This window comes from Drosophila ficusphila, unplaced genomic scaffold (genome assembly GCF_018152265.1).
Source record: "Drosophila ficusphila isolate 14025-0441.05 unplaced genomic scaffold, ASM1815226v1 contig_791, whole genome shotgun sequence".
NCBI lineage: Eukaryota > Metazoa > Arthropoda > Insecta > Diptera > Drosophilidae > Drosophila > Drosophila ficusphila.
In genome coordinates, this window is record NW_025064737.1 from 19,719,692 (window position 1) to 20,779,323 (window position 1,059,632).

Sequence of the window (1,059,632 nt, forward strand, 5' to 3'; positions counted from 1 at the left end):
GTTCCTGGCATTCGCAGCGTCATGTAGAAAATGTGGACCCGACTGCAACTGCAACTGCAACAGGCTCGGCTTTTGTTTTAGTTCTTGTCACTTTTTCACTTTTTGTTTGCTGGTGTCCCGGCCAACAACAACAACGCTGCAAGAGTGCAACACACAACAACATCATAGGTTATACAGGCAACACAGGCAACACTGCAACACGGCAACACGCACGCTCTAATGAGCAAAAATCATTTAAGACGCGGCTATTTTTAGTTGGCATCTTCTATATATAGCGCCTGCCGATCTGCCGATCGGCCACTGCCGCCATCCGATGTGGTTTTATTGGGCTTCCAACTGGTTCCACGGCTCTGGGCGGATTTGTGGTAATGCGATCGAATGCCTCCAGGAATTTCCATTTCCATTTGCTTTTCAGTTTGCAGAAGGCGTTCCTGGCCAAAACTAAGACCAGTCTTTCACTGGCTATTAGAAGTTGCACCTATAAAAGTAATAGCCATAGCATCTATAAATAAACAACGCTTGTGTCCTTATAAATTGCAATGATTTCAAAGAAGACAAAAATACTTGTTAACATATTATCACTTATTATGTATTATTTGGTCAACAAGTAAATACAAACTTTTTCTTGTTTTAAATTGCCATGCACTTTAGTTTTATCTAGACTTAAAGCTATAAAATTTGATGAGGTAAGCTCTTGCAGGCAGAATCTTTGTATTTTTCCCGCATAGATAGCCAATTTTGATGGGGAAAACTCAGAGACTTGGGCCTAATTTCCGCACAAGTGTTAAGAGGTAAGGAGGCATGACTATCGGTCAAGTACCTGGTCGGCGTTTGCTTTGGCTAATTGCGCGTGCGCAGCCAACGGAGCCGCGAAGTCCGTTCTGCAGCAGCCAAAAGCGGCTAAGAGCAGCGGCTAAGAGAAGCTAGAGGAGTGGAGGAGAGCGGAGTGGAAGAAGTCCACTGAAGAACATAGCACATCGTGCTCGAGCAGCTGTGGCCGCCACTTTGGCCATGCTAATTAAACGGAATTGGGCAGGGCACGAGTACGGGATCGGGAATGAGTGTTATTCTGTGGATAGGGAAAAGAGTATATATAGGGGGGAAATAGGGGGGGGATATAGGGGGGATATAGGGGGTATCGGGGAGATGGGTACCTCACAAGTGGAGTGGAGTGTGGAGTGCGGCGACGTGTGCTGAAATGAACCAGAGAAGCGAAGAACGGTTCTTAAATCCTAAATCGCTGCAGCGGCAGCGGAAGAAGCGGCAACAACATGTTAATTTCAAGTTGCCGGCAAATTTCGTGGAAGCCAAGCACATTGGATTACAACTGATGCGAAAAATTGAAGCCGGCAAACGGGCAACGGACGAACGAGCAAACAAAAGGCACCGTTCGGTTCGGTTCAGTTTGGTTCAGTTTGGTTTGGCTTGGCTCGGTTTGTTTTCCCTGCAAGTGTCGTTGCACTTTTTGGGGGCCCTGAACTTGGCTGGATTTTGGGCAGCACATCATCTAGATGGGACCGTCGCGATATACAAGATAAGCTGGGATAATGACGGCGGAGGCACTCGGTTAGTCAGCCAGCCGAAGAGCCGGCCACTTGGCAAGTGTGTGCTAAAAAGAAGCTCAATCTCCATCTGCATCTCGATCCCCAATCCTGCTCTCATTTGGATGATTTCTGGGCTGCTGATGAACTGCCAGAGGAGCTCCAAATTACGGTTATGCATATTTGTGGGGTGAGTGCCTTGGGCAAACACCAGGCGATAAATTGAAATCCAAAGCCGCACAGCAAACACCACACTTGTCGTCGTGAACCAACACAGAAACGAAAACCCAGGGCCTGCCGACTTGCAAAACTTGGCAAGAAAGTGCTTTCCGCCTTAATGCAGTGCAGTGCTAAATGCTTTTACCAAGGATTTGCTGCTCAAATTCAGACATCTTCGCAGCAGACACCCAAAAACACTTGCGAAAATACTCGCCCAGCCTTTCTTTATTCGAGAAATATATCTATATAGTCACTTAATTTTGGTTATTCTTATGTATAAATTTGGTAAATATCAATTAGATACAAGCTGTTATATTACAAAACAAAAAATGTTATCTGTTGTTAAAAGAAATTTAAATTTTATACTTCTTATGCAGTTAAACTTTATGCAAAGTAAATTATATACAAAGTATCACACTTTAAGGAGTACTTAACATAGATGTTCTTAGCAGGCCCGCATTCTTTTAATACCCTTAATTCTTGTTCCTCTTTTTTGTGGTTTTGCCCACTGAAAGTGGTTTACCCAGTGTGAGCCCCGTTGCAAAGCAGATTTTCGGTGGTTTTTCCTGAGTGCAGTCGCAGACAGAGGCCCAGATATCCGGCCAAAGCCGAGAGCCAACAATGTCGTGAAAAACGAGGCATCCACAGCATCAGCACCAGCTTCAGCTCCAGCTCCAGCCACATCTACATCCAAGAGGAAAAGCAAGAGCAAAAGCAAGAGCAAGAGCAACAGCAGTAGCAAGTTGGGGAAAAACAACGAGAACAGGAGGAAAAACGCCGCCAGTTGGCGACTCTCGCGCGGCATTGAAATTGATGATGTGCTGCTGGCGCTACTGTATACTGTATAGTTTTTATGGCTTTCACTTTTTGCGCTCCATGTTGCCGGCTAGACAAGCAAAAACTTCCCTTTTCACCATCCGAATCCACAGCCACATCCACATCCACACCCACATCCATTCCCATTCCAAATTTGGGGTAGGAAGGCGCCAGAGCGTGATGTCGTCGTCGGAGATTCCTTCCTTGCTCGTCGTCTGCTTGTTTTTGGAGTCTGTGTTTGTGTTGCCTTAGTGTGCCGGTTGCACTTGATCCCCCTAAAGTGAAATTAGGAAAAATTTCAATTAAAAAGCATTTAAGTAATCCACAGTTAATGCCAGCAGTGCAAAGCTTTCACTCAACCCGCTTTTCTTTTTCTATTGGGGGGTGTTGTCTTTTTTTTTGGGGGTGTATCCTGTCTCCGATTTTCAGTTACCAGTTAGCAGTCTCCTGTCTCGGTTGCAATTGATTGCTCCACAGCAAAGTGCTTTCCCACTGCTTGGTGGGGATGGGTTGGGTTGCATCCTCGGAAGATCTGGGGAAAAGTCCACTGACACTCGAAATCCTTAGCAGGTCAGTGCAATTTTCCGAGAATTTGCTAATGAAGCGAGCGTTTTACTTTTCGGATGGTGGACGGTGGATGGAGCCGTGTTGACAGCTCTTGCTGGAAAGTTAATTGAATTGTAAATTGGACGGGAGACAGCCAAAGCAGCAGCAGCAGCTGAAACTGAGGCTAATTGAGGGGCATCGCATTCAGATCCCCGGAGCGATGCCATAAGTATCGGTATAAGTATGTTATCTGCGAGCAATCTGCGAATGATTTGTCGTTAATTTGCATCTATTAGGGATCGGATTAATCAGCGTTTAAATCTTGCTGTGCTGATGACACTTTAAGTGGATGTGAAAACAGAATTGACACTCTCTCCATTCCTACACGGTGAGAAATACAGTTGCTAATTCAGTTAAGAAGGTAAGATATGCAATGTTATATTGCAATACATTAATTGTGAAATGAAGTGTTTATTATTACTAGTTCCATGTTAAATACAGTTTTACTCAAGCACCATAGCAGATAGTTAGCAGATTTCAAATATGTTCTAACGCTATTTTCCATAGCCCTCGGCCAGTTTACCACTAACATCCAGATAGACATCGGTGGTTCCTGGTTGGTGCCCTTCTTGCTCCGTGCTCCGCCCGCAGGGCAATTGAAAACTCGCACCGCTTTCCGCTCGAAATTGAAATCCCAGCGTAAGTGAGTTCCCTCGACGAGCATAAAAATTGGCCAGGAAGGAGTGGAGAAGCCGGAGGAACGGGCTAAGGAGTGTGGGGTGTGGGCCAGGCCAAAATGCAAACACAAACATATCATGGGCCGACAAGTGCAGCGGGCTCACAGCGAGGCAGTCGCATTAGAAATGCAACAAATCACTGGGAAGTGTGGTGCCAGCGGAGAAGGTGGTGCAGTTGAGCAGTCGCCCAGTCGAGCAGTGGTTTCCATTGGCCAGGGCAAAAGCAAAGGCCAGAGGAAGAGCAAGAGCCACTGCAACCAGAACCACGGACAAAACCAGACATACGAGTACGCACTTTGGGTGCAACCGACAATTGCGACCGTCTGCATCACTTTGCCGCCAGCGTTTTCTTTACCCTCACTGAAGGTATTACTAATCTTATATACAAATAATATTCTAATAAAAAATAATTAATTATTATATTTAAAATATATTTATACAATAAATAATACGCTTTACTGAATAATTGTAATTAGTTGTTCTTAAAATTACAACTATTACTATATTGAAAGAAAAGGGTTCCTAAATCTGTAGCTACAATACTTCCAACCAAAGTAAGTCTGCTGGCTTGTTAACTATACTAAACAGATATATAAAATACTTTTTATATATTTTTAACTATTTTATAAATAGGGTATATAAACTTCAGCTTAGAAAACCCACTCAGTTAGCTCGTTTTTCTCGCATCTTTGCATCTTTGTGCGCTGCTTTCCTTCCTGCAATAAGTCAGCGGGCAGCAAACAAAGCCACGCTACAAATTGTATCTAGTTACAATTTGCAAACTACAAACAGACCTCTGGGATGAGGAGGAGGAGGTGGAGGTGGGGCAATCGGCGGGATGTGCGTGTTGAAGCGCAGTTTTTATTTGCACTGCAGTGGCGGCTACTTTGTTGCTTTTGCTTTTGCTGGATTCTGTTCTGGTTCTGGTTCTGGTTACAAAAAATCAGAAGCAGTCAACAGATTGGCCAGTCCTCCTTGGCGGAGTGGCGAAGTGCTTCCTGGGCCGCACTCCGCCGGATCTCCAGTCCAAACACGAGTCCAACTTGGCCATTGCCAGGGACACGTTCTTGACAAACAGCAAGCAAATTGCCTTGGCAGTTGCAGTTGGTTAAGACCAGGTCCGAGCAATTCCCCAAACAGCCTTGCCAAATTGGCCGCTGACTGACTGACTGACTGCCTGCTTGCATTCTGGCTTCTCAGTTCTCAGTTCGCAGTTCTCGGTTGTGGTAACTGGGAACTCGGATCTGTGGATTTGTGGAATCCCGGGATCCGGCAAATCTAATGCGCTTGTTAACGCCAATCGCCTGTGTTGCCTGTTGGCTGTTAAAGTTGGCTATAAAGGCCCGCTGGCAATTTGGCCAACGGTAGCGTTTAATGTCCAATTCGTTTCGCTGCTCCAATAGCTGCTGGCCAAGTGGAAAATCAACTTGTCGCCAGCTCCATTGCCGGCGAAATTTCAATTAAAGTTCCCCGCTCAACTTGGGCATCGCATCATAAGTCAGCAGAACAAGTCAGTTGGATCGCTGAGGAGCTGCAGCGGCGGCCTTAAAGCCAAAAATCAAGCCAACAAAAGCTGTCAAAGGCAGCGCTCAGCGAGACGCACTTAAGCAGCAGACAGATCCTAGCCAGCCCCAAAATTGTTAATGGGACCTGCCTGCCTTCTCGACCCGTCATCCCAGTCAGTTTTGGCCAGCCAACTAAAGAGAACTGAACTGTGCGAGAGTACACTCAGGAAAAAGGGGATTTGCATGTGAAAACATATTTGTTTGCCATGTAATGTTACCCGCTTTATGGAACATAGATCATTAGCTTATGGTAAACAGTAGCCTTCGAGCACTTTGTTACTTATTTCGAGTCTATTAATTAATTTATGTTAGCGGACTTTAAGTGTTTATTCGTACTTTACATGCTTTTAATTTAGTAGTCTGTCAGCTGCGCCATAAAAATACTTTAAGAGCCATCGTTGTAATTAAATTCCTTTGCTTTATGCTTATGTTGAAGCAAACAAGAGAACATTGAAAAGCTTTGAGTAATCTGGATAGCTGGTTCTAAAAATAGATGTATTTAAAACACAATGATTAAGTCAGATGTTAAAATAACGAAGTTGTAATTAAAAAAGAATCAATAGTTTGATGGGCTTTCAGAGAAATTTAAAGCAGTTAAAAATCCATTAAAATTAGAGGAGAGATTAAATCTCCGGGAAGTGTGAATAAGTTAGTCGTTAAGCGGTTTACCTTATTATTATTCCAACTTAAGATATGTATTTTCCCAGTGCAATTCCGTCTTGTTTGGCTTTTGAGGCGCGTCAGACTGTGAACATGAAAAAGCCAAAATTTAAGCATTAAATGTAAGTTGCTCAGACAAGAGGGAAGCGCACACGCACATTTATATATATAGATGCAGTTCGGGAATATATATATAAGCGATGGGTATATAGATGGAGACTGGCAGATATGGCCTGGCCCAAAATGAAGCAGTTGAAAAATTGCCGCCAGTCATTTGGCGCGAAATTCAATTCCCGCCTGCGATGACATGAAAACCACCTCGAAAAGAGAACCTCAACCACCGAAAAACCGAAACACCGAACCATCGCGACTGCAATCCAGATGATGATGATGATGATGTTGGCTGGCTCCTATCGAAACCGTTTACGGCAGGGCTAAAATATGAATGATTCCCCTTTCCGTGCGTAGATATATGTGCGGCCAACACGGCGTATGCGCAATGTGCGTGCAGTGAAAACGTGACTGTCGCCCGACTCGCCGTCGTTTTCTGGCCGGGATTCGAGGGGGAATTGGGGGATGCGGGGCACCCCGGACTCAGCTGGCAATGTCCCGGGCCCTTTGGCAAATATTTATGCTTTACATTTCGTTCGGCACATTGTTTGAATTTATTTGCTGCCTCCCATTGTCGATGTGTTGTTGCGATTTTGTTTGCGAGTGCGATGATTATTGTTGCTGCGCTATCTGTTTTCTGCTTCTTTTTGGCTGGTTTGGTGTTCGGGTGGACTCATATTTGGATGGGTGCTTTTTGGTGTTTGCGGGTGAATCCGGCCAGACGTGCTCATGTGGCATTGGAGGATTGAGTGAGACAGCTCACTCCCGAACGGAGCGGCAATGGCGGTTTGGGCAGGCGATTTGCCACAGACAGAGTGACCTCTTTTATTTATCGTTTCTATTTCCTAAAGCCGTACGCACTTGGTCGAGTGGCTGCTGGCTTTAATGCGGCAATAATCTGGATGGACAGTTTGTTCCCACACCTCGTTATAAATACGATTTAGTGCCTTCTTCAGCTCTTAAATTTTGTCTGATAGAGCTTGAAAATATTTAAGTATTTAAATAGGTTAATATTCAGATAAAAACACTTATGAATAAAAACCTTTTTTTAAGTAGTCTAAGTTAATTAATTAAAACATATATTGCAAAATATATTTATTCAAGAGTCCCAATGATTAAGTGAACCTAATTGGAGCATAAAAAATTATTTCGCGTAGGTCATTGTCACTAATTGAAATTACATAGTTGGCATGATGTGTAAAAAAGCTATAGTAAAGATATAAGTAACGCATGTCAAAGATGATAATTGAAAACGGAATTCCGAATCATTGGAAATATTTGCAGTCATCGCTGGTGGGATTAACCACTGACTATTGAATAAATTTTATGAAAGAGGATTTTGCATGGCTGCAATGTTATTTTTTGTATTTATCAGGGGCGCAGTAAAGACGATTTGCGAAATATGCAATAACTCAATACTTATTTCCCAGAATTGAATTTAACCTTGATAAACTCCTGCAGAGCATTTGTAAACTGGCATTCAAATTCTGTATTGAAACTTTTGCTCGAATCGGTTCTGTTTGCTCGATGCCTGTTCCGAATATAATCATCTTTTCGCTCTTTTTGCGAACTGTCAACTGCTGTCTGCACACATATTTGTCGAGTCCACAGAGCCCATCCGTTGACTTTAACGAGACAATCCCAGTGTAAATGGTGTTTACCCGACTCGTTCGCTGATAGCGGGCATCGTTAGCGCTGAAAAATTAATGTAAATTTAATTAACTGTGCAGGCTCGATAAAGGATACAGGTTGTAGGATAAGGGACGGGGGATCCCATAGAATAATGACTTACAGGATAATCACTGACGGTAGAGAGTTATTTTCGTGCATAAGCAGGGTCGGATGCAGAACGGTCACTCTGGACGACCCCCCTTCGTCCGTCCCTGTACCTAACAGCCGCTGCTGCGCATTCACCTACTTCGAAGTTTTGTTTGCCTGGTATTTGGGATCCCAAGAACAGCTGATTTTGCTTCGCAAATTGATTTTAGACACCAGGCCAACATAATTCGTAGCAGGTTGCAGCTTGTAAATCTGAATTTACAAATAACTGTTCTTTTTTTAAGTAACTGCACTTGGCTAGTTTCCCCTCACTGATCCACCAATCAGAACGTTATCTCGCTGGAAGGTACCGTTTCTTCAATGGAAGCATCAGGCCTGAGATGCGAAAGCACGCTGTTTCTTTGTGCGTGTCACGAAAGTGGCACGCCGCTCACGAGTAATTAATAAATTTCCATGTGGTTGTTGTTGGCGTGACAAGAATAACTTGTCACGCGCTCATCACTGAACAAGCCAAGTTTAAGGTGATCAGCTGATCGATTTTCACCTGCTAAGCTGTTATGTTCGCCTGGTGTTTGTAAATCAATTTGACACAATTTGCCTGCGGAAAGTCTTCTTCTTTCCGTACATAAGAGCGCTGCTGCGCATTCACCTACTTCGAAGTTTTGTTTGCCTGGTATTTGGGATCCCAAGAACAGCCGATTTTGCTTCGCAAATTGATTTTAGACACCAGGCCAACATAATTCATAGCAGGTTGCAGCTGGTAAATCTGAATTTCCTTAAATAACTGTTCTTTTTTAAGTAATTGCACTTGGCTTGTTTCCCCTCACTGATCCACCAATCAGAAAGTTATCTCGCTGGAAGGTACCGTTTCTTTAAAGGAAGCTTCAGACCAGAGATGCGAAACCACGCTGTTTCTTTGTGCGTGTCACGAAAGTGGCACGCCGCTCACGAGAAATTAATAAATTTAAATGTGGTTGTTGTTGGCGTGACAAGAATAACTTGTCACGCGCTCATCACTCAACAAGCTTAGTTTAAGCTGATCAGCTGATCGATTTTCACTTTCTAAGCGGTTCTGTTTGCCTAGTGCTTTCAGTTTTGTTCGTCACAATTTAAAAATTTTGGGGAATCCGATTAAACAATTTTTTAATTGGGGGTCCGATCGAAAAATTTTTTTAGTTTATATGGTTGAAAAGGGGGTTTTTATAGGGGGTTTCGAAAAAGTCTGAGATTTCGGAGGGGGTGCGGATACCCTGGACACCCCCTGCGTTCGTCCCTGGGGCCAAGATTCTGCGGCCTTGAGAACTCTTTTCGCGGCATGCATTATGCAAATAACTTAGCCGCCAATTATTAATGCCAATTTGGAGTCGAACACGAATTCAAATTCGATTGTTTGCTGGCCTTTTTGACAAATGTTTGCATAAAATTAAAATATTCATGCGACTGCAGTGCAAAAGTGGCCAAAATAAGACAATGAATTGGCTAAATAACTTCTAATTGTTAGGCAAATAGCCAATAGCCAAGTTGCCGCAGGCGAGCGAGTACGCAAGTCAGGTGCCAAGTTAAAAAAAGCACCGAAATGTGTTAAATTGTACAACAATGAGCTGAATGTTTGGACAAAAAATAGCTGGCCGTTAGGCGAGTGCGTCGAAATCGAAAGGGGACAAAATTTACAAGCCCATAATCACCTTTTCGGCCATTGTGTTCCGGTCGAAACACGCGACGATCATCAATCAAATGGCTCAAATAATGCCCGCTGTTTACCGTTACCATTTCGTGGCCCTTTTCGATTTCGGGTTTATTTTTTTTCGATTTCTTGGACTTGAGATCTCGGATCACTTTCAACGGGTGCCGGGTCCCCAAACTTGACCCTGAAAGCCACCCACAAAAGGCAGCTGTCACATTTATGTTGCAATTTGCATTTGACCCCCAAGCGAAGCGAAGTAATTGTTGCGCTTTCATTACACTTTTTTCCCCTCTTTTATTTTTTTGAGGGGCCTTAAAGCTGAATCGTGCCGAAACGCGTTTATATTAATTTCGGGTCGCTTATTTAGGTTTTTGCCAGCTTTTTCCGCTGATGGGCTTTAACACTTCGCTGGCCTTTATCTGGGCTTTTGCATCTGACTCAAACTGGCAGTCAACGAGCCGTGTAAAGAGCGTGAGAATATTATTAAAGATTATCAAATAGAGTCCGAAATAATTCTATTTTGTCGCTCTGTTATTCTGTTGTCGCTGTTTATTCTAGCAATTTCCGCAGTTTTAGCTCTGATTGCTCCACTTGTCATCCCTCCTCCGGGCTAAAATCTAGAATCTAGAAAACCCCTCCCCAGGTCAGCCACATCCCACACCCAGTCCACAAACAATGGCCAAAACTCATTGGGGGCCAAAGAGAGAAACAAGGCAAACTACTCGCACAATCGCACTGGAAGATGGTGGCTATCTGTGTGTGAATGCTCCAGTTACGATTCCGATTCCAATCCAAGTCGAAATCCCAATCCAAACTCGAAAGAAGCCACGCCAAATTCGACTCGGGGAGAAAGCAAATACCAGATACCAAATACCAAACACCAAACACCAAAGACCAAAAACCAAAGGGTCGTGATGATAAGCAATCGCATGTCGTTTTTATGAGTTACTCGCCCAAACTAATTGGGTCAACTCGAAAACAGACCGACGGACATCGCTGGTCTACAGTGGATATTCTCGAATCAAAGATGCTAATTTGGTACACAGAAACAAATTTGAATTTCTTTGGTTATTAATTAATTAAATGAATAACCAAGAGTGTTTCCATAAATAAAATGAAAGGTTTGAATACATTTTTCATACTTTTTCTATATACGAAACAAATCAATAAGCCTTTTGTTAACTTGAAAAAAGTATTTAAGACTTTAATTTGTTTTTTTTTTTTTGTTGTGTAGATAATGCTATTGCTGATGCTTAAGTTAAATTTGTCGTCATTGCCGAGTATAGCTGGCGGTAATCTGGGGATTTATGGAGCATAAAAAGGCTTGTTTAATTTCGTTAAACTCCAGTAAAATCGGGCACTTAAAGTTCTGATTTGCAGGGCGAGGCGTGGTGCCATTTTAACGGCCCGAAAGCAACAGTGGCTCCAAATTGAAACCGAAACAGATATGGCATACTATATGTAGGAGCCCCAACTGAAAACAGTAACAAAGCTGTGTGACAAATGCTATTTGCATATGCATATGTGCGGAATGATATATGGCCCTCCATATGCATGAGGAGGATTTTCCTGGCGCCGACTTCAGGGCCAAGTCCTTAGCCAAGTGGCTGCTATGGCGAAACTTAGCCGAGCCATTCATTAAGGCCCAAGTTTGACTGGGCAGCAGCTCATTGGCAATGCAACTGGCATACTTGCAGTTTTTAGCCACTGCAACTGCTTCTGTTACTGTTGCAGTGGCAATTTACAATTTGCAATTTGTAGTTTGTAGCTTGTAGCTTGCTTATCCGATCACTTTTGCTAATTCGCAGCACATTCGAGGCGCCAACAACAAAAGATAGCAGGGAACATTGGAACGTGGCGCCAAAACAAGAAATCATTGTGGAAAGCGATTGATTTTCCATAAGTAGCCGTGGTCCGTAGTCCGGAATGATTCATGAATGGCATTTCGCATTTCGTGTACTTAGCCATGGGAAAGGCACTTAACCGTAATTGCCTGCGCCGTCTGGGGGTTCCGTTGAGTATCTGAGTTCCTGAGTTTAGCCAGTCTGAAGCTGATCACGTAAAGGCTTTATTGGTTTTTAACAAGATCGTTTATGGAGTATCTACGGGAGCTCATAACTGGGTGATTAGGAGTAGAACCATGGTTCACTTAGTTCAAAATATCTTTGAGTTATTATGGTACTTAATAATTGGCAAATAAAGAGGAGTTTTAATATGATTGCTACATATAGACTTAGAGTATTAAGGGCACCAGTCTAATATGCTAATTGAAAGCCAAGATTTGATATACAGTCGACTCTCGTTAATTCGAAACTCGAGGGACTCTTGAAATATTTCGAATTATCGAGTGTTTGAAATATCAAATGGTTCGAAATTTCGAAATTTTCGAAAGAACTTTGTTATACTGGCTTGCTTTAAAGCACAATTCTGCTGCTCACACTGCTCAATAACTTTTTTAAGAGAAAAAGTGCCTGAAATACTTTTTCATCACTTTCATTTTGTAGACATATGTAAGCTTTGTAAGGTATCAAATGAGGATCTTGCTTCCTTAACTGACACCTCTGCCAAAGGTTCTTTATACTTTCTAGGGCTCATAGCTAACACTAACTTTTAATATGCATACCAACGAAAGAGTAACAGTAACTGAATAACTACACAAACCAATTCGTAAGAAGTGTGTGCGTCAAAAACTACATAATCAAAACAAAAACAAAGGCAAGTTTGAACTTGTCGCAAAATTTTTCTCTGCAACTTTGAATTGTCGAGTGTTAGACGCTGATGAGTTCGAATTAACGCGTGGTTTTGTTAAATATCAATGATTTTTTCGTTCGAATTACCAAGTGTATGAAAATGCATTGATTTAGTTCGAAATATAAAGAGATTTCGTAGGGACCTCGTGATAACTTTGATTTATAGAGAGGTTCGAATTATCGCAGGTTTGAATTAACGAGAGTCGACTGTATATCCGAATCACGAGTGAACTGGGTTCAACTGCTAGTGTGGATAGTCTGGACTTGGGGGAACCTAACCTAAACCTAAACCATTGTTAATCGGGGGCGAGGGTCAGGCTGACTTGGATGACTTGATTGAATTCGCATTGGCGCTAGAGGAGGCTCATAAGAAATGCAGCTGGCGTAGGCCAAGTTAGATGGAGCGTGGTTTGGGCAACACGACTGCGACAAAGGAGCCTCAGTACTCAGTACTATGGCCATTCGGCCATTTGGACACGGGGACATGGGGACATTTGGCCAGCCGAGTGACAAGCCGCTTGTTATGCACGAGCTGCGTTCTTGTCTGGGGCACATTAAAGACACATGAATGGCCCGGCAATAAATATTATTAAAAATGTTTGCCTTTATGGCATGCTAAACGCGATGGCAGCAACAATTGCGACACTAAGCCGACCATAAGCCTATTATTTAATTTGAGAAGAGCGTTGAAGGGGGAAGTGGGTGGTGGTGGCGGTGCAAATGAACTTTTAAAGCGCCCGGAAAGTAGACAACAATAAAGAGATTCGCAGACAAGTTCGCAGGACGAAGTGGAAAGGAGGTTGGATGCTGGATACTAGAGGTTGGAGGAGGAGTCGCGCCAGCATCATCAGTCATCACCCTCGCTCGAAGGCGACGACTGAATTTCGGTTTTCCGCTCTCGATTTTCCCTTTTTTCGAGGGTTGCAAAGGCGAAAATATTCGCCAAATACAAGTAGAACCCGCCAGCCGAAGGAAGACACTTTATATTTTTTGGCAAACAACAACTGAAACAGACGCAATTCGTTACGGTCAGCTACAGATACTTGTACTGATACGCAGCCCGTAGACGAAGACAAAATGTCTGAGGGGGGAGTGGAGATACAGATAGAATATGTATAGAGATATCTGTACACGCTTCGGATAAAGCAGCAGGGTTGCCAGCCACGCTCGTTTTGCGAAGGGAATGTTCCAAAGGTCAAGAACCGGAAACTCTGTAATTAGGTAAACCTAAGAGAGTTTTGCTTGATATATTCTGGAATCTACTAGCAGGAATTGGAATCACATAAATTTTAGGTATATAAAGAAAATAAGTGAATTAAAACAAGATTTTTAGTTCTTTTATTTTAAATTAATTAAATATAGGAGCTATGAATCAATACAACAAGTTTAAAGCTTGATTGCCCTTTAAAGTGATTCCCTCCGTTTAAATCTTGCCAAATTTGACATGCTGGAAATTGCTGGCTACTCCGAGTGAGCCACTTAGCTAATCGCTGGTTGGCAACACCATCTCGTTGGCCCCTTCCCCGGTCACTTGGCAACAGCGTCGGATATTTGATGGCCGAGAAGACGACAAGCAGCGGCAATTGGTCATGGCAAAGTTAACATTTTCTGGAAATCAATTTACGAGCTGCACTTTCATGTTAAATCAATTGAACTCAGGCGTGCGTGGACTCGAGTGGAGTGGAGTGAAGTGGAGGGGAGTGTCACTGCTGTGGAATTCTGGATTTCTGAAATTGCTGCTGGCCAGAAGTGGCGAAGACATGCCGCCGGTGGCGCAGGAACCGTTAGTGAGTCACGGCCCAGTGCCCGCAGCTCATCCCGCTAACAAGGCTAATTGGTCATGAAGCCTCTCTGCTCGCGACACTCGACTCTGGACTCTCGAATCCTGTTTTTCCACTGCTTTTCCTCTGGAATTCATCCTACTGGCTACTGACTTCCTGTCCACCCACCTGTCCACGCGGTGTGACACCTGTCACATCGCACAATGGAAATCAGTCGAGATTGTCGCCTGGCACTTGGCCCAAACGAATCACTTCTGGCCGGGCCGAAACTGTCGCTGGCTATTTATTTACTCAAGCGTTGGCCCTGGTTGTCCTGGTTTTTTGGTCTGGTTTCGCTGCTGCTCCTGTGGTCCTGTGATGGATGGCACTTGCCGACGAGGATTCCCATCTGTGGTCGGGATAGTGTTGCATGCAGCACTGAGCAAAAAAAAGTGGATTGGGTGCGGTTAGCTGGTTGTGGAAACTCCAAAAAGTGAGTTCATCGCAAGAGGATTTCGATCTGCGTTCAATTAGCCATTCAGCCTTAATGGTTAATGGTTTTAATGACGCGCGACAGGTATTCTATATGTGAGACATGATTCACAGCCAGACAAACGAAATTCCCAATCTGCTCTTTCGCTTTAATTCCGGGGAAGTGAGAAGTGAGGGCAACGCACAAAGAAGTCGAACAATAAACCAGGTTTATTTTTTTATTCACCCTGTACCATTGAGGCAGAGCCACCCACAATGTCACTATTTCTCCACCCTCTTCTCCTGACCTCCGACCCCCGCAGACGCCGCCTGTCAAGGCTCTTTCTCCTCCCCCTCTCCTCCCCCTTCTGCCAATCCTTTCTCCCCGAAAGCGCTTTGCATGTCCGGCATTTCGCACCAATTGCCATTAAATTTGCACGTATAAAGCGAAAATGCCAAAAATATTTCACGACAACGAGACGGCAGCAACATCAGAAACAGCATCAGAAGCAGAAGCAGCATCCCAACAAGAACTTCGGTCGCAGTTCAGAGCAGAGCAAACACACACACGCAACACACACAACAACAACAGCAACAACAACAACAAGAACAACAGCAACAACAACAACGGGCGACAATCGACAAAAGTTGGCAACACGTAGTCGGGATTGGCTTTGTGAGCACTGAGAGATAAAGTAGCCTTGAAGTATTCTAAAGGTTTAGATAAGAATTGCTTTTATAAATTCTATTAATTTGTCATCTTTAATTTAAGGATCATTAAAGAATAATTTAAAACAATTTATGAAAACCATGTTATCAGAAATACTTTAGATACTTAGATGAGAAATTAGTTGAATGAGTAGTTCTTTATCTAACAATACATAGCTTACCAAACAATTCGTCATTAAGATTCTTTATAGTTTGTTATCAACAGATGTCAAAACTGACTGAATAAAAAAGTTTAATAAAGTGAATTATATTGCAATAAATCTACTGGTTGAATAAAGTGAATGTAGAACCCCTGTTTTAATGAGATTAACCTGCGTAATCCCATTTTTTTGAGTGCTCTGCGTTTCGAGAAGCGTTCCGACAGCCGGGAGCGGGTGGTTTTTATTCCTGGCTTTTCTTTATGGCTGCTTCAGATGCTGTGCGCTGCTCGCTGTTTGTTGCTTTAGTTGCTGTGGTGATTGCTGTTCGGTTCCCTCCATGCTGGCAATGCGACAAATTCCGCGCTCAAATGTTCGACACGCGCCGGCGCAGTGGCCAAAAAAAGGAGCGCAAGGAGCGAAGGACCAAGAAGCTGGAAAGCCGGCGGCCAAAAGGATGCCGGCAAAGCGGAAATGTTCAGTTCATTAGCGAAACGTGCGCGTCGTGTAATGGACGTGCCGGCTCCCATTTAGCCCATCGAATCTTCAAGTTCAAACGGTTGGTAGCACTCGCATTTGGCTTTTTGGCTTCTTGGCCAACTCATTCTATCCCCAGCGAGTGTAAAGTGAGTGAGTGAGGAGAGCGCGCGCGCGACTTCTATTTTGGCCAGCAGTGCTGGGGGAGACAAAGCCAAGTGCGAAATTGCCAACTTGCCAACTTGCCAAGTCGGCGTCGAGTAATTAAATAATTAATTGAACCGAACAAAGGAATTTCGCAACGCTAAGCGAAGAGAAACAATTAACCGGGCTTAATTATGGGAAAGGTCAATACTCAGACGCAGCGAGTCACGCACTTTTGCCAGGGAATCGAGGAACCCATGGAATCTATGGAGTCTATGGTGTTGGCCGAGAACCGGTTGGCCATATTTGTCGTGTGTGCCTTGTTTAATTAGAAGCTGGTCGACACCTGTACTCCAAATGGCCGGAGCAGTGGATTTTGACTGGGTTTACACCAGACCTCTGATTTGTTTTCCCCTTTTTTTGTTGTATTTGTTTTTGTTTTTTTGTCTTTTGGCTCAAACCGCAAAGAGCCGCTTGATGGCCAACTGACTGACTGACTGCCGCCGCAGCAGCAGCAGCAGCAAACAGCAAGAGCAGCAGCAGCAGCAGCAGCCACTACAGCATCATCATCATCATCGTCATCGTCATCTTGGCCAATTCTTCTTCTTGCCGGGCTTTTGGCCATGGCCAAGACCACGAAGTGGCCGCCGAAGACCAAGAACTTGCCGAGTTGAAGAGCGTGTGAGCCGAGAGTCGAGAATCGAGAAGTTGGCCCAAAGTTACATGCTCGCCGCCGCAGTCGGCGTCGCTGTCGGCGTCACGAAAGCCGGCTTCGGGCAGCGACCGCGCTGCAGCTGCGACGCCAGCCGCGACGTCGACAGCAGCGTAGCGAGATCCAATTGATGAGCAGTTTGCTCAGAGCATTTGAGTGTATTTGTGTTTGTTGCGGTCTTTTTACTCCGCCGCTGTTCTTGAGCGCTCTCTCTGCGACGCGTCGCTCTCTCCGCTGCAAGTTGTTGCTGCTGGCGCTGCTGCTGCGACGCCGTCGCCGCCGCCGCTGCCTCTGCGCGCAGCGACAGCGGGTTGCTTCGTACTTTTGATTTTCAAAAAAAAAAAGAAAAAAAAAGAAAAAATCGCCGCTCTACGTAGGCTATATAAATAAGCAGCGAGAAGCTATTGGGTCCGAGTCTCTTTGAATTTTATGAAGCGGTTGTATCTTGGTGGTGCCCCAAGCAGCCGCAACGAACCGCCAACAGAACCTCAGTTGGCCAAAACCATTATTTTGCCTTTTACCTCCAGTGGACACAGCGGATTACCTTTGCCCTAAAAACCAACAAAAAATCTAAAAACGCAAGAAAAACTGTCAAGTGAATCCGAACAAACATCGAGTTGAAAAAACCCACAAAGTGCGCGAAATGTTGAGCTACGTGTAAAAGCGATTTAAAGGATCCTATCTATAACTCTGTGAGATACAAATCAAAGATACAAATCGGGAAGAAAGTGGCTAGTGATCCCATTGAATTCTGAGAGTTCTAAACGACGAAAACCGTTCTGTTACTTGAGTGAAAAAGGTGAGTTTCGTCTGGATGGTGTCCTTGTCGCAGGACATTTTGATATAAAGTGGAAAATCAGATTTCGCTGAAAATTTATGTGAAATTAAAAGTGCTGAAATGTTGAGGAAATATTTTTTAATTTTAAATAAATATTTTTTGGAAAAAAAGCTGACTGATATTTAAAACTGTAAAGTTCGCAAGGATTTTTATAAATCTTAGAATCTTAAAATTCACCTTGTCAAATTTATAAAAAAATTTTATCAATTCTCAAACAAATTAAAAATAATTTTGAGAATCTGTAAGCCAAATATGAAGAAAATACTAATTTCATTTTCACTTAAACTCAGATGAGTTCAAAATAATTTATAAATTATAATTTATAATTTAAAATAATTTCACCATCTTTCATTTATTTTTCAAGTCATTAAGTTTTTATGCATTCTTGTTAAACAATTCTTTCGAAATTGCAACCACCAGATCCTTAGCGAAATTGAAAAATGACTAACGTCGCTTCAGTAAATTAAAAATAACACTGTGCCAGCTTCCATGGCTAATAATAATTAATTTACGGACGATTTAAACCGGTGTTATGCACATGTGAGAAGCGTTGCGCAATTGTTTAAAGCCCGCTTCAGTAATTATTCATTTCCGCGACTTTTTCCCCCATTAGGTTCTTTCGATCGATTGAGAATTCAATTCCCCAGCAGAACTGGGGTGTCAACTCTTTATAGGGCAAAACCAGACCTCCCATTAAGGCCATTTTGCAAAACGGTAACCGAAAAGAGGAAAGGGGAGGGGCAGGGGGGTCACTGCAGTCGCTTTAATCTTTACGGCTGGCAATTAATAAAAATTAATTTGCTTACAACAAAATTAAAGCGAGAGCCGAGCCAACCAGGCGTTAAAACGGCCTCAAAGTTATTCATTCATAAAAAAGGAGGTTCGGCGAGGCTCGACGGCTGCTGGTGCAAATTGCAGCCATTCAGTCGGTGGCTGGCCAAGCTCATTCATCCACAACTGGCTGCTCCACCGCACCACCGCACCACTGCACCATTGCACCACTGCACCGCTAACGTAACTGCCACGCGCCGCGGAACAGTCTGCCTTTTGGCCTTTTGGTCTCTTGGCCACGGCCATTGTGCAAATAGTTTCCGCATGCACAGGCAAAAATATGCTTCCAAAATATTAAAGAATTAAGGTAATAATTCTTAAATGTATAATGAATGATTTCATTATAGCTAAAAAGGTATCAAATTGTTTCCAGAACAATTCTAGGGTTCTTAAAAATGTATTTAATATTTTTTTAATCATTTTTAGTCATGCTGCATTCAATATTGCAGATATTTTCCCTTCGTGCTTTTAGCCTTTTAGAGGCAAACATTTGCAGAGTACAGCACTAATTAGAATTTATGCCCACACCAACTGGCGCGGAGCTTTAAATGGCCAACAGGCCAACAACGTCGACATTTGTCAAACTCGTAAAAACTAAAATTGCCCGAATGTAAAAGCTTTTAGTTAGCCATAAATAATACAAACTATGCTGGCTGGCTGGCTGGACCACGAGAGACCCGGCGAGACCCATGAAAAAGCCGCCTGAAACGAAAGCCAAAACGATATATTTATAGTAGTTACAAGTGCACAGGATGGAGGGGATCCTGTTGGAGGTCCAGGTCCTGTTCCATGGATTCCTGCTCCCTGCTCCCTGTTCCCTGTTCCCTGTTCTCTACTCCTTTTGGCCGGGGGCCCAATAAAAAATGCAAATAAAACGCTGCCGCAATATGTGACCATCGGACCCACTCCCCTTTACTTTTTATCCCCACTGGCTGCTGGCTGGCAAACATTTTCAACCTGAAATGACTTTGAGTGTTATTTGGTTTGCCAGAGATTTCATTGGCAGCTGGCCAGAGTTCGGAGTCTGACGTTTGAAGGGCCCTGACCATGACTGGACTCCACACAGCAGCAGGTGTTTGGTTGTGGCTTCCTTTTTTTTCCAAAGAGAGATGAGGATGGGGAGCCATGTAAAAGTGTCCCCTGGTTGGGAAATAGTGTGATTTATAGACAGGGCAAATTTTGACATTGGGTTTGTCTGCAGCGGCGCCAGCAGGAACACAGAATCGGATTTATTGATGAGCCAACAGGAAACATGGCCAATACGAGTTTCGGAAACGGAGTCTAGTTGTAGTTGTCGTTGTATTTGTATCTGTGGCCAAACCATTCCGAATTCGTTCTGTGGTTTCAGCATTTTTCGCAGATTCCCTTGGAACATCTGCTGGATGCTGCAGCGTTTTAATTAAAAATGCCTGAAATGTCTCTCGCTTTCTCGTGGCGAGTCAGGCAGTGCCAATAATGACATAAATGCCTCGACTTAGGGCACTTTAAGTCGACTGTGGTTTCAACTGCGGTTGCGGATTGAATAAAAAACAAAAAAACAAGAAAAAGCGAGCCGAGTCTTCAATGTGCGAACTTCCGTTGCCACCGGGCGGAAAAAGTCGGATTGGAATAGATGGATAGATAGGCAGAAACTTTGTTAGAACTCCATCACTCAGGGGAGCGAATCGCAAAGTTCGACACTTTTGTGGCCGAAGATAGAGAGAAGTTTGCGGACTTATCGCCGGCTCACGCTGCGTATGCTCAACTTCATCCACGTGAGGGTTTGATGAACTGTATTTTATGGTAACTTACTGTAACTTGCGACTTTCCACATAAAGTCACTTTCAATAACATATTAATTCGTGGCTTCAGGTTCAGGTTGCTTTCTTTGCGACTTGTTATGCTGATACGCTATACTATAGAAATTATCATAACAATTAAAAGCCAACAAACTGCAGCCGAAGACGCTTCCCAAACTTTTTATAGTATTTATTCGGCTTCTTGGGCTCTTTAGCGTGTATGTTAATTTATTTTAATTTTTCGCGTCTCTTGGAAAGAAAGATTAAAGCAACTGCGGAGGACAGCTCCCTCCGCGTTCTTCTGCCGATGCGAAATGCGCAGAAAAAAGTCTTTAAAATATTTAATTGGCTGGCATGGAGCTACTATTTTAAGTTATGATGCGGGACCGACACACCTGAGCTCTGACATCAGCACACCAAAAGAACACACCAGCCACATCAAAAAAAAAAAAAAAAAAAAAAAAACATCAGAATGAAGAAAGGAGCCTCCGAGAACCCGACAAATTACATAATGATAGGCTGGTCCAGGCTAATGTCCCATTGTTGGGCCCCCATTTTGCTGAATGCCCCCCAAAAAAAAAAAGACAAGCCGGGGGAAAAATGTATAAAAAGACAGGAGGGAGGAGCCTCTGTCGCCCCATCGCATCGCATAATTTAATTAGATCCCCTGTATGCAAATCATGCGACGAGTATGTGCCGCGCTAATTGAGTGAAAAGCTGTGCGAAGGCCTAATGAGCCGTCACTCGGGTCATGCATCTCGTATCTGGATCTCCCATCTGGAATCGGGAGTCCGCAATCCGGAATCCGGCGAATGTAGCCTCTCCGGCGTGACTGTCACACTCGGTTATCAGTTAATCCGATTACGGCCGAGCTGGTGAACCCCTAACACACAGCGACAGGTCCTGTCGATGGCCAATATCACTGGCTTTTGGCGAGGGTTTATGGCCTTAAATATGCAGAAATTATGCCAGCCTTTAATGGATACAACAAGGCAGATGAAAGATTTATTTAGCTTTTAATTGGTGATGCTCTTATGCTTCCTACACAATTTAATATTAATAGAATTAAATTCTATATTTCCTATTAAATGTATTAAATAATTATAATCATAATTCGTTACCAAGGGCAAACAAATTTTATAGCAACCTTTAATTTAATTAAAGAGCAGCTAGCAAATGAGAAATAATCTCAAAATAAACTATGATACACCAAATCAATAATCACAGCAAATCATCTTCGGCAGCTCTTCAGCTTACCAAAATCTATTTGCTTTGTGAGTTAGTTAATTTTTAAAATTAGACAAATGACAAATGTGTAGCCTAATGGCTTTATACTTTTCTCAGCCCCTGATAAATGTATATCACCATCCATTAGCGGCTTGAAATATTATCTCTCATCTGGAGATAACCAGAGATGCATGTTCAAGCGATCGCACAAATTAAATTATGACGCTGGCAATATATTTGTTTCTTCGCCCATTTTCACCTTGGGCATTTTCTGCGCATTTCGGGCAGCCCGCAATTCAAAGATACACTTGAACCCAAACAAATTCAAAACGAAACCAAAACGAAACCAAATCGAAACCAAACCAAAGTAAAGCAAAGCAAAGCAAAGCGAACATCATTCCCGCCAGCGAGTTTTTGTGATTTTAAAGTTTAATTGAGTAAATCGGTTTATGTGCGGCATTAGCATTGTTTGGCTGTTCGGTTTCCATGGGCCAAGCTCGCCGGCAAAGAAAGTAAGCGCAACTAAGCACATTACGACTAAGCGACGACACTTGTCTCGCATTACGCCCAAGTAGCCAGCTACCCAGCTACCCAACTACCCAGCTACCCAACTGGCTAAGAAGCCAAGTAGCCAAGGTTGAATCGTGGTCTAGAACCAGGCAGCTGGTGGCAAGAACTCCAAGAAGTCCAAAGTGTGTCGTTTTCGTGGCGGGGCGCGAATTTCTCTAACCCAAATTGTTGTTGCCGCCGGAGTGCTCTGAAGTTGCGGCTGTTGCGATCTGGTTTGCAACACCGATGCTGCTTTCGAGTTCAATAGCCAAAGAAAGTCGGTAGAAAGAAAAAGTGTGCGGCGGCGAACGAGCGGAACCAAATGGCGACATAGATTCATGGTTGGTCATTTCAGCTTTTTAGCGAACGAATTCAGCGCCAACCCACCTGGCGTATGCGTAATGCCTGTTATCAGGCGAGCAAAATGCACTTGGCAAGTGCCTCTTAATGGCCACTTTTCGGGGGTGCTAATGCAACCCGGCAATTTGTGGGTAGGCCACAGGATAGGCGAGTCCCTGGCCAGTCATTTGGGCCATTCCGCGGTCCATTAACGTGTCTCGCAAAAGAGCTGGCAGGCATTTCGCCTTGCCTCGCGAACAGCTAACATAGCTGGCTGGCTAGAAATCAGAAAATCATAATTCGATTCAATTCCAAATGGCGGGCATAATGGCCAATAAGGCCACTGGCGAAGTAGGGCCAATTCAATGCGGTCAAGGTGTCAACGCGCACGATGGCCGAAACTCTATTTGTCTACTGCACAAATTAAATGTCTTTTGCCGGTTATTATTTATTGTTGTTGTTGCTGCTCTCCAAATGGGTCCAAAAACCCCGAAAATAACTGTTGTGCGGCCAGCACAATTAAGCCAACGGTGCGCTGGCCAATATCAGGGCTCAGAGCCAATAAATTAATTCAATCGCCTCGCAAGGCAGCTGCAATTACCCGGAGGCCAAAAACCAAAAGCCAAAGCCAACAACCAAATAGGCAAATCAGCTTGGCCATTTCTTCACGCTGGCCAGAGATCGAGAAATTCTTTCTTTTCTCGTTTCGTTTTTTTCGTTTTGTGAGAAAATATGCGAAAAGTCGTCGCCTGCGTCAGCGTTTGAATGGCCAAAAGAAATCGACGAGCTGAAAGGCAAAATCCCAGATAGAAAAAAAAAACAAAACTAGTTGTGAGCCCCACGGGCACAAATATGTAGAAATAAAAAAAGAGCTGCGATGTTGACGCGAAGATGTTTCTGCGTTTCGTGAATGAAATTAATTTCCATTGTGCGGCGAGTAAATAAGTGAGCCATAAAAGAAATACAGTTACGTTTTAAGGCGGCGAAATATTGCAAATGAAAATGGATGTGGGAATCGGGCGATGATATGTAGATTGATTGGTCGAATGGTCTATAAAATTGGCTCTCTTTCTGTGGGCCTACTACCAATGGCTTCCTATTGCTGGCTAAAATCCATAATGAACTGGAAGCTTCTTTGCGGGCCTTTTTTTTATTGGCAGCCGTATAAATTCCCCAGTCACCAGCTTTCGTTTGAATTTTATTCCCCGCTTAATCAGCGATCATACGGCAAACAGAAATTTCACCCGACTTAGTCACACAACAAAAGCCCGCGAATAAATATAAATCAGTTCAATTAAACGTGGTGTCCGCATAATAAACAGTTTGACCACCCTTCTTCGATGACGACAGCACTCGAGTTCGAGTTGTTTGTTTGATTTTGATTCTGATGCTCTGACACAGGTTTGGGTATCTGGTTTCGGGTTTCTAGCTGCTCGGTGACCCAAATTCGCGGACTTGACTCTTGATTTCCTCCGATTTACATTCCAGCACATTCCGCATTCGATTCCGATCTGTTGTGATCTCTCGCCGACCTTTGCTAATCGATTTCCTTTCCTCTTTTTCTCTGTTTGCAGGTATGTAAACCAGTTGACATCTCTGCCAAGAATCCGATTCCGATTCAGATTGCGATTCCAAGTGGCCAAAAGGTAATTGAGTCGTCGCGCAGGAAGGTATGCAACGATAAATTGGACGGCAAACAAATGGCTGCACTTTTTGCGCTGCTTAACTGCTTCAATTTGCATAAATAAATAATTTAGCAGTGCATTCGGTGCGGCGCTGAAACAATAAAACTCAGCAAATTGAGTCGCGAAGTGAGGCGAAACAAAAAGGAAAGAAAAGGAAAGGTGGGAGGGCATAGGGCATCTAATTTATGCAGCAGGGAAGCAATCAGTTGGGGTCCTTTTTCCCTGAACACTGAACAGCGAACGAGGTGCGTGCCTCGACAACAACAGACAAAAGCCAGGACTTTGCCTCCTGATGAGGCAATATGCAGCTGCTTTCATCCTTAGACATGGCGCTCATTATTGAAGAGGACTCGGGCACAGGTTGACTATCCGGCACATCCTTGTCGCCATATAGCCACCATCTATATATCCACACATCCATCCTTGTGGGGGAAATTCCGACGCTCCTGCATTGTTTTGCCTCCGCCACTTGACTTCATTGCCCTCAAGTGGCAAGTGGCAGCCCGTTCCTGCGGCTTCTCTTCTTGCAACCCTTTTCGCCATCTGAGCTGAATTCCACATTGCGAGAGTTGAAAGCTGACGGCTAAAGGCTTTAAGCCCGGCCGAGATCAGCTCCATTTGAAGAGCGTATTGTGTGCCGACTTCTAATTGAAATGCAAAATAAATGTTCTGCCATTTCCGAGTGGACAGGTCAGCAGCGAATGCGGCTTTTGTTGTGTGACACTTGCAGTTGGCCGGACACAATGGCCCTGAAATTGATGGCAAAGTTGAAATTCGTGTTTTAAATGTCGCTGCATAATTTATTCCGAGTGGCAGAGAATAAAATCCATATATCGAGCAGTCAATTTATTTCGGCTCATGCAATTATCTAGAAATTCGCGGGGTTGAAAGTGCCCGCGAGAGCAAAGTCAATTTGAAGCCAATTTGCAGGCGCTAATAAATTGAGTTAAAAATTTCGGAAAAATAATTTCTACCTCGCGAAGAGCCCCCTCGTTTTTGGGGTGAAGTTGAAAAGCTCTCGGAAAGTCATTAAAAAATATATTTTAGAAATTCTTTATTAGTGTTTCTAATTAAAATTTTTCAAGAGGCGAGCTTAGAATGTTTTCAATCCACTTGGGCAAATAAAACCTCACTTTTAAGAGCTGTATTTTCTCTGTATTAAATATGGAATTTCCCAGTAAGGGGGGTTCTTTTCTCCAAGTGAATGATTCAGATCGTTTATCAAGCGTTCAGAGTCCGCTGTGGGCGCTTCTAATTAGGTATACGTGTGCTCGATGGCACAGTCATTCCGTCAAGTGTTATGGCAACTATTTATATTTATACGAACATCATAATGCGGAAACTCCAACTCAAACGCAAACTCAAACCCAAACTCTTACCCGCCGAAATGCCTCGCAGTGGCGGTCGGTTCTAAGAACCCGCCTCGTTTAATAGGAACAAAAACTGGTTGGGGTTTAATAGCCCCCCACTGGCTTACTATACTCTTCTGCCAGCGTAATAGCCAAGTTGACCAGCCATGAAATTCAATTTCATTTCATCTCTCATTCGGTTATTTTCTGCCTGCCTCCCCAGCTTTTCAGAACATTCTCGGAAGTGCGCAACGCGTGAGTTTTTACTCACTTTAGTTTAGTTGAGTTTAATTTATGATGGACGGGGGCCAAAGAGCCAAAGTATAAAGTGCAGGGGGACTGGTACAAACTTCGGATCTAAGTAAACTAGATAGAGAACCCCAAGCGCCGAAAAGTGTTTGCAGAGGCCCAAAACCACACAACACCTGCATAACTTTTACCCAGCCAACAGTCGACCCGGGAGGAAAGTACTTTCCATGGCGGTCGCTTAATAGGTTTTTATACACGTTTTATACTCGGCTCGACTTGCAGAACACTTTCCTTTGTCCGCAGAGCATTACAGGCCTTTCAGGCATTATCGAACAAATAAACTGGACTGGCCAAATAAAAGTGAAATTGCCAGGGCAAAATTTGTTTTCTCAATGAGCGCAGTTTCTGCTGGCTGTGGCCCCAAAATCTCACGTTCATCTCTTAATGATGGAACATCTATTTAATTATTTGCCTGCACGTGTAGAAATGCGGAGGGCAGAAGAAAGGGTTTTTCGCTTATGCATAATTAAGTGGTTCGATGGGGGTCTCAACTCTTCATTCCCCCCACTCCTTCGATTTGTAGTGGAAACTAATGGCGTTTATTCTGATAAATCGAATCTATCTGGCCTGGAGCACCTGTGAAATTGGTCGTAGGACCCTGGGATTCCGATCGCAGACTCCTCTGGGCGCCAATCGATGGAGGCTTTCCTACGTTTCGGTTTTTTTTCTTCTCTCAAGTGGGAATGGGCCAGGAGTCGGCGCTTTTTGGCCTGGCCAGAATGGGATGCGCTTTTCGGGATTTATTTGTGTGGAAATGAGCAGCTAACGGTATATGAATCATGACTTTGGCAGGCAGCATGATTTAAAACACTCACTCATATGCGGCGGCGTTGCTTCTTCCTCAAGTTTCGAGTTTAGAGTTTAGAGCTTCGAGTTTGGAGTTTAGAGCTGCAGCTGCAATGTATTTGTGAGTGCCATGACTCTGGCCTGGTCTCTCGGCCAGGTTAAGACCACAAACATAAGGCCTTCTTCCCTCGCTGTTTGCGCATATTTTAGCACATTTTGCCCTGTCCAACTGAGCCAGCCAGCCGAACAGCCAGCTCTAAACTCCGCAAACTCCATGTTGGCAAAGCTCCTCGATCGGCCAGCGACTTTGTAGCAGCGCGTAGGAAAGGAAAACGTGCGATTTCAAGTTGACAGCACAGCTACATATGCCGTATGCTATATGCCGCATGCTATATGCCGCATGCCGCCTGCCGCATGTTGTATGCCCCGTATGCCATGAACCCGGCCCATCCTCTTCTTGCAAAAGTCTGCGTTTGCGTTTGCGTTTGGGTTTGTGACTGCGACTGCGTCTGCCTGCCTCAAATCAGCTGGAAAAGGCAACGTTTTTCATTTTCTACATTTTAATGCAATTTTTAATTTATTTGTTTTGCCGGGGCAGCGACAGCGAAAGAGACAGAGACAGAGACAGCGAAAGAGAGAGAGGGGAGAGGGTAGTCCAGGCTTAAAGCCCAGGTTACTACAGCTCTCTATCGGCGGACAACGCATGTATTCCGCATTGATTGGCATTTCCTGGTTGGCAGCATTAGACTGGCCGAGTCAAGTGAATTCCTCGAAGCGGCCAAGCAGCCAAGGATGAGGCCTTAGAGCCCAGAACTCCAGACTTGCTTACCCCCAATCACTTTACCCTCCTCCTGCGATGCATTTGACTTTCAGTTGGTTCGCTGGAGGCATTTGTAATTATCCAACTGGCCAATGAGTCACTGGGAATGATCGATGCTGACTTGCAGATCGGCGGCAGTCGAAAAACAATGCCCTCAGCCAGACCAGTGATGTCATTTGGCTGGCTGGCGAAATAGAGTCGCATCCGGGCCGTCGTCTTGGGTAGCATCCCTCACTCGTTTTGGCCAAGTACTTCACATGCCAAATTACATGGCCATGAGTAATAGGTAACAATTCAAACGAGTCTCGATCCGAAAACGCGCCAAAAAGGCGCGCTCATTGATCCACTTTTCGCTGAATCTACTCCCCAATCACGTAGCCAAAAAAGAAACATTACGTTTACGTTTATTTGGCTAACTGTTTTTGGCCCGGCTCTCTATTCAAATCGAACGCATATCTATCGTGGCTTTGGCATAATTAGAACCAGTTTGTCGGGAATAGAAGGCGTTTAGCTGAGCCATTTGGAGTAGTCACAAGTTTGAGTATAGTAATTCACTTTTAATAGATTTATTTAGATATGGTTCATAACTTTAGTGCAGTTTCCAAGCCACTTTGTTCCGCTCGGAGTTCATTTAAATTCCCAGAGCGTCTGTAGTTCGGATTTCTGACCACCTTGATTCGACTGTTTCTTTGTTTTATGGCTCGAATTTGCAAATCGATTTGAACATTGTATAACCCAGTGGACTGGTAGACTGGCGAGTGACACGTGTAGGCGTCGTTAAGTTTTCGCCGGGTTTTTGGGCCAAACGGGGTCCGATGGCCGAGAACGAGCTGTGCTGCTCTCAAATTCATAATCACGTATGGAAAATCGCGCTGAAAAGTGACCCCGAAAGTCGGAGTTTCGCCCCGGGGCGAAATGCCTAATTGTGATGTTGATTTTAATTAAGCGAACCGCGAAAAAATAAAGGGGAAGCTCATTAGTCAGCGGAGAGCTGGACATCGCATGCAGCTGCATGTTGCTGCTGCTGCTGTTGCTGCTGCTGTTGCAGTTGCAGCTGAGGGAAATCAGAACGCTTCTTCGGCAAACAAACTTGACCCCAAGAAAAAGAGAAATTTGTGGCAAGCGAAAAAATGAGGCTCGAAACAAAATCAGCTCACGATCTTCCACAGTTGCTGCTGCTGTTGGTGTTGCTGCTACTTTTGTTGCTGCTGGGTCAGTCCACCACATATGGCGGCTACTGGTTGCATGCTGCATGCCGCATGCTGCAGGCGAGCACTCGGTAGCCAGCGTCATCAAGATTTGTCACAAATCAAGGCGGGCAGGCAACTAATCCAGTTCAAGTGCTGCCTCGACACAGCGAAAATGGCAAATTGCCGTCGCGCTGCTGCCGGCGGAAAAGGAGTTGATGTTGCTACTGCTACTGTTGCTGCTGCTAGTTGATGTTGCCAGTTGGTGTTGCAAGTTAGCGTTGGCGTTGCAGCTCCCTGATTCTATACACTCTCAAAAATGGGAGATCAGAATAACAAATTCGTTATACTTATGATTAAAGAAGGTATTTCTTTCCACAATTTAATTTGACCAGAGAATTTAATTTAAAATATTTTGATTGTTGTTGTTCTCAAACTTATTGTTTTAAAATCTCCATTTATATATTTCAACTTTTAAGTATGGAGGTACTTTTTAGTTAACTTGCTTTGGGATAAAGAAAATTCAATTTGTATATAAATTTTTATTAACATATAGTACTCATTTTGTAGGAGTGCATTGGCGACTCCATGGAGTCGTGCTGGGCAGCTTCCGCATGCCGACAAGTGAGTCACAAGTCGGTCTCCAAAGAAGTTCGGTTTTGGTTTTGGCGCGTTTGTTTGCTCGTTGGCCAACTCTTAACCGTTATGTTTGCAGATCGTGCTCGTTGGCCGAGTGAGCTTTATTAATCTCGAGCCAACTCCTTCAATTTGGCCGCTTAAGCTGCCGCTGAAAGTGCCACAAGGTCGATCGCTGCTAAGGCCAGGCTCAAATTTGCCTGGGGTCGTTGATTTGCATCTAACAATGTGGCCAAAACGTAATCTTCAATCCACCATCTACCATCTCCCATCGAAACCCCATTTCCATCACACTTTCTGCAATTGTCGCGGCCAAATCGCCGGACATCGAAGTGCCTGATGCAATTGCAATTGCAAGGTCGCACATTCCTGGAGGCCAACTGCAAATTGGCAGTAATCCGGGACTTAAGCCACAGCAATTTGGCCGCCAATTGGCCACAACTATGCTGTAGAGTCGATAGGCGATAGATAGGCACACGTGTTAGGGTTTAGAGGCAACATCAACAGCAGCAACATCCACAGCAGCAACATCAATAGAAGCAACATCAATAGAAGCAACATCAACAGCAGCAACAAGATCTGCAGCAGCAACAAAAGATTTATGAGGATGACGTGCATAACCAAACACTTAGAAAAATGAACACTACATCTTTGGAAATATAATTAAATAGGGTTTTTAATAGTATTAATAATTTACCACTAATAACCCAAGTTAAACCTAAAATAACCTTTTAACAATGACATGGGTTAAATTGATTTTCTACCTAAAAACAGTTTAAAGACATTTGCAATTTGATTGCTAAATTTCTCCTTGTGCATAGAACACAAGTACCCTAGTGAAATAAAAATAAAATAACAAAAATGCAATTTGCAATTGCTGCTGCCTGCGAACCGTTAAATGTGTGGCACTGCGATCGCTCGATCGAAGAACACAAAACCAAATTAACGCCGCTCGAAAACAGCAGCAACATCAGCAGCAGCAACAGCAGCAACAGAAATTGCAATTGCAATTGCAATCGAAGAAGTGTAATGCGATAAGCTGGGTGGACTGGACTACAGTGGAGTGGGATGGGTTTAGATTGGATGGAATCGAATGGAATGGGGATACCATCAGCATCACCATCACCATTCTGCAGAAGAACGCGTGAGGTTGGGGTCAAAGCTGCGGCATTCTGATGGGACCTCGGGAATGGGGATCGCAGGATCAGAACCGATCGGCTCGGATCGTATCGCATCTTATGCAGTTCCAGCTGGAGTTTGTGTGCTAAATGTCAATTTGATACCGGCCAGAATCCAATTAAAGCGGCAGGCCGCACAGTTGCAGCTTGCAAATTGCAAATTGCCATCGATCTCTTGGCTGCGATCTGCTCGATTCCGATTCTGAATCCCAATCCGAGTCCGACTTTGAGTTCGATGTCGATGGGTCGTCGTTAGATGCGTGAGCCAAAGTGTATTTGTGGGTCATGGTACAAATCTCGTGGAGACACGGACAGAAGACAGCGGACAGAAGATAGAAGACAGAAGACAGCGGACAGAAGACAGCGGACACGACAGCCGACACAAGATAGCTCTCTGACAAGAGACACCTTTTGATATGCTAACGAAGGCTTTTCACTGCCTTTTCCCCCTCGTTTTCCCCCTTAGTTTTCCCCCTTTTTCCGAACTCGTGCCCCGACTGTCAAAATGCTGCCCATGGCTGCTGGTTCGGATGGGAAATTTTCCCACCCTCCATTGAGGCCGTCTGCCTTGGCAAAATGTAAATTTTCGTTTGTTCGCGGCTCCCGAGTGCCATACATTTATATTAGAGCCGCGCAGCTGGCTCGCAATTTGTGCAACTGGGGATCTATTCCTCCTATGCCTACTATACTACCATATACCCACCGTATGAGAAATGGGGAACGAGAACTGGGAGTTGCAACTGCTGAAACTGCAACTGGGAGCTCCACGCATGCGCGGTTGGCAACTGCTCCCCTGGCAATTTCCCAGCCTGTCCAGAGGCTACCCTTTGTGGGCATTTCGACCTGGCCAAGTTACCCAGTCTCCAGGGTCTGCGCCATGCAAATAGAGAACCTCCTCTTCACGCATGAGCCATCAGCTCCGGGACCTGAATACATTTTTCATAACGCACACATGACCATTGTGGGATGAAGATGCATTGCATCTGGCGTTGCATCGCCCTTGCCGGAGGTTTTCCCCCGAAAATCTTGCAAATTTCCCATGACCGATATACGCCCCTGGCCAAGTTGGTTGGCCAAGTTAACAAGCGCCTGCCTCGTTTTGGGTAAGAGTTTGCTAGCCAGCAGCCAGCAGCTTCGGCTTTTGGCCACTTCATTCACAAATTGAATTTGTGTCACACACATGGCTGCCACTGCGGCAGCTGGTGACCACCCCTTTATTTGGTCTTAACCCAAATACTGAGTGCTGCACAAATACGAAAGAATAAAAATTGTTTACCATTTAGCCGCAGCGGAATAATTACCGCAACAAGTTGCTGCTTGCTGGTTGCCAGTTGCTCTTCGCTTGTTGCTCGTTGCTCATTGCTGGCTGGCAGCAACATGTTGCTCGTGTGTTGCTAATAGCTTTAGAACAAGTGCCATTTTGGCCGGCAACTAATAGCCAGTTTGTGTCGCTTCCGTTGTCAGTCAGTCGGGCTAACCATCCACATCATCATCATCATCATCATCATCTTTAGAATCGCGCCAGAGTGAGATTATCATTATTGTTATTGTCGCTCGTCATGTCAACTCGTCATCAACATGCCGCGTTCCCCAGCTGAAAACCTGGAGACGAGGACGCTGCTTTCTTGCCACCAGAAGTCGGAATTCAGTATCCATCCAGCATTTAGTATCCAGCATTCAGTATCCAGCAACCAGCCACCAGCATCCAACATCCGTGGAGCAATCTTTCAACCTGACCGAGGCGGCTTCGTGTGTTGCATACCCCTTGTTGCTTGTTGCTTGCTACTTCTGCTGTTGCCACGGCACGCAGCAATGCTATTTGCGGCTCCCCCCTCCCCCTCGACTCGCCTGCATTTTAATGAGCACAATTCGCGCATTTATGATGAGCCCCAACCCGAGTCGAGCATTAGCCGATTTTTATTTGCCTGTTTCGTTAGCGAGCGAGTGGAGGAATCCATCTGCCGTCGGAGGGGGAAACCGAAACCTCTCGGATTTCAAAGGAGTCGCGGAAGGAGAGGCTGGATATTAGCCCCCTCTATAAAGAAACCAAGATGTATAAGACTATGACAAGTACTATGGACTTTATAATCAAACTTAAGAAGTATTTAGTTGTACAACAAAACAGGAAAGAACTATTGCAGCTAACAATCAGATTTATTATATAAAAAATAATAATAATTGGGATAATAAAACATGGTTTATTTTTAAAGAGGAACATAAGAAGTAAATTATAGCACAAGTAAAAGAGGTATTCAATTTATGAGTCACAAAAGTAAGAAGGTCATTAAATTAACTCCATAAAATTCCCTTTTTACGATTGTCCCTTTAAGTGAAAACAAAACCCCAACACGAAGTTCCCAGTAAAAACCCAATGAGACCGGAACTCAAATATTTCGTTACACTTATCGCTGCCCAGAATCCGAGCATTAATTTCAACACTCTGCCACTTCCTTAGCCCATTGTGCTTAGGTGGAAGTTTTATTGCTTTATGGAATGTATAAAATTGGATAACATGCCCAACAGCCACGCCCCCAAAAGGCAGGCACTCAGCAAACAAACATCCCTCACCTTCTGCCTTCAGGATTTCCCAAGAAGGAGGAAGAGGAAACCTTTTGGGGCAGCAACCCCTCGATGGAATCACGTGTTGCATCTCCTGGGACTTGATTAAAGCAGCATAAAGCAAATAAAAGCCGACAAGCGAACTGGGCTAATAAATGAAAATATGAAGCGTATGTGTGGCCGGCCATTCGATGCCATTCGATGCCATTATGGGGCGACAATAAAATCAGACCGACTTTACTATATATCCGCTCTAAGTTGGCCAGTTGTCAACCGATAAGCCGTGATATGTGGCGGTCGCCGCCTGCTAATTATAACGATGGGATCACTGGGAGAACAGGGGGAAAACTAAAGGTAGTCGGGGTAGTTTGTTGTGTCCAATTTCTGGAAGTTTTCTTTTATTTTCTTTCTTTTTTGCGTGTGCCTGACATTTTCAATCAGCAGCCAAGAACTTGGCATTTCGAGATACAGGATACAGAGTACAGAGTACAGGAAACAGAGATAGGGATCCCGGCGATTTCTGACCTCCGAAAATAAAGAGGAGGAGGAGGAGGATGGAGGATGGAGGATGGGGAGGTTCGCCAGAGGGTTGGGCATGTCAGGGAAAATTGCACATCTGTCAAATCGGCAAACAAGTGATTTCCGCAAACAATTGAAGAAAAACAGCCAGTCAGTCAGGAGCAAGCCAAAAACGAAACGAAACTGAACAGAACAGGACATCACATCGCATTGCAGGACATTCGGGGAGGGGTGACCACCACCACGAGTGGTGGTTTTGGTCCTTCGGTGGCTCACATGTCAACTCTCCCACCCGCCCCGAAATTTCTGCTTTTCTGCTGTTTGTGCACGTAAATTGCTTTTGTGAGCAGGCCATTGAAAAATGTTGAAAACCAAACCAAACCGAACCAAGCCAAAAAAAAAATCGAAAGCTAAAGAGGAAAAATAAATAAAGATGCTCAGGTTTGAGGACGGCATGCGCCTTGTCATGCTTTTTTAATGAAGTGCCAGTCGTTTAAGGAACATATTGCCGCCCGATTCGATTGTTGTTTAAGGGTTAAACGGCCTGTCCGCAAGAATGTTCCCCTCTTCCATTACTCCTTCCCTTCCCCACTCTCCCAAATCCTTTGTTATCACGTACTAAACTGGGGAATCCCCCATCCTTTGTCCATTGCAGTTACAACCACAAGATGACAAGAAGACGTTCGAGTCCGCCGGGACTCGAGGAGCTGCTCTGCATGGCGCTCGTCCTTCTGGCCTTGGTCCTGATACCCGCCCAAGCCGGTAAGTGGTTTATTATGCCAACATAAATTACGTTTAGCCAGCGGAGTAAGTAGCTAAGTACTGCCCATCTGCCGGAGTTCGTCTGTTTTGATTACTTTGCCATAAATCGCCAGCGAGTCCATGGATTTTCGCACTAATTAAGGCCATTGTGGCAAATTGCCCTCAGCTGCTGGCCAACAGCTGGCGTTGCCTTTGCTACTTGTCCAGGGTCAGGGGTCAAAAACCGAAACCCCGAAAGTCTGTTGCATTTCGGGGCTAGAAAACCCAATTAAGAGCTGCTCCTCGGGGGTGACTCAAATTCATTTATGTTAAATTGAAATCGAGTGGAACTGAAAGGCAAGTGCTAATGGCCTCCACCACACAGAATCATTACCCATCTGCATCTTCCGTCAACTTCTCATCTGCCCAAAAGTGAGCAATGTGTTAACTTTCACATTTAGTTGGGCAATAATAAAAGGCGATGCAACAATGTTTGGTATTCGGTTTGCTCTTCCTGGTTTTGGTTTTGGTTTCCACAGGCGTGTTCGATTTAACGACTTGTTTAAACAGAACCTACAGAGGAATAAAATGGAGAACAGAATATCGGTCAACGAATGCCAAAACCGAAAACCCAAAAACCAAAAGCGAGGCGTAGTTACTGCCAGTCGAGGGTACGGGCACCACCAATCATCCGGTCCATAACCGGAGTTCCAAGACGACGGAGCCATTGTTTAATGGGCCTTCAATAAACAGTCGAAACAGTCGAAGAAGTCGAAGAAGTCGAACCTCTGCGTGGCTTTCTTAGCCCGCTGACTGATTTGGCCCAGTCAAAACGATAGGCGACAATGGTCGGCTCGTTGACCCACATTCGTGGGTACTCCGCCACTCCACCACTCTACTATCCACTATCCACCATCCAATAACCAGCACTCCAGCCCAGCACAGAGGTGCCTGCATTGAGGCATTCATTCTGGCATTGAGGCATTCTGGTATTCTGGGTTCTTGGAATTTTCATTAACACATGTCCGAAACCGTGCGGCTGCATATGGAAATGGATCTCTGACAAAGGGGAAATAAAGTGGGAAAGAATTCTCTTTGTGAATGGGCTCGGCGGAAAAGATGGAGAGCTCGAAAGCCCATGGTGTTTTGGGCATGGGCCGCCCCGCCGGGGTTTCTCACCTACTTATTGATTATTACACACAGTCACAAATCGGTAACACTAACAAGCCGGGCCAACAACAAAAAAAAAGCGGCCTAATGGACTCCGCTCCTCCGCCTCTCGAATCCCCACTCCATTGGGTTTGATGAACTCCGGCTGGGTGAGGAGAGTTTCCCAGCAGGGTCCGGTAATTGAATTGTTCCATTATGGAATTTGAGCATGACTCAACAGATACAGATTTGTATCTTGGACTATCCAACAAGTTCTAACTCCTCTGACAGCCGCGAGCCATAAATCAATGGAACTAACGCGAATGTCGAATGGCATATAGGTATTCCTCTTCTCGGATATTATATATCATATAATAACGAGTACTTCACAACAAGTGGCATTTGCGTCACAACAAAGAGCAGCTCCGATCCAACGATCCATCGAATGATCCATCGATCCATGCCAATTGTTTGCGCAGCCATCAACTCAGATATCCGAAACGATTCAAGGGGTTATGCAATTTCAGCTGGCCCTCAAGTTCGAGCCTTAATTCAAGCTCAAGGTCGGCAGAGGAGCTAGCAAAAAATAAAAGTAAATGAACATCTTCTTACCAACCGGTAGCCGCCACACATTATCATTATTTTATAAGCCACGAAGCGACGACGCCAATTTCAATTTGGCTCTGGCTTGGCAATTTTATCTTGTATTTTTTTGCTCGATGGGGCGTTTTCATCAATCAACTTCGAACGTGAGTTCGTTTCTTGTTTTTCTCATGCTTATTAAAGAATCGTTGGGGGGAATATAAAAAAGAAGAGGAACACCTGCTCCCCAGAACATCAGCTCCTCTGATCGGCCAGATTCCCCCTTTTTTTGACACCTACACCGTCCAACGAGATGCGATGGTCAGTGAACCCTTCGCTATCCGATTCCGCCACTCGGATGGATTTTATGCCAATGGGCCGGCAGTTTTTGTGATTTCTTAATTTATAACCAATTACAAAGGCATTAGTGCGCCGCACGAAGATCTTCAATATTTTTGTTTATTGCGCATATAAATCGCCGCTTTACGGGGCCCATCTCTATTTCTATTTTTATGGCCGTTTTGCGGAAGCATCCAGCTCCACTCCGAGTTGGAGATTAGAGCCCTGATGCGATGATGATGATGTTTCGCCGATGTGCCTAATTAGCTTGTATTAGCCGAACGGCCAGAACTTCCAGCCAGGAAGAAACTTCAAGACTTTAAGACTCTAAGAGTCGAAGAGTCTAAGAGTCGAGGTACACAACAGGTACACATCATTATGGTTTGATATTAATTGCACGACCCGCTGATGTCATCAGCAGCATCGCCATCATCTCCATCATCTGGCGGGGCCCTGGGCATCGCAGTTAATCAAGATCCCGTCATCGTCTTGGCCACGCGCATATAATTAACGTTTCTGCCACGGACCAGGTTCAATGTCAAGTGGCCAGTTGGTGGATCAGTTGGCCAGTGGCCATTGGTAAGGCGGATCCGGCTTATCGGGCTTATCGCGCTGAAAGTGCCAACGGTTTGCCGGGTTCCACACTCCGCCTCCTCGTAAATACCTCTTGTATCTGCGTATGCAAACACCCATTCCACACTCCACACACAACCCATTCTACAATCCATACCCCATCCTCAGCCACATCCACACACAATGTTGGCTGGGCAAACAGAGGAGAACCGGCCGAAAGTCGCTGACCATTGACCGATATGGCCAAGATGGCCGGTGGCTCTGATGGCCAAGATGTGTTGGCCGTTTGCGTGGCTGAGGAATTTCATAGCCACTTAGAGAACAAGTACGCCAGCCGGAGATCACGAACTTGCGGGCCAACCCGCTCGAACCTCCTCCGCCGAGAACGAGTCTCCCTGGGATTCTGGCCTCTGGGTTCCCCAGTAACCAGTAACCAATAACCAATAACCAACAACCAATATCGTATCCAATCCCCCGATCGAAAATCCCGCGATGTCAAGACTCCCGAACGTGAGAGATTCGCCAGTGGGGCGGTGAAACTCTCGACGGTGACACAATTAGAGAATCCCGCCCATCGTCAGTTTTTCCCCCGACTCCCGACTCCCAAGCAGCCAGGCCAATTGACTCTTGGCCATAAATAAGCATTTATGCTTAAGACTTTCGCTTCACTTCGTTTCGGTATGCATCACTTGGCCCAGCAAAGTCGCCTCCCCCAGATTTTCAACTATTTGTCAAAATCGCACGATGTGAAGCCAAATCTGAGCTGTGACTGATGCGTTACACTCTAAGAAAAGTATTTAATTATAATTTATTTTCTAAATAAATGTATCACTTAACGGGATTTCTCATTAAACATTCTTTACATTTTTATTAGCTATAACCCTTTTATTTTCTTTTTTTGCTTATAAATAAATTAATAAATTATCTTATTGCCGACTTGCGTTCTTTTTGCTGAGTGTTCCTACTAAGTCGCGTTCCCAGTTGATATGAAAAATTGACCATGGACTCGAGACACTCATAAAAGACACATTTGTTCGGCTTAAATGCCCGTTCGCAGAGCCACTTAGTTTGCGCTGATCCAACCCACGCAACCAAAAGCCGCATTTAGAGTCTCTGTTCTTTTTGTTGAGGGGGCGAGGGCAATGACCACGCCGCCAAAGGGCCGCCGAGATCTGGTGCCTCAATTCCGAGTTCCGAGTTCCAAGATCCGAGATCCAAGAGCTGCGCTGCACTTGATTCTCCAATTAAATGGCCAGAAGCCGAAGCCAGAAGTCGGAGCAGCGTGTGAACCAGAAATCGGAGGCGGAAGCCGAGGAGCTCGGAGGGAGGAACCCAGAACCCAGAAGCCAAAAGGCAGGAGGCAAGTGGCAAGAGGCAGTCAGCAGAGTGGCAGGCAGCTCTTTCTGATTTTATCAGCTTTAAATTCCCGACTTCCTGCGACAAGGTCGGGGGCTAATTTCACTTAAGTAAATAAGCTTTGCGGTTAACTGCCGGCAATTTGAAGTGTGTAACGGTAAGGTTTCCACATAGAGATTCACATTCCCAACACCCGAATACCGAAAACCGATTCAGTAATCCCAAAACCAAAGCGAAAACCCAAAGCAAATGGAAGAATTACAATTGCAATTACACAATTTGGCTATTAACGCCTCGGATTCGTGCACCTTTCACCTTGACAATGAAATGGTTTCGCCGATGATTGCTGTAATTCCCATTCGGCAGGGGCGAACCCACAGTGCCAGTTCGAGTTGGAAATGCAAATGAATATCTCGCTGTTTAGTAGAGCAAAACGCCGGCTCAACTCGACCATACGTAATACAATACAACTCGAGATTTCTCATGACGATATACAGAGAGAGAGATACAGACACCTCTACCATATAGTGGAGTCTACAATCCGTAGATATAGCTGTGGATGTGGATGCCATAATCATGGCTCATATTATGTATGCTGTTTCTTCACTGCTGCTGCTGCTGGTATTTCCCTATTATTGTTCGATGTCATTGAACTTGAACTTGTCGTGGTGGTGGCCGGCTATTTTAGCGGCCAGTTGGCTATTTCTGTTTTGGCCTTTTATGCAGTTGCCCGGCGTGAGTATGCTAATTCGGATTTGTATAACACGTTGCCTGCCGGTCGGAAAACGTGTTCGAAATGTTAATTAAACGGCAAACAGCGCCGGCTTTTATTCATATTTATGGCAATTAGCAGCCCCCTGACCCAATTTGCCATTTTGTCCCTGCTAATTGCCGTTTATGACGGGCGTGGAGCTGGAACCAACTGGGTCCGAGCGGATTCAGAGGGATCCGTACGTTCGGAGGGAACTGCTCCCTCTGCACCCATTGCAACTAGGCTCTCAATTAGACATTCCGCCTGGCGCCAGTGGCTAATCGGCGTCTAAGTTGGCCAGCACGCTAACAAGCCCAGAGACAAGACAATGATGGCCAACTGATGGTGATGTAATGGAGACGCAGACGGACATCGGACATCGGACAGACTGACTGACCAGTTGGAGGTTTCGGTCCGCTGGATGCCCAGGAGCTGCACTGGGAAAGAGAATTATGGGTGTTCTTGGTGGGTTTTTCTGTTTTTTAAAGTAGATTATTAAGTTAGAAACTATCAGAGGGAGATCGGTTTATAGTCGGGATTAAATGAATGGATCAGAAACAACTCCCAATTTGTAGAAACTTTCTTAAGGAGATTTTAAAACAACAAGGGAGCTAAACCGTTGAGAAAATATTCTTTAATGAACTCTTTTTCATTAATAGAATGTAAAATTATTTCTTACGAAAATTGAAAGCTCCATAGTTCTTATTAGTATTCTTGTTATACTGACGGCTATCATTTATTTCAAGAACTCCAAGTACCTGTACGACACTCTTGTTTAAGAAACCTCGACTAATCCTAGTGTAGCAGACACGACTAACAAAGTTGGCGTGCTAGAATTCATTTTGACACTATTGAGTCGAGCTCTCCCCACAGAACTGATGGTAATTAGCGGCGACGGGAAAGATGGCAAGAAGAGCGATCTCAATCGCAGGTGCAATGACTCGGGCGCCTGGGAGCGTTCTCTTTCGATTGTGTAACCCTAGCCCTAGCAGCTAGCCCTACTAGCTAGCCCTAGACCATAGACTACAGACTATAGCCCTGTTCTAGCGCCCGGCGGTGGGGTTCAATCAACCCAGCTGGCACCTTTACGCATGGCAACCTCAGACGGACCAGCTCCCCCCTCAAAGAACCAAGTGGAGATCCGAGTGGAGTCTCCGTCTCCGATCCGATCCCGTCTCCAACTCCGAGACGGGTCATGCCAAGTCAGACGCTCTCGCCTGAACTAATACTTTGTATAATTATCGCTTTGCCGATCTGCAGCACATGATGTATGGAGTGCCCGTGCGAGCTGGCTGCCTTTGCCTTTGCCTTTGACGTTGCCATTGGCGTTGCCTTTGGTTTGGGCCATTGGGTTTTATGGCTTTCGGCTTTCTTCTCTGGTTTTTACTAGTGGGACAGAACACGCAGGTTTCCGCAACCAGAACTTGCAACCTGGAACAGATGATAGAACTTAGAACCTAGAACTAAGAACCTGGAACTCTATCTCCGGTGTCCGATCATTAGCTAAATGCCGGCGTGCCAGCGTGGGAGGAGATACCTTAAGCGAGATACAGTATCTGGCATACTGATTACCAAATGCCAGATACAAATCGCCGGACCGGAGAGAAGGGAAGCTCAGCGAGCAATTAGCTCTTCGAGTGGCACTTAATTGAATCGCAGGAAGGACTCCGTCTCCGAAACGTGAGACTTTTTTCCACTGCAAATTAATAAAAACAGTTACGCATGCGCGCGCAGTGGAAAACTCGTTGTTCGCTGATTGTCGGGAAAACTGGCGAGGCATCCATCACCTGTCCATCCAGACTCTCAGCTCCCCAGCTTCCAGAACCGAGCATCCACTATCCAGTATCCAGTATCCCGCATCCGTATCTGCTGAATCTGCATCGGAATCTCCCGTTGCCCCGTCGGTCGAGCCTATTATTTTGGCAATTGCTGTAATCAATTCGCTGTTATCAATAACAGCTAGCGGTGTAATAATTGAATGGGAAGCGCAGCGAACTCGACTCCTCCCATCCGCCGATTGGGGCCATAAGAATTTGTCTAAAATTGCGCAAACAAAATTATGATATATTTGCCCGCACCAATAGCAGATCGGTGATCGCTGATCGGTGATCGCCATCAGTTCTTAACATAGCTCCCTGTGATTAGCCAAAGTCGGGGGAAAACCTGACAGACAGGCGGACGGATTGATTGCTGGCGGGATGGCCAGGAGGGTGGGGCCTTCATTAAAGCCATGCAGGGGCCATCAAAACTGGGAACACATCAGAACGGAGACAGGACACTCGGGGCCCTAAGGAAACCCTCTGCAGAAGTGTAGAACTGTGGGAAAGAATGCTATAAGCTCGACTCCTCCCTTAACTGCTTAATTACAGCGCCCAAGGCCAGACTCATTATTATCTATTAAGCAGTCAGGGATGCTAGTTCCACCAGCAGGCTGGTAAAATGGCAAGCTGGCCAACTGACAAACTGACAAACCAACGAAGCTGACTCTCTAATGACATCGGGATCGGGTAAGGCAACAGCCATAAATATGCATATGAGATGGGCTCGAGGAGCTGCTGAGCCCGCCTGCAATTACAATGTCCACATATTCTCCTACAGAATAGGCCTCGGAATAGTGCTCGTCCTAGCCGATATTGCCCTAGCCTTGGTAATTGTTTCATATGCACGCCGGCAGCAGCAACAAGAACAGAACAGCTAAAGCAACAGCCTTCGACTGGTGCAATTTCATGGCATCCCCAGCTCTAGTCTCTAGTCTCCAGTCTCATCTCCATCTCCATTCCATTCCCGGCATCATGACCATCGGGCATAATTTACTTAGAAGGAATCATGGCCTGGGCAGCCGTCCTCCAGTTTGGTAATAAAACACAGCGTCACGCCAAGGTAGCGCCCTAGCCAGAAAGCCATCTTCCACTGGATAGCCATCCAGCCATCTAGCCAGCCTTGTTTTTTTTTTATCCACCAGCCTGCGCAACTGCGTCCAATTTGGCCGCAATCGAGGAGGAGCAGCAAAAAGAAGGAGCTTCGATGTCTACATTGCTACCTTGTCGCCGACATAATCATGTTAAATTACTCGCAAATTCATTTGGCAGTGAGGAGGAGGCCGCTTTTCAGTTGCAGTTTGCATTGTTAGGGCGCCTGCCGATGTTGCTAGTTGCCCGCTGATGTTGCTAGTTGCTGCTTGCCAGTTGCCAGTTGGAAGTTGCAAGTTGCAAGTTGCAGTTGCTGCCTGGCGGCTGCTTTCAGCATTGATGCATGGACATGATACTGGGACTGGGAGCTGGGAGCTGGGACTGGGAGCCCAGGCTCCAAGTTGTTAGCTTGTCGCTCACTCCATATTGATCTGCTCGGCATTATGGAAATTATGTGATCAAGGCCGGGGAAAATGGAAATTGTTTCTGCGATGGAAATTGGCGGGCCAGAGGAGTCTGGCAATTACAGATCGATTTATTGCTCCTCTGCCCAGGGGAATTGTTTCTCCTTTTCTTTTTTTTGGGCTGCATCTAATTAGAAGCCAGATAAACGCAGGCGGGCTGGGTGAGAAATCGCCAGAAGACCCAATCGCACTCCTCCTATTCCAGCTCTTTTTTCTCTTTTATTTTTTTTTATTTTTTGGTTCTTGAGAGGTGGGTGTGGTCAAGAAGTTGCTGATGTTGCAGCTGCAGAATAGCGGTAAACAAAAAGTAAAGACCAGGAAAAAACGAGGCAACGACGACAACGCATTTGGGGACAACAAGCCGGCGAAGATTTGTGTTTATTTTGTAATCTCTGAAATATTTGTGGCATGGCAAATATTTTCGCTGCATCGCCTGCATTTCCGCATGGCCAGAAGTTGGCCAGAAGTTCGAGGCTATCAACGAGGAATATTTGGGAAAAGGAAAACTTCCACTTTTTTTAAGGCATCTGCAACAGGCGGCGAGTCCACCTACAGCACTAAATAATAAAGCGTAACCAGCAAAAGGCGTGCCTCGCTCGGAATCTCTCCTCAGTTTTGGTTTTAGTTTTTAGTTTGGGCCATGGGACCCACTAACTTGGCCAGAACCGGCGAGCCGAGCCGAACCGAGCCTTATGGTCCCAGAGCACCTAGGCCTACTTATGTAAGTGAGGCTGCCAGTGCTTGTGGCTCGTATTTTATGGTTTGTGTACACATTTTTGCACACATGCGCGCCGGGTCGTTCAACTTGTTGTTCCACCGCTCCATGGCCATGGTCAGGTGGGTGGGGAGTGGGGGGCAGACGGAGGTTCCGGGTGGAGCCGTAGAAGGAGGTGGAAGAGGAGTTGGAAGAGGAGGAGGAGCGGAGGCGGTGCGCGCGCGCTTTCCTAGAATAAACAAAATGCACGACTCGGCCAAGAGCCGCCAACAACTTTGGCTTTTTCTTTGGCTTTGACTGCCTGAGCACACGAAGAAGCCGAGTTGCTGCTGTTCCACAGAGAAAAATAGTTAAATTAAATCTGGAAATCAGAAAAACCATTCAAATCGAGACAATATATTGCCAAAAGTAAGGCGGAAACCCTTTACCCTGAATGATAAACTTCAATGTAAATGAAAAGCATTCCAGTTCATAAGTAAAAGTAAAGTTGTCTTAGTAGCTTATTTTCTTCATAGGTTCTCTCCTTTAAATAAACATAAATCCAAATTTATATAAACCTCAACTCACCTGTTCCCCTTTTTTGCTGAGTGCACTGTTGTTGCATCCACATCAACACCAGCAACATGCCGCATCGGCAGCAACTTGGCTGACTAACTGACTGACTGACTTCTGTTTGTTGGACCGACACGACCATGTTTGATGTGTACCACAGTCGTCATTATCATTATCGTCATCATAATCCCCGCCAGCCAGCCAGCCAGGGAGCAGCTCAGCAACTCGGCAACTCGGCAACTGGGCAACTCAGGCGTCTCCTCCGATCGCAATGATGATGTACGAGTATATGTGGCTTGTTTTAGTTGTTGCACTTGCGCGGCGCAAAATTGTTGCATAAGTTTGCATTACAAGGCGGTCTCGCGGCAACTGGGGATTGTCTTGGCTTACTGGCTTGCTATTTCTGGCTTACTGGCTTGCCAGTGTGCTGCTGCTGGCCACATGATTGACTCCCATTGCCAAGTCCACGGCCAAAATCTCCTCGAGTTTCCCGCTCGAGTGGCAGTGGCAGAGGTAGAGGCTCCCTCGCCGGCAATCCTTAACAGTTAATGTGTGAATTTTTATGCGTTGCCAGGAACGGTCGTGTTGTTGTTCTTACCGCATAAAATGTAATTTACATCCGTTAGCTTCGAGTGAGCTGGAGCCACCAGCCACCAGCCACCATCTCCTCCGCCATCTCCCGCCGCTTCGAAATTGCTACTCTGATTTGTGGCTGCCGTTCGGAGTCGGGAGTCGCGAATCGCGAATCGCGAATCTGGGTTCTGGATTCTGGATTCTGCACTCTGGATTGTGGACTCTGCATTCTGGATTCTTCGGTCTCGGCCAAATTCATGCTTATGAGCACTTGCCGTTAGGATTTTCATTGTTGTTTCGCCTGCAATTTGTTGCCAAATTGTATGGGCCAGATCGTCCGTGGCTTCGACTTCGATTTAAATGTGGAGTCATCTCGGTTTGTCGGTTCTCGATTCTCAGTTCTCCTCGGTGCCCCGAGAAGTATGCGGAAATTAAAATGTGAAATATTCGAGAAATTGTCAACCCTTCAACCAGACGCAATTAATCAAAGTTGCGGCCGCCGGTGGCAGCAATTCATAAAACAGCAATTTGTCAAATCATTTCTGCGGCAACAAGTGGCAGCCACAGCAGCAACAAGTTGGCCTTCCTGGCCAACTGTCAGCTTAGACAATTTGTTTGAGCCATTTTTCCAGGGGGAATCAAGCAGAATAGTGTGGGACACACGCAGGCAGCTTTCTTGGCCATTTTTCCTGGATTTTGTGATGCTGTTGTTGCTGGCTGAATGTTGGATGTTGCAGCCGGGCTGCATTTTGATTACGTGGTAATAACACGTTGCACGCACACAAAGCCAAAGCCAAGATGCTGCTGTTGCTGTTGCAATTTGGCGTTGCTCTTGGCTTTTAGACCCTGTTATCACGCCGGACAAGGCTATCAAGGCTAGAACTACCTAGAAAATATAAAAATAGCAAGATAGGATAGAAAAAGAAAAGAAAACCTGGCCTACGCAGTTCCCCGGCCAATTTCAATTGCATGCTGGCACAATTAGAGTTCGGCATTCGCGGCAGTGGATAAATTAATTTACTATGGTCATGGCGATGGCGATGGCGATGGCGATGGCGATGGCAATGGCTAACGGATATGGCCATCGTAAAATTACCGTCGCAGTGGGGGAAACACAGCGAGTATGGCATTTAATTAAATAATAAAGATTCCTTCCACCATCTCTCATTGCAGCCCCGTTGCAGGAGTACACGGAGATCCAGCAGTATTCTGGTAAGTCGAAAAACCGAAGTCGAAGGCCTGAAAGTCGGGAGCGTGGAAGCTGAGCTGATTAACTGGCGGCCATAACCATCGGAGGAGCCTAATAAAAGTGCATTCAGTTCGGTTTTATGCTGATTACATTTTCCCCCAACAATGCGGAAGAGAGCGATTTATGGGGCTCCGTAGTACGAATATTTGCTTTCAGTTCGTTACGTTACCTTACTTGCTCGTTATTAAATCGCTGCCATAAAAGAACGTTATCGATTCGGCGGCGGCGTTTCCTAAATGGCTAATTAGCCAGCCACTTGTCGTAAGCCGCTAATCGGGGCCCAATTATCGGGCCGATCGTGGCCATAAAGCCGCATTAGCGAGGTGTGAAGCCAAGACAAACGGAAACACAAAAAGCGAACATAAAGCGCTGCCTTTTTACGAGTTATGCTGGAGACGTGAGGCGGAGACCCGAGCTCAAGCTCTGAGATTTCAATCAAAAAGTGGTCTAGCCACGGCTCACAGGGGCAGTGGACGAAGGAGGGGGAACTCAACGTGTTAATGATGTGAAATTTATTGCGGGTGGACGTCACTAAATTAGGCAGCCAGTCAGAAACAGAAGCAGAAGCAGAAACACTGGACACACGACGTGCGCATATTTTAAGACAAACGACAAACGACTCGAGCGACAGTTGACTTTTGTTTAACGACACTGATGAGCAATAAAATTTGTCTATAGCCGTCTATATAGCACGTATATACGATTATTATGACAAGCGACTGGCGCTAAGCCGCCGATTTATGGCCCAAACCAGCACAGTGGCACAGATCGCGGGGGAAAAAGCCAAATGCGAAATGCGAAATGCGAAACGAGCGTATTGTGGATGGCCCGCTTGCATAACTAATAACTGGAATCCATTAGCTTTGGAGGAGAGCGGCATTGTTTCGGGGGACTGGGCTTTCCCAGGCTGCGGCCCAGATTTCCACAGCTCACTCTCGAATTTCCCTATTATTTCTATTCTTACAGAGGGCTGCTACTACAACTATGCGCACTACCAAGAAGGCGATCGCATCATGACCAATGAGCCGTGCCTCAACTGCACCTGCCACAACCGCATGCTGATGTGCTACCTGCGCGTCTGCCCCTTCACAAAGCCCATTGGCCACGACTGCATCGTGGAGAAGCGGGAGGACCAGTGCTGCCCCATCATCACCTGTCCCGAAGGTGAGTTAGCAGCTAGCAACTGGATTAGGTTTCCTTTAACTTCCTTTTTATTTAGTCCCAGTGGATGTGCCCTACCACTCGCCGGAACCCGGAACCGAGCTGAGCATCCCCGAGAAGTTCGGCTGCAGCATCGAGGAGAAGTTCTACCCGGAGGGCGCCCAGGTGCCATCGAACCCCAACAAACCCTGCGAACTCTGCTACTGCATCAACAACCAGACCAAGTGCGTCATGCAGGAGTGCACGCTCCACGTGGACGGCTGTCTGCCCATCTACAACAAGGGATCCTGCTGCCCAGTGCGCTACAGTTGCGGTGAGTCTTTACCAGAAGATATATTCTAAGAATCAATTGGAGAGAAGCTTGAATGGCTTATACCTCTGATTCATTCAACTACTTAATTCAAATACTTACAATTTCTGTTTACCCTTCACAGACCATGAGAACGAATTGGACTTTGTGGACCAGTCGACCACCACGACCACCACCACAGTGCGTCCCACCACCGGCTTCATCCTGGAGAGCACAATGACCCCGCCAACCTCCACCGACTGCATCCACGACGGCGAGGTCTACGCCGACGGAGCCTCGCTGAAGGGCAAGAATGCCTGCGAGCACTGCTACTGCATGCGAGGAGATATTGTGTGTGCCGTCCAGGAATGCGAGGTGCCCATGATGGCAGCCAACGGAAAGTCCTGCCGCGCCATGCCCGCCGCCGAGGGAGAGTGCTGCCCGAGCAACTACGTCTGCGAGGACGACAGTGCCACCACCGAGATCGTTGAGGTCACCACTGCTGAGGGAGTTACTTCGGCGCCGGCCAAGGGCATTCACGCCGAGATTCCCAAGGAGGATGTGGATCTGCAGGAGCACATCGACGACGAGGAGAAGGACCAGGGCAAGGACAAGGAGAGCTCCACCGACATTCCATCCGCCGAACTGGGAAGCGGAGAGGTCGAGGACGAAGAGGAGGAGGGCAAGACCACCACCTCCACCACGGTTGCTCCTGAACGAGTCACGGACGAGAAGGACTTCTCCTTCGAGCCCGAATCCTCCACCGCTGGCATTGCCTCCGACTCCAGGATCGATGTGCCATCCTCCACCGAGGACACCAAGGAATCCGCCACCGAACCCGCCGAATCCGCAACTCCAGAACCAGAGGGCAGCGGCGAAGAGACCAAGCCTGCCGAGATTCCCGAGAAGGATGTCACCGAGGAGGAGTTCATCAAGGTCAGCACTTCCGCTCCAGCCAAGGCCAGTCCCGAAGAGGAAGTGGTCAAGGCCACCACCTCGTCGCCAACGGAAGAGGAGGAGGAGGTTAAGCCCACGTCGGAGGGAACAACTGCCGGAGAGGAGGAAGAAAGCAAACCTTCGGAGGAGGGAAGCGGTGAGGAGGAAAAGGATGTCAAAGCCACAGAAGCCCCAGAGGAATCCGAAGAGGAAGCCAAGCCCACTTCCACTCCAGCGACAAGCGATGAAAAGGAGGAGGAGGAAGCCAAGCCCGCTGAGGGAAGCGGTGAGGAGGAACAGGAAGCCAAGCCCACTGCCGCTCCCGAGGGAAGCGGTGAGGAAGAGAAGGATGCGGAGCTCAAGCCCACTTCTGCTCCAGCGGCAAGCGAAGAAACCGAACAGGAAGCCACTTCAGCTCCCGCCGAAAGCGAGGAACCCGAGGCAGGCAAGCCCACTCCAGCTCCATCTGCCACCGATGATGTTGAACCACCCAAGCCCACTGAATCCGCCGAGGAAGCTAGCAGTGAAGGCGAAGAGGAAATCGTCAAGGCAACCACTCCTGCTGGAGAAGCATCCAGTGAAGGAGAAGAGGAGATCGTCAAGGCAACCACACCTGCTGGAGAAGTTCCCAGTGAAAGTGAGGAGGAGATCGCCAAGGGAACCACTCCTGCTGGAGAAGCTTCCAGTGAAAGTGAGGAAGAAATTGTCAAGGGAACCACGCCTGCTGGAGAAGCTTCCAGTGAAAGTGAGGAAGAAATTGTCAAGGGAAGCACTCCTGCTGGTGAAGCTTCGAGTGAAGGAGAAGAGGAGATTGTCAAGGGAACCACTCCTGCCGGAGAAGCTCCGAGTGAAGGAGAAGAAGAGATTGTTAAGGGAACCACTCCTGCCGCAGAAGCTTCTAGTGAAGCCGAAGAGGAGATTATCAAGGGAACCACTCCTGCCGGAGAGCCTAGCAGCGAAGGAGAAGAAAGATCCACTATTGCTCCTAGAACCGAAATCAAGGGTCACAAACAACCAGAGTCTGCCACAGAATCTCCCGCGGAGGATGAATTGGTCAAACCCACATCGCCGGTCGCTGAAACCGAAGAGGAGACCATCAAGGTCACCACACCTGCCATTCCCAGTGAAGATGTCAGTTCCGAAGAGGAGATCGTTAAGGCCACCACACCAAAGAGCTTGGAGGACAAGCCTGAGGCCGCCGAAGAGTCTACCGAGTTGCCAGCTGAAGAGGAAGATATTGCCAGTCCAACCAGCGCTCCACCCATCGCCTCCTCTACTGAAGGAGTCCAGGAAGCTTCGGAGGAACCAAGCACCAGCGAACCTGCTCGGGCTGGCGACAAAGAAGAAGGCGCCGTCACCGTGCCCACTCCCGAGAAGGATGAGCAAGAGTCTGGAGAGATCGAAGAGGATGCCACCGAGTTGCCAATCGAGGATGCTGTCAAGAGCACCACTGCCAAGACCCCAACCACCGAGAAGGCCGAGGAGGAGTCCTCCACCGAGTCTGAAATCGAGACAGCTACCGACAAACAGGAGGTTCCAGAAGCCGAGCCCACTGACAAGGACCACAAGAAGGAGGAAGGTGAGCAGGCAAGCACTGAGCTGCCTGCCAAGTCAGATATTCACCCACCTGCCGAGGAGACTGAAGCCTCCACCAGTAAGCCGGAGACCAGTGATGAAGCCGCTACAGATAAGCCAATCCCTGTTTACCTGCCACCTGCCGGAGCAGAGGATTCCACGAAAGTCCAGGTACCAGCCACAGAATCCCCAGTCGAAGAGAAACCATCCAAGCCTGTGGAGACCACTTCAGAGTCCCAGGATGTCCCGTCCAGCACTCAAGCCTCAGTCGACGATCGCAAGGACATCGATGTGGAGAGGACCACCCTGCCACCGAGTGGCGAGGATCAGAGCTCCGTCTCGGAACCCCTGCCCGCCATGGATCTGCCCGCTGTTATTCCTGGCGAGGGCGACTGCCTGGTGGAGGGCAAGACCTATGCCAACAACTCCATTGTCCCAGCCACCGCACCCTGCGACGTGTCCTGCAGATGCATCAGCAGCCTTGTGGCCTGCCAGCAAATGGAGTGCAAGTTGCCGGAGAACCCGGAGAAGTGCACCGTGTCTGCGGATCTGGTCGATGGCTGCTGTCCCACTTACGTCTGCGATGAGAGCACCGAGAGTGCCGAAAAGGAACAGGAATCCACTGCCAAGCCCGATGACAAGATCGACGAGGATGTCTCCGAGATCAGCACCGAGGAAGTTCCCAAGGATGTCATCATGCCTACTGGCATTACTGAGCAGCCTCTTTCTCACGTCAAGCCCGACGAAGAGATTCAGCCGGTGACCTCTGTTCCTTCGCAGGATGAGGAATCCACGACTTCCAAGACTGAAAAGAAACCAATTGATGAGTCTGAAGAGGATAAAAAACCAGTTGATGAATCCGAGGAAGACAAGAAACCAGTTGATGAGTCCGAAGAACATAAGAAACCAGTTGAAGAATCTGAAGAGGACAAGAAGCCTGCTGTCGAATCTGAGGAGAAGGACAAGCCTGCTGTCAATGAAATCGAGGAGGAGACCCAGAAACCTCTTGAGAAGGAACCCAAGCCCGAGGACAAGAAGAAGATCGAGGGAGAATTCGTGTCAGCCACTGAGCAACCGGAGGCTTCTACTCCCTCCCAGGTGGACGAGGAATCCGAGAAGGAGACTGAAGACAAGCTGGCCACCACTTCTGCTCCAGTTTCTAGTGATGAAGAGCTCAAGCCGGTCGACGAACAGAAACCCACTGAGGAAGAGGCTATCCCTGCCAGCACTGCTCAACCCGAAAAGGAGTCACCAGAGTCCTCTACTGAACTGCCAATTGCTGATCTTGACAAGAAACCGGAGGCGGAGGAACCTGCTCCAGCCACTGAGGCCCCTGAGTCCGATAAGATTCCCGAAGCTTCGACTGCAGCACTTCCAGCTGGAGAAGAGAGCGAAGAATCTGTCGAAATCACGACCGCTGCTCCATCGAAGGCTTCTCCCTTGGATGAAAAGGAAACTTCCGGTGAGGAAGATATCGTTCCTCCCATTTCTGTGCCCGTTGAAAGCGAAGTTGAAATCGGAACCGAGAAGCCAGACGTGCACGGACCACCTCTACCCACCCTTGCTCCCAGTCAGCCAGAGAAGAAACCAGTCGAGGAGGAGTCCTCCACTGAAATCAGTACCGAACCAAGCGCTGAAGGAGAGAAGGAAACCTCTGACGAGAATGAAATCGAGGTCGTTGCTACTCCTGCTCCTGCTCCTGTTGAATCTGCTGATGAGGACAAGACCCCAAGCACCGACAAGACTGTCGAAGCCGAAGAGAAGGCCACCACGGTTGCTCCATCTGTTGGCGACGAGGAGGAGGGCAATCTGCCCAAGCTGCCCCAGGATATCTTTGAAGAGGAACTGCCTGTCGCTATCACTACTTCTGCTCCCTCGAAGGAGGAGGCTGAACAGAGGCCAGTTGAAGAAGGACAAAAACCAGTCGAAGAAGAAGGGAAACCAGTCGAGGACGAAAAGAAACCAGTTGAAGAGGGACAGAAGCCCGTTGAGGAAGAGAGCTCCACAGCTACTTCTGCCGAAAATGAGGTCGAGCCTGAATCTGATCGCGCAACCACTGTGGCTCCTGCCAGGGATGAGTCTGCCGAGCCTTCCACTGGAGCTCCTGCATCTGATGATAGCAAGGAAACCCCTGAAGCTGAAGTACCCACAACTGTTTCCCCTGCTGATGAGAAGATTCCTTCCAGCAGTTTTACTCCTGAAGAGGAGCCTTCTTCTGCCACTTCTGCTCCTGTTGCCAAGCCGGATGAAGATGTAGAAAAGGAAACCGAAAGCGCCAGTGGTATTCCTGAATCTTCCTCTGAGGAGGACAAGGAAACATCCACGGATCAGACTCCATCTCTTTCTGCCGAAGAGAAGCCTGAAGCTCCTACCAAGACTCCAGAGGAGGCAGAGGAATCTGTTGAGGTCACCACCACGCGAACGGCCGCCAATGAAGTGCCCTCTATCCCGAAACTGCCTGAGGAAGTCCTTGCTGAGATTCCGTCACCCTCTACCGAGACCGGAGTCAAACAGGAAGCGGAAACTACTGCTGCTCCAATTGCTGACCAGAAGGAACCTGCTGTTACCTCGATCCCGTCTGCTGAAATCGACCAGGAAGCCACCACAGTTTCTTCCATCTCTGAGAAGGATGAGAAGCCGACTGAGGAAGAGAAACCAGTGGAGGAGGAGAAACCAGTGGAGGGGGAGAAGCCAACTGAGAAACCAGTGGAGGAGGAGAAACCAACTGGAGAGGAGCCATCTGAGGAAGAGGAGAAGGAGAAGCCCTCGGAAGAGGAGCCATCTACTGAGGAACCTGCCAAGATTGCCAAGCCAGAAGATAAGCTTGAAGCTAAGCCTGCTTTCACTGAAACTCCCGAGGAGGGATCCACGGAATCGTCTGAGGAAGTTGAACCATCGACTGAAGGAGCTGCTGATCAGAAGCCCGAAGACAAGCAGCCCTCATCTACTGCCCAGTCGCCAGTTGAGAAGATTCCCGAAGCTTCTACCGAGCTGCCAATTGAGGATGCCGACAAGGTCACAACTGTTGCTCCTGTTGCCGCCGATGAAGCTACCGCAGCTCCATCTGACGAAAAGACTCCCTCCGAGGAAGAAGAGAAGACTCCTTCAGAGGAGGACGAGAGCCCAGAAGCTACTACTGCCTCTCCTCAGGCTGTCGGAGATGATGACACCAAGAAGTTACCAGAGGTGGAACCATCTTCCACTGAAGCTGAAGACAAGAAGCCCGTCGACGAGAAGGAGACTGAAGAGAAACCTGATTCTACTACCCATGTTCCTGATCTCGCAGAGGGAGCTGTTTCTTCGACCACTTCTGCCCCAGTTGCTGGTGAGGATATCGAAAAGGAGGTTGAGGCCACCACTGCCTCGCCTGTCGAGGAACAGGAGGAAGAAGAGATCAAGCCGACCGGCGCTCCAGCTGCCGAGATTCCCGAACCATCCGAAAAGGAGCCTGCACAGGATGAACAAGAAGTGGAGGTCACCACCAAGCCAAGCAGCGAAGAATCTGACGAACAGCCCATTGATGAGACTGTCGCCGCGACATCTGGACCGGTTGAGGAAGCTTCCACAGCCGCTCCTGCCAAGGAGGAATCCAGCACTTCGCCTCAGGAGAAGGATGAAGTTGAAATCACCACAGCTGCCGGCCCAGCTTCGCCTGCTGTTCACGATGAGGACACCAAAGAAACCATCACTGAACAACCTGTTTCTGATGAGAACGAGGTGCCTGCAACCCAAGATGAAACCAAAACTCCCATTGATCTGGCTACCGACTCTCCCGTCGAAGAAGAAGATAAGGAACAGGACAAGACTGAGGCTCCAGTTGCACCCACAACAGTCGCTCCTGCCACATCTGCTGCTGATTCTACCACTCCTTCTGAGGGTGTTCCTCCTGCCCAGGAGATCGACACCAAGCCCATGGAGGAGGTCATGTCCCAGACTATTGCACCCCACGCCGCCGATGAGTCTGCGTCCACATCCGCCGAGGAGGAAGACCAGTCTCCAGTTACTGTGTCTCCTCAGGATGCTGACAAGACTCCAGTTACCGCGGCTCCCGAGGATTCGGACAAGACTCCAGTCCCAGAGGCTCCCGAGGATGCTGATAAGGCTCCAGCCACAGTTTCTCCCCAGGATGCTGACAAAACTCCAGTTACTGGAGCTCCTCAAGATGAAGACAAAACGCCGGTCACAGTGGCTCCTGAAACTGCTGACGAAGTCCCATCATCAGTATCTCCTGTGGATGACGAGAAGACTCCTGCCACTGCTGCTCCCGTGGATGATGAAAAGGCACCCGCCACTTCAGTTCCCGTGGAAGAGGAAGAGATCCCAGCTACCCAAGCTCCAGTTGATGACGAGAAGATTCCCTCTACTGCCGCTCCTGTGGCTGATGACAAGACTCCTGCTGGCATTGCTCCAGTTGCCTTCGATGTGGAGCCAAGTACCGAGAAGCCTACCACTTCGGAGGATGTTGGTGAAGAGAGCACCGAACCTGCTGTCGATGATGCTGAGGATACCACTGATGCTGAGGACACTGCTGATCCTAAATTGAGGCCACCCACTCCCGCGCCTGCTGTTCCATCGGAGTCGCCAGTCACCGACGCCGATATTGTGGCCGAAACCGCAACTTCAGAGGTTGAGAAGGAGGTGCCTGAAAAGGAGGTTCCAGAGAAGGATGTGGCAGAGAAGGAGGCGCCAGAGAAGCAGGCACCCGAGAAGGAGGTTTCCACCGAGCAACCAGAATCCGCTGACGAGAAGACCACACCCGAGCCAGTAGTGAAGCCCAGCTTGGATTCCAGCGAGGAGGGCGAGGAATCCGTGGAGTCTGAGGAGGAGCACGCTGCAGTCACGGAACCAACCGACAAGCAGGACGAGAGCAAGGAGACTGAGGAGGACGCCGAGAAGAAGCCCGAGCCGGAGGAGCCAGAGGAGCCTGCTGTGGTGTCCGAGATTACTCCACCAAGCGAAGAGGCGGTTCCCACAACTGGCCACCCACTGTTCCCACACCTGCCAAGCAGCTCCACCAAGGCACCATCCATCGTGGACCGCGTTGGCGAAGAGGACGAGGAGAGCACCACAGTGAAGTCGAGTGCCTCCAGCACCACAGAGGCGCCAGTTTCCACGACGACGGTGGCCAGCCAACAGCAGCAGCCCATCACCCCACCGCCCTACGGCCACGCCCCCGAGTACGAGGATGAGTACGACGAGGAGGAGGTCTTCGGACCCGGCACCTGCCGCTACGCCGGCAAGCTGTACGTGTCCGCCCAGCAGATCCCACGCGACGATCCCTGCGACTTCTGCTTCTGCTTCCGAAGCGACATCATCTGCCTGCAGCAGTCGTGCCCGCCACCGATCGCCGGCTGCCACGAGGAGCCCATCTCCGGCTTCTGCTGCCCGCGCTACGAGTGCCCGGTGTCTATGGCCGCGGTGCTGAACATCACGACGAGCACCACCACGACCAGCACCACCCTGCCGCCCCACTTCCTGCACTATTCGCACGGCGAGGCGGTCAAGCACACCGGCTGCCTGATCAACGGCCGATCCTACCGCGTTGGCGAGCAGATCGAGTCGACGAGCGGTCCCTGCATCAGCTGCACGTGAGTATTAATCATTAAATTATATATTAAATAATCTATTTAACCTATTAACCCTTTCTTAACCCCAATCAGTTGCGGCGGCGACGGCAAGATGAAGTGCGATCCCCAGCAGTGCGTGCCCGAGCCCACCATGCAGCAGGTGATGGCCGCCGTGGCGTCGGGACGCAAGAGATGAACCACCAGCCATGCTCACTAAATATAATTTAACTAATTCTTAAGCACTGCAGACAACAATCACGAACCGACGAAAGAAACCAGCCCAGATCGCACCACTCGCCAACTAGCAGCAATAGCAATAGAGACCACCACTAGAAATCGGAAAAGAAAGAAAAGAAAGAAATGAAATGGAAAGGAAATGAAATAGGAAATCGGATAAGAATAGGTGCCCCAAAAGATCAGATGCAATAGTCTTACTTTCGGTTTGCCGACACTCGCACTCTTTCAATTACGCCCCACTTGTTTCGGATTAGGTTACGGTGACGAAGCAACCAGTGATATTGTACTGTATACATAGTATAGGTGCAATTAATTTAGACGCGCTCACTTAAAACGATTACTTATTCGTATGTGTACTAGTATTGGGCTTGTGACCCTAGTGACAGGACATATAGCCACCACAGCAGCCGACGAAGCGCGTGCCTTGTAAGGTCGTTCATTGTGCCCGCCGCCATACAATCGCTTTCAGGAGACTCTCAAGCACCCCCGTAAGAAAATGAAACTATAGCGAAGATATTCCGGAACCGGATCGCAATCAATGGCGTTACGAAGCCACGGCATTCGGCCGCCGGACCGGACTCTACACCCACTTGCCCCGTCCGTCCGGTGGCTCACTCTTCTCCAATGCGCTTTTATAGTATTTTAGTCACCTTATTTTTTAAACATTATTATTTTTGTGTATAATTGTTGCTTCTAGTCTTCTTTTGTTGCAAGAGCAACGGAATCCGCCTGTAACACGCGCACAACCCGATCGAATCAATCAGATCAGATCGGACAAGTTGAATCAAATTGAGTTGAGTTGAGTTGAGAAACTGTATCTTCTACGAACTATTCCAAGCTTTTATACTTTTATATAAAAAAAAACAAACAATACGTGTAGAGTGGAGAAACGAACGAACTAGTTTTTATAGCAATTTTACAAACGAACGCACGAATTGCATAGTTTTAACGGATTGAATTTGTACTTTGCCCGCTGCGCCTGCGCACTAAACGTGCGTCTGGTGCAAATGAGGTGGCCAAACCGTAGTCTACATAGAATTTTTAGATCAACTGAAACTGAAACGGAAACGGAAACTAAATACGGAACCGAAAAAAAAACACTGTCGGCTATGGCTACTGCTCGACTGACTGAAAATCGCACAGATCGGAGAGGAGTTACCTTTGTAAACTATTTTTTTTAACCGCCAGCTGCCGCGCTGGTGATTACTTTATTGGTCGTAGCATATAGAACGGAACGCCCGGATCTTCAGTCACTTGAGCCTTAGCAATACGCCGGAATCTTGAGGCGTCTCAACCACGCCGACGGATACGAACATCAATTAGATTTATATAATCTCTAAATATAGTTTTAGCCCTAAGTATTTAATTTTAAAAATAAATAAATAAATTTTAATTTAGATCTTATTTATTTGATATGTCTTTTAAGAACAGCTCTTGTGTTTCCATACCTTATCATAATTTATGTGCAAGCTATTCTTTGTAATCTAATAAATAAATACAACGCTTTTTATTGAAATGTAAATCGATGATTATTTATTTGAGAAACCTTATTGTGAGATCGATCGGTAAGCATTTCACGAATAATTTCTAATTTCTAATACATAATTTCTTTCACGAATAATTTACGGATAATTAACGGCAAATTATGAGAAAGAAAGTAATTTAAATATCAAAAGTTGTTATGCTAACTTGATGCACATGATTATATGGTACTTATTTAATTTAGGAAATGGGAAATAAAATATTAATAAGATAAAGTGCTTTCAGCTCAATATAGCTTAAAAAACCGTTATTACCGTCTATCGTTTTCCAGAACAATCGATTGTTTAAAATTATCGAATAGTCGATAATAAATGAACGTAGGGTATTATTTTGTGCAGCAGCGTTCACACTACCAGCCGGCAGCTAAATAGTTTATAACTTTTTCCGCCTATGGCCTGAATCCACTCGAACCACTGAAACTTTAAATCTAGGCTGCCCCAAATGGTGAATATATCCACCATTAACTGGCTCTTCGTCTGCGGCCTATCCTTCTGCATTGGCGGGATTGCCGTGCTCAGCTTGATGCCACTGGGTTCGGGTTCGTATTCAGCTGAAATATGAGGACCGCTAAAAATACTGACCGGGAACTGCTCTTTTTATAGACTGCGTATGCCCGCTTTCCAACCCACTGGCCAAGTTGGCAGGTGCCGTATCAGGAGGAATTGCAGTACAGAAAGAGCCCTCCGCGGAGAAAAGTCACCATGACCACACCGGCTCTGTTCACAAGATGGCACTACTCGTTCCGTTCCGAGATCGATTCGAGGAACTCCTCCAGTTCGTGCCGCACATGACAACCTTTTTGCGACGTCAAGGTGTCGTTCACCACATCTTTGTGCTGAACCAGGTGGACCGGTTCCGCTTTAACCGCGCTTCCCTTATCAACGTGGGCTTTCAGTTTGCCAGCGAGGTGTACGACTATATAGCCATGCACGATGTGGATCTGTTACCCTTAAACGACGATCTGCATTATGAGTATCCTAGTAGTCTGGGTCCGCTGCACATCGCCGGACCAAAGCTTCACCCCAAGTACCATTACGATAACTTTGTTGGTGGAATCTTACTGGTGCGGCGGGAGCACTTTCAGAAAATGAACGGCATGTCCAACCAATACTGGGGCTGGGGATTAGAGGACGACGAGTTCTTTGTGCGCATCCGGGATGCAGGGCTCCAGGTGACGCGGCCACAAAACATTAAGACTGGCACAAATGACACATTTAGGTAAGTTCTGCTCTCCATGCCACAGATCAATAAAATTATTTTTCGTTTTTATTATTCAGCCATATCCACAATCGCCATCATCGCAAGCGCGACACACAGAAGTGCTTCAACCAGAAGGAGATGACCCGTAAAAGAGACCACAAAACGGGTCTGGACAACGTGAAGTATAAAATACTCAAGGTGCACGAAATGGTCATCGACAAGGTGCCGGTGACCATTCTAAACATTTTGCTCGATTGTGATGTTAATAAAACGCCGTGGTGCGACTGCTCCGGAACGGCAGCGGCCGCCTCAGCGGTGCAAACCTGATAGGTTGTGTTAAACCAAAGATCCTATGTTTATTTCGCTATATCAATGTTCGAATTGTAAATGCTCTATTTAATACACATGCACCATGCCGTAGAGGAATGTCCAGAAGAGCACATAGGTGCAAAGGCCGCCCATGAACTGGTTGGTCAGCAGATTCTGGCGGTTGATGAAGAACTTGCGCCACTGGGTGCCCGACTTTAGGAGCACCAAAATCCATAGCACAAAAACGGACAGAAAGTAGAACAGGAAGCCCAGGGTTCCACTCAATCCCAGAATACCTGCCAATTGAGAGATGTTAACTCAGCTGATCCATTGTAAATTGAGACCAATTACCCGCAGCACAACCCGAGATGGCGGCCATCGATGTGCGGCAGTATTCCACGGCGGATATGTTGTTCCGGATAGCACCCTCGCTATACGCGATGATCTCTCCTGTTTTCGACTGCGTGGTCTTCACTCGGTTCATTTTAATAGATTAATTTATATTTTAACTTCTAGCAAAAAAAATCCGGCTGTGAACTCCGATAGTAGTTTCGATAGGCAGTGTGGGGAGGCGATGACTATTCACAAAAAATAATTGATGCATGCCACAATTATAATACAATATTTAATCAAGGCTAGTTTAAGTTTATAAGGCTTAATAATACTATGGTGACTTATATTAAAACTAATATACCGAAAATGTGTCGAAAATAATTTCAAATAATCAACCCTTATCATATTTTCTCAGTGCATATGTGCTCATATTTCCGTTAAATGCCTCATAATTGTGTTAGCCATTCGCCCGGGCACGTCGCTTGTTGTTATTGGGATCGGGCTGGAGCCCTCGGACGGACAGTAATTCATTAAAATATGTGGTGATAACGCGAGCTGCCGAATTCTGCGTGCGATTCGTGCGTTTGACGTGGGTACTAACTAACTACTATGCTGTCGCGCCAACACCTGTTTTGATTCGCGGAGTTCCTGCCCCACATCACATCACACCACAATAACAACACCACCCACCCAGTTCCTCCTCCTTCTTCTCCCCATCCGCCAGCCACCAGCTGCTCCACCAGCAAAAAGGCAATTAAAAAATCAATCAGAGGGCCCCAATTGAAAGCTGCTGCCTCCTCCGACGACATGTCGCCGCCGAAGAACTGCGCGGTGTGTGGGGACAAGGCGCTGGGGTACAACTTCAACGCGGTCACCTGCGAGAGCTGCAAGGCCTTCTTTCGGCGTAACGCCCTGGCCAAAAAGCAGTTCACTTGCCCGTTTAACCAAAACTGCGATATCACAGTTGTCACCCGGCGGTTCTGCCAAAAGTGCCGCCTGCGAAAATGCTTGGACATCGGAATGAAAAGCGAGAATATTATGTCCGAGGAGGACAAGCTGATCAAGCGACGCAAGATCGAAACGAACCGGGCCAAGCGACGTTTAATGGAGAACGGCACGGATGGCAGCGATCCTGATGGCGGCGATGACCACAAGGCACCGGCGGACAGCAGCAGCAGCAACCTGGAGATGTACTCCGGCTCGCAGGACTCGCAGAGCTGTGGCTCCGTGGACAGCGGGGCCAACGGGTGCTCCGGCGGGCAGACCAGTTCGTCAGGCTCACAGGTTAATCCGCTGCAGATGACGGCCGAAAAGATCGTTGATCAGATCGTATCTGACCCGGATCGGGCCTCGCAGGCCATCAACCGGCTAATGCGAACACAAAAGGAGGCTATTTCGGTGATGGAGAAGGTGATCAGCTCACAAAAGGACGCCTTGAGGCTGGTCTCGCACTTGATAGACTACCCGGGTAGGTAGCTTTTAAAGGTAGATAATGTGACCCCCTCCGCTAACCCTGACCCCTTTGACTCGTTATAGGTGACGCCCTGAAGATCATTAGCAAGTTTATGAACTCGCCCTTTAATGCGCTGATAGGTATATATAATTTTATCCATACATATATGTGCATTACTTATTCGTACAACTCCTCAATCAACAGTATTCACCAAGTTCTTGAGTTCGCCCACCGACGGCGTGGAGATTATCTCAAAGATAGTCGACTCGCCGGCGGACGTGGTGAAGTTTATGCAGAACCTGATGCACTCGCCGGAGGACGCTATCGACATCATGAACAAGTTCATGAATACGCCGGCGGAAGCCCTGCGAATCCTCAACCGCATCCTGAGCGGCGGCGGAGCTAACGGAACCCAGCAGACTGCAGACCGCAAGACTTTGCTGGACAAGGAACTGGCAGCAAAGCCTAGTCCGCCGGCGGAGCGAGTGGACACCGTCATCCAAAGCATGCTGGGCAGTGGCAGTCCGCCGATCTCGCCCAATGACGCCGCCGTGGACCTGCAGTACCACTCGCCAAGTTCCGGGGAACAGCCTAGCACCTCGAGCAGCCACCCCTTGCCTTACATAGCCAACTCGCCGGACTTCGACCTGAAGACCTTCATGCAGACCAATTTTAACGACGAGCCCAGCCTAGATAGCGACTTCAGCATCAACTCGATAGAGTCCGTGCTCTCGGAGGTGATTCGCATAGAATACCAGGCGTTCAACAGCATTCAGCACGCGGCGTCGAGGGTTAAGGAGGAGATGTCGTACATGGGCGGTGGTCAATCCTCCTCCAACGGCGGATGCAGTGCCGCCGGTAGTAACAGCCAGCACCTGCAGCAGCCCATCTGCGCTCCATCCAGTCTCCAGATGGATCGCGAACTGAACGAGGCCGAGAAGATGAAGCTACGGGAACTCCGACTGGCCAGCGAGGCTCTCTACGATCCCGTGGACGAGGACCTCAGCGCCCTGATGATGGGGGACGATCGCATTAAGGTAACCAGCACCCTTCGGTATTAGCCTATCGTTCTTTCATTTATAGCTCCAACACCACGGCTTATCTAATCGGAGTGTGCTAACGGCGATATATATATATTCGACACCTGGCAGTGTATGGGCATTCGGTGATTCAGTGCGTATTTCGTTGACGGCCTGTTGGCTATGGCTACACAGTTTCTGCTGTCCCAGCAAAACGGCTCTCCCGAATGTAAACACAATTTTAAATAAGGTGCCTCGGGTTTTATAGACCAAAGAATCTTTCTGGGGTAAAATAAGTTAATTATTTTTCTCTGCAGTAATTTTCCGTGAGATTGGAGTTTAAATCGCATTCTAATCACTCGCTTTGGTCCGCCTTTGAATTTAGTTTTATTATCTGAAAGAATGTTTTTATAAGTTTGATTACCAAAATTTACCTTCAACAAAGACTCCAAACTTGTCAAAAAAATATGTAAACAAATATGGTCATTTTTTCACTAAACAAAATTTTTTATTTTAATAACTAGTTTTATCTTTATGTTGCTAGAATTGCCACCACTTTCACTAGACCTTTGATTCCTAAGCCGAAATGAATCGAGAGCATTCAGCGATGATTCACTGCTTCCCCCAATTGTGGTCTAATAAATCGAGCCACCCTAGCTTTCAGGCAATCAGAGCGTCTGGTCTGCCAAGAGCAGGGAAGACAGTGGCTTTATCAGCCTCTGGCCGCGCCAATTGTGACATTATCAACCATTATCAAGAGCGCCAGCAGGCGCTCATGAGTCTCCAGCCGTCGATTCGGCCGTTTAATGTCGCTTAGACTGTTTACAGTTTTGCGCTTCATCGCAATTAGCACATTTTCAGTATTGTTAATTAGGAAAAACGATACAATTTTGACGAAATATGGAGCAGCCAGGTGTTGGGCTCTACGATAAGCGATTGAGTCACCTTCCAGGGAGAAGCCTTTACGATTATGGCGATAATAATGGCCACCTGTGCTTTGTTTGCTTTGTCAACCACAGCCCGACGACACTCGCCACAACCCAAAGCTACTGCAGCTGATCAATCTGACGGCGGTGGCTATCAAGCGGCTTATCAAGATGGCCAAGAAGATTACAGCATTCCGTGACATGTGCCAGGAGGACCAGGTGGCCCTACTCAAAGGCGGCTGCACAGAGATGATGATTATGCGCTCTGTCATGATTTACGACGACGATCGCAACGCCTGGAAGGTAAGTTATATGGTCCGTTCGATGGAGCTTATCTAATACCAAGTGCTATACAGGTACCCCACACCAAAGAGAACATGGGCAACATCCGTACTGACCTGCTCAAGTTCGCCGAGGGAAATATATACGAGGAGCACCAAAAGTTCATCACAACATTCGACGAAAAGTGGCGAATGGACGAAAACATTATCCTGATCATGTGCGCCATAGTCCTTTTTACCTCGGCTCGATCGCGTGTGATACACAAAGACGTGATTAGATTGGAACAGGTGGGTCTCCTCTTCAATAATTTCCGACATATGTTTTAGCAATCATTTTCTTTCACTTCATAGAATTCCTACTATTATCTTCTGCGAAGATATCTGGAGAGTGTTTATTCTGGCTGTGAGGCGAGAAACGCGTTTATCAAGCTGATCCAAAAGATTTCAGATGTGGAGCGTCTGAACAAGTTCATAATTAATGTCTATTTGAATGTTAACCCATCCCAGGTGGAGCCCTTGCTGCGTGAAATATTTGATTTGAAAAATCACTAAAACTTTTTGTGTCGGGCATTTAATGCCGATGTCGACGCCGATGCCCAATGATGAATGATCAGCGAGCTATAGTTGTTGTTGTTCATGTCTGTTTTATCTGTCGCTTGTAATGTTAGATTTTAATCGAATGTGATTGTTAGATTTGCATATACTGCATAGATTTTATATTTCTACATCAAAGAGAGCATATTTAGGATACCAAGTGCAAAGCAACACAATCTATATGTAATGTACACCGTTTAACTAGTTTCCAATAAACTAAACACTGATGCAATAAATACTTCTGTCATCATTTTTAATTAGCCCGTCGCACCAGAAATAATCGAGGCGATTAAACAACAATTTAAAGTGATTTAATTTTTCCGAAGGTCACAAAATGTACATTTGAAGAAGTGAGAAAGAACAAACTAGATGAGTGGAAGCCAACGAGATGTGCTTGGGGAAAGCATCACCTCGGGGAAACACCTTTACGTCCGCGCCTGTGTACCCGTGTCCAGTCCTCAGGAACCCACGTCGTGTACGTATCCGCGGCTAGCGTACGCGTCTGCATCCGCCGACCCTAACATACTTCGTCATTTGTGTATAATGTAGGTAATATATCATAGCTTGAGCTCGATCCGCACCACAGCTAGCGTTGGACGAGTCCATTTATATTGTTAGCCAATCCAATTGCAGTTGAAATCGTCTTTCAGGTTGATTCGCGGCAATCCTTGGCCCACTGAAGGAATTCATCCAATGCACTAACCGCCAAATTGCGAGAAAGAGCCTTGACTCGAAGATTACGATCGGTAGTAATAAGCACCAGCTCCGTTTGAATAAAACATTTGCCGTCTGAAAAGGGTTTATTATAAGGACGTTTTTAACACTCGACTCAAGCACTGCTGCTCACCTGTGCACTGTTCAGATTTAGCAGTTTTTGATACAGCCACTGCCGTCGCCAGAATTTTATCGTCATTGGAAAGGTACTCTTCCTCAACTAAGGCAAACACCGATGAATTAACAAATGAACCCTTTGTGGTAGCACACCTTAAATAAAAGTAAAAGAGCGATCAGCAAGGAATAATACATTATAAAATTATGACTTTTGAGTTTATACGCTGAAATGTTACATTATCAGCAAATTATATCACATGGGAAACAAACAATTAAATGAGGTAATCGCCTCAAAGCACGTAATCAGAAATCCCTAGTCATGACATAAAAATAACAATTACTTACTTAACATTGCTCTTGGCTGACTTAATAAACTCCAACGACTTTTTGGCTCGCGACGACACTTCGTCAAAATGGTGGATGCGCTGCGTTTGCTTGGAGCTGCGGTACGAGTCCAGCTTAACACCCTTGGAAAGACCATCCAGTTCCTTGACCACCGTCAGTGGAATAATGAGAGTGTAGCGCTTAAACTCCGTAGCCAGTTTCTCAAAGTCCTCTAGACAGTCGATGAAGCAGTTGGTGTCAGGCAGAAGGTATCGCGGCCGCACCTCAATATATATTTTGGTATCCACAAATTTGAGGATTTCCTGCAGCTTACTGTTGCATATCTGCTTGACCTTAGCCTTGGCCTCTAGCTCCTTTTTAAGCTTGCACAGCTCCGAAACGTCGGCATCAGTGGAAGGACACAGCAGTTCCTCAACTACTTGGCCCTGCATCTTCGACGATTTAGCCACAAGGCCGCAGCTCTCAGCATCGAAGTTTTCCAAAGCATTCTTCATGGCGACGTTCAGATCCTCAATAGTGAAGCTCGAGTCCAACGGCTGCTGCAGCAAATCTTGATGCTGAACATAACAGTTCTGGAATTGGGCAATTCTACGGATACGTTCTATGAACTGAATGCGTTCGGGTGCGCGCTTGATGCAATTTTTGCTCATCGTTTCACGGCCCAGGGGATTAAAGCCACTCAGAGCAATATCCTCATCCAAGAGGATTTCTTTCTTTTCTAACTTCTGCTTTCCAAGCACGCACTCAATGTGCTCGAATAGTGTGGAAATCTCTGCCCAGCAATCGATGAAAGAGTGTCTGTGGGAAAAGATTTAAGAAAATATTAAAATTCCAGTTAAGTATTCTGTGTAGAACATACTCTTCAGTTCTGACCGGTTCCCAAACGTCGACATTGATACTCAGCCAATGCACATAAACCTTAACATACTGCAGATATGTGTTGACAGTTGTAAAGCTGAAAAAGGATAACAATCAAAATAAAAATCTTTATGGTGTAATTGGCCTTTCCTACTCTTCTTCCGGTAGACAATCGATGTTTGTAAAGGCTGCGACAAAACCAGATAGTAATTCATTTGTTTTTTTTAGCACAAGTCCAAAGAATGAGTTGGCAAAATTAAAGCTGTGATAACGCATCTCACGGCGTGACGCTGTACAATAACAAAAAGCATTAATTTTAACCGTGATAGGTGTTATCATTCATACTTTTCCGCTTGTTGTGCTCCACGACGAACAGGTTTAGTGCCACTATTTTCAGCAGTTTGGAGCGTGACAACAGGTTCTTGTGTTTTAATGCGGCGCTTATTTGGATCTGCAGTTTTCTCAGCAGCGGATATAACGAGTCCACACTGTAAATGATTTTTACGTTGTTAGATACAGGTTTTCAGCTTTCACTTTCACCGAAAAGTAAATATACTCACTCTGTGCCCGTGTAAAGCTTGCCTATCAAATACAAATAAAGGGACACAATGCGCGGCAGCAGCTCCTCCGCCGCCATCTCCTCGTAACGATTGACTTCGGCCAAAGTGGCTTTGTTCCCCTTTGCCTTGTTCCCCTTTTCATCGGTGCGATGTAGACGTCTAATTCCGTCTGGATAGATCCAGACCTCTTTGCGCATCTGCTTAGACTTTTGGTTCTTCGGAGATGCGTAGTGCATAGGCGATTGCTTCAACTCAGACTCCTCGTACTTACGTCGAATTTCGTCGAACAGATCCAGTAAACTTTCCTTTGCCGTCTGGATTGAGTTGGAAGTTAAAAGGCTGCGGACATAGTAGTAAACGGCATCGAAGCGCTTGTGCTGCAGGATATATATGATAAGAGAAGTTCCAAAAATATAGCTCCGTTTTTTCTTACATGGTAAATGGAAATGACAGCCAACTGATTGTAAGGGGCTCCATTTCCGGGCACAAGCTCCTGGGCGCGCTGATAGTATTTGGCCGCCTCCAAGTAGTCTGTAGCCTTGACGTGATTCACACGGTATCGCGACAGATCGCCCAGACAAATGAGTAGCCGCTGGGCCACCACCTTTAGTGCGCTCTCGCAGCGCGACGAAGCCATACACTTGGCCATCAGCTTGTCATACACCAGGCGGTAGAACTTAGTAGCCTGTTCTATCAAAAGAAGCGTGTGAACATGTGCCTGATCACTTTGCTGGCGCTTCAGGTAGTCCCGCACGTTGTAGAAGAGTAGTTTCCAAAAGAAGACATCGACCTTGTGTTCGCACACGAACTTCAGCTGCTCCAGAAGAAGTTGTTTGAACGCGTCTTGCAGCTGGTCGTGAATGTAGCAAAAGTTTTTCCAGTTCTATGGGGTAGATTGACATGATAAACGAGTCTTTTAGAGGTCTCCTATGTACTTACTACTAGTATAAGGTTTCTCTGATGCAGCACCATCAACTGATCGTACAACTGGACTACGTTCTTGGCCTGGGGCAGGCCCAACAGAGGTTCAAACCAGTCGGGATGCTCGGTGGTCAAACGGGTGCGCGTCACTGGCGACTGTGGAGCATGCTCCTTGTCCTTGCCAGGATGATTGCGACCCCTGCGCCGTGCATTGTGTCCGGATTTTCCCTGACTGTTTCCATTTCCTCCCGCAACAGCTGTTGCCACGCGCAATATGCCTGGAATCCCGCATTCCCGAGGCAGCTTCCCGCTGGCAACCAAAACGGTTTGAGGCTGCGGATCCGGAATCGGTTTCCCTGCAGCTGAATTGCTCAGGATGGTGACTGCTATGATTTGTGAAATCGAAAGATATAGACGTTTGTTTGCATATTTGATGCGTCATACTCGATTACCTGGCCTTGACGCATTCGTAGTCGTTGAAACTGGCTCCGCATTCTCAGCGTTTTCCGTCTCCACCGTTGTCACCCTTGTTGTTGTTGCTGCGTGGCTGCAGCTGGCCGCGATTTTATTCTGAAGACGTTTGGGCAGCGTCCCAATTATCAGCGATATATCATTTTGTTCTCGCGATCCCTTTCGACTCATATTTCAAACGATGCCTTTGCTGTTGCATTTATTCCTTTGTTGGAATTTTGTCAAATGTGTAGTGTAAATTACGCCTCGAAAAATCTCTAGAGATTGGAGATGGGCGCGTGAGCGTCGTTTGTTTACGCACCACACACCTCACGCGTGCGCGCCAGTGTGACCAGGCGTCCTCAGTGATGTTTTAGGGGGTACCTTTTAAACATTTGGCGCTAAAATTGTGTTGTTTTCGAACTTGGTCAGGAGAATATAAATCTTGACACATGATACTATAAAACCGGTATACTTGATAGCATAATAAACTATTGTGCCAAATAAAAAAAAATTTTTGAGAACATCATTTTAATTACTTACCGCTTCAAATTTATCAAATCTATCGTCAATTAACAATAAACGATAATCCCTACGAATCTTTATGTTTCTATCTTTTACGGGTTTAATTTCGTTACGTACATGACTCTTTTTATTTTAGTGTTTCAGTCTTCCACTAACGTATAATTATTGGATAGCGCTGTGAAAGTTATAATATTCGGCCCGTATTGCTTTATGTGTAAGTATTATTTAGAAAATACTATTTTAAGCTTGTTGGAAGGGAAACTTTTGATCAATCTCTTACAAGTAGCGGTTTTATATTAAGAGATGTAGGTAATTTAGTCAATGGGTAAATGATGGATTGATTACTTTAATTATATTATACATACATAAGTCGTGTACACTTTAGATTCAAATAAGTTGTATAAATTGTTACAGTGCAACTACAAGGAATGGCTGAAGCAGACTCCTTGGTGTTTATAAATGTTGTATATATCGGCAAAATCGATCATTAATTTTTTATGAACTGTTCAATGTGAGCGTCAATAGATTTATATAAATATTGTAATAAATAATTACGTAAAAATGTTATCATACTTTAATCATTAATCCTATTTCCCACATGTTCGTTTTATATGTTCTTCATGAATCGGGATTTTATCTTGTACACGCAATGGTTAAAAAATCTAAAAATTATAATTTAATGTCTCTAAGCAATTCAACGGATTGTGGGAGTCCATTCAATATCATTTAAAAAAGAATTCTACCGCAGCTCAGTAAGTTTATGAATATTCATTGCTTCGCATTTTATCCTTGTCGGTGTCCTGCAAAGAAAGTAATGCTATCAATAAAGGAAACCATGGAATAAGCAACAAACTTACTCTTGACAGATCTTTTGATGCGGACAGGCCCGCTTTAAAGCGCACGCCAATTTTAATTTGTTCAGTACTGAAATCACGATCACGGGTTTTTAACCTTGCCTTGTTAGTATTATTCTGTTGATATTCATTTTTTCGGTTATTGGATCCGTAGTGGGTTCCAAAGTCATTTTCTCTGTCGAAGTCCGGGCCGTCTCGGTCCTTAAACTGATAGTCGCTGCCCGATTTCTGGATGTCGAAACCGCGACGATACTCGCTGTAATTGTTGTGTGGGCCGCCGCTTCCTGGGCCGCTCCTGTGACCTGGATTGCGGAAACCTGCTCCGCCTCCGGCGTTGAAGTGTTTTTGTGACATGCCACCGCGACCGTCGCGATCTCTATCCTTGTCGTCCGTCTGCCGGTTGAAACTGCGGGCAAGTGGGGCCTGCACCTGGTTGCTTCCATCGGAGCCGTGCATTGGCGGACGCTTGGAGGAAACCTCTTCCTCCTGCTTCTTTTCGTAGTGGAAGAAGTCATCGAATATGGACGTTGAGTGGTTGTACGAGTGCAAGATCTGGAGCACCTCGATTCCCTTGTCGTTGGGCACTTCCTGGGTGTCCCTCGAGTTCGTCACCGACTTGTTTTCATTGTTCTCCAGACGAATGTGCCGCAGTTTTCCATTAGGCACATCTTTCACGTATATCCACTTCACCTTAAACTTGCCCTTCCACTTGTCCTGCGACCAGACGCTCGACGTTGAGTTGTAGTCGACCGCGGTCATCATTTGTGCCATGCCGCAAAAGTGGCCGGAGCCGTTCACCGAGAAGAACAGCATTATGTGGCCACCCTCTTTGTGTCGCTCCTTAAAGGCATCGTCCAATCGCTTGTTGCCGTGGTCGGTTGAACACCAGATCTCGTACTTTATACTGCGGTGGATATCATCCTCGGAATACGATTTGATGACAAAGAACCTGAGGAATTATAAAAGTTTGATTTAATTTATTCAATTTTTCTTCTTCAGGATATAAAATATTACCTGGCTGTCGTGGCTTTGTTCAAGTCCACCACTTTCGGGTTGTAATTGTTTTTGTCTTTTAATTCGTCCAACAGAAGTTGGGGATCGACAGGCACCTCTTCGGTTGCAGATGTGGCTTCCACCGGTCGTGATTGGTTCTCATCCCGGTATTCGAATTTCGGAGTGTTCTCAAACTCGCTACTGCGGAAACTGGAGTAGTTGCCCGATCGCTCTGAGTTACGGTTTGGATGGGGCATGCCCTCGTGCCTTCTGGCATTTGGCGGTCCAAAGGCACCGGCATTGTTCGTTGGACGAGGCGCTGCATGATGGACAGGCTGCTGGGGTCCCAGATTCCTGCGCACCGGGCCCGTGGGAGAAACCTTGGCTCTGCTGAAGTTATTGTTGCTGCCCAGGCCCTTGTTCTCGTACTTTTGGAAGTTCTCCGTGTCCTTATTTACCTTCTCGGTTCTGGCGCCCAAAGGCGGCGCTGCGTTGCCCGATATGGAAAAGTTGGAGCTCAAGTCAGAATAACCCAAGTCGATCGGCGAGGGAGGAGAAGGTACGGGAGGAGGTTTATTGTTCGGCAGATCCCATACGCTAACTTCTAAATCGTGCTTGCCTGGAACCATAGGTGGTGGTGGCATGCCAGGACCCTTTTTCTTATTGTTGGAAGTGGTGGACGCTGCCTGCGTACGTAATCAGGATGTTAACCCAATCGATTGGCAATCAAAAGTGCTTGAAACTCACTCTGGATGTTAGTTTGGCTGGCTGGGAGGCAATTGAGGCCCAGGTTGTCTTCTTGGGAGCAGCGACAACTTCATGATTTTGTGCTTCATCGTTTGTTCTGTTGTCCAACTTTGTAGACGGGTGGTCATTCTCATTTCGAATCGACTTTTGGATTAATGAAAACAGTTTGATATGTTTTACAACGTAAGATTTTTCTTCATACCTGTGCTGCTGGCTTCCTGGAATTCCAAGGATTTACATGATGCTCATCGCGTCTTGTGTTATTTGGAATACTATGTCCATGCCTTTTGTATGAATCTAAAATTGGGAACAAAATTATTAATCAGAATCGTTCTCAGGATAATATGTGTTATAAATGCTTATGCTGCGATTTGATTTAATTCAAATTAATTCATTTGATATTAGTATATAGCATTACCTTAAAAATGGAGTAAAAAAGAAACTTTCAAAATTTAAGGAGGCAAATCAACTTGATATACAGTTTGTATTTTATTTCACTTTCGGGCAAACCAGATTTAAAAAAAAAAATTATCTAAATTTTTGTTTGCAATGGAGGAAGATTTAGAGATTAATAGCGAAGAGGAACGGGACACCGTTCCAATTAAAATTGGAATAATTGGAGAGGCCAATCTGGACAGGCCGATCTATTTGGCGGAACGCATGGAATACGCTGTGTGCACGCCATTTGGGAAACCCTCGGATGTGCTTATTGATGGCCAGATCGAAGGCGTAAATGTGTGTCTCCTGTCGCGAAATGGTCGGAACCACGACATCATGCCGAGCAACATCAACTACAGGGCCAATGTGTGGGCCATGCGAAAGATGGGTTGCACCCACATCCTGGTGACGAACACGTACAGCTCCTTGAGGGACAACATCCAGCCAGGACACCTGGTTGTGCCCCACGATGTGATTGATTACACAACAAGGCGAGCTCAAACGTTTTACGACGGTGCCAAGGGAAGTCCTTTGGGCGTCTGCCATGTTCCTATGAATCCTACTTTTTGTGAACGCACAAGGAATCATCTGTTGAGTGCAGCTAAGGAGCTGGACTTCCCCACGCGCACCAGTGGCACGGTTCTTACCCTCGAAGGACCTCGCTACTCAACAGTTGCCGAGAACGACATGTTCCGCAAGTGGGGAGCGGATCTTCTGAGCATGACTCTGTGTCCCGAGGCCACTTTAGCGAAGGAAGCTGGTATCCTGTACGCCTCCCTGGGACTGGTCACAAACATGGAGTGCTGGTGCGCTCAAAAACAGAACGCAACCACCCACGAAATAATCTACATCTTCAAAAAGCAAGCGGAAAACCTACAGAAGGTCCTAATCACAGCAATTAAGAATATGTCCGCCGAGGATTGGGCCGAAGACATTTTAAAAGCAAAGGTAGGGTATTTATTTATTACTTAAAAGAATAAGGAATTAAAAATGAAACCCTTTCAGGTTCTGGTGTGCAGTAACTTCGCAAACAGTAAATAATTTCACATCTTGTAAAATTATATGTTTATAATAAAATCGATTCTAAAATTTGTATTGTAATAAAATACTAAATTCGAATTTATTCTATTTTTGCACATTACCAAAATAAATTAGAAATTCATAAAATAGTTCAGTGACCCCGGAAATGAATTGTCTGCTTTGTTCTTAAATCTAAATGAATGATAAGATAAAACGAAAACAAAAGTCATTGAATCTTTTTGAAAGCTATCCATCTCGGTCCCACAATCTTGGATTGTTATAAATATTAGCCCTGACTAAATCCAATCGGAAGCTAATCGGACGCATTCCTGATGCACCGACTTATGCATATTCGCAGAGTCGAAAAACCAGTTAGTAAGAACGATTGCACAGCGAGTGCTGGATGAAAAACTGCTATACATACCATGATTGGCACTGGCTTTTCGGCCCTTGTTCATATTATTCCATGGGGTGTTGCAGTTCTCCTTAAAGTTGAACGGCGGATATTGGAATTGCATGGAGCTTTCATTGACTTGGGGGTGGAGAGATCGGAGACGGGTTATGGGATCTGGACGACAATAAAAACGCAAAAACTCACCAGAGACTTCATCGTGAGTGGGAGAGGATAGATTTTCGTAAGAGGCCTCATCGACTTGCTGGCTCCATGGTATATTGCGCTCCTCGACCGATTTAGCTGCATTTTGGGGCATGGTAAACAGAGAGGAAAATGGCATTAAAAGCGCACATTAAGCAAGAAATGCGATCGAAAGTCGAGTGGTTCCTGTCTTTTGTGGGGGGAAAACGCTCTGTCTGTGGTGGTAGCTTGTTATATACCTGTGTTTCCTGGTATTTTCATCTGAAACAAAAACACACTGCAGGTTAATAATTTTACTCGTATGCGGCGTGGGCAAATTGTGTGTTTTTGTACATCTCGGCGATGTACACAAACAGCGTATTAAAGGCAACATTTCCGACATTTCTTCCTTCCGAAAATCCCGACATAAATCGAACCGAACATATGTACATATGTGTGTATGCAAAATACAATTACCTGATCCACGCCTGACATTTGCTGCACTTTTTGCCTGCAAATAAGAAAGCGATTTAGTATTGCGGTTCCGATTCACTGCACTTGCACTCGGTGTATTACCCCTTTTAAAATAAATGATATAAAAACACAAGGCAGGTAGAATTTGTTGCTTAAAAGTTTTAGTAAACTCCGATATATTTTTTACTTAAAGAACCACATACACTGACACCACACGCACATTAACCAATACACTGACAGAATTCTTAACGCTTCCGAAGCCGCTTATTTTCACGAACGGCGTTGAGCGGTATTTTACCGACACCGAATACCAAAAATGCGTTACTAAATACTTAACAAACCAGGGCTGCAGCACGAAGTCTATGCATTCGCGACTACGCCAGAATCTATTCGTTGAGTTGTCCGCTCTCTCACCAACAAATAAAACATTTTCTTCAAAAACGTAAAATGTCAAAGCAGGCTGCCAATCCTGCAATTAAAAACTCAATGCCATATAACTAAAAAAAACTTGCCATAAATTAGTGGTGCACCTGGGGCACCAACCGAGTCAGTGAAAGACATCGGCGGCCAGACACCGATATCAAAATTCAAACAAACTAATAATAAATATCGATACCACTGATGGCAAAACCGATGCCTTTGCAAGAAGAAGACAAGTAGCCACCTCATCTTTGTCAGCCGTAGATTTTGTTAGATTTAAATTGTGAAAATGGCGAGGGCGGCTTTGATTGTGTGCCTACTAATGGCCTGTGCCTGGGGCAGTCACGCCGTAATGTTCAAACTTAACCCGAACACCCAGAAGTGCCTCAAGGAAGACATCCAGGCGAACCAGTTGGTGATGGGCGAATATGAGGTGTCCGACGTTCCCGGCCAAATCATCGACTATATTGTGAGTTTTCCACTTGATTTATTTATTTAACAAGGTTAATAGCGGGGGATTCGTGTTTACTAGGCCCGCGACACTAAAGGACACATCCTGACGCAGAAGGAACACATCACCAAGGGCAAATTTAGCTTCATGTCCGAGGTTTACGACACCTACGAGATCTGCTTTATATCCAAAGTTCCTCCACGTAAGTAATAATTGTAACGACAGCCATTAGCGTGATTACTGCACAGCAAAAAAGCTGATCAAATAGTGTTTGAATTATCAATGGAAAATATTTCCTGGTATTTCCTACATGAAAGCTTGCAGAAATATTCCAATGAGTATTTAGTTACAAAAATATGAAGTTTTTGACTTTACTTTCTTTTCAGATCAACGCGGCATTGCACAGGAAGTATCGCTGCTGACGAAAAAGGGTGTGGAAACCAAGAGCTACGAGGGCGTAAGTTCACTTAAACCGCCTTTTCTTATCGCAAAAACTACATTCATTATATCAATCCGAAACAGATTGGTGAGGCATCCAAGCTGAAACCCCTGGAAGTGGATCTTAAGCGTTTGGAGGATCTTTCCGACTCCATTGTGCGCGATTTTGTCCTGATGCGCAAGCGTGAGGAAGAGATGCGCGATACTAATGGTAAGATTATCCACGGATCACCCTTCAAAAAAACTTACCAACCTTATTGTCCCGCAGAGAAAACCAACAGCCGCGTCCTGTTCTTCAGCATCTTCAGCATGTGCTGCCTGCTCGGTTTGGCGACGTGGCAAGTTCTGTACCTCCGCAGGTACTTCAAAGCCAAAAAACTCATCGAATAGTTCGTCCGCCTAGCCGTAGTCTTAATGCGTGTGTGGAACCGTGTTTAAATGCCTCGTTTAGATTTCATCTTTCATCTTTTGAACGTTTTTCTGAAATAAATGCAACTACCACGTATGTATATTTTATTACTGCGACTGTTCTTGCACATGTCTTGGCGGTGTGACAAATAAATAGCTCGTATTGGACGCGTTTAACATAACAGGTACATAACACAAAACCACACGGTACAAGTTATTGGCTCAGCTGGCAATATTTGATAGATCCGAAGCTCTTAGACGGTTGTTTCCTTCAGCAGCATTGCACTTTCGGTGTTTAGGCCGTCGCCCTCAATGGCCAAAGCCCCGGCTTCATCGGGGTCTTCTTTGCACGGACTTGTGCCTCCCTTTTTCATTAAGATGTAGCGCGTTTTGGCCGCGGAACTGTTTGGTGCACTCGAATCCTCAACGACAGATTGCTCCATCCACAGGCTGTCGTCGTTCAGCGCCTGATTCACCAAGTTCGCCAAAGTTTCCGGTAACTTCGAAATGCCGGTGGGATCCGCAGGGCCTTAAAAACACAAAAATACTATTACAGCACTTGATGATTAAATAAAATATGCTGCAAGCCTGACTCTCGATCCACAAAACTAGTTTTGGTCGGCTTGCAGCTTTCATATTAGCAAGAAAACTAAAAAATATTTTCAAAATATAATATAAAAAATAAAAGAAAAGAAGACATGTGAGGTAAAAATGTATTTTATTTTCTTAAAGAAGAAGAACACATAAAAAACAATATACATATTAAAAAAAACACAGATTCAAAGAAATATTTTAATACGCGCTTAAACTGCATCGTTGCTACTGCGAAAAGGAACAGAGTTCATTATATGGATATCAAAATTTTCGAAATGGCTTTTAAAATGCAAACGTACGACATATTTACATATGATTTCAGTAGCTCTACAAATTAACTTAAAACAAAGTTTAATTAAAGTTTTAAGCTTTAAGCGTAGGTCAAAGTAAGTATATAAATTACCATGTGATTTTTAGATTTTAAGTTTTGTACGAATATGTATGACTTTCAAGAATACAGAGATTAGAGATTTCAGATACTTAAAGTAACGTAAAAAATAATAAGCGATGTATGTAATCAACAATAACATAGCCGTTAATTTTTTTGGTAAATCCGCACATGCAGACAGAAAGGAAACTTTAAAATGTTCTTAAAAATATATTAGTCGTAAAATAATATATGTACGTATAAAATAATGCATAGCGTACTACCAAGCGGTACTTTAATCGCAGGACTTTAAATACTTTTCTTAACAACGAGATATAAATCAAAATAACAAAAGACTGAAATTAGTTGATAGTACAACACATATTAATAACACTAGAGCTGCGTTTTGGCCGCGTTGGATCAGCAATTGGGGGGCAAACGGCTTCAACTTGATCAACAACATCATCCGCTGCCTCATCAACTGTGTCCTTGTCCTTTTCCTCGTCTTTGAGGGATAAGCGCTTTAGGTTCTCCAGCCGAGACTTCAGCTGGCCCGGGGTCACGGTGCCCCTAGGGGTATTCTCCTCTGCGGGATTTCCCGCCTCGCGGCAGGTCGATAAATCTGATTCACAAGCCTGGCCCTCCGATATTCTATCCGGTGCCAAACGCCGTTCCAGCGGACTCCGCGAACTGCTCGAGGTGGAGGTGCACGAACTGGTGACCTCCGGATACGGCGAGTGAGACTCTGTACTCTCCGGCGTATAGGGATCTTCGTACAGCCGCTCGGTGTCGGTGCTCAAGTGTTGCGTATCTATGCGGTTGATTATAATGTCTTGCGTCAGCATCAAGCGCTTGGACAGCAACTTATACCGGTGTGCCACGGGCTGCCTTTTGATAATGTTCCGGCACATCGGGCAAATGGCCTCGCCGGTTCGACTGCTATCGTCGAACTGCAGCAGACTATTGCTGGAAAGGTGGGCGCACAAGCACATGCAGATATTATCGGAGTCGATTATGTTAATACTAATGTTTGGGAAGTTCGAGGAAGCCGTTTTGCCCGCCTCGTCGTCTTGACTAATTTTCAATGAATTGTACATATTGCGAGCCTCCGTTTCGTCGATCAACTTTGAACTAGTTGCTATATCCTCAAAGAGCTTATTAGAATAGGGACAGTATTTCAGTTTGACAGCGGGCACGGGTGATGTTGAGATGTTGTTGGGTTTGGCGTAAGTATTCGTGTAGTTGCAATCACAAGATCTATAAGTACCTTTGTTTGGTTTAAGACGGACAGTTAAGTAAACAGGCTACATGACAAAAAAGAAGAGATAATAATTATTAGACCGATTGTAGCAAAGGTTGCCTAAAGCAATGGCTTATATACATATGGATGCCCTATCCGTGGAACTATAGAATTTAAAACTTGAATCTAACTAGCTTCGATGCACCGAAGTCTGTAAATATCCTTGCAGATTTATCTGAAACTTTAGAGTGATTTTCTTTATATAACAAAGATCTTTCCCTAGTTTTTGGTTATGGTTATCTATTCATTTATTCGTTATAGAGGATATAGTAAGCGCACTACAAGTGGACTAAGCGACACCATGCCGTAAGAAAACATAGTTGTTAGGGATGGAAGCAGAATTAGAAACAGCCGGTTCGTGTAAACATTCGGAAACAATACGAAGCCTCTAATAGCGAAGAGCAAGAATATTTATCAAAGTGGTGCACAGTGGTGGGAAGGCAATCGAGAGTTGTAAGTAAGTTTAGATTGCTCCTGCAGTTATTCAGAAGGGAAAGAAGATTTAAGAAATCTTACCTTATGGTCACCCATGCAAACAGCTTCCCCAATCATTCCGTATTTCCAATCATCGCTACGAATAATCTCATGGACTTGGGGGCTCATCAGAATCCTATCGCACCAAGCTGGACAGCGAGTGGACATATAGTCGGTGGGCATCTCAGGATCTTCTTCAAACGGATACGACGGAACGAACTTAATGGGATATTCGACTAGAACGTCTTTAAGTGGCTCCAACTCTCTATCAAACTTCTTAAGCTACATACACGAAATTTGTTATTAAATGTTAAAGAAAGGTTTTTTATTTACGTACCCAGTCTTCTTTAAACTTAAGTTGATGGTCGGCATGACTAAATTCTTTTTTTCCAACGGTAAGTACGTTATTTCCAGTTGAGTTGCGATAATGGATCTTATCGTTCTCGTTCTTGACATTTTGAACGCGATGAGCGGTCAAGTTTTCAGTTAGTTCCTGTTTACAGATGATTATTTATTATCTGCTGTCAAGTTCACATAGTAAACTTACTTTCACAACGCCTTCAGTGTCACATCTAAAATTAAAATCCCCAAAGAGGAAAAATGGCACCGTGCCATTCTGCTCGTCCAAATGGAACCTGCAATTTATTAAAATTTAAGTTTCTTTCCGAGATAGTCAAAATTAATATTACCTTTCAATGGTATGAACTAAGGCTCTTCTCCGCGTCTTACAATAAACGGAGGGGAAATTTTCGCATGCAGCCAAATTGGAAGCATCGTGGAATAAGTGTATGTTGACTAGATCGATCACTGTGCCATTGATTTCCCATCTTGTTCGCATAAAACCCTTACGAGACCATTTGCACTGTAAATAAAGTCTATTTATTAACTTTTCTTTGGGTTGTAATAATTAGTAACTCACTTCCGGGAAAAAATGCTGTGGGAATTTAGACTTCTCCTTGGTGGCAATAGTTTCAATGTTTCCGGAATAGATATGTTTATCTTTAATATCTTGAAGACTTTCCTCCCAACTGTGGGTTAAGAAGTTCCATATTTTTAGGGACGCAACATCCTGGTGGACGAAGTAAAGACTTCCAAGAGCCTATAAAAAGTAAAATAATAATTTAATTTATCCATGGCAAATTAAACCCCAGGCCACTAAGTTTTGACTTGGATGTGACTAATGTTTCCTTTTTCTCTGGCCCACTGACTTCATTAATATACTTGAATTACTTGGATTGGAAATCAAACTAATTGGCTCAGCTCATCCATCATTTTTGATGATCGAATTGACCTACAAACAATATTCAACCCACCGTGAAATGCTCGGCCGACTTGAAGTCCTCGTCCATGAAAATGTGTACGCAGGTGAAGTCTGCCAATTCGGGGGCATCGCAGAGGCACCGGATGAACTCCTGGACGTACTCCATGGACTTTTCATAGGTCTTCCCGCCCACTTCCTGCAGATGCAGGGCCAGGAATTTGGGCGCGACCTGCGATATCTTCGCAAGAAATTCGTGAAGCCATAGTTGTAAAAGTCTCTCCGGCTGCAAAGTCGATTAGGTTGAAAATTCGATTATCGGGGACGCGGGTGTGCGGAATATCAATTTGTTTGGAAACACGGACTTAAGTGTACATATTTATGCCAGTGGGTCCATACATAAATATGCGTATTTACGCATCGTGTATGTATGGGCCGTACGTAAACATGTATACTTCCTAGCCCCTTTTGGCTTTTTGGAGAAATATCACATCCACTGCTTTACGTACGTCCTCGAAGAGGCTGCCAACGTTCGCCGTGACCAGAAATATATCCGTGCCAGACCCGTCTTCCTGTGCTGAGTCCATTTGATCCCAGTTACGCCTGCGATGCAACAATTTTATTCACTTTTTATCAGTGTTCCAATTGGAAAATGTAAATACTAATTGAGTTGAGGGGCGCAGTGTGACCGCACGGCCTGGTGAGAACTAGGTCATTTCGATAAGCAGCTTTCGAGTGACCGTTCATTATTTGTTTATTTTCAAAATTAAAACATTTTATTCTTAAATAATAATTATGTATGATCCCTAAATTATATATTCTAAAATATATTTTGCAACTAAAACATGGTTAATGATTGGCCTACTTTCCGTTTATATGTTCCTTTTTCATATTTTAGTTTTTCTAAGTTTAAAAGTACCGCCAGTCAACTGCCAAAATCGTAACAGAGTCACTTCCGCAATCCTGATTTCAAATAATATAAAATAAAAGGAATGTTAAGTAAAAACATAAGTTATTAAAATAAGTTAATAATAAGTTATATAAAATTTAAAAAATTACTCAAGATAAAAGCAAACGCCGCTTTTTTGTATCTTGTATTTAGAAAGTAATGTTACAGTGTACCTGTAATTAAATATGAATAAATGCATTCCGGAATTAAAAATGCAAGCTGTGTGGTGGCCCATTAACCAAGTTAAAGATGCCTCGTCTATATTATGATCATATCCGGCGACGTTTAACTATTAATTACTACGGTGAGTACTCACTATGTCACTTTAGTTTTCTATTCAGAATTGCGACGTTCAAGTCTTTCAAAAAACTTCCAAACGCTCTTAAAGTATTACATCCGTAACACTTGTCCAAGATGTCATCAATTTGTGTCACTTATGCAAATCGTCGATTCCCACAAAACGAGTTTTACAATTTGTCAAAAAACAAGTGGTCGAAAAACCTAACTTGCAGATACTATATAGCCGATTGCTATTTTCAGGCTTTTTGAAAGTTGGGTAGTGAAAGTTGTATTGAACTTTTTTGCGTCTCTTTCGAAATCTTAAACACAATCCAGCAATTGCACGTAGCATGAATACTGAATAGCACGTGAGACGGTAGCCACATTTCTTGCGAGAATACACAAGTGCCCCAACTCCAGCGCTGAACATACGTACATATGCCCTATAGGGGCCAAAACCTTTCGGGGGAAAAGCTATGGCAGTTATAAATACTTGCACATACGTCCGCCACATATTTTCTTTGCAACAAGGTATACGGTTCGAAATTTATAAAGAGGCGGACGGCCAGAAAATCGTTTATTGTACTTTTAGGAACCGTTAAATTCGTATCTTAGCCGCGATCGGAAAAATGCGTAATAAAAATTTTGTCGTTCTGATATGCGCTTCCTGCATTTGTGCTTGTGCTGCGGTTCCGGATAGTTATTCTGGCGATATACAAAACTCGAACTCATTGGATTTCGGTGCGTGAATAAAAAAAAGGATATTCAGAAAAACAATCAATAACGCAAGTGATCTAACTATAAAGAACAATAAAGAACCTTTGTAATACCCTTAAAAACTGTGATTATGAAGTATCAGAAAATAAATAAGATCTATATAAAATAATCTATAAATCTAAAAGTTTTATACTACAAAGCTTAAAGGAAAAAAACCTAATGTAAAATGTTTCGAAAAGCAATTTGGGACTATTATTAATTTATATAAAAATTCTCTTTTACCCTTACAATATATTTACAATACAATATTTTTAAATATTTTTGTTTATTAGGCAATGATAACGGGGGCTATCAGTATAACGCTCCCCCGAAAAACGACTATCTACCTCCCGCAACTCCCGCCCCAGAATACCTGCCCCCACCGAATAATGGATATCAATATAACCCGCCCCCGAGCAACAGCTATCTGCCACCTCCGAACAACAACTACCTACCTCCGGCTCCTGAGTACGGACCACCTCCTGGATATCCTGTGTATGGTCCACCTCCTCCCTTTTACAAGCCAGCTCCCCCGATTCCCTACCATTCCCACGACTCGTTTCTGGAAAAACTAAAGTCCAAGATCAACTTATACACGCTTGGAAAAATCCTGTTAAAGCTCTTGATATTCAAAAAAATTGTCAAGTTTATTGGCCTGATTTTCTTGCTCTTGGTTTTGCCAAAGCTGAAAAATATTTTTAAGGATGATATGATGTCTGGATCTGGTGAAAGCGATGGTATGGAAAGTAAACTTGTTGAAACTGATAATGGTAAATTATTTTAATAACCTGACTTTCATTGAAAGTAAAAATGTATTATTTTCTTTTAGATAAATTAGCTCAACAAATTGAAGATCTTTACGATTTTGTGGCCAATTCTATTGAGAATTTTGAAGGAAGAAGCTCATAGATGTATACCAAAACTAGTTAAAAATGTATTATTATTTATTTATTAAAATTGTTCTTATAAATAAAATTTAATTATATGTTATACATGCGTTCTATTAATATTAAAATAATTAAATTATTTATCAGCAACGAGCCGATGCAAACCATCAATACTTAGTTTATATTACCTTTATTCATACGAAGTGAATTTTGAGTTTTTAGGTATATCTTTTCAACAGGTTCTGTATAAAATTTATATGTGGTGGTGGGTTTTTACAAGTTTAAAAAAACTTTTATAATATCTTTTCATTCCATATTGCTTATCTCGGGTAAGAAAATTCGAAAGTTTCGCATCACTAACGATATATATCGATAGACGGGAGTTACAAGTCGGCATTAAAGTTCCGATCCGGTATTATTTGGCAGTGATCAACAGCAACATAATGCTGCAGTTTATATTCCTAGTTATTTTGGCTTTTAATCTAGAAAATTCTGCAGCCCAGGAGTTGCGACGTGTGGACGACACGGAGTTAATTCAACTCCTGACCGGCAACAGCAATGTGGTCGTCCTATTCAGTAAGTAATACTATGCTGAGGAAAAGAAATCCAGCTTACGTGTACAGGGCACATATGGACAATCACATACCGGTTACAGGCTAAAAACTCTCCTTTTCGCAGACAAAAACAATTGCCAGCAATGCTTGGAGTATGAAAATGTGGTCACGAAGATACATCCTCAATTAAAGGAAACTTTGTCTGCCATTGTGGTCCAGTCGGTGGACAGCAATCTTGTCTCCATTTACGACCCAAGTAAGGAACCTGCTCTGGTGTTCTTCAGGCGGGGAATACCAATTCTTTACCATGGCGAGGTGAACGATGACGAAATCCTAGACTTCTTCTATGACAATTTGGAGCCAGCGGTCAAAGAGCTTTCCGACGACAACTTTGAGCACCTGACGCAGGCCTCAACGGGGGCCACAACCGGTGACTGGTTTATCTTCTTGTAAGCTATATTAGTCATGCGTTGAGGTCGTCTAAGCCATTGTGTACACCCACTTCTAGCTATTCCGCCGAGTGTACCGTCTGTCAGCGACTTTATGCCGTCTGGGAATCAGTGGGCGGAAAGCTGAAGCGAAAGTTGAACATAGCCCGAATGAACAGCTTAGAGTCTGGAATCTCAACAGCAAAGAGACTGGGAGCTTTGGAATCGCCGGCCTTTATTTTGTATGTCATTGGTTGTTAATCTTAACCAAACTTTATACTAATAGAAGTTTTTACAGCTTGAGGCAGGGGAAGATGTATCGCTATTTGGCCAAGCAATACAGTCCCGAGGCATTTGTCCAGTTTGCCGAGAAGGGATACTTAACCCATAGCCATCCTCAGCCAGTTCCAGAAATACCCAGTGCCGTGTAAGTATCTTCTTCACAGCTTACTATAATTTAAACATCTCTTTCGATCGAATATTAAAATCAAAGTCCGATTATGACCTTTTTATAGGGATTTGTGAGAAACTGATACATGTCTTTAGTAAGTGAGAAACATTTTTCAACCCATTAATGAGTTTAAACTAATTGTTTAAATAAATATATAACTGTTTAATTTAACAATTAATGACTTTTAGACCCCGGTGCAAGGTTGGAATTTAGTACAACACCGAATTGATTTGCTTTTGACCATTATGAAAATTGTAAAATATTACTGCAAAATAATGATTAATATCAAATCTTATAATAACAGTGGTTAATATACATATTCGTAATTTTGTACATAAACACGTATAATCAACTATACCCTGGCTTACAGAGTTCCTGGTTTAAGAAGATCGAGTTTAATCCTACAAATTTAATTCTAATTATATACAATGAAATTATTAATTTTTAAACATTCATGTTTTTCAGAAACGAATTTTTGGGCCCACTCCAAAGTTATTTCAAATCCGATAACATAACGTCGTTGGCTACGTTGGGAATTTTTGCATTGGTCATTGTTATATATCTTACAAAAAAGATAGTCAAAAAACTCAGTTCAGAGCCAGTGAAAACAAAAAATAAGTCAAAATAAAATTAACATTAATAATAAAACTAAAATCGTTTTAAATCATCTATCAAATGTAAATGCCCTGTAAAATCAAACAAACGATGAGCGCTAAAATTCAACTACTGCAATTCCTAACGCCACACAAACTGCCAGCTGTACCGTGAAACAGCGGAATCGAAACATGCAGATACTTAATATCGCAAAAAATCCATTGTTCGTTTGTATCGGAAACCATACCTATCCTATCTCTTGATTGGTTTCAATTCATTAGCGTGCCAGCAAACAAAAATATTTAGAGCGGGACTGCTGAGTTCAGAGGCTAACTCGGCTAGCAATCTAGCCAATTACTTAATTGCCATGATAGTTTGGCGTGGAACACTCAATTTGAAACCGCGTTTCGTTTCCTAAGGTGTGTGTATTTTTCGCGATCGTTCCTCTCGTTTTTTTGTTTTGGGAGTTTTTGCAGTCGTTAGCGTGTTCCTCGGAAATATTTTATCTTGGGTAAATCACTCGGAACCCGCTATTTATATACGCTTCATACATACAGAGCTGGTGAAAACACAGTGCTCACCAAATGTCAGTTGACGTCAGAAGGTCTTGAGAAGCGCGAGGCGTGCATATACTACGTATATAACAGGGAGAACCCCCGAGAGTGGGAGAGAGATCGAGAGAGCGCGTTCAACTTTCGATTGAGTTGATATTTTGGCTATTTCGCTTTTGTTCAGTTCAGTTCAATTCAGATACTCGTTGCCAGCCAAACCGAAGTGAAGTCAAAAACTCATGTGCGTACTTACGTGTAAAGCAGTCGAAGAAAATGTGCAAACATACAACTACCATATGTACTTGTATGTGGTGAAGAGTGTCAGCGTTAATCGCCTTTTCCCTCTGCATGACGACTAGAAAATACTCGATACCGTGTCTGTTTGGCCAAGTGAAAAACAAAATTGATATTGTGTAAGTTATATCTAGCGTTGGGAAAACGATGAAAAGTGTCATTCCTAAAAATACACCTCCTCGGGAAAGGAAGTCGCAATAAACGTGCTAGTCGTCGCCACAAAGAAACCGAGACTCTGGAAGTAGGGCTGAAAAGTAGCCATCATGACTAGCTCACCACCCAAAACGGCAGCCCGTTTACAGAAAATCGATATTCTAGTCGCGCTGTAACGCTGGCTAGCGCCTAGCTGAAACAAAACAAAAAAATAACAGACAGGCGAGACATTAGTATACCGAAAACCTCTTCCGCCAATGGTCGACATATAGCCGCAAATGCCTACGCTACATATCAGCCCCAAAAACAAAAATACAACCATCTGTGATACGCGCGTACCTAAAACAGTTTGCGAAATGAACTAACTTTGCTCCGATCGAGGGTATCACTGGGAAATTAACGATGCGTCTTGTCCGCAGTAAATGTTGTCAACGTGATGTATCCGACTATTTGAGCACCCCGCACCAGTCGTCAACAAACTCCGAAGTCCACACCAAAAATATATTTACACGCTATTGGGACGACCACATAAAAATGAAGGAACTCAACGAAGAAAGGTCCAGGGGCAAGCCCACCTCATCATCATCTTCAGCACCTGCCAAACAAATCCAGAGCGTTACCTTCGTGAGAAGTACGGGGACCAGTAATCCACCAGCTGTTTGCGACCTAAATGGAAACGGGAATGGGAACTCGGCCCAAACCGAGTGGACCTTTCCCCCAAAAGCGCCCACCCCACATATCTACAATTGCCTGACTCCCGTAAGTTCACACAGGAAGAAAAAAGCTAAGATAATTTAATCAAATAACTGATTAAATATGAGATAGCAATGAAGAAACCATTTCCATTTTAAATTTAACTACATCAAAAAGGCATTTACAAGTTTTGTATAGGTATCCGGTTTTTTCTCTGCACCAAACATAGGTCCTCCACAATCTAACCACCCACCCACTAGTTATTCGCAAAAGCTTCCTCCCCAGTGCAGACTATCATGACGTAACGATTATTAGTTACTCCGCGGGTGACCGTATATACTATATAGTTGCTAGTCTTTGTGCGCTCGTGTGTTGGCGGAAGATAAAGAGGAAACAAATTATTTGCACTTCAACAATTGCCGTCTAAATCATTAGTATGTATGGCGGTATGAACCGACATACAGACATTCGGCGGTATATTATAGGCATTTAACGGGGCGCATGTAGCATTAAATATACCTATTTTAAGACATTTTTTAAGTGATAAGATTAGGGATCGCACATATACACGCAGGTCAGCTTGGGCCATAAATCTTTAATTTATTGAGATCCTATGTCAACGCAAACACCTAAAAGAAGGGCTAAGCTAATTTTGCTTGCCATTTCCGGGATTCACTTTCACCTTCGTTTTATACCTTGAATGATTATAAAGCAGAACAAGGCTTTCAATTAAATAATTACAGTATACAATATACGATCGATGAACCTGGGTAATCGCAAAATAACTTCACAACACTTCTCAAGAATCTGGCTTTTTCGAAACATTCGGTTGCGATAAGCTAAAACTGGAATTTTCAACAGTGATTTAAAGCAAACCGCAAAGAATGATTAACCCGCAGTTTTAGGCTGAGTTTAAGCTTCATGAAAACACAGACTTGCATTTATATATGTATATATACCATTAGCAACTTTCCAACATAAAACAATTAACTTATTAATGTCTTCTCTTTCTTATAGGACATGATGGCATCAAGTGATAAAAACAGCTTTAAAGGATTTCGGAAGCAGTTCAGTGGACGATTTAAGCGCCTAGTAACTCGAAAAGTGGAACACACTCCAGTGATACCTCCAGAATTGAAGCCGCAACTTAAAACAATATACGTTTACTAACTTAAGATGTAACGACAATTGCAAGCACAAGTGTTTTCGCCATTATACACGAACACTCCCTATGTGCGTGTATATGGCAGGAAACATTAGTGATAGGAAAAGCAAGATAAACTAAGTAATCATAATACCATTCTGATTGACAATTTAAGTATTCAGCGATTCGTGCGTATTGTTAGGCTCAATAAAAAGAACATTTCATAAGACAGACAAAAGTTTAATGAAGTTGGGATGAAAACCGCGGGGCTAAAACTAACATATCAAAGAATTCAAATATGTAGTTCTAATTATCAAACTAGTTTGATGTTTAAAAATCCTCCCCAAGTTGTATTCTGAATCTATGTAATTGCTTTCTCTTTGAATAAGTTGCAAAACCTCCCTATTGTAAAACTGTTCATTAATTATAATTAAAGCTTTTTTAACTACCTTAACTGCTGATCGATTTATTCTTCATAAGGGATTTTTCAATCGAAACCAATATTTATAGAAAAGGTATTAAACTGAAACAACGATAAATGCAAACCAAGGAAAACAAAGAAATCTGGTATCGCGCCTAAAGAATGTAGCCACTAAAAATGTGATACGATAAGATTAAGGTAAACAAAGTGGATATGCCACGTCGGAATGTGTATGTATTTTGGACAAATTTTTTGCAATATAAAGTACCCTACATCAGAGGGCTTCTCAGTGCTAAATGGTCAAATGAACCAAACAGGTACCCTCTGCAGGATGAGGTACACTCTGAATTACAAATTTACCGCTTTGTTTACCGTGGCAACAATATTCAAAATTAACTTTTTAATTAAATAAAATGCTTATTTTATTCCAATCTAAACGTACATTCACACAATCGCGTCTCTATATACAAAGTCAAGTACTTGTGTATATATTTAGTTCTACAGGACCAGAGACGAGGTTAGCAGTCATTAATCTACGTGAGTTCCTGGGTGGTGTTGCCTGTGGTGCTGGCAGTCTGCTTTGGCTCTCTATTGCTGGGACCAGCACCACTATCGTCGAGGTTTTCGCTGCTGTTTGGTTCGGGCACTACAGTCTCTGTTGACTTGGGGGATCCCTGGTCCTGTGGGCCAGTTTGGGTTTCGGTTTCAGTGCTCCCAGACTCGTTGCGGGCACCCTGATCCTCCTCGTCGGAGTATTCTACGCTGGAAATCGAGGGATTTCGCTGCAAAATCAATAAAAGAGGTTTAGGGAGTGTTGACTCCTAAACTTTGAACCCCAAAACTCACTGTTTCTCTGCGAGATTTGCACTCGAAGAACCTTATCTTACGCGAGTCCCGCATTCGCGTCAATCGCATTAGGAGCGAGTAGTGTTGCTCCACGCGGTGTAAACATGTTTTACATATGGTTTTTGGCAAGGGATCAGTCGGAGATATCTGAACAAATCAATAAAAATTGCTATGTAGTGGAAAACAAAGGTTTGCGCAAACCTCTTATTGCGAATGTTGATTTTGGGTACATACAAGCATGTTTTATTATGCATAGATGTCCAGCATTTCTATTGCATATTTAATATAGTTATACTCACTGTTATTGGTAGATAGCCGTTGATTTTCTCAACAAGGCACAAACGTTGTCCATGATCACTATAAATATGTATTACTGTGCGGTGCATCTCTGAACAGAGTCGGCACAGGAATCCGGATATACACGCCTTTTCAATGCTCCCCATCTCAACCGATTTGTAGGATTGCTATATCCTCAGCTGCCAATGCAATGTCGGTTAATTCAAAGCCAACCAAAACAACTTTCCAAAAATATTGTATTAATACTTTTCAGATATGTGTTGTGTACATATGTTTCTGCCTTAGGGTTGTATTTCCGATTACACTTGCAGGTTGCCAACTTGTTTTTGGTCTAGTCGATAGTTCGCAACATTAAACTAACTGCAGTTTTCGTTCCATTCAAAATGACCAGAAATGCACATAGATAACTCTAAAGAAAACTACTGATTTTAAAAATTATGAACAACTGGAATCGGCACAAAAAGTCACTGTTAGAACAGTGTTAATTAAACTTGTTCAAAGTGCTATAAAGTCTGGTTTATTTTCAAATAACTCCATGAAATAAAGAAAAACAAAATTAGGTCCCATCGCAATTATTATAATAACAATAATTATTAAGAAACTTAAACAGACTTTTTACCGGGAAAATCTGCTTGGAATAGAAAATTATATGTAGTTTCACCTTCTGTCAAACTTTTTTTTTATTATTAATTGTTATATCTAAATAAAAATAGAGACCATAAAATAATTATCATGATAAGAATCCTTGCAGAGTCTCATAGGATAATGACGCGCTATTCAGGGATTGAATATTCTGAGTAGCGAAGCCCTTGAAGTTTGTGCACTGATTAAAACCAGGATCCATCATAAGAAGCGATTGTGTTTTTTGGTTCGACAAGCCAAAGAAAACCTCTCCTTGCACGTCAAAGGGTATTTTTACTTTAACATTGGGTGATCTCTGAATAGAGTTTAGAAGTTCCATGTGGCAAGTGTTGGCGCTTTCTCCGAAGAATACCCCATCCAAATCATTATCGGGGATTATTTGAAACTGGGGAATTCCTGCGTTATTTAGTATTTTACAAGTGAAGACACACTTTTTACGCGGATCCTTGGGATGAGCATAAATCCTGGTGGCCACGTATCCAACTGGATATATCCAACTCTCGTTGTGGAAATTTGGATTCACTGATATTATCTCGCCCAGAGAGTGCAACAATACATTATTCAGGTTCATCGGAAACATGGGTTTCTTTTTTGGCACAATTGTGACATTTTTGGGTTTTACATCTGTTGGTTTTTTATGCAAAACCACCGGCTTGCTTTTCTTCAATCCTCCCTGATTGTCTGATGGTTCTATCTTTCCATTTGAAACACCAGGACGTCCATTGTTAGATTTTTCCAGGCCCTCATGAAACATAAGGCGCTCTATCAAGTACAGCCTTTGAGATCTTGTAACTGATAACTCTGCCTGGAGGCGACAAATCTCATCGGCGAGGGAAGCGTTTTCCTAGAAGACAGTTTTGCATGTTAATATGTATATCACAACTTAGCTAAACATCTAGCTTACGAAACCCAAATAAAGCAAGCACAAATGTGTATGTATGTATGAACCATGAGTTTTTTAACAAACATAGAACGTACCCAAATACACACAGGTTTGCCGATTTTCAGTGCATGTTCAAGTCTTACCAGCAGATAACTCTTAACGGAACGCTTTAAACTCTCATACCGCCGCTTATATTTTAAATTCATGGTTTTTTAATTAATAAGTTTAGCAAAAACAAATATGTTAACAGATTGTTGCTATTGTCGGTGGTTTGTTTTGATTATCGGAGGCAGGGTTGCCATTTTGAATACTATCGAACTTAGTAGTTTTTAAGTTGGTATTTTTATTACTAGTATACGAAAATTGTAATTCAAACAAATCTAATCTAATCTCTATTTTGTTTACGAACTATAAATAGAACTTGCAAATGTGGAATTAGTTTATCAAAATTCTCGTCAATTTAATTTGGCATTAGGAAATGACAGAGAGTTGCTAATGGGTTAACCAATCCGTGTTGTCCAATCCTATCTGATGAATGCCATCATTATAGCCCTGTGAAGGACTTAGAAATGTTGAAAAGTTATTTTCGGCGTTCGGACTTAAAGATTTTCGAGAAAACGAAGTAAGTTGTTAAATCAAGAACTAAATTGCTTAAAGGGCTTTCTATAACTAAAAATTGAGCCTTTAAATGCGCAGTTGACCATGAAAGACAGGGTCTGCAAAGGTGGTTACAACACTAACACCTAGCCCTACCTCATTTATGTATTTACTAAGGTGTTTGTGTGTGTGGTACCAACATTGTAGCCATAACCATTAATTAATGGTTACTACTTTATTTCTAATGTATTATCAATTTAAACGATCTTAAGATTATAAACAATAATAGAATTAGAAAAAACACACCGGTCACCATGGCAACAAATGTTTATATGTGTGCTTTAAATTTTCTTTATTCCATTTCTTACTTTCGCCTAATGTTGGTTTACAAACGCACATATCTAAATATAATGTGTGATTGTGTACGGAAGAGCGTGTGAATACAATACTACTGAGAAAAATCTACGTAGGAGAGCAGCTTTGGCAATGAATCACATCGTTTGTTCGGTGCAAATAAGCCGTTAGTATGTTTTTACACTCCGGTGACACTTGTTGGATTCTGTGCTCCCCAAAAAAATCATCTTCGAAATGGACGAGGAACAAATGTGGAAGGGTTTCTTCGTCAAACTGCAAGAACTTAAAATGAATCCACCCACAGAGCACGAGCAAAAGTAAGTTGGATAAATAAATCCAAAAATTGAGACTCACGCACACACCTGTGGAGATCTAAAATCTCACGGATATATTATAAACATTTGTGTTTGCAGGCATGTGGGTTTCTTTAGACAAATATGAACATTTTAGAGAACTGTGTCATCAGATAAATTAAAAATTATAAAGTGGAATAATCATGTGAGCGAGAGACATAAAAAGTGATGTAAGGAAGCTCAATCCACAGATCGATTTTACAAGCACTTGCTAAGTAAACATGACTCAGTTTCAGGGGATTTTGGATTTCTGAATCCTATTCCTTATTAAAAACACACATTGCATTGTTGATAAATCATTCAAATATTGGTATGAAAATGACCCTTTCTAATAAAAATCCCCTTTTGTAGATATCTAGTTTACTTTAATTTTTTTACTGGTTATTAATTGAATTTTATATTCCAGATTACAAGATGGAGATGATGGGTTTTTCGAGAAGTTTGGATCCCTTTTGCGGCAAAAATCTCAAATTGATGAGGGTGTCCTGAAAAGTTCCCTGGCTCCATTTGAGGAAAATGGCAGTACTGGGGCCGAGGAATCGGACGAAAGTCCGGATGGAACTCTACAACTTAGCCAAGATCCGGAGTGCATCAGTATCGATACCTTTGCAACAGAAAGTGAGCAGGCTTCGATTTCTGAAAAGGACATAAGCACAGCTGTTTTAGACTCGGCTCCTGTAATGAATGTAAGTTTTATATTAGGAGACTTAGATCTTTGCTGACTAAGCAAACGAGTTTTAAGTTTTCTATCATATGACTCAATTTAAACAGCTAGCAAAAAGTCACCAACGCTCCAGATAATGTCAAGCTTTCATTAGGCTTTCCCACTGACAAACGTTGCTAATGATAAGCGATAAAACGAGGGAGTAAATAGTATATATTTGTTAAATTATATTATTATACATTTTTGAAGATGGATGTGCCTAAGAAAGCTGTAACTTGTTGCGATATTAGCCATTTATTCTAGGATTCCGGCGATTGAGCTTCTCTAGAAGCACAGATAAAACTAAGCTTTTTTGAACTCCAATGAAGTTACCATTGCGGCTTCCAAATCAAGCAACTCACCATGAATTGCATTGGTGAATATGGGGGCCTTTCAAGCCTGGTCACATTCCTTTCATAATTTTCAAACCTGCCACTGAGGAAATTTCGTCATAGGTCAGTTATTAAGTTTGCAACGGAGCATAACGATCGCAGAAATGTTTTATCTTATACCAACATTTTGCTGTTCGCATGTTTGTCGACTGGGAAGGTGTATTTTAATTGAACAGAAAAAATTAATTCGTGTCCATAGAAACGCTTGAACAATAAACAAATGAACTTGCCAGACGCTCGTTGCACGTTTATATACCGACCGTATAAACAAACTGAATAATGTATACTGATAACATAAACAAGAACTAGAGAGCATGCAAACATACAATGCAGACTGGCCCATTGAACGAGAGGAAAGCTTAATGTACTTAAGAAAATACAATTTTCATTACCACCTTGAGCTTTTTCCTTTTTGTATCCCAAAATAAAACATTTTCTCTTAAGACTGCCTTAATATTACTCACCAACACTTTGGAACCCCCTGTACATATGCACAAATACAGTAGGCAAATGAATCGAAATGAGCGCATACACTTTTTATCTCATGGTCAACGTCAAGATATTTCGGATATCGCGAAGATTTTCGAGACCGGACGCTATTGTACTTAGATACAGACTCTTCATCGAAGCGGTTGGTTCTAGTCGGTGTTCATAAATCAATAGAGTTTTCCGTAAATTTCCCTCGGCTGCCGACCAGATATGTGCGTCTATTTCGATTTGCATATCTGCAAGAAAATATTTGCCAAAAATTTCGCTTGCATCTAAACAAATATAGTGAAGTGATTAGTTACTGAACTTAAACATGAGCTATTTATCCTTACCACGTGTTCTGAATAAGTTCGGTTCACAAAACCCCAACCGGTCTAACCAAAATTCAAAAACCAATAGCCTTACCCGATCCAGTACACGTACCGGATGCGACGATATTAAGCTCCCGAGAAAAGCATCCTCCACCCAATCACTTACGCGTAAAGAGCCATTCGAGCGACGGATGAGCATATTGAATCGAAATGGCAGCATTTCCAGTCGACACTTTCGAGGAGTTCATAAGCATTTACTCGACTCCCATGCAAAGGCAGTTTGCCATTCGATGACCGTAAGTAGAACATATTGTTCATGTGGCAGGTGTAATCAAAGTTTGCTTACGTTGAGAGAATATATCTATAAAAAACAGTTCTTCTCTGGTCCATATTTTCGAAAATCTATGTGTTTATTCATTGTGCCTAGGTAAACAAAGCGATTGTATAAGTTCATTGATTTGAACTTATTGTTGAGTCATTCAAGTTAAGTGTATCGAGTATTTCAGTTTGTGGAATATTTATGTACTTGATTTTTGGCTAACAATTAGGAAATATGTAGAATTTAACCACAGCGAATTCCTCTTCATGGATACATTTTTAAACAATAAAAAACAGTTCAATATTATAGCATAGCTAAAATTTACATATGTTTGTAGGATTTATTTATTTGCATTTACTCGGAAAAATTAGAACTGGAATTGGCTTTGCTTTTTCTTTATGACGTTTTTGTTTACATTTCCGTGATCTGGAATTTGCTGATATTTTCATAGTCTTTGACCTTTAGAAAAGTGATTTATTTCTATTTTTACTCGAGTTCAATTAAAATACTCCCCTTGAATTGATCGGTTCTAAAAGTGGTTTTTCTTTCACTGCAACAGAAACTGCCTGTATTTAATGAGATAATTTCGAGATAAATCTTGTCAATGAAAGCAAATAAATTCAAATTTTTAATAACTCTATTTTGCAGGTTACAGATCTGTATGAAGAGATTTTATTTGAAATTTTCAACAACATCGGCTGTGAAAACAACGACGAGTGCACAAACAGTTTGGTTGAATTTGTGCAGGATGCATTCAAAATTCCGAACTCAACGCATTTGGAAATTTATGAGGCGGCTAGGTTAAAGGAACCGCCAAACGTTAGATTGAATGTCGAGATTATAAAGGCTGAGAACCTAATGTCCAAGGACTCAAATGGCCTATCTGATCCTTTCGTAACCCTTTACCTAGAATCGAATGGTTCCCATCGATACAACTCATCTGTAAAGCCTGCCACACTAAATCCTATATGGGAGGAGCACTTTTCACTGTAAGTGTTGATATATGGAAACAAAAATAAGATCTTGTTTGAACAAACTTATATCTTATTCTAGGCCGATTACCGAAAATGCTCGTGACGAAGTTCTTATTGTTGAAGTCTGGTAAGTGTAGTTTTGTTTGCCAATGATCAATAAAAAGCACTTACAAAGTCAAGTTGACTTGCTGATAACAACTCTGGAACTCCGAAGTGCACTGAAAAATACGTTTAAGCTCTAACATTAATTTAAGCTAAAAATAGAGTAACAAGGTAAATGATGTCTATGCTAAAATGGATCTATATATTTTAGGGACTTCGATGCCGCGGAGACGGTTAAAGAAAAAGTCAACAAAATCCTGGACGTGAAAGGTGTGAAAGGGCTTAGCAAGTTAATGAAAGAAATAGCTGTTACAGCTTCGTCAGGAAAGCACGATAACGAATTAATTGGGAGAGCTGCAATTACGCTGAAGGTAAGAATAAAATCCAAAAATGTATAAAACCACATTAAATTAATTTAAATTTTATTAGTCAATTCCAGTTTCTGGACTAACCGTTTGGTATAATCTGGAGAAGGGAAGCAAGGGAAGGAGTCGAGGATCACTTCTGGTTAATCTCGCCTTGAGTGCGGAAAAGAACAAAAGTGTCGCAGTGCAGGAACACAAGAACTTACTAAAACTGCTGCTGATGTACGAGCTGGAAACCTCGCAGGTGGCCAACTATTGGTGGAGCGGAAAGTTCAGTCCCAACGCGGAACTGATTCGGTCCCAGCATGCTGCCCAGAGTGGATTAACTCCTTTCGATTGTGCTCTTAGTCAGTGGCACGCTTACAGCACCATCCATGAAACTCACAAACTCAACTTTACGCTGTTCAACTCCATTCTGGACGTAGTGGTGCCAGTTATCACCTACATGCAGAATGACTCGGAGGATGTCAAAACATTCTGGGACGGAGTGAGGCGGTTACTTCCATCGTGCTTCGCTGTCCTACGAAAATTAAGATCCAAGAACACCAGTGATAAAAATATAGTTAGGGCCCTTAATGAAGTGCTGGATATTCTTAAGAAGATCAAGGAGTTAGAAGTGCCGGAAAGTGTAGATATTTTCCCCAAATCAGTTTATGGTTGGATACACACAAACGATACCGACGAAACGTGCAATATTGACACTGCCATTGTGGATGCAATAAATACCGGGACGAAGGAATGGCTGGAGCATATAGTCGAGGGCAGCCGGCAGTCCAAAAACAATGAAACTGATGATGAGAAGCTGCAGTACGTCATAAAACTTATTCAAATGGTGCGGTCTGATCTTCAACGAGCCATGGAATTCTTTGATAAAATATTTTACCAGTAAGTTCATGATAATAATGTTTATTTTGCATGACTTATTTGCTTTCTTCGATTTCAGCAAAATTCAGCTAAACTATTCCGCAATCCTATATTTATTTTACGACTCAAAACTTGCTGAAATTTGTAAAACCATTATAATAGATGTATGCAATAACATCAAGAGGTTAGATGTGCCAGACGATCAATTTGAATATTTGCCAAACCTTGAGAATGTAAATATGGGAACCACGTTATTTGAAGTGTATTTAATACTCAAACGTTACGTGCAATTAGGTAAGGCAATGAAAAAATGATAAATTAGCTTAATAACTTATTATATATTCTGCTCTATTAGGTGAATCTCTCTGTTCCGAAAGTCTGGAACTGGCAAACTTTTACCCATGGTTCGAAAGGGGGGTTACTCATTGGCTTGATATTTCAATAATTAAGGCTTTAAGTCGTATTCAAAAAGCAATTGATTTGGATCAGCTTAAAGCTGTGGACGAAACAGTTAAATACAGCTCTTCGGCTGTGGATACACTCTCCATATTCTATCAAATCAAAATATTTTGGCAGCAGCTGGACTGGCCGGAAATCGAGGGATCCTACATATTTGTGGCAAAAATTGTCAACGTAAGAGTGCGAATTATTTTAATTCAATAGTTTTGATTCAATAAAAAATCAATTGTTGCAGGATCTTTGTAGGTGCTGCATATTTTATGCTCAACAAATGTCGCGAAGAGTCGAAAACATTACGCTGCTGGGAGACAGTAACAAGAACTTCAGTAAGTCAATTTATACAATTTTAAGTGCTTAACTTATTTGTTTTATTTATAGCTTTATCGGAAGAGTGGTGCATAGCCATTAACAACATGGATTACATTCGTCAGAGCTTACCATCATTCATTAAGGTGGGAATTTTGTTTTCTCTTAGGAATATTTTACAATATATAAAAGAACATTTTCGATTCCAGGAACTCAGCATTGATGATATCATTAAGAAATTGGGAGAGTATCGCACAAATTTAGAGGCTGAACGTTGTGCAAACACAATCAAAACTGTAATCGAAAATGCACTGGACACCGAGCGCAACCAGATCGTTGAGCTTATAGAGATTGTTGCCCGAAGAATGGCTCCACCAATAAAAAGATATTTGGCCGAAGGTGCTGAGGTCCTTGCCAAAGACTCAAACTCAATGGACCAATTAATGATGTACTTAGAAGCCTCGCTGTCCACGCTATACGATACTCTTAACGAAATAAACTTTCAAAGGGTATTGGATGCCATTTGGTCTGAGTTGTCAATTATAATGTACGACCTCATCCAATCCAACCTTGATGTAAGTTTGCTAATTTGAGGCATCTGGGAGCCTTTATAAATATATATGAATTTTAATTTCAGAAACGTCGACCGCCAGCCTTCTTTCAAAACCTAAACAACACTCTTCAGACGATGATGGACAGTTTTAAAATGGGAAACATTCAAACCTCGGACGTGAAGATTTTGTCTTCAATTCAAAGTAGACTAAGGCTGTATTCTTTGGAAACAGCGGATCTTATTCATCAGTATTACTTGGAGCGTCTGGAATACCAAAAGAGCCAAGAGTCGTCTCCCTATGGACAGCTTACCATAACGGCTCAATTAACTGATTCCGGTTTACTGGTAAGACCTAACTCAAGTGTTTCCAAATCTTTTTCATTCATTTTTAAATTTTATAGTTAACTATTTTAAATGCACGCAACCTGGTTGCAATGGACTCGAACGGCTCTGTCGATTCATTTGTCAAAGCAAGTTTCTTGCCCACAAGCAGATTCAATGATTTACAAACTGTAAAGACCAACGTTCACAATAAAAGTTGCTTTCCGCTTTACGACCAGGACTTTCGTATGTAAGTAAACAAATAATAAATAATGTAATGTAATAAATAATGGATACCTCTCTTAATAGAAACTTGAGTGAACAACAGCGGAGTGACAAAAATAGCCTGATTTTATTCAGTGTCAAGGACAAAGACTTATTTGGAATGTCTAGCCAGTATATCGCAGAGAGCTATATTTCATTCGCAGATCTCGAGGCAACACCACCAGGAGAACAAATCATGATGAATTTGTCTAGACCAGAATATACAGGTATGTCAACCCTCTCTGCTTGGATTTGACGCAATTAAATATAAAATATTTTCAGATTCCGATTCGCTGCGAGCACTGGAATACCGACTGGGTGATAAGCAAGCCAAGGATTTCCTAAAAAAATTGAAAAACCGATCCTTCTCATAAGTTGTGAAAATTAATCAAAAGCAATACGTTGTAAAAAGCAATAAAAACTATTTTTATATTTTTACGGCGATTAAAATAATAATCCAAATAGCCATTTGTTTCATATTCTTTTATTGGAACAAAAACCAAAAAAGGTCTTTAGGTATAAATACATAACACTCACTTTTTACGATTTAAGAGTTATTTTTAGATTTTTTAAATAAATAATAACTAAAAGGTATTCGTATTAAATTATATTACTCGTATAGGGCTTGAATTACGCGCACATGAATAACAGTAAGATCTTAAGGCAAAAACTACTATGGCTCAAGTTTTTCCCAATGTGCTTTATTGGCGGCGACGAGTGTTACGTTGTTTGTCAAAACGCATTTCCATTTCCTCAAGAACCTTTGGAGTGTAGCGCACTACCAGTTTCACAGATCCAACGGCCTGCTTTAACAACTCAACGGCCTTTTCGTGATTTTCTCCTTCAACAGACTAAAATAATTTAAATTTGTAAACGTTAGACAACGTCAAAGTATGCCTAAGTGAACTGGACTTACCACACCGTTGACAGATAAAAGCTGATCGCCTCTTTTGAGACCTCCGTGCCGATCAGCCACTCCCCCAGGTATTATACGGGATATATAGATTGGCGAATTTTGCTCCTTGCCTCCCATTACGTTGAAGCCTAAGCCTATAAAAACAATTTCAAGTTATCGAAAACTTAAAAAATCTGACATAAGCAACATTTACAAAAAAAAAAAAAAATAGTTGAACACAGATTGCTTTTAAAACTAATCTCAAACGTTTTGAGGTATGCCACTTTGAAATCCAGAACAAATTGTCAAAGTTATGGGCTAGATGAAAAGGGCGTGGCTTACCCTCCTCCGTTTTTGGGAGTTCGACCACCCGAGGATGTGCATGACCTTCGCTGGCGGCAAAGGCTGCAACGGTGGCCTTAGCGGTGGCGGAAGCACGCACATCGTGGGATCCTTGGATGTCCACCGTCTCGTAAACATGCTCGTACACCTCCCGAACGGATGTCATAAACTCGGAATTGAGCACCTTTTGCAGGGCAGCCAGTTTTGTTGTGGGGAAGTCTCCACTGGCCTGCAGTTTTTCCAAGAGCTCTATCGATCTTTTGACATCTAAAATGTATATAATTTGACGTAAATTATTTTATATATTTATTGATATTATTTATCCTTACCCCTTGACAAAGTCAGTGGCTCTGCGTTATCAGCCATATTGTTGTTTAATTTAAATATATCAAGAAAAATACCTGACCTGAATATTATTAGTCGAGAAGCTGAAAATAGTGTGACCGCAATGCACTAGAGCTGAGAATCATACTTTTAGAAAATGGGTTGTATTATATTTGAGTTTAATTTTATAAAAACTTTTACTGAGTTTTTAAATATTTTGATGTTTTGATATATAAACTCTGAAAACAAAACAAATTTTAGTGATCTCAGTGTAATTAATATAATATTAGGTCGCTATAAGTTTTGGTATTATTATACTTTTACTGCTTTGGTCCTATTACTTCGCATTGACAATTTTGATAGACTTAATTTGTTAAAAGTAAACAATTGTGAAATATTTATTAATATGAGCTTGCCAGCAGCTCTCTTGCAGCGCCTAAAAAAGCGAGGTCTCGTAACCAAACAAACTGGTATGTATTATTTTCTTCGTATGTATTTCTTCTTTATATTCTTAAGTACGTTTTTCATCTTACCCCAGGAACCACACCGATATCGGAAGCTATAGAGGAAATTATAGCCGAAAACTACGACGACGATGACAAGAGCGCCCCATACCCATATAAAGAGGACATAGCTCCGGAACCAAAACGCAGGAGCGCCGAGGAGCAGTTTTGGTCGCACCGCATTAAGGAGCGCATCGGCGTTAATGAGTCTTACCACGGATATAAGCTTTGCCCAAACAAATACAACATCTACCACAAGTGCTCCCTATACTGTGTTAACAAATTTAACAGTTCTCCGCACTCGCAACCAAGTCATAAATATCTAAAACGCTATAAGAGACTTTTGCGAAAATATCCCCTGGAGGCAGGATGGAAGGATGTATACGACAAGGGCTGCAAGGCTTACTACTTTTACAACTCAACCACGCAAACCGTTTCCTGGTTGCCGCCATCTCATCCGAAGGCCCGAGTTACAAACAGTGCTGCTGTATTTCGCAGGCAACTGGCCAATTCCAACGACGAGTATACCTTCGACTCCAGCAGCTTGATTTTACCTAAATCTTCTGCTCTTAATGAGCTCAATGAGCCTGAGAACGCATTCAGTTCATCTAGTTTCGTACCTCCCAAGAAGCAAAAGTCAAGGGATTTGGATCGCAAGCTTCAGCGACGACGACGAAATGATAACTAGTAGCATTCTAAATACAAGGAAATAAAACGTAATTGTACCCAACTCAACTTTATCATAATAGATTTAAAAATGTACACTCTTCTTTATTGAATTGCTAGCTTAAGACAATGAATGGTGGTGCCGCGAAACAACTAAATCGGCCGTAGCGGGAATTTGATTAAAGAAGCAACTCGATAAATATTGTGACACGAGTCTGGAAATATGTTAAATTGATTTTGAGGCGGCGATTAAAGCCCTCAACATGAGGATGCGGTGGAAACACTTTCACCAAACCATGTGCTATGTGTAGTGTTTTAACCAGGATTTATATATTGGTGAAAGATCAATACAAGTATTTTTGGGTTTATTTTAAGGTTCGCTTTCCTTTAACAACAACTGGTCGGTTTCTTATGTAGCCCTTGCGACGTTTCGAGTTCTGAAATACAGATTCAATAAATATTAGTATTCTTTACCAATGGTTTTCAACTGTACCTTTCTGGAGATAAAGTTAGCTGGGGGAATCGTTCTCTCCTTGGTTTTCAGAGATGGTCTGTTAAACTCGTGTGGTTTCTTAACCCTATAGATGCGAACAAGCCAGTGTTCTGTTGTGTAGGCCTCCTCCAGGTAGGTCAGGTCAAAGTCCTTATTTCCAATGACGGCATTACGAGTGCGATCGTATCCCGATGGTCCTCTGAAATGTGTACTTAGCAATATTCTTTACCTGAAATTATTTTCTCAGCTTACCTGTAGTCCAATTTCAGTTCCCCGAATCTGTAGTAGCTTAGTTTGTACATAAGGCAGTTAAGTAGAGCCGGAGCACCTTCGGCGTCCACCCTGAATTCACCACGGTCCGTAAAGTAATCGCTTTCCTTAATGTCTTTGGGATGTTCGCCCTCGGCAATTCGGACCATCCAGAGGAATTTGTTGATGTCGTCACCAGAGTAACCAATCACACCGCCAAAGATCACCAGAACGTAGTCCACGTCAAGAGAGGTCATAATTTCATAAGATTTTTCCTCGGTGGAGGACATCGCCTTGCCAACAAGCGCAATGTGACTGTTGTTCCACGTATTGTTGTCCACTAAAGTTGTTCTGTTTGCCATGCCCGCTATCTGGTAACCGTAATCCCACCATGACATGACTCGAGCATCATCGGCTGTGTTTTGTGAAAGCCAGTAGTAAGCCTCCCTGAAGTCGTCCAGAATATTTCGGGATCTGTAAAAGATTATTATTTAAATAAATCAATATAATACAACTTATATGTTTATTTACCCATCTTGACTGTTGTGGAAAGCGAGCACAATGGAGGGGCTGGAGTAGGCATTGCTGGTTACCCAGGTGCAGTGAACAGCAAACATCATCAACAGCATTAGAACGGCCAAAATAACAATACTCTTCAGATTCGAGCTGATGCCAGTGTCCTGCTGGGCATCATGTTTGGTTCGGTGCTTCAGTTTTCCAGCCTGCAAATAGTTGTTTTTAAAACCTCACAATTGACTTCGTATACAAGTTACTCACCTTGTCGTACAGGGTCTTCTTCTCAATGGAATCCTCAGCCTCGTCAATTTCAGTGGCCGTGGTTACGGATGTGCCCATTCGTTTTGACGAATCCTCTTGCAGGAAAACATCCAGCAGACCCGAGAAGGCCACTCCAGCCAGCATGCACACCACAGGCGTCAGTGTTAGCATCAAACGCACCATCACTCCGGCAAAATAGACCGCGCTGATTGCGTAAAGCACTACGAAAACGCGCTCGTCGTTGATCTGCTTGATGCAGTACCACACTCCCACGGGGAATGCGCACACCAGGATGTGCAGATCGAAGAAGAACGAGAACCAGGTTGTCGGCTGATGCTCCGACACCGAGGCGATGATAGGAATGTGAATCTTGGCGTAGCCAGTGTCCCAGAGCGAGTAGAAACGTCCACTCCACGGGGCGACAACGCCCAGCATGGTTAGCACCACGACGGCCACAAAGACGCCAATTCCAACCAGCAATCCGCCGACGATGAACAGCTTGCGGAACTCATGACGCGACAACACGGACTGCAGATGCCGCAAGGTGGCCACGGCCATCAGAAGAACAAAGACTCCCAAGGCAGCCATGTGCTCGCTGGTGCGGATGGGCTGGAATCCCACGAAGGGGATCTGCATGGAGAACAGCAGTCCCAGGATGTAGAAGGTGCTGTAGCTGGTTAGCAGGCGCGGCGAGTAGCGGCCCATGATGAGCAGCACGAAGACGTGAAGCGGGATAAGGTTGATGATGAACACGTAGCCTCCCCATGCTGACACCATGTAGAAGTAGGACAAAGCAGCGGCGGCGGACCAGAAAACGGATCCCGTCTTCACGGAACGCACCCACAGGAAGTAGGTGAACTGCAGTGCGAATATGGCAATGCCTTCATTGTCGTACGATCCGGCCACCGATCTGCTGATGTATCCAGGCACGATAGCGATGAAGCTGGCGGCGAAGAGACCGGCGCCAGCTGACCACAACTCCTTGGTCAGCAGATACGTGGAAATGGAGGTCAGACCGCTGAAGACTGGCGCCAAGAACACGCAGATATCACGAATGTGCACTGGGATGTTGAGTACGTGCAGCAGCCAGTGAATTCCACCCGATGTGATCATCAAGCCGGGGTACACAGTGCCGCCCACAATCCTGCCCAGCGGGTACCAGGCACGCTCGTCAAACCAGTTGAGGAAGTTGTACCAACCATTCTGCACCATGTAGGCGGTAGCCCGGTAGTTGAACCAAGGATCAAACTCATGGATTATCGACTCGAAGCGGATTACGGCAAAGAGGCGAGAAGAAAATCCGGCCAGCCAGGCAATTAGCAGAATGGCGAATGTTATCAGGCTGCTGTAGCCAGCAACCTTGCTGTTCAGCATCTTCGGTGTCCGATTCATGTCCCTATTCCAGCCAGTAACTTAATAATTATAACCGATCTGAAATGCAACGACACATTCTTCGCTTAGACACGTAGTCTAAAAAAAATTGCCGGGTAGACTGCCAACTCGGTCGAAAATGTGTTATCGATAGAGCAATCGAAGAAAAAGACCGGCACAACGGTATCTTTTTGGAATTTTTAGTTTTTGTAAGCTGTAACGTTTTTTTTGGTTAGGTATTTTTTGATACAAATTGGTATGTTTAAAATTGTATAAAAATATATTACCATCTGTTAATTTTTGGGTATTTATAGGTTTTAGTAGATATTTTATAAACTCATTGATAGTTTTGTATTTATTTTGTATAACATATTATTAAAGTTATATAGTATGTATGATATTGACCAACTCCTTTTGATTCTGTTTCAATTCCGAAAGTGTCAATATTCAATAGTCGACAGCCCTCCCATCTCTAGATTGGAACGGAACTACTAAATAAAAAAAAACTAGTTCAGTAAACTAATTCCCGTCTCATGCCACAAGAGTTGTATAAATAAAACAAAACAAAATTGGAAAATAAAATGAATAATGGAAATATTAAACGCCTTCAAAAGAAACTAAGTGTTTCTAAAAAGCCTGCCGTCACAGTGGACTCACCCTTGGCCAAATATCCTTTTCAAATTAAATCATAATCTTTATTATTTACATTTTTAGCCGGTGTTTACAAATCTGCTCGGTTGCCAATTATTTTGAAGTTATTTTCAAATCCTTGATCGCTACGTGTTTTCCTTAACTAAATTATATTATACGTATGACTCCTCAGGAACCTTGACCTGTATAATTTGCAGGATTCCCATAAAGCCCAGCGTTTGGAAGGTGCACATCAACTCCAAGCAACACAAACTGAATGTGGATCAAGCCAAGCAGAACAAGATTGAAAAACCTGTCACTAATTCGGTCCCAAAGGAACCACCGTCCCCATCTTTTAAGGCTCCTCTTGCTGTAAAATCCGACACACAGCCGATAAACACTTTACAGACGAGCCAGGAGAAAAATCGTCCTATCATTCAAGAAAAAAGTCCTCAACCAAATACAAATAACAAACCAGTTAAAGAATCTGTCACCGAACAATTGCCCGAAAAGTTCTTTGACGAGGATAAGACTAACAAAACTGAAGCTGCCCGACTTCAAGACGAAGAATGGCAGCGATTCCAACAGGAGATCAAGAAAGCTGCTACAGAATCTAGTGTTATTGTAGCCGACGAGCAAGAGGACATCAATCTCAAGAGACACATTAAGGAAATAGACGAGCAGATTGATAATTGGAAGAGGTTCATTAAAATAAATGATCAAAAAACTATGCTCCTGAATAAAAAGCGAAAAGTTAACCCGAAAGTGGAAATCGACCCTGAATTAAGTTCAAGCGAAGAAGACTGTAGTGTGGATGATTTGTACGACTGGAGAACGAAGAACTTGCACAGATAAGAGTTATTTTAATTAAAATGTTACTGTTAAAAAACACAAAATTTGATTTTTAATCGAAGGGGAATTATTAATTTCAAAAACCAAACCAAAGGGGTAATCAATTTTTCCTTAAAATGTTGCTAAAGTTATAATGAAGAGTTGAAAAGAAAATGCATGAAAGTGGTTTGAAAACAGCTGACCATCTATTTGACCATGGAGAAAGTCTGCGAATCAACCAGGTAGAAATTTGAATATGTGGCCACACTAGTAAACTCTCGCGTTTTGTATTAAGGTGAAACGATTCGAACGCTACATTACGCTCAAACTTAGTACATATTTTATGTTACACTAATTAGTTACACACTTATTTATTCTTAGGCCGTATTTACAGAATAAAATTGTTATTTCTTTGTTTAAGTTTTGCGATTTGTACGTTTAAGATTCACAAATGTTTTATTGTTGATAAAAATGTTTTGATTTCGTTTGATAATTTGATCAGTTCCCATAAAACAAAAATATCCCGTTGTTACAATGATATCTAATTCGTGAACATGAGTTTCAAATATATATTCTTAGTTTTGATGTTGACGATGAATTATTCCAGCCTTTTGTGCTTGGAATATTCAAATGGTTTTAATGAATCGGCAGTTATAAACACAATTCACACAGGCCAAAGTAAACGAACCAGTAAATTTCTATTTGACACAATTTTTCGCATAAGTTCAGGAGTTTCAAATGCTTTTGGACTTTCGGATACCGATGACGAAGTGGAGTACACAGAAAATTCGAGTCTCAAAAATTGTGATTGTGGTGCGTAAAGTCCAAGTTCTTTTGTATATAAACTGTCTTACCATAAAAAGTCCGGCATGTGATTAAGCCATTTAACATGACCTATTTAATTTCACTTTCACAGACTGTGGCTTCTCCAACGAAGAAATAAGAATTGTTGGAGGGAAACCAACCGGGGTGAACCAGTATCCGTGGATGGCGCGAATCGTTTATGATGGGAAATTTCATTGCGGCGGATCGTTGCTGACCAAGGATTACGTACTCTCAGCGGCTCATTGCGTGAAAAAACTGAGAAAATCCAAAATCAGAATTATCTTTGGAGATCACGACCAGGAAATCACCTCGGAGTCTCATGCCATTCAACGGGCTGTTACAGCCGTAATAAAACACAAAAGCTTTGACCCAGATACATACAACAATGATATTGCGCTGTTGAGACTTCGCAAGCCTATTTCGTTTTCTAAAATCATAAAGCCTATTTGTCTTCCGCGGTACAATTACGATCCGGCAGGTAATAACTTTGAACTTTCACCTAAAAAACAGGATTACATATTCTTTTCATATTCAATATCTATTTGTTATTTTCCAGGTCGAATTGGAACAGTAGTTGGCTGGGGACGCACGTCCGAGGGCGGAGAACTGCCGTCCATTGTTAACCAAGTGAAGGTTCCCATTATGTCCATCACGGAATGCCGTAATCAAAAATACAAAAGTACTCGAATTACCTCATCGATGTTGTGCGCGGGCAGACCGAGCATGGACTCGTGCCAGGGCGATAGTGGAGGACCGCTGTTGTTATCTAATGGAGTTAAGTATTTTATCGTCGGAATCGTTTCCTGGGGCGTCGGATGCGGCCGCGATGGATATCCTGGTGTTTACTCGAGAGTGAGCAAATTCATTCCGTGGATTAAATCTAATTTAGAAAATACATGCCTGTGTTCTTAGTCAATGTTGAAATACTCGAATATATTTATTACCTAGCTAAGTCCGTTTTAATACAAAGTGTCTTTGTTATTCTACCATGCAATCGAAAATAAAAAGTAAAGTTTTATTTAAAAATCTAAAAGTTACTTTGAACTAGCAATTCTGGTCGATAGTTTAAGTACTGCAAGAGCTTCGAATATTTTTGCATCAAGTGCAATCATAAAGCTTTGATAGAGCTCAATTTGCTTTTGACATATACGTTTTTATTGCGTATAAAAACTCAATTATTTATACTACGATATAAATGCTAGTACTAAATTGTCTAATAATACTCTATTATAATACAAATTCTATTACTAAACGTCCCTGTACCTATTACTTATAACCGTATTAGCCCCTTTTAAAACTTCATTTGATATCTTTCCACAGCTTGAATCGTTAGTGGATGGCATACTAAGTGCTGCATGTAGGGGCATTAAAAAATCGGTGTTGGCATTAGAGCCCAGTTGATAGTTCTCCAAAGCCTCGTAAATAGACTTGAAAAGCGGTTGCCTATCTGAGTGGAAGTAGCCACGATTACCGTGGATTACTTTTACACCAGTGAGACTCATATTACAAATGCTCATATACATGCAGTGATCTGGACGGTAGTTGTACTCGCATGGCATGATGTACAGCTTATCAGGATGGTAATAAAATAGTATATTGATTATGTCTTGATCCCCCCAAATAATACGTAGCTTATACTCCTTATGAATAGACAAGATATGTTGCTCCCATTTCATTTCCCTCATCCGCGTGAGATTCATAAGCATAACGCCGGAGTTAACTCCAAGTCGGCCGTAAAACGGATGTCTTGCAAATCGGTTGTACCATCCAATGTTCTCATTCTCGTGTTCCGGCGTCAATGCGGACATTTGTGTCTCATTAAACTTTTTGAAGAAGCGCCAGATGTCGGAGATTGGCGACAGAAACAATATGTCCGTGTCGACGTACAACAATGAGTCCACGTTGGTTAACAGAGACTAGATAAATGAATAATTATCAGTATTTAACAAAAGGCATATGCAAATATTTATTACCGGCAAAAACAAACGTTGAGCTGCACAGGGCTTGAACAAATTTTTCCATTCGACTTCGTTGCCACTAGGGAATTTAAGTGGCAAAATCTCAAAGTCAAATGTAAACGGTTTAATGTCACGCCAGTCTGTCAACTTTTCCCTAAACTCTTCCCCCTTTCCATCCTCGGTGAATATAACAAATTTAAGATACTCTTCGTCATAGTTGAATAGAATGGCCGATTTGATCATAACCAGAGTCTCCTGGACTCTTTGACCGCAGCAGACCACCACGATGTAGAGCGGGGTTTTCGAAGGTTGTCTGCGGAGTAAAAATATGTATTTAGTCGAATTTGTGAAAGTTTAAGTGAATCAGCAAGAAATGGTAAGGCCTATATAAAATAGCCAGACAGTGTGTCACATATACATATGGATATAGATTTAAGCCAAAAAGCAAACAAGCCATATTTGCTTTGCAATAATGCGGTTTTGTTTGGCATCTGGGTAACTATAACAACCGACGTTAGCCAAACACTTATACACACTTTCATTAAATATAAAATTAAACTTTACTTACGCTTCATTATAACTAACAGCTTTTCCTCTATAATCAGTTACCCACGAAGGCTTCTGATGAAAGAAATAGGAAAGTATCGCTAATGCAATTAAGCAAAGCAGACACATATGCAGATGGTGCTGAAAAACAAGACAATTCAGTTATTAACCAAAAAAACATTCCATCGCATTTCGCACAGAACTTTCTTTAATGATTATTATTTATACTTTTATTTACCTTTTTGAGATTATGCACAAACAACATTTTTCCCGCAAATTGTTTCTGTTTTGTGTGGAAGCAGTCGATGCCATAGTTTACACAACAGCGCGTAGGATTTGTACGAAACCCTTTAATTAACCGGTCTAAGCAATTAGTACTACATGGTTATGCGTTTTAGCCATGTGAAAACTAATGGTAAACAATTAATATTTAAACAATGCGCAAAAACAATGAGACTAGCGCACATGAACAGTCGTAAACATTTTTGTGTTAGTCAAGATAACGACGAACCTCGGGGTAAATTTATGAGGTTGAAATTTAAACATAAAGATTTATATTAATTTATATTTTTAAACTCAATACCTAAAAGTAAAGTAAGTTACCTCTAGATTATATTAAATATAAATAATTAAACGTGGAAACATTTTGACACCGTGTTTCTTTTTCATTCGTTTCTTCATCAGCTGTCGATAAGTTATCGGTACTACACGGACCGCGATATGTGTGTTGTTTTCATTTATCTTGAACCGTACACGTGCTGGCAAAAAATAATAACAAATAAAAATGCTGCGAAAACAAGCCAGGCAACGAAGGGAGTACCTGTACAATAAAGCTCTTACTGAGCGCCTGAAGTCCAAGCAGAAAATCCAGGAAACCGTTGTTCAAAGCATTAATGAAAACAAGTCAATTGGCTCCAAAAATGTGAAAAAGAGTTTGACGGCCTACAAAACGCTTAAATATGTTGATGATGGTAAGAATATTTAAAACAAAGAATATTTTAAACATTGAGGAATCAAGATTGTGCAGCCAAGTAAATCCGAGAAAACAAGAAAAGTAAAAAACAGCGGTTTTTCACTCGCTAACTTAAACTCCAAGAGCAATAGACTTGTGGCATTCGTGACTCTTAATTAGCTGGTTGAGTTTTTAATGGCAGTTTAGAGCTAACAAGTTGTAAATACTAATTTTTCATGCGTGCCTGGTTGGCAGACTGCGCAAAAAACATTAAATGTTTATTTTTATTGCAATTTTTATTAGAATTTATCCTCAGAACTTAAATACTAAATATATTCAGTCTATCCAAACAAAACCATAATATTTCTTATATTTATTGCCTTATCATTATTTAAGGTGTCGACGACCGCATTGTTAATGATGAATACACCTACGCAGGGAGCGAGGACCCCAAAATAATGCTGACTACCTCACACAACCCCTCGTCCAGATTGAAGATGTTTATGAAGGAGCTTAGGCTTATATTCCCAAACGCTCAGCAGATGAACAGAGGCAACTACCAGCTGGCTACATTAATGCATGCCTGTCGTGCAAATAATGTAACCGATTTCCTAATTGTGCACGAGCATCGTGGTATCCCGGACAGCCTTGTGGTTTGTCATCTTCCCTACGGGCCAACTGCCTTCTTCAACATATCCGATGTTGTTATGCGTCATGATATTCCCGATATTGGACACATGAGCGAGCAGAAGCCGCACTTAATTTTTAATAATTTTAAGACGCCCATTGGTTTAAGAACTGTAAAGATACTTAAACACTTGTTCCCAGTGCCGAAGGAAAACTCCCAAAGGGTAATGTCCTTCCTAAACCACAATGACTCGATTATATTCAGGCATCATCAGTACAAATATGTGAACAAGGAATTGGAGCTCAGCGAAGTGGGGCCAAGATTCGCTCTGAAGTTGTATCAAATTAAACTTGGAACCCTGGAGAATATTAAGGCAGCTGACACCGAATGGATTAACCGCCCATATATGAACACGTCGCAGAAAAGGCTTATTTTCTCTAACGATCCCGGAATAATAAATAAGGACTCGGAGGCTTAGTAATCTTTTTTAAGATCACTTTTAAGATCACTATAACATCAAAAAGTTGAAGAAAAATAAACACGTATTTTTAAAAACAATAGTTAACAGCCTTTTACTTCCATTTTTAAAAATGTTTAAAAGCGTAATTCTGTCTACTTTAGCAATTCCACTTTACAAAATCTCCGATTCTCACACAAAAAAGGTTTTCTGAATTTTGATTACATATACTGCTCATATATATGCCGAAATATTAAGGTATCAAAAATTTTATGGTAGAGTTGTTTGCGATATGAATTTTCAACTAAAAATAAAAATACATGCTCTCATCCAATATTTTTTTCTTTTGCATGATACTGATAGTAAAAAATCTTAACAAATATAGTTTTTCTTCAAGTCGCAATTATATACACTCGGCTTAAATATATTTTGTGAATAATTCAATTTTTAAAACCATTTTCTGGTCTTCCTTGTTAATGATTATTAACTTATGAGTCCCTTTTTTAATTTAGGGACATGTCGGCAAAGCAAGTTTTAGTCGAATGTAGTTACGAATTGCTAATATTAAAGCCCTAACTTTTTTTTTGCACAATTTATTAAAAACAGAAAGAACCAATTGGCGAAACAATAAATTTGGCGTCGCATTGTTAGCGGCGAAGACAAAGGTTTTCAAGAATTGAATCGGGTCTGCATCCGCCGTTCCGTATCAGTTAGTTAGATCAAAGGTTAACACGATCTAATAAGGTGTAAAACACCTGACAACATCAACCATATAATTAAATGTGTTTATACTAATTCTGTCTATCATTTAACAGCTGTCTGATGTTAATGATGGAACGCATTCTCCTAAATAGCCTGCCTGCACAGGCTGTTAGACCTGGCAGCCTATTACTGGTAATGGGTAATGCCGATGATCAGCAGGCCGGAGAGCATGGAAAGTCGCTCACTAATATACGATTTCGCTCCGTTTGGACCACATACAACTTGATCCCATGAAACAATAAAGGGGATGAGCACTCGGACACACGGACCTACGGACCCACGGACCAGCGGACGTGGACGTGATAGTGGTCGTACCTACCTATATATCCATGTGATCCATCCACATGTGAGAAAACGAGAATTCGTGTGTGCCTTTTTACCTTTTTACCGATCGCCCTTTTCTAACACCTTTTCTGTGGTTCGATCTTAAACACAGGCGTGCCGCTGCGTTGTCGGCGAGTAAAAAGTGAACAAATGAGTGCCGGTCGATTATTTAAAGCCAATATCTCTAATTACGGTTCTGACACATAGCACAGCAGTTTCCTTTTTAATTTATGGGTTTCATTTAATGTAAACTACTTCTTAAGCCATTGTTCCGCTTTGTTGGACAGGTGGTGCATTAGCGGCCTAACATCGGATATTTAATAAAATATACTCCAGCATTCCGCGTTATAAAAATATGGTCAATAAATAAGTAAACAGAAGTATTTGAGCGGCCTCGTTTGAAGCCATTCTTGAATATAACAAATAAAATGGGATTACCAAATTGTGTTTGTTAAAAAGCATCAAGCCCTCTTCCTCTAATTGTGTTTATAATAAAATGAAAAAAAGTTTTGGCAAACATGATTTGACGTTATGTTGCAATTTATTATAAAATAAACCAAGATAATCTTATTCCCAACATTAATCTTAAAGAACACATTGGTGTTAGATCTTGGTGGGTGATTCCAAATATTGAACAACAAATTAATTCTAAATCTCTATTAGTCACGGAAAAATTAGTAATGAACTTATACAAAAATCGATTCGCTCCATCCATCAATAATAACAACAAAGCTTTAAGTTTCGAAATTATAATTGTTTTTCTTCGATTTTTGGACTAATGATTGTATTTCTTTTAACATTGTTTGATATTAATAATCATTTGCCAATTTTGTACTCTTAATTGCTTAAAGATGGAGAAGGCCCACCTAAGCGCTCGAAATGTGCATACGAGCTATTGATTGATTTTAATGATAGTCTTTGCGAGAGTAAAACGAGATTTTCAATAAATCTGAAATAAAACGGTTGGGAGTCTATTAAGAAAAACGCGCTGCAGCTGCAAAAAGTTATCAAGCATTTTTGTCAGCAATGCGAAAAATAGATTTTTAATTTGGGTCGGGGCATGTTTTGCTTTTACGGATTTTATGTTTATTTTCGTTGGTATCCGTTTCGGTGCTGTTCAACATTAAATGGATGAATGTAACAACTGTTAACCGTACACCGAAGCAAATTGAGTTAAAGCGTAACTTTCTGTTTGTCGGATGTCCTGATTATTACGCATTTACAAGGCAAATGTCAAACCTACTGGGTGGGTACCCAAACACAGGCAACAACAACCACAGGCCGAGTATGAAAAGATTTATGGTTGCGGGTTAAATACCTTGACCATCCCTCTGTTAACAAAATTCTTATAAGGCCTTGTAATTGTTTGGCGTGAAATTTGTTGTGATTGTATCTGTTTGTGTGTACGCAGCCCGTTTGATTGAGCAAACCTCGGCGGCTATAATTTTATTAAAATATGGTTCTGGGTAGAATGTAAATTTATGTTCAGCATTTGTCACGCTAGCGCATTTTGAATGCCTATTCATGTTCCTGTAAATGGATTTTAAATAATTTTAAATAAGATTCACGGTAAAATTAAATGGAATGGACTGAAAAGATGTTTGTTCCCATGCAAACACCACCAGGATAAATTGCAAACATTAAACTTGTAAATAACGCATGTCCATCACGAAAATGTAGAGAATAACCTTTTTATAAGATGGCATAAAGTAGATTTATAAAGTGCTAAATAATGATTTTAAGATGCTATCTAAATACTTTTTCTAAATTTAATCAACAAAAAAGTAAACCGAGGATAAATCTTAAATTTGCCACAAGGGAAACCATTTTGGAATTGAGATATTTAAAGAAAAAGTGGACAATTAATATCCCAAACATTACAAGTCTGTAGTCTTATAAATATTAATCTGTTGGGCAGTTTAAATAAGAGAATGGATTATTAATACGTAGGTTTACTCTGTCTGTATAATCGTTAGAATCTTAATTTGCAATTATCTTAAGATACATAAATACATTTTTTATTTTTACGAGCTTGAATAATGTTTTTCTTCCTACGTGATTGTAAAATTGTTAATAGATTTTATGGTGAAGTTCCAATATTTTTACAAGAAATGTTAATGTTAAATATTTACACTAGCCTCCAAATGGTTGCTAAAGCTCATAACAAATAAGTGTTTATTGTTTTAGTCGCTAGGGTTGAAATAATGTTCGATAGGAACACAAAATTGCAATGGAGGACACTCCATTACTATAAAAAAGTATGGCCGCGCGGGCTCAATTAATGTCACACTCGCATAAGCAATAAACAAAAAGCTGGTTCGAGTGAAATAATAAACCCATTAAGTAGAAAATTGCTTACGATATGTACATTTGTAATTATATAAATTATGCAAAGTACATATTTATATGTAATCTGGCTGTGAAATCGACCGACAACTAGCGGTAATTTTATTATTCATGGCATGCAATTTAACGGGCTGATTGAATTTTTGTAGATATTTAAAACTCGTTAATGGTTAATCAGAAGTGCTACCGGAGCCATATTCATATGTCCACTTAGATTAAAATATACAATTTTATTACAATGCGCAGATGGCTCCGCCCCGACAAATGTATTTCAGCAATGGCCAATCCCGTCCTAGGTTTTTTTCCTATAGACAAACAAGGGAGCGAGAAGCGAGATACCGTCGTAGTGCCATCTCGCTTTGGTGGAACTGCCTGCCGACTATCCAACGACTCTCACTCCATCCGATGTGCCGTGCCATGCCATGCAATACCATGCCATACCACACCATACCGTACATATCCCATATCCCATATCCATTCTCTCTCTCTTCGGGCCAAGTTTTTGCCGCCCTTCGAGTGCTCAGCCGCAGTGGCAGCACATCGCTGTTAACCTTCACACGCCGAGCACCTAATTATCGCTATGAACGGCACAATTATGGCCAAATGCGATTGTTATTTATAAACAGATAAATAAGTTCCTAATTTACAGCGCTATCCGTTGCGGGGAATTTTTCTATAATTTAATATAGCATTTACCCAATTTAGTTGTTTGTTTGAACTTACTTTCTGGGATCTAAGCAAATTATCAACATATTTATAGATAGAAAGATATAGATAGATTTTAGAAATTTTAAAGTTTTTGTAAAAATTAATTACTTATATGTTTAAAATTCCATTACTATTCCTTTACACCTTTCAATTTACATTAAATGAAATACAATTTTTGTAAAATAATAATTAATTTTAAAATTCAAATTTAAAAGGAGGGAAAACCCAAGAACCCTTGAAGTGATTAAAATTCAATTATACCCCTTAGCACATCAGTGCTACTGCTTAACCACTCATTTGCCTTCGTGTTACCCAGATTTCATTAATTCACACTTGGAAATAGGAAGAATGCAGACTCATTAATAGCTAATGCGATTTAATACACCCATCCAGCGGGTTGCGATTTGCTGCTCTATCAGGCGCACCATTATAGACAATTATCCATCCTAGTGTTAAATCGACTCTCGGACGCGAAATCGCGCTGCAGCCCATACAGAAAGAAAAAGCTGAAGCCGAAGCCGAAGTCAAAGCCAACAGCAAAGCCAGACCCAAAACACAGGCCCAAACCCACACGTTCGCCGAATGCGGTGGCAATGTGCTTTGGCTTTTACGTTCTGTGGAATCATGGCCGAGTCCCAAGCAGGCAAATTAACTAACAAGATTATGAAAACGTAAAATCAGTAAATCGGTAAAGTGGTTGTAATTTTCTTTTTCAACACCTCTCTCGCATTGGGCCGTTAGCCAGAGTCGAGCCGCGGCCAAGTCCCGGCCATGGCCAGAACCAGCTGCCGGGGCGGCTGCTCTTTTGTCCGGGCAACGGCAACGGCAACAGCAAAGGCAAAGCTAAATAAAACCGACGAGATACTCCCCTCATGCACTCAAAAAAAAATCCAGTGGGTTGATTTTAACAAAGTTTGCGGAAAGAAATCTCCTCTTGTATGACTAGTAAAGCTTACCAAGTTATTTTAATAAGAAGGAAACAATTAAATTTAATTAAATTGAAATGAAACATTGAAATCCTTTTATTTATGATTATAATAACATAGAGTATATGTATATGGGAATTCAGCGGAGTAACTTTTTCATTTTTAGACTTAAAAACTTAAATTAAGGATTTGAATTTTTTGAAAGTCGGTAAACAACAACTTGTCATATGTAGAATATGGGGTTCTGTATTATAGATTCAAACTATGTATATAAATAAAAAAATGTTTTTATTTTTATTTTTATAAAAATAAATAGTTCTACTTAAAAGCAAAAGCTCAGTGGGTTGTATATGAAATAGGGCATATAGGGAAAGTTACCACTGTTCTAGTGTTAAAACCACAAATACATTTTGATTGGGGGTACATTTCTACGAGTGTAGCCGCCGCAACCACCGGCGGGGCATTAGCTCTTCGTCTTCGCCTTCGCTGGAGGAGCTGGAGGTGGAGATGGAGATGGAGGAACTGGAGCTGGAGCTGGAGCTGTAGATGGAGCGGCGCAGAGCGAGTGCGGTCTGGTCAGACTGGTTTATTCGTTTAGTAAATCTCAGACTCTTTGCTTTGGCTCTCCTCGCCGCTTTGAAGTTTCGCCGTGGCGGAGGGATGATGCATGTTCGCATCGCGGTGATTGGGAGAGAGCACGGGGGCAATGATGTGAGTGATTATATTTTGATTGCATTGCTCACTGTGGTTGGTTGTACGGCTGTTTGGGTGTACGATGTATGGACTCCTATGGGTTGAATGGGGGGAGGGAAGGGAGAGAAGAGGAGGGAGAGGGAGAGGGAGAGGGAGAGCGGGAGAGAGGGTTGGGTTGGTGTTGGGGTTGCGACTGAGGTTGCGATTCGGATTGGGATCGGGATGGGAGAGGACTTGTCGGGCGGGAGTCCGGGCATTGCTCACTTAGTACAATAACCGGCACGTCGTCTGCCAGTCTGCTGAAACAGTAATTTTTTGTGTGCCGTGTTCTTCGTTTGTTGTCGTTTGTTTTGTTCCCGCTCTATCGCTATCTTCGCCCCAAAGTTCGCTCCTCGGTTGCCGCCGTTGCCGTCGCAGTCGCAGTCACTCACTCACTCGACTCGATTCGATTCCTACTCGTACTCGTACTCATACTCGTACTCATACTCGTACTCGTACTGGTAGTCGTACTCACAGCTCACAGCTCACAGGCAGGCGGCTTTGGATGGTAATTTGGCGAGGGGAAAACCTCACCTCGGAGTGAGAGTGCTTTTCCATCCAGGCCAGTTAGCCAGGCTAACTAAAGCCAGTGTCGTCGCCGGAGCTTATAACGAGCGTAGTTCTTGCGCAGAGTTTATTGCCGACAGTTGGCGCGATCTTGTTTGCCGTCGCTTCGCTATCTCGGCCAAATCGTCATGTCGTATCGCCACCGCTGGCCCAAAGGGTGTTCGACTGCAGTAGTTCCTCCTGTTCCAGCGACGGCATACGGAACGCTTCCCAAATACTCCTCCGCATGCAGGAAACTCCTATAGGATACAGTTCCACTTACACACCTTAAAAGAAATATAAATATTATTACGTGCTTAAAAATAAATAGAGTGAAAATTTTAAGAAGAGACCCCCAACAAATATGTAACACTGTGATGTGTTAGAAAAGCGAACATTTCGTAATAATGCCCCGGCCCTCGCGAGAATCCTACGGCGAACAGAAGCCCCCGTACTCGTACATTTCGCTGACGGCCATGGCCATCTGGAGTTCGCCGGAGAAGATGCTGCCGCTGAGCGACATCTACAAGTTCATCACGGACCGCTTTCCGTACTACCGCAAGAACACCCAGCGCTGGCAGAATTCGCTGAGGCACAACCTCAGCTTCAACGACTGCTTCATCAAGGTTCCCCGTCGGCCGGACAGACCGGGAAAAGGAGCCTACTGGGCCCTCCATCCGCAGGCCTTCGATATGTTCGAGAACGGCAGCCTGCTCCGGCGGAGAAAGCGCTTCAAGCTGCACAAGAACGACAAGGATCTGCTGAACGAGGAACTCACTGCCCTGGCGAATCTGAACAGGTTCTTCTTCACCACGCGGAACGGAGGCAGTGCATCGCACATGGCGCCGCTGGAGATGAACGGCGGCGCGATGCGATTGGATCCGCTTCCAAGGACCACGAACCACATGCCCAACTCCCTTGGCCAAGGAGTGCCGCTCCCGCACGCGATACCCAGCTCCATGTCCAGTGCGGAGCACACGAACCTCTCGGACATCGGCCTGTCCAACCTGCCCGCGCTAACCAGCTCCGACATCGAAGGTCCACTGAGCCTGCGACCCAAGCGATCCTTCACGATAGAGAGCCTGATCACGCCGGACAAGCCGGAGCATCACTCCGAGGACGAGGACGACGAGGACGACCGCGTGGACATCGATGTGGTGGAGTGCAGCGGCATCACCCGCTACCCCACGACGCCCGTCTCCGAGGAGTATCTGCCCGCCGGTCGTTCCGTCCGGACGGAGGATCCCCTGCCGCCGATGCACACGATAAACCCCGGCGCGCACGTGCCCTTCCTCCATTACGCGACGGGTGCCAATGTGGCGGGACTCCCGCCCGCGGGGATACCCAGCAGCCCCACCACCTACGAGCTGGCCATCTCGCATCCGCTCTTCATGATGGCGGCGCCCATTGCCAACATGCACAACATCTACTACAATAACGTGACCCTCGTCGCCCCGGCGCAGCAATATCGGACTCCCGAGGTCCAGAATAGAATAGACAACGACATGCGTACGATATAACATAGATAAGTCGCGGAACAGGAAGACAGGACAGGACACCTATGTAAAGCATTATTTACGATCGGTATATGTACGTGTACACCTATGTATATCCATCCAAACGTAGTTCCTTTCGCATTAAGGTTAATTGTAATAGGACCAAAACATATGGTATACTTTCTTAGGCGTAGAGGCATGTAAATAAAGGCTTGTTATACGAATTTGAATAGCTTGTATTGCATACCCGTACTAGTAAATTATTTATTTTATTTGTATCAAACCTAGTGCATAAATCGATCATTTTGTGAAGAATATAAACATTTAAATAACTGACTAAAAGTGTTTTTAAATCTGCAATCCTGGTAGCCGTGTACATAGAAAGCGTAAGAAAGTTTTAGTGATATTTTTCGATATATATACAAGCAATTATATAGTGATCGAACTATTATAATTGCCATCTTCACTCATTTAAAAGTTTTCAAAAATAATAGATCATTTTTATAACATGGTAACTAATGAAATTGTTCCCACAAGACCTTAAGGATTAAAAATAAGATTTTACAATTTTTAAAACATCTTTTAGTAACATTAAGAAATGATATCATGATGGAACGATTATAATTGCCATGTTCAGTGATCTAAAACATTAAAAAAAATACAATTTTTAAAACTTGGTAACAACTGTAATCTTTAGGATTAAAACTACGATTTTACAATTTTGTAAACATTATTCAGGAATGCAATATATCGTTTTGAAGCCTTTTTTATAATCGTTTAACCAAATTATCTTTTTTAAAGGAGTTATCTTGTGATATATTACCTCTCGTTATTTCAACTTTTACAAAAAAATCTTAATTCAAATTATTCAACTTAAGGAACCACCTGAGTAAAAGTATATTCTTTCTTTTAAGGCCAGTCCTTCATGGTTTTTATTTTCAAATATATATGAAGGGGTAGGAAATCTTTTACCGATGGTATTAGCTGATATTAGGTGATATAAAACGTGGAAAGGAATTTGTTTCCCTCTGATAAACTGAATTTAGTTCCCTCTGATAAACTGTAGGAACTATCGAAACTCCCTAATTTTGTAAAAATACTACTAATGAGGCAGTTTCCGTCTTGTAAATTATTGTTCGAAACGCCTGGGTCCTTTCTTTTAGTGGCAATAAACACATGTCTGTATTTAACAAGCAAGATGCGTGAAATTTAAAACACTTTCAGGTTATTAGCATAAAGGGAGCAATAATTACAAGGAGAGCAGAAAAAAAGGTTTAATGAATACAACAGCTGAGTTGTTTTTCCATAAATACCGACATATACTTAAACGGTCGAAGTTGTTTAATATTTCCTTGACTCCTTTTTGGCGATCCTTTTAATCGTTTATAGATTTCATCATTTATTGAGGCATACATTCTTTATTTTATTGAGATCTCGACACGGAGAAGTAGAGCAATCGGTTAAGATTATAGATTCTGTAAACATAAAAATAAATTTGGGCAGGCATAAAATTTGAGAAAAAGCTGAGGTTTTCACGCTTCTTCCGGCTGAAATTGGTACACCCATCCTAAACTAATTGTCTTAAACTGTTTAACTTAACAATATACTTTGAGCATTTTTTTTTCAAGCAGACATCAGAAGTAAAAGTATAAAAAGCGATAAACTTAGGAATTAAGCAATTAAAGTGGGATTACCATGCGTGCGCACAGTAACTATTAGAATATGAAATCTATTCAAAAAGTAATAACATTTTTCTAAATTGGTATGCCCTCCATCGTTTTCAGGTAAGTAACTAAGCAATGAAAGTAATCAGATTTAAAAAACAAAAAATAATAAAACGAAATGTTTACTTCCAACAAAAATAAAGGCATTGGCCTAAAAAAAAAATAGGGTCTGACGCGTCGCACCTTTTTAAAGTGGTTAAGAGCATGTCATCTGTGCATCCTTTCACTCGTTTAGTTCATATATCATTTTCCATTAAAAACTTCATAGTGGTACCGTCGGAAAATACAAACCAGCGGTTTTACCCGCTTTAATTATATTTGCTTAAGTCAAATTAGTGGAAACGAAATATTAGCGGCAACTTAAAAGGTTCACTCAAATCATTACTTTCAACTCCAGCTGGGAGAAGAATTATGCTGTAATAATTAGTTACAAACAAAACAATGTGATTCAATGTTATAAATGGCTTCTTGGCTCTGTCATTATTGTTTACCTAAATATTTACCGTGAAATTAAAAATATTTGAACGTTCAGAATAAATAGTCATTATTAGCCATTGAATCATATTTCATTTTGAGGTAATCGATGGAAAGTTATTTTGTGTCATGTGTTTAAAATTGTTTTGACCAAGTATATTGTTGATATCTTAGAGATCATGTAATCTCATTCTCTAAATATGTGGATAAATAGTTGAATTTAAGGTTTGTATCTATTTTTTTAAACATTTTGTATGACACAACTTCGTATGTCGGAGCCCATTGTTTTTTTAACAGAAGTCCGATTTCGGATAAGCATACCTTTAAAAGCTTGTGGATTAATCCTCTAAAAAACTGCATCAAAATTTTAGATTTGCGTTGTGAGTCGATTTTTAGTTATTTTTATGATACAACCCATGTCAAATATCGGAAAAGTTACTTTGCAGAAAAATTACATAAAATCGGTATGTCGGATCCCATAACTTTTACAAATTACGTCGGATTTTGAAGTCATATGCCTATAAAGCTTGTAATTTGATTCTCTAAACAACTGCATGCAAGTAAAAAAAATACATTATTTTTTATTTTTTCGACATTTTTATGATGTTACCCCTGTCAAATATTGTTAAAATGGTATTACGTGAAAATGGCCTAAAATCAGAACTTTTTAGCCCATAACTTCTCCAAATCTAGTCCGATTTTGAAGTGGTACCCCTCTAAAAGCTTGTAATTTGATTCTCTAAAAAACTGCATTCAAGTTAAAAAAATTTGGTTCTCTAAACAACTGCATTCAAGTTAAAAGATTTATTTTTTTTAGATTTTTTCGATATTTTATGATATAAAAATGAATTTGTTTAAAAACTACCTTAAATCAAGCCCATAACATTTCTAAACATGAAAACAGTTCGTCTGAGCCCATCACTTTTCTAATAAAAGTAAGATTGCGAAGTGGAATACCTCTAAGACCGTAAGGATTATTTTTCTAAAACCTGCATCTAAATTTAAGACTTCAATTTTCCTTTAATTTTTTTTTTCTTATAAACTTTTTCTCCACCAAAAAGTTTTTTTTTAATTGTTTTTCAAGCAAAACACAGATCCAACTCAAAAATCTGCATCGAAGAAGTACCCATAAACTTATTTACTTCTTACCAAAGCTAACATTTCTTTCCTTAGATTATATTTACACTAGCCACCGATTTGGTGTCGGCTGTTTATTTTATAGCGAAGCAAATATTCATAATCCTTTGTTGTTAGGGCCTAAGCCAGACTCATTTGCATAATTGCTCTGGCACCTTGGAGAAGTTTTAAAACCAGCTTTGAGGGATCAGAGCCGAGAACAAAATTACAGGTACGATGAAGGGTCTGTGTTGAAATCATAAAATTCGATACACTTAATTTTCTCCGAGAACGACTTTCGTACATATACATACTTACGAAGTTAATGTACACACCTATACTACGCTTAAAGGCCTTAACTTGTTTTCAAAAAAATGCCTGATAAGTGGATGTGACTTGGAGTGTATCCAAAATATTTTTAAAAGGGAATTAGCTGTGCATCATTAAATGTTTAATTCTAAATAAAATTCATTTCGGTGCACACAATAAAACAAAGGCTTTATGATCAACCATTAAATATTTGCCTTGGGATCCAGTCACCTGATTTGAAATATTGAAAACTAGTAAAGGATCGCCTCGAGGATAATTCTCGGTGGACCACAAGCTTTCCAGAGTGGAAATGGCTTCCGATGGCGATTGCAGTCAGTTGGTGAAAACTGACATACCCCACGCGAGGGTATAAAAAGGTATGCTGGCTTAGACAGTGGCTTTAAATTATCGCCACGGGTGTTCTCGCAGTCGGCTCTCCGAACAGTCGGAAGCCTTTATAGAAATCCATTAACAAAACCATCATGTTTTTTGTTATTGCCGGCACCATCAAAGGGGAATTTCAAAGGTTGTGGATACTTAGAGTGATCGGAACGAATAGTAATCGGTACTTTGTCACGAGCCCATCTGTATTTCGGCCGATTCGAATTAGTGTTGTTACGTGTGTTTTTGTGTGCTCAAGATACTTAATGATATTTGTATCAGTTAAGCGGATATTAATTTGTATCTGTAAATAAAGGGGTGAAGGCATAATTATGAAAAAGCGCATCGACTACAAAAGAAACGATTGTTTGGAATGCCAAAGGCTATGGACTTTCATAAAAGGTAAAAAAAAACTTATTAGTTTGTAGAATGTAAAAGATTACTTTACTTTGCTTCAGTTTGGTAATACTTTCTTGTGCTTTTCAAAACCCCAAACAAAGTCATATTGTTAACCAATATATAATTTATTGGAACTAATTTTGATGTTATTAAAAGGTAGAAGTACTTATTGGTTTGTAGAATGTAAGCTTTAGTTTGGTAATACTTTTCTGTGCCTGGTAGAAACCCAAACAAAGTCATATATTTAACCAATATATAACTTATTAGAACTAATTCTGATTTCATTAAAAGGTAAAAATACTTATTAGTTTGTAGAATGTAAACGAATTAAGCTTTAGTTTGGTATTACTTTCATGTACCTTTCAGAACCCCAAACAAAGTCATTTGGTTAACCAATATATAACTTATTAGAACTAATTCTGATTTCATTAAACTCACACACAAATACGGCAAAGTCATCCCAGCAAAAAAGGGGCACGAACTCATAAACAGTAATGATACAATAAATCAACACGGAGCGTAAAACATCACTTCCTAAAAGGATCGTCATGGTGTAGTAGGCCAACATTAACAAAATGACTGCGGTGTTTACGATAAGGGATGCTGAATGCCGAATGCCTTCCGATGGGGATGCCGCCGTCGCCTTTCCCGGGAATCTTGTGCCCACAAAGAGGCCAGAATGGGTTTATGGCACCCACTTGCCGTGGAGAGCTAATGAGCCGCAAGGGCACTTGAGCAATTGGCCATCGCCATTGTAGTTATTACCGCAAGTGTCACGTGTCCACTTGATTGGGGCAATTTGGCTGTGGCATTATTTGCTATTTTTAACAAAGAGTTACAAACAGCAGGCGTATTTGTACGGGTTTGAATTATTATGCAATAAAATGTTTTGCACGAATCAGGCGTTTCATGGCGACTTTTCGACGGCTACGCTTAATAAAACAATTCCGGAATATAAATTTAAAATTGAGGTGGGTAGGCCGAGCTGTAAAGTGTGCAAGATGCCCGAGTGGAAAATGTGTTTTAACTAGCTAACTGATGGCACGGTTAACAAAGTTTACAATTTCCTAATTTTCCTCGAGACTCCCCGATGCGGCATGATGAAAATGCATAAAGTAGGCTTTATCTGACTTTATTAGAGCAGTCCTAAACCTGCCTGGATGGCTGACTGGCTGGCTGGCCGCTTTGATCGTCTGAAATTCCCATGCGATCGATCTGGCCGACAGTTAAGGCCGTGGTGCAGGCATATGTTGAAGTATCTTGCCCCTGCGGCACCGACTTATCCGTCAGTGGAGCAGCGCACACGAGTTGAGTGGGCAAAGCATCGGCTAAGTAGCTTCAACACCGAAAACTAGTTTCACACACAGACTAGTTTGCACTCGAGCAGTCCGAGCAGCTCGGGTGTTGATGCTGATTAACCATATTTATACTTAAAAAATTGAAAAGGGTTTTTAAGTGCCTCGCCGCGGCGAGTCTTGACCAATTTGGAGATACCCTCTAGTGATTACACGATATTGGAATAGGCGAATAATTGCCGATGGTCCTTAGATGGTCGGTTGGCCGGTTTGCCAGTTGGCCAGTTGGCAGATCGATTTAAGCCTAAGCCTCGATGACAGCACTTTCCCCGCAACTGGTTCGGTTCTGTTCAAACATTCCCATATTATAGGGGGCTATTATGAAATTATTCTAACTAATCCGCAAAAGGTGCCAGGAAGCGGCCGAAAGCAAATGGTTCTAACAGCTTACTTTGTATTTAGGCACGAACTGTGCGAAAAGCACCAACCTACCATCGCACCATCACCATCTGAAGGTATTTCTTGATCGACCGACCAACCGACCGACCGGCGGACTAACCAACCGACCAACCGACCGGCCCAAAAAGACCGACCGACCGAAAGATGGAACGGACCGGCAGGGGCAGAATACCGCACCGCCACTCTGTCTCGCAAGTCAAAAGCGGCATTTTTAAATTGGTAGTCAGATCTCAGTTTCTCGGTTCGTAGAAAGGAGCTCGGGCCCGGGCCATTATGGCTTCCATCGAAGTGATTTTTACTGTGGCTGCTTGTGCGCGGCCTGTTTGTTAGCCTGATGTCTGAGCACACCTCTTATTATACTTACCACACCACCACCAGCACCACCAACAACACCACCACCACCACGCACACCTTTGCGAATTATAAACGTCTGTGTGCCGGCAACTAGCGGCTGTTCAAATTGCAAAATATACAATGCGTTCCTCCTCCTTCGACGTGGTCGTCCTCATCCTCATACCCATCCCCATCCTCATCCCCATCCTCGCCAGCCAGCCAGCATACACACACGCAACTGGGCGAAACACCAGCGAGTTTAATTTGATTTCGATTCAGCGCTTCGGCGGCGGAGGCAGCAGGAATCGGGATCGGGGATCGGGGATCGGGATGGGAATCGGGATCGGGGGAATCTCTGGCCTGCCAGGCGGCCTGATCATTTACCCACGTCCATCCCAGATCCACAGATCCGAGCATCCCAAGCATCCCGGCCCTGCTGTCATGAACGGGGTTATGATTTAAGCTCGCTGCGATGGGTGTTGTGTGAATGATATAAGCAAGGCGAAAGAGCTGACGATGTTCATTCTCACCTCGTCGACACTAACGATTGAGCCGACCGATGCCCATTTAATAGGGGCAGTAGGAAATGCGCCTCTGGGCTGCTGAACTCCTCGGATGCTTCACTACTCGGTTGCATGGCTACTCGGCTGCTAGGTGCACTATCCACGGCATCTTCACTCGGCGGTTTTTCTTCACCTTACTTTGCCTGGGAATAAGAACAGCATGTAATATCATCACTGGGTTGCACTGGGTTGTATTCACATTTTTATTAAAGGTCATTGAGCAAAAAAGATTTGTAATAATAATTCCAAATCATATCAGTTCTCCAAGTATACAGCCCATGGCTTAGGTTTTTTTCCATCTTAATTAGAACAATAATAATATAATCGACACCTGCTTATATGACCTTTTTTACAAACGGAATACTCAAGAAAACAGATCTAGAAAGAATGTCTAATTGATCTGAAGAAAAATATGAGAATATACCACTCATTAAAAAAATTCTGTCCAAGAAAAAATGTTTTTATAATGTCCTCAAAAGGGGTTTCCGCATCTTAATTTATATTTTTTGGATTAAAAAGTAAACCTTACGTTTGAGTTATTGCAAAAAAAGGTGAATAAATTTAATGTTACTTTTCTAGCCTATCAAAGTGCCACTAAAAATCTTACCAATAAAATGAATTGGCCGCAATAAAAATCACAACACTGCATAGCAGCAAAATTCCAACAGGGCAGGGATTCTTTAGCTTTCCTATATTGCAGGTAGAAGCATGAGCACTGCACTTAAGCTTTGTCGGAAAGATTCATACGGACATACCTATATGGCGGCATACAAGCATACATCCTCGGGGTAAACACAACTCAACTCCTCAAATTAGTGTGTTAGCCTTCAATAAATTGGCGGCCTGTTGTGTTCAAACATTTATTTCTTACGAGTATAAAGCAATACAAAGCAGACAAAATCCCAACACATAGGAAAAATAAATACTGACGGTTATTATCCCGACACCAACAGAGATCTTGTCTTCGCTTCGGACCTTTTCGGGACGTACAGTGCTCTAAATCGATATGATATTGCTAAATATGTTATTTGGCCGCCGAAACATTTGGTGGGAATTAAACGCTCTTACTTACTACCATTTTGTGTATATGTACATATATCGTTTCGAGTGCTAAATCCTATTATACTCGACACTCTCGACGCTCTACGATGCCCCTTTTGATCTTCGGCAGCGCTAATCTTCATTAACAAGGCGAGCAGACGTAAAACGGAAATAACTAAATTGATTTAGTTTATGGGTCGAGCAGCTTTCATCTTAGCGCTGCGAATTTCGGTGTGCTAAAAAAGAGTCGACAGGAAAAGAGGAGAAAAACTTATCGATTGGTGATTACTGAGTAGTTGTTTTGACTGAAAGGTTTTACACACACAACGATTTCAACAGCTTTGCGTTAATGGTGGCAGAGCCAATTTTTTCTCTCGGCTTTTACAGCCGATCTTGGCCATCTGTCGGCTGAAAGTTGGCATCTTTGACACTAAAAAGACCGCAAAGATCGTGTTTATTTTAAGTTTTTACCATTGCTTCGTAATGAAGATCAATAAAATGTCATTACATATCATTACCATTTCAAAAATGGATTTTTTTAATGAAAATTTTGTTAAATGTATGTTCAAGTTTAGCACTTCCTATTAGGGCCGAGTTTTCATTTCCCGAAGGCAAATTTTGAATGAAAGTTTTGGTACGCCTTTCCTTTCTCGAATTGCCGTAACCTCGTTGATTTTATTACTTTGGCGAGCCCTTTAATTACAATTTGGTTTTAATTACTAAACTGGTTTAGTTTAATTAAATCTAAATTTGGCTTCCGGATTTTTAAGTCTATATAAGTTTTAAATAAAATGTATAATTCCTTAAGAAAGTTATGAGTTGTTAAACGCCTCCTCCTCCTTTTTGTCTTCGTTAAAGTCTGACGGCATTATTGCTGATAATTATATTCTCCTTTTTTTTTGATAAAACTTTTTTTAATAAATATGTGACGCACAAATTAAAAAAATATTATAAAAATAGGCAAATTAAAAGTTTAAATAAATAAGTAATAAGTAAACGTAAATCGCCCTGTTTATATGATATATTGAACATATTGGCATACGTTCTGTTTTTTAAACAGACCAATTTCTCCTTAACCTAAGATCCTATAATTGTGGCTTTAAATTAAGTTTTTTAATTTAACTAAAAAATGTGCGTGGTGGGTTTTAATTGAATTTTAAATAAGTAATCAGATTGTGTAAGCACAATTAACTTTGCGGACATATTGGACTCAAGCTATACCTTATAAAAAATCATAGCATATAGTACAAAAATTTTAATTTGAATGAGTTACAGGTTTTTTTGAATATCACATTGTATGTTCTGTTTTTAAAAACATCTTACAAATTTATAAACATTTTTATAGTTTTTTAACATTCGATCACTGTATTTAAACACCATAAAATAAAAAAATTAAACATTTCAATGACTTGATTAATAAATTAAAAAGTTAAGTTGCTACACATTTAGTGCCTTTTTATACGTAAATAGTCAGTTTAATGTTCTTTAATGTTGTACTAAAGTTGGTAAGTATACATCGTAAAGCAAATACGTATGTGCTTGTAATTTATTTTTCAATTTCATGCAAAAGCCAAAACAATTTAAATCATTTTATGAACAGGAGTAATGCGATGGGAAGTGAAATACGAGCGTTTCCTTTATTATTTCATGTTCTGGCACGCCCACAATTCATATAAAATAAACAGGTATTGACAAAAGCTTGCAAATCAAGGGCTTTCCCCTCGCAATTGTGCTTTTACAACACGCATGTTCCTACTATCACCGGGAATTGAAAATGGCGAAGGGAAAAAATGGGGCCTCGGTTGCCTGGTCGCTGGGACAAAACGCTTTTCCGCCACGCTCCCGGTGTTGAGCTCTATATTGTGTTGGTAATTGCCGCCCCATGATTGGTCAATACTTGCCGAGCAACCCATTTGGAAATTCGCCGTAAAACAACACCTTCGCATCCCATTGGTCCCCACTTCAGACAGGGACAGAGATACAATACCTGTTTGGAGCACAATACCGGATCGACAGCCTTCTCCCTCGGAATACTGGACAAACCACTGGGTATGTATGCGAGAGAGAACTCTCCGATCCGGTCTCTCTGCTTGCGAGCTGCCCTTCCATAAAACATGAAGTTTTGCTGCCCCTCGTATTAGTCTTAACGCTGCTGCCGCCGAGAAAACATCGCTCTTAAACAACCAGAAAAACAAAAAAGAATAACAAAAGGTACTGTGTGCCGTCGACTGTGTGAAATTTTAAACGACTTCGCAATGCCACGCCCTTTGAAAATGACCTACGGTGATCAGAAGCCCCCATACTCGTACATATCATTAACGGCCATGGCCATTATACATTCGCCGCAAAGAATGCTGCCGCTCAGTGAGATATATCGATTTATTATGGAGCAGTTCCCCTACTACCGGAAAAATACGCAAAAATGGCAAAACTCATTGCGGCACAATCTGAGTTTCAACGATTGTTTTATCAAAGTGCCCCGCAACGTGACGAAGGCCGGAAAGGGATCCTACTGGACCCTCCATCACATGGCCTTCGACATGTTCGAAAATGGCAGTTTGCTGCGGCGACGCAAGCGCTTCCGCGTCAAGCAGCTCGAAAAGGATATATCAAACTGGAAATTGGCCGCCGCCAATACGGAGATGGTCTCCCACTACCTGGACGACCAGCTAGCGCAGATGGCCTTTGCCGATCCATCGAGGAGTGGTCACATGCCCAGTAACTACGATCTCGGAAGTGCGCCCGCCGCTCAGATGTCAACATTCAAGGGCATTCCACCGATCCTTCCGTCGCCTTCAACTCAGCTTCCGGTTCGTCCAAAGCGCGCTTTCACCATCGAGAGTCTCATTGCACCGGATCCTGCGAATACGGCGAATGAAGGACTAGTGCAAATGGATTACGGAAGTCCAGATGCCGACGCATTGAAAAAGCCGCCGTTCACCTTGCCATTCAATTTCAACGAGCTCGCCGCGCATTACCACCTTTACTTTCCCAGTTTTTTGTACAACAGCCAATATGGCAACCTGCCGTGCTATCAGAAAACACCGCCGCTTTTTCACAACGGCCCGTTGCCGGTCTTTTGACTATGAAAGTTATTCCTAGAGTTTAATAAGGCTATATCTACTACATAACTCACTAGTGGTCCTATTATTATTAACTTATGTTATTTACTTGTGTACTCATTTTATTTAAACAAAAACTGTATTGTAACGCGTTGAGTTTAGAAGATCTCTAAAGTCAATAAAGAACTGCCCATATATCGTATTTATTGTTTGTAAACTTAACGTTAAGGTGGTGCAATACCGACAAAAAAGGAAGTAAAGCAAAATAATTAAGTCGTCAAAAGTAGATTTATTGGATTGAGTAGAGGCCTTTTATTTTAGGTTCGCAGTCAGAGAAATGTGTAAAAACAATAATTACCCTAAGTCGTGAAGCTAAAACTCTGTGCATTTGGCATTTCTCTACTCCTGCTTGGTCGTAATACCACCGTCTAACATCTAACCTATTGTTTGTTTCTTAAGATAATTATAGCTCGAAAACAAACTACAGGTTGTAAATAAAGAGCCCTCGATTAATTCGATTACAGGTCGAAAATAGGTCCGCAATGGTTAACTTGCCTTCCTACCTTGTTTTGCAAATCATTTGCATCTTACACATGCACACACGTTTTCGAATTGCTTTTGTTTCCATTAGCTGTCAATCATCCTTACATATGTTTGACTTCAACCCTAGCTGGAATAGGAATACTTCGCTCTTGTTACCATCCATCCATCCATCCATCCACATACATAAACCATACACCTTCTGAGGAAGGAAGAGCGGGGCTTTCGGTCGATACGGCGCGGAATGTAGTTTGTTATGTCTTACAAGAAAGAAGGGATAGTTTCCAAAGCCGAATCTAAAGATGCCCTAAGAGTGTAAGCAAATGCAGAAATGTTTAAAAGAATGAATAAGAATGGTAATAAAAATTGTAGTTTCAAGGTAAGTAATTGTTTTTTTTTTCTACAAGGATTTTGGATTCTTCAATTTGGCTTATGTATATATCTATGCTACGTTCAAGAAGTATTTCAGATGTCATTTTAATCTACCTGGACTGGTATCAGACTTTTAATTGAATTGAATTATGCGACATCTTAAAGTGCAAGACTGTTGCTCCGTATAACACTTCTTATATCAATTATTTAACCTTTTTGTACCTCAATGTATCTCGGAACGTTATCTTATAGCCAAATTACCATAGGACAATACCGTAGGCTAAAACCTTATTACACAGAAGGATGTAATTAACATACCTCATCCTGCATGCAGTATTCCGGAATTTTATTATGGTAAAACAAGGCCTTTATTAATAGCCAAACAAGTTCCTTCAACTTTAGTTTAAATCCTTTTAAGACGGGTTGAAAATGTTCATAATGTTTGAATAGGGCGGACTTATTGTTTTCCTAAGATATTAGCGCAGGCATCCAATATGTACAAAACGTATTATGTCTTATTAGCCAAAAGGGTTAAATATTCTTATTAGGTGTGCTCCTGGAAATGAAATCGAATAACAATTTTTCTATTTATTTTGTATTTATTGAAATTGCATTGCTCTAAAGTTAGTTATACTGTATTACGAGAAGCGATATAAAACCGAAAATAGATGTTGGTTCTGGTTGTTCTTATTTCAAACCAAATGATTACCTGTGTACTTATTAAAACATTACTTTTTTATTACATTTACTTCTGTTGTATTTCAATTATTTAGTTTTCGTTAAGTTTGAAAAATGTTTTTTATATTGTCTCGTTCCATGTTCATTTCGTTCCTTCATAATAGACAGGTGATATTTCTCAGTCGCTCCACACGCGGTCACACTTAAAATACCGAAAGTGCCGTTGTTTTTTAGGGCGTTTTAGCCACCTTACTTCTTTGTGGTTGTTTGCCTATCTACATTGCCATTTTGTAAATGTGAGTGTACAAAATTTCTGTAAGACAATTTAGCCATTAAACGTTCGATTATGTTGAATCTTGTGTGCGAACTCAAAATGTTATGTTTGTCTCGTCACCCCGTCGCCTAGCCCATTGACAATTAGCAAACGGACCGTGGAAAGTGCAATCAGCCCGAAGTCTGAAACTGCAAAACTCCGTTCACCGTTCGCCGTTCTCCGTTAGTCCTTTGTTGATGGTAATCGTTGTGAAACGAAGAAGAAAGAGAAAACCGTAGCATTCCGTAGAGGCATTATTCGAGGCACGGAGCGAGCATGTTTAGTATCAGCGAGCTCTGCTGCATGTTTTGCTGCCCCCCATGTCCGGGCCCCATTGCGGCCAAGTTGGCCTTCCAGCCGCCGGAGCCCACGTACAAACTGACTCCGGCGGACGACACCAATATCCGGTACAACCTGCAGCTCTTCGACCGTGCCGAATGGCAGTACTCCGAGCGAGAGAAATCGAAAGTGGAGGCCTTCTTTACGCGCACTTCGCGTGGCAACCTGATCACCTGCATCTACGTTAGGTGCAGCAAGAACGCCAAGTACACGCTGCTCTTCTCCCACGGAAACGCCGTCGATCTTGGCCAGATGAGCAGTTTTTATTTAACGCTCGGCTCCCAGATAAACTGCAACATCTTTGGTTACGACTATTCGGGCTACGGGATGAGTGGTGGCAAGCCCTCTGAAAAGAATCTATATGCTGACATCGAGGCTGCTTGGCAGGCAATGAGAACCAGGTGACTTAAACTATTTGCCTCCTGCTTATCCCTCTGCTAACCCCAAGATTTCCCCTCCCAGATTCAACATCAGCCCGGAGACAATCATCTTGTACGGCCAGAGCATTGGCACAGTGCCCACTGTGGACTTGGCCTCGCGTCACGAGGTTGGAGCTGTGATACTCCACTCGCCACTCATGTCAGGCCTTCGAGTCGTGTTTAGGAACACAAAGAGAACCTGGTTCTTCGACGCCTTTCCCAGGTAAGCTAATTCGCAAATTGGCAATCGCCCACAATTTGATCTTATCGGATTTCCCTACAGCATTGATAAGGTGGCTAAGGTGAAGGCTCCGGTTCTGGTTATCCACGGCACAGACGACGAGGTTATTGACTTTTCCCATGGCATCGGAATCTACGAACGGTGTCCTAAGACTGTCGAGCCATTTTGGGTAGAGGTAATCACACGTATTTATTCTTGATTGATTACTGCTAAGAGCACGTTATTGCAACCACAATGATGATCGTTATTAATTGTAATAGTCTAGCATTGCCACTGAGAACGATTGAGTATCTCGTAGCGGTCCAATGCTATTTATAAACATTGAAAACGGCATTGGGATCGCGTTACAGTAGTATTGAACTTCGCTTTAATGGGGTTTACGGCAATAAGATCGCAGCGTTGCTATATTCAACTCTACTTCATTTTCACTAATTCATGGTAATCAATGTTTCAGGGCGCCGGACACAATGATGTTGAACTGCATCCGCATTATTACGAGCGACTGCGCAAGTTTCTTTCGGTGGAGCTCGTCAAATGACAATTAAAGAATAATGTCGACGGAGGCGTTAGTGACACTACATCGGGTATAATATCTAATTCAAACCCTGCCGCAGGTAGTGCGTCCCTAAGTTCAAAACATCCGAATCCTGCAGCGGCTGCAGGGAGCGAACCAAGTAAAAAAAATGTGGAAGCAAATAACAAACGGATTGAAAACGATGGTTTGTAATAAATTATAAGTATTGCAATGTAATTATTTATCTAGCTCACATCAATACATTCGAGAATTGCATTTTTACAAAGATTATATTATAAAATTATAAATAGTTGTCAGGAGTTTTGCACCAAGGTCCCCATATCTACATTGTGATCCTGGTCCCGTATTAATTGATTAAGCATAGGTCATATCATCTTACAATTAATGACATTGGTAGAACAAATCAAACAAGTAATCACATTGGGTTCGAAAATGAACATCAAGCAATATGCTCCAGAAATATGGTTTTATTATGTAAGGATGAAACTTTTAAATAAAGCAATTTTTTGATACTTTGAAAGTGGACCGTTTCTATTGCTACAGTTTTAAAACACCTTTTTATTTGGCTTCTTCGCTCTAAATGAAGAATAAAGTTACTATTTTTATGATTCATGCTTTTTAACTCTCTCCAATTGCGCTTCAGTTACTGAGTTTATCTAATGTGTGTGTTCGGTCTTTTTACAGGTGCCTCAAATTCCAGCCAGAGTTCTACTAAAGCTCTCGAGCAGAAGTTTCTTTAGCAAAAACAGTCGGGCTCCCATTCAAAAGCCCAACCCTTCTCACCACAGTTCTCTAACAGTGAATTATCAAGTAAATCGTGCGGAAACAGACAAAACAAACAAAATAGGAAAGACGACCCACCATTAACCGATACGAAGTCAAATGGCTTTTTCGTTTCCCGACTAAAACAACCAAATATTGCTCCAACACTTCCAGTACTCTCTCCACATTCACCAATGAATGCAAATATATATCTAAATAGCCAGCATACCCAACTTTCGGGCCGGTATTTAAATAACAAGGTATCCCAGCAAGTCGATACCGATAGTATAAAAAGAGTGGCGGCTAACAGATCTCTTAAGGACAGTCAAAACGTCTTATCCATTTCATCAACTATACTATGCAACTGTGAGAAAGCCCACAAATCCAATGGTTCGGACTCGGAAACAAACGAAGAAATCAAAATCAAAATGAGTTCAGATACTGGCAGCAAACTGGCAGCTACAAGTAAATTCAAAGACCCCAACCTATCTATAAAACCGGAAAGCAGCGCTCCAGATAATTCAACAAAGGCGTGCTTGCAAGTGAAGAGTGGAAAGGATAAAAGAGCCTTGTCTCCGAGACTGACATTGCATAAGAGTGGCTTTCAGCAAGCCATCATCATTTCCGACGAAAGCGAAGTTACGAAATCGCCGCGACCAACTTCCAAGAAAGCGGGACAGCTCTCCAGTAATTCAGACAATCAATTTTATCGACAGCTTACGCATAAAATTAGCAAATCGGAGCAAACTTCCCCCAACAACATAGAGATAGACAAGGCCAACTTTCTTTATGATACGAACAACAGGAGCACGGGATGTTTGGTGTACCCCTCGGATCCTTGGATCAAGAATTCGCACATCAAAAACAGCTTGTCCCCCAAAGCTGAAAAGTATTTAAACATGCATCACAACATAGATCCCTGGGTGAAGCGACAAACTGATGTGAGTGTGGAAGGGTCTCGGCCTCCCAAGAAAAATATCTACCGCGAAAAATCCCTTTCTTCCATTAACAATAAACTAATTTCGGCCAGAACTGAGAAGGCAAAGTGTGCGAAGCCGCAGTTGAAGCATTCAAAAACCGAGCTGGAGGATGATCAAGTATTCTTAAACGAGCCAGGACTGCTCTTTGCCCCATTTTCACCGCAGTATCGCAACACATCGCATAAGATTTGGTCGCTCGATCAGGCGTCTAGCGATCTTAAGGGAAATATTCAGAGCAAATCCGCCAGTTTTTTACCCGACAAAGTAAAGGAGATTACCAGTCCATTGCCGAACCACGTTAGAAAATCTGTATATCAAAATAATAGTAACTTGCTTTGTCCAAACGATCAAGCGAGATCACTGCTCCAAGTAGAAAAATTGCACTCTAGACATAGCTCTTTATCGATTCCCGCTCAGTCCAAGGAGGAGCTGCCTCTGAACATCCGTCGACTGTCTGAGCAGATCCGTGAACCGCCTTTGGAGAAGAACATTTCACTGTCTCTCAGCGATCGCAACGTTAGTAAAATTCCGACTTCTGATGCCGTGGGCGAGACTCATTCGGCTGGCAATCACAAGAAACAAGATAAACTGCATGTGAGTAGAGATGCCGCGGTGCAGAGCGGAAGCCACCCCGAAGACTTTGTCTCCCTGAAACGAGTCCCCAAAGATTCCACAACTGTTAATAATGTAAACCCCTTTACGAGTACTTATAAGCCTGATCCACTTCTAGAAACCACCTGTTAAGCCCATTCGCTAGGAAGCCGAAAGCCGATATTAAAGTGTCTCTGCATAGCTCATTCATAGGTCATGAACATATACGAAATATAAAACCACAACAAACATATATGTCTTATATATCAATCGAATCTAAATATGAATAATAAATCAAGTAATAAAACTATTTTTAGTAGTACTTTAAGTTTGAAATTTTTACAGTGATTTTGCATTTATATTAAGTAACACGATAATGCCCTGCCAACCATGGGGCTAAGTTCTAGGCTTAACTACATTCGCAAGCATATATATGTGTGTAATAGTGTATTCTTTCCTCATTTTATTGTCATTTTACATATTTGTTGTAATACATTTTATAGTAATAAAATCTTTATAAAGAATCTAATTCGTGTTCTTTGGCTTGTCTTGGGGGATTTTATTCATCCGATTCTTTTGATCTTCACATCGTTATGAAATTCCTTGTAAATAAACAAAACTTTCACAAAAAGTTTGTTTTGATTTCATAACCCAAACAAAAGCGGGCATTTTTATACCCTTTCAGAGAGTCTTTTCTTTTTGAAACAAGAAACATCAGTGACATGTTTTTCCGAACTTTTTCTGGTGACTGAAAAAGTAAGAGCAGTCATCCAAACTGTTTAAAATTTTTGGGAAGCCCACGCAAATCCAACCTTTATTAACGTTGGCGCCATAATTACATTCGATTTGCCTTTCACCAACAAAAGACAAATAAATAAATTAAGCTGGCTCTGGTTTAGGCCCATAGTTGGGACCTGTGGATATTACCCAAGCAATTCAGAAAGCATTTATGTAATCTTGAATCCATATAAAGTCAGTATGCACGGCGGACAAAAGACAGTTGTTGATTGCCCCTTGTGAAATACATTTATCCACTTTGTAGACAATGACAGTGTTAAGAGTGTTTTTTGCGTGTAATATAGTTTTATTTAAAGCATTTTATGGAGATAGTGCTGCAGTAAATAAAGAAATAAAATTTCCTTCGGCTGAAGATGATATTAAAAATTCCCTTATTGAGGCTCAATCGATTGGGAGAATTGTGAACCGCAAAGAAGTGAATACGAATACCGTGCCACCACAAAACTATGTGGGTGATATTACCAGAACTACAAACACAGATAAGGTTTATTCCTGCCCACATGCATCATCAGAAATTCCCCAAATAAATGTTATCAATGAACCAAAAATAAATGAAAGCCCAACTGCTCAACAACAAACGGAGTTCGGTTCCTATATGAGCAGTCAGTCAACGTATTCCTCCGGTTTTCAATTGCAAATACAGAACACACGACCAGCTCAGCACATTCATTACCATTACCTTGTTCCCAATACTCCTCCGAAGCCAACAATAAATTATGTATCACATTCTGATTCCAACGCCTACAATGTAAATTCAGAAAATAAGCATTTTCCCCCGATTGACACGCAACCTTCTCATATCAATGCGAATAATCAACAGTACACCCATCCAGAAGTAACGCAAGCTAACCCTTTATATTCTGCTGTGGACAACAGTGGATACCTTTCTGATTTCCCCGACGAGCATCAGAGTCAAGCTTCTGAAAATACATTGGTTTACGAGTCTTTAAGAAATCCAAGCGAGAGTTATGTGAATAAAATCCAAGGGCAGCAAGAGACGTTTCAGAAAACAAACACGGAGATGCCACCAAAACAGGCGATACAAAATCACCAAATGGATAAGCCGGAAGTATACTTTATAACATATTATGGCCAAAATGAAACTTCATCCACAAGTCCGCCAAATTACCAAAAATTAAATGAAACCTCGAATGAAGTTTTCGATGGCAGTGGTTTAATAGACATTCGTGGGGGCAAAGATGAAATTCTGGATAGTGAATCAGTGGTTTCCACCACGCCCTATAATGAACACTCGGCTTACAACGTTCCATTAAATTAATGCAGTTTTTTTTATATAAATTATTGAAATAAACATAGATATTAAAGTATAAAAATATTTTTTATGTTTGACTAGCTTTTAATTGTTCTTGTTGGTTGGATAATTTGACAAAAGAATTCTCCAACTGGTTCCAATGGTCAATATTTATACAAGGAACATTTAACGGAGGAACCACTGAAAGATCAGCTATGCGGTAGACCTCCATTTTATCAGCGTATATCTTTGAGAATTCGTCGGAGTAGATGTACTGCGGTTGCGGCAGTCTCGTAACTTCGCGCTAAATCAAAATTTAAATCTAAGAATTGAGAAAAATAAATACAAATGATAAAATACCTTTTCTGAGATTCCCACAAACTGAGAGAGTGGATGATAGCTCATAAATTCATAGGTAGAATTTACAGTTGGTAAAAAGAAACCTTTTATACAATACTGATAGTTTTCCGGAATGTTGATTACTCCACCAACTGGGGAACTCATTGTCCTATAGACAGCCTGTGAGTTCTTAAGGCTATCCACTAATTCATTGGCCGCTATAACATCAACGTTACTTTCACTGCTTTGCTCAACATTTTGTATGGGATTAGAGGCTTGACTCATCTGAAAAGATTAGAATGTATTTTTTTATGGTGTTCCTTTTATAATTTTACCATTTTATTCAGCGAATGCTTGCTTTCCTCCAACACCTCCAAAATAAATAGATGACTCTCCTCATCATCTGATTTTTCGTCCTTAAACAAACCATTTTCATGAAGAGGCGCAAAAGCGAGAACTAAATTGTTATGCAAACTCTGATCTTGGCCGCCATGAAGTCGACACTTTGAGTTAAACTGCTTTTCCTGAAAAGCAAAAAGAATTATTTAATTGATTAAAATTAATTACCCTTATAAGTACTTCACAAGAACACTCGATTTCGTCCTCACTATTTGACATGCAACTCCAATCGGAGCTGGGATCTATTAAATCTTTGGGCTTCGGCCGAAATAATTTACACCAGCATGCAAAGGGAAATATCAAAAAAAAGAAACAGTTTACTAAAAATATCCTTAAACACGAGGTGCAGGCATATGACCTTCCAGGTTGGACAGTATCGAAACCACATCGGCCTATTGATTGAATGCAGATTCCAAGAATTGCTTTTAAAATTCCTTCAGAAAAAAGAAAAATGTTACATTTATAAATAAAAAAATTGTTACTTATTTACCCAATAAAAAAAGAAGAGCTAAAATAAGCAACGCAATAGCCAAGATTTTACAAGTAAGGTTACAACATGCATCCTCATTGGCTTCGTTATCAATGTCCTTGATGCACACATCATTTTTTTCATTGCCAGGTGGGCAATTGTAAATGAGGCCAGCTTCTTTCTCCGACTTGGGATCCATTCTGTCACAAGCATTATAGTTGATAAAGGTTTCCAACTTTCCAATACAGTGGCATCGGCATCGCCAAATACAAAAACACCTTGAGTGGCACTTGACGTCCATTGACCTCTTTGCCACAACTCCAACTTTGAAGTCATCATCTTTTGGTGCTCTGCTGTCCGGTTCATCATAATTTAATTCGTTTGCTTTTACCACCACTGGAAAATATATGTTAACTAAACTTACAATTTTTTTATTTAAAACTCACCATCACAACTAAATTTATTGCTTTTTTTCGAACTTATTAATAATGGCAATAAAAAGTTGACTGTTTGACCAATGTCGGGTTTCAATAATTTGTCGGCCCTAGTTGTTAGTGAGTCACTTTTTGACAGATCGCAATTGCAAACAAATATGGAAAATTCTTGTGCTTCGAATCCTTTGTTGATCACATCGATCGAAATTTGAAGAGCATCCTTTGTGGTTGCATCGGTAACAATTCTTGATATTTTAACAATATGCTTATCTCGAGTAACAAGAGCATTTTCGCGGAAGGGGATCTTCACTTTTATGCTAAATTCTGTAGGAAAATGATAACTCTTCTGTAATAAAAATGTTGTAAAATCGGTTTTTACCTGGTACTTTTTCCTGACGAATATTCAGGCATAAGTTTTTGTCTTTATGCGGGCAATTTTCCAAGGCGTTCATAGTAATTGGCAAATATCCCAGGCCTTCAATTCCTTTAGAAGATATACCCGCCATTCTTGCTTCCTTTTCTCTATTGTTGTTAGCAGAGCTGGTTATTTCTTGAATGGATAAATCCATTTTTGAAGCATCAATTAGAACGCCATTTCCAATGTTATTTTGCAAATCGTTAATGGTATGGTCTTGCCTTTTGTTTGCATATAAGTTATCATTTGACTTGGGAATTGCAAGCTTTCGATTTAAAAAGGTTGAAGCTTTCTCCAACCGAATCAAATCGACGTGCGAAGTAAATACAGCTGAAAGATCCTTGTTTGCGTATATTCCAGAAAGGCTGTCAACTCTGTACAAAAACCAAAAGTTATAAGTTTAAGTTAAACTTTACTACTTACGTTATTATGGGAGCAATTCTCCACCACGTGTTATGGCGTCTTCTAAAAACTCGTAACTTAGTTGTTAAAAAGGGCACAGGATTTTTTATATTGAAAACGGTGTAGCCTAAGTTTTCCGCAGTACTAAAAATATAAATCCTCAATGTAATTAACACACATAATAAGTTACAGCCGATATTACCTTTCATTTAAAGCTCTGGATGACTTGGAGGACTCACAATTACACTCACTGGGATTAGTTATACAGCCACAGGATGCGGAGTCTAGGTTTCCTTCGATACACTTATTGTTTCCTCTGCATCGTTCACATGGTATCAAATAATCGGGAACCCTTTCTGGTTCAGTTTCAGATAATACCGGGTTGATCTCGGGTGGCAGACCTCCAGGCAAAGGTTTCCCACCAGGTTTCTTATTTTTACCTCCGCACGTATCGCATGGAACGGGATCATTGAGTTTTAGATTGATATTCTCAATTTCGCTGTCTACACTTTTTGAGTCCTCCAAAATTTGGGAATAAATTGTTTTGGGCTTTTCGTCCTTCTTTTTGTTTTTCCCTCCACAAGTGTCGCATGGAATTTCATTGTTATCCTCTATGTTTTCCGCATTCAACTTTTTTGAAGAGCTGGGATTGTTTTCAAAGCTTTCATCAAATCGAGAACCATCTTGGTTTTCCATTTCTTGTGATTCAGGCTGACTTCGTTTAATTCTCTTTATATTTTTTGATCGTGAGAGAGGCAAGGATCTGTGATAGTTCGTTTTCGAGTAAGATGGAAATGGTTTTATCTTATGCTTTAAACTAAAATCGGAATATGTTGGCAAATAATATTTTGAGTTAAAATCATGTTGACTATCAAAGTTTTCTGCAATTTAAGTTGTGCATTTTAGTAAATATATAATTATTTTATTATTTTTACTCACTTGTTAGTTTATTATTCAAATGGTAGTTTATAATTGAATTAATACTATCATCTTCAATTTGTGTTGGAGACCACGAAAAGTCATTATCATTATTTTGGGGTAAGTTAGAAAACATAAAGTTATCTTTAAGAGGAAAATCGTTTGGGGTGTACGTACCCTTAATTGGGTTGTTATATTTTTGCTTTTCTTGGTTTCCTGCGAAAACATTTGTTTTATATGGATTAGTCTTAGGTTTAAACAGCTTTTCTTCTTTAAAATTAAAGTTATTAGTTAATGCATTTGAAAATCCATCTACATTGGGAAGACTATAATCTGTCGACTTAAAGTCATTTTCGTTGTTTTCCCATTCATGTGGCAAATCGTCCACTCTAAATCGATTACTTTCAGGTGCTTTGAAATTAAAATGGTTCTTTTCATCTTTTATCTTCCATTCATTTGTTAATTCATTTCTCCCAGCTATTGGTTGATAATTAAAGTGTTGATTTTTACTCAAAGTTGCAGGTCCAATATTAGTTGGATAAGAGTATAGTTTGCCATTTTCCTTTTCATGTGAGAAATGATTCCTATTAGGTAATGACTTTAAATTAAACTGCTCATCAGATTCTTGGTAAATATCATTTAAATCGGAATGAGAATCAGTATCAGCATCAGCATCAGACTCAAAGTCATTTGTTTTATATTTATTCCCATGTGAAAGTTGCCCTTCGATTTCTTTTTGAATATTTTTCAATCTTTCTTCTTGTGCTAATCTATTAAGCCTAAACATAAAACGTTTGTTTACTTTTCTAGTAAAAATTCAGATTAAACTTACAAAATATAATCCGAAACGGATTCCTGATCTGGATTTTTATCCATAATTTGTTCCTCATGTCTGTTTTCATGGTGTTGGTTCTTGTGGGTTTTTAAATCCTGAAATTTTGAATAGTTCAACTTAGTTATTAACAAAATCTTTCGGGACTGTTTACCTTATTATCAAGTGCTAAATAACTTTTGTCAAAAGTGTCCACTTGCTTAAGGTTTTTCCTTTGATCGCTTTTGACTTGACTATTTCTTGATCGATCGTCCACTTTGTTTTCCTGGTCGGGATTTTGATGCGAATTTATATTGTTATCCTGCGTGTCATAATTAAAAATATGTGTGCCTTCCTTTACATGAGAAAATTCTAATCGAGTCTCTGGACTTTTGGGGGAAGGTGAATCCATAACTCGAACTAGTCCAAGACTCGCAATATCTTTTGGAATTTGATCAACAAGTGGTTTCTCTTGCTTTTCCTTACTGAAAAAGTGCGAAACAATTGCTTTCCCTCTGGCATATCCTGGAAAGTGATTCCTTTTCACTGGAATATATCTTGTTATAAAAAAGAAACAAGGATTGTTTAAATTGGTTACTTACATCTTGAAGCATTTGAAATTTCTTGTCTTTTCGTAGTTGTTTCAAGTTGGAGTTCCTTGGCGCAAGCTCCACAAACATCAGGATCTCTATAATTAACCTCTTCTGATGGGTGATGGCTTACCTTTTCATTATTAATCGCACTGAAAAAGTGCGAATCAATTGCTTTTCCTCTGGCATATCCTGGAAAGTGGTTCCTTTTCACTGGAATACATCTTCTTAAAAAAAAGGAACAAGGATTGTTTAAACTGGTTACTTACATCTTGAAGCATTTGAAATTTCTTGTCTTTTCGTAGTTGTTTCAAGTTGGAGTTCCTTGGCGCAAGATGCACAAACATCTGGATTTTTATAATTGACCTCTTCTGATGGCCGATGGCTTTCCTTTTCATGATCAATTGTCTAAGGCAAATGAATTAGTTTAATCAGGAAACCATTTGGAAATGTACTAACCTTAAAATACTGAAGTGGATACATAACAACTGGTTCACCTCTGCTAAGAACTATTAGATAGGGTGATATTATCTTAGAAGTCGTTCCTTTTGATGGCTCATAGACTTTATCGACCACCCAAAACTTCTCGGAGTTATCCAGATCAAAGCTTGGGTTCATGTGGATATTAACAATCAACTGAGTTTCGCATGACTTGTTTGAACTGTTTTTGGGGCATTTGATTAAAATTGCATTCATACTATCGGCCGTATTTGTTTGGAAATCACTTTTAGCTAAAGGAATCAACAGAAATGTCAGAATTCCGCAAATTAAAACATTGTAAGTTTCCATTTTTATTTTATTTTAATTTTTGAAACTTATTCAGCAAGTAACTTGATTGCCTTTCCAAATCAGAAATTTGTAAACCCAATAAATCGAATGTGAATTCTCATGATTCAAACATAAACCAACAATTTATTAACAGTATATTTATTTAAAATATACACTTTACATTTCAAATAAAAACAATACTATTAGGTAAGTCTCTAAAGCTACCAGATTTTAAACAGTGTTCGGATCGTAGACAAAGTAGATAGTCAAGGGCGATACTCAAGTAAATAATATTTAAAGCACATTGCAGGTTTTTTGTATATTGATCATTGATCCCGATGGACATTTGAAAACTTCAGTCGCACTCCCACCTTGGGCAACGAGCCAACCCAATCTGAAAAGAACATAGAATTATATTTTAATAATTTAATATTTATATATTATTTCTGAACTCACATATTATCAAACTCGGGAGCGTTTGTATCGATACCCAAGTAGTTGGATTCAGCACACAGTTCCTGAGCGGAAACTAAAAAGAAGATTTGGGTCGGCGTTAAATTCAGGCCAGGAAGTCTTGCCATTCCTTTAATTGGACCAGTTAACGAAAGCATTGAGTGGTATGAGATCTGCATTCCTCCTGAATGTATCAGAATATCCATTCGGCTATAGTTCGAAAATATATTTACAGAATGTGGAACACAGCGCATTGCCTTTTCGTCAAAGGATTTTGTGATGGATCGCAAAATCTCTTTGGCAATGGAAACACCAACAGAAGCATAATGCAAATATGGGGGCAAAACAGCATTGAAATACGGTATGAGTATGACAGATAATGGGACAACTGCAAATATTTACGGAATTATTATAATTATGTAAAATAATATAGAATAAATGTATACAGACCGATTGAATGGCTCAGCGTGTCGTAAAATATGGTAGAAACAATAGGATATGCCCAACTGAAAGTATAATGTGAAATTAATTAAAAGCTTTAAAACTATTTTATAAGATCAACATACGCATCATGGGAGCCCCCATTTAAACTGATATCATTTGTTTCCAGTTTGTTCTTTTTGTATATCTCCAAAATGTTATGGAACCAGCATTCCGAAGTAATATCCAAAGCTTGAAGAGTTTTCAATAATTCCGATGTGTTCGAGAATCCTTCCCAGGTTTGTGATTGGATCTTCAATGCTGATAGTTTCACAAGGGCAGCTCCTTTTAACGAAGGAGCTCTCTTTAAGTGTGCTTTTAGGGATTTAAAAATGATCTCAGCCTGAAATGAATAAAATTAATTAAATTATAAAAATGTCATTTTGTGTAAATCGTATTTACCCGTTTGGTTGTGTCCTTTAAATCTTCGGATGAGTGTTGAGCAATATATAGCGATGATGACAATTCGGGCAAGGCCCACATTGTAGATCGGGTGCAAACCTCGGGACTTGGATAATCCCTTGGCAATATTTCTAAAGCGCTCAGCAAAAGCAGTGAATTGTGTGCAACTCTAGTTGGATATTTGGTAAGAAAATATTCTAAGGCTTTTAGATAATCACTATTTCTGACAACGATGGGTCCGCTCCAGTTCTGTGGGATTAACATTGTCCAATTTAGCTGAAAAAATAAATTACATTTTTTTGTATAAAAATATTTAATATTTACAAATACTTACAACTGGGTACAAGTCTTGTAGACTGGATACATTATATAAAACAGTACTATCCCAGAATCCTCGGCGAGAGTGCTCAACTTGAAGCTGATACAAAAAGATTTATATTTAACATTTAGAAAGATCTTTTAAATTGTACTCACCTTGTTTAGGTCCTTTATGAATTCAAAAATAGTATCCTTCTCAGATACTCTTTGAGCATATGACACAAAATTCGGTAGAAAATTTTCGATTAGATCGGCTAACAGTTTCGGTAATCCTTGTCGAATACGACTAGGTGGTGCTTTTGGGCTCATCCAACGTATTTTGCGCTGAAAGCAATCGTTAGCTTTGTAATTCAATTAATTTTATTTAAAGCATACCTCTAGAATAGTTGAGGATGTACTGGGTCCACTAATAATGAGAAGAATGTGCGGTCTTCTTCCGTAGCTAAGGTCATAATACAAGTCTACTAAGGGGCTTGGACCGAGTTCATAAATCTTTGCTATCAAAGGTGCTATACTTGAGGGTCCCACAGATCCAACAGGTAGATATCCTCCTAAGGAATCGAATATCCTGTGCATAATAGTAGAGTTAGTTGTCTGCCGCAAGCAGCTTTCGAACAAATTGTGCAATATATTAAAGCTGTCGTTCATTATCTTGTTCTGGAAAAGGTCTGTAAAGGAGGATGTAAATAGATACCCAAAAAACTCGATTATATATCTTACACAACATTTGAGAATCAACGCTCTTCTGCGAGTTTCCCATTTCGATGAGGTTTGTTATATTTTTATTTCGGGTGTTGCGCCAACAACTGAACTTTTTGAACTCGGTGCACGGATCCTTGTTCCAATTGAGTCGGGCTTGGATGCTGGAGGCCACTGCTTCGCAAATGGGATCCGTACACTCCGGCGGAGATGAGGCGGCGGGGGCGCAACGATCTCCGTCCATATAACAATCCCTCGGCAAAGGCGAGGGAGCTGTGCTTATCAAGAAAAGAATGGGCGATGCCACCAGCAATGTGGTCACCAACAAAGTCGCCGAGGTGATGGCCATTTTGTGCACCGCCGCCGAGGTTCGCAGCCAGATGCAAGGTGCGCAGCAAATCCATCCTATAATGCTGTTCTGCAATGGTTGAAAATGGGGAAAAAATATAAACCACGTCGTATGCGTAATATTCGCAAAACATATCACTCATACGCAGTGTTGCGTTTCTTAATTGATAATAATCAGGGCTAACAGAGTTATGTTCTTAAAAACGTAAAAATATGTATGGATTTATGGACGAAAAAATAGAGAAATATGGACGAAATATGGACGAAAAAGTTGACAAATCTAGAATAAAATGGATAAATATGGATAAATATAGGTAGTATAGACGAACAAAGGAATAAATATAGGTATAAAAATGGATAAACGTAGACGATTATATTAACTTTTTATGACAATGAACAATTAGAAATCGCTATACAAAAGTGCGCCGTTTGTCTCAAAGATTATTGCAGAACAATATGACATGTTGTGTCAGATTAGTAAAAACAAAACTACGGCGTTTATCACTCAATATGTGTTTAGGTATGTATATGATGAAAATGAACGCTCAACATCGCAAGATGTAACAGGGGCATTTGCATATGCATTCAGTTCAGCAGGTGATAAATTCAGGATAAGATCGTCACCTTCTGTAGAACTATCAATGAGATATAGAATTAATCAATAACTTTACAACACTAGAATTTAAGAGACATAAGAACTGAAATCATGAAATATGGAATAAAAACTGAATCTTAAAATATAAACTGCATCATAATTGTAACATTCGATGATACATATTTTGATTGATTAACGACGCAACGATGTTTTGTTTACATTATTTATTATCGAGTATAAGGCAAACGAAAGAAATTTCATAATATTTGAGCCAAACATATCTTTCTATAGGTTTTCAGACACTTTAATGCTCAAAATATGGATTTATTCAAGTGATTGTGTAAAATATGGATTTATAGGAAAAAAGGCGAAAATATGGAAATAAATATTTTTTCATTTAAAAACATAACTCTGTTAGCCCTGATAATAATAATAATAATCAACCAATCTCTTAAAATATACCTACTTTATTATATCGAGTATTGAAATTTTCGATGTTTGAGCTGTCTATCATTTCGATTTCATCGGACTTGCCCATTTGCTTGGAGCCAACGGGCGTCTTAAAGGACAACTGCTTCTGGAGCAGGGAGGCGCTGCTCCCGCCGGATGGATTGGCGGTCGTAATAAGATTTCGACCATGACCGTTGTTGCCCAAACCGGCAACGCCGTTCTTTCGGAATACATTACGTGCACTGGAATCAGCTGTCATTGTTTGGATTTGATTCTGAAAATTGTATTGCTTTTTTTCGACTCTTTCATAGGCATATGTATTTGGGCCTGTATATTTGTACTGCGGGTGTGGGGGGATTTGTGATAGGCGCTGCCAAAAAGTTGAAAACATATAATTATTTATTGACCAAGAACTAATCAATATCATTTGTTTGCTTACCGCTCATTGGTTTCAATAGATCTATATACACAGATGGGTCGTATACTCCATTAAATGGTTATTGTGCTTATAAGGTATGATAATCGAGACAATTTATATTTTTTTGGCCCTTACATTTGTTTAACAAGAAATTCACTTTTCAGCCAAAAAAGGAAATGACCACTGGCAACACTCGGCTATTCTCTTAAAAGCTCTAGCAAAAAGCTTCAGTGGAGCACGTCGGATTCCTGTAAAAGCTTTTCCTTATTTGTATATATGTAAACCCATTACATCCATTTTGCAATATTGAGGAATGAGAAGTTGGAGGTGGAAAATTCCAAAAAAAAATTATAGCAAAGAATCTTTTCATACTTCCTTGCCATCAACACCAGATCTGATTGCTTTTTTAAACAATAGCATAACATGGCTCCGTATCCTTTCATTTCTCGTCTTTATTATAATTATAAAATATCATATTTAAGATACCCTCTGCAAAGGTATACAAATCTGCAAAGAAAACTAAAATCACTCTTTCAACTTATATTTTAGATAAAGCCACCCTTTAATTCAAATAATACCGTATTAGTTTTGTGCATGTCACATTTATTTTCGAAGTATCGGTTTCATATATCTTTGGCGTAGAAAGTATATTATATTTTTTAAAGCTATGAGTTGTGTAGGCAGAAAAATTTGACCTGGTTTTTAAATATATAAAAGCTATTTCATTTTTAATAAAGCGTTTCAAAAATTACATTTGAGTAATCGTTGTTCTTCGATAATATTTTATTTGTTTAAGCCTCTGCCTTATGCGAAAATTTGAATACAAAAATAATTAGACGTACTACCATAGGATGACTGGACAAAAGCTTGACAAATTAGCTATTAAAATTTTAAATTTTCCGGCGCACTGGGGTCTCATAGAAATATCTTCTCTTTGTCGTAACTTCTGAAGTAGCCGTCGTATTTGCTGAGTTCCCTGGCCGTTCCGGAGGAGGTCACCATGGAGGGCAGGGCTCGCAGGAAGCCGTGCAGGCCAGACGGAATCGGGGGGCGTCGGTGGCACCGACAGACCGCAGCGGTTGTACAGGAAGGGCATTATCCCGGTGACATTGGTGTGGAGCGTCAGCACCGCCTCCAAGTCGGACTCCTGGGCGTGCATCAAGAACTGGTTGTAGGCGCTGGATGGTATCATGCCAAAGTGATCGAACGAGTCCACGTAGGCCTCGGTGTCACGTTTGTAGTTCTCGAGGAAGTCGCCCAGCAGCTTGGCCACCATTGCCGATCGAGCCTTGCTGGCCACCTTTATGTTTTGCATATTCCGGAACAGGACTGGCGGCTTCACGGAGCCCCCGAATTTGTTCAAGAACTTAAGTATGATTTTCTCGTGGATGTCCTTCGGATCTTCTGTCAGTCTCCGCAGCACCGATTCCAGATACAAACTGAAAGTCTGTCGTGCTTGAAACGGCGTCAGCTCGGATCCATTGGAGATCTTCTTAAGCATCACCTTGCGCAATCTGCGACCCTCCTCCTCGCACTTCTCCACTGTGGGCTTCTTGACAAAGGGAATTTCCGAATCGGTTTCCAGGGCCCTTTCGTATTGCCAAATGCGGTCGGCTTCCGAATTGTCCTCCAGCTTGTGCCGGCCATCCTTGGAGTATAAATTTTGGTGAAGCATCTGGTTGTAGTTGTGCTGCAAAATCGGCGTTTGGAATGTCTGACTTTGCACAGTCGGTGTGGAGATCGGAATGCCATTAGCCGAGTCTAGGAAGTTACCATACCGCTGCATGGAGTCGTCCGTGGGAAAGATGCGCACGAATCCTCCCCGACGGGAATACTGTAGGCGTGCGTTACGCAATATGCGCTGCTCTTCGCCGGTAAGATTAATTGGAATCGCAGCCCCCTTCTTCTTAGACTTCTTAACCTTTTGCGAGGCACTGGGGAATGTTGCCTGTCGTTGGCAGCTTGAACTGCGGAATCGCGACCACTTCTGGTCGTAATGAGATCTCATTTCGGGGCTGTAGGCTGGAATGCCCACGCAAGTCAGTAGGTCGGCCATTAGGCATGACTTCACCTTGGTGTCCAAGGGACTGTCCACGCCCATGGACGGGGATAGATTGATTTCGAGTAGCCATGGCTTCAGGGCATTATCAATTAAAATATCAAATCCATAGAGCTCAAAGCAGTTGTTCCCATTGGGAACGAACATTCGGCAGGCCGAAATAATGGATTGAGCACAGGCTAGCACCGCCTTAATAATTAAATCTTCTATGTTCAGCATTAGTTGCCGTGTATCACAACTCTGGAGTTTCAGGTGCCGCAAAAGCGCCGACAACGTCCACTTATGGCCCACATCCTCATCCTGAGCATCGGAGCTCCTTATGTAATCAGAATGATACTTGTTGATGCTGTAGTTGCAGAGGTGCATGCATGGGTTCCACAGGTTATCCGCATGCCTGTCGTACTTAACAGTGGCCAACCGCACGATGCCCTCTTCAAATAGGTAGATAATAAGGGGATCGAAGGATGTCACTAGCACGTATACCCTCAGATCACATTTGTGACCATCAATGCACAACGGATCGACGATGTATTTCGATACTACCGCCTGCTCGTCCTGTGGAATTTGATCGGGCTGCAATGAAAACAAGTTGTTTATTACTTTCAAATACATATTGCTGTTTTTTACTTACCGAATTCACTATAAATATTCCCCGACCTCGACTAGATGCCGCAGGTTTTACTATCCATGGTCCGCGATGCTTGTTATGGGCTATTGCTAAATCTCGGGATTCTATTGGCAGAACAAAGGTTTGTGGCACAATATCGAAATGTTTCATGCCCCGCAGGTGTTGCATGCGTTCAATGTTTTTGTAGAGTCTGTCCTTTCGGGTCAACTCGTAGGATCTGTGTGCGTTCAAAAACCATTTAATTTTTATATTTAAAGAAATACTTTACGATTCGACTTACCTTGGGAAATGATTAACTCTTTGATAAGGCGCCAGATTTCTAACAATATCTAATTTCATATGAACACCGGTCCAGAGCAAGTTAAAGTTATTGTTTTCACCCTGAATTTCTGTAAGGCCATGGACATTGAAGAGCTTTCTCAGCAACTTGGTTTCCGTTTGATGAAATTTGTAGGTGATTTTAAGTTTAAAGGCAGGCATGTTAATACCATATTCGTCGTCGTCTTCACTTGTCGCCTCCGGATCTTCCTCACTTACTTGGGTATTGGAAGTTGATTTGGCAGGTGTCGTGGACTCATATCCACTCTCCTTCGATATATCTTCGGCTAGTTTAATATTAATGGCGTTCTGACTGGCTTTAAGTACACGCGATTTGCTTTCACTACAACGCGCTGGCTCTTCACCTTCACTAGAAATGGACGTATCACTCGAGGAATATTGATTAAGTGTCTTTTTAAAAGGGCTAGTAAAAGTTAATTTATCCAATTTATCACATTGTTGCGGTTTTTTCAATAAATAAATCTTTTGCTGCGTCGATCCGCTTAGAGTTTCCTTGCTACTGGGTTCTGAGGATTCGGATACTTTTGGCTCCACTTTCTTTTGGCATAGAACGGGCTCCTCTTCGTTGTCTTTGGTCTCCGATAGCGCTTGTGCAGAGGACTTCTCGGACAACGTCTTCCGGATCTTCGGATTAAGAATATTCGTTCTGAAGACCAAAACTGCCTCGCGCGAACCCAGTTTTCCACTCGTAATCCAATCATCTTCTTTTTGATATTCGAAATTGATTCTATAGTTCAAACAAAAAATTCAAAAGTGAATACTATTAGGAAAAGTTATTTAATTAAAATATTTGTACTGCTTGTTACTGCAAACAAAAAATGCTACAGAATCATACAAACAATATTTAAAAGAAAACCACTTACGAAGAATTTAAAAGGGGTTCACACAATGAAGAAGGCATAACGGTTCCTGCAAAAGGTTAAACAAAATAAATAAATATATGTACATTTTTATAAAAAAGATAATAATAATTTTTATTAGCATCATTTGACCAAAACTGGCCTTAAATCGCGGGCGCATAAATACAAACAATTTAGAAGAAAAAAATCGAATACAAATATATCATAATGAATTAATCTTATAACCTGGTATTTGATGTTACAACTATAGGAAATATTAAACATATTCGCGAGATTATTAAACAATTAATTAACTCATGATTAACTCATTTAACTGGCTACCTTAGAAGCAAATATTACATTAGTGATATTAAAAAGACGTCGGTAGCCCGAAAAAAAAATTAAAAATTTTCGTTTCCCAAAAACATTGTTCTCCCACTTAAAAATCGGTATGTCTATGTTTGTAAATGCATTTGTTTTAGTTCGTACCTTTTAATAAGCGAAGAGTGCCCCTTCGCAAGGGGTTTCGCCGTTTAGAGGGTAGATTGATCTAAAATTTCATGTTTAAAAGTGAATGTCATAAATCGAAAGCCAAATGGCTTGGACGGTTATCCAGCGATTCGCAGTTTTGTGGTCGATAATTTTCCAGCGTCGAGCAAAAAAGCTTTTTGGTTTTGGGCAGGAAAGTCACAATTTCTTTAATGCTGGCATTCATCAGTCTTGAAGTTCTTCGTCAACTTTCCATAAGGAAAAGTGTTCAAATCCATTTTGCGTTAGAATTTAGGGAAACAATCCGTTTCACCACAATGTGGTTTAATATGCTAAGGTTAGCTAGCATACATTTCGGATTTATAAGAATAATCCATGCACTATTTGATATTTGCTTATAATTCTACTTTTATAATCTAAGATCCTCTGGTTCCAAGTGCGGTTATCCATCGTTCCTGTGAGTCAGCAGAATCTGGATTTATGATCAGGAAAGCCTCTTGAGTCTCTTTCTGATTGATATGTGTATGTATGTCAAAATATATTTTTTTAACAAAGTTTTTGTATAAGTTACTACAAAATTTTAAACTCTAAAAAAATATGTTATGAATTCTCCAAGAGAATGCTAGGAATGCTTTTGAGTTAGTTATTTATGTTAATTTTAAAGAAAAAACAATAGGTATTAATATTCATTGAATATATTTATTTTAAGAGTGTATACTAAAAACTATATTTTACCAATCGGATAGAATTATTTAAAACAAATGATGGAAATTGTGAAATGTGTTTATTTACATTACATTGTTCAAATGTTGTACAAATTTTCAATGAATGTAGCTGATTTGAAAATGATGTGATTACATTAACAAGGAATTTCATTTAAATTTCGTTTAAAGTCCTAGCTTCTCTACATGCTAACAACTAAAAGTTAGTGTTCCTCCGGTTAAGGTTGTTGTTGTTGTATGTTGGGTTTAAGTTGGTGTTGAAGTTGAAAAGCGACGACGTAGCGAGGTCGTTGCGCAGGACGCCACTTGGGGGCAACAATGGCGCGCCAGACCCAAATTGATTGTTCTGATATCCGCCGGGTCCTCCAGGGCCGAATTGATTGTTTTGATATCCGCCAAATCCACGATCAGTCGGATACGCGATAGAGGAGTTTGTTATGTTAGTGTTTGGTTGGTTGTTAAAGCGAGCCACATTTCCGGAGTAGTTTTGACCAGTATACATACTGGTCACATTGCCAGCGTTGTTCGAACTGCTGGCAATGTTTGAGTTTCTAGTAGAGTGTTGGGTCAACAGGTTACCATTGCTATTTGAGTTTGGAAGAGTGCTGGGTCCTGCATTCATCGAGTTGGCATTCGGTTCCTCGATGCGTTTCTTCTGCTCAATCATCGTGTAAACTTGAAGAATCTTTTGAAGTTCCTCACGGTTAATAGAAGTCTTGCCTTGGGACATCAAAGATGAAGCCAGTTTTGCTGCAAGCTCTGTTTTATCCAACGGTTTTTTGGTAGATGGACCGGCCACATTTGCCATTGGAAAATCTTGTTCTTCAGCTTGCTGGGGGTTAGGTTTAGGTGTGTTATATTTACTTGCTTCTTGAAGCAAAAGTTCAGTATCATTAATGGCTTTCTTCAAGGCCCTCTCCTTGGTAGGATCATAAATTTGGGAGATCAAGAGACCCGTGAACTTTTCCTTTACCGTCTCCAAAATAGCGCAGTTTTCAGCTGTCAAAATTGAAGTATGGACTTTCTCTGGAAAAATCTTTTGAGTTTGCAAGGCTTTCACTAGCATATCGGTGATTAAGGAACCCAGACTTCCCAGGTAGTTCTCCAAAGCAGTTAAAAGGCGAAGAACGTGGATCACGTTCGGAGGCTCCTCATCAACAGACATTTTCTCTGGACCCTTTACGGATTCCGGCTTACTAATACTAGGCTCGACAGTTGGTGTGGGCAAGTGAACGTGATACTTTTCGTTTTCTAACTCATCGTTGGTCATTGGCAAGCACAGCCTTTCGCGGCATTTGATCTTTATGTTTTCAATGTCTTGATTGTACAGCTCTTCGATACGAGCATTGAAGAAGTGAATCCATTCGTTTTGGAAGTTGTAAGTGCGGTGGTTGATGCCAGCCTGTATGAGCTCATCCTTGCGGCGCTTCCAGAACATTTGCCACTCGGTCTGATAACTCGGATGCTGCTCCGGGTCAGATTTGTATGAGTCAAAGGACACGTTCAGCTCGCGCACCTTGAGGTCGACCATGTGGCGGTAGGCCTGCCAGAGGTCACCATCTCGCAGGGGAGACACCGACCTGCGCTCCACGTTCCAGTGCCTTTTCTGGGCGTGTCTCTTCCTCTGTTCCGGCGAATTCGATCTCGAACGGTTTCGCTTTGGGTTTCGGGACTTCTGCACTTCTGCAATATTCTGTCTGTTATCCCTAAGGAAGTTTTCAACCATTCGCTTGTGCGTTTCGTCATCCACAGTCTGGGATGGATTTTTCGGAATCGCATTCCGGTAGCCCATATAATTATTAGCACCTTGAGCTGCGTACGGTGTAGGGTAATAGGGATTGGGATTCTCCATGTTCATCACGGGCAGTGCGTTGTTTCGAGCCTTTTCGATCAACTCATCCACTTCTCTGGCGTCAACGACATGCGTGAACGAGGGTCCCATCTTCTCGGATGAGTGCTTTCTATTGTACACCTCGGAGAACAGAGCCTGGCGATCCTTGGCATACACATGCTCGTAGCAAAGATGTGAAGTTTTGCGACCGTGATGGGTTTCAATGGCCGTTGCAAGCTTATCAAAAACGGGCATCATTATCTTGCAGACTTCGCCCTCTGGCACATTGGACACATACTGACGATACTGACGCATTGCAGTCGGAAAGTGCTTGTCGAAATACTTTAGACGATGGTTGTAGCCGAGCAAATGGTTGTGCATCGACTGTTCGTCGGCAGTGATCTCACATAGGCAACACTGATATCTGGGATTTCTATCGGACAGATTCCTTACTATCTTCAAAACGTACTCGACTCCCACGAGACCCATTACATGGTTTAGATTGCGGGACTCAAAGGTCTCGCCAGGAACTCTAGCTGGTGGGTGGTAGTCCTTAGGAGCACCGTAGGAAGGTGTAATTGTTTTATTGACATTGGGGCGGCTAGGAGGCGCAACAGTTTTAGTTGGCTTTTTGGGTACGTTCGAGTTAATTGGTTTTGTTGTTGTTTGGATTGGTATGGGGTTTATTGCGGGTTCCGGTTGCTTGTCTACCTCTTTGGGCGGCTCTTTTGGCGGTTCGTCAATAATTATGACATCGGCTTCCGCTTCAGGCTCCGGAGTCGGGCTGATCAACTTTGCAAGCGGAACACATGTAATTTTGGTTGCAAGTGGATTCTTGACTATATCTGGGTTACTCGCTTTATCGCGGTTCATCTCCGTGTTATTGGCTTTTGCGTTCGGCAAAGATTTGTTAGCTTGTGGCTTAGTTTGGGGCTGTGATTGAGTTGGAGGTTGTTGTTGCTTTGGAGGCTGTGTTTGATTTGGAGTTTGAGGTGGTGCTTGCTTCGGCGTTTGTGTTTGAGGCTGCACTTTCGGTAAGGGCTGAGAGTTTGGCACAGGTTTAGCAATAGGTTTAGCCGCAGGTTTAGGACCAGGTTTACCCACAGGCTTGGCTGCAGGAGTAGCGTTGGTTGCAGTTGTTTTGGGAACAGGACTTCCTGAATTCTTTACAATGTTCGCCGGACCCGTTGAGCTTGGTGTTGCAGCCTGCGGGCCTTTTTTAATAACCGGATTCTTCGGACTGGCCGCGACCCCAACGGGTTTCTTTACTTGATTATTTCCCAAGTTTGGGTTGGGTTTTTTCTGAGTGTTTGCTGCTCCAAGAACGGGAATAGTCTTTTGGATCGGCTGTTTATTTCCTGACATATTCTTTTGGGTAGGTGGATTAGATCTTGGAATATTTTTCTGGATGGCTTGAGGGGTTTCTGGAATAGTTTTTTGACTAGGTGTATTATTTCCTGTTAAATTTTTTTGAACTGTTTTATTATTACCAGGGATATTGCTTTCCTTTTTCTGTGCGTTTACACCAATAGTCGGACTATTTATTTGAAGACCTTTTGCTTTCAACACGGAGTAGTTTTCACCTTCTTGCTTGACAGCAGCATTTGATAAATTATTTTTATTGGCAGCTACGCCAGCTTTGACAACTGGAGCAGGGCTGCCTTTGTTATTATTCACATTGGTGTTCGGTCCCTTTTTAATGGGTCCGGGAACTGATTTTTGTGGTCCTTCACTGGGCTTCATTCTTATTTGCAGTTTTTGTTCAGCGTTCATTGCAGAGCTATGTTTCTTACCACTTAAATGGCTAAACAAATTCTTGTCGCCGAACTGGACAACACGGCAAATGTTACAGTGGTACTTCCAAAGTGGATTTGTTGGTGTTATTAACAATTCCCATTTTTTTGTTGGATTCAAACGAAACTCAAACCCTAAAATTTCTTCCAATGATACTGTTGACAACATCTCTAGAAATTGTTTCCCATTCATGGGTGTGATTTGCATGTTTTTGGTATCCATTTTGTGTTTGAAATACCTTTAAACATTAAAATTCATGTGGCTCGCAGAAAAGTTACTTTTTACTTCGGTTTGATTTGGAGAATCAACCGATACAAATTTTATATTGGTTTTGATTTCAGATATTGAGATGCTATAAAATTGAAGGAAAAAATGATTTTATATAAAGTTTAAAACAAGTAATTACCAAAATTACTCTTAAAATACTATGCATTTTTATTATTATTCTACAATTCGCAGCTAATACTAAATATCTTAAATTTAAGGAAACAGTATTGAAAATAACTCCGAATTCATAACGTCGTCAATTAGTAAATTGGAAATACTAGTTTGCCAGAAAAAATTATTCACAAGGATGAAAAGGTTGTGGATTCCAAGATGAAAATTTTCATTTCCACAACGTTTTTGAAGCAGGATTTAGGGCCAGTGCATTTAAACTATGAGCTAGCAATAGCGCACCAAACCATGGACTTTTGTATTTACTGGAGCACAACAAGATCAGAGTCGTGATGATGTTATGAAAAGCATTGGACCTAATTGAAGCATTCTATTCACAAAGCGGGATATTTGGGTCCACCAAGCCGGGGTACAGTGAACATACTCACATCTTGTCAGATGTTTTCAATTTAGTTACACTTCTTGGTCGTAATCTCGGAACTTTGAAGAGAGTCTGTTTTGTAAAGAAGATTTGTAACAGTTTAAACGTATCTTTAAGAGGAGGGGCTTATGAAACATAGATATTTTTAGTTATTTGACACCCAATATTTTTTTTGGGGAAAATAAGAGCTGCGTTTCAATTGTAAATAGCATTTAACATTAAACAACATTGTAAATGCAATACAAATTACGAAGTGTTTTAAACAGTACATTATATTAAGACCTACACTAAGTTTAAAAAAGTATTTTTTTTTTTAATATATGGAATTTATTCACGATCTTGTGCAGTTAGGAATATAAAGACCGCAGTTAAATGTACTGATTGGCATGTTTTATTAATAATAAGGACGTTCTAGTTGGAGTTCTACTTTCAATCGACAAGAGAGAATTTCAGAGCTATAGAGCAGCCAAAAATAAATGCTGTCAATGTTGCAAAACAATCCTTAATAACTCAGCTTATACACACAGAAAATCAGCTGAGGATTGAAATTGCCGACACTGCGACATTTGCAGAACTTTTTCACCACTTTTTTTTCTGCTGGTTGAACGGATAAACACATATATGTAGTTACAATACTAGCAATTCTTTCCTTTATTTTATTTTTTACACTATTTGTAAAAAAGAAAATAAAGTAAAGTGTATACAATCACTTGTTTCTAATATTTTGGAGATACGGCATTTTTGATACCAACCCGTTGAGGGTGTAAAAATAACAGTTTGGGCCAGACATCATTACATGTGAGTAAGGGAAGAACCACCCCAAAAAAATAGTCTGATAGCAATGAAAAGCCGACATATGCATAAAAGCAAAGGGAGCCCCGTTACCTGACCCGATTATAATAATATAGTCGATTTCTATGCGACAGGAATCCGAAAAAGGTAAAGAAAAAAGTTGTCAAAAAATGACATCACGATATTTTCACCAAGTTTTTTAAGCAATTTGTTATTTCTTGCTGAAAACTTTTTGGGGTGAAATATTGTTTTAGGTGGCATTTGCTGCAAAGGGCAGTTCCGCGCAATTGATGGGGTCAAGGTAAATCCACACAGGAAACCGTAAAACCCCATGCTCCAAAAAATGAAATAAAAAAAAAAAAAAAACTGCATGTAGCAGTCAGGCGAAGGGTATTGATTTTTTGTTTATGCATGTCCCGCGTTCACATGAGGAAACCAACTCGAACACGCACTTAGACATAGCCTTACGAATTAATTATATTTATCGGAAGTAATTGTATTATCTTATTTTGGACTCACCGGCGCTGCTAGAACTTCAGAATACTTGGGGCCCGTAGATTATTGGGTGCTCGAGATCCCTCTCCTCCTCCTTCTTCGCTTTGGATTTCTTTTACTCGTCTCACGCGGCTCTATTTCTCTCACACATACGCAAATGCCAAAATTCACGCAGGAATTTACGGTTACAAGAATAATTTGCGGTTACTTGAATTTATTACTTGCATCAGACCGAAGAGGACAGAGAATTTCGATGGCAACGCATCAAAGAAACAAATGTCACATTTGTCTCTACAGGCCCAAAAGTTATTCTCGGTTCGGCGATGGGCCGACTGCGATACGTTTGTTCCGTTTTGGCCCCTCGACCGAACTATCGGGTCTAGTGGGGCTGTAATTCCTATTATCGATTAATAAGTTCTAACTACTTAAACTTTTAACTAAAAAATGTATTTATTATAAATTCTTTTTAATTATTTCGGCTTAAGCTTCTCCCATTTTTATAGTTTTTGTTTTAGCATACAATAAATTGTTGGTATCTACTATCGATAATAATACCTTCAATTATTAATTTGGTATTTATCGGTATCATAGTAAAACGTAGGAACGACACAGAAATTTTAATTCCCACAATTATTATATCGTAAGCATAGTTTTTACGTACCAAAGCAACAGTAAGTTTTTATGTCAGCAATATTTTTAAAATGTATCGATTACATCATATATCTATCGGTATAAGCGCCAAAAGAACATCGATGTTTCTCCCTTCACTTTCGTTTCCGGCGAGGTGCGTAATTTGCTCCGCGTTTTCGCAATTTTAACCGATTATCACTCCAACTAAGCAGCCGTTGGGCCATGTGCCAATAAGTTGACAGCAATAAGTTGCAACCGAAACCAAAGTAATCCCAAATCTGGTTTGCTTTTAATCCATAGACATTTTAAATCATGGACAATTCTGGAAATAACCGCTATGAGCTGTTGTTCATGGACGACGATGACTCCTCAGCGCCAGTAAAGACACAGATTCCCGCCGTAGTCGCGCCGGCCAAGAAGGCGGAGGCGGCTCCAAAGGCCCCGAAGAGCAAGCCGGAGAAGGAGAACAAGCCGGTAGCGTCGGCCCGCAAGGCGAACAATCCGGCGGCAAAGAATGCAAGCCCCGTGAAGGGCGGAAAAGTGCCGGCTGGCGGGGAATCTGGTCGCACTAGGAATCCGGCCGCAAACGGGGCAAACAACCAAGGCAGGTTCAACAACAACAACAATCAGCGCTACGGAAACAAGGAATCAACTGGGGAATTTGGCAACGAGCTGCCGCAGCGCCATTTCAATAATCGTGATAACAGGGGTCCACCACGCGCCCGCACCGGCGAGAAATTCGGAAAGCGGGAGTTCGATCGCCAGTCTGGATCCGATAAAACCGGTAATTACCACTAGACTTTGGTTCTTTGTTCTCGTGTTTATTGTAGAAATGGCTAAAAAAAAGTCATGGTTTTCTTGAAGTTTCCTTTGATAACCTGTAATGGCGGCATGCTGCAAAACAGATAGAGAGCCGAACCCTTGGCAACAAGATTACATATCGCTTACTACAGCACTTAGGTCTCACGTGATTTTCAAGTTTAGAAACAGAAATATTCTCAAAATGATTTGTTAAATTTGCTTGGATAAGTTATATAAAAAAAATTTTTTAAAAGTGTTTGTAAATATGTAATTCTATTGTAGAGTTTCAAGCCTTATCTCTTTTTATGCTCTTTAATTGACTAAGCGATGTATTATATAGGCATATTCCCTTTGCACTTGAACTCAAGGTTGAACGCATATAATAATCAAGAGTCAGTAGTAAAAAGAGATTTTTAACAATTTGGTAAGCAACAAGAATTTATATTCTCCGTGTATATCTTTAAAAATCCCAATTCTTTCTACCTATAAATATTCAGTTGACAATTTTTTAATCTTTACCCTATATATAACAGGTGTCAAGTCAATTGATAAGCGCGAAGGCGGTGGTGCCCACAACTGGGGCTCGCCAAAGCAGGACATCGAGGACCTGAAGACCGGGGAGTCGTCACCGCAGGCGGAAAAAGAGGACTCTGCGAACGAGCAGTCGGCCGATCCCGCAGCCATCGCCGAGGAGGACGAGTCCAAGCAGATGACCCTCGACGAGTGGAAGGCCCTGAGGGAGCAGCGTGCCAAGCCCAACTGGAACTTGCGCAAGGCCGGCGAAGGAGCCGTCGACAACGCCGAGTGGAAGAAGATGATCGTTCTGAGCAAGAAGAAGGAGAGCAACAGCGAGGACGAGCTGGAGTACGATCCTTCGCTGTATCCTCAGCGAGTGGGCCGCCTGCAGCGCATCGTGGACATCCAGTTTAACTTCAATGACGGACGTAAGGGTGGATTCCGCAAGGGACCTCGTCCAGGAGCCGGTCCTCGTGGCGAAGGATTCCGCGGAGAGGGTGGCTACCGTAACGATGGTCCTCGCGGAGAGGGTGGCTATCGCAACGATGGTCCTCGCGGGGAGGGTGGCTATCGCAACGATGCTCCTCGCGGAGAGGGCAACCGCAATGAGGGACCCCGTGGAGAAGGTGGCTACCGCAACGACGGACCGCGCGGTGAGGGCTTCCGTGGTCAGCGCTTCAACAACGGTGCCAGCAACGGTTACGAGAACAGACAGGAGAACAACAACAGATTCGGCGGGGAGAAACGACGCTCCACCCAGAAGCCCCTGAAGGTCGACGATGAAGCTCAATTCCCCACTCTGTGCTAGGGAGCAGAGGACAACAATAAGGTTTAACAATTTCACGTATTACATTATTAGTAAGCAGCTCCTTCGGTTAACGAATAACCATTAGATTTTCGGGCGCAATCTATGAAGCTTGACGACCGATTAACAAACGAAAACAAATCAGCCACGCTTATCCATATTCCTTAGTTGTAAACAAAAATTTTTGAATTTTTTCACTCTCATCATTTACGCATTTAAAATAACTATTACAAATAGTTGGAATGTTGAAATAAATTTACATCATTTATAAACCAAGGAATTATAATTTGGAAATCATTTATTGTAAAAATATGGCTTGATTATTCGTTAACTTGGCTGCCATCCTTTAGCTTTTGAATGAACACACTCAGTTCATGGGCAGAATAGGATTTCTTTTTCACCCTTTTTGGTGGCGGGGGCTCCAAAGCAGACGGCTCAAGATTTGTCTGGAAATAAAATTAATATTTATAGAAAAGAAACACCAATTAAAATGTTTCGGCACATACAAAGTGTCGGTACTCTGGGGAAATGGACTCCAACTGCAGCATTCTGTTTTCCACCTTTTTGATTCTACTAAAAATGTTTTCTTCATTATCGGTGGTCAAGCCCATGTATGATTCAATTGCTTGCAGACGTGAATTGGGCAGCGATTTTCTCATTTCTTTGGATGGGTCAGTTAGGCCGTCACGCGATCCCATTAGCTTATTCAGTTCAAGTTCGTAGTTGGGCCGCAACTCCATTTGCTGAGGCCCGCAGCGATTGTTTACCCGTCGCACTATGATAAGTTGTTTGTAGAATAAAGTGGCTATAATAACAACGGGTTGGCCTACCTTTTAAATGGCAATTTGACTGCTCCTGCTTTATAATCGTGCTCTGCGTTCGAGCGCAGGAATCGCTTTGGTCTTTGTCTGAGTCAACAAAAGGTGATTTGAAGTCAATTACATTTTGTGAGTTGATTTCGGCTCGCTTTCTGTTGACAAAACATTCGAGACGCTTGGATAACTCGGCGTCATTAACTCTAATTTGCACCAGACTTCGTGGGACGTCATGTGACTCCTCCACTTTGCAGGGACAAGCTGCGTAATTAAAGGCACTGAGAGACTTCTCTGCAATGTACATGCACATAGAAAAAACGAATAGATTTCTCAATGCTCAGTTGTTAATTGTATTTACAAGTGTACAAAATAAGAATACATGTCATGGTATTTATACGATCTTACTGGGCCTGAAGGACTCCTTGTTTTCCTTCCACTCGCTGATGTGATCACCCTCGTATATCTCCTTTTTCCAGATGGGAACACGGGATTTAAGTTGGTCTATTGCAAACGATACTGATTCTAAGGCCTCTGATCGATGAGGCGATGAAGTGGCTATAACTACACTGGCCTCGCAAACAGGCACTGTTCCTAATCGGTGATATATAACTATGTGCTTTAGTTCAGGCCATTTAGATCGAAGATCTGAGCATATTTTGTTCATTTCCTTAAGGGCCATGTTATCATAGGCCTCGTATGCCAATGACACCACCTGGAAGGTTAAAAAGTACGCATTGATGATTCTAATTGATTGTGATAGCGAACACACCTTTTTCCCCTGAAAATTATCTCGAGTGGTGCCCACAAAAACCGATGCGGCACCACATCCTTCATCAGCTAGCAATCGGTGGATATGGGCGATGTCAATTGGATCCTCAACCAGTTTTACATGATCCATGGTGAAATACTTATCCTCCACTTAGTGGTGGTATAACGGCCAACTCGTCCCCTTCTTTAAACTGTATCCTATCACTTAGGTTCTCAATGTACGATTCGTTGTGGGCCAAGATCAAGTTATCCCGAATGGATGTCAGTCCGAACTTGGACACCAATTGTTCTAGTAGATCAGAAGCAATTATTTCCGCAGGCACATCCACTTTCGATCGGGGAGTTTTGGCTAACTCTCGGGATTGGGCAAAAAACAGCACGTGCACATTGACAACAGGTCCGTCTGTACTCATATTTACAAATGATGAAATTGGAGATGATATAGCCGCTTTCGATTAATTATGCTTGCGATAAGAAACAGCTGATTAATCGGTTGAATTGTAAATCATTAAAAAAGTTATTATTTTTGTATTATTAATAAGCAACTTCAAACGTTTTCCTCAGTACTTAAATGTTCCATTTTTTAAGTTTTTAATGTTGTCTGTGTTAAACCAAAAATCGATATATTTCGCTTAAGCTCCGACCATCCCTAATTACACCGATATTAAATTTCGCAAGGGAGTAAAATTTGTTTTTATTCGGTTCTGTTTTTCGGTTTTTGCTTATCTGTCATTGATAGCGAACCTGAGAATATTTAATGATAGATAAGTTCGTTAATTATATCCATTTTCCTTCGTTCTCCGTGTTGACATCGTCAACATTCGATTTGGAACCATGAAGACACGTTTCAATACTTTTGATATAATCTGCGGAGTGGCCGAACTGCAAAAGTACGTAAAGGATTCTATTTCACGGACTGGGAAATAATGGCAGTGATTTTTCCAATTCCAGGTTGGTGGGCTGGCGAGTGAATCAGATCTATGACGTGGATAACAAGACCTACCTTTTCCGGATGCAAGGTACCGGTGCTGTGGAAAAGGTCACTCTACTGTTGGAATCCGGCACCCGATTCCACACAACCCGGTTCGAATGGCCGAAGAATATGGCTCCGTCGGGTTTTAGCATGAAGCTGAGGAAGCACTTGAAGAACAAGCGACTGGAGAATATCCAACAATTGGGTGGAGATCGTATTGTGGACTTCCAGTTTGGTACCGGCGATGCCGCCTACCATGTAATTTTGGAGCTCTACGATCGCGGTAATGTTATTTTAACCGATTATGAGTTGACCACTCTGTATATTCTGCGTCCTCATACGGAGGGCGAGAACCTGCGCTTCGCCATGCGTGAAAAATATCCTGTGGAAAGAGCAAAGCCGGCTACTGAGGAACTGCAGCCGGAGGCTCTAGAGAAACTCCTAGAAAATGCCAAGAACGGCGATTACTTGCGACAGATCCTGACGCCCAACTTGGACTGTGGTCCGGCAGTTATTGAGCACATACTCGTCTCTTACGGCCTGGATAATCATGTTATTAAGAAGGAAGGGGCGGAAGAAACTCCTGAAGCAGAAGAAAAAGCGGAAAAGGGCGGTAAAAAACAACGTAAAAAGCAGCAAAGTGCTAAACTAGAACAGAAGCCATTTGATATGGTTAATGATCTGCCCACTCTTAAGCAGGCTGTAAAGGTTAGGAAAAATCCATATTTGTTAAAAAACAATATAATTCAAGTTTTAATCTTTTAGTGCGCTCAAGACCTAATAAGCGAGGGAAAAAGCGGAAAGACTAAAGGCTACATCATTCAGGTTAAGGAAGAGAAGCCTGCGGAAAATGACAAAGTGGAATTCTTCTTCAGAAACATCGAATTTCATCCTTACCTATTTGTTCAATTCAAAGACTTTGAGAAGGCCACCTTCGAGTCCTTTATGGAAGCTGTTGATGAATTTTACTCTACGCAGGAATCGCAAAAGATTGACATGAAAACTCTGCATCAGGAGCGCGAAGCCCTAAAAAAACTGTCCAATGTTAAAAACGACCACGCCAAGCGTTTGGAGGAGTTAACCAAAGTCCAGGATGTGGACAGAAAAAAGGCAGAGCTTATTACGTCCAATCAAAGTCTTGTGGACAACGCCATTCGAGCTGTTCAGTCAGCAATTGCCAGTCAGTTATCCTGGCCCGATATCCACGAGCTGGTGAAGGAAGCCCAGGCAAATGGTGATGTCGTTGCTAGTTCAATCAAACAGCTGAAACTGGAGACGAACCATATATCTTTAATGCTCAGTGATCCTTATGATAACTATGAAGACGAAGACCTTAAGACACCCGAGGTGACCGTTGTGGATGTTGATTTGGCTCTGTCTGCTTGGGCGAATGCTCGCCGCTATTATGATATGAAACGTTCGGCTGCTCAAAAAGAAAAGAAAACTGTGGATGCCTCCCAAAAGGCTCTGAAATCTGCGGAGCGAAAGACGCAACAAACGCTCAAGGAAGTAAGGACCATTTCAAACATTGTGAAGGCACGCAAAGTTTTCTGGTTCGAAAAGTTTTACTGGTTTATTAGTTCAGAGAATTATTTGGTTATTGGAGGAAGAGATGCTCAGCAAAACGAACTTATTGTTAAAAGGTTAGATTGTCCATTAAAGTGTTTTAAATGTTTTATAATAATGTATCTTTTTTCAGATATATGCGTCCGAAAGACATTTATGTGCATGCCGAGATTCAAGGTGCTTCTAGTGTTATTATTCAGAATCCCACTGGAGAAGATATACCTCCTAAAACGCTGCTGGAAGCGGGATCTATGGCTATATCCTACAGTGTGGCCTGGGATGCCAAGGTGGTAACCAATTCATATTGGGTGACAAGCGACCAAGTCAGCAAAACCGCACCAACTGGAGAGTATTTGGCCACTGGTAGCTTTATGATTCGAGGAAAGAAGAACTTCCTACCTTCCTGCCACCTTACCATGGGATTAAGTTTACTTTTCAAGTTGGAGGACAGTTTTATAGAGCGCCATTTGGGAGAGCGTAAGGTTAGAAACCTAGACGATGATCCTATTGAGCAAAGTGTAAAAGAAACCGAAGTTGAACATGACCTTTTGTCCGAACCAAGTGAAGATAGTGAAACAATTCCCGCTGCTAATGTATCGGAACCAAGTTCCACTACTGAGATAACTGCTTTCCCGAATACGGAAGTAAAAATTGAACATGATACCGGTCGCATAACGGTTCGATCTGACTCTATAAACCCGGAAAACGAAGAGACTGAAGAGAATGAAGTTGTTGTCGATAAAATCCCAAGTAAAGCCGTGGATGAGGAAACAACCATTATTTTGGCTGGTCCAAGTCGCAAAAAGCAAGTGAGTGCTAAAAAGTCTAAAGAAGACAAAGCACGAGCCGCAAAACAAGAAGCTGCCAAACAGGAAGTTACTCCTGTTGATACAGAGCCCAAAAATACGTCGCAGGTGAAGAGAGGTCAGAAGGGAAAACTAAAGAAAATTAAGCAAAAATACAAGGATCAAGATGACGAGGAACGGGAAATACGTATGATGATACTGAAGTCTTCTGGCAAGGAGAAACCTCAGGCAAACACTGATAATGTGGTGGAGAAGAGTGTGGCGATTAAGGAGCATGTGAAGCCAGAACGAAATGCAGCTCCCAAAAATCCAGTGGAACTGGATGATGCCGACGAAGTTCCCACAGGTGGGGATGTGGATATACTCAACAGTTTGACTGGGCAGCCGTTGGAAGGAGATGAGCTTCTGTTCGCGATTCCTGTAGTGGCTCCCTATCAAGCTCTACAAAACTACAAGTGAGTTCTAATCGATTCGCTTATAAGTTTGTGTTTGAATATTTGTAATATTTCCTATATTTGAATTAGGTATAAAGTAAAGCTTACGCCAGGAACCGGCAAAAGAGGAAAGGCTGCGAAACTAGCCCTTAACATATTTGCCAAGGAAAAGGGCTGCACTACTCGGGAGAAGGACTTACTGAAAAGTATAAAGGAGGAGTCGCTGGCAAGAAATATACCAGGAAAGGTCAAGCTATCAGCCCCACAGCTTCAAAAGTACCACAAATAAATAAAATGTATACAAAATGTTGCGCCATAATTATAAGAAGTGTTTTAAATGCTTTAAAAAAGTGCTAGTTGAATGAATAAAAGAGAATGTATACAGAACTTGGATATCTGTGCTGACCGAGTTATGGGTATATTTTGGGCTCTTATCAAACAGCGGTGGATATTGATTTTGGTAACGGTTGAAACTGGGGGGTTATCGATAGTCTTGTTGCTGGGCAAAATTCAAGCATAGATTTTGGGGCGCATGCGCCTCATATGGAGCCCGAGTTTGCATGTGTTTGTTTACTTCGGTTGGCTGTGTTCAAAAGTGGTGTTGTATAAGTAGATATTTTGGTGCTAAGTCGCCTGTTTTGGCATTTTGTGTACTAAAAAGTTCGCGAACTTCTCGTCATCGTTCGATACATTAGTCGCTCAAGTAAAAAATCCACATTCACAATGCCAAACACAGAAATGAAAAAATAAAGCCAGCCAAAGCCCGATGAAAAAGCAAACAAGCCCGAAGCTCACAAATCACGGAGCCCCCGCAACAAAAGACAATACAGCGGAAAATGTATCTTTCGAGCGAAGTCCGTGTAACACATTTTTTCAAAGCCATCCGTTCATGTGCATTAGATGATTTTCCAACTATGTAGATACATTAATTCAGTTTCGGAGTGCTTCCCAACGAAAAGAAACCGTTTGAAAGGAATAAAATTAATTTGAAGAGGCGATGGTTCGGTGAAAAACTATGGCCTTCAAAGTCCCACCCAGTTAGAAGGATATGTGCGTGTGTGTCTGTAAGTGTGTGTATGCATACATATGAAGGCATGTATTGATTAAGAACGGAGGACTTTTTTTCCAGCCATGTGAAAGAAATTAACATATACTGTTTACGTGCCTCCAATTATAAAATAAAAGTTATGCCCGTGCTGACATACTTCCATGCAATAGAATTAGCATCACGTACATAAAAGTACACCTACATATATCCGTACGTACAGATGTTCGTGTAGGTATGTATGTGTGGACATGTGTGTATACAGCATACCCTCTATTGCACCTGCTCGAAAATTGAAATATCAGAGCTAATCGTCCTTTTCTAAATAAAAGTGAACTCTAATATATGATTATAGCTTTGGAAATATTAAAAGATTATTGTTTGTGCTGTTCTTTTATAAGATTTAAGATGCAAGTGACAAAAAAAATAAACTTACTGACTCGAAGTCTCTCAGCTGTTTTTGATTGCTTTATGGGTTATATTAAACAGAAACCAATCTAACCATGGCTTACTTGTTTTAAAATTGCAGAAAGCCAAAAAGAAGCAAAAGGGTTTGTTAATCATGGGATCTTGTGAGCCAATCACAACTGCCAGATAAAATGAGGGTTATCCTGATTGCTCAAGCGAACCCCAAAAAGGCGTTGACAGTAATTAATCATATTTGTTAGCAGCAGATCCACTAATAAAAACGGTAAGATAATAATAATAAAAAAATATTTTTATAAGAATTGAAAAATAATTCTTCAATGCGAACTTGCTTTTGTTGCTATAGGCAGTTTTTAAAACTAGATTATTTTTCTTATTTTGTTGAAGAATATGGAGCCAAATCATTATTACTGCCGAGGTGCCATGCAGCAAACCTCCTCGACGCCGATTCCACAACACTCGTCGAACAAACTCAGCTATGGAATGAATGCGGGGCAGGAATATGTGGCATGCAATTCCGGGCAACCGCAACCGGGTTACAACTCGAAGGATTTAGTGCCGCGCAATGGGAACAATAAGTCGCTCGGTGGGAACAGCAACATGGGGAGTCCGTACGGAGGATCTGTCTGCAGCAACAGTGGCCAATGCAGCAAGAATACTGCCAACGCTGGGAACTATATCAACATAATGACCGTTCCACTGGGAACTTTGCAGTATAATCGAAAAAAGCTATCTACTCAAGACTACGAGTGAGTGGAATAAGATTTAACTGAATATTTATTTGTATTTACTTGTGATCAACTCTACTTTCAGATCGCATTTATATTACAACACCACGGATGTCAAGTGTCGCGATGATTACTATATAGCCAATAATGCGGCAGGAGCAATGCCGCAACACCAAACCCAACAGCAGCACTTGCACCAGCAGCAACATCAACAACAGCAGCAACTCCAACAACACCAACAACACCAGCAACATCAGCAACACCAGCAACACCAGCAACATCAGCAACATCAGCAACATCAGCAGCATCAGCAGCACCAGCAACACCAACAACATCAGCAACACCAGCAACATCTACACCAACAACAGCAACAGGCCAACTTTCTCCACATCCAGCAGTCCCTTCAGCATAATCACCAGTTGAACCATCCCGAACCCATCCATCAGTTGCCGCAATTACAGAGCTCGGTGGCCGATCCGCCAGATGCCTTCGACAACTGTGCGATCTTCCCGAGCGCCGGAGGCAGTGGCTCCGGAAGTGGTCGGGTGGCGGCCACCCAGACCCATCAGAACAGCTCCAATGTGGTCACGTGTGACCAGCAGCAGGTGCCCGTCTCCTTGGGCTCCGTCAACATGCCCGTTCCCCCGATCATGTACACCGTGCACCGGGTGGTGACCACGGCCCAGATCCAAACGGCGGTGGGCAGCACCTTCGCCTCCTCGGCCAGCGTTTCCAGTGTGGTCAGCACGGGTCAGAACGAGGGTGACTGCCTGTCGCCGGCTCAGGTGTCCTCCGCCATGAACGCCACCGGGAATACTCCCTGTCTGACCGGAATCTCCGACCTGGGCGCCAATATGATGAATAACGCAAGTGCACTTTGTCCCCTTTCCGACTTGAGAAGTCCCAACGGTAAGAACTTAAATAAATTTTTATTTTGCAATTAAAATCTGTTATGATGATATTTTTCAACCTGAAAAGCTATAAATTTATATTCTTTATATTAAATACAATTTATTATTTATTTTTTAGGAGTGCTTCCCAATTCCCAATTCATGCCACAACATCACAAGTGCAACAATGGCAATGATGCCCAGGCCAATCCTGCAATCCAAAAACGGATAATGGCCACAAGCTCAACTTCGAATTTCGCAAATGCTGGGAAAGCTGCTTCCAATCTTACCCGAGCTCTCCAAAACGTAATTTAATACCCTATTGGATTCCTAATATTTTTAAGGAACGATTTAATCTTTCAATTACCAGGTTATCCCCACTTGCGTATATCTTATGTCTCGGGTGGCTGTTCACATGGAGATCGAGGGCACTGCCCAGTGTCCTTCGCAGGTGATGTTGGCAGCTGCCTTGGGTTGCGAGGAGCTGGGAATATCCAACAAATTGCTGGCACAGAGTGTCTTTGGCTTGTGGATGACGAGTGCTCTGCTGGAGATGCAGCTGAAGGCCCATCACTGCCCCTATATTGTGCGAGTCGCGTGGCCCAGTTTGCTCCAGAAGTTCAGCAACAGCAGTCCAAGTGATCGGAAGTTTGACGAGCCCATGATAGTATTGAAAAGAAATGTTTTCTTCTCCAAACGAGACGAGGAAAAGATAAAGTAATTTTGTAGTTAAATATTAACTTATTAAGAAAAATTACATGAAATTATTTTGAATGGTTTTAGGGATCATCGAATCTTGGAACTCCTTTATGAAGAGGCCAGAAATAATGTGCTGACAGGGAGATATATAATGGAGCCAGTACATTCTCTAATGTTGGGTGGAATTCAGGCTCGAATCGAACTGGGACCTTATAATTCCCACACCCATACAATAGGATTCTTTCGGTAAATTAATTAATTTAATTTATTTAAAAATGTATTATAAATACTTAATTAAAATGATTTTATATAATTTAGGGAAAACCAAGCTAGATTTTTGCCACCTCACGTTGCCAAGAGTTCGACTTGGTTGTGGCTACCTATAAGCCAAAAGAATTCTGCGGAGGTCAAACTTTTGGAACAGTTTAAACGGGTTCCCCAAACAGCCACCACCAGGAAATTGATGAGGAAATATCTGGAATTCTGCTGGGCACTACCATTCTATGGGTAAGTTATCTGAAATAACAGCTTGAACTGGCTGCTGATATTTATGCATTTTATCCCATAGTGCGGCTTATTTCCATGGCCAAATAGAACAACCTGTTAGGGGAATTATGGCACTGGTCAACCAAAAGGATATGGAGGTTTTAGTTGCAGTAAATGAAAGGGGAGTTTTTGTAATAGATCCGTACGAATGTGTAAGTACTTCAGTTTTAAACACTCCCTAAAATCACTTACATCAAAATAACAAAATAAATATTTTCTAGACCCTCTTGCTGGGATTGCGATACGAGGATTTGTCCTGGGATTATGCAAAGCCAAGTGCCAGTGATGATCCCGAATGCCTCACTTGTATATTTCTGCAGGTACTTTGCCATTTCCCTCTAATAAAAACAAATATATAGATTTATTTGTCTTGCAGTTTGATGCTGTCGAGAACGGCATACAAGTATCAAAACTTATGCAAATATTTTCCAAGCAAGCTGCCATGATAGACGCACTTATATCACATTTTACGGATCAAATAAGGAACAAGAAACAAGAGGGTAACACACAAGAACCTTTTCACGATGGTAGGTTATTTTATAGAATTTTATTGAAAATGTGTAACTATGTGAATTCCTTTTTCAGAGCCAAATCCTATTCAAAATAATGGAAATGGAGTGTTATGCAATAAGCTGTCTCGATTGACTTTGGCCACCTTCGACGAAGAGGGAGGTCGCTGCATTGGGCAAATGGGATCATTATCTATAAGCTATTAACATTTGTTACTAACGATAAACTAAATTTAAGTTAAGGGGTGTTAAATAAAAATTCACGCATATATTCACGATTGTTGATAAATTCCCATAAATATAATCACAGTAAATTTTTAGCAAATGGAATCTACATATTCACAGTCATCTACAAAATGCATTCCACTACTTTTAGTTGTTTTCTAATTTTACTCAAACGCAATATCATTGGTTATTTCTTGAATAATTTTTAGAGTTAGATTAAACTAAAGATTGTTTTTGCTAAATGCACTTGAGTGACCCCGAAAGTTAAAATTCGCACCCAATTTATATTTATTTCCCTGCTCAAGACCCCATTGGTTTCTAAAGAAATGCATGAATATTGTATCTTGATTGTTGACATTTATTACCTTTCACGATTTAAGAGCCACTCACAATTGTTCGGATTCAATGGTAATTACAAAATAATGCCCCCAAAAAGTTATCTCATTTTATTTACCTTTAAGGTAAGGCATGTAGTATATGTTAAGATATATACATATATGGGTATGTGCATTTGACGTATGCGTTCAGAATTAGTTTAATAAGCCTTCGACTGAAACAAATTATGTATATAATAACAATAAAGTGTATGTACAAAATGTAAGGGCGAACTGCCAACATAGGTTATGTATATATTTAAATTTGTATGTATGTATAAATTGAGACTTAAAATAAATACCGTTTCCTCATATTTATACAGCAAGTACTAAAAAAATTAAAAACCTTTGGGTTTCGTGTTAAAAATTGCACTAACTATTCAATTAAGATTTGAATCATTTATTTTATCGTGCTATGATTTAAAAAACATTTTATTTTAATAATTTATTAAACCCACAAAGCCTTTATTACAATAATAGTAACTCAATCCGCTTGCAAAATTTCAGTTACATATTGTTTCTGTCATTTTAGGTTTTCTAACAAATCAATAGATTTAATTTTTAAACTTAAATAACAATTAAATAAAAAATAAAATATAATTATAGTTATAATACACAGCTACACGGAAATTAATCAATACATGTAGGTGTAATCTAATAAATTATAGTTAATAGAAAATTTATTTAAATATGTGTAAATCAAACATAATACTAAAGGCTACTTACTTTCTAAAATGTGTCTTTTAATAACACAATAAAAAGTAATAAAAAATTACTCAAAAATGATTTTTATTTTATGGAAAATAATATTTTAATTTGAACTAAAAAGGGAAGTATTAGAAATGATATGAATATTTTGAAGCAATTGATTACTACGCGCCAAAAAGTAGGCAATTTTTTAGAGAAACATTAAACAATCTCCTCAGTTTTTTTATTAATACTAAAGGATTTTTTCGTCGTTTTCTGTGAGAACTATTTTGGTTATAAAGCAAGAGAAATTTAGATATTTTTATCTCGGAGAGAGCTTTCCTTACATTTCTTTTCGAAAGCTTTTATTTGTTTCTATAGTGTATCGTCGATCTTGTAAGCGAAAACTATAATAATAATGCAGATATTTAGCTTGAAAGTCGGAGTATGCCAATACTGCATAACATAATCTTGCACTAGTGCTGATTCCTGTGTCCGTGTTCCATGCTTTCATGCATACACTTTTAAAAAAATGTGTTACATCTTCAAAAATACTAAAAACCTACATACAGTAAGTGGACCCTTATAATAATTACCGTTTATTTTCGAATCATTTTTGGAAGGAAAACCTAAAAAATATGTATTAAAAATTAAAGACCCCAACATTAAATTTTGTTTAAATTTAAAAGTTCCATTTTCCTTGGTGTTTTTTTTGCAGTTTGAGTTTAGTCTAATAAAAACGTGAACGTGTACAAAAAATATGCAGATGGACAGTGAAAATAGTGCTGAGTGAAATTGTGTTATTCTTGAGATATTCGCGACCCAAAAGTGCAACCAGGTCCACATCCGTATCAGATCCGCTCACGCACATGCAAGAAGGCTGGCCAAGAACACACTCTCGCGCCAGAGAATGTTTATGGGAGGTAAATAACTGGTTTTTATATAAACACAACAGCAAACGAACACTTATGCACGGCCGGAGACAATTTGGAAATGTGCATCCACACCGAGAGCCATCCACACACACACGCACACACACAAACAGAGGTAAACCACGACGAGGGGACGCGGAAAGGATAACGAGCTCTCTGTGACCCGTTAAGAGAGTCACGAACCACGGTAGAATGAGTATACATCACGCAGAGAACGGCGACTTGGGAGAGAGCAGGCGCGAGCGGGACATGAGTAACAAGTTGTTGTGCTGGTGGTGGGTGGTGGTGAGAGAGGGAGAGAAGAGAGTGGCGCCTCGCCGTTCTCCATTGGCTGAAAAGGCCATACGTCGTTCTCTTCGCCGCAAAAGCATCGGCTCATCTCGGCGGTCGCCTTTCGTAATTTGCCTTCCGAATCCGCGGGCTCACCGTCACAGTCACATCCTTTTGCGAGTTCGAGTAGTGCACACCGGTGGTCGCATCCGCAGATCCGCGTCTCGAATCGAAACCGAAATCGCAATCGCATCGCAATCGCAATCGCTGCCGCTGAACAACCATGGATATCTCCGCCTACCAGCACATGAACATCCGGATGAGCACGCGTGGCAAGCGTCCTCTGCGGAACCTCACGCCCAACGATAAGGTGCGCGCCATACAGCGCATCCACAACGGCGAGACAAAGGCCAGTGTTTCGCGGGACATCGGAGTTCCGGAGTCCACGTTGCGGGGCTGGTGCAAAAATGAGCAGAAGCTGCGCTTCATGTGCCGCCAGCTGGGACCCGATCACCTGGGCCTGGACACTCCACCGGAAAAGCGCGGCAAGTTCGAGCTGCAACTCCAGCTGCCTCCGAAGTTCGTGGGACTGCCGCCCAACTACGAAGAGCTGGGCTTCGGAGCACTGCCCTACTCCCCCGGCGATTATCCTGTCCAGGGAGAGTCCCTTCTGGAGAAGCTAAGCCTAGTGGAATTTGTCAAGAAGAACGGCGGACTGCACCCGGAGGCAGTGCATCCCGGTCAGGCGGCGGGCGTGGTGGACTACTCCAACAACATGCTGCACCAGCTCAACCTGCTGGCCCTGCTCAACTCCAAGCTAACCCCCCAGACTGCCGAGGTCCTGCCGCTGGATGCCACCAAGTCGCCGGAGGACAACAAAGCGGTTGACTCGCCCGCGGCCTCAGAGGACTACAGCAAAAACAGCTATCCCCTGCTGAGTGTGAAGAACTGGGCCAAGGATCCGGCCAAGCGGGTGACTCCGGCCAACCAGGCGGAGCAGGTGAACGACAAGAACAATAATGCCCTGGAGGCAAACGGTTCGGCACAACCGATTCTGGCTGCGGAGCAGGCCAAGACTCCGATGTTTCCGGACTCCACAATGCCCCTACTGCCAGCTCCCTTCTCGAATCCGCATCCGCATCCGAATCCGAGTCCCGCGGACCTAGCGCCTGTGATAGCCCCCAATGGTGGCGCAAATGGTAGTGGTGCTCCTCCCACTGGAACCGACAACCAGGGAGCGGCGCTGCTCGACTGGTGCAAGCTCTTCAACGCCAGCCTGAACTTCCTGGCCTTCGCAGCAGCGGCAGCTTCCATGCAGCCCGGCGGTCAGCCCAACTACAATCCCGGCCAGCTGACAAACGGGGGATCGGAGCCGGATCTAGAGACATATCCTTTCGGGGAGGGACTGCTGAAGCGGATGAGTCCTCTGGCCCACAGCGAGGCCTCCAACGAGAGCTACTGCGACAGCGAGCCCGAGGACCTCTCCGTGCGATCCTGCGCCTCGAAGGCCTCCAGCAGATCGCACACCCCCGACAAGAGCATCGGATCCAGCGATGCCGAGTAGACAGGAGTAGATGGTAGATGAGTTCTAGTTCTTAGTTCCATAGTGTAAATACCTCCATTTTGATTGTTAATAGCCACCTTTAGTATTTATCGAACTCCACACGAATCACGAACCACGAATCATTTCGCAATGCAAATGCCATTTGTACTTATCAATTAACGTATTAATATCAATGCAACAGGTATTAATGGATCAGCTTACTATAGCTAGTATTAACTAGGAATATCGACTGTGTGACTCTTCTCGTTTGAAAGCCAAATTCAATTCATCTACACTTATAATAATAAAGATACTAATTGTGTTAAGTAGCTTAATTATTTGGCACGTTCGCCAGCCATTCCAATCGATTTGTTTTCGTACTGCTGTAATCTCCGTAACTCTTAATAAGCATATAAACTAATTACTAACGAAACGAATAAATATTTATTAACAAGAGAAAAATAAAATTTAAAGTGTCGATCTCTCAAGATTAAAAAATGACTCTGTTTATTTATTGGGTTTAAAAAGTGATTTATATAAACTGGGGTAATTTCCTACACTTGGAAAATCGGGAATAACTTCGGTTTCCTGTTTGCTGTGAAGATGCCAATTCATAGTTTTCTGAAATGAATTCAAAGAACATTAACGATTTGCTATGGTCTTTTAAATATTTAAATCGAGGTATTTTAAAGAAGGAGATTATACTCTTTTCAAGTTACGATAACTTTCTTATAAATAAAACTTCCAATTAATTGATTTTTTTGAACTTATTTCTCATTATTGTATTTATAAGATAAACCAAAGATAATATTATTAAAAGCCTTTTTAAATGGTCGTTGTGAATATACCTAAAATGTTTTGTAAATTTTTGAGAAAATATTTTAAATTGAAATTTTCTTAGTTAAATGACAACTTTCTAGTAATGTAAGCAAACATATTTCTGTTGACTGTAGTAGCGAAAAATGTCATAAAATCCTGGCTTAAAATTGTCTACCTACAAAACTTATAGACAATATCGTCAGTGTATTCATGAATGGACAGTGGAGATGACCGGGATCACTCTGAGGGGCTCGGATGGAGGTCAGCAGTCTGGATCGGAGATGAAGTCCTGGATCATGACGCCTATGCGTTAATGAGCTTCGCTTCCCTTCGGTGGCGATTGCCTGGAAAGCGTTTCCAGAGGCATCGGTCAAGCCGAACACGAAAAAAATGGCACCAACATTGGCGACCAGCCACCAGAAGTGGCAGCCACAAGAAGTGGCAGCAGCAGTGGAAACCGCCACGGCAGCGGCATGAAGACGAATTATTGGCTCGCCTTTTGGAAAAATTAAATATCGCGTGTTGGTAATTTCCGCTTGGCTTCCCATTGCCGCTGCCATCGGGCGAAGTTGAGGCGAATTATTACGATGATTAGGCGACTGACAGTGCTCCCAGGCATCGGCATCCATGTCGACCATCCGGCCTGCCAGCCGTGATCTGTATGCATGTTCCATCCACCATCCAGTCCACCATCGAGTCCACCGTCCACCGTCCGCAAGTCGCAACTCCAAGTCCGCAGTTTGCAACTCGCAACTCGCAGTTTGCAACTCGCATTTTCGTATTTTGCGCATTTCGCATTTCGCATTTCGCATTGCATGTGCGGCGTTGTGTTCTCCACAGCGTTTTGTGGACATCTTCGTGGCATTCTGGTTCTGGGCGAGGATTAAATTACTTAAAACCAATCCCCTGGGCATATCGACGGATCCAGCCGCTGTCAATATTGTGTCGCCTCGTAACCCGCACGATCGAACCCGATCGCGGTGCTCAAGTGGCCAAAATAAGTGGCCAGCCAGCCAACTGGCCATGCAGATATTGTTTCCTCGGGAGGAACCACATACCACATATATGTACTACACCTGATTGTAACCTTCTCTATATTCACATATAATCAGGGGGAAATAGAACAAACTCTTCATTAAGTGTACGAAAACCAGGAAGCGTACAAAAACCTTGTTTACATTAGCTGCACACTTTTTGTCATTCAGTTCAAAAGTTCATAAAAATAGAGGATTAAACTTTACAGAGAAAGTAACTATGTATTTACAGTACTAGAATTTTAATTGGAACTTATTTATTAACATATTCAAACTTGACTTGCCTTTTATTATTGTTTTATTAAGTGATCATTTAAGTTATTGTAAAAGTTCTTTTATATTGTAAAACAATATAGAGCAACAATGTAACATATTTAAATATAGGCTAACCATTCTGAAAAGTTCATTGTACCTAAGTGCCCAATTGAAGCAGAGAATGATTGACATTCCACCAGCATATGATTGACAATCCAAAAGCGGCTGCGAAATTACCCATCGAAATGAGGGATAAGGATCGAGCTGCCAATATCGATACCACATCCGCACCGGTGGCGGATGGATTGGGTGTTCCTCACCTAAATGCCGGGGAATTTGCGTGAGCTTAATGCGGATCTCATTCAGTATTTTTGGGAACAAGTCCGGTTAATGTAAAGATAAACCCCTAAACCCTTTCTGCATACGGTGCATATGCATTTTTGATTCCCGCCTAAAGCTCGTGTAGCTTGGAGTCAATTTATTTGCTTTCTTATCCTCGCGTTTGAATAATTGGCTACCAAGTTACCTTTACGAGATCGAAGCGGACCTTCTGCATTTTGCGTGTCCAGGTTCAGCCTCGGCGGCATTCGCATTCTGTGGCATTCTCTAGCATGCCTCAATTACAATCAGATTAGTTGCATGTGAGCAGGAACCCTTTGATGGAAAACGATCGCGCCAGATTAAGTCGCGAACTCAGAACTCAGAGCTCAGAGGAGGATGGCCATTCCTCTCCTGCCATCCGGCTGCACTCACTCGCACGAATCTCGCCGTCCAGGAACTGTGGATCACCCAAGGGGAGGCGACGGGACAGGAAAGCCACTGTGTATTGGAGATCCATTAAAATGCTGGCCCCAATTTCAACAGCGAAGAAGAAAGGCGTTGCTGAGGTTTACCAATCATTGCGGGATAAACTTTTATTTATACTACAGAAATTTTTTTTTAAGAATCATTGTGACAATCTATTAGGAAATGCCACCAGTATACCCTTTAAATTTATTTATATGTTACTAATACATTTAAATTAACAGTTAATCCCTATTGAACGCAAAATACAATCCAGTCAAATATTGTATTTCCCATTTCCCTGTCCTTAATTTTCACTGTAAAATAAAATGTAGGTTCTACAAGCAAACCAAAATTACTTTTGTTCTTTCATTCCGATGAGTTGTGTATGTAAGCCTAGTAAATAACTAAGAAATACTTTTGTATTTGTGTGCGAGAATTGCACTTCACAGATGCTGAATAATTTTCGTTCGGGATGATGATGAACACAACTTTTGATATAAATTGCAATTTATTGTGTCTTTTGGTGAAAAAAAGTGTTTTTGTTTCAATAGTTATTTTTTGCTCCCTTTGCTCTGCATTGTTTTCCTTTTGTCCTTGCGAACAGAACATCAAAGCTGAACCAGAGACTTTGTCATCAGGATTCTCTTTGCCTTTTTGTTTTACTAACCGGTTCGCGTTCAGATATTCTTGAAAAATTCTGATTTAAAACCTCCTGCAGGAATGTTGGAAAAGGGCAAATATTAGGAATATTTTGATATGCTAGTAAAGTCAGAGATTAAAGAATATGTCAATAAGTATTTATTTTATCCCCTTTATTCTACCATGAATCTCTTATACAAACTTAAACATATTTAAGCACCTAAGTTAGTTGCAAATCTTGATTAAGTTGGTCAACTCAGAAATTCCAAATGAGGCAACCACCTTGTTGCCCCGTTTGTTTACGAAATTATCACGATTAATACAATATTTTGATTGCTACCTGAAGGATGTTGTGAAAGCATTTTGAGAAGTGCCACTGCATTTACCACAGCAACTTATCGCAACCACGATTCGAAAAGCCGGAAGGGTATTCATCCCCTTTGATTAGCGCCTGTAAGTCAGAAAGGACATTCCGCTCTGCGGACCGATGTCATCCTGAGAAAGGACATCCTAATGAATATGTCATTGTGCGCGATAAAGTTTTCACTTTATTGTCAGAATTGTCTCGTTATTAACACGAGTTGAGTTGATCAAACGTGGAATGTGCCGTGATAAGAGGCTTAGGACCAAGGACCAAGGACCAAGGGAATTCCAAGACGGGAGAAATTGGCATTCGCATTGTTTTCGAGGGACTACAGCTACTTGGTTTCAAAAATCCAAACCGGATTTCAGTTGGCTTTTGGTGCTTATTATGTTGCATAAATTCTGACACGCAAAGTTTTTTTTATACTGAAAACCTTAACACAAAAAGTGACCGCAAAAAAACTTTGGCGAAATCAATCCGAAATTGTTTCTTTCATTTTTAAGTAACCATAATCAACGGTTTAAAATTTGTATAACTTTCTCTTTAATGATTGGATGAAAAGAAACTGAAGAGTTTTTGAAATTTACGATCCAGTCAACCTAAGTTTTAAAAAGAAAAGGCTTTTCAAGTTCTGAATCCAGAACATTCGTAACAAGATGACCCTGACCTTATTTATTTTTACGAACAATAAAACAGAACCCGTATATCCCATAAGGCATTTAGTGTTTGTGTATGAAAAACAAACTCTTTATTTAGTATTCAAATTGTTGAGATTCGAAAACACGGTCCGATTTGTTATGTTTATGTAACCCTTATTCTTCTCTGTGGTAAGAGAGGAACTTATCACTGCGTTTGAATGGAAAACTGGATTAAAGGTCGCCGGACTTTGCGTCCTGTCAACGATCGTCCCGTCGTCAATAAATCAGGCGGTCGAAAATTCCGTTACAGGACACGGGATTCGTGAGAAAACGTCGTGAAATATCCCAAAGCGGAAATGTTTTTCTCATCCAACCCACGGACCCACTGTCCGGTTAAATGACACAGGGAATCTGAGTTCTAATCGAAATACCGGTTGTGCTAACCATCTTACACCGCATCTGCAATTACTTGTTTCGGTCCAAAAGAGTCCTGCAAACGGGTTTCATTCGCCGTGTTTGCACGGCCATCCATCCGGATATCCGGATATGAATATTAAGCAGCCGTGTGGGTATTTATCTAATCTTAACAAATGACTTGATGTCTTCGTCACCGCTGTTAGCCGTGCAGGACATGCAAATAAACTTTTTACGCAGAGGTATTTATCTGGCGGGTATTAGTGTCAAACTTTTCGGTCCGCAGCATTGACAAATGACAAAAGGCCGACAGGGATTGCTAAAAACCAGACTGAATTTTGAGTTCTGTTTGCTACCTTTGATTTTAGAATTTGTAAGTTACCTTGTAATCAAAAAGAAATACTTTCTTTCTAAGTAAAAATATATCTAAGCCTCTGTTTAAAATGTTTCATAAATAAAATAACATTTCTAGCCAAGAAATACTTTACTAAGTACTTAATATACTATACCTACTATTTTGTTTTATTCTTTGCACAGAAAATCATATAAATTCTTAAAAATATATTAAACTTATATGAATTCCAATAACTTCCACCCCCTGTTTGAAATTAATTCAGTAAGCGGCACAATCGAGTGTCCAATTATTCGCTCTATGAGATGTCCTGGAATCTGTGACAAATCCAAGAGCATTCAGCCTCTCAAAGTCAACCCTTGAAGGGTTAGTTTTCCCACTGACCATCGGAAACTGAAATGCCTAATGAGTTTTGGCAGTTTTAACGACCAACATTGTATCCTCCGCTCCACTCATTATTATAACAACGAAACCCAGCGCGCAACACCTATATACGCGTAAGTTTATATATATATATATATATACTAGGATATTTGACATGTAAATGCCTATAGCTTATATTCATGTGTCTGTATCCGTGGGCTTATGTGGCATACTAAATGTGGGCACTAAGCCTAGTGGAAAACAGGAAGGAGGAGGAGGAGGAGGAGGGGGGAGGGGCATAAAAAACAAACCCCTTCACTTGTTGTTAAACAAACTCTTGCGATTTCTATTTTTCATCGCCGGGCCGGCGGTCACTCTCACTTCTCGCCACTCGAGTAGTGCCGCAGATGGCTCCGGACCGCCTCCAAAGTGGACAGAATTTAACGTTCCAGAGACTCGTTTAATAATTGCTCAGAGTGCGTGCGGTTTCGACTTGGGTTGGGAATATACATATACTCGTATATGTATGCCATTCGAGTGGAATGGGGATTTCGGGTTGGAGATGGGGTTGGGGTCGAAATGGGTCGGCGTCAACCGTGTCGCTAGGCCTGTCGTACGGGACAGGCCCGTAACGGACCTAACCGGACCCAACCGGACAGGACGAACCCGTAACGGGCCTTGCAGGACGCGGCAGGACCTTCCGGGACCTTTTCCCCGGACCGCTGGCAGTTGAAATTTGTGATAGATGCGGTTTTCGGAGGCTGGGCGATGGGGCGCGAGGTGTTTCACACACAAAAACACACAACGATACACACACACACATACTAACACAGAGACATAGATAGACGGAGTGGACAGGACCTTTTGTAGCCTTAACCCCTAAGTGTCCAGAAAAGGGATGAAACGGCTGAAAAATGCTTACGCCGGGTTTCGAAAATGTTATTACGAATATATTATGCGCACATACATAAGCAAACTTTTACTTTTGCCCAGACAAACATACAAACAAACATATAGTAGAGTATAGTATAGTATAGTATAGTATGTACTCTGGTTATGTATTCAAAATTATATGTGTTACAGGCGCGTACACATAGTTTCTGGCCACATGGCCGCCGTATAATATATGTACACGTATTTTCGTGGACGGCCGGACGGCGGTGGTCAACAGATTTGCGATGCCTGGCACAGCCTACGAATGTCCTGGAATAAGGTTATTACCGAGGACACCAGAGGCCGGTGATAAAGGCGTGAGTCCATTTACCCCGGCCACCGAAACCTTTTTGTTTAGTTACCTCTGTTCTGGTTCTGGTTCGGAATCGGGCCAGTAGTGTTTGTTAGCCGTAATGTTGGCTTCAGTGCCTCAGTGCCGAATTAAAAATTGACATACTTATGCATTTTACAGCTCACACGTGGCGATAAACGTCGGGCGGCAAGTCAGATGTGGATCTATATATTATAACTCGGCCATCCCATTGTTCCTGTTTTCTGTTTCTCTTTCGAGGGAAACACACTCCATTCATATGCGATTACCCTTCCTGATTTGTTTTCAATAAAAGAAAGGAATTGCCAGACACATGTTCTCTAGCTCGCCCTGAAATTTAATAACTCTGCTGGCTGGCATAAAGAAATTTCCAAGTCACGAAATTCGTGTGACCTTGTGAACTTTGGTCTTAAAAAGAATTTAACTGATGCCAGACGTTCGGGCAAAGTTTTACTTTAGTTTAGTATCATTGAGCCAAGGAGTCTAGCCAAGAACTTTGGCTAACAAGTGGGACAAAGAGTCAATTTAACCTGTCATTACAAATACACACACTTGGCAAGATTTTTTGTCGACCTTGCAATTCGGTTGGAAAAGTAATGGCAACTATTCCTTTTCCTCCCCCATTACTTTGATAATTGGTTTAACACAGTTGAAAAATAAAATGATTTCTAAAACTATCAGCTTCAATTCTAAAAGGACTAATTTACTTAATTAACAATATTATTTTTTTACAATTTAGATTGATAATTGGTTTAACACAGTTGGAAAATAAAATGATTTCTAAAACTATCAGCTTTAATTCAAAGGACTTATTTACTTAATTAATAATATTATTATTTTACAATTTAGATTGATAATTGGTTTAACACAGTTGAAAAATAAAATGATTTCTAAAATTATCAGATTTCATTTTATTTTCGCTTAAACGGTGTATTTATTCCTCTCTAAAAATTCCTGTAAAATTGACTTGGCCTTCGGGAGTCGCTTTATTGACCATCTTCGCTGGCAGGTGCTGATGTTGGCCAAATCGCTGTTCCTGTTGTTGGCAGCTGTTAGCGGCCATCCGTTTTTTGCTGCATATATGACACTCCATCGCGGACGAGCGGCAAACAACGGGGAAAAAAGCGGACGGCATTGAATTACGGTCGGAGCCATCAAAATTGCACCATATGGAAATTAAGTTGGCAACTGCCGTGATACCGTTGACGCCACTGAGCAGGAATCGCGCAAAAAAATCTGCAGTCGTGTGTGCAAAGGTCAAGCCGGTGGCATTTCACCATTTCACCTTTTTTAGCATTTCAGCCAGTTCGCTGTTACCTTTCGCCGATGCGCCGAAATGCCAAAATTGCGGTGAAACAAAAAGCGCCACTCTCAACCCAAAACAAGTGCAGAGTGCAGAGTGCAGGGTGCAGGATCCAGGGACACAGGAACCAGAATTCAGGGCGGAGTCCTGCGGAAAAAAGCGCGCCGTTTAAGGGGATTTGGCAGTCAGTTGGAAACCGCTTGCTTGTTTGCCCGGTGGCATGCAGCTTGATGCACTTGACCGTTTTTTGCCTCCGCATTTCTCGCCACTTGGCGTGCAGTTCTTTATGCCCAGGATGCGTGGCAGCCCATCCTTTGGCATCGTCGTCGCCATCCTGGCCGTCGTCCTGCCATCCTGCCATCCTGCCATGCGATACTGTCGCCGATTAGGCGGCTATAGACGGGAAAAGTGTTTTGCGAGTGTGTTTTCGATGTTTGTTGGTTTTTGACGCCGCGTAAAAAGCGCATTTTTTCCACTAGGCCCTGCGTTTTTTCCGCGCTGCCTTCTTCCGCTGCCTGCGACCTCAATTTTTCGGTCACTTTTTCTGCACTTTGATGGCTTAATTGGTGAACATTGTTCCCTAACACTCCATTCAGGTGCGGGGGATCAAAACAAACACCAAACTAGTCAGAACTAGTCGTTCACAGAGTTGTTTATTATTTGTAACTGGTAATTTTACAGATAGTAGTGTTTTGATGGAGCTTATATAGTTAGTTGGAAATCATTTTTGTAATCAAATGCTTTTTCTAATACTTTATTCTCATTAAACCTTTTGTATTGGATATAATTAGTATTAGTTCTTTCATATTAAAAAGTAGCTTACTTATTGGCGTCTACCCATTTACTTGCTCTTATAAAAGCGAAAATCCGATCAAGATTTACATATCATCAACCAGAATTCAAATTAAACAACAATAAAAGAAATTTGTTTATGCTTCAACCTATCTATATAAGCTTTATACGTTATTCGAAATCAGAGGGTTGTTTAATGAGTTGAATTTCTAGACAACTAAAACAATTACATTACTTATTCCTTATATCCTCAAACAATATTTATGAGTCCAATTAACAACCTGTGAGAACTCAGTAAAGTAAAGGGCCAGGGGCCTTTGGGAATGTCTAAAACATTATCGATGAATAATTTCCGAATTCGTGATGACCATTCAGAGCGACAAAATAGGTTATTGTGATGTGCGAAATCCAAAGATCGTAGAGTAACAATTACGGGCTTCTGGCTACAGTAATGCATATTGGTATGGCAGGTCTTATTGTTTTAACAAAATCTGCACTACTATTATTTTTAGAGATATTGCTTATCTATTGTCTTGCGAGGACTGCGTGTTAATTGGAGAGGCTTGTGCATGTATTTCAGAATGCATTTTGCGAAAGACCTGCATCCGCAGGGCCTTCGTCTTTGTGCTCCGTCTTGCGTCCGGAGTCCTTCTGAGTTCTGCGTCCTGCATCCTCCAGCATCCTACAGCATCCTGGCCGCATTCACATTCTCGTACATGGATGGCCGCTCCTTCATTTCCAACCGCTGTGGATGCATAATTGCTTACCGTGCAGCCTTCCATCGGGATGAGATGCAGATGCAGATGGAGATGGAGCAGGAGATGCAGATGGAGCAGGAGATGTAGATGTAGATGGAGATGCTGGGCTGGGAAATAGAAATCTGAAGTAAGGAAAGATGCCGGACACGGCAGGACATCTGGCATTGTTCGCATGTGTGTGTGTGTGTAAGCCGGTGCGTTTGTGTATTCGAGTATATTTGAATTTTCTCCTGGCGCTTGGGCATATATGGCATATATATCCATGTGAGTGGGGTCAGTCGACTCCGTCTTGCTGCCATTCCAGGTCCTGTCAAAACTAAAACGCGCCACAGCCAGAGACCAGAGACCAGAGTCCTGAGTCCTGCGTCCCAAGTCCTGCGTCCCGAGTCCTCCGTCCAGACATGAACAACTTTCGCTCCATACAATATCAGCAATTTCCTTCGTTAGTCATTCGTTTCCTCGCATCTCACATCTCCGCCTTGTTGTTATGGCTCCCACCGTCCTGCGAATTTGGGCCCGTCCCATTAGCCCGTTTCACTTTGATGCAGAAGCTGCCCGCCAGGCTGCGAACACAAGAGGGGACAAGGGGGTGTCCTGGAGTTGGGGGAGGTCCTTCGTCTGGACTAGCTGCCCAGCGACCAGCGACCAGCAAGCAGGCAAGCAAGCAAGCAGCAACCAGAGGACATCTCGACGACGACAACTCCTAAGCTCACGTTTGCATGTGTGTTTCCACGGCACATACGATCCCCAGTCCCCCAGTTTCCCCAATCTCCTCCCCCCAACTCTGCACTCCTCCCCTCATGCCACAATCCCCCCGAAAAACCCACGGACACACACTTGGAGTCGAGTCGGTGGGCATACTCATACATGGACACATAATGTAAATGTCCGCAATTTCTTTTTGGGCATCTCTTAGCTGCCGCTGCGTTCTTGCCATTTAGACTGGCCATCGAATGGACGGGGGAGATGGGAACGGTGGGGAAGTCCAGGAGTCCACGAGTCCAAGTGGTGGGTGGGGGTCGCAATGTGGCCTCCTTTCCTCGTTACGCCGCAAATCGCCGGACTGCGACTACGGCTACAGGAATACGGCACTACAGCTATACGGGAATACGGCTACAGGAATACGGCTTTAGGAATACGGCAGTACGAAGGCGCAGAGCAGCGGAGATTGCTTCTGCTTCAGCTTCTGCTTCTGCTGGCGCTGCCTTCGTCACCACTTTTCCATCATAGCACCCAACCACCTGGCGCCAAAGGCAAGTCGATCGATAATTTCCATAGTTGACCACCACTGCTGTGTATGCGAATTTTGAAGCGGACATCTACACAAACACATGCCCAGCGGACGACGGAGCCATCCTTTGGCCACCGATTCCTCCCTCCCCTCCTTTCCCCACCCCTTCCCTTTCCCTTCCTGCTCCCCGCATCCTCGACACCCAGCGACCATCGCCCACCGGCACACATACTCGCACACACACACAGCCGCACACTCTTAGACGTTACAGCGGCGAACTGAAGGCAGAGCCAAGCTTTCTAGTAGCACACACGAACAGCACAGGGCACGTAAATAGCACTGAGATGGGAAATGTATGATTGAGAATCCAACAAAACTATAGAAGAGCTGTGCTCGGTCTAAGAAAGAGGTTCCTACTTATTTAATATAACCACAAAAACAGAAAGCAATTTAAAGTTTGTTATTTTTGAGATTAGGAATCAAGGTATTGTATTCATTTCTAAGTTAGGATTACGTTATGATATAAATTAGAAAAAAAAACTTGACATAAATTAAATACTGTTTGGATACCAATGCAATCCTACAAATGAATTTTTGTTATGCAATATTTTATTATATTTATATTATATTTTTTGAAAGTAAATTTCTAAGATTATCTTTCTTGCTAGATCCATCGACCTACTTTCTTGCCCGCTGCTGTGTGCAGCATCTACGTCAACGGTCCTGGCCAGCCTGGACATCAGGCTCTGGCTATCAGGGATTGCTGCGGGGTGGGCCGAGCGGGCGGCGGGCAAGTGGAGCGGACAGAGTGGGCGGGGTGGTTCGGTGGTTCGCTGGATTGGTGGCTCACTGGTTGGGTGGGTGCTTGGGTGGGTGCTTGGGTTGGGTGGGTGGTTCGGCACTAGGCAACGGCAAAGGCAAAAGCAACCGTGCTGGTCAGCCGGCCCCACAATAAGTAAGGGTCTGCCATGAAGATAAAACGAAGACCAAGGAACGAACTGTTTCTGCAAAATGTTGTTTGCATACGACTTGCGACATGTGAAAAGGATAAGAGTGGATGTGTGTGTGTGCTGGTGTGTGTGTGTGCGTGAGTGGAGAAGGAGGTGGAGGTGGGTCAGGATGTGTGTGTGTGTGTGTGAGTTGCTGTATGTATACGTGCATTTGGATGGACGGAAAAGCGGACGTTGGCGGCAAATACGTGAGTGGGAGTCCGGCGCGTTTGGGGACCTCGGACGACTCGTCGTGGGCAATTGCCACGACCACCGGAGTGGGAGGGCATTTGGGTGAAGGAGGAGATGGAGAAGGCGGAGGCTGAGTGGGCATGGTCAAGCCACGCGGCTGGGATAGACGACTTGATGGTTCGAATGGAGATGGAGTGGAGTGGCGTGGCGTGGCGATGTGGAGATGTTTAGAACGGAGATGCGGAATCGGAGGAGGAGGAGGGTGAGGAGGAGGAATCGGAGGAGGTTTTCCAGAGCAACGGCTACGGTTCTCGAGCAGCTTTTGGCGGAGTGGGTGGCTGGGCGGCTAGGTGGTTGGGCATCCAACTGCCAAGTGGGTGGGTTTTTCGGGTGGCCAGTGGTCGACGCAAAGATGTACGCTAGGCGATTGTAAAATTTCACATTTTAGAGAATTAGACGTTTACTGGGATACACAAACACACGCCCACACACAAATATACCTACACACACACATACTCGCACATGGAAACACACATGTCCGGCCGGCCATCTATTGCTTAAATTTAAGAATGTGCATATATACAGATTCTGTGTATGTAGAGAACCTGTGAACAAATTTACGTAAGTGTGAGGGGTCTTCGCATATGTATATGTATTTTTGGGTTTGGCTCTGCGAAAGTTTGGAATCTTGTATATAAGTAGTAGATGCCACTGCCTTTCGGGTATGTATAAAATATCAAAATTTTGCTTAGACATTAATTTGCCTGCGAGTCCACTCCGATACACAATCACCCGCACATGCATCTCACTTTATATATACCTATATATAAATATATATAAGTACAATCTAGGGAGTATCGGGCTTATGCCGGGCTCTAATATTTTCTGATTGTTGTATATTTAAGATTTTGGGCAGACGTCGCCTCCTCGCAATTTGCCGCATCTTGCAGTTTTGCACTCAAGTCATCCAGCCGCCTTGCATCTGTAATACGTTTTGTAATTAGTCTAATGTACCTTCTCCTTGCGGCTGCCATGGGGATCCAGTATGCGTTATTTCTCCTCTGCGAGATGCATATTGGTGCATCTAAATATATTTTGCTTAGGCTGCAGATAATTACTCAGACGCAAGAACAAAGGAATCAAAGGGTTCCCTGGCAAAATAATTGGACTTGAGTGTTTTTAAAAACTGGTTATCAATATCAACATGATATAAACCTACAAATAACATGAATTTAGAAATTACTCTATCTCATGTGATTTAAAGATTAAGATCTCAGATAAACACAAACATGCACCTCATTTATTTCGTATTAATATCTAAAGTACGCTTACAGGTAATTCAATCTGAATAGCCACCATTAAGGAAGTCAGTAAACAAAAGCAAACAGACTTTATATTTTTATGTTTCTTTTATCGATTCTCGAAGGTCGGACAAATCGCCCTAAAACGTCACAAGGTAATAACATTTCTGTCAGACCGTCAACGAAAGCCGAACCCTTCGAATACCGAAAAAATCGAATTCTTTCCGAGCTGTCGTAACATTTTTATGATGCTCCTTACACACATGATGACCGTATTTACATATATTTACGACTTTGACACCCAGTGATACACATAGTAAACTTAATAGACAGATCAAATTTCCTAATCTCTTTAGTAGGCTATTAATAGTAGGTTTAATAAATTTAATATTGTTAACTGAAAAGTAAATCAATTGCAGTAGTTGCTTAATTACAAGGTATTGATGTTATGTCCATCTCCTGTTTTCAACATAAATATCGTTTCACTTGCATAAAAGACAAATATTGCGTATACGACAGGGTGAATGCATTTCATATTTACTATATTGTGAATAACTATTAGCTAGGAGGAGATGTCTAATCAGATTAGCAAAATAGGTTGAACAACAAGTCTACAACTTTTTAGTACTCTGAGTAAGTCAAGTACATTTTTAAAATCGCGTATACGACTCGTTGTACCTAGGAAATATGTTAAGTATCAAAATATGCTGAACTAGCTTATATATTTATAAAGAATGCAAGCACTGAATAGAAGAGTTCAATACAGACTCCACCTAACTTGTAAGCCATGAAATAAACTTTTTTCTTTTGCCCATTTAATCCGTTTGCAAAAAAAGTGGTCCATAATCAGTTCGGTGGCCTTGAACCTGGGCCGTTGACGCCTTCGCCATCGCCAGGAATGTGTAACATCCTCATTTGAGGTTCAAGGTTATGATTATTTACGACAAAATATGTACTTCCGTACATTATTGCCTTCCATATACGCCATATATATATGTGCACTCGTATTGGCCTCGCACATCCACATGCACGTGCACAAGGATATGAAGATGGGGATGAGGAGGAGGGGGTAAGCAGAAAGATGAGGGGGAGGAAGATGCCCATTTATAACTAAGTACCTACTTATGGAGCCCGCTGGCGGGAGGCCGGCAAACGGCATAAATGCAGCTGAATGCAGCTCATTATCATTTAAATACGCAGTGTGCTGGCCTAATTTGCCGGAATGTATATGTGTGTGTCTTGCTGTGTCTGCGTGTGTGTTGGTGTATTGGTGTTGACTTGACTATTTATGAGCCAAAACCAACAAACCTGCTCCAGTCGAGCACAGAAACACGAACACACACGGCATATACTACTCGGCCTGTACATAAATGCAATTATAGGGACATTAATGTGCACATAATTATAATGCACATTATAACGTCTAGCCACATAGCACAATTCGCTGGCCAAGTACATATGGTAGATATAGTACGTGCGTGTCCTTACAGGAAGTCCGAATTATAGTAAATACTTGGTCACTCAACCAAGTAAATAAATTCACCGAAGCACATGCTTAAATGAATGAGTTGTTTGATTTCATTGTCAATCGGAGAGCTCAATGGCCTTGCGATTAAAGTGCATTGTATATATATGGCATAATATGTTGTGCCAGTCACACATTATAAGTCAGTTAAATAATTGTGCTATGCTTAATTAGCACATCTCATTCTGCTAATTTGGCCTGTTTGTCTTTGGATTTTCCCAGCCATTAAGTTCACACAGAGCTCTGGCTTAAACAGACAGCGATTAAGTTGTTTTGTTGGCCAGGAATTTTCAAAGGGAAGTCCAAGGAAAGAATTTTTAATGACCTATTAATGTGTGGAGTATTTAATTTAGTTATCGTTTTACATTTAACAATGAAATATATATAAATATAGATATTTTAGAATTTTCCTGAATTGATTTCTTCTTCAACTTGACAATTTCTATCTTAAAAGAGCTCTCGCCTTCCTTCTTGATTTTCTTTAAATGTGATACACTGACGTACTTTTCCACCATAGAATTATAAGCGTACGGTAAAAAGGAAAGCGTTTTTCTTTTCAAGTTTTCACTCTTTGCCAATGCCGCAATGTTTTTTATTCTATTTGTCGGGTTCAAAGTACAATTGAACGAAATCGAAAGTTTTTTTTTCATTTTTCATTTTATGTGTGTTCTTGCTTACACTTATATGGCCAACTAACTGTACATAAACGGGGGCCTTGCCCCATCTATTTGGGGGGCAATGGGGAGGGGCGAAGGGGGAGTGGCACATACTTACTGTTTGTGTGTGCGAGTGGAGCAATAAAAATGTTGGATTTAAATTATTGCTTCACAGCGAGCCGAAAGAGAACAGTGGACGACCGCAGGAGGATGTCTGGAAAAGAAGTGGGACAGGACTTCAGTGGACTGAACTGGACTGGACCAAGGACCAAGGATCCAGGACCAAGGACCAAGGACCAAGGACTAGGGACCACCTTTTTGTAACCTACTCCCACTGTCTATGTGTGCTGCTCTATGCTGCTGGAAAAATAATGTGATTCATGTCCTTGAATCATAAAACCAATTTTTTTTATTCCAACTCCTCCCGTATGCTTTTGCCAGTGTGTATTAGTGTGTGTGTGTGTGTATGAGTAGACTGGGACTCCTTATTTTTTTCTTCCTTCTTTGGTTTTGTTTGTTTGCACTTTTTTCGAGCAGACGTTGTCTATATAAAAATATATATTCCATGTCATCGTCGGGCGGCGGTGCGGAGGAGCAGCTCCAATGCCAGACAGCCTGGACTTGGGCCACTGGATCTGGGCTAGACGAAGCCGGCAATATCCATTTAGGTGACTCAATGCCAGTAGAACGGACCAATGCTCCAAAAGTCCTGCTTGTGTGCCCCCTGTTCACATGTGGCGATGTGGCACTGTGGCAATGTGTGTCTGCACTGGAGCAAGGCATCAAACTTTTATATTTGTTTTTATATTCAATTCAGAAGTTCCAAACACCCTCAGTTCCTTTCCCTTCTTCCCTCCGAAAAAGGACCCACCATCGCTCTCCGTTACAAATATCTGTTGCTTCTCAAACACACACGCAAACACACACACACACACAATCGCATACACGCACAACCTGATGGGTTTGCATACTTAGTGGGATTTTTTCCGATTATTTGATACTGAATCCCCATTAATGCATGCACGTTTACGGCCGTAATATTTGCCGACTTGGAGGATCTTGGCAGACAGTCGGCCATTGTGTTTGTGTGCCCTTCACCCAGACATTCACATTCAGAGATATACGAGTTCAACTCTTTGCACATATGGTCGGGATACTATATGTCCGTATGTATGCACACTCCTCCTTCCTTTTTTTTTCTGCTTTCTGTTATATGTTTTTTTTTTTTTGCTCCCCCCTAAACACATACTTATGGGTATGTGATGAAATCTATGTGTATATTTGATTGTGTTGGTGGGGGGGAGGGGGTCTAGTGGGGGGCAAGGATACTGTGCCACATTCAGAGTTTTTATTTCGTCTCGGCCATGTATGGCCAAACATGAAAGACATTAGGGTAGGTCGGTGCCAGACTACTTAAAGAAAATTTGTTATGCCTTGCTTTATTTAATGCGAATTCCTCTGCCCAACTTTTGCGAAAGAAACTTTTCCAAGGCCATTTCCCGAAAGAAAATAGTGAAAGTCACAAAAAGAAACTAGTGAAAGTTGGGGAGTCCGAATGCTCCTTAAACCTGGCTGCACACCCAATTCTATTGAACCAACTGAGCCAAAGGATAATGTAATTAACTGGTGCCAAGCTTACGGATTTAATTGCGTTACACTGCCAGGCAAAGTCATCCGATTTTGCTTTATTCCCGTTAAGCGAGCTTAATCTATGCTAAGATGCAAGAAAGGCCTCTCATCTCGGCCTAAAATCACATTTTGCAATGCAATTATCTCTGGGTTTGTAAAGCGAGACTTAGTTTTATTGAATTAACTTGCCAAACTGGATCAAAGGGGAATTTTTAACAGGTTTTTGTTTTGTTTGTTTATTGTTTTTCTACAAAAACTTATGAACCATAAGTCATTGATTATGTATTTATTAGGTTAAGCTTTTGTGTTCAGAAAATATTTGTATTTCCAATTAGTGAAATTATTCTTACCTCTTAATATTTTTAATTCCAGTTTAGTCTGGTTTTGGGCTATAAAATTACAATTATGCTAAAAGTAATTTAAATATGGCTTGGATTTTATAGATGGAATCCGTATTTTTTTAATTTCCCTTAAATTCCCTCTAATCTGAAACCTGTCATGCGCAACTTTGTCAATTTTTTAGTAATTTCCCGTTAGCCACCTTGTTAGCTGATTTTATGGGAGCTTCGGCCCGATTGTTCCCGTGGATTTTCGCCAATCTGAATTCGCGCACCAGTGGCGACGCCGTGGGCATCGATGGCATCCCCGTCTCGTAATTAAATACTGGGCTGGGATCGAGGAATCCAGGGGACAGGACTCGCGTCTCGGGGGCAGGAGATGTTGGCCAAGACGGGGTACCGTTACGGTCAGCGGCGCCAAATTAAGCAAACTGTTTAGAGACATGCTGGCTTTAATCGAAACTCGATACTTTGTCGCTTCCTGAGGCCGACGGGTAATTAGCCCACGCTTGATTTGCCGCTGGCGCTCCCGTGCTTCCATTCCAGAACCAGACTATACAATATAGTACATATATAGTATTCCTCGCTGGCGATATCTTTGCAGGAAGAGCAATAAAAAAAAAGAAGGCAAAGGGCAACGGAAAACGAGCATCGGCAACGGACAACGGACAAGCGGCGAACTAAATAAAAAGCCAAGACAAATAACAAGCATTTTTATTTTAATACCGACACTTAATATAAACCTCATGGAGCCACAAAATCACGCTCCATTTGTTCGGACGAGTGCAGGGCATTGGGCAAACTGGGCATCGCCGCTTCTCACTGGAGGAGAAGCGAAGAAAAAATGAACGAAAAAACGAAGAAGAGTCCTGGAGGTCCTGGCACTCCTGGCACTCCTTTCTCGCCGACTCATGCACTTGTTGATTTTTATTAAATGTTGTAATAAAATAACAGTTAAGTTGTAACTTTGAGTGGGGCACAAAATAAAAAGGACCGCATCAGCACTTGCACCGTTGACATAGGAAGAAGTCGAGAAAAAATACATACACAAAAACATAAAAAGCTTTAGCACCATGCTCGATGCTCCATGCTCCTTGCTCCCTCCGTTTACAGACTCCTTTTCCACCCCCCGAACCCCCCTTTTACCCCATTCGAATGGGGATTCCCGGCAGGAGTAAGCTCATGAGCGAGCAGAAATAATAAAAGTTCATGAATAAAAATCTGAATGGGTGAATACAAACAGATATCTGTTGCTTTTGGCTTTAAAAACGGTCAGGCCCTTCTGACCGACTGATAGCACTCCCATCCACGACCTATCCTATCCTTCCGAAGGATATCGCTTATGCACATTTATGGCATTAGAATAAAACAAACAGTTCGCCCGGAAGGAGGTCAGTTTTTAAAGGGCTACACGAGATTTATTTCGGGTTGCCTGGTTGCGAGAAAAAATATGTTTTGCTTACTGAAAGGGGCTTTTGTTTTATTGAAGGGAAAGTAATGAAAATAAAAGTGTATGTTAAAAGTAGTTTACAGTATGCAAGAGTTCTTATAGGTATAAATTAATTATAGCTTTCGAAAAACCTGGTTCCTGAGTTTGATTCGTAAGGAAATAATCTTTGAATGACAACTTTTACTGTATTCCATTTGGTTATTTCTTGAACCTATTCTGAATGTTATATTTATCAAAGTTTAAGTGAGGGTTATTCCATTTTTGACCCATTAAATGCTTAGCTTTTCCTTCACTAAAAGTGGCTAAGGTTCTGTGAAATTCTATTCCATGGCTGGGTCTAAAATTAAATTCCGTGCCCAGTGGACCTTGCGTTGGAACCACCTGCACTTGGCTAAGCGAAACGCTCTTTACACAAATACGGGCTTAGCGAAACGCAGAGCGCAATTCAATAAAAACCGAGGGAGTTCAGTTCGCGTGGTCGCTGGAATAAGAAAAATGAAATGAAATGAAAAGGGGAAGCAGGAGCAGGGGCTCCATCAACATCTGACGGTCAAGTTAATGGTTCGCTGATCAGCCAGTTGGTTGGAGCCACCACCTTCAAAAGTCCGCCAGAGTGCCGAGATTCCGGCGGAGTGGCAATAGCAAAAGCAGCAGCAGCGGCAGCAGCAGCAGCAGCAGCGGTGGCAAGTGGCAGCGCGGTCGTGTTGCCCAACTTGAGAACATGTCCAGATCAAGTTGTCGGAAAAAGCGACTATCAACTCTGGGTTCTCCACCGCAGCCCCACTAACGAACATTTGTTAATCTCCCCCCACCAACAATTCGTTCTAGAAGGACCAAACCCATTTGAATAAACACATACACACAGCTCGGAATACATATTTCAGTTCTCGGACTTGCGGACTTGGCTCAAGGGACCCGAAAGGACCAAAAGGACTGCGTTGCGATGCCAGGCGATGCGTTGAGCAGAGTCCAGTGAACAGAGTTTGGCCAGTTTGGAGTCTGGACAGCCGTCTTCGTTGGGTTTGCCTCTGCTTTTGCTGTTTCTGTTGCTCCTGCCGGTCTGCCATAACTAATACTGCAGGCGATGGCAGCTAAGGACGAGGATGAGGATGTGGATGTGGATGTCGCATAAGCAATTTCTGGCCTCCGACTGCCCCCCTGCGATACCCAGCGTCGGTCGCCCTGCGACTTCGAATTCCAGCCATTCGAGCTGGCCGCGGCCGGTCTAAAAAGGACATGGCTGCTTCTACTTCTGCTCCTGCTTCTGCCGCCCAACCAACACACAGCCTTTTGATGTGAGCCTGTGTGAGTCGAAGGGGTAAGGGGTGAGTCGGCTGTGGAGTCCTTGGCTGAAAAGACGAGCCAGGATGAATATTTCCGCTGAATGCTTCGCAAATGCAGAGCATTCACCCATTCCTTCGTTGTCGTTCGCCAATGTCCGTTGTCCTGGAGGCCCAGTGTCCGTTGCACAAGCAGCTGGCTAGAAAGCACAGGGGTGAAAGGGGTGAAAGGGGAGAAAGGGTTAGATGGTTAGAGGGGAAGAGGGGAAGAGGGATGGGGGAATGGAGGGACAGAGGGAGGACTTCTACCACGACGACGAACAAGCAGTGGTAATTCGCAGGCAACTTCTGGGCAAAAGGGCCGAGTGTGACAAGCTCCTTCTAGCCGACTCCTGCCACTTCGTCCTGCCATCTCAATCTACGCGCTGCGCCCATGTTCGTTCGCCTTGGCATATCGGCCATATCGCCGCCCCCGAAATCCAGTTCGTTGCCACACACACATACACACACTAGCGCACACCCACACATACTGAGGCATAGAGCACAGAGGACAGGACCTCCCTGGGCAAGGATCTCCCGTATTCCCAACTCCCGGCCAGCCGCGTGTCCATCATGCTGCCTTTGCTGCCTTGCTGCCTTCACTCGCTGCCACCGCATCCATCGCCCGACCACCTGACACCAAAAACAAGTCGATCGATAATTTCCATAGTTGACCGCTGCTGTATATGCGAATTTAGATGCGGACATTTACACAAACACAAACATCGCAGCATACGTAGCACTCCGTGGCCCTCCGCATCAGCATCCTTATTCCCCGCATCAGCATCCTTATTCCCCGCATCCTTACACATCGAGAAATGTGAAGGAGCCAGTGAAGCAGTTTTTGGTAACCACGTTTGCTCAGCGGACACTTCGAGTGGGTTTACCTACGCTCGAACCGACTGAAAGATTCGCAAGGAGATCTAAGGGGTAGTAAATAATTGGAACAATAAAATGGGGAATGTCTTTTTTGATTAAAATAAAACTTTAAATCTAATAACAAGCTGAAAGTTTTAATCAATATAAGATGATAAGATTATAACCAATTAATGTATAATTTTGATCTCTTTAAAATGTTAAACATATATAAAATTATAATTGTATTATAATTGCATATTAAGTTGACTAAGCTTAAGATTATTGATATGAAGTATTTGAAATTCCAATAAGGGTTTATTTTTGATTATTTATTTGTTGCCGTTTCCTTCTTGATCTAACAAAATCTTATAATTTTACTCATGGCTAAGAAACACATTCTTACCCACAAAAAAATATTATATAGTGGTAAAAGTTGTTCTTATTAATATAGTAATCAGTGAGTATTATTATTAGTTACTTTTCTCTTGTTAACATAAGATATAACTAAACCTATTTTGCGGATAAATCCATCATAGCATTCATTACTTTTCTCAGTGCTCGTTCTCATGAGTGTGTGAGTGCGATTGCTCGGACATCGAGCAGGATGCAAGGAGTAGAGCAGCAAGGAGCGAGGAGCAAGGAGGCTCGGCACGAAGGAAGGCCAACGAAGTCGGGCGGCAAGAACCTCCAGACAGTAGCTATGTAAAATATTGTTTGCATACGGCTTGCGATTGCTTGCTACATCGGCGGCTAAAGCTGATGAGGATGATGAGGATGGCTCCGTGTCCGGCCAGTGGTTGTTGGTTCCAAGGAGCCGGAAGGGGTTGAAGGGGGGCACGAATCCTTTTGGGGGTGGAGATTTTCTCTGGTCCACTGGCGATGGAGTCTATATGGGGTACGTTCTAACCGGGCTAGGTCACGTTTTGCTGCGTCGCCATCGTCATCGCCAACGCCAGGACTCAGGACTAAAATTGAGGTTGAGGCTGAGAGCTCTGAGCTGAGAACTGAGAACTGAACTGAGTACTGAGAGCTGATGCTGATGCTGATGCTGGTGTTTGGGATCCTGATGGCAAAGCCGAAGTCCAAGTGGAAGCAAAACCAAAAGCAGCAACAGCAAAGGCAAAGGCAAACTCTGTTGGCTGAGGTAGCTGCGCGAGACGTCGGAACGAGATGGCGAAAATTCGACTTTTCAAGTTGCCATGGCCAGCTTGCATATAGCCATGCCATGCCATACTATGCCACACCAGCTCCAAACCAAGTGGGTGGGCAAATTAATACACAAACAGAGCAACACACATGTGCATCATCATCGGCAGAGCGAAAGAGCTAGAGATGAAAGACGGAGACGGTCGGTCGGCAGCAAAAATTCCCCATCGCTGTATGTACGAAAGTTGGCTATTTCACGAATGCCGCCGACGTCGCAATTGACCAAGACCGTTGCCGTTGCCGTACAAGGGTGACTCCTTCTCCTTCTCCATCTCCAGCTCCTCATCCATCTCCTCCTGCATCTCCATCTCCATTGGCATCTCCGGAGGGAGGCGACGACGAGGACTAGGACGAGGGACTGGCCTCCACAGGACACCCTCCGTCCAGTCCCATTCGGCCACTTGAGTCTCGGGAGCTGGAATTTGCATATACAGCTGCCCGGTCGGTGTACATACACTCGTCCAAGGAGCGCCGTGCTAGAACTCCGCTCGAGAATAGATAATAAAATTACGAAGTGCCGTTCGCCGTATCACGGATTGGGACACATACTTTGAGATTTATTCGCGAGTCTATTGCCTTTTAAGATAAATATTTGCCTAAGGCTGGATATTAGCCAACGTTAGAAGAACAATAATTAACTAGGTCAAAAAATAAAAAAAAATTGCAATTAAACATACAAGGCTTAAATATGCTTCAATTACATATACATTTTGTGGACTTTATTGTTTTAAAATCAAATACCCAATATTTGATTTAGAAAGCACTAATTTAAAGTATGTTAAGTATACGCCATGTTGGCTCAAATTATACAACATTTTTTGGGTACTTAACATAAGAAGACATTTTTATTGAATAGTTTTCTTGTAATATCAAGAAACCATTTATTACAAAAAATATTTTTTAAAGCATAAAATTTTTTTTTTTATTATTATTCTTTTAGTAATAAATCCAAAATTGTCTATATACAGAAACCTACCTACATCCTTTACAAAATCAAGCAATGGTAATTTATCTAATGTAAACTATAAGTTGGCTACTAAAACATTTTTTCAGCTTCTAAGGGCCTCTAGTTTAGACCGCTCGAGCAACAGGACTCGCGAGGACCACTGTGCCAAATCTTATCGTACATTTCGGTTACTGCTGGTCATCCGTGGAGGTGGACGGCCAATGATGCAAAGCACACCTACCTAGTCGATATACACAAACATATATATACGATATGCAGCATGTACACACACACACACCAGCACACTCACTCGTACACACACACTTGGGCATGTGGACGTGCTTACTTCTTCTTCCTGGGCAGAAAGTTTGGAGCGTGGCTCGCAAGCCAAGGCAAGGATGCAAACGGCTGCGAAAGGATACGAAAGGCTGCGAAGGAGGAGGGGAGGTGGTGGAGCTGCAATAAGGACAACGTAGGAGCAGCCACATCAGATTTTGCGCCTGAACGGATGCCCGACTGGATGGCCGCTCATGTATCAAGACTGCATCCTAGCCATCTGACGACCACGCCATGCCATGCCACTCCACTCCTTTCCACTCCACTCCACTCCTTTCCATTCGACGGCACGGCACAGCACTGAGGAAGGACTATGTACGAGGATATCTCGGTGGCTAGGTGCGTGTGTCCGTACGTATTCGCACTCGCATTCGCATCCGCATCCGCATCCTGAAGACTTTCAAACGCTGGACATTAGAATTAGAACGAGACGCACACTAGCGCATGCCTCCTCTGGAATATGCATATTATACGAGTATATAACTTTCATTTGCCAGGACCACACACTAACACACACACACTACCACTACTACTACACACACATGCGCCTAAGTTGAAGAAATTGCGCGTGCCTGCAATTACATGAGCATGTATGTGTGTGTGTGTGTGTGAGTGTGTGGGCAATGCATTTGCATAAATGCATGCTGCGTATATTGTACTGCGGTCCACGAAGACATAAATACTCAAGACGAGCATAAATTTGTGCGTTTGTTTGCCAATTGGCATCTCTGCTTTTTACCAGATATGCGCTACCGATAATTTGCGAGATAAATAATTTATACCTCGGTGGTTGTCATTAGAAAAATCCTCTCGCATATATTTTCTTATCTGCGGTCTGTCATTCATGTGAGTTTACCGTTTGCGGGTGACATTTTATGATGTTTAAAGAACATACTTATTTTTATGGAATTGCTAAGAAGTCATTCTGATTTTATTTGCCTAACAAATATCTAATCATTCCAGATAATCAACATTCGGTTTGTTGAGAAAATTATAGTTATTTTAGTTCTTACTCATATTTGCATTACATTTTCTTAACTTCTTTTCAACAAAATAAATTTCTTTAAAGCGCTTCATATGAATGTGAAATGTATTATTTGACTAATTTAAAGTAAACAAAATCCAGATGTTTGTCTTGTAGCTATTGAAAGAGTTTATGTCTTATGCCTTGCAAGCATAAATAAGTAAAACAATCAGACAAAAGAAGTCTCATTAAATATTATCTAATTGAATGCCGTCGAATTAAAGCTCAAATGCCGATTGATGCCGAGCAGATATTGTTAATAATGCAGGCTGCAGTCGCTTACATTCACGGGGTATGAGAAGTGGGTAAAGGGGGAGGGGTGTTGGGGGGAATGCGGGGACATTCACACATGCCTCAGACACATCAGCACACTTGGGGCAGGAACACTTTCCCTGGAAACCCCATAAGTAGCTGGGCACTCGCACACCGATGGCATGTATCCAGCCATAAATAGCTCATTATCATTAAATTAGGAAAACAAGTTGTTTAACCCAGTGCTTGTGGCAGTTTGGCTGGAATTTGCTCTATTAACACACATGTGTGCTTGTATGTGCACACACTCCATGTGTATGTGTGTCGGTAAGTACAATCATAAATAAACATTTGTTGCCATTATAATGAGATGAAAGTCAATGTCAATGCAGTCGACACACCTGCACATACGACCAACACAGATGCACAATAATGGAGTACATTATGTACTTGGCAGCTGGTGTTGTTGTCCTAACTGCATTATAACTTGGCCCATTGTCTGGTGAAAGTTTAATGAACCCGATAATCAGGTAACTAATCCCTCATTTGCAGTGCACACACAAACAGATTCTGTTGCTCATTATGCTGTACATAAGGAGTTCGAACTTTGACCTTCGTCGAAAGGATAAGTAACTGAAAAGTACGAAGCTGGAAGCTCATTTATCTCAGGCAAATAAGCGAAACCTAATTGAAAACTAATTTCCTCCTCACGCCCACCGTGTGTGTGGTGTGTGGGAAATAAAACGCGAATTACATGCGAATGGCCACAATATGGGCAATAAAACATCGGAATCAGTTTGCTGGCCGTCTCAAGGAACAAGAGCGGCCACATCATGGCTAATAAAAATTTATTGGCGCCAGGACAGGCTCATGACCAGAGCTCGGATATAAATAAAATGGGTCGTAAAAGGGACTTTATGCTGCAGTAAACACGTCATCAACATATCAACTGGGCACAGATAAGCAGTTACCAGTATCAACTGCGCCAAGTTGGGGGCAATTAGAGTCATAAACTGGGGCTCTGAACGCGGAAGAGGCGTCAACGGGCACGTCGCTATATTAGCACTTGATGGAAATGGCCGAGGCCATAACAATCAGCCACGGCAGGTGTATAACCGTATACGGCTTTTCAGCGGACCATCTCGAACGGACTACTGACCACCGACCACTGACCACTGACTACTGACCGCTTCCGAAGGACTCGAACTTACCATTTTTTGATGTCCCCATAAAACCTGAGCCGTGAAGTGAAATACGGATTGGCAAAATCTGCTCAAACGGTGTTTTAATGAGCTGCCAAAGACTTGTATCATATTAATGATTAAAATTGGAAGAGCTATAACATTAAATTGCTCGCTGCTAAAATCTGATTAAAATTAAAAGAGTTATAGATTTAGAACTAGAGAATTTTGGTCAATTTTCAGCAAGCCCTTTCTTTGGAAATTCCGAAAGGGGTTACATTTTTAAAATTAAAAAAAAAATAGACAAAAAAAAATTAACTGATGATGCGTCTTGTTAGAGAAATAAAATACAAACATTTAAAGGCATGACACTTTAAAATCTGATTAAATAAGAAAAGTTATGCCCTCAGAAGCAAACCCACTTTATACAAATTTGGAAAGGGGTTGTTACAACGAACTGGAGATTTTATGTTGACTAAATGTTGTCATATTTATTATTTTACTTTTCCAAATATTAGTTTAAAATTTAAGGTAAACTTTTAATACATTTCTTTCTATTCAAATCTTTTTGGTTTCTTTACTTTAAATTTAATATAAGTGTTGATGGCAAAAACTGAATATGAATTTTAATCAAAATGGAACTCAATTGACTTACCTCCTTGTATTTACTTGCCAAAAGCAAATACAATTTTTAATTGATATGACATTTAATATATTCGTAAATATAGGGCGAAGGCAGATTCGCAAATACAGCTCTAGGATCTGAGTACAATTTTTGTCATGTGGTCATGAAGGCCTCCCCATCCACAAATCTTTTTGCGTTTTTTCTTCTATTTTTTTTTTTTTTTTTTTGTTTGCTGTATGCCAAGACGAACTTCTAAGCGCAGAAAATGAAAAGGTGAAGGAACATTTTTTCCATCATCCTTAAATGTGTGTATCGTGCAGGACGTCGCGCAAATCACCCAAGTGAATTCACGCCATTTTTCAGCGTCCGTCGCTTTGTCCGGACGAAGGCCCAAGCACACACACACCCACCACACACATAGTACACACACACACACTCCCCCAAGAGTGGAGGTCCAGTCGTGAAAGTCCTATAACGGGCTACCCCACTTAACCGTCCGGCGACCCGCCGATTCAGCTCCTGATTCTGAAGCCGATGGTGAAGCTGATGCTGACACGTTCGCTGTCCGTCGCCGGGCGTTCGAATACAAAATAAATATCCAATATATGCCCATGTGGGTGTGTGTATCCTGTTTCTGGCATATATTATAAGTGGAATAGAAAAATAAATGCGCCGAGATAAAAGTTTTCCCTCGCACCCGCCGGCGACCCAGCGTTCTGGGTTCCCGGTGTCCTGCGTGTCTGCCCACCGATTCCATCCACCCACTTCCACTCCCCCTTCCACTCCCCCTTCCACTCCCACACACATGTCCACCCACTCCGCCGCTCAATTCACCGCGGCGCAGCAGCAACATGTCAGCGGCGAACAATAACAACAAGCCGAAGAACGGAGCGCGACAAAAGGCGAAGGCAGCGGGCAGGACTCAGGATTCAGGAGGCAGGAGGCAGAATCGAGAATCCAGAAGGCAGAAGGCAGCGGCGAAGGCCCACTTGCAAGTCGGCCAGCCTTTGCAAAACGGACGCGTCACGAAGCACGTTTGAAATATTGAAGGAAGGACATTTAGGAATAAAATGAAAGGATCGCACCCCATCCCCAGGCACCCCTCGCAAACGTGTGTCCTCGCGCACACAAGCAGAAAAAATGGCAAGATTTTAAAATGATTTTAATATAATTTCGAATTGGAAACAACTACTATAAAGTATAGGTACCACCAATAGTAAGTTTGAACTATAACTTAGCTGTTATAATTAAAAAAGAATGCATTCAAAATATTTAATTTAAGAATCCGGTTATTAAACTTTTGTTCAAATTGATTCAAAACATTCAATAGTTAAGTTCCAAAAATGTACACCAATTTTGCCTTAAAAATAGGCTCAAATCGAATCCCAATTTAAGGGTTACAATCATAATTTCAAATCGAATATATTTTTTCCTTTGTGTCCACACACACACACACACTCACACACGCGGACGGAGTCGACAACCCGTGTGCAAAACCCTCGCGATTCCCCCACCCCCTTCGCCATCTCCACCTCCACCTCCACCACCATCACCATCACATGTCCTGTTTGCTTCGGCAAGAACCCACTTACACTCACACACAATCGCCGCGCACATGTGTGTGCATGTGAGTGTGTCGGTGTGTGTGTATACTTCGCGTAAATATTGGGAGTCCTTGACTACGCGATGTGAATGATGCTGATAAAATACAAATTCTTGGGCCGCGGCGTTGGCCGCTAGTGTATTTACACAACTGTACTTATGCCCAGCCGGTCACTGGCCAAGTCCGAGGCAACGCCAGCCAAGGATGGCCGCCAGGAAGGCAGGATAACATGGGGGATGGGAAGGGGGAGGTGAGAAGGCGGAGGCGAAGGGACGAAAAGGAAGTCCCACCACCGCGGGGGACGACAACACGGCCCACGACCCACGGACTGTGGACTACGGACTACGGACCACGGACCACGGCCCACGCCTTGGCGCACAACATTGACTAGCCGCTATTACGGGGTCCCGCGACTCGGAAGTCCAAAAAGGACACCGCCAAAAAATTAGCATACCTTGAGGGGTCATCTTTGAAAATTGAAAGAAAGTGCTGAAAGTGTTTGAAGGAGCTTTGAATTTATAAAAAATAAGAAGGAGCCTTACTAGAAAACTAACACTAGATATGCATATAATTTAAATATTTTATAATGTATTAAATTCTTATATTCAAAGTTACGTAAATTCCATATTTAAACTATGGCTCAATATCTTAGGATTATCATAAAAAACAAGTTTTAAAAATCATTTTGAAGTATTCTTCGAGCAGTATGTAAAATCTTGAACTAAAAGAGTATCCGAATTTCTCCTAATACACAATGTACCCCTTCTTTTTGAGCAGTGCACGAAATCTCCTTGTCCAGTTAGCGAACAAAAATCTGCGACGAAATTACGCCACATGTGTTCATGCCACGAGCAAATTTTCAGCGAAGCTAGCGAACGGTAGGCGGACAAGGGACAGCACTTTCATCTTAGGACGATTCTTTCAAGGGACGAACCCAATTTCGCCGTCCCATCAGGACGAGGGTGGCGATGGGCGGTGGGCGGAGGTCGCAGGACGCAGGACGAGGGGCGGGGGTCACGGACATCATATGAGTTTCCATGTGTGTATGCGTGGGTCGTGAACGATTGTGTGAGCGCTTTTAAGGGTGTGGGTATCGCGCTAAATGGACAGCCGCCCAGCTCAGACATTCGTGGGTAAGTGTGTGTATGTTTTCCAGGATACTTCTCTGCATGTGTGTGTGTGTGTGTGTGTGTTTGTTGCCTCCAACCACGGCTCTTCGGCTGTACGGCTTGTGTGCCTTGGGCGCGGGTCCGTCCGAACACGGCAGCAGCATCAGCCACTTTGTCCAATTTTCAAACGGTCACTTTTTGAAACGAATTTTCCTCGCCGTCGCCGTCGTCGTCGCAGTCGCAGTCGCCACACCACCACCGCCAGCACCACCACCTCCAAAGCCACCCAAAAAAGCAGGCAGAAAAAGCACCCAAACCACTCAATCCACCCAGATGCCCTTAGCGACGTTGTTCGCGCGGCGGCAATGATTCTAGGCCATGAAATCGACATTCGCATTTTAGAATCCACCAGCCGACAGCCACCGGGGAAGGAAACTCTCAGAAATCCACTATCTGCATCTTAAAGGCCGACCTTTGACTCTGATTTAATCAGAAAGTCGACAGTTCGCCTTTTCTTTGAATGACCGAGAAAACCAAGGAGTCAGTTTGATCGATTGGTAACTAGCAAATAATCTGCCCATAAATCAATTTAGTTGTTTCGCAAACGCTTATTTATAAGCGGCTAATTGCAATTATATTTCACATCAAATAATCAATATCTGGTAATGACTTCTTCGTTGGTAAAGGCACTTTTATTGTGGCTTAAAGTATATAATACTTTCAATTACTACAATAAAAATAAAACATTCTACCATTTAAGTTTTTAACCCGTTTATTTCTTGTTTACTCTATAAACTTAAATACAGTTCAACTCATTATTTCGATGACTCCGATGCTCTCCTTCCCACATCTTCCTTTTTCAAATTAAGCCGCGTGTCCTTGAGCAAGGAGTTCTTAACTATTTCGTACTTCTTTTGGGACTCCTCGTGGGTTAAGGTCAATCTCTGCTGAACCATTCGCTTATTGAGTTCCAGATTTTTCGATTGCTGAACCAAACGCTTGTAGTCGTAGTTGTCGAACTGATTTTCGAATTTGTTAAGAAACCGGTTCAAGGACTTCGACTCGGAGGTAAGCTAATAAAAATGATATAAGTATTTATAATTAATCAATAACTTTACACTTACATCCTCGTAGTGGCGTTGCAAGTTATTTAGCAGGCTGACAAATCTAGATTTCAGATCATTCAGACAGGCATTATAGGCATATTGAGATTGTTCGGCTGTTAATTCCTCCTGGTCTTTATATGGCACCAAATAGGGAGCCAAGAAGTCAGCAGGCTTACTGGCTATTTCCTTCTTGAGTTCCTCTTCCTCTTCAAACTAAGTTGAATTATTTATAAATCAGATTGAATTAATTAAAATTGAATGGAAAGTTTACCTGTCTCATTCTGATTGCTCTGGCTGCTCCATTGCGAAGTGGATCAAAGATGCTAAACTTGAGCTTGGGTTCAGCTTTCTCCGACTTGCGCAAGTCGAAGATGTTGTTGATGTCCTCGAAGATCTTCTCAAAGTTCTTCCTCAGCTGATCCTCGTACTGAAGTTGATCGCGCAGCAATCTGTACAATTCGAGATTAGTGCGAATGGGATCTAGGGGATTTGCCTGCGGGGGATTTAACATCTCAGGTGTATAACGAATGCAAATTGAAATTATCCCCCTTGTTTACCTTGTATATTTTAGTTAGTTTCTCATCATACACGAGCTCCTTGCCATAATCCGGTTTCGGTGGCTTTGTGAATTCCACTGTAGTTGCAGTGAGTGCTCCGAATGTATAATGGAACTTGAGAACTATTTTATTCTGCTGGAAGAGGAATGTGCGGATTGCAATATCACTCGTGCCCACATCATCTGCACCGGCTTTGTGAAACTTCTCAGTCACTTTCTGTTATGATTATCAAAGTAGGAGAAAATTTAAATATATTAAGATATTAAATATACTTTGAGTACGTTTCCAGCTTTAGTGAATTCGAATTCCTTGTACCAACACTTGTCCCCTCGATCTTTGTAGTGGAGCACCAAGGAGTCCGGCTCAACAATCATTAGTTCCAGGGAATCTATTCTTGAATTTGAATAGAAATACACCTTTCGCTGTTGTGAAGGGTCCGAGAAATATTCAATGGCTAAAGGAAATGTAAAATATTCGTTTAGATATTCCCCAAACTCTTTCTGGATTCAAAATAGGAATAATATTAAATGTATAATAATGCTATCTTTGTTATCTCTCTTAGTGTGAAGAAGTTAATTGAAGTTATACCCACATTTCAAACTATCATTGCGACCCTTGGCGAATATCTCTTCATACTGATCGGTGGCATATGTGTACTTCACATGGAGCATGAGGTCGGAGCGATTCTCGAAGTACTCGTATCGAACTTTGGGGATTGTGCACTCGTCGTTGTTGAAAACTGTCAGCTGCATGACCTTTCCATCCCGCTGGGAATATGGAGAAAACCTCTCGTGAATGGCTCCTTTATATTGGATTTTCTTTTCGGAGCTGGGAAACCGCTGCTCAAAGTCGGCCAATCCGATGTGGAGTCTCTCCACCCAGGATGAGATGCAGTCCAAGTGCTTCTCCTCGCTGATGTCGCGATCCTCCTCGTTGATGTTCTCATCGGAGGCCACTTTGTAGACCCTCATTTCGGGGGGTTCCCCCGGCAACATGTGCTCCCAGTCGCCGGTGTCCCTCAGATCCCATCGCAGATCGCCGACCCTCTGGTACTTCTGCTTGTTCACATAGTAGTTGTAGTCATTCCAGACGCTGTCGATCAGGATGTACTGCTTGCAACCCGTTTCGCAGATGAATCCCGTCGAGGGTTCAATGAAAATGGCAGTGGGAGGAGCCTCAACCACATCCCCGTTGACGTCCACGTAGGTAGTCTTCGGCTTCACGCTCCAAGGAGCATTGTTTATGATCACCACCCATGCGTGACAGCGTCTGTAGTGATAACGATCCACGGCCAGCAGCTCGAGTTCCTTGGATTTGGATTTGGAAAAAACCCATCTTAATCCCCGTCTCAAATGTGCAAGTGCATGTCTACGCTCACCTCCATTTGCTTCCGGATAATTTCGTCCTGAATCCGCTTTTCCTCCTCGGCCTTCTGCCGGTGAACCTCGGCCATGTCCTCTTCGAGGTGACTCGCCAAATCGGGTAATCCGCGCAGCTTATACTTCTGTCCCGACTCCTCGACCTGTGGCTTTTCTTCCACCACCTCCACCTCTTCGATCGGATAGGGATAGGGAATGGCCAGTTGGTCGTTCAGGATGATCTCCTCCCGGGCAACTCCGGATACCACCAGTGCCGGGTGGCCCGCTCCAATCAGCATGCTGACCAGGAGAGTGGCCATTTCGTAGGAGTTGCCCTTGCGCCTTCGCAGCAAAGTATCCGGAGAAATCAACCGAGTTGGCTAGAGGATATAAGGAAACAAATTTAAGAAAAATATTTAGACCAAAAATTTCCAGGTTCAATTTAACTTGTAGTTCAAATCTTAATTTAAATCTTCTGACTTTATACCTTAAATACTTTCTATATCGACCGTTTATTTTAAATTAAGCTTCAAACCATTTCTAAAGAAATAAGTTTGCTCTCATTACCTTGGGAACATAATACCCTCAAAGTATTTGCAATCATCCACTGATGAACGACATTGGAAGCCAATATGCAATTGCTTAACAAGAGTTTATTAGCTGCATATAAATATACATATATATACATATGTAGAGGTATATAAACCGAGGCTGAGGAAACAGCACGTCAGTTTCCAGGAAATTTGGCACAATCTATTGCGCAGCACGAGACAAAAAGGAAATCTTCGATTACCTTTAACACATTTTACCTGCCGAAGGAAAATATATATGTGCCCTTATATATGGCCCTGTAAAACAGCAGGAGTCAAAGTCGAGGAGGTTATGTTTTACAGCCTTGGAAAAGTTATATCCGCTTTGCATAGGAGTTAGGAACAGCGTGATTTGGGAAGGCGAACCTGTTGAGCAGTGGGAAATTTGATTTCGCGCCTACGGGGGTATCTTAAAATTCTAAAATTGTTTCTAAAATAAGATTCTAAAATAAGATTCTAGGGTTATGAGTTCATAAGAAACTCACATATTCCCAAACCTAAGGAATATATAGAAATTAAGAAGATATTTTACATACACAACATGTAAATATAAATTCTTAAGATTCCAAAGAAATCGCTTAAAGATCTGTAACTTCTTAGCTGAACAGTAGGATGTTTTTCTGGACGTGGGTATTAAGCGTATTTTGTTTACTCATGCCCGCTCGTTTTGATGTTTTTTCTCTCGATTTGCGGATGTCATTCAGAGGTCGGAACAATCAGCGGTCTGTTTTCATTGCATCCTCGGCATCGCTGCCTCGATCCCACTCCCATTTAATCCTCCTCGGGCGTCCTTTGTCCGGAGATTGTCCCGATTGTTTACCTGCACATCTGCAGATCGACTGCCGTAGGTGGCTGCGTGACCCCGTGCCATTCATCTTCTTCCCTGTTCTTCCGCGAAGACTTAGGAGACAATCCCGCCGTTGCCAGGAATTCTCTGCCTGGGCGTCCGCAACTGTGAAACTCTGTGAAACTCGCAAACTATGAAACTGTGAAGCGTAGCGAAGCGGCCATTAACGCGGGAAACGCTGGCAATTATTGTGGGCCCTCGGCCGTGTTGCCTTTTCCCTTGCTGACATTTATGTTCTTGCAGATTGCAACAGCGTTTCAGTTCGGAAATTCAAGTAGATTTGGAGGTATAAGAACTACTATCTCAAAAGCCAGAACTGATATGAAAATTATTATTATTATTATGTTATATGAAATTAGGAAGTTTTTGCATTAAATTAAAGGGTTTACTCGAATATCGAGTAATAATAGAAATGTATGTTTCTTTTTCTGACCAATTTTCAACCCCGCAATAAACGTATTTTTTCAGGCAAAACTGGAACAAAGGTTCATAATTCAAGCGAATAAAATCAGTAAGCAGAATAATATACTAAGATACACAAGTGAAATGCACACCAAATTGTATTTATTTGTTTTACACCTCTAAAGGTTTTACATGCATACCTTAAATATAAAATACAGGAATATTTTCGAAAGTATTTTGAATATGCATTGATTATATTTGTTGTTTTCCAAAAATCGAACGGCAGGGTTGATGACACATTTTCGCGGGCAGCGGAGTTCGCTTCGCCGGCAACTTGGTGCTAAACAGGATTCAAGGGATTGGGAAGGAAGAGCGGACGTGTGGAGGGTCCTGCACCTTTCCACCCTGCGATGTACGCCCCGTCGCTTCGAAGAAGGCCATTAAAATGCAAAATCGCCGTGTGAAGCCATAAGAATCACAATGAGGCCCGGAGTCATCAGTTATCGCAGTGTTCCAGGTTCCAGAGGCTTGAGGTTCGAGGTCAAACACTCTCGCCCGTTCGAATCGATTAGTCGGCAAACCAGTCAGTCAGCGGCGTCTAATTGAATTCGATGCAAACGGCATTACCTGGGCATTCGATTGAGTTCTCAGCTCCTCTACTTCTGTTCAACTCCTCCCCACCCGGGTTCCCCGGATTCCCCGGATTCCCTGGATTCCCCGGATTTTGTGGGCCCGAACCGCCAGTTCCCGCGCTCGAGGAACGCTATCACTGCGGTCGCGCGTAATAAGAAACGCTTCAAGGTTATTCGAACGTGTTAAATTAGGATCGGGCCTCGCCGAGGAGTAGCAACAATGAGGAGCGAACATGACGAGAACAAAGGGACGAATGCACAGCGAGAATGGTGCAACGGGCGCCCGGTTTCCCGAACAGGGGACATAGCTCAAATTACAGCCACTAACTGGAGGGACAGTTTCGCGGGGATCGACCATTAGATACCTTAAATTACCTTACATTACTTCCGAAAGAACACCATTCCAGAATTGCAAGTATTCCAAATATGGTCAACTGAAAACCAGTTTTAAATTGGTATACAATATATTAAATAAATATTTTATTTAGTTTTGTATAAGTTTTTACCAATCTATTAAAATGTTTGCATTAATCATCACTGAAATGTTGAATCCTTTATTTGGATTGATCATAATGATATGACCTTTTAAAAACTCATGACTTAAACCATTTAACTAGTACTTTATATTTCAGCAAAGCTAATTATCTTTCCGGAACAATAACATCCCTTCATCCAATATACCCCACCACATAACGATTACGAGGTATAGAACGACCACGTCCATCTGAAGAAAGAAGTGCAGGAAAAAAGCGAAAAAAACTGCGCCAAAAGCGGCGAAAAATTGCGAAAAAGGGTGGCAAGCAGGAGGGTTCGCCGAGACAGAATCACTTTCAGTTGCCACCCTGCTGAAAGGCTGAAAAACCGAAAGGCAGAGGCGGCTGAAATGCTCGCGGGTCGCAACTCAAAACAATGCGGAACCGGAGGACTCAAGACGGGGTTGTCAGCCAAGCAGACAGGCGGCGGCACAATGCATCGCCTCCTTCTCCTCCTGCGATGCGATGGGATGTCCTCAAAAGGTGGCCCACACACATATGAACCACCCACATCCCCCTGCTTGAACCCCTCCCCCTCTTGGCAGCCCTTCGTTAGGATAACCTGGGGCTGGAAGGACTCGCTGGGGAGGCACATCGCTTATCGGGATGCATAATGAGCCGCTGCCATCTTTTCCACAAGAGCGCTGAAACAAAGCGGTGAAATTCAGCGCGATTCCTTCGGCCTGCGATTTCCTTGCGGTCGCTCCTGTCTTGAGAAAAGGGGGAGGAGGAGGAGGAGAAGGGGAAGGAGGGGTGGAAAAGGGGGGAGAGCGCCTCCAGGAAATCCCAAGCCGAGCCTTTTGCGGACGGCGGCGGCAGCATGTGTAAGTTTTTAAATGAGCACACACGATGAAAATCAGCGACTTAACCCCTTTATGATAATGTACTGCACGGAAGTGTTATTGTCCTGGGGACAAAAGGACACACGGCGTCGCTAGTGTCGCCATAATACGCGCAATGCCCCTCCTCCCCTCCTCCTCCCTCCTTTCCGGCCCCATTTCACCGCCTAATGTTGGCAAACCCAAACCCAAAGCCAAGGAAACCCGCTCACTATTTGCGCGTCTTCCCTGATATTGCGTCCTGGATGTACGTGGATGTCTATGGAGTCCCCATTCACCACGCTGGCGTTTTATTATTTGCCCGGCTTCCGCGACCCGGATCCCCATATCCTCGTTACCCCGAATCCCCGGGCACATAAAAGCCCGGCCAATAGACGCTCTTAAAAACGGCCAAGATTAAGATATAAACACGCGAAATTAAGACATTTGATTCCCCCCAAACAGTCAGTCAAAGCCGCTGCCTTTTCAGCTGGAGGAGCATAATGGTCTGAGCTGCGGGGGGCTTAAGTTGGAATCTCATCATAGTTTCACTCACATCCCGGCAGGAATTACACGCAGGATTTATTAATATGGGCCACGCTGTATTAGCCCAGTTTTGTAAGTGCCAAAATGACCCATAACTTCTGTGCTTCCTTACCTGATTTTCTTCATAAAATATTTAAGGAGTTAAGGGATTAGTTTTACTTATTTAAAAACCAAAACATCGTGTGAAAGAACAATCATTAGAATTTATAAATAATATATTTTAAAGCCTTAAGCATCAGTAGTTCGTTTTTTTAAATTTAAAACATTTAATCAGAATTTATTATTTATTCTCTTTTTCTTTTCCTTTTTCCCGAAAAAGAAAACCCCTTAAATGAAACTCATGTAACACATTTATTGTACTCGATGTAATTCGATTGACATATCTGAAGCACTGGCTATTCCCGACAGGCCCAATTTTTCGTCCTAATCAATACCTCTTCACATATGGCCCGCTGCCCGTTGGCGTATTAAATTCGAGCCCTGCCACATTCGGGGGCATTCTTATTCAATATCGCGCTGTCTGAGTTCGGCGAGTGTGTATACGGCGATGATGGTTTTAAACTCCGCCGTTGTCTTTGGGATACAGACTGAGTGGACAGAGGCCAGCCAAGTGGGGAAGAGGATGCGGGGAAAGGAGGGGAAGGGAGGGGGAATGCGGAAGGATACGGCGGAGTGGCACCCACCGCCGACTGCCAATGCGGCATCCTAACGACGGCGCACAACTTACAATCACAGATTCGATCCAAGTCACATGGCGTTGCCCACAGCGAGGATAAATGCGACGGACAGACGACGTCGCTAAGAACGGAGGCAGGATGGAAAATGAGGATGTGGATTGGGATGAGAATGGCAATGGAGATGGAGATGAGGATGAGGTCGCGCGGGGCCATGAAAAGGACTCGAGTGATGTGACGGGGGTCGCGAATCCAGACAGATGCGGACACTGATGCGAGGACTCGGACACAAAGTAGATGTGTGTTTGGTTTTGGTCTGCTTTTGAGCAAAGGAATACGCCACTCCATCGCGGACAAGGCGAGTAAGTGGAGCCGACGAGTCATGCAGTCGACAATGGTCGACGATTGGAGCTAGATGGTGCACAGCAAGAAAATCTTGGTTATAAGTGTTTGATATGTAAAATTGTTAACCAATTAAAGAACCTATAAATGATGGAAAAATAATTGTAAAGTATCTGTTTCAATTGAAAGTGAATGGGACTTAGATGCATGATTTTGCTAAGAACACTCCAACTACTACTCTATTAAAAAAATACTTAAAAAATTTGATTCAGAATGTTATTAGAACTGACCATTTATTCGGCATTAACTTATCATTACACAAGTTGTATTTTAGTTTAGCAAAATACAACCCTTCCTGCTATATAATGTTATATTTCTAGCTTGTCCTCATACAATGAATTTGTCGCATTTAAGATATATCTCCAAATTTTCTAAGCACTTCCTAGATAGATACTCCTTTTTATTGTTTTCCGTGCAGATGGTCGACGCTCGATGTCCGCGGCAATGGCCGTGTCAGCGACAGCGAAATTGGCGTCTAGTTTATTGTAGCCACGAAGGCTGTTGGCCATGGCCAGAGCACCTTTGGCGGTGGGTGGTGCTGGGAGCTGGGTGCTGCGAACTGGATGCTGGAAGATGGGTGGGTGGTGCCAGGTGGGTTGGGTGGGTCGGTTGGCTCGAAGGTGGTTGGAGCTGCGAGGGTTGCGGATGTTCTGCGACTTAAACCGAGCATGGCATGGTAAACAGCAGCCGCGGGCCTGGAAGGTCGGGAAGCTGAGGTAGATTGGAGGGTAGTTAGAGGGGATTCGGAGGGGAAGGAGGGGAGGGAGGAGACCAGCCAACGTCATCAGGTCGCTCTCGCCTGTCTGACCATATATGGCCAAGTCCTGCGTCTGGACGTGAAGACCCGCTGCCAGTTTTCCGTCAGGGAGACGCTTTTCTTCTTTGTGAAAGGGTTGCGAGCGTCGCCGTCGTCGAGGCAGGGAAATGAGATATAGGGAATGCCACGTTCAATAAGGAGGGACGAAGGGGGGAAGCGGGGAAGGGGGAGTTTGGGGCCCTTGGCTGGGCTCTTTTTTCGCCAGTGGCACTTGGCCCGATCTCGAGTGAATTGCTCTCGAGCCGAAGGAAATCGATATGCGCATAGTCGGCGGGGAACTGCGAAAGCCGAGTATCTGGAAGATATCTTGCCGCATTGTTAGTTTTTTAGCTGCCATTTCGCCAAAGGGCCAAATCGATTGGGCCACCTAATTCTTAAATATTTTTTAAGTAATTGATCAAAATTAATTCTTATTGTAACCCATGTTAGAAAACCTGTTGTATAGTTTTGTAGAAAGTCAACATTCATTTGAGCATGTAAGTTCTTTCAATATTAATATTTGATTTTTTGTATTTACAATTCATTACAGAAAGCTATTATTTTTTTACTCAGAGGCATTAAAATCAATTTTTTAAGCATAAAAAATAATCAGCTTTTTGTGTGTAGGCTTAGTCCTAAGCCCTGTCACACATCCGATTATATTCACATTTGGATTCGTGGGTATTCAAGGGTATTCATGCGTCGCAGCAACAGAAGTCGTCACTTCGCGTCACCCTGCCCTCGGATTTTCGCTAAAACACCGCCAGTCCTGGTTTTTGTCATTGAAGTCGAAAGACGACAGCGTTCGCAATTGCAAAACTGACCAAGCAACACGACACGCCATTCTACATTCAACGTTGTTGCAACGACTCCGCGACTCTGTGCACTCAACCGGAAGCGACGGCGTTTTCATCCCTCGAGGAAACACCGAGGAACACCGCGCAGTAGTCGTACGAGTATTTGGTATTTGGTTTCGCGTTTCGACTTGGAATGGTCTGCCCACTTCGCACCGAAATTGTGGCCCCACTCCCGAATCGAAAATAAGGATGAAAGCTTGCTTTAACTGGAAGACAAAGCAAATGTTACAAGATCAAAGGGCTCTTCCAATTTCCGGAAGCGAATCTATAATAGTTTTGGCCTAGTTATTGGTTGGAAGTATAGAGCAATCATCGAACTTTGGTGACATATGTAGTCCACCGCGAAAGTTACGCCTCTATTCCATTTCAGATATTGTCTGGGGACCAACCCTACACATCTGTTGACCAGAGCTTGGTTAATGTAATGTCCATTCCATTTTTTCCTATCTTAATTCGGTAAGCATTTTTTACGTGACATAACTTCCATTGTGCTCCTCCTTTATGAACTAAAATAAAAGCAAACGATTGCACACAAAGAAACCCCAGAAAAGTGTGATTCAATAAAGTAAAGTATCTTTGTTTTTTATCACAAATTATGCTAGAATATTAGTTCGATCCAGAAATCACTTCTGGCCTATTTACACAATCATTGGTCGTGGTTTTCAGCCCGTTTTGGCAGCCACTCAACACGTGCATAAAATCGCGTTTTATCGCTTTTCGTCGCCGTCGCATCCTTTTGCGTTTTGCAGGCTCTCGTATTTCTTAGCGACGAGTGAGGAACGGCAAAGGACATCACTCTTGAGTTTACAGCGTCAGCGCATATCGCCATCATTTAACCGCATTGTGGCGTCAATACCCCTTGGCACTTGTTGTTAGGGGTTAATCGGTTTTATAGAGAGAATGTCCGCTTTTCAGACTAAAAAGTTCCTAAAGGTATTAGTACTAGTACTTGTAGAGGTTTAATTACTTATACTGATAATATTATACTTAATAAACTTTGTTATTTACAAAGTACCTTAACTTAAGGTATCTATTAGTTGAGTATTTCCCCTCCCAAGTTCTCCATCTTTTACTTTTCATGCTGCAGTGCAGGGAATGTCGAACACGTCTGAAAAAAGACGCAGAAGAAAGCCTATTTGAAGTGGTGGCGTGAGTTCACATGATTGAAAACGAATATACGCGGTGCGGAAATGCTAGTTAGCAGGAACCTTTGAATTGATTTGTTTGCCTCGCCTTCATTTGACAGCAGCCTTCTAAACGCTCCTCAGAACCTCAAGTGCCTGGACAAATATTTTTCCGGGTGCAATCAAAATTTTGTGGCTTCTGAACGCTTGAGTTCCCTTTCATATGAAAAGGTTATAAAGGTGATAAATGCCTTTTCAATCGTTAAAATATTTATATTGAGAAAATAAGTAGTACTTTTGGTATTTATACTAAATTATATCTTTCTTCTTCTCATATAAACTAACCACAACTGATAGATCTGTAACAAAATATAATTTGTAAGCACCCACTTATCCTCTCCTGCAATTGATTTGGGGAAAAGTAAACTGGCTAGACTGTGACACATAAAATGAAAATAATTACTTTTTGTAACATACAAGGCAAAGGAGAACGGCAAAAAGTCAGAGAAAACTTTTTCTGTGGCTCTTGTGAAACCCTTTTTGTTTAAAACAAGTAAAAAAGAATGCAGACAAGAAAGGAGGAAAAAACTGTGCCAAACAAATTGTGTGATTATTTTCGCAAGAGTGTTGAAGTGAAATCGAATTCGAGGGCTTGGCTTTAGAAGGTCAACCGTAGTGATCAGCTATTCTGGGTTCTATAAAGAATCCCCGAATCGGTTGTAGTTATAGTAATATTCCCAGTACATCTCTTTTTGTAGTTTTGGTGGTTTTTGGTGGCAACCCATCTGGCGTCGAAAGTGCAGCACTGCACTTACATATTTCCGCCGCATAAGCATATGCATGTGTGTGTGCGTGTGTGTTGGCGCCCATTTATATAGTATATCCTGGCATATGAGCATAAACAAATAGTGGCCGGCGGAGCGGTGTGGGGCAGATGTTCTCGGACCTATAGCAATTAGCAACTGATTGAACCTGTACATAAGCTTGAAGCCCGGCTAGCTAGCTGCTGCTGCCGCCCGTATCTCGTATCTAACGTCGTCCATCTTAGGTGCAAAGAATATCTTAACAAAGCTCTGCCGAATACATAAGATGCGGATGCGGACGGACCAAGGATACGAGAAAAAGTGCATGTGTCTGCGTTATTTGCATGTGGCTCGCACTCGACTGATTCTCGGACCAGGATACGAAAACTCAACCTAGGATGCTTCGATATACTCGCTAATATGTGTGTGTATGCGTGTGTGTGTTTGTGTGTGTGTGTGCATTTCTTGCCTTGCTCTTCCACTTGCTGCATATAGTTTAATTTTGAAAAGGATTCGTCTGCCGTCGCTAGAGCTCTGGAGCTCTGGCCAAAAAGGACATCTCGCTCGCACTCGCCGAGGGATTCTATTCTCTCTCTCTCTCTCTTTCGCTCTCGCAGCAGGACATTTGCCGATGTGATGCGGTGGAGGCGAGTCCGTAAGTGGCCAGTAGTTGATGGTCGAAAATGCTGCGTCTGGTTGTCCTGGCTGTCCAGCATGTCCTGGCTGTCCAGCATGTCCTGGCTGTCCAGGCAGTCCGACTGGCAAGCTGCCTTGCTGCTCCGACCATGGCTACCTCTTCAATTGTTTCAATTTCCCTGCTTGCTGGAAAAGTCGGAGGCGAAGGCGACTAAGGAGACCATCGGCGAGCGGCCTGCATTTGGCTTAGATTGGAAGGACAAATTCCAGCCTGGCCGCTTGCCTTCTTCTTGCGCGACATCCTGGCCAAAGACCAGTGTCACACACACTCGCACACCGATACACACACACACGCACACACTCGCAGGTAAATGCTGCTGACAAAGGAGCCAGGACGAACGGGGTGGAGGCGCATTAAAACAAAGGAGCTACGAGCTCGAATATGCAAATCATAGGAACATAGGAGCACAGCCATCGCACAAAATAGGATGCCTCGACGCAGTCCAAGGATATGGAATGGAATCGGAGGGAAAGGGAAGGAAAGGAAAGAAGGGAGAGGGGAGAGGGATGGGTGGGCAGGACGAAAGGACGAACTGGGTCCAAACAACTTGCGAGAGCTGCGGTTTTGTCTGCTCAAATCGCCTTAGCTTAGACAAAACTGCAGATAATGGCTAAGGAGAAAGGGCGCTGTGGCCGGTTGGGCTGTGTTAGGTAGAAGCGGGCCAAAGAACTGCAGACTGCGACTGCAAGTACGCATCCTGAATCTTGCAGGACCGCCCAGGTCAGCAGGATTGCGGACAACGGATTAGGCCGTCTCCAAAGCGATGATGCCCTGCCCGACCATCGGAAACACATCTGCAATCAGGTGAAATCAGGTGGATTGTAAGGGAAACTCATCCAGGGATTCTATTCAAGTAAAATAGTCTCGCATTGGGAATGCAGCTTGGAAATTTGATTAATGCTAGGAAAAGTGGCTATATTTGAATGTCAGGAAAAATCACTCAACATTAACGTCAATATCAAAGAAATTAAAAAACTTGTATGTTTAAAATATATTAACTTTTTGAATTATAATATATTTTTTTTCAGAATTATGTTTCAAATAGAAAAGTGTTTTATGCATCTTAGATCGAGAGTACTATCTTTTTAATTATATTTCAGGTTATTATGTGACAAAAGCGAACCCTTTAGTAAAAAAGGAATTTTGGCTTTTAATTCTTTTGTCGAATCCAGGTGAAATCAATTTTTCTTATCTTAGGTAACCATCAATGTCAATTTCGATTCAATCTGATATCGAATTAAAAACAAGAACGCAAACTGAAACTGATCGAAATCAAAATAAATGATCGATGAGTTGATTGATAGAGGGAAACGCCAAATCGACTCGAAGGCAAGGTGCAAACAAGTACGCATCTAGGGATATATTCGGAGCAGATCCGAGAGTACACGCACACCAACACGAGCCGAGAACCACATGGAAAACTCTTGCTCGTGTACACACATTTATCTTTTCGAAGGCAAAATGAAAATTTTGTTTTAGGAACAGTTATACAAAGACAATGTGCGAGGATAGGATGCAGATTCCCTGCTCCGATGGGCGGTTGGTTAGGTGGGTGCTGAAAATCAAGCGCACACGTCTTCTAGCATATGTACGCACACACACACACGCACCAGCGCACTCACACACACACAGACAGGGACGTTGGCATAAACAAGGACCCTTGCGTGTACATATAACCAACAATCGGGGGTGACCAGCGTCCAGCCCAAAGCGCCTTCATCTTTCAATTCACGCGAAAATTTCCTTCGCCATCCAGAGGTGTGACATGAGGGGTTGAGTGGCGGCCGAGGAGGGGTGAGGGGGAACGAAAATACAGGAGGGGTGAAAGGACATCGCAGGACGACGGTGACAACGACGCGGGCTGGCCAGAGTCGGGGAGAAAGTGAATTGAGTTTAGTCGAGGACGACGAATTCGTAATTGTACACACACAAGCAGCGACATTAAGGCTTCTCGCACACACCCGCACACACACACACACAATCGCACACACTCGCAGAAAAAGGGGGTTCTGACCATCTGAGGGGGTGGCAAGTGGGTGGACGGGTGGTTGGGTGAATGGGCGGACGAAGGCGGCTGGCAAGGAGCTGCAGATATGAGAGAAAGTCCGGCGGCCAAAGAGAGGACGAACGAAAATGGAAAATGTTGCCTTGGTGGACACAATGGACAATGGACAATCGTTGGGTTGGACGGGTTGGGTTCCGCAAAATACGAAGGAGGAAGAAATGAGTGGGGCGGGGGGTTTTAGGTTGGCCGATGAAAATCTGAAGTATATATACCCAAAAACACACACTGACACACACACACCAGCACGCACATTGGCATAAAGCAACAACTCTAAATTTTCGCAGCAGCAAAATTTACGCTAAAGATGCTGATGTGCCTGCGGATGCTAAGAAGAATGTGCGTCTGTGTGGGTAGCGTGTTGCCAAATTGCTTCAGTGTGTACGTCCGTGTGTATGTGTGTGTCCGGTTTGCATGTGTGTTTGTGACGAAATGAAGCGACCCGGGCAGGCTGCTTGGCTTTTTAGTGGCAAGGATATGTTTCTTGCCAATGCGGCCCCATGCCGGCCATCTGTAGTCCGTATTCCGTAGTCCTGCGTTATTGTTGCTCCTTGTTGTGTATACGCCTCTACTTATATGTATTTCTGGGCCTTCCACTCTATGTGTGTGTGTGTGTGTTAGTGTGCGTTTCGGACATGGATTCAAAAACCTTTCTTAGCGATTTCCCGAAAGGCAGCAGCTCTGGCGACACTGCTGCTGTCTTTTTCGTTGCCGTTGTTGTTATTATGGTCAGTGGCCGCCTCCTTTTGGCCAGATACTATACAATAAGGATGTGTATAGTGCTCGCTGGTGTGTGTGCCCTGCGCAAATGTTTTGCATAGCAACTACAAAGTCTACGACCTCAAATGCCTATGCGTGTACACATTATATAAGATCGTAATCTCCGGGATATCCCACGATGGTGCAAATACTTGGCAGGATTTTAAACTCTCCCATTTGTCCACTGAACGCCACTCAGAATTCATTTCACGTCTTGGCTGTATATGATAACTGGCATATTGATTGCAGATGAAGACACCTCTTGATATGAGCTATAATAACTCTGAATTTTAATTGCTAATTTGATAAGCTAACTTTTAAACAATATTCAAGTGACAGCTGTTCTTTGAAAATTTGGGGTTCCAATCAAACATCTTCTTATTCAGTTTTCTTTCGTGAAATCTTTATGTAGAATTCTCAACTACAATTAATTTGCATTTAATTTATATAAAAAATTTGGCATACCCATTAAATAATAAATACCCAATGAAGTTAAATGAATCGGTTGTGCAAAAGGTAATTTAAATTTAATGGTTGTTCGATATATTCTCAATTACTTAATTTGCATATTTTCACTGCAGTTGACGATTTGCGCTTAATTATCTTGCCAACTGACGTTTGCAAACCACAGAAATTTGCATGAAGCGAAGAAGTCGATTAAAAACCACCACTATATCTTTAACTATAATGTTTACTCTTCCGATCGAGAGCCCGTTCGAGAATTCCGGTTCTTCCAGCGATCTTTGGTCACGCTCCAGCGAAAAGAGCGAAGAAAAGAGAGAAGAAAGCCGCTCTGGGGAATGGATTCGCCTTGTTTTTGAAAAGGGGGGCTCAAAGGGGGCGTCTCCCCTTGGATTCTCCCCCTCCCGCCCTCAAAGTTCCATTCGGGCGGCAAAAAGCCGAACACGAAAGCTGCTCAGCTGTCCACGCTCTCTCTTTCGCTCTTAAGGATGCGGCTCTTTGGCTCGCAGGACTCTCTGCAAATGGGCGCGAAAGAGAGGCGAGGCCACATAATCTGTGATGAAGGCATGTATCAAAACAAAGCGAGAAAAACTGGCCACAATAAAAACAGCAACAACTGCAGCACATGACAGCGGGAAAACTAACAGAATTATCAGTGGCGATAAAATCGGACTCCCCTGCTGCGAAAATTAGACAAGGATTTCATCTAGGTTTTCACGTACTCCTCGTAGATCCTTATTTTGCTAGTTCTCTGGCATTTAGGGAAGGAGAATATAGTTTAGCTAAACGCAAGCAAATGCCTCCTGAGGTTACGACAAACTGCTACACTGAAAAAAATCTAGAAATCTTAAAAGTAATTTAAAATCTACATAAATGTTAAATTTTATGCAAAACCTTATTTACAATGCGTTGTTAATCGATATTTTTTTAGCGTTCTTTAAATTTGTTGTATTAAATGTGTATAAAATATCAAAACGAATTTTTAAAAAGAATATGTACTCTTGCTAAACTTTGATTCCTTTAGAAGCGTTCGTTCGTTTATAAACTGACTTCTTAGTACTGTTTTTCTCTCCGTGCACACACACACACGTGGGCGCAAGAAAGGAGGCCGAAAAGGATGTGCGTCTCTCAATCGCAAAAAGCCTAGCACGAGTATTGCGTCGTCTTCGTTGCACACAACTACATACGCGTGTCCAGTGTCCTGTATCCCTGTACGTGTGAGTGAGTGCTTGGGTGTGTGTGCGTGTGAGTGGACACTGGCCTGTGGTTGGGCCGGCCAAAATGCCAAAATGCGAAATTGCGAAGAGGCCGAAAAGCAATGCGAACGGGGAAGCCAAAGCGAGAGGACTTCTTCGCCGCCGTCTTGGCCGTTATTAATCATTGTACATTTGGCTGTCACCGAAAAAGGCCGCGAATTTCGCAACAGAGAGTAGGAGTGAAAGAGAGAGCGCGAGTCGAGCCGAGAGAAAGACAGCGAGAGAGAGGGAGAGAGAGCGAATCACGCACACCTACGGCCACGTAAAAGAAACATAAAACGACAACTACAACTACGAAGACGGACTGACCAGCGCACACAACCACCACCGTACAAAATCGCCAGTGGACGTGAGTGTGTGTGCCAGTGTGTGAGTGAGAACGAAACGCCGCATTTCGTGGACGTGCGACTTTAAATTTCCCGTGACGTCGCCGCCGCCGAAGTCGTCGCCGTGCGGAAATTCGCCGCGCTAAAATCAAAATTCACCCAAGTCCGCCGCGGTAGTTTGTCGCCGCACGCTAGCCGCTCAGGTTCGCACATCGACGTCACAGCGACGCTGCGTTCCAGCCGCACAATATCGCAATATCCTTCGACGAGCGCGAGAGAGAGGTCGCACCGCACCGCATGTCCTTCCGCCTGCCGCTAAAATTCGCACGCCACAGCGGCAAATAATCGCATCGCAAGAAAGTGTTCGATTGTGTTTTGAACGAGAACTTACAACCAAAATATGAACAATAACATTAACTGAAATCAATGTGAAAATTATTAAGTGTTTTTAATATCGCTGGTCGACCAAAAACAATACTAAATAGCTGTGTTATCAGAGCTCATTTGGCTAAAACCGAACTTCTCCCGCCTTCACTGGAAGGCCCAGATCATATTTTTCCCGGAAGTTTACTTAAAAGGTTAGTATCTGTCTTGATTAGTGAATGAAACAGTTATAAACGCGTTCCTGTGCCCATGTCTTTCATGTAATGGTTTTAATTAGTGTTTACATGTCTCAAGAATTAATTGGCGATTCTATGTGTGTTTACAAAAAGGGCGCTCTATTTATCGAATGCCTTCAAGTCAAAAATAGCAATCACTAAAGTTTTTTTTTAATAAGAAAGTTTTTATGTTCTAGATAAATCGAAATTAGTAAAGCTGAGGATATAATCTTCGAAAAAGAAATATAAAGTGTTTCGTTTTATTACAACTTACCATCTTGAACATTTTTCCTTTTTTTTTAATAAAAAAATGTATTAAGGTACAGAATAATGTGTTTAATAAAAAATTATTTCATGCTAAGAATATATAATCAATTTGCGTCAAATTTGGTTTCTTAAAAATTAAAAAGATTAAGTAAATACAAATTTTCTTAGAACAATTTAGTCTATAATGATCAAATAAGTTACTTTTTTACGTTCATGATCAAAAAATCATTTTATCATTATCATAAACAGATTGTTGATATACGGGAAAACTCAAACCAAAGAAGCCCCCTGAGATATGCAATACATTCATTTAATTAATAGTGGGATAGGAGTTCTCTAGTTTTTGCACGTTATTTCCTGGATTAAACAATTCAGCTTACATCCTAACTTAAAAAACTATTAACAGTTTAGTCGTGAAGCACAATTCTGTTTTAAACTTTAAGAGCGTAATTCAATAAATATCACCATGTCCTTAACAATCGCCTGAATGTATGCAGTGAAATATGAAATTTTTGTCTGTCTGAAATTATAAAAGCATCTTTTTTTGTAGGGGTTAAGGTCCTTAGGTTAAATATTTTAACTACTTAACTTTCATAGGTAATATTAATTAATATCATATCATATCAAAATATCATATAAATTAAATCACCTTTGAAGCATTACTAATTGCAGTATTGTATATTAATACACTAAAGTTTACCATTCGAAAGATATTTTATCCGTAAATTCCGTAAATTGTTTAAACTTAGTCAATAAACGATAAGATTTAAGAAGCATATCACAGATAACTTTAAAAACATAGAAGATGACCTATCTGAAAGAAGTTATAGGTTATATATATACTTAAGCGTAACAACTCAAAATTCACTTTTCTATAAACATTAAACTTGTAATGGGATAAACCACTTTGAATATCAAAACAAGAGGCTCTAAGCGGACAAAAATAAATTAAGTCCGAGTATTTAGCAGAGCAGGCTTTCAACAAGTCCGTAACAAATGATATAAGTAAGCGCAATCGCAGATTATGCTTTAAGTCGATTTGATGCTATCTCCCATCCACATAACGAATAGCCAAACGGTAATACTCGCATTCGCTTACCTCCCATAACTCAGAAGCACATTAATCGAGCTAATCATAAACAAACACACAATAAAAAGGTGCAATAGTGCTTAAAGCCACATAGATCATTGGTTCCAACAGGTCCAAAATTACAGCAGACACATGTGTGTTTACACACACACACACATAACTATAAACGGTGTGAGAATCGTCCCAGACAGTCACACCAACAGACACACACACACACAAACAGACACAATTGGGTTCAGACCAAAGCAACTTTTTCTTTTATCTACGGAATTCTTATTTTTATTTGTTGCCTCTTTTTGTGTTTTATTTCTTTTTGCATTAGCACAAACGAATGGAGCTATCAAACGCTTGCACATATTAGTACTAGTTTCAGTCGTTGACCTCCATTCGCCAGACTTTCCTGCCCCGCCCCCCCTGGACCCTCATCGGTGTCCTTGCCACATGCATTGCCCCTGTGTGTCTGTGAGCGAGTTCAATACGAAGCCAAAGGAACGAAAAAATAGTAAATACAATAAAATTATAATTGTATATAGGAAAATCAGAAGCTCTTAGCCCACACACTCACACACACACACATACAGAGTGGCAAAAACACACTCACACACACAAACCAAGTCAAATGGCCAGACGGTTGGCCATTACAGATATACAGACGAGTATGGCCATTCCGGCATACATATGTCCTGGAACTGCTAGGTGTGTGTTAGTGTGTGTGTAGATGTGTGCACAGCAGCAACACCAGACACAGACAGAAACCCCCCACCACCACAAACACACACACACACTGACAAACTTGGTGTAATTCTTTTATATTTATTTCTTTCATCTTTTTCTGTTGTTACTAGATTTTTTACACACTTCTCACTGTCCCAGTTCGGTTCGTGAAAAGTTTAATGGCGAGCCGGCCAGGACAAGGACGAACGGACAGACGGACGGACGGACTTTGGTCGAAAGCGAAAGTAAAAATTCTTTTCCTTCTGCCCCATCCGATTGCTGAATGGCCAAGGACCTTGTAATTTTTATACAGCTGTAAAAGTTTTATTCGATATGTGTTTGGGTGCAGGTCGGCAGGCAGGACCTGTATATCCTGTGAGTCCTGTTCGGTCGGTGGGTGGGTGGTGCTTAGGTGGGCATCACATGCACCACCGTCGACACAGTTATTTGCTGCTCTATTGGTTATGAGCAGCATCCCAGCGTGTCAGTGGGCGGTAATGGGCTGCTTTCGAGTGGGGAAACCCCCGGGATAAGTATGCATTAAACCGCTTGTCCAGCCAGGTGTCAGATGCGTAAATATTCGTAGGCCCCATGAATGGAGCTAATCATTCTATTACACATGAGCGCATCGTAATTGGGCTAATATGCTTTGCATTTCCAACATTTACTTGTTTATGGGTTAATTAAATAGATATTTAAACAGTAGTTTTATATTAGTGAAAGGCTTAAGGTTATAAGCATTATAGCTTGGACAATGCACTTAATGCAGTTATAGGACAAATCAAATGATTATTTTGATACACATATTGTAGTGAAATAAAATGCAGACAAAGGTAGAAAGTCGCCTTCATTTGTTAATTAAATTGTCAAATCTTTCCCATTAACAATCCTGAACTTAATTGAAGGCTTTGTAAAATTACAAAAAATCTTGCAGTTTTCAAAAATATCTTTAAAACATCCGAAGCAACTTAAGTGACAACCAGATAAATAATTACACAAGCTGAAACAGAATATAGCAATACTAGAGTGTTTTAAACCCTTAGTAAATGATTTCAGGAAAATAGATCATTTGGTGCATTGATGTAGTTCTTAGCTTTTTGGCGCTTTGCCAACTGTCTATTGTAAATCATGATCGTGTGTGTTTAGGCACCTTACTCAAGCAGATAAGTCGAGTGATTCAGGGGAACCCATTTAATCCACTGGCAACGTGTAAACTCCATTCCAAGTGGCTGCGAAGTCGGCCAAGATGCGATGAAGGTTTTGTAAACAGCATTGCGATGGATGGCCAAACGAAAGACTCCACCAGTTTGCCTCTCGGCTCTCTTAACTCTCTCGCAGTGCTCTTCCTCCACTAATTCTCTCTGCGAATTCACACACACACATACACCCCCTTGTATATGCGAGTGGTTTACATATATACGCAGGGAAGGAAAGAAATCATGTGTCAGTCATGCGCAAAACGTGTTTTTCATTTTAAAATTGCACCATGGGGCGAGCTCTTTTGCATGCCCCGCTTTTCGTGGAGAGATGGAGGCGGAGCATATTGTGGCTCGCTCAGGTTTCAGGCCTGAGTTGGCTCCTTTTGGCCCGGCCATCCCAGCAAGATGCTGGCCCAAAAGACGCTGCTGCACCTGCTGCTGCTGCTGCTGCCACTTTTGCTGCTGCTGCTGCCACTTTTGCTGCTGCCACACTTTAGAGCTGGCGAAAAGGAGCAGCGGAAAGTCTGGGAAGGCGCAACAGGCGTGCTTGCGATGCCTTCGATTTTGGCATTGGCATGGATCCACGGCCATTCCTCGCCAGTTGGGGGATGTTCTGTGCTGCGCTGCAGCGAAAGCAAGCCAAGTGGCCCGAAACAGGTAAACAAGTTATAAATTTGCGGACTCGCACTCGGCTTTCAGCTTTCGGCATTCGGGCCGGGCGACGACGAATGGCTTGTTCTTGTTCTTCTTGTTCTTCCTGTTGCCTCTTCTTGCTTCTTGCTTATTCGTAGCTCGCGTTGCGCGCTGCATTTTCGAGCAGGCGCGTCGCGGCGCGAAGGCAACGCACCAATTAGCATATTCCATTGTCTCCCCGTATACACACACACACATAGCCAGTCATACTAACACCAACACATAGATAGAGTGTCCTTTGGCAAATTTGGCATCCTTCGTGCGCCGAGCGAAAAAGAGGCTAGGGGCGTGACGCAGCTCATTTGCCTGCAGAGCGTCGAGAGAGATTTTGTCATCCTGTGCGAGTACATATCTATATATATATAAATATGTAGATATATATGAATGTATACAGTAACAGTGGTCCACCTACACGTATACGCAATATAGCGCATACGCCTGGTTGTGCGGTTTATTTACACCGCGACTTGTCTGTAAAACTTTAAAGCGCGCGGCGATTTTATTGGAGCCCCGTGCGAACGAGCACCCACCACCCCTGAAATGAACGTGGCCCCCTTTCCACCCCCCTTCCACCCCCTGTCGAAAGTACATGGACGCGCATTCGCCACTCGGCCGAGCACATATATACCGCTATGTGCTTCTGCGCTGGCGAATGGAAACGCACCGGTCCGCCGTGCGATACTCGATATGCAGTATGCGATATGCCCAGTGTGTCACGGTAATTAATTAAGAACCTCTCCCCCTTCTTCTCTCCCCTTTTCTTTCTTTCAGACGCCAAGCTGTTCGACAACGGCCTCAAGTTGGATATTTCCAGCTACCCCCACATGAACATCCGCATGGGCACCAAGGGCAAGCGGCCGCTGCGGAGCCTGACGCCCCGCGACAAGATCCACGCCATCCAGCGGATCCACGATGGGGAGTCAAAGGCCTCCGTCGCAAGGGATATCGGGGTGCCGGAGTCCACGCTGCGCGGCTGGTGCAAGAACGAGGACAAGCTGCGCTTCATGTCCCGCCAGTCCAGCGGGGACAGCCTGTGCGCCGACTCCCTGGCAGATAAACTGGATGGAGGAGGAGGAGGTGTTGGCACTGGAGGATCGGGCGGGATGCTGGGTCCCCCGGAGAAGCGACAGCGCTTGGAGGCCGCCCTGCCCCTGAACTTCTCCAACAAACTCAAGTTCGACGAGCTGGCCTTCAAGCGATCGCCGCTGAATGGCTTGGACTACAGTACAAACAAGAACCTCGCTGAACTGGGATACAATGGCATGCCCGTGGATTATGCCGCCTTCAATGGCGGGGTGAAGGCCAAGGTCTTTGGGGCGGACATCAACAGACAGGCCGCCGCGGCAGATCCCTCCCTGAACGCCATCAGTCCGCTCTCCAGTCTGACCCACCTGTCGGGTCTCACGGGCATCTCGCAATCCCCGCTGGCGATCAGCTTCAGCGAGCTGACCACCAACCTCAACCTGCTGGCCCAGCTGAATCCCGGCCTGGCGGCCATGTCGGGTCTGAGCAGCTTCCCGCCGGGCGGCGCTGTGAGTCTGAGGAACCAGAAGCCGGGTGGCCAGACGCCTCTGCAGATCCAGAGTCCGCGGAGCGACAGTGGCGACCGGGGATCGCAGGGACTGTCCGTGAAGAACTGGGCCAAACAGAAGCCGGGCGAACAGGGTGGTCAGGCGGGCAGCCTTAATCTGAGCATCAAGAACGAGGCGAAGGGCGGCGAGATCAAGAGTCCGAGTCCCTCGATCGCTCCCTCCCAGCTGGGTGGCCCCATGACCCTCTCCAATCTGGCAGAGGATCCGCTGCTCTACTGGCTGAAGTCGCAGCAAACCATGTTGGGTCTGAATCCCCTGTATCCGCCCACGATTCCCATGGGCGTGACCAGTCCGCCGATCCGATCCTCCACGCCGCAGCACATGAGTCAGCATGCCCAGACCCCGCCCATTCCCTCCGCCCCCCTCACCCCCTCCTCCACGCCCTCCGGAAGTTTGGATGAGAAGAACGCGGCGTGGTACAACTGGTGTAAGGCATTTGGTGCCAGTTTGCACACCTTGAATCCCAATGCTGCTACTCTAGCTGCCCTGCAAGCGAACTCCATGCAACAGCAGGTGGCAGCTGCAAATATTGAGGGAGGAGGAGGAGGGGTAGGAGGAGGTGGTGCGGGTGGAGCATCTCTAAGCGATCCCTCGAACATCCTGTACTCGCATCTCACCAAGGAGACTGAAACCCCGTCGGTGCGAAGTCTCTCCTCCAACGAACAGAATCCCGAGAACGACGAGGCCACGGAACCCGATCTCGATGGCGAGGGAGAGGGAGAGGGGGAAAGAGAAGGATCAGGCAAGCCGGAGGATCTCTCTGCCGCCGGCAAGGTGATGACCCCCTCCCAGAGTCCCGTTGAGCGTTCCCCCGCGGCAGCAGAAGTCCCGAGCCGAGAACCAAGGTCAAGGGAGCAGAAACCCCAAAGGCAAGCAGTGAATGCAAGAACATCCTGGACAACATGCTCTTCAAGATGGGAGGAATGCAACCGGAAACGGGCTCCGAATCCGAGGGCAGCTTCCAGGACACCTCCAATCCCCACACCAACAACAACGACGTGAGTGCCAGCAATAACAACAACAACAACAACTCGAACAAGACGGACGAGGAGGAGAAGGCCAAGTATCTGGACTGCACCGCCGACGAGGACATCGAGGCCATCCGGCATGGCGAGAAGTTCCTGCAGTGGCTGGAAAACTGCAGCAATCCCCGCGTGACGGCGGTGCAGCTGATGCAACTCCGCTTCCTGCTGGCCGCCATCAAGTCGGGCAACGAGACGCCGCCGATGGAGAAGTCCTGCCCGAAGATCCCGACAACGGATCCGGAGAATGCGGAGGACAATGCCGAGGAGGAGGGCAGTGGGCGGGGCAAGAGTCGCCGTCGCAAATAGGAAAAGCCAAAGTTGGCGCCCACGGAGCCAGCCACGGATACAGAAACGGATCAGCCGGGGAATCTGGAGAGTCAGGAGAATCTGGAGGAGAATCTGGGGAATCCCTCATCGCAGCAGGATGTTCCGACGGAGGAGGAGGAGGATCCTGCCAGGGGCCACACACATACGCGCCGGCCGTCTACCGATCGTCGGCCACTCTGCTCAGCTCCCTGTTCTTCCCCCCTACGAATTTGTACATTGCGACCTCGACGACGATCCGGACGACTGCCAAATCACTGGCGAGTACCAGCAGTTCGACGAACTGAGCTCCAGCAGCTAGACAACCCGGATAACCAATACAACCGGACAACCGGATAACTGGACAACTGGACAACCGGATATCCGGACAAATCCACACTGAATTTATCTCCTAGCTGTGAATCCTATCGAGCATACCTTTCGGTCTCTTTCAATTCCATTGTATTGTATTAACTAATCGTACGGTCAAAGTGTATATATCGAGAATCCCTATTCTATAGCTATTACTTAACTCATTTGAAACGGAAAGGAGCAATTGGTTTTGTGTCGCCACCACACATCTCACCCGAAATGCATTCTAGATAAAAATGTTATAGCCTTTATTTTTTGTTACGAAACAACCTTTTCGAACTGCGAGGTGTGTTGGCGCGAGTAAGTAACATGCATTTGATATCAAACGTTTTTAAATTTCGTATATCGATAACTATGGAATGTGCTCAAAAGAATTTTCTTAATTCGGAATTAATGCGATATTTAAATAAAGACATTTACAAATTTAAATGTAATTTTAAATACATGTTCAATAAAAATAATTAGATAATTTTTATGAAACTCTTAGAATCGTCGACGTTTTTGTTCTTTATTGCGGAAAATTTTCAGGGGAATCCAAAGAAATTTCGGCTGCAAATATTAATCAGGATGTGTGGAAGATAATATTATGTTTTAAGAAGAAAAGAGGAGAACAAAATACAAGCGGCAATCTTCTTCATAAAAATAGGTTTTTGGTTTCAAATATGAAAAATAATGGTCAGAATATGAAATGTCAGACGTCGTTCAACTCGTACTCGAATTTGAAATCGATTGGCACCTAAGCCTAGAAAATTATTTTTTTCGATTTAAAAAAATAAATGTTATGGTAAAATGGTACCAAAACAAGGAATACTAAATGCGTATCCAGTTCCTTATTTTTCCTGTAAAAAAAAAGTATTTTGTCTATAACATTGAAAATAATGGTCAGATAATAGAATGGCATACCTCGTTAAGCTCGTATTCGAATTCAAAATAGATTTGCGTTCAAGTTAAGAAAAAAATTTTTGTTCTATTTTTGAAAAAAGAATGTGATGGTACCCCTTACAAAAAATTGAAATAAGACAAAAAATTTATTTTTCACATCAGCCGGAAAGTGGCAGAAGTCGTCAGATGAGGTTATAAGTTGACTAAAACAGTGCGTGTTTCAGCTGTAGGTTCAATTTTGGCCAAGTTATAACCAAAACAAGGGAGTACTAAATGTATATAGTATTTTGCCCAAAAAATCATATTCCTTACTCTTCCTCTAAAAAAACAGTAATTGGAATATAGAATGTCAAATCACTCTGAGCTCGTTGAGAAATGTACCAAAGATTGACATTTTAGCCTAAAATAGTTTTTTTTTAAGACAATTGTCGAAAAAAAAATTGAAAAATTATTTTCTTAGAATTAGCCGCTGAATGACAGGGATCGTTAGATGAGGCCACCACTAGCGGTAGGTCAGACGGTAGGTTTGACAAAGTTATAAACAAAAATGCAAAGAGAGCACCCACATTTTGGTCAAAAGTTCGGATCTTGGATCCGAAGGTTTTTTTATCTTGGCATAAAAGAAATCAATCTCTTACCAAGTTTATTGGATCTTCAAGTGGCTCGTATTGAATGAAGTCGGCGACAAACTTAGCAATTTCCTCAACACTCGATATGAGCTGCGTGTAGATAAACGCCGTTGGCCTGATGGTGGTGCAAACAAATTTCTGAAAGAACAATTTGTCAAACCATCTACGGGTAACAATGAAGACATCGAGTGGCGTACCTGCACTCTACATTCGTTGGGCAAAGCCAGGACCATCGCTCGTCTTTTTGGGTGGGAAAGAACCAATTGCTTGCGGAAATTCTCGGCATAAAGCAAAAGCAATCGCTCTTTGGGCGACAAAGTGTAATAAGATGGCGGATAGCACTGCGGACTGTTTTCGAACTCCTCGATTGTCTCCGGAAACGAAACATCGATCTTTCCGATATTCAGCGCCGGTTCTCCCTCGGACAGACTCAGTTCACTGGTCTTATGGCCTTCCATCTCCTCCTCGTTCTCCATCTCCATTTCAGCCAAGTACTCCGATTCTTCGGCTTGCGAGCGCCGCATTTCATCGATTTCCTTGAACTTTGCCGAATGGCGGGTCGGGTCGATGTTGCTGACCACCTTCTTGTACTTCTGAAACAGTACTTTCGGCATTTTGGCGGCGTTACCCGGTTTTCCGGCTATTTACAATAATAAACAAAAACTACGTTTCTATAACTACGGTGTTTATTCAAAATATATGTTTCAACATGAGCAGATGTGACAGAAATCAAAAGGTTGTTGGTGTAATTGGTTGGTGAAAATGTTATTAAACACAAAACACGGATAATTTTAAATTTCAGATTAGAGATATTAATACAAAACGGTTTTTGATAACTGCATTTTTTTTAAATTTTCTTTGCTGGTTCGTGTCATTACTAAACCTAAGTTAAACTGCTTATATACTGCTTCAACACCAACTTAAACTACTTGACCTGCTTCATTGGTAATTTGACACTGCTTTAATGTTAGTTACTTCTCTACACGTAGAAAATTATCAAGAACATGCGATGTAAATTTAGTAAGTAAAATACATTTAAAATTATAAAAATTTAACTCGTAAAATAAAATATGTTTTTGGAATATTCCAATTCAAGTTTAATATTTTAAGCAGTAATTTTATAAAAAAAATCTATCATGCATTACAAAGATAAGCATTCGGATTCTCATGAAGCTAATGATAATGGATTTCAACTCATTTGATAATTGGTGCAGCAATAGGTTTGTTTGCCTTTAAAAATGTGTGACTATCAAAGTTTTGAAAAGCCAATAATGAAAAAATAAAAAAATACTTATTTTTCTGTTTCTAATTTTTCCATTTTGTTTTATGTATTAGAAGTTATGCTCCATAATTGCATATCTGTCGAGACATTTTTACAATTCAGAAATTACCGTTAATTATTAGTTTAAAAAATCTTTTTTTTATTTATACACCAGAATTAGAATTTACTATTTGCGGAATTTGTTAAAAAAGTGTTTCTATATCTTTTATAAACTGGATAGAACCATCACAACCAACGGCTGCCGACTTTTTGCAAGCCATCACTATGAGTACGATTTATTTATTTTATTAATATTACATAATTAACCGTCGACTGACATTAGAGGTCGATCGATCCTCCACAGCTGGCAGTGGTTGAGCATTTTTTAAGGGACCACCCCTTGTCTGCAGGGCACCGCAAATTGCATTTGCATTATTTATATTGCATCAATAAAACCCGCATTCAGGAATAATTAGCGAAAAACTTGTCGAGCGGGCAGCGGAGACCAGCGGATTGAGATCGGCGCAGTTGATCCGTTTATGGCTGGCGCTAGGATTTATTTGTACTTCCTTTCGCATTTGAAAGGCGAGCGTCTACCTGCCGATCGCTACATTCATGAAACCATTTGGCGCTTTTAAGCGACTCAATTACGCACTTTGATTCCCACATTCGTCGCCTGTCGTCCCACCACTCGAAGTCCTGTGGAAAGGACTCTGGCTACCTGGCTAACGTTTTCAGGACGTCTGAGGCAAGATGCGTAAGCACTAATTTTTGTGTGCTCAGTTTGCCGTTTAATTGCCGCGGCTCGCGCTAAGTGTTCCGCCGAAAAACAAAGAGCATCGCTGCGCGGCGTTCAATCAAGCACATGTCGTCCTGTCTTCGTCCTCTTCTCCTATCCTGTTTTCGTCCTGACTCCTTGCGCAGGCGCCCCGGATGTCTCGAGTGTCAAGCGCCTGCCTCTGCAGCCTTTGTCTGATTATCATCGCCATCGGCCATCGGACACGCAACGCTGATGTGCGGTTATGTCAATTAACGCGGATTGTCGGAGCGGGGAGGATATATAAGTCCGCTCGGCAACTCACAGGACATCACACTCGCTTTATACACCGAACGAAGCACATCGTCCTGTGGAAAGATTCAACATGCAGTTGGGAAAAGTCATCGTTCTGCTGCTGAGCATCCAGCAAAGCTGCCTGGCTTTGTACATCAAGAACCAAGCGGAGAAGAGTCCTGCCAAAGCGGCGCCAAAGGACGACTGGGGAGTCTTCAAGAACACCCTCGGACTAAGCCAAGAAAAAGGTGGGTTACCTATAACAGCAAACCCCTTGTTGAATTACTTATTAACTTTTGATGTCTTTCCTCTTCAGTTGAACTACTAAAATCGCAAAAGGATCAAGAAGGCACCAAGGAGCTGCTCAATCGCTTTATCCTGGAGAACCCGAAAGCTCTGCCGCAGGCCAAGAAACGTCCTGATCAATTTTTGGGACTCTACCGATCCATTCTGAAGAAACTCACGGCTTCCAAGCAAATGCTGAAGACCTCCCTCAACTTCGAATTGGCTGATAGGCCCAATAAAACTTTAAAGAGGCCTCGTCGCAAGATCGCCGTGAAAATGGTTTCGGATATGCCATCCTGGAAGATCGAAAGCCTGCTGAACTCATTCTATCTGAAGCACGGCATCCCAAGGAACACAGAGGAGCATGAGTATCCTGATCTGGATCTGCCAAGGGATACCGACTACGAATCAGACAATTTCTACGACGACGAGGGTGATGTAGGTCTCACCGCCAAGGACCGTCAGAATTCGGAGTACGGATCCTTCCAGGACCTCATTATGCAGGCCAAGATGAACGAGTGGGAGCGGGAGCACGAGGAAACCAAGTTGCACAGCTCAGACGATGATGACTACATATAAATCCTGAATATATCTTGAGATAATATTCAGAGGGCTGTGCAATAGGGGTTCATATGCTGGCATTGAACTTATCTTTAGGCTAAAGTAGTTTATAATGCCAGAGCGATTTAGTTCTTACAATATCGAAATACTATTTTTAATATATTTATTAAAATAACATAACTTTAGTATTTTTTTCAAAATGAAAATAATAAATAAAGTAACCAAGACTTTAAAATATGAAATCGAATCAAAACAGTTTTTTGCTTTAAAAATTGTGGTTTGAAATTTGGGAATTCGGAGTCTTCATAATTTAAGCTTTTCATTTGCGCATGTCCTCTCAACAGGAAAAGCTTTTCTTAAGAGAGAAATGGTAAGAAGAGTTTGTTATTAATAAATATTTAGCCTTAAATTATATTCAGTTCAATGGTACCTGTTAAAAAGTAGTTTTTATATTTTCATAAAATATTCTTCTATAATTTTGTAACATTAATTTGATATATATTACATTACATCTTACCATTATATAAAACAGCTGACTATTATTTTCGTGCTCTCCTCCGATTGTTGGCACTCTCTTGTGGCATGACAACAAATATTTCTATAATCAGCAGACATATGGTTCGGAATAGCTTATGTATGGTCTCGACAACATAAACACGTGCTCCAGAAGAGAGCACTCATGCGCCGTGTTGTACCACAAATCCCGAGGGAATATAAAAGCCGTGTTCATTTGAACACATAATTAGTCTGTTGCTGTTCTTAGTGGGTAATAAATAAAATCCCATTCAACAATACTTGTTGCTGATCCCCATTTACGTAGTTAGCGAGCAAATTGTTAAGAGCCCATAAACCCCGATTTACGGCCAAGCCGAGTGATTCCTATAATCTGGGTTAAATGTCCACTTGTTGCGCTTTACTTTCACAAATAATTAAAGATTAAAAGTGGAAGTTTTGTAACCCATTCAGTAAGAGTCCTTAAAAATATCATTTTTTTCTAAACAAAAAACTGTTTCTATACCGCAGTGTGTAGGAATCAATATATTTAAAAGGAGATTGCTGAATTTAGAAGGCAGATCACGTAGAAGGACTTTTAGGTATCAGCATCGCCAGCTTTTGACGCCATTGGCATCATTTATGCACGTACTCTGTTTGCCAAGCTGCAAACTTTGCCACGGCAATAAGTTTGTCACAGGCTTCTATCACAGTCAACGTAAATAACTATGGCCAGAGATTTTCAGTTAAGTTTGAGTTATGTTTGAGTATTAAAGTGCACCAGGAAAAGTTGTTCGAGTATTTTAAAATTTTGCAAAAATGAAAGTCAAACATGGAAATAAAGTTTACCAAAACCTTTCTAATAAATTAAATGGAAGAAAAAACTGCTTTTTAGGTACATAAAAGTATATATATTTTATTTTCTGTTTAACAATAATATAATTTATATTTATAACTCTATACACGGTTGATAAATTAAAATACATAATACAAATCAAATAAATAAAACGTGAACACAAACATACATGCAGGCTCAATTATCTTACAATTTAAGAGGAGTTACAATTGCTATTGAATTCTTTCCTTTTATAAAAGCGGAGTGTTTTTAGAGCCAATTTGTTTCTGTAAGATAAACTATTACAATGGCAGTATAACCCTTTCTTTATATGGGAATGTATCCTGTGAACAGTTCGCAACTATGTAAATTCAAGTAAGAATACTATCTTACTGAGCCAAGACTGGAATTGGATATTCCTTTGTCTTCTGGAGGTAATAAAGCTCTTGGGGTTCAGGTTCAGTGCAAAAAGGGAGTCCCTACAACTTCTCACCACTAAGACTAACGATATTGTAATAGTTGTGATCGGGAAACCGTTCCAGTTCGATGTAATCCATTTCCGTGTGCAGCAGTTTGTCGAGCATCTGGATTATTTCTGCGAAAAGAGGACGCTCCTGGGGATCGTGTGACCAGCAGTAATACATTATGTTGTACAGCTCCCGACGACAGTGCTCGGGCTTCTCCAAGCGATAACCATCCCTCACCTATTAACAAAATTAAAAAATAATATTCGATTTATTAAATAAAATCTCAAAAGGTTACAAACCTTCCGCATAACATCTGCGGCAGATATTCCAGGATATGGCGTTGATCCCAGAGTTACTATTTCCCACATCAGAATGCCAAAGCTCCAGATATCCGACTTAACGGAGAATATATTGTCGTACAGTGACTCTGTTGCCATCCACCTATAAACAAATAGGATTTCATTTAAGTTTATTTCTTTTTTTGGTTTACAAATCAATTATACCTTATTGGCAGCTTGCCCTCGCTTTTCCTTTCATAAATCTTTGATGTAATAACATCTCTTGCGAAGCCAAAGTCCGCTACTTTGCATGTGTGATCATCGGTTATAAGAATGTTTCGAGCAGCCAAGTCCCGATGAATAATCTGGTAAAAATAAATAAATAAAATAATGATTCTATATAAGTTTTTAAATTAACTTACCCCTTTTGCTGTTAGGTAGTCCATTCCCTTGGCAACTTGATACATGAAGGAAGTTAAATCGCAGGATGTCAGAACATTTGACTTTCCATGGGTATTTCCATAGTGTCTGCAACAAGGGAGATTTATTTTAAATTCAATCTGATATATTAAGGTTTAAAAAACGTTGCCTACCTTTCAGCGCGGGAGCTGCGTAAATACGTTTGCAGTTTTCCTCGATTTACGTATTCGAGAATCACAAAAGTGGGATCTTTATCGGTGCAGCAGCCCAACAGTTGAACAACATTGATGTGTGGCTCCAGGGTCTTCATTACCTTTGGAAACAATAAATAATTTGGTTAATAAATGTCAGAATCCTATATTTACAAGCGAGATTATCCTAATAACCCAAGGAAAACAACCTTTTCTTAATGAGAATTGTAATCCAAGGCTACTCGCTTGTAATTTATTGGCCCAACTGATTGCCACCAGTGGCCGCAATTCATTTTAGTTAATAACTTTGCAAAGCCTTCCCCCTAATTTAAGCCAAAACTTTTCGGGCTGCCCGAAAAGCAACACAGAGAACGGTAATTTTCCAGGTCTCGAACGCCTTCACAATGGGAAAACTGAAAACTGAAAACTGGAAACTGAAAGCAGAAAAGTGCGGAGCCAACTGAGGAATGGGTCTGAAAACGAGCCGAGGGCCATTCATAATTTTTCATTGTTCTAAAATTAAAGTGCAATTATTCTCGTTTCTGGGGTAATCCGCAGAACATGATATACTGCCGCCGCACAGCGATGCCGGTGTACTAGTGTGTGCTACTGTATGTGTGTGTATGGTAGTGTATGTGTTTGCCGCCCAGTCTGCAGCCAAAGCAAATGCGACTTTAATGATGAAGGACGCGACCCACACGGCAACCCTAGAGTGGCGCCTCCGATTCAGAAACAGAAACAGAATCAGAATCAGATTCCGATTCGGGTTCAGAGATTCCTTTTCCTTTTCAGCGGCAGAGGATTCAGAGTCAGAGTCAGAGTCAGGCCAAAAGAAAAGAGATCCTGGCTCAGATAGCAGGGGGGCAAGGTCGGGCCAGACTGCCACTGAATAGGTCTCGAACTCCGAAAGAGCCACTGCGCAGGTCGAGAGTTGGGGGCTTCCGCGAGAGAAACCATACCCATGCACCATACACCGTAGTGTGGTTTGCCCTCCAGGCGAGAGGATGCTGCGGCTTGTTAGTGTTGTCAGTGTAGTCAGTGGTAGTCAGTGTAGTAGTCAGTGTGTGTCGTGTTTTTTTCATACTTTTCGGTGGCAGAACAGGCAGAACAGCAACAGGAATCAGTTTGTTTCAAGGCGTCGGAGCGCGCGGTTCGGAAATAGAATCCTGCGAGGCGGGTGGTTATTGTCGTGTGTTTTTTGCAGGACTCGTCGTGTTTACAGCCCGCAACTGCTGTCAAAGGAGTTCCCCCATGAGCCATGAGTGCTGGTTGTGTGGGCGAATGCCTTGAATAAACGCTCCTCAAATGCTGGACTCATTAGCCAAAAACATAGGTAATAAGTGAGAGCGGAATGCAGCAATGCCATCCGAGGTGTGTGGCACTCGTATGTAAATGCTAATCGATACGGCAAATGGCCGCAGCTCTTGTGTCACCATCATCATCGGCGGGATTACTTTGGGGAAGGATCTGTGGAGTGGCGTGGTGGTTGTCCTTGTGCCGAATAAATACGTTGTCACTTCGATTGTCATGACAACACTCCTTTGATTGCCGCTCCACTGAGTGCGAATGCAAATGCAAATGGCTGGAAGTGTTGCTGCCATTAAAGTACCATAAATGCGGAATCCGGCAACAAAGGCCCACCAGCACCACCATCAACAGCACCACTACAGTCGTGTTTATTGATTCTCCATGAAGTGAAAATATTTTTAGCCCACTGATTACCGACAATTGTGCAGTTTGCAGTTTGATTTACACAACCAGCCGCTGAACCGTGAAATATATGTTTACCTCGCACTGTTTAAAGTCGCTGGATTTTCGGAGTTCGCATACATAGTACGGTAGTATGTAATCTCGCTGAGATTCAGCTCATTAAGCATGCACGTCTGCCACCGGGATGCTTACAAGGCCATAAATTAATAATTTTGTCGCAGTATTTTTGGCGAACATAAATATGCCACGAGGTACGACAATATTGGAATTGGCATTTAACCTATATCGCCCCGATGTGTGAACAAATTGCATTTCGAATAGCTGGCAGTCGCTTCCTCGAACTTTAAATTTAATTCAGTGAGTAACTTTCCATTCAATGCGATTACGGTGTCCTTTGAAGCTCGAAGTGCACAAAACAAAGCTAATTGGCAAACAACAAATACAATAAACTAAAGGAAAGCTGGGGAAAGAAGGGAAAGGGAAGGTAAAAGTAAAGTAGCGAGAGCAAACTTTAAATTAGAAAACTCTCCGCTGAAGGACTTTTGGACAATTCCTGATGGCGGAGGCGTTTACAGTCTTGACTCGACGAGTGGTCAAGAAATCAGGTGGACATTGTTAGAAAGTATTACCTGAGTTTTCCTAAATGCCGCTGCAATTGCCAACAACCTAAAACACACTCAAACATTTCGAAACTTCCTGGAGAGACACATAAGTAGAGTCCTTTGCGTTTTCATTAAAAAGGCAAACATTAAATCCAAGCTGAAGGGGAAAACGCTGCCGGCGGGGGGAGAACCGTCACAAGGAGTGGAAAGGAAATTCTTTCAAAACTTTTCAGCATCGTTAATTTTCAATTTACAAAACTTTTTCATCTAACCAGAAAAACCAACTCGCAAGATTTTCCCAGCAGCCCGCCCAAGTAGCAAGTACCCAGTTACCAAGTTCCCAGTTCTCAGTTCCCAGTTCGCATTTCCCAGCCTTCAGTCGTCGAGTTAGCGAGTCAGTCAGGAGAAGCGGGAAAGCGGGGACGAAGGCGGGACGACCAATTGAATGAAAAGTGACAGAGGAAAAGGCAGCCGGGAAATTGCGCTCGGCAAGTCCTCACTTGGCCAACTTTCGATGTAACGATTTTGTCGGTGTTTTGCATACCCTTTACGGATGACTTAAAGAATTGTAAATGCTAATTCACAAGTGTTGCACGCTTGCGAGTTCCGCTTACCTCCAGTTCGGATAACAGGTCCTTTCGATCCACTTCGGTGGCGCTTTCCTTGAGGGTCTTCACAGCCACAGTTGTAATTCCTTCAGTGCCTGTAAATAATGATATAAACTCATATAAGTAATGGTAAAGCAAATTACTGGGGAATTTTGTACCTTTTCAGGTTTAAAGCTTAGCTGCTCGTAACCCTTTCCCTATTCATAGTTTTCAATTTAAAAACATGCTCGCATGAGTACTGGGGCTATTTTTAAACTGTTTTATTTAGGTCACCCTAGGGTCAAAATTAGATAATGAAATTTAAGTACCTTCCTGTTGTCAGATTGATCTGAAATTTGGTACACACCTTCAGTTCCGATGACAATACAATATAGTAATGTCAATAACATTGTAAATCCAAGATGGCGGCCGCAAAATGGCGGATAACGTAGGTTCTATCAATCCCATCAATATGGGTATCAAATGAAAGGTCTCAACAAGTATAATACAATGTACTATATAAAATTAAAATTCAATATGGCGGCCTCTGCAAAATGGCGGATAACTTAGGTTTTATCAATCCCATCAACATGGGTATCATTGTCACTGTCAAACACATCAGATTAATTCAGATCAATCTGACAACAAACGGGGTAAGCTAAATCTTATATATATAAATGAATCGCGAAATGTGTTGGTAAGCGCATAACTCAACAACGCCTGGACCGATTTTGATGAAATTTTTTGTGTGTATTCCAGGGGGTTTGAGGATGGTTTAGAATTACAATATGTTAAAATAATATTTATTTTTTATAAAGCAAAACGAGCTAAAGAAAGTGAAGTTGATAGAAACAAAACTGGAGGTTTACCAGCAGAACTGGAAATATTTGTGGGGGCAAAAGTCATGCTACGGTCCAATTTTGACGTTTCGGAGGGATTAGTAAATGGCGCTATAGGCTACATCAACGAAATCGTTTGGCCTCAATTTCGTCGAACTCAGATGTATGCAACAGATGTACCTTCCGTCCGAATTGATTTCGAAAAAGACGGAGTACATCTTATACACCCGAAAGCCATACAGTTTCCAGCTAAGTACAATTACGGGACGGCTGAGAGAAGAATGTTGCCTTTAATACTATCATGGGCTTCTACAATACATAAAATGCAGGGCAGCACTGTGGATCACGCAGTCGTATACTTAGGTGCGAAACTGTTTGAAGAAGGTCAAGCTTACGTGGCTCTTAGTAGAGTAAGATCTTTGCAGGGACTACGTATAGCGAAGTTGGACTGCAACAAACTAACGGGCAAGAAACCATGCAATAATGAAGCACTAAATGAATTAAACAGAATGCGAATTAAAAACTAATAAAAACTTAATCAAATTTGTTAAAAAAAACTTTTTAATTTTTAATTTTTTTTATGTTAACCATACATTGCAATGTTTAAGATAAATGTACTTATTATTGGACCTCTGGGGGCGTCGACCGTTTAAATGACTATTACTCGTAGGAACAAAATGGTAAAAAAAAATATAAATAAAAATGCGAAATAAAAACTAAAAGCTAGAAAATAAAAAAGGTAAAAAAAAATTTTAAGTTAAACCGTTTTATGTAAATCATGTACTAAATGTACTAAAAGCCTAAAAAATAATATAAAATAGATACAGACGTGGGAATTATAAACATATGCTTAGACTAGACTAAAATAAAACCGTGGGGCAAGTCAATTGTGTACAATCGTTGATTAAAATGTTTGTTTGCCCCACGGTTTTATTTTAGTCTAGTCTAAGCATATGTTTATAATTCCCACGTCTGTATCTATTTTATATTATTTTTAGGCTTTTAGTACATTTAGTACATGATTTACATAAAACGGTTTAACTTAAAATTTTTTTTTACCTTTTTTTATTTTGCCTTTACATAAATCCAAAAATCACTTGCCTCTCGTTTTGTGTGTCCGCTGTACGTGCTCATAAAAAAGGGCTCAGTATGGCGCACTGGAATGTGGTGTATCGTACGTATCGAGTGGATGGATACCTGGATACCTGGATACCTGCAACATGCACCATTTTGCACCACCTGAGCACTTGAATATGGGGCAACAACTGCCGGATTGCATGATCCAATAGCCAGGAGCCAGTATTCAGTAGTCAGTGGCTCCTGTGGAACTCCGCTGATTGAATGCACAATCTGCTTCGATTTAAATTCCTTTCAACTTCATAGCAAAATTGATTAAATTACTTCGGGAGGAATTATGGGAGGAATGGATTCGCAGTCTATGCATTCATTTCACTCCGAAAACTATTCATAATGAAAAATATGTTTTACTTTACATAACTAACAAAATCAGGTAATGAAATAAGAAATGGTTCCTTATTTTATTAATCACTTAATCATTTATCTTTCGTGAAAATCGATTGACTATCATTCATGCTTGGTTCTAATCTGTCCCAAAGGAAATGAGTTATGGCAATTCAATGACATTTTCTATGTAGAATCTTAATTAATCTTAGCAGAAATAGTTTCTTTCCCCCACAAAACTTACCATTTATGTTGGTGGCCTCGCATCGCCAAACTTGTCCGAAGGCTCCTTCGCCCAAAATGTTGAAGAACTTCAATCGGTACCTGGGGAATTCCCAGCGGTCGCAGTTGGCCTCCTTAGGAAAACCATTTTCTGCCGGGCCGGAACTTCCTGCTCCACCTGCCAGGCCGCCAGGACCCAAGTTCGATCCCGGCTCACCTGTCCCAGGACTCACGGCTCCTGCGGGCACTTCGCCGCCACTTGTGACACCTGTTGATAACTGGGAAGTTGCCTTTGAGCGACAGCATTGTTTGTTGGGCGCCCGGGAACGAGTTTTCACGTCGAAGTGACCGGAAATGCAGTCGATTTTGATGTTTGTGTCGGATGGGGTTTCACAAATACAAGATAAAAGAGCTCTGATTAGTTTAGATACCTCTCTGATTGGCATTATATCAAAATCTGGGATAATGCTGGATAGACAGATTCACCTGTCAAATAATCTTTGTAAATCTAAAGCTTTCCCTTCTTATTAGTTTGATTTAAATTATTTCTTCTTGAATGAATTCCTTTTGTGAATTTAAATTATTATTTAAATTATTTAAATTAAATATCAACAGCTTTTGTTGCTCATTTCCACTCCAAATAAATTCCCTATTTTATTCACTACATAAATTCATTGTCAGCACATGAAGTTCAATTTTGAATTCAAAATAAACCCGCCTGTCAGCGGCAGAGAATTCAAAATTTCCACTCGCCAATTGGCTTTGTTGGCGACGCGGGATTCAGCTGAAGTTTGGCATCCGATGTCAATAAATGGGAATCGAGTGAAAGGAAGGACATTCCCGGCAGGCAGGCTCTAAGCCCTCGTGCAGCTGCACTGAGCCACTTTTTCCTGTCAATTACACTGCCTCTGTGGCCACTGAGGGTGACAGGACTAAGGGGGGGCTAAGAACTGAGGACAGAGGACGGGGGACGGAGGACAGGACTCCAGGACGTCAGGACCTCAGAGCTCTGCGGAGGCGTTGAGCGAGCGAGCCAACTGAGGTTGAAATCTCTGCCCGAGTTGCTGTCGATTAGGGACTCCGGGCTCTGAGATGCAATCGCTCCCCGAGGGGAAAATCGATCGATATTTGCATGAGCTTTTGTGCAGCGCTCTCTAATTTAATGCAATCACTTCCAAAGGACCTTCGGAATGGCTCGAGTGGTATAAAAGCTCGATTAGGATTGCCTTGCGAACTAACGACCCTCGTGATTTCAATCACTCGTTTTTATTTTCAATTGCATTGGGTTCAAGTTTGGCTAAGTAATAGAAAATACTTCTGTTTCCTTGGGTAGAAGATATATATAGGATGTTAATGAATATTTGTATACCACAAAATATATTTATGGGAAAATATTACAGACAAAGTAAGCAACTTTGAAGGATTTTTTAAAGTCTGCATAAACTAAAAAAAACTTACTTTCATAAATGAATTTGATAACCTTATTTAAGTTGCTTTAAAAACTAATTGCCCTGAGTCAAAACTTTACTACAATCAAACTTTTAACTTGTTTACTCGCCAATTTGGTTTGTAATATAACATTTACTGGCACTCAAATTGATTGAAATAGAAAACCGGGCTCTGAACCACCCTTAAATTTATTTTCCGTAATAAAATCTCTGGTAGTTTGAACCCCTATTTCCCCCAAAGACCACCTGGGGATTCATAAGCAAAGTGTTTCCTCCGAAAAGGAGTACTCACAATGGCCATCTGCTGGTCCCGTTCCCAGGGAACATAGCGATTGGCGAAGGCGACGGGTCCCTGCCACTGCTGCATGACCATCGAGTTGCGGCTGTCGTCGGTGAGAGTGCTGCTCAGCTGGCTCTGGTTGGACTTCTTGGCCAGCTCCTCCTTCTCCTTGGACTTCTTGAGGGTCCTGCTGATGGCACACAGCCTCCTGCGGCACAAGTAGGCCAGGAGCACGGCAATCGCCGCGAAGAAGCCGCCAACGGTGACCACAATCGGAATTGTTCCGCTCTTGAGTGAGAAAACTGTGATGGTTTCATCGTTGTTGTTTTTGTTGCTGTTGTTGTGGCTGCCACTCGGTGTCGTTGTTTCCGCTGGGGCATGTTCGACCCTCGTCGAATTATTGCCAGCTATCGGCGTCAGTTTGGTGCGACTTTTCGGCGTGGTGGAGCTCGTTGCGGTGGCTGTCACCTCATCATCGCCATCCGGCTGCTCGCCACTCGCCTCCGCTTTTTGGCCAGGAATATTTGGCGGCGGTACCGGGGGGTAGAAATTACCGAACGGCGGTGGCCCAAATATATTGTTCGGCGGCACCGGTGGGAATCCCCCGCCCGGCCGACTATTTGGCAGTCCGTTACGGATGGATTGAACACCGGGCAGCTGGTCGAAGCTCGGCAGGAACTGCGAAATATTGTGCACCACGTTCGAAATTGAAGTCTGCGGTCGATAACCAGAGCTGTTCTCCCGCGCGCCCAAGATATTGATGAAGACCTCGTTTTTGGCAGTATAGAGTCCATCGGTCACTGTTATATAGATGAGGAAGTTCTGACCGGCCTGGAAAAAGGGAAACATTCAGGGCTTACAAAAGTGGAACATGAATATCTATTATTTACTTACCCTTCCCACCAAGCTTTCATTGAGGGTGACCACTCCCGTTTCCCGATCGATTTTAAAGGGGATTTTCTCGGGCGGACTAGCTCCATTTCCACCTCCAGGTGGCAGACTGAACCGGGGTTCTATTCCGAATATCAGATCATCGCCATCCGGATCCTCCGCCCGCACTCTGTCTATTATCTGACCGACTTGCTCGGTCTCCGAGATTCTCCAGTTGCGCTCGCGAACATATAGAATCGGAGGTGCATTTTGATCGTGGGCCTCGACTGCAAGTGCATACATATTCATAAATTACAGATAAATGCTCGAAATGCAGTTTTATAGCAAGTTCATTAACAACTGGTTATTGTAAGCAAGGGAGATTCTCAGAAGCTGAAGCACCGGTTTTTTAAAGATTTTATTTCGATGCAACCCAATTTGTTTACAATACAAAATAAAATCTTTTCAGATAAGTAAAAACCTGCTGTATATCCAATATAGATACTATTTTTTAATTGAATCTTTGTAAAGTATTGGGTTTTCAGTTCTTTCCTGCATCAGTTTTTCCCTTGATATTTTTGTTATTTATTTCACTGTTTGGTTTTTCTGCTGGAAAGTCCGAAACAAAAACGTGATATCACTCAAAATAAAAGCAAGTGTGTGTGCAACGAGATCAACTCGTTTTGCAATCCCACAGCAAGTACTTATTAAATCCGACGAAACCAATGACGACAGAGCGATTAATTGGTTATGGCAACTAACTCTGCGGGCATTTCTATGGGCCAACAACAGTTGGCAGCCAAGTTCATTCGTTTGTGCCGAGTGCCAGCTATTGACCCGGATGTCTCCCACTTGGGAGCGACTTTGGCCAACGTTGAACGAGTGCCAAAGGCACACAAAAGAGACATTTTTTTTGGTTGGGGGCCAGATTGCAACATCCGAGAAAAGCCGTTTCTCTAACGAATATCAATCGGTTCATTGTCCACCGAGAATGTCCGTGAATTATTGGCGTATTCGGTTTGGTTGGCTTCTTGGCGCTTCATAACTCAGCCATAAGCATCATTCAATGGACCTAAGCGACGTGACGTGATAACCGGTCGCTGTTTGCCGTCTGCTGTTTGCACTTGTATCTTGTATCTGCTATCTCTTCTGCTGGCGCTCGACCTTCAGATACGAATGTGTTCGCATGTAACGAATACGTATACGTATACGTATACGTGATGTGTGCACATACATACATATACTCGTATATGCTGTACGGCCAAAGGAGAGTCTTTTTGGCCAAGAGCGCGGCTTAAGTGAGCAGAATGCTTGGCTCTGCGGATTGCGTGGCCAAAACAGGTCTCAGCTTTGGCAACACGCTCTCGGCGGATTTAAGTTGGTCCGCGTGTAAGCCCATCCAGATACGAGCGACTGCGATATATTACGCCGCTCGAAGAAGTGTTCCGTTTCGCTTAAATATTGCACAATATGCTGATGAGACATGTGCGAGAATTTCAGCCCGACAGCGTTATTAATAAGGAGCGTAATAAATTATTTACGTTTAAAGCGTTCAGGAATGCGTGAGCAGGAGACAAATATTTGCGAAATATTCCCACATATTGTTTGCATCCACTTTAATATTTGCTTACTATAAAGCTTTCTACAAAAATAGTTATAAACGTTGATTAAAATTTGTACAAAAGTGATTACTTTTGTGCGATTGCTGCTGTGAAATATACGTTTTACCCAATTGTCCCACGGCTAACATTTAATTGAAAGCGAATTCAATCAAATTAGTTATGAGTTTGGCAATAAAAACACTGCAGATTTCAATCTATTTCCTGGCCATTAGTCGAGTTAAGAGTTCAAACGCCGGGAATTAAACGCCTTCGTCGAAATGGCATCTACCAAGCTGGTTAAGCATTCACGGTCAAGGCTGAATCGACTGGAGCTCAAACACTTTGTTTTTCTCGCCCACGGGGACAATTGGAGCATTGTGGGACTTCAAGAGCGATTCGCATTGTTTTGGGTACCAATTACGCATCGGTTTGTGGTCATTAACGTGTTTTGTCATCGAGATAGGCGGAGACTATTGACCTGCTACCCTCATATTCACGCCATGCAATCTGCTGGCTAACCTTTTAAGAGGCAATTAAGATAGTCAATCTTAAGGGCTTTATTATATTTTTATCTAACATGTAAGTAGATCTTACAGATATTTATTTACAATTATTACTTAGTTTAGGTGCCTAAAATATACTCATTTTCACATTCAACAAATGAAATGAATCACTCAATCTTACCTTCTTGTGAAATAAGCGAAGCCACCGTTGCCGTGACCACAAAGATGGTTAACAGCAGGCTCCTCCTCCGCCAGGAAATTAATTGTTTTCCGCAGTGTATTATCCGACTTTCGTGGTTGTGATGGTGATAAACCATTGCGCAATCAACTGCCTAAACGGCAGGCTGCCAGATGTCCGAGGACTGAGACAAGGTGATGAAATTTTAATTAAAAATGGCGGCACACAGTGGTAAAATAAAATGAAATAAAATAAAATGAATTAAAGCAGCACACGCGTGGGTGTTTGCGCTGTCCACATCCTGTAGATGCCATCGTAGGAATGTGTTTTATTAAATTAACTTAGAGCAGGCGGACTGGCAGGCGCTCCACTGTCATTCTCCTTGTCCCGGAAATATTGGGAGCAACATGACACTTGCAACTGGCTGCAACGAACCAGGATATGATTGTTCAAAATATTATATTTGAGTGAAGGGCACATATCACGCGCAACTAAAAGAAAATATAACTTAAAACGCTGCGCGTCATGAAGCGGGTCGGCGATTTCTCTTTTTGACGTATACGGCATCGGGTGCATGGCGCAATAGCAAAACAAACTGGGCAGCCGAGCACAGCCCCAATATGTGAACAGCTATGGTCACAAAAATAGAGGCAGTAGGGGGAAAAATCACTTTTTCTAATTTATAAGTACTTAATAAATTTTGTTTGAAACCGAAGCATAAAATACGTTTACTTCCAATAGGAATTATTTATATAATTTGAATTGAAAGGGAATATTGTATTGAAAGTTCATTTATTGGTAATCACATCTTAAAAACGAAAGGAGTTTGCTTGTGAAGCAATTACGATTTATAATAGCCCCTCTCTTATTGTTTTGACCGCAGTTGTATGTGTACACTCTCACATAGTTTAAGATCGCACGGGAAAAGTCGGATAGATTGGGGTGAAAGAGAGGGGGAATGGGAATTGCCGTCTTTTGTGTATTTAAATAATTTGTAAGGAGACTTTGAAACTAAAGAAAACTCCAGCTTGAGGCGAGTTTGCGTTTGCACAATATAAAAAGACCAGGAAACACACGGCCGTAAATGAATTATATAAATATCGCTTTGAAAGAGGCCACTCCATTATGCTAATGTTAAAATTCACACGCATCTCTTTTCGGTAAGAGTGACTCATAGCTTTGCACATTATTTAAATTTGGTTTTAATTTCAAGCCATTATTACATTTATATTAGGGTGGGATTTTGCGCTGAATTTCACATATATAGATTGTACACAAAGCCACTGAAACTGGTATCCATAAACTTTCACGGGTTGCGTTTGGGGCGATCCCAAAGCGGGACTCTATAGACCGATCCGTTTAAGCTCTCGGCGGACTGAAAACTGAAGCTATATCACGTTCAGCCCGATCCAAAGACTTCTCCCCAACGATCCATCGAAATATTCGCTCTCCTCAAAACGAAAAACTTGTTTAGCAGCCCCAAGAAACGAACTTGAACTTGCTCTCTTGTGGATCGTATTTTTCGGTTCCTCTCTCTCTCTCCCGCTCCAAAGAATTATATTTGTGGATTGTGGGATTAAAAGTAATTGAGTTATCAGTAGCAGAAGCCAGTTAATTCTGAACTTTTAAACAAATAAGCAACATAAACGCATTTTGATTAGAATAAGTAGCGAATTCAATGTGAAGTGCGTGATAAGGATTTTTCTTGTTTTGTTGTTATTGAATTATTTTATTAAAGACTAAAACTTAAGTACGAATTTCTTTAAAATAAGAATTAAACAACCAAACAATAAAACCTGACTTATAAAGCTTAAAAACTTTTTAATTGATATGTTTACGAAGCTCCTCTGATAAACCTAAACTAGTACACTAAAACATAGTCAAACGTTTTACTTTGTAAGCATTTGCGTGAAGCTCATGACGCTTACGCTTTGGATTTTCCCCTATTTTCCCGAAGACAATGCTGCTTTATGCCCAGGGCCATTTGTTAATCAAAGCAGCCATCTGTTTTACGACTATCCAATATTAGCGGTCGATTGCAGTAGCAGCGTCGCCAATGACGACGCCGAGGAAGTTCCAAAACAAGTGAACAAAGCTTTTCGCGACAGCTTATTTACCTAAGTGCCAGCATACTTATTTATTTACCCAAATGCATCGTAAACTCGAGTGCGTCACGCGGATTTTCCCCGCGGACCAGCGTTAGCCGAAAAAGTATAAAACCGCTCTCAAGTCCCATTCATTCGTCTTGGCCAAATCGAAACCTGCATTCTGCGAGAAACATAAACAACCAATCCAGGTAAGCTGAGCAAATGCTTTCAGTCTATTGCTGACCGGCCAAGTTGGATGTCATAACTCGGTCAGTCGTTATTCTGTTATTTATTTGCACAGTTTAATGCCCATCCAAGGAGCCATACGTCAAGATTTTATCATTATTGAGATATATCGAAGCTACGCCCCCACGATTGAAATGCATTTGTGGTAAATTATGAAATGATTCTGGTAGGAATGATTCACTTTCAGTGAAAAGTTCATGTAGCTTGTTTTTTAGCAAAAAGTTTAAAGTAGTATTGTTGAAAAGCATAATCGCGTGTGAAGCGCGTATTTAAACAACATTATTATTTATTCGGAAGCAATGTCCCAGTGAATGAGCTCACAAGCTTACTGATAAGCCCATGCCACATACAAGTTGTTCAATGATTCGATAAGCGGCGTAATCATTGGAACTAAATGGCACTGATAAGACCTTAGGTCAAACACGAATTCTACAAACAAAAATTGAAGCACAAAGCGTCAGTTGGTTCGCGCCAGTCTAACAGAAAACCCAGTGAGTCCCATCCCGTTTCATACGTTTGCTAATTAAAAGATCTCTCGAACTCATTTATATTATACGTTCACGTTTCTCAGAAACAATACATATGGGGAACAAATTATTTAGAAGCGTTTTGTGATTCTTAAGTGCACAGAAAGTAAATAAACGTGAATAAATAGGTGCTGTGATTGGAACTCGATTGAAAAAATAGAACACAAAGCATCTGCTACCCAAATTCGACCAATATGTTGTGCGTTTGAATACCAATTCTGGTAAATCAGAAGTAAACCCCCTCTCAACCCCAACGAATATAGTCTGCCGTCTGGTCGAGATAGCTCCTGAGTGTTTTCGGGGCTACAAGACTGCCATAATTTATAGTAGGTGTTAGCCAACAATGCACAGTTCAGGCCCAGCGTCACCGCATCGAGTGAAAAAGTTTTTATTTTGGTTTTTGCCGGACAACTTGCAGAGCAGAGCAGCGACTCCACATTGGTTTTGGTCGCGCCACATAAATGGGTCGGAATTCGGCATTTTTGCAACGGTGCAATTTACTTGCGCCGGCATACAAAAAGCCTTTATGTCTGCACTTGTGCCAAAAAGTGGCAAAAGTTTCGGGTGTGGGAATATGTGTGCATTTATGCTCATCCGTAGGCCGGGCATTCTACCATGTGCGCGGTGCCTGTCTGTTTTTCCATGGTCTCAAAACCATGGCCCCTACACAAGGCAAATTCTAGTTGAGCCAGCTTGCTCCCCGTTCGCCCATTCAAATGGCACGCGAAATAAAAACAAATTACTCGCTCGAAAGTTTAAACAGGATGGCCTTTAAGTCAGACACAAGGCAAATGTGTGCCATTGTAAATTGACAACCAATTTACTTTTGTTATGATAAGGTAACTTGTACGTTCTAATTGAACATATCCTCGTTATTTATTTCCAGGATATACTTGTACTAGATCTAAAGCGAGTTACTCGGGACTGAGAGGATAACTAGTGTGACGATGATTCAGATACTGACACATCGTCCCAATTGCAGTCCTTTAGTGGTGTTTGTGTTGCTTCTAATCGACCAGCGACTCTTCGCGGACTCGAGTGTTCCAGTATTGCAAAATCCCTCGGATGAGTACACGAAGTACGTCCCGATCGAGGAACTCAAGTTGCCAGAGGATCAGGAACTGGTGGTCCGACTGCCGTCAAACTCGCTGCTCAAATACACATCCTACAAAGATGTGTCCATCCTGCATTTCGATGTTCCACCCGATTCTCGAACGGCTTACTTCACCTTCAAAGCCTTCGAGGATCCCAAAAGTGCCTTTCGTTAGTATTTAAAATCAGTATATAATTAAAATTAATATAACAAATTTTATTCCTCGGCAGAACGGAAGTGTAAGCCTAAGGATGTGACATTGCATCTGAAGGCGAGCAGTTACCCAGTGATAAGTCCAGAAAACATAACCTTTCCAAAGAACTTCTTTACCGCAGATCAGAGGTAACTAATAAATAGTATAAAAACAGTAGTAACCTAATTAAATTGTGTATTTTTCAGATATAAAGTTTATGACCTGCAGTTTTTATCTAATGAACAGCAACAGCATATTACCATTGAAGGACCTCACATTGGCAATTGGTTCGCAGTGGCTTTTGTGAGTTGGTCGGATCCCAATAATGACCGCATTGAACAACAAGGTAAAGAGATATAAAAATAAAATATAATACTTTATCATGGTGTAAACTATGGGTTCTATTGAAAATATGCAAATATTTATTCAACACTAAGCTTACAACAAAAAATCAAACAAAAATGTTTGTAATGTTTTAGCTATTCTTTAAATATTTGCAATATTTGACTGTTGCTAGACCGCAGATAAAAGCCTTTTGAATATGCAAAATCAGTGATTCCCTTTGGTTTTTGCTTTGTGCATATTTATGAATAAAATTTTGGTTGCAGGACTCAGTGCATCGTGCGACACCCTGTTGTCGGCCGAAATGTCCGTGTCCCGCTTCCGTCCGGTTATCATAAACAGCGGTCAGGAGCATCAGGACAATCTGACGAGCCTTGTCCTCCCCGACCTGAATGGAGCCAATGAAACCAGTGCCAAGGAGGGACTCAACACATCCAGACCCCTTCGCTCCGTTCCGCCCAAGCAGCAGAAACAAAAACATGCGGCTTTAAAGGAATCCAAAGGGTTTTCGGGACAGGGGGACAAACCCAGCAGAGCTGCTCGATTTCAAAACATCACGGAAAACCACAACAGCACGCGGACCGCAAACAATGAAATCATTTACAGATTCTATGTGCCAGACGATATCGGCGACGCTTTGGCCCGCATAATGTTCGACCAGGTTTGCGACGATTGTCCCTCGGTTGGCTTCCATGTGCGGGCCAATGGTTACCCACTGAGCGGTACGGATCACTACCACAGTCACGGCACCATCATCCGGCCAAACCAGACCGCGGAAATATCAATTCCATTCGGCGTGCAGCCAAACACGTGGCACTACGCCCTCTTGACCTTTGTCAACGGGGCGGATGAATCGGAAATACCTTTGGAGAGCAGTGTGAATTATAGCTTGCCATATGCCCTGCAAATTGATTACATTACGGAAGAGCCGGCAGAGCTGTTGGAAAAACCAAAGAGTGTGGAAAATGGCTCTAATAGTTCCGCTCCCAATCCCTGGGAGCCAACAAAGTTCCGCCAAATGAACTTTTACTCGCTGCTGCGGCAAACCTACCGTGAGTTCTTCATGTTCGACTACGATCTCCGGCCGGATGTTAATGGCACGGTGCCCGAGACCCTCAATCTTACGGCCAAGATCCACTCGGGGTTCGCCTTCGATCTGGGTGAGGTGTCGGACATTGGAGGCACTCTTACCTTTGCCATTTCCATGAAGGAGGCCCATCGCGCGAGTTTGAGGATGAGTCTGCCCACTCAGCCGCCGGATTTGGGTGGCATCCTGGCCGAGAGGCTGATCGGGGATCCCAAGGATGAGGTGGTGCCCGCCACTACTGCAGCCAGTAACCAGAGCATGCAGATTGTGGTCTGCACGCAGCTGGGTGAACCAGGTGAACCCGAGTATCCGGACAAGTGTCGCTATGGACAGCGGTTGAAACAGGCCTCCATTATTGTAAATCACACGGAGAGCATGGGATTGGTGCACGTTCCCTTTCCAGAAAGTGGAAGATGGTGAGTATATGTAGTATTAGGATAAACCTAAGAAAAAGAATATCTCAAATATAATACATCTTACAAATAATAATAACAATAAGTAAATAACAATAAGTAATTGATAATTAACTTAAATATGAATCTAGGTACGTGACAATGGGTCTCTTCTGCCATGGATCTGGAACCGCTCGCGTGTCAATCCTAGACAGCGTTAAGGAGTTTATCAGCAAGCACCAGGACACCCTCCAGGATATGCGATCCCGTTGCAGCTGCGCAGAATCAGTCCCACGCTACTTGGCCTGCATTAAGTCTCCGGATTGCCTAGCATCGATGAACGAAAGCGAGACGCTGAAGGTGAAAGAGTGCCTCCTGGAAGACCAGTGCAGCAGCAATCCCCAGGAGATGACGCGGCTCTTTGTGGAGCACCACAAGGCGTCGATGGAGCAGCACCTGGCGGTGGAGAACTGCAACACCTCGGTGGTGTTCTCGGTGTCCTCCAGTCCCTGTGTGGCGGGCAGGTGTGGACGCTTCGGCAGGTGCTATCACTACATGTCCGGAGGATTCGTCTTCTCGACGTGCGTTTGCTCGAAGGGATACCGGGGATGGGACTGCACGGAGGACTCGCAGGTGCCCACCAACATGTCCATCCTGCTGGCCACTCTGCTGCTCACGCTGAGCAACCTGCTCTTCTTCCCGAGCATCTACATGGCGGTGAAGAGGCGCTATTTCACCGAGGGCGTCATCTACTTCTTCGCCATGTTCTTCTCGATTTTCTACCACGCCTGCGATGCCGGCGAGGATGAGTACAGCTTCTGCCTGGTGAAGATCGGGGTGCTGCAGTTCTGCGACTTCTACTGCGGCCTGCTGAGCATCTGGGTGACCCTGGTGGCCATGGCCCACGTCCGTCCCGAGTTTGTATCGCTGCTCCACATGTTCGGCGCCATCCTGCTGGCCTTTGGAACGGAGCTGAACAAGCAGAGTCTGTGGGTGTTCCTGGCCCCGGCTCTCACGGGGATCTGCCTGATCTCGACCAGCTGGGGATTGCGGTGCTCCAAGTCCCGGAAGCTCTTCCCGTCGAGGAGGTACCTCTCGGTGTGGCTGCCATTCGGACTCACCCTCGTGATCGCCGGCCTGGTGTGCTACGCCTTCCTGCAGACCAAGCAGAACTACCACATCGTCCACTCCATTTGGCACATGGTCATGGCCCTGAGCATCCTGTGCCTGCTGCCCTCCAGAAAGTCCTTCCTGCCGAAGTGCTAACACGCGGAGTTCAGTTCCCATGCCGCGGAGCTCCTGCTGTCCCAGGACCAGGAGTTCCACATGTGAGAATGGTGACTTCGTGGCCGGAAACCCAGGACCTTATAGCTTTCCCTCGCCCGCCAGGCGAACAACGTTACAGGACCCTATCTAGTTATAGAATAAACCCTTACTTAGTTTGTACATAACAATACTCATAGCAGTAGTTGGTAAAATGAAGAGATCTTGGAATTGATCAAATGAGCACTGAACGTTCACTAAAGGATGCACGGATAAATAGATGGATACTGATACGCAATCGTTATGATGTTTGTTTACCTATCCTAAGCCATACAAATCTACGCACTAAGGCCTATTACTCTAGAACTTATTTCAACAGCCTTACTAAATTTAATGAAATGCACGCGTGGAAATGTGTACCAATAACTTATAGTGTATATAACTACTTGCTAGATAAATCGCAGATTGTAAGATTAGCTGGTAAATAGGACCTAATCTTAACAATTGTCTGCACTTATTTAAGATAACCAATAATTGACATACAAAATTGAAGACATTTGTTTTTTTGTGAAAACCGTTTGAACAAAATTAATGAATTTGTACTTTACCAATAAAAAATACAGACCTTAGAAATATCTATGCATTTATGTGGTTATATTTATAAGAGCGATTTTATTGACAGAATCTAAATAATTTAAAATGCTTTCTACAACAAATTCAGATCCATTTATAGTTTATAGATTAGTGTCTAAGACAGTCATTACATCTGCTATATTGTCTATATTACAGGTACTGATAGATCTTTTAAAATATTTCTATCGTACACTTCCCGATCCATATCGAATTTCTCTTTCGAATTGCTCGGCCTTCAAAGTTCCATCGATGCTTTCACAGTTTTTGTTGAAAACACTGTAGGCGCTCATCTCGTTCCGCTTTTTGGGATCGGTTCTGGTATTGAAATAGATGCCGAAAAGTGCGGAAAACATGAGGAACACCAATCCGAAACCCAGTTTAATGGCTATCACATAGAGAGTTATCCAGAACATAAGGTAGACAAACCACAAGGTGTATTTCAGAACGTTGTTTTCCCTATGGTGATGATCTGTGGATCTGGAGGGGCTCTCCTCTGGTAACAACTCATTTTCACTGGACGTCGCAGCTTCATCCTGAGAGTTTTCCGAGATAACTTCCGCTTTGGTTGGTTCCTTAGACAAATAACAAACATTAAATGGACAAAAAATATGTTTAATTTTTTGTTCATACCTGTTGTACCTGGATTGTTGTATCTTTGTTAGCCCCTGTGCCCAACATCCAGAACCTCCGCAACTTGTCCTTAAAATTGTCTACTGTTTCCTTTCTCCTCTTCTGAAGGCGATATTGTCGCAACTGTTCTTGAAAATCAGCCATAAATTGCAGCTCAATTATTTGGTCAAATTGTAAATAAACTAAACTAGACGTGTCAACTAGAGCTGGAGAAAACATCGACGATGTATCGATACATCGATGTTTTCCAAAGCTCGGATACATCGAAGTTTTCAAACATCGATGTTCGATGTTTCCTCTTTACTCATCACTACTCGGCTGGTAAACAAATTGGGTAAGCGCATCAAAAATTTTTATCAATTAAATAAAAAATAATTTTAATTTTTTTTCGTTTTTGTTTTGAGTAGAACTTTAAGTTGTTTTTGAATTTTTGTTTTAATTGAATTGTTATTTTATTTTAAGTTTTGCGGTTAATGAAAAACTAGTTTTAAGTTTAATTTTTAATATTAAATAGTGTTTAAGCTTCGTTTTGAAATTTGAAAAAATATTAATGAAAACTATGGATCTCAACCAAAGAGTAATTTTTTATAAAAAACAACTTTTTCACATTTTACTTATTTATTTAAATTAAATAAATATATTATTTTAATATATATTTATATTAAATATATTATTTTAATATTTGATATTAGTAAAAAAAAATTTTTTAAGTACACGCAAAAAAAGTTCGATGTATCGCGATACATCGATGTTTTTTTCTGAAAAACATCGAAACATCGATGTAGGTGAACATCGATGTTTTTCCAGCTCTAGTGTCAACAGAATATCGATAAATGGATTTCCACTAGAGCATATCGATGTTTTACAGTATACGCTCGCTAAAGTAGAGGGAACCTGTTTTTAGTTTAATAATTTTAAAATCTTTTAATTAGTAATTTTAAAATCCTTTTATTATTAACTGACTTCATCATTCGTTTAAGAAGAAAGGGTCTACCTAAGGCTCGATATGTTTTGCTATCGATATTTTTCAAATAAAAATAATGACATTTATATTTTGGTAACGGAAGAATGGTAAATTGTATTTAAAAATTAACAAGTAAAAGAAAGTAAATGTTTTTCTCGATTTCAATATATGCAATGAAACTCAACAACTTAGTGTAGATGTCAATAGGGTCGCTTCAAGGTGCATTCTCGTAAAAAACTTCCCCAGGAGTAAACACCTATGTCGACATGAGGGTCCGGGATTTATGCGGTTAAGCCCCAGGTGGCATTCCGTTTTCACACTTTTAATTACCATAAACATTAGAGGGTAAACAAATAAACATAATATTTTTTGTGAAAGAACTGTTGCTTCTGTAAGTAATCTTATAGTTAATTGCGTTAATCAACAACTATTGCCCCATAAGTTTCACTCGTCAACAAAATAAGTGTTTACCTTGGGATGTGAAAACATTAATGATTTAAAAGTGCCTTAAATTATATTTGTTTTTGCCAGAAAGTATTTATGTGAATTTCTTTTTCTTTTGTTACCTCAGACTCGAGATAGTAGCTATTTCGTACAAGGCATGTTATTTTACTATCTGCAAATACTTCTAGTCAAGTTTAGTTGAATATGTTCCCAAAATTCTAAAAATAATAGCAATTAAGTCCAAAGAGACACAAAATTTGTTAATCAGTGTCGTTACAAGCGAATTTATGGCAGCACCTGGTCGCGAATGAAGCCAACCTTTGCATTATTTGCTCTAATGAATTGAAAAAACGGAATAAACGAGACAGTTCCGGTGGGCGAGGGGAGCGATCTTCTTTTTTTAAGATTCACCGTCGCAGTGAATGAGTGATACACATTTGATAAATAAACAGAATATCATCTAGACCCTCAATTATCTTTATGGTTCTGTCTGATAACCCAACCTCTAGGGGCGTCCTCTATCACTCAAATCAAATTCTGCCACTGCTTTTATACGCACATCAAGTGGGTGTCTTCTTCAGTTCAAGTTTGTCGCAGGTTCGGGAATGTTAAAAATCTTAAAAGTGCTTTCAAGTGATCAAAATGAGTGCGGAATCAGGCCAACAGGATGTTGAGTCTAAGCCAAAATCGGCTAGAGATCCCAATGCTGGGCACGAATACGAGGAAGTGCTTGAATTAATCGGTAGTCCTTTTTATCCTGGATATACTGGAATACCTTAATTAACAGTGTTTTAATTCATTTATCCAAGGATTCGGTCGAGTGCAGTGGATAGTCCTTTTTGCGGCAGGACTTCTAATTATGATGGTTATAAACGAGACAATGGGCATGTCATACATCACTATCGTGTCCCAGTGCGACTTCGAAATGAGCTCCATGGATAAAGCCATAATGAGTGCCGCCAGTTTTATCGGTGAGTAAGCAGTAATTGCGTTTCGTATTATATAAATTAGTGTAGTGAACTTTATCTTTCACGTTTTCACTGTTGTATATTTCACGCGAGCCTTAACTTTATTGCAGGCATATTCTGCTCTTCCTACTTTTTGGGCTATCTAAGCGACACTATCGGTCGGAGGCCAGTATTGATATATACGACGATCGCCGGGAATGTGTTATCCTTGTGCTCCACTGTCATTCCGAGTTACTGGCCATACGTTTTCCTCCGTTTCGGAGTTGGATTTTTGTAAGTACTTTCTACTACTCAACTACAGGGGGGCAACGTGATTTAGAACTTAATTATACACCAGGTTTATGAACTGATAAGAGAAAAACTATTTCATTATATTATGTAACGAGTGTAAATTTGTTCTGAACCCTATCAAAACTAAACTGAACTGATAACAACTGTTCTATACTTAAACAGCATTGCGGGAGCTTCCTCAACAACGTATGCGTATCTTGGGGAATTCTTCACTCCTCGCCATCGTCCCATCGCCATTAATTATGCTAGTCTTTTCGTGGGAATTTCAACGATTTATGTACCTGGTAATTACTGCCTCAAATGGTCTACTCAAGAACATTTAATCCAAAAAGTACCCATTATAGCTACTGCCTGGCTGGTACTTTCAATGAATTGGAGTGTGGGCATCACGGATGACTTTTCATTTCGCCCTTGGCGATTGCTGACAATTTGCTATTTGCTGCCTGGAGTTATTGGAACTTTATTGTTGTGGTCTCTGCCTGAGAGTCCAAAGATCCTGATGTCCTTGCATAAAACTGAGGAGGCTTTTGCGGCTGTTGACTGGATTGCAATAACAAATTCCGGCAAACACTTGCATGAGTTTAAAGTTCATAAGCTGAAAACGGAACCGAACTTAGATGGAGAAGGAGAAAATATATTGCTTATATCTAAGTCTGCGTAAGTTTTTTGTTTATTGCTGTCTACATATTCAGATAAACTAAATTATTTACTTTAGGTTTACCACCATTAAGAAAATGTGGAAGGAAACTAAGCCACTTCTGAAGAGACCTCATCTGATAAACTTTTTGATCAGCTGTACTATTATGTGTGGTCTATTTTTCAGGTGAGTGGTCAGGAACAAGTATTTTAAGAGTTTTAGTAATTTAAATAAAATATTTTTACAGTTCTTCGGGAATGGGTCTTTGGTATCCAGAAATTCAAAATCGGTTGGGCTCAAACACTGCTGAGGATTCCATGACAGTCTGCCAAGTTATTGATGCTTCGATTGATCAGATGCAAGCCAATACAACCAATAAAGTAAGTTTAAACAATAAATAAACTTAACATAAAGTCTTGGTGCAGCGCATAAGTATGCTATACTTATCAAAATAATTTTTACAGATTTGCGACGACCATATCAATACCAAGAGCTACATAGACACAATAACCTACGGATCTGCCCTAACTGTGGGCTATATTCTAATGGGATTGGTCATCAATACAATTGGTCGCAAGGCCTCCATTTTTATTGGCCTTTCATTGGCCGGAGCTTGTGCAGTTGCACTTATCTTTATCAAGGACGAAGTGGTGATTGTGGTTTGCTTCTGTTTATACCTGGTACTGCCAGGACTCTGTGTGTCGATTCTGAGTGGTGCAGTCGTCGATCTTGTGCCCACTCATCTTCGAGGAAAGGCGGTCTGCATTTGCCTCATGTTGGGCAGAACAGGCAGCGTTTTCGGGAGTAATATTATCGGAGTGTTACTGGACTATTATTGCTCTCTCACCTTCGGAGTGTTTTCTGGATTTGTTCTGGGTGAGTAGTTATGCTTATAAATGTTTTAAAGACAATACAAAACTGTTCTCCCTCTCTCTTCATAGTTTGTGCGAGCTTGACGCTACTGTTACCCATATGAAGGTTGCCATTAGCATTTAAGTAGTTTTATCTAATTTATGTACAAAAATTTAATAAAGATATTTATTTTTTAAGAAATGAAAGCGCTGAAATGGTCTAAGTTAACTAGGAAATAAGTTGGTCAAACTTTTTTCACTCCCAAAACTTTAATTAAATTTAGAACTTTTATTGCAACAACTCTTTGGGCTTATTTATATGGAGCAGTTTTTTTTTATTACCCTGCTCTGAGAAGAACAAAAAAAAGACTGGCACTCCCACAAAAAACCGGCTCAAAACAAAAAGCCAACATTGTAATAAAAACTAATGCAGAACTTTGGTATTCTGAAAAAATAACTTAACCAAAAGACAATTAGATTTCTTTTCGAACTATTCAGTAACTTTTTACATACCTTATTTACGCTACAGTATTTAAAGAACAAATGATTCAAATTAAATCTGTTTAAGTCAGATACCCAGATGGAAAAGCTACCCCCGCAGTACCTAAAACATAAACAAAGCATTTTTGAGCTCTCTCTCAACAAGTTTGCATATACGATCGAATTCATTGATGTGCTCAAGACCTCTCAGCGAAATGTTTAAATTGAAACAAATCGCAGATGCTTAATCTCAAAACTGGTTTGCAGTTCACATGTTGCTCACTGTTCTACAGGGGTTTATTAGAATACAATGCTTAAAAGCAGGTGCTGCAGCAGCCGAGTGACCAGTCGCCAAGTATCGAAGGTATGTCAAGATGCACAGTCCGCTGGAGAGCAATACCCTCGGTCCCAATGTGTGGGACTACGACATGATATTGGAGAAGATCGGTAAATTATTCAAATTATCTGGCCCGCCAATCTCGAGTTCTTAATCATGGCAATTACCCGATACCCAGGCTATGGCAAAACGCAGTGGATACTCCTGCTCGTCAGCGGACTGTTGACAATCACGTCCGTTGCAGCCCAACAAGCCATGAGTATTATTGTGATCGCCTCTCACTGCGAATTCGAAACCACACAGGCCGAAAAAGGCGTGATGATGGCGGCTAGTGTTACAGGTGAGTCGGGGTCTAAGTGGGGATTTACCTCGGCTCACACAATGGAATTTTATCCCATGTACAGGCATATTTTTATCGACCTATATATGGGGATACATCAGCGATGATATAGGGCGCCGCAAAGTTTTACTTTATGGTAATTTCGCCAGCAACGCCCTGCAGTTTGTTCTAATGTTCGTGACAAGCGTTTGGCTCTTTAACATCATTAACCTTTTGGTTGGAATTAGGTAAGAGCAAACAGAACCAATCTATCAATTATTTATAACTATCTATTTCCCTATTTGCAATCTATATAGCGTCGGTGCAGTTTCAGCCGCCCTTTATGCATATCTAAGTGAATTCAATATACCAAGACATCGAGCTGTGGCAATTAATTATTCCACAATGTTTGTTAGTGTTACGGCAATATATGTTCCAGGTATGCATGACTATTAGTAGATGAGAACAGAATTATTTATTCAAATCTTACTATCTCTCAAACATAATAGCAACTGCTTGGCTGGTGCTTTCGTCAAACTGGGCAATCACTGTAGGCGACTTCGTTTTTCGGCCTTGGCGGTTAATTTTGCTGGTTAGTCTCTTACCAGGATTTATTGGAGGGCTAATATTATTATACTATCCTGAGAGCCCGAAGCTTTTGCTATCACAAAATAAAAACAAGGATGCCGTAGAAGCCGTCGCATGGATCAGCAAATTTAACAGGGGAAAGCCAATACAGCAAGTCCTAAACTGTGACGAGTTTACTCTGAAGTCAGAAGATCCAGCTGGTGAGAATTTGTTGGGCGAAAGCCAAGGATGCGGCATTCTATCCAAAATTGCCAAGGCAACGGTTCCTCTTTTCACAAGCCCCATGGATTTAATTTCATCCTTTGTAACTTGGCTTTATTCGGCATGTTTTTTAGGTAAGTTTTTATCATTCAATTTAATGGAGGAACTAAAATTTTTTATTTTCGATAGTTCAAATGGCATGCAGCTTTGGTTTCCGGAAATTGTAAACCGATCGTCAGGTGCAGGAAATAACTCTTCTACAGTATGCGAAATATTAAGCGTACCCGTAGAAAAGCCAAATGTAACGGAAAATTTGGTAAGTTCTAAATAATATAAATATATTATGAATACATATAATATTTACGTTTTTAATTTTTAAGGACTGTGCTGATCCCATTTCTAGCAAAACCTATATTGATAACCTGATTGTTGGACTTGCATTTCTGATTGGATTCTCTATTCAAGGACTAATCCTTAACCCCTTGGGTAGAAAGAATGTCCTTTTGGCTGCTCTAGGAGCTGCCGCTTTTAGTGGCGTCTTACTTCACTTTATGGAAAATCCCACAGGAGTCCTTGTACTCTTCTGCCTTTACATTCTCTTACCAGGACTTTCCATTTCAATTATGATAGGAGCGATTGTTGATCTTGTGCCAACCCACCTGAGGTAAATTTCAATACAATTATAAATACTCTAAATCAGTATTTCCCAAAGTGTGGGTCGCGACCCACTGGTGGGTCGCGGGTAGATTTATATTTATTTTATATTTTAGGTCCAAGGCGGTAAGCTTTTGTATGTCTCTTGGAAGACTAGGAATCATTGCAGCAACCAACTTAATGGGAGTTATGCTGCAACCTTATTGCAATACAACATTCGCCATGTTTACATGTACTCTTATTGGTAAGAAAGAAATGCTACTTATTAATAATATGTTTTTAATTATTTATAATTTCAGTGTGCATTGTTATCGTTCATTACTTGCCGATTCGAAACTCAGCTTAATCAGTTTTTTCTTATTATCTTTGTATATTTTATATTTTTGTTTTTAAAATTAAATATTGATTAAAACCTTAAATAATTTGAGTTTTCTTCAACAAACCCATGTTTTGGAAATTTGGCAAGGAGTTGTTTCATAAAAATACAAAAAAAATTGGGCCAAAAAATTTTTTGAAGTTGCCAATAAAACGCAAAAATATGATAATTCAAAAACTCTCCTTAAAAAAATATATCTATTATTTATTTCGATAAGTCCATGTCGCAGTGAAAATGTCACCGTACTCTTGGAAAGAATACCCCTGTTAAACTTCCACTGAAAAGGAAAGCTGTACCGGCGATACTATCGATAACACTTCCATCTAATCTTCAGCTGCAAGAAAAACAAATACAACACTTTTGGGTTCTGAATACGTATCCGGCAATTTACCAAAAAGTCCGGACCATGGCGCCTCCGGCTGCGCGGGCTCGCTATATAGCCAACAAGGCAGACAACCAGATTACGTCGAAGAAGCCGCCCAAGAGACTGGGCCTAAATGGCAACAATAAAAACAAGGACGGCGCACCGGCCGGCAACAAGAAGGACAAGGATACCAAGAAACGGTTAGTAGGAGTCTATTAAACCTGATTTCATCTAATTAGGAATTACTTTACACACACAGAAAGCAACCCGCCAATGCCAATCAGGAAAAGGGCACACCAAATCCCATAATGCCGAGTGTGCAAACCGCCTTTAAGACTTTTGTTAGTGCCCGATTGTGCAGCGCCATTTGGGCGTACATAGCCGACTGCGATGAGACCTTTAACTACTGGGAACCGCTGCACTACATCATCAACGGCCACGGACTGCAGACGTGGGAGTACAGCCCGCAGTTTGGACTCCGATCCTACACTTATCTACTCCTTCAAGGCGTGCCCGGCTACTTTTACCAAAAGATGTTCAACCCAAGTCCAATTCTAATCTTCTACATGGTGCGATGCATGTTGGGATTCGCCTGTGCCGTGATGGAGCGTTACATGTACAAGTAAGACTGAGAGATGCAACTTATCGTAGCCAGAACTTTGTATAAACTGATTCCCGTTTCAGGTCCATTTGCCAGGAATTTGGAATACACATCGGTCGTCTCTGGCTGATATTCCAGCTGTTTAGTGTGGGCATGTTTGTGTCCAGCACGGCTCTACTTCCATCCTCCTTTTCTATGTACTTTGGATGTGCTGCCTTGGCCGCCTGGTGGCAGCAAAACTATTGTTTCGCCATATTCCTCACGGCAATATCCGCTTTACTCGGTTGGCCGTTTGCTGCGCTTATCGGCATTCCGTTGGTGCTGGAGATGCTCCTCAGGCAGCGGGATTGGAAGACTTTTATTCAGTGGACTCTGATATCGGGAGCCACCATTGCCATTCCCATGATTGCCATAGATACGAGCTACTTTGGCAAACTGACATTTGCTCCTCTGAATATTGTGTGGTACAATGTGTTCACCAGCCATGGACCAAACATCTTTGGCACCGAGCCACTGAGCTACTACATTATCAATGGTTTCCTCAACTTTAACATTATTTGGGTGAGTGAAAAGCTTTTACCTTGTGGGAACTTTCTTAATACTTTCATTTCTTCGTAGCTATTGGCTCTGCAACTACCCATCATGCTGGTCATGGACTATCTTATTGTTCCCGCCAAATCGAAGTCGACGCTGAATTTTCCCCACTATATCTCGCTTGCTCCCCTTTACCTGTGGCTTCTGGTTTTCTTTGCCCAACCGCATAAGGAGGAGCGCTTCCTGTTTCCAATTTACCCCCTTATCTCTCTTTGCGGAGCCATCACCGTGGATGTGTATCAGCGCATCTTCTTCCGCATCAAGTCACTGGTTTTCAAGATCAAGTCGGGAGTTCATTATCTGGACCACAGCATGTTTATTGCCATCCTGGTAATGGTGACCAGCACTTTGCTTGGACTCTCCCGAGTGTTTGCCCTGTACAGGAACTACCACGCACCCATGGATTTGATGCTGGAATTGAACCAGTTCAAGGCGACGCCGCAATACAACCCGGACTTGATATACAACGTGTGCATTGGCAAGGACTGGCATCGCTATCCGGGAAGCTTCTTTTTTCCCGCCAAAAACTTCCGACTGCGTTTCTTGAAATCAGAGTTTCGCGGCATGTTGCCGGCCTACTATGAAAAGGGAAGAAACGCCACCCAAGTGGTGCATCCGTATTTCAACGATCTCAACCAGGAAAACGAGTACATGTACTTTGACTACGACCGATGCGATTTCCTCGTCGACTTTGATGAGGGCAAGTACACGGCTCTGGAGCCGAACTACTCAAAGCGATCCAAAGAGTGGTCGGTGATGAAGAGCCTGCCCTTCCTCATTCCGGAGAAGTCGCACAAGGTGTTACGTGCCTTCTATGTGCCATTCCTGACCGACAATCACATTCAGTATGGAGACTTCAACCTGCTCAAGCGAAAGACGAAACGCAATGGCAGGTAAAGGCATGCCCAGATTGAAGGAGTGTGGAGTCATGCCATAAAAGCAGCATTTTATCCTTAGCAGACGGGGTAGTATTGGTCTTTGCCAACTGAATTCATTCCCCCAGCGAGACATATTCTATTTGATTCAATTAATTTTTTATTCCTGCAAAATGTAAAATCGTATCTTCTTAGTCAGTCGACCATTTGTATTCCTAGTTATTTTTGTTTTGCCCATGCCAAAGTTGTGAAGATCACCGGAATCGATGTAGATTGTAAGCTTTAACAATATAAACAACGAGATTCGTAAGCGAAACTGTTTGCAGGGAAGGGGCCAACACGCTTGAATAGTCGAAAACTTTATTGGACGCATCCACTTAAAATCTGGGAAGCAAAACTTTACAATGGAAATCGCTTGGACTTAGTCTAGATCGTGTGTGCTGGGACTGTTTACAATGCTATATTTGGTCTACTCAATGTACATACACGTGTGCGGGGCCTAAACCTAAACCTAAACTGACTTAGCAGCGATATTTACAAGCTCTCCTGGTGGAGCTGGCTCTAAAAGTAGACCGTCAAGTTGTTCTCCGAGGAGCCCATGGCATCGGTGGCGGATAGAAGATTGGATCCGGCGTTTGCCGAGGTGGTGGTGATGGTGGTGACCCCGCCACTGGCCGTTCCCGTGGCTGCCACTTTCCGGTTGTTGTTCTCCGTCTGCAGGGAGTCGTGCTCGATCTCGTCCTCCTCGAAAAGCTGACCGTTGGCGGAGGCGCGCGAAACTATGCCTGGCAAGAAGACTTTTAATAGTGAATGTTTCGGGTGAGACTGGGGCGGAAAGATTGGGGAACGAACAGGGATGCAAATCGTATTTTTTTTTTTTAATTTCTCAGATTAGCTGACTTGCATCCATGAGTATGATTAAGATGAAGGCAACTTACTGCGCACTGTGGCCGCATAGCTTTCTCGCTGGCGCTCCCGATCCCGCTCTCTCTCCCGCTCCCGTTCCAACAAGGCAGCGGAGCTACCCAGGGCCATGCTACTACTAGCTCCACTGGCCACATGATGCAGGCCATTGTTCATCGGATTGGCCATGGTGATATTGCCTCCGTGCTTCATGTGCAGCACGGAGACTCCGCCGCTCGTCACGCTGGCTCCATTGCCATTGCCATTCCCCGCCAGCTTTTCATGGGTAACCAGATTAGCGGAGGAGACACTACTATGTGCTTGGCTGTGCACCCGATTCCTGCCGAGACCCAAGCCACTGGAGGCACTCTTGCCCTGTTTCTTTGAGCGTACAATGTAGCAGCTGAGCGCCACTATGATCATCAGGAAGAGGCCCATGATCATGCCGAACATGCCCAGCATGTTGCTGTTCCAGCCGGATTGGGCCAGGGTCAGACCCTCCATGGTCACGCTCACTGGCACCGAGGTGCTCCTTGGTGGGACACCCGTATCCGTGGCGATGGCTATCAGATGGACCGTGGACTCGTTGAGGCTCTGCAATTGCTCCGGTCGCATGTAGATGTTCCCAGTGGCGTCGATTTCAAATAGTCCGGCATGCTGGCCACGCAGCGAGAGTTCCAGCTTGTCGTTTCGATCCCCGTCAGCTGCCTCCACTTTGCCTATCAGCACGCCCTCGAAGGAATCCGCACGGGATTGTAGAGACTGCTGGAATATAGAAGTATAGGGACTTAAGTTAAAACTTATATATTTTAAACTCTAAAATACTCACGCTCTTGGGAACCATGAACTCGTAGTGCGTTTCCCGAAACCGAGGCTCCCAGTCATTCACATCAATCACGTCCAATGTGAGCTCCGCCGTGCTGTTGGTCATTCCATCGGTGGCCAAGACCTGGAACTCATGCTTGGTCATCTTCTCGTAGTCCAGCGGCTTGGCCAGCACAAGTTCTCCCAGCGAACCCACGCTGAAGAACTGCGAGTTCACCGGATCGGGAATGGTGTACTTGAGATGTTTGCCGGGTTTGTTGGTGGGCAGAGCCAGAATCCGATTGCCCACCGCCGTGTCCTCGCGGATGCGCATCACGAATCTCTTCTGGACAAAGGCCAGAGTGCTCAGGTCGCTGTGGCTGCCAGGACGCGTCAACTGGACGGTGGTCAGAGCATAGCGATCGGGATTATCGATCTGCGTGGCCTTCACCACCAAAGTGGCGCCATTGGCCACATCAGCATATCCAATGGGGGTCAGCAAGCTGATAGCTCCGTTGTGCGGATGTATGCGGAAGTACTTGGCGTCGTGCGATTGGACTATCGTGTACTGGATCGGCGCACAGATTCCCTCATCCTGATCCACCGCCTTCAGGGGCTCCGGACGCATGCGCAGCTCACCCGGCCTGCCATCCACTGGTATCTCTGCGCTGTAGGACTCCCGTTGGAACTTGGGATTCTGATCATCCGCATCCGTGATGACCACACGAAGCAAAGTGTCCGAGTGGCGGGGTGGAGTCCCCTGATCTTGTGCTCTCAGCTTTACTGTGAAGTTCTGCAACTGCTCGTAGTCGAGGGCTTTCTTTAAGACTAATGTGCCTTCAAGGGGATTGAGGAATTGCACATAATCGGAGTAGGGTCCTGGCAGGACCTGATACTCCACCGTGGAGAAGGGACCCGGCTGGTCGGCATCCTCGGCACGGGCGCCTTGTAAAATCCTAGTGCCTGGAACCGTCACCTCCGAAAGGGTCAAAGTATACGGAGTGCCAATCCATTGAGGGGCATTGTCGTTCACATCAGTTACTCGCACATTCACCGGAATGACGAAGCTCTGTGGGGTAAAGAAAATATAGAACATTAGGTGAGCACATAAAAATAAACTTACAGTTTTAAAAGAATCCAACAACTTTTAAAAAACTTAAGTGAAAACTTTGTTCGCTAGATATAGATGGACAGCAAAATATTATTTATTTGTCATATCTCATAAAATATATTTTTAATTTTCTATTTTACCTAACCATTAACCATTTTACCATTTTGCTATCCTTTTTTGGAAGTGTAGTCTAACCAATTTTTCGAGTGTTTGCACTTGAAGACAAACACCTCACTTTTTAGCCCATGTGCTGGTCACTGACCTCCCAGGAGTTCAAAGCCCAAGAACGCCGTCGAATGTCCTGCATACATTTGCATGTTTAGCGGACCTCTTTCCCCCAAACCAGGACATCCCCGAACCCATCAGCCCCATGCCTGGATTTCTACCCGCAAGCGGAAGCCTTAATGGCTAATTTATGGCCACCAGGCTGGGGCTAACCACAGGCGCCTGACGAGGGGTTGACTGCCAGGTGCTCCTCCTTCGATGAGTTCTCGACTTGCAGCTACAGAGATTGTCGAAGTTGGAGTCAGTGTTTCGCTGATTCTAAAATTGAAATGGGCGTTCATTGTCTGGCAAAAGTTTTCAATTGTTTATAGAGTTCTTCGAATAGCCGCAATGCCAGGAACCGTGTTTACCGAAATTTAACAGGCTTAGCTGGTCCCCGGGGAACACGCACTGCCTGGAAGAAGTATGGCCCCGAGGAGGTGGCAACTTACCTCTATATAGGTTAATTGGTTGCCCCTTGCACGAAGGGCCATTCGCAGGTGCGGAATGCGGTTGGAAAGTGGTCGACAGGAAGAACTCTAAGGAAATGCGGTCGATGTGGGCCACTGACCAGAACTTCTGATTAATTGCGGCGTTAACCTGATCGACAAGTGCTTAGCCACCACCTTTGCAGGTTTAATTCGACATGCTCGCTATTGATTCCATTATGCTAACTTTGCTCTTATATACCCTCTTGTTGTAAGGGTATTTTTCTTAGAAACAGATTGGTGGCTAATTTCCGAACAAACTATCGTGTCCTATATTCACCTATTTATTTCCCCAAGACATAATACTTTCGCTTTTTCATAATATATATAATAATTTAGCGGATGTGAGTTTGCATGTTCTTAGATCGTTTTTATACACTTGTGAAATTCCTTACCGGATCCGTTGAATGCCTTCGTATGCAGATGACATTTACATAAATAGACGACGGACCTCTCACTCCCTCCTTGTCCAGTTCCACCGATAGAGCCAACTCCTTTGTCCCGGAATGAATTTCCACTGGAGCATTCTTTTCTCTCAGCGAGAGGTTGATGTCTCCTGTTTCGGCATTGGGATCTCCGTTTATCCTTAGCTTGCCGATGATGGAACCCACCGCCAAATCCTCGGTGGCCAGGAAACTCTCTGCGGAACCACCGCCTTCAAGATAACAACGTGAGTCCAATATGGCTCCAAAAGTTACTACAAATAACAGATGGAAATGCAGTGATATAATAACAGTAAGTGTTAAGTCTTACAAATCATTTAACTTCTTAACTTTTTGGTATCTGTGACCTAAAAATGATTGTAAACAACGATTTATTTTTGCTGCACGGGTTGGTAATTGGACTCTCTCCCTTTCAGGCCTACTTTCGGTCCGTCCTGATAATTGCAAATTAAAAGCAAATTGCAGCGACAGGCAGAGGAAGCCACCACAGAGAGTGCTGGCCGGTTGGTCCAGTGTTTGTGTTCCAGTGAGCCAGCTGTCCGAATCGCCAGACATGTTTGCTCGTACCTCGGACTCGGATACGCTCTACTAAGCTTCCGTTTTCTTTCATTTCAAGTGCTGCAATTTTCGGCTGCACAGCGCTGCAAAGGCGAAGACCAACCACCGTGGGTCCAAAATAGAGCCATGTGGGTACGGGTAAACCTGGCGACTGCCCACATGGAACATCTCCCGTCTCAGCTTTCGGTGATTCTCAGCTGATTTGCGTTTCCGGACAAGCTCTAATATCTAATTGTGTTAGTGTGCAACGGGTAAACTTTGTATGGTCATGCAAATTGTTGCAAACACTTGCCCTCCTTGTATGCAAATTGGCTTACAAATTGGTAACATTTTAAGCGAGGAATAAGCATAGAAGAGATATAGTTTCATTATCTAAGCCATTGTATCGTATTTAATCATCGTTATGTTCGAACCCCTTTAAAAAAAAAAAAAAACCTTTTTAGTCCACATAAGTTTATGATACGTGGGATCCCTCTTTATGAGGTACTTAACTCCCATGGGAGCATGACATAACACCTTTTTTGGACAGTGCAATTATAAACTCTTACATGTACTTCCCTTGAAATGTTCCGGTTTCCGCCTCCAACCCCTTGGCCACCTGAAGAACGAGTTCTAATTATGTGCTAACAGTTTAATTTCTGTTGTTGTTTTTTTCAACTTCGTTCTGGTAAACGGTTGTTGGCTTGCAAACGGTTTGCATTGACCCTGACTGGGGGTCGCCAGTCATCTCCGGCGGGATTTTCTCTATTCGGCCTACAGATGATATATGGCGGAGTGAAATCTTCTACTTGTTTTCAAGATCTCTGTTTTGGGTTAATTGTTGTGACATTGGGCAATGAACACATGGCAAAGAAGATCTCGGTCTCGTGGACTTTCTTCGACAGTTAAAAGTGTTTTGGAAATTAGTCTAATTGCTGAGGATTTATTACAAAATCTCTCAGATGTGTGCTGATAGCTCACGTACATAACTACATGCACTCATTTTCGGAGAAAATGGAAAGTTTTGAAATCGGGACGACGCATTGGAATCCCAAAAAAAAAAAAAGATTTTAGATTAGCCAACTATCCTACTAATTAGTTACGAGTGCATGTATGCAATCCCCTTTATTTAAACACCAAAACTAATTAGAGTCATCGGATTCCAAAACTCATCCATAAGTCGTAAATACCTCAAGCGTAAATCCGCGAAGGTTTACACAAATGGAGTGGAGATTAAAGACCTAACCCGAACCAAAATCCAGGTTACATAAGTTCTACTTTTGTTTTTTTTCGCAAAATCGGAGAGTGTAAGACAAATGAAAGTGAGTTGGCGGCTGAACAAATTTGCCCAAAAACGTGAATGTGCATATGAATATGGTGGAGAAAAGTTTCAACAATCAAAAAGTTCAGAAAACAAATTTTCATTCGGTTTGTTTTGGTTTCTTTTGATAAAACAACAGCATGAAAACAAAAAAAAAAATAAAAGAGAAAAAGTGCCCGTTCAGCTTGGTGATTTTCATGAAAACGGCAACGAAACGACAAACTCCTCGGTCTGGGCCACTGACTTTGGTAAGGTATAGACACAAGGGGCTTATATTTTGGGATTCGGATTCCGATTCGGGCCTGCAACTTGTGGCTCCGCTCCATGCGAGTTCTGTCTGGTTAAACATCGTAAGCATCGGCATAAGTATAATATTTCGCAATCAATTTTTGTGGCACAGGTCAAGCCATTTGGGCAGAACCCGTTAGGGAAGAACTTGAACTGTGACAAAAAGAGCCATTAACGATACCGCCGTGATATGTTCTTCTGCCCAAGTGGAGTAACGATATCACTCAAGTATGACAGCGTAATGAACCGAAATTAACGCACTAAATGGAACTTGAAACTGGAGCAACTTCATGACCACAATCGGTTCGGATCCATTCCAGAAAAGGCAAACCATTTGACAGCTGCCCCATGGGGGGATTTTGATAGGGTTCGCGGAGTGGTAAAGCCCCAAGTAAGTCACGTAAAAAGTTTTATCCGTCATAAATCGTTGGACCAGAACCACGTTGACGTCTCCGTATGTTTTCTTGGCTCACTTTTCTCTTTAATTTATCGAGTCTCGCCTGGAATTTCACTATTTTTCAGTTTTTACTTTTCGAGGGTTACATGCGGTTAATTACTTTGTTTGTTTTCGATTATCAAAGACGACACTTGAATCCACAGTTACTTAACCAACATTCCGAACCAATAACTTTGCCATTGCCAGAAGCTTGTAATTAATGCCTTGCTTGGCTGAAAGTATCTTTCCGCAAAAGTCTTAAGAGTATAAAGATGAAATTTCATATATTTAAAGTACTCACCATCTTTGAAGTAACAGACAGCGAAGAGCACGTAACATATCCAGTGATGATTTATCCACATTTTGAAGAGCAATATCTTAGGATCAGCAATCAACTTAATTGATAGTTCCTTCGTAGTTTCTTAGAACGACATAACACTTTCACACAAAACATAAAATTATCGTTATTTCCAGTTTAAGATCGTTCACTTCACTTGAAATTCTTTTGCACATTCCATATTAAATTCTTAATTTCCTTGCCAATCCGGAATATATTTTGTTATTTGTGTTGAGTTATTGCAGGCAATTCTTCACGTTAGCAATAAATTTGCGTATATCTTTGATGTGCCATAAACGTTCTCAAATTGAATTTATGTGCAACTTTTCCTTTGTTTTGCTCTGTAATTGGCAAAAGGGCAATTTGAAATGGATAATGGAGAGGGGAAAGAGGAACACCAGAGTCTTCTAGATTATTACAAGATTATTAGATAGACAAAACACTTTGGCACAGAAACCAAAGCAACTGGAACATTAGCACTTCTCCCCGCCCAACCTTCTAGCAACTGAAAGTTGCTCCTCATCTTTAGCACATTCTTCCTTCTCTTCATTGTCTTCTGGTTGTGGGGCAAATGTCGCACACATGTCACCTCCAAGTTGCAAGTTTCGAGGTGGATGTCGGTTCGGTTGCCACATTGCCTTAGTTGTTGTCACCAGCGGAATTGGCGGCATTTTATTCCACCAGCAACACCAAGAATAATACAAACGAAGAAGGGATGATTCTTTTGTCGACCGAACCTATGAGTACCCTTTCTGATTAAGTTTTAAATAATAAGATTTGTAAATAATAAAAGCTTCTATGTAATTCTATTATTATTAATGTTTAACGAGCTTTCTAACTATGTAACTACATGTCACAATAAGCTGTAAACTACTCACTCAATGTATTATTCGATTAAGCTCATTAGAGAAATCTTTATTGGAAACTAATAAAGAGAGATCATGCGAAATGTGGGTTAAAGGTTAAACACTTTAAGGCATATAACTATCTATTCGCAATTTTAGAGCAAAATGCAATACCTTCGCAACTGGGAAGAGTAAAACAACAGCTAGTAAAAGCGGTGGTAATGTTTTTGTTTTTGTTTCCTTGGTTCCGGTATTTTCGTACTACTGGAAGAATTTCAAACACCGTTTACATGGCCCAAAGGAGCTTCCTCCTCGCGAGGATTTATGGCATACCACAGCAGGTGGGTGGGGAAAGTAAGGGGAGTGAGAGGCGTGTTGCACTTGGGGTGGTGGTTGATAGTTTGATCGAGGAGGTTTGGGGGGACAGACAAACATTTGCATACAAATCAGCCGCTGGCCGTTGGCCGTTGGCCGATGGCGAAAATGAAAACGCTTTTTTGACCGGAAGCCCGCGGAAGCGCACAAAAAAGTCATTCACCTGTGTAAAAACGGTTACATTTTCCAATATTCGCTTGGGCGACGGACTGCGAACTTGTTTTCCCCTGGGTTTTTTTACACATCGCTTACAGATTCACAAAAAATTGTAACTGATTTATGCCAAACGGTAAGTTAATCCGGGGACAATTTATTGATTCCGGGCAAAATTAAAAGATGTTAAAAACTAGACGAAAGGAAAAGTAAGATAATTCGGAAAAAATGTATAAAAATATTGAAGAAGGCAATTTTAAGGTTTGCTTTTAAGCTCCTTCGGTCTTAACACAAGTTAAATGCTAACAAGAATTTTAAAAACCGAGCTCAAGAATTTCTTAAATCCCTTCCAGAAACTTTCTTAACTGCAAAACCTTTTCCACATGACTCATGGTTTTTAAATTCCACTCAATCCGTTATTATTATTTGTTGTTTTGGTTTGCCAGTATTTATGATTTACAAACACGCACTTTATCCTTTTAAGGGTTTGCTTTCAGGTGCACTAGGTAATTCTTCGCCCTATTTCATTACTATGATTGTGTTGGCAATGCACAAAGAACAAAGTTGGCCGAAACGCTTTAGTTAGTACCTTTCCGAAGCGCCGAACGAGCTCCTCGCATCGCGATCCAAACACAAACTGATTTTCCGTAATGTTGCCAAAGCCGTGCCCCCTAACAACCGACAGCAATAAAAGCAGCAACAGCCTGTAAAGCCGGTGTGCGTCGGACTTGTGCTCACTATCAACATGCATGCACACATGACCACAGCCATCGCCAAAGAAATAGTGCTACTTGAGTTTCCTTAAAATTCTTTTTTATAGATCAACAACAAAGGCCATGAAATGTATCTTTAGAATTTGAAAACTGTACGTTGTAAATGTACATTTTAAACCTTTAGAATGTTAAAAAGGAATCCTCTCTCTTAAATCAAGCAAGGGGCCTTCCTGCGATATTCTTAAATTTGTAATATAGGTTTATTACTTTTCGGGAGTTCCTGGAGTTTCAACCTCTGCTGTGGGTAAACGGTGGAAGAAGCCTCTCTGGACGCTTGCTTTTACTTGTGTTGAAAATGTTTCCACATCACTCGTCAAGCGTTTCGGCTGGAAAGAAGCAAGAAGAAACGGAAAGCGGCGGTGGCAGTGCCATGACAACAACAACAAAAATAGCTTGCTGCCACTGCGCACGCGCCCCAGCTGGAAATTGATGAGTGGATTCCAGACCAGGAGGTAGTGCCTCTCTGGCACTCGCTCTCCTTCCACTCGTTATTTCACTTGTGCCTTTGTTGCGCTCCACTGAGCCGGCTTTACAACCCTTTTGCACTCTCTCTGTGGAGCGCTCTCTTTGGGGCCTCTCTCTGTTTACATTGCGCGGAGTCGTCATGGGAACCAAGGCGGCGTCCTAGCCGGCTTACCGTTGACTCCCTTCTAGCCCGCCGCCCTTCCGTTCTATCCGTCTGGCTCCTTCGTGACTAAGCTCCGGTGACATTGCATTTGCATGTGACTGCCGTTAATTGCTGTAATTCCCGCGCTGGACGTAGCCGACACATAATTGCACTCTCCCGCTCCAGAATACCTTTCTCTTCCTGTACAGTTTCGTGCCTGGCTTTCTTTGTTCCTTTGGCTTCCTTTACCCACAAACTTTGAGGAGTTTTTTGGGACATGCTTTCCATGCTTGGTTTTTGCTTTCCTTCCGACTCTTTTGACTTACTTTATGGCCTGGTCGATTATGCCCGCCTTATCGGGCTTTAAATGGGTCTACAGTTTTCAGGGGGTAGAAATTCCTAATGCGATTTCTACATTGAAAGTGTGTTTCTTTTTCTGATAGCAGTCGTAGTTTTATTTTTAAAAATTAACAAGTCATGTAAATAGTTGTGTCAAAATGGGACTATACAAGGAATGTCCGAAAAAATTATTTAACTTTAAAAGTGTAAATGGTTTTATGCCTTAAAAATAATAAATAGTTCTTCTTTTTGATTTAGCAAATCTCCAACGATTTTCTGGCAATCTAAGGTGGTGCTCTTGCCTGTGAAAAAAAGTAGTTAAGGAAAAGTATTAACAAGCTTTGAAAATTATTTACAAATAAAACGACAGTTATATTAAAATTATCTATCAGAATTTGTTTAAAATAAAGCTAAATAATTTAAGGTTTTTGTTTGTTAAGGTTTTATTGCCGAAAATCCTAGTTTAGTGTTGGCTTAATTATTCTCCAGTCTCAAAAACAAATAAATTAAGTGTTCTTATAGAATCCTCTAACTTGCAGCAGAAAGGTAAAGTGCGTACTTAAACTAATGACAAAGTATACACTTTCCCCAGGGGGAGCATTATTTTCGCATCACAAGTACTTGGCAACTTAGTTATTATAATATATTGACTTAACCTGAATATTTCTGATCTATTGTTTGGCCATGAATTACATTCACACTCAGCTTAAATTAAGACTTTTTTAAATAATATTAGCTAGGATTACAGTTCGGTGTGTTTGGGCTTGTTAAACAATCTCTCGCACAGTTTGGACAGGACTTGGGACACCTCCAATCGGTATTCATCCTTGCTGTTGGCATATCGATTACGAATGGTTAACAGGGCATGCCTGAGACTCGAGCTTTGCGACCAGGATGCAATGCAGAGATCCTGGGTGGTATCCAAGGCAGTGGCAAACTGTTCCACCACCTCTGGTTGCTCTAAGAGATGCAAGAAGTCCTTGGCAAGGACACTGTCCAATGCTGGGCAGTAGCCCTGTGATTGCAGCCAGGGCTCGAACTCCAGAAGCACATATTGAGCCATCGTGGAGGCGGCTTCAGGCGCATCCTTACTTGCCTCCAGTACAGATCGTTTTTCCAGGACTAGGTCACTTATGAGGGTTACAGCCTTGGCTTTGCTCCGCAGCTCCACTTCTGGACTACGCAACACCTTGATCAGAGCCTGGGTACCAGACGTAGAGAGCACTCGCTGCTGAGCAAGCGGAAACTTCCGAAGAAGCGCCCCGAAAGCGTGCAACGCGGCGGAGATCTCACCAGCATTTCCAGAGCTTGTCAGAATCTGAGCCAAATGCGATCCAAAGTTCTTTTCGAACACCTTGATCTGAGCCTTGGGATTGTTGCTCGCCAACGAGCCCAAAACGCGCATGGCAGAAACCCTCAAGGAGATATTGGTATCGTTCACCACAATGGGCAATAGCACGTCATCCAATCCTCCATTATCAATAAACATCAGGGCATTGTCTATCTGATGCAGCAGATACTCCAAGTTCTCTAAACAATCAAGCTTAGAGCGCATCTCTGATTCCAGCGGTGTTTTGCTGAAATTCCGGTACTGATCAATCAACTGGATGATCAGTTCTCCGTCTGTGCGAAAGTTCTTCTGGAATTCCTTGTAGGCCTTTCGCAATTCCGCGTAGCTCTTCTTTTTTTCCTTCACTCGTCGAATAGACTCCTCAATTATATCTGGTTTAAAGTCTAAGGCCAGGGGTTCATTTTCATCCTGATCCTTTTGATCTTCCGGTTGACTTTGTAGCGCCGTGCCACGTTCATTCTCGTCCAGAAGTTTGGCCTCCTTCAGTCCGGTTTGCAGATTAATGCGCACATGAAGACCTTTTGGAATAGCTTGTCCTGAAGTAAAGAATTCCAACATTTGTAACACGTCATCGATAAGGTGCACCCAGTTAGCCGTTACCTTCCGCAATCACCTGCCATTCCTTGGTGGCCACGAATTCACCTGTTTTGTTTTCAGTTTCCGATGCCGCTATTACTTGCAGGCTTCCCAGGACCAGGACACTGGCCAAACAGACTAGTACCTGCTTCGCATGCATGTTGCTTCACCTGACTTGGCTCCAGACTTAGGTAGTTTCTTATTTCAACCAGGAATCGAATAATTTCGTGAGTTTTTAAATTCAACTTTGAGACTGATGTGGATGTGGTTGGCAATGTGCCCGTAGGCAGATCTCTGAATTATACCACACCTAGGCACAAATTGGAATTAGTTCCAGTGAGAACTTGTGATTCGGGAACCAGTTAAAGCGGTTAGATTTTAAATATCATGTTATCAGCTTTCCGATTATCATAGTTTAAAGTTTCTCTCATTAAAATCCAACCTAAAATTGGTTATTAATTCAAGTAAGGTCACTTAAGGAACAATTATTTGCAAAACGTAAGTAGTTATTGCATACAACAAAAGAGTTATGTTTATTAAATTTACTGTTCCGAGCAATGATATCATAAATCTTCCATTAGCTGGATTTGTTTGATACTAAGAAACTCATAGTGCGTTTTTAGAAATTCAAGAACTCGTTTCGACAATCTTCTAGAAAGCCCTATGCTAATATAGTTTTTAAAAACAAAAACAGTGCAGGAAATTTGCATTTAGAACCAGAACAAACAAAGTCCATTTAAACCAGAATACCAGAAAGTTTCCCAAATTCATTAAATATTCCTCAATATTTAAAAAGTAACAGTCATTCACAAGCTTTCCATAGCTATGCAAAATAGATCGACTAGTTGTTTATTATTTACAAAACTTACAAATATTTGGTTAATTGGCTGATTCATGTTTACGTCAGATGAGTCAAACATAACAGATACTAAGATGCAAATTAATTCATAGAACAGCATATTTTATTTTTCTTATCATTTCTTGGCGCCTCCAAAAACGTTGTAATCCCGATGTCTACGACAGCGTCTAGGAATTGGCTAAGCAAACAAATCAAAATCGCCCAAAGCAAAATATGTGGACTCACCTGGCGCCAATTGGATGGGTAAATAAACAAAATGCCGGTTCCATGCCAATCGCATACTATAGTATATAAAGCAATCACTTCGAATATGCTAATTGCCGATGACGAACGCCAGAAGCCTTTAACTAGAATTTGGCAAATTAAATTCACTTGGCCCGTTCCAAACGCCGCCTGTCAAAATAGTTTGAAAGTGAAGCCATCTCGTGGCAACTTTTAACCGGTGAATTCATTATGAGTGCCGTTGGAACCTGTTTGATGTCGTCTGTTATGTCCGATGTTGTTTAATTGCTTTATGTTCGAAACTGAGATGTTGGGTCCGGAAATTCCAGAGGTTTTCTATACTTTAAAACTGTAGCTTAAATTTCTAACAAATTATAAGGATTAACTCTGGTGAAGTTTACTTCAGTACATTAATTTCAATTATTTCGATTGTTGAAGTCAGAGGTTCATTTTTAACTGTCCCAACCTTGACCTATGTATATCTGTTAAATACTTTATTGGAATTCTCTTCCAAATTGCACAACCATTTAGCATATAGTAAGTCAAACACAATTAGGAAATCCCCAAAAGTTCTAAGTCCCAGGTGGTGATCTCAAAGCAAACTTGAGATGGTTAATATACATATTATACCACCGCCTGTAGGTACGAATTAGTATTTGCACTTCATTATAATTGCGAATAAAGCGTAGATTCTATTTGACAGAGATGGAGTCAATAAAAAGTACAAAAAGCCGAAATAGTCGAAATTATAATGCATTGTAGGAAAGGGAGACGGCCGAAAACTTGCTGACTGGCCGAGCATTAAAATTATAGAATCACTTTTGATTTTTCGCTGGCTTTTGTCTGCTGCCATTGTTATTGTTTATTGTTATTTGTTGCTGTTCTCGCGAAACCGGGCACATGCTAATAATATTAATTAATAATATTGTTGCTGCGATTTCTGTCTAGGGGTGGCTGCGACGATCATGATGAGGAGAAGCCGAGCCACAAAACGTAAGAAATATACGAATAAATAAAAATAGCCACCAATCAGGCGGGCAGCAACAAAAACAACGGCCAAGACAGGTCAGGAATGAATAAACTATGAAGTGTACTGGTTGTCGGCCACTTGGCTCCCTCGTTCTGGCCGATCAGAAATTTTATAAATGCCGCCGTTGGTTCTGTCCAGAGCCAATTTACAGTTTGCCATTGAACCTGGTCGTGCGTTCGCCAAATTATCGGACGGGTGAATTTCGTAGTGCCTTCCTATATCCCCCATAATCAGTTCGATTCTCATCATGATGTTGCTCCAACTGGGCTCCGTGGCCCTGTTCTTCTGTCTGGCCAGCGGTGCCTCCAACTTCCGTGAGTCCTTCGAGCAGGATGTGCCCTCTCGTGGTGTGCTAATGACCTGCGCGAATTATCCTTGCAGCGCCCGAGATTCCCCGCTGTCACCACGGCGACACCAGCTGCATCATCAGCGTTTCCCACACGCTGATCAAGCAACACGCCAGGACCGGCTATCCTGCCGTGGGATTTCCCCAGGTGGAACCCTTCCTGATCAAGCGCTTCGACATCTCCGACGGACGCTCGGGATCGCTGAACCTCAAGCTCAACTTCAGGGATGTGAATGTGGAGGGTCTGTCGGGAGTAAAGTTCGATAGGGCTGTGTAAGTAAACAGTGAATAAACAATTTAATTTTAATTAAGAAAAGAATTTTAAAAATATTTAAAAGGATTTCAAACGATTCATATCCGTGTTAACCATCTGTTGTGAATGAAAACTTATCCTTTTGGAAATCCTTTCAGTGGCTTTGGCCCAGATCCCGCCACCAGCAAGTTCGAGATGTACGGATCGTTCCCCAAGATCACAATGAAGGGCAAGTACGTGGCCGACGGACGCATCCTGATCCTGCCCATCCGCGGCGACGGCGATGCCGAGATCGTCCTGCACAATCCCAAGTTCTCGGTGAAGTTCAAGCCGGGCACCCAGCAGCGTGATGGACGCACCTTCCTGAGTGTGGACAAGCTCAAGGTGCTCGTGGAACCTCAGAAGTAAGTGGAATACCATCCTTCGAAGAACTTCTTCTTTAAGTATTTGCGATCCACCAGGATGAACATCAAGCTGGCGAACCTCTTCAACGGAGACCAGGCGCTGGGAACCAACCTGAACCAGTTCCTCAACGACAACTGGACAGAGGTGTGGAACGAGCTGCATCCCTCCATCCACCTGGCCATCGCGGAGATCATGAAGAGCATCCTGACGCAGCTGTTCAAGCGGTTCGCCTACGAGGACCTTTTCCTGGAGAACTGAGCACTAGTCGCCCAGCATTAGGCTAAGTGTACGAGTATTTCCTCACCAGCATTTCACGCACCTCGGACGTTGCATTCCGGCCATTGACATATCATCGTATCTGCTAAGCTAAGCTTTAAACTGTAGAATAAACAAACATAATACGAAAACTGGTTGTGATTCTATTGTTAAATCAAGCGTAGATCTCGGCATTTCCGCACAACTGGCGCACACAGTTTTTTTTTTGGCCAGAAATCGGCAGGCAACTCACGTGATTGAACGTTTGATTGCGATTTGCATGATAAATACATTGTCGTTGGACTCACTAACGCAGCCGGCATTGTAGCACATTATAGTCTCCTACATTTTCAAAATATTTAATGGAAATACTTAAAACTTTTCTTATTAACACTTTGTTTATACAGGAAGAAGCCAATGCAGCCTTTGAAAAACCACTTTTTGGGTCTTCAAAAGAAGTCGCTTAATGGGTTTTAAATTAGATAGTTTTTATTTAACCAATTTAAATTTACGTCACAGAGTAGTTTATATTTTGGAAGCTTAAAATACGAACTTGGCAAAGAACTTGTTTGAAAATAATAGCAAACTGTAAGGCTTACGAAATTGTTAGAAAATAATAACAAAGACCTATCAATCGTTATAATTTAAAACTGATTTTATGACATATTATGACCATAAGTAAATCCATCTCCCCTCGTAGCAAACCTGATTCCCTCTCGATTTCATCTCGGTTCACCTTACCAATTTCAAGAGTATCCAACGGTAAACCTGCAATCCCATCCCTGCAAATCGGACACCCAGTTGGCCTTGGGTCAGGGAAAATCTTCCACGAGTCAATCAACTGCATCGAAATCGAGTGGAACAGCTCGCTTTTGTTCTCCGGAGGCTGGGCTTTAATTCGGGGCGTTGGGCCATTAAGTTAACTGAAGTTTAGGACCTGTTCTGGTGCTCCACCTTTTTCTCCGACTCTGATTCTGATTCTGATTCTGGTCACGATGACTCTGTGGTTTTTGCAACTTATTTCGGCTATATTTGGAACCGGCCCTTTTGTAAAAAGTTGCACACGCCGAACTTAATTTTTGTATCGGAGTAGTTGCTACCACCTTCGTTACCCTCGCAATCACAGGGTTTTAATTGGGTAGGAGTAATCTGTCTGATACACTTATTAGCTGAGTCAGTTCTGTGAAAAGATTTCCTACAGCAACGGCTTGTATTTGCGGACCACTTTTGCGAGACAATGTAACGACAGCTATTACTAAAATCATTTTTGCTCTGGAAGACTTTGCTCCACACTGCTTGAAATATTATAGTATTCAGACCTGAAAAGCTTACCAATTTTTAAAAATTTTCACTCTCTGCCGAAGTTCATTGATTCGTGTTGGGGAAAATTGTTGGATCAATTGAGATCACAACTAAAAATGTGACTAACTTTATTTTACATAATATACACAATCATCAAATTGTATCAGCTTTTCTTTCTATATTATATATGACGATTTAGAGGTGAGATCTCAAATTGACAGCAGACAGTTTGCGCTATAGATAAAAGCAAAATCAAAGTTCGCTATTAGACTCTATTTGAGGAGCACTTAGTGGGCTACTATAAATAGTAGAGAAAATACCCTTTCACAATCAGTTACTTTCAGTTATAGACCAGTAAAGATGTTCAGAATCGCGTTGGCAGTCGCCTTTTGCCTTTTTGTGTCGGTGCAAGCGATTTTTCGTAAGATTGGATTAACCTGAGATATTCCATTTGGGATTCTCAATATCGAAGGGACCTTTCTTTTTTAAACAGCCGATGATCCGAAACCCTGCAAATACGGAGATGGCGAGTGCATCATAAAACTTTGTAACACTCTGTTCAGCCAGAGATCTTCGGAGGAGGAACCCGGCTTGAATCTAAAATCCTTGGATCCCCTCAAAGTGGACAAGATGATTATCAGTCAGGGAGAAAGCAGCAGTGCCGTGGGCATAAGTCTTACTTTCACCGATAACTTGCTTTATGGCATCAAGGATCAAAGGGTCGTAAAAGTAAAGTAAGTACCTCAATAACTATTTCACAAAAAATATTTATAACTAATTTGATTCCTTATAAGGGGATTTGGCAAAGATCTCACCACGAAGCACGAAGTGAGACTTGTCACAAAAACTATTTCTCTCATTGGTCCTTATACCATTCAGGGTAAGGTACTCATATTACCAATTAGTGGAACTGGCATAAGTAACATGACAATGGGTAAGATAATAATTAATGTTTCCACTGAAAACCAATGACTTTGTTCATCCGAAATCCTTCCCAGCTAACATCAAAGTTATCGTCAGCTTTTGGGGCAAGCCGCTGGAGAAGAACGGGGAGACCTACTTGGATGTCACCGATTTGAAGTTCACAATGAAGCCGGAGTCCAACCACTACCACTTCACGAACCTCTTCAACGGAGACAAGGCACTGGGCGACAACATGAACGTCTTTCTGAACGAGAACTCGGAGGCCATTTACAAAGAGACGGCTTCGGCGATCGACCGGGCTTTCAGCGAACTTTATCTGGGAGTCGTGAAGGGCGTCTTCTCCAAGCTGCCGTACGCCAAGTTTTTTGCCGGGGAGTAGTACGCCTCTTAACGGGTACATCCCCTGTGTTGATATTCCTCTCGAACTCCAGCTCAGGTCGTTTGTGTACTGACAGATATAAGTTCTAACGCTAGCAATTACCATAAGGTTTAATGAGGGTCCTAAGTCCAATTACATTAAGTAGGAAAGCACTAAACTACTATCAAACAATCTAAGCGGAGTCTTCTGTTAATAGAACGAAATCGAGTGGCAACAAAGTGTGCATATTTTATACAGCATAAAGCGATCTTGTCTGGAGATAAATCATATTCAAATAGCAGAGTATTGTGGTTGAATGTAATAGAATTAAAACACGTGTTAACTAATTAAAATGTTGTAGTTATTTATGGGTTTGATCTAGACAAGTGATCAAGGCCGCCTGAAAGTATGTGTTATCTGGAGCATCTATATTTTCGCCTAAAAAAGTGGTTACGTTAAAGGGTTCTTGACTTTCCAAGTCGAACTTTCTGATAACAAGCTGTATTGGCGCCTCTTAGCCATTAATTAGAAACAATTTTAATGTGTCAATAGCGCTCAGGAATAAATGTCCGATTTTGGGAAGGCCAATTCAATTTGCATAAATATACCGGGCGAAGTGCAAGCAAAACGTGATTAGGAGAGATGGGTTTCAATTCGCGGGGTCGATGGCTTGCCAGAGCGACTGGAACTCAACGGGTTTAAGTTCAAATTGGGGGTTCATTAAAGGGAATCGTAAAGTAAATTCGCCGGCTTTAACAGCCGGTTTGGTTTATCATCCATTTAACTGACTCAGGGGGGAGCGTGGTGACGGTCTAAAGTCAAATTTTGTCAGGCGGAGACGCAAAAGCGGTTTACGGCAACAAAAACATGATACACTTAGCCCGCACTCGGAATGTTCAATTGACGAAATGGACTATATAAGTGGTCTCATCCGAGACTAATGGATCAGTATTCAATTGTGTTCGCCGACGTCAAATATGGAGCTAATTCCCGCCCTCGTCCTGCTTTTCGGCTGTGCGCTCATTTCGGTTCCTGGACACGCCTCCGATTTACGTGAGTTGGGCCTCCTTTTCCTTATCATATATCCGCCTTAAACCCCTCAACCGCAGCCTCGGGAATCGAGAAGTGCGCCATTACGGACGAGCAGTGCCTGGTGAACGGGGTGAACTATGTGCTGAGGAACTATGCCCAGAGCGGCATCAAGCAGCTGGGCCTGATCCCCCTGGATCCGCTGCACATCAAGAAGTTCAAGATTGCCCGCAACCCCCACAGTCCGGTCAACATTGACCTCAGCTTCCACGAAGTGGACCTCTTGGGTCTCCAGCAGGCGGTTGCGAAGCGAGTGAGGTAAGATTATTGATTGCATATATATACATATATTATACATATGATATTATTATATTTTATATTGTTCCATATATTGTATATTTTAACAGCGGATTCAAGAGCGACCTCGGCCATCCCATTGAACTGGTCATGAGTGTGCCCGAGATTGTAGTCAAAGGACCCTACTCCGTTGATGGCAGAGTCCTCATTCTGCCAATTACAGGCAAGGGCAACGCCGAGATCAAATTGAGTAAGTATCGCCTTCTATTTCGCTTCATAATGCAACTTAATCTTAATAGCATATATAACATAAATCCCACAGTGAAAACCAAAGTGCGAGCTCTGATCAAATTCCGGCGAGTGTCGAAGGGCGATCACCAAACTTTCGCCGAGGTGGTTGACATTAAGGTCGACATTGATCCCGCCCATGTCACCTACCACCTGGAGAACCTCTTCAACGGCCAGAAGGACCTGAGTGAGAACATGCACGTGCTCATCAACGAGAACTGGCAGGACATCTTCACCGAACTGAAGCCGGGCATCGGGGAGGCCTTCGCTCTGATAGCCAAGGCAGTGCTGGACAGGATCTTCGGCAAACTGCCGCTGGAGCAGCTCTTCCTTGCCTAAGCCCCTTAGTACAAAGACTTTCCGATTTTGTTTAGTTAAAACTGATATGTGAATATTTATTTGACTTTATAAACACAAACGCAAAGCAAACAATTCACTGGTAAGTTCCTCATACAAATTAAATGTACATAGTTGCAATATAAATTCAGGCATTGTAAGATTATTTCAAAAGTTTACATATAAAATATTGTGTAATGTATAATAGCTTCATTTTTGGCTAGACAAATAAATGTTAAAATATTATCACCAATACAGTTTCGTTTTGATCTTGGCTCTTTGAATTGTACAAAAAGGTTTTGTACTTCAAATTTCCCTTGAAAAACATTTTTGGCAAGATTGTACAAATGATATTGAAGCTTGTAATTTGTAAATTATTTTTTTTACAAACTCCTCTTCTAAAAAACATATTTGTTGTTCCGTTGAAAATTTTAACAAGTGTTTTGTCGGTTTAGCTTCTGAAGCGCAGAAATTCGCGTCCGTAGCGTCGTGGTGGCGATGACGCCAACTCCTCTCCACTCTCGGACTCCTCTGCCTCCCAGGACTCCTCCGTCGAGTCCAGATCCTCACTGTAGTCTAAACCGGGGAACTTGCGGGGTCCGCAAATGGCCACAACTTCTGGGGGGAAGTAGGTGTCCGGGTTGGCGAGCAGAGCGTTGAGGAACTCTTCCTGCTCGGCAACACAGACGACCAAGTCTACCAGTTGGTAGGCCTCGGCTATGCGCATCTCTTCTGGGCTGAATTTACGTGGCTTCGAAGCCTTCTTCTCCGCAGCGGCCAAGAGAATGGCCCGCTCGTTCAGCAACCGGTGGTTTTCGGTCATGGCAGCCGAGTAGCGGTGCTCCAGGTCCATTGCCCAGTTGAAGACGTGCACGCTGAGGTGGCAGGCCTTGAGCCACTCGCGCAGGCCCAGCAGCAAATTCTCCAAGCGCTGGGCATTGGCTATTAAGGGAGTATGTATCTTAGAATATAACTGGATGGTCTAATAAGCCATGGCACTTACACTTGCATGTTTCGTTCACAAACACCCCGCCTCGGTGGCGCATTTCCAAGCTCATGAATTGGGTGAAGGAATGCAGATAGGATGTAGAGCCCTTGATCAGCTTGTCGCACTCGGTGTACTTCTCGTAGTCGAACGTGCTATTCGTCTCCAGGCAGCGACGCTGTTGGCCCAGGAATCGCTCTACTTTGGTGCACATCACCTGCAGTTGGTAGCGAATATTCAGGCTCTTGGGCATCGGGTGCTTAACAGGCATTTCGAACTGGTAGTCCGAGGGCATTGAGTTTTGGCGCGAAAAGCTCAAATCGGCGATAAGGTGATCGTGAATGGACCTGAACAGATCCATCAGACGCAACACGCCATTGTGCTCCAGGCTGTGGTTTAAAAATGAAAATTTTACAACATACCTTATATGGAGGCTTTCGTTTTTAGAATACCACTCACCAGTTGCCGTGCAGACCAACCGAACGCAGCTTTTCGACGGAGATGTCATGCTCACTAATTTCTTTTTCGACCTCGCGCTTGTTCCATATGTTCTCCCGCTGCAGTTGCTCCTGTTTTTGGCCACAAACCAAGTGTTTCTTAGGAGGAGCACCAAACCATCCCGACTTGCAAATGCGCTTCGTAAACTGTTGCACGCATCCCAAGCCGTGGAACTCGAAGCGTGGCGCGTTGTCGTCCAATTTGAGAACAGCCAAATTTCGTTGTACTTCGGTCAGAACACATGGCGGCTCCTTTTGGAGGCTCCAGTCCTCGGAGACCGAGGAAGAAGCCGTCTCGGCCAGATTTTCGTTGGAGTCCAGCAGGTGCGACAACTTCTGCTGCATCTCCCTTAAGTTGTTATTCAGCTGCCGTTCATCGTTGCTCGAAAAATCCATTGAGTTAGCGCTGAACATCTTACAAAATCACAAGCACTGAAGTCACTCTGTCTGCTGCAAATTTTTTTAGTTCAAAAAAACGCGCGACGCCACGCTGTCTGGAGTTTAATTGAAGGGGTGGGGGCAGTTCAGTCAATTTTTAGGTGATTTTGCTTATAAGCTTTAGGGAAGCTGGTTTTTCCACCTTTTACCATTGGTCAAAATCTAAGATTGCTGGATGGACAAACGGTCTGGCAACTCCATCGAGTAACTTTGGTTAGCGCATACCCAAGCCTACGTATATTCTACATTGTGTGGTTCGAAAACTGATTACCAAGTGTTGGAAAGCATTACCCAATATATATGACACTTTTTTTATAGCGCGGATTTCAATTTTTAACAGATTAATGTGATAGCACCCGTTTATTTATATATCTAGAGTTGAGCATAACAAGGATTTGGCGCGAAAAAGGAATATGCGAGTGCAACTATTTAAAGTTCTTTAAATACTTGAAGCAAAACGACCAATCCAGCGGACGACAATTATGAAATGCGTTCAAAATCTTCATTTTAACGCCTATGAAACATTATTTATTATCTTGAATTCCATTAATTGTTAGATCTAAGCATAACTAGTGAAAAATTCCTGAAGTTTTTTGCGGCACAGAAGGGTCCATTAACCCTAACGTACAATTTCTCGATAGCAACAGTTTCCATATGGGTTACATTGAACTGGGAAATCGAACAGATTAAGTTGCTTTATATTCTTCTAGCAATTATCCACATTCTACAAACAAATACGACAAGAGCTGTTTTTTCACGTAGCCAACCACAAGATCGTTAATTCTTTAATTCACAAAGCACAATGAACCAAGGACCGCAATTGAATTACAAGCTTTCGTTCGGATGGGTTCAGTGGTTTCTTTACGTTTTATAGGTTTTATTAAAAAATTAATAATTTGTGGTTCATCGCAAGTCCCATTTTACTGTGGCTTCCTGCGGAAGGAGCAGCCTGCAAGAAAGATAACATTATTTCGTTAATTGGGAGGAACACAGCGTTATTGATAGTTTGACTTTACCTTCTGTCAGCTTGGCGCGTCCTCCAGTTGGCTGGCACAGAATGGTTGCGCATCCAGCGCAGACAACGACGCCCTGGGCGTGGCTGAAGACGGTGGTGATCCTGTAGCAGCCGGGGCACTTCACGTCCATGAAGTACGAGTTGGGGTGCTGGACCAGGCGCTTCAGCTTGTGCTTGCGCTTCTCCTCAGCGGGCAGAGGGTGCAGAAGATCTTTTGCTAGCTGGAAATTGGGCAATTAGTACGCAGATCATTAAATATTTTATAATTTTTAATATGTCTGTAAAGCATTTAGATAGTACTTGGCGGCGAAAAACCCGGAAGGAAGATAGTCACCAAAACATAACAGAACGACACTTTATTAAATCTTTAAAAAGTAATGTACGAATAATTAGCTTCGATCTTTAAGATCAGAACAAACCGCCACATATTGATAACAAAAAATATTAAAAAGAAATCGGTGTTATCCGTTTTGTTTTGTAAGGATATATAAAGAGGCCATCTAATCACATTTTTTCCCGGTGTATCAACAACTACAGAACACAGACTCCAGGCAACAACACAAATTTGCCAATGCGTCTTCTAGGTTATGTGCAAACCCTTCCGCGAATTTCTCCAGCATTAAAAAGGAATCCCTTCAACTTGATACAATTGCCATCAAGTTTATAAATTCATTTCACAACTGTTTGCAATTTCACAGGCGCACGCCATGCGTGGCCGCCAATCAACCACACACACTCATGGGAGCGGGCCAGACATTTGTTTTAGGACCATTTCAGACCGTTTCTGAAGGCCAACACTAGCTCCATGTACACTATACACTACGGCGGCGATTCCCACCCGCTTTTACTCGACATTCGGTCGGGTTTTATGTGTTTAAAATCCATTTTAAGGCAATTTAGCACCCACCGGCATGTTTTTTCTTTCACAGCTAACACGGAAAAGGAAGTGGGGTAAATCGCAGCCAACTTAACTTAGCCGAGAATGCCCTAAAAAAGGTCAAACAGCTGGTCGGTGGCAACTCTGCTGATGGATCTTTTCAGCCCTGGCCTTGGTATAATTCAATTTAACAAATAAAATCTGTTAAAATATATTTAATTATCATTTTGTTTATTCGCAATAAAACTTAATGATTAATTGAAAACTTATTTTTTTTTACAGATTAAAATAAAATGTAAAAAAAAAACTTCAGTCTAAAAATAAACGATACTTCTGTGCGGTCATACTGAAATAAACATTTTTTGGCGCCGGCACTTTTTCGCATTCATTCCGAAATAAAACAGAAACAAAAGAAACAGAAAAATGCGACCAGGAACAGAACCCGATCACACTATCCAACTTAGCGAAGCCATCTACTGTTATGAAATCTGTACAAATGACTTTGCGTACAATCTTATTGCAGTGGCACTCAAAAAAAGCTTGAGTTTGATACTCGTGGGATTGCCGGCAAGTCAATTGATCTTTAAAGTTTTGAATAAAAGTGCCTTAATTCACCCGTCTACCGTAGGAGGAGAGCGGCGAGTTCGGTTACAATCATCTGCAGGACTTGGATATCGGCGATAAAGATCACCGGAGCGTCAGTGCCTTGGCGTTTTCTCCGGACACTTCACTAAACTGCACGCCTAACAATGTAATGTTATGTGCTGCCCAGGGCAACCTTCTGAGTATAATGCGAACTGATCTGGGCCAGTTCAATACGGTTCAGTTGCTCCGTGGTCATGGAGACTATGTGAACGACGTTTCCTGGGTTTGCGAGGGCGAGCTCTTGGCCTCGGTAAGCGATGACTTTACCTGCCGATTTTGGACCATAACAGGAGCTGGGGAAAACGTAATAACTTTCGGCCTGTCATCCGCCGGGATGTCCATCAAAAGTCACCCTGATGATCCCCACAAGGTGCTGGTAGCAGAGAAAAGAGGTGGGATTTCGTCTTTGCTCCTAATCATAATCATTCGTCATCACTAAGGAATCTCATTGCAGGCATCATCCATCTGTACAACGTGAGAAGCAAGCAGACGGTCATCTCCGTGGAGTCTCCCAAATTTCCCCTCATGTCCGCAGATTGGGCCCAAAGCAACAAGCTATTTATCACCTCTTTGGCCGGCGGAGATGTGATCACCTGGGATTTGAACAGACCCTTTGTGCCCGCCGATGTCAAGCAGGTCCATGAGGACTGCGGCCGAGTCGTTCGATTTGCACCGGGGAGCTCAGAGATGGTCATTGCCATGATCATTGGCCTTACTCTTAAGGTGTTTGCAGCCAAGTCCACGGTTCCATTACTTGAGGCATCCCTGAAAACCTTCGGTGGAATGGCTTGGCACCAGCGATTGCCGTACATCAGCGCGGTCTCTGATAGGAAACTACTCTTTTGGAAGGTGCAAATGAATTAAAGCTTGTAACACAATAAGAATAAAAAAAACTCGTTATGTATTTATTAAAAAATTTAAAAATTGTATTTTTCCTGATGTTCAGAATTTGCAAAATAAAATACCAAAATAAATGTATCGATATTATTGCAAGTCTTTACCCATCTCTAATACCAACAGACAGTCCCGGTGTTGCATTTTTTGTTGGCCGCCTTCGCTTCCAAAGTTTTTGCACAGATTTAGCGATATATACGGTTGAATCTGCACCGCAAAGTAGAGCGGCGTGTTACATTTAGGATTACCAAGCCGGAGAACGTTAATTTTCCAGCAGTGGAACGTTACCTTTCGAAATATATGCGTCGATCGGATGTCGAGTGAAGAAGAATCGAGCGCGAAGCACATTTTAGCTAGGTCGAGTTCATTGCGAAAAAAAAATCGTTTTTAAACAGCAAAGAAATGTTCACCACGCGGAAAGAAGTGGACGAGCAAGTTCACAAGTTGCTGGGAAAACTGCCGCCGGGAAATGAGGTAAATAGATCCCTCAACGTGCATCGGAATTTCCGAAAAGGAAAAATCAGTTGCGAAATCGACGGCGCCGCCATTGGAAAGCGCGCCTTTGTGTGCGTGCGGCGCCCGTGCGTGAGTGTCTGTGTGTGAGTCGGCGTCACTTTGGTTGAAGTATTTGCAAACGAAAAGGAAATTGCGCGCTTTTCTTCCGACGTCTGCATTTCGTATATTTGCCCAATAAATACATTTTCTCTCAGCCCCAAGGTTTTGTTGTGCTCTGGGTAAATCAAAATAGAAATGTGAGGTTATGTGGAAGGCGAACAGCCGCTTATTTCAATTTACATCTACAGTGGATACTTTATATGTGGGACAGTTGCATATATTACATATATTATACACCATAATGCTTCTATATTTTTTTGTTAGTAATAAAAATATAAAATAGTTATAGGAGATTGGGTTTATCTATAAACAGGTGCAATTTTTGTTCAAATTTTTAAGACTGTTTAGAATAAGTCAAAGAAATTTTTTTTATTTTAAAGTCTTATCTGTGTTCTAATAACACCGAGAAAATCAATTATAATTGCAGGAGGCTCACTGTTGATTAATTGTTTAAATCTTTGTTTCAAGCGCGACATCAAGGGCATGGCGGTAGCCCGTCTCTACGTCAGAATCCAGGAGTATCCGAAGGCCGCCGAGTATCTGAACAGCTATCTTAGGGTCAAGGACGATGCGGCGGCCCACAAGCTGATTGCCCTTTGCTACAGGCAGCAGAAGACTCCCGAACTGCAAAAGCCTTGATGCACTTACAGCGCAGCATCCAGCTAAGTCCACGACAGTCGGATGTAATCAAGGATGCCTGTGAACTGCTGATGAACGAGAAGAGCCTCTTCAACGCGGAACGCGCCAAGTACTGGCTGGATTTGGCTGCCGGCGAGGATTTGGGCGACACCGAATTAATCTTCGCCCTGCGAATGCGGGTTAATCTCCAGGAGAGCAACGGGACAGCAGATAGCAGTGGGGCGGAAAACACCCTGGAGTTGCTGATGCACAAGGAGCTGCAGGCACGACCCCAGGATGTGAATGTTCGTGTGCGCCTGCTGCGAAGCTATGTGGAGAAAAAGAAATTTGATCAGGCCTTTAACTATGCCTTCAAAGCTGAACTGGAGAGCAATTGCTGCACAAGTCAATCAAGCGAATGGTACGATACGGTCTGGCTGCTGCTCACGAAAATGGAAGTGGCCAAGGATGTGAAGAAGAACTGGCGCTTCTGGGAGCTGGCGCTGCTCGCCCTTGATCGCCTCATGCAGCTCAGCTTGGAGACGGGCAGTGGCCTGGCGGACAGCAGCAACCAGCTGTTTCGGCTCGATCAATACCTGCACAAGTTCAGCAATGTTGTAGAGCGATCGGGCGATGCCACGCAGCGGGAACTGCATCAGTCCTGCGCCGAACACTATACCGGCCAGCTGTTACTCCACGCGGTGGGGCTGATTTTTAAACGGGAGCTGCTCGGAAACAAGAATAAGTGGAAAAGCACGCTGCGTTCGGCACTGCCGCTTTTACTCCTTGGCTACCAGTTGCAACCACTTGAAGAGTCGCACCACTGGATGAAGCATTGCGATGCGGAGCAGAAGCAGCTTTTGAAGCTGTGGCGGCAGCAGGGCTCCTTCCGATGCTCGCAACTGGGACGCACTTTACTGGGATGCCTGGAACGGACGCGAACGGACAATGACAGCCAGAAGGAGAACAACAACTTCAATGATAACCAATCCCAGCCTCTTCCCGGATTGTTTGCAGACTCCGAGGAGCTGCTGTCCTGCGCTCACCAGCATTGTTCGGACAAGGACTGGCGCCGGCAGCTCTACCAACAGCTCTTCACCCACGCCGAGCACAAGCTAAGGGATCAGTCCTCGCATCTAGTGCGCCACCCACGTCTGCACTTGCCCGTTTTCGAGTGGCCCAATCTGGCGGAGATCGAGACCTTTGAGCAGCAGGCACTGTTGCTGCCACCTTTGTCCTTGTCGCAACATGTCTACCTAGCGCTGGGCACAGAACCCGACAATCTCGGAGAGGCGCCACGCGTGCTCTTTTACGATGCTTTCCGGCGCGATGTGAAGCAGAGCCTAAACTACTGCGGGCACGACTCCATCAGCCAGGTGGATGTGGATCTCTATCTTTATGCCACTGTTATTCAGACTCGGCGGAGATTGCAGCTGCAGCGAGAAGCGTACGACAGCTCAAACATGGGTAATCGCAACGCCGCCACTCGTCCGCACATGATGCCGTATGCCAATCTCCTGGGGCAACTGGCCGCCTCTGAGCAGAACAACTGGTGGGATCTTGTGCTGCGGCTGCACAAGAACCAGTTGACTCCAGAAGGCAATCGAGCCGAACAGCGAGCACAACTGCAAGTTGGACTGGAGGCGGTGCGCGGGGTGAATGGACCCAAAGCGGACTCCATCATTGTCTTCCAGTTGGGAAAGATCCTGCAGTCGCGCACTGACCGGGCTTCTCTGGAGGCGCGCATCGACACCCTCTATCGGCAAGGATTTTCCATGCTGCGTCGCCAACAGACACAGCAATTGGATCCATTTGTGCGCGTCTTTAAGTATGGATCAGCTGGCTCGACAGCAGCGTGGCAGGAGCTGCAAGGGCTGGCCGAGCACGCAGTCACCTATTTCAGCGGGAAAATGTTCAAGGCGGGCCAGTATGAGCAGTTCGTAGAAGAAGTGAGAGGACTGAACTTGCCCATGGCCTCTTATATGCAAGCGGAGGCGTACCGTCTACTTGAGGATTCCGTAAAGACGCCGCGTGTGTCACGCGCTCGTTTCTCAGAGCGGAGACAGGAGTGCCTGCAGCAGACGCAGCAGTTGCTCCGGAATGACGTTGTCCACCCACTCAGCTCGATTATTCAGCGGGAACTGCGTCGAAGCCAGCAGAATCGCAGTAGCATCGATGAAATCTATGCCAGTCCCGATGCGCACAATAATTCCTCTACCTACGAGGATGCAGAGGACGACTTCATTTTAGCTAACCGATCACGCCGCCAGTTGGAATCTGTTCCAGTGACTCCAATTGTTGTGGCCCAGCCGAGTCAGGAGTTGGAACAAACTGTCAAGCAGATCAGCAAGTCGCTCTGCGTGCTTAAGGACGATGTGAGCTCGGGAATGGAAGCCATGCGTCAGGAAATCAAAAACCTCACCGATAAGTTCACTGGGTTGGAGGAACTGCTCAAGAAGATCAAGATCAGCAGTCGAGACACACCGACCCAGGACGTGGATCCTGCAACAGCTTTGGGTTTGGACGACTTCTTCATCATCGAGGATACCCTTGCGGAACACCAGCAGCAGCAGCAACAACAACAACAACAGCAAGCGGCAGTACATCAGGTGGTGCCAAATCCATATGGTGGAACCAATCCTGCCTTCTTCAATGGAGTACCAAACACGCCCGCAGGCGCACAAGATCGCTTTTTGCCGGGAGCCTATGGCAGTCCCATGTTCAACCAAAACCAGATGTACAACTACTACGCTGCACAAGCTCAGGCCCAATTCTTGCGAACTCCGCCAGCTCCTGGATCGATTCCAACCCCCAATATGTTTGGTAAGACTTATTTTTCAATTTAACATAGATATTTTTGTAATGCTTTACCTTCCCTAGGTCCTCGTAATCCCAATTTCGGATTGCCCAGCATGTTTCCTCCGCCGACAGGGCCTTCGGTAGCACCATACATCGACGCCTTGGGCAACTTCACCCAGCCGCCTCCAAGTCTGATACCGCCTCCACCTCAGACAGCTCCGGTGCCGGCTCCTTTAAATATTCTGGAGCAAAAGACAGCGGCTGCACTACCCACAGCAGGAGTGGGATCAAGTTTCTTCAATACACCCACGCCCGGTTTCGGTACTTCACCCATTCAGATGCCGCAGGGCAAGCCCTTAGGTGTTCCGTCAGCTCCAGTTCCTTCTGGTGTTGCTGCTGCTCCTCCAGCTCCTGTGGCTGCCCCTGGCCCACTGGTTGGAGCTGCTCTGTCAGCTGCTGGTCCCCCTCCAATTCAGATACCCCAAGTGGCTTCTTCTGCGCCAGCCCCTAGTGTTCCAGCATTGTTCAACCGGGCGCTGAACAACCAACCGGTGGAAAAGGAACCGCCTGCTAATGTCGTCATTACCAGCTCCGATCCGTTGCCGAAGCCAACGAGTGCCAGTGTTCAGCCAACTCTAAGTGTGACAATTCCGGCACAGCATATCAAGCCAAGTTTGGTGCCGGCTCCGGAACAACAGGCACCGCCACCGGTTGCAGCAGCGGGACCTTTCAGCTTTAATTTCGGCACAAACTCTTCAGACAGTCCCTTCTCTTTCAAGTCCCAAGTCGCTAAAGCTGCAGCTGATAAACAGAAGGAGCAGGAACGGGAGGCCGAGGAGCTGAACCAAAGCGGAGCTAGTGAACTAAATAAAAGTGCGACAGTTGACCACTCAGCGGACGATTACGATGCTCGGCCTGATTTCCAAGCCATCATTCCACTGCCCGACGAAGTTGAAGTGCGGACCGGTGAGGAGGACGAGGAGGTCAAGTTTAGCAACCGATCTAAACTCTTTCGATTTGTCGACAAGGAGTGGAAGGAGCGTGGCATCGGCTTGATAAAGATTCTGTGCGACAAAACCACTGGCGTCTCGCGTGTTTTAATGCGGCGCGATCAGACGCATAAGGTGTGCGCCAATCATAAAATCTCTGCGGATATGAACATAGCTACTGCCAGTCAGGACAAGGAGAAGAAATCGTTCGTTTGGGCAGCCAATGACTTTGCGGATGAGCAGGTCACGCTTGAGAAATTTTTGGTGCGCTTTAAGACCGCGGAAATTGCCGAGGAGTTTAGGGTTGCCTTTACAAATGCAAGCGAGGCGGCAAAGTCTGAAAAGGTGAAACCTACGGAAAAAACGACGGTGAAACCAGAGGAGGTTCCGAAGACCAGTCTACCAAAGAGCTTTGTGACTAGCACGCCGGCCCCAAGTTCGCTGTTAAGCAAGCCTCAGGAGCAGATGAAACCCTTCAAGTCTGATCCTACTCCGGCGGCTCCGGTGGCTGCGGTGGCCAAGTCACTTTTTGGAGGATTATCATCGGTTGGTGCTGCTCCTACAACATCTGCGCCTTCAGCTGCCGCGCCGTTTGCCAACTTTAGCTTCTCCGGAAATGGCACCACACCAGGATTTGGCACAGGAACCACAGCCTCTCCCTTTGGAAATCTCTCCTTCGGAGGCGTTTCTGTTGTGGGCAGCGGCAGCAATAACAGCACGCTCTTTACCACAGCATTGATCAAGGAAAACACATTGCAAAATCAGACGCAACAGCAATCACAACTAAACAAATCCGTGCCCTCGGACGCAGAGGAGGACTACGTGCCCACAGCTCAGTTCGCGCCGGTAATCGCCCTGCCGGACCTGGTGGAAGTGGTCACCGGAGAGGAAAACGAGGAAGTCCTCTTCGAGCACCGGGCCAAGCTCATGCGTTGGGACAAGGAGTCCAATGAGTGGAAGGAACGCGGCCTAGGAAACATGAAGGTCCTTCGCAATCGCTCCGATCCCAACCAAGTGCGGCTGCTGATGCGGCGCGAGCAGGTTCACAAGTTGTGCTGCAATCAGCGACTTTCTCCCGAAACCAAATTCACGGAATCACTGAACATCAAGGCGGCCGTCACTTGGGCGTGTCAGGATTACTCGGATGAGGAATTGGAGACTGCCTTGCTGGCCGTACGTTTTAAGACGCCCGAGATCTGCAAAGACTTTCTTACTGTGGTGCAAAAGGCTCAACAGAGTATGGAAAAGGAACCAAAAAATCAGGACGACGTCCCAACTATCGGCGAAGAAAAGGATAAGGCGAAAGAAAAGCCAACCAAGGGCTTTGGGGATGCCTTTAAGCCCAAGGCTGGCAGCTGGAACTGCACAGCCTGCTACACCAGCAATGGCCAGGACCAGCTCTACTGCTTGGCCTGCCAGGAGCCTAAAGATGCCACTGTGCCACCCAAGCAATCAGGCTTGGACCAAAGCAATGCCCTGAACCTTACCACCAGCTCCTCTAACAAGTTCTCTTTCGGATATCAGCCAGCGGCACTACCAACCACCACATTTAGTTTCTCAGGAGTTTCACAACCCAAGGAAGAGATCAAAGAGAAGCCCGTGGTTGCAGCTGTGACCGCCTCGGCTTCAGCTCCTGCCGCAGCTTCTTCGATCCAAGCTGTTGGATTCGAAAAGCCTTCCAAAACTTCTGGGTTTGGGGACGCATTCAAGCCCAAGGTAGGCAGCTGGTCGTGCTCCGCTTGCTACGTAAACAACCCCGGAGAGTCGCTTTACTGCAGCGCCTGTGAATCACCAAAGGATGATACTGTGCCAAAGAAAGATAACTCACTTGGAACGGGACTTTCCCTACCCGCCACCACCAAGTTTACCTTTGGTTTTGGAGCACCTGCGTCCTCGGTTAGCAACAAGGATTCGGCTACCGATGTAGGCACCAAGAGCAGCCAGGTGTTCGGCTCCGCCACCTTCAACTTTGCTCCTCCAGTTGTACCGGGATCTGCAGCACCGCTTGCCGCGATTGGTTCTAGCAGCTTTACCTTCTCCATGCCAAAACCCGCTCAACAGCAGCCAAAGAGTCCGGGGACTAACGAAGGTGAAGATAGCGATCACCACGAGGAGGAGGAGAACAACGCTTACTTTGCACCGGTGATCCCATTGCCCGAAAAGGTAAGATAATCACTACCAAATAAAATCATATTTAAAACACAATTCGATTTTTTTTTAGGTTGATGTAAAAACAGGCGAGGAGGACGAGGAACTGCTTTACGTGCACAAGGCCAAGCTGTATCGCCTTTCTGAGGGCGAATGGAAAGAGCGTGGTTTGGGCGATGTTAAGATTCTACGACATAGACAGACCAAGAATCTGCGCGTAGTTATGCGGCGAGAGCAGGTGTTCAAGATCTGTCTTAATCATGTGCTCAACTCGAGTGTGTTGTACAAGCCGAAGAACGAATCGGCGTGGATGTTTGCCGTTCACGACTTCAGCGAGGGAGAGAGTGTTTTGGATCGGTTTACTCTTCGCTTCAAGAACCAGGAAGTAGCCCAACAGTTTATGAATGCTGTCAAAAGTGCAGTGGATGGCACGGCTACAGCTATAGAAGATGGCACGGACTCTTCGGCCACATCCACTATTACTGGTACCACATCGGCGGTAGCCGAGACGAAGAGTTCGTCAGATAATCTTCTCCAGGACCATGTAGACGGGGCCAACTGCAGAGGCTGCGATCCGGACCAGTTCGATTTTGGCAAAACATCATCTTCAAGCCCCTCCGCGAATGATGTTAACCCACCTCTACCAATGACTCTCCCCATCCTGACTCTTCCGCAGCCCACTGTCATCCCTCCAACTTCTGTTGCTCCAATCAATTTCCAAACCTCTGGCACTTCGATATTCAAAGCCAGTTCGCTGGGTACAGCCAATAACTCCATAACCAGCTTAGGTAATTTCTCCGTGTCGGACGGAAGCAAACCACCCAGCTCGGCATTCCTATTCGGTGGCACGGGTAAGTTTAAATCTACCTTCCTTTTGTGAGATAACCTTAACCAAATATTTTTCACTTCTGCTTCAGATAAGTCACAGTCCGGACAAACTGCTTCACCATTGGCTAATTTGCAGAAATCAATCTCCAGCGGAAACCAAGGCAACGTTCTGGGGTCTATTTTTGGTAGCGGCTTGTCAAACCAAAATCAGAATGATGATTCAGCCAAGTCAATTTTCGGTGGCGCCAAAGTCGAGTCCCAGCCAGCAGCAGCAGAGGCACCCAAATCCATATTTGGTGGATTCAGCGGATCCGGGCTGGGAAGCGCAAATCCTTTCGGAGCCTCCAATGTTGAGTTGCAGTCATCAGATAGCAAAGACGCACCGAAGTCCATCTTTGGTGGAACGCCAACTATTTTCGCTGGTTCCAACGCTTTAAGAAGTCTCAAAGTCGAGCCTCAGGCACCAGCAAGTCAGGATGCAACAAAATCCGTTTTCGGTGGTACCTCCAACGTTTTCGGAGGAGCATCAACCGGAAGCTTTGTGTTCGGCAGTGGTGCGGCTACTGGTGCGCCACTTTTTGGACAAAAGGAATCGGCCATCTCATTCGTTGATATAGCCAAGCAGGCAGCCCCAGGAAAGGAAGCAGACGCAAACAAAACCACAAGTTCCGTAGAAGAAACCAAGGACAAGAAGGAAACAGAACCAGCTCAACCGGTGGCGAACACGTTTACCAATTTTGTCGGTAGCACTTTTGCTGATTTAGTGGGCAATACAAGCAATAGTAGCCCGGGATTTAACAAGTCCAGCGGTAGCGGCGGCGGCTTTTACAATCTGACGCACCAAAACGCCTTCAAGAACTTCCAGTCTTCGCCACAGACCGGCAAAAACGAATCTGGTGCGGGAGAAGGTGGCGATGATGATGAAGACGGCGCGAACGATGACGCCTACGATCCACATTACGATCCCATTGTGGAGCTGCCGGATGAGGTTGTGGTAACTACGGGAGAGGAAAACGAGACTAAGCTATATGGCGAGCGGGCGAAGCTATATCGATACGACCCGGACACCAAACAGTGGAAAGAGAGAGGTAAGTTAATGGCAAAACTGCATTTAAGTGAGAATATTATTTAACATTTAATTAAAAAGGCGTGGGCGAGATAAAGGTGCTGGAGCACCCGGAGCTGCAGACATTCCGATTGGTCATGCGGCAGGAGCAGATCCACAAGCTGGTGCTTAACATGAAAATCTCCGGCTCCCTGCAGATGGACTACATGAACGAACAGAAGAAGAGCTTTTTGTGGGCCGGGTACAACTACGCCGTCGACGCGGAAGGCAAGGTGGCTACTGAGGGCGTGCTGGAACGTCTGGCCTGTCGGTTTGGCAAGGAGGAAACAGCCCAAAAGTTCCTTGAGAAGGTCAACTCCTGCATAGAACGCGCAAAAGCCTTGGAGAGCGATCATGAGGACGAGGAGAACGACGACACGACGGAGAAGCAGGACAGCTCATAAGGAAACTGGAACTTAATTTATGTAGCATGCTTACAACTGAGTTTATAAGATAGTCTGTCAAAAAAGTATCGAAAATTGTTGAAAATTCACAGTTTTCATAATAATAAAACTTTGATAAAGATTAGATGTTTTATATTGGCGGGAAAAGTTTTGAAATCTTTTTTTCTTTAAGTTATTTGTCATATAGTTTTAAAAAAGAAATTTTTTAATAAATACGATATATGTTTTCGATACATTAGAGGGGAGACTTTGCAAAAAGTTTGTCTGAAACAACAACTGTGGCTGTTTAAATTAATACATTTTGTAAATTATATAATAATGTATTAATTATTTACTTTAAGCAAAGTTGTTTCATTTTCTTTCCCCAACCGATAGTTGATGACAGGCGATTGTTCCATACCTATCCGATAGTTTGACAGCCCTGCCACTGAGAGAGCATAATGACGTGGTGAACTCTGTGTGAAAAAGAACAATAAATTGCCGACAAATCTCTAGTGTAATTAAATTAGTTACCGCATAGAAACATACTAAGTTGCAGAATTGATCCCAGAAGTCCTGAAGCATCGGCTAGCAGGCTCTGCAAGTAGAAATCTCAACACACTGACAGTCGCAAGAGCCCTGCAACAAGGAGGAAGAAGAAGAAGAAGGCGAAGGCGACGTCGGGCGGTGTAGAATATGAATTAGAGAATAATTAGCGATTGTAGCACTCCTCGTTTGCAAGTTGGCCTGTTTTGTGTTTTGTTAGCCCCTTTCCGACTGACCCTGCCCCCAAAAAGAACCCAACCGCCGAATCGATACACGTGTGCAGCGGACACGGCGACCGCGTCAAAGTCAACAAAAAAAGAAAAATCTAAAGTCGAGGGCCGGAGATTAATGAGAGCCTAACGATAACCATGATGAACGAGGACAGCAGTGCTGCCGGCGGCGGCGGCGTTAAGAAGTTTTTCCAGCGCCTCTCACAGGTACGAGATCTATCCACCCCGACCAGGCTACCCGGCTAATCTTTACATTTTATCCGTACAGACTTACCAATCCACCTTGGACCGGAGCACACCGCACACGCGGATGCGCTGGGTATTCGCCGGTTTTCTGCTCCTGCTCTTCGTGCTGCGCATCTTCATCTACCAGGGCTGGTACATCGTGTGCTATGCACTGGGCATCTACCACCTAAACTTATTCATCGCCTTTCTGACGCCAAAAATCGACCCAGAGTTCGATCCCTATTCGCAGGACGACGAGGACGAGGGTCCCAATCTGCCGACGCGCAGCAACGAGGAGTTTCGCCCATTCATCCGCCGCCTGCCGGAGTTTAAATTTTGGCTCTCGGTGGCAAAGAGTACGCTTATTGGACTTATTTGCACATTCTTCGACTTCTTCAACGTGCCAGTGTTTTGGCCCATCCTGGTCATGTACTTTATCACGCTGTTCTGCATCACGATGAAGCGCCAAATCAAGCATATGATCAAGTACAAGTATTTGCCCTTTACGCGCAACAAGCCGCGCTACCAGAGGGTCAACGACCTGGCGGGAGCCGGACCCGGTTCAGTGGCGGGCAATTCAAAGTGACAATTAGCCGCACAGACGTCGGACCTTCGGGCGCCGGCAGCGGAGAGCGGGCAACCCTTCGAGCCTCCCTTCTGCAGCTACAGTGCCACCATCAACAACCAGCGACAGCGAAGCGACCAAGGATTTGGGGTCGCCAACAGTGGGAGGATCAACAGCATCGTCCATCAAACCACCGCAGATCATTGCCATTGAGGACTATTAGAGAAAGCTACCAAAAGCAGCCCGGATCGGGATTCAGAAGCATAACATCAACCAGAACCAAGCTTATATTATGATTTTCCTTTTCGGTTTGTGTAGCATTTTCATTTCACTGTTGAGTTGTCGTACGGCGTCTTGTGCAAATACCTTGTTTATTGTTTAATATAAATGCTTGTTTAAATTTATATTTATTTACAACGCTTTCCAGCTATTGTGAATCCCCAACGATACCGAAACACAGCAGACCAGCTCTAATTTAATTACTTTCCTAATCCTAACAATAATTTAATGAATTTTTATCCAAAAAGTAGAATTACTGTATTCGACAAAAAATATTTTTGATTATCATGCTTAGATGCTAAAACAATGTATGACTAAATATATATAAAAACATATATATATTTTGCATTACAATTATACACTTTTTGTTAGCGTTAACTATACAAAATGTTAAAAAGGCGGAATGAAAACTGAAACTATAGGAAGTTTACACTGGGTGCGTCTTATGAATAAAGAAAGACACAAAAAACCAAAAACGTTATTGTTGAAATTTGACCTAATTAAAAAGGTGTGGGTCTTATCGTTGGGTATCTAATCGCTGTAGGAAAACAGTTGTTAATACATTTCAACTTTGCATGCGGAATTACGCAAGGAGTTCGGTCAATCAAACAATTTAGATTTTCCATTAAATTTGTATTAAAATTTGTGGACAATCGCATAGTTTAAAAATAGCTTGAATTAATAAATCCATTTTTTATTAAAAGGATGCAGACACCAACATTTCAAGCCCACTCTAATTAACGACTTTACAGTGCGACGAGAATAACAACTTTAAAGTAGACATCTAAAAATTACTGGTAAATGTAAAAATATTAAATACTTAAAAAGTGGACTTTATGTACTAGGCACTCAGAATTCTAAAGAGAACAGCAAGGAAGTGTCTCATCTACTTGGTCTCCACCTCGGATTCAGCCTTGGGTTTTTTCTTCTCGAGCGCATTTTCGAATGACACTATTAAAATACTTGTGCAGTCCATAGCTAACCATTCGCAGTGGTCCTAAAACGATAGCGTGCAGCAGATTGGTGAAGAAGCCATCCCAAGGAAGTAAAGCTCCACCCAAAGTGGTGATCAACCAGCTTTCCGCTCCCACTGTAGAGGTAAAGTTTCCCTTCTGTAAGTTAGAAGAAAATATTAACATAGATATGCCAATGACTCGGTCTTATTTGGACTTACCAATGCATCCTTAAGAATGGCCTTAGCCATGACCTCTGGTTCAATTAGGCCTCCGCCACCTGAAATTATTTTGGTCTCCCTTGGCTTCGTTTTCTCCTCCTCCTCAAATCCAGGAGTATTTGTATCGCAGGGCAATGCCAATGTTACGCTGACGCCGTGCTCTCGTGACTCCATGGCTATCGTTTCGGCCATTGCTCTTAAGGCATACTTGGTCGACGAATAAGGTCCATAGCCATAGATGCCAAACATCGCCGCCTGCGAGGCTGTGATAACAATGATGCCCTCGCCCGCCTTTTTCATCTTGGGTAGGACATAGCGCGTACAATTATAGGTGCCGAAGAAATTTACGTTCATCAGCTTGTGCACGTCCTGGACGGGTACCTCCTCAAACACTCCGCAAATGGCCATGCCGGCGCAGTTTATTAGCGTGTATATGGGACCGAAACTCTCCTCTATCTCACCCAACACTCGGGCCACCTGCTCATAGTCGCCGCCAATGTCCAGACTCCTGTACTGGAACTTTTGATCCGGTCTCTGGCGAATCACTTCCATGAGAGCCACAGCTCCGCCTGGAAAAAGCGCATTGAAAATGTACAGGCATACATATGTAGATAAGAAATTTTAGGGTTGGGCATGTCTTCGGAAAATTACTCACTTAGCATTTTCTCGTCGCGCGCTATCACCGTCACATTGGCGCCTTTCATGGCGCACTCTACCGCAAGACCCAATCCGATCCCCTTGGAGCCGCCGGTGACCACCACATGACGTCCCACTATGCTCCTTGGCCGCTTACCCATGACGAAAAGGTATACTAGAATGTGAACCAGCACCGCAATGCCCACGACAAGTACTATCTCCCAGCTCAGTTCCATATTTTCAAATGCCTGGATTCTTTAATCTATTATTTTATTATCTGCTCAGGTAAACTTTCTGATTAGAAAGTGCAGCGAGGTGTGACCGTAAGTCAAAACATCGAATCTAACTAGGGCTGCCCAATTTCGATATACCGATTAAAAAACTTTTTTTAATTAATCATATTTTTTATCTTATTATTTAACTAAATATTTTTTGAAAAATATCGACCAGCTATAGTAAAGCTTTGGGAAGACAAGATTAAATTTAAAAAAAAAAGTTAAATTTAATGGAGCATCACTAACCCCATGTGGCAGCCCCAGTCAACATTTTTGTTGTTGTTTGTTTGGTTGAAACTTGAAATTTAAGAAATATAAGAAAATGCCACCGAAAAAGGACGCAAAGGGCGGCAAGGATGCCGCTAAGGGTGGCAAAAAGCCCGCCGCCGAGGACAAGTGTGAGTAAATCTTTTTAACGCTTAAAATTCAACATTTGAATACTTGTTTTTCACCTGTTAATAGCTGCCGGCAAAGAGAAAAAGGGAGGCAACGCCGTGAAGGTGCGCCATATCCTGTGTGAAAAGCAGGGCAAAATCTCCGAGGCTATGGAAAAGCTGAAAGCTGGGCAGAAGTTCCCAGAGGTGGCGGCTGCCTACAGCGAGGACAAGGCACGACAGGGCGGCGATCTTGGTTGGCAAATCCGCGGAGCGATGGTGGGTCCTTTCCAAGACGCCGCATTCGCCCTGCCCATTTCCACCGTCAACAATCCCGTGTATACAGATCCCCCTATTAAGACCAAGTTTGGCTACCACATCATCATGGTTGAGGGAAAAAAATAAGTTGAATTTATAAATCGATTTTTAATGTGGTTCGAATTTTATTTCTTGTCCTAATGGGTCCTTGACTTCCTGCGTGATTATCACTTCTTGCCTGCATCTTCCTTTAGGCCCACGGTGCGGTTAAACACTATGTGTTCCGCGGTGGTGTCTGGATCTACAGAGAAGAAGCCGATCCGCTCGAACTGGAACTTATCGAAGACCTTGGCTTGGCTTAGAGCCTTGTCCGCAAATGCAACCACCACCGATATGGATTGCTCGCTGATGTCGCTCAGGAAACCGCCGGGCACTTCGTTAGGATCCTCGGGGTTCTTGTGCTTGAAAAGCTGCTCGTAGAGGCGCACCTCTAATTGAATCGGCTGGGAAACCCACTGGACAAAAGCCTTGGGCTTCTCAGCCTGCTCGGCAGATTGACTTGTGCAGATAAGTTCCACAACCTCTCCCGTCGCCGGATCTTTTATGATCTCATCCACGCTGATGACTAGACCTGCGTGTCGGAGACCTACGGATTGCTTGGGCGCCAAGCGTCGGTAGCCCTTTTCTGGTTCCAACTTGAAGTCCCCCTGCTCAATGTAGATCACCTTATCCAGGGTGATTTTGTGCGATCCCTGCTGTGGGTTTTGCGGGAAGTCGGGCACCTCTAGCTGCAGGGGTGCTGCATGCGGAAAATTCTTTATAGTCACTTTAAGAGGTTCCAGGACAACTAAACGACGCGGAGCTGTTATGTTGAGTACATCCCGCACGGACGCCTCCAGCATGGCGGGATCCACTGCAATCTGGGCTCCAGTCACGCCCATCTGGGCGCAGAAGTTGTTGATTGCCTCTGCGGGGAAGCCCCTTCTCCTCAGGGCCGTAAGAGTAAACAGCCTGGGATCGTCCCAATCGTGGACAATCTGCTCCGTGATCAGCTTGGCAATCTTGCGCTTCGAAACGAGGGCGTAGTTCATGTTCAATCTACCGTACTCCCACTGCACCGGGCAGTATATGCCGAGGGCGTTGCACAGCCAGTAGTAAGAGGAACGCCTCGACTGAAACTCCTTAGTGCACAGCGAGTGGGTGATGTCCTCAAGTGAGTCGCACAGACAATGTGTATAATCGTAAGTGGGATAGATGCACCAGTCGGATCCCGTGCGGTGATGGGCAATAAACTTGATGCGATACGCGACCGGGTCCATCTTGCCTTCCTCAAGGGTAACCTTCATGCGGAGCGTGGCCGCTCCCTCGTCGATCTTGCCGCGTTTCATGTCCTCGAAGAGCCTCAGTGACTCCTCGATGGGACGCTCCCTCCAGGGACTGGGTTTTGGGTTGAAACCCTTCAGTTCCTCCGCCTTTTGGTGACACACGTAGGCCAATCCCTTGTTGATTAGGATCACAGCCCACTCGTATAGTTGCTGGAAGTTGTCCGAGGAGTAAGTGATCTTGTATGGTTTGTAGCCCAGCCACTCCACCATCTCCTTAATGGCCAAAAAGAACTTTTCCTCCTCCTTTTCGGGATTGGTGTCGTCATAGCGCAGATAACAGACTCCATCATGGGCAGCCGCGTATCCAAAATTTATGTTAATGGCCTTGGCATGACCGATGTGCAGAATGCCATTTGGTTCCGGTGGAAACCGAGTATGCACCTTGCCGCCAGTCCTTGTAAGGTGTTCCTTCAGCAGCCGCTCTGTGTGCTCAGTGACCACATACCCATCAGCCTTGAAGTTCTCGCCAGGGGCATGGAAGTGTACTTTGGTCTTCATGAGTTCGGCAATGGTGGTGGCTCCATCGGAAGCTTCTTCAGCGGCTTGAGCTGAAGGAGCTGCTTCCGGTTTGGGTTTCGCTGCCTTTGGCTTTTCGCTCTGCTTTGTGGGAGGCTTTAAATCAGCTTCAGTCTTGGGACCAAGTAGATCGAAGATCTCCACATCAATGGCCGCCTTAACGGACTTGGCATCCGCCCACTTAAGATCGCCACGAACATCCTGCAGGATTTTGAAGGAGTTGAAGTGGTAGCGCTGCTCCAGCAAGGCTTCCTTGTAGCTGGCCCTAATCTTGTCCTGGACAGTGCGCTCGATCTGCTCCGGAGTGACCACCACTCCCACGCCGCACTCCTTCTCTAGCTCCTTGACATCTATGTTGGCCTTTAGGCTCTGGCCGCACTTAAGCAAGTACTCCAAGGCGGCGTCAACGCGCTGCGTGTTGTCAAGCTTGCGCTCCACTATATAGCGCACCAAGAGAGGAAGCTGCTCCGCAACTTGTGGCTTTAGCTTGGTGGCCATGTGGTAGATCAACATACCGGTACCGTCGGACAAGGCAGCAGTCCCCGCCGCTGCCAATGCCAATTGAAGGTTCTTTGTCACGTTGGCATTCTTCAGTGTCTCTTTCGCCTTCTGCTCGCTCATGCCGAGCCCCTGGAAACGGGCAATCAGATCCTCGCCAGCCATTTCTCCGGTTTTTGTCCCTTTCTGATGACGATGTGCAGGGCAGTATGACCGTAGCGGGTCATGAGAAATCCACTAGTTACATTTCGGAAAATACTATCGGAACTTTAATTTTTATGACTGCTTTGGTTTCAAAGTTTTTTGGGTAACAGGAGCAATTAAAATTTAAAAAAAATTTAGTTTTTTCTTTTAGTTTAGAGAATTTTTTTAACCAGTTGTGAAGCAGTACCTTTGGTGACTCACTGCGTATGTTTCTAATATTTCAAATGCGTTTTGTGCATCCTTCTATCAGGACACGCAAATTGTTCTGTGTAGATGATCCAAACTTAATAGCCGTTTGACTCTGCGCAATGGAGTCACCTGTTGCATTAAAAATATTAATAATTTTTTTTATTATTCACCAGGCAAATACGACATATGTATTTTTGCATCTTAGGGTCGTAAGAAGTTTAATTATTTATTATTTTTGAATTGATGTGCCTGAGCGACTGGTTTTTTATCAATTGCAAATAAAATATTAGGGGGACTAATGACACAAGTCTAAACGATGCGCAGATTATCGACCTGCTCCCATCTCTAAATGCCTGCACGTGTGAAAGGAAAACATTGATAAATGCGCTGTTAGACTGCCAAAAAAAAAAAATCGAAAATGGGTAAATTAAACGTGACAGTGCTGCGCTATCTCACCAAGGAGGACTTTCGCGTTCTCACCGCCATCGAGATGGGCATGAAGAACCACGAACTTGTCCCCGGACCCTTGGCAGCAGCCATTGCGAACCTGAAATCGGGTGGAGTCCACAAGTTGCTTAAGGAACTTTGCAAGCATAAACTGCTGGCATATGAGCGAGGCAAAAAGTGTATGTACAACTTTTGGGTTGTAAATTTTAATATTATTAATCCAATGTTCCCTACAGACGACGGCTATCGCTTGACCAACACGGGCTACGATTACTTGGCTCTTAAATCCCTTACTTTGCGGGGATCAGTTAGTTCGTTTGGTAATCAAATCGGCATTGGCAAAGAGTCCAACATTTATGTGGTGGCCGATGAGGAAGGCACTGCCATTTGTCTGAAACTGCATAGATTGGGTCGCACTTGTTTCAGGAACGTAAAAGCTAAGAGAGATTACCATGGTCGTCGTCACAAAGCCTCCTGGTTGTACCTATCCCGCATCTCGGCCACCCGCGAGTTTGCGTACATGTCTGCCCTGTACGATCGTGGATTTCCTGTGCCCAAACCCATTGATTTTAATCGTCACTGTGTTCTCATGGATCTTGTCAAAGGCTGGCCCATGTAAGATGATTATTTACTTGCTTACTATTTTTTTTTTCATAATCTCAATATTTCCAGGACCCAAGTTCATGAGCTGCTGGATGCCCCACAGGTTTACGATGACCTCATGAATCTAATTGTCCGCCTGGGAAATTCTGGAGTAATCCATGGCGATTTTAACGAGTTTAATTTGATGGTGACGGACGCCGGCAAGCCCATATTGATTGATTTTCCACAGATGATGTCCACCTCGCATGAGAATGCTCAATTGTAAGCCTTTTTAAATATTATGCAAGTATTTTTGCTTACTCAATTCTTTCCAGCTTCTTCGAACGTGACGTAAACTGCGTGCGGGAAATGTTTCGTCGCAAATTTGGTTACGAAAGCGAAGACTACCCCAAGTTTAGCGATCTTGTGCGAGAGGATGATCTGGATGCGGAGGTACATTGCACAGGTTATGGCTTCACCAAAGAGATGGAACAGGATCTGCTCCAAGAGTACGGCATGGTGGAACAGGATGATGAGGACGAAGAGGGTGACGATGTTGAGGAGGAGGAGCCTCCCACCTTGGTTACTGCGGCAGCGGTTGAGATTGACGAGTGCAGACGACAGGTGGATAATGAGGTGTTATATAGCGAGGCTAAGCCAACTCAAAAGACAGATGAAGCTGTGCGTCGCTACATTGAATCGTGTACACAATATCTAGGACATCTGAATGTAGGTCCAGAAGTTCCCGATCAGACACTGCCCGAGAAGTTGGACGTTTCCCTTCCGGTTGAAATTCCTAAGGATATTCCGGAAAAATTGGGTGATTTAGCTGAACATACTGCAGCAGAAGATGCAAAGTCCATCAGCTCCAACGATCTGGATACCGACGAAGTGCCCGAACTCGTCGGCTTGGATCCGAACTCGCGCATGTATCGCCTGAAAATGGTTGAACAAATGCTAAATGACGCGAGAAGTCAGCGCTCTTTCTCCACAACAACCAGCACAATAGCTCCGTCCGTGATCACAGACCGGATACGCCGAAACATGGACATCAAGGAAAAGCGGGAGCAGCGCAAGAAGTGTGTGGCCAAGGGGGAGGCTAGTGCTGTGCACCGTCATCGCAAGGAGAACAAGGATGTGGTTAAGGAATATGCCGGCTGGGACTTCTAGATATTTTTTTTTGATATTTTTTATTCCTTGTAGTGATATGTATATTTAAAATAAAAAGGGTTAAACTAAAGTGAAAGGCTTACATCTTTTATTTAAAATGTTTCGACTGTTTTTTGGCTATTTTAGATTTAATTGTTTTCTGCACTCATCCCCAACTACACAGCTCAGTTACGCTTGCCTGTAATAAAAGCCTAAATCTCTTTATCTAGTGTAATCCCTTGCTACACAGATTTCGCCATTATTCCGGCGTGCGGTGCATTGTGATAGACAACTCTTCCATGAGTCAGCAAAATGTTTGAAATAAATACTACCTATTAAAAATGGGATGATGATGTTTAGTAGGTCTGTAATAGGTCAGTCAAGTTGTTTAAATTCCTTTCCGGTATATTAATTTTCATATATTTTTATAAGGACACATTTATTAATCTTCCACTAGAAAGCTTAGAGAAAACTAAAGACACTATTAAATAAGAAAATCAATTGTAGGCAATGTTTTTTAAAATTTGAAATCAGGGAATATCAATATAATTGTTTATTGCGCTTGCTAAGTTTAGAAACCAATTTATAAATGTCGTAAGGTAGATGTTTTTTGTGTAACAGGGCATTCATGTTAGTCGGAGAGAGGTGAATCTTGACAAAATTATCCAATTGACAATGACAAAGCAAGTCAACGCACGACACCTTAGGTACTAGCTATCATATTTACCATGAACACCCAGCTGCTCTATAAAAGCATTCCTTCTCTGACGAAATACAATTACTAGTAAACACCTCAAGCTTCAGTTTCGAACACACAATGCCGGAGGAAAATCCCCATCCTGTACCTTCATGGCTCAGCAAAGACTATGTCCAACAGAAGCTAAGCACCTACCTCAAAGACGAATCCTTGAGGCTGGAAAAATGGGAAATTAGTCCCGCTGTCCCGAATGGAGAAAACTACGCCAGCGTTATGACCCGCATCAATGTGGAGTACACTACGCAGGGATCTAAGAAAAAACTGGCCACCAGCTTCCTAATGAAAACCACGTTTGCTGAGAAGGATCCGGCCTTTCATGTGCTGGTCAATTACGGGGTTTACTCCCGGGAAATGGACATGTACCAGCGGATTTTGCCCAAGATGGCTGATCTGGTGAAGAAGGAGATCCAGGATTCACGAAGGCTTTTTGCAGGCTCCTTAAACGTAAATAAGGAAACGAATTCGATTATCTTCGAGGACCTTTCGCTGGAGCATTATAAAGTGGCCTGCAGGCTAAAGAAACTGGATCTGGAGCACTCCCACCTGGTTTTGGAGAAGTTGGCAAGCTTTCATGCAGCCGGAGCAGTTCTGGCCGAGAGGGAACCGGGGATCTTCACGGTTAATTATGACCGAGGATTTTACAATAGACATACTCGAGGCTATCAACCGGTAATGACGAATCTGCTTAAGGCTCTGTCCCGTTCGCTTAACCTGGATCAGGAGTTGCGTCAGAAGTATCAGGCGAAGATAAACCGCCTTGTAGATCAAGTAATGGTCTATGGAGAGCGATCGACCACTAACCATCCCGGGGACTTTTTGACCCTGACCCACGGAGATCTTTGGACCACCAATGTTATGTTTCAGTACGATGACAAAGGACATCCCACCAATGCCGTCTTTATCGACTTTCAGTTCAGCGTTTGGAACTCCCCGGCCATCGATCTGCACTATTTCTTCTCCACCTCCATACACGACGAACTGCGACTGCAAAATCAACCTGAGCTGGTACAGTTTTATTACTACAAACTTAAGGATGCTTTAAAAAAAGTGAACTACTCTGGCCACATTCCCAGTTTGTTCGATTTTCAACTGCAGTTCCGGGCCAGAGCTTTCTATGGTGGGTAAAATGTTTCATCCACTTTGGTTTTCATTCTAATCGATCTTATTTGGCAGCTGTTTTTGCTTCCTTGATGTTCGAGCCCTTGATGCTGTACAATGGCAAGGAGATGGCTTCCCTGGGACAAATTATTTCCGAGGGCGAGAGTGGGATGCGGCTCAAGGACGATGTTTTCCAGCAGGAGTGCGTTAGGAAGAAGCTACACCTCACACTTCCCTATCTAGAGCAATGGGGATTGCTTGATGAAATGTAAAGACTTTGTCATAGCAAACAAAATAAAAAGATATAATCTGAAGGCTGGCTATCTCGCATCTACCTCAATCTCTAGATATTCTATTCCAAGTTCTCTAAAGTGTGTCAAGAGAGGATTTTTATGCCTAAAAATAATCACGTGAAAAATAAAAGGCATAAAAGAGTCACGTGAAAAATTAAAAGTTATTTTTACCATGTCTTGATAACTGAACAGCTTAATTTAGTGTAAACTCTAGTTTATTATTTGACGCTCTTCTATGTCTAGTCGGTACTAAGTTCTTTTTGATAAATGCTCTCGCGTTTGCTCTTGAAATCTTTTCAATTGCTGGCAATTAAGGAGCTTACGACTGGACGAGATAGATTAGCATGTACCTCCCGCCGTTCTATAAAAGCGTTGCACCTCTGACGAAATTCAGCAGAATTTGAATATAATGGCTGAGGAAACAAGCTGTAAAAAGCCCGCGTGGCTAACTGAGGAATACGTAGAGAAAAAACTAAGAATCTACTTCAACAACGACAGCCTCAACCTTGTGAAACTGGAGGTAAAGCCGGCGACAGCAAATGGAGAAAACTACGCCAGTGTGATGAACCGTATCAATGTGGAGTACATCACAAAGGACTCAAAGGATAAGAAGCCGGCAACGTTTCTGCTGAAAACGACCTTCGCCGATAAGGATCCCGCAGCTCATTTGCTTATCAACTACGGAATCTACACAAGAGAAATAGATATGTACGAACAGATCCTGCCACAATTGGCGGATATTGTGCGGAAGGAGATCCAGGATACCCGGAAATTATTTGCTGCTACTGTGAACGTGGATCGTGAACGGGACTCAATTCTTTTTGAGGATTTGTCGCTGGAAAATTACAAAGTGGCCTGTAGGCTAAAGAAACTGGATCTGGAGCATACTCATTTAGTGCTGGGAAAACTGGCAGATTTTCATGCAGCCGGAGCAGCTTTAGCAGAGCGGAAGCCTGGAATCTTTGATAAAAACTACGATCGTGGATTTTTTAACAAACATGTTCGCGGCTACGAACCAATCATGAAAAATATTTTGAAGTCCTTATACCGTACCTTGGAATTAAATCAGGATCTAAAAGAGCGATACCAAAAGAAGATCAGTCATCTTATCGAAAATATAATGGACTATGGTGAGCGGTCGACGTCAGTTAATCCCGGCGATTTTGTGACCCTGGCTCATGGAGATATTTGGACCACAAATGTGATGTTTAAGTACGATGACGAAGGTCATCCCATAAACGCCATTTTCATAGACTTCCAGTTTAGTGTTTGGAACTCTCCAGCCATCGATTTGCACTATTTCTTCTCGACTTCAATACACGAAAACCTTAGACTGGAGCATCAGACGGAACTGGTCCAATTTTACTACTACAAGCTTGTGGAGGCTCTGAAAAAGGTGAAACATTTGGGCAAGGTGCCTAGTTTGTTTGATTTCCAACAACAATTTCGAGCCAAGGCTTTTTATGGTAAGTTTTTCTTTTCAAAACCTTAACTTTAATAACTGTTGCAATTCTTTCTCAGCTGTGTTTTCATCACTGATATTCGAGCCTACTATGGTTTACAATGGCAAGGAAGAGCCGTCAATTGAAAGTTTTTTGTCCGACGATGAGGAAGGATTACGGATAAGGGACGCAGTAATCCAGACAGAAGAAAGCCAAAAGAAATTACACCGGATATTACCGTTCCTCGATCAATTTGGACTGCTAGACGAAATGTGAAAATATGCAATAACAAGAAAAGAAGCTAGCTTCGGCAAGCCGAAGCTTATATACCCTTGCAGTCATCAAATACATAAAGGCCAAAGAACATCGAAGCTATGACGATTTTTCTATTAATTTTCCATATTTTCGACTATTGTTCATATGGCAGCTATGTGATATAGTTGTCCGATTTTTATAAAATTTAATTTGTTATTCAAGAGTGGCAAGAAAACTCTATATTCCAAAAATCGTGCTTGTCTGATAAAAAACAACGAAGTTAAAATTTTATCTCGGTTATTTCTATATAGATTTTTCTATCTTTCCTATGGCAGCTATATGATAACGTTGTCGGATTTTAATGAAATTTTTTTTCTCGATTCAAGGGTTATAAAAAAGCTCCATATTTTGAAAATCATGCTTGACGGATTAAAAACAACGACGTTATATTTTTTTTCTATTATTTATATATATATATTTCGGTCTTTCCTATGGCAGCTATATGATAGAGTTATCCGATTTTGATAAAATTTAATCTGAAATTTAATACCTAGTAGTTACAAAACGACATCTGGAAGAAATCAAGTCGATCTGATCAAAAACAACGGCGTAAGAATTTTTTATTTCACTCTCTCGTATGGGAGCTATCCGATATAGTCGGCCGATCCGGCCCGTTCCGACATATATACTGCGTGCAATAACTACACAACTTTTGGGAAAGTTGCAGCAAAAAAAACTTTAAAATTGATAGACTAGTTTACATAGAAACAGACAGGAGGACAGACAGACAGACGTATTTCGATTCAGATCGTGATGCTGATCAAGTATATATACTTTATGGGGTCTGAGGTGTCTTCTTCACTGCGTTTCAAACTTCTGACTGAAATTATAATACCCTTTCTTTCTGCAAGCGTATAAAATGATATAATCTGAAGGCTGGCTATCTCGCATCTACCTTAATCTCTAGATCTACTATTCCAAGTTCTCAAAAGTATGAAAAGAGAGGATTTTATCACTTAATAAAATTTACAGCTTACCTTATTTATCAAGTGTAATCACTCGGTAAGTATTTTTGAGTATTTGAGTTAAGTAAAATAGTGGTAAGGAGGAGAAGGTAAAAAATAAAAGGCATAAAAAAGTCACATGAAAAATTAAACGTTTTTTTTTACTATGCCTTGATAACTGAACAGCTTCATTTAGTTTAAACTCTATTTAATTATTTGTCGCTCTTCTATGTCTAGTCGTTCTAACGAAGTACTTTTTGATAAATTCTCTCGCATTTGCTCTGGAAATCTTTTCAATTGCTGGCAATTGAGGAGCTTACGAGTTGACGACATAGATTAGAGTGTACCTTCCGGGGGGGTCCGGACCCCCCTCCAAAATCTTAGACTTTTTCAAAACCCCCTTACACCACACGGTATTTTAACCATATAAACAAAAAAAAAAATTTTGATCGGACCCCACCCAAAATTTTTTTCTGCGTCCGCCCCTGATTTTTCACTCTCCAATTCTTGACTTGACGAGATAAATAAGCATGTACCTCCCGCCGTTCTATAAAAGCGTTGCACCTCCGACAATATTCAGCAGAATTTGAACATAATGCCTGAGGAAACGACCGCGTGGCTGACTGAGGAATACGTAGAGAAAAAGCTAAGAACCTACTTCAATAATGACAGCCTAAGTCTGGTGAAACTGGAGGTAAAGCCGGCGACTGCAAATGGAGCCAGTGTGATGACCCGCATTAATGTGGAGTACACCACAAAGGACTCAAAGGATAAGCAGCCGGCAACGTTCCTGCTGAAAACGACCTTCGCCGATAAGGATCCCGCAGCTCATTTGCTTATCAACTACGGAATCTACACAAGAGAAATTGACATGTACGAACAGATCCTGCCACAATTGGCGGACATTCTGCGAAAGGAGATCCAGGATACCCGGAAATTATTTGCTGCTACTGTGAATGTGAATCGTGAACGGGACTCCATTCTCTTTGAGGATCTGTCGCTGGAAAATTACAAAGTTGCCTGTAGGCTAAAGAAACTGGATCTGGAGCATACTCATCTAGTCCTGGAAAAACTGGCGGATTTTCATGCAGCCGGAGCAGCTTTAGCAGAGCGAAAGCCTGGAATCTTTGATAAAAACTATGATCGTGGATTTTTTAACAAACATGTTCGCGGCTACGAACCAATCATGAAAAATATTTTGAAGTCCCTTTATCGTACATTGGAGTTAAATGAGGATCTAAAAGAGCAGTACCAAAAAAAGGTCAATCATCTAATCGAAAATATAATGGACTATGGTGAGCGGTCGACGTCAGTTAATCCCGGCGATTTTGTGACCCTGGCTCATGGAGATATTTGGACCACAAATGTGATGTTTAAGTACGATGACGAAGGTCATCCCATAAACGCCATTTTCATCGACTTCCAGTTTAGCGTTTGGAACTCTCCAGCCATCGATTTGCACTATTTCTTCTCGACTTCAATACACGAAAACCTTAGACTGGAGCATCAGACGGAACTGGTCCAATTTTACTACTACAAGCTTGTGGAGGCTCTGAGAAAGGTGAACTATTTGGGCAAGGTGCCTAGTTTGTTTGATTTCCAACAACAATTTCGAGCCAAGGCTTTTTATGGTGAGTATTTCTGATTGCCAAAACCTTAACTTTTATAACTGTTGCAATTTATTATCAGCTGTGTTTTCATCACTGATATTCGAGCCTGTTATGGTTTACGATGGCAACGAAGATCCGTCAATTGAAAATTTTTTGTCCGACGATGAGAGAGGATTACGGATAAGTGACGCAGTGATCCAGACAGAGGAAAACCAAAAGAAATTACACCGGATATTGCCGTTCCTCGATCAATTTGGACTGCTAGACGAAATGTAAAATTTATGCAATAAAAATGTGTAATATGAATAAACTAATAATTTAAAAAAAAACTTTCTCATCGATTGTTATGTGAACTAAATGATTAATAGTTAAGAGATAAGAAAGATAAGGAGATAGAGACAGGAGCGTAACCAGGTGGTATTTTCAGACACCCCTGCAATTTTTTTGTGTGTATGCCGCTGGATAGAGTGATAAGACTAGAATATGAAATAGTTGTCATTGGCAATCGAGCGGCTATAAAAGCACGAAGCAGTTGTGAAAAAGTCAGTAACTGAGGGCTTGCGCTACGGATCATATCATGTCTAAGGAAAAAAACAATACTACCTACTTGGCACCTACTTGGCTCACTCGGGATTACGTCGAGGAAAAGCTACGTTCTTACTTCGAGAATAAGTGTCTTATACTGCTAAACCTGGAAATAAAACCCGCTCTTGGCAATGGGGAAAACTACGCCAGTGTTATGACCCGCATTAACGTGGAATATACTACGAATAGCTCAAAAGCCAAGGAATCGACAAGGTTCCTGGTAAAAACAACATTTTCCGACAAGGATCCTGCTGCAGAAGTGCTCTTGGACTATGGGGTCTACACCAGGGAAATGGATATGTATGAGCAGATATTGCCCAAGCTGGCGAATCTGGTGAGGAGTGAACTTGGCGACTCCAGGAAATTGTTTGCGGGTACCGTGAATGTGGATCGCAGTCAAAACTCAATCATCTTTGAGGATCTTTCGCTGGAGCACTATAAAGTGGCGGATCGACTAAAGAAGTTGGATATGGCGCACACCCATCTGGTCCTAGAAAAATTAGCCAATTTTCATGCAGCCGGAGCAGCATTAGCAGAACGACATCCGGACATCTTTGCGAAGAACTTCGATCGCGGATTTTTTAACCAACACACCAGGGGATATGAGCCCATTATGAAAAATCTTCTGCAGGCCTTGTCCCGTTCACTAGAGCTCGATCCGGATCTGAAGGAGCGTTACCAGGCGAAGATCGATCGATTGGTTGAGAACGTAATGGATTACGGCGAGAAAGCAACATCTATTGTTCCCGGCGATTTTTTGACCCTGGCTCATGGTGACCTTTGGACCACAAATGTTATGTTCCAGTACGATTCAGAAAATCATCCCACCAACGCCATATTTATCGACTTCCAATTCAGCATGTGGACTTCTCCAGCCATCGATTTACACTATTTCTTTTCGAATACTTTGCAGGAACACATTCGCTTAAAACACCAGCCCGAATTGGTTCAGTTTTACTACTATAAACTGAGGGATGCTTTAAAAAGAGTTAAATATTCCGGACACGTTCCTAGCTTATTTGCATTCCACCAGCAGTTCCGGAGCAGAGCCTTCTATGGTGGGTGGAAAAAATATTGTTTGTCTGATCATTTTGACTTTATTTGAGATTTCATTTTCAGCTGCCTTTGCATCACTGTGTTTTGAACCCTCGCAGGCATACAATGGCAAGGAGGAGGCTTCAATGGAACAGATAATATCTTCTTCAGAGAGCGCAATGCGGTTCAAGAACGATCTTTATCAGAATGCAGAAACCAGAAGGAAGATGCGTCTTACCTTACCGTTTCTTGACGAATTGGGATTGTTAGACATTATGTGAAATACATTTTGTTACTTAATTTGTTTGTTTTTATTAAAGATATATTTTCATTGTTAGAGTAAAAAAACACAAATATATGTGCCTGTTATAAACTCTAATTGGTGTATACTCAAATAATTTTTTTTATCTGGGAGAGAGGCGTCAAGTTTACCCGTAGTTGTGCGAAAATAGTATAAAAGTGACTCGTTCCATTGAATAGTTTCATGATTGCTTAATCATATTGACTTTAAAATTAACAAAAACCTATAAGAAAAAGTGTTTGCCGCAACCAATTAAATGAATTATTTTTTCAATTAACAAAGCCGATTTTATAAAAGTGTATATGTGTTTATATAGTAATCAACTAAATCCAAAGTGGCGCCATTCTTATTTCACCACTTCTATGGTGAAATGGTGTGTATATCTGATTCGAATTTAGATTATCTGAAAGTTTAGATGCCTCTAGAATAATCAAATAAATGTGCATTGCAATAAACGAGCGCATTCGGCTAGACTCGAAAACAGCTCAAGTGTTGTTTGCCCATGACAAAGCTAGACGCCACTATGTACCTGCACTATACTTATCGTATATACTATGGTTTGCTATAAAAACAGTGGGCTTCTCTGCGAAAAGTATCAGAAACAAGGGCACTGCGTTACAGTTAGGATCATGCCTGAGAAATCAACCCACAAAGTTCACCCACCGCCAGCTTGGCTCACCTCGGATTATGTGCAGGAAAAGCTGAGAACCTACTTTAAAAACAGTTCTTTAAAACTCGAGAAACTGGTCACAAGCCCAGCCATTGCCAATGGAGGAAACTATGGTAGTGTGATGACTAGAATCAATGTGGAGTACTTCACGAAGGAATCGAAGGACAAGCAGGCCACTACCTTCCTGGTCAAGACCACATTCGCTGACAAAGATCCCGCTGGAGATGTGCTCATACACTACGGAGTCTACACCCGAGAGATGGATATATACGAGCACATCCTGCCCCAACTGGCGGACATGGTCAAGAAGGAGCTCAAAGACCCAAGAAAACTCTTTGCAGCCACCATGAATGTGGATCGTAAACGGGATTCCATCATTTTTGAGGACATGTCACTGGACAACTACAAGGTGGCCTGCCGCCGGAAGAAACTGGATCTGGAGCACACTCATCTGGTCCTGGAAAAGTTGGCCAGCTTTCATGCAGCGGCTTCCGTTCTCGCCGAGCGTCAGCCGGGAATCTTTGCGGAGAACTACGATCGTGGATTCTTCAACAATCACACCCGAGCTTATGGAAAGATCATGACCAATCTTCTGGAGGCCCTTTCCCGATCTCTCAGCTCGGATCGGGAATTGGGTCCGCGATTCAAGCACAAGATCGATCGACTTGTCGAACGTATAATGGATTATGGCGAAAGGACGATGCTCAGCAATTCCGGAGATTTCCTGACTTTGGCGCACGGAGATCTTTGGACCACCAACTTTATGTTCCAGAATGACGCCAAGGATCATCCCACCAATGCCATTTTTATCGATTTTCAGTTCAGCGTTTGGAACTCCCCGGCCATCGATCTGCACTATTTCTTCGCCACCTCTTTGCAGGACAATCTCCGACTGGAACATCAGGCGGAATTGGTACAGTTCTATTACTATAAACTGGTGGAGGCCCTCAAGAAGCTCAAGTATTCGGGTCGGATTCCCAGTTTATTTGAATTCCAACTGCAGTTCCGCTCGAGAGCTTTCTATTGTGGGTATATCTCTTCATTAGCCTCTTTAATTGTATTAATATTTCCATAAATCAACAGCTGTTTTCTGCTCCCTGGTCTTCGAACCCGTCATGCAGTACGAAGGAAAGGAGGATGCCTCCCTCGAGCAGATCCTCTCCAGTTCCGAAAGCGGTATGAGGTTTAAGGACTCCGTCTATGAGTCGGAAGCCATCAAAAAGAAGCTGAGTATCACCCTGCCGTTCCTTGACCAGTTCGGATTGCTAGACGATATGTGATGCGAGTGTGAATATTTTAAGTAAATAAAGAGTTTAGTTCTAGTGCGTACATAACCAGCTCCGTTGTTTTTGCTTATTACATACTTACATATTTCTCGGAAAAATAGCTATCGTGTTTTGTGCTTTATAGCCTACGACTATCAGTAGATAGCGGCAATTATTTCGGCCATAACTGACCTTTTAGTTCGAGAGACGCTGTTCTCGACTGATAACAAAAGGATCTACTTGAGGTTGGAGATTGTGTTAGGCACTTCACAAAATAGAAGTGCAAACCAAAATAAAAATCTCAGCTGATAAGACTTACAAGCATTGTGAAATAGAAAAAAAAAAACAGATGCGCAAAAAGATAAAACGCAGATGTCTGGCGCTATAAAGCAATGTAAGTGAATAAGAAATATTTAAAAAAAAATAATCTAGGATATATATATCAGTTGATATAATTGTTTTTTATTACTTTTCAAATAAAGTTACTTTACGAGTTACGGCTGTAAAAAACTTTAAAAGGAAGGAAACTTAGTTTATTTTTAGTTGCAAATACATCACTCATACGCACTGTTGATTCTGTTTATCTTGGTACTTTAAAGGCACGTTTAGCATTTGAGATAGTGCTCACGAGTACAAAATCTGACTTGGAAGCCAATGTTTATTATGTTTTTATATATCGCTTAGTTTTAGTTTATTTTAATACATAGTAAAAATTAATTAAGAAGACAACCAATTAATGTGTGGTTCTTGTTCAGTCGATTACATCGAGAAGACCGCTCCGATCGAAGCGTGGCAGCTCATGTTTGAGATTAGCTTGAAGTCTCTTGTTTGTGTACAACAATTTCCGGAAGTTACGTCCTCGTTCGTCATCCTTCATTAAGGCATGGAAGTCGGCATCGGCGGTCTGATCGTTGGTCAATATGGCCTGGCAGACCAGCGCAACTGTGACAGCTGAAAATAAAAAATTGTATATGTAAATTAGGGATTTTATTAACAAAGAGAATTCGGTGTGCTTACCAAAGAATCTTCCCTTCTCCAGCTGCAGAATGAACTGCCTCAAGGTGGGAGTGTAGCCAGCAAAGTTGAGATCCTTGAGCGTTTCCACGAGCACCGAGTGGTAATACTGAATCAGTTCGTCCTGCTGCTCAAACCGAATGGAGCTCTGAACCGAGGTGTTGAAGAAGTAGTGCAGATCCACTGCCGGCGAGGACCAGCTGCAGAACTGGAAGTCGATCAGGGTCATGTCGAGGGGTTCCTTGTTCTCTCCGTATCGCAGCATCACATTGTTCACCCAGTAATCGCCGTGCACCAAGGTGTTGAACTCGCCCGGCAGCGGATCGTAGACCCTCGTGGAGTACTCCATCACTCGCTCCTGCAGGTCCTTCAACTTCTTGGCATATTGCTCACCTAACTCGGGGCATTCTCTGGCAAATTCCGATGCCACGCCCACCGTGTTCACAAAGAAGGGCGCAAAGCCTTGGGTGTGACGATTGAAGATGCCATGATCGAATTTGGTCAGGACTCCCGGCTGACGTTCGTTGAGAACCGCTGCGGTGGCGTGCATTTTGGCCAGTTTCCTCAGTGCCAAACGAGTGTGTTCGAGGTCAAAGCCAACGAGTCGATCGGCCAGAGTATAGTTCAAAACGGCCAGATCCTCGAAGATGATGGCCTCGTGTTCGTAGTCAACATGCAAGGTCTTGGCAAACAGTTTTTCCGGCTGGCGGGTCTTTTCGATCAACGAACTCAACTGCGGCAGGATCTTCTCGTACATTCGCATCTCCGTGGAGCTAACCTGGTACTCGGAAAATATAGCCGAGGCGAAGGCATCGTTCTCGTACGTGGTCTTCACAATATAGAACTCAGTGTCGGGATTCTTGGCGCCGCTTTTCAAGAACAAAATCTTCACACGCGTCATCACACTGGCATAATTATCACCCTTGGCAGTGGCGGGTTTGATCACCAGATCGGTGATCTTCAGTCCGGGATCCTTTTTCAGATCCCTCAGCAGACGCTCCAGGTAGGCTTCGTCCAGCCAAACTGGCGCCGGATGAAAGTCGGTAGCGTTCTCTTTTCCCTGTTCCACCATGATGATGCTCAACCTGAGTTCTGGATGACAGTCTCCCGTTGGAGGCCCCATTTATAGGCTGACCGGAGGCACAATCTCAAAGGCGTCAGATCCCACATTATGGTAGCCGTAAAGCAACCCGACTCAGACAATTACGTAGACTGCCGTCCATAGAATCTCCCCGCTGGAGATCCGCGAGTATCTAAAGCTGACTAGATAAAGGCAGAGCTCAGATCGCGGCACTCGGACGGGTGTGATAACGGCGCACATTTCGCAGATCGGTGCACGCGTCTATATATTATGTAAGTGCGCCCGTCGTAAATCGCGACAAAACTTGCTGACGTGGCGTTCATAGATTGCTCTCGTTCCCTCGTCAAATTAATCTGCTTCCCAGCCCATAAATCCATCCGAACATTTGCATAGTTAAGCGCACAAAAACGTGAATACTGCTGAGTGGGTTTCGCTTGTTGGGGGTAATTTCAGACTTTCAGATGCGCTCTTTGTTTGCGGGTGGAACGCATAGTAACTAGTTTTTGCTGTTATTTCACAAGATTGTCGTAAAAGAAAGAGCCAGAAGTTGAACGACTAAGAACCTTTTCAAGAGCCTCTAAATTGGTAAATTGGTAAAGGAGATAACACGATAACAGTTTAGCATTGCATACTTTGAGGAGTTGCAGAAACCAGCACTCCTGGCACTTTAGAATTTTTGAGATGTACATATATATGTCTGCCATCTTATCGCATCCGCACAATCTGATAACGTTAGACTGGTTTTAAGCATTTAATGTTGTTAACTTTTAGGCGGTACCACCTAACTTATTTTATTTAAGCTCTCCAAACCCCCATAAGGCGTTAGAAAAACTTATTTTAGATTGTGCAACTAAAAAAATAACATCTTTTTTATAATCAGTGAAAAATATATTTAATAAATAACATCAATTATTAAAAATTGCTTCTAGAAATAGTATTATTTATTTTTCATTAGAACTAAAAATTATTTACATCTTAAGCGTGGGAGCTCCACAAGTACATCTTAAAATATCTTTAACAGGTTTGATTGACTTCCAGTAAGCCTTTTCTATCGAAGAAAGGAACGAGGGAGTGCAGGTTTTGTTGAACGATGGGATTGTTATACAATCGGTTCTTGAAACGAATACCGCGCTCATCATCGTTCATCAAGGCATTAAAACAGGCATCCGTGGGATCCTGGCTGATCATCACAGGTTGAACGACGACTGTCGAGTGCATAGCTATAAAAATAACAACTATCAGTTAAATAATGTAGCTATTTTTAGTGAGATAACTTACCGAAGAAGCGCTTCTGCTCCACCTCCAATTTGAACTGGTGCAAACTGGGAATGGGATTCTGACGGTAGTCGAGTTTTTGTAGGGTTTCGCTGAAAATGTTGTGGTAAAACTTGAAGAGTCCACATTGCTGATCTCGTCGCAGCGGCTCCTTCAGGGAGGTGTTGAAGAGGTGGTGCAGATCTATGCAGGGAGAACCCCAGAAGGAGTACTGGAAGTCAATGAGCAGCACGTCCACTGGTCGTCCTGTTTGCGGATCGTACTTGAACATCACATTGTTGGTCCACACGTCTCCATGAGCCAGGACATTCACTTGGCCCGGAGTTGGGGCAAAGCACTCCCGACCAATGTCCATGTAGTGCGGCGCCAAGGCGAACAGTTTCTCCGAGTAGTGGGCCAACTTGGGCACCTGGCTCATCCACCTGGCGGCGGCCAAAAGGCCACCCACAAAGTAGCCTTTGTAGGCATTTGTATAGCGATTGAAGAAGCCTCGATCGAAGGTTTCCAAACTGCCTTTTTGCCGCTCATTTAAGACCGCAGAAGCCGCATGAAATTTGGCCAGCTTCCGGAGAATGAGGTGGGTGTGCTCCTCGTTAAGGCGACGCACTCGATCCGCCATTACGTAACCAGCCACGGAGAGATCCTCAAAGATTATAGCCATTCGCTCGCGATCCACATAAATGGCAGTGGGAAAGATCCTTTCGCTATCTCCGATTTCGTTGAGCAGCTCATTTATCTTTGGCAGCACTTCCTCGTAGATTGTCATTTCCCGATTGTAGATGTCGTAGGGAGCCATCAGTTCCTGGGTCAACTCGTCGTCGTCGATCTCCGTCTTTACAATCAGGTTCTGCAGCTTCTTCTCCTGGTTCGAAAGGGTAAACTCCACTCGAGCACGGGTCAGCACTCCGCCGTAGTTTTCTCCGGGTCCCAAGGCGGGGTTTATCTGCAGCTGGGTGATGGCCAATCCATTGTCTTTGTAGTGGGATCGAAGGGCGTGCTCGATATATTCGTGGGTTAGCCACTCGGGTGCCGCTGCCATCTTGTCTAGTTGAACTTATTTTTCACAGTGAATGCAGATCAGCGACGTTAAGTCGACTGCTTTTATACTACCTTTAAATGGTGTACATTTGTCAAAGCGCAATTAGAGGCATGCTTTGTATGTCAGCTTGTATTCCACTCGAAAAAATAACTCACAAGGAAAAAAATTTAGGGGTTTTGAAACCGCTTGCAAGAACAAATTAAAACGGACAATAAACCAGACATAGGTATTGAATATAATCTCACTTAGTTACTGTTTGTAGTTCTATTTCATATAATCGTAGATGGTGGCATTAGTTTTACTTTCCAATTCATTAAAAAGATTCTCCAAGTGCTTTTTACTACAGGCTACTATCTGCAGTTTTATTTACATATCGCTCCTTCTGAGGTTGACGTTCTAGGTTTTTATGTCCGGGTAAACACTGGCATCTATAATTTGCAGTGTTTGTCTTGGGATTATCCCCGTTTGGCAACAGGTCTCGATTATGCGTATCGTGTGCCAAGAATCGTGCCATTGCTCAACACTGCCTTGCAGATATTATATCTTTGGATTTATGTACAGACGCCGACAGATTCCCTCAATAAAGATACCCGAAATCCGGAGGAATCCCAATTAACTTGATGTTTGGCCCCATTAAAGTGCTGTGAATCGGCAGTCGTAGGATTTGTGCTCATTTTCGTATTCCGTTTTAATTTTTGAGGCCGTCTTTTCACGTGGCTACCCACCCACAATCATAATTTTCCCATCGACCTCTTTCATTGTCTTACGTAAACCGCTTTGATGGGATGGCACTTTGTATCAAGATGATTCTTTATCGTAGAGCTCCAGAATTGCATTGTGTCAGGGAGTACTATATATGGTGCCACGTAGTTGTTTAGCCAGACTCTCTTAGTAACTGTTTCAATATTTAACCAGACGTATTAAGCTATTACAATTTATTTGATCTTTGCTTGCCGAAGGATTTTTCTTACAAAATATTTATTAACAGTGTTATAGAGATAATGTGTAAAGTATATAAATAAAGAAAAAAGAATTAAAATTTTTTAAAATTTTAAAATGTATTAAAAGAAATAACTCAATCCTTCATATTAGCATATTTTGTTTAAACAAAATTGTTTCCTATGTTTCAAGTTCTGACGTAGCGTTAATTGCAAAAATCATACATTTGGGTGCTGAAAGATCTAAACTTAGTGCGAAGTTTGCAAGCTGTAAACCATTGAGAAAATAGTTTAAATACTCATATTTACCTAGACAAGGTAAACATGGTTTATCAGCAAAAGCCGACAAAGTTTAGAAAGCTATATAGCTATGATGATTAAAGCAATTTAGTTAAAGCTAATTAAACTTGTTTAGTGATGTGTACTTTATTAATTGAAGACCAGTATACGAAATCATTCTAGGCTAAAAAATTGTTTGAAATATTTTAGGTGTTGTTAAAAATACGGAAGGCAAGTATGAAAAAAGTAGCAGTAAGCAGTGTTTCTTATATTTTACAAATAAAATATATCGCTTAAGCCGACTACACATTTTGGCTTACAAACCATTTCTTATGAACTTTGCAAATGAGGTTATCAATGGTTGCTTTTCACTTTAAAGTGGTATATATTTCGTATATCCCTAAGATTTTTCCCAGCGTCTGACGTTAGCATTTTGACAAATCACTCGCATTTGGGATGATTTAGCTGGGAACCGTTTAACATGTGTGAGCCTGGGATAATTGCTGAGAACACACTTGCGCAGCCCTAAGCCCACAGCAAGTGCTATAAAGATTAACTGGCTTGCCTTCGACAAACTCAAACAATTGGGCAGTAGCCACAGTGGAGAGGTGGGGCCCGAATCTTAACTGTCGACTGGAGGCATGCCGAATGGGCTCCGTCCAATAAAAAGTGTAATCTGTACGCCCGTACCCACATTTAAATTCACAGCTACGAAATCTGCGATTTTATGGTTATATTAATCGCAATTGTGACGGGAGAGGCCCTCGGATATACGGTTTCATATCTGCGGGCTGGGAACAGTTTACAGCATCCCAAAATTTCGCCATAAAAGCGGCAGGGCTCTGGGTTTTCGGCACAATTTCATTCAGGAGTCTCTCAGCTAAAGATCACTTTCAATATGTCCGTTTCTGATCTGATCGGTGCCATCGAGGCCATTCCCAAGCTCACAGCTCCCAGGCCTCCCCCGGCTGCCAGTTCGGTTTTCCTGGATGCTCCTGAATGGCTAACGGAGAGCTACCTGGTGGATGCCCTGCAAAAGTACTACAAGGACCCGAGGATCAGGATCGACTGGGTCAAGGTGAATCCTGCTCTGGGCAAGGGTGAAAACTACGGCGGAGTCCTCACCCGAGTGAAGGCTCAGTTCACCCGGGGAGATGGTAGTTCCCAGCTGGGTCACTACATCGTGAAGTCCACCTTCGAGGGCAATGAGTTCGCCCAGAACGCCATGGAGCCCTACGACATCTTCAACCGCGAGATGATTATCTACGAGCAGGTCCTGCCCAAGCAGAAGGCGCTCCTCCTCGAGATCGGAGATGGCGAGCAGATCTTCGCCGAAACCATGGCAGTGGACATTGGTAACTCTGCACTGATCTTCGAGGACCTGAATGCCCGTGGCTTTGTGATGCCAGACCGTTTGGTCGGCTTGGATCTCAAACTGGCTCGTATTGTGCTCCGGAAACTGGCCAAGATGCATGCCACCTCCGCGGTTTTGAACGAGCGTGAGAGTCACAGTCTGGAGGGCTACGATCGAGGTTTCTTCAACCGATACACCGAGAATTACGCACCAGCATTCGTGGGCATGTTCCAGGCGGCATCCCGTCGAGTGGCTCAGTGGCCAGGATACGAGAAGTACGCCGAGAAGATGGACGCCCTGGTGCCCATCTACATGGAGCTGGGAAAACGCATCTTCGACATCAGCCCGGGCCACATTAATGTCCTGGCTCACGGAGATCTGTGGACCAACAATGTGCTGGTCAAGTACGATAAGGAAACCGGGGAGCCATTGGATGTCATCATCATTGACTTTCAATACACGGCGTGGGGATCGCCGGCCCTCGATCTCTTCTACTTCATGAACACCTCGCTGGAGTTCGACCTCCATCAGAACCATCAGGAGCAGCTGATTGCCTACTACTTCGGCATTTTCTCAGACACTCTAAGGAAGTTGCAGTACCAGGCTCCAGTTCCCAGCTTGCACCAGTTCCACCAGCAGTTGCACGAGAAGAAGTTCTACGGTGAGTTGAAATGCAATTCAAGATGTTTGTAAGGTGTCTAATTTTGAATTTCCATAACAATATCCAGCTGCTCACACATCCATCTCCGTGTTTCCGATTCAACGAAATGTGGAGACCGCCGATGCCGATTTTAATGCCCTGATGGAAAGTAACCAGCGGGCCATTAACTTCAAGAACGCCTGCTATAGAAATCCAATTTCACAAAGGATTTTGCGGGAACTATTGCCCACCTTCGATGCAGAGGGTTTGCTCGATGCAGATCAGTGAGATAGATTCAAAAATCCTATTATCTTACACCTGTGTTATATAGTCCAAATTATATGTACTTAGAGATATATTAGACGAACTATTTTTAGGTTAGATAATGTAATCACATTTGTAAAGAATAACCGAACAGTATACATATTCATTATACGTAGCTAAACTTTTATTCAAATACATGTTATTTAATACACTATTACCAACAATTTTAGAGGAACATTTTTTTTACCTTAAAGTATTATGTCATCACTCAAGTCGATCGTTCATTCTGTAAGTGATCTTATCAATTTTATTGGGATACCGGCAGTAGGTAGAAAAGTTTAATAATCGGAAAGATACTTTGAGTGTTACTATTGATTAAAAAACTTAGATTTGGTATCAGCTATTTTTGCTCAAGTAACTGCTGTAAATGAATGTTAGCAAGTATTTTATTTTCATGTTTAGTTATTGCAAGTCCCCATAACCAATGTATATTTAAATGAGACATTGCCTTAACTGTTTATGGTTAGATATTTGATGAATCTGCTGCCGGAACTTGAGTGTTGAGGGTCTATTAGATAATCATAAGTGTTCGCCCAACCCTATTATTTATATCTCATTATTGGTCACTAGAACAGTGGGTGTTGGTGATCACAAAAAGCTTGAGCGAATCATTTTGAAAGCTCGAGCATTTTGCTTAAAATGGGCCAAGCCCGTGATCGGGTTTTCCATAATCACGTAGAACTGCACTCAGAATAGTCGTGGCACTTATCGGTTGAATTGTGCAATAGTAAACAAAATGACTGACAAGACAGACGCGGAACAATTCAATGACGACGAGCTGGAGGCCCCGACTTGGCTGAATCCCCAGTTTATCGGAGAGATTCTGAGCGCGTACGAAGAGGCCCCGGAACTAAAGATGATCGATCTGAAGATAACACCCGCAAGTTGCCAGGGAGATCACTATGCCAGTGTTATGTTCCGCACCACAGCAGAGTACACCACCTCGCAGGGAAAGTTCTCCAAGTCCCTAATCATAAAGACGATGCCGGAACAGGAGGGTCACAAGAAGGACATGCTGAGGGAATCGCACCTGTTTGAAACCGAGATCGGGATGTACTGTCATGTACTTCCGGAATTCGAGAGGATTCTCCGCGAAGCAGGGGATAATACTAAGCTTTTTGTGCCCTGCATCTACCACAGCCTGGAGCCTCGCAAGGTGATGATATTCGAGGATCTGGTGCCACACGGATACTCCGTCATTCGTAATCGTCCTGTCTCTCAGGAGGAACTCAAAACAGCCTTCTCTAAGCTGGCCAAATGGCACGCAGTCAGCATGAAGCTATTGAAAGAGGTAGGTTGAATAATATACAATTTTAACTTCCATTTAACATTCTGCTACACCAGAAACCAGCCTTTCTGGAGGAGTTTCAATATGGCCTTTTTGATATACCCACTATGCAAAACGATCCGTTCATTACAACTGGCATGGACAGCTTTATCGAAATGCTGGACAAATTACCCGAGCTCAAGAAGTACAAGACTCATTTTGAAAAGATTAAAGATTGCTTCCTGCAGCGCCTGCAAGTTGCAATGCAGGAGTATCAGAAAAGTCGGCGGAGTGATGGGTACTATGTCCTCTGCCATGGCGACTTTCACCTTCGCAACATGATGTTCAAGTTCAACAAGGAGACGGGAGCCCACGAAGACACCATGTTGGTGGATTTCCAATTGAGCAACCTTTGCCCCATTGCCGTCGATCTAACTTATTCGATCTATATGTTGATGGAGCCGGAGCAGCGCCGTGAAATGGGAAAGGACCTGATCAACTACTATTTCACGGTTTTGGTCGCCACTCTCAAGAGAATTGGGTACAAGGGGGACATGCCCACCCAAGCTAAACTCTGGGAGCAAGTTCATCGGAACAAGTATTATGGTAAGTTTACTAAAACGGAAGTAGCCAAAAAAAATTTGATTTGCATGTTTTTTAAATCTGTTTCAGATTTTTTTCTGATTAGCACATTCCTTCCACTGATTTTGGCCGTCAAGTCAAATAGTTTTAAAATGAATGATCTGATCGAAAACCCGGAAACTCGTCAAAAGACCTACTTTATGGATACTTATGTGAAAGATGTTACCAATATGTTGCCGAAATTCGAGAAATTGGGATACTTTAAGGGTCTATAGTTTTAAAACGCAATAAAAGCAAATTTGCAAAAGTGTTTCTTATTTAAGTTCATTTGTTACAATAATAAGTTTATGCTTGATAGTAGCGTATTCAAAAAAATATTTTGAAAAGATAGCCACAAATATGGTATGTATACATACCATATGGTATATGGTAAATGGTATATGGTATATGGTATATGGTATGTATACATACATATTTATTGGATATTCGTTCCACTTAAGTTCAAAAAATAAAATATGTACATAAGAATATATTTTTGATACAGAACGGTCACACCAATGAATAGATACATAGTTTGGATTGTAAGCTTATATATAATATATAATAAAAGACACTTCAACTGAGATCGTCTCCGAGAACACATCTATTATTCGGTGTAAATACAAAACAATATTAAATATAAACAAAGAGCATTTACACAATTTTTTTTATATTTTCCTCATTCAATCTGATAATAAGCATAACGTTGGTGTTCAAGATAAGATAGGAAAAACGCTTTAGTTTACCCCAAAAGCTTCGTCAAAGTTTCCCGAGTTCTATTTAAAGCAACCGGTCTACGATAGACTTTTCGCATAAGTTTGTTAACCTCTCAACGGAAAGGTTCTACCCGTGTTGTTAAAACTTATAAGCTCTTACAAAATGGAAAAGTCTAACACAGAGTTTAATGCCGACGAGCTTCAGCCTCCAACTTGGATAAATAAATAAAGTGTTTATCGAAGGAATTCTGAGCACCTACGAGAATGCACCAGATCTTAAAGTAACCGATCTGCAGATCACTCCTGCAACTGCGCAGGGAGATCACTATGCCAGCATTATGTTCCGGACCAAAGCGGATTACTCAACTAAGAAGGGAACGTTTTCCAAGTCTCTGATCGTCAAAATTATGCCAGAGGAGGATGGTCACAAAAAGGACATGCTGAGTGGATCGCGTGTGTTCGATACGGAAATCGGAATGTACTGCAAAGTTTTGCCCGAATTCGAGAGGATTCTACGGAAAGCAGGGGATAATACCAAGCTCTTCGTTCCCTGCCTTTACCACAGTCTGACGCCGCGGCAAGTGATAATATTGGAGGATCTAGTACCACAGGGATACACTGTCATCCGTGGTGCTCCTCCCACAGTGGAGGATCTAAAATTAGCCTTCTACAAGTTGGCCAAATGGCATGCAGTCAGTATGAAAGTGATCAATGAGGTAAGCCCAATCAGTTTCTTCTGTCAATGGTGTATCTAAATTAAAACCCCTCCACCAGCAACCCGATTTTCTTAAAGAGTTCAAGTATGGCCCCTTCGAAATGCCCCCTGAACAAACTGATCCCTTTATAACTAATAGTATGGACAGTTTTATTGAAATGCTTGACCAAGTCCCTGAGCTCCGGAAATATAAGCAGCATTTTGAAAAAATAAAAGATAGTTACATGCAGCGACTGAAAGATGAGATGCGCGTATATCACAAATATCGGCAGAATGATAGACAATATGTCCTGGGCCACGGCGATTTCCATCTGCGGAATATGTTATTTAGGAGTAATAAAACAAAGCCAGGAACCTACGATGACACCATGCTGGTGGACTTTCAGTTCAGCAATCTTTGCCCCATTACTGTGGACCTTACTTATTCGATCTACATGTTGATGGAGTCGGAACAGCGTTGCGAAATGGGAAAGGGACTGATCAACTACTACTTCTCGGTTTTGCTCTCCACTCTTAAAAACATTCGATACAAGGGGGAATTGCCCACTGAAATAGGATTATGGGAGCAAATGCGCCACAATAAATACTTCAGTAAGGAAAATATTAAAGCTATAATTTTATATCATTTTCAGCTTATTTTATTTCCTTTTAGATTTCTTTTTGATAAGCTCATTGTTACCAATGATGCTGAGCGTTAGATCAAACACTGTATTATTGCATGAAGCTGTCCAGGATCATGAAGTAAGGAACAACACCTATTTGCAGGAGCCCTATGTAAAAGATGTTACTAAGCTTTTGGCCAATTTCGAGAAACTGGGATACTTCGAAGATCTGTGATGCCCCAAAATAGGAAATTTAAAAATAGTAATAGTAAACTATAAAATTGATACTGCACTGATAAATAAATGAAATGTTCGTGCAATGTACTGTCCTATCTACCGTATTTTGAATGAAGTACCAATCATAAACTATGTAGTTCCAAGTGGGCGTTAAAAGGTGAAGGATTGCGGACGAATTTTCAGAGAACAAGAAAGGAAGGTAGCTTCAGCAAGCCTAATGGCTAAGAACCTTTTCAAATGCCTATAAATAGGTAAAGGCATACTATCAGGAGTTGCAGAAACCAGCACTCCCGGGTATTTCATAATTTTTGTGATGTGTGTATGGCTGCCATCTTATCACATACGTAAATTCTGGTAATATTCACATAGCTTTAAGAGTTTAATGTTGGTTACTTTTAGGCGTTAACTCTTAACCAACATTATTTTAACTTCCGAAACCAACACATCCCTTAAAACAAATTCGTATTAGTTTTTTTTTTAAATTTCAAACAAGCAGGCCGAAGCTTATATACCCTTGCAGACATCAAATATGTCGATCAAAATGCATAAGGGCTAAACAACATCGAAACTATGACGATTTTTCTATTCATTGTACTCTTGCAGAGCAAGAGGGTATTATAATTTCAGTCTGAAGTTTGCAACGAACTGAAGGAGACACCTCAGACCTTATAAAGTATATATATTCTTGATCAGCATCACGATCTGAATTGAAAAATTATTTTATGGATACATATGTGAAAGATGTTACCAAGATGTTGCCGAAATTCGAGAAATTGGGGTACTTTAAGGGTCTAAAATTAAAAAAGGCATTAAAAGTAATTAGGCCAAAATTTTTGTAATTTAATGTAATCATATATGTATCTGTTATGTATTTCCGTAATAAAGGAATCGTTGCCTTTGGAAATGATAATGATAATGAGTTTATGCAATATACTTAGAGAATGGCTAAATTGTTGTTAAACAAACTCGTCTAAATGGAAATGAAAATGAAAACCACAAATATACATTTAAATATAAACAAAATGTGATTACTTGATTCAAACCGATAATAAGGACAACGGTCCTCAACTATTGTTGTTTTAAAAATCAAGATTAGATAAGAAAATACTTTACTTAATTAAAAGCACAGATCATAATATTTAAGAACTGATAGGATCCTCAAAAGCTTTGTCAAAGTTCTCCCTTTCTTATTTAAATGGCTTGTTGTGCCATATACCTTTCGCATCAGTTTTTTATACTCTCAACGGAAAGGTTCTACCAGTGCTGATTAAATTTTTTAGCTCTTACAAAATGGAAAAGTCTAACACCGAATTTAATGCCGACGAGCTTCAGCCTCCAACTTGGCTAAATAAAGTGTTTATCGAAGGAATTCTGAGCACCTACGAGAACGCTCCGGATCTTAAAGTAACCGATCTGCAGATCACTCCTGCAACTGCGCAGGGAGATCACTACGCCAGCATTATGTTCCGGACCAAAGTGGATTACTCAACTAAGAAGGGAACGTTTTCCAAGTCACTGATCATCAAAACGATGCCAGAGGAGGATGGTCACAAAAAGGACATGCTGAGTGGATCGCATCTTTTCGCAACGGAAATCGGAATGTACTGCAAAGTCTTGCCCGAATTCGAGAGGATTCTACAGGAAGCAGGGGATAATACCAAGCTCTTCGTACCCTGCCTTTACCACAGTCTGAAGCCCCGGCAAGTGATGATATTCGAGGATCTTGTGCCTCAGGGATACACTGTCATCCGGGACGGTCCTCCCACAGTGGAGGATCTGAAATTGGCCTTCTACAAGTTGGCCAAGTGGCATGCAGTCAGTATGAAATTCATCAATGAGGTAAGCTTAATCAGCTTTTCGTTTCTAAGATCCTAAGTAGTATCCCTAAATTACAAACTCCTCCACCAGCAACCCGATTTTCTTAAAGAGTTTAAGTATGGCCTCTTCGAAATGCCGACTATCCACACTGATCCCTTTATAACTAATGGTATGACCACTTTTATTGAAATGCTTGACCAAGTCCCTGAACTCCGGAAATATAAGCAGCATTTTGAAAAAATAAAAGATAGTTACATGCAGCGACTGAAAGTTGAGATGCACGAATATCACAAATATCGGCGGAATGATCGACAATACGTCCTGTGCCATGGCGATTTCCATCTACGTAATATGCTGTTCAGGAATAATAAAAAGAAGCCAGGAACCTACGATGACCTCATGCTGGTGGACTTCCAGTTCTGTAATCTTTGCCCCATTACTGTGGACCTTACTTATTCAATCTACATGTTGATGGAGTCGGAACAGCGTTGCGAAATGGGAAAGGAACTGATCAACTACTACTTCTCGGTTTTGCTCTCCACTCTTAAAAACATTCGATACAAGGGGGAATTGCCCACCGAAATAGGATTGTGGGAGCAAATACGCCGCAATAAATACTTTGGTGAGGATATGCTTACAGCTACAATCTTGGATCTTTTTCATCTTATTTCATTTCCTTTTAGATTTCTTTTTGATAAGCACATTGTTACCAATGATGATGGGCATTAAATCAAACACTGCATTAATGCATGAAGTTATTCAAAATACGGAAGCTAGGAAGAAGACCTACTATCAGGAAAACTACTTAAAAGATGTTACTAAGCTTTTGGACAATTTCGAGAAACTGGGATACTTCGAGGATCTGTAATAAGGAAATTTAAAAATTCTAATAGTAAACAATAAAATTGATACTGTACTGCTAAATAAATGAAATGTTTGTGCAAAATGCAGTCATATCTCCCCCATTTTAATTGAAGTACCAATCATAAACTAGTTCTAAGTGGGCGTTACAAGGTGAAGTTCAATAGCACTTGATTGCGGAATGACCTTCAGAGAAAAATATAAGTGTTTAACTATTTTTTCTTATTAAATGTAAAGCTTAAAAATGTATTTTTTTCAATATAGCTTCGTTTTAAAGAAATGATTATTTCGAGTGAAATGACAAATGAAATTTTGATCAACAATATTGCTCAATATCAGCATGACTTGTCAAAATGACGTGCAGTTTTTTAATAAAAGCTGTTTTAGTTTAAACTTTCTGAAACGTTGAAGCTTATAGTGTTTAAACTTTGGTCATATTTTATAAATAAATAAATTTTTAAGCTTTACAGTTACTAAGAAAAATTATTCTAATAATAGTTATAAGAATAATTTAAATTAATTTAATAATTTTTGATGTGTTTTAGTTTTTTTCTTTGCCTAGTAGTTAACAAAAAATTATTTAATAATATATTGTGATTGATTTTTTTGATTAGTTATCAGAGTTTAGTTTTGAATTAAAAGTGATCAAAGGTATTTATCCTGTTGAACAGCTTTTCTTGTGATAAGATAAGAGTTTCGCACCAAGTCGAAAACTTGCATAGAAAAAGCTTCAAAAAGTTTTTCAAAGCTCCCTCGGAAAACGTTTAAATTGAGCTGAGACCCAACAGAGTTAAGTATTACCGGTTTACAAAGTATTTCGACTAGTTGATTATTGATAGGCCCCGCGAAAAAATGCCAGATAGCGCAGATACGGAACAATTCAATGCTGACGAGTTGGAGGCGCCGTCGTGGCTGAATGCGCAATTTATTGGAGAGGTTCTGAGAAAATACGAAAAGTGCAAAGTGAAAGTAGCTGATCTGAAAATTACACCCGCCAGTGCACAGGGAGATCACTATGCCAGTGTTATGTTCCGAACTACCGCCGAGTATACCACCTCGAATGGAAAATTCTCAAAGCCCCTGATCATCAAGACGATGCCAGAGCAGGAAGGACATAAAAAGGAAATGCTGGCAGAGTCCCATTTGTTCTCCACGGAAATTCTAGCCTACACCAAGGCTCTGCCCGAGTTCGAGAGGATTCTCCGGGAGGCCGGAGATGATACTAGGCTATATGTGCCCTGCATCTACCACAGCTTGGAGCCTCGACAAGTGTTGATATTCGAGGATCTCGTGCCGCAGGGATACTCAGTCATCCGAAACAGGCCAGTTAAACCGGAGGAAACAAAAGCTGTGTTTACTAAGCTAGCCAAATGGCACGCAGTTAGCATGAAGGTGATGAATGAGCAAACCGATTTCCTGAAGGAGTTTCAATATGGCTTGACCGAGATGCCTAACCTAATGACTGATCCCATGGTCACGTCTGGTATGGGAAATTTCCTGGACATGCTAGAAAAAACCCCCGAGCTCACTAAGTACAAGCCTTACTTTGAGAAAATAAAGAACGATTACTTGCAACGAATGAGTGATGTAATGCAGGAATACCGGAAAAACTACAAATCTGATGGATACTACGTGATGTGTCACGGCGACTTCCATCTGCGAAATATGATGTTCAAGGACAACGGCGAAGTTATGTTCGTGGACTTTCAAATTTGCAATCTAAGTCCCATTACCATCGATCTGATATACTCTGTGTATATGTTGATGGAACCTGAACAGCGATGGGATCTAGGTAAAGATGCTATAAATTATTATTTTTCCGTTTTGGAGGAAACTTTGAAGAAGGTGGGCTACAAGGGCCCAATGCCCACGCAAGCTGGTCTCTGGAAGGAAATTCACCGCCACAAGTACTATGGTAAGTGCTGAAAATACTTTTCTATTAGACAATACTAACACTTATACTTTTTTACAGACTTTTTCCTTATGTCCACTTTTATGCCTATGATATTGGCCGTTAAGGCAAACAGGATAAAAATGAACGACATTATTTTGGAGCCAGAAATAAGAAAGAAAGTCTATTTCTTTGATATTTACCTTGAAGATATAAAAAACCTTCTTCGAAAATACGAAGAAGTGGGATATTTTAAAGATCTATGAACTTAATCAACTTCAAAGCAGGAATTTTTTATGTCTAATTGGATGATAACATTCAGTAGTATTTAATGATTAAATAAAACACGTACTTAGATCAAGGAATTATCTCTGAGAGATAAGCCTTTTGCCATGGTTACCAAACAAACAAAATGAAAACAATTACTATATATTCCATTAGTTTGAAAGTTTTTTTAATACCACTGATCAAAAGGCAATTAAAATTATCACCGAAAACTTGTTAACGGGAAGCTTGGAACTTTTTTAAAGCTCTTTTGAAAAACATTTAAATAGAGTGGGGACCCAACAGAGCCAAGTAGAACCTGTTCACATTGTTTATTGACTAGTTGTATATTCAGAGAAAACGCAACCCATTTATTGCCGTTGAGTTGGGCTTGGAAAATTATGATAATTCGATAATTTTCATACAAAATTAATATTTTTTCATAGGGCTAAATAAAACCTCAGGGCTTTTCGGAAAATATATAACAACGTTTGCTACTTTATTTGGGTGTAAAAAATACTCATGGAATATTGTGTCTGAAACTAACAATGCTTACACTATATGGAAGCCCGAATACTTTTGATCAATTTGCACTCTGTCTTTTCTAAATATCCAAGAATCCGGAGAGCTCAAACTCTTTGATGGTTCGCTGTAGAAAAGCTAGGTACTTGGGGTTTTCTACATTCTCCCGGCGGAATCGATCGCCGCTTTCCGTTCGCGAGTTAAGATCCTCGAGATTTTCGAAGCCTGCTCCCTCGCGGAAAATCAGGGGAGTTAAGCAAGTAGCGCCAATGACTCCTAAAAGAGAAAGAGTTTATGGTAAGAAAATACTTTTTCTTGAGAAAGGGCTAACTCACCCATTAGACTGGTGTTGATCAACTCGATGTGGATCTCCTTGAGGGAGGGAATGTGTCCTTGGAAGTTTAGTTTTTCCAGGGTCTGCTGAAGCACCCTCTGGTATTCCCTAACAATATACTTAAAGTGAACCTTTCGCACATTCTCATTCAAGGAGCCGTACAGGAAGTAGTTGAGATCAATGGTCGGGGATCCCACATAGGCCAACTGGTAGTCTAACTGGAGGTTCAAATTTGAGATATAGTAATGTGATTTACAAAGAAATTTGTATGTCTTACCGTGACCACATCGTCCGGCTCCTTTGTCTCGTTGTTGATATGAAACAGCAGATTGTTGATCCACAGATCGGTGAGGTTGAAGACGCGGAACTCCTTGCCAGTATTCTCGAACATGGTGAGTGCTCTCTGCAACACATTCTCGGCCAGCTTGAACATCTTCTCGGTGATCTCCTCGTAGCCCTTCCAGTGGGCCACCTCCTCGGCCACGCAGCGGATGTTTACCGGGAAAAAGGTGAGGAAATCGCGACGATCCGGGTTCCGGGAAATAGGAGCCTCGTTGAAGAATTCCAAAACTTCAGGACTATCCTGGGCGATGATGGCACTGCAGGCGTGCAGTTTGGCTATCTTTTCGATGGTGGGCAGTACGTAGTCCAGATTTAGCAGGCGACCCCGTTCGAAGTTCTCGAAGCCGGACTGCTGCATGTCCTCGAGGATCAGGAAAGGTTCCGGCGATTCCGTGGTGTAGTAGCAAGCGGGGGCGATTTTTGTCTGATCTCCGATGGATTGGAGCAGAGACTGGATACGTGGAAGCACCTCCTTGTAGGCCAGGATCTCGCGTTTGAAGAGCTTGCTCCTCTGGGCGACTGCACCCGTCTGTCCTTTGGGATGGTCCTTTACAATAACCGAGAACTTGCTTTTCGGAGCAGAGCCTCTTTGGAGATTGCAGCTGGCCCGGTGCATTTCGCTGGCGAATCCCGCCGCCTGGTCACCCACTTGGGCACTCTTCACAATCAGCTCGCTGACCACCAGCTGCTCCTCCTTGAAGTGCTCCTTCAACACATCCTGCAGGAAGTCGGCGGTGAGCCATTCAGGAGCCTGGTAGTTCTTGCTGCCGGTTCCCATTGTACTTTATTTTTATTTTTTCAAGTCACCTGACCGAGTGGAGTGAGAAAACCGGAGCAGTTGGGCAGCAACTTGCGGCGAGGGCTATCGACTCCGAAATGTGGGACAAAACATGTGACGGGTGGGAGAAAGATAGAGCTTACGGAAAGCTCTCTCTGTTTTTAGCTTTGGCTTATCAGCTGATTTGAGTATATATGCATATTATATATATAGTATATGTGGAAACCAACAAACATATGGCACTGAATCTTTTTTGATAAATGTGGATCGAGTGCTGTGGACATTATTTACTGATAACAACTTATGAGGTGTGCTTTCTTTTTCGAAATACATATAAACATTATTTGGCCGACTTCACCTTAATGTAAAAAAAACACGTCATTAGTTTAAAGTTTCGTTAACTTGAAATTATTTAAAAAAATTATGTTTTAAATTTCTAAGACCAATAAAAACTATAAAACCTTCAGGTTCTCTTTATCGATCTATAACTGTATTCCGCATTGATAAATAAAACGTGATCTGAAACGAGGCACCTGTTTCCATGACTTGCCAAGAGTTTGATATATTTGATAAATCAATTAACAACAATAGAGTCAAAAATAGCTCTAAATAATTACTTTCCCAAATATAAAGGGGAATTTGAGTTTTCTTTATCTATCTTTTTGTTTGTGTTGAAGTTAATACCTAGGTCTCTTTGGCCGGGGATGTAGATATGATAACAAATCTTTGGGGGATTGGTAGATACCGATGAGGGGAGTGATGATACAGTATACCCTTTCAGTCTACGAGTTAAACAAAAGATAAATGAATAAATTAGGTTTTTCATTGTAGAAAGTTAGTTTATTATTAAGTGTATCAAAGTTTGCATGGTTAGTTACTCTGCTATTTGCATAAAATATTTAAATGCAACTTGTAAAAAGTTAAAGTCGGCCGGATGAGATACAGTAAATATGGATAGGGATTGGTATTAGTTGGCAAGTGTTGCTTCAAAAGTCAAGAATGCCACGCCTGTAGAGGAAGGGGAATATACTCAGTGCAGCCCGCACGTAAAGGGGATTTGTGTAGACTTTCGCCCGGAATCGATCTCCTTCCTCTCCTGGTTGAGTAAGCTTCACCAAACTGGCCTCCGTGTCCACCGGCAGCAGTATGAACACCAAATGGGTGAAGGCGGTAAAGTAACCTGAAGGAAAATGGTTTCATTATAGAAAAGTTCCTTAAAATATCTTATCCAAAACTCACCCCAAAATCCATACTTGATCATTTTCATATGAAGCTCCTTCAGCATTGGCATTTTCTCGCTGTAGTTAAGGATTTTTAAACAGCGAACCAAGTGAGTGTGGTATATCCTGATGAAGCAGTCGAAGTGCGGAATCCTGATCGAATGTCTGGCCGAACCAATGATAAGTCCCCACAAATCCTGGGCCGGACTGCCCCATTTACACAGCTGGAAGTCCACAAAACGTATCTGGTTGATTTCACCGGAGTGAGTGGAGCTCAGCATTATGTTGCTGGACCAAAAATCGCCGTGATTGAGGACTTTGAATTCCTGCGGGTTATTGTTAAAACAGCGGGCGTAGGATTGCACAAATTGATCAGCAGTTGGCTTGAAAGATAAATATATGTTTAAGGTTTTGAAATCCCCTGTTAATGTTTCTACTAACAACGCGATTCACGTACTGCTCGTGATCCTGCAGACCCCAACTGGCCATGGCCATCTTATAGCTCTGGACCCTGGCCTGATACGATTTGGATCGATTGTAGTTGGCGGGAAGGTATATGCGCTGGAAATCATCTGGGAAGGGACCATTCCTTTGGCGCCAAACGGCACTCGCCGCATGGAACTCGGCCAACTTCTCCAGGATGCGCTGCATTTGAGCCATGTCGAATCCCTTGAGGCGGTTGATATTTCGAAACTTTTTCGTTTGCAGATCCTCCTGCACCAGGCAGATCCTTCCGTTAATCTCTTCCGACCAATGGCACTTGGGTGCGAACTTCACACTGAGCCCGGCCTTCTCGTAAAGCTGTTCGAACTGAGGAATGATCGTATCGTACATCATCTTCTCCTTGGGAAAAATGTTCAGGGTGTTCACGAAGCCACCATTTCCCTGGGCATCGTCCAACATGGTCTTCACAATGTACGTCTTTTGTTGAGAGAATCCATCTGTGAAAAGATAAGGTAATTTTTGTTCTTTTTAAATTGATTGGAGATAACAGTGCGTATACTTGATAAGCTAAATTGAGCTTTGCAACAAAAATAGTTTTATTGGTTAGTAATTAAATTCACTGCTGGTTGCGTTGTTTAAAATATAATAAGTATGCATAGCGTACAAGTGATGCACAGTTAGGTATGCATTTTTATTAAATTAGTAAAGCTATTACTTAAGGCTGTGTAAAAATATGACGTCAGGTACCAGTAATATATGGTCAAATAAAATCTAGGCCCTCACCTTTCATCTCGATGTCTATAACGATGCGCATCAGCAGCGATGTGTAGGTTTCTCCGGGCGGAGTGGCCGGAATGATCGAGAGGTTTAGGATCCGTCGGAACTCGCGGAACTCCTTTTTGAGCAGCCGCTTGAAGTAGGCCTCATTAATCCATGTCGGAATGCGGACCTTGTTGGAGGTGCAGAACTTGTTGCTGTTATCGGGCATTTTGAAAGGGGTCTCCGCGATCGAATCGGTGGAGCGTTGTTCCCGGTCCGAAGTGTGCGGCGCAACTGTTTCGCCTCGCCTTTCCTTATCGAGAATGTTTTCTTGTTTTGCGGCCCGCGATGTTATTTTCGTTCCGTTGAGTCGACTGTGGGTGAGGTGCGCACTTATCAACGCCCCGAAAAGCAATGCCAACTGCCCGTCTAACTGGTTCGTCAACAGAGCGTTTGGGGGCCTCTTGGCCCAAAGACTCTCCCCGGAGACGCACAAGGTGGGTGATAATTGGCAGAGCTTTTCCCGTACCCCCGGAATGGTCAAGCAGTGCATTCGCCGGCGCCGGAATTATCAGCAGTGTTGTGATGGGAATATCTGATTACCAGACAGGCATTATAGCTCCGGGAGGGGTAGAAAAAGCTCCCGCGCTCCCACTTGTCGCTCAAGTGGGCTACTATCAAATTGTATACATACCTCATTTTGGCCAGACGCCAAAACAAACCAGCCTAACCTTTTTTATACTCTATAATTTCAGTATATTTTTATTATTTAGCGTTATTTTGTGACTTAATTTTTAAATATTTAATACGATAATATTGAAATTTTTAGATACTTATATCTCCTAAAGTAGAGATTATTTTCCATGGTATCGCATTGCGGCTTTTATCAGCTTCTTGATGTAGATACGGTAGTACGTGATAAGCAGATAAACAGTTTTTTAGTATAACAAATATATGTGTTTTTGCTGAACAGTTTGAATTAAAAAATCTTAAAATAAATCTCAGTTTAACCTCAAATATAGCTGAATTCATAAAAGTATTTTCCCGATTTACAAACGCACTAACTGAAAGACTAGCTGGAAAACTATTCCAAGGCCTCCCGGTTTCAATTATGCAGCCCCGACATTCGCCATGGGAAACTTGATAAAACCAGAATCAATATTCGCACAATTTATTTAACGAGTCAACTGCAAGCTGCAGTGGAAGATGAATGAACTTGCGATCACTCAAAGTCTTCGAAGTTGAAGAGGCCGCGGTTGCAGAAGAAGGGATAGAGTTCTCTAATGATTTCCACAAAAACAGGATAAGTGTAAGCCCGCATTCGGAACCTCCTGCCAATTTCGTCCTGCGAGTTCATGGTGTGCAAGTTGCTCTCCTTGCAAATGGGCAGCAAATGAACCGGCAAGTGATTGAACGCCGCAAAGAAAGCTGAAGGAATGAAATGTAAGTTAAAGATAAAAGATACATTTATAAACAGCTACCATAGAGTGTGTTGTTTTTCTTGAAGATGGCAGATTGCAGTTGCCTCAGTTGAGGAAGGGGTTTCTCGTACTTAAGCACTCGCAAGCATTCGATTAGATATGTCCAATAGATTCTCACAAAGTTGTCGAACTCCCTGAGCCGCAAATCCTTCGCCACGGAAATGGTTATTATCATTAGCAGATCCTGGGCAGGACTTCCCCATTTGCAGAGCTGAAAGTCCAGCAGAAGTGCCTCACTTAGGGAACCATTTTCGGCATACTTGAACAGAATGTTGCACGCCGAAAAGTCGCCATGCGTAAGGACATTAAAATCCTGGGGATCGACATGGAGGGATTCCCGGCAGAGTTTGCCATATTGCTCTGCAGTGGGCTGTAATTAAATTTGTGAACTGTATCTGTTAGTTGTATTAACTAGAATCCTTACAAAGTTTTTAAGATAACTCTCATCGATGCCCCATGTTTTCATGGCTTCCTTGTACTCCGGTGCCTTGGATTCGAATCTTCCCACACTGAGTTGGATATTGTCCTTCTTGGCGAAGCCGTGAGCGAAGTCAATGGGATACGGTCCATGACGATCCTTGTAAATCACACTCGCCGCATGGAGTTCAGCCAGTTTTCGGAGAGACAGTCGCATCTGATCCATATTCAATCCTTTAGTTCGATCTGCACTCACATAATCTTTAGGGGCAAGATCTTCGAATATGAAATAGAGGTTTCCCTCCATCTCTCCAATTTCCAGGCATTTCGGCACCAGCTGAACAGGATGTCCCGCCTCGCGATAGATTTTCTCAAATTCTGGCAAGAAAGTGGAATACATCTGCTGCTCCTTGTGAAAATAGCGCATCTCATTGACCGCTTTGCCGCCTTTATCTGAATCCAGAGTGGTCTTAACCACATAAGACTTTCTCTTACGAGTTTCATCTGGAAGATATTGGCCTACATAATGCTCCTATTGATATATAAAAAGAGAATTATCTTACCATTCATTTTCAAGTCCAAGTACACTCGCACCAAAACCGATGCGAAATTACCACCTGGCGGCACTGCGGCTACTGCAGTAAACTTAATAATTGTGTTATAATCAGGCTCATCTTTTGTGAGTAAGGACTGAAACTTCGACTTGGTCAACCATTTTGGTATGACGAGACTCTCGTTGGGGTTCTCGATCTTCTCGGAGGGCGACATGATTTCAACTGAACTGGAAATCATTATGTTGAGATCAGCAAGTAAAGATAAGATCTGCGTAGATAATTATCTTTCAGCTTTCGGAAACGCTGGTTAAAACAGCTTGAGTTTGTAATAAAATCTAGATTCTACAACCATATCTATCACAGATAACCGTCAACTTGACTGGAGCCAAAGTCTTGCTGATAAGACACACACTTATTCGGCACTCCAAGATAAACTTGATTTCGTAATATTTAACTACGTTTTATTATCAGTTAATAATATCAGACATCATAGTCCTCAAAGTTCAAAATTCCGCGGTTATACAAGAAGGGGTATAGTTCCCTCATGACTTCCACAAAAGCAGGATTAGAAAGTAAACGGAGTCTGAGGTTCTCGCCTTCCTCTGTCTCGGCGGTCATGTTGTGCAGATTGCTGTCTTTGTCGGTGGGAAACAAAATTATCGGCAGGTGATTCAGAATTGCAAAGAAAGCTAAAGGGAAAGTTTTGTTAGAGAATGCTGACAATTATTGTGGCCAAAAATTACCGTAAAACGAATGGTGCTTCTTGTTGATAGAGTTTTGAAGATCGCGCAGTTTCGGCAAGGGTTTCTTAAATTTCAAGGCCTTCAGGCATTCAACCAGGCGCTCCCAGTAAATCCTTATGAAGTTCTCGAACTCCTTGATTCGCGATTCCTTAGTGGGGGAGAGTACGAGGAAGAAGAGCAGGTCGATGGCCGGACTGCCCCACGTGGTTAACTGGAAGTCGATCAGGATGAGCTGGTCGAGACTGCCGTCAGGCAAGTAGCTGCTCATCAGGTTGCTGGACCAAAAGTCGCCGTGGTTGAGTACATGGAACTCTGAAGGATCCAGCTCCAAAGCGCTTAGGCATTGAGCCCAATATTGATCGGCAGTGGGCTGATGGAAAATAAGTTTAATATTTATTAAGTGCTACTATCTTTTTAAATTGTTTGAAACTTACAAAAGCCTCAACGTATTTCTCTGCGTCCTTAATGCCCCACGAAAGAATGGCCTTCTTGTAGGCCTTCTCCTTCAGTTTGAACCCATCTATGTGGAACTTTTTCACATCGCGCCTAACGAATCCCTCTTTGAAATCGCTGGGATAGGGACCATGGAGCTCCTCGTAAACCGCACTGGCCGCATGGTACTCGGCCAACTTGTGCAGACACCTCGTCATGTGCTCCATGTCCAGTCCTTTGGTGCGATCCATGTTCTTGAAGCGCTTCACGCAGAGATCCTCGAATATGAAGTGGATATCTCCCTCTCGCTCCTCAGTTAGCAGGCACTTGGGCGCCAGTTGGATGTCCCACCCGACATCCTTGTAGAGAGCTTCAAAGGCAGGAATGTAGGTTTCGTACATCGTGGCCTCCTTGGGAAAGAGTCCGAATTCGGCGATGTCGTTACCACCTCGTTCCTGGGGAAGCATCGTTTTGAAGATGTATGTCTTTGTTTTGACGCTTTTATCTGAAAATGTAAGTGAATTTTTAAGTTTCATTCATAATATTTAAAGAAAAACCAGTTACCAATCGCTTATCGCAAGCTCACCTTTCATTTCCATTTTGATGTAGGCCCTCAACATAGTCGATGTGAAATTTTCGCCAGGTGGAATGGCAGCCACTACGTTGAATTGTAATACTTTTGCATGATCCGGCTCGTCCTTGGCCAGGACACTTTCGAAGTACTTCTCATTGATCCAATCGGGAATGATCAGATTCTCGTTGGGGTTCACTATTTCGTCGGTCATTCTGCGGATCGGCAAACACAACCTCTTCCGGCACCTGCTAGTTTGGAACTGAATTTGTATACATTTTTAACGAAGCTTTAATAGGCATTTTGTAGAGCTCTCTTATCTACAACCTATTTCATTATGTGGGGTAACATTATAAAAAGCTGTGCGTTTGTTTTTTTGATTATTTAAACTATCAAGTCAATCTTATCAAGCGGAGCTTGATAATTATATTCAATCATTTTTATTGCCTCATCCTTAGTTCCTATTACTTGGTTGCAAAAATGATTTTATACGCCCACTCTCCAGTAATCTGATGATAAGAAAAGATAAGCTTCGTTCGTTGGTCTTACATAATTGCAAGTATATCATTATATTTTGATTTAAAGTGTATTGAGCATATCGGCTTTTGATCTATTTTTTTTAGTTTACTAGCCTTGACAATCAATTGAGAAACGATTCGTTTATTACGCTGGAGCCTTTTCAACATTAAGTAATCTGTTTTGTTTGCGATACGCTATCAAGCTTTGTTGATACGAATCAGCGAAATAATCAAAGGTTTGTTTTGAGTACTTCCCTATTTTGATGAAAATATTTATTGGAAATTAAGATAATGTACTTGTCTTCACCACCTAGATAGTAAAACACAAGTACGTCATAAGCATGCCTATTATCTTCATATACTTATAACCCATTTTTTCGCCAAATCATTATAGTTGCTTGTGTAAGATTGTTTGCAGTAGAAAATCTATTGTTTTAGTATCTATTGTAGACTGTCATCGTTATTATACGGTTTTTTTAGTACGTCAGTAAACGGGAACTTAAGAAAATGAATGGGTTATTAAAAAACAAAAGTTTTATATATCCAAATATTATTTAATTGAATTCTTTTCTACACATCTTTCTTATTCGTAATCACTAAAGTTAAAGATTCCTCGGTTGTAGAAGAATGGATAAATGTCCTTCATGAGACGGCAAAAAGTGGAATTCGTGAAGATTCGCATCCGAAATCTGTCGCCTTCTTCATCGTCTCGCAAAAGGGAATGCAAGTTGGATTCCTTATCGGAAGGAAACTGGATCACAGGCAGATGATTAAAGACGGCAATAAAAGCTAAAGGATGTTCAAAGAAAAATGTATAAATAATAAAATTAATTGAAGAAATATAAAAAAAGAAATCTACAAACTCACCATAGACAGTATTTGTGTCCTGGTACAGGGAAGTCTGCAGATCGCGCAGCTTTGGCAGGGGTTTCTGATATTTTAGCACCTTAAGGCATTCCACCAACCGCTCCCAATAAATTCGGACGAAATTGTCGAACTCCTTGAGCTTGATATCACTGGCCGCTGAAAGGGTGATAAAGAAGAGCAGATCCTGGGCAGGACTGCCCCATTTGCACAGCTGAAAGTCCACCATGATGACCTCGTTGATTTCGCCGTTTGGTAGATAGTTGCACATTAGATTACTAGACCAAAAGTCACCATGCGTAAGCGTATTGAAGGCCAATGGATCCGTTCCTAGATTTTTTTCACACATTTTCAAAAACTGCTGTACCGTTGGCTAATTAAAAAGAATGTAATGAGGTACTGAACCAATATCAAGTTAGAAGTAGCTGACTTACAAAGCTGTTTATATATTTTTCAGGTTCTTCCAGGCCCCAACCAGCCATGGACTTGTGGTACGATCTGGCCTTTACCAAAAATCCTTCTTCTTGCATTTTCAGGTTGTCCTTGCCAATGAATCCATCCTCGAACTCGACGGGGTAAGATCCTTTTCGCTCGGCATAAACTGCGGCCGCCGCATGGAACTCCGCAAGTTTTTGGAGTGATCTCTTCATGTGCACAATATCTAGACCCTGAATACGATCTACGTTTTGGAATTTCTTCACCCCCAGATCCTCGAACACGAAGTGGATTCCGTTCTCCCGCTGGTCAGTGTGCAGGCATTTGGGAGCCAGCTGAATTTCCTCTCCAGCCGATCGGTAGAGTTCCTCGAAAGCGGGGAGAAAACTTTGGTACATCATGAGCTCCTTGTCGAAAATGCCTGCCTCACGGATCTCCTTGCCACCCCGCTCCTCCGCCAGCATTGTCTTGAAAACGTAGGTCTTGTGTTTGGTGTTTCCATCTGTAGAGATAAAAACCAAAAATTTAATATGAAATCACAATTTTAAATTTCTAAAAACGTGCGCATCAATGGATCATCTCGTATTTCTTCTTTTTTCTGTGAAGTCATGTATTGCCTCACCCTTCATCTGTAGATCAAAGTGAATCCGCAACATTATGGATGTGAAATTCTCGCCTGGAGGAATAGCTGCAACCGGTTTGAAGCTCAGAATCTTTTCATAGTCAGGCTCGTCTTTCTGTAATATCGGCTGGAAATATTCCTGGTTTATCCACTGGGGAATCTCCAAATGCTCGTTGGGATTGACAATTGATGCCGTTGAGGTCGCCATTCCGTATCTGTGGTGTTGACTACAGTCACTGTATCTTTTAACTGATATAACGAAGTTCAGAGTGCCGTTTAAGGCCAAATGAAAAGCTTTCATCCAACTGATAGTTTAAAGCTTTTTTTGAATTGTTGTTTGATCGTTTGTCAGCGTGACTATTTCATATAATTACCCCATTTAAAAATAAAAGTCATGATAGATGGCAAAGCTTTATGAAAAGTTAACAAACAAATTTTGTATTTTAGGGGTTTCCAAGAGCTTTGGCGTCCAAACAAAAACAATAACAGTTTCCATTGGGTTTTCTGCTGATCGGTATCTTAAGAGCCGAAATCGAACTGATAATAATTTCGCAAAACCCGCAAACTGTTACACGAAAAGCGTTCATGGTTTTACTTATATTGACGCCACATCGAATACAAAATATTATTGGAAAGAGAACCTCACTCGCGACAACATGGCAGAGGAGCATTACAATGACGACGAGCTAAGCCCGCCGGAATGGCTGAATGTTCAGTTCATAACCGAAGTTCTAAGTGGCTACGAAAAGGTCAATGAACTCGAGGTTACCAATTTGTCCTTTACCCCGGCAAGTGCTAAAGGAGATCACTATGCCAGCATTATGTTTCGCGCCAAGGTGGAGTATCGAACCCCGAAGGGAAACTTCGCCAAGTCTCTGATCATAAAAACAATGCCCGAGGAGGAGGGTGCGAAGAAGGACATGTTTACAGATTCCCCAATGTTCATCACTGAGATCGGGATGTACAGCAAAGTACTGCCAGAGTGGGAGCGGATCCTCCGGGAAGTAAATGACACAACCAAGCTGCACGTGGACTGCATCTACCACAGTCTGCAGCCGCGACAGGTGATCATCTTTGAGGATCTTGTGGAAATGGGATATGCAGTGGTGCGAAATCGTTGGCTTATGCAGGAGGAGATTTGTAGTGCCTACTCCAAGCTGGCTAAGATCCATGCCATAAGCATGAAAACAATAAATGAGGTAAGTTTAGGTACAAATGTAATAGTAACATGTAATATATTTTATTCTTCTTATTTAGCGACCAGAATACCTGCAGGAGTTTAAATACGGAATGTGTGAAATGCCCGGTTTAATGGACAGCCCTTTGATAAACGCCGGAATGGATCCCTTTATAGAACTTTTGGGAAGCACTCCTGAATTGAAAAAATACCAGCCGCATTTTGAAAAAATTAAGCTGCACTTTAAGAATCGAATTCAGGAGGTGATGCAAGAGTATCGAAACAATCCGCAGCCAGGGTACTACGTACTGTGCCATGGCGACTTTCACTCCCGAAATATGATGTTCAAGCACAATAAGGAAACGGGATGCTTTGAGGACTGTATGCTAGTGGATTATCAGGGCTGCAATGTGGTTCCAATGGCCGTTGATCTGATGTATTCCATCTATATGTTGATGGGACCAGAGCAGCGAAGCCAGGAATTAGAGTCCTTGTTTAAATACTACTTTTCCGTCTTGCTGGAGACCCTCCGAAAAATTGGCTACAAAGGAGAAATGCCAACGCCTCTTATGTTTTGGTCCGAAATGAAACGGCATAGATATTACGGTAAGTAGATTATTTTTTAAAGTTGCAAGATCTTAAAATAAATATTTGATTTCCAGAGTTTCTTTTGCTGAGCACCTTCTTGCCAATCTCAGTGGGTCTGAGAACCCATGGCATGGATATAGGAGAAATGCTGCACAACGACGAATCCCGTAAAAAGTGCTATCAACTGAAGGAAGTTTTTGAAGAAACCAAAGAAATGTTGGAAAGATTTGAGAGATCGGGATATTTTGAGGACCTGTAAAAGTAACTTCAAAATTATTATTGTTCAGATACGTTCGTTCTTTCTGCTAAATACGGGAAACTCACGCATGAATAAATAAATCTTTCTCTTGCTTCTCGCTCTGAATTAAGAGAGACTTTGTATTTGCGTGTGCGAAGAAACGAAATGCTCTTTTATCATATGGTAAGAACTCATTTGGAAATCGACACAGTTAGCGCTCTCCGAATTCTAATTATTTTACACTGAAATCAAGCTTTTTCATTTAGTTCTTTTGTGTTAGTCGAGGTAGAAGTTTGTAAACAGAATATCGGAGAATACCGCTAAGATTCAGTTGAACGATGACGCATTAGCACCACCTGACTGGCTGAACTCAGGGCTTATAGTGAGCGTTCTGGGATACTATGAGAAGGAACCCGTGACCAGCCAGAGAGCAACACTTCATATCGAAGCAATTCTATAACGAGAACTAATCTCCAAGTGCTCGTTAGTATTGACAATTGATTCAGTTGAAGTCGCCATTCCGTATCTGTGGTGTTGCCTACCGCCAGTGTGTCTTTCAACTGATATAACGAAGTTTAGAGAGCTGTTTTTCGGGAACTGAAATATTTTTAAAAGCTTTCCAACCAACAGATAGTTGATTTGTTGTTTTATCGTTCGTCAGCATGACTGTTTCTTATATTCACCTCATTTAAAACTGAAAGTCTAAACAAGCAAACAATATTTGTTTTATTGGGGACTTTCAAAAGCTTTCTGGCCCAAACAAAAACAATATTAGTTTCCATTGGGTTTTCGGCTGTTCGCTATCTTAAGAGCCGAAATCGAACTGATAATAATTTCGCAAAACTGTCAAACTATTACACGAAAAGCTTTTATGGTTTTATTTATATTTGGCCGCCATCGAATACAAAATATTATTGGAAAGAGAACCTCACTCGCGACAACATGGCAGAGGAGCATTACAATGACGACGAGCTAAGCCCGCCGGAATGGCTGAATGTGCAGTTCATAACAGAAGTTCTAAGTAGTTACGAAAAGGTTTCTGACCTAGAGGTTACCAATTTGGCCTTCACCCCGGCAAGTGCTAAAGGAGATCACTATGCCAGCATTATGTTTCGCGCCAAGGTAGAGTATCGAACCCCGAAGGGAAACTTCGCCAAGTCTCTGATCATAAAAACAATGCCCGAGGAGGAGGGTGCGAAGAAGGACATGTTTACAGATTCCCCACTGTTCATCACTGAGATCGGGATGTACAGCAAAGTACTGCCAGAGTGGGAGCGGATCCTCCGGGAAGTAAATGACACAACCAAGCTGCACGTGGACTGCATCTACCACAGTCTGCAGCCGCGACAGGTGATCATCTTTGAGGATCTTGTGGAAATGGGATATGCAGTGGTGCGAAATCGTTGGCTTATGCAGGAGGAGATTTGTAGTGCCTACTCCAAGCTGGCTAAGATCCATGCCATAAGCATGAAAACAATAAAAGAGGTAAGTTTAGGTACAAATGTAATAGTAACATGTGATATATTTTATTCTTCTTATTTAGCGACCAGAATACCTGCAGGAGTTTAAATACGGAATGTGTGATATGCCCGGTTTAATGGACAGCCCTTTGATAAACGCCGGAATGGATCCCTTTATAGAACTTTTGGGAAGCACTCCTGAGTTGAAAAAATACCAGCCGCATTTTGAAAAAATTAAGCTGCACTTTAAGAATCGAATTCAGGAGGTGATGCAAGAGTATCGAAACAATCCGCAGCCAGGGTACTACGTACTGTGCCATGGCGACTTTCACTCCCGAAATATGATGTTCAAGCACAATAAGGAAACGGGATGCTTTGAGGACTGTATGCTAGTGGATTATCAGGGCTGCAATGTGGTTCCAATGGCCGTTGATCTGATGTATTCCATCTATATGTTGATGGGACCAGAGCAGCGAAGCCAGGAATTAGAGTCCTTGTTTAAATACTACTTTTCCATCTTGCTGGAGACTCTCCGAAAAATTGGCTACAAAGGAGAAATGCCAACGCCTCTTATGTTTTGGTCCGAAATGAAACGGCATAGATATTACGGTAAGTAGATTATTTTTTAAAGTTGCAAGATCTTAAAATAAATATTTGATTTCCAGAGTTTCTTTTGCTGAGCACCTTCTTGCCAATCTCAGTGGGTCTGAGAACCCATGGCATGGATATAGGAGAAATGCTGCACAACGACGAATCCCGTAAAAAGTGCTATCAACTGAAGGAAGTTTTTGAAGAAACCAAAGAAATGTTGGAAAGATTTGAGAGATCGGGATATTTTGAGGACCTGTAAAAGTAACTTCAAAATTATTATTGTTCAGATACGTTCGTTCTTTCTGCTAAATACGGGAAACTCACGCATGAATAAATAAATCTTTCTCTTGCTTCTCGCTCTGAATTAAGAGAGACTTTATTTTTGCGTGTAGGAAAAAACGAAAAGCTCTTTTATCATGTGGTAAAAACTCATTTAGGAATCGGCGCTCTCCGAACTCTATTTATTTGACACTGAAATCAAGCTTTTTCATTTAGTTCTCTTGGGTTAGTCGACGTAGAAGTTGGTAAAGAGAATGTCGGGGAACACCGATAAGATTCAGTTAAACGATGACGCATTGGCGCCACCTGACTGGCTGAACTCAGGGTTTATGGCGAGTGTTCTGGGATCCTATGAGAAGGAACCCGTGACCAAGGTTATCGACTTGACTTTCTCCCCAGCGACTGCGAAGGGAGATAACTATGCGAGTACAATGTATCGAGCCAGGGTGGAGTATTCCAACCAGAGAGGAACCTTCTCCAAGTCGCTAATCATCAAAACGGTATCGGAAATCTTTGCCGGCTCTAATCTGTTTAAAACTGAGATAGGCATGTACACTAAAGTCCTGCCAGAGTTCGAGAGAATTCTTCGAGAAAAGGGTGATGCATCTAAACTTTATGCGGATTGCATATACGACAGCCTCGAGCCACATCAGGTGATAATTTTTGAAGACCTGGCGGATATGGGTTATGCAATGGTTCGCGATCGAAAGCTTACTCACGAGGAGATTCGAAGTGCCTACTTAAAGTTGGCAAAGATCCACGCGGTCAGCATGAAGATTATTAATGAGGTAATTGGGGATAAACCAATATTAATTAATTTTCACAAAGGTAATTCCGTTTTCCCTAAATTAGCGTCCCGAGTTCCTAAAAGAGTTCAAGGACGGAATATGTCTTGTCGACATTCCCTATATGAGTTCAGGAATGGTTCCCTTTACGGAGTTTTTAGGCCGTGTTCCTGAACTGAAAAAATACCAGCCACACTTTAAGAAGCTAGGACTTTCCTTTATAGACAGACTGCGTAGTACTATAAATGAGTACCAGAATAATTCCCAGCCAGGTTACTATGTTCTCTGCCACGGGGATTACCACACCCGAAATGTGATGTTCAAACACAATAAGCAAACAAAATGCCTCGAGGACTGTCTTCTGGTGGACTATCAGGGGTGCTATGTTGCTCCTCTGGCCGTGGACCTGATGTATTCCATCTATATGTTGATGGGTTCAGAGCTGCGAACAGGGGAGTTGGAAACGTTACTGAATTACTATTTCTCAGTCCTCCTGGAAACCCTAACAAAGATTGGATTTGAAGGAGAAATGCCAACACCTCTTTCGTTCTGGGCGGAAATGAAAAGACTAAGGGATTACGGTAAGATGAAATCTGATAACTTTATGTTCCTTAAATAAACAATTTAATTGCAGAGTTTCTATTTTTGAGCACCTATTTGCCAATGTCAATGGGTCTTAATCTTGGAACCGTTTCTGAAGATACTGACAACAACGGAGAAACTGGCCAAAAACTAAAAGAGTTTATTAAAGAAACCGAAATAATGCTCGCCCGATTCGAAAGATCAGGTTATTTCGAGGATCTGTAAGAGTAAATTTGTATTACCAACCCAGAGTAGGCAATATAAATAGAAAATAATAGATCTCTCTTTGTTGTTAAACTTTTTTTGTGTATCTGCGGAAATAAACCAACGATTTATTTAAATGTTTTGCGCGTGATTTCTTATATGCTATTAAACAGTATATGTTCTGTTTTTATGGAGGCATCATTTCCTATGTACTAGGTAAAGTAATTTTGATTGTTGTTATGATAAGCGATAGCTTCTATAAAATTCTCTTTTTTTCGGTGCTTTTTGCGGGGTCTAACTGAAGAGAGACTATGTTAAAAAATTCCAAGCAAAATAAAAAGCTCTCTATTATCTAAAGAAAAGCTTACTCAAAGCACATATAATTGCATTCTAAAACGAAATGCTCTCTGAACGTCGATTTAAGACCCAGTGAAATCGGGTTTTGTTTAGTACTCTCTCTTCTGAAAGTCGAAAAAGAAGTTCGTAAACAAAATGTCCGGGAGTGCCAACAACAGCCAGTTCAACGATGACGAATTGGTTCCACCAGAGTGGCTGAATTCTGAATTCATAGCCCATGTCATGGGATCCCACGATGGGGAACCAGTAACCGAGGTAACCGATTTGACCTTCTCTCCGGCGAGCGCAAAGGGTGATCACTATGCCAGCATCATGTTCCGGGCAAAAGTGAGGTACTCCAACCAAAAGGGTGAGTTCCAAAAGTCGCTGATCATCAAAACGATGCCCGAGGAGGAGGGTCACAAGAAGGAGTTGATCGGAGGATCGCCCATTTTCGAAACGGAGGTGGGGATGTACACAAAGGTGCTCCCGGAATTCGAGAGGATTCTTCGCCAGGCCGGCGATAGCACAAAACTGTACGTGGATTGCATATACCACAGCTTGGAACCGCATCAGGTCCTGATTTTTGAGGATCTCGTGGAGATGAACTACATTGTGTTGAGGGATCGCGATGCCACTCTTGATGAGATACACCGCGTCTATTTCAAATTGGCCAAGTGGCATGCAGCCAGCTTAAAAGTACTCAATGAGGTAAGTTAAAATCTTAACTAATAATTTAAGACAATTTTAAATAGATTTTTTTAAGAACCCCGAATTCCTGGAGCCCTACACCCACGGACTGTTTGAAATGCCACATGTCCTAAAGGAGCCCTTTATGAAAACCGGAATGGAGTTTTTCGTGGAACTTATGGGTGAAGAGCCAGAGCTGAATAAGTACAAATCCTATTTCGAAAGCATCAAGGAAGACTTTCTGGAGCGACTCATAGCGGAGTGGAAGGAGCACCGGAACAACACAGAAGTAGACCCATACCGGGTCCTTTGCCATGGAGACCTACATCTTCGCAATATTATGTTCAAGTACCAGGATCCAGGAACATTTAAGGACTGCATGCTGCTCGACTTTCAAATCAGCAGTGTTTTTCCGTTGGGACTGGATCTTGTTTACTCGATATATATGCTGATGGAGCCAGACCATCGATGGAAAAACTGGGATGACCTTATAAACTACTACTTTTCGGTTTTGGAAGATGTTCTGAAGAAGATCGGCTATAAAGGAGAAATGCCAACCCAATCGGGTCTTTGGAAGCGCCTTCATCAGCTCAAGTATTTCGGTGAGTTTTTAGCTTTAGTTTATTAGTTGTCGAAAATGATCTAGTATGTTATTTGAATATTTCAGAGCTCTTCGTTATAAGCACGTTTCTACCTTTGATGTGGGCCTTAAGAGACAAGTCTGTCGACTTTGGCGATCTGCTTCAAAATGAAGAAAAACGTAGAAAGTGCTCCTATTCTAAAGGTTACATAAAAGACGTAAAAATATTGCTGGCCCGCTTGGACAAGTTGGGCTTACTACAGGATTAATAAAAATGACCTTTAAATGTTGCCAATAAATTATATTCATTTAAAAAAATTGTTTAAATTGTAAAAGCGTATACAAAATGTAGCTTTAATGTAAAACACGTTTTGAGAACAACACTTGTTGAGGCATGTCAACAAATGATTTCGAAAACAAACAATCTAAATGTTTATCTCTTGAATCGCTAATTTCTGTCTCTCCATAGTCTCTCAATTGGACGCCCCATGAATGAGAATTATTTGCGTGTTCCTAATTATATATGTAGACTGATTGCCGCGGCAAATTAAAACCCCATTATGACGCAGTCACTCGGCAATATTTTTTCTCAATGCCATCTGTAGGGAGTGCACCTATTTTATGGAATGTTTCCAACCGATTAAACGTGCGGTTAATTGATATAAACAAATTACGAATTCTGCGAAGTGTGGAAAATAAGTGTGGTTTAAGCATTCTTAGAATGAGAAACTACGCTTATTATTAGTTATCACTTTGTGAAAGCCTATTTACGCTAATTTATTGATAACATCGAAGTGATAACATAAATTAACAACCATGAATTGGTATTGACACACACATATGTCAATAGTTTCTGAGTTTGACGCCCACAGTATTGTAGACAGATTTGATAAATTTACTCTATAGTAAAAACTATTCGACGCAATCGATTTCTCTTTCAGCTCAATTAAAAACCCCACGCGTTGCCATTTTTTGTCATGTCATGATGATTTTTTTTTCTATCACTAACGGCCGACTGGTTGCTGTTCGAAGTTCAAGTTAGCATATGAAATTTTGCAATATTTGAAATAAATACAAATTCTTATTTATTGCACGTTCCTATGATATATGATATCACAAAAATTTGGCTACACTGTAAGTGGGTAAGGGGATTAATCCTATTACGATTTCAAGAGTCCCTTGTTTTCGAAAAACGGCAATAGCAGTTTCATGGCATTGGAGTAGTAGGGATTGATGAAGGTCCTGTAGCGCAGGGCATCTGCCTCGGGTCCTGGGGCCATCATCATTTTCATGTTGGCATCCTTGTCGGTGGGCATGAGTGTGGCCACCATCACACCCAAAGCTGTCAGTGGTCCTACAAGAAAAGAAAGCTGGAAAATCCTATCAAAATATTATAACAAAATTGGACTCACCCCAGAATCCGTACTTCAGCATCATTATATGCAAATCCCTCAGGGAGGGAATAGGTTTCGAGTATTTCAGGAGTGTCAGGCACTCCGCCAATCGTTCATGGTAGATCTGGATGAAGTGATCGAACTCCTTGACCTTGATATCCAACGAAGCTGATGTGGTGATCAGGTACCAAAGGTCCTGGGCCGGAGTGCCCCACTTGCCGATCTGCAGGTCTACAAATAATGTTCTATTGATCTCGCCATTGTCCTTGTAGTTAAACATGATGTTGTTGGACCAGCAGTCCCCGTGATTCAGCACATTGAACTCGCTCTCATCAACCTGATTGATTTGCAGGGCTTCTTCGAACACCTCCATGGGGTTCCACAACTTGGCGATATACCTTTCGGTATCCTCGAGTCCCCAATTCCGCATTGCCTTGAGGAACTGCACCTCTCGCATCTCGCCGAGGCTCTGGAAAAGCTGCCGACTCTGCTCGTTGTACATCGACATGGAGTAGAGCGGATCGTAGGGTCCATTGATTTCCCTGGCAACCGCGGATGCCGCATGGAGTTCCGCCAGTTTCCGCAGCACACTGCGCATGTGCGGCAGATCGAAGCCCTTCAGCCGATCGAAATTCTTGAATTGCTGCCGGCTGAGATCCTCGAAAACCAGGGTGATCAATTCAGCAGTGGCCTGCACATGGAGGCACTTGGGTGCCAACTCAATCTCCAGACCCGCCTCCTTGTAGAGCTTCACAAACTGCGGGATGTGCACCTCGTACATCTTTCTCTCCTTGGGGAAGAGTCCCATGCCATCGACCACATCCGCACCACTGTCAGCCTCCAACATGGTTTTCAAAATGTACGAGATCCTCTGTTCACTGCCATCTTAAGAAATGTAAACCAAAATAAATACTAAATTATATATTTCCTATCCAAAGTATTTTCTTAGTATACCAACCTTTAAGCAGTATATCCACAATCACCCGAATCATTATCGAAGTATAATTTTCGCCAGGTGCTGTAGCCGCAACTGGCGTAAAGTTCACAATCTTATCGAAGTTTTCCACATCTTTTTCAATGATTGGCAGGAAATAATCCTCGTTCACCCACTTTGGAATGTGAAGGTGCTCATTGGGATTGACTGGTTTTTCCGATTTGCTGTTCGGCGACATTCTGGATTCGTTGCTGCAATCGGAAGATCAATTAATTTACACTCGGCGGAAATGATCAATGGTTCAAGATCAAAGCAATTAAACAATTTCATTGAATTTCACATTCATTGTAATTAGTCGGTTATCGAAAGAGAAAGCAATATGTTACGTGAAAATCTCAATAGTTAACAGATGTGTATTAGTGATCAAAGTCGATTTTTTTATTATGCAAAAACTTTCTTTCATTAGTTTTCCCCTTGGTTAAAATAACAGATTAGGGGTTTAATATCTTTAACTTGTAGGTGTTGTTGTCTTTAAACTCAAAAGTAGGTAAACCTTTATAATAATTAAAGCGATTCACTAGAAAATCACTTGTTTAAAAAGTCTGAGTTCATTTAGTTCATTTGTTTTTATAAACCAGATTGCATTTATGAGGAAAGTGAATTATATCCATAAAATGTCTAGCAAGCAACGTAAATTTTCCCGTTAAATGTTCGTGTCCAAAGAGCCTATCAAATTTGCCACAATTGATATTTATTACTGACCGACTTTGGGGATTTCTAATTTGAATTTAAATTCCCGCTCGGAGAAAACACTGCGGCTGTGTCCGACGATTTCTAACGACAAACAAATACTGAGTTCTCCGTGCGGTTCCCATACTTTTATACTAATAGACCCCGCGAAAAGCGTAGATGTTTGTGTGATTGTGTCTATGAGTTTTGGACGAACTGATAGTGAAACTGGTTTGTGTTTAAGCGGACACATACTGTCGATACTACGTAGAACAAAGGCAACAATAGAACCATGTAATCGGCTCCCTTATCTCTGAATATCTGAGCCGTAAAACAAATCACCTTATAATTATCCAATGCGTACCGATTTGTAAAAATGTGTGTAGGTTATTTTAGGCATTCTAGGGGTTATAATTTGTTACCTATCTGATTGTTATATAATCAGGAATAACTTTGATTTTCAGATACATTTGAACGTACAAAAATACAAGTTAATTACTTTTTGAAGTTGTTTATATGTATTTAATACTTATAAACTAATCAAAGTCTAGGAGACCCTTTTTGTCGAGGAAGGGAAGCATTTGCTGCATGGCCTTCACATAATATGGATTGATAAAGGTCTTGTAGCGGATCGCATCCGATTCTGGGCCGGGTGTCATCATATTATCCATATTGGAATCCTTATCCGATGGCATCAAAGTAGCCACTAGTACTCCAGTGGCTGTGAAGAAAGCTGTGGGGAAAAAATAGGATTTTATTAAACAAAAGTAAAGTAACAAAAGTTTACTCACCCCAAGAGCCGAATTTGATAATCATAATGTGCATGTCCCTCAGAGTAGGGATTCTTTTCGTATAATTAAGTAGTTTTAGGCACTCCACCAAACGTTCGTGATAAATCTGTATGAATAGATCAAACTCCTTAACCTTAATATCCAGCGAAGCAGATGTGATGATCATGTATAGAAGATCCTGCGCCGGAGAGCCCCACTTGCAGAGCTGCAGGTCTACGAAAATGGTTTTGTCAATTTCCCCATTCTCCTTATAATTAAACATTATGTTATTAGACCAGGAGTCGCCGTGGTTCAGCACATTGAAGTCACTTTCGTCCACTTGATTGATTTTAAGACCCTCTTCAAAAAACTTTGAGGGAGAGGGAAACTTGTTGATGTATTTCTCAATATCTTGAATGCCCCATTCACGCATTGCTTTCAGATATCCAGGATCTCGCGTCTCCTTAATTTTAGTAAAAACCTTCTCATTTTCCTTTATAAACAAGGACTTGTAGAATTTCTCATCATAAGGTCCACACAACTCGCGATAAACAGCGGAGGCGGCATGAAGTTCGGCCAATTTACGGAGCACACATCGAATGTGTGGCAAATCAAAACCTTTTAATCGGTCGAAATTCCGGAAGTTTTGCCTACTAAGATCCTCGAAGACAAGAGTAATTCTTTCTGGAGTTTCCTCGGTGTGAACACACTTGGGAGCCAGTTCAATATCTAGTCCAGCCTCCTTGTAGAGTCTCGCAAATTGGGAAATAATGTCTCGGTACATCTCCCTCTCCTTGGGGAACATTCCCATTTGATTGATCAAGGCGCCTCCTTTACTCATATCCAATACCGTTTTAAGAATATAAGATATTTGACCTGGACTGCCATCTAGGGTTATTGTAGGTTAGTATAAAATTTCAGTTAGGGTGGCAAACAATTTTTACCTTTGAACAACAGATCTATAAGAACCCGGACCATAATGGAGGTGTAGTTCTCTCCAGGCGCCGTTGCGGCAACGCGATTAAAATTCACAATTTTATCAAAGTTATCCACATCTTTTTCGAGAATGGGTCGAAAGTAATCCTCATTTATCCACTCGGGAATGGCCAAGTGTTCATTGGGATTGATTGGCTTGGGCGGCATGACTTCACTGTAATTGTAATTAATAAATTGATGGACATAGAATTACAGCCAGTTGTTTTAAATAACATAATGCACACAAATATTCACTGTGATGGATATAATTCACTGACCTCTTAATTCAAAATTGCAGAAGGCAGTACGGTTTGTTTACTCGAAGGTTCAACGTGATACTAAAGTGAAGTCAACATTGCTCCCGATTAAATAGCATTTGAAGGAGTTGAATGAAAGGGTAACGATTATTAGCAAAAAAAAAGAAGAGGACTATAAAGTATGTACTTATCGGAGAGTTGAATATTTTTTATCAACTGTGTTTGGCTTTGAAGCGCCACTATCTATCAATAATCATTTACATAAATATTTTTAATGGACTAACCCTCAATGGTAACTTTATACATATGCATGATCTATTAATACAAATTTTTAGTACTCATGTTTACGTAGAAGCACACAATTGTTGTCCAACAAACTAATTAAAATTCCGCACAGTGCTTTTCATTGTTGCTATAGGGCAACTACAATATAGTGTTCGACCGAGAAATGTTAATTGAACCAGCCGCGTCATCCCACATCGGAATAATTGAGGCTCGTCCAGTTGAGGAAGTGTGCCACGAGCACTTGCCTGTGGTCGTGGTGGCCCAATAATAAATATTATCAATTTAGATTGGGGTTCAATTATAGTTTGTACGTCGTGTGCGATTATGTCCTTATCAATGGCAAATGCAAACCGGAGCAGAACATACGAAATACTGTTTAAAAAGAGCATATGAACATGACTGGCTGTTTAATAGCGAATCAATTCAAACAAAATTGATAAGATTGGGGTAATGAAGTTTATTAAGTATTTGGCTAGAACACAATAAAGGCCTTGTCCCTGAAAAAACTTGTTCATTCATTAGATTTAAGCAACTTATCGAAACAAATTGGCCTGAAATCATTTTACCACTAATTAAGTAGGCACCGCTCTTCCATCCAGGGCAGGATATCTTTCATCGCCTGAATATATTTTCTACTGGTGAACATGGCGCACTTCATTTTGGAGGCGTATCGTTCGTTAACCTCGTCCTCAAACTGATTCATCATGGCAATTGGTAGAACTCGTGTTACCACTACATAGGCTAAAAATCAATATATAGTACTTGTTAAATTTCACTCGGTAGACAGAACTATATTTATTTACCAGCCAGTCCGTTCCTGTTGAGGGCATCTCGAATATCCTGGAGTTGAGGCAACGGCCTTTGACAATTAAGAACTTTGAGGCTATCCAGCAAGTGGTAGAAGTAATATTGTACCATACTGTCGAACTGGGTCAACTTAATGTCCTTCTCGGCTGACGACAGAATGGTGTAGTATAGATCATTGGCCTAAAAGTCGATTAAAAATAGGTAACATTTCATTTAGCACTCTTTGTTCAGAAAATAACACAAAACAAAGGCTATCATGATTTCAGCAATAAAGCTGCACAAAAGGTTACAATGCTCGATCGAAGATATCTAAATTATTATTGTACCACAATTAACGGCGGCATTCCTGTTTTTATAATAACATTTTTGGGGACAACCTACCGGAGATCCGTACTTGACCAGCTGAAAATCGAGCAGTGCGGTGTCCTCCACTTGATCCTCGTCGTCAAACTTAAACATAACGTTGTTAACCCAGCAATCGCAGTGATTTAGGACGTTGAATTTTTCTGGGTCGATGGCATGCATTTCCAGGATTCTATCGACGAGGTCCTGTTCCTTTTCCACAAACCGCTTGTGGAAATGGTCGCCAATGCGCAGTCGTCGCAGTTGCGAAAGGAAGGGATCCGGATCGTTCAGTTCGTTCAGAACCGATCGGTTGGACTTCGTGTAGACTCCGTTGGCCAGAAGTTTGGGGAACTCCCCGTGTTTTTCCACATAAACAACCGAAGCGGCATGAAATTGAGCCAGCTTCTGTAGCACTTGCTTTAGGCACTTAATATTGAAGCCACCTTGCCGTTCCACATTCTTGTATCCCAGAGCCTTGAGATCCTCCAGCAGGATGTACTGAACACCGATGTTGTGGTCCAGCTTAAAGGCCCTCGGGCCGAAGGATATATTCTTGCCCACCTCCGAATAGAGTTGCTCGAACTTTGGCAAGATGTTGTGGTAAACCTGTTGCTCCCGCAGGAACATTTTCAATTGGTTCATCACTCTTGCCTGGAAATCGTTGCCATGTTGAGCCTTCAGCAGAAAGGATAACTTCTTGACCGTCCAATTCCCCAGCCGAACCTTCACCTTGATTGGAATGAGGATAGTACAGTTCCGGAACTGGATGAGATGGACGCTTGGAGCGACCGACAGGATCTGGACTTCGCCGTCCACAGTTGACTGCACAGCCTGGTTAAGAGAAAGAGTGGATATCCATTCGGGAATTTTCGGAACTTTCATTGCTTGAATATTATCGACTTTATAATAATTTTAAAATTTATACCCCTGAATTTTGTTTTGAAAGTAATGGAGTATAACTGTTGATTAAAATTTCGAAAGGCAAGTGTGTAAAGTGTTAAAATAAATATAATAAAAAATATTTGCTTCCATAGTTAAATTATCTCTAAATTAATATTTAGTCAACAATCATGTTTTTGAATGTTTTCGTTCTTTATTTACCAACGCAACTTGTAAGTGATGCAATTAAATAGCCATTATTATAGTACGCATCCATTATTAGCACACGTAATTTATGGGTAATCACTTCCAGTCGAGCAGGCCGCGATTATCCAACCATGGAAGCACCTCCGTCATCACCTGCACATATTTCGGGTTGGTGAACATGGCGGCCTTCATTTTGGACTCGTCGCTCATGTAGCTCTCCAGATTGGCATTGTTTGTCTTGTCCAACATGACGACGGGCAGCACCTTGGACACCACCATATAGGCTATCGAAAAAATAGTTTTTAATAATTGGTATTATAAACTATATAGAGGATAACTCACCAGCCAATCCGTTGCGGAAGAGAGCTGCGTGCAGGTTCTTCAACTTGGGCAGTGGTCGATGATATTGCAGCAGCTTCAGATTCTCAATAAGATTATCAAAGTAGTACCGAATAAGGTAATCGAACTTGGCGGTTTTCAGCTCGGGAGCAGCCGAAGATAAGATCAAATAGTACAGATCATTGGCCTAAAAGATAACAAATGAAAAGTTTTAGTAGGTACTTATGAAATGCAATAAGATTTATCTGCCCTACCGGACTTCCGTACTTTCCCACTTGAAAGTCCACAAATAAAGTCTCCTTGATAGTTCCAAATGCATCGTGTTGGAACATTATGTTATTGGCCCAACAGTCTCCGTGGTTTAGAACGTTGAATTCCCTGGCATTGTATTGCTGATCCTGGAGCAGACGATCCACCAAGTAGTCATCGCTATCAGCCTGGGAAATAAGATTATAAATATATATACATATATACTCTATATCTCTATATTTGCACATCATTAAATAATGGCCAAACTACTCACCAACTTCTCGTATATTTTCTGGGCGTTCTTCCACTTCTTGAGCTGGGCCAAAAAGGCACCAGAGGCATTGAACTCCTGCAGGAGCTGGCGATTGGCCTCGCTGAAAACGCCTACAGTGAACTCCTCCCCGAAGAGTCCGTGGTGCTCCACATAGCAAGCGGATGCCGCATGGAAGGCGGCCAGCTTCTCCAGGACCTTATGCATGTGCTCCAGATCCAGACCGGTCAGGCGGTTTTCGTTCTTGAAGTTCTTGCGGTGCAGATCCTCCAGTAGGATGTAGTCCACCCCAAGGTCGCGGTCCACCTTAAAGGCTCGAGGAGCAAACTGAATGGGTTTGCCGGCATCTGCGTAGAGTTGCTCGAACTTGGGCAAAATGGAGTGGTACATAAGTTCCTCCTTGTGGAAGAGCTTCAATCTGGCGAGAATGGCGGCCATCACCTCATTGTCGTGCTGCGCCTTCAGAACGAAGGTGGTGGTCTTTGTGCTGTGATCTGCGATCGATAGTTATTAGCTTAAGTTAAAAATGAAAATAAATTTTTTTATTTACCCAGCAGCTCTACTTCCACAAGCAGTCTTAGAAAGAGGGAAGAGTAGTTTTCGCCCTCGCTGCTGCCTTTTTGGGGGGTAACCGAAACGATCTTCTCAAAGTCCCCGATTTGGGCCTGAACCGCCTTTTCCAGCGTGATATTGGGCAGCCATTTTGGCGAGTTGTCGGCAGGTGCCTCGCTGTGTCCATTGGTGGCCTCAGTCATGATGAATCTGCCCATTAAAAAGCGATTTATTTGCATAAGTTTAAAATGTTTGGTCAACACCAACGTCAAGCTGATAAGAACGAATCAAAGACTCATACTCAAATGTTAACATGGCTAACAGGTCGTATACATAACGGTTATTAGAGCATTTTCAGTCATAGGTGGCGCTTGTGTGCCTCCTATCGAGGGCGCGCCTGTTTAAAAATATATTACTTTCTTTGCTCTTGGCCAATCCCAAACCATAAAAGCATTTGAATATTTTAAGAAATTGCATCATTTGAGGCCATCAACGTATGTATCTTTAACAGGGGGTCTATTGGATCGGGGAATTATTACCATAACGTTCCAGTATTCTTATTGCTGCAGTAAAATAATTCTCTACAACTCAAGGATCATCAAATCGAATGAATTTCCAATGGGTTTTTGAGTTGCTGCAAAAAAACAAAATGGTTATCTGAACACTAATCTGTAGGTCTGTAGGGCAGTGGTATTATTTCTTTGAATTAGGGTTGTGAATAGAAATTCTAGTGCACTTTCAAGTGTTTTCTTGAGTACCTAAACCGAATAGGTGTAAGTAAGTAGTCCGTGTGGACTGCCAGCTTTTATTAATACTCATCATAAAAAAAGATAAATACATGCGAATCATCCCCAATATAGTTGCGAATACCTGAATCAATAAATTGTGCTCAATATCGGTAATTCCCGAACTTTTATGGGGCTTTCGTTGATTAGGCAATTATCAGAATTATTACTATTTAATGAACCTGAATCATAAATCAGGTCACATGTCAGTCAGTAAAACACCTGCTGTGTATTACGACATAGGATCGAGGAATCCTACCAGTTTAGAATGTTTTTATTGGGACTCGCGAACTTAGCCACTAAATGTTTTCACTTTAATTTCACGTTTGCAATACCACAATACTAGTTGATATACTAGATCTTGCTCCGATTCTAACACCGTTTTTATAGCACTCAGTCCATCTGATAGCTGATGGTCAAACCATGAGATTGGTTCCGAAGAATCGGGAAATGTGTCACCAGCAAACCTTTTACCTTAATTGGCAAACGGAGCGGGAATCGCGCTGATAGATCGACTGCAACACGGGCGACTGTCGAGTGGGAAATACGGAGCGCGATTCCCGGGAGCAGCGCTATTGCCCCGATTTGGCTATGGGCGAAGGAAATTCCTTATCGCGTGCATTCGATTGAAGTTTATTTTGTAATTCAGTTCGCCAAAACCGGCGAAAGAGTGCCGATTGCCGGTGGCGAGAGCAGGTGCGCCATAGTGCGGGTGCGAGTGGGAGCGAGAGGCGTGTGATATATGAGTATGGTATGGGGCCAAACGCCGTCAATTGTTTGATTGATAACGAAACTGTTTCTTGTTTCCACTCCTGATTCGACTTCTTTATCGGGCGGGCACCCGTGTTCCTCTTTGCTCTCGCCATTCGCTCTAATTATTTCGTGATTCCTCATTAATTGCTGTTCGCGGGCGTGACATGTGACGGGTAGATATTCAGATAGACAACCCGCCACCTAACAAGGTTTACCTTTAATTCGGGAACAGGAGTCCCCGCACTTAATTTGTTATTATTAGACAATTTAGTATTCCCACCTAATATGGACATAAGCTTTTCGATTGCTTGTTATTGGTCAGTATCTGGCTCGTTATCTATTTGTTTAATTGATTTGTCCAACAAAGGAGATTGACCATATTGTAGGATTTCGTCTTTCTCTATAGTTGAATTATGTTCGTAATATTTATGAGCATACTACCAATTAGCCCATAATTTCTATACCCTTGATATTGAATAACATAATTCAATATTTACTTTTTTGTGCGATGTCATGGAATATTTTATTAATAAAATCATTAAAGTGCATTAAAGTTCATTAAAGTTCATTAAACAAAAGTTAATATCCGTATGAATTAGTCAAATTAGTAAAGCAATTAAGGGAAAAAGTTGTATAAATTTTCAAGTTAAATCTGAAGAGCTCCTCGGTTGTTTAGCCAGGTCAGAATGGCGCTGACGTGCTTCTTGTAGCGGGCATTGGAGTACATGGCCATCTTGAGACCATCGCCATTGTCCGACTCCGTCACAAAATCGGTCAGATTTGCATCATCGGTTCGATCGAGCAGCACAGGGGGGCAGAGCATCAGAACAGTGTGATATCCTGCGATTGAATGAAAATCACCGTTATCAAAGCTTTTTAGAGAGAGCTTTTCACCTACCAACACGACCATATTTCAACAGCTGAGTGTGCAGAAACCGCAGTGAGGGGATTTTTTCCTCGGGGTACCTTATCAACCTCAAGTGCTCCACCAGCTGATCGTGGTAGAACTTGATAAAGTAATCGAACTGACTCAATTGAATGTCGAATTGCGTCGATCCCAGAAGGAAGTAGATCAGATCGTGGGCCACGCTGCACACTTTCGGCATTTGGAAGTCCACCAAATAGGTTTCGGCGGGTTCGGGGGACTCCCCTTCGTACCTAAACATTATGTTGTTGGTCCAGCAATCTCCGTGATTCAGGGCATTAAAGTCCTCCGGTTTGGGCGTGTGCATGTCATACATCAGGTCCACAAACTTTGGGTGGATTTTGTGCTACGAGGATATTGCAAGTCATAGTGATTCAGTAAAGTTCCTCTAATAATTAGGGTCACTATATAACTTACCACCGCCTCGCTGTACTCTTCAAATCCCTCGTAGAGTGGCAAGCACTTCAGGAGGTATTTGCCCAGAGTCTCTGCCACCTGTTCGATATTCTCCTTCATGCTGTCGGCATAAGTTGGTTGCAAGAAGTTCTGGGTGTACGGACCCTTGACGAGGATCCTGTTGGCCGATGCCGCATGAAACTGGGCCAACTTTTTCAGAACGCTTTTGGTGTGGGCCATATTCAAACCCTCCAGGCGATCGACGTTCTTGAAACCAAAAGGTTTGAGGTCCTGCAGCAGGACATACTCATCGGGTGCCTCGATTTCATAGGCCTTGGCCCCAAACTTCACCTCCAGACCTGCATCCTGATACATCTTTTCCAACTCGGGAATCACCTGCAGGAAAACGCCCCTTTCCACCACAAACATGTTGACCTTCTTCAGGATCTCGCGATACATCTCGAAATCGTGTGGCGTCTTCAGCATAAAGCTTACGTTTTCGATGGTGTGATCTGATGACGCAATATGGTCTTAACTTTACTTTATTTGGCCATGGCAATGACTCACACTCACCGTTCAGTTCGACTTCGAAGTGGAGGCGTAGCATGATGGTGGAGTAATTTTCCCCTGGCGTTAGACCAGCCACCGGCTTGAAGCTCTTGATTCCGGCATAATTACTGCCAAATCGTTCCTTCAGCAGTTTTTCAAAAAGATCTGCCTTCAGCCATTTGGGCAGCGCAACCGTTCCTGTTTCGTCCGACATCGTAAGCAAACTGAAAGTTTATTTGCCGGCTGCCGGGGTCAGCATACAAATTTTCAAACTAACTTTTTTCTTTATCTCTTTGTTTGAAACAAAGCCGATCAGAGAGCTTTAAAAGCTTGCGACGAGAATAACAGAGAGTGCCGGCCAAAGAGAGCTCCCAAAACAACTTGTTCTAAGTTATAGATACATAATACGTACATATAGACCCAAACAAAATCAGATGTTGGGGTATTCTATACCTGACAACTTGTTTGGGTTCCACAGAAATGAAATACATATGCATCATTAGCGGTGAAATTATTCCCCACAGCGTTGGGAAAGCAACAAATTGTTATTTAAAATAAAATGCATTTTTTATTTAGTTTTCGTTATAAAGCACGTTATTTGTTCAGACATTCAAGACAGTGTAAGCACTTGGGCCTCTATCTTTAAGAACTAGAAAAGTTTTATTTGTTAACGGCAAGCACATATGTATATATGCCACAAGCTTCTTGAGAATCGATTTCCTTGTTGATAACAACGATGGATGATGCAATATTAAATATTATTCCATGGCCCCACGTTGTTGAAGCCATGGCAAAAGAACTTCCATGTGCTCTTGGAACCTGGGATTTAAGTAAAGCGATTTCTTAAAGCTTCCGTCACCATCAACAAGGACCTTTTCAATATCATTGCCGTCTTCTGGATCCAGCAGAACGTACGCCATTATAGTGGAGGCGCAGATGAATGCTGAAATAAGAAATAAATTATATTAAATTATAATTAAATATGAAGAACAACCTACCCCATCCTCCATATTGGTTAAGAGTACTGCGAATACTCCTCAATGTGGGCACCGTCTTGGAGTAATTCAGCAGCTTGAGGTGCTTAACCAGTTCGGAGTGGTAATACCAAATGAAGTAGTCGAACTTAGATGTTTTTATATCCAGACTTGTCGAGGAGAGCAGGAAGTAGTACAAGTCCTGGGCCACTGATCCCCACTTGGGCAATTGCAGATCGACGAAATAGGTGTTCTGTATCTCGTTCTTCTCATTGTACTGAAACATTATGTTGTTTGCCCAGCCATCTCCGTGGTTCAGGACAAGGAACTCATCAGGTTTTGGGGTATTCAGATCTTCCACACTCTCCAGTACCTTTTCGGAAGCAATTCGCTGTAGGTGGTAAGATAAGAGATAAGATACTGATATAAAGATATCGCAAGATAAGTGTACCTACCAAATCCTTCAGATAACTTTCATGACCTCGGACCAAATTGACGTGATCCAGGAAAACCTTAACACTGCGATTGCAGAACGCATCCACGATTTCGTTGTTACTCAAAAATCCCTTCGTGAACTTCTCCTCGTAAGGACCTTTTGTGGCAACCCGGACAGCAGAAGCCGCATGCCACTGGGCGAATTTCTTCAGGACACTTTCGGTGTGGAGCTGATCCATGCCCTCCAAGCGATTGATGTTCTTAAAGCCACGTGGGCGGAGGTCCTCCAGCAGGACGTAGTAATCGCTGGCTTCTATTTCGTAGGCCTCTGCCCCGAACTTCACCACCACACCCACATCCCGGTACAGCTGCTCCAGTTCGGGAACCACTTCCAAGTACATGCCACGCTCCACATCGAACATATTTGTTTCCTCAAGAATTTTGCGATATTGCTCAGATTGATGGGGAGTTTTCAGCATGAAGGCCGTTGTCGTTTGGGATTTATCTGCGGGATAAAGTCGAGTGTGAACCATCGGAAAATTAGAAGTAAAATCCATTACAAACCTTTTTCACCACATCAAGCTCGACTCTCAGCATTATGGTGGCATAGTTCTCCCCAGCAGGGACTCCTGCTTTAGCCCTCATCGACTTCGTTTCTTTATAATCCTTGATGTTTTTCTTGAGCAGATTTTCGAACACTTCCGGCTTCACCCAGTCGGGGATCGTGACATTCCTTTGATCAACATCTTCATCTTTTGTCTGAGGCGGCATTTTGAAAATATCTCGTAGGCTTCAGTTCACTTACTGGAAGCTTTGATTGCTCGGCGCATCTTTTAAGTACTCAAGCGAGAAAAACTACGCTGGGAACGATAAACCTTATCTCTTACCGTATAATAGGCAAAGTGTTTTAAATTCATTTGTGCACAAGTGACGAAGCAGATTATTACGTTCCTACTCAATGGGTGCGTCTAGCGTCTAGATTATCATCATGACAACGATGTTTTCAATCAAGTAATAACTACTATTATGTAAGCTTTTAGATCCAACAATTAAAATTTATTTACATAGCTTTTAGATGAGGACGTGAATGCATAACTGGGAAATGTTATAAAATAGTTTGTACAATTTTAGAACTTTACTCAAGGGCCCCGATTTTTTGAAGCCATGGCAATAGGACTTCCATATGCTTTATGTATCTGGGGTTGGTGAAAATGGATTTGGTAAAGTTGGAGTCTTCTTTCACGATCTTATCAAAATCAGCATCGTCCCTTGGGTCCAGCAAAACGAATCCCATTACGGCCACAGAGCAGCTGAAGGCTGCAAAGTAAAAATAGATATAAATATAAGATTATAGATTTGCTATAAAACTATCACTTACCCCATCCACTGTATTTGTTAAGGGTTTCTCGAAGGCTCCTTAATGTAGGCAATGGCTTTGAGGAATTAAGAAGTTTCAGGTATTTAACCAAGTGTGAGTGGTAGAACCAAATAAAGTAATCAAATTTCGTTGCTTTGATGTCCAAGGCAGTGGACGAAATTAGGAAGTAGTACAAATCCTGGGCCACTGACCCCCATTTGGGAATTTGGAGGTCAACGAAATAAGTATCTGATATCTCGTTCCTGTCGTTGTACTGGAACATAATGTTGTTGGACCAACCATCACCGTGGTTCAGGGCATTAAACTCGTCCAATTTGGGCTCCTTTAAATCGTGGACTGCTTCAGTTAACTTTTCTGAGATAATTTCCTGTGATAAATGGATAAAGAATAATCATTGTTTATTTAAAATCTAAGCTAAAACAAAATTGTACTCACCAAATCCTTTAGGTATGCCTCATGTCCTTTGTACTGATCAATATATTTCAGCAAATTTTTGGCACTTCTATTGCAGAAAGCATCTATGATTTCTTCGGATTTGAAGAAACCATGTCTATACTTCTCATCGTAAGGTCCTTTGAGATCCACACGAACTGCAGATGCCGCGTGCCATTGGGCGAGCTTTATCAGGACATTTTCGGCATGGGCCTGATCCAAGCCTTTAAGGCGATCTACGTTTTTGAAGCCTCGGGGTTTCAGGTCCTCCAAAAGGACATAGTAATTGCTGGCCTTGATCTCGTAGGCCTCTGCCCCGAACTTCACCTCCAGACCCACATCGCGATATAGCTGTTCCAATTCCGGGACAACTTCCAGATACATTCCACGCTCTACATCAAAGATATCCGTCTTCTCAAGGAGTTTCCGATAGGCTTCTGATTGGTAAGGTGTTTTAAGCATGAATGCCTTAGTGACTTGTGAATTGTCTGAAAGAGTTGTTTAATTTTTCATTACCTATCTGATTTTATGAATGAAAAAAAAAACAATTGCAAACCTTTTGTCTCCACATCCAATTCCAATCTCAGCATTATGGTTGCATAATTTTCACCAGCAGCGACTCCTGCTTTTGCTCTCAAGGCTTTTGTTTCCTTGTAATCCTTGACCTCGCTTTTGAGCAGATCCTGGAATGCTTCCGGCTTCACCCAGTCAGGAATTTCGACTTCCCTTTGGGAAATTTCTTCGTCCTTAGTTTGCGGAGGCATTTTGAAACAATCAACAAGTCTGGGTTCAACTAACTGAGGCCTTTTAATTCAATCTCCATGATTTAAATACGTTCAGTTACGCTCGGTGTGATAGGGGAGATAAAAATTATCTCGATCCCCACAATCACTGCTATTATCCCTAAGCCCAAACAACTAAAAATGACTATGCACATTTTCCGACCTTTAGCCAGGGAGACTGTAAATCTAGTTTGCCTAAACCAATTTTATTGTAAGCACAGTTTTCTAGAAAAAATGGTTATGAAATAACTGACGAACTATATAGATGCAAGCTTGACTCTTTATATATATACTCTATATATATATAAATATATACATTTGCATATACATGAAATACTTAGCATTGAATTTCTTTCTTATTTTTGTTCACAGTTTGTTTTTGTTCCCAAAAGGCATACTACTTTTACATTACCTTAAAATGGCAATGCAATTTTTAGACTGCAATACTGTTATCGAATACATAATAATCATAAATTCATTTTCTTATCGTATTTGAACGCCATAATCTAGTTACGATGAGAAATATAATAAAGATAAGCTGTTGGAGCTTTTTGTTTTCGGTTTTGTTTTGCTAGCCTTTTCGTGTTTTGCCTGTGACCTTATTTGGGATAGGTTTTATAGCTCTCTCTCTCTCTCTGCTTATCGTAGGTTTTTTTGTTGTCGAGTTTCGCTTAACTTTTTTTTTTGTTTGCCAAAATCAACGAAAAGAGAACTTAGATAATTCTCAGATGTTTTTTGTTGTCGTCTTTATTTTTGTTTTGCTTAGCCAGTTTGTTTATGTCCATATATGGTATACTCCTACACCTTTCTATTAAAAATTCAAGCCATCATCTCTCTTCTTCAATGCAGCAGGTGTATCTTGGACTACAAATTAGACGGAGGGGTATTGGACGCAATTTCAATACAAGCATACGAACCGTCTCGTATATCAAATAACTTTGTCTTGAGTTGAAGCATAAAATAACTTCCAAATATGGCAATCTTACTTAAAGACATAATCGGTGTGTTAGTCACCTTAGTATCACAACCACTTGGCGCCCAAAATACAATTCATGGTGAGTTTGGCAATCTGATTGAACTCGTTTATCGTTCGAAGTTTTACGTTTATTAATACTCGTGTCCACTATCGCACACAGATACAGATAACACTATCAGGGGGTTGCACTTATTTCTGATTCAATTTGAACTGTTTCTTGTGTAAAAACCAAATTATTTTGTTTAAATTCCTAGATCTCCAAGGAGCCGCGATTAAGAAGCCAGGGCATGACCACGGAAATGTGTTTGCGGAAACGAGGACTGTTGTACAGCTGCAACTGGAAGTCTTCTCCGGCTTCGGTTTCACCAATAAAGTTCTCGAAACTTGCATTCTCCGTGGGATCCAGAAGAACGGCGGCCATCACACCAGTGGCCACAGAATAACCTAATGGAAATGGCAGAAAACCGACAAATTTAATAGAAATTTCTAGCTTCAAGGCCTCTACAAATTCTTACCGAAAAATCCATACTTGAACAAGGCCAAGTGAATATCACGAAGGCTGGGAATGGTTTTTGTATAATTCAGAATCTTAAGATGTTCAACCAGGTTCTCATGGTAAACCTTAATAAAGTAATCGAACTTTGTGATCTTGTCCTCCAGCTTTGTGGAAGAAATCAGGAAGTACAGCAGGTCCTGGGCCACTGTGCCATATTTGGGCATTTGGTAGTCGACCAGATAGACCTCCTTGATCTTTCCAAAAGCATCGTACTGAAACATAATATTATTCGACCAGGAGTCGCCATGGTTCAGCACATTAAACTCATTTGGATCGACCTTGGCGATTTCGAACATTTTATCGATAAAAACGGGTTGCAATGCTTTCTAGTAATATAAAGAGATATTAGAGACCGATAAGATATTTAAAGTATTTAATACTTACAACCGTGTCAATAAAAAGCTCATGTCCTTCGTAGGTAACGCAGCTTTTAAGGAATCTGGCACCCATTCCCTTCATCATTTCAGTCATCATGGGACGGTTTTCCTCCTTGAACAATCCCTGCAGAAGGATATCAGGGTATAGACCCTTGGTGGCCACTCGCACTGCGGATGCCGCATGCCACTGGGCCAGCTTTCGCAGGACCCTTTCCGTGTGCGTCTGATCGAGTCCATCGAGGCGGTTGGCGTTCTTGAATCCCTTCACTCCCAGATCCTCCAGCGCCACATAGTCGCTCTTGGCATTCTTCAGATCGTAGCTCTTGGCACCGAATGTGATGTCCACACCCGCTGCTTTGTAGATCGCCTCCATCTCGGGGACAACCTCGTTGTACATGGTGCGCTCGATATCAAAGATGTTGGTCTTCTTCATCATCTCCTGGAAAACCTCCAGTTGGTGGGGCAGTTTGACCATAAAAGACACGGATTTCGATTTTCCATCTATTCGGGGGGTGTTGTAGATTTTTATCGGACTTCAACCCCAAACCAACTCACCCTTCAATTCCACTTCGATGTTAACTCGCAGCATAATCGTGGCATAGTTTTCACCCGCCGCAGATCCACTGTCCGCCTTAAAATTCTTCACTTTCGAGAATCCTTCTACATTTGCCTTGAGCAAATCCTCGAACAAGTCTGCAGTTACCCAATCGGGAATTTTACCAGTGGCCATTTTAGATAATCGTTATTTGTCTTCAAGTTGAACGTAGAACAAGTATACGCCTAGTTGGACTAGAGTTTGCTGACTGAGGCCAAGCGGAGAGGATCAATAGTTTTATATCAGTAGCGAGAAGCTTTCGCAACTAATTTCGTAGAATAGAGGGGCTTTTTTAATCTTTCTCCACAAGCTTTTCTAATTGCACTTAAAGTAATTTGCTCTCAAGCTAGTTTTTGGTGTTCTAATATTACAATGTCTGTGTAATTATTAACATTAAAATTAAGGTGGCTGTGAAATGGGTTCCGGAACAATGACCCTATTTTTGTCCTTCTATGAACCAATTTTTATACAACAAATCTGTTGAGAGATCGGGCCAGATCGGGCGACTATATCGGATAGTTCCCGTACGAGAGATTGAAAAAAAAAGAATTACTCCGTTGTCTTTGGTCATATTGACTTGATTTCTTTAAGATTATGTTTTTTAGTCGATGATGTTCTCACTCGGAATTCTCTACTTTCTTATCAGAAATCAGTTCGTCCTTGGTTTGCGGAGGCATTTTTAAGCAAATGTCTAACTGAGACAATTTAAATAAATTAAAATTGTATTACTTTCTTATTTCTGTTCACAATTTATTTTTGTTCCCAAAAATCCATACTAATTGTACACTACCTTAAAATTGCAATTCGATTTTTCAGACTGCAATATTCTTATGAAATTCATAATAAACATAAACTAATTGGCTAATCATATTTTTTGTCATGTCAAAATAATTAACTTACAAAGAGAAATCAACTAAAGATAATCTATTGGAGTTTTTGTTTTCAGTTTGTTTTGCTAACGTTTTCGCTTGTGACCTTATATGGGATAGGTTTTATAACTCTCTCTCTCTCTCTCATAGGTTTTTTTGTCCGGTTTCGCTGAGCTTTTTTTTGTTACGAAGGGAAAATATATAGATAACTCTCAGATGGTTTTTATTGTCGTCTTTCGTTTTGTTTTGCTATGCCATTTTGTTTATGCCCATATATGGTACACGCCTACACCTTATAAATTAAAGCCATCTTCTTTTATTTTCTTTAATGACTCAGGTGTATCCCTGACTACAAATTAGGCAACGGGGTGTTAGACACAATTTCAATACGTTTTAAATTCCAACATATATTATTTTCCAAATATGGCTATCTTTTTTCAGGACATAGTCGGTGGGTTAGTCACCTTAGTATCCCAACCACTTCCTAGATCTCCAAGGAGCCGCGATTTAGAAGCCATGGCATGACCACAGAAATGTGTTTGCGGAAACGAGGAGTGTTGTACAGCTGCATCTGAAAGTCGACATCCGCTTCGGTCTCACCAACGAATTTCTCGAAACTAGCTGCCTCCGTGGGATCCAGAAGAACGCCGGCCATCACACCAGAGGCAACTGCGTAACCTGTTGCAAATTGCATGAAACATATAAATTAAATACACATTTCTAGCTTCAAGGCCTTTCCAAATTCTTACCATAAAATCCATACTTCAACAGGGCGAAGTGAATATCACGAAGGCTGGGAATTGGTTTTTTGTAGTTCAGAATCTTCAGGTGTTCAACCAGGTTGTCATGGTAAACCTTGATATAATAATCGAACTTTGCAATCTTATCCTCCAGCTTTGTGGAAGAAATTAGGAAGTACAGCAGGTCCTGGGCCACTGTGCCATATTTGGGGATCTGGTAGTCGACCAAATAAACCTCCTTGATCTTTCCAAAAGCATCGTACTGAAACATAATATTATTCGACCAGAGGTCGCCATGGTTCAACACATTAAACTCATTTGGATCGGGCTTGCCGATTTCAAACATTTTATCGATAAATACGGATTGTAATGCTTTCTAGTAATATAAAGAGATATTAGAGGATTGATTAGATATGTCAACAACTTGGTACTTACAACGTTGTCAATAAAAAGCTCGTGTCCTTCGTAGGTAAGACAGCTTTTGTGGAATCTGGCACCCATTCCCTTCATCGTTTCCGTCATCATGGGGCGGTTGTCATCCTTGAAGAATCCCTGCAGAAGGATATCAGGGTATAGACCCTTGGTGGCCACTCGCACTGCGGATGCCGCATGCCACTGGGCCAGCTTTCGAAGGACCCTTTCCGTGTGCGTTTGTTCGAGTCCTTCAAGGCGGTTGGCGTTCTTGAATCCCTTGACTCCCAGGTCCTCCAGCGCCACATAGTCGCTCTTGGCATTCTTTAGATCGTAGCTCTTGGCACCGAATGTAATGTCCACACCCGCTGCTTTGTAGATCGCCTCCATCTCGGGGACAACCTCGTTGTACATGGTGCGCTCAATTTCAAAGAAGTGGTTCCTTTTGGTCATCTCCTGGAGTGCCTCCAGGTGGTGGGGCAGTTTGACCATAAAAGACACGGGTTTCGATTTTCCGTCTAATTTAGTATAGGGTATAGAAGATTTTTACAAAGCCAACCAAACCAAGCCAACTTACCCTTCAGTTCCACCTCGACTTTAACTCGCAGCATAACCGTGGCATAATTTTCACCCGCCGCAGATCCAATGACTGCCTTAAAATTCTTCACTTTTGAGTATCCTTCGACATTCGCCTTGAGCAAATCCTCGAACAGGTCTGCAGTAACCCAATCGGGAATTTGACTAGAGGCCATTTCAGACAATCGTTATTTTTCCTTTAGTTAAACGTAGAACAAGTATCCGCCTAGTTGGACAGGAGTTTGTTGAATGAGGCCAAGCGGAGAGGATCAATAGTTTTATATCAGTGGAGAGAAGCTTTTACGACAAATTTCGCAGAATAAGAGCTTTCCCCGCAAGCTTTTCTATTTTCACTTAATTTAATTCGTTCTCAAAAAGTTTTTGTTGTTCTAAGATTACAATGTAGTTGTTATCATCAATAATAAAAAAAATATGGCTTTGAAATAGGTTTCGGAACAATGACCCTATTTTTGTTTCTTCTATGAAACAATTTTCATACAAAAATATTTTGAGAGAAAGTTTGTCTTTTGACAAAGCTTTGACAACCTCAAAGATTAAAATGTGTAAACTGTTGACCAAATATGGTATTGTATATGCTCTTTTAAGAATCTCTCCACAATAATTATTTGACATGTTTCAAATTTGTAGTAATTTTATTATTTATCTATTTTATTTTTTTTTAAATACTTAAATAATACTTTACTCATAGCCAAAGCCAATGTCCCTGGTATTTTTTATTATCTTGTGCCGGAATGTCGACGCTGAATTTTGATCTGATTAAATGATCATGTAGTCCTAATTTATGTCCAGGGCACCACGATTAAGCAGCCAGGGCAGAATCACCTGGATGTGTTTTCGGTAGCGGGCATTGTTGTACATTTGCATTTGGAAGTCCACTCCTTCGGCGGAGTCACCTACAAAGTTCTCAAAACTGGCACTTTCCGTGGGATCTACTAATACGGCCGCCATGACACCGGTGGCTACAGAGTATGCTAAAAATCAATTAAAAATATTAAATAAAGTCAACAATTAAAAAATGTTATGGAGGTACGCACCAAAGAGTCCGTACTTGAACATCACTTGATGCATTTCACGCAGGCTTGGAATTTTCTTTGAGTATTTCAGGATCTTCAGGTGTTCCACCAGACTGTCATGGTACACCTTAATATAGTAGTCGAATTTGCTCAACTTATCTTCCAACTTGGTGGAGGATATCAGAAAGTACAGCAAGTCCTGGGCAACACTTCCGTACTTTGTGACCTGATAGTCGACCATATACACCTCCTTGATTTTTCCAGATTCATCGTACTGGAACATAATGTTATTCGCCCAGCAATCGCCGTGGTTTAGCACGTTGAAGTCGTTTGGATCCACTTCGCCCAGTTTAAACATCTCATCGATCACTACAGGCTTTAGAGCTACCTAGTTTATAGAATTTGATAGGTAATATAAATAAGCATTTAACTTATGGTTACAACTTACGATTTTGTCGATGTAATCCTTGTTACCCTCGTAGGTGTGGCAGCACTTTAGGAATATCTGACCCATGCCGTTCATCATTTGGTGCATCATTGGCTTGTTTTCCTCCTTGAAAAACCCTTTCAGCAGGATTTCCGGATATTGTCCCTTTGTGGATATTCGCACGGCAGTTGCAGCATGCCACTGGGCCAACTTTCGAAGAACTCTCTCTGTGTGCTCCTGATCGAGTCCCTCTAGGCGGTCGGCGTTCTTGAACCCCTTGCTGCATAGATCCTCTAACGCTACGTACTTTGTCTTGGCATTCTTCAGATCGTAGCTTTTGGCTCCGAAGGTGACATTCAAACCCGCCGCCTTGTAAAGATCCTCCATTTCGGGAACCACATCCTTGTACATTGCGCTCTCGCTTGCGAAGAAGTCAGTATGCTTCATCATTTCGTCGTAGATTTCCAGCTGATGGGGCAGCTTAACCATGTAAGACACCTGTTTGGTGGTGCCATCTGAAAGTCAAGATTATAAGATCTATAAAGCTCGTAGCACAACGAACCCCGAACTTACTTTGCAGCTCCACTTCGATACGAACTCTAAGCATAATTGTTGCGTAGTTGTCTCCAGCCGCGGTTCCACTTTCCGCCTTAAAACTTCTGACTTTCGTATATCCCTCCACACTCGATTTTAGAACATCTTCAAAGAGTTCCTCACTGAACCACTCGGGAACTTTGCTAGCCGCCATTGCAGATAATAAAAATTTAATATTTTAGAAACAAATAGAATACGTATACGCCTCGTTTGTCGGTGTTGTTTAGACTGACGAGAGGGAAGCATTAGATATCTTTATAATGGCACAGAGCTTTTTTCTATTTCATAATACTCGGCAACTTTCACTCGATCTTCTCTTAAAAGCTTTGTTAGCTTTTTGTTAGCCGAAAAAGAGCATACGCTCTTTTTTTACATCAAGGTGTAAACCCCCCAATTTATTTCTGACACTCCTGACCAAATAAAAAATTTATATTCTTTAAACAAGTAATTGTGATTCCATTATTATAATGAATGTGTAATTATTTATATTAATAATAATGTAGATTAAAAATGGCTTGGGAAAGATGACCTTATTTTTTTCCTCTTTTATGAACCAATTTTTTTAAATAAACCATTGATAGAAAATTAGTGGCGTACCGAAGCTTTGACAACATTAAACATTGAATTATGTACTAAATTAGTCACGGAATGTGTGGTTGTACATTAGAAACGATTTAATAGGTTTCATATTTGTTTTTTTTTAATAAATTTTTGTTCACCTTTTTACGAAAGGTGAAAGCTGTATGTTCACGAAATACTTTTGCATCTTGTACCAGGAAGTCACGGACCTTAATGGATAGTATATCACTAACTCATATCCAGAGCGCCCCGATGAAGCAGCCAGGGCAGAATCGCCTGGATGTGTTTTCGGTAGCGTGCATTGTTGTACATTTGCATATGCAAGTCCAATCCCTCATCGGATTCGCTTTCGAATTCCTCAAAACCGACACCCTCTTTTGGATCTGCTAATACGGCACACATTAGACCAGTGGCTATATTGTAACCTAAAAAACAAGTAAAAAAAAAATAATAATAATTACAAAACGATTCTAAGATATACGTACCCCAAAGTCCGTATTTGAACATCGTTTGATGCATTTCACGCAGGCTTGGTATTGGCTTGGGGTAATTCAGGATTTTCAGGTGCTCTACCAAACTATCATGGTACACCTTTATGTAGTGGTCGAATTTGCTCAGTTTATCTTCCAGTTTCGTGGAAGATATTAGTAAGGAGTACAAGTCCTGAGCCACAGATCCGTATTGCACGACCTGAAAGTCGACCAAATAAACCTCCTTGATTTTTCCGGAATCATCGTACTGGAACATAATGTTATCCGTCCAGAAGTCGCCGTGGTTTATCACATTAAAGTCCGTTGTATCGATTTGGGCTAACTTAAACATCTCATCTATTAACACAGGTCTTAGGGCTTTCTAAATGGTAGGAATTAATAGGAGATATAAAATGGCTTTTAACTTATGTTAAAACTTACGATTTTGTCGATGTATGCCTCGTTACTATCGTAGGTTTTACAGCATTTGAGGAATAGCTGACTATTGCTGTCCGTCACTTGAAGCATAATTGGCCTGTTTTCCTCCATGTAAAATCCTTTCAGCAGGGTTTCTGGATAGTGTCCCTTAGTGGATATTCGCACAGCGCTTGCAGCATGCCATTGGGCCAACTTTCGAAGAGCTCTCTCAGTGTGCTCCTGATCGAGTCCTTCGAGACGATTGGCGATCTTGAACCCCTTGGTGCATAGATCCTCCATCGCTAGGTACTTTGTCTTGGCATTCTTCAGATCGTAGCTTTTGGCACCGAAGGTGACATCCAAGCCCGCCGCCTTGTAAAGAGCCTCCATTTCGGGAACCACCTCTTTGAACATTGTGCGCTCGGTTCCGAACAGATCGGTGTGCTTCATTAGTTCCTCGTAGACCTTCGATTGATGTGGCAACTTAACCATGTAAGATATCTGTTTGGTTGTGCCATCTGAAGGACAGACAGTTGATATCAGGAACAGTTCTGCCGACGAGAGATAGAACTCACCTTGAATCTCCACTTCCATATGAACTCTAAGCATAACATTCATGTATGTTTTTCCTGGCGCAGTTCCACTTCCCGCCCTAAAACTTCTGATTTTCGAGTATCCCTCGACATTCGATTTAAGGACATCCTCAAAAAGTTCCTGAGTCACCCAGTCGGGTACTTGGTTACTTGTCATCGTAAATAGTTGGGATAAGTATTTTACAAAAAATCAGATCACGTATACGCCTTGTTTGACGGAATTGTTTTGAACGACAAAGGGGAAATTTTGAAGTTTTATAGTAGCAGAACGCTTTTTCTATTTCGTCAAACTCCGCAACTTGTGCTTGATCTTCTCTTAAAAGCTTATTTTGTAAGCAGAAAGAGTGTACGCTCTTGTTTTGATTCCCACAAGGTGTAAATCCTCCAACTGAGTAGTTTAATTTTAATTAAATTAAATTGCAATTCTAAGATAACATTTAAACTGTTTTCAAACTTTTCGCATCTATTTTCCTTTATTAAACTAATACACATTAATTGCATTACATTTTTTTTACAAAAATATATAGTGATTAAAATACTTTAATTGATTATTTAAATTAATACTCTGAGCTTTGCTGGAACCTGTTTTATATATTTCACCTTATGTAACCGCGATTAATGAGCCACGGCAATATGACTTTTATCTGATGCACGTAAGCCGGCAGGAGAAACATCTTGCGCTTGAATGCCATCGCCTCCTCCGAGTTTCCCATTACATTCCCAATATTTGAGTCAACATCTGGCGGAAGCAGCACTACAGGCAGCATACGTTGAGCGCAAATAAAAGCTGCAATTACGATAGGATTGTATATAAAACCCCCTAAAAAACTCAGAAAGATAATAGTTAGAAAGTTCAGTCTCACCCCAGAGACTGTATTTGTGCAGATGGGTGTGGAACTGAGCCAGTGTGGGTGCATTCCTATTGTAGCTGAGCAGTTCGAGGTGTTCCACGAGCTGCTGGTGATAATACTCTATGAAATAATCAAACTTTTCCAGCTTGATAGAAAACTTAGGGGATGTCATTAGCAGACACATCAGATCCTGTGCCGGTGTTCCTAAAAATAGCATTAAAACCATTATTTTCTTTTGGTGCTATCTTCTTTTTACCATATTTGGGCAGCTGGAAATCGACAAAGCAAACATCTTCTATCTCAGTATCATCTTTGTATTTAAACATAAAGTTGTTGCACCAAAAATCACCATGGTTAAGCACGTTCAACGCCAAAGGATCGTTTTTGCCAAACTCTATATTCAGATCTGTTAAATTCGATGTGTAGTTGCTCTGCAAAAAATTATAATTTTTATTTTTTTCGCAATTAAATACGAAAACTCACTATTAAGACCATCTGTCCTGGATCCAGATTATATGTCTGCATGCACTCCAGGAAGGGCACACAGAAATTGATGTTAAATTCATCCAGCAACTTTTGGTGTTCGGTTGTGAAGTAACTTTCCCGAATGCCTTGCTCATATTCCCCCAATTCAGTGACTCTTTTTGCAGAGACTGCATGCCACTGGGCCAACTTCTTGAGCACTGCCTCCATTTCGAACAGCTCCAATCCCTGTGTTCGATCAGCATTTCTGTATCCCCTTTTTCGCAGATCCTCCAACAAAATGTAGTCGCTTTTAACCGGCTCTTCTGGAAACTTCATGTGCTGAGGCTTAAATTTCGGTGAGATTGATGTGTTTTTGCCATAAATGTCTTCCAGTTCGGGAATCAAACGATCATACATGTCCAGCTCGGATTTGAACATATCGTGGAAATCGTTTTCCTGATCTTCCGGAACCAAAGGAATCTTGAGGATGTAGCTGACTTCTTCCGTGCTATCATCTGAATCTTATCTTGAGTTATTTGATAAAGATGCGTTCATTGTTTCTACTCACCTTTTAGCTGAATTTCAATTTGTATACGTAGCACGATCGTCAAATAATTCTCCCCCTTATTAATCGCAGATGTGGGAACAAATTCTAGTATTGCCTTGAAATTGTTATTGTTCTGCTGCAACAAGCCATGGAACAGCTCTTTATTGACCCATTTTGGAGATGTTTGGTCCGTCATAATGCAAACTTTGTTTAGATGCGCTAATGTCTGATACAAACGACCTGCAAATAGTTACTGGCCCACAAAATACTTTGCCGATAAAAATCTTGTTAAATTTCTCTCTTAAATGCCATGACGTCATACATTGTTTTGCATTGGGCCAACTTTTAAGAGAAATACTGCATTCCGAAGAGAGTTAGAAATACTCAAAGAGTTAAGAATTCTTTTCAATTTAATATCTTAAACTCTTTATAAAGATCCATTAAGAGCAATTTGAAGCTTATATTATTTAGTTTTTCCATGGAGATCTACTGAATGCACATTTTGCTTAATAATAAAGAATTACGCGACTGGTTTTAACCATCAGTTAGTCTTAAAATCATTGCTTCACGACTTAACGTTGTGCATGAAAACGTGTCGCCGGAGTTTATCCGGTCGAGCAAAGTCCTTGGAGCAGAAGGTGCATTGGTAGGGCCGCTCGCCGGTGTGCTTCCTTCGGTGGACCTTCAGCTCGTAGTGGACCGTGAAGCGCATGTCGCAGAGATCGCATTTGAAGGGCTTCTCGCCCATGTGGCGTCGCATGTGGATGTTCAGCTTATTTGGCGTAAGCGACTCCAGGCCGCAGAGAGAGCAGAGATACTTCTTTCCTGGGTTCTTTTTCGCCACATGCATATCCCGGATGTGCTTCTCCAGGCTGGGTTGAACGACGAAGGAACGCCAGCAGTGGGGACACTGATAGCGGAACCGTCGCTTTCTCCTCACCGAAGGTTGCTGCTCAGGAACGGCGGGTTGCTTGGGATGCTGGGTGGCCAGGTGCTGGGCCAGATTCTCCTCCCACATGAACTTGTAGCCACAGCGAGCGCAGACAAACTTCTTCTCGCTGTTCAGACACTGAGTGCGCAGGTGCTGAGCCAGCATGAACTAAAAGTAAGTTATTGTTAACTAAATTCATATTTACATTTTAAAATTCTTTCGTACTTTATCCACCGTCTTGAAAATGCAGTGCTCGCAGGAGTGAGGCAACTTGTCGAAGCTGTGAAGCGAGTACTGGTGTTCACTCATCTCCCGTCGGCGCCGGAAGTTCATATCACACAGATCGCAGGTGTACGACCGACCGCTACCTTCCTCATCACTGTCGTCCGTATCGTCCAGCAGAAGCTCAAAACCAGTGGCAGTGCTAATCATGTAGGCCGACGGCTCGTTACTGTGGCCCTGCATTGAAATGTGCCGTCGCAAGTCCGCCACGCTAATAAACTGGATATCACACATCTTGCACTGAATGCTTTTTGGACCCGCCGGTTTAGAAGCATCCGCCAACAGGGTTTCAGCCAGTGGCAGATCCTGGCCAGTAAATCCATGTCGTTGCACGTGCTTGTATAACAAGGCTGGGCGGTAGAAGGTGCGGGTGCACCAGCGGCAGGGAAGGAGCTGCATGTTGCTATCCCGGTGCATCATCAGCTTGTGCTTGGTCACGGCGCTCTTGTCTTGGAAACTCCGGGAGCACTGATCGCATGGGTAAGTCTCTTGCTGAAAGAGATAAGAACAAGACAGAGATTTTATTGAGAATTTTAAATTTTAAAACGTTTTGCCCCTTTTTAAAAAGTCTTTGAGAACTTGTATAACCAAAATTAAAAGCATAAAACTGTGGTCTTTGGTTTTAGAGATTTCTTTGAACAAAAGGTAATTTATATTGTCTGATTTGAATGCGTAAAAATAAAATGAGAACATAGAAAGTAAAAATAGTCTTATGGCTTGTGGTTTGTCGTTTCTAAACGACAGCTTCTTATTATCCTCTGATTTGTACAGCTCCTCACCTTGCTCTTGTGCTCGACGAGATGGGCGCGCAGGTTCCGGCGCCAAAAGAAACGCTGAGGACACTTGTCGCACATGAAGCGCTTCAGAGTGTTTTGGCACAGTTGGCTGGTGTGGTGTTCTAGCAGCTGGGCACTGAGGAACCTCGAGTCGCAGCGCTGGCAGACGTGAGGAGCATCTGTCCAGCTATGCTCCATCCGGTGGTGCTGGTGCAGTAGGTACTTTCGGGGCCACCTGGCCTCTGGGGAATCGCAGAGTTCGCAGGAGTAGCTTCGACGGATGACAACGTCCGCATTTCCATCGCCTTCACTGTCCGTATCCGAACTGTCCAGGGACATCTCGTAGCGAGCTTGATTCGTAATTGAATAGTAGCGTCCATAAACGCCCATTCTGAGATCTCGAAAAATTCGCCTCTTCAAACCCTCCGACGTGGATTCCACGGCTGTTTTGAAAAATCCCTCTGCAATGCGCTCGATGGGCTCGCCGTGCGCCTCGAAATCGAAGTCAGTGGGATGATCCTGCAGATGGTCCCTAAGTTCACGCAGTTTGGTGAACCTTCGCAAGCAGATCATACACTTGATTTCCTTGGCACCATTCGGTTCGCATCGATGGTGGTCGAAACCCTCGACCCGACGGTTGATCCTCGAGGGCTTGGCGGCTGAGGGAAGTGCCGCGGCGGAAGTGGAGGGCAGTGGCTGATCATCGTCCGACTCCGATTGCTTATCAGACTGTTTGTCGGAGTGCTCCTTGTGCTTGTGCTTGATTAAGCTCACAATATACTTGTAGGTTTTGCTGCACTGATCACACTTGTAGTAGTTGTCCACGCTGCTGGTGCCGTCCTCATCCGAAAGCCTGGGGAAAATATTGTTTATTAGGCGATTGATTTTATGCAGAAGATTATGCGGGTATAGGGAAATTTAGGTATAATGCAATTATAGTCGCTTTTTGCGATACAAAAGATTTCCGGAGCAGCCCGTTAACTATTGAGTAGATGAAACAAGTTTGGCAACCCGCATAATAAATTAGGAAATTATTCTTACTCCACTGCTTTGATGATGCTGTGAACCAGAGAGTCATTGTTAGTCCTGCTTCGGTGTATGGAGGTGCAGGAGGTGGAAGCTGGACTAGAAGGGTTGGCCTCCTCGGGCAACGCCGAGGGCCTTCCGGGTAACTTTCTTCTGGACATCTTAGTGGGCAGTAGACTGGCGCCATGCTCGTTGTGTTTGTGCTTAACCAGCGCCATCACGTACTTGTAGGTCTTCTCGCACTGGTCGCACTTGTAGTAGTTATCATCATAGCTAGTCGGAATAAATACAACATTAAACCGATGATCTTATTGCTAAAGAGCATAAACTTACTCCTCTCCGTTTTTCCCGGCAATGCCATGATCCCGCTGCTTGTGCCGATACAGATTGGTGACATATCTGAATGCTTTGTTGCACAGCTCGCAAACATTCTCTTTCGCTGGTTCAGAGGCGGAGAGGGAAGAAGTATTCTTGCGCTGTCGCAGTGGTACATCGTCCTGGTCGTCATCCGAGTCGCTGAAGTGGACTATGCTGCGCTTAACAAAGCGTGTCCGCACCAGAGGATCGGCCTTGGCCACTCGGTGCGAGGAAGCCAGTTCCTCGGTCTTTATGGTCACGCCTTCTATTTCAAACAGGTGGATGGGTGTCTCGCGGAGGCACTCTAAGGCCCCAGAGACCTCCTCATCGCCGCCCGCAAAGTCGCCAAGTTTTTGCAGCCAGAGTTCGTGCGTCTGCCGCGCCTGCAGCACAAAGTCGTAGGTGCTCTCCAGTTTCTCGGCACACGCGGAGCACAGCCACTGGGGAAACTTCTCCGCCTGCGCCATCGCTACCTTTTAAAGTCATTTAAAGTGAATTAGTATCAATGCGGGCGGCAATTGGACGACAAAAGGACAATTGACCCACCTCTATTCTGGTCAGCTCGAGCAGCAGCTGTCCGAAGGTCTTCTCTGCATATTTCTCGACAGGCGTCTCAATCCAGTAGCGACCGTTGTCGCCGCCACAGATTCTGCAAGTGCGGGTCATGTTTTAACACATTTATTTTGTTTAAAATTTTATAAATATTCCAATTGGGAAGTGTCTGATACGCAACAGCTGATTTTAAAGTGTTGCAAAACACGGTGTTCTGGGAGTAAACAGCTGTGCGAGCGCAACGGTCATACTGCAAAAGGGCTCTTGTTGCATTCGTTTGTTCTTCAAAAGTTTTTTCTTGTTTACCCCAGTTTTTCTTAACTTTTCGGGCTTAAAATTATGCGTAGGTTAAGTTGATAGGCGAAAAATGCTTCCAACGAATATCTGTCGAACCTGTGCTCAGCAAGATGGACGTTTACTGCCCTTATCCACTTGCCTGGAAAAAGACGCCTCCAAAAGTTTCTACGATGTGCTCCAGGAACTTACGCAAATTAATGTACGTGTTTTAAACGAGATATATTACAAGTTAGATAAACCAAGCTATAACCCCATTGTATAGCTCCAGCGAGAGAGCTTGGATGACAATCTTCCACAGCAATTGTGCACCGATTGCTGGACGAGATTGGAGAATGCCCACGCCTTTGTAGAGCAGGCCAGAAAAGTCAATAAGGAGCTGCTGGTTCGCCTGAGGGAGTGTTTGGATGAAATACCCATCGATATTCCTCAGGAGCAGAACATTAAGACAGAGGTAGACCTTGAGGATGATGGCAAGTCAGAGGTGGACATAGGTTCCACAGGATTGGCGGCTTTGGAGCTTAAATGGCAGCCAGAAAGCGCCAGCGAGGAGGAATTCGTTGATGCAGCAGAATCTGATGAGTAGGTGTGCTTCACATTTTGTGCAATCTTAAAGTATATCCTACTTCTTTACAGGGAACCAGTGGATAAGAAGCCCTATCATTTACGGCGTAGTTCTCGGAAAGTCAAGCAGCCTGTGGAGAGTGAAAATGAGGAGTAAGCTAAAGAGCTGAGTAAAGAAAGCTAAATCTAAAGTTTATTTCCGCAGTGTTAAACCAACAGAACCATCGCCAGTCAAACGCCGAAGAGGACGTCCACCGGGACCGGCCAAAAACCTAACGATGACCAATGATGGCCGCCATGAATGCGGAGTGTGTGGCAAAACCTTCTCATGGTTCCGCGACATGCAGCGTCACGCCAGAATTCACTTCGAGAAGGCCTCATACGTGTGCGATACTTGTGGAAAAGGATTCCTGCGCAAAGACAAGTACATGTTCCACATCCGCTGTCACGAAAAACGAGAGTCCAAATGGAAGGCTTTACAAATGGGAAACGAATGGCGATTTGCCGAGCGTCTGTACAGCTCCGGTAGAATGAAGAGAATCGAGTGCAAGTTGTGCGGATTACATTGCCAGCGACTGGAGGAGCTTAGATTTCATCTAAGAGGTCATGCGGATGTGAAGACCCTAGTCCACTTAAGAAACGATAGTGATGTGGTCAGAGAGCACTTTCCTGATTTGCCTTGCGATTTGGAAATCGTCAAGCAACAGATCTGCGCTGATATCGCCGAAGGAAACACGGAAAAGTTTGCCAGCGTTGTGAATTTCCACGGCTATGAAGTGGGAGTCAGTGATTCCGATGCAGAATGTGACAGCACAGAGGCGAAATATCACTGCTTCGTATGCAACCTCTCCTTCACCCGCAAACATCGCTTAGTGAGGCACACCCTAGAGAATCACTCAGAATCGCCTTCAACGCTTCCCTGGCAGCGGTGTAGTTCCTGTAAAATAGGCTTCCTCTGTTCAACTCTGTACAACCAACATCTAAGCACCCATTGCCACAACAAAGCGAGGCGATATCACTGCCCTAAATGTCCTGGAAAGTTTATGTGGCCGGAAAACCTGCAGAGGCACGCGTGCTCCAATTCGAGAGAAAAAGAGTCTATGACCAAGCAGATATCTTGCTCGCTATGTGATGCCACGCTTCCCAGTTTGGCGCAACTTCGCATTCATCTCACCACCCACCAGCATGATTTAAATGGGATTAGTTCAAAGTACGATTCCTCATTCTTCCAGTCGTTTTATCCGGATGGTTTGACGTGCTCTCCCTCGGATCTGGCTGCTCGTATAGCTGAAGACTTTGAGGTCCAGGACTTTGATCGCTACTACAACGCCTGTACGGGAAGCGGTCAAGAGCTGGATCTATTTGATTCGGAAACGGAGCAGGCCGAAGAGGAGAAACCCACGCACACCTGTCTGTTGTGTGGAGCTGTAGCGAACACATTAACGAGCCTGCTGCAGCACCAAAAGAGCTTCCATTCTGAAGCAACTGAGCTGCCATGTTCATGTGAGGACTGCGCTTCTGGTTTCGTGAGCAAGGCACTTCTTGAACAACACCGAAGACGCATGTGTGCCAAGAAACACTCACGGTTTCACTGTCAGAGTTGCAATCTCCGATTCGTTTGGCAGATCAACTTTGAGCAGCATCTGAAGACATACCATGAAGAAAGGAAAGATGCAGATCAGCTGAGCGGCATGCTCAGTTCTTCGTCCGCAAAGCTGCAGTGTGACGAATGCGAGAAGGTGAGAGATGTCTAAAATACTATCAATATTTTTTGAAGCAATCTTTATTTTTCATTTTATTTTAGGTATTCATCTGGCATAAAGATCTCACCCGTCACATGCGATTGCACCAACCTCAATCAGCGGCACAGTTCGACTGTCCGCATTGCCATCGTAAGTTCCACCGAAAGGATGGCCTAAAGTCCCACCTAAAAGTTCATGCTGGAGAGCCAGATCACCTAAATGAGCGGGGTACAACTGCCAATAATGTTCTAGAAATAACTCTGTCAAGACTTAGTCGGCCCCATGGTTGCAAGGTGATTCAATGCATGATCTGCCTTTCCCGGCACTCAAGGATCAGTGATCTGCGCACCCACCTGAGTTCACATCAATACGGATTGAACTTTTCCGAAGAGAGAGATATTCCCAGTGCCTCAAGAGCCTTTTACCCAGAACTTGCAACTTCCTTGAACAGAGATGAACTTGCCGGGAGGATTATGGCTGATGTGGAAATGGAAAGGGATTTGGATCGATTTATTTCCATTACCAACGAGGCTGGCATGGAGCTAAATCTCGACAGCAGCGAAACTGATTCTGAATCCGAGCAGGAGGCGGACTTCTCAGCCAAAACCTATGCCTGCAATCTATGTACCTCGGTGGTGGAAAGAAAACATCAACTGTTTGCTCACCAACTGGAGGAGCACAAGTGGGAGGAGGCGTTCCTTGTTTGTTCCCAATGCCAGGCTAGGTTTGTCAGCGAATCTCTGTTGGAGCATCACTGCAGAACCCTATGCCACAATCCGCAGAAAGTTTTCCAGTGCCGCAAGTGTCCTCTGCGCTTCCGCTGGCGGGAGAACCTGAAGCTTCACATGAACCTGTCCCATCAGCAAACCGAAATCTCAATCCCCGATGAATCCCCTCCGGCACATGGCGATCTTCAGTGCGGCGAGTGTCATCGCAGCTTCAAGATGCAGAAGGATCTCACACGCCACACCCTCATGCACGGCCAGGAGTCGAACATCTACCGATGTCGTTGGTGTGCTCGTCGCTTCTATCGCTGGGCCAATCTTGTACAGCATATCGTTCGCCATGGGATAACTGCCGGCCAATTGCCCTATGCCGAGGCCATTCTGGAGTCCTACGGCAATCCTGGTGGCCAAAAGAAGGTGGAGTGTCGCGTGTGCAGCGTAAGCTTTTCCACCATCGCCGCTCTGCGTCTGCATCTGGAAACCATGCCAGCAGGAAGCCACCACGAGTTCACCTCAAATCAGAACTACTCTATTACCAACCAGATGGGCTACGAGATGGAGCTGAATGATTCGGAGACTGACGATGGCGGTGCTATTAAGCCACCCGGTGCTCCTGCTTCCTATACTTGCGGTATGTGCCAACTGAGGTGCACGCGGAAGTTCGAGCTGCAACAGCACCAGCAGGCCATGCACCGGATGGAGAAGATTCCCGACGGTTGTGATAAGTGCATCTTCAAAAGCGTTTGCCCAGACATAATTGCTCATCATAAGAAAACGCAGTGCGAGAATCGGGAGAAGCAGTTCACCTGCACTCGTTGTGGCTACAAGTTCATGTGGGAGTCCAATCTGCTGCAGCACATGCAGTTGCAGCATGAAAAGTCAGAGGATCATGAGCTGGATGAATCCAAGGAGGCGTCTGGGGACGAACCGAAAGCAGAGAGCCAGGTGTTCCAGTGTGGACTTTGCCCCAAGAAGTACAACCGAAAGGATCGGCTTACGGCGCACGCAAAGAAGTTCCACGGACCGGATGGCAAGGGTCCTAGTTTAGTGAAGGCCTCTAATCGACCGACATCGCCCAAGGAACCAAAGCGATTCCTGTGCGCATTCTGCGGCAAGGCGGTCAGCTCCTCTTCCAACCTGATCATCCACATGCGGCGTCATACCGGCGAAAAGCCTTTCAAGTGTGAATACTGCACGATGGCCTTCCCGCGATCCTCCGACCTCCAGTGCCACCGAAGGACGCACACTGGCGAACGTCCGCATGTGTGCACTGTTTGCCAGAAGGGATTCGCCCGCTCGTACAAACTGCAGCAGCACATGCGCATCCACAGCGGAGAGCGGCCGTACAAGTGCACCTACTGCGAGAAGAGCTTCACGCAGTCCAACGACCTGACCCTCCACATCCGCCGGCACACTGGCGAGCGGCCCTACCAATGCGGCGTCTGCGGAGAGCGTTTTATCCAGGGCACCGCGCTGAAGAACCACCGCATGCAGCAGAGCCACTACGAGGAGGGCCAGGAATCGGCGGAGCCCCCAAGACGAACGGTTCTGGAGCAGTTCTCTATATAAGAGTGGGGAATAAAAGGACTTCCCAAACTTTAAAGCTGAGTTTTCTTTACTTACCCGCTATTTTTTAGGGTCAACGGCAATTTAACGTATAAGATTTTAAATAAATATTTTAATAAATGAAAGGTTTGAAAATAAAATAAAATCGGTGTTCTCTTTTTGTAAATAAAACAAAAACCAATTGAAAAGGCAGTTATTTTCAACTTGAAAAGTAAAAACACATCCATAAAGAAGCTCTACAGGTTCCACCCTTCCTTGACCAAGGTTTTCCGGGTTTCTAGGGGTGGTTTCACCTATCCTGCGATAATGCCACCTGCTGTCCACAACCGATAGTATTCGCCCGTTGTCTCCTTGACAACCAATCCAAGTGGCATTGGCTTGTCCCTTCAAAGTGAACTGCCACATACAAAACTACGGACAACCAGAGGTAACGACAGAAACGGAGGATCGAGACGGAAATCAGATGCACAAACTCGCGAAGGCCCCCTTTAAAATTTAGTTTGAAAAGTCCAACACTTCAGAGCTCCTAATATTAGAGAAATTAAATTATTATCCAACGTCCAATCCACGTACACGAAAAATGGTAAAGCGATACAAGGCATCCCGCTCGACGACGACCAGCGACAGAGGAAGCGCCAGTGGAAGTGGCAAGGAATCTGACCAGGTCTACTGTGTACTGCTCCATGTGGTCGAAGGTTGGCTTTTATAAAAATATAAAATATAATACTTCATAATACGAACTGTTCCTTAAGCAGCAATCAACTTCGTGGCTCGCGATGGCAGCGAACGAGAACAGATAGTGATGAATGCCGCACTGAACACTGTGGACTTTGAGGTGGAGGGCACTCAGTCAGCGGAGACCATTATCTTCAACAGCAACTGCATTTGGGAGTGCGACCTGGCCGGGATCAAGCGGATCAAGACTGACCATCGACCCGTTAAAATCACATTTTATGCCTGCCGAACTGGTGGAGGAGAGCGAAAGACTGTTGGCAGTCTCCTTTTGCCCGTGCGAGGACTTCCGGTTATTAGTTCCACTGGCAGCCAGAACGCAACCCATCTGAAGATGTTCTGGCACAAGCTCATCTGCATCAGCAGCGAGTTTCGATCCCACAAGCCGGAGGTCCTGCTCATGCTGGCCATCATCAAGAAGTCCATTCTGCACACCAAGGACTTTGATCACCTCATGCAGTTCACAGAAGTATGTTCTTGTTGTATTCCCTTGCAGGGGTTTGCAAATGTCCAAAAAATGGGTTTGCTGAAAATTGACCAAATTTCACTAGTTCTAAGTCCATGACTTTTCCAATTTTAGTCGGATTTTGATGGCATACATCTAAAAGTTTATATTTTAATTCTTTAACCAACTGCATAATTTTTTTTGTTGGCCGCTTTTTTTTATTTATGGACATTTTATGGACATTTATTAATTTTTATGATAAAATTTTTGGGTTAAACGCATTTTGAAGTACCAGGCGAAAAGAAAGCTATACAGCTTCTTTTCTCGTTTTTTATAATAGTCTAACATTTATACTTAAATTGTTTTTGTAAGCAGAAATCGGCACCCACTCCACCGATGCAGTCACCTGGACATTCGATAACTGCCAGCATGCTCCAGTCGCAGGTGAATTACTGGATTTCAATAAACCTAAGTGCAGATTACAAGTCTTTTTTCCCAGGCCAACGTGTACGTACAGTCGTTGGTGCAATTGGGCCTGCTGCAGGTGGGCAATGATCCTCTTGTCGACTGCGACATCATCGAGGTGGTGCTTCAGCTGAAGCAGCTGAAGAACGTGACCCGGCTGGTCAAGTCACTCGTGCAGGACAAAAGCCCCGGCTCGGTGATCCTGGTATTTGATTTTGTAGGCAACGTGACCAACATAGAACTGAAGTTGAACGAGTCCGACTCCTATGCCCTGAATGATGTCCTGGGACTGCGCTTCAAAACTTCCTTGCGCAGCATGCGGCTCTACTTTCAGCGTATTTTCTATCTTCCCATCAATATGTACATGAGTGGAACCGCGATAGGTAAATATTTAATATAGTTCATAATTAATAAGATTTAATTGTAAGTTTTGTGCAGCCACTTACCGCATGGACTTTGCCAACCTTCTTCCGCCGGACGACTACTTCTCGGATAATAAAAAGTACACCTACAACGGATCGTTTTCCTTTAACCGATTAGGCAGGGCAGACAGCGCCAGGGAACCCAAACCTCCCCTCATGGAGTACTCTTTCAGTGTGGATGTGAAAACGATCTTCTCGAAACAGGAACAGGAGCAACCTGAACGACCGCCTACGGTTGCAAGCGGGGTTATCAGGGAGCTGCCTAAGGATCGCATGGACCCGGAAGTCACCTCAGTATCGCACCGCACTGCATCCGTCTGCAGCTTAAATGTGGGTGCCGAGCTGTCGGCTTCAGAGGGATCCTACGGATCTGTAGGATCGGCCCGAGCAGATGGACACGATTCCGATCCAGCTGATCTGCGTAACGCTCAAAATAGGCGGAGGAAATTCACTAGGTTGCAGGATGAGCAGGACATTCTGGAAAGCGAAGACGAGCAGTTTTTGGGGAAGACCTACTCAGCGTTAGTGGTCCGTAAAGATCTGAATTTAAACGAGAGTGTGGAGTTGCAGCCATCGAAAACTAAGAAAGTAGAGCTATCAGATGGGTCGGAAACGGAAATGGTTGGTCCTTGCGTTATCAACAAAATTAAACAGATATTAGAAGAACAAATTGAGGATGATAAAAAACTTAAAACTTCAGTCAAAGAATTTTCGGATTTAGAGAACAATACAGGATTGCTCAAGAAACACAAGATCAAATCGCAGGGATCCAAAGAAATGATGAGGGAATCTTCCCCAACAAAAATCAAATCTCTTGAGAACATGACCCCTTATATGGATAATAGCATTGAAGAACACACGTCTTTGCAACTTTTTGAGTTGGAGGAAATGAAATTAGCGAAGCAAGCTGAACTGGAAACCTTGAGAAGGCAAAGGTTTAAGGCAGGCCTTAGTGAATCTTCTCCAAGAAGAAGGGAAAGCAAAATAATAAAAACCACTAAAGTAAACCAAGATGTTTTAGGCGATCAAAGTTTCACCGAAGCCCAACCTTCAAAGCCAACGATTTCCGAAAAGAAAGTGAGCAAAACCAATGTAAAAAGGGTTTCTAAAACAGCACTTAACGAAGATATTTTAAGAAGCAAAACTATAAATAACAAACAAACAGATAACATAGTTTTTATAGAAGACAGCTATGAACAGAGCGAAGAAGATCTCCGGTATGGACTTGTTTCATCCAGAGAAAAATTATGCAAGAAACCAAAATCTCCAAAAAGTTTTAAAGCTTCAGATAGCAGGGGTTCAGATTTAGAAACTGAAACTGACTTAAGTATTCTGGATGTGCAAAGCAAGTTAAAAACAAAACCAAAATCGCGAAAACCAAAAGAAATGGAGGACTTTGAAGAAATTTCCACAAGTACTCAAGAAACTAGAAATTCAGGAGCATCGAAAAGCGATCTAGCCCTTCGAGCACGTTGGGTGGAGGTCAACAAGGTGCAAAGTCAAGCCTTGGGCGAAACCGAAAAGTTTCTCCAGGAGACATGCCGTGCCGAGCTCGACGAGGTCCTTTACGAGGATCAGTTGGCGCTCGGCTTGGCAAAGCCTCCAAAGCCCAAAAAGAAACTGGGAACAGTCAAGGCTAAGACTATCGATTATGAAGATTCTTATGTGGAGGGAACTTCTCGTTCCCAGTCTTCAAGCTTGACAAAAAAATTAAAGAAGGCTGTGCCAAGCGAGAATCAGTTGCACCAAGCGGAATTCGGCTGTTCCGAGGAATATATCTCATTGTCGGAGATAAATTTAGGATCAGCTGAAATGATGTATTTGGAAACAGAACAGCGAGTCACTTTTGCTCATTCCAAAGATCGCTTAAAGAAAAAGAAAAGGTCTCCTTATGATGAGGAGCAGGAAAATCAGATTAGGTTCAGGTCTAGCGAAGAAAATAACTCTTTGTCGGAGGAGAATTTAAAACCCGTGGCTCGATCTAAAGATGAATGTGTTAAGAAAAAGAAGAAGATTTCATCAACTGAATTAAGGACCTCCGAGGAGTCTATTTGTTCGCATGGAGGTAATAAGAAATCCACAGAAAGTATCTCTTCCGGAGCCGATAATCGGGATTCACGGATAAAAAGAAAGAAGACGGCTTCGAAAGCAGAAATACAATTAATTCAAGTTGAAGTTGCCAGCTCGCAAGAATTTATATCTACGTCAGAAGACAATTCAAAATCTGTGGAAATCAGCAAACCAGGCACTCAACAGAGCGATGCAAAAATCGTTAGAAAAAAGAAAATAATGAAATCTCCAGTTGATGAAGATTGCGAAACACTTCAGGAAGAATTTGTCAAGCCAGTAAAAAAGAAGATAACCAGAAAAAAGACATCTGTTGTAACTGACAACGTGGAAAACGAAGAACCACCCGAGGAAGTTGTTCATATTCATACCAAAAAAGTTGTGAAGAAGAAATCTAAGCCTGTGGTTGACAGTCATGAGGAATGCAAAACGACCCAGAGAAGATCTTCCAAAAGTTCCGTAAAGAAAATTAGACCCCAAAACGAATACATGAACTTAACTGCCACGGAGGAAGATTTCGGTGTAGATCCGACGTTAAATAACGATTCTGTGGGTCAGAAGATCAAATCCTGGCGGAGGCAACAAATCGAAATCTTTGAGCAAGAATTATTAAGAAAGGAGTTGCACTACAAGAAACAGTTGGAAGAAATTGAATCCCAAGAGGCCAGAACACATAAACTAAACAAGGTGGAGGCTGATCTTGATGAGACTTTTATCAGTAAAAGAACAAGTGTGTCCGACATTGACTATGAGGCCAAGTTTAGAGAGTTGGAGGAACACATATCGCTTTTAAAATCCGAGATGGAAGAGCAGGTAAGGCTCTTCGAAGACAGAAGCGTGGAGCTGCGCCAGGAGAACCTACAACTGTGTACCGAAAAAACGGAACTAAAGGTTCGCATTGCGGCCATGGAGCAGCAGATCGGAGCTCTCAAGGCTCAGGGAACCGAGGAAGGAGATCTCAAGCAGGTTCTCGGCGAGCTGAAGTCCCAGAACTTACGATTTCTGAATGTGGCTCGCGAAAGGGAGTACTACAAAAAGCGCTGGCGAAGAAGTGCAAGGCGAGTGCATGCTCTTAAGTTGGCTGCTTACGAAAGAAATCTGGAGAGGGAACACAACAGCCTTAAAGTCGAGTATGTATTCTATTGGTTACTTCTTTTTGCAAATCAGTGAACTTGTTTTTATTGCAGACCCATTGACCTGAGACAGATACTGACCAAAGACGCCATTGAATTCGAGCGGGAGTACGGAAAGTTCCGGCAGAACGGCCTGTCACAAAGTTATTCCTATAGTTCGCAGACTGGATCGGGAGACTTTTTACCACCGAACAAATAACAACCACCGGCCAACTTGAGTTAGGGAAATGACCCAGATAAGATTATTCCCCGGATTTTACCAAATTTGCTGTGCCAGTTTTATATCATGTTTACGTTATTGATTTTTGTTCGTTTTTTTAAGAAAAATATAAATGCCTAAAAGCCTAAACTAAGCGTTTAATTTTCACTCTACTCCAGAACGAATCCCACCCGCACAAAGAAGGGCAGGGTGTTCAGGGGAGCGGCGTAGTCCATCACCCAGGTGGGTCCGGTGTATGTTAGATCGCTATTGCCATCCTTCCACTCGCCCTCCGGCAAGTAAATATCACGCTTGGTGGCCCCCTCAACCACGATGGGAGCAGCGATGATGTCATCGCCCAGAAGGAATTCTGCGGGGAATCAAATCAAATTTTTTAGTTATAATATAAGTAAAATACCATAGAGATTTCTACGCACCATCATAAATAGATTGAGCCACTTCATCAGTGGGGGAGATCCACCAGAGGGGAGCGTTCACTGGCTCTCCAGTATCCACGGCCCGTTTGAAAAGCTTCATGATATACGGCGTGTAGGTGGCATGCATGGCGGTGAAGTTCTTGCTAATCTCGATGGCCTCCTCATCGAAATTCCACGGCACGAAGGAGAACTGCAGGGCGGGCATGAAGACATTGGCCTGCAGCCAGCGGAGGAAAAGTTCCTTGGTGGGAGGCTTCTCATAGTAGCCATTACCACCGATCATGTCGGGCAGGACGAAAGGATACCCATTGAGGTTCATTTGCAGCATCGAGGTGATCAGTGTGATAAGGCCATTGTTCCAGCCCCACTCCGAATCCTTGTCGACGATGCGCACGAAGATGGGCTGATCCTGGGTGTTCTGGGCCGATCGCACCTCCACCATGTCTCCAAAAGCGGCCACAGTGCGCACATAATCTCCAACTGCCTGAAGAGGAGTCACCATGGAAGTGCTGGGCTGGAGCACTGGATCGCTGGGCAGCCAACTGGTCTCGCCAGCGTCGAACTTGAAGCTATCGATGCCATCCTCATCCTGCAGGCGCTTCAAACGCGTGGAGAACCACGTCTGAACCTCGGTTTTGGTGAAGTCCAGGATGGCAGCATCCTTGGGCTGACTGTTCCACCACTGCGTATCGGAGCTTCCCTCGTGATCCAGCACCAAGTAGCCCAGGGACTTGGCCTCCTCGTAGATGGCTGTGCAATTGTTGTTGATGAAAGGATGAATCCACAGGGTCACACGGAAACCCAAGGCCTTGAGATCGTCAGTCAGTTTTTTGCTGTCGGGGAACTTGTTCTTCCTGAAGGTCATGGCTCCATAGCAATCCTCCCAGTCGTCGTCGATCTCCAGCTGGCTGTTGTTGAAGCCATTGTCCAGGATCTGCTGGGCAAAGTCCCTCACCACCTCGTCGGTCACTTCAGCTTTGTAGAGAGCCCAGGTGGACCACACGGGGTGCATGACCATTCGCTCGTCGGGGAAACCGGTGGGTTGTCCGTGGAACTTCTTCACCGCGTACTTGTGAGCCGCCTTGGCGTCCTTGGCCACGGCGATGTGGTACACGAACTTGGCGGAGGTCACACGGGGATCGTAGGGCAGGGCACTGGTGGCACTCAAGCACAACTGATCTGGGTAGTCGGCTGTGTTCTGATCGATAAACAGCGGAGTGTTGCCCTCCACGTACAGGAAGACTCCATTGCCATTCAGCCAATAGCGCTCGCCCACTCCAAAGTTGTCCAGTTCCTTGGGCAGATACGAGTAGTTGCTGTGCCTCTGCCTCTCGACGGGCCAGTAGTGCTGCTTCTGCTCGGGGCCACTGAACCAATGGGTGGAACCGGTGTTCAGGGGGAAACAATCCCTGGGTTGGCTGCCCTGCGGCACCTGATCCCGGGAGACTTTCACATGGGTAATCTCGCTGCCAGTGCCGGAAACCACTCCATTCTGAACCAGGGTAAACTCGATGGTGGAGGTGCCGTCGGTGAGCTGGTAGCTTCCACTGGTGGTCTCCACCAGGTTGGCGCTGCTCTCGAAGTTGTCGAAGGTGACCGTCTGCAGGGTCTTCTCGCCCTTCATCACCTCATACTGCAACTTGTCGCCTCGCCGCAGACGCACGTAGATGTTGCTGTTTTTGAACTTGTAGCGCTGCTCGATGCTGGCGCAGGATTGAACCGCCTCCCAGAGGCAGCAGGATGCCAGCAGCAGTGGTAGTACAATAAACCTCATTTTGGTCCGTTTCGCCGAACACGACTAACGTGCAGGGGCCATTTGATGTTCCTAATATAGCCGCGATAAGGAAATCGAGGCGATTCTAAAGAGCTCTGGTCAGCATATTATACAAATAAAACTCTTGAGCGTGTTGTCAACACATTTCTCACCTGGGGAGAACACTTTAGACAGCCCCGTGATAACCCGACCGATAAGCCGTGCCACCATGCGAGGCCCAACTGGGTTTATATTTTCCATTAGCTAATTGATTGCTTTTAACGCCGAGATTGCAGTTCACCTACTAAGGGTCCTCTGAAAGTCAAGGACGGATTTTGGAACAGCCCTGAAATATCAAATTATAACTTCAACACTTCCTTATCTTTATATCAACTTTTTCAAGATTTTCTCGAGTGCTGAATCGGTGTATCGATTACTTATGTGATTCTCAACAAGTTGTAAATATTTGTTTTTTGATTCCACTGTGACTCACCCTACCATTTAGTCAGTGTCACAACTTGTATTTCATAATAATTTTATTCAGGCATAAATATATAAAATTAGTTTTGATTGTCGCTTCGTTTTTTTTATATTTTTAATACTTTTAATCTATTTTGGCTTGAAATAAAGGAGCTATAATGCCGTCGAATGTAGCAGAGTTTATTAACCGAAAATGTGATTTTCCTTGGCTGAGGATTTGTATAATATTTCTGGTGGTTATGAGGGTGGCTAAATGCATGAAGTAACTAGTAATTAATCCCGATTATCTAGGGAACCAAATGGCTGGTGTTTTTCTGGAGGCTGGAGGCTATTTCGCTGGATGGTTCATCACGGTACTCGATGACATCTTTTGTTTTTCCTAGGAAATGGGCCCTGAATAGTTCGTCTTCGTTGTCGGAATCACTTTCATCGCCGACCATCAAAGAAACCCTGGAGTAGAGTTCGTTGGATCGGGCAGTTGCCCTCCGATGGTACACAATGCCTCCGGCAACTGCCACGCCCATCAGGGTGAGAATCACTGATATCAAAAGGAGCACGGTGGTGCCAGTCATGTATTGCTCGGTCTTCCGATCTCCCTCCTCGGACATGTCCACCACAGTGGCCATTCCCGTGCTGCGAACCACGTAGGCGTAGCAGAAGGTCTCGTTCAGGATCTTCCGGAGTTGACTGCCCGGCGCACAGGTGCTGCACTGGGAGGCCAGGGGTCCATGACAGGCCAGGCAGCTCCGGTCACAGCCGGCACAGATTCGAGTGGGAGTCTCCACCAGCGGGGTGAGTGGAATACCAGAGGTTTGACTCCGACGACGTCGTCGGCGATCCTCCGCCTGCAGAGGATCCTGCTTGTCATCTATGCTGTTGGACATCGACGCGGGAGGATCGGTGGTGGGGCTGCTGTAGGGATTCACAGGAGCAGGACTGGCTTCATCCCCCAGCTCTTCCTCATCCGCTGCCAGTTTGTCAAACGGATAAGTGTGCAGCGGGCAGACATTATAGCACAGATCCTCATACATATAAGCAGACTCATCGCACTCTGAGGAGGGTTAGAAAAAAATGTATTAATATATATATATATATATAGGTTCTAAAGAGCCAAAAAGCAATTTACCTCGGTGAAAGTTTTAGTGAAAGAAGAAAGTTTGGAAGTTAGTCGGTTAGAAAGATGATATGAAGTCTTAGTAAAACATAAATCAAAATCAGAGTGAGCTATGTTTTCTGCGTGTAAGAAAAGGTTCAAGGAAACAAAATATTTTACTGAATTTAAAAAAATAACTCAAATATGTATTAAGAAAAAAAAGATTATTTTGAAAATAAAATTAAAATTTTACATTTTAATTTAAAATAATTTATAAACAACTTTTTAAGGATAATGTATTTACTTCGAATCTTAAACACATCTATTAACAACAAAATGTTCAAAGCAAGCTCAGTCGGAAAAAACATGCTCAAAAAATAAGAACGCAAATATAAATCATAAAAGTCAGTGTGCAATTGAAGATGGCAGCATAGGAGTGTTCACTGTACCTCCACCAAAAAACCACTACGGACATGAGAATGTAGGTGTTTATTGTGTTTAAAAGTTAACGTAACGAAGAAAGCAAATTAGAAAGTGGTTAATGTCACACATCAGTGTGGGGAAATTAAACTTTCCGTTTAAACCAAAAAGGAGAACAAAACAATATTTGGGATGAAACCACACTCACCTTGTCTGCAATCTCAAAACCTCAATGGGAATTTGTGAACTCTGAACTGCAGTCGGAGAAAGTATGGTAAAATACGGCGGAGGGCAATCTTCTTTCTTGCTATAAATCTTAATTTTTTTGAGCATGATTCGCTTGCTGCTTTGAATTGTTTGTTGGAAATAAATTGGTTCAACAACGTTTGGTATTTTACGGTTTCAATGCATTTATTTATTACTCATACAGATATTATATAGATAGATATATACACAAACATACATAAAAAATTGTATTGAGTTTCGAATTGCAGCATTTTCAATTTCAATTTTCATCATACCTACGAGGTTGTTTCACTAATTCCAGTGAATAATTTCTGTTTTGTTTTCTTTACATTTAAAAAAGTTTAATTTCATTTTGTTTCCTTTTCATTAATTGCAAGCATTTTGTTCCGATGTTTTTTTTTTACAATTTTGTGGCTTTAAAGATAATAAGTTTAATTGCTAATTTCTACCCCAGGCCCTAGTACCAGTTTTTGTTTTTTTTTTTGTTTTGTTTTTCTCTTTCGAATGGTTCATTTAGTATAAGCTTAAATATTAATTTGGCTTTTTCTCTAATTACTTGATCGAGTAATTACGCTTTAGACTTATTTTCCTGTGTATTCTGGTTCTCAAAGATAAATAAGTACCGAAATTGCGTGTGCGCTGAGGAACAGCAGAATACGTGGAAACGGAGCAAAATTTTGTTGTGTTCTTAACAAAAACTACTTGGAAATTTGTTCAACATAATTTATCTTGGTAGCTGCCGAAGTTTTGGTAAATACTTGTAAGTGTTTAGGCATTGGCTCGAGTTATATTTTCTGTTTGTTCGCTGCTAGTGCGTATAGTATATGTTTACTGGGGGATCGGGGGTTAATTCAACTATTTTCGATTGTTTGTCAATGCAGAGAGAAATATGCTAGCTTTAGTTTGTTTATATTTTATGCGTTGGCTAATATGTGTGTATGTACTGTGTGAGTGTGCGTGTCTGCTTATTACAACAACAACAAAAGATACTTCCTCTCCTTTCCGTTACTTCGATATTAACTCGTTTATTAAATTAACATTAATATTTGTATTGTTTATTGTGCAGTTACGATATGATTATTCATATAATGAAAATGCATTTTGGAAACATTTTACTTAAGTCAAAATCAAAATAGACGAATAAATCACAACAGGAGATAAGTAAATTTCGATAAAATTTGTTTAAGTAAACTAATAGTTTGTACCGAGTTCCAAAACGAAAATTGTTTAAATGATATGTTTTTGTTTGTCGGTCGAAAAAAAATATCTCAATAAATTTTAAGCAGCTGATAAGTAGAGAATTAATAATAATTATTGCACTCAATTTGCTTTTTGATTTGTTTTTAATATTATAGATTTAGGTAAGCAACAAACTTGTAACAAAGATATGTTTTGTGTGTGTGTTTGCGTTGAGGACAAAATTAATCGGCAATTTAGTGTAAATTGGTAATAATTGCGTGTTTAAGATTCACGTTGCAACTTTGTTGGAAACTGCAGGAACTTTTGTATAAATTGTTAAATATAATTACGATTTAAGTGTTTAGTGCTTGTCGCCTACTTTCCGTTTATTACGCTACACTTTATCCCTACACCTTATATTATTATTTACTTGTTCACGTTTATTTTTATGCCTTTTTCTGGATTTTGTTTTCGTTTGTTTTTTGATACAAAATGGTTTGCTTTGCTTGGCGCCTTAAGACTAAAACCTTCCTTTATACTTAGTTTTGGTTTTTCTATTTCTCATCTGTTTTTTTTTTCTTTTTCCATTGACCCATTTAATTTTCCCGTTCAAGATTTAGTTTTAATTTTAAGAAACAGTCTTTTACTATGAACTCTAAACTGCAGTGGTTGTTGTGTTTGTTGAACGTTCTTTTTGTTTGGCTGCATGGCATTAAACGCTATTTATTTACCTTATACAAAATCAAAGATTTGGGAAGGGGACTCAAACTAGAGGCAAAATAAGTGAAAAGCAAAAGCTTGCGTACAGTGCTTTTCAAACTGTGGCGCGACTACTTGGCTGGCTTGGCAATATCTGAAATAATGCATTTAGTTTACATGTACACATATATACATACAGAACGCTACACAGGAAAATATATTTAAAATTTGAACAATTAAAGTAAAAAGTAACAGGTAAAAGGACGAAAATGAAGAGTTATTTGATGTTAAAAATTGATACAAAAGTGATAATCATTTTTTCCTGTGTATGTGGGGAGAGGCATTCGAAAAAAACGTAGAAAAACAAATCAAACTAAACAGGCTAAAAACAAACACAAACAGTCTAAACGAAAACAATCAAAAACGATTTGTACAAATAAATTTCAACTAAACTATTAAACATAATGTGTATAATATATATTTTAGGATACGTTTGTATATAGATGTGTATAATTGCATTTCGACTAAAGTAATACAAAAATTTGCTTTGTGCGTCCCATTCCTTGACAAAAAAAGGATACCCAATAAAGAACAACCTTTGTTTTTGCCCTGCCACGCCTTTAAATACGTGTGTGTGTGTGTGTGTGTGTGTTTGTGTTGCTTGTGTCGGTGTGTAAAACTAGGCTTACATTTAAATTTAACTACAAAAATTTTAGTATGTATATTTTTTTGGACTTGCAGTAATTCTTCCTTCTCTCGCCTACACTAATTTACTCGTTTTTGTTGCATTTTATTCTTTTCTTCATCCTGTTGTTACCAAAGTTTTAATGGAAATCTTTGTTTGCTTCTTATCTTCGGACTTCTCGTTCTTTACACAGTTCAATTTTGTTTCTTTTCTGTTGCCAATTTCGTCTTTCATTTGTTGCTAAATTATCTAATGCATTTGATAATGTTCTTGTTCTTGTTGTTGTTGTCGTTGGCATGTTTAAAGTTTAGAAAGAAGACTTGCATGATCGTAAAAAAGAGTAAGGACAAACCTAAGCACTTGCGATCGCTCCACTTAAGGCACGCGGCGGTGTTGCTGTGATCTCGGTTCATGCCCACCTCGCCCACCTGAAATGCAGAAGGATAATGTTGGATAAAACAGGAAGATATTTGTGACAGGGATAAACTGTTAAAAAAATAAATAGTTTTAGAAAGTAGACAAAGATAATAACTGATTAACGCTCTAAAGGGTAAAACTATGTTCTCAGAGCTAAAAAGATGTTCTCCAGAACAAAAGTGATGGAATTCCCAAAAAAAAATTCATCAACGAACTGCTTTTCAACTTTTTTGACCCCCAAGAGGAGAGCTAGGCAAATGTTAAAGTTAAGAAAATGAAAATACAAAAAAATATATATACTGAAGCTGAAGATTCTCCTTCAAGCCTCTTTTCCCTTTAAAGTCGAAGGACCGTCTTTTCGTTGCTTTTTGGCAAGTGAGAAGTGGCTGAAAAGTTTTGCCTCGTCTGATTCCAGTAGTTGTAGTTCATTGCATGTTGCCGCTCTGTCTGGCATTTTAAGCACTTATGTATGTGGCTCTGTCTGGCCTTATTTATAGCTAACCCTTTCCAAAATGTCTGTCCAAGTCTATCTAAGTTCACATGCAATGACGTCGCGTGTTAGTAGCGAAGGAAAGGCGGAGGATCCAGGGGGCCCTGGAAAAGTGTTTGTTATGCAAAAAGTTTTTGCAGCCAGGCCAAGCGGCGAGATGTAAAAACTAAGGTCACTGCACTCGCCTTTATTACCGCACATCCCTTTTTGCCCTGCCAGTGGCGGAAAAAAGCAGCGCTTTTAAAGCACAATAGGTGCCAAAAGGTTAAAAATTGCTGCCTGCCCAGGGCAAAAGTGCACTTGAATAAAGCCCATGCTTCCATGAACTCGCCAAACGTAGGCAAAGTTTAGAAAAATGCTGATTCCGAGCACAGAGAAAAAATAATGAGAATAAGATTTTGAATCAATAATTGTTTGTAAAACTATTTTAATATTTTAGTGAATTCTATATTCTTTACTCAAACTATGTGCTATATATTTTTTAATTGAGTGACATTTTTAAAGTATTTTTCAAAAGATCTTTATACCAAAGAGTTTCCAAATAAATAGTTTTTGTAATTACTACAGTCTATAGCTTTTCTCTGGGCCCCTAACAAAAGCGTTACCTTGGCCGACTGCCAAAAACCGGGGTTAAAACGGCTGCCAAAAGAGGAATTAAGATGCTGGCGTTTGGCAACAGAGGGGGGAGGGGGAACAGGCCCAACCAGATAACTGCTGACAGTGTATGCCTAAGTATTTGCAAATTTATGAGCGCTATTGGGCGAGTGCTTTGCATACTTTGGGGCCTGTGCATTGGCGCGTGTTGGGGGTAAACCGTACATTAACAACCAAAGGCATGCTGGCAAATAAAACTGGCAAGCAACTGGAACTGCAACTCGGGGGCGAAGGGAACGTGCGAACTACCTGCCAAAGGACAGCAGTCCTGCAAGGCTGCACAGTTTGTAAGGCACTGCGCCTGTCCGACGCCTCACTGACGGACTGACTGACTGACGGTCTAATCAAGCTAGCCACATGCAAGCACGCAGCGCTGCGCCACGATTTCGTTCTGATCACTACTTATCTCCGCGCACTGCAAACCAGAAAATAAACAAAGCACGAGGCCAACGGGGCGGATGAAAATGTGAGTGAATGCATTTTGCGCAGCCTAATGGCCTTTAGGAAAAGTGAAACGTCTGGTCTGCACAGGTTTATAAGATTGTGTCCTAAACAAAGCTATATATATTAAAAAATGTTAATAAGGAATTTAAATAAATACAATACATATTATCTACATGGTTTTTGATATATAAAATAAACTATGAATTTGATTCCTCTTTTCATTTAAATTTAAATATTAATTATAGTAGGTACAAAAACCAATGTCTCTAGGCTTAGTTCTGGTTGTTAATTTTCATCTGTCTTCCAGTTTTTTAACAATCACTGTACGCAGTAGATATGAATAAACGCTTCCAAGCTGAGTGACTAATGGCTACTCACGCTTGTGGGGATTACCAAAGAAAATTGGGAACTGGACTTACCTGCTGCATGTTCCTCCACTGGCCAGTGGAGTCGTACTCGATGTCATTGTGGGCCATGTCGTTGCCATACAGATTCAGCTGGCCCGACTGGCCCGGATTGGCCACGTCATCGGGCTGAGCGGGGGTGGCGGTGCCATAGAATATCATGTCCCATTGTGTGATTTGTGCTGCAACGCAGAGCAGAGAAACCGAATGCATTTAGTTATTGCTGACTAGCCAAAGGCCAATAATCCAAATAAAATCGGAAACATCTATACAAAATCAACGGAACAAACACAGCAAACGCAAAATGTTATAAAATGTATGATATATTGCAGATTGCAGGCGGGCAAACAAGCCAAGTGAAGGGCCAATAAATCTGCCATATGAGCGATATTCGTACTAAACTACTCTATATATATGGCGTGGATCAAGTGCCGAAAGCTAATCGCAACTTTCGACAGTATTGGGGGAGGGGAAGGGGGAATAAAAAGGATAAAAAATGAAAAATTGTCGTGCTGACAACCAGAGCAATATCCAACACAGCGAAAAAGCATTTTAAAGTTGCTCTCTGATTGATGAAAGCAACAAGAAAGTGCCACTCAGTGGTTGTCAAACTTTCATTGGCGGCAGCAACGCTAAAAATCGTAAAATACAAAAGCGCAATAAAAAGCACTTTGACGGGAATGCCACCATGGTTATGACAGTCGGTGAAAACACTACTCACAAATTGATTAAATTTTTTAAAGCCTGGGGAACTATTTGAACAAAAATAAATTGAATTAGCGGGTTGAAGTGAGCACTCAAATTATTTTACACAGAAATACATGACTCTCGAATGGTACTTAATTTGGTTTTAGATGTGTGTTTTTTGGCAAATACAATAATTAAAATGAGCTGAATAGAACCGAAAAAAGGTTTATTTAATTTAAATATTGATATTGAATTCATTCTGAAATTAAAAGTGTCATAATGCAAATTGATGGGAATTAAAAAAGACTCTGAGAGGAAAACCAAATGCAAATGGTGAAAATCCGAAAATTGAATGGCTACCATTTGGTCGGTTGACCTCCTTTCGCTGGTCCCGCGGCTCCTCGTAATCAGGCGTGGCCTGAATCTCCTCCATTTCCACCTCCACTTGGGCGGGAGCCATGACTCCAGCGGCGGCCATCAGAAGCTGTTGCTTCTTGAGGATCTTCTGATCGGGCAGAAAGCTACTTCCGCCGGCGGGAAGAATGGGCAAAATGGCGAGGGAGGGCATCGTTTGCGATGGCGGTGGCACCGAGGGCGACTTCTTCGTGTTCCCCTGGCGACTGTTTCCCCCGGTAGTTGGCCTAAACAGCTCCACCTCGAATTGCTTGCCCTGCTTGGCCTGTTTGGGTTTTCCCTTGGGCGAGGTGTTCTCATAGGGTTCCAGTTCCGGGAAAATGGCCTGAATCTTTTCGTATCTCTCGAACAGCTTGGGTATTCTTGAATTCGAATTCGAGGTGGTGCCATCCTTCACCTGCTTGGCAGCCTTATTGGATACATTGCCAGTGGTTGTCCCGATCTCGCCCACCACCTTGCGGCTTTTCTCTTCATAGGATTTCTCGCCGGAATTCGCTTTTGGCCTTTGGGTTTGCACGCCATTCCTGTCCTGCTTGTTGTTCTTTTGCTGTTGCTGGGAAATGCGGTAGTACTTGTTCTTGTTGGTGGTTGCCTGGGTGATGCTGCTCTGGGTGGTCGGCTCCTTGCGATTGCCACCTGATCCGCCGGATTTGCCCTTATTACCGCTATTAGCCTTGTTTCCCTTGTTATTGGTCTTCTCCTTGCTGTTATTGTTATTGGCCTTCCCATTAGCCTTGCCCAAAATCACGCCGTAGGTGGCCGAAATCTGTTGGTATCCCTGCTTGGGTGGAGCGGGATTCAGCAGCGGATTGTTGGTCACAAAGCTGGACTTGTTGGGCGGCGGCACCTTGCCGAGCGGCAACTTGGAGCCGCCGGCGGAGGGAGAGCTGCCGAAGTTGTTGGGCGGAATGCGGGGATACTGGGGCGAGTAGGCCTGGTGCAGATTGCTGGCGGTGCTGCTGCTGTTCGGGGTGGTGGCCTCCGAGGCACTGGGCTTCGGCACCGAGATCGGATCGTTGGGCTCGATGCTCTGAGTGGTGCCGTAGAAGATCAGCGACCATTCCCTGAGCAGAGCATGGCCTGCACACCGGTGGGTTTGTTATTTTTAGTGGGTTTTTCGAGTGGTTAATGATGGGGTGTTAGGTGGGTGAGATCCACAAAAGCGCAGCATGTAGAACGGTACAGGTTTAAAGCATCGATCTGACGGCACAGTGTTCTTTCTTTTTTGGTGACATAGTAGCTACGCTAGACTTACCCATGTAGCGACCCTCGTTGTGGATCTCCAGCAGCCAGTTGCCCCGCGGCGATTCTCCCCAGGTGTGAACGGACATGAAGGGCCACTGGTTGAAGCCGGAGCGGGAATTGTCGTGGATCCTAATGGATTAAATAACATTTAATTAGGGAAAGCCTGCCTTAATAATTGAGTAATTTACCTAGGAGTGAGCAGCGTAACACTGGTGTTGGCAGGTGATCGCAAGTAGATCTGAATGTCTCCGCGTCTCTGCGAAGTCAGCGTAATCTTGGCCTGGACATGCTCCAGATAATTGACAGAAGAGCAGTGATTCACGGACAGCATGAGAGTGATGTGAGTGCGAGGAGGAATGACCCTGTTGGAATTATAAATTAAGTAAATATAAAAATCCAAGAAGAGAACCTTAAATCATCCTACTTGTCCACGTGGGGAGCGTTGATCTCGCAGCGCTGCTGCTCCGGCACCGACTTCCACTTGCGGGCCACGCGCACCATCTCGGCGGCGTCCATCAATCCGTAGCCGAAGGAGTGGCTCACCCGCCGGCCGACCCCGTTGCGGGACCAGCTGGGATCCTTGAGGTTCGCCGGCTTGGCGGTGCGCACCACGATGTGCTGCAGGTCGCGCCAGGTGAGATTCTGGTTGGACTGCAGCACCAATGCGGCGATGCCAGCGGCGAGCGGGGCCGACGCCGAGGTGCCCGTGTGGGAGACAGTGCACGAGTGGTGCAGGTCCGTGGTGACCACCTGCTTCTCGCCCTGCCCGCCGCTGCTGTAGGTGGTGGCCAGTGTGGAGCTGCACTTCTCCGAGTACCAGGGCACGTGGCCCTCCTCCGTGGCGCTGGAGATGGACAGCGTCCAGATGGAGTTCGTGTACCCGTCGCAGTTGCAGTTGTCCTGCTCCCGCCCCCCATTTCCCGACGCCCAGATGAAGATGCTCCCCTTGCCGCCGCGTCCCTTGGTCGTTCCCTCGATGAAGGCACGCGACGCCAGCTCCCCGGGTCCGTCGACCGTCTTGCCATCGTCGTCGGGTCCCCAGGAGGCGCTGTATATGTCGATGTACTGCGGGTTCAGCGACAGCGATCGCGCCTCCACCGCATCCGTGACATCTCCATCCAGCATCCGCACCCCGCCCACACTCGCCCCATAGGCGATGCCCACCGCGCAGAAGGAGTTGTTCGCCGTGGCCGCCACCTCGCCGGCACAACGTGTTCCATGGCGGTTCGAGTCCTGCATGTCGTAGTGCGGCATCGGGTCGTCGTCGTGGCTGTTCACGTCGTACGAGGCCTTGGGGTCCTGAATTTGGGATATATATTTGATGGGTTATGATGGGTTCTCTTGTGGTAAGTTTACTCCCACTTACGTAGTTTTCCTCAATGTCCGGGTGATCGGACTCCAGGCCATCGTCCAGGATGGTCACCACCACGCCCTTGCCCGTTATGCCCATCTTCCAGGCGGGTATCACGTTCATGTCCAGGCCACCACCGCGGTTCTGAAGGAAATAATGTGTTATTAAGGAGGAAACAAAAAAAAAAACTCAACGCAATTATCTCACTAAGAAAGTTACTCTTACTTAGTAACAAAAGAGGATATGAAAAGGAGGTATAGATTGAATAAGAAGTAGATCTTTGCCATTAAAATTACAACTTTAAAAATGTAATATTAAATATTTTAAATTACATAAAACATTTATCTTATTATAAAAGGGTTTTGGTGATTTAATGAAAAAGAATCACTTACCAGATACCACATCTGCGGCCATTTGGAGTCGTCGAAGGGCATGGCGTCCACCATCGACATGGCTCGCGAGGAGGTCCTCGAGGGTCGCATCCTGATGAAGTCCCTCTTGGATCGCGACTTGGCCCTCTGCTGCTTCGCCCAATGAACCCGGTCGTCGTCATCGAGGCGAGTTTGGTGATGCGTGGCGGGGGAGAGCGACCGCTTCGAGACCTTGTGATGTGCGAAGTGGTAGTGATCCTCGAAGATCTGTAAAAAAAATATAGGTTTATGGATTAGAGTAAGTTTGTATTTAACCTAGCTATTCTAGAATATTATTTCATTTGTTTTAGGCAGCAGTCTCTGAATAAAAAATCCGAGAAAAATCAGAATCGCAGCTTAGATTTTTAATTTTTCCAACAACTTACATAAATAAAACTTGTTATTTATTTACAAAACCAATAACAATGTCTGGCGGACTACAAGGAATTCGTAAGCTGGCCGACAAGCTCTTCACTCCCAACGAAATTCGTCGTTTTCAGGCGTACAAAAATCGCTTTAGTGAGAAATATCTGAGCGTGGAGGGCTTGAAGACCAGCTTTAAGAATCCAAAATTCGGAAAGCTTTTCTACCATCGCATGTTTTCCTCTCACAAAGATGGTAAGTCATTATTTCTTCCTTAACACTTAAGTTTAATTTGTGAAATCGTCTAAAGAGTGTGAGTGCCCCGAAGAGCCGAGAGCTAAGCCGGAGTGCGATCCCAGTTGGGATGAAATATACCCTCGGGGACCTCCTTACGAACCCCGTGATTCCCATTTCTGGTATCCGGATCCGGAATACTTGATAAAACAGGAAAATGTGGTATTTTATCCCGCCGGCGACGAGTGGAAACGCCGTCCGAATTTCACGGGAAAAATAGTTCCGCCACATCGCAATTTTCGGACCAAGTTCATCAACTTTGGACCCGCCCATCCGGCGGCCCATGGAGTACTACGCATGATCCTCGAGCTGGATAATGAAACGGTGCTGAATGCCGATCCCCACATTGGATTACTCCATCGAGGAACCGAGAAGCTGATCGAATACAAGACATATACGCAGGCATTGCCATACTTCGATCGATTGGATTATGTTTCCTGCATGGCCAACGAATTGGCCTACGCTTTGGCAGTGGAAAAGTTGCTGAATGTGGAGGTTCCTCGCAGGGCCAAGTTCATAAGGACCATGTTCTCGGAGATAATGAGGCTCACGAATCACACAATGGCGATCGCTTCGTCGGTTTTGGATTGCGGAGCCATAACTCCGCTTTTCTGGTTGTTCGAGGAGCGCGAGAAGCTCTACGAATTTTCGGAACGGGCTTCGGGAGCTCGTCTGCATGCCGCCTACATCCGGCCGGGGGGCGTGGCGTCGGATATACCCCTGGGCTTCCTCGATGATCTATACCAGTTTATCAACCAGTTCGGCGATCGCTTGGATGAAGTCGAGGACGTCGTCACCGATAATCGCATCTGGCGAATGCGTAACATTGGCATTGGCACGATATCCGCTCACGATGCCCTGAATTACGGATGCACTGGACCCGTTCTGAGGGCCACTGGCATCAAGTGGGATCTGCGCAAGCAGCAGCCCTACGATGCCTACGACGAGATGGAATTCGATGTGGCGGTGGGCGCGAATGGCGATTGCTACGATCGCTACTTGGTGCGAATGCAGGAGATGCGCCAGTCGGTGAATATCATCAAGCAGTGCATCGATTGCATGCCACCGGGTGAGATCAAGGTGGACGACCTGAAGATATGTCCTCCTCCACGTCGCAAGATGAAGCAGGGCATGGAGGATCTGATCCACCACTTCAAGCATTTCTCGCAGGGCTTCTATGTTCCTCCCGGAGCAACTTATACCGCCGTGGAAGCTCCCAAAGGGGAATTCGGAGTGTATCTAATTTCCGATGGTTCAACGCGTCCTTATCGCTGCAAGATTCGTCCATCATCCTATATCCACCTCGCCCTCATGGCCAAAATAGCACCTGGACACTTTCTGGCCGATGTGGTGGCCATAATTGGATCACTGGATATCGTATTCGGCGAAATCGATCGTTAGTTTTCCACATAGATAATTTGTATTGCAAGCAATTGTATGAGTTTCCACATTAAAGGAGGGGAACAAACAAAAATAATATTGGTTATGTATAATATATGCAATAATAATAGCATTCAAGCTTTTTGATGCTTCAATTGCCTAATCTTTTAAAACCATAATTTAAAATCATTCCCTGTACTATGTCCCTTGTTTAGATGCTAACTATACACACACACAAGTGTTGTCCTAAAACAGAAGGGTGAGTATAATTAAAATGGGCATTCATTATTTTAGATATTTATGCAGAATAGACCTGATCCTCTTTCCCCATCTGCACATAAGTACAACGATGGCAGGGAGAATAAACATAAATGGGGATTTTGCCGCAGCTCTGTGTTGTGTGTGCGTGTGGACTTTGTTGTTAATTGAATTTCATTGTGCTAAATTCTTTGGCAAATTGCAATTTAAGGACTGCACAAAAGCCCACTGTGGGTCGAAATGTTTCTGCTATTGCGATGACAATTAGTTTTGCAGAAGCGTTGACAGAATTAGTTATGGCAACTACTGGGCCATGAAGTTGGGCAACATTGTTCTGGCTTGCCACAGGAATTCAACCAATTTGAAAGGTGAACACGATGCATTCCCTCGGTTGCAACTTGGAATCCTGTCTGTTTTGCTTCGGTTGGGAATAGTGCGGCCTATCAAGTGTGAATAAGTTTGTGGCCCAAGACTTTCACCTGACTGATGCTTAATTGTAGGCATATTGCCATGGAACTACCATCACACACACACACACATTCTGCCTTATTCAAGCATGCATCATTAAGGGCTGTGCCAACACCATCATAAAGTTTGGAACCTCAGGTAAACGCTGAAAAGTATGCAACACAATTTATTTATGCCCACAGCAGGATGTCGCTGTCGATTTTGCAACAGCGGAAGAGGCTTTCTCTTTCCGCTTCCTTCTTCCATGCCCTTATTCTATGTCAAGGTGTTCTGGTTTTCAATTTCGCTGGGAGATTTTTATATTACTATTTCCTGTTTAAGGTTAAACAAGGTGAGTGAATATCAAGAAAACAAATGGAAAACGAGGTAAATGATGTACTTATTTACTGGAAATATATACATTTCGTATATTTTATTTTTATTTTTTTAAGCACTGAAATCTCCAAACTCCAAAATTGATGAAAGTGGGAACACGTTTTTTAGTTCTTCTCCCCCCGAAAATGTTTGCCTGAGTTTGTCGTAAAATTCGAGCAGTTGAATGGCACAGGATGATAGGAGAGGCATATGTGCCGACAGCAGCAGACACACACACACCCTCCATCGTTAACCCTTACCCCCACTCTTAACCCCCCTTCGGCACGGCTGGGCAACTACTAAAATTTTAATTGCTGCTACTCTCGGCGTACGTGTCGCCCAGCGCTCAAAGCTCGTTTAGTTTTTATGCCCGACGAGTGGTGCCACGCCCCCTCCTCCCCACGCGCCCACTATCAAGTTTATTAATTTATGCAGCACACACACACACATACACTCTTAGATTTGTTTACTAGCCGCCTGCTCCTGTGCATATGCAATTTTGTCCAACATTTTAATTGAGTTGGGTGGAAAAGTTAAGTTAATACCTCGCCCACACACACGCACACACACACGCAGTCCCACGGGTTACAATATTTTTGCAAAAAAAAAATAAATAAATAAAACAAAATAAACATAAAAGTGTCTGTAGGTCTGGCTATTGGTTTAGTTTTAATTGTTTTGTTGCGGTTTCAATTAAAATTGACTTATGCAACTCAACCTTCTCCTCCTCGATCCAGCTAAAGTGATAAAAGGGAGTGTAAGGACCTTCAGGATATAAAGTTTTCAGTAGCAATATCATACGTACAAATGCTCTGTACAAATTAATGCAAATGTAAAATACACTTTTCGTATGGAAGTTTTTATTCATAAATGTAACACATAACTTTTATTTCTGCTACTCTAGAAAATCACCGTTCACTTAAGCCAACATGTGCTCTCTCGACTGCAAAACAGCTAATTTTCTAGTGCATTTGTCGACAACATAACAAACGATGACACAAAAAGACAATAAAACCATGGCTAACACATATAGCAACAAATTGTGGGTGAGGAATGGAAGGATAAAGCAGGATGCAGACAAGGAAGGATATGTTAAGCTGTGAATAATGCCCTCTCCATGGCAGCTTTTAAAATTGTCAACAATTTAATTAATCAACTCGGGGTGCAGGCCACCTCGGGGGACTCCAGATAAATGGCTGTTCGAGGATGGCTAAAAAAAAGAACGTGCAGGAATAAGGGACTTTGGCTTAGCCATTGCCAGCAGCGCGTATAGAATGTGGTTGTTAATTAGAGAAACATGCAAAAAATGTTTTGAAATTTTCCATCAATTAAAATCGTATATCATCGATCAAATATTTAGAACGTGCAGATTAGCCATAGAGTTTTATATTTTTTTTTGTAATACCCTAAATTGGATGGCATGTAAAATGGCAGCCCGAATTTTTCTTACTGCATATAGAAAAACGCTCGCTGTGCTCAATTGCCAATGAAAATGGTTAATTTTTTACCGTCGCAAGTGGCGGCCTGGGGGCAGCGATGGAATGGGAACAGGAACAGGAAGAGGTCCTGCACCTGGTGACAGCCAGACAGGAAGCAGCCCTGTATAAATATGTGCGCCGTTTCATTAGCTGCTAATTAATTTAGTTTACACACAACCACACATCAGCCACCCAACATCGCAACCACCCAACAGCCCATCGTCCTTGCGCCAAGGAGGAAATGCAGTTTGGATTTTCCATTAAGTGGGCGGAGCAAGGAAGTCGGATGTTGGCGATGTGCGATTCCCTCGTCTGCGTGGTGGAAAATATTACACAGTGTTAAATGTGATGACAGGTGCAAGGGGAACGGTGCCCCAAGCCCATGGGTTCAGGTTAAAACTACGAAGGCAGTAAACTGTCACACAGGAGCTGTGAAAGATGTCAAAAGCAGCGAAAGGAGGCTGTCTGGAGAGGCAGGACACCCCTTTCATAAAGCTCAAACATCATCCACTGAAAAATATAGCAGTTTAAAATATTGCGGCTCAAAAGCGTTGCGTGTTTGCATTGTATGCATCATTGGCTTAAACGTCAATTAAATGATGAAACAGGAAACTTCAATAAAGTCAAATTATGTTCCACTTGGAGTACATGCAAATAAAATTTTAAAATTTAACAAATACAAACGTATTGATATAGTCAACCTATCCATAAACTCAGCACTTTTCGACATTGTTTAAAAAAGTGAATTTTTCGCTAGGGCTCCATTTGATTTACCGCTGATCCCCAAAACTCCCTATGTTGGTTTATGGAGCACTCTCGACCGTCATCTTACATGGAAACCCATGTCGAGCTGTTTGTCCAATCGTTTGGTAACCAACGCTGATATTTGCATACGTACACTGGGTACCTGGCTGGCTTTTGTTTCCCTCATCAGCACAACGATGCCATAAAAACGAACATGTTTTTTCCCGGTTGCCCGCTCCTCTGAATGTAAGCTTTCCTTGCCTGGCTTTTGTTAAAATATTTATAGAAAATGGCGACAATTGCGACAAACAATTGCGGGTCAGACCGAAGTTGTGCTCACTTGGCCCCACGCACTTTACATTGCATATTTATGGTTTTGTGTTTGCCTTTTCTCCGTTTGGCAAACAAAAATAAGAAGGAAAACATTGTGTTCATAGGTCAAACTTCATCATGATCTCCATGCATTAAGATTGAAATTGGTAGTAGCCCCGGGATACACTTTTGGATGGATAAACAGGAAGTCGAAAACACTCCCACGTCCTGCATATGCCAGCTTTCCACAACGATTTTCCCGAGGGCTGACCGAGGAAAATCTACCCTTGGCCGGAAATCTTATGGGTACCAAAGTACATAATTGTTTCCATGGGAGATATTGTGACTAACTTGCTTTTCCCCAGCATTTTTTCCGTATTTTTTTTGCACTTCCAATCAGGTGGGCTGGCCAACCCTTGGATTGGCGAAACTGTCCCCCGAGGGAAGCTAAATGTTAGACACAAAACCAAACCTGGCTGAGAGGGTAGCACATAGAATAAATTTAATATAGCAGGAGATCAGCTGTTGTAAATTCCTGCCCGGGACTTCCCCTTGCGATTTCTCGGTTCTGATGGCAATTGGGGGAGCAGTACATATCTTTTCGCAAATCTGTATCTTACGGGGGTTGGAATGCCATGAAAACGGCAAGACACTTACCCTTTGTGGGATTTTCGACCATAGCCTCAAACTAGAAATGTCTTAATGGAGATGGCAGGAGATTTGATTGGAAGTGACGAGACAGTTTTGGGTTTCAAAGGGGATCAGGAATACATTTACCCTATTAATTGGTTTTAACATGGATATCCTGAAAAATCTTCTAAAAGAATATAAGATTGAATGGTGACAGCAATCAATAATTAAAATTTTGTTTTTTCTCTGCAGGCTTAAACTTTGACAACCACTGCATACAAAACTTAATTTACCTGTACACGTTTATTGATTTACCACTCTCATGATTAACGATTCAATCGCATGCAAAACCCTTCTTAAATGACTGAACTTTCATAGGTATGCCCGCATGCTTCCCGCTTACCGCAATTTATTGTTCGAAATTAATTGAAAATATAAAAATCACATTGGCATTAAATTATGCGGCAAAGCGTGAGTGCGGAATATTAATGACACCGACTGCACGGCAGTAGCAGAACCCAGTGGCAAATGTGTTTTATTTTAATTGATGCCACTCACTGATCGAATCTCATTGCAATCCATCGGAAGAGCGAACTTTGCATGGGCAAAAATTAATATTCCAAATAAATTGTCAATCGCAGCCACTGCCATTCATTGCAGCTGTTAATGGATCAAAGTCGGATTAAACTCTTAGTCGGGGCCTTTAAATCAGATTCGCAAACTGCTGACCTATGAAAGACGCATCAATCTGGACGGATGGCCATCGAGAGGCCACTTCTCTCGAAAAGTTGTTGAACAAAACACAAGAGCCAGCTCAGCTGGCCGTCGGGCAAACAAACGACATCCGAATCTCTGCCTCCCTATTTTTTTTTTCGTACAAAAATGTTCACCCGAAATATATGGCAGTGCGGAATTTGACGAATCACTTTCGAGGCTGCTGCACCGATTCCGAAAAGAGTTTTATTTTTAAAGCGTATTCCTTATTTGTCCAAGCACAAGGCCAAATAAAAGGCCGCCGTTTACTTTGCGGGCCAGTTGGCGACGAGAGCTGTCTGTTTAATAAAAAAGAGAAATCCGAAAAAGGAGGTTGCCTTGGTCATTCTCAGTCATGGGTAGGCCTGCACGTCCTTTGGTAAACAGCCGGGGCACAGCAAATGAAATTTATTGGCTTTTCAAGGAGGGCAAAGAAGGACGAGATCTGTCGCCTTTTTTTCGGTCGCCGTTTGGAATGAAAATGGGGCGAAAAAGAAGGAATTATTGCAACGACCTTTTGAGGAAGATTAACATATGTTGAGAATATTATATGGTTATGTAAAGAAACTTTTTGGAGCATTACTTAGACTTGTACATAAAAATATTTTTCTATTTTCAGATCAGAAATCATGAATTTAATGATCAGTGCTGCATCCCTTTTCACCCTTGGTACACTAAAGCGTAAACATCCAAACATCCTAAAAATGGCTAAAAGCCCGACTTTTCTAAATGATATAAACAATCTGAAAATTTTTGTTTTCGATTTTTGAATTGATTTTCTTGATGAAGACCCTTCAATATATTATTAAGAAGATTAAAAAACATGAATTTAGTGATCGCGCAATTCAGTAATTAGTTTTGGCAATAAGAGATTGAAATGCTGATATTTGTGATTACGGAATTCATTCGTCAAATGGTTCGATTCAAAACCTGCAATCCAAATATGCAACACTTGGGATGAAGAAAAGGGCGAAAAATCCCTAATGGAGTATTGTGCACTGAACTGGCTCAGCTTGGGGTTTTCCTCTTGCGAAACCCAGCAGAGGCTCATTAACCGCACTCGGATTTCATTTACGGCTCCATCAAGCCGTCTGCTTCTGTTGCTCGAATAAAGCCGATAGCGAGGCACTGGGCTCCAAATGCAATCGGAGCAATTTCCAAATATTTTTGCATTTCAATTGCCGACATCAGCATTTGTGGCACGAGGCAGTTGCATGCAGATGAGCGAAGGGCTTAAGGCACTGTGGGTGGTAAGATGAGAGGGGATTGCGATGGCGATGGCGTTTGCAGCTGCATTCGCAATGCATTGCCCTTTGTCGAAAATTGATTGCACTTGTTGTCTGGTCGGAACTTCGCCGGCCAACGACTGATGATGGTCCCATTTGCTTGAGTAATGATGCCACTTGCCACTGCAGCTTTAGTTCCCCGAAATCGGGATCTCCAGCTGGAATCGATTTGGCCGCTCCCCTTAGCCCTTAACCCTTTGGTGCCCGCATCTTCCGGACGTCGCCTTTTAGTTTTGTAATGAAATGCGAAATTTGTTGCCGTTTGCCGTTCGTCGACGTCGAGTTCTTTTGTCTCTTTGGGAAATCAAATTGATTCGTTAGGTTGGCAATCTGTCGCTTGTTAGGCCAAATTGATTGAAATTAGGTTTAGACCCGGCTCGTTCTGGAGCTCCTGAGTTTTTTTGTTGTTGGCTTGGATTCGTTGCCTAGTAATTGGTTTCGCATCGCACTCCCTTGCAGTTTGCTTTCATTAAACGCGCTCCAAAGGAATGCAATGTATACCCCTTGGCTGTACCACGAAGGAGAGCTTCGCAATATGGGGAAAATATTTGAGAAATGCTGCATACCTCAAAGATCGCCCACATGACTGGTGGAAATTTCCCAGAGGAATCAGAGCAGATGTGAGCCATTATTGCACCTTTAAGTCAGAATGAAATGGCAGGCAAAAGCTAGAGCTGTATCCGCATTTATGTGTGAAAATGAAAACAGCAAAAAACGGAAGAGTGCTAAATAAATAACTCAAATGCCAGTCGAGAAATTCACCAAATAATTTCCGCAAGAAAAATGGTATCTCTGTTTTCTATTGAAATTCCTTGAACCTTGCTGGGAGTTATGAAAGCTCTGATGAAGTTAAAATGCATTCTGGCTTATGCTCTCGTAGTTGCACAAGGGAGAATTTTCCACTCAGAAATAACTTGAAAGAAACAAATGTTACTCATATAACTTTTAATAAGTTTTTGAAGGTAAATTTAAGAAAAGTTATTTTTATACAAATCACAGAGATTTAGTTATCCAATAAATTTCTAATTATATTTATATAGAGTATATTTTTTATGACTTTGTTCCACTGTTTGCAATATTTGCCTGACTTTTCCCTACCTCCGACTTAAACTATTTCCGTAGCCGCCTTCGAGGAGCCGTGACACAAATTGACTTCGACAGCAGGAAAAACAACATCAGGTGCGCAAAATGCGGGGGAATTCAGCTGAGTTGGAGGTGGAGGAGGAGCTCGGGGTGGCGAATAAATTTTTCCTGCATACACACATGTACCGTCGCAATAACAATAATCATAAATACACAATGCGGAGCGGGCTGGCTGGCACGTGTCAATGCAGGTCATAGGTCCCCCTATTTATTTGGCATAACGCATTCCCAGATCTGAGGTACCCACTCGACTCCCCAACTCGGCACTTGAGTCTGAGTGGGCTTTTTGCTCTGATGTTTTCTCAACTTCAATTGCCGCCCATGGGAATTCAGTTCGTTCTGCGAACTCGACTCGTACAATAGCTAATGGGGTTTCAAGGGGTTTTCCGAGGAGACGCGATGATAAGTTTCGCCTTAAAAGCGCGCCAAGTAGTCTAAAAGCGAGTGCAAAACAATTTGTTTGAGCTCTAAGAAAAATAAAGCTTTCCAAGAACTTGCTATGAGTTTAATTAATTTTTACAGTTTTTCAAGCTGAAAGTTTTTAGCCTACTTTTACAAATTCCGTTGAAAAAAAGGTGAAAGCATTCACTCTGTCCTCTTAAAAAGTTAATTTTCATAATAATAATTTTTTGCACTTTTTATCCAGCAACTATTACTTGAAAAATCAATTCACGCTTCACCAAACTTTTGAAATTTTTACAGTTTGCCTGCAATTTTAAAGCGCTTAAGCACAAAAAAAAAAACAATGAGGAAAGTCTATGAAAAGTTGGTGCACTTATTTTTTTCGTACTTGTTTCGGTGAAAGGGAAAATTTTGTCAGAAGTTAAATTACTTTAAACTTACGCATGGAAAAGAATGTAATTGTTGGTAAAGAAAAAGCCAAAAACTTTTGCAACAGTGGAACAATTAATGATGAGGGAAATGGAGGCCAGGATCAAAAGAAAATATGCTGCCAAGCGTTTAAAAGTGCCGAAATCGTTTCTTTTTAGTCCTAGAATCTACCCGATTCCATCTCGTGTCATGATTGAAAAACTTTTCTGCCAGAAATCTGTAGAAATTTCAGCAGTTGCACTCCCTTATTGTTCACTTTGGATTCTGGAGCGTATTGCAAATCATTGTTACACTCCAAGACTCATAAAACGAAGCCATCAAAGTGCAAATGCGAAACAAATTGGGAATTGGCAGCTGGGAGATGAAAGAGAAGAGGGAAAGGGTGGGGCACAATTATTATTAAAATGCATTAATCAAAATTTGTTGAGGTGATTCTCTTTCTTGTTTCGGATTTCATATTTCGGGGTAGTTTCCGCAACGTCAGAACTTTTTCCAATAATGCAGCACCAAAGAGGAAAATATAAATTTGTTTTTCCTTTCTTTTTTTTTTTGGGAGGGTGGTGAGATACGAATATCAATTTGCTCTTCAGGGGTGGCCTTCTAATGGAGAAATGCGAGCTAGTGGAAATGTTTACTTTCCCCTTATGAAACCACCGGGGAGCTATAATTTTGTCTATCTTATGCTTTTAAGGGAATATGAGAATATTTATGGGTCATCAAAATTTATATGTAAATACAACGCATGGTTTATCCAGATCCATTATTTTTTATACACTAATTACATTTTGCTCCAAACAAAGACCGCCCACACGGTTTTAATCCTGGCGTCTGTGTTTCGTTGTACGTCCTTTAAAATCTGTGCAAACATCAGATAGTAAAGACACAAAAGAAAGGTTTAGATTTATGCAGCCACAAATTTCATAAGCCACATTCTCTGCCCAACAGCGATAACAGAAAATCTGTATTTTACAAACACACTGGTTCATGTGCATTATATAGAAACTACACTTAAATAAAATAGACCTAATTAATGGATGCTCACAAAAATTAAAACTATACTTTCAGACTTGATAATAATAATAATTATTTGCTTTGGAGAGAAAAATGTTTATTTAAATCTAAAGATTCTACAATGAGTTAACTTTTAAAATATCGCCTTCAATACTTTTTATTTCCAACTAGAAATTTAATCATCATCTTTTTGGTATTTGCCCAGCTTAGCCATTTTACCGTCTAGACGAAAATCTTCCCAGCCACTTCCAAAAAAAAAGTAACAAAGTTCAAAATGACGGAAATAACATTGAAAAGAACTCCTTGAATAGCTGAGAATGGGGAAAAAATAGGCGAATGTGAATGATGAGCAAAGTTTTCCGGTATCATGGCGGAAATTTATGTGTGCGTAAATAAGCGCAGACAAGGCGCAGAAAGTGGAAAACCTAAGCGTTGGATAGACCGAGCGAGTCTCTAGTAAATCTTGGTGAAAAGGGAAAATTTAATGAAGCAAAAATCGAGGGAAGCTGCCACACAAGCACTTAAAACATTGTCAACACCAACACAGATGCTTAGAGTTAACGGCTTTCGGTTTTGGCGGTTGCTCTCCGCACAAACAATCGCCCAACCCAACCGCCCACTTCTTGGGCGCAGCTCTCAGGGGTTTTCCCCACGATCTGCAGCCCTCGTTGGAAAACTAAAACACAAGTAAGCTGCAGAAGGTGAAAGGGGGAAATGCCGGGGTGAACTGTCAAGTCAAGTGCCAAAAAAGTGAGGAAATGTGGGCGGCATCCCACCTCTTTTACCATCTGCATCAACAATTTGTTGCATAGTTAGAGGCGACGCGCTGGCAGTCTAAACAATCAGTGAAAGTTGTGCGTGTGCTGGGTGGAAAGTCGAGAAAAAAGTGGGGAAATGCAGTTCAGGGAGTTGGGTTCCTTGCCTTGCCTCAATTTAGCTGCACTTCACTTCTCTCGACTCGATTCCATGCGAGGCAACAAAAACTGTGAGCGAAGCGCCACAAAATCAGTTGCAGTTAGGTGAACTCGACATGTACCATACACATGTGTGTGTTAACAAGGATTTCAATTTGTAGGATGACAGTTAATAGCCTGAAGACGCGACACTTGAAAACTTCCGATTTGAAGTGTTTGGCAAACAGAGCAGGAAGTGTTAGGCGTACGGTTTAAATCAGAGGTTAACTTTAAGCTGAAAGCTATCAGCTGTTTAAAATGTCAAAATTCACTTTAAATTCTTTACCCGCATTTTGCTCAAAGCTAAATTATCGCTCGTTTATCAGTGAGACGTATGAGTTCATTCACAATTGCCAGTCAGTCATACGGATAAACGCGTTTTGTTCGCCCTCAGGCAAAGCCATTTTGATGCAGCCTTCCACATATTAAACTTGCCCCGCCTGAACGAATGATGCCTCCATTTAGGCAGGTGTGAAATACGTGCGTTGTTTAATTCAAACCCGAAAAGTTCCATCCGCGAAGAAAATGCAATGCGCAACATTTTAACATAGTTTATGGGGCACCACATACAAACACACAGACGCGTATAGACTTTCCCCCCACACACACACACACACCATCAAGTGCAGTTGCATGTGCAAGTGTGTGTTGCATATTTTGTGGCGCTTGAAAACATTTTTTTATGGCAATTTGCCAGGCGAAGGAAGCTCGAGCAAGCACAACAGAACTGAAATACCCTCAACACACACATAAACGCATTGTTGCGGTAAAACAAGGCGGCAAGAAGGAGAGATGCACTCGAAAAAATAACTAGAGATAGGTCTTATGTGAACTGAAATATTATATAAATATAATTGTTTTCAGTAACTAGAATGAATAAACCAATTGTTTTTATATACACAAAAAGTTATGTAAGGGTTTGTTCTTTTTGCAGAATTTAGAAAACAAGTTTTGTGTTTTCCATAATTTTTTAAAGGTGGAACAACTACACAAGAAGGACACAATCTAATACCTGGCCAAGCTTTCTGCTCCGGCTGCTTTTGCCTTGAACGCATTTTTCACACATGTTAAGTGCGCCCATTTCCCCCCTGTGGATGCAACCGCCCTTGTTGCCACGCCTCTCTGTTGTTCAATAAATAGCTGGCAACATGGTGTCCAGTCTTCGTCTCTCATTTCCGGCTGTCCTTACCCCTTCCCTTCTTCCCCCTCTCCCATGCCCCATGCTCATCCTGCTCATCAGCTGTTTCCTTTTGTCAGCCATAAAAATGCCCGAAAATGTTGCATACTTTCTGGGGGGCTTCTGTGTTGCCTCAAGTGCTTGCCACAGTTTCATGCGCTTTTTACGACACTTCGTACCTCCGCCTGCCACTCGCAACTTGTGCCTTTCAAAGGCATAATTTGACAGCAAATTGTTCAGTTTATAGCCAGGCACTAAATATTCTTTCAACTTTCGGCCGAGAGTAGAAGTGGGCGCCATGCAAAATATATTTCGCACACAATGTGCCAGCTTTTTGCCCGCTTCTACACGTCCGTCTAGATGGCAGCCAAAAAACTTGGCTTTTTCCACACCGCCTTGTTTTAAAAGCTGGCTAGAAATAATGCAACAAAGTTGGTGCGGGATTAGAGCGGAAGTTGCACACACCGGATGTAATGGCCAAATGAGTTTCATCTTTTTTACAGCTCCTTATCAGCATAAAAAATATCTTAATTCACACAAAATTTCACTGGACGTAAGCGGATTGTCCGAGCAACTGGCTCGGAAAAAGCGAGCAGCCAGCGAATGCCATGAAGTTATTAGAGTTTGCTACTTAGTAATTAGTTTGTCATACGTGGCTGCGTTTCAGTGGTCAGGATAATTGCGGTTAAGCGAGAGAAGCAAGTTAGTGGAAATTTTAGGGGAAGCTGCTTTCAACTGTTTAGTATTAAGTTAACCGAAGCTTAAGCATATAAATAAATTATTATTTGAATACTCTCTCTTCATTAATTTGTAATATTGTAGTACGATATTCCTTAATGCATTTTCCCTCTTACTTCCGATTAAGCGCCTCGTAGTAGCATTTACAATGCAGCATTAAATTTACCTGAAACAAAGGGGAATCTAGCACCACCTCCCACTAATTCCACTTAACACGGTGTATGTGTATATGAAACTCATATTCCTTGTTCTGCCAAAAATCAGCAAATTGCAGTGGTCTACTTGGCTCGCCTGCACATCCCATTTGGCCATGCAGTTCAGTTGGTTGTAGCAACTCGAAAGCCCAAAAGGACTTTCAGGTAATTTGAACTAACACAACAGGCAGGTAAGGGGCCATTCGAGGGGGAGGGGAGGTGGGGGAAGGGTAGGTCGAGGGCCTGTGTCTGGGGATAAGGGTATATCTCCACCCCACTTCACACCCCTCGCCTCTCACCTTGCCGAGTGGGTCAGTGCAACCAGAGCCGTCATATTCCATTTGGTTAACCAAAAGTTACGTGCTTCGGTTTATTTCCTTTTGTTTGGTTGGCTTTTCTTTTTTACTGTTTTCTTTTTTTTTTCCCCACTCTCACTAGTATTCTCCTGTTTCCGTTTCTGCGGTTCCGACTGGCTTTTGGCCATGAAACCATTTCTGCTCGACTCCCGACGCTATGCAACGCATTATTTGCTTTGGATTAGCGCTCGTCCTGCTGATCTCTCGTCCTGTTTTTCCACTTTGCCCCCTCTGGCCCACTGCGGTGTCCTCCCTGTTTAATGCCGCCACTCTGGCGTGTCATATAAATTAGCAACAATGAAGGAATTGCACAATTTACGAGTCCCTCGGGTCAGAAGTGCGTGTGGGGGCGAGACAAAGTATTTCTTCTTCCCGCTGCTCATTGAATGTGTTTTTAAAAATGTCTGCTGGGTATAAAACAAAAAAAAGTGTGGTGGCCATTGGGTACAGGCAACTATGGAGTGGTGTCAGTTATGCACTTGAAGAAATCAAGGATTTCTATTTACTAAATTTAAGGGTTTTCTTTAGAAAAAATTCTTAAGAATGTAAGTCTCCAGAAGCCCAGTTTGCCAAAGCCATCTTTACACATATTTACTGATGAGATAGGGATCTGATTTTTTTTTACAGTGTAGTCCGATTTCAGAGTGCGTGTTCGGCCTGTGGCTTTTGCTCGTTATTGCCCGTTAAGGTTCACCGAATTGAGCCGCCGAAAGCGACGGAATGTGAGAGAGGCAGAATGTCTGCGAATTTTCCTCCCCGCCTCGACTGTATATTAATTGAAAGTCGCTTTTCAACAGCGGTTTTAACAGCCCTAGATCTCCGTCCCGTTGACCCCTGCTCTGCTCTGAATTTTTTCGGCGGTTATCTTTCGGGGAGCTGTTGGATTTTATGGTGCATTCGATGAAAGGTAAACATATCAGGGGGAATTGTGTGGCTGGCGTTGGTTGGTATTATAGGTGGATGAAGACCACTCTCAAAAGAATAAATAAAGAAAGAACCAAACCCTTTTCCCCGAAACTTTGCCTAGTTTGGGTTTTGCAATATTGACTGGGGAGTATAAAAACGAGTTTATTAACAGCGAAAATATTTTTACTTAACCCGATTTCTACTACATTGAGCTACACAATCAAGGTAAAAATCTTCTCTATAACCTCTTCTTGAAAGTGTAATGATATCGCTTCTCATAAAATCGTTAATTAGTAAAAAAAACTTTCTGAGCGGTTAGCTCTTCCAAAGACAAGGAAATTCCACCATAACATAACTTGTTGCGGCAACTTCACCTGAAACTTAATTAAGTAACTTACGAAAAAGCCTAGTTAACTAAACTGTCCAACATTTATGGTCTGGCCTAGCCAACTTCTAACTAAGCCACGAGCACCGACTTCCTGCATCTCCTCCTTGGTCACACATTAATTTTCATTAGCGATGCCTTCAGTAAGGGCCCTTCACTTTCGCTAAACTCAGCCCAACTGAAGGGAGAAAAAAATAAAATAAAGGTTTATTACGCCTACGTTTTATGCGCGCAATTGGCTACCCTGGAAATCGAGCGACACTTGACTACCCACATATAAATATATATACTATATATACGAACACAAATCTAATTAGTCAAACCTCACTGTAAGAGGCCCATGAAGAAAAGCCCTGAAGAGGTAATAAAAAATAGACGAGGAGAACGAGGACCAAGTTTGTCAATTGGCTTTATCGCCGGGCGAAAGAATAGAATAATTTTTACGACGCATCCCTATGTAGTAAAATCCTGGTAAAATGAGCTGTACGCTGGCGCATTAAGTATACCACACGTTGAACCGTAGGAAAAAACACAATTTAATTAATGTTGTTACACTGTTGTGTTTGCGAAATTCTCAGAATTAAATTTGGACAGGAAACGGAAGTAGCCGAAAAAATGTTAATTGGATTTCCGCTTTGTGCTTCGCGCTGCTATTACGCTCTCTCGTTATTAATTATGCTCTGCATGTGTTGGCTTATGAAACCAAAAAAATAAAAGCCAAGAGAGGGGGCTTTCACACAAAAATGGTTTGCCAGAATTTTAATATCTCTGGATATTTATTTTGGGTCGGCCCCCAGTTTCCGTTTTATTATTTTTTAAACATTTCTCCCGCAAAATGAATTATTCGAACGATAAGAATTTCCGTTTTCTGTTGGTTTTACTCTTTTGTTTGTTTGTTTCTTGCTCGAAAGGTCAGAAAGAAAGTGGGAGAAGGGTAGCCTTTTAATTAGTTATAAATTTGAAACAGACCAATGATGCCCGGGAGATATCGTTTCCAAGTTGGCCATCAAACTTGTCGCACATGTAATTCTATTAGACCCCCAAAAAGGTCAACTCGAAACAAGAGACCGAAAAGAACAAAAAAAAAAAAAGATGGCGAAACTGTAACATAATTCAATTTATTTAACAAATTGACTGCCACAGCCTGGCCAACTCAAGAGTCCCACGGGAAAGAGCGAGAGTCCTTCAGAATGCGAGCGTGTGTGTGAAACATATGCAAATTGAGAAATCGCTTAGGCAAGTATGTGTGGGTGGCTGTGTGCTGTGTGTGTGGTTGGATGTGTGAGTGCCAAAAACTGGCTTCCAAATAATTGCTATGTAGAACAAGAGCGGCGGGCGGAAGAAGAAGAAGGCTGCCCCACGTTAGAGTGTATAAATCATAAGGCGAAAAACTGGCAGAAATTTATGTGGCAGCCAAGTTGGTTGGGCAACTTTGGATGAATTTCACCAAGTATTTCAAAAATGTGGAAATGAATTTCATTTTATTATAAAAGAGTTTGGAATAACTTAAAAACAAGTTTTGCATGCACATAACAACTTTAAGATGCATAGTTAAGCTTGTTTAATTAGAAAACAGATTGGAGACTTGACTTTGGCTAAAGTTTGAACAAAGAATATGAAAAGGATTTAAAGTTTCCTTCTCTTTGCAGAAGAGTATTTTGATTTGCAGTTAAATTGCTTTATCCCTTTATTAAATAAAAAAGCCACAATCGAAGCAGTCAACAAATCATTTATCCAGCTTCTACCCTCTGCCAACAAAACCCCTTCTATTTTGTTTAACAAAAGCGCCATAAAAGTAGGCATGAAAAAAGCCAAAGGCAACAATGAAAGGCCAACTGTATTCGTGTCCGAAACTTCCTATGTGTGTGTGCGTGTGGCCATGTGCCTCCGTCTGTGTGTCTGTGTGCTCAATTATTTATGCTCGCACGACAACAACAATGCTCGTAACAATAACAACAGCAATCGCAACGGGAACAAGAAAATGGCCAGCAACAATATGGCCAACGGGGAGAAAAAAGGTTAAATCGTAGAGCGTGCAATGAGACAAAAACCGAGAGAGCAGGAGGAACCGGAGTCACGCACACACCGACAGATCACCATATAGACAGTCACACCCACACACCTACGCGGACACAGAGCAACAAACTCCTAACCGTAAAGGACACATGGCGCATTGGTCTCAAACAAAAGGCAGTTAGTTTTTGACTTTTGGTTGCCAGAAAACGTTTTATGAAGAAACAGAGGGGTATTTTCGACAGGACTTTACATAAGGTTATTACATAATTTGAGTACAACTCACAGGTTAACATATAACAAATAAAAGGGTTTACCCTGCTTAAACTTTATGAAATAAAATGTTATAATTTTTTGAAAAAGCCAAAAAATTTATTAAGAGACCTGAGGTATCCCCCAGTCGCCTATTTGGTTTTCCCTTTGATTTTCCCCTTTCCTGCTCATCCTTTTATTGTAGTTGTTACCCCTTTTTTCCAGCTGTTGGAAAACGTTTGCCGTCGTCATTGTCGTCGCCACGCTGTCTGGTCTTTGGACCTTTGTGTTCTTGTATTTTTTTCGGGTGACTTATAAATTATGAAGCAAGTTTTGCGGGGTTTGGGCTGTGAGCTGTGCTTCCTGCTACATAATTGCAAAGTGAAAGCGAAAGAGGAGCGAGGAGGAGGAGGTTACATGTGGGAGCTGTAAAAGTTGAGCACATAACTCGCAGCTGGGGAATTCCCCACTCACACTTTGAGTGGCAAATGAGTTAAGAGAGTCTAGACACGCCCCCAGATGATGAGGTCTGGCAGACAGATGATAATTGAATGGGAAACATAGTTGTTCATTTCTTACGCCATTCTGGATTTTCGCTTGTGTGTTTCTTATGGTAGAGATATATTTACCTGCAAAGAGAAAGAAAAGATAATGAATTAGAGAGATGTTTGAAATAATAGAAAGCACATTAAGGATATTGTTTGCTCTCTGCATAATGCATATTAAGATGGACAAGCGAAAGGGTTTATAGCAATCGAAATCAATTCAATGGCTAATACTGCAATATCCTAAGTGTTTTGTGTATTTGCACAAGCGGCACAAGACAATCCGAATCAGGATCAATTGCTGCACAAGGCAGACGAACAAAAGTGGGCCAAGTAAGCCAAGAATGAACCGATTCCCTCCAATATGCCCAATGCCATTTGCAGCTCTCGGCTACTGGTACTGCTGCCCCCAACGATGTTTATCGTTAAATTCAATTTGCAATTTATAAGATTTTATACGCAATCGAAGGAGCCGGGCCGGGGATTCGGAGTAAGCTTGTTATCGGGTAGAACACCCCACCTATCCCCTCCAGATATCCTATAAATTGTGCAGCTGCGCATTCCATGCGAGTAACGCTCAATGCAGCGGATGGATGCAGTGGGTGTCGGGATGTTTTGGATGTCGGGATGCCGGGGGGTGGTACATTGTCCACTGGAGTGGAATGCATGTACTGGCAACTGAGATTCCAGCGGCGCCCGCCACAGAGCCACCTCTTGGTCAACTGCCAATATCATGTTACGTGGCTTTAAGCAAAGTTCCTGCTAAATCTGAAATCGAACCGAGCCATTATCTTATCTCCCTCCGTGCTCCTGATTTTTCTCTGTTTTCCCTGGACTTCCCCAGCCCCATTTTCCCTGTCGAGTGCATCGCATTTCCCTCTTTAGACGGCAGTAGCGACCTGGGAATAATAAGCAAATGATTTGTCATGTTAGCTCCCTCCTCTCCTCGCCCAATCTGCTGAATTCAATTTGCAATGACAAATGCTCCTCCGGTTCTGACCAAAGTAGAATGTAGTTGTTCGAGAGCTGGGAATCTGAATGCATCGGTAAATGCTGATTCAAATAGCTGCTTTGGATTCGAGAATCTCTGTCACTTCTCTCGGAGTGCCTGCGTTTCTTGTTTAGTGCTCAATTGCTGGGTTTATTTGCATGAATCAGTCAATTTGAAATCTGTTCTTCACGGATGTATCGGAAATTCACTCATAATACGCATACAGATTTTTGAAGAGCAAAGTAAATTGTTCTTCATCATAAACAAAACCCCAAAAGGGTTCCGTAAAATAATCACGCAAAAATAATGATTCATTGCGAAAACTTTTCATTTTGTACCCACTCATTTTAACTACTTTCTTCCTGAATTTATGTTTCTTTTTGCCTTTTTGCGTACATTTGTCTTACGTGCTTTTATGCGCTTTTACTACTTAGTTAAACAATTTGGTTAAAAGTTGGAAAACACAACGGGCACACACACACACACACTCCCATACTCCCACACACAGACACAAACAGGAAACCACTTGGTTCTCCGGCGAGGATAAAACGTGCGTGCATTAGCAGTCAAATACTTGGCAACTTTCCGCTTTCCACTTGCTGTTCCTGTTGCTCCAGTCTTCCTGCTGCCTTTCCTGCTGCTGCTGCAAATTAAACGCAACTGCGCTAAGGACACGTACGCCGTGCCGAGCAGGTGTGCCGATGGGCTGGGGTGGAGCAGGAGAAGGTAGCGTGGCAGCCTAATTGCGCCAAAAAGCCAGTTAATAATGGCAGCAAAACGCAAACAACACACGAACAATGGATGGCAAATGAAATTGAATTTGAGGGGGATTAAATTTTTTGGTTCTGCAATTAGCCGCCGAAAACCTGATTCGCAAACAAAGGTACAGTGGTGGAAATTTTTTGAACAGCAAACACTAATTATAAATGTGTGGTTAAAAAAAATATATATTTTTGATTAAGGAAGTTTTAAAGATAATGATAAGATAAATAGTTAGTTGTACAATAAATGGTGTGCTAAATCTTGACCGCGACTGTATTTGCAGATCTCTCATTCATATGTTTGCACATATTGTGTAAATTAAATTTAAGCCCTCTCGGCCACCGCTAATTAGAAGCGTTACAACTTGCTTGGCATCGTTTTTCGCTTGCAGGAGGAGTGAATCTGAATAAAAGAGGCGTGAGGAAGTGCGAGCTAATTAAGCGTGAATTTATGCAAACGCATGTTGTGCATACGCCTCGTTTGCCAAACTAGCAACTCACGCACACACACAAACAAGCACACACACGCACACGCGAATACCCGCTCGTATATTATTCATGCTGCCCAATTATGCACAGCCCACAAAAGTAGGCAACATATTTTTTACTCCCTCCTTTCCTTCTTCCGCATTTTTAATTTAATGCCACCCACCAAGCGGCCGACCATGCCCCCTTTTTCGCTGCCCGGAGGCTGACCAACTGTTTTTGCCATTAAGCTTTATTTATGAGCCTGCCGCCGACCATCCGCCGACATATAAATGTGTTTGTGTGGGCCGACACCGAGAAATTTGATAAAAATTAGCCTCGACGCCTAATTGCCAACATAATTGCATTGGAGCGTGTGCATTGTTTACGGCTAATGGCAAAAAACAATTGAATGATTTGCAGGCTTATCGCACCGACTAAAATTGGCAGCTTATATTGCGAGTGAGTCATGCAAATATAACGAGTCCCTAGAGCACACGTATGTTTATCTGCTCTCTTTTTTGTGGCAGCCACTTGAACAAATCAAATAAGCACGCATTCACTTGTGGCACGTAAAGGGAATTTGAGTGAAGAAACGTGAGAAGAGCCAGGAAATTAAGTAAATGAGGTGGGCCAACAGCGACATATAGAAAAGCGAAGAGAGCAAAAAAGATGAGCAAGAATGATGGACAGGAAATTCGGTAGGAAGTTTCCCACACCCATCTGATTTCCTCCCGAGGAACCTTGACCCAATATCCAAAGTTTGACGAAAACTTTTGCCCAGCAGCTGGCCATCCCCGGATAATAAAGGTAATAAGAAAATTACGCCATAAAATAATGAATATTCGGAGGGCTTGAAAGTTCGATTAAGGCTACATCGGGTAACCTCGAAAGCACTAAAAACTAAGGCTAAATGCATTTGTACAACATTGTTGGGTAATAAAGTCAACTTAATTACAACAAAGTGGAGGGGCCATGGAGGCGTCGCTTAGGTAACGAGCAACTTTTGTGCTCGGCTTTTGTTTTCTTAATGAGTTGCGGGATCGCAACAGCAACAACATTAGCAACAAGCTGCAAACAACAATTTCATAAACTTGGCCAAAAAGCATTTGCGCCCCAAAACAAGACCGACTCAAACGAATCGAGGTGGAGGGCCATCAAGACTGTACTGCATATGTTGCACAACGGTGGCACGTTAACGGCGTTACACAGAGAGAAATAAAACCGAATAAAAAGTTCTAAGAAAGTAAAACAAGTATTGAATGGCCACCAATTTAATTTAGAATAAATGAAACGAAATTAAATTACTGTTATGATTGATTCCATTGTTTCCATTTGAATTTTCTAATTGAATGTAGTTTTTTTAAGTGGAAAGTAACGCTGCCGCAATCCAGGAGCAAGATGAAAGGAAGCTGCAGCAGCAGCAGCACCAATGGCAACAATGGCAGAACAAACGACGCGTCGGATAACGGAAACGGAAGTTGCTTACAAGCGTAGTAAGACTCTTAGAGCGACAAAGAGGAGCAGACAGCTCACAATATAGAAAGATATGGGCTGATACTACTACTACTACTACTATCTCCTAATGGCTTCAGCTTTAAAATGTGCTGCATACTTTATGCTTTTCCAGGATTTTTGCATAGAAACGGCTTTGTGATGGGGGCAAAGGGCGAAATGGCAGCCGGAAACCATGGAAAATGCAAATTATGCCTATTGGAAATTCCCTTTTCCGGTCACGAAACGGAATAGATTCGATACCAAAAAGGTTACTTCATCTATAAACCATCATAAACCCCACGATATCGGCTCATTGTCCGCCAACTTTTTGGCCAACATTCATGGCCACAAAAATGAGCCCACAACTTGATTTCTGTGGCAGTTAGCAAAAAGTTGCCAGCCACACTTTTCAGCCCAATCAACTGTAAGCCATATTTTAATGGTATTCCCATGTGCGGCTGTGTTTGTTTATTTGCCACAGACCCGAGCACACTCTTAAATTGTCCGAGGGAAAAGTATTTACAAAATGTATTTATTATTATCATTGCGATGTTCGGTTCGCGCTGCCAGTCTGAACCAAAAAAAATCTCCATCGGCGTGTGTTTATTTGTGGGCGTCCCTGTGCGCTTGCATTTAATTAAGTTTTGTCGGTTTTTAAGTGCGTCTGTGTCTGTCTCCTCTGCACGCGATTACGCTGATAAGTTTCATTTAATAAAAAAATTTGTTGTGGCATAAATATTTTTTCTGGCCCACTCGTGTTTTGCATAAAATATTTATGGCATTAAATTGAGCGTTAGCGAATTTTTTTTTAATGTGATTTCTGAGCTGTGCATGAAGCCCGGGATTTATCGCCTGATAAACTGTTTTTATGTTTATGCACAAAGGAATTTTAAACACGTGCGACGAAAATATTTTTGGTAGAGCGAAACTTGATATGAAAATAGAAACGAGTGCACTTTAACTGGCTTTTAAAAGGCAAACATTAAATTGTGAGATTTTATGCATGAGTGATTTTAGCTTTTGGTCCTTTAGTGAAACACTTAATCTTCCCTAGAGTTCCAAGTAGTGCTTTATTGGTTCCAGAAAACATCTTAAAATACCTTAGCCTTGCTGTCGTGTGTCAAATAACTTATAGTGTAGGTTAACAATACTTCATATTTGGTTAAATAGTTGGTTAAATATGGGGGTTAAATATGGTTTGATTAATATGGGAAGATCCTTGATCCGATTCCCGTTATAGCTTCATTTTCAGCTCCTCCAACATGCGATAGACCTTCACGAACTTCTTCTCCACCACCTCAGTGAAGGCCCTGATCTCGTTTCGCACCACAGAGAGTTCCATGGCCGCTTCCGATCCACCAGATTCGCACTTCTTCGACTGCTTGTCGCTCTCATACCAACAGGCAATGCCATCCACATAGTCGTCCACCAGTTCGGGAGCTGTGATGTCCTCCATGAAGGATATATCCTTGCGCTTCACAAACGAACTCATCAGAAGCTGCAGGAAATCGCAGTTCCAGTTGTTCTGCTGGAAGTAGAAATACTGCAGCGCCTTCAAGCTGTCGAATATTGTGATCTTCAGGGAGTAAATGGAATTTCCCGAAATATCCAGCATTTGCAAATGGCTCTGCTTCTTGAACAATCCCTCCGGCAGCTCGTGAGCTCCGGTTGCCGAAATATTCAATCGCAGCAGCGATGTGAATCTACGCAGGGGATTTCCCTGAAGATTTCCCAGCGGATTGTGCGATAAGTCCAAGCTGCTCACGTTGGCGGCCTGTGGAATATGCGGCATTTCCCTCAGCGAATTGTTGCGCAAATCGAGTTCGTGAACCACTCCGTAAACGGTTAGCCTCCTCAAATCGCAGCTGTGCGCTATAGCCACCTCCAGCGAACTGAAGTTGAGTGTTAGCTCTTGGAAGATATTCCCCGAAATGTCCAGCTGAGTCATAACGGGTTGCAGCCTCAACAGCTCCGATTCGAAGGCGGTAAACCGATTTCTTGCGAGGCTCAATTTGGTGAGGTTTAAATTCCGGTCAAAGATTCCTCTTGGGAGAGCCTCCAGGCGATTGCCAGCCAAACTTAGATCCATTAGTTTCCGCATACCGCTGAAAACTCCGAGCGCAAGCTGCTCCAATTGATTTTCCGCCAGAGAAAGTTCCTTCACCTCCTTGAGGGCATGGAAACTATGGTTGCCCAACTGTTTCAACTGGTTCCCCTCAAGATGCAGGGTGGCCAGGTTGTCCGCGCCCAGAAATATATTCTTGGGTATCTCCTTTAGGCGATTGTGTCCCAGAAACAAGCCCATCAAATTGCTGGCCCCCTCGAACTGCGGTTTCTCGAACGTTTCCAGGGAGCAGTTTTCCATGCGGAGCACCTGCAGATCCGGAAAAGTGTCGAAGAGCAGGTGTGGTATCTTCGCAATGCTCGAGTTCAGAAAGGTGAGCATTGTGGTGCCCGCAATGGGTGCCTGTGACAAGATCACATAGTCACTGCGACCGATCACCACATTGGTGCAGATTCCCGCGCTGCAATGATCCTGCAGCCAGAGGCGGCGCAACTGACCGTTGCCAGGGGGCGTGGCCGAGTGGTAAGTGGGTGGCTTAACCAACACCACTTGTACCACGAGCAACCACCAAAGCACCGCCATGATGCACGGATTTCGCGATTTGTACCGATTAGAAGGACTCCCGAGTCACGATCCTTTCGCTCGGGAGCCGCCAACGAAGCGCTCGCCACGGCGCAACTGGCTCAACTGCTGTGACCATTCGATCCACCGATCCGGAGATCTAGTTTCCGAAATCTGATGTTCCATCGCAACCCCAAATGCGGATGCGGGTGCTTCAATTCAATCGGACCAGCAAAGCCAGCAGAGCCAGCTAAGCCGAAACATATGTGGCTGCCAGCAAGCAGAAGGGGTCGCATCGCAGTTGTTTTTGATTTAATTCAATTAAACCCCTGCCCGGTTTCTATTCCAAAATGTTTCATGCTGAACTTTCAATTTCGTTCTCGTGCGACAAACTATTTAACTATATGTATGGTACACACATGCTCACTCGCTTTTCTGCACTCTTGTTTTATTGCATTTCATTATTTGGGTTTCGAATCCGCTCTTTGTATCTGGGCTGCTGCCCACGTCCGACTGATGAAAATGAATGTTTTTTAAAGTAGGAAATGGAAAACGAAAAAGTATAGAGAATGCAGCTAGGGTTAGGTAATTATTAGGAATTTATGAAGGTTTCGCAGAGCAGAAATAACTTATGTGACCAACCATCCTAGCAACTAAAAATAAACAAACAAACGATTGATTTCTATCATAGTTATTCTGCGAAATGCTTGACCTAAAATACCAGTGTATAATAAAGTGATTGTAATATATTCGAACCTAAGCTAAAGGGTCTAATCTGCCCTTCTTTAGAATTTCGCCTGGTCAAACCGCACCCAATGACTCAACGGTCAAGATCCTCAGATTAGGCGAACCAGTTTAGCACGCTGACCCACTTAAAATGGACAGTTAAAATTGATTACCAACGGAGATGGCAACAGGTTGAGTGAACCTGGCCATTACCAAGAACCTTTCCGCAGATCTTATCATAGTCAAAGACTTGGGTATAAAAGTGGGAAGCGGAATTCAAACAACCAACAGTCGACAAACATGAATCGAAGAGCGCAAATATTGTGTAAGAAAGGAGAGATATCTAAAGGTTTCAACCAAGAAGTTAACTTTTCATTATATTTCCAGTAATCTTGGGCCTAATTTGCGGTATTCAAGCGCGAATTCCCAACATCCGCAGGGTTGTTGGATCCGGACGTAGTGCTTTGGATGTGGATGTGGACGAGCCAATTGGTCCTCAAATTGTGATCTACTCGCCAAGTGAATCCATGGCCAGATCCGATGATCAGGAACCTACTTTCCATGAGCCGCAGATCAGGGAGGAAGTTGCGGATTCGGAACCGGATAAGGACAGTCGCAAAGTGCCCGACTATCTCTACTCGAATGCCATTCCCATGGTCAATGACAAGAATGTGAAGTACGTGGTTCCCCAGGTGGCCGCGTATCCCGTTTCCTTTGCTCCTCAACTCATCTCCAGCAAGAATGGACTTAACCAAAATCAAGGAAATGGGTTGTCCTATGTGGTGGTTCCCCGAGTCCAACTGGGTTTCAATGTCCAGGGACAGTCGGGATTTAATTGGCCTGGTTTGAACTTATTACCTACGAATCTTGGCAGTGAAACCGATGCTGCTGAGAAGGAGGAACCTATGCCACCCACTGCCTACATTCCAGTTCCCGTGCCCGGTCCTCCAGGTCCACCCGGTCCACCTGGACCACGTGGTCCCGCTGGACCACCCGGTCCTCGGGGTCCCCGAGGTCCTGCCGGGGAATCCGGGGTGATCTCAGCCCAGAAACCCCAGAGCATTTGGTACACCCAGACGGGCAGCAGCAACAGCAATCTCAACAAACAGCCGCAGTACAACCAACCCTTTTCCGGTGGCTACCAAAACTAAACAGGAAAACTAAATAAACAGGAGCTCAAGAAAGGGTTTTCAAAACTACACTGTGTGTTAATGGCTATTTGTTTGGGCCAATCGTGCCATGTATGCCATTTGGTTATACTTTATTCTCCATTACGGCATCCTTTAATCTATGATTATGGCAAACACGGCAATATAGTATCCGTGCGACAGGTGCACTTGTACTTCGAAGAGCACGTCGCTGGCATTATCTGGCGTACTATATGTAACAGTAAGACTTTTGTTGTATTTCTTTAATCACTTTTTATTCCAAATATGCGACTGCTCTTCTTAATTGTCTGACATTGAATGCCTTTTTATTCTCTTCCTTCTCATCCCACTTCTGATGTTGTAACAGTAAGACTTTTGTTGTATTTCTTTAATCACTTTTTATTCCAAATATGCGACTGCTCTTCTTAATTGTCTGACATTGAATGCCTTTTTATTCTCTTCCTTCTTCTCCTCGTTCAGCCGCGTGAGCGAGCTCGCAATACATGATCATTTACTTATTCTATTATATTCTATTCTATGAGAGCGGGAGAGATGGTTATACATCTCTGGACTTTAACTGTAACTCTTATTCTATAGTACAGTGGGTCTTGTAGGTAAACATCCTACTACATGTGGTACAGTGGGTATTGTAGGTAAACATCCTACTACATATATCTACGTATTTGTATCTGTATCTGTATCTGTATCCGTATCTATTGTAACGAGTGTGTCAAACGTTGGCGTTGCGGTCAGGCCATAAAAGGTCTGGCGGAATGCTCGTGTTTGGTGTCAGTTTATGGCAGGCCAGCCAGCACACATGCGACGTAAGCACAACGATGATTGTGTGTAATTTACATGGATTTTAATATCACTTGGCACCACATCTAGGGTGGCAAATAGACCGCTTTTTCATGCGATCGCCCGCTCGTTTATTTATTTGTATTTCGCTTTTTTTTGTGGCCCCATTGACGGCACCTGAAGCGATTGCCATCTCTGTCGCTCAGTTTACCAGTGTACTATATAGTAAATGGTGCTAGCAACACCCACACAAGCTCAACCCATCTGGTTGCCATTTAGTTTTTATTGCTCTTTAGTTGTCCTATTCCGAAAAGCCACATCCACACATTTGCTTCAATTGATACGCAGCACGCATTTGTTTCAATTAAATGAAAATGTTTCATACGTTTAGTGCTCGTCTCGCTCAAAGCAGCTGCAGTTTTACTGAGGATGCCACAAAATGATGGATGTCTTTGCTGGAAGCTTCGCTATCGTTCCCTTTAAGTCCTCATAACATTCACAAACTTTCTTATCTGTGAATTTCAAACGAAAACTCAGACAAAGCTGATGTCAGGACAGCATGACAAACCAGATTGCTGCTGATGAAAAACGAAACGAAAAAGAAAATTGCCAACACATGTTGGGGCGAAAATATTGCATTCTGCTCGGTGGAAGCTGAATAAAATTTGAATTAAGATGTTTGTTTGTTACTTGGCGACTCGCTCCTTCTGACTTGACAACACCTGACTGATTAGGATGTTTTCTCGGGGCCACCTTTTCATTCCCATCGCGCGTACATCAAAAGGCATTCGGCCCCATGCTGATTAAGTTAAAATGTTAATAAATATGATTATCGTGCTGTGTTCGTTATTCTTATTGCCTGGCTTTTTGCCATTAAAATGACTACGGCAGTAAATAATAAAGTGTTGTGGGGGGTCCTTCCTGCGTGCCTTAGTGGCGGAAGATTGAAGCCAGGATGCTTGACACTTTGATGTGGCTCAAAATATGGAAGACACGTGGCGGATGCGTAATATGAATACTTTCATTTCTCTTCAATTCAATTCAGTAGGAGAGTTTATAAATTTTGTACAGTTTCTTCATTATTTATTTAAAATTGTAATACAAAATTGTATTTCAAAGGAAACACACTATGTATGCTATATCAAGTAACAAAAAACAATTCAATACAAATGCAATCAAAAGTCAGCGTGGGGCTAGTTAATAATTTAAAGTTCACGCAAAGAATAATGGTCAATAATTCAATAGTCGACATGTAAAAACTTGTAAAATAAAAAATAATCTATCTGAAAACATTCAACAGAATATTTTATTTTTTACTTGTTTGCCCTATAAAAAAATCTTCTCTGTTAAACTGGGCAATCTAAAAACACTCCAGTAAAAGTCATTGGCAATTACAATCAAATTTGTTAGTTCAAAGTACTTTCCCATTCAATATTAAAATGCGTATAAAGAATATGCAAATAACTTATCTCGAGTAAAAACTAGAATTAAATCATAGAGGTCAAAAAGCAGTCAATAAATTTCAATCTCTGTGTACAGGCGAAAAAAAAAAACGTAGATAAACAAGTATGGCAATCATCCAATACCATCAAATCAGCCCGCCAACTAGCCAAGTTTATTAAAAAATGTCTGTGAAATATTCGCAGCGAACGGATATATTCAGCGGGCTTAAATCGCCAGAGGATACTGTACAGAGGGGCGGGAACAAAAGTTGGCTGTAATTTGCAGGCCAAGTCAGCGAAATGAACACTGGCCGGAACTACGGCGTTTTGCGTGCAAACTGACAATTTAAACAAAACAGCAGGGGGACGTCGGAGTCGGAGGGCGCCATCCAAAGGGGGAGATTTTAAAAAAGAACTTGGCCAGAGATAATAGGATAAGGCAGGACTGGGCGGGACTGGAGAGGACTGGGGAGGACTGGGGAGGACAGGCGAGGACAGGATGAGCGGCTGCAGCGGCGGAAGCTCCGCCATTTTCATGCCAGCTTGGCGCTTGCATATTTCATGAGGCGAAATTTATGAAGAAGCAAACGGCGATTCGATCGAGTTCCCCAGCAAACAAACTCGGGCAAACACTTAGTGCGCCGAATTCCCTCTAATAATTCGCACACTCGACGATTATTTATTCATTCGCTTTGCATTTGCATCCGTAATGCGGCTCGAACAGATTAATATTTGATGGTAACCGCAGCACGGAGACACAGGACACACAGCTCGAGCGGCTTAAGTGCTAATGAAACTGACTTCTAAAATATTCATGTGCCAACAAAATGTTCTTTTGAACATTTCGACCGGGTTCATTAGTGGGATTTGCATTAGAACTGCCGGAGTCCGAGTGTTTTTTACTTACACCTTTGCTGGCAATTCACTTTTATGTCCGCTAGTTGCTTACCTGAAAGGAAAAAAAAAAAAAAAAAGTTTAATGAGATAACGTTTTATTATCGCTTTAGATCAAATTAAAGTTCTAACGGATTTGTATGTGAGTTAACTGAGGGAAAAAACATTACGTTTTAATGCAATTATACCACACTCTAATGGCTTTTAATTAGCGCAGAGATTTGTTAACACATACACTCACACACACACACATACACACTAAGACGTGGTCTTATCTGCGGCCATGTCCTGTTTGCTGTTTCCCCACCTCAGAGCCAGGTAAAAAGGCAGGTGTGGTTTTTGTCTCGGCAGGTCTCCGCTTTTTTTCTCTTTAGTCCTTCCATTCCATTGCACAATGACCATAAAAATGGCCCAAAGCGGCGGACCATTTTAACTGGACTGCCTTGGCAAAGACCAAATCCTTAATTACCATGGCACACATGAAGGCAAACATACAAATGCGGTCAAGATTATAGCAACATAAGCAAGGCTTAAACAAATTAAGCTAAATATCAATTAATTTAACCAATAAATTATGGTTTTTTGTTGGTCTAATCTGCTGTAGTAATTATCTTCCATTGCGTTATGTAAGAACCTATAGTTCTGACCACATTTGTGCCTAGTTAAAGCAGTTAAGCTTGGCTTTCCTGTTCTCTCTGTGTTGCTTTCATTGTTGTTGTCATTATTATTCATAACTTGGCAGACAGTCGCCTTTATTTATGTTCCCATTTGCACAATGGCCAGGACCCTTTCACTCCCCCTTCACCGCCTGCAGCCCTCTAATAGGTGTTAATGTGTTTTATTGTTCTTGGGCAGCCAGGTGGCGCACAACCTGCCGAGTCCTGTGGAAACAAATGAACTTGACACTGCTGTGCAATGAGACAGAAATCTTAATGGAATTACAGATCTCGAACTTTGTGTAATCGAGTTGGAGCCGAGCGACTGAGGGGGATTTGGGTAATTTCTTCTTATTTCGGACCTCCTTTCCTTTAATTTTCCTTCTCTTTTCGGTTTGGTGCCTTTGGGCCTCATTTTGCTGTAGTGTAGACAGAAATGGTTCTGACAAGTGTCAATCTGATGATGTCGCACACACTAAGGCTAAGCAAGTGCTTGTCTGTCCTTGTCTTTCTATCCCGCTCCCTCACACTGTTTCTGTTTCATTCGCACATCCTCATCCCCTCGCCCTCCTTCGCTCCATCAGGCTGGCTCTTCACATGTGTTAGTGGCAAAAATGCTTTCATTACGCTTCAAGTGGAATGCCGAGTGGGCCACTTGACGTTGAACGCGACTTTGAAGCGGCTGCCGATGGTAGAGCTATAGCGAAAGCTATAGCTAAAGCTAAAGCTAAATCCAAAGCTGCCGCTGATGTGGCCATGAACGAGGGCTGCAGCGAGCCATGGAGAATGGGGGTTCGGTGGGCCTAAAAATATGCAACACATTTGCCATACACTACTTTCTAGTTACAGTGAAACTTAACAAACGATGGATGTATTTTGTATGTATTGAAAAGATTATAAGTTAAGAATATTTCGGAATATTTTAAAATCTCTTTATATTATAGTCCTTCGTGCAACTAAAATCCAAAACATCCTAACCATCAAATTTGTATATAAATTGAAACAGTTCTGTCTATTCTGTTTTTTTTTTTTTTTAATGTACCTTTCTACTTATTGAATTCAACCCGTATTTGTAGTGCCAAAATGACTAAGCAACTGAAATGCGGCTAAAAAGGAGGCTAAGGTCACCGACAAGTTCAATATACAGGCGACAGCACACACACTCTCGCATTCTGCACACAAGCACAGACTCACACAAATGCATACACTTACATAATTGCAGCGTTGATTGCCATCCGTTATATGCTTCTTTTTCAATGTCAGTTGGCAGGCAGAACAAAATGCTTTTGTATCGTGCAAAACTTTTTGAATGCATGCCAAATCACTGCGGGGACAAAGTTTTTGGGGGAAGGGAGGAATGACTTGGTAATTTTTTGGACAGCACAAAGGAATAATCGTTTCGAGATTTATAGCCAGCCTGTGTGTCAACTTGCCAAGTTAATTAAAAATGTATCAAAAGAAGAGCTGTGAGAGTCATATTGCCATTGTCACTCCAAAAATTATTAAAAATGCAACGTTTGCAAGGAAAAGAGCAAAAGCAATCAATTCTAGATCCATGTCAACTATACGTAAACCATCATTTTCCCTATTCAATTTCAAATTTGTGAGAGGCAAAAAGTCTAATATTGATGTTGTGCTAGTTACAAATGCATTTATAGTACACACCTCCATCAGAATCCGTCTAAATCAAGAAACCATTTAGCTGGGATCAACGTTAAACGGCACTTGAAAATGTCGGTGGCAATTAAAATGCCAATCCATTCCCAGAGACACAATCGTGATATATGAATGTGGCACTAATAACTCAAATTGTCATTTCGCATGCGGGCCAAGTGGACGGGAGGGATTGGAGGGAATGGACGGCAGGTCAGGCCATCATGGAGATCAATAATTTATTGCGACATTGCTGAGGGGTAAACATTAATTAAACACACAGAACAGAACAGAACAGGAGCATAGACAGAAATTGCAATTTATTCAAGCTTTCTAATGGCATTCACCCGCTCAGTAATTGCAATTTAAGACTCGTAACAAAAGCAAATTTCCATGATGTAACCAGTCGTATGAGTAATTTAACATAAAGTATACGCAATGTGGGTCATGGCAGAATGGTTTTTCGTCTGAGAACGCACCTGAACTATAATTTGATTAAACAAATTAAAACAAAAGCTTTCCAAATATTTGAACAATATTTTCTAATTGCCCTCGACCAGACAGCGGTCAAATATAAAATTTCCATATTGGCCTAATCAAGCGGAAAGTGTTGATTTGATTTCAATCCGCCAACGCCCTTCGAACTGCAATTGTTAACAATTTATTTGACCAAGTTGTGTGGAGCGTGGGCTAAAATTCAATATACAGAACGGAAAATTTTCAATATTTATGCTAGGGCAATATTTACTGTGATTTCACAAACTTTTCTCCCGACCGCTTGGCTCTCCCTTTTGCACTTGCAATACAATCGTTACACTTGATTGAGCAATGTATAAATTTACGACTTTCGTTTTATTTTCCACATTTTTCATTGCCCGCTTTCGAGGGCAATTAAAAGGACCCCAAAATCAAGTCAACTTTGACTTTTGGTCAACGTCGATTGTCCCCTGTGAACAGTGACTTCCCCCAGGACTTTTAATTAAAATCACAGCGGCCATTTGCGAGGAGTCACAGTTTGGTTTTTTATTCGCTTTTTCAAATTCTGTTTTTTTTTTCTGTTGTTGCGGAGGGTCTCGTTTGGCCATTAGCAATTTTCCACTCGACTGAGGCCCAAACGCCTATTGCCGTACAGCAAAGAGGAGGAGATCATCGGGAAAAGCCAGGGCGTGTCCAGACGGCGAAACAAAAAAGAAGTCCACAACCGGACAAAGGGAAAGCGCGATTCTCTAATGATTTTCGGCCTGCATATAAACGACAATGGATGGGAAACACTGAAGACACCGAAAAGAATGGCCACCCCATGCTGAATGCTGAAAGCATTTTCGGGACAAAAAGCCCAAGTTAGAGGCGTGGTTAAGCCGGGCTAAAAACGCCCGTTTACTTTAGCCCGCCCTCTCCCTTGGATTCCTATTTACAGATATTTTTATTTTCACATTTTCCCCCAGCTCTTCCTAAAGAGCTGCGAGAACAAAAACTGTCAGCAGCCCAAAAAGATAAGCTAAGAAAACACGATGCGATTGGGCGTTAACAACAACAAAACCAACAACTCGAAGCTAGCTTGGAAAAACTTTATACGCAACGTTTTCCAACGTCTTCGTCTCGTTATTTATGTTTTGTTGGCGATTTCTTGGTAATGCCAAGCGAAAACCGAAAAAGAGACGCCCCAAAATATGCATTAAAATATGGTAAAAAGTCTAGAGGAAAATGGAGAATGATTTGCAATGGGCGGGGGAAAAGTGCGAAAGAGTAAACTTTCCTTTGAGGCGGGTCAGCTCAGTCAAGTGAAGTGCTCCCTTGATGATGAAGCAGATGATTGAACTTTTGATGGAGAGGATATCTATAATATTTATGCAGTCCATGCATAGCTAAAGGATAGGGATTATTTTGATGGAAGTTGCTAAGTGCCGAACAAAAAAATTATGAAAAATGGTCAAGATCCTTTACAAATTTATATAGTGTACGCAAAATATTTATCTATATATTTTTAGAAGCCTTTTATGCGAAAGCAGGTCAGGTAAAACATCCTTTTACCTCCCTTTCAATTAGCTAGAAGTGAAAATTATCGCCATAAGAAAATCTTGTTTCTGGAAAGCTCCCACGCGTCTGTCTCATAAATTTGGGTAATTAATTTTACTGCCTGCCCTAAGCGTAAACATCAACTTCATCACCATTACGAACAATGTTGCTCCTTGGCCAACCACTGAACATTGTGGCAGGTCAGGTAGCTGTTAAATTTTATTCTTCCTGCCGCAAGATCAGGAAAGGACTGCTGGTGGGTCGTCAAAGGGAACACGGCCAAGTTAATTGAGCTCCTTAAAGTCAGTAATTTTACTGGAGATTTTCAGTTAAATTTCAGACCGCTAAATTGTGAAACAAAAACAAAAGTTTCGGGCTAACTGACGCGACAACGGGTAAATCCTTGGCTCACTTTTCAGGCCAATTCAACCTACATATGTCGATTCAAATTTTCGGCTAAAAAGTTTGCATGAATTGCGAAATATTTATTAGCTCTATTCGAACTTTTCAGCAGTATTGGCAAGTGCACAAAAAGTTTCCACCCACACGCTCATTCCACACTCTTTCAATCATTGATTCATTTGCGGCACAAAAGTAGTAAACTTAATTTCACTCGATGCAACAAAAAAAAAGGGCGAGAAACGGAATAAAATATGTTAGCCCCCAACTTGTCTGTTCAATGCCGTTCGAGAAACTTTGCGAGGAGGTTCGAGTATATAAAAGCAGTTGCCCTGGTCGATTCGCTCATTTCACACCCAATCGCATTTCGGTTTTACATATTCAATTAGAAAGACGACTCCGTATCGATATCCCCCTGCTGTCAGCTGCAGGGATATTGCACCGAAAAGTTTCCCAAGTCCCAAGGATCAATGGCGAGAAAGCAGAAAATTATGTAAACTTCTGGTATTCCCATGTCATGTGATTAAAGTTGTACAAGTTCTCAAAACAAGCTAAGGGCAAGTCCCCCCTCCCCGATTTTGATATTTGCATAGGGATATAAGTTCTGTGACAATTGTAAAATCCTGCCGAAGGGGCGGAAAATGCCGACAGAGATATGTATGAGGGCTGCGTGTTGCTGTGTTACTAAACAAAAGTTAAGTCATAAATATTTTCCGAGTTTTTGACTTAAAATTTATCAACGATATCCGCCTTGCAGCCCCGCGAAATCCGAACAAAGGACACGCCAGCACACACAGGCATAAGTACAAATATGTACATAGACAAACACACACACACACATACACATACACACCTACAATATTTAACTTTGGTTGGTAAACTTTCCGACATGCAAAAGTGCAAAAATATATTTGGGAAATTTGTCAACTGGGGTTACAGTTGAGCCAGTGCTTCTCAAACTACTTAGCCCAGCTTGGCGAAATTTATAAATGCGATTTGGCATAAAAATTGTAATACTACAAGAAGGGAAACAAAATAATTTATTATGTCTTTAAATTTAACTGAAATACAGGCAAATTGCAAAAGATTTTATTGTTTGCAGTAAGTTTTTTAAAGAACTAATTTAAAAAAAATGCGACAATGTAGGGTTGAGCTTAAAAAAGGTATATACCCTTTAACCAAATATGTGGCCCCGACAACTTGTCAAATTGTTAACCAATTAAGCCTTATTGAAAAGTATCCTTCTTAGGCTTACGGTTCCCATAAGAAAGAAAAAGGTAAAAAAAAAAAGGTCAGTCTCCAATTTAAAGCTAAGAAAATGCGCCTTCCAAGGTCTTTGGACCCGGATTTCGGTCCCCGACAGACCCTTTATTAATGAGCCGTTGACCTTTACCGAAGATGGCCCGCAGTACGGAATTAAGTATAAAGAGCTGGCAGGTGAAAAGCGGAGTGTCCTCAAAGGACAGCCAACTGCCAGTGATTTTAATTACGTGAATGCAATAAGCGTGCGATGCAACCGTCAGCCTGAGGCAGCCGCAAAATCAATCAATCTTCTGATCGATCAATAATTCAATTGGCCCGACTGGCTCAAGAAAGTGGCAAATTAATTAAAAAGGCAAAACTCAGCCCGAAAAGGCAAATATGCTCGGTAAAGGAGGGAGTCGGTAAAAGCTTTTGGCCGCTCTTGCTTTCCAATTAAATTGATGAGTGGCCAAGGCCGAGGGATAACATTTATCAGCAGCAGCCCAGAAAGCAAAGGAAGACAATAGGAGCTTAAGAAGGACCAAGGAACCCGAGAAGCTGCACCGGGCGGACAAAGAGCGAGTGTTATGTAAATGACGCTATACAAAAGTCGAACAATGGTGGGAGAAATGGGAAAAAAGAGGGCGGGACCGGAAGACTAAAGTCAGATAAGCAAATGACAAACAGCGGAGAGAAGAAGGTAAAGGACTTGCAGGCAGGACTTCTTATCAAGGTGCCATCGCATAAATATCTTGCCGTTTCTAATGTTTACTAATGAAAGCCTTCCCTTTGAGCCAAAAAAAAAAACAAAAACAAAAACACAAACTTACATGCAAGTGCAGTTGAAACACATTTTGTCCCGAATTCAGCTTACTAACAATTCGCTGATTAGCAGTCAGGAAAACGAAATTAAAAGTGCAGTTAATAAGCTTTCCCCAGCAATTTCCTGCTTTTCTTGTCTCGCCAACTCGCGGTGTCCAGAAAACTTTATTCCTCTATTTTATCATAATAATTTCGGTGCCAAAAAGTTTTCAGCGCTGAAAACTTGATGGGCGAACGCCAAGGATGAACAGCCGGGAACTAGAAAGGTATATGTATATAGAGCATCGTTTTCATTAAAACTTTTGACACAACGAATTTGTTGATGTGCCACGGATTCGGGTACTTCTCCTGCAGGAAAACAAACAAATACAGAACGACCCTGCGAGTTTCAATTTGAAATCTCGAAATTCTGGCTGTTACGGCAAATGGCAAAAAGTCTCGCGTCCTACTACTTCATCTTTATGCTTTTATTAATTGTTTTTGCTCTAGCTTGCTGCTGCTGTTTGGCACTTGTAACTTGTTTGCGCAGCGAGTTTAGTTTTTAGTTTTCAACGCTTGTTCGCCCCCACAAAAAAATAAATGAGAAACAGAGCAGCAACACGAACAAGTGCGAAATGTTTGGCAACACTTTAGACGAGTTATGTTTCGAATGTTTGGAGGTGGGCCAGAAGTTCAAGGGGTTGGAAGTTTGTGTCGGATGAATCAAAGCGTAACAAGGTTCAGGTTGAGGGGTTACCAAAGCATTTAATTTCAATTGAAAAGGTGCGAGCAGAGAACAATAAATGTATTTCTTGAGTACTTTGTTTGATATATGAACTTAAAAAAGGCAATTCACAAACAAAAAGTATTAAAGAACTTTTTCTAGGTCTATCAGGTTTCTTATTAAATTTCCACTCAAAATGAAATTCAAAATAAATATTATTGCTAATAATGTTCATTGCAATACCCAGTGCCCAAACTAACCTTACTCATTTCTCATTTCCCAGCAATCAAGTTGGCAATTAATAAACGTAAGTAAGGCAAAGAGTCTAGGATTCATTTTCACTTCCGCTCGGCGCTCAACTCATTACAGTTTTACAAGCGATTCGGGCGTCATCTAATTATGCAAAATAGCACATTTCATTTGCAGAGAGTCGGTGTCTGTTCGCATTCAGGTCGGCCTTAAGTTGGATTCATTTTAACAATGCCATTTAAAATTAATTTTCAATTAACTTTCGCGGCCCGCGTCCAGACATCTGCCACGTTTCGCCGGAGACTTTGGGGCTTTGGCGTCCGCTTCAACTAGTTGGGAGTGCTAACAAAAGTTTTGTGTGCGCGCCTTCATAAATTAAATTTTCCGCTTTTTGTTTCTGCCAATTAAGTCAATGGTCGAAAGAGCGGAGGCGGCATTGTGAGTGATACTAATTTCCACCGACACGGAGGCTACTTAAACCGCCTGCCACCCAATCCACTTTGCCGGTCTTTCGCTCGATCCGCCAACAAAGGGGATCCGCATAATGGAAATCGACGCAGTTGAGCTTTTCGTGGCTCCGGCTTTTTACATCAGCCACCTGCGTGTCGGTCCGTTCCCCAATTGAAAACCAAATGCTGGGCTCCATTTGGAGCTCAAACTGTGAGAGCAAGACTTAACCCTTGGCAGCCGCAAAAACAACTGTTTGGAATGCATTTTACTTTCAAATGCCGTTCGTAGATGTTCGCCATAGTTGTTGTTTTACACTTGAAGAGAAACATTTTTAGTTCCTTTGAATTGAAATATTTTATTATTTTTAAAAGGGAGTGTGCTATCACATCTACTGGAATAAATAAGCAACAAAGTCACAACTAATTTCAAAGGGTTCTTTTCACCTACAACGGTTTCTGCCAGTGTAGTTTACAGCAAGCAACTGTAAATCCTTACTTTGAAGCAATTCCACTCCCGGCGCACATCTATCCACCATCCAGCTGCCTTGTTTTATCGCAAACGATGCCATTACAAGGCGATTTGAGCTCCATTTGTGCTGGCCATTCCCATTGCCAGGATAACTTGACAGTCACTTAGCGGGTTCGCGTCTCTGCCGGGGAGCGGAGTAGGGAAACCGGAGAAGCCGAAGGTGTGTGTATCAAAGTAGCAGTTGAAAGTACATGGTCGGAATGCTCTCAGATTAAACTTGTCCGGCGGCAACACCTGTGCCCGCATTGCCAAACCACTTTTCTCCCCCCAATGTTTTCCCTGACTGACGGGCAGCCAGGTGAGCAGAGCTGACGGGGCAGACGGTGCACGGTTGCAGAAGAGGATGCAAACGGCAGAACACTGATTTCAGCTGAAAGTTTGTCCGGTGCGCTCTGCCATATCAGCAGTCATGGCTGCCCCAGAGCAAAGTGCTTCTTTCCATAACGAGAAACTTCTCTTCGGTGGCGCAAACTTTTAATAGTCTCACATTTGAGTGTTCTAATCATATGCTAAACTGGCTAACGAGTCTCGCTGGGTATTGCTTTAGGTCCTGGCCAGAACTTCTTTGACAAACGAAGCGGGATTAAGAATCCAACATGTTTTTCGATGGCTAAAGTGGTAGTGCATCACAGAAGTTTTTAAGTAGCACAAGGGGGAGAACTTGTGGTATACATTGGAAATACTAAATATGTACTAAATATTTTTTCTTAATATTATAATTTTATTAGGATTGCTTAACTCGCTCACCTTGCCCAAATTGACGAAACCGTGATCCCTGGCTACAGCATCGGCCATACCATTATCGCCGTTCGGTATGTGCACCGCCCAGGTGTGCGTGTAGTGTCCGGTGAGTTGGTTGTTGCCCCCGGAGCTGCCCGATTGGCCGTACTTGCCGCTGTTGGGCGTCAACTTGGCCCTGCCGCCCGTCTCGTAGTCGAGGACATATGGCGGCAGCACCGGCGACTGGCCATTTGGATCCACTTTGAGTGATGACGACGGCGGTGGCGGCGGCGGTGGTGCTGCTGCGGGCGAGGATGAGGGCGCTGGGGGTGGTGGTGCAACTGGCGCTGAGCCGCCTCCCGATGCCGTTGCCACACTTCCGGCCGCGAAACCGACATTAAAATTACATAAAAAAACTACGGCACTAAATTGCAGAGCTAACAGCAGCACGGCTCTCGTTTTCGCCAAGTGTCTGCTGCTGCCGCAAATGATTCTGTTGCTGCTGCTGCCACTAAGTTTCGGTTTGCATTGCGTTAAAAAACTAGTTTTGAATAAATTGCAATCGAAATTGAAATTTCCTATATCACATTCAATGATTGTTTGTTGTTCTTCTTGCTCTGTTGCGGCGGCTCTCTGCTGACAACTTCTGCCAGCATGTGGCCCTAATTGTCGAGCATTTAATTTGTTGCTTTTGCTTCTGTGCTTGTGGTTGTTGCTGTTGTTGTTGCCGCTTTTGCTCTTGCCGCTTTTGCTGTTGCTGCTGCTGTTGTTGATGTTGCTAGTTGGCTGCCTGCTCCATCGCACGACGTCGTTTTTCATTGTGCGTGATGATTTTTCGAATGGTTTTTGTGCACGTTGCTCGGAATTCTGACTGTGAGTGGCTCAATGTGGGGCTGTGATGCTGTAATGAGAAAATTGTAAAAAAAAAAAAACATTTAATACATTTCATTTAAAGTAAAAGCAACAGAAAATTATAAACTATTATCTAAGAAGCAAGCTCATACAACTAAAACAAAATATATAAAAATAATTTAAAAATTTTAATTTATATTATTTGTTACTTCAGTGGTGACCTAAAGAGGGATCAAGAGTGATCATTCAAGGACGCCAAGACTAGGGAAACGATTAATTTTTGCTTTTCATTTGGAACCCAGTAAATTAAAGAAAACACATTTTGTATTGCCTTTTAAAAGCAATTGCTGTTTTAATAGTTGTACGCTTAAACACTGCATACAAATTTATCCTCAATTTCGATCCACAATTAATTGTCACATGTCTATGGTTTCTTGGGTTTCAGCTTTTGGGGCAGATATCACTTAGGACTGAACACAGCTGGTGTTTTCGGGGAGATCGCAGATGCCCTTCAGTCCGTTGAAGTACCGGTCACCGCAGCTGACCTTCAAGGCGCGCTGGTGGCGACAGATGTAGTAGTCGTTGCACCGCTCGGGCGAAGCCATCATGAATCCGTCGGGTTTGCCGTAGCAGGAAACCTTAAGCTGCACCTTGGATTCTGAGGACGAGAAACCCGCCAGTTGAGCCACTTCCCAAAGGAGACGGTGCACGGGGTTTCGGCGGACGGGATTGCGGTTCGAGTGAGTGGCGGCCACCGCCTTCGCGGCTGTGGGACAGACAGTGGTTGTTGTTACATCACCAGAGCAAACAGTGGTTGTTGTCACTGCGTCAGGGCAGGATGTTGTGGTTGTCTTAGTTGTTGGGCCACATGCTGTTGTGGTTGTCGTTGGCGCACAAGACGTTGTGGTTGTCGTTGTTGTTGGTGCACAAGTTGTTGTGGTTGTTGTTGGGGCACAAGTTGTTGTGGTTGTCGTCGTTGTTGGGGCACAAGTTGTTGTGGTTGTCGTTGTTGTTGGTGCACAAGTGGTTGTAGTTGTCGTTGCTTTTGGGGTACAAGTCGTTGTTGTGGTTGGAGCCTCAGTGGTTGTCGTTGTTGTTGGAGCTTCAGTGGTTGTGGTGGTGGTTATTTTTGGGGTACAAGTTGTTGTTGTGGTTGGAGCCTCAGTAGTTGTCGTTGTTGTTGGAGCCTCAGTGGTTGTAGTGGTGGTTATTTTTGGGGTACAAGTCGTTGTTGTGGTTGGAGCCTCAGTGGTTGTCGTTGTTGTTGGAGCTTCAGTGGTTGTGGTGGTGGTTATTTTTGGGGTACAAGTCGTTGTTGTGGTTGGAGCCTCAGTAGTTGTCGTTGTTGTTGGAGCTTCAGTGGTTGTGGTGGTGGTTATTTTTGGGGTACAAGTTGTTGTTGTGGTTGGAGCCTCAGTAGTTGTCGTTGTTGTTGGAGCCTCAGTGGTTGTGGTGCTGGTTATTTTTGGGGTACAAGTCGTTGTTGTGGTTGGAGCCTCAGTTGTTGTCGTTGTTGTTGGAGCTTCAGTGTTTGTGGTGGTGGTTATTTTTGGGGTACAAGTTGTTGTTGTGGTTGGAGCCTCAGTGGTTGTTGTTGTTTTGGGGGCCACAGTCGTTGTTTTAGGGGTACAAGTTGTTGTTGTGGTTGGAGCCTCAGTGGTAGTCGTTGTTGTTGGGGCCACGGTGGTTGTGGTGGTGATTATTGGGGCACAAGTTGTTGTGGTTGTTATTGTGGTTGGAGCCTCAGTCGTTGTTGATGTTGTCGGGGCCACAGTGGTTGTGGTGGTGGTTATTTTTGGGGTACAAGTCGTTGTTGTGGTTGGAGCCTCAGTGGTTGTCGTTGTTGTAGGGGCTACGGTGGTTGTGGTGGTGATTATTGGGGCACAAGTTGTTGTGGTTGTTGTTGTGGTTGGAGCCTCTGTAGTAGTCGTGGTTGTTGGGGCCACAGTGGTTGTGGTGGTGGTTGTTTTTGGGGTACAAGTCGTTGTTGTAGTTGTAGCCTCGGTGGTAGTCGTTGTTGTTGGGACCACAGTGGTTGTGGTGGTTGTTGTTGGGGCCACAGTGGTTGTGGAGGTCGTTGTTGGGGCACAAGTTGTTGTGGTTGTGGTTGTAGTTGGAGCCTCAGTCGTTGTCGTTGTTGTCGGGGACACAGTAGTTGTTGTAGTCGTTGTTGGGGCACAAGTTGTTGTGGTTGTCGTTGTGGTTGGTGCCTTAGTGGTAGTCGTGGTTGTTGGGGCCACTGTGGTTGTGGTGGTCGTTGTTGGGGCACAAGTTGTTGTGGTTGTCGTTGTGGTTGGTGTCTCAGTGATAGTCGTGGTTGTTGGGGCCACAGTGGTAGTGGTGGTCGTGGTTGGGGCACAAGTTGTTGTGGTTGTCGTTGTGGTTGGTGCCTCAGTGGTAGTCGTGGTTGTTGGGGCCACAGTGGTTGTGGTGGTTGTTGTTGGGGCACAAGTTGTTGTGGTTGTCGTTGTGGTTGGTGCCTCAGTGGTAGTCGTGGTTGTTGGGGCCACAGTGGTTGTGGTGGTCGTTGTTGGGGCACAAGTTGTTGTGGTTGTTGTTGTAGTTGAAGCCTCAGTGGTAGTCGTTGTTGTCGGGGCCACAGTGGTTGTGGTGGTCGTTGTTGGGGAACAAGTTGTTGTGGTTGTCGTTGTGGTTGGTGCCTCAGTGGTAGTCGTGGTTGTTGGGGCCACAGTGGTAGTGGTGGTCGTTGTTGGGGCACAAGTTGTTGTGGTTGTCGTTGTGGTTGGTGCCTCAGTGGTGGTCGTGGTTGTTGGGGCCACAGTGGTTGTGGTGGTCGTTGTTGGGGCACAAGTTGTTGTGGTTGTTGTTGTAGTTGAAGCCGCAGTGGTAGTCGTTGTTGTCGGGGCCACAGTGGTTGTGGTGGTCGTTGTTGGGGCACAAGTTGTTGTGGTTGTCGTTGTGGTTGGTGCCTCAGTGGTAGTCGTGGTTGTTGGGGCCACAGTGGTTGTGGTGGTCGTGGTTGGGGCACAAGTTGTTGTGGTTGTTGTTGTAGTCGAAGCCTTAGTGGTAGTCGTTGTTGTCGGGGCCACAGTGGTTGTGGTGGTCGTTGTTGGGGCACAAGTTGTTGTGGTTGTCGTTGTGGTTGGTGCCTCAGTGGTTGTCGTCGTTGTTGGGGCCACAGTGGTTGCGGCTGAGCACGGAGGCTTGGTGGTGGGCTTGACGCAGGGCGGAGTGGTGGTTTGACAAGGTGGAGCCGTGGTGGTGGCTCCCTTGCACGGCTGTGCGGTATCCCGGACGGAAGGATGGGCTACTGGCGCAACCACAACACCCTCAGTGCAACCGGGGTTGTAGTTTACGCAGCTTCGGCTTCTGAAGTCGTAGAACTTGGGACAAGAGTATTCCGTAGCCACCCCGTTGTAACACTCATAAAACCTGGAGCAACTGCCGGGCACCAGGGCCCGAATGCCATTGGCCTTGTTCTTGCACAGGAGTTGGCCCTGACTGGAAACGCTAGCACCGCTGGTGGTGTTTGCAGAGACTGCAATGAGCAGCAGGGCAAAAGCTGCAGGCCAAAGGAAAATTGGTTAATTCAAAGACGACACTTTTTGAAGCCTTGTTACCGTATATATTCCTCATGTCTGCAGTTGGTTCAAGTTCACTTTTCCCAGACTGAGAAGGTACTGTGGGCATTTCGAGTTACTGGCCTGTCTATTTATACCAGGCAAAATTTTCGATTTGCTAAAATACTCATTAACAAATTGGCCAACGAAATTTTGCAAAGATACTAACTTTTTTAAGTTTGATCTGTATCGCACTCTCCTATCACAATCAAGCGAGCATTTGCGAATGCAGTATCACAGAAGAGATTTTTATTATGAAAAGCTTTTTAAAATTAAATTTTTTTAGAATTCAACATATAACTTGTATTTGAACTTTCTTTTACGTAATAAAGCCGTAAAGCCGTAACAAAAAAATATTTGCTTTATAAGTAAAAAAAAAAAGTAAAGTAAGTAACTTTTACGTTAGAGTTAATTTAAGCACATTTGATAGACTTCTTATCAAAATTCAGAAGAAATTCGGCCTTTGGCGGCAAGCTTTCGTTTTATCAACTTTGCCAATAAAAAAGATTTTGCAAAAGGCACGCTCTTACTTATCTTAAAATTAAAACATGACCTTCCGTTTTATGTATTACAATGGTAGTGTTTATTTATACCTCGAACGTGTTTATTTATACGTCGAGACACACTTGTGCTCTACAAATTCCAAGTTGTTTTATATTTGGCACTAAAGACTTAGATAAGCGACAAATAGATGGTTAAAAAAAATATTGCAGTAAAATAATAAACTGCAAAAAAGACTTGTTGCTGTAATTATTTTCCTCCGGGATGTTATAAAAAATTATTAAGCTTATTAATTTTTAAAACTCAGAGTGTCTTATCTTTTCTCATTGAGAAACACCAGTAAGAAGGATAAATAAAAATAATTAATTATTTCCTCGCTCAAGCCAATTAGAACACGCTCAAGCCAATTTGCCTGCAACTGACATAACCAATTTGGGGCCCCTATACAAAACTTTAGGCTTATTGCGAAAGGCGAAAATATGCCAGAGCAGACGTACAAGGCCAAAATATGCACACAAGAACTTTTATCTGCCATTAATTGGGAGGGCAACAAAAGAAATATTGATTGCCACTTTGCATCGTTAGCGAGAAATTGGCAAACGAAGGCCATTTGGATGTTGACAAGCAGTGCCAAGCCAGAGGCCAGAATGGATTATGGCCGAAATCGGAATGGCTGGCCAAAAGCCACTAGCGCACTGATTGTCACCCGTGGACAAGTTTCGATTGCAAATGAGAATCAACGCGGAGCTGAGGCCGATAGAAGACTCGAAGTTTCCGACTAATGCCACTGTCAAAATATGCCCATGACTGATGATGGCCAGAGGCTAGTGCATTGACGGGCATATTTCATCTATTGATAGAGGATTTCTGGATTTGGCCAGTCACTCGACCAGAAAGTCGACCGGAGTGGGGGCGTAATTAAAGCGAGTGACAGCGGAAATGCCAAGCACAAGGAGATGGATCGTTTTCGGGGGGGTCTGAAGTAGACGAACTCGACGATGGCGATGTGTTGTTTGGACGGATTTGACGGGCAGCGACGGAAGCCGTTGGTGTGCAGTGTTCGGTCCATGGTAATCAATGGCTAAGTGGATAGGAAATTGAATTCTGTGTGGGGACGGCTTTCAATCGGCCACAACCCAAAGCGGAATGATTCTTTGTAATATATTTAGGACCCCCTGAAGCTCTTAATACCATTTAAGCGGGTTAATGGCTTTTCGAAAAGGGTCTTATCATTTTATGAACGAGGGGTTTGATTTAGATACTTTTTTAGAAAATCATTTTGATTATTAAGTGCATCTTTTTATCAATATGTACCATCGAATTTTAACATTTTTCCCCAGACAAACAGCTTGTAATCAAAGATCGTGCAAACTTGCAGGGAAAACTGTACGTATCTTATCAAATCACTCAAGAAATGTGAGACTTTATTTTGAAAAAAAACGTTGAAAACCTGTACAACTTTTTCGTACATTGTATGAGTACTTAACGAGTGGCGGATTTTATTACTTTCTTGGTGAAACTGAATATTGAATATTGAACAAGGAGCTCTGTGAGCTGAAAAACGTGAGCCCTTTTTAGAATTTCAAAACTGGCTGTGTGCACTCTTTTTGCACTCGCGTTACAGCTCACTTTCTGGGCAATGAAATGGACTGTCAACGTACTGCCACTCCTCTCTGATCCCATCGAAAGCCGATGCACATGGATGCACACGCCAAAGGGCAGCGGAGGAGACCGGCGACTCCTTTACATTGACTGTGCACCTTTTGTGCTCGAACTTCCTTCCGCATTGAGTCATCGTCAACACCATCCACAGTAGACTACTCCAGCTCCTGCTACTGCTCCTGCTCCTTCTCCTTTGCTGTCCTGCGTCCTTCAACGCCAACTTTGACTTTGACTGACGGCATTTGTCAGTGGCAGACACAAAGTAATCATTACTTGGCGCACTTCCGCAGCTGCAGCATCAGCATCTCCTCGCAGGCCCACTAAGCGTATACTTAATAATAAGAAAATAAGTGCCATGTCAACGAAGGCGTGGCAGTGGGCGGAGGTGCGGAGGACTCGCTGGCTTCCCTGCTCGCTCACATGCTAACGAAAAGTGGAAAACGGTGTCAAAGTCACCGACAACAGCGGCAGCACTAGTTGCCTGATGAAAGTTGCCGGGCGAGAAAAGTAGCGGCGATGAGTTGAAAGTGTAAGGCGGAGCAGCAACAACGAAACGACCTGACAACTTGAGACAAATTGAAGCCTTGTTTCACTTTATAAGGGAACACGCGGCAAGAAGGAGCGATTCGGTGGCCTTTGGGGTCAAAATCGCTTGACAACCAATAAAGTGCTGAAAGTAGTTAGGTTTCAGTTCGTAAACTTCCAAGCGAATCGGAGGTTGGCGCAACTTCTGGTTGATAAATGTAGTTCGTTCGATGAATATATTCAGACTTTTTTCCACACACGCAAAGCAAAAGACTATGACTTTTTCACCTCTTATTTCGATTCCAAGCAATTAACCAAAGTCCAGCTAACATCCCAATGGTTTTTCGCTTCATAAACTGATCTGTTTTCACTCAGCAAACAAGCCAGGCTTTTTGCAGTAGGAAAAAACTTTCCGCCCACAAACACACCAATCAGAAATCACTCAAATGCCCAACAGAAATCCTTAAATTGCTTAAGCCACAAGATTCAGAAAGGAAAGGAAAACAAACGCCGGGAAATAAAAGAGCAGAGCATAGAGAGATGACAATGCCAGGCATCGGTTTAACAGTCCTTGAGGCATTTTTTGGGCAAACAGCCCGACACTTGGCTGCTGCTTTGGCATCCTTTGTGGTTGTTTGCCCTGCGAGTGTTGTTGCTTCCTGGAGTCGTCGTTCCATGCAAAGCGCCATGTCAAATGCAGGACTGAAAGGGCTAAAATCGCTAGCTCGGATACCCAGGATACCGCACTGAAACACATTAAGCCAAGGAAGAGACTGCTGCTGCTTCGGCTGGAAAAAAAGGCGAAGCTGCAGTTGAAGCAGTGGTAGTTAGAAGCTTAAAAAGGCTACAAAACTGCAGGCTAGAAAGTCAAAAGGCGGCATTTACACTTTGAAAAAAGATACCATAAACGTTTAAAATACATTCATGAATTTCAATACTCTTTTTGCCTCACTTAAACCCTTTTTATTTATAACCTTATATTTATTCTTTGTAGTAAGTGCATTTAAGTATTCCTTTTTTTCAGTGATAGAAAAGGTTCTTTGTTGCTTTGTTTGTGTAGAAGCATTTGTCTTTTGGCCTCGCTTTTAATGTGTTTCGTGTGGTGGATTGAGGTGAGCTGCTTGTGAGGTGGCTTGTGTATAGTAGTTTTCCGCAGTTTTCTACTGGTGGCTTCACTTGTTTAATGATAGTTCCACAAAGGCAAATATGCACTCTCTCACACGCGCCTTGCTTTCATTCCGGCACCCTCTTGGCCCGCACATAACCACCCACACCCACTAAGACCCAAGACCTGCATCCTTTTTTTTCGCGACCGGCAACTGGAGCGCAAAGTCAACAACAAAACAGGCTCGGTTAACGCCCGCAGAAAGGACCGAGTGGAGCCCAAAAGAAGGCTAAATGCAGAGAGAGAGCCCGGGCCAAACAAAATGCATAACAAAAAGCTATGGCAAAGTGTCAGGCGAAGGGGCACAAGGGATATAAGGGGCAGGGCAAGCAAAGGCGAACCATTTTTTCGCCACGTATTAGCACACGATCGCCAAACAAAAGGTGTTGCATACGTTTTTGTGGCCAGCCGAATGCATGGAAACGCCATTTGCCATTTGCACCTGCCGCTGCAGAGCAATGCGGTGGTGACTGTACCAAAGTTGGCCGGGCTAGGCAACACCAAATGGATTTGACAGATGACAGTGCGAGAATTTACGTCGGGGATTGGCCAGCTGCTGTCAGGTCGCGTTAGGTTTGGCCAAGTTAGTAGGGGATTCGAGGGTTACCTTTGATGTCAACAAACACAGATGTACAGTTGTGCCCGAAATTGCCAGCTGGAAGTGTGTTACAGCGATAGAATGGTGCGCCATTTGAGCAAAAACAAAGAGTAGGCTTACAATAGGTTGGAAAAATATCTTGTATAAGGTACTTAAAAATCACTTATTCCTATAAGAAAGAATATACCAATTAACAGATTAAAGAAAAGCATGCACTTCCTTTAAAAATTCTCAGTAAAAATATTTCACCACTATCAACCCGTTATTTAAAAACCATTAAGCAATTAAGAACACTCAGATATAATCCCGCATTTATTTTAAAGTCAAAGGAAAATTGAATGCAAAATCATCCATGCATGCTATGATAAAATCTCGGTCGTCAATCAACCAGTTCCACGGCGGGCAAATTTACCTGAGCAACAATAAAATTAAAGTTATGTTAATACCCTCATCCTTGCGGTAATGAGACCAACGAATGCGGCTCTGGCTATCCGAAGGAAAATGGTATCGTGTGCTTTTCGGACCAACGGATTTTTAATTATTTCGCATTGTTTGTGCACCGCACGAAAATATATATTCCACCGATGGGAATTACCCATCCCAGCATGATGCAAATTTCGATTCGGCTCGGCTATCGGAATGCTTCTTAATGTGCAAACAAGAATGCGGATTAAGTGAGGCCCTGAAAAGTGGGGGAGAAATGGGGGGAAAACCGGCGGTGAAACGCCTTGCGGTATGCAATGCAATTTGAGTGCCTCGCCGGCATTAATTGATTTTGCATGGTCACTTGCAGCATCCGAGGCGTAAGATAAATGACCAAGGATGGCAAACTGTGCGGAAAGAAAAGGAAAAACGAAAGAACGCCACCGATCCCAGCATGTGTCATTCCGATGGAAAGGCTTTCCCCCTTTGTCACACCCGCTTTTCTCCGCCGTTGCATTTGCGAAATTAACTCTCAAGGTGGAAACTGTGGGTGGGTATTCCATTCACCGGGCCCTGAATAACGCTTAATGTAAGCACCCGGCGGGCGGCACAAAAAGAGGCGAGCGTCTAAGGTATGCAGGAATAAAGCACTCCCTACAAATTTCATTCAAAACAAAAGCCGCCTGAAGGCAACAGCACCTACCTCAAGTGCCGCCAGTGAAGGGGTTCGGGCGAAATGGGGAAGAAGGACCCTTTCTGACAGCTCTCCATCTACTCGATGACTCTCTCAACTCAGCTGCATTCACAACTTCAGTTTGCTGCTCATATAAAACAAAGCGCAATTATGTCTTCTTTTTTGAACACTTCAAATGCCCAGGAGGAAGACGAAAGTATAATACACTCATTTAACAAAACATTTAACAGAAACAGAGAACTTTTTATTGTTTTTTATCTGTAAAAATCTAAAAAAAAATGCTCTTACTTTTTATTATGGTTTACCAACCATTGTTTTAAATAAAAATTTCTCTCATTATTTAACTTCATTTTATTACTCAGAAGTTAAACCTATCTAGTTACTAAAAGTTTGGTAATCGAGCTTCACTACCGGATACCAGAAAATTGCGTATTTTCCTCCGGACTCAACAAGTCGCTCGGGAAACCCTTTGTACCCCGGGAAAGGCTATTAAGCCATCCAGAAAAGTCAGTGTCTGCTGCAGGATGTGGCAGCAGCAATTTCTTGCAGCAGTTGCAGCGCTCACGGCGGAAATGCAGATGGGTAATGCAACACCGGGACAGGTGAGCAGCCCCGCCACGATGATGATGTCGAAGAAAGTAGAGATTATGCCGAGGCTGATGATGAAAGTCATTGTGGGCAAAGGGGCACAAAAACAGGAGTAAGTGTAGGTAGCAGGAAGCACCTTGCTGTTTTTTCCTTTGACGGACTGCATTAGCATTGACAATGATAATGAAAATGTTCTGAAGTCAACCAGTTAGCTAGAAAGTACTTTAATCTTTAAATATAAGAATCTTGTACAGATCAACTCAGAGAGAATCGGATAATGCATAGTGGTTCTCCATTGCTTGAAATATCCTCTCAACACATTTGCGGGGCCATCTCTGGCTAAATCGCTGTTACTGCGGTAGAAATGCTGTGGGAATTCGTGGAGTTGGCAAGCGTGCAAGCCAAGTGAAATCAACAAATCAACAACTTAATATGCGCAAATTTTTGATGCCAACTGCAGTTACAGAACCGCCAAACACAAAAACCCGAGCAACACAGCAACAAGAACTGGGCGAGTAATCCACATGGAGTACGGTGGCGGTGGTTGGGGAACTGGTGACTGGTGGTGGTGCTGATGGCATTGGCATCGGTTACCCGAGGGGCAAAATGCGGGGCCACCGAAAATCCAGGGCCAACCGCCGAGTTGCAGGTTATTAGTATGCACAGTTTGCTGCATGCTATCAGGGACCTTGTTCGCCTGTTTGTACAAAATTTATGCGTGTCTATTCGCTCATGCTCGCTGGGTTCCCTTTCCCATTTCCCGCCTCCTTTCCCGCCCTCTTTTTCGTCAGCCAACTACTTCTTTTTTGGCCACTCCCCACCTTCACACCTTTTGGGGACGTGGCGCCCGGTCGCCGATTGTCGACATTTCAATTAAGCCCGGCGCCGAAATGCATGCAAGGCAATGGATGCTTTTTGTGCGGATTTTTACCGATTAATTTTTCATTATTATGCCAAGTGCTCCGCTGGGGAAAAGAAGGACCGAAGGCCGCCGAGTGAGGCAGCAGAGTTCACGCACAACAAATGTGCCAAAAGTGGCAAATGACAGGGCCACAAAACAGCCGCACACACACACACACACAAACAAACACACACACAGACTGTCGAACAAAGTTTTCAATGCGCTAATAATTTTTGCACGCCCCAAAAAATATGCAGAACATTTGTTTGGGGTGACTGCCAAAGAGCGGAGAACATTTTACGAGAAATTCATGGAAATTGCTTGCTCAAATGGATAATGCACGCGGGGTTCGTAGGGATTTTTCAATTTAATGGAGGTCATATAAAATCCAGATAACATGTTTAGTGCTTATAGTAGATTATACTTTATTGTGGAATAAAATCCAGTTTACGTTTAGAACATAATGTTAGGCAATTCCTAATGCTGAACAAATGTAAAACAAACAAGGACTTGACTAAAGCAACCTAAGCTGGCAATGTCAATAAAAATTAACAACGCAAAGCTGAAAAGCTGCGACAAAGCACACCGCTGGCCACAACAAGAGTGCCATTGCCACAAACAAACCCCCCAATCCCAACCCCTTCATTAGGTCGTAGGTGTAGTTTGTGCGGTGTCTATGTAATTTAGACAATTAGAAAGTTTACGCCTGTAACAATTTCCGACTTCATGTTGTCGTTGCTGGGCTAAACTTTTTCGCTTGCGTTGTCCTTGTTATTTGCATGACAAATAGGGGTTTCGAAAGTTGACCATGCTCTGGTATTGCTTGTTAGGCGCTCGGGGAACCTCATCGGGCTTGGCTGCACAAATGTCTACATCTACATCGCTGCTACTTGGCAGTCTAATATTTGCACAATACTTCATAATCAGTAGCGGGATTCCGACCCTTCCCTCGTGTTTTATGCTGATGCGGCAAAAATGCCAGCGCGCAAATTCCTCTTCAATGCGCCGATTGTGTTGCACGAGTGCGGAGCTTAGTGTCGCCATATTGTCGAGTTACGACTACGTATATCCGCTCTCATGCATATGCAAAAATCCAGTGGTAAGCCCACTCTAAGTGGCTGAATTGCACAAGTAAACAAATTTTTAAATTCAGCTTTGTGAGTTTTTTTTTTGTCGCCGTTGACACTTACAAAATGGGTGCCCTAAAAATGTCTAGACTTTGTTGCAATCAAAAAATCTAGTTCAGTATTCTGATCATTAATGAAAATTAAAAGCTATGCAATACTACCAATAACATTTTTTAAAAGACCATCAATTAAAATTTATAGAATTTCGGAAACTACCGAGAAACTCTTTACTATAGGTAAAAGTGTAATAACTGGTAAATTTATAGCCTTGTTCTGAATTTCCCTCTTTATCCGTTCACACCCTTTTGTAATTGCTCCATTTACACGTGCGCGTTTTCATTTCTTTTTTTCACTCAACACACATTTTACACAATTTTTTGTTGAGAGCTGCAATTCCGCTGACTGTGGGAACTCTAATTTTCAGTTATTAGCGAAATGTCAAACAAACGACAGCTTCCATTTACCAGTTGCAGAATTTCCCAGCGGGAACTGACAATTTTTCGAATTTGTTGTGTCACAATTTGTTTTTTTTAATGGAAAAAAGTGACGATAGAGTTTTTATTTAATTGAGAAAATTGACATAAAAAAAAATGAATAAAACAAAGTATTTTTTTAGCTTACAAGCTGCTTAATTTAATTTTCTTGTCGCGCCAGCAACTGCGAAGCACGTGGAATAAAGTTTGAATAAGACAAAAAACGGGTAAACATATTTTCGTTGAACATCTTATTCGGAATTAATCATGGAGTGGACAATCTCATTTAATCAAATGAAATCCCTAAAGATTTATGCATCATAAATACTAGACAAATTTGGATGAGAGCCATTCAGCGCAAGAGTCTCCATAAAAACCGAAAGGCACCAAATCCTCAGGCCAGATGCCATTTGTCAGAAGCGATAAGCAAACATAGCAGCAAATGGCAAATAAACAAGGCACTAAAATATTAGAATGCGGCAAGATGAAATCCCGGCTTCAATCCCTGAGACCCGAAAACCATAAGAACTCCCCGAGCGAAAACAAAACTAAAAGCTAGACAGATTTTTGCCTGATTACGCGCAGCGTGCACTTTTCACTACCCTCAAACAACAATGGGGAATGCACTTCGGAACGGACTCCCAAAAGTATGCAATGAAATGGGCGGAGAGAGGGAAAAGCTGGGGGGAAAACTGGGGAGCAGCACGAGCGAATACGAACAAATTGATATGCAAATGTGAGTAGGAGACCGAGACCCAAAAAAAGTAATAATAAAATAAAGTAGAACCCAAAGCACAATGATGAGGGGTGGACGAGGTTTTCGGGGCAGCTAGATCCTTGGATAAATGCTCCATGACTTCTCATTTCCGTTTTCGGCAAAAGCAGCAGCAGCTGCAACTGGCAGGCAAATCTGCGTCTTCCGGTCCAAGGAAAAACGATGGAAAAGGTCGAGAAAAATTAAAGAAAAATGTTAAGCATTCGCCTAGCCCGACAAACTCTTGAAAAAATAAGAATACGGAAATATTAAGTATACGCCTAGAGTGACAAGATGCTGTTGTAATATGGAAAATATTAAGTATACGCTTAGTACAACAAGACGACAATAATTTAACACAAGTTTAGAGCTCTCAGCGAGGCGCCGATTGAATTAAAAGATTTTCTTGGGTTGCTAAAATGGCAAACTTTTTTGCACAAAATTCAATTTGCCCTAACTTTCCCTCTTTTCTCATTTTTTCTCCCCCATCATCATCTTTTCCGCCATCATCAGCTGGCGGCCTTTTTAGTATGCGTTCGGGTGCAGGAACAACTTTTCCTCTTCAGCCTCATTGATTGAAATGCTAAGGCATGTAGCCATCCATATATATCTGTGTTCTCGATCTCCTTCAAGTTGGTTCTTGGCAAATTCAGTTGTTCGACTAATGAGAGTCGTAGCCTCGCCTCGGGTGCTCATTCTGATGGACAAACCAGATGAGCCGGGCAAAAGTCGTGACAATCATAAAAAAGAGCGAAGAAAGAACTGGAAAATGCAAACGAAAACTTTAAATGCCTTCGGTCAGTTGGCAAAATGTTCTCTTATCGTGGGGGCAAATGTTGCGGAAATTTTCGGGGCCACGAGTTGGACCTGTTAACTCTGCTTTCGCTGCTTGTAATTTTCCGTTAACAAAAAGTTCAGAAAGAATTATGTTTTCCGTCAGGTTGATGAATGTAAAACTATGTATACATATTTAAACGAATATTTAAATTGGACGTTTCAGTCTCTGGTAAGAGATAACATTCAATCCAAATATTGGGACATTTTAATCATAGCATCTAATCTAAACGAAACAGTTGAATGATTTTTCAGAACCGAAAAGCACTCAACAATATGAGGAAACCGGGTTGATCCTGATCCAATAAACCATGAATAGAATATCAAATGCGGAAAATTAAATTGACAGGGCGAGAAAATAATAAAAATGGAAACAGGAGTTTTCACAGATATTTTCTCAACCAAAAAATGGCTGAAAACGCAGCGAAATGGCCAACTCCATGATGATGGCGACCGGAGGAGTAAAAGTGGAATTGTTTTCACGCCCTTTCACGACTTAATAAATAAATGAAGCATCCAGGTCCTCGCGCCGTAGATTCAGCTTACCGTGGGCATTTGCGCTTGATTGCCCACGAAATCGACAAAAATGAAGTGGAAATACCAAAGTGCCGGGTCCCAGAAGTCCGTGAAAAAAACGTGATTGATGCCTCTGGACCGAGGAGGCCGGAGGCTCAGCCTCAGTTTCAGATTGAAGCGCCGATTCTGTTTCAGATTGCGTCTCAGATTCCGGATCCGCAGCTCGATTGCAAGCCAGACAAAAGAGAAAAAGGCTTGGCGACCAAAAGGAATAACACACATCGCTATAACAATAAAAACCCAGGGAGGTCCCGCCTGCTTCCTTGTCTGACTGCCATCTGTTCTCATTCGTTTTTTAGTGTCTCGCCCTCTGCCTTCTATCCAAATGTTTTCCTTTTTTCCAGTTTTTGTCTGGCTTTATTTTGGACAATTTGCTGACTAGCATAAATATTTTTGTGGCAGCCATTTTGGGTGTGCAGAAAATAGAAATGGGCGTCTAATTGGCCTACTCCCTTTTTTTGAAAAAAGGTTTATCATGTGGGGACATTTTTTTATTAAATAAATCAATTTGAAAATATGTATGCCTTAGGTAGCTTAATACTTTGTAGGTTCTTTATTGTTAAACAATGTGTTCCAAAGTATGTAGAATACTACCAAACTTACACACATTAAATACAAAAATTTGCAACTGCATTAAATTTGAATAAATTGACTTTCTGAAAAAAATTCAGAAGTTTTTCTGTCTGCCGCAATAAATTCCGAAGATATCTGTGTGTTTCCCGCAAAATGCCATTACAAAAAATACAGCGCAAACTTTTTGCTATTTTGCGGAATTCCCTCTTCAACTAAGTTGGAAAATGCAAATGTTTGCCTTCGTAAATGACAAGAAGATGCTACAAATTACATAAATAAAAGCAATAAAGTGCCAAATCATTTGCATAAGGAGATGGTGGCAGGACTCGAAGTGGGATGTGGCAAACTTATGCTAAACAATCCGAAGCATGGTCGATGAAGGTTTAGCCGGCTTAGTTGAACACCCCTAGCTACACACAGACACACATTCAATTACACATAAGATTCAGTTTACTTTCGCCTCGGGCACGCCCACAACATCAAAGGGCGTCGCACTGACATTGATTTCTCTCTGAGGCTGTATTTTCGAGTATGTTTGCTGAACAAGGATTGTCTTCTAGTCGCAAACTTATAAAACACCATTGCATTCTTGGGCGTTGCGTATTGAAATGTTTTGATATTGGGAAATGTGCTTAATAAAATGGTTTAAGAAAAACCAAAAAAAAAAAAGCATCTGCATACATAACGCGATTTAGTGTATAGTATGTCCATTGAAAAAGTCTCTACCCATTTCAGAATATGCTGAGCTGTCATGGTTTTCCTGTCATTCCCTATATCTCAGGGACCCTTTCAGATGCTAAACTTTTTCCTTTCACGTTTTTGTGTTCGGCAGGGCGGTTTTCTGGGTCTTTGGCTTCCTTTGAGACCTAAGAATTGGCCGTGTCCCTTTCCCTTTTCCTCCCTCACTTTTGCCATCTTCCCTCTCTAAGTTTACCACACTCACACATTGATGTTTGTCTTTTGCCGTTTGCCACTAATTCAACTCGGTTTGTCTTGTGTGCGCCATTCCAGTCCATTAATTGAATGTCCCCGCCCTTTCGCCCATATTGAGTTTTAATTTTGTGGTTGCCGTCACTTTTATTTTCGGTGGCGGAAAATTAAATTTTCCCATACCGTTGAGATTTACTTTATAATTTTTAATACTTAATTGGGCATCACAATGAAGTAACCTCAGACATAATTTACCTGGAAAACAGGTGTGAAGATAGAGGGCTTTCCTGCGACACCGTTTTCCATGTGCAGAAAAAACAAAAGAAATAAATGAAAGTAATTTCCTGAGTGGTAAACTGAAAATTATTTTAAATAAGGCATGAAAACGCATTATAGGCGGCGCCACCTTTGTCAGACCATAAACAACACTTCCCCTCCACCTGTAAATACATTTATGTATAAAAAAACACACAGCCACCCCTATTCGCTTCCCGTTTCGCCCTGATATCCGATAAGGTGGTCTGACATTATTTACTTCCTTGTCGCTTTGAGAGTTTTTATGCAAGTAAATTTGCGTGGAGTGCCAAAAATTATCCTGAATATCTCGAGCTCTTAATAAAAATAACATTTTCTATCCAATTGAAAATTTTAAAATTTCCTCTATTTTGTGGAAAGTAAGTAAACAATACTCAATGTTCGAAGATATTCGATTTTTGGCTGTGTTCTTTGAAATTCATTGACTTCTATTTTGGGGACGGTGGCGTATACGTGTTGCGGAACACGGAGTTTGATTGCCTTGGCATCTGAGAGAGTCTTGGCCCCCAATTCAATATCGTACACCACTGTCGAGGACTCCTGTTCCGCAGGCGCACACACACTCGCACACTCACGCCCATTCGTATATAAAGTGATAAGCTGCCGCAGGGAGACCGTCGGAGCGCACGCATGCAAATAAAATTGCCCATACGCCCCTTTGAACGGGTCTCCTTTGCGGCGCCGTTCGTCTGTGCCTGCGTCCGTGTGTTTGCATACATTTCTGGTGATAATACAAGAAATTGTATCAAGCCAAAATTGTTTTTTAAAATGTTACGTGCCCGCCGGCTGCTTTGACAAAAAATTTATGTGCGGTGGGTAATAAAAATGCAATATAATTCCATATAAAATTTGTTTGCTCCTTTGCTTTGGTCTAGGGTAATCTGAAAAGTTTCGATTGCGGAAAAGCGATTGGTAGGGATATGGGATAAGGAAAGACGGAAAGACGGAAAAAAAGGTGGGCCTTTGAGAAGCTTGATTGATTTTATTTGATGCATATGAAGAAACGATATTGGAGCAAGGGATCGAAAAAATGGTTCTCGAAGTATGACAAATTATTTGAAGTGCAAAAATTTATATAAATTGTTTTCTTAGTATGCTCATTTACACTAAATGCTTAATCAAGACAGGACTTCTCAACCTCAAAAACATAACATACGTCATGCAATTAAAAGCAATTAATATGCAGAAGTTTGAGGGGAGTATGTAGTTGGCGGGACCACAAAACAAACAGCATTTCGCCATTTTCACACTCCCTCCAATCAATTAACTAGCTTGCATCACATGTACGTGTAATTCCACTTGGCAAACGACTCACACAGACACATTTTTCCACCGCCCTGCGGTTCGGGTAATTATAAAATTCACAAAGGGAATTGCCTGCCGTCATGGCAATCAAACTAATGAAATTAATGGCAATTTGCATTGGCAGGAACAGCCTTTACATGGCAGTAAGTGAAAATAATGCAATTCCGCGTAGTTTAAACCCGGAAATGCGACCCTTATCTCCAGAAGTGACCCTCCCCTTGCGGCGAGGGCTATCGCGCACACAAATACTAATTAATCAACTTGATATTAATTAAACGACCACCAAACGTGGCGAGGGAGCCCAGCTAACGATGCCCATAATCCCCCAGAAGTGGCTTTTTGGCCCCGCAAGGCTTTAATTACTCGCTTGCATTTAAAACAGGAAACCTGCTTCGCCACTTTTGGTAAAATTGTTCCGTGAAAATGGGGAAAATTTATGAACCTATTTCTCGCTATTTGGACACCCCGATAAACAACGCGATAGATAAAAACAAGGTGGGTGGCGCATGCCAGCTCGATTTGCTGTTGGTGTATTAATTTACGACCTCTTCACAATGTCATTGTTATAGTTCGCTTTATCAACCATTTTTTTTGTTTTTTTGGCGTCACCCAGTGCAATGGCGCCAGAGCCCTACGCCTGTTATTAAACATAAAAATAAATTAATAAGTAGGGGACTCCCACACGCCGACAGTCTCAATTAAGCGGCGCAGTCAGTTAATGTTGATGGGAGCGGAGGAAATGACATGGTGAGAACCACGCAAATATTTTAACGATGGCATGTGAAGTTTTTCACGTTGTCAATGAAAAAATAAATATGAAAGGGTGGATAAGGGAGCCGCATTAAAGTCAGCATTGCAATCGCACTCACAAATGGTTATTAAACATAGCTACGAAAAGCATAACATAGGAATAAAAGCAAAGAACTCAAGAAAAAAGTTTAAAATCAAAATGCCATAAAGAACACATTTATATTTGGGCAAAAATTGTAATTTCTCTTCAAAAACAGAGTTCTGAAAAAGCACAAACGCAATTCACAGCAAGAAATATTGGCAAGTAATGTTGGCTTTTGCCGATCGAAGGGTCACAAGTGCCTGGATGAATGTCAATTTCAGGAACAGAAAACGGAGCATATGCAAATGCAACTGATAAATTTTCAATTAAATGGGAATTGGCAGTTGAGAGCATGGCAGGACTAAGGCTTCAGCATTCAGCACTGAAGGGAGCATGGCAGAACCATTCAATTAGGAAATTAAATTTCTATTTTGGCTCGTATAAAGGGAATAATAAAGTGTTCGAATGGGTTGCAATCAGTTTCAAGTGACTCACAGTTTTTCCACTTATTTTTTACCTCAAACACTTGGGATATATATTTACTTGCTGCACCATTGCTGATAATCTAAATAGGAAGTGCCTTAGGTTCTTTTATCGAATAACACGTTGAAAATATAAAAAAAGAAATGTTCACTTTATTTTGAAACAAATAAGTTTATTTAATAGTGCTCAATCAGAGATTTTATTTGACCTAATCCAACCGCAAAAGAGAGAAAAACGATTCTCATACATTTTTAATTAGCCAATTTTATTGCAGCTCACTGCTGATTGGAAAACGTGCCAAATAATAAATAAATTTGGGTGAAACAAATTTTCAAAAATTTGTGGCCTAATCAATGGGTAATTTATTCCATTTGCTAAGGGACAACACGCATTTCAACACAAATCATGGCTTCCCACAATGAAAATGTATCGGGGAAATTGTGCGTTAAAATTATAAAATTTAATCAGCGAATTGCGGAGGGTTGTTAAGCGTACTGTTATGCGTACCCCTTTTGTGACGCCAATATCCAACTCATGCAACAGTTGGTTGCCAGCTTCCAGTTGCCAGTGGCCAAAAGGGGTGCAACCAGCAGGCACACCTTTTAATGCAAATTAGAGACGCGTCTGCAAACCTTCAGGGGGGCGGAGTGAAATGTCGTGGGGCGGGGAAGTGTCCACCGATTGAAATTCCACCACCGCAGCGAACGTGTCTTGGCATTCACATCAACCACCTACCCACCGAAAGCACTGTGGCCACAGGAGCAAAATTTAATTGACAATTGTTTTAGGTGGCTCAATTTCCGAAGCCTGGAAGGTCTGAGTGGCCACTCCCTCGGACAATCCACCCATCAAGCCACCAAAGTCCTTTCCACGCTTATGTTCCTGCGGTTTCATTCATCCTGTTTGAACAACCGGAGAAGGAGTCGTGGTCTGATATAACATTATGGTTCATTAATTAATTTGCAGTGAGAGCTTCTAAAAGGTGAGGGAAAAATGGCAAATTTGGCTTCGTACGTATAATCATTAAGATGATGGAACAACTTTTAGTCTCGTGATTGTTAAGAAGATTAATTTATAAAAATTCACTTTTGTTGAAAAGTGCAAAGGGATTTTGACGGGCAGAGGAGAAAGCGAACATTTATAAACGTTACCCAAAATAGCATGCTATTGAATATTTGAAAATAAATAGCAATTAAACGGCTTGTGTGTGCGATGTTTTGCCACGACCAACATCAATAAAGGCAGTTAATTACGCGAACGCTGAACTTTCAAACCAAATGCATTTTCCGAATGCAGTTTTCAAAAAGAGCACGCATTTTAAATCAGTGCGAAATGCCAAACACCCAATCATGTTGCATCAAAAGTTTGCGCTCTAATTTAACATAGATGCGGGATGCGAATTGATGGTCCTGATTTGAGCTGAACCGAGCAAACTTAATGCCGTTTAATCAGCGCGGAAAAAATCAGAGAGAGCAAAGTACTTTCCCGCTAACGTCGCACAAAATTTTAAATTACATTTTGCCTTCCGCTGCCGCTGCATTTTCCTTGATCTTCTGCTAAATCAAGAGGGAAAAAGGAAGGTTATTCGTCGGATGTGGGTGGTATGGTTCATTGGGCAGGCAAATTTTCGGATGCCAAATGCCAGCAATTAGGGGCCAAAGAGCGTTGCATATTCTGCGGTGCCAAATTGCTCGAATTCGCCCCAAAAAAGCATAGTTAATGAGTTTTGGGGTCAGCATTATGCGGGCTGCAATAGCTGCAAAAGTTCCAATCGTTTGCCATACCATTTGGTGCATTTCATCGGAGCTTGAGCAACTGAATTCTTCGAAAGTTTCGTTCATCTTTAAATCGTTTTCACTGATAAAATATATTCACGCAAATAAAGGTGGATGCTTAAGCTTTCAGTGAAATGCCAAAGCCATTAATTTATTTTTCCTTTTTCAAAATGAAAATTCCGATACAAATTCTTTTCCACTTCTGAAATTTTATACAGCAAACATATCAGGACTTACCAAATATAAAAAATAGTTCAATTATTTGGATCTGAAACGAAAGAGTGATATACATTATTCAATCGTAATGAATTTATTTGTTTGATTAAATATTGTTGAAAATGCACGAAGAAATTAATTTGCAATAACAAAAACGAAACCCACAGTTGTCATTGAGCTGCGGAGGAAGCATTTAACGAGCTATTTTTATGCATTAACTTTTTTGTTTTAAGAGCGTAATTAGAAGAAGCTTTTCGAGGGGGGTACCCAAAATGGACAGCAAAACGGCAGCCATTTTATGCTAATGGTAATGGCCAAGAAGGCAGGGAAAAAACAGAAGGAAAAAAGGTAGACGAAGAGGCAAAGCGCCGCAGTGAAATATGTCGCTCAAAGTAACGAATAGAAGTAGCTAAAAAGATACATATATACGAGTATCCCTATCTGGGTTAGCGAATGCCAAATGGAATGCATATTAAAAATAGCAACAAGACAAAAAAGAATCCCCTCAAAAAATCGTTGACAGCCAGGCTAAATTTATCAATGACAAGTTGGGGTTTTCTATATGTGACGTTGATGCCTAATGTCAGTCAAATTACGTTAATGCTTCTCATTGCCTTCAACGTCATATGTGAAAGCTATACATTTATTTTCCAAGTAAAATGAAATGACGTAAAAAATACTATTGAAGCGATAGTTGAATTATTAAATTGGTCTGGCCAAAGGAACATTTTTATATTTCTATAAATCAGTTCATCCAATTTTGTACCAACTTTTTATACGGAATACACGTTTCTGTACACGAAAAATATCCCATATAAATTTCAGTTTTTAAAACAGTTTTGACTGTTCTTTGCTTTTCAGATGAACCCATTCCACATTAACCAACTCGCCTCACTCTGTTTTCCTGTCTTTTGAGCCAACTTCAAATTGAACTCATTTGGCCGTTTGCCAATTAACTTTTTTCCTTATCCCGTGGCAAAAGAGCATCGGCCGATTGGTTGCCCCTTTCGGCAGGACATCCCACCCACCATGTTTGGCAATAATTCAAAGCCGCCCCCCTTCACCTCCTCACCCTTTGGCCATATTGCCACCCATCGGCAGCCAAGCCACGAAAACTTTGAAAGCCTTTTGGCCGCAGGCTAACAATGTTCGCTTGAACAAACTCTTCCCCTCTGAACCTTCTAGCCGGTTACATTTTCCCATACTCGTGCACTGGAAAGTAAATGTTAAGTTTGCTTAAATCATAAAAAAGAATTTATTTACATTACTTTGAGGAAGAAATATGTTGACATTTTTATAACAACTAATGTTCTCTTATTGTTTTATTTTATTTTAATTTCTAACATTCCTTTTTTTTTTTGAGTGACAGGTGGGGGATGCACTGCCACAGCCACAACATTCTGTTGTGGCACAGTTTTACAGCCACTGACGGGGACGTTGACGGTAAATGCAAAAATGCCAGGACGCTCTCGAATGACCAAAACATTCAGCCTGCATCTGCATGTGTGGGTGGAGTGCGCCTAGGTGTGCGTGTGTGTGGGCATATGACCGCATTTGATTTTCATCTATGCAGAGGGCCGACTCGTTGCCCTCTTCCCCGGAAAAGTGGGCTAAGAACTTTGGTACTTTGTTTAGTTGAATTACGCCAAAGCACATTAAGTTCCCTTGGTGCGCTCTGATTGTTAAGTGCTTAATGAACTTTGCTAAACATGCTTGGCCGGAGACTTGACTTAACTTGGCCTCTAAACTTTTCACATCTCACTTTCACTCGACCAACTTCGTCCAACAACGTCCTTTCGCCCCGATTGCCGTTGAGAGATTTATGGTCTCGCTTTGCTGCCGGCGATTAAATCTTAAGCTCATTCAATTTGCATTCCTTTTGCTGCATTTCCATTATTAATTAGCTGGCAAATTGTTGTTCATTTGATTCGGTTTAGCTTGAGTTATGAATTGAGAGCCGGGATTAGACGGCTTTGCCAAGTTAAATGTATTTCCAATTAACGCAAAGCACGCAATTAGCTGAGTAAGCTACCATAAATCAAACTTCAAAAAGCAAAGCATTATTAATAATTTATGTTTTATATCAAAGGACATTTATGGAAACTAAGAAACGGGAAAAATTATATTAAATTCCTAATTCAAACTTAAATATTCTCAATTACTCCTCATCCTTGGCCACAATTTATTCCCCCAAGTCTTGGACACCCGCTGTGCGAACACATTAGGCACAACGTGTCTGAGATAATGTCACACATGCATCATAACCACAGGACCAAAGCCACAAGGGGAGCGAAAAACGTGGATTTGCTTGGATGTCGAGGACTTGACTAAGCTGCAGCTAATTATGCAAATTCATTTAATGCCATTGTTAAAATGATATTTGCCTCAGGGATTTCTCCACCACTTAAGCACGGATGATTAAGCTCGAAGTTGACTTGCGAAAAAGTTACTGTCTCTTCAATTAAGTGGTACAGTTTCCTGCAGAGTTCTTAGACGCAGAGTTTCCCTACACAAGCGACAATATATCACATGACTAAATGTGATTACATGTGATAAATACAAATTAGAGACTACGTTATTTTGTGGGGAAAGTGAAATAAAAGATGTTTTTATTATTTAAAAACAAATGGCCGCTTATTTATTTTATTTAATACAGTTCCCTGAGATAAGCCACAATATTTCTCTCTTAAAATCAAGGTATAAATACGAATTAGCCTAAATGGCAATAATAATAAGGCAACAAAAAATCCGCATCCAAGGTGGCTCTGCATACATTAAGGATCCAGAGGAGTACAGTTGCCTCCGAAAATTTATGAAAGGCTCAGCAACCACTGTGCATATATCAATGAAGGGAGAAGCACCTGCAGCCAGGTAGGCCGTACAATAAATCTTCTAGATATTGTTTTATAACATGCTTTCAGGCGTAAATCCCTTACAATAAAGGTAAGCGTTCGGGTCTCAATTCCATTCATTCTCGCCGTGGTGGGGGTGCACTTTAAACTTGTTTTTTGCTCAAGTGTTGGGTGGGCCACTTAAACAGTTTCGAGATTGGTTGCCCTAACAACGGCAAAAAATACTGCCAAAGAAGAAAGGTAACCAAGCATTAAATTGAAGACTCAACAAAGTTTCTTTTTTCACATTTTTGGGCACTTTTCAACTCCGTCATTTTTGGGCTTAAGCCAGTCCGATTCTCGGGGTTTTATTTGCCTAAACTTTGGTCGGCACTAGGCGTTATTATTATTATTTTGTTTGCATTAAGGAGCCTTTTTATTAAACGATCTACAGGTGGAAATAAAAGTTGAAATGATTCAAAAGTTTAGGCAGGGTTTTCTGGAAAATCTACCTCACTCTTATTGACCTACTTGGTAGTCCAGTGAAATTTAAATAATGCAAATTGCATATTTTCTGCAAAGCCAGTTCTGAGAAATATCTACATTTTGGTCTTTGGACCACAAGAATTTTCCAAAAGTTTCGAACGAAACCATTGACAAATTTAGATGTCCGAACCACGGGCAATTATGCCTTTGCTCCGTTTCAGCAAAATATAAATAATTATCTGGCGTTGCCTAATTTTGTTGAAAGACCAAAGCCACAAAACCATTTGCCAGCAACTTGATTTCGTTCGCTAGAGGAGGAGAGCTTAGGAAATCTGCTTACAGTGTTTAATTTCAACACTGTCCGCAACCGCACTGAAACTGCAGCTGGCACTCCTCCTTCGTCCCCGTAAAATAATAATAACAATAATTTACTATGAAACCGAAAGCCACAGGATAACATGAAGACCCGAACCCGCATTCTAGCGTTCATTGTAGTCTGCGGTGGTGCGGGTGGCTTTCAGGATTCAGGATTCCTTCTGCCCGTTTCAGAGCGAGCTGTTGGCCAACTGCAGCTCCATGTTGGCCAACCGATGGAGTGGGCCATAAAAAATAGCTTAATTAGTTGCCATTGCCGGATGGCAGGATAAATATTGAAGTTGTTGGCTTCTGCAAATATTTGAAAACTGGATTGTGGCCAACTGGCAAAAAGGGGTAAAAGAGAGTAATTAATATGAGCATTCGACAACTATTCCATTGCGATAAAGGCTTTAAGTAAATATTTAATGTACATTTATACACATAAATCTGGAAAAGTTATACGAAACATTAATAATTTTTAAGTCATATAAATCGGAAAAAATATTTCGTTTTTGTAATATACTTTTTACAGGAAAATTTCTAGGAAAATTGGTTATTCTAAAAACATAAAAGAATATTTCTCTGAAAATTATTTTCTCATTACACAAGCCCAGTTTACGCCTCAGGAGGCGGATAAATTTGCTCAGTACCCTGAATTCTAAGTACCCGGAATGCAGATGCAAATTGGTTCAGTTCATTACGATGTGCATGTTCTAGAGATCGGAATTTTAGAGGAAAGTGCGCAGGAAGTTCAATTAAATACTGCACCATTCGGACAACTGCAGTGGGGAGAAATTAAAGGGGTTTCACTCCTTTCCAAAGGCCACATCATCATCATCTCGAGCTCCTTCGTTGCTGGCAGTCAGGTTAAATTTGATTATGTGGAGAAGCGAGCAGGGAAAACTCACACGAAGGCTGAAAAGCAAATCTGTTGACGTTTCGCAAAACGATGTGTTGTGTGCTCCTTCCCCTCCTCGGAAAACTGCAGCCAGGGCAATTTTCTTGCATTTTATGCAAACACAACCGAAGCAACCGGATACGCCCTTCGACCCTTGGGACAAACTAACGTAACCGGCAGTTAAATGTTTTCATTTTCATGCTTCTTCCCCAAAATGTTTATGACGCCCAAGCATCAAGCAAACACTGAATTTATTTAATTAAAATGTGTGTATATATGTGACGTGCAGCACTTTGCCTAGATTCTAATTGAATTGCCAGGAGAGTTGAGCAGTGTGCATACTGTCGGAGTGAGAAGACTAATACCATACTCGTATGCTGCAAAAAGTGGGAGCCCATAGTTTTAACAGCCGAGCGAGACAAGTGTCAGGTGCCCTCAGCAATGCCACCCAAATGCAAATTTTAGAATTTTTTGTGGGCGTCACTTGGTTCCTTTTAATTAAAAAGTTTTTGTTTTCCTGTCGGATGGATCATCACAATCTGAAATCTGCATGACTGCCAAGCCGTATGCATTTTTAACCATATGCAAAGCCATTTCAATTCGGTTTTGTTAGGTCGCCTGATGTGTTAGCTGTCAATCAAAGTGGGTGCAACGGTGGGTTTGAGTTTAGGAACAACCTCTGTGGGTCATTAAAATGCAGGCGATGGCAAAATAATGCATTTCAATGACAATGACAACACCAATTACAAAAACATTGCATGTCACTTAATTTGTATGCGTTGAGTGCAATTTCCACTACTTAAAACCCGATTGACAGACAGTTGACGTTCGCTTTTGAAAATAATTGAAAATAGGTCGTATATTTTCATGTACCTGGATAGACTATAATTTTCATAAAATATATTTGATCTCATAAGAAATGATTGAATTATTTTTCTTTTGCAGAACTTAATTAAACACTTAAGCCAAACTAAAGACTTTTTGTCTTGTTTATACTTGCAAAATAAAAAAAATTCACACAACTGGTTTACCAACTTAAAGCTAACTACAGAAATCCAATTAATACCAACCTTAGTAGGTGGTTTAAAAATTCAGAGGAAAGCAAATATAATTTCTGCGGTAAACGTAGAAAACTGTCGTTGCAGAAGGAGTGCATTCACATTTCTATTTTAGCTCCGACATTTCTAATTCTTGTGCTACACAAAGCATGCAACAACCGCTCACATGCCCATCAAGTTTCTGTTTTGTCTGCAGCACATTCACATTCGCATTCGCATTCACATTCTCATTCACTCAAACCAACTCCCATAAGAGGGAAACTATTTAAATATAAAAAATCCCGAGCATACTTTAAGGCTCAGCGCTGAACTTTTTGTTCGGACGGACGGACAAGTCAGACAGGAGCTATCCGGATTGGATAGTCAGGGCCAGGGACGCTTAAAGAAACAAAGAATTTCAATTTAAGCTTCATGCATTGTCTGTCTGCCTGTGTTGCTCTTTCTCCCCCCATTTCCTGTCTCTTACACAGCTGTAAGCCATTGTTGCATCTTTTTAGGTGTTGCAGGCACGTATGCAGCAATACCCCTCTACTCACACACACACAGATGCTGCACACGTACAGTTGCAGTCATTACTTTAGTGGCAATATATGAAAAACAATCAAACCAATCCGTTCTGAGTTTTATAAATATAGAGAGATTCTATTTTATTGATCACTGCTGTACACGTTTACGCTTTAATGAAGCCAAAAAGAAAGTGAGTTTAGGGCGAAAAACAAATTTTGAGCTAAATTCCTGTAGATTATTGCTGAACCATGCATGCCAAAAAAGAGATAATGTCCGGGGAATTGAAACCATGTCTGAAAATCCAGCCAGGAAAACTTCTTTGGGGTTTAATTACATTGTTATTTTAAACTACAAGGCCTTATTTGTAAACGCGGCTTCTTTTATATCAACTGCTATCTCAGTGCTTTTCTCACGCCTTGTAAACATATATTTTTCAAGCTCTTCAGCGATAAGAGTCGGAATGCGCCAGAAAAGTAAACAAAACGAATAAATGAGTCACATTAATTGTTCTGTGACTTTCTCATTACGTGCAGGGCATGAGAACTCCAGAATGCGATGGAGATCTCTAGAAATTTATGCTGCCCACTTAGTTGGGCGCGCGAAAAAATGCGACTCCTGATGGTCAATTTTATTGATAAACATCTCCTCAATTCTAAAATGTTTGTATAAAAACGTGAGCAGAAGACAGGATACAGATGTGACTTCTTTGAAGTCTTCCTAATGCCAGTTTTATGATGATTGCCGTGGAGTAAAAAAAACTTGTATTTATAAGGTGTCCTTAGTGGATTCCTTAAGATTGCTATTACAATTATTTACAATGGGGTATATAATAACATAATCACTCGTATAATTTTATGAAATTAAGACGCATTGTTTAGAATTTTAATTTTGTTTTACCTTTTAAAACCACCCTGTACAGCACCCTGTACCGTGAGCAAACCTGAGATAACTTCGTGCTGACACCGACATGAGCGAAAAAAAATTAAGTTCAATGAAATTAGGTCAACCTCCGTTCTGCGCCTCAATTCCAACCCCCACCAACTTTCCCACCCACCGTCTATGATGGTGTGATAAAGGTAAATGTAAAAGTATGACTAAAGATAAGCATAAATCAGGGTATAAAGCAATTACGCAAAAGCGAAGACACAGCAGGCGGAGATGGATAGATGAAAAGCGGAAAATTCTGGGGGAAAAGCTGCTCTGTTGCCTGGCAAAGGCAAAGTGCTAAGCGCAAAACAGTAATGAGACTACTCAGCATTATGATTGATAAATGACGGGGCAAGCGAGAGAAAAATGAAGAACACAAAAAAACGTAGCAGCTAGAAAAAAAAAAAAAAAAACCGTCTTGGAGGACGCTTGTTCACTCTGTAAAATCTTGAAGATTTTAAACCATAACCTTCTTTCTAAAGATTATATCTACTCTGTAATGATATTTAAAAATGTGTACATTTTTTTTGTGAGTTTGAGGAAAATCGATTAATAAATATCAAATTCACCTTGGAAAACCAAGCGGAAATAGCAAGAAGAAACGCTAAAATTGAATAAACTCAGATGTATATACTTCATGCGATTACAAGTGCTTCTTTTTAATCGATACATGCTTCTCAAGAAATACAGTATACTCTTCCACTCTTCAAGTAAGTGGTATCAGAATACAAAGGGACAACGACAAGTTAGTGCAACTAACCACGTTGCCAGCAAAATGGTGACAAATTCACGCAGCAAGACAGACAGACAAGGAGACAGAGAGTTGCTTGTTGAGGAGGAAATGAAGTTAAGTAGGGAAGGCGGATGGGGCAACTAAATGTGCATGTTAAGGTTAGATAAGAGACACCAACGCAGACAGTTACCAGGATATTGTGAGTACCATTTTATTTTTTTTTTCATCTCCACCCGCTTTTGTCGCCGGCCACCAGTCACTTCCACGCACAACACTAATGAGTAACTTATTCAATTATTTATTATTTTTTCTCCGCCAGAGCGGAAAATAATTTGCTTTTGCCCAGGCTAATTGGAGGCAAAAGAGGAGGAAGTGCAGTGGCCACAGTAAAACTTGATAAAATGTCAGGGCGTGGTAATAAATAAATTATTTCAACTGTGTAATATATGCAGCACGACTCCGAGGAGCCTGTCGGAGGAAAGCTAATTGAGTGCAAAATTTGTGGGTTAATTGGTTTGAAAGTTGTACGCAATTTATTGCCACTCTCAATGGAACGGAACCGAGACAAATTCTGGTATGAACGGGCAGTCAAAGAATGCCCCTTTTCGGGCCTTTGAATTCTGCCACTCAACACAACATTTTCCAGCTTGTCATGCGGTCAAGGCTGGATGGGTAATGAAGCCAGTTTATAATTCAAGAGTCCTCAAAAGTGGGAGGATATGGTGTGGCTTTGTCGGCTCTGGGAATCCGGAGAAGGGGAAGTATGTGGCAGATTTCTGAGTGCTGATAGTGAAGTGCTTTGGCCATACCACAAAGTGTTCAAATTTGGTTTCCTGGTTTGCTGGTAAATGGAAAATATGTCAAATGAATATCCCAGGTAGACTGCAGAAACGTATATAAAACTTATGCTCACTCGTTGATATCTTAAAATATCTATTTATAGCATTTCATTTCAACTGTTAAAACAAGAATTTTAATTGCGTGATGAAACCAAACCAATTCTCTATCAATTCATTTAGAGCCATAACAGAAATCTGCTTTCAATTATTTTCTAAATTTATAATTTAGTCTCACGAAAATCTAAAACTGAGCTACACATTCGCAACACGGCTGAACCACGTTGATTTATTTTTATGGATATTTTTATGTAGCACACGCCCCAATAAATAAATGAAAACAAAACCAGACCATAAATTGGACGAGCGGTAAAATGTGAAAACTTCGTTTGGCGATGCGAATGGCGATGAAGCTGACGTTGATGCGAAACTGACGAAGACCAGAGTGCGCAATTTGTTAATGGAAATTCAATTGAATTGAAAAACTAAATAAATACCAATGCACAGGTAAATAAATAAAACCCGGCAAGGCGGGGAAAACATCAAATAAATAATGAACATAAATTTTTTTCCACCACCGCCACTTTTATTTCTATTTGTTCGATTTTTCTCTTCCTTGTATAGGGACAATTTCACACATCTGTTCCCCAATTGAAGTGGAGAATATAGAAAAAATGGCGGTTTTTACATGGCACTCGCGAAAAGGATGCAGCAATATATTAAACCAGTTGATCAACCATTTATGCTGGGCTTAATTTTAATTGGTTTCCCTTCGCAAGCACAGCCATTAAGGGAGTTATGCTATTTAATTCGACCAACTGTTCGGGGAGGATGAGGGAAGATATTACAGAGTTTTTCTTCGCAGATGAACTCGATCTTTCTCCAAATTGCTTTCCGCCTGGTTTTTATAACCCTTTCAACTCTGTAGATTTATGTCCCATTTTTAGGTGGCGCCACCTGCCGTCGCATACCGCTGGCAATAAAATATATATACGATTGCACCTATACATAAAGGCAAACAATAAAAACACAACTTCACCCACGACATAAATCACCTGGGTAGTTCAAGCATGGTTGAAATATTACTCAGCCAAGAAGTTAAATACAAACTGCCACCCACTGGGGAATAAAAAAAAGGCTAAGAGCGTGGTCAATTAGGATAAAAAATTGTGTGTAAGTAATACTCAGATTGTGGGATAATAATAAGGGTTTCGTAATAATCGATTTATGGTACCCAAGAAAATGAATCGCCTCCAAGATAAATACTTTTTATTATGTGCTCGATAAATTCAGTGCATATTTTTAGCTTTAGTGTTTTCCGTTTGGCTAAAATCAACTTTTTCTTGTTCACAAGAGTCATCCATATCTACTATGTTTTTTTTATTCTACATACCCTCTGTAGGATGAGGTGTCCCAACAATCATAAGTCTGTGCATCTATGACTTCACTTGGCCATGTGCCATTTTGTATTTCATTTTATATTGTTTGTCATTTAAGCCCCATATTGCCTAAGACCAGCACATGTATATAAATATATACAAGGAGTTGGGCACAATACTATACATTATTTATTTGCCCAGACCACATACATTTGAACTATGAAATAACCACGGGAATGTTTGCCATGTCGTGGTCAATATACGCCATGACCCACATGAAGCGATTGCAAGGATGTGGCAACGGAAGGCAAAGGATTGGTCAGGTGTGGTCGAGTTGTTTGGCCAATATTTATTTATGTGACTGGTTGTGTGTGCTCTGTGTCTGACAGCCACCCAAGGCTGTTCAATTAGTTGGGCGAAAGAGTTCTAAGGCCAATCGGAAGGACACTTGCCCTGTGTGGGCTTTACTTTTTGTTGGAAATATCTCTCACATCTCACATCTAACATCAACCGCCCACATCAATCACCACAAATTAATCATTCAATTTGATAGTTTAAGAGCCAAAAATGCGCAACAGCTGACAAAAGAAATAAGTTACAAACTTGCGGTTTCCTTTTCGTTTTTCCGTTTTCCCATTCCCAATTCTGACCAAAATCAACATAGAGACAGGACACAGGCACAAATCACAAAAGTGCAACAAATTCCGCCTGTGTGTTTTGTAATATAAATCAATCATACGACATGTGGGACGCATCAAGCACAAAGAAAATAAACCCAAATATTGGTGAATGGCGAATTTTGGAAAAAATAAAAGGAAGTTGTTGAATAAATACCCCTTGCCAAGCGTTTATGAACTATGTAATCACCATTTTTTGTGAACAAAATTATATAAATAACTTGGAAACTGGTATTTATACCCGTAATCCTATACATTCAATTAAAATCAAGTAAGGAAGTAAGATAAAGAAAAGTTGCATCTTTATATCCGTTTTATTTTCCATATGGCATTCTTTTGTTTGAGGTTTTCTAATATTCCCTGCCATACAGATACCGTGTAGGGACAAAAACTATTTCTGAGATAAAAAGCGCTTTCAGACAGGCTCTGACTGTGTCGACTGACTGTCTCGCCGCCTGACAAACTGCAATGCGATTGCCAGCTCAGCAGATGCGTCCAGCGCAAACTCACTCAAACAAACAGACACATACACACACACTCACACACTTGCCCTGCCCCCGAACACACCATCCCCTCTCGCCCATGGTGGCAGCCCACTCAAGCCATTCTGTTTCGCCGCTCTGTTCTATTTGCTAGGAAAACATTTATGTAAAGTTTATATTATTAGAATGGCATACTAGAGAGCATTGTGTATGCCGTCTCTGTGTCTTTATAACTGCACTTGTGAGTCTGTGTTTGTTTTATAACGAGGACCAAACGACATTTGCCAATATGTTTTAAAGAAAATAGAGAAGATGTGGGGAGAAAAGCTGGAGATCGTTAGACGAATGCGTCTTTCAATTTGTGTCCGCTCGGTAGTTCCGTAAGACTCCCTCTTGCTGGCGATTGAATTGGCATTTTAGTTGGTCCAGCTTTCTGCAGTTGCGATGATGTCCCTTGCAGGACCAACAAACTCATCGGCATTTGCCAATTTGTGTGTTTTTCCAGTCAGTTTTCCCCTTTTTTCACAGTATCTCCTCTAGGCCCTTTTCTTTGATTGCTTTGGCAGGAGGTAAAGTGCTGACTTGGATATGCATGGGATTGCAACCAATAAATTATACCCAGATTGCTCGGCAATAACTTTTGCTTTTTTGTTGTGGAATTGTTGAGAGAAAAAAAAAAACTTTGCAAATGCGTTTGTAAGAAAATCTAGAGAATTGACAAAACTTGTCCATGAAATCCAATTTTCAGTTTTTCCAAATGTGAATAAATTATATTCAGCAAAACTTTAAATTTACTTTTCATGCCACTAAAATTCAGGTTTTCCCTTCACATTATTTTCCGCCCAGAGATCACAGGAGTTTCACCGCTGCAATCTTTATTCATCAGGTCGCATCTCCATCCAGAAAATCTCTTTGGGCTCATTTCCATTTACGTGATATCCCGAAATCTCCATCTACTGGCGAAGCCCAACGGAACTATCTACAAAAATATTACCATTCAGCCTTCCTGGCCGGATTTCCATAGCAAACATCAACCTGGGATAGTTGTAGCCATTTTATTTGCTCCTATTTTATTTTTGTTTGGGTTTTGTTGGCCTGTCCATGCTCTGGAAAATATATATTGATATGACCGAAAACAGTGCTCTAGTTTGTGGGATGCATAACCCACAAAGGGGAGCGGGCTCCCCTCTTTCCTATCCGGTAATGGTAACAAATCCCCGTTTTTAGGGAACTGGCAAAAGCCAGGACCAACGTTACCTGAGTTTGGTTTCGGTTTTGGGCCGGGCCGGGTCAACAAAATATGTGGCCAATTATAGCAAAAACAGACGTTTTTATGTTGCAGACCCCCCAACGTGTTCTTTTTGCTCTCCGGTTACAACTAATTTATGACTTCGGGCTAAGAGCTAGGATTTTCCGGCTTCTTTTCCCCACTTTTTTTTTTTTTTTTTTGTTATTTTTGCAACCTTCCTTCTAATCATTGGCAATAATTCAGTAGCTGTACTTCAGGCTATTTAATGTTAGCTTAATGGTTTTAGAACTACGGCAAAAATATATTACGCATACGCATAGTAGGTCCGAAGAATTTTGTGATTTCAACAGTTTAAAAAAATAACTTCGCTCTTAAGTGGATTTCAATGTTTTCCTTTATGACTTGTCCTCAGGCTTATGCTCGTTTAATATTTGAAGAATTGATTGGAGTACAAATAGATTGCGTTCACGCAGGATAACACATAAAAATGTGTTGACTTTGGCTTTTTTAAATAAACAATGTATTTGAATGGATTTACTATGCAAACAATTCTGCTGTGAAATCCATTTCATTATGCAAAGTGTCATCGTTTATTGTTCCGTCTCGGAAACTTTGTTTACATTCAGCATTATTTTCTGGTGGCATCACAAAAATAATTTTTGGTTTACGCTCATCGTGGCAGCTCATCAAGAGATAGTTTGACAAAGCATTTATCCTGTCCGAAAATGTCCTCACTGCTTTCGGCAAGCTTCAAATTCAAATCTAATTTCCTACAATTTCCATTTTATATTTCTTCACGGTCTTTTTACAAATATTTGCCTGTCTGAATAAGGAGGAGATTGCGAGCCACGAGAACAAGAAATAATATTTTGACATCTTCTGCTTTGCTTTTGTGTATTTTGTGATTTCTTTCATTTCTCGACCACCTAACATCGCGAACTTGTCATAGATTTCATGAATTAAATTTCATAGTTATTTTTTTAATTATGAAACATACTTTTATTTAAATCTCAGTTTAGGTAAAATAATTATTTTTGCAATGTTTTGCTTTCTTTCGTTTGCTAATTTTCTTCATTTTTGTTTTGGCCTGTCATAGACACTCACATTTGCCTGAGATAAAATCATTTGTCATTTCTCATAATTTTGGCTTTTGTTTTCTTGATGTCTTTTCGGGTCTTCTTTCCGCCCCAGTGACACAGGCTGTCCTATACAAATAACTTTTCGATGGCATTGACTAAAAAGTTATTCATTCATTCCCACCCAGACTTTCTAGACAACTCAGGCAGCTCTTAAGCATAAATTAAGACTTACATTTGATGGGGCCAGGCGGTGGCAGAAATGGAAAGTCCAGGATAGCACTTCAGACCGACTTCAGACTAGAAAGAGATACAGAAAGAAAAATTTGTATATGAGAAAAAGTTTGCGCATTATAAGGGCAGCTGGATGTTGAGAAGCGAGAGACAGACTCAATTAGTTTTATTTGTGGAAAGGCAGACTTTCGAGCCTTTGGGCGGCCACTGGAAAAATTCCCATGGCATGTATTTATTTTCATTGGGTTTCGCTAGATCTGGGCAAGATATGTTTCGCTGGAAATTAACGCCGACATTTGCTGTTTAATCGTGCTTGTGTCAAAGCAGTTTGCACATAATTTTGTGTGTACAATTTGTTGCCTACTTTTGTGTGCTCGTCCGCAGTTTGCGGAAAACTTCTTGTGCAAGAAAAAGTTTCAAGGAAAACTACACAGCTTTAAACCTAAAAGATACTCAAACAAAAATGGCGCACATCTTATGCAAAAAAAAAAACTTCCGTTGCAATCGATATAAAGTGAACTTCTGCTTTGATGTAGATTGCAATGGTGTCGATGGAAGTCAAGTCCACAAAGAGACAAGACGTGACAGCAGAAATCGAAAGCCAAAAGCAAATCAAATACCGAAGTTGCAGTTTTCCCTCTCTTTCTCCATCATCCGTCAACATCTGGGGAAAAGTGTGCTCTGCTGGGCTGATTTTTCACACCCAATTGCCAGGCGCTTGGAATTTAAATGCCGAAAATAAACAACAACATCGGATTTAAACTAAGTCCTCTCCTCTCTTAAAACAAGCGAATCAAAAACAACTTTCTGAGTCGACTGACGAATGATCTAAAAAATCAGCAAACAATTTTTTAAAAAACAGAAAAGAATTTAGTTTGATATTTTGACTGGTTTTAACTGAACAAAAACTATATTTTTTAAATAACTTGACCGTATTGGTTTGATATAACCAGCTCACCATTGCGAAAATGACCGAAGATTTTTTCCGAGCAGGTTTTATCCGCAGCGTAAAGTGAAATCCTTTGGCCAAAGGTGTTACCGACAACCATAAGGCAATAGACAGTAAAAGAAAACAAAAAGGAATCTAGGTTTAAAGCTAACACTGTTGTTCAGATGGCTTTCTTCAATCTAACTATAATTCCCTTAAAACAAACGCGAAATTAAAAAAATTATACAGTATATCTTTAAAACCCATAACACCAGCAAGATTTTTAACTTAAAAATAATTTTTTATAGATTTACACATTTTAAGAATTTTTAAAGCAACCAAAAAACCTGGCAGCACTGAGCACCCACTAACCCCAAACCCTCCTTTCTCCTTTGGCGCATTGTTGACTTTGCCGTCTTGGCCGCTCATGTATATGTATTTGAATCTGTATCTGTATCTGTCTGCGTATGTGTTTGTGTGTCAAGTGGCCGGCCCATTTCTCCGCTTTCTCCACCTGCTGGATGTTATTCATTTGGATCTTCTTGCGGCAGGTCAGAGGCAAATCGTTGAAGTTGGCTCTGTGCGTGGTTAAGTCCTTGTCGATGGGCTTAAACAAACAGAGGAGGAGGATGCCAAAGGATGGAAGGATAGAGGCAGAGGACAAAGACACAATCCAAAGGCACATGGCAAAATCAGAGATAGTCAGCAATGCGTTCGTTGGACGTCTTTTGAATATGATTTAATTACTGCTAATTGCTGTCTATACTAATTAGTTTGAAAGGCTTTGCTCACTCAATAGATATAGTGCGTCGCTATTCAGATTCTCAGATCAATAATGAGATATGTAATGTGAATGCAATATAAGCACAAATGTGTGATTGGATTTCAAAGTAGGTAAACCAAATCGTTGAGCAATACTTCGGTATGAAAATCAACATCATCAGAGAAAGAGCATTGTATAAAATTTCCTTTTCTCCCAAGTGAATAAAATGTATTAGCCAAGAAATTGGTTGACAAGGGTTTGGGATTTAGCCTGACTGTCATACAAACTATGAGATACCCTTGCAAATGGAACATAAATCATGCTGCTTCTCCTGACATTTCACCATTCACTTAGCGCATTAACGAGTACCGAATATGCACATGATGGAGGATAAAAAACGTAAACCCAGAAAAGTAACCCAACAATGCTGACAGGAGAAGACACGTAACGTAATCTAATAAATGTGACAGTTAGTGTATATGGAAAACTGTGGAAAACAATAAATCTCCATTAGGTTGAGCTGGCTTTCATTAACGGATTTCACGAAACTAAAACAGGATGTGCGGTTGTATATATGTATATATCTATATATGTCTATCCTGACACTAATATAGTTCTGGCTGCATGCTTGTGGGTGTATTCGTTTCATGCACCTGCCATGAAAATATTTGCGCAAAATATTTTAAGCCGCATTTTGACAAAGGACTTGGCCCAAACAACTAGAATCCGTCCTGACAGCAGGGACCTCGACGCTCAACGTAAATATGACAGGGATTTGTAATCGAAATGGATGGGTGGTGTGTGTGGCTTTTGTTCGCCCGAATATTTCCGATATTTTCCACCTATGTGATTGTATAAACAAATAACTGAAGTTGGGATAAACGGATTATAGAGCAAAGTGTTCACGGGAGGCAAATAGGAATTTTCAAAATTTTTGCGGTCTACTTCCGCGGGTTCGGTTGTGTTTTGGCTGGGAATTTGAGTGGGTAATGTATGTGCAAATGCAAACTAATTGCAGTTTGCGGTAAAAAAAGGTTTAAGTGGTTATAAGTTTGCAACATGCTGGTAATATCTATTATTAAACCTAATCAAAAATCTCCGCAATTATAAATGACGGACACTAATTAAAATAGCAATCGCGAGGGTTACATATGTCTAATTTAAAAATTTATATAATTGAGCCCACTGTAAATAAAAGCATCATACTTTATAATTCCAACAAACTTTAAGCTTAACACAATGAATGTCATTCATTAAACAGAATTTTCTTCATACCTTTTGTAGATCCTTATATCTGGTAAACCGTAAAAACAACCCCTAATCTCCGGAAAAAAGTTCTTTCAACTTTGACCCAATTCATGCGAAGTACAAAGGACCCCCGGCCAATCCTTAAGCTCCGACACTGACCCTTCGAAACGAGACCCGCAAATTTAAAACCACCGGAGCAACCTCAAGGGGTAAATGCGCAATTGACAAGCAAATTGACAATTCACTTAATTCCGGGCGACAACAAAAGTGGAGAATAATTCTTAAACATTTAACCGACTGCAGTTGACAGACGGGGCTCAGATATTGCACCCGCCGGATTCCCCCGACGAAAGGATTAAAGGGTTGTTCCACTTCCTTCTCATGAATAATGCAAACCGCAAAAGCCAAAACAACCAAAAACAATTGAGTGGGGTGACCCCGGGTTGTTGTTTGTCTCTCTGTGTGCCAATAATTATATGATTGACAAGCGATTGAGTTTTTGGCCCTAAAGCCTGCAAGGCAGTTTAATATAAACTGATGGCGCCACACCCCAAAGAGATAATGCAATACCAGCACCAAGTTGGGTGGGTCAAATGTCAGTGGTTTGAGCTCGGTGGTTGGCTGGTTGGGTAGTTGTGCGGATGGGTGTTGTCTGTCAAACGGCGGAGTGGCTGTTGCCTTTGGTAATTACGCTCACACATACCCACATGCATGCTAATTTCAACTGGCCCTGAATTCCGTCACAAAACCCATTTTCTGGTCGAGCCTAAATTGCCGAATGAGATTTTTGTGCAATGTCCTGTTCCTATCCAATCCATCACACTGGAAAAAACTTTATGCTCTCAACAGTATACTTTGGTTACCACATATTCAATAAAAGAAATAAAAATACAAAAATGTAGTTATTCTATAATCTCGAAAATAAAAACCATTAATGAGTGTCACAACATATTAAAATGAACATTATTTTAATTTATATGCACAAGTACCATTTTATTTAAAAAAATTTATATTCGAACGTTTTGTAAAGAATTTTTTCTGGACTACTGAAAATGTAAAAGTTGTTTGTGGGCATCTGCATTGAAATTGGCATGGCAGGTATTATTTTCATATACCTCGCTGCAGGATGAATCTGCGGCTGGCTTTGTCCTCCTCCCATTTTTGGTTTTTATTTCTGGCTTGTTCCTGTTGGTTATATCTGTTTGCGGCTTTTATACGAAATTGCCTTTTCCGCCCATTTGACTGAGAAAGGAGTTATGTTTGCTGGTTTGCTAGTGGTAAGAATATTATCCACAATTATAATTTAGTTTTACTGGCGATGCTTGTAACAAATAAAAAGGTTAACAAGTGGCCTTAGTGGTAATTTCCAATTACTATAGACAAGACGACCCAAATTTGTCAGTATTTGATATGCAAAACCATTTGCCTACAATTAAAAATCAACCAGTTCACCTAATTTTAACTCAGTAAACAGCAGGGGTCGGAATCAAAGTCAAGTCAATTGTCCCATTTGAATATTCTAGTCGAAAGCCGGAGAAATACATATGTTTTTCGCCTACTTCGTTTGGGCCAAATGGAATTTTGCATGGCATCGATTTGACAACCATCCTGCATGACAACTCAGACACATTGAGGTCTGCTCATTTGTGCAGCAAAATCAGACCGGGATGGATTTCAATAGAAAATTTCCCCATTTCCCCCCCTTTTCACCTGACAATTTGCGGTGGATTGGACAAAAATCGAATCGAATTGAACCGAGCGCTCTGGCTCTTACAAAGCAATTGAAAATTATGCTGCAGTGAAAAACTTGAACAAGACTTCAAGCTCAAGAGTGTTGGACGAGATGCCGTTTCACATGCTCGTTTTGGGGCGTTTACATCAATGGAAGGAAAAGGCTAGAGAAAACGGGTGAAAATCTAACAAAAACAGGTCATATGGAAATAGATTCGAGCTGATGTTTAGTAGTGCGGAATTTCTTTGTCCTTAAAGTCGGAAATCTCGATTGCTAGCTTAATGGCAGGGCATATCAATGAATATTTATTACAATTCATGTCTCGATATTCTTTTCTGTTATGTTATTTATGTAGGTTGAGGTTGGATTAATCTATCAGAAACGAAATATATGTTTGGTTGTTATTAAAGATAAAAATAGAAAACATGGCAACAGAAGCGGGTTTTCTTTTAAGTTAGAGAAGTTGGTGTATAGTTTCTCTCTGTGTGCGGAATAAAGTCTGTTATTAGTCAGACTAGAGTAAAAGATCAAAGCTCACTGGCGAGCAGCTGGCCCCACTCCGCACACTCATCACTCACTCCACTCAAAATGCAAACTTCAAAAGCGATCTCTTGGGGCTTCAATCTTCGGCATCGCTGGCCGCTGCCTTGGGGCTGCTTTAATTATACTTAAACATTTTAGGTTACACAATTCAATTGAGTGAGCCAAGACGGTCTTGGCTGACCTTTAGGTTGACTTGCTTGAGTCTTTAGCTTCGACTATATGAACATTTTCATCTTCGTGCTGACATTGAAAAGTGCTTCATGGTCCGTTCACTTCATAAGATACTTAATTGATGTCTTCGGTCTGTCGCTCTATCTGTTTATTTGTCTGCCTCTCTGAGGCGCATCGAAAATGAATAAAATTTAAAACACAAAAATCTATCACAATTGTTATAAATATAACACGAACTTGGCCTTGTCTAAAGGTTTCGAGTGTTCAAAAGTTGGTCTGATGGTTTCTGCAAGTGAATTTCAAGTGGCACGTGTCCCAAGCGGAAGTTAACTTCGGGTCTATATTTATATCCATTCTTTTGAGTCATGCCAAGTGATTCTCTGCCATGACAAGATATTATCAAGCGGACGATTTAGCTACAGTTAATAAAGCATCTTTAAGCATTCTTCGCCATTTATTTGGCTATCAAGTGGGCGATCACCTTCAAGGCTGTTAATCGAATTAAGTTTGATTTATTGCCTGTTGACTTAAAAACAAATATATTTCACTCGCATGTGGCTGCTGGAAATGAGTTGATTCACACAAAAGCACACTTTATTGCACATGTCTATAAGTTTGAATTAAATTTTAAAGACGCATTTTCTTTTTATGAAAATATTTCACAATAAACTTTAAACAATCCGGTATACATATACTATAATATGTATTTATCATAGCAACAAACAATTGTAATGAGATCGGAGCTTACTCTGAAAAGTCGAACCGGCTAAGCACAAGGTCTAAACCCAACTGAAACTGAGGAGAACTTGTTTTGCTGAGGGAATTTCTCTCTCCGGTGTTGAGGGGAAGTGTGAGCGGTCAAAATAAACACAGAATTTGAAATAATTGCTGATAATCAATTGTTAGAGAACAATGATGATGAGGGAGTGAAAATAATGTAGGTCTCGTGTAAATGTAAAAATATTTTTCAAAATTAAAATCTACATTTAATGACAGGTAATAAAATACAAAAACAAAACTAATGGCGTCAGTATTAAAAGTATATAACAGCTGGAAATTTAAATATTTATATTTTATATATTTATAAATGGTGCCTTATCAGCTTTTGTTTGGGATTTACAAAGAATAAGTCTTAGGTGAAACAGGTCAAAATGATAAGATCTGAGAGATTTGTTCTTATCAAGCGTATTATAAATTATATAATAAAATTATTATTATGCCAAAATGTCATGCAAAGGTTTACTGAACTTTTGTTGACATGCAACCGAGTGCGGTAATCGGGGCAATTAACAAATACAAGATACAGATACGTAGATAGGCGGGCTTTGCCCAACAAATTTACAGAGCGCTAATGAAAAGCGATCTAAAAGTTTAAATGATGCTCGACTTCTTTCCCAATTAACCTGGATATGCTTTGATTTTGTAGAGCCATTCAATTAACAGTTTTCCCACTTTGACAGTTTCCCGTTTTGCAGGCTCATCTACAGTTATGTGCACTCAATTGAACGCTAATCGAAATATTTATCATCCGCCTTCTTTTTCCTGCTAGAAAATCTCTCGAACACGATGTGCGGTTTAGATTTTTGTAGTAATTACCACAGGGATAAGCCAGAGGGCTGCAAATTATCACGAAGCCACTAAGTACTTTTGAGCGTGCCTGACGTACAACATTTGGCTACATTTTCAAATGCTATTGAGCGCTCACGAGCGCTGATTCACCTTAATTAAAAATAATTTAAAAATATTTTAAGTGCTTTTTCCTGAAAAAATAAATCAACTGAGATTTGTTTGTCGATAACCCATTTTTAATTTATTTTTTTCGTTTTATATATAAATTTAGGAAACTGTTATCAGTATTCTTGTTCCTGCTCAAAGAAAAGTCAAGCGTTTAGTGTTATAAGAAGTTGACAGCAACCCTTCAAATTCCAAATTTACTAGCAATTAATAGGGTTTGCAGGCAGAGTTCGAAACAATTCAATTAGAGGCATAATAAATACGAATTAAATAGAAGGATGTGTATTGTGAATGTAACATTCACATGAATTTTGAATGCTCATTAGGAGCACTTGCAACTGGGCATTAAACACATATTGGAGCCCCAAAACAACTAATAGCAAGGATGATGATGCTCCTTTTAGTTTCCTTGTTGAATGAAGAGGGTTCGAATAGCTACCAATGCTAAAATGCCATATGCTAATGACAAGAGAACTAGGCACCAGGGGCGGACGCAGGGGGGTGTTTGGGGGGTCCGGACCCCCCCAAAATCGCAGACTTTTTCAAATTCCCTTACAGCACACGGCCTTTCAACCATATAAACTAAAATTTTTTTTGACCGGACCCCCCCCAAACGAAAAAATTTTTCGACCGGACCCCCCCAAAATTTTTTTCTGCGTCCGCCCCTGCTAGGCACACAGCTTAATTTGACCTACTCCCCTGTAAAGTTATGATGTTCAGTTACATTTGGAGAGGCCACTTCACGAGCAAAACTGTTTGGATGCCAGTTGTTTCTATTTGGCCCCAGTCCAAAATTTCAATTAGGCTGAGTAGTTCCAGGGATTCGGGCTTAAGCTCTTCCCATGTTCCCTGCAACTGCTTACGAATGTTAATTACGCAATTGACTTGACAAGCGGCAGAAACAACAACACCACCCAAAATGTATATGAATGTACATGTGCAGTGTTTGTGTGTTGACTTACATAATTGTGCTGATCCTGCCTACGGCCTGTTCTTTATCCTAGATATGTATAAAAGTGATTTAAGCATGGAAACCTTTAGCCTTCGTTTTGGGTAATTAAAGAATTCTTTACTCAAAATTGTTTCTGCTCAGTCAGTTTGTGCTCATTTGCATGCAAATGAATTTCTTTTTCTTTGTTTTCGCGCTTTCACTTGTTGCGTATTTTATTTTTATTTGTTCTTGGAATTTAATTTCATTAATTGCTATTGTACTTCTTTCTGAAATTTGCTTTGCTCTAAGTTTTCACTTTCAAAGGATTTGATTGTATAAGGTATTTTAGTATTGGTTTAAGCAATTTTATCCAGTAGAAACGTGCTTTTTAAATATATGTTAGTATTTTTAATGAGAAACCTTTTTAAATACGATAAGTAATAAGCAATATATATATATATATACATATGGTCCCATTGGAACAGTTCCAAGAATTACTAGATGATTAATTAAAATAAATAAGTGCTTATCAACCATAAAATACATATTAAGTTATTCATAGCACCAACAAGCTATAGAAAGAACAGAGAGTCATGGTGCTAAGTGCATTTATCTTATCAGCAATAAAAATGGTTGTATTGTTTTGATTTGCTTTTTTTTAGTAATATATTACCTTACATGAGTAGGCTTTTTTGCTTTGTTCTAATTTATATTAGAACAGAAGCTTTCAGAATTTAACCCTTTAGACTTCACCATGTAAAACATCATAAATCGTCAACTTTGTAGCCGTTCATTGATACACAAGCAAGAGGCAACCTTTGGGCCAATAAATTGTGAAATTTGATATTTGTTACGGAATATCAGTTGTATTGTGGCATGAATTAAAATTCATCCATGCAAATTCAAGCGCAAATATGTACATATTCTCGTATTTCCCCAGCAGCGATTTTATCGAAACCAATTCAATTTTATTAAAGTTCTAATTTGCGGTTAGCGAGGTGGCTAAGCTTTATGGAAATTACTTTACGTGTGTGCTGGTAATATGAAATTGATAAATAAAATTATTGAAGCATGAAATAACTATTTCGGTATTACTGTTTTATGAACTCTGCTAAGCCAGATGATGGCTGTATAAATGTAAACAAAAAAGGTCTCTATGGGTTGTGGGTTATGGGCCTCTGGAAATTTAACTTTATCAAACAAACCCTCTCGGGAATGCCTATTACAATAACACCCAGTGGTCAAATTATTCTAATGCTGCTGGGAATATTTTGCATACTCTGGAGTGAAGTTTGAATATTTTAGGTCCCGAAACGGGAAACTTATAATTAAAACTCTCGTTGGGGTCCCTTAACCCTAAACCACTTTACTTTGTTTTGTGTTTGATAATTTGTGTCGTCGACATATATGAAAGTTCAGTTTCATTTCTACGGTCATTAAAAAACATTTCCAAAGCTTGTGAAATGTTATAAAGTCATGGGTTAAGTGTGTGCTAAGTGTTTATAACTTTGGATTTCCCTCTGGAAAACCATAAAATGTTGATGCTTTGACAATTTTGGTTTGAGAGGTTTAGATGAGTAATTCAAACGAGTTGTTGTTATGTATTGCTTATATAATATAGTATTCAACTTTAAATTAAATCTGACTTTAATTGTGCTTTAAAGTTTTACAATAAATCCATTTTATCGAAACACATAATCATTTAGACGGTCATAAAGTTTCACAACTTTTTGTTAAGCAAATCATCGGACAAATCTATACTAAAGCCAAACCCTTTCGCAGTTCATTCAACTATCTCTCAGCCCTTAACTTTGCGAGTCCTAAGCCGACACAATGCACAAAATCCAAAAAGCCAGAAATTCCCCGTCGCTGCCTCCCCAAATCAGATTTCATGCTAACAACTTCCGGCTTGCCACCAGACAAAAAAAAAAAAAGGCTGTAAAACAAAAACATAAAAAGCCAACAAGAAAAATGGGAAACTTTTCCGGAAAGGGCACTGGGCAATGGAAAAAGGGAAAAGGGAGTGGGGATAAACTTCTGTTGCAGCTATAAAATAGACTTTGGCTATGAATTTCACTCGGCCAGCATATAAAATTAAAGGCTCCGGCCACAAGTCTCTCTTTAAAATGTAGCTGTTGTTGCCGTTTTAATTGTGAAACTTTTGTCATGCAACTTGCATATCTGCACAGCAGGATGGCTCGAAAAAAAGAAAAGTATATATACATATATATATAATGGCAAACTAGCAGCGAGCGAGGATGAAAGGACGACGGATGGCCAATGGCCAATGGTCGACGACAAGTGCAACTTGTTCGGCACTTTCCCCGGCTTTTTGTTTTATTTATTTATGCCTCGTTGCTCCGCCATTCAGGGTCCTTCATCAAGTCCATCCCCCTGCCCTTTTATTTATAAATAATCTACCGCATTCTGTTCCTCCGAACAGTACTCCTTTTCTTTCTTTGCATTCCCTTCTGCCCTGGAGAGCTTATCAAACAATCATTAGCTGGCCAAAAGCAGAGGAAAAGTTTCTTGATTTTGTTAGTAATTACACCCCTCACTGCAAAACGGGCAGAAATAGTACAAAATCTGGTGTCATAAGACTAAAGTTTATCAATTTAAATGCACAACAAGCTTAGTTTTATGCAAACCCTTAGATAATAATCAAGAACTTTATTTTTAACTCTCCGAAACAAATAACAATTACAAACACTTAATTATTCCCAAAAAATCAAGATTAAAAGATATAAAACACCCTTATAAATTGTTTGGTTAATTTTATGTGGTTTTAATTGTTATTCACTATCTACTATTTTTCAGTTGCCTTTACACACAGAATTTATAATTTATCTCAGCGATGAAAATTGCATTTGGAATTTTATTTCGGGTCAATTTTCATTAGATAGCAATTATGTTTGTGTGTGTTTGTTTTGTTGGCAATTAAAATTTGATCGTCATAAATTTGTGAATTCGAAAGTTGGTCATTTTGTGGACTTTTTAATTGTCCAGTAATCTGTATGAATCTGTTTGAACCTATCATGACGCAAGCACAATATTTATTTGTTTTATCTGTATTATTTTACAAATTTTTATTGTTTTGTTTTTTGCGGTTGCGCAATCGACATTGCGAAATAGTGATTTAATTAGCAAATAATTATGCGTGCAGTTGCGCGTAATTTGTAGTAAACAAAGTCATTTCCTATTTGCATTATTTTCCAATAAAACTAAACGACAAAAAAAACCGTAATTTGTTGAGCTTTAATTCGATTTTCATATTTTCCGTTTCTAGTAAATATTTTTTGTGGATGATGAATTTAAAAGCACAAGTTCACATTAAAGATATTACATTTTTTCGGTGTAACCGATGCATGCAAAATTAATCCGAATTCATTTTTGTTTCAATTACACGACACTTTTCGGGCCAAAACACAAGAAGGGCCAACAGGCCCATCTCTCAGACAATTTAACTCGAGCCTTGGAAAACCCTCGAGACGCACGAAGAAGAAAATGTGAAACGAAAGCTTTTGCCCAAATCCTTATGAACATTAATAATCATTAGTATACACTGTATAACATGTCCTTCATAATATGTATGTGCAAAAACTTTCATGTTATTCGCCTTCATGTTTTTGTTGTAGTTCTGGGGTTTGGGTTGTGGCCATTTTACAATTTGTCAAATTCACTCAACTGTATGACTAGAAATATGAAACAGAAACCTAAAAAAGGCGTATAAAAAATGGTGAGTGAAGCACTGAGAATTGGATACAAAGGCTCAAGGACTAAATCCGCTAAGAGAGAAAGGAAAAACGGGTTCAACATGAAATTGCACATTTTTCACATAATTTTCGTGATTTTTTCTGTTACACTGAAAGGCAGAATTTGGGTCATTTTTTCTGTTCGGCGTGAAATATGCGTGCTGTGGTTTCGTCCTCTAAACATCCTTAATTTGATTTGGTTTTTGCTGTTGTTTAACCCATATCAAGACTTTTTCCGACTGATGGTTTTTATTTAACAAATTACATTACTTATTCGCATAATGGGCCATGAATTGCAAATGGTTTTTTTTTTTTGGTATATGTTTCGTCCCCTTAGTAAACCATTTGCCCTAATTGGTTAAAACTATTTATTTTAATATTTTTTAGCTTAAGTTTTGAGACTCTCAGGGAGTTGAATGCATCTTTCACTTTGAGCTTGGTAACGCATTTTGCCATAGCCGAACTTTGGGTAAAACTTTATTTTTGGTCTGTTAATGGCACTGGAGTACCTGCATTGCTCTCGCCACTCAGCAACTGGATCAACTTGGTTCTGCTTTGGTTAATTAATACCAGTCTGGGCGACCAGGGACGGGGCGGCGGGGCAAAACTATGCAATTGAAGCGATGCAAACTTTTCGATTGCACTCGGCTCGGCTGAAAGGCACTCTCAAGTATTCCAGAGAGATACATCTCGGCGGCCTTTGATGCTGTTGCAAAAGAGTTAACCAAGCGTAAAGTGCAGGAAGGGGGAGTATTAAGTTCCCAATTGACACAGCACTTCCTCCCATAACCTCATCCATAATAATTCGACTAATTACCAAACAAAACAATCGGAAGTAGAAAAACTCTCCGGCAAGTTTGGGAGCTACAAAAAAAATCATTTGTTCCAAATTACTCAATCTTACGAAGATTCTCTACAAACTCAAAACATCTCCCTTTACAATGCAATAAATTGAACTTAAGCTTTTGCGTACATTGAAACAAATATATCAGAAAAGTAAACCTTTAAGTTTTTAAGTGCAAGTTTTTTTTTAATTTTTTATTTTATTTTCAATTTATAGATATACGATTAAAAATTCTTTAAAAAATAGTTCTAGGGTTTTAAAACCACTTTGCTTATACGTTTGTAGGGCTGGGCCTCTGCTGCCGTTTATGGTGCAAATGACAAGTCTATGTACAAACTGTCGGCATGTAATCAACATTAATGTTGGCTCCGAGCAGTTGCCAGGCGAATGAATGAATCACTTTGTCCACGAATCGAACACATTATACATCCACACACGCAGAGCAAAAGAGACAGAATGTGGGAGCGAGGGAGACAGAGCAGAAATCTGCAGCTGCCGCCGCCGCCACAACAGCAACATCAACATCAACAGCAGCAACATGAGCCGATGCTCATCACTAGCAACATTATTACAAACATGCTCGATGCCATGCACAGTGGGATGAATTATAATTAATTAGCTCATCAATTAACGAGCCATCAAAGAGCTAACAAAAAAAATACCATTTACTTAATAAGTTCAATTTATTGTATAACTTTGTTTAACCTTAGCATTGGCATTCGAAGAACCAATTACTTAATTCGAAATTTCGCACATAGAAAATAACTATTACTTTTTTTTTTTTGTAACAAAGGAAACTTGTTTATCCTAAATGCATATAATTTATGCTTAGTCTTTAACCACAGTAGCTAGCCGTCTGGTGGTGCAGCTGATGCTGACGCTGTAGTGGTGTTGCAGTTGCAGTTACTATATGCGATCCACATCCACTCCGCTTGGGGCACTGGCTCCGCACCCACTGACGCCAGCAGGCACTTGTCTGGCTGACATTAATAAATCGCTTTTACGGCATCCAGGCTCATGGGCTGTCTGCGGGAAAACCAAAACTGCAGCTGAACCGTCGCACCGCGGCCTGCAATTATCCGTCCCTCTATCTTTCTCTTTTCACTTTCTCCATCTGCATTCCCGTTGAACTCACACACACACACACAGCTCCCTGCTATTTGTTTGTTCTAAGCGTGGGGATACGCTTTATTAATTCCACATCAATGACGGCGCTTGGGTCCACAGTTCAATGGGCTCGCTATTGCTGTGTGCCCATATCTATCGGATACCCAGTCCTTTATTCATGGATCCGACACTATGTACGACAAAAAATAAAACCAAAAAAAGCAGGGCACTATTTCTTTGTTAACACAATTTTATTGCAAACAACATTGAAGGAAAAGCTACATAACAGTTTTTATGAGATATTAATATGAAATAAAAGATTTTAAAGCACTGAGTAAACAGGTGAGTATAGTTTACACCTGACAAACGAAAAAAGCTTCTACCTTACACGAAAGATTTATAATTTTTCGTTCGAACAAAGCAACGCATTGATTATAGTCATCTGGTTCCTGATCGCCCACCCAGAACCACGTATTGTGATAATGGTCTTTAATTTCGGCGAGTTCATTATAATTAAAGACCGCTAGTTGACCATTGCGTTTAGAACAGGAATCCGTTGCATTCCACCATGTCATCTTATCGTGTTGCTCAAAGTAAAAAAATCTCGTGCCTATCTTTTCAATTGTCGGGTTACATTGCGGTGTCGGGGTCGTCGGAATACTTGATGGCCCTACTTGCGATGTTCCTTCATTCCTGTCTAGCTGTTCTTGGATGGTGTTCAGTGCTTCCATAATTTCTTTCAGAACATCTTCCTGACGATCCAAACGCCGTTGCAGATTGACATTGGCGTCAGTGATTGGTCTCAAAGCGGAAATACAAAAAGAACCGCACTGCTTTGGAGCATTCACCAGGTTACAAACCGAACACGCAGATTGACTCTGGGATTTGGCTGCGCCGTATAAATTGCAAACGACAAAGGCGTACAAAAAATAAATTTCGAACCTATGCATTTCGAAAGCGTAGAACTGCTAAAGGCAACTGTTGCCAATAAACTGATTCTGAATACTCGCAAGCAGCCTTTATACGTCTTCCAATAAATATTTAAAAGTGTACATACTAAAAATCTATCAATTGGGCTAAAAATATATCGAAGCAGTTCCAGAAAAATTCCAAAAAGCAAATGGAAATAATACATTAAATTTATTATTAAAATAAGATCTATTCAATTGTTTGTTTACTTGTTCTATTTCTTCTTTTCAATCTTTATATTTCTTTTTATAAAAAATATTATTTAAGATATTTTTTTTCTTCCGTTAGTAGCAAGCATCTGCACGCTGGAAAACGCACAAACAAAACAGATGGTCCTTGGGGAACCAGATTGGGCTTTCATTAATCTCTAAGGCGGCGTCACATTGTGGAATATATTAAATTGGGAGCACATATTACCATTTAAATTTGTTTTCAATTTTGTCAACCAAGAAATGGGTGTGTCTCTGATGTATAATAGATTGTCCAACGCTCTGGACTTGAACTACATATTTTTAGCACCTCCAGAGACCAGCAAACGAAGTTATCTTTTGTGTGTTTGTTATGGAAATTAGTTGGGCATCTCGAGTTTGAAGAGCCATCCAGCCACCGTTTAGCTTTTGGGATCGCTTCATTCTTGTGACTCTCCGAGCTCATAAGTCTCAGACCTTGGTATTCGATTCGGGTGGAGTGTGTTTTGTCTGCTGCCTAAGACGGTGCCATAAATATGTAAGCTCTTGTGTATTCTTCGTATAATTTGGTTGCAGATTTGCGTGGGAAGTGAAAAGCATACTGGGAAGTCTTTAATTTTAATTTATATAATTTCTTGGATGAGCTGGTTAAACAGATGATACTTAATATATTAACATCTGAAGAAAGTGTCTTTGATCTTTGCAATTATTCCGCCCAACTCGCGGCGATCAAGCTTCTATTACATCACTTGATATGCAGATCAACAAACATTCCGCAGCTGGGCTCTTAAACAAGTATTTCAGCCCAGCTGATTCACCAAATTCTGGACTGACTCCTTTCACACGTTCGGAATCTGAAATTTGAACTCTCCACAGTTGGTTAATGAAACGGAATCGAATCGAAAAAAACACATTTGGGGACCACTGGTTTATATACCCTTAAAAACTTTTAAGTTATTAAAATTAAAGTGCGAAAAATTGTTCAGTATACACTCATTTAGTAAGTATCTGTTGAGTTACATTTTTAAAAGTTGTTTATGAAACCATAATACTTGTTGAAAGGGTATAAGTCGTTTTGCTACCGGTTTTATTGAACAAGTGTGGCGCTTTCGTTTCGTTGACTTGGCCGATGTGTGTCAAGTTCACAAAGCGACAATTGGCTGGCTATCAAAAGTCAAATACGAAATACACAAAGTGTAAGCAAATTTTCCAACCAGCACAATTACACATACAGCAAATGCTATTTATTCAACTCACATATATAAATCGAAACGGGAGAAATATTTTTCGTACACTTTTGTTTGCATTCCCAAGCACAGTCTATTGTTGCTGTCTTGTCAGTTGAATTTATCTCGAATACAAAATTGTATTATTTATTTGGCCAAACAGCAGAGAGAAGTTAAGCATTGTTCGACTTACGCAGGGGCATAGCGATCGCCAGAGTAATATACAAAAGCAAAACATCCGTACCTGAAAATAAATAGAATGAATGCCACGGTAAGTAAATAATATTTAATTGCTGTGCAAATGTTTGCATCAAAATAGGTTTTACTAATTTAATGGCAAATAATCGCAAGCCAAGCCACTTGTGTTTGTCTTGTCTTATTTGGCTCGAATAAATTATGAGAAATTAGGCAGATTTTATAGGAGGTGGGGAGTTAATCAACACTAGCATCTCTGCTAAAAGATTCTCTGATAAAAGATTAATGTAAAATAATGAAACAAGAGCTCAAATCGTTTTAACACTTTCTGGAATGAAGTTTAAAACTCAAAAGCTCCTTCATTTAATTTTCTCTACTGAACTTCGTCTTCTAATTAGAGCTCAGCACTAAGTTGCACGGAAAGTAATGCAACGCTAATCCCAAAAACCAATCAACTATCCTGAAATTGCCCAAATTTAGAGGCCATGGCAGGAACAGCATCAAACGATGGCAACTAATCAGCTGCAGCAGCAGCAGCGGCAACGGCAGCAACAGCCCCGATTTCAATTGCAGCGGCATTAACTGCAATTCCCAGCGAATCGAATGCCCGATTGAGAGGTGTTTCCGAACGGTAAAATCAATTAAAATGGGGGCAGCAACAAAAACCATGGATGCAGGCCAATGAGCTTAAGTGCGAGTGTATCTGGGAAATTAGAACGCGTGGCGAGCAGAGAGCATGTCGCCTGAAATTGCATCTGGCGACACAGCAGCAACACGAACAGCAACACCAACAGCAACAGCAACAGCAGCAGCAACATCGTCAACAGCAACACGTGCCAGCAACAGCAATAGCAATAGCAGTTGCAATGACAATATGGCAGTAACAATTTTTATACAGATGGTCTCGCACAGTTAGCGGCAGCATCATAAAAAGTTGCAGCAACATTGGAAACAGCAATTAGCGGCACATGTTGCTAATGCTGTCATTATTGTTACTATTGCTAATGTTTCAACCATTTATACACAGAAAGAAATCATTAAACCAAATATATATATGCGATTGATTAAAGCAATTCAAACTGTACTGATGCTGCAACCGACAAAATAAAATTAAACACTAAATAGCCACAACTTTCGGCGCCCAAGGAGCAACGTCTAATCGTGTTTGAAATCACTTGAAAATAAACCCCAAGGAGCGACTTAGGCTGTCAACATTTAATTCTTAATGGCGCTTTAAGAGTTTCTTCATGGTCCAATAAAGTTTGGTCATAAATGCTTAAAACGTTTTCTGGGGCTAATCCTTTCGGTTCATGAGGCTCTCAAAGTTTCTTCAAAATCAATTAATTAAGATGTTCTCAAGGGATTTGCAGCATTTTAAAACAGAATGCGATAAAGATAATGAATATGGGGCGGCTTGGGCCAACCGCAAGCTACACAATTTTGCCAAAGACAAAGCGAAACATGGGCATCTAATTAAGGCAACACCTCTAACAACCTTGCTCTCATTTCTACACACACTCGACGATGGAAATGCGGGGCCCAGATAGATGAAAAGTCGGGACAAAAAGGTGCAAAAGCCAGTTTAGACGAGTTTGGGCCAAGCCGAGTTACGCTCTACTAATTTCTAGTTTAATTATTTTCCATTTTCACAAAGTAACTCGCAGTTACAACGACAGCTAGTGCGCCGTTCAAGTGCAGCGGGAAATGATGGGTGGGGAATCGCAAACACGAGTTTCCCGGGCGCCCTTTCCCCACTCTCTCTCTCTCTCATCACCCACAAATTGCATGAAATTAGTAATTACGCGCTAAAATAATGATTACCTGCCATGCAGTACAACTAACAACGATGCTTAAAATAGCATTTAATTGAGGTTTTTACAACGATTTGGGTACGGGCAAAATTTCAAAAAAAAGTTTGGGGATCAGAAAAAACAGTTGGAGTTTCGCATGTAGCTTTCATAGTTTTTTAATAAACTAGCTTCTGAGGGTATAATGTAATAAAAAAAAACAATTAATACTTCATAAATTAAACTACGTATAGGTATTAACAAAAAATTTTTATTCTACAAAAGCACTAAAATATCGTAAAATTTCGGTTAGCGTTGTAGATACTTAGAAAATTAGTACTAGTAAATAGCAATAACCATTTTTTATAAACCATTTAAAATTTTTTGTTTAAGTGTAAAGTAGCAAATTGCGTGTGACCGCCAACAATACGGGAATTAATCACACCTGGGACACGAAAATGTCATTCTAGTGAACAATGCGGTGCGAGTCGGACGTCTGGCCCAGGTTGGATTTCTAGTGCGTGTTTGCGTTGGTTTTTGGTGCGGCGCGGAGCATCGCAGAATGGTGAATTGTTTCCTCGCCCCAGACGCCTAATATTGTTTTCAACAGCCGCTTATTAGATTTCCCGTCCTGTTTTCCCCCCTTAGCGCCTGCAACACCTCAACGTCCGAAGCATAATATTTCGCAACGCACAGGTTGACAAAGTGCGTTGTCTGAGTTTTCTGCGTTGCTCCGTGTCGTGGCTAAATCGCAATGTTTATTGTCAACAGCCAAAGGTGCCTCAAGTGGCACTTTCCGCAGGGGAAGAATAGGACCATTTGGTCGGTGGAGGCACGGGTGGAGTGTCTGCCATGTTGTTTGGCCTACGGGGCTCCCGAGCTCTTCAAAAAAAGTACGTGTTCAGAAGCGCCAGGCGCCATCTTCGTGTCACCAGCCAAAGGCGACGTAGAGCAACAGTAGAAGATCGATAAAGCGAACGAAAAGCACTCCGATAGTACAAGAAATCAATGGTTTTGGTATCCCTATTTTGACTTCTTGGGCTGCGAAACAGCTTTTAAATCAGTTTTTTATTTAAGAATTGGTTTATCTTTACCTTTACTCTCCTTAAAGATGAATCTTTCTTTTGCCCACTGTACTTCCGCATAGCCTTCGAGGAGTGGACTTTATTTTATGTTCAAGACTTTCCAACGGTTGACGGCTGGGGGCTTCTTTCATACTTTACACTTGTCTGGACATTTGATTAATGACCCTTACGTGGCCAGCTTCGTGTGTTGTTGCCACTTGAGGTTTTCCCGGGCTATTATGAATGTATTCATTGTCATTCCTAGAGTTTTCATACCCTACTGCATACTCCTCCCAAGGATTTTCCACTCTAATTAAGTTGGCCCCTGCCTGCATTTAATCCTGGCTATTTCACCTTGAAGGGGTTGTTCGTTCAGGAACCGTGTCTCGAGTGATTTCTGAGTGTTTTCCTGTCACGCCAACTTTTATGTTATTTTATGTGTCTGGTCCTCCCACTCTCTGTTTTCCGTTTGCTCTTAGTCATTGTTTACTGCTAAATGAATTTCCTTCTCATTTTTTTTTGCAATCAATTGCTATCTTATCTTCAAATATACGTAAACAGACGCATACCCATGTACACAATTTTTGCTAATTATTTAACACAATTTGTGTGATTGCCAGGTAATTAGCTTATTGTGTTTCATCAATATGGGATTGAAAGTTTAATTGATGGGTCCATTAGCGAACTGTGGAATTTCGCTTTTAATGAGTTTTTCTCATCAATCATAAATATTTTGTTAAACGAGTTGTAGAGTGCGAGTGAACAATAAAAGGGAAAGAGGAAATGGCCACTTAATAATGCTTACATACTTTTCATTACATTCAATTACTGGTTAAGTGGTAGTAGTTCTTTTAACTACTTTAGCAAAGGGAAACAAAATCATGTACATATTCAAATTACCTTTCATTCTACACCTGTATTTTTGCAATAGACTTAAAAGGGACTATTCGAGTACCTTGGAGTATACGCCGCTAAAATGCTTTGAATAAGTACTTAAGACCTTTTATCATATGACAACAAACTGGCAAACGTTAAACAAAGAAGAACAAAGCAAATAAAATGTTGGGCCCCTGGCAACAAAAACTGTAATGCAAGTAAACAGGTGAACGCAAACAAACCAAACAAAAAACTCTTTGATAAATAGTTTAAAATCCAAATTATTCAACCTTTTGATGAATAGAAATCAATTCATAATATATTTTTATGGTCCAACTCGTATACAAAAATAATGTCAAGGCTTGCGAGGGAGCTCCACTCCGCTTATCTGTTCCCCTGTTTGTACGGTTTGTATTTGGCTTTTGATAAGCGACGGCATTTAATTGCGTTTCGGGCCAACGCCAGTTTGGCGACCAAAATAAATGCATAATTATTAATGAAAGAGGAAAATGAGTTTTAGATAAGTTCGTGTGTCTGTTTATTCGGTTGTTTACCTATTTTCCTGTTTGCACTTTGTGGCATTTACATGACGTCGCTGAGAGAATTTCGTAATAAATCATAAATAAATAAATGGACGAACTAAGTGAAGGACCGACTGGACTGCAATTGCACCTGATCTGTTCACTGGAGCATTCAGCTGGAAGGAAGTACATTTTCGTTGAAAGCCCCAAAAAGTCACTTTTCCCACAATCAAAAGAAAATTCGCAGCGGAAATAGTAGTGGGGAGGTGGAATTATGTTTAATCTTGTTAAAAGGCCAAAATGTGACCAAAATAGTTCATAAGGGAATTAAACTTAGGTGTGTGCATACTTTATTGAAATGGAAATTCAATTACTTTTTTAATCTTTTCAAAACTTAATTTACTAAAAGAAAATTGTGTAAACCAACCTATTTTAGGTCACTTTTTTTGTTTTACTAAGTGTTGATATTCTTTTAAGTTACTTTGATCCTATCGAGCGTATCGAGGAGCAGTTTCCTCGGCAATCGCAGCCACTTTCATGCCAAATTCTTATGGGGTTTCGTCAAAAGCTAAGCCGGAAAAGCAAAGGAATGCGAAAGCAGAGGAAATGTCGCTCATTAAGCACGTCAAAAGGCAATTTGTTGTCACATTTTGATGAGCATTAAAGAGGAAATCAAAAGAAAACAGCTCAAAATGAAACCAAATCGCAGCAAAAGGAGGAGGACACGCAATTTCGAAGATTAAATGCAGCACATTACAATAAGTGGCGAAAAAACGGCAGAAAAAGCCTGAGATTTTGTTAAATTTTTTTCGAGGCACATCCCTTCGTTTTTCCGTATTTTTTTTTACATTTCTTGACCAGTTCATCTTTCTCGAGTAACACAAAAATAACATGAGACCAAATTTCCTTTTTTGTGATGTTGTTGTCAATGCCGAAAGAAAAACTTTCAACATAATAATAAAAATTTCATGCCTGTGAGGTCCCTTCACTCTCACCCCATTTACTCCTCCTTTCCACTTTCTTTCTTTATCTCTCTTCTTTTTTTCTCCCCTACACGTCGAACCTCTTAACGTTCTCAGACGCCTGTTTAGGGGTTGGTGGGTGGGTGGGCGAAATGTTAGGGCGGAGCACCACATTAAAGCTGCTTAAAATCATGATTATATTACATACTTGGCTGCCAATACATGTATTTTTGTATTTCTCTATAGACATGCTGCATATAAAACGTGCTGTGACCATAACAATGGAGACAAACAACAACAAAATCATTAACTGTGTGCCACATGATGTGCAAAATGCTGCAAAATATAAATAAATTGGCAAAAAACAAAATTAAGTGTGAATGAACCGAAAAATAAAACTCAATCGAAGATTCGTGCCCAAGTATTTTTGAGAAAGGATTGTGTATACTTAACTTAATTTGATTACTCAAAATGTATTGGAGTATTGTATTAGGATACATTTGTATAAATATTTATATACAAACAAGTTTTTAGCTAACAGATTTTTTAAGAGGTACCTATATCGTTTATATTTTTGTTGACTTTGACTTGGTCATGGCTGCTGTTGTTGTTATCATACGACCAAATAAATGAGTTTTTGGCCACAACGGCAAAAGCCCAAAAGAACCCGCTAAAAGTCTGCCAGCCGCTGAAGAGGAAGAGTAAAATCTTGGCCTTTATTGGTTTAATATTCGCCGAAGTTCGTTTTGGCAGTCGTGCCTTTCTATATGTCATCAAAGATATACTTCTTGGGGAATCCATTCATATTTATGTGTGTGTGCCGACATGTATGAGTGTATATACTTATATACTTGTTAGGCGCTTGTTAGCCGAACTTTTTTTGGTCCGCTTAAGTTTACTGATGCTTCGTCGCTGTTATCGCATTTATTATGCCAATTTTGGCAGAGTTCCCTTGCTGTTGTTATATAAGAAAGTTAAATTGCGTAGAAATTCAAGTCGCGTCGGGTATCCATCCCCCTTGAATTGTGCCCCCCTTCCATAGTTTATTTATTTTATGATGTGCATGTTGTTGATTTTTATTTTATTAGACCTTCTCGTCATCTGTCCTTTTTTGTGATTTTGGGTGCGGATGCTGTGGCTTGTTATTTCAACCAAATTGTGGTCAATGAAATTTCTCGGGTATTCCTCCGTCGAATTAGATTACTTTGCGAATTTTATTTGCCCTTAATTAGCAGAACAAAGTGTTTTAAAAGAAATGACTTAGTTTCAATTTGAGATATTTGCACAACTATAAATAATTATAAGAACGCATTCTTATAAAACTAAATATCTTTTTTAGAGTATATTTTACCTCGACCCCCAACAGGGATTTCCCCAAATTGTTAATTTTCTTAGCTTAACCCTTAAAGGATTTTCGGATTTTCCATTTACCCCTTTTTATGGATGTTAGACTTGGAAATTAATTCTGGTTTCGGCTTGCCTTGATTTTGTGATTCTTTATGGGCACCTTCTCCAGTGAAAAGAAAATATGTTTTGGGTTTCGGCGTGTTTTATGTGCGAAATTAATTTAGCCAGGGATTTTCCTGTGGGTTAGTTTGGGATCGCATAGGAAATGAGTGCTGGCTATGGGCGAAGAATTTTAATTTAGTTTAGCCCCCATAAGTTGGGTCTGCCATTGACTTTGTCATTGTGTTTCTGGGGAACATTCAGTGTGTGGTTTCGAATTCCCTTTTCGGTGCCATCTCATTACTGTTCCATAATTGGCCCCACCTGTGATGGAAACAACTAAGCAGGTAATTTACCAGCGTAAGCAAATCAGAAGCCATCTCCTCCTCGAACAAAAGCAATTAAGCCAGACTCTCTGTGAAGATGGCTAATCAAACATTGGTAGACTGAGAATGGGGGGCAAGAGAAACGCTTATTCGAAGTGTGGTTCTTTAGTGGAAAATTCTCTCGCCCCTGGGAACCCAGCACACCACACCACACCACAACACACACTCGCAAAATTTTGCAATGGGCACACGCAAAATCCTTAATTACATCCGTTTTCTGTCTGCGCGTGTATCCGGCGGAGGCCGTGGATTTCATGGCACTTTCGGGGGTTCGAGGATAGACCATAGTTCGCGTGGAAAAACCACAGGGAAAAACACGTTGCTAAGTGAACCGCAATGCACAGCCAACTTCTCCAGTCACGTTGTGATGTGGGTATGTGCCTCCTTTACTCCTTATCAATGAGGAGAGTCCGGCACCCTCTTCATCAGGACGAACAATTGCTTTCGGTTGTCAACCAGCTGTCCACAGTTTTTCCTCGCCTTTCTTTTTGCCGCATTTTTCGCACGTATTGTCTGAGTCCAGAACCAACGGATGTCCCACCCTCTATTCCCGTATAACTCCCCCGTTTTTGTCACCTAACCGACGGTCATCTGTTCACGTCCCTTCTGCCATTTTGGGTGCACTTCCTAAGGGTGGCTCGTAGGATTCCCTTTTCCAAAGTACTCCCCACTGACTTCATATGATTAAACTACTTAATTTACAGCGGCTCTTCGTTATTGCTAAATTAGTACGAGCGAAGGCTGATGAACTCTGGGTGTCACTTCATAAACTCTTATCAAAAATCGATAGTTAATTGGATTTCAACATAAACTTAATGGGTTTTCTTGGAAAAAGAGGCTTGGTACCCCTAATGACATACTGATAACAAGTTCTTTTAATTAAGAATAGATGTGAGCACATGGGGTGCAGCAACTAGAAAATGTCGGAGAGGAACTATACATTTTAGTGTTCCTGTTTTTCCGTGAGCAATTCATTGCTATCTGCAAACATTTGTCGCTTTTTTTATTTTTAACTGAATTACGAGTTTTAAATTAATAATTTTTATTGCCGACTTAAAAAACTTATGTAGTCATTTAGTACATTATTATTCAGATTCATTAGTTATTCAGTTGATTAATTGCAGTAATCAAGTGCTGGTCAGCCGCATGAAATAACCCTGTATATTTTTACAGAGTAACGCCAAATGTATTTAATCCAGAGAAAATAATCAGTTCATTAATTAAATTAAGTCAAAGGAAAACTTCCGCTAGAAAAAAACAAAAATATTACCGGGAAAACAAACAAAGTGAAACCACATAAATTAAGCGGCATCGCAGCCCAAAATTAACCCGACCCCTCTTTGATATGATTTACAGACAAGCCCCAAGGCCCCAGACTGACCCGTTCCCTGGACCCCTTTTTGAAATCCCCAATCCTAAAAGGAATTAGCCAGCTCGAGCCTAAGCCTTTCGGCGGTTGATGGTTAAGGTGGGTCTCTTAACGATTTCATTATGAATGAGACAAAGAGGTTCATGTTTTCAACTCGCAAAGCTTAAAGTCTATTTACAACGTTATACCTTATATTAAAGTTAATACGTATTTATTAAGTATTTTTAGTCAAAAATATATTTCATTTACTTCTTGCTTAAATATTAAAAGAAAATCAGCAGAATGCTTGGAAATTGTAAAGTACCCTGTTGAATTATGTTTGAGGTCCCTAATTAGGCTCTCGTTCAAATTTTTGCTTCTAAACCTGTTAGGTTCTGTGCACATTATCAAAATGCCCAGACCACCACTGATAATGATGTTAATGTCTGTTTTAATGTTCAACCTAATCATTATTATGATGATAATTTTGGGCAGAAGCCAAAGGCCCTAACAGGAAAATCCGATTTGTTTGCTTTACTTTGCTTTGAATTTCGTAATAATGTTCACAAAAATTTAAGACACACTCATTTGCCTTTTGATTTATTATTCCATTTTCCTGAAAATTGACGGCAAGTTTTCGGTTTTACAGAAATTTTAGAATGGAAAAAGGCAATTGAAATTTGACACGAAAATATAGCTACAGGTATTTCTTTTGTTGTATACAAATTCTTAATTGTTCTCAGAAAAAAACGTTTTAACAACCTTTTCAAAGAAGTTAAAAGTTAGATAAATCATTCTGCTTTGTATAAGCTTTTTATAGAACTTGTTTTTGTTTATTTAATTTTATAGAGCTGTGATAGGAATTAGAGATGGTGTTTTATTTTATTTAATTAATTTGTTTTTAATGTGTTTTTGCATTTTAATTTACACAATTATATATTATAATTAGCTTGGACTACTAATACACCTTTTTATACTCGCATGGCTTTAATTCAGGCCATATATCATCAGACTTGGCTAGCATTAGCGGATTTTCTCGGTAGCCGACGAGTAAACAATTAGTATATATAAGTATGTATTATATATACCGGTATTTTTGGGGCACAGGTCTGGTTCTGGAGCTGATCACCAGTTAGCACACGTATGCTAATTCCCACCGGAGTCCGAGTCTCTCCAGATCAAGTGACACCCAGTGAACGTTATCGCCCTTCAGAGATTTGCGGCTCTCCCAGCCTCCGTATCCGTATCTCAATCTGCCTCTGTGTGTGTTCGTTCTCGTATCTGTATCTTGGCAGCAAACAAAGTTCATCGACATTATTCTGACGACAGTCGCAGTCGAGTGTGAGATTCGGTTGGTGTTGAATTTTACACTTCATTCTTGTTGCGAGCAAAGAGAATCATTTTAGCATTTTAATGGTTCAAGTGTCCCCTTTTCCCGTTTGCCTGTGCCCTAAACTTTGGCAAACAAATCGTTTTGCCAAATGCATCCCCAGCATAATGCGATATGTGAGCGAAATTCGCGAACAGCGAATGGGAGATCCACCAGGGAGTGTGTCCAACAACATCTTAAACCAAGTAGAACAAATATCATTTACAGTTTTTGACCCACTTTTATTTCAGCTCCTTTTTATGAACCGCCAACGGCGATGACGACAGCGTCAGCAACGTATGCATTTTCATACCCTATTTTGGTGGGTATGATTTACTTTACAAAAAAATTTGACAAGCAAGGAAAACATAAAATATTTTTTTGGACAAATTGATACATTTTTTTATATGAAATATACAATTGAATTCTATTCGATATCATATTTTAATATCACAAGTATATTTTTTTTACATTTATACAGGAAATTCGTATATTCCCAATGAGAACTTCTTAGTTGGTAGCTTTTCTCACCGATTCCCCACTTCGCTCGCCTATGAATATAATAGTAAAAGTGAATGCGATTTTTCCGCTCCTTTCCCCCGCAACTTCCCCTCGTCAGCTGCACTCTTTATGCATTTATGCTGAGGAGAAAACCAAGTCCTGGTGATGGCGAAACGTCGTTGCGACGCGGCTTACAGCAGTTTTTTTGCTGGCTGCTGACGACATTTGGTTGCGGGCTGTCGGCGTGGCTATTAAATTTCAATTATTGTTACATTTTTCACACACCGCACACGCAGAAGCCGCCAAGGAAATGGCAATGGGAAAGCGGCGAACGAGAATGGGAAATGGAAATGGGTCTGAAAATGGAAATGAAACTGAAAATGGAGCATTTTTATTGATGCCCCGCCCCGCTTGACAATCGCAATTCATTTAATTTCCAAGTGAGACACAAAAACACCGGGATTGTGAAAAAGCAGCAATTATCGACAGGACAGGTGCAGCTTTTGTTGGGGATTAATTAATCGCCTAAGTGAATCAGATCCGCTGAGCACACACACCTGCTCAATTAGGGGCGTGGCAGCCAATCAGAAGACGGTTTCTGCACGCATCCATCAAGCTCATTCCCGTTGTCAGAGGCCCAAGGAAAAGGGTTTCCTCATTAACTGATTACTGGATTAGGGCTGGCAGAACTCAAACACTTCAATGGCATTTTAATTGCACAACTTTGTCGGCTAACCACAAAGTAGTAGTAAAAACAGAACCAAGCTCACCAGCGATTACCATTCACTTTGAGCTGACTTCCGGTGTAGATTATTTCTGTTTTGTTGGTTTTAAGAAGCAGCTAGCAAACTACAATACCACTGAGAATTGGTTTTGGTAATTAGCATTAATAAATCATTAATAATCCAAAAAGTTTATTTTCTTATTATTTATTTTTTCTTAGTTGAAATGTCGATTTTCTGAATGCATCGTAATCTTTGACCTTTTTGGTAGCTCGCAGTACATTTTTCCTTTTTTTTCTTCGGACGCAGCTTGATCGAGCGTAAAATGGTAAAGTCAGCCAAAGGCGTAGAGCAAAAGCAGTTAGTCTATAAAACGTAGACGCTATCTGAACACTTGCAGATATATAACCCGATATGCGAGTGCACACGGCAGAGTCATAAAAGAAAAACGGTCGAAGAAGCCGAGCTAAACTTGCTGACATTTAGTTTAACCCAGTTGACGCTGCAAGTTGTAGTTGCACTTGCAATGGCAGTTGGCGTTCCTCTTTCTATATTTATGTAATTTATACCAACGACCAGCGCTCCTTCTTCATCTGAGTCTTGTTTTATGACTGGAAGTCAAGGAATTTAGTTTGACGGCAGATGGAAAGAAAGCGGTATGTGGCTTAAAATGTTCTATTAACGTGGGACATTTATTAGATGAGATATTAAACTAGTTAACTCCGATAAGAGTGATAGAAGCTATTAAATTATAAAGTTAAAACCTACTTAATATTTACCAACACGTTCAAGGGTTTTAATAAAAATTATCGCTCGATGAAAATGTCTAGCATACCTGCAAAGAAAAATAAGGCAAAAATGCATTAAAAAGACAGTCGGGTGAAAGAGAGCTTAGAAATAAATGAGGCTGCTGAACTGAAAGCAAGTGCAAAACCGCAACACAGCCACCGACTCACGAGCTAATTATGCATCACAGAAATGCAAGAACAACTTAGCTTGAAAAAGAAAGCAAACTCGCACACACTCTCCTCTAATTAGGCCGATAAGAGTACTCAAGGATTACACGATCCCGACGCAGCGTTTATTCGCGGCTTTTTGCTTATCGCGAAACATGTAATTTTACTAAATATGGGTTCATGAATAAATTCAATGGCAACGAAAGACAAGATATACGGCAGACGCAAACGAAAGTTTTGCTAAACCGAAGATGGGAATACCTTAAAAATTAATACAAAAATGTATATAAATAATATTACATTTAAATTTCATGATTATTAACTTTAAATTTAAATACACTTTTTGGCGGAATAACTTTCTTCAAGCAAGAGTATAAGTAGCAACGCACATGAACGGAGGACAAAATAAAAGATTACCATGCGGGAAACGAATGCAAGCGGAGATTAAGGAGAGAAAGGCCAAAGACTTTTCCAAACAAAGGCATATTTAAATGTTATTCTTGCCAAACATTTGAAAGGAACGCAAGTAGCAGGCAAGGCACTTGCAACAGCAACGGCGGCAGTGCAACCTCGAATAACTCGAAACTGGCAACTCCTTTTGGGCTGTTAATTTGCCAAACAATTGGCAGATAGCCAACCCAACGGAGAGACCAAAAGTCGACCCCTTAAGAGCAAAGGAAGCTAACAAGAAAATAACCCAAGCTAGACGGGATGACGACGATGTTGCAGCATTGCGAAGATCTTGTTGCAGTTGCATATTTTGGCGTTGCACGTTTTGCTTGTTGCTGCTGCTGCCGTTGCTGTTGCTGTTGCTGTTCCTTCGCAACCCGCACAGTAAATATGCCAAAAGCCAGAGCCCGCGAGGCGAAGAAGTTAAAGCGGCCCCAGACACAATCATCCATAGCCAAGGCTCATCCAGGGACTCCCGCTTAGCCCCCGCGCCCTTCTGGCCATAAACAAGTTGCTCCCCAACTCTGGCGGAATAACAAACATTTCAAAAAGCCCCAGACCCCGACTCCGAAAACTGCAAAACTTGATTTACAAAAACAAGCATGGGTTGAGGAGGAGCGCCCTCGCAAACAACAATAAACTTTAGATGCCCTATGGCGAGGTAGAAATGCGAAACACTCGTAAACCAAATAAACCACTAATGATCATAAAATAATTTTGGGAAATAAATAACTCATAAGAACATGGTACAGAACTGATTGCTTTATTAAATTGTTGGATACTCTATACGAAATAATATTTCAAAAATTATTTTTATAAAAAATAACTTTACAATATCTAGTTTACTATAGCTTAAAAAAATGTTTTGTATTAAATAACTTAACACTGTGGGTTGACTAAAAATCAATATACCTCTTACACTGGAGCTACTTCAACATCAGAAACAATCGACAACTTTGAAGCCGGCGCTCCGTAAAACTGGTTTCAATGTGGCCCCCTTGAAAAAAGTGACGCCGCCTTAATCCGGCATTCTTTCGCCCAGTTCGTGATTAACTGTTGAGAGGTGGAGAGCCAACAATCGGCAGGGATTTCGGAGGAGTAAGGAACTTCCGAGGAGCCCGAGATCGGCAAAGATTCGATGCATGTAACTCAATCGCAGGCAGAGATCATTAGGCTTTTATGTTGCGGTCGTTTGTTTTTTTCCACAGCCAGACTCTTCCGTCTGCCTTTTCTGGCTGCTTAAAAGTCGTTTTCAAGTTCAGACAATGGGTAGTTGAGATTGATGCCGCTCATCAAAAGTCGGCGAGAGAGAGGAATTGTGGCGCTCTGGACGTTTAAACAAAAGCCATGGCCTGAAAATCCTCCACTGCCAACTTGACTAAGTAGTTTGCTGGGGTTTTGGTCATGAACATTTTTCGGTGGGGCGCCCCATCTCCAAATATTCCAATTTTATTCCTTTGCCAAAAAACTAATGACCACAATTTTCGGGGCGTTCTTCTTCACTGAAAGATTGATTTTTCGGTATATGGCATGCATGCTTGTATGAGCCTATAAGTATATATCTATACATATAAGTTTGGGTAGTAACGATGAATGGATGGATGTTCTTGGCCTGGCTTGACTTTAGCCGCTTTGATTTGATTATTTACTCGCCGACGGACAGCAGCCACGAAAATCAATTTGTGTTGAGTTCCTTTTTGAATTTTGTGTACGTGACTCCGAACTGGAATAGTTATAATGTGGATCGAACTTAAGGAGGAGAGGTGAACATGCGATTATGCAGGAAATAATAAAATTATACACGCTATCTAAACTATTCGCTGACATCACTTCAGACAAGAGTTTTGAAAAAAATGAAATTATGATTAAATACAATTTTTTTTAACACTTTCTTTGGATAACATTTTAATTGAAACTTAAATCAGTTTTATACAACAAACGATCCACCCCTGAAAAAAGAAGCCAAAGCCAAGTTCATGACCGCATTAATCAATGCGTGAACACTGAAGCCCCAGCACAGGAAGTTCAACAAACGAAATTATGTTTTTTTTAACAGTCACTCAGTGTGCAGAGCTCAGAAAATTATCATAAAATTTGAAGCAAATTAAAGCAACTCACAGTATCAACCCAAAAAATCATTATGTCATTGTTGAATGTGAGGTAAGCTCAATGAGAGATAAGGTAAAAGCCAAACGCTTTATTTGTGTTTCTCAGCTGACCATAAAGTACAGAAGCCCATATAAAAACTCGAAGATAAAGCTCCCTAAACTGTGAAAACCTATGTAAGTCAGCAAAGCGCAACAAACGAATAAAAAGAACTGAAAATTGGAGTGATTTTTCCATTCGGTTAAGTAGATGAAGCCGAGGGTCAACGGACCGGTTCATTTTCGGTTTGGTAACTCTTGCATTTAATTTTCGTCATGTCATGATGCTGAAGAAAATGTTCATCAACTTTGAATGATCCGAAATTGCTGTCTCTTTTTTTTAGTTGTAATTATGTTTAATTATAATGATGCATACAAATTAATGACACTTCAATTAAGCTGCAAAAAGGCATAACAATGAAGCATCAAAAGCGGACATACGCAATTTCGGTAAAGAGGAAATAACATAAATAACAGGAGCATCAAGCCTGAATAAATGATGCAAAATGTGCAAGAAGGGAAAAGCGAGATAAAAATATCTTTCAGAAGTCGAACAACTATATACACTACAAATAAGTTTACAATGTTCACATAAATTTGTAAATTAATATTCATTTGAAAAATTTGTTTATCTGTTGAAGTATTAAATTTTATGTTTGTGCTTTTTTAAATACATATGTCACTTTTTTAGTAGAGAATACAACGTTTATAACAAGTAAAATCGAAGACACTCTCGGCAGAGCCAACAATAATGTCACTTTGACCAATAACAACTACATTAAAGAGGTTTTACCAGGCAGGTCTATATAGCTCATACATGCATGTATTTATATAATAATGTATGCAGTGTCTACCGAGTTGAAGTTGACAACTCTTTTGACACTGCTGCGGGCGAGGGAGTGGCAAAATGTCACGAAAGTTGCAAAAAGTTCTTTGCCGCAGGGGTATTTACAATTTTCAACCAGGCCTGCATTATACAGAACTATAGTTCCGCTCTCAGAATTAACCAGTTTATAATGTCAGTTGCCTTAAATGTAATACTCTTATTTATTCATTTATTTTAACAAAAAATTCTTATAAATTCCCAAAGATTCTTTTAATATAAGAGTATTTTGCCCCATTCTTATTCCTAAGAACTTGGCTTCTTTTAACCTCTTTATGTGAGTGTGCATAAAATGCAAGTGAAGTGTCGATGGCGTTATCCTCTTTCGCATTTCGCCGTTCCCCACTTCTCAGCATCTTTATGTTCATCTTCGTCCATCAGCGAATATAAACGATTATTATAAACGCCTTTCGAAGAATGTTTGTCCTGGCTTGTCGCATTATTGTCAATAATGTGGCCCATTTGTGGGTCTTTCGATTCGCACAATATGCTGCATACTCTCTTTCTCTCTGATTTTTACGATCCTATCAATGTCTGCATTAAAGTGTAGTTAAATTGCAGCAGCATGCTTGATGCAATATGGCCGCTCCATTGGGCGCCGAAGGAGAGGTCGAACATAAAAAGTTTATTTTCTTCAACATTCACTTAATTTGCTGGTAGAGCCAATTAACATTCACATGCTAAGGGCTTGTTAGCGGCTTTTGGGCTTTTATTAGTCAAAGCTGACACAACGAAGGTCTGTTTTCCGTGCAAGTCAACAGATTTACGGTATACCATATTTAATTATTGGAATACGTATTTTAAGTTTTAAATTTTTTATCTCACCCTTTTAAATTTAAAAAGATTTTTTTTTTTAAATACCAAACAACAATTTTTCAAACGCCAACCCCAATTCCACTACAACTACATACATTTCAATTTAAAATCACCTAATTTTCAAGCCAAAAACATCTGTTAAGCGGCTGCCAATCACTGTGAGAATTGCTTTTATTGCTTTTCCGCTGCCCCAAATTATATTCAATATTTCAACTATTTTTAACTGCCCCACACCGCCTGAAAAAGCTATTTGTCTTGTCCACCAGGCCTCACACCCTCAGAAAGTTTACAAAAAGACCCCCTAAATACGTGAAGAAAAACCGACTGAGACGGAAAAATCTAGCTCCTTAGAAACTGCCGACAATCTTCCGAAATGGGAATTTTTCAAGTTTATTACTCGGGCATTCATCAATTGCAACACGAAATGAAAATGCACTTCAAGTATTTTCAACCAAAAAATGCCCAACAACAAACCTACAAAAAAGGGAAAACTAAATAGAAATCAAAGTTGAACTGCGAACAAAGAGGGAGGTAGGTGGTCGATTCAAGTGGTTTTTCAATAATATTGCAAATGGTGAGTGGGTTGGTCGGTGGGTTTTATCGAAGCCTTCCGATTGTGAGCAACAAAATAAATGTAAACAAACCGCACACAAAAAAAAAATACAAAAAGGAAAACATACACACACACGCACAAGAGAGCTGGCTAAGAACAATGTCATGCAATCAACTTTAGGCCAAGAGCAGCCAACCAACAATAAAATATAGCCAACGAGCAGAAGAACCGACTGCAATCAGAAAACTAAAGCCGTTGGAAAGCAACAGGAGAAACAAAAACAATAATCAACATTTTTTATGTGAGTGCTTCGCTTTTCCCTTGCAAGGTGAACAGTTTTACCGTTTTTCTCCTGTTTTTCCCCGACTCGCACATTTCATTTTCATAGTTCTAGCTTCTAGCTGCTAGCTGCTCTTCAGGTGCTCGGCAGGTGAGAGATTAATGCGTATTATCAGCTCGTTCGCTCTGGCCTGCTCGTTCTGATTGTTCAAGGTAACCCAAAGCTATGGCAATATGTCGATTGAATTTCAGCTTTTGTGGTTTTCACCGACGCAAATTGTTGCGAAAAAGTTTGTAGTTGGTCAGGGCTAAGTTTCAAAGACTACGCGATTGTTACCGGAACAAATAATTCTAGAGAAAATTGATGTTCGAAGTACATTAACCGAACGACGGGAAATTGAAAATTCTTGGTAATGAGTATTTATTTTGCATTACAATGCAAAACCACAGTCCTAGTGTTATCTGGTACTGGCAAGTCACAACTTAAATATTTATTCTATATTATTCTATATTAAATATCGCTATCAGTGTTAGTTTTTTCCATTTTAATCCCTTACAAAGTCTAACCAAATAATGTATTTTTTTTATTATTTTTTTATGGTGCCGCGTGAGCTGAACTTTTTAAAAGCAAATCATATCTGAAAATTTTTAATACAAACTGAATAAATCACGAATCCCAAAAGCAGCTTACTAAAAAGCTTATTAAAATCTGTATTTAAAAAAGAGTAATTTCTCTCTGTGCTCTATTTTATACAAATCTAATACGCTTTCTGTGTTCGTGTGGTATTGGTTTCAAGGTTCTTATTCGTTTTGAAATCAACTTTCATTAGTATTCCCATTTTTTTCTGATTTCCTGTTTGCCATTAGCTGCTTCTCTAATTGAAAATACGAGTAACCCCGTCAGAATCTTTTGTGGGTTATTGGTTATGGATCCAGCGCGCACACAAACTCACACTCGGTGACTGAGTTAAATCCATAAATTTGCTGGCTTTGCAATTTATATCGCTCGTGCATCCCCCCATCTCACTCTGTCGCGTACGCCTTTGTTTTTTGCTGGGTCAAGGTTGACAGAGCGCTGCGATATACTTTTTATTTATAAACCAGTAAGCTCCCAAAGTTGCCAAATAAAAAATAAGAAGAACAACGGCCAAAAGAACCAAAAATTTACAGAGCAGCAAATATTAACTATGACATTTATGACACACTTTGCTTCTTGCTTTCTTGCAAGACAACGAACAGCGGACAACGGACAACAAACACAGTGGGAGACAACAAACAACAATTTATTGTCACGTGCCAAAAAGTACAAACACACACATATACACTCAGAAAATTGTATAACTTTGGCAAACAAGAAAAGTAAGTGAAAAACGAGAGAGAGAGCGGAAAATGAACGGGGAAAACAGCTTAGACAACATCAACTTCTTGCCAACTCTGCCCGGAGTTTTCCCAAATATCAACCTTCCCTTCTCTGCCACCAAGAAATGCCATAAATTTTGTGATTTCTCATAAATTTTCGTCTTTTTCCCTCTATTCTTTGCATTGTTCATATTTGCATATGAAATCATGTGTTAAAATGCAGAAGCTTTTTGAATACATATTTTTGTGTGCAACATTTCTCCGCCATCGGAGAAATGGGGAAAGGGACTTACTGGTTCTGTTAGTAAACAAACATACATATAAGCAGTTTTCCTTGTTCATACTTTTCAGCGTATTTTGTTAGCAAATGTCAACTCGGTTGGCTGAGCAGAATGCATCGATAGCTTTGCTTGAGTCTACTTATTTTCACCAGAAAGTTGCACTTGATTTTTTTTTTAAATCTCTAAATCCATGAACTTTTGACCTCATAAAACTTATGTTCATGGGAACACTAAATAAAGAAATACTCGACAATAAGCTTTAATTTAGTAGCAGGAAAAGCAAAAGCAAATTGTACAAGAAAAATAAAAGTGGTTTGCCTTTGGTAATTAAACCAAAAGAAACGTAAAATCTGTAATATCCGATGAATTTAGATAAGCAATTTTTTTTTTCGAGTCTACTCCAGGAACCAAATTAAAAACAAAAAAATATTCTGCTGAGTCAAAGTGCAAAATAAAGAGTTCAGTTCGTTTCAATTGCTTAAGCCTGGCCTTTGAGTTCTTCTTCGCCTGTTTCTTTTATTCGCTCATCTACCAATAGTCTGAAAAAGTGCTGTCATTTTCAGTGTTTTTTACTTACAAAACCAAAGTGGTTTACAAAAATTAATAGAACAACGAAAATACGTATTATTCAATATAGTATTTTAAATATCACATATTTTTTTAGTGCTAAAATTCAGACAGCACTGGTTTTCTATGTCGGCACTTTCTAAGAGAGCTAACTTAAACTAGTCGGTTCCGTTTTTTGTTTGGTTTTCTTTTCCTTTTTTTTTGGCCGGCGACATCGCGGGAAATTTAAACTGAACTCAATAAACAAAGGACGGGGAGTGAGAAAAATTGAGGAAAAATACAGAAACGGAGTCGCGTCAAACGCTTTTCCGCTTTTCAGCTATGCGTGGCACGTTGGCCCCCGCTCAAATTGCTGAGAAAGGTGAGAAATTCGAGGGAACTAAACTCGAGATTGCACGACCAGAAAGAAATCCGATTTTTTCTTCGTTCGAGTGTCGTTATTTTCCGGCTAGGCCGCGGCTGATACGAAGATGTGAAAACCCCGGACTTGTGAAAGCCGCTGGTGTGAAATGTTTAGTGGGTTGTCCAAATGAATTGGCCGTGTCGAAACAAGGTAACCTAACGGCTGACTAGCTGCTTTGCATAAATTTTTCCCAGAATTTCCAATTAAATTAGCAATTTCTTAACAGCCAAAGTCGAAAAATTGCAATGGCCAAGGACCAATGTTGTTTATCGATGTGTGTGTTTAGATTATTCTAAAAATAGGCTAAAGCATAATTTTCATGATTTAAAAAAAAACATTTTTTAAAGATAAACAAACAAATTTATTTCAAAAGTTTGGCAGATTGCAGAATGTTTTAAAATATATATATTGAGTAAAATCAGTTGCTTGTTGGTGGAATAATAACCTTTCAATCAATTTCGAACTTTGTTGTGTGTTAGCCAAATGAAATTTCTTAAAATACTCTTGTTTTCAAGAGAATGAATTGTAAATTATTTCATCTGGAGCGTTAAGTCATAGCCGCTCTGTCCCTCTCTCGTTTCTTGGTTAGTTTTGTAGGCCTGGTCATGCTCCGATACACAGACATAGTGGCAAAATAACCATTTGCTGATTTATTCGCTATATCTGCCGCACCTCTCTCTCTGCTTTTCTTTGTTTCTACTTGGACACGCGCCAAAATACTTTGCTCAAGGCAGGCAAACACACCCGCGAGCACACACTTTTTGTACGTCAGTCGGTGAGCCCCAGTCATCCATCCCAGATTCTATATTTCATATCCCAAGGGGGTTCACTTTCGCCATTCTCATTCCTCGGCAAAAGAAAAACAAACATGGCTCAGTGCTCCCGCCCTAAAAATGATGAAAACTGAAGAGCGAAGAATGCTGAAGAATGAACAAGCGGCGGAGTCTTTCTTCAATTGTTACTTGTCATGTTTTCGAGTGAGTCACCCTAATGGGAAGAAACGCATGAGTGCGACATGCCGCGATTGTTTGCGGGTTTTTTGATGAGTCTGCCAAAATGAAATTCTCGGTTTTGTAAGTTTCATTTTACTGTACCCAAAATACTTTACCTAATGAAATAGAAATAACACGATATGTTCAAATCATATTTACATTACATTACATGATTTAGCAAAAAAAAAAAAAATAATAATAAATAAATCATACAAGGACGATTTTTTTTTAACAAAGGGAAGTAAATTGAAAATGCAGTATTTAACACATGTGGCTGTAAAGAAAAAATGTGCCAAAAGTTGTCTAAAAATAGAGCCGCGAGTATGGGAAAACATTCACCTCAAAACACATTACCCAAAGACTCCAAACACAGGATCACAAAAAAAGCTTCGAAGCTAATACAAAGCAATTTATATGTATACAAACAGACGAATGGAAATATTTGCCATATGCCAACAGAAGAACAATACTAATTGGGTTTGATATGTGGCGTAGAAATGAGCAGAGCAAAAACAGACATCAAGCCGACAAAAAATTCACACGCCTCCACACAAAGAACAAAAACGAGAATGCTTTTGGGGAGAGTTGGAAAATAACGTTGCAAAAATGCTTTTTGTTTTCTTTTCAAATCATTTCTGTTTACACAAATTCTTGTCTCTCTTCAAGTTTATTTTCCTTCTTTTCTCTTGATGTGTAATTTGTTTTTGGTTTTAATTAGTGCTAAACTTTTGCAGGAGAATTTATGGGGGTGTGATTAGAATCACCTTCGTGCAGGGTGTTGTATATTTACTTAAATGCAAATGAATTATTTCGTTTTGCTTTGCTGGTTATACATAATTGTTTTTATTGAAGCACATTTTGGATGAGAAATCATATTGCAAAACCCCGACGGCCTTCATAAACTTGGTGGTATTTCTCACTTCTCATGATTGCTCCTTTCCATATTTAAATGTTTAATAAAGCAGACAATAATGCAATTTATTTCTAGTTGAAGCAATGTATAGCCCTATCGAATAAAGATTAGCTAATCTGTAGATTTGTTGAATTTGGTAAAGCAAGGAATGTTTAAATGTTGGTAAAGTGTTTACATTTTTTTTACAGGAGGAAATCAGAAAAATAACACTACAAAAAATTGTCTTGGTTTCACTAAGTATAAACGGAAGCTATAGTAATTCCTATAAATTGCTCACGTTTTCTTCATGATTCACTCTTTATTCCTTCTTTACGCTAGGTATGTACATATTCCCGTTATAAATAAATGCTCTTCGAAAATTATTTAAAAAATTAAAAGGAAAATGGGATTTACTCGGTTTGATAAATTGTGCTTCTAAAAGCGATATACATACATATTTACATTTTATTAAGATCGGTAAAAATCATTAATGATTTTTTGTTTTATTTGTTGGAGAGTGCAATCTTATGATTTTGGAAATGTGTGCGAAATTTAATGCTAATATTAGCGTTACAGACGTTACTAGCAAAATATTAATGTGAAAAAAGCGAGTTTTGAAAAGATACTTATTTAAACAAAAACCTTTTAAGATCCTAAAGAAGGCCATTAGCAAAAGTTGAATAGCCTTTGCGAAAAAAACAACTTTTAAATGATATGCCGATTTCAAAGGCCGCTCGAACCCAATAAATTTTATGAATCCAACAAAAATTAACTTTTAATGGGAGAGAGGGAAAAACAACAAATAAACCATAACTGGGAGGGGCAACAACAATCAGGCATTAGGAAGATGAGCACGAAGTAGAAGACGCGATTAAAACGCACAGGAGCGCAAAGAATAGAAAATCTAAAAGTAAACTATGTGCACAGCAACCTGTGCAACGTGCCAGAGCAAGACGGCTGCTAAAACCGGTATCACAAACAAACGAACCGCAAAGAAAACGCGAAGAAGACACACGGACTATAAGAAAATATGTTAGGCATAAAAACAAAAACAGAAAAAACGAAAGCAACAACACTTAGAGCAGAGATAATGATTGACAAAGGCAAAAATGTAAAACTGCAACCAGAGAGAGCGAGAGAGAGCGGTAAAAAAGAGACGAATCTGAGAAGCAAAAGGAAAGCCAAGAACATGCAACAAGCTGCAATAACAAAAAAACAACAACAACAAATACCGCTCGGTTATTTTTGTCATTAGATCAACTATTCGAGTTATTTTCTGATTTATTTTCGCACGAATTTCACCCACATTTGCAAAGGCAATTTACTTACAAACAAAGAAAATTCAAACTCACCTGATAACTGGAATATAGGCACCTGCACCTTTAGATTAAATGGAAATCTCAATTAAAATTTTGTTGGCTGTTGCTGAATGTTGTTGTTGAATTTCACGCGAAAGCAGCCAAAACAACAACATGAAATCACAAACACTTGCACGCACGCACGTCACACACACTCGCACACACACTGCCGCACACACACTTGCACAGCTGAGACATAAACACGAAGAGCAAATCGCACAGAGAGGCGGAGAGAGCGATAACAATTTTGTTTTCTGGTTTTTTCACAACTTTATTCCACGGAACTCGAATGGCAAACCATATTTTGATTTATTTTAATTCGCTTAAATCACTGTGTGTGCTGTGCGTTCAATAAATTTTCATTTTCTGCCGTAGAACTGCGCCCGTTCTGCTGCTGTTCTGGCAATCTCTCTGCTGGCTAAAAACATATGATTTCGGTTGACAGAATCACGATAAAAACACATAAATGCGAACTGGCCGCGCGCTATACCCTCCCGACAATCTCTCGATTCGAAATTTTGAACGAAACTGTTTTACTTTGGCAGCGGCACGGTAGAGTCATGACAGAAAAGGTTGTCTCGTCGGCTTCTTCAGGGTGTTTTCTCGTAGGCGCGAAAGAAACAGCAATAGAGTTTGTGGCTTAACCCTTATACGATACATGGGGCTTCAAATGGCCTTAGTCAGTCACTGTACCAGTGGTTCTTATCTTTGAATCTCAGTCAAACTCGTCCGCCAGAGGCGCTTTTTAACCTGGCTTACAGCAACTTTAAATTGGATAACGTTTTTGTAAAAGGGTCAACAAAGGACAATGTTTTTCCAAACGGGTGACGAGGACAACGTTTTCCTAAATTTGTAAATTCTCAGAGAAAACCTGAGAGAGCCACCCGATCGTTAAGAGACTCCAGTGAGCGACCTAATCGTTAACGGACTAAGCCCGAACGCCTAGAGGTGATGAACCAGTTCGTTAGCTCGTGAGCGACACAGCAGCGCACAGTGGGCACCATTTAGATTCAGTGTTTTTAATATTAAAATACCAACACTCCGCTCATTCAAAAGTGTTAGCTATATAAATAGTATTCACTAAAACATATGTGGCACATAAGGCACGCTATTATTGATGTATAATTTTTCTCTCTCATCCCACTGGGTGGCGATAAAATTTTCCGAGCTGCCCTAGAGAAGAAGCACATTTACTTTGTTATCTTAAGATAGAATTTTTAAATGGATTTACAAAATAGTATATTATCTTGTTATTTTATTGTGTATGTTATTAAATTTGATATGAAAAGATTTACCTACAACCACCGTAGCGGTTCTTCTCTTTACCACCACATATTTACCCACCTTGCAAAATCAGCTGTTTTGGTTGTTTATCACAGAAATGGATTTGACGCTGGACAAAAAACTGCAGGGATTTCAGTTGGTGGCCCAGGAAAAGGTAAAAATATGCCAGGAATAGTACAAATAATAACAATATGTAAATCCACTGCAGCTTTGCTCCATACTATGTTCCATACCAGGAAAAAAGGAGTTAATTTTGGAGCCGGATTTGATCAAGCCGCTGGAACATGTTTGCACTGCCTCTTGGTTAAAGTAAGGGCTTAAAGATTTTAATGATACATACGATTAATTCTGTATCCCTCTCAGGCTAAAGGGCATTCAAAGGATCTACAAACATGACGCGGCGCAATCTTTACCCCGGTCTACGGACCAGGTGCACATTTATATGATTCGAAGTGTCCTTGGGACATTTCAGAAATTACTTAAACAACTGCAACCCGTGGCCTTGGAGGAGATGCCGGACGTATCCCTGAAAATGTATCACATAGTTTGTGTGCCCAGTTGCTATTCCTACTTCCAAACTCTTTTGGAACAAGCCGGACTTTGGGGACTCGTGCAACTGCATCACTTCAACTGGGATTTCATTTACTTTGACCAAGGAGTGCTAAGTTTGGAGCTACCTAATGTGGGTATATTGCAGTATATTATTTAAAAGCAGTGGTTGATAGATGATCTTTCTTATGCACAGCTCTACGATTGCCTTTACCTTCACGGAAACACATCTCCTTTGCCTTCTGTGGCACAAAGCCTACGGTTGCTTCAGATGATTTGCGGACAACCTTCTTTGATTATGAGCTTTGGCAACCACTCTTCCCAATTGCTGCAAATGTTGAAGGCTCTGGGCCAGCTCCCGAAATCCACAAACCCTCCGGACTTCGGCGGTTGGCTGATTATCGACCGGGACAAGGATTACCCCGCCAGTTTGCTAACGCCGGCAATTTATGCTGGTCTTCTTTTGGAGGTTTTCGAGCAGCGCTCCGGCGAGATCTTGGTAGACAACTCAAAGAACAAGATCAGCAGCCAGCGTGTGGAGTTATTGCAGGGAAAAAAATCCAAGGGAGGTCTAAGTTCAACCAGCAAACCCTGCTCCATTCGCCTGAACTCCACCTCCGATGAGATTTATGGGGATAACCGCTACAAACGCTTTGCCCAGGTCAGCAGTTTGATTCACGCACAAGTTAAAGCTCTGGGCTTGGAACTCCAAAAGCTAAATGACATGAAGCTGGAGGAGATGCACGACTATGTGGCCAGGAAGCTGCCGAAACTAACGGAGCTAAAGGCCAAGGTCCTACGGCATCTGAACGCCAGCGAAATTGTGATCCAGATGATGGGTAACTTTAGGAGGCTGCAAACCCTGGAGGAGGACATACTGAACAATGACTCAAGAAAACGATTGCTGGGCGAGATTGATGAGCTCATGACCACCGATGGTCAGAGATATAATACCCTGCGATTGATGTGCCTTTTGCATCATTGTGCGGGCGTGGCGCCTGAGGAGCTGCAGATCTTCGCGAGAAACTACTGCAATCTTTTTGGCCATCAGGAGTTGGGTGTGTTCCAACAATTGTCGCAGGCAGGACTTTTGCCACCACTTGTGGTGGAGAAGAAGGCGCCAACTAAGCTGCTCTCGAATTTACCCCTCCCAAAGTTCCAACAAACTGAGTTCCAGGCCAATGCCAACCGGCTGAAACTACTTACGTCCTGCGGAGATGGACAGGATGGTGGTTCCTCCTCGAAAAACCAATCGGGAGCCTTGCAATCCTGTCCTAGTTTCGTCTTTAATGGCACCTACATACCTTTGGTTGCTCAGCTCTGCTCGATTTTGTTGAAAACGAACAGTGCTGAGGAGTTATCTTCGAAGTTAGCCATGGTTGAAGGAATTCATCTGCATCTGGACAGCGGAAAAATGACACCAAAGGCGTATGCGAGCCACCTGAAGGTGAACGGAAGCGGCGATCAAGATGTTTTCCCGTTGCGCTTGAAGAATCTCTTTGTTTTTGTTGTGGGCGGCGCCAGTTATGCGGAGATCGCCGCTTGCGATTTTGTGGCCAAGCTCACGGGCGCCCAAATAACCGTGGCATCAGATTCTCTAATGTCTGGCACCGATTTAATCGCCACCGCCTTCAACCACTGACAATGAATAAGAATCTGTATATCGAATGATTTATATATTTTTATATAATAACATCTTGTGATCTTGACAATCTAGAATTTTATTAGCTTAAAATTGGCTTTTTCCGGTCATTCCGGGAACGCGGTAGAGAAGCTCCCCGTCATCGTCGTAATAGGCGTCCTCCACACGATATGTGGCTCCCTCGCGATGCAATTTTCGAGGAATAACAATGCGGGTTTTCACCTGGGTTATCTCGTACTTCCGCTGGTCCGCTGCACTGATTACAATTTCGCTGCTCTCAAACTTGCGCACGAAACTGGGAAGAAATCCCGTTCCGCTGGGATTCTCAATAGGACGTTGCAGTTCCTCAGGAACTTTATCTACAGACTCTACCAGCTTTAGGTCCTTGAGCTCCTGAAGGCGCATATTCTTTTTATTTCGGATTTTATCCAACAGATATGTTTCATCTTCGGCAGCGGAGGGTGGTGGTTCATAACCAGAAGGTATTTGTGGTGGAGGGACCTCCTCCTGGACTGTTTTACTGCTTCCCAGCAGCTTTCTAAACTCATTTCCTTGAGGAGCGGGTAGTTTCGGTCTTGTGGGCCAATCTTCAATTTTTAATTCCCTCAGATCCTGTCGCTTTCGATCGGCAAATTTCTGGAGGTGCTGCAGCAAGGCGGTTGGTAGATTGAAGTCATCTTTTCCTGTCTTGAGTAGCTGCCAATTGTTGACGACGGTTTTATCGTGGGAACGGATCCTTTGCACGCTTCTTGGACGCCATTTGGCGCGAAGAATTTTCTGCACAATTTCTGGAGTGGCGGGAAAACTCTCCGCTAGTCGTTCCACGCTCCACTCCTCGGGATCTCGCTCGTGGAGCAAGCGTATCTGCTCCTTTTCCGCATGGAGCAGAAGATTCGGTAATTTGGCATCCCGAAAATACTTGTGCTTGATCATAAACTGACGGATGCGATCGCGCTGCTGCTGTTGCTCCCTCTCATACTGCCGATGGGTTTTCTGGACGTCCATGAAGTCAGACTCCAGATCGGCGTAATCCTCGCTAGCTTCGGTGGTCCTCGCCGGGTGCTCCTGTAGTTGCTGCATCTGGTAGCCCAGACCAGGATTAGCCCGACGTGGAACTCTGGCCAGCAGGCAGGAGCGAGCCGTGTGCAGGCTTCGTTGGATTATTCGGGCAGTCATTTCTTTGGACAAGAAGTCATTTGATTTAAAATCCTTTGTTTACATAAACAGCCGCATGCAAGCAAGCAAAGGTACAACAGCGATATCTCATGTTATCGATATATATTGAAAATACCACAATTTACATTGTCATCTCTATAAAAACACCGATTGCGAGGCTTGGCAACCCTTCTTGGCGTATTCTTTTGCTTTGCTTTTTTCCGCTGGCCGGCTAAATTGTTTATAGATAATTGTTTATTCGGCTCCAAATCGCACGAAGTCATGACCAGCAACGAGCCCGGTGGCGGAAACCTGATGGACGAGTTCGAGGAGGCCTTTCAGTCCTGCCTGCTGTCCCTGACCAAACAGGAGCCGAATTCCGGAACGAACAAGGAGGAGATTGAGCTGGAGGTCCAGAAGACAACCAATCGCTTCATCGACGTGGCCCGTCAAATGGAGGCATTCTTCCTGCAGAAGCGTTTCCTCGTCTCCACCCTAAAGCCCTACATGCTGATCAAGGACGAGAACCAGGACCTGAGCATCGAGATTCAGCGCAAGGAAGCGCTGCTGCAGAAGCACTACAACCGCCTGGAAGAGTGGAAGGCCTGCCTCTCGGACATCCAGCAGGGTGTCCACAGTCGCCCGACGCCGCCCATCGGAGCCGGAATGCTGCAAGGTCCTGGAGGCGGAATGTCACCCATGGGTGGAGTACCCCCGCGTCCGGGAATGATGCCAGGGATTCCACCAGGAGCTATGCAGCCCGGTGGACCCATGCAACCCAGTCCACAGCACATGCTGCAGGCTCAGCAGATGCAGCAACTGCGAATGATGGGAAAGCTGCCGCCAAAATAAGCGGGAAAAGATTCGTTTTAGTTTGTAATTTTGTATAGATTTGATTTAGTCTACGTGTATCTCTCGTGTAGTTAAATAAACTGATTATGTATCCTTGAAATTTTTACTTCATTTCCTATCTTTATTGTTTTTTCTTGTGTTTTTCGTCTAAATCATTATCCGCCCATTTCTGTGAAACATCGAAAAGTTGAGGAGAAAATTGTTACGCATTTATTCATAATATCTGTGCCATTTATTTTTGTTATCTTGCCGCGTGTTAATTAATTTCCTGCGTCTCCTAGCCGGATTAGCATTATGTATGTATATAGCCATGGTCTATATTGTGTAAATATGTGTTTAAATCATACGCTTTATGTAATTGGTTTTTGCTTGCATCTAATTTAAGTCTACACATTAATTAGGACAGTTTTGAACTTAACTGAGTTGATAGAAAGTATAATCTTATGCGCTCGGTTATGGGTAGTTGGTAATGGTAATTAGAATAGGATAAACCATCTTTGTAACTTTAGTCCAAAGGAAATATCGACAAGGTCGACGAATTACCTACGTTTAAATTAAAGAGTGTCACCATGCATTGGTTCGATTCGGGTATCTTAGTCGATCTCGTATACCTTGTCCGGTTCGAAACCCGGAGCAGGTGCAGAATTCGGCCCGTGGGCCGTCGATCCAGCCGCCCCCATCGGACCGCCGCTGCCCTGATTGTAGCCAGCCGCGTTGGGATTCTGGTTGGCATAGAGCAGCGGATTCATATACATCCCGCTGGGATGGACAATGTTCGCGTGCAGGCTTAGTAGTTCCTTGTACATGGTCGGATCGCTGTTGTTCATCTCGTTGTACAGCTGCTGCAGATAGGTGGGCACCAGCTGAATGACCTGGTTCTGATTGAGCTCCTGATGGTCCTTGCAGATCTTCATGTTCAGCAGCTGCAGCAGAATGTCCGACCGGAAGCCGAAGATCTTGTTGGAGGTCACGCTGCCTGAGGCGTTGCCGAACTGTCCCATCACCTGGTTGCCAAAGGCGTTCCTGTCGTAGCTCATGTACTGTGAGGCCTGTACCGTTCGCGTCTTCTCCGCCTCGTATTCAGCCCAAGCCGACTTCCGCTCCTCCTCGGACAGATTCTCGTGCTCCTCCTGCTCCAGCAGCGAATCGTGCTCGTGGTACTTGAAGATCAGCTTGTCGTGCTCAGTGAGAATCTCGGCGAAAAGTCGATCCTTTGGCAGGATGGGCATCTCCCGCTCGCTGCTGGGTGTCAGCTCGTAGGAGTACAACTCCATAAGGTCCGTCTGGTTGTAGTGGCGCGAGATCTGCTGCTCATCGATCACACGCTTTGCAGTGGCCTGCTTGGCCACCTGGCGCTCGTAAACCTTCTGCTCCATGGTGCCCATGGCAATCAGGCGGTAGATGTAGCACGGCTTAATCTGCCCAAAGCGGTACACACGGAATATACTTTGCGTATCGTGCGAGGGATTCCAGGAGACATCGAAGATGACCACGCGGTTGGCCGCCACCAGATTGATGCCCAGGCCACCGGCCCGTGTGGAGATAAGAAACAGGCGGGCGCGCAGATTGGTCACGTTGTTGAACTGCTTGCACATCGCCTCGCGCTGCTCCACGCTGCAGCTGCCATCCAATCGGAAATAGTCCTTGCCGTTCGTCCAGCAGCCCTTGAAGTCGCCAACATCGCCTGGGTAGCAAATAATTATTTAAATGTTAAATGCTTTGATGATTAAGATTAAATGTGCCAGCCAACCCACCTTCGAACTCGTAGTTTTTAGTGTTGCTGTCCACCAATGACAGGAAGTGCTCGATGACATCCAGGGACTGCAAGGATTGCGAGAAGACGAGCAGCTTGTCACCAATGGCCTCGCACTGCTGCAGCAGCCGCAAAAGAATAAGCAACTTGGGGGAATGGTGCACGTTGTTCAGCTCTCGCTCCTCGACGAAGGGCTTCCACCACTCCGAAGGATCGTCCTTCTGGACACTGGGTCCACCACTTAGACCGCCCAGCAGCTCCAGATCTGAATCGCTGTCGTTGCCGGCAGCGGTGCCATTACGGGTCTTGCGCTTTTTCACCTTTCCCGATGCGGCTGCCAGTCCCGACATACTGGCGTCCGACTTGAAGGAGTCGCAGCTGTCCGAGGAGTTGGAGGCAGCCTCCTCCTCGTCGGTCTCGTCGCAGATGAAGCCCTCCATATCGGAGTCATCGTTGCTGAGCAGTCGTTTGGCAATCACGTTGTCACTATTCACCCGCAGGTTCATCGGATGCGTCCAGATGCGCCGCAAGTCCTGAAAGTCCTGGAACAGTCGGGCCCCCTTGCCGCACACATCCGAGCCGGACTGCTCCCGGTGGGTGGTCATGTAGTAGCCATAGAGCTTCTGCTGCAGCTCCGACAGCGTCGTGTAGACCACGTACTCATGTTTCGGCGGCAGGTAGGGCGCCAGAACCGAGTAGTCCCGCCGCTGGATGCAGCCCTCGAGCAATTTGTGCAGAATGTGCGAGCGGTGCTTCATCAGACGCAGATCCCGATCCGTGGAGTCCGTGTACTGACCGTTGGTGATCGGGTTGACGAAGCGGTTCATATACTCCTTGTACGTTCCCAACAGATTCGGCTTGACAAACTGAATCATGCAGTAATCTAAGTATGGTAAAAGATACACATTAATTTTGTTCTAAAACTTAACATAAATTATCATTTGGCCAGTGTAATGTAACTTAAACCCATGGATCCATAGAAGAGACCCACAACTTACATTCTCTGAGATTATTTTGAAGGGGGGTGCCGGTGAGGACAATCCGGCGCTTGGTGCGCATCCTGGTGACCGCCTTGCTGATGGAGGTCTTCTCGTTCTTGAGCAGGTGTCCCTCGTCGCAGACGACCAAATCCGGACCGGGATCGACCAGGGCCTGCATGAGCTGCTCGCGCTGTTTCTTGCGCAGCCCTTTGGCCTTCTCGTTGGCCAGAATGCGGTACATGTCGTAGCCGAGGATGCAGACGCCGCCTTCGTTAAACCATTCGTTGAGCTTAAAGATGCGCGTCGGCTTGTCCTTGTAGCGTGAGATATCGTACACCTCGATGTCGTTGCGGTTGGCAAACTTCATCCAGCTGGTGAACTCCCGCGCCCAGTTGTTCACTGTGCTCAGGGGCGAAATGACCAGGACGCGGTCCACTCCAGTGCGCCTTGTGTTGATCAGCAGCGTGTGCGACAGAGTGACTACCTGTAGGGTTTTGCCCAGGCCCATACAGTGGGCCAGGATGCAGCCCGAGCCGGGCTTCTCCTGGCTCTCCTTGAGCGTCTCAAAGCAGGCGTCCCACATGAACTTCACGCCCGCCACCTGATGCGGCTTAAGCTTCTTTAGCAGTCCCTTGTCCACCTGCAGCAGGGCCTTTTTGGAATCCTCGTCGAAGTCTAGCACCAGCTCGTTAATCTCCACGCTCTCGGACTTCACAAAGATGCGGTTGTAGAGCTTTTGGCGATCCTCGATCCGCTTTCTTCGGTCGTCCTCCTCTTTGGCCGCCTCCTTGGTCGTCAGATCCAAGTCCTTGGTTTTAATGATCTTGCGTATGTGCTTGCGCTTGTTCTTCTGCTTATCGTCGTCGCCATCGCTCTCGCCGCTGGAGTTCTTTTTGATCCGCTTGCGCTTTTTCTTTCCCTTCTCCTCCGGCTCAAAGTCGGAGGAACCTTTGTCGGAGTCGCTCTTCTTTCGGCGTCGCTTGCGCTGCGGCATCACCTCGCTATCACTGCTGTTGGCCGCCTCCTCCTCTGCCTCATCCTCGGAGGACTTTCTTTCCTCTTCCTCAGCGGCTTGAGCTTCATAGTCCGAGTCCGCCTCGCTTTCGCTTTTGGATTGCCGCTGTCTGCCCTTCTTCGAGGTTGTAGCCGCCTCCTCCGAGTCCGTGCTCATTTTCTTCGGCTTCTGGGCGGGCTTTGGCTTGACTGTCAGACTGACACGCTTCAAGCGCACCACACAGCGTTTGGGTTTCGGCGGTGTTGCTGCTCGTGATGAGCTGGCTTTAGAGGATTTATCGCTGCTCAGAGATTCCCGTCGCCTGCCGTTCCCGTTTCTGGTGGCCTCTTTAAGTGACCGGCTGGATGTGCTGGCTTTTTGTAGATTATTTAGGTGGTTATTAATGGCTTTCTTGGTTGCCTCCGCCTTTTTGTGCAAAGGATTAGGCAAACAAAGAGGCGCCTCGTCCTCTTCCTCCTCGCTGTCGCTAAGTTCTATGATCGAAGCGTTCTTGTTGCGGCTTTTGCGAGCGGGCAACACAGATCTTTTGGTTTTTGGAGGCTCCTCGCTATCGCTGGAATCTATAGTGGTAACGGTACTTTGAAGACTCCTGCGAGATGGCTTCTCCTTGGTTTTAGGACTGGCCAGCAGCTTTTCCAGCGGCACAATGCGAATTTTGCAGACAGGTTCCTCCTCCTCGTTTGGCGGACTGCTGCCTACTGCCGTATCGGAATCGCTGGGGCTGTTGGTCCTGTTTTTCTTGGACGATGCCTTGACATCTTCGTGAGGTTTCGACTGCTTGTTTGTTGGCTCACTGGATTCAGTATCGGCTTCCGATTTTAATTCGGATGACAAGTTGGAGTCGTCTGTGGTCAAAGGTGTTGCGGCATCTGTGTGTCGGGCGTTGGGGTTTTTCTTTCCCATAGGTAACCGGCTGTTTGTCCGCCCAGCACTTCAAAGATCTGCAAGAAATGCGATTTGATGGCGTTACTGGTTTATTCACCCTGCAAAAAGTTAGCTTTTTTTTCTTTCTAGTTTTTATTGTCAGCATTTGCCGCGCGTTCTTCGCTTTGCCTCTTCTTCTTCTTTCACTCTATCGTTCCTCCTCTTTCCACTCTCTTCGCCTTTTTTTGCAATTTGCGTCTGCTTCTTTTTTTATGTGTGGCGTCGGCACTACTTGAACATCTATTATTTATCGAAAAATCCCTTCACTTCGGGCTCAAATTGACTATTAAATCTTAACCCTGAAGTATTTTCACCTGCTACTGGCTGTGTGGGCGCTTCATTGCGTCCTGCCACTCGTTTTAAACTCCTTTTCGCAATCTTTTAATTGTTATTTTTCTGCGTAAAGCCGCCGCAATTGGGTATACTAAACTATTGCAGGGTTGTCGCCTAACCGGGGAAACTGTGCAGTAATCGGGGGCGAGTTATCGATAGCACTGATTACCCATACTCAAATTAGAAATATCAAAAAAAATTATTTTGGGATTGGGCGAAGCGCAGGAAATCCAAAACAATTTCCTTATAATCTTATGTTTGTGATCATAAATAAAGCTATTTGTATTACGGGGTTTAAATTGTTTTTTTACATAAATGCTTGGCATGCCGATGTTATTGTTTAGAGTTTGCTCTTCTCTAGCCAACAGCTGTTCAATCGCGTGCCGGCAAAAAACGAATGAGAATAACAATCTAACTACTTTACTAAGCGTTTATTATGAACGATATCAAGCGTTTGAAGGACCAACAGCGCGAGAAGCATCCAGGATTCGATGGTTACATCGACTGCATGACCCGCTCCCTTTTCACAGGTCTCGCAACATTTTGTTTGAGTATGTTCTTTCCTTTTGTTTTGCGGCAATTGCATAATAATTACACATATTACAGGTTTTTCCGGCACGTATTTCGCCCAGAAGATCATACAATCCCGCATTCGTTATCCTGCAAAGTTTAATATATTGATTGCCTCTCTGGTGGCCACTGGAGTTTCTTATCAAACGACTTCCTCGAGGACAAAATCCTGTCAAGCGGCGTGGATGGCTTTTGAGGAGAAGCATTCCGTGCTGCACGAGGAATCTTATTAGCTGTATTCATTAACCATTTCCTAGGCTAAGTTATGTCCGGTATACGGATACTGGGCCGTTTGGCCAGGAGTCTTACTCTCCATTCGGTTGTAAGGATTCCCGTACGCTGCAAGTACAACCAACACCAAGGAGTTAAGGGCATCCGCAACAGAAAGAGCTTCTTTGAGGCCCAGATGCAGGCTGGTCAAAGAAGCGAAGGAGACGACGACTTGAATCAGGAAGAGAGGTCATCCAATGGGGATTTGGCAGACATGCGATTTCTGGATGACCGGTAGGTAAAACAAGAAAAAGATTTAAATATCAATATTTTATATCTTACCGTTTATTTCAGTGCCTATGATGAGGTGGCAGGTGGAGCCATGCGAATTACCCGCGACATAGCCAGCTCCCAGCAAGTGCTCATTCTCCAACCTTATGTAAAGTGGGCTGCTAAGCGCCAAAACACGTCCATCGATGTTAGGCCAGAGGATCAGCTCTCGGAGGCCTCAGCTCTGATTCACTCCTTGCCCAACTGGCAGGTGGCCAAGGCACTCAAAGTTCCCTTGGAAAGTCTCGAGAAAAAGACCCTCTTTGGCAGCGGAAAGCTGTTGGAACTCAAGGAGCTGGTCACCGAATTGCGTCAAGAACGGCAGCTCACCTGCCTGTTTGTGAGCAAGGGCACGCTTTCCTTCGCCCAAAAACGCTTTCTAGAGGCTGAGTTTCGATTGCCGGTAATGGATCGCTACTCAGTGGTTATACAGATTCTAAGGCTACATGCCACTAGTGCCGAAGCAAAGCTACAGGTCCGTATTTAAGGGAATACAAAATATAAATTCTATCACTAATTAAATACTGGTTAGGTGGCCATGGCTGAGCTGCCTTACATTTGGGCCCAGGCCAAGGATGCCAGTGTCACACAGACGCGGCGCCAGGGATATGCATTGACAGATCTGCAGAAAGAGATCTTGCGCACCAGGGAGCGCAAATTGCGAGCGGAACTAGATAGAGTGCGCCGGCAGAGGCAGCTGCTCCGACAGAAACGGAAGCAACAAAACTATCCCATTGTGGCTGTGGTGGGCTACACCAATGCTGGCAAGACCTCCTTAATCAAGGCTTTAACTGTGGAGGATGCCCTGCAGCCCAGGAATCAGTTGTTTGCTACCCTCGATGTTACGGCCCATGCGGGTTGTTTGCCCTGCAATCTTCAAGTGATTTACATGGACACCGTGGGCTTCATGTCTGATTTGCCAACAGGACTATTCGAGTGTTTCGTGGCTACTTTGGAGGATGCCATGTTGGCGGTGAGAAAAAATAGATTTTGGACTAGTTTTTCTTAAGACTAACCATGTTTTTCGTTCCCAGGATGTAATAGTGCACGTCCAGGATCTCTCTCATCCATGCCATGCCGCACAACGCAGCCATGTGGAAGCCACGCTTCGATCTTTAGCCTTCAATGTGGCGGGTGGAGATTCCACAGCAAGTCAATTGCCACCCATCATTAATGTATACAACAAATGTGATCTGGTACCATCCGAGGCGCAATCATCTGCTGATCCCGTGCATCGTATATCAGCCCGAGCCCAAACAGGATTAGAACCACTTCTAGACGACATTGAGCAGCAGATACTGACCGCCACCGGGCGAAGAAAACTTCAGATGCGAGTGCCCAGCGGCGGACCTGAAATGGCATGGCTTTATAAAAACGCAGCCGTAGTGGAAACCACAGCGGATGAGAATAATCCGGAGCGTCTAATGATGCACGTGGTCATTAGCCAACGTACCTTGGACCAGTTCAAGCGACAGTTCTGCCGATGACCACATATCTTGAATTTAAAGTCACATTTATCAAGTTTCTGGGGCGCAACTGGCACCGACTAAATTGTTTATTATTGCTCTGCTTTTTTGTTGGTTTAGTTACTAGCGGGTGTAGTTAGGATTGGTGTTGTTTTTCGATTTAAATTCTATATAAATATAAAGTTATCTACCACAAAAATAAAACGAAACGATGTCTAAAAATATTATTAAACAGAATATTTGTATTGCACTTTTCAGACACTTTGTGCTGTGGATTCCTGTAGGAATAATCGGACCTGAACCCAACTTGGAATCAGGTTTCGAATCAACCGTGTTTTATGTTTCTAAGAGGCAAGTCCAGCAGGTTGCCTTTATGTTTTTTGTGTGGTTTTGACTTGTGTATTGGCACAGTAGAATAACTACAAACAATCCAGAGCGATTTTAACTTAAAATAAAAAAATTAAACAAACTTAACACCAGCCTAGATTAACAAAAACGTTTCAAAAACATCCTACAAATTTTAAAAATGCATCCATCACAAAATGAACAAACCGATGTAAGTAGTGTGAATTGGGTGGATTAATATGATCTTAAAAAATACTCTGGGAACTAAAAATTCTCCCAAACTTAAATTAATAAAAATTGTAGCTTGCTTAATTCAATATTTTAATTGTAGCAAGTGAATTTGCGCTATGAAAAATTTGGTAAGGGTGCGTTTATCTGTCCCATTTTGAATTTCTCGACTAAAAATATATGAAATATATATTTCGATGGGATCTACCAGTAACCGGTATATCTATACAAAAATGTATTAATCAAAATTCGATTTCCAGTAAGTGTGATTTGGCGGCTTAGTGAATTTCTTTTGTTTATATGGCAAACTGGACAAAAATATCAGTTTTAGCTTAAAAATACTCTTAGCACTCAGACTCTAGGATGGATCGATTTTCATTGTGAAGGAATTGTAGGGCAATCTTATCTCAAAAACATTTCTTTGAAGATTTTACTTTAAAGATAGCTGGACAAGTGATGCTTTTCTTAGTGAAGAAGTTTATAGTTACATAGATTACTTTCTCTGTTTTATATTTTAATATCTTTCTTGCTTAGTTTAAGTGTATATATTTGGAAAACACTTTTATTGACCTTTATTAATGCCGAAATCACAACCTAAAATGGGGAATGTCAAAATATGCCAATATTTATTTTGTAAAATAAATAAAATAATTGGGCGAAATCATAAATATGTACCAAGTGAGTACAATTAGAAAATACGTTTTACCGATAACACAACAGAAAACAAATTATCAGTCAATTAAAATCGACCCATCCCAACCTTACCCCTAAACCTACGTGAATGAATGGGAGGATTCGATGATCCAGTGGAGCAGTTGCCCAAGCGGCGCCACCACCACAATGAAAAACAGAATGCAGATGATGCGACAATTCTTGAGCAGGCCGACAACAAACTGGATGAACTGCATGGGCAATGAAATGGCAATTGTACTACACTGATTGGGACTCGACGCGGCTTCATCGTTTGGATCGGCTTCCGTGTCCCTCGGCGTCGCCGACCTCTTGCCGTTTGCCAGTTATAACTTGGCTATGTGGAACTGGGCTTGCTGGTTGGCCGCGGTTGAGTATTGGGCGAATGGCATTAGTTGACAGTACTCGAGGAGCTGGCATTCCAGTTCCCGCAGGCACTTTCCTGGTAGTCCAGCGATTTTCATCTGTCCAGAGTCCTTGCATTTCAGGATATAGCCCCTCTGGATCAGGGCGTAGATGGCTATGTTGAGATTGTCCAGGGCTAAGCAATATGGGTGGACGTGGGAGGCAGAGCCGCCGGGTTGTTGCAGCAGCTGCTCCACATGCTGTTGAACGCGAACCAGCAGATCCTTGTTGCTGAACTCGAACTCCAGAGGAATCTGCAAGGAGAAAGGAAAATTTAGAAGACTGGTAAATTTTTAAAGGATTCGATTATGCACCTTTCTTAACGTGACCACCAGCTGGTAGTAGAGGCAGAGGAATGGCGCCAGTGCGGCCAGTATGACATGCGAGCACTCGTTGTCCTGCACGCGGATCCTGCCACTCTTTTTCACCTCCACGACGCCCTCGTCAAGGAGCAGCTGGAGGTGAGTCTCAAACTCAGCAGCCTCGCGATTCGACTCAATAATGAACTCGTGCTGGAACAGGGCATCCATGCTGGTCACGTGGGCATGCAGGGCACTCAAGCTGGCGTCGTACGAGACGTCTGTCGACTGCTTCTCCTGATTCCTTTGCTCCTTGAGCGCTGCCAGGAGCAGATAGGCCGGTCTGGCCAGCCAGAACATGCAGGGATTGATGTAGAGCTGCAGGGCCAGCATGGGAACTGCCACCGCCATCGTTTGTGGACACAGAGCATGGGCTTTCAGGCGCTTCACATCGATCTGCTCCGCCAGTTGCTTGGCTGCCATCGGCGTGAACTGCAGTCGGCCGGTAGCAAAGTGCAAAATATTTGAATGTATCTCCACGGCATCGATTATATCCGATTTGATGCTACTGGGCGTAGTGCTGACATGAGCACCAAGCTGCTCGAAAATGCGCTTCAGATGAAGCACTCCGCGCGACAACTCGTCGAGGTTTACACTCTTTTGCGCATACAATTGACTGGCGTAGTATAAGCTGAGCAAATTAAAGGTTGAGATCACAATGCGTCGCTGCTGTTGGTAGATTATCTCGTTGGCCAGCTGCTTGACCAGTTCCACCTCCTGGCGATTGAGCTTCTGGAGGTGACCGCCAACGCCGGCTCGCTGCATCCGCTGTCCACTGTCGTGTCCGAAGAACTCCTTCACCGAAATGGGATCCCCAAAGTCCAGGAACATCTTGCCAAATCGCTCGTCAATGATCTTGAGCGCCTTAAAGAATCCCTTCGTGGACTCCTTGGGCTTGGGCACTCCCAGCAGCTCGTAGACGAACAGTTGCTCCTCCAGGACTCTTTCGTAGGCCACACTCACTGGCACTATCATCACATCCGGCACTTCGCCAGTAAAATATGGCAGCAAGGCCATCGAAAGGAGTCCTATTTTTGGGACCAGAGCTTTGAAATTCCTCGAGCGCGTTCCCTCGATGAAGAACTCCACGCCGATGTGGTAATTGGCGACCAGTGCGTACATGTACTCCCGGAAAATATCCCAGTACAACTCGTCGTTGGAAAAGCTGCGCCGCATAAAGAACGCACCAGTTTTCCTTAACATGGTGCCCATGCCAAACATTGAGTGGAAATCTGCAAGAGATTTAAGAAACGTTAATATATGTCTCTTTGAATTATTAGAGATTGCTATAATTGTAGAAAATTAACACCTTTAATTAAGTGTTCTGCTAATTCACACTAATTGAAACGCAAACGTATTTAAAATGTAGCGTGTCATTAGCGATAAATCTTTTGACATTGCAAAGCGATATTAATATCGCAACAATGTGCTAAATGAAAAGCAAACTATATTATCATAAAGCTCATTTGCCGACCTTTAGATAATTGTGCTTTTTGGTGCAGGATTGTCTTTAAACTTACCCATTCCGGCTGCTATTCCTGGTATCTCGATGTCGTAGTAGTAGCAGATGTACGACATCAGGATAAAGTCCATATAGCTGCGATGACTGGGAAGGTAGAGCACAGGACACTTGCCCATATCCTTGCGCACATTGGCCATGCTGGCCGAATTGACGTAGAATCCGTCGCAGATCCTCTTGCCGATCGCCGTGATGGCGATGCCGCACCACCGGATAATGGCCATGTTCCGCTCCAGACCGATTTCATCGATGATCGCCCTGGCCTGCCGCTCCAGTTGCTTCACCGGCTGTCCCAGTTCCCTGGCATAGTGTTCCAAGATGGAGCGCAGCTTCTCACTCTTCAGGACATGCTGCTTGAGCTTCTGGGGATTGAGATATCTCTCAAACTCGTAGGCCACCTGCGGATTGAACTCCCTGGTCATGGAGGCCTCATTTCCCGGGGCAATTATGTTCTTGAAGTTTTTCATGTACTCCGCAGCGCTGCGTGACTTTTTGTCTTCCTGGTCAGTGGTGTCACCTCCTCCGCCGGTTCCTTTGACTGGATTCCGCTCCATTGCGCTGCGCTTCACCTGTGAATATGAAAAAAACAACGTGCGTGGGGCTGTTAAGAATCTCCGGAGGTAACTAAAAATAAAAGGAAAACATCGTCGAGTGCGGTGCTATTTGACGAATCAACTGTCAAGCATTCGGCCCCACTTAACAGACATGACACACAGACACACTGCCATAAACTCGCTGTTTGCTGAGATATCGCTAACACTGGAAAAAAATAGTGGCTCAGTTTATCTCGCCCTTAAAAAATGAGGCCTCAAAAATTAAAATTTTCTTTTAGGTTTTCAAATGTAACTAGCAAATATTTTTTTAAATATGTATTCAATTATACAAATTTAAACTATTTTTAAGGCTAAATAAAGTGATAACTTTTTGAGTGTACAGCTATCTCGAAGGTTTATTATCGGACAGATTCGAAGTTGTTGAGGAGGTAATCAACGAGCAGCGGCTTTAGACGAATACTCGTCATTGCGTGTTAAAGGTGAACATCATGTTTACTCTAATATGTTTTTTTCATATCTAAGCTGAATCCTAAATTGTCTTTAATACCCTAATTCAAAAAATGGATGCAATTCTCTTTAAGATCGTTATCTTTAAGTGAAAGAATACGCCGAAATTTAAAGTTTATTAAGGCTTACAACATAAGAACAAAACTGAATTAAAAAATGGAAATGGTTGGAAAACAGTAAAAGGGGTAAGTAAATTTGAAAAATAGTTTAGCTGCTGCTTTAGTGCTTATTTCTTTCAGTCAAGGTGACTTCCAAATAACAAAAAACAATTACAAAGCGATCGCTGACCTATCTCAATTTGCATATCAAATAAAAACGGCGCGGAATTTTTTCGTGTCACGACACGTTAGCATTTCTTGTGACAACGTCACTCATCAGGTGAGGCAACAACACCTGGGCGGGAATAAGAAACAATTGGCTTAGCCATAAAACCACACACCCTCTCCATTAGAGTGCAAAAGATAATGTCTTGGAAAGCCACCTGATAGCGGTTCAAATCGGTCAAAACTGTGGCCTGGCAACTAAAATTAAAAATTAATGAGAAAGGGCCATTTGATGTTAACAGTTGCGACGGCTCCCATGCAAACAAACACACACTCCACAATTTTTCAGGTAGCATTTAACACTTTATTTTGCCTTTTAACCGGTAATTGCAATTTAACACGGGCTTTAAATGGCGTTTTGTTTATTTCTCCGCCTAGTCGCTTGCAATTGCAACAAAACTTGAATATTTACTAGGCAAGTGCACTTATTTTCGCAAACTTTCTATTTATATTTACGACATTACGTACTGAAAGCGTGCTGACTAATTTGTTACGTATGTCGCGCTATCGACTAATCCAAAATTCGACCGAGATAAGGACTTTCTTATTACCAAAATCAATTAAAAAATGATTCACCATTGAGTTATCACTTATTGTTGATAAGAAATGGGGCTTTTTATCGGGGTGATCGAACTGCGGAATGTTTTGCAGGGTAAATGATATTCGTATAACCGGTCTTACGTACTGCTTTAAAAATTCGATACGAGCTGCCTGGGCAGGAATTAAAATAACTTTTTTTTCGCACTGCACGCGGTCTCCGCTCTCAATGCATTTAATTCACAATTTGCAATATTTATTTCGGATCTCTCTGACCGACTTTTCACTTTTTTCTGCAGCGGCGGCGGCGGCTGTTTTGTTTTGTTGACGAAAAAACATCTGCAGCAGCTGCGGGTCGATATTTGACAGTTCGATGGTGTGGGTGCTTGTGCGGCGGTCTATGCACGGTACGTCACGCGCATTAGCGGCACTCCTTTCTCAGCTGTTCATGCGCGTTGGTTAATTCGCATACGATTAGGGGTATTCTGCAAAATTACATTTTAAATGACTCGAAAAAAATAAGTTGTGAAAAGTTTATGAGTGAAACCATTTAAACAATCAGAATAAAGTCCGCAAATTTTTTAAATGTATATTTATTTTAAAAGAGTGAAAAGTATCATTGTTTTTATAATTAAACTTACATATGTTTCCATTTCCTGGAGCACACTGTACTTGTTTCGGAAACTGGTTTGCGGAAAAGCTTTCTTCGCCAGCTTTCGCTGGTATCGGGTGGCAACGTCTTTGGTTTATCGCAACCTCAGAGGTCTTCGGCTCGGTTTTAGTTTGTACTGCATTGCACAAAGTGCAAATCTCAGCCGAAAAAGGTATCATCAATATGACGTTGTTGAGCCACGTACTGGATGCCCTGTTGGCACTGGTCCACATCCTCAGCGATCGCTTCCTGGAGTTCGTTTTGGGATGGTATCTGGGAGATCGAAAACGGGTTCCGGGTCCACCGAGTTTGGAACAACAGTCGCTGCTCAGCAAAAGCGCCGTGGAGTTGGCTCAACAGATACGGGAGCGCAAGATCCGGAGTTACGACATCGTCAAGGCCTATTGCGAGCGGATCGAGAGTGTTAACCGCGATCTAAACGCCGTTGTGGATGGTCCCTTTCCAGAGGCCTTGGATCAGGCGCGTGAAATCGACCGGAGACTGTCCAAAAAGGAGTACAGCGATGAGGACTTCCGGCGGCAGCCTTTCCTGGGCGTTCCCTTCTCTACCAAGGACAGTACGGCAGTGGCCGGAAAGCTGCATACTCTGGGTCTGCTGTCCCGGAAATCGGAACGTTCGCCCACGGACGCCGAGTGCGTTCGCCTGATGAAGGAAAGTGGCGCCATCATCATCGCCACCAGTAATGTTCCCGAGGTCAACAAGTGGATTGAGTCGAGAAACATGCTTATTGGTGGCACCAATAATCCCTACGATCTGCGACGTTCCGTGGGCGGTTCATCGGGCGGAGAAGCCGCCCTGATCGCCGCCTGTTGCACGGGCTTTGGTCTAGGAACTGATATTGGCGGGTCCATTCGAATACCGGCATTCAACTGCGGAGTCTTTGGGCACAAACCCACTTCCGGAGCCGTAAATATGGCAGGATGCACTTTTAGAACCGGCAAGGAGAAGGAAACAATGGTTTGTGCCGGTCCGATGAGTCGATCAGCCAAGGATTTATTGCCCATGATGCAGGTCCTCGTAGAACCTTCGCTTAAGAGCAAGCTAAAGCTGGATGAGCAGGTGGATCTGAAGCGGCTGCGTTATTTCTACGTGGCATCCAACGGCATGGCTCAGTGCAATCCCATAAACCAGGAAACCGAAAGGGTTATGTACAAGATCCGAAAACATTTCGAGCGGCTGAGTGGCAATGATGTGCGACACGCCAACATTCCCAACACAAACTTGACCGGCAAGATGTGGCGCTACTGGATGACGCAAGAACCAGCCAACTTTAATCTGTTACTGGGAAACGGTGCCGAAGTCAATCCGTTTGTGGAGCTCTTCAAGAAGATCCTGGGACAAAGTGACTTCAGTATGGCTGCCATTTATAGCCTGATCGATGGTGTTTTGCCCAAGGAAAAGGAGAAACTGATGAGGGATGCCACGGCAAAGTGCAAGAAGGCAGTTCAGGAATTGCTCGGCGACGATGGAGTCCTGTTTTTCCATAGTTCTCCAAGGACGGCGCCGTTCCATTTCTATCCGCTGATCAAGTTCAATGACTTCGCCTACTTCAGTCTCTTCAATGTTCTTCATTTGCCGGCCACACAGGTTCCCATGGGTCTGGATTCGAAGGGCATGCCCTTGGGCATCCAGGTGGTTGCGAATCCCAACAACGATCGTCTTTGTCTGGCGGTTGCGGAAGAGCTGGAACGGACTTTCGGCGGCTGGGTGCCTCCATTCCCCTTGAAGCAGTAGATGTCTTGTATCGTCGACTATCCATGTAGTTTTAAGACTAATTTAGGTGTTGGTAACGCTGGAGACTGTCGCTTGTGGCCTTTGTTACAGGAATTTAAATAAATTGGACTCTCTTTGTAAACTTTTTAGTTTTGTCTTTGTTTTTTTAGTGTTACACAATTTGTGTCTAATACATTTTAAACAACAGCAAATGTCAGCTGTTTGTGGATATGGCCACTTCTTTACAGAGCTACCTGACTGTTCGCATATATTTAAAATTAAGCCGTTAAAGATAAGGCCACGATTCAAGTTTTATTAGGTTGAAATAAACAACATTTAACTTTAGAGTAAGTTGTTGAAGCGAAACAACTATTATACAATATAAAAAAGACAATGAAAGGAAATTATTCTTACGAACATTTATTGAATAAGTCGCAGATGATTTAATAAAAGGTGTTCCTTTATTTAAATGGTATTTAATTCTTTACTTGACATTAGAGAAACAAAAGTGAAGTTGATTTGAGTCAGAATTAATGTTGGATTTTTCTTTTATTACTTGTATGGTGGTTAAGACGTTCTACATCCTGTATGTGTCATGCGAAGGCAGGGAACTCCAAAGGTTTTCTCGCCATCAGGCTGGTTCTCCGTGACTGGCTCCAAGGGCTCCAATTGATCGTCGCAGGACTTGCAATCGCTCCGAGGATCGGTCTCCCTCAGGCTGCGGCAGCATTTTTGGAACTGCTGATCCTGGTCGACCAACTTTTCCCTAAGATCTTGCGCATCCACTGTCGTCGGAAGTCCAGCAATCTCCGCCAGAACACAAAACAATGCAAACGTGAATAAAACAGAAGCGATTCGGGCGTTCATGGTGAACTCCAAGAGCTGACTGACCTTCGAAGCTGCTGTACTGCGATTTTAAAGGCTCAGAAATGGCAATATCCGCTCACTTATCACTTGTGGATGTGCCCTACTTGATAAGAGTGCTTTAACTATTTTGTAGAAAACCAATTTTTGCAACATTTAAAAAACAGCTCAACACTTTTGGTGCATGTGATTTTATTGTATTATTTTCATTTGTCAAAATATATATAAATACACATTTTTAATGATAATACATTTGTAGATCATCACTGAGTTAGGGTAATTTCCTGCTCTGCCCATTGTAAACCAGGCTTCGGATTGGACCGGTTCTAGTTGTGTATTGACTCCTTCTTGAAGTACTATGCGGCTTCCACTGGTATCTTATTATCCAGGTTTTCGGTACGGGTTCCTCGGGAGAGTGGCTCATTTTATTAGGATCGAACTCCTCCGACGTCAGGGATTGCCCAATGAGCAGCAGAAATGCTATGCTAATGATCAATGATTTCGACGCGACCATTCTGAAATATCAAAACATACTGAGTCGTTCTCCCAAAAAAATTGCATATAATTTCTGTAGATAAGAAAGCATCAATGTGTTGTTGTGTTAAACATACATACAGCGCCTTGATAAATTAAAATTATATATATATATATATATAATTTAAATGTTTATATTAAAAGTATTTCTCTAAAAGTATACTATTCTTTAAGTTTTGAAAGTTATTTTACCTACGAAACGCAAAAGGAACTGAAAGTTACGTACATTCTTACACAATAATTTTGACAAAAGCTTGAAAAGCTCTCATCATAAAAACAAAGAAAGGGAAGGAATAAGTGAAGCATACTTTAAGGATATTCTAAAAAAATTATTTTAATGAAAGGACAGTCGAAGATTACTCCTAATATTATCAGGCAGATTGTGTTGATTAGAACCCAGAAATCCCCATCAATGAACTCTGAACTTTGTTGCCGGGCGGTGATAAATGGTTTCGGTGTCAGGAAACACTTAACCCAAAACTTCCTGCAACCAGGGAGTTTGGTTGGGGATTCGAAGATGTCGCGCTGTCAACAATTAATTGGTCCTCACACACGCGTACACACCACGCATATTGACAACTTTCGGGACTCCCATTTCTTGGAATTGCATTTACATTCTTCCCCTGTACAAATAATAGGCAACGGGGCTATCCTTTTAAGCCAAATTGGTAAAATTCAGAGCCAATATACAAAATTTTTAATACAGTAGTTTTTAAAACAGCAGTTTGATTTAATAAAATTCATACAAATTTAAAATTAAATAATTTTATTAAGTAAAGATTAGTTTTTGCATTTGTGAATGTCTTATATTTATTTTTATAAATGATGGTCTTAAGAATCGAAAGTCTTATCGCGCTGACATGCGACCAATAAGTTTTCGAGGGTATCCTTGCTGGATTAGCTGTCCTTGTTGGCCATAAATTGTGTGCAGCACGAAGGTGACTTTTCGCCCTGTCTCGTCTGGTTGGCTGGTTGGTTGGCTTTGTCTCATTTACCTTTCCGCCCGGATTCGCTGACCAAGCGACAAATATGCCTTAATATTTCGAATGGACCCGGCAAAGTCAAGTGTGGGCCCGAGTGCAATTGGCCAAGTATTACGACTGCGTCTGCTCTTGCTGTTTGTCGCTTCTGTTTATGTCCTTGCCTGTTTTGCCTTCGAATCGCTTTGGTTGTGTTCTGTTTTTGAAATATTAACGACGCCCTTTTGCTGTTTTTTTGTGGCCTTCCTGGCCCCCCTCATCGTCTCAGTTCATAACTTTCAGTCCAAGTGTTGTTGCCTGCATTTTATGTATTTGCCGGGATTATCTTTACACAATGGAGTGGATGCCATCCCAAACCGTTTGTAAATATGGACATATGCGTGCAGACTCGGTTCTTAAAGACATTGAAAGAGAATGGATATTTATACCGAAAATATTACTATTAATATAAAAACATATCTTTTGTCACTATACAAATGTATGCAAAGATAAAAATTTTTTAAGTAGTAATATAAATTTTTACATTAAAAACATTGTCCCTTAAAACTGTAAGCAAATATTATCCATAATCCCAGCTATAATATCTGAGGAAAACCCCCATTAAACTTCTAAGCTTCGACATTCCTTTGCAGGCAACAAAATTGGTATGTTGCAGCCTTTAACCCTTTGTGTCTCAAATGTAAAATTATGAGTATGTGCTGAAAAAAACGTGGCAGATTTTCAGTATCCGCGCTCCATCGTCGAGCCTTTGACAAATCCACAAATCCAGCTACTAAACAGCAATTTTTTATGGACTCCAGGCACCACGACCCATGAACATTTGCCTATGATGATAATACAAAAAAAAAATAGTTGGACTTTCTTCTTTTTTCCTGTGATTATTTGCTGTAGAGAAAACGTCTACATTGTTGGAATTCCTTTTGCGAAAATTGCCACGTGACAAAAAGGCGTCTGGAGCACACACAGAAAGCGCCTTTTATTGGCCTGCGCCACCGAATGTGGTGGGGTTTCTCTTTTGGGTGGTTGGGGCGCCTGGGTTTTGTGTGGGATGGCCAGGGTTCGTGGTGCTGGCCAAACACAATAGGCCCGAAAATGACGTTGCAACAATTAATGTGAACAGTTTTGCAGTCGTCCTCGGCGCTGTCGTCGTTGTTTGGCCGTGATTTATAACGTGCATAAAATTTGCGGTCCCTGGCAAGCACCTACTATGCCACAATGTCCTAGCCCCAAAAATTTGTCAAGGGAAGGTTTTGGTTGGTACTGAGTACACTAGAGAATCTGGTTCAGTTCATGATTGATTAACCAGAAGGGATTGAAGTCAATATATTGACAAGGAAACTTTTTTGAATTATCAAGAGTTATGAAGCCAAGTTATCCTTTCTGTCAAATCAATTACTTTTATGTTTATTATTATAAGATTATATTTTATTGTTGCACTTACTAAAAATTGTAAATTACTATACTAAAAATTGTAATAAAAAGGTGAAAGTAAATATTGAAAAATTCCAATTTTCAAAACATCTCTAGTTCATTTGAACCAGTCGAATTCCCTTGGCGAAAGGGCGCCCAAAAACACCTCTAATGTTTGTGCTTTTTGTGGTTTTTGGGACACCCTGACTACCACGCCCCAGTTGATAATTTATTGATAGTTGCCAGTTTCATTCGCTTCTAATAAGCTAACCCCTCGTCGCAGGACCTCAAACTCCTTCATTCCATTCTGTCTGGGGTGCATATTTGGAAACTATTGCCACTGCGTGATAATTTATGTGGATGTACAAATTACATAATCGTTTGGTCGTTTATGCAAATTAATTGAAAACTTCGCCCTCAATCCCAACGCCCTCTATCTCCAGCTATTTGTTTTCCTTTTCAATTTGCCTTTTTTCTCAAATCTTTGTCTGACGTTTGCTGCTCGTTGTTTTCCGGTTTTCCCTGTTTTTCTGTTCCCATTTGGCCTTTTGCAGTCAGTGCAATTCTTTTTTTCCAATTTACAATAAAATTCAATAAGGTGTTGGGGATGGACTTAATGGAGATTGACTGACAGTAACTGCCAAATGTGTTCTGGAGCCTTATTCGTGTACATCCTCGCCGCCGTGTGTGTAATGCAATTTTATGTGTCCTTGTGTATTATATATCGGTTCTTTGGCTCAGTTTATTTTTTGCAAGTCTAAGTCTGGTTCTAAGCCTTTATTTTGGTTAAATGAATGCCTTGGAAGTTCAAACGTTGACATGTCCAAAGATCTAAATTGAATAGAAGCATTTGGGAAAACCTTGAATCAGAAATCTCTTTAATTTTTTAAGAATATCAATGTTATAAATAAGACCCTTTTCAACTCATTAAAATTAACTTAAATAATATGTATTTTGTTCCTTAAACATTATCATTTTTGTACTATTCAACAATTCATTTTATATCGCATTGCCTGTAAAAATATTTTATATTATACAAAGCACGCCAACAAGTATGAAATTGCAACTGTGGAGCACAACAATTTTTAACACGCATACGCACTGTTGCACTTGCATAAAATATAATGTCTCTATTTCAGAATTATCTGCAGTCCCGACTCTTTCCCCACTTTATGTTTTATTTTTTAATTTTTAAGAACTAGAAACTGTAAGTGCCGGTGGAGATGGTGGTTCCAGGGACTTCGAGTGGGTTTCGCCACCAGTTTGCAACCTCTGCACAATCAGCAAAAGTCAGCGAGCTATGAACAAAAGTTAAACAGACAAAACAAAGTGCAAAGTGAAGGCGGGTGGCTCTTGCAGTTGACATTTATAAATTTCACACGCAGAGCGCGTGAAATGGCGTCGGCGTTTTAAAGTTGAAACATTTGTGTAATTAGCAGTCGACTTTGCCGTTGCCAGCGAGCCCGAAGGTGCAACAGCATAAAACTATAAAAAAGGCGAGCAAAAGCTGCATGAAAATAAGTTAGGGAAAGAACTTTAAGTGTTGGCGCAAATTACGTACCAAGAACTTAATTAAATTGTAACCATTTCTCTATTTTTTCCGTTCTGGCTGGGTTTTTTATTTTCTGTTTTTTTTTGGCCGTGTTGGCTTTTGGCCAAATGCATGTTTGCAAACTGAAGCGGGTGACAATTAACTAATGTCGGCGGCGCAAAGTTTCGGTTGGAAATGTGGGTGGCTTTTCAACTTATTACTCTGATTTCTTTTTTCTGCTTTCAGAACTTTCAATGTGACTTCAAGAAATTACAAAACTCACTTCAGGAAAACTTGTCTTCCTATTGATTGTCTTTCAATAACATTTCATTTGTCATTGATTCGCATTAAACGACATCGTTGGGCAATCCACTGACATCTGTCTGTTATATTGTGCGTAAAGTCGAGCGATAAGCGATTTTTTTTTACCGCCATTTCGGTTACCAGTAAGTGAGCATTATCAATCGCGATTCGCGAAACGTCCTGCGAATCATCGACATAATGGTCGTTGGTCGTTGTCGCATCACGTTTGTCTCTTTATGCCGTCTGCTTATGAGCATTATATCTGCATTGTCACCTTGTTGGCCATTTAACATGAAGGGGGCGTCGTCCTTCCCTGAGATCCGGATCCCGGATCCCCGGATCCGCCCACCTGGCCCCGTATTCCCTTTGCCGGGAGTTTAAGGACATCGCTGTCATCGTTAGAGCTCCTGCCACTGCCCCTTTATCCGAGTTCCCATGTCGTGTTGCTCAGCTTGGGAGTACAAAAAATTGTTCCTTTTGTTTATTTTTTTATAGGTTCACGTTTACTTGGAACGGAGCGAGGGATTTGGCTGCTGTGAGCTTCTCAATTAGTGGATGGGAATACAGTGAAATCATACAGGCATGATTCTTTTCTTTTTCTTTACTTAATCACAAGCTCTTCAGTATATTTTTCCCAGTGCAGCTTGACGGCAGATCTGCCAGTAAGCTTCGCAGTCAGTCTAACGTGCTCATTTGAGTGGAATCACTTAATGGTTTTATGCGCTTATCATTATCATCCCAGCGGCGAGTTTGGCAGAACGACTAGCAAATGGCCAGGACCCCTTTGGATGGACGGAAACAATGGCCAAAAGCGGGGAGGGGATGAAAGCAGGATCCATCGCCACAGTTGATTCAATCAAATTTGTGTGCTTGTTCGCCGGCATTTTTATCTGGCGGATGTTTGGCTCGCTGTCAGCGCTAAAAATGTTTGCGCCACGTCATTGTTTTAATGCGAAACACACGCACACTTCGCACACAATGTGCTTTCTGGGCCTAATGTTTCACTTTTGCGGAGCGTGACGGGGAAAAGGTGAAAGGTCGCGGGCACGGCCCACAAATAAGGAAGTAATATGTCGCCGCCATGGTCATCAAATCCAGACGAGGGTTCATCGTTGCTCCCATCCTGTTGTGGGAAATTTCTTTGCTGTTCTGGTTAACTTGGAAGCTGAACTCAACTTGGTACACAGACAAAAAATATTGGAATATTTACAAAAGCAAACAATAGTTGTATTTATTGTATTGAAATGAATAAAGCCACTTTTTTTGATTGAAAAAGGCTTTTAAATTTTCTGAGAATAGTAAAATGCACTAGGAGGGGCACCTAAGTACTCCAAAGTAAAGTTCAGAGGATGATTTCGGTTAGATTGGAACTGAATCTTGGCATAATTAGTACCTGGACCTCCATCGAGCAATGCAGGAGTACCGCCTTTGTGGCCACTGTTATCGGTGATCCTTATTGCGTCTATTTTGTGGGCCTGTGTGTAAATGGATTCATATTTATTTAAACAAGTATTTCATTTTATGGTTCTTTCACTCTTACTTGGGGTTTAAAGAAGACTGTCTTTTTAACGACGCGCAATAACTTCTTAGGCTCGACAATTTCCGCTTTGTGGAAAACGGTAGCACCTGGTTTCACATCTCCAAAAATCGTAATTCTATCGTCATTTGCAAAAGCAACGTTTACAGTTGCTATGATTGCAACTGTGGCAAGAAAAGTCTTTATAAAATAACCCATCTTCGGAATCGACTTCAACAACAAATGAACTGAAAACAAAGTTTCACAATATCGAAGTAACGCTTCGTATTAACACTTTTATATTTTAAAAACTGTTTACAAATTTAATTAGTTGCGGTACCGAAAACCTTAAAGAATATTAAATAAACTTTTACTTTCATATCGCTGCAAGCTGATTTAACTCAAGGGTTTTGTTATTGGAATAAATTAGAATGTTGAAGTTTAGGTCATAGCTTTTTCTTGCCGACAATCGAATGGCACAGTATATGTTATTTGGTCCACCTTCGAGGAGAACTCCCTCTGATGCAATCTTAGACTTTTGATAGCTCGTAAGTATAATTGCGCTGATTACAATCGGGTCCCTCTAAAATAGAAGATGAAGTGAAAAGTGAAGGGAAGAGCTGTTGGTCTTTGAATCACGTCTTGAGTGTAATGAAAAGTGTGCGCGATCTTTCCTTTCTTTCTGCCTTTAACAAACACAGTCTGGTTATGAATGAGAAAATCCCTCGGCCGCCAGTGTCCCATGATTACAACGTGTTCGGCGGAAATCAAGGTATATGTGATCCACAGCAGAATTACTGAAAAAACGTAGGCCTTCAAATGCTTAAAGGGTATCATTTTATTATTATTATTAACTTACTTTAAACAGCAGACAAAACAAAATATATTTATGAGCTCGACACGGAGCCCTAATTTGATTATTTAAAAAAATCTCTATTACAAATTGAATTTAACGCATGACTAGAATACTTTTTAAATATCTTGAATATCAACATTCTTGTTTAAAATTGAAGGGTATTTCTTTAGTTCAGATGATCCTAATTTTCAGAAACCCATCTTTATCTGGTGTTGTCCTTTTGTCAGCCTTTCAGCAGCAGTGTTTCGCCCCCCTTTCTTGAATTTATTCCACCCCCCTTGGCTGAGGCCGCTGTCACTGGCATTGAACCGCATTTGTTTAAAAGATTGATGACCAACAATTGACTGCAGGCCCGTATCCTTCCGCCCCCTTCTTCTGCTCATGACATAATGCGCTCAATATTTATGAGCCGCAAATCCGGACAGACACTTCAAGTTTCCCGTAATCGAAGGAGAGCAATGAGTGCGGCCATGACCTGTAAAAGTTGCGGAATGATTTCATTAATTTAATGTACAACAATGTGACTTGTCACTTGTCAACTTTCGGGTGGGGCTCGTTCGGGGGTAAATCAGTTCATATTAGTCTAATGCCCGAAGGGGGATAAAACTCTCTTAGTGCCGAGGAAAGTTTGCCGACAACATGTCATTGATTTCATACTCGCTGCATGCCCACGACGAAGGCAAAAAGGACAGGACAAGGATCTTAAAAAGTGTCGTATGCAGGCAACGATGCATCATCATGGTTGTCAGCCACATTTACTCGACATTTAACTTATGCCAAGTGCAGATGCGACGGCAAAAGAAACAAGTTGAACAGCTCTAAGAAAAAAAACGATGTTCCTGTTGGAATATAACTTTTAAGCGACGAAGGTTGAGGGTCTCAACAGGAGGATTTTCAGAATTTTGGCTGTTTTTCGAAAAATGCATTTTTAGGATTTTTAGCAAGCATCAACAAAATGTCAAGAAAATCGACCCAAAAATTAACTTAAAAGGCAAAAAAATATAAGTTATATTGAATTATAACACTGTTATATTTCAAAAACTGTTTACAAATTAAATTAGTTACGGTACGGAAACACTTTAAGTAACATACATAACTTTTTTATTTTAAATAAAATCGACCCAAAAATCAAAACTAAACTAATGCTGCAGTTGCTTACAGGATATCATCATGGTTAAATGAGGATGGTTAAATGAGGATGAGGAAACTTAGGATGTGATGTAAACTCGAAACGAACCCCCTTAAACAACGCAGTCAGCTACTTTATCACCAGGGAAATTGTCACTCCCCCCGAAAAGGGAAGACCCCGTCTAACCTAATGACAGACCACCCACAATCCAATCCCTTCGACAGCCAAACGATTCTACGACAGACATTTACGGCACTTTTCATTAGCAGCCACACTTGTTGTCGCGGGGTGCCGACTTTCTTTTGTATATATAAAACGTCTTGGTCCTGGCCTTTTATTTCCGCCTCCGTTAGTGGGAGTTATTAACCCTTAACCACACGTTACCATTTATAACCCGGACAAAGTGAACTGAGCGCGTTAAGCTGACAATGGCAACAAATTCTCTTCCTTTTGTCCTCTATTGTGTCCGGAATCTGTCGGCTGCCACCATTCGATTGTGGTTCTCTTCCCTTTTTGTCTGTGGTTTACGGCTTTTAATTCGTCCTGAGCCTCGATTCTTAAGGGTGGCCAAGTGGATTTCGCGGTGCGATTACTCGATGTGGTGTGATATATAGTTTGAGGAAAATGTTGTGTATTTATTTCACGGAAAAGTTACCCAAAATAATTTTTTCATCGTATTTTATGTATTCTTATCAATTAAAAAAAATAAAATAGAATATTAAATTGACTTGGTAAACTTTTTTCGGTATCAAGTGTAAACTATTTAAGTGATGTCTTAGTTTGATAGATTTAGATTGTTGGAGTGGGCACTCCATGAATAGATTTGATTTTTGATAAGACGCAATTCTTCGCGGGTATATAAACTGATAACTAATTGCGGGCCACAAACATTCGTTAATTAACCAGTAAAATGAAAGCCATCACACTTGTCCTTTTGGTTATGGTTTCGGCCACCTGCCTGATTAAAACTCAGGTGATTTTTTATTTTTAATTTTTTAATAAAGGTAACCTTAATTGTATTCAATTATTTTATTTGCAGGCCAGTTCAATTAGATGGAGCGATCAAAACTTGGACTTTGAGTTCGACTTTGAATCGGAGTTGGAACAGCTGCTCGATGAATTGGATAACGAACTGGATTATATGGATGTGGAGGAACGGGGCTTTGTGGGAAGTGTCAGGAAAATCCTTCGCAAAGCTTTGACCACGGTTCGTGGCACCAACTGCATCATCAAGGAGGTGGTGAACATCCTGAGTTCCTGCACCAACTACGTGGATGCCATTGATGCCTGTGGCACGGCGATTCCCAAGGATGTGGCCAAGATTGTGAACTCCGTGAAGCAGATTATTAATATCTGCAATGATATCATCCACCTGCGTTCTCAACTGTGTGCTACGGACGATTCCGATGGTTCGGTCATCAAGAACACATCGAAATGCTTCTGGAAATTGTTTATATCCTCGATGAAGTTGACCAGGAGGATCAACGAGACCCTGAAGCTTATTGCAAAATTGCCCAAAGATACCAGTTCCTGTTTCGTGGATGCCACCAATAGTGTTTCGGCTTCCTTCAATTCTTTTTTGCCAAACATCAACGTGTGCATTGATTCTATGTAAATGTTTACTTTAAGAAAATACTAAATGTTTTAGCAGAAAAAGAAACTTCATACGACAGTTTGATTGACTTTTATTTTACTTTTTTAATGCCTTTAATTAAATTGCTTGCCTTTCCAAATATCAGATAAGATAATGAATATACCTAAGTGTAACAATGCATACAAATGCTATCGCTTTGGCTTAAGTTATATGCACTTCATTGCTAATTGGATAGATAGGATGACAGGTGCGAAAAGGGTTCTTGAACCCACTTACCGATATGGAAAACTAAGTACCTAGCAAAATTAGTTTAGTTTCCAACCCGTTTTTAAAAGGAAAGAAAAAGCGATAAGGGATATCTCAAAGTAGCAGTAGCCAGGGGAAAAACGTCAAACATTTGGATGATTAATCAAAAATTATTCAGAGTAGTGCAGGAACTAACTGAACATGTCCCAGATTGACAATACGTTTATCAAGCTGCGGGCTCGCCTGCGGGAGCAGGACATCAAGTTGTGGGAGGAGCCGTACTACTTCGAGGGCGTGGGCAGCATCGACTCGGAGATGGACCGCTTGGCCAGGGACTTGAATGGGGATCTGGGCATCAGTGTGTCCAACTGCCGGTGTGCCCTGGTCGAACTGCAGGACAGTGCGCTGCGGAAGTTGGCTGCTCGAAGGGAGTTCGACGACACGGGTTTGGCCACCTTCAATGTGCGGTGTGTGGACAGCAAGGGAGGCACTTCGCAAATGACGGAAGTCAAGTGTTCGCTGGGAGGATTGGGGTCCGATTTGCACAAGGAGCTGGCCAAGAAGCTGAACTTGAGTGATGCCAGTCAGGTGAAGTGCATCTCCAGAGGTCGCATTATCGACGGGCAAAGATCGCTGGCCTCGCAGGGTCTGAAGACCAATCACCAACTAATGGTGATCGTTGGCGGAGAAAATCAGACTCAAGAGCTGCACGAACGCATCCAAAGGATTCGAGCGGATGTGGAGATAGTTGCGAATGCCGATCATCGCTTTATGGAAATGGAGGATCAGGATGGGCGGCCGATTTTCCTGCCGCCCGACGAAAATCGATCCCTTTTGATGGCCATGAGTATGTACGAAGTGGCGAGGGTTTCCATGGGAAAAGAAAACTACGACGAGGCTTTGCTTCTCCTTCTCGAAGCCGACGAACTTTTCTCGCGGTGCAACTCAAAGTTTCTGGAGGCAGTGGACAACTATGCCCTGATCAATCTGGACATAGTGTGGTGCTATCTCAGCCTGAAGAACATCACCCAGTTGCCGGATGCCCAGCGGCGTTTGGATATCTGCGAGAGGAGCTTTCGCAAGAGCTACGGCGAGCAGTTCAATCGATTGCATTTGATCAGGGGAGCCAATTGTCCCGAGAGGGCTCTGATCATGAGGCTCCACCTGCTGCAGGGTGTTCTCCTCTTCCACCAGAACCGCAGGGATGAGGCCTACGAGCGACTGGACGAGGCGGCCAAGCTCTTGGACGAACTGAAGGTCAACGACAATCAGCTTTCTAGCCTGGTGGAAATGGGCTACGAGGAGTCGGATGCCCGATTAGCATTGAGATCCTGTGGCGGCAATGTGGATAGAGCCATCCAGTTTATCCAGGAGCGTAGGGAGAAGATCAGTGAGGAGCGCAAGAACTCGGCTCCGTTGAGGAAGGTCAACCAGGAGATGAGGGGAGCGAATTCCGGGGGAGACTGGGTGGATCCACGCAGTGTTTCCAGACTCGTGGAGATGGGATTCGAACGGCGCTTGGTGGTGGAGGCTCTCAAGAGAACCAAGAACAATCTGGAGCAAAGTCTGGATCTCCTGCAGCGCCATTCGGATGAACTCCGGGCCAATCTGCCCGCAGCTCCTCCTCCTGTGGATGAATCTTTACTCTCCACACTCGAACAACTTGGCTTTCAGGCTCAGGCCGCTCAAGCTGCCTTGGAGACCACGGGGAATGACTTCGGGAAGTGCATGGAGTTCCTGATGAAAAGTTTCACCAACGAAAAGGACCTACTGGCTTTTATTGAAACTATAAAAAAGTTGGTTGAACAAAACGGACCGTCGGGTTCCAAAAAAACTAGAACCAATAGCTCCACTTCTGTCGTAAATCTGTCGACAAGCAAGTTGTCTCTTATTCAGTCGGCTCTGGCCAAGGCCAAATCGGAGATGGAAACGTATAATGCCTTCAAAAGATTCAACAAGAACCTCTCCGAAAACAATTCCAATTATCTGGATCTGCCGCTCGTGCAGGAGGAGCAAATCCTCAGCGAGTACAGGCGTTTGCTAGAGTGATGAGCATTTATAAGAATTAAGTTGAACTCAAAAATACACTCTATGTTTGCATCATCATTTGCTTCTGGGTTGAACACATTTATTACCATCTATTATCGGTATAGTAAATATGCGCTCTATAGTGGAAGCCTCTACCGTATGCGGAGGTGAATTTGACGTCACAGTAATAACAAGGTGGCTCTTTCTCCATTGTGATATGAGTATCACGAATACACGAGAAGTCATAGAACAGAATAGAAGTAACTTTGCGTCCGAATGCTACCGTCTCGATATGGACAACACGTTCATTTGGTCTGCCCCTGACCTTAACATGTCTTATTTGAACTTTGCTACCAGCGTCCGGGATGCCCCTCCTCTGATTCATACACTCAGGCCTGCTATAAATACGTCTCTCCGCTGTTGCGTGAATTGATAGGAGGTAAAAAACGAACAGCAAGTGCACCTTCATCTTTCGAATGCCTTAGTTACTTTAGCCAAGTAGCTTTCTTTTCCATATTTAGAGTCATGCCTCATTTACTTCATTAATCGGATTTAAGTAATGCCATTAAGAGATTTAACAAGAACATCTCCGAAAATAATTGCAATTTTTTGGATCTGCCGCTAGAGGAGGAGGAGGAACTCCTCAGCGAGTACAGGCGTTTGCTAGTGCGATGCGCATTTATAAGAATTTATTTGAACTCAAAAATACATTCTATGTTTTCATCACGGTTTGCTTTTGGGTTGAACACATTTGTTGCCGTTCCTCATAGAAAATCTTCATGATAAAATGGATGCCACTACTGCGCCTCGAGCTGAACATAACCTTACAATAACAACACGGTGGCTCTTTCTGCATTTTGATATCAACACTAGTTTTCGATTGGTCCCAGAATTGAATAGCTCTAACTTTGTGTCCTATTTCTATAGTCTCGACATGGGTAACGATAGCATTCTGTCTATAGGTTTTATAAATCAATTTTGTTAAAATTCTGTTACCATTTTCCGGCCAGCCCCACGTCTGACTCATATCTCTCAATCTAAAAAAAGCTCTTATCTCTGTTGCGACGATTGAAATGAGGTAAAAAACGACCAGCGGGTGCACCTTCATCTTTTCAGTACCTTAGCTACCTTGGCTATGTAGCTATTTTTCCATATTTAGAGTCATGCCTCATTTACTTCATTAATGGTTTAAGTAATACCTTCAAAAGGTTCAGGAAGATAGTCTCCGAACATAATTCCAATTACATGGATCTCCCGCTAGTGCAGTAGGACAAACCCCTCAGCGAGTACAGGCGTTTGCTAGAGCGACGAGCACGTATAAGATTTTATTTGAACACAAAAATACATTCTTTGTTTTCATTACCATTTAAGTCACCAATTGCATACGTGGTTTTGGGTTGAACACATTTATTGTTATTCTTCATAGAAAATCTTCATGATAAAATGGATGCCTCTACTGTATGTCGAGGTGAATTTGACCTCGCAGTAATTACAAGGTGGCTCTTTCTTCATTGTGATATGAGCACCAGTTTTCGATTGGTCCCAGAATTGAATAGCAGTAACTTTGTGTCCGAATGATACGGTCTCGATATGGACAACCTGTTCATTTAGTTTGAACCTTATATTAACTTCTCTGGTTAAAACTTTGTTTCCATTTTCCGGCCAGCCCCACGTCTGACTCATATCTTTAGCCCAGCTTATTCCTTCAATCTCTGTTGCGTGAATTGAAAGGAGATAAAAAACTAACAGCAAGTGCACCTTCATCTTTCGAGTACCTTAGCTACTTTAGCCAAGTAGCTTTTTTTTCCATATTTAGAGTCATGCCTCATTTACTTCATTAATCGGATTTAAGTAATGCCTTTAAAAGATTTAACAAGAACATCTCTGAAAATAATTTAAATTTTCTGGATCTGCCGCTAGTGGAGGAGGAGAAACTCCTCAGCGAGTATAGGGGTTTGCTAGAGCGATGAGCATTTATAAGAATTTATTTGAACAACAAGAAAGAAAGCTAGCTTCGGCAAGTCGAAGCTTATATACCCTTGCAGTCATTAAATATGTCTAAGAAAATACAAAAAGGCTAAACAGCATCGAATCTATGACGATTTCCATATTGTTCATATGATAGCTATATGATATAGTCGTCCGATTTTGGTGAAATTTAATTTGTAACTCAAGACTCATCGGAAAACTCTATATTCCAAAAATCATGATTGTCTGATGAAAAACAATGAGGTAATAATTTTATTTCCGTTATTTCTATATAGATTTTTCGATCTTTCCTATGGCAGCTATATGATATAGTACTCCGATTTTTATGAAATTTTTTTCTCGATTTAAGAGTATTTGAAAAACTTGATGTTTCAAAAATCATGCTCGTGGCATTAAAAACAACATTATAATTTTTTTTCCATTTTTTATATATATATATTTTGATCTCTCCTATGGCAGCTATATGATGGAGTTATCCGATTTTGATAAAATTTAATCCGAAATTCAATAGCAGTTAGAAAACGCCATCTGGAAGGAATCAAGTCGATCTGATCAAAAACAACGGAGTAAGAATTTTTTATTCCATTCTCTCGTATTGGAGCTATCCGATATAGTCGCCCGATCCGGCAACTTTTGGGAAAGTTTCAGCGAGATAGCTTTAAAACTGAGAGACTAGTTTACATAAAAACCGAAAGGAGGACAGACGGACAGACAGACAGACGGACAGACGTACATACGTATTTGGATTCTGATCGTGATGCTGATCAAGAATATATAGACTTTATGGGGTCTGAGGTGTCTCCTTCACTGCGTTGCAAACTTCTGACTGAAATTATAATACCCTTTGCTCTGCAAGGGTATAAAAATACATTCTAAGTTTTCGTCACCATTTAAGTCACCAATTACATACATACGTGCCTTTGGGTTGAACACATTTATTGTTATTCTTCATAGAAAACCTTCATGATAAAATGGATGCCTCTACTGTATCCCGAGCTGAATTTGATCTCGCAGTACCAACAAGGTGGCTCTCTCTTCATTTCGATCCTAACACCAGATTTCGATTGGTCCCAGAACTGAATAGCAATTACTTTGCGTTGCATCGATATAGTCTCGAAATGGGTAACGTAGTCATTCACTTTGTACTTGACATAAATAGTTTTTGTGAAAATTCGGTTACCATATTCCGGCCAGCCCCGCGTCTGACTCATATCTCTAGACCAGCCAAAAAAACCTCTAATCTCTGTTGCGCGAATTGAAATGAGGTATAAAAAAACGAGCAGCGGGTGCACCTTCATCTTTCGAGTACCTTAGCTACTTTAGCCAAGTTGATATTTTTCCATTATTAGAGTCATGCCTCATTAAATTCATTAATGGGATTAAGGTAATGCCTTTAAAAGATTTAACAAGAACATCTCCGAAAATAATTTCAATTATCTGATATCTGCTATGTTTTCATCAGCATTTAAGTCAACAATTATATGCTTTGGGGTCGAACACATTTATTGCCGTTCGTGACGAATTGTTCACGAAAATCTCGAACGTTGCCGGAAGATTAGGATTTAACATCAGTACTCCTCGGCTTACGATAAAACAAATGCATCGTGCGAACTATCCGATGGCTAATGTTGAAGAGTATTATTGTAGGGCAATATTCATGCCATTATTGAATCACATTGTGAATGATCTTCAAGAGAGACTGCCAAAAAAAACTTTGGAAGTTTTCGATTTGAATTTTCTGTTACCGGCCAGAATTGTGAAAACCGTTTCACTTGAAAAAAAAGACGAAGTTTTAAAGCTCATGGAATCGCTTGGTGAACGTTACAAATGTTTTCTGGGAAAAAGCGGTGCGAATTTGCAAGGGGAGTACAAAGTGTGGTCTGAACTCTGGACTGGCAAGAAAACACCAATTCCACAATCGGCAGCGGAAGCTCTAAATGATTGCGACCAATATATGTTTCCAGCTATAAGACTACTCGTCCAGATTTTGGCCACACTTCCGGTTAGCAATGCTACGGCTGAACGTAGTTTTTCAACTCTTCGCAGGTTGAAAACATGTTTGCGTTCAACTATGGGTGAGGGAAGGCTAACTGGCCTAGCATTGCTGCATACCCACACTGAAATAATTATTGACATCGAAAAAGTAATAGAAAAATTTGCAAAAAGAGGGAAAAGGAAAATGGAATTTGTCATTTGATTCATTTATTTGTAAAGGTGTTTTGAATAAAGCTTTAATTTTTGATTATTTGCCACCTGCAACTTCAGGTATACCTGTATCCGCTCCTGCGTTCGTCATAGAAAACCTTCATGATAAAATTGATGCCTCTACTGTGAATCGAGACGAATTTGACCACGCAGTAATAACAAGGTGGCTCTTTGTTCATTGAGATTGTGACTCCACTTTTCGATTGGTCCCAGAATTGAATGGCATAAACTTTGCGTCCCATAAATACCTTTTCGAAATGGACAACCTGTTCATTTCGTTTGGCCTCGATTTCAATAACTTTTGATATAATCCTGTTACCAGCTTCCGGCCAGCCCCACGTCTGACTCATATCAATAGTCTCGGCATAAATACCTCCAATCTCTGTTGCGTGAATTGAAATGAGGTAAAAAACGAACAGCGGGTGCACCTTCATCTTTCGAGTACCTTAGCTACTTTAGCCAAGTTGATATTTTTCCATTTTTAGAGTCATGCCTCATTTACTTCATTAATGGGATTAAGGTAATGCCTTTAAAAGATTCAACAAGAACATCTCCGAATATAATTTCAATTATCAGAATCTGTCGCTGGTGAAGGAGGAGCCAATCCTCAGTCAGTACAGGCGTTTGCTAGAGCAATGAGCATTTATAAGAATTTATTTGAACTTAAAAATAGATTCTATATCACCATTTCTGTCAACAATTACATGCTTTGGGGTTGAACACATTTATTGCCGTTCGTCATAGAAGATCTTCATGATAAAATGGATGCCTTTATTGTACCTCGAGGTGAATTTGACCTCGCAGTAATAACAAGGTGGCTCTTTCTTCATTGAGATTGTGACTCCAGTTTTCGATTGGTCCCAGAATTGAATGGCATAAACTTTGTGTCTCAACGCTACCGTCTCGATATGGATAACCTTATCATTTCGTTTGGTCTCGACATAAACAACTCTTGTTACAATTCGATTACCAGTTTCCGGCCAGCCCCACGTCTGACTCATATCACGAGACCAGTCAAAAATACCTCTAATCTTTGTTGCGTGAATTGAACTGAGGTATGCAACGAGCAGCGGGAGCACCTTCATCTCTTGAGCACCTTAGCTACTTTAGCTAAGTTGATATTTTTTCATATTTAGAGTCATGCCTCATTTACTTCATTTAATTAGAACGCTTCAAGGCAATGCTCTATGGTGGGGGTATCTCGAATAGAAGAGTTAATCACACAAAGTTTTATTAATTTTAAATTTTTAATGTAGTGCAATTCCATTTTGTCTCACAGCAATTACTCATAATTTGTTGGCACTACTGCCACCCCAGGCCCATTTAATTCCATCTGAACCGACCAATCCGTCCCCCGAAAACTCAACTAATGCCCGGCGAAGTATGCTATGCATTTTGGTTGTTGATGTTGCTGCTGCTATTTGCTCACTCATGTGCATAACGTCACAGTTTTTCACAATTTCGGATGTGTTTGCTGTTCGCTGTGTGTGTTCTTTTTGCGTGTGGCTGACTTTGTGGAAATTAATAAGTTTTCAGCCCCTCGCCCATCTGCCAATGCCATGAGAAAGTTCTGCAGATGATGGCCAAATAATTTGTCGTCCTGTTTTATGGCGTTATTTCCAAATCGTTAAACCAAAAATAAACTCAGCTCAGCTCAGCTCATTTTGTTCTCAGCTCTCCTTGCTCTTTTCTTCTTTTTTCTCTTTGTTTCGGTTTAGGTAGATTTATTATAAATGCGAAATGGCGCACGAATTTTGAGTGGCTGACATTTTCACATGACTGGGAATTCTTTTGCTTTTCCCCCACAAAATCGAGCATTCAGTGGCCCACAAAAATGTCCATAGTCAAAACTTAACTCCCAGATTGATTTCCTTTGTTAAGAAGCTTAAACAGCTGGCAGGTCCATATATCGATATTGCAAAAAGTTATAACATTTGGTAAAAATAAATATTAACTGGGTTCCCTGCATAAAACTATTCCATTAAAATCGTTGCATGTATTTTTCTTCTTTTTTCTGTATTTTTAAAACGTTATGGCACGAAAATGCTAAATTTTGTGAGGCAAATAACAAAAAATAGCAAACGAAAAAAGAAGAATAAATGTCAAAATGTTGTTGGAGGACGCGGCGGCCTGTCTTATTTAGTAGCGAAAATGAGCAGCGGCAGGCATATCCTTGATGGGGCAAGAAGGAGGAGGGGCGTGGCAGGCACAGACGGCGTTTAGATTTTTTGTTCTTTTTTTCTTTAAGGAAGGGTTGGGGAAAGCGAAAAAAGGTGGGGGGGAAAATGCTTCACTGGGGCGCGCATTCTTTGGCTGATTTCCGTTGGCTGTTTGGTTGTTAGTGGAGGTTGCACCTACACTGTAATAATATTGTTAATACAACAAAATTAAATAAAAAAGAAGTGTTTATTTTTTCAAATTAAATTGAATCATTATTAGTTTCTATTTTATTTTGTACTTGTTTTTGTTATAAACATGGTTGCTTGGCTTTTAAATTCCAGTGTAGTTGCTCTTACTAGTTGTTGGTGGCAGTTGTTGCTGCTGCTAGATGTTGTTGTCATCAACAGTCGGCAACATTATCATTGTAGCTGCAAGTGGCAGTTGTTGCTGCCTCTGCTGTTTGTCCTCATTATCGTTTGTCCCATGCTCTTCTCATGTCTTTTGGCATTTGCATTTACAAACCCCTCCTCCCCAGCCAGTAAAATCATTTTTTTCGTGTTCTCTGGGCAACTTTAATGGGTTTGTAATGTGAGTGAAGTGAACTCAACTCTGCTTCTTCCGCTGTGGAATATATATGCCTTAGATTCAGATCTCGAAAGACTTAAGAACTGCACTAAAACGCGAGCCCTGCATTTAAATGTAATATCTTAAGTTTGCCATGAAAGAGAGAAACTTTTCGCATTGGAAAACTCGAAATTGTTTAGCATTTTCCCCTGAGTTAATTAAAAAAGATTTCCCATCAACTTTTTCCGCAACTTAACCGCAAGAAGTGTCGCATAAATTACAAATTAGTTAAATCAGCCTGCGACCAACCCCCCGTAACTTTCCCAGGGAACTTTGTAACCTTCTACCACAAAGCAGCTTCATCATCATCATCATTGCCATCGTTATCATCTGTGCTTAGGAAAGTGAAAATAATGCAAATGATAAAATTATTTAATGATGCGGAAGTGCGTTGATAAGCAAACGACAAATAATCGCTGCCAAAATACTTTCCTTATATTTTTTTCGGTTTATTTCTTTAATCAAGGCTGTACAACACAATCTATATTATACAAGAATTTAGCTTAGAGTATTTCTTATTCGAAAATATTATAAAACTCTTGTTTAGCTTATTACTAAAGTCGGATCTTTTCCATAAAGCCCAGCTGTATTTAAGCCTATGCAATTGAAGTCTAAATCTATTTACGTTTCGCTGGATTCCGGATAAAGTTCTCTAATGAGATGAGACCGAAGTCTCATGTGGCAACAGGCGAACTTTATGTGCTCATAAAGTCAAGTTCCATCTCCATTCCTATCCCGTATCGGAGCTCCAAAATGAGTCCATAACTTTGCTGTAATTTACATTTTCATTTTGTCAACCGTTTAGCACTGAGCAGTGAGGAAAAAATGTACAAATTAAACGCGTTCCTCTGTTTATATAGATGGATTTAAAACCATCATCTACCTTTTATTTTGTCGCCTCTGGTGCAGCTAAAAATTAATTTGGCGCCGGGAGCGAAAAAAGAAATACAGTTTGTTGGATACGCTCATTAACAGACTTCGTTATTTTGTCAAATAAAGAGCTGCATATGTCAAGGGTTCTGCGAAAAGGGGTGGGAAAATGGTTCTATTGGGGGTTGGGTTTAATTTTCGAAACTGCTAATTTAAGTACACTTAATTTCGTGCGAACTCACAAACTGTTTTAAATGAAAAGTTTCACTTACTTTTAATGAAATTGCATTTAGCGGTAATGTAAACTTTTTAGGACTGAAAAATCCGCTGTGGTTTGTAATTTTTTGATTTGTTTATAACTCTATCCATGAAAAAGTAGTTTAATGTGGTCGTATTGTTTGTAAAATAAATATTTTTATTGTCGTTTTTGCAATTATAATGACTACAGTTTTTAATTCATACTCGTTTTGCGGTTTTGCTTGGTCTCCTCCTGCATTTATTAATTTGTTGCTGCAACAGCCTGAGGCAATGTTTTGTCGTGTTTTGTGCTGCAATGTTGCACCTACATAAAGTGGCTAAATGATGCGTTAAAAATGAGTGGAGGCCTCCTCTCATACGGGGGGGAGGTGCATTTCGTTGGGCAAACGGACAAACTGTCGCAGTCACAAATTTTGTCTGCTAGAGGACAAGGCCTACAAGAGCATTTGGAGTGTGGGAATGTACTCGTAAAGTTCACCGAAAAGGCAACATTTGCTAATGACAAACAATTGCAGCCGTTTACCACGTTGGGTTGGGGGTTTTCCACCCCAAAGGGGATTCAAGTGCCACTGCACCGACCGCCGCTCCCCTCCAACTTTTATTATTATGCAACGTGCGTTTCCCACCGCAAAAATTCGCAAAAAAAAAAAACAGGATTTAAGGGAAAACCCTTTAGTTTCAGGCGTGGCATGTGCTGCACATAAATTTTCTTGGTATTTTTTATGGGCTAGGTATATATTTTTAGCCACTTGTTTTTATCCTTTTCGGTATTTTAATTGCAATGAAAGTGTGGTTAAAAAAAATGAACTTACGAACGCTTTTTATGCATTCATAATAACCAGAAACACTGTCACATGGACCACAAGTTGCCGGTTCGGCGGAGAGCCGTATGATTTGTTGCATATTTATGTAAATTTGTGGTTTTTTGTCGGTGTCCGTTGGCCATCTCTCCGGAGCCGGGCTAAGAGACCATCTTAAAAACATCCGGCAGCAGGTGTTGTGGCCGAGCAATTAGTGGGAGAATTACTTTCATGACGGCCACTTTTAGAGTTGCAAGCTGTTTACATATTATTTAGAAAATGTAGAATATATGTAGAATGAATGTAGAAATTAATTTTTTTATTAAGCTTAAATAAAGTAAAGAAAAACATCCTACCTTACTCTCCATCGGTTCCTACGCATCGAAGCATTTGCAATTCTGCAGGCCACAACTCTTGACTTGGCCAAAAGGAAGGCAGCATATGGCTATCAATTTGCAGGACATACCCCAAAGACTATAAAGAAAGAGCCACGTTCGTTTCTCTTTCCTTATTATTTTTACCACTCTTGATAGCCAGGCAAAGCCAATTTCCGAGAAACGTTTATGCAAGAAACAAGAAAATATATCCCTTATTGAAATTGAAGTTATACAAATAGAATAAAAGAATAATAACAATTCGATTATCTTTAAGCAACAATAATTGAAAATATATCTGATAAACGAATTTATTCACAACTCCGTATGAACCTGATTCTGATCGAAAGGCTTGACCACTGCAAAATCTGGACGTACAAGGGAGAACACCTACGGCCCATCCTTTGTCGGTCTGTTGACAATGTCCTTGTCGTCCTGACTGACCTGAGCAAAACCGAGCTGAACTGTCGCTGGCATCGACGACAGGTGTGCATGATTTATGAGATTTACATATCAGTCCGCGCTGATGAAGCGCGTTGATGCCCCGCCAACGACAACGACAGGCGGACAACGGCGACAGGATATGGACAGAAGTCGGGGCAAGTTCGGCATGTTACCCGCCAGAAATAGGCTAAAATGAAATGCAAATTTGTGCACTGATTGATGATATTACGCTTGTTAAGGTCAGCTCCCACACTTTGCATAAGTCCCTTAGCTACTTTCCCACTTCTTTCTGAAATGAATTCCAAAGAGACACGCAGAAAGACAAGGAAAAGTATTACATACTTTGGGGCTGCCTAAGAAAGATACTTTTGTTTTGCATCGCTTCAGGCAAATGTGGGGCTTACTAATATTTTTTATTGAGTTGGGAGTTTTAATAAGACAGTGCTGGCAAACTTTGAATCAGCCTTTTAACCAATCATATTATTATAGATTGGCTTGATGGCCTAAAAGATTTTTTATAAAATCGTAAGCTTATAAGGATATCTATCCGTCACATTTTTATTTAATTTGAATTTTATCATATTATTTCGCTACTTTTTTCGGGTTATAATGCTCTAACGTCTGAAATTTTCTTCCCAATCTGTTGTATTTGGGAACAGAGCCCTTCACTTTGCCTCTTTCCCACGGATGGAAACGTGCTCATTAACCAGACGTGGCAGGCCTGGCAGACGACAGTATATCGCCTCCCTCTCTGCTCCGAATAATACAATCTGCCCCCCACCAGCTCCCCTAAATCTGCAGAAAATCAGCGGCAGGCAACATGTGTTCCTGATATTTTTATGGCATTGGATACATGTAGTCTGGGTCTCAGTTTCTCGGTGGCAAAAGCAGCCTAAGCTGCCTAATTGTTATGCGCACAATTCGCAGCACCGAGCATCAACGGCACTGAGATTTGTAGACCTACAAAGTCATCAACGTACATATGTACATATATGTGGGACCAAGGACCATGGCAGAGTCATAAAATTTTCATCTAGGAGTAGTTTTAACGACTCGAGTTGGACTTAAGGGCTCACCGAGGACATTAATCTCTGTGAGGAATACAGAAAGTGTCCTTACTAGAATTTGCCTTCGTAAGCATTCACCAAATTGTACGATTTCTGAAATGACTAAGCAATTTACTGTGCTAAATGTGCTTTTAATAATACACAATTCAAGGACACTTTATGGTTTGAATGAATTATTTTTTATTGTTTTCAAGTGAGAGTAATTACTTAAGTAAAATCATTTAGGGAGAACATTATATAATAATAAATTTTAACTATAATTCTATAACTAATAAATCTTCTTTGAACCCCAAACATAGCTTTTTCAATAAAACCTTAAATCTCTGCTACTCTGGAAGTCACTAATAAATCGCAATTTAATTTTATGGCTGTTCCATTAATAGGCCAATAACCGATGTTACCCCAACTGGCCCGTTGCTGGTTAACACCCTATCTCCCCCTTAACCCCACAATGGCCCACGTAGAGTAGAGTTTACTGCGGGCCAAAAGTTTCACTCCTTTCGGCTGATCAATAAAATGGGAGCTAAATCAATTAGCCGATGGCGGCGGACTGGGAAACTTCTTGGCACTTTCATGAACTTCTGGCCGGTAATTAAAATCCACCCACAATACCAATCTGTACTGGAACAGATTTCACTAATTACTTTTATGACCCAAATTTGCGGAATGCGCAGTTTGCTATAAATTTCTACCTTGAACAGTAATAAACCCGGCGAACATCAGTTGCAGACTATATTTTGCCATCAATGCTCGTCGTTCTTGTCCTGTTATAAATACCCTGTATTTTTGGGGGAAATTATCTATCTGTAAGATATGTCATTTTAGTGTCTGTGATCAGATACATTCAAAAGCTTCTGAGTGCAACACAGATACTCTGATAATTCGTTTTTCATTCAAACGATTCAAATTTTTTTTAATTTTTTGTTCATTTATTCAGGCATCAGCATAAATAAATTAAACATAAATCGGTATCTCGAAGTCCTGAGCTTTAATTTCGGACTTTTCTCACAACATTTTCTTTTTATTCGTTTCACTCACTTCTCTCGCCATTTCCGAACTAATCGAAGACGCTTGCTCGCAGAATTTATTGCTGCTTCTGCGGAGGCGTGGCAGGGGGCTGCTAAGATATAGACTGAGGGGGGCGTGGCACGGGGCGAAGAACTGCTCCTTTGACCTGTCTGCCTTGGTCGCTGTTGTTGCTATTGTTATATATTTCTCCTTCTTTATCGCCTGGGGCGCTGCAAACAAGTTTCTTGTGTCCCGACAAAAAAGGAACCCAAAAAAATGGGGGAAAAAACCAAGAAACAAAACATTACAGAAAAACTCTTTTGCCGTCAGCTGCTCGACTGCAGAAAACTCGTTGCGCTTGTTGCGCGTTTTGTTGTAAATTATAAAGAAATAAAAAATAAAATTTCATGAAATATTGCTTAGGAATGAGACTGCCTTTGATGTTTTTAGGCCGCCTAATAAGCCGTCGATGTTATTGTTTTACCTTTTTTTGTTGTAGACTTGGGAGCGCCAGTCTCGAACACGCAGTCTGCGACTTTTTTAAAAAACTGAAATCCGTAAAATTTAGCTCTTGCGGAGGTGGGCTTTCAATCGGTAATTGAGGTGGGTGCAACAGGCGTCAGATATTAAATAAATAAATTCAAATAAACAATTTTTTTAACAATAAGGTGGCAACAAGTTTGTTTTTGATATATTTTTCGTTTCATATTCGTATTCTAAATAAACATTGTTTAATATACAGCTTTGGTTTTTAAATAAATTTACTTACGTTCTATTATTTTTAAGTACCAACGAAATACCAAAAGATGCTCACTTTTATCCGCCCTACAAAAAGCAGCAACAACAACAACAACAACACTAAATGTAGCTTAAACTAAAACAACAACACGTAGCAGCAGCATTCGAGACCGGAAGTAAGCGAACGTGCGAGTGCAAAAGGGACCACAATACGAACGCCAAATGTTGTTGCTGTCTCCCCAAATGGCGTTTTTTGAGCGACTTCGCCGCAAAACAACAAAGCGCTCTCTTGCTCTTTTTCGCTCTGCAAGTGGCTCTCGGAGAGAGCCAGCAAACATTTGCGGTTGTTTTTGTTGGTGGGGCGAGGGAAAAGTTTATGTTGTGGGTGGTTGTTGCCATCAAGAGAGCGAGAGAGGGCCAAAAAAGTCAACCGAGAGAACAATCTTTTCATATTACCCTGTTCTTTCAAAACTTCAGAAGTGTATTGAGCTTGTTCCGATATTTGGGTTTTGTAATTGCATTTGCTTAATAAAAAAAAACATTTTTTAAAATAAAATTTTATGGTTTTCTTAAATTATTAATCTATTTTGAAGATAATAAAATGTATTAAAATTTAAGCACCGGGTATAATGTAGTCGAAAAAGCTTACTCTTAGGTTTATTTTAATATGCTTGCCGCAAACGTCAAACAATCGAGAGAGAGAGAGAGAGAGAGAGCTATACAAATCGAGTGGCGGCGAGAGACGTTTTTCGCGGGGGCCGCTTGTATCTTTCGGTACGGCTCGGCAATATCTTTCGGATTCCGTTTGCCTGCTATATCTTTCGGATTCAGTTTGTTTGCGACCGTTACAACAGAAAGTTGATTCGAAGCGGAGCGATTCGTGGACTCGTTGTTATCGTGTCGTCGTCGTTTTGTCGTTGATTTCCGTTTGTGCATGCAGCCAGAGCCAGGTCTTGACTTGATTCTCGACTAGGCCTAGTATCGAAATCGAAACCGAAGTCGGTTAATGGAAAATAAACAAACAAACAAAGCACTCGTTTTGTTTGCCGCGCATTAAAAGTAATTCCTATTTGTAACCTCTGGAAAGATTTATTAAAATCTGCTTTTGGGATATTGCATGACTGAATTAAATTACGTGTTAAATTGTTAAGCTAAATGAACTAGCCGCATCGAGAAAACAGATGCCAGTGCATGCAAATTAATTAAAACTGCGATCCGAAAACTCTCTAACTAAATAAGCATGCAAAACTCAAGACTCTTTATTTAAATCAGTGACTTGAGCGGCTGAATAAAATATGTATTTCATGGCTATTAAGATTATAGACAAAATTTATCATTAAATCTAATATCAACTTTCATGGTTTATTAACTAATGATATGTTTAACTAATGAATCTGGAAACAAAAAGCGAATTTGATGTGCGGTGACTAACAAACTTATAATCAAACAAAAACGCGAGCTTAAAATAAATAAAGCAAATAATAAAATAAATGTGTAATTAAATATTTTAAGACATTGAACTTTTAGCTCGATAAGAATCCCAGTAAACATGTGTAATTAAATAAGTGCTCTTTAAATAAATGGATATAAAATACAATTAAACTTGAGCTCGATTTACATTTCTGTACCTGGGAAACCATACAATACTACCAGTAAAACCGCATTGCAAACAGAACAACTTTCAATATTAAAAACATGAAAATTTTTCAAAGTACAAAGCTGTGGTTACTGCTATCGTTGTCGGTGACTAGCCAAGTTTTATCAATTACAGTTTTGTGCTTTGGTTTTGTGTATTCCCCATACATTATGATAAGAAAAAGAAACCGAGAAACACTTGAAGGGAACTACAAAATTTTCTGAGAAACTGATGATGTGGGCATTTGGATATTATCGGGGACGTGGGTTGAGTTCTCCTTGAAATACAACAACACTGTGTAAATATAGCCTAGGATTGTGAAATAATCCGAATCATTACTGAAATACGCCATAATTCAAGGGTTTAAAAACCCCATGAAAATAAATACTTAAACGTGACAATTAAATTAATAAAGCTTAAATCAAAGATAAGATTACTTGACACTTTGCAACCGAAATTAATTTGATTTGTAAATTTCACATAAATAAAAGTGAAATAGCTGGCAAGCCTTCCCTTCAACTGAATTAAACAATTACTCTTTGTTTCTCAGCTTGAAGCAATCAAAATCAACAAAATGCGTCAGCTGAGCTGAGCTTTAAAAGAAATACGAGCTGAGCAAACAAAATAAGATAAACTCAGAAAGTCAAGTACAGTCATTGCTCCAATTTGGGACCTGCGGTTATATTTTAGGGATTTCTGAACAACTTTTGTTCCTGCATCGTTAAAATATATTGACTTAAAGACCTCTCTGAAAAGTAATTATTGAACTGTAAATAAAAACAATAAATCTGCGGTTTGTCTTGGAATTTTACTTTGTTCGCTGACAGATAACTCATCAAGTAAATAAACTTTTTGTAAATAGGGAGCCAGTATATTCTAGTCTATTCTGCTCCAAATTATATTTTAGTAGTGACTTCATCAAGTAAACTTTCTTAACTTGTACACTTTTCTTTCATTAAATTACTTTTATTTAATTTGAGTGAGACTATATAGGTGTATAAAAGGATTGCTGAAGGATAAGCTACGGGGTTAGATTACATAGCCAGAGACCACTGTAACCAGTGGAGAACAAAGCAGGCTATAAAGATGCTCGTTCGTCGGCTCAGTCTGTTGGTTATATGGCTATATATGTGGCTATATCTGCTATGTAGGCCTATTGTCTGCGAAAACTGCACATCGGAAATGATTATGGGGGGAAAGAGTACCAGCATAGCGTAAGGGGGGAGCATGGCAAGGGGGTGGTACGTCATTAACTGACTCAGCCGCATGTTGCATCCAAGTTTTTTTCTGTTCCTCCTTTTTTCTGAGTATTCAAGTCCTGCAAAGAGAAAAAATAGGGAGAGAGCAGTAACAGAGAGAACGTGAGAGCGAGAGCTTCAGCGCAGTTTTGTTTTTGTAGCTGCGGCGAAATTCGCTGAGCTCGCCTTAACTTTCCGCAACTGCTCCAACTAACGGTGAGTTCAAAAAAATTCCTTGTTCGGAGCGGACGGATTGTCGAATTTCGTGGATTTTTGCGAGCGGTTCCCGTGTAATTTTCGTCACGCGTCGCTTATTTGCAAAAGTGTGTGTATTACGTACTGGTGTGTGAGTGTAAGTGAGTCAACTTGAAGACATTTTTGTTTTTTTTTATGGGGACGCTTCTTCTTTGGTCGTTTTATTTTACGTTTTCGCATATTCTTTTGCGGCGAATTCAATGACGTCGCAGAAATTTGTTGTTGTGCCATAAATTTATGTTTATGTATGCGTGTGCGTGAGTTTTGTCCAAGCAAATCGATTTAATTTATGAAAAATTAATACAAAAACCGGCACAGAACTATAAAAACTATGCAAGCGAGCCGAGACTCAAGCGATTTTAATTAAAAGCCGTGTGTGAAATTTTATCAAACCACAACGGCAAAAACAACAATGTTTTATCACCATTTTGAGAGCGGCACGCACGTGTGTGAGTGCTGTTTGTGTGCGTGTGATGTCGTGTGTGTATGTGTTGAAAAAGCCGGCAACGGCAGAAGAGAATTCAAAATTCAGCATTGAAAAGCAAGAAGCAAAAGGCAAAAGCAAATGCCAAAGAACGAAAGTAAAAGCATAAAGGCAAAACAAAGAAATGCCAAGTAAAACAAGAAAATCTATACAAATTAGGCTATAACAATAAAAACTAAGTCATGGGAAATGGAAGAACGGTTAAAACAATGTTAAAAAAATACAGAAATAATTGTTTTTCTAAAGTAAATATCGCATCAAACTTCGCTACATTCAAAAAAATAACATTTGAAAAAGAAATTCATGTTAAAAGTCACTAAAACATTTACCCTTTAAAAAGTTTAAAACTATGAAATTAAAAATACCTACATTCAGCGACCTATTTTTAATAAAGCTTATATTTTTCTTTTAGAAAATCTAAAACCTTGTCTGCTAATCTTGGTGTTATAAAATGAGTATTACCTAAAGTTAAAAAACAAGAATATGTCAGTGCGGTTTTAAAATACATAATATTTAACCAACAGTTGAAAATAGTCAACTTGAGAAGTGCAAGAAAAGTAAAAACAAAACCATCTTAACAAAAGTGTATAGTGCGAGCGCATTAAAGTGATTTTCACAGCTTCGAAGCATTGGGATAAGCAAAAAGCCAGCAAAATTTACTGCTTTGGAAACTCCAATTTCAACATAAACACCGAGACCGAAACCGGCAGCACCATCAACCCCCCAGCGGCACCACCCACCTCCAGATTCTGCACCACCAGCACCACCCCCAAAACAGTGCTAGTATGCTGTTCGAGAATCCGGCGGTTGCGGCCAAGTTGCCCTTTCCGTACAACGTGCCACCGCCTCTGCAGGCGGCGGCAGCAGCAGCAGCGGCTGTCCCAAATCTAAGGTGAGTTTTTACTTTCCAAACATTGGGGGAAAATATTTAGAAATCGGTTTTTAAATCACTGGACAATAATTACTTTACCTCAGTTCAAATTTATATTAATATTATTGAAAACATAGATTTTTATTAAACCTAAATAACTATTTTACACATACATACACATAAATATTTTATGTATATTTAAAAAAATATTTTTTTCGTGTGCATATTTACTCACCCACTGCCTCTTCGGTAAAGTAAGAACTCTTCGCGTCTCAAGGCCATTAAAGGCGTTAATGCGCTTTGAGGTTTTACTCTCTTTTTTTCACACCGCTTTCGCCCAACTTTTGCCTCAGTGGCATATTTATGAAAATTGTTTTGCTCTCTGCTTGTTTTTAAATTTTTCATCAGGCACTCAGCCTCAGTTTGAGTCGCGGGCAAATTTTCCAACCTATAATTTTACTAAGTTTGCATTCATTTATTATACGAGATTGAGGGCGAGTTTTAGGTTGTGAGTTGTCGTATTAATATTAATTTTTGGGCGCTACTAAGCAATACTCAGTGAGACTACTTTTATTATGTACTTCAAAGGGATTTTGTAACTTTATATTGTGATTAAGATATCTTTTTATTGAGCTTATTTCCGAGCCATCTAAAGATAAATTAAAATGAATTAAATGTCCTCCAATCCTAAGGGTCTTTAGATTTTTTCATTATGAGTCATCGTTAAGTGTTGTAAATTTGTAATTTTTTGTGTAATTTTTCTGAACTCGGTAATAAATGATTGTAGGCTTCGGCTGGATTATTAATGCCCTGTTTTGCCCTAAGTGACGTTTGTAATGAACCGTTTCGTCCAAAAAAAGCCAGAGTAAACACTTTTAGGGGAAACCTTTTTTACCAGAAGTCAACTTTTCAAGCTTTAAATTTAACACAAGCTTGTCAACGTCTTTGGGACTTGCCTTACTTTGCTATTAAAATTCGATTGTCTGGCGCCAGGCAATTAAGAGTTTAAAGTTTTTGTTATTCGCTTCCTCAGTGTTTGCTTTTTCAATTAGCATTTTATTTATTATTTCATAATTTTTTCGGCATGTGCCAAACTTTTTTCTTGCTTGGGAAACTACAACATTTTTGAGGGGCATGTGAACTTATAAATAACATATCTTAATCCAACTCAGATGTACTTGAATGGTTTTTTATTTTCAAACCAATTCGCTTATACCTTTCAAAACAACAAATTATGTAATGTTTTTCAAGATCAAATTTCTGCAAGAATAACTAGATATTTTTGTCAGGCAAAAGCGACAAAAAAAGATTATGAAATTTAAAATTATCCTCATGACACTTGACATATAACAAAAGCTAAAGCCAAAAACGAACAGAATGCAAAGGAAAAACAGAAACGCAAGGGAAATCGCTCATTGATGGCCAAAGCATAGACAAAGCGTTGATTGGATTTAAAGTGACAGTAATAAATGACAACAAAGGCAAGTTTCATTTATAAATACTTTTACAAAAAAAAGATATGCTGCTGCTAGGAAAAATAAGAACTTGGCTGGCTGACTGAACTTGCACCAGATGAAATCTGGGGGGGACAAGAAGCCAACTGAACGTGCTAAATAAACAGACATCGTCGCCACATTTTCGGTTTGACACACTGACAGGCCAAACAAATGGCAGCGGACCCGGGAAAACTAGAACTCGAGATCCTCCACTCATCATTTCGCCTTTTCCCTGAGCACGCAAATAGTTTCCAAGTACTCAGGGCCCACTGTAATATGAGGCATTGAAAAATATTCAAATTCTTGGCTCTCGTATTCTCATTCTTGGGTTTAATTGTGCATTATTTTAACTACATTTAGTGCAGGCGTAATTAGCTAAATTGTTAACTTAATTATTTTGGGATCCTTACGCATAGTTGGCTTGGCAAATGGCTGTGAATAAAAGACAGCCAGAAGATTTACAGTGGGCTTTATTTCTTTCATTAATGATGAATCTAGAGGATTCATAGTATCATGCATTTATAGAGCTTATAAATAAATTTAAATAATTGTGTATAATAAATTGTTAACCGACAAGAAATATGAGTTGACATTCCGTCAGAGAGGGGAATAAACAACTCTCGAAACGCTCTGTCGTTGACATTGAATTTAAGCCACGCTCAAGTTCCGCCTTAATTAGTCAAGCCCCAAGTCGATCATTTTGTTTGCTTTTTATTCAAGAGACAGTCTGGTAAATAAGAATCAGACAGCAATTATATATATTTTATTTGCTGCACCGCTTGCATATTAATCGAGGCGAACCCCTCGAAATCCCCCTTGTAATTTGTATCTTTATCTCTAAGTAAGCTGGCATACGTGGTCGGCAGGTGATTTGGTCGACCTTCCTTCCCACTCGACAGAATCGAGCTAAGTGCTCAGCTGAGGTATCACAATTTAATGCCACACTTTTTTGAGGTGTAAAAGTAAAATGTCACATGAATTTGAAATTAAAAATCCCAATCTTTCGAGGCAGACATGTGAGCATTATTTGCCGCACCCCCAACCCTTTTTACGCTTTCTTCCCTCGATTTCCCGGCGTTATTAAGACGTTGCTTAAAAGACACTTTTCCTCACATAACTTTTTTTGTTCGTTTTTGCGCATTTGAAATACATTTTTCTTTTCTGGTTTCGTTTTATTTTGGGTGCTCGCACTTTTGCCAAGTTTTTACACCGCCGCCGAGTGATTATTCATAAGACTTTGCAGAGAGATTTGTGCTGGGGCGTTTGACTGACAGCTACAACGGCTGTTCTTATTAAGGTAGAACCACCACTGCCGAAAACAGCGCACCGCCGTCGATAGTGGCACACCACCCACATGTGAGATTTATTTAACTGTGTATCCGCACCGCTCGATTTGTGTACTTACTTAAGCTGATTAAATCTGGCTCTGGGTTTCTCTGAGAATTTTTAATTTCGAGTATCATAATGGTATCAGTCTTTTCAGGTTAAGATACCTGATTTCTTATCTTATTACATTTTAAAGGAGCTACTAAAAAAACCATTGTTAAAGTTTAACTTTCTCAATTTTCAATTGAAAATTCAATAGATGCATATATGAAAGGAATTTTCTTATTTTAATGGGACTTTAACATTTCTATAAATTCTAGAATAGCCTGGAGCAACTTTTTTTGAAAGCCCAAGCTGTATGGCAAAGTTTTGTGCTAATTTCTGTTTTTTCCGAGTTTCTCCGAATGAGTATAACAAACTCATTATCCAACCATCGTAATTTATCTACCCACACGCATTGCTATAACTGTAAGTCTCGATTCAATTGTTCTCACATGTTCGGCTTTTGAATGGCCGCAACAAATTGACCAGCCAGAAAACGGACAAATGGACAACTCATCTCTCATTTAGATTGAGCATGACAAGCCAAAATGAAATAAGAAAACATAGACGGGAAAAAAGTGCGGGTAAAAGTAGCCTGGGCAAAAAGCAGCTTAAAGTTCCTTGACTTCTATGCCATATATATTTTCGAAGTTGGTTTATATGCAGACAGAGAAATACATGGCACCAAAATAGGTAAAGAGGAACAGGGTCAAAATGTTATAACCACCTCGATTAACAAATATTTGTTATTGTGTTTGACCTTGTTTTAGATTTATCTCAAGTTTTGGCATGTGAAGTTAACTCTTCATTAGAGGAACAACGAACACCAAATTTCTAGATAAAGTATGTTTTGATTGGGATTCACACGTTCAACATGAAGTATGTAGAAATATTTACTCGTTGCTCGGATTCCACAGAAAATTGTGGATGAATACTGCTGAGTGAATGAATGCACATATGATTTTTTAGATTGTTTTTTTTTTTGCAGCAGATAAAATTGTAAACGTTGCCAAGTCTGCTTTTACTGTCAAACTGCCTGGTTGGAATTTTCCTCTATGCAGTCGGTAACTTTTGAGCATTTTTTACACCCCTACGACACACTAGTTTTCCACGATATGGGCGTATTTCAATTACTTGCACGAATTGAAAACCATAGGATGGGAAAAGGGGGCTCAGTTTCAAACTGCGTGTGTTTTTCACTTTAATTAAAATGCCATCCAAACAACTCAAAAGTTGAAAGCTCTCGATCCAAATAGCGCGCAAATATTTTGCCCAAGATTACAGAATCAGATACATAGATACTGTGTGTGTTTTCGTAACCTTTTTATAAGGAATTTAAGCCAAATAACGTTGTTAGTATTTGTTATCAGCATTTTTATGTCTAATGAGTTGCATGTGATTTGATGGATGAATTTCATTTGCACAGAACAGTGAACACATTTTTGAAGTGAAATAATAGAGTTTCCATTCAGGCATAAATCTTTCCAACTCCAAATTGAACTTATTCCAAGCGGAAAATATACTTGTTTATTTACAAAAAAAATGGATATCCTAACATGGTTGACAAATTTATATATTTGTTTTTGTTTACTACTTTGCCAAGTTACCCAGCAAATGCACATATTTTTCTTGATTTATGCATCGCAAGTCTCCACTCAATTCCTTTCATATAAGTACAAAAGCAGCTCCAAGAGGTTTTTACGTAAATTCACTTTATGTGTGAGAAGCAGTAAGCTTATGTACAAATGCGTACAAATATGTACTTCTATATGGGTGAGTAATGTACATATATGTTCATACATATATGTAGAGAAAACTCTTCTGTTTGTTATTTGCCATACGAATGGGGGAAAATTGCATTTTCTCAAGTGCAGGGCCGCATTAAATTATGCACAAACGAAGGGCGCCTTTCCCTTTGAAATGAAGCATTTCAAAAAATTCCGAGCATGACATTCTCAAGATTTTTACCACCGAGTCAAGAAATACGGAAAACCAAGTGAAAACGAAATGAATTTAAATCGAGTCAAGAGTTATGTTAAAGTATGACATTAAGCAAATTGTTTTCACACTCATAAAAACATACAAAATACTTTCGATTAAGAATGAAAATTGTCTGGTTTGATCGCAATAGCAAATAGTTCAGAAGACATTACAAATATATGTACTCAGTGGCTCGTTCTAAATGTTCTTAATCAATTATAATCAGTTTCCTTTTCCAATCGGCCTCTCAAAGATTTAATTTTGCTTCCAACTAGGTCAATCTCAAAACATCTTTTGAGATTTCGGCCCGCGTGTCGCTGTCAATTTTGTTAAATGTTTTGAGGCATTTGTAAAACTGAATTTAGCGACAAGATATTTGTAATTTTCGTTTTTACTAGTGATGTGCCAAAACAAATTGAACAAGAATTTTTATGTATGAAATATTTTTATTTATGCTGCACATTTCTGTTGTCGCTGGCCGGCATGTGTGAATTAATAATATTGGTTTTGGCAAAAAGAGAGTGAAATTCCGACGATTTTTTTTCAGAACTCACAATACAACTTTCCCATTAATATGTTAAATGACAATGTAACAGAGTAAAAAATTGAAAACGGCGGGCAAATCAAATTGGTTGCCATAAAAATGTAAAGCCCACGCCAACTAAATAAAGCCATCGCAGCTTCCACTACTCCCCGATTTTCTATCAATTTTCTGGCCAGCTCCCCGCATAAAGCTTAAGAAACGAGTAATGAGCGTCTCATTAAGAGTATATTTTTTCTCTAGCCTTTTGTGTAGACCCAGCTCGGTGGCCTGTTGGCTGGTAAATAAGTTTGGCCCATTGCGCATTTAGTTCATTAACCTCTCCAACTACAATTGTTGTAAATTTTTCGCTCGGGGAGTTCATTGTTGGGGCGCAAGAAAGCTGACTCGCTGGCCGCAAGTTGGCCTAACAAAATGGTTATAAAAAGTACAAAATTGTTTGCTACCCATGGCCTGATATGCCAATTAAAGTGCGACCGAGCTCTCTGGTCTTGAGTCTCTTGTGGGGGCGGGTGCTTTCCCTCGCTGGCGGAGCTTGGCTTTTTGTTAGCCTGGTTGGAGGTTACAGCGAACAATTACTTAAAATTAGCTGCCAGTAGCCGGGCAACGGCCATAAAAATCGTTCTGATAAAACTCAAGTTTGGATGAAGTTTTCTTGGGTGGTAACAAGTTTATCGCGCTGAATAGAAAATGTTTTTTCCCTTGTTATTTACGCTGACTATGAAGAGACTTGATTAAGACATCTATCTTATTATTTAAAGCTCGGTTGTTTATTGGCTTTAGGTGGATACTTTAATTTAAGCAACTGTTTGAACAGTAGCTTCTGTATTTCCTGCGACCCATTCAAATGGTGACTGTGACAAAACAATTCGAAATAATTAATGTCAAGAGCGGGCGCACACGCCAAACCGTATAGTAGATACGCCCGAGTATATCTGAGTTTTGATGTATGTGCTTTGACAGTATCTGATTATTGGCATGCGTATCTATCAGTTACATTAGTGCGCACAAATATATTTCAAGTTTATATATGCACACAGCCGAGTTACGTACGGATATATGTACATATATACATTTAACATAAGTCGCAGCGGGTTCGACACTGCGGCTGCTGTTGCTGCTGCTTTCTGGCAGAAGGAATTTATATTATCGATAGGTTATAAATTGAAGACAATGAAATCAATTGATTGGCATTTCTGAGACGTCTGGGGAGGCGATTGGATGGGGGCATTATTATGGCATCTGGGTGTGCTTCGTTAGGCATTTGCTGCAATACTTTGACCCCGTTGTGTGCGGACTCAAATGCATTGGGATTGGATTCTAGACTTGATGGAGAAAACCTATAATTACGCTTTAAATATCTCAATTTTCAAGACCGGTTCTTGAGGCTCTTATTTTTACACATTCCGTCGTTGCGGTTGACACGTCGAACGACTAGAAATCGATTCTATTTGTTTTGCTGCCCCTTTATCGACCGTTGAACATTATTTATGATACATATCTAAAATGCTAATTTTTGGCAGCATAGTTTTCCATTTCTTATTCAGCTTATTGGTGCCAATGCGATTTGTCACCTACACCTTCTGCTGATACATATTTTGCTTTCGTTTTGTTTGGATCTCTGTTTCGGTTTCGCGTTGATCGTACTAAAAGCTGTGCAAAATGTTTTTGCAATAGCCACAAATTTTATGGCAATTTATTTTGTCATAAATGTATATAGTTTTTGTAAATAACCTTTTTCTGTATACACGGATGGCTTGAAGGCTGCTGCGCTCCGAAATGTTTTTTCTGCTCTTTGATGCCAGCCGCCAGTGTGCAATTATTTTGATGATGATAAATTTCATTTCAGTTCGTTCGCTTTCGATTTGTAAATTGCCATTGACGGGGGAAGAAATTGTATGTTAAAATGGATCAAGATGGAAAAGGTTTTGATTTGCTGATGGCAGCTTAAAAATGTTGTTCAAAGATGATAAATAAACCTCAAAGTTATTTTTGTCAAGAATTTTTGATGTTAATGCCCAACTTAATCCATGACAGAAAATCATTAAAGAAAATGAAAAAATCCATCCTAAGATAGAATTTGGCAAGCCAAAATGTGACTTTTCTAGCTATATTTTAGGCCACAGAAAAGAGTTTGCTTGGCATGTCAAATGCAATGAACTCAACCCAACCACCAAAGTATTGAGTCTTATTTTCCCTCCATTTCATAGATAATTTGTAATCAAATATCACGAACCCAAAGGAGCAGAGTGTCCATTCTCATACCAACAAAACTATCAAAGACGAACTCAATTTCGCTTGGGCAAACAAATATGCAGACCAAAACGGAAAGGAAGCCACTTGCCATTGTGCAGAATTTTTGCACAATTTGAGTATCTAAACAGCCGTAAAATTGTGAAACATGCAATGCCAGAAAGCCGCACAAATGCCAGATCTTGTAAGTCAGTATGGAATATGTATCTGCAGGATAGATCAACTTTGGCCCGCCTGCTTGTCGTGTCGATTTGCATGACAGTAGAAAAATGTTCCGTTCGCTTTTCACCTTTTTGCGGTTGAGTTCTGTCTTTGTGGGAAAATTCTCAGATAATTATGTCTGGAAAAATACGAGAAAAGGGCCAAGAAAATGGTTTAATTGGAAAGCTGGAAGGAATGGGTATTTAAATTATATAAATCAACTTCTACTCAACAATGTTTTTATCAAGCGAAAAATCAAACGCGGTGTAAATTAAATTTCTTAACAACTTTTTGCGATTGCAAGTATTTTTGTAATGCTTCCATTGACTTTGACATTCCCAGTATAAAGTTTTATGCAGCTCATGCTGAGAAAATCGCAGCTCAGACATATTAGCTTGTCATACCGGGTATACATCATATGTTTACCTTTTTTCTCTTGTATATATATTTTTTCTGGCGACCGGATGCATAAATAAGTGACAAACCCGGGGCTGCTGTTAGTGGTTTATTCGCGATTTGTTTTTGCTGAGTTTCCGGCAGCAGTTTAAGAAAAAGAAATACGTGCAGATGTCAGCTTATCAGAATAAATTGTATACCTTATTTTGCAATGTCTCTTCTCTAAGGTTTTTATGTAAATTCTATCGAAACATTAAAAATGTTTGTGGGAAATTTTTGTAAATGGAAGGCCGATAAAAAGCAAAATATATCAAAAAGCTTATGTTGTTAATAGTTCTTCTAATAATAAAACAAACGGTGTTATTATGTGCATATCGCAATCCAATTAATCTTAGGAATTTTGTCAAATTAATCCTAACGGCTTAAGCATTATCTTAAAAATATATTTGACTGCCCAACCATTAAGTTGCCTGTTCTAACATAACAAATGATAGGAAGCCAATCGAAAGATACTTTGAACATCCATCAAAACCAAAGAATATTCCCCAATTCGCCATAAAATCGAGTCTTTTGTGGCTCCGTGGGAAATCAATCGAGTCACTTAACCATGGCTTAATCATAATTGAAATCTTCTTTTCGGGCATTATGCAATCGACGCCACTCAACTGTGTCAGATTCAGATTCAGAAGAGCTTAAAATAGAAAAAAAATCAAAAAAATCTGCTTAGCAAATATTTGCCCTCCCCTGATCTATTAAACCGAAAAATGCAGAAAGAGTAGAGCAGAGGAAACCAGTTTTCAGTGCTAAGTCGAAACGTTTCCCTTCAAAATCAAGCCACACGCTTCAAAACCGAAAGAAAAAAAAACGAAAACAAAGAACTTGGTCTAAAGCAAATTCAGACCCCGACTGAATGCTTTACTTGGCTTGGGTGAATTATTTTTGTTTTTGTATTTCGGTTTCTACGGATTGTGTCTTATTTGTTTCGCTTGAACAGATTTGGATTTATGAGAGCTGCAGGCCTCTCACCCAACGAGTGCGAAATATATATTTTATTGCACGCTTGCCCCATTGGCAGAACGGAATGAATATTGCCTAAAATCAAACTTGTAAAATGGTGCGAGGAAAACGAAATCGATGACAACTGGCCAAAATATGTCAATGGGCAATGACAAATGCTAAAAGCAATTAGTTCAGGCCCAGTTCAATTTTGGCAAGCCTTTGAATGTTTGCAGCAGGTGCTGGATACTAAAGGTAATACAAATATGTTGATACTTATGTAACTTGTATTTGCCACTTAGGAAATAATTTACCTTCAATACTGTGTGCCATTCTCTGCTAAAATTTGATTGAAACCAATTAAAGTGTTAATCCCCGAAGTAGTTTACTTGCAACCTCCAGCAATGGGTTTCACTTTCACATAATTGCCACATCATTTAAGACTCGTGTTGAGATAGCAGGAAAATAACTTGTTTCTGTTGTCCGTAGCCCAGGCTTTTCATGTGAAAGTGAAAACTTTGCTGTAATGGCCTTAAATGCATTACTTGGTCAGTAAAATCCGAGCAATCTTTTCTAATTGGTAAGTGTATAACACTTTAAAATAAGATTAAATCATATGATTTCAATTAGAATGGATATTGGATTAAAAAGTTAATTTAAGGAAGGAAAATACAACATTTTTAATCTAAGAATGATGCAAAAATATTCCCTTACAGCATTTCAAATAAGATTCTGAATCTCAAGACTCAGCACATTCTATTTTGCTCTAGATAATTTAATGGCGGGAACAGAAAACCCTTCCAGGCAATCGTAGATCCCACTCAAGTTTTATTTATTTGTTTAATTTCCGACCAGTTGGCTTCTCTCTGCGGAAAAGATTAATGTTGCCCAGTGGTAATCAAAATTTGATGCCTCGACGGCGATAGTAGTTGGGGACTTGAGAATGGGGAGAATACTGAGCCTGAGATCCCCGTCTGCATCGGTAAACAACTCAATGTTCCAACAGTCAATGACCTTCGGGTGTTTGGTTGTTCAGTTGTTCAGTTGTTCAGAGAGGAAGGCAATGACAATCGTCCGGCGGCTTTAGCTTTAATTATCTGGAGCCTGAGAAAAGAGACCCTCCGGGTAAGAGGCCCATTACCATTTCATTAACATAGACATAAAACTTCCCCATTTCCACCCACCGGTTTTCCCTGCCTCCCATTGCGTTTGTATTGAAATGAAAACACGTGTTGCGGTCATAAACAAAGAAATTGGTAAATGGCGAACGAAACAACAAAACAAAGCAACTGGAGCTGCAAAACAAAAAAAGAAAAAAATTGCCAAAAAACTCGGCCTAGCGTGAAAAACACACGAGCACTCGAAAACACACGTACACAAAGGGTCTCCAAAAGTGGGCAATGCCTGTTTGCCATTGTATTTTCGGCGTGGCTCCTTTCGCCAAGTCAAATCCCATTTTCAGTTGGTTTTTAATACGTTTTTTAGGGGATTTTTAAATGGGAGCGGGAGAAAAAGTATGTTAGACGAAATATTTTGCTTTTGAAGTTTGCTGGGCAAATTGCTGTTTACGAGCTTATATAAAGTGATCTTAAGGGGCACAACTAGTGTGACGGCCTAAAAAAATGGTGATTTTTGGGAATTTTTATAAAAAAAACTACTTGATCAATTCTTTTCAAATTTTCAGAATATATTTATAGATGTTTGAAGAATATACAGTAAAATTTTTAAAGAAAAAAATTTAATATTTTTTAAGCTAGAGCCGATCTCCAACGGCACTAAAAAAAAAAGTGCCCCAACTGCTGCAGTGATTCCGGCCTTCTCCGTGGATGAAATCAAAATATGAAAAATTCTCGTTAAACTAGATGATATTGTCCATACAATGACCTACGATAAAAAAAAAATATCAAAAATTGACAAAATGGCGGCGTTTTGAAAAAAAAAAACCAAATTTTACCCAAAATTTTGGTCGTTTTTGGCCTGCCAAAATTCGATTTTTGATCAGATCAAAAAACCGATAGGTCATTGTAGGGAGAACTATATATAGAACACGTAAAAAAAATTTGATAGTGATCGGATCATTAGTTTTTGAGTTATCACTGCAGCAAATTCGGAAAATGCAGTTTCGAGAAAAACGCGTTTAAAGATAAAATGATCGTATTCACTGCTATACGAGCGGCTGCTCTTAAAATTGCTATAACTCAAAAACTATTTAAGATATCGATTTGAAATTTTAATATGTTATTTTTAAAGGTTGTATCTACCAAAATATGAAAGAAAAAAAAAAAGATTTTTTTTAAATGTCACACTAGTTGTGCCCCTTAAAAATTTAAGTTGTTCTTAAAATCGGCTTTATGCAAACTTAAAATAATAACTATTTGTTGAAGAGGTTTTTCTGCATATGATTATATAAATAACATAGATCCCCTGGCAGTAAGTACCGATGATTGCACCAAGTATAATAAAATTATTATTACACGAGCAGTTGAAGTATATAGTAGATATCATTTACGTCATATTAGCTTATGCTAATTATAATACCAGTGCTTGCTGATGTATTGATATGGGATAATATTATTTTTAGAGTTGTACTTTGTTCTATAAATATCCACTATTTCGCTATCTGTACGGGGTTGATCGTACAAAAAGCGTTTTTATTCGAAATTACGTGTCGCCGTTGTCGCTCCTTCGTGCTTTGACAATTTCCGACATATCGACAGTTGTATCCCGATTCAACTCCCCTCTTCACACTATCCATTCCCTTCCACAAAATCTCAAGCTATTATGGAGTGTGAATAAAATGTAATCCGCAGGCTGCGTGTGGTAATCTAACAAAAAACGAAACGCCACAGAAAATGGGTAAAATAAAAAGAGTGAAAAGTCGCTGCAACTTATAAATGACTGCTGACCCATTTGACCCCAAACACTGAACCCCAAACCGCTGCTTAACCCCTTTTTACCCAGTCAATGCACAGAAAGAATGAAATTAATTTCTACTTAAATTGGAAAAAATTTAAATATTTTCCCAATAAGTTAAATATACTAGTTGCAGAAAACTTGTTTTTTAAGTTGCATAAATAAGCCCCTTTTAATTTTTGTGGGTATCAACTACCTAAAATTATTTTTTAGTGTATTTACTGGCGGCCAGCTGTGTTGATTTTCATTTTCAGCACGACTGGGCGATGGGGGCGTGTCGCCGCCCCCTTTTCGCATTGATTGCGTTACAATTTCAGGTTTCTGGTTTCAGCTTTTGCTGCCAGTCTACTTCTACTTTTTACTTCTTTTTTGTTTTTGTTACCGCTGAGACTTTTTCTTTGTTTTTGTTTTACCGGCTGTGCCACAAAACGTGTCCGCTGCTGTTGTTGTTGTTGCTGCCTGTCTGCCACAGCGTTGGAGTTGATCTTTATCTGTATCTCCGGTCGCTGGTTCAGGCTTTATAAATGTATTTACAGTACAGTTTTTCTAAATGGAAAGCCTTTAAGCAACATTTTTAAATATTTAATACAAAACTTCCTTATAGAAGGCAAGAAACATATTAGTCGAATCTTCACAGTGAATGTATACTTTAAATCCTTTTTTTATGAAGTACCTTAATTCTTTAATTTTCTAACTTAAGAATGTACCACTGTAGTAGGTTAGCGCGACTTGAATTGTTGGCTTGGCTTGGCTTTTGAGTCTGTGTTGGCCACGATTCAACCGGTTTGAGTCTCTCTCGGGCTCAGCTCTCCATTTCGTTTCATTTTCATTTCGATTTACGAGCGCAAAATTAAAACCAAATGAGTGGAGCAGCGAACTGCCCTGGTTGTTATTGTTTCTTGGCCTGGCATTAAGTCGAAGATCTTGAAATGTGGTCCGGGCCCGGGGCAAGAGCTCTTCCTGCGTTTTGCGGATCGTGAAAAATACCAGGGTGTTGGATCGGATCGCATCTAGGCATTACAACTCTCAGCTCAGTTCAGCAATCGCATTCGGTCCAATTGGCTCTGCATGCAGAGTTATATAAATGGAAGCTGCCCGTAAATGGCCGGGGCTTATTATTATTATTGTTATTGCCGCCGTTTGCGTTGTCTTTATTTGGTGGCAAAAATAATGTCGCATTAAATAAATTATTTCACATCGTTGGCTTTTTTGTTGGTATATATTCGTACATATTCGTTCGCAAGCATAAAGTGACTTTCATTTCCTGCAAAAAAAGTGCAGTTGATTTTCAACTTTTTCTGTCCGGTGTGTGGGAGTTGAAAGAATTTGTTTATGACTTAATAAACTTATATGGGCTTGGAGTTTCTGGTTTTTACTTTCTGTGATTCATTTGGAAATTTAATTTCGCGATCCATTTGTTTGTATTAAAATCAAGTTGCGCAAGATTGCTTTTTATTTTATGGAGTTTTGACCAGAATGGAAAACCAGAAACTCCAAACTCAAAAATAATTATTTAATTTTTATTTCCGAAAAAACTTTAAATGGTTGCTAATCTCTTTGATACCTTGCCAAAACATTTTTGGCTTTAAATGAATCTTTGAAAAGGTTAAGGACTTTTAGCGATATTTTTGATAACCTTCAGGTTATTTGGTTAAGCCTCTTTTAAAACTACTTACCAAGCCATTTGACACACCCGCACTTATCGCTAACATAAAAGACAAGCCCACAATAAAAAAGATATAAAAACAATGTCAACCTTCGGTTAGAAAACATTTTACTATTAAAAGTACCAAAAATCAACCGAAAATCAACATGTTGGTTGCTCTTTTCGGCTTGCAATTTATCATATCAAAAAACCGAAACCCAAATCTTTTGATAATGCTCATGTTGTTTGCTTTTGTCTGTGGCTTTTTGTTATTGCTGTTTTTCGTCTAGTTTTGTAAAATATAAACAATGTTTGGTATTGTGTTCAGTTTGTATTTTATTTTAGCAGCTTTGTTTAGTTAGTCGTTTTGATGCATCATTGCGCTGTTTTGTGGAAAGGTCAATGGTGCCCAAAATCTTGTCATGTTGTTTTGGTTTGGGTGTGTTTTGTCGGAAATACACGTCGAGCTTAGATGCTGAGAGATAATTTGTAATTATGTTTTAATGGTTTAATTAGCAGAATTTATGTCGAACTAATTGGTTTTGTGTTTCTGTGGGCCTTACTCACTGGGTCAGTTTGCCATGAGCCCGGAATCCATTCCGTTAATAATTAATAAACGAAATGGATTCGAGTGGAAAACTCACAAATCGTGACGTGACAGAAATGAACCCAACGAAAAATGAACAAAAAAAGAGCAACTTGGCTGCTATTTTTGCACACACCTCTGAATCTCCGTGCTCTCGACTTTTCCCACGCAAACAGAAAATATACAAAGGGAAAAACCTGCTTTTGACAGGCGACATGAAAATTGATTTCTACCAACGAAAGGCTGGGCTGCTGTTTGCAAAAAAAAGGAAGTTTTTGGCATGGGACCCGGTGGCGTATGAGTAATATCCGAGAATGAAAGTAAATTTCTCAGTCTCACAAAATCAATATCAAACCCGGTCTAAGCTGCAGCTTTGGCAGGCGGTAAACGATTACATACATTTTCTAACCATATGCAAAACATTGACGTAATATACAGCGCAGAAATGTCGACGCTCCGCTCGATTTTCCACCCCTTTTCCCTTTTTCCTTTTGGCCACCATTAGTCGGCCGCAAGGAGGCCAATCTCACCTGAGATTGCCATGAAATTCTGTTGCTAAAGTCAAATTAGGAAAGCCACAACGACAGCGGGAAAAAGAGAGCGAACAAATCTGTGCCAGCAAGCTGAAAAATTATGAGGCACACTGGGACATTGGGCTGGCATCAAATTAAAAACAGACGCATTTTGGCCCACAATTTCGTGCATAACACAAAATCAATTACAATTTTAATTAAATATGCAAAGCCCCCCGAAAGATCCCCAGTTGGCGGAGAAAGGAGCGCAGAGTGGAGAGCGGAACTCAATCAGGCGAAATGTCCCCCAGGCAGGTGACGTCTTTTCATAATGTCCTGCCACGGCCACGCCCCCCAAGAACAATCAACCGCCCACTTGGAGCGCCTGCTCGGGAAATTCCCCCAGGTTGACAAAAGGGTAAGGCAGGCTTTTAAATATGGATGGCATTTCGGATAAGCCATGGAAAATTGAATGCTCTTTGAGATGTTTGCTTTAACAGAGACATAAGTCGGGGTTTTATCAATTTTTCATTGTATTTAATATAAGTGAAATAAGATAGTTTTAAAAGAAAATTTAGTATGCGTTTAAATAACATTTGTTTTAAATATATATTTGATACTAAGCTTAAACATGTATTTATTGTATATTCTGCTTTCTTTTTAATCAGAGATAATGCTTATTATATCTGTATATGCTTTGAAAAAAAAATCTTTTCTGCCTGTATCGTAAAATTATTCCGGAAAAACTCCCCAGTGGCGCTAAGGCAAGTCACTTAAAAATATAAAAAATTAATTACTGTTGCGGGCCCGAGACACAAAATTCTTAATTAAATTGTCCCAGAGCGAACAGGAGGTATAGAAGCAGGCAGGGCAGCAGGTTTGACAGATTGAAGAGCACCGAATCAATTACCATTTGCCAACTCAGACTCGAGCGCTTGGCCTAATCCTGTCCAGCAGGCCCGTTGCAAAGTAGCCGCATCTGCAGTTCTGCATCTTTGATGCCGAAACCAAGCCAAATGGAAATGCGGTGAGCTGGCCATCTGGCATCTGGTCAATTGGTCAATTTTCATTTGCATATCATTTGGATTGGTGGCCAAGAATGTTGCGAAACTCTCCTAAATGTACAGTTGTGGCATTTTGGCAGCTTGACGTAATGGGCACACAGAAGCAGAAACACTCGAAAAGGTTTATTTAGAGGTAGCCGGTTGTGTAAGGATAACTGCAGCGTTCAGCTAGTTAATTAGCAAAGTGCGTGGCACTCTCGAAACCCCAAACCTTTGAATTAATTTTATTAATTTTCGTTTTATTTTCTCTCTTTTCAGGTATGACTAACACGCTTCAAAAGCGAATGCGAACTATCGATTAAGGTCACGTTACGTATACGAGGTGTTGTGCTTGAGCTGATACAGATTTGTGTTTTCAATCATTCAAGTGTTAAGTCATAGTTTTTTAATAATTAGTGGTACTACAAATAAGTGGTATTTAAAATTTAACGGCTGTTTTTACAAGCAGCTATACATAGAGTTAACTGCCTTGTTGACATTCCAGTTTACTTTAAGAAAGGGAAACATTAATTAGTTTTTTAAAGCTGTATGATCATTTAACTGTCCTAAATTCTTTATTTAATGGATAATATTTTTTTGGGCATTTTCTCCCGAGGTGTTCCATAACATTGCTTGACCCTCTCTCAATGAGTTATGACCGTTTTTATGCCCAACATTTAACTTTGTCAAACCCAAACATAAATATCAAAGAAGCGTTTTTTTTTCGTTTAAAATGATATATGGTTGTGGCCGAGTCTGGGGGTCTCTTGGTTTTTATCAGCCATTAATGATCGCCGGAGGAGCTTGATGGGTCTGCGAGGCGGGTTAACACCTCCGAATGTTTGTCAGCTGGCTGATATTTTCCAGTTATTATTATTTTTATTTATTTTTTTTGTTTTGAGCGGAGACATTAAGGCGTCGGCGGCCATCAGCTGTCAACAGCTTTGGCTGCTGTCTGCGTAAATATTTGCCAGCTGCGTAATTGCAGCCGAAACTACGGAGGAAAATAAAACAGTGTCGAAGAAGAGGCGAAAACATATTTTGCCGGTCGCCAAGATGGATAGTAAAATGAAGTAGGGCCCTAATGAGTGGCATTGTGTGGGCGTTGACACTCTTAACAAAGGTCAGTTTACTTTTGAGCCCATTTCCCCGGTCCCCGACCATCAAAAACAACACTTTCAGCATCGATAATAGCGTCTTGTGTACTTTCTAAAATTGGTTGAAGCAATTGCTTTTGCCGCTTTTGTTTCGAAGTTTGCCTTAAGATTTTCCCCAAGTTTTCTTATTAGCAAGCAAGTTTATTATTTTTCACATGATGTTGGCAGATGTTGACCGGCGACAAGTTTTTCACTTTTCGGTGCGGTACCGTCTTAAAATCTTCCGAACTTTGAGCCATTCATAAAACGAGAAACGCTTTGGAACTAAAACAAAATCTTTGCCTAAGTTTTTGTCAGGGGGAAGCTTAAAGTTTTGCAAATTCGGGTGGTTAAGAAGAGTCCAAATGTAAGGTTTTATGTTTCAATGGTAAAAACTTTTTTAAACAAAGCATAAATAATAAACACATGAGTTTTAGATAAATACGTATTTAGCTTTTAACCAATTTATAGCTCAAGTAGTAATTGTTTTAATTCTTCAATCAATTTACTAGCCACCTTTAACATTTACATAGAGCTTGTGGATCGTTTAGTGGAGTACCTAGCTGAAAATTGTTTCCCACGCCGTGGCTTAAAATCATATCTTGGCAGAATCTTTTGTGGCCACTACAGTAGGACTTGTAGGCCGCAGACAACAGCAACTCTCGAGTGGCCCAAAGTCGGGGCCTTCGAGTGGCTTTTGGCGCAGTTTAGATGGCCTAAGGCACTTCGGCTAGAAAGGAACCCGCCTACAAGGTCCTCAGTTGGCTGGAAACCATTTTTCATTGTTGCGCGGCTTGTGTTTTTATTTTCCACTTAGACCTTGTCTAAGTTCTTTTAATGAGTTTCAACTTCGCATATCTGCGTTGCAGTGGCAGGTCAAAACTTTTAGCCGACTGACGTGTTTTTAACTTGATTTTCTGACGCCCGACTTAAAGGATTTCAATTCCCAAGGACTTGTGCGAGTGGGGTTGCCTAGAAACCGGCAAAAACAAAAAAATAACCATGTGTGTTTATGGGTGCGGGGCAAAAATAAACAATTAACGAATTCCGTTGACATAAAAAATATATATAAAGAATAAACAAACGCATAAAAAACCCACAAATAACTACTGGGATGTTCGCTTAGCATAGAAAATGCGTATGAATACGTAAGCCGCCTGATCCTCTCCAGAGCTTTCCTGTTGTCCCCCCTTTTTCCGACCCATTCCAAGGCCTTTGACTGAACAATAAACAAGCCATAAAATGTTTGCCGTGTGCACTCGGCTTAGAAAGCAGCAATGGCCGCTTTTATATGTCAAATAAATAAGCAAAGCAAGAACAAATTTTTATCATCCAACGATGACATACTCTATTTCAGAAGCATAAAAGCTTTAGAGTTAACTAGACTTACCATCAAAAGGTGATGTAAGAAAAACAAATTATATGTTCGGAAAAAAATTTGTTTTTCTAATTTATATACCATTATTCAAGATAAATACTTCGTTTTATTGTACCTATATGTACATCAAAAGGGTAAACTAAAACCTTTTTATTCCCCGAGGACAAGTGTTATCTAAATATGAAGTCGAGTTCAAACCGCACTTTATGATGGAGATTGGCTAAGGCCAAGTCCATAAAACTGTATCACGGGCTGGAAACCTTTGCCGATAACCGGATAATATTCAATAACAACGAGGTTCAAAAGCTTTTCAGCGCACCTGCTCAGCTGGCCATAAAAAGGGCACAACTATTTTGGGTACTTGGACATAAGAGTCCTCGCCCAAGGGCTTTGTTAACCATTTGTTGGTTGGTCGGGATCACAAAAAGGCGTAAGTTGAGTCGGACCCAAACCTCTAGCGCATTGATTGATTTGTAGAATATAGGTCAGAAAAGGGCAGAAGATCCTTTGGGCTTTTTGCATGTCCTGTGATTTTCACAGAACCTCCAGGGAGCGCCATAACCAGAGCAATTAACGTTCAACATTCATTGGAACTTGGATGCCGTGTCTTTGCTTATATATCAATCTATATGCACTTAAACCTCAAGGAGCCAGCCATAAAAGTCCATTCGAATTCAGGAAGCCAGGGGAATAAAACTAAAATCAACGTCAACCGCAGAAAAGGAGCCCAAAACGAAGGATACAAGAAGCGCCAGACGAGCCCATTAATTTTTATTGCGCACACGAAATATTCCCAAAAGCGGAGCATTCACACACACACAAACTCCGGGTCATTCATATATATTTGAATAAAAATTAGCTAGCATACATTTAGGCAAGAGCGCCGCCGCCGTAAATCTCGTAAAATACCAAAATACCAAGCGGCAACTGTTACGGCGTTGGCATCGAACGCCAAGGTAATCAGCACAAGGATGGGCGCACTGGGCGGTGGGGTTGGTCTCGTGATGGGGGTTGGGGCACTCCCTGTAGAGGGGGTTGCGTGTGGCGTCTCAGTCTTCACCGGCATCGTCGCAAGGGGGTTGATTTTTGGGGATTTTCCTTTTTTTCGAGCTTGAAAAAGTCGGCGCAGTCATCTTTGTTTGGCAAACACGCCATTTCCATCGAGTTAGTTTTAACAAGAATCTCTTTATGAGGAAGTCGCAATTATGAACATTTTTGGGGAAATTATTAAAAAATTGTTCCATTAAATATAGTAAACATAATAAGCACATTTTGAAACAAAGTTCTTATGTTACAAAGAATCCTTTGTCTATAATAATTATAATAATTAATAATAATTGAGTATTCCTTCGTCGGTGTAAACCTGTTTCCGTTTGGAAATGTTTTTTCTTTGCCTACTTCAAGGAGCTCAGGCCTGATGACAACAACGCCAACAGCAAGAACACCCCAAAAAGCAAATAAATTTCGTCCACTCGGATGAGGCACAATCCTCGGCCCAGGGAGAGTGTCCAGACTTATTGGCGACGCAATTTCGTAACGTTCGTTGTCGCTGTTGTTGGCCATATTTAGGCATCATAACAAGTCGTAAAATGGAACTCCAGTTGTTTGTCAGTTTTCTGTTTTAGTTTCGGCGACAGTATAGGTTTCTGGTTTTTGTTGATACGTCTTTTGGCTTCAGCTAGTTTTTAGATTTCTGAATCTGCGGATTGCTTATACATCTTTTATGGGTTTTTATTTCTCTCAGGATGGGGAAGCATAAAAAGTTTTGCCTAAGCCGCCAAACATCATGAAGGCTTTTATCTGAGGCTCTGACGCCATCTGTTTCTCCTTGATCCTTCGGTCGAAATCTTTGGGGAAATTCTTTTAAGGAAAAGGAAAAAGTTTACAATACAAGAAAAAATAAGACATAACATACATCTTTGTATTCACAAAACGATTATTCCGAGTATTTTCTGTCCCTACAGTTTTTTAAATCACTTTTTATATATAAGTACCTTAATACCAGTACTGATTTTTGCAAGAATGAATGCCACCTTTTTTTGTCAAGTGCATATATTTATGCTTATATGTATTGAGTATTATGTAGTACTTAAGGTATGCTTAGAGGGATTTGCCAAGTGCTACCTGAGCCAAGACTTCAGCTGTCTCTCCGCTTTCCTTTTGTTTTGGACTCTTTTTCCACAAGGATTTCTTGTGCCTCCTGGAAGGCTTATAATTAAAACTTATGTGTGTGTGGGTCCCAAAGGAGCTTAGGATTGTAAATATATACATTTCAAGCGGCGTAGTTTGTGGGCCACCATCGTAATATCCCGAAGCAATCCCATTTGGGGGCCTTCCACCCGTTCCGCTTGATCGATTCGGGTATAAAATTAAAAATAAATACAAATGCTGGCATAAATTTTGCGAAATGTACGCAATTTGCATTTGCGAAGAGAAACATTTATATCTGGAAATGGTTGCCCTTGGGTTGAATTACATTGCTAATACGCCGCGTTGACTTACCTTTCTTACCTCACTTCCTGTTCGAAGGGGCAGAAAGAAAGGGGTGGCGGGGGGTGAGTAACGTTTCCTGCGTGTGCTCACTCATTTTGCATGTGTTTTCACCCATACCCCTGCGAAATCCCCTTCCGTTTTCCTTTTAGCTGCTATGCGTTGTGCATTTAAATTCCAATGCCTTACGGCTTTTCAAAAACCCCCCACATATACATTTGCTGATATATATATAAATATTTATTGCCTTGTCGGCACGTAATGGGCGGAGTTCAAGGGGGGCTCCATCATCCTGACACATCCACCTATCTTCTATGGGGATTTGACTGTTGTTCTTATTCCGCCGGCTGTCTTTTTTGACAACACTTTGTTCAGTTTGGCGGCTTTATCTGGGTCCCACCTCCACCTCCCCTCGGGCATTCATTCCCATATTTATGTATATTTACATGGCAATGTGTGTATTTGTGACTTCCATCATGTTGGTTTGTTTTATATGATTTAATTTGGCATTTTTTTCGTTTGCAGAACGGTTCGTCAGACATTTGTTTATGCAAATTGTGTTTTCTTTTTTTGAAAAAATATATGATCGTTAATAAACTGCATTTAATGGTTTATTTACCAGCTTTAGGCAGATGTATAAACAGGCAATAAAGATTTATTAAGATAAATTTTGTATTTATATTTTATAGAAATTAAAGCAATCTTTCTTTGCATTACAATTGTTTAAAACGGTTAAATTCCATTGAATTCCATTCATGCGTTTTTCACTATTGTGGTAATAATTATAATTTCTGCAAGAAATACCTCAAAATTAAAACAATCAATACTTGTTTAATGAAAACTGAGTTATTTGTAAGCGATGTATAAATAACATGAATAAACATGAGCTTTAAATGAGATTTTTGTACCATTTTTGTAAACACTCTGCACAAAACAAGGTTTATTTGACCTGCTTTTTATTTAATTTAACATGATTGGCCACAAAGTTTTTAAAACAATTCAATCGCCACTGTTTCCCCATAACTCTGCTCTCTCCGTATGTGGTTAATTTGAACCCTTGACCCCATAAAGCCAACTAATTGGTTTGCATGTAGTTTCTTCGGCAAACCAATCGAAAAAATTCAACAATCAATTAGTGCAATACAAGTTGTTTATTTTTTACACAATTTTTTTCTATATATCAACAACTTATGTTTTGTGCCTTTTGGCCACTTGTAAAACATTTTTGTCGGCATTTCTTTAGTTTTTATGAATTTTGGATGTGTGTTTGTGTGTGTGCTAAAACAGGCCTTAAACTTTACCTTCAGCATTGGTTAATGTCTATTTACCTTTGTTGTGTATATCTTTGCTTGATTGATATCATTGTTTATCTACCATTTTGTTCTACTTTTATAGTGTTTTATGTATCTTTTTATTTGAATTTAATTGCCAAGAAGTGTACGACTTTGAAGCTAATTAATAAATCAACTTTTGTTAGCTTTGTTATGTTAATTTGGCAACTCGTGTTATTTGATCCCATGGCCAAGGGGAAAAGGCAGACAGAAAGGAAAACATTTGTTGAGGATCCTGGTGAAGCAGAAAAATATTTTCATAAGCAATTATACTCTTCTGCTTGAACACACCTGAGTGTGATTATTTATTCATACATTTCCCATGGCACTCGACACGTTTTTGGCGTTGACAGTTTGAAGTATACGTTTTTTCTTGGATTTTTGTTTCTGACCAGATTGGCAGCCGCCAAAGACCATGAATGCTGCAATCAAGGCTTGGCGTGGCACTTTGGCATTTTACTGGCAATCGAGTGGAAAATCTTAGCTTGCATTCAATTTGTTTGCACATTTATCACTGAAACCTGTAATTTGGATTCATTCTCCACGCATTTGACGGATGGCAGAGGGAATTCAACACTTGACACTTTGGCTGCCAGCAGATGTTGCATTTTTCGTTTTGTAATTCGAGTGAAAAGTATCTTGCCTTGTGGCGTGTAAACTATGGCAGGGTATTAAATTTCACTTTTGTTTTCTTGCTGTGCTATTCAGCCTATTCGACTTGTATGGAAATTGTTCGGCCCCACTATTTTATGATATGTGACAGGCACGCCATTGTCTTTGAGCATTTGCTAGACTAAGTCTGAGGCTTGTGGGGAAAATGCCAAAGTTTTTCGCTGTTAGTTTCGCATTTCGTTTGACGGAGGATTTTGCCACGTGAGAGCTTTTTCGCTGCCGGGGAAATAATGTATCTGTCGGATAAAAATGAAATGAAACTGGGTTGACTGAGTGGCATACAATTAAATTAAACAGTGCAGAAAATGACAAGATGGGTTTGAAATAGTCATTTTTCATGTTTTAATGTTTATTTAAAATGAGGGTTTGAAATTACCGATCAAAATTCTCATAATTTTTTGACACAAATTGACTTCCATCAACTTGTTAGACACATTAAGCGCTAAAAACAAAAATACGCAACCATTATTGTACCGCCATAACCTGGTAATCAAATACAGAACATGTTTCAACTGCTAATGCCCGATATGAACATGAACCATTGTCAGCTCGACAATTACTGTCCCAAAACTGACATCGAACTGAACCCTAGGCCCCGCCATAAATAATAGCAACTGATTCAGCAGCGCGATAAAACAGACACGCGCCCACGTAATTAGAACATTACCAAACCATTTAGCCAAAAACACCAGTATGTGACTGTGAAAAAGGTAACACTATAAATTTGAAAATTATTAGGTATCCAACACCACTTTTGACAGCTTCGGGCCGACAAAAAAAATTAAGTTGCGTGCGAGGTCCGGGTCTCACTTTGTCTATTCCGGCTTCAATTCGATTCAATTCAATTATTAAAGTCAATGAGCGAGTGCTGGCTCTTATGATTAATATTTATTATTTACGCACTCAATATTTAAAGCCCATCACCGACACTTCAAGTGTGGATTGTTTTCTGCCACCTTTGAGTGAAGTTTTATTTGTCATTCAGCTGTCTTGGTTTGGGTGGACTTATCTTTATTGAGGGGGCAATAACGCAAATACTCGACTATGATTTTGGGTAGTAAAACAGAGGCATTAAGCGATAAGTTTATGACTATTTATAGGCGATGTAAAATTGTGCGTAGGACACTATAGATAATCGGTAACCATTAAAATGTAATAAATTAATATATGTGGTTTTAAATAGATAAGCAATACTAAAATTTATAGTTTACTAATTAAAATTCAGTTTAGTTTAATAATTTTAAAAAATATAAGCCCAAGCTAAGCACAATATCAAATGTTCAGTTCTTTTTAAAATGACTTCAAAGTAAATTACTTTTTTAATCATGTTCCACTCCATCCAGTCGAATCAAAACTATGAATGCAAACTTAATCTACTTTGATTCGGCTGATTGGGCTTGATAGTTTAATTGAAATGCGGTCGGAAGGGAAAATCCATTTTATCGCATTTATTTCGCCAACGATGTGGGGAAGCGTACTTTCGATAATAAAATTACAATTTTCGAGCGTATCATGTTGAAATATGCATAATTCAATTGCACTCTTTTTGTCTCTGTCTGGGCGCTAAATGTTAATCTGCTATCGATTAAGTGTCATTAATATTTTGTTATTTCAATTAAACAACATTGAAATTTGAGCTGCAAACTAAATTGCTTAATATATTCTGTTTCTCTGTATTAGCATTCTTTTTTTGACGTATCAGTGGTTGTTTTTGCGTCACAAAAAATCAGATTGGCGACTGTGTCTAGTCTCGTTTATGCATTATTTATTTACCTGATCACTAAAGTTTTTATGACTGAGTCGAAAAGATTATGAACTTGTTGTGATTAAGACCAGATACATAATACAGCTAATACATACATATAAATAAATATGCATATTCTGACAATCCAGTATTCGCACGAGATTCTTTAAGATCGGAGCGTTGATATAATTAAAGAATTTAAGGAACTTCTAAAAGATTTGTTTGGCTTTATAATGTTAGCAGCAAGAACAGATTTTTTAAGTTTTCCGCTCGATACAAAGAAATAAAGTATTTAATTGTCAGTTTATTCCTTATAAGATAATTTCTTTTTTTTATGTTCTCAATTAAAATATAATAACAGAAACTACAATACCAAAAGCGGTTCGTCAACTTTGTAACCCAGTTTTCTGGCTATAAATATTTAACGTTGATGTATCTTTAATTGATTTTGAGTAGCTGGGAACGTTCTTTTAGAATTCTTCAGAGAGGCCACGCCCACAACTAGTGCTAGAAACTGCCTTATATTTTTATTGAAGTGGCATTGCTATCCGAGTGTGGGCGAACCACATGCTGGACCGCCCATAAATATTGACACTGAGTTATGTGAGCAAATTTGCGCACTCACAGCAACGTTAACACACACACATACACGTTAACCTATGTAAAACCCATATAATATATGGCCTAAATTGGCGCTAAATTTGTAATTAATGAGGTGCCCTATAGTTGACGTTTTAATTGAAAATACCACACAGAAAATTAATCTACAATATATTGATGTGCAATTAGAGTCGTTGGTTTTGGTCTGCTAACCCTTTTTTTCTGGTAAATTTTCGTTTAATTTAACATGTTTGAATTTTGATATTTAATTGTGGTCGGCGATAAGTTGGGCAATCTAGCTTTGACATTTAAATGTTTCAAAACAAAACAACTTTAATTTAATCTAAAGCGGAGATCTAACATTTGATGAGCAGATTGTTTACTGAAATACGAAATGTTAAAGTCAAGAAATATGCAGTACAAGGACAAAATCGATTTCAATGGATCAAACCTATTATACTTGAAATAAACTAATTCAAATGTTTTAGATATCTGCTGTTTATTTAGCACAAAGCACTAATTATTTATTTAAAAAGTATTCGATCTTCTGATTGCTCGTGATTGCAGTATAAATTTATTTGCATTTCATTGATGCCGTTTTTATGACCGCTTAACTTATTGGACTATTTCTGTTTTTTATTTCTTTCAGGTAAGCGATCTAAATGCATCCAAACCTGAATCAAGTTTGACTGGATAGGTATTTATCTGCACTATTTTAATTTAACCAGAAACCATTTCGAGACCAAAGAAAGTTAATGTTATAACTAAGAAAAGCTAAGGGAACCTAGTATATTACCAGTTCCCTCTAAATAAATGTGGGTCGACTATCTAACCTGCCACAAGCAGATATTAATCATTAAGTAGTTAAAATCAATACAGATTTGATGAATGGCCCAAGTAAAAGTGTGGATTAATTTGGAAATTAATTTGATATAATTAAAACTGAAACAGAAACAGATTTCGATTCCCGTTTTCCTGCTGCTCGTTTAAGCCAAGGTAAGCCGGTTGCCGTGGCTCTGTTTTTATGGGCCAAATATGGTCGGTAGCTCATACATATTCAAACGCTATTTGGGATTGCTATTTGCCTGAGATTTATAACGATTTTTGAATTTTTTCTCATTCTCCGTATAACTGACATGCTTTTTATGACTTCTTTGGTAAGCAATTAAATATTTGTCGGCCCGTTTTTTTCTTGTGGCTGATTCTGTGATTTTCTTTCCAATTGATTTGACTGACAGACTTTCAATCAAACGAACCGAACGAAATCAAATCAAATCAAACACACAGACCGACTAAATGGAGGGTCTGTGATTTTGGTGGCAAGTGTGGGCTGCTGTCTTCACTAAGCGGATTCCATTCGATTTGGGAATGTGATTTCCGAAGGCTGTTAATGACGTCGCGGCTACTAGAAATCGTTACCAAATTCAGTCGAATTGCCCACAAAAAACAATTTGTTGAACGCATTTAAATTAATTTGCCGTCCGGGCGTCTTGAAAAATATGTTGCTGTGAGTGTCGTTTATCATGTTTCTTTTCGAGTGGGGGAACCCCTCTTGGTGTCAATTTTCCCCCTCGAAAATTCAAGTGGCCGTAAGTTCATGCACTTGAAAGTGCATTTACAACACAAGGAAAACACACATATTTTCTATTAATTTTTCATTTTAATTGGATCGCTTCGCTTCGAGGAAATAAATTTATATGTGGCACAATTTGATTAATGGCCCGATTGCGTTGCATTCACTTTTATGTTTAAACTGTACTCTAATGAAACTATTAAAACACTAAAAGCCTTTCCGGTTGAGTTAACATTCATAATTGGTAAATGTGTTAACACAAAATATGATTATTTTAATTTTTATATTAGGTTCTTAATAATTCCAGTTTAATGCAAAACATTTGTAATTTGAAATAATTTTTTGAAATATGTAACGGAATGTCGATCTAGGAATACATTTCATAATTTTTTGAGTCGTACACTTACTTTTCCTTTTCTTTTTCTGCGCACAGTGGCGTCTGTTTGTTTCGATTGCATTCAATTGGCTCGCCTCCCAAGTTGCTCGCCTTTAATTATTAACATTTTTCGAGCCGTCACGTAATGCCATCGTTATGCGGAAGCTATTTTCATAAACTCTGCCAATCTTTTCAATCAACAAAACGAGTGATTAAAACGCTTTTGAGCCCGGAAAATGCTTAGAAATGTATGTGGCAAAACATGCTTTTGTTTATCAAGTCTTCAAATGCTTTTGATTATTTGTCCACAAACGCGTTTAAATCAAAACATTCCTTGTGTTGAACTTATTTTATATAATACATATTTTAATCTGCCTATTGGCTAAATGCAAGAATGCGTTTTGTAACTTATCCGGGAAAATTTTAGTGTCATAACCGCAAATTTCTAGTTTTGCCACAAATACGACTGTACAGAGATTAAATACTCAATAGGCATTAAAGTGTTTTGTTAAATATTCTCTATGGCTATTTTTAAGTATTTCTCACTATGCGTGTTCTGAGAAGGAAAAAAGAGGCGCTGACAGTTGACAGCTTTTGGACAACAATGAACTAATTTAAGCAGCGGAGTGTCGTACATCAATACGCTGTTGTTGTTGCAGCAAGCGAAAGAAAAGACAAGTTTTCTGGTTTTGTATTTTCTTCGTTTGATATATTAAGCTGCATGTACGCAAAACGTTATTAAACGCGAAAGAAAAATTAATACACATAATGCTTCCGGCAAAACATGAAAATGGAAAATGGAAGAAGCATTAAAAGCCAACAGAAGGAACGCGGGAAATGAGGAAAAGCCATCTACAGCTGCTGGTCGCAATCAATTTTCATGGTTAACCGAGCGGGCGAAAAGATCTGCTGCTCCGTTTCCCCTCCCTCGTGGCTAATGACAAGTGAAATAAATCTTGGAAAAGTGCGAGCAAAATAATTTCTCATCTCCCCTACACGCCCTCTAAAATATGGAAAACACGCATGAATTTTAATTTGTTTTCGGGCATTTTGTTTGTACAAATTAAAGAGGTACTGGGGAAAATCGCACTCAAGGCGGCATAAATCAGTGTTGAGGAATATTCACATCACCTCGAAGCAAATTGACCATCTCAAAGAGGCGCCAATCCACCTGCTTTTTAACCCCATCACCAGTGTTGACAGCCAAAAATAACCCAGTTTTACCAAAATAATTGTGAATACATAAGGAACTCGTTTGTAGTTGTTAAAATTTTTCAACTGTCTTCCGGCACCACCTGCATTTAAACGGTTTTCCACTGCCAAATGCTGCTGGAAATAAACACACCAAAATATTGCAATCTCTGACCCAAAAAAGAAATGTAAACCAGTGAAGCTTCAACGGTGTCAGAGCCACCGCAACCGCATTCAGGTTTTCAGCACCACCTCCTGTGAGCCACCGACTTTTCCACCCACTGGGGATGCATTTGTCAACGTTTGCGGGTTGCAGGTTGCCGAGCGAGCCGAGGGCGCTTATGCCACGCATAACTTCCATCACAACTGAGCTACAAAAAACTATAAAATATTTGTACCGCCACGAGCCCGGATTTTTTTTTCCCAGGGAGCTGGGACGGCTGGAAAAATGTTGTCAAGCGGCTGTGCGGGTAAAGTGAAGTGGAAGCAATAAAGTGAATGCCAAACATACTCCTGGGAGCTGTGCGACATCATCATTCCCATTTTCTTCATTCTCGTCTAAGAGACAGAAGCAGAGTCGGTACTGTGAAAGTTATGGGTCAAATGAAATGAAGAAGGTGTAATGTGTTCTTGTTCCGATTTTCAATTTTTTTTTTGTATACATAAGCCACATTAAAATCAGTTTTCAAAATAAGATCAAATAATTATCACCGGTTAACCAAATGAATAAAATAAAGTTTGACAACTTTTAGCCAACAATAATTGGGGGAAGATGTTAACACTATGCTTTCTGAAACATTTCATTCGCCAAGCAATTATAACTTTTAACGCTTTGCCAAAGTCAACTTTGACAGAAACAAAACTCATTTGCTTCCATTTCCCCACTAACATACACTTCTTGAGAATTATAGGCCTTTCCGCCCTACTTTCAACCAAAGCTAATTAGAGTTGATTGACAGCAACTTTCTACCACCAAGCTCGGTTTTGATGGCACTTCAAAGAGTAAACAATTACACCTATCAAGTTCGTCTCACGGTTTGGCATTCATTTGCGTAATCTTTCAATCAATCCAACATCTGCGGCTAACCAAGACGAAGCCACAAAGTCTCAAAACACTAAATTAGACGGAGACGTGTAAACTATCAGACACCAAATAAAAACATTTGTCAAAGGTCGAATCATCAAAATCGTGCCAACAATGTTCACAACACGCGCACCTGTCATAAACAAAATCACAGCATAATTTATGATAATCTTATGCAAATTATTGACAAAAAAAAATAACCAAAACTTGAGGAAAATCTTTAAAGCAATTTAATTTTGAGCCCGCTCTGATTTCTGTTTTGGAGCTGGCATTTTGGACCAAAAATTATATATGCATGCTATGCATATATCAAGTTAATTGGGTTAATTGACGCCGCCGCCATATACAGCCCTGCCCAATGTTATTTTTCATGTTGTTTACCAATCAACGTTTTGCTGAAAAACCATTTTAAATTTCAATGGAAATGCCCAGAAACTTTGATAGTGTAGATGCAGTTTATCTTAAACTGAAAATTTTAATGAAAATATTCGAAAAGTTCAATGTCATCTAAAAATCGGAGATAATTTTTTTAAGATATATTTGCTGCACATTTATTAATAAATCAATCAAATTTAAAGAGTCTTGCTTTCAACACTTTCCATTTCTGCTCTTGTTCCTTCATCTTGTTATTTGGCTTTCTTATTAAAGTGGCTTTATTTGCTTATCCCAAAAGAGAATAATCATTAACCAAAGGCGACAGCATTAAACAAATGGTTGGGCCACAAATATTAATGCGCTGCTTTGCATAATTTTCAAATTTATTTTCCATTCACTCTCCTTCATATAACGTGGCGTATAAAGTAGCCGGTGATATTTTTTCCCATTTATTTGACAAAGGGAATTCCAAGAGTGAAAAATGCGATATCGAAGCGCGGAAAGACGAAATATACATAATGTTCGTAATGAAGGCAAATCAAATAAAAACTATATTTTTCTTCGCTTGTCCACTGGTTGCTGATTTGCCTAACAATGGCATTAAGCACGCTTATTAGTTATAATTCTTTTTTGTATTTGGCCAACAAGTTAGTGTTGAGATAGGGTCCAATCGAAGTTCATTTGTTAAATGCCAAGAAAATCCCAGCCCGCCCTTTAACTTCCCTCAAAGTTTTGTTCACACAATTTATCATCTCTGGGTGAGTTTATATAAAACGGACGGCGTCTTTTAGATAAAGTCATTAGACGTATGCAATACGTTATTTATGGCTGACTATTCCAACAAATGGTAATACACTTTCTTGTTTTCCGCATTTCAAGTCCCGCTTTGATGCATAAATTACGGTAGGAGGAAAATGCTGACGTCGTTTTTACAGCTACAAAAACTCTTTGAAAAACTCTTTCCATTGCGGCTCTTTTTGCAGTTCATCTTACCTAGCGAAAAAAAGTGTCAAAGTTGTTTGGTTTTTTTGAAAACAGTTTACAATGGAATTGTAAATATAAAATATAAGGCTACGGATCATTGAATTGTTTGCCCTGATCAAAATAAATTTATTTTTACCCGCATCTTATGTATTTTTACCAAATCCAGCAATTGCTTATTTAAATTCAATGCGTTATGTTTCCTCTTGTCAGCAGTCCACAAAGAAATGTGTTAAGCAAAATTTAATGCCAAACAAAAATATAAAAAAATCTGGTGATGATGATTCGGCGATGACGTTGTGTCAAAAGCCATCAAAAGCGTCTTTTTAGCCATTGTCAATGCTTTGTAAATAAAAAACAAAACATGACTGAATCCATTCAGTTTCAGGTTTACTCTTTTGGCCAAAATTATATTAATGGGAATTACTCCCCCTCAACCCGCATTTCGACCGCAATAAATTACGATATAAACAAAAAAGGGGAAACACGACAAAGCATATTTATTGTATATGCATAAATATGAAACTGAAGCCACGGTTTGTTCACAGATTTCACGAATATTGTCCTCATGAATCATATTACGATTTTCGCTTTTGTTTTGGCTCTAAAATTCGCTGGCTTCAAAGGTTAATGTACAGCCAAAAACTAATAGAACCAAACCATAAGTTGATGTTTTGAAAATCCATTTTTCGGATATATAGAAAGGGGGTGATGTTGATGTTCTTAACTTTGGGTGTTATTTGCCTTTGCTAATCTCGAAAGTCGCATCCTTAAACGACCTCAATATCGAAATTACCAGAGGGAACCATTAGACAAATTGACAGGCTGCAGTACTTTCGGTCTGACAGTTTCGGGTTTTCAGTAATATTAAAAAACATTTGCATAATTAATGGCTGGAAATAGTTGTTATATCCGAACTCATTTCAGCCAAGCCCATTCGGCTTCTCCTCCCCCATTGCAATTATGTTTTTGTGCCCCAAACAATGACGGTTGCTGCAGTCGGAAATATTTAACAGAAGACAAAAAAAGGAATGCTGAAAAGCGGGCCGTTTTGAGTGACTTTGGCTTTTAAGCAAAATTAGATAACAACTAGCTGGAACCCAGGAAGCAAGCACAGGCTCAATGAAAATAAATGGAAATACACTCAACAAAATTTGTAGTTGAAAGTGATGGTTTATACTAACAGATTTTTTTCTATTTTTGTGATTGTTTGTAGAGAATTTTGTTATGTGTACGACTACATAATGATGTCTGATTTTAGCCGAGTTTGTTGCTCCTGCCGTGGCTCCTTTGCTTTTCGTCGGTTTCTTTTTACTTCGCCCCGCTTTTCCTAAATAATTGTTATGCCAATTTCATTGTTATGTCGTGAGCCGAAATAAATGACTTCCGCTGGCTTGGCTGACCCTTTCTTTTGGACCTTGTTCAGGTCGTGCGTAAATGAACTTACTTGGCCAGTTATTCGGAAGAAAAGCAATTCATTGTAGCGGATATGAGGGCGGAGTCGACCAGGTGTGCTGAAAACAGCCTGGAATTGAAGCGAATGCCATCGATCGAGAGGGAAATCGATTTTTCGGTTGATGGACAACGATTTCTTATAGCATACTTTGCAGCCTTTCTTTTGCTCAACACTTGGGAGACACATTAATATCTTCAGCTAAATGCGTTCTCATTTTTTCTCGTTTCCATGTCAAGAGTGCTAAAAGACTTACAGTTGTGTTCAAAACAGGAAGAAGAAAGCAAAAATGTACTTTTTCTTTACCAGAGAAGTGAAACAGTAATTTATATATGTACAAGTTACTAGTTAGTTTATTAGCACTAACAAAAAACAAAAAGATTTGCGGCAAACTTTGTTTTTAACCATCTAACTATTCTTTCGAGCACAACTGTATGAAATAAAGAAGGAAAAAGTGGAAAAATGCATTAGGAAAACATTTTTGTTGCGCCTTTTGTGCTTTTTATTTCGATGCATATAAATTTCCATTTGCACTGCAGATGTGGGAGGCCCCTCACCCCAAGTCCATTGTTCATCGGGGGGCGGGTGTTTTGGGTTTTGAGCGCCATAATTGAAACATGCATATTCCATTGTACGCAAGACAAGTAGCTGGGTGGAGGGGCTTTGGGTGTATGTGGCATTATGATTGCAAAACAAACAATGCCAAGGCAGAAATCAGCATTCAGCAACACAAAACACAAAGGCGAACGGAGCCCCAAAGCTGAAAACAGCGCAAACAACAAACCAAACCGAACCAAACCCATTGGCCAGCACTTTTATTAGCCGTTGAAACAAACCGGCAAAAAGTGCAAAAACCAAATCAAAGACTACTACTTACTGCCACGGCTAATATGCCGCCAAATGTTTATTAGCCACAGCCGAACAAAAACAAACAACAGAAATGGAATATTCCGTTTCTGCAATGTGGTTTCCTTAAAAGCCGAAAAACGATTTGCCAGCAAACATCGCAAAATGTCTGCTTTAAGGCGGAACCACATCATTCGTGATTTTTCATTCGTGCAACAGTTGCACATTTGATTTCTGTATAAATGAATGTGAAGAGGTTTGAGGAGTAGCCGCCATATATGGCCAATCATCATGATGTTTTTAGTATTATGCAATCAATATTTACTGGTTTTCTTGAGCTTCGGCAGCGTATTTTTGTCAGATACTCTTTCAATTGGGTACTTGAAATGATTTACTTTTTTTGACCTAAACAGTTACAACATTTTTAAAAGACTAATACAAAATTAAAGTGGTCTATAAAGCTTGAAAAAATGTAAACGGTTTGTTTCTTTTTTTCAATATTTTTTGTAGGTTTTCAATCGATTTAAACTAGTTGGAATTTTCTTACGAATTTGCGCTCATAAATAATGCAATTTTGTCGACATACATATTCGATGATGGGAACTGCAAAATCCACAAATGCAGTTCCACCGGCAACTTTGTTTATAATGATTTTTGCTATTACTATTCTTGCCCGCTTCGGTTTAGCTCTAAATCATGTTTGAAGTTGCATTCAAGAAACCTTGATTGAGTTAGCTTTACAGACATTACAAAAAATCAATCCATTTATCATATTTTTAAATTCAAGCTGCGATTGCAGCTTGAGCTGCCTCGTTCGGCTATTGAACTTCAAGTTCAGGCTGTCCATTATGAACTCGTAAATATTATTCATACCCCAATTCCGTAAATAAATATTCAGAGAGCGCAAAAAGGCAACAGCAGTTGCGTGAATTTTTCGAGTTGAACAAATAAACTCATTTTGGATGCGTTCTACCTAAATCAGGTCAACAAACTCCAACAAAACACGGAGTAACATCTGTTGTAAAACATTCTTGGTGTCCAGGGAATAGATCGAGCAGTTGGAGGGTATAAGCCAGACTGGATGACATTTTTTATGCCACGGGCAACATCTTTAAGATGCTTGGCACGTTTTCAATTTGTCCGAAACCCTTTTGGCTGATCGTTTTATGGCAAATTAAACTGCAATTAAGTGCAGATGAAGTCATAAAAACATTTAAAAGCAAATTTAAATTGTCATTGGCGTTGTAGGGAGACTTTCCCCTTGGGTGACTTGTTAACATGTCGCCACCTCACGGAACCGGCTATAATAAATTTAATTTTTGCGCATGTATGTATTCATTTCGGGTTAATTTTTCGATATTGGCCTTAAAGTGCGTGCAATAAATGCTAATTAAATTAATTATCGGATCTCCCCTTTCGAGATGAAATGAAGCCAATCACAAACCTGTGACATAAATATGAGAGTTTCCTCAAAAGGAACCAAGGCCATTAACTGGGTCGCCCCGGCCCCACATTTCTGCGGACTAACCTTGACGAGTGAAATCTAAAGGCTCACACACATGCACACACAATTTCCGCAGAAGTGGCTTTTGCCAACTTTAAATGAAAACCTGTTAAAGGCAGCGAAAAAAGCCAAGAGGAAGCAGCTAGGCTGCCTGCAAGGCAGTGCGGTGGTGGAGGTGAAAAAACCGAAGGAACCACGCACAAAACTTTGAGTTGAAAAATGTGAAAAAAAGAATAGGAAAGGAAGTTGGAAGTGTGGAGACCGAAGTTTGAAATGCACTTAAAAGCTGGTTTCACAAGTCCTTGTAAAGCAGAACAATACATTTGCAAGAAACACGAGTATTTTTAAGAACTCAAGTTCCATTTAAATATGTAATATTTATTATTGATAACCTTAAACAAAATGGACTTGCGAGAGTAGAATTGATTTCAAGATATGAGGACTGTTTTGGATAGGGTATCACAAACGAGTAGAAGGAAAACAGCTGAAAAGGCAGAACTGGCTGCCAGTCGACGTCCGTCCGTCCGTCAGTCAGAGGAGCGTACAAAGGCATGTGCGAGTGTACGGGTGTACACTGGTGTGTATGGGTGTGTGTGTGCGAGTGTGGAGCACTCAGCTACCTTACCTGTTCCTGTTACTTGTTACCTGTTCCTGCTCCTCGGACGAGGTTGCCCCGCTCTGCGTTCCGCTCACCCAGTTATAACGCTCCAACGCCCCAACGAGTGGAGTTTCTCAGCGCAAGACGGCGGAACTGGAAAAGAAATAGGAGTTGGAGTTGGGGCCTTTTGGGGGAGCCAGCAGTCTCGATAAGTTCATTTTTCGAGTTCAAGGTGAATCGGCCGCAGCCAGTTCCTTCGCCAGCTCCGTCTTCTGGTTGTATTCCCCCCGATTCTGCATTTCTTTTCGTATGTCACTGCCTTATGCTGGTTCTGCCCTGTTTGTCCGTCTCTGTGGCTTCCTTTTATTCCATTCCTTGTGTGCCTGGCCCCATTTGCTTCGTTGCCGGCTTTAGTGGCACATAATTACACGGCTCTCTGTTTGCCCCAAGAAAACCCACAAAAAACGAGGGGAAGGGAGTGAAAAATTACTGCAAGCAAAAGACAAATAATGCAAAATAATTAATGCTGTATTCCAGCCAGAAATAGGCAGTTATTTTGGGGTTCATTTAATGTTGTTCCTGGAAACAAAATGCATGAATAAAATACTTTAATAGTCGTACAAATAATTAGCAATATGGGAACCTAATATGTTCAGTACACGTATTTTAATTTTCCAGGTCAAACTTGAAAATTCAAATGATTTTATTACGCTGTACACACGAATCTTTAGATTAAAGAAAAATCCAAATGTTGATTAGGCATGCCCTCAATGAATTCATTTTCATCTTAAGTGGCAAATTATTTATAACTCAAAGTGAATCATTAATTGTGACTCGCATCACTCACCAAATTGCAACAAATTGTGCTTCTGAGAAATCGAGACCGACTTAAAAACTCATAGACCTCAGCTGAGAGAATAATTTTAGCGAACATGTTTCTCAATGAACTCCACATATGATGTGTGGTATATCATCTATGAAGTCTATTTGAATGTTCGCAAGCTTGCTGCGCAGAGATATATGAGATCATTCATAGTGGTGTGGCTTCAAGGGTAGTATGCTCCATAAATCACGAGTTAAAAATGCAAAGCCTTTGTCTGCCACCTCGACTCAACTCTCGATTTTATGTGCAGACAGCTGGAGTTTGAAGTTCAGTTCAGTCAAGCGATCCGAGCGTTTGTTCACCTAAGCGTATTAACATAAAAAATGTAGCAAAAAAAGGTCAAAATTGTGCAGCGAAAAGAGCTGAACTCTGAGCAGATTTATGTTGGGTTGGGATGGGAAAAAACTTCGACTACAATTATCCTTTACATTCATAAGAAGTAGTAAAATTCCATAGAGTTAATAATTTCCATTTAAAATCCATGGGAAAGTAATGCAATAAAAAGGCAATCGAACTGTTAGTCAGTGGGTCTGCTTCATTCATATAAATCAATCAATCGTGCGCAAAACCAAATAATGGCATAAAATTTCAAGTGGCAACGGCCAAAACCAACACATGGCGAATCGCATCGGCTCGAATTGAGTCGAATTGGACGGGCCAAACAAAACAAATCAACAATTTGTTGTTTACGCTCAATTGGCTTTAGTTCGAGATGCCCTGGATGGACGCCTTGGTCCAATGGGAATCGAGGAATCGGGGAACCAAGCACCGAGCACCGAGAATGGATCCCGGGATCCGGTATCAGGGGCAACACAATTTCCCTCACACATGCTACGTATAATTAAATTTCAATTAAACTTTTCAACGCGCCCTGCATCGGTGTGTGTGTGCAGTTGTGTGTAACAATATTAATTAAAAGTGTTTAAAGCGAGTGCGAGACGCTGCCATAAACCACCGCAAATAGTCAATTAAGTGGCAAAAGTGTTTGCCCATAGTTAACTGAGGCAACAATTTTATCGTTGTCTTGCTCAACTCAATAATGAAAGCAACCATAACGTTTGACAAAGTGCAGTCAACTTGATGAGAAACGAATAAAAACTATAATACACATTGCTTGGCAATATGCGGCAGCTTCAGATAAAGAAAAAATGAAAGTGAAGTTAAAAAAATAGTCTTTATTTTGTTTTAAAATCTAAAACTAGTTTAGCAATTCCTTAATTTTTGTTGATTTTTCTCTTGGCTTGGCAATTCAAAGTTTTACAAGGTTTAAAATTGAATTTTTTAAGTAAAACAGATTTACTACATCTACATATTTTTAATTCATAAATTTCTGTTTACCCGTTTCCTTTTGTCTCGTCTGTATATTTCAATTTATTTGGTTCATTTTCCTGTTTAGATTTCTAATGCCAATATTTTGTTGAAGCTTGGCCAAATATTCGCAAAGAGAAAAATAGATTTCCCACATGTTTTGTTTACTGAACTACCCAAATATGACAGCAGCCAAGGGCAATTGGAAATTTTAAATTTTATTTGTATTTTATTTGCAAAGTTGTTTAGCTTAATGGAACAAGGAACATTTTTAGAATATGTTATTTGCCAATTGGCTTTCAAATGATACACAACTTTGTCGTTAAAGTATTGCTTGCGATTACAATTAAAATGGTGTGACCTACATGACTTTAGTTTATGCAAAAATATACTGCAGTGATTGAAATCTGTGTAAAGATCTTTCTAAATTAAATACAAAGTTAGATTTATTTGTTGCTTGAGCAAGTAAAATATTGCATGTCTCACCAGCTCGGCTTTTCAATTTGAAAACCAATCACAAGTTTGTGAGAAAGTATTTTAATAAGCAAAGTTGGTTGCATCTAAAAACTTGTATTTCATTTTGTTTATAGAAACACGCATATCCACGTTTACATTCGCTCGTGACCTCTGTTGTAATATGACGCGTTGAAATGATGCAAACACAATTTCTTTTTCGAGGGGGGCGCTCCGGGCAGGAAATGTAATAGTTATGAAATGTAGATGCAGTCGAAATATAACCATTAACATAGACACAACCCTTTATGCCCCTCATGTGCTGGAGCTCTTCTTTGTGTGTGCGCCCCATCATGAAAAGCAATTTCGTGTTATGAATCCGTTTTCGGCCAAGGCAAAGTAGCGCGCCATTTTACTTAGTATTTTGTTGGGTGCCTTCCCTCGCTTTTTTTGTTTATTTATTGTACAATAAAATATTATATTTACAGTGTAGGAGAATGCGGACCTTCTGAACCGTGTGTGAAGAACCCTTTTTAGTGTTTTTTGGCACCCTCCAAGTATCAAAAGTTCGTGGAAATGCCGATTGTGTTTGGCTATTTTTACTTATATATCACATTTGGTATCCGGCACTTCCCTTGCGGTTGTTACTGCTGCCAACTTTTGTGCTTGGGACTGGCGTTTCAGTTATTCTCCTGCCGCAAATATAATGGCAATGGGCGCACCAACAACGATATGGCAGCAACAACAAAAGAAAAGCACAGCGGCAATTCGTTACGGCTCGCATATCTCGACCCACACACAGATACTCGGATATACACACAGCCAAACACCACCCCCTCCATTTCCGTTTTAGGGTTCTTCTTTTTTTGCACTAAACCCATGCTTCTGACCCACAGTTCCCTTTCCTCTCTCCCTTATGTGCAGATATATGTATATGTAAAAGAAATATTTTTGTGTGTGCATGGGGAAAATGAAACTATTTTCGTATTTGTAAGATCTCAGCTTTGGATAAAAATTTGCTGAGCTTCGACAGCGTGAAAGCTTTGCCCAAAAGTATGCTACACTTGTTTGTGCAGGAGTTTTCCTTTGTGTGTGTGTGTGTGTGTGTGTTTGTGTCTGTACTCGATATGTTCAATTTTTGTCCCGACTTCGATTATTTGCCACCATTGTCGTAGTAATTGGGATAAGATAATGGTAGGATTTACTAGATCTATCTTATGAGAATTATAATAAGCCTTATCTTATTTATAGAAGGTTTTTAATTCTATTTATCCTTTTTTCTTAGTTGGCTCACAAAAAAGGTTAATCCTAAGTTGACTAATATTTCGTTATCAATAATTTGCATAAGTCTCTGGAAAAAGAGGGTTCTCTAGAAAGGAAAAAACTTTTTACTTCTCAAAATCTATATTTAGCGAAGTTTTATTCCCTTTTATCAAACTAAATTGCGAAACAATGACGACCTGTCGAAAGCAATTTGGCCTGATTTGGGTAAAACTTTAGTTAGCTTTCCGATAAAAAATGGATGAGCCCTTTTAACGACAAACCATTTAGCGCATATGCCCCGAAACCGAAACAAAACCGGCCATAAATGGCATAATTAACGCATATTAAATGTCACCATTAAAATGGACAGCCAGTCGAGTGACAAAGGGACTGTTAAAATCGAGCAGGAAATTACGTATGCATATCGGGGCTCAATTCGTGGAGCCGGCGGCAGTGAGTGAATCATTAAAACATTTAAGTCAGGCGGGAAATCGAAACGCCCAGCCACACCCGAAAGCTCTGTAAACGGCTTTGGTTTTATGTGCAATTAAAAATGTGTTTCCGTTTCGAGAAAAAACACACACTATATAATTTATAAACTGTATATGACCGATGGCAGCGAATTATTTTATATGCAAATGATTTTTTCAACCCAAACTGAGCTGGGGTCAAATTGTATCCCCAAGGTGAGCAAGCGGGGGACTTAAAAAATAAAGAATACAAAAAAAAAAATGCAATATATGGTGCAAGAAATAAAAAAAGTAAAGGGGGCAAAACTCATGCCAGTTACAATTCGTCACATCGACGAATGCTTAAGTCTCTCACACATCGCTATTTCTCTAGCCGAGTGTCAGATTTATGAGTTAAGCTCTCTGGGCTATGCCACAAAAATTGAAAGCGAAAAATTGTAATAGACAGACATTTGGAACGGCTTTTATGGCCCGAAAGAGTTGTCAAATTGTGCGACGGGCTAAAACGAAAGCGAGTGAGATGCTGATACCCAAACGTGCGGTGTGCAAAAATCTACCAAATCCGATTTGTGTCATACAAAAAAGTTGAGAAAAACTGGATAACTTTTTCGGTTTTATGTGCATGCCAGAGGGTTTAAATAGATTGCGGTAACTGAATTGGTTAATTGTAAGACACGCTGGCAAATGTACACCAATTTTTATTTTATGTTTGAGAACGGTTTCAGTTCTTTACACGTAGAATTATAAATATATGTGTTCAAATTAAAGACAAATTGACGGTTTCACCATTGCAATAAACGCATTTAGCTCACCTGGTACAGTGAAATGGTAATTTGTAAGGAAATTAACCGCGATAACTCGGGGAAACTCTTCATTACTTAGCACCAACCTTCTTGCATATGCATATTTGATGCACAAACCGACAAAAGCGTTTAGCAAACGCTTTATAAAGCACATGGTATGCCAGAGCCTCCGGTTTTCAACCAACCCCAACCTTTTCTTTTCCGTTTAAATCGATTAAAAGGATTGCGTGTACATTTTTAATGCCAATTTGCTGGATTTAGGGGGATTCAGCGGGAAGTTGTACGCTTCAGCATATGCAAATGTTGAGGAAGTGTACGTATATGCAAAAAAGTGCATATCTAAGATGGAAGTCGGAAGCGAAGTCCTTTACGGGGTAATAAATACTAAAATAACCAACCTTCAATAGAAAACATCAGAAATGTATGGTTGATATATTACTGTTTTAGTTTTATTTAATTTTTAGTAGCAAAACATTTAATGAATTAAACTTACATTCTTTTAATTCTTTCTTTCAGGTAAGCGGAATGCTTGACATCTATCAAAATAACTCAAAGACATTGTGATAAAGGAATAGCCATAGCCTTTGTAGCGTCTGTGTGTGCGTGTAAGCCCTAACCCCCTGTGGACTCACTAATTGCGTAAATATGTACTCTCCATATACAAATTTGCCTACTCGTCTCTAATTAACCCACCTCATCCTCTTAAAATTACAAATTTGTGTAATCGATTCACTTCATTTTTGTGTTCGTATTTAGTAGTTTTTAACAAACCCTCAGCTCATCCAATCCACAAAATCGAAATTAACATATCTGAAAATCCAAATTGAAAAACAACATTTTGTGGCTGCAAGTTTTTATCAGGGAAAATCTATTCCATTTACATACAATTTATAGCAGGAAATTAAAAATGTTTTCCTTGTCGTTCCTGTTGTTTTGACAATTTGCCAAAGATTTTTTCCGCCCGATTGTCGCTGTCTGCTTTGTAAATTTCCATTTAGGGCCAAAAACTGGATATAGACTTTTAGTTGCCAGTGTTTTCACGGTTCCTATCTTTATTTCTAGCGGCTTATCAAATATTCATTTAACTTTCCGAATTTTATTTAATTAGAATAGCCAGGGAAAGGAGCTTAATTAGGAGAAATTTGCATTTCCCTCTATATTAACGTGGGATATTTTTCCCTCAGAATATATGGTATGTGGAAAGCCTCTGCTCTTAATTACAAATGAGTACGTCCCTCGGGCCATTCCGCCTGATGCGTTCTCTCATTAGCCTTTTCAGTCGAGCCTCCACGCCTCGTCGACTTGTTGACATTTTGGTGTCACATCTAGAGGAGCAAAACTTGCAATTTGGCCTAGATTCGAGGGTAGAAAACTGAAATGCCAGCACACACCCACACAAGTGAGATGTGAAGGTGGAAAAGCGGAAAGTAAAGGGGGTGTTGCATACATTAGAAGGCTAAGGCACACTTTATTTCAATTTAATAGGTGTCAACTCTTTTTGGGTAAAGTTTTAGATTTGCGAACTCAAAAAAATATCGTTCTCTAGTTGAAAGCAAAATATTAAATCAAAAATGTGTTATATTTTTATTTTCTGTAACTCTTCAAACATTTTATTAGGTACACTTGTCTCTTCAAACCTATAACCCTTCTGCCTTAACTTTCACACACAACCACCTATTTTAATTGGCTCGAAAACTAAATAAACGCCTGTGGCTCTCAAAACGTAATATTTATGCCAATTAAATTGGAACTAAAAAACACCTTGCCGCCCAAAACAAATATGAGAGCGAATTTCCAAATCAACAGTAATCAATTAACATGTTTACATAACATATTTTTGTGTTCTCCTATTTTATTATTTGTCCGCCGGTTTTGTAGCGATACCTAATTTATGTCGTGTGCCCAGCTATTTTCTACATAGTTTCCCTGTCAACCATAAATAAATAACCGAAACGGATCGTTAATAATTAAAAATAATAAAAAGTTGGTAGTCGAATCAGAGTTGAATTTTTGTGAACCCCTCCATCTCCACCAACCCTGTTGTTCTTGTTGTTGCTGTTGATGTTAGTGTGGCTTACATTGGTTTATTAATTTCATACGCATATAATTATATTTATTTTTCAGTTATGTATTTTAACACGGTCTCAGCTGTTGTTGTGTAAATAACTTCTCTGATTTAATGGTTTTGGTATATGTAATAAGGACGGAAAACTATTTTTCCAATTTGCATTGAACATCATACATATTAGTTACCCATAGCTTAACCTGTAGTTATTGTTGGATATGTAGACAAAAAAAATATTGAGGCTGAATATGTTTTTATCACGTCTGCCACAGTGGACATTGAATGCATAATTTAATTGTGCAATCAGCTAAGCAATTTAACAAAATAAAATCAATGATGCTCCACTTGGCGGTCTCTAGAAGTATTTTCGAAAACCCATGTAAATAATTTTCTGCGTGCTTGTGATTGGCAATAAAAATAGTTTGTGCATTTTGTAAATATTTTACAAACACCACACCCACATCCCTGTATGAGTAAACCACCGTATAACGATCCATGCATCTCAATTGACACGTGGTTGGCCATCAAAAAGTACTGTCGTTTATATCCCTCTATACATACCTAGTTTTGATGCAACCATATGTAGTTACTGAAAAGCAAATCCTAAAAACATAACCAGTGTTTTTACTCAATAACCCGAAAAGGCAAAACATACAAAATAATGTGAGAGCAGTTTAAGCGAGATCGATTTGAAATACTTGTTGACCAGTGGCGAACTTTTCTTCTTTTCTTTTCCGGTTTTCTTTTACATTACAGGTTTCAGACACCCATTAAAGCGTTTGCCTGCCTGACAGCAGCCACAAGGTAAGCTCTAACCAGCTGATCGATCCCATCTATAACTCAGCATAAGCCCAATATAACGACGACAATCCACAAAACCCCAAAGCTTAATTCAATTGTGTTTGTTGTTGAATTCTGTGTGTGCTCCTTCTACAAACACGAAAACCAAAAAACCATAACTGTTTAATTGGCTAAAAATAAATGCAATCTATACACAATATAATTAGAACATGCTGAATTGGGAATATTATTATTAAATTGGCATACACTGCATATTGCTAAAGTGCTTATAATTAAAGAGAATATTTTTCTTTTTTTATAATGGTAGATATTTTTGTTTGTTTAGTGTTGTTAGTTAAAGTATTTGTGCTAAAAATGCTTAAAAGTCAACCCCTTTAGAAATGTATACTTATGGTTTGTCTTCTGTTAGATTAAGTTTTATTTTTGTATCCTAATATGTAGTATAAATACTTTGTAGAAAGAAGCATTTTCCTTTGGCTGAGATAGCAGCTACTTCTACACCTCAAACCTAATCTTCAAACGCTTTCTCGTAATGCGACTTGCAATTGCCTCATGTTGCTATCGAATGCAACAATTAGAAACATATTTATAGGCAAAACAATGGCCTGTGGTGTTTTGGGGAATGGAGAGCTGTGGCAAAGGATAATCCTGTTGCATTTGGCAGCCTTCACCAAACGAGAGACCCTGATGGGCCTGCTGTGCTCCGGGCTGCAATTATATTGTTTTCTTGTCCATGTTTGTTATAATTTTATTGCTCACATATACATGAGTCTTCGTATAGATTTGCTTCACAATTTGCTGTACACTAAATGGGGGAAGGCGGAACTCTTAATGTCTCTAATATGCCAGCAATTGAGCGTACGTGTTTATGGCCTCTGTTTCTATATGTGTTCGCACACCGAGAACTTTGGGATAAAATTTAACCTAATGGTGAAAAAAACAATTTCATATTTTTTATACAGATATTTTACTTCTTAGTTCAGATAACTTTATTTTTTCAGTGTAACGTTTATAGTTATTTGCAAATTGAAAAGGTACTTACATGTTCTGCATTTTCGAAATGAGCGTACGATTGGTCATTTATGAAATATGTTATTACTCAAAACTTAACAGTAATAAATTAACGGTTTAACTGAAGGACAGACTCCTTAAAACCTCAGGGCTGCAAATTATTGTAATCGGTTTCGCCCCTCCGGACTATACTCAAAGCGATTATTATATAAGCGCAATCGTAATCGACGATAATGACAACACTTTAGCGCCATATAACACATCATAAAAAAATTGAGTCGACTAGGAAATGCAACAATTACCACGGCTAGAAAAAAAGCCATGTTTCGAAAGTTGGGCCAACAAATTGGTCACACATACTCACACAAAACAGAGGCTCGCGGCGAATGGCTGCCAACATCGGCAACATGCAATATTTTATCTGCTAATGTGTAATTATAAACAATTTTCTTGTTTGTTATTTATAATGGTGCAGCGTGGAAAGTGGAAAAATGGCAGCGGGAAAAACTAAGCCATGTCTGCTGATGTAATTGTGCGAGCATTATTTTTCACCCATTGTGTTTGCCGCTGTGTGGGTGCAATTGTTACAAACGACTGGCGATAACAATCGCCGGAAAATTGTCCCAAGTGCAGTGAATAAGGGAAGAAGGGGGTGTAATGAAAGGATTTTCAAAAATGTTGGCGGGATGCGTGAGTCCAGCACATTTGCCGCATTCCAAAACTGACAAACGATACGCGATATGCGAAACAAGCCGGAAAATCGCGGAGAAAGGTGTTAGAAAATTTCACGACATAAAAAACTTGTTCGGTGCAAACAACAAAGCTAAAATAGAATGGCGTGAAACACGCAACAACAAAAACAACAGCGAGAACTGCAGAAAATTAATTGCGCTAAATGTATGTTTTGAAATTAAAACTGACACTTGGCATTCGTGTTGTTTGCGGCTGCAAGTGCAACTGCTGCGCGGAAAAGTATGCTACATAAACTAGGAGTTTAATTACATGGAAATTTAACACGGATCCAAAACAAAGACCTTTGACCAGAAAGGCAGATAAGATCTTTCAATTAATTGTTTAATTGTTTAGTATAAGTTTTAAGTGAAGCAATAATCATGATTGCTTTTAAAGTCTGAAAATGTAGGTTTGTGTTTTAAAGCGTTCCCAATTTTGTGTTATATACACCACAATTTTATAGTGCAATGCTCCCTTTCCAATAGAAGTCTATTTTTGCCATGCGATACCACAATCAATTAAAGTTCCTCTGCGGCTCTCGCCATCGCTAGTCGGTTATTGTGGCAAAACAGCTGCCGCATTTGCCGTTGCTGCAACACATATTGCTGCGATATTGCACAGATGCGACAACATTCGACGGGATTCGTTCTACTGTTCTAATTATTGTCGCCCTTTCACCTGATTCGCTGTACTATTTTTTCGGCTTGTTTTTAAGCCCTGTCTTTCTGTTGCTGTGGCACTTTTAATTTCCCAACTGAACAAGCTGCTCCTTTTCTCCAGCCTGCAACAGGAAGCATTTTGTTACGGTAGAGCGACGCATTCTACATTTTTTCGCATTCTCCCTTTTTTGTTTAGCAACTTCCGCTGGTTCGGAGGCTTTAATTACGTCAGGGGCAAAGCGGTTTTTCCCCAGTTTTTTTTTTGGTTGAAATCTCCTCCTATTGCGTTTTTCGTTTGCACTTGGCTACGTTTTGGGTCAAGTTGCGTTGGTTGCGTTGAATTGACAATTACCGTGGGAGATGTTGGATTTAACGCTCTGTTGACTTCATCAGCTCCGCGAAAAATTCCAGGAAAACTCCAAATAAAGTACATTTCTTTTTGAAAATGAATGGCATGTACTGCTGAGATTTGCTCACGTTTACAATCTACAGCTTGTTACCTCATCTTCGCCAAGACAAACCACTTAATTTCCTACGCTGCGTATACGCAATATTGGTTTAATTTCCTTCGATGGCAAAAGGAATTTATTGTTTCCAGCGAATCGACGGCAGCATCAACAGCTGTATTCATTAGAATTACATTGTCATTTTCCATTTTTGATCCACTCGTCTATGGAATTCCAAATTCAAATCAACAATACGCCCCGTTGTTCGATGTCCTGGATGCGGGTGTATGTGTGTGTGTGTGTGAGTGTGTATTTTGATGATTTATGCATTGGGCAACACCTTTTGAAAAGGGAGGGACTTATGTAAATGGCGATTGTAAATTCGTGCAAATCGCGTTTTCAAGTTCAGCCCTTTGTTGCTACTCACTGTTGGAAATGCGAATATGTAAATGAAGCTCATAATTTGCTCTAGCCAAAGGCGGGAAATTACCAAAAATGAACTACGAGGCGAATAAAGGACAGCGGGGGAAATGTAACTGGGGCTGGGAATATGGAGGGACTGCTAAAAACTTTTCACCACAGGGCAGCGAAACTTTCGGGCCACGGACCAAGTTGTAAAGGATAGGATGCTCGTCCTTCTCCACTTCATGATACTCTATTCCCAAAGCCTTCACTTTACAAAATGAACATATTACTATTAAAATTTTAACTTGAAAATTAAATCATAAAAAATGTCACTCAAGTTAGGAATATATATTTTGAAAAACTTTTTATACACATCCTTTTATTAATTTGAAAACATTAAGCAATGAACTTTTCTTTAAGTGTCTATGGGACTAGAAAGACTTTAGCTCTGCACACATGACCCATTAATAATCGCACGGCACTTTCTGGTTTGGTTTGGTCATTTCATTCGACTTTCACAGCTGGGCGTCGTTGAAATAGGGGATATGGGGTGGTGCTATGGGTGGTGGGGTGGTGCAGCGGTGACGCGGTGCCCCAGCACGTTGTCAACATAAATTTTCGGCCAGCAGACGTGGCAAAGTTTGCACTTCCTTGCAATTTAAATGCGTTTATCTACTCGAAAGTGCACAAACAGACGCAAGTTGCAAAATAAATCTGTACCGCAACAAATTTAATGATTTCACCATTAAGAGAATTCGGGGAATTCATCTACAAATGCATAATCAAAAGGAATTTGAAAAGCTGAGCACACATTTGTACTTTTATTCTATAAATAAAATAAAATCATTAATGCGCATACTTGCACGTTTGAGACAAAATTAGAAATGAATATAAGGATCACCGTCCCACAATCAATTCCAAAGGTTATATCTTACCGATACGCAAAGCACACCCACATAAAGTCCAGCCGAAGCAATACCACGATGATAAGTCAAAAAGCGGAAGCTATGAATAAATTTGGCGTTGCACGAACAGACACAGAGACCACACACGCAGATACAAGTGCATCGATATATGGTAAATACATATATGAGATACCGCCGCACGCATTCACAAGTCAAGTGTTTAATATGCAGGCAGCGTGCAAGTGGGGGAAGCGGGCGGGATGGGCGGGCGGATTGGGTCAAAGTGGAGCGATCAAGGACGTGGCGGATGGATTTGGTGACCCAGAGGCGCACAAGCCCGATAAACGATAACTATAGCCATATCATATTGGCGGCGTAATTTGACGGAAACGCTTTGAGGAGGCTGCTATTTGCATTTGCTAGGGGGAGTCTAACGCGAAGGTTGGGAAGTTAATACGGGTTCAATTAACTTAACGTTAACATCGTGGACGTGATGTGCAGTATTCCGCTTAATGCGATTATGCTTATCTTAAGTTATGCATTATAACAACAGGAGGGGAGTCACCCCTCTGTATGCGAGTTAATAGGCCATATCAACTGGCTACATCATCACTTTGTTTTAATTGATTTAAGCAAAATCGATTGCGTGCGGCTTTAAACGTAACATAAAGTTATGAACTCGTAAGCTTATACAATGAAGCAATTAATTTCTGCATAGCTGTGTACATTTTAAGAGTAATATTTTTGTTAAGCAAACAACATTTTCCACAATTTGGGGTCAACAAAGCACAACAAGATTAGGAATTTCTTAAACTTAAAATACATTAGCACATAATCATCACTATATTTCTAGGCCTAGCTTAACCTTAATTAAACAGAGTGACTTTGACACTCTTCAGAAAAGACACAAGGCTGAGAAAAGTGCGATATATCAGAATGACAGAGATATATATAAAATACGACAAGAGCGGAACGGTGGACCGTTTTACGTCAGTTGGCCAGGTGAAGGAAATTCAATTAAACTTTTGTTGTCGGTAGACCACCCCCTAAATCGCCCAATCCACCCGCATCATTGTTTAACATTATATAGAGGAGAAGGGACCTGCCACCGCCGATCCTTGGCCAGGTTACACAAATAGCAAGTCACGTTATTCCACTTTCTGTGGGCGGTCGGTACTCTGGCCACGTTTCACATTTGCAGCTTACTCCGCAATTTGGCTTTAAATAAATATTTAACCTACTATAATTGGAAACTCAAAAAGTGCAATTAGCAGAGTCCGAGGAGCGGCCAAAAGCAAAAAACTTTCCAAAGTTTCAAGTTCCCATTCCAGACCACCGGTGAAATGGAAATTTCTTTGTCCGAATTGAAGGAGTTGAGAGCCGCACCGCTGCTCTCAAAGTTAATTAGGTTATGAAATTTCACTGGCCCGCAGACAGACGTCTCTGTCATGGCTTTAAGTCGTACTTTAAGCTCCTTGACCAGGGGCTCTTTCGTTGGTCGGGGAAGGCCACTTAAATTTTTAATTGCAGCTAATTAAAAAAACGCATCAAAATGGAATATACGGAATCTAGAGTGGCAAAATAGCAACAGGATCATGAAACAGAAACACCAAACTGCAGGAAAACGAGCTGTTGATACTCTTTAATGAGAACTGGAAGAGTTTTGCAAGATTAGATACAAAAATTTAATGTGTATCGCTCACCTTGTTCATCAAAGCTTCGTTAAAAAGCAGGAGCATTCCCTAGTTTTATTAGTCTGAAATCCGTTGAAAATTCAACATTCCCTTTGCTTTTCCATTCGTCTGGTGTTAGAGAACACATAAAAAGGGCAGATAAATATTTAACAAGCTGCACAAAACAAACAAATATGAACACATTCGCATACGCATACCCACATACACACTGGCTTTCAGAAAGAGAGAGAAAGAGACAGGAAAACGGCAGGAAAGAGATGGTCGCCACTTGAACATTAAGCAACAGCAAGTTACAAAAACTCAACGTGATAAATTCTTCCCACTTTGAGAGAAAAGAAAATACATTTTTTTTACAGAAAACGGAAACCCAACGTTGGGGTTCAGCATAAATTACGAAGGAAGCTGTAAAAGCTGGAGAAGTGTGTGCAATTAAAGAAATAGATAAAAGCCACTATGTAGATTTGTTAGGAGAATGTGTTTTTAAAACATACATTCCAAATTAAAGCGAGGGGTACAAATTGTTTTATGTTTTTTTTTTACTCCCCATTTTTGATGGCATCCCTGCACAATGAAATGCACCGAAATGAAACATAAACCAGACGTTTCGTTGGGCATTTTTGGACAAAACAAAGCCTGCTTTCCGACGGTTGTCAGTTTGGGATCTGTCTCTGTGTTTCAGTGTCTGGACCTGTTCCTCTGACCATCTCCGCCCCCCAACCATTATCCTTTCACCCTCTCCTGTCTGCTTGCTTTTCCTGCTTATCGGGCCGCATTGTTCTTGCAGTTTGCTGCACACTTTTAGGCGCAAATCACGCCATGTTCAAAAGTTTACCGTGCTGTTGTCTCCGGGCCTCCAGTTCATTGCACTGTGCGCAGTGCAATGGAAATTGCAACGCGTCGGACTTTTATTGCCCGGAAATGCCCTTTTTGGGCCAGACGGTTAAAGTTTCGACTCTGAAAAAAATTCAGCAGAAAAACTATAGTTTGCACAGGAAAAAAAAAGGAGATCTAAGACCAGAAATTTTTAATCATATTTTATAAATATCAAAAGGATAATTTGAATGTAAAAGTTAGTGTCAGTATTCTTCATTTTATAATTCGTCTTAAGAAATGTATAAATTGAAATGCATATATATTATTTTCTGTGTGCCGATATTGAGCCAATCTTGAGTTCAAACTGCAGTTGCAATCTTGCGAATCGGAATTGTCGCATGTTTGGTCGCAGTAAGCGGACACATGGCTAAGTTCGAGGCTCGAACACCGAACTTCGATTATGGCAGCTAATAAAAAACATTGTGCTACGCGGCCTAGGCGCTTTCAAAAATTTGGATTTATGGTTATTTTATGGCTGTTTGGTTTATTGTTCTTACTTTTTCTGGTGCTTTCCTTGGCTCCCTTTTTCTTCGGCTTGTCGCCTCGGTCATAAAAATTCAATTATGTGAAGGAGGCGTGCTCGCACAAGGGGTAAAAAACCTGAGAGACCGTAAAACTGAATGAATGCTGATTTAAAAGGAGTGTGTCTGAGTGCGCCCCGAAAAGTATGCCGTCGTTTTTCCTTTTTGCATGGCTTTGACACACATGCATACGTTAGGAGCACGCACACCCACTCAAGCGAGCCAAATGCGATACAAGAATTGCCAAAATGTAGGAAACCTCTCGAGGAGCCCCTAGAAGTACGCTTTAAATTTCCCCCACTATGCAAAGCGGATGCTGAGAGATGGAAAATGGAAAATGCGAAGCATCATCCGGCGGCGCTGACGGGGAAATGTTTACCAAATAGAAACTGGGAAAACGGAAAAGGGGACAGTCTGGAAAGAGTCTCGGAATACTTACAATGAATACAATGAAAACGAGTCCAAAAGTTGCGTTAAAAAGGAAAAGTTTTCAGTGTTGAAGAAGTCAAGTGTAAATATATCATACAAGAATAAATGAAAAATACATTTGAGACGTGTAGTAATATTTTATGTTTTTGTAGCTCTTAATGATTCTAATACATTTAATCACTTTCTCCTGCGTCATTTGATCCATTTCTCCACACATTTTTTGACACACTTACGTTCACGTAAAATATTTACCCTGCCATCAATAAACCAAAAGCCAATCTTAAGAAGGATGGCTCCTCTTGTAAGAGGTTAAATGCCTGCTTACACTCTCATATCCTTTTATGCCACCAGTCCTTCGTTCATCTTGTTTGCGTGCTCTTTTTGTTCAAACATTATCACTAACTTTGCATTATCCTGCTGTAAGTGAGAGCACACAAGAGTCGCTCTTTCGTCTTCGTGTGGGTGTTTATGAACGACTTGTTATCAACCTTCTTCAGATTTTGTGGGTCCTGGCTGCCGCTTTTGGTTAACTATACCCATCTTAGGAATTCAGCTGCTTGTGTATGTAAATATGGCTGAGAAGCTCAAGGAATTTAGTGGGGTATATTTTAAATGTACTCTTAAAAATATACCTATTTTTAATGGCTTTTCAAAATGAAATAAAATGTTACTATAGTGTTAATTTATAAGAATTTCTTTTTTACAATGTATCTTAAACATACATATAAGGCCTACAGGATTACAGGACCACTTACCATTGTCTTTGCTAACCAACAATGTAAATTTGCTTTTCGCAAAGTGGATGAGTGTTTGTGGCCCCTGACTGCAGATAATTGGCTTCAGGAAGCATGCCAATGAACGATCATTGTCGTCATCTTGATTGACAGCTCCCCAACACGATGCCAGCAATCTGAGTCCTCCAGTCGATTTCATCCGGTTCGGTTGCCCGATAATAGAAGAAGTAGTCGAACATCCTGCCACTCCTCGGAGTCCCCCGTCAAATGACATGTTTTGATAAATTGTTTGATTAATGGACGCATGTGCGTAAATACAGTTTAAGTGCTCCGGCGAAGGGTTTACGTATCAATATCTGAAAGTGTAGGGAGATGCAGAGGACACTTCATGGCTGTGACCATTAAAAATAATTTTCTTCTGCCACCGCCTAAAAGCGCACTTTCTACCACAAAGAGCGACAGCTGAAAATGACAAAATCTGTCGGATGCCGGGCCGATGTTCATAAATCAAAGTTACACCCACACGCTCACACCCCGCAAACACACACACACACAGACACAGAGACTTGCAGAAAATTTCCACATTTCCGCCACGCTCATTAAAAAATTGAGCGCCATTTGCCAAATGCAAAGCGGGAAAAGGGGCAAAAAACCGAGGGTGAAACAGTGGAAAACAGAAATTGCATGCTTGAGCATATGCATATGCATGTTGGGCGAGGAACTCCACTCGAAAAAAACTAACACATCATAAATCTTGCACAAGTATCCTTAAGCGTTGCGACTCTTCCATCCTTCAGCCACGCCCACCGCCCCCCATATGGCGCCTCCGCAAAATGGAAACTCATCCACATAAAAGGCAAAAGATTTACAGTAAAAACAGTTTGGCGCGAAGCTGAATATTTTCCTTGAATTTTTGGGCAGCACTTTTAAAGCTTGTTTTTAAGGGAAGGAACTGAATTTATTTCATGACAATATATTTTCCTTTAAAAAATTAACGTTTGTAAAACTAGTTCCAAATTGTAGAATTGTTTCCGCATTTTTCAGAGTGGCAAATCACGTTTGAAGTTTGGACTATTAACACTGTATTCGGGAGGTGCCTGTTTCGTGAGAAGAATTTTCCTTTTTTTAATTACAAAAGCCTGCTAACGGTCCGTTGCTTGGTGTGCACATGAATATGCAACAATATTTTTTTCTCCACTACCCAGTTTTCCCTTTTGACGCTTTTTCTGTTTCACATGTATGCAATAAGAAACTTGCCAAAGGCCAAGCAAACGCTCACGTCGCGTTTACCGTGACAGGCCCAAGCTGTCGTCATCCTTCTGCTCATCCCACTCGCTTTTTCCTCAATTTTCCACATACCACCTCCGCACTAGCTTTTCCCGAATGCGCCTCGAGCGATTTTTTTGTGAATAGCCACAGCAACAGCTAAACTTGAGACTTTGGCACGTGCAGCTCGTCACTTGGTTCTTTTTGCTCCTTGCTCATCTTGTTGGGCCGAAGGATAACTTCTGCTGCCCACGGATCAATATGTTCTCTAATGAAACTTGTGTCAAAGTGCGATATTGATTGTCGAAACGGAATAAGAGATGGAGGCAGAATATAGAGATTACTTCCATCACAATTTCACTGCCCTTTCATAACTTTCTTTCAGGAAAAGTATTGGCTTCTTAGTAGGGAAAATCTTGTCTAAGACTTTCATTGCTGACTAAGTTTTAAGTTTAAAGTTGGCATTTGAATCGAACTTTTATTACATTTACTTATACTATTTATTAGTTGAAAAAGCTTACCACCATTCAGTAATAAGTCAAGAAAGCCATTTGGCTTCAGGTTGTCAATTGTGTCTCATAAAATCTTTTGCCAAGAAATTTACTTGGCTGGTGTTTGGAAACTCTTTGGCCAATAAGCTGCCAATTCTTTACTCGCAGATGGCAACCAAACGTCACTTGCAAACGGAAAGCAAAAATTTTCAGCATTTAAAATAGTAAAAAAAAGGATGAAGGTTCCAATAAACTTGGTGAAGTTTGTTTTATTGGCAGCGTTCTAAAAATTGTTTGTTTCACCATTTTGCATTTCATCATATTTTCTTGACAGATTGCCCCTAGTTGATAGCATAAAAGAATGAAAAAATTTCCTGGACAACTACCACTCCAAGTTGACATTTGATATGGTTTTATGGTGCTTCCATCCCGAGTTTTTGATGGACATCGGGCAGACCTCCAACCTTCACTTAAACTTATGCTTTTGCATTTCATATTCCCTTCGTTCAGCGCTAGTTGATTTTGCTTCGCTTTACCTATCAACAGGGCAGATTTTCCACTCACTTTACCCCTCACTTTACTCCTTGTCTCTCGGCCCGGGGATATCGTCTAACCCTCGAAGGGAAATGCAATTTACAGCAGAAAAAATTGGCTTTATATTCCCTGAGCTGTTGATGCCAGTCTATCTCTCTCTCTTTCTCTTCCCCTTCCTCAAAGAAAAAATAAATAAATAAACAGACAACTTAATTTCCTAGTTAAACGTAGTTGGAGTTTTTGCTCGTGTTGCTGTTTTTCGTCGTTATCTTTAGCTTTTCCCGTAATAGACTTTAGATCTAAAAACTTATAGTTGACATTATTATAATCGTATTTCCTTTTCCGCTCTGCTCTCTGTATTTTGCAGGTCAGTATCGGAGATGAATGCCACCTCTCTATATGCCGGGTAAGCCATAGGTCTTGGTCTTTATAGTGCTAATTTATTATTGCATTTAAGAAACGAGCTATTGAAAGCGGCCACCAAAAGGGTTTTAAGCCTCGATCAAATTATTAATTTATTATGATTGACTTCCTTTCATGAAATATCCGTTTACCTGTCCGGATTAAATTCATTCTCGTTTTATTATGTGGGGAGAAAAGGGAAACTTTTAGCCGAACTTTAAAAGCAAAAATTCAAATAAAAATTTAATCAAACTTTTGCTGAGCGGAGTGGAGCGATCCAAAATGTTGCGGTGGGGATAAGCCAGCTTGAACTTGGCTCTTGCCTTTGGCAGCCCATGCGGCCTTAATAATTGGCATATAAATAAAAACTGAAACAAAAGTTTAGACCAGCACCCCAGGGAAAGTAAAACATTGAAGATGAGTTCAGTTTTGTTTAAAGTTTGAGTGGTCAAAAACATAATATTTTGTTTGTGGATTGCTTTAATAAATTTAAGAACAATTATCAGATAGGCGAGTGTAAATTCAGAAAATAAATTGTTCATTTTTCAGGTATCTAGGATTATTTAATTAAGTAACAACTCGGCGAATACAAAAGTAAAATAAAGAAAATTCAGAACATATAAAATACAGCACTGAAAAAAAGTGCAAACAATTAAACTACCATTCGGTGCTGGAAACAATCAAACAATTAGTGTAAATCGACGGGTTTATTTGATTATTTCGTTGACAATTTTTTTCTGCAAGCAATAAAGAAGAACATTTTTGTTATAAATTGCTTAATTTTTTCCCCAAGTGCTTTGTTCGTTACCGTATGCGTACGACATAAAATGAAATACAAACTCATGTATAAAAATCCGAGCAAATAAAAAAGTAACAGAGAAAGCTTGGAGAGAGACTGGGAAAGTAAAATGCCAACAAACGACAAAAATTGCGGTAGGGAAAGTTTGTGAAGCTCGGAGAACTCACAGAAGCCCAGTGGCATATGCACATTTTGCACAATGTTTGCACTCAGGGGAGGGCCAAAAAAAGGGGGCACATTGTGGGGTCACCGAATGTCATTGTTGAAAGTGACGGGGAGTCCCTCCCTTTCTTCCTTTCTGGGGAATCGCTGCACAGTTAAGGAATGCCAGAAATGGCGTCACTCGTTCAAAGAATTATAATGTAAACCGTTCAATTTGTATTGTATTGAACGACGGGCGGGAAATATCGATGAGGAAAAAGATAGGAAAGGTAAAATTAAGGTAGGTAAAATACCTTTTTGTTTATACAAGAAAATGTTTCAATGTTTATGTAATTCAAGAGTGTTTACTATAAAGCTTCCCTACTTTTGACCATTACAAGTATTTCACCCATGTCACACATGGCGTATGCTTGATTAATTTTCATTATATTACGGCCGAAACAATAGAGAGAAAGGGCGTTGTGCAAAAAGTAAACAAAGGCCTAATTTAATTACCTTACTTTGCCCGGGCATTCAAGTTTACCCAAGTTTTGAGGCGTTTGGCATTAAGGTTATGTTTCCGTTAAAGCCTTTGAAGTTTACTGGAAGCAAACTTTTTATGGCCGACTTGAAGGCGTCGGCTGTGCCAATTAAAATGCCAAGATTTCTGCTGACTCGTGTGTGTGTGTGTGTGTGTGAGGGTTAATTTATTTAGCAACCAATTGGCACGTAAGGGGTTAATTGTCAGCCAGTCAGCAAAATGTACTCGGCTCGAGTTTATCGATTGTACATAACTTGCACATGTTGTACCTTAACTACCCAGTGCCCGAACTTTTGCTCTTCACACTTTACCCGGACGCCTTATTGCCACTAGTTTGTTGATTTTCGTGTTTCCTTAGCTGCGGGCTTCCTTGAGACTCGAGATTTATTAAAGCAAGGATGTTTACTACTTGTGTGCTGGCCTTTTGCCTTTTGTTTGGTTTAAATTCAAATTAAAAATCACTCATACGCACCATCTGACGGACACAATGACAGCTGCGGGCCGCTCACTGCGAACAAGAAATTAAAAGCAAAATAAATAAGAGCACCATCCATCCACATATTGCACAAGTGTCAAACACCTGGCCAAAGCCACTATATAAAATTCATTTTAAAAGCAAGCAATCAATGTGCCCAGACTACGAGCACAATTCACCCGCTTTCCCCGTTCAATAAAAGCTTAGAAAAGAGTCGGGCAGAATTTGAAAAGCCCCTTCCAACGATTGGCCAGCAATTAAGCCAGTTTGTAACAATAAATTTCAGCTGCTGGCAGCACGAGGTGTTTGCCAACTGTTCACTATATTGACTTTCAATTTGGGTGCCGGTCAGTTGGTTGGGTTTTATTTTTAGGCACCTTTTAAGGACACCAGTGCTGCAGTTTAAAACTCGTTAAAGAAATTTATACCTTTGGTTTCGTTGAAAATTTTATACTTTTTTAATTACTTTAATAAACGTCCAATGCCCTTATACAGCTTAAATATTAATCATATTATTGATTAATAACAGTGTATTATGTTTTAAAATGTTTAAGTACCTTAATGCCCTTAAAACCAATTTACAATATTCAGTAAAGGCTTAATGTTTGACATTCCATTTTTTCTTTCACAAAGAATGTAAATGCAGAAAATGTTTGATTTTCCATCGGATGGAGATGGAGTCTATCTATAATAGATTACATTTCCGCTCTCTATAGATTTGCAAACATTTGCCAATTGGCAAACAAATGCCAAATAAATCAAAATCAAACAAGAAGAATGCCAACCCCTATGAAAAAAGAAACCGAACCCCAGAGGTGCCCTTAAAAACTTGTTCCCTTGGCCGCTTTACAATCCAACCTCAGCTCTGCCCGCCCACCTGCAACTCACCTGGTTTTCCCCGCCTCAGTCCCCCCAACCCCCTGGACCTCCTCAATGCGCTTGTACAAACACGTAATCGAATAATCCAATTTGTTTGCGCAAAAACTGAAACTTTTTCATAGGGCTTCCGTTGACGACGACGCGCTGTGAGTCACACCCCTCGACCTCAGCCTCGCCTCCTCAGCTAATTGTTTGAGTGAGTTTCGGATATAAGTGCACCGACCTGGCCCCCAAAAACCGAAAAGTCCTTGTTCCATTTGGTATTGTCTGCAAAATGATGTAATTGTTACCTGCTAGTTTGATTTGATAGTTACCACAACTTTTACGCCGAGGGTGGTTGTTTTTTCGCAAAGTATTATATAAAGCTTCTAAAATTTCAGTTCCATTTTAAAGTGCCTTACAACATTTGTAATCCAATTCCTAAACGAACTACATCAGATTTTTTCCAGTTTCCTTTGGTTTGGCAAAAGGTGACCCAAAACTGTACTTTCGTAGCTTCAGTTTTTTATTTGTTTTTTTTATAGCTGACCTTATCTAGGTCCACCGAACTCGGCTTTAACAATTTTCACTTCCATTGAAATCCTTTCTAGCGACTAATCCTTTCCCCGCTTTCAGTTGTAATCTTCATTTTCCCTTTAATCAACCTTTTGTTCCATTCACTGTTGTGGTGCTCCATTCCCTTCCCGCCCCAAACGGTTTGAGCAACTGTATCCAACAGCCTGACCTTTCAATTAAATAAACGTTCCGTTGGTCACCTAACCGAGGACCTCCAGCGGTGTGTGTTGACAACAGGATCCCGCCCACCCACACGCTCCGAACAATTTTCCGCCTCCCAAGGCCACCTGCTGTTGCCGTTGTCGGGGATCTTTTCGCACCCTCATGGGGCTGACGTTCCTTTTTTTTGCCACAATCTTGTCAAACATTGGTTTCCCTCCATTCAGCCAGAAACTGAGCTTCAGTTTTAGCTACCGAAATGAACTAAGGAAAAAATACAGAGAATTTTGTGTTATTTATGGTTTAATTCCTTAGGCTTACACTCGAAATCATTTGAAAAATGTTGAGGTCTGTCAATACAATTGCTTAAGTTTCTCAGATAAAAGATGTTCTGCTTTTCCCAGAGAGGAGGAGATGAATAGCACGACTAATCCGGCTGCTTATTACTGCAGGAAGAGCGCTTGTGGCCAAAGTAATATGCGCTTTCAGCCGGAGACAAACAGCTGGCAAACTTATCCGTCCGCTTTTAGGTGCGTGCGCCGGAAGCCATTGCGGGTTGAGGGGTGGGGGACAGGTATCAGGACTTTTCACAGAAGGGGAAAACGGGGGAGGGGGTGGGAGTGGAAAGAGGTAACCGGAACGGAAGCACGGAACGCGACACTTTATGACTACTTCCCAGGGACTTGCACTCAGTTCGGTTTGATGTGCTGCCAGTCCTAAAAAGAATAGACAGACAGGCTCAAAACTCTTCGTACACACAGAAAAGTTTACATGATTTATATTTATTAGGCTATTATTCTATCAAAAAAGTTTGCTAATGTGTAAATGACATGCCTTAATATTTACAACTTAATTCAGTTGGGTAATTCACATCCCAACCTAACATTTCTTATAGCTTAGCATACTTTTTTTCTTTTGTGTACCGGGAACTTGCCTCCCCCTGTCAATTTGCCACCCTCTAAAAGGAATTAGGAATGCATTGTCTAAGGGCTCAGCTCAGTTTTCCGTTCGGGCTTTCAGCTCAGTGTTGCTGCAGTTTGTGCGTCAACTCTTTGGCTCAAGTGCGGGCCACATTTCATAGGCTTCCCAGAGTAACCTCCACCCAAAGCCACCGATTCCCCACCCGCAACCCCTCGGTTCTCACCCCTTCGCTGGAAGACGCGACACAAATTAGCCATCTTTTCTGCATGTTTTTTGCAGTCTTTCCATTTGGCTGAGAACATTTTCAGTTTGCTTTGCAGTGCACAACTGGCAACAGTCGGCGGATTTTATTCGATTCGTTTTCCACTCGATTCTTTTGTCTGCCCGCAAGGAAATCATCAGACAAGTTAACCAAGGAAAAAATTAAATTCTCGAGTCCAAAGTGAATTTCTTGGCTTGTCTTAAGCTAATTTTATTATTGCTGCTGCAAGTGATAAATCCGAATCAAATTAATTGAGTTTGAGCAGCCAGTGAAGGGAAACACATTTAATTTTGTGCGAGCATTCGTAAAGAAGTTAAAACTGAAGTGAAACGAAGGATATGAATTATTTGGAGACCATTTTGTGGTAAGGCAGTTATAAAATCAATCAATAAAATATGTCAAATGAATATTTTAATTATCTATAGTTCCTTAAAAGCAAAGTACAATAAAGTTGTTTGAGTTACATGTATCAGTCTGAAATATTTCGTATATTTGTTAATTTCCATTTCCGTACAAGCGCACATTTCATATGCATTTTCTTAGATAACGAAAATCAAACAGACTTGGCTTATTAGAAAAATGTTCTGAATAAATATTCTTGTGTTTTTCTTTTTTTACAAACTCAAGGGAAGGCTGTGCGCAATATGTGTGTTTGCTTTAGCCAATATTTGTTCACGTAATTTCCTATGGCATCCGTCCGGAACGGCCAAGTTTTCATTGTTGTTGTGCCCTTCGGCCAATTGCTGGCTGTTCACTCAAATGATGCGTAAAAATCACATTAGCGGCAGTCGTGCGACATTTTGGCCAGATCCAAGGTCTCAATGCCCCAAAGTGTGCTATATCTTCCGGGGTGTGTTACTGCCGTGGCCAATTAAACCTTGACTTGCGAACTTAGCCAAGTTTTTGAATTTATGATACCAGCATGCAGGCGAAAATTTTAATGGGACGCAAGAGGAGCTTTTATCTCTGTTTTCCTAAAATTACCTCTTATGTTTAATTTTAAAAAACCTTTCTTACTTTTCCTAATAAAAATGAATTCAAATAAATATCTACAGGATTAAATATAGAATTTGATTCACTTAACCTGTTTGATAACCAAAGAGATCCCGGTCCTGTTAAATGGAATTAGTTCATGGTTTTATTTCTTTTTTTCGTCATACCTATTTCTAGTTGATTTTCCAGACTGAACTACACTCTGTTTTTTGTGTTCGCCCTGCATGGATGTTTTCATAAATTTTACTCCCTTTTTTTTGCTGCCTGCTACTGGCATGAAAGGCATTTTACACATGGTAGCATTTTTTAATTTTGCCGGCTTTTAGAAATGGGACAACACACAAACAGACTCTCGTACATATGTGTGTATTTGTGTGTGTGTGTAGTACAACATGCTCTTACTAATTAGAAATAAAAACGCGAACTGCACTTGCATTTTGCTCATTACGTTCTCTCAGCCATTCCTCTCTTTATTTATTTGTGCCACCCTTTCCGTGCTGGCATTTTGTGCTAAAACATAGGGTGGCTGTTCGTTTGTTAGGAAATAATAGACACCCTGTCTTTGGGCCAAGAAGTCCGCCGAAACGTTGGCCAAATCGCCGCCCATGCTCTGGATAATGCCAGTATCCTTTGGGCAGCGATGGAAGCGGGTCAACTGCTGCCATTCACCGGCTGGACAGCCCTTGGATAAGAAGCCATCATCTCGATTCCTCGAGAGACTCTCGGCAAACAGCATAAAGGCCCTCCAGTGGCTGCACTCATGCCAAAAACATCCTGGCTGCTGGCTGCCCCAATTGGCATAGAAGTCCGCATGACCCACGGGTCGATCGAAGCCATAACTGCCCACGCTGGTGTGCAGTACCTCCACGTACTCAGCATCCTCCGGGGTCAAACGCTCCTTTTCCTTGGCATATCTGAAGAAGGGAAGTGCCGGATCCAGGGCTCGGATCATCCGAAGTCTCCCAGTCTGCAGATGCTTTCCCGCCAGTCCCGCCACATGGGCGCCCATGCTGAATCCAACCAGCTGGAGATCCTCGAAGCGCAGTCCCGCCTCCTGGTGCAGAAAGTCCACGAACTTGGCCAGCACCTGACCCACTGGCTTCACTCTATAACTGGCTGTTATATAGTCGGCTATGGCTCCACGTCCCCAGTCCACGGTGAATATGTTGTAGTTGCCAGTTTTAAGATTGAAATAAGCCGGCAATAGCTCAGTGTACATATTTGCATTGGCATTTCCCAGCCACCCGTGGATAAGGATTCTGAAAAGAACAATAAGAAAATAAAATCTTAAACTATTCCAACATATATGCTATTCATTAATGAATGCTTCGTACAAACTTCACAACATTTCAAATCGCATTCTCCTGCTTTTAAGTCCTCCCAAAAATATCGTAATCGAGACTTTTAAAACCCCGAAAATTGCTCTCAAAATTCGCGGCTGGTAGTCGTGTCGTTTTTCACCTCCATCACTCACCGCGTGGGATTGAAGGGATTGAAGCGTGAGCGTCGCAGGGAGGCGGCATCGTAGAGATTCACCTGTTCGCTGGCGAACTCCACCTGACCCCCCACCTGCCCCTTGTTCATCACGTTCAGGCCAAAGGCGGCGGTCAGCGTGTTGCCCACGACCTGTTGGAAAAGTCGCCGGTGCGGTGGCGCCTCGGATTGCGATGCTCCTGGCCGGACCGTGGCGATGTCCTCCGGGACGAGGGTGTGCAGGTGGAAGTAGGTGTGGTGCTCGGCATTGTAGAGCAATTTGTAGTCCGGCTGCAGGCGGAGTAATTGCTGCTCAACCGAACTGGGCTGGGTGGACGGGTTGTGCCTCCAGCTCGGCCCATCCAATATTGGCAGTCGGCCGGGACTCATTAGGCCAGACAGCAATGGCATTTGTGTGTCAAAGTAGTTCGCCGCCTGCCACCGCTCACCGCCCCGATTTCTCATCCGCATCATCATCGCCATCGCCATTGGATTCGTTCTGAGGGCACTTTCCACTTCATTTGTCACTTTTACTTGCACTGCGGGCCTCCGATTCTTCGTCTTCTCCTGCAATTGATTGCTGTCTGCAGCGACATTATAGTCCTCAAACCCGGCCCTGTAATCAGGCGCACTCAGCTTTGCTGCAGCGAGCCACAAACAAACTGGTGTCAACGAAATGAAAAGCATTAGGCTCGAAACTGTGCAACTAGACCAATCCGCAAATGAGTAAGGCACACAGAAAACAATCGGATTAAACAATTCCATCAGCACATTCAGTGTGTTATAACATTTACTAATTTAAATACAAAGCAATTTTCAACTTTCCCTTCCATTATTTTGAGCACTTTATGTAGGTAATTTTGTAATTATTAGATATGAGTCTAAGCGTTTAATTAAGAGGTTGAATTTGTTTCCCCTTGTGTGCGTTACTCATGTTTCACCGATTTCCGGTGATGAAGATAGTCACCTGCCTGCAACACGACCACAAAGTGCACAGTACTTTTCATAGTTCGAATATCAGATCTTTCCCCAACGAACTGGGATTTACAACTGAGCCGAGTTGAGCAAACTTAAAATCTTTAGCTGCACATACGGCCAACATTATTTTTCGGCTTATTAATATGCAGAACTTCACACTTTTCTCACTCTCATCTTCATTGATTTCTTCTTAACAAGAGGTAATTGTTAATGGCTGAGTTGTCGGAAATTACTGTGAGAGTGCTCTCCCATTAGCTGCTAATCTGTTCGGTCAACAAAAGTTCTGCCGGTGAGTGGATTCGGGGATGAGGGAGCTGGAGGGAAATGTGTGCCAGTGACCAAGTTTCTGGCCATTTAGCGCACGAAGCTGAAAGTTAAATCTCTTTTGGGATAGGTCAATGGGTCTTAAATGTTTTAATATTGTTCAGTCCCAAAACATAAAAAAAAGGAAATAAAAATAAAATAAACGGTTGGGGGATTTCAATTATTCTTTGCAGAAACCAAGTAAAAAGTATAGGAAAACCATTATTTTCTTCGTTCTTTTTATCTGGAAACTGTTATATATAATTTTTATACTGTAAGCCTAAGTCAAACATTGAACCTTTATTTTAATATTAAATACACCAAGTATCTCCATCGCCCATTTGACTTAACCTGGCCTATAAACAACGTTCTAATCAAAAATTCGCATATTTGCTTTTGTTTACTTTGCAGGTAAGTTCACATATTTCCGCGAATTCCGCCCACCGGAAGCGGCGGTCGCCATTTTAACGACATCCGGCGCGTGCATTTCTTGCCTGGAAATAAGAAACGACGTCGACGAGGACGAAGGAGCTGCCGTAGGACATAGCTGCTTTCCTTTGGGTTTATCGCCGATCGCAAAACGTGACGAAAACAACGAGAAAGGCGTGTTGTGTAGGGTGAACAAGGAGCGAGCCCTCAGGCGGGGAAAGATAAACGAAGGTAACCATATCTCAGACCCCGCTCTTATCGGGATTATGTATATTGAATATGATGTCACGAGCATGCGAGGACATTTCAATTCGCCCCCGCCAAATCACATCCTCTCTTCGGGAGGAGATGATGGTGATACGGCACAAGTTCAATGTACAATCTTTTGTGCTGGGATTTTTGCATTTGCATTTTTTGCAGCAAGCCCCATTGTTGTTGCAATGCGACACTCAGACAGGATTTGTTTTTCATCGGCCAGATGGGGGATAAAAAACAATAATGCGACAATAATCGATTAAAAACAGCGACTGGAAAAGGAACTCCGGCAGTCTGAGCTTTGTTTGCCTTTTACTTTATGGCCGCAAGCTCAAAAATGTCACTCGAGTGACTTTTATTACGAGGATATTCAGACTGGTTGAGGACGTAGAATACGTGAGGGGTGAAGGGTAATGGGTAAGGGAATCGCTGTAGTGGGTGAGGGGTAGTGCCCGTCCTCTGGACTATTTGCCCGCAAAATACTTGAGCCGGTCTTTGGTGTCAGCATTTACCAGTCGAGTGTGCACCCTTCATGTAGGCGGGCATATCCTTCCCCGCCTCGCAGCAAACCCCTAAAAAGAAGCATTTTCTCAAGTGGCACTTGTCGCACTGCATCCTGCGAACATAAGCAGGATGCGTCGCCTCAGATCTGCTGACTCAGGCTTATGTGCCTCATACGAACATGGCCTTTGTGGCGTTGTTGCTGTTGTGGGTAAACAATGAGCGGCATAAACGAATTTGTTACATCAGTTAGGGCTGAGTGAGATTGTTGACATCAAATTTGATGGCTTTCCAAAGGAAGTGTCTCTTCAAAGTATTTATTAAAATTTGTATTGTGTTGGCTTTTCAAGCTTAGCGGAAACTATTTTTTGTGGAAACTGCGCTTCCCGTAGGGTTTTAAACTATTATGAGTATTGGAAATTAAAATGAATAATTTATTTATTAGAGTTATCAACTTTTATTTGATTTGGTATACTTATAAAAAAATATTGGCAGTAATTATTAGTAATTACATTTTACAGACACAAATAACAGTCTTTGTTGATCTGTTAAGACCCTGTTAAAATAAGTCTCTTGTTATCCTTTATCCGAAATAATAAAGCTGTAAGAAAAAGCTTTTTAGAAAGCTCTCATAGGTTCGATGTCCTGGGTGCAAGTTCAGCTCAGTTGAAGTTAATATTCTGACCGGTAAAAAGCTCAGACAGAAAGCTTTATGTTTTTAAAGGATGTGTACTTTCAATAGAGCTTTTACAGTCCTTAATATCCTTAAGATGATTTTTTAATCGTTGATTTGTTGGTACGCTTTAAAAGCAGATCTATTACTTTCTTACAAAATTTAAGTAATTCAAAGTTTAAGCTTAAATGTAATGTTGTTAGTAGTAGTTGTAGCCTTATCTTAAATTATAATAATTTTGTTAAGTTGTTTTGTTATAAAGCTCTCAAACGCGGTATTTAGCTAACTACTTTTATTTACTAACAAGCATCGTGTTTGTTAATTTTCCTGAGAGGGACCAAACACCGAGAGGAATTTCCGGCCCGACGGAGTCCTTCAGACGCCAAAGTGGCCACTTGGCTGCGATGTCTGGTTTGTCTGAACACCTCAAGTGGCGTCTTCAGAGGCGCTTTTACCCTTGCTCCTTCGAGAAGGACTTCCTTTCTTGCCTTTCACCTGTGACTATATTCTATGCAAATGAGCAAGCGCCTGGGCTGCGGTCTTAGGATCCTGGCCAGCTGTCCTTGCCACGTTATTGTTCAAGGATGCTTTCAGTAATTTGAAACTTTTTATGGGGCGCTGGTCCCACTTTCGTCACACCTTTTAATTAGCAAAATTACACAAAAAGCAGGACAAACTTTTGTAAGCAATACCTGTGTTTGGTGAGGGTTTAGAGTTTGGTATTGTTTAGACTGGTACATTAAAGGAAACTTGTGCATAATTAAAAATATAATATATATTTTATTCAGGAAAACCTTAGTTTTGTTTAAGTATAAAAGAAACATTTATCCGATGAGTCATTTTTTAAAATTCAAGTGTAAGACCGCCCATTGTGTAATAAGGACAAGAAATTGGAAAATAGTTTTGGGCCAAGCACTCACTTTTCTCTCTGTGTAGCTGTTCATTTCGATGCTGTCATTCTGAGTAAGAGAGCGAGAAAAGGGAGCAGCAGTCGACGGGTTCTCATTTCCGAGTGGGTTGACTTGAAAGCATTTTTCCGGCTGCAGGTCCTTGCTCCTCCATTCCTCCCACCCCTTTGCATCCCCTCACCTTCCGGCTGTGTGTATTTTTTGTAATGCACTTTCAAGCACTTAATAAGCCCACAAAAGCACCGACAATTTGCATATAGTCGTGGGTGGAGGACTCGTCGGTGGCTACGGGGAACCACTTACCTTAGCCCTTCAGTTCTTCCACGCATTTACATGCACTGCCAGCCCCGAAAGGACTCTTGCCTATATATATATATATCCTCCTTATCCTTGCCAAATCCACATCCTCTGCCATTTACGACGGGTCCCTTGATGTCGTGCGTTTGTGTGCGTTGAACGTTTACCTTTTCATCATATTTGAAGTGCATGAGTGCAAGTGCGTGTCCTTCCGTCTCTCTCTCTCTCTGTGTCCTTTTCTCTCTCTTTCTTCTTCCTCCTCTGGCTGATTTGTGTATGTGTGTGTCTATGTGGCAATGCCGGCAAACTTGGTTGGCAATTTTATTTTTAGGTCAACGTAATTTCCTCACTTTTTATCACCAGCTTCGGTTTTTTTTTTCTATAAAAAGTACTTTTACCTGTTTTTTATACTGTTTTGGTAATTAATCATTAAAAAGGGTTAATAGCCACCCTTTTCAGATATATGTTTTTAAGGACATAGCTTTTTTCGTTAGTAAACGTTGAATACATTTTTTCCATTTAAAGTGCAGGCAATAAATAATACATTATTTAATCATAACTAAATATTTCTTTTGTAACTAACTAAGACCAAGTTAAAGAGTCAAAAGATAATTTAGTGCGGTCAAGCCCGGATTAGTAAAAGAAATACAACAAAAAATGTATAATAACGAAACATTGTGAAATGTATATGAGTAATCCGCATGGAATTAAGTACTCAAACTCATTGCTTGCATGTCAACTGCGACATTTTTGTTTCAAACGGAAACAACTTCACTTACGCCACTGCATATTAAATGCAACAACCCTTAATCCTTAATCATGGCAGAAGGATGCAGAGTGCAATCCTCGTTGTCACCCCTTTGCTCGTAGAATCAATTTGGCTACCTCAAGCACGGCTAAGCGTTGTCAATTTGATGGGCACAACAAACGCTTGGCCAATTTCGAAGTATTTAGGCAAAGCACAGGCACACACACATACACGCACACGCACACATGCCGACATCATCTACATCTGCCGAGAAACGCCCAAAAAGTCTTTGATCCTTGCTGACAGAAACATAAGCCCAAAACGGCAATGGCCGTGGCAAATAGCAACAGCATGTGCATATCAGGCCGGCGAATTTCAGATCTCACCCCCCTTTTGTGGGCTAATCCTATAGCTAGGCCATTATCATCGTCATCAAACTGCAGAAACGTGAGATTTTGAAGGGAATGAGAGCACAACCCTCGGCTAGGGATTCTCAGATTTACCCAGTCCTTTCGAACTGCATTTAAATGCCATTTTTCAGCTGTCCCCGTTGTCCCTGTTGTCCCTGCTGCTCCTGTCCCTCAATCTCCCAATTCATCATCTTCCTTTGTCAACTTTTTCGATTTTTGTTTGCTATCCTTATGCAGGCCCCTTGAATCTCCCCGGATAATGCATTTGGGATTATATTTAGGGGTTGATGAGGATGATGATGCTCTGCTGATTCTGGTGCAACTTTTGGGCATTTCCCAGAAGTTTTCCGGCTTTTTGGGCTGGCAACAATTTTCCGGGCCACAAAAAAAGTGTACGCCTCTGCATCCCCCTTAAGGCTTTTCCTCAGCCCAAAGAAAAACTCCCACGAAAAGCGAGAAAAATCAGGGAGTGGTCACTGCCTCTTTTTTGGATGTCCTTTTCGGAAACTCCCAGCAAATAAGTGTTTGAATTTCTAAATTGAATAATTCCTTCTTTCTGCATAAAAAACTAATGACTATAATTTTCCTAAATTGATTTTGATTAATTTTCCCCGTTTTGTCTATACAAAATGCGATTTATCCCCGTCTGCTGGCGCTCTCTTTTTGCTCTCTCTTTCCATCAATCTCTGTCCCTTTCGCTCTCTGTGCCTCTCGCTCGTCCTGCAGAATTTGCAGCATCCTGCTTATCCCTTTTCGGCCCGATACAGACACAACCACACACACACGTATATAACCGTATATATACATGCACGTGCGTTGTGTGCGTGTGTGCGAGTGTCCTGTGCTGTGTGAGCTTTGAATTAAAAATGGAAAATTGATTTTTCCGGTTGCTCATATACACACACAATCGCAATGGTTGTGTGTGTGTGCGCGTGTGTGTGTTTTCCACAAAGCCGGAATGAAAGCTTGGTGCGTTTTCCTCGGCTTTTCCTTGCCGCCGCCGCCTGTCGTTGCTAATGACGCTCAACAATGTTAATGCCCCGACCCAGCAGTAAGCTATAATATAGTTTTCAATACTGCTGTGACAGGACAATATCAATGGCAAGCGTCCGATTCCATGGAATATATCCGATTTGGTTTGCTCTGCTTGTAGAAATCATTTATTCGCAGCACTTTGTTCACTGGCTGAAACACATCGGGGGCTTGCTTTCTTTTGTTTTTTTGGTTTTTGGGTGGGGGCTATCCAAAAGGGATTTGGGTTAGTTTCTGGCCCGCTTTCGAGGTCCGTGTGATCCGTCATCGGTCCGGGAGAAAGTGCACGTACGGAAACCCAAAGTTGACTGAAAGGCAGCCCAGGGAAGCGGCCACCATCGTCTCGATTTTCGGCTTCGTCGGCTTTCGAGGGTTGCGCGCGCATTCCAATTGCAAAATATCTCCCCCGACTTCAGGGGGTTGCTTCGCCCGTCTCTCTCTCTCTCTCTCCCTCTCTCTGTCTATCTCCCTCTCTCTCTGTCTTCCTCTCTTTTCCCCTGCTGACGGTCGGGATTTATGTCCCGCCGGTGGAAATGCGTTTTTCTAGAGCAGATTTTTGCCCGGTGTACGGACCGGCGCTTCTTTTCGAGGGTGGTTCCTTCCAGTCAGCTTCGCTGCTTCCAGTTCTCAAAACCGAAGCGAAAGCCACCCCCCGTAAATCGCACATACGAATATATGATATATAGACTTTTCCCAGAACCGAGTTTATGCGGCGTTTTCCGTGGCCCTCTGCACTTTGCCCAGTGCAAGTGCTTTTCCACACACCACCCACCACCCCCTCGGCAGCTCGTTTTTGGAAAAATCAAATGTAAAAACAATAAAGTTGAGCCATATGCTTTTAGCACGAAAAGAGTTGACGTCCATTGCATTTTCATTTTGTGGCATTTTTCTCAATGAAAACAGCGCTCTCTCTCTTTCGTTTTTTCTTCAACTGCAGCTTGTCTACATAAATTTCATGCACTTCATGGGCGGCGGGTGGAAATTGCAGGGCAAAGGACATCGGACAGGTGAGAGAGAGTGGGGAATTGTTGGAGGCTTTTCAAGCGCAAATCCATGCAATTTGTTTTTGGTCCTTCTCATGTTTTTCCCTGATTGTTATTGTTGTTTCTGGCAACGGATCCGGTAAATTGCATTGCAATTTTTGGCCCCGGGGAGCGAATTGAGTTATTTTCAGATTGCAGTTTGTCATCGGATCTCCGGTGCGGATTAGAAAGTATTATTCCCTGCAAAGCTGCTTTGTGCAGGCGAGTCCTTAAAGGACACTTGGGAATTTGATAGGTGATTTCATGTGTTGCATAAATAATGTCAAAGTGGTGTAGATTCTGGTAGATCCTTTAAAACTTGGAAACATATAAACATTGTTTTTTTATAATTTGAATCCAAATAAAGGTTTAATAATTGCTTCTGACCAAAGACAATTCCGACCGTTAATGATTAGGTGATTTCCCTTGTGTTTTCCGTCTTGAGAAACGTCCTTCAATATATCAAGTCACCTTTAAGTGCTTAATTTAATGTGTACGCCATCAGCTCGAGGGGAGGCCATAAAAAGTTGTATGATGGCTCGTGACCAGGCACCTTCCCTGCTGTTTATTTGACGCAATTAAAATGCGTGGCTTATGAAGGATGGGAACAGTAGGGGTTTCCATTCGGGGAAGCGGGGAAACGTTAAGTGCGCCTAATCGAATTACATATCGCGGTGACGACTGCTGATGTCATCGCCATCGTTTTTGGGGACTTTCCCGTACAACTTTCAGCAAATCCTTGCCATACCTATGACACATCTCCATCTCCTGCCATCGAAAGGCTTCTTTAACATTCCGTTTTTCTGGGTCAGTAGCCATAAAATTGACAGACGTCTTTCACACGGCAAAAAATCCTGCAGACGACGCTTCGAAAAGTTCAACAACCGACGGAGGAAAAGCCACACAACCACACACGTGCAGATGAAAATCCCACCCCAAAAAAAATGCCAACCACCCCCGCCTTCGCCTTCAGACATCAAAGCTTGCTTTTCAACATCTTTATTGAATTATTTTGCAATCTATTTTAATAAATTTCATATCCTTTGGCATTATTTCGTGTTTCCGGGGCCAAAAATCAATAACGCACATAACGCAGCCACCATTTGTTTTTGCCCACACACACATGCGTTCCATTTGGCACATAAAAAAAAACATGGTCCCAATTTAAGACGAAAAATTGTCCCAAGCAGCGCCCAATTCATTTTTTTAGGGAATTTTCTTTTCCCCGAACTCTTGTCCTTTTTCGGTTCGATACAGTGCGCAGACGCAATGGAAAATGAGTTAATGCTTGGAAGGAAGGAAGGACATAAAAAGGATGTCCACACAAGAGGTACAGCAATTTGCTGAGGGCATTATCAAAACATATTCATATTTAAGCGAGTTATTTATTTTGTTTTACTTAGTTACAATCGGTTGTCGTTGAGCACCCATCTACATGTCTAGGAAGGCCCGGAGGGTTTTTCTGGTGTCCTTTAAATTGATTACATTTCGATACATTTGTTTGTTAGGTTCCTTTATTATTTAACAAGAAGTTTATAAAATCATGCAAATATTTTTAACAATACTTGAGAATTTCATTTAGTATGGTTGGTTTTTAAAAGATATTAATTTGGTTGCATGACACACCCCCGATTATGTTATTTACACTTCCGTTACCAATTTTACATCGCGTACATTTTTTACATACCAAACTAAAATGTTGTCTTCTCGCCGTCAGAGGGCGCCTCTGAAGGTCATGAAGAGAAAACTAAGCGATGTAAATAAAAACCCAAACGAATAATGGCTTGTTAATTTTTTTTAAATGGGCTTACAATTTTAATTAGCATAGTAATTTAATACATCAAATTTATGAAAACTACGGATTGCAATTTGAGCGGCATCGTGAAGATTTTCAAAACTTGGCTTGTAGATGTTAAAAGTTAATTGAACTTAACTACTGCATATAATACCTCTTTTTGAAGGGTCTGGATCATCATATAATAAGGAATCTTCTTAGCGGATCCGAAACCTTAAGGCCAGTTGACAAGATGGCAGCCTAATGGTCAGGTTTATAAAATACATGGTTTCTATGCTTATTTGGCCACCTCCCAACCATGCGAATTTTACTTCTTTTTTTTTTCATCAACTGTTAAAAATAAGTCGCAAAATTAAAATATAGGTTCTTTGACGAGACTAAAAAGGGACATTCATATGCTTTTATTATTATTATTCAAGAGTATGATCTGATTATTTGAAGCAGTGAGGCCAAGCCCAAAGCTAGGCCTGTTAAAACTGCATGTCCTACAAGTTGACTAACTCTTATACCATCATCTTTATTTTTGTCACCGGCCCCCGAAACTGGAAAGCGTGAAATTTTGCAAACATTAGTTGAGTTTAATCATAATAATTATGAAAATTTTCAACGCTTCCCAGCCTGCAGGATCGGCACTGTGACAAAAAGTAGTACAAAATAGTAATAGTAGGGGTGAGCTAAAAGCATAATCTTACTATGTGAGCCAACATTCAAAGAAAATCTCTGGGAAGCGCTGAAAAATCGGCATTAAAACAAACTTACATGACGGACCACTGACATCGCCTTGTTTGGCCAAAAGCAATTCTTCTGGCATATCGTAGTAAGGTCGGCCAGCGAACTGTTTAAAAATGTTGTTATAATAAATTATAAATAAATAGTCAAAAACAAAAGTACATACCTTTCGGCTCTCTATTCTGTACCAGGGACCTCGGCGAGTCTCCATAAACTCGAAATATGCAGAATCCTTGGTAAACCAAACGTCGTCCTTAACAAATGCCAGACGAATCATGACCCCGATTTTCAGAATCAAGCCAACCACAGATATCACTATAACAGGAATGACCTGTGGGTTGAAGTCACAAAAGCTTAAGATTTGCTCTAGAATCAGTAGGGGTTAAAAACCTTTTTAAAATCCCTATACTTCTACTAGGAAAAAATGTGTTAAATTGATACCTTATGTATATACCTTAAAAATATAATATATAATATGGTATTATTAACCGGAGGTCGGTGCGACCCTTGTGTGGTTCAGAATTTAGCTGTAAACAGATAAAATTTTATTGGTTATATTCAATAAAAATAAATATAGATTTCCACTGCGCTCAAATTTTCGTCCATGTTTTTCCTTTTTCCCTGAAAAACTTAGGCTTTAATTTTAATACTTTATCAAAACTTAATACCATTACCATTCTGTAGTGAGGTACGTGAGGTACGTGAGGTGGGAACTGGGTTTCCTTTTCCTTCCGGTCAGCAGTAATGTTGCATTGTTGTTCAAAACGTTGCAGTTGCTATAGATATAGATTGGAGGCCTCAGGCCAATTTCAGTCGATCCAAACCCTCGCTAATCCATATCAAGCAACTGCGGGTTGTGTTGAATGGTTCGACTTCTAGATCCGACCTCCAATGCATCTGAACGCTTTTAAATATCCTTGTCCTGCTTCCAGAACCATGTTCTGGCTACTTACAGATTACTCCTCCTCCTACCATTGCTTTGATCCTCCTCCAACTTTCGAAGTTATTACACAGTAGAGGCCAACCTAAGCACGGCTACTTCTTTTTTTCAACTATAATTATATGGATTGTCATTGCTGAAAAATATGCTTTGCTTAACTAGGAAATTAACTTACATGATGGTCCTGCTGTGTCGCCCTGTTTGGCTCGAATCAAATCTTGTGGAACCTCGCACTGTTGGTTAAATCTCAAAAACTGGGATAAGAAAGGGTTAGAGTAATAGTTGGATCGGAATAGAAGTAGACTAACCTTGAGGTATTTCGGAGGGTAGAAAAACTTATGGCGGGTCTCGAGATTATCACAGGCTGCCGAGTTTGCAGTGTATGAAACATCATGTCTGGACAAGGCGATCTTTAACCAACTTATAACTTCTGCCGTGAATGCAACGAGCGTAATGGCTATTATCGGTAATGCCTGTGGGATGGAACTCAAAAATAATTTTGTGTACGTGTTTAAACATTTAAATATCCTTGCAGTGAACTTTATTTAGCCATAATACGGCTTATTAAAAGTTTTGCAAATTAAAGCATTGAAAAATTACCCAATCAATGCTAATAGAGTCACTTTCATATCATAAATCATTCAAGTGTTTATAATCTCAACACTTTCAAGTGGAAGAAGACGTTCTCAACAACACATTGCACTCTCCTATTTATTGCCACTTGTCACATACTCACACTCCCTTTATTTTCGGGACTATTAATAGGCGTAAGCAATAATATTTGAGGGGGGTTATTGAAATATGTAAAGGTTAAATTTTGTAAATTATGTAAGTTTTTATTGATTTCAAAATTGGCCCCTAAAAGCGATTAAACTTAAGCCTACACCCATAAACAATTAGCAGATATAAAAGTTTTTCCACACCAGGCAACCCTGTCAGCTGCCACTGGTCGGCTACCTGGCAACCCTCTTTTCCCTGACAGCTGTCCACCTTTTCACATTCCCTTGCGCACGCTGGTTCCGAACATCCTGACTGAGGCACAAGGCGAACAGCAGTTGTCATTTCGAGTCGAATTTTCAAACTGCGCAGTCGCAACCGCAAGAAACTGAGAGCGAAACAAATACAGGATAAAATTTAGTGTCGTGTTGCTAGAACATTTCCATTTATTTATTACTTTAGCCCTCTGCATTAATTCGCGAGCTTGTTGAACAACAAAAAAAAACGGCTATTCATTGCTATTGGCAACAACACAAAATAAAGCCAAAAAAACGGAAGCGTAGTCAAAGCAAGTGGGAAAAACCACACTTCTTTTTTTTTGGAAGCCATACAAGTGACGGGATACAGGGTACGGGATACAGAAAACCAAAGAAAATTATACAGAATAAAAACCCAAAGGATAGCAGCTTAAAAATTCTAAATTCGCATAAACCAAGTGACGTTATTTGTTTTACCAAACGTTACTGGAAAAGCCTTCAAAATTCAGATAAAGCAAGAAATGCACGCGCTTCAGGAGGGCGCCACCATGCTGCACCACCAGCCACCACCGCCACCCACCGCTGGCGAGGATCACCTGCTCACCGCTGATAGCTTCTTCTATGCTCGCAGCAATCCCATGGAGAACGCGGCCGCAGCAGCCGCCGCTGCAGCAGCAGGACTCATAGATCCGCACCACAACCGCGACTTGCACCAGGCCCTGGTGGCCTCGATAGCCAACAATGGCGTGGCCTCCATTGGCGGCGGACTGACCACAGCGGCGGTGCTCAAGAGTGCCGCCCAGCAGTCGCAGCAGACGGTGCAACAGACCCCCAACTCCGTGGTGGTTTCCGCTGGACAGGATCAGCCCAGCCAGGAGCAGGCTCAGCAGGCCGCTCTGGCGCTGCTCAAGGAGAACGTAAATGCTTCAGCCGGAGCGGGACAGAATAACGGTCAGACCGCTATGGGGGGCAGCAACAAGAGCGGCTCCTCCGGCAGATCCACGCCCAGCTTGAGCGGAGGCAGTGGCTCGGATCCCGCACCCGGAAAGCTGTTCGTTGGGGGCCTCAGCTGGCAGACATCGTCAGACAAACTCAAGGAATACTTCAACATGTTCGGCACCGTCACTGATGTGCTCATCATGAAGGATCCCGTCACCCAGGTAAGCCGAAACATCCTCTATTTCTATTCACTATTTTATCCTGTATGATGTACCTCCATAATCCCCCTGCCTTTCGGGTTTACAGCTACCATTGAATATATCGGTCCCTGCTCTTTGTGATTTACCTTTGGCACAGCTGCAAAACTGCAGGTTTTGTCGCCCTCTTTGCATCCTCTCCTGATTTTTTTCGTCTGCTTCCAGCAGAGGTTTAGAATTACAGTTCTTTCGGCCTTACGTGCCAAAAACAAAAGAGACAGGGCAAGAACAAGAAGAAGTAGGAGGAGGTTGAGAAAGAGGACGAGAGGACCACCGAACCAAATTTATTTTAATCAGGTTTTATATGTAGATCAGCTCGTCGGGGTTGATCCCCTCGGAACTGTTTATTGAGACGCGAACTCAAGAACCAATTTCCCTGTCATAATTTGTATGCAGGGTGTAACAATTTTCTTTTGAACATGCTGGCAATCGGTTTGTGAGAACTTGAAGCGCATAAAATTTTATTTTTAAACTAACGAAAAGTTTAAATTCATTTTCAAAGATGTATAGTTTTATTGCCACGCGTTTTACTTTCCTTTTTGTATTTTAACTTTTCGATTTAATGCGTCCAAGTGCAATCCCTAATTACTTTTTCTTGGTAAGGTCAAAGTTAGCGATTGTTTGGGATAGGCCTTTTCCCCCGAAAATGCAGAGTTATTGCAACGGAAATCGGCTTTCTGGGAATGCTTAATGCTTTGAGCAATTTGTCCGCTTGATAAGCGGACGTTATCCGCATATCCTACGTGTATTTTGTAGCCACATACACACGTATTTCAATTCGATTATATACAATGTGGCTCTCCCCAACGAAAAGGAGCGCGCGCGCTGCTTTCGAGCCATAAAACAGCAGCTGCCGCATTGTTCCGAGTCCTGTTCCTCCGGCGCAGCTGTTCCTGCGACCTCTGCAGCTAGGGTTCGCTGTAGCTGGATTCGGCACAGGACAAATTCTGTACGTAGACGAACACCTGGGGTTGTTTCCGAGCCAATTGCGCAATTACGGAATGAGTCCGACTGCCACGACTGCATGATAGGGCAGTTATACTCGCCGCGATCGACTAACGGGGTTGTCCTGTCCCCTCAAGTAGACCCCGAAAGATATACACACACACACACAACACACCTTTTGTTCCCTTTCCCCCTCAAAAAAAAAGAGTATACAAAAACAAGAAATAAACAAAAGAATGAAGAAAAACAACAGAAGCGGGAAGAAAACTGGTTTACCAACTGTCTTCAGTCCGCAGATCGTTTATGAAGACGATCGACGATCCTTGCGATAAGCTGGGGGAACTGTAGTCCATAAGCACCTAAGATCAGTCAATTATATAGCTAGACATATGTAGTACACTGAATGTATGAACTACTTAACATAACATAATTTTAATAAACATAAAACCACAATCAAAAGTGAGGAATCTCGAGTCAAGGACATGGCCGGAAGCCCATTAAGGAATCATCGAGATCCCGGTAACCACGATGCCAACCACAGGATGATGAAGCAGCGACGGCTTAGGTACATTTTATAAACGAATAATAAAACAAAACAAAACAATCGCCAAGTACTTTAACTACTGTATAAAAAGAGAACGTTTAGCGTACTTGAATTACTCGAAAATGGCGCATCGTAACTCTCGTATTTCGTATAACTCTGAGCAATAATAACTGCATAATTGTAATCGTATTTCTAATTGAATGTACTCGTTCTACTCCTAATCGTACTCGTACTCTGTATTGTGTACTTGGTTTACCTTAGCGTTTCTCACCCAACAAAAAAAGAAGTATTGAGCAAAATCAAATGCATTTAATATAAGCAAGCCTCAAATACAAAAAAAAATCAACGAGTATATGTTGCATATCTTACACAGTTATTACAACTAGAACTCAATTCAAATCATAGTTCGAAGAGGCGTGCTTACCCCCAATAATACTATCCAATGCCCACGTTCCCACTTTATCGTAAGAAAATCGTCTTGGCAACTATTGAATTGATTGTGTAACATAAATAAGACCTTAGTTTAGCCTTATTTACCCAATACATACATATTTCTTACCATATTACAAGACCCCGTAAACGCTAGACCTTCGTAAAATAACCCTTATGCGACATTTTGTTTGTGTGTTTAGTTAATGCTTTTTAATTTTCTTTGGCATATCAAATCATCAAAATTAACCAGCTAAATCGTACTACATGTATTTTAAGTTTTGTAGTTGGAACAGTTATCAAGAAAAAATTTTAGTTGTTTTGAGTTGTTGGTTTTCTGTTATTGGGAGCGTTTATATAACCACATATAAATTGAAAGAAATCCATTATGCTTAGTAATTGGACACCCAGAATTCGACATTCTCTAATGAAGCAAAACCTATAGGATATATCCTAGGTCCTGTGTATGTAAGTAGATAGCTTTGTTTTCCCACCAATTCCCGCTAATAAAAGATCGTCCTTAAGAAAAATAACTTTCCCAAGGGTAATTTAAAGACTAGACATTTTTTATTAGGTTAGGTAGTCTAATAGTTTCTTAAATATTTCTCTGAAATTATGTAAAATAAATTGTATTTGAGACAATTAACTCAACTTTGCTTTAGGCTTAAGGAAATAATGTATTCCCCATAACTGTATTATATTTACCAGGTACAAGAATTGTTATATTTAGAATAAGCAACAAGTATCATAAATTCGAGAATCATTCTTTGTAAAAACTATAACGTAATTGTTAAGCAAAACTAACCGAGAAAACAAATTGTATGGCAAAGCGGGTATAACTTACAAGAAGAAAAGCAAAAAAAAAAGAGACGCTGTTCATTTTTAGAACACATATCTAGATCATTCCCACTTTTTCAATTAATCTATACTTTAAAAATAGTGCGTTTTAGAGCTCATTGGAAAATGAAATCCTTAAATCACAAAACAAAAGATGATTAATATTGAATACCACGTAGATTTGGTTTTATATTTTACTTCTTATAGCTCTGAAACGCACTATCCGTACTTTTTATATATTAATGCCTTATACCATACATATACACCATATGTAATTGACACACATTTATATCCTTGAGTTGAGTTCGCATTCACAGCGGAGCCAACGAATGTTTTTGGTATCCTCCAGTTTTCGTGTACATATCTATGCCTCCTGTACCTACATATATCTGGGATTTAGATGGGTGCCGCATCAGTATGAAAAGAACACGTTGAATGCGTATATTTCGTAATGTTTCTATGATATATGTATTTTCCAGTTAGCAAATGACCTTATAACGATCGATCTACTTGCGTATAAATATTGGTATTATGTTAACAAAGCAAAAGTATTCTTAGAAGAATTTTAGTTTTAGTTGATACATATTTTGTGTTCTTTGGATTTAAATTAAAACTTGTTTGTGTTCACTCCACAATAATAATTATTTACAAAAAAAAAGGAAACAAAGCAAATTTGATAAGAAAAAAGCGTAAAAGGCCACGCCCAATTCAGTCGATAAAGCCATCTACATACATGCATATAGACTGTATCCGTATCTGTGTTTACATATATCTATACATATATATAAATATATACTTTTAATAAACTTGTGGAAGGTCGAGTTCCGATCGATTTGATTGATTCTTACTTTGTTGGACTTTTGCTAACGTTTCGTAGGACATTTTAATCCTAGTTATATAACTATAACATTTGCAACTTAGTCTTAGCCGCCTCTAACCGAAGCTCTGTTTAGAAGTCGATCATGTTTCCGTACTAATGTCTCCGTGTTTATTTGTTTTTCTTCCCCAACCACACACACACACACCCACACACACATCAAACCTTCATTAAACACCTACAGCGCAGTCGCGGCTTTGGTTTCATCACATTCCAAGAACCCTGCACCGTGGAGAAGGTTCTCAAGGTGCCCATTCACACGCTCGACGGCAAGAAGATCGATCCGAAGCACGCCACCCCAAAGAACCGACCGCGCCAGGCCAACAAGACCAAGAAGATCTTCGTCGGCGGCGTCTCGCAGGACACCTCCGCGGAGGAGGTGAAGGCCTACTTCAGCCAGTTCGGACCCGTCGAGGAGACGGTCATGCTGATGGACCAGCAGACGAAGCGCCACCGCGGCTTCGGGTTCGTCACCTTCGAGAACGAGGACGTGGTGGATCGCGTCTGCGAGATCCACTTCCACACCATCAAGAACAAGAAGGTCGAGTGCAAGAAGGCGCAGCCAAAGGAGGCGGTCACCCCGGCCTCCCAGCTCATCCAGAAGCGCATCATGCTGGGCACATTGGGCGTGCCGCTGCCCACCGCCACGGGCCAGTTGATCGGAGCCCGGGGCGCCGGCGTGGCCGCCATGAATCCGCTGGCCATGCTCCAGAATCCCACGCAGCTGCTGCAATCCCCGGCAGCCGCCGCCGCCGCCCAGCAGGCCGCTCTCATATCACAGAATCCGTTTCAAGTACAAAACGCCGCCGCCGCAGCCTCGATGGCCAATCAGGCGGGCTTCGGCAAGCTGTTGACCACATATCCGCAGACCGCGCTGCACAGCATGAGGTTAGTTTGATATATTGAATACTTTATAGAGAACCTGACTAATCGATAACCGTTGTAGGTATGCACCCTACTCGATCCCCGCCAGCGCCGCCACTGCCAACGCCGCCTTGATGCAGGCCCATCAGGCGCAGACCGTGGCCGCCGCTGCCCACCATCACCAGCAGCAACAGCAGCAGCAGCACCACCACCAGCAGCAGACCCACAACGCCCACGTGGCCGCCGCCCAGCAGCAGCAGCAGAGCCACCACAGCGCCGTCTCGAATCCCGCCTCCCAGGCTCACTCCGCGGCGGCGGCTGCCGCTCTGGCGGCCAACGCGGCGAATGGAGCCGGTGCCGCTGGAGCCCACAGCTTGGCCGCCGCAGCCCAGCAGGCGGGACTCATTGCCGGCAATCCGCTGAACGCCGCTGCCGCCGCCGCCGCAGCTGCTGCCAATCCGGCGGCTGCCTACTCGAACTACGCGCTGGCCAACGTGGACATGTCCAGCTTCCAGGGCGTCGACTGGAGCACCATGTACGGCATGGGCATGTACGTCTAAGACGCGCGTTTTGTTTGGTAATTTGAATGAAACACTCACTAAAAAAAAACAACACCAACCCAACCCACTCATTCACATAAGAACAAACACACCACCCTAGCTGTAGATCCATACGAAATCCACATGGCCCCCATCCATCAATACCCATTGAACCACACAGAAACACACTCATCTGAAGTTGGTTTTCCTTTGAGTTTGGCTTAGTTAGTAGTCCGATACACGGAAGGCAAATTAAGTATTATATTTAAGGCGCCCGCGGGCGAGTTCAATAAATACTAACTAATTAAATATATATACATATAAATATAACAAATCATAAGCAATATAAGCAACAAACAAACAAAAGATGAAGAAAAGCAAAGCGAAATCAAGGAAAAACAAAATTCAAAACCAAAAAGCAAAAATTACGGAGCGATAGAGAAGCAAAAGAAGAAAACACATTAAAAAACCACCGATTGTGATTGCGTTTAAATGTAGCCGTTAATATATAATTTTTAGTGCATAAAATAAAACCATTAAACCTAAACCTAAACCTAAATTAAAATAAACAAATGATAAACTAACAGTAAATATAAACACATATTTATAAAAGAGAAGGAGCAAGCAATGAATGTTCTAAGTTAACTCACGCACGTTCAACAAAGAAAGTCGCTCAATAATCGAAAGTAAAAGAATTGTTTATTTTTTCGGAGCGATAAACTCAACTGAAATGAAACGAATGAAAAGCTCCTGCAAGGGCAGTATTAATTAATCGGATGAAACTGTAAAAGGAAACATTTTGCTCAAGACAAAGAGTTATTGATTAACGTTTAAACCAAGCTAACCAACTAAGGCGAAATACGAAACTATTATTTTAGAGTTGAGTTTGAATTTAATTCACCCAGCATAGGTTACAGCCAATCACCAACAAACATCACCTACTCACGTACACGAACACTCCCCCACCCTCCTTCTTTCTATCTCCCCAACTCGTTCTTTGTACTTAATAATATATAGTTGTAAAAATACAAATCCACAACGAACCTCCCAAGTTTTTGTTGTGTTCTGTGTGTGCGACTCTTGTTTGATTTAGTTTTAAAACTAGTTTAGTCTCCACTCAATCTCAACCATTTGTAGCGAGTAACTACTACTGAATAACAATTGTTGAACATTTTGGCATTTGCATATTTTATTCTTTAGTTCGATTGTCAGAACGTACTCTAGACTAGCGCTTCTTTTATAGTTCTTAAGACATTCAAGTGAGAATAAAGTCCTTAGGGCACTACTAATCTCCTAGATTTCCCATCCCCCTTCCGATTCGTATTTCATTTGCATAACCAACCAACCAAACAACTCATGATCCAGGTAACATTACTTTACTCTGTAGCTTATTGTTTTAAATGGCACAATTTTAGTTCTTAATATTATTTTGTAATTACCCTTATCTGTAGCATTTGCATTTGATTTTGCATTCGACAAGTACTTCACCCATTGAAACCAGAACAAAAACAAAACGAAAAAAAAACCAATTCGAAATAAGAAGGAAACCGGGGCAGAAGCTCCTGGTTAGTTATGTATTTGTCTCATTTGATTCGCTTGCATGTTTGAAGTTTAGTTTTAATTACTAGTTTTCATTTGGAAAGTAATTCTTTGCGTATGTAAATATCTAGTTTATATACATTACACACACAAACACACATTATATGGAAAACAATGAAACATTTGAAGTAATTTTTGTGTTAATAAAAACCAACGAACAAAACAACAAACAACTTTGCTATGAGTGGAGCAAACCATTTGTGTTTTCTTATGATTTGAATTAATTTGACTGTAAATACTTGACCACATACTATTTTACCGTATTATTTGATTTAATTACCTCGTAAACACACACTTTTGTATCTGTTGATCTGTTGTTGTGCTGTGCTGTCTCTCTCTCTACTTTTCTGCTCCTCTCACCCATGTGTAGAATTGATTACATTTCGATGCATTTGCCAGTACCAAAAAAAAGTTAACGAATGTGCGATTGTGGAGAGTTGTTTTTAATTCCCGTAGATTTTCGCCTCGAGGGGTGAGTATGATGTATTATCGTTTTCGTATACCAAAGATCTTGCATATTAACCAAAATTCATTTTACATTTGCTGGGTTCTGTTCAGGCCCGAGTCCCATCTCCATATGCAGAAACTAATTTATTTATTTATTGTTTACGCTTAAGACTCTAACACATTCCACACACACACGCTATGGTGCCATTTACTTATCAATATTAATATTTATAGTTTTTTTTAACTCCTCCGTCGGATCTCGATATCAGAACAATTGCTTTTAGCATAAGATTGATTTTACCCTGCCATCCATGAAGAACAAAGCGACAAATTCCTTTTTTACACGTAATTTGTTCTATTGACATTCTTTATAAAACAAACCAAATAAAATATTTATATTTGATTATTGCATTTTTCATTATTTGTATTAGCCGATAACGCAAGAAGTCAAAAAATGCTCTCATAGTTGCCTATGTTTACTGTAATTCCTCGGAACTACTTACAAATTTTGGTTTCTTTTCCGTATGCTTCAACATTTATCCAGAGCGACAAAAGCCGTAAGATTACTTAGATATTTCTACTCGTAAAAGTTGCAACAGTCTGAGTTTGATATAAAAACAATATACCTCTTATATCCAATGAAATGTTTTGTTTTCCATACTCGTACCAAAGATATATACCCAAAGTAGTAGCTTGCTAATTTTGATATATAGTAATCAGATCGAACATACTTATCTAGCGCTCTCTCTATAAATATATACATATACATATATATTTTTTTGATTACCAATATCAATAGTTGAATTGCTCAATAGTAGGACTGGCTGATTTGTATTTTAAGAAAGAAATCGAAAAAACACCCGTATCACAAAAATCACACTTCAGCCAGCCCACAAGTTTAAAAAAAAAAATTCAAATAAAATCAGTTATTTTAATTTCTTTTCGTGTCGTTAAACGTGGTTAAAAGTTAAATTTTGTATGCAAAGACATATAGTTGATTTTGATTCATTATTTATCGGGCTAAAAATTACATGAAGAACTTGTTGTAATATATATCCAACACTACACACTTCGAATTCGAGTTTATCATTTCGTTTTTCTCGTAGGTTTACAACCAACTTATTGACATTCAGCATATTTAGATGAACATAGTTACTTATTCCTATAAAATAGATATATACACACATTTATGGAACAAAACGCATGATGAAACATGTACAGTAGTCAATTGAGTAACATCCCCTATATATACAACGGCAATCTCCAAGATAATGCAGAGACAACCTCATATCATCTGTCACAGTTGCTCCCCAAGCCGAGATCCCAGATGTCCCCCATTAGCAAGGCATTAGCATTAGCTACGTACATATTACCTAAATCATACACACATACATCATATGACAATAAGATCAACTGTGTTTCAGCATTCAAGTGTCAGTATTCGTAAACCAAATTACCTAACAAACTGAGAGAAGTACTTATACTATGTAATCGACATGGAAACCAATCCGAGGAGCCTTTTGGATTTGGATTCGGATTGGACGGTGGTTTTAGGAATTTGAATAGTTGGGTTAGATAGCCTTGAAATATGTTCACCCGATGCAGCAAGTGGCGAAAACTTTATAGATATTTACATGCATATACAGTTAGATACAGATACATATATATACATACTATGATATTTAGCAAGACCGTGATATATTCAATTAGTAAAACCGAAAACAAAAAATTATATATTATATGTATATATCAATTATATATTGAGGCGTCTCTCAAAATGTGTCAAATTGCATACTAAGAGTAGAATTTTTGGTATACCCAGGAAAACCCAGGGAAGAAAACAAAGTAAACATTTCATCAACTGTTGTTGTGAAGGCTAAAAAACAACGCATATCACTTTGAAGGTGTCAAAACCAGAGGTTTTCGATTTTTACCCGAGAAAACCATACGAAAGTTAAACTAAACTTGTGTAAAGAGGTTTGCTAAAGATTCCTCCAGCGAATCTTTTCGACCGATCTATAAAAACGTGAAAATAGCGCGGACAACGAGTTTTCGTTTTGGATATGTAGTGTTGATTTGAGTGACTAATGAGGACCAAATTTTTAGCAAAATTCACAAATCAGGTTATTAGATCTTAACAAATAATAGAAAAACCCAAATTGCCTAGTTTAGTTACAAGATTTTCATTTTACGACCTCTCATTTTTTGGCTTCTTGCTTATTGGTTGGCGTTGTTATATTTTCTTATAAACCAAGCGCTATGAAAACACCGACACTAATTAAACCAAACAAACACACACCAACACACTCTCAACGAGCTAGTCAATTGATGTGCATAGGCACAAACTAATTCTTGAAAATAATTGAAAAAGCGGTAAGTAAAAAGTGAAAAATCAACAATAAGTTTATAATGGAACATTCAACCAAAGTCGAACGTACACAATAAAATCTAAAAGCAATTATTTCCCTTGACTAACCCTGGGAAATATAAAACAACCAACAAAACATATAAATCACATTAAAAATGCTCTAAGTTATCGTATTGAGAATTAGTTCGTAAGCTTATAGTTAAGTCCAAGTGTTAAATAATTTCAAAGCAATGCGTACAAGTATTCGGAGATACTTTGACGAACAAGCTATATATTTATCAATTGCTAAATTATATTTAAATGCATAAAATATTAAGAAACAGTGAATGGCTACTTTTGCTCATTTCAGATGCTTAAAAAAAAGAAAAGAAATGCTAAATCAAAGACAACAGAAGTCGTATTTAAACCTAATTTAAGTGTTAAGCAAGAAAAAAAATTAAATATACCACAGAAAACACAAAATATATATATTGAAATAAGGAACATTTTTTCTTATACTGCAAGGAAGTATGATTACTTTTACTGGCTCGTAACATATCAATTATACTGAGCTATATTTTGAAAGAGCAAGCAAATTGAAACGAACGAATTAAACACCAAGTTCAATTGATACAAACGAGGATTTTTTAAGGCTAATTAAAAGATAAAACAAGTAATTATTAAACACTGAGGTGAGTAAAATCGCTAACGAAATTTTAGCAAAAAGCCTTGCTAAGACTTTCCTAACCGAAAACATAACTTAGACTCGTCTTCCAGCAACTAATTCACATGAAAAAGTTCTTACACCAATAGTGACAACGGGAGAAATAAAATTTAGGGAAAATAGAATTCAGTTGTTTTGTCTAAAGCCCCAATGATTTGGAAACAACTTAATGGGGCGGAACGAGCTCAGCTTTTGGCTATACTTGTTACATGTAATCGTAATCAACCAGTACAATTTTTGCAACGAGGAATTTTAAACGAAATCAATCTTTTGAAGATAAAATCGAGCTGAGCCTTGTTTGAGAATTTTATTTCAGGTTCTCCTCTTATCAAGATCCCAAAGGAAAAGATTATTTAGACCTCTCACTAAAAAATCGCAGACGGGTGGAAAGCTCTTCTTACTAACTGTTGTAAATTTGTTTCTTGGAATGAAGGTCAAAGAAAAAAACAAACTATATAAAGGATAAGCAAGTGCATTATATTGAACGATTTGGTAAACAATTTGAAGGCTAGCCATAAGTTTTCACATATATAAATATATATTAACGATATAACTTTTAGGCCTTAAGCGAACCAGTATGAAACCCTTTAAATTGTGTTTGGCTTGGGCTGGAAAACATATCAATAGATCAAGAAGTATGCAGATCTATTGAGACGGCCAACCTTATATACGTTTGTTTCGAAGTGGTTATTATTTGTTTATTGAAACGAATAAATTATATACAACACCCTGTATCTTGTAATTGTAACATGTAACTGCTGTCGCTCTACTTCTCGCTCTATACTTGTAGCGATGTTTAGACACTCATATATATGCAGAAAAACAATATATAATTCTTTCGATATATACAAAGGACATGTAAACGGTATTTACTCTTTTAGCCTAAAAATCCCTAAATCCAAATCCAACCCGAGAAAAATCAAACGAATTGCTGATAAAAATATAATGTGAAAACCCTTTGTGTAATTTTCCTATTGAAAAACTTCTTGGCTAAACCCTTTTTGAATTGAATTGAAATGAATAAATGAAATGTGAAAGAAAATTTTGCAAATAGAACCCTGGTATTTGATTTCACAAAAATGGAACTAAAATAACAAATTTTAAATATGTAATTTGAACGTAGTTTGCACGAAAATATTTTTTCCTGTATAATGCACAAAAACCTGGAAAATGTCTGTATAACATATTGTAATGTTAATGCTTAGCGTAAGTTTAGCTGTACTTAAATATATGAACTCGTTAGTTAATAGTTGACTTAGAAACCACCGTCATATTAGACTTTGTAAAATGTACTCTTATAACGTACTCTCAGTTTCGTACTTGATACCGAGTAACATTGATCGTAAAAGTAATGGTAATCGATTGACTTATTGATTATACAAAGCCATAATTAATTCGAAGTAGTTTCTGATCTATATTTTTATAAGTTTGTACCCGGATTTGTATTAGACTCTTTTACATTTCATTGTTTTTTTTTTTAATAGATTTTTATTATAAATTTATACTTTAATTCTAGTGTACAATACTCAAGCTTTTAGTGCAGTACTTGCAGCATTTTTTCTTTTTGTCATTCTGATTTGTACATAAACTTATATGTGGTACACATTTCTACTTTAAAAATATATATTTTAAATTGCTTTGTCTTAGGCTTAGACACACAGAAGGTTATGCATGATTTATAATATACAGAGAATTCTTAACTGAAATTAATTTTCAGCAAGCAAAACAAAGAAAAGTCTATTTAAGAGAATACTTATGCGACAATACCCTTTTTTGTGTGAACTCAAAGTTTGTTAGAGATTATCCTCTAAGCGAAAGGTATAGTAAATCATATGATTCAACAATTAACTGTCAGATATTATAGGTAACTCGTCGGAGCGAGGACAACATATAAGCAATATATATACATACATATATAACTTTGATACCGATGTGTTAATGTTGAGGCAAACTCAAGTAATAGATACATATAAATATATATATTTGTATTTTAAAGATGTGCTACCATAAGCGCGATCTTCAACATTGTAATGACAACCCAAGAAGCTAACACTAAACCCTAAGCGCCGAGTTGAAAGATGAACCAATTTAATGATGCACTGACGCACACTGTGTTGTTGTGTGGGCGTAGATATGGAAAATACAGTTAAAACCAAAAAGATTAAATATTTTAATTTGCAAACAAACAAAACAAAATTATATACAAAACCATCGAAAAGTTTTTAGAGTTTGCGAAGTTTTCGAAACGGTGATTCGAAAGTTGGTTGCCCTTAGCTTCTTATGCAGCATAAATACAATATTATTAAATCTTATATATTATATAACGTATTCATAGATAACGTATAGATTTGATTAGAGCGTAGTACATACAACACACTCATTCACACAGAAACACAGACATCAGTTGGTATTGTGTAAACTTGAATTTGCGTAAAATTTGCTGTTTGACCCACACGAAACTCAAACCAAACTCATCTTAAATGTTGCAGCGTATTAATATAATTAATTATATACTATATACATATATACCACAATAAATGTTTCACATAAAATAATTTGCTCTGTAGTTTTAACCAACTTAAGTTTCGTGCATTTCACACCCAACACACATTATTATTTTGTATCTAAGAATCCTGCGCGTAGTTAGTCTGGTAAAATTGGCCTTTGTTCAATTATTTTTATAACCGATACACACAAACTAAGAATTTGTTTTTCTTTTGGCACCTATTAACCAACGGATTATTCTATAGACCTATAAAGTAAAATTCTTAGAACTGCTCTAAACGTCTGTTAGAGGCACCTATCGTAAATATAGAAAAGTATATAGACACCTCTTGCCACTTCTTTTAAGTACTGACCATAGATTTTTATCCAATATTTAACCTTACGTTATTGGGGATATATGGTAAGTTTTGGCTAGAGGTTTTTAGGATCATCGTTCAATTACTTACGCCCCAATGGTGCAAGATGGCTTTCTTCGAGAACACACAAGGATCATCATCTAAGAACGGCACTAGATTTCCTGCAAAAAAAGTTTTCTTGGATCGAAAAGCCCTTGGGTTTTAGTTTTCCTGTATGCTGCACTTACTCCTAAGTAATAAGGTGCGGGTTGGCTGTGCTTGTTGCAACTAAAGATCGAGTGGGGAAGGAAAACAATAAGTATGCAATCAAGGATCTTATCATTGCGTAGGTCTTACCTTCGGCACAAAAAGTAATGAAGCGCGTTTTCGGAGGAAAGCAGTCGTAAGACGAAGCGCCATTTGTAAAGAATCTTCCAACCGACTCAAATAATTTTACGAATTTTGGAAACGATGCCGAACTGGTTGTAAATGTTGTGATAAACTGAAATTTTGGCTGAGACTTATACCTAGCGCCCAGATGTGTTGACGTAGTTTTCTTTCAAACTACATAAGCTTACTAAAAGTTTGGAAGGCAAAACAAAGTAATTGCCTTTTGGTTTTCGTTCCATCAGGTTATTCGGACTGATAGAAAATGATTAGAAACTTATATTTTGATAACTTTTTTTTATTCTTTCAGCCTAGGCAGCGAACGGGAATACAGCGTTGGATTCTAAATTTAAGAATAGTTAATTGACTAGACTCGCATCTAAGACTCAAAAGACATGGATCGTCCCAAAATTTACAGCATAAGCCTAGGGAATAGATATATGTACTAAATTATGTAAAATAAACTACAACTATCAAAATTGTAGCATACTTATGGGGGTTCATACAAAATGGTGCTGCTCTCTCTCTTTCTCTTTCAATTGGAAAATCTTAAGAATAGGCACCTACTATTGCATTCTGTTCGCCTGGTACTTCTAAATGGGTTTGGTCCAAAAATTACGGGATTGACTATCAGTTTTATTTGGACTGATTAAAAACTTATGTTTTAGTAACTTTTTAATAAAGGTCTTAACTATGAAAAGTTTATTCTTTTTCTTGAAGGGGTGGAAACTTGGCCTTAACCAGGTAACTTTGTATGTTTGGTTAATTTGTTGGTTAAAACTGCTTATTCAACTCCCCCAAAATAAACTATATAAATTTGAAAATAAAAACCACAAAGGCTTATGCACAACAATTGAAATTTATTTAAAAATAAATTAAGTTTTTCTTCCTTCTTTTTGTTTTATTTTATAAAATTCTTACACAAGGATTACATAGAGATAATGCGCGGCATTCGCACGAACCGCTGCTTGTGTGTGTGTTTGTGTATGTCCGTGCGCCTCTAAGTGTGCATGTGTACGTGTGTGTGAGGGACACCCATGTCTTCCAGCTGCTGCTATAAGTAAGTATGATTGAATCTTTAGTTTGTTTTACACCGGAATTTCGAATGGTTCATCTAGGCTGCAAATCGTGGAATTCATTTCTCGGGGATCCTTATCTGGGTAACGAACAGATCTCGCAGGAGGTGAGCTCGCCGCGGTTGATGAAGGTGCAGTGGCTGCACGTCCAGGTGTTGCCGTCCAGGTCCATCGCCTCCGGTCCAGCGGCTCCGGCACTTGCCGATGACCCGCCACTGGGATAGCTGGTGGTGCCACTGCAACGAAAGGAGAACAAACCAAATACAATTTCGAAGCACTTTAAATCATATCAAGGATATCCAAAAGGGAATCACTTTTGTAAAAAGAAAGTGACTTCTTTTCCTACAGCCACATCAATACACGTTAACGATGCAACAAAAATATCCTTTTAAAATTTGATTATTTCAACTGCAACCAGAGCTTTCCTCTGTTTCCAGATAAAAGCTTCCGGAAATCAAATTATTTTGAAACTGGAAAGCAGATGAAATGCAAGTCTAGTAGCATATAGTATTGTACATCAATTAACGTCAATTTACAAATGACAAAGCGGACTTTATTAAATGTCACAGGTTAAACACTGCACTCCAATTGCAAACAAAAATGTTTCCTTGTTGAAAGTAGGTTAATTTAATCCTGGAATCCGAACTGTTGCTCATATGATTAATGTAGAGCTTATGCTAAATTGATAAAATATCAGCTTCTGCTCGGCAAAGCTAGCTTCCTTTCTGGTTTACGACTTTTCTTAAAACAAGGAGATGAATTCCCCTTCCATAATACTGAGATAGGGAATATATTTGGCTGAAACTCACCCACTTCCTCCGGAACTGGCCTGGATGAGCGTCTCGAGCAGCTTCCACACCTCCTGGCTCTTGAACTGGGCCGCCTGGTTGGGGTTCTTGGTGCGCACCGCCTCCAGCAGCGGAGCCATGGCCTGGCGCAGCGGGAGCATGTCCGTCTTGTAGAGGTAGACCAGCAGGTGGAAGTCGGAGATGGCCTCGAGGAACTCCTCGTCGCCCCAGGCGGACAGGTAGCAGCTGAGTGCGTTGAAGTCCTGCAGGTGGCCGTCGATGTATCGGTTCTCGATGGGGAATGGCTGGCGCTTGTCGTACTCGGTGAAGGTGTACTGCGGCTGCAGCGGAGTCGATGCGGGCACGTCCACCAGGAGGTACTCCACGGGCAGGGGGCGAGCCAGTCGCTGCACCTCGTTGCCGTACTGGTCCTTTTCCTGGCGAAAAAAGGCAGTGGGAAAGTGGGTTATTCAGGCTTTAAATAATATTAGCCCAGCTAGACTTGGCCCAGTGACCTACATCTGATTCGGGCCAGAAAGAAAGGGGGTAAAAAAAACGTTTGCTGACGTCTGACCTGCTCTCTCTCTTCCCTTCCTCCCAGCTCGCTCCCATCCCCACTCTCTCCCCTCAAAAGCTCGCTGGGGGCAACCTGTTAGCTCGGCAGTGACCTTGCCCACACCCACCAAGGCCGGCGGCACTCGGATTTGGTCTTGGAACTGGTTAAAAAAGACTGCAATTCACCCAGGTTCAGCAAATCTGCGGCTCAAGGCAGACGTCCTAGAAATCAAGCTCTTACTCAGACAGAAAAACCCTCGCGAATAACTCTATCTATATGCTACTGAAATGATGACCTCGTTCCTGGCATTTCCGGATGCTTCAATGATCAAGAAAAAGGTCCTAGTTAAGTTAATTAAATAAATAATAATTGTAATTAGTTTTATGCTTGATGGATTCTTGCCTTTTACTTGGTTAATGCAAACATAATGAAAATTTCAAGGTTTGTAAGCAAGGGGACAAAGAGGTCAAACATATTAACTTTTTTTAATTATTTTATAACTTTTTTTTTTTTTTTGACTCTTATTGCCTTGACCTCTTCTAGGAAATTGAAGCGTTGCCTTCATGTCATAGGCAAAGTCTAAAGTCAACCATCTGCGAGTCGGAATATCATTTTGAATTTAAATCAACTCTGGGGCAAATGAAATTGCACAGAAGCCACAAGCGCTTGCAGCCATAAGTTGTAACCATTTTAATAAGGGAAAATCCAGAGCACTGGACGCTGGGATTTAGGCCCAGGAAACACCACACCTGTTCTGGATTTATAATTACTGTTTCGAGTTTCGCAACAAACGCAATTAAGCAGGCATCGTGTCGGTGGTCGGCAAAGTGGGGGCGTGTCAGCCGCGGAGGCGTCAGCACGTCAACGATGCCAACTCGATGGCGGTGCATCCAATCGGAATGAAATAGTACACATCACCTGAACATGCATAAGTTAATTAGCCCCTCACTCCAGCGGATGGACCCCGATTAAAGGCAGTAGGCGGACCGCCCAGTGGAGCAGAAGCTGGTCAAACGGAACCACTGAACGTCATTATAACTGCTGAGCAGGAAATTGGCGAGAGCTCTTTCCCCCAGTAGATACTTTTATGTTTTAATAGCCAAGTTAATGCCAGTTTCCGCTTCCATTAAAGAGGCAGCGGATGAAATTAAGTTTGTAGTTTAAATTGCATTGCAGCCAAATACGTCAAGTTTTGAAAGCTTTCCGTCAAGAAAAGGATATTTTGGTCAGAGGTCAGTTTATATGCAAGAAATTTTACTAATATTGTGCCTTAATTTCAATAAGTTACTACTCATAATGCTCACTTTTGGTTCATAGAAACATGCCATACCAGTCAACACTTATGTGTGTGTCAAATTCGCAGTAAATCTTTTTCATAGATGTAATTACCCTGTGTGTGTTATCAATTTCAAGGAATACTTCAGTAGGCTACCAGCGAAATCAATTTTGCAAAACTGCAGCTAAAAAGGGGTAAACAGTTTGCATGCCGTGTGGAGCAGAAAAAGGCCGTTAAGCGAGAGTAAAAACAGCTTGACATTGACATTGGGAGCCATCGAAGAAGAGCGCCAGTGGCCAGGACACCCAAAGCTCCGCAAGCTCTCTCCGAGCAGTATAAAAGCCACGTCCTGGCTGGCCGAAGCTGCATTTGCCAACGAATCGCGAAAGGGGCAGGACGAGCCTCGAGCTTCGAGTCGCGCTAAAGTCGAACGGCAAACGGCACGCGTTTCCCTCGCTTATTTGTTTGTGTTTCCGGAAACATCCATATCCACCTTTTTTTCGGCTATCATGCCTGGCCTGGAGGAGTCGCTTCCGATGCGTAGAATCGTTAGACAGCTGAGCAACCATGTTCTGGACGGCGGTAGCCTCCTCGACACTCTCGTCCAACAGCGCGGAGAGCTCGGCGGGATTGGCCAGTGCGGCACCAAACTACCAGCAGCAGCACACAAAGCCAGCGCCGCTGAGAGCCTCCTCGAGCAGCTGGCAGCTTAGCAATGCAGCATTCAAGTCGCGCCTGCAACAGCAACAGCTACTGCAGCAGCACCAGCAACAGATACAGCAGCAACACGAGTACGAGCAACACGAGCAGCAGCAGCAGCAGCAGCAGCAGCAACAGCAACAGCAGCAACTACAAATGCAACAGCACGAGGGGGATTCATCCCAGCAGGAAGTGCAGCCAATTGAGGAGCCAGCGCAGGTGGTGGGGCAAAAGAACAAGCTGCAGACAGCGAACATCAAGAAGAAAATCAGTCCGAAGAGTGAAAGTAAAATCTTCAAAGCTTTCACCTCCTGCAAGTGCACCCAAAAGTAGGGAAATCCCAAGTGCGAGTGTACAAATGACAGAACAATAAAAACCGAAAGTAAATATTTTTTGAAGCATTTTCAATGTAGCAACTATGAAACGCATTCAAACCTAAGGTACAACAATAACAATTGAAAACAATCAAGTTCCTGAGAATTTCGTAGTGAGATATATTCACATAAAGTAATTTTAATGACATCAAATTTTAAGGAATAAACCACACTTTTTAAGGTAAGACTTAAGTGTTTATAAAACAAAACAACTTTACTTGCAGCATAATAAAATATCTACTAAAAACTAAATGATGAACATTCAATTTCCCTTGAGGCAAATATATTATTTGATTTTACAGAACAGCAATCAAAGTTTCTGTGCTTTAGTTCCCAATCCATAACTTCACCCCAAGCAGCAACATGTGTCTTTTGCTCAGATGTGTTTAATCAGTACATTCGTTATCCTATCTCAACGGATGCAGACCTTCAGCCGCACTTATTCGTCACAGATTTGCTACATTCCATTTCGAATCCATCAAAGTTCTGCTTTGATTAGCCTATGATTTGACATGCTGAAGGTTAATTTGCATGATTGAAGTCTGGCAGGAAAGCTTTTGGCCGCCGGGCCAAGGCCCATCAATCAAAAAAGGTCGATTTTCCGCAAAAGTATGCTAATTATTTGTCAGCTTAACTCGCTACCCTCACATGAAACTTAAAAACTGGCACTATTAAACTACACATCTCATTTCTGATGGCTACGAACTTGAACTTCTTTTACAAGTTTGTAAGGGAATATTAATTTATCTGTCATAGCTTCATGTTTTCTCTTTTCACTTTGAGCAAGTTCCACAGAAGTTACAGATCCAATTAACTGCGACAGGCTGTTACTCAAATAAAGTCTATCAACCGCAGAGCTCTCCTCCCGCAAAGCCTCGAAATCCTTTGACACATCCTTGCAAATATGAATTGCACACTTGACCATATGGCTGGGAAATTCTCAGCACGTTTGCACTGCCATTAAAATGGGGGAACCAATTATTTTCCCGGCCCAAGTCTGTTTATGGCAATTAGCAAAGGGGAGTTGGCTGCACAGTCCGGCCAGGAATAGAGACCTACTGGCCATCGAAGGTGACACCCAAGCCAGTAATAAATTTTTATTGCCCGGCATAAAAACGTAGGCTGGCCCAGTCCAATGGCACTGACAATGAGTCCAAGGAGAAGGAAGTGGGCCAAAGTGAAGCAAACGAGGCCACAAATTGCTTATCGATTTGCAGATTTGCCTTCGCTTTCGCCACTTTTTATGATTTTAAGCCAAATGCCTGGCCTCAATTCGCTGACGCAGTTCGGCAAAAAAATGACTAAGTAGACAATGACGAAACGCTTGCGTTCCTGGGAGCCACAGGAAAATTGTGAATAATTCAGTGGGACAATTACGTTGAAGAGCTAAGCATATGCAATTCCACGGCTTTTCACAGAATTATACCGAAGGTCAACTAGTATTGAAAAAATCATACAAGCGTAATATAAACAGCTTTTCTGCTAATCTGGCAATTAAAATAAGGGGGATTCACTTAACCGAACAAATTGTCAGACTGCCACTGCGTACATAAGTTATAAGCCAGGTGATTTATCTGGTGCGGAAAACTTTTGATTTCGTTTGGGAATTGCATGTGCTAAGCGAAAGGCTTCGGCATGTGTTATATATTTAAGTAAGCAGGCACGAAAATACATTTTATATCGGACAAAATGTGCAACAGGCCTGTTAAAAATGTATGGCATAGTCTGACAATCAAAAACATTTCAGCGTAACAACTTTAAACAAGTAAAATGCGAGGTGGTAAAGGTTAAAAACAGATTTATTTTACCAAAAGGTGTACAAAATGCCAAAACCCACGTGAAAAGTTAAAAAGGTCAAATGAAAATTTGCACCCTTTATCCTTATGTTAATTGTACTTAATTAACTCTGCTTACATTTCCACAATTGGGTCATTGTAGGTGTCGACTTTTGGCTTTTTGGTGTCAACGTGTAAACGTGGCTAAATGTGAGTTAAGCCCTAATAATACTGACAGCCATCGGGCGTTTAATTTGTCAGACAGGGAAAATCTGTCATTGTCTTGGCCTGTCTTCAACTGGCTTTTCCCCTGTGCCAAAACGTACAACTGGATCACCGACAATTGTCATGAATAGAGCGTGGTCCATTGTGCGTCAAATTGTCAACTTAATTTCCAGGCGTGTAAGCAATTACCAAAACGAATTCGCGCCCATTTTGTACGTTTTTATTCTAAACACAACTTTGCTGGTAGACAAAAAAAGTCCCATAAATACGAATTTATGTCAGGGCGAGAACGACAGCCAAAGGAATTTATTTTCTCAATTTACACATTTGCTTCGGTGGCAAAAAGTGCGAAAAAACGCGAGACTCCGAAGAAGACTCTGGAAAGTAGGCAATGTTTTTATGCCGCATGCAAAGGAAACTCCCCTGAAGTAATTGTCGGAGCCAGCTGAATTCGCAGACAGCTTAAAGCATTTGCATAATTGCAGAGAAAAAGGGGAAGCTGAGTGAATGGAAAGCAAACGGCCAACATGGAACAAAGGGCGAATAATAAATAGAAAACAAAATAAGCGTAAGGAATGCCAGAAACGTGGTTCTCGCTGTCCAATGGCACGGAAGAAAATATAATCCGAGTCGGAGGAAAGAGGCGTAACGTTTGCTTTCGGCAGGTGAATTATAATGCCACGACAAACAGGGGAAACACACTTGGAAGGTCACTTAAGTGCCCATTTTTCAACAGTGTTTGCCGGCCGCTTTTTGTTTGTTTGCCGGACAAATGGAGAGCAATTTCGATCCGAAGTTTTGTACTCACTTTAAAATGAAAAAATATGACATGCATGATTTTATGACACGAAATCTAAGTAGTTTATGGGTTGCTTGAAAAGGCCTTACAATTTAATCGCCAAACTTATGGCAGGTCAAAGCAAAAGATTGGTAGATGGACTCAATTGAAATCCTTAATGAGGCCACTAAATCACCCACAATCGGTTTGAACAGCAGTCGCAATTACTTCCTTTGAATATTAATTAATTTGTTTTGCGGGCTTCAAAGCAGGCAAGCTGTGAAAAAGAGAGCCAAGTAACCAAAACAAACAAAACACGCATGTTGATTATCCGCAAAGTTTTAGCTTTGGTCAACATTTAGTCCGAGTGCGATGCTATTTCCTTTGACCAGATTTTCCTCGTTGCCATGACCCCAATTTCTCGACTCCCCGAACGGCTTGTTAGACATTAAGTTGCGGTTCCTACTCTGGAATGCCCCATGCCAAACAAAGTTTGATTACACAGCTTAAAACAAATTCCCAATAACTGCCACACGGCGAAAACTTTTCGAGGGGTCACTCAAAGAATTAGGCCACAGACCTTTGACCGACCAAGAAATGGGCTTCGCTCTGGGATTTTTTAGGAAGCGTGGGTGGAAGGCTAATCACAATCAACCCAAAGAATAATCAATTTTAAAATTTATAAACTTTTTGTGGATTAAAAATGAAGTTTCAAGGGGGGGAATACAGGAAGAAAATCCACGAAAAGATTACCTAATAATGGGACATCCCAATAACATCAAATAATTTTAAGTCTTCACTTCGTCTGTTTGAGCTTTAAACAAAGTAGATCTAAAGGTATTTTTAATGAAAATATTGTTGAAACAAAAACTTTTCAATTTTGTTTGCATGCGTTGTTTACTTATTGCTCATAAGAGGCTCAAGTAAAGTGCAAAACAAGTTGAAGACATCTGTTGATGATTTGTGTAAGTCAGCAAATTAAACCGGAATGGTTATTTGTTCTGCCTAGCTGCCTCAATAAATATAATATTTAATAGAAACCTTACATTTACCAAGGGGTTCTTAATCTTGGAACATAATCAAAGTAGTCCGGGAAAACTGTTTGAAACGTGTCAGATCCACCACATTGCCAAACACATTCGTACCTTTATAATCGTAGCAACACCTAAGGAAAGGTTTTCCCTAAAAACAAAATAATTTAGGTCGACTTTTCTACATTTTAGTGCCGAGGAAAATGGACTCCATCAAGGTGCCAAAGGAGCTGGAGTCGCTGCTGAGCTGCGGCCTGTGCCATCGCCTTTACGACCTGGCCGGTGGCAAGCTGCTGCCCAAGGAGCTCGTCTGTCAGCACACTTTTTGCGGAGAGTGTGTGGCCATTAGCACCGACCTGGATTCCTCGGACTGCATCTGCCCCCTGTGCGGAGTTCGCACCCAGTTACTTGGCCAGAGTCTGCCGGAATCCAAGGCCATTGTGTATCTTCTTCGCGAGTTGCGCGCTTTGGTTTTGGGCAAGGCCATGTTGGACTTCTCGGAGGGAAAGATCAGCAACGTGGAGGTTTCCGGTGAGGAGCCAGAGTTCCACTCGGACAACTGGTCGAACGTGGTCTGTGTCGAGAGCTTTCTGGCCAGCAGCTCGGAGCACTGCTTCGTCCACGCGATGCCGAACTCCACGTGGTGCCACAACTGCCAGCGATTGATGTGCCGCGCCTGCTCGGACGAGCCACTGCATCGGGAACACCGCCTCACCCGCCAGCTGGATTACCACGAGCTGCTGCGCCAGCTGCTCAGCTCGGAGCTGGCGAAGATCAAGCACACGGCCAGCCACGCCTCCGAGCTGTCCACCCGCGAGATGGAGTTGCTGCGCCAGCTGTGCGAGGCCTGCTTCCACGTGCAGTTGCACGTGAAGCGCCTGATCCTGGAGCACCATCCCAGCATGATCGCCGCCACGATGACGGGCTGGCACCGGCGCGCCGAGCAGGATCTGAACCGATCCCTGTTAAATCTCTCGGGCGCCGACATGCTGCACCTGCTCAGCCAGCTGGCCAACCAGCGGCGAAAGTTTGAGCAGCAGCTGGTGGAGGTGCACTTCCAGTGCCGACTGCGCGCCGCAGTCCAGGAGAACGGCATGCAGATCCTGGACTTCGAGCAGCTGAACAACCGGATCCTCCGGCTGCGCAGCCAGCCGCGTCCCGGCGGGATTCCCGCCAATGTGGAGCCACCGCACGCGCTCATGCTGACCAACTACTGCGTGTTCGCCTACTGGAACGAGGTGCAGCGCCAGCTGGTTCCGCAGCGCTCCAGGACGCCGCCGCCGGAGCCCGAGTTGCTGCCGCAACCACGTCGGGCGGTGGTGCCGCCGCACTTCAACCACCGCCAGCGGGAGGCGGAGGTCAGGCAGCACATGTACCAGGTGGAACTGGATCAGGAGCGGGAGCTGCGCCGATATCAGCAGAACTACTCCACCCCGCAAGGATCCGGAACGGAGGAGGGATCCCCCGGCTCGTCCTTCTCGCCGAGCAGCAGCAACAACAGCCAGAGCAGCTTCTCGTTCCCGCAAATCAACGACCCCTACAACCTGGACAGCGAGCAGCAGCGAGTGGTGCAACACCTGCGAGAAATGCTGTGGCAGGGCCACTTGGAGCAGCAGCGACAGAGGATGCAGCAAGTGCTGCAAGCGCAGCAGCAGCAGCAACAGGATCATCATCAGCAACAGGATCACCCGCATGAGCCAGTATTCCAGCCAATGTTTCAGCCGGAGAACTCCTGGGACAACTGGGGGGATCAATGGCAGCAGCAGCAGCAGCAGCAGCAGCAGCAGCAGCAACATCAGCAGCCGCAGCAGCAGCACCAGCAGATGATGAACCAGCCAAGCCAGGAGCTCTATCGGGACGGCGGCTCCAGTTCTCCGGTAAGCATTGTCCGCCAGCCCTCCGCACACTGTTATCCGATCTATTTTCTGGACATGGAAATAGCAGGGGAACTGGCCGGACGGGTACTAATCGCCGTGCGATCGGATGCCGCTCCCCGGATGGCCGAGAACTTTAGGGCGCTGGTGCGGCACGATCGTGGCTACGGCTACCGGGGATGCGCCGTCTTCCAGGCCTGGGGAGGCGAGAGCATCATCAGCGGCGACTTCGAGTCGCAGAACGGCCGGGGCGGGCACTCGTCCTTCGAGAACCGGTACTTCCTGCCGGACGAGACGGGACTGCAGGCGCATCGGGGAACGGTTGGCATGCGAAGGGGTCAGCGGCGACAGGACAAGAGCGGCTTCGTGGGCAGCCAGTTCCGGCTGGTGCTCAACGAGATGCGCTCCTTCACGGCCATCTTCGGGTTCATCGTGCAGGGCATCGAGCTGGTCGACCGCATCGCAGCCAGTGGCAATGCGCTGGGGCGACCGGCGCTGAGGAGCGTCATCTGGAACTGTGGCGAGTACCACTCGAAGCGATAAAACCCGACCAACCAATTAACCAACCAACCAACCAACCGACCGACCGACTCCTCTTCGAAATTCAACGAACCCTAGTGAACGAATCTCCTACGTACTTTGAATGTTCAACCGTCTCCGATATCTATATTCTTCTTGGTATACAACGCTAAGCTACTAATCTTGGTACGAATTTTGTACAATTAAAAGGCCCACTCGACCGTCAAAAATGGCTCTCAATTTTTTTTAAGCTCAACGCAAATAGTGAGAGCCAGCAAACCAGTTTTTTAAACAGTCTTATCGAGTTTTTATAAACAGTTTACAAATCAAAAGTTTTGGAGGCTATTTAAAATACAACAAAATCTACTGACTTTATCAATGTTCTTTAAATAACTCAAAATCATGGGCAAGGTGGATTTTTTATCAATCCTTGATAGATTGAATACGTAATGTTAAGGATTCAACAGCACCAAATAATTGGTGTTGAAGCGCTACCACGTTACCTGGATATAGAAAATTAGCTACAATAAAATAAAATAAGGTTGACAAAAAAATATATAACATAACGCAAAGGTTTGAAATAAAAATCTTCATAAGCTCGTGTCATTTAAACCAAGAAATAGGTGAAATCAGAATAAGCGGCTGATAAATAGACCTAGTCAATTCAATTATCAATACAAAGTATACTATATAGTACATGTTAGCCAAAATTATCCTCGAGAGATAGTTTTTCGATGTCTACATATGCATTTTGTGTGACCATAATAGAAGCTCTGTTTGTGATTTAATAAAGGAATGCCAAGAATAGCCATCCGTATATAATGGGAATCAAAAAGTTAGTAAAAAAAAAAAACAGTAGGTCATAAGTCGAAGTTTTAGATTTTAATTAAAGTATCGAAAGTATAAAATATTTTTTAAATTACAAGTAAAATGAAAAATTATCTTTCTGAACGACACGAAAATTATTATAATTTAATATATGTTTTAAGTTGTAAATAAATTCGAACAATATCCCAACATCTCCAATTATAACGCATTAGATAGAAAAAAGCGAAACGATTAGTATAAAACAAAAATATTTTAGATTTGATATTCAAAAAACAAAATGGGCAAAATCTGGAATATTGTGATCGGCTGGCAATTGCTCAAAGGGCTATAAGTTAATTACTCAAATAAATGTGGAATAAAATTAATCAAATAAAATGTCGGAAAATAAACTACGCATGTCTGTCCTAGGTATACGATAAATGAAATGAAATACTGATGGAAATCCCAGAGCAATGATGACAAGTACAAACCTAGGAAAAGAAAGGAACCTTGAAGAAAGTAACAGAACATAATGTAATCCTCTCGATGTTACATGTATGTTATTTAATTATTGGTACCGATTAAAACCCAAATTTTAATTGATGTCTAAATATGCACGTTTTCTGCGTAAATGTGAAAGTAATTCAATAAAGGTTGCCCGCAATTGTGTTTTTACTTTGAAGGGGGAATTGCTGTCGTCAAAACGGAAGTGAATGTAAGAACTTACCTTATAGAAGACATCGGGAACATACTGCTTGTCCGTGGACTCCCGCACGTAGCCCAGCTCGGGCGCATCCTTAGTGGGCAGCAGACAATTATCTCGCACGAGAGCCATGCACTGAGCCGAAACTGCGTAGCCTTCCATGTGAACTTGTTTGGTTTTATCTCCTGCAATTTACAATTAAATACGTTTTAATAAATACACAGAAAGGAGTTTAACTCAATCTTACCCGTCACACAAATAGTCACGAACTTTGAGCCAAAGACGCCGTTGGAGGCATATTTACACGGATTTGGGTGGCGGTTCTGCAGCTCGCCGGCTGTGATGCACTCCTGTGCCGTGATGAAGTGCGACTCGATGCCGCGGATCTGTTTGACGGTGCCCACAGTCGCATCCTCCGTGATGAGATCAGTGAAAATCCAACCAATCTGTGGAATTACCATTATTAAAGATTTCACAAATTTAAAAACAAATGGTAATGGCTCACCTTCTTCAATCCTAGCGCAGTTGCCACAGCATCCACATCATCAGCACCCTCGTCCGGCTGGATGTTAATCGAGTCCCGAGTTGACTCCTGCGGCGGCTCGTAGATGGCAGCCACCTTGGCCCGAATGCCCAGCGGCACATCGGTGTGCTGCTCGTACGTCCCGTACAAATATCCCATACGCTGGTGGCCGGTGGTGCGCCAGTAGTTAAGGAACCGCTCCACAATCTTGGTGTTCTCAAACATAACGTTGTCCACGTGGCGATATGTCTGGCGGTTCAGCGTTATGGCCGACGGCTGGCACTTGGAGCAGATGCCCTTGGGCCATGGCGGATGCTCGCGGCAGCCTGGCTTGATGCGGCAATTGATGTCGTCGAAGACAAAGTACTTGCCCTGGTCCATGCCAGAGGTCTGCTTGCGTATGTACGAGTGGAAGGACAAGTGCTTGATGTTCTGCTCCTTCAGATAGGATTCGTCGTAGGGCTCCAGGGCGGAGCAGTGGACGCAACGACCATTGGCATTGTGATGGCAGCTGAAAGAGATCATACTTGATTAATAAACTATAGATATAACAGTCGAAAATGATTTCATACAGCTTGGTATCGCGTTCGCGCTTGATGGTGCCATCTGCCTTGCTCAGAGCTAAGTCCACGTCATCTTCGACCACGTTGATGGATGGACGTGCGCTGCTTGGATTGCTGTTACTGCTGGTTTTAAACGGCTGAGTGTCCAAGACTGTGGTGCTAGCGCGCTGTAAACAAGTGGCAGTTAGTAAGTTATCAATCCTTTCTGAAAAACCAACTTACGCGTGACGATGTGCCGGCAATCTGCTTTAAGTAGACCATATCACCATGCTTCAAGGAAGTTCCCACCAGCTGGCTCCCACTGGCCTGCAGCTCTGTGAGGAAGTTGCGTTCCTTGAAGAGCCCGAATCCATCTACCTTCAAGGCATTTTGAACGCTGTCGTAGAGATGCTTCAGATTTGACTTGGGCGAGATCTCAATGCGTTTGATGCCCTCCGCCGACTGAACGCGAATTAGCTGGAATTAATAATCGAGAAATAGTGTAAATTAGTTATTGGTCAGTGGATAATTGAATTGTTGGTCCAACCGATTGTTTGCATAACACAAACAGACGATGGCGCACAAAGGCGTAAGCGAAATTGCGCTTCTTGTAGATGAATTGCTCGAGCAGCAGTGGTGCACAGGCCATTTTCTTGATTTTCCGGGCAGGTCACTGGGTGGGCGGTTAAGTGGGGTGTGCAGAGGGTAGTGGGTGGCTTGGGTGGGGGGTTGTCAAGTGTAGCTATGAAGCTACCAAAGCCTGAAAGGCTTTTTCTTAGTGATTCGGACTGTACGTCATGAAGGCGCGAACTTGACTGTGAAAATTTGTTGGCATCGCATTAAAAACAATTGCAATTCGTTGCCAAATGAGTGCATAGTTAAAAGAGATTTAGATGCACTTAAAAAAAAAGACTATACATTCTACCTGGAGTTTATGCGTTACTCTTTACCACAAAAAAAAAATGAAAATAAGAATAATTTAGTAGTTTACTATTTCACATTTTAAATATTTTATTATCCATCCAAAAACTAAAGAAATTTCTCTGAGTGCACCACCCTCAAAATATAAATTGTCTTATTGGTCAGACACGTCTTTATATCCAAATTGGTCAAGTGCAACACATAAATAATGCCCTAAGCGGCTGCAGTTCCATTCATTTTTAATAATTTATTTTGGTTTTATGAAGGGGTCTTCAAGGCCCCCTAAATTCCCAAAGACCATTTTTTCGCCTAGACTGCACTCGTTCACTCGAAAATCTACAAGTCATGGTGTCATTTCATTTCACCGCCTGCAATTTTTCGCCGCATCAAAGGACTTGGGGAGGTTTTACACTTCCGCAAAGTGCATCCAAATAGATGTCACACACATTTTCACCTGCACTTTTTATGGACTTATGCACTTTTAATTATATTTGCCTCATAAGGGGCAACAACAACAAACGCCATCGAACTGGGTAAACCGACTTTGTTTGCCGGCATTTTCGGGGCTACGTTAAGCGAACACTTGCCGAATCGTATTGCACTCCCTAAACAATTGCTTGGTCTCAGTTGTAAGCACTTCCATGGCTCTTTTCAATTTGTTATCAACAATTTACTTACAATTTTGTCGGACATCGGCATTGCGGCTATTGTAATTGTGTCTCTGTCTCTCTCGCACAGCTGTGGGGATGGCAATAGTGTGACCGTTGCGTGTTGGCGGAAAAATGCTGCCTGAACTTCTGGTTGGTACTTTATCGAACCAAGCTATCGACACGTTCAGGGCGGTTATTTTAAACAAAGGGATATTTGAAGATTGTATTTTGGAATTGTAAATAAGAAATATAATTGAAAACTAAGCATCGATTTTGTGCACATTTATTAAAATAGCGGCGTGGATTTATAAATTAACTATGAAACATTCAACAAATCGCATTCTAATGGAAGACAGCATATGAAAGCAGCGGAAGTGACTGATCCGTTGAACCTCAATCGTACTTAAGGTTGCCCATGCAAATGTACTTGATATCCACATAATCATCGATGCCGTGCTTGGAGCCCTCCCGTCCGACTCCCGACTCCTTGACTCCGCCGAATGGAGCCTCGGCGGCGGAAATGATGCCCTCGTTCACTCCGACCATGCCAACCTCCAATCGCTTGGCCACCCGGAACACCTGCTGCAGGTTCTCGCTGTAGAAGTAGCCGGCCAGTCCTCTCCTGGTGTCGTTGGCCTTCTTAACAGCCTCCTCCTCATCCCGGAAACGGATGATAGAAACTACGGGGCCAAAGACTTCCTCTGTGTAGAGTTGAGCGGAAGGTGGAACATCTGCGACAATTGTGGGTGCGTAGAAAAGGGAGCCTTTGTCGCTCAGCGGTTTTCCTCCCAGCAGAATATTCGCCTTTTTAGACCTCGCATCCTCCACAAAACCACTGACTTTCTTGAACTGCATTTCGTTGATCAGTGGTCCAATTTGCACATCGCATCCCTGGCCGTCGCCGATCTTTAAGGCCTCTACGCGCTTCTTCAATCGCTCCACGAACTTATCGTAGACGCCATCCTGGACGAAGAATCTGTTGGCAGAAACACAGGTCTGTCCGCAGTTCCTGAACTTGGAAGCCATGGCTCCATCCACCGCCTTATCGATGTCGGCCGAATCGAAGACAATGAAGGGAGCATTGCCGCCCAGCTCGAGGCAGATCCTCTTGATACCATCAGCAGAGTTGCGGAACAGCAGCTTGCCCACTTCTGTGGAGCCTGTGAAGGAAATGCCTCTCACATCGGGACTCTTGCAGAATAGATCACCAATGGGAGCTGCTTGGTTGGTGGTCACCACATTAATTACTCCCTTTGGGATGCCTGCATCCACTGCCAGTTTAGCCACGGCCAGTGCTGTGAGAGGAGTATCTTCCGAGGGCTTCACCACCACCGTGCATCCTGCGGCCAAGGCTGCACCTGCTTTTCGTGTGATCATTGCCATCGGAAAGTTCCAGGGAGTGATCAAGGCCGCCACTCCGATGGGCTGCTTCATCACAATGATCTCCCGGTTGGGCTGAGCACTGGGCACAATCTCACCGTAGATGCGACGGGCCTCCTCCGCGAACCACTCCACAAATGCGTTTCCGTAGGCCACCTCCCCCTTGGATTCGTTTATCGGCTTGCCCGATTCCGCCGTCATAATCTCAGCTATCTCTTGCGAGTGCTGATCTATCAGTTTGTGCCATTTCTGCAAAACGAGATAAGATTATCAGATAGTTTCCAACCAGAGAAATTATGACAATGACCTACAGACGAACTTCTCCATCTTATAACCAAATACTTGACGGATATAAGAGACACATACTAGAGGCTTAAAGGCTTTAATTCTTCTTCACATTAAAATTTTTTTATGTTTAAGACTGGTTATCAAAAGAACTGGAAACTCCAGTTATAATACGCATACTAAAAAATATACCTTTTAAGTACTTCATGCTAAATGTTATTATAAAAGTCTGCTCTCAAACATGTTTGCTTATAATGTGTGAAGAGAGACTTAGCTCTTCTGATAAGAATCAATCCCCAAACTCACCTTGAGCAGATTGGATCGATCTTTGGCCGTCAGGGACCGCCACTCCTTGGATTCGTATGCATTCTTGGCTGCATCTATGGCTTTTTGGGCATCGGTCACTGTCATGTTGGGAACTTTTCCAATAACCTCTCCATTCGCAGGATTCCGGACCTCAAAAGTTGCCTTGGAGTTGCTCGAATCCACCCACGCTCCATCCACCAAGGCCTTATCCTGGACCAAAGCCGAAAGTCCTCGCATCCTGCAGAAGTTCAAGTTGCTTCCCGTTCGTGCGACACCGCCGAGTTGTCGCCACATTCTGCCGGCTGAAATGAATAAACAAAAGAACACCAATTAGCAAATGGCAACTAATCGATTATTGACACCGGTCTCTTGCCGCTCTTTTTATCACCTTTTTCAACTGTCGGGGGAGTTTGAGGGGCTTATCTTATCTGCGTTGTTATCGGGAAGATCCTCTGCTGACCAGAACTGTGCTTATAGCTTCTATATTGGGTGCTTTGATTGGATTCAATTGATTTTAATTTGTTACGCTCCGAGCCAGCAGAGCGATAGGCGATAGGCAGAAATTCACAAAGAGAGCTGCCAACTCGTGAGTTCACTTATCAATAACAGCTGTTTGCGAAGCGCGAATAGCTGTAGGATTTGAATTATATAATACGCTTTACTAACTTATATTATATAGATAAAATAGAAAGATAACTAAAGTTATAATTTTAATAGTTATTATTAGTCTGTTGTTATTATTTAAAACCATTCTATCTTTTCTTACCTCCCTGCTATCGATCAATAGTTTTGTAACAATCAGCTTTTGCGAGGCAAATGCGCGGCAACAGTTGGACTTTCAAAAAGGAAAAGGAAACACCAAAAAGAAAGTGCATGTAAACTTCCTGATTCCCATTTTTAGCCGTTGCTTTACAGCGATTTTAAGGCAGCGCCACTTGTCCCAGCAATCTCTGAACAATCGCTGCCTTTCGCCCGATCTGCCCGATCTTTTTTGCATGCGCCGCCAACGTGGAGTGTGCTCCATTTATTATGAATTTGCAGGCAGGTAGCCAGCCAGCCATCACGACCATAGATTTCACATATGCCGGCAGCGCTTCTGGCAGAAGGTGGGTCTTCCAACCCATCCTCAACACTCAAAAAAATAATGCAAAAATCATAACGTAAAATGAAACTCTTAACAAAAGCGGTTCAGTTTTAAACAGCAAAGTCTTTTTTTTTATCAAACTAATGAAATTTTAAAACAATTTTAAAATTAGTTGTATCAACATCTTAAAATGAGTGCTGAAGACTGCATTATATTTATCTGAGTGTTAGCCAGCGTTAGACAGCGACGGTTCTGCCTTCTGGGCTACTGGTCATGCAGCTTCCGCCTCGTGCGACTCACCTGGTTTTGGCCTCCCTTCGCCCTGGAGACGGCAATCTGTGTTGCAAATTTTGTCAATAAATTTTGGCTAAGAATGCCAAAACAGGCGGCCGCCATACCGACATCATAACTGTTAAGATAAGATTGGTTAGATGGCGATCCCGATCGCGATGCAGCGCAGTCTCCGAAATGAATTCAATTAGTTGTGATTTAAAACTAATTGGAAATGCGTCTAGTTTGGAGGCATGCCAGCATGGCTGCTCCTGCTGCTTCTCCTGTCGATAGGTGTTTAAGTTATTTGTCTAAAGTGCTGCCGGAGGTGTGTGCCCCTGTCCAACTCTAAACTGATCGAGACTGAGGTGCACTCGGAAAAATGTGACTCACTTCAGGCAATTAATTAATAAATATTATAGCTATGTAATTAAATAATTAATCAATCCAAACAAGTTTGCATAAATATATGATACCATGATGAGACAAAAACTTCGATATTCGAATAAACTCTGCCTTTGCCTTTTTATTAAATCACTTCGGGAGCCAATCTAATGAAGTAGTCATTCGGCACCCAAACCAATCCAATGTCTACTTAACTGCACAATTTTGACAGTTTTAATGCGCTGCCATGGTTTGTGAATTTATGGGGCCTTCGGTTTTATAGAATGCAAACAATTGACAACCCAGAAATAGGCAGCCGTGTGCCTTTTGTGCCGGCTAATTGTAATACGAAATCATAACACGCCATAAAAACGACACAAAGCTGGAAAGATGGGATCGTCTTTGGACCGGTTCTGGTGGCATGTTCTGCGAGGCGGAGGCCCTCTGGAAGACCAAGACGCCGCCCTGGCAGCTGGTCAATGGGAACAATGATGAGGCCCTCTCTTTCGGACCGAAGATGGCCGTCTCTTTCCGTAGGATGCCAATCCACTCTCTAACGCGGAGCGGCCGAGCCATAAATCATGTTTGGAAACACGTTCCTTAACGCGAGAATAAAACATCTGTTGTTGGGTCTCGGCTGGGATCTGATCTGGTTCCCTGGCAGCTTTCTTGCGAGGACAAAGGACTCGCAAGCTTAGGGCGCAAACTGGTTGCCAATTGTCCTGGCAAGATGGCAAGGAAACAAAACAGCCGCCGAACAGATAAATGTCGTGATCGACTCACGCAACAACAGCAGCTGCTCCTTCGAATTAACCATCCTCGGCCGGGTTACACAATTAACCCATTGAGGATACAGAGGACAATGAAGTTCCTTTCGACCCAAAAGAGAAACCTATAAATTCCTATTTCAAACCTTTAAAAAAAGAAATGTAAAGGTGTTTTTAAGTATTGCCTACTTACCTAACAAATATTTTGTAAATAACATACATATCTCAAGATTGTATCATATCGGTTTTGAGTTCATCAAGGGTTTCCTTAAATTCTTAACCCAAACTTTCAAGGGGTTAACTTTAAACATGGTTGCGGTTAGCAGGATAATAGCCTCGCTGCTTAATGTGCTGCTACTCCTGTTTTGGGTCCCTCTGGTCCGATTTCGACCCGGATCCTGCCGGCGATCCTTCTGGCGATCCTGCTCCTGCTGACTCACCTTGGCACGTGTGCTTAACGTTCGCCTCTGCAGCTGCTCCTCAAGTCAAGTCGCAGGGAAATCGAGTAAGGACGAAGTTGGAGAAGAGGACGAAGAAGTCGGAGCAGCTGCCGCTAATTCTTGATTTCGAATATCCCATCCAGAACCGAAACGAGGCGTCCTGAATGCTGCTACAGATTAGCTCTGTCCGGGTGGAAGCAACACGTGTGCGATTGTGATTGCGATCCCATCCAGGATACCCATCCATTCCCCCGACGAGCCTATTTTTTTCATAGAAGATCCCCTCGGCCGGGCTTAATTATTGTTTACCTTCGCATCAAGGTTACGGCATTATGATTATGCCCTACTTGATTATTATTTCATAATTCCGCCGCCCATTGTGTGGCTCTCTACTTTCCCCGGCATGTCCTGGCATGCACTGGAACTCGATGCCGTTGTCCTTGAGCCGCACAAACGATCCCTTATCCGTATCCTTTGTTGTTCCTCGATATACGAAAATATGCCTCGCCAACCCCAAAAAATTCAAACAGGGAACACCCCAATACTAAGGATTTTGAGAACTAGGCGAGTAATACCCTTCGAAATGAAGTGAAAAGTGTTTGGATAACGAGTGCTTTTGTGATAACTACCTTTATTTATGACGGATTCAGGAGAATCAAATTAAAATGTTATGAGAAAATTTTCTTTAGAAATTTTGCAAGTCAAAAAACTTATTACTTTCCAATTATTAAGATCAAGGAATCCGTTGAATAAAAACGAGAGTGTCATATTTCACAAATGGAAATTATTTCTGATCGTTTTTTTTTATGAAAGCATAAGCTCCTCAAATGTGAGGGTATTTTAACTGCGTACTTCTTATAATATATTGACATCATCTTCTTTGGGTTGCGCATAATCCTTTGGTTCGACCTTCTGTTGTCTCTGGAACTAGAAATATAAATTGCGCATTCCTTCCGCTCCTCCTTCCAAAATCTTGCCAAATCTGAAATTTGGTACATTTATTGCGACTTACTCAACTGCTAACCTGGTTTTTGGACTTTCAATTTTGGGGTGGAATTCCTGCTACACTGTAGAAATATGCATTTCATTGGTTGAACTTGAACTTCAATAAAAGGTTCTCTTATAACATACAAAGTGAAGAATAATATCTTCAGAATAACATATTCTTTCAGTGTAAAAGCAAAACACCGTCAACTGGAAGACATCAAGACCTTGGCACTCCACCAACTGCTCGGATTGGGACAACTGTACCGAAAATCGCTTAAAAGCGCGTAAAACATAGTTTGAAAAGCAATCAAAGGAACTACGCATTTCGATTTGATCCTTGCCAGAATCATATATGTGCTAGCATTGTTTTGTATAATTTATGCAACCCCAACCCCAACGCATAATGGCATCGAAGACCGGAAACGGGGTGGCTCTATTGCGCCTCCCTTTCCCCCTCCAGTGTCTCCATTTATGGGGTTGTTTGGTGGCAAGATGGTACACAAACAGAAAAGGATAAAAGGACAAAAACATTCTCAAGCTCGGGATATGCAAATTAATAATTAATTTTGTCAAAAAAATATTCAAAATTATTATTTTGAATATCTTGTTGCTGCGAATATATTGTTATTATACTTACACAGCTTCTTATTTGGTTTCTCTGAGTGTAGGAATGATGCTGTTCTTGGTGGATACCAGAAAACTCTGTTGCGTAGTCCTGCTCCCTGGTTCAATTGCGTCGCAGAGGGATTCTCACGCTGGATTTTCCCTGGATTGTTCCTGTCCTTGGCCCTGCCCTTATCCTTGCCCTTGTCCTTGTCCCTGGCCCTTGGTCCTTGGTCCTTTTTCTTTTTCTTTTTTTTTCCTTTTTCCTCGGTGGCTTGTTGTATTTTTGATTTGGCTAGGCCTCAGTTGGTTGCGCCTTTGTGGGCATAATTATGCCTCCGTTCTGGAACCACCGATTGCACTCGCATTCTTATTCTCATTCAAATCCGGTGCAGTGCAACATTTCTCATATCGCATTTCCGCTCAATTGTCTGCGATTGTAACTGGCTAAAAAGGAAAGACGGCGGATAAATAATGAAAAGGAAACGGGGAGGACGAGATGATCGCGATCATCCCAAAAGCTCCCGGCAGCTGTTGGTCTCTTATTTTTGCCAAGTTTATGCGAATCGCCCGAAACGCATAAACATATCAAGTTACGACGATCGTGTTTTGTAAAAACCGGAAGTTTTTAAATCTCTTTCGAAAAGACAAAAGCCCAGATCATTGGCGGCATTCTCTCTTAATTTTAATTTGGCAGCGAATCTTCGTAAATTTCGACATATTTCTTTAATGACGATGCACTACAAGATCATCTCACTCCCCGCTTTTGAGTGGAGCGAAAATAAAACAGAAAAAGGATCTCCTTTGTGGCGATCTTAAACATTTCGATCGCTTGATTTGTTTTCAAGTTACTGCAAATACGATTTCTGTTACATTTCTGTCGACCTTAAGTTGGGATCTGTTTTTATTGAACAAACAGAGGCGATCGCACTGCAAACAGCTAAATCAGCACTTAATAAACAACAGAGATCAGTGGAGTTCAGGGGAAGTTGGGGGATATCGGAGGCATCTTATTTTTGGGATGGGGAAAACTTCACCTCCAAGCGTTTGTCAAGTTCATTGACGCTCCAACTTCACAAATGTTACTATTAAAAATAAAATAGTTTATATACAACAAGATACCCAAGCAACTATCCCCTTTTAATCCCTTTTGAACTTACCATTTAACTAAGATTTTTTTTCATTGTAAGACAAATTCATCATCTCCTCACTCAAGTTCAAGTTCCCGCTGATCTGACGGATTATCCCCCAGTTACAGTGCAAATCCATCAAGATTTAATGCTTGAGTGCCTCACTACTGGAAGATTTCGCGCTTAGATCGCTTTGCACCCATATGGGTGATCATGCCAAATTTGCACACCATCGATCGACGGATGATGAGGCGAGCAGCCCGAGGAGGGTTATTCGCACTAACAACTTCATTGCGGCACCCTGGACAAGATCGCAAATTGCAGCAGATCGATCAAAGATACTTTCACCTTGGCTCAAATGAGTCGTGAAATTCGGTCTTGCGCAAGATTCCAGAAAATGGTACATACATCTTATAAAAGGGACTTTCGTATCGAGATGGTCCTTTTGGTGCTTCCTTCTATTGTCCTTTTTGGCCTAAGCCGCAAGCAAATTTGTTTTCCGCTCGAGATCGATCATTTTTGGGACCGTAAATCACGGCAGGATGTGCAGGACCAGTGTCCTTTTGTCTCCGGCTCTTCCTTTGTGCCCGAAATGTTGTTTTTCTTTCGGCTTTCATTTTTTTCCCTACTGTTTGCATTTCGAAATGCAAAATATGAGCAAGAGGAAGAGGAGCTGAACAGAGAAAGAGAAGAGGAAGAAATGCTGACCGATCTTTTGGCGATATGCAAACATCTGCCTTTGGCCCTGTTTACTCTTTTTTTTTGTCGACCACTTCTCACCGGTGAACTCAACTGTACTCTGGACCTCGAGGAGATCTTGGCTCTTCAATTTACTACGTGCGCTACCAGGAATCGGAGCAAGGATCATAGTGGAACTGATCACTCCACACCTGTTATTTAGGACACCATTAGCTACGTGAGCGCGGCTCGCGATCATCGTTCACGAAATCTCAAGACCACATAGGATCATACATATACACATGGACCGAACCCGAAAAGGCTTAAGCCAAACCTGTTGGTCCGCCTAATGCCGCACATTAATTCAATAGGCCACGAAACGAAACGGAGGATCGTGGGTTCGTTCATGCATGTAGATCACCGCAGCGGATCAAAACAAATATCCAAATGCAGACCGAAAACAGGCTCTAAACAGGTACAGGTAGTCCGATCCTCTGTCTGCGGCTCGTCTGCCGGATTAGAGTTAGAAAAAGGATCGATGGATGCGCCAAGGATCTCGCCGATCGACAGTTGAAGTGGAAGCCTTTACAGGGCCGGGTTGGTCCATTCCAATCCACTCGGGCGGAAGTAACAGCTGCTGCTCCTCCTGCAGTCTTGATCTGCATCTTTTCGGTCCTTGTAAGACGGGTTGGCAATTATCGACGCTGCAGCTGTAAAATCCCCAAAAACAAAAGGCCCATAAAGCCGAAATCACGTCCAAAGCTTCGCTCCCACACAAAAAGCTTCCTGTGGCTCCAATCGTTTCGCTGCACTGGTCGAAAAATTCAAACTTCATGTTCTTAAACCTTGAAATAATTAAAATTCCAAGAAGAATATTTAACTCTGGCAAAGGAACCCAAAAGATCTGTTCGGTTTATAAAAAAAGGGATACCTCTTGTAGTAGTTCAATAGTTATGATATTTTAACTTGATTTTTTTCAAGTGTGTGCTACTCTTCGATTCTTCTCTCGGTCTGAGCCCGATCTTCTTCTTCGACTGCTGTCGTTGTCGCACCTGTCGCACAATTTATTTTTCGCCCAAGACGCAAAAAGCCCAAAAAGCAATGCAATAACCACCGAAAAAATAAAAAAGGAACAGGCCAGCAAAAAGCAGTTGCTTGATGTGCAGCGCATATCCGTTTGTCTTTAGCTTCCTTTTGGTAATGACGACAGAGCCGAAAGAAGCAGCTGCCGTCCCAAAAACATGGCCAAGACAACAGCAGCGAAATGGCATGGTCCTGATCCCGAGATACTTGGCTGTATCTGCACTCCGCGAAGGAGAAGGCTCTTCCCAGCGAAAAGCGAGCTTGGTCTTGTAATTTGCAATCGTTCACATGCTGTTCTTGTCCGATTTTATTTGCTTTGCTTTATTTTAGATGCTCTTTTGTGGTCATAAAGTTTATCTGCCTTCGCCGGAGAACCTTAAAGAAAAGCAATTGCCAAAAAATATATTGAAAAATCTCCTTCTGTTCGGATTGTTTTTTTTCTTGTTGTTGTTGTTGTTGTTGGTTTCGGTGGGAAACAAGAAAGGGTTCACAGCCCTTTTCAGCAGTTGTAGATCAATGTCACATTTATGTTTTGATTTCAGATTTATAACTTTATTAAAAACATTCAAGAGGACTTACATTTATGTGCGTGTTCTTCGACACTTTTTATTACCGAAAATGAATGAACACATTTAACTGGATATATATTTAACAATTACTTAAAATAGAATAAGTAAATAAGATGCTATTTAACAACATTTTGCTTGCATTTATTTAAACTGATCAAGAAAATGGATAATTGATCTAAAGAGCATCTTAAATTCTTTTCCAACTCCATTGCCACGATTTATGTTCGTTTTTCGCTGCTATTCACTAAAAAACCTAATGGCTTACTCCTATTCTTCAATTAAAATACAATAGTAATTAATTTGTCAGTTTAATAGAGGCTAATAAAATTAATTGGTCTAAGATTCATTAGTTGCTAGCTCTTTGCCAAGTGAGAGACAGACAAATGAATTATTATAAGGTGGGTAAGCAATTCAAACGAAAATGTTCTTTATGCAAAAAGATAGCCAATCCAAATATGGAAAGTGATAAGTTGCCACGATCATGCATTTTTGTGTATCACACTTAACCTTAACCCCTTGGTTCCCCTTGGGTGCTACTGCAACGGCCGTTTGTGGAAAATAAATTGCTTAGGAAACGTAAACAAATTACAACAAATTAATAAAGCTGTTAGACGGTTATTTAATGGGCCAGAGGGCAAACCGAAGAGGGGAACCCAAACGCATATATCCCCGGATCGGGGTGGTGGCTTGTAAACGACGATGTAATGTGGAGGAAAATGCTATACCCCCTATTCGCCAACCGATTTTCCCTTTCTGGCAGACACTCGTCAAAATGGGTGTGAAGACGCTCGGCGAGATTAGACAATTTGGTATGGTTCGTTAGAAGGTTTGCGCTCGCTTGGCCAAAACGGAAAAAATCAAAACATCATTTCCAACGCCTTCCAGAGGAAGCGAAGAAGAGGGAGGGGCAGCACCTTTGTACCGTTACCGGTTCTCAAAGACGCAAACGGTGGTAAACTAGTTTCGCCGTTGGATAGTTGGCCTTCGCTGAATCTGAAAACTGCGATACCTCTGTCAAGACAATAGAAATTCGAAATACAGGCAAACAGAAGCAGGATAATGGGAAGAAGCAGAAAAATACAAGTAAGGCGCAAGGATCGCAAAGATCTGAAAGCGGAGGTACAGCTGCGCAGTGAACTTATAAAGCTTAACCCACAAAAACAACAATAAGTTTTTAAAAACAAAGTATGATTGCCTTTCCCTAAGGAGTTTCCGAAAATAATATTTCATAATTACAAAATATTTAAATAAAAAATAGTTTTTTTGAGATGTTTAATAACATACTTAAATACTTGATTTTACAATTAACAGTCCTGTGAATACATATGTACTTGCCCAAAGGGTTATGTTTGCATTAAAGGTTGGTTGGGGAATCAATTGGCATTCGGCAGATGTTGTCCTGTGGCGCATCCTTTGTAATTAACAAAGGAGTGCGATGGAGACGGCAGAGGAGAAACCCTGAGGCACGGACTAAGCCCATTAAAAGTCCCCAACAACTCGAGCCTGTTTGTACAGTTGCCATTGGAATCGCCAGTCCTTTATTTAGTCAGTCATTCAGTCAGTCAGGCAGTCAGTTAGTCACTCAGGCAGTTTGCCAACCTGTCTCTGTTTGGCATCACCTGCCATCGCCAACGTCTGCTGACTGTTAATGTGTTTAATGATGCCTTGGCCATCGGCGATCTCAGTTTAGTTTTCATTTATGCTAAATTGCGGCCCGAACTGTCAAGTAGTGTTGCCAAAAAAAAGATACTTTTACCGAACTTTAAGTGATATACTTAAAGATCTCAAAATACATATCCTCAGAAATTCTTAATACAATACGATGAATTTAAATAATATTGTAAATAATAAAGGAAAGCAGCTTCTGGTACCACTCATCTTAATCATCATATGATAAGTATGTCAACTTTTCTAAAAAGATTTGTTCATCAACTAGTTGAAAAAACAAGATCAGACTAAACATAAGCTAAACGCTCAGCTCTGCTCAAGGTGTGACTATGAGACTAAGTGAGATTCCAGATGTCGGGACATGCCTCGTGCCTCACCGATTGTCCTGATGCGATATGCGGGTAGAGCAGCGGGTTTTCTGGTTTTTTCCTCGATCTCTAGCCACGCGCCGCAACTTTCCTCGCGACTCTCGATCGAGGGCTTGCCGCCGATACACCTGCTCTCCTACCAAAACTTTAGCCAACTGGCCACCGAATGTGGGCCGCCCTAATGGAGTTGTCCCCGGGCCCAAGGCTCGCAACTTTTACCAGCTTGCTCTGGGCGATCATTAGCTGGCCAGGGTCTTACTCACCGAGCAACATTTTTTGAGCGTAATGTTTTTTTTTTTTCGTTTTGGTGGATCCTCCATCCATTAAGAAAGGGTACTAAAGCCTTAGCTTTAGAATTCGTTAAGTTAGCTACAGTAGCTGCATTAGTTTGCAATAGAATTTCCCCCCAACTGAAATCATTTTTATTTTTAAATTCCTTGTTTGCGTCCTTTAAAAATATTTTTACACTTGAGCTACAAAAAATATACATATGTAATTATTGTAGTTAAAAATAAAATAGCTTAGAAGGCAGTTTTCACGTTCTTTGAAATGAATCAGATTAGTGTCGCAGCCCCTTTTTGTGTGACATAACATACCCTTGTTCCATAACATTCCAGAACCCTCTTCAGGAAACCCTTCGTCCTGTCCAGAGAGAGTATTAAACAATTCGGCGCAGGGAGTGAGAGAGAGAGAGAGAGAAACCAAGATCAAGCTGCTCTTTGTAGCTCGTAGCTGTCGCCTTGTAGCCGCTGTCGCTTATGGCTACCCTTTACATTGAAGATTATGGGTTTATTGTTCCTATGAGTATGTATGTAACGGAATCGTTTGTGACCCAACTGGGAGCTCAAAAATAGGTAAAAAGAAACTAAAATTTAAAGAGATGGTGAATGTTAATGTTTAATTTGAAGAATTTTTATCACAATTTTTTTCGGGCTTAAATAGTAAGACATTCCTAAAATATCACGAAATTTATTTTGTTACATGTCAGTAAGAATGGAGTATCTGCTAGTCGGTAAACTCAACTGCCGCGTTCCTTTTTCGCAGCCGCTGCTTCTGTCGCCGTCGACCGCGAACTTCAGGAGTGAGAGCAGAGAGCCGAGTCCGAATTCTGAAGTTGAAGCCGTGGTAGAAAACGATAAGGTAATTGTTTTGTTAACGAACTGACGGACCCGACGAGACCACCCCGTACTTATTCTACCACGGTTGAAGCAACGAGCTGAGTCGCCGCCGTGGAGGATATCAATTGCGCGCAATCCATCGGCGGCGACGGTTCGAAAACCTGCTAGCTCCAAACTCCTGACTGAAACATTAAGTAAATAGTGACCAAGTTACTGCGGATCGAGGAAGTTAGAGCCTTGAACCCCGGCACGACGATGGTGTTTTAAACATTTTTGTGTGCTCGTGTTTGTTTGTCGGTGAGTTGAGTGCGCGCGCTATTTTTATTTGATAACTGCAGAACCGTTAGTCCCCAAGTGCCCTCCTAAAAAGAAACATCAAAATCCAAACGAGAAACCCCCAAAGAATCTGTGTAAAAGTGCAAAGAGACAGGCGGAGAATGCGCCAAAAAACAAGACAAAAAATAAGAAAAAAAAACATTTTCCTGGGTGCGGTGATCTTGAACTCGGGCTCAACTCCGCGTAACGGTGCATCGGCAAGTGCAGGAAAAAATGGGTGAGGAAAGAAGGAGGCTGCGGAGGCCATTGCATTTCTTTTGATTGCTTGTGTATCATCTTCGGGGATCTCTACTCTTCGCCCACTCTTTTTTGCGGGTACTTTCCGCTTATTTTTGGCGCAGCCTCCCAAAAGGTAATCTCTCCAAGACTAGCGTTATAAAACTGCCGTTAGTTTTTTTATGTTTAACCGTTTTTGGGTGCAGTCGAGAAGAGCGACTCTTTCCCAAAGATAATTACAGCAAAAGGAGCAGAGTTTATGTTGACCGTCAAAAATAGTTGAAAATAATGTTCTACTAAAAAGCCTTTTTGCGCCAAATTATTGTACGCAGAGGCGGAGAATATGGCGATTTTCCTGTCGTCTTTTGATTTATTTACATGTGCTTTTGCTTTTCGGGGGGCAGCACAAAGAAATAAGAAGCATTTCTTTGTGCAGAAGTCAAACAAACACTCTGACTCATTCTCTTCGCCGCGCTCTTTTTTTCTGAGCCCCAACGCGGGAGAAAGAGCAAGTAAAGTTAAAGTAACGGACAAGAAACAACAGCATCGTCATCGTTTCCAGCTATTCTCCTTTTCCTCCTGCTCCTCCTTTTCCCATCCATCATCACGTGTCCCCAACTCTGGTGCAGAGAAAAAGTAATGTTAGTCAAAAATTACATTAAATATTCTTAAATCACATTGATCAGCATTTAGAAAATCCTTTTTGTTTTTAGTTCTTAGTGACTTTTATTTTCGTTTTCTAGTTCAAATCGATCCACTTTAAAGTTATAAGAAAAATCATCAAATGATCTTTTTTTCTGTGTAAGCCTTTTGCTCTTTCCATCAGCCATGTCAGCGCCTTCATTATAATAATTTTTATTGCTTTTGCATAAATCAAAAATCGCACAAACCATACCACGAACCGGCAATCGTAAAATGTGGAAAGGCTAAAAAACATAAAAGGTGCGTTTTTCGGCTGTCTGCACTAATTTCACATAATGTTGTTGTTTCGTTGGACCCGCGTTTTTTGATCCTCGGTTCACATTTCCGTTACTGTTGCTTTTGTTTTTGTGCTAAATCATTGCGGTTCCTGCATACAAATTCATTAGTGACGGCCCCCCGTTCTCCGCTCGTTCTGCTCCTTTGGAGAACTCTCCGCCTTCTCCTCCCACACACTCTCGTTTCTGGGAATCGCCACTGTTGTTGTTGTCGTTGTTGGAGCACCTTTCTTGCAGCGGATTCTGCAGGAACTCACTCAGTCCCTCTTTCTTTGGAGCCTTTTCTGAAGAATTATGCTCCAAGTCTTGGAGCGACTTTCTTTTTTCTGGGCTTTAGGTTCACATTTCATAGGCGATAACAGATATTTTCCACTACATAATATCCAGATATGCAAAACAAAAATTTAAAATGAATTTCAAAGAAACACATTTTAAATGTTGTTGTTTAAAAAATAAAAGAAATAAAATAAATGATTTTTTTAAGAACTTAATTGTCTTGTGAAACATTACAGGCCTACAAAGATTAATTTGTTTAGAACAAAAAATTTGATTCTCAATTTCTCAATATGTCCCCAATTAAAGAGTTTGGCCGTGTAAGCATGTATCGTACCCCATATCAAAATGTCACAATCGTATGTATTCAGTACTAAATTCACAGACACTCTACATAACTTCAATACGCATCAACCCATTTCCCTATATTAATTCTATACATCTTTCTTCGTGGCACTTTCGGATTCTACGAAACCGAAACACACATAAAATTAAGTTCAAATGTTGCCCAGCTGCTTTGTTTCCAATGTTTTTTTTTGATGCTGAACTGATTACTGTAACCAAGAATGTGACCCTACAGCCCCCCTCTTGACAATTTGGTAACTAATTTTAGGGCCTGGTCTGAACCAAATACAGTTGTCGGTAAAATTTTATTGATCTTCGTTTTTTTTCTGCACAAAAATATAAAATTGTTTCATGGTCGATCGGTTGTTGCTTTTGCCGACGAAATCGAAAACTCGCCAAGAAGCAAACGGCAATCGGCAAATCGAATTCAAAACGCGTGTGTGGGGAGGGAGGAAATCCCAGATCCCAGAAGAAAGATCCCTGAAGAGGGCCCAAAAAGAGGACTCCAGACTTCAGACGCGCCACGACGATAACAACAACAAAACAGCAATCAGTAAATACTTGGTTTAGGCGGACCAATACACTGAAAATAAATTAGTTATAAAAAATCATGTGCGTTAAAAGAAGCTCATAATAGATTTTCAAGATAAGATTAAACAGTATACAAATTTTAACTAGGTTTTTAAATTAAAATTTACCTTCAACCAAACAAGTAAATTAGAATAATTTTCTATTAGGCTGGCTTTGGTTTCAGTGCAGTCACTGTCCCATGGCAAAAGCCACAAAGGGCCGCCCGAAAAATATTTTTATCTTGATATTTCTGTTTTTTGCCGCTGTTTGTTGTTGTTGCTGTTCTAAATACGCCAAAAGTTGCTTTCGGGGCATAAATATATGTCTTTAGTGTGGCATGTCTGGTTGCGTTTTTGGAACTTGGTAAATGGGGCAAAGGCAGACAGACGGACCTGACCAAAAAGCTGGACCCTGGATCCCGAAGTCTGGCAGAATTCATGGAATTAGTTAACGATTAATGATTGGATATTGATTTCGCTTTTGCGGCCTTTGAGCGGCTCTCTTTCGCGACAGCTCTCGTCGTTTCGCTTTTACTACTCATTAATTTCCTTTAACTATCTTGGGGGGCATTAAAAAGTGCCGCTGAGCAAAATTAAGTTCCTGGCGCAACATCTTATTCGTTTTGGCTTCTTTCACCATTGAAGGCATTTTACATAGTTTATTTGCGTTGTTGCCAACTTTCTTTTTGAGAGATTCTCTTCCTTATAGCGTCGCTAACTGCTTTACGATCTGAGCAGACATAAAACTCGCAGCCAAGGAAGATAGCGGATGGAATGGGGATGCTACTCAGTTCAGGTAGTATTCTTCGTTTCTGGGAAACTTAATTTGTGCTCCTTGGCCGCCATATCAAATTGGCGCTATCAAATACCTAACACGGGCCATACACACATACCTGTTTGCATATATATAGGCAATGCCCCATATAACTATGAAGCACAAGCTTAAAATTTGCTTAGCTCGGTTTCTCCACTGCGAAATTCGAGGCTTAAATTCTTCTCGGGGAGATTCCATCTAGAGCATCCCATAGCCCAAACATTTGCGTAGAAACTACCCAAAAAATAAAAGAGAACAGCAATTTTAATTTGTGTGAGAACTTGGCGCGTTTCGGTCTTCATTCGGGGTTTGTTCACTTTGAAGATTCTGATGATCAGGGTCCGACGGGGGGATTAAGATGGCGCATATTTGCCGCCGATCATTAGCTATTAGACCGACTCCTTGGCAACAAGCCTGATTTCTTGAGCGTGTAGATTGTGAGCAACCGAAGCCGCGGAGTAATTGAGCTGTTTGGGGCCTCTTCCAGGCCCAGTCTTCAGTCTCTATTCTCCAATCTGCCTGCCATTACTAACGAGATACGCCAAACTATTTGGCAATTAGCGGATAATAACATTTGCTTACACATTTGGGAAATAATGAGAAACTTTGTGGGAAGACAACATGCAAGCATGTTGCACTTATAGAACGTGAACATATCTGACTTTATGATTGGATTATTTTGAAGCGTAGAACATAAAAAAGTGGCACCTACCGAATTTAATTTGCATTTTAATAAAAAAAACTTTAGAATATGGCGAGTTGCACTTATCCCGCTATCATTGATCGCTTTTGCAGATTGTTAACAAATGCAACACAACATAATGGATTTAAGTCAAAAATCGCTTTTAATCCAGTTGAGTGTGGTTATTTGGACACAGGATGTTTTTAAAGTCTGTGCCATTAAACAAAGACTTCTTCGCCGAACACTCAGAACCCGCTTGGAATGAACCATAATTTCTGATCATTCCGTGCGTCTGGTGGAGATTCCTTCGGAGCTGAGCCAGAGCAGATGTGGGCAATCAATTGGAGAACTCGCAGAGCGAACCCCAATAAACGATGCGGTGATGGCCAACCATTTGGACTGATGACTGCACCACGTCCAGGGAGAGTGGCCCATAATACGCCATAACGATATCAACCAAATGAGTGAGCTTGGACTTACAAGAGAAAACTCTTACATTGAGGAAAAAATAAAAAAGAAACAATGAGTAGTTCTGTTAGGTGGTTTGGGGAGTGTTTGAACACAAATCAATTAACAGTAATAAACCGCTTTTAATTGAATGTAAAACTTCATTTGGTTGAAGAAATGTTTCCCATGAATAATTAATTTCTTGAATAATTAATTTCCTTTCAAAACTTTATCTGATTGTCGGATTCGATACTTCCTAGTTAGAACATATGCCCGATTAAAAATAGTCTTTTTGCCAGTGCAGAGATTGCCTCAGAAAGGGGTTGGCGGATCAGCGGAGACATGCCCACTTGTGGTGCAGTCGCTCTTTGTGCGCCAACTCATATTAAACCACCGTTATGCATATCAGCCACACAATTCAAAGAACAGAAACAGAAGAAAGCCGGGGACGCAAGAAGATCGCCACATATCGAATGGAGATTGGCGTGGCCGTGGCGTAACCCTTTAATTATGCCACATACGAGTACGATCTGAACTGAACAAAGTCTACAATCCACCGAGATCGTTCTAAGCCGGGATCTTTCGGGCTCACCTCTCGACGTCAACGCCTTTCGAATGGCACTCTGGGTTGGTCTTGGTCTTGGTCTTGGTCTGGACCAAGGAGGAGAACTCCTCTGCTACTTTCTAAAAATCTGTCCGGGAATATAAATTGCAGCCACGTTCTCGCTCCTCGGCGAGTGCGAGTCAAAAATTCTGCAGCACTCTAGTGCCGCATCTTAATTGCATTTCGATTACGCTGCTGCAAAAACAAACCGACCGAAAAACGAAAAAATACCTTTGCGAAAACTAGAAAACTAGAAGAAATGGAAGCAAGAGCAAATCAAATCTGCGAATGTTTGGCGAGGCAACAAATGTTGCTGGCAACATGTTGCACTTGCGAACAGGCCCGCAGCAATCGGCAGAAGTTGGAGCCTTCCAAATAGACAACAGATGAGACAGCCAGGCACGGCCCAGTCCGCATCTCTGGAACGCCTTTTATGCGATGTGCTGGGTCCCCCGAACCCAAAAAAACAGGTTCCACCGACCATGGCCAAAGCGATGGCCAAGTCTGGCGACCCGAGAGCTCGGCCAAGAGCCTAGAAATTGTAACAGCCAAGAGCGGAGGTTCGGTTCTCAGGCGGCGGACCTTTTCTTACCACCGCGAGAAGCGTCTGGTCCTGAGCCCATTTAATACAGTTATTTTTTTCGCAGCCCTCACTCGCTCTACAGTGGTCACTCTATAAGTTAACATTTCCTGGTCAACAACAAGAACTACTATATATTTAAGTTTTCTTTACCGGAATGGTTATAAATTCTTAATGCTTATCCATCAGCTTGCGAGCTCGATAATTTATTGCCTGTTACTTATTCATTTCCTGTAAATGTCGTTTGGTTCGTTGGCTTAGTTTTCATGTAGATTTTAATATTGAATTTAATAATGATAGGAATTAATAACTTAATTTAAACATACCATTATTTTTTTTGGAAATAAAATACCACATATATTTAAGTCATAAAATCAATTCCGGTTTTACTGTAGCTCTTTCTCCCGAAGAAGCAAAAGGTACATCAACAATGGGAAATGCAAACTGTTTTTGTCTGGAAGTCATGGCCATCCATGACCATTCCCATTCTTATTCCCGTTCACTTATCCCTGACTGCCATCGAAGCCTTCGATGCTTTCTTTGGCATTGCAGCTCCTGCTGCCTTTGCTGCCTCTCGAGTCATTAAAAACGATTCTACTCAAACTAGAACAGACCAACGGGCAACGAAAAAGCTGGCAAGTCTTTCGTAGAAGAGGAGAAATAGACGTCATAAATGTGCAGGAGAAAGGCCAACTAGCCGAACTGCAAATGCCCTTAATTAGCGCACCTCTTAGGTCAAATGGCTAAAGAGAAAACTAAAATAAAGATTAATGGTTCATTACAATTATTTGCTACTATGAAATACAAAAAATTGCGAATAATGGGATTATAAAAACAATTTGTTGAACCAATATGATCATGGATCTGTTAAAGACATTTTAACAGGATATATTTCATTTCTTCTGAAATTACAGCAATTAATTTACCTTTGCAGTGATCGAGGCAAATGGCCAACTAGCTATTAAATATTCTTTCCAACCCCCCATATATATTTCGAGTGCTCGAATCAGAAAAAAATTCCCCTTCCGATCCCGCGCGCTTTTAATTCCTGTGGGGATTGTCGATCGAGATATAAGGAGAAGTGTGTTATTGCTGACTTGTCAGCTGTTGGCTTGAGCAAATATTATTACATGATATTGTGCACCGCAGTACCACTCCGATCCCCACCGCCTAACCACTCCAGTTTTGCCCCTGATCCGAGCTCCGTTCCCTGGCAGCCTTTTCAATGAATTATTAGTTATTTCAAATTTATGTGCCGTGCGGTTTCTCTTCTCCCCGTTCTTCTGCCTTGGCTGCTTTTTTTTTATCGTGCGTCTATTTGCGTTTCCGCTTTCCGATCTCCAAGACTCAGACTTGGGGTCTCTTCTGGGCCGTTCCTTTCATTTGCTCAATGAAGGAGGCGAAGGCCCCGAAGAAAGAGGAGAGTCTTCGTGCCGTTGGGGGCGTATTTGCCTAACAAAAATAAATAAATATGAATTTATTGCAGCGTTTGTTCATTGCTGGGTTTCTTTTTATGTGTGTCGCAGGAAAGAATATTCAAACCTAATGCCCAAAAGCCCCCAGCAGCGATCAAATAAACAAATACCGAGCAAAGCCTCGCTTCTCCGTTCCCCCAAACGATATTATTAGTTTTATTATTTGCTGCTTGGTTTTCATTTGGGGCAGATAAGAGAAATACGCTGAGCTTTGAAACAGACCAAGAGCCAAAGAATCTCTGGAAAACTCCGGAAAAAGGGGGAGCGGGTGACTTTTTTTTCTGCTGCCCTGGCAATTCTTCCGCTCTGAAGCTTTATTATTTTTTTCTGCCCGCCTCCGAGTGGTTCTGGTTTCTACGAATTTGTCACGCTTTGGATTTCAAATTTTGTTGATGTTAGCCAACTGTTAATGGACCCCGCAGCATACTTCCATATACGTACATACAAGCTTCCTCTTGTGAAATCATGTGAGCCGTAAGTAAAAGGCATTTAACGCTTGATTTTGCCCGGGGTTTAAGTTTACCTGCTCTCGATCCTATGCGACCCGGGACTCCCACTCCTCCAGGACTATTGTTGGGCATTTTAAACCCGCACAAAAGGACACTCAAGTAGGGGCGGAAATTTAATATGAACTGCTGCTTATTTTTGTTCTCTGTTTTTGAAATATGAGATTTTTAGGCTTTGATCACTACTCTTATTGTTTGTGTCTACCTGCCTACCTGTTGTTAATTTTTTTTCATGTTTATCAAGATGTTCCCTGTACTTGCTGAAACTTTATATTCCTGATCTTCTTTGGTGGAGTTTTCTGGCGAATATGAATGCGAATTTCCCGTAGGACGGGAAGGTGTCAACGTTTTACATTAAAAAACAAACATTGCACTTGTCCCGGCCTATGGGCGGTTTGTAACAAGCAACGTGAATTTCATTTAAAAATTTACTTTAAAACTTCATTTTTAATTTAAACTTATAACTTGTTTTTAACATATACAATGTCATTTGTCGTTTCAGATCTCACCTTGCAATACTAGTATATTTTAAATTATCGGGCACACGAGTATTTTTTCCGGTGAGTTTTTCTTGCTTCTCATAAAATAGCTAAGAGTTTAAGCTGAGGTTTACTAAAGGTTTCATGCGCATGTTTCAGGCGCACTTCATATTTAATTATCCATTCCATACGTCATTGTGCCTTATAATTTTTCGACTAAGTACAAAACACATTTTGTATTTTTAAATTTTCCAAACGCGCGCGCTGTGTTGGTACTTTTCCTCCCTTTCCGTTACGAAACTGCCCGCACGAGGCTGCCACTTTAATTCAAGCTGAGAGAGCTGCCACCTTGTTGGCTGATTGTAAGAGATTCGCATGTGATTTGTATGTGCTAACAAATAGTGTCTTTAATGTTCGTTAAAAAAAACCAAGAAAAAAATAAAAAAAACAAACGTGAAACAAATATCAGCCCAAAATGTAAGAGAAATACGAGTGATGTGATTCCTATTTTGTTTAATTTTCTTACCTTTACTCACGCGCGAAACAAACGTCTCACGCTCTCATCTCTACTACATGGGGTTCGGCGCCCGTGCGAGGGTAGGTGCGCGTGTGTGAGTGCCGCCGCCTCTCTCTTACCGGCTGCCAAGTCGTTCGGGTTCAGTCCGTTAACGTTCGTGTTCGCTGAGAGAATCACCATCAGTTTTTAACCGTTGTTGTTTAACGTTGTCAAACCGTTTGAGACAACGTTGTACAGCTAAAGCGCCTCCAGCGGACGAAAAAGACTGCCAAATCGTTCGGTTTAGGTCTTGGGCTTAACGGGCCGACGGGCCCGACGAGACTTATACTCTACTATGGCCTCGCTCTGTCGTTCGTAATTCGTAAAATAAAAATAAAAATTGTTCAGTTTCAGTTAAAAAATATTCTCGCAGCGACTAGTTGTGAACAGCAGAAAGACAGCAGCGCGAGAAAGAGAGCGGAGAGAACTTCGTCGTGTTGCGCAGGCAATCTTAATTAATTTATTTACGTCTATATTGATTTTTTAAAGTAACAGCTACAGTTAGCCAAAGGCAAGGCGGAGCGAAGAGCGCGCGTTAAATAGTACAAAAATAAATAATACACACAAAAACCTGAGGCGAGTCTAAATATTTCGAGGTGAGTAAACCTATAAAAATAAATTAAGAAATTTTTATAATTTGTTAGTGTTGCCAAAAATAATATTTCTCTATTACTAGTTAGCTTGCTTTCTATTTTTTTATTTTTTCCGCCCGCGCACCGTAAATTAGTAGCAGTCTGCAATTGTTTATTTAAAGTTTATAAAGCGACTTTTTATGTTTATCTGTGTGAGCAGCGCAGTCGGCGTCGCTTAAAATTAATATCAAGCAGTTGCGAGCGCGTTTCTGTACTTTTTTTAGGTAGTTTGATATTTTACAGTAGACGCTGGCTTTGTTTTTATTGCGCTGCTGCCGCCGACGCAAGAAGAGCAAGAGAAGAGAGACGAAGATGCAGTTAGATGCACGCACACCTACGCACGCGTATATGTATATACATGTAAACGGCCTGCGACTGTGTAAAAAGCATGTACAACTCGTGAAAGCGGATGCAGATTGGGGATGGCAAGCATCGATTTATCGAAGCGGTTATCGTTTAACTTAGATAAATAACTCACCTGGAAGTGTTATTATTAATAATATTACCTTTTTAAATGCCTGACCAAAGTCCAAACTCTGCTATGCTGCATGTTTTTTGAAAAACCCGGTAACTAGTGCTTACGTGCATGCATACATACATACATATGTGTGATTATCCTGCAAACGAAACAGCGTAGGGATAGCAAAGACATACAAAAGATACTTTATTCAGATAATGTTATGATCACAAAAACCTTCTAGGGCCAGTTTTTTTTTTATAAACTTGTGAATGTTCTGCCGAATGTTTTTTTTTTATTGTTATGCTTCCTTTTGTTAAAAACCGGTAACTAAGTATGTATCCTCAAAGGTATTCGTTCCTTCTTGTGCCCTTCTTTCGCTGCTTCTTTTGTTTCGTTTTTTAAGACATTAAAACTACATCAATTATCTTTTCTTTTATAAGTACATATGTAGATACATACATACATATACGGACAAGGGTTAAAAACTACAGAAAGGGCGATTTGAGAATGATTTTAAGTGATGCAGGCAGTTCATTTTTGCTCTCTTACAACTGCTTGTCGTTAAGGATTTTTAAATTTTAAATTTAGTAGTTCCGTTTTCGTGTCAATTTCTAATTTATGCCCTACAAAAGAGTAAGCCGGGTATTAGTAAATAGTAATTTTTAACATTTAAAAAATATCAAAACTACATAAGTACATTATATAGATCACAAAACCCTTATTTGTGTTTTCGAAAATAACAGGTTTAGGGGTGTTTCTGGAGGAGGAATGGAGCACCTGTCGCACTTGTATCCCCCGCAGCTGCCTAAGGGGCGTGGCCGGCCCCGGGCCACATACGCCCAAACGGGAGAATTCGATCTGGGACTGATCCGGGAATACCGATCGCACCCAGTGCTATATGATCGCACCAACAAGCGTTTCAAGGACAAGCTGTATGTGGCCCAAATATGGGATCAGATATCCCACAAGCTGGGTTACGAAGGTAAGGCTTGGGTAACCGTCGACTATTGGCCATGGGGTTAATTTTAAATCTATTTGTTAGCCACCAGTTTAAGGGAGCGCATGACCACGTTGAGAAATCGTTACAATATCGAAAAGCGACGAGTCGAGAACGGCCTGTCCACTCAAGCCTCCCAATGGCCACTCTTCGAGAGCCTCCAGTTCTTGGGAGATCACATTCGACCGAGGCGCAGCTTTAAGAACATGTCCATGAAGGAGGATGATGAGGAGACCTACGAGGTGGACGACTGCCAGAGTGACAGCAATGGTCATATGGCTAGCGTCAAGGATGAACTGGAGGAGGACTGCGAGATTTTTGATTGCGAGCAGGCACTGCCCGTAACCACAGTGCTGGGGTAAGTTCACAGGCCACCAATGTACCCCGCTCCTGGGTGACCTGACCGGCTTCTCTTTCCAGGATCCCCCTGAACACCTCCGACGAAGCCAACAAGAGCCAGCGCTCGATGAACGGCAGCGAAATGGCCAATGGCAAGGGCTACAACCACTTTGCGGACAGCTATCAGCGGCGACATCAAAACCAGCCGGAGTACATAATCAGCAGTCCGATAATCAACCATCCCAACAAGAATAATAAGCGATCAGCACAGCATTCGAGTGATCATCCATCGAAGCGCCGGGCGGATGATAGTTTGTCGATATCCGGTTTCTATCCCGCACCGATCCCTGCCCCCTTGCCGCCGGCGTATGCCAAGTTCCGGGGATTCGGCGAGTTCATGTGCCACTCCCTGTGCGACATGCCGCCGGCCACTGCCTTGCGTCTGGTGCAGAAGTTCACCCGCGAATTGGTCCAAACCTCCATTCGCAACGAGGACAGCGGCAGCAAACCGAAATCCGATCAGGCAGAACCGAGCAGCGAGTCCCAAGAGGAGGACGAGTAGATTATAAGTTGCAATTTTTAATTACGGGTAGGGATATTGGCACGCGTGTCTACATCTATGCATATAGCATAATAGCCGCATTAATGACAGAATCGATTACTCCATATATGTTTTAATTATACTCTTTTAAGTCTTCTAGCCTCGCGATACGGCAGGTGGAAGATCAAAGCATTTCATTTATTAACATAGTGGAAAAAATACACTTATTTGCTTTGTTTTAAAGGCTGGGTAATTAGGGGTTAACTAATCAAAATTAATCAAATTTCAGATTCGGCAAAAGCATTATACTCTATCTGTAAGATGCACATCTGTAATGGTATAGAATCCTATAAATCCTATATAAAGGACCATACATATTTTAAACAATATATTTAATGGTTTCATTCATGCATCACCCAACATTTCGATCGCGAAAGACCCAAGGGAAATAGGCGCGAATTACCTAATACCACTAAGTTAATTTCTTGGTTCAATGACCTTCAGTTGACCTTAAAGTAAGTGAGTTAATGAGTATTCCTTTAAAAAAAGTATTTTGGAATTAAGTTCAAATCGTCTATTATCGATCTTAATTAGATCTTTATTCTAATTCCCAAAGTCCCTTTGCAAAGTAGACAGAAAAAAATGAGAGCAGGACTGCCCTTCTTTTCATTCTATATACACAAAAATCATGTTGCCATCCTGAAAAAGGGAACCATAAAAACATGTCCTTAAATTTTATTACTTTCTGTATGCTGGAACCACCCTAAAAAGCTTTTAAAAGCTCCAAATAGTTTGGCCCTTCGGAGTCAAGCTTTTAATACTATTTACATAAAGATGAAATCCCTTTGAGGAGCATCCCCCAACCAGAAATGCTGGAGGCTTTGAACAGTGCAATGGATTGCCAACCATGCTAATGAAATTCCTACCATTTAAGCCATTTATGCTTGACTTTATGCCACCCAGGATCATAGGAGGTGTTCCCGAGTGGGTCGCTGATCGATGTTGTAGGACGTCCAACGCACTAACTTACCCCGATAAATGCCCGAAGTGACTGGCCAACTGGAAACTGCAGTCGAAATTACCGGCCGAGCCATTGCCAAATGAAGCCCGAGTAGGCACAACTCCATTTGGACGATCTGGGTGGGGCCTCCAGGCATTTCTATGTGCGTTTCCCCTTGTTTTCCCATTTCTTTTTTTAATAATGCGTCTATATTTCTTAATTAAATTACAGCTCCTCGCATTTGGGAGTGAGTGTGTGCGGGTAATTACAGTGTTTATGTGCCACTTGGACATTCCTGGCTCCTTTTCCCAACTGGCTGGCTGGCTTATTGATATTGCCAAGGCCCACAGATCTCAGAAGGTGAGTGGAGTGGATTGGAGTGAAGTGCATCCGAGATGAGAGTGCAGTGGTACATTAAAACGTCACCTGATGTAGGCCGTGCCCAGTGCTTATTTGTTGCTGTTTGGAAATACAAATTGCACTAGTCCCGGCCTGCAGTGAGTGTCGCATTCAACGATCTACACTGTCAGAAAATTATTAAAAAATAAGCAACATTAATGTATATGAAAAAAAAAATGAATTTAAAAATAAAACTCATACTAGCATGACTAACATTAAACCCACAACAGTAAATATGTACATTTTGATCAGCAATCTAATCTAATCTTAACTAAATATATCAAAACTAATCTTATATTAAATTGGAAGTAATGATTATTTTTTTTGCGTGTATCGGGGCAACTTAACATTAACGTTAACTTAATGCTAACCGCACCACCAGAAACCATAGCCACGGCCATAATGTGGTGCTTTTGGTGGTGCGGCATTTTGCGTGCTGCTGTTCGTCAAAGTCAGCACCGTCTTCTCATCTTCCCATCTCGTCTGTCTGGCCCTGTAATTATATAATTTAATCAAATTACTTGCATATGTTGCCAAAAAAAGGAAACGCCAAAAACTAAGGCCCGAAAAAAGACGCACTCGAGCGGCAAGAAAGACTTGAGAAATGGCCAAATGCGGGCCAACATAAGTGGCAACAGAAATAAAAATAAATGCCAACGACAGCAGCTCCTGGCGGCTCCAAAATGGTTAATAGCCTCATTTTTGACAGTGAAATGTGCCTGCGTGTGTTTTCTGCAAGGGGAAAAGAGAGATATTTGCGTACTTTAGCATTCATCATCATTATTCTTCCGATGCGGTTGCATTTTAAATTTTTAGGCGCAGCTTAACGTGTCTTTCGGTGTGACAGTTGCAAATTGCAAGCACTCCAGGAGGCGGATAAAAGCTAACTGCTACGCATGCAATAAGTGTTAGAGAACTACGAGCTTTCGTTACTAGCTATTAGCTGTAACAGAAATTATCACTATGTAAGAGATAATAAACTGAACTATTGCAAACAGATTAAAAGCAAATACATTTTCTTGTTCTAGTTCTTAAACCAAATTTGAAATATATGAATGGCCTTAAAAGGAAATATTCTTGCTTGGATAAAATGGATTCCGAAAAATAATGAACAACATTTACGTACCAAAATGTAGTTCCTTAATTTGTGTAGGTAGATTTTCATTGCTTAGCGTATTGTTTTAAAATTATAAACATATGTTTACATATGTATACTAGATCCACTATAAATAGAGCAAAATATATAGTTGTGACCTTTGATCTTCGCTGATTGCCGCCTAAAATTATACAGGCTAAGTGCCTGTTATCAGCAAGCACCATTGAGGAAGGTTCAGTATATTTTTTCAAAACTGATGAATTAATTAAAAAAAAAACAACAAATTATTAAGCTTTCGCAATTTTTCATAACAAATTGTTTATAGGTTTTTGATTGCTTTAAATATATTATACAACGCTATTTCCTTCCAAGCTGAACTCTTCAAAGATGATTCTATAAAGTAAAATGCCTTCTTCGTTTGATGTATATGTATTTGTATATTTAAATTTAATTGGAGTTTTAATTATTGTTTAAATTAACTAAGCTTAAACACTTAAATAAACGCGCGAGCGTAATGTTATGTAATGTAATGCATTTATCGTCAAATAACTTTTAACCTCGTATAATCGCATTTTCCGTATTTCGAATTAAAATCACTCAAAACTGTGCTGTCACTTTTGATTAACCCAATCCAATCCGATCCGTACCAATCTCGATAGCTCGCCCTTACGTGATATATTATAGAGTAATATAATAAACAACGAGAGAGAGAGAAAGAGAGACACACAGGACACGACATCTATAGCTAGTAATTGTAATAAAATAGACGGGAGGCCAACGGAGACAAAGAGATCAATAACCACCAGCATGTCGTACCACCGTCACAATTCGTAGGTGATGTTGTTCATGTAATCGCGCGTCTTTCGCGCCTTGAAGGGGGCCGCAAAGTGCTCGTAGGCGTTCTCCGCGTTGTACGACGAACAGCGTCTTAGTCGGTGATGCTGCAGCGAGCTGCTGTACGGAGCGTTCCCGTGCCCGGCTCCTCCGGCCCCAAAACATCGCATGGCGGCGCACAGCAGGCTGCACCACCGCCACGACGAGGTGAAGGCATAAAAGTGACGTCCACTGCCGCTTCCTCCGCCCTTCGAAAGCAGGTGCTGACGACTGTGGTGCAAGTACGGATTGTAGTTCGAGCGGAAACTGCTGCTGTCGCTGCTGTGGCCACTGTCATCGCTACTGCTGTCGCTCCGCCGCAACCCCAGCCGAAAGAGATTACCATTGTTGTGGGCCGCGTTGGCGAAATCCTCAAAGTCCAAATGCGACTCGTATTCGAAGTCGCGATCTATGGAAACGGCGGGTGTGATGATCATAAATTGACTGTATTTTTGGCTGCGATTCGCTTGATGCTGTTGCTGCTGCTGTCGATTGTTGCGCTGCTGGTTGGCCAGCGAATTGAGCAGCGTCTGGTTGGTGTCCACCGAGGAGTAGCTGTTGCTGTTCGACACTGGCGACATGTCATTGTTGTTGTTGTTTAAATTTCCGCTGCTCGTGTTGTTGTTATTGTTGCTGTGCGTGAAGACGCCGGCGGGCGCTGGTTGGGTGGTGGTGACAGAGGCCGCGGAGGCAACCACCGAGTGGTGCTGGGGCTGGTAGTGCTGGTACTGCAACTGCAGCGACGGTTTGGCATGCTTGTTCCGCCTCTTGGCAACTGGAGCTGAGGTCTGCTGTTGTGGCGGTGGCAACGGCAGTGGTGGCTTCTGCTGTTGTTGTTGTGGTTGCGGCTGGTTCAGCGCTGGCGATGTGGTTGTGGGCGTGGAACCGACAGAGGGCATCCATCATCTCGTATCCTCCGTCCCGCTACTGCTGTCATCGGGCTTCACGATTTGGTAGGTTATCAAGTACTCCGGATAAGACTGCAAGAATGATTGAATAATTTAAAAACGTCTAAAGGCAATGGCTTTGATAAATGCCCACCTGTTCACCGCGATAGACAACGTATTCTGCGAAGTGGAGTCCTCCCGCCGATGGTCTTCCCACCACCGAGTGGTGTCCTGGCGGAGCGTGAGCCATCTTCATGGCGCTGTACTGCAAGAAGGATTTACCTAGAGCAACCCGGCATAACAGTAACTGTCTGTGAATTGTAAGTAAGTAAAATTATTATCTATTCTAGTATTTCTAAGCTATAACTCATCTCACCTGGGACACACATAGCAGGACTTATCCTTATGCGAGGGACACCCGATGCCTCCGCCTATTCCGTAGACATACTGGTTGCTCTTCGAGCTGTGCTCGGCAAAATAAATGCCCGCTCCGAACATTCCGCCAATGTAGGCGTGGCGCTCATCGAATCCGCGTTGCACGATCGCGTTAATGAAGGGACTGCCGTGGAAGAGCATTCGCTCATTGGATTGCAGGAAGTTCTCCTCGGCGATCTCATGGCGACGATGGGCATACCGCTCCCACAGCTTTCGGTTCTGCACTTTTTGCACCTGCATAGATAAAAAATCAATTGATTTTGTAGTTTCCATTTGGGATCTTTAAAGAGTGACTTACCCGAATGATGTTGTAGCGAGTGAAGTAACCGCCAGCCTGACCATTATCCCGATGCTCTCGAATTGTGGCCTGCATCTCCTCCTCGACTGCCACAAACTCCTTGTCATCCGGCAGCAGGTCCACCAACAAAGTGCACAGGTTCACGTTGTTACCGATGCCTTTAGGTTTAAACAGATTGGTAATATTAAATATAAATTAATTTTATGTTATCAGTATTTACCTGTGGTGGACCTCAGCTGAGCGATTCCCTTGAGTATTTTGTGGCGGAAGCCGTAGGCGGAGACGCCCACCTGCTTAAGATCGTCGTGGCCCATCTCGGCTAGAATGTCCAGAGTGATTTGCTCGCGTTCGAATAGCTCGATTAGGTGATGCAGCTGCTGGCTGCCGAGGAAGCCGGACACATTCGTGATGGTCTCCGCGTCCGGCAGCAGGTCATCAGAGGAGGCGCCCTCGGCCCCATTCGCCTCGGCGCCCTGGGCGGGGCTGATGCGCGTACTACTGGCCAAGGGAAGTGGTACAGGAACACTCAGAATCATGGAGGCACCGGTGGGCAGCAACACCGTTTCCGTGGTGGGTGAGAGAATTGAGGATGAGGACGACGACGATGTGCCTGCTCCCGCTGCAGCTGCATCCGGGGCGGGGGAACTGCTGGTCAGCGATTGCGTGGAAGCACTCAACGCCTGTTGGCTCAACGAGGTGGCCATTGCGTCCTGCAGCAAGCACTTGACATCATCCGCCGTGGCCAGCTCAATGGGCGTTTGTCCCTCCTGGTTCTTCATGTAGGCATCGGCTCCGTGGGCCAACAACAGCGAGCAAAGCTGCGTTCTTCCCTTCTGTGCAGCCTCGTGCAGCGGCGTGAATCCCCACTTATCCGTTGCATTGACCACCGTCTTGTGCTTGATCAGCAGCGCAGCAATATCCAAATGGCCATAGCTGCTCGCGTTGTGCAGAGGAATGAGACCACCCTTGTCTTGCGCGTTCACGTCTGCTCCGTTCTCCAAAAGATACTCGGCGCACTCGAAATTGTTGTATCCAGCGGCCAGGTGAAGGGGTGTGGAATTCCTGCCCTGGGCATCTCGACAGTTGATCGACTCTGCGGTAACCAATCGCTGAACCCGAGCCAAATTCCCCTTCTTGGCTGCATCCAGAAGAGCTGACGGACCTCTCAGCAGCTCAGCCACATCGTGATCGGATTCCTTGACCAAGTCCGCCGGAGTGGCTCCGTCCCGGTTCTTCTTCATGGGATCAGCGCCGTGCTTGAGGAGTAGCTTGCAAATATCGTACTTTCCCTTGGCGGCTGCTTCATGCAGAGGTGTAAACTTCCACAAATCCGAGACATTTACATTGGCTCCGTGCTTGACGAGCAGTTCGGTTACTTCATAGTGCCCGTAGGAGCAGGCATTGTGCAGAGGCACCAGTCCACCCTTATCCGCAGCGTACACCTCGGCGCCGTGCTCCAACAGAAACTGCACCACCGGCACTCGATTGAATCCGGCGGCAAAGTGCAAGGGTGTGGAATGTCGTCCATCCAAATCCCGGCAGTTTACTGAGATCGGATTGTTGAGTACTATGCGACGCACAGTATCCAAATCTCCCGCCTTGGCCGCCTCCAGCAAATGGGTTTCACTGTCCGGCGGATTTTTGAGCAGCTTCAGCACATTGTCCGAGGCCAACTGCGCGGCGGTGAGTCCCTCCAGGGAAACGATATTCGTATCCGCGGCGTAGGAGAGCAGCAGACGAACCGCCTGCTCATCACGGGCACACCGATGCAGAGGCGTCTGTCCCAGACTATCCAGGGCATTCACCTTGGCGCCCTGCTTCAGCAGAACCTCCATGGCATCGTAGTGGAGCAGCTCGGCGGCCAGGTGGAGTGGCGTTAGGAACGCCTTGTTCTTCTCGTTCAGCAGAGATCCCTTCCTGGTCAGCAGCTCCATCAGTTGCTTGCGCTTTCCATCCGGACACACAACGGCCAGGTGGAGCGGGGTATCCCCTGTGTACGGATGCACAAAGTTAACGATCTCGGCGCACACCAGCTTCTTGGCACGGGACACATCGCACTTTCGACAGGCGTCCAGCAGACAGTGGCCCTTGTACTCAACTGCAAAAGAAAATGAATCATGTTAGAATAAACAAAACATTTTTATGACATGCTTATGGTATAAATAGAACGACTGATTCACTTTTGTTTTAAATGTAGTTTTACTACTTAAGGTGTTAGTTTCGAACATCATATCAAGGATAAACATTTAGCACTTACAGGCGATTCGCTCCCTCAGTTCCCTTGTGGGCGCCGCATCGATGGCAGACTTGCTGTGGCAGTTGAGGAGAGTGGGATCCGCTCCGCGACTGAGCAGCAGGCTGCAGACCTCGACGCGACTCTTGGAGGCGGCCTCGTGGAGCGGCGTGAAGGCCCACAGATCGTTGGCATTCACATTGGCGCCCGCCTGGATGAGCAGCTTGGTCACATCGAAGTGGCCGTAGGAGCAGGCATTGTGCAGCGGCACCAAGCCACCCTTGTCCTTGGCATGCACATCCGCCCCGTTGGCCAGCAGGATCTCCACGATGCCAATCCGATTATAGCCAGCTGCAAGATGCAGTGGAGTGGAGCGTCGTCCATCGCTCGCATGACAGTTAACATTGAGGGGTGTGAGGAGGGCCAGCAGGCGATCCTCGGCTCCCGAGCGAGCGGCTTCGAGCAGTTCGTCCTTGCGGTATTCGCCGGTCAGAACGGGACGCGTCGCCTCGTCCGCCAGTTCCAGTGGTGTCTTCTGTTCCGAGTTCCGGATAGTGTGATTCGCTCCATGCTGCAGCAGAGCCAAGCACACGTCCACCTTTCCCTTGCTGGCTGCCTCGTGCAGTGGAGTGTAGTTCCAGTTGTCAGTGGTGTTCGGACTGGCTCCGGCTTTTAGCAGCAATCGCACCACCTCGGCGTGGCCAAAGGAGCAGCAGTTGTGCAGCGGATGCAGACCGCCTTCATCGCAGGCTTGGATGGAGGCGCCGCTGTTCAGCAGGAATTCGACCACTTCCCGGCGTCCATAACCTAAGTGGAAAATAAAACAAAAGATTCTGCCATTAGATGCTTTTCACTCAGTCTTACATTCTTTGGTCGATGGCAAGCCCTAGAAATGAGCGGGAAGGTCTTGAATTCATGGTTCTTTCTTTCTGGGGGCTTTTCCGACCTTGCCCATGGCATTAAAAATCACGTAGAAAAAGATAAGGCAGAAAGAGGTTATTGAAATTTAATATATGTATATTTCTAAATAAAATTTCATATTTACTTAAAAAAATTATAAATAAATAAAACAACCGTTATTTTTTTGAGTCTGTCACCGCATACTTAAAAAAAAGATCGTTAATCGGATTACAATCAATACAACAATGGCTCCAATTGTTGTTTACGTGAGACATCGGATCCCGTTATTTATCAACCAACTTTTAGGTACTCTTGCATTATCTTGCGGAAACTACGGTCTATGGCAAATCTCTGACTCATCTTAATTTGGCAATCAGACACACAACCGATTAACAACAGAAATGTTTACTGTCGTATTTATTGCTAACTTAATAATGAACTGCAAGGAGAACCGTAGCCAATTACAATCTGGCAAACAAAAGCTTGAGCCACCCACCACAAAATGGTTTACGAAACGTGTGCGCCGTTCACTTTTTGGTGGGCAAACAATTACGAAAGTTATGCATTAAAAATTAATAGAATGGAAAACTTAATTCAAACTGTTGCACTTGGGGCCGCAAAGCGTCAATTGCTCGGAACATAAAAGTGATCCTTGAGCGGGAAATATAATATCACCTGAGAATACGCTTAACCAACTTGATTTGCAATTACTGGCCTGAAGGTTAATTTGTTTTACTTTTTGGCCAGCGATAAAAGTTTGTTTAAAGTGTCTCAACTGTGGCCAAGATATGGAGGGAAGGTCTCTCCGGGTTTATCGACTATACATATATGTACGCACACCCCGACAAGATAACGGGGCAATGCCAAAGTAACTGATAGTCGAAAAGTAGCGAAATAAAACGATTGACTTTTATTATGTGTCACGAATGCGGGAAAGGAAGGAAGAAACGTGAGCTTTCGTTTCCTCAGCAACAGGTATTGTAAAAATTCGAATACTTCAAAATTTCATACATTCAACAAGGTGAAAACAAGCCACAAAAAATATCGTTAACTAAAACGACACCAGACAATAACAGACCCCTTGGAGATCTCACTTTTTGTTCACAGAACGTGACAAAAAAAAAACAGACAAACGAAAATAATAATGGAAAACCAGTTTAAAGAAAGAAAGACCCACCGAATGAATCATAGACCACCAGATAATAAAAAAGTGCTCAAGTTAAAAAGAAGTCACAAATGGCCAAAAGGCGAAATTGATATGCAAGGGGCGTCGAGTGAAACGGTTAAAGAGCTTTTGGGGGCCTGTTGTGGGGAGGGGGAAAGCCGTTTCTTTTGACTTTTGGTGCTGGACTGCCGACTGACAAAATATAAATCGCAATGCATAAAATGCTAACTAGGCCAAAGTCACAACAAAAGACGCGAAAATATTGAGCCAAAGACGTCACCAGGATGTGGCGCATGCAACGCAGCGGCAGCAGCCACAACAAGTCGCCCCACCACCCACTTTAGCGCCCAGCGCCCTTCGCTCACTATCACTGCCACCTATTCAAAAACAGAACCCTACGACTGCAGTCGAAATAATATTGTTAATAATAATCAAAAAATTGTGTTGTTAATCACACTCTTTAATATATGTATTTAAATAATTAGTTAATATATTATCTTTTAAAATTAGTAAATAAACAAAAAATCTGATCATATGTGGTAAAAATACGTTTTTTAAAACGATTTGTTGGATAATTTCGATAATTTTCCAGACATTTTTTATTTCCAGTGCTCAGCCAGTGAAAGCTCTTAGAAAATGAGCTAATTAGTGTGGCTCATTGTGCTATTATCTCAACCGCAGGTGTATGAATATTTTTCGAAAATAGAAAAGTTTCAAATGCAGCACGCACACACATGCAGCAGAGAAATGGGGGAGGGAGGGTTCTCTTCCGGAAACAAGCCGAACATATAGAACACATTCAGAACGTGGTAGAAGGCAGAACATGGAAACTAGGTCAACTCTCGACGCCATTGGAGCAGGCGAGTGTCCGACCGAGAGCGACGACAATGACGCCCGTCACACCCAGGCGCAACTAGCTCAAGGCCAAATCCCCACTGCAGCGGGGGGTTGCCAACGGGGTAGGTGAGTCCTTCAACCTTTCGAGATGGGGGTTTGGGCGGTGGTATACGGTTTTAGCCCGTCCTTGGACGGGGAGCCCCCATGCAATCTCGAGATATATCATCCTACTTACCCGCTGCGAAATGCAATGGCGTGGACTTGCGTCCCGCCGTATCCCTTGCGTTTACGGTCTGCGGCGTTATTAGCTTCTTCACCTTGGCGATCTCGCCCGTTTTGCAGGCCTCGAAGAGTTCCCTCAGCGGATCGTTGGCCATGACCGCATCGAGATTAACGCTCAAAATGGCCCGACTTCGACTGCTGTTGGCCATTGTTGTGGTTGTTTTTTCTTTTTTGTTTTGTTGTTTGCTACGCTTTGGCACACACACGCCCCAAAAACTAACGGGCGAAGATTCAGTGGGCTTTTCCTCAGCTAACTGTCCTTCAGTCCTAAGCAATGCTCGCGGTTTCGCCTCCCTGGCTTGCCCGCATCCTGTGTCCAGGTGTCCTCTGCCGCAGGAGCAACAATTTGCCACTGGCTGCCACGCGACCAGCCCTCGATTTTAAGCTTAATATTTAATGCACAAAATTGCAGCACCAAATCAATAGAATTTCCTTGCTCCGTCACTGTTCGAGTTTAGCATTCGCGGAGGGATTTTTTCGTTTTCGAACGTAATCGGGCCTACTTTGGGGCTAACTCCCTATTATTTGGCCTCCAAAGCTATTCGCACGGGCGATTATTTTACAATTATTTCACTCCTCCGCAATCTTGCATTGTTTTGTGACGGAATCAGAGTGACCGTGTGCGGAAGGGCAAACATTCCCTGATTATTTGCTGCAGTGTGGTCAGATGGTAGGGAATTAATACTAAAACGAGCATTGGCTAGTAAATAAATTTTTAAAATAAACAGAAGGAAGGCAAACAAAAAGTAACTGAAAAACAAATTCTTAGCAAAGTATAAAAATTAATCGTATTTATCTGTGAACAAGTAGAGACTGTATAAAAAAGTCGCTTGAGCTTAATTTAAAACTATATTTTGGCGACAGTTGTTCTACAATACCTTTTAGTTATAACTGTTCTTAAAAGAACAATAGTAAAATTAAACAACAAAGATTACAAAGGTTATTTAATATAAGAAAAATGTGAAATTTTTGAAGTAGGTAGCTCGGTTACTTTTAAATGAAAAGACTAGCCAAGGTGCCAACCAATATCTGACTAGGTCAAATATAAAAGTGTTGGCTGGCAAATTTAGGCATAACTTGTTCAAAGTATTTTGGGGTTTGTATTGATGTGAACATTTTGGGGCACATTTTACCATCTGGCAACTCTGCCAACAACAATGTTTGCGTTTATTTTTCGCTTAAATTCGTTTGAAAATCCGTAAGAACGAATTAAGTGCAGGGAAGCTGCTTAATTAAAAGAATATAGTGCAGATGAGAAAGTGAAAAACAACATAGTTCCCCCAGCGAAAGCGTTAAATGTTACAGAAAATCGGATATCCGAAAAGTGAATCAGAATTTTTCCTTGGCACACATACAGCCGCACGCCCAGCAAACACACACCTGCACGTACGGAACCAGTTGTGTTGTTGTAAATAAGTGCAAGTGAAGAAGAAGCAGAGGCTGCGATCGGAAAATTAAGCAAAAAGCGAGAAAAGCGGGGAAAACGTGGAAAAGTGGAAAGGTGGAGTGCAGTTAACACGCTTCGCTGACTGCGCGACAGCAGAACGCCAGTCAAGCGCCAAAAACCATTAGCGTAGAACACCATTTTCAGCTGGAGCGGCACAAGAAAGCAATTTTCTGGTAGCAGAAACACCAAGAAACGGAAATAATTGGTCGATTTTTAGAAAGACAAGACAATTAGCCGGAATGGAGCTGAAAGTTTGGGTCGAGGGCATTCAGCGGATTGTTTGTGGAGTTACAGTAAACACTACATGTCAGGTATTTAATGGCCTTCGCCTACTTGTATTGATTTTTCCCTAATTACCTTTTTATACCCGCAGGATGTGGTGTTCGCTTTGGCCCATGCCACTGGAAAAGTGGGAAGATTTACCTTAATTGAAAGGTGGCGCAACAATGAACGTCATTTGGCCCCCAATGAGAATCCCATGAAATTACTGCTTAAGTGGGGCGAGTATGCAAATGATGTGCAGTTTATATTACAACGATCCGAGAACAAAACGCAGCAGCAGCAACAACAGCAGCAGCAGAACAACAATAATAACAACAACACTAATTATGCTGCGATGACAACGAAAAAGCCGCTGGGCCCAAACAATAATAATAATAAGCCAGCGCCCACTTTGCAAAAGCAAAAGTCGAACGTCGAACTCGGCTACCGCACAAAGGAATTGAAAAAGAGCTTTGGGTGTGTGCTTGTTATAAAGTAGTAAATTTAAGACCCACCCAATCCAATTATCTTTTTAATTAAAATCAATCAATTTTAATATTTTACTTTCAAACCTTAAAACTCGATTTCTTTCAGGGCGTATGATGCCAAGCAGTTTGACAACATCGGAATAGTCAAGGGGATCCCGCAGCAGTCACAGCCACCGACTTCAGGAGCTGGGGTTAGCCCACCAGTTGTTCAACAGGAGCAGATGCCACCGCAGGATAACAACAATGTGGCGCTGGTGCCGAAGCATGAGAAATCGCTGTCGAATCCCCTTGACATGACCAGCACGAGCAGCAACCCACCTGCAGCTGCAAACAACTACAACGACTTCTACAATAACAATAGCAGCAGTAATCAGCATATCTACAGCCAGCTGAGCAAATCCAGCAATGAACTCCGTCGCTCCAGCCCCAACGAGAATTACTACAACAACAATAACAATAGTGTTAATAACAATAATAACTCACCGGAGCTGTACAAGCAGACACCGACGATTTCCGCAAATGGAGCCCTAGTCCCACCGCCGTATCGTGATCCGCCGCCACCGAGGAACAGTCCCATGTGCCAGGGCCAGCGTTTGGCCAGTAGCAATGCGGACACCATGTCCAATGCCTCCTCCTCGACTAATCCGTTCCTCAGCGACTACGACCAGCACAGCAACCACAACAATAATAGCCAGGCCATGGAGGAGGGCGAGACCATGTTCCAGGCCACGCAATACACCGATTTGCTGCAGCTCATTAAGTTTCAGCGGGAGAAAATCACGGCGCAGCAAATGGAATTGCAAAAGGTACGAGAATTGACTTACAGAAGTTATTTTTAAGTCATCAAAATTTTTTTTTTTAGTTTGATACGGAAATCGTGTTTTTGGAGAGCAAAGAACGCGATCACGCACATGAACTGGAAGCCATCTCGCGGGAAATCTCCAAAGCGGATCAAATCTTTCGGCAAGGCAGTGAACAACTGCAAACTTTGCAATATGTGGAGGAGGAAAACGAACTGGTCAAACAGCAGGAGAAGACTCTGAAGTCGGAGATTGCTCTACTCCGCTCAAAGTTGGCCAATTGCGAGACAGAGTTGCTGCAGTGCAAGAACAAGATGCGTCTGCTGATGGATGATATCGAGCTGGAGCAGCAACAGCAGCAGCAGACCAACAGGTATGCCGTTCTTTAAATTTTTGTTTTGAGGATTTGTGACAATGTTTGTTTTTCTAGGCAAACTGTGGAGCGTGACTTCTTGATGGAAATGGAACGGATACAGAGCGAAATTGACCAGGCTCTGCACAATACCGACTCATCGAACAAGACGGCGGACAGTTTGAAGAAGGAGCTGCTGATGATCGAGCACGCTATTGCCGACAAGAAGCGTCAGGTGGAGCAGCTGGTCAACGAGATGAAGGAGGTGAACTTGCAGAGCCTAACTGTTACCACCACGGAGGAGATCAAGCATCTGCTGGAGGGACCCAACAAGCAGGGCAGCAGTCGTCGAATCATCGGTTCGCCCAGGCAACTGGAAACGGCTGTTCCCACCAGTAAAAATCCTCACGGCGTCTGGGTTTAAGTCACAAACATTCTCTGGGCAGCGGAACTATTTTTCTAAACGTAATCCTTCTTCAACAATGAACCTTTTCGGGAACAAAATTTATGAACATATCTTGAATGCATGAAAGATTTGATGCTAAGCAAATTCCATACGAATATCACAAATTTACACAATATTCTATATTTAATGAATGACGTGCATTAGTATTGTTTTAATATGTTTACATTCCAACCACACTATGGATCTCTAAACGAAATGTTACAAATTTCTTAACACAACCCACATTTATATCCAGAATTTGCACTTAACTTTGTATTTTAATATAGTTAAAGAGTCGATTTCCACCTATCCCTAATCGTAACCGTTAGGAAGAAGCACTTGCGATTCGATAAAGTATATATTTCTTGATAAGGATCGACTAAAGCATTCCCCTTGTTTTAATTTTGTGTGCTATACTTTTGTTTAATTTTTGTTGCTAGTCTACATGTTAACAAAAACCCTTTCCAACCTATACAATTCGCCATTAGTTGTTAATTAAACAATGAACTTTAAATGTTGCAATAATTCGAAAACACGAAACTTGAAACGCCTTTTAAAAATTTAAGTAGTGCACTTAGTGATTTGTCTCCCACAGAGTAATTGATTATAGGATTCACAATTCGAATTACACAAAACTTATTGTACTTAGCAATTAGCGCAGCTTTAACAAACAAATTACAAATTAGCAATGCTTTGTTGAAAAGTTCCACTTCTAAAGTGCTTAGCCTTAGCCACCGCATAACGAAACACCAGACCGAAGCATTATAATTGCAAGGGTGTCACGGATTATAACTTGATGCCTATTTTGTAGTTTACAGTAAGTCGCTTCTGTGTATTATGTTTTTAATTAGCAATATTTAATATTTACACAAACTGATAGTGAACCACAAAAACACCAACTGAAATGCAATTTATTGAATAATATACATTACTATTAACTTTAAACTGAAAACGTTTTAGAACAAATTCTAATTGCATTATATCTAATTAGCTAATAAATACATTTTTATGATTTTTTCTTTAAAACTAAAAAAAAATGCTTGGTTCTCAATAATATTGGGGGTTTCGGAACTCCAAAAATTATATATTTAACAACAAAATTGGGAGAAGAGAAGGAAAACAACTTGTGCAAAGCTGGGATTTGAATTCGTGACCCTCGAGAGCGGTGGAAAGCGTGCGGAAGGAAAAGGAAACCGCAGCAGCCCAAATCAACGGTCAGCCGAAGTCCTGTAGGGATACGAAGTTGCTCTCGGCCGCCTTTCTTCTGCGAGGGAAAACAAAATCAGCAACACACGCTGCCACCAGCTTCAGTTGGCCGTTGTGCGTGGACGCGTTTGGTCCTTTTATCCTTGCTGAGTTTTGTCGGTCAAAAAACTTCTGGAGAAGCGCGCGCGACTTTCGATTTTCAAAAAAGTGTTGCCCACTTAAGAGGGCAGTGAAAGTGGCCCGAAAGAAATAAAGAGGCGAAAGAACACACATTTGAATGGTCTGTTTTGGGGACATCCCATCGTCCTATCGCATTGACACAATCTACAAAGTGGTCGAGGGAGCATTAAGTGGCCCGGCAGCAAAAAGGAACGAAACCGCTCCGTTTTTATGGCCCTTTTCCACACCAAATGCTGTTCAATTGCGATGATTGCGATAATGAGAGTCCCAGTTTCAGTTTAGGGATCATGCATCGCAGAGACAATGTGACCTTTTGCGGAAATTATGATTCGTCTCCGGCTGACCTTGAGCCCCCAGGGTGGCGTTTCCCTCCCAATTAAGTGAAAATTAATCAGCCAAAGAAAAAAGTCGTACAAAAGGGGGCTCCCTAATGCCGGGAACATATTGCACTTCCATTTTGTAGTTCATTTGGCAACTTTATAACCTTGAGTTTGGCTTAATGTCTTGCATAAATTAGGAAATAAAAGTGGCTACTTAAAAATAGACCATATGACGAATGGAGCAAAGTAATTTTTTCCACGGCTCGCAAAATTATTCATTTCGATTTGTTTGACTTAACGGGGGGAATAAATATAGTCAGGTTTATGACTTCCTCACCACATTTTTGTGAGATTTTCTCTTTAAGAAATTAAACTAAAACGAACATGTTTCATATTAAATAGTTAATGATTTTTTTACTTTTCTCGTCCGTTTGCTTATCATAACGAAAATATTTATTTAAAGACCGCCACTAAAAACACAAATATGAGTTAAAAAGACTCTTTTGCAACTGTCAATAATTTTAATCTGTCTGTGAAACTTAAGCTCCCCGTCTGTCAAAAGAGCGCTTTATGCATATTTTTTATGGACATCAAATCAATTTTATCCAACGCTGAAATCGAAACCCCACCAAGTGGAAAGCACTTGCCATCCAAAATATTAATTTTGAACTCCCCTCCCGTCGCCCCGCTTCCGCTCCATCTGCTGTGTAATCCTGGTACTTAAAACTCTTCCCGACGAGCTGTGAACATTAGCCAAATGAAGTGACAAGAAATTAACCAAAAAAAAAAAAAAAAAAGGCGACGGAACGATATAAGAAATAATAATATAAAAACTCAATGAGTCAGCACCGCATTGGTGTTGTGGGGGCGTGACCGCAGTGGGAATTGAGTGCTTCTAATGATGAACTCGGTCAAGGAGCCAGTGCAGCCACGGTGGCCAAGTAATTAGATAAGCGAGCTTGGAAAACGGGAGCGAACCGATAAATCGCGATGGTCTACGGGAGGAGCATCGCCGTGGGCGTCTGCCTGATGACCGTCGTCCTGTTTCTGGCCGCCGTGATATTCTACTTGAGTATGGGTAGGTAATCCCCAATTCAAATTGTTACATGTTTCTACACCTTAATTTAATAATAACCCCTTTAAAAAATTTTAAAGATTTATACTCATTTATTTAAGTTTTTAACGAAACTTTGACGTTTATTTAAGCAAATTAGATTAATTAATTAATCTTGGCCTAAAGGGTATATAATTCTCGAATCTATCAATTGAAGAGAGCCTTTCAGCTAAAGGGGTTGCTTCAGGCCAAACAAAAAACAAAATCAAACTCCAAACTGCAAAATGGCTATAAATTTTATACTCAAAAGTATTTGAAAGTAATTTGTTGTATAATACGATAAAAATAAGGCAGCACAGGCCGGGGCGAAAAAACAACAAATGCGTGACCATAAAAAATAAATAGGAGTACGGAACAAACTTTGTCTTGAGCACAAAACAATTTTCGCACATCCATAGACAAGTATGCGTATAAATATATCTGGGCTTTCGTCCTGGCTGTTTTTGGTTCCTTGTTCGAAGCTTTTATCTTGTTTTACGATTATCAATATCGAGAAATTTGGCCGCTTTTTGCTGCCTCAATATTATATTTTTTATGCCAATTTGCGTATTGATTTGCCATAGCAGCAGATATAGGCAAAACATGTTTGATTTATGCCGTTTTGTCGCCTCAGATTCCAAGTACATGCATCACGGCAAATTATTCATCTGCCGGAGAACATTCGTCCGGCTTAGGTTTAAATCAGGAGAACGACGAAAAGCTGATTTAAAGGAAGAAAAATAGGGAGAAGAATGCCAGAGGAGCCGGGATTTGTGTTAACATGTGTCCTTGTCATAGACACAATGAAATTGAAAGTCTCTCTTAATGCACATCGCATTTGTCTGTGAGCGATTCCTTTCCGAGGGCTTATTTATTTATTCGTAAAGGAAATGAAATTGAGTAATTTATTTATGCACTTTCATGTAAATGAACGATTTCAATTGATATTTACGTACTCTGTTTATTTTCAAGATAACAAATATTTAGTTTATTATCTTAATTTACTGATTAGTATGTCAAGCTGGTCAGAAGAAAACTTTTTATGAGAAAAATTAGTAAACAACCAAAAAAATATGTTTCTGACGCAATCCTTGCAATTGGATTAAACGCTGCCCAAGGTGCTCCACTTTCACTTTTATTTGCTCATTTGTCTAACGAACAATATTCCATAATCTCGTAATTTGAATTGCTTAATTTTTTGGAGAGAGTGTCCGTGGCACCCAAACAAATCGTAAAAATGATGAATGCAAAACAAAAATGTCATTCTTTTTTACGACAATTACCCCGAAAGTTGTAGGCATTCAGGCAGAAAAAGTCTTAAGATAAATTAATACTATGAAAAAAGTTATTTCAACCATCAATTGTTCGAACTCACTTAAACTTTAAAAGTTAAATTAGCCTCAATGGCATATTAATTTTTCGATTCATGCACTTGGTTGTAATGCTTGAAAAAACATATTGTTAACAAAGCAAACCTCTCAAAAATAAATGAAAAGACAAGGCAAAACTTTTTTGCACATTAAGTTTAATTGCCATGTCTTGTCAAGAAGGCAAACAATGAACTGAAATACTTTGCAAAACAGAGGCGATGAAAGTAATGGCCCTCAAATTAAGTTGTCATCTCGAGTTTAAAGTTTGCCTGCCGCCGATTAGGATAATTACTCATACGTAGTGTTTTCCATGTTAAGATTTTTCTTATTTAAGTGATAAGATTTTAAACCCAATTTAAACAAGAAAATGTCTTTAAAATGTCTTGTTTCACGAATGAATATTAAATCAATCTTAGTTCTAGATTTTATGAAATGATATCTGACCAAAAAATGTCCGCAGTCCGCTTCTCTGTCCTTGGGTGATAATTAATTTGGGATCTGTTTGTTGTGTTGTTATCCGCTTCGCAGGTCCCTGCCCCACGGGCAGCTTCGCCTGCGACAACGGCACGCTGTGCGTTCCGAGGCGCCAGATGTGCGACAGTCGGCCAGACTGCGCCGACAGCAGCGACGAACATCCTGTGGAGTGCGGCCTGCTCTACGGCAGCAAGGAGATTGCCGACAAGATTGTGCGTAATGCGATTGAAAAGAAGCAACAGCGCCTAATCTCCGCCACCGCTTCGAATGCGAGCGGCGTGGATTTAGCACCGCCGGCGGTGCCAAGAAATCAGAGCCTAACTTTAAACATGACTTGTGGTAAGTGGATGAATCAATTACACTCGCAAATTAATTGTTGGTCTAACGAATTTCAATTAACTTTTCTAATTTATCTTGAAGATTTTTAAGAAATGCTTTCTGTTCAAATCCTTAGATATCGTCACATATCCGAAGACCTGTCAGTGCGGCCAGGGAACAATCCTCTACTGCGGTCGCTATGCCAAGTTGCGTAGATTTCCCCGGACGAGTTCCGAGGTCACCAATCTGATCATCATCCGCAACAATCTGACTTTGAGAGAAAATATCTTTGCCAACTTGACGCGTCTGCAGAAGCTGTGAGTTAATATTACTTAAATGCTATTAATTGTACAAAAATAGTTTATTTTTTAGTGTAATTTTTTTCCACTTTTAAACGTGCTTTAAGCACATTAATTAGCAAGTTTAATTATGTAGAATCTCACCAGAATAATTCTCTTCCCGCAGAACGCTCAAGTACAACAACATATCACGTGTCCCGCTGGGCAGCTTCAGCGGATTGGTTCACCTGGAGCGCCTGGAGCTGAGCCACAACAACATCAGCCACCTGCCCCACGGAACTTTCGTGGGGCTGCACAGCCTCCAGTGGCTGTTCCTGGTGAACAACCACCTGCACCGTTTGCCCGTGGAGCAGCTGGTGCTCCTCCGCCGTTTGGAGTGGTTGGTTTTGAGCAGGAATCGCCTCACACTGCGAAATGTGCAGCTGCCGAAAATCCCGTCGCTCTACGAAGTGTGAGTAAATCGAAATGGGTTGGCAATCGGGCTGCTCTTCTATTTGCTAGATTAAAAACTGAAAAGGAATCGAGTCGGTCTCTGGACGCCTCGCTGATGTATTCAAGCGTAAAATGCTGTTAAGAGCTCGTGGTGCACCTCGCTCATTGGGTTACCCGGTTTTGGGTGTCCTGGTGGATTGCTCGCCTTCACCCATGAAAACAGTTGGCATAATGTTGTCAACGGGGTTGCACTTACTTAGTTTCCAAAGTATCCGTTTGATGTCTTTTGCGATGTTTACTCAAGTTTTAAAGTCGACGTTTCAAAATCATAAACCCTTACAGTTTACTATTTTAAAGCACAAAGTCATGTTCTGTATTCCAAACAGCTTGGAAATTTATATCTTACTTGGGTCTTGAACCTTAAACCTTTCTCATCTTAAAGTCGGTTCTCAGTTTCCCAGCATCAGCAGTGATTATCTTACATCTGCCCGAGAACAGAAGCATTCCTCACTTGTCTACACAAGCACACAGAAAAAGCTTAAGGTTGCCTTAGAGCACTAACCCAAAAATATATGTATAGGCAAACTAGGCCTACAGCTTAGACAGATTGTTGGATGCCAGCATAAATATCTCTTTTCTTTTACAGTTATTTGGATTTCAATCGAATCGAATACATCGGCGAGGAAACTTTCTCCCAATTGGATAATTTACATTTGCTGTAAGTAAAACAATCAACTTTCCTCCCCCCGACAAAAAAAAGAGATGAAAAAACCAGCAAGTGTCGAAAAGTCTATTGAAATATGTTGTACTTAGATTTTATGGGGCGTATGCGTAATTTTTACTCTTCGTTGCATTTTGCTTTCGTTTTCACTGGATTTTTTTTTACTTGTTTACTTTGAGAGATTTATGTGGGTTACTTTGTTACCGAGTGTGGGGAAAAGGAGATGGAGAATTGCGTATACGCACTGTTGACATGACACTGAAGACGATATTTGATACTTCGACACCTTTTTACCGGCAAGCCAAAAACAATGGAATTTATGCATCAATAACCATAAATTGGCACGTTTATTGTTTACGCAAATAACGTATGCTAAACAAATTCTTAAAAGTGGAGTGGCATGGAATAAGAAATGTGGAAAAATCGACTTGCAAGCCGAATGCCTAAATACCTTCTAAACTTAATTTCCTTCAGTTTATTTAGCTACCAAATTATTAGTATTTAAGTTTGTATCTGTTTCGTTTATTATTTTTAAGAATTTAAAATCATAAAATAGTAGAGGTAAACAGAAACTCTGTGCTGCAGAAACCTAAAACAATTTAGAAGCATTTATCAGAGGCCCCCTTTTGCCTTCAAAGTCGCCGACTGGCGGAGCATACATAATCATTAATTTATGCATCAATAGCTGACAATATAAGTCAATGGGTCGTCTGGGTGCCCGACGCCTTGCTGCTAACTGAAAATAAATCAGTTACCCAAATTGCCCAACGTAAATAAATGTGTTAACCTTTACAGACATTGAAAACGAATGGGGGCGGTGAGATTTGTATGGGATAAATTGTGTCGCAATATTTGTGCCCATCATCTCTTCATATGTGTCGCCAATTTATCTGGTAATTTTCAGCATATGGAAGGTTAAATGAAAGCAAGCAGGAAGAATAGTTAGAATAGATGCTTAGACTACAATTAACCTGAGTAGAACTATAAATAAAATTTAGTAATTGTCATGATTGAATATACTTTGCCGAGAGAAGTTTAATAATAGATGTATTTATTTTTCACAGAGATCTGCAGAATAACCTCATCACCCACATCCATGGAAGGGCTTTTGCGAATCTAACCAGTTTGCGGGATATGTGAGTATACCAAGGGGCAGGGGAATGAATTCCACTCTGGATTTCTGAAAGTTTAACACCGACACTAAGCATGAATTATGGCGACACAGAGCTAATTAGCATAATAATACGAATAATGCTGGGAGACAAGTAAATGAACTCGAGTTCTGGTCAAAGAATCAGCGCAGGACACAAAGCCGCAGGATTGTCCCCGAAATAACTCGTAATTTGGCAAAGGATTCCTACCCCGCCTCTAGTTGGACATTTGCTTTGTGATTCAAAACCATATTCAATGATATTAATTTGAGTTCATTAATGCGCAATTACGTATACGGAATGTGACTCTCTGTTTATGAAAAATTAAAGTTGAAAACTTTTGCGCCCACAGACAGATAAATAATAAAATGGGGAAAAAAGTTGGCTTAGATGTTTACCAAGAAAATACTCTTCAAACCGATCGAATTGATTCTGTGTATCAACAAAATTTCCTTGAATATAAATATATTTTTATGAATTTGACCGCGCCCACGCTATAAAAAAGTTTACCCCTTGGGCCAACTAATCTAACCTTTATAGTCATAGTTTATTATTATGCAAGTTATGGCCAACTCTAAAGAAAGTGGGCAAATCTATAAACGGCAGTCGTAAAACAGACAACAAATTGTTTAACGCGTTGAGGAAGGAATTTGATGAGCCTCAGACAACATGGCGTATGCTCAATATTGAATAGTAAAAACTTCTGAGCGCTTTAAGCATGGCTTGCAAATAAATTCCCCAGGAGCCGTGCATGTGGCTGAAACAAGAATTGAATGTTGCTTTCTGGCTTTCATAACCATATATCAATGGCATATTCAATAAATGTCTCCGGCAACTCTGCATCCATCGTCTAGCATCAAGCTGTGGCCTTAATAAATTTACCAAACCCATCTAGCATATATACATACATCAGCATATCAAGGATGATAACGGACACACCACACCGCTTGACCAGATTGGGTGTATTATACCCGAATAAGCCACCCGAATTTTGGCTGTTTCATTTTTGTATCTTTTGGGACTTTGACTTCTGGCCAACGCAGCCGGAGCAACAAATAAACAAACATTATTATGGCCAAATAAAAATGCAAATAAATTTGTATTTTATGTGAAAACAATTTCGCCAAAGCCTTGGCCAGTAACTGTAACCAACTCCGGGCCAAGTTGTGGCCCAATAATGAAGGAGTTTATTGAAATCGACTCGGGCGGTATTCCCCAATCGTCATTGCTTCATTAGATGTAGCCACTCCCCCTGCGAGCTGGGAATCCTTTACGCCTGTTGATGACACCTCTCACCATCTTGGCACCGACCAACCATCCGGTAATCTCCTCGCCCCACCGACCCATGCAAATAATTCGCCCTTTGTTGGCGTGCAAGGAATTTCTCAGCATTCCAGCAGCTCGTATGCCAAGTGTTAGATTTTACGGCCACACAGAAAATAAAAATTGGTACCATTCGAATTCAATTGGATTTTAATTCCTTTTGTATTCATGCTTTTCCTGACATCAATTCAAGCTGGTTAGACATTAATTTAATTAAACCAACATTCCTTACTTCTGCACCATGGATGAGAAATGTTGTGGAATTAGTTAACTACTCGCTTTACTATCCCTTTTTTTTGTGTTGTGTGCATCGACTTAAGAAACTGCACAAAAATTCCTTTGGCCAGCGTATCTGGGTCCGTGTATTTGTATCTATCAGATACGCATCTAAATGCTGCTCATGTATCTGTCTTCCTCCAGCAATTTCTGCTGATTTGTTTTGTGTTCGGTATCCCCAAGGGCTCTCGGGTGGGAACGTGGCCATAAAACAAACCGAAACGAAAATATTTGAGAAATCGCTGCACTAATTTGATTCCTGATGTCAAGCCACTGAGCCACTGACAGCTCATTACAGAGATTTTTGGATCGTACATCGGTTTAAAGACCTTCAAGACCAGCATTGTCCCCTCGACATGGTCGTGACGTTAATTATGGTCAATACAAGCCCCTCCCCCGCAGCCGTTGGTCAAATGGGCAGTGCAACAAATGCCGCAGTACCTCCGAAGAGCACATTGCCCCAAAGAATCCACAACTGAATCGTGCCGTTTGCAAGGGAAGAGCAAATGGCTCCATTTGGTTAATATGCACTCATAGTGAAATGGGGTACATTGAATATGACGAATGAATAAAATTTTGTTAAATATTTTTATATACCTAAATGCAAATTTAATTTTTTTAATTACTATGTTGATTAGAAAATGAGCTTCATTATTATCTTGTATACATAGTTTTGGTAATACTCAATAACCATTATAATACTTTTTATTGATTGGTTTCGGTTTCCCCTAGCTCTATTTATTTTTAGCTGATTTAATGGTATTATAGGGTGCTTAGCAACTTGTTCTACCCGTGTTATCCCCCCACAATAGTGATATTTCTTCACCATGATTCCTCGCTTCTTGCACGTAGCTCACAAACACAACTAGAGGCATTTATTTGCCATTTTCTTAAATGCGCAATGACCGTCGTCCCGCCCTCCATCGTTTACTCAGTCCTTTTGATTCTGACGCATTTGTGATGTCCACTTTTTTCGCCGGAATGTGACACGTGTTTGTGGGCACAGAAGGATGTGCTCTTCCATGAGCAATGGGCATTACTTGGGGCTTATTTGGAGGCCCATCGCCCGGGGGACTGCAACTTGTTGCCCTCAATGAGAAATATGTTAATTGTGCTCGTGTGTCGTCGTCTGGTTTGGTCGGATATTTATGAAGTTATTAAGTGCGTACTTTTGGGGCCAGCGATTTCAGCCGATCCGAGAGGCCTGCCCCTCAATAATTAATTTGAAATTTACATAATAAAAATTATTCGGGCAAGCAGGGCTCATTTTCAGACGGCTCAATTTGCGGCCAAGTTAAATATTTAGTTTAAGCTTTCCGCAGGCCACGAGAAACTGCGCTCCAACTTTATAGCCAGCGAGCAATTACCAGCAATCTGTGGTCGCTCCTGGTGGGCGTGGGTGGGGTTCTTCTCCATTGTCTTTGGGCGACAATCCATAAAAACAAACTGTTAACAGTTGGCGCTTCGGCATTGATTGACCAGACAAGTGCAAGCAATGGAGCTCCAGCCAAGATCTCAACTTCAGCTTCCACATGCACATCCATAGCATCATCTCCACCAGATTCAGTTCCCTGGAACTCACATCAGCTGCTGCAATTCTCATGGACGTGACACGGTGGAACCGAAGCACCCCTATCCGCAAGAAGCGAAAATATGGGAGTTATTATCCCCCAACGCGATAAACATAATAATAAAGCTGAATAACTTTCTCCACACGGAGAAAAAGTGTCACTTGAGTAGGTCATAAAACTTGCTGTTTGCATCACAACTTAAAAGAAAGTTAAATTTTTTTTAGTATATTCAAAAAACATTTACATAATTGAATTAAGATCGGTTGCGAGTATACTTTAAGGAAACTTTGCGGAAATATATTTTTGAGAATATTTATTATTTCAACTTTACGATTAAGACTTTTCTCGTAAGTTATTAAGTCAGTGGCTTTTTGAGCCACTGTGCCGCATCCTGTCTGTCATGAATGATGCACACTTTCCTGCCAACACATTAAGCCCCGGCCAGTTGCATCTAGTCCACACATTGATAGACAATGTTTGTGCGCTGATTTATACTCAGCCAGCTATTAAATAAGAATTTTCGTTATTATGTTGCCCAGCGGGATTTTATTATGTGACTTTTAAAAGCCCCAGCCAACTTGTTGTGGCTTTAGCTTTAAGACGCGACAAGGAGTAAATTGTTTTTGAGAACTTTTAAAGGCGACAACGTGTGCCGGCTTTATCAGCAGCAAACGTTTGGCCATTATGAGCGGCTAACGCGGCGTATGCGTAACCTTATATCTGCAAATAATTCTTAGACGTGCATTTCGTTTTACAGCCGCCTTGTCGGTAATCCCATTAAGGAGTTATCTGGCGAAACATTTCTGCACAACACTCGACTGGAGGCACTGTGAGTATACTCGGAAAACAAATTTAAGGTATTTAAGTTCAGACAACATTTATCGTACAGTTAATCGGCATTCTAAAGTTTAAACTACAATCAACTCCACCTTATAACTTTTGAAGAAGAATAAAGTGAAATAAATATTCATCATTATTTTAGTTCCCTGGCTCAGATGCCCATACACATCCATCGCAGCTTGATGGAGCCTCTGAACATCTCGTTCCTGAATCTCTCGGGAATTCGATATGATCACATTGACTTTGCGGCCATTAACTCGATGCGTAACCTTACGTACATCATCTACGATCGCTTCTTTTACTGCTCGATGACGCCGCGGGTGAGGATGTGCAAGCCTTCCACCGATGGAGTAAGCTCCTTCCAAGATCTCTTGAGCAAGCCGGTCCTCCGATATTCCGCCTGGGTGATGGCCACCCTGACCATAGCCGGTAATGTTTTGGTCCTTTGGGGACGCTTTATCTATCGGGATGAGAACGTGGCCGTCACAATGGTGATTCGGAATCTGGCCCTCGCCGACATGCTGATGGGTTTCTATCTGGTCACCATTGGGGTTCAGGACTACCGCTACCGGAACGAGTATTACAAGTAAGTGGAAGCCGATTGTTAAGATATTATTATATGAATATATTAATTTATTTTACTTGTCGTAGGGTTGTGCTGGATTGGATCAGCTCGTGGCAATGCACTGTAATTGGAACCCTGGCCGTGAGCTCCTCGGAGGTTTCAATGCTCATCCTAGCCTTCATGTCGCTGGAACGCTTTCTGCTAATTGCTGATCCCTTCCGAGGCCATCGCAGCATCGGAAGTCGGGTGATGTGGCTGGCCCTGATCTGCATTTGGATTACGGGAGTGGGTCTGGCTGTAGTTCCGGTGCTCTTGTGGCGAACGAGCACCTTGCCCTACTATGGATCGTATTCTGGCACCTGTTTCCCTTTGCACATCCATGAGCCCTTTCCCTTGGGATGGCTTTACTCGGCATTTGTATTTCTGGGCGTCAACCTGTTGCTGCTGGTAATGATTGCGATGCTCTACACGGCACTCCTCATCTCTATATGGCGGACACGGAGTGCAACTCCGTTGACTCTCTTGGATTGCGAGTTCGCAGTGAGGTTCTTCTTCATTGTGCTGACCGATTTTTTGTGCTGGGTGCCCATCATTGTCATGAAGATCTGGGTGTTCTTCAACTACAACATCTCTGACGACATCTACGCCTGGTTGGTGGTCTTCGTGCTGCCCTTGAACTCGGCGGTTAATCCACTTTTGTACACCTTTACCACGCCAAAGTATAGGAATCAAATATTCCTGCGTGGCTGGAAGAAGATTACCTCAAGGAAGCGAGCGGAGGCAGGCAATGGTAATGTGGCCACCACCACGACTGGCACGGGCACAGGATCCTCTCAGCATCCTGATGATTCCACGGCGTTGGCCAAAGCCATGCCGCTCGCTCTTACGCTGTCAAACTAAGGATGCTTGCAGCGGAAATCAAAATTGTATACCATCTGATTTAGCAGCATTTATTTTGTCTATGATATCGAATATCTTTATATATGTACGTGAAAACCTAATCTTATCCGTGTAAGTTAACCAAAGGAACGTGTGAAATAAATTGAATGTGATATTTGTAAGGCAATTTCGCAGATTTGGTTATGGAATGATAATTATTACTTTAAATCTTCAATCCTTTTAACTAGAACTTCTTCTAGTTTCCTTTTCCGGGCTGCTGTCTGTTTGTTGCTGCTCTGTGCAAACCTTCGTCATAACCAATTTGGAGCGCGCAACGTAAAACTTGCGCATCTCTTCAAGTTCCTCCAACTCCACTCGCATGCCATGTTTCCGTTCAAGGTGCACTCGCAATCTGAAATGGGATTAGGCAACATTAAATTTACACTTTATTGTATTTTATGACGGAAACAAACTTTGTACGAGCTGGAAAACTCTGATGGCAGCGAGCACACTCAAAGGGCATCGCCGTATGGGTGCACTCGTGATTTCTGAGAGATGAAGACGAAGTAAAAGACTTCTGGCAGTCGGGGAACTCACAAATGAACCGGGACCCATTATGTTTCACCTGCCGGTGGACAGTCAAATGCGATCGCTGTGCAAAACGCCTATCGCAAAGATCACAGGCATAGGGAAAGTCTCTGTTATGATAGCGTTTATGAATCTCCAAGGCTTTTGGGATGGCAAACACCTTGCCGCAAGTGTCGCAGTGGACGCCGGACTGTCTGTGCTTCGAGACCACATGGTTTTTGAGGGAATGTTTGGTTAGATAAATTCTATCGCACTGGCTGCACCGAAAGTGGGGACGATTGGTCAGGTGAATCGACCGGTGCTTGACCATACGGGAATGGTTCTTAAAAACCTTATGGCAGAACTCGCAGCTGAATTTTCCCAAGTGACGATGCCGCGGCAGAATGTCCTCTAAGTTGTTAAAGTTATTAGGGGTTTCCTCCTCTTCGTAGTCATCCTGCTTTTCCTCAAATTCCTCAAGTAGAAATTCCTCATTCATATCCTCCTCGTCCTCCTCTTGGTGTGCTTTGCCGTCCAGATCTCCTGAGGGTTCGTCGACTTCAAATATCTCCTTCAACTGCTGATTGGCAATAGCCACTTTCTTGTGGAAATCGTATGCCCATTGTAACTCGACGGCACATCGTTTGCACAAAGTTCTGGGTTCATTGCTCGGACTGAGGCGTAGATCTTGCTTAGTGCAGATCTCGTAGCAGTCGTAGTAGCTCAAGTCCGCGTCCTGGTCATAAATGCTGTTCATGTCCAACATTTGGTTAGGATGCGGCTCCTCCAGACACAAACGACAGCAATTGTTCAGTTCCAAAAAACTTGATGCGCCCGGAAGTGCGACTTCTTGGGGCATCAGTTCTGAGGGAGCTTCTGCAACCCGCTTTTTTATAGTGAAAGTTAGGGTTTTGCCTTCCTCCAGCATTTGTGTATCCATCTGTGAAGCGCCCACCATCAATAAATTGAAAACTTTTCCTTAATTTATTTAATACTCACCTGTTTTCAATTAAAAGTCCCCGCTCAAAATACTTAAGTCGAAGAAAAACTAAACACAGCTGCCACAGAGATGCCACATCTTTTATAATAGTCTGGCAGCACTTCGAAGCGCTTAAATTTTTAAGAACTTTTTGCTCCGCTGTTGTTTGCTTTTGCTGAACGTCTTAAAATGGATCAGCATTACGAGTTGGAAACCACATCGAAAAGTCCTGAAACGGACATTCTACATCCCGATGACGCGCAGTATATTTGGCTCCCCATTTTGGTACTCGTTGGCATTTTTATTCTAGCGGCTTTGGTGCGTTACATTTCTTATCGCTGAATGTTTGCTCAAGTGCATTTACATTTGTTTAATTTATGCATTTGGGTGCCCCTAGGTGTACGCCATGTCTCGTAGTCGTTGTCATGCTTCCTGGGAATGTCTTAAACGCAGAAAGGCTCCCAGAAGTGGGTACATCAACGTGGACGAGGAGGATTCCGATGTGCCCATGGCCTGTGGGGATGAATTGGGGGAGCAAAGGATTACAGCTACTCTGCTCAGCGGTCGCCTGGAAATTCAGGATGTGAGTGAGCCCTGGAGAATGTCGAATTCCAGTTATAAAGCTATTTTATTCACAGGGTCCAAACAACGCCTAGTCAATATTTCAAGACTTCCATAAACTTTATTGTCCACGTTGTCTCCATACGGTGGTTGTCATCGGTTAAGTTACTAATGCAAACTACGTGCCTCTACTACAAGTACAACGAAAATAGCCCTAGTTTTAATGATTCGTGTTGGTGGCGCCCAGTATTCGCGTCGTCAGGTCGTAGAAACCAAAGAAGAACGCACCGCCCAGGGTTATCCACATTACCCGCGGCACAAAACCAGCAAACAGACTGAAAAATAATACATTAATAAATGTAAACACAAAGAACCTAACTTAAATATTTACCCGCTAAAACCTCGTTCTTGATAAATTCCACGCAAAATGCTCCGGGCATTGCGACGTCGGTTAAGACTTTCTCGTTCAGCAAGCATAATTCGGGTCTTAACCACATCCAGTGGAGTAGTTAGTCCTGCCGAAATTCCACCAGCGATGGCGCCGCAAAGAGCCACGGAGATGGGAGTGGACTCGAAACCAGTGACGGGCGTCCATTGAAGCTTAAAGTACTCCCATAGGGGAAATTGTATAAGACTAAATGGAATCTCCCGCATTATAGTAGATCCGAATCCTCGGTAAAGTCCACGTTGAAGGCCTTCAGTGCGATATGCCTTTAGTAGGATTTGCAGGCCAGACTGTTTGTTGCCCAGTAATGTTTGGGAGCGTTGCTTGGCAATTTCCACGGGTACACGAATTAAGCAAGCCAACTAAAGTGTACAAAAAGGTTTTAAACAATGGAGCGGGTATGGCGTTTCTAAGTATGTATTCACCACTTCCGCTGCCGAAGCTGCTGCCATGTGAACGTATGGAGAATCTTTGGTTTGTGTTACGGAGCTGAGAAACTGTTTACCACACTCGTAGGTACAGAAAAACAGAGCAGCCGTGGGAGCACTTCCTGCAGCGGCAGGAGCAAGTCCTTTGTAGATTCCCTTGAAGCCCCCAGCCCGCCAAAAGCCCAGTTCACTCTGAAGCCGGGTCTTAACGGTGTCTATGGGAAAGAGGGCTATATCGACCACAAGGCCAGCCACGCCTCCAGCCTATAAAACAACGTTAAGGATTTTTGATTTCCATAAGTTACTTCAGTTACTCACAACAAGAGCATGCAGAAATTTTAATTTGTTAACCGGCTCTTGCATGTCAATTTCGATTGAGCCTGCGGCCGAATCCAGACTTAGTTCCGCTGCCATGTCCTAAAATTATTGATTGGACCCTCACTTTATGTCATGCTGCTAGGATATTTGTTTAAAATAATTAAATAAACAAAAGAATCGCAATGCGGTTGTTAACGTAACAGTCAGCTGAATTTTTATTGTCTGGCAACGCTGTTTACATCAGCTGTTTGATGTAGAGTTTTCATTATGTTGAAATCTCTATAAATATTACATGTTTTGAAAAATAATATATATTTTCTTTTTGGATATCAATGATATTATATATTTTTTAAGTTTGCGCTTATAAGGAAATTTTATAATTAAAGATACATTTTTTTAAACCTTGTACATGCCCCTTGCAACCCTAATCGCAGTTGTTCTTGTAAGAAGAAGAGGAATCAGCAGCACCGATTTGGCCAAGTGGAATAAAGCGCAATTGGCCGTGATTTAACCGACAATATAAACTTCTCTGCAACTCCTTGGAAAACAATAAATTAAGGATCGAATCATGGCCCTTCGCTTGACCCAGAGATTGCTGCAGACGCAGACGCCGTTCCTCACCCGTGTATGTTTTCACGGCCGGAAAATTGGCCAACAAATGAAAATTACATAATGTACGGCTGGTAGATCCTAAAGATCTTTTCTATCTATTTGTTTTACAGGGCTACCCCCTGCTGGTGACCAAGGAGAAGACTGAGGATGTGGCCCATACCAAATCGGCGCTGCAGAAGAAAGTGACGGTGAGCGCAACCGCTGGAACTCAACCCCAATTGAGGTTATAGCATCCGTATATATCTTTGTGAACAGGGCACCGATATTCCTTCGGCTCAGTATGGAGGTCGTCATGCAGTCACCATGCTTCCAGGTGGCGGAATCGGTCCTGAACTTATGGGCTACGTGCGCGAGATCTTCCGGTACTGCGGTGCTCCCATCGATTTCGAGGTAATTGACATCGACCCCTCCACCGAAGGCAACGATGATCTGGACTACGCCATCACCTCGATTAAGAGGAACGGTGTCGCTCTGAAGGGCAACATTGAGACGAAGTCGCAAAGCTTAAACGAAGTCTCCCGCAACGTGGCTATCCGCAACGAACTGGATTTGTACGTGAACGTTGTGCACTGCAAGTCCTATCCGGGAATTCCAGCCCGCCATCATGACATCGATGTAGTACTTATCCGCCAGAATACTGATGGCGAGTATGCTATGTTGGAACACGAATCTGTGCCCGGAATTGTCGAGAGCATGAAGGTGGTTACCGTAGAGAACGCCGAACGCGTAGCCCGCTATGCCTTTGAGTTCGCCCGCCAAAACAACCGCAAGAAGGTTACTACCATCCACAAGGCGAACATCATGAAGCTGTCCGACGGCCTCTTCCTGGAGGTTGCCAACCGCGTGCACAAGGATTATCCCGAGCTGGAGCACAACAACATGATCATCGACAACACTTGTATGCAGTCCGTTTCCAATCCGCACCAGTTCGATGTCATGAACATGACCAACCTGTACGGCACTATTGTCTCCAATGTTCTTTGCGGACTTATGGGAGGAGCTGGCCTCATTTCCGGCAGGAACTACGGTGATCATGTGAGTTTCTTTAGTTTTTAAGGTATTAAATACCCCCATCAAACCTTTTACTTAAATATCAGTATGCCATCTTCGAGCCGGGTACCCGCAACACAGGAACCGCCATTGCCGGTAAGAACATTGCCAACCCGGTGGCCATGATCAATGCCAGTATCGACATGCTGAACCACTTGGGCCACAAGGAGCACGCCAACGTCATCCAGGAGGCCACCTACCAGACCATCGTCAACGATGCCATTCGCACGCCAGGTGATCATGATCCCGTAGATTTCTCACCCTGCAGAATAACTTATTTAATATTCGTATCTTGCAGATATTGGCGGCACCCACTCCAGTACCGATGTGGTTGAAAACATACTCAAGATCTTGAGTGCCAAGCGCGTGAATTGGTAAAACAATCGTCAACATTTAGAGTAGTTTATATGTTCTTTTTCGCGCTGTCACAACCAAGTGCTGTATTTTCTATTTAGTTTTTAAACAAACATCTATCGCTTGTCCCCTTTTTACTTCACTCTTGCGATGGGTTCGTCCAGGCGAATCTTGTATTATAATTTCGTGCTCTGTTATTGTATTATTTTACTGACTTACTGATTAATTCAGCAGAAGTGTAAGTGTTAATGCCGAAATGGCCTAACTGTGACCTAACAAACTAGCACACCCACAAACTACACTTAACAACTAACTTTTTGGTTTCTTTTTAACTTTGTTTATTGGGAATTTAAATGTAAACAATTCAAAGTAATTTTTCTAGTTGACACAGAACTTTTTTTCCGTTTTTCGTATTTAAATAATGAAAAGTTACTTTAAATTGTATAAAAATTTGTTCACTGTACGTTTTAGCAATTACTGCTTCGTTGAACATTTCTGTTGTATATTTGTCTTAAGTAGTGCTCCAGTAGATCACAACACCACACACACTCAGTACACAAGTATGTAGTTTTCGTTTTGAACGTGTAACCAAAATGTCCTTGTGCAGTTTTAATGAACAAAATTATTCTGTTTTTTCTCCCTTTCCCAAAAATCCAAAATGCTTATCCGCTCCGCAGGCCACATGGAAACTATTTTAGCCAATTTTAGGCACTATCGCAATACAGAAACTCAACCAACAGCTAACAAACTCCGCAAAATAAACCAAATCGAAACAAGTCTAATACCAAACCAATCAAAATTATATTAACCCACAACTAAGCCAATTCGAGACATCTTGTATCCCAAGCCAATGCATTCAGCGCTAATGTGATGCCCAGAAAAAATCGGTATAATCGAGGTCAAATTATTCCGCTGCTTTACCCAATCAAAATAAATGTCCATTGTGTGTTTATTTGATGTCCAAGTGTGATAGTTCAGGTAATAACAGTTTTAAGTATTTATCAAATATAATTACTTTCTTCTTTTTATAGATATTAATATGTTTTTATCTTGTACTTCACAGATTTTCTTGCCGGCCCTATCCAATGTTTCTGCACTCTGACTCTTTTCTAACCCCTTACTGAGAGCAATACTTTTCTTTTAACTTTCATATCTTAAGGCAAAAGCTCATGTACAACCAGAATAACACACTTTGCACTCTTCAAATGCCGAGCAAGTCTCCAAAAATAGTCAATCAAAACGATATTAATTTGTAATTAAACGTTTTCCAAATGAATGGTAATATCGAAAAGTTAATTCAAACAAAATGTATTATTCTGTTCGAATATTTATTAGTAAAGAAGAAAGTAAAAAAGACACTGTACTTGTCAAAGTTCTTTCAATTCGGGGGGATAAATACCACTATAAGGGGTAGATCACATACATCCAAAAGTATTCAATTTCCAATTGAAGAAAGAAGGCACAATTTTCACTTAGGTCATTACATCTTTGTTTATTAAACCTTAAAATCCAGTAACCACAAGTAGCGAATGGCTAGCTTAGAAACGCAGCTTCTGGAAGAACCACTTGTTCTTGCCCTCCTTGTAGACGGACTCGAACTTGACGCGGGTCTGGAAGCGGTGAGTCTTGCGCTTGACGGGGTCCTTCAGGTCCTTGGGCGACAGCTTCTCGAAGCTGATGTCGTGCGCCGTGTAGCGGGTGGGCATCAGGTGGTTGTAGTTCAGGCTCTTCAGGAAGGGCTTGACCTTAGACTTCTTCTTCAGCTTGTTCTTGCCCATCTTCTTGGTCACCTTGCGCGGGTAGCGATCGATGCCGGCGACGAGGGCGTGTCCGAAGGGCTTCTCCGGGGTTCCATCGTCGGAGGTCTTGACGATGATGGCCTTGCGACCGGCGTAACGTCCACTAAGGACGATTACGATCTTGCCCTGCTTCATAATTTTCCTCATCTTGGCGGCTTGCTCTGTAAATCCAGAAGAAAAGATAAGGTTAGTAAATTGCTTATAGATCCAAGGATTCTTATTGGTAGCAGCACAAAACGGCTTGCCATTTATTGTTAAAATCCACACTTGAAGCCAAAATAACTTTTAAACTGGCACGTTTCTATTGATTTAGTACGCTGATTTTACCCGCCTAAATTAATGCGACAGTAGACTAGGATTTTATGCCAATTAAAATTAAAGCTAAAAGATTCTAATAAATAAAACAGTCCCAGGGAACATGCGGAAAGTAAGCACTAAATATTATTTGGATTTATCATATATGTAATCATACGGAAACTGCCACCATCAATACATTGGTTTTTCGTTAAAGGGTCGATGCGGTTCGTTTTATTGCTTCGAAAACTATAATCTCATTTGGAAAGGTATATAATCCATAAAGCATCCCACTCACAGGTCTACCGACAGGTATAAAAAGTTATTTTGGCTAAAATATAAATAATTTCATACGCGGAGCACACCACTCACCGGAAACGGGCAAAAAGAAAAGAAGGGAATTAGTGTGGCATAGTGCTGGGTAATTCCTAGCGATAGTATCGATATTATGAGATTCGATAGTAAGCGATAGTGGTAAGCGAATTTTATTGAAATTGCTGCATTTGTAAAATAATATATGCACTAATATTCTTCATAATTGAAAAAATATTTTTTTGGCGGTAAAACTAAAAAAAGGACAACCAGGAAACATCTTTAATAATATCGAATAAAATATGTAAAATAGTGTGGCAGTGTTAGTTGAACAAAGCGTTCTAAATAGCACTTGCCATGTGACGGACGGTTGCTATTTAGATCAGTTTATTACGTGCTTTGCAACACTGTATAAACGGTTATTAAGTTATATTGATACCATAGACTGATAAGAAATTTGTTTTTAGTATTGATATAAATAATTACCAAGTTTAAGCACTCCATATTTTTTAACAAAATAAATTTATTTAATTTTAGATGGTAATCATTTAGAAAACTCAATACATACTAATCATTACTAAGGGAGTCAATACTCTCTTAAAGTATTCAGATATTGCGGAAATGCCCGGTTCTACGTCTTTTTCTGGATAATCTTAAAGGTATTATGTCGATTCATGACGTAGCTGAGAGCAGTGGCAGCTGTGGTCAGGCCAGTCAGATACCAAAGGCCCTGCAAAGCGGGATGATCTGCGAAAGAAAAGTTATGATTTGTTTATTCTACTCCTGATAAAGCTTGTTGAAAAAATGTCTCACCCAAATAATTCCAAATGGGAGCTCCCAAACTTAGGCCGATGGTGGCCAACTGCACGCCAGTGTTAATCTTGCTAAGCAACGTTGGCTCTAGTTGAGCAGTCACATGTGTGGCATCGAAGTACCGCGAAAAGGTTTTCTACGGAAGAGTAATAAATGTGATTAAATGATCTAAACACTAGCAAAATCTTTAACTAACCGGCGGGGGCAGACTTATGTAGCGTATAACAAATCCAGCTGCTAGCAGGAACACATCTCGGAAGACTACAATACCGGCGAGCCACATAGGCAGCAGATCTGTGTAGCACAGTGATATGACCAGCGAACCCATCAACAGCTTGTCGGCCATGGGGTCCAGGAAGGAACCAAACTTGCTCGCCTGCGAGGGCCATCTGCGAGCGATCTGTCCGTCCAACTACGTTTTAAGAGATACGAAAATATTACTTTCTGAGGTACAGGTTAAATAAGCATATTTCTATTATAAAATGAGATGTATAGAAAACCCACACAATATTAACACTACTCTAGTATTAACTTTGAGTGTCATCGAAAAACATTCAAAGCATTTCAGAAATGTTTTTTAGCATACAAGTAAAGGTATTTGCCTAGGATAAACAAACTATTTTTAGCACTTAGCACTTAGCCATCGGCAAAATGAAATATATTATAAATGTTGGTTTTGCTCAATCAAAAAATATTATTCGCTTTGAATGGGTGTTGTATCTTACCAGATCGGTAACTCCGGCGAAAGCTAGCAGACTCATGCCCAGCGTAAAGTCGCCCTGGACGATCACATATCCAATGTAGGGGGACAGGAAGGCGCGGCTGATGGTCAGCATATTGGGTATGGTCATGATATTTTCGCGCTCCTCGCGGATCTCGTCGATCTTCTCGCGAACCCTCTCCTGGACCTTGTGTTTCGCCTCTCGGATGTCATCGACAATGAAGTTCTTCCTATCGATGACGCCCTGCAGGAGATGCCGTCCCTGCAGAGTGCGCAGATGAAGGGACTGTTTCTTTTCGTCGGCATAAAGCCGAAGTCTGGCCAGTTCATAGTTCCTCCTGCGCTTGATGTCCAGGAAGGAAATACGGATGAATCCTGTGGCGGCGGCATAGCGGTTTAAGCAGTTCACAAAGCTACTTCCACCGACTCCCAGAACGTGCTCCAAAGTGGCGGCTCCATGATGCAGTGGGCGCTGCACCTGCCGGAAAATGATGGCGGGCAGCATGGGTTAATAAACGTTCAATCCCTCTCTCAAGTCTAGACTCGTTCTCGGGCTCTGTAATCACAAAAAACCGACAATCAGTTCCAATTTAAAATCCGCAACCTTGGTTCGTCCAACGACCCTTGGACACATGCTATCACCGTACAAAATACGCACCATTGGTTGGAAATCTTTTCGTTTCTGGTCTTCCCTCAGTAGGTTACAAAACTCTGTTTAGGATTCTGTATTTAAATTTAACCAGTCCACAACATTTAAGGGAATTTTTAAAATTTTTACGAATGTAAATACCGACTCGCGTAATAAATAGAGTGGACCGGTTTCGTGAATCGCTTAGAATGCCGAAACGCTTTTTAAGGGTGACCAGAAAATGGGGCCTCCGTCAACTGGCCACACTAATCTATCCAACACCTACAGTTTTAAATTAGTTTTTAAAGCTTTTCGCGAAAGATTTTATGCTCAATTCGTAAAAGGTTTTCCTAAAAAAATAAAACAGCTAAATACAAGGGAAATTGCAATGATATTGTATCAGCGCGCCATGTTTGAATCAAGGTGACCATATCACAATCAGCAATCGGCCAAAGTACGATAGTTATCGGTTGTTAACGTTTCGGTAGCTTAAGTTTAAATTCAAAAGCACACAAGTAGGGGATACAAAAATTTAACTTCAATTGATTACAGTACACCAAGCACATTTACGCAAGAAGCCTTAATAAATATTAGTCATATTTAAAACCAATCATCAATTGTTATTATATATTGTCTTGATTATAAATTATCAGAAACCAATAAGCAGGGCCGTAGCTAGAGCCTCGGGGGCCCTGGGGCAACAAGTAAATTTGGGGCCCCCTATACGGGAGTCTTTTGTCAAATTTTATTCATAAGAAAGATCGATTTCAGCCAAGCGATCGACGAATTTGCGGCTTGCAAAGCGAGAAAGCGGCGTTTTTAATGGTATTTACCAAATGAGATACTGAGATATGTATGTTGAAATAAAGCGAAAACATGTAGTTTTGTACATTATCTAATAAAACTGTAAAAAATTTAGAATTTTTTTATTTTGTTAGATTATTGTGATCCATTTAAAGCCCATTCAGAAAGTCCGAAAGGCATGGTAAGGCTTTTTCAGAACTAAAAAAGGAAGCCCCGGCGGGGCCCCTTCCCTTCGGGGGCCCTGGGGCACCGCCCCACCTGCCCCATGCTAGCTACGGCCCTGCCAATAAGCTGCATAATGTATGCATGTGAAACGGGTGATAAGAAAAACGTCAAAGCTTTTATCAACAAATAAGGGCAAAAAGGACAATTTTAAATGGTTCGATATAAAACCGCCAACCAGCAGAGTATAAATATTAGTTCACATCGTCTGTTGGTGTTAATAAGTTGTTTTTGAAGGAAGGTATGAGACACATAATTGTATTTTTTTTAATTGCAATTGCTTTGCATGAAAGCTATGCAGAAGAGGAGGTGAGTTTATTAGTTAAACATTTCCGTAAAACAAAACGTCCTTCACTTCAAGATCTGCAGGTCGATGAAGATTTTCAAAGAATTATGAACTACAATAAGCTTGAGATAGCCGAAGGAGCCTGGTCATATTTGGCAATACAGCTGACTGAACTGACTCCCAAAAACGATTATATTTCTGACGAGCTTGATATCATGGAGCTACAAGTCGCTGAATTACTAAAGGCTACTAAAAAAGAGAAGGATTTGGAGGGGTCGGAGACGACTACTAGACAACCTGAACCACAAAATGAAAATAACCAAAAATATACCTTTTGAAATGTGTTTAAACAATAATAAAAACGCAATAAAAATTTTGTATTGTTCAAATTCGTTCTGTTTTTATTAAAGTTTCATAAATTGATTCAAAATTAACAAAAAGGTTTTATGTATATGCCTTTAATAAATGCATATTAAATTAAAAAAGTTGCTTTATGATAGGTATATATGTAATTAATTTGCAGGTTAAACTTGATAGAAACTTAAAAATGTTAAAAAGTAAGGAGATCATATGTTTCTATTTATATAACATTTGAAATGCATTTGGTGACATTTATAGTTTAAGCCAGTTTGTTTTGAAATGTTTTCTTTTATGTTGGCTCCTTATCCAAAAACTCATTCATATTCGATTGTTTGGTGGCTTTTCCATATTTTGCAATCGTGTAAGACCGACGTATTTAGCGTGCTAAAAGTGGGTGGGAGCAAATTTGTAACCGTGTAAGACCAAGTTCGTGCTAAAAGAGTCCGTGTTAAGCGAGGGCCAAGTGTATTTGATGTTACTGACTTTTTTGCTGGCTTGAATTGGTATCGTAAGGTCCTTCCAATTATCAACGACATCCCAATGTTTTGAAAAAAAAAATAGTTTATTAAAGTTTCGTTTTTTACAAATTTTAATACATTTTATTATTTGTTATTTTTATTTGGGGTTGAAGTCCTCTCGCAAATATAATAGGTTAATGTGGAGCAGCTTACGTCGTTCATAAAATGAATGTTGGTGTCAAAAACTGTAAATTGTTTTCGCATATGGATACATCGTTCGTCATAAAGTTTATTTGGCTCCGTATATGCCCATTTCAAGAATGGAGCTTTTTCCCCTGTGGACTCAGAAACATATTCGCCTCCGGATTTAAGGTTGTTGATATCCAGCCAATAGTTATTGTAGGGCCTCAACTTTTTAGTAATTGCGGTCCACTCCCCGTCGTTTTGGAGGCTTATGAGGCTACTGTTCATGCTGTTACATTTGGCCAGTGAGTCGTTCCAGTTCAGCTTTTCCCTGTTTTCGATATGGTAATACTTTTCACCGATCTTCTCAAAATTGGCACTTGACTTAATAAGCTTATCTTCTCCTACTTTCATAAATTTTTGCAGTTTTCTTATTTGCCTTTTCATAGGTAAAATCTGCTTCACTAGTACGAGGTAGGTGGAAATAAAGTTACCTACATCATCACTCATAGAGGGCATAAGGGCATTCATTTTAGCGATCCTCTTTAAAAACTTGTCTTGATCGAAATGATGTTCAGTTTTTCCTAGTTGTTCTACATTTTCCTCCTTCAGTTGTGGCTGAATCTGTTATTATTTTGTAAAACTAAAGTAATGTTATTTTTTAATAAAAACTAACAACTTACGACTTCTTCTGCAAAGCAATTTTGCAAAACAATTGCAAATAAGAGGAGAAAAAGAATGTTTTTCATATTGTAATCGAGCTATGTTCACTATGCTTTTACTTCATCCGCTTTGAGTTTATATAGACCCGGGAATGGGTCACAATAAATGCCAATGTCCTTGCCAGTGATAAAAACTCTTGACGCACTAATCTAATTGACGCAAAAGACTATTGCGTATAAACTGATTGGTCATTGGCAATTTTGCTAAACAATTGCAAATAGGAGGAGAAAAATAATATTTTTCATATTGTAATCGAGCTATGTTCACTATGCTTTTACTTGATCTTCTTGAAGTTTATATATACTCGAAAATGGGTCACAATAAATGCCAATGTCCTTTCCAGTGATAAAAACCCTAAACGCACTAATCTTGTTGACGCAAAACTCTAGCGTTAAAACTGATAGGGCATTGGCAGACAAGGCTTATAAAAACTCAATGCAGACAGCGAGAAGTGTTAGTTCACATAATTCATTCCAGAGTTTTGGTTGTGGTTATTAAAAAACATGCGACGTTACTTTATAGTCTTGTTATTGGGAATCATTTGGCAAATATGTTTTGGAGATGAAGTGGTAAGACAGCTTATGGCTACCTCCAATGATTAAACGATTAAAACCATCTTCTATTACAGGTTGAATCAGATAGGGAGGAAAATGAAACAGAAAGGATAAAGAGTGAGAAGTGGATGTTATCAGCGCTACAAGTAAATGAGCAACGTAGGGAAAATATGTTAATTTGGATTGCAAACTTTTCTGTGAAATATGGGGGCCTAAGAGAAAGGCTTTCCACCTTGGATAAACAAATCGCAGAACTACAAAGGGTTACTGGTTTTCATGACCATTCTACTGGATGGCTACACAATTTTAAGAGAATTGGTGCAAAATACTACTATGTTGAAGACAAAAAACAACTTAACTGGACAGAATCCCACGATAAATGTCAAAGTATGAATGCTGGCCTAATAAGTCTGCAGAATAAGCAGGAGTGGATTCAAATCAAAGAAATTTTGCAGTCGAACCACACCTATTGGTCGAAATACCCCAATTTTTCGAAAGCAAACGACGAAATGATCGAGATGGTGGAACCTCATCTTTTAGACCCAAACGAACCTTACACATTATTAAATAAAAATGACTGCTTCGTCCTTCAGACCAAATTTATACATGGCATTTCCACAGAGAGCTGCTCTGCAGAACATTTTTACATTTGCGAATCATTGATAACACTAATTCCATAAGCTATAAAGAATATGATTATAAAGAAATAAAACAAGAACACCATTTTGGTAAAGTGGTAATGGGAAATGTTTCTTACAATATGATTAGTATGGTCAATCAAAAGAAAAACGAAAGCAATGCTTGTTTTAAAAAGCTAACATAATTTTCAACTTGCATGTTGGTGCGAAAATTTGAATCTACAAATTTGTGCAGCTTGGACCATATTAAATTTATTATCGTTTTTCACGATACGCAAAATATTTAATGAAGGCACCATTAATAAGCCAGACCGCAAGCTGCTCTGGACTTGTCAGTCGTTTAATTGGATTAAATTTAATTACACTTCCACTTAACCCGGGCGAACGTTGCTCGTTGGCCGTCTTGGATATGCAAATTAAGCCGCGGTTAACGTTTATTACTTAATATAAACTTTGGCAGCGGCTCGACCATGACCTGACCCTATCGTCCGGCTAATGAATTTTCCCGAAAAGTTGCCAAGCCGAATCTGTTTAATGGTCACAATTATGGACATGCCGTCCTAGTTAATAAGACGCACCGCAGCGAATAATTATGAAAGACTGTCAGGTTGTATTTTCGCCAAGGCAGGCACAAAACAGCTTCCCGTTCTAGATTGCTTATTAAGTCACGTCCTGGGCTTCATGGCTATTTTAAGGGAGAGAGGAGACTATGAAACTTTTCAGGAATTTTCCCCAACGGGCTGCAAGACAATGCATCGGCATTAATAATGGACTGCAGGCGAAGGTGTTCGCCTCAATAATGTCCGTGGCATGTCAACCGTCATTCTGCATGTTAATTTCCAGCATCCGCTTTCCTTTTTTATTCCGATTTTCTGAATGGCACTCAGGGCTACTCAGTAGCTGTCTGCCATAAACAGGAAGCCCAGGCAGGGCGGAAAATGTGGAAAATTCGCGACAGCGCAAGAGATTGAGAACTTTTTGTGATACCCTCTCAGTGGGTAATGCTATTACGCAAGACTTTAATAAGACCTAAATTAAAAGAAGCTTCTACAGGGTAATTGAGTATTAAATTAGTTTCTTACATTGTTTAAGTTCTTAAATTTTGTCATGTGCTAAGTGACATTATTATATTTAAGCTTGACAGAGTATTTAAGTTTGATATTCGGTTGTTGCTCTTGTCATTACAATGCTTTTTATAATTTTTATGTGATTTTTTTTTCTCGCGCCTCATTGCGCTTCATTAATCAAAAGTAATTTTCCGCCTTTCACGGCAGTCAGCCCATCGACTCCCCCTCGTTTTACCTGGTGAATTTTACCTAGTGAAGATGGCAAGCGTCAGCAGGAAAAGCGGAAGAAACCAGAAAGGAAATGGCTGGAAAAAACAAAATGATGGCGGCCATTTTGCATTAAGCCCGAACATTTGGCGTATGTATGTGTGGGTGAGTCGAGCTAATTAACTGTTTTACATTAAGTGGCCATAAAGGCAGCATTTTAGTCTATTTTAATGCCCTTCGAGTTGTTGGCGGGCGTGATCGGCTCGGACAATGGAGAATGCAGAATGGAGAACCGCCGGCCATTAGCGGCCATCTCTATATATCTCTCTTCCATTTTCTTAAATGATTTACGACTGCTTTAAAGGCCAGGCCATAAAAACAGAAGCCAACTTCATCTGGTCGCTTGGTCTTGGCTCTCGGACTTTGGTGTTTTCCTTTGTGCTTAATTTAATTAAATACTTGCTCGGACTTTTGCTCTCTGCCGAGAATGGTTAATGTGGTCAGCATAAATTGCGGCCAGCTCATTTTGCTTTAAATCATTTGCGGCCAGCTATAACGCCATGGCCAAAACAAACCGTATAAAATGAACCTGAACTGGCAATTGGATCGACTAATGAGCGATAAATCCGGTCACTGTAGTTTTCTCCAGCAGGTGTGGTTCGAGATTTATTGCGGCAAAGGAGGGCTATACACTGAAGCTATTTATTTATGATAAACTTAAAGGAATAAACTTACGAAAATGATTTTTATTTGTAAAGTAAGGTCAATACAACTATTCAATATTTTTATATGAGTTTACTTGATGTTCATTCAGGGAGTCTCTTACATTCAAAAATAAATGTATAAGACGGTTTTAACCACATTTAATAGTTTAAAGCTTTTAAATCGTTGGGAAAATTTCTTCTCCAGTGGAAACAAATCAAATTCAGTTTCTGAGGTAAATCAAAAATCTGCACACAATTACAAGTTGGCTTTTGCGGTGGGAGAAGTTCAGGTTTTGGAATTGCGTTTGCTGCTCCAGTTTCGAAAACGCTCGAAAGTCCGCCCACAAATCACACGCCAATGACGACTAATTAGAGAGCAGAAGGCAGAAGGGGTGAAGCCAGCTCTTCAGAGCAGTGAAACAATGACTTTTCACAAAACTCCAACTATTTTCAAGCTGTGCAAAGGACTGCCCTCGTTCCAGGACCTCCCAATCTGCCACGCCTTCTTTGCTATGCTCCCTTCCACCAGCCCTGCAATTTTGCTTTGTTCTAAGTTATAAACCCACAAGTGGCGGCAAACTTTTGCTTTACGGTGTCGCCATCTTTTTTCTAGCGACGTGGGTGGGGCACAACTTAAAAGAAGATTAAACCGCAGCAGCTGGGGGATTCCCCCGCACCCTTTCATTTTGAAATAGGGGAGAACTTTGCCTGGACAGCGGCACTTGAGACGAGGACGTTTGGCGATTTTCAGGCGACACTTGTCGAAAGTTACGCGTAATTATTACGGCGTGCGGGTATCCTGGGAAGAGTCCTGAAATTTTGGGCGGTTCCGCCTGGTTTTCCGCTGAGGGAGCCACTCTAGTTTATGCCTAAAGTCGTGGGTTGGGAGGCCCAGGAATCAGCATCGAATATGCGGGCTCCCTTTCAGCAGGAGGATAGGTGTTGGCCAAAAGGGGCAGGAGAAACCGCACACCAATTAACAAAGGGACATTGATAAGCAAGAGTTCAAAGGATTTCGGTATTTACATATTTTGTTGCTGGGACATAAAACGACAAATAAATATACAATTTATGGTTGAAAGAGACTTTCTAAGGCTACTTAACATTTCCAAAAGGTTGTAAAATTTTTATGGAAAATGAAACATTATTTTAAAGTGGGTTGCAAGACGAATTGTGAGGAAAAAAATGTTAATTCTTACACCAAGTTTACTCTGTTTAAAACTTGACTTAATTACTAACAATGCCCCCTAAATTGCTCATTTTCGCATTGCTCAAAAATTCTCTAAAGCTTTTAAAAAGTTCGTCTAGACCCAAAAAAAAAAAAAAATAAAATCTTACTTAACAAACCCGAAAATAGCAGCAAAGCTCTTGGCTGTTGGTGATTGAAAATTACATTTCTTGGACCTCTTGGATGCGAATGAGAAACGCCGTAATTTTGTTTCAACTTGAGGTCCTCGCATCGCCATGGCGACAACATTAATTCGCTTTTAATATAATAAAGCCGCTTAAATGCCAAGGCAATGAGACCGGAATCTGGAATCTGGGCAGTGGCAGTGGAAGGACCATCAATCAAAATTTCGAAGAGGGCCGTATGAAAAACTATAATAAAATCATTAGCCTGGTAATCCCACAGCGTTCCGGAATCAAAATAAAATCATCAGCCTGGAATGATGATGAATGGTTGCCTTGGTCGGTAGGCCCAAGTGGCCACCAGTGGCCGGCATCTCCGGTCATCACAGGACTGGGAATCTCTCTGCACTCCAATCTCTTTTTAATAAACAAAACAAAACCCACAGCAACAAAGTGATTGTGTTTTGTATGCTCCAGCAGCCAACACTCAACGGCAAGTCGGAGCAACAACTGTAGAAGCCATATAGCGATGTCTCAACGTCGTCATTATCGGGGAAAACGTCTTGCAACGCTCGGTCTCAGTCCAGTGGAGACTCCGAATCCATTCAAAATGGTTTTTCTTTGATACCCTTTAAAGCAAATCTTAAAACGGCCAGTGCCAGTTTGTCCAAAAGTGTCTAAGAAATTTGTTATTGTTATATATAATAACTATTATAAATTATATGAAATAATTAAAAGACAAACCTAACAATTCGGAAACAAATCTAAATACTTACAAGTATTTTCAATAAACGATTGTAATAGCCTTAAGCAGAAATATTAGATCCCAATTTCTTAGATGCCTATTTTAAGTACTTTCGTAAATACCAATAATCCTATTAGATTTTCGTTTAAAGCCATTGCCATAGGGTATTAACATTTTCGTTTCACCGTGTATTCATCATCTTTTTTTGGGTAAGAAAAATGAAAATGTTTAACGGAAAAAATAAAATACTCACGTTTCTCCCAAGCGAACGTGATTCAATTTGTTTTGTTGGTTAGAAAACTAAAATAGCAAAAGCAAGCCACCAGAAAGGAGGGAAAATACAACTAAGGCGAGGCAAAGCGAGAAAAGCACCGCAAAGGAAGGCGAAAACAGGAAAAATTATAGAACAAGCAAAAACGGTGGGCGGAAAATGTGGGGCGACTCCCGTTTGGTCACTCGGTGTTTTCCGCTCGCCCAAAAAACACAAGCAAGATGGGCAGGGGGAAAATGGAAAAATGTTAAAAGGCAGCTGGATGAGTCTTAAAGCCAGGAGGCGATTCTGTTTTTGTCTCAGCCCGGGGCGGGGTTCTCAAGGAGGCACTGGACTATGAATGCGAATTGCTGCAGTGCAGTCCCTGCTGTGTTCCCCGAAAAGTAGGCTATACTCGTATAAATGAGCGTGGGCAGGTTGGCAGGAGAGGGTGGAAACTGCTGTTAAAAATTAAAAAAGGATAACAAATTTAACTATACAAATGTGCAGAAAAAATATCAGTTGACAGACATGACCCAAAAAAATGTATTTTTTGGATTGAGAACAAATAATAAACATAATAGAAGTGTGCTTTATACTCTAAACTTACTTTTACTCTTTAAATTATATTTACATTTTAAATTATATATCAAATGTATCCAAATTGGTTAGGAAAACTTCTCTCTCCGCCCTCGTTATGCGGAATAAAGTTAAACATGTTGTGGCCAAAAAAAAAAACACCCACCCACGGACGCATCTAGGGAAACATATTCTACATTGTAACATGACCGGACTATTGTGCCGACTGCCCCACATGTCGAAGGTCATTTTAAATTAGTTTTACTCCCGCCCCGCTGTGTTTTGTTTTTTTTTTTCACATACTTCGATTCGAAGGGAGTGGGTGTGTGTGTGTTTTTCCGCTTATCCCTTACTGGGGCACTTGGTCGATCTTTAACAATGTCTGCCTCGGGATTTGACTCTCAGCGTTGGCAGTTCAGTGGGCTAAAATAGCCATACGCCCCGTGGTCCCAGTGCAGCCGTTATGACAATTACGTTAGACATTTGCGTCACGTAAGTGAGCAGCGTCATCGAGAAAATCCCAGACTCATGCCGACTGGGCCAAAACAAAATCGCTGGCTCATCTTGCCAGAGTCCCGGCCACCATGTCATTGTGTACATACATATATATTATTTAGAGTATGTACGAGTGTTCGCAGGGCCACGTGTAACGGAATTCGACATAATCAACAACTTCATTCGGGAAAAATGGCTGCCAATATTCCCGGGGTGATCAGATGGCCCAGATGGCTGGGTGGCTGCTCCGATTGTTGACAACTTGTGCTTGTCCCACTCCTCAGCACGTAACCCAGGAAAAAGTAATAATAAAATAACACTGGCATGGGGTGTGTGCCTTTTTTTGTGGCACCTTTCAGGTGTTTCGCTTTGTTGCTGGAATATACAATCTATTTTGAAATTAATTTTAAAAAGTAGCTTATTAGATTGCAAGAAATTTATTACAAACATTAATGAAACTGTTAGGGAAAAGTAGAACTAGAGTTTAAAGTCTAAATATTTTACTCACCGTTTTTCCACTTTTATGAAAATCTGTTAGATTTACCTACCTTTTAATTTCTTTGTCAAACAGGTTTGCTAATCAAACATTTTCAGAGAAAATCTGTTGCATTAAATGTGCTTTAATCACGTTGTTACTATTACCAAAGTCGGATTTTATCCCGGGACCTTGTTGTTCTTCATTATCTGCTGGTCATTGTGGCCCCGCAAATCCTTCATAAATTCGCAGCAAATTCACTTTGTGTCCTGTACAGAGTAAGCGTCCTCTCACTACGGGTGACATCGCTCTGCGCCCTGTCAAAATCAGGATCAGGGCGAGGAGCTCGGGACAGGAGCAGCAGGACGACGTCTGCAATGTTTCTTTATTGGAATTGTCGTAAAAGTCGATAACAGAGCCTGCAGGCTGGGCACTCTGCGAGTGGGTGGCTGGGTTGCGATTCAGGTCACAAGCAATTTAATGTCAATTTTGGTATTAAACGTGCTGGCTGCCAATTCACCTGCCGTTCTCTCCTCACCACCACCCCCTCCCCGCATGTCTTCCTTTCTGTCTGACTGTCATTCGCAAGCTGGACTTGGCCTGCTTTCACTGTTTGCAAAGGCTGCCACACGCACTCTGAGCTAAAATAACAATAGGTGGGCTTGCGACAACTGCGGGATACCCTGTACGCATTCATTTTATTTCAAAAAACTAGTGCTTCATAAAAAAAAAGTTAAAGTTTGTTGGAATATTGACTGAAAATAGCTAACGAATTTGGTAACAAAATTATAGTTTGCTGAAATGTTTTATAGAAAATAGTTTATTCATAAACACCCCAATCATATTCAGTAGGTATTACAACAATATTGGCCGAGGATCTGCTACGGAGGTCCTTCAATAACTTAGCTAAACGAATGTTGACAGACCACTGGCATTCGATTAAATCTAATTAATTTCAGAACGCAACGCCACGATTTGCGAATTGTTTTGCCATCTATTTGCCTGAGCTCTCTAATAGTTTTTAGATCTGTTTGCTTGCCATTAATTGGTTGACCAGCACAAAAATATTTGACATTATTTGCCAAAAGCGATGGACAGTAACATCCATTATAGCACGTAATTAAATTATAATTTGCTCGATGAGATTTTTTCTATATTTAAATCTTTATTTGATTACAGTTTTCAAATACGAATTGTAAGTTTAATGTACTTTGTAAATTATTGGATAGACAAATATGAAATGTATGCTGTCAGTTATAATAAACTGTATAATATTTTAAATGTATATATAAATAAAATTAGTTGATTAGAAAATAAATACATTCAGTTCATTTAATGCACATTTTGTGGACTTGGTCTGATTCCTATTTCTGTCAACGCCATTGCATATCGCGTCACGCACACTAGTTAGCATGTTAAGCAAATGGCGGCCACACTCGCTTACACACACACACACACACACACGCACACAAAGTGCAATCTGCTGCCAACCGCAATATGAACATTTCGCTTTCTCTTTGCCGTTCAAGTGATGGAAAAAAAACACCCAAAGAAATCCCGCACGTTGCGTTTGGAACTCGAACAGTCGACATCTGGCGATGGCGTTTCAAGTTGAAAATTTGCAAACAAGCCGTAAGTCGCCCAGAAATTATGCGAACCAGCTTGGAAATTAAGCTGGCGCCTCCATGAACCTTTTTCATAAAATAATGATAATATAAATTAAGATAAAAATGTAGAGAACAGTAGACTGAATACTCTAAGTATTTATTTAGGTTGAAAGAAAAAATACTTACGTTTAAAACTATTTATGATTTTATAGCAAATCACTGGAAATCATAAATGAATCTATGTGGAACAGTAAAAGGTTGAAGTTGGCTCGTTTCCACACATCATCTCGTTTTTCCCATTATAACTTTTGCACATTGTGATGCAGCATTAATTTTCTTGTTCCCTGCAGTGAGCGGCAACCTTTGCGCGAAAGTAATTTTACCCGGGACAAGGTCAGGGAAGAAAATCGCACAACTTTTCCAGCGCGGCGCATAAAAAAGTGAAATTTAAGCCACACACGCAGAGCAGAAGACAGACGACAGTTTTGCGCCAAGGCCAAAGGACTCGGGATTCGAGTGGGTGTGTGTGTGTGCCACATGCACTCACACCCACGAACTTACTATGTTAAGTCAGCTGCCGCCATTTTGTAGCCATTTTATCATGGCAAACAAAAGCGGCTTACAGCCTCCAGTTGTCTGATGTCTCCAGTTCCCCTTTTTTTTTTGGCTTATTTCTACTTGAAGTTGATGAATTTTACTCACGCTCAACGACCGTCTGTAAAGTTATTTTAGCCCGTAATTTTCATGGGTTTGGGGAGACTCGAGACTCGAGAGCCCGGGAATCCGTCATTTGATTAGCCGCACACGGCAATTAGGCAAATTGCCGGGCTGCATTTTAAACTCCCACATGCTTATCGACTCTGCCTTTGATTAGCCCCCCGAAAAGGTGGAAACAGAGGGATCTCAGGCGTAATTACATTAACAATTCCAAAAACATGCCCCCGAAAAAGCCCGGGCATTCCGAGTCGTCCAATGTCACTCACTGCTGGGCATTCAATGTGGCACGAAACGTATCCATTATTCAGGACGTGGTGCAAACAACTCGACCGACAAGCCGACATCGTCCTCCTGCGTGTAAGACGCAGTGGCTACAGTGGCTCCTCCTCCTGGAGGTCCGCCCTAAGCCACCCAGTGCACCACTAACTGCACCACCCAATTCGCAGCACCCTCATTCCATGGCATACGCACAGCATATTTGGCTTGTGAACTTGCCTACTAACCTTGTGTGCATGTGCCATGCAATTGGCCCCAGGATAAACCAGCAGTAATAACAACAACGACAACGTCGTCAACAAAACAACAACAACTGCAAGGATGTGCAAACATGGCGAGGTCCTTTCGTATGGAATGCAATCGTTGGGGTGGCCAGTGGAGTTGGCTCGTAATTAAAGTTCCCCCAGTTGCCGTTCTCGATAGCCCAATGGCGACAGGTACAGTCCCTGCAAAACACAGTGGCTGAGCTCATTAGTTGTCGGTCCTTGAATTCCGAAACTAGGTGGTAAATTGTTTAAAAATTTAATTGTTTTAAGTAGGTTACATAAACATTGAAACCATGATGTTAAACTTCATAACAACGTGGCTAAATAACAAGATCAAATAACAAATTTTGAAGCTTAAGGTTCGTTTAAAGGCTTAGTTACCATCCCCAAAAGAACTTGCCAACTTGCTTTATACAATAGAGAACGTTTTTGACGTCAATTTCACATCTCATCCGAACGTGAAATGCAATTGCGTTTTCGGCTCCCTTTGACAAAAGGCACAAGCCCAAGAGGCAGGCAAAAAGCCGAGAGCTAAAGATATTGTTCACCAAAGTTATCGTTGGCTGCGCATCGGTAACAAAGTACAGTGGTGGCGGCGTGACCAATGACAGCCATGTTTCCTGCATCAGAAGTTGCACAAAGTTGTCGCTCAGTTGCATTCCACCCCCTTTCCCCCTCTCCCCTTTTTGCCTTACCCTTTCCCAATCCCTTCGAGCCACAAAAAATGCTGGCCACGTTTCCTCGTTCTATTTCTTTTGCCCAACTGCTGAGTCTCATTGGCTTTTCGCTAGCACACGGAAACAGTGTTTTGAAAATTAAAGTCCAACAAATAAATGTGTGCTCCTTTAGGATAAATTTTTAAATAATACTGTGAATAGAACAGAAAAAACTCTCGAATTAGAAAGCTTAAAACCATTTTTTTTAACTTGTTAGACCTGTTACATTTTTTTAAACCAAAATATATAAATAATTATCTACAAAAACTTGGGTGTGCACAGTTTTTTTCTGTGTACGACTTTGTGTGAGGGGGTTTTTGTTTGGTGGCCGCCTGCGGCTGGCAAAACGACAAAATGTGTGCTATGTTCCGGCTGAATTGCAGATTTCCATCCTACGGCACCCCATCCTCACGCACACACATACACACACACACACGGCGAGTCTCTTATTCCCTGCGCCTTTATGTGCAAAAAGGGGGAATCCCCCTTCTCGTAGATTTCACTTTGCTGGGGTGAAGGGAACTGCGAGGCGCCGTGGAACAGTGTTTTGCCATTTGGTCGCATATTGCTAATGGAAAGGAGCGCCCACATCCGCTCTAAACACCTGGCATTGGCTGGGGGATTATCCGAGCAGCCTCTCCGACATACTTTCGGGATCATATCTAAATTGAAAAAGTTATCGTTGCCGTGTGTCAAATGTGTCGCCGTCGCCTTTTATTTACATTTTATTTTCATGGCAAACGTGAGTCGTGCCGGATAATCGATTCAAATCGATGCGGAAGCTGAAATTCGCTCGCAATGCGACCGACATTTCGCTGACAGCCGGCTGTCCGCCAGGCAATAAACAAAAATAATGCGGCCAGCTTCCAGGCGCGCAACATAAATTATAACATTAAAGACACCCCGAGAGGCATAAAAATCTTATTTACCATAAATTAGCCAAACAAAAGTCGGGGGCTCGATAAGCGTTTTGGGACGAAATTAAAACCTGTCGATGCTTATCCAGTTGAGAAATCCCCCCGATGACTGTTCAATCTGTTCACTAGGTGCCCTCAAACTTCTACTTTGAATGGCCTCCGGACGGAGCTCATTACGTATTGATGCCCCCTCATGTGAGATAATTGCCGAAGTTGTCTATTAGCATTTAATAATTCATGGCTGCGTGTCCATCTTCGTGTAGTTGTTTGTTTGCGGGCCAACAAAAGTCAAAACTGTGTTGGCTTGAGGCTATTAAGTTCAGGCATTAGGGCGAAATGTGTAAGGCCGAATGGCCTCAAGACTTTGGGCTTCATGTCGGATCAAAAATGTCTTGTGTGCGATGCGATTATCATGGCAATGATAGTTCAGACGAACTAATCGCATGCAGTTGATTGATAATCGTAACCAGTTGATTTGTAATCTTCTGAGCACAATGCAGGTCCATAAATTGGTTTTCTTGCTGACTTACTCACATTTCATTGTGTCAAAATATCTATCCTTTTACAAAAGCTACATGGGATTATCATAGTATCAAGCAACCCAAAGAACATAAAAGGCAAAACTCGTTTATAGACCTTTTTTCTTCTTTTAAAATTCCATTTTATTTCTTTGAATGAACTTTAATTTACAATATTCTTTATTAATTTGTTTTGTTACTATCATAAATTTGTTTATTCAACTTTTCACACATACCAGTTACAGTTATCTATATTTTGTTTTCAAAAAAGCATCAAAGCGAATACTTTTCATGCGTAAAGTAACATACATTTTACAGGAACCAAAAATTGCCAATACACATAAAACGGTTTGTTGTTGTCGTTGTGTAAAACTTGTAAATAAATTAAAATATGTGGAAACTTGTTTATACACTAAATAAATGAGAAGAATATTACACGTACTACAAAGTAGATGATTTAATGTAGGATAATGCTTTTAAAATGATCACAGCAAATTGTTTTGAATACCCAAGAACGAAAAGCGGAGCAAAGTAAGTGTGCAATTAAATTTCAATCTCTAAAAATTTTTTGTTTTTGTCTTGTAAATTTGATCTAAACATTTTTTATAAGTTTTGTTGTATTTTCTATGTATTTACAGAGCTGGTTCGTTCAAATATTTTGCTAAAAAGTAATCCAACTTGGTGCTACAAACTTTACCTTCAAGTTAATAACTGATTTTAATATTTTATCGATAACAAAAAATATATATTATAGCTAGTCACAATAATTGTTAGGTCTATAAACAGTTTAGTTTAGCCATTATCGGTTTTTTAATTCACAAAATGTTTCTTTCGGTACCCAAACTTTAACGAAATGTCTTAACTTTTTACAATTGATTTCATGGACGTGAAAGGAAAGTTCGACTTCTGGCTCTAAATCCCGGCTCGTTCCTTCTCTGAGTTCTTCTGGGCTTGTGTGTGTGCGCTTATATGTGACTGTGTGTGTGGATGGGTGGGAGGTGTGTGTGTGAGTCTGTGGTGCGACGTTAGTTGATGTCAAAACATTGCGCCTAGAAAAGTTTGCGTTGTTATTAGTTTATGGACGTGTGGGTGTAAGTATAATGTGTGTCTGTGTGTATATATGTGTATGTGTATGTGTATGTTTAGTGTTGTTACATTTAAATTAAATTTTAAACTAGGCAACAAATTGAATTTGTTGAGTATTTTCATTTCCCCCAATGCTGATGTTGCTCTTGTCTTTTCTTTTTCTTTTTGGCATTCTTCTTTTCTTACTGCTAAGTGAAAGTTCATTCTCTCAGCATTTCTTTCATTTAACTTTTACTTTTTAAAGATGAGTTTTTGGGGCTTGGTCCAAAAGGGAATTACTAGTAGGAGATGCTTAGCGGGTGTTCAGTGCCCACCGGCCAGTATTTGCTGGATATGCATTTAGTGGTTCTTTGGCGGTGCCTTAGACACATTCGGTGCCCGGTTCGAACAGAGGATGGGCGGTCTAAATAGGGTTTAAAGAAAGTTTTTGGTTAGTACAAAAGTTGGGAATTAGAGGAAATACAAATAAATAAAATACCGATTGAGCCTAAGCAAAATCAGTCATAAATAGTAACACAAATATAAAAAAAGGGCTAGTTAACTTCGTAAACTTATTTATAATTAAAATAAAATAATCTGAATTTTTGTTTTGAATAAAAAATAATATATAAATGCGGCTTTAAGCACAATTGCGGTTTTTTTAGAGAAACTAACTCTTTAGTTAGCGGAATTTCAACACCAAATCATAACCACCGCTAATTACCAATAAAAAAGAGATTTTCAAACGCGCGTATTCAATTTTAAACCTTGGTGAAAACGGGCAACCGCTAAGCTTGTGGCCTTAATTTGCACTGAACGAAACCGCCTGGTTAAATGAAAATTATAAAGTTATTTGTTGGTGGCCGTGGCGACCAACAGTAAATCTCTTCTAATTCCAATTTGTTTAATTTTGTGTTATTATTGTTATACATTGTTTTCGGCTTCCGCTCGGATTTGTCTTATTTTTTGTGTATTAATTAAACGCTTTAATTAAATTTGGCAGCGAAGCAGCTGTGAAATGTGTAACGGCACAAAAAGGCTAATTTAATTGAGATATTTCACTAAAATGTCCTGACAAAGTGTTTTAGTTGCACAGCTGTCGGGTTACGGAACGTTTTGACGCTCCACTGACGCCATTTAATTGGCCTTTTAGTTAATTGGCCAATTGATATGCACATTTTGATTGCATTTGCAGCTCTGCAATTAGCGAGACCCACGGGTTGCGATTCAAAGAGCACGCATTTCAAAGGGGGCACAATGCTCAAATCGACGGTAAATTAAATTAAATTAAAAAGCAATAGAATTATAATTAAATTGTACACACGAGACAATAATTATGTTATATAATATGCCAATAAAGTCCTAATATGGATTGTGTAACCACAACTTACCGCTTTTAATGTCTAAATTGGCACCGTGGTTTCGAGTGGCTCGCGGCATTCAAAACGAATTAGTTGGAGAAACGGATTCGGTTAGGAAGGATTCAAAACATGAAATTCACTAAGTTCACAACAATTTCATTACTTACAGCTAGTCTTACTAGAATCAACTTACTTAGCCCTAGATACAACTATGATACGAGCACTTAGTTACCTATTTACAACACTAACTTAGCACCTAACACCCTAGAATCTGATGTAGCTAAAGTCGTTCGGATTCGTGGCCATCGGAGGGGCCGACCCGCTTACCTCCTCCTCCATTGCGGTGGCGTACATGTGAGGCGTCACGTTCTTCTCCAGACTGAAGTGATCCTCCGTGGTCTTGTGGTAGACGGGGTTCTCGAAGTTCATCGAGTTCACAGCTCGCGTGCAGCGTCGATATGCAACAAAGATCAGCTGTAACAGAAACATTAATGTTTACTTATTGTTTGTTAGTTTTCAATCTCTCGTTGAACTTACGCAGGCTGCTATTGCGACGCTCGATAAGCTGGCTATCACAATTAGGGCTATTTGGCCGTAATCCTTTTCTTCCTGTTTGCTAGAACCATCGGTCTTGTTTGATGTTTCTGTGCCATTGTTGCCGGTGGTTTCTTCAACTGTTCAAAAAGAGAAGAAACCAAAAATTAATAACAAATTTGGAAAACAAATTATTTTACCCAAACGTATTTAAATGAAAATAAATATAGCTACGTAGTTTATGATCAAATGAGGACATATACAATTTACTTTAAACAAAAACCACTTTTTGCAAATTCATGAAAACACACTTCCACCAACTATAAAATTAATAATAAAATTTCAAACATATATTAAGGTCAAAGATTGTGCGTTCCAATTTCAAAGGAATCTCCCACTCCCAAAATTAATAAAATATGCCTCCCCCAACTCTTCGGCTTTAGCCATAATTTCATAATTCCTATGGCCAAATATAATTAAAATGTTGTCTTTCTGCGAGCTTGGGAGCAATGGGATAAAAAAGAGCAGTCGCCGACGACGATGACTACATCCCGTGGCGAATATTTCCGCTTTTGGGGCTTCCCTGGTTTTTCTGTCAGCCTCTGTGCGCTTTTATTCGGCGCCTTTCGCTGTTGTCGTGGCAGGAAGTTGTAGGATTTTTCCGCTGTCATCATAATTCGTTTTCGTATTTTTCCGTTTAGAATTTGTTCAACAGCAGAAAAAAGCGCACAAAGTTAAGCGCAGGAGGCGCGCGTTCGTCTGGCAAAGGATATCCCGCGCTTTCGTCGTGTCCTTAAATTTCTTCAAATCCCATCCGCGATATAAGTCCCCGAGTCTCTCTAAATAAAAACGCTCCCACTTCTGTTGTTGTTATTAATTTCTACCCTACAAGTGTCTAAAAGGAGGTGTTCCGGATTGGGATGAGAACACGTGGCAGGGAATTATCATTAAAAGTTTATAGCGGCAACAGCTGTGCGGCATCGATTCCGGCAAAATTCGGCGTAGGCGTGTTAAGATGCTGCGAATTTATTTTGGTGGCATTAACAGACAGTCAAGTGGCAGAGAAAACATCCGAAAAGTTGCACGTTGCCCTGGCCTCTTAATTCCGCAACATTTTTATTGGTAAGTATGTCCTTGTTTATCTTTACTGAGGCAAAAGGCGCCAGGAAATTGACTGCAGCTGTCGCTTATAAATTTTTTTACTGCCAAAAAAAGGCACACGAAACTCGAAGCACACACACCAATTTGAAAAGATTAATTTATTTCTCTAAAAATGTGCTTCGCAGAATTTGCATTTGCCGTCCTGCCGTCGGATTTATGCTCGCCTATAAATGTCATATATTATTGCGCACTTCTAATCTATACAAAATGCAATTTCCGTGCTTTACACACACAAACACACACATACACACACATGTAAACATTGAGAGTTATGCCTCATCGCATCGCCCATTTGTATAATCCAGCACATGTGCTCTCGTATTTATTTCGAAACTCCAACTCAGGATAACGCATAGCAGGTGCTCGGAAAACCCCTCGCTTCCCGGCCAACGGAAGTGCCATAAAAAGTACGACAAAATGGCTGCCGTGCCACAAATTTCCTTTCCAAATGAAATAAAAACGCATAAAATATGTTCCGTCACCTGTTTTTGGGGTTCCCGAGAGGCGGGATGTGTAAACAGATTAGACAAGCCGAGAGAAAAGTTTCAAAGTTCTGCACGGAGAAAGTCAAAAATGGTGTGGCATGCAAATAAACAAAATGGCGGCTTCGCTGCCATTTTTCTTCCATTTTTGACCTCCATTGTTGTCTTCACTTCGGAGGCAATATGCAGTAAAGTTAGAGGCGGACAATAACAATTGCCGGACTGACCGAAGTGCAGGCAAATGAAAGTCATAAAATGCTGCAAGGAGCAGCAGCAGCTGTTCACCCTGTTTTTGCCCCGCCATTTTCCCCGGATTTTCCCCGCTTTTTCCTCACCCAACGCCCCCTTTTATGTGGTTGGCTATTAAAAACGCAGTCGTTACTTCGACGGCTCAAAGTTTATGGTTACTGGGGGCCTGTCCATCTGGATTTCGACCCGCCATTTCGCTGTGTGTCTCTGGGGTATTTGCGAAACTTTGCCTGCGCTTAATTAAGCAATTTGAAGTGGGCCAAGATGGCCATAGAAAAAGTGGCACAAACCGCTAATTGAAATTGCAGTTATGCTGGCCGACTGGGCGACGCAGTCATTGGCAGGCTGGCCGGGCCATCTTAATTGAAATGGTCCCTAACTAGTTTATAGTTATTTACTCGCCCGCCGTTCTGCCAACTTTTCCCTCTCCCTCGTTTTCCTTAAGCCCTCGTCGTTGTCGTCGCTCCGCTGCCACAAATGTGTTGCAGCTTCTCGTTGAGGACACTCGACCTTCAACTCATAGTCTGCCAGTCCTCGTCTGCAAAGTCCGCCACTGTGACTTTTTTAAATTGGCATAATTAGGTACAATTGTATGGGTTCCGCGCTAAGCTCTCTCAGGAAACTTGATTACACCCGGTAGGCATGACAACGCATTAAAGCTACCGGAAGTTTGCCCACTCTTCACTTCTAAGCCGGCAGGACAACGAAAGAGGATAACGACTGGCAATAGCTGAGATTTAAAAAGAAATCTCACAGAATGGGGGACTTACATTCTAATACGGCATCTTCTGCGGTTTGCTAATCTGCTTCTCTAATTGCCCGGCATAACGAGTTTTGTTCCTGAACTTACTTCATTACTATTTACCTTTGTTTAAAACAGATAAAATATTCAATAAATCATATCCAAATATAATGAAACAAATTCAATAGAAATAAAAGAGCAGCAGACCCTTTGCCTTCTCGTTAAAAATTCCAGTGTCTTTATGGTGCCCAAGGAACCGAACCAAATACCCTTTATTGGCCTTATTTATTCTTCGAAAATGCTGGCAGCAATTCGGTTGCCACAGCAAAATATAATATCTTTCATCCTGCAAGGGCCTCGTTTTAAACATTCGAGGGCTTCTCAATTTCGCATTCCCATTGATCAAAGTGTGTCTGCTAAATGTGGGTTTATTAAAAATAATGATACGGCTTTTAGACGAGGCAACCGAAAATTCTAATTTGAATCAATAGCTGTAACAAAACGTTGGATGAAAATGGCACAACACCAAAATACACACACACACATCGAAAATAGGGTAAAATGGGCCTAAATGGTCTGTGTGGTCGGGAATATTTTTAGGGATAAACCGCCAGGGGGTAATTCACTTTTGCAAACGTTTCGACCAACCGTCGACAGCTCGAGGTGTTGACAGTGCCAATTTGCTGGGAGGGCGATGATGATAGCGATGGCGATGACGAATTTCTGGTTAAACTATTTGCCATCCTCTCTCCATATCACTGCGTGTGTGTGAGTGCGAATGAGTGTGTGTGTGTTTTGGTTGCGTTGCTTATGTACAATTTAATTTCATGGCGATTTGTCGACGACGACTCTGCCTTCTGCCGTCTGCCGTCTGCTGGTGAAATGTCCTGGCTGCCGTTGCGGTTGTCAGTCGTTCATCATTCCGCCGCTCGCATCCGAATCCATGTCACTCTGCTCTGGCGAGCAGTTCGCAGTTCGCAAATTGCACGGAGGAATTCACCCGGGTCCGGGTCCGGGTCCGGGTCCGGGACTCCCGACTCCCCGAATAAGTGCTGGATATAAGTCGTGGGGAATCTGGGTGGTCCTGCTGCCATTAAACATGTCACCAATGCTTCCCTTTTGTGGTTTTTGCACTGTGTGTGAACCCGATATTTATGTTTTACGCTCCCCACTTTGCATGAGTATTTGGGCCAAAGTTCGTGTTTGTTGTTGTGTGCATTTTGAGTGATTACGTCGATATCATTGATGTTGATTTATGATGATGACGATGGCCGCCTGCACGTGTGTGCGTAAATATTGCTCGAGAAATTGTCGCAAAAAATGACGAACGAAATTACAAGTTCGATGAAAGCAGGTGATACAAGATATAGGATGTTTACAAGGACATAAGCAGGCATGAAACAGGGGAACTTGAACAAAATCAACACCATTTAGGGAAAGTTCGATTGTATTTTTTTCTATACATGTAGTTTAACCCTACACAACCACCACCTTTTGTAAGAAAGTGTCGCATACCCGGCGCTTCACTGTGCGCATCTTGAGGTAGTTCTGTGGCTGAACTGTTCGTCCTGTGAATCGGTGCGGTAGGACGCACACTTGGGACTCGCACTACAAACAAAAAGTTAATTCAATAGAAATAATGAGATCCGAAAAGGTGTAAATGCAATTCATTGAAGTGCGCAGTGCAGTGGGCCACTTAAAATGCCGCAACCGCAACAGCAAACCGTTTCTGTATCTGCACGCTTCAGCCGGCTGAATGTTGGCCAGCAGAACCGCAAAACGCGGCCATCGGGGCGGCCAGTTCGAATGCAATTACGAAATCCCCCCTCCCGCGAAATTCCCAAAGAACACGGTCAAATCTACTTACGATCTTCGACGCACATGAGGCCGTCGGCCATCAGTTTGAGGCCCGTGGGACAGGCGCAGGATATGCGAGGACTCCGCTCGTTAATCCTGGGCGCTGGCAGGCAGAGATGAGAGCAGTGGCCATTGACCGACTGGCAGTGGTTGACGCCATCGGGCTGGCGGTACGGGTGGTACACGTGCACCACCATCGGATGTTCCATCTGCAGGAGAAAAAAAGGTGTGAATAAGCAACGGTTTTCAAACGGAAACTAGGTTTCTGTTGGTAAAAGTTTTTGAAAATCCATGAGGTAATAGGAAGGCATACAACGTTTCTTTGGTATATTATCACTCTCTTTTAAAGAATTTTAAATAACAAAACTCATAATGATATTAATGAAAATTATACCATTCAAGATATACTATGTTTTATGAGTAATTATATTCAGATATAAATTGATGAGTGTGTACATCGTACAAGGAACGAATTAATACGATAGCGTACGTAAAGATTTGATGAGACATACTATTTTTATATGAAATTAAAATAAATTCTTTTTAAATTTACTATCAGAAGTAGAACAGCTTCCTGCTTTGATAATTTAATTCAAGTAAATGTTGTTTATTTATGAATCGGGCAAATGCTTACCATGTGCGTCGCTGTGACAGCTTGTACATCTTCCCCGTTGAACTTGTTGGCCTTGAAGACGGCCTGTTTGTCCCAATCCGTCCAGTAGACGTAATCCTCGAAGGTGGTGATCGAGAAGGGGTGCTTCAGGTATTCCTCGGAGGCGAGAACTTGCCTCCTTTGCGAGCCATCGTAGTTGGAAGAGGAGATGGAGTTCAGCTTGCCGTCCACCCAGTAGAGGCGCTTTTGAACCAAGTCCAGGGTGATGCCATTGGGCCACTTCACATCGTAGCTGATGATCGTGGTTCGATGGGAGCCATCCATGCCCGCTCTCTCGATCCTGGGCGATGCTCCCCAGTCAGACCAGTACATCCAGCCCTCGATGGGATCCAGGGCAATTGAACGCGGAATGTCCAGCGCATCCTTCACCAGAACCTTGCCCATGCTGCCCTCGAAGTTCGTCAGCTCAATGGTGCACTTGGCGGTGTCCGTGTAGTAGACGTGGTTGTAGATCCAGTCCACAGCCAGGCCATCCGAGGTCACCGAGGACTTGGACAGCACCACGGTCTTCTCGTTGCCCTCATCGATCGGAGCCTTGTAAATGCTTTTCGTGGTGACGTCGCTCCAGAAAATCATTCCTGTGCGGAATACGAAATCCAAAGCAGTGGCTGACTTTGTACTATTTACTATAGAAGTCATTTCCGGGCGATCGAGAGAGATCTTGCGGATGTCATGACGTCTGGCGAGGAGCAGGGAGGCGTGTCCTTCGCTGGCCTTGCACCTTGTGTGATTACTTAGCAGTCTCATGTAGCCCGCCTCGCACTCGCACTTGAAGGCGCCGATCTCATTGACGCACACCTGGGAGCAGATGCCATGGATCTCACACTCGTCGATGTCCACGCAGGTGTGGTTGTCCGCCGCGAGCTTGTAGCCTTCGTGGCACTCGCAGCGGTGGCCCACCTTAAGGTCAACACATTGGTGCATGCAACCGCCGTTCTTGGAGGCGCACTCGTTCACGCCGCACTTGCCAGCGGGTTCGTCCTCGCCATTCGGGCAGTTCTTCCTGCGATCGCAGACCTGGCTAAGGGGGATGCACTGCCCTCCACCGCAATCGAACTCGGTGGTGGCGTTGCAAGTCCTCGGGACCGCATTGATGTTGCACTTCTTCTCGTCACTGCCATCCGGACAGTTCCTCTCACCGTTGCACGTCAAATGGCCGGCGATGCAGCTGCGATCGTCGCACTGGAACTGATCCGGACGACAGGACACGGCGGGGCAGCGCTCCTGCGACTCGTCCTCGCCATTGGGACAGTCGGCCTCTCCATCGCACAACCACGACATATCCAGGCAGGTGATTAAATCCGAGCACTGGAACTCGTGCCTCTGACAAAAATTGATTGTGCGGGAGCAGTTCTGTAAAAAGGAGAAAGACAACAGTTTGATATATACATATTTAAAAATTATATCATTATTCAGTCGGTTGGGTACTTAAAAATACCTAAATACAATTTCAAGGATATCGTCCTTTAACAGGCTTCCCCCAGAGAGATGAATCTCTGCGCGTGGCGAGGATAAAGGAAGTTAACTTTACTGCTGCTACAACAGTTTGCTTTTCTTGTTAAGTGCCAACCAAATATTCAGGCAGCTAAGCTCGGTTCACAAACACACACTCTCATGCAATAGCACGCACACACACACGCATATACACATACATATATATAGTAGGTCCCTGTGGCCGTTGCCTGCATTTTTTGTGTTGCATACTTTTAAGGGATGTCTGAAAGCATTTTCCACATTTTATACGCTCTGTAAGAAGAGTTATTGGACGCACTAGATCTTTGCAACATGTATTTAGTTCTACAATTTCATTTCATTTAAAAGTGCATTTTATATCTAATTTTGTTTGATAGTTCTGTGTTGATAGTTCTATGTTTATATATTCTGCACACCATACTTTTACTCGATGTCGAAAACAGCTTAAAGAGCATTGAAAAAAGGGTTTGCTGGGATAGTTTCCCCTAGTGTTTTTATTGCCATTCGGTGCCGTAGAATTTCGGGCACACCCTACTGACAACAAAAGCCATGCGTCATACATATAAATGTTTATGGGAAACAGTTGCCGACACGGTCCTCGTCGTCGTTGCCAGTTTTGAATAATGCTCGCGTCTTGCATAATTTATGCTTCCTAGCTCGCTCCACACAAATACATATTTATATGCGAGGGCTGTTGAACAGCTCGGTGTGTGTGTTGTGCCTGTATGTGTGGCTTGATAATGTGCTCCTATCAATTTTCATTGCAAGTTGAAGGTAAAGGGTAAAAGAGTTTCAAGCTACTGAAATATTACGTTTTTGTTTGATTATTTGACCAGCTGTTTTATCGTAATTTGTTTGTTAAATGCTGAAGAACATGTATACTTTGATGGAACCAAATAGTGTTTACAGATTAATTTTTTAAACTAATTGTAAAGCTTACCCGTTCATCTTCGCGGTCTCTGCAGTCGGAGTCTCCGTCGCAGCGCCACATTGCAGGGATGCAGGTACCGCTGTTACATTTGAATTCATCCGCGGTGCATTCCGGCTTTGTGCCGCAGTTCTTCTCATCCGAGTTGTCGCCGCAATCGTCGTCATCGTCGCACACAAAGCGATTCTGGATGCAACGTCCGTTGCCGCAGGTGAACTCGTCCGAGCGACACGTCCGATCTGCACAAAGTTCATTACAATGATTAGCTCGGCTTTTTCGATGCGATTTCGGGGAGGATTTCGTGATTAGATTAGTTAGTTAGTAGATGGAATGGGATGGGATGGAATGAAGTGGGGAATTGCTTGAGCCACAAAGAGTCAGGCTTTGGGGCGGGAACATTTGCTTGGGAAAAGCCAACACCATTACAAAAATTGCCAACAAACAAAGAAAGCATATAGGATATGGAAGGGATGTGAAAGTGACAACAACAGAAACAGCGCAAACACAGCTATCCAAAGTGTTGCCTTCATGTGTGTGCGTAAATATTTGTGCTTTATTGCATGCGAGTTTTAGCATAGCATAGCATCACACACAAGTTTCAGGGAAATGTGTTCATGGCACACTTAAGTGCAGGGAAAAATACACTACAGTCTACGGGAACAAAAAGCAACCAACACCAAGCATAAAAGGGGAAAAATCCAAATAAAATTCCGTTATTAAAGCAACCAACACCAAGCAGTAAAAGAGGCTAGGAAATAATCGGTTATGGCTTACTGCACTGGGCCTCATCGCTTCCGTCGCGGCAATCTTTGGTCTGATCGCACATCCAGGACAAGGGAATGCACTCGCCCCCGGACTTGCAGGCAAACTGCTCGGGCGAGCAAGTTGGGCTTCCTAAAAGAAAGTAGATCGAGATATTTTTGGAGTTGAGAGTTGTGTAGAGTATGAAAGTATTTCAAGGTGTCCATTTCCCACAATATATAAGTTTTGTGAGACAAACGTTTCTGAAACTAAATAAAATAAATAAAACAAGTTTACAAGATTATTTCACTGCTCATTCTGCATTATCTAAAGAAACTTGAAGAGTTGTCTTCCAGGATACAATCATAAAGGGACCGAAAAAACCCTCTAACTGCCTGGCTAATGGCACTTATTCTCCTTGAGATAGGAAGGCCGCCTTAAAGTAGGCAACCGAGGGCTGTCCTGTAATTAAGTTTATAAGCAGCTGCCGTTCGGAGGCGGGGATAGCAACCGTTCTCCGAGTGGTAAACATAGTTGTCATGCCGACACACAGGCGCAACCATTCGGGGGCTAAACAGTTGGCATTTTATCTAGGCAGTAATTAAGACATTATCAGCCAACACTCCATAAAGTTAAAACGCACACATGCGTATGCATTAAAGCAATTATCGCACACCCTCACACAAGAGAGAGAGACCTCCATTGAAGTTATCCTTGCCAAAGGAGCGGACATTAAACAAAGCTGACAACGCTCCCACATCCACACACCCACACACTCACACACACTCACACGTACACACACAGAGGCACATTAAAACGCTTGTGTTTAACCCTTAATGCGTATTAGTGTGGCAGTTCTCCGTGCCTCGCTTCCGTTCTTTCGCTTTCTTTCTCTCATTCATTGCCTACACGGTGCTTTGTTCCACGCTGCGTATGTGTGATTTTCGCTGATATGATTATGTACGTACATCCCCGCTGCGACCGTGTATGCGTGTTGGCAATAAAATCTTATGTCTGAGCCACATATTTGAATATGCTTTTTGGCGTTTTGTCTGCCTCCTCTTCCCTTTCCCCTTTCCCTTTTTCCTTTCCTGCCTTCTGCCTTTGTCCTTCGTCCTTGGTCCTGTCTATTTGTTTACCGTTTACACGTGCTCGGCGTACGGCGGAAATTTCTGACATCGTTGCAAATAAATTAATTTATTATTATTCGCTTCTTGGCATTCGCCATTTTTGGCGGTTGCTTAGCATGTACAACGCGTCGTATGCGTGATACGCCTTTAATTGGAATTTACTGTGACCAGCTTACCGAATTTATTCGTCGTTCGCAAGCTGAATATTTACAGAAATTGCAAGGATGCCAGCGAAAGCATTCCGAAAATTTTGTTAAATATTCGATTTTCTTTTTTAAAAGGCTTGGGGCGGCATTCACATTAAAATCATTTCCCGTTAACCTACCGCCTTTCATGGTCAGTTGAAAAAACTTTTTGATTATATCGTTTTGCCCAGGCAGCCGATATATATTCAATTATCCAATATCATTTTGCCAACCATAATTTATGGCTTCATTACATTTTCCCATGGCTTGCAAGGAAAACATTCACCGGGGGGCCTTCGTGTACGTACGGGTGTGTATAAAACTTTCCATTTTCATCCATTCGGAGGTAACTACTTGGCTGAATGGACGTTTCATTCTCGTGAGTCCATGGAGACTCAGCTTCTTCCTCGACTTCAGCTTTTGTGAGTCCTGGCAGAATCAATTTGCTGTCGTGGGTCGCAGTCAATGGACCACCGAGGTCACCCCCCTTTCCCCCAACCCTCTTCCCCCTCCCCCTTCTCCTTTCCATACTCACACATCCTGCCAGAACTTTGGTATTGTATTCAATAGCATTTTCTTGTTATCTGACGCCAAACCCCATATACTTGCAATTTGATTTTAATTTTATTTAAAATGCTTTTTAGACCATGTACAAGACATGTCCTGGTCGAGTGCAGCTGCCACGCCCCCTTCCCCATCCCTGTTCCCGTTCCGCCCGCCCCCCAACACCCCCCAACTCCCAGGCACTTGAAAGCCAATGAAGCTTAATGCCTTTGTGGGGCAGTTTGCGTTTTGTTTATTGTTCAATTCTCCCCACTCGTTCCCCCCATTCGCTCAACGGGAAGTAAAGTTCCCACATAATGGTAAACAAAGATATGAAGAGTCCGAGTGGAGTGTTAAATGGAATTAAATAACGGGGCGGGAACGATAGCTGAAAGTATCAGTTTTTGAGGGAGTAATCCTTCCCAGCGAGCTGAAATTGTTGTCCGCAAAAACCAAGTTAAATTAAGATTCACAACGGTAGCTGCATGAAAGCAGAAATGTCAACAAGGTTTGATGACAATTTTAAAGCACATAAAAGTCATAAAAAGGAACACATATCCATTTACATGAGTCGGCGCAGCTTTATGTATACACACATATACAGTTTTCATGAATGCAATAGTAGCAAAAGTTTAAGAAAACTAAAAAAAAAGTGAGAACTTAATCAAAATTGTAAGTAAACATTTCCGAAATCTCGGAGGAGAAAGATTAATTTTGTAATTTAAAGCATATTTTTAATAACATTTAAATATATATATGCACACAAAAAATCTACTTTAAAATATATTTTTTTTTATTTAAACAACAGAATTATTTGTTGTTGTATTTTATATTTTTCTTTTTTTTGCCTGATAACTGCTACTATTTTGAGCACAGCTGTGTACCCTGGCCTCCTGGTAGCCAAACTGTGAGTCGTATAAACCACAGGCTCAATTTGGAGCTGCGTTCGCCTTTTGATTACCGCTTTTTATTTTCATCAAGGATAACATCATAAAAATCGCATCATTTTTTCAATTACTTCGCTGAAATTTGCTCCGACATAAAAAGATTTTCCCTCCTCTTCTCTGACCAAGCCCTCCCATATAGTTGGAAAATTATGTCACAGACAATAAACCACTAAACAAGTTACTGTGCATAAAAATGCGAAGAGGAAAGTGGAAAACGTCCAAAAAGGAAAGAAGAAAAGAAGTGCGCCTAATGCATAAATACAAATTAGTTCCGCCGATGGTCACGTCGCGATATTGTCCGCAAGGACTGACATTAATTTATGGTCTGGTCAGTCCCAAGCAAGTCATAAAGTCCCGTCCAGATCTCCGGGGTGAACCGGGGTTCTTCATGGGGCGTGCATTTAAATTTCGATTAAGTGACCCAGCTTCTCTTGCTTTTGGTTTTAGTGATGGGCAAATCCTCCAGTTAGTATGCAAATGTGAGGAGAAGTAATTCATTCTTTTCGCTTACTGCCACATTCCAATTCGTCGGACCCGTCGCGACAGTCCAAGTCGCCATCACATCTAAATTCCCGGTGTATGCATTGCTCACCATTTTTACACATAAATCTCGAGGGAGAGCAAAGACCCCCTGTCCATATTGTAAAATTCTTACTAATAATTTTTTATTAAGGGAACTATAGATATCGGCTTAAAGGAAATTTTCGAGTATTTTCTTTTGTCTGGTTGATAGTTCATAATTGGTTATTATCAAAATATTATTGCCTATTTTACCAATTATCTCGATTACTTTTTCAACGTTTTTTTTAGCCGATATCTACCGCTTGTATTAAAAATAATGGCTGATACTTACGGCAGAGGCTCCCAGCTTCGTCGCTTCCATCGGCGCAGTCGTTCTCCCGATCGCAGACCCATCTTTGTGGAATGCATCTTCCGGAGCTGCAGCGGAAATGCTCCTCGCTGCAAGTCGACTCTGCAAGGGTAAATGTTTGAAATCAATTTTACATAACTGCTGGAGATAATGGCTTCGATAGAATATTCCCATAAATATGTATATGCTCCCGCACAGCATGGCTTGCAAACTTTTAATGCTCGAATGGTTAAGTGTGTCAAAAATAAATGTGATTTTTATGTTCCTGCGGCTTCCGCTTCAGCTTTTGTTTTAATAGTTTTCTACCATTTTATGCATAGTTTACTTTATGACTTTCCCGTTTAAATGCACCAGCAGTGGACTTTAAAGGGCTAACGAACATTCCAAAAATCTTAAACTGGTTCGCTTTAAGGAAAACAATTTGTTTGGTTGACTAAGTAAAGGAAATGCAATCAAAAGATAAAAGGAATTCTTGATTAATTTAAGTTTGTGTCGTTAAACAATTGACAGCAGAATGTGTTGTGGGCTACTGTTAAGAAAACTAAATTACTTTTGTTAAAATTCATATTTAAAATATTTTATAAAGTACTTAGTGAGCTTTGAGCTAATCTTATTGTTAATGTTGCAGCTTTTTATGTTTCTAGTATAATGGAAACAATTTGGCTTTTAATTCAAACGAATTCCCTTGAATGACATTTGCATTCCTTTCAACATGGCTTTAAGAGGATCCCAGTTTGCTCCGCCGGTTGAAGTTTTAGCCCCCCAAACGACCGAGAGTCGTTTGCCATAAACTTAAGCGCAAGTTTTGTGGCAGCACCGAACTCCGGTGCACAACTGTAGCCCCCGGAAGCCCCAAAACCAAACCCGTACCCGAAGGGGAAGCCAAATCCCAGGGGAATCAGACTCACAGCCGCCGCAGTGCGAAAAATGCGCATCACGTTCTGCGTTTTGCGTTTGGGGATTCAGAAAACTGGGAAACAGGGAAACTGGGAAACGGAAAACGTTCTGGGGTGTATTTACCTAGACAGCGGCATTTAGCGTCCCGAAAAGAACATTAAAAAAGGCTGAGAAGGGGGATTAGTTTCACGGGGTTTGCTTTTGGTTTGATTTAGTCTGTACTTAATGAGCAAAAGCATCGCCGCAAGTCAAAAGAAATGATTTAAATATTTATAATTGCATGATATCATATTGCGGTGTGGATAATTTTAATTGTGGAACATTTTCTTGCTCAAGTTCAGACCAAACATATAATTGATTTATTTGTTAATAGGAAAACGAAAAGACTGTCATAAGCAGCAAATTACACACAAGATTAAAGACATTATTATCCTCAGTTAACGCACAAACAAACATTTTTCATGAGCAATTTGCTATTTCTTATTACACAGAAAGAAACATATAGCCATTAAATGTGTGATATTAAGGACTTCTATATTCAAATTACCCTAACTAAACTTGAAGACATAAATCGTACTTGAAATAAATCGAATTTTTATGCCACTAACATGCTTTCAATGGGCGTTTTTCTCCACAGAAATTATACTTGTAAATGGCCCCTGTTTTAGTCGGTCAACAGTTTGTTGAAGTACATATATCTAAATAAATGTATGCGTTTTTTGTTCCTGTGCCTAAAAGCACTTTTCGCAGCTGCTTTGCCACTTGCCACCCAGATGCAAACTTCATTATTTACAGTCTGCCGCGTCGCGACAACGTTGGGGCAAAAGGTTTGGGGCTTTCGTGGGGTAACAAGTTGGCGCCAAAGTGGGGTGTCCCTGCCAGACAGGCTCTTAATTCCCGATAGCAACGTTCGCGGGAGGAGGACTGGCTCCCTGCAGATTATGCAATTCATTTAAAGTGCTTTCGCCGCCGCGAGGCGAGAAAATCTGATGTCAAGTCGCGCGAAAATGAATGGCACACCTGCGCCGGTAAAGTCGACGTCTATCTGACTTCTCACAAATATTTATTAAACTCCAGTGCAACACATCGATTTTGGGTGGCGCGGGGGTTATCGCAAATTGAGGTTCCCAACTGGCGACAACAAAAGTGACAAAGTCAGCCGACTTAAGGCAGAGCAAATACATCGAAAACTTTCCATACAGACACCGAGAACTAACCTCGACAAAGTTTGGTAACAATGCAGGACCTTCCTTCCCTTCCCTTCAAGGAGCAGGACACCAGTCCCCAAGCTCATTTACAGGCCGAAAGCTTGGTGCTTGGAAAAGTTGCCTTGTACTTGGGAAGTGTCCAAGGGAAAAAAGGAAAAGTTTTTGCGGTCATTCATCGATTTGGCGCATTAAAAGTTTTCTGATATTTGCCGTTTTCCAATATCCTCTCGACTTCCTTTTGTGCAAATGTATTTTGTAAAATTAATGTAGGAATTAAGTCGGCTTGGGATGTGGATGTGACGTCTTAAAAATTTCACAAATCTAATATTCACTTACAAACAAAACAAACCCAAAAAGAAACGATGTAACATAAAGTATTTTTATTGATTCGCGGGTTTTGGGATTGGAAGATGTCCTAATGAAGTTTGTCTGTCTGCCGGAGCATAAATTGAATTGTCCGATTCATTTAAACGGCGGAAGACAACAAAAAATGAAGAGAAACAGGGAAAATGCGAAAGTAAATTTCACTTTTACCCGCAACTTCTGCTGACCCTCATCTCGTCCTGTCTCGTCTCAATAAATAAATGAAAAATTTGTGCCACAGTTAAGGGGATTTTCCTTTTTCACTGTTTACAATTGTTTTTCTCCCCCGCTTTTTTATTTATTTATGTTGTGCCTTTGTTTAGAGAAGTATCTGCTTCCGCACACAGCGGGTTGTGTCGTAAAAAAAAGGCCCGCCGCTTGTTGTTTATGGCACCTTTTTCCACTTTATTGAAGTTGTACTCCGCCTCAAGTATTTCAATAAAAAAAGAGCGGGCAAATGTGGCGGCTAAGGGTTTTGTTTTCGGCCTAGGGTACATGATACCATGCCAGCCATCATAAATCATTCGCGGAGCAGAGGCCAAGAGTCACTCTAATGAGGCAAACTTTTGTGCTTCATATGGTGTGGCAACTGTTGCTGAAAATCGGACAGTGCAACAAATGGCCGCGCAATCGTGTTTTAAATGTTTGCCAATTTATATGTTAAATAAACTTGTTTCGGGAAGCGAGGCCAATAAATTGAATCGCGGATTTAGGGGGAAAAGGAAGGAGCCGTAACGTATTTGAAAAGTAATTCCCGTTTCTGTGAATTCCTGGCCAACTTAGGACCCAGACACTTCGATGGATTGCTGCGCTTAAAAATGTGCGGCATACATAATTTATGGCTTTCGGAAAAGGACAAGGACTAACGAGCAACGAACAGGCCAGGGATGTGTGACTGAAGTTATCTTAGGCCCGCAGTCGGCGCCCAGAATCCAGCAGATACACACACACAAGTATGTAGGGGATTGAGCTCCTCCTTTGAAGCGCTTTGCTTTAGATTTTTCACAATCTCACTGGGCGGGTTGCCACCCGCCAGCTTATCAGCTGCCTGGTTTTTCCAAATGTGCTGCATGAATATTTATGCCCCCCGATATCGAACACTAGCACTCCCACGACCAATGTGGGTGTCATCCACACCACATGGTGTGAAGGCTGTTTGAAAGTCCGGGAGCGTCTTCGCTGTCTTTTGTCCTTTGTCTCTGTCGGCTCACGCGGCGTATGAGTAACGCGGCTTCGTTGTTAACGGCCAGCCGGAGCTAAGTTGCCTATAAGATATTTATTTATTTACTGACTTCTAAGGCATTATTTTTGTAATTTCAATGGAGCAGGCATCGATTCCCGCCCACATCCCGTGCCACGCCCATGCATAAAAGATAGCGCCCACTGAGCGACAATAACAGTAAATTGAAATACACTTGAAGCTGGTAATGGGTCCGGGGTTTTTATTATCGAAAAACTTTGCCCGCTTGGTATTTGTTCAGTTTCTGCGAAGAATACAATAATAAGATTACCGACCGGAATCGCATCAGCTTTGAATGCTTATAAAAATTAACCGAACTTATCATTTTGTAAAATATTGTCCTTGAACTTGTATTAACACATTCCAAAAACGCAAATGAAATTCAAAAATGATAAAGTTTATAAGAAACATGTTTTCTCAGTAGAGATCCTCGTACGAATTTCAAGAATTAAATTGAAATCTTCATTGGGTGATAATAGATTTCTTAAGTAGAAAGATAATGCCATGAAAAACAACTGCAATTGGGAATCCCAGCTAAGCATGATAGTCTTTGTGCTAATCTGATTTGCGGAAATTACCATGGCACAATGATAACCCATATTCCCATCATACCCGATTCGGATGCGCTGGCAGAGTGTTGTGGCACTAATCCGGTGATGAGCAGCAGGAAGGAGAAGCCCAGGATGCTGCGTATTGGTCCCATGTCGGTTCTTCGGAGGCTCTACTGCCCTACTGCAGTGCGATGATATTCGCGCCTAAGTGCTCGGCTGAATTATTAAATTAAATTGCTGTTTATTCGGGTTTGTTGTCGCGCGAATGTTTGCACTGGGCCGTCTGCTGCGAACGTGTAATCATAATTATTTTAAATGGCAGTCAAGTGGTCGGCCAGCAAAAATGGCAGCCGGAAATATCATTATAACATCAGCAAGGCCAGAAGCAGTGGCAGTAACTCAAAAGTAGGCAACTGTTTTCCGCTCACAAATAGCACACAAATTTATGCCTGCGAAAACGTCAGTTTAATTGGTTTCATGTGCACCGAAATCATTGAAGTTTTTCCTTTCAAACGTTTAAATTGAATTTATGTGGTGGTTTATTAATGGCTTTATATTATACGTAAATATTGCTCGGTGTTTTCCTGGTTAATATCGCTATTATTCTGTTTATATTATTGTTTTTTCATAGAGAAGCAATTGTTCAATTTGTTTCTCTTTATCGCCTTACTCAAATAAACATTTTTATACCCGAAATGCTTTAACACTGTACAAGTCTTAATTATATTTTGAGTTTTGCTATCGTTGTTTTTACAGTTTGCGCAATTCCCACGCGTTTAACGCTTTAATTAAGCCACTTTTTTATGTCTAGTTGTTGTTGAATAATTATGAACGTGGTTGCTTTATCACAACTTCAGATAATCCCCGCACGGAACTTTTTTTTCCAGGACAGTTGAGTTAAGCCACGTTGAGTGTTTACATTTAATTGCAATTTTGTACTTTGACATGTCAGCAGGAATTAAAACGATTTCAAACGCTTCACAGCAGGGAATTTAAAATGAAAATTGATAATAATAAATAACAATTATGACGGATTAAAGCAAAGGGAAAGTGTGAAGATTAAGTGCTATTCAAGTGGCTTGTAATTCGAAATGCTGCTAATTTGGCAACTTTCTGGTATTTGGTTTGCGTTCGGTGTCAAGTTCATGTAACCCAACTCAAAACAAAGGCAAATCTTTGCAAATCAGAACAAAATTATGCCAACCCGTAAAGAGCGTTTCTAAGAGATGAGCCGAAAAAAGAGCGGGCGGGTGGCCCAAATGAAAATGTAATAAAAAGTGGCGCGCAGAAGCGTGAAAAAAACACAAACTCAAAAAACGGAAAGGGAAAAACACACACACACACACAGGCGCTGCGGAAAAGCTTCCGTTTTTGGGGAAAAAGCTGCTGTTGCTTTGAAAGCGGATGCCTTTTGATGTTACCGCCAAAGAGACGCCAGCAAACTGTTTTCAGTCTGTCTGCTAACGTTTGTCGGCCCGATTTGGCCTTGCCATTGATTTTTGTTGGCCGACAACAGCTGTTTAGGCCGCAGAATTTTGAATTAGATTTTATAATGGATTTTTTTATAAAATATATTTAAATATTTTAAATTGAATTATATTTTCATTTTGAATTATATTTTTATATTATTATTAAAATGTCACTTTTGAACCTACAATATATCACTGCTTCGCTTTATTATTATTTTTGCCGCCTTGGAGTCCTGAAATCTCAGTTATCCTGGCTTAAAAGCACGCACGTCCGTTTCTTTGCAGAGCTCGACGCAAACTGAGTTTTGTTTGGTCTTCGTTTCATCTGGATGGATTCAGTAGCATTTTTTTACAGCCTCCACGGCAGAGCTTGCACTCAAATGATAAGAGTTTAGCTCAAAGCTACCACTCAAAGGTTTTTCTCACTCGGTGAGTGAGTTAATTTGGCAATGGAACTTACAAAACCTTTTGGACTCCACCCTAATGGTGACTTAAATTTGCGCACAATTATTTCGTGGATTGTCAACACAAGTAAAAACCCTTAGACCCAATAACCTTATAGCACTTGTAATTAATCTAAAGTGTTACAAGCGGCGCCTTTTTTTTACAACAGGCGTCAACTAATTTAGTTCTGCTGATAAGGTTAGTCTTTGTCCCCTTGTTTCGATCCGCTGATCCGGGAAAACTATTGTTGTTTTCACATTTGATTTGAATCGAGCTTGAACCGCTTTTTGCTTTTTGCCAGCTACGCCGTATCAAATGATTTTGGCTGTCATCATCAAAAAAAAAAAGCCCAGGGTTCTATCGAAATATGAAAATACATTTGAGATTTGATTTATTCGCATACATCGAATTTATTTATTATTTATTTCGTACAATAAAGTGCATGCAATAACTTATATTTTTATTTAGTTTAAACTCACAAAAATTTGGATTTTTTTTAACGGAAGCATGTCCGCAAATATTTTAAATTAATGAAATTATTGCTTTTTATTGAGCAAATAACAGGAAATGAGAGAAATCTATTAAAGTCTTAAGGAAAATACAGTATTGATTGCATTTCACTATTTACAACACCTTAAGTGTTTTAATTCGAAAAAGGTTTTCTTATCAGTAAACTGTAACCTTTTTGATTTGTTGACAAATTAGCCCTTTCAGCTTTGCAAAACATCAGCATATGATTTCAATTCCCAATAATGCTATTAAATACTGTGAGCAATCAAGTGCAATTGAGATTTTTGTTCTCTGAGTGATTAAATCCATTCAGTTTGAGCACTTTTCAACCAGTTTATCATATAAGCCTGATGCAATGACTTTGGTAAATTGCACTTGACTTGCCTATAGTTTCCCCGAATAAGTCTAATTTCGAAAGGAACTGGCTTGCTGGATTGTTGGTAATTTACCAGGCGTGTTCTTGGCTTAAGACCCCTATACTGTATATAATTGCGTCTCTGCTGAGTTCTGTGCCTGAAGACTAAGCCCCAAGTCCGTACCCAATATTTACGACTCGCAGTGTTTGGAGCATTGCTGCCTGAAAGTAGGCAATGTTGAGTTTTTGGAAGCACAAGCTAAAAACAAAACCAACGAACCGTGGACCGTAACAGACTGGTCTGCTAACCAAACTTAAATTAAATACAGAGGCTAATAAAAAAACTAACACACAGACGGAGTGTAAAAATTAAATGAAAATAAATTCGGGGAGTCAGGGGATTTTGGGAATTCCGAGTCTTGCCTACATGACACTAAATAAACAGCCAGTTGTTACTTACTCAACAGCGAAGCCAAACAAATGGCAAAACACCAAAAAAGCAAAAAAAAAAAAACCAATACGAAAGCAAACAGGACACGCAGAGCGAAGTAAATGGTTAGTTCTGTGACATTTCTAAATTGAAAAACTACAAATGACTGACAACAGATTAGAGCGAGAGCGCACGTAGTTCGCCGGCAACAGCTGGGTTTCAGGTCCTGCCTCCGCCGTAAATCCCTATCCCGCTTTGAAGCCCCATTCCGTAGCCGGGACTTGACTTTGTAGATGCCATGGCCACACACACACAAAAAATAAATAAAAAAGAACACCAGCTAGGAGCAGAGAAATTGGCAAAACTTTCTCTTAAAAGGATACAGCTAGAAGAAACTCGCCTGGAAATACATTTTACGGCTGTGGCTGTTGATTTCTTTCAAGTGCGATGTTTTGAGCAACCTTTCGAGTGTATTTGAATAAGACAACAGCTGAAGTGAAGGCCTAATCAGAGCCGGAAAGATTCAAATTGAAAAAGAAAAACCCTGACAAGGACCGAGCCCTGTTGAGTTTTCGGTAGTTGATTTACACAAATTCAACGATCATCGTTGAAATGAAAATTCAGAATTCAGAAAGAACTAAAACATGTTTTCATATAAGTTGCATGCATGTGAAATCGATTTTACACACTCACAAGAAATTGTACTGTCTATTTTCAACTGACTATGCAATTTATTTTAATTTTTTGGTAACTCAATATGTTGCTTTTAATATACATACATTCATATTTATAATTACATTTATTTATAGAAGGAAACCATTTAAAGAGTTTAAAATTTAAAACTATATTGAATTTACTAGTTACTACCTGTTTTGGAGCATACAAATACACGTTTAATTTATGGGTTGAAGTAAGGGAATTTCTACATTGTGGTGGAGCTTTTCTCACTGTGCACTCACCTATGAACTTGCACTCCGCCAGACGCTCGTCACTGTGGTCCGGGCAATCGGAGTCGCCATCGCACACAAACCGTATGGGGATACAATCGCCGTTGGAGCACTGGAACTGCTTCTCACTGCAGTAGGTGGACAGGCTGTGCGCTGCAAAATCAAATGCATATTAATTAATTAAGTTGAAATCCTCGGGTTAGCCGCAGACTATAATTAAACGGAAACCGTAGTCGGGTCTCGTCCCACAGGGAGGGCCTAATAAAATTCATAACTAAAATTTAAGTTGAAAACTTTGGCTCGTTAAGCACACACTAAGGAGCAGGGATAGCGATGGCTTCCCAAGTTGGTAAGTGGGAAAATGGGGGGAAGGCGTTTGTTGACAAGCCTTAAAACCCTTTTTAATGAAAGCCGAGACTTGACAATAAACAAAAACTTGTAAATAATGAAATCCAGCCGAAGGGCGAGGCTTACACATGTCTATATACATATATATGTATATAAACGGGTAAGTGGGTGTTTCTGCGGTCTATGTTTCTGTGGTGGACCGCAAAAGGACCCCAAATTGAAGGCGCAAAGTTTTTGGAAATTAATAAGCGAGAATTTGATGGCAGCTAGTTGGAAAGTGTCGGCTGGGATTGCTTCATCAATCGTTTTACGGGCCACTTGACATTTCACTCGGCCGCTCTAATCTGTCTTTCATTTGCTGAGCCTCTGGCCCGATTAGCATATATGCTAAAGCCATGCGACTTTCGGTTAATGTGCCGCCATTATGCCAAAGTGTCTCAGTTCTGCGTGAGTGTGTGTGTGTGTGTGTGTGTGTTTGTGAGGTGGTCTATCCGCGTGCCATTTACCGTTTAATTGCGCGCATTTAACACAAATTGACAATTGCTTGGGCAACGTCACACTCACGCACGAGCTCACCGAGAAAGTCACGCACACTCTCACATGCTCCTTAGAGTGGACCTTACAAAATAACATACCCAATTTAAAGTTTTTGTTTTACAATTAAATATACCACGAACACAATAAAAATTTTACAACATATAATTTTTTAAGAATTAGAGAAAAATAGTGCAACTCCTTTAAACTGGTTTTGGTCCACTCCTTCGCCCGGATACATACGCATTTAATTGCAAAATCAGACCTGTCATGCATTTCCCTCAGCACACATACAAACTTCCAGGAGGAACTCACACACACTCACATTTTCAGGATGCTTGGGTGACACGCATTCTACGAAGATATGTGTGTGTCGGTTCATTATCTTGGGAAATTTAAGACACGAAAGACTTCAAATTCCAACTGCTAAAGCTTCAAATTTTTTAGCTGATTGTATTTCAGCTTCTTTTGGCTGCATTTTGCATTTTTTAGGTGCATGCATCTGTATTTATTTGCCAAAAAATATTCAACGCTTCTATTTCCCCGCCTTTTGCCGCTTTTCATTCTTGTGTGAGCTGAAAATATTTTATTAGTCTCCGTAAATTATTAAAAATGTGCGCACACACTTTGAATTTATGAAAAGAGTTTTGTTTGCTCCCGCTGTATGTGTGAGTGTGTGTTTGTGTGTGCGTACACTTGTTTGGTGCTCAGATATTGCAATTGCTTTTGTAGACGAATCTGTATGTAAATGTGCAATGCAATTTGCATTTTAAGTGAGTCGTTTAGTAGCTTAATTGAAATAAATATTAAAAGAAAATTCCCCATCCGATCCATTTGGCAGGGTTTAAACTAGTACGTGTGTGCTGTGCTAAAAACATTCGGAAAGTAAATTTATTCACCTTCTTTTAGCATGCTCTTTATTTGCTTGTCCAGAAATATATTTTATGGCTAGCAATTGGTTAAAAAATACACACAAATTAATAGTACAGTTTTCAACTGTTAAGCTAGTTTGTTTTAATTCGCAAAGGTAACTAAGAGCACACATTCTGAGAGCCTGAACTATTTATTGCAATGTTCTTAACAAAATGGTAAGTCAAGCTGCAAACAAAATTTTAATGGCAAGGCATTATTAATTAAAGAAAAGATATTCTGAATGTAAGTCCGTTTATGTAGGTTTTGTGTAAAAAAATAAAACAAAAGTAAAAGTTGACGCTTTTCCCTGAATGTTGCTTATCATTTTCCTCATCATTTACTTATTTCCACGGCAATTCACCCAGTTCTCTGAGCTAGCCATTTCAAACAAATTAAATCAGTGGGGCAACAATTTCTGGTGTGCTCGACAAAGACCACAGCCATGGAATCACTGCTTTCGCCGGCAATAGCGCCAATTTGATTGACAGAATCACAAATGTCCGACCAGCAGAGAAGAAACATCAGGCAACTGGCCAATTAAATGCTTAATGCGAAGTTCATTGAACAGTTTTATTTTACTTTATTCCTCGCTCTCGCCCAGGAATCAATCAGGAAAGAAAATGCTGGTCAAGAGTATTTCACATGAAAATTTCGCACCATTAATTCAATGACAGCAAAGGGCATGACAGGAGGGCTGTCTTGGTTAGCCAAGAGGGCGAAATAATAAACAGAAATCAGCGCAGAAGTCAATCAGAGTTCAAATCAATATAAATGCTTTATTAATGGCACGAAAGGTTGCCGATTTTTGTCCGTAACCTCCCGATTTGATTACGCCTGCAATCCTATTAATAGTTGGTGATTAATCACTGATTCGCCCATGGTCAACTACACCGCAATAACAGCGGGGTATTACGCAAATTAATCGAAATATTTCTAGTTCATTTAGATAAAATGGAACACCGCCATATATGATAGCGAAAATTTTGCACCTCACCGTCGCCGTCTGTAGATTAAAACTTTTTACGCACTGGTTTTAAAAATGTAATTATTCCATTTTCGGCTATACTTGTTTTTAGAACGTCACAAGCCTTTTAAGAATGGGAGTTTCCATTGCCCTTTAACACTCTTAAGTGAAATTAAAAGTACATTTTAACCTAAACTGGTTACTTTGTGATATTTGTGTTTGTTTTAAAAATTTACATGTTGACTACATAGTTCTGCTATAGTGCTTTAACTACTTAAAAGTCGGTAGGGAGTCATGGGGATTAATTGGCTAACTATGTGCTAACAACTTTAATATCTTTGTTGTTCTTAAATATTAGAATTTCATCGCCTGTTATGCAATCTCAAAAATCATTAAACAATACTATGCTAAGTTTAATAATAAATAGTCGTTTTATTTGAATTTATTTTCTTAGACATTAAAAATCGCTATTATAGGTAATCTTTTTTCAATTGTAATAATTACATTTAATTTTGAAATCATGGTATTGGAACTTTTTGATCCGTTTTGTTTTGGTCTTTTACAAAACAATTTTTTTCTATATGAGAATTAACTATCTTAATTGCTGGAAGCGCCTGCTGTTCACTTCAGATAAGACAGATAACCTTCTAAGTGGCAAAAAAAGCAAAACTAAAACCCTATCTATAGGACTACGATTTTGACCTTATCAACACCACGTAACGTTCCAAAACCTTTATAAATGGTTATTGTAGTATTTATGGCAGAAATAGATTCAGACTTAGTCATAAATTGATTTCCGAAGTAAGCGGAAGATTAATAAATTTTCTTATCGTATATGCGTCGAAAATAAGTTTCGACGAATAAGATAGTTAGAATTTTAATCTTGTAGTTCAGCATGATTAGCATGAAAAGATTAGGCTGAGTCATATATAGTCATGCAGCACTGATATTTTAAAATACTGTAGATACAATCTTTACATTTTTTTTTATATACATAAGTATTCGGACGCACCCCAACTATTATCTTATAATTATAATAATTTCGTGTGATTTTTTTCCACTGCGTTAGAGATAACATTTGAGTTGATAAAAGCAGGTACCTTTGGTACGACGATAAAGAATAATCAAATAATTGTATAATCATGTGAACATTGCGCTTTGGATATCATACCGTACAGTTGATACTCGTTTGGATCGCCAATTCTGAAACCCGAAAAAGTTCAAGTATTTTGGCTCTTAAAAGTCAAAAAATAAAGAGAAACTGGACTGCTCTTAAATGTTGGCAAGAGATGATAATTTGTTGGGTATGCTTCAGTACGAGTGTCATGTTATTGTTTTTGTTGCTGTTTCAGTTTCTGTTTAATGGGAAAAAAGGTGGCCTGATCGCTAACGTCATAGCCTTACCAAAACAGCTAAACAACATTATTAACAACAATAACAATTACTCACACATGTGTTGGCCCAAGTTGTTTGGGCGTTGAAAATGGCATTAAGATGACTCAGTACTATCTGCTAATAATGAATGATGTTCCTTATAGTTGCTGGGAATTTCGCCAACGTCATCAGCTGTGTGCTGTTAGATATAGCGCCAGATATAGCTTCCCCATAGGAATTTCAAATGCAATGAGATTTAATGGGAACTTTTTTTGCTATTGGCTAGCCAACACATCACGCCACCTTTTCGCCTTGTAAATGAGTTTGGCCCGTCGACGTTGCGTATGCGTAATATTTTAATTGAAAAAATAGAAAACCAATGAGGAAAGAGAAACCCGCTGGGCTGTATGGGAAATAGTGGCAAGTGGAAGGTCAAGAAGGGACTGACCATCACACCTCTTTGTGAGTTCTCATTAGACCAGCATTGAGATACAGTTAACACCGTTTTATTGTGTTTTGCATGCATCGCTTATGAAATTTGTCACTCGAACACGAACAATTGCATTGCACTTATTTGGTTTCCATTTGTGCGGGAAAACCAGTTTTCGACAAAAACAAAAAGAAAATCGTTTTTTGCCCCATAATTATACATAATGGCAAATGCTGTTGTAATTAAGGCTGCTCGGCTATAATGCAACACTCGCAACGAACTTCCAGGGACCAAGTTTTAAATGGACAGTCGCATCCAGAGCACGTGCAAATTCCAGGCATAATTAGCCAAGTTAATTATAAAAGTCCCGGCCAAGTTGAGACTGGCCGACAGTTTTTTTATATTTTTTTTTAATATCCAGTGAGCAAACTTGTTTAAATTCGATTTTGAAATAAATCAGCCCAGCCAGGAAGTCGAAGCCTGGGAACCTTACGTTGTCGCAGTCGGAGGCAGTCATTAAGCTGTCAAGGACGTGCCCAGAACTTGCTGCCAAATGAGAGTTGTCACTTTTACCCCTCCGCCCCCCGTTCTCATCCAAGTCTTCCAAGTAATTCGCACAGATTTCGATTTTACGGGTTCCAAGTTTAGTTGGACGGAAATAACTGCCATCTGGGCCTGCCGTGACCTATTTCCCCTATTAAAACCTGTCTAACCATTTATTTGACACTTGAGCTTCAGCCTTTATTGAATCTGTCGGAAATACAGCTAAAATGCATTTACTCATAAGTTGAATTGGTTATCTCTTCTGATTGGAACTATTTATAACGGCTAAAATTCATTTGACATAGATAGCGAACTATCTTACGATGCATCGGTTTTTAAATCGTTAGTCCCACTTTCAATCATCCGCATTTAACCTTTAAGCTGGGGCTATTGTCATGACCCAGCGTTATTCATTTTGTTTTTAACTTTGACATTCGCTGGGGTAAATTAAAGCGTTTAAATTTTTCATTTTTTGCCAATTTGAAGGTTTAACACAAATTTTTAAACAAGCTTGCTTAGACTTTATCGATTTGTGATTCCCCTACTTTGAATTTCATGAATAGGACTTCCTGGTTCAAAACTAATCAATGTAAACATGCCTTTCTTTTAAATTGTAAATTCTTGGATTTGTATTTTGACAATTGTCTAGAAAAGCTGCAAATTTTAAAGGTGGAGTTGAATGTTAAATGTCGCTGGGCAATAATTATAATTTTAAACGAGATGACGCAGCTATTAAGTTTAGCTCGGCAACTAAAAGTGTTTATAAATAAATCGAGCTTATTCCAGTTTTTATTGTAAGTGTTTATCTGCCACGTGCTGGAGTCATTTCAAAACTAACTCCGACCAATGTGCAGAGGCAAGAAACTCCAAGAATCAGACACTTGTTGCTCTTTTTGTTCTCTTTTCCCCTGTCTACCATTCGGCTTCGCTCCTCTTCTCTCTTTCTTCGGGTATTCTCTCCAAGTTTCACAAGAGCCGCCGGAGTTTAAGTCTTCAAGTGGCGCTCCACTCGCTTCATGGAGCGAAGCCGGCCGGTAGAAAATATAAGCATAAAATGGAATAATTACAAAGGGGGAAGCAGAACCAACAAAGAGTGTGCACTTGAAGAAATATATAGAGTATCTTCACTTTACTTGAAGTTCTTTTTAAGCTCGAAAGAATTTTATTTGTGTTAAATTAACCTTTACAACTCAAGGCACCATTGTTAATGTTAGGATTTTAATTAAAAGTTTTTTTCAGTGTAAGCAGAGGTTAGTGCTGAGGAAAGTAAAAGGTTTCTGCTGACTGGAATGAGTGGAAAGGAGTTGGCAACAGGGGGAAGAGCGCTGCAGTCTCAAAATCGAATGACGTTGTGGAATGTTGAGACATGGAAATGGAAGTGGAGTTTACTGGCATTGCCAGACGCTTCGGCTTTCGGCTCGCCGCAAAATTCACATAAATAAAACTTGAGCCGAGCCAAGTGTAAATCGGAGTCGGAGCCTTGGTAAAAATCGAAGCCGGACTGGAAATCGGAGTTTCATGTGTAGCCGTGGCTGGTGGCATGATCGCCAGAAATGCGAGAAACGGCGGCAACAACAATAAACACAGTCGCCCCTTACACTCGAAGAAGATCTGATAAATGTATGCCGCAATGGGAATTAAATTAACAATAACCATTAAAGAAATTTAAGGGGCATGCTATCAAAGTTTTCTTACAATCATACTTTTATTTAATTTATACATTTATTTTTTATAACCATTATCTGCCTTTTCAGATTAGTTAAGCTTAAGTTACATTTGTAACAGATAAACAAAATTCCAATCTATATCAGTTTGCAAAAGACTTACCGTTTTATTGTGTTTCATTTTTTATGGTTAAAAGAACTTAAGCTTGTTATAAATAAATATTCTATTATGACTTCAAAGAATCAATGTTATGGGGTGATCCTAATGAATCATAGGGCTAAGTTAATATTGCATTTCACTGAATTGTCGACATCAAAGCTTAGAAACATTTATGAATCACACGAACAATTCATGTTTTGATTGAAAAATTCTTTCAGAACAATGACTTCATAAAATTAATTTATATGATTTTCTTTGAATTTATAAATCTAGTTTTCCTCACATTTTTTAACTTTTGTTGTAGAAATAAATCAAGTTGGGAACTCACATATATCCAGTGGGGTGCCGATCTTGCCTGACACATTCAGGAACTTGAAGGGGTTTCCGTTGAGCACCGAGTTGATGGAGTTGCCGAAGTTGCCCATTCCGATCCCCATCCCAGATCCGATCCCAGGACTTATGCTGTTCGCTGCCGCGGGAGCCAGGTGTTTTAGCCGATCGAGGGGCGGTCCTAGAGTACTGGCTTTCAGCCGCTCAAATAGCGCCGATCCGCTCAGATTGTGCATTATCTCGCTGGCAGTGGGCGTGGCAGCGGTTACCTGTGCGGCATTGACCGCTGCCGCATTGCAGAACTTGGTTATGCTGCAGATGAAGAGCAGGTGGAACGAGGAGGTGAAACTGAAGCTGATCAGCTGTTGAATTCTGCTGTGGTAATTTGTGCTGGCGCTGAAGAAGAAGCCGCTGGTTTTGGATGTTTCCCGGCTAGAACTGCTACCACTTTCATTTGTTGGTAATTCGGACTGCGGGGTTTGAAAGTGTTCCGTGAATTGCAGCTCACAAGCTGTTGCCATCTTTCGGAGCTGCTAGAAGATATAAGAATGCACTTTAGCCTCAGTGGGTCACACACGCTTTTCACTCTAATTCGATTTAGCAACTTATTTATACACGATCATCTTATTAAATAATAAGTCCAAGCGAAATACACGCAACGTTTGCCAAAAAATGTCACAAATGGGAGAGAATGATTCGAATGTATCGGGAAGAGAGTGCGAGGCAAAGGCATGATAAACATGCCGAAAAAGCCACGACTGAAAAAAGAAACATCATACGATGTTGCGAAAAAACAGCATAAGAGCAAAACACGAAATACACACTGAAAAGTGCAAACTAAGGGCGACGACTTTGGCCAAAACGAGGGTTAAGCTGGCTTCCATCTCGTTCTTTTGTGGTGTGTCTTTCTCTTTCCTGTTTTATTTGAATATGTGAGTTATCAGCGCTGTAAAGTGTGATAAGCCAGGTAAGCCTGGCAAGTCAGGCGGCGGTCTACCCATTGACACCATTCCCTGCCCGAATTTGTTCTGGTTTTCCAAATTTTATATTTATTTTGTTTATTAGGCGGAAAAAACACATGTTCGGCGAAATTTTATGCTGTTTCTTTCACATGACATATTGACGTAACGTTTGGTTAAAATAGATTCGTACATTATTTTTCAATTAACACTTTTTTCGCTCGACAAATACGATGAGCTGGCCTTAAAGCCTCGGATTGAACTTTTTTATTTGCGTTGAACTTTTGCTTTTCGAAACTTTTTCGCGCTCCGAAATTTCTCGGTTTAACGGTGAAGTTATATCCAAAAGCGTGCAGCGGATACGCGATGTGCGATATGACGACAACCTAACGGCACGCACTACGACAGACTGCCGGTGGCACATTATTTTTTATCCGAGCGGACCAATGGCACCGATTGCCAGACTTCGGCGGCGCTCGGGTTTCATTCGGCGGCGAACCGAAGATCGCCACGCGTACAAGCCGATCTCACCTGTTTAAAAAGAGAGAACGTCTGTCAGCCCGTCGTTGTTGTTGGGGCTATCGAAAGAGCGCCCCAGCGATCGTAAAATACGAGCCCCCAAACCCAAGAGATAGCAAAACCAAAGAGCACGACCAGCTGACATTGAAATGGAATCCGACAAGTGGTTCTCTCTTACTTCGCCCTCGTCGATCGTGCAACAATCAATTTCGGAGGTGTGTTCCACTGTTTGGCGTTCCATGTCAATTACTACGATAATTTCTAAAATAATAGGTCTAAATTGTTTGTTGGCATGGGTCAAGCAGTCAAGGTATCGATTAAAACAATAACATGATTTGTAAATAGATACAGTTGTGCCTCCAATGTATAATAATTCCGTTGGAATTCCATTACTACCCAAGAAAATGCCACCAAATACTGAACATAAATTGGTACCAAAGATGTATGCTAGACATAAGTATGTTCTGAGTTTATTATTCATTATATTTCTTTTAGTGGGGAAACATATACATTTGTATGTACACTTAACAAATACAGTTAACAAAAGGCTAATACGTATGTAGTAATAATGGTAATAAAACGATTCTGCTCCTCGACAACAGAAATATAATTTCTCAACTCGCTCTAATAGTAGACCATAAGCATTATGATCATTCATGTCATGTTTACGTATAATAATATGAATTTGCTTCATTTAAAAATAATGCACACTTACAGCTATATACAGTTTGGAACTATGTAATTTATAATTAGCAATTAGATTTCTCTTAAACTTCTCGTTTTGTTTTACGTTTTTCGCTACACTGTTTTTTTTGTTTTTTGTTTGTTTGTTTGTTTGTGATAGAACTCTGCGACATAGTATTTTGTACAGCATCCTTTAAGGATGCGCCCCAAGGTGACCCGCCGTCCTTGCCGTGCCTTATAATTTTTAAAATAATTAATTTACACAATACACAGAGTTGCTCAGTCTTCAGGCGCGTGTTTTTCTGCCGCGGGTCTCGAGTTAGCTTCGGTCATCAAAGTTATCCGGCGACCAAGCAAAATAATCATCTAATCCACATTCAACACGATTCCACCAATCTAATACGAGGATATGCCTATGACGGGTGAGTACTGTAAAATAGAAACAAAAATAAAAGTTAGTGAAAGAATTAAGCAGCTTGTTTAAAGTTAAATGAATAAAGTTTGTCCTCCGAAATAATTCAATTAATTTAATTATCTGAATGGAAACCCACCTCCTCATCCATGACACTGGTGTGGTCGTAGATCCGTGATGGCAGGTTTTTGCGCAGACTGAAATGATCCTCTGTGGTTGTGGTCTTCCGGTAGATGGGATTCTCGAAGTTCATCGAGTTGATGCGTCGCTTGCTGCAGTAGCGGTAGCCGATGAGCAGGAGCTGCAAGTGTTCGGGGGATTTGATTAGTTTTTGCCACACTCGGTCACCCAGCTGGGGCATCCATTTACTTACCACCGATAGCAGGACTGCGAAGCCACTGAGACTGGCTATAACCACCAGCGCAATGAAGCCGGAATCCGGCTGCTCGCTGGGCGTTGTGGTCTTTTCGATTTGAGTCTGGTTTTTCACTGGACGCTGGTCGGCAACTGCGGGGAAAATAGTTTCGAATTTAATTGAATTTTCAATAAAATGGCTCGACATATACGAGTATGAACACAAAAATAACAAAAAAGAATATGCACAGGCAAACACTTATTTTATACAACAAATAAAAACATTTTTACATTTAGTTATTACGCATACCAAAAATAATGATGTAAAATTTGATATATCAAACTTTTTCAGCTTTTAGTTAGGTTCACCAAAACGATTTCAACGATTTACGCTTCCAGACACAATTTCATGTATAAAAACTCAATTAAATTTTATCCCCACAAAAGCTTTTTATAATTTAAGTCCAGCTTATACAGATATCCAAAAATAAGAGTGACGAAATTGTACTTTTGGAGCTACGTGAATTTATTTGTGGAGCACATACGACATTCTTACCCCTTTAAGACCCGGCTTTTTATACACAAAGTCGGGGCTTAAGCGCAACTTCACCTCCGGCAATGATAAACAAAGGGAAACTGTATAAAAAGAAAACGGAAATCATTGCAATAAAAGAGCAGAGTGAAAAGGGAATCAACATCAAAATCCAAGCGGCTTAGAGTCGCCGCAGCTCCTTCGTTTCGTTTCTCCAGAGATGCGAAGGAATTTTCAATCAAATCGCTCAAAGTGCGCATTTAGGCGCAAATAAACACTTAAACGCGCTCGCGCCTTTGATGGCGCAAACTTTTATGTGAAAGAAGCGGCCTGCCGCCGCCGATTTAGATTGGGAATGGAAACGGCAGCAGCAACAGTGATGGCAATGGCAATGGCAGCCTAATGACATCGTTAACGCGGCGCATTTAATAGGATTTTGTCAGCCAGCTGAGGAGGAGGACTGGCTCTAGTCAAAACAGTAAAAGTTATCAACATTAAGTTGAGCCGCACTTTAAAGCAAACGCTCCACTGGGGGACAGCTGACAGGAGACCGAAGAACCCCCAATATTAACCTCATACTTTGCGGCTGGGGATTGTGGCAACACGGCTGGGGTGATGGGGTGCTGGGGTAATGGGGTGATGGAGTGGGGTTTCCTGTTGGGGTTTCAATTGCACTGCCGTTCCATCGCAAGCCTACTTGCGGTTGCCAGCGATGCAAGTGGCTCCGCTGCGATGGCATTTATGAAACTGTCAAGGATGTGGGACGACGTCCCCTTCTCCCACCCCCAAACTCCTGATGATGATTAATGTGGGCCATGACAAAGCAAACGCTGTGGACTGGGTGGCGCAAAAGGACCTCGGTTGAGTGGGAATCTTGGCGAGCGGCTTGATTAATACGCTTGCAATAAATCTGAATCCCACGGAAGTGTTTATAAACAGCACGTGAATGGGGAAAAAAACACTGTCAGAGAAAGACGTCGAACTTATAAATTGAGAGGAAGTCGACGGGTTGTCAACCCATCCAAAGGGATAACTATCGCAGCTCCTCTCGGGACTTATTAATCAAAATTTCCGTTGACGTCCTGCTGATGGAGTTTTCTTCGTTTCCGTTATGCCAGTTGAAAATCTGGTGTTGAATGACAAGATGGGTTAATGGGGGAGCGAGTTCCAAAAGAACTTGTGCATGATTGAACCGTCAAAAATTTGTTAAGCAATTTCGGCGAAAACATTGAAAGATTGATTATGATAATTAGCTCTCGAAATTGCAAAGTTGTGGGCTATGGAAATAAAGATTCATGGGAAACTAGGAATAATCTGACATGAACAGGGGTCAAAAAACGAACCATCACCTTTCTAAATAATTTTAACGCAGCGCGTTCAGGAATTCCAAGGCAAATGTTTAGATGTATGTCACGTTGGGCTATGAAGGTGCAGTGCTGGGACTTCTCTGCGAAAGCCAACTAAAATTCAAACGGACCAAATATTACCTTATTGGTACATCTTCTAAGATATTTTTGAGGCAACACATAAACAACATTGGACATTACAAGACAATCACATAGAACAAAGTGGGCTTAATTTTAGTTTTGCATGTACATTGGTGTAATTATAAACATTTCAAAAACAATCTTTTAAAAATTTCTAAGCTCTTAAAATGATAATAGTTTTATAAACCTATTCTTTTCTTTTAAAAATTTTGAAAAAAGCGCAAAACTAGTTTTAAAAACGACTTCCCGGACAAAATGAGGACAACACAGTGAGGGGTCCCCTTTTAAAGAAGTACCCCCACAGCACAGGACACAGAACAGGGTTGTCAGGCCTACCGAAATTCGCTGGCAACAAGGGCAGCCTCGTGCTCAACTGGAGATCCTCGTTCACCCGGATCCGAACATCAGCATATCCCACTTGGACACCCGTGGGCAATCGTCTCAGTGGGGTTTTGGTTTTCGGTTTCGTTTTTCTGGCTCGCGGGGGCTTTGTGCTGGGGGCTACGTAAAGAGCTGCATGCATGTGCAAGTCATGCCGGATGGGGGATTCGGGTTTAAGGGGTTTATTAGTAAGCATTAAATCAAAACGTAAGCCATGCTGGTTAAATCAGAAGCAAAGGGCTAAGGAAAGATAGAAAATATTGGCGAGTACTTACGATCTTCGACGCACATGAGGCCGTCAGCCATCAGTTTGAGGCCCGTGGGACAGGCGCAGGATATTCGAGGACTCCGCTCGTTAATCCTGGGCGCTGGCAGGCAGAGATGAGAGCAGTGGCCATTAACCGACTGGCAGTGGTTGACGCCATCGGGCTGGCGGTACGGGTGGTATACGTGCACCACCATCGGATGCTGGAGCTGCAAGGAAAATAATGGGAAAAATAAAAGAATTAATTTAAGGAAAAAGCAAATATAAATATGTATAATAATTAGTTATGAATTTGATGATAAGGCTTACCATATGCACTGCAGTGACTGGCTCCACATCTTCCCCTGTGAACTTATTCGCCTTGAAGACGGCTTGTTTGTCCCAATCTGTCCAGTAAACATAATCCTCGAAGGTGGTGATTGAGAAGGGATGCCTCAGGTATTCCCCGGAATAGAGAACCTGCCTCCTTTGCGAACCATCGTAGTTGGCCGAGGAGATGACGTTCAGCTTGCCGTCCACCCAGTAGATGCGTTTCGTCACCAGATCCAGAGTGATGCCATTGGGCCACTTGACGTCGTAGCTGATGATCGTAGTTCGGTGGGATCCATCCATGCCCGCCCTCTCGATCTTGGGAGATGCTCCCCAATCCGACCAGTACATCCAGCCCTCGATGGGATCCAGGGCAATGGAACGCGGAATGTCCAGCGAATCCTTCACCAGGACCTTTCCCATGCTGCCCTCGAAGTTGGTCAGCTCGATGGTGCACTTGTGGGTGTCCGTGTAGTAGACGTGGTTGTAGATCCAGTCCACAGCCAGGCCATCCGAGGTCACCGATGATTTTTTCAGGACCACTGTCTTTTCATTGCCCTCATCAATGGGAGCTTTGTAGATGCTCTGCGTGGTCACATCGCTCCAGAAGATCATCCCAGTGCGGAATACGAAATCCAAAGCGGTGGCTGCCTTTGTACTATTCACTATAGAGGTCATTTCCATGTGGTCGAGGGCTATTTTCCGGATGTCGTGGCGTCTGGCCAAGAGCAAAGAGGCGTGTCCTTCGCTGGCCTTGCACCTCGTGTGGTTCCTGGGATCCCTCATGTAACCCGCCTCGCACTCGCACTTAAAGCCACCAATTTCATTGACACAAATCTGTGAGCACTTGCCGGGAATCTCGCACTCGTTGACATCCTGGCAGTTGCGCTTGTCGGCGGACAACTTGTAGCCCTCGTGGCACTCGCAGTGGTGCCCCACCTTCAAGTCGACGCACTGGTGCATGCAACCGCCGTTCTTGGAGGCGCACTCGTTCACGCCACACTTGCCAGCGGGTTCGTCCTCGCCATCCGGGCAATCCTTCCGCTTATCGCAGACTTTCGAGAGCGGAATGCACTGACCTCCGCCGCAGTCGAACTCGCTGGTGGTGTTGCAGGTTCCCTGGGAAACGCCGAGGCTGAGACTCAAGCCACAATCCCGCTCGTCACTGCCATCGGCGCAGTCCTTGTCCCCGTTGCAGGTGAGGTGGCCGGGGATGCAGCTGCGATCGCCGCACTGGAACTGGTCCGCCCGGCAGGTCACGTTCTTGCAGTTCGCCGTGTGCTCGTCGTCGCCGTCGGGACAGTCGCGGTCACCATCGCAGAGCCAGCTGTGGTGCAGGCAGGTGATGCGGTCCTTGCACTGGTACTCGTGTGGCAAGCAGGGCGTGGTCGTCTTGGTCACGTTGGCGCAAGACTGTTGAAAAAGAAGGAGTTATAAAAAGAGAAATATTAAATATCATAATAAAATATTACAGAAAACTTGGAATCAGGGAAGCTATTATATATAATAAATTCTCAATTTTATTGTACAACTAAGATTATGTTTTGTTAAGAAATTCAACTTGACTTGAATTCAAAAGTTTATTTAATTACTCCAAGCTCCAGAAGTGTTTTCTGCCATGTTATTCTAACCCCTTCGAATAACAATACCCAGGAATGTAAGATAAATTTAAACTTTAAATGGCGAAATTGCATACATTATTCGGCAGCAAGGTGCAAAACAAAACGAGGAGGAACACGAGAAAACTTTGTTGGGGAAACTTTCCGCAGCGGAGAAGTATTCAAGGAAATGCCCGCCGCACACTCGGGAAATTATGCAGCCCGTAAGCAGGGAAAAATGCAATTTTATGCGTGCCATGCGTTGACAACAAAAGCTGCCAAAGCTGGCAGGGCGCTGAGTTATGCCCAACTTGGCCATAATTCATGTGGCTTAGTGGCCAAAGTACCGAAAAAAGGAACTAACATAAAAGGGTTGCTTGCTTCGCTGCTTCATTTTTTTCGGCCTGTTTGGCGGGGGGTGGGGAGGGGGAATGGAGATTTATGGCTGGCATTTTTCACTCACCCGCTCGTCGGAGCCGTCGGAGCAGTCCGGATCGCCGTCGCAGAGCCACCGCTTCGCGATGCAGGCTCCGTTGGTGCAGGTGTGCTCCGCCACGGAGTCGCACGGCACCACCGGACAGTCCTTCTCATCCGATCCGTCCCCGCAGTCGTCGTCGTGGTCGCACTTCCACCGCTTCTGGATGCACCGTCCGTTGCCGCAGGTGAACTCGTCGGCGCGGCATGTCTGGTCTGTGAATTTACCGGGGATATTTAGGCCTTGCCACAAAGGGACTTGCAACACTCAGTGGGCAAACAATGGAAACCAAAGCCAAATGAAGTGATACGGGTGCAGGGAGTTAACTTTGTGCGGGATAAAATGGAGTCTGGAGTGGTGGAGGGCAGGGCTAAATCAATATTTGGGATGGGCAAAGCTGGAATGCAATTTCCATAGACAGAAAAACATGAATAAATAGTAAAATTTGTTTTCAAATGATGTGGAACCTTTTAATTGAGCTGCCGAACAGAGAAAATAAACACTGAGAAACAAAATACAAATGAAAACTGTGTTCTAACTACAGCAAAGAAATGATTATCTGCACTCCATTCGGATCCATCGGAATCCCTGCCACTGGAGGCAGGAAGCCAAGGCAGAAGGCAACTAAAAACCAAAAGCCAAATGAAGTGTGGTTGCCTCAATAGTTGGAATAAGTTAGCATTGGGGTTTAGTTTGGGGGCGAGCTTTGAGACCAGTTGGCTTGCGGAATGCAGCTACAGATGAAAATTAAATAGTATTTGCTTAGCCAACGAAAGCTCAAATAAAACTCAAGCAATTTATCTGTTCTTATCTTCTATCAAAGCGAAGCAAATAAATGGTTTAATAAAGAATAAATGAAAAGAAATGCTAACTTTTGGGCAACTGAACAGGTGATTTAGTTTTGAGTAAATTCAAATAAATACTTCATGGCAAAGAAGAAACCTGTGTGTACCGTTGTGAAAAACAATGATTGTGTAAAAACTTGATAAGAGACTCCACTGGAAATTGTTAAATAGAATTGATGGATTATCCTTACTGCAGTTGTGCTCGTCGGAGCCATCGCTGCAGTCCTTGCTCTGGTCGCACATCCAGGCCAAAGGAACGCACTGCCCCTCGCCGCTTTTGCAGGCGTATTCATCCGGCGAACAGGTGCGGGCTCCTATCGCAATCGATGTGCAGCGTTTGTAAAAAGAGAGAGATAGAGGAGAAAGGAGGAGAAAGCAGTGGGTTCTTAGCTGTCGTTACTATCAGTGCATAACGCATACGCCATGTATAACCGTCGGAGACGTAACAATAAATTCATTTATCCCCAAAACCCAAAGCTTAAAGCGAAAATATTGCCAAATTTTCCGTTGGCCTTGCTATTACACTTCCCAGAGTTCGATGTCACTAAAGTAGTGATTTTATGCTGTAATACCCTCAAAACAGTGGAGCTTCACTACCATATAACTCACATAAAATATCCTAAAGTAAATATAATTTATTTCCTTCAAGGTGGATTTTTTATGATCAATCAGTTTTAAGCCCCATAAAGGTTTACCAGGATAAAGGTTATTTTTTATGGAACAAAGTTCGTTTCATGGGTTACCGACTGTAGAGAAAACCCAGACAACGGCAGCAGCGAACTTGTGCTAAGCGAATTTCATGCGAACAACGCGTCGTATACTTGTTGTCAAGGGCCGCCATGAATGGGTACACAATACACCCGCCCATAAACACACACACACACACGCATACGCGCAATTGAGCACACTCGATGCTCAAACACACACACACACACTTGGGGAGACTCACAGGACTCTCACTCTCAATGACTTGATTAAACTTCTAAACGCAAGGGGGCGAAATTGTTGCGAAAATTATGCAAGCGCCACTCCATTAAGGGCGCGTATGAGTTATGCGGCAAGTTGGTTAGTGAAAGCGATTAAGCGGTGGGTGGGTGGATGGTTAGATGGGTGGTTGGGTGGTTGGTTAAGTGGGTGCTTTCGTATCGATGGCAAGGACGAAGTAGTTGTGGGCTTACTGCAGTGCGCCTCGTCGGATTTGTCGCGGCAATCGTTGCTGCCATCGCAGAGCCAACTGCGTGGAATGCACTGGTCGACCGTGTGGCATTTGAACTCGTTGTTGGGACAGGCGTTCACTAAACACACAATCGAAATAGACGTCGGTTAGAGAGAACTGCTGCTGCTGCTGGCTTCTTCCCCCCCACAGGATTTCCCAGAAGGATTCCCCGTGTGGACGTAGTGTCCCTTTCCCCGCAAGTTCTGTGTACTTACTGCACAATTCGTTGGCCTCGTCCGAACCGTCGGCACAATCGCTCTCCTGATCGCAGCGCCATTTGTTCGGGATGCAATTGCCATTCCCGCAGCGGAATTGGTCCGACGAGCAAGTAGCCTCTGCAAATGGCAGGAAAATCAAGGTAAGTCTTGGTTACATACTGTAGTTGTTGCACACGAATAAATATACTTGAAGACGTTTCAGAGATTTATTGGATGGGTTCTGAGATACTTAGGTTTAAAATGCATGCCCTTTTGGAGCCTTAAATTGCTGTATTAAAAGGAAATTTAAGGAACTAGATAGTAGGATAGGATGATTTTGTAAATGTAAACTTTTAAATAAAGATCATATTTCAAATTATTAAAATATTTAAAGCTTTGTATCCAATTAATCCACCTTGATTTGTATTCCTTTTTTATATTCTTTCATATTGTAATAGAAACCAAGAGAAAAACGAGCAATTTCCGTTTTTGACAGATGGGACTTATTTCCAGCGCAGTTTTATGTTTTCCTGGCTTTGAACTCTGCAGGCGACCCGTATCAAAAACAAAAGCCAAACAAACATCCGAGGAAATAGGGGCCACTTAGGAATATGCGCGTGTTTATGGCTACGCGATGCCACGCCCACCGCCCAACTTACACAAACAGCGCACACACACACCCACATACCCATATTTATTTACACGCACTTGAGCACGTGCTGAGCAAAGAAAATGCCCCACAAACACAAACAAAAAGAGCGCTGCAATGGCTTTTCAATGCCACTCCAAGGGGCAACAAAAATGTGTCATTTTTATACCGCGCGTGTGCATATATATATGCGTATATATCCGTGAACAGGATACGTGTACGGCTTGTAATCGGATTAGTCAGTTTTTGAATCCGCTGACTTGTTGCTATGCAACGCAGCGTTTTTTTTTTTCTGTTCGCCACCGACTTCCGGAAAAGCTGGTCACAAAATTCTATTGCATACTTTCGGCAACCACCAGGGCAATTAGAAATTTCCTTTGTCCCCCGAAAACTTTGTTGTGTGAACTGTGTGTGTGTGTGGCTGGGCATTCGGAAAATTCTTTGGGCAGTTTTCGTCCAATTTTACCGCCTCTATAAAATAGAATTCAAAGCACTTTGGTGTAAATGATCGGAACATGCCTTGTGGCATTCACAAATTGCTGTTGACTATGCAAATCTTGGCCAGCGCCAAGGGAAAAACACATTCGGGCGTGTAAATTTTAATCAATTTTTATGCTTGTCAGGCCTTTGTTGGCCATATCAATAACATTTTATATGATTACTTTTCTAAACTTTTTATGAACGCGAATGAAATGTGGCATGAAAAAATGTTTGTGTTTTGTGTGCAGGGAACTGGCGCAAAACAAAACTTTGATGTGAGCCAATATTTGTTAAAAAATAAAAGCAGGACAAAAAAGGCAAATATAAATGCCAATTCAGTGAGCAATAAAAATTGGCCGCATGTGTGAGCCGAGTGAAAATAATACGTATACTCGTACAAACAAGAATAAGGGGTAACAAATCCAGGAAGGAAAATTGTGCTTCAACCACTTTTGGTTCAATGATTGTCGATTCGGTTTTACGAGTATGTTTTTTTCCTTTTGCTTTTCGTTTTTGCTAATATGTGACATTATTTTTGGGAATTGTGCCCAGCGGACAAATGGATTATAATCGCTGATCCACCCATATTAAAATTTCGTGTCGACTTGGTCTCCAATTAAAAATCAAATTACAGCACTTTTTGTATCATGTCCAACATGACAGAGCGAAACTTTTATTGATTGCATTTATGCAGTAAGCCCCTACTTTCCTTCATCTCCCCCAAAAAAGAAGGGACAAAAATAAGCATAAATAAAAATATGAAAGTTGCGCTGTCATGCAGCATTTTGCAGCATAATTTATTTTTTTAACTAAGTTTAAACGGCTTTTCAGTTGATTAAAAAACTTTGGCCTTTGGCAGTTGATGTTTCCGTGTATTCCCGCCAAAGTCCCTGCTCTCAGCCAATTTGTATGCAAATGTTAAGCGGCGCTTGCAAAAATATTCTGTTGCATGCGAGGCGTAGCTCGGAACCTGCATAAATGCTACAGGCTGTGAAAAATGCTGAAAACTGGCGGAAAAACTCCGCACAGGGAAGCCCTGCATTTCTGTAAATCCAGATGATTGGGATTTTGGCATGTTTAATTTAAGTTAAAAGGTGTCGGAAACTTTTCGACCTGATAATAGTTAAAAGTTTTCCCTAACTTCGACTAGTTTAAGCGAGAGTTCCTTAGTTAGCAGTGTACTTTTGGTACTTGAGCAAGACCGATAAAAGGACATGATAGCAACACTAGAGAGCCTTAAAGAGTACTTAGGGGTTGGAAATCTCCTGAAACTATCTTAAGATTATATCTGTGTAGTTACGTAAACAACGGCGTAAGTTTCCTTTTATTATTAAGGAAGTGACTTTTAGTTTCCACACCAAGTTTATTTATTTAGAAAAGTTTATACGTTATAAATCACATTAAAATATTTGTTTAGAACAAATAATTATTCAAATATTCTAAGCGAATTAAATTTCTTTTTTTTTTTTGTACTCATCCTGTTTGTACAAATACGCTTAAATTATACATGATATGCGCTTGTTTATATTAATATTTTCTGCTTAAATGAACTTCAGTTTGGCGGAAATATCTGCGATTTTATTATTCCAAAATGTCCATAAACAAATGGTTCACTTAATTCGTTGTATTGTTTTTGAAAATATCAGTTTGCGCCATTAAGTCCGCGGCAAACGGAACAATCACCATAATTATTTGCATACCATTTATAGTTAGAGCGCGAAAACTGTGGCTCTGACTGTGCAGCAAACTGGCAACGAAGAGTAAACACCAAATGCGACCCATTTTGCGAGGTCCTTTCCGCGTTTTTCACAACGTTTTCGAGGAGCTGAAGAAGATTAGGCGATGAGCACATCTTTATCCAAGAAATTCGATTATGATTATCTGACAAAACACCAGCACTGGCAAACGCAAATTGCCAGGACCTTCTGATGACATATTCGAGAGGTCCAGCCAACTTGCACAAATTGATTGCATAATTTCCGCAAACAAAAACTGCCCTCGAGCAGCACATTTCAAGTTCATAACGACCACAGCGGAGCGACAGACAAATGGTAGAAATTGTAAACATGATATTCCATTTTCGGGTGAAAGACTGGGGGGAAATGGCGGAAACTCATTTAATGTTCAACTAAATGATAAATGGCAAGAAGAGCGGCTGTTTTCTGCTGGGGGGAAGGAAGGCAACCCCATCAACTGTCACCGATTGACTTTGAGGATAAGTCTGGCCCGGACAGGCCGAGAAACGGAGACTTCCTTGGCCGCATCCTTTGGGGGATGGGGGCCCCCAGGACCTCAATGTCCTGCTGCTGGCGTTTTGTCAGAGATAAAACGAATCTTGGCAACGCAGACTCTGTCTGCTCGCAGTCCGATTAGCCTTTAACATTTTCGCGTAATTTGTTTATTCTTCCTCGGCTTTTTTTATCTTTTTTTTTTCGGCACACACTCACACACTTGGCACACTTTTGCTGGCTTGGGTATCTCACGATTTTTCAAGTTTGTGGGCTTCCCCGTGAATTCCTTTGTATATATATGTATGCAAATTCCCCTTTTAACTGGGAGGCAGTCCTTTCGCAATTTCACGCGCTGACATCCGCTTGGTTGAGAGGTTCGCCGCCAACTGAGTGCTTGGTTGCAGAGCGGCTATCCTTAAAAACAATTCCGCCCAAAGTTGTTTGCAGCCTCCGCAGCAGCCGAGCAACCGAAAGCTTGCCACAGTCTGCGAGTCGAGTGCAAAAACCGCTTAGAGTTGAGTGGAATTCTCGCCAGAGGAGTGAGTTTTCAGTGAGTGAATCTATGGAGTGGTTGCTCTGATTTGTTGTGAGTGTGAGCCTTGAGCTAACAGGTCCTGCTGAGTCGAAAAAGGATGCTTTTTATCATTCAGTTGTGGATAGTAAGGCCAACTAATGGTGTTGTCAATCATTAAAGTAGTTCCCATGTGACTTAAAACTTTATTCGGGTTACAACAAATATGGTTTAATTTGGGAAAACTTTGAAAAGGTAAAGAATTTAGAAAAAGAACAAAAAAATTAATGAGTAAAACTTAGACGTGTTTTATATAATTCCAAACATTTTTTAAGAAGTATTAGTGCAACTTTAAACTTTAGTTTGTGTTCTATATTTTTCAACTAACAATGAAAATCACCCCTTGACACATTTTCCGCTGTTCAATGAAAGCATCATTATGTCGCAGTAACATACAAAAGCAACGATAATGCAGCCCCGTTTATGAGCATTTAGCATAATTACTGTAAGCATTCATTGGGAAATCCAAGCCCCTTATCGAATTCCCCCAAGTTCAACAGAAATGCACTTTTTTGCTGCCTCATCTCGGCTCATTATCAATTTCCCTTCAGGGGACACAATTTCTCCCCGGCAGCAAGTTATATAAAACCATTGCATTATGCGCCGCAAGAATCCCAAAATGGATGTCTGGTCTCAATTACTCAGATTTCGGTGTCTGGCACAACTCAAAGTTGGGTGATAAAGCCGAAAAGCGGAGCAGACGACCTCACATAGTTTCCTTTTACGATCGGCCCGCAAATACATAAGTCGCAAAAGTCTCGTGCGACGCAAATGATAAAGCGGCAGACAGCGGCAAAAAATTGCTGATGCAACCGAACCGCATGTTGCAGTCAGCTAAATGCTAAATGCCGAATGCCGAATGCTGAATGCTTAGTGCGTTGTACGTTGCAGTTGCAAGTGCAGCGAGAGACAAAAAGATACAAAGATACTCGGATACTCGCGGCGAGGGAATGCCATGGCACAGTTTTTGGTCAGCAGTCAGCGACAATTGCGATGCGTAAGTGTTGCAAACTAGTTTCGGTTTCCATTTCGACGGCAGTTTCAGGTTTGATTCAGACAAAAGGAAAACCAACAAAGGCCCACTGGCTAACCATGCCTAATAATACGGACCCCACTGTGAACGTAATGTTACATCGAGTGCCTGAAAGTATGCAGTGAAAAATGGCGGGGAAAATGGGGAAATGCAATAAAAATCAAGCAAATATTTACTCAACTAATTTATGTGATGGGTTAAGTAGGGTAATGAATTAGGAATTAGAAAACCAATGTTGCGTTTGACTTTTTCAATTAGCTACAATAAATCCATTGACCGCAAGCAAATAATAAATGGCACTCAATAAATTGTGGCAATAATGCTGACTGAAAAGGATTACAGGCAGGCTCCGGTTTTCACTTTCACAAGATTCTCTCGTTTTCGTTTTCAAAAACGAAAATTGGTGCTCCCGTTTTCACTTTCACAAGATTTTTTCGTTTTCAAAAACGGGCAAGTTTTTTTTGTCGAAATGAAAAGTAAATGCCTTTTTCTACATCAAAACGGTTCTTAATTGCAAAAGGAAAAAAATAGTTGACTCCTTGGTCTATTGATGTTCATTTCACATCATCAGTAGGTCAATCTAATTCGTATTTATTTTTTAAATAATTATTTTCTGACCCCACCTTGATTTCATACATAAAATATTTGCCGTCGGCAACAACAAATTTCGTTTTGCTAAAGGCTCGATAAATCTATTGCCAAAGTTATCGTTAATGCTGCCGTACTTGTAGTGGAACGAAACAACCACTTAAAAATACTTATAAATTGAAAACGAAGAAAAAAATACTTGTAAAGAATAGTTAAATAAGCTTTTTATAAATAAATATGATTAATTTAGTTTCTTAAATGGCAAAAGTGGAGTAAAAAAGTGGTTGAGAATAGTGGAATGAAAGCTGCAAAAAAGGTGGCAGCCCCTTATTGTGGGAAACAGCTGATTTCTGATGGAGGCTTATTTGAACTTTTAAAAATGTAAGTAAGACAACTTAATTTACCGATCGTCAGACATATTAAAAACACATGTGTTGCATCTAAGATGCCTCGATTTTCTTAAATCAATCAATTTCTGCCTTCTTTTGGCTTCAAAACAGGCAATTGAAAATATAAAAGTCATTTTTTTGCTTTGTTTACTTTTGACCAAAAAAAGTCAGCTGTTTGAACCATTCCGATAACGAAACGATGACAAAAAGTTTGTGAAAACCGGAGCACCTAAAACGAAAACGTACGTTTTCGCCCAAAAACGAAAACGAAAAAAAAAAGTGAAAACCGGAGCCTGCCTGTTAATGAATTATGTTACTTGTATACGTTTAAAAAATCCTTCATTTTTTGTTGCTCATAAATGCTATACAAATTAACTCACCTATAAATTTACACTCCTTAATCTGCTCGTCGCTGTGATCCTTGCAGTCCGCATCGCCATCGCAAACGAATCGAATGGGAATGCAGTCGCCACTGCGACACTGGAACTGCTTGTCATCGCACTTGGCCTCCAGCGATTGCCCTGCAATACAAACAGACCCTGGTTTAGATGGGCAAACAAACGCTTAAAGCTAATTATAACGACTTGGAGTTACTGAGTTACGGACTTACGGGCTTTTGGGGCCACTCGCTCACAGCAAACTTTTCTCATTAAAGGAAAAATAACAAAAGCTCAAATTGATTAGGGCTAAAAACTTCAAAAACAATCACCAGCAGACACGCACACACACACACACAGACACACGGATATATCCGTCTGAGTAGAGATGTACATATGTGTGAGTGTGACAAGTAATTTGCATACTAAACGATAAACGAGAGGAGGAGCGAGGGCCTTTTAATCAACAGAAAGCCTCAAACAAAATGGATCACAAAGTTTTTGGCCCCCGAAACTCCGACACATAGGAGCCCTTGAAAATATGCAATACACACATATTCGAAACAAAACAAGCCATCAGACAGGCAAAGAACCCAAGGAATGTCAACAGACTTACACAGAGGAAAACTACTTGAACTACAAAATAAAATCCAAATAAAATAATTATATATAAGGTTTCATAAATGTAGGTAATTTTAAGTATAAAGTTAACTTTAAAAATGAATTAAATACATGTTTGAACATTTTCCTTCTGTGTAAGGACCTAAAACAAAATGTGACATCTAAAAAAATGAATGTAATAGATTGCCATTGAACAAACAGAGAGCCTGAAAATGCGATAATAGAGGAGGGGGAAATGCTGAAGTGGAACCGTTTTGAAAAGGGTTTTTTTCGACCCGACTGCCGATGACAGCTGCTCACTTGACCCACTCGCATGACCTACGCCTCCAGGCGATCCATCACACGTTTGCATATTTCAATTGGCCAGTGTTTAACCATTTACATTTCGATTCGGATTGCATAAACTTGCTAATTGCTGTAATTGAAGTTCGCAGGAAATATGCAGTGCGTGTGACAAAATAAACAAAGGGCGATCTCCGATTGCCAGCTTTCAATCAATGAGGTCAAATCAATTCGATTTTGTGTCGTCGCGCTGGCTGCCGGGAAATTGTTTTCAATTATGCACGATGGCAGTCAACAAAATGGTGAATTATAATTCGAGCAGATGCATACATGAGGCAGATGGAGGAATGCCATTCAAATAATTCCAGATGACGTCAAGGCCCGCAATGAATGAGTTCCTTTGCCTCGTACGGCCAACGAATAAGTCCAAAAATAAATATTGGCTTGGGGCTCGAAAAAGGATTTTAAATAGCATAATGGAAAAATAATATGATCTAGCTCTCTGAGCATAAATAGAAAATTGCTTGAGGTATTTATACATTGTGACCCTGAAAATGGTTTAAATTAAGTGGGCATAACTTATTGAAATTGATAAGGGTCTTCAGGAGGAGGAGCTGTGTGAAAGGGCATCATGAGAAATAAAGAAAGAAATAGAACTGTAATTTTATACTGACATATTTATCCTTGAAAAACATTGCTAGGTCAATTATTTCAACTCTTTATCACATTCTAAGTCAACTGGACTTAATTTAATAGAACAAGTTCAAATTGGTGTGTGATTACAGAGTTTCCGCCATAATGCGGACACACCCCACAGACCAGAAAACCAGTTTGATATCAACCTCAAAAACAATAGACTGTCTGCCGGCAACTTCGAAAACACCTCTGTAGTGCAAGACTATGAATAAATCAACATAGGTAAATATCGAAAAGCAAAATACTTAGCATATCTAATGATTTCGTTAATCGCAGAGGCGAAAACAAGTCCACACACAATCCGGTTGGCTTAACCCAATAAACTTCAGTTGCCCCTCGAAAATCAGAAACTGCAAGTCGACATCATCATACGATTTCCACAACAAGTTTGCTATCAATTAAAAACCGGCGAATAAAATTGTTTCAGATTAGAAGTTATCTCATGGTCAAGCACATAATTAATTATTATTGTGTAAAAAAAATAAAAAATGAATAAATTGATAAGAATATTTGGGTTTAATAAGGTGTTAAGCGCTGGGAAAAAAGTAATCAGTGATCTATATTCCTTTTATAACAAATTAATACTAATTAACTTGTGAGCGCAGGAGTTGATAAGCTTATCACTCAGATTGCGTCAAGATCAAGGTTAATGGATTACCCGATGATTAGCCGAATGAATTGAATTTAATATCTTGAGATGACATAACACGTGATTCCTAGGGTATGAGATCAATAGAGATTTCGGTTTGAGCATCATTCGATGCATCAACAGTTTCACCAGAATTGTTGAATCAATCAAAACATGTTTACCAATAAACAAACAAAACAATTACACTGCATCAACATCGAGTTCTATACGTAAGATGAGCACGCCCACTATTAATTTGTTATTGTTATTGTTTGCCGTCGGTTCTGGCACAAACTAGTTTTATATGCTAGAGAAATCTGTTGGCACAGCGAATAAATTAAAAAATAAAGTGAAATGGGGCGCACAAATAAAAATTAAATCAACTTCTGTCTCTCTTCTGCGACCTTGCAACATCATATATATATGATAGATATATGCACAAGCATATATGACATCAAGCATATGTTAATTTATCTGACAGCATCTCTCAGGCGAGAAAAATCAAATGGAATTAGTAATAAATCAGCGGAGCAGATTTAAACAATTCGAAAGAGAAAGAGACTCTCAGAGATTTAAAGAGATAATGGGCAACGTTACAACGCAAATCGATAGGAAAATAGGGGCTCGACTCTGTTTATATTTATGTGGATTTTCATTAGTTCACAACATGATGAAGAGCCCAAGGAATATTTAAATTTAGCCAACACAACGCAGTTGGATTGCGGACAGATTTTCTGGACTACGTCAATATCTTTAAAGAAAATCCTCAAAATGCGCCTTGTTTTTTGTGAGAGAGTTTAAAATATATGTGGTTATGTCAACAATTTAATTTATTTTAAGCAAAGTCCAAGAGTCCCAAGAGCAAAGTACGAAATTGCAAGTAAACGGGATATTTTTAGCATTGAATCTATTTTTTGGCAGTAAAAATGTTGATTGATAACTTAAAAATCGAATTCGAAGAATGGATATTTTTAGATATATTTGCGTTCGATATTATTATTGGTAAATATATAAATATATAATATAAACATTTGAATGACTAATAACAGGAATCAAAAAATTTGTAAATAATCTTTCAATATAGTCTTGATTTATTGGGGGGGAATTTCTATAGTCTGACTGCCCTTGATTGCCACTTGTCGTCAAATCGCGAAATCCCTGCGATCGAAAAATGCATGAAAACAAATCGTAAAACTGACCGATAAGATAATCCCCAGTTCAGGGCTAATACTAACCGCAAATCCCTATTAGCCAAAGCAGGTGGCTAGATTTGAAGTTAGATTTACGGTCGGAATGCCCCGTGCCAGAAAAATACGTCACAGACAGACGCCAAACGCTCCTCTTATCTATAAACCATTTAAAAATATAGATACACGGTGGTCAGACTGGCGGAAATCAATGCGGAAGCGATAATCAATTTTCGGTTATTTCGGTACCACGGTAACCGGTGGGCCACACTGCGTCTGTGTGTGCAACAAGTGGCAAGTGCACTTTTGTATCTGTATCTGCAACTGTCCAGGTGTCTGTCTGTGTATCTGTATCTTTTTAACTAAACCCATTTCAAGTGCATGATGTGTGAAGTGAGCTAAGCGCTTTAAATGACTCAACACTTTGATGATACTCTATTGAAAAGTTTGTGCAGATTATAAAAAATTGAGGATAAAATTCAATATTAAATAACTATTTTCGATGGTTATATATTTTAAATTCCTACTACGTTATTATTATATACCTCAGTTTGATTTTGTATATTTATGTTTGAAACTGTGCAGATACCTGAAGTGGTTGACAAAATACTAAACTTTTTTCTTAGTTTTATTTTCATTAATTATCTGTCTCGTTATCAAAACCAACTGATTAAAATATTTTTACGAAGAGAGAAAATTAGCTAACATTCAGTTAACAACCAAATCACACAATATTATCGACACAATGAAATAATATTGTATGTGCATATATATGTATATATAAACTGTTGCTGATAGTTTTTTAACGATTAGGTTGTAAATCGACAACTCGTGTTTCCTATAATTTGCGCAGTGAAATAACATTTCTAGTACGTTAATATTATTTTTTTTTTGCAATTTTAAGTGGTTACTTATGGTAAATGGAAAACTTTGAAAACCTTTAGTCATTTATACCCATGTCTAGGGTATCCTAACTCCAATTTCCACTTCAACCTCGCCGTCGTCTGTGGTCTAAAATTAGCACATGCTAAGCTAAAAACAAACTTCTCACTTTCTGCCCCCCTTTCGCCACCTTCTCTTTCTGGTTTTGCTGTGTTTTGTTTGGTGTTTTCCCCGACTTTTCAATTGCATCTCACCTGATGCTCACACTCTTGGATTCTCACCTATGCCGAGGGGTGTGCCAATCTTTCCGGAAACGTTCAGAAACTTGAAGCCCATGTTGATGAAGGACTTGCCATCGAGCAGTTTGCTCAGCGATCCGCCCTCGTCGATCGCCGGTGGATTATGTGGGCTAACTGCAGATGTGGCTGTCGATGCTGCCGACGTAGGGGGACTCAGCGGAGTGGGCGTGGCAGTGCAGCATTTGCCAAATCCGAGGATTAAAGTCAGCAGCAGCAGATTGAAGTTTGCGCAAGCGCAACGGAACAGCTGTTCGGCGCGTTTCTTGTCGCTGAGATTGATGAATGTTACTGGAGATTTTTGATTTGTTGTTGTTGTTTTTGCTGTTGTTGTTGTTGATTTGGTTGAGGGTTTTGTGGTATCACTTGCAGTGCTCGTAGAGCGTGACTCTATGGCCATGGTATGGTCTTTTACTTGTCTATTGTTTTGCACTTTTTAGCTTTAGTCTTTAGTCTTTATGCTTGTATTCTTGCCTTCACACTTTTTTCTTCGATCATACAAAGTATATACACTATATTGTGGGTGGGGAGAGATGGGGTGAGATTCTGGGTGACCCTGGCCATTAGATTATCTAAGCAGGAAGCCCGAGATCTTCGCCAGAGATTATCTAATCAGAGAAATGGCCGAAAGCGCCAGCGACAATTCGTAAAAATAAACACAAGAATCAACGCAGAAGCATTGAAAAATCGCTTGCCAGTCAGGAAAATAAACAGGCGATCTGGCCAATTCTCTTTTTTTCGACTCTCTTCTCATTTCTTTTTTCGGCTGAGAAGACCGAAGGAACTGGTTAAAATTCGTGCGACACACAAAAACAAGACGCCGTCAAAAAAAACCGAAAAAGCCGAAAGAAAATTAAGTCAAAATATCAGCCACCAACAAAATCGCCGAAAATACGAAGAGAGCGAAATGGTAAACGCACAAAAATACACAGAAAACCGATTATTATTTATCGCTGACTTAGGCAAAAAAAAAGTTATAGAATAAAAAGAGAATATTTAAAAATTTGATTGAGAGTTTTTATTTATATTAGCTCAATAACGTTTTGTTGTTTACTTTTTAAGAAGAAGCAAAACATTTCTGTTGACGTTGGCATTTAAAAAAGCTAATACAAAACTTGAATTCTGGCTGAGCAGCGTGCCACGCCCCTAGATCGCGAACGCTAATTAATTGAATATTGCTTTGGCGGATAGCACGCGAGTAAACGCTTTGATAAAAACAGACGTTATCAGTTTTTCATTTTATTTGGATTTATTTTTGCGGTTTTGTTTCAAGGTGTCCCTGAATGTGCGGCACGTGCTGAATGCGTCTTTCCAAATTTGGTTAAAAAATTTGTTTGGTTTTTAAGTTTTCAGGTAGAATGTTTTAATTACATGAGATTCGTTTAGCTGTTGACTTTTATTTATTTTTGTTATTTTTTTTTTTTTTTGTTGAAAATAAACCGCTAAAAATCGTTGATGCCCGGTTTGCACAACGCGCCTTTTTCAACTGAATTCGATTTGAGAATTTGCCTGCGAATTTAAGCGAATTGAAGGCGATTTTATTTCGAGAGCTGAGAGCGCTTGCCGTTTGCGATTGTGTTTGTTTTTGCACCGTCTCAAGGTGGCCTTATCAAACTGACAAGAATACGACCAGTCCCCATCGAAGAGATAAAAAAGAGCGGTGGAGATCGGGGCTCTCTGCGATCCGAGCGATGCTCCAAAAACTCTTAAGTTACAAGCAGATCATTTAAGGTGCTCTTAAGCAAACCTGTTGATCGTTGATCGATGGAACCCATTTCTTATTAAAAAGGGCTGTTTGAGCAAAAAACACTTGAATTATCTCTAGGTCTTAGGATGATATCGCCTCATTATCTTAGAAGGAATTGTTCCAGGAATGCTTATATTTATTTACTTTTGTTTGGCTACAACTTTAATATAAAGCTGTTTTGTTTTTATGTTACCCTTATCGAACTACTTTTAAATAACTGCGCTTCATTTCGCAGCTAGACAGAATTCTGTAGAAATATGTTGAATAAGTATTGATAATTATCTGGTCGTAATGCCGAGATTCCACTTTAATTTAAAAATACACCTTGTTATTTCGTACTCAAAGTTGGTAAATACCCCTGAGAAGCCAAAAGAAGGACTCAAGTGGCAGTGATGTTTGCCATTCAAGTAATGTTATATATTCCTTCTGAAAAGGTAATTGCTCGCAAAGTACGTGTAAATATTGTACAAGCAATTATTTAATATAAAGTTAAATAGCAATTATAGCTTAGTTTTCTGAGTATTGTAGGTTAAGTGGGGGTTTTTTTCTTGGAGATACTTTTTAAGATAAAGATTCTTATAGATCTCTGATTGTATTTATGTGGGTACCAACCTGTTCGAAAGGACAACGCCAAGGATATCACGATCATCGCACAGAGATCACTTTTTTGCATGGTGCTGGCCAAAACGATGTTTCCCGGATTTTATCTAGACTTGGTTTTTGCGTTGCCACCGCGTTTATCAGTGCGCAAAAAACGCAATTTTTTTAATTAGGCTGGACAACCGGACGTGGGAATGGTGCGATAATCGTACGACAATCACGACGTTCTGCATGGGCACTCGGAAACTATATCCAGGTGTCAATAGGTGGTGTTGCTTATACTTTCTGAAGACCCGGAGGGTTTCACGGTGCGGTGCCCAGCGAAGACCGATGCGAACTGAAATGGCTTTTGGCTGTGGGCAAACGAAGTCGCAGCTAATTAGCATTGAAAGTGTCGCCGCTTTCAATCAGGCCAGGTGGTGATTGTGATTGAAAGTGTGAAATTCGAAATTGAACTGGAGTGCTGGGGATTCGACTGGATGGGGTAGAGTTGAATGACGTCGATGGCTGACGGCCTGACTGATAAGATGCGGAGGGAAACCGCACCGCAGCCAGCGGACAATGGGGTCGGGTCAGAGTCAGAGGCAAGTCATCTTCACAACAATCGCCGTCAGTGGGCACTAGCATCATCCCAATCAAAATCTCAATCAAACTCACTATCGCAATCACAATAACCATCGCAATCGCCATCACTTCGCAATCGTCATCGACTGCATGGGCGTCATCTGCATTTGTCATGGATTCTCCGGCGTAACGGGCCACTTGAAATGGGCATAATTTATGATTTACGCGTGTAAATCATTTTTCAAGCACCACCCCGCAATGCTTGCGGATGACAGACCGCTTGCAAAAACCCCCTTCTCTCCCTCCCCCCTGGAACCAACGCCCCTGTCCACACTTATTTTGCATTGCGCCGCCGTTTCTAATTGCAGGCGTTCGAAATCGCTGGTGAATCGCTCGCAAATCGCCTAATCAAGCACTTCAGTTGACACTGCATTTTATCGCTCTGAAAGCCCGAGTCGTGTGTTCAAGTTTTGTCGAGTGTGAGTTTAGGAAAACAGATATATATGTGTGCATGTAAATGTGTGCTCTTTGTGGTTTTGGCAGGCGTGAAGGGCTCTGGTCATCTATCACTTGGCCAGATAATGATAATCATCGGTCGTCTTTAATCTCTAAGTGGTCTGACTGTAATCGCTATTTTCGGATAACTAACGCGGTGTACATTGACTTTAAACTTATTAAAAATAATTTATTTTAAAAATCTTTTGTAAGGGTTTTCAAAAATTTTTTTTACTGGGGACTTATAATTTTATAAAATTAATTTAAATACATTATATATAAAAGAGCAATGGTAAATTTATTCAAGTCTGACTGTGTTCCACTTCAGATGATTTAGTTTTTAACTAAAACGGAAATGCTGCCTTATGTCCTTATCGAAGGTATATTCCAAATACTTTTCTATTGTATCAACACTGTGGCATTTAGAAGTATTAGCTGTGAAAAGTTTAGAAGTTTCTCGGTTTGGTCTACATATAGTGAGGTCTAAAGAACTCAGCTTAGTTTGGTCAAAACCTCGTTCGGTAGAGGTCTCCTGGACTTTGTATTTTATTTATAGGGAATTGTTTGTTCTTAGTTTTCACTGGTTTTCACTTATTGCACTTTAAAGTTTGTTTGCGATTTTTATTCCATTTTATACTCATAAGTTTAATTGGGATCACTTATTTTATATTTTTTTATTTTTGAAACACTTCAATGGATCCGATCCAATCGACTGTCAACGCGTTTCTAAATGTTCCAAGAGTGTTTTTCTACAATGGAAATGTCTGTCTTTTTAAAATTTCCAATAACATCACCCCACGAATCGTTGTGTTAATTATCTATTACCATATTTAGGTAATTAACATAATGTAGTGAGCTTGTTCAAAACTACGTCAATCGAATTTACAAGAGAGGCAAACAATTTTCTCTCTTTGGGTTTGTTTTGTTTTTATGTAACGATTGTTGGATATCCATTTTTTTTTAAATAATTTTCTGATTTGCATTACTTTGTTTAAGTTTGTATATTTTATTAACTTTCATTACTTTTGTTCTCAGCACTCAGTATTAAATTCAAAATTTTTTTAAATTTTAGTTTCCACGTTCTAATAAACTGTGTACTGCAATAAAATTATATGGATACGATGGCGCCGCAATAATCAAAATTCAAATCGGATATATAATATATATTTTCAAAAGTCGCGCCCGATTGGGAAAGTCTTCGAATCGGAATGTAAACAGCGAATGAATGAGCGAAGAAGTAGCGGTAAATTTCACATGTGGCAAATGACAATAGAAGCTGCTGATGTTGCTGCCGCTGCCTCTGCCGACGTCGCAGTCGCAGCTACCGCGGCGCATCAGCAGATATTTTCCACCAACAAAACCTTTGTGGATGCTGCTGGAAAAGCGCTGTTAATGCTGTTAATCCACTGTTAACCGCTAACAGCGAATGTTGCGCAGCGTCGACGTCGACGATATCGCTCATAAACGTCATTCAATGGCCATATCTTTATGAGTGCGACTGCCTCGGGGTGTTCGAATAGTAGTATTGGGTGTGTGTGTGTGTGTGTGCCTAGCGAAGCGTTGCTAAATATGAAAACATAAAAATTAATGTTATATTTATAGTGTGGCAGCAAAAGTTGCGGCAGGAGGCGTTGCGGTCGCTGCAGGGCAGCAACAACAACACGACGGCACCAGCAGCAAAATCAAAAGTAGTAATGGAAGCAAAAGAAGCAGGTGCACTGAAAGAAATGAGTACGGGGAAAGAGCAAGAGATTTATAAAGCTAAAGGATATTTTGTATACATATGATATTTTGATAATTAATCCATATTTTCTTAAGTTGACAAATATCATGCCAGGTATAAATAAATGTATTTTGTATTTCTTTTATTTAGATAAATAAGTTATTAATACCTTAATCCTAGCAAGTCCTCCTACTAAAATTATATTTTCTTCTTGTGCAGCAGCAGTTGAAAGTCCTGGCCAAGTGTCGGCTGTTGGCTTTTGCTGGCTGGTATTTGTTGGTACTATATTTGCTTTGCCCGGCGGCAACTTGGTCGCTTCTGCTACTTTCTACTCGCCCAACTACATATTTGTAGTTATGCCAGCGGCAAATAAAGAGTTACGGGGAGAGGGGGAGGGGAAGGGGGAACCTCCGTTTATCCCTTTAGAATTTCAATAAGCACAACCAAATATTTTGAACAATAAATCGCTGGAATAAATACATTTATGAGTCGATAGTGGTTACTCGATAAGGGCCAAAAAAAGTTTAGTAAAAATAATCCAGTGAATATTTAATTTATTCTAACTTTGTTTAATTTATACTTGTTTAATTTATAATTGCGCAATTCCTGGCAACATTAAACACATTTCAGACTCATGTATAAACACCGAACTTTCATAGAGTATTTACTGTACCCCCAGGCAGTTAGCTGGTATTTGTGGCATGCATTGTGTGTGTTCCGCCACACATACGTAGCATGCCTCGCCAGCAGCCGTGCGAAAAGGTTGCGGCCAACGTGGCGTATGATGAATTCAATTGTCTACCCAAGCATTTGCGGCCAGGCAGATCAGTTTAGAAAAGTTAGTTGATTATGTGGGTGAGTATATGAGTGAGTTGAAAAAATCTCTGAGCTTTCCTATTAGTTTGAGATTTTAAAGTAAGAAATTTGGCTTCGAATCCGATTATATTCGTGTAAAAGGAGATGTTTGTATCGTAAAAACATCATATTTAAGCAAAGCTTGTACTTTATTTCCACTGATTGCAGCGAACTCAATTGGTCAACTTCCGTTGGCCAGACGATGAAAAGCAGCTGCTACCTTCGGTTGCCAGGCCAGCATTTCAACCTTAAATTGAGGTGGCTCCAAAAATCCCTGGCTGCCACACAGGGAACACAAAGAACTAACCAAGACCACAAACCAGCCGAAAAGCGACGACTTCCCTCACATTAGCAGTCGAATAATCATACGCCGCATTGTCCCCGGCCCGCAAATTGGAGGATGAAGGACGAAAGAGGGCTGTGTGAGGGCATCTGTTGTGGATATTTGAATTTGCCGTCAACATGGCCTATGGAAACCGTTGGCACATCACAGGAATGGTATGAACTAGAGGAACTTTAAACTGCGGGCCTGTGTCTCCAAAAGGAAAGGCGGATGTTTGAGGGGGGAAGGGATAAGACTGGGGGTACGGATACAGATAGCAACCACTGCCAGGAGCCAGGACTGATGTCCCTCAACCACATCCTCGTGCTCACACTGCTCCTGTGTGTGCAGGACTAAAATTTACCGCTAAGCATTTGCCAACAACGTGCGAGTGTTCAAAGGACAAAAGGGATGCGGGACAGGGAAATGGGAAATGCGAAATGGTAAATGGGAAATGGGACTACGATGACACGAGGCTGCTGGTCGGGATCATGGGGGTCATTGTAATCATAACGGTGGCCCTGCTCTCGAAGGGAGACTTTTCCAACGGGACGAAAAAGTGCACTCAAAAGGCGCCAAATTAGTCAAATCGTATAATGGTAATACAGGGTGCATGCTGCATAATATCTAAATATTATAACCTCTTGCCAAACCATTACCAATATTATATACCATCTCCCTTGGCAGGGTAACAAAGGCAATCGAGTGAAGCGGCTTTTCTTGATATTCTTTTTCTGCGTCGTTGACTGCGCTGCTGCTGCTCTGCCACTGCGCTGCCTTTCCCCAGCTTTTCCTCTGCTTTTCCGCTGCCGTTGGGATGATGGACAAATGGCATCGCCAAGTGAGGAAACTAAGCAGCGACAGTTTTTATGATTTTTCGGTTTCATCCCGCATTCCTTTTGTTTTGTTTGCTCTGCAATTATTTCCCCTCACAGTAACAGCTTGTTTGGGATTGTTTTTCCCGCTGCTGGTGCTGTTATCCTTTTTCTGGTGGTGACTGGCATTATCATCCACAGCTGAACAGAGTGTGCGCAGCATTAGCCCTCGAAGGAAGTGCCTTCCCATCCCAAGGACCAACCAGTCAAAAGTTAGCCAAATAGACAAATAAACAAACAGCCGGCGAACTTATCACTTTCCACCTAATTGATATCAGTTGCTGATTCCCTTTCAGCGGCAAGTGGCCAAAAAGTTTCTGATCCCCCAGGGAGCTCGACCAAGTGTTGGCCAATGTAAATCCGCTTACAGCGAAGTGGACTCATAAATTATTGATTTGATTATGTCACCCGCTTTTCCGACACTCAACTCAGGCCAATAGTCAGTCACTTTCCGCAGGACGCTCGTTGGCAGCTGCTGTTCCTGCCCGGTATTTATAAAGGATCAACAAGCGATTATGTCCTGCCGGCACTCGTCGAAAAAGGAAAACTGCCCAGCTGGGCAGCTTAGCAGGAGGGGGAGGGGGGAGGTGAAAAGCGGAGAGGTGACCTCAGGTCGGCGACGAAAGTGCCGCCGGATTAGTTGACATATCAATGTCAGGTCTCCGCTCTCCTTTCTCCTTTCCCCAGTCTGCAATCTCCATCTGCCTTTGTATCTCAATCTGGTTTTGTATCTGCTCCACTGCGGAATGCATTATTGATGAGTGGATTCCGTTTTTAACGCTCGCCTTCTGCCTTTTTTGGCCTGGCCATTTGCATGCATGCCCGATTGCCGTCCCGGCTATTTATACTCGCCGGTTAACTCGATTGCGAAGTCCTTGGCCGAAAACCCAGCGCCACCCACCGCCCACCTGCGATGGCCTTGCCACATGTTTGCCATTTTCGGGCTGATTTCCATTTCCCTGCTCTTTTGAGATGCTTTCAAGACGCAATAGGGCAGAAGCACTTACACTTTCTGATGACTTTGGAAAGGGTTCTCGAGCTAAGTTTTTCCTGACAACCCATATCTTTTTTGTACTTGAAGGTAATGACTATTTAGAATGCATTTTTATAAAATAAAATTATTATATCAATATATTATATTAATAAATTTATTATTTATTTTTTATCAGGTAATGTTTTTTAAAAGTACGTTATAAACGGATTGAAAACGATAATCAAGACTTAAGTATAACCCTCTCTTTGAAGAGTATTTCGGCAAGAGAAAATATCGCAATGCATATATTCCGTTTATACTTCCATCTTTGGCCACCTTTGCTACCGTTTCCTTGCGTGTCCTGCGCGTGTTCTCCATTCCCGTGCCCCTCATCCTCCACGTGCTTCCTCATATCCTTTGCTGCTTATGTGCCATTTGAGTGCCTGCCACGTTTGTCGGACGAAAGGAGCTAAGCGAATGCAGAGTGTCCCTATTGATGCCACTCACAGATTTCCCGCTGACCTTGGGGGCTGAATTTCCCAACAGCTTCTGACAAGCTCGTAATTAAAGCCTGTCGCTTTCTGCGGTAGTGGCTTACATATTTTGCGTGTTATCTCAACCAGCTCAGACACGCCAATCTACAGATCACTTGTCTCAAAGTTTTTGATATACACAGGGGAAATAATAGTTTATTTTAAAGGATTATTAACAATTTATTTGATCCAATTCATTTTGAACTTATCTCCCAAACTTCAAATAGAAAAAAAGGTTTATTTTCAGTGAAAAAGAATGCCTTTCTTTACCTTTTTGAAAAGCTAAAACATTTTTAAAATGTATCTTTCTCTGTGTGCCACTCCTTTGAGAATGTGTTAATCATTTCACTTGGCGCACGTTTCGACTTGGTTGTTTTGGGTCATTTGAGGGTCTTCCTTTCAGAGGCTCCTCTATCCGTTAATTTTCCCCGCCCACTTCTATATCCCTCCGTGGTCGTCCATTTGTAGACATATTTGTTGTGCGGTCCGCCCACTTTGTCACTTGGCCGTCCACCCCCGCCCACGATGCCTTTGGAGGTTGGCTTTTATTTATTTGTTTGCCTTTTGTTGACAGCAATTTAAACGCTTCAATGGAGTGCCGCCACCCACTGGCCTTCAGCCCACACCCACCCCCACCTCCAATCCCCAACCCCTTTTCCTTAACCGACGGAGCGCAAAAGGGTTTCGCAAATAAGTTTCACCTCGTAAATTAATTTCTCTTGCTCCTGGTAAGCAGATACACTTTGTTCGAGTGTGAGTGCAGGGTGGAAAGTGCGGAAAACCCAAGGGGAACGGGAAACTCTGCTCAAGACACGACCTCCGCTAAAGGTCAAAGGGATTTTCGAACTAATTAATTACCTCGCCAGCCAAATTGCAGCGGAATTAAGTGCCAACATAAAATAACAAAGCGAAATAACCAAAACATGAAATCTAAAGTGGATTGTTTGCATTTCGATTATTTCATTTGATAATTTTATTTGCTTAATATGGAAATTACTCTTTTTTTTTATTAGCATGGACTAATTTTCATTTGCGGATTACCAGAGCAAGTTCGAAATTGTTAAAATGGTTTTTCGCATTATTGGGTGGGGCTTAAACCGCTTATTGATTGGATGTGTTTAAGGCCCTTTGATTTATTATCGTAATGCAATTCGACGGTTATTTATTTATTTAAATTTTAACAGCGAACGTTTAAGCTTATGAGGGCTTAACAAGCCCTTTGTTTTAAATTTAAACAAATGTTCTTTCATGTTTTAAGTCAAAATGTTGAAAGGCATTGAATGAAAGAGCTGCAAAGTAACCAATTTTTGCCTTAGTTCCTTCCATATTTATCAATTTGGCCTCCACCTCCAATCCTTCTCAGCATGTCACTTGAGCCTGGGGCAGATTTTCGACCCACTCCCTTTCATTCGAGCAGCTTTCACTTCCCGTTGGCACAAGGACCTCGATAGGGTCGCTGCTCCTGTCCCTGTTTTTGAGATTCGTTGGGCGCGTTGTCGCGTTTATGTGATTCAATTTACTTCGATTAGGCATTCCATTTGCCGAACGGAAAAGGGAGGAGGTGATCCGGGCAGGACAGATGTGCCTTGTCATGACTGACGGATTTATATAAAGTCAGGCGGGAGCGTTTGAAATTAAAATGGCTTTTGCTCATCAGGTTCTCCGCTCCTTCCGTTCCGGAGCGATAAGTTTGAGACGGGAGTCCCGAGCCTCGCAGTGTGACAGCTGCTCCTGGCATGTGTGCGGGATATTTGGATACTATATGGTATATTGTATATTGTATATTGTATATCGTGTATCGTAGTGTATCGTATATTGCATATTAGGACGGGGCATTCCAGCAAACAGGCGAAACAGTTTGATATCCGGTGGCGACGCCGGTTCCAACTTTTCCGACGCCGCTCTTCCCGGAGTCCAGACACCACCACGTGTCCTCCAGGACTTCTGCCTCCGCACTCGATCCTTGGCCTTCAGCTCCATTCCTTCTTCAAGCTATCACGTCCCCGTCTGATGAAAACTGTCAGCTTTATTGTTCGTACACAGCAGGAAATCAGCGGGTGGACATTGAAATGATAAAATTAGAAATACAAAAATAATAAATAAATGAGAACCTTTATTAACTTGATTTTATTATAGCTTTAACGTTTGTATATCATATAATATATGATATATGGTAATTAATTTATATTACTCTCCATAAAAACTGCAATTTAACCAATTACGACCTACAATTTTTTATGTTTTGCAACATTATATTATCAGTTTGATGAGGATGCAATAAATCACACCTATTAACCTCTACCTCTAATAAATTGTTGGAGTGTGCCGATTGTCTAGTCTGTCAATCTCCGTCACCACGTAGCCCAAAACTTCCGGGCAGCACATATTTTGACTCCGGCATATGCTGAATCGGATGCCCCCGACAATTTTCCGCTGGATCCCCTCCATTATGTGCATGGCGTTGCACGTGCCTCGTTTGATGGGTTGAAAGGGGGTAAAAGGGGGTAAACGGGGGTTAAAGGGGGTAAAGCAAGCGGGCGGAGGCTGTTAAGCGCCCAAGCGAACAATTGAAAAATTAACAGTATTTATTTATGATGAACAACAAAAAGAGGGAAGGCCGAGCCAGATTGAGCTCATTCGCGATTCCGCGCCCCAAAATGCCGCCTTAACAGCTCTGGCACTGCAGCATTTTCCACTTTTCCACCCACCCCTGGTTTTTCCGCCACCCTCTCGGCCCACTCAGTGCGTGCTTCGCATGGAAAAGTGGCGAATAATGCCAAGGGCCAGAAAACGAAAACGGCCAGTTGCAACAATTTTTTAATTGGCGCGGAAATTGCTGATGGAATTGACGCTATGAAAGGCAATTTCGGAGTACAAGCTGCAAGGACGTTGGCCAATTTGCTGCCGAATGCAAACGAGATGGCTTAAAATGGATGGAGAAAGAGTGATGTTGCACGAACTTTTTGATAGAGTTCGGTTTACCGAATTGTTGGTACCAAGTATTTAAATAAATATTCATTAAAACTTTAATTTTAAACATATTCAGGTGATTGGGATTGAAAAACCATTTGCTGTACGAACATAAAATATTTTTTTTAATAAATATAGCCAGTTAAGTACATTTTTAAATGTGACAAAATCCAACAATAGCATCCTAAAAGGTATGTGTTCTGGTGCACAAATACCTTTTATCATTTATGTGCTCCCGAAATAGACCCGATAAAATCAAATGGCGGCCGAAATTCGATTGGTACTTTGAAAGAAATATCAAATATTCAAGCAGCTAACTCGGCTCAGGGGCTTCGGGCTATAAATTTAAAAGGTAAATGGAAATCAATGCAGAATTATAGCACATTAAAGCCATAAATAAGGTGGAAATAAAGGCGAACCCGATCGAAATGGGAATGGGCAAATCGAGCCGGTCATTTATTTAATTTTTCGCACGATTTCAGCATTTGCCGTTTGCTGGCCGGAAAAGGCCGCAGGTCAAGAGAAGGCCAGAGAGAGATGGGAGAAAGTGGGACAGAGACAAAGGAAGTCTGGACGAGATAGAAACATCAGTTAAATGACCGCAAAGAGGAACAAGCGGCTGGGAAACTGAATGTGCGTACGTGTTGGGGGGTGGAAAATGGGAAGGAGTGGGAAATGGGAAATGGGAAAGTGGCAGCGTGTGAAGTGCCGGGCAAATAAAGTGGGTGGCAGGAATAATATCAAGGGGTCACAGACAGGCAAATGCAAATAATTCCGAGGAAAAAGGAGCAGAAAAAGGTGAAGGCACTTGGTGCAAATTAAATTACCCAAAGACACAGAAACAGTGAAACAACGAAACTAAGTGCACGCCACATAAAATGTATGCAAATTTTGAGAATACCAAAAATAAGTTCTCAAATATCAAAGAAAATATCGCAAACAAATTGTTTAACTCCTCCCCCGAAAAACAAAAGTGCGACAATTGTGGGAATGCGGAAAATTGGGGTGAGTTAACATAAGAGACACCACCGAAAGAGACAGCAATAGTAACATTACAGTCCACTTTTCCCGTGAGGGGAAATAATTGCAAAGCAAACAAAAGAAAACACGCTGAAACCGAAAAATCATAAAAACTGTCGCTGCTTAGTGGCTCACTTGGCGATGCCATTTGTCCATCATCCCAGAGGCAGCGGAAAAGCAGAGGAAAAGCAGCGGAAAAGCAGAGGAAAATCACAGCAGAGCAGCGCAGCGGCAGAACAGCCGGCTTCTGGGGGAGCAAAGCGAATTCTTGGTCAGAAATCTGCAGAAAAAGCCGCTCCACTCGATTGCGTTTGTTTTGCTGCCAAAAAAGAGAGGAGGGAATATTTGATTAAAATTGTTACTGGTCAGGGTTGAAATACATGAAATGCTCATGTGAAATTGTTTAGAATTGCTTATATTACGTATATTTTAAGCAGCAGGCACCCTTTATGGGATATGAGTAATTCAGCGCATTTTTTCGTCCTGTTCGGGAAGTCTCCTTTCGAGAGGAGAGTCACCGTTATGATTACAATGACCCCTATGATCCCGACCAGCAGACGCGTGTCCTCGCAGTCGCAGTCCCCCTTCCTTGTCCCAAATCCCCTTTGTCCTTTGAACAGTAGTTGTTGTTGGCGAATGCTTAGTGGCCCTCAGGAGTTTGGGGCTCAGTTTGGTTTGGGTTTGGGGGACAGTCAGCCAACCAGTTAACAGAGTCGGCTTCTGGCAGTGGTTGCTATCTGAAAAAGAGGACGGAAGGACCTAATACCCTTTCCCCTATGGAAATGGGCCCGCACTTTAAAACCCGATACTCCAGCCTTGTTGAGAGCACATTCAAAAATCCAAAACAGATGCCAGGACCGGTTTCTCCTTTCTGGAAATTACCTCTTCAGTACTACAACAATGCGGCCTATGATTACGTTACTGTTGGCCAAATCTTTAAAGGCCAGTCACACGTATCGGCTGCTATTTTTCTCCGCCTCCTCCGCCTTTTTGGCCCCTCGGAAGTTGCCCAATTGAGTGTGCTGCAATCAAGAATCAGAGGTCATCAGCCATCAGTTGTCGACGAAGGAGGCGGAATCGGAATCGGAATCGGGGACTTATATTTGGCCGTCGCAATAAGCGATTGCCGGAACAAACGTCGCTGACGGGGATTCCCCGCCTTTTCCGATTGGCCAAAAAGTGTTGACAATGCCATTTCTCAGTGGACCGGCTGGCTGACTCGTGCTTTTGGCCAAAAGGCATCTGCTCCAAAGGAGAGCTGCCCAGAATGGCTCTGCTCATTTTTCAGCCAGTTTTGATTAATGGTCAGAGGCGGTTTGAGCCGGCGGCGACTTTTTTATTTGGCAATTATGTTGTTTAGAGCTCGCAACAGATTTCGCACCTCGAACATTTTTCATGCACCGAAACACGAAACACGGATACGCCCACTCTCGGACTTTGATTCCGTGTTCCGAGGCTTGTCACTGGCATGCGCCGTCATTAATCCTCCCTTTGGCCCTTCCCCGAGTCTCCTTCTAGCCGGCTTCATTTTTCAAAACGGATTTCGGCTTTTTCCGACACTTGACAAGTGTTTTCGACTTGCGGCAGAAGGTGTCACAAGCCACGGACAGATTTGAGGTTGACTTCGGTGGGCAGAAGGCTCTCCTCATCGAATTCGGAATGGGGAGCTTTATGCAAATGTAGGACGTTAAAAGTCTTGAAAAAAATCTGTTAATAGGCGACTTATCAAAATCCTATCAGTCAACACCATTACTAGATTACTAGATAATTTACATCTACTCAAAAGCCAGCCTGAAATTGTATTAATCTTTTAAATCTAATAGTTACTAAATACTTTTTTAAACTATGCTATAAAATCTCTCAAAATGTATACCAAAAATCATTGACTCTTCACTTAGATTGAAGTACTGAAATGCACAAGCCAAACAGACAATCGGATTTAACTGTGGCACGTGGCACGTTTATACTTTCAACTACCCCCTCACCCTGCTTTTCAACCCTCGGTTTCGCAAGGTAATTAGCAGAAATTAATGAGGCGAAAGACTCGATACTGTGGGGTTGCAAAATAGAATATAATCTGCACAAGACAATGGTCAATGTTTTGTGAATAAAATCAGATAGTTTTAGACGTTGTGCTTCGACTGCCACTGGGTTCCATCGTTGGGCAGAGGACTCTTAATACTTGGTGATAGGAAGGTCCAGAAATGACGGCGTCCAAGGACCTGAGCAAAGTTTTTCCAACATCCGAGATCATAAGTGCGATCAGAGGAGTTATGCATTACGGCGTTTCTTCGAATCAGAAATATTTGTTGGAAAAACAGTAGCCCCGGAAATAAGACGGCGCATATGTTTACATAAAAAACCAATCGAACTTGGACCTCCAAAGCCATGTTAACTGAGCCGCGATGTAAATACTCTGCAAGCAAAAGGCCATTAAAGGAAAATAAGCTAAGCACACTAATTTTGTTTCTTAAGGCGAATAGTAAATTTTCGACCAGGGCAATTGTACTTCCGAGAGTTGCATAAAAAGCAAACCACATGAAATAACGATGGTTGTTATGGCCAACACAATTGGCCACAAAGGAGCAGTGGTGATCGCGCTTCAAAATGCAAATATTGCAGACTTTGCAGTGCCAGGATCTCGGTGGAACAGTCCTCTGGCACTTTTCGCAGGAGTGCCACAAGTGCTCCTCTCCCTTCGCAGGTTGCATCAACTCAGGTGGCAAGGTGTCCACAGAACTTTTCGTTTTGCTGCAGGCTCTCAGATTTCCCAGGATATTGTACACAATCCATGTGGTCACTACGAAGTGCACTGCATTTCCAGTGGTTCCCAACATTTGTGGCACAACGTAGAACACATCGTAAAGGTAGTAAAAAAGGGTAAGGAAGATGTTTAAAAATATTGCCAGGGGATCAGTCCAGGAATCTACAGCTTTAAGGAGGCGGTCTTTGATCCTAGAAATCCTGTTTTCCTCCTGTGAAGCCATGACTGCGATGGTTGAGTAAAAATAACTAAAATTTATTGTGAAGAGTGCTGAAATTTTAATTAAATGGCGTTTAATCCTGAGATCACTACATGCTTATAGCTTTTCTATATTTCCGTTTATTTAACATTTACTGGAACTGATGGTGGCGAGGAATTTGTTTCCCAATGAGTGCCGTCATGAGGAAGAGGACTTTTGAGTGTGGGCGAAATAAAAGTCCAGAGGCCTCTCTCCCCCATAATAAACTTGCAGTTCTTTGTGAAGCCCAGATCATAAGTGCGAGTGCACATCTTATAGTAAGTGGTGTTGAAGTAGACAATTCTTTTCTGAAACGCCAACATAATGGCAGGTAGAACACAGGCGCAAATGTTGAGTAAGAAAATTAAATACTCGCAGAAACTGTAGCCATCAGAGGTTTTGGAATGCTCAACATTGAATATGATTCTATAGAGTGGGAACGGGTCAAAGAGGTAGCCTTTCTTCACAATATAAATTATTGTTGTCAATATACTCAAGCCAGTTCCAAGGGTCAAGTAAAACGTGAACCAAAAGAAATATCGGTGGTTGTTGTGGCCAATGCAAGTTGCCGTGAAAACGCAATGATGATCCCGCTTTAAAATACAGCATTTACACAGGTTACAGTGCCAGGATCGAGGAGGCATTAACCTCTGGCAGATCTCACAATAGTGCCACAGGTGCTCCTCTTCAGCACTCGGCGTTCTTCGATCCTGGGGCAGACTGTCCACGGAAGTATCTAGGCAATAGCAAGCCAGTTGGTTTCCCAGGATATTGTAGACTATAAAGGCTCCCACGATCCAAAGTACTTTGCACAGCAGGTCATTGAAAACAAATGGCGTTATGACAAACATTTGCAATTTGAAGAAGAAGGCAGTGCCAACCAAAACGGTTAAGACTGATAGAGGATGAGCTATGTCCACGAACTTCTTGGGATAGAGATTGGCATAATGATGGCACAGATCAGTCAAAATGCACATGGTTTTAAATATCAAAAAAATTTGGATTTCAATCTCAGTATCTTAACTCAATTTTGACAAACTTTTCAATAGGTACTTTTTTCTGTCGAAATAAAGTTTATACTTATGGGTTGAAAACATATATTTAATACTCAAAATACTTATAATTTAGACACTGTGCTTCATCTGCCACTGGGTGCCATCGTGGGGCAAAGGACTCTTCACCGAGGGTGAGAGGAAGGTCCAAAGTCCCCGCTCACCCAACATAATCTTGCAGTTCTTTTTCAATCCCAAATCGTACACTTGAGAGTAAAAATTATAGTAATCAGAGTTTGTGCATAATATCTGGATTTGCCATGCCAACATTATCCCTGGTAAGCAGCAGAGCAACAAACAGAGCCCGAAAACTGGCTTATAATACAAACTGGGCTCTGGGCCATTGTGCTGGAAAATCATGTTAATCAAGTCCAAGCCAAGAAAGCTGATCAAATGAAAGCCATGTATTATGGCATGAAGGAAATGGGAACCAATGCATCCGATCAATCCCAATGTTAAGTAGAAGGTCAACCAGAAGAAGTAACGATGATTGTTGTGACCAATGCAAGTTCCTGTGAAGATGCAGTGGTGATCCCTCTTCAAAATGCAACACCGGCAAAGATCACAGTGCCAGGATCGTGGAGGCATTAGCTTTTGACAGGTTTTACAATAGATCCAGGTGTGCTCATCTCCTGGAGTTGGAACTTGGCGATCCTTTGGCAGGCTTTCAACAGATGAGTTTGTATGATAGCAGGCCAGCATGTTTCCCAGAATGTTGTACGTTATGAATATGGCCACAATCCAGCAGATCTTATATAACACACCACCATATAATTGGGGTGCTATATAAAACATCTGATGTCCGAAAAAGAATGCGGTCATCCCCAGTAGAAAGATAAACGACAGTGGGTGAATTATCCTTACGAAGTTCTTGGGACTTCGTTTGGCAAAGTATTTAAGTCCAATATTCACGTAGCACATGGCTCAGAGATATCAAGAATTCTGCTGTTGTCTACTAATATTCAGATGTAAGAGTGAACTAAAAATTACACAAATTTCAAAGTGCTCCATTTTGTTTGTACACAACAGGGTAATAAAATGTCATTTTCAATTTCATCTTGAATTATTTTTAATATTTAGTTTATTAGGTTAGCTTTTTATTATTATTATTATTTTTCATACTTAAACGTTCTGCTTGCAGATCCACTTGGTTCCGTCGTTGGGCAGAGGACTTGCGATTGTGGCTGAAAAGAAGGTCCAGAACCGCCTCCTTCCCAAAACCATTTCAAAGTTTCGCCGCCAGCCGACATCGTAGCTACGATCCATTATCAAATAGCAAGTACTGTTCCGAGAAACCATAACCATTTGCAGGATAAACATTCCTAGCGGAACCAGAAAAAGTAAAAAGTTCAGCTTGAATATGCTGCCAACTGTGATCTTCCAATCTAACAACGGATCGTCTCTATAATCGTGGGCCACCAGAAACAAGGGATCGGATACGAGAAAAGCATTGTGTTTCCAGGATAACATGGCATTGTAGACCAAGGCTTGTCCAGTGCCGAGAGTCAGATGAAACAGGAAGCCCAGAAAGTATCGCTGATTATTGTGGCCGACGCAGTTTCCTAAGAAGGTGCAATGGTGATCCCTTTTCAGGATGCAATCGTTGCAGAGACGACAATGCCAGGATCTCGGAGGCACCAGCTTCTGGCAGGTGGTGCAGTAGTGCCACAGGTGTGCCTCACCTGCCTCCGGATGTTGCCTCTTCGGGGGCAAGCTGCCCACCGTCGTGTTGCTCGTAAAACCAAGCCACCAGTTGGCCAGAATATTGAAGACCACATAAATGCCGAGCAGCCAGTTCAACTTGTGCCAAATCCCTTGGGGATCAGTTAACAACGGCAAAACGAACCACAGATCGTAGACAAAAGTGAATCCAATCAGACTGAGTAGGAATAATGCCGATAAAGGATGAAGGAGGCCCACACATTCTTTGCGATGCCTTCGAATGCACAAAAGGATCCCGTCCTCCAATCGAAAACACATTCTGCGACTCCAGCAGCAAAAGGTCCTCAATGGCCTTCGGAATTTTAGCATCGGTATATAAATATCATAAAATATTATTTTTCAATATAATGAATTTTAGACGCTAGAACTGCTTTGATTTGAAAATTTGTACCTAAATGTCCTAATCGCATCATCAAGTGAGTTGGAAAATCAGGACTGAATGTGGCCATCGGGGAGGGGTTTGAAATTCAATTTCTTTTTATTTTTAAGCGGATTAATGGGAAATTACTTTTATAATTGGAGGGGTCGTAAATGCTCGAGGCTTGTGGACAAATTAGGAAAAGCATATGAGGGGCGTTATTAATTTGTGGCAGGGGTGTTTGCTTTCATAGATTTTTTGTTTTAAATTAATTAATTAATTAAGCATTCAAAACATGTGGGCATTTCTTTGTTTATTGAATATCTTATTACTATACTATACTACTACTTATACACGAATTTTTATTTAAAGACACAAATATATTTGGTGTGCTACCTGGAAAAGTAGGCCTTGACTACCAAATGAATTTCAATAGCAAGTTCAAAGTTTTTCCTTCTTCCGCTCTATTTGGCTTCCCGGAAACAAAAACTGAAAAGCAAGGTTAAACAGAAACCTTGCTCAAAAATGTAAGCTGATATGCAGGAAATAAATTGGTACGAAAACAAAATGGACTGAACAGCAACATCAACACGGACTCTTCTCGTATATATATGCTATATATATGATGCCTTTGCAGCAGGCGGATGTTATGTAAACAAAGAGCGGAGTAAAAACAACGGCGAATGCATATCAAATATTCGAAACAGATGGCCGGAGTCGACTTCATCGGCCCGCCGACCGCAAAATGGCAGCTGTCAGCCAGGCTTAGACCGCAGAAGCGAGTGTTGTCTATTTCGCATAAATTTTTATGAATTATTAATATGAACTAAGCATTTTGAATGTGGGCCCGGCGAACGTGGAAAGGTGGTGGGGTCGCGGTTTTCCATTTTAAGTCTGCGGCATGCACACCTATAGAGGGGGGTATTTTTTGTGGCATAGAAAAGTGGCAGTGTGCCTTGCGTTTGCATAAAATATGTGCGAGGGCGGAGCGGAGCTTTCCCCACTTCGTGGCTAAATGTGTTTGCCGTCTTCTGCCTAGACCGGAAGCAAACAAACAGCCATTTTGTGCTGCCATTTGGCGCTGCCATTTCCGGCAGCCACTCCACTTCGTCTGTCAGTCAGTCAACCTGTGGCTTGACTTTCTCCCACTCTCGTTTCGCTTTCTCTTTGACTTTGTGCGGGCACTTCGAGTCATTAGCATTTGCTCAGCGAAGACGACAGACACACTCGAAAAACGAGAATGGTTTGCGGAGTTGGCAACTGCTTTTGGCCAACTTCTCGCATAATTGCCGAGTTTTGCTGCTAATTTAAGATTATATTCCCTACCTTCTACCTTTCCACCTTCCACCATCTAGCATCTCGCATTTCGCATTCGGTGTCTTTGTTTGATTTCATTACGAGCAGAGTCACAACTTCAGGAAAGTTTTCGCAGCTTGCAGCCTTTGTCTCCCCAGGATTTCACTTCCCGGGGTTACTGTGTAATTTGCAAGCAATTACCTGGCAGGGGCACTCCCACATCCATTTGGGCCACCATCTCGGATCTCTCGTATCTGCCGACTCCCTCGGCACGACTTCTTGGAATGTAATTGAGTTTGAAAAATGTTTAAAATTAGATATATGCGTGGCTGGGGCAGGAAAAGCACCTGCGTGAGTGGCATGTAAGCTCATGAAAAGCCTAACAAAAATGTATTCAACCCAAGTCACTCGACAGCGCAGTGCCCCATCATTTGGGTAATGAAAGATTCTTGACATTTCAGCGGTTTAACGATTCCGAGGTAGAAATGGGAAACTTGGGATTGGTATTGAATTGCCTAAGAAAAAACTAAGAACAATTATTCCAAAGGAGTACAAATACATTTACTAGTATTAAAGGGAACGAAAAGGTTACAAATATTAGTTACAATTTATTTATACTGTTTTGGTTTATAAATAAACAAACAATCGTTACTGTGAAATTATGTAGTATGTGTGACATAGGTATGTTTCTCTTTTTAAGTACTTTTTTAATGTTTTGCCATTACGCGATAAATAATGACTGAAAATACTCGCCCACGTGTGCCAGGTATCCCATTTACATTATTCCAGAGTGAGAATATGTTTTTCCAGGTTAAGATCCCCTCAAGACTCGACTTTTCCCGGCAATTAAGGTGCAGCCCTTGCTGTACACTTTAATTTATTTTGCTATTTATCTGAGCCTGCGGCCAACATTAATTTAGCATAGGTGCCACCGGCAAATGGGTTTCCACCTGCAGAACTTGAACCTTTGAGCTCCTTTTTGGAGCCGTTGCATCGTTCGTTTAAGGGGTTATATACCTTTTTCAGAATCAAAAAATCGAAAAAAATTTTATAATTTTTTTTGATGTACATACTTTCAACAATTTTTCTGCAAAATTTTTTAGAGATCGGAGCAGTAGAACCTAAGATACAGCGGTTCATAGCGCACGGTGTACGGTGTACCTAATGTCCACCTAAAACTTTAAACGCGATTATCTCGGAATCGCATTTTTGAGAAAAGGTCATTTCGGTGAGCACGATATCTCGGTAACCACTACATCGATCGATTTGAAATTTTGGGGGATTGTTTGTAGATACAATAGCTAGTTCGTGAACGAAGGAATTTTTTTTTCGACAAATTTTTCTATTTTTTTGGGGCGAAAAACTAAATTATTAGACCTCGAAAAATCGGTTTTTTTGAAAAAATAATCACTGTAACTGTAAAAAAATTTTTTCGTAAAACCCTTCGTTCACGAACTAGGTAACACTATATACTAACGTAGTTTTTTTCACTTTTTTTTAAGTTGAGCCGTTTTCTTGTTTTCATGCTCACCGCAAGCCTCTAATGAAAAAAGGACTTCTGCGGGAAGGACTATAACTTCCACAATACTCAAAATTTTCACTCGAAATTTTATACGAATTAAGTTAAGGACACGTACTTTGATAAAATTTTTATTGAATTTAAATAAAACAATGTTAACATGCTAAAAAAAATAAATAAAAACCATGTATTTCTCTGGTGAAAAAGGTATATAACCCCTTAAATGCTCGGTCGGCAGCTGGTGTAGATTTATTGTGCCCCATTGGGTCGAACCAATGCAGCAGCAAAATTTTAATGAACCATCAAACGGCAATTGGAGCTGTTCAATGCTCGGCGGCAACGTTGCGTATGAGTGATTTCGCAAAAGCGAGCCAGCTGTCCTGCTCGTTCGTTTCGAATGCTCTCCATTTTGTTAAGCTGTTTTGTGCCAAAATATGTTTGGCTGGCTGGCATGTAAAATATTTGGCACTTGGCACACAAAATGGCTTGTCATTTGGGCGAAATGAGTTGGAAGTTTCACGTAAACGTAACGAAAACTCAACGTTTTTTCCCAGCTCCCCTTGCAAAATATGTTTTATTTTTTTCTGAGCCGGGCGCGACACATTTTTCGCTGTTCGTGTGTTGTTGTTTCATTTTCGTTTTCATAAATTTTTCATTTTGCTTGACAATGTTTTGCGCCTTCGACATGTGTTTGCAATTTGCATGAGGTGAGTTTGTTTGTGTGTGTGTTTGTATTTGTATTTGTGTGGGTTAGCATTACTTGTTTGTGTGCAGAAATTGGAACGAACAAGAGCCGTGTGTCTGAGTGAAGGACCTTTTCGAACACAATGTTTGCTGATTGATACCCTGTGGGAGTGGAGTATTCGCCTTATGTGATTAAGGCTACCCGATACCCAACTGTTGGTATCGAGTCTAATTTGTTGACAAGGAAATAAATGACAGAACCCGGGTCATTGTTTGATTTATGCTGATTGTCATCAGGGTATCGAATTGAGTTTTAACTTTTCACCAAATTAATCTTGTTGCAAATGAATTTAAAATGAATACAACATGATTTGCTATATTAACATATAAATGGTTGTTTAAATTAAACTTAAATGACTACTAATAAAAACGAATTAACTAAATGCAAATTGCATTTTATTTTTGAATTTTATTACGAGAACAAAAATTATGACATTTTTAACAATTTGTTTTTAATGAGCATAACTATAAATAGTAAATTACCCATAGTGCCTGTATGTGTACTGCAGAATAAAGTATCCAATCCATCTTCCTATTCTTAATATCGGACTGAGAGTATTTTTTTTGTCGCACTGACCTCTTGGGCGACCTATCCATTTCCATATTGACATCCTTCTATATGTGCAAAATATTGAAAACCTAATAGTGAGGGAGAATGGCGAACGCGATGGGTTTGGGTTTTTCATTATTTTCATAGATTTATTGCAAAAGTTTCGTGATTACTTTCCCTTTTATCCCGGCAGCCGCTTTTTGCGGGCTTTCATTTTCGTTCGAATATTTTTCATGCCATTTTCCGAAGGAGCGGTTGATGTGAATCACAACCGATTGCTGATTGACTTTTCCACAGCTGGGACGCGGTAAAGTTGCGAAAATGGAATATGTAGATATCTTTAAGCGACCTGTGAACTATTTGCTTTTCATGGGGGGCCTCGAATAGTTTCGTTGCCTGAAAAGCAATTAAAAACTAATTACAGTAGCTGAAAGTCGGGGACGAAAAATGCGCAAAGGCATTTAATAAAAATTTAAAACTTAATTCAGTAAATGCCAGACAGCGGAGGCAACAACAAAAGAAACAAAGCAGCCTGGTGGGTGACAACGCGAATAATTAGAGCAAAAGGCGGCAAAGAAAAATACAGTGGGTGGGGAGAGGGGAGCGGGGGGAGGAAAAGGAGACTGGGAAAGGAAGCTGCTGCCGCCACGCACACCTGACTTTGTTCTATCCGGGCAACGTGGCGTATGAGCAATTAGTAGTTAATTGTAAAGTTACCCCAAGGGAGGGGGAATGGGAGGAGGGGCAAACGGCGGCATGCAGTCGTGACATTGACGACGAGGATGAGCCAAGGATGGATGGCGAAGGATTGCCGGGGGGAGGAAGGGGGTGGCACAAAGGAGGGGATAATTAAGTAGCAATTTTTGCCACTGCAGCTGAATTTTTAGCAGTCAGGCGAACTAGCGTGTGTGTGTGTGTGTGTGTGTTTTTGATGCATTATCGCCTGTAATTATCGTATCAATGGCGTTAAAACAAAGTCACGGCACGTCGAGCAGATAAGCCCAGGTAAAAATAAACGAACTAGAACCCCGTCTTTGATCTGGAAAATGTCAATTAAATATTAACCTAATAACTCAAACGCTACAGCAAAGGGATTAAGTGAGCCAGAACGGCAAGTCACTTTAAGCAATGCTCTCCGACTAATTGAAATGAAAAGCCCGGCTAAAGACGGCTAAAGTCAGTTGGCAGGATAACTAAGCAAGGCGATTAAAAGACCAACTAACCGAGAAATGAACAATGGCCTCTGGGTGAGGCAAGCAACAACAAAAAAAATATCAAACACGCAAGATGCAGAGCAAATGGCACAGGCTTCGAGGGAAACCATCTTGGCCAAGTTAGCAGGACGGCGGGACGGGCACTTATGTAAGCAAAGTGAAGCAGAGCCTGGGAAGCGTTGACAAAAATCAAACAATGAAAGCGCTGTTCAATAAAAACAGAACAGGAGCAAAAAATAAAGGGGCAGCGATAAGGAGCCGAAGGCAAACGGTTGGCCAAAACAGGGCAAACAGTAAGATAAAAAACAAAAGCGGACTGGGCTGGCAAGTCCTTTTTGCTCTCTTTGGGCCAAAATGAAGTGGCAACAAAAACAAAATTGCGAGCAAAGAAGTAGGAATGTGCTGGCTAATGCTGAAGACATAGGAAAATGAAATTTAAGCCAAGTGAAATTGCACACACTACAGCGGAAAGTGATGTGAAAGGATATGTAGTGTGAAAAGCGCTTAACTCAATAAGCGCTCAATGCCAGGACTCTGTTCCCCGTAAGCTTGAGCATTTTCCCCACAGCATCCGTCGAGTGAAGAGAGAGTGGAAAGCTGCAAGAGCTTTTTTTGCAGGGAGAGCGGAAGAGTTTGGGAGAGAAAGTCGAAGGATGGACCACTCTCTCGCTCTCTCTCCCTCTCTCTTTCTCTGAGAGCAGAAGAAATGCTTCTCTTAACAAGGATGTTGTTTACTAGAAAACAACGCTCTTAGGTTTCATAAGTTTGCATACTTCTAACAACAATTGCAGAGCAACCTTGTCATCTTAATTATGAATTCTCGAGCTACTCCACATTTTCCCATTAGCCCCTTAAGATATTTGTCTGCAATTAAAATCCATCTCGACTAAATCAATTGGTTTCAGTAGCCTTTCATTAAGTCAATTTCATGTGGGTCCAATTTTCCTCAATTGACAAGTTGTGAGCCCGCAAATATGCTGAAATTCCTTGGGAATACAGAAGTGTGTTTGTTTCCAATAACAGTCTGGGAAATGGATTTATCTCGAGACTCGGACGCACACGGCTGATTCAATTAGAAGGACATTAACCCCTTGGTGCCAGCATGATGGATCTGGGCCACTGGCTGGCCGACATATTTGTCGTTGCTCAACTAATCCGTTTTGATTCCAGCGCCTCGTCCTTTGAACCCTGACACGCCCAACGAAGAACAGCTATCCATGTCAAAACAGCTGCAGCGGCGCCCAAAAGAATGCTTTGTTTGTCTTTCATTATGGGGGCTCAGCTGGGGCGTGGCAGTGTCTTTGTTGCGGCTCCATCTTGCCGCACTGAATAAATTACATTTTTGTTCGACATGTACGAGTAAGTCGCATTCCATGTGTCAGTGACGCCTTGTCTTCTCCAAATGAAAGGTCATGACTTCTGACTTCGTCCTGTGTCATTGCTCTATCAATATTCAATTACAAACCAACGTATTAGAATGCTTAACGGTTGAGCTTGATTCTTTAACGAACAACTCTGTTGAAAATAGTAATTACAAAGTAATAAATACTTAAAGCACATAGTATTTCCTGCACAGAAACTTAGTTTTATTGATTTGCCAGCGTGTTGGAGTTCGCACTTAATGAAATCATTTAGCGCTAGGAAAACACAGCACGCAATTTCAGGCATACGGCATGTGGCAAAATTCATTGACTTCTGACCACCCTCGGCTAAAATGAAAATGTTTAGTCAAGTGTTGCCTGACCTCCTCTACACACACACGTTCACACACACACACACACATAAAATGAGCACATGCTCAACCGAGCAGCAGACAATACAAAAACAAAAACAAAAACAAAAACAAGCGCTTTTCTCATTTTCCCAGGAGGCAGCTATTTTTAAAGCTTGGCCCTTGGACTCATGGAAATTTCATTTGCCTGCTCAGGTTCCTTTCGGCCGGCTCGCCCTAACTGCGGTAATTACTCACACTTGACCCGAAGGGTTTTCCGGGCGGGCGAAATCAGCTCGATGGCTCAGCTGGTTGCAGATAAATTGAAATTTTCCGGCCCGTACTGTACTGTACTGTACTGTCGGTACGGCTGGGAAATTCTACGGTTAATTCTGCAATGGAATGTTGCACCCGGCGAAAGTTGCAGTTGATGAAGTTTTGCAATTTGCGAGAAAACATTTGGCACCACCTTTTTCCGGGCTTATGTGGCTTCGAGTTGATTAGATTAAAGCCAAGAGTCGACCCCATTCGAAAGCTGATTAAGTGCCGACCGATATATTGCCATTGGCATTCGCTTCCGCTTCCCCGGTGACAAATAAAACCTGACCTGAGTTCGACCGCCTGGTTATTAAGTAAATGTGGCAGTGGCACAACTTCGACTTCACATAAATTCAGTTGTTATAGTTCACTAAACCTACGCACACATACGGCTATGGCTACAACATGGAATAAACAATACTTTATTTACAATGTAATGGCATATAAAATGGCTGCCGTTGCCATTTCGGTTGTTATTTCTTTGTCTGTGTTCGCTTTTTCGGTTTATTTGCCAGCGGTCAGTTGCTTAATTTCTTCGCTTTTATTTGCCACAATTTCAGCATTGCAGCCGAGCCACAAGTATGTGTGTGTGTGGTGGGCGTGGCCACGCCTCATCCAGCCCCCCGATTCATTTTGTTTCTTGCTGTGTCTTGCCTTTCTTATTTATTTTCGTAATAACAATAAATTACATTTTTCTTCGGCTTTCCCCCTTGCATGAGTGTGTGTTTGTGTGTGTGTACTCATTTGCTAAGTTGTTTTATGTGACTGTCGCTTGTTTGTGGCTTTTTGACATTATTTGGATTAAGAAAATAAATCCTGGCCCTGGCTGGACAGCAATTTTAATATTTTCTCCCCGCCCCTCCAGTGCCCAGTAAACTTTGATTTTCATTCTGTTTTTTATTTTGTTTTGTGCTCTGCACAAGCCAAAGTTTTAATCTATGAAATGGCTTAAATCAAATTTCAGCTCACTGGCACATAAACTTTTCTTACCTGAGCTTGTCATTTCAGCAGAAATACAATTACAACAGGGTAAAGGTAAGGACCCCATTTTGGCCCTCAGTGAAATATGAAATAAAATACACAAAACTCTGCTCACGGTGAAAAAAGGATTTTTTTCATAAACATATCAGGATGTTTACATGCTGTATTTATTTTAGTAAGCTGCAACGAACTCGTCTTTTCATTGCGAAAAATTTAACAAAAACTGCTAGTGCAACTTGAGCTAATAAAATATATCAAAAAATACAGTAGTGTACTCAGCATTCCATTACGTTAAATCAATATTAACACATTTTAAGAGCGTACTCGTGCCATTAAAATGAATAAAATATTGAAATCATTGCCACCTGTTTTTTATGTGAAATTTTTTCGGCAAATGAAAACCAATATTTTTTAAATATTAATTTTCTACAAAAATCATTTCTGACGGGTAATAAAATTTGTAAAATTTGCATTGATGCATTTTTTCGTAAATGCAAAAACTGTCATATTTGTTACTTGTTAAGCAGTAAGGGTACCCATCACACATACATATTTAACAAGGATGACGGATGCTGGAATGCACACATCTACACTCACATAAACAAGGTAACGAAGAACGCAAAAGGACAAAAAAAAAGAGGACAATAAACTGCGATGGCGGCGAGAATAAAACTGTGGAACCGGGCTGCTTTTTACGTGCTACATTTCTGTCGAATTGAGGATGTGTCCTCTGCGAGATAGGAAAAACCCATAAACAAACAGGTGCACCCACCACCCACTGAAACTCGCAACCATGAACACAAAGACAATCGTTAAATGGCATGCATTAGGCTTAGTGGGAATTTTCCAAATGTTATGGCTTTCAATCCGACATTGTTCTATTTGTAGACCTTTTTTTATTCTGTACATCTCTACAGTAAAACATTTGCTAAAGCAACCTATTTTCTGGAATTTTACCAAATGGATTTTCCACTCCAGTTCAGAAGATTGAGATTAATTTATTAACAGAAAACTGGGTGAAATCCATTTGTTCGTTGGCAGATGAATTTTTGCGTTCAAAATAGTTGAGCCATTTTTCTGGTTTTCTTTTAACCTTAATAAACTGTTAGGCGCAGACCGGGCTAAATGGGAAAGCTTAGCCTAATTGCACTCGGCTTTAATGCAGTTTTGCATGCTGCACTGCCAGCGGCAGACACGCCATAATTTGGTTAATTTTCCAACAGCTTGGCTGGCATTTCGCACTAAAGTTTTAATTAAGCTGAGGCCAGAAGCACGTGTAGAACACCCCATTTCCCCCCGGGTCGCTTATCCCCCCATTCAACATTCACATTATTTTCCATTTCTTTTCATTTCATTTTCTGCGGCAGACACGCACTCACAGCTTTCCATGGCGGCCATTCACTCACTCATTCAAAATGCAAAACAATTCAAAAAATGTGTGTAACTATTCTCGCCCTTCCATTTGCCGCCTCCGACTTTCCATTTTCCCATTTCGCAGCGGCTAAATGTGTTGCGCTTTTGTCTGGGCCAACTGGATGTGCTTTCGTTTCGACGTGTTTTTCTATTTTTTTTGTATACCCAACTCGGTTCATAATTCAAAAAGCTTCTGACGGCTGGCTTTAAAATGCCTGCGGCTGTGGCTGCCATGTTTTATGTTTATTAGCTCGTCTAATTGAAATGTCTAATGGCGGAAGTTTATGAAAAAGCTAAAAATTCGCTAGGCCCAGGTTTAAAAGCCTTCGTACTGCCGCGGGTCCAGGAGTCCTTCGAGCTCGAATTGCTTCACCAGCTGCCTAATAGAGTCCTGTATTCCAGGATTGAGATACAACCTCCTTTTCATATTCATTCCGCGCGGCTGGTCCGAAAGTAGAGCTGCAAAATCCGCATCGGTGTCATCGGTGTTCAGTAGCACGGGTTGCAGGAGGAGGCCACAATGAACAGCTAATACGAACAGGAAAAGTTATGTTGATTAGATTGTTTTTAATTATATTAATTAACCTAGCAGTCATAAAAAAATGTAGTTACTCCAAGACCATGTTTTCCATGTTTATAATTAAAAATAAGAACAAATGGTAATCCAAAATATTCTTTCTTATTCACCGTAAAACCGCTTCTGCTCCGACTCTAGGTGAAACTGCTTGCGACTAGGCAACCTCTGACCTTTGAACCCCAGCCTCCTCAGCTCCTCAACGAAGACTTCGTGGTAGACACATCTCATCTTAATTTGCAGCTCGCTCCGTACTTTCTCCACGGCCGACGTGTTGAGCAGATGATGAATGTCCAGCGTGGGCGAGCCCCAAAATGCGTACTGAAAGTCAATCAAAAGGACATCGCTGGGCACGCCCGCCTCGTATTTGAACATCATGTTGTTCGTCCACAAGTCGCCGTGAGTCAGGACATTAATGTGCGAGTTCTCGGGCTGAAAACAGCGCAGTCCCAATCCCATATAATGAGGTTCCAGTTCCTCCAATAACTTCGCTTGACTTTCATAGCCCGGTTGACTTTTTAAATAGCTTGCACATGATTTAAGGCAGCCCAAAAAGTAGGCACTAAAACTTTCCGTGTAGCGATTGAAGAAACCGCGATCGTATTTGGCCAGGGAAATGGTATTCCCATTTGAGTTTTCCTCGAAAACCGCAGAGGCTGCCTGCATTTTGGCCAGTTTCCTTAGCACCAAACTCACGTGCTGCTCATCCAATCTCTGAAGACGTGGAGCCATCATAAATCCCTTATAAGTTAGGTCCTCCATTATAAAAGCTCCTCGCTGTCGATCGATGTGGAAAACTTTTGGATACAATTGTTCACCAGCCAGTTGTTGTAATTTCGGCAACACCTCTTCGTAAATCTCCAGTTCTCGATTGTATATATCATACGGGGCTTTCTTATTTCTGGTCTCAGCATCCTCATCCTCCAAAACTGTCTTGGCAATCAGATGATCCACTACTTTGTGGCCCTGACCAAAACTGTACACAATTCGTATACGTGATAAAATGGCTCATAGTTTTCTCCTTTTCCCAGAGCTGGCCTTATATCAACCGATTCCACTCGAACTTGGGGGTTTTGGTAATGTTGTTGCAGAGCATTTTCCAGGTATTCAAAAGTTAGCCAAGCTGCCATGACTAAAGTAACCGGACTAGAATGTACACCTTATCCGTAGTGATCTGCAGATACTACTGATAAGTTGTTAGATGATACAAACAAAAAGCTCTCAGTCGACAACTGAACAATCAGTTTTGTTTCTTATTGCTTTACTATGAGCACTTTTGCTTTAAAAAAATTAATGAATGCATACAGTTGTTTTTGCCAACTGCAATCTTTGTGACTAACAGATGTTTATAACAAAAACTGATTGTGCATTTTGATTAGCAATATACCTTTGACTGGTTTGCATAAAAACAGATTTAAAAAATATATTTTTTTCAAAAATTTGCAATAACGTTTTTAAGTGTAGCTTCTCGCCAATAAATCTCAATCAGACTTCCGCATTTAGTTAAGATAACAGAGATTTGCTTGGCTAACTTTATTGCCTTAAGAAATATATGCAAATGTGAATGTGGGGCTTAAATCACCCGGCCCATCAGCTGGCCTAATCGCATGCAGGCCATCTCACCCAGTTGACCGGCTCTCACCCATCCGCTTGGCCCACTGCCAGTGTCACAGTTTGGGGCTTAGGCACCTCCGGCTCCGGCCCGGATCCAAATTCCGGCTTTGATTCCGGCTCAGGCCGCTTGCTGCAACTGCCGGCTGTCCGGCGGCTGGCGCACTCGTAAACGTAGTTGGCCAAAACCACCGCAGGAGGGGCAGCAATAGTTATGGTTTCGGCCACCTCAGGAGCTGATGTTCTCATTGTAGCCGCTGCAATGTCTTCTGCAGTCGTGTTGCTCGGTTTTGTTGATGCTGTCGCTATTGCATTTCTGGGCGGCATTGACAGTCGATGGCAAACGCCTGTGCCGCTGGCATTCTTCTCCTGCCACATGTGACCTGTGCCCCGCAGGCAGCTGGCCTCGATCGCTATAGCTAGTCGGATTTCATCGGGGTTCAATTACGGTTCCCGGTTAATTAGGGCACTCGAGAGCACTTACCAAAGGAGTGGCCGAGCAGGAGGCAGATCAGAAAATTCCAGTTCATTTTTTAGCTTGCTGCTCGTTGAATACCGCTTTCTGTTTTGTTTGCTTACAGATATTTGGGTCAAGGACTACTCTCACAGAGAAGAAAACCTGTCTCACTTATGAATCAGTTTGTAAATATTTATATTCGGAAGAAAACTAAGAAAACTTAAACAATATGTAAATGCATGCAATACATTAAACTTGTAAGTACCAAACCGCGATGCAACACCAACTGGCTTTCTTAACTCTTTCCTCCTTGCGGCTTTCGTTCCTACCGATTTCTCGGATTCCACTGCTTTGAGCTCTCCAACCACGGCAAGTTCTTCGACCACGCCTTCTTTGTCCCTCAAGCCAACCAGCTCCAAGTTCCCCATTTATTCGACCTTCACCACAGTCGACAGAGCCTTGATAGTTCTATCTACTGATGCAACAAAAATCCATTCAAATTGACGCATTGACAATTGTTTTACCAATTTCAGCTCGCTTGTTTTTCGACAGTTGGCCAAAAAGTTTGTAGCCTCCATTCTGAGCATCGTTTTGACAACTGCTAAAGCTGTTGTTGGTTGAATTGCCGTTGTTGCTGCATTTGTTGCAGCTTAAAGTTGCCGGTGCTTATTTTGCTTGCTTTTTCACCAGCTCTTTTCCCTTCTTTGCATAGCCAGAGCGCTAGTTTATCAAAACATTTTCAAGTTGGAGTGGTGCGGCTGCAAAAACAAAGGCACCCAAGACATCATCGATTTTCTCGAGTGGAATGCGCCTTGAAGGCAAGCGAAGGAGGCATGCGGGATGTGGCAACAAGGAAAACAACTCAATCTCAATGCATGGCACTTAAGCAGCTGAAGGAGCAGCGGCAACAGTGGCAGCCACTTGGTTGCAAGGTGCTGAAACTTCCCCGACAGCGGAATCCCATTTCTGGAGGGAAGCCAACAGGGAAACAGTTGGTGGTGCACCCCGAGGATTGTGCAAGGGATTATAATCGATTCTTGAAGGTATTTTATGTTCTATCTTAAACGGAGAAATTTAAGTTATCAGTATAGTCTTAATACATTTTTTCTTAACTATTTCAGAATATTTGTTGTTGCAACTTGGCTAGTATTTCTGTAACCACACAAAAAGCAATTCATCCATCCATAACTCATTCAGGATCTCACTTTCATATCGCTGCGCTGTCTTAATTCACTGCGAAAGAACCTGAAGCCTGAAACTTTGCTCATTATATTTACTGAGATGCAGTGCACTTGGCAGCTGATTCGCTCATATATACGAGAGATACGCTCATATTTATTATGGAAGGGAATAAATGCGTACAGCACGAGAGCTGCCTTACTAATTACCTTTATTACAATTTTAATTAAAAGTTTGTTAAAATTTCGCTACAGAAAATTGTATTTAAATTAAAATTTAATACTAAATGTTTTCTATTTTTTGTTTAAACTTATAAAAATTTTAATTTCCAAATAATCTGCACTGTTAAGTGCAAAACAAATGTTGAACTCCGAAAGTGTATTTAAAATTAATATACATTTTATGTTTGTGCTGGCCAAATAAATTTCTATGAACAAGTGTATAAATATCTCATTAAAAATGCATAAATGCATTGCGAAATAAAATCTGCCACAGCGCACTTGTGAGACTTAAACTCTCTATGGATTTCTTGATCACCTCGTAAATATTCTTGAGTGCTCTTTAGAGACTCTCGCGTACTTCTCTGGCGCACCTCGGGCACAAGCTCGTCCTGGAGCTGCGACGCCTCGCAGGACCTTATCCCGGGCCAAAAGGCGGCACACGGAAGCGGGTCAGGCAAACGCTTGGCACGTGCATTTCATTTGATAAATGTTGTCGTTGTCGCCGTCGCCTCTGCCTGATTATGCAGCCCAGGCAGCTATGTGCTTTTCCCCCTTCTTCCTTTTCTTCCCCCCTCAAAGTCCACGCCCCCTCGACTTCCCTGGAGCGTCCTGCTTCCGCCGTAGATGCCAAAAACTTGCCTCGACTTCCGTTTTTGCCGGCTGGGTATATCTTTTTTATTGCACACGCGCGCTTGAATATAAACCGCAAAAGGTGAGGTGCTATGCGGTGGGTTGTAAAAGGGGGTGGTGGGGAGGAGGGGGTAGGGCAAGCCGCCCGGGTTTTGTATGCGGCATCAGGTTTCGCCTGTGTGTAAAATTTACACTGACATGAGCTAACTAGTCCTGTATTTATGCCGGTGTGTGTGAGGAGTATCTATGTGCGTTGCCGGGTGTACGGTATCTGTGTATCTTTGGATGCGGCACGTTGCCGTTGTAACTTGCAACTTAAATGCGCACGTGATGCGCTGCCTGCGTTTGCTTTATTGCGTGAGCTGCTCGAAAATTAACAAAGTTTTTTCCCCAGGTTCCCTACTTCTTTGTCTTTCCATCTTTTCCTGATATACACTTAAAGAAAGTAAATTTAAAGGCAGCCTGATTTTTCAAGTATATTTTTAAGGCTCATCCCCAGATATTAGTATTACATAATGTAATTTTTAAGGTATTTTTTAATTCAATATTTCTGTTAAATTTAATAAGCACTTTTCTCTCTGTGCAGCTCACAATATGAATGAAGATGCCAACGACACGAGTGCGAATGGGCACGACCTGGCATAATATCACGCATACGACACGTTGTCGCTGCGAATTTTTGATAGCTACTGCAATCAGCTAAGTGAACGACGGCAATCAGCCCAACGGCACAACAACAATGAGGAAAATGATTAAACGGAAGCGGAAGCTGTCAGGCAACAGCTTCGAGTTTTCCCAACTTTCGAATGACATTTTTGCCGAAGCCAGAAGTCGCTGCATTCGAATTATAATCAGGTTGTCTGGGGGAAAAAATTCCCCAGTGGAGGGGAAAGGCGGTTGAAAAAACTTACGCTCGCGAACAGAAATTGAAAGTCAACACACACAACTAGAGCGGGGAGATATCGAAATCAAATCACAGCATCGTCAAATGCATTTAGAGCTATTTGCATTGCTTGGCATTCCTTCTGCTCGCTGATTCCCGCTCCTTGATTCCATCCGATTCAGAGGCAGCGGCAGATTCTGATTCAGATTCAGATTCAGATGCAAAGCCTGTGCGCCTCGGCATGTGTCTCCGGATATTTTTCCCTTTGCCATCGGCTTTTTTGCTGCTACGCTGCATTGCAAATTGATTTTCATAGCCTTGGGGACATGCATTCGACTCGTTGACAGACCTTCAGCTTGAAGTTTATAGTTTGTTAGTCTCGGCCCCAAAATGTCAAAAAATATAGAAACTCTTTGTCAGGAAGAACACATTTTATAGACATTTCTAATTACCATTTTTGGGAGAATTTTATCTGCAGTTGACTTTGAAAAGGAGGCCCTTTGATAAGTAAGAGCCCTGGATACAGCCAGTGGGGGAATTCAGCACTTTGTGTGTCCCAAAGGCTTTAAACAGGCTCGTTAAAATCTGTAAAATCCTGAAAACATTCAAATTAAAAAAAAAAATTATACAGATCGTTTAGAAATTTCATGAAAAATTTGAAGGAAAATGTCACTTTAAAATCGATCAAAAATTGTGGAAGCTATGAGATTTAGAATGGCATTAGCAGTGGTTTAAAATCGACTTCTCCAAAATTAAAAATTTCAACGCAGTTCGTTCAGGGATTCAACACAAACCGATGGAGGCATGCCACTTTAAGATTGGATAAAAGTTGTGAAAGGACTGGGATCTAAAAGTTTAGTATTGGGTCATTTTAGTGCATATCATCGGAAATCCAGAATCACCAAAATGAAAATATATAAACACAGTTCGTCTCGGAATTTCATAGCACACTTTGAGAGGCATACCACTTTAAAATCCGGTTAAAATTGTTCAAGTAATGGAATTTGAAAGTACAACATTGGGTCACCATTGAGCAAAACATCAGAAATTCAGAAAAACCTGACATAAGCTCATGACCATTACACATTGAAAAAAAATCGAGAATGGCAACAGCATAAAAATAAGTTATTTTAAGAATTCCACCATAAACGTTATAATATCCGTAATCAGTAGTAAGTGAACACGGAATATAATTCTTTTAGTGTCGCCCTATGGGCATTGAAAATTGGCTGGTCGCCATAGCCATTTGCATACATTTGGTTAAAATTTATCCAAGCGAAATCCGTTTTCCTGACATCGCCAAAAGCTGGTCCTTTATTAATTATCGAAATGGCGTCCATGTTAAGCTTCACACTTTTAATGAACGAAAATAAACAAAAGTAAGTGCATAGCAGGATTTCGAGCTGCATTAATAATGAAGATAAAAAAAAGCGTAATGTGTTTGCAACTGATTATGCAAACACATGTGAAAAAAGGGGAATTGTAATTCGAAGCACAATTCATTGTTTTATTTTGTTAAATATTGACAATAATTATGCATTAATGCGCAATGTATAAATAATTACTGAGACAATTGTCCGTGCAGTGAATGTTACGCATACGAATGTGTGGTGGCCATATGCTTCCAATTTCGAAGTCAACGCAATTTAAACATATTTTCGCAACTCAATTTTCGAACAGCAATTTTATCTCACTACAGTATTTGGTTCCACACAAAGTTGGTCGATGAAAGATGAGTCGAAATAGCTACCAGTCTCGTGTAATTTGCAAAAAAAGCAACCAGAAACTTCTTCTTTCTTCTGCTTTTAATTGAACATTTTTAATTTATGCACAATAAAAACTGATTTACCGCTGTCTACCCGTTCAGCTAGAAAAAGTTCAACTTTAACTTTTTATGACTGACCCCAACAGAAAAATGTAATGGTCGGAAGCAAAGAAAAAAAATGATAAGCCATAAAAGCGACCAAGGTGGGTTTGTGTGTCTATGAAAGCTAAACTAAAGTTTTGGTAGAGCAACTTTTGGTTTTTAGTGCCGGCAGCTTGGTCCATTTTACAGCATTTAAGTGGCCATGAATTTCCCGCCCAGTGAACAGCATCCCCTGCCAACAAAACGAGCACGTGGCTCCATAAAGACAACAGGGATTCACTACCGAACCCGTCTCGATTTTCCATCCAAAAATTCGAACCACCTGCCGGTCCCGGCAGGTAGGCGCCTTTGTTTTAGTTGCGGTCATTTCCTCGGTTTTCCCGGGATCTCAATTGGTTTTGGTTTTAGTTTCGTCATGGCAACCAGTGCACGTGTACCCCAAAATTGTTTTGAGTCAGTTAGCGCGAAAACGTGCGGCCAATAAATTGATCAAAGTGAAATACTTCAACCAAAAGCATAACAAAGTTATGTTTTGATTTCGAGAGGGAAAACCTATGTATTTCTGGCATTTGTTTTTTTACAGTCGAACTTGCTGCTTATACCCTGAATGAATTGATTGGCAATTATCCGTTTCGAATTCAATTTGCTTACTTTTAATGCATCCCGTTCTGCTTGATTAATACCCCAAAAGTATGAATACCTCAAAAGTAGTACGACTTCATCCATTGGCAACTGCTCAGCCGAGATGAATCTATACCTGGTGTTATTCCTTGCAGGAATTATCGGTGTTTTGGCTGCACCTCAGACCGGAGATAATGCCAATCCCTACATCTACGTTTGCCACAAAAACAATCCCAACTGCCTACTTTATAAACCGTTCAATGACACTATGGCAAGGACAAAGCTAGAACAAAATACTGGATAAACGGGTGGAAATGAAAGAAAAACCCGAAATGTAATACATTCTGTTAAAATAAAGAAAATCCCAATATCTGACCTAGTTGTGTTAGCTCAATTGTTTTGCATGAATTGCAGTTGTAGTTCATCATATCCCCCTTAGTTTTGGCGACTGCAGGGTACAAAAATGTAGCACAACGATGTATCACCCTGTCAGAGGTGGGAGGTTGTGGCACTTTGCATTGCATTGTTGGCCTGACAACTGCAATGAAATGACGAAGATGTATAGCTGCAAGGAAGGGAAACATTCTCGAAAGAAAGTGGGAGGGCGTAGCAGGTGCAGCTGGATCTGGTGGCTTTGCCTTGTTTTTACAGCAGCAATGACAACAAGCTGCAAGCTGGGAGAAAGCCTGAGCGACAGCCACACACAGAAACAGACGACACTCACCCCGGTCTAGATCCGTGGCACTGGGACGTCCTAGCCATCTGCATCCGGCTTGTTTGGGATTTTCGCATTTGCCACATGCAGGTTGCACATAGAACACATAACACATAGCGCACCGCCTGACATTGATGTGACGTGGAACACATTAGACTAATGAAATTTTTCATGTTTCTCGCTGCCACTGAAAAAGAGTTGGGGCTTCTCCCTTCGACTCCCCGGATATTAGCACTCAAATAATCCCAGCCACCATTATTCCATCTCATAAACGTTTTAGTGGCTGGCTGGCACAAATTCTCGATTGCCTTCCGTCCACAATTCACTGTTTTAATTATATTTGCCGCTGACTTCGGGGCCGCACGGCTCATTAAAATTTGCTGCCTACTTTCAGGTGGCCCACGAAAGACATTCGAGTTTAATTGCGGCCATAAATATATTGCCTGCCCATCGCCAGAGTATTGCTGCTTTCTGGTAAGAACACTCTAGTGAAAGTATTTATACAAAGTATTATTTAAAAATTATCAATTAACAACTAAAATATCCGATCTCAGAATAAAATTTAATACATTTTAAGTCCGAAATACGAAACGTTTTTTATTTATTATTTTTTTACATAACTGTAAAGTTTTTAGAGTATCTAAAATTCGTTTTTACCCCCAGTAATCTTCGATTCCACTTTGGCTCAAGTTTGTCCACGTGCCGACAGCTTGTAAGCTTACCCAGGTCACCTTTACATCCCCTTTCCCTTTCCAGAATTAATTTTGTTTTGTTGTATTTTTTTAATAGCTACGTAATTAAAATGCGGACAGGCAAAGCCGCCGAATTTCAGAAAATGTAAGTCGCAGAAAGGAAGCAGAATGCCGAGTGTGCAAATGGAGGCCACTTACAGTCAGTCGGCTACCAAATATCAAAGACATTTTAAGCTTCAAGTGCCAAGGGGACAAGAGCTCTGATTGACTAAATGTCGCATTGCTTGACTGACAAACTGGCTGACTCAGAGATTTCCAGCAGACTGATGAACTGCAGTTGAAAAGAGAGTTTTCTGCTTTTCAGGCTCGAAATTCGTTGGGGCTCAAACTTCAAAACAAGTTTAAATGGTTTTTATTTCATTTTTCAGCCACACAGAGAAAAACTTAAAGTTAAATCTCAAGAAACACTCAGTAGAAATAATAAAATTTTATTTTTATCATTTCTTTACTTAAGTGTTATGATTTCTGTTTATTCCATTTATTTCCTATTTACGGCTGAATTGTTTCCCAAAGCAGTTAAGTTTGTTAATCCATTTTTTTTTCTGGAGTGCAAAGCTATTGTCAATGGCAGAGGAAGCTGGGCTCCAGGCAATTTGGAAAAGTGGAACAGCCCTACCTGATGATTCTACGCCATGATGAGCCGACTGCCTCCTCCAGTCATTGCCATAAATCAACTCAAGTGCCTACGCCCCAGCTGATTTATTTTGCCCTGGCAACTCGTCAGATTGTTCCGGCCAAAAGGGGAGCCTCAGGGGGGTGAGGGGATCAGGGGTTGAGGGGTTGAGGCATTTGCCTAAAATATTTAACCGGCACTTGTGCACAACAATTCCAAGTTCCCAGGCCGTATCTTCCGTTTCCTTTTCCATACCCACACTTTCTTCTTTTTTGTTCTTTTATTAAATTCTCAAGTGGCATTCGAAGTCGAATTTTGTCCGGCCCTTCGCCTGTTTTCCTTTTGCTATTTTCAAGTCGGCAGCAACAATAAGAGGAAAATTTCATTGTCAATTTCCGTATAATGCACAATAATAATACAACAACGGCAGCTGGGAGAAGAAACAACAACCATTTGCGGCTAGTGATTACCTTAGACATTTTGTGGCTCGCAAATTGCGCTGTTCCCACTGCCGCATCGCCCAAGGGGATGCGACCTCTGACCCCCAGTCCCTCTGCTTCCCCAAACTCTGATTGTTCCTACTGCCGCACTTAGGCGATGTTTTTTTGTTTTGCACCAAAACCAAAAGCAACGTGCCCCAAAGAGATCAACATCAGTGCGAAAGCGGCAAATTTAATTTAAAATTTCGCTGAGCATCATAAAAAAAACTGCGTAGAGGCCGCAGCAGATAACTGAAAGATATGTTTTAAATTCCAAGCAAAACCTTTTAAACTTCTTCCACATTATAAGTCTGAATTAAGAATAATCTCTAAAAGTTCCCTGAGAGCTTCAGTATGTTTTTAAAAAAGAGAAATATATTTACCTTTCATTTGCTGCTTTCATTTCCCCCCTTAAGCCTTTGTTATTCGGAACTTAAAGAAAAAATAAAAAAATAATCATGGAACTTTGATTTTTTGGTATTCAGCAAACAAAAGATTTCAGTTTTCAGCAAACGAATGCTTCCAGAGCACCAATCAAATTCTCAGAATGCATGGCTTCAGGCATTAAGTGTCCATCAGTACCATTTCTAATTAGGGGCTTAATATTACAAGCTAAAACAAAAACCTTTAAAGGTAGTGGAGTTTACTTGTTCAACAGAAAACTCGTTGTGGTGAATGGGGCGAATGAGTAATACCAGTGTGTAATTGGCAGCTGATCAAAGTTAGCTGTCATTAGTCAATGCAATTAGATCCGAAATTACAGGGAAATGCATGTTGAGTGCAAAGGTAGATGGAAACTGCAAATGGGCAATGTTAAACAATAACATGGATGGCAAACTAATTAAAAAAACTTTTTCCCGCCGGTATTCGACAGCCTGCTCCGCATCGTTTGATGGGAGTGCTCCAACATTTTTGGGGAAAACAAATACACACAGCGAAACGGATACCGCAGAGAACAGAGAACCCAGTACGAGCACACAGACCGGAAACTCACAGAAGCCATTTTGTGGTCTCGTGCCACGCGTTGTGCTAATGAGATTTTGATAGAACTTTTTGAGGCATGGAGTTTCAGAGGCAGCCGCCCCGAAAACTGTTGACAGTTGCCTAATTAAAAGTCAATTCCTTTGTCTGCTGCCAGCAAGGAAAACAAACAACAAAAAGGGCGTGGAATTTGTAAAAATTTTGTAACTTCATCTGCAGATGCAAATTCTTTTTTTTTTTTTTTTTTTTTTTTTCTTTTTGGATCCGGGGCCTTAGATTTAATTTTGAATACCCGATGGGCCGTCATGGTGGCGGAGTGGCTGCGATAGCGACAGTAAAGAGCATAATTTATAAGCAGCGACTCACAGCGACTCAATGTTGTTGTCATGTTGCATGCAAATGAGTTGAAAGAACGCCAGGGGATCCACAGCATCTCTCCCCAGAAAGCTCGTGGAATCCCGTCCTTAGCTCCTGTTGCAGATTGAATGTCGGCTAGACTCGGGAGCGCTTCCAGCGGCAAACAAGGAATGCAACTTTAAGCCAATTTTTAGCTCCATAAACAAGTTGGCTCCCGGTCAGAAAATCTCATTGAGTTTTATGTTTACCAGGCTTTATGGTACAATCACTATTTTAACGTTGAGCTGGCTACCTAGAAAAATATAAAATTAACAAGGTTATACAAGCTTTCTGCTACAAAATAATTAAACTAAAAAACATAATTAAGATTGCTTTGAAATAATAGGAAAATAGTTATATCTACAAATGAAACCTCAGTTATGTTTTGCTTCTCCTCTTTTCACAAGCAATAATTTCATTTGCTTTTTTCATTTTTATAGAGTATCGATAGATAGAATCTCTTCAACAGTGTAAGTTAAGCTTCGAGACTTTGTTGTTTGATGACTTTATATTTTACTTATTTTTGGCTTCAGTTTTTTGTATGCAACCACTTGGTGAAATAACATAAATTTCCGCTTCCTTCCCCCAAACACTTTACTTATTATGTGTTTTTCTTTGCGCTTAGCCCGAATGAAAGGCAGACTTGGCAAGAAGACGAGAAAAGCGTAGCGAAGAAGAAGAACGCGCGAAGGGAAAGCAGTTGACTGACATAGTTTTTCCCCCGACTTCCAACCATTTGGCTTCGTCCTGCTGAAGGTCCTTGCTGCTCGCTGCTCTCGTTGCCTTGGGCCTGGGAAGCATTGAAATAAATCTGAGCAAGTTCCTTAGTGGAAAGTTCTCCTAGTTTTTTTCCTTTCTTTTGGCCGGTGGAAAAGGCGCTGATGGAATGAGGAATGCGTCTGCGTCGTCTGCTGCTTCTGTGTCTCGCCGGAGGCCAGCCAAAAGTGTTATTTACCTTTTCTCTTTGTTGGCAAATGCCTTGGGAAACTATGCAAAGTTCACTTGCAGTTCTCCACTAGCACTTTGCTTAATGTTTGTCCTGCATAATTAAACAATTGTCAGGCAAATTGTTGCAACTCCCCGTATGCGCCGGCTGCCAGGCAAACAAAAGGTTCATTTGGCACAATGACAGAGGTGATCAGGGAAATGGCAGCCGGCCGGGCCGTCGGCTAAAATGAGGCGGAACTTTAACTAAATGGCCTTCTCCCATCCCTTCCCATCAAAAAATGCATTTGGCCTCACAAATGGAACGGCTGACACACATTCCAGCCGGCATCCACGCCCAAGATGTTGGCAAACATTTTAAAAGCAACTAAAAATAGCAAACGGCCAAAATGAGGCTAATTAAGTTGAGCTAAACAATTTGCCATCGACGGAGGAAGGCGCTCCTCGTCGAATGGCAGTTGGCCAACTCCTTCTAGTTGCCAATTTGATTAACCGTTAATTAATTTCATTATTAGACAAGGCGAGCATCGAGAATCAGCCGATGGGCGGGGCCATCGCAATTAGCTGAGCAAACTTTCCACCAGCTGCGAACGGAAATTGTCAGAAATTGTGTGAGGAACTTACAACCACTGAGGGAAAAGTTTATTAAGTTGCAGTAATAAAATAATATCAATATACATTTTAATCCAAAAAAATACTTCTGTTCAACATTTATTCGTCCTATAATATAAAATAAATCCATAAAACACCCAAATTGAAATTCTTTTGAAAGTTTTGATTTTTTTATTGTGCATCTTCCCGGAAAGTAAACGATACTGAATGCCGAAACTCATTGCATAATTCATTTGCACAATTATTGGCAAATGATTTCGCTCTTGAAATTTGCATTTATTTGCTTATAATTTCCACAACAATGATTGCCATCAATTTTTAAAGCTGGTCCGAACCCCAAATGTCTGCGGTTTCTGGCCAAAATCGGAGTCGATAAAAAAAACCCGACTACAAATTGCACAGTCAGAAAAGCGAAAGGAAGGCTAAAAAAGTTATCCCCCCAGAGCATACAAATTGCAAGTCAAATCGAACAAAAAAAAAAGCAGCACGATAACGCAGGGGAAAAAACAAAATTGTGCTTAAAATTCACAAATAAAAGCCACGTAACATACAAGTGGAAGAACCGGAGGGGTAGGTTAGTTAGGATCCCGGAAATGTCCGTCCGACTGGCAGGCAAATATGCAAAAACTGTGAATTTGTATTTCAATTTCTGCTAGCGCACAACTTTCGCAACGGGCAGCCGCAAAAATGGTTGCAAAGTGGACGGCGAGGATTCGCCGACAGGTTGAGCAGTTGCCGTCCAGCGGTTGTGTCCTTTGGAGCTGGATGGAACAGGAATCTGGAACCCGTGGCCGAACCGAACTGACACAGCGCTTTTGAAAATTGATCACCGGAACATCCGTGCGCCGACCGGAAATGCACAAATACAGCCGTGATTTATGTGAGTGCAAGTGCGTATGTATGTGTATTTGTGTGTCAGTGTGGGTCCTTCGCATGTCCGCTTCGCTTCATGGATAACTGTTTTACATCTGACAATTGTTTGAATTTCCAAATAATTTCCATCCACTTGCCACTTAAAGCAAGGCTTAAAGTTATCACTGTCATGGGGTTAATTATTTGATTGATTGAAGTGCTTATTTCTTTGTAATTCATTCGTTCAATGCTCAGGTGAATATGCAGAAATAAGTCATTACATATTTATATATATAGTATTATAGGTATATTTCTCTATGAAAAGAATATTTTACCATAATCGACAGGACAATATTAAATCAAGTTCCCCTGATTTAATTAATCAATATGCAGCTGCAATCAAATCTTTAATTCATGAAACCGAAATTGGCAGACTCTCAGATGAAAGCAGGTGGAAATTACTTTCCGCCAAGAGTGCCATTTTCTCAGTTTTCTGATTAGCCAGCTTGCCTGTGGTCGCCACTTGTCTGCGTCTTAGCCAGCTTGAAGTTGGCGAAAAGCACCTGGTCCGGACCATTTTTCATCTGGCCCTTATTAACTTATTTATGTGCCAGCCAGCCAACGCTAGTAAAACCACCAAATGTCAGTTCAACTTTGCTCGGCTCCCATGTCCTCTGCTAGTTATCCAAATAATGGAAAATTATGTTGTGAGCCAGATGCGAGCAACTGGCAATGTGTCAAGTCTGTCTTAAAGTTTATTTCAACTTGACACTTGGTTTGCCATTTTTTTTTACCCACTTTTTGCGAGACAGAATTTTCGCTGTCGATTTTGGGGGAGAGAAGATTTGACAGCTGCACTTGGGATTTGTGTGGAAGTTTGTTCGGTGTTCAATTGCTTGAAAGTTTCGCCCGGGAAAGTTGGCCAATAACTGACAGGCCAATGCAGGGCTATAGATAATCGCTTTCCCACCACTCCGCCAATAAAAACATTAATTATTTCTGCTGTAACACCAATCCGACCAACTTTCATGACAGGCGGCGAACAATGCCGGCGATGACTCCATAATGAGCATAATTAAGCCACACAATGTGCATTTAAATTATAAATTAATTGAGCACTGAGTGGGTCTGAAGGGCAATTGCAAAAAACTGGAAATAAGAGCCAACAAACAATAGCTGCTAAAGAACTCTATAAAACTGTTGAAACTGTTGTTTACATTTGGCCAACTAATTCATTTATGAGTTAAGTGAAAAGGTAAACACATAAGCGAATTAATGCAATTTTAAAAACGATTTTCTTTTTTCATCCATTTTGAATACTTAATCAGCAAATTTACATTTTCGACTATAAAAACTTGGCCCTGCCAAAAATACATTTTACACAAATTGAAACCCTAACGAGCCAACATTTTATGACACATTTTTCACTGCAAAACGCTGACGATTCAATTGAATTGAAATGCAGCTTCGATGGGCGGGGAGCGAAAAGGAGTTTGCACTGCTGTCATCGAAACCCTGCCCAACCGACAAATGAAAAAATTGGGGAAACAGGAACAAAACCCTGGCCAAAGAAATTAAAACAAGCATCGGGAAACTGGGAAAAAACAGGCAGGGGAAAAAGGATGGTTAAAGGGTTGTAAAGCATTCGAAAAAATGCAAATATGTATGCCAATGTAAAACAGAAGCTGCAACCGGGGTACCATCACATAAAAGTGCTTCAGTCCCATCCTCCTATTTTCCCGCCATCCAAAAAGAACAATGGGAGCACATAAAAAAAGTAGGGTCGGATCTGGAGGAGTGGGTGATAAAGAAGAACCCTTCTGAATGACATGACTAAAAACACATAAAAAAAATACAAAAACAAAAGAAATGACGAGAGTGTTGATGGAAACCGAGGACGAAGGACTCACGAAACGAGGGGCATCGAAGTGGCAATGCACTCGCCAAAAGAGTGAAAGATAATGCAAAACCGAAAGAAAACCCGGAAAATTCGTGAAAAGAAAACGAAACGAAAAAATTAAATTGCTTTAAACTGTGGGACCACTGAGTGAAAAAAGAATATATATTTCATTTAATTACTGTAAAAGGTACAATTAGAAAACAAATATAAACACAAAACGGAAAAAAAGGGAAATCTGAGAGAGAATTGAAAAAAAGCAAATGTGTGGAAAAGCTCATTTAATTTGTACTGGCACTTTAATGCTTAAAGTTTTCTGCTTTGTTATACAAATTTAAATATATTTTTTGGACTTTTTTAAATTAAAAATCACAATATTGCCATTAAGCTACTTAAAATATTCCGAAACGTAAAAATATCCTGGCCAACGTTATGTCGTTTATCGCGTCATTGGACGTCGTGTATTTACGAGTATTTTTGCCTTTCTTTGCTTGCCCACATTTTTTCAACCGTTTTTTCATGACATAAATTAAATTGCGCATTTGGTCGGTTCTGGGAATATTCCTTTCTGTGGGTTCGTATATTTATATTTATATATATACGTCAGCCCCATTGCGCTAAAAGGTGTAGATGTATGTGTTTGTGCTGGATGCAATATAAAAAGCGAAATGCAGCCAATAAAATATTGACAGTCAGTTGACCAAAACGTAGCCAACAGAAAACTTTGTGTAAACACGAAAGGGAAAACAAGACAGCAGGACAAGGGAGCTTTATTTCGTCGAGCAGGATCTCCCGTGCACATATTGTAATACGGGATTTTCCGCAAGTATTCTTCAACTCAGCAGAGCTGCAATCGGACGCTCATTAGCTGATTTTCCACCAGCTTAACTAGATTCCAGATACATAAATTACAGTCGCGAGGCACAGGATGTTACAATAAACAGATTTATAAATTACCGCCAGCAGCCAGCAGCTGGCCATTATTTATGGCCGTAGGTTGACAGACAGTTTTCCCCTTTTCTCGCAGCCATTTTCCCTTAGTTTACAGTGGGTCGCCATTTTCCCGGACACCAGACTGCGGTGGTTTTTACAGGTTAGAAAGATTTGCTCGCCCTCCTTCCCTTTTTTTTTTTTTGTATATTCTGGCTAATTGGCAATGGCTTACTTTTGTGGCAGTCCAGCAGCGGCCATTGAGGTTTTCTTTTGAATTACATTTTCTTTTAAAGATTGAGGGATTTTTAATTATTTGCTCGGCAGTATCCTCGAAGTAGCACGTTGAAGCTGATGGGCCGCCACACACCTGCGGCGTAATTTTCTACACTTTGCAGCATTTTTCTTTCAGCTCCGGCATCTTATCATTTATCAGCAGTCGGGGAAGATCAAAAGCGAGGACGAGCCATCAAAAGCAGGGATATACTTTACTACATATCCTTGTATATACTATACATACGATGGCGTAGGGGGATGGGTATCTTCTTCGCAATTTCTCACCGAGGTGAGGACCCCTCCTAAATTCCAATCTAAGCCCAGTCTGTTATGTGGGTCGAAATGCTGCGACTGCTAGCCATGCCATTTGGCCAAATGAAACTAATTTTGTTGATTGTACACTCGCGCTGCTGGAATGGAGCACCAGCAGATGCGAAGATGCGCAGCTTTATAGCCATCGACAGTTGATATATGGGCGGTTGGGGGCGTGGCCTAGGGGTTTAGTGGCTGCTGCCAGTTAGAGTAATCATTTCCCGCTTTTTTGTGTATATATTTAATGGGTGCCTTGTACTCTATTCGCTTTTTTCGATAGATAAAGCTTTTAAAATAAAAAAATGTAAAATAAGGTTCTTTTGATTGGTATTAATTCCTAAAAATCAGTACACGGTCCGTACTCAATACTTGATACCTTCAATTAAATATATAATAATTTTAATGCAGGGTATCTCATAGTCTCATTTTAATTTTTCCCCTTTAAACATTTTACTTTCCGCTCTGTCAAGTGAGATGTTCGAAGAAAACGTAGCTGTTGTGAAATTATCTTTAATTGATTGAAATCTCTTTGTCTCGATGGGCTAAATTACCTCGTTGGAGCCGAGCTGTCTAATCGGGGCCAAATCAATATGTAGTGGCTGCAATCAATCGGATTTGTCCCATCAGGCGACATTTTCAATGGAGTTATTTCCTTCCTTTGTCCCTGGCGAATTATCGGAGACAGAACCTGCTGCATTGCTCTCTCGCCTTATGACATTTTATTATACCAATTAGACCTTCCTCCTCTGCATTGTTTCATGCTTTTGCCTCGTGACAGACACACTTTCCCGGGGCCATTGTTCCCTCCGGATGGATTTTTCCGTTTCCCCTATTTTCCTTTGTGTTTTCCTTTCTATTCCCTAGTTTTCCCTCGACTTGCCTTTTCTTACACCTATTTCAGCCGATGACTGCTCAGAATTTACGGCCCTCGATTGTGTTTTAACATTTATTCAGAGAGAGTGTGGGCTAGTGGACTGCGGACCGTGTCCTGGTTGTACTGGTTGTCCTGGTTGTCCGGGTCGTCCTGGTGCCACTTCACTGGCAACACACATTTCTCAAATGTTGCAACACTTGGCTCCGCCTGTTGTTGCCCCATGTGCTCGGCGCACAAATGACATTTACATTTCGAGCACATAATGTTGCGAGAATTTGCAGCTAGTAGTAGTTTTATTTTGCACCCTTTTATTTTTGCTACCTGTGACCGGGAGGAGCACTCTTGGCCCTGTAGTATTTTTTCGGGTGATAATTGCATACGGCGTCGTGCACTCGACAACAGCAACAACAAGTGCACTACAAGTTGCACGTTGCTGTTGCACACGCTGCTGTTTCCCATGTTGCCAGCAACTAACAACTTCCTACTTACTATATATATGGGAACAAACCTTCATGCCTTTAATTTCTGCCGAGGCAAGCAAGTTTCACCAGGAAAGCTGCCACAGGGAAAATATAGAGAAAATACACAGCGGGAATATCAGTAATAGTACAATTGTATTAAAATACTACATTATTAATAATACTTTTTTATGTAATTAATATTGTTTGGTATTTGTGTATTCAAACGAGCAATGAATTTACAACTCCAACAAATTTGTGTAGCTAGAAGAAGATTTTTTTTTAAGGTGCATCTCCTACCAAAGGATATTATTGAATGTCGAATAAGCAGCCAAATGAAAGAGGAAAATCCTGGCCAACGGCTTAGGCCGTTTATCAACCGTAGTGACCAGCAGCCTGACAGGCAATAAATTAAAGGACCTAAATACAAACAGCTGATACAGTTGCTACTCCCGACGAGAGGGCTTCAATCCGGAGCCCACTTCAAAGAGATTGCCAGAAAAGCCGCTAAGTCGGAATATGTTGCCCTGGCTGCGAGGCCAGAATGAAAATGGCTTTAAAAGTGTTGGCTGAAAGGGAAAGCGAAAGCCACTTAGACGCATGTGATGCGCTGATCAAAGCGCACAAGAGGGCAAACTTTATTGAACTAAGTTTGTTACAAAGCCACCTGTAACCCGAGGGGGCCGGGAAGTTGCCAAGTGGCAAAAGGCAGATTGTGGCCTTAAGTGGCTGAAACGCAAGTTGGATTACAGATAAATCAGCATCAAGATGAGCGGCTAAAAATAGAGTGTTGCCAGGCAGAAGGCTAACCAGATTATGCAGTTTACGCAAAGTTTGAAAGAAGTTTACACCGCATAGAAATCGAGGAAATCGAGGAAATATCTCAATCGGTTCCAGTTTCAGCGAAACGAATCACCTATTTTGAGCCCATAAATGTATAGAATAATTTTAAAGTCTCACAGTCTTTCTGTAACTTCGACATGAGGTTCACTTTGTTTGCTTTTGTGGTTATCTTTGCTCTTGGCTTTTTGGGTCAGCATCAATCAAATGGTGAGTAGACGTCACTCAATTATATATTATTTAGCCAACTTAAAAGTAGTGTGGCTCAACATGAAAGTCCAAAAACTAAAGATGTAGTTTACCATGTATACATGCATAATGCTTGAATAATCTGTACATTTAAAATTTATTTATTAGCTGACTGTAATGCCGCAACTTCAAATCATTGGAAGAATGATGACGACTTGGACGAAGGAAGTTGCCCGTCGAAAGAAACAGATGAGAATGAATTCAAGGACACTGATGAAGCAGAATCGGATATTCGTAACATTTTAAATGACGAGCCGGAAACGGAAGTTCAGCAGCCTGTATATGTAACCATAATTAAATTTATTAAGTTTGTATGGGAGTTTGTAAAAGCGTGGTGGAGCTGGCAATAATAAAGGCGATAAGGCGAATCTGCCAGCAGAGCCAAATCAAATTGCTTTTTAAGTTTTTTCAGGATATATCAGAGTCAAGTTTTTCCCTCGTTCCTTGGCCATTGTTCTTCGGCTTTGTTCTCTTGACGATCCTGCCAGAAGTATTCTTTTATTTCCTCACTACTTTTGTTTTACTCTGTGCTCTTAACCCCCCGATGCATTTTGCAATTTAAGTTATGAAAAACGTTTCGTTTGGCTTTGTTGTTGAATTGTTGTTCCTGTCAGTGTTGTTGTTGGTATTGTTGTTGTTTTGTTGCTGCATTGTGGCTTTTGTTTGCGTTGTTGCTTTGCATGCATTTCACATGATCCGGCAGTTGCCGCTTTCCATTTGGTTTATTGCGAATTTTATTGTTTTACGGTTGTTTATGGCAAATGCCATACACCGAGCCGTGTAAATATTTGTTCTAGGCCGAGTCGCCCACAATTCCGTTTGTTCGTCTGCCCGGCAGCAACGGGCTTTCGTTTGAGCCAATTTTCACAGAGACAGACCCGGTTACAGCCACGCTTAAATATGCACAAGTTGATAAAGAGAAATGTTTGCTGGCCCATTTCAATCAGTGTTATGCTGATGACCAAACTATAAAAAGGCAGAAGGTCGGTGCTGCCGAGTAATATCATCAATTTCCATACATATTTCTTTATTTACAGCCACGTGTTTGGGGAAAAATGTATGTAACGATACATAAAATAAAAATAAATGACTCAATTCGTTAGTTTCTTTTTAAGTTGGTTACATGTGTTTAACGAATTTCTACCGCTCATATTTACTAGCAACAAAAGTTAATTATACCGAATATACAGGGCTCGACGGCGACTTCTGTTCGGGCTATTAGGCTAATGGGCTTGCACAAAACTTTAGCCGGGCCAGAACAAACGAGCAAACAAGCAAACCAACTGCAGTAAAAACAAAGCGTGTAGAAATAATGTGCTAAATGAACAAAGCTCCGGCTTACTTTATTTTTTTTTTTGGTGCAGAGGGCGTGCAAATACTTTCAAAATACAAATAAAATTAACTAAAACTCAAACTCAAAGCAAACTCCGAGCCAAAGTCCAACACGGGCCGAGACCCACCAGTTTTGTTTGGGCCGAAAGCCCACCGGAAAATTTTTGGAAAACGCTCAACTCTGAAATAATTAAAAACTAATTAAAGGGGCGGAAGGGTTGTGGGCATGTGGCAAGCTGTTGTAAAACTTAATTAACTAAATGAGAGCAAGCTCGGCAAGGGCAAACACAAAAACAAAATCGCCATGAAGTTGTTGTCCAAGCGCACACACGGCGTATGAGTAATTTAATCATGTTTCATGCTGTCCTGGCCAAAGGAAGGCGGTCCAGAGAGCTGCGTTTGTTGACACCCACAGAATGCAATTTGCGCCACAAAAACAAACAAAGCAAATCTTGGCAAATGGGGGAAAATACAAGGCGGCGAGCAAAAGTCAAACAAAGTTATATCCGAGATTGGATTTTAAGTTTTTGGATTAGTTGCAGCTCTCTGGATGCTTTCAGCATAATAAAAGGGGAGGGGAAATACTATTTGCTAAGTGTATAATTATTCCTGACAGCACTCACATAAACCTAAAGTTTCTAAACTCTGTTCTGCTTAAAATTTTAATGAAAATAAGCTTATTTTATTTTTAAACCATTTTCTAAGCTTTCATTTGGGACTAAAACAATATTTCTGTTAAGTTATTCATCCACTTTTCAGTTTTTAGGAGATGTTTATGACAACCAAATTTTTGTTCTACCGAGTTGCTTAAACTCTTCGTTTAAAGATGACTTCCCGTCGGTTTTCACTTGGTGTACTTCCAGCCGTCACTTCGCCTCGGGTCGAAATTCTGCTATTGACTTTCATATTTGCCTTTCCACTCCAGTCGAATAAACCAGTCAGCCGGCATTACCTGGGCTCAAAAGCACTCCACGCACGTGCCATCAAAGTGAAACAGAAACAAACAGGAAGGGAAAGGCAATGGGATCCCACGAACGAAGAACCAAGAACCAAGAACCCCAAGGAGCCAAGTCGAGCCGAGTTTGTTCTTCACTTCTTTCTTTGCTGTCTGGCTTAAGTGCGTTATTTGCTTAGTCGCAAGGTGCGGGCATATATATGTATATATAGACCATAATACAAAAGCCAAAGGTGAGAGGCTGTCTGATATCCATAAACAAGAGCCTGCTGGACTCCGACTTAACTGCTCTGGCCATTGATGAAAAGCAACAGCTGCAGTTCACAAGATTGAAACCGGAAAACAAAAGAAAACTCCTCTGGCATTCAGTCCTCCCTCACAAATGCCATTGCCTATTGTGGGCCACAACTGATTGCAACCGGTGGCTATAATTCATTTCCGTAGTTGCACTTGTGGCCCGACTGCCCAGTTGGGATCCATCCCTATATTGAAACCGCTTTTGCTTTGGCATTGGCATAGACAAATCTGCGACTCCAATTGCTGTCCGGCGTGATTGAATGACGTTACTTTGCAACTGGTCGTCGACTGGGCTCCATAGTTGTGATTTCCAGCTGCCAGTGGCCACTCAATTGGATTTCAGGACCGCATTGTGTGTCTATTGGTCGGACCCAGTCTTCATATGCTTAATTGAAATGGCGGGTGGGAGAAGCCAAAAAGGCAATTTGTGTTCATCAAAGGAAACTCAGGATGGGTAGACCGAATTTTGGTAGAACTTTAAAAGAAGTACAATTAAAAATTAAGAGTTCTTTAACAACATGGAAATTATAAACTTTAATAGGTCAAAAGGATAACTCAAACGTATACTGAACTAGCCCACAACATTTCTGGTTGGGGAACTTCATCTGCCTAACTGCTTAGGACACCACAACAACAAAGGGATGCTCACTGGGATGTGTAGCCAGCATCATATAGAGTCTCAACTCTCACATTAAGAGATTTGCACATGGAAACCCTTTGATTTCGCTACAGAAATGCAAATTATCCAAATCCCCCAGAGGTCTGTGCCATTTCGATTGCGGCTCGGCTGTTGCCCTTTCGTCCTGTTTATGCCTGATTAAAGTCAAACAACAAACATATTCCGAGCTGCATTTGCCAGACAATTGAGTAATCATATACATTTGTGGTCAAATTGATAGCACTGTCTACGAATGCTAATGCAACAATGAGCAATGGGACGGCAAAATCTAATTTGTGGTAAAAACAAAATTAATTTTAGTCTCATAAACAAAATAAATAAATTTTTTAAAAACAAATACGTATTACTAACGTTTCAAATTGAACTATTTGTTGCTGTACTCTGGTCCACTCTAATCCATTCCAAGAAATACTTGACAATGCCTTGTTGTGTGACTCAACTTTGGCCCAGTGCTGAATCCTTCGTGTCCTTCGTGGCCAGGATTTGCTTCTCATTAGCAAGAAGTTCCCATTGTTCGCCCCACTGGGGAGTGCACGTGTGAGAAAGGATGGCCAAGGATTCGGGTTTGTGCAACTCGGCTCCCGCTCTACTTGCACCCAAATTATGCAAATTGCTCCAAATTTTGCATTGGATAATTTTCCTATTTGCCCGTAACGGCCAATAAAAGAAACAACAAAAAAACATTTTATGTCCCAAGGGACCGACAGTGGCATAAAATGGTTACCCAGGAAAAATAGTCAACAGTTGTATAAATGCAGCAACAAAAATACAAATAAAAATAAAATAAAAATAAAAACGATACAAACTGCGTCGCATTTAATTAAAAATGTAATTACCCATGCTTTTGAACAGCCGCAATGCTCGAAGCCCTAGCCAAAGGCTATAAAAACATTATTCGGGAAATTGTTGCACAATTTAACTGTTAAATCCTGTTATATTTTACTGGGCGTTACTATATTACGGGGATGTGGTCGCACGGAGTTTTTTCCTCGTCATAAAATGGTGCTCGCCTGAAAAGAGTATAACCATGTCAATGCGGCAATTTTACCATTAACCTACACTGAGAAAACTGAAAACCCCAAATTTATGATCTAGTTTTATTTTCCGGTTGTCATTCCGTTCAATTTCTGAATAAATTTTAATGTAAATTTTCATTTTTAAAGTTCAAGACAAAATTTTAACATAGAATTGAAATTGTAAAAAAATTATAACTGTACAGCAAAATTTTGTAGCTTCTAAAACAATTTTTATTCGTTATGGATGATTTTGATTTCAGCAGTCCACCACCGGAGGTGCGAACTATTCACACACACAATCTGAACGACGAACAACTGAAGGATTGTGAGGAGGCTTTCGCACTCTTCGATGACGAGAACGCCAAGGTCATTCCCATAAAAAATCTGAGGGATTGTATGCGAGCCCTGGCCCACACTCCACCGGAAAACGAGTTGCAGGACTATATCACCGAAATCGATACGGATGGATCGGGCGAACTGTATCTCAGCGATTTCTGTTACATCATGTCAAAGCGCTACGAGAATTCTACTGTCGAAGATGAAGTTATTCTGGCGTTCAAGGTCTTCGACAAGGACGGGTCTGGCTTCATTCATGAGAACGAGTTTCGTCAGATAATGACTGACTTGGGTGAGGAAATGGAGGAAGACGAAATCGAGGAGATGATTCGGGATGCAGACGCCAATACGGAGCTGAAAATTGACTATGTTCGCTTTGTGACTATGATGATGGAGACATAAAAATTTTTTATATTTTCAAAGGAGGGTGAGTATCTTAAGGTATATTTGCAATTTCTAACATAACGGCAAAACCTATTTACAGATCTTATATATTTGAATATCACAGAACTTTGGAATATACTATGCAGGATTTTATAAAATTACCTTTTTATTTGGGACAGGAATATTGGACAAAAATTATGAAATAATATGACTATACCTTTATTTCTTCAAGAATAAAGCTTAGAAAATTTTTTGAAGTATTTTTATTTACAGAAAAAGTCGCATATTATTTTTTAAATAAAGTAACAATTCGTAGACTTTCCCTAAAACTTCAAAATGAAATCTACAATATCAAAACATTCCTAAATTCGTAGTGAGTCCGCAGTGACCCCAAAAAATTTCTCAGCCTTAACCTCTTTTTTGGCCATGGATTTTGACTTCTTTACTCCGCCGCCCGAGGAGCGGATCATCCGCACCAACAACCTGACCCCCGAGCAGCTCAAGGATCTGGAGATGGCCTTCTCCCTGTTCGACACCCAAGATCTGAAGATCATTCCCATACAGCAATTGAGGCCGCTCATGCGATCTGTGGCTCACTTTCCGAGTGACGCGGAACTGCAGGATATTAGTAACGAAATCGATACTGATGGATCCGGCGAGCTGTATCTCAGCGATTTCCTTTTCATCATGTCTCGAATCTACGAGAACATGACCCCCGAGGAGGAGATCATTGCCGCCTTTAAGGTTTTCGACAAGGAAGGCAATGGTTACATAACCGAATCGGAGTTCCGTCACATAATGAAGAATTTGGGGGAGAATATGTCGGATGATGAGGTGGAGGAGATCATCCGCGATGCGGATTCCGATACTGAAGGAAAAATAGACTACGTGCGATTTGTCAACATGATGTCCACAACATGAGGAGTTGAGTAGGCTTTGCGAATTGGGAGCCTGACCTTTCAGTTTCAAAACACTTTCGGCACGTGCTCCCACGTAAATTCTAACAATCTATAGCCCTGTTAACATCTAGATATATTCCCTAGAACCCTGATATTATATAAGGATGTCTGAGTTGACGGAGGAGCAGGTGGCCGAGTTCAAGGATGCCTTCGCTCAGTTTGATAAGGAGGGCACCGGGAAAATTACAACCCGCGAACTGGGAACCTTGATGCGCACTTTGGGCCAGAATCCCACGGAGGCCGAGCTGCAGGACCTGATCACAGATGCCGACAACAACAGCAACGGGCTGTTGGACTTCACTGAGTTCTGTGCCATTATGGCCAAGCAATTGCGGGAAACCGACACCGAGGAGGAAATGCGAGAGGCGTTCAAGATCTTCGATCGCGATGGAGATGGCTTCATCTCACCTGCTGAACTCCGCTTTGTGATGATTAATCTGGGCGAGAAGGTCACCGACGAGGAGATAGACGAAATGATCCGTGAGGCCGACTTCGATGGAGATGGCCAAATCAACTACGAGGAGTTTGTGTGGATGATAAGCCAGAAATAGTTCGAGAATTAAATTGAAAGGGGTCACTGCAAAAGGTTGGGTAATTACTGCTTTGAAAGGGTAAAACGGAGGGATGAGTTCGTCAATGGGTTTCATAAGTTGGTAAATTTATGGCCACAGGGGAATTTTGCACATTCCCAAAACATTCCCATTAGTTTTTCGGTGTGCCAGGTTAATCCTTTCCCTAATTTGCAGACTAAGAATTTTTCGAGCATGTCCCACTCTTGAAAATGTTTGATGAGAGCGCCCCATTTTCGTAATTGTGGTTGGTTTAAGGAATTTGCTTTCTTTCTACCTCGACGTCAGGTGAAAACTTTTAGCATGAAACACTCTGCGTGGTTTTAGTCCGCCTTCTCGTTTCCCTGGCAAGTGGTTTCTGCTTCCACATGCGGCGCCTTTGTGGCCAGACGAACAATTTTCCTGTTGCTTAAATTCAATTTGCTTATGCATTAAAATTAAATTTTACTGTGGCCTCAACGGCACCGGTTCGTTCGGCTTGGCTCGGTGGGAACCTCTTGGGTCCCGTGTCTTGTGTCTGGTGTCTTTATAAATATTTCGTGTGTATTCTGTACACGCATATATGAATTTCCAATTTTTCGGCGAACAAGTTTCGGTTTCAGCTCAGATATGTCAAAATGCCAACTTGCTTAATTGAGAGTCCACAAAACAACGAGCACCGAATCGAGTCGAATCGAAGCCTTAACTGCAATGTGCATCCGCATGGAATAAGAACAAAAGCCCAAGCAGATTTCAATTTCAGATCTGACATCAATAAGCACTTACAGTGGCATAAATATTATATATGCTCGAGGGCTGGCAAATATATGTGTCTATATGCGGTCCAAACACCAGAACGACATCGGCACTTCGCCACCTCGCCGCATAGACGAGTTGGTTTTCAGTTCTCATTGCTCGGTGCTCAGTGCTCAGTGCTCAGTGCACAGTGCTCAGTTCTCAGCTCTCGGTTTTCAGTTAACAGAAGGCACAGGACACAGGACACAGGACATGTTCGATGGACTGACTGGCTGCGGAGGAAATTGAATTTGCGGGCGGGTCCTTCCTCCTCCGATGGGCCATCGGATGGTCTCGGGGGCACTGCAATATCGGGGCAGGATATTTGAGTGGCAAGCGAGTCAGACATAAGAATGAAATCACATCGGATCCAAGAGTTTTCTTTGAGTTTGATCTATGTGTTCTTCCTGAAGGCCGTACATTCTGAAAATTGATGGGTTTGTTTTCATTCGTTTCCTCGGTTTCCATAAAGTTTCTTAATAAAGAACTATGTATTTTGTTTCTCATCAGGGCATTTCCAGTTCGTTTCGGTTGATTTATTCTATGCACTCAAATACATTTTAAGTTCTAGCAAATCAATATTAGTTTTTGTTTTCAAAGTTTGCATTTAATGCTGCTAGCAAACTTGAAACTACTCTTCTTGTTGTATTCATTGCTTATTTCATTATCATTTTCCTCTGTGCACGGAAAAAACAGGCATTCTGCTGGCAGAATTTTCATGCACATCGATTTCTTCTAGGCGACTCTTTTTTTTTGCGGTTTGCCGCCCACATTCCGCACTCAGAGTGTCATTTTTGGGTGGGGATTGAATGGGGAAGGATGTGGATGTCGAGGAGGAGGGGGATTGGAACGGGGATGGAACACTTCCGCACAGCCACTTGAATACGCAAAAAGGCGAATGCAAGTGACGAGGTCCATGAACAAGGACGAGTGTGTCCTGGCCGAAATGCGGACTTTTGCGCCAGGGGACGACTTTGCTGAATGCCCACACTCTGCTCGAATTTGGTCTGTGGTCCTGGCCGCATATACACACAGTTTAAACTGTTAAAGTTATCTGCTATCTCTAATTGAGAGAGAAATGTGGGTGTTGCGTGTTGGGGGGCTTAAAACTTAAGTTGTTGATTTTATTACGCATACGCCTAGTGGCTGTGGCCAGGGTCCTTTTCTCGGCCTTCGCAAACTCACCCGCTTAATGGGGAATGGCGAAGCTTTCCCGGGCCCTCAATCAAATGGAGGGAAAAGCCGGGGCTTTCGTCATGGGAAGCCGGCAAAAACCCTTTCGGATTAACAGATCAACGCACAAATGACCCGAGCAATCGTCTTGGGTTTTCCCGCTGCTCTGTTTTTCTTTGCCGATTTCCTCCTTTGGCTGCCATTTCGATAAGGCCGAAAGCTTATCGGGGCTGAAGGACTTTGACGACCCAATTAATTCCTGTTCAAGAGCAAGCCTAAAAAAATGTTTCCACATGCATTGTTGGTCCACTTTTCATGTCAAGAAAAAGCGAAGGAAAAAAAGGAAACCTAAGTGAATAAAGTACAAAAGAAAATAAAAATGAGAAACTCGAGGACGTTAAGTTAAATTGCGCGGAAAAGTTATGCGGCCCTGATGCCCAGACTTTACTTTTTCTAACAAAATGAAAAACTTTGTTAAGCATTTTACTCCCTAGAACGCTCGCCACGTTGGCTTAGCGGAACTAGGAACTACTTGAAATGTAAAAATGTTCAAGCCGGAGCTGAAAAGGCAAACTTGGCAGCAACTTGGAAGGCTCACGTAATTATGCGCCTTGCACCGTCGCCGATCCTGGTCCACCTTCTCCTCTATTACCTGCTCTTGATCCCGACGGTCTTCTCTATCAACTACCAGTCATCCTCCAATTGCCAGCAGTCGCAGCCAAGACAGCAGTCCTTGGATCAGTCCGATAACCAAATGGGCAAAATGGGCATGCGGCTCGGCAACTCCAAGCAGACCGCCACCAACATCGCTCAGAAGGCCGCCCAGGAGGCCAAACAGGCCTCGGACACCCAAGCTCCCGCCGCCTTAGCCGCCGCCCGCCAGGTGAAGCAACAGCTGGCCGAGAAGGCCATTGCAGCCGCCAAGGCCGCCGAAGCTGCGCTGGCGGGGAAGCAGCAGCTCCTCGAGCAGCTGCAGGACGAGGTCCACGAGGCGGAGATCATCGTCCAGGAGGAGAGCAACTCGTTGGTCAGCTCGCAGGTAGGATAAATGTAGAGGTTTCAAAAATACGAGCTTTAAATTATTTACTAGTTTTGTATACCCTTACAAAGGATATTATAGTTTCAGTCAGAAGTTTGCATCACCATCTGAATTGATCTAGACGTGTTCTTATTTATATTGTTTTCTTTTTGGTCTTGAATATAAATCGTTTTATGTTGTTTCATTTTTAGACACATCTTAAAGCCGCTGTTGCCACCGCCAAACAAGCTCAGTCGCTGTTGCAGTCGCTGCAAAACTTGGTCAAAATCGCCAAGGAAGCCGTATTAAGCGCAGAGGCATCGGCTTCCGGTGCCCAGAGTGAGTTGCACGAGAAAAGCCAGCTTGTGGAATCCGCTCGCCAGCGGGCAGAAATGCTGGCTCAGCAGATGCACTCCGCCAAACAGGACTACGCCAACACGAAGAAGGCCGCTTACCGAGCAATTTGTGCCGCCTCCGAGGCGAGGCAAAAGGCAGGTCGGGACCGAAGGACCACCGTGGTAGCATCCGGACAGCAGCAGGAAAAGGAGCGCCAACGACAGGTACAAAAACAGGAGCAAACGTACAAGGGACAACCGGAAGAATGGGAATACAACGAGCTGGGTAAAGCTATATTTTCTAATTGAAGACTGTTTTGCAATAGAAGTTATTTTGTTAATATAAACAGAATGTGGACTATTGTACTTTTTTAACAAGTATACATTAATAAAGCTTTTGGTAATAGATATTATATATTTAATTAAGGCACAATAACTTTAAAAACTTATTTTTTAAGTTCTTAATACGCATATCAACACAGTTAAAAAATGTGAAAAAATTTTGGTTAAACATTTTATTCTCTAGAATACTCGCCACGTAGGCTTAGCGGAACTAGGAACTACTTGAAACGTTAAAATGTTCAAGCCGGAGCAAACTTGGCAGATACTTGGAAGGCTCACGTAATTATGCGCATTGCACCACCGCTGATCCTGGTTCACCTACTCCTCTATTACCTGCTCCTGATCCCGACCGCATTCTCTGCCAGCTACCAGCCATCCTCCGATTGCCAACAGTCGCAGCCAAGACAGCAGTCCTTGGATCGGTCCGATAACCGCAAAACGGGAAACTCCAAGCAGACCGCCACCAACATCGCTCAGAAGGCCGCCCAGGAGGCCAAGCAGGCCTCGGACACCCAGGTGCCCGCCGCATTGGCCGCCGCCCGCCAGGTGAAGCAACAGCTGGCCGAGAAGGCTATTGCCGCCGCCAAGGCCGCCGAAGCTGCGCTGGCGGGAAAGGAGCAGCTCCTCGAGCAACTGCAAGACGAGGTCCACGAGGCGGAGATCATCGTCCAGGAGGAGAGCAACTCATTGGTCAACTCGCAGGTAGAAAATAATAAAAATTAAATAATATTAAAATCAGTTATTTTTTGCAACTGTCTTAGAAAACAAATTCCAGACAGCCTTAAATAAGAGAATATAAGAAAATATCATTAAGTTAAATGTAGAGGTTTCAAGAGAGCGAGTTTTAAATTATTTTCTTATTTGTAACCATTTTTTCTACTTAATAAAAACTAGTTTAATGTTGTTTAATTTTTAGACGCATCTTAACGCCGCTGTTGCCACCGCCAAGCAGGCCCACTCGCTGTTGCAGTTGCTCCAGAACTCGGTAAAAATGGCCGAAGAAGCCGTATCAAAAGCAGAGGCATCAGCTTCCGGTGCCCAGCAGCAGTTGTGCGAGAAAAGCCAGCTTGTGGAAACTGCTCGTCAGCGGGCAGATATGCTGGTTAAGCAGATGCATTCCGCCAAACAGGACTACGCTAACACGAAGAAGGCCGCTTACCGGGCCGCCTTGGCCGCCTCCGAGGCGAGGCAAAAGGCAGGTCGGGATCGAAGGTCCTCCGGAGAGGAAGCTTCCGGGCAGAAACAGGGAAGGGAGCACAAACTTCAACCGGAAGAATGGGAATACAACAAGCAGGGTAAAGCTATATTTTCTAATTGAAGACTATTTTTCAATAAAAGTTATTTTGTTAATGTAGACAGAATGTTGACTTTTGATTACTTTAATATAATATAGTCCTTGTTATTGACATTGAACATTAAATATAGGATACAAACATCTAAGAGAATATTCAATGCCTAAACTACTTCTGTGAACAATATTTTATCTCTCATAAACACGGATTCCTTTATCGAAAGTTCTAAAAGAATATTTTATGCCTAAAATATTTCTGTGAACAATATTTTATCTCTCATAAACACGGATTCCTTTACCCTGTTGAAGTCGGAACTTTAGTTTAAAGTTCGCCACACGCATAACCCCATTTGCAAATGGAAAACGATGGGACGTTGCAACTTCCTCTGCCAAATGCCTTGGGGACTTTGCTATGCCAATCGAAGCGTTGGGAACCGCAGGACTTCGAAAAGGCAACATGACAGTGCCAAAAAGGGACACCAAACCCAATTGGCTTGTAAAACAATTTGACCAAAGCTATTTTGTTATAACTTTCGACTTTTTTTTGTTGTTTCCCTTTTTTGCTTTTCAGTTTCCTTCTATTTTGTTGTTTTTTTATTTTGTAGAGAGTGACAGTGGAAAAGGGCGTGACACAATGGGCCGCATTACAAAAGTTTTCACCACACGTTTTCAATAATGATTAGTTTTGGGATTCCCATCGGGAATTGAGAACGGATGAGCCAAGAACATAAAGTTTAAAGTTTTTCGGTTGTCTTGCGCATCGACAGTTTGCCTACACGAAATGGCAATAAATAAATGTTGGTTGTCAGCGTATTAATTGGGTCATCAATTGGGAAAAGTTGCCCTGAAAGGATTCGATCCGTGAAAAGCTCACCGGGGAGTGGTTAAACGAACAATGTGGGTTTGAGGTTGTTTGTGTCGTCTATTTGGAGACAATTTTCGAGGGAGAACAAGCGATTGTTTCTCGAGACAAGAGTTATCAGGCATCAACTAGCAATCGAAGGAAGCCATCGCCAGTTGAGTTTATGATCTGGCCCAATAAAATGTATCCAAGATAGCCGACTCGGCCCAAATAACTGCCCAATTTATAGTTTGGCTACGTTTTAAGAGCCCTTACCATCCGCCGTTGACAGGCAGACAGAAAGGGTTCAATTGAGAGGCAGGTTTTTCCTCCTTGCCCTGCTATTTCATCGACCCTAGACCCATTGCTACACCGGAAATAAAGCTTTAGAACATTGTAATTTATTTTATTGATTTAGTTACCAGAAATAAAAAACGTACATTAATCAGAGCGTGATATTTTAAAGGATTTCTAATCTGTAAAGTGACTAAATAAAATGTAATAGTTATTTCAAATATGTTTTTATATTTATATTTAAAAATTATTTATATTTTTTTTATTTAGACCATAAATTTTATTTCAATACGCTTATTGGCTTTATAGATTTTCTCTGTGTAGAGTGGAGTCAAGGCTTTTAGAGGGCATTAAGCCGCATGTGGCCAAATCATTGCCGGAACAGAGCCATTCTCCCCATTCCGGGCATTCAGCTGCTAGATGCCAGAGCCCGAACATTCCACTCCAGAGCCGGGCTGAGTCCCGTATATTTGCTGACACTTTAATGCCAAAGCAATCTGGCAAGTGTTGATCGCTCCCACAACTAAATAAACTACTACTAAAAGTCAGGGCCAGAGCCCCCCGTGTCAGTCAACAGTATCAGCATAAACCACAATGCCACGCCCCCTTGCCAACCAAATCCGAGTGGCCGACCCCCCGACACGCCTCGAATCTCAACGGCAAATGTATTCATTTCGACTCTCGAGAACTCACCGAATTCAGATGGTGCCGGTTTTTGCTATCCGGGGTCCGGTTTCCAATTTGCGTTCCTGCCTATTTCGCAAAACAAATCAAAACAAATGAAATGAAATCAATTCAATGAAGCAAATCAAATTTCATGCGTATTCCGACGCTATTCCCAGCTTTTGTGGGTCTCACCCGCTGGACAATAAAAATTTTTTGGGCCCCGAAACGCAACCGAAACCGTAACTGAGTAAAATCAAATCTGTTGCTGTTTTCCCGAAAAGTTGCGGGAAATATTGTATATTTCGTTGGGTGCTCGTGGTGTAGGAAATAGGCGTTAAGTGCGTGTGTATGGCCAAGACCATAAAAATCTCAGGCAACAACATCATTTGTGAAACTCCCCTAATTTCCACATCTCCACTGGTTGTGTGAGTGGCATGCAAATGAAAATCGACAATGGCATACATTTTCGGGTCTCAAATTGACTTTTGAACAAATACAAATGTTTCAAACTGCGTGAAAGGAGAGCTGTCAGATCCGAACCGCCGGCTAGTCAAAGAGTCAATTTATTCCGCTCAGCTGGAGGCCGATATCATCGCATATCATTTACATTTTCACCTGGCGGTGCTCCACAGCTGTGAAAAGTCTCCCTGCTGCCGCTCCCATTCGTGGAAATTGTTTCCCATTTACTACTCGCTTTAATGGCAAAGAAGCCGCCGATATTTGCGCATTAATTTCATATCATTAAACATTTGCCCGGGTATTATTATTTACCAAACTGGATACCCAGCCAGCGGAAGTTCTGTGGTGCTGGTGGTCCCCCGTTAATTGGAAATGTATTCAGGTGGCGAGGAGGGGAGGAGGAGGGTTGGGGATTTGGGGGCATCAGGGGTTAAGTGTTGTGTACCTGGTTGAATATTGAAATTTATGCGAGTGGCGAACTCTGAATGGCGCAATGTGTTTGTTTAGTTTAATGACGGTTATTATATTTCCACTGATTAATTATTGTCGATGATGCCAATGTTGTTTCGGCGGAGGCTATTAGCTTGATTAAAGGTTACAAATGTGTTAATTAAATACCCGCTTACTGGTTAATCTCGACCGGAACAAACAAATTTCCCTTTGTTCAAATTCTATTATCTTTTTTACGGGTGTTTCAATAAGTTTTACAACTGGGAAAGAAGTTCTCTCCCCCAGCACAATAATATTATCCAGATGATACTTATATCCTTTTGCTGTTAACACATGTTACTGAGCTGTTCCCCTCTTAATAAATTGTGACTCCCTCTGGTGAGTATAACTCCCATTAAGTTTCGAAAACTTTTCTTTGGAAAACGTAACTTCTGCCTGGGATTTTATTAAAAATCCGCCAGAAAAGAAAACTTTGATGCTAAGCAAATGCACCCCAGTGGCAATGTCTGAACTTTATAAAGAGTGAAATGGGCTAAGGGAAAATATTAATTTTCCACAAACAGAGACAGCGAAAGGGTGTGCACTTCCGCCCACGAAAAACTATGAAAACTCATTTAACAAGTTGTACGAGGGGCAAGCGAAAAAACAAAAAAAAAAAAGTAATGGGGGCACACCGAGGAAAAACACATCGCCAAATGCAAAACTTGTGTTGACACGACAACTGCCCCGCCCTTTAACCATTCCTAAGTCCTTCGCCAGGTGTACTATATGCTGATGTCTCTACGGGAAAGTGGATTACGGAAAGTGGAGACAAAAGTGGGATGCACTGAGCACGGATAAAGTGTTGCTGCTCCCCGTGCCATTTCACATTTCCCATTTCACTGACGGGACGGAGTGACAAACTTCGCACGTTGCACAAAGACGCCGGCAAAACTTGAGCAGATTACTCAACGCATCCAAGGATCTCAGCAATCCCCTCCACTCTCCCTTCAAATCCTCTTCTTCATTCCCCGCGGCAGTATTCTCTATATCCACCTTTTTTTTATGGGTAACACAAACCCGGTACTTAGTGAAAAGTGAAAAACCAGTGTAACAATGTTGAGCTTTTAACGGTAAATTGTTGCTAGAGTCGGAGACCAAAAGACAAAACTTTTTTTCTTCCGAATGAGAAACAACAAAGTTGAATGAGGTGAGCGCGGAGGTGAGGCAAGATCTCTGGTCTGGGTAAACGAAATGTGTCAAGTAAGTGCAATGCCTCAAGTTGAAATTTATGCAAAGTGCGCCAGTTTAGGGGACAAGTCCTCCAACTGCCACCCACTCGAACCCGGCTCCACTCCGATCCCCGTGCCTCTTTCGCCCGGAGCACTTCAAATGCATTGTAATTTCAATGCTAGCTCGACAGTCGAGAGCGAATTCCGAGCTCTAACTGGAAATATTTGGGAAAGTTTTTCATAAAAAAAATTAGGCTAAGCGAACGCAAGGAAGGTGAAAGCTGTATGCTCTTGGAGCAAGAACTGTTTTCCATTTTCTTGCTTGCTAACAAGGTTAAGAGCCAGTTGGAGTATGTTGGAAAAGGAAAAGCGTATTTATTTGTTTGTAAAAAGGTTTAAGCATGAACATAACCAAAATAGTTTAAATAACTCACATACCTTAAGCACTCAAATGGAAAGCCCAAAAGCAGAAAGAGTATAGCCATGACCAATTCACCGCCAGACTTAATCAAATTTTTTGTGCTGCTCCAAACTTTTTAATAAGCAGCGAGCTGGCAAAAAATAGTTGCAACAGCGGCAGCTGCAACTGAAGGCCAGCTAATAGCCGAACACCCGGCTAGTTTCGGACTTTAAGCCTGGACTTGGCAGGAGGGTCGAAATTAAAGAGACAAAGGACACTTTCCAAAGAGGTCCTCGCCCGGCTGTCAATTGTCCGCAACTTTCGGCCGAGGCCATCGAGCAGGAGCCAAAACCAATGAAATTCCACACAACTGACACGCTGACTGACAGCCTAAGCGCTTCCGCAGCTGCCCGCTTCAATAGATCCTTGGCCAGAAAGCTCCTTGCACCGCAGGAAAAGTTATGAAAAATATTGTCAGAGTGGTCTCATAATTAAAAAATATCTTCAAATTCATTCATACATATTTTATCTTTTAATAATCGAAAACTATATCAAATTGGGTTCCAATATGTAAGTATCTTACATTTTTTAAAGTACAAATATTACTTTAAAATTGACCAGCTAGGGAATATATAAATCCTGATCCCATATTTCTTTCGGTGTACTTCGAACTTGAGTCCGACTGAGAGGGAATGACATGCAAGTCTGTTCTGTGCGTGATCCATTCAGCCCACTCGACGTTTGTTTGACGAAATCGCAACTGAGTGGCGAGGCGAAAAGGAAAAAGGAAACGATGTCCTGGCACGCAACATTTCTCCCACCGCAGACCAATTCCCGCTGATGAGCAGCCGGAGATGGAGGAGGAGCACGTGGAGCAGGAAGAGTAGGAGGAGCCCCACCAGCACTTGGTTGACTGTCTGTCAGTTTAGCGATGTCACTTCAACTTCGAAAGGGGGATGGGGCAATTGACTGTAAGTAGCCAGGAGCAGGACCTGGAGAAGGGCCAGGGTCCGGATGTTGAACTGACAAAGGACGAAGGACGGAGAACTTGGGCGGCTGCAGCTTGCATGGCATTAGGATTAGAAGTGTTTATGCAAATGCGGACAACTTTGAGTGATTGCACGGCAGGCGCTTAAAAGACAGGAACTTGACTTGACAGCCACTCCTTGGCGGAATGCCAAAGGGCCCAAAGATCGAAAGGAATGCCAGCCCTCCTCTAATGGCATCGAGCCATTTAAAAACATCTGCGGCCAAATTGATTCGAAATCGTTTGCATAAACGTGGGCTGGCTGTTTGGTTAACTCAAATTACCTCCGCTGCCTGACTGATGCCATAAATAAACAATGTTCGATTGCTGATAAATCTCCTACGTGCGCAGAAGTGAAAGTGAGCCAGACTTGAACATTTGTCAACGTAAGTGGAATTGATGATGTATGATGTTTTTAAATAGAAGATTACACAATAAATTCACTTACAACAAACGAAACTTTTAACATAGGTATCTCAAATAATTGTGCTTTAATTGATACAAGTTTTTTTAGAGTTTAAATGTAAAAGTTTATTTAAAACAAAATGCCCAATTGTACCATTGTACCAATATCATCAATATAACTGCAATCAAACTGTCTCAAATGTTTTCAACTGGTTGAGTTAAATTTTATCCGGCAATTGTTATTTTTTCCGTTCTTACCACACAATAAAGTGGACCATTCTGCGCTTTTGTTTGTGGTTATCCATTCGGGTTGCAATTGCAATTAATTTCTCACACATTTTTAAGTGATTTTTGCCTTGTTTTTTACAGATGTCTGCTGTATACTTTTTTTGTGTACTTAACCAATGCAATTTGCAGGCCTCGTTTTAAAATTGTTAATTCGATGCGCATTTCGAAATGGGGTTTTTGCGGGGCGAGGGGTGAAGGGTTTTAAGTGCATGCCACTTTCGGTGGCATTGTTAAAATTATAAATTAAAGCCGCAACAGTGGCAGCTCCGGAAGTCTCTTACGCAATTTGCACTTTGCCGAAAAAAAGTCCATTAAAATCGCAAATCAAAACGAAATCAAATGCTTGACACAGTTCACGATGAATGGCGGTGGCAGGGGCAAGTGGCACGGTCTTTCGCACAAACAACAGATGCAGCAGCCAAACCGCAACAATGGCAAAGTCCTTGGCAAGTATTTCACTTTCACGCCGCAGCCACAAGAGTCGAGTCTCGACTCGACCCGGGACTCACTTGGCTAACAGATTTCGAGTAAGTAATTGCTGCAGTTCTCAATTTCCCCGACTTCTCTGCACCGCTGGAAAACCTCGCCACTCCAACACACACATAGACACTGTTGGCTTAATTGTCTGCTGTTTTCTTTCCGTCGCAAAGTTTTCCTTTTTGCCTATTGCAACTGTTTTTTCCCTTGTCTTAAAGCGAATCAATTAAGCTGAGCCAGCCACAAATTGAAGAGCAAGCTGCCGGATTGTAATTGTCTTCGTCTGGAAAATTTAAAATGTTAAATCTTAGTTAACATTCAATAGAAAGCAAAATAAAGTAAAGTAAATTGTTTATTTTGTATATTATCACCATTAGCTTTCTTTATTTAAAAGTAACCGACATTACTTTCATTATTTATATTTATTGCCTTACCTTTATTTTTAATTAATAGTTTATCGGAGAAGCAACTTGCAAAAGGCCTTTAAATTTCTTTACAACTTTTCAGTAAGCCAGTAAAAGTGAAAAATTGTGCAAAAACAAAGTTGATCGGATTATTGGTTTAAGTTTGCCCACTACCCATCTAAGAGAAAAATAAAGAAGTACTCTATAGAATTTATACCGCTTTAACTTGGATTTGTAAATTTTTTATGTTTACCCAGTTTGCGTATTCATGAAAGCACATCCACCAATTGACTTTGACCAAGCTAATTAGCGCGAATTTAATTTCGATTAAGTTTGAACAAAAAACAATGAAATCTGTGCAATTAGTTCATTAAAAACTCATAGACAGCAAAAAGAGCATGAATTTAAAGTTTCCCGGCAAACCGCAAGGCCTTAGGCAAACTTAATTCTATCAATCAAATATTCAGTTTGAGCAACGTCCGTGTGGCAAAGCCAGGAGCTACGGGCGTGTTAATTCACTGATTGATTCAAATCAAACACATCTCAATCTGCAGGCAATTCGAGATCGAATTTCTTATCCGCACTCCGCAGACATATTAATTCCAGTGCAGCGAAGGCCCGAAGACCTGCGGGCTGTGAAACAGCCGGTGGGCGACGACAGTTGGCCAATTGGACACTTGGCCAGCGCAATCATGGCCAGCTGATGGCCTCGCAATCGCAGGCGCTGTCGCTGCTGATTAATTTATGCCAATATGCAATTTTCACACCAACGAGCAGGGCCGTTGCAATGACAGCTCGAGCGCATAATTGCATGGGTCTGGCTCTTATTTATGGCGCCGATTGCCGCCAGTTGTCCGCCCGAGGGGCAAATTAAGAGCCCAGGGGTCGAAGGTCAGGGGAGTCGAGGGGAGCAGAGCATCAGGGAGGTCAGCCTTATGGAAAATGCCTTTGAGCAGAGGTCACAAATTGAGCTGTCAGCTGGCAAATAAGTTTTAATCATTTTATTAAAATGCACAGGAAAATGCTTGCTATTAATTGCTCCGAGCTTCTGGCCGGATAAGCAGAGAATATTCTCGCTTTTTGCCTTTAAGCCGGAATTAAGGTCATCAGCAAAATTTATGCTAAACATGTCAAGGCTTCCTCTGAACTGTGGGCGTGGCACTTCTCTAACTCCACAGCACGTGTGCAGTTTATGGGGTTTTGCGACAACTACCTCACGGCGTCCACACTTGCATTTGATTAGCTGGAGTACGAAAAACATGGCAAAAAGTATAGCATACGTGGCGGAGTGTGCTCCCGAATCTCAATTCCTCTTTAAAAGAAAAAGAGATTACGAAATAAATAAATTTACGAGCTACATATACTTTAAAAAATTAATTTATGTATTTATATTTATGTTAATATTAATACAAATTTATTTAGAATGTTTTAAACAGTTATTTGGTAACGAAAAAATTTTGTTGCGGCCTTTAGACTCCAGTTTAAATTTAAAAAATATATATACATAATAAATGAAACCACTTTAGTGAACCATAACAATTTAATTGGCAGTGGCAAATACCAAAAGTGGTTTCAAATTCGAAAAACCACCCGACCAAGCCGCATTGCATCTCTGGTCGGTGGCATTTCACCATTTTTGCCGGGTTTTGGGGTCTGTCAAAATGTTCCCCCGCCTGTCAACCGCAAGACACAACACAAAAAGCATTGGACAATTTGCTCGGCACCGGATTAGATTGCTCTGGTGTGATCTTTTACTTATGTGGGGATGTGGGTATCTGAGGGGGAGGAGTGGCAGATGGGGTGGTAGCAATCAACGTCAGGCGGACGTCAGTGTTGCTGCACGGCTGATGGATTGCCAGGGTTGCCTCGCTCATCTAATAAGCAAAACACATTTTTGTATCGAAGTCGTGCCGCTTAAAGAGCCGTGAAAATTCGCTTTTGCTTTGCTAGTTATTTCCCTGCGGGCCATTTTCCATTTGGCCTTGTGTGCTCGCCTTGACAAATGATGTTTGAAGGCAAAGTTAACTGGGGCGGCGTGTCGTTGGCCATTTTGTGGCTTCCACAGCGCCATAGAAAACCAAGCAAAAATTTATATACAAATTTGAATTATGGCTGTGGGCGGCTTATACCTTTTCCTTTTCCATTTTTAGCTTTCAACAGAACTCTTTTGCTTTTGCCTTATTTTTTATATTTTCTTGTGGGTTACCGCATAATAAATAACTGTGGATGTATTTTTTCCCTTTTGATACAACAGTTTTCCGTTTAATTTATGCAGGTTAAATTTGCAAATTTTTTCCAAACCCTGCCCATGTTTAGGGGCAATTATGAGCCTGTCAAATGTATATTTCGACAATTGCGGCACGAAGCTTTCTGGCCAAGCTTTAAGGGTAAAGGAAACACATCCTTGGAGCTTTTTCTCCCGTCGTTTATCCCTCGCGTTTTGTTGTCTTTTCATTAGGACAAAAGGCCACTGTCCTTGGCCCCTCAGCTTCCTTCCTTAAGTTTGCCTTGCACTTGAATTTCTGCGAGAGTTTCCATAGGGGAAAGTGTGTGTGTTTTTTGTCCATTTCATGTCTTGGCCATAAATCGTAACTAACGTCCCAGAATAGGAAGGATTCGGCGCGATGGTTTAATGCATATTTATACCACCTAAATGGCTAATGAGCAAAACGTGCCACACATGCACCCAATTTTTGAGGCATGAATATGCGAAAACACGAAGGAAATACATTAATTAAATTTTTGGTAATGCCCTACGTCGGCCAAGAGAAAACCGAAAAAGACGCAAGCGTGTAACTTTCCACTAACGAACGAAAGTCGGTAATCATCAGGGGAAAAGCGGGGCAAACCGAGAGACCTATAAAGAAAATCATGTTGGGCCATGTGAGTCGGAATTCTGATTGAGAATTATGCCGGGCGAGAAAGAACGCCTGGGAAGAGATTTCCCCTTGCATTATTTATAAGAATAAAAACCAAATAATGAAGCCTCATAAAAATGCCGGGGCTCAAGCAATATTGCGGATATTACAAACAAAAGATAATAATATAATGAGCAATAAGCCAAAGGCAAATAATAAAGGCCATCTGCAGAAAAAGCTGCGGGGGGCCGAGACCACAGCAGAATTCAATTATGTGCGATAAACAGAAGTCATTAAATATTAAAGTGCTAATGGAAAAGGAATCGGTGCCCATACAAAGAATGATGCCTTCCGGAGAATAAAAAACCCGGCTCAAAGGAGGACTAATGGGAATGGGAAAAGGAATGAACGAAGTAAAAGGAGTGGTTATAAAGGTATAAAAAAGGAAGAAGTAGTTGGAGACAGGACAGTAATTTAATGACCAACTGACGTCTTGTGAAAACAAGGAATATCTCAGTATATTACTCTGTTCGTTGTTTGTAAGTACATTGTTTTTCACTACATTATCTTGCAGTAAATATATTCGGTATGAGCTTAATTCTGCTTCACCCCAGATTCTCTATTATGCATGCATTAGGAGATGGTACACCCACATCGTTTTGGGGCTAATTTTACGCTCCTGTAATTCCGCATTATGAGATTATTATGTTCCGGTTTTGGGGTTGAGCTTTCCAAGGAAGCAGATGGTCGATGGTATTTTGACGCTTGGAGGGAAAAAAAATGCAAAGTGTAACCTTTTCTTCGTGAAAATGAATATTCCACCTACAGATAGGGGCTTATAATCAAACATAAACACTTTGTTTAAACCCATTAACAAATTGAAACGTATTTCGAAACTCGCTGACTATCAACAATTTTATTTTAGATTTCAGCATTGCTCATGCAAATCAGCAATGTTGCAGCCGCAGACTAAAATGCTAAATGCACTGATTTATTCAGGGATGCAAAATGTACTTAAAATAAATATTCCAAGCCATTTTTTTTCACAGAAGAATATCTGTACGAATCAATATTGAATGCACATTCTGAGATTACTAATAGTCTGAGAATTTTAAAAGATAGTTAATACCCTCTTTTTGTGCTATTATTATTCTTATTTAAGTATTTCCTCTAATGGCTTTAACAACTCTTTAAAATGTTACTTAACGCATTTAATTGTCTGGGTTTTCACGAACACATTTGCATCCCTGATCCGCCTGTCAAAATGACGGTTCAAATGGCACAAGCGGAACGAAACCGCGAATCTCTAAACCGAAACCAGATTTTAAAAGCATGTAATTGTTATAGAGAGAAACGTTGGGCAAACAAAATTTGCGTCACTTTTGTGGCTGCACCTGCCGCAGTCAGTGGCAGGTGTTTCGCTCGTCCTGTGAGCTGCACTTTCCAGCAAATAAATTATAAATAAAACCCATCGACAGACACACGAAGTGCCGCCATGATTTTGCTGAACGCCACACAAGCGCCTCGGCTGTGCAGGGTGTCCAGATTAAATATATCCCTTTTTTCGGGCAGCCAGCCCCCTCTATGCTGCGGATGCTTTATTTATGCCATGAATAAATGCAAATTTCCCAACACCGCAGCAGATTTTGCAACATGCGAGTATGAGAAAGGGAAAGCGGGCTGCGGGCTGCGGGCGGGGGAAATGGAAAAGAGACTCCGCAGCGTGTCCTTTGCATAATAATAACTTGTAAATGTCATGTAGCGTAACCGTGTCCTCTATCAGAAAAGGAGAACAAAAATGGAGAGCGGAGTGCTCCATTTGGGATCGTGTGCCGTATGCGAATTAGCATTTAATATGTGACGTTGGGCCAGAAACATTAACATTGCTAATACGCCATGGTGTGCGCAGGGGGGAATGGCCAGCACTCCAAGAAGGAGTGCTGATTGCAAGGCAGAGTTAACTGCAACAAGTTGAAAGCGAAAAAATAAATACCAATGAACTCAAGGAGCAGTGTAAACATTTCTCGGCCCTCTGTTTGCTTTCCCACTGGAGTCCGGCGATTAGTTTAACTTCTGAACCTTTGGCAAACCGTTCCGACGCCACTAATTGACCGGAAACGAGAAAAATTGATTTATTTGCCTTGGCTCAAGGCCATCACGAGCTCATTATTTTGATAAAAGCTGGGCACAAAATCAACGTCCATTAATTGATCGAAAAGGGGCTTTCGTAAGCCTGGCAATTTGTAAATTAGCGAAATATATTCCCAAACATAAGTCAGAATTTGATGGCTTTAAGGAAAAATTGGGCAACATTTGCATTGAATATCTTTCACGCTTTTAGTATTTGTATATATTTGTATAAACTATAAATATAACACAAACATATGTTATAGCAATTAGTCCTTGAAATTTCGTCATTTGCTTAGCCAGCAAATCCCTAACAACCCAATCAAGTTTCATTTCCCATTTTGCTGGGCATCCCATCGGAAATAAGGAGAACTTTAATTATTTATGGCCCTGAAGGAGTCTCAGCCACTCAATAGCATTAAATGACAAATTTGTTGCCCAACATCAGCTCACTCGCCAGATTCATTGGGCCATTTTTGCATTGGCAAGCGCTTTTGGCAAAAAGACAGCGAGCCACTTGTGTGCGATACGTTTGCAACAAAGACAGAAACGAATCTCGGTAAGGAAGGGAAAAGACAGTCATATACGAAGAGCCATTTGAAAACTATTACGCCCAGGAGATTCATTCAAGTAGTGCGGCATTTATAACTCAAATGTTGCCCAAGTAACAAAAAGCCTAAAAACTCGATGTGGAGCTGCAGGAGTTCAACTGTGGCGGAGGATTTGCAGGCAGTCACTAGTGATGAGCAACTAATAAGATAGTATTTTGTTTATATATCTATATATAATTCGACCGATTTCTAGTATTAAGAATGTAAAATAAATAAAGAAATGTATAGCTCAACTTCTTTAAAATGTATAGTTATAAACTTGTTACAAAAGAAATACTTGTAATTAAAATCTACTGAAGGTATGCCATTTTTTAAATAGTAATTTTTTAAGTTTATCTTTCCAATCCCCCTATAACATAATCTCATCTCTAGCCAGAGAATAACGAACTGTGCCGGGAAGATGAAGAAACTGTGGAAATATCCGAGGCAATGCTAAAAACGGCAACACACACAATGGCATTCTCCGCTCGCTTTTTATTAGAATGTGTCCATGGAGACGTGGGCGCCAGCCATTGTCTGGCTGCCTTTTCCCATGAATCTCTATCGCTCTCTGCACGAGTATATATTCTATAATGTACATGTGCCTGTGCAGTTTGCTATACATTTCTTAGCACGTAGTTATGTATGGCAGAGCTGAAACAACAATGCCACTTAAAACAACAATAAAAAGTTTTGTTGAAAACAGAAAAACCTACATACTCCCAATGCCGCAATAAAAAATAGGTGCATCCTAGAAGGATACCAGCGCAACTTCCTTCATTTAGTTAGTTGTAAAACAAAAGAGGTAGTGCGACCTATTTCGCAAAACGGTGGGAAGCAAGCTACTTTATTTTGGAAAAATCATTTTTCCATGATTTAACTTATTCCCTGCAACAACCAATAAAAAATAAAATAAGTTAGTTCTGTTATTCGTTTATTGAAAGCTACATGGGTTCTTTGAAGTTTTAAAGGCCAAGCTTATAATTGGGCTGGACCTCCTGGGTTGATGTGAATAACATTCTTGTTATCGTTGGTATTTGGACCCTCTGCCTTGGCCAAAGCCACAGCTGCCAACACAACAAGAAAGCCAGTAAGGAACTTCATGTCTACCAGAGGAGATCTGAATAACTCCAAACTGGAGCACCCCGCTATTTATAAGTCGAGTTTCGTGCGAGTTCCTCGGTTACGTAAGTGATACCAATCGAATTATGCATGATAATAGTAATCAGAAAAGTTCAACCATTTACTTGAACCGATGACATAATAAGCAGGTAGTAAAAAGGTTATAGTTTAAGTTATGCGAATCAATCCAAAGGTTGTATACTTTATAAAGTACTTTATTTATTTTTAAAGTAATTAATTTTTATAGTTAAAATAGTCTCCTGAGAAATCTACTATCGGTTTCAATTATGTATTTCAAACAAAGGACTTCCCATATAAATACCAACCTTAAAAATTAAAGCAGATTTGAAAAATGAATAAATATGAATAAATTATGTAATACGTAATACCATTTCATAAATATTTCAATATGAATAATATCATAAAATAGGTTTTGAAGAAAGTTTATTTAACTCAACAACTAAAGTAATTTTGTGATAGCATTGATTTTATTATATCCATACTTTATGTATTATAAATAAGGATAATATCATAGTATATAGTTTCAAGAAAGTTTCTTAAACTAAATACCAACGACACGTAATATTGGGATAGCAATGATAAAACTCCCAATAAATATAAATAATAGTTTTGAGTTATGTCACAATGTTCTGAATTCTAGATTCCATATTTTCGGGGTTGATGGTAAATAACACCCCAGTAATTTAGATTGCAATTAGCTCAATTTTATTAAAAATAAACAAGCTTGGTCTACATTATGACAATCGGTTTACTGTCCGGGGGCTGGTTCAGGAGCAGGCGCAGGAGCTTCACCGGCTGGCGCAGGAGCTTCACCGCCTGGCGCGGGAGCAGGGGCGCCTGGCTTGCTGGGACCGATGACGATGACGTTGCTGTTGTTGTTGTTGTTCTTGGCACTGGCCAGGGCCAGAACAACCAGCAAAGTGGCGAAAAGAGCGAGGAACTTCATATTTGTCAGTTGGAAATCGAACTAAAAAGAATGCAATAAGTCGTCCAATTTATATAGGCACTCGGTGAGTGAGACAAATCTTCATTTTAGTCACACTTGACATTTTCTTACTGCCATTCAGTTTAGAAACTTTAAAAAGGGTAAAATTATTTATGTCTTCACCATTATGCCTCCTTAAATATCCGTTTGAAGAAATGTGTGATATGTAAATTACAATTTCTGGTTCCCAAAACTAAAATAATCTATGTTATGTTTTACTTATGGTACGTAATATAAATGTTGGGAATTTATAAAAATGTTATACCCATTGTGTTGTGTTATGCAATTATAATCAGAAATTGGTGTGTGAAGTGAATCGAATTTGGCTTTGAGAAATGCAATTACTTGGAGAAGTGCAGTAGAAAATTCTGGAAATGAAAGTGTCGCGATCGCTAGCCATTGGAGGTTCGGTGGTCCTTGTTCTAAGCGTAATATTTACTTATAACTGGATGACTACTCGTGAACCGTCAAGGGCAGTGACCAAAAAGCCAGGCGTCTTGAAGAATGTAACAAGTAAAGTTCAACCTCCTACAAAAAAACGCATCGAAAACAAAATAAAGAAGCCCAAGAAGCCAGTCGTTAAAAAAAAGGTTATAAAGCCACACAAACCAGCTGGCCTTCAGCCCAAATCCAAGTCAAAAAGAAGAGGTTTAATTTCCGCCATTCCCCTGCTGGATGTTCTAAAGGCAAGAAACCAACCAAATAGAGGGCAAAGTATATTCTTCCACGAGACCACTAATTTCCGGCGGGATGAAAAGATCCGCATGATCACTCTGACGCCCCGAGCGGCCTGTGCCATCGAATCAGCGGCTCTTCACAATCCACGCCTCACTGTATTTGTGCTTTTCGCAGGTGCCACTCATCGGTTATCAAGTGGCGATCCGCTGATCAAAGCTTTAAATCGGTACAAAAACATAAGACTAAGACACATAAATGTGCAGCGATATGCAGCCGGAACTCCCATCGAAAAATGGCTTAAAACTGGCAAGATTTTTAAGTCGAAATATCTTTTTGCTCACGTCTCAGATCTGCTGCGATATATAACCCTATATAAATATGGTGGGTTGTACCTAGATCTTGATGTGGTGGTGCAGCGGAACCTGGAGAAGATGCCTCCGAATTTCACGGGAGCTGAGAGTAATATTTCACTGGCCTGCGGAGTGATGAAAATGTCCTCCACAGGATTGGGCCACAAAATTGCCACTCTGTGTTTAAAAGATCTGCAGGAACACTACGATCCCAATAACTGGGCAACTAATGGACCCGGCGTCATAACCCGAGTGGCCAAACAACTTTGCAATACCGATAGCATTAAATCACTGACGAACAATCCGAAAAGATGCAAGGGATTCCAGGTCTTCGATCCCAAGACCTTTTATGCCCTGCACTGGCAGCAGTGGAAGGATTTCTTTCTGCCCAATAGACTAAATATCACAATGAAGACGATTTCCCAATCTCCAGTCATCCATGTTTGGAACAAATTCTCACGAGCATTTAAGCTTCAGAAAAAAACTATCTGTGCATACACCCAGTTGGCCAAGACACACTGCCCCAAAACTTTCGCAGCAGCGGGATCCCTTTTCTAAACGTTGTTTATAAAGTTTAAGATTCTAACCATTTAAAATTTAATTTAATTTTGAATAAAAGTGTAATCAAATTATTTTAAGGAAATATTCAGAAGTTGATTACGGTTTAAATTAAACTTTTCGAATACATATTTAGCTATTGAATCTTTTCCAATTTGTTAGGATTAATTTATTCAGCTCAATACTGAGACCAAACCTTTTAACAATTACAAACAGATTATTTAAATTACTTTTAAACCCCCAACATACATTCAAAAAGAAAATCAACTCAGCGAAGCAGACAGACAAAGTTTGAACCGAGCTGTTTTAGAAACCAAATTATATTGTTGATTCATGCCGTAACGAACTAATTGTCCGCTGAAATATTCATAATAAATCCCGAGAGCCTTTCAAAATCATCCGCGTGCCTTTGTTGTCATGGCGCAATCAAGAACTAATTAATTGTTACCAAATAAGGCTAATGTAAATAGCCAGAAGCAATTTTAGCCTGGGCATTATTAACATTTTCGAGAATGTCTGGAGGCGCTTTCAAGTTTAGAATAAATATTTTCACATCATTAAATATTAGCCAGACAGAGCGTTATTTATGCACAGCGCACTTTTCAAATTTATTTATACCATGCTTTCATATTCAAAACATTTTAGAGGCCAGTGGATAGTGGATTTGGCAACTTCCACCGGGCGTGGAAGGAACTAATGCCCGAATTTATTGTGACTTTTGGCACTGCCTGCAACAGCTGCTCCACATTACGGGTGTCGCCACCAACAACTCCAACAACTCCGATCCACCCGGCGGAAATAGAGAAAAAAGGACCGAAGCTCACACATGTGTCTCCTGCTCAGTTTTATCTGCTGCGCTGCACGCGGCACATTTGCATATTTCGTGCACAGGAGGGGCTGACTTTTTATTTTATTTCGTTTTTATTAATGCGAAAAATGTAATTTCAGGCGTTTCCAACTGCAGCGGACTCTTGGGGCCACACGACAGTAAGCCCGAAAACGAAAAAAATTGGCATGTGGAAAATTGCAAAAATTTCGTATATGGCAAAAAGAACGAATTTCATTTTAACTCGTTGACTAGGAAAACGCACACATTGGGTTGAATTTAAAGTCTGTGTTTCACCGAATTGGAAGTTTCATAAGCTTTTGATTTTCATATTACCATACTGGCAAACGAAAATGATTTTATTTCCATTTTCCAAGCAGCTCGAAACCTGAATTTATTAATGTTTATTTGAATGTCCGAAGGAAATCTCATGTTTGCACTAGCTATCATAACAATTACTAATGCAATCAAAACTCTTGATTAGATTTTCCCTGTTTGTCTCGCTCTGCTTGTTTCACTCTTAACTTTTGGCTTCTGTCATGTCCACAGGGTCAACATGAAATTTGGCTCCGTTACTTTCATTTGCATTTGTCACGCTCGTTAGCCTTTCGGAATTCCCATTGGGAAATACGTAGTTTTCGATATCCAATGAAAGCCACGTGACCGGAATTTCCTCATTTCTCGAACAACAAACTTCAAGTAATGCTCACTAAGCTGAAAAGTTCTGTTGCTGTTGGAATGCAGGCATATAAATGTATTTTTTAAACAAATGCTCAGGCGACAGCATCACAGGACTCAGATCTCTCGGTCTTCAGCTCATAAATAAATATAAAAATTACTGTAATAGTTTTCAGCTTTCAGTTTTACTTGGCGGCGGGCAAGGCATAAATGGACAAGAAGAGCTCTCCGAGCTCAAATCCGTTGGCTTTATCTAAGCACTGGTAATAGGATAAAGCGAATGTCCGAGTTTCTCTTGGTCACAATGCAACGGCCTGAAAGAAGGGCTCTGTGGCAAAAAGCTGGCTTAAAAATAAAAGGAGAGGAAAACAAGGCAAAAAATAAAAATCCTTTTTAAATGTATAAGAAAATTCCTTGATACATTGTTCCAACTTTAAAGAAAATAGTTGCGTAGACTTGTATAAATATTTGATCTGTGTTTATTATTACTCTATCAATTTACTGTATTATTCATGGGTCGTGAACATTTAAACTCATTCTGGTAGTCGCCGAATTCAAAATTTGCCTCAAAGCCACACCTGCATTTGGTGCACCGAATAACACAATCTAAAATTTAAATGAAACCCCCAAACGACTTGATTAAATTTCAACAATGATTGCACACCGAACTGACTGCTGTGGCACATTGAAATTTTACGAGTGAGCGACCCGGAATGCAGCTCGTATTTGCATTATGATTATTATTGTGGCGGTGGCCACACTCACAACAATAACAGCAGAAGAAAGCCGGAGTGCAAAAATATAAAGCCAAATATTTTTGTGGCTGCACAAGGAAGTGGCCAAAAGCGCGCTTTTCATAATCTCTTGCATTTTATGGTCGACGGCGGGAAACAGGCAGCGATCTGAAAATTCAAATGAATAGCAAATTGCGGCACACGCTTATTCGCGCAATGCCACAAAGGCTTTTCCGAACATTTTCCCACTCCCCGTCTGGGGAAAGCCCCAGCCAACTCAGACTAACCCCATCCGGACTTGCCGGCGGAAACAGCTGTTTCCTTTACACAGGAACAACTCCTGACCCAAGCCACCGAATCCCAAGAAGATGCTGCGAAATTATTATTACATTTAATGCCAATTCAGCGAAATTTCCATGTGCACGTCTGAACTCCGCCGAAAGAAAACTGTGCGAAACTTTAGTTTGCCTTTGCTTAATTAAAGCCACCGACCTGAGCAAAAAGAATGAAAGCCATAAATTTAATCTACGCCACCGAGTATGCCACAAAAACGAAGTTTTAAAATCTTGATGACTCAACTTTGCGGCTGTTTGTTTGTTGGCTGCACAGGAAGTTAATATTTTTGCAATTTCGCCAGACTTTAATTTAAAAGAAGAGTTAATCCTGTGGCGATACGAATATCGATGTGCACTATGACGAAGGAAATATTAATACAAAAATAATTGGCCATATATGTAAACTGAAGAAACAAATAATTAAGAAGCTGCGAAATTGTTAACCAATTATAGAATATATATAATATTTAGTTTTAGAGGTATTCTGTGTTTCCCAACTTATTACAGGGTATAAGGGAAACAATGTAGTAAAAATGAGAACTGAGACCCGGGAAGGCCATGAAATGTTTGTCCAGGGGAAAATAAATGAGCTCTGGCCGCGGAACTTAAAGTATGAGGCGATGCGATGCGAAAGCGACTTGCCGCTAATTTTGTATGCAGGCCGCACCAATCTTGTGATTATTAAAGGCTCCAAACTCAAACTTAACCTCGGCCTAAACTGGACTTGCGGCCAAACTGGTGTCTGCTTTTTGCTCGTTTGATTTGCTCCATTAATTTCGAGCGGAGTCCTGGCCCCGGCCAAAAGTTCTGTGACAGCCAAAGTGGGATCTCGTTGGGCCCGTTGATTTGTGTGGCGCTTTTCTGGGTGATTAAGTCATTCATCAGGCGGCGGCAGCGGACTAAGAGGCCATTTTCTTAACGCGGTTTTCTAATGAAGCGTTATGCCGAATAATTCGAGTTTGCGTTCTGTCGCTGGCTTATCTAGTCGCCAATATTTCCACTCGCTTTTTTCAATTAAAAAGTTTCGCCTTTGTCATGGCTACGCAATAAATTCACTGGCTCCGCTGGGCCATGCGGCGTATACGTAATAAGCATTCAATGATTGGGCACACAGAGCGGACCTAAGCTCATTTAATTGGTATTAATTATGATTCCAGACCAAGGGCCAAGCTGTTGCCGTGCAACTTGCCAGAAATACGGGGGGAGTTGTGAAGGGAAGTACTGAAATTGAGCTCAACACTTGGAGCAAAAATTTAAAGCGAAAAATCCTAAAAAAATATAAAAAATAATAGATGTATTGCATTTTTTGTATTATGCATATTTTTAGCTTTTTACAAGTCTGGTTATTTTTTCCAACACTATAAGTTGCTTTAAGCAGCTTGTTTTAAAATGTTCTCCCCTTTTTCCAAGTGGACTTTGGAGGGCGGGGAGCAGAGCATCTGTGAAGGTCATCGCTAAGTAGTTTAGTTCTGCCATTGGCATGCTCAGCAGTGCAAATGCCTTGATAAACGTTGCAAGCGAACCCCGGCTGTAATTTTATAGCTCCCAGCATATTTATTTCCCAAGAACTTAGCACAATGAAGGCTTCTTTGTTGGCCCTCCCCCGTTTTGTTTTTCAGACCTCTTTGTTTTACTTGCCAAGGCTTTCAGCTTCTTTGTAAGCAAATTTCCTGATTTATTTGTTGAATTCGAAATCTGGCACAAGGAGGAGGATTACTAGTTGAAATACTATCGACTCTCCTTAAAACTCAATTGCTACAAATTAACATTACAGTTGCTAATTACCGAAGATCATAGTTTTGTGGAAGGTGTAGTTTTACCTTTCTGCCAATCAACTGATTGAGTTTCGACTGGAGCTATTAAAAACCCCTAACATTTTTAAAAGTATCTGTTTTCTCCTAGGTAAACGTGATCCCAATAAAACTTTCTTTCGTTCATCCCGACAAGTGTAAATTTAAGGCAAACATCCTTTCAGGTTTCTTATTGGCCAAGTGTAAGATTACATATCTCAGCACTTTATGGCAACGGATAATGACACGTAGCAAATAGTTGCACGTAGGTGGGTGGATGCTTTACTATTTCACACCTATGCAGGTGGGAAGTATTAATTTCCAGGCCGCTTGTTGATTCTTTTGCAGCACACTTTGTTGACTTTTGTTTACTTTTTGTGGCACTTTGTTGTCTTGTTTGTCCCAGTTTGCAGCGCAGCCATTTCTCAGTTTCTCAGTTGCTCGTCCTGTTTTCATTATTAATACGGCAACTGCCTTTTGTTTTCCGCCCCCACGTTTCTAGCAACTTGCCACTCTTGGAATTTGAGCCAAGTCGCCTTGTTTTGTATTCGTGTTAGTGACAGAAATTATTCTTGTTGACACATAAAAATTGTTTAACCCTTTTTTTCGTGGCATGATAAATGACAGGAAATGATAAAATGTTTTCGTCCGTGTGAGTGTGGGCAAGGCAGTTGGCCAAAACATCCGCCAGACATTGATGTATTTGGGTCAGAAGCTTTGGGGTTATTCTCTTTCAAGGGGAAACCCCAGAAAAGTGCCCAAGATATACCTACGTTCACTTTCCGGCTCATTAACAGCGCCGAAATTTGCATAGTTAATTGCTTTTTAATTGTTGTGTTTGGAATTTTCAATTGCAGTCGAAGGACATATATATTTTTTTGGGGGGCGGATTCATTATCTAAGCTGGGCACGTTTTATGGCTGGAATTACTTCTTTTTGTTTTTATTTTCGTGAGCGGCCGGCTCTGCGCCATTAGGCAAATAGAGTTTGCAGCACGGATAATGAAGCATAGTTTTGAGATTTGCCACGCCCCCACGGCCCCCGCCCCCTCAGACAGACTTCAATTAGCCTGCCAGCAATGGCTGAATTTTTATTTCGCTCTCTGTTTTGTTTTTCAAGCACTTTCCTTTTTTTCGGCTGCCTTTTTGCGGTCATTAAAACTAATGGCAGCTCGGCGGTTCGCTGGCTTTAAAAATCCCACACTTGCCCTCGGGTCGAACGGACGGACGGACCATCCGGATATATCATTCGTCCAACAAGCCAAACAAACTCACACACCAGCCTGGCCAAACCGAAAAAAAAGTACGGAAAAAGCGACCCAGAAACCAAAAGTTTTGTTGGCTCGCATGCGGTCACAAAAGAGCAGTAAATTAAAATTTACTCGACATGAAATTGAAGCGGCACAGAGCTGCTCCTTGCCACCCTTCCACATTTTCCATTTAGCCTGTGGAAATTCATTCATTTTTGGTGCACTCGGTGGATCTGTTCAATCCGATTGCAAATGCATTCCCCACTGAAATATCAGAGCAAAGGCCTTAACAAACATTAATATTTTGAACCGTATACAAATATGAGTATGCAGGTATGCAAGTTGATAAAATTTCACTGAACCAATAATACCTGGGTTGGGTGAAATTCATTTTCTGATGATATGCAAAGCCGTTTTAAAGTGTGCAAGCCCTGGGGCCTCATTAATATTCTCAACTAAAGTTTATGTTATTTATTGCAAGGGGTGGAAGAATTTTAGTTGTTTTCGTAAATCATTTAGTGACTGTAACTTATCTTAGATCATACCAAATTCGTTGAGCCCTTTTTCCATGATCGCCTGCAGTATATTGGTGACCACTTGGTTCAGAGCACTTGATTTCTTGCCGTTGCCGGTTTGTTTTTCCCTCGGTTTTTCCTGCGGCTCTTTGCCCGAAGGGTCTCGTAGTTTTACGTGGTCAAAGTTGTACGTTCCCGGCCAACTGACATGCAAAGCAGATTTGGCCCAAAAAGAGCAGGCCTCCGGCCACTTTGCAGTCGGCACGCGTGCACAGATTAAAAGGGCAAAAACCAAAAAAAAGAAAGAATAGCCTGCGGCAGTGGTCGAACAAACAATTTTAAAGAGCTCCAATCAATTATCAAGTTGAGACCACTTCGCTTTTACCACAATTTCCCGTTAAGCGACAATTTCCGCAGCGATTATTCAATGTCAACTAAAAAGTTGCAAAAACGTTCGAAAAACCAGCAAAAGCAATTAAAAGCAGCTGCTGCCCAGCCACGCCCTATTTCCGCTCCGCCCACCAAAAAGTTCATGTTTATTTTATGTGGCAAAATATGTTTTCTTTTTCGGAGAAATATTTATGTAAGCTCTGCTGCAGTTTATTTGTCAAGCCGGACATGCAGATGTCGGGGGATTAGATGGATTTATCGCACTGTGACAAATATACGGTGTAAATCATTGGGCGGCTGCTTTTTCAGGCAGCACCATACGTGCTAAATTTAACGCAAGAAAATGTGCATTAAATATGCAATTGTGGAAAAAACATTATTAGCTTTGTCAACAGGACGGTCAAATGCATATAACAACATTTTTATACTGTTCATAAGGGCCAGACGGTAAAAAACTAGTCTTTATTCAAGTTTAACTTTACTGGTTTTTTGCAGATCCGCTTGGAAATTATCACACATCACTTCCTTGTCAACCCAGTTATCAAACACACTGAAGCTAATTAAATGTACTCTCGTGCTTTCATCAAATATTTTATGTGCTTCATTCTGAGTAATTTATACGGTGTAATTTTAGTTATTTTTAATGAACATATTTCAGTAAAGCTTGGCTGTCAAATACAAAAATGTATTCATTGCGTTTTGCTGGGGGCATGACTTAATTAGCTGCAGCTTATCCAAGGCCCGATAGTGATGAATTAGTTTATCCCCCGACCCGGAATCCCGGCTTGTAGTTTGGAAGCGCCAACATCAGAAGCGAATGAAATTTTCCCGCTTACAGCCAAAGTGCAGCTTCGCATCCAGCATGTTAAAGTTAATTGAATTGTTGTTTTGTTTGGCCCCAGATATTGCCAGCCAACATGTACCATTTATTAGTTATTGATTTCCCCCAGGTTGCGAGTTTTAATGGCAATTGAAAATGGGGAGAGTGCCTGTGGAAACAGGGCTCAAAACGTGAAACCCATGTTTCAATAAACTCTATAGAAAAAGTAAGCACCTCGTTAAGCTATTCATACTACAATCTTATTCAAGTTTTCAGCCTATAAAATACTTTAACCTTTTTTCGAAACAAAAAAAACAAGCTTTATTAATGGTCAACATGATTTTTTGATCAGGCAAGTTCAAACAACTTTTCATTTATACCATACTAGTCGTTACTTATTACTATTATATATGGAAAGGTTTTCATGCTGAAATGCCTTAGAATGCATTGAGTAAACAAAATGTAATAGTAAAACAACCAAAATACTATGGCAGTTAAAGATATGTAAGCATTACATAAAATGTATGGCTCTATTGATTTGAAGAATCGGATTCCTTGATTGATGATACGGATGAGTTGACAATGAATCTCTGCTGTGAAGAGTTATCGCCATGGGACTCGTTGCTTTCCCCCAGGGAAATTTCGTTGGCAGAGGAACTGGTATCCTCCACATCGCCCACATATTCCTCCACGTCGCTTTCGCTATCGTAAAGCTGATCGTCGCCATCCAAGTCAATGATCAAACGTCGCAAATAGCGCAATTCATCGTGGGCACGGGACACCTTTCGCTCCAAGGCCTTCATTTGAGCCTTAAAGTTAAAAATACAGCTGAAGATATACCTTTCCTAATATTTAAACTGTTATTCCAAGAATTCTTACCTGTGGAATAAGGGGACAGCCCAGTAAATGCAAAATGTGCATCAACGGATCAGTTGGCAGAGGATCGGTATCGACCATTTGCTTCAGTATTTCCATCAGTCTAGGAAATATGCCGTTTTCCGTCAGATATTGGATGAACTCTTCTTCTTTCTCGGACATGTTGCGTAATTGGAAAAGAGGAGTTACCGAAAATTTAACAAAGAATCCGCGAAATTACAAAACAAAACTTTCGATCGCGGGATAACTGTAAAATTTTGACTGGGAGTCTCTCAGAAAGAGAGAGGTTTAAATTGCCAATGTTGGCTAACATAAACGCTTTACAGAAATGCGTAACAGAAATGCTTAACAGAAAGAAGCTTAACAGAATTCGGACAACATTTATAACAATTTACAACTGTAGAGTCTCCGCCGCTTCAGCCAAAACGACTTCTCGGTGCTGAGCTGCAATATTTGTAAAATTTGTCCCTGGTAATCTTGAAAACGAGCGGCAAAAAAAATTAAAACCACCGTCCTGGGTGTGCGGCCCCGTTCGTCCAGTTTTTCCACCACAACACGGTTTCCCACCAAAGCTGTTAAGGTGTGCATGGGATAACAGCGTGCTGTTAGGTGCGATTGCGTGCCGAAAATGTATCGACTTTATCGAGTAACTGATTAAGCATTGACTTTATTCCAGATCTATTGACAACCCTGCTAGCAACACAACAAATATAGTCAAAATTCGAAAACGAATACAAGTTATATATAGCACCGATCTGAACGAACTATGGAGAAGCTAAGCAAGGCTAAAAAGGTGGCGCGCGAGGAGAAGCAGCGCGACCAGAAGTTGGAAGAGTTGGTAATATCCTGAAGCTAAACTTTACTTCGATTTTCTCCGCCCATAGTAACGGGGATAAATAGTGGAGTTATTGCTAAGTTTGGAATCAATTTCAGGTAATGAAGTCCCTGGAAGAATGTCCCTCCACCGAGGAAAAGTCAAGCTGCTACTGCAGCGGCATGTGGACAGCGAGAAAAATGTTAGCCGGCTGACATCGGAACTTCGTGTCCTGCAACGTCACATGGAATCCCAACAGCGAGAGAAGGAGAATCTCCAAAGGGATCTCAACAAGAGCGTCCTCATGAGGGACAAACTCCAGGAAGTTTGCCGCGAACAGCAGCGAATCATTAAATCTGTTAAAAACGAGAGCATGCTGCAAATTAAAGTCGAGGAAGAGCGGCGCAAGGAGAGCCAATCAATGTTCCAAAACTCCTTGAATGACGTCCAGAAATCCCTTGCCAAAAACAACGAGGAAAACATCAAGCTGCGCGATTACAACATCGAGATGACCAAGAAGTAAGCATCGCCGCCCCACAGACGGGTTTCTAAATATAGCCACTGCACACGCACGTTCTCTATTTTCCGATTTTCCCTAACCATCTGGCCTGCGTTTTAGGTTAAAACTGCTGGCTGAGCAGTACCAAACGAGGGAGCAGCACCTGGAGAAGCTCAACGAGCAGGTGCAGCTGGAGGCCCAGTTGCACCAGGCCAAATTGCAGAAATGCCAGGTGGAGGCCGCCATGGAGAAGGAGATACTCGGCAAGTATGTGAACTAGATGCCGGTCAACGGGGGCTTCTCTGAAACTCGAAATTAATGCACCATAAATGGTCGTACAAGAGAGATCAAGTTTGCATTTAAGATTCTCACTGCAATTACTGGTTTTGCCGACCTGCTTGACTCTGCTTAGAAACATAAAAGAAGCCACTATTAAGTTTTAGATGTGATTTGATAATAAGGCGTTCGCCTTGTAAATTATTTAAGAAGGAAGCTCCTTTCTAGATATTTTCAACACCTAATTTACCAACCCTCTTCCAGGGAAAACCAAATTGGATTGGAGAAACTGCTGCAAGCGCAGCGTGCCATTAAGGATCTCACCGAGAGAGAACATCAACTGAAGGAGCAGCTGAACATCTACACGGCCAAGTACGATGACTTCCAGCAGTCGCTGCAGAAGTCCAACGAAGTATTCGGCAGCTACAAGGTGGAACTGGAAAAGATGTCGAAGCACACGAAGAAGATCGAGAAGGAGGCGCTGGGATGGCGGCAAAAGTACGAGAAGGCCAATGCCACTGTGATCGATTTGGCCACCGAGAAAAACCTGCAGTCGCAGCACACGGAGCGCCTGCAGAAGCAAATTCAGCAACTGCAGAAGCTGCTGCGTGCTCTCCAGCTGGAACGGACCAATTTGCACCAGTGCCTTCGGGACCACGATATCGAAATCCCCGCGTTGCCGCAATTGCCGCCTGAACCCGAGCCAGTGAACACAAAACCTGTCACTGCAGATAATGTTAAAATGGAGATGATGACACGCAACTGCGCGGAACTGAAGCAAACTCTGGCCAATCTTCAGAACCAAATGAAGCTGCTGACGGCCAGCGAATCCAAGACAGCCATCGAGGAGAGGAATAAGGCCGAAGAGCAGAGACTGGCAAACAATGCCAAGAAGAATATTCGCAAAAAGGAGAAAAAATCCAAGGCAAAGGCAGCCGCAGCGGCGGCGGCAGCTGCTGCAGCTACGACATCGAATGAGGAACTCAACGGCGCTCAGGAACTATCCCCCTCGGAATCCAACGCCGAACTGCAGGCAGCGGGTGACGCTTCAAATATCAAGGCAACCCAAGAGCAGACCATTCAGACTGAAACAGAGTCCCAGGAGAACGTGGGTGATGGAGACTCCAAGCCTTCCATTGATATATCCGAAGTGCCTGCCCTTATCGATGCCAATGCAGACTAAACTATCGACTGTCCGCCAGTACTGTACTCCTATCCAAACCACGGTCGGCCATGTGGCCTTTCCTTCAAAGCATTTCGTGTCATTCATGTCTCAACTAAAAACGTCATCAATTACAACCAACATGGTCAGAATTTTGTACTAGTTATTTATTGTATTTTGTATATTGTATTTATTTAAAGGAATGTCGACGGTGAACGTGTCTTGCTGTTCAACAACAAATTTAGTAAAGCGTGTTTCCTCAAATTAAATTATAAAAGTTAATGACTTTGATTTCTTTGTGTGGCTTAAACTTTCTCTTGTTTTTGCCTAGAGGGAAAGACTTGTTAAAGTTCCAAAATACATATATTTTTTGAATGACAGTAAGAAACTACTCGTTGAATAGTAATAAATATTAAAGATTACTTTTTTTGTTAAACAAGCTCAGAAACATTAATCTGAGCCCACATTTCGCATCAATTTCCATAAGAAGAAGGATAAGGACACACGATAGCGCAGAAGCAAGATGGCCATGGATTGCTTTCGTCATTGTTGGCGCCGCCAAAGTGTCTGGTGTTGCATGCAACACATTGCAATGCCAACAGGCGGGTGGATGGTGGGTGGTTCCGCTGGATGGGTGGTGAGTGCCTGTGGTTCGCGGCCACGGTCATTATAATTGCGCCTTAATTATTTTCAACACGCAGCTGTCATTTTTGCCGGGCCCCAGATTTCCGACATAAAATATTCAAGACGCATGCAACGTGGCGTATGCGTAACGCCAACTGTGGCAGCGGTCACTCAGTGCGGATGAGGGTGTTGAAATAAAGCCAGTTAAGCCACTAAAATAATTACACTAATTAATTTAAATTGCATAAAGAGCAGCATATGGAAGAAGAAGCATTTATGACAGGTCTCAAGGTCTCAACGGTTTTTAACCTTTCTCAGGGATTGTAAGGCCGCGATTTTACAAAACTTAATATAAAATGCAAAAAAAATTGTAAAATTATTAAAAGTACGTTTCGTTTAAGGCTTGTTCCGTCTGATTGCCCATTAAGCGGTATTAAAAATACCTTCACCACAGCGCCAAAGTGTCATACTTGTGCATATTTCACACCCTCGCATTCACAAAAATGTGTGCACATTTCGCAGGCAATGAGCTTTTGAACATTTAATGAGTTAATACGCTAAATTTAAAAGCCGCGCAAGCGTGTGCCAAGTGCTCCAAACACTTGTCCTCGTCCCCTTCGCCAAGTTGCCCATTTGCCAGCTTAAAAAATGAGAATGGGAGATCAAGCAGCTAAGTCCCACACTGGGAAATAATATGGCATATGATACTTAACTTATTACTGAGAATTATCGTACTCTCATTATCGGGTAAAAAATTGAAAAGACTAAATAAAAATAAGTTCCTTTTCAAGTAAATTAAATATTAAATATTAAAACACTTTATAGAGTAGAAAAAAATAAATTGTTTTCAGTGCACCCTCACACGCACATGCAAAACACTAAGCACTTGTCATTTTGCTGTGGAACCCTCCACGTCCGTTCGTGGGCAAAAAAAAAAACTGTGTAAATGTCCAACACGCGAGCATATAGTACACATGTGCGAAAAAGCATAGAATCGGAGGAAAGACTTTTGGGAAGAGTGGGTGGCCGGGCGTCTCGTGTTCACCAAGCTCATGGGTGTCATATCTCAGGACCCTCTTGGTCAGCAGGATAACAGCAGCGTAACAGAAGACCTCCGTTCGGGACCAGAAATGTAAAGGATGCCAGACTGCCTGACTCTGGGTGTTAAGTTAAAGGACAAAGACTGCGACGATGGTGTGGCAGTATTTTTTTTTGGCAGCCAATTGGACGGGCTGAGCAGGATGAAGGAGGAATACGAGCGCTACCTGCACAGTGGGGCAAAAAATCTATTTCCCTTGAATTCAGAAATTTAAATGCAGTCCGTTTGGGAGCAATCAATCACAATATTTGAAAGGTATGCCACTTTAAAATCAAACAAAAATTGTAGAAATCGTGGGATCTAGATGATCAGTATTAGGTCACTATTATGCATATGATCGGAAATCCAGTAAAACCTGACATGACCAGGGGTCAAAATTTCGACCTTCTCCGAATTAAAAAAATTTAACGCAGTTCGATCAGGAATTTCATTACGAACTTTTAGAGCCATGCCACTTTGACATCGAACAAAAATTATTGAAGTTATGGGATCTATAAGTTCAGTACTGGGTACTATACTATAGTATATTGACCCATACCATCGGAAATCAAAAAAAATCTGGCATGAACAGGGATCTGGACGAACTTGATGAACGATAAACCCATTTTATATAGAAATTGTATATGATTGAGCACACTGTAACCACCGAGGGCTATGCTAAATCCCACCCGCACACCAAAGAGTGCGCACCCACTCGCAAGTCCGGCGAACTCTCTCTCTCCGTCTGAGTGGCTCCGGTTCTCCGGCTCTCTCTCCGTCCGGATGCGTGGGGGAAATGCGATGCGGGAGTGAGAATCGGAGCCTGCGAAGCGCCGGAGTCCTTTGGCCCAAGCTGTGCTTAGTGGGATATTTCGGCAACAGAAGCCTGTCTGCGATAGCCGGAGATTTTGCGAGCGAACCGAACGAAGGGAAACCCGAAGCTCCGCTGCTGGCAAACGTTTTCCATTTTCGCAGTCCTGTAATCAGTTGTGTATAGGACACTCGCGTGCGCGCGTCGAACGGTTTCTGGCTCTATTTGGGTGAAAAGTGTGGAAAAGTGTCTGACGGTAAACGGTAAACGGGGAAAGCGCTGCGCGGTTTTTGCTGCTCCCGAGTTTTTTCTGGATGTAAATGGTAACGATTGTTGCTGCTGCTGCTTTATTGAAAACTAAAATTAATATTAATTTTAAAAGTTTAAACAACCCAGAGCTTGTCAAAGTTTTTTCGAAAAGTATACAAAAATCGGACAAACAAGTTGGAGGAAATTTTCCAGCTACAGCTGCTGCCTCTGCCAGCGTCGCTGCCACTGTTCGAGATAAAGGATATGCCCGGATCTAAAAGATACAGTTTTTCTTCTTGTTCCTTTTTTCCGCTGCCGCTGCTGCTGCTGCTCGTGCTTCTGCTGCCTGGCATTTTCCACAGCAGCAACAACAATCGTTGAGACAGGACCTTAGGTATTGCTATGTCAAAAATGTAATATACAACCGAAAATTAAGTGAGCGCCAAAGTATGCAAATAAATGAATAAGCCGAAATCATTAACAAATTAAAACGAGACACGCAAAGAGGGCAGGAAAATATCGAAAGGAGTCAAGTGTTTTTTGGAGGAGCTGTTTGCTGGCATGCTTTGAGGTTAATACCACCCACTACCACCACCGCTACCACCACCACCCGTCGCCTCCTTCTCCTCGTCTCCCTTTTGGCCAATTTCTCCGTCTGCTTTCGCCGCTTTCTTCGTCACCGCCGCTGCCGTCACCGTCAAAAGGCATCGAAGGTAAATATAAAACATATATTGCCGAGTGTGTGTATATAAGCCAATGGGCTAACAAACTAACCTACAAAGTAAACAAAAGCGTTACGCTACAAATGCAAATTTTTCGCACACACTTTTACGCACGCACACATGCTCAGGAACTATAAACAACAACTCATTTAACTGACGCCATGCCCCATAAAAAACAAACAAAAAACAACAAAGCTCAAGACTTGAAAAAAATAAAAGGTGAAAACGGCAGGGAAAATGGAGCACAACAAAGCAAAACGCACGCTCTAAAGCTATTCGTATAAAATTTTAATCGCATGCGATTTATTTGACTAGGCGGCAAAGTCTCACACATCAACGCATATTTGCCGCAATCACCCACACACAAGCAGCTGGGAAAATCCAAGCACTCACCTGGAAATGCGAGGAAAAACTCCCACCAATTTGCTAGTTTTTGCGAAATTATGAATATAATGTATATTTAAAGTTCTATAGACAATTAATATCAACCAACACAGAAGAGTTCAAAGAAAATTGCACCGATTCAAAAAAAATAATATTAAGGCTTGGGAATATATTAACAGTTTATTTTCACAAAAATCATGACCATCTATTTAAATGAACACCTGGAAATACCAAAAATAACCTTGGGAATTTGTTTACTATTCACAATATTAAGAAAAATATTCAAAATTGTTCATATTTATTAGTTATTGAAGAGGTGTCGAAAATTTGTTTATTCTTCAAAATTACTGAAGCTATACATATGTTCTATTTTAAATTTCGCAATACTTTAAGTCAAACAAAATAAAATAATACAGATGGGTATTGTTTTAAAAATAATAATGATTATTGTCTGTCTGAGTTGTTATTATTCCAAGGATTGTTTAATTTAATATTCATCGTAATAAACCCCAAAACGTGTCATTTAAAATTCCAATTATTGAGCTAAACTTTTCGTGCCATTTAATCCCCGACAAGCAGTTAAGGGGAAACAAACAAACAAACGAAAGTTGGGCGCAACAATTGATAAGCACAAGCAGGACTATCGTGCAGTCTGGCCATAAACCATAAGCCAAATGCCAATTCCATTTAGATGCACAAGCCGATTATAAAAGTCAAACTAGTTTTTGTAGACGGTCGACATTGATATCCTGATCGATTGAAGTGGAATCAGTTGGTCCTCAAATTAACAAGGTAAACAGAAAGGAATTTTATAAAGGGCTTTAGCGATATATCAAAATAGATTGTGTGATAAGTTAAAACATACTTCTAAGAATCACAAAACGAGATAAACGATGGTAATTTGGCACGGTACACCAATTGCCCCTCGTTTAAGGCCACTTTCTGAAGAGTGTTACTAAACTGAATTCGCTACCAACTATTTATATAATCCTTGGGGCTATTTTCTGAACTATTTTAAGTGCTTCCAGCCAACAAGAGCTGCACCTGCACAATGAAACGAACTTGGTCGCGGGAAGCTGGATGAAAAACACTTAACGCGCAACTAAGCGACAATTGTTGTTTTGTGCGGCATTTAAAAATAGAATCAAGGTGCGCTCTACTTTCATTCACACACACACCCACACATGGATCGCCACTAACACACACCTAAAGAGCCTACATAAAAGTGGCTGCTGTTGTTTTGCAAGAGGGCGAAAGAGAGAAAAGGGGGAGGGCGCCGGAATGTATGCTACACGAAACTGCAAATAGAAAAGTTATAAATAAAGTTCACACGAAGCATAAAAAACCACGCTACAAAGCTATCTAAAACTAAAGTAAAGTTGGTTAGGGATACATAAATCATATTTCAAACTTTGTCTGTTAATAATGTTAACAATTTTATTGCTAAGTATGTATGTGTATACTACTGTTTAACAATGAAAGGTCAGCAGAATGCCTTAACCTTGGTCAGAAGGAAAGCTCTTATGCAAACCTAATGACACGCAAACTAATTCGAAATGCGAACCGCAGCTGTGAGCTGCAAAGTGATTCAACGCTTTTCGGCTATAAACTGCCTAATCACTTAAGGTGTTAGGGTGCGTGAGCCTTTCAATGACACAGGTAATTACTGGCCCAATCGAATGATATTGTCTTGGCCTAAGTGAGTAATGAGAATAGGGCGTGACTTTCGCCAAACGTTCTGTCGTTCTTGAATAATTAAGGCTGGTCAAACGAGCGGACTTTCACCTAAATAACTTTCACATGAGCCTTTAAAGCTTCGAATAACTGAAGCCGCTTTAAGCCAACCCAATAAGTACTTAAAATTTATATATAATTTGCTTATGTGCATTTAAATTATTCTTAAATTAGCAGCATAAAATAAATGTTGAATAGCTTTTTTGGTGCAGTAAATTTAAGAGCCATTTAAATGGTTTTGAGTATGTATATAAAACCATTTTGTCCCTGCAAAGGCAACCGCAAGCCATTCCCAGCATGAACATCAATTTGCCAGCATTTGGCGACCATTAATGGTCAACTTATCGTGGAAAAAATACTGTTCCTTTTCCCATGGTTAAAGCCATAAAACATGTGTGCAGGCATCGGCGATGCTACATACACATATGCAACAGCTAGGAAAAACGAAACGTTTAACTTTCAAACAGCAACAAACTTGAAATTTATATAGCCAACCGCCAGATGTGTCTATAAAACTTACACATCCTCATCCATCCCAAACGAACATACATTTTGCGGAGGTTTTTACTTCTTTTTTTTCTTCTTCTCTTATATTTTTATCGCCAGCTGATAAGAGGAAAGTTTTTCTGAAAGTTAGCGCCTGCAGCCGTAACACGCATACGCCATGTGTTACACACATCCGAAAAAAGACAGAAAGAAAGAAACAAAAGTACCCACAATTTCAGAAAAGTTAAATGTCTTTGCTGCCGAGGTTTTCGGTAACATTTTTTAATTGCACGACTGGGGGATGGGTGTAAATCCGCATTTACAAGCGAACATATGTCGGCAACATGCAATTAACAAGCCAGTCCAAGCTTTTGGTTGAGCAAAACAAAAAATTATACATTGCTCTAAAATATACCAACTCGACTGCAAAGCACCCCTTACCCAATACTCAATAGTGGGAAAAAATCGGGAAGTGATCTGTAAAGGTTTTTATTTATATTGATACCCTCTTATAGGTTTTAAATATTTCGATTAAATTAATCCAAGGTAAATCTCCATTAGGTTCTTTACGAATCTGTTTCTTTTAATCTTAGCAATTGCATAATAATTTCCTTTACTATGAGCCATTTTAAAATGCGGCACATCTATGCTCAACTACCCACGCGGAGCACTTACAAACATTAATTACTATGTCGGGCCTGCCAAGTCAGCAAAGAGCCACCAAAAGTTGAAGGACCAACAGCGAAAAAATATTGCATACTTTTAGCAATTTTTCTCCCCAATTTGGACTTCTCCCGCTTCTTCCCACTTACTCTTCTGACAAGTTGTATGAGTTGCGAGAGTTGAATGTTTCTTTTTATTACCATTGCCATCGCTTTTGTTGTTATTGCGGCCCTTTGTTTTTGCCTTTGCACAATTTTTTATTATTTGGTCTGTTTATTGTTCTTGTAGATTTTCATGTTCATTGTGAACATAAAAGTAAGCCAAGTAAAAACAAATGTTAAGCAAAAACAAGAAAGTTAGTTTTGTAGTTGATTTTTGGCAGAACAGAATTAAGTTGGGGAAAACAAATCCCGGAATATGTAATTGGCTTTTAAGTGTGGCAAAAAGTTTCAGTTTCAAAGACGCAAAATTAACATTTCTGCAAGGGTATTGTATATGATACTAGTATTATTTAAAATATGTCAAGATCTAGTTGGATTAGAAATGTCTAATTATAACTGATAAGCAGGCAAATTATTCCGTTGGCAGGCAATTATATACTCTAAGGCAATTCAACTTTTTTTCTAAGAAATGACTTGTTTTTTCTTTTCGTCAGCGGAAATAAATTAAGTCAGCTCATAAATTAAATCAATTCAAGCAAGAAAATTGTTGTCCAGTCAAGTTTTGCGGCTCATACACCCACGCAGGAATAAGTTCATGAACATATCTCGGCATATTTATAGCTTGGCCAAAAACTGGCTAAGCTTTTGCCATTTGGCCAAGAAAGGGCACTGCCTGAATGATTGTCGGAAAGTTGGCGAATATCGCCGAACCGGAAGTTCCGGGGGCCATCAAGACTAGCGGGTGGGTATATATCCTCGAATATCCGTGGGCCTCTATATAGATTTGGGTGCCGGGGGTCGCCAGTGGGACGATTTCGAATGGCGGCTCATTGTTCACAGTCTCGCACAGTCCAATACGAAATTGTGAACCGCCCCCCAAGTTTTGCACACTTTCTACTCCTTTACAGAGTAATTTCAAACAAGAAACCCCTCCCATTTGAAGTCGTTGCAACTATTTTGGCAGTTTCCTTACAACGCTTTTTGTTGGCTGGCCAACAATGAAGTCAGTTTCTTGTTTGGCCATAGCCAAAAATAACTGAATTTTCTGGACGAGGGAGTTGCTAAACTTTCGCCATGCCCGGAAATGCAGTGAAAACTTTTTCATTTCTCCCCTGGCCTTTGCATAGAAGTCCGTAAAATTTCTTTTTGCCATAGATTGCATTTTTAGTAAGTCCTAACGACTGCCAAATTAATGAATTCTGATTGCGCCTTAGATAGCCAGTTACAAGCTTCCGCCGTAACAATTTCCCACGTCCCCCGGGTTCCCCACATGTGTATCTTAAGCTGATTGCTGTCTAATGCTTGAGTGAATCTAAGTGGCCCTACCACTCGAAATGTATACAGTTCATGGTTAAGTTTGCCATTCCGGCCGACTTTAAGTGCAGGAATTGCTCATCTGTGATTGCTGCTTCATTTTGGATGAGGCCACTTCAGCTGCAATTTGCTGCAGATACGCTTTCAAGGGCTCTTTGGGATGTAACTCAAAATAATGCAGAAAAATAACACTCAAGAATATGGAAAAAAGGACTGCAAAACAACAGCAATAAAAAACAAATAAGATTTACAATAACTGAGTAGCATTTTCACTTTAAAGGATTTAACAGCCAACGTTTCGATTAAGTATCTTGATAATAGTTGCCACCATTACAAGCTAAGCTGAATAAATTTTCACAATATTTTTTCAGCGTTATTTCATGCCACTTTCCAGTGACTCCCTGTGAAAATACCGGCATTCCCATAAGTTCAGGTGCTACGCCCTTTACGATATCCAGGTGACGGCAATTACGTGTCGCGTGCCGGAAGTGCGATTAGAGCATCAGAAGCGACTAATAATGGCTCGGGGCTCGATTCGCTCCTTTGTTGATTCAAGATAGTCGAAAATGGCTTGCCAAAATTGCTTTTCCCTCTTATGTTTAACTAAAAAATTATTGCAAGCCGAGAGCGAAAGCCATATGCTGCACGCTGCCTTTCGAGGCCCTCGGGAGTCGTTTGTTATTGTTGCCTTGAGCACACAGTTTCACACAGGCTTATCTGGTTGCCAGCTGGAGGCAACCCCCTTGAATTATCGCACGCGTTTCAAGTAACAACCGAAAACTAACTGCAAGAGGGGGATTTTCATCAACGCTCTTAGCCTGATTTCCCCAAGCTCCTCTATTCGCGCTCAAAGCGAGTGCCAAAATACCAAATTAAAACTAAGTTTATGCAGTGTCAGTCTAATAAAGCCAGAACGCACTTTATTGCATCTTTATGGAGAGTAATGACTTCCTTTGACTATCTCATAACTCTCTGATAGGCCATTTGCTCCTATATTGGACTGGGGCCAACATCCGTTCATATCTCATATCTTTTGGCAATTGGAAGAAAATACTTTGGCACAATTACCAACTTTAATTATGGGTCATGCTGTCTGATCTGCAGAGATATTGTATCTGATATGTGGGCGATCCAAAGTTTGGCCAGAATTTAATGCGATTCAAAAATAACTTTATTTTTGAATGCTTAATTTGTAGTAGAACTATAAATTGTTGCAGATTTAAAATGCGGTCGTTAGTCACCGTTAAAAACTTATAATTTAAATTCAGCCTCTAAACTGCAAATTATTAGCATAAATTGGTGCAAAAATTGGGAACCATCCATCTTGCTAAATCAATTTGAGTCACTTTTCATTAACAGGTTTATGTGACACCAGTTTAACCTTTTCCAAAGGCATTAAACTTTCGGGCTGTTTATCGATTTGCACATCAACAGCTTTGGTGTCTTGTTAAGTGCAATCATGATTAATAATTGCAAGTTGAACCTGCCGAAGACGTTGGTTGTCTGTCCATTATCTCGAATTCCCAGAAGCCTCATGTCAACATCAAAGTGCAGTGAATACTTCGGCTTAACAGGGGAAAAGTGCAAATGCATTTCCATTTATCACTTGGATCGGATATACGCAGGAATTCCTGACGAGATTCATTGGCTTCGCCTGTTCATTATTTTCCTATTCAAATCTACTGACCTGATTTGGTTTCGGGCCTGGCCGAAAGCCGGATTGAAAAGTGTTGAAACCTCTACATCAACTGTCGTCATCGCTTCTCCTTGACGGAAAGCCACGAAAAAACCGAGCAAAAAATGGCATTTAATTGGCGTTGATTTATAGTCTTTGGAAGGCGCAACGAGATTTGCTTTACCCACAGGCCTCGTGGGCGATTGCCAACAAAAGCTTAGGCAAAAAATTCAATTGTTGTAGTCGCAATCGTGCCAATTGGCCAACAAAAAAGATATACATACCCAGATATGCCGTGGATATATCCGCAATTTAATAATGCTCTCGAAATTGAAGCAGCTCTGTGGTTTTTGCGGTCGCGTGTTTGGCCGGATCGGCAGTCCTTATTTAGATATCGCCGTGTTCGTTTCGTTGCCTTTCGAGCTTGGCACTCCTCTCATTGCGCCACTCCGTCTACGTTGTCCATGAAAGTGGCATGAAAACAGCAGGAAATGACAATGAAGCAAGCTCAGAGATATGGAACCCGCACAGTGTCATTACCATTATAATGATTAAAAATTGTAAACATTTTTTGAGGTGACAAAAATAATAGTTATCAATATTAATTATTTTTCTAAGCTTGTAATTTGAATAATTATTTTAGCTAGTTATATACTTGGCTTTCAATTTATTTAATTCATTTTAAGTTATATAAATACATATTTTAGTTTGTCCTTTGCAATTATGAGTGCTCTTGCTCTTGCATAGTTTAATTTAATATACAAATACGGGCTCGAAAAGCTTTGCCCCACCAGCAACGTCAAATATTGTTTGTATAAATACACAAACCACTGTTGACAATTACAGTTGGCAGCGAGCGGGAGGCCTGGCGTGCGTTCTTGTTTAGTTTTAGTTTAGCTTTCTTTTTCATTATTCGAGTGGCATTGCATGACTGCATGCAAGTTGGTTCTGGCCCGGCCAAGCCTTGTCCTTGCGTCGAATGCTGCTGCTGTTGTCGTTGCCATTTATAAATTTAAGTCCTGACATGCCACACACCAGGACCTAAAAAGTCCTCGCCCCTCAAAGCCCCTGTATCTGGGCAACAACAATAACAATAACAACACAATTAGACAAATGAATAACCATACTGTTCTTGGCAAGCGGATTTGCATATCCCTTTCCCATCAGGCTTAAGTGCATTTCAGTGTCTTTGTGCGGGAGCATTTCGCCTGCAATCGGCAATAGGCTAATAGGGATTTTCGCATTATAGCGTTCCCACGCTGACCTGGTTTAATATTTAATTAGCTTCGCCCTGGCAATGAATGGCTTCGACCCGATCCGGTCGGTTGCCCGGTTATTCGAGGGTGTTCGTGCGCTCCTTGCCGGAAGCACATGTCGTATACGTGATATTTGACAAACATTTTACATGCACAAGCAAACTGGCACACCCACGCACACAAACACACGCCAAAAACTGCATTTGAAAGTTCCGTATGCGTGTGTGTGCGACAGGAGTGTTAAAAAAAATGAAGCACTATGAAAAATATACATTTATTTTTATTAAAAAAAAATAATTTAAGGAAAAACTAAAATTGCAATGAAAAAAAATTTTGATTATATAATTTTTATATTTTTTAAGAAAACTGATTCCCAAAAAAAAAGTATATTCAAGTATTCGTAATTTTTTATAAGTGCATAAGGGGAAGCCCTGACCATGCTAAAGGCGTGACTCCAACATGGTTGCAAATGTTGTAAAATGCAGACAGCGGCACGCTTTTCACTCGCCCACTCACCACGAGCATTTCCTCACTTTCACCAGCATTCCCCATTTTTCCCACCGACTGGGCCACAGAGATTTGTGCAAAATAGAGTCATGAAATTAGTTGGCTGCAGCGCGAGCAGCTAAGTATGACATTGTATTCGGTTTTATGGCTCTCTTCGCTTTTAATGCAATTTATGCTAATGGCAGGCAACATTTAGCAGATTCTTGCGGCTTAAAGAGCTCGCTCAGCGCCTTTTCGCCTTTTCATGGCTCCGAAGGGTTAACGATATTGATTCAACTTTGAGTTTGGCCGCTGGAGAATGCATAAATATTTAAGACTTACTTTGGCGATTTATAAAATATTTATGTATTCAACAAGAAGTTGCGGAAGAGCCCAAAGAGCTCAGTAAAGCAACTGGGAAATTAAGTTTTCGTCGAAACCTTTCGGTAGCTAAATCAAGGTTCTCCCCTTGTTGGAAACCATAAATGAGTCAAGGACAACGTCTTGAAAAAATTAAGAAAAATTTGTTTCAATAATTTTTACAGTAATTTAATAAAGAAATTAAACTTTTGACCAACGGTTAAGAAGCAAAAATGCAGAGGGCGACACAAAAAATATTCTTTAGCTTGGACTAAGACTGTCAAAGCTATTTCCTTTCGCAGTGACCCCGTTTTTCTGTTTTTTTTTTTTTTTTGGTCTATCTGCCCTTAATCAATTCAAAGTGAAAAATAACTGTGACGTCGGAAATGGAAATCCCCTTTCCACCATTTTCCCGCCCTTAGATAACAAGAGTCCTGCCTCGGTGTGCGAGTGTGAGAGCAAATAGAATGGAAATGCCAAATGGAAATAGAGTGGAAATAGTCCGCAGCACACACTTTTCGACTTTTCGCTGATAAATATTGAAGTGCTGTTGAAATTTGTCAGAGCAAAAACGGTAAAAGTTTGCTGAGAATTTGATTTAAGCTGGCGCAAGCGACTCATTGCAAGAAAATTCAATTTGAAGATTTATGGGATTTGATTTACGGATTGGTTTTATTATGATGAACGAGCAATAAACGCCGTCGAAGATTGAAATTGGGTTGGATGGAAAAGCTACCTTTAAGCTTCTGTACATAACAGCTTTACCGTATAAATTAAATAAGAAAATATTTAACACACCATTTACGTGTTTGTGTATCTTCGAATAAGGTCAACAAATTTGTCTTCCTTAAGACTTATAATAGCACTTCAATAACAACTCATTATGCTAAGCTGATTTGCAATGTGTTGATTTTGGCGAGGCAAAAGCAAACCCACAGTGCGAATGAACTTGCAATCGATTCATTTGCATGAAAAGTGCTCATTAGTCTCATCTGGGCAGCAGCCTTGCCACGGACCAAAAACCCCACACCCACAAGCATTTCACTCCGCAGGAAGTGCAGTGAAGGGGCTGCATAACTCGAATCGCCTTTGATTTACGGTACGCAATAATAATCTTCATTTGCATGTTGCCCGAGGCAGCGACAGTCAACAGGGCGTATACTCGATTTGCTTATATACAGGTGTAAATGTGGACGTGGGCGCAACGGTATCTGCCGCTACGGGTTGCGCTTCCGGCAACTGCAAGTGTCCTTGCTCAGGCACACAGAACTGATTTATGGGGACTGGAAAAAATATAAATTAAATTATTAAAATCATGTACTTATTGTGCCTACTCATTTTAATTTGACTGTTAATTTAAAATTAAGTGATAAATAGGCACATAAATATTTTAAACTATTCATTTATTTTCTATAAAGCCCAAGGTGCTTATACCTGTCTCCCCTTTCTATTTTTTGCAGCATTGGTAGCCTCATTAGCGACTTAGCGGAATAGCATAAAGGAAACCGTAACCGAAAACCCACAAAAAACAGGGATACGCTAAAAGGGATTCAGAGCAGCCGTTGCTGAAAAGGTGAAGAGCTCGTAAAAAAAGGACAAAGAAATTGTACACTCACAGCGAATTTTCGGCATAATGAGTTCGTTCTCCCGCCTCTAAGAACCAAGCACCTCAAATGCAAATTGATATTAAGCCGCCAATCATAATCAGCAGCGAAATTAATTAAAGACCGCGACCAGTCAACAATAAGTAACCAGCGACCATGGCATCACCACCGGAGAGTCCCATCGAGGAGGTGGTCTATGAGTTGGAACACACACGAGTGCCTAAGCCCATTCCGGTTGCCCTCGAGGATCTGTGCCGGCAGACCAAGTTCACCAAACAGGAGATTCGAGTCATGTACAGAGGATTCAAAACGGTAACACAACAGAAAACATTTGGAATTTAAATTTAATTTGTTTCCTTATTAAGCAACGTAGTAGAAAATACTAAACTTCAGGAGCTCAACTCTTTCTTTACAAAGTAACATTAACTCCAGGCAAATAAAAAAGTTCACGAGTTCGTGATCCCAGAACAACTCGCTGGCCTTAAAGGCAGACGCGTTTTGAATTTCATTGCAAATGAATTCGCTCTTTGTAAGCGAGTGTGTGTCCAAGCACTTTTACACCAAAGTGTGCGGAAAATGGCCAATTCAGCGAAAAAGTTTCAATATGTGGGTCAACAAGAGATGAGCTCCGGGTCAAGTAAATGGATAGTTTGAGCCAGAGATAGTTTCGTTCACCCGGAGTTGTTCGCCTTATTGACAGTTTGAACTATGATAGTTTTTCCTTTGTGTCATTTCGAAAGCGCAAAGTTTACCTAACTGATTATTCTGTCGAAAATGTAGTAGGTGACTTGTAGGTTTATTTTTTCATCAATTTATTTCATTTAATTGGTAAACTTTTCAATCAAACAAAGTTAAATGAATTTAATCCAGACACTATACAAATACATACTACTTACCATTATTTATCGCCTTCCCTATTTTGTGGTATTCATTGCCAGTTTTAGTATCCCATAAATATCCTTCTAATCAAATGCTTTTACAAGTTGTGCAAGATCCTGGCGGTCTAGTCCTTTTCGCCTTTTTCTAACTCGCAGTCATTACATTTGCCTTTTTCTTTATTAACCGAGCAAACACTTTCATGGCGATTTATTCTTTTTTGCAGGAATGCCCAGAGGGCGTGGTGCATGAGGATTGTTTTAAGGATATTTACGCCAAATTCTTTCCACATGGCAGTAAGTATTTGCGAATAAGTGTGTGTCTCAAAATGTCCCCCATTTAGCGTGTGTGTGTGTGTTTGTGTGTGCGGGTGCTGTCGCTGAGGTCCTATGCTTTCCTTTTTATAGTTGCGCGTCATAAAGCGCCATTTAAGCGAACGTTTCGACCTTGCAGCAGCTGCGCCCAAGCGGCAAAATACCCAAATAATCAGAAAACATAAAAAAAAATTGCTCTGACTCGCCTCCTTTGCTTGTTCTATTTATATAGATTCGAGTTTATACGCTCATTATGTGTTCAAAGCGTTCGATGTTAATTGCAATGGCGCCATTAGTTTTCGGGTAATTATTTCTCATTATAATAACATTTACGAAATCTTTCGCGGCCATGCCTATTTATAAATTTGAATGGTTATTAGGATTTACTGGTCACCTTGTCGACTTTGCTGAGGGGGTCGGTCTACGAGCGACTGCGCTGGACCTTCAAATTGTACGACTTGAACGGCGACGGAAGGATCAGTCGCGGCGAACTCAGCGAAATCATTTTGGCCATTCACGAGCTTATGGGTCGGAGACCGCACCAACCTGAGGACGATCGCAAGGCGAGGGATCAGGTAAGAAATAAGAATAAATTACTTGAAAGGTGCGTAATATTAAGATTAAAACAACAAAACATGAGAGTTCCAAAGTTCACAAAGCCCCACAAAATCTTTACCAAGCTTTAATCATGTCGCTCTAGAGCTTCATTCAGATGGAATTGTTTATCTAGAATGAGCGGCACGTTCTAGGCTTTCTGCTGAAATATCCATCTGCATATTCCCCTGGCGCAGATTTGTATGCTTCATTCTTTATGCAAAAGCCACACTTGACAAAACGTGCAGCATCCGCTGACGTAAGTCGGGCGTACTGTGCGTAGGAGTAATTATGATTGGGAACAGACGCAGAAAATTTTACACACGGAATGCATAAGAAGGGGATCGAAATTGCATCGGCAGTGACTGAGAAGTGAGTGAGGGGAAAGCGGAAGCTTTCATGTGCGGAAACAGAAGCGGATATTTTACTTAATGATGAAGGTTTCACGTTTTTCCGTTGATAAAGCAAAATGAAAATGCCAATGAAAAGTTGCTGAAATTGAAATGTGGACCTTTTTTAAAGAGAAATTCAGCCAGAAACAGAGTACATTTTTCCCTCTTAATTAGTTGGTTTTAAATTAACTCAAGGGCAAAAATAAGCTTACAAGTTCTTTGAATGCCAGTGATATTATTAAAGGACTTTATTTGGGAAACAAAAATAAAATAATTTCTTTAAAACACTTCTTACTACTAAATCCATTTCCATTTTTACCATTCAGGTGGATCGTGTGTTCCGCAAACTCGACTTGAACCAGGATGGCATTATTACGATAGAGGAGTTTTTGGAGGCCTGCCTGAAGGACGATTTGGTAACGCGTTCGCTGCAAATGTTCGACAACGACCTTTGATGACAAGAGGGCGAGCTAGGGCCAGAGCTACGCAATTCCAGGACTATAATATCCCTTATAGATCTTTAAATGCAATAAGCAACGCTTAGAAATTGTCAACCAAAAAAGAACAAAAAATGTTACAAAAAAAAAAACAATGGTAAATCCAAACAAGCATAACAAAACACCAGTGAAGTTGATGGAAATCGAGGAAATGAAACATATTAGTAATTAAAACTAGATTAGGGAAAATATCGAAGAAGGAAATCTTTAAACTTTATGGGTGTGTTATTATATAACTAACGATGAGGTCGACGAAGATTGATTATAAAGAATATGTAATTTTTTGAGCATATTATGAATTTAATCCTGCCGTGAAAAGCGAATTGGTCTTATATGTATTTACTATATAAATATGTATATGTATGATATACGTGTAAATGGAAATAATTTCGTGAACAAAACTAAACAAAACCACCAAACCAAATGTTTAATTCAGGAATGGAATTGGTATACCGACAACAAGAGTAAAGTGCTCTCTACACGATTTACTTTACTAAAATATGCATAAAAAATAATAGAATACTATAATTAAAATTTACACTTAGCTAACAGATAAAATATCGACCAAAATAAGTTGTCCTTGCTTTTTTTTACCAGTATTCCGATCTTGTTTTCGCCTGAGCTAAATTTAAAAATTAACCCGTTTAAGCCTTTTTTCACTGTCAATTAAAGCATTGAACTTAAAGCGATAAATTAAATTAATTCAGACTGTGGAATATTCTATTAAAACCCATTTTCAATTTGCATAAATTTTAAATGTGCGTTTTCATATTTGCATCAACTAATTGAATTTAAAAGGCGTTTCAATAAATCTGCCTCTTTGCATTATTGGTTTAAACAGGCAAAAAATAGATACCTACTATATAAACAGATGAATAAAACATGCCTGGGTGTTGTGTGCCCAAACAACCACCGATATATAAAAATAGCACTTGACAATTAAGGTTGATTTAATATTTATACAAGGCCTTGTTGATTTTATAATGTTAACTGCAATTCATAACATGACTCTTCAATTAAATTACATTTTCATTGAATTTCACCGGTTAGGATATAAGGTTTGTTCGATTTTTCGTAATGCCCACAATATGCTATAGTGGGGTGGCTTTAGGAATCGACAAAGGTTGTGCTGCGAAAAGAAAACGTAGCATAATAAGCGAAGGAGACCGTTTTTATAAAAACTCATACAAAAACATTGAATGCTTAATTGTGCATGGACAAGACAAGACAATCAATGTGGTTTGATATTTCCTATTTCCCTTTTTAGTTGTAAACATTGTTCTTCCATTGTTGCATCAAACAAAAAACATATTTTCAGAATGGGAGAAGCTTTTAAGGGAGAGCACATAAAAAAACGGGAGAAAGTGACGTCAGGAAAAACCTTTTAGTTTAATTATTCAACTGCTAGGTTGAATGGGCTAACTAAGCATTCGAAAAAGATATTTAAATGTTACACTGAGAAGCACTTTATGGTTCTTTCTCGGTTTAATTTGAATTGAATCGGAGCTTCAGCAAGCTTACCAATAACACATTTCACGTTTCTTTTACCAGGCTTTACAAACCAAATTAACTATCAGTAGGAAAAATACACCCATCTAACGGCAAAGCCATTCTATGCGATTCCATCATCAAATATTCTAAGCATTAGTAAATGTGTTGATAAAGAATAATTTTGGCTAAACAAAAACCTATGCGACCTACTTGGTAAACCACCCACAATTTCTAACTTTTAAGAAACGATCTATGCAATATGAACGTACACTGTCAAAAACAGAAATGGCAAACTTATTGATATTAACCTATCATTCGAATTGAGGAAAACTAAGTGTCTAACTAGTCAACATAATAAATAAAGAAATTGAAACGCTTATACCTAATGTTAAAACTAAAATAAATTCTTAATAAATTTAATTTACCAACCGAATTAAAAAACAAATGTAACTTAATCGGTTTTAGCTGCTAAATGTCCTGGAAGATTACGATTCCACTATGCTATGCCGAAGTCAACGTTTTAATTGTTATTAGCTGGATGGAATGGAAATCGAAATCTAAACCGGTTTCCGATACCTGACCTTAATATGTGTAATTAAAACGTAGTTACTAATTTTTAGCAATACTTTTACAACTAAGTTTAATTTGTATTAGTTGAAAATAAATTTAATCCAGATGTACCTATAGTAAATGTAAATTACGATAATAATTTTTCAGCCAATGCGATTCGTAATAAGTCCATGATGTAACATCTCCAACCACATGCTGGAATCTAAATCTTTAAGTTAACTACATAAATAATTTATGCTGTCCCTACGAATAACAATACATGAAAAAGAAACTTACAAGAGAAAACGTGGTTAGTGATTTGGATTGTTTATAAGTACATGATAGGAAAACCCTCTAAGCGTTTAACTTAATAACACAACTGTAATCACACAACTTAAAAATATTAATAAAGCCATCTACGTGTAAATTTAATTGTCTAAAAATCCTGATAATTCTTTTTAAAACTCATTATTCATACGGATATTTGTTATCATCTTTCTAAACATAATTGTTAAACTTTGCTTAAACATAAAAAGAAAAGTATTTACAAAAACAAATTATTAAGTCCTTAGTTTAAAATTAAAATGTTCAGTTTTACAAACTCCTTGTTCAAATTACGTTGTACTTTAGTTTATAGTCTGATAAATAAAAAATACATTAAATAACAAAAAACAGTTGTCATGCCTTTAAAAACCAAATTAAAAAAATTAAGAAAACCGGAAGTCGAGTCTAGGCACAAAATGGGTAAAGTAATATACATAATAATAATAATATTTACCCCCATCATTAATAATCAGAAATTGTTTTGTTGTATGTTTATTTATTTGAAATATCAGTTTGAATGACACTTTTTATAGTTTATCCATAATGATTCAGTATTATCTTTAACTCTGTGTTGGTATTATGTTGTTAAATACAGATCTTGAGCATCGTTTATATTGCTTAACTTTTCAATTTATATTAGATGCCCTGCTAAATGTGCATTTCCTTTCATACAAACTATGTAGCTTTTGTATGCTAAGAAGATGCTAAGTTGATTGTGTTTTTGTTTAAAGGGTAGATTTCTTTATTTATTTTGGTTTTGATTTTTGATGCTTGATGAAGTTTTGTGCTCTAAATATTTTGCTACGTTCAATTCTGCTTAATTTTAAAGAACTTTTTAATTTGAAGACTTAATTTCCTAAATATTCCAATGTTGCTCTACAAGTCCAACAGATGAACGTGGGTTTTATAGGTAATCTCTTAGTCTTAAGCTTTATTATTTTTATTTGATTTAACTCCAAGAAATTCCTCACGTAACTACTAACTAAGAAATGTTAAAATAAATAATTTACTTTTGTATGTAAATTTAAATACAATATATATTTATTTGTATTGTTTTTTGTTTCCTTTTGATGTAAATTTAATATAATTTTGTCCTGGATTGGATTTTGTAGATTTAATTTATTTAAACGTTGTGAAGGGGTACAAAGTGTGACGTTCAGGCTACGCTTAACTAACAACAAAATTCACATATAACAACAATAAAATGAAAATGTTACAAAAAATATATTTCCTTTAAATAGTTTATGGTGTATGGTAAAAATACAATGTAAATATATAGAGATTTTTGTTCTTTCGAGTGTACTTCATTTAACATTTTGTGCTACTTGACGATTTCACATATAAATAGTTGCACAATGATGCCTAAATTAAAGTATATAACGACGCAGGTAAGTTGGATTCGACAAAAATTCGATTCGAGTGAGTGGGATTGTAAGGGTTGTGAATTAACAGCATGGTCAACACAAACTCAAACCAATTTTTTATATCCTTGTAGTTATTAAAATTTCTACTTCAAGGATAAACAGATTTGTACAGCTTTTTAATAGCCCTAAGCTTATATTACCCAATTCACTGTTTAAGGATGGTGTGAGTTAAAAATGTACAAAATGCTGTTTGTTAACAGAATGGCCAACATTTACTTATCGTTTCCTAATATTTGTTTTTGCTCCTTGACGGCTTATGTCCAAATAAATAAGTCATAAATAAATAAAATTACAATTTTGTAAATACATAAAATATTTGGCATTTAATTTCGCGAAGCTCTATTCGATTTAGCTCAACATTTCGCACAAGGTCAAGAAGTGGTTTGAAAGTATATTTTGGGCTGGGTCTTTGGATGGCAATGCGTTTTCGCCAGAACAAAAATCTGTCAATCATTCTCATTCTTGTGGAATGCTTTTATCTTATGAATTCATATATCTTTTGGCATTGTGTTAGCATACAAAAATGGCAGCAGAAAAACCAAATTTGTAATCTATTCGAAAGTCTTATGGGTGAAACAAATGTTAAAAGAAATTCGATTGCTTTTCCTTTTTATATTACTTCACATGTTTTGGCATTTAACATTATTATTTTGTGCTTATGATTTGATCTATATATTTAATATATAGTATGTATCTATGAATTTGAAACTTTTTTGCTAGGCTAAATATTATGGAGCTGCTTATTTTGTTCTGACATATACGGGGTTTACTGTCTCAGTTTTCGTGGTAGAAATATTTTGTTAGAAAAGTGTTGTTTGTTTTTGCTCTGCTGGCGTATCAAGTTCATATAAAGTCGCTTAGTGACTTTTGTGGTTTGTGCTTAAAAACTTTCCACAAATTCCAAAAAGTTGTCACATCTCAAATACAATTGCTCAGCTTTCTCGTGTTGTTTTGCTTTGTCTTGTTGTTAAAAGTACTACAAAAATGTGTTGTTGCTGTTGTCAGTTGTGTTGTTAAAGTATTGACCAGGGAACACCAGACATTTAACGGCCAGCCTTTGCTTCTAAATGCTTTTCCCCATTCGCACGTCTTCAGTAATAACGCTCGCTATGCATCCGTTTCGATTTGGTTTGTTAGTACTTCTCATCGTCCGTAATTTCCCTATGGGAGTTCTGTAATTCTCAGGCCTTGTAGTGTTGATTCCTCACGGCACAGCAGAGGCTCAGGGCGAAGGTCAGGGACAGGAGCTCCAGCAGAATAACAGCTGCGGTGACGGCGAAAATGGTGACCCAGTTCTCGTAAAGTATCTCAATCAGTTTGTCTACGCAGCCCTGTAAAATATAAATTTAATAAAAATGTTTAAATCGAGTGAGAACGTTTTCCATCACAATTGTTTATATCACGCAGTCTGCGAATCTTTTCCTATAAACACCGTATCCCGAGGGAAGTTTGAAATGCGTTTTGAATATCAATATTAATTAATACATTTTTATCGTCTCGTCGTCGGCAGGCGTGAATTTTTATTAACCCCGGTGCTCAGAGCTTGCAGACCGGAGAAAAATCAACAACAACATAAGGGATTATTAATTTTTATGGCCAAGCCGGCGATAGCGATCAGTTGGCCAAGAAGTTATGATTTGGACACACCCATCAATTGACTTTTGATGGTTTTTTGGTAACTCATTGACTCAAAGAACGAGCGTTGAATGAATGGTAAATTAAGTGGACTTAATAAAAAAAAAAATAAAGTGACCAGTGCGTAAGTAAGTATTGTCCAGTGTTAATAGTTTTTCTATTTACATAAAAAAATTACCTGTTGATAGATTGCATTGTTTAATGGGCCACCAAATTTCAGACGTCGCGAAAGCTCACATTCGTTATCCTTCAGATCGTCCTTGCAACAAGACTCTGGTATGTTATAGAAGACATTCATGGAAGACACGGCGATTTCCACAATATTTGTGCGATCAACATTATTAAATCGGCTGGTTGCCCAATCTCCAGGTCCATCGGCACCGCAACATTTCAGCTGAAAGCAGTCAATAAATTCACATTAAACGATTTTGCTGCAACGTGTGGGATATGTCCAAATATTTACATTCTTCTGCAGTGTATCGAAGGTGACGGTGCGTGAACTCATTTTGGCCTGTCCGTACTCCTCCTGAACTGAGGACTTGACTGCCGCCCGCACGATGTCATCCAGCTTGTCTTTGTTGTGGAATGCCCAGGCTCCGGCTGCAATTTGTGCCACCATCACGATGAGTATGACACAGAAGAACTGCAAGAGAATTTCAGATTTATGAATGGCGAGGTGCGACAGGCCCGTAGGCGTTGAGTAAATAAACTGGCTCCGATTTGTGAAAGACACATTCGCACGCAGAATGAGAACTCCATAAGAACTTTAAACGATCTATAAACCATTTAAACTTTTTTTGTAAACAAGAAAATCAAATTATTTACCTATAAATTAAACATGAATTGCTTGATTTTTATAGGTAAATATTTAATTCCACTTTGGCTAATTTTAAAGTATTTTTTCCCAAGTGCAGCAATTTGCAGACTTGCCAAGATAATGTGGGCGAACCTCCGCTCCGTTGCAATTATATGAGCGAAACAGTGTGGGCCACACATTTGCATCCGTTTTAATTGGAATTCCCAGACACTGATACTGCAGTACTTTACCCCCATTTTACTTACCGAAACCAGCAGACACTGCGACTCTCGACAAACGCCGCAACAGCCAAAGAATGCGCCCAAAGTGATCAGTATGCCAATGGCCAGGAAGACGTAGAGAGCTATATGGTAGTGATTGTAGGATTGTGTCATCGACAGCATAAACGTGGGATCGGTCAGCATCCAAACGGAGGTGATCACTATGGTCAAACCAATGAGCTGCAACGAAAAAATTCAAAATATAGTAGGGTTTTTTTTATTTTTTTATATTTTATATATTTTATATTTTTACACGTTTTCTGTGTAATTTGCTAATAGTTGCATTCAACACACTGGGAACACGCGTCAATGACGCCATCTGGCGAGGCGGCAATTAAAGTGGGAGACTGCCCCGCCCCAGTTTTCCCTTCCCATAAACTTCTGCAGGTCTCAACATATGATGTCAGCTAAGTTGAAAGCGTCAAAAAATGTTGCTATTTGGCTTCTTTTAATTTAATTAAATTAAGGCAGTTCCCTGGAGCCAAGATAAGTATGGGGCTTTAACCATTTGTATCTATATACAAAAACATTGTATATATACAGACTAAATATATTTATAATTATATTTTTAAATAACTATTTTAAAACTTTTTAATTAAGCAGATTAAGTTATTTAAGCGTTTTTCTTTAAACATAATTGGTTTAAATGTATTTCCCATCCCTTTTATATTGGTTATTGCCAGGAAAGACTGTACATCACATATAGAAGAAGCAAGACATTGATCCCAGAAAGAATATGAGATGGCGAACCCGGGTTATCAGCAAACGAAATGCGATTTTTTGTTTAAGCTTTCCCTAGACTCTGTGTTTACATTTATTACCCAGAAATTAAATATTCTTTATCGCCTATGCCATGCCAATCATTGTGAAAAATGTTGTACTTCAATTTCCGTCTGTGCGATGACTGTGAAAATCTAATAAAAAGTAAATGATTTCATAGACTGGCACAGAGGAATCTTAGTGTCTATGCACGTTCTTTTATAATTCAGCAAAAATTATTCATCGCAGGGAAATTGAGTGTGCGATGTGAACTAATCAATGTACTTATTGAATGAGGAAATATGTAAATTTAGAATCACTTAGAAACGGAAGGCGGAGCATTTCGAAAGGCGGCAGAAATCTTATCTAATGGTTCTCCGTTACCCTAGGGTTCTCGTAATTGCCAAGGAAACTGGAGCACTTCGAGCATCTGTGCTTCTTGATAAGATTACGCTTTAGATCTCGAGAACAAAATATCAAACAATTAATGTAGGTACTAATAAGGTACAGGTACTCCCAATAATGTGACTGAAAATGTTAAAAATGTAAACCTAATACATTAAAACAAAATACAACCGAAAATTTTAAGATCAGGAAAAAGATTCAGTAAAAGCTTAAAAAAAGAAAGAGTATAAAAACATAGTCACGAAAAGTGCCAGTCAACTCGTGAAAATCAAATGAAATATAAGAGAAGCCGAGACCGGCTTTATGCGGGTGGTCCACGAAAGAGTGAGCTGAGGAAAACCGAGCGAGACAAAAAGTGTGCCACACAAAGTGCACGATATACTGCCCCAAAAGTTCATGGGTATGAATGTGTGTGTGTGTGACCAGCTAACGGAAAAACTACTCATGGAAACGTAATACAATGTTGCCTCATACGAGGGCTGTTCATTAAGTAACAACAAGCTGCACTTTAAGCCACAAATTTTCGGTTAGTGGACAATGGAAGTTATAAGTTTAACTTTAAGTAAAGAATAAACTGTAAAAATAAACTGGTTGGCAAACAGTACGCTATAAAGAAAGGTTTTCAGTCGAAGCTGAACACAGCTATTTTTAACAATCAAATAGTTGACAGTTCCCTTTTTGTCCCCGTTTCGATTCATTCATGTTCGAATTAAATCCACGCCTTGTTTGTAACTGTTTGTTGGAACTTTATCTGTCACTATGTCGCGTGTCCGCGACAAACAAACAAAAAGTATGCCAAACGGGCCAATAAATGTGCAGAGTCCTTCGTTGACCCACATTTCATTTCAGAGTCGAGGCGTCGAAAGCGGAAAACGAGAGAGCATTTTCCAACTACGAAATTGCAAAAAGAGGTCGCAAGTGGGTAAAACAGCAGCTGGGTTTGCCATGCATGTCCAGTCGCAGTTTTGTCTCACAATTAGCCGCATCGATGGCAAATTGCAGCCCCATCATGCAACACACAAACTGAAAATACGAACTGAAAATGAAAAATGAATGAAGCGCCACTCATAAATAATTGAGTGAAAAATAACAGCGAATTTTGCATGTTGACATAACATGTATAAGCGGGACCGAAATAGAAAACTTGGAAAAAAAAAATGTTCTTAGCAAATTACTTGAATATATTTATTTAACAAAAATGTATTTTGACTAATTGAAGATCAGTTCAATAATATTAAGCACTTTAAATTGCTTATCAGTGGGCGAACAATACTGGTCGGGACTACGAGCAAGCATTGTCAGATGGTCAACTAAATATTTTAAGATTTTCGAATTTGGTCACTGTCAACTTCAATGACGACAGCGCCGGCAGTTTAGCATTTTAGACGCTTGGCACAGGCCTCCCCTGGCATCTTGGATCTGGGATATCGGCCTCATTGGAACGTCAGCGTCCTCCGAGATCGTGGCGTTTGATCACGATGCCCCACGGCGACGATGAAAATGGAAATGTTTGGAAACGGATCAACAGTGGTGGGGTCTCGATAAAACATGTACATATAACTAAGCGTATATTTAGCTAAGCTACAATTCAGCGTTTATTTATTAATTGTTTTGCACTATAACTTTTTACTTTTTGGTTATAAAAGTACGATGAATTTCATTGAGCGTCAATAAAAATAAAAAAAAACTTAACCAATCAATGCATCACAATGTTCATCACTTATTTTTGGCACTATAAACATCCACCCATCCACTGTGCAACAAACAACAACAACGATTAACACAAAACCATCACAGATCAAGCAAAAGTATACTGAAAAAAAATCATATGCAGTTACTGGGTCTAAAATTAAATTTATTTAGAAATAAAAAAAAATTTAATTTGTAATATATAATATCTTCTATAAAAAAATTCAATAAATTAACTATGAATACTTAAAGTTAAAAAGAATTTTGTTTCTGTGCACAGCAACGAAAAACTGAACGGACGTGTAAGTTTTTGTTGTTCTTCGCCCGTATTCGAAAATAGCTTTTGACTAATAAATACTATAGACAGAAATCGAAAAAAGGCAGCAACAATCAACAAACTGAAAATTAAAAACAACCCGCATAAGCATCTAAATTTTAAATTTGTTGCCCGAAGGAAAAGCGAAACTGATTTCGCAAGTTACGAAAGACAAGAGAAAAGCCCGACAAAGATCTTGAGGAAAACAAACACAAACAATCGCTGTGGCAGATAATAATTGAATGGAAACAATTGAAAACCAAACGGGCGATGTTGAAAGTCAAAAATTGTGTAAAACAACAAACAGACAAGTCGGGCATGGTAAGTAACCCTTTCCGAGGAGAATGGGGTCCTTTTGTACCGAATTAGACCCTGAAGTTTGTAAAAATATCAAACGCACGTATACGTTATAAAAAGAAATAAAACAAAAAAGTAGCAGGAAAAGGCAGAAGCAAAAGAAAAACAACTGAATAAACGTGGGGAGAGAATGAAAACAGTGGGTGGAGCGGAAAGAGGAGATGCCTAAATGTTTGCCTCTCTGTGTGCGTGGGTGTGCGTGTGTCATTCACTCTCCTTCCGCAATGGAACTCCTATTGTTTGTGGGGGAGTGAGGAGCAGAGACCATAGCGCTTGGTAGGGGAAAGGAAGGAGCAAGATTGATTGGTGGGAAAATCGGTGATGTTTAAAAGGGATTTTGCTTTAAGCAAAACACCCTTCTTCACAGAACATTTTTTTAAAGTATTACAAATATTATTTGATTCTTTTTATCATACATTAATTTTAAATAATATTTTGTTTAAGTATTTTTCACCTTTTTAGGAACAAATTTTTAACTAAGTCAACGTTTAATTTTTAAACGTTGCAAATTCCTATTTACTTTGTATTGCACCTTTTTGGAGCTCATCTACAACCGGGAAAAGACGTGAGGAGAAAGAGCGGTAGGACTCCAAAGAGCGTGCGCACGGCCCCTCCCCCGCCCACACTTCCATCGTGAGAAAGAGGGGCGTAGGGAATACACAGCACACACACTTACACAAACACCCACATACACACACACACATATGCTGAGGAGGTCCGTGTGTTCCAGTTGTTGTTGTGATGGAAGAGAATCCCAGATTGTTTTCGCTGGAGTCTACATACCCAGAATAAAATGTTTATAAGGACCATCAGATATTTAACGCACGAACAGCAGCCGTTGAGACCCATGGCGGATTAATTTGTTCTTCTGGATAACTCCTTAAGAAGTATCTTGAATTTAACTGGTTTGTCAACCACTGAGAGATGCTTTTTTTCAAGGAATTGAAAAGACTGCAGTCTCGACTGCACTTTTCTGCCTTTCCACGCCTTTTCCAAGCTCGCGATCAAAGCACTCTGTATTTCGAATTTTTTTTAAATTTTAAGATAGCGAAACTTCCCACTTTAAGCCACCGTTTGCGCGATTATCCGTTGCACCCGATTTGTTTAAAAAATTTTTTGTACATCGAGGCGTTCGTGCAATAGCGATGGACCAAAAATCGATGTTTCTCGATAGAACTGTTTGCGAGTGACCGTTAACCGCAACGTTTAAATAACCATCGAGGATGGATACATCTCGAAATAGTTCCGTACCCTATGCTTAAACCAACTTAATCTATCGATAAATCCGATTTCTGTTTTGTATAGACGATTTAATATTTTGTGAAATCTTAAATTCTTTTTTTTTCCTAAAAAAAACGACAAGAACTTATTCTTAAGCCCGTTATATTTGATTAAACAACTAAAAGTTCTGTTAAAATAACAGGCCAGTCCGTGGTTTCAACCCTTGTTTTACTGGGTTACAGAAGATTTTAGCAGGCTATTTTTAGTGAATATTCAGTTGCTCGAGAGCTCTTCACTATCTGGCAACACTGATTCGTTGTTGTTTCTCCCCATCTTCGCACCGCGATAGTTACTAATAGAAAAATAGAAATATACGTAAAATGTCTGTCTAACGTTAAAGAGCAGCGACCGCCGAGGATCGTGGAAATGTGCATGGAAAGCGGTTCGCAGGACTAATGCAAAGCCCGTGAAAATGTAGCAGACCCCTTTTATCGCCAATACGAATATCGGTGCAAAGGAAAAAACAAAAACCAAGGAAAATACAGCCAAACGCGAATGTGAATGTGAAGGCGAAGTAAGCGAAAAGTCCCCCAACTTTTTTGGGGAGTATCGAGTGCACTATGTACGTTTAATTTATTTTTTCGTTTGCCGTAATCAAAGACAAGTCTTTTTCGCTTTGTTGTTGTTCGGGACAAGTTAGTGTGAGTGCGTCTTGTAATTTTGTTACGCAGTGGAGCGAAGTTGGAGTTTTGTGGAATGGAATGAAGTGGAGTGTAACCAAACACGAAATGGAAAAAACCTTAAAGCGCAGGCTAAGCTTTACCGTATAAAAATTTCTCAAGCGCTGCAAGCCAGTCTTTGCCAAAGCCCCTCCTCCTTTTGCATAATAAAAGAAAAACTTTGCGCCCAGTTTACGCACTTGTTTATGCTTTCCGCATACAGTGCACTTAAAAACGTAGTGTGTAGCCCCTTCCATGCATTTAATGTATAGTTATAGTAAAATAAATATTAAAGACAGTTTTAAATTGCAATTATTTATATCAAGTGTTCAAACCCATTTAAATAATTTACGATTTTTTCATAAAAAGTAATTTATTTTAAATAAATATATTTACCAACTGGATCGTTCTTTGTTCTTAGATCCGAAAGTTGTACAAAACATACATTTTAATGTTTTGACTTAGATTCCCCCTTTTGGTGCCCCTACTTCTGTATATCAGCAAATTTCACTTTCACATTCGTCGTGGGCAGTTACAGCAAAGCCAATTGCTTCGTACTTCTTTTATTTCATTTTTGTTCCCACTTTGGGGCGTTTCAAATTAGAAAGTGTTTGCGTGTGTGTGTGTATGCTTAAGTGTGTGATGTGAGCGGCATTTTCTCAATGAGTTTGGCTAATTATGTATGTATGTAGCTCATGTTCGGTAACCGCTTTAAACTGTGAAAATTCTCCGCAAATTGTGTCAACTTTGGAGACCGTAACTTAACACCCGCCACATAATTTAATTCTAATTAGCGCTCGTTAACAATCTACCCTTCTCTTACCACCGCCCCCTTGGAATTGCAATGTGTGGGAAACTTAAATTGTTGCATCCATAGGGAATGAGGGAGATAGACAGAAAGAGACGTTAAAAAGGGGGGAACAACACTCCAACACAACCACAGAATGAAAACTGCACACATGTAAATACAGCTCTGGACAATTCGTTAGTAACACGTAGTTTTGTTTAACAAATAAAATGCAGATCTCATTTTTTGTCCTCAAATATTAAAAGCATAGTTGGAGTTAAGAGTGTGATAACAAATCTGAAGCGTAAGAAGTTAAAGTATTTAATTTCGGGCTTACTATGTTGGCCCCCATTATACATACATATATATCAATAATTTGCATTCCACACACAACCACCAACAAAATTGCACCTACATTTGCCAACAGTCAACATAAATTAGTGCAGGCAACGGGACTTGGCAACATGCAACAACAACTTAAACTTAAAGAAACAACTACAACTGCCAAGGAAGTTGGCAACTGTCTCGCTTAGTCGCACTGTTGTAATTCGACCCTGTCTCGCTTTGTCTTTCTATTGTCATTAGCGAGTTAGCAGTGCGCCGCTCTAATAACAGCGCCTTAACATTTCCATTTCCCAAGTGCAACAACCCCTGCGTGGGTGTGTAAGTGTGTGTGAAAATAGTATAGAATCTGTGGCAATAACAATGGAACTGGCATCTTGGAAAACTGGGTAACGCTTTTATAATTTATTCCGATTTTAACTGCTTTTTACGGCCTTCTTCTTGTCGGTTAATTGTTGTTATTGCTGCATGTAAGTCCCATGCGGACAGTCTGTTATTTTCTCACACCGGTTGTTTTTATTTGCGTACACAAGAAAAAAATGCGTGTATTTCTTCAGTTCCTTGATTTGCTTGAAAGGAAATTGGTGCATTAAGGTCTCAGTAAATAAGATATTTTGAAGAAATAAAATAGAGATTCTAAATATAGACGGTCCACATGTTTGTTATTACAGTACGCGATGCATGTCTGAATGCATTTCCATTGCTACCGCTAATTTGGGAAAAGTAAACATTTCCCAAACAATAAGTTCTCTGCCCTCGAATCCGACGGTCAAAAAAAAAACCATAAATATATTAACGACTTTTAAGGAAAAACTTATGACCTTCATTATCAAGTTTTTTAACGCTCTTCTATGAGTGTTGATTTTTAGCTAACACAACGAATTTGACTTCCATTTTTTATAGTGCCAAGACCGTTCTTTTTTAGTTTAGTTGCCTACTTCTTGAAGTGCGTGAAAGTTGACCCCAAGGTTTCCGCGCCCGACTTTGGGCGAAGTCGTGGAAAATAAACCTTGGAGTGTGTGCTCCGATAAACCTAATCGCAGCTGTACAAATAACCTTACGCAGGCAAACAGATACGGGGGGTTAATAGCGATAAGGTCAGCAAACTAAAAACTTATCGCTAAATCAATAAAACGAAACAAGTTTCACTTTTCATTCGTGTTTAGATTAAAGCGGTGCAGCCGACAAACAATCCCCGATAAACCCAGCGCAGGTCGACTGATAAGCGAAGAGGAGAGCGAAGCGTGATATCTGGATCTATATCTGAGATATAGAAGCCGCATCCGGAGGATCCGGAGCGAGCATGTCGCACGGTGGAGCCGGTGGCGGTCTGGGAGCACAAACAGTGGGTGCCGGCCAACTGGGAGGCGGGGCAGCGGCAGCGGGCGCCGGCGGAGAGTACCGCGAACTTCACTGGACCGTCTCGAGTGTAATGGACTCGTCGCGGGTCTCCACCTGCCTTATATCGATGCTGCTGATCGTCTACGGCAGCTTCCGGTCGTTGAACATCGAACAGGAGGCCCGCGAGCGGGAGCAAAAGAAGCGAAATGAGTCCATGACGAACCTCCTCACCGGCGAGCCCGTCGAGAAGGAACCAAGTATGTTAGATAATCACTTTAAGCCGTAAGGAATTTTTTATACATTTCAGATCTGTATTTTACAGCGGATAAATTCGCCACCCTGGACACCATGCATGCCCTATGTTTGCCACTTGGAGCTTCCATCTCACTGCTCATCATGTTCTTCTTTTTCGACTCCATGCAGTTGCTCTTCGCCGTCTGCACAGCAAGTGAGTAACTCTGAGATAATAAAAATGTCCACATTCTCTGCTTATGAGTTCTCAATTGCAATTAAAACTAATACAACAACTTAACATTTTTTAACATAACTCATGTCTTAATATTAGCTATTAAAGAATGTAAATTCTTTGCCGAATCAAATATTGAGTCGCGCTTGATACATCTTTGTTCTCTGTCAGTGCAGTAAATTAAATTTATAAATAAATTTGACTCATGTAGAAAATGACAAAGATTATAGTTTAATTGTACACATTTTATTTTCTGCTCGCTCAATTAAAATCTCTTTTCACAGTTATAGCCACCGTGGCGTTGGCCTTTCTGCTGCTGCCCATGTGCCAGTATATAATTCGGCCGTGCACGGATGGAAAGCGATTCTCCTTCGGAATCTGTGGTCGCTTCACTGCGGCGGAGCTGTTCAGCTTTACGCTTTCAGTGTCGATTGTGTGCATCTGGGTGCTTACTGGACACTGGCTGCTGATGGATGGTGAGATTATACCTTCCCTGCAAAACTTCAGAGCTCATGCAATGATATATTTCTTATTCGTGCAGCAATGGGAATGGGCCTGTGTGTGGCGTTCATTGCGTTTGTGCGTCTGCCCAGCTTGAAGGTGTCTACGCTGCTGTTGACCGGCCTGCTCATCTACGACGTCTTCTGGGTTTTCCTTTCCTCGTACATCTTCAGCACCAATGTGATGGTCAAGGTGGCCACGCGACCCGCCGATAATCCCGTGGGCATCGTGGCCCGCAAGTTGCATCTGGGCGGCATTGTGCGGGATACTCCGAAGCTAAATCTGCCCGGAAAACTCGTTTTCCCCAGCCTCCACAACACGGGACACTTTTCCATGTTGGGATTGGGGGACGTGGTGATGCCAGGACTGCTGCTGTGCTTCGTCCTGCGATACGATGCGTACAAAAAGGCGCAGGGCGTCACCTCGGATCCCACATTGTCGCCGCCCAGGGGAGTCGGCTCCCGGCTGACATACTTTCATTGTTCCTTACTGGGGTAAGTAGTTAAATAAATAAGGATTTGGAAGCTCAAGAAGGCTTCCAACGACAGCAGAGATTTCATAAATTCTTACTAAAGATTGAGCACTTTTAACTAATTTGTATTTCTCTCTGCACTCCCTGCAGTTATTTCTTGGGTCTGCTAACGGCGACGGTTAGCTCCGAGGTCTTCAAGGCGGCCCAGCCGGCGCTGCTTTATCTGGTGCCCTTTACGTTATTGCCCCTCTTGCTGATGGCCTATCTGAAGGTAGTGTCAATAGCCCAATAATCCCGGGTCGATATATCTATCACGTTTAATGCTCTTTTCCTGCAGGGCGACCTAAGGCGCATGTGGAGCGAGCCGTTTATCGCGCAACAACCATCAAAACAACTGGAAGTCTGAGTGTACTCTATCTAAAAGCAAAGAAAAACAAACAACGTGAAAACACACACACACACACATAAGATCTAATACTAACGTTTGTCTCTTAAATAACGTATTGAGTATGTATTTTTTAACTCAACTTAACTAAGTTTCGTTTTAAGTTAGGTGATCCTCGTTTTCATAGTGAAATAAAAACAAAAACCGAGTAATTATAGTTTCTAGCCTAAGTGGAAAGGTTTTATATATTCACATATATATACGACATATGAGAGTTCATTCTAATTGGCTTTAAAGTCTCCAATCATGCAGATAATTAGTGAGTAGTGCAAAGATCAAGCGAAACATTAGTTACAGTTCATAGGCATTACTAATACCTTTATAAACAATAGCTAAAGACTAGAAGAGACCGTTTGAGATTCGAATTTCAACTTCACATCCACTCGAAATCTGTTCCGGGCAGTATGTTCTGTAAATACTTAAGTTAGCGTATGCATAACTATGAATATGTACGTATGTGTATTGATAACAAACCACCATGCAACAAATAATAGTTAGTAAGCTCGCCTTCATACACATTTATTCACGAATCGTTTCCTTTTCACACGCCCATTTCCGTCCTTCGATTTTCCCCCAATTTTCCTCACACTTTCACCACCATACTGATGTTTTGCCAAAATGCATGTGTTCGTTGCAAACAATAAATCAATAAACACAAATTATAGACAACAACTGTTGCACTGCGTGTTTCACAAATTAAGTTTCATGAATTTTAATTATTTACTAATAACGCAGATAACAATAAATAATTACTGTATGCATATGGAAACGATAGTTACATAATAATTTTAAGTAAATGCAATTTCGAAACGTATAGAAACAATAAAAATGTGAGATTTAAACAAAGCACTGGTGTTCTTATTTAAAAATCTGAAGAATTTTGTACTTTTGTTTTGGCGCGTCACCTTACAGTTTTTGAGCTATTGCAAATGCACTCCGGGTGGTTGGAGTCTTTGCTATCCTCATATCCAAGTTCATCATTAACTCCAAAGTTCCGCACCTTCTGAATTACAGTGTTTTTAAGTGCATTTATTTTTCATCAACTGTCACACTAAACGAGAGAGTAACGAGTAATTGCTATTTTCACGCTCGAGGTTTTTTCGTTTCAAAATCGCAAAAAAACACAAACAAATCAGTGATAAATAATATTGCTAGCAAGCGGTAACTTAAACGCAACTTGCGGCTGATGATTACAAGCTAAAACCAAGTGTATGTGTTCCCTGTTTAATAATTAACTTGTCATTTCCTTATGCCCGCAACAACAACACAACGCAAAAGAATATTTTGAGCGGATGTGCGTGTGTGTGTGAGCGAGATAACATGCAATTCGTGTAAAAAATAAAAGTTAAAAGAGATGCAGTGAATTTAGATAATATTTAAACCGCAAAGTGAGCTGTTTTCGGGTGTTAAAAGAACTATTTAGTAATTGTGGGTTGTGAAATTACCGTAAATTTTTAGGCGCATCCCAGCGGGAAAAACCTGTGGAAAATATGCTATTTTCCAGTGGTTTCTTCATACAAGCGGAATGTGGAAAATCCCCTTTACCCCTTACAAATCTGCCGTCTCTCCTTTCAAAATACACGGGGGTGACACACAAAAGTAAGGGGTAAAGGGAAAAATCCAGTGGACCCAAAGCTGCTCAATGCAGGACAAAATCCACTGGACCTACAGCTGCTAAATGCAGGAGAAAATCCAGTGGACCTACAGCTGCTGAATGCAGGGCAAAATCCAGTGGATCTGTAACTGCTGAATGCAGGGCAAAATCCACTGGTTTTTGGCCTTCCCGCTTTACAGAATTTCCACAATAAAAAATAATACTTTTTATTTGGTATATGCATTTATTAATCTATTTACAGACCAAGGGGCTTTATCATAAGTATTGTTGTATGTTATTATTTGCCTTAGTGAACGGTGAACGCAGATCATCTTGATATTGGGTAAGACTGTAATTGTCGTTTCTGAGTGACTCTGAAAATAAAAACCATAATACATTAATATATTACATATTAACACAAATAATAAATATATAAAAAGTAATGGGAAATTAGAGAAATTTAGAAAAGTAAGTAATAAACATAGTAAAAAGCATGGGAACACAGGGCTGTTGAAACTTATTAAAAATTTAGCGAGTACTTACAAATGCTTCTGGATTGGCTTCGGCATCGGAGTCCTAATGGCCGAGTTCCTGAAATGACGAAATCGGAATGTCCGCTTGCGCACGTTAAGTTTTGCCGTTAATATTAACACAAGGGCCAGAATCTTTGAAGTCGAATCTATTACAAATTCTAGAAAAAACATTGTTTGTTCTTGAAAAACTGAAAAATAAATTTAAATAAAAAACTTACCTACTTGACAACCGCCTCTGGCGGCTTATATTTAGTTTTAGTAAAAATGCCTATGCTCACCATATCCGTAACGCTGAAATAAGGAAATACAAACAAAAATATTTATGTTATAACTTACCTTTATCTTGTTTTTTAAGATTAACACAACTTTTTTTTCACTTTTTACACTTTTTGCACGAAATTTTATGCTGATGTGACCGTGCATCACAAAGACAAAGACAATAATTAGTTACAACTTCGTTGTAACTTATGGTCATATTCAGAAACCCACCCCATTTAGCGGTCCGAAATATTCTATCCCTTACCTACGCCTGCTAAAAGAAGTAGGTTTTCAACTATCCCTACCCCTACGCCTGCTAAAAGAAGGAGGTTTTCCACTCAAATAAAAAACCTACTTCTCACTTTCCCGCTGGGATATTGCGATGTGACGTAGGCGTGGAAATTCCTGCGGGAAATTTTTCACTGCCGCGCAGTTGTGTGGGTGTGTGTCTGCGTAGGTTTGTTTGTATTTGTGTGGGCTACGCCGCAAGTTTGTTTTCGTTTGTTTTTAATTGCCGAGAAAAAGGATTAATTGTGGAACTGAAAATGCGCGTTACTTAATGTAATGCGCAAACATGCGTAAATGTACATTACATAAACTTGATTATGTATGTACTTACGGTCCGCAATGTTAATTTTATAAATACTACGCCACTGTAAATTTAACGTACTTGATTTTTGACCAAAAACAATAACATTTTTTTTGACAAAGAAGTATTAGTTTAAAAATAGTAACAAAACGTTGTGCAGATCCGGTTAAATTGGGTAGGAAGTAAACAACACCCCGTTAATTAAAATTTATATATTATGAAATATTATCATTCAGACTAAAACTAAATCTTTGTCATAATTTGGCTTCTTTGTTTGAATAGTTTTTAAAAACATCTCTCATTTTTTCTCTTTCAATTAAAAATATCGAAATGTGCAGTACAGGGACATACATAATAGCATATTCTACTTGCATTTTGTCTACAGTGGAAATTCATTAATTTTTTTCTTTCTGTGCAGAGAAACCCCCTTCAAATGTTTTTGTTTTAAGAGAATGCTGAAAGGAGATATGAGCCTGATTACTTTTCCGCGAACTGCGGATGACTAAACTGCAGCACCTTTTGTTTTTTTGTTGCCACTTCAGATCTTTTGAAACGAACTCCAGCTGGGTAACTTGTGCGGCAAACTGAACTCGAACAGGCAGAGGCAGCAGGCGGAGCATCGAGATCGGGATTGGCAACCACCTGGCCAAATGGGTGGCAATAGCACCGGGGCCAATTCGAGCGCGTTCAGCGCAGGCGGATACATTGGACCCACGTCGGCGAGCAGTCATCACAGCCTGGGAAGCTCATCCGCGGCAGCGGCGGCAGGAAGTGACCTCATACCCGCACCGATTGGCACGGGAACCACCTCCTACGCCTATGGCGGCACCAGTTGGGAGGAATTCTGCGAGAGGCACGCCAGAGTGGCTGCCTCCGATTTCGCCAAGGCCTGCATCACATACATCAATGGAAACCTTCCGCCCGAGGAGGCGAGGAACATCCAGCACCGCAGCTTTGCCCAGAAGTTCGCCGAATCCTTCTTAACGCACTACGACACGGAGTTCTTCAGGAGGAGGAGCACCCTTAAATCTGGTGTCGGATCGCTGGATTTCGAGGAAGAACACGAGGGCCCGCGCTTGCTTTCAAAGTCCCTACTAAGGCGACTCTCGTTTAAGGGACTGCGGAAAGGAAGGGTGAGTTTAACAACTTTGCCTTCGGTTATCAATTTAACATTCCACGTAACCTTTTCAAATTCAATTAAAAATGTCACTAGTTTATTTATTTCAAGTCGATTAGCTATTTCCTTAATTTCTGATAATTATTATCAATGTCAACTGTAGAATACCGGTGACATAAATATTATGCGTGGAATCACGAATTAAAAGTATGCAGATAAGAACACTCGCTTTGCCATTCTTTGCATTCAGTGCATATTTCCGATTAGTGGTAAGCGATAGGGGTTTTATCTGCTACTTGATGTTGAGAACTGGATTCTTTAATAGTCGGAAACTCCGGCTATATTGTTTCCACTTGTTTTAACGGTCCAAGTTTCCTTTTCTGCAGGCCTTCTTCCACAAGAATTCGGATGACGTGGACGGCAGCGGCAAGCAGAGCAAGACGAAGCTGGCGAAGATCGTGGTTGAGTGCCGCAAGGAGGGCACCGTGAACAACCTGACACCGGAGAGTCTCGACCAGCCTACGGGCTCTCAAAAGTGGGAGAAGTGCCGACTGGTGTTGGTCAAGGCGGTGGGTGGCTATATGCTTGAGTTTTACACACCCCACAAGGCGACAAAGCCTCGCAGCGGCGTCTTCTGCTTCCTTATCTCCGAGGCACGCGAAACCACGGCGTTGGAAATGCCCGACAGGCTGAATACCTTCGTCCTCAAGGCGGACAACAACATGGAGTACGTGATCGAGGCGGAGAGCGCCGAGGAGATGCGCAGCTGGCTGGCCACCATACGCTACTGCATGCGAACGCCGCCCACTCAGCAGCCGATGATCGAGTCGGACGGCGTGATGGCGTCCGCCATGCAAACGTCGCCCACAAATCCGGTGGCCAATCCCATTGGGGCTATTCAGAATCCGCAGTACCAGCAGCAGGGCGGCTCCAATGGCAATCTGGTGGGCGGCGGAGCACCCCTCGCCTCATCCTTATCCGCAGATAGCGCCTTGGGCCAGGGCGGCGCCACATCTGGCAGCGAATTGAATGCCATCAACGAACTGGGCACCACTCCGCCCTCCGGTCCGCCGGACATACCCATAAGACCCCATCGCGGTGAACAGCGTCTGTCGGCCTCGAGCAACTTTGATGGCATCGAGGGCACGGAGAACGACGCGGATGTAGCGGACCTGACGGCCGAGATGAGCGTGTTTCCATGGTTCCACGGCACCCTGACGCGATCTGAAGCAGCGCGCATGGTTCTCCACTCGAACGCAGACGGACACGGATACTTTTTGGTGCGGCAGAGCGAAACGCGCCGCGGAGAGTTCGTCCTGACCTTTAACTTCCTGGGACGAGCCAAGCACTTGCGTCTGACCATCTCGGAGAAGGGACAGTGTCGGGTGCAGCACCTGTGGTTCCCCTCGATCCAGGAGATGCTCGAGCACTTCCGCCACAATCCAATACCCCTGGAGTCGGGCGGCACGTCGGATGTGACCCTCACCGAATGGGTGCACACACAGAGCAGACTGAACGATCCGACGGCGTCGGCATCTCACGAATCCGGACAGCTCAACGATCTGTCGTCCAATGGCAATGGAAATGGGAACGAGAATGGCCAGGCATCGTCGTCGTCGGCATCGAATGCGGCGGCTGGAGGAGCGGCATCGGGAGCTGCTGGCGGTGGCCATCCGTCGCCGAGACATGTGAGATAGCCAAAATTTTGGAGTCAATTCAGTGTCAGTGATGGTTTTTTATTTTACTTTGATTTTATTTAAGTTCTTATCATTTCATTGCAACTGGGATGGGGCTTGAGCTGTGAACTGATGAATGAATAGTCTAGGAAATGTCTGTCTGTACTTAAAACCCTGAACTGAAGAAAAAAAATAATTTTTAATTAATGATAATTCATTAAAATCCTTAAAAAAAAAACACATTCTTATCTCACACAATTAAATTGTATGTTTGTAATTTTCACTTTATGAACGGAATCCAGAAATATTTTATATTTCAGTTAGTTTCTGTGTTTAGTTTGAATGATTTGATTGTCGCATGCTTCATGTTTCACCACACACCCCCAGACCGCCTTTAAAATCCGCCCAACTAATCAAACCTCTTTCGATATTTTCGACCAGCAGTGCAACGAAGTGATTACCATGAATCTGAGTGTTCGCCTAAAGACAAATGAAATCGAACTGCCACAGGAGCCAACACACGTCTATTTTCCGGAGCAAGTCTATTTCCATTTGGATCCCACAACGCTAACAGTGCACGGATCGCCGCCGTCGGCCCAGAATTTCCTGGATCAGCCGCATCTGCGGGCCTCGAATGCCTCCCTCCAGGCAGCCGCCCATCATCCGTCGGGATCCTCCAGCATCCGGCATCCCAGCGATGGTGGCAACAACAGCGGAGGAACAGGAGGCGGATCGGGATCCAGCGGGGGAGCCGAGTGCACCGGGCGGGCCGTCGATAATCAGTACAGCTTCACCTAAGGCCGCTCCCTCGATGAACCTCGACCGCATTTCGTGGCTTTCCCAGCGGAACTTTACTTTTGTGCCATTTTAATCATTGTCCTAGAGGAGAGAAAAATTTGTGTTTTCGCATCAATCAGCCTTCTTTGCTTTCTTGATTCACTGTTTCTATTTAAGTTTAGTACCTCTTTTGGAAGACATGAAGTAACTGAATATTATTATGTATACATTATATAGCTAAATGTGTGTGTTCATTTTAAGTACATCAATGTTGTATGTATAGAAGAGAAAAACCTAAAAAAACGCAAAAGAAAATGTACGATTTTTGTGGGCACCAAAGGTGCGAATCATGCGAATCCTAAAACTTCCTGCTTTACAAAACAAAAATACATACATATATACTATACTTATAAATATAAATTATATATATACATAAATATATATATTGAAATTGGTAAACTACAATAAATGAAGTTATGTAAAAGTAAAACGATGCTAACGCGATTGTTTCATTTTAGTGGCTAGATTTTTGTACAGTTGGCTTGTTCTCCATTTTTGACTTATTACAAAGTATTAAAGTTACATATATATATATAACTATGTTAATTTTACATAGCCGTTATTTTTTCAAAAATATATTTAAAGTCATTTTCCCGCGCAATTTAAATGTATTAGCACAGTTTTAACCAGGGCTGCAAAAAGTAAAGTGCGACCAGTTTGACAGAACACTATCATAACATAGCTAGGACAAGAACCTCACATGCTGGAGCTATCGAGCTTTGTGCCATCTCCAAAAGCAAAAATTGACAATCTGGAAGAAGGAAGCTCAAATCTCTAAGGATATGGAGCTGGAATTGGACGTGGTGGACTCCCTGCAGGCGCTGGCTTACGAGGGACCCTGTCTGCAGCAGGAGCAACTTAGTCGGGCCTTGGACGCGGGGATCGGAAGTCCGGAACTGCGTGCGGTGATTTTTTGGCTGGCCCACGAATTGCACGTTTTGCGAAAGACCGATGAGCGTGTGAGTTCCGGCCGAAAGGATAACGATGAGTTCGCCTTCGAGCTCTCATTGCTGCTCACTGAGCTTGGGTGCCCTTACCGCCAGTTGGTTCAGGGAGCCATCGAGCAGCGCTTCCAAAAGCGGGATTCATTGGTCCAACTTCTGGAGTACCTCACATCCGAACTGATGACCACTAAGATGGTCCTGAAGTCGCAGCCAGTGGGTCCTCCCTGCAAACGCTCGAAAACCGACTCAAATGTCCAGCAGGTTGTGGAAAACCTAGCCAGGGATCTCGAACTGGGTGAACTGCCCAAGAACATCAATACCAAGCTGCTTTTTGAGAAGTTAACACCCCGTTTGGAGCAGTCCATTAAACAAATTCATCGCCAGGTGCTGAACGAACCGCTGCTTAAGGTAAAAAAGCCATTAAGTGATGCCCAATGGCGCGTTCTGGAGTCCCTTCATCGCGAACTGGAGGCGGAGTACAATCTGCGCCGCCAGATGATGACCACCCGACTGGAGGCCACTGTTCAAAGTTTTCAGTGGTCAGAGTCTATGCGGCAACGCTCCAACGAGATCATGGATCGCTTCAATCGCCAGATGAAGGAGCTGGAACAGCTAAAGGTTGGTGGAGAGCAAACGGACATGGTGGCTCTGCTGGCAGCTCGATCGGATCTGGCCATCATCGAGAAGACAAGCTCGGCGAATGTGAGAAAGAACACCGCGTCGAAGATCCAGAAGCATGTGATTGGTCGAGTTCCCGATCGTGGAGGTCGCGCCAACGAGCATGCTCCTCCACCGCCAGAGATGCCCTCTTGGCAACAGCAAAGGGCCAGTGGTCCTCCAGGAGGCGGACGAGGTGGCGGAGGCAACTTTAGGGGAGGAAGAGGCGGGGGAGGTGGCGGCAGAGGAGGCGGATCAGGAGGCGGCGGCGGAGGAGGAGGTGCAAACTGGCAGCAGCAGCCTCAACAGCAGCAGCAGCAGTACCAAAACCAAGGGCAAAATCAACGCGACCGCAGCCGCGAGAGAAACGACCAGCAATGGATCAGTGGCAGTGGACGTGTTCAGGGAACAGGATGGAATCCGCAGGGAGGACGTGGAGGTGGGCGTGGCGGCGGTGGAGATGGACGGGGCGGCGGTGGAGGGCGCGGAGGCCATCGTGGCGGCTATCGATGATCCGTGATCTTCGATCACTAGGAACTGAATTTAAGGAAGAGCAATGGAGACCTAAAACGACTGATCCTCCTATAATCCATTAACTAACCTTAACTACACGCATAACCCAGTTTTATTTATTGCAAAACCCAGTGAATGTGTTTATAATTGCAAATAGACAGCTATTTAAAAAATAAACTATATATGTCATCTGCCAGCAAACCTCGCGTGTCGATTGCGCTTTTTCGAATCTGGGTTAGGCTTTTCACTTTCAATAGACAGGCGATGAAGCCTATTTAGGTTCATATTATAGTCAAATTAATCAGATGGACAAATAACGGGGTCAAAAGGGTACGGTATTAAAGGATTAATCTTTCATTCTTAATCTTGTTAATGAGGTACACAAAACAGCCAATCATATTAATTTTTCGTTTTATTTAATTAACAATTCAATAACAATTTAAATCCTTATCTATCATCGCTTAGTCAGCAAATATCGCGTGTCGATTATGCGATTTGTTTTTTGGGTTAAGCTTTACACTCTAAATTGACCAACGATGATCTAGTTAAAGTTCGTTTTTGAACCTCTATTGGACATAGCTCAAATACTTTGTTACAAAAGTTAATAATATTTTTCTAATAAAAAAATAACAGCTCGGCTTAGTCAAGGTATTGTTAAATATTATTGATTTGTCAACCGGCTTTGAACGTCTTAATAATTGGTTGGGTTCTTTAAAAGCCTGTGATCTTGCCCCCAATCCCCGCAAGAAGTACGCCCCTGGGTCAGGTAACCAAACATCAGACACACGCGACACTCGGCTGCCATTAGCGTCCAATCTAGTCATCAACTGTGCCGGCTATATATCTGTCTATATCGCCACCACTCTGAGCCGCAGAGTCGGCGACAATTAACGTGGTCAATCAGCATGAAAACCATGTCGAAGTCATCATGGATGAGTCGGGTCGGGCGCTTAGATCAGTTCATCCGAAACCCCGGATCCGAGAGGTCTAGAGCTCCCGATATTTCAGTTCGCAAATAAGTTAAAATGCTCATTAAACTGATTTTAACGCTGATAATTGGTTATGGCGGCATTTTTGCGCCTGGCAGTGCACAAAATCTGCTGGATCGACTGCGTCCGGTGAATGTAACTCGGTTTGATGATGGAATCAAGGTGGTTTCTGGCACAAAAGTAAAGCGGTACGAACGGCTGACGGTCCCGCTCGGAGGTCCCGTCGGAATTCCAGGAGGTGCTGGCCTCCTGGGACCTCTACTACCTCCACAACCGTCGTATTTGGGATATGCCTATGTGAGTACGTTTAATTTGGTTTGTTCTCAGTTTTTTTGTTCCACACCTTTTTCAAATTACACAGTCGTTTAACAAACTATTCATTAACTCTTTTGTGTTTTCGGCTTTCCCACAGAATCTAAACTACAGAATTACAATGTAATGAAAAGCTTAATTTTCAATGAATAGAATAGTGTTTTCCCGTTTTAACTACTGAATTATTTAATGATATCTGTTTCTAATTTAGTATAATCTGCAATATTTTTTTGAACTTATATCAAACAATTTTTTATTCGTTTAATCAGCTTGATCTTGAATAGAACATAGTTCGTATTATCTGTTTAATTTGTGTTTCTATTTTTAGTTTAATGATGGTATGAATTAATTTGATAACCTTTCGTTCCACTTTTTTCCCCAGCAGTTGGTGCCCCAATGGCAGGCGGGTGCAAAACTGGTTGGTGATGGGGAAGGAGCGAGCGTGGCAGGCATGATATCCTTCGTTCAGCTTCCTTACAACTCGGACATTAAGGTGACTATCAATGTTACGGGACTACCTCCTGGCAAACATGCCCTGCATATCCACACCTTCGGAGATCTGAGTGATGGTTGCAAGTCCACTGGCGGACAGTTTCCCAACAATTTCGTAAGTATTGTTATAAACAAAAATTAAGAAAAAAATTTGTATTTACTTCTCTGAATATATAACTGGTATAATCGTATAGCTCGGCAATGTGGACACCAAGGATGATGGTAGTATCTCGGCGGTTTTTCAGAGCATCTACTTGCAATTGTTTGGCATCAATGGAATCGTTGGGCGGTCCATTGTGATCCACAGCAAGGCGATCGATCTGAATACGGCCCTCAATGCGGAGGTCTTTTCGTCCTCCCTCCAAGTAATGCCAAATCCTTTGGCTTATCAGAATGAGGAGAACTCGGTGGGTCCGGCAATTGCCTGTGGAGTCATCAGTCTGATGAGCACATCAGCTAGTTCATCAGGTATGGCCACCGCAGCACCTGCACCTGCAATGGAAAGTCCGGAGATTTAACTTGTATTCTAACACTAATCTTAATAAATCTTATCTTATAACTCAATTATAAGTTATGTTCCATCATTGGATAAAAAAGGGAAATTAACATCTATGTAGTGAATTCGTATTAAAACTGATTATAATAACGTAAAACGGTAAATTATCAGTTATTATTATTTATTTATGGTAGTTTTACGCCCCATTAAAGTGCGTAAACGTTGATTGCTATCAGCGATCCCTTGTTCCAACTCCCACCTTGTTCCCGATCGGTCAATATTTTCGGGCTCATCAAATTCAGCTCAGCTTTAATGGCAAAAACGTGCGGCGCATGCGCAAAGGTCTGGGTCGCCCTACGGGCCAAAAAACTTTCTTCGTCGGCTGCCCGCGAGTCAAGTGGCCAGTTGCCCGCGACGGTTCGCGATGACCAAACGCGAAAGTAAAAGTTTTCCCAGCCAAGTGCTGATATTGCTCCTGATTGTCGGTTTGCCTGAGCTCCAATGCGAGTCCTTGAAGGAGTCCTTTCCGCAGGCCAAGTTCGAATGGCCCTCGTTTGGATGGATGCGCAACAAAACCACCAAAGTAACGCCCTCTTTGGACATGAAAAACGACTACAGCCAAATGGAGTTGGCCAACTTCGGGGACTTCGATCGCCATCCCTGCAGAAGGGTTTGCCAGCAGGGTCAGTCGCAGAATTGCTACTACCAACTGGTGGTACACAACTACCAAAGACTCGGACCGGAATGCCAGAGGTGCCAGTACGATGAGAGGGCCTGTGCGGCGGAGCATTGCATTTTTGGCGATGGAGTGGCCACTCCAGTGATGGCGGTCAACCGCATGGTGCCAGGACCTCCGATAGAGCTCTGCGAGAACGACACAGTGGTGGTGGATGTGCTGAATTACCTGGGTGAGCCCACCACGATGCACTGGCACGGCATCCACATGCACCGAACTCCCGAAATGGATGGAGCCCCCTTCACCACCCAATATCCCCTGCAGCCTGGAGAGGTTCAGCGGTACGAGTTCCAGGCGGATCGCAGTGGGACTCTCTGGTACCACAGTCATGTGGGTTGGCAGCGGGGATTCGGCGTGGCAGGAGCCTTGGTGGTTCGCCAAACGCGGCAGGAGAACCAGCACGCGCAGCTCTACGATTACGATCTGATCGAGCACACGCTGATGATCCAGGACATCTTCTACGAATACAACCTGCAGGACGTGCGCAATATTCTGGTGAACGGCAAGGGTCGCAATCATCTCAGCCAGTTGCCGGACAGCGACAATCGCCATCGCTACGAAAGACTACGAGTTACGCCCGGCTATCGCTATAGAATGAGAATTATCCTGAATGGAATCTTCAACTGTCCCGTGGAGTTTTCCATCGAACAGCACAAACTGCTGATGATCAGCACCGATGGCAACGATATAGAACCTGTACTGGCAGATGGTTTCTTCTTGACTTCCGCGGAGCGATTTGATTTCGTTTTGGAGGCCAATCAGTACGCCAAAAACTATTGGATCAGGATTAAGGGCTATGAGCAGTGCGAGGGTCGCAATCTTTACCAGGGAGCAGTGCTCAGCTATCGCGGATCCACTCGCTCAGAGTTGCCACAAGGTGACATCCTGGAGAAGCAGAAGACGAGATTCGCAGAAGAAGATCCGATATTGGTCAACGATTTCCGCTTTGGGTCAGTGAATTCATCAGCTTCATCCTCCCTCCGCCAATCCTTGGATAAGGATAATAATGTAGGCACTGTGGCCTTGCGATCCGTGGTTCCTGTTCCCTGGACTCGTTACACCAAGTTCCTAACCCACTACTCCAGTTTCGGATCGAGAACGGCGCCCAACGGGGAGACACTCTTCCAGATCAGCGATATCTCTTACAACTCCCCGGGAATATCCTTGCTGCAGGGCAGGCACCTCTACCAGGACGATGGATACTTCTGCAACAAGAGCTCCTTGGCTCTAGAGGGCCGAAATTGTGAAAGGGAGATCTGCGAATGTGTCCACGTAATGAGGCTTCCGGCCTACCGTCCTCTGGAACTGGTTGTGGCCAACTATCTGGAGAGCACGCATCCCTTCCACATCCACGGTTTTACTTTCCGCCTGGTTGGTCAAGGAGTAGTGGGAAATATAAACGATCTGCGCAACGTAATATATCTTTTCTTATTTAACCGTATTTTTTGATAAATCTCTTTCTTTTTAGATACGAGATCTAGATCGCAGGGGACGCTTACCCCGATTATCGGATGATAGTGCTGCCGTGGCCAAGGATACCGTACAAATTCCGGGGCAGGGATACATTATCGTTCGATTCATATCCAACAATCCTGGATTCTGGCTATATCATTGCCATATTGAAGCACATGCCGTGCAAGGAATGGTGGCAGTTCTGAAAATCGGGGAAGACCATCAAATGAAGAACATTCCAGCTCGTGTGCGCTGTTGATAATTTGTATGTTTGTCAAACCCTTTTTGACTCACCTGTATTCGACAACATGAGTTCCAAAATAATTCATATAAAGCTAGTTATAATAATTTATTCGAAATAAAAAAAAGTTTTTGCAGTGTACATTTTTGTTGTTCCAAATCTGTAACAACCTAAAATCTGGGTCGCCCATTTAAATCGGCCTTACCCACTTTTTGGATGTGTCATAAACTAATTTACTGTTCCGAAAACTAACCCACAAGTTCAGAGAAATAAAGCGCCAGTTGGTGTTCTTCAAAGGGGCCTTTCTTATCGTCACTATAAATCACTTGAACAAGTTTTTGATAATCTACTGAAAGAATTTGCCCCTATCGCCTGGGGGCTTGTTTAGATTACTAAGCCGTTTTTAGAATTAACGAGGGGTAGCTATATAATTTACAACCTCTACTTGAATATGGGAAAATTGTTTTTTAATTACAAAAGTCGACTAAGATCTAAAGAACACAATAATCATTTGCATGAGTGTAGGGAATTTCGAGTGCTAAGTGAAAATCAGAAAGAACTTGTTCAACTATGAAGTGCGTCTACTTCTGAATGTCTCAGCTGCATCCGTTAATGATAAGATATGGATTGATTTTGTTCGCATTTGCATTATTATCAATAATTATCATAATTAAGAAAAGAAACTAAACTACTGGCCAGACTTGGACTTCGCCTCGTACTCGTTCATGATGGCTATAATAGGTTCATTGATGTACTGCCGTACTTCCCAATTGTTGGCGAAGTCGTTATGATCCCACAGTGGATCCTCCATGTGGTGCATCACCTTGTTGGGCAGCGTCTCCGCCACCCTAAGGACATCCTCAACTGCAGACATCTCATCGTTGTCCGAATACCACAGGTGCATTTCAGTTGTAATCAGTTCAGTGGGATAATCCGGAGGGGATTCGGTTCCGTATATCTTCAGATTCTTCTTGGTGCCGAAGTCAAACTGGCGGAAGTGTCCTGATTGGTGTTCCTGCATGTAGTGAAGAACCTGATCGGTTGAAATGCCAGCGGGCATCACTCCGGACAGCAAGGCAGTGGCCGTCTATGGGAACAAAAAAAATACTTTAAAATTCAAAATTTGTATACCATTATACCAACCGTATTGGATCTTCCTTGCTCAACAGTCGTCTCATTGCTGCTGCTGCAGAAACTCGAAACAATTGACCCCGGAAGACAAACACTATACATCAGAGCTAGGACAAAATCGTTATAGGGCAAGAACTCCTGGGAGCAGAAGAGTGTTGAGTATACGTTATTGAATCCCAGATAGGGAGACAAGGTGTTGACCATTATGTCGTCCATGTGATCCATGAAAGCCACTGGAGCCAGCATGTGCGCCGTCTTGACCTTCTCGTTGTACTCCGGTCTCGAGGACATCAAGACGAACATCACAGTGGTTCCCTGCGAGTGACCCACATAGTGGATGCCCTCCTGCCCCTCTCCATTTTCAGTAGACAAAGTGTAATCGATGGCTGCTGCAATATCATAGTACGCAATCTCGTGCCAACTGAAGCGCCAGAAGTCAGGATGTTTGGTGGAGCGAGTCGTGTGATTCCTGGAGTATCTGTTTCCCCGGGCATTGCCCATCCACACATCGTATCCTGCATCAGAAAGCAGGAAGGGAAGAGCATCATCCGGTCCCAAGCTCGGCCAAGCATCAGAGCTTCCAAAGAGTCCGTGCTGGAGGAAGGCAATCGGTCTCTTATCATCTTGATTTTGCAGATTATGGGAGAAGGGAATTCGGAATAGGCTGATGATGTAGCCATCTTCGGTGGTCACATAATGTCGCTCTGCAGGATAACCGTGGTCCTCGATGAAGTAAATCTATGAATAAATGAAATTAAATGTTAAAATAAAGTAAGGATATTAACAAATTAAATGAATTATAAATAATCCCATAAAATGAAGTTTAATTTGCTACAGGTTTTCGCTTTGAAAACTGTAAACAAATATTGTTATCTAAAACTTACCGTGTCGGGACCATCGGTTAGGGACAAATGCGCCTCGGGGTTATTAAACAACTGGTAGAAGTCGATCACCTCAGTAGAATCGCCTACATTAGAGAGCGGAGCTCCTTGGACAATGGTTCCCAGGAGAATGCCCAGCAAAGCGTTGCAAACAGCGATGTGAGAGCTAGCCATTTTTCGAACGAACTACTGAAAAACTCTGAACCCCAGACCCTTTATAGAAAACCGATTAAGATGGTCATTTCGATAAGAACCGATGAGTAAAGTTAGCCAATTGTATGGTCATAAACTTCAATTGTGGGAATATTATTTTCCACAAGCACAATAGTAGGTAAAAATACTACCTAGTTGCCGATTTTCCCTTCCATACTTTAGATGTTTTTATTAACAAGTCTATAAATAAAACGTAACTAATCAGAGAGTTTCCACGTGGTCTTATTAAAAGTTCCTCGGGAAATCCAAAACAAGAAAATTAATTGCTCTAATTTTAGTTCAATTATTCCGCAAGCCATGAACGTGAGACAGTTTATGACATTTTCACCGCTGGGCATAAACATTTATTTGGCTTATTTGGCTAATCGGTTCATATCAAAATTAACACTTTACTTGAGTGGTCGGCGGAAGTCTTTATAAGGGTGAGGCTTTCAGACATTTTCCCGTAGTTGAGAATTAAAATGTCTAAATCACACTTCAGCGCTCTTCTCGTCTTGCTAAGCATTTTCCTAGGCAAAATTGTCCGTGGTGCTCCTTTTTCCAACGATCCTTCCGAGGTTACCGACTTTTACAAATTGTTTAATAATCCCGATGCCCACTTATCCTTGACCACTGGTCCTAACACAGTAAGTTCCGCAGTATTTTTATGTATATATTTATTATATCTCGAAATATCTTCAGATCCATTTCATTGAGGAGCATGGATACCCTGCAGAACGGCACTATGTGACTACTGAAGATGGCTATATCATCAGCCTATTCCGAATCCCGTACTCCCATAACCTACAAAATCAGAATGAAAAGACACCAATTGTGTTTATCCAGCATGGTCTTTTTGCAAGCTCCGATGGATGGCCGTGTTTGGGACCGGATGATGCTCTTCCCTTCCTGCTGTCCGATGCAGGATACGATGTCTGGATGGGCAACGCCCGAGGAAACAGATACTCCAGGAATCACACGACTCGCTCCACCAGCCATCCAGACTTCTGGCGCTTCAGTTGGCACGAGATTGCCTACTATGATATTGCAGCAGCCATCGATTACACCTTGTCTACTGAAAATGGAGAGGGACAGGAGGGCATCCACTATGTGGGTCACTCGCAGGGAACCACTGTGATGTTCGTCCTGTTGTCTTCGAGGCCGGAATACAATGACAAAATCAAAACGGCACACATGCTGGCCCCAGTGGCTTTCATGGATCACATGGACGACATAATGGTCAACACCTTGTCTCCCTATCTGGGATTCAACAACGTATACTCAACACTCTTCTGCTCCCAGGAGTTCTTGCCCTATAACGATTTTGTCCTAGCTCTGATGTATAGTGTTTGTCTTCCGGGGTCAATTGTTTCGAGTTTCTGCAGCAGCAGCAATGAGACGACTGTTGAGCAAGGAAGAACCAATACGGTTGGTTGAAGTGATTTATTTAGTTACTATTTTAATTTTACAAATTATTAATTTGTACCCATAGACGGCCGATTCCTTGCTGTCCGGAGTGATGCCCGCTGGCATTTCAACCGATCAGGTTCTTCACTACATGCAGGAACACCAATCAGGACACTTCCGCCAGTTTGACTTCGGCACCAAGAAGAATCTGAAGATATACGGAACCGAATACCCTCCGGATTATCCCACTGAACTGATTACAACTGAAATGCACCTGTGGTATTCGGACAACGATGAGATGTCTGCAGTTGAGGATGTCCTCAGGGTGGCAGAAACGCTGCCCAACAAGGTGATGCACCACATGGAGGATCCACTGTGGGATCATATGGACTTCGCCACCAACTGGGAGGTGCGCAAGTACATAAATAATCCGATCATAGCCATCATAAATGATTACGAGGGAAAGTAATACGGACATTGGCCAAAACTTAAGTGGCTTTTAGTGATAATTGTTTATATTTAAATCCCATTTTAAACAAATTTCTTATCATCAACGGAAGCACATCAAGTTTAATCATTTGACACACACTTCCTCCATGTACATATCTCATTGTTATTATTATTATTAGATCTTAGCCGCCTCTTGTTATTGTTATCAAAAACCAATTTTCCCACCTACGAAACCAGTAGTAGCCATAAATTATACAACTGTAGCGCTTAACATCTATAAGTGGCTTTTAATCTAAAACAGTTAGGGGGGTGCACTTGTTCCAAGTTCCTTAAAAAGCTGATAAGTTCAACTCATTGAACCACGCGATACATGTGTACTTCACGGAGTTATCGGTTCACACCTGCAATTCTGATCCAAATCCAAATCTTTTCATTGAATAAAAATTTTTTTTAGCAAAATCAAGTCAAGGTAAAGTTAGGGAAGCACTTAATCTATTTAAACCAAGTGTTTTAATCTTTTAGAATGCGAATTCTATTAGTTATGAATTATCTTGACAGTCTAAATATACATAATCAAACCACCGATAGTAAGACTACTTGAAACTTGAATCCACCCGCGGAGCTCTACAAAAGCTGAAAGTCATGTGTTTGTCAAGAGTCAGTAGGCATTAGACCATCGGAATCATAGGTACCATGAACAGATTTACGGTTGGCTTTCTGATCTTGGGCGCTTTGATCCTGGGAGTTTACTCCGCTGCCTTAGATGGACCCATTGACTTCTACAAGCTTTACGATAACCCCGAGGCGCACATAAGCCTTAAGGAGAAAAAAACCACGGTAATATTTTAATAAAATACTTAATGAAATATGAACAACAAGAAACGAATTATGTAAGCACAGGCTGATCGCACTGCCTCGCACGGATATCCTTCGGAGCACCACTACATTGAAACCAAGGATGGTTATATCCTGGGAGTGTTTCGCATTCCATACTCCCACAAACTGCAGAATCAGAACGAAAAGCGACCCATTGTGCTGCTCCAACATGGATTGACCAGCTGCTCGGACGCCTGGATTTTGCAAGGACCCAACGACAGTCTGCCATATTTGCTGGCGGATGCAGGATATGATGTGTGGATGGGCAATGCTCGAGGCACTTCGTACTCCAGGAACCACACGAAGCTCTCCACGGAGAACCCACTTTTCTGGCAGTTCAGTTGGCATGAGATCGGTATATACGATATTACAGCCATTATCGATTACGCTCTGCATACGGAAAATGGCCAGGATCAGGATGCCATCCACTATGTGGGCCATTCTCAGGGAACTACTGTATATTTTGCTCTGATGTCCTCGATGCCGGAGTACAACTACAAAATCAAGACCGCTCATATGTTTGCCCCTGTGGCAATTATGAAGCACTTGACCAATGCATTGGTGGTGAAGGTGGGTCCCTATTTGGGTCACAGGAATGCCTACTCGATACTCTTTGGCTCCCAGGAATTCCTGCCCCACAATGAGTTCGTCATGGCTTTGTTCTTTAATATTTGTCAGCCGGATTTCTTGCTGCGTCCGGTTTGCGAAAATGCCATGAGTTCACTCTATTCAGGAGGTCGTGTCAATATGGTGAGTATACATTTAAAATTTAACTTCAAAATTTAAATACATCAGCTAACCACATTATGACTTTTATCAGACTGCTATGCCGGAAGGTATGGCCACCCATCCGGCGGGTTGTTCCACCGACCAAATGCTTCACTACTTGCAAGAACAGCAATCGGGTTACTTCCGCCAGTTCGACCATGGCACCAAGAAGAACCTGGAGGTCTACGGATCCGAGGAACCCCCAGAATATCCTGTGGAGCTAATCAACTCGATGGTGCACTTGTGGTACGCAGACAGCGATAATTTGGCCGCTGTAGAGGATGTCGAGCTGTTGGCAAGTCGACTGCCCAACAAGGTAATGCACCATATGGATGATCCGGAGTGGAATCATGGCGACTTCGCCCTCAATAACGAAGTGCGTAAATACGTCAATGAGCCGGTAATTGCCATAATGGAGAAATACGAGCTAGAGAACAGCAGCACGTGATAATAAGATCTTTTGTGGAATTAATTTTAGGTTAGCCTTTAAGCTAGTAATTTTTAAGGAAATCTTGTACCCAAAAACAAATTAATAATTTAAAAAAGTAAAATACTGCTTTTGCTATTTTTTACCATTATCCATTTTTTTTTTGCTATGAACTTAAATGACGCACGCTATTCTAGTTGTAGTAAAAACTTTCCTTAATAACTTATCTAGGCAGGAAAAATACTTGACCTAAGCCTACGTTTGTAAGAGATAGAGAAAAGTTATGAAGATAAGATACTTGCCTAAGCTCTTTACGAGCCTAAAGTTTACAAATTCCCAATTCGCAACGCTTTTCCTGGTAACCACAGCAATTTTTAATCCTCTCACCCGCTTTTCACATTCGAACACAAAAATACATTTGATTTTTCCACTCGAGCAAGTTCTGATTGCCAGATGATGGCAGACCGGCAGAAAGAATAATGCATATTCAAGCTTTCCATTCGCATTTTATGGTTGTCGGCATCAAGGCAACTCCCCAAAGGGCCCAGTCGATTTCTGGGCTACTGTCTGAGTATAAATGCCCCCGGGTGGATATGTAAAAAAAAGGCCTAGTAAGATATTAGAACCGAGTCTGCCTTCTGGCTAATGGCTGTGGAAAGCTGGCAAGTTCAAGGCCACGATTTGCGTGGGCGATGGAAACCACAGGGCAATCCGGATTTGATTTAATTGGCCTTAATTTGTGGGCCGTGTAATCAATGGCAGTGAATAGTTCTAGCGGCAGAAGAAATACTCCTACGATTACTTAACTGGATTAATTGAAGTGTACATGGCTGAGCGCTAATTTAGGGATTGTGTTTTCGGCTTTTAGGTAGAAATTAAATCATTCTTGCCCTCAGCCCTCCGCCAGGCGGAACATTTTCCAGCACAGTCAACGAGGCGTGGCAAGTAAAAAACACACGGAAGCGTTAAATTGGCTCAAGTGTGCACAACACAAAATACACATAGCAACTATGCACATAAATAAAATTTAGAGAGGGGACTCTGGGATACTCGGTAGTAACTAAAAACTGAATTAAATTTTCCTAACCATTTGTAATCACTTATAAAAATTTAAAATGTAAATCCCCTCGGTTACTTGAAAATGAGAAAGGCAAGCTGGAAAATTCCTTTAGCCTTTTGTTTACAATTTTCCGGATTCAATATACTCTTGTTTTCTTCAAGTACTCGGTAAGAAAGAGAAAGGCACACAAGAAAATCCAAACAGAGCCAAAGTCAAGGCAATTGCACGGCGCTTTGAGCAAATGGAGCTGCAGTTGCAGACGGAAATGGGAAAATGCCCAAACACAAACTGCACAAACATTCTTCTGGCTTCGAAGGGGGAAAGCAAAAGGTGAGTGGGTGAAGGTTTTCCCTGGAGTTAAGCTGGTATTTTTGGCGCCAACTCATAAGGCCGAAACAGTTGCGGTTTCCAGACAAATTAAGCCCAACTAAAAGGGTCAAGTGCTGCTGCCGTTGCCGGTTTTTCGCCATTATTTTGCATATGCTAAACTCGGTTTTTCATTTTCGTCTTTATTTCATTTTGCTCGTAGCATAAAAATAATTAAATTTTGTAGCACTTTGTTTTGTTTGCATATATTTTTTTTGTTTTTCTCTGGCGCCATATTTACAGTTGCTGTGTTTATATTGCGGTTGCCACTGGCCACTATCTATGGTTTAGTTCAGCTCTCTAATGCCTCTCATAAGTACGGAGCACACGCTAACGAATTTAAATACGATTTTATCTTTTGTTTATGACTATTGTTACATTGTTAATCAAGCTTTTTTTTAGGTGGTGTAATATTTCTTTGCTTACACTTGTATTTTTTCTGGCTGATTACAATTTAAGGCAAACTAAATTAAGAACAGAATAGCCTAGAATTCAAAAATGTTAGTTTGTATTTACTTTTCCATTTTATTATATAAAGTTAGAATGACGACCGACTTCAGCATCATCCGAAATTTTCCTAGGGCAAGATTTGCTCTATTTTTGTTTCCATATTTATTGCCTATTTTTGCTCGCCCTTTAAGACTAGCTTCTTATACTCATAATACCATACAGGTTTCCCTGCTTCCTCCTTCACTTTTCGAAGGCTGTCCTTGCTCACAGGGGATTAGCTCGATAAAAGATTACCGAAAAGCCGAAGTCACGTTGTGTGCGTTTTGTAGGTTTCCCCAAATTGAATTCACCTCCTCGACTCGACCCTGCAACAGACGTAAGTAATTGCCGTAATTGATTGTCAAAAATCAATTAGTTGGTGTGCTGGCTAGTTATGCTATATATGTTATTGCAACATGTTTGGATTGAAGGAGAAGCCTCTGTGCCGGTGCAGTCAAGTTTCCATAATTGGTGCACAATTCCAGATGATTTCATAGCCATTGTTCGCTCATTAATGTGCATTAAATCCAATAAAACAGAGAGTGTACAGCTGACATGACTTTGGTTGCTTTTTTTCGACACCAATCCACAATTTGTTGGGCCGAACTTTAACTCGATTGGATGGCCTGGATCCCTGTCAGATGATATGGCTTTTGTGAGCTAACTCTGTTGGCCGTTTTCGAAAATTCGATTTGTGTCGCATCCTGTTGCGCGGCAAAAGTGAAATAGCTGTGAAGTGGATGCCCAGCGTGGCGAAATTCAGGACTGAACTGTGTTGGCTAACAAGACATTCGAGTATTTAATTGTGGGCCCGTGGACATCACGCATTAGTCACGTCCTACCCTGGAATTGGCGCATTGGACTAATGTTAAGTAGGTGTTCGTGGCTAATCTCCGGCAAACACAGTGACTTGGCCCACACTCCACTTAATGCTTATCATATTATCTGTGAACCCAGGTTGGCATCACTTTTAATCGTTAGCTAAACCAGTAGCCACTCGTTTGAGTCAGAACTGTGCGTATTATCGTGGAAATGTACCCCCTTTTCGAGTTGTAAATGCTATCGACGAACAAAAAAAAATACGGATTGCGCGAGGGATATGCATTTATATAAATAACATCGCCGAGGGCAATAAAACCGAAGACGCGACACGTCCGCGTACAAAGAAAGTAATTTACTATCTGGCGGATCTGGGATCTGAGGCTAGACGAAGATACACACGATCACACCTCGAATGGGGGGTGTGCACTTATCTATATATCTATCTGGCCAGACCCGACATGCCCCTGGCAATTTAGGCGACAAAGCCTTACACAAAGCCTCTGCCCACACTCTTACAAGATTTGCGTGAATTACGATCCGCGGCTCTGATGTGCTGTTGCTGATGCTGTTGCTGATGCTGTTGCTGATGATGATGCTGATGCTTTTGTCGCCGGGCTTCTCGATAAGAATCCCCCCGGAGATCTCTAACGCAGCTTGCGGCGGAAAATAAGTTCAGTGCTCGGCGGAGAATTGGATCAAACACTTGTGTGTGCTCGCCTCCAAATCGAATTGCGTTATCCTGAATCCGAACCTCAAGGACCTCGTGTGCGTGTGTGCTAAAAATAGTTTTCAATTTGTACCAATTAAAATCAATTTATCGTTAGTGAAGTGCTTGGTTCCGCTTTAAAGTTTTTCCAATTCCTATATCGGCTGTAATAATTTCTTTTTCGCTAAATTGCATAAGTTTCTTTGACCTTGAATGCTTTAGGGACACGTAGATTTTAACAGCAAAGCAGGTTGTAAATTAAGGAATCAAGTTCAAGCATCAAGGTTTTAAGTTACTGCCTTTTATCTTTTAAATTTAGTGAGAAGCTAGATTAGACTTCAAATTTAATGCAGCATAAATTAAAACCAAAAGAAGTCTTTTTAAAGTCATTTTAGTATTTTAATAAAAAAAATCCTAAGGTTACTGACTTTTCGGTTGTTATTTTAATAATTTTGTCAAGATATTACTGGATCCTGTTTGCTTTCATTATTCTGAGCTTGTGAATTAGCTAAAAATTTGTTGTTCAATCGAATTTTTCGTGATTATCCTTTGTTGGAGAAACCCTTTAAAGCTGGTGGCCTTTCATTAACAAGTTCGAAAAAGTTCCTAATGCAAAATCGAATTCAATTCACAGTGCGAGTGCGTGTGTCAAACTAATGCCAAAGTAATCAAAGCCGAACGCATTAAAGCGACGCGGCTGGAAGTCAATAAAAATAAACTACATAAAAGCAACTTGCGGTTCCGGAAATAATGTCAACCACTGCCGATCCCGTGGCGCAGGGGGTATCCTCCCCCGCTGACTCCATCGTGGCCCAAGCCACCACAACGGTGGCGAATGCGATTGCGAAGACAGTGGCCGTAATTAGCAGCACGGTTTCAACTAGCTCCACAACTGGCGCCACCCCCACCTCCACGCCCACTTCCTCAACTACTTTCACTTCCACGCCCACATCAGCGGCCACACCAACGCCCACTCCCATCCAATCATTATCCGGAGGTCTGAAGGATGAAGAGGAGAAGCTCAGCGTGAAGGATTTGAGCCAGGCCCTGCAGCATTTCGGCATTGTTGATTACTTGGTCTTCATCGCCATGTTGGCGGTCTGCGCCGTTATCGGCTTCTATTTCGGCTTTATCGAAAAGAAGCAGAAGAAGCAGAAGCTGGCCGACAAGGACGGCGGGGGGGCGGCGGGCGTCGAGGAGAGGCGTGGCTCTGAGGCGTTGGACTACCTGGTGGGCGGACGTCAAATGAAGGTGTTTCCGGTCGCCCTGTCACTTGTGGCCAGGTGAGTTACAGTCTCCCCAGCGTCTATATATATGCAAATGCCGCATATTTCGTCCTGGCTGGCCAACAGGATATGCACCGGAAAAATAGGGAAAACTTTTTCAAATTATATTTCTTTCTGAAGAAAAAAAAACTGGTTGTTAAAGATAGCAAATTTATTTTTAAATTTTACAAAAAAAAGTTCTCTACATTTTTTTTCTTATTTAAAGTCCGGAAAAATTCCTTTCAAAATTTCCTTTCCGTGTAGAGCTGCTTAATTACTTTTGACGTGGAAAAACAGGAGGCTGAGGCTCCTAAATGGAAAAGTGGCTGGCAGGAAATTCGTAAATTTATTGTTCAGACGCTTTAAGCTGGCATAATCCCCGAAAATTGAATGCGATGCATTCGCTTGAGGTCGGCTTATATTTGCACAAATTATCGTAATGAGCCCGACCTAAACCCGACGAATCAATCAAAATATTTTCAGTCATTTCGCCTTACTTTGTGCTCTGAGGCAAACGTGCGTATACGTAATCCGGGTAAAAGATAATCTGCCCCAGTCCAGCAGTGTCTGGCGAATTGTTTGGCGAGGGCAAACAGTGTAGCGTTTTATTTAAAAGTTTCTTCCGACACAAGACCGACCGGGCATTGCGTAAACAATACTCATTGTCAGGGTCAGGCCCATTATGGATGGATGTTATGGTGGATTGTGCTGATATTGAAATGGCTTGCGGAACTTTGCGAGTAAATATATCCGGCGTATAAATACAACTTAGCAGCTCACGGTGTCTAAGCCAGATTGAAGTTATTTAAACTTGCGCCCAGCCGCAAACTCAAATAATTTGCCCAAATTACTTTTTCTTTGCCCAATTCGGTTTCGGCCAGGCCAAGTGACCTTGGTATTGGCGAGATGGGGGCGAATGGAGGAGAGCCGTGTATTTGACACGTTTTGGTCAAGCACCTTTTGAAGGGTGCGGTCCCTTTGTCTTTGCCGTGTTGTCGTCGCATTAATGACCGGGCCGACAGGTCCTGTTCCCCGGAATCCTGGCCGCCCTCTTGGTCATTTGCCTCGCCCGCTGACAATTGTTTCGTGAGCCTTTTATTGTTATGGCATTCTATTTGTTGTCCTTTGCTTTTTGCAACAAATTCAGCCAACGTGCTTTGAATTACAATTACATAGCATTTTTTTCCCCTACGAAATGTCCTTTGTTCCTTGCAGATTTTTTCAATTTTTTTTTTTTAAATTGTTTGCTTGTGTTTGTCTGCATACTTTAACGCCGCTTGTTATCAACTTTTAATGGCATTTTTCTCTCAGCCGTCAACTTTATGTGTCTGTGGCGGCAATTCATTTGTTTTGTGGCCAAAAATTGAAATGATGATTGTTATGGACATTAATCATTAAAATCAGATTACGGAATTCTGAGTCCAGGAAAAGTTTTCTTCGGCAAATGCGACTAGACATTACTTTTCTGGATTGGATTTGAGTTCAGATATTATTACACCTCACTTGCTAAAAAAAACTTGAAATTATTATTGATTACTAGGAAAGGTCTTTATTATTTTGTTTTTATTTTACATATTTAATAGAAGCTGTTAGTCCGACAAATTTCTTTGTGGTTGGGCTCTAATCCATCATTAATCGATTACCTCAAGTTGATTTCACAAAATTTTGCCCACCTTCGTAATAACTTTGACCAATAACTTGAGTGGCCCAACTTAATTCAATTAAAAATTTTCCCAAGTTACTTTGTGGCCAAGCAAAAAAAGGAATTTGGCGAAGGAAAGATAGATCCGGATCAATCGGTTGGCAATTAGCGTCGCTGAACTTTAAGCTTCAGGCGTAATTAGCGTGAACTAATTTGTTGTGTATTAATTTCAGCTTCGTGTCTGGAATTTCGCTCCTGGGAACTTCGACGGAGATCTACGTGTACGGAACCCAATACGCCTTCATCCTGGTGACTTTGGCCATCTCGGGAGCCATTTCGTGGTACATCTTTCTGCCAGTCTTCTGCAATCTCCAGCTGACTTCCACCTATGAGGTAAGCAGAACGTTGTCCAATTCTGGATAAAGTGTGTGTTAACCTATTGGACTGCATGTTACGCATTAATTCAATGTTTCTGAGTATTCGAATTTGGATTCTCTGATATCCGATATCCGATGGCATGTTAATGTGTAAGTAAGGCCAGAGCAGAACAACGAGAAGGGAGTACATGTTCCGAAAAGCAAAACAAGGGACAAAACCAGTGTGCAATCAGCTGTAAGAATTTTTCGAAAGCCAGTTTATTTGCATGCCATAGATTTCGCCGAGGTTTTGGCACACAATGCCAGTTGCAATAAGCTCGAACAATACCAATTGTGCGGGCTGGCATACGAATAGTCGTAGTGTATAAGTTGGTGTTGGCAACATGTCGTATGAGTAATAGTCGATTATGTATGCGCCGCGTTGCCCCACACACACTTACATAGCGATTGCTTGTCTGTGTGTGTGGGCAATCCTTATTGTGTGTTAACCGGAAGTCGGAAAACCAATGGAAAAAAATATTTTCAGTACTTCGAAATGCGCTTTAACAAATCGGTTCGTCTGCTGAGCTCCGCCTTCTTTACTATTGCAAACGTAAGTATAATATAGTAAACAATTAAATATTCTTCAGGAACAGAAACCTTACCATTGGATACATATTTTAATGTTTTTTCATTAATAGCTGATTTGGCTGCCAATTGTCATCTATGTTCCCGCATTGGCCTTTAATCAAGGTAAGAAGCTGAGAGTAAAAAGTTTGGGAGCTTTTAAAGCAACAGTTATTAACCGGATTAGTAAACGTATTTAATTGTCAAGAACCCTAAAATGCTAATGATAAAAATGTTTTCCAAATTGACGAATTTCACATAACTTTATTTTTCTGCAGTCACTGGCATAAATATACACATCATAACGCCCATTGTGTGCCTCGTCTGCATATTCTACACAACTGCCGGCGGGCTGAAGGCCGTAGTCTGGACAGATGTGATACAGACCGTCATTATGATAGGCGCGGTTATCTTTGTCATCATCAAGGGCACCCTCGATGTGGGCGGACTGGGCGTGGTTATTCAGCGGAATTACGATAGTGGACGCATTGAGTGGCCTGAGTGGGTGAAAACTAAAGTGGGGAGTTAGTCTGGTCTGTTCATGACAAATGCATTTCACAAACAGATTCACACTGGACCCCAAAGTTCGCATGTCCATGCTGGCTCTAATGGTGGGCTGTGTTGGCCACAACACTTACCAATTCGGCTGCAACCAGATGATGACCCAGCGGTACATGTCCCTGCCCGGTGTAAAGCAGATGGCTCACACGTCCTTTCTTTTTATTGCCGGATTGACTTTTTTATTTGCACTCTGCCTGTACAACGGCCTTCTGCTTTTCGCAACTTACTACGACTGCGATCCATTGACCACAAAGGTTGGGAAATATTATCTGTTAAATGGGAATTTAAACTCAGAATAATAGTTGTTATTAAAATTACACTTTTACAATTAAATCGATACAGAGTTCTGAGTATAAGTTCGTTTGTAACCCATTTGTCAGCCCATTTTATGATCAATTTCTGATTAAGAAATAATTTTCAGTTGGCAGCTGCAAAGGATCAGTTGGTTCCCCTTCTAGTGGTGCAATCCATGAGCTCGTTTCCCGGAGTTTCCGGAATGTTTGTAGCCGGAGTGTTTAGTGCTGCTTTAAGTTCTCTGTCCACGGGCATGAATTCACTTTCCGCTGTTTTCCTGGAGGATTACATAAGGCCTTTAGTGAAGAAGCCCCTCTCGGAGCACCAGACTGCCATTACCATGAGACTCTGTACTGTAATCATCGGAGTTGTGAGTGTCTCCCTGGTCTTCGTGGTCGAAAAAATGAGCTCTCATGTGCTGCAGCTCGGCATCACCATTGGTTCAGTGGTGCAGGGTCCTCTTCTCAGTCTATTTTCAATGGGACTTTTGTGCCCCAGCATCAACTCAAGAGTTAGTATCCCTTCGTTCAGAAAAACAACTTTTGGAAATCCAATCTAAATTGGGCTCCCGGCTTATTGGAAAAAAAATATAGAGTGTCTCCTTCACTGCATTGCAAATTTTTGACTGGAACTATAATACCCTCTGCAAGGGTATAAAAATTGGATTGTATAATCCTTTTTTATATCTCAAATAGTTATATTCAAAATCCAAATATAATTTAGGATGGCTCTCTGAAAGTTTATTTGTTGGATGCCTAGAAAAAGTTTGGAATTATAAAACTGATTTTCTTGTTTAGAGCGCCTTTACGGGATCCGTCGTTGCTTGTTTCTTCATGGGCTGGCTTAGTCTTTCGGCCCAGGCTGCCATAAACTCCGGGGAAATTTACACAGCGGAAAAGCCAGTCAGCGTTGAGGGCTGCGACTATGAGTTCGACCGTTCCCTGGTGACCCCTGCAAATGCCACCCTTCTGAGTGGAGAGCCTGCGTAAGTTTCCCAGAACCTCGCCAACTATCTGACCACCTTCAACCTTCCTTCAACCAATCCCAATCCTACAGGAGCCTCTCCTTCGCCGAGCAGCTTTACCACATTTCCTTCATGTTCTATACGGTTATGGGGGGCACGTTGGGTGTGATTGTGGGACATCTGGCTGGCTTTGTATTTGGCCGCAATAAACCAGATGACGTGGAAGATGACTTGCTCTCGCCCTGCGCTCGTAGATTTAGAAACCGAAACTATTCCAGCGTTAACCTGAACGAGAACTCTGGTATTGGTTCCCCTGAGAAATCGTAGAACCAAAAAAAACAACAACTTAAACTTTGTATCACCTTGCTTAACATTCATACTTTTTCCTGTTTAAATTTTGCTTCAATATTAATTTTGACATTCAAAATGATGTACTTATGAATAAAAATGTTTGTACTTAAGTTAGCTTATTAACTTTAAACTAACTTATACATTATATACAGTCCGGTTTATTTTATTAACTATTTTATTTTTCCAGGGGTTCTTGACAACTTTGAAATTTCATACTTAATTCTGAAACATTTTCCCCCCAACATTATTTATCTTTTTGAGAAGCAAGCCTTAACGCCACACATTTGTAAAAAATTCCATGAAGCTCAAAGTTACTTTTCCGCTCCCTTAAAGATTTAAGGCAAAGTCGAGCGCCACGTGTTGACTTTTGTGCACTTTTCCAGTTACTGGAATAAATATACATGTCATCACGCCAATTGTGTGCCTCGTCTGCATATTCTACACAACTGCCGGCGGGCTGAAGGCCGTTGTCTGGACAGATGTGATCCAAACCGTCATTATGGTGGGAGCGGTGTTCTTCGTCATCATCAAGGGCACCCTCGATTTGGGCGGACTGGGCGTGGTTATTCAGCGGAATCTCGACAGCGGACGCATTGAGTGGCCAGAGTGGGTGAAAGCCGTTTATTAGGGCAAGTACCATACAAATGGCTGGTTATTCAGCCAGGATGTGTGGTGCACGGGTCCTCCTTCCTGTTTATAATCCGGAGTTTATTCAAAACAGATTCACCCTCGACCCTAAGGTGCGAATGTCCATGTTGGCGATGATGGTGGGCAACGTGGCTCACAACTCCTACAACCTGGGTTGCAATCAGATTATCACCCAGCGATATCTTTCTCTGCCCGGAATCAAGGAGATGGCCCAGTGCTCGTTCCTCTTCATCTTCGGACTGGTTGCTCTGATGGCCATCTGCCTGTACAATGGACTCCTGCTCTCTGCAACTTACTACGACTGCGATCCCTTGACCACAAAGGTTGAAAACCAAGTAAAAACTGGGATTGCAATCCGATTTCTCTATAGTTATTCAAACTGTAAAGTCGTTGATTTACTTTACTATAACCTATGTAATCGGGTTGCATCCCAATGAAAGGTCTAGAATGTTTGTGACTCAGCAAAACTTTTGCAGTTGGCGGTGGCCAAGGATCAGTTGGTTCCTCTTTTGGTGGTGCAATCCATGAGCTCGTTCCCTGGAGTTCCTGGCATGTTTGTAGCCGGAGTGTTTAGCGCGGCTCTTAGTTCCCTGTCCACGGGCATGAATTCATTGGCTGCTGTTTTCCTGGAGGACTACATTAGACCTTTGATGAGGAAACCCCTAACGGAGCACCAGACTGCTATCACCATGAGACTGTGTACTGTGATCATTGGAGTTGTGAGTGTAGCTCTGGTGTTTGTGGTCGAGCAAATGGGTTCCCATGTGATGCAGCTTTCGATGACCGTGGGATCGGTGGTCCAGGGTCCTCTGCTGGGTCTCTTTGTGATGGGCCTGCTGTGCCCAAGCATAAACTCAAAAGTTAGTTTCTTTTAATTCCCAACACCACATGAAATTATTGTAATTGTTTTTTTAAGAGCGCCATTGTGGGATCTCTTTGCTCATTCTTCTTCATGGGTTGGTTGTGCATATCGGCGCAATTGGCCATCAACTCCGGCGAAATGACGTTCCAGACCAAACCAGTTAGTGTGGAAGGTTGTGACTACGAGTTTGACCATTCTTTGGTTACTCCTGCCAATGCCACCATTGATCTGCCAGAATCGGCGTAAGTTCCCGCTTGCTAAACAAACTTTAATTGCTCACCGTTTTGTGTTGTTTCCACAGATCACTCTCTTTTACCCAAGAGCTTTACCACGTCTCCTTTATGTTCTACAGCGTTATGGGTACCATAGTGGGCGTGACCTGCGCCCACTTGGCAGGCTTTATCTTTGGAAGAAATAAGCCCGAAGATGTGGATGCTGACCTGCTTTCGCCATGCATTCGCGGCTTCCAAAAGTCTAGCTATGTCAGCGTAAAACTTAATGAGAATAACTTGAAAAGTTTCAATGAGAAGTCGTAGAAAGTAATCCCATGCCATGTACTTGTCAATAAAATGTACTTTTAAGCAGCACTTAAGGTTTTTTTCAGTTAGTTAGATTGCTTGCCAAAACCTGTACATACATAATTTAAGCATGCGTAAAACAAAATGCCGTCTAACTTAACAATTATATGATACATTTTTAATCAATTGAAATCTTTCCTTTAGTACTTTCAATTGCGTTTTGGTTCCGGCATACGCAATTTGGGCTCTTTTCTTTTCATCGTAGGAATGGTGAGTACATAACCCATTAAATTATTCAATTCATTCACATTTTCTTTGCAGATGGTCTGGCTTCCTGTGACCTTGTATGTGCCGGCCATCACATTTAATCAGGGTAAGTTTGGTTTTGGCATATGCATAACAATTTCCATTAACCATCTTCTTATAAGTGCACCTAGAAAAACCCATATACTCTATTTCTTATATATAAATTAATAGTATTTTTGTTTGCCACAATTTAGACTTATTTTGCTTGCATTTCCTTTCTTTTTGAATACATTTTTTAAATCGTACTAGTCATAACTTTATCTCAGTGCATGCATGCAAAATTCCCACTTACTGCTATATAACCATCTTTCAGTGACTGGAATTGGCATCTCCGTAATTACGCCCATTGTGTGCACTATCTGCACTTTCTACACGTGTGTGGTGAGACTTAATGAAATTCCACTGGCAACTTGTCGTCGGGCAGACAACTCGAAGATTCTGTCTCTTTCAGGGCGGACTGAAGGCTGTCATCTGGACAGATGTCATCCAGAGCTTCGTGATGTACGGTTCCATATTGGCGGTCTGCATCAAGGGCACCCTCGATGTGGGCGGACTGGGCGTGGTCTTGCAGAGAAACGAAGACGGCGGACGTCTTAACTCTCCGGAGTAAGTATTCATACGTGATGATTAATTTCCTGGGTGACTGTGTGTGTTATTATAATACGCAGATGGACATGGGACCCCACAGTGAGGCTGTCAATGTTGTCTGTGATTTTGGGCGGCACTCTGCATAAGATCCAGTCCTCGGATGTCAACCAGGTGTCCATTCAGCGGTTCCTCTCCTTGCCGAGTTACAACCACGCCAAGTGGTGTATGTTTGCTTTCACATTGCTCCTGATGTTCCTCCTTGCCTGCTGCAATTATATGGGCTTGGTTTCCTATGCGGTCTACCATGATTGTGATCCGATTAGCACTAAGGTAAGTTGTCTTTTTAGAAAAATATATTTTTAATAGTATACTTCTACTTTATATATAATGTTTATTGCAGTTAGCTGCTGCCGTCGACCAACTGCCTTCTCTGCTAATGATGCGCACCTTGGGCTCCCTGCCTGGCCTGCCAGGACTCTTTGTATCTGGGGTCTTCAGCGCTGCCCTAAGCTCCCTCTCCACAGGACTCAATTCCATGGCCTGTGTTATTACGCAGGACATCGTGAGGCCCTTGCTGAAAAAACCGTTGACAGAACGCCAGACGGCTTTTTGGCTGCGGGCAATTGTCGTCGTCTGTGGCTTCTTGTGTCTCGGAATGGTCAACGTAGTGGAGAAGTTGGGGCAAGTGGTTCCATTGGCAACCAGCACGGCGGCGGTTTCGATGGGTCCTCTTCTGGGTATTTACTGCATGGGAGTGGGTCTTCCGTGGGTTAAAGGAAAGGTGAGCTTTTAAATCTATTATGTACAAAATCATTCCATTATTTATAAAATACTTTTTGCTTCGGCAGAGTGTTCTAGTAGGAAGTCTTGTGTCCTTTTTTGTGTTGGCCTGGATTTGTATCAAAGCCCAGTTGGGCCAAATGAGTGGCGAGATTCGCTATCCAAAACTACCTGTTTCTGTAGATGGCTGTGACTATGATTTCGATAACAGCACGGTGTATGAAACCATAAACGGTTACAGGTAAGTATGGCAAACAATGGATCAGAGTTTTAATAATATTGTTTTTTTCTTATATCTAGACCATCGGAGCGGAACTTGTATCATTTGTCCTTCTTTTGGTATACAGCTTTAGGCGGTGTTATCTGCACTGTGATCTCTTTATTAGCTAGTTTGTTTTTCGGCTGGGAGAATCTTGAGAAAATGGATCCAGCATTAATTACCCCGTGTATGCGTCGCTTTTTGCCCAAGAAAAATTACCAAGCTGTTAAAATGCAGGATCTCTTTAAGCACAAGGCTGAAACAAAGACCGAAAGGGCTTCCTGAACTTTTCTAATAAAACTTGTTTTTTCGTGTTTCGTGTCTACTGGCTTTTTATTCTCTTGTGTATGTCCACTAAGTTGAGCATGTTTCATTTATCCAATGCATCCTGTACATAACCATGCATCCTATAAACTATTTGTTCTGGTTTCTGTTTGTTCTTTTTTATCTTAGTACTTTGAAAGACGTTTCGATCGACGAGTGCGTATCTTTGGATCCTGCCTTTTTGTGGTGATGAACGTGAGTTAAAATTGAAATAAGTATTGCCAAACAAGTTAATTATTGTTTTTTCTTAGATTTTGTGGCAGCCAATTTGCATATATGTTCCTGCCCTAACGCTTAATCAAGGTAAGCATATATTGTAATTAGCAGTTTAATAATAGTAAAAATTTTGAAATTTGTCTCTTTAGTTTCTGGAATAAGTGTACACACAATTGTCCCCCTAACTAGTTTGATTTGCATTCTTTATACCAGCTTGGTGAGTATTAAGCCTTATAGAATTTTTGTTACATTGTATATCATATGAATTTTACTTTTAGGGTGGAATTAAAGGCGTTGTTTGGACGGATGTCATTCAGGGTTTTGTAATGGTCGGTTCCATGGCAATTGTCATTGTTAAAGGAACCTTAGATTTGGGTGGTTTAAGCGTTGTGCTAGACCACAATCGCCAGTTTGATCGTCTGGTTGGTCCTGAGTAAGTTAAAATATTTTGAATTTAACATTTTTCTGTACTTAAAGTTTTTCTTTTCAGTTTGACTTTTGATCCAACTGCGAGGATGGGTGTGTTTGCCCTGTTTATTGGGGGCGCCTTGTTCAAGCTGCAGGCTAATGGCATAAATCAGGCCATAGTTCAGCGATATCTTACTTTGCCCAATAATCAGGCCGTAAAGAAGGCTTTGATTCTATCCCTTGTTGGCTTACTCATGGTCATGTTGATGTGTGTTTACATTGGAATGTTGGCATTCGCGGAGTTCTATCATTGCGATCCTATCACAACAGGGGTTAGCTAAGATAACAAATATAAGGTGTGCTTTCCAATCATTTATCGTATGATTTATATTACAGCTAGCTCGAGCCAAGGATCAAGTGATACCCCTTTATGTGGTCAAAAACATTGGCCATATTCCCGGACTGGTTGGCTTGTTTGTAGCTGGAGTTTTTAGTGCTGCCCTGAGCTCCCTTTCGACTGCCTTGAATGCTCTTTCCGGTGTGATCCTTAAGGACTTTGTGGAACCCTACAGGAAGAAGCCTTTGACAGAACGGCAAACCGCCTACTTGCTGAGGGGAGTGGTCGTATCTTTCGGCCTGATCTCGATGGCCAGTGTGCCGATTGTCCAGCGGCTCGGCCTGGTCATGCAGCTCTCCTCCACAGTGGCGGCCATTACTTGTGGTCCACTTCTGGGAGCCTTCAGTGTGGGCATGCTTCTACCGTTTGTCAAAACAGAGGTTTGATTGCTTTAGTTGCAATTCAAAGTAAAATTCCTTAAATCTTTTATCTATACTTTTAGAGTCTTCTCACAGGCATTTCGATCGCCTCCAGCTTCACAGCTTACATTGTGGTGCGAGCTCAAGTTGCCATTTTCACAGGGGAGCTGACTTTCCCAGGAAAACCAGTTTCTGTGGAGGACTGTGACTATTCATTTGATTTGCCTGAGAACTGGAATGCGACCACTACGGCGTATGTAATTGTTTCAAGAAACGAAACTACCTAGAACAGATTTGTTAAATATTTTATTTTCCTTTAAATGTAGAACTCCAACCGAGTCGAGTAGTCACGGCATTCATGAGATCTCATTCTTATGGTACACCGCAGTCGGTTCCGTGGGTACTGTACTTATTTCTCTGTTGGCCACTCTCTACTTCGGTCGACAGGATCCCCGCGTGGTGGATAAGGAGCTTGTCAGCCCGGTCCTGCGGAAATTCTGGTACGGAAAATACGAAAGTGTGGCCAGTGAGGAGAAAGTAGACTTAGCCCTCCACGAATCGGAAACGCAGCCCAAATTGGAACAGGCTGAAAAGTCCTAGGGATCAACATTATAACTTACTTTAATCCCCTAAATATATTTTTACCGTGTATGCAAAACCCAAATCCCTGTAGTTTGGTCTTAGATATAGAAATTGTTTTGTACCTACACTTAATCGAATGCATAAGCTTGACTTTTTTAGCTAACTTTTGTAAACAACTGGGTGTGTCCTTTGATCAACAATCCTTGAAGAATCCCTACTTATACACACTCACTCTTTCAGTATTTTGAGAGACGTTTCAGCCGGCGAATGCGTTTGTTCGGAGCTAGCCTCTTTGTTTTAAAGGCGGTAAGTTCGAGTTAACTTATGTAGAAACTGATCACTTACCTATTCTAATGTTCTTTCAGATTATTTGGCTTCCCATTGCTGTGTATGTCCCAGCATTAACCTTTAACCAAGTGTCTGGAATTGGTATCCACACCATTACACCTATTGTGGTCATCATTTGCACCTTTTACACCTGCGTGGGCGGATTGAAGGGCGTGGTTTACACGGATGTCGTTCAGAGCGTTATTATGTATGGATCCCTAATTGTAATCATGATCAAGGGCACCTTGGATTTGGGTGGCCTTACTGAAGTGTGGAGGATCAACGATGAAGGTGGACGTCTCAATGCCCCAGAGTAGGTGGAAGTTTAATTTTATTTTTGCCTATTTTAATCTTGTTTTTTGTTACCCCAGATGGAGCATGGATCCCACTGTTCGGATAAGTGTATTCTCTGTGTTTGTGGGCGGAACCTTCTTTAAGCTTCAGAGCACATCGATTAACCAAGCCACTGTGCAGCGTTTCATGTCCCTGCCATCGTTGAAAGCCATCAAGCAAACCCTCATTACGTTCTCCATCGGAATAACGATGCTCTATATGGGATGCGTCTACATAGGATTGGTGTGCTATGCCACCTATCATGATTGCGATCCCATGTCCACAGGAGTAAGTAATAAATATTCTTCTCTATATAATTTATAAAAAAATATTCGAATTACTCCTTCTGATATTCCATTGGGCATACACGATTTGTACTCCTAATAATTTTACTATTTAATTTCCAAGCTCGCTGGACGTCGGGATCAGCTGGTACCCCTGCTGGTGATGCGTGTCCTGGGAGTTGTGCCTGGTCTGCCAGGACTTTTTGTTTCGGCCGTATTTAGTGCGGCCCTCAGCTCTTTATCCACGCTCCTTAACTCCTTGGCCGCCGTAATCCTGGAGGACTTTATAAGGCCGCGCATGGGAAACAAGATGAAGGAGAGCCACGTGGCTCTGACCATGCGAGTGGTGGTGGTAACCTTTGGCATTAGCTCCATATTTATGGTCTATGTGGTGGAGAAACTGGGCATGGTGCTGCAGCTGTCGGCCACTCTCCAGTCGAGTTTATATGGACCCATGTTGGGAATATTCACTGTGGGAATGCTAATGCCTTGGGTGGGCGAAAAGGTGAACAATCAATTAATTATTTATGCTGCTTATAACTAATAACAAATTATTATTTGTAGTGCGTTTTTGTGGGCAGCATTGTTTCCTTTTTAACCATGGCTTGGATAGCGGTTAATGCCCAAATTAACAACATAACTGGTTCCTTCCGTCATACAAAACTTCCAGTTTCGGTGGAAAATTGTGAATATGAGTTTGACATGGGTCGTTACCTTAACTCCACTGCGGATTAGTAAGTTTATTTTGCCAAACTTATGAAGCCGTATTTAAATTCGTATTTTCCTTTAGTGAACCTCACTCTGGAAGCTCTATTTATCACATGTCCTTTCTTTTATACGCTATGTTGGGAGCTCTGCTTACAATTACTTTTTCCAACCTGTTAACTTTTGTATTTGGACGCCAGGACATCAAGGATGTGGATGAGAACCTGTTGGCACCGCCTGTCCAGCGTTATCTACGAAAGAACAATTATTACGAAACCGTTGAGCTCAAGAATGAAGTTTTGAAGCTCAACGAGAGTTGCGATTAATGAACTTATTGATTGCATCAGCATATATTTTTCCTATTCCTAACCCTTTGTTCCTATTGACCGATGTGAATCAATCCACACGGCAACTTACAAATAATATTAACTGGTTTACTTTGTTCGATATATAATCATATTGTTTTTCATACATTAATTCAAATTGAAGAGGCTTTTAAATAAAATTATATGAATAAAACATTGTTTAAAAGGTTCTTAAAATATTTATTTTTAATTTCGATTGTCAGCTACGACAGCCAGTTGCGAAACATGAAAAGGATTCCAATACTTAAGGATTCTTTGCTTGTATTGCAACTGGCTGTCATATCAGATTTATGTTCTAAGGGCTAAATAAAATACTATCTCTGTTTGGCAGCCACCGAACCAATTCCATATTTTATGTGATTTCCTATCCTTCGGCGGGGCACAGGACAATTTCGAACGTATGGTGGATATGTCATGGCCGGAAGACAGACTATCTGCTTTGGTCTCCTATCACAGGATCGGGATAAGGAGGTCCTGGAGGTTCTATTAGAAGGTTGGGGTTGATTGAACCGACGGGAAGTGGACGAAGTGCGAGCGGAGAGATCTGGCATGCTGTAAGAAGTGGATCGCTTCTGCAAAACCGGAGTGTTTGTATGCCTTGATGGTGACCGGGACATTCTCTTTCCCTTGGAAATGGCTTCCTTATTTGAGCAGGACTTGCACATCTGATAGACCAGAGGCTCCTGCTGTTGACACAACAGATGCTGTTGGCATCTCGGCGTAAGTTCCTTTCCATCGCCACCTGTGCTTCTTTTCGAGAGATCTGCACTGGAGCTCCTGCACCACCGACTCCGCTCGTTCTCCACCTCCTTGCAGGCGCACTTCCGCTTCCGTTCTCGCTCCAACTTCCGCTCCTTTTCTAGCTCCCGTTCCTCCTTTCGCCGCTCCTTGTTCAACTTCGCCTGATTGAGCGCTCTGTAGTGCACCGTTTGGTTGTCAATGAGCATTTGTGTAACGAACTTGAATTGGTTCAAGCTCGTTTCACTCTGGTCGGCCATTTCTAAGGGGAAAAGGTAAATAAGTTGATAACAAAAATAGTGGAATTTCAAAAGGGTACACTGTGCATTTAACTCTTACAGAACCAATTGAAATCTGTAAATTGTAAAGTTATTTCCAAATAATCCTAAAAGAAGTCTCTCTGAACTTCTCCTTTTGTTTGCTATCAAACACTTACTGCTGGTTATATCTCGATGGATTTTGTTGAGCAACGCCTCTTGATGCTCCAGATTCTTGGATAGTCTCTCCATCTTGGCCAAGGATTCATCAAAGCACTTGGTCACCATTCGCTTCACAACTTCCTGCACCGATTCCAAAACATTATCGTGAATGATGCTAAAGAAGTCGGCGAATGTATCCTGCAGATCGCGATTGGAGTCCATTTTGAGATTGAAGCACTTTTTATCCTTCTGACAATTTTCGCCGGCAGTTTCGCGGGTATCCTTTTGGCTCGAACAAACAACTGGTGTCAACCGAAATCCCACACTCTTCGAGGAGGAGTCCTTTACCCGCGATGAACTCGATTTGGAAAGACTCCTCTTGCTTTTTTGCTCCTTCTTACGGATTCTGACCGATTGTGATTGCAGGTGTGCTGGCAACTCTCCCTGGCGATATAGCCTTTCCTTATAACATCGTAGTCCGACTGTCTGGCCGATTTTGTAAAGCAGTAATTTGGAAACATGATTTTTTTGACGAATTTATAAACTATAGGTCGATTCGAAACTGGCGGTGGATTATCCTATTACCAAACCTCTTGTTGGCATCGATGCGAGCAATGAGTTTAGCAAGAGTCATTAACTGATTGGTAATTTTCTTTATGTTTCGCAATTTATAAGTTTTACTAGTAAATATTTTTGAAAGGTAAAGCCAAAAAGGGTTGCAGCAAGAAAAAAAACATTACTAAAATTTAATTGCAATTAATATTATTGGTTTTTATCAATCATTCTTTAACAAATCATCATTTGTTTTTATTTTGCTTGTATTATTAAAATCAATCACTAAAACAAAAAACTCATTGCAAGTAAGCCTTGGTAAACATTTTGTACATTTTTTATAAGAAGTCAACGCGGTTGTTTACTAATTTGCTAATAGCATTTCAATTAAAAGTTGACAAATAAATTGCGAAATTATAATTGCAAAAATGTCCAACTGTCCGCCGTCTGAAGTAAGCTTCTTAATGGATTTTTTTCCCGCCCCTTGAGTCCATTGAAGCGAAAATTGTTTTGCAACGACTAAAATAAATTTATTTGTCCAGTGCCGCACCAAGTTTCCATAGTTCCCATCTGCTCACCCAGGCGATTAAATATCAGGAAGAGTTGAACGCAAAGGGTGATTTCTGGTGAATTTAACCAACCATAAGGCAAATAAACACAGTTTCTTCGAAGTTGGCATGGTAAAATCTCAATTTGCAGACAATAAAAGTAAAAGATATGAATGTTTGCTATTTGCGGGGCCCACAGAAACCAATATGTTTTCATTGTCTGTCCGGTTTGTCGCTCGATTTATCTGTCATGTTGACTTTCCCCGAGTGACGTCAGTTGAGACCACAAACAGCACCACATCATCGAAACAATTATAAATGGAGTGAGAGCAGAAATCGTCCTTGTGCCCTTTGTTTAATGGGTCGAGCTTAAAAGGACGATTTTCGTGCGCGTGCCGAGAAACTCAAGGAAAATGCGGGAGACTTGAGAAGATTTTGCCTTTATTCTGCTTCTACACATAATTATGAAATAAATATTAGCTTAAACCAAATTGACTAAAATGTTATGCTCTATTAACTCTTATGATCTACTTATAAGTAATGGGTTTCGGTTTAAGATGCTCGGGCATGTTTACACACCATTGCGAGTGGCTATATACACGGATGAATGGGAATTTAAATGGCCTTAACAGATAGTTAGGAGTGGAAAGAAATGCATTTTAGATTTCCTGCTAAATGGCCATGAGTCACGCATAAATAAAATCAGTCTATGAAATAGAATAAAACTATGAGAGCATCTAAAATGAGCTTGTAAATGGACTGAAACCTAGGCGCTCAAGGGTGTCACAAAAACCTCAGTTAAATTTAAAGTTGATTGTTATGTAAGTTGTACAGAAAAGTTAAATATTTTTTTGTGTAAAAGTATTTTCAGGTAAGTAAGTTGTTTGTAAAGCTTTGTACTAATGATAATTAATTGCCATAAATTGTATAAAAAATAATGTACCTAAAATCAACCAAAGGATCCATTTCTGTGACACCTATTCTAGAGATAAAGTCAAGGAGATTCCAGGTCATCCTTTCCTTAGTAATGATTTAAAGACATACAAATGCCAAATTAGATCATGCTTTACCTTAACTACAGATTGCTGCTCAGCATATATAAATAGGTTTGAAATTCGTAGCGTAGACTTGGCATACTTACAACTAGGGACTTACATTTGGCTTTCTCTATGCCTGGTACAACTATCGAACTTATTGTCTAAGCCTCTGGTGCATTCACAGGATGACCCCCTCCAATTGCCCTTAAAGGAACTCCGCGTCGCTGAAGGACGTGGGTCCGTGGATCGCGAACGAGGACCGCTTGCGGGTGGTGTGGGCCAGCTATCATACCTCCGACATGGCAGGAACGGTCACCACCTTGGTGGGCCTTTCGCAGATGACCACGCGGGCATTGGTCTTATTGGTGGACCTGCGGGAAACAGTCAACGAGGTGGTCAGGGTCCTCATCGAGTCGCAACTGTTGTGCAGCCGACGCCCCACTGTATGGCAGCGGTTCTGCTGCGAGTTGTTGCGGTACGACTTGCAGCAGCAGGTGAACCACTTGAAGGGCGGAAAGCGACTGGAAAAAAGTCAACAATAAAATACATTTATCAGAAAATGTATTTAACAAAAAAGGAAGCTAGCTTGAGCAAGCCGAAGCTGCTTTTCAAAACTATACCAGTTTTTTTTTAGCAATATCTAAGGAAGTATTCTTCCAAATTTGGAATAGCATACATCGTTGAATTCCCAATAAAATTTCAAGTCCGATGGCATTCACACCTAAAATTATTGAAATCTGGCCATTTTTCGCAAAAAATGATGATGTTACCCCTTACCAAAAATTCGAAAATTGGCCAAAAATCATTTTTTTTCAATCGCCAAAAAGTTTTAGGTCTCGTTAAACTTGGTCATAAGCTGCTCAAAACAGTGTTTGGTTCCGCTGTAAGTTAGTATTTGGCCTTATCACAACCGAAAAACCACAACAAATATATTGTTTTTCACCAAAATTGCTAACTAATCTTTTCCAAATTGGTTTTTATCGTTATGCACATTTTATTACAACTTACCTTAATGTGCGAAAAACCTGCGACGAGAAGAGACAGTAGATCAGCGGATTGGCCGCCGAATTCAGAGGAGCCAAACTTTGGATAAAAGTGGCAATGGCAATGTTCGTCTGCGAGTGCGGAATCTGGCCAAAAACTTGCAGCAGATCGAAGATGATGTAGGGCGACCAGCAGATGATAAAGACAAACACTATGGTAAGTGTCATCTTGACCGTTTTGACCTTGGCTCTGGGAATGATGCCTCTGGAACTGGCCCTTCTCGCTGGTGCTGCTCCAAAGCCAGCACGTTCTGTAAAAAATTTTAACAAATTATTTGTATGAGCTTTTTGGGATTATGTAGAAAAAATCTTACCAGTGGGCACGAATATGGATCCCTTGGCCCAAATGGTTTTCACGATGATCGCATAGCAGGCGGAGATGATCAGCGCGGGAAATGCAAAGAGAGTGGCTGAAACCAGGCTCATGTAAACCTGCCAGGCAATCGGTGAGCCCAACTCGATCCAACACTGCGGATGACCCTGGATGAGCTTCTCTTCGTACAACACCAGGATTGGTAGAGAAAACAAGGCAGAGATGAGCCAAGCACCTGCAACCAAATGACGCGCTCGTTTCCCTATGGATAAAAGAAATGCATTACTATTTAAGATAAACTTCTTTTAAAGAGAATCTTTTGTTGTTGCTTATAACTCGGACTTAGTAAGAAGACAACACTGCCAAACTCAATGCTTTAAAATGCAGCAAGTCTAATCCAAAGAAACCACAAACAGCGCTTTGGCTAACAACATTTGGCAATTAGAAAACTTTTCACCCGACGACTTAACTTACACGACTTTGAGAAGTTCATCGGGTGTGTGATGGCGTCGTATCTGTCGATGCTCATGGCCACCAGCACGTAGGTGGAGGAGTATGTGACGCACACCTGCGAGAAGCGGATGACCTTGCAGGCCAGGTTGCCCGCCCGCCACGAAATCGTGATGCGCCAAATGATGTCGGTCAGCACGTTGAGCAGTCCCACGCAAAGATCTGCAAATAATAGACAGGCAGCTGTAAACCAGAAGAGGAAAACCAGAAGCTAATCCCCAAACTCACCTGCCAAAGCCAACTGCTTGATGAAGTAATTCATCCGCGACTTGCGATTCTTGTTGATAAACATCACGAATAAAACCGCCGAGTTTCCCAAAACGATTACGGTGAACAGGATCCAGAGCACCGCAAACTGCTCGGTCTGCAAGAAAGGAAAGGAGCAGAGTTCGGTCACATTTCATTAAACGACTATCAAATTCATTGTCAACAAAGTGTTAAGGACGGAAATCACGCATAAAACTCAATTTAATTCTCCCCAAGCACACACACACACAATCATGTTGTTTATGGCCCTTTAAATAGCCATAAAAATGATAGAGCTACGAGTTCTGGGTGGAGGGAGTGGCGGGCAGGATGTGCCAGCGGAAGTTTGCTCCTTCCAGTTCAGTACTAACAAGACTAGGACAACACACCCACCTACACACAAACACACACACACAAGCATGATGGAAGGCAGACAGCCAACGCTATTCCAGCAGGAAATTGCTGCCAAGATGAAGGACCTGCACTTTGGAAAATGTATTTATTATACTTATAAAAATAGATTTACTACCTGTAATAAGTATGCATATGTTATCTTCTTATAAGTTGTAAAAGACTATAATCTTTTATTATGGTCTAGTTCATTAGGAAATATCTTAGAGTGAAAATTTGACAGTAAGTAGTTGGTTGTGTCTGTTTAATGAAAAAATATTCATCGAACAATCACAGGATGCTAATAAAACGGAAAATGTAATATATGCTAATATGGCTCAAGAACTCAACACCTTCAATATTTTTGAGCAAATTTAATTTGGTCCCAGCGCGCCACCCAGAACCCTCTTCTATTGAAGGTAAGTTTGAATTATGGCCTCGGGTCCTGCAGTCTGACGCCAACAACGACGTTGATGTGGACTTGCTTAAGGGCAAGCAGAGTAAACTTGTCCCGAAAAAAGCGAAAATCTTGACAGTCTTCGTCCTTGGCGCTGCGCTCAGACTGAAGACGCCCTACCTTATGCTACAACTTTTTGCCGCCCACACTTGCAGTATTCACTTTTTCGTTGTTTTTTTTTTCTCGGCCTAAGTGCGAGGTGTATATATATAGAATGTATATATGTGGGGGAGACGCAGATATATCTTGTTCCGGCGACTTTTTGGCGCTGGGAGGGTTAGACCATTTCGCTGTCTGCCAGTCCATCATGTTGTGCAAATTGGCGCATAAATCAACAAATGAGCAAACGGCTATTTTTACTCATTTTTCGTTCATCCTGTCTGCCCTGTTTTTCATTATTCGCCGGTGTCGCATTTATTAAACGTTAAATGCGGCTGCCTTCATTTGTTGGCACTAAACACTTTCTTAATTTTTCTTTGCTTTTGGCTCGAATGTCTTACCAGAAAGTGAGCTGGCGAGTTCTCTTAAAGCCTTTATCGGCTTGATGTCCTGCGGTGTTTGTGTTCGGCAGCTCAAGTGCAATTTTCCAGCATGACTTTCGGAAAATTATACTCGCGCTTGATGTGAAGTCAAGGCAGTCGGAACTTTTTACGCGTAGCAAAACTTTTTCCCATTTGATGTTGGCTCAGCTCCTATTTTTATTAGACACAATTTCTGGGTGGAATTTTTCGCACGTTTTGTGATTTTTAGGCGAGAAGTGGGGGCAAATATTTAACTTAACAGATTCATATATTTTGCATTCAAAGGAAGTCAAATCGTTTTCATTTCCGATTTAAGTTGGAAAGAATTGGGGTTTTAAGTGTGGCCTTTAAATTTTTGGTTGTATGAGATCAAATGTTCAGATGGGAGCACTTATATATAAATTAAATTTGTAAAAATCGAACGAATTGTAGCGGAAAAAGTTAAAGCAAATACTTTCCGCAGCATATTGACGGATATATAAAATTAAACAAGTAATAAATGTCGGCACTCTTTTTACGCAAAATAACTTTTGTCAGATTTTAGACAGATTTGGACTTTTATTATGCCCCATGCTGTGGGCGCTATAAAAATGTAATAAATGGCACATTGTAAGCCTTTTTTAATGATCGACCATTTCTGGTTGCCCTTTTTTGCTTTGCTCACTTTCCCACCATTTATGTGTGTTTGTGTGTGTTGCGTGCCCTTTTTTGGCAAGTCATTATGTCCTTTTCAATTTGGCTTTTCACCTCGAGGAAATTGCTTTTTTGCTCGGAGAACATTAAAAGTGCGAAATTTAATTTCAGCCAGTGGAGAAGAGCTGAGCGTGCAAGCCAAAGGCAAGAGATACAGGATAAGACCGCAGAAAAGCAAGTGAGGCGGTTTGAACCCGCCAGAGCAACCGTAAATCCTCATTAAAAGGCAATTTTTGCCGAGCACCTGTTGCACATCGAGCCACGGAGCAACTTCATCTGCCGCAAACTATTATGTCTGATTATTAAGTGGGACAGCCATAACAATAGCAGCCACTTGGCACTCGAGAGCCACGCGCTCCGAAGTGGTGGCATCCGTTTTACTTAACCCTTGGCCCCCCTTCTTCCCCATTCCTTAACCCCCATGCCCCCGTGACTTTAAGTGCACTTTGCGCGGCTTTGGCGCTCGTGGCTTTAATCCCACTAAATCGCTCGTGCTGACAAATTTCAACCGCTGCCTGCGGATCGTAAAATGCAGCAACAAAGACAAATGGGTGGCCACAAACAAAGGCAATGGGAAATTAATTTCGCTTTGCAAGTAAAGGAGCCTTTACCCGTCCTTCTTCGTTGTTGCAGTTGCGGCAGTTGTAGCAGCCAACGGCAGCTGCGCTTATAAATCAGTCTGCGAGGCTAAGTTAGCGGCAGACCCCGCGGAAAAGTATGTTTTTCAAACAGCATTTAACTCCGAGTTGGCTAAGAAATACACTTAAAAGGAAATTAGTATATTGAAAAACATTTTATCTTTCTTTTAGCTGGGTATTCAAAGGGAATTATCTTTAGTAACTTTGAAAAGCCCAGTTAATATTGAATAAAGCCAAGATAATCACTATCCCGATTTTATAGGATACTTTGGAGGCCGTCATACTTTTTCCATAAGCTTAATCAACTTTTATTTTGCCAGCTCATATTTAAAAAGCATCTGAGCTCGGGACGCGGAGCACATGGCACTCGGCCACCATTGTTGGCTTGTTGTTTCTTTGTTGGCTTAAGTTTTTATGTATGAAGTTCCATCTGTGTTTTCGATTGTGTGTGTTTGTATGGATGTGGTATCGTGTTAGTCTGCGTGAATGTGTTTTGTTTGGATGCTTGTTTGTTTTCCCTTCTTTCGCACTTTTCAGGGCATTCATTAATAGCGATTACATTGTGCTTGAGTGCTCGGGCTTCGTAGAAGTTGCATAAAGTAAAATTAAATTTCGCATTACGTATACGCAGCGTGCTGAGCCGGCAAATGGTCAGATAATAAGCATTAGGAGAAACTTTCTCAACAAGGTCAACGAACTCTGCCAGGACGAAGCATATTGTCCTCACTCGGCGATAAAAATTCATATATTTATATATATATGTATACATACGGAGCAGAGAAGGACACTTGAGCTGTGAGGATATGAAAGCGTATTATTTTGGCATAAAAACATGCATTTGGGTCAAGCCGAGCACATCAATCATGGTTTTTATAGTGGTTCGTGTGGCTTTTTAGCCGCAATGGTTAGCCGTTTCATGAACTGTCCGATAACCAAAGCCACCAAAGTCGCTCGGAGAACGTCGAAGGACTGCTCTTTAATTCGCCTAATGGCCAAACATTTTGTCATCAGCTGGCTTAAATCATTCCCCCTTGGCCGTGCATATTTGGCGTTGATGTTGACACAAATTGAAATTAATAAAAGCCCGGCATTACGGGCCAAAACGAGCTGTGCGTACACGTTGTTGACACACTGTTGAGTGGAAATTCGGGTGCGTAGAAGTGGAAATATGAAAAATGACCAACGATTTGCCAACATAATTGTGGTCGGTTATGGAAACGTGAGGCGGAGGGCTAATAAAGACCAACTGGCCGACGTAATGGATGTTTAACTGGTTACAGAACTTATCCTCAAGTATCGGGTGGCCGGATCGATTAAAGCCAAATATATATTACCATGGCTAATGAGAGATTAGTAGAATGTGTCTTAGCAAACTTCTCCTCCCTGGCAACTGACCTACTAAATGCGTCGATAAATTCTTGGGAAAAAACAAAAAAGAGCCCTGAGGCCAAACCTCAAATTGTTTCGCTAGTGACTCGTAAATTTTGGGGTCAACAAAACACATTAATCACACGAGTCGAACATAAATTCAGCTAGTTGGTCCAAAGATGGCAATAAAAGAAGCATATAGATAGGCCAGCGGACTGTTGTTGCACTGCAAATGTGTCCAGTATATAAATAAATTAAAAGACAAAACATAAATATGAGTTGAAATGAACTGATGTTTAGATAACCTCGGCAAGGGAAAATTGGGTGTAGGTCAAAAATAACAGCCAAAGGAAGACAGCCAGCTCTGATGACCAGACAGAGAGAAAACAAAGGCAAGGTTATGTTACACTGAGAAAAAATTAAGAAAAAAGTATATCTTAACAACTTACAAATATATTTAAATTATACATATGTTGACTGTAAAATGTAACAAGTTGTTATTTTAAAGTTGTGAAATGACTAAATATATACCTTTACACCTCATGAATATACCTTTTGAAAATTTGTTTGTTGTGTAAATTGTTGCCAAGAGGCAAACAGACAAACAGGCTAACAATAAATACAAGCACGCGCCTCGAACTATGCAAAACAAATTACACCCTGCCCCTGGGCAAGAAATGGGATGTGGAGAATCTGCTGCGGTTGGCGGAAGTTATGGCATACTTGCCAGTGTATGTGTGTTTGCATGTTTGTGTGGGTACCGGGCAATTTGCATAAACAACATAGGCATTTGTGATACGTAGCAAAAGTCAAGTCAGGCATAAATTTGAATATTTTTCCCAGCCATTTACCGCTTGAGTTGGGTTTCCCTTGGGGTCGGCGATAATTAACACATAAGCAGCAGACACATGTCCTGCCATTCCCCTCAATCAGTCTCCTTGTATCCTTGTCGGCTATCGCCATCGTCTGCCAAACGAACTGAGGGACAGGGCATTAAGTAGCCATGCCAAATCGTTTTATTTGTGTGGTCAGCATATAAGTTGACAGGCAACTGGGCGTCGAAAGTGAAGTCAGATTTTAACTAGACGCCGCCTGTCAGTCACTAAGTAAGCAGTTTGATATGCGCCCGCAGACAACTTGATTTGGGTATTGTCATACATTGTTCATTGTCTGGCCAGCTCACGGTGAATTATTATTGCCTTAGGTTTGCTTATATATTTATGGACCTCCCCACAATAGTTGCATTAGTTGCAACTCAGCACAACATACAAAATCTGATAAAGAATATAATATAAAAATAGTTGTTGTTATATTTTTGTTAAAAGAAATAAAACAATTTTAAATATTTTCTAAATTATCTACCTTTGCCCAATTAAATGAAGACGTTCAAATTAACAGTCCACTTTTAATTTAGTAAAAAACTTTTACAGTGCTAAAAACTTTTCAAGCAGCAGAACAACTCACCTAATGCCCATAGACATCATTAGAAGCCTGTTGTCGAACTTCGGCAAAACTTCCTTGAACTGCAAAATGGCGACCCGTAAAGACTAAGCAAAATAGAAACTTTCAACTACAAAGTTGGGACCAACATTTGCTTAAAGTAAGCCAAACGCACGGAACCAGAAGACAAACTGAAGTGTAAGTAAGTAAGTGATGATGTATCGGCTTTATCTCCAACTTTGGCTACTCCAAATACCATTTACCCCCTTCCTCCGCAAGAATTCGACGAATTTAATTAACTTTCATTTACCAAACGACAGCTGCACCTAGCGATTAACAAAAAGACAAGCGCCGAGGGCCCAGAAAGAGCGGTAAGACCTATCGAAAGCTAAGTAAACTTTTTCTTAATTTAAAATTCCACAACTGGCACTTGTCAAAGGAGCGACGAGGAGTGGAGTAGGGGAAGGAGAAGCTGGAGTCCTTCTGAAGGATGCCAGGCAGCCGGAAATGCAGCAGCTCCACAAGGAAGCAGATCGGACAAGTTGGCAAAGTCCGATGGTCGGTTGGTCGGATGGTCGGATGGTCGACTGTCTGACGCGAAAGGCAACTTGCTGGCAGGCAGTCAAGTGGTCCGCAGTCCGAAGTCCGCAGGACTCAGGACTTTCAACCAACAACAAGTCGCCAGAGTTGTTATTTCTGATTTTGTTGCCTCTGCAGTTTACTGATTTTTCCCCTTTGTGTTGTTTTTCCGCTTTTTTCACACTGTCGAGAGCGAGAAAACGTACATTCTATTTGCTTTAGCCGCACTTGGCGGCTGCCTTTGATTCCATTTAAAGCAAGACCTGATTTCGCCGGCTTCTCGTCCTTCCCGAGGTGCCAAGTCAAGTAATTTTGTGTGTAAATGAAAAGTGTTGCCATGTTATGTTATGCAAATTGCTGCTGTTGTTGCTGCTGAGGGATTTGCACAGAAAGTTTGCGAGAAAGGGTTAGGATATCTGTGTGTCCGGGCCCTTTTACCAGCTTGTGTAACTTATTCGCCGGGTGAACCACACACAATTTATGTTATTTGTTAAGCAATTAAATCTAATTTAAGTGTAATTGTGTTGAAGCGGAAGATTTTGGGTACATAAATATAATGTTTTCAGTAAAACATCTGCTTTGAAAACTGAAATAACTCATAACGTTACTTAGAAAATTGAAACTAAATAAACAATCAAGCCAATTAAATAATTTCAATAGATACTTTTGATTAAGAGAAGTGTTTTACTGTAAAATGTGAATGAAATGTAACATTAAATGTCTTTGTCTGAATTTATATGTATGTGTGTGTGTGTGTGTGAGCTAGCATTATAAAGTGCTTTGTGTCACAGGCAAAAATGCATGGCGTATACGTGATGTGCAAGCCAAATGCAGGCACGCACTTAATCATTTATGCACACACACACATACACAGTGGTTGGTAATGTGACTGTATTTGTGTGTGTCACATTTGACATTGCTCACGTAGAAAACGGCTGCAGGACGCGACTTTTACACGCCTTGGCAGAGTCCTGCTTTTAAGTTTCTTTGAGATCTGCTTTAGTGGAAATTGCAAATGCCATTTAAGCGAATTATGTGACAAATATGAAAAGAAAGTAACCGATTAGCTGGTTGATATATTGGTTAGCCAAGAAAAATATATATTTATTTAAATATCATTAAGAAACCTTGCACTCTACCCATTTACTATGCAACAGATAAAGTCTTAAACAAGCATTTCTTGTAACGGAAAATCAAGCGATAAACAAGAATTCAAAGAGATGCAAATATAGATCTTAATTAAGTTTGTAAACGGGTTGCAACCGATAAAGCAGACGGAATATTACACGTTGTAAACACACGGAAGCTGTATGGCGTCTCTCGACATCGACATCGTTCGAACTGCGAATGACAGAGCCAATCGGAAAGTGTCGAGAGGGAAAGAGGATGTTTGTGCCAATTTCGTCGAAATTGCGTAAATGACGTGGCCCATCGACTGCACCGCCAACCACACCCCCTCCCCCCAATACACCTTCCCACCGAATTCAAGGTGTCTTGCCACTTTGAAGCTTTTTTGGCATGTACTTCCCGTCCTTTGATGTGGCGTTTTCTTTTTCAGTCGCCCTCGCGATGGCGAAAAAAATTGTGTTTTTCTATAGGTGTGTCTGCCTGCCGTCTGATGCATGCAACCCCTCGCTTAAGTATATTTTAAGCAAAAACCTTAGCAAATTCTTGGAATTGTTTAAGTGAATTTCAACTGAAACTTGATTTTATGAGGGGGAACGTTGTCATGTTTTGTTTAGCCCTGATCAGGTAAATTCAGTGCTCTCCAAATAACGAGGTCAGTTCGTAAAGGTCTTCGTTTATTCAATGTCTGTGTTGGCTTTTTTGATTATACAAGTCATCCTTAAGAATCTCAGACTGTACACTTGGATAAAAATGAATACTTAAGTAATTATAAATATTTTTCTTCTGGAAGAATTTATAAGCTTACATTTTAAATGAGTGTTTTTCTATATTACTATTATTATTATTTCCGGCTTGTATTACACTTTTCTCTGTTTATGAACTCTTACTTAAGCCATTTAATTTAATTTCATTTAAAGCGCCACACAATTCATTGCATACTTTGGTGCGCTGCAAGAAGTTGACCTACTTGTACTTGCCAGGCTATGTAAAGAGCTCAGTCTCAGCCGGGGGATTTCCCACCTCTCGTTCTACTCTCCCGTTCCATTTTTCCACCACTTTCTTCGTGCTGACACTTTTTCTGACGCTGACGCACTTTAAGTATTTACTGAGCATAATTTCGCTGTTGGTTTGTCGCCTTTTGCATTTTCTCATTAAGCGCATTTCGCGCACTTGCACAAAAGCAGCTGGCGAATAGAGCTGAAGATGAATGTTCTCCGCTCCGGGGGATTTCCCTTCATCCCCTTCCCCTTTCCCCTTTCCCCTTTTCCCCGCGCTGCATGCAGCTTAGTGTCGTAGAACTCCAAACATTCTACTGCAATTATCTGGCCTGGGGGTCATCGGGTCCCTTAGGCGCGGATTTCAGCGCTTTTACGATTTGCATAATTTACAAAATCGTCTTTTTTTTCCAGCTCCTATTTTTACAGTATTTTAAGTGCCACCCTTCCAGCTCTTTTTTTTTTTTTTTTTTTTGATAAGTCCTTGCCGAAATGCAGTCGTGTGTTCCGAATTACTTCCCCTGCTTTTTTGGGGTTGCCGCCTTGTGTTGCTCATACGCAGTGTGGCCACCGAGCGGCAGGAGCGGTAGCAGAATGGCTGTAATTGACTTGGGCTATGTAGAATTTATTGTGTGCACTAGCTCCTACTGCTTATGCATGCAAATTGTAATGATGCGAAAATGTAGTTTGCGGGCTTTTCCCAGCTCTTTTCCCAGCCATTTTCCATTCGTATTCGGGGATAGCTGGTGAGTGTTGCCGCTTTTTTTGAACCATGTTGTGTTGCGGGCTGTCGACTGAAGTGAGTGGCATCTGCTTATGAAAATTAAATTAAATTTTTTTGTCGAGTGTGCGGAAAGTGATACTCGCAGCAGACAACCACGCCCCATTGTTCTGGCTCTTATCTTTGCAGCTTATTGTTGCACAAAATGTCGCTTGATGTCAGTCATTAAATTTACTTCCGGAGAATGATTATTACGTTTGGGGTGGGACAATGGGAGGAATGGCACAAGGATATGTGTGCACTTATCTGTTATGATAAATGCGGGTGTGCTTATGTGACCTGTCTCTGTCCGTTGTTTTTATAATCATTTTTTGGTAGAATGTTGTTTTCCTAGGAAAACAATTTCCCTAGCATAACAGATACATATACAGATTGTACTCAATAAATCAAGTTATTATCAGACGATTTGGGGTGTTAAGCCATATTTTACCAGAACGTGGTCGTTATTTTCTTAATTATGTGAAAAGTTATTGTCCTAATTAGCCAAATTATATTTTATTTTATGTTAATCTTCTAGAATAACTTATTAATTTGGAAACAGTGAAAAAACTGTTTCGTAATTAGTTTTGGTTGACTTGGTTTGTGTTAAAAAGGTCTTACATATTATGAGCTTTATTATTATTAGTGCCGGATAGATTTATTGTAGCTCTACTGTATCCATTATCCAGCATACATTTGTCAGCAGCTCGCAATCTGGAGCAGGAATGGCCCTGGGCTTTTGTTTGCGACTCGCTGATTGCAGAAGCACTCGTATTTGGAAGTCAAGGAAAAGGAAAACAAACAGCAGCTTGAAATCGATGCCGGCGGGTGGGAGAACCAGATGAAGCTCCCCAAAAACCGCCTCAGCTCAGCGGGGAAAACAAATCAATTAGACGATAAAAAGGGAAATAGCAGCGAGTACCTAAGCAAAAACTCACATGTGGATGGGTTTCCCTTCTCTTGTTTATTTCGATTTCTGTGATGGAGATGGCGATGGAGATGGCGATCTCCCATGACGACGCCCACTTAATGGTTATCAGTTGGTGGAATGCTATTAACGCCATGTTGATTTATTGCAATTTAATTTGGTTTCAATTTGGGGTTTTCGTATCAGCAGCAAGTATTTTATTTCACAAATTATGTGCAGACACGACTGGGGCGTGGCTTTGGATTTGGCCAGACTTGGGCGGCTAGCCTTTGGTTATTTATAGCGGTTAGCTCTCCCAAGAGCACAGCCCCAAAGATTGATTGCTTATGGACAGTAAAAAGGTTTTCCTGGCCCCCAAAAGGAAGTTTACATTTTTATTTGATTTTTACGGTTCGTGAAAAACGTGAGGAATTCCCCATAATAAAAACTTCCAAACAGTTTTGAGTGCTTCCCCCAAAGCGAAGCCTTTGGTTTTTCTATTATTACCAGCTCTTTGCTTCCCCTTTGGCGTATTTGCAGGAATATATAGCTCATATGCAGATGCTTTTTCGCAAAGGAAAGCCTTGGTAAGAGTTTATTGATTTGCTGTTTAATGTTTGGCTATAAAAGTCAAATCTTGGTGGGCTGAGAAGGGTGTAAAAAGTTTCTAAGAAGTCTCCCCCTTTAATTGTTGCGCCGAGTTCAAAGTTCGAGCGTGACAAATAAACCAACAATTAACTTGAACACTCATTAAGTCAACTCCCCATCCATCCATCCGTCCATCCATCCTGCCTTCACCCTCGTTTTGTTCTTGAAAATATTTGTGAAATTAACACTTTCATTGTTTCGCATAAGTTTATAGCCTGACGAGCTGGCTCAAATTCTTTGAGACTTTGGAGCCGAGCAGGCAAATTATATCAATTAGTTGGCTGAATATGCTTATTGATTTTGCTGGTCAAGTGACACTTTGGGGAGTTTGAACAGCGTTTTGGGGGTTACCATAAAATTAAAAGAGGGTTCACTGAACCCTAGATTGAACCGAAGAACTGAACTATTTGCTTCTAAAGGAACTCGGTGTCGCTGAACGCTTTATAAGTTGCCAGAAACCAGCGAAGCTGAAATGTCAACAAACCTGTTCTGCGGCCTCATTGCGGTTAGATTAAAGTGGCGGAAGTGCATTGACATTCAATGCCAAGTGAAATACAATTCCCATATTTTATCGAGAGCAAACAGAAGACAGGAAATGGCTCACTGAGAAAAACGAGGCAAGCGTAATTATAATACCATAAAATTTAAGTTAAATAGGGAATAAGTAACTAGTAGTATAAATTAATCATATTAAAATATTTCACTGTATGCAAAAAAATTTAATAGAACTTAGGATTTTCCTTAGTTCCTCAAGTAACCTTGCCTTTTCCATTTCCCGATTTTCTTTCTCTGCATCTGTCACTGGCTATTCTCGCTGGCAACAAATCCTTATAAATCGCTATGACACATCCAACTAACAGGCGACGTGCCAGATAAAACTCTTGTCAAAACTTGTTTTATGGGCTGGGCCCAAGGATTCGAAGGAGGCGCTCGGCAAACGGCAGAAGTCATCAAGGACCTGCGGCCATCGTGGTTGCCTTAATAAAATTGACGTTGGATGTTGGAGCGACAACAGTGGTCAGCAAAGCTGGCCAATGGGCAGATAATGTTGTTAACTCATTTTTAGCCAAGTAAGCGCCGCTCGGTCCCCATGGTCACATTTGAGGCCAGCTCGTTGGCCACTCAAGCACTTGACGGCCTTGTGGGCATTTTGTTTTGTCAACAGAGTGTAATTAAGCCCGGCCACGCGTGTCATCCGCCTGGAATTATGCTTTAATTTGCATTAAAGCTCGGCGAGTGTAATTACACCTCAACTTCGAGCCAGAAAGCAGTTCGCACATATGTTTATTTACTGGCTGGAGGGCTGGGCAAACACTTGAAGCCGGCTACCATAAACAAGCAGCTCAGCTGAGCTCCAGTCCTTGGGTAAATTTATTTTCGCAAGCCGCTTAGTGCTGTAATTTTCCCCACTGCCCAACGCACTCGACAAAGGCAAATTAAATTGCTAAAAAAGCGGGAAAGTGGTAAAAACGCTTTGCGGTAAATGGGGGGAATCACACTTGACGCCCAGTCAGTCAGTTAATGACGCCGCTTTGTGGCCACTAAGTGTTTAACCTTCGAGAATCAGGACCAGGTCTGAAATTGTGAACCCAGACGCAGACAAGGACATGTGTCCCATATTTTACATGCGTCAAGTCTCGCCGTTCGCCGTTCTGCTCCCTGCACATGCTTAATTTTCCTTGGCAAATAAGCTTAAGATACATTTTTACGCTAGATTAATGAGTTCTCGGAATCGACGCGTTTTAGCGAAATAATATTTGCCAAGGCAAAGGAAATTGCGGTGGGTGCGAAAATTTCGCTTGCAGGCAAGCCTTTTACAACATCAGACGGTGTGCATAAAATTAAAGCCTTTAATCAGCGTAAAAGGAAAGTTTTGATATTCAACCGTAAGTTACTTGTTACCTAAATGTCCTATGGCATTTTCATTATTTTTGAAATACTTTGTGTTCTTTGTAAGCATAATTTTATTAGTAAAACTATATAATGACTCATTCTTGCTAAAAGGTTAAATTATCCCAATTATTTGCACCCACTCTTCATTTGAAGGCCAATTCAGCGCTGTTATTATATTGGCAGCTGTTTGACTTCTATCGCCATGCAAACAGGCAGTGTTTTTCTTTTTTCAAATATTTGCTCTGTCACCCTAGAAAATGCCAATTAATTTTGGCCTTTGATGGTCACATTAGCCAGCTCACCAGGGTCACCATTGTTGTAGCTAAATTGTGTAATATTAATATATGCGTTATAACAACCGGCCACATGAGGTCCGGGCTAAAATTAGATGAAGTGGTTCTGGGAAAATCTGGACGAGGACGTGGGTGGATGCCTTGAAGTGGCGGGAGTCTCATTAGAGCATATGTAATTATGGAGTCGTAAGCTGGGACGCGAAGTGTGAAGGATAAGCCAAGGACCCTTCGCAGATGTAATATTTTCCTGCCACGCGTGCGGGTCGCCCTCAATGGCCAAACAAAATGTGCGGCTGCATAATATGCTATCGTTTCCTCCGGCTAACAAACAAACATAAATGGCACCATGTAGTCGATTCAGTGAGGGAAAGTCGGTCGCTTCAAGTCGGAAAATTCGTTCGATTCCGTTTATTTGCGTCGTCTAATGCCCCCAGATCCGCTCTCTCGTTTATTGGACAGCATTGCGCAGTTGGCCATGGTCAACAGTGTGACATTGGCCAACCTCCCAACCTCTCAACCTCCCAACCTGCCAACTCCCAATGCAGTTGTAATTGGCATATCTGTGCCAAGCGGTCTTAGTGTCCGAGCCCTTAACTTTAAGGTGAGACATCAACAAGGATGCCGAATTCAGTTAGCAACTTAAACATGATTTAATAGTGTTAACAGGGGATTTCGTGGCATTTCGAGAATGGAAAAAGCAATCACAATTGTGCCACGGATGACCGCTGGTCAGGCCAAATCCCTAACTAAGCCATTTGAATTGCAAATCATATGAGACCCCTTTTCGCCCGGGGTTCCCGCCACCCACATACACATTCGGCATTAAGGAAAATATTGCCAGTTCAGCGACCTTTTTATGCCAACATTTTGCCAGCGCTTTTATCTCCTTTTTTCGGACGCCTTCTGTGTGACAGATTACCGAAAGCAACTTTCGTTTTGAAGTCTATCAGACCCATGTAAAATATTTTCTATTTATTTTTCATTTACTGAGAGTTGTTAAAAGGTTAAGGGGGTATAACGAGATAGTATCCCAAACTGTTTGTTTTTTCAATTTATATTTCAGGATTCAATTAATTATAATGTATTTCGTCAGTGTTGTGATGGATTAAAAAAATATATAAGAGCAGTAAATAAATTTTGTGACTCCATTAAAAAGTTATTTACTAAAAACTAAAACCGAGTATAAAGTTTTAGTGTTCATAAATGTGCCTGCTGGCAGCTCAATACGTAATCAAATGTGTTTTGACAAGCTAGAGAAAACGGGAATATAATATTTTTATTGCCAGACCCAACTATGCAAACAACAAATCAATAAGACTTAGCCGGGCTGAGATTATTGTTACATCGCCATCTCTTGACACGGCTCTTTGTCAACCGAAATGCCATATGGTGTTGGGGTTGCAGAATCCCTGCCTGCGTTCTTGTCTCCGCTTTCTGTGGTCCTGGAAAGGACTCATTTAAATAAGCCCGAATTTATGGCACGCACATACGCACGAAACACTCTTTGAGTGATTGGCGCGTTTAAACTTGGCTCACAGGCTGCTTGGCTGATGTTCTCCGGTTCTCTGGCTGGAAATTGGCTCGGTCGAGGGCTACTTCCGTTCCAACAATGGTGTGATTTATACGATGGGCCGAATGGAAATTTCATTACATTCATGGCGTGCTTTTTATGGCAGCCTGAGGAACGAGAGAGAAACGAACGAACGGAAGTTTAGTTTAATCGAAGTTGTTGTCACGATCTGCGGGGCCGCCTGATTGATTGCCCCTCATTGATAAGGAATGTCTTCACCCATCCTCCGAAAATATGCAAATCATTTACCCCTGGGCGAAGACTTTTGCCTCCTCTCGGATTTTCTTAATTTCCAGCTACCAAATGATATTTGGCGTTTTATTGTTTGTCGCTGATGCTTGACTGGTTTGCCAGCTTGAAATGAAGTTTGCTCAGTTCGTTGCTTTTGCCTTGCGAAAAGGGAAAAATTGTCGCAAATTGAAAATTGTACCGTCTAACAACAAGCAAGCGCCGGCAGCTGTGACTTTGTGACCCTTTCCTCGCAGTTATCCATTGTTTGATTTCGGCAAAGAACTACAGCAAGTGTTCTGTTGTTGCTTCTTCCCAAGAGGTAGATCTTAACTTAGAGAAAAATTTAATCAATAGAAAAAAATGTCAGCATTTTTTAGACAAAACAAAACCCACTGAAATCCTATATAATAAGAAGTTTTTTTTTTTAGTTTTTTGTTTTATTTTTCAACAAGGAGATACAAAGTTAAAATGCTCTATCGTTTTTTTTTGCAGTGAGTCGGTTAAAATTGAGTTCTACCTGCGCAGCTGTGTCTTTCAAACACAATAAATAAATTTAATAAATGGCCAATATTCTTCTTGTTTTTCGCACCTACCTCAAAAAGTATATCGAATCGAAATTGTTTATTTATAGTTGCATAGGAAGTAAACTACCTCAAAGTGTGAAAATATACATTTCCTAGAAAAGTTGCAGAGTTTCTAAGAACACAATCCGTTTGTTGTAAGGAAAATTTCTTGAATATTTTACAGGGTGGAACAACAGCCAGGGTTGAATTCAAATTCATAAATCACATGTGAATAAGAAATGTTCTACAAATTGCCACTTATTGTGGCACTGTTCAAATGTTGGAAATCGCAGGCTACAGCTGCGTCTTTCGATTTCAATAAATAAATTAGTTGGCATACGAGTATTATCTGTGTTTGTCTGTTGCCGGCACCCACCTCATAAAAGTAGAACGAGTTTAAATTGTCAAACTCGCCGGGGTCGCCGGATGGCGATGTGGAGTTGCCGCCCGCCTCTAAGTCGTGACTTGGCGCCGCTGTCGTCTGGACCATTGTGGCCGAGGCGGTTGTTGTTGTTGCCAGCGTTGTTGGCGCCAGCATCACGTGTGATATCGCAGGTGTGAAATATGTCAGATTAACTGCCGCCACGTAGCTGGGCGGCCAGGTACCGCCCACCGCCGCCTGGGTGCCATTGAACGTCCTTTCCGTCGTGGATGAGGTGGCCACGCCCACCGCCGACGATTCGGAGGAGGCGGAGGCGAGCGTGTAGTAGAGCGAGCTATCGAATAGCCTTAAGTGTAGCATGATTGCGCCTCAGTCTGCCATTATCCTGGAATGGGTAAATTAACAGCGAAAATTAAAAGAGTGCTTAAAAGTATATATCTTGAAATATATGACCTGGGCCCGCAGGCCCTGTGCGAATGCTTAAAAACCCATAAATCCCGAATGAAAAGCTGCGTAATAAATGCTTTAAGCACTTTCTCCGCCAGAATGCAGAAATACTTGCTTCAGTTAACATGGCTTTTGTGTGTAAATTTCGGTACGCAGCAGGTGCGGGATTGTTGGCCTGTTATTAATATCGCGCATACGCCGGGGGTGACATGCGCTTGTACGCTTCTTAATGGCTGGCATTCTGATTCCTTCGAAATTAGTTATGGTTATTGTACTACTTTTATTGTCACCCCTTAGATAAGCAAACACTCGTGAGCACTCCATTAGGAAAATAATAATTATTTAATTAAATACAATTACTTTTAAATAAATTCAAATTATACTATGTATTAAATTGTGTTTCCTTTAATTTAACTGAAAGCCTTTATCTGTATTCAGTGACTCGGAATAATTTATGACGCCAGCGGGAGCTGTACGTGTTCCTTATTGAATGGGGGAACCAAGGACACGATTTGACCCTTTGGACAGGAACTCGAACAATTAGCACCCAACAATAGACATTTAAGCCACAAGTGGAAGTGTCACGTCGACGTTGGCAAACAAAGGAGCTGCTGAACTTTGATGTGGCCCTCGGAAATTTATGCATGCATATGTGCCCCAGACTGGGATCCATCTCCCCACCTGTCCAGATTTCAACGAACTCTTGGCTGCAACTTTAAATTGATTAGCCGCAACTTTGTGGGAGGCCCTCGAACGACGTGCCCGAAATTCGCAAATAAATTCTCCTGTAAAATGCGAAAAACTTTTGTTCGACCCAGCCAGGTATTTGGCCCACTAATGCGAGCACGCAACTATTTGGCCAATGATTTATATTAAAAACACCCGTCTGAGTCGCATGTTTTCTCTTCTGACACATTCAATTTGGTCGAACGCAGCTGCTCAGCGGGATAGTTGCCACATTCTAGGTGAAAGAGGGGGGAAGAGGGAGGAAAAGTGGGAGGGGGTTGAAAAGTGAGAGGAGTAGGAGGATGAGCGGCACCACATGTCGTCGCTTCGGCTTTTTGTAAATTTATCATTAGCGTCAGAGCGTGTTGTAATTTTTCAACTCATTTCTCTTGGGTGTTGATGCCCGAACAAATTTGCACAATTAAGTATGATATTAAAGTTCTCACATCAAATTTGAAAAGAAATTAAGGTTCGACATTTAATAGTGGGAATCTATTTTAAAAGCTCAAACAGCCTATCTACTACTTCTTCCCTTCTTGTTTCTCGCAAAAATACCTTACTTGCTTGTAACAACAATTATGAATTTGAGCGACTGGAAAAATTGATTCTTTGAAAACCCGTTGATGGCCAGCGGAAAGCCCCTAAGCTCCGTCTTTTGTGTTCAATATTTACATATGCAAATAGCTCAAGGAGCTTTGAAGTATTTCGACTAGCGAAGCAACTCATTTCAGCTTTGCATAAGTTCGCCTTGGCTTTAAAGTTTTTTGGCCGCTGTTAATGCGCATTTAATTTGCATGCAAAATAACCAGGGAATTGTCTAGTCAGTAGGACACCTCACTCTAGTCCTAAATCTGAATTATTCGCATTATGTTTGCCTTAACCTTGGCGAAGAGGTAGAGAGCAGTAGCCGAGTTTGATTGACATATTTTGAGTAAGCTGTCAGTTGAGCCAACACTTTTCTTGGCGCCAGAGTCGACTTAAAATACTGCCACTGGCATCTTTTGTCGGAATTGGCGCTAAAGCCGTCGAGCTGCATTCAATTTGATTGTTAAAGTCAGAGAAGCGTTCAAGAGGATTGCGATATAACGACATCGAGTTGATCAACAACGAAGCCGTATTAAGAGTTACTAAGAAAAGTGAGCAGCTGAAAAGGGCCACTCACTTTTTTATTAACGATTTATTTGGCAATGTATTTATGGGATTTAAGCGAAGAAATATTTTTACATCATTATACAACAAAAAAATTATTCGATAAGAACCGATTATGCTTTCTAACTACAAGCAAAAGTGTTTTTCCTCTAAAGGTCACACTATTTTCTAATTTCATTCATAGGAAAAGCGACTTTTGCCTTTTTATTTCTCGACTTTTCATACTGGATAATAATGATGGACTTGCCTTTATGTAAGAAGTGCCACACCAGGCATCTCTTTCCTGCCCAACTGTTCAGCAAAGGACCTGTTGTAACCTTAAGGTATTACAAACGGAAGCCCGTCTTTCGACCAAGAGCCCAGGAACCGAATTCTGTTCCGGACAACAGCGAAAGAGTCACTATCGAGGAAACCCGTGACAAGCTGATGCGCATTTTACGCCGCTTCGACAAGGTGGACACCATAATCGAGGAGTCCCGCAGGAGGATTAATCCCTTTCAACCCGTTGTTGAAGTACCGGTTTCCTACGAGGATATCGAGATCAACATGCGGGAGGGCATCGTTGGATGGTCAGACTACGAATGCGAGGACAGCGATGATTTCCTGGATCTCTAAAAACGATGTGGAAGCTCCAAATCAAGAAAAACTATATGTATTTCGTGCTTAAAGCCCAAAAAACCCCAAAATGACAGCTTGTTTAATGAATAAGTAAAATGTCTTAATATTAAGCCTTAAACGTTGCAGCTCGGGTTGTTTATTCAGATTTGGATTCTTTGGTTAAGTGCTATCTCTGTCTGTCGAATCTCGGTTGCCAAGTTGGCAAAGTACTTTCTTTTGTTTGCTGCATTTCGTTTTGGCCAACTCTGTGCAACGTTGCGTATGAGTCATAAAAGTCAAAAGCATCTGGCTTTTGTTCTTCCCAAGCCACTTCCAGCATATTTATGTTATGTTGTCGTGCAGTTTTGGACGGAATTATATAAGCCATTATACTGTCTGCTCCGGAGTCACTTTCTATGTCCTCTACGACAATTGGCGAGCATATATTGTCCCAGGAGGAAGGGAAAATGGCGTCGTCATGCTGCCTCAAAATGAAAAATTGATTTCACAGCGAAAAATATGACAGCGACAAGCGGCGAGCGGCACAAACTTTATGAGGTCACTTCGTTCTGGCCAGTAAAACAAGGTCCACCCCAAGTCTACATTTTTCCGCCTTATGTTTATGGCTTGGACAGTGCACGCGGTGCCATTCCCCGTATGCACTTGCAGTTCATGGCAATCAGCGTCATAACGACCGAAGTTTAGTATTTCATTTCAGTTTTATGAAGCGTAACGCGTGCACAATGGATAATTGCCAGTGGGATTGATTTGAAGAAATAGAGGGGATTATTTTCATTATGCTTGCGCGCTTGTTTCTCGTTCGATACTTTGATTACACTAAGAGCAGACTAATTGACAATTTAAAAAATCATTGTCGGATCGCTCAGACGGTGAAAATCCACTTAAAACGCCCTAGTCTTTTAAGTAGCCACTAAATTTAAATCTAAATGACAGACATAGTCGCACGTCGTGCTGGAAAACAGACCCCAAAACACACGCAAATTCGCAAATGGTAGATGAAACTGGATATCAAGGCTCGTTCGGTTGCCTCGAAATATATTTTCTACCCGTGTTTCGTTTTGTTTTCCCAAAATCGTAAATAGTCGGGGCGGGCAAATTGAAAAGTTGCAGCCAGCGAGGAAGTGGGAAACGGTGAGTGTGTGTCTACAACTTTTGCGGCCCTTTGGAATGGTCCCCGATGGCCAAAAACGCCGACTCGTCTTTTCAACGTACTCGGTTGCCAAGGCACTGTGGCCAAAACTCTTGACGAAAATCTAATGAAGCGCCTAAAGGGTTTCTATTTTATTAAAAACTTTCTTTAAGAACTGAAGCTTTGTTAACAACACGTTGTCTCAATGCAGACAGTGCATCTTTTTTCAAAGCCTCTTTGAAATTATATTGTAAAATTTTTATAAATACAATCATTATGTTGAGTAAAAATGCAGTGCTCTTGTAATTTTTTAAAAATATCTAAAAATCTTTCTGAACAATAATATTCCCTGCAAATATTATCAAATTAATTTGCTCCTTCAAAGTATAACTTCTTGATTAAATAAAATGCAATCACACTTAAGGCCATTTAATTCTGTTTCATCTTTAAGGCTTAAAGAACTCACCACAGTGCCAACTCTTGGCAGCGACGCCATTGAATGGCATTTTATTTTATTATTGCACACAGCATGCTCGCTGGCTGCTTGTGTATTTATATTCAAATTTGTAGCACCTGTAAAACAGTTTGCAAAACAATGAAGACGCCGCCAGACGACTGTGAGGGAATGTCAGCTGCTGCCCCATCAACCTTTTACCCACCCCGCAAGCCATCCGTTTGGCCAAAAGTTAGACAAATATATGTAAATGGAAAATGTGCTGGGCGAAATTGCGTCAAAACATTTGCCACACGAGATTAAGTTGGCCGGGTCCATGATATGTTTAAAGTTTGACTTTCTTATCGGCCAGCCTGGGCGCAGACGTTATGAATGAAACTGGAGGGAAGGACTGACTGACTTGACGGGCGCGTGCTAAGCCAAAGTCTAAAGCCATAGACATGCGTTTGTTTTCTCTCGACAATCAGACAAAAGAAGGACTAAAAGAATTGCGTATACGACGTGTTGCCTTGACACCTGGCGTGGGCAGCTGGGCTCCGCCAGGCATTTGGCTGCCTTCTACATTTGAGCCGACACGAGAGGCAAAACAATACCCATTTATTATGAGTTTATACAATAATTTATAAATACTTTTTACCCCGTCTATCGTCTATCTGTCTGTCTGTCAAGTTTTCCAAATGTGCGAACACACTTAGGCGTTTGATTGATATTTGGCAACAAAACCTGAATGACAAGGCCCTGAAAGCCGATATCTACATTATGTGTTGGCGTGTCTGCTCTTCCGAGCTCTTTCCTTTCTTTATTTTTGGACCAGCAAAAGGTGTGAATAAATCGGTTGAATTAATTAATTCGAATGAAATAAATACCGAGCGTCGAGTGGGGGATGGTTAAGTCTATTAAGTCAATTATAAATAAATTATTCTCCTGCCCCAGAAACCTGCTGATACCTGCGAAAAGTAATCGCCAAGGTGGCTGGAGGGCGTTAATTAGCCAAGAGTGGGAAAAATGGGGAAGAAACCCCAGAATTCTGCAGGGAAATTATTATTATTTATGCGTATTCAAGGTATCCACTGCAAGTAATTGTTTCTCCCGGCGAATGAGTTGTGGGGCCGTAATAATAAATTTCCATTTCGAGCGGCCCCCAGCATTCCAAGGGACTCACCTCAACGCATTCGGTGTTAGCAAATATTCAACAGTTAAATCACTTAGCTGATGGGTTCTACTAGTTGGCTAATGAAAACCAAATGCCACGAACGCTTAACCACAGCCTTCCCCATCTGCACCCCTGTCTTTATCCTCATCAGCCGTATATATAGTACGTCAAGAGTGAGCTATGTGCTCTGTGTGTATAAATTATGCAGGGCACATACATTGCTAACTGTTGAGAGAGCAACGCGTTCTGCGCTAAGCAGAATTTTGAACTTGACTTAATTAGACGCAAATGCAGAAAATAGAAAACGCCACAACCGCAACTCCCCAGCGAGTTCGAAAACGGTGGCAGTGATGCTCTGTCTGGGTTGAAATCGCTTTCAATGACAAATAGTATAACTGATTTCAGTTTTTTATTATCTAAAATAATAAGCAATCTTGGAAATGGCTGCAAATTTAAGTGGAAATGAGTTTATATGTCGATAGAAAAGATAATCTATAAGTAGAAAGCAAATTTCGGTAAAGGAAAAGGAAAATTCAAATATAAAAGCCCCATTTTTATGACCGCTTTAAGATTATTTAAAAGATTATCTATAAAATACTTTTAAGACCTCCGCCCACAAAACACTTACACACTTAGACTCGAAGACGGCCTCTTAAATTCTATATACAAATAACGCCGGCGGGAAAAAATGCAAATTCAAGTTTATAGTTTTCCCATCAAGGATCACGCCCATTCTGGCCACTCCTCCAAAGCAAAGGACTTTACTGCCGAGGAGTCCATAGAAAAGAGCCAAGTAAGCAGCTCCTTTGAGCAAGTTCTACGGCTTGACTGTGAGTTTTCCGAGGAAAGCGCGTGTCATGGGAGCTCCAAGTTCGGATGCTTCGATGCCTGGATGCCTATTGCCCCCAAAGGCCGTCGCTCGTTAATTAATCAAAATACTGCTGGAGCTGCTGACAGCAGATCCCCACTCCTCGCCTCGACTGATTTTGGCCTGGTCAACGAACCTGCCGCTGGAAATCTGTCGCTTCGTGCGTATGGCCAAGCAATTAAAGTCACGCGCGAGTATTTAATTAAAAGCTGAATAATGCAGCCAGTGCTGCGGCCAGGAAGTGTCCAAAAGTCAGGGAGCAGCGGCTTTTGGAAAGCAATTACGAGTAAATAAAACTTGCAACCAAACAAATTGAAAATTTTGCAAAGGGAAATCAAAGTGGGCACCGGGCCAGATGAGCAAATAAGTCAGCAGCAGACAAGTCAACGGGCGGGCCAAGTCTATTTGTCGGCCAACGCGGAGAGATTCGACACCTACAACATCGATTTCAATCAGCTGCCACACGTGGGCCACCGGGCAGCTCCCTGTAATTATTGGGGCGCCCCGAGGTGCGGTGCGCGGCACAAAACACGCATTTTAATTTGACAGAACCAATGAACTTGGAAATCAGAAGTCGCCAGAAATTTAAAGACAACTTAGCGCGTCTTTTTTTGACAGCACAGAGAAAAAAGTTGATTGGATGACAAACTTTTTTGTGTGAATAAATTCGTTTTAAATCAAATTTTGTATTTCCCTTATTGTTTTCTTTAATACTTATTCTTATGTATCTAATTAAAATGCTTTACTTCTTTTGCAAATGACAAAATAACTTGTTGGTAATTTAGCAAAGTCCAGAAATTAATTAAGACATTTTCCACGCTTTTCTGCACAGTGTGAGTTTTGTTTTCGTTGGGGATTTCTGAAAATGCTGTCAATCACGAGAAGGCGGTGCGATGATTCGGCGTTTGGCGGATGGCGGCTGGCGGGCAGGTCGCAGACATATCACAAATCGCTCGAGTGTAAAATAATTTGTCTCGATTCCCTTCTGCCTGAATAAAATCAATAAACGCCGCCCCCGCAGGCCGCCGCCAATCGGCGTTCGGCAAGATGCTGCAAATGCCATTTTCGGCAATCACCGAAAATAAGTCCTGGGCTCTCTCATTAGAGCAAGCACCTGGCTGTGTCAGGTGAGTGGAGCAACTCAGCACCTGAGAACCCCCCGCCACTTTTAACACCTCCACCCAAAATGCCGCATAATTGCGACGACTTCTAGCCATCGAAAATCCAAGGAATCGCACTTCTAATGCCTGGCACGTACGCGCCGACGACTGCAAATGCTGCTTACTCCTTTCATGTGGGCTCAGCCCTTCGTCCTGTCCCCTTTTTACCCCTCCCCCTCTCACCTGGTATTTACATGAGGCCAGGTGTCTCACCTTTGATTGCAGCACTTTGTCCGCACACACAATCCACCAGATGTAAATACAATTGGGCGACAACGTGCACGACTCTTGCGTTGTTTGTTTTAAGTACCTCTCGAATATGTCAACTTGTAAAATCTCAAAAAGATACGCCTGTCTTTTACTTTTTAATGCAGTCACTCTGCAATTTCACGTACTGCTAAGCCTAACATAATAGAAATTTGGAAACTGTTGTGTCTACATAAATTAACTAATTTTCTGTAATAGTTTTAACTTATTTCTATACCAATATGTATCACTTAGTCAACTAAATTTTTTTTAAGTGTATCTGAACAACTATCGCAAACTAATAAACCTATCAAAGTCTATATGTCATGTGCTCATCAACATCATATGTGATTCCCATTTGACTGCGAAATCGTAACCGAAATGTATCACGTAATACGTCAAATTTATGGACTATTCATGGATCAATATTTGGATTGCATATAGGGGGACAATAAAGTGAATAATAAAACCATAAAACAAAATGACCCATGCAGGCGTGGAAAATACGTTTCCGGATTCCATTTGGAGTAAAAGCTTTACTCCAGTTTAGGGAACATTCCAGAAAGTTTTGTTTGTTAGACTTAGTTTCGAGCTAACGAAATCTCTCCCAACGCAAAAACTTTACTATATTTTTTTGGCTTGCAAGGGATTTGCTACCTTGAGTAAAGGGTCCAAATGCGAAGGTGTAACGAACAAGCCAACTTCGAAAGAAGTTTTAATCCGACTTCCTGTGACTGGATCCTTTCACTAGCACTCTTATTCACTCATAATTCATAAGTCACTCCCTTGTCAATCTTTACCATCGATTAGCGTCAAAGAGTGAAGCTTATGCATTCAGTCAGCTGCACAAGCTCTTGAAGGGCACTCACCCTTTTGGAAACAAATCCCCCCTTTCGACGGCAAAAGTTTTTGCATTTAAATAAGTTGCAGAAAAGTTTACTGGTGCTCGATTTCTGATATTCTGTGTCAGAACTTCAATCACTTTGCCAGTGTGTGTGTGTGTGCGTATGGTGCCATGAATTATATGATGTTCAGCTAAAGTTTCAATAGAAAATGCAAACAAATTCCGTTTGCCGAGTTTCCAGGAACTATCTATGAATGACATTCAATCTGTAAATTAATTTTTGCCAAAAATTACATTGAAAACACGTTGCTTTCGGCGGTTTATGTATTGTTTGCTATTTTTGGCACGTTGCGTAGGGAGGATTTCAATTTTGGTGTGGACACCCACGCTCCGAAAAACAGAAAACAAAGTGCGACTGATGTTACTCCCATGTTTTTGGACAGCTGTTGGCATTGCTTTGTTTAGGCTCTCTGTTTTCGCCAGAATATCAACCTGTTAACATGTGTCTGCCTTATCGCTTATCACCCCCATTTTAGCCCCGTCCAAGTGAAAGCCTAATTAGACAGTTGGCGACGCCGATAAGGGGGCTCCAATAAATTTAGCCTGGCCTATCAGAGATTTATGGGACATTTTAACTTAGTTTTCTCATGGGTGATGCGGGCTAATACGAACAAAAAGACTTGAAAAACTGCCAGGATTAAGCTAATGAAGTATGTTTGTCCCCAAGTAATTCTATCTTAGTCTGGACATCTTTGGCGCATTAACTGTTTAGGATAATTGTGTGTACTTTTCACTTTAATAGGTTTCTATAATTACCTATAAATGGGCTTTAATACATTGTTAAGTTATTAAAGTTAGAGTTCGTTTTATTGTAAAACAATTGAACAGTTGAACACATAAATGGCCTTAAGCTTTAAAGTCTGCATAAAACTTTTAAATAAGCTGACATGCATTAAGTAGGCATAACATTACATTTTGCGACTGTACTACTGCTTAAACACTGTCGAGATAATAAATGCGAAGCAATAACAGTTAAAAATTATTGAGGTGTCAGGCGCAGCGATTTATGCATAATTGCATGGCCAATAAAACGTATGAAATCCGCGTTAAAGTGTCAGCAACGATTATTGGCCTCCAGCCCCTTGGATAATTAAGCTGCGTTGCTGCCTGAATTAAAAGGAAATTGTTATGTTAAAGCCTTTGGCTGACGTTGAAAGGCGTTGCCGACACATCATTAAAAATGTGGCGAACGCAGCAAAAAGGGAGAGCGCTGGAGTGGAGTGTCCTGCGGCAGACAGCTCAGACATTCGTCCTTTCAGGACCGCGGACCGTGGACAGACTGGCAGTCAGCACATTATAGGTAATCACAATATTTATGTGCGTTTAAGGAGACACTCGGCAGGCAAAATTGTTGAAACAAATCATTGACAGCTGGCACAGCAACCACACATTTGCGGTGGTCTGCGTTGTATTTTTGGAACTTTTTTGCCTCCGTGTTTTAAGACATTTGCTTTCTTGTTTTTTCCTTTTATTGCCGAAGACTCTCCCACAATAAATCAGATCTTTTTTTTTCTTCTTAAATTCAATCTCCCTAGAGTCAGGGCGTAGGCACATTAAGTTGACAAATAATGGCAGACATTACAAATTGGATGTGAATTGTGCAAATTATTTTTGGAATATTTTATTAAATTTGGCTTGCGACTTTAAATATTTTTTTGATTGTCATGTAGCGAATTTATAACAAGCAAAAATGTTGTCCTAATCTGGAACATTTTTTATGGCCCATTTATATTTAAATGTTGGCTTTGTTACAAAACAATTAGCAATTACCAAGCGAATGTTTTTTGTTGGGGATTTTGCTGAAAAATGTGCAGGAAAATTGCCATTTTCTGCTGTTCTGGGTGGGCTTCCTGTGTCAAATAAAGTGACCGAACTAATTTCCTGTGGAAAACGTCGGAGAGCGATATACATTTAGAAGAATGTAAATCATTGCTCCTAACGAACTTTTAGTCTAATCATTGTGACCCAATTTCACAAACGATTTAACTTGAATAAATAAATTAGCTACATTTATTTGCATTCGGGTGAGCAGAACAACAAAAAAGAATGTACAAGATTCAATTAGGCACATTCGAGGGGCAACAAATCAGTGGCACATTCAGCTGGAGATGATAAACTTTGGGCGGAAGTTTCCGGCAGCAGTGCAGCATACGAAAATAAATCCGGAGCTAAGTGGAAAGCTCGGGGAAAACTGATAGACAGTCTGTCTGCGTATCTTTATTGCAATCATCTGTATGTGTCTTCCGAAGAAACGTGGGCGTATAATAGACAACTTCCTGTTATTGGTGGCCCGTCCCATCTCAGTCCCTTCCTTTTCCTTTTTCCGACCCATCGGCATGTAAAATTTGTGAAGTGTGAAGTAACCCTGAAAAGTCGACAAATCATTGCCGAAGTTTCGATTTCGTTTGGGTCTCCTTTTATGTCGGTGATACACGTAAAGTTGCGATTAGCCCGGAGTTCACTGGTAAATGGATGCAAATAAATTGGGGATTCCTTTCGTGATAAGAACGTGACGAATGAGACAACCCAGGTCCTTTCAAATTAAACATCCTGCTGAATAGGTTTTGAAAGACTAATTTCTTCGCGGTAGCTTTAATATTTACTTTAAAATTTCAAATAAAATTCTTTTCTTCTTGTTTACTTCTTTGTGCTATTGAAGTAAACATAAGCCACTGCCAAAGCACAAATATAAAACCGAGAATATCATAATCAATGCATCAAAAATGTCAGTCGTTGAAAATTGAAACAAACCAAAGCCACAAATGCGATTTGCAATTTTACACGCACGTATCTCTGTGCAAATATGTGTCTTGGGGATGTAGAAAATGGGGATGGGAATGGGGATCAGGATAGGGATGGGGATGGTGCTGGCTGGGATTGGGATTGGGCAAATAGCGCTCCTACGTGATATGGCTGGCACTTCCATTGCATACATCAGGGCTAGCTGTCTCAAGCTCGAATCGCCCTTCCTCTTCGCTTTGTCTAATGTTTTTGACGTGAATGGGTTGGGATGCAAGTGAATATGGTCGTTTGGGAACGGAAAGGAAAGGAATTTCTGGTTCAATTCACAGCATCTTCGAAGACAGGAGAGCTTCAAAATTTCAACACTTTTGCACACACATTTGTTATATACTGAACATTTACTTGTGGAAGTGTAAATAAAAAGCAAAAACCTTGGAAGATATTTTGTCAGAATGTCTCTATCTCTATTAAAATTATTTGCTTTTTACAAGTAAAAACCAATATCGTAATCAATTTCTCTGTGTGCAGAGTTATATATGCGCATTTTCCGGTCGTATTAACGCTACACAAGGACATGATTAGCCGGGACCAAACTTATAAGCTCGTAAAAATGTGTAAAAGGAGTCCCGCATATGCCGGCCGGATTGCATGTCAAAGCTGGCCACGGCCAAGTCAACAACTTCATAAATATGTCGAGCATGTGTAGCTCGGATGACAGCCCCCAACCTCTAGAACTTTTCCCGCTCGGATGGAGGGACCCTCTGGCAGAGATTTGTGCCACATCATCGCTCCAAGCTGACCAGTTTTACGCTTCCGTCTAACAACAAAATGGCATTAAACGCAGATCAATCACAATCAACATCGCTGACCCACATATACATATACATATATACATCCGCACAAAGATACATGACTTGTGGTTGTGGGGTAGATTGATTCTGATTCGGGAATGGAGTTGTCCCTATGTGACATGTATACATAAGTGTTGGCTGCTCATAAGCGACTTTCCACCGATAGTTTTCCCTTTTTTTTGCTTGCAAAGTTTCCTATTTACTCGACCCTCTGTGTGCTCTGTGCCTCTCTATTTTGGCAACTTCCGCACTCGCCACGACAACAAACGAAACTTAAGTTTTTCTTCCCGAACAAAAGCACTTGCTCAACTTTATCTTGGCTCAATTTTGCTATTAATTGGCAAACACCATTGAAGCCGCGTTCCCTTCAAGGGCCGCCGTGGTTTCGCTTCTTTTCCCAGCGCAGTTGGTTAGTGCAACCGCCACTTGGAAACAAATTGACAACTATACATTGCGAACAAAATTTAATTTTGTGCCGAGTTCCGAGGCTTTGCCTTGGTTTATTCAAGCACATCGGTCTGGCTTACACTTGATGGCTCGCAGCTGTAGTTGAGGTCTGTTCAGGTTGGAGTGCGTTTATTTGTACAGCTTGCGGACATTTTCAGCTATTTAAATGGGTCAAAACGAAGCTGACAACGCTCTTTACTATTTATAGCTGTAATTATTATCCTCAAAAGAAATTTAGTGAAACTAAAAGAGTACTAGCTACAAAGTAACTTTTAATTTTGCAAGAAAAGTTTCCCCTCTTCAATTTTTTAACAAATAATTATATTTCTCAGTTGAGTAAGTTTGCTAAATATTCTGTATATTTACTTAAACTCCTGTTACCTTTTCTATAATGTAAAAACGTGAAAATAATTAATAAGAGCAAAATATGGTAAACTTAGCAAATGAAAATGTTTCTTTCCACGAAAGCTATAAATTAATAATCAATTTCTTTGAAAATGAATAATAAGCAGAAAAATGTCAAAGTACAATTTAATTATATTCTTGTCAAGAATGAATTTATTATGTTAAACCGCATTCAGGTATTCTCAATTACATTCTCCCCATTGTAGCCTATCATATTACTTCACCTAATGAAATGTCCATTTCAAATTTTAATAAACTCGACAAGTGGTTAACATTTAATATCCCTCAATTAGGCCAAATTTAATAGGACAACTATATAAAAAGCTCATGACAGCTGGGCAATTAATTCTTAACAAAATTCCAACCACTCTTTCAATCAATTAGCCAGTGGTTTGTTGCATTTTTGGAATGAAATGTAACGCTTTGTGAAAACGAATTGAAATCCTGGTGCAACATGCATAATTGAGTCGCATTCGCAGTGTCGCGGTGTGGAAATCCAGGCGAACAAATTAATTGCTGAGCTTAGCATGAGTTCGCATTCAAATGTTAAGATTAATCACTGTCAACTAAATGCGAACGAATATATAAATTGAATAGATACTTAGCGCTAAGAGGGCGACATGGACACAGACAGCGAGTCCAAGGCATGGCGCTTAGTAATTGCGCAACCGCACCGATACTCACTCAAACTACTTGCCGTGGCTGGAATTGCAATTGCAATTCCAATTGAATATTGTGCACTCGAAATGGAAATTGAAATTGCACTTCGAATTCAAATCGAAATTGAGTTCGGTGTTAAAAAATGTGTAAAACAAGCGACGCGACCAATTGGCCAGCGATTTCACTGAAGGCAATTGACTTCGATGAGCTTCGTTTAGTCAGGCAATCTTGTCTTACAAGTATCTTAAAGATGCACACGCGATCACTTGATTTATATGCCGAATTAATTGTTCACCTTTTTGTAATACACTCTTAATTTACACTCTTCTATTTATTTTTTATTTTACCAATAACTTTTTTTCTTCACTGTTTTTAGGGCTCTTGGCTCTTAAAGTTGTTGACAATTTTTACGATTACGATTTACGAAAATCGCTTTCGGCCACGCAGCGTTAAGAAATTTCGCGTCTGGTTCAAACAAAATTTCGCATTGAACTGAATTTCTGTGTGTGGCATCGTCGTGCGGATTTTCCTGTTTGGGCTGCTGTTGCTGCTTCTGATGTTGCTGCCGTTGCCGTTGCTGCTGTTGCTGCCGTCGTTGGTGTTGCTGGTGTGCCGACAACGGCAACACGAAGGCACACGACAACTGACCTGCCGCCTGCTGCCTGATTTCACCCCACATTCAAGACAGCCGGCTAAAGAAGCCGCCAACTGAACAACCGAAACAGCTGTTTTTTGTTTATGTTGCCGAACTCGTTTCGTTTCGGATCGGAAAGGCTGTCAACATGCTGCAAACATTGCTGGCCATGTTGCCGCTGCTCTTGACCAAGCCTTGCGGATGTGCAGCTAGAGTGGCTCAAGTGTTTAGTTAATATTTATGGCCAGTTGGCCAATTAATTACTGTTGACTAGCCAGCTTCAAGGGGCAGCTACGTGCGTGCACCAGCAACATGTTGCTGACGGCCAGCAAGAGCTTAATGTTGCTCAACATCAAGCGAGCTTTCTTATCAATGGTGATAAGTGCTACAAATGCTTAATTAGCTTATAGTTTTCCCTGTGTTTTTATTATTTTTAACCTTAAAAAGAAGGTAATAATAAGTAAACTTGTTTCTTTTTACTAGTTTTTAACAGAGAAATTAAAAGTTAAATTTACATGATTATGCCTTTCGAATCCAACTTATTTCAGAATTTGTATGCACCGAACTTACCTCATAAATGCATTCGCTGCATTGCCTTGCAAACTGCATCGCCATGTTTATGACTTTAATTGATCCAACTGAAGTGTGCCAAAACACCCAGCTGACCCAAATACCAAGAAATTGTATTTTCATTTCATTCAGTTTTCTGTGATGAGCCAAAACAAAAGGAGAAATCCGCACCCCACTGATCTGTAGCGCGTATAAAAAATGGGCAACATAAAGAAATTCTCTGCTGAGAATTCGTGACAAAAAGCCATCAAAATTCAGAAAACAATCATCAACAATCAAAGTCGAGTCAGACCGATTTTTTATTAAAAAGCCGAAACAAAACAAAGCGACAGCAGCTGCATTTATGAGAACGCAAGTGAGAGACTCGATTCGAATCGCGAAATTTGTTCGAAACTTTGGCAGCATCGCATAAATAAGCAAATTTATTTGTATGATATCTGTAGCGGCAATTTATTTCGTTGTAGCATTTATTTATTGGGAACATTTTGTCATAAAGCACACGGCCCAGAAAGAGTGCGAACGCGGGGAAATTCTCGTTCGTCATGTTCGTCTGTCAGTGGAAATACTTTAAAATAAATAAACAGCGATAAATAGCTCTTTAAATTAAGCAAATAAATAGGCGTAAAATTATTTACTCGCTGCCCATATTAATATATGTATTCTGCTTTATAAATACATCCATTAACACGAGAAGGATCAAGAATCAACATCTGAACGACTGTTGAATACACTTGACGGAAACATAAGTTAAGTTAATAGTATATTTACAAAATCCAATATATATGATATGGTAACTTATTAATAATATTAAATTTATATAAATCCTTGCTCGATGGTAATTATTTCGAAGTAAATACTCAGTGCTAAGGAAACCTAGAAATTCGTCAGCCTCTCAGCCAGAAATAGAAAACTAAAATACAAATGACGTATTTTGGGTGGGCAGTCGTAAAGTGTCCGGAAAGTCTTGAAGACTTGCTGACAGTCGACAAATTTATGCGTCTGTGAAATGCTGCAACGCTTACTTTCCTTTTAATTGGCCTGGTCTGCAATTAAAATAAAGAAATGCCAGCGGAAACATTTCGTATTTCATGTGCCTTGCGAATGCTCAACAATTTGCTGCCAAGCGACTTGTGGTCACCATTCGCATGATTTATCTGCGCCGCGGGGCAAAGTTTCTTCGGTGATAAATTTCTTGGAAATGTCCCCGCCTTAAGCTGGTCTAATGCTGGGCACATCAAAATTTATCGTTCCGCATGATGCTAATGACTAATATTCATTTCGAATGGCTCACGTTTTGTTTGCCCATGTTGTGTATCTAATTTTGTTGCCATTCCGCCGATAATCTCTGCGAACACTCCATAGAACGACAGCAAATCATGAGAGTTTGACCATTTTGTTGCCTAGGCAATGTCAACGACAACGTCATTTGGCATCAACTGAAAGGCTTAGTGGCAGCTTTCTGCGAATTTTCAACAAATTAAGCCTGTCTGACCTCTCTCGCTTCCTCGAATTCAGTAACACATGCATGGAAATAAACTTCAAGGCTTCAAATGCAGGCCAGGATCTTAAATTATAGTCCACTGTTGCCGGCCTTTCATGGTTCATTTATATTTATGACTAGAGCAGACAGTCGCAAAACGAATTAAATGGAAAGTACTTGAGGTCGTTTAGGGGAAATGAAAAGGGTGTGCATTAAATGAAAATTATAGCTGCAGATAGCATCTCGTTCCTAATAAGTTTCGCATGCAACAGATTGTCAACAAAATGATTTGCTGGCGGAAAGAGGAAAGGGGGAAGGTCTCCTGCAGTGGCCCGCAGCACACGCGTCGTATACGCAATTTGCATAATGAAGACATGAGGAAGGCAGTTGGGCCGGGTGCCTTGGGTTTTCCGTTTCAGAGCGCAGTCCCCACAGACAGATGACCCAATTTTTAAGGGTCCTTCAGCAGTTTATTGTGTGCCCCTCCTTGAATCCTTTTCGCCTTAAATTCCCTTTATGTCTTGAGTGTCTGTAACCTGAGGCTAAGCGGTCTATTTTCAGCAGTAGTCCAGACAAGGCCTTAAAGCCAGTTGCCTGCTTAAGGATTCAGCCAACGTGGCCCGGCTGTCGAATAACTCGCCGTGGATACACAGCCGCTCTGGGCGGTTCAAAGGTAAATAATCGGATAAATATTGGTAATAATTTTGCCGAGCGATGAACCACTTCCAAGCGAGAAGCAAGTGGCACCCACCATCGGATGCAGCTCATTAGCATTTGATTTGGCGTCGGAGCGAGCAAATATTTCCGGCAAAGCGGACAAACATTGAACCTTTGGTCTGTGTCATTGCCATTTGTGGTTAGTTGAGCGGCAAAAGGTAAACAAATTTACGGGAAAACTCTCTCACTACCTGCGGCTTGAATGATGAGGAGGTGTGAAATTGTATGTGGTTGCCAGTCAAGCAGTGGAGTGAGTAAGCAATTTAAATGGGATTTCTACTCAGAAATCATTCTCCGGCGAATATTAAGCCCACTCTGCTTTTACAGGAAAGTTAATAAAAATGTGACGGAACAATTTTGTTTAATACATATTTCTAATTTAACAAATTCATCATCCAAGTAGACTCTTGTAATTACTTCGAACAGTACCCCATATACTCCATTCATTTAAGCTAAGTCACCCCAGGAACATATATAGATGTAAAACATTCAAAATACAGTTTATACTTTCTTGTGAATTTGCGTTAATTGGTAGAAATCGAGGCCATCGAAATCGAAGGCCGAACCGAACCGAGGTTTTTTAGTTGAGTGATCGGAATCGCTTCAATGAAAATGGTGCGCCCGAGTCGTCGCAAGGGAATCGAGGAGGTGTACGGATCCAAGCTGGATGCATTGCATCCAGTGAAGTCGGTGGCTATTTCGCATGCAGGTATGACCAAAACCACGACAATGCGAACTGAAAGATCGGGAATTGGAGGCGGACCCGGAACCATTAGCTCTCGGCCAAACGATTCTCGAACTCAGCGCAGTTTTGTGACAGAAAACGATTACTACATCACCACCAATCTTCCGCTGACGGCGGCCAATTTGAGAAATGCCCCGAGCACATTAAATCAGCCATCGCCTTCGCAAATGATTCCCGGCCACGCCCACCCGTCGCCCTACAACGCCATGTCCTCGAGGCGGCAGAATATGGCCAACAAGGCCACCGGCCGTCAGCCGCAGATGAACAAGATGCCGCATTTTAATCTGGCCGAGGGCAAGGTGAACCAAAGTGTCTACAGCATGGCGAAGCCGAAGGAGACGCATCGGATGCAGCACCACGGAAAGGGCAACACCCAGAGGAGCAACTATCCCATAGATGATAACGCCGACTCCTCCGACAAGGAGGTAATGGCTCCACAGCCGGTAAATCATGGCAACAGGCGGCGGCACAACCAGCACTCCCACGTCCACCAAATGCAAATGCAAATGCAGACGCAAACGGGAGTGATGCAACATCCGCCGCAGCACCAGCTCCACCAGCAGCAGATGTCGAACCACAGCCACTTGAAGCAACAGCAGCAGCAACAGCACCACCATCACCAACAGCAGCTGCACCACCAACAGCATCAGCATCAGCATCAGCATCCGCATCCTCAAGCACATTCGCATCCGCATCCGCATCAGAAGCACTCGCGTGGGCGGCAGCCGATTCCGACGGGCAAGGTGCACGTGAGTACCGCCGATGAAGATGGAGAGAAGGACGACGATCCCGAGGAGTTCTTCGAGCTGATCCGCCAGACCGTCCAAACTGCCGTAGGGGTAAGAGCTATTATTTAATTTCTAAAAATTAGAAGAACAACATGTATAGTTTTTATTTTAGTATTAATGATGGCTCGGTTCGAAAAACATATTTTGTTAATACATAGATATTAAATTATATAATATCCTACAAAACAACAATTTTTTATCTCTACCTAGAACACCATCTCGGATGCTCTTGTGAAGAACTTACGAGATCTGGGCCACAAAATCGAAAGGTTCTCCGGCGAATTGAAGCAGACAAATGAGCAACTGGAGAAGCTGCAAGAACACGTTACCAGCAGTAGGTTCTTATAAACTATAACTAATAATTACCCTCAACTACTTTTAAAATTTTAAACCCAACAGAGGTTATTTACTACGGGGAGGAGAACTCGCGACACTTTCGCTATTTGTGCATGAAGTCCGAGTACGACAAGATGTTCTACCAGCACCAATCTCTGATGTCCGGCAAGCCAACACCGGAGATGATCAGTCTTTCGAAGGCAAATTTAGCGGCAGCTGCCTCGGCGAGCAAGAATCTTGACTACCAGCCATCGCAGAACTTGAAACATTCTGTTGCAAAAGGAGTCAAGAGCCACGGCAAAGTGGGCGGTGCCAACAAAAAGGATCTGAACGTGACTCCCAAGAACTCCGCGGCTTATCACAGCACCTCTAAGCCACTGCCGCAGAGCCCTGAGGCCCAGAAATCCTCCTCGGATCACAGTCTGGCAGTCAAGTCCTCCGAAATGGGAATGCGGGAACTTCTGGGCCAACTACAGCGCTTCTGCACTCAGGTGCAGCAAAATGAAATGAATGGCCAGCCTGTGAGCGAGCAGATGCCCGATCTCGATGACATTTTGATTCAAAACAAACTTTCCAAAAGCGGACTTTGTGAGAGGGTAATCAAGAATCCCCGCAACATCGCCGGCTGTCAGGGGGATAAAAAGGATGATGACACCGAGGTGGAAACGCCCATTGACAGCATGGATGAGACCTACACCGATGACATCCGTTTTTCCTCGGAAATCTCGTCCTGCAGCGAGGACGATGACTGTGGGATCAAGTACCCAAGTGGATCAGTCACCGCTCGTGGGCCACCCAAATCCATTCGGAGGACGGCCAACAAAGGAGCGGGAGATGGTCAATAAGGGGACTGGATTCATTCCAGATCAGTAAAATGAAGTAACATCGAAGCACGAGAAACCAAACACCATTATTCATCTCAATATTTCATTTCAATGAATATTTCATATCAAAATTGTACGAAATTTTTCCAGACAACGTAAGCCATGAACACCAAAACCCTTTCAGTTTTAGGCTATTTAGTACGAAAAAAAATTATTGTTTGTACCTTGCGTACAAGTATTTATGTAATTTGTCTTGGCGATCAGAATTAAAATACTTTTGAAATTGCATAAAAACTGGAAATGTCTTAGAACAAGGTGAAAGCAGAAGTGACCTATTTGGCCCTTGGCAATCCCAATCCGGCTGAAAATTGCCCATTGGTGTCACTAATAACTGCATATTATATTGACTGCGAGGCAAGACCAACTGAGCTGGCCGAAACAAGGCATCACCCCCGAGCAGGTGAGCGTGAGTCGAGTGGAAAATAAGGCCTAAGACCACCCCCTCTAACCCTAAAAAGCAGCTGCATTTTTATGGGCTTACGAGTGAGGCGCTATCGTTGGTTCTACCGCCAGTTTAGTTTCAGAAAACAGTTTAAACGTGAACGAGGTCCGGCGGTGACATATTGATGCGTGTGTGCCCGAAACATAGTGCAAATTTTTTAATGAAATACCACAAAGCCGAAAAAAGACCAACAAGTGAAGCCCGAAATAGTTCCTAACGCAATAAAAGTTATAAAAACCCAGAGGAGAAGAGTTCAAATTAAACTTATGCAATGCAGTCAAATGCAGTTGGCTGTTTTTCGACTGCCGTTGCCTTTGACATTAATTAAAAGTGTTATGCAAAAGCCCCGAAACCCGGAAAAGCGCCCTGCGAATGTCACTGCCCAAGGCCCGGCTGTCGTTTCTGTTTTCAAGGATATTCCACAGAACACTCTCCACGGGGAATCCGTTTAGATTGCATAGCCACAAAATTAAATGAAACATTTTGATAAGCCCAACCGATAACAAATATTGTGCAGGCTGTCAAGTGCTCAGCGTTGGAAGTGGCCGAAATTGCAATTACTGATCGGCACTTTTGACAGGCCACCCTTTTCCACCCTGAAACTGAAACCTGAAAGCTGAAACTTTTACCAACCAACCAACCAACCAGTCCGGCTAATTGCAATGACCAATATTTGAACTGGCTTCGAGGGTACACGGGTACATATTTATTTGTATAATTATGGGAAAATGTACACTCGAACCGAAGCGAAAAGCACTCAATGGGTGTGAGTGACAGTTTGAGCCCATAACCATAACAACCAGCGATTGCCCGGCCAAAGCCAAGTTAGTCAAAACAAAACGGCCAAAAACAGGTGCAAAAGCATTGCCACATCAGTGTTCCGCGTTCGCTTTTCCCCGGGGGTGGGTTCCACAACAGAAAGAAAAAACTAAATAAAGGCGGCCGACTGACTAAAAAAATCGAATAGAACATAATTGCATTGTTCGGGCCACTGCAATACTGCACCCGTTAACACAGGGGCTTACAAATCAAATTGCTCGTTCGCGGACAGACAAAATATATGGCCTGAGTGCTGCGTACATCAGTGGGCAAATATAAAACGAGAATCGTTTAATTGACCCTAAAACCAGTGAGGCGTTCAGTTTGTGTTTTACCATTGCGCACCCATGGCCGAAACCCCAACTATTGCGGCTCAGACTGTCAAAGGGCTCAGTGCGTAAATCTGTGTTATAATCGCGGTGCCATAAATTCCGCAATTCGCCTTAAAAAAAATTCTATTGATTTTCCCAAAGGGAGAGAATATGCGAAACAGAAATATTTTCCACCGCATTACTTTGCAGTGATAGTGGGGAAAATCACGAAGAAACGGGCATGCGAAAGTGGAAACTGTGCCAAGCCCAAGTCTGTGTTAGTGTGACAATTTTTAATGCGATTAAAGTGCAACACTCTCCACGCAGTCGGCGAATGGTTGAAGTGACCAGGAAAAATCGCAGAAGCTAAAATTGAAATTGTGCAGAAGTTCGCATTCGCATAACGATTCAAAGCCCGGTTCAAAGTTGTCGCCTCCAATTGTTAATATCCCACTTACAGTTTTCTTTTTGTGCTCCAGAGTGCTTTTAAAATGCTACCAATTATCCGTGCATGTTAAAAAAAGAGACAGTGAAATCGTTTTATTATCAACGTACATTTTTTGTATAATTAAAAAGCATTCAACTTTAAGGGAAGGTCATGGGTTCGTGGCAGTCTGGCCGGAGGAAGCCATTTCCAGTGGGTAAGTGCTCAGTAAATGTTGTAAGTCCAAGTGAAATGCAATGGAATGAATAGCAACTTGAGGGGATTTCTTATATTTATTCTGGTCATATTTCAGGGACTTAATTTATTCTTTTCAACCGCATTTAAGTTTGACAATTGCGTTGTCTGTTTGAATTATTCCTACGGTTTTTGTTTTTTTCTTTAATTCTATGGTCTATCGATTTGTCAGCAAAGCTAACTTAATAAATTGCTTAGTTTAAATGTATTCTTTAATTTCCAGTTCTGCTGTGCGTGCTACTCACTCTGCTCTGCATTTTGGACTGTCATGGAGTAGACTTGACATCTCCCACCAAGAAGTCCGCTCCCCTTCGAATAACCAAACCGCAGCCCACAAGTCAACAGGCCAAGCCCACCAGTATTACCACAAAGGCCCCAACGACGGTGGCTCAAACCACCAGCACCGATGACGGAGTCTCCAGCTCCGTGGATGGCCAACTGGCCCCACTCATCTCGTCCACGACTGAGGGGAGCAGCAGTGGAACAACGTCTGGTTTGCAGGCGGATATCTGTCGGAATGGCCTACAGTTAACCATCAGTAGCGCGGATGAGGGAACGGTGGTGCAAAAGCAGGATGAGTTCCTCACGATACTCGAGGGCGATGTGATGCTCAGTGTCCTGACCAAGGATCCCGTCTCAGCGCTCTTCGTAATCAATCGAGTGAACCAGGCGAATCTCATAATGGCTGACTTTGAAATTGGTTGGTACTTGACTTCCACTCGAATGATTTCTTTGAGGCTTCTTGAAAGTTCTCCTCAAATATATAGGGTATTCTTACTTTTATTAAGTTTTAAAGTTCATTTTTATTATTTTCAGTTTTGTTTCATCATTTTAATTATTCTTTGTTGTCTTACCTATACCAGAAATATATACATTTATGGTTCATTTAATATTTAATATGATTTGCAGGAATCCGCGCCATCAATGTCGACAACGTGACCTTGGCCGAAAACTTGCTCCTCCAGGAAGTTCAGTTTCTGCAGCAGTGCGCTCCGTTTTCGATGGGTATTTTCCTCGACTGGGAGCTGTACAGACAACTAGAGTCGGTTATCAAGGATCTCGAGTACAATATTTGGCCAATACCGGGAACCCGAGCCCATCTCTTTCCCAAAGTGGCGCATTTGCTGCACCAAATGCCGTGGGGCGAGAAAATCGCCTCCGTGGAAATAACTACGGAAACCCTCGAGATGTACAACGAGTTCATGGAAGCTGCCCGCCAGGAGCACATGTGCTTGATGCACTTCAAAAGCGATGAGAACGTTTACATCATGTTCGGTAATAAGCTGGCCAGCCACTTCAAGGAGAACGGCACTCTGTTTTCCGTGCCCACCGATCGAACGGATGATGAGTTTTTGGCAGGTGAGCGAAATTTCAAACTTGAAGAGATTGAGGATACACAAAGCTGTATAATTAATTAAGTAGAATCTTTGAGAAGTATATACCTATATCTATTATAATTATATTCTTCTTAGATCTTCCGAACAAAGCCTTCGTCCTGATGGAGAATGAAATTGAACTGAGCACAACAGTCGAACTGGACATCACGCCAACCGTTCTCGACGAGGTTTTGATTGGAAAAAGTGTGGTGCCCTCGCGAGTCCTGAGTTTTGCCGGTTCCATCATCGACCTGATGAACTGGCTGCGCGGATCCTTGTCCAGACATTGCAAGCGGGATGAGGAACAGGATTTGTATGTGCTGGAGAGCTGCTTCAATTTCCTGAACTTCATCGAGGATTGGCGGACATCGGAATACCGTCAGATTCGCAGCACGGCTGAGATCCTCTCACTTTTGGTGATGCGCAAAATGGGCACCGCCATGAACTTCCAGATGTACCAGAAGAAGGTGCAAATGCTGGACAAGATTACGGGGGATTCGCGAACCGAACTGCGTGAGATTGCCTCGCAGAACTTCGAGACCAATGTGACGACCTACTACCATTACAATCGGGACAATCACACCACTTTGGAGCTGAAGACCAAGTTCGGCCAGGTGTTCAACTGCCAGTACAGTGCGGGTGACAATAGGCGCTATCCCTTCCTCTTCGACGGCGAATCGGTGATGTTCTGGCGCATCAAGATGGACACGTGGGTGGCAACTGGGCTGACGGCCGCCATTCTCGGCCTGATTGCCACGCTGGCCATCCTGGTGTTCATTGTGGTGCGCATCTCGTTGGGCGACGTCTTCGAGGGCAATCCGGCCACCTCGATTCTGCTCCTGTTGTCCCTCATCCTGGTCTTCTGCTCCTTTGTGCCCTTTTCCATTGAATACGTGGGCGAGCAGCGCAACTCGCATGTGACCTTCGAGGACGCCCAAACTCTGAATACCCTGTGTGCGGTGCGGGTTTTCATTATGACCCTGGTCTACTGCTTTGTCTTTTCCCTGCTCCTTTGCCGGGCCGTCATGCTGGCTTCGATTGGCTCCGAGGGCGGCTTCCTGTCCCACGTGAATGGCTACATCCAGGCGGTGATTTGCGCCTTCAGTGTCGTCGCCCAGGTGGGCATGTCCGTGCAACTCCTGGTGGTGATGCACGTCGCCTCGGAGGCGGTGTCCTGCGAGAATATCTACTACGGGCGCTGGTTGTGGGGCCTCCTGGCCTACGACTTTGTGCTCCTCTGCTGTGTGGGCGCTCTGATACCCTCTATTTACCGATCGCAGCGGAACTACCGCGAGGGAATACTCATTGTCATCGGAGCGGTGCTAATCATGGTGATTTGGGTCGCCTGGATTGCGTTGTCCATGTTCGGGGACGAGTGGCGCGATGCAGCCATTCCGCTGGGATTGCAGGCCTCCGGCTGGGCGGTACTCGTGGGCATCCTTATACCGCGTACTTTTCTCATTGTAAGGGGTATCGAGCGGTCGGATATCGCCCAGGCTTTGCCCTCGCTCACCTCTCTGGCTTTTGCCCAGAACAATCAGTACTCCTCGGAGCAGGTTGGTAACTTAATAAAATCTATTTATAGATTATAATTAATTTTAAAATCTTATTTTGCAGAGTGTCTATGAGTGCGTGAACCCCGCCATGCGCCACTGTTCGCAGGAGGAGGTGAACCACCAGTCGCCCAGCGAGATTCCCACGTTACCCCTGCGAGGAGGAGGCCCCCGTCGCCAGCAGTTCTTCGCCAATCTCCGCCAGGCCAATGCCAACATCAATCCGCAACGTCCGCCTCCGCGGCCCCAACAGAGTCCTTCCCGCTCCTCGGTGTCCTCGCTGCCACCCACACCCGACCACAACAAGATCACCCGATTCTAACCCCTCCAGTAATCCCGTGCGTGTGATGAGGCACTTCTAGTCAAAGCTCCCAGAACGTGAATTCACCTAAAACTGTCCAACATTTTGAATCACTGACGAACCAAGATCTTATGGAAGTTAAGATAATAAACCGATTTAAATAATCAAATTTGTATCTTAATTCATTTCTAGAAATCTGTATATTTTTAAATTCTTTCGAAAAAACAAGAAAATCTGCGAAAAAATCTATCGAAACCAAACTAATTATGCTAATGATGATGATCTTAGAGGACATCATCACAATTATAAGTTATGGGTTTAAAGTGCAGGAATTTGGCAAAAAATATCAAGAAAATCGACCAAAAAATGGAAACCAAACTAGTGATGCAGTTTCTTAGAGGCCATCATCGCAATCATTTTGGATATACCAATCCAAAATCTGTCATCATTTAGAGGAGCTATATCAGCTGAAGTGCAGGTCCTGGCAAGTCCTCACCTTATAAATCCGCTCCTGTAGAGTTTGCTTTCCAAAAATGGGTTTCGAAAAGTGGTTCGTGTACCCGCTGAGTGAAAGCTCGCCAAGCTCGCCGGCTTTCTCTCCCTCGCTCTCTCTTTATCGGGCTATAACTCTAATTGGCTGGGCAAACACGTGACAGGGCAAACAACGAAAGCTAGATGGGCTAAGGAAAAATCAGCTAAGGCAGAACGGCGACGACGACAATCACAGGACTCGATATCCTTGTGCGTCACGCGACATTGGACGAGCGTTTGTTTGGCCTTGGAAAGGGGCGGTGTTTATAAGGGCGGGGCAAGGGGAGGGGAAGGGGAGGGGGAGGGGAAAGGGCTCGCTGGAGGACGCTGACGTCAGGGTGACACTGGCCGGGGCAAGAACATTGACCGTGGTACATGGACAAATGCGCAACAAGATGTGCTATCGAGCCGCCACAAAGGCCGGCGAAAAAAGCGAGGTTGCCACCAACTACCGACTACACGCGACCATTTCGCATGGCGCCGATTCTGCTGACAATGCCACGCGCGGAGCATTAGAGGGTTAAGCCGGGGGGGATGGAGGGGGGAGTGGGGGGTAAGATGGGGCGGCAGGATCCGGGCCAACCTCAATAAAGTTATGCTCTGCTCATGTAATCTCGCCCCAAATCCCCCACAAATTCCCCGCGCGCACTCGTGTATATGGCATACTTTTTGGGGCAACGTGAAAAGCGCTTTGTTTTCGCGCTTTTCTCCGCACTGGCCGTTGGCATAATTTGCACTTCATTTGCCGACACACAAAAAGGAAATGTCTTGGCCCGCCAAGGACGAGGATAAGGATTCGCTCGTGGGCGGTTTGTCTGATTGCTGGGCGGCGATAGCGCGCTGCGAAATGAGTTTTTCCTCTTGCCACTTTTCCTGTTTATTTTTGGCCTGGCAGCGTATGTTTTGGCATAATTTCCCGAACCGTTTTCGTAATTAAATTCTGCGCTTCCGTGCGAGATTAGGAAAGATGCAAATGTTCGGGGACTATTTGCCACACCGCAGATCCCTGCAACTACCCTCATAATTGGCCATGTCGAGCTTCCCCTAATCTGGGATTCCGGCGGGAGTGTGTGTGACACTTGACTGTCAAAAGCTGTGCTACGTGACATTATTAGCAATGCAGTCCCGCCGCAACATCCTTCGTCCTTGCCTCCTCGGCGTGCTGCCGGCTACGGGGCGTATGATTTATGGCTATGACAGAACTAATGATGCCACATTCGTTGGCTGCTAGGCGTGCGCCCAAGGCGAGAAAACGGATCCGATGGAACGGGGATATCTGTTTATTTATATGATCCAATATGTATGTAGGAGTCTGCTTTGGGATGTTTCCTTCGCCCTTAAAAATTCAAGTCAAGCGTCACCGGCTGTGACGTTTGCAACCCACGCTAAAGATAGACCAAAACAATCATAAAAGTTGCTTCACTTGTAAACTTCTACTTTTAGTTCAATCTGGCGGAGGGAAAGTTTTCTTTTGTCGAAACATGCCGTAAGACGCCCACTCCTTGCACTCGCTTGTGAATCATTCAACTGCGTAGCCATCGATTCAGTGACGACATCATGCTCACCTACCGGTACAAATCAGGCATTACCAGTTTACAGATTGCACTGAAAGAAAAAGTTTCCTATACAATTTTCTCGTATTAAATAAAAAGCGCTTAGATGGCCTTGATAGATGTTATGATATCTTTAAACAAAGTGTATTAAAGTAGTTAAAATTTATGTTTTAATTGGGCTTGGACTTGGTTACTCTTTGACTTTAATCCGAAACACAACAATATCTTGGTTCTTAAGTATACAAAATGTTCCTCTAAATACATTATCTAAAATCCCACTGAAATATTTCTCCAAGTCAAGGAACATTTTGCTTAAGAATGCGTATCTGCTCTGGCATGTCGCCAAATGTGCGCCACATCCTGCGACGCGCTTGCCATTTGCCTATATTAGTCATGCGGCCCAAAAAAGACATGTGACGCTCGGGACGCCACCCACTCCCGAGGACCCGGGATCCCCCAGCTTACAAGCTTTTTACTATGCGGGGACGTCAGAGGATGGCGCTACTTTACAACTACAGAGATACGAGGCAGAGGGAGTTTTCCCCCCGTACTCGCACATTTTTACACGCGACTCGCAGATAGCGGCAATGCCAAAACAAAAAGCTTTTCATTCATCAAAAGTAATCGAGTGCGAGGGAGACGGACATGTTTGACGGAAAAGGGACGGACTCTGGTTAGAGTTTGCGCCATTAGGCAGCTCGAGGAGCTATTTTTTGCCTATTTCGTGGCTGGCTCCTTGCTATTTTCGACACATTTCGATGGCCAACTCGACGAAGCTTCTATTTCTGTGCACTGGCTTTTCATATGCGGTTGTTGCTTTTTCCCATTTTTCACTTTTTGACTTCTTCAATTGCGCTTTGGGGTTCATTCATGAAATTTGACAAGCCGACTTGCGTTGGGCAAACAAAGACGAGTTTCGAGCTTTTCTTTCTTTTGTCATTTTAATTGCCCTGGGCTGGCTATATTTGGATTGTGATTGAGCCCTTGATTGGGTTTTTGCCGATATAAAATATATTTTATATGGCTTGGAGGTCATAGAACTTTTAAATTGAAAAACTGGCTTTGGGGTCATGAAAATATAAGAATATATTAGCTTTAATAAGTATTCTCGATACCATTTAACTTAAAAAGGTAATATTTAAGTAGAGGATATAATTAATAAATAAATATATAACACACTTATATAGTACTTCATCTATAATGAATACTATCTAATACAATAACCTTTAAAAAAAATAATAATTTTGATATGAACTTAAAGTTGATATTGTATTTCGAGAATCCTTTTCAGAAGACAATGCAACCATTATTCAAAGACTGGCGAATTCTCCCGCTCCATTTCTCCGCTCCATTTCTCCGCATCACTTTCCCTCTCTGCGAACAGCTGTGAGCTGGTGGCCCCTTTCCGGTGCTCCGGAAAGCTTTCGTCAAGTCGGTCGAGCTTTTCCAATGCGATCCACAGCAGCAGGAGCAACATCCTTGAACAAACGCATCGCAGTCCACGGGCTTTCGCTTTAGTACGCGACGTTGACTCCGAGAGAACGGACACGAGGGCTAACAAACGGCAATCGCAACGGGAAATTCGCTGAGACAGGACCTCTCACACACGCGCACTCACACACACACACACACGAGTACACTCTGCTGTATACATATACAAGTGAAGCGCCAAGTGCCAGTGTCCTAGAAATTAAACACAATCCGAGAATCAAGCAAAATCGAAGGCGATAATGGAAAATTAATTGGTAAGGCTCGTGGTTGAAGCAGTGCGAATGGAGTGAAAGGAAAAGTGCAAGTGAAAAGTGCCTGTAAGAAGCAGAAAATCATACACTCACACACCAGCTCACACACACGCACACACGGACAGACACACACAAAGGAAACGTCATATGCCAGAGGCATTGACAGGAGCCCGTGGAAAAGCATTTTGTGTATCCTATTTTGTGTGGCAGCGCCAGGAGAGCGTGTCCTCAGCCTTAGTGGCCAGCAGAAACAAAAACAAGCACAGCAATTACATCGTGTAGTTGCCATAATGATAGATTTCAAAAATAAATTGAGCAAATTATCGTATAGAACGTGCCCCGCTTCGAAAGTCTAAAAATACTCGAGCCCACGCCGCGCGTCGCCAACTTGTCGAGAGCCCCAAGTTCCCCATCATCGGGCAAAAAAGGAAGGAATAGCCAGCCAACCAACTAACCAACCAACAAACCAACCAGCCAACTGGATGTCGAAGGGTCCAAAGTGCCGCAACTGACTTTAAATTATGCATGCACATTGATTTTCCGACCACGGCCCCCTTGTTGTTGTTGTTGTTGTTGGCATCGTTATATCCCCATCATCTATATCACCAGCCCATCGGCTTTGTTGTCGCATGTTATCAGCGGAACTGGCGTCGTCGACGGCTTTGTTGAATGCGAGTTATCAGCGCAGCAACGGCCCCACAAAAGGTAAGCATCCGCCCGGACCACACGGCGTATGGGTAATGGGAAAGCACTTTATTGATTAAGATACTCGACGGGCGGAGGGCAAGCGATATTAATAAGCGCTCATCAGGCTCAGGAAATGTTAAGGAAAGAAAGGAAGCTATTGGTTATAAGCTGCTTGAGCGGGTTTTCTATTAAATATCTTGGGTAAGCCGCTTTCGTAAGAAGAAAAAGAGGAAAATCTAAAAATGGTAGTAATTATAACATACAGATCACACTTGCAACAGCATTAATAAACAATTATTTCAATTGTTATAGTTTTTTAAAGTCTTTTATATTCCTCCAAACAAATAGTTTTGTTCCCAAGATTTATTCTCAGTTCTCCATATGTGAAGCCTTCAAGCCCACTCGTTCTCCCTGCCCTTCTTTAATTTCCATCAAAATGTCATAAAATACATTTATAACTCATTTACAGTGCTTATTAACACATACACAGAACGGGCGGCAACTCATTAACGCCCCCAGGACATGGTTCACAGAGCTATCCCCCACCAGCAACCCGAATGCTGCGTCATTGTTGGCACTACAACTGCTTTTAATCAGATTTCAATTATAATTCCATTTTACTGCACTAATGTCGTTTGGCGCCCACTGTCGGCTGCTGTGGCTCCCTGGAAATGGCCTTAGGGCACCCACTATCCACCATCTACCATCCACCATGTGCCACCCACCATCACCCACTACCTACTTCCATTTGCCACCGCCCACCTGAAGCCGCCCACTCGGAGTAATTTCCCTTTGTGCAACGGCATTTTAATGCAATTTATTGGATCTGACAATGGCCAGTTGCCTGCGCCGAAGGCGTTAAAATTTCCATTCAAAGTGCCACCGGAAGTGGGGTTATAAAATGTCAACAACAATGCTAACCCAAAACAATTGCCACACATCCGGTATGCAACTCGCCTCTGTCTTTGTGTGTGGGCCTTGCTGACGTTTCTCTAACGATTTTACGACTAGATGTCATGCACCGTAGACCTCCTTCCTTTTTTCCCAGAACTTCCAGCGGCATGCAACAAGGAGTCGCGCTGAAATTGGCTTTATGGCCCGCATTCAGCCAGGCAATTGGCTTAATTATACAAATTGTTTGGCGGATTATAAATTACACTGCAGTTTGCATAACGAAGGAGGTGAAGGGGGCATTTCCTAGAACTCGATAGAAAGGCTTAGAAATAGCTTTACATGTAGGTCCTTAAAGGGAAAGTCCTCAGGGAACTAGCAATTAGCAAGGCAGAAAGAAATAAGTTCTTTCTTTTTGAATATAAAAGAACATTTTAAAGCCTAGATTTTAATCAATTGAAAAAACTAGATACCTAGATTCTCTTTTTTGCTGAAGGATTATACTGCATATCACTCAAGAGTCTTGTTTTTGACACGAAGTCCGTGTGGAATGCAGTTTCTGACTTCCGCCACCTATTTTTATGTGTTGCAGATGAAGTGTGCCCCTCGACAACATACGACAAGTGCTACAGAACGACAGGAGCGACATCAGGAGCAGCAGCAACAATTGCAGTAGCGGCAGCCACAATGACCAAGCAATTGACAACGGCAACGGCGACGAATGCGGCATCCAGCATTGGACAAGCGGGGGATTTGGCGCCCACAGTTATATCCCCAACGGCAGTCACCACACTCGAGACAGCAGGAGCTCCGGGAGCAGGAGCAGGGGCAGGAGCGGCAGGACCAGGTGGCACCACTTCACCTGTCGGCGAGACAACAACAAAGGTTTTGCCGCAGTCCGCGAAACCGGTGGCCGAGGAGAAGCCATCGAGCAGCGATGCCAGCGGCAGGTCGGCGGCTCTGGAGCGGGCCTACGTGCACGATGTCTACGAGCACTGCGAGGAGCCAACGGGTCCGGTGCGACCCCGGATGGCCCACTTCCTCAGCGGACTCGATCCGGGCTCCGTAGTCTGCGACGTGGGCTGCGGCAGCGGGCGGTACCTCACCCAGTGCAACCCGGCCATCTGCACCATCGGCGTGGAGCGGTGCTACCGCCTGAGCAAGGTGGCCCACGCGAAGGGTGGCGAGGTGAGTCCTGAAGCAGAAGTCCTTCTTCCCCACTAAGTTCAAAATGTATCAAAGAGTCAGCTTCTTGAACTAAAACCGTTTCAGAATTCAAGGAGAGAAATTTAATGAAACGATTATCATCTTTGATCAAATTAAGATTTTAATGTTTTTAAGTTCCTTTGGCTCAAGGTTGAGGAGGTATAGGTGTTTTTAGATGTTTTTAGATGGAACTAATGCCAACAGGAATGCAAATATTTTTATTGTACTGAAATTGATTAGAACCGCTTATGCAATTGCAGGAAGAATTTTTTATTTCATTCTCTCGTATGGGAGCTATCCGATATAGTTTCGATTCAGATGGTGATGCTGATCAAGAATATATTATATATACTTTATGGGGTCTGAGATGTCTCCTTAACTGCGTCTGACTGAACTTATGTATAATACCCCTTTGCTTTGCAAGGGTATAAAAAAAAACCCGAAAAGTAATGTTCAATATTTTTTCGTTTATTTTATTTATTTATTTATTTTTTACCGGCCCACCCTCCATACGATTTGTGAATAGTTTGGGAGGATTTTATTTATTTTTTTAATTTTAACCGGTATGTCTTGAATTCCCCCAACCAGGTGCTTTGTAACGGCTTCCAACAAGTAGTAAGGCCACAATTCCTAAATAGAGCTTCATCTTTGAATAAGTTACTGCTGATGCTTGTTAAGACAGTCCCAACCACTTCTTCTTATATACACGGCACTTTGAATGGAACTAATGTAAATTAAAATAGTTTTTTTAAACAAAAACTATTTTCAAGCTTTGATACCCGTATCAGTTTTATTTATTTTAACTGGCCTTCCCTTTGTTCCTCTCGATGTTCTTGTTACAACTTAATTTTCCCATTTTAAAGGTCACACGACTTAAGGAGAGGATAAGCTCGTTTTGCTCAAAGTTACCACGAGTGTTCTTGATTAGCTGAATTTTTTAATGAGCCTCGCATGAACACACCAAGTGTGTGTGTGCAATCTAATTGCAGCCTGCTAATTGCATGTGTTTGGTGCGGTCGTGTTCCTCGTAGTTCTCTTGGCCATGCAATTGACCCATTTTCCATTTTCCGCTAACAAGCCGCACAGGGAGAGCCGTAAAGCATTCGCCAGATTCAAATGCCGGTTGCTCCACTAAAGTTTGCCATTAGCGGCACGCATAAATTATGCTTATCATTGGGAATTATTTGCACATGTTCCACTCGCCCTTTTGCATTGGGAGTTCTTAATGCCTCCTAGTTGCAATGGTCCACATCGGTGCCGTTAAACGAGTCATTTAGAGGGGAAACCAGCCAGCCAGATCCAATAAACTGCAGATGGTTGGCAGCCAAAAGGGATGCATAATCGCCAATTGAAATGAATGCAGTTGGAGTCACAGAAGTTTTCACTTACCGTTTAGAGCACCAAAACTGTATGCATTATAAATGAATTCCGGTTGCATGTTTGATGGGAAAACGGGTTTATGCATTAAATATAACCACATTAAAGGCATTAAATAAACCATGAAACTCGAAATAAATAATGAGTCTTCAGAAATGATAAGTCAGTTATTGTACCGATTTTTATTAGTTGTTTAAAAAATTGTGTTAATCACAAATTATGCACCTAAATATCATAAAGATTATGGGGTGGAAGGGCACGCCTCGAACTTCTGGGCACAATTAAGTGATACGCTCGACTATGTCATAATGAACATGAAGAACAGCGCACTTAGCTTGCCCCCTAACAATATTTCCTTAACAATGACACAACTCTGCTGCATAGTTTTCCCCATTTTCTTTTGTCCCGCTGTTGCTGCTGGCAACCTCCAACATTTCCTTTTACAGCGAACAACAATAAATTGCGATCCCCCCAACCGACTATATAGTATATAGTGTATAGCGACCGTTATTCAGCGGCAAGTCTGCCCGAGGTATGCAATGCTTTTTGCCATAATCTATTACTAACGCTCGGCGCTTATTTATGGTGTCATTTCCAGGCGGCGGAGTACCATTTCCCAAGGAGCGGAGAATGGAGAGTGGAGAATGCCTTTCCCGAGCTTTTCATTTGCTTTCCATTTGCCACTCCGCCGTAATCGACAACACGCATTCTTCGCATTTAAATTGCTTTCGCGTGGGATTGACAGCAAAGTTGCAGCAGAAACTGCTGCAATCACCTCCCATTTCCACCACCATTCCATTTACTATAAGCGGCTTAATTTATTTAATAACACACCACATTATCGCGAACGAACGGGGGCAGCTTATTCCCTCCAATTATTTGCCGGCGAGTCCTTGACATTTAGCGCTGGCCAAGTCGCTGATTGTCCGCATGTGTTTCTAATCACTTTACCCCCATAACTGGCATAGCAAAGCGGATTCGATCGGTGTTTATTTCTATTTGCCTAATGTGTTTAAAATAAACCCAACAGCAAATGCACAAAATGCGCACGTGACATGCAAGCGAATGCAACTTTTGCTGCGCAACGGCAAACTTTATGCAAAACCAATTTAACTTGGTCCGGACAGAAAGTTGCAACTTTGATTTCTGCAGCTCGTGCATGGCCTGATTTTCAATAATTTTGTAAATGCAATAAACCCGGCAAGTGGAGCAGCCACACAAGCAACTGAAAGCCAGACTCCTCGTAAATCTTGGCCCGCCCCGAAAATGGCGCATACAAATGGGCAACAGGACCGCAGAAACGAATAAACTGAAACTCAATAATGGCAGGTGCAGAGTGGTTTTTCTGGGCCACCTGAAACCTGCAATTTTCCGCAGGCCTGAGGCCCCTTTTTTTTTTTGGCAAAAGCGACATTTATGTAGGCCGACTATTTATTATGTAACACAAGAATCTTTATGTTGAAGCGGAGAAGTACAGCCTTTTTATGTACAGCTGCTAATTAAAAGAATCTAATGGCTATTAAACAATTTAAAATCGGATCATTTTCAGTATCCATACCGAAACATGCGAAAAGACGTTAAGAAGTAGAAGAGTGGAAAGTGGAAAGGCTTGTGCTCTGCACTTTGGCCTCATTAGCGTGCAACGTGGCGTATGCGTTACGTGTTTCACTTTCACCTGACACTCTCCGCCTGGAAGCGCTGTCAACATAAATTTCAAAGGCGTCATGTGCCCGACCCGCGTGACACTATACACACTGTACCACACACACTCCGTATGCCCGCTGCACACCCACAAAAGCCCCTCATGTGAAAAATGGCAACTGCTATAAATACGATTTGTATAGCGCACTAGAAAAACAAGGAAAATAAAGGCGAGCTGTCAGCGTGCGCATTCATCGCAGGGTGGACATCGAAAGGAGAATCCGAGTTGCACAGGACGCGGTGTGGGGATCAGATGAATGGGTCCTGCAGCCCCGTGCATTAGGAGTCATGCTCATAAGCAGGAACAAAGGCTTGCTCACCTAAAATGCAAGAGATTCTGTTTGTTTGCATGGGCGTTTCCACAACGACAAAACAATGATTTATTTATGGTTTATGTTTCTTGGCCTGCTTTTTGCTGGAGCCACAGAAATAGCTATAGCTCTTCGATGGCAAAAATGAATTGAAATCAAAAATTGCATTTTACTTAACCGAGCCAAGTGCTTCGATCGATGCCCATCGAAAGTTCAGGGACCGAAAAACACTTATGTTAATTGATATTTGCTGAAGACTTCGAGCCTGTAATGGCACAGCCTGAATTTCTACAAGGTGGGCTGCACCTGAAGCGAAAAACTCTGGCCAAAGTGTAAGGCTTGGCGGGTCAAGGACTTTTATTTCTGCAGACGAGCACACCCACAGATAGAGAGAGCCGAAATACACAGACATTTGCCATAATAGTAGAGCCCGAATCGGAAATACGAAATTGCAGCAGATAAAAACGAGAATGTCGAAACATAATACATGGCTTTTATTCAATATTTAATTTAGCACTTGCTCGGGCAATGTAAATTTGATTCGGCAAACGACAATTGACAGCAGTGAATTTTCTCGGAAAATGGTAAATTGGAAAATGTGTGTTGGCTTTGAATTGCATTTCCTGGAAGAGCCTGAATCGATATTAGATTTTTCTTTTGACTTGCCCTGCCATTTGTCACCTGTGTGTTGGCCCATAGAAAAACACCGATGCTTGGATAACGCCCCTTATCCCAGCCATCGTAATTGACACCATTCTTTCTGGCCATGACGCAAAAATGAATATAAATGGCGTGCATACGTCCGAACGTGCATTTGCCAAAGTCCGTAGGTCAGTTGTGGCCAAATGGCCAACTTTCTAACAGGACTTTTCCCCCGGCGAATATTAGAATGACAAATCGTCGAGGCCAACTTCCAATCAGCCAACCGAACCGATAACTTTGTTTTCCCAGAAGTTCCTAATTGCAAAATGATGTAGCCAAGCGAAAGGGTTACCGGATTATTCAATCAAGCTGCATTCCTTTGATATGGAAATGAAAGTTGAACTCTCCTCAAAGGCGATTGATGGTCCTATCAAGGGCTTTAAATTGCATCATCTCGTTTTACTTTGTGCAGCTTACACTATTTCAATTGCATACTTTTGCGGGCAGGACCCAAGGGATGTCGGCAGTCGTGACCCCACAAAGAGTCGCCGGCGAGGACTTATCTTTGACACAGCTTAATTGGCATGGCTTCCCAAGGGGAACGCTGGTTGGCTGGGATTCTGTAGTGTTGGGCCATCACCTTGGGAAATTATTAAGTCAGTAAATCAATCAAATTAATAAGCTTGCAGCAAAAGTTAAATTACCTAAGAGCTTACGTATTACAAAGTGCATACTTTCAACACTTCAGGGATAAGTTGAATTAATTTTAGGTTTACAGAAAAGGAAGTCATTTAAAATTAAAATTTGACCCGTGAAATACTAATAAAGTTTCTTAAACTTATCATACTTTCATAACTAATTATTGTTTTTATTTATAATCTGTTTCCAGGTGGCTTTATGTGACAATCTGGAGCTGCCTTTTCGAAACGACAGCTTCGATGCGGTTTTATCGCTGGCGGTGGTGCACCACTTTGCCACCACGGAGCGACGGGTTCAGGCGCTAAGGGAGCTGGCCAGGATCCTGAGGATCGGCGGAAGGGTTGTGATCACAGTGTGGGCACTGGAGCAGCGCCATCGTCGCTTTGAGTCGCAGGACGTACTGATACCCTGGCAGCCGCCCAAGAATAGGAACTATTCGTACTCTGACGAGGAGGACGACGACAACTTCCAGCCGCCCTACCACGCCTACACTGAGGACTCCACGAACTCCAGTCGATCGGCCGGAGATGGAGACAGTTCCAGCCTGAGTTCGTCCTCGCCGGGGGAGTCCTGCTACAGCTTCGTTCGCCGAGCCATTCAGGTATTTCCTAAGTTAAATATTAATTAATAAAATTTAAGTAATATTAATATTTATTTATACCTTAGAAACTGGCTCGCGGAAGGCGACATGCGTGGTTTATGGACTCGTGGTCCTCGAAGGACACCAAAAACGATAGCAGCCTGGACTACGAGGACGCCAAGGACCTGCCCATCGAGCTGCGTCGCCTTGAAGACTTTGAGGACTTTCCCGATCCACCTTTATCGGCTGGACTCAAATCCCGCAGCTTGGGAAGTATCCTGCAGCCGCCTCCTCGCCAGATTGTCCGCTCGCGTTCCAGTGTTCCCAGCCTGGGAGGTCCTTTGATTCCTGGCGAGACGAAGGCCACGGCGGCGGCTCTTTTACTGAATGCCCCGGAAAGTCAGCAACTGCAGCTGCAACTCCAACTGAATGGCAGGCATTCGCCCACCACAACTGCCAGTGCAGGGAACACTTTGAGTCGCAGGCCCAAGCTCATCAAGCAGAAGCAGTCCCTGTGCGAGGACGACGCTGCCACGCCCCCCGCCCCCCGAGTCCTTCCAAATGGTGAGCACCCTGAACGGCGGAGTGAACGGAGGAGTGAGCAGTAGCTTGTACACGAGGAGTGGCTGCTACGCCGGGAACTTCCACCAGCACGTCTCCTCGTCGATGGCCACGCCTCCTTCGGGAGGAACTGGCGAGGGCGGAGCAGCGGGTGGATCGGGAGCACCCACGTTCCTGAGGAAGCAGAGCTCCCTGAACGAGGACCTGATGGCCTGCAATCGGCTGAGGGAGAAGGAGCGGGTGCGCAAGCGCATCCAGAAGCAGACCTCGCTGAACGAAGCCTTCCTCTGCAGATCGGCGTTGTTCTCCAAAAGGCTGCAGGTGATCCGCGAGGGCTTCACCACCAAGATCAAGAGCTCGACGGGTAGCCTGGAGCGGGTGACCAAGACGGGCATCAGCAAGCTGATCCAGAACATCAAGAGCGGCCCCCAGGCGCAGCCGAATCCTGCCCAGAATCCCCAGACTCAAGTGGACAAGAACGCCACGCTGAACAACAACAACAAGCAGTCAGCAACGGCGGGGGCACACCAGCACCACCATCACCACCACCACCACCCCGTGCACCACCTGTCCCACCTGATCCTGCCGGCATCCTCGACGAGTGGACCCGTGACGTACTGCAGCAGCGTGGAGTGCACGATGGGCAACCTGTGCCACTGCAGCCAGTACCAGCAGGAGTGTCCCGCCTGTGCGGACGGCGGTCAGGGCGACAAGGCGCGGCGGCACTCGCGGGAGTCCGGATCGGACTCCTCCAAGGACAGCAGCCTGCAGTCGGACACGAGCATCGAGTCGGAGGACAGCTTCGCCTCGGTGATCTTCATTCCGAAGCCGGAGCAGCACCAGCAGCAGCTGAACTACCAGCAGCAGCACCAGAACTCCAACTCCAGCTCGAGCAACTCCTCCTCGAGCAACGGGCAGCGGGCCCAGGGCTCGGCCGCTGGCCGGGATCAGGGCGTGACTCCCGGCTCCCGACTGCCGCCCACTCACTCAGTGCCAACGTCGCCGCTCATCATGCCCTGCCCGCCCACTCCGGCCCACTCGCCGGCCGCCATCCAGGGCACGGTCACCTCGCCGCCGCAATCCACGTCGGCCGTTTCCGCGGCGATGGCCATCCTGACTCCTCCCTCGAAGCCGGCTCGTTTCAGCTTCGACGAGGCGCACATCAAGCAGCAGAAGGAGCAGCAGAAGGAGCAGCTGAAGGTGCAGCAGAAAGTGCAGCAGAAGGAGCAGCAGAAGGAGCAGCAGAATGAGCAGCAGAAGGAGCAGCAGAAAGAGCAGCAGAAGGAGCAGCAGTTGAACCTGCAGGAGAAGAAGGAGGCCCCAAGGGAACCGCTCAAGGAGTCGCCACCCGTGCGCAGGATCACCCGCCAGGCCATCAGGGATCTTCCGCCCATCCCCAAGTTCCGGAAGCAGCAATCCCTGCAGCTGCAGCGCCAGAGTTTTCCGATCGTGCGGAGAGCCTCCGGTTCGGGCGTGTCCACCTCGGCATCGACCACCTCGCTGGCCAGCAAGCTACTCTCTCTGGAGCTCTTCAATCCGGCCACCGACGACCTGGACAGCGACTCCAGTGAACCCTCTTCGCCCGACTCCATCGACAGTGTGATCAGTGCTCCGAGATCGGCGAAGGTGCCCTCGGGCAGCGACGAAGGAGGAGCTGCCTCCGCCAACTCCAACTCCGCCTCGCAGGACGAAGGCGAAGCCAGTTTGGCCCAGATGATCAGCCTGCAGCAGGAGCAGTACCACAAGGGCGAGCTGCAGATCAATAGCTCCCGATCGCAGGCCGAGGACGACATCATCCTGAACGCGGACAGTGCTCCTCTGCTGCCCGAGAAGAGGGAGGCCACCCAGAAGCAGGACTGTGCGGAGTTCGCGGAACAACTGACTGCGCAACTGCAGCGGGAACTGGAGGACAAGAGCAATCGCACCGAGTGCCGCTACCTGGACGGGATCGGAATGGGCGATCTCTCCGAGATCCTGGGCGGCGGCAAGAAGCGATCCAATGGTGACCTGAGTGCATTCCGGGACGAGCTAAGGGAACGGCGCCTGATGCTCGCGAATCTCTCAACGCAGCCAAGTCTCCAGCAATCGCCCGTGAGCTCCTCCACCTCGTCGCTGTCCTCGCAGACGCGCAGCTTCACCATCCAGGAGGAGGATGGCGAGGAGGAGGAGGAAGAGGAGAACGAGTCCAGCTACTCGCTGGGCGTCTACGAGCACTGTAAGATCTCGAAGTTCAGCTACAAGCGGAACCGGCACTACCAGCTCAACCCGGAGACAGCCTATCTGCTGCAGGACGACGGGGACAGCGATGTGCGGGAGGACGAGGACGATGTGATACCCGAGGAGGAGGAGCAGGACGAGCAAGAGGAGCAGGACGCGGACGCCGAGGCGGAGGCTCTGGAGGCCCGTGGCGGCGACCAGTTGGGCGAGGGAATGTCGGACTACGGTCAACGTAGGCGCAACATGGCCGCCCTGAAGGTGCAACCACCTGCGACGCAGCAGAAACCGCCGCAGGAGCCGAGCCAGGCGGCTGCGAACCTGCAGCAGCGACCCTCCAACGAATCCCTGGAGCACTCGAACAGCTCCACCAACTCCCTGGACAGCCCCTCGCAGGGGGAGCCAGCACCCACCACCGCTACTACCACGTGTTCCGCGAGGGCGAGCTGGACGCACTGATCAACCACCACGTGGCCAGCCTGCACATCGTCAGCTCCTACTACGAGCGGGCCAGCTGGTGTGTGGTGGCCGAAAAGGTCCAGGTGTGGACCATCTAAGCACCCCGCTCCCGATAAAGGGGATTCAAATCGAGTGCTGATGTTGATGGGGTAAAACTATGTATACCAAAGCCAGAAGGTCTTTTTTTCTACTTGTTTTGAGAAAGGCAAACAATTTGTATTTAATTTGTAAAAATGCTTAGTAAAAAGCTTTGTAGCCTATTTAGGAAAAGTTGATCTCAATTGCAAGGCTAAACTGCAACATTTATTTTACACTAATGTGATCTTTTAAAATAACCAAACCCTAGATGATTTCCGGAATACCTCAAACAATTGTACGTAATTTTCATAACCATTAAGAAGTTTATAAAAGATTATTCAATTCCTATGTTAATTATGTTTTCTTGATACCTAAGAATTTAGTGTTTTTTATGCTACACCGTCTCGATTTTGAATCCCTGCTTATTAAATCCCATTTGTAGTCGTAGTCTCTATCTGATGCCCCCAAAGGAATTGTTAAATTAAGTCTATTACTCTAGTCGGCTGACGTTTAAGGGGCGGGGAAGGCCCGTCCCTAAGTCCAGCACTAATTTATTGTTAGCAGGCCTGCTCAAGGACGCAACCGCAGGATTGCACAACATTGAAATCCAATTTCAAATGATAAACCTAGTTCTAAGATCGAAAGAAATGGAATCGAATACGATAACGAAACAACGCTAGCTAAATACAAATTTTACTAATTATACGAGTATATTCTATTTACAACGAGCATCAGTTTGTATCCTGTGCTATCTTCAGACTAAGTTCCATGCACCTCAAACTATCATTTGAAGCGAATAATCATCAAACGTCCATTTAAACATACGAAGATATACCAATTAACCATAGGTAAATACCAAATATGAGATATATCGCTGGAAAATTAATATAGCCAATTCATATATGCACTTCTTAACGCTGCAAAAGTTAATAGAACCCTCTAACTAATAAATATCAATAACTGCATTTAAAACTATGAGAGAATCGTACATATATCAGTGGCAAGATAAATCAAAAGAATATTCGCAACAGTTTAAAAAGCTCCTTTCTAACTATTTTCAATATTTACTTTCACCTTTTTGCGTGCACGATTTGTTTTCCTTAAATAAATAAAGTTAATAACTGAGAAAAACGGCCAATAAAGACGACTGTAACATAAGCCTTTGTTTAATTGTGTTTTTTTTTTTGTCAACTTAAGGACAGTTATTTAAAAAATAACGCTATAATTTTTAATACAATATATACCCTAATACGACTGTAAATGTGTTTTTTAGCTAGCTAAACTAACTTTATACCGTAAAATAATAGAAAAATCGAATAAACACTATCTAAAGTTGGACGCATCACTAAATCGTTGCAGATAGAAATGCTGAATCATTATATAAACTAAGTATTGCTGGAAAAAATTTTACATTTTCACTAAGTCCACCAAGCTTACATCCCGAAACCCTGCACATTCCAGAATGACACAAGAACCCTAACTACGAGAAAGAAAAACCATCTAAATATTCAATATCAATAAAGTGTAAATCATAAACAACCACATCAAATAAATTAATAATAGTTAAAAACATTTCTTGCTTAAGAATTTTTATTTGAGAGTAATAGTTATAGTTCCCAAACATTGATTTAAATATATCATTTTCAGGTTCACCAATCCTTCTTGGAGTGCTGGCTTCGGCACCTAAAAGAGCCACAGCCAGGACAGCTAATATTCCGAACAAGACCTTCATCTTAAAGCGTTGTACTTAGGACGACCAACTAAACTCAACCAAGCAATTTGCCTTAAATACAGCTGCTAAATCAGCGGATGTAATTTTAATTACAACATTTTGATTACCGTAAAATTTTTAATGTGGTTCCGTAACGGCGAAAAATTCTTTTGATTAGCAGAAAAGGAAGATAGTTACATCTAAAAAATATTCAATATGGATAAAAATATAATGCATAAACAACCACATTAAATAAACTAATGAGAATTAGGTGATGGTGTTGCTGTCGAATTTTTTATTGTTTCTTTGAAAGCAAAGATTTTCAAAGAAAAAATTGGGGCTTGAGGGCGGTTTGGTTGATAATCAGCGAAAGGACTTTCCTATGATCTAATTGGATCCCAAGCGAACATCTAAGTATTCAATATCGATAAAGTGTAAATCATAAACAACCACATCAAATAAACTAATAATAGTTAAAAAAATTTCTTGCTTAAGAATTTTTGTTTGAGAGGAATAGTTCTAGTTCCTTAACATTGATTTAAATATATCATTTTCACGTTCACCAATCCTTCTTGGAGTGCTGGCTTCGGCACCTAAAAGAGCCACAGCCAGGACAGCTAATATTCCGAACAAGACCTTCATGTTAAAGCGTTGTGCTTAGGATGACCAACTCAACTCAGCCAACTTGCCTTAAATAGAGCTGCTAAATCAGCGGAATAATTTTAATTACAACATTTTGAAAACCGTTGAATTTTTCATGTGGTTCGGTAACGGCGAAAAATTCTTTTGATTAGCAGAAAAGAGAGAACAGACCTGCTGCTCTGCTTCTTTCCATTTTAACAACTAAAAAAACAATATTACTGATATTCACATGAATGAAGTGCATTAAATTAAAAGCAATGCTGCTTCTATTTTTACCTATTTTTACCTGTTGACGTGCACGAATTTTCCGGAATAGATGAAGTAAATAACTGACAAAAATGGCCAATAAACACGAGTCAACCCCAACTCCAACTACGAGAGAGAAAAACCATTTAAATATTTAATATCAAATAAATTAATAATAGTTAAAAGATTTTCTTATAATTTTTATTTTTGCTTTGAGAAGAATAAGTAGTTCTAATCCCTTAACATTCATGGAAGTCTGCGCTCCCGTGTAAGGTGGAGGTGACCCCCATACTCTCTGTTTTTCCCTACTTGGGCACCTACAAAAGCTACAGCCAGGACAGCTAATATTCCGAACAAGACCTTCATCTTAAAGCGTTGTACTTAGGACGACCAACTCAACTCAGCCAACTTGCCTTAAATACAGCTGGTAATCCAGCGGATATAATTTTAATTACAACATTTTTAAAGCGTTGAATTTTTAATGTGGTTCCGTAACGGCGAAAAATTCTTTTGATTAGCAGAAAAGGAAGATAGTTACATGTAAAAAATATTCAATATGGAGAAAAATATAATGCATACACAACCACATTAAATAAACTAATGAGAATTAGGTGATGCTGTTGCTGTCGTATTTTTTATTGTTTCTTTGAAAGCAAAGATTTACAAATAAAACATTGGGGCTTGAGGGCGGTTTGGTTGATAATCAGCGAAAGGACTTTCCTATGATCTAATTGGATCCCAAGCGAACATCTAAATATTCAATATCGATAAAGTGTAAATCATAAACAACCACATCAAATAAATTAATAATAGTTAAAAACATTTCTTGCTTAAGAATTTTTATTTGAGAGGAATAGTTCTAGTTCCCAAACATTGATTTAAATATATCATTTTCAGGTTCACCAATCCTTCTTGGAGTGCTGGCTTCGGCACCTAAAAGAGCCACAGCCAGGACAGCTAATATTCCGAACAAGACCTTCATGTTAAAGCGTTGTGCTTAGGACGACCAACTCAACTCAGCCAACTTGCCTTAAATAGAGCTGCTAAATCAGCGGATGTAGAATTTTTAATGTGGTTCCGAAACGGCGAAAAAATTCTTTTGATTAGCAGAAAAGGGAGGTAGTTACAGACCTGCTGGTCTGCTTCTTTCCTATTTACACATACTTACTGTGACTTCAATCATGTGGGTCTCACACACTCTATGTGTGTATGCTCTCAATCAAATGACTGAGACAACAAAAATAACAATAATACGGATGTTCGCATGAATGAAGGGCATTAAATTGAAACAATACTGATCTTTCAACTATGGAATAAGATTGGACCCTATGGACATAACTAATTTCCTTCTATTTTTTCACCTGTGTACGTGCACGACTTTTCCACGAATAGACCAAAAAAATAACTGACAAATACGGCCAATAAACACGAGTATAACATAAGCCTATTTACAATTTTCACAAAGTCCTCCTAGCACACAACCCAACTCATCTCAAAATGAAACAAGAACCCCAACTACGAGTAAGAAATACCATCTTAATATTTAATATCGATAAAGTATACAAAATAAACTAATAATAGTTAAGTTTTTGTTTTTTACTTCTAGAGGGATCCTTTGCAAATATAATTTTATTACAACTTGAAAGTTGTATACCTCTTTACACGAATCAATGGTCGATCATCGGCTTCGGCACCTAAAAGAGCCACAGCCAGGACAGCTAATATTCCGAACAAGACCTTCATGTTAAAGCCTTGTGCTTAGGACGACCAACTCAACTCGACCAAGCAATTTGCCTTAAATACAGCTGCTAAATCAGCGGATATAATTTAAATTACAACATTTTGATTACCGTAGAATTTTTCATGTGGTTCCGTAACGGCGAACAATTTTTTTTTGATTAGCAGAAAAGAGAGAAATAATAACAATATTACTGATATTCACATGAATGAAGTGCATTAAATGAAAAGCAATGCTGCCCTTTCAGCTGCATCTATTTTAACCTATTTTTACCTGTTTACGTGCACGATTTAATTATTCTGGAATAGATGAAGTAAATAACTGACAAAAGTGGCCAATAAACACGAGTCAACCCCAACTCCAACTACGAGAAAGAAAAACCATCTAAATATTCAATATCAATAAAGTGTAAATCATAAACAACCACATCAAATAAATTAATAATAGTTAAAAACATTTCTTGCTTAAGAATTTTTATTTGAGGGGAATAGTTCTAGTTCCCAAACATTGATTTAAATATATCACTTTCAGTTTCACCAATCCTTCTTGGAGTGCTGGCTTCGGCACCTAAAAGAGCCACAGCCAGGACAGCTAATATTCCGAACAAGACCTTCATGTTAAAGCCTTGTGCTTAGGACGACCAACTCAACTCGACCAAGCAATTTGCCTTAAATACAGCTGCTAAATCAGCGGATATAATTTTAATTACAACATTTTGATTACCGTAGAATTTTTAATGTGGTTCCGAAACGGCGAAAAATTCTTTTGATTAGCAGAAAAGCAAGATAGTTACATCTAAAAAAATATTCAATATGGATAAAAATATAATGCATAAACAACCACATTAAATAAATTAATGAGAATTAGGTGATGGTGTTGCTGTCGAATTTTTCATTGTTTCTTTGAAAGCAAAGATTTACAAAGAAAAAATTGGGGCTTGAGGGCGGTTCGGTTGATAATCAGCTAAAGGACTTTCCTATGATCTAATTGGATCCCAAGCGAACTTTTCGATTTCACCAGCTTTTGCTTCTTATTGAAAGTTATATAGGTATATGTATTTTGCTTGACATTTAGCAATTCATTACGATATTACAAGATTTTTACAACTGCAAGGGTATATACGCTTCGGCTCGCCGAAGCAGCTTACTTTCTTGTTTATTCAGATGCAAAAAAAAGTTTAAATCTTAAATTTGGTTTTTGTAATTTTGAAGGATACCAATAAGGTCTTTGATAAGAAAACGATTTGAAATAATGCGGGCTTCTTAGACGCGAGCACTGGTTCACTGGTTCTTTGGAATCAGGCTCAGGGACTTTTGCCGGTAATTTAATAGTAACCGATACTATCGCGAGCGTCTGACCATCTCTAGCTAACAAGTGACCATCTCCATTAAGTACGCGACGGAACGGCAGCCTCCAAGAAAAAAAGTTAAACAAAAGCTGTGTGGAGAAAATTTGCTTAAAAAACGGAAACTTAGCGGTCCAGGAAGCAAAATAAGTAAACGTAACAAACAGAGAAGGACCACAAAACATGGAAAACCTGCCATTGGCTTTCCCCCTGCCCACCAACCAATTAGTTCGCTTTTCACCAAACAAAATGCAGTAAAAAACCAACAAAATCTTGTGAATACAACTCAGAATGGCCACCCAAAAGCCAGGCGAATGGGCAAGTGCCCTTTTGGCCCGCTTTGAGGATCAGGCAAGTCTTTTTCCATGTCTTTTTCGCAGCTGCGTTTTCCCAGGCGAAAAAATGTACCTGCTGCTCTGCTTCTTTCCCACTCACACATGCTTACTGTGCCTTCAAATGCATGTGCCTCAGACACCCTATATGTATATGCTCTCAATAAAATGCTAGAGAGAGCGAGACAACAACAATAACAATAACATTGAGATCCGCATGAATGAAGTGAAAAATAATGAATCAATTGGTATCCTTTCAGTTGCCGAACAGGATTGGAGCCTATGGAACGCAAGCCAGGATGAGTCAGGACCAACTAGTGGCCTGTTTGATCCAGATATCGAGATACCGATTCTCCCTGGTAATTTCCGGGCTAACCAAGATGCTGCAGAGGGTTAATGAAGCGGTGGGTTTCCCACAAAATTGTCTAGAACTACTGAAAATATCACAAAATATTGCAGGCTCTTCAAAACCGACATGAACCTGAAAGATGCTACTTTGAGTCCCTCGTCATTATACTGACCACCCTGGAGCGATGCTTAACCAATCAGACCAAGGATACTGCGCGCTTCGAGGAGGCTATGAATGTAAAGTTGCTGCTGCGCGAAATCTCCCAATTTGTGGACGTCCAAAGCGACAATAATCCAAATGCCGCCCAGCTTAAGGCTCTGGCATCAAAGGTGCTCTTTGCGCTGTCCCAGAATCACTTCTCGGCGGTCTTTAATCGCATTTCAGCCAGGATCCAGGAGCTGACATCCTGCTCTGAGGAAAATCCGGATTACAACGACATCGAATTAATTCAACACATCGACATGGATATGATTAAGCTTACCAAACTGCTGCAAGGTTTGACACGCTCTTTATATAAAAAAGCTTTTTTAAGTAGTTGTATTTCAGAAACCATCACAAAATTTCGATCAAAGCGTGCTCCGCCGTTGATTTTGCTTTACTCGCTGGAGAAGGCTATTTGGAACTGGATTGAGTACCATCCCCAGGAGTTTCAGGACTTGCAGCGAGGCACCAATAGAGATATATCCACGTAGGATTCTAATTTAAAGTTTATTAAAACAAAATTAGATTATTTTTTACTTTTTTAGATGCTGGGAACCTCTAATGGACTTTGTGGAGTACTTCAAAACAGAGAACAAGAAAAGCAAAACCCTCGTGTGGCCACTGCAAATGCTTCTGCTGATATTAAACCCCTCTTGCCTTGAGGCCGTCGTCAACGAGTTGCAACAGTCCGAGAAAGAGAAAGAAAAGGACAAGGAAAAAGAAAAGGTTGCGTCTAAGTCGGGTCAATCCACATCCCGGGACAAGGACTTTTCGGCCAAGCAATTCATTGAGAGCATCAAAAGAGGTCTGGGCCAGCACTCGCCCTCCAAGCAGGTCACCGAATCCTCTGCCATTGCCTGTGTAAAACTCTGCAAAGCATCAACCTACATCAACAACACCGACTCCAATAATGTGGTCTTTAAATTAGTGCAGTTTTTTATTAACGATCTCAAGGCGTTGCTCTTTAATCCGGCAAAGCCCTTCTCCCGCGGTCAGGGCTATAACTTTGCGGATATCGAGCTGATGATTGACTGTTGGGTTTCCTGTTTCCGGATAAATCCCCACAACATCGAAGCGCTGAAAGTCTGCCTGAATTTATCGTCTCCGCAGGCGTATCACTTCGTCATAGTTTGCTCCCTTTTAAGGTAACATTTTGTATTAATTTTATGTTTCTTAAACTGCCATATTGTTTTTTCCCAGGTTGGCACACATATATGTAGACTTTCGCTTGCAAAACAAGAATCCCTTCCGGATTGTCAACCAACCAAGATTGTCCTGGTGGCCACAAACAGATGTGGTTCATTACCGCTCCGCTGAGCTAAGGGCTCTCTTTACAGATACTCTAAACAAAGCCACACAGGGTTATATCGCTCATACCCCACTGCGGTACATAACATCACTGACACTCAAATCCAAAGACACCCAGAAGGGTTTAACCCGGGCTGAAGAAGGTCCGGCCCACAAAATGCTGTTGCTGCTGCTAGTGCGGCTTATTCATGCTGATCCCACGCTTTTATTGAATGTGAGTTGATGAGAAATGTATTTGATAAGCAGAGCCTTTATAGATTTCATATTGCAGACCCAAGGAAAAGTGGCTCACGAAGTGCAAAGCTCGACTTTGGAGCTGATCAACGGGTTGGTTAGCTTAGTGCATCAAACGACAATGCCCGATGTGGCCCAGGAGGCTATGGAAGCGCTGCTTGCACTGCACGCCCCGGAAAAAATTGAGGTTTGGAATCCAGAGGCTCCCATCAACACATTCTGGGACGTGAGCTCCCAGGTTTTGTTCTCCATTTCTCAAAAGCTCATCCAGCACCAAATAGCCAATTATACGGATGTATTAAAATGGCTTCGCGAGATCCTTATATGCCGGAATACGTTTCTCCAGCGCCACAAGGATTACGCGCACGTGGGGAGTCAAATCGCTATTTGCAAGCAGGCTCACATTAAGATGGAAGTGGTTTTCTTTATGTACCTGTGGAGCGTTGATTTGGACGCAGTCCTGACATCTCTTTCCTGTTTTGGATTACTATGCGAGGAAGCAGAGATCTGCTGCAGTTCCGACGAGCTGACGGTGGGCTTCATTATGCCGAATTATCACATTTACCAAGAGCTCGCTCAGTTGTCAACATGTGAGTTTATTCAACAAAGCCCTTTCCTCAAGTGATTAATTTGTATCTTTACAATTTAGCTGCAACGGACTCCCGCATCTGTTTCTTTGACAACACCCATGGCAATGTGCTTAGCCGCCTCACACTCCAAAAGCGAATAATGACCCTATTGCGCAAAATTGAGCACTGCGTCCATGGTGTTCAACCCGCTTGGGAGGAGACCTTTCGCAACTGGGAGGTGTCCAGCAAGGTTTTGCAAACTTACCCCAAATGCAAGGGCGAAGACGGCCAGGCGGAGGTCTTTCATCGAGGCATGGGCAAGCGGCGAGCAAGTCACCAAAGTTCAGAGCACGATCTTGAGGAGCAGATCAACGAGTGGGCCAACATGACCTGGTTCTTATTGGCCCTGGGCGGTGTCTGCCTTCACAAACGCAGCAGTAGCCGACAAATGCTGCTGCAGCAATCACAGAACAATGCTTCGCTGGGATCACTTGCGCAAAATTCACTGTACTCGAGCTCCACAAGTTCCGGACATGGGTCTCTGCATCCCAGTACGGTTTCGCTATCCACGCTTCCGCCAGCACCGCCACAAGATGTCAGCTATTGCCCTGTAACACAGTAAGATCGAACTCGGGATTTAATTGGTTTAAGTTGCAGTTGTGATTACGTTAAATTTGTTCTACAGATTCGTTGGGCAACTACTACGTCTTCTAGTCTGCAGCAACGAGAAAATTGGTCTTAATATCCAGAAAAACGTTAAGGAACTGGTGGGCGAGGAGATGTCTACCCAGCTGTATCCCATACTCTTCGACCAGGTTAGAGCCATAGTGGAAAAGTTCTTCGACCAACAGGGCCAGGTGAACGTCAATGTGACCGACATCAACACGCAGTTCATCGAGCACACAATCTACATAATGAAGTCGATCCTCGACCCCAAGGCTAGCAAAGATCCCAACAACGATCAGCCTTCGCCATCGGAACATTTGGGAGTTACAAGCATCGAAGGCATGATGCTGGGTATTGTGCGATACGTTCGCCACCTGGACATGACAGTCTATGCCATCCGGATTAAGACTAAATTATGTCAGCTGGTGGAGGTGATGATGAAACGCCGCGACGATCTGGCCTTCCGCCAAGAGATGAAGTTTCGAAATAAGCTGGTCGAGTACCTGACCGACTGGGTGATGGGCACCTCGCATCAAATTGCGCCGCCAAGCTCAGCAGATGCCGCTATCCTCACCAACACATCCCTCATCTTTCGAGACCTGGATCAAGCCTGCATGGAGGCAGTGGCAGCCCTGCTTCGGGGTCTTCCCCTGCAACCGGAGGAATCGGATCGTGGCGATTTGATGGACGCAAAGAGTGCGCTCTTCTTGAAGTACTTCACGCTTTTTATGAACCTGCTAAACGACTGCATTGACAGCTCTGAGGCGGAAAAGGAAATGAACAATACTCCATTGTTGCCACCACGCCCTCGCATGGCAGCTGGAAAGCTTACCGCCCTACGGAATGCTACCATTCTGGCTATGTCCAATTTGCTAGGCGCCAACATCGACTCGGGCTTAATGCACTCTATCGATCTGGGCTATAATCCCGATTTGCAGACCCGTGCCGCTTTCATGGAGGTGCTCACACAAATCCTGCAGCAAGGCACAGAATTCGATACCCTGGCTGAAACTGTGCTAGCAGATCGATTCGAGCAATTGGTCCAGCTGGTTACAATGATAAGTGACAAGGGGGAACTACCCATTGCCATGGCACTGGCTAACGTGGTGACCACTTCGCAGATGGACGAGTTAGCAAGAGTCCTGGTCACTCTGTTTGATGCCAAGCATTTGTTGTCGCCCCTGCTGTGGAACATGTTCTATCGCGAGGTGGAGGTCTCCGACTGCATGCAGACGCTTTTCCGTGGAAATTCCCTCGGCAGCAAGATCATGGCCTTCTGCTTCAAGATCTACGGCGCTAGTTACCTGCAGATGCTTTTGGAGCCGCTGATTCGTCCACTGCTGGACGAAGAGGAGGAGACCTGCTTTGAAGTGGATCCAGCTCGTCTTGATCCCACCGAGGACATTGAGCATCACAGGAATAATCTGATCGCGCTTACCCAGAAGGTGTTTGATGCCATCATCAACTCGTCAGATCGCTTTCCTCCGCAGCTGCGTTCGATGTGCCATTGCCTCTATCAGGTGTTAAGCAAACGCTTCCCAAATCTGCTCCAGAACAACATTGGTGCAGTCGGCACGGTCATCTTTTTGCGCTTCATTAACCCTGCCATAGGTAAAACCATATAAATATACACATCAAAAAACCCCCTGTTTAATTTCACTTTCGTTACTTCAGTTTCCCCGCAAGAACTTGGAATCGTTGACAAACAAGTGCACAGCTCGGCTAAACGAGGGCTGATGTTGATGTCGAAGATCCTGCAAAATATTGCAAACCACGTCGAGTTCTCCAAGGAACAGCACATGCTCTGCTTCAATGACTTTCTGCGCGATCACTTTGAAGCCGGTCGAAGGTTCTTCATCCAGATTGCCTCGGATTGCGAAACAGTGGATCAGACTTCGCACAGCATGAGTTTCATTTCCGATGCAAACGTTCTGGCTCTGCATCGCTTGCTGTGGACGCACCAGGAAAAGATCGGCGACTACTTGTCCAGCAGCCGGGACCACAAAGCTGTGGGAAGGCGACCCTTCGACAAAATGGCCACGTTGCTAGCCTACTTGGGTCCGCCCGAGCACAAGCCAGTCGATTCACACATGATGTTCAGCTCATATGCACGGTGGAGCTCCATTGACATGTCCTCGACCAACTTTGAAGAGATTATGGTGAAGCACCAAATGCACGAAAAGGAGGAGTTTAAGACCCTCAAGTCGATGAACATTTTCTATCAAGCGGGAACCAGCAAATCTGGTTATCCTGTCTTCTACTACATTGCAAGAAGATATAAGTAAGTCTATTTAAGATGATTATTTTAACAAGCTTATTAACTTTGCATTTCTTAAGGATTGGAGAAACGAACGGCGATCTGTTGATTTACCACGTTATACTCACCCTGAAGCCCTTCTGCCACTCGCCCTTCGAGGTAGTCATTGATTTTACGCACACCTGTTCGGACAATCGATTCCGAACAGAGTTTCTCCAGAAATGGTTCTATGTTTTGCCCACGGTAGCCTACGAAAATGTGCATGCAGTCTATATTTACAACTGCAACTCGTGGGTACGCGAATACACCAAATTCCACGATCGCATCCTAGCACCTTTGAAGGGAAACCGCAAGCTACTCTTTCTGGAGTCGCCCAACAAACTCACAGATTTCATTGATGCGGAGCAGCAGAAGTTGCCGGGAGCCACTCTTTCGTTGGACGAGGATCTCAAGGTGTTTAGCAACGCGCTGAAACTCAGCCACAAAGACACCAAGGTGGCCATCAAGGTGGGTCCAACTGCCCTGCAGATCACGTCTGCTGAAAAGACAAAGGTACTGGCTCACTCTGTGCTTCTGAACGATGTTTACTACGCCTCGGAGATTGAGGAGGTGTGCCTGGTGGACGACAACCAGTTCACCTTGTCCATAACCAACGAAAGTGGTCAGCTGAGCTTCATTCACAATGATTGCGATAATATTGTCCAGGCCATTATCCACATCCGAAATCGCTGGGAACTTAGTCAGCCCGATTCAGTGACGGTGCACCAAAAAATCAGACCAAAGGACGTGCCGGGAACCCTATTAAACATGGCTTTGCTCAATCTTGGCTCATGTGATCCCAATCTGAGGACTGCTGCCTACAATTTGCTATGTGCTTTGACCGCCACTTTTGACCTGAAGATCGAGGGTCAATTGCTCGAGACGCAAGGTCTTTGTATTCCCTCTAATAATACAATATTTATTAAGTCAGTGAGCGAGAAGCTTGCCACCAACGAACCGCACTTGACCCTGGAGTTCCTCGAGGAATCTATTCAGGGCTTTCAACGCAGTACCATCGAGTTGAAACATTTGTGCTTGGAGTATATGACGCCGTGGCTTAAGAACCTCGTCAAGTTTTGCAAATCCAATGACGATTCCAAGAAGCTTAAAGTCTCACAAATTTTGGACAAGCTTATCAACCTAACCATTGACCAAAAGGAAATGTATCCCTCAGTGCAGGCAAAAATTTGGGGATCGATTGGGCAGATTCCCGAGCTCATTGACATGGTGTTGGACAACTTCTTGCACAAATCGATTACATACGGCTTGGGCTCACCGCAAGTGGAAATCATGGCGGATACTGCAGTGGCTCTTGCTTCCGCCAACGTTCAATTGGTATCCAAGAAGGTTATCACTCGGATGTGCCGAGTAATGGACAAATCCTGCACGAATCCTACGCAGTATCTGGAGCAACACATGATGTGGGATGACATTGCCATCCTGGGACGCTATCTGCTCATGTTGTCGTTCAACAACTGTTTGGATGTGGCCACCTCGGTGCCCTACTTATTCCACACCATAACGTTTTTGGTCTGCTCGGGATCGCTGTCTATGCGGGCCTCCACCCATGGCCTGGTGATCAACATCATCCACTCGCTGTGCACCTGCACCAACCCCTCCTTCTCGGAGGAGGCGCAGCGAGTGCTTCGACTGTCCCTGGATGAGTTCTCGCTGCCCAAGTTCTATCTGCTCTTCGGCATCAGCAAAGTCAAGTCGGCAGCAGTGACTGCATTCCGCTCCAGCTGCCGCCATCCCACAGATAAGTGGCTAGGAAATGAGAGAGTTACTCAACCTCTCCCCGCGGACCGGGAACGTTTGTCGTTGCCCTCGTTGGAAGTCATTACGGATGCTCTTCTTGAAATCATGGAGGCTTGCATGCGCGACGTTCCTGATTGCGAGTGGCTCAACACCTGGACATCCTTGGCTCGCAGTTTCGCCTTCTGCTATAATCCAGCACTGCAGCCCAGAGCTCTGATAGTCTACGGTTGCATCAGCAAGAGTGTTACGGACCACGAGGTGAAGCAGTTGCTGCGCATCCTGGTGAAAGCCCTTGAATCGTTCAACGATCTCATTCTGATCGAGGCGCTGGTCATGTGTTTGACTCGCATTCAACCGCTTCTGCGTCCGGAGTCGCCCATCCATCGAGCCCTTTTTTGGGTGGCCATTTCGGTATTGCAGCTGGACGAGATTACCCTGTATGGTGCAGGTCTGGCTTTGCTCGAGCAGAACCTTCACACACTAAAGTCACAGGGCTGTTTCGACAAGAAGGAGACCATAGCCGAGGTGATGATGAAAACGAGGGAAAAGCTGGAGTGGCACTTCAAGCAACTGGATCACGCCGTAGGACTTTCGTTCCGCAGCAATTTCCACTTTGCCCTGGTGGGCCATTTAATTAAGGTGAGAACGAAGTCATTATCTTCTAGAAGGTGGTTTGTTGTTATACCCCTTTATTTCATTTCTTAGGGCTTCCGTCATCCAACACCTACCACAGTTTCCCGAACTTCTCGAGTCCTGACCATGCTGTTAGGCATCATAGCCAAGCCGTTGCATCGAGACAAATTCGAGGTCACCCCCGAAAGCGTAGCCTACTTGACGGCTCTGGTGGCTGTTTCCGAGGAAGTCCGTTCCAGGTGCCATGTAAAGCACGCCCTGCCCCGCTGGCCTGCTGATCTCAGTGGCAGTGTGGAGAATGGGGAGGCACCCAGTGGAGTGCAAGCCGTAAGATTGCAAAAGGGTGATTTCTTTTATATTTATTTTAATATAACTATCCCCATTAGATTGGCCTGACCCTATCGCGGCGTCAGAAAAGTTGGGACATCCTAGATCAGTCGGCTCTGCAATTTGCTCGCCAGCATAAGGTTCCTACTCTTCAGGTGAGCTTTTTAATTAAATTGCTCGAGCCGAGCTGTGTTCCCTAATCGTTTGAAATTCGCTGTGCAAAAGTTGTTATAACCATCTGCTATAGTAACTTTTGGCTATCTATTTGAGTTTATATATTCAAACCTATACAGTCTATATATTCCACCTACTATGTAATATCAACTATCTATCGAGATCAGCCGTTGCATAACTAATAATCGTTCAATGATTTTTTCTTTTCTCTTTTTATGTTTGATTTGAAAATGAAAAAAAAACGTTACATATAAAATCACAATGTATACTCGTTAAAACCGTATTTATGCCATAATCTGCCTGCCGAATATAACATCTTATTGGTGCTTGTAATTCAATATCATCAATATCAATATTACTATTTGTCCTATATCAACTATAAACTGTAACTACCACCTGCCACTCCTACTACTACTACGCATGAACATTGTAATTTGGTTTACGTTTGATTTGGTTACCGAAACCCGCTAAAAATACAACTCCAACATCAACACTGTGACAACACCACGAACATTTAATTAAAAATCCGTAGAACGCGCGGGTTTTGTTCAAAACTCAACGCTCATTCTCGGTGCCGACGACCAAAGATCCGAACAATGCAACCGGCATCGAAGAACGTCAGGTATTGCTCAACAAAACTTATCTCTTAGCTAACCCCACTAATTCTTAGTATAAGTTCGCTACTAAAGCCTCTTAAAACAACATTGATGTTTCGCTGCAATGTCATTTTATTTAATTATTCTGCATGGCACTGAATGAAAGCAGCCCAAAAGCAATGGCCGAAATGCACATTCCGTACTCTTCGTAGTTTTCCATCTTCACTTGTTTTTTTTTAAACCATATCTGTGTGTAAAAAGATTTCCTTTTAAAAGTAAACCAATTAACACCTCACAATATGTTTTTGAACAGGAACGCGGCTCGCGTTCTTCGGTGTCCAACGAGTCGAATGTCCTGCTGGATCCCGAAGTCCTTCCTGACTTGTCCATACAAGCCCTGGTGTTGACTGTTTTGGCCACTTTGGTCAAGTATTCCTCGGATGAGGGCGAAACGCGTGTCTTGTATCAGTATTTGGCCGAAGGATCTGTGGTCTTTCCCAAGGTGTTTCCAGTTATGTCAGTATCTATAATAAAATTTCCTTTAAAAGAGGATAATACGAACTTTTATATTTCAGTCATTCGTTGCTGGATCAGAAGATCAACAATATTTTGTCAGTGTCCCACGATCAAGTGGTGCTGAACTCGGTGCAGAATATCATACAAAATATGCTGGCCAGCGAAGATCCATCGCAACAACAGCTGCACTTTCTCCAGAGTTGCGGATTTGGCGGCCTCTGGAGGTTTGCTGGTCCCTTCACCAAGGTGCGTCTTTAAATTATACGAAATTAAAAAAAAAAATTAAACTGAAATGTACTTGCAGTACAACATGATGGGTGAATCATCGGAACTGTTTGTCAACTGTTTGGAGGCCATGGTTGAGACCTGTTTGCCAGGCGATGAATCTGCCCCGGTGCCACCGTCGCCACGTCCCTATAATCTGAGCTCTAGTTTGAGTAGCCTGACCTTGGGCTCCCCCACGGACAAAGGTTAGTATCCAAAAGACTTTTCGTAAGTTATTACCCAAATATATTACATTGCTTTAATCTAGAGCGTTTACTTTTCAATAGCAATCCCCATTGAATGAACACAGAATTGTACAAACAGTATTTATTCAAATTTATCCTTTTCTTTATATCACACCAATTGCGATATATAGCATTCTCATCGGAATCATTAGATTTTTATGACAATTGCCCAGGCAGCGTCAGCAGCCTGCGACGCGCCTCACACAGCAAATCACGCGCCAAACATCGAATTAACGACAGTCCATCACATTGAACGTTCCACAAGTAAATTACAAAAAAAAAAATATTTAAAACTGCAACTAAAGACAAAATAAGAATAGCTGAAAACAATGCCACAGAATAACACCATTATTGGAAACAAATATGTACTTTGTAGTTATCTAAGCTTTGCCAAATGGAATTATTGTCCCCACATTTAATACGGTTCATTTTGTAATTGCGGACACCACCTTGAAAAATGCAAATTGTTAAACACAAAACAAAAATCCAAAGACAACCACTTGATAATGCACTTAACCGTACAAGCATTAGCAAATTGATGTTGAAAAATTAGGAATTATATTGATGATATATCTGGTACCTTGAAGCATTTAAAACATATTTTCGATATCATGTGGGTGAATTGAATGCACCTTTTATAGCGTAGTGTAGTGTTGCCACAAATATTTGCTGATCCAAGAGACAAGAACCGAAATTCACTACAGCTTAATTGTAACAGAGTACCAAAATATATTTCTGATAAATGCATGCCTAAAATTTTTAAAAATGTTGAAAAAAAACCGTCACCCTGTACAAGATTCGGTTCAGTAGCTAAATATTTAGCCAAAAACAAAAAAACATCAAGATTTTATATATTTTCATTAAAGACCATATTTTATACAAGCAAATAGATAATGAAAGTAAAATATAAGTAAATTTAGTCTTCTTTACCGCTTTATTGCCCAGATATTCCTTTCAGCCCACCTATTCCTTCCCTCGATGTGTTTATGCAATTTTTGTCTTACTTTCAGCTGCATGAATAACAACTACAAACCCGCGCACTAGACGTACCACACTAATCGCAAAAGTAATGCGTTTCCTAAATCTGTTTAAAAAGTGCTTTTAGAGAACGTGAAAACCCCCACAGAATGTCGTACAAAAACATAGAATATTTATATATTGATACATGTATAGAATGTCCAGAAGCCATGTCCACTAAATGCGAAAGGAGGAAATGAACGCGAGAAACGATATGTGTAAAAATGAATGTATATAATGTATGTGTAGAAGGGAGTGGATCGCTGATACTGTAATCACAATAGAAGAAGATATCGAACGAAATATTTTTAAACGATTATCGATTGTAAGCTTTAAAGTTTGCAATCCGCAACTGAAAGTATACACACCAAGTCCACCAGTTCCTGAAAAGATGACCACGACCAGGCAAATCGGAGTTAACCAGAAAGCGATTAAAGGCAAAATCAAACGAAACGAATTAAAGAACTTAAAGCTTTAACAAAACGGCGTGCTCCGCATGTCGTTTGCATTGTTTTGTATTATAAAAGAATCTCCCCCGCAGAAAATGTATCAGATGGCATTTATTTTTTTATTCTAATTACTATTATTTTTTTTTTAATGTTCATATATCATGATTCCTTACTAATTTATTTCATGAGCACATTCTGCAAGCAAATTGTAAAACACCAAAAACTAATCGAATGTAAGCTTAAAACGACCCAGTCCGCTTAATGATAATTTAGTTTTAAGCACAATCCAAGATTTTAAACGAAATAGAGTTGATAAGCGAAAAGAATCGAACCAAAATAAAACCTTACGAACGTTACACATTTGTACCTCTTATTAAACAATAAACGCAACAAATTAGTCCGTTACACTTACTTTCTAGCACATGGATTTTAAACTGTATTTGGCGTTACCAGATATTTTTTTTTAACTAGATGAGCAAATGGAACAGGATCCATCATTAATAATCTTAATGTATATGTGTGTGTTGCTATATGTGTATTAAATATGTATCTTTGTATATTACAGCCACTTGAAGATATTTATAAAATGTTAATGTCCCAAATTTATCAATGTACAAGAATATCGAACAAATTAATATACTTTCAATTCAAATGTTTAATGAAAAGTACTCTTGTTTTATTGGGAATTTGATCTTCTGAAGTGGTTAAAAGCGTTTATAACCTTTCTTTACTTAAAGTCCCTGGTTATGCAATAATTATAAGTGATCTTCCCTTATTCGAAAAAATATTTAAACAGCGAGCACATTGAACAAAATATTTCAAAACAAACCCCCCTATTTGAGACGATTCATCATTGTCAAAAGATTATCCCGCTTTTTAAATCTCCTGCCGTTCATGCAAATTGCCGCAATCGAAATCTTTGTTTTTGCATATGGCCGTCATTCTTCAGTCATCCAGAAACCCATATCCAAACATTGCTACGCTGATGATCTCAAAAACCTCCCCCACGAAGAAAACTGGAAACGAAAAGTATGAAATCAGTGCCATCAGATGTCAACGATGTCACTGGTGCCGTTTGCCGTTTCTGTTTGTTAACTTCTCGATTTCATGGCTGCGATTGCAGCGACCCCTGGTCTTGAATCCGAACTGGAACTCACCCTCGGGCAGGTGGATTTCGTCAATGGCCCAATCCCAAGAGCCAATCTCGCCGAAATGCGCCAAACAAGTGTCACAGCTGACCGAGGCCGAGGCCGATGCCGAGAAACCGGGAGCAGGAGTGCGGCACAATCCCAATACTTGTGGGAATGTCTCCAGTAAACTTTCTCACGATGCACATGCACCGACCCATCGGAACACCGGCTGTTTGCCGCTTGCCTGGGTGGTGCTCATGCCGCTGGTGGTGGTTGCTGCGGTGGTTGCTACTTCTGCTGTGCCCGTAAGTGTAACGCAATGTCGCGCCAAAGAGGAAATGAGGTCTGTGTGACTGTGCGCCAAAAGGGAAGAGCCCACACTGCTACAAAAATGTGTTTAAATATTCATTGTCGCGGAAATGGTAAAGGAAGTTAAAAAATTAGTGTATGTTTTAAATAGAACTACTTCACTTAAATTAAAGCCATCATTTTTAAACATTAAAATTGAAATGTTTTATATTACGAATTTAAAGTGAATTTTCAAATCACTAGAAAATTATGAAGTTTTATATTTCGAAGTCCAGAATAATTCAGTATAAAGTCAAATTAAAAGGAAATAAATGTATTGGAGCTTATGAATTTGTAAACATCATAAACAAACCAATACCAAATAGTAAAGTAAACTTTTTTCCATTTTTCCCTCAGTGTCCCTGCACGCACACATTTAAAGACCAGCACTCGTGTGCAACAATGCCATCGCTTGACGAGATTGGCTCTTTGGCTTAAGTGAGGACGGCACGCATGGGGCACGGCTCTCTTTTCTTGGGAGGAGTGGGAAATAGGGAGCAGGGAGCGAGGAGCGCGGAGCGCGGAGAGTGGCACGGATGGCTGGCAGGCAGGTCGAGGTCATGTCGATGTCGACGACGCTGGCGTGTGTGCGTGTGGTGCGCTGCTGGTGGTGGTGGTTGATTGCTCCGGCTCTCGTCTTGCTCGGCTCTTCCTCTGGCTCCTCATCCCCCATCCTCCGTTAAAGTGTGTGCGACTGTTGCGCCGGCGCACGGCAACAGCACGAGGAAGAGAGACGCCCGAAGAGAGCGAGCTACTCCGAAGAACGTGTTATTGGGCCCTAGGAAATGCACTGAAAATATCTATAAATAATAAATAAATAATACTTTTGTAAAACAAAGGTAGTAATAAGGATGTTAAAAAATATATAAAAATAAAATTTGTACTTATGTTTTGACTAAACATTGAAATAAGCGCCCATTCAAGAATATAGTTCAGTGAGTTCAAGAATATAGTTTTATAGCACACTTTCAAGAGACTAATAGTTAAAAAAAAAATATTCGAAATTAACACCTTAAAATCTCTTTAATCTAGTAAAGAAATATTTTTGATAACTTCTGGTATTCAAAATAAGATATGTGTATATTGGATTTCAAAAATTGCTTACCATTTTCAGCAAAGATCTCCGATCTTTCTCAGTGCAAAGAGAGAGCCACGGCGGCTTCCGCCCGATCCAATTTTTTTTGATGTTGCACACGTGCAGCGCCGAGGGAATCTTGCCACAAGCAGAGAGTGACCCGATTGATGCTTCGTGGTGATCGTCGGCGTGTAGGAGCGATGGGACCGCTGTGATCGCAGTGCGTGGTGGCAGTTAGGGGAGGATTTCGATTTCGCAAGTGCACGGCACCGGCAGCTACGACGCTGTGTGGCAGCTACAAAAAGGATCAGCTTACCTTGCGGCAAGATCATTTCTCAAGTGACTACCGTGCAGTGCGGAGCGGCAGCAGCAACGTCGCAACATCGAAACATCGCAACTTTATTTACAAACAAGGTTCAAGCCAAACCAAAACCAAAACACATTGGACACAATGGCCGTGCAGGGTCAGAGATTTATGACCAAGACTCAGCATTACCGCAAGGTCACCAAACCTCTGCTGGAGCGCAAGAGACGCGCTCGGATGAATCTGTATCTGGACGAACTCAAGGATCTCATTGTGGATACGATGGACGCACAGGGCGAGCAGGTCAGCAAGCTGGAGAAGGCGGACATCCTGGAGCTCACCGTGAACTATCTGAAGGCTCAGCAGCAGCAGCGAGTGGCCAGTCCGCAATCCCCACCAGTCTCCCAGGTCAACTTGGACAAATTCCGGGCTGGTTACACCCAGGCTGCCTACGAGGTCTCGCACATATTCTCCACCGTTCCCGGCCTGGATCTCAACTTCGGCACCCACCTGATGAAGCAGTTGGGTCACCAGCTCAAGGACCTTAAGCAGGAAGAAGAGTGCCCCGATATGGGAGAGGAACCAGTTAACCTATCCGATCGTAAATCATATGATCATTCACCCGAAAGGCGCTCCAGGTCTCCGCAGAAACAGGATATCCCCAACGGCGAGGATGTCTGGCGTCCCTGGTGAAGAGCATCCCAAATACACGCAACCAATTAACATTGATAGCTTTACCAGTCGATTTCATTTAGAAACGATCCAAGTTTTCCAAGGTCTAGTGTAAACATTTGCCTCAGAATCGTATTTAGTTGGTAGTTGATTTGATATGATGTGATGTTCCTGTGATAGTTCTTAAGTTCGTATTTTGTATTTGATCTCCCATAGGCCTTACGATTCATGTATTTAATTGGTTATAATTTATTTTATCAACATAACAAAGAGCTTCCCCACCGAGCTTCCACTTAGATTCATTAAGGAAACACATTTTTTTCATGCTTTAAATTTGCATTTCTGCTTTACAACATTTAATCTAAGCCATGACCACTTAAATAATAAAAAGAATAAAAACTGAATTTTTATGACTCTAATTTTATTTGGAATGTATAAAGCGGGTTGGGTTTAGAAACTGGTTACGTTTAAAACATTCGTAAATGGATTTTGAAATAATAAAGCCATTATTGCCCTACTGCTTTTTGTGATTGTCAAAAAAATTTAAATCAGTCTTATTGTCAAGTATTTATTTTGCAAACTGGTACTGTTTTTCCATTACTAGAAATGAATGTGTTTTCTAAGACTTATTTCTAAGGTAATTGAATGCAAGATTTTGACTGTTTTATTTACATAATTTAAGTTTCGCATTATAGCAAAAAAATAAACTAAACTTCAACTTATGGCCCACCTTTACTTTGATTTGTCACAGAGGCTAAAATTAATATAAAAATCATATGCAGAATTCGCGAACCCGTTAAAAACTATCGTTTTGGGAGCTTCAGTCTTCCCTTGAAGTCACGAGATGCCCCCATTCGAAACCCCACTCGAGTTACAAATCCAAGTCATGCACCACCCATCGATCCGTTACAAAGGTCCTGGAACGCGAGCAGCTTACAGCCTAAAGTGTGTCCATCGCGAGCCACACGCGAGCAGCGATCCAGGATCAGCGTCGCTGGCCCCTTTTACATCTCGGATGGAGGGAGTCGGAGAGGTCCTGCCGGGCCACGGGCAGCGGGGAAGTCGAACACACATTAAGCACACTCGACGCACACGAGCAAGGTTCCCACAGGATCATAACAACCGACCAACAAGTGCAGGATGCCTCTGCCCGATCCCTTCCTCTGCCGATCCAATTTGGAATGCCAAAGGTAAACAGGAAGTCGTCGTCGAGGAATCGCAACGCCTTGTCCTTGTCCTTATCCCTATCCCTATCCCCAACCCCCGACGGAGGTCCTCGCCAGCGTGGGAAACGCAGAGGTCCCCGATGAGCTGGCAGTTCATTATCCTTATTCCCCCCTACCCCGCCATTCTCCCCTCCCTGCCATAGTCAAATCATAACACACAAATCTAGAAACGGCAGCTGTTCGTTCTGCAAATTCCCATGCCCATATTCATGTCCATATAGCCATGCCCATACACACATATAGTATGGAATGGTATAGCCATGCTCGGCTGCTTTTTGCGGGCAGGTGAGCGAGGCGATGTGAGAAACCGAGCTGGAAAGTGTTTCCCACGATCCTGGCAGCGATCCTGCTCCCTGGTTGCCTTGATAAGGGTGCCGGGGCAACAATAAGAAATCGCCCGAACAATAAGGAGCAGCGGTCTCAAGAAGCGGAAGGGTCGTGGTCGTCGGTCGAGCAACCCTCATGCCAGCACACGAAGCGTGTCGCCATCCCTCTTGCTCCTTTTGCTCCTTTTGAATGCCAGCACACACACGACACTCGGATCCCGATTCCGATCCCGATCCCAATGCCTTTGGCCCATTTTGGGGGTTGTTTTCTGGACGGCTATAAAAGGCCCGGCCCCGAAGGTCTGACAACACACAACGTCTTCGACCGTCAGAGCAGCCAGAGCTCAAGAACCTGTACTTACACCAAAAATAACATACACACACACACACAGACACAAAATGTCGTCGCTTCAAATGTCTGAGATGTCCAAGACCTACCAGTACCGCAAGGTGATGAAGCCCATGCTGGAGCGGAAGCGTCGTGCCAGGATCAACAAGTGCCTGGACGAGCTCAAGGATCTGATGGTGGCCACCTTGGAGTCCGAGGGCGAGCACGTCACCCGGCTGGAGAAGGCCGACATCCTCGAGCTGACCGTCACCCACTTGCAGAAGATGAAGCAGCAGCGCCAGCACAAGCGGGCTTCCGGCGACGAGAGCTTAACTCCGGCCGAGGGATTCCGTTCCGGCTACATCCACGCCGTGAACGAGGTCTCCCGCTCGCTGTCCCAACTGCCCGGCATGAACGTCAGCCTGGGCACCCAGCTGATGACCCACCTGGGTCAGCGCCTCAACCAGATCCAGCCAGCTGAAAAGGAGGTCCTGCCCGTGACCGCTCCGCTCTCCGTTCAGATCGCCTCCCGGGACGCCTACTCCGTGCCCATCTCGCCAGTCTCCAGCTTCGCCGGCAGTCCTAACTCCAATGTCAGCTCGGTCAGCCACTCCCTGTTGACCACCATCGATGTGACCAAAATGGAGGACGACAGCGAGGACGAGGAGAACGTCTGGCGTCCCTGGTAAAGGGGTTTTCTTCAATCCACCAAGAAAAGATACAAGATACAAGGAGAGATTATAGAAAGTAAAAGTCTTCCGAGTCACTGGGATTTCCCAGTCGACTCCCCACCTAGTTTTAAGTCAACACCACACCACAACAAAGCTTTAGATGAGGACGCGCAGTTCATGTGATAACTAAATAAATAATAAATTATATATATAAAATTTAATGATCACGACTTTTTCTCTGAATCACTTTGAAACGTTTATGCAAATTGGTGGGACACTCCCCATTTCCAAACACTTCGCAGTAATTTGCGGTCTAGAACGGAAATGCTAGAAGCGCAACTGCACCTCAGTTTGTCCAACGAAACTATTCGATCGCCCCACGGATGCACAAGCAATCGGTGGACAAAAGAAAGCGAAAACAATGCCAAGGCCGAAACAAGAAAAATTAAGCAGAAGAAGGAGAAAGAAGCGACCCAAAGTCGGGGCTACCGATGGTCCATGGGCTACATGGCCGAATCTCGAATCTTGAACACGTGTGCGGACAATAAGCGGAGGTAACACAAAAAATTAGGGATTTATCTTGGCGTGTCTAATCGAGTTACGACAATGTCGCTCAGACTTAGAGCGAAAATAAATGGGAATTAAGCCGAGGTGGAACCCGAAAAGGGATCGAGTCATCATTCATCCCGCATCCATCCTGATTTTCCTTTGTTTTCCTCCTTTTTTATGCCGAGACTCTCCCTGGCCACTCGGCTAGAAAATCGTGTGCACAATGGTCAAGGCAAGCTAAGGGCACATAATTGCTTCGGATCAGGTAAATGAGTTGCCCTAGGGCAACTTTAAGATGGAGCCTCAGCCCGGGACAGGATATCGTTTTTTGTTTCTTTTTTTATGGGTTCTGCCTTGGGTCTTCGATTCGGTTTTTTTGGTTTCGTTTTTTGATTTGGCTGACCCAGCATCATTTGCTTATCTGCGTGCCAAGACCAGTAGCCGATCCCCAGACGCCTCTGTCTTCGAAATCGACAGAGGGCGCGACGAGGGAATAGTCAACGAGATCTGTATCGAAATCGGGATCGCCTTGGGACTAGGGATGGTATGCTATTGTAGGGGCATAATAAATTCAAAAGAACTAAATTTATAGAGATTCCTCGGCTGATTAACAATCTGTTAACTTGTTAGGGCCGAAAGTAGATTATCTTAAGGAGATCAGCTTTACAACAGCTACACTTAAGTGCTCATGCTTAATTTTACATTTCCGTTCGTTAAATGTTCTTTGGTGCCGGCAATTATTTATGGAAATTCTCCAAGCGTTTAAATTGAATTTAATTAGAAGAAGTATTAAAAAAAGATCTTAAATAATAACTGGGAAGCTCTTTATGTCATTTATGACTCATTGAATAAGTGCTAGTAATCATCCATAAGCTACCGATTAAATCTCTTTGATTGAACTGGTAATCTAGCCAAGGTCATCGTACAACAAGTTTCGATACCACTTCCACCCCAAGATAACTTTATACCCTTGAAGTAAAGGACACTCCTTAAGAGCCGTGCCAAATCGTAGCTCACTTTCAAGGCCTGTCCATCCCCAGATGATCCGATCAGGCGACATAACTGTCTGCCTGACAATAAGGGACCAACACCAATCCGACCAGACGCAGTTACAATGGACAATAAGAAAACTACGGCCGCAGGGATATGCGAAGGCATCGCTCCCAAAACGCCAAAAGGAAATGCAGGCACAAAAGATACTTAATCTTATAGGCAAACCCGATGAATGATGAACGAATGGCGGCGGCGACGTAACCGAACCCCCGATACAGCAATCCACAATCCAGCAATCCAGCAATCCGGCGATCGAGCTCGAACGCAAGCCCAAGTCATTAAAAACTACAATACACAAACTGCATACGAATCACTCGACGACGACCGAGGCCCAAAGAAAGGGTCTGTTTTTTAGGTAGGGAAGGGGACGGGGAAGGGACCGTACTCCGAATACTGAAGACTGAAGACCGGGGACTGTAGCCAGAAAAAAAAACAAAAAAAAAAAAAAAGAAATATCAGAAGCGAAGATCGTGAGAAAATGGTTTGGAACGTGGTTCTCACACGATCGACACACCTGCCCTTTTTATGTGTGTGTTTCTGGCTGGCTGGGCTCCCTGTGAATGTATGTGTGTGTGTGTGTATTTTTACGAATTCAAGATACAAGACCACTTACGGGCAAGATCACGACCGACTCGAGCTGAATAGTATGGGCTATATGGCTATGGATCGACATGAAAGAGAAAAGCAGCGTGCGGTAAGTGTGTCTCAGTCTCAGTCTCAGTCGAAGGAAGGCTCAGTTTGGCTCAGCCTCAACTTTTGTGCATTGGCCAACTTTGTAATGACTGTGGACACACGATCGTTAAGAGCGCGCCGTGTGATCTGGCCAAAGTGGGAGGGGGGATGGTCAGGGGGAAGGGGTTGTGGATTCGAGCTCGGCGCATGCGTCGCTGTTTTGTTGAACGAACTCAATTTAGTTGGTTTATGACCAAAAAGCGAGGAGCGCGGAGATCGGGGATCGGAGTGGGAGGGATGGTCGGTCGCTGGGGAGTTGGGATCGCTCCGAGCGCTGGAGAGGCACCCAACCACACTTATATGGTGTGCTATTGACTCTGTAATATCTTTAATATGGGATGTTGTTACACTACATTGGCACACGCTCTTGCTGCCACTGGACAAGCTGCCCACCGCTTGTGTTTGTATGGGATTTCGACTGCGAATGGGAATGGGTATCGGTATGGGAATGGGTATGGGAATGGGTGAGGCGGCGGAGATCGAGGCACGAGTGGTCCAGTCGCAACCTCCGTCGTCCAGCCACCTCCTTCCACCGAGCTCAACCCATTGCCAGGCCGGTTTGCCGCCGCCTCTCCTTTATTAAGTGGTGGTCTTGCGCTCACTTTAATACGGCTGCATTAAACCTCGGCGGCGTGCGGAGTATTATGACTGAAGTAGGTGGCCGGACCCGCGGTGCTCGAGATGGGGCCCCCGCCACACAGAGGTCACGTGATGGATGACGTGCGGACTCTACTGTACCTCCTGTCACAAGACTGATAAAGGGTTGGGCAAGGTCCGAAAAATGGAAGCAAATCGTAATATAAAATAAATATTTTTAGGGAATTTTCAAATACAATTACTTAATTTTTGGAAATTTATGGAACTTAGTTACACACTCTGGACGGATGTAAAAAAGTCAAAAGCAAATCTTAAATATATGGAAGACTAAATCTCATTGAACTTACCCGATTGGCATTTGAGCTTTTTTTATGTCTTATTTTCGTGAAAAATATTATAGTTATATCATACAAAATAGGTGTTATTTAAGCAAGGTTATTTATTAATGGCACCAGTAAAGTCTTATCTATACGCGGATATGGTACTCTGAAGTCATCAAAGATCTGGTTTATAAATCTCCTAAGTGTGACGCACTTTTCGGCAATAAACGAAATCCAAAGCCGACAGGTTTAATGGGAACCCCTCCAGATCGGTTTCACAAACTAAGCCACCCAATTAGCCGCCGGCTTTGGGCTAGACTGTCCCTCTCAATCAATTCCGAAGCGAAGCGATCGCTTTTCAACTGGACCAACGCGAAATAGATCACCCATTTCAGCTGACTACCGTTGAGCCCTATAAATAGCCGTTTTGTACCCGAAAAAAAATAAATAAAATGAGCGGAGAAGCGCTAAAAACGCGAGACTTGGCCGTCTCCATGCCAAAGTTACGTGACTAATCACATTTTCTGAAGATTAACAGCAATCAGCGGCGGCTTGAACGGTCCCAGACTCGAGACGGCCCGGTAAGTAGTCATCATCATAGTTGTCTGCCAGACAAAGGCGCTGAGTCCGAGGTTCCGTAATCGAACCCCATACAGAGTCGAAGTTTTGGGCCTTAAGTGCCGAGACGGTCGCGGTCGCGGGCTTAATTTGCAATGTCTGACCGCCGGTCCGCCGCGCATGTGCCAAGCGGTCAAGCGCAGTTAAAGCTGTCAAAGCCTGGACAACAAAAAAATAAAGCAAAAAGCTAAAACAAAAGCAAAACACAATGACCACAATGCTGAGCCATTGACAGCGGAGCCGCGGTTCTCACACTCGGCGGGCCTCATAATAAATGACGTTTCCTAGAACTGACTTTTTGCTTTATTTTATTATTTAATTGCGACAGCGCCGGCGCAAAACTTCCCGCAGATATACAAACATACATATATAAAGATATGTATGTATGGTTGTGTACCCCTTTTAAGACCCCGCATAGCCATATCCCCCGGTCGGAATTCTCGGGGCATAATGAGGCCAGACGATAGTCCGAGTGTGGGAAAAAATTCAGCGACTTCCGGCTGCGGGGTCTGCGATTCGGTTCGCCACGGAGTTTATCTCTAATTCGTTTCTTGTTTTAGGGTTTTTTTTTCTGTGTTTTTGCGCTCGGATGCCTACTAAAATTGGATGGCATGAGTAACCACCACCAGTGGAAGCCCTAGTTTTATGGGAAATAAGTAAACACGGGGGTTCTTAAGTTGCAATTTCATTTATTTTAATTTTGAAATCAGTTTCTTTTCGGAATTCTTTTTCTTGTGATTTCCTGGTGAAGCTTCCGCTCTCTATAGCCGGAATTTGAGGCTCTGCTAGAGATTGGGCTGCTGGGAAAGCTAATCCTGGGCAGCGATTGAAGAGCTCCAAAGGTTTCGGTGCGGTTTCGGTTCCAGCACTCCTCTGGGGCGACGATTTGTAGAAGCCTTCCGCTCGAAGGCGATTCAGGTGAGGTTCATCCCGAGTCCACTGATCACCAGGGTCGCCACATGGGACCCGAAGTGGAGCTGGCCTCGCTGGGCGCCGGGCTGCAGGCTCCGCTCTCCAGACTGCCGCATTCCGACGGCGGCGGGGTGACCATGGCCTGATCCTCGCCGGAAGCTTGGAGGGGCACTCCGATGGGCAGCGAGGGAACCACCACCTGCAGGTAGTTGAGCCGGTGACCCAGATGGCTCATCAGCTGGGTGCCCAGATCCACACTCACTCCGGGAACAGCAGCCAGGGTTTTGGACACCTCGTTGGCGGCATGAACGTAACCAGCGCGAAAACTCTCGGCGATGCTGAGCTTGGGATCGGCGGATGCGGCTCCACCGGAGACACTAGAAAGACGCAGCTGCTTCTGGGCACGAAGCTTCTTCATGTGCTCCACGGTGAGCTCCAGGATGTCGGCCTTCTCCAGGCGGGTGATGTGCTCGCCCTCCTGCGTGAGGCACTCCACCATGATGTCCTTCAGCTCGTCCAGGCACTTGTTGATCCTGGCGCGGCGCTTGCGCTCCAGCATGGGCTTCATCACCTTGCGGTACTGGTAGGTCTTGGACATCTCCATCTCCAGAACCATGGTTGATTTGGTTGGTTTGGTTGTTTAGTTGGTGGGTAAGTAAGTAAGAAGTTGTAAACTCGCGTAATCCACAGACGAAGTGTTCCACTGGATCTCGGAATAGAGCGAGTATCTGTGTGCACGCAACGAAGTCGGAGCTTTGAATGAGTCGGCTGGCTGTGGGATCGGCTTTATATAGCCTCTGCCGTCCGGGCATATGAGCAGCGAGTGCGAGCGGGACACTCATTTTGCCTCGTGCGCGGCCTGCTGCTGTTGCCAGCGGTGGTTTTCAGATGGCTCAGCGGTGCTGGTGGTAGTGGTGGTGGTGGTGGCTTCTGTTTTTTTCTTTTTTCCCTCTTTGTGTATATGTGAGGGCAATAAAATGACTTGAGCTGCGCCTTCTCTCGCTCGCTCTCCCTCCCTCCTTATGTATGTGTTGTGATTGTTATACCGTGGGAAACTGTTTCGCAGCCGATTTCCACGACGACGATGACGACGGCTGGCCTGACTTCTTCTGATTGTGCATGCTTGGGGTCTTGTACGATCCCTCGTCCGTCTTTCGGCGGACGGACAAACGGACAGACAGGCAAACGGACGGACAAAGAGACGGACAGACCGCCTTTAAGAGGTCTGTGCGACTCGGGATCCCAGATACGATGCGAGCGAGGCGAGCACATGCCTTCCATCCATAACAAGATGTTTGCATTTCAATTCATTTGTATGGTCGGCCCGGGGTCCGGTCTTTTGGGCTTCAATTCGGTGCGGTTCGGTCTGAAGTCTGAGATCTGGGGTCTGAGGTCTGAAGTCTTGCCATGTGCCTTCACCCTTTTGCAGTAGCTTATGGCACGCTGATAATTGTGGAATCGTCATCGGGCCAGCCATCCAGCCAGCCAGCCAGCGTTTCTTGCTTTTTTGTTAGCGCTTTATGGATCATTGATTGGATCGTGGTAGTCGTGGGCTTCGTGGGACGAGCATTACGCTTTTCGTTTACATGATTATTCTTGATTGTCGGTTGGGGGTTTTGGGTTTGGCTTTTGCCTGGCTTGGGGATCTTGGGTCGTCGCTCGCTGCTCTCTACTATTTGTAGACAATTACCATCTCAGTTGCGACGGCTGGGAACCGATTGAAATCGACGTGTGCGCGAAAGTCGGTTACAATCGCTATGGTTGTTGCCAGCACACGCTATAAATGTTATATGGCTCGTGGGGCTTAAACGATATATGTATGTATATTTAGCACATTCGCATTCGGTATTTATTTTTACGATCGTGATTCACCGGCTCGAGATGCTAGAGCCCCATCCGCCGGCATCTGACACATCTTAGAGTCAAAGCTCAGATTTCACAACATTTAATTAGAAGTGCCGGCGTTGATGACGACGACGATCGCTCGCGTCCATTGAATATGACACGAGCCCGGCTCATTGGCACACAAATAACAAAAAGGCCAGTCGGCAGCAGATACAGTGAGTAAAAAAAAGACAAGCTCAAATAAGACAAATTAAGATTGCCCCTCGACGCATTCGAAATGAGCTACAGTTAGCCGAAACAAAAATAAACAGCGACGGCGATAAACGGGCCAACACACGGTAATCAGTTAACAACTTATCTAACCGAAACGTTTTGTCCGCTGGACCGGGACAGCTAAACTGTGGTTGTCAAAAAGCTGAATGCTCCGGAAACGGCTAATTGGATTTATGGGTCGAGAGTGTTGCAAAATGACGAGGGGAGGGTGCTGCATGCACTTTTGGGGTGGCTTTTCCACCATAATAATAGCAATAATAATTGTTTCCTATTGGATTGTTAGCTAAATATTTCTTGTTAATTTTCCCAAATGGAGTAATTTGTTTTAAATGTTTACATAAGTGTATAGTTTCCATTTAAATCGTTATTCAATAGTGGAAAAGTTGTTAATTTCCGCAGGTTTCCAATAAGTATATATTATTGGGATTTTACAAAAAAAATGTTACCGAATAAATTTTGTAAAGGTTTGATTGCCCTTTTGAGAAATAACTTTTTCGGAAGTTCTAATTTGCGTGTAATCAGTTAACAAATGGCTGAGCACGTTCCCAAATAAGTTTCCTAGCTTATCAAGTTCAGAATCACTGCGGTAATTCGTATCATTAATGACAATTGCAGTAATTAAGGGAACAGGCACGTGCCCTTAATAGATTAAATCAAGTGTGGCATTGTAATTTGAAATGCAGAAACGCAATCTGCTGGCTCACAACGAAATAATTCCGAAAATAACAAGTAACAAATAACAAGGAAGTGACTCCAATCATGAATCATATGTGCCATTTCATCAGATTCTGCAATGCTCGCTGTGGTGTAGCGCATTGGCACAAGTCGCTTAAGACCAACTGGTCTTTATACACCCAATCATCCAAAGATATAAGCTCACAAACACACACTCACACACAAACATACATATATCTCCGAAGACCTCATTTCTCTCGCTTTATTATTTCTCTTGGTTGCTATATTTTTTTTTTTTTTTTTTAAACAATTTTATTTTTTTTATCGATGGCATACGCACGCGCGAATTTCAGTGCCCCCGCGGAGTCGGGCGATCGCCGAAGGGGGTGGGGCGGTACGGGGCGGGGCACGAGAGCGTGCAAAACTCGGAGACGGCGACGGAGACCCAGAGCAACAACACCAGTGTATGGCCATAGCGTGTTGTTGAATTAATTTATATCCAACAGTGCGCTTTCAACTTTATTGCGCCGCGAAAAGCAGCCAGCCAAGTCAGCAGTCGTCGGTGGGGGCCCCCCCTTGGAAGCCCCTCGAAAGCCCCCCTCTGAAAAACCCACAGATACACCAGCTCACAGATACAACGCACACCAAGGCAACGCCAGACCGTGGGAAACAAACTCGTGCCAGTCGTTTCATTGCTGTCAAATAATATCTTGATGGGGATCAACTTGAAAAGATTGGTTGGGGCTTGGGCCCGAGCTCGGTCCGCTGCGGATCCCCCTCCCCTCTGGCCTCCTCCTCCTCCTCCGACGACGGTTGCCGCTGTTTAGGATGCGGTCGACGCTTTTGTTTTTTTTATTCAGCTTTTCTCATTTTTTTCGTATTTTTTAGATCTCTTTTTTAATGCTTTACACATTTGTTCGTCATAGCCGAGCGTTAAGTATGTGTGTCCATGTGTGCACTTGGAAAAAAGGGTCATCAAATCGTTAGTCGGTTGGTTGGATGGTTGGTTAGTTGGGCTTGGGGTCAGATGGGTAATTGTCGAAATACGTATTTATAATAATAATTACTTAATCTAGGTTTGCGCACGATGCATTATGCATTTTAAGTTCGATATTAAAAAAAAAACATTGAATAACAAATGTTATTATTTATTTATGTATAGCTTTATGATTTTAGATTCTAGACAAAACTGTAAAATAATTATTCTCAGAAAACTTTATTATCCATTTAGTTTATTAATTGAGTTTAAACATGTTTTTATCTTTTCATATATCCCCAGGAAGATCATAAGATACCTTTAACCATCTTTAACATTAAACACGATATTTTTCTTGGTGTACTTTGGCATTGGCATCTCTCGTGGTGTATGTAAAGATCCAAAAAGCCAGAAACCAGTTTGCCATCCGCCAAAGCCAGTGGACTCCGCTCTGTGGCTGCTGGGATGCCGACACATACTCCACTCGGAGATCACATAAAAGACCCGGCACACCTCCTACTGCAGCCTCGGCTCCACACTCCACTCCCCCCGCTCCACTCCCCCGCTCCACTCCCCCGCTCCACTGGCAACCTGCCCCCTCCTCGGTTTTAACCACCAGCTTGTGAATGGCTCCTCCGCCTGCTTTTATGCACTGTTTGTTGTGTATACACGGTCGGGCACTTGGCACGTTGCCCATTATCTCGCTCGGCAACTCAAACTCGAACTGGAACTGAAGCTGTGCCTCTGGCCGGGGCTTTTATTTTTTGTGAAGATTTCGAGTGCATATATCATATTACCACCACCAGCGGGCCGAGATGGAGATGCATCATCATTCCAGGCCTCCGCCAAGTGTAAACTGTCAATGGCCCCTTGACAGGAGGCCCCCAGATAGAGGGACTCCCACTTTGGATCCCTAGTTCCCACCAAAAATCCACTGTCCGCCATTCTTGGCAGGGGGTGCAATCAGAACGATCCATTAGTGGCACTGATAAAAGGAGAACCATTAAACAGGATCCCCTCGTCATTAAAGCGTATCTTCAAGTACGTGTTCGTATCTCGCTTTGCACACACTTTCTCCCTGCGCCTTATCGGGTAATCCCTCTCCCTCGAAAAAAAAAAACAGAAAAAACAATGAAAAACGAAAAAGTATCCCTCCCTATCGCTCCACACTTTCAGCACACTTGGGCCGCAAGAAAGGGAATTAATTAAAATATCTATAAGATTTCCAGTTCACCCCTGGGGAGTGTTTCCAAATTGAAGACAAGTGGCAAGTCCGCATTTTATTGGTGGTGGTTTCGGTCGTGGTAAATCGTAAATGGAGAATGGTAAATGGATGCATCGAGCCCTGTGGGAAAGTTGGAAATCAAAACACCATAACAAGTGATTCGGGATGCCTATACAAATAGAAGATGCAACCCCAAGTGATTATGCCCTTATTCCCTTCTTATTTCATTCGAAACCAGACGAACCAGGACGAAAATGTGTGGGAATGCGTGGGAATGGTCTCGTCCTGGGGTCGCTCCGAACCCAACAAAAG

The 1,059,632-nt window shown here is 41.8% G+C and overlaps 169 protein-coding genes, 4 long non-coding RNA genes and 1 pseudogene across 269 annotated transcripts; 92 read left to right on the forward strand and 82 right to left on the reverse strand.

Annotated features, from left to right (window-relative positions):
* Positions 1–7,273: 7,273 nt before the first annotated feature.
* On the reverse strand, positions 7,274–8,159 carry LOC108095719. The gene is made up of 2 exons (XR_001771673.2): positions 7,988–8,159; positions 7,274–7,890 (listed from the first exon to the last, which is right to left on the reverse strand). It is a non-coding gene; the product is annotated as an uncharacterized LOC108095719 (long non-coding RNA).
* Positions 8,160–15,993: 7,834 nt separating this feature from the next.
* On the forward strand, positions 15,994–56,668 carry LOC108095821 (titin). The gene is made up of 8 exons (XM_017197100.2): positions 15,994–16,064; positions 17,366–17,637; positions 34,084–34,190; positions 45,306–45,344; positions 46,348–46,545; positions 46,601–46,855; positions 46,977–54,930; positions 55,003–56,668. The coding sequence occupies exons 3-8, from the start codon at positions 34,097–34,099 to the stop codon at positions 55,103–55,105; spliced, it is 8,643 nt and encodes a 2,880-aa protein (XP_017052589.1). The 5' UTR covers positions 15,994–16,064; positions 17,366–17,637; positions 34,084–34,096; the 3' UTR covers positions 55,106–56,668.
* Positions 56,669–57,024: 356 nt separating this feature from the next.
* LOC108095815 (beta-1,4-galactosyltransferase 7) lies at positions 57,025–58,234 on the forward strand. Its single transcript, XM_017197088.1, has 3 exons — positions 57,025–57,226; positions 57,291–57,906; positions 57,966–58,234. Exons 1-3 carry the CDS (start codon positions 57,130–57,132, stop codon positions 58,213–58,215), a joined length of 963 nt encoding a protein of 320 aa, XP_017052577.1. The 5' UTR covers positions 57,025–57,129; the 3' UTR covers positions 58,216–58,234.
* On the reverse strand, positions 58,220–58,765 carry LOC108095816 (ER membrane protein complex subunit 6). The gene is made up of 2 exons (XM_017197089.1): positions 58,549–58,765; positions 58,220–58,493 (listed from the first exon to the last, which is right to left on the reverse strand). The coding sequence occupies exons 1-2, from the start codon at positions 58,679–58,681 to the stop codon at positions 58,285–58,287; spliced, it is 342 nt and encodes a 113-aa protein (XP_017052578.1). The 5' UTR covers positions 58,682–58,765; the 3' UTR covers positions 58,220–58,284.
* A 220-nt stretch (positions 58,766–58,985) lies between these two features.
* On the forward strand, positions 58,986–63,039 carry LOC108095814 (nuclear hormone receptor HR96). Its single transcript, XM_017197087.2, has 6 exons — positions 58,986–59,998; positions 60,067–60,123; positions 60,188–61,020; positions 62,022–62,231; positions 62,285–62,497; positions 62,561–63,039. The coding sequence occupies exons 1-6, from the start codon at positions 59,338–59,340 to the stop codon at positions 62,759–62,761; spliced, it is 2,175 nt and encodes a 724-aa protein (XP_017052576.1). The 5' UTR covers positions 58,986–59,337; the 3' UTR covers positions 62,762–63,039.
* A 53-nt stretch (positions 63,040–63,092) lies between these two features.
* LOC108095813 (telomerase-binding protein EST1A) lies at positions 63,093–67,102 on the reverse strand. 2 transcript variants are annotated; one of them, XM_017197086.2, is made up of 10 exons: positions 66,771–67,102; positions 66,337–66,701; positions 65,831–66,280; positions 65,398–65,774; positions 65,183–65,325; positions 64,992–65,127; positions 64,839–64,934; positions 63,980–64,777; positions 63,651–63,787; positions 63,093–63,592 (listed from the first exon to the last, which is right to left on the reverse strand). In XM_017197086.2, the coding sequence occupies exons 1-10, from the start codon at positions 66,958–66,960 to the stop codon at positions 63,450–63,452; spliced, it is 2,835 nt and encodes a 944-aa protein (XP_017052575.2). In that variant the 5' UTR covers positions 66,961–67,102; the 3' UTR covers positions 63,093–63,449. The 2 variants fall into 2 exon arrangements, with proteins under 2 accessions (XP_017052575.2, XP_043064876.1); XM_043208941.1 differs by having other exon boundaries at positions 66,337–66,704; positions 66,771–67,096.
* A 521-nt stretch (positions 67,103–67,623) lies between these two features.
* On the reverse strand, positions 67,624–72,627 carry LOC108095826 (YTH domain-containing family protein). Its single transcript, XM_017197106.2, has 10 exons — positions 72,496–72,627; positions 72,397–72,430; positions 72,180–72,201; positions 71,944–72,039; positions 71,770–71,877; positions 70,090–70,184; positions 69,888–70,031; positions 69,162–69,826; positions 68,151–69,096; positions 67,624–68,093 (listed from the first exon to the last, which is right to left on the reverse strand). Exons 2-10 carry the CDS (start codon positions 72,412–72,414, stop codon positions 68,052–68,054), a joined length of 2,136 nt encoding a protein of 711 aa, XP_017052595.1. The 5' UTR covers positions 72,415–72,430; positions 72,496–72,627; the 3' UTR covers positions 67,624–68,051.
* Positions 70,357–71,444, forward strand: LOC108095828 (purine nucleoside phosphorylase). Its single transcript, XM_017197110.2, has 2 exons — positions 70,357–71,273; positions 71,331–71,444. The coding sequence occupies exons 1-2, from the start codon at positions 70,437–70,439 to the stop codon at positions 71,364–71,366; spliced, it is 873 nt and encodes a 290-aa protein (XP_017052599.1). The 5' UTR covers positions 70,357–70,436; the 3' UTR covers positions 71,367–71,444.
* A 383-nt stretch (positions 72,628–73,010) lies between the features above and the next one.
* Positions 73,011–74,207, forward strand: LOC108095829 (transmembrane emp24 domain-containing protein bai). Its single transcript, XM_017197111.2, has 5 exons — positions 73,011–73,282; positions 73,346–73,466; positions 73,651–73,721; positions 73,787–73,913; positions 73,971–74,207. The coding sequence occupies exons 1-5, from the start codon at positions 73,103–73,105 to the stop codon at positions 74,090–74,092; spliced, it is 621 nt and encodes a 206-aa protein (XP_017052600.1). The 5' UTR covers positions 73,011–73,102; the 3' UTR covers positions 74,093–74,207.
* LOC108095827 (inositol polyphosphate-5-phosphatase A) lies at positions 74,193–78,794 on the reverse strand. 3 transcript variants are annotated; one of them, XM_017197107.2, is made up of 9 exons: positions 78,613–78,794; positions 78,159–78,389; positions 77,765–77,944; positions 77,535–77,707; positions 77,393–77,480; positions 77,183–77,338; positions 76,888–77,127; positions 76,339–76,375; positions 74,193–74,639 (listed from the first exon to the last, which is right to left on the reverse strand). In XM_017197107.2, the coding sequence occupies exons 1-9, from the start codon at positions 78,688–78,690 to the stop codon at positions 74,365–74,367; spliced, it is 1,458 nt and encodes a 485-aa protein (XP_017052596.1). In that variant the 5' UTR covers positions 78,691–78,794; the 3' UTR covers positions 74,193–74,364. The 3 variants fall into 3 exon arrangements, with proteins under 3 accessions (XP_017052596.1, XP_017052597.1, XP_043064901.1); XM_017197108.2 differs by lacking the exon at positions 76,339–76,375 and having other exon boundaries at positions 74,478–74,639; XM_043208966.1 differs by lacking the exon at positions 74,193–74,639 and having other exon boundaries at positions 75,040–76,375.
* Positions 78,795–79,872: 1,078 nt separating this feature from the next.
* LOC108095788 (protein TRACHEARY ELEMENT DIFFERENTIATION-RELATED 7A) lies at positions 79,873–81,077 on the forward strand. The gene is made up of 3 exons (XM_017197046.2): positions 79,873–80,072; positions 80,381–80,857; positions 80,917–81,077. The coding sequence occupies exons 1-3, from the start codon at positions 79,961–79,963 to the stop codon at positions 80,994–80,996; spliced, it is 669 nt and encodes a 222-aa protein (XP_017052535.1). The 5' UTR covers positions 79,873–79,960; the 3' UTR covers positions 80,997–81,077.
* Positions 81,078–81,345: 268 nt separating this feature from the next.
* Positions 81,346–84,493, forward strand: LOC108095785 (thioredoxin domain-containing protein). 2 transcript variants are annotated; one of them, XM_017197041.2, is made up of 6 exons: positions 81,346–81,550; positions 81,653–81,977; positions 82,037–82,198; positions 82,255–82,383; positions 82,873–83,420; positions 84,419–84,493. In XM_017197041.2, exons 1-5 carry the CDS (start codon positions 81,418–81,420, stop codon positions 83,033–83,035), a joined length of 912 nt encoding a protein of 303 aa, XP_017052530.1. In that variant the 5' UTR covers positions 81,346–81,417; the 3' UTR covers positions 83,036–83,420; positions 84,419–84,493. The 2 variants fall into 2 exon arrangements, with proteins under 2 accessions (XP_017052530.1, XP_017052531.1); XM_017197042.1 differs by lacking the exon at positions 84,419–84,493 and adding an exon at positions 82,472–82,501 and having other exon boundaries at positions 82,873–82,916.
* On the forward strand, positions 83,532–86,290 carry LOC108095791. Of its 2 annotated transcripts, XM_017197048.2 has the most exons (3): positions 83,532–83,965; positions 84,419–84,758; positions 85,710–86,290. In XM_017197048.2, the coding sequence occupies exons 1-3, from the start codon at positions 83,901–83,903 to the stop codon at positions 85,860–85,862; spliced, it is 558 nt and encodes a 185-aa protein (XP_017052537.1). In that variant the 5' UTR covers positions 83,532–83,900; the 3' UTR covers positions 85,863–86,290. The 2 variants fall into 2 exon arrangements, with proteins under 2 accessions (XP_017052537.1, XP_017052538.1); XM_017197049.2 differs by having other exon boundaries at positions 83,534–84,758.
* A 364-nt stretch (positions 86,291–86,654) lies between these two features.
* Positions 86,655–87,703, reverse strand: LOC108095792. 2 transcript variants are annotated; one of them, XM_017197051.2, is made up of 4 exons: positions 87,647–87,703; positions 87,403–87,579; positions 87,104–87,250; positions 86,655–87,039 (listed from the first exon to the last, which is right to left on the reverse strand). In XM_017197051.2, the coding sequence occupies exons 2-4, from the start codon at positions 87,544–87,546 to the stop codon at positions 86,791–86,793; spliced, it is 540 nt and encodes a 179-aa protein (XP_017052540.1). In that variant the 5' UTR covers positions 87,547–87,579; positions 87,647–87,703; the 3' UTR covers positions 86,655–86,790. The 2 variants fall into 2 exon arrangements, with proteins under 2 accessions (XP_017052540.1, XP_017052539.1); XM_017197050.2 differs by having other exon boundaries at positions 87,403–87,700.
* A 359-nt stretch (positions 87,704–88,062) lies between these two features.
* LOC108095786 (transforming growth factor beta regulator 1) lies at positions 88,063–89,213 on the reverse strand. Its single transcript, XM_017197043.2, has 2 exons — positions 89,069–89,213; positions 88,063–88,886 (listed from the first exon to the last, which is right to left on the reverse strand). The coding sequence occupies exons 1-2, from the start codon at positions 89,129–89,131 to the stop codon at positions 88,131–88,133; spliced, it is 819 nt and encodes a 272-aa protein (XP_017052532.1). The 5' UTR covers positions 89,132–89,213; the 3' UTR covers positions 88,063–88,130.
* Positions 89,214–89,279: 66 nt separating this feature from the next.
* On the forward strand, positions 89,280–97,115 carry LOC108095783 (protein unc-13 homolog 4B). 3 transcript variants are annotated; one of them, XM_017197036.1, is made up of 16 exons: positions 89,280–89,547; positions 89,954–90,193; positions 90,636–90,915; positions 93,092–93,432; positions 93,497–93,544; positions 93,731–93,890; positions 93,949–94,769; positions 94,828–95,042; positions 95,104–95,381; positions 95,443–95,533; positions 95,586–95,659; positions 95,723–96,088; positions 96,151–96,411; positions 96,468–96,637; positions 96,697–96,878; positions 96,934–97,115. In XM_017197036.1, exons 2-16 carry the CDS (start codon positions 90,111–90,113, stop codon positions 97,023–97,025), a joined length of 3,462 nt encoding a protein of 1,153 aa, XP_017052525.1. In that variant the 5' UTR covers positions 89,280–89,547; positions 89,954–90,110; the 3' UTR covers positions 97,026–97,115. The 3 variants fall into 3 exon arrangements, with proteins under 3 accessions (XP_017052525.1, XP_017052526.1, XP_017052527.1); XM_017197037.1 differs by lacking the exon at positions 89,954–90,193; XM_017197038.1 differs by lacking the exons at positions 89,280–89,547; positions 89,954–90,193; positions 90,636–90,915 and adding an exon at positions 92,127–92,420.
* A 4-nt stretch (positions 97,116–97,119) lies between these two features.
* Positions 97,120–98,342, reverse strand: LOC108095789 (protein lin-7 homolog C). Its single transcript, XM_017197047.1, has 4 exons — positions 98,218–98,342; positions 97,889–98,155; positions 97,568–97,701; positions 97,120–97,502 (listed from the first exon to the last, which is right to left on the reverse strand). Exons 1-4 carry the CDS (start codon positions 98,252–98,254, stop codon positions 97,353–97,355), a joined length of 588 nt encoding a protein of 195 aa, XP_017052536.1. The 5' UTR covers positions 98,255–98,342; the 3' UTR covers positions 97,120–97,352.
* Positions 98,343–98,533: 191 nt separating this feature from the next.
* LOC108095787 lies at positions 98,534–99,588 on the forward strand. Of its 2 annotated transcripts, XM_017197045.1 has the most exons (3): positions 98,534–98,682; positions 98,751–99,431; positions 99,502–99,588. In XM_017197045.1, the coding sequence occupies exons 1-2, from the start codon at positions 98,619–98,621 to the stop codon at positions 99,401–99,403; spliced, it is 717 nt and encodes a 238-aa protein (XP_017052534.1). In that variant the 5' UTR covers positions 98,534–98,618; the 3' UTR covers positions 99,404–99,431; positions 99,502–99,588. The 2 variants fall into 2 exon arrangements, with proteins under 2 accessions (XP_017052534.1, XP_017052533.1); XM_017197044.2 differs by lacking the exon at positions 99,502–99,588 and having other exon boundaries at positions 98,751–99,477.
* On the reverse strand, positions 99,462–102,406 carry LOC108095784 (dolichyl-diphosphooligosaccharide--protein glycosyltransferase subunit STT3B). Its single transcript, XM_017197040.2, has 5 exons — positions 100,901–102,406; positions 100,655–100,845; positions 100,127–100,597; positions 99,875–100,073; positions 99,462–99,818 (listed from the first exon to the last, which is right to left on the reverse strand). The coding sequence occupies exons 1-5, from the start codon at positions 102,290–102,292 to the stop codon at positions 99,747–99,749; spliced, it is 2,325 nt and encodes a 774-aa protein (XP_017052529.1). The 5' UTR covers positions 102,293–102,406; the 3' UTR covers positions 99,462–99,746.
* Positions 102,407–102,802: 396 nt separating this feature from the next.
* LOC108095946 (zinc finger protein 830) lies at positions 102,803–103,797 on the forward strand. Its single transcript, XM_017197283.2, has 2 exons — positions 102,803–102,938; positions 103,081–103,797. Exons 1-2 carry the CDS (start codon positions 102,853–102,855, stop codon positions 103,754–103,756), a joined length of 762 nt encoding a protein of 253 aa, XP_017052772.1. The 5' UTR covers positions 102,803–102,852; the 3' UTR covers positions 103,757–103,797.
* Positions 103,798–103,897: 100 nt separating this feature from the next.
* Positions 103,898–105,469, forward strand: LOC108095945 (trypsin-1). The gene is made up of 3 exons (XM_017197282.2): positions 103,898–104,545; positions 104,649–105,035; positions 105,114–105,469. The coding sequence occupies exons 1-3, from the start codon at positions 104,287–104,289 to the stop codon at positions 105,467–105,469; spliced, it is 1,002 nt and encodes a 333-aa protein (XP_017052771.1). The 5' UTR covers positions 103,898–104,286.
* A 220-nt stretch (positions 105,470–105,689) lies between these two features.
* Positions 105,690–107,559, reverse strand: LOC108095944 (glucoside xylosyltransferase 2). The gene is made up of 4 exons (XM_017197280.2): positions 107,300–107,559; positions 107,084–107,202; positions 106,531–106,828; positions 105,690–106,473 (listed from the first exon to the last, which is right to left on the reverse strand). The coding sequence occupies exons 1-4, from the start codon at positions 107,324–107,326 to the stop codon at positions 105,805–105,807; spliced, it is 1,113 nt and encodes a 370-aa protein (XP_017052769.1). The 5' UTR covers positions 107,327–107,559; the 3' UTR covers positions 105,690–105,804.
* Positions 107,560–107,776: 217 nt separating this feature from the next.
* On the forward strand, positions 107,777–109,201 carry LOC108095667 (U3 small nucleolar ribonucleoprotein protein IMP4). The gene is made up of 2 exons (XM_017196832.1): positions 107,777–108,032; positions 108,410–109,201. The coding sequence occupies exons 1-2, from the start codon at positions 107,846–107,848 to the stop codon at positions 109,117–109,119; spliced, it is 897 nt and encodes a 298-aa protein (XP_017052321.1). The 5' UTR covers positions 107,777–107,845; the 3' UTR covers positions 109,120–109,201.
* Positions 109,202–115,134: 5,933 nt separating this feature from the next.
* Positions 115,135–117,250, forward strand: LOC108095702 (fork head domain-containing protein FD4). The gene has a single exon (XM_017196874.1). It carries the CDS (start codon positions 115,850–115,852, stop codon positions 116,960–116,962), a length of 1,113 nt encoding a protein of 370 aa, XP_017052363.1. The 5' UTR covers positions 115,135–115,849; the 3' UTR covers positions 116,963–117,250.
* A 9,943-nt stretch (positions 117,251–127,193) lies between these two features.
* Positions 127,194–128,281, forward strand: LOC108095713 (fork head domain-containing protein FD5). Its single transcript, XM_017196885.1, has one exon. It carries the CDS (start codon positions 127,288–127,290, stop codon positions 128,113–128,115), a length of 828 nt encoding a protein of 275 aa, XP_017052374.1. The 5' UTR covers positions 127,194–127,287; the 3' UTR covers positions 128,116–128,281.
* Positions 128,282–129,876: 1,595 nt separating this feature from the next.
* LOC108095935 (alpha/beta hydrolase domain-containing protein 17B) lies at positions 129,877–132,271 on the forward strand. Of its 2 annotated transcripts, XM_017197272.1 has the most exons (6): positions 129,877–129,980; positions 130,091–130,737; positions 130,799–130,978; positions 131,039–131,171; positions 131,451–131,715; positions 132,216–132,271. In XM_017197272.1, exons 2-5 carry the CDS (start codon positions 130,274–130,276, stop codon positions 131,532–131,534), a joined length of 861 nt encoding a protein of 286 aa, XP_017052761.1. In that variant the 5' UTR covers positions 129,877–129,980; positions 130,091–130,273; the 3' UTR covers positions 131,535–131,715; positions 132,216–132,271. The 2 variants fall into 2 exon arrangements, with proteins under 2 accessions (XP_017052761.1, XP_017052760.1); XM_017197271.2 differs by having other exon boundaries at positions 129,932–130,737.
* Positions 131,964–134,393, forward strand: LOC108095643. Its single transcript, XM_043209264.1, has 2 exons — positions 131,964–132,005; positions 132,272–134,393. Exons 1-2 carry the CDS (start codon positions 131,964–131,966, stop codon positions 134,015–134,017), a joined length of 1,788 nt encoding a protein of 595 aa, XP_043065199.1. The 3' UTR covers positions 134,018–134,393.
* A 487-nt stretch (positions 134,394–134,880) lies between these two features.
* On the forward strand, positions 134,881–135,960 carry LOC108095989. Its single transcript, XM_017197334.1, has one exon. The coding sequence runs from the start codon at positions 134,910–134,912 to the stop codon at positions 135,939–135,941; it is 1,032 nt and encodes a 343-aa protein (XP_017052823.1). The 5' UTR covers positions 134,881–134,909; the 3' UTR covers positions 135,942–135,960.
* Positions 135,933–141,581, reverse strand: LOC108095644. The gene is made up of 15 exons (XM_043209265.1): positions 141,556–141,581; positions 141,147–141,388; positions 140,277–140,542; positions 140,123–140,220; positions 139,801–140,069; positions 139,308–139,434; positions 138,575–139,240; positions 138,394–138,516; positions 137,935–138,344; positions 137,568–137,879; positions 137,143–137,517; positions 136,833–137,086; positions 136,589–136,777; positions 136,275–136,538; positions 135,933–136,218 (listed from the first exon to the last, which is right to left on the reverse strand). The coding sequence occupies exons 1-15, from the start codon at positions 141,579–141,581 to the stop codon at positions 136,003–136,005; spliced, it is 3,837 nt and encodes a 1,278-aa protein (XP_043065200.1). The 3' UTR covers positions 135,933–136,002.
* On the reverse strand, positions 141,575–145,812 carry LOC108095990. The gene is made up of 11 exons (XM_017197335.1): positions 145,644–145,812; positions 145,221–145,574; positions 143,833–144,229; positions 143,488–143,780; positions 143,269–143,436; positions 143,129–143,212; positions 142,795–143,070; positions 142,479–142,735; positions 142,363–142,418; positions 141,916–142,300; positions 141,575–141,853 (listed from the first exon to the last, which is right to left on the reverse strand). The coding sequence occupies exons 2-11, from the start codon at positions 145,461–145,463 to the stop codon at positions 141,754–141,756; spliced, it is 2,259 nt and encodes a 752-aa protein (XP_017052824.1). The 5' UTR covers positions 145,464–145,574; positions 145,644–145,812; the 3' UTR covers positions 141,575–141,753.
* A 392-nt stretch (positions 145,813–146,204) lies between these two features.
* Positions 146,205–156,559, reverse strand: LOC108095837 (tubulin polyglutamylase TTLL5). Its single transcript, XM_017197127.1, is given in 6 exon segments — positions 146,205–146,672; positions 146,674–148,254; positions 148,313–148,526; positions 148,590–149,375; positions 149,512–149,557; positions 156,452–156,559. Coding segments are annotated over 5 exon segments (2,754 nt in total). The 5' UTR covers positions 149,550–149,557; positions 156,452–156,559; the 3' UTR covers positions 146,205–146,537.
* Positions 150,744–156,540, reverse strand: LOC108095836. Its single transcript, XM_017197126.1, has 2 exons — positions 156,452–156,540; positions 150,744–154,675 (listed from the first exon to the last, which is right to left on the reverse strand). Exon 2 carries the CDS (start codon positions 154,543–154,545, stop codon positions 150,895–150,897), a length of 3,651 nt encoding a protein of 1,216 aa, XP_017052615.1. The 5' UTR covers positions 154,546–154,675; positions 156,452–156,540; the 3' UTR covers positions 150,744–150,894.
* Positions 156,560–157,193: 634 nt separating the features above from the next.
* On the forward strand, positions 157,194–159,459 carry LOC108095847 (ribosome-binding protein 1). 2 transcript variants are annotated; one of them, XM_017197143.2, is made up of 3 exons: positions 157,194–157,211; positions 157,358–157,841; positions 158,392–159,459. In XM_017197143.2, exons 2-3 carry the CDS (start codon positions 157,370–157,372, stop codon positions 159,180–159,182), a joined length of 1,263 nt encoding a protein of 420 aa, XP_017052632.1. In that variant the 5' UTR covers positions 157,194–157,211; positions 157,358–157,369; the 3' UTR covers positions 159,183–159,459. The 2 variants fall into 2 exon arrangements, with proteins under 2 accessions (XP_017052632.1, XP_017052631.1); XM_017197142.1 differs by lacking the exon at positions 157,194–157,211 and having other exon boundaries at positions 157,218–157,841.
* Positions 159,460–159,496: 37 nt separating this feature from the next.
* LOC108095848 (molybdopterin synthase catalytic subunit) lies at positions 159,497–160,892 on the reverse strand. 2 transcript variants are annotated; one of them, XM_017197145.2, is made up of 5 exons: positions 160,764–160,892; positions 160,400–160,706; positions 160,010–160,285; positions 159,686–159,954; positions 159,497–159,625 (listed from the first exon to the last, which is right to left on the reverse strand). In XM_017197145.2, exons 1-5 carry the CDS (start codon positions 160,890–160,892, stop codon positions 159,500–159,502), a joined length of 1,107 nt encoding a protein of 368 aa, XP_017052634.1. In that variant the 3' UTR covers positions 159,497–159,499. The 2 variants fall into 2 exon arrangements, with proteins under 2 accessions (XP_017052634.1, XP_017052633.1); XM_017197144.2 differs by having other exon boundaries at positions 160,400–160,892.
* A 10-nt stretch (positions 160,893–160,902) lies between these two features.
* On the reverse strand, positions 160,903–161,190 carry LOC108095849 (molybdopterin synthase sulfur carrier subunit). The gene has a single exon (XM_017197147.2). It carries the CDS (start codon positions 161,173–161,175, stop codon positions 160,903–160,905), a length of 273 nt encoding a protein of 90 aa, XP_017052636.1. The 5' UTR covers positions 161,176–161,190.
* A 209-nt stretch (positions 161,191–161,399) lies between these two features.
* On the forward strand, positions 161,400–164,928 carry LOC108095845 (nuclear export mediator factor NEMF homolog). The gene is made up of 5 exons (XM_017197141.1): positions 161,400–161,652; positions 161,714–162,443; positions 162,501–163,378; positions 163,435–164,562; positions 164,632–164,928. The coding sequence occupies exons 1-5, from the start codon at positions 161,597–161,599 to the stop codon at positions 164,828–164,830; spliced, it is 2,991 nt and encodes a 996-aa protein (XP_017052630.1). The 5' UTR covers positions 161,400–161,596; the 3' UTR covers positions 164,831–164,928.
* A 192-nt stretch (positions 164,929–165,120) lies between these two features.
* LOC108095998 lies at positions 165,121–170,704 on the forward strand. 5 transcript variants are annotated; one of them, XM_043209013.1, is made up of 13 exons: positions 165,121–165,605; positions 165,671–165,821; positions 166,116–166,277; positions 166,400–166,761; positions 166,826–167,649; positions 167,770–167,936; positions 168,001–168,347; positions 168,414–168,575; positions 168,648–168,836; positions 168,898–169,027; positions 169,097–169,195; positions 169,252–169,402; positions 169,461–170,704. In XM_043209013.1, exons 4-13 carry the CDS (start codon positions 166,403–166,405, stop codon positions 169,589–169,591), a joined length of 2,559 nt encoding a protein of 852 aa, XP_043064948.1. In that variant the 5' UTR covers positions 165,121–165,605; positions 165,671–165,821; positions 166,116–166,277; positions 166,400–166,402; the 3' UTR covers positions 169,592–170,704. The 5 variants fall into 5 exon arrangements, with proteins under 5 accessions (XP_043064948.1, XP_043064949.1, XP_017052833.1 ...); XM_043209014.1 differs by having other exon boundaries at positions 165,671–165,799; XM_017197344.1 differs by lacking the exon at positions 165,671–165,821.
* Positions 170,705–172,029: 1,325 nt separating this feature from the next.
* On the forward strand, positions 172,030–173,884 carry LOC108096029 (protein distal antenna-related). The gene has a single exon (XM_017197380.2). The coding sequence runs from the start codon at positions 172,156–172,158 to the stop codon at positions 173,434–173,436; it is 1,281 nt and encodes a 426-aa protein (XP_017052869.1). The 5' UTR covers positions 172,030–172,155; the 3' UTR covers positions 173,437–173,884.
* A 29,836-nt stretch (positions 173,885–203,720) lies between these two features.
* On the reverse strand, positions 203,721–230,623 carry LOC108095929 (coiled-coil domain-containing protein lobo). 2 transcript variants are annotated; one of them, XM_017197265.1, is made up of 9 exons: positions 230,136–230,623; positions 229,948–230,076; positions 206,008–206,367; positions 205,222–205,936; positions 204,902–205,083; positions 204,630–204,845; positions 204,344–204,565; positions 204,091–204,285; positions 203,721–204,039 (listed from the first exon to the last, which is right to left on the reverse strand). In XM_017197265.1, the coding sequence occupies exons 1-9, from the start codon at positions 230,550–230,552 to the stop codon at positions 203,782–203,784; spliced, it is 2,694 nt and encodes an 897-aa protein (XP_017052754.1). In that variant the 5' UTR covers positions 230,553–230,623; the 3' UTR covers positions 203,721–203,781. The 2 variants fall into 2 exon arrangements, with proteins under 2 accessions (XP_017052754.1, XP_017052755.1); XM_017197266.1 differs by lacking the exons at positions 229,948–230,076; positions 230,136–230,623 and adding an exon at positions 206,555–206,607.
* On the forward strand, positions 220,205–228,836 carry LOC108095930 (protein distal antenna). The gene is given in 5 exon segments (XM_017197267.2): positions 220,205–221,151; positions 225,907–227,537; positions 227,540–228,109; positions 228,112–228,271; positions 228,274–228,836. Coding segments are annotated over 4 exon segments (2,412 nt in total). The 5' UTR covers positions 220,205–221,151; positions 225,907–225,959; the 3' UTR covers positions 228,378–228,836.
* Positions 230,624–232,341: 1,718 nt separating the features above from the next.
* Positions 232,342–233,114, forward strand: LOC108095745. Its single transcript, XM_017196925.1, has 2 exons — positions 232,342–232,498; positions 232,567–233,114. Exons 1-2 carry the CDS (start codon positions 232,342–232,344, stop codon positions 233,112–233,114), a joined length of 705 nt encoding a protein of 234 aa, XP_017052414.1.
* Positions 233,115–234,533: 1,419 nt separating this feature from the next.
* On the reverse strand, positions 234,534–247,457 carry LOC108095842 (tyrosine kinase receptor Cad96Ca). 2 transcript variants are annotated; one of them, XM_017197139.2, is made up of 11 exons: positions 247,304–247,457; positions 246,084–246,264; positions 243,823–244,085; positions 242,941–243,759; positions 241,223–241,478; positions 238,706–238,794; positions 235,762–235,901; positions 235,591–235,696; positions 235,394–235,533; positions 235,190–235,331; positions 234,534–235,127 (listed from the first exon to the last, which is right to left on the reverse strand). In XM_017197139.2, exons 2-11 carry the CDS (start codon positions 246,217–246,219, stop codon positions 234,903–234,905), a joined length of 2,316 nt encoding a protein of 771 aa, XP_017052628.1. In that variant the 5' UTR covers positions 246,220–246,264; positions 247,304–247,457; the 3' UTR covers positions 234,534–234,902. The 2 variants fall into 2 exon arrangements, with proteins under 2 accessions (XP_017052628.1, XP_017052627.1); XM_017197138.2 differs by having other exon boundaries at positions 241,223–241,490.
* On the forward strand, positions 236,766–253,852 carry LOC108095841. 3 transcript variants are annotated; one of them, XM_017197136.2, is made up of 6 exons: positions 236,766–237,112; positions 249,827–250,203; positions 250,264–250,375; positions 250,433–250,572; positions 250,835–252,071; positions 252,200–253,852. In XM_017197136.2, the coding sequence occupies exons 2-6, from the start codon at positions 249,888–249,890 to the stop codon at positions 253,311–253,313; spliced, it is 2,919 nt and encodes a 972-aa protein (XP_017052625.1). In that variant the 5' UTR covers positions 236,766–237,112; positions 249,827–249,887; the 3' UTR covers positions 253,314–253,852. The 3 variants fall into 3 exon arrangements, with proteins under 3 accessions (XP_017052625.1, XP_017052626.1, XP_017052624.1); XM_017197137.2 differs by lacking the exon at positions 236,766–237,112 and adding an exon at positions 248,454–248,558; XM_017197135.2 differs by lacking the exon at positions 236,766–237,112 and adding an exon at positions 248,874–248,904.
* A 110-nt stretch (positions 253,853–253,962) lies between these two features.
* LOC108095844 (SAYSvFN domain-containing protein 1) lies at positions 253,963–254,802 on the reverse strand. Its single transcript, XM_017197140.1, has 2 exons — positions 254,574–254,802; positions 253,963–254,515 (listed from the first exon to the last, which is right to left on the reverse strand). The coding sequence occupies exons 1-2, from the start codon at positions 254,790–254,792 to the stop codon at positions 254,126–254,128; spliced, it is 609 nt and encodes a 202-aa protein (XP_017052629.1). The 5' UTR covers positions 254,793–254,802; the 3' UTR covers positions 253,963–254,125.
* A 1,771-nt stretch (positions 254,803–256,573) lies between these two features.
* On the forward strand, positions 256,574–258,930 carry LOC108095677 (synaptic vesicle glycoprotein 2B). Its single transcript, XM_017196845.2, has 9 exons — positions 256,574–256,723; positions 256,791–256,952; positions 257,060–257,222; positions 257,403–257,524; positions 257,585–257,897; positions 257,956–258,063; positions 258,125–258,257; positions 258,342–258,753; positions 258,819–258,930. Exons 1-9 carry the CDS (start codon positions 256,624–256,626, stop codon positions 258,851–258,853), a joined length of 1,548 nt encoding a protein of 515 aa, XP_017052334.1. The 5' UTR covers positions 256,574–256,623; the 3' UTR covers positions 258,854–258,930.
* A 636-nt stretch (positions 258,931–259,566) lies between these two features.
* On the forward strand, positions 259,567–261,726 carry LOC108095679 (synaptic vesicle glycoprotein 2B). The gene is given in 10 exon segments (XM_017196847.2): positions 259,567–259,655; positions 259,724–259,885; positions 259,950–260,112; positions 260,182–260,303; positions 260,374–260,718; positions 260,721–260,787; positions 260,843–260,969; positions 261,034–261,317; positions 261,424–261,551; positions 261,607–261,726. Coding segments are annotated over 10 exon segments (1,518 nt in total). The 5' UTR covers positions 259,567–259,582; the 3' UTR covers positions 261,654–261,726.
* A 279-nt stretch (positions 261,727–262,005) lies between these two features.
* LOC108095919 (alpha-1,2-mannosyltransferase ALG9) lies at positions 262,006–264,427 on the forward strand. The gene is made up of 4 exons (XM_017197251.1): positions 262,006–262,247; positions 262,307–262,669; positions 262,732–263,209; positions 263,267–264,427. The coding sequence occupies exons 1-4, from the start codon at positions 262,090–262,092 to the stop codon at positions 264,137–264,139; spliced, it is 1,872 nt and encodes a 623-aa protein (XP_017052740.1). The 5' UTR covers positions 262,006–262,089; the 3' UTR covers positions 264,140–264,427.
* A 43-nt stretch (positions 264,428–264,470) lies between these two features.
* On the reverse strand, positions 264,471–273,079 carry LOC108095918 (protocadherin Fat 1). Of its 5 annotated transcripts, none has more exons than XM_017197249.2 (6): positions 273,012–273,079; positions 271,014–271,390; positions 268,083–268,384; positions 265,850–266,893; positions 265,056–265,782; positions 264,471–264,902 (listed from the first exon to the last, which is right to left on the reverse strand). In XM_017197249.2, exons 2-6 carry the CDS (start codon positions 271,072–271,074, stop codon positions 264,679–264,681), a joined length of 2,358 nt encoding a protein of 785 aa, XP_017052738.1. In that variant the 5' UTR covers positions 271,075–271,390; positions 273,012–273,079; the 3' UTR covers positions 264,471–264,678. The 5 variants fall into 5 exon arrangements, with proteins under 5 accessions (XP_017052738.1, XP_017052735.1, XP_017052736.1 ...); XM_017197246.2 differs by having other exon boundaries at positions 264,471–264,914; XM_017197247.2 differs by having other exon boundaries at positions 265,056–265,785.
* Positions 273,080–274,229: 1,150 nt separating this feature from the next.
* On the reverse strand, positions 274,230–276,343 carry LOC108095994 (nucleotide exchange factor Sil1). Its single transcript, XM_017197338.2, has 2 exons — positions 276,093–276,343; positions 274,230–276,028 (listed from the first exon to the last, which is right to left on the reverse strand). The coding sequence occupies exons 1-2, from the start codon at positions 276,226–276,228 to the stop codon at positions 274,884–274,886; spliced, it is 1,281 nt and encodes a 426-aa protein (XP_017052827.1). The 5' UTR covers positions 276,229–276,343; the 3' UTR covers positions 274,230–274,883.
* A 1,998-nt stretch (positions 276,344–278,341) lies between these two features.
* On the forward strand, positions 278,342–282,375 carry LOC108095673. The gene is made up of 8 exons (XM_017196841.2): positions 278,342–278,493; positions 278,561–278,798; positions 278,937–279,182; positions 279,240–279,440; positions 281,085–281,161; positions 281,234–281,474; positions 281,535–281,674; positions 281,739–282,375. The coding sequence occupies exons 1-8, from the start codon at positions 278,427–278,429 to the stop codon at positions 282,041–282,043; spliced, it is 1,515 nt and encodes a 504-aa protein (XP_017052330.2). The 5' UTR covers positions 278,342–278,426; the 3' UTR covers positions 282,044–282,375.
* Positions 282,376–282,965: 590 nt separating this feature from the next.
* Positions 282,966–283,988, forward strand: LOC108095908 (protein takeout). 2 transcript variants are annotated; one of them, XM_017197237.2, is made up of 4 exons: positions 282,966–283,075; positions 283,132–283,369; positions 283,459–283,598; positions 283,671–283,988. In XM_017197237.2, the coding sequence occupies exons 1-4, from the start codon at positions 283,000–283,002 to the stop codon at positions 283,973–283,975; spliced, it is 759 nt and encodes a 252-aa protein (XP_017052726.1). In that variant the 5' UTR covers positions 282,966–282,999; the 3' UTR covers positions 283,976–283,988. The 2 variants fall into 2 exon arrangements, with proteins under 2 accessions (XP_017052726.1, XP_017052725.1); XM_017197236.2 differs by having other exon boundaries at positions 283,459–283,988.
* Positions 283,989–284,000: 12 nt separating this feature from the next.
* LOC108095907 (protein bag-of-marbles) lies at positions 284,001–286,307 on the reverse strand. Its single transcript, XM_017197235.2, has 3 exons — positions 285,417–286,307; positions 284,976–285,346; positions 284,001–284,914 (listed from the first exon to the last, which is right to left on the reverse strand). Exons 1-3 carry the CDS (start codon positions 285,866–285,868, stop codon positions 284,424–284,426), a joined length of 1,314 nt encoding a protein of 437 aa, XP_017052724.1. The 5' UTR covers positions 285,869–286,307; the 3' UTR covers positions 284,001–284,423.
* A 332-nt stretch (positions 286,308–286,639) lies between these two features.
* On the reverse strand, positions 286,640–287,888 carry LOC108095910 (40S ribosomal protein S27). Its single transcript, XM_017197238.2, has 3 exons — positions 287,815–287,888; positions 286,909–287,128; positions 286,640–286,841 (listed from the first exon to the last, which is right to left on the reverse strand). Exons 1-3 carry the CDS (start codon positions 287,818–287,820, stop codon positions 286,813–286,815), a joined length of 255 nt encoding a protein of 84 aa, XP_017052727.1. The 5' UTR covers positions 287,821–287,888; the 3' UTR covers positions 286,640–286,812.
* A 234-nt stretch (positions 287,889–288,122) lies between these two features.
* LOC108095669 (nucleoporin Nup37) lies at positions 288,123–289,353 on the forward strand. The gene is made up of 3 exons (XM_017196834.2): positions 288,123–288,351; positions 288,413–288,821; positions 288,884–289,353. Exons 1-3 carry the CDS (start codon positions 288,208–288,210, stop codon positions 289,291–289,293), a joined length of 963 nt encoding a protein of 320 aa, XP_017052323.1. The 5' UTR covers positions 288,123–288,207; the 3' UTR covers positions 289,294–289,353.
* An 89-nt stretch (positions 289,354–289,442) lies between these two features.
* Positions 289,443–298,950, forward strand: LOC108095806 (E3 SUMO-protein ligase RanBP2). Its single transcript, XM_017197075.2, is given in 7 exon segments — positions 289,443–289,797; positions 290,407–290,563; positions 290,566–293,379; positions 293,437–296,507; positions 296,566–297,343; positions 297,410–298,408; positions 298,468–298,950. Coding segments are annotated over 7 exon segments (8,253 nt in total). The 5' UTR covers positions 289,443–289,725; the 3' UTR covers positions 298,830–298,950.
* A 285-nt stretch (positions 298,951–299,235) lies between these two features.
* On the forward strand, positions 299,236–301,129 carry LOC108095824 (protein RER1). Its single transcript, XM_017197104.2, has 2 exons — positions 299,236–299,791; positions 299,853–301,129. The coding sequence occupies exons 1-2, from the start codon at positions 299,723–299,725 to the stop codon at positions 300,393–300,395; spliced, it is 612 nt and encodes a 203-aa protein (XP_017052593.1). The 5' UTR covers positions 299,236–299,722; the 3' UTR covers positions 300,396–301,129.
* Positions 301,130–301,311: 182 nt separating this feature from the next.
* On the reverse strand, positions 301,312–302,783 carry LOC108095823 (3-ketodihydrosphingosine reductase). Its single transcript, XM_017197102.1, has 3 exons — positions 302,483–302,783; positions 301,828–302,396; positions 301,312–301,765 (listed from the first exon to the last, which is right to left on the reverse strand). The coding sequence occupies exons 1-3, from the start codon at positions 302,697–302,699 to the stop codon at positions 301,562–301,564; spliced, it is 990 nt and encodes a 329-aa protein (XP_017052591.1). The 5' UTR covers positions 302,700–302,783; the 3' UTR covers positions 301,312–301,561.
* A 216-nt stretch (positions 302,784–302,999) lies between these two features.
* On the forward strand, positions 303,000–303,546 carry LOC108095825 (peptidyl-prolyl cis-trans isomerase NIMA-interacting 4). The gene is made up of 2 exons (XM_017197105.2): positions 303,000–303,136; positions 303,201–303,546. The coding sequence occupies exons 1-2, from the start codon at positions 303,061–303,063 to the stop codon at positions 303,515–303,517; spliced, it is 393 nt and encodes a 130-aa protein (XP_017052594.1). The 5' UTR covers positions 303,000–303,060; the 3' UTR covers positions 303,518–303,546.
* On the reverse strand, positions 303,532–305,991 carry LOC108095822 (probable glutamine--tRNA ligase). Its single transcript, XM_017197101.2, has one exon. It carries the CDS (start codon positions 305,932–305,934, stop codon positions 303,598–303,600), a length of 2,337 nt encoding a protein of 778 aa, XP_017052590.1. The 5' UTR covers positions 305,935–305,991; the 3' UTR covers positions 303,532–303,597.
* Positions 305,992–306,501: 510 nt separating this feature from the next.
* LOC108095991 (serine/threonine-protein kinase rio2) lies at positions 306,502–308,437 on the forward strand. The gene is made up of 4 exons (XM_017197336.2): positions 306,502–306,788; positions 306,846–307,224; positions 307,282–307,473; positions 307,527–308,437. Exons 1-4 carry the CDS (start codon positions 306,581–306,583, stop codon positions 308,359–308,361), a joined length of 1,614 nt encoding a protein of 537 aa, XP_017052825.1. The 5' UTR covers positions 306,502–306,580; the 3' UTR covers positions 308,362–308,437.
* A 701-nt stretch (positions 308,438–309,138) lies between these two features.
* Positions 309,139–310,509, forward strand: LOC108095668. Its single transcript, XM_017196833.2, has 2 exons — positions 309,139–310,214; positions 310,271–310,509. The coding sequence occupies exons 1-2, from the start codon at positions 309,158–309,160 to the stop codon at positions 310,465–310,467; spliced, it is 1,254 nt and encodes a 417-aa protein (XP_017052322.1). The 5' UTR covers positions 309,139–309,157; the 3' UTR covers positions 310,468–310,509.
* A 388-nt stretch (positions 310,510–310,897) lies between these two features.
* Positions 310,898–312,301, forward strand: LOC108095964. The gene is made up of 2 exons (XM_017197307.1): positions 310,898–311,954; positions 312,010–312,301. The coding sequence occupies exons 1-2, from the start codon at positions 310,898–310,900 to the stop codon at positions 312,204–312,206; spliced, it is 1,254 nt and encodes a 417-aa protein (XP_017052796.1). The 3' UTR covers positions 312,207–312,301.
* Positions 312,302–313,783: 1,482 nt separating this feature from the next.
* LOC108095965 lies at positions 313,784–315,113 on the forward strand. Its single transcript, XM_017197308.1, has 2 exons — positions 313,784–314,820; positions 314,879–315,113. The coding sequence occupies exons 1-2, from the start codon at positions 313,785–313,787 to the stop codon at positions 315,073–315,075; spliced, it is 1,233 nt and encodes a 410-aa protein (XP_017052797.1). The 5' UTR covers position 313,784; the 3' UTR covers positions 315,076–315,113.
* A 259-nt stretch (positions 315,114–315,372) lies between these two features.
* On the forward strand, positions 315,373–316,798 carry LOC108095682. The gene is made up of 2 exons (XM_017196851.1): positions 315,373–316,442; positions 316,504–316,798. The coding sequence occupies exons 1-2, from the start codon at positions 315,377–315,379 to the stop codon at positions 316,698–316,700; spliced, it is 1,263 nt and encodes a 420-aa protein (XP_017052340.1). The 5' UTR covers positions 315,373–315,376; the 3' UTR covers positions 316,701–316,798.
* Positions 316,799–317,331: 533 nt separating this feature from the next.
* Positions 317,332–318,724, forward strand: LOC108095657. The gene is made up of 2 exons (XM_017196822.2): positions 317,332–318,415; positions 318,474–318,724. The coding sequence occupies exons 1-2, from the start codon at positions 317,350–317,352 to the stop codon at positions 318,668–318,670; spliced, it is 1,263 nt and encodes a 420-aa protein (XP_017052311.1). The 5' UTR covers positions 317,332–317,349; the 3' UTR covers positions 318,671–318,724.
* Positions 318,725–319,229: 505 nt separating this feature from the next.
* On the reverse strand, positions 319,230–320,756 carry LOC108096020. The gene is made up of 2 exons (XM_017197370.1): positions 319,673–320,756; positions 319,230–319,606 (listed from the first exon to the last, which is right to left on the reverse strand). The coding sequence occupies exons 1-2, from the start codon at positions 320,739–320,741 to the stop codon at positions 319,407–319,409; spliced, it is 1,269 nt and encodes a 422-aa protein (XP_017052859.1). The 5' UTR covers positions 320,742–320,756; the 3' UTR covers positions 319,230–319,406.
* A 913-nt stretch (positions 320,757–321,669) lies between these two features.
* Positions 321,670–323,082, reverse strand: LOC108096015. Its single transcript, XM_017197365.1, has 2 exons — positions 322,029–323,082; positions 321,670–321,970 (listed from the first exon to the last, which is right to left on the reverse strand). The coding sequence occupies exons 1-2, from the start codon at positions 323,062–323,064 to the stop codon at positions 321,765–321,767; spliced, it is 1,242 nt and encodes a 413-aa protein (XP_017052854.1). The 5' UTR covers positions 323,065–323,082; the 3' UTR covers positions 321,670–321,764.
* Positions 323,083–325,136: 2,054 nt separating this feature from the next.
* LOC108095984 lies at positions 325,137–326,763 on the forward strand. The gene is made up of 2 exons (XM_017197328.2): positions 325,137–326,296; positions 326,364–326,763. Exons 1-2 carry the CDS (start codon positions 325,180–325,182, stop codon positions 326,561–326,563), a joined length of 1,317 nt encoding a protein of 438 aa, XP_017052817.1. The 5' UTR covers positions 325,137–325,179; the 3' UTR covers positions 326,564–326,763.
* Positions 326,764–327,288: 525 nt separating this feature from the next.
* Positions 327,289–329,073, forward strand: LOC108095996. Its single transcript, XM_017197342.2, has 3 exons — positions 327,289–327,890; positions 327,944–328,472; positions 328,539–329,073. Exons 1-3 carry the CDS (start codon positions 327,336–327,338, stop codon positions 328,721–328,723), a joined length of 1,269 nt encoding a protein of 422 aa, XP_017052831.1. The 5' UTR covers positions 327,289–327,335; the 3' UTR covers positions 328,724–329,073.
* Positions 329,074–329,288: 215 nt separating this feature from the next.
* On the forward strand, positions 329,289–330,844 carry LOC108095997. Its single transcript, XM_017197343.1, has 3 exons — positions 329,289–329,919; positions 329,978–330,509; positions 330,571–330,844. The coding sequence occupies exons 1-3, from the start codon at positions 329,542–329,544 to the stop codon at positions 330,753–330,755; spliced, it is 1,095 nt and encodes a 364-aa protein (XP_017052832.1). The 5' UTR covers positions 329,289–329,541; the 3' UTR covers positions 330,756–330,844.
* Positions 330,845–332,047: 1,203 nt separating this feature from the next.
* On the forward strand, positions 332,048–333,525 carry LOC108095711. The gene is made up of 3 exons (XM_017196883.1): positions 332,048–332,596; positions 332,666–333,197; positions 333,259–333,525. The coding sequence occupies exons 1-3, from the start codon at positions 332,048–332,050 to the stop codon at positions 333,441–333,443; spliced, it is 1,266 nt and encodes a 421-aa protein (XP_017052372.1). The 3' UTR covers positions 333,444–333,525.
* Positions 333,526–334,247: 722 nt separating this feature from the next.
* On the forward strand, positions 334,248–335,692 carry LOC108095939. Its single transcript, XM_017197276.2, has 2 exons — positions 334,248–335,351; positions 335,409–335,692. Exons 1-2 carry the CDS (start codon positions 334,289–334,291, stop codon positions 335,591–335,593), a joined length of 1,248 nt encoding a protein of 415 aa, XP_017052765.1. The 5' UTR covers positions 334,248–334,288; the 3' UTR covers positions 335,594–335,692.
* A 366-nt stretch (positions 335,693–336,058) lies between these two features.
* On the reverse strand, positions 336,059–337,728 carry LOC108095938. The gene is made up of 3 exons (XM_017197275.2): positions 336,725–337,728; positions 336,449–336,665; positions 336,059–336,389 (listed from the first exon to the last, which is right to left on the reverse strand). The coding sequence occupies exons 1-3, from the start codon at positions 337,565–337,567 to the stop codon at positions 336,196–336,198; spliced, it is 1,254 nt and encodes a 417-aa protein (XP_017052764.1). The 5' UTR covers positions 337,568–337,728; the 3' UTR covers positions 336,059–336,195.
* A 665-nt stretch (positions 337,729–338,393) lies between these two features.
* LOC108096024 lies at positions 338,394–340,386 on the reverse strand. The gene is made up of 4 exons (XM_017197373.1): positions 340,015–340,386; positions 339,229–339,728; positions 338,807–339,170; positions 338,394–338,747 (listed from the first exon to the last, which is right to left on the reverse strand). Exons 1-4 carry the CDS (start codon positions 340,217–340,219, stop codon positions 338,554–338,556), a joined length of 1,263 nt encoding a protein of 420 aa, XP_017052862.1. The 5' UTR covers positions 340,220–340,386; the 3' UTR covers positions 338,394–338,553.
* Positions 340,387–341,145: 759 nt separating this feature from the next.
* Positions 341,146–342,666, reverse strand: LOC108095695. Its single transcript, XM_017196865.1, has 4 exons — positions 342,452–342,666; positions 341,896–342,392; positions 341,472–341,841; positions 341,146–341,418 (listed from the first exon to the last, which is right to left on the reverse strand). Exons 1-4 carry the CDS (start codon positions 342,654–342,656, stop codon positions 341,213–341,215), a joined length of 1,278 nt encoding a protein of 425 aa, XP_017052354.1. The 5' UTR covers positions 342,657–342,666; the 3' UTR covers positions 341,146–341,212.
* A 220-nt stretch (positions 342,667–342,886) lies between these two features.
* On the reverse strand, positions 342,887–344,441 carry LOC108096016. The gene is made up of 4 exons (XM_017197366.1): positions 344,204–344,441; positions 343,620–344,122; positions 343,186–343,555; positions 342,887–343,131 (listed from the first exon to the last, which is right to left on the reverse strand). Exons 1-4 carry the CDS (start codon positions 344,400–344,402, stop codon positions 342,923–342,925), a joined length of 1,281 nt encoding a protein of 426 aa, XP_017052855.1. The 5' UTR covers positions 344,403–344,441; the 3' UTR covers positions 342,887–342,922.
* A 798-nt stretch (positions 344,442–345,239) lies between these two features.
* LOC108095681 lies at positions 345,240–346,871 on the reverse strand. Its single transcript, XM_017196850.1, has 4 exons — positions 346,628–346,871; positions 346,005–346,507; positions 345,574–345,943; positions 345,240–345,495 (listed from the first exon to the last, which is right to left on the reverse strand). Exons 1-4 carry the CDS (start codon positions 346,833–346,835, stop codon positions 345,290–345,292), a joined length of 1,287 nt encoding a protein of 428 aa, XP_017052339.1. The 5' UTR covers positions 346,836–346,871; the 3' UTR covers positions 345,240–345,289.
* A 380-nt stretch (positions 346,872–347,251) lies between these two features.
* Positions 347,252–348,756, forward strand: LOC122320731. Its single transcript, XM_043208992.1, has 3 exons — positions 347,252–347,826; positions 347,885–348,410; positions 348,467–348,756. Exons 1-3 carry the CDS (start codon positions 347,284–347,286, stop codon positions 348,649–348,651), a joined length of 1,254 nt encoding a protein of 417 aa, XP_043064927.1. The 5' UTR covers positions 347,252–347,283; the 3' UTR covers positions 348,652–348,756.
* Positions 348,757–348,870: 114 nt separating this feature from the next.
* LOC108095645 lies at positions 348,871–351,045 on the forward strand. Of its 2 annotated transcripts, XM_043208991.1 has the most exons (4): positions 348,871–349,752; positions 349,819–350,115; positions 350,174–350,699; positions 350,756–351,045. In XM_043208991.1, the coding sequence occupies exons 1-4, from the start codon at positions 349,573–349,575 to the stop codon at positions 350,938–350,940; spliced, it is 1,188 nt and encodes a 395-aa protein (XP_043064926.1). In that variant the 5' UTR covers positions 348,871–349,572; the 3' UTR covers positions 350,941–351,045. The 2 variants fall into 2 exon arrangements, with proteins under 2 accessions (XP_043064926.1, XP_043064925.1); XM_043208990.1 differs by having other exon boundaries at positions 348,871–350,115.
* An 83-nt stretch (positions 351,046–351,128) lies between these two features.
* LOC108095867 lies at positions 351,129–352,655 on the forward strand. Its single transcript, XM_017197171.1, has 3 exons — positions 351,129–351,748; positions 351,813–352,326; positions 352,380–352,655. Exons 1-3 carry the CDS (start codon positions 351,215–351,217, stop codon positions 352,550–352,552), a joined length of 1,221 nt encoding a protein of 406 aa, XP_017052660.1. The 5' UTR covers positions 351,129–351,214; the 3' UTR covers positions 352,553–352,655.
* Positions 352,656–352,919: 264 nt separating this feature from the next.
* Positions 352,920–354,472, forward strand: LOC108095866. Its single transcript, XM_017197170.1, has 3 exons — positions 352,920–353,578; positions 353,634–354,159; positions 354,225–354,472. Exons 1-3 carry the CDS (start codon positions 353,024–353,026, stop codon positions 354,404–354,406), a joined length of 1,263 nt encoding a protein of 420 aa, XP_017052659.1. The 5' UTR covers positions 352,920–353,023; the 3' UTR covers positions 354,407–354,472.
* Positions 354,473–355,198: 726 nt separating this feature from the next.
* Positions 355,199–357,315, reverse strand: LOC108095865. Its single transcript, XM_017197169.1, has 4 exons — positions 357,228–357,315; positions 356,490–356,716; positions 355,550–356,416; positions 355,199–355,491 (listed from the first exon to the last, which is right to left on the reverse strand). The coding sequence occupies exons 2-4, from the start codon at positions 356,701–356,703 to the stop codon at positions 355,298–355,300; spliced, it is 1,275 nt and encodes a 424-aa protein (XP_017052658.1). The 5' UTR covers positions 356,704–356,716; positions 357,228–357,315; the 3' UTR covers positions 355,199–355,297.
* Positions 357,316–357,689: 374 nt separating this feature from the next.
* Positions 357,690–359,107, reverse strand: LOC108095951. The gene is made up of 3 exons (XM_017197289.1): positions 358,909–359,107; positions 357,986–358,852; positions 357,690–357,927 (listed from the first exon to the last, which is right to left on the reverse strand). Exons 1-3 carry the CDS (start codon positions 359,105–359,107, stop codon positions 357,731–357,733), a joined length of 1,263 nt encoding a protein of 420 aa, XP_017052778.1. The 3' UTR covers positions 357,690–357,730.
* Positions 359,018–361,603, reverse strand: LOC108095954. Of its 2 annotated transcripts, XM_017197294.1 has the most exons (4): positions 360,670–361,603; positions 360,285–360,468; positions 360,048–360,222; positions 359,018–359,114 (listed from the first exon to the last, which is right to left on the reverse strand). In XM_017197294.1, the coding sequence occupies exons 1-3, from the start codon at positions 361,513–361,515 to the stop codon at positions 360,050–360,052; spliced, it is 1,203 nt and encodes a 400-aa protein (XP_017052783.1). In that variant the 5' UTR covers positions 361,516–361,603; the 3' UTR covers positions 359,018–359,114; positions 360,048–360,049. The 2 variants fall into 2 exon arrangements, with proteins under 2 accessions (XP_017052783.1, XP_017052781.1); XM_017197292.1 differs by lacking the exon at positions 359,018–359,114 and having other exon boundaries at positions 359,919–360,222.
* Positions 361,604–361,701: 98 nt separating this feature from the next.
* Positions 361,702–364,460, reverse strand: LOC108095953. Of its 2 annotated transcripts, none has more exons than XM_017197290.1 (6): positions 364,390–364,460; positions 363,129–363,340; positions 362,582–363,072; positions 362,313–362,495; positions 362,062–362,245; positions 361,702–362,003 (listed from the first exon to the last, which is right to left on the reverse strand). In XM_017197290.1, exons 2-6 carry the CDS (start codon positions 363,331–363,333, stop codon positions 361,816–361,818), a joined length of 1,251 nt encoding a protein of 416 aa, XP_017052779.1. In that variant the 5' UTR covers positions 363,334–363,340; positions 364,390–364,460; the 3' UTR covers positions 361,702–361,815. The 2 variants fall into 2 exon arrangements, with proteins under 2 accessions (XP_017052779.1, XP_017052780.1); XM_017197291.1 differs by lacking the exon at positions 364,390–364,460 and adding an exon at positions 364,175–364,255.
* A 700-nt stretch (positions 364,461–365,160) lies between these two features.
* On the reverse strand, positions 365,161–366,773 carry LOC108096011. The gene is made up of 4 exons (XM_017197360.2): positions 366,563–366,773; positions 366,011–366,501; positions 365,567–365,939; positions 365,161–365,508 (listed from the first exon to the last, which is right to left on the reverse strand). The coding sequence occupies exons 1-4, from the start codon at positions 366,750–366,752 to the stop codon at positions 365,315–365,317; spliced, it is 1,248 nt and encodes a 415-aa protein (XP_017052849.1). The 5' UTR covers positions 366,753–366,773; the 3' UTR covers positions 365,161–365,314.
* A 307-nt stretch (positions 366,774–367,080) lies between these two features.
* Positions 367,081–368,746, reverse strand: LOC108095658. The gene is made up of 4 exons (XM_043209032.1): positions 368,513–368,746; positions 367,968–368,454; positions 367,537–367,903; positions 367,081–367,481 (listed from the first exon to the last, which is right to left on the reverse strand). The coding sequence occupies exons 1-4, from the start codon at positions 368,716–368,718 to the stop codon at positions 367,297–367,299; spliced, it is 1,245 nt and encodes a 414-aa protein (XP_043064967.1). The 5' UTR covers positions 368,719–368,746; the 3' UTR covers positions 367,081–367,296.
* A 230-nt stretch (positions 368,747–368,976) lies between these two features.
* LOC108095670 lies at positions 368,977–370,538 on the reverse strand. Its single transcript, XM_017196835.1, has 4 exons — positions 370,314–370,538; positions 369,761–370,245; positions 369,326–369,692; positions 368,977–369,264 (listed from the first exon to the last, which is right to left on the reverse strand). The coding sequence occupies exons 1-4, from the start codon at positions 370,519–370,521 to the stop codon at positions 369,083–369,085; spliced, it is 1,242 nt and encodes a 413-aa protein (XP_017052324.1). The 5' UTR covers positions 370,522–370,538; the 3' UTR covers positions 368,977–369,082.
* A 1,061-nt stretch (positions 370,539–371,599) lies between these two features.
* On the reverse strand, positions 371,600–373,237 carry LOC108095656. The gene is made up of 4 exons (XM_017196821.2): positions 373,004–373,237; positions 372,456–372,949; positions 372,031–372,397; positions 371,600–371,959 (listed from the first exon to the last, which is right to left on the reverse strand). The coding sequence occupies exons 1-4, from the start codon at positions 373,176–373,178 to the stop codon at positions 371,766–371,768; spliced, it is 1,230 nt and encodes a 409-aa protein (XP_017052310.1). The 5' UTR covers positions 373,179–373,237; the 3' UTR covers positions 371,600–371,765.
* A 975-nt stretch (positions 373,238–374,212) lies between these two features.
* LOC108095674 lies at positions 374,213–375,858 on the reverse strand. The gene is made up of 4 exons (XM_017196842.2): positions 375,641–375,858; positions 375,088–375,581; positions 374,662–375,028; positions 374,213–374,590 (listed from the first exon to the last, which is right to left on the reverse strand). The coding sequence occupies exons 1-4, from the start codon at positions 375,813–375,815 to the stop codon at positions 374,397–374,399; spliced, it is 1,230 nt and encodes a 409-aa protein (XP_017052331.1). The 5' UTR covers positions 375,816–375,858; the 3' UTR covers positions 374,213–374,396.
* Positions 375,859–376,273: 415 nt separating this feature from the next.
* LOC108095664 lies at positions 376,274–377,904 on the reverse strand. The gene is made up of 4 exons (XM_017196829.2): positions 377,674–377,904; positions 377,122–377,615; positions 376,695–377,061; positions 376,274–376,631 (listed from the first exon to the last, which is right to left on the reverse strand). The coding sequence occupies exons 1-4, from the start codon at positions 377,846–377,848 to the stop codon at positions 376,435–376,437; spliced, it is 1,233 nt and encodes a 410-aa protein (XP_017052318.1). The 5' UTR covers positions 377,849–377,904; the 3' UTR covers positions 376,274–376,434.
* A 393-nt stretch (positions 377,905–378,297) lies between these two features.
* Positions 378,298–379,910, reverse strand: LOC108095707. 2 transcript variants are annotated; one of them, XM_017196879.1, is made up of 4 exons: positions 379,736–379,910; positions 379,185–379,678; positions 378,759–379,125; positions 378,298–378,698 (listed from the first exon to the last, which is right to left on the reverse strand). In XM_017196879.1, exons 1-4 carry the CDS (start codon positions 379,908–379,910, stop codon positions 378,502–378,504), a joined length of 1,233 nt encoding a protein of 410 aa, XP_017052368.1. In that variant the 3' UTR covers positions 378,298–378,501. The 2 variants fall into 2 exon arrangements, with proteins under 2 accessions (XP_017052368.1, XP_043064994.1); XM_043209059.1 differs by having other exon boundaries at positions 379,185–379,910.
* Positions 379,911–380,205: 295 nt separating this feature from the next.
* LOC108095675 lies at positions 380,206–381,855 on the reverse strand. 2 transcript variants are annotated; one of them, XM_017196844.2, is made up of 5 exons: positions 381,638–381,855; positions 381,088–381,584; positions 380,861–381,035; positions 380,617–380,808; positions 380,206–380,540 (listed from the first exon to the last, which is right to left on the reverse strand). In XM_017196844.2, the coding sequence occupies exons 1-5, from the start codon at positions 381,810–381,812 to the stop codon at positions 380,350–380,352; spliced, it is 1,230 nt and encodes a 409-aa protein (XP_017052333.1). In that variant the 5' UTR covers positions 381,813–381,855; the 3' UTR covers positions 380,206–380,349. The 2 variants fall into 2 exon arrangements, with proteins under 2 accessions (XP_017052333.1, XP_017052332.1); XM_017196843.2 differs by having other exon boundaries at positions 381,088–381,590.
* Positions 381,856–382,032: 177 nt separating this feature from the next.
* On the reverse strand, positions 382,033–385,740 carry LOC108095869 (zinc finger protein 420). Its single transcript, XM_017197173.1, has 6 exons — positions 385,535–385,740; positions 384,965–385,461; positions 384,647–384,904; positions 383,609–384,458; positions 382,773–383,321; positions 382,033–382,715 (listed from the first exon to the last, which is right to left on the reverse strand). Exons 1-6 carry the CDS (start codon positions 385,652–385,654, stop codon positions 382,182–382,184), a joined length of 2,808 nt encoding a protein of 935 aa, XP_017052662.1. The 5' UTR covers positions 385,655–385,740; the 3' UTR covers positions 382,033–382,181.
* A 45-nt stretch (positions 385,741–385,785) lies between these two features.
* On the forward strand, positions 385,786–390,551 carry LOC108095868 (zinc finger protein 91). The gene is made up of 5 exons (XM_017197172.2): positions 385,786–386,036; positions 386,100–386,416; positions 386,471–386,551; positions 386,604–388,137; positions 388,203–390,551. The coding sequence occupies exons 1-5, from the start codon at positions 385,908–385,910 to the stop codon at positions 390,432–390,434; spliced, it is 4,293 nt and encodes a 1,430-aa protein (XP_017052661.1). The 5' UTR covers positions 385,786–385,907; the 3' UTR covers positions 390,435–390,551.
* Positions 390,552–390,859: 308 nt separating this feature from the next.
* Positions 390,860–396,044, forward strand: LOC108095739. Of its 2 annotated transcripts, none has more exons than XM_017196918.2 (6): positions 390,860–391,126; positions 391,184–391,632; positions 391,984–392,052; positions 392,108–392,456; positions 392,512–395,692; positions 395,750–396,044. In XM_017196918.2, exons 1-6 carry the CDS (start codon positions 391,012–391,014, stop codon positions 395,892–395,894), a joined length of 4,308 nt encoding a protein of 1,435 aa, XP_017052407.1. In that variant the 5' UTR covers positions 390,860–391,011; the 3' UTR covers positions 395,895–396,044. The 2 variants fall into 2 exon arrangements, with proteins under 2 accessions (XP_017052407.1, XP_017052408.1); XM_017196919.2 differs by having other exon boundaries at positions 391,187–391,632.
* On the reverse strand, positions 395,950–398,136 carry LOC108095740 (myogenesis-regulating glycosidase). Its single transcript, XM_017196921.2, has 2 exons — positions 396,332–398,136; positions 395,950–396,264 (listed from the first exon to the last, which is right to left on the reverse strand). Exons 1-2 carry the CDS (start codon positions 398,103–398,105, stop codon positions 396,065–396,067), a joined length of 1,974 nt encoding a protein of 657 aa, XP_017052410.1. The 5' UTR covers positions 398,106–398,136; the 3' UTR covers positions 395,950–396,064.
* Positions 398,137–398,602: 466 nt separating this feature from the next.
* LOC108095737 (furin-like protease 1, isoforms 1/1-X/2) lies at positions 398,603–524,218 on the reverse strand. 3 transcript variants are annotated; one of them, XM_017196914.2, is made up of 13 exons: positions 523,666–524,218; positions 484,427–484,491; positions 470,717–470,747; positions 449,040–449,913; positions 409,385–409,630; positions 409,008–409,136; positions 408,066–408,940; positions 407,830–408,003; positions 407,652–407,770; positions 406,343–407,476; positions 405,311–405,477; positions 403,239–403,314; positions 398,603–399,615 (listed from the first exon to the last, which is right to left on the reverse strand). In XM_017196914.2, the coding sequence occupies exons 4-13, from the start codon at positions 449,829–449,831 to the stop codon at positions 398,852–398,854; spliced, it is 4,476 nt and encodes a 1,491-aa protein (XP_017052403.1). In that variant the 5' UTR covers positions 449,832–449,913; positions 470,717–470,747; positions 484,427–484,491; positions 523,666–524,218; the 3' UTR covers positions 398,603–398,851. The 3 variants fall into 3 exon arrangements, with proteins under 3 accessions (XP_017052403.1, XP_017052405.1, XP_017052406.1); XM_017196916.1 differs by lacking the exon at positions 523,666–524,218 and adding an exon at positions 490,559–490,591; XM_017196917.2 differs by lacking the exon at positions 406,343–407,476 and having other exon boundaries at positions 523,666–524,214.
* On the forward strand, positions 409,716–411,572 carry LOC108095741 (NADH-quinone oxidoreductase subunit D). Its single transcript, XM_017196922.2, has 2 exons — positions 409,716–410,020; positions 410,076–411,572. Exons 1-2 carry the CDS (start codon positions 409,828–409,830, stop codon positions 411,458–411,460), a joined length of 1,578 nt encoding a protein of 525 aa, XP_017052411.1. The 5' UTR covers positions 409,716–409,827; the 3' UTR covers positions 411,461–411,572.
* Positions 416,049–416,606, reverse strand: LOC108095744. Its single transcript, XR_001771674.2, has 2 exons — positions 416,413–416,606; positions 416,049–416,343 (listed from the first exon to the last, which is right to left on the reverse strand). It is a non-coding gene; the product is annotated as an uncharacterized LOC108095744 (long non-coding RNA).
* On the reverse strand, positions 432,987–434,682 carry LOC108095742 (carboxypeptidase N subunit 2). Its single transcript, XM_017196923.1, has one exon. The coding sequence runs from the start codon at positions 434,585–434,587 to the stop codon at positions 433,175–433,177; it is 1,413 nt and encodes a 470-aa protein (XP_017052412.1). The 5' UTR covers positions 434,588–434,682; the 3' UTR covers positions 432,987–433,174.
* LOC108095743 (serine/threonine-protein phosphatase 1 regulatory subunit 10) lies at positions 434,781–437,194 on the forward strand. The gene is made up of 2 exons (XM_017196924.1): positions 434,781–435,617; positions 435,680–437,194. The coding sequence occupies exons 1-2, from the start codon at positions 435,593–435,595 to the stop codon at positions 436,441–436,443; spliced, it is 789 nt and encodes a 262-aa protein (XP_017052413.1). The 5' UTR covers positions 434,781–435,592; the 3' UTR covers positions 436,444–437,194.
* On the reverse strand, positions 450,329–453,461 carry LOC108095646 (mucin-2). The gene is made up of 3 exons (XM_043208904.1): positions 453,446–453,461; positions 451,423–453,387; positions 450,329–451,218 (listed from the first exon to the last, which is right to left on the reverse strand). Exons 1-3 carry the CDS (start codon positions 453,459–453,461, stop codon positions 450,329–450,331), a joined length of 2,871 nt encoding a protein of 956 aa, XP_043064839.1.
* An 827-nt stretch (positions 524,219–525,045) lies between the features above and the next one.
* On the forward strand, positions 525,046–527,216 carry LOC108095958 (vacuolar protein sorting-associated protein 33B). Its single transcript, XM_017197299.1, has 4 exons — positions 525,046–525,109; positions 525,164–525,264; positions 525,319–525,637; positions 525,701–527,216. Exons 1-4 carry the CDS (start codon positions 525,053–525,055, stop codon positions 527,144–527,146), a joined length of 1,923 nt encoding a protein of 640 aa, XP_017052788.1. The 5' UTR covers positions 525,046–525,052; the 3' UTR covers positions 527,147–527,216.
* LOC108095959 lies at positions 527,168–528,385 on the reverse strand. Its single transcript, XM_017197300.1, has one exon. The coding sequence runs from the start codon at positions 528,320–528,322 to the stop codon at positions 527,234–527,236; it is 1,089 nt and encodes a 362-aa protein (XP_017052789.1). The 5' UTR covers positions 528,323–528,385; the 3' UTR covers positions 527,168–527,233.
* Positions 528,386–528,468: 83 nt separating this feature from the next.
* Positions 528,469–529,253, forward strand: LOC108095851 (mediator of RNA polymerase II transcription subunit 28). Its single transcript, XM_017197149.2, has one exon. It carries the CDS (start codon positions 528,584–528,586, stop codon positions 529,151–529,153), a length of 570 nt encoding a protein of 189 aa, XP_017052638.1. The 5' UTR covers positions 528,469–528,583; the 3' UTR covers positions 529,154–529,253.
* Positions 529,254–529,340: 87 nt separating this feature from the next.
* On the reverse strand, positions 529,341–534,268 carry LOC108095850 (transcriptional regulator ATRX homolog). 2 transcript variants are annotated; one of them, XM_017197148.2, is made up of 4 exons: positions 534,140–534,268; positions 531,905–533,842; positions 530,908–531,789; positions 529,341–530,837 (listed from the first exon to the last, which is right to left on the reverse strand). In XM_017197148.2, exons 2-4 carry the CDS (start codon positions 533,802–533,804, stop codon positions 529,747–529,749), a joined length of 3,873 nt encoding a protein of 1,290 aa, XP_017052637.2. In that variant the 5' UTR covers positions 533,805–533,842; positions 534,140–534,268; the 3' UTR covers positions 529,341–529,746. The 2 variants fall into 2 exon arrangements, with proteins under 2 accessions (XP_017052637.2, XP_043064965.1); XM_043209030.1 differs by lacking the exon at positions 534,140–534,268 and having other exon boundaries at positions 531,905–534,096.
* Positions 534,269–534,516: 248 nt separating this feature from the next.
* LOC108095854 (transmembrane protein 141) lies at positions 534,517–534,961 on the forward strand. Its single transcript, XM_017197152.2, has 2 exons — positions 534,517–534,709; positions 534,765–534,961. The coding sequence occupies exons 1-2, from the start codon at positions 534,595–534,597 to the stop codon at positions 534,959–534,961; spliced, it is 312 nt and encodes a 103-aa protein (XP_017052641.1). The 5' UTR covers positions 534,517–534,594.
* Positions 534,962–534,993: 32 nt separating this feature from the next.
* Positions 534,994–537,255, forward strand: LOC108095853 (putative GTP-binding protein 6). Its single transcript, XM_017197151.2, has 4 exons — positions 534,994–535,232; positions 535,293–535,743; positions 535,801–536,241; positions 536,303–537,255. The coding sequence occupies exons 1-4, from the start codon at positions 534,994–534,996 to the stop codon at positions 536,753–536,755; spliced, it is 1,584 nt and encodes a 527-aa protein (XP_017052640.1). The 3' UTR covers positions 536,756–537,255.
* A 907-nt stretch (positions 537,256–538,162) lies between these two features.
* Positions 538,163–540,849, reverse strand: LOC108095852 (dihydroxyacetone phosphate acyltransferase). The gene is made up of 3 exons (XM_017197150.1): positions 540,282–540,849; positions 538,717–539,993; positions 538,163–538,656 (listed from the first exon to the last, which is right to left on the reverse strand). Exons 1-3 carry the CDS (start codon positions 540,832–540,834, stop codon positions 538,324–538,326), a joined length of 2,163 nt encoding a protein of 720 aa, XP_017052639.1. The 5' UTR covers positions 540,835–540,849; the 3' UTR covers positions 538,163–538,323.
* Positions 540,850–542,915: 2,066 nt separating this feature from the next.
* LOC108095970 (fatty-acid amide hydrolase 2) lies at positions 542,916–544,729 on the forward strand. Its single transcript, XM_017197313.1, has one exon. It carries the CDS (start codon positions 543,037–543,039, stop codon positions 544,606–544,608), a length of 1,572 nt encoding a protein of 523 aa, XP_017052802.1. The 5' UTR covers positions 542,916–543,036; the 3' UTR covers positions 544,609–544,729.
* A 6,685-nt stretch (positions 544,730–551,414) lies between these two features.
* Positions 551,415–551,982, reverse strand: LOC108095705. Its single transcript, XM_017196878.2, has 2 exons — positions 551,750–551,982; positions 551,415–551,684 (listed from the first exon to the last, which is right to left on the reverse strand). The coding sequence occupies exons 1-2, from the start codon at positions 551,942–551,944 to the stop codon at positions 551,490–551,492; spliced, it is 390 nt and encodes a 129-aa protein (XP_017052367.1). The 5' UTR covers positions 551,945–551,982; the 3' UTR covers positions 551,415–551,489.
* A 181-nt stretch (positions 551,983–552,163) lies between these two features.
* On the forward strand, positions 552,164–552,553 carry LOC108095647 (annotated as a pseudogene).
* A 2,044-nt stretch (positions 552,554–554,597) lies between these two features.
* Positions 554,598–555,382, forward strand: LOC108095689. Its single transcript, XM_017196860.2, has 2 exons — positions 554,598–554,683; positions 554,750–555,382. Exons 1-2 carry the CDS (start codon positions 554,621–554,623, stop codon positions 555,323–555,325), a joined length of 639 nt encoding a protein of 212 aa, XP_017052349.1. The 5' UTR covers positions 554,598–554,620; the 3' UTR covers positions 555,326–555,382.
* A 316-nt stretch (positions 555,383–555,698) lies between these two features.
* LOC108096019 (NEDD8 ultimate buster 1) lies at positions 555,699–557,656 on the forward strand. The gene has a single exon (XM_017197369.2). The coding sequence runs from the start codon at positions 555,752–555,754 to the stop codon at positions 557,597–557,599; it is 1,848 nt and encodes a 615-aa protein (XP_017052858.2). The 5' UTR covers positions 555,699–555,751; the 3' UTR covers positions 557,600–557,656.
* Positions 557,657–570,950: 13,294 nt separating this feature from the next.
* Positions 570,951–662,104, forward strand: LOC108095749 (RNA-binding protein P). Of its 2 annotated transcripts, XM_017196935.2 has the most exons (5): positions 570,951–571,174; positions 574,141–574,620; positions 648,833–649,361; positions 653,214–653,917; positions 653,976–662,104. In XM_017196935.2, the coding sequence occupies exons 2-5, from the start codon at positions 574,514–574,516 to the stop codon at positions 654,451–654,453; spliced, it is 1,818 nt and encodes a 605-aa protein (XP_017052424.1). In that variant the 5' UTR covers positions 570,951–571,174; positions 574,141–574,513; the 3' UTR covers positions 654,454–662,104. The 2 variants fall into 2 exon arrangements, with proteins under 2 accessions (XP_017052424.1, XP_017052423.1); XM_017196934.2 differs by lacking the exons at positions 570,951–571,174; positions 574,141–574,620 and having other exon boundaries at positions 648,227–649,361.
* Positions 634,997–636,980, reverse strand: LOC108095750. Its single transcript, XM_017196936.1, has 2 exons — positions 636,209–636,980; positions 634,997–635,993 (listed from the first exon to the last, which is right to left on the reverse strand). Exons 1-2 carry the CDS (start codon positions 636,970–636,972, stop codon positions 635,189–635,191), a joined length of 1,569 nt encoding a protein of 522 aa, XP_017052425.1. The 5' UTR covers positions 636,973–636,980; the 3' UTR covers positions 634,997–635,188.
* On the reverse strand, positions 645,555–662,999 carry LOC108095751. Of its 3 annotated transcripts, XR_001771675.2 has the most exons (7): positions 662,747–662,999; positions 662,638–662,677; positions 662,501–662,571; positions 647,536–647,700; positions 647,403–647,481; positions 646,962–647,339; positions 646,810–646,908 (listed from the first exon to the last, which is right to left on the reverse strand). XR_001771675.2 is itself a non-coding variant. In XM_017196937.2 (6 exons), the coding sequence occupies exons 1-6, from the start codon at positions 662,807–662,809 to the stop codon at positions 645,866–645,868; spliced, it is 438 nt and encodes a 145-aa protein (XP_017052426.2). In that variant the 5' UTR covers positions 662,810–662,957; the 3' UTR covers positions 645,555–645,865. The 3 variants fall into 3 exon arrangements, 2 of the variants coding, with proteins under 2 accessions (XP_017052426.2, XP_017052427.1); XM_017196937.2 differs by lacking the exons at positions 646,810–646,908; positions 646,962–647,339; positions 647,403–647,481; positions 647,536–647,700 and adding exons at positions 645,555–645,888; positions 646,318–646,393; positions 646,454–646,618 and having other exon boundaries at positions 662,747–662,957; XM_017196938.2 differs by lacking the exons at positions 646,810–646,908; positions 646,962–647,339; positions 647,403–647,481; positions 647,536–647,700 and adding exons at positions 645,937–646,100; positions 646,318–646,393; positions 646,454–646,618 and having other exon boundaries at positions 662,747–662,966.
* Positions 663,000–663,616: 617 nt separating this feature from the next.
* Positions 663,617–677,999, reverse strand: LOC108095748 (nuclear protein localization protein 4 homolog). 2 transcript variants are annotated; one of them, XM_017196933.1, is made up of 8 exons: positions 677,922–677,999; positions 676,566–676,799; positions 676,353–676,510; positions 675,763–676,291; positions 675,505–675,703; positions 675,282–675,442; positions 664,662–665,077; positions 663,617–664,088 (listed from the first exon to the last, which is right to left on the reverse strand). In XM_017196933.1, exons 1-8 carry the CDS (start codon positions 677,940–677,942, stop codon positions 663,929–663,931), a joined length of 1,878 nt encoding a protein of 625 aa, XP_017052422.1. In that variant the 5' UTR covers positions 677,943–677,999; the 3' UTR covers positions 663,617–663,928. The 2 variants fall into 2 exon arrangements, with proteins under 2 accessions (XP_017052422.1, XP_017052420.1); XM_017196931.2 differs by lacking the exon at positions 677,922–677,999 and adding an exon at positions 676,870–677,119.
* LOC108095752 (ataxin-8) lies at positions 666,121–668,663 on the forward strand. Its single transcript, XM_017196939.2, has one exon. The coding sequence runs from the start codon at positions 667,040–667,042 to the stop codon at positions 667,502–667,504; it is 465 nt and encodes a 154-aa protein (XP_017052428.1). The 5' UTR covers positions 666,121–667,039; the 3' UTR covers positions 667,505–668,663.
* Positions 671,443–675,228, forward strand: LOC108095746 (transcription factor SPT20 homolog). Of its 5 annotated transcripts, none has more exons than XM_017196928.2 (2): positions 671,443–673,231; positions 673,299–673,444. In XM_017196928.2, the coding sequence occupies exons 1-2, from the start codon at positions 671,558–671,560 to the stop codon at positions 673,320–673,322; spliced, it is 1,698 nt and encodes a 565-aa protein (XP_017052417.1). In that variant the 5' UTR covers positions 671,443–671,557; the 3' UTR covers positions 673,323–673,444. The 5 variants fall into 5 exon arrangements, with proteins under 5 accessions (XP_017052417.1, XP_017052415.1, XP_017052418.1 ...); XM_017196929.2 differs by lacking the exon at positions 673,299–673,444 and adding an exon at positions 674,984–675,228 and having other exon boundaries at positions 671,444–673,231; XM_017196930.2 differs by lacking the exon at positions 673,299–673,444 and adding an exon at positions 674,832–674,852 and having other exon boundaries at positions 671,444–673,231.
* Positions 678,000–678,160: 161 nt separating the features above from the next.
* On the reverse strand, positions 678,161–680,425 carry LOC108095978 (succinate-semialdehyde dehydrogenase [NADP(+)] GabD). Its single transcript, XM_017197322.2, has 3 exons — positions 680,253–680,425; positions 679,865–680,166; positions 678,161–679,522 (listed from the first exon to the last, which is right to left on the reverse strand). Exons 2-3 carry the CDS (start codon positions 680,156–680,158, stop codon positions 678,287–678,289), a joined length of 1,530 nt encoding a protein of 509 aa, XP_017052811.1. The 5' UTR covers positions 680,159–680,166; positions 680,253–680,425; the 3' UTR covers positions 678,161–678,286.
* Positions 680,426–691,132: 10,707 nt separating this feature from the next.
* On the forward strand, positions 691,133–703,068 carry LOC108095855. 3 transcript variants are annotated; one of them, XM_017197154.1, is made up of 6 exons: positions 691,133–691,310; positions 699,340–699,397; positions 700,221–700,468; positions 701,708–701,946; positions 702,007–702,319; positions 702,382–703,068. In XM_017197154.1, exons 4-6 carry the CDS (start codon positions 701,733–701,735, stop codon positions 702,860–702,862), a joined length of 1,008 nt encoding a protein of 335 aa, XP_017052643.1. In that variant the 5' UTR covers positions 691,133–691,310; positions 699,340–699,397; positions 700,221–700,468; positions 701,708–701,732; the 3' UTR covers positions 702,863–703,068. The 3 variants fall into 3 exon arrangements, with proteins under 3 accessions (XP_017052643.1, XP_017052642.1, XP_017052644.1); XM_017197153.1 differs by having other exon boundaries at positions 700,362–700,468; XM_017197155.1 differs by having other exon boundaries at positions 700,368–700,468.
* LOC108095857 lies at positions 698,460–699,015 on the reverse strand. The gene is made up of 2 exons (XR_001771679.2): positions 698,855–699,015; positions 698,460–698,785 (listed from the first exon to the last, which is right to left on the reverse strand). It is a non-coding gene; the product is annotated as an uncharacterized LOC108095857 (long non-coding RNA).
* A 2,685-nt stretch (positions 703,069–705,753) lies between the features above and the next one.
* On the reverse strand, positions 705,754–713,876 carry LOC108095839 (poly [ADP-ribose] polymerase tankyrase). The gene is given in 7 exon segments (XM_017197130.2): positions 705,754–707,189; positions 707,251–707,407; positions 707,473–707,765; positions 707,830–707,987; positions 708,050–709,927; positions 710,087–710,869; positions 713,200–713,876. Coding segments are annotated over 7 exon segments (4,497 nt in total). The 5' UTR covers positions 713,396–713,876; the 3' UTR covers positions 705,754–706,157.
* Positions 713,877–714,381: 505 nt separating this feature from the next.
* LOC108095936 (putative uncharacterized protein DDB_G0271606) lies at positions 714,382–717,426 on the forward strand. Its single transcript, XM_017197273.1, has 5 exons — positions 714,382–715,004; positions 715,067–715,431; positions 715,549–716,248; positions 716,305–716,615; positions 716,673–717,426. Exons 1-5 carry the CDS (start codon positions 714,933–714,935, stop codon positions 717,016–717,018), a joined length of 1,794 nt encoding a protein of 597 aa, XP_017052762.1. The 5' UTR covers positions 714,382–714,932; the 3' UTR covers positions 717,019–717,426.
* Positions 717,427–719,735: 2,309 nt separating this feature from the next.
* On the forward strand, positions 719,736–730,078 carry LOC108095648 (relaxin receptor 2). Its single transcript, XM_017196813.1, has 9 exons — positions 719,736–719,823; positions 721,737–722,021; positions 722,137–722,317; positions 722,466–722,750; positions 723,378–723,449; positions 724,517–724,588; positions 728,531–728,602; positions 728,756–729,199; positions 729,265–730,078. Exons 1-9 carry the CDS (start codon positions 719,736–719,738, stop codon positions 730,076–730,078), a joined length of 2,313 nt encoding a protein of 770 aa, XP_017052302.1.
* A 34-nt stretch (positions 730,079–730,112) lies between these two features.
* LOC108095967 (zinc finger protein 25) lies at positions 730,113–731,687 on the reverse strand. The gene is made up of 3 exons (XM_017197310.1): positions 731,624–731,687; positions 730,531–731,564; positions 730,113–730,469 (listed from the first exon to the last, which is right to left on the reverse strand). Exons 2-3 carry the CDS (start codon positions 731,562–731,564, stop codon positions 730,298–730,300), a joined length of 1,206 nt encoding a protein of 401 aa, XP_017052799.1. The 5' UTR covers positions 731,624–731,687; the 3' UTR covers positions 730,113–730,297.
* Positions 731,688–731,714: 27 nt separating this feature from the next.
* On the forward strand, positions 731,715–732,358 carry LOC108095969. Its single transcript, XM_017197312.1, has 3 exons — positions 731,715–731,921; positions 732,001–732,186; positions 732,242–732,358. The coding sequence occupies exons 1-3, from the start codon at positions 731,793–731,795 to the stop codon at positions 732,257–732,259; spliced, it is 333 nt and encodes a 110-aa protein (XP_017052801.1). The 5' UTR covers positions 731,715–731,792; the 3' UTR covers positions 732,260–732,358.
* LOC108095968 (S-adenosylmethionine mitochondrial carrier protein homolog) lies at positions 732,213–733,567 on the reverse strand. The gene is made up of 4 exons (XM_017197311.1): positions 733,356–733,567; positions 733,035–733,301; positions 732,556–732,971; positions 732,213–732,499 (listed from the first exon to the last, which is right to left on the reverse strand). The coding sequence occupies exons 1-4, from the start codon at positions 733,449–733,451 to the stop codon at positions 732,385–732,387; spliced, it is 894 nt and encodes a 297-aa protein (XP_017052800.1). The 5' UTR covers positions 733,452–733,567; the 3' UTR covers positions 732,213–732,384.
* Positions 733,568–733,792: 225 nt separating this feature from the next.
* LOC108095896 (isocitrate dehydrogenase [NAD] subunit gamma, mitochondrial) lies at positions 733,793–736,734 on the forward strand. 2 transcript variants are annotated; one of them, XM_017197211.2, is made up of 7 exons: positions 733,793–733,980; positions 734,078–734,155; positions 734,223–735,002; positions 735,065–735,251; positions 735,316–735,391; positions 736,049–736,349; positions 736,435–736,734. In XM_017197211.2, the coding sequence occupies exons 1-6, from the start codon at positions 733,924–733,926 to the stop codon at positions 736,077–736,079; spliced, it is 1,209 nt and encodes a 402-aa protein (XP_017052700.1). In that variant the 5' UTR covers positions 733,793–733,923; the 3' UTR covers positions 736,080–736,349; positions 736,435–736,734. The 2 variants fall into 2 exon arrangements, with proteins under 2 accessions (XP_017052700.1, XP_017052701.1); XM_017197212.2 differs by lacking the exon at positions 736,049–736,349.
* Positions 736,735–736,836: 102 nt separating this feature from the next.
* Positions 736,837–737,358, reverse strand: LOC108095897 (60S ribosomal protein L27). The gene has a single exon (XM_017197213.2). It carries the CDS (start codon positions 737,315–737,317, stop codon positions 736,910–736,912), a length of 408 nt encoding a protein of 135 aa, XP_017052702.1. The 5' UTR covers positions 737,318–737,358; the 3' UTR covers positions 736,837–736,909.
* Positions 737,359–738,279: 921 nt separating this feature from the next.
* On the reverse strand, positions 738,280–740,142 carry LOC108095659 (probable cardiolipin synthase (CMP-forming)). Its single transcript, XM_043209034.1, has 5 exons — positions 739,969–740,142; positions 739,315–739,866; positions 738,786–739,001; positions 738,590–738,725; positions 738,280–738,523 (listed from the first exon to the last, which is right to left on the reverse strand). Exons 2-5 carry the CDS (start codon positions 739,813–739,815, stop codon positions 738,408–738,410), a joined length of 969 nt encoding a protein of 322 aa, XP_043064969.1. The 5' UTR covers positions 739,816–739,866; positions 739,969–740,142; the 3' UTR covers positions 738,280–738,407.
* Positions 740,143–755,494: 15,352 nt separating this feature from the next.
* Positions 755,495–787,023, reverse strand: LOC108095768 (low-density lipoprotein receptor). 12 transcript variants are annotated; one of them, XM_017197012.2, is made up of 13 exons: positions 786,823–787,023; positions 785,669–786,203; positions 778,424–778,564; positions 769,980–770,099; positions 769,638–769,757; positions 766,355–766,474; positions 765,593–765,819; positions 763,141–764,532; positions 762,517–762,715; positions 762,165–762,257; positions 758,019–758,155; positions 757,809–757,955; positions 755,495–756,544 (listed from the first exon to the last, which is right to left on the reverse strand). In XM_017197012.2, the coding sequence occupies exons 2-13, from the start codon at positions 786,189–786,191 to the stop codon at positions 756,503–756,505; spliced, it is 3,261 nt and encodes a 1,086-aa protein (XP_017052501.1). In that variant the 5' UTR covers positions 786,192–786,203; positions 786,823–787,023; the 3' UTR covers positions 755,495–756,502. The 12 variants fall into 12 exon arrangements, 10 of the variants coding, with proteins under 10 accessions (XP_017052501.1, XP_017052492.1, XP_017052495.1 ...); XM_017197003.2 differs by lacking the exon at positions 769,638–769,757 and having other exon boundaries at positions 785,669–786,200; XM_017197006.2 differs by lacking the exon at positions 769,638–769,757 and having other exon boundaries at positions 755,495–756,104.
* Positions 787,024–787,591: 568 nt separating this feature from the next.
* Positions 787,592–810,952, reverse strand: LOC108095766 (very low-density lipoprotein receptor). Of its 13 annotated transcripts, XM_017197001.2 has the most exons (13): positions 809,173–810,726; positions 806,799–807,325; positions 802,225–802,365; positions 795,922–796,041; positions 795,669–795,785; positions 794,682–794,804; positions 793,634–793,860; positions 791,573–792,985; positions 791,274–791,472; positions 790,954–791,130; positions 788,618–788,751; positions 788,384–788,545; positions 787,592–788,261 (listed from the first exon to the last, which is right to left on the reverse strand). In XM_017197001.2, the coding sequence occupies exons 2-13, from the start codon at positions 807,211–807,213 to the stop codon at positions 788,229–788,231; spliced, it is 3,261 nt and encodes a 1,086-aa protein (XP_017052490.1). In that variant the 5' UTR covers positions 807,214–807,325; positions 809,173–810,726; the 3' UTR covers positions 787,592–788,228. The 13 variants fall into 13 exon arrangements, with proteins under 13 accessions (XP_017052490.1, XP_017052479.1, XP_017052477.1 ...); XM_017196990.1 differs by lacking the exons at positions 795,669–795,785; positions 809,173–810,726 and adding an exon at positions 810,733–810,952; XM_017196988.2 differs by lacking the exon at positions 795,669–795,785.
* A 10,591-nt stretch (positions 810,953–821,543) lies between these two features.
* LOC108095987 (probable palmitoyltransferase ZDHHC24) lies at positions 821,544–822,559 on the reverse strand. The gene has a single exon (XM_017197332.2). The coding sequence runs from the start codon at positions 822,475–822,477 to the stop codon at positions 821,614–821,616; it is 864 nt and encodes a 287-aa protein (XP_017052821.2). The 5' UTR covers positions 822,478–822,559; the 3' UTR covers positions 821,544–821,613.
* Positions 822,489–823,545, reverse strand: LOC108095985 (probable palmitoyltransferase ZDHHC24). Its single transcript, XM_017197330.1, has one exon. The coding sequence runs from the start codon at positions 823,467–823,469 to the stop codon at positions 822,594–822,596; it is 876 nt and encodes a 291-aa protein (XP_017052819.1). The 5' UTR covers positions 823,470–823,545; the 3' UTR covers positions 822,489–822,593.
* Positions 823,546–823,572: 27 nt separating this feature from the next.
* On the reverse strand, positions 823,573–824,546 carry LOC108095986 (probable palmitoyltransferase ZDHHC24). Its single transcript, XM_017197331.1, has one exon. It carries the CDS (start codon positions 824,463–824,465, stop codon positions 823,617–823,619), a length of 849 nt encoding a protein of 282 aa, XP_017052820.1. The 5' UTR covers positions 824,466–824,546; the 3' UTR covers positions 823,573–823,616.
* A 61-nt stretch (positions 824,547–824,607) lies between these two features.
* On the reverse strand, positions 824,608–825,640 carry LOC108095697 (probable palmitoyltransferase ZDHHC24). Its single transcript, XM_017196868.1, has one exon. The coding sequence runs from the start codon at positions 825,573–825,575 to the stop codon at positions 824,667–824,669; it is 909 nt and encodes a 302-aa protein (XP_017052357.1). The 5' UTR covers positions 825,576–825,640; the 3' UTR covers positions 824,608–824,666.
* Positions 825,641–835,617: 9,977 nt separating this feature from the next.
* Positions 835,618–837,074, reverse strand: LOC108095732. Its single transcript, XM_017196908.1, is given in 3 exon segments — positions 835,618–835,898; positions 836,058–836,954; positions 836,957–837,074. Coding segments are annotated over 3 exon segments (1,227 nt in total). The 3' UTR covers positions 835,618–835,686.
* A 388-nt stretch (positions 837,075–837,462) lies between these two features.
* Positions 837,463–838,151, reverse strand: LOC108095708. Its single transcript, XM_017196880.1, has 2 exons — positions 838,040–838,151; positions 837,463–837,974 (listed from the first exon to the last, which is right to left on the reverse strand). Exons 1-2 carry the CDS (start codon positions 838,083–838,085, stop codon positions 837,583–837,585), a joined length of 438 nt encoding a protein of 145 aa, XP_017052369.1. The 5' UTR covers positions 838,086–838,151; the 3' UTR covers positions 837,463–837,582.
* A 17,311-nt stretch (positions 838,152–855,462) lies between these two features.
* LOC108095723 lies at positions 855,463–855,980 on the forward strand. The gene is made up of 2 exons (XM_017196897.2): positions 855,463–855,555; positions 855,703–855,980. The coding sequence occupies exons 1-2, from the start codon at positions 855,486–855,488 to the stop codon at positions 855,942–855,944; spliced, it is 312 nt and encodes a 103-aa protein (XP_017052386.1). The 5' UTR covers positions 855,463–855,485; the 3' UTR covers positions 855,945–855,980.
* A 4,014-nt stretch (positions 855,981–859,994) lies between these two features.
* LOC108096007 (calmodulin) lies at positions 859,995–860,844 on the forward strand. Its single transcript, XM_017197357.2, has 2 exons — positions 859,995–860,636; positions 860,694–860,844. Exon 1 carries the CDS (start codon positions 860,114–860,116, stop codon positions 860,609–860,611), a length of 498 nt encoding a protein of 165 aa, XP_017052846.1. The 5' UTR covers positions 859,995–860,113; the 3' UTR covers positions 860,612–860,636; positions 860,694–860,844.
* An 85-nt stretch (positions 860,845–860,929) lies between these two features.
* On the forward strand, positions 860,930–861,749 carry LOC108096008 (calmodulin-A). The gene is made up of 2 exons (XM_017197358.2): positions 860,930–861,517; positions 861,637–861,749. The coding sequence occupies exon 1, from the start codon at positions 861,020–861,022 to the stop codon at positions 861,512–861,514; it is 495 nt and encodes a 164-aa protein (XP_017052847.1). The 5' UTR covers positions 860,930–861,019; the 3' UTR covers positions 861,515–861,517; positions 861,637–861,749.
* Positions 861,657–862,137, forward strand: LOC108096009 (calmodulin-related protein 97A). The gene has a single exon (XM_043209019.1). The coding sequence runs from the start codon at positions 861,657–861,659 to the stop codon at positions 862,101–862,103; it is 447 nt and encodes a 148-aa protein (XP_043064954.1). The 3' UTR covers positions 862,104–862,137.
* Positions 862,138–864,575: 2,438 nt separating this feature from the next.
* LOC108096027 (treponemal membrane protein B) lies at positions 864,576–867,124 on the forward strand. Of its 4 annotated transcripts, none has more exons than XM_017197377.1 (4): positions 864,576–865,107; positions 865,299–865,707; positions 865,948–866,042; positions 866,129–866,229. In XM_017197377.1, exons 1-3 carry the CDS (start codon positions 864,673–864,675, stop codon positions 865,995–865,997), a joined length of 894 nt encoding a protein of 297 aa, XP_017052866.1. In that variant the 5' UTR covers positions 864,576–864,672; the 3' UTR covers positions 865,998–866,042; positions 866,129–866,229. The 4 variants fall into 4 exon arrangements, with proteins under 4 accessions (XP_017052866.1, XP_017052865.1, XP_017052868.1 ...); XM_017197379.1 differs by lacking the exon at positions 864,576–865,107 and adding an exon at positions 866,680–867,124 and having other exon boundaries at positions 865,600–865,707; positions 866,129–866,465; XM_017197376.1 differs by lacking the exon at positions 866,129–866,229 and having other exon boundaries at positions 865,948–866,111.
* A 13,344-nt stretch (positions 867,125–880,468) lies between these two features.
* Positions 880,469–880,676, reverse strand: LOC108095688 (accessory gland-specific peptide 57Db). Its single transcript, XM_017196859.2, has one exon. It carries the CDS (start codon positions 880,653–880,655, stop codon positions 880,530–880,532), a length of 126 nt encoding a protein of 41 aa, XP_017052348.1. The 5' UTR covers positions 880,656–880,676; the 3' UTR covers positions 880,469–880,529.
* A 700-nt stretch (positions 880,677–881,376) lies between these two features.
* LOC108096004 (accessory gland-specific peptide 57Da) lies at positions 881,377–881,665 on the reverse strand. The gene has a single exon (XM_017197354.2). It carries the CDS (start codon positions 881,638–881,640, stop codon positions 881,443–881,445), a length of 198 nt encoding a protein of 65 aa, XP_017052843.1. The 5' UTR covers positions 881,641–881,665; the 3' UTR covers positions 881,377–881,442.
* A 373-nt stretch (positions 881,666–882,038) lies between these two features.
* On the forward strand, positions 882,039–883,400 carry LOC108096003 (lactosylceramide 4-alpha-galactosyltransferase). Its single transcript, XM_017197353.2, has one exon. The coding sequence runs from the start codon at positions 882,054–882,056 to the stop codon at positions 883,263–883,265; it is 1,212 nt and encodes a 403-aa protein (XP_017052842.2). The 5' UTR covers positions 882,039–882,053; the 3' UTR covers positions 883,266–883,400.
* Positions 883,401–890,897: 7,497 nt separating this feature from the next.
* Positions 890,898–891,761, reverse strand: LOC108095678. Its single transcript, XM_017196846.2, has 2 exons — positions 891,482–891,761; positions 890,898–891,411 (listed from the first exon to the last, which is right to left on the reverse strand). The coding sequence occupies exons 1-2, from the start codon at positions 891,638–891,640 to the stop codon at positions 891,133–891,135; spliced, it is 438 nt and encodes a 145-aa protein (XP_017052335.1). The 5' UTR covers positions 891,641–891,761; the 3' UTR covers positions 890,898–891,132.
* Positions 891,762–892,146: 385 nt separating this feature from the next.
* On the forward strand, positions 892,147–894,511 carry LOC108095977 (alpha-taxilin). The gene is given in 5 exon segments (XM_017197321.2): positions 892,147–892,316; positions 892,412–892,451; positions 892,454–892,811; positions 892,912–893,058; positions 893,332–894,511. Coding segments are annotated over 5 exon segments (1,536 nt in total). The 5' UTR covers positions 892,147–892,244; the 3' UTR covers positions 894,251–894,511.
* Positions 894,512–896,932: 2,421 nt separating this feature from the next.
* Positions 896,933–913,206, forward strand: LOC108095979 (Kv channel-interacting protein 1). 3 transcript variants are annotated; one of them, XM_017197323.2, is made up of 7 exons: positions 896,933–897,065; positions 897,354–897,704; positions 907,693–908,148; positions 908,939–909,008; positions 909,259–909,329; positions 909,407–909,601; positions 910,339–913,206. In XM_017197323.2, exons 3-7 carry the CDS (start codon positions 907,993–907,995, stop codon positions 910,465–910,467), a joined length of 621 nt encoding a protein of 206 aa, XP_017052812.1. In that variant the 5' UTR covers positions 896,933–897,065; positions 897,354–897,704; positions 907,693–907,992; the 3' UTR covers positions 910,468–913,206. The 3 variants fall into 3 exon arrangements, with proteins under 3 accessions (XP_017052812.1, XP_017052813.1, XP_043065121.1); XM_017197324.2 differs by having other exon boundaries at positions 897,357–897,704; XM_043209186.1 differs by having other exon boundaries at positions 896,984–896,998.
* Positions 913,207–913,349: 143 nt separating this feature from the next.
* LOC108095932 (CD81 antigen) lies at positions 913,350–921,734 on the reverse strand. Its single transcript, XM_017197269.2, has 5 exons — positions 921,319–921,734; positions 916,995–917,189; positions 916,396–916,575; positions 916,111–916,326; positions 913,350–915,628 (listed from the first exon to the last, which is right to left on the reverse strand). The coding sequence occupies exons 1-5, from the start codon at positions 921,382–921,384 to the stop codon at positions 915,479–915,481; spliced, it is 807 nt and encodes a 268-aa protein (XP_017052758.1). The 5' UTR covers positions 921,385–921,734; the 3' UTR covers positions 913,350–915,478.
* Positions 921,735–922,044: 310 nt separating this feature from the next.
* LOC108095928 (signal peptide peptidase-like 3) lies at positions 922,045–927,675 on the forward strand. 4 transcript variants are annotated; one of them, XM_017197261.2, is made up of 7 exons: positions 922,045–922,378; positions 924,771–925,202; positions 925,253–925,393; positions 925,696–925,887; positions 925,953–926,406; positions 926,535–926,655; positions 926,722–927,675. In XM_017197261.2, the coding sequence occupies exons 2-7, from the start codon at positions 924,908–924,910 to the stop codon at positions 926,788–926,790; spliced, it is 1,272 nt and encodes a 423-aa protein (XP_017052750.1). In that variant the 5' UTR covers positions 922,045–922,378; positions 924,771–924,907; the 3' UTR covers positions 926,791–927,675. The 4 variants fall into 4 exon arrangements, with proteins under 4 accessions (XP_017052750.1, XP_017052753.1, XP_017052752.1 ...); XM_017197264.2 differs by having other exon boundaries at positions 925,268–925,393; XM_017197263.2 differs by having other exon boundaries at positions 922,045–922,330; positions 924,748–925,202.
* A 206-nt stretch (positions 927,676–927,881) lies between these two features.
* On the forward strand, positions 927,882–933,863 carry LOC108095906 (SH2B adapter protein 1). 8 transcript variants are annotated; one of them, XM_043209061.1, is made up of 5 exons: positions 927,882–928,038; positions 928,686–928,774; positions 930,346–930,936; positions 931,292–932,608; positions 933,041–933,863. In XM_043209061.1, exons 3-5 carry the CDS (start codon positions 930,454–930,456, stop codon positions 933,392–933,394), a joined length of 2,154 nt encoding a protein of 717 aa, XP_043064996.1. In that variant the 5' UTR covers positions 927,882–928,038; positions 928,686–928,774; positions 930,346–930,453; the 3' UTR covers positions 933,395–933,863. The 8 variants fall into 8 exon arrangements, with proteins under 8 accessions (XP_043064996.1, XP_043064995.1, XP_043064997.1 ...); XM_043209060.1 differs by having other exon boundaries at positions 928,686–928,766; XM_043209062.1 differs by having other exon boundaries at positions 928,686–928,766; positions 931,307–932,608.
* Positions 933,864–934,136: 273 nt separating this feature from the next.
* LOC108095983 (protein FAM98B) lies at positions 934,137–935,748 on the forward strand. Its single transcript, XM_017197327.1, has one exon. It carries the CDS (start codon positions 934,216–934,218, stop codon positions 935,545–935,547), a length of 1,332 nt encoding a protein of 443 aa, XP_017052816.1. The 5' UTR covers positions 934,137–934,215; the 3' UTR covers positions 935,548–935,748.
* A 713-nt stretch (positions 935,749–936,461) lies between these two features.
* Positions 936,462–937,904, forward strand: LOC108095716 (superoxide dismutase [Cu-Zn], chloroplastic). 2 transcript variants are annotated; one of them, XM_017196890.1, is made up of 3 exons: positions 936,462–936,833; positions 937,231–937,455; positions 937,535–937,904. In XM_017196890.1, exons 1-3 carry the CDS (start codon positions 936,573–936,575, stop codon positions 937,856–937,858), a joined length of 810 nt encoding a protein of 269 aa, XP_017052379.1. In that variant the 5' UTR covers positions 936,462–936,572; the 3' UTR covers positions 937,859–937,904. The 2 variants fall into 2 exon arrangements, with proteins under 2 accessions (XP_017052379.1, XP_017052380.1); XM_017196891.1 differs by having other exon boundaries at positions 936,463–936,833; positions 937,234–937,455.
* A 326-nt stretch (positions 937,905–938,230) lies between these two features.
* LOC108096017 (laccase) lies at positions 938,231–940,406 on the forward strand. Its single transcript, XM_017197367.2, has 2 exons — positions 938,231–939,985; positions 940,041–940,406. Exons 1-2 carry the CDS (start codon positions 938,261–938,263, stop codon positions 940,281–940,283), a joined length of 1,968 nt encoding a protein of 655 aa, XP_017052856.1. The 5' UTR covers positions 938,231–938,260; the 3' UTR covers positions 940,284–940,406.
* Positions 940,407–940,892: 486 nt separating this feature from the next.
* On the reverse strand, positions 940,893–942,451 carry LOC108096018 (lipase 3-like). Its single transcript, XM_017197368.1, has 3 exons — positions 942,281–942,451; positions 941,409–942,134; positions 940,893–941,352 (listed from the first exon to the last, which is right to left on the reverse strand). The coding sequence occupies exons 1-3, from the start codon at positions 942,449–942,451 to the stop codon at positions 940,954–940,956; spliced, it is 1,296 nt and encodes a 431-aa protein (XP_017052857.1). The 3' UTR covers positions 940,893–940,953.
* Positions 942,452–942,846: 395 nt separating this feature from the next.
* Positions 942,847–944,603, forward strand: LOC108095726 (lipase 3-like). Its single transcript, XM_017196901.1, has 3 exons — positions 942,847–943,116; positions 943,172–943,897; positions 943,962–944,603. The coding sequence occupies exons 1-3, from the start codon at positions 942,952–942,954 to the stop codon at positions 944,343–944,345; spliced, it is 1,275 nt and encodes a 424-aa protein (XP_017052390.1). The 5' UTR covers positions 942,847–942,951; the 3' UTR covers positions 944,346–944,603.
* Positions 944,604–945,009: 406 nt separating this feature from the next.
* Positions 945,010–946,548, forward strand: LOC108095718 (lipase 3). Its single transcript, XM_017196893.2, has 3 exons — positions 945,010–945,163; positions 945,227–945,952; positions 946,023–946,548. The coding sequence occupies exons 1-3, from the start codon at positions 945,020–945,022 to the stop codon at positions 946,416–946,418; spliced, it is 1,266 nt and encodes a 421-aa protein (XP_017052382.1). The 5' UTR covers positions 945,010–945,019; the 3' UTR covers positions 946,419–946,548.
* A 3,245-nt stretch (positions 946,549–949,793) lies between these two features.
* Positions 949,794–964,511, forward strand: LOC108095834 (sodium-coupled monocarboxylate transporter 1). 7 transcript variants are annotated; one of them, XM_017197117.1, is made up of 11 exons: positions 949,794–949,899; positions 950,475–951,123; positions 952,981–953,140; positions 960,315–960,380; positions 960,437–960,488; positions 960,551–960,618; positions 960,680–960,834; positions 960,892–961,141; positions 961,206–961,586; positions 961,649–961,818; positions 961,892–962,229. In XM_017197117.1, exons 2-11 carry the CDS (start codon positions 950,591–950,593, stop codon positions 962,163–962,165), a joined length of 2,109 nt encoding a protein of 702 aa, XP_017052606.1. In that variant the 5' UTR covers positions 949,794–949,899; positions 950,475–950,590; the 3' UTR covers positions 962,166–962,229. The 7 variants fall into 7 exon arrangements, with proteins under 7 accessions (XP_017052606.1, XP_043064899.1, XP_043064898.1 ...); XM_043208963.1 differs by lacking the exons at positions 960,315–960,380; positions 960,437–960,488; positions 960,551–960,618; ... (3 more) ...; positions 961,649–961,818; positions 961,892–962,229 and adding exons at positions 958,133–958,198; positions 958,250–958,301; positions 958,548–958,615; ... (3 more) ...; positions 959,671–959,843; positions 959,903–960,182 and having other exon boundaries at positions 949,803–949,903; XM_017197118.1 differs by having other exon boundaries at positions 949,805–949,903.
* On the reverse strand, positions 964,321–965,995 carry LOC108095835. Its single transcript, XM_017197124.2, is given in 3 exon segments — positions 964,321–965,161; positions 965,336–965,699; positions 965,702–965,995. Coding segments are annotated over 3 exon segments (1,188 nt in total). The 5' UTR covers positions 965,840–965,995; the 3' UTR covers positions 964,321–964,475.
* Positions 965,996–966,888: 893 nt separating this feature from the next.
* LOC108096022 (cardioacceleratory peptide receptor) lies at positions 966,889–999,486 on the reverse strand. Its single transcript, XM_017197371.1, has 7 exons — positions 999,007–999,486; positions 985,018–985,408; positions 969,550–969,685; positions 969,286–969,483; positions 968,813–969,073; positions 968,464–968,749; positions 966,889–967,976 (listed from the first exon to the last, which is right to left on the reverse strand). The coding sequence occupies exons 2-7, from the start codon at positions 985,381–985,383 to the stop codon at positions 967,742–967,744; spliced, it is 1,482 nt and encodes a 493-aa protein (XP_017052860.1). The 5' UTR covers positions 985,384–985,408; positions 999,007–999,486; the 3' UTR covers positions 966,889–967,741.
* Positions 987,535–988,075, forward strand: LOC108096023. Its single transcript, XM_017197372.1, has one exon. The coding sequence runs from the start codon at positions 987,580–987,582 to the stop codon at positions 987,958–987,960; it is 381 nt and encodes a 126-aa protein (XP_017052861.1). The 5' UTR covers positions 987,535–987,579; the 3' UTR covers positions 987,961–988,075.
* A 3,341-nt stretch (positions 999,487–1,002,827) lies between the features above and the next one.
* On the forward strand, positions 1,002,828–1,005,370 carry LOC108095883 (mediator of RNA polymerase II transcription subunit 15). The gene is made up of 3 exons (XM_017197194.1): positions 1,002,828–1,003,967; positions 1,004,127–1,004,250; positions 1,004,316–1,005,370. Exons 1-3 carry the CDS (start codon positions 1,002,990–1,002,992, stop codon positions 1,005,095–1,005,097), a joined length of 1,884 nt encoding a protein of 627 aa, XP_017052683.1. The 5' UTR covers positions 1,002,828–1,002,989; the 3' UTR covers positions 1,005,098–1,005,370.
* Positions 1,005,371–1,005,660: 290 nt separating this feature from the next.
* On the forward strand, positions 1,005,661–1,010,786 carry LOC108095882 (protein bride of sevenless). 4 transcript variants are annotated; one of them, XM_017197191.1, is made up of 6 exons: positions 1,005,661–1,005,772; positions 1,007,188–1,007,349; positions 1,007,611–1,008,087; positions 1,008,297–1,008,746; positions 1,008,860–1,010,319; positions 1,010,381–1,010,786. In XM_017197191.1, exons 2-6 carry the CDS (start codon positions 1,007,307–1,007,309, stop codon positions 1,010,636–1,010,638), a joined length of 2,688 nt encoding a protein of 895 aa, XP_017052680.1. In that variant the 5' UTR covers positions 1,005,661–1,005,772; positions 1,007,188–1,007,306; the 3' UTR covers positions 1,010,639–1,010,786. The 4 variants fall into 4 exon arrangements, with proteins under 4 accessions (XP_017052680.1, XP_017052681.1, XP_017052682.1 ...); XM_017197192.1 differs by having other exon boundaries at positions 1,005,674–1,005,706; XM_017197193.1 differs by lacking the exon at positions 1,005,661–1,005,772 and adding an exon at positions 1,005,811–1,006,276.
* A 3,454-nt stretch (positions 1,010,787–1,014,240) lies between these two features.
* On the forward strand, positions 1,014,241–1,027,421 carry LOC108095960. The gene is given in 6 exon segments (XM_017197301.2): positions 1,014,241–1,015,148; positions 1,016,614–1,017,209; positions 1,022,148–1,022,558; positions 1,022,624–1,023,082; positions 1,023,084–1,025,703; positions 1,025,706–1,027,421. Coding segments are annotated over 6 exon segments (4,326 nt in total). The 5' UTR covers positions 1,014,241–1,015,072; the 3' UTR covers positions 1,025,870–1,027,421.
* Positions 1,027,422–1,029,270: 1,849 nt separating this feature from the next.
* LOC108096028 lies at positions 1,029,271–1,030,209 on the reverse strand. The gene is made up of 2 exons (XR_001771687.2): positions 1,030,143–1,030,209; positions 1,029,271–1,029,381 (listed from the first exon to the last, which is right to left on the reverse strand). It is a non-coding gene; the product is annotated as an uncharacterized LOC108096028 (long non-coding RNA).
* Positions 1,030,210–1,031,566: 1,357 nt separating this feature from the next.
* On the forward strand, positions 1,031,567–1,044,130 carry LOC108095877 (neurofibromin). 4 transcript variants are annotated; one of them, XM_017197183.2, is made up of 19 exons: positions 1,031,567–1,031,882; positions 1,032,124–1,032,267; positions 1,032,323–1,032,707; positions 1,032,759–1,032,900; positions 1,032,959–1,033,558; positions 1,033,614–1,033,935; positions 1,033,993–1,034,545; positions 1,034,605–1,035,142; positions 1,035,210–1,036,801; positions 1,036,865–1,037,471; positions 1,037,528–1,039,883; positions 1,039,950–1,040,204; positions 1,040,264–1,040,359; positions 1,040,911–1,041,000; positions 1,041,288–1,041,490; positions 1,041,550–1,041,736; positions 1,041,795–1,041,960; positions 1,042,131–1,042,263; positions 1,043,010–1,044,130. In XM_017197183.2, exons 1-18 carry the CDS (start codon positions 1,031,823–1,031,825, stop codon positions 1,042,250–1,042,252), a joined length of 8,418 nt encoding a protein of 2,805 aa, XP_017052672.1. In that variant the 5' UTR covers positions 1,031,567–1,031,822; the 3' UTR covers positions 1,042,253–1,042,263; positions 1,043,010–1,044,130. The 4 variants fall into 4 exon arrangements, with proteins under 4 accessions (XP_017052672.1, XP_017052671.1, XP_017052674.1 ...); XM_017197182.2 differs by having other exon boundaries at positions 1,042,131–1,044,130; XM_017197185.2 differs by lacking the exon at positions 1,042,131–1,042,263.
* Positions 1,044,131–1,044,527: 397 nt separating this feature from the next.
* LOC108095649 lies at positions 1,044,528–1,045,616 on the reverse strand. The gene is given in 6 exon segments (XM_017196814.2): positions 1,044,528–1,044,716; positions 1,044,718–1,044,809; positions 1,044,812–1,044,853; positions 1,044,856–1,044,893; positions 1,044,895–1,044,978; positions 1,045,345–1,045,616. Coding segments are annotated over 6 exon segments (717 nt in total).
* A 611-nt stretch (positions 1,045,617–1,046,227) lies between these two features.
* LOC108095703 (enhancer of split mdelta protein) lies at positions 1,046,228–1,047,378 on the forward strand. Its single transcript, XM_017196875.1, has one exon. The coding sequence runs from the start codon at positions 1,046,470–1,046,472 to the stop codon at positions 1,047,013–1,047,015; it is 546 nt and encodes a 181-aa protein (XP_017052364.1). The 5' UTR covers positions 1,046,228–1,046,469; the 3' UTR covers positions 1,047,016–1,047,378.
* Positions 1,047,379–1,048,861: 1,483 nt separating this feature from the next.
* On the forward strand, positions 1,048,862–1,049,766 carry LOC108095690 (enhancer of split mgamma protein). The gene has a single exon (XM_017196861.1). The coding sequence runs from the start codon at positions 1,048,946–1,048,948 to the stop codon at positions 1,049,561–1,049,563; it is 618 nt and encodes a 205-aa protein (XP_017052350.1). The 5' UTR covers positions 1,048,862–1,048,945; the 3' UTR covers positions 1,049,564–1,049,766.
* Positions 1,049,767–1,054,086: 4,320 nt separating this feature from the next.
* LOC108095993 (enhancer of split mbeta protein) lies at positions 1,054,087–1,055,108 on the reverse strand. Its single transcript, XM_017197337.2, has one exon. The coding sequence runs from the start codon at positions 1,054,940–1,054,942 to the stop codon at positions 1,054,358–1,054,360; it is 585 nt and encodes a 194-aa protein (XP_017052826.2). The 5' UTR covers positions 1,054,943–1,055,108; the 3' UTR covers positions 1,054,087–1,054,357.
* Positions 1,055,109–1,059,632: the final 4,524 nt, after the last annotated feature.

Coding starts and splice junctions, on each gene's coding strand:
- LOC108095929 (XM_017197265.1), bottom strand. CDS start 230,552: ATGCCGAAAGTACTGTTTCAGAAGTACAAGAAGGTGGTCAGCAACATC. Junction 205,084..205,221: donor TCGCAATGATAGTTTGAAAT/GTGGGTATAACT, acceptor CATTTCCTTTAG/CCATTGAATATTTCTCGGAC. Junction 204,286..204,343: donor GAGCAATCAGAATGAGACAG/GTAAACTTTCCA, acceptor AATTCAACTTAG/TTTGAAGAGGAAGAGGAACT.
- LOC108095944 (XM_017197280.2), bottom strand. CDS start 107,326: ATGTTGTTTGTGCATAATCTCAAAAAG. Junction 107,203..107,299: donor TTGTGCATAATCTCAAAAAG/GTAAATAAAAGT, acceptor CTTGTTTTTCAG/CACCATCTGCATATGTGTCT. Junction 106,829..107,083: donor GCTGTTAGTTATAATGAAGC/GTAAGTAAAGTT, acceptor TTTACTCCGCAG/ACAACCTTCGAAAACCCCGC.
- LOC108095827 (XM_043208966.1), bottom strand. CDS start 78,690: ATGGACTCAGCACAGGAAGACGGGTCTGGCACGGATATATTTCTGGTC. Junction 78,390..78,612: donor TTGGCAGCCTCTTCGAGGAC/GTACGTAAAGCA, acceptor TCGACTTTGCAG/CCGGAGAGACTTTTACAACT. Junction 76,376..76,887: donor TTTGCATGGGTGACCATAAG/GTAAGATTTCTT, acceptor TTTGTCATGTAG/CCTGTTTACTTAACTGTCCG.
- LOC108095844 (XM_017197140.1), bottom strand. CDS start 254,792: ATGTTTTCTCCAGCTCTAGTTGACACGTCTAGTTTAGTTTATTTACAA. Junction 254,516..254,573: donor CAACAATCCAGGTACAACAG/GTATGAACAAAA, acceptor TATTTGTCTAAG/GAACCAACCAAAGCGGAAGT.
- LOC108095845 (XM_017197141.1), top strand. CDS start 161,597: ATGAAGACACGTTTCAATACTTTTGATATAATCTGCGGAGTGGCCGAA. Junction 162,444..162,500: donor CTCTTAAGCAGGCTGTAAAG/GTTAGGAAAAAT, acceptor TTAATCTTTTAG/TGCGCTCAAGACCTAATAAG. Junction 164,563..164,631: donor CAAGCTCTACAAAACTACAA/GTGAGTTCTAAT, acceptor TATTTGAATTAG/GTATAAAGTAAAGCTTACGC.
- LOC108095983 (XM_017197327.1), top strand. CDS start 934,216: ATGGAGCTGGAATTGGACGTGGTGGACTCCCTGCAGGCGCTGGCTTAC.
- LOC108095751 (XM_017196938.2), bottom strand. CDS start 662,809: ATGGCGCTTCGTCTTACGACTGCTTTCCTCCGAAAACGCGCTTCATTA. Junction 662,678..662,746: donor CATTACTTTTTGTGCCGAAG/GTAAGACCTACG, acceptor CTCGATCTTTAG/TTGCAACAAGCACAGCCAAC. Junction 646,619..662,500: donor CCATCTTGCACCATTGGGGC/GTAAGTAATTGA, acceptor TTCAACCCACAG/GTCATTCCTGTTATAGTGAT.
- LOC108095953 (XM_017197290.1), bottom strand. CDS start 363,333: ATGACTGAGGCCACCAATGGACACAGCGAGGCACCTGCCGACAACTCG. Junction 362,246..362,312: donor TGGGAAAGTACGGAAGTCCG/GTAGGGCAGATA, acceptor GTTATCTTTTAG/GCCAATGATCTGTACTATTT. Junction 362,004..362,061: donor CTTCCGCAACGGATTGGCTG/GTGAGTTATCCT, acceptor TTTTTTCGATAG/CCTATATGGTGGTGTCCAAG.
- LOC108095853 (XM_017197151.2), top strand. CDS start 534,994: ATGTCCGGTATACGGATACTGGGCCGTTTGGCCAGGAGTCTTACTCTC. Junction 535,233..535,292: donor ATGCGATTTCTGGATGACCG/GTAGGTAAAACA, acceptor CGTTTATTTCAG/TGCCTATGATGAGGTGGCAG. Junction 535,744..535,800: donor GTGCCGAAGCAAAGCTACAG/GTCCGTATTTAA, acceptor AATACTGGTTAG/GTGGCCATGGCTGAGCTGCC.
- LOC108095964 (XM_017197307.1), top strand. CDS start 310,898: ATGGCTGAGGAAACAAGCTGTAAAAAGCCCGCGTGGCTAACTGAGGAA. Junction 311,955..312,009: donor TCGAGCCAAGGCTTTTTATG/GTAAGTTTTTCT, acceptor ATTCTTTCTCAG/CTGTGTTTTCATCACTGATA.
- LOC108095994 (XM_017197338.2), bottom strand. CDS start 276,228: ATGCATGCGAAGCAGGTACTAGTCTGTTTGGCCAGTGTCCTGGTCCTG. Junction 276,029..276,092: donor ATGGCAGGTGATTGCGGAAG/GTAACGGCTAAC, acceptor TCTTTACTTCAG/GACAAGCTATTCCAAAAGGT.
- LOC108095697 (XM_017196868.1), bottom strand. CDS start 825,575: ATGCTAAAATTCCGAAGGCCATTGAGGACCTTTTGCTGCTGGAGTCGC.
- LOC108095657 (XM_017196822.2), top strand. CDS start 317,350: ATGCCTGAGAAATCAACCCACAAAGTTCACCCACCGCCAGCTTGGCTC. Junction 318,416..318,473: donor CCGCTCGAGAGCTTTCTATT/GTGGGTATATCT, acceptor ATAAATCAACAG/CTGTTTTCTGCTCCCTGGTC.
- LOC108095822 (XM_017197101.2), bottom strand. CDS start 305,934: ATGGCTGGCGAGGATCTGATTGCCCGTTTCCAGGGGCTCGGCATGAGC.
- LOC108095823 (XM_017197102.1), bottom strand. CDS start 302,699: ATGGAACTGAGCTGGGAGATAGTACTTGTCGTGGGCATTGCGGTGCTG. Junction 302,397..302,482: donor GCGCGACGAGAAAATGCTAA/GTGAGTAATTTT, acceptor CGCTTTTTCCAG/GCGGAGCTGTGGCTCTCATG. Junction 301,766..301,827: donor CCATTCTTAAGGATGCATTG/GTAAGTCCAAAT, acceptor TCTAACTTACAG/AAGGGAAACTTTACCTCTAC.
- LOC108095854 (XM_017197152.2), top strand. CDS start 534,595: ATGAACGATATCAAGCGTTTGAAGGACCAACAGCGCGAGAAGCATCCA. Junction 534,710..534,764: donor TCTCGCAACATTTTGTTTGA/GTATGTTCTTTC, acceptor CACATATTACAG/GTTTTTCCGGCACGTATTTC.
- LOC108095935 (XM_017197272.1), top strand. CDS start 130,274: ATGTTTAGTATCAGCGAGCTCTGCTGCATGTTTTGCTGCCCCCCATGT. Junction 130,738..130,798: donor TGGCAGGCAATGAGAACCAG/GTGACTTAAACT, acceptor TTCCCCTCCCAG/ATTCAACATCAGCCCGGAGA. Junction 131,172..131,450: donor TCGAGCCATTTTGGGTAGAG/GTAATCACACGT, acceptor TCAATGTTTCAG/GGCGCCGGACACAATGATGT.
- LOC108096027 (XM_017197377.1), top strand. CDS start 864,673: ATGCGCCTTGCACCGTCGCCGATCCTGGTCCACCTTCTCCTCTATTAC. Junction 865,108..865,298: donor ACTCGTTGGTCAGCTCGCAG/GTAGGATAAATG, acceptor TTTCATTTTTAG/ACACATCTTAAAGCCGCTGT. Junction 865,708..865,947: donor ATGGGAATACAACGAGCTGG/GTAAAGCTATAT, acceptor TTTATTCTCTAG/AATACTCGCCACGTAGGCTT.
- LOC108095958 (XM_017197299.1), top strand. CDS start 525,053: ATGGATTTGACGCTGGACAAAAAACTGCAGGGATTTCAGTTGGTGGCC. Junction 525,110..525,163: donor AGTTGGTGGCCCAGGAAAAG/GTAAAAATATGC, acceptor AATCCACTGCAG/CTTTGCTCCATACTATGTTC. Junction 525,265..525,318: donor TGCACTGCCTCTTGGTTAAA/GTAAGGGCTTAA, acceptor TATCCCTCTCAG/GCTAAAGGGCATTCAAAGGA.
- LOC108095791 (XM_017197048.2), top strand. CDS start 83,901: ATGACGACTAGAAAATACTCGATACCGTGTCTGTTTGGCCAAGTGAAA. Junction 83,966..84,418: donor AAAAACAAAATTGATATTGT/GTAAGTTATATC, acceptor TCTTGTCCGCAG/TAAATGTTGTCAACGTGATG. Junction 84,759..85,709: donor TCTACAATTGCCTGACTCCC/GTAAGTTCACAC, acceptor TCTTTCTTATAG/GACATGATGGCATCAAGTGA.
- LOC108095997 (XM_017197343.1), top strand. CDS start 329,542: ATGTTCCGGACCAAAGCGGATTACTCAACTAAGAAGGGAACGTTTTCC. Junction 329,920..329,977: donor GTATGAAAGTGATCAATGAG/GTAAGCCCAATC, acceptor CCCCTCCACCAG/CAACCCGATTTTCTTAAAGA. Junction 330,510..330,570: donor GCGCCACAATAAATACTTCA/GTAAGGAAAATA, acceptor ATTTCCTTTTAG/ATTTCTTTTTGATAAGCTCA.
- LOC108096018 (XM_017197368.1), bottom strand. CDS start 942,451: ATGGCTAGCTCTCACATCGCTGTTTGCAACGCTTTGCTGGGCATTCTC. Junction 942,135..942,280: donor TAACCGATGGTCCCGACACG/GTAAGTTTTAGA, acceptor ATTTATTCATAG/ATTTACTTCATCGAGGACCA. Junction 941,353..941,408: donor AGCAAGGAAGATCCAATACG/GTTGGTATAATG, acceptor TTGTTCCCATAG/ACGGCCACTGCCTTGCTGTC.
- LOC108095746 (XM_017196926.1), top strand. CDS start 671,558: ATGGACTCCATCAAGGTGCCAAAGGAGCTGGAGTCGCTGCTGAGCTGC.
- LOC108096016 (XM_017197366.1), bottom strand. CDS start 344,402: ATGACCGACGAAATAGTGAACCCCAACGAGAATCTGATCATTCCCGAT. Junction 344,123..344,203: donor CATCAAAATGGAAATGAAAG/GTGAGCTTGCGA, acceptor TTACATTTTCAG/ATAAAAGCGTCAAAACAAAG. Junction 343,132..343,185: donor GAAGCACCATTCGTTTTACG/GTAATTTTTGGC, acceptor CTTTCCCTTTAG/CTTTCTTTGCAATTCTGAAT.
- LOC108095703 (XM_017196875.1), top strand. CDS start 1,046,470: ATGGCCGTGCAGGGTCAGAGATTTATGACCAAGACTCAGCATTACCGC.
- LOC108095814 (XM_017197087.2), top strand. CDS start 59,338: ATGTCGCCGCCGAAGAACTGCGCGGTGTGTGGGGACAAGGCGCTGGGG. Junction 62,232..62,284: donor ACGATCGCAACGCCTGGAAG/GTAAGTTATATG, acceptor AGTGCTATACAG/GTACCCCACACCAAAGAGAA. Junction 62,498..62,560: donor ACGTGATTAGATTGGAACAG/GTGGGTCTCCTC, acceptor TTCACTTCATAG/AATTCCTACTATTATCTTCT.
- LOC108096017 (XM_017197367.2), top strand. CDS start 938,261: ATGACCAAACGCGAAAGTAAAAGTTTTCCCAGCCAAGTGCTGATATTG. Junction 939,986..940,040: donor ATATAAACGATCTGCGCAAC/GTAATATATCTT, acceptor CTTTCTTTTTAG/ATACGAGATCTAGATCGCAG.
- LOC108095850 (XM_017197148.2), bottom strand. CDS start 533,804: ATGGGAAAGAAAAACCCCAACGCCCGACACACAGATGCCGCAACACCT. Junction 531,790..531,904: donor TCAAAATAATCTCAGAGAAT/GTAAGTTGTGGG, acceptor TACCATACTTAG/ATTACTGCATGATTCAGTTT. Junction 530,838..530,907: donor TAAAAACTACGAGTTCGAAG/GTGGGTTGGCTG, acceptor TTTGCTACCCAG/GCGATGTTGGCGACTTCAAG.
- LOC108095726 (XM_017196901.1), top strand. CDS start 942,952: ATGTCTAAATCACACTTCAGCGCTCTTCTCGTCTTGCTAAGCATTTTC. Junction 943,117..943,171: donor TGACCACTGGTCCTAACACA/GTAAGTTCCGCA, acceptor AAATATCTTCAG/ATCCATTTCATTGAGGAGCA. Junction 943,898..943,961: donor AGCAAGGAAGAACCAATACG/GTTGGTTGAAGT, acceptor TTGTACCCATAG/ACGGCCGATTCCTTGCTGTC.
- LOC108095784 (XM_017197040.2), bottom strand. CDS start 102,292: ATGAATCGGACACCGAAGATGCTGAACAGCAAGGTTGCTGGCTACAGC. Junction 100,846..100,900: donor AGAAGACCCTGTACGACAAG/GTGAGTAACTTG, acceptor AACTATTTGCAG/GCTGGAAAACTGAAGCACCG. Junction 99,819..99,874: donor CTAACTTTATCTCCAGAAAG/GTACAGTTGAAA, acceptor TCTGTATTTCAG/AACTCGAAACGTCGCAAGGG.
- LOC108095825 (XM_017197105.2), top strand. CDS start 303,061: ATGCCACCGAAAAAGGACGCAAAGGGCGGCAAGGATGCCGCTAAGGGT. Junction 303,137..303,200: donor GCCCGCCGCCGAGGACAAGT/GTGAGTAAATCT, acceptor ACCTGTTAATAG/CTGCCGGCAAAGAGAAAAAG.
- LOC108095669 (XM_017196834.2), top strand. CDS start 288,208: ATGCGACCAGGAACAGAACCCGATCACACTATCCAACTTAGCGAAGCC. Junction 288,352..288,412: donor TGATACTCGTGGGATTGCCG/GCAAGTCAATTG, acceptor CGTCTACCGTAG/GAGGAGAGCGGCGAGTTCGG. Junction 288,822..288,883: donor GCTGGTAGCAGAGAAAAGAG/GTGGGATTTCGT, acceptor ATCTCATTGCAG/GCATCATCCATCTGTACAAC.
- LOC108095705 (XM_017196878.2), bottom strand. CDS start 551,944: ATGGGTTATTTTATAAAGACTTTTCTTGCCACAGTTGCAATCATAGCA. Junction 551,685..551,749: donor CAGTCTTCTTTAAACCCCAA/GTAAGAGTGAAA, acceptor ATTTACACACAG/GCCCACAAAATAGACGCAAT.
- LOC108095677 (XM_017196845.2), top strand. CDS start 256,624: ATGAGTGCGGAATCAGGCCAACAGGATGTTGAGTCTAAGCCAAAATCG. Junction 257,223..257,402: donor CGTTTCGGAGTTGGATTTTT/GTAAGTACTTTC, acceptor ATACTTAAACAG/CATTGCGGGAGCTTCCTCAA. Junction 257,525..257,584: donor TTCAACGATTTATGTACCTG/GTAATTACTGCC, acceptor TACCCATTATAG/CTACTGCCTGGCTGGTACTT.
- LOC108095678 (XM_017196846.2), bottom strand. CDS start 891,640: ATGTCCGAGAAAGAAGAAGAGTTCATCCAATATCTGACGGAAAACGGC. Junction 891,412..891,481: donor GCTGTCCCCTTATTCCACAG/GTAAGAATTCTT, acceptor TTTAACTTTAAG/GCTCAAATGAAGGCCTTGGA.
- LOC108096029 (XM_017197380.2), top strand. CDS start 172,156: ATGGATATCTCCGCCTACCAGCACATGAACATCCGGATGAGCACGCGT.
- LOC108095991 (XM_017197336.2), top strand. CDS start 306,581: ATGGGTAAATTAAACGTGACAGTGCTGCGCTATCTCACCAAGGAGGAC. Junction 306,789..306,845: donor ATATGAGCGAGGCAAAAAGT/GTATGTACAACT, acceptor TGTTCCCTACAG/ACGACGGCTATCGCTTGACC. Junction 307,225..307,281: donor CTTGTCAAAGGCTGGCCCAT/GTAAGATGATTA, acceptor CAATATTTCCAG/GACCCAAGTTCATGAGCTGC.
- LOC108095946 (XM_017197283.2), top strand. CDS start 102,853: ATGAATAATGGAAATATTAAACGCCTTCAAAAGAAACTAAGTGTTTCT. Junction 102,939..103,080: donor GTGGACTCACCCTTGGCCAA/ATATCCTTTTCA, acceptor ATTATATTATAC/GTATGACTCCTCAGGAACCT.
- LOC108095668 (XM_017196833.2), top strand. CDS start 309,158: ATGCCGGAGGAAAATCCCCATCCTGTACCTTCATGGCTCAGCAAAGAC. Junction 310,215..310,270: donor CCGGGCCAGAGCTTTCTATG/GTGGGTAAAATG, acceptor CTTATTTGGCAG/CTGTTTTTGCTTCCTTGATG.
- LOC108095787 (XM_017197045.1), top strand. CDS start 98,619: ATGAGCTTGCCAGCAGCTCTCTTGCAGCGCCTAAAAAAGCGAGGTCTC. Junction 98,683..98,750: donor TCTCGTAACCAAACAAACTG/GTATGTATTATT, acceptor ATCTTACCCCAG/GAACCACACCGATATCGGAA.
- LOC108095670 (XM_017196835.1), bottom strand. CDS start 370,521: ATGCCTCCGCAAACTAAGGACGAAGAAATTTCCCAAAGGGAAGTCGAA. Junction 370,246..370,313: donor ATTGGATGTGGAGACAAAAG/GTTTGCAATTGT, acceptor CAACTCTTTCAG/ACAATTCACAAGTCACTAAG. Junction 369,265..369,325: donor TAACAAATACAGTGGATGGG/GTAAGTGATAGT, acceptor TTTACTTTGCAG/CCTTCAGCTGCTCTGTGGCC.
- LOC108095842 (XM_017197138.2), bottom strand. CDS start 246,219: ATGGTTTATCACCATCACAACCACGAAAGTCGGATAATACACTGCGGA. Junction 238,795..241,222: donor CGAGGCCACCAACATAAATG/GTAAGTTTTGTG, acceptor CATTATTTACAG/GCACTGAAGGAATTACAACT. Junction 235,697..235,761: donor CGCAGCTCCCGCGCTGAAAG/GTAGGCAACGTT, acceptor CCCTTGTTGCAG/ACACTATGGAAATACCCATG.
- LOC108095768 (XM_017197012.2), bottom strand. CDS start 786,191: ATGGCAACAGCTTGTGAGCTGCAATTCACGGAACACTTTCAAACCCCG. Junction 764,533..765,592: donor GAGACCGCGAAGATGAACGG/GTAAGCTTTACA, acceptor TCCTTTTTACAG/AACTGCTCCCGCACAATCAA. Junction 758,156..762,164: donor TGCGCACAGTGAAGCGCCGG/GTATGCGACACT, acceptor CTTTTTGAACAG/TTGAAGAAACCACCGGCAAC.
- LOC108095910 (XM_017197238.2), bottom strand. Junction 286,842..286,908: donor ACGCGCCAAGCTGACAGAAG/GTAAAGTCAAAC, acceptor TCTTTCTTGCAG/GCTGCTCCTTCCGCAGGAAG.
- LOC108095985 (XM_017197330.1), bottom strand. CDS start 823,469: ATGTGCATTTTGACTGATCTGTGCCATCATTATGCCAATCTCTATCCC.
- LOC108095813 (XM_043208941.1), bottom strand. CDS start 66,960: ATGAGTCGAAAGGGATCGCGAGAACAAAATGATATATCGCTGATAATT. Junction 65,775..65,830: donor CTGTCATTTCCATTTACCAT/GTAAGAAAAAAC, acceptor TATATCCTGCAG/CACAAGCGCTTCGATGCCGT. Junction 64,778..64,838: donor GAACCGGTCAGAACTGAAGA/GTATGTTCTACA, acceptor CTTTTCCCACAG/ACACTCTTTCATCGATTGCT.
- LOC108095965 (XM_017197308.1), top strand. CDS start 313,785: ATGCCTGAGGAAACGACCGCGTGGCTGACTGAGGAATACGTAGAGAAA. Junction 314,821..314,878: donor TCGAGCCAAGGCTTTTTATG/GTGAGTATTTCT, acceptor ATTTATTATCAG/CTGTGTTTTCATCACTGATA.
- LOC108095681 (XM_017196850.1), bottom strand. CDS start 346,835: ATGGCGACCTCAACGGCATCAATTGTCAATCCCAACGAGCATTTGGAG. Junction 346,508..346,627: donor CTTTGATCTACAGATGAAGG/GTGAGGCAATAC, acceptor TTATCTCTACAG/ATGGAAACACCAAACACAAG. Junction 345,944..346,004: donor AAAAATATATAAACAGCTTT/GTAAGTCAGCTA, acceptor CTTTTTAATTAG/CCAACGGTACAGCAGTTTTT.
- LOC108095673 (XM_017196841.2), top strand. CDS start 278,427: ATGATGTTGCTCCAACTGGGCTCCGTGGCCCTGTTCTTCTGTCTGGCC. Junction 278,799..278,936: donor GTAAAGTTCGATAGGGCTGT/GTAAGTAAACAG, acceptor AAATCCTTTCAG/TGGCTTTGGCCCAGATCCCG. Junction 279,183..279,239: donor GTGCTCGTGGAACCTCAGAA/GTAAGTGGAATA, acceptor GCGATCCACCAG/GATGAACATCAAGCTGGCGA.
- LOC108095745 (XM_017196925.1), top strand. CDS start 232,342: ATGCAGTTGGGAAAAGTCATCGTTCTGCTGCTGAGCATCCAGCAAAGC. Junction 232,499..232,566: donor CGGACTAAGCCAAGAAAAAG/GTGGGTTACCTA, acceptor TTTCCTCTTCAG/TTGAACTACTAAAATCGCAA.
- LOC108095836 (XM_017197126.1), bottom strand. CDS start 154,545: ATGGATACCAAAAACATGCAAATCACACCCATGAATGGGAAACAATTT.
- LOC108095987 (XM_017197332.2), bottom strand. CDS start 822,477: ATGGCTTCACAGGAGGAAAACAGGATTTCTAGGATCAAAGACCGCCTC.
- LOC108095786 (XM_017197043.2), bottom strand. CDS start 89,131: ATGAATTTAAAATATAAGCGGCGGTATGAGAGTTTAAAGCGTTCCGTT. Junction 88,887..89,068: donor CCGTTAAGAGTTATCTGCTG/GTAAGACTTGAA, acceptor ACTGTCTTCTAG/GAAAACGCTTCCCTCGCCGA.
- LOC108095847 (XM_017197143.2), top strand. CDS start 157,370: ATGGACAATTCTGGAAATAACCGCTATGAGCTGTTGTTCATGGACGAC. Junction 157,842..158,391: donor GTCTGGATCCGATAAAACCG/GTAATTACCACT, acceptor TATATATAACAG/GTGTCAAGTCAATTGATAAG.
- LOC108095849 (XM_017197147.2), bottom strand. CDS start 161,175: ATGAGTACAGACGGACCTGTTGTCAATGTGCACGTGCTGTTTTTTGCC.
- LOC108095996 (XM_017197342.2), top strand. CDS start 327,336: ATGACTGACAAGACAGACGCGGAACAATTCAATGACGACGAGCTGGAG. Junction 327,891..327,943: donor GCATGAAGCTATTGAAAGAG/GTAGGTTGAATA, acceptor CTGCTACACCAG/AAACCAGCCTTTCTGGAGGA. Junction 328,473..328,538: donor TCATCGGAACAAGTATTATG/GTAAGTTTACTA, acceptor AATCTGTTTCAG/ATTTTTTTCTGATTAGCACA.
- LOC108095667 (XM_017196832.1), top strand. CDS start 107,846: ATGCTGCGAAAACAAGCCAGGCAACGAAGGGAGTACCTGTACAATAAA. Junction 108,033..108,409: donor GCTTAAATATGTTGATGATG/GTAAGAATATTT, acceptor TCATTATTTAAG/GTGTCGACGACCGCATTGTT.
- LOC108095855 (XM_017197154.1), top strand. CDS start 701,733: ATGGAGCACCTGTCGCACTTGTATCCCCCGCAGCTGCCTAAGGGGCGT. Junction 701,947..702,006: donor CCACAAGCTGGGTTACGAAG/GTAAGGCTTGGG, acceptor TCTATTTGTTAG/CCACCAGTTTAAGGGAGCGC. Junction 702,320..702,381: donor CCCGTAACCACAGTGCTGGG/GTAAGTTCACAG, acceptor TTCTCTTTCCAG/GATCCCCCTGAACACCTCCG.
- LOC108095682 (XM_017196851.1), top strand. CDS start 315,377: ATGTCTAAGGAAAAAAACAATACTACCTACTTGGCACCTACTTGGCTC. Junction 316,443..316,503: donor CCGGAGCAGAGCCTTCTATG/GTGGGTGGAAAA, acceptor TTTCATTTTCAG/CTGCCTTTGCATCACTGTGT.
- LOC108095656 (XM_017196821.2), bottom strand. CDS start 373,178: ATGGCCACTGGTAAAATTCCCGATTGGGTAACTGCAGACTTGTTCGAG. Junction 372,950..373,003: donor CATCGAAGTGGAATTGAAGG/GTGAGTTGGTTT, acceptor CCCCCCGAATAG/ATGGAAAATCGAAATCCGTG. Junction 372,398..372,455: donor AGCTTTTTATTGACACGGTT/GTAAGTATTAAA, acceptor TTATATTACTAG/AAAGCATTGCAACCCGTTTT.
- LOC108095792 (XM_017197051.2), bottom strand. CDS start 87,546: ATGGGGAGCATTGAAAAGGCGTGTATATCCGGATTCCTGTGCCGACTC. Junction 87,251..87,402: donor ACGGCTATCTACCAATAACA/GTGAGTATAACT, acceptor TGATTTGTTCAG/ATATCTCCGACTGATCCCTT. Junction 87,040..87,103: donor GCAAATCTCGCAGAGAAACA/GTGAGTTTTGGG, acceptor TTGATTTTGCAG/CGAAATCCCTCGATTTCCAG.
- LOC108095907 (XM_017197235.2), bottom strand. CDS start 285,868: ATGTTCAGCGCTAACTCAATGGATTTTTCGAGCAACGATGAACGGCAG. Junction 285,347..285,416: donor GTTGGTCTGCACGGCAACTG/GTGAGTGGTATT, acceptor TTTAAACCACAG/CCTGGAGCACAATGGCGTGT. Junction 284,915..284,975: donor TGTGAACGAAACATGCAAGT/GTAAGTGCCATG, acceptor CTCCCTTAATAG/CCAATGCCCAGCGCTTGGAG.
- LOC108095883 (XM_017197194.1), top strand. CDS start 1,002,990: ATGAAAATGGTGCGCCCGAGTCGTCGCAAGGGAATCGAGGAGGTGTAC. Junction 1,003,968..1,004,126: donor CCGTCCAAACTGCCGTAGGG/GTAAGAGCTATT, acceptor ATCTCTACCTAG/AACACCATCTCGGATGCTCT. Junction 1,004,251..1,004,315: donor GCAAGAACACGTTACCAGCA/GTAGGTTCTTAT, acceptor TAAACCCAACAG/AGGTTATTTACTACGGGGAG.
- LOC108095939 (XM_017197276.2), top strand. CDS start 334,289: ATGCCAGATAGCGCAGATACGGAACAATTCAATGCTGACGAGTTGGAG. Junction 335,352..335,408: donor TCACCGCCACAAGTACTATG/GTAAGTGCTGAA, acceptor ACTTTTTTACAG/ACTTTTTCCTTATGTCCACT.
- LOC108095865 (XM_017197169.1), bottom strand. CDS start 356,703: ATGTCGCCGAACAGCAAATCGGAAAAACCAGTCAATCCCAATGAGCAC. Junction 356,417..356,489: donor TGTGGATATACTGCTTAAAG/GTTGGTATACTA, acceptor ACATTTCTTAAG/ATGGCAGTGAACAGAGGATC. Junction 355,492..355,549: donor GCTGAAGTACGGATTCTGGG/GTGAGTCCAATT, acceptor CTTTTCTTGTAG/GACCACTGACAGCTTTGGGT.
- LOC108095675 (XM_017196843.2), bottom strand. CDS start 381,812: ATGACGGACCAAACATCTCCAAAATGGGTCAATAAAGAGCTGTTCCAT. Junction 381,036..381,087: donor CAGGACAGATGGTCTTAATA/GTGAGTTTTCGT, acceptor AATTTTTTGCAG/AGCAACTACACATCGAATTT. Junction 380,809..380,860: donor TTTCCAGCTGCCCAAATATG/GTAAAAAGAAGA, acceptor TGCTATTTTTAG/GAACACCGGCACAGGATCTG.
- LOC108096007 (XM_017197357.2), top strand. CDS start 860,114: ATGGATGATTTTGATTTCAGCAGTCCACCACCGGAGGTGCGAACTATT.
- LOC108095877 (XM_017197182.2), top strand. CDS start 1,031,823: ATGGCCACCCAAAAGCCAGGCGAATGGGCAAGTGCCCTTTTGGCCCGC. Junction 1,032,901..1,032,958: donor ACCAATAGAGATATATCCAC/GTAGGATTCTAA, acceptor TTACTTTTTTAG/ATGCTGGGAACCTCTAATGG. Junction 1,037,472..1,037,527: donor TACATTGCAAGAAGATATAA/GTAAGTCTATTT, acceptor GCATTTCTTAAG/GATTGGAGAAACGAACGGCG.
- LOC108095644 (XM_043209265.1), bottom strand. CDS start 141,581: ATGAGAATTCACATTCGATTTATTGG. Junction 141,389..141,555: donor ATTCACATTCGATTTATTGG/GTTTACAAATTT, acceptor TACGGCCGATAG/TATGAATGCAATTTTAATCA. Junction 137,880..137,934: donor TCGTCAGGAAAAAGTACCAG/GTAAAAACCGAT, acceptor ATTTTCCTACAG/AATTTAGCATAAAAGTGAAG.
- LOC108095716 (XM_017196890.1), top strand. CDS start 936,573: ATGCTCATTAAACTGATTTTAACGCTGATAATTGGTTATGGCGGCATT. Junction 936,834..937,230: donor CGTATTTGGGATATGCCTAT/GTGAGTACGTTT, acceptor TTTTTTCCCCAG/CAGTTGGTGCCCCAATGGCA. Junction 937,456..937,534: donor GACAGTTTCCCAACAATTTC/GTAAGTATTGTT, acceptor ATAATCGTATAG/CTCGGCAATGTGGACACCAA.
- LOC108095989 (XM_017197334.1), top strand. CDS start 134,910: ATGACAGTGTTAAGAGTGTTTTTTGCGTGTAATATAGTTTTATTTAAA.
- LOC108095897 (XM_017197213.2), bottom strand. CDS start 737,317: ATGAGGAAAATTATGAAGCAGGGCAAGATCGTAATCGTCCTTAGTGGA.
- LOC108095711 (XM_017196883.1), top strand. CDS start 332,048: ATGGAAAAGTCTAACACCGAATTTAATGCCGACGAGCTTCAGCCTCCA. Junction 332,597..332,665: donor GTATGAAATTCATCAATGAG/GTAAGCTTAATC, acceptor CTCCTCCACCAG/CAACCCGATTTTCTTAAAGA. Junction 333,198..333,258: donor ACGCCGCAATAAATACTTTG/GTGAGGATATGC, acceptor ATTTCCTTTTAG/ATTTCTTTTTGATAAGCACA.
- LOC108095868 (XM_017197172.2), top strand. CDS start 385,908: ATGCTTCCAACGAATATCTGTCGAACCTGTGCTCAGCAAGATGGACGT. Junction 386,417..386,470: donor GATGCAGCAGAATCTGATGA/GTAGGTGTGCTT, acceptor ACTTCTTTACAG/GGAACCAGTGGATAAGAAGC. Junction 386,552..386,603: donor GTGGAGAGTGAAAATGAGGA/GTAAGCTAAAGA, acceptor TTATTTCCGCAG/TGTTAAACCAACAGAACCAT.
- LOC108095928 (XM_017197261.2), top strand. CDS start 924,908: ATGTCGCACGGTGGAGCCGGTGGCGGTCTGGGAGCACAAACAGTGGGT. Junction 925,888..925,952: donor ACACTGGCTGCTGATGGATG/GTGAGATTATAC, acceptor TTATTCGTGCAG/CAATGGGAATGGGCCTGTGT. Junction 926,656..926,721: donor TGCTGATGGCCTATCTGAAG/GTAGTGTCAATA, acceptor CTTTTCCTGCAG/GGCGACCTAAGGCGCATGTG.
- LOC108095713 (XM_017196885.1), top strand. CDS start 127,288: ATGCCACGCCCTTTGAAAATGACCTACGGTGATCAGAAGCCCCCATAC.
- LOC108095674 (XM_017196842.2), bottom strand. CDS start 375,815: ATGGCCTCTAGTCAAATTCCCGATTGGGTTACTGCAGACCTGTTCGAG. Junction 375,029..375,087: donor AGCTTTTTATTGACAACGTT/GTAAGTACCAAG, acceptor TTATATTACTAG/AAAGCATTACAATCCGTATT. Junction 374,591..374,661: donor GTTGAAGTATGGATTTTATG/GTAAGAATTTGG, acceptor AATTTGCAACAG/GTTACGCAGTTGCCTCTGGT.
- LOC108095718 (XM_017196893.2), top strand. CDS start 945,020: ATGAACAGATTTACGGTTGGCTTTCTGATCTTGGGCGCTTTGATCCTG. Junction 945,164..945,226: donor TTAAGGAGAAAAAAACCACG/GTAATATTTTAA, acceptor ATGTAAGCACAG/GCTGATCGCACTGCCTCGCA. Junction 945,953..946,022: donor CAGGAGGTCGTGTCAATATG/GTGAGTATACAT, acceptor GACTTTTATCAG/ACTGCTATGCCGGAAGGTAT.
- LOC108095646 (XM_043208904.1), bottom strand. Junction 451,219..451,422: donor TCCAACCACAACAACAACTT/GTACCCCAAAAA, acceptor CAACCACTGAAG/CTCCAACAACAACGACAACT.
- LOC108095658 (XM_043209032.1), bottom strand. CDS start 368,718: ATGCCGCCTCAGACAAAAGATGAAGATGTTGATCAAAGGAATGTCACG. Junction 368,455..368,512: donor GAGCTTGATGTGGTGAAAAA/GGTTTGTAATGG, acceptor ACTTTATCCCGC/AGATAAATCCCAAACGACAA. Junction 367,482..367,536: donor TAACCAATATGGAGGATGGG/GTAGGTTGTTCT, acceptor TTCTTATTTCAG/CATTCATCTGCGCCTCCACT.
- LOC108095954 (XM_017197294.1), bottom strand. CDS start 361,515: ATGAAAGTTCCGAAAATTCCCGAATGGATATCCACTCTTTCTCTTAAC. Junction 360,469..360,669: donor TGGTCAAGTACGGATCTCCG/GTAGGTTGTCCC, acceptor ATCGACTTTTAG/GCCAATGATCTATACTACAC. Junction 360,223..360,284: donor CAACAGGAACGGACTGGCTG/GTAAATAAATAT, acceptor ATTGATTTTTAG/CCTATGTAGTGGTAACACGA.
- LOC108096008 (XM_017197358.2), top strand. CDS start 861,020: ATGGATTTTGACTTCTTTACTCCGCCGCCCGAGGAGCGGATCATCCGC.
- LOC108096011 (XM_017197360.2), bottom strand. CDS start 366,752: ATGTCGGACGAAACAGGAACGGTTGCGCTGCCCAAATGGCTGAAGGCA. Junction 366,502..366,562: donor CTTCGAAGTCGAACTGAACG/GTGAGTGTGAGT, acceptor TTGCGTCATCAG/ATCACACCATCGAAAACGTA. Junction 365,940..366,010: donor AAGAGTACAGCGAGGCGGTG/GTAAGTTATATA, acceptor ATATCCTCGTAG/CACAAAATCCACCCAAAGTT.
- LOC108096004 (XM_017197354.2), bottom strand. CDS start 881,640: ATGAAGTTCCTCGCTCTTTTCGCCACTTTGCTGGTTGTTCTGGCCCTG.
- LOC108095737 (XM_017196914.2), bottom strand. CDS start 449,831: ATGAAAAACGACGTCGTGCGATGGAGCAGGCAGCCAACTAGCAACATC. Junction 408,941..409,007: donor CGGACATTGAGGAAAACTAC/GTAAGTGGGAGT, acceptor TCCCAAATTCAG/GACCCCAAGGCCTCGTACGA. Junction 403,315..405,310: donor AGTGGAGGAACATGCAGCAG/GTAAGTCCAGTT, acceptor TCTGCATTTCAG/GTGGGCGAGGTGGGCATGAA.
- LOC108095741 (XM_017196922.2), top strand. CDS start 409,828: ATGTCTGGCGGACTACAAGGAATTCGTAAGCTGGCCGACAAGCTCTTC. Junction 410,021..410,075: donor GTTTTCCTCTCACAAAGATG/GTAAGTCATTAT, acceptor AATCGTCTAAAG/AGTGTGAGTGCCCCGAAGAG.
- LOC108095739 (XM_017196918.2), top strand. CDS start 391,012: ATGGTAAAGCGATACAAGGCATCCCGCTCGACGACGACCAGCGACAGA. Junction 391,127..391,183: donor ACTGCTCCATGTGGTCGAAG/GTTGGCTTTTAT, acceptor CTGTTCCTTAAG/CAGCAATCAACTTCGTGGCT. Junction 392,053..392,107: donor CCAGCATGCTCCAGTCGCAG/GTGAATTACTGG, acceptor CTTTTTTCCCAG/GCCAACGTGTACGTACAGTC.
- LOC108095815 (XM_017197088.1), top strand. CDS start 57,130: ATGGTGAATATATCCACCATTAACTGGCTCTTCGTCTGCGGCCTATCC. Junction 57,227..57,290: donor CTTGATGCCACTGGGTTCGG/GTTCGTATTCAG, acceptor CTCTTTTTATAG/ACTGCGTATGCCCGCTTTCC. Junction 57,907..57,965: donor GGCACAAATGACACATTTAG/GTAAGTTCTGCT, acceptor TTTATTATTCAG/CCATATCCACAATCGCCATC.
- LOC108095748 (XM_017196931.2), bottom strand. CDS start 676,971: ATGGCCTGTGCACCACTGCTGCTCGAGCAATTCATCTACAAGAAGCGC. Junction 676,511..676,565: donor TTGCCGGCACATCGTCACGC/GTAAGTTGGTTT, acceptor ACTTGTTTACAG/CGCGCTAGCACCACAGTCTT. Junction 664,089..664,661: donor GCCAGTTCCGGAGGAAGTGG/GTGAGTTTCAGC, acceptor CTTTCGTTGCAG/TGGCACCACCAGCTATCCCA.
- LOC108095896 (XM_017197211.2), top strand. CDS start 733,924: ATGGCCCTTCGCTTGACCCAGAGATTGCTGCAGACGCAGACGCCGTTC. Junction 733,981..734,077: donor AGACGCCGTTCCTCACCCGT/GTATGTTTTCAC, acceptor TTTGTTTTACAG/GGCTACCCCCTGCTGGTGAC. Junction 735,252..735,315: donor CGATGCCATTCGCACGCCAG/GTGATCATGATC, acceptor CGTATCTTGCAG/ATATTGGCGGCACCCACTCC.
- LOC108095968 (XM_017197311.1), bottom strand. CDS start 733,451: ATGGCAGCGGAACTAAGTCTGGATTCGGCCGCAGGCTCAATCGAAATT. Junction 732,972..733,034: donor CAGCTTCGGCAGCGGAAGTG/GTGAATACATAC, acceptor TGTACACTTTAG/TTGGCTTGCTTAATTCGTGT. Junction 732,500..732,555: donor CAAGAACGAGGTTTTAGCGG/GTAAATATTTAA, acceptor ATTATTTTTCAG/TCTGTTTGCTGGTTTTGTGC.
- LOC108095707 (XM_043209059.1), bottom strand. CDS start 379,910: ATGACAAGTAACCAAGTACCCGACTGGGTGACTCAGGAACTTTTTGAG. Junction 379,126..379,184: donor AGGCATACATCGACAAAATC/GTAAGTTTTAAC, acceptor CCTACCATTTAG/AAAGCCCTAAGACCTGTGTT. Junction 378,699..378,758: donor GTTCAAATACGGACTTTGGG/GTACGTATATCT, acceptor CTTGTTTTTTAG/GTTACAATATAGCCACTGGT.
- LOC108095708 (XM_017196880.1), bottom strand. CDS start 838,085: ATGAACTGGAATTTTCTGATCTGCCTCCTGCTCGGCCACTCCTTTG. Junction 837,975..838,039: donor CCTGCTCGGCCACTCCTTTG/GTAAGTGCTCTC, acceptor AAATCCGACTAG/CTATAGCGATCGAGGCCAGC.
- LOC108095979 (XM_017197323.2), top strand. CDS start 907,993: ATGGCATCACCACCGGAGAGTCCCATCGAGGAGGTGGTCTATGAGTTG. Junction 909,009..909,258: donor CAAATTCTTTCCACATGGCA/GTAAGTATTTGC, acceptor CTATTTATATAG/ATTCGAGTTTATACGCTCAT. Junction 909,602..910,338: donor ATCGCAAGGCGAGGGATCAG/GTAAGAAATAAG, acceptor TTTACCATTCAG/GTGGATCGTGTGTTCCGCAA.
- LOC108095785 (XM_017197041.2), top strand. CDS start 81,418: ATGCTGCAGTTTATATTCCTAGTTATTTTGGCTTTTAATCTAGAAAAT. Junction 81,551..81,652: donor CAATGTGGTCGTCCTATTCA/GTAAGTAATACT, acceptor TCCTTTTCGCAG/ACAAAAACAATTGCCAGCAA. Junction 81,978..82,036: donor GGTGACTGGTTTATCTTCTT/GTAAGCTATATT, acceptor ACCCACTTCTAG/CTATTCCGCCGAGTGTACCG.
- LOC108095918 (XM_017197245.2), bottom strand. CDS start 271,074: ATGTGGATAAATCATCACTGGATATGTTACGTGCTCTTCGCTGTCTGT. Junction 266,894..268,082: donor GAAGGCATTCAACGGATCCG/GTAAGGAATTTC, acceptor TTTACCCCACAG/AGCTTCGTCATTCCGGTGAA. Junction 264,915..265,055: donor CTATGCGGCCACAGTGCGCA/GTAAGTTGCCTT, acceptor CACTATTAAAAG/TCTTCTTGCCAGGCATAGTT.
- LOC108095978 (XM_017197322.2), bottom strand. CDS start 680,158: ATGTGGCGACAACTCGGCGGTGTCGCACGAACGGGAAGCAACTTGAAC. Junction 679,523..679,864: donor ATCGATCCAATCTGCTCAAG/GTGAGTTTGGGG, acceptor CTCGTTTTGCAG/AAATGGCACAAACTGATAGA.
- LOC108095851 (XM_017197149.2), top strand. CDS start 528,584: ATGACCAGCAACGAGCCCGGTGGCGGAAACCTGATGGACGAGTTCGAG.
- LOC108095648 (XM_017196813.1), top strand. CDS start 719,736: ATGGTCTACGGGAGGAGCATCGCCGTGGGCGTCTGCCTGATGACCGTC. Junction 719,824..721,736: donor GATATTCTACTTGAGTATGG/GTAGGTAATCCC, acceptor TCCGCTTCGCAG/GTCCCTGCCCCACGGGCAGC. Junction 722,318..722,465: donor TTGACGCGTCTGCAGAAGCT/GTGAGTTAATAT, acceptor CTCTTCCCGCAG/AACGCTCAAGTACAACAACA.
- LOC108095645 (XM_043208990.1), top strand. CDS start 349,573: ATGGCAGAGGAGCATTACAATGACGACGAGCTAAGCCCGCCGGAATGG. Junction 350,116..350,173: donor GCATGAAAACAATAAAAGAG/GTAAGTTTAGGT, acceptor CTTCTTATTTAG/CGACCAGAATACCTGCAGGA. Junction 350,700..350,755: donor GAAACGGCATAGATATTACG/GTAAGTAGATTA, acceptor TTTGATTTCCAG/AGTTTCTTTTGCTGAGCACC.
- LOC108095986 (XM_017197331.1), bottom strand. CDS start 824,465: ATGTGCTACGTGAATATTGGACTTAAATACTTTGCCAAACGAAGTCCC.
- LOC108095723 (XM_017196897.2), top strand. CDS start 855,486: ATGAGGTTCACTTTGTTTGCTTTTGTGGTTATCTTTGCTCTTGGCTTT. Junction 855,556..855,702: donor GGGTCAGCATCAATCAAATG/GTGAGTAGACGT, acceptor TTTATTTATTAG/CTGACTGTAATGCCGCAACT.
- LOC108095951 (XM_017197289.1), bottom strand. CDS start 359,107: ATGCCGCCCAAGCCAATCAATCCCAATGAACACTTGGCCATTCCCGAG. Junction 358,853..358,908: donor TATAGATCTGTTGTTCAAAG/GTAAAAATTGTT, acceptor CAATAACCCTAG/ATGGCAGTCCAGGTCAAATA. Junction 357,928..357,985: donor TATCAAATTCGGCTCTTGGG/GTGAGTAAACTT, acceptor TTTTCCCCACAG/CTTTCTTCACAGCCACTGGA.
- LOC108096022 (XM_017197371.1), bottom strand. CDS start 985,383: ATGCTACACTTAAGGCTATTCGATAGCTCGCTCTACTACACGCTCGCC. Junction 969,074..969,285: donor GATGAACTTCTCAAAGTCGT/GTAAGTTAAGTC, acceptor TTTTATCCATAG/GGAAACGAGCGCGTCATTTG. Junction 967,977..968,463: donor CAGGTTTTTCGCACATTAAG/GTAAGTTGTAAT, acceptor ACTTTTTTCCAG/TCGCTTTCCGCCCTTCAAGT.
- LOC108095690 (XM_017196861.1), top strand. CDS start 1,048,946: ATGTCGTCGCTTCAAATGTCTGAGATGTCCAAGACCTACCAGTACCGC.
- LOC108095702 (XM_017196874.1), top strand. CDS start 115,850: ATGCCCCGGCCCTCGCGAGAATCCTACGGCGAACAGAAGCCCCCGTAC.
- LOC108095688 (XM_017196859.2), bottom strand. CDS start 880,655: ATGAAGTTCCTTACTGGCTTTCTTGTTGTGTTGGCAGCTGTGGCTTTG.
- LOC108095936 (XM_017197273.1), top strand. CDS start 714,933: ATGGAGCTGAAAGTTTGGGTCGAGGGCATTCAGCGGATTGTTTGTGGA. Junction 716,249..716,304: donor AGCAAATGGAATTGCAAAAG/GTACGAGAATTG, acceptor TTTTTTTTTTAG/TTTGATACGGAAATCGTGTT. Junction 716,616..716,672: donor CAGCAGCAGCAGACCAACAG/GTATGCCGTTCT, acceptor TTGTTTTTCTAG/GCAAACTGTGGAGCGTGACT.
- LOC108095695 (XM_017196865.1), bottom strand. CDS start 342,656: ATGTCGCCCTCCGAGAAGATCGAGAACCCCAACGAGAGTCTCGTCATA. Junction 341,842..341,895: donor AGAGTTATCTTAAAAACTTT/GTAAGGATTCTA, acceptor ATTTAATTACAG/CCCACTGCAGAGCAATATGG. Junction 341,419..341,471: donor GAAAAACAACACACTCTATG/GTAGCTGTTTAT, acceptor TCATTCCTTCAG/CTTTCTTTGCGGCGTTCAAT.
- LOC108095824 (XM_017197104.2), top strand. CDS start 299,723: ATGATGAACGAGGACAGCAGTGCTGCCGGCGGCGGCGGCGTTAAGAAG. Junction 299,792..299,852: donor TTTTCCAGCGCCTCTCACAG/GTACGAGATCTA, acceptor TTATCCGTACAG/ACTTACCAATCCACCTTGGA.
- LOC108095852 (XM_017197150.1), bottom strand. CDS start 540,834: ATGGAGCGGAATCCAGTCAAAGGAACCGGCGGAGGAGGTGACACCACT. Junction 539,994..540,281: donor AGGAATAGCAGCCGGAATGG/GTAAGTTTAAAG, acceptor AATCTCTTGCAG/ATTTCCACTCAATGTTTGGC. Junction 538,657..538,716: donor TGGTGGTCACGTTAAGAAAG/GTGCATAATCGA, acceptor TTCTCCTTGCAG/ATTCCTCTGGAGTTCGAGTT.
- LOC108095869 (XM_017197173.1), bottom strand. CDS start 385,654: ATGACCCGCACTTGCAGAATCTGTGGCGGCGACAACGGTCGCTACTGG. Junction 384,905..384,964: donor GCCGGGAAAAACGGAGAGGA/GTAAGTTTATGC, acceptor TATTCCGACTAG/CTATGATGATAACTACTACA. Junction 384,459..384,646: donor AGCATCATCAAAGCAGTGGA/GTAAGAATAATT, acceptor TATTTTCCCCAG/GCTTTCGGATGAGGACGGCA.
- LOC108095789 (XM_017197047.1), bottom strand. CDS start 98,254: ATGGCTGATAACGCAGAGCCACTGACTTTGTCAAGGG. Junction 98,156..98,217: donor GCCACTGACTTTGTCAAGGG/GTAAGGATAAAT, acceptor TATACATTTTAG/ATGTCAAAAGATCGATAGAG. Junction 97,702..97,888: donor ACTCCCAAAAACGGAGGAGG/GTAAGCCACGCC, acceptor TTGTTTTTATAG/GCTTAGGCTTCAACGTAATG.
- LOC108096015 (XM_017197365.1), bottom strand. CDS start 323,064: ATGGCAGCGGCACCCGAGTGGCTAACCCACGAATATATCGAGCACGCC. Junction 321,971..322,028: donor GGAGCAGAAGCGCTTCTTCG/GTAAGTTATCTC, acceptor TTATTTTTATAG/CTATGCACTCGACAGTCGTC.
- LOC108095867 (XM_017197171.1), top strand. CDS start 351,215: ATGTCGGGGAACACCGATAAGATTCAGTTAAACGATGACGCATTGGCG. Junction 351,749..351,812: donor GCATGAAGATTATTAATGAG/GTAATTGGGGAT, acceptor TCCCTAAATTAG/CGTCCCGAGTTCCTAAAAGA. Junction 352,327..352,379: donor GAAAAGACTAAGGGATTACG/GTAAGATGAAAT, acceptor ATTTAATTGCAG/AGTTTCTATTTTTGAGCACC.
- LOC108095766 (XM_017197001.2), bottom strand. CDS start 807,213: ATGGCCATAGAGTCACGCTCTACGAGCACTGCAAGTGATACCACAAAA. Junction 802,366..806,798: donor TGGCACACCCCTCGGCATAG/GTGAGAATCCAA, acceptor TTTGTATTGCAG/GGCAATCGCTGGAGGCCAAG. Junction 792,986..793,633: donor CCGACGGCTCCGACGAGCGG/GTGAGTGAAAAA, acceptor CTTTTTCAACAG/TCTTGCGCCAACGTGACCAA.
- LOC108095959 (XM_017197300.1), bottom strand. CDS start 528,322: ATGACTGCCCGAATAATCCAACGAAGCCTGCACACGGCTCGCTCCTGC.
- LOC108096024 (XM_017197373.1), bottom strand. CDS start 340,219: ATGCCCGATAACAGCAACAAGTTCTGCACCTCCAACAAGGTCCGCATT. Junction 339,729..340,014: donor TATAGACATCGAGATGAAAG/GTGAGGGCCTAG, acceptor ATCTTTTCACAG/ATGGATTCTCTCAACAAAAG. Junction 338,748..338,806: donor GATCAAGTATGGATTTTGGG/GTGAGTTTTGGA, acceptor ATTTTCCTTCAG/GTTACTTTACCGCCTTCACC.
- LOC108096003 (XM_017197353.2), top strand. CDS start 882,054: ATGAAAGTGTCGCGATCGCTAGCCATTGGAGGTTCGGTGGTCCTTGTT.
- LOC108095664 (XM_017196829.2), bottom strand. CDS start 377,848: ATGGCGGCTAGCAAAGTTCCCGAGTGGTTCAGTGAGGAACTCTTTGAA. Junction 377,616..377,673: donor TATCGAAGTGGAGCTGCAAA/GTAAGTTCGGGG, acceptor CTTGACTTTCAG/ATGGCACCACCAAACAGGTG. Junction 376,632..376,694: donor GTTCAAGTACGGACTCTTTG/GTGCGTACCTCC, acceptor ATTGATTTTTAG/CATACTCTGTAGCCACCGGT.
- LOC108095788 (XM_017197046.2), top strand. CDS start 79,961: ATGCGTAATAAAAATTTTGTCGTTCTGATATGCGCTTCCTGCATTTGT. Junction 80,073..80,380: donor CTCGAACTCATTGGATTTCG/GTGCGTGAATAA, acceptor TTTGTTTATTAG/GCAATGATAACGGGGGCTAT. Junction 80,858..80,916: donor ACTTGTTGAAACTGATAATG/GTAAATTATTTT, acceptor ATTTTCTTTTAG/ATAAATTAGCTCAACAAATT.
- LOC108096009 (XM_043209019.1), top strand. CDS start 861,657: ATGTCTGAGTTGACGGAGGAGCAGGTGGCCGAGTTCAAGGATGCCTTC.
- LOC108095938 (XM_017197275.2), bottom strand. CDS start 337,567: ATGGGAACCGGCAGCAAGAACTACCAGGCTCCTGAATGGCTCACCGCC. Junction 336,666..336,724: donor AGCCGGACGATGTGGTCACG/GTAAGACATACA, acceptor TTGAACCTCCAG/TTAGACTACCAGTTGGCCTA. Junction 336,390..336,448: donor GATCAACACCAGTCTAATGG/GTGAGTTAGCCC, acceptor TTTCTCTTTTAG/GAGTCATTGGCGCTACTTGC.
- LOC108095828 (XM_017197110.2), top strand. CDS start 70,437: ATGGAGGAAGATTTAGAGATTAATAGCGAAGAGGAACGGGACACCGTT. Junction 71,274..71,330: donor AAGACATTTTAAAAGCAAAG/GTAGGGTATTTA, acceptor AAACCCTTTCAG/GTTCTGGTGTGCAGTAACTT.
- LOC108095749 (XM_017196934.2), top strand. CDS start 648,723: ATGCACGCGCTTCAGGAGGGCGCCACCATGCTGCACCACCAGCCACCA. Junction 649,362..653,213: donor TGAAGGATCCCGTCACCCAG/GTAAGCCGAAAC, acceptor AAACACCTACAG/CGCAGTCGCGGCTTTGGTTT. Junction 653,918..653,975: donor ACCGCGCTGCACAGCATGAG/GTTAGTTTGATA, acceptor TAACCGTTGTAG/GTATGCACCCTACTCGATCC.
- LOC108095829 (XM_017197111.2), top strand. CDS start 73,103: ATGGCGAGGGCGGCTTTGATTGTGTGCCTACTAATGGCCTGTGCCTGG. Junction 73,467..73,650: donor TATATCCAAAGTTCCTCCAC/GTAAGTAATAAT, acceptor CTTTCTTTTCAG/ATCAACGCGGCATTGCACAG. Junction 73,722..73,786: donor AAACCAAGAGCTACGAGGGC/GTAAGTTCACTT, acceptor AATCCGAAACAG/ATTGGTGAGGCATCCAAGCT.
- LOC108095882 (XM_017197191.1), top strand. CDS start 1,007,307: ATGGGTTCGTGGCAGTCTGGCCGGAGGAAGCCATTTCCAGTGG. Junction 1,007,350..1,007,610: donor GAGGAAGCCATTTCCAGTGG/GTAAGTGCTCAG, acceptor TTTAATTTCCAG/TTCTGCTGTGCGTGCTACTC. Junction 1,008,747..1,008,859: donor GGATGATGAGTTTTTGGCAG/GTGAGCGAAATT, acceptor TATTCTTCTTAG/ATCTTCCGAACAAAGCCTTC.
- LOC108096019 (XM_017197369.2), top strand. CDS start 555,752: ATGTCCCAGATTGACAATACGTTTATCAAGCTGCGGGCTCGCCTGCGG.
- LOC108095932 (XM_017197269.2), bottom strand. CDS start 921,384: ATGGGTCTCAACGGCTGCTGTTCGTGCGTTAAATATCTGATGGTCCTT. Junction 917,190..921,318: donor TTATAAACATTTTATTCTGG/GTATGTAGACTC, acceptor TTTTCGTTGCAG/CTCATTGGTTTGACCATAGT. Junction 916,327..916,395: donor TCGATACACTGCAGAAGAAT/GTAAATATTTGG, acceptor GACTGCTTTCAG/CTGAAATGTTGCGGTGCCGA.
- LOC108095752 (XM_017196939.2), top strand. CDS start 667,040: ATGTTCTGGACGGCGGTAGCCTCCTCGACACTCTCGTCCAACAGCGCG.
- LOC108095743 (XM_017196924.1), top strand. CDS start 435,593: ATGAATCGAAGAGCGCAAATATTGT. Junction 435,618..435,679: donor TCGAAGAGCGCAAATATTGT/GTAAGAAAGGAG, acceptor TTATATTTCCAG/TAATCTTGGGCCTAATTTGC.
- LOC108095984 (XM_017197328.2), top strand. CDS start 325,180: ATGTCCGTTTCTGATCTGATCGGTGCCATCGAGGCCATTCCCAAGCTC. Junction 326,297..326,363: donor GCACGAGAAGAAGTTCTACG/GTGAGTTGAAAT, acceptor AACAATATCCAG/CTGCTCACACATCCATCTCC.
- LOC108095821 (XM_017197100.2), top strand. CDS start 34,097: ATGACAAGAAGACGTTCGAGTCCGCCGGGACTCGAGGAGCTGCTCTGC. Junction 46,546..46,600: donor CATCATCACCTGTCCCGAAG/GTGAGTTAGCAG, acceptor CTTTTTATTTAG/TCCCAGTGGATGTGCCCTAC. Junction 54,931..55,002: donor GGTCCCTGCATCAGCTGCAC/GTGAGTATTAAT, acceptor AACCCCAATCAG/TTGCGGCGGCGACGGCAAGA.
- LOC108095908 (XM_017197236.2), top strand. CDS start 283,000: ATGGAGCTAATTCCCGCCCTCGTCCTGCTTTTCGGCTGTGCGCTCATT. Junction 283,076..283,131: donor TGGACACGCCTCCGATTTAC/GTGAGTTGGGCC, acceptor CCTCAACCGCAG/CCTCGGGAATCGAGAAGTGC. Junction 283,370..283,458: donor GCGGTTGCGAAGCGAGTGAG/GTAAGATTATTG, acceptor ATATTTTAACAG/CGGATTCAAGAGCGACCTCG.
- LOC108095740 (XM_017196921.2), bottom strand. CDS start 398,105: ATGAGGTTTATTGTACTACCACTGCTGCTGGCATCCTGCTGCCTCTGG. Junction 396,265..396,331: donor GGCTCAATCTATTTATGATG/GTGCGTAGAAAT, acceptor GATTCCCCGCAG/AATTCCTTCTGGGCGATGAC.
- LOC108095742 (XM_017196923.1), bottom strand. CDS start 434,587: ATGGCGGTGCTTTGGTGGTTGCTCGTGGTACAAGTGGTGTTGGTTAAG.
- LOC108095919 (XM_017197251.1), top strand. CDS start 262,090: ATGGCGCCTCCGGCTGCGCGGGCTCGCTATATAGCCAACAAGGCAGAC. Junction 262,248..262,306: donor GACAAGGATACCAAGAAACG/GTTAGTAGGAGT, acceptor TTACACACACAG/AAAGCAACCCGCCAATGCCA. Junction 262,670..262,731: donor ATGGAGCGTTACATGTACAA/GTAAGACTGAGA, acceptor TTCCCGTTTCAG/GTCCATTTGCCAGGAATTTG.
- LOC108095945 (XM_017197282.2), top strand. CDS start 104,287: ATGAGTTTCAAATATATATTCTTAGTTTTGATGTTGACGATGAATTAT. Junction 104,546..104,648: donor TCTCAAAAATTGTGATTGTG/GTGCGTAAAGTC, acceptor TCACTTTCACAG/ACTGTGGCTTCTCCAACGAA. Junction 105,036..105,113: donor GTACAATTACGATCCGGCAG/GTAATAACTTTG, acceptor GTTATTTTCCAG/GTCGAATTGGAACAGTAGTT.
- LOC108095998 (XM_043209013.1), top strand. CDS start 166,403: ATGGAGCCAAATCATTATTACTGCCGAGGTGCCATGCAGCAAACCTCC. Junction 167,650..167,769: donor CGACTTGAGAAGTCCCAACG/GTAAGAACTTAA, acceptor TTTATTTTTTAG/GAGTGCTTCCCAATTCCCAA. Junction 169,028..169,096: donor TAATAGATCCGTACGAATGT/GTAAGTACTTCA, acceptor AATATTTTCTAG/ACCCTCTTGCTGGGATTGCG.
- LOC108095783 (XM_017197036.1), top strand. CDS start 90,111: ATGGACGAGGAACAAATGTGGAAGGGTTTCTTCGTCAAACTGCAAGAA. Junction 93,545..93,730: donor GTTCTTATTGTTGAAGTCTG/GTAAGTGTAGTT, acceptor TATATATTTTAG/GGACTTCGATGCCGCGGAGA. Junction 94,770..94,827: donor TTTGATAAAATATTTTACCA/GTAAGTTCATGA, acceptor CTTCGATTTCAG/CAAAATTCAGCTAAACTATT.
- LOC108095990 (XM_017197335.1), bottom strand. CDS start 145,463: ATGACAGCTGATTCCAGTGCACGTAATGTATTCCGAAAGAACGGCGTT. Junction 143,071..143,128: donor TACAAGACTTGTACCCAGTT/GTAAGTATTTGT, acceptor TTATTTTTTCAG/CTAAATTGGACAATGTTAAT. Junction 142,419..142,478: donor AATGGGGGCTCCCATGATGC/GTATGTTGATCT, acceptor TTATACTTTCAG/TTGGGCATATCCTATTGTTT.
- LOC122320731 (XM_043208992.1), top strand. CDS start 347,284: ATGGCAGAGGAGCATTACAATGACGACGAGCTAAGCCCGCCGGAATGG. Junction 347,827..347,884: donor GCATGAAAACAATAAATGAG/GTAAGTTTAGGT, acceptor CTTCTTATTTAG/CGACCAGAATACCTGCAGGA. Junction 348,411..348,466: donor GAAACGGCATAGATATTACG/GTAAGTAGATTA, acceptor TTTGATTTCCAG/AGTTTCTTTTGCTGAGCACC.
- LOC108095993 (XM_017197337.2), bottom strand. CDS start 1,054,942: ATGGTTCTGGAGATGGAGATGTCCAAGACCTACCAGTACCGCAAGGTG.
- LOC108095866 (XM_017197170.1), top strand. CDS start 353,024: ATGTCCGGGAGTGCCAACAACAGCCAGTTCAACGATGACGAATTGGTT. Junction 353,579..353,633: donor GCTTAAAAGTACTCAATGAG/GTAAGTTAAAAT, acceptor GATTTTTTTAAG/AACCCCGAATTCCTGGAGCC. Junction 354,160..354,224: donor TCATCAGCTCAAGTATTTCG/GTGAGTTTTTAG, acceptor TGAATATTTCAG/AGCTCTTCGTTATAAGCACG.
- LOC108095834 (XM_017197117.1), top strand. CDS start 950,591: ATGTCAACCACTGCCGATCCCGTGGCGCAGGGGGTATCCTCCCCCGCT. Junction 960,489..960,550: donor TGCCCTAACGCTTAATCAAG/GTAAGCATATAT, acceptor TTGTCTCTTTAG/TTTCTGGAATAAGTGTACAC. Junction 961,142..961,205: donor GCGATCCTATCACAACAGGG/GTTAGCTAAGAT, acceptor TTTATATTACAG/CTAGCTCGAGCCAAGGATCA.
- LOC108095970 (XM_017197313.1), top strand. CDS start 543,037: ATGACGTTGTTGAGCCACGTACTGGATGCCCTGTTGGCACTGGTCCAC.
- LOC108095969 (XM_017197312.1), top strand. CDS start 731,793: ATGGATCAGCATTACGAGTTGGAAACCACATCGAAAAGTCCTGAAACG. Junction 731,922..732,000: donor TTTTTATTCTAGCGGCTTTG/GTGCGTTACATT, acceptor GGGTGCCCCTAG/GTGTACGCCATGTCTCGTAG.
- LOC108095750 (XM_017196936.1), bottom strand. CDS start 636,972: ATGGAATTGTTTAATCCGATTGTTTTCTGTGTGCCTTACTCATTTGCG. Junction 635,994..636,208: donor AATCCCTTCAATCCCACGCG/GTGAGTGATGGA, acceptor TGTTCTTTTCAG/AATCCTTATCCACGGGTGGC.
- LOC108095816 (XM_017197089.1), bottom strand. CDS start 58,681: ATGAACCGAGTGAAGACCACGCAGTCGAAAACAGGAGAGATCATCGCG. Junction 58,494..58,548: donor CATCTCGGGTTGTGCTGCGG/GTAATTGGTCTC, acceptor CTCAATTGGCAG/GTATTCTGGGATTGAGTGGA.
- LOC108095841 (XM_017197136.2), top strand. CDS start 249,888: ATGATTCAGATACTGACACATCGTCCCAATTGCAGTCCTTTAGTGGTG. Junction 250,376..250,432: donor TTCTTTACCGCAGATCAGAG/GTAACTAATAAA, acceptor TGTATTTTTCAG/ATATAAAGTTTATGACCTGC. Junction 252,072..252,199: donor TTTCCAGAAAGTGGAAGATG/GTGAGTATATGT, acceptor ATATGAATCTAG/GTACGTGACAATGGGTCTCT.
- LOC108096020 (XM_017197370.1), bottom strand. CDS start 320,741: ATGGTGGAACAGGGAAAAGAGAACGCTACCGACTTTCATCCGGCGCCA. Junction 319,607..319,672: donor GGAGAAGGGAAGATTCTTTG/GTAAGCACACCG, acceptor TTTTATTTTCAG/CTGTCACAGTTGCGCTGGTC.
- LOC108095848 (XM_017197144.2), bottom strand. CDS start 160,892: ATGGATCATGTAAAACTGGTTGAGGATCCAATTGACATCGCCCATATC. Junction 160,286..160,399: donor CAAGGAGTCCTTCAGGCCCA/GTAAGATCGTAT, acceptor TGTACATTGCAG/AGAAGTCTCTCAGTGCCTTT. Junction 159,955..160,009: donor GTCAAATTGCCATTTAAAAG/GTAGGCCAACCC, acceptor AACTTATCATAG/TGCGACGGGTAAACAATCGC.
- LOC108095643 (XM_043209264.1), top strand. CDS start 131,964: ATGAACATCAAGCAATATGCTCCAGAAATATGGTTTTATTAT. Junction 132,006..132,271: donor CAGAAATATGGTTTTATTAT/GTAAGGATGAAA, acceptor AAGTTTCTTTAG/CAAAAACAGTCGGGCTCCCA.
- LOC108095906 (XM_043209061.1), top strand. CDS start 930,454: ATGGGTGGCAATAGCACCGGGGCCAATTCGAGCGCGTTCAGCGCAGGC. Junction 930,937..931,291: donor AGGGACTGCGGAAAGGAAGG/GTGAGTTTAACA, acceptor TAACGGTCCAAG/TTTCCTTTTCTGCAGGCCTT. Junction 932,609..933,040: donor GCCATCCGTCGCCGAGACAT/GTGAGATAGCCA, acceptor TTCGACCAGCAG/TGCAACGAAGTGATTACCAT.
- LOC108095689 (XM_017196860.2), top strand. CDS start 554,621: ATGAAAGCCATCACACTTGTCCTTTTGGTTATGGTTTCGGCCACCTGC. Junction 554,684..554,749: donor CCTGCCTGATTAAAACTCAG/GTGATTTTTTAT, acceptor TTTTATTTGCAG/GCCAGTTCAATTAGATGGAG.
- LOC108096023 (XM_017197372.1), top strand. CDS start 987,580: ATGATGGACTTGCCTTTATGTAAGAAGTGCCACACCAGGCATCTCTTT.
- LOC108095659 (XM_043209034.1), bottom strand. CDS start 739,815: ATGCTGCCCGCCATCATTTTCCGGCAGGTGCAGCGCCCACTGCATCAT. Junction 739,002..739,314: donor TCGCCGGAGTTACCGATCTG/GTAAGATACAAC, acceptor CTTAAAACGTAG/TTGGACGGACAGATCGCTCG. Junction 738,524..738,589: donor TCCCATTTGGAATTATTTGG/GTGAGACATTTT, acceptor TTTCTTTCGCAG/ATCATCCCGCTTTGCAGGGC.
- LOC108095967 (XM_017197310.1), bottom strand. CDS start 731,564: ATGGATACACAAATGCTGGAGGAAGGCAAAACCCTAACTTTCACTATA. Junction 730,470..730,530: donor AGTTTTCCAGCTCGTACAAA/GTTTGTTTCCGT, acceptor ATCCCATTTCAG/ATTGCGAGTGCACCTTGAAC.
- LOC108095826 (XM_017197106.2), bottom strand. Junction 69,097..69,161: donor AACAAAGCCACGACAGCCAG/GTAATATTTTAT, acceptor ATAATTCCTCAG/GTTCTTTGTCATCAAATCGT. Junction 68,094..68,150: donor CATCAAAAGATCTGTCAAGA/GTAAGTTTGTTG, acceptor CTTTCTTTGCAG/GACACCGACAAGGATAAAAT.